A 1,153,433-nucleotide genomic window follows, 5' to 3' on the forward strand; every position below is an offset into this window, starting at 1 on the left:
GACATCCCACCCAACTAGGACACTTGTCAGATACACATTTATGAACAGAAGGACCAGAAGGCACTTGTACAAAAATAAAAATTGAGGAAGGCTGCATCTACATAGCCTACCTAATGTGTTTCCTGAATTAGCTCTTCTTTAGGATTATCAGAGTATATGAACCAAAAATTAACTAAATGACTGGGTTCTCACTACATGCTAATTCTAAGTAGCATGCTGTGGAAATGGAACTGCTTAACAGTTGCGAACCTCAACTACTTAAGTAAGCCATGTTCACATAACAAATGTTCACACAAGAAATCCAGTTAAACTTTATAAAAGTTTAATACGTTCAAGAGGTTACGTATTACACATGGACCAGTTAGCATGCCATTAAATCCTCTTCTCTTGACTGGTGTGCAGATCTAGTATGTATATCTGCTGTGTGTGTAGACTGTGAATGTTTAATGGTACCTTTAACCATCTCAGATGTAGACTTAAAACCATAATGTATGAAGATAGATTGTAACCCAGCTTTTTTCCAATTTGGGTACTAGAAACATGGGGTTTATGGGCACATCTAGCTGAAGTTCATAGAAGTTGTAGACAAGCACATTTTGAGGAGTCCAGATTAGAGAAGATTCCCCACTCAGGTAAGTAAACAACCACAGTTAATGTTAACCATCTTCTATTATTTTTCAACAGATTCTCATTGGTGAGTTTGACACAACCAGAATGTTTGTCAACATGCTAGCTCTCTATTTATTTATTTATTTATTTAAAAGGCTTTAACAGCCAAGAGCATCTGTGGTGTGTGTGGGTGTTAAAAAAAAAGTCAAGATGGCAACTGCTAATTCATGATTGAAGCCTCACTTCTTTTATATGCATAAAAAGAGGGTGGGGCTTCAATTGTGGAGTCACAACCACTATATTGACTTTTCTGATCCCCCCGCCTGCCCCCAGCAGACCCTTCTGTTAACAGTTCTGTTCATAAGGGCTACACTGGGGTAACCCTAATCTCATTAACATTTTGTTGTTTATTCATTCAGTCGCTTCCAACTCTTCGGTAACGGCGGCAAGATTATTATTATACACTCAACGATAGAAGAGTACTGAAATTCCCACAGTGAAGAAATCAGTTGTATAAATGTTGGAATTGGCAACTGCTTGGTGAGGGAGAAAACAAGAGGTGCTTCTTCAAAAGACTGGAAACCTTTTATGGACTTTTTGATAAAAGAAGAAAAAAGTGAAATGACGATTCCTGGATTTAATGATTGAAAAGATGAGAATTAAATAAGGGGTTGAAGGGATTTCTGGAATAGTTAAGAGGGAGGGGGAATGACGAGTTTGTTAAACGGCCCAGAGTCCCTCTTTTGGGGGATATGGAGGGTGATGAAATTTGATAAATAAATAAAATAAATATTTGTTGAAGAGTAGGTCAGAAGTCATTATATTTCAAAATGTTTTGTTGTTGTTTATTCGTTTAGTCGCTTCCGACTCTTTGTGACTTCACGGACCAGCCCACGCCAGAGCTTCCTGTCGGTCGTCAACACCCCCAACTCCCCCAGGGACGAGTCGGTCACCTCTAGAATATCATCCATCCATCTTGCCCTTGGTCGGCCCCTCTTCCTTTTGCCTTCCACTCTCCCTAGCATCAGCATCTTCTCCAGGCTGTCCTGTCTTCTCATTATTTGGCCAAAGTATTTCAGTTTGGCCTTTAATATCATTCCCTCAAGTGAGCAGTCTGGCTTTATTTCCTGGAGGATGGACTGGTTTGATCTTCTGGCAGTCCGAGGCACTCTCAGAATTTTCCTCCAACACCACAGTTCAAAAGCATCTATTTTCCTTCTCTCAGCCTTCCTTATGGTCCAGCTCTCGCAGCCATATGTTACTACAGGGAACACCATTGCTTTAACTATGTGGGCCTTTGTTGTCAGTGTGATATCTCTGCTCTTAACTATTTTATCGAGATTTGTCATTGCTCTTCTCCCAAGGATTAAGCGTCTTCTGATTTCCTGACTGCAGTCAGCACCTGCAGTAATCTTCGCACCTAGAAATACAAAGTCTTTCACTGCTTCTACATTTTCTCCCTCTATTTGCCAGTTATCAATCAAGCTGGTTGCCATAATCTTGGTTTTTTTGAGGTTTAGTTGCAAGCCAGCTTTTGCACTTTCTTCTTTCACCTTCATCATAAGGCTCCTCAGTTCCTCTTCACTTTCAGCCATCAAAGTGGTATCATCTGCGTAACTGAGATTGTTAATGTTTCTTCCAGCGATTTTAACTCCAGCCTTGGATTCCTCAAGCCCAGCATGTCGCATGATGTGTTCTGCATACAAGTTGAATAGGTAGGGTGAGAGTATACAGCCCTGCCGTACTCCTTTCCCAATCTTAAACCAGTCCATTGTTCCCTGGTCTGTTCTTACTGTTGCTACTTGGTCGTTATACAGAGTCTTCAGGAGGCAGACAAGATGACTTGGTATCCCCATACCACTAAGAACTTGCCACAATTTGTTATGGTCCACACAGTCAAAGGCTTTAGAATAGTCAATAAAACAGAAATAGATGTTTTTCTGAAACTCCCTGGCTTTTTCCATTATCCAGCGGATATTGGCAATTTGGTCCCTAGTTCCTCTGCCTTTTCTAAACCCAGCTTGTACATCTGGCAATTCTCGCTCCATGAATTGCTGGAGTCTACCTTGCAGGACCTTCAGCATTACCTTACTGGCATGTGAAATGAGTGCCACTGTTCGATAGTTTGAACATTCTTTAGTGTTTCCCTTTTTTGGTATGGGGATGTAAGTTGATTTTTTCCAATCTGATGGCCATTCCTGTGTTTTCCAAATTTGCTGGCATATTGAATGCATTACCTTGACAGCATCATCTCGCAAGATTTTGAACAGTTCTTCTGGGATGCTGTCATCTCCTGCTGCCTTGTTATTAGCAATGCTTCTTAAGGCCCATTCAACCTCAATCTTCAGGATGTCTGGCTCTAGTTCACTGACCACACCGTCAAAGCTATCCCCGATATTGTTATCCTTCCTATACAGGTCTTCTGTATATTCTTGCCACCTTTTCTTGATCTCCTCTTCTGTTAGGTCCTTGCCATCTTTGGTTTTGATCATACCCATTTTGGCCTGGAATTTATCTCCGATGTTTCTAATTTTCTGGAAGAGGTCTCTTGTCCTTCCTATTCTATTGTCTTCTTCCACTTCCGCGCATTGCTTGTTTAAAAATAATTCCTTATCTCTTCTGGCTAACCTCTGGAATTTTGCATTTAATTGGGCATATCTCCCCCTATCACTGTTGCCTTTTGCTTTCCTTCTTTCTTGGGCTACTTCTAGTGTCTCAGCAGACAGCCATTTTGCCTTTTTGGTTTTCTCTTTCTTTGGGATGTATTTTGTTGCCGCCTCCTGAACAATGTTGCGAACCTCTGTCCAGAGTTCTTCTGGGACCCTATCTACTAGTCCAGTCCCTTAAATCTATTCTTCACCTCCACTGCATATTCCTGAGGGATATTAGTGAGCTCATATCTAGCTGATCTGTGGGTCTTCCCTATTCTCTTTAGTCTGATCCTAAATTGTGCAAGAAGAAGTTCGTGATCAGAACTACAGTCAGCTCCAGGTCTTGTTTTTACCGACTATATAGATGACCACCACCTTTGGCTGCAAAGGATGTAGTCAATCTGATTTCGGTGTTGTCCATCTGGGGAAGTCCATGTATAAAGCCATCTCTTAGGTTGTTGGAAGAAAGTGTTTGTTATGCAGAGTGAGTTGTCTTGACAAAATTCTATCAGCCTGTGTCCTGCTTTGTTTTGTTCTCCCAGGCCATGCTTACCTGTAATTCCAGGTGTCATTTGACTGCCCACCTTAGCATTCCAGTCTCCCGTGATGAAAATAACATCTCTTTTAGGCGTGTTGTCCAGTAGGTGCTGCAGATCCTCATAGAACTGCTCTACTTCAGCTTCTTCAGCTTTTAACTACATTAAACTTGTCAGTTTATCTTGACATCCCATTTCCAGCTGCCTCTTAATTTCTTCTGCCTTCCCAAATGAAATGTTTTCCTCAAGACTTTTCTCTATCTTCTTTCTTTCATTCCATATTTTTCTGAGCTTGCATTTTTTTATTGGCTAATAAATATCTCTTGATATACTTCAACTCTAATCTCACACAGCTGCTGCATACTTCACAATCCTTGTGATATTTTGCAAATAACAGCGATTTGGAATTCCTTCACTGTGGATTGGATGAGTTATACAGTATATCCTTGGAATTTATTAGTGGCTGACAATGCAGATCTTTCAATAATTTCTTGCCTGACTAATACATTAAAGATTTTTCTGGAAACTTAGTGCTTTTCTGTAGAGTAATTTCTTTTCATTCTAGCATATCAGTAGCATAATTTTGAGTTAAATGTAACAGATATGTAAAAAAAAAAGAGTTCATTTAGGCAAACTTAGAACGCATTTAAACACACCTTATGGACTTTTTGCTGAAAAAAAAGAAAAAAAATGAACTGATGATTTATGGATTTGATTATTAGAAAGGGCAGAAAGAAGGAAATTTTGATGTAGCTTGGAGACAGAGGGTAAAATATAAATGTATATATAACTGCTGTTAAGATCAGAAGCCACTTCTTTATTACTATTTCTTTATTTCTTTTTCACTTTTCTATTACTTTTCTCTATTTCCCTTATCTGTAACTTAAAATTCCTATTGTTTCTACTCCATGGAAAAACTTCTTTAATAAAAATTATATGTATGCATGCATAGAATGCATTTAAACAAAGCTTAAGCATGGGAAGAACAGGTAAGTTTTGCCTAGCCTGGTTCAGTCAATAAATTGGAAAGTAAAGGTGTGCTGCAGAGTTTAGTCATGATTTTGCATCTTGCCATAGAGGAACTTTGTTAGAAGCCAAGATTTCAGATGTTCTAATTTATAGTAAGAACATGTGTATTACTTAATTCTTTAGTCTCTCAAGTACCTACACATAAGACAACACGCACATACACATAAAATGTTTGCAGCTCGGTTAACCCATTAGATTAATTTTAAAAATCAAACCTAATAATGAATTATTAGGACCATCAAAATAGACTTTCTAGAACTTTTCTTCAGGCTTCATTTACATTCAATAATAAGAGAAGTATGTGTTGCATCAATGTATGCAGAGCCATGGCAGAAAAAAACAAGGTCTCTTGTGGATCATGATAAAATTTCAGAAGGTAAGAAACGGCCATTTCAAGCTTGCAATTTTAGTTTTACAACTCATACAATAGTGTCATGTATGTGTATGTGTAAGCAGTCTTACACATTTATAGTGGATCAAAAAATTAGATGCTGTACATTTCAGGAAGTTCATTTGAAAGTCAGAAGTATATAGTCTATACCCTTATTTTCCTATCTTGTTCTTCAAAAGTCAAGATTAAGGGATCCTGACTCTCCAGAAGATCTTCATTCTTCAAGACTTCATTAGGCATTTGAAGTCTTCCCATTATTTTAGCAGAATTTCACCCAACCAACATTCAGAGAAGAATCATAGTACCAGCTGAAGTGAACGGGATGAAACTCACAATAACAGATGCACCAGACTTGCATTGCAACTTGTTTATTTCATGCTGCAAACACCTTAGGGGAGCTGACGGACACAGAAATATGCTTTCTCATAGTGGGCTTTAACTCTAAAAGAGAGTAGGAAGATACTGTGACAATGAAAGCAAAGATGGAAGGAACAAACTGGGCTTACATCTGGAGATGACGATGATTTCAAGGTTATGGGCAAAGACTACGTTTTGGGGAAGATATGCTATGCAGGAAGGCTGAACTTATCTCTTTCTTCTGACTTTGGCAGAAGGTATGTGGGAAGCACTATGTCAAAAAAAAATCACCTCTTTGTAAATGTCTGGAATGGATATTGGAGATCTTTCCAAATATCTTTATCTACTTTTCATGTTGTCTTTAATAGGTGGAAGTATAAGGGAAAGGACAGGCATTCAGTGTAAGTAGGAAGAGATGCCCATGGCAAAGGTCATTTTTCCTACCACTATGACTTACATATATTTGATTTTCAACTATTTCATCCCTATAGTAATGGCTACACTCAAAATAAAAAAATTGACTATGTCTGGACGGGTAGTAGAAATGGATTTTATCAACCCTCCCATCCATCAGGTAATATAACAACGGACATGTGGAGTTTCTGACCCATCCATAGAAGGCAAGAAGTAATTAAATATGTGACCGAGTCCAAGTTTCAACTCTTGTGTTTTATAGCTGATGTATACTGTCTTTTGGAAACCTTTTGTTTAGAAGTGAATTAAAAGTCTGAATTAAGATCCAGAAGATGCCACTTGTGTGAAGAAATGAGACACAGTTGGAAAATAATGATTCACTAGTTAGACTTATAAGAGTCACCTCTCCCCTCCTTTCGTTTAAAGAAGCTGCAGAGATCTATTTTGTGCTCTGTTGCTGATTTTAACGTTTCCAGTAAGTGGCGATTTGAAAAGTAGTCAAAGGAGCCTTCTTCTAAGTGTTATGTCTTTTGCAACTTTATAGCCCTCCAATGGATTATTCTTCTTAAGCCACTCTGCAGCAAAAGGAACTGATGGTTATGTCCTTTATTGCTGCATAAGCAATAGGTTTGAGACGAATTTTCCCAACCCCATCCCAGCCCGTCTTCCCTGTGTTCTGTTCTGGTAAGGATTATCCAGTATCTTACACATGCTTTGTTCCACCCTTTTGAGCCGAAGTCATTGGGAACTGGATTTGGAGCTTCATGTGTTATAAGTGTATATCATATAACTGTGCTACAGATCCACTCCAGTCAAGTGCTTATACTCTTTTTAATGTCCAATCTGTGGTTACGTGTGGTTGATTGAAAGAGAAAGATTCTTCTCAGCCACTGCACCAAGACTGCGAAATATTTTATCCAATTAAAGTTGTTTGGTGTGTCCTCTCTTCTGGGTTCCCACCATTCCCTGTCGGGCTACATATCTTATCAGGAAGCCGATTTAGAGGTACTGAACCTTTGTTTTAGAATATTGACTCCCTGCTAAACCATTTTTTTTTTCTTTTATTCACTTCTAATTTTTCATATTAGTAACATATGGCTGCGAGAGCTGGACCATAAGGAAGGCTGAGCGAAGGAAGATCGATGCTTTGGAACTGTGGTGTTGGAGGAAAATCCTGAGAGTGCCTTGGACTGCGAGAAGATCAAACCAGTCCATCCTCCAGGAAATAAAGCCAGACTGCTCACTTGAGGGAATGATATTAAAGGCAAAACTGAAATACTTTGGCCACATAATGAGAAGACAGGACACCCTGGAGAAGATGCTGATGCTAGGGAGAGTGGAAGGCAAAAGGAAGAGGGGCCGACCAAGGGCAAGATGGATGGATGATATTCTAGAGGTGATGGACTCGTCCCTGGTGGAGCTGGGGGTGCTGACGACCGACAGGAAGCTCTGGCGTGGGCTGGTCCATGAAGTCACGAAGAGTCGGAAGCGACTAAACGAATAAACAACAACAAACAAATTTTTCATATATGGGAATTTTGTTTTTAATTGTTAGAAGTTGCCTAAAAACATGCAAACCATACAAAGAGGTGCTGTTAAGTTCTAAGATTTTGGAATTAAAATCACAACAATCAAAAGCCACAGAGTTGAGCATCTTAACAAGTAGCTACTTTTAAGGGAAGGTGCTGAATGGCATCACTACAGATGGCTGTTCAACAAAATATTCACATGCATACAAACACACACACACATGTATTGATGTGCATGTGTGCCATAATAATCATTTCTTCATTGAAAATTGTGCATTTTCCCCCCATCCTTTTTCAAGCACTTATTGCTTGAATTGGAAAAATCACAGATGCTTAAAAGTAAAGTAAAGTTGCAATCAGCAGGGTCCTCAGGATCTCAATGTTTTCATCAGAATGATGAAAGCAGCATTGAGACATTCTGATGGAAGTTCCATCTCGGGGGGGGGGGGAGATGTCACGATGTATCCCAAAAAGGGGCAATCCTTGTATTGAAATGATGTAATGCTGATTTCCATCACTTTGACCTCCTCCTGCCTTCCCCTGTGGGAAAACCAACATCCCATCTCCTTGCCAAACTCCAAAGTTGTCTCTATACAAAATAGGGAAAATCCAATGTTCACAAGCTTTGGGGTTAGTCAGAGGGACCCAACTCCAGAACCATATCTTCAAATGTAGGTAACACTTAGAAGTGCCTTAGCATTTCTCTGAATAAATTCCTTCCCAGTAAATTGTAGGACATGGACATTTTGAAACAAACTCACCAGAAAGGAGACAGAAAAAAATTAAGCATTCTTACTTTCACCTTGCCAATCTGATGCCAGGAAAGGCTGTTTTATATATCCCTTCCAACTGACAGAAACATGAAGAATGTCACTGGGGTCATGCATTGCTACTTGTGACTGTGGCAGTTCAGTATTTCTCTATCTGCTTTCTCATTTTCTGACTTTACCACCAGACAGGAGAGAGTAGGAGGTTTGAACTAAGGCTGGCAAATATATACTATCTTATTTGTAGTAGGAGTGTTGGGGAGAAAGAATGAACCCTTGATACCCCTAAGAATAATTCCAATTCCTCTATTTTCTTGGGGTTCTTAGCTCTTCCATTCCTAGTGCTTTTTTCCCCCCTATTGTTGCCAAGAGACTGCCTTTGATTCAAAATGTCACTCAAACGACCTGGTTTGAAGCAAAGGAGACATTCTAATTACCATGCCTCCATCGCATTTCAGGCTCAAATGTCACTGGGCATAGTGCTTGCTTTTATGTGTGAAGAGCATCTCCGTGCCTGTGGCTTCATTTTCACTGACAGATTAGCGCTGGTGTTGTTCTTGGGCCTTTTGTTCAAAGTGCTGGAGAGATGAGAGTCTTAGCACCCTGTGCAGGGACTTTGGCAGAACTTCTCAAGTTCTCTGAAGTTCAACATCACCCTGGAATAAATGGGAAGCATAGGGTAAAACCACCCTTCAAACTTGAATGGAGACAAAAGCAAAGATTCTCTTCCCAATTGTACAATGGCCAGGTGCCATGAGGATACTTGAGAATAACTTTGGGAACATCTCAGGGCAGAATTGTCCTTCAGTATATTTATGGGTGACTACTGTATGACCCAATTTCATCACACTGTCTACTTCAATAGCTCTTCCCTGTTTTACTAGAAAAGATTACAGGTAGTCCTCGCTTAACAACCACAATTGGGACTGGTCATTAAGTGAATCTGACCCAATTTTATGACCTTTTTTGCAGTGATCATCAAGCAAATCACTGCAGGTGTTAAATGAACCATGTGGCTGTTAAGGGAATCACATGATTCCCCATTGATTTTGCTTGCCAGAAGCCAGCTGGGAAGGTCAAAAATGGCGATCATGTGACCACAGGACACTGCAATGGACATAAATGCAAACAGGTTGCCAAGCGCACATATTGTAATCATGGCACTGCGGGGACACTGTGATGGTCGTAAGTGTGAGGACCAGTCATAGGTCAGTTTTTTCAGCACTGTTATAAGTCTGAACCATCACTAAACAAATGGTTGTTAAGCAAGGACTGACTGTACACACCACTGGAAATTACCTCTTCTATGCCATTTAAATTATTTAAAATCATTTAATTAAGCTTTGAGCCCTTAAGTCCAGGGCAATATTAGAAGTCACGGTCACTCATTAAAACCAAATGCAGGGAGATTTAGGCTCAGAAGGAAATACTTTTTCACACTGTTTCTTGTTAGAGAATATTTGCCAGTTAGCTGAAATGGTAATGGAAGCCATTTGGATGGCAACTGGACAATTCATGGGAATTCAGATCTTCAGTGGCTAACGATGGCTGTTGACTATCTCCTGAATCAGTGGGAGCATGTCTTAAATGCTGGCTGCTGGAAAGCAAAAATGGAATGGGATTCTCACTCTTCAGTCCAGGTTTATGAGCTTCCCAAATGCATCCAGCTGGCCACTGGGTGACACAGAGTGCTGGGCTAGATGGATCTAGAGCCTGATCCAGCCTCAGAATACTTACCTTTTTTTTTCAAGGTTTTTAAATAGGTAATTAATTTCAATACTGCTTTCCCATATCAGAAAATTGGTATATTTTTATACAGTGTGAAAAAAGTATTCCACCCCTTTCAGTTTTTCTGAAGTTTTGCATATCTTGGCTACTGAATGTTATCAGAACTTCTGATACACGCAGGCCTTCCTGAGTCTGAATAAACAAAGAACACTAAACTTTTCTGATTGTTTCATTTCTTTCATGAAAAGTCATCCAACGTGCAATGTGTCACTGTGAAAAAGTAATTGCCTCCTTAGATTCATTAACTAGGTACACCACCTTTAGCTATAATAAATCAAAGTCTTCCTGCAATTGGTGATCAGTCAGTCATGCAGCTGTGTAGGAATTCGGGCCCATTCCTCCATGATGAACTGCTTTGTGGACCTGCTCTTTTGGAGGCAGTGCTACTGACTCAAGAGATAACTTCAGATCAGTTAAAGCAGCTCAGCTGTCTGGGATTCAGCTTCCAGCCTTGATCCATTCAGTCCTTGACAGCCTCCAGACAATGGGTCAGGAAATCCACTATTTCTCCTGTTCAGTTCAGAGTAGAGCTGTATAACTGGCCATCATCAAAATATTGATGATACCAACTCAGGACTGATGGATGATCTCTACCAGCAGTGTCATGTAGATGTTAAGTAAGATGGGGAGAGAACCCATCTTCACCCACCCAGGTCTCAGTAATACATGCCAGATCCATGCATTCTTCCATTATTAAGGAGTAGATACGTGAGGTCTTATTATAGATGGACATGCATTCAGCATAGCACCTGAGGCCAAGGTTTCCAGCATTCCAACATCTTGGCTTTGGGTAGGATCCACTGGATTGGAAACTCTCCCTTGCTCTGTGCTTCCTGGTTCATTGCCCCTAACATATTTCCTTCTTTCTATCACTACTGGAATCTGACTCCTCCATACCTCCATAGAGCATTCCTGACCCGGGCCATCAGAAAAATACATCTCTGCCTACACATCGCCTAGCCTTCTACCTCCAGCTAACTGATTCAACCAAATTTGCTAGATCCTACCCAAATTCATTTAAGATTTTAGATGGACTTTCACCACTCCTCCTCCCAGGAGCCAGCAGAATTGGGAATCCTCACCTACAACCTTATTACAAGTAAAAGCTGGGGAGGGCAGGGGCTCTGCAAATTTCCCGGGGAACTCCTCCCAAGATCCTTATTCCAATGAGACATGGTCCCAGATGGCCCCAAGATTTTCCAGCAGAACAGAAATATATGACATATTCCATGCCAAAAAGTTATCAGGAGATTGGGTCCCTTTCCATCTGTAACATATGGCTCTGAAAACTGGATCATTAGAAAGCTAAATGAAGAAGAATTTTTGTTGAGAGTATCTTGGACAGCAAGAACAAAATGAAGTAAAGCTAGACTGATCATGGGAAGCACTAATAATGGAGCTAAAGCTAACATATTTTAATGTGAAGGTATGAGTCATTGGAGATGACCCTGGTGCTCTGAAAAATGTAAAGCAATCAAGAAAGAGGCTGACAGACATCATGAAAGCTAGATGTTATCTCTGATGACACAAGGATGAGCTTTCAAGAATTCAAAGAAGCAGTTACTGACAGCCAGTTTTGGCAAAATATGTCCGTCAGGTGATCAAGTCAGAAGTGATTAACCAAACCACAAGTCACTTAACTTATTTTAGCCCAGGATATGAATCCAGTACCAATCTAGTTTATACTGGAAGGATAGAAATAGATATGAGAGGAGCCCCGAGAACAAACGAATGTTTTGCTCTAGATTTCTTTAAGGACCTGACAAAATGCTGCCAAGAAGCTTAACTGAATGTGGTCTTCAACACTGACAACAAGCTGAGAATTATAAAAAATCACTTAGGGAGCTTTATTTATTTTTTATTTATTCATCAAATTTCTCTGCTGCCCATCTTGTACACAATGACTCTGGGACAGCTTACAGATAATAAAATAACGATCAGTAAAAACAGCACAATATAAAATCAATACAGTATAAATATACATAAATACCAATAAAAATATAAAAATACCAGTTATAAAATATAAAATTCAAGATGGCAATAGTTTTGTTCTTGGCACCTTCACAGTACCAGCCAGCCCCAAGACTAGCTATCCCCCTTCTTCCCTAATACGTAAGCAAAACAAAAATAAATGAATAAATAAATAATCTGGAGAGCAATGTTTGGTAAAGTAATCATAATCAATCTGGATAGAAATAAAGCCTGAAGCATTTTAAACATTCTACCTTCACTCTCCCTTTTCCCACCTTTGATCTTTGTGGCAAGATTGCACCCCTTGCCAAGGAGCAGAATGTTTTATTATTTCAGATTTATTTACAACTTTTAGCTATCCAGTGGCATAGCCACTTCTAACAGGACCAACCCAGGATCTGGCCTAGGTCAAATGCAAAATGCAAAGAAATATTTTTGCAGTACAAAAAAAACCCTATTTTTTTTTTAGAAAAAGAACTCAAATCAACTTAATAGAATAAATTCAGCAAAACAGACTGTTCCTGAGAAAGGAACTAAAGAAGCAACTATAAGAAGAAAGACCCAAATGGCATCACATCTAAATATCAGCACAATTAGGGAGATAATCATAATGCCCGTACCACGTTAGATTGGACCAAAGATTATCCCAATGTATTTTTAACACACTGAATCTAATGAAAGCTTCCTGAACAAAATCCATTCATTCTCTCCTTTTCTATTTGTTGGGGTGGACTGTATTTGGATACATATAGATTTAGCCAACCTTAAGTTGACTCAACTATCTATTGGTAGTGTTTGGCTGCTTAGGCAACATGGAAGTAACAAGACAATAGAATGAAGGCTAGAAAGGAATATTTACGGATGGATGGATGGATGTACGTATGTATTTATTTATTAAATTTCGCCACCGCCCATCTCCCCCAAAAGAGGGACTCTGGGTGGTTTACAATAAAGCTAAGAAGATTAAAATACAATAAAAACAAAATATATTACATAACATATAAAGTATAAAATAGCATCCAAGATATATGTATTCTTGGTAGTATAGTCTCTTCTGATATTATTATGACCTACTTTGGGATTGGTTTAACATGGAAATATAACATAGCTTGATTAGGGATATGCAAAACATACAATTTCAGAGAATCCAAGACTCTTCCAAACCACAATAGTTGCTTCATGTTCTGAAAGGTGTATTACATGACACATGTATGAGACATTTCCAGTTTACTAGGAGATTTTCTACCAGAAACCTTCAGATGATTTTGGAATAGCTTTAGATGCATGGTTCAGGAGAATAAAGAACCTTCTGGGATTCCTGGAACATTGTTTTCTTAGTTTAGTCATATCTAGAAATAGCGATAATGGCATGCATGAAGACAGAAGTGAGCTAAAGAAAAAGTAGTATTGGCCAGGCATGCTCTAAAGGGAAAATATTGATTTTACAGTATTGTGATTCAACAACCTAATAGCTAGGATAAGATCAGATGAACATGGGGTAGATTAAACAGTATTTTTTCCAGCTCATTTCAAACTAGTTATCACCTGTGACTCCGGTCTCTCACCTTGAGAATTTACCTTTTCTTCCAGACTATCCGAAGAAAGTTAAAAACCTGAAACCAAGCCAAACAATTTATGTCTATTAAGAATTTTACATACAGTAAAAGTCAAATCTAAAGAAAAAGATAGAAAAGAAAAAAAGAAAGAAAACGGTGCAAGAAAAGAAAAAAAGGAAAGAAAGTAGCTAACATTATGAACTTCAGCAAAGGATCGTTACTGTCCTAACAGCCAGGAACCACGCTGAGACAAGGAATAGGTCTCTAGTGTTTATTTACTGCTACATAACAGAGAATCCTAACAAACTGAAGAAGCATGGGAAAACCCAGACATATAAACCCCAAAGACTAAGACGGGCCCAATCTGTGTCTCTTTGAATGGCCACCTAATTCCTCAGTACTACGCATGCGCTTTACAGCCTGGATGGGAGCCCCCTGCTCGCCATCCTCACTCATGACAGTTACCTTGTTGTGGTGCTGAAGCTTGAGCACCTCAGTGATGCCATGAGCTAAACCGTGAAGGGCCACCCAAGACGGGAAGGTCATGACAGAGAGGTCAGACTAAATGCGATGCCTGGGGAAGGTAATGGCAACCCACCTCAGTATTCTTGCCGTGAAAACTAAATGGATCAGTACAACCAGAGATATGTCGGTATACCATCAGAAGATGAGACCCCCAGGACAGAAGATGGTCAAAATGCTACTGGGGAGGAACAGAGGATGAGCTCAACTACCCCAGACGTGATGACGCAGCTAGCTCAAAGCTGAAAGGACGGCTAGCGGCCGACGGTGCTGGTGGTGAATGGCGAATCCGATGTTCTAAGGATCAACACACCATTGGAACCTGGAATGTAAGATCTATGAGCCAGGGCAAATTGGATGTGGTTATTGGTGAGATGTCAAGATCAAAGATAGACATTTTGGGCATCAGTGAACTGAAATGGACTGGAATGGGCCACTTCACATCAAATGACCACCAGATCTACTACTGTGGACAAGAGGACCACAGAAGAAATGGAGTAGCCTTCATAATTAATAGTAAAGTGGCTAAAGCAGTGCTTGGATACAATCCAAAAAAATGACAGAATGATCTCAATTTGAATTCAGGGCAAACCATCTAACATCACAGTGATCCAAATATAGGCCCCAACCACAGATGCTGAAGAAGCTGAAGTAGAGCAGATCTATGAGGATCTGCAGCACCTACTGGACAATACGCCTAAAAGAGACGTTATTTTCATCACAGGAGACTGGAATGCTAAGGTGGGCAGTCAAATGACACCTGGAATTACAGGTAAGCATGGCCTGGGAGAACAAAATGAAGCAGGACATAGGCTGATAGAATTTTGCCAAGACAACTCACTCTGCATAACAAACACTCTCTTCCAACAACCTAAGAGACGGCTTTATACATGGACTTCACCAGATGGACAACACTGAAATCAGATTGACTACATCCTTTGCAGCCAAAGGTGGCGGACATCTATACAGTCAGTAAAAACAAGACCTGGAGCTGACTGTAGTTCAGATCATGAACTTCTTATTGCACAATTTAGGATCAGACTAAAGAGATTAGGGAAGACCCACAGATCAGCTAGATATGAGCTCACTAATATCCCTCAGGAATATGCAGTGGAGGTGAAGAATAGATTTAAGGGACTGGACTTAGTAGATAGGGTCCCGGAAGAACTCTGGACAGAGGTTCACAACATTGTTCAGGAGGCGGCAACAAAATACATCCCAAAGAAAGAGAAAACCAAGAAGGCAAAATGGCTGTCTGCTGAGACACTAGAAGTAGCCCAAGAAAGAAGGAAAGCAAAAGGCAACAGCGATAGCGGGAGATATGCCCAATTAAATACAAAATTCCAGAGGTTAGCCAGAAGAGATAAGGAATTATTTTTAAACAAGCAATGCATGGAAGTGGAAGAAGACAATAGAATAGGAAGGACAAGAGACCTCTTCCAGAAAATTAGAAACATCGGAGGTAAATTCCAGGCCAAAATGGGTATGATCAAAAACAAAGCTGGCAAGGACCTAACAGAAGAAGAAGAGATCAAGAAAAGGTGGCAAGAATATACAGAAGACCTGTATAGGAAGGATAACAATATTGGGGATAGCTTTGGCGGTGTGGTGAGTGAGCTAGAGCCAGACATCCTGAAGAGTGAGGTTGAGTGGGCCTTAAGAAGCATTGCTAATAACAAGGCAGCAGGAGATGACGGCATCCCAGCTGAACTGTTCAAAATCTTGCAAGATGATGCTGTCAAGCTAACGCATGCTATATGCCAGCAAATTTGGAAAACACAAGAATGGCCATCAGACTGGAAAAAATCAACTTATATCCCCATACCAAAAAAGGGGAACACTAAAGAATGTTCAAACTATCGAACAGTGGCACGCATTTCACATGCCAGTAAGGTAATGCTCAAGATCCTGCAAGGTAGACTTCAGCAGTTCATGGAGCGAGAATTGCCAGATGTACAAGCTGGGTTTAGAAAAGGCAGAGGAACTAGAGACCAAATTGCCAATATCCGCTGGATAATGGAAAAAGCCAGGGAGTTTCAGAAAAACATCTATTTCTGTTTTATTGACTATTCTAAAGCCTTTGACTGTGTGGACCATAACAAATTGTGGCAAGTTCTTAGTGGTATGGGGATACCAAGTCATCTTGTCTGCCTCCTGAAGAATCTGTATAACGACCAAGTAGCAACAGTAAGAACAGACCAGGGAACAACGGACTGGTTTAAGATTGGGAAAGGAGTACAGCAGGGCTGTATACTCTCACCCTACCTATTCAACTTGTACGCAGAACACATCATGCGACATGCTGGGCTTGAGGAATCCAAGGCTGGAGTTAAGATCGCTGGAAGAAACATTCACAATCTCAGATATGCAGATGATACCACTTTGATGGCTGAAAGCGAAGAGGAACTGAGGAGCCTTATGATGAAGGTGAAAGAAGAAAGTGCAAAAGCTGGCTTGCAGCTAAACCTCAAAAAAACCAAGATTATGGCAACCAGCTTGATTGATAACTGGCAAATAGAGGGAGAAAATGTAGAAGCAGTGAAAGACTTTGTATTCCTAGGTGCAAAGATTACTGCGGATGCTGACTGCAGTCAGGAAATCAGAAGACGCTTAATCCTTGGGAGAAGAGCAATGACAAATCTCGATAAAATAGTTAAGAGCAGAGACATCACACTGACAACAAAGGTCCGCATAGTTAAAGCAATGGTGTTCCCTGTAGTAACATCTGGCTGTGAGAGCTGGACCATAAGGAAGGCTGAGAGAAGGAAGATCGATGCTTTTGAACTGTGGTGTTGGAGGAAAATTCTGAGAGTGCCTTGGACTGCCAGAAGATCAAACCAGTCCATCCTCCAGGAAATCAAGCCAGACTGCTCACTTGAGGGAATGATATTCAAGGCCAAACTGAAATACTTTGGCCACATAATGAGAAGACAGGACACCCTGGAGAAGATGCTGATGCTAGGGAGAGTGGAAGGCAAAAGGAAGAGGGGCCGACCAAGGGCAAGATGGATGGATGACATTCTAGAGGTGACGGACTCATCCCTGGGGGAGCTGGGGGTGTTGACAACTGACAGGAAGCTCTGGCGTGGGCTGGTCCATGAAGTCACGAAGAGTCGGAAGCGACTAAACGAATAAACAACAACCCCTTTTGTAGGTATATTGATGTCACACACTTGTACAAAGGGGTAAGTCTTCCAGCACACTGCCACAACAGCCAGCTTGTCTGCTTTGATTCCCCCACCCCCAAATGTATTAAATAATTTTGTTGTTTCTGATTACCTTTGGTCTTGCTGGAACTCCAAAAAGATTCTGTGTATCTAATAAAGGGGACAGATTTCATTTTAAAAGAAGAAACAGATGTCTGCATTCTCTTTTTTTCAAGGATGAGCTCTGTACAAAGTCATATCTAAATAATCTACAGCTCCCCTGGACTGGCTTGGAGTTATGAAACTTCCTTAGATCTATCATATCACCACAGTCTGTTAAAGCAGAATAAATTGTTTGATTTTCTGCATTGTACTGAGATGAAGAACTCTGATCAAAGCTTCTACATCACAGAACTTGTCCTCATCATACTAAAGTGATTGAAAATATCTTTTGATATGTGCTCCAACTACACCACCAACTGTTGTATCCGCCTAGAACTGGACTTATGAATCTATGCTGTTCTGTTTTCAATCGAATCTGATGGCCATATTATGAAAAGTGAAGCAAAAAATATTACATGGTTAATACCTTCAAAATCTCCCATGGGAAATTCTTTTCCTAATGAAATAGTCTTCAGCAAAGGATCGTTACCTTGTCGTGGTGCTGGAGCTTGAGCACCTCAATGATGCCATGAGCTAAACCGTGAAGGGCCACCCAAGACGGGAAGGTCATGACAGAGAGGTCAGACTAAATGCGATCCCTGGGGAAGGTAATGGCAACCCACCTCAGTATTCTTGCCGTGAAAACTAAATGGATCTATACGCCCCAACCACAAATGCTGAAGAAGCTGAAGTAGAGCAGTTCTATGAGGATCTGCAGCACCTACTGGACAACACGCCTAAAAGAGATGTTATTTTCATCACAGGAGACTGGAATGCTAAGGTGGGCAGTCAAATGACACCTCGAATTACAGGTAAGTATGGCCTGGGAGAACAAAACGAAGCAGGACACAGGCTGATAGAATTTTGCCAAGACAATTCACTCTGCATAACAAACACTCTCTTCCAACAACCTAAGAGACGGCTTTATACATGGACTTCACCAGATGGACAACACCGAAATCAGATTGATTACATCCTTTGCAGCCAAAGGTGGCGGACATCTGTACAGTCGGTAAAAACAAGGCCTGGAGCTGACTGTAGTTCAGATCACGAATTACTTCTTGCACAATTTAGGATCAGACTAAAGAGTTTAGGGAAGACCCACAGATCAGCTAGATATGAGCTCACTAATATTCCTAAGGAATATGCAGTGGAGGTGAAGAATAGATTTAAGGGACTGGACTTAGTAGATAGGGTCCCGGAAGAACTCTGGACAGAAGTTGGCAGCATTGTTCAGGAGGCAGCAACAAAATACATCCCAAAGAAAGAGAAAACCAAGAAGGCAAAATGGCTGTCTGCTGAGACACTAGAAGTAGCCCAAGAAAGAAGGAAAGCAAAAGGCAACAGTGATAGGGGGAGATATGCCCAATTAAATGCAAAATTCCAGAGGTTAGCCAGAAGAGATAAGGAATTATTTTTAAACAAGCAATGCGCGGAAGTGGAAGAAGACAATAGAATAGGAAGGACAAGAGACCTCTTCCAGAAAATTAGAAACATTGGAGGTAAATTCCAGGCAAAAATGGGTATGATCAAAAACAAAGATGGCAAGGACCTAACAGAAGAAGAAGAGATCAAGAAAAGGTGGCAAGAATATACAGAAAACCTGTATAGGAAGGATAACAATATCGGGGATAGCTTTGACAGTGTGGTCGGTGAGCTAGAGCCAGACATCCTGAAGAGTGAGGTTGAGTGGGCCTTAAGAAGCATTGCTAATAACAAGGCAACAGGAGACGACGGCATCCCAGCTGAACTGTTCAAAATCTTGCAAGATGATGCTGTCAAGGTAATGCATGCTATATGCCAGCAAATTTGGAAAACACAAGAATGGCCATCAGACTGGAAAAAATCAATTTATATCCCCATACCAAAAAAGGGAAACACTAAAGAATGTTCAAACTATCGAACAGTGGCACTCATTTCACATGCCAGTAAGGTAATGCTCAAGATCCTGCAAGGTAGACTTCAGCAGTTCATGGAGCGAGAATTGCCAGATGTACAAGCTGGGTTTAGAAAAGGCAGAGGAACTAGAGACCAAATTGCCAATATCCGCTGGATAATGGAAAAAGCCAGAGAGTTTCAGAAAAACATCTATTTCTGTTTTATTGACTATTCTAAAGCCTTTGACTGTGTGGACCATAACAAATTGTGGCAAGTTCTTAGTGGTATGGGGATACCAAGTCATCTTGTATGCCTCCTGAAGAATCTGTATAACGACCAAGTAGCAACAGTAAGAACAGACCACGGAACAACAGACTGGTTTAAGATTGGGAAAGGAGTACGGCAGGGCTGTATACTCTCACCCTACCTATTCAACTTGTATGCAGAACACATCATGCGACAAGCTGGCCTTGAGGAATCCAAGGCTGGAGTTAAAATCTTTGGAAGAAACATTAACAATCTCAGATATGCAGATGATACCACTTTGATGGCTGAAAGTGAAGAGGAACTGAGGAGCCTTATGATGAAGGTGAAAGAAGAAAGTGCAAAAGCTGGTTTGCAGCTAAACCTCAAAAAAACCAAGATTATGGCAACCAGCTTGATTGATAACTGGCAAATAGAGGGAGAAAATGTAGAAGCAGTGAAAGACTTTGTATTCCTAGGTGCAAAGATTACTGCAGATGCTGACTGCAGTCAGGAAATCAGAAGACGCTTAATCCTTGGAAGAAGAGCAATGACAAATCTCGATAAAATAGTTAAGAGCAGAGACATCACACTGACAACAAAGGCCCGCATAGTTAAAGCAATGGTGTTCCCTGTAGTAACATATGGCTGCGAGAGCTGGACCATAAGGAAGGCTGAGCGAAGGAAGATCGATGCTTTTGAACTGTGGTGTTGGAGGAAAATTCTGAGAGTGCCTTGGACTGCAAGAAGATCCAACCAGTCCATCCTCCAGGAAATAAAGCCAGACTGCTCACTTGAGGGAATGATATTAAAGGCAAAACTGAAATACTTTGGCCACATAATGAGAAGACAGGACACCCTGGAGAAGATGCTGATGCTAGGGAGAGTGGAAGGCAAAAGGAAGAGGGGCCGACCAAGGGCAAGATGGATGGATGATATTCTAGAGGTGACGGACTCGTCCCTGGGGGAGCTGGGTGTGTTGACGACCGACAGGAAGCTCTGGCGTGGGCTGGTCCATGAAGTCACGAAGAGTCGGAAGCGACTAAACGAATAAACAACAACAACAATGAAATAGTACATAGATTCCACCTTTGATAAAAATGTTCCCAAATTTGTCTTTCCCAGAGGCAGTCAGTAGGAAGAATTTTTCTTTGGAATTAAGAATTCTGTGATCTATCTGTACTAATTATATCAAAGTCCATGTGTTTTTGTTAAACCATTATAAACAATGTACACTATTATAACTCTAATAAATAAAGAGGTGTGTATAAATTTTAAATTAACTGTTTAAACTACTGAAAAAGGAAGATAACATGGGTGATGATAAGTTATGCTTCAGAATTTTACATAAAAATATTGTAATAATATTTTACAATATTATTACGTACTAATACAATGTTTGACTTTCAATCCATTTGGAAGATGACAGAAATGTCATTTTCAAGGACGAAAGTCTCAAAAAACTATTGGGTGCAATTCAGTAAATATTCCTTTTGACTTTAGCCACTGAAAACAATGCGGTTGCCTTTCCTATTTATACATAAAATATATATTAAGTAATGTGATTCTAAACTACTATATACTTAAGCCATTTTCTCATTGATACTAATTAAATTGTAGTGTACCCATGTTGTAGATATGTCATCAATAATGTTCTGTAAAATAGTTTTCAAAACTTAGTTAAAATTAAAAGCTATATTTATTGTATTGTGGGGGGGAGAGAAAGAAGGGAGGGAGGGAGGGAGGGAGAATCAATCCATTGCAGCAACAGGATGAAGACCTCTTTCATCAAATGTTATGGACTGTAACCTTTCATGCTGCTTGCCCGGTGCAAGTTGGTGGAATGGTGTCTTTTTTTTTTTAATTTGGGCTGAGAGAGATGAACTGGCCCAAAGTCACCAACCCATCACCCATGCCTAAGGGGGGTTCTAGAACCTAGGTCTCCCCTCTCCTAGTCAAACAACATAATCAACATACCACATTGACTCTTGAGCTAAGAGAGGGAGACTGGCCAAAGTTTCCCAGGGTCTCCCGTCTCCTAGTCTACCATCATAATCACTATCCCACAATGGCTTTGACAGAGAGAAAGAGAGAGACAGAGAGATGGAGGAGGAGGAGGAGGAGGAGGAGGAGGAGGAGGAGGAGGAGGAGGAGGAAAAGAAGAAGATAGACAGATAGACAGATAGATGGATGGATGGATGGATAGAGGGATAGAGGGATAGAGGGATAGGGATAGGGATAGGGAGATGATAGGTAGGTAGGTAGGTAGGTAGGTAGGTAGATAGAGGTAGAGGTAGAAGTAGAGGTAGAGAGATAGAAAGATAGGCAGATAGATAGATAGAGACAGAGAGAGAGAGATGATAGATGATAGATATAGAGAGATGATGAGAGAGAGAGAGATGTAGAGGGGAAGGACTTCTTAAAAGTGTAAACTGTTGTTCTCAGTCAACAAATATATATTTCCACAAACATATGTAAACTTATATGGGCAGGGAAAAAAATGATTAGCAGTGGAGCCAAAAATCCACAAAAGGCAAAAAGCAAGTACTGATGTTCAGCTCAGTTGTATATCAGCACTTCTACACCATCCAGGGGGAAGAGGCCCAGAGATGGGGCAGCAAGGAGAGAGGGCCCTGTGATCTCCTCACCCAGCTCCCAGCGTCAAGCAGGGAAAAGGGAATTGCCAGAGCCTTGGCAGTTCTGACCAGCAACATGTCCAAGCAACAACTCCAACTGAAATCCCAGAGGCTGCCCTACCACACAAGCTGGCCATGGCAAAGATGGTGGGCCAGGCTGGCTGGATTAGGACCCACAAGAAATGGTAAGAAAGAAGTCGTAAGGCACAGTAAAGACAGAGCTAAGATAGATAAAAGAAGTTGTAAAGCATAGTAATATAGGTTTAAGTAATCCCTTAAATAGAGAGCCAGTTTGGTGTAGTGGTTAAGATACCAGGCTAGAAACCAGGAGACCATGAGTTCTAGTTCCACTTGGGCCAGTCACTCTCTCTCGGCCTTAGGAAAGAGGCAATGGCAAACCACTTCTGAAAAAACCTTGCCAAGAAAACTTCAGGGACTTGTCCAGGCAGTCTCCAAGAATCAGACACAACTAAAGAGATTAAAAAGAAATCCTTTAAATAAGAAATGGACTTGTTTCACAGTATATAGAGGGAAAATGTAATTATTGAACCTGTAGAAACTGGAACCTCAGTTACATGTCAGTAACTTTTGTGCCTTTTATAATTTTAAACTTTTAAAATAATAATAACATTAATACTTGTTTGTATATTGTTTTTAGTTTTGTTGTACGCCACCCAGAGCCCCTTGTTTGTGAGATGGGCAGCCATAAAAATATGATGAAGCAATCAAGCAATAAACTTTATTTTTTAAAACTTTTTTTCAATGTACGACCCTGGTCATAGGCACTGCCTCCCCTCCTGCCTGAGTCAGCCACCCCACCTGCAGTTTGAATCTATGACTGCCTCTCCCCAGAATCAAGAGGTGGGATGCTGATCTTCAGAAAAAGCCAGTGGTGGCTACAGGGCCCTCCTTAGCACTGGGATAGGAGAAGCAGGGGAAACCAATAGGTGGTGAAGTTGTATTCCCCACTGTAGATGAGATCACAACTGGGAAGGCCTGCCTGGTATGCTACCTAACATTCTTTATAAATAATTGCATTATAAATAAATTACGGTGCATAACTGGTGTTGGTCCTCAGTAGCACTGCTTCTTCTTGCCACCCTTCCCACCTTAACATCTGGATAACTTGGGGTTCAGTTGATGTGATATACCCATACAACCAGATTTTTTTTATTTACTTGATCAACAGGATATGACTGAAAAGCAATAGCTCTCCAATTAATCATTATAAAGCACTAAAGATAAAAGGCCCAGTGGGAAGGTTAAAAACATAAAAGATGACCAAAAGAAATTAATGTTGTCATGTAACTTAAGCAATAAAGGAGGAGCACATAAAATGTAATCAGTTCAATATGACATTTGGAGAAGATTAATGAGACCTTGTGGGAGAGGTATCATTAATATTTAAAAGGGTATACAAAATAGTACAGACCAGGAGTGGGGAAACCTGGGACTTTCCAGATGTTGATGCGCTACATCTGCCACAGTCTCAACTGGCACGTCAAATGATGCTGGGAGAATAATGCAGCAACATCTTGTAAAAATGTCCACCTGCTGGAAGATACCAGGTTTAATTTGACCTCTAGGAGAGATAAAACTACGTCAGTTAAAAAAAGGCTTTCTGATGGTCACTCATTCTCCAGAATCCTTCCATTTAGATTTTGGCAAGGAATCTGGAGCTACCTTTGAAAACAGTTTGTTCATAATGCCTGTTGAATGTGACATAGAGCTTCAAGTCTGTTTTTTCCCATTTCTCATGGATATGTATAGTTATTTTAAAGTTGTGCATACATTGATTTACTTGCTCCCATCCAAAGTGAAATACGGTATGAACACCTGTGAACAGTGACTTAATCTAACAATATGGGAGTCTATAACTCACCTGATTCTTGGGCTTCAGTTTTCAGGTGTGGATGTGTATCCTGTTTTAATAGGCAAAAGCAGATATAACTGTTCATGCTAAAGGGTAAATTGTGAATGGAAATTTAAACCATTCTTCATTCTTGACTTCTCCAGAGTCATAATCATTCAATTGTCATTGTGCTAAAGAAGTTATGTAATCATACTTGGTATGGAGGATGAATTTGGTAAAATCAAAATGATCAAGCTTTGATTAATAATTGAGCAACTTGTTAATTTTGGAATGCATATTGGAATCTACTTTTGCAACAGAACATAAATCTGCCGGGCACTTTAATTGGATCTCACTTCATTGCTTTCCAATTTATCTCCCTCTTCTGTCACTGATGTTATTTATATCCTGGAAGCAGAAGCTCCCAAATTTCTATGTCATGCATGTCAACATGAAACACCATTATAGCCCTCAATAAACCCCATCACAAATGTTCTCCAGGGCTAGAATGCCAGAGCAGCAAAGAATATAAGCTTAAGGATTCCTGGTTCAGATCTCATTCCAATAATTATCGCACTAGGACAACCTTCCCCACACTGATGGGTTTCAGAACATATCAGAACCATAGATTTGGGAGATGTCATTTAGGCCAATGAGTCCAATCGCCCTGCTCAGTACAGGAATCCAAATCAACTTGAGGAGGGTTTAACTTCCACCTGCTGGGTCTTTAGCCTCTGTTCAAACACATGAGATAGGAGAACCCCCCACCTCTCTGAGTAAGTGGTTCTATTGTCAAAATGCTTATACTGTTGGTCAAAAATAATGACACAATCTTTATTATAGCATAATTCTGTGTCCTGCACTCTGGAATAAGAGTGAACAGGTCTTGATCTACTTCTGTGACTGAACTACAACAATAATTGATTCTTTGGGCTCAGTAGGTTTCAAACTCTGCTCTAGGGAATCCCCAAATCCTTCAAGAGGTCAGTGAGTGAGACTGTAAATGAAAGGCAGATTCATATCCCTGGCAGACTTGTTTGGTTATCTTTTCTTTCCAATCTGTAGTGTAAACTATGAGGACAATCAGAGTACACCAATGTGGAGACAGATGTTTCCCTGGGCAAAACAGAACAAGTGGTTTTCCTCAGCTCTAACTCATTCTGAAAAATCCAGGAGAAGGCAGTTTATTTTTAGCCAGATGGAGCAGACAAGATAAGAGTAAGGGTAAAGAAATGAGTTATTTAAGCCTAACCTGCCCAATGACCAACTTCTCAACTACTCAATAGCTACTCAATAGCCCGTTCCTGCAGAGGGATGTAGAAAATAGTGGTCCTAGAAATATTTTCACCTGTAATCATGATTGATGGCTGGTTGCTAGGATTTCCATTTATTCTGAGCTGGCTCTGTATGAGACAGATGAATACTGTTCCATGCTAAATAGGTTGATCAGATGGTAAGGGAGAATGGTAGCATCAGGTTAAATGCCAGTGTGCAACCAGCACCACTTTAGAGTGAAAAGATTGTGAGATACAGAGATAAGAAACTCCTTAGAGGGTGCCCTGCAGTGAAAGATGAGGAGCAAGGATATACTACTTAATAAAAGGCACAGGCCAGAGTATTTGAGGACTGGCTCTCCCCAATCACATCTACCCATCTGCTCAGATCTGGCAGGAAGGGCATGTTGTGGGTCCAATCTACAAAGGAGTGTCATCGGCATCGGCATTTTCTGCTGGGGTGCCCACCCTTTGGAACATCATCCCCCCTGAGGTGAGACAGGCCCCAACCTTGTTGGCCTGGAAGAGCCTAAAGCCATGGCTTTGCCATCTTGCCTAGGGATCCAGAGCCATTGGTGGAGAGCCCACAAAATGGTTGTATGTGTAGGAAAATGAATGGTACTCTCCCTCTGATTGTGTTTTACTTTACTTTAATTTAATTTAACTCTTTAATGATTTTAATGATTTTGGGGGGCAGGGCAGTTGGTTGTTTTTGTACTGTTTTATGGATTTTTAACCTTGTAAGCCACCCAGAATCATGGTAGTGAGATGGGTGGCCATATACATTTAATAATAAATAAATAAATAAATAAATAAATAAATAAATAAATACTCGAGATACAGTTTGGTGTAGTAGTTAATGGCACTAGGCTAGAAACCCGGAGACTGTGAGTTCTAGTCCCACCTTCAGCATGAAACCAGCTGGGTGACCTTGGGCCAGTCACTCTCTCCCAGCCCTAGGAAGCAGGCAATGGCAAACCACTTCTGAAAAGTTTTCTTGCCAAGAAAACTGCAGTGTCTCATCCAGGCAGTCTCCAAGAATTGGACATGACTGAACAGATTATAAATAAATAAATAAATAAAAACCAACATGGTCTTCATGACTCTCTTAGTTTTTGAATGCATCCAGTAACTCTTGGCTTCTTCCAAGGGGCCCTGGTAATTCCATTCAACATCTCCATCCAGGATGATTAGGCAGGGCTAGCAACATTGGTATCAGACTTGTTTCTTGGCAAGACAATCTGCAATCTTCTGTAAATCATTAATGACTGAATGGAAATACCAACCTAATCTAGTCTTTTTCTTGTTTCTTTAAATGCATACATGCTCATAAATAAATTGCATGTTTATAAAGCCATTCCATTTGGAAAACTAAATGATTTATATGAAAACTAAATTCTAGTCAAATATGATGATAGCAAGTTAGAGAAAATAAATTAGACAGTTTTTATGGTATTGAAAAGTATCAGCAAAGACAAATGTGTGGAGTAGTTCAAAATAACAGGGCTATGTGAGATAAGCAGATAGCTTGGCTTCCAAATGTCAAGTGACAAATGAATTCATAAATGAATATTTAACTGACTTTTTCCTACTAACCAGAACTGAAGTGCATTATGCATTTTAACTATCAGTATCAAATCAAAGAACTGCATGATAAGAATAAAATTACTTGTAGGAGGGATTGTGTCATGTTACTTTTAAATATACTGAAATCAGAATGTGAAAAGGGAAAAAAGTATACTCCAGCAAATTATAAAAAGACTCCTTCGTTAATCTCATAGGAAGCAGCCTAAGAATGCAAAGCCATTGGCCATTAAAGTTGCACATAGTCATGATTGATACTAAAAAGTATCAGATTTCCTTTTTAACTTTCATTTCCTTTGTAACTTTCCACAACAGACTCCCCCAATATTCTTAATTTTTAACATTAATTGTTTCAGTCATATAGGCTAGCAGCTTATGTAATTTACTAGTTTCATTTTTATGTTGTTCTTCAATGCAGGCTTTTCAGGCATGCATTTCTTTTTATGCAGTGAATGGCCATTTTTAATATATAATTTTTAATATATAATCTTTTTAAAAGAAGCATCTTTTGCAAATTCATAGGTTTGTAGGTAGAGGTTGATTCTAATCAGAGAAAAACAGAAGCTATCAGACTCCATGCTCTGGTTTGCATAGTGGGAAGAGTCCGTTTTATGGATCTCTCAAATCCATGGCTATTGTAAACTGTGGCAGATTTCTTCTATATCCTTAGTTCTAATTAATCGGTTAGGCTTGCTTTAGCTCACATCAATCCTTACTAGTTCATCCCTATTGGGCTGAGCTCTCCAATCACTACAGTACAACTTTCTCTTGATGGAACCAATGAATGAAGCAGATCATTAAGTCCTAGGAGATAGATGAGATTATTAAGACACAGAGATTCATCTTACATGCATTAACTATTGAATGAGGGTATATGCTGTAGTTAGTTTTAGGAAGGTCAGTAAGATGAGGGAAGAAAATTCTGGACAACATCACAGGGTGTCTAAAGGTAGAAATTTATAGGACATGTATGTATTAGGACAGATGCTCAAGAAAATTTATTAGGGACACCAAAAGAGAAACAGCAAGAAAATAACAGAATGGTGATTGAGACGGGTAAACATCTTACAAGTTCCTTTTTATAGTTCTTTTATCTTTTAATTCCTTCCTTCCTTTCATTCTTTCTTTTTCTCTTTTTTAGTCTGGGCCCATTTCATTAACCCCTTAGTTAAAGACATTTTATTTCAGGTATTTTTATTTTAATGTTTGCTGATAATTTGGCTGGGCGTATAGTCTTATAACCTTGAAGCTCTCTCAGCCCCATGAATGTTACAGCGGGGGCTAGCTCTGTTAAGGGAGGAACAAAGAGGAGAAGGAAACTTCAAAACCTCAAAGACATGTTTAAATAACTGAAAATGCTTCTTCTGGATAAAACCCTGTACTGTATCTGATGTGACTTTTGTTTTATTTTATAACTGTATCCTAAAGATTTCAACTTCTTTTAGGATACTGCCCGTTATTTGCTACTTGAGTTATGCAAGACTTGAGAGAGAATATTTTTGAGAGTGGGAATCTAACTAGAAAAATTAGTAGTGAAGCAAGTTTTACAACTATATCAGACAGGAGGTTACAGGAAATGATTCCAGCAATGGGCAAAGCCTAGCACCAGCTTCATCCTACCAAGAGGAGAATCAAAGACCATGGGCGCCATGCATTTGTTCCAGATAAGGAACAAAGGAGTTGAAAGCCGATTAGCAAACTATTAGACAAAGAGCAAGCTGAGTGATAGACAAAGAGAAGACAAGAGTGAATAATTAATTCTGTGTCCATAAAGCTCACTTATGCAGGGAAAGAAGAGGAGTGGCTGTGATTTTTCATTCAGTCTGGACTCTTGTAAGCCCACCGTCCACTTGTGTCTTTGTCTATTACCACTTTTGAGGTAGTATCTAGTAATTCTTCCTGGCTTCTATTTACTGTTCCCCTCGGCCCATTTTATAATCTAGAAGAGTTTTGTATGTCCCTTTGTTCACTACTTTCACTCCACTGTCCTTCAAAGCTTTGTGGGCCTCTTAATACTCATATTGATTCTTCACTTCGAATACAGGACTTTTGTTCTATCCTTTCAATGTACGGTCTTTCTATTCTTTCCACTTCTCCCATGCCCATTAGTGGAGGCTTTAGATTTGATACTGTCTTCAGTGATACTCTCTGGACTTAGTTTTGTCCTCTGGGCTATTGAATACTTCCTTGGTTTTCTTCTCTCAGTCTTTGATGCCCCCTCAGCCTTCATCTAAGGGGTACTGTAAATGATCTGAAAATCAGAAGGGGTCTGGTGGCACCTTTTGCAACTAATACATTTTATTAAAAGGCATATGCTTTTCTGAGCTGCAGCTCCCTTCATTAGATGCAATAGAGTAACTTGAATTAATGTAGGATTTAAATTGGGATGAGGCAGGGGGAGGGAGAAGGCAGATTGGTTATGGACACGCAGGTCTCAAATGGAACTGAACTCTCTAATTTCATCCAGAATATTGCACCATTTGACCTCTGAGGTAAGCCTTGATCTTGACGCTAAGCCGTATTCCATGACCAGTCTTGAAAGACCATAAATAGAAAATTAAGTTCAGGCCAATTCTGGAAGAAAGGAGAACTTTGGAAAAGATATCTTTCTTTCCCCAAATTCATTTGTTCTTGAATTCCTTATATGCATCTTTTGGAAGCCACATTCAGCCAAAATTGTTTGCCTGGACAAACAATTGCTCTGAAGGCTTATTTACACAACCCATAGTTTCATAGGACTTTCAGTGTCGTCTTCCACATTTCTCCAAGGATATTTGTATCACAGCGCTTTGTAACACTGTTCCTTTGTCCTTGAATATTACCCACCCAGCCAAAATCCATACAGTCATGGATCATACAATTCTCCCAACACATTTCCAGAATGATGTGGAAAAGGCCAATAAAAATGCATAATGCCTGCATCCTTCTCTCAGCAATATTACCACTTTTTTTTCTTTTAGTGCAAAACATTTTGTGAATCAGCGGCCCCTTGAAACTAGTACAACAAACTCAACAATGGACTTCTCCAAGTGGTCCATCAATTCAAACTGACCTCTACCATTGACATTAAATAAGACAACATCGTTAACTTATTAAGTGGATGGCTGTACTGTCAATTCATCAGTCTCTTGCTGAACAAGTACTCCAGTGCATCTATAGCTGACCCAAATGAGTGGCTGATTATTCTGTCTAGAAGAGAGAAATGTTGTGCCTTTCTGCATTTCTCAGAGGTCATGTTTTATGGTAGAATAGCAGCTCTGCTGAGTTGAAGCAATTTTTCAACAGTTTTGCAGAGTTTGTATTCCATTAATGTACATATTGTTTTCAGAGGCACCAAAAGGCCATTTTCTAGCAATCTAAGCTGCAAATGTAATAAACTTTTTTTTAAAAAAACTAGGGAATGCTGTAAGCAGCAGAGAATCATATCCCATCCCACCTAGGGTTCTAATCCAGATTGGATCCCCTGCACTCATTCAAGAATACTAAAGAAAAAAAAAAGTTATAACTATTGGCCATCTTTATACAATGCATTATTTTGCTTGCCAGCATTCAGAAAGAATTTGGTAACATTTTTTTTTCAGACTATCAATATTATTTAAGGCATAAGCTTTCGTTTGCTGCAGTTCACATTGTCAGGTGCATCTTTTTGAATTTTCACTACCATGGACCAACAGGGCTCTCCTTCTACTCTGATTTGGCCTGGGGATTGCCAGGGTCAAAAAAGTATTACTGTACTTTATTAAGTTTTATATTATCATAGTCTAAATGGAAACAAAAGGGTAAGCTTGGTTTGCAAGTTTTGCTCCCAAGTTCCCAACTGTGTTTCTCTGAGGGTTGGCTATGACGTAACATTCCTACCTAAGCACTGAATCACCTTGGATTAGTTCTGTTGTTTCCATAATACTTTTTTTTTTCTTTTAGAATTACTGTAGATATTTGTTAGCTGTGTTATCACATCTTTTAAAAAACAAGCAAACTATAAATTGGAGTGTGGTTTTCAGTGTGGTTGTTAGAGAAACCTGGTGAGTTCAAGTAGGACTGACTTCCTGGTGAACCAACAGTAGGAGCTTAATTGCTGGTTGTTCTTGCATTCTGTCTACATCTTACTGGAGGATTATGGGACTTATGGGAGGTCTAACAAGTTGAAGACACAGCATTGAGTTCAGGAACCTGACCTCTTGGCACCATCAACTCCTATGGACTTATGACTGACAGGCAATAATTTCTCCTTGAATTTGTTTATGCGGGCTCACTTGGAGGGAGAAGGAGAGAAATCAAGAATGGAAGTGAAATTCTGCTGTCTTTTAAAATCTGATTTGCTTTTTCTGGTTCAATCCTCTATTTTTTCCCAAAGCCAACCCTTTTCATTCTTACTGTTCTTTAATCCTTAATTTCTTTGTTAAATCTCCTTGTTAAATCTCCATCCAGTCTGTGTTCTTTCATCCCCTTTTACTTTCCTCACAAAAAAAGTAAATAAAACCTGAGACCTCAGTTCTGTTATGTAAGCAGCAAAGAATTATATCCCATCCCACCTAGGATTCTAATCCAGATCAGATCCTCTGTGTTCATTCTAGAATACAAAAAAAAAAAAAAATGCAATTATTGGCCGTCTTTATGCAATAAATTATTTGGCTTGCCAACATTCAGAAAGAGTCTGGTAGCATCTTTTCAGACTAACAATTTCATTTAAGGCATAAACTTTCATTAGCTGCTGCTCACATCATTCGAATGTATCTGGACAGATTATTTTTATATCACAGGGTCTTATATACCCAACAGTGGAAGCAGACGCTAGAGATAAGCAAAACAAACTGATTCAAGAATGGAACATTCTGGAAAGCATTGGAAGTTCTGTTTCCCATCTGGACCATGCTGTTCTGAGAGGGCTTTTCCAATGCTCTCCATCAAACGGCTGCTTTATTGTGACAGAAGGGGGAAAATATCAAATACCTGGAGATTGACTGTAATAATTGATTAATTTAAGGTCTGTTGCATTTAAATAAAATGTAATATTTACCCTGGCCCCACTTACTTGTGGGAGTTGTATCCCCAGTATGTCACTCAAGACCTAGCATGGCCTTTGACCTAAAAAATGCCACACTCCAGTGACAAAAAGTTGTCTGAACTAGAACTAAGACTCTTTCTTATTTGGATGTTATATATAGTAGCTGAAGAGTTTATGCATTTTGGTGATGCAGTGCCATTTTTTCTGCATTTTTTGATGTTATTGCTTTCTCTTGATCAGATGAGTGAGCCTCATAATTCCCTCTGTTTTCAATGTTCACCTTGGGACTCCTTTGTAAATTGATGGGATTAGTTGGTTTGTGTCAGCCCTTCTAGGTAGATCAGGCTAGGAAACCAATGTCATATAGGTCATTACTACTTTTATTGTAAGCAATACTAACAGAATTTTACAAGTCTGAAAGCGGCTCCCCCCTCCCTCTTCTTATCTTCATATGTATTAGGGAGGGGCTTGGCTGAGATGTTTGCATATGTTACATTTTTGGCCCAGACTCAGACTTCTTTTATCTGGCCTTTGCCCTGGTATAGCAGCTCTTCCTCCTGTCCCTCAAGGCCACTCTCTCTTCCCTCTACAGTCTGGAGGCTTCTATTGTTAAAAAGAAAAAAAGAAAATTAGGGGTGGTGTAATGTAAGAAGGCCTCTCTCCTCACCAGACCAATTTATACTAAGCATGTTCGAAAGCCAGTATGATGCCAATTAGCCACTGTTAGGAGGAGGGGATGAATGGTAGAGCTTCAACACTGTGGCAATTCCCACTTGCATCTTCTCACCCAAAAAAGCTGGGGAACATGGATGTTGATGGGGGAAACAAAGGGGACAAGTGGCATCACATGTAGCATGACAACTTCATGCAAATGATACAATGTAATTTGCATGCAGGTGATCTGTGACATTTGCTTGATGATGTCATCACACGGTGGCATCATTATGGCTTCTACCAGATACATCTTCTGGGAAGACACACATCACATGTACAAAGGTGTAGGATCTTAACCCCACCAATGCTGCCATAATTCAGGATTGTCTTTAGCACTCCTAGAATGACTTTTTAATTTTATTTCTTCTTCCTCCATTACCTCAAACCAAGGAATGCATGGCTGCAGATCCAGATTCAAAATGGCATTTACCCAAAAGGAAGGATTATCCAGCCAGGTGTGAAAGGTGGGATTTATCAAAACAATATTACCTGTGAATATATGGCTGATTAAGTCTCTCTCTCTCCCGGCTGTTCTGATGAATCACTAACTAAGCTTCACACTTCAGTAACTAATCAGTAGCATCATGGTATCAAGTGGAAGAAATGAAAAGCAAAGGAAAACCTCCAAGCAGAGCCCTGCGTCTTGGTTTGCTAGAAGAATTACTTACTAGAGGAAGGACAAATTCTGAATGTCATAATATCAATGGTAGGTATTCTAATGCCATTGCAAAATGAAGTCAGCTATGTTATTCACAAAATGTGTATGAGGACATCATGATGTATGTGATGTCACTTGCCCTCCCATTCAGATACCAATGGTATCAATATTGTTGGTATATTGTTTTCTGCTACAGAAATTAATGTTACCATGGTAATTGAGTACTTCCTTAAGAATCGGCAGGGTGAAGAGGCCGAACTTAATTGTCCTCAGTTTGGGTGTGAAAAGGCGTGACCAAATAAGGAAATTGCCTGGAGGGCAGCTTGCCTGGACTTGTTTTAGTTTCAGTTTCCTTCTTTCTACACAGCCTCCCTTCCTGGTGCTCTCTGAGCACGTGTGAATGCACAGCTTGTAAAATATGTTTTTGTGCTTTCTGTAAATACATTTATTTTTATAGAAATGCCTGGTGTGTGTGATTTTTCTGATCTCTCAGGCCAAAAGCTTTCCAGCACACTCTGACAAATATATCCTCTAATAAAATATGCAAGTAAAAGATGTTCAAGGGAATTCAGGTAAAGGTTTCCCTTGACATTAAGTCCAGTCGTGTCCGACTCTAGGGGGCGGTGCTCATCTCCGTTTCAAAGCCGAAGAGCCGGCGTTTGTCCGTAGACACTTCCGTGGTCATGTGGCCGGCATGACTAAATGGAACACCGTTACCTGCCCGCCGAAGCAGTACCTATTAATCTACCCACATTGGCGTGTTTTCGAACTGCTAGGTTGGCAGGAGCTGGGACTAGCAACGGGAGCTCACCCCGTCACGTGGATTCGAACCGCTGACCTTCCGATCAGCAAGCTCAGCAGCTCAGCGGTTTAACCCGCAGCACCACCACATCCACAAGGGAATTCAAGGATAAGATAATTTAGACTGCTTTGCCATTGATAATGCAAGTTGCCTGTGTGTCTTTCTCACACAACAGGCGCACGCATTGGGTCCCCAGGGCTGCATTCAGGAAGCAGGTAATTTCTGAGTAATGGACTGGTAGCCATCCTCTCCCCACTCCCCAGACTAGCTGTCAGCTGTCATTAACAGGAAAAACAACCAGGTATGTTTAAGGTTGGACAATGCATATGTATCTACTGGTGCATTTGGACTGCCTGGCTTTCATGGGCAAAATTTCTGGTCCCAGCTCAACAGCAACCTATGATTTATCCCTAACTACCTGTGATCTCAAGTGATCACTGGTTGCAGAGGCCATCCCACAGATGAATCATTTCAGAGGTAATAGTTATGAAGCATGTCAGGGTAATCAGCATATCAGCCCCCAGTTCTCAGCAAGCAGATTCCTTCTTCCTCACAAGCTCTTTAGGAGCTGGCATTTAAGTTGCCTTGCCTGTGATTCAGGAGATAATAAAAAGCCATCTATACGATTAGCCATCAGTAACCCCGTCCTCCATAAACGTGTTCAGTCTCCTTTTAAAGCCATCTATAGGGTTGGCCATCAAGCCACTGATGTCAAGCAAAAGGCACAGTTTACCTCTATGTGGTGTAAAAAAAGTTTTTCCTTTGATCCATTCTGGAACTCTCAAACATTCCATTTCAACAGATGACACCGCTGTTGATGAGGGAGAAAAGAACTCCTTTCTTTTTTTCCCCTCTCTCTCCCCTCCCATGTTTTCCACTCCGTTCATGATTTTATATTCTTCCCTTCTTCCCTGCCTTTGCTTCATTTAAAAATCTCAGATGCCGTAGCCATTCCACAAAGAAGAACTACTATTGAGCCATCTGCTCAATAAATTGGGCTGCAGAAGGTGCAACCCAAATATATTTTTAAAGACATTGGGTCAAGATATTTACAGATAGACACCCGCAGTTTCTCTAGCCATACATCATGGATGAATTTGAATGAACACATTCCAAGAACAAGCTGGTCTGCTCGTTAATAAATGCACTTAAAATCCTTGTTTCCAAATTGGAACCTGCTTAACATCTGCTTACCTTATGGAATGTAATGGATAAGGCAACTGACATGGGGATCAAAGAAAATGACCAGTTTACAAATCTTCAGCAAGTAAGGTAGAGTCAATTTTTCACATTGGGAAGTTGCCCATTTGTATGGATATTAAGACCTCAGGAAAATAAGCTTTGCTAAGCTTTCTGGCACAAGCTGATGCACAAAGAAACAGGGCAGTTTCACTTTTGAATCCACATCATGTTCTCCTTTCGTGCTTGTCTAATTACACCAGAGGAGTGAAGATGTTTAATAAAGCATGTTTGAGTTGGGATGATTCAATTAGGCTAACTTTCTTTAATCTGTATGAGCTTTGGACAGAAGTTTTAGTCACTGCTCATTAAACATATTGGTTAAATAAGAAAAGCAGAGGTGTCTGCTTTGAAAACTCCATAAGTACTTTAGTGTTTGTTGTGAAATTTCTCCCCTCTCTCCTTGTCATCTCTAATGCACCAAATTAAAGGTCTTAGAAACCCTTATTACTTGCATTTGAGTTAAATTTTATAGAAGATGAACATTTGAGATCTCAGTGGTGTCTCTAAAAACTGATGTGGCCAAAGTAAAACCATGCCCATCACTATTTCTCCCCAGGTATTTCTATTCACAAAATCTAAAGCCAGAGATGAGTAGAAAGCAATACCATCTTGTTTGGTTAGTGTTATTAAAAGCCAGTTCAGTGTTTGCCAGAATGCATTAAGGTTTGAAACTGGGTTAAGGGTTCAATTAGGTTTGCAGTTCTACACCCCTTAGCCATATCCCCCATTGACAGACATCATTCTTGGCAGCTCCTTCCTCTCCTTGACTCCTTGTGATGTCTCAAGAAGTTGTGGGAAAGTAGGAATCTGTATTAACACAGAGAGCTTTTTTAGTGTTTTGTGTAATAGAAGTACAGCTTGCTTCAGGCATCTTCACTCACCCTGAAGGAGATGGGGAATGCCAAGGACAGGATGCTCTAGGCAAGGACAATGCATGTTGTTTTCCTCTAAGCATCAGATTAGTCTAATACTGATGTAGGTTTCTTCCTGGGTTCATTCACATACCTACATGGATGTGTTTTTCTCCTGTCTCTGAAGTATGTCTTTGTCTGGGGGGAGATGTCACTGCTGAAACTACGGTTTCTACAGCGGTCCTTTTATTGTAGGTCAGGAATGAGCCCAGTAGACTTGCTGCTCTCACACAAGTGAGGTGACATTTTGAGTCCCCAAAGTCTCTTTTCTGCTAAATAGGATTGGGCTGATTTCAGTGGCGTTCAAATCCACTTGGAATAGCAGCCAGCAAGGCAGAGGAATCTTATCACTGCAGAAATGAGATTTTTTAAAAGGTGAGAACATATTGATAAGAGGCTGAAGGTTACTGAGAATGGATGGCCCACTGCTCAGAGATGGACTTGAAGCTTCTCTGGCCAGATTCTGACCCCTTCCTTCTCTGGGGAGCAGTTGTTAATCCAGTTCTGACTGAGCCAACTTCATCAAAGGAAAGTGTATTCTTTGGCTTTGGAGCTAACGTCCCTTTCACTTCTGTTCACCTGACTTGCCCACTCCAGATAGCCATCTTTCCTTCTACTACCCTCAGCCAAATATTTTCAGTGATCCTCCAAGCTGTAGTCAGAGCTTTTGTGGGGGCAGACCATGCATGGGGGCTCTTGTGTGTGTGCTTATTTCCTGCTAATAAGAACAAAACCAGTGCCTTTCTTGGGGGCAGATTTTATTTTATTATTATTAGATTTTATCCCATCCCAAGGTCAAATCAAAGTGGCATACATTGTAGAGGGCAGAGGGAATGGCCTTGAGGGACAGGAGGAAAAGCCACTTCCAAGGCAGTGGTCAGATAAGAGGGGCCTGAGTTCATGGCAGGAATGTAATGTGAGTAAACGTCTCAGACAAGCCTCTCCCCACTTCTCACAACGATAAAGAGAGGGAGTAGGGAAATGCATTCCAACTTGCAAGATTCTGTTACTATAGCTTTACAATGAAAGTAGTCCTGACTGATATGGCATTGGTTTCCTAGTCTCATCTACCTTGAAGAACTGACAATACCAATAGCCTACTGTGGTTATGGATATTCCTCAGACTCCTCCTCCATGTGACACAGAAGGTACACATAGGAGTCTTCTTCTGTTTTCCAATGGAAACCACTTTGTTTCCCACTGGATCACTTTGATCCAGCTTCAGCAGTAACCTAGCAATGAGATGGAAGCTCCACTGTGGGGATACATCCTCTTCAAAAGGTAAAAGCCATGGCTAGGAGCCGTGGGAATGAATTACATCTGCTCACCAAAATGTGCATTGAGGAGGCAGAAGATGGCTTTCTTCCAAAGCAACTGAATAACCTTTAACAGCCAAATACTCGGGCAGCTCCTCATATTTCCTGTTACCCAACAATTGTGGGAGAAGGCCACCTTTCCATTCAAAGTATCTCAGAAATGTTTAGTTGCCACAGTTCCCTCCAGCCTACTGGCAATTTGGCAATTCGGACCAAGATCACAATAAAATCCCACTCTACTATGTTTTGCAACATTGAATAGAAGGAAATGACATTCCAGATATATGGGAGTAACTGAAGCTGTCCAAGTGGCTTCCATGCCTATAAACAACTGGCTTTTTTTCATATTGTTGGATTCGTGTGAAAGGGGTAAACTGCTAATGTGGTTGAACCCTTCCAAGAACGTGGTTGAATCCTTCCCATTCTTGGAAAAAGCTGTTTGTTCCCTCTTGACATATTTTTGGTACTTCTGACTCTTTTTTCTGATGCTTTAGCTAGCAGAGGGTGGGAAAGATACACCACCTTCTCCGCCTACAAGCTGTGGTATCTGCCTTCTTGCTTTCTACTTGTAGTATCATGCAGACATCATAATGAGTAGGCCTGCTGGTGATTCATTGATATAAACTGAATGTTTGCAAATGTGGGTATTAAGTGATGGTTAGCATTATCTGAAAAGGTCTTAAAATGCAATTATAGTCTCAAGATTAGCTCATTTGCTGTTGTGATGTGACAAGTATGAAAACACACTAACATGTTTCTGCAGATTGAAAGGTCTTTGCTTCAGTGTTATGGAGTCAAATATTTATGACTCATTTAGTTATATATTTGTGGGCTACCAATATAATGGGTTTTTTATCCCCCACTTCCCATCCACAGCCCATGATTTTTATCATCTAAGCTAAAGGAGACTTTTGCAGATCCTGAAAGTCTATTCACAATTTTATGAACCCTTCATTGACCCTATAATCATAACTGCAGGTTCAACTTTTCAAATTATGCTAACCACCGCTAAATACCGTAATTTGTAAACAGCCATTTTTCCATGGTTTTTCTTGATGCACTTACATGGGTGTCTTAAATTTATGTGTGCCTTGAAAAATATTGCATTTTCAATATCCAGAAAAGCACTTTTTAAAATGAAGGAAAAAAGCTTTCCTACCATTTAAAGATAAAACTTAACTTTGCAATGGGCAACTTCCAAAAAGTTATCTTTCAGTGTCTTTGTTAAAAGCCCAGCTTAACAGCTGAAGAATAATGCAAATTGTTCAACTTAGAATATAAACGCCTTTTTCTTTGTATTACTATATAACTTTTCCCATTTGTCATAGGTAAAGTATCTAAAAATGTAAAATAAATCCTTTTGGCCTCAACCAGAATCATCATCATCATCATCATCATCATCATCATCATCATCATCTTCACATTGCTGCAATCCCTTGGAAACTAGAAGTCCGTGCTAAAAATTTAATGGACATTCAACAGTGAGAAAGCGGGTAGCCAACAATTATTCTACTTTTATGTTTTTTCCAGGAGATGAAGATCAAATCAATTTCTATGAGAATTCACCAAGTCTGAATTCTGATATCTCATGTCTGCATCATAAACACTAGTCTAACCTGGGTTACGTAAATTAAAAATAGTATGCTTAAAAAAATATTGAATATCTTAAAAAAAACTCAGAAATCTGCTCTAGATTTGCCACCCACCTCTTCAGCATTTCAACCATATTCATTTTCATATTGCAAAATCTTACTGATAAGTGACTGGACAGGGAGCCTTCCTTAAAATTGTTTCAACACAAATAAGGTGATGATAGAAACATTAAAAATACATAAATAAGAACCCAACGAGATGAGATATGGCCATGTCACTGGGAAATCAGTTGAGACAAGTGTTTGTACAATGACAAAGAGGTAAGAGTTAAATCATCAGATGGGAAGAAGAGAAACTGCATTTGGTAGCCGAAGAAAATTAGCATTTTTTCTGAAACACGGATACAAATTTACCCAACTGGAATATGTAAGCGGAATAACTCTGTAGCTTGCTGACCTTGGCAATAAAGGAGAAACCCTTGTTAGTGTGCATCAACTGCTTCAGAATAACAAAATACAAAAAAAGAGATTACCCCAGCTAGTTCCAGTGGATGTTTGGACCTCAGGTAAGTTAGATGGTCCATTTTATTTTATTTTTTAAAAATGATGATTTTTGTGTTTGTGTGTGTGTGTATTATTTTGTTGGTTCCCATTAGACTCTGATTGGATTTGGGGTTAGTGATATAAAGAGTTCAATAAATCAATAAAACCAGGAGAATAGACTTTAAAAAGGTGCGCTTTAGATCACCTACAGGGCAGAACCAGAGAATTTCATCTGGCGGGGTCCAGGAGGTGGGCCTTCTCTGCAGTGGCACCTGCCCTGTGGAACATTCTACCCCCCGAGGTGAGCAGGCCCCTTTGCTCCCGACCTTCCAGAAGGGTTTGAAGACCTAGTTCTGCCGCATTGTCTCGGATGGGAAGGGCAACAGCTCTTCCTGGGGCTGGCTGGTGATGTAGAGTTCTCCCTACTGAATGGAAATCTCCCACTTGGATTCCATATTTATATTTATTTATTATTTTAGTATTGTAGCAGTTGACTTGGTGATTTTATGATGTTGAGGTTTTAAGGTGAATTTTATTGTAAACCGCCCAGAGTCCCCCTTTTAGGGGGAGATGGGCGGTGATAGAAATGTGAAGAATGAATGAATGAATGAATGAATGAATGAATGAATGAATGAATGAATGAAATAAACCAACCCAAAATATTTCTGAGAGCTGCCATATTGCAAAAGCCAAATGGTCCGCTCTGAACTCTTCTCCAGTCACTCTCTGGGTTCCAGACATAGCCACAGCTGGTGTTCAAGACCACAACATGCTAATGCCAAGCCTATCACCTTTTGAAAACAATACAATTTGGGTTGTGAGACAGTGAAGGTGGCTTTTAAGTCTCAAGAGAGATGAAACTAGGAGGGAAACTCAACCATATGGTTTGTTGTTGTTGTTGTTTAACTGTCATGTTCCCCATTTCAATGTGCATGGTACATCGTAACGTTTCGCATGTCATTTGGTTGATGCGTGTTTCGCTTGGGAGGGGAGGAGGACTCTGTCTCCCGGGATGTTATCTGTATTCAGCAGGATTGGAATGTGTTTGGGTTATTTCGTGTGTTCAAGGTTTTCTTCCCAGGACATCAGCAGAAATTGTTACCAGCACCTGCGGTGGGGAATTTGAAATGGTTGGGCGAGGGGAGGGATTATGTTTGTGCCGAGGGTTTTTAGTTTGTATTTGGCGCGCTTTTCCTCATTCTCAGCTTTCTTTGTATTTGCATACTATTCTTTAATAAATCAGATATCATTAAGCTTCTACTTGTGAGCCTGGTTCTGTTAGGGTAGGCAATCATTACATAAAGCTGAGAATCTTAAAAAAATTACCGTTAGTTCCTTTCCGGATTTATCTTGTGAGGGAGTAGTGCTAGCAATGACTGAACCAAAAGCCCAAACCGGGGAAAGCGAGGACACGAGCGATGGGGAACCCGACTCCATGGTGAGGAGAACGGAGAGGGTCCCTACTCGAGAATTATAGGAGATATAGAAGATGTTGTGTTCCAGTCCGGAAGAAGAGGAGGTTGGAGGAAAAGGAGCCTCTGAGCCTACCGAAGGATCACCGGGTGAGCTGATAACTTGGGATGAAGCATGGGGACCCCTACCAGGGACGTCCGAGATGTCTTGGAAACAGCGGTACCCGATGTCCCCAATTGTTGTGAGGCAAGACAGGGGAGGGAAAGAGGATTATCAAACCCCGGAAAGGATAAGACTATTGGAGGCCAAACTAGAGTCGATGGAATATATGTTAAAGAAACTGTAAATGGACTGGGGGCCTTGGGAGAGGGGGAGAGGAGAATCAAGCACCAGGTATTCGTCCCCTTCTCCTCCTCCTCGCTCAGTGGAAAGAGGCAGGAGAAGGCACCGGGCTGAGCCACAATCGCACAGCCCCAGGTATTCATCCCCTTCTTCCCCCCCTCGATCGGTGGAAGGAGAAAGGAGACGGCACAGGGCTGAGCCAAAATCTCACAGAGTGAGAATTCCGAGGTCCCCTCTTCGAGAGTGGAGATCCCCAGTACCCAAAAGAAAGTCAGACCGCCCAGACGGGGTGAGGGGCCCACCAGGAGTGGGGGTCAAAGACTTTACAGTCAAATTTGATGGGGATCCAACTAAGCTGTCATTCTTTCTTACCAATGCAAACAGTTATATGGATGAATTCGGACCGTATTTCCATTCTGAAAGGGCCAAGATCAATGCCATTGCCACCAAACTAAAGGGGCGGGCTGCTGACTGGTTTGTCCAGTTAAATGAGGCAGACGCTCCTGAGCTGGAGGACTTCGAAGAATTCCTCTGGGCATTAAAACTGCACTTTGTGGACCCGTTAGCCAAAGAAAGGCTGAAGAGGGCTCTTAAAGAGCTCAGCCAGGGGCAAAGATCTGATTATGCTCTGGAATTCAAGGCTTTGGCTGGAAAGGTTGAGGACTGGTCCCAGGTCACCTTAATAGAGTTGTTTAAGGATGGGCTGAACATGAAGGTCCTGCAGTGGTTGTTGGGTAGAGATGACCCAGATACTTTGTATGAATGGATACAGTTGGCAGGGAAGGCTGAACATGCCCATGAGACTTTCACACACATTAGGAAGGCATTGAGACACACAGCACTCAGCAAGGGATCCAGACCCACTACCACGACTGGAAAACCCAGGAAACGTGCCTGGGAGGAGGAGAGGGAGCGCTGTTATGCCAAAGGGCAGTGCCTTCGGTGCGGGAAGGAGGGCCACAGGGCAGCTGCTTGTCCAAAACCCAGGTCAGATGATCGGTCTGGAAAAGCGGCAGGCAAATCGCCCTCACTGCCCAGGAAAATGAAGGCAACCAAGGCGGAGACTGAAGTGGAGGAGGTTCCATACTTCGTGGGAGAGGAGGAACATGATCTAACAGAGCCAGCGGGAAATGCCAGCCACCTGCTCTAAAAAGCACCTGTGGGCAGGTGGTGGATGATGGGCGCGAAGATGTTTCGGTGAGTGCAAATTGTCCCATGCTGAATGTGAAAGTGAAGTTAGGCTCCCGCACTAAGACCGTTGAGGTTTGGGTGTTAATCGACTCGGGGTGTTCCAGATGTTTAGTGCACCCTGATGTGGTGGCTGCTTTGGATTTACCCAGCTTCCCATTGCAGCGGCCCATGATCTTCACCCAACTGGATGGTTCAACGGCGGGAGGGAAACCAGTGACTCATTTCACGGGAACGGTGGCGTTGCAATTGGGCAGCCACCGTGAGGGGTTACAATTTGTGGTAGCACTCGTGGGACATCCCCTTGTCATCTTGGGGATTCCCTGGTTAGTCCAGCAAACCCCCCACATAAATTGGGTCCACAGGACTTTGACTTTTTCTGATGGCTTTTACCAAGCTCCTGCAGCGGAACAAGTACCATCTGCTGAGGTGGGGAGGGCTGCGGCAGCAACCCAGTATTTCAATGTGACACCACTGGAGGGCTTGCCGGAGAGATACCAGGACTTTGCAGATGTGTTTGGTGAGATGGAAGCGGACCAACTCCCACCACATTGAAAAACTGATTGTGCCATTGAGTTGGTCCCCAACGCTCAGCTGTCCAAGCTGAAGATTTACGCCATGACTCAGAAGGAGCTTGCAGCATTGAGGGATTTTGTGGATAAGAACTTGGCCAGGGATTTCATCGAACCGGCAAATTCGCCGGTTGGTGCCCCCGTGTTGTTCCGGGGAAAAAAGGATGGGACTCTGAGACTCTGTACGGATTACCGCAGATTAAATGCGGTCTCCATATCAAACAAGTACCCTTTGCCGTTAATAAAAGACATGTTAGCACATCTGTCAAAGGGGAAAATCTTCTCCAAATTGGATCTGTGGGAAGCCCATTTTCGCATCCGCATACGGGAGGGGGATGAGTGGAAAACTGCTTTCAATTGTCCACTGGGTTCTTTCCAGTATAAGGTCTTACCTTTTGGATTGGTGGGGGCACCCGGGGTGTTTATGCAACTGATAAATGAAGTGTTACATGACCATTTGTTTAAAGGTGTGTTGGTGTATTTAGATAATGTGTTGTTTTATACGGAAACTGAAGAGGAGCACGAGAGCCTGGTAAAACAGGTGCTTAGCAAATTGAGAAACGCTGAACTGTTTGCTAAGCTTTCTAAGTGTGAATTTCATAAGACTCAACTTGACTACCTGGGGTATAGGATTTCCGACAAGGTCATTGAGATGGACCCTGGGAAGATTCAAGCCATTTTGGGGTGGGAGCACCCACGTACCTGAAGGCACCTCCAAAGTTTCCTTGGATTTGCTAATTATTACCGCCAGTTCATCCAGGGGTTCACTGAAATTGCATTGCCCCTTACTGATTTACTACGTACCAAGGGGTTGGGTGACACACGCAAGGTGAAAAACCCGGGGGTGGTACTCAATTGGACTCCTGAATGCCAGGTGGCATTTGACAAACTTAAAAGCCTTTTCACAGCTGAACCCATTTTGCAGCTCCCCAATCCCATATGACCCTTTGTGGTGCAGGTGGACGCTTCTGACTTTTCAGTTGGGGCGCTCCTGCTGCAGAGCGATTTTGACAATTGGTTGAAGCCTTGTGCTTATCTATCCAGGAAGTTTTCTGAAACTGAGCAGAGGTGGCACGTTTGGGAAAAGGAGGCTTTTGCAGTCAAAGCAGCTTTGGAAGCCTGGTGTCACCTCTTAGAGGGGGCTAAATGCCCTTTTGAGGTTTGGACTGACCATAAAAAATTTAGAAGCGCTCCGCATCCCTCGCAAACTCAGTCCTAAACAGATTTGTTGGGCTCAATTCTTTAGTCGTTTTGATTTTCAGCTGAAGTTTATTCCAGGCAAGAAAAACTTCCTGGCTGATGCTGTCTCGCTTACCCCAAGATTCAGTCCAAGCGGCTGAGATAGTGGGTACTGTGTGGATGGAGCCCCAGCTGGGGCTCCAAGCTGTCACTCGCAGCCAAGCCCGTGTGCAGCAGCCGACGGCTTCACCCTCGCCGGTGGGGAGGAGAATGTCAGTTCCCTCTCAATTGCAACAACAGTTTCTCCAGGAACTGAAATCCGATACTTGGTTACAGGCGAATAGAGACAATGTTACTTTTGACAAGGGGTTGGCTTGGAGGCAAAACCGACTCTATGTGCCTGAGAACTTGCAAAAGGAAATTCTGACCAGGTCTCACAATGATAAACTGGCTGGGCATTTTGGGTTTGTGAAAACGTTACATTTGGTGAGACGCCAGTTTTGGTGGCCTACTTTGAGGCGTGATGTAAAAGATTGTGTTGCTTCTTGCCCTGTTTGTGCCATGTCAAAGAGGAAGGGGGGTAGACCACAGGGGCTTTTGCAGCCTGTTGCAAGCCCTTCTCGTCCATGGGAGGAGGCTTCTATGGATTTTATTGTGGACCTCCCTCCTAGTCAGAAAAAGACTGTGATTTGGGTGGTCAAGGATTATTTTTCAAAGCAAGCCCATTTAATTCCGTGTGCTTCCATTCCTTCAGCCCCACAATTGGCACGTCTTTTCCTAATCCACATCTACTGGATTCACGGTAGCCCCTCCCGCTTGGTCACAGCCTGCGGGACACAGTTTACTTCCCAATTTTGGAGGGCAGTTTTAAAACTGGTTGGCACTAAACAGGCGCTGTCCACTGCATCGCATCCAGAGACTGATGGATCTACAGAGGTTTTAAATTTGACCCTTGAACAATTTTTAAGGTCGTTTGTAAACTATCAGCAGGACAATTGGGTTGATCTCCTGCCTTTTGCTGAAGTGGCGTACAACAATGCTGTCCATCAGAGCATGGGGCACACCCCTGTCCGTGTTGTTTTTGGAAGGGATTTTGTGCCTATACCTGAGTTGCCACAACCTTCTACCCAGCCCTGTTCTGCTTCGGATTCGTGGCCAGTGATTCAGCAGGCGTTGGCTGATGCTCAATTTGCCTATAAGCTGCATGCAGACAAATGGAGAGCCCTTCAGCCTGATTTTAAAATTGGGGACCAGGTCTACCTTTCCACCAAATTTATTAAGTCTCCACAACCATCCCGAAAGTTGGCTCCTAAGTTCGTGGGTCCTTTTCCCATTGTCGGGATTGTGAACCCTGTTACATTTAAATTGGATTTACCTCACAATCTGAAATGTTTGCATCCTGTGTTTCATTGCAGTTTGCTCAAGCCTGTCAGTCACTCGTCCCATTGGCATCCTCAGTCTTCACCTCCTGCTCCGATCATGATTGATGGGCAGCAGCATTTTGAGGTGAAGGAGATCCTTGATTCTCACAGGCTTTGTGGAACTTTACAGTACCTGATTCATTGGAAGCACTTCCCCCACCCTGAGTGGGTGTTTCCCCGTGATGTTAATTCTCCTGTTTTAGTTAGACACTTTCATCTGGCTTATCCTCTGAAACCTGCTCCCTGATGCTTTACTTATTTTTTTTTTGGGGGGGAGGGTATGTCATGTTCATCATTTCAATGTTAAAGGTGCATCGTAACGTTTTGCATGTCCTTTGGCTGATGTGTGTTTCGGTTGGGAGGGGAGGAGGACTCTGTCTCCTGGGATGTTATCTGTATTCAGCAGGATTGGAATGTGTTTGGGTTATTTTGTGTGTTCAAGGTTTTCTTCCCAGGACATCAGCAGAAATTGTTACTGGCACCTGGGGTGGGGAGTTTGAAACAGTTGGGTGAGGGGAGGGATTATGTTTGTGCCAAGGGTTTTTAGTTTGTATTTGGCGTGCTTTTCCTCATTCTCAGCTTTCTTTGTATTTGCATACTATTCTTTAATAAATCAGATATCATTAAGCTTCTACTTGTGAGTCTGGTTCTGTTAGGGTAGGCAATCATTACATTAACATGAGGAAGTAGAAGAAAAAAAAGAACCAGATGGAGAGAAAAATAGCTTAGGTAGGTGAGGGAGGAGTAGAAAAGTGTGTCACCCTATAATAATAAAAGAAGCTAAAACCATAAAATAAAACTAAGTAAAATTCTAAAACCCCTGCAAATGAGATAGAACACAGAAACATTATTCCCAGGGGAAGAAAACATTCCAAAATTAGGACAACTTTTATTACAGGATTGTACCCATTGATTTAGTGTTCTTGATTTCATTCATTTATTGCATTTCTTTTAATAGCCCAAGGCAACTTGGATGGGATTTTCCCATAACTCTGCCTTTGTGATAACAAATATGTGTGGTTGGGTCAGGCTGATGAAGATTGATAGCTTATGTGGTCTTGGTAGGAATCTGAAAATATTTTGACAGCTAAGGAGACCTTTCATGGTCGAAAGTGGGGAGATGGGCAGTGGCAAAATTTGATACTAAATAAATACATACATACACACATGCAGTATAATCCAAAGTATAGAATGTTGGACTTCAGCAAAGGAACGTTACCTTGTCGTAGTGCTGGAGCTTGAGCACCTCAATGATACCATGAGCTAAACCGTGAATGGCCACCCAAGACGGGAAGGTAATGACAGAGAGGTCAGACTAAATGCGATCCCTGGGGAAGGTAATGGCAACCCACCCCAGTATTCTTGCCGTGAAAACTAAATGGATAGGTACAACCAGAGATATGTCGGTATACCATTGGAAGATGAGACCCCCAGGTTGGAAGATGGTCAAAATGCTACTGGGGAGGAACAGAGGATGAGTTCAACTAGCCCCAGACGTGATGACGCAGCTAGCTCAAAGCCGAAAGGACGGCTAGCGGCCGACGGTGCTGGTGGTGAACGGTGAATCTGATGTTCTAAGGATCAACACACCATTGGAACCTGGAATGTAAGATCTATGAGCCAGGGCAAATTGGATGTGGTTATTGGTGAGATGTCAAGATTAAAGATAGGCATTTTGGGCATCAGTGAACTGAAATGGACTGGAATGGGCCACTTCACATCAAATGACCACCAGATCTACGACTGTGGACAAGAGGACCACAGAAGAAATGGAGTAGCCTTCATAATTAATAGCAAAGTGGCTAAAGTAGTGCTTGGATACAATCCAAAAAATGATAGAATGATCTCAGTTTGAATTCAGGGCAAGCCATCTAACATCACAGTGATCCAAATATACGCCCCAACCACAGATGCTGAAGAAGCTGAAGTAGAGCAGTTCTATGAGGATCTGCAGCACCTACTGGACAACACGCCTAAAAGAGATGTTATTTTCATCACAGCAGACTTGAATGCTAAGGTGGGCAGTCAAATGACACCTGGAATTACAGGTAAGCATGGCCTGGGAGAACAAAACGAATCAGGACTTAGGCTGATAGAATTTTGCCAAGACAACTCACTCTGCATAACAAACACTCTCTGCACAATTTAGGATCAGACTAAAAAGATTAGGGAAGACCAACAGATCAGCTAGATATGAGCTCACTAATATTCCTAAGGAATATGCAGTGGAGGTGAAGAATAGACTTAAGGGACTGGACTTAGTAGATAGGGTCCCAGAAGAACTATGGAGAGAAGTTCGCAACATTGTTCAGGAGGCAGCAACAAAATACATCCCAAAGAAAGAGAAAACCAAGAAGGCAAAATGGCTGTCTGCTGAGACACTAGAAGTAGCCCAAGAAAGAAGGAAAGCAAAAGGCAACAACGATAGGGGGAGATATGCCCAATTAAATGCAAAATTCCAGAGGTTAGCCAGAAGATAAGGAATTATTTTTAAACAAGCAATGCGCGGAAGTGGAAGAAGACAACAGAATAGGAAGGACAAGAGACCTGTTCCAGAAAATTAGAAACATTGGAGGTAAATTCCAGGCAAAAATGGGTATGATCAAAAACAAAGATGGCAAGGACCTAACAGAAGAAGAAGAGATCAAGAAAAGGTGGCAAGAATATACGGAAGACCTGTATAGGAAGGATAACAATATCAGGGATAGCTTTGACGGTGTGGTCAGTGAGCTAGAGCCAGACATCCTGAAGAGTGAGGTTGAAGGGGCCTTAAGAAACATCACTAATAAGAAGGCAGCAGGAGACGACGGCATCCCAGCTGAACTGTTCAAAATCTTGCAAGATGATGCTGTCAAGGTAATGCATGCTATATGCCAGCAAATTTGGAAAACACAAGAATGGCCATCAGACTGGAAAAAATCAACTTATATCCCCATACCAAAAAAGGGAAACACTAAAGAATGTTCAAACTATCAAACAGTGGCACTCATTTCACATGCCAGTAAGGCAATGCTCAAGATCCTGCAAGGTAGACTTCAGCAATTCATAGAGCGAGAATTGCCAGATGTACAAGCTGGGTTCAGAAAAGGCAGAGGAACTAGGGACCAAATTGCCAATATCCGCTGGATAATGGAAAAAGCCAGGGACTTTCAGAAAAACATCTATTTCTGCTTTATTGACTATTCTAAAGCCTTTGACTGTGTGGACCATAACAAATTGTGGCAAGTTCTTAGTGGTATGGGGATAACAAGTCATCTTGTCTGCCTCCTGAAGAATCTGTATAACGACCAAGTAGCAACAGTAAGAACAGACCATGGAAGAACGGTCTGGTTTAAGATTGGGAAAGGAGTACGGCAGGGCTGTATACTCTCCCGCTACCTATTCAACTTGTACACAGAACACATCATGCGACATGCTGGGCTTGAGGAATCCAAGGCTGGAGTTAAAATAGCTGGAAGAAGCATTAACAATCTCAGATACGCAGATGATACCACTTTGATGGCTGAAAGCAAAGAGGAACTGAGGAGCCTTATGATGAAGGTGAAAGAAGAAAGTGCAAAAGCTGGCTTGCAGCTAAACCTCAAAAAAACCAAGATTATGGCAACCAGCTTGACTGATAACTGGCAAATAGAGGGAGGAAATGTAGAAGCAGTGAAAGACTTTGTATTTCTAGGTGCGAAGATTACTGCAGATGCTGACTGCAGTCAGGAAATCAGAAGACACTTAATCCTTGGGAGAAGAACAATGACAAATCTCAATAAAATAGTTAAGAGCAGAGACATCACACTGACAACAAAGGTCCGCATAGTTAAAGCAATGGTGTTCCCCGTAGTAACATATGGCTGCAAGAGCTGGACCATAAGGAAGGCTGAGAGAAGGAGGATCGATGCTTTGGAACTGTGGTGTTGGAGGAAAATTCTGAGAGTGCCTTGGACTGCCAGAAGATCAAACCAGTCCATCCTCCAGGAAATAAAGCCAGACTGCTCACTTGAGGGAATGATATTAAAGGCAAAACTGAAATACTTTGGCCACATCATGAGAAGACAGGACACCCTGGAGAAGATGCTGATGCTAGGGAAAGTGGAGGGCAAAAGGAAGAGGGGCCGACCAAGGGCAAGGTGGATGGATGATATTCTAGAGGTGATGGACTCGTCCCTGGGGGAGCTGGGGCTGTTGACGACTGACAGGAAGCTTTGACGTGGGCTGGTCCATGAAGTCACGAAGAGTCGGAAGTGACTAAATGAATAAACAACAACATAGAATGTTGGAAGCATTTATTGGATGTCCTTGGTTCTTTGTATTGGAAAAGTGGGGTAGAAATTTTATAAACAACACAAAGACATTATTAAACAAAAGGGATTATACATATCATTCCCATGTCTTCTTCCTGGTCTTTTCAAATGTTTCAGGTTGGTGCCAAGATTTTGTTTTCACTATCCATGTGTTTCGATGTTGGCATGGAATCATTCTGGCTTCTCCTTAGCATGACAGAATGTGGCAAAACTTTCTTTCTCATAAGAACTTTGCTCAAGCAACAAGATCCATTTGAGTTCTAGCATGTTGTGGTGACTCCTTCAATTCTGAATCCTGGCTTCTGCTCTTGTTTTCTTTCCAAGATTGCCCTCTGGTCTCGATTACTCTTTGACACAGTCTCTTCTTCCTGACTCACAGCAGAATCTAGACTGTTGTTCAACACCAGACCTTGATGACTGGTCCCTGCACAATATTGATACAATCTTTCATTTAATTCAGCAGAGATATTCAAACATTTTTAAGGATCAATTGCAAGAGTGAAAATAACTGGACTATCTCTGAGGTTCTTGATACTAAAGTCCTTGAAGCTTCAATTTAAAGAGTGAAGTGAAAGGTGAATCAGTCCAACCCCTTGAAATCAAATCAGCATATCACCAACTCAATTTGATGTACTGAATTGAACCAGGTTCTTTCAGATTAGTTCATTTTGATGTACTTTTGTGTATGTGTGCACCCTTTCAGAAAATTGAATTAAGTCTTTCAGTTACAGCAATTCAGTTTGACAAGTTGAGCAGACAATTCAAATGGTACAACAAATTCAAATTGACTTGATGATTTGAAGAGAATCTTGGCTGATTTACATTGTCCCTCATATGTACCTTGATAGGGAAGCAGAGAATATTGATTGGATCTTGATGCAAGTTTGCATTTTAGCAGGCCAGTAGCATCACTGCTATCCTTTGGAAATCATAAAATGACTTTTCATTGCCAGAGCCATGCTATCATCTGTAAGCTACACCCTTAACATTATATATAGGAACAATTACTGGCACTGTAACCTTCGCCAAGGGTCCATATCTTCAAAACTATCATTAATAAATTAAATATTACAGAGACAACTGTTCCCCTGCCTATTCTGTCTGAAGTACCTTTAACAGATGAGCAATGATTTTGCTCCCAGTCAAGGAAAAGTACCTATAAACAAGCCAAGGAATACATCCTTATTCACTTTAAAGAAATAGTCACTGCCAAGTTGAAAGTGAGGTTGATGACACTTAAGGACATGAAGGAAAGTTCAGACTCTTTTCCCACTGTTGAGGAAAATGACAGAAACACCTCTTTCACCAAGCTGGTGATGGTTAATTGTTTCAATGGCAACTGAGTTTACTTTCTGATTTTGGTTTTAATGACACTGATAAGTTTTAGGGTGGGTCTTCCTAAATTATTTTAAGCTGCCTTAGAAGGCAGGATATAAAGTCATAATAGAAGGCAGGATATAAAGTTATAGAGCCAGTCATAATAGAAAGTCATAATAGAAGGCAGGATATAAAGTCATAGAACCAGTCTTGTCTAGTGTTTAAGGCAACAGGATAGTAACCAGGAGGCTGTGAGTTCTAGTCCCACCTTAGGCATGAAAGCCGGCTGAGTGATCTTGGGCAGTCACTCTCTCTCAGCCCAACGCACCTCACAGAGTTGTTGTTGTGGGGAAAATAAAAGGAGGAAGGAGTATTGGGTATGTTCACCACTTTGATTTATTTGTAAAAATAATAAAGGCTGGATAAAAATAAAAAATGAATGAATGAATGAATGAATGAATGAATGAATGAATGAATGAATGAATGAATGAATACTGGTCCTTCTTCACACATAATTATACAGTTTCTGAAAACAGGTCTGGTTAAAGTTTAGACTAGCCCTTTCATATCACCATGAGAGCTGATGGGGCTTGTAGACAGACAAAGATGGGGCTCTGCAGTTAGGAAGCAAGATTACACCTAAAAGTTGACAACAGGATGGGTTCACAAAGGTAACAGGTAGAGTTGTCCTCAAGTCAAGTTCAACTCATAACAAGTAGGACTTTTGTGGCAAACTCATAGAAGTGGATTGCAGTTGCCTTCTTATCAATTTTTAAAATTTTGTTCGTTTATTGCATACTAGACTAAGCTATCGTTAGGTATTCTTTAGTGCAGGGGTTTTCCTTTATTTATTTATTTATTTATTTCAGGCTGTAGAATGGGAAGAATATTCCCTGATCAAGAAGAGAAGCTCTAGTGATAAAAAATCAGCTCTGTCTGGGTTAACTTTTTTTTTTTTGCCTTTAGTCTCATTTGAAAATCACTGCTGTAATTGTTTTGCAAGGCCCATGTCCACTTAACTTCCAAGTCTGCAGCTATTGATTTATTTGCTTCGACTCTAGAGTAAATGTACTTGAGGGAGGCGCAGACCCACTTTTCACAGTCGCTTTTTCTGCCAAATTCTGTGCTCCTCCCTAAATATGATCAAAAATCCTTCCATCAACACCAGCAGAACTTTGCAGGAATTCCAAACCCAAATGCAGATACAAATTCACAATTAAATTCTATAGGATGTGGATAGGCAACCTACTGTTTTCCAGAATTTTGGATTACAACTTCCATCATCCATGAGCACTTAGCATGTTTACTGAAGGTGATGGGAGCTAGAGTCTAAAATATCCAGGGGTCCCCAGGTTGCCTATCTTGGTCTAGAGAATAGCTGATCTGAACTTATGCTGCTCATGCTTTTAAAATGTCTATTTTAAACAACTCCATAGCATGCAAAATAGCAAATACAAACTGCTAAATTATAATATATTATTGAAGGACTAAGAAGGTTGCCAGTTAATTATCCATAGATCAGATGCACAGATTTCTAGCTGACCTTGAAACTTCTTTAGAAATTTGTGGTCTAGGAGATAATGACTATGGGTGCTGTTACACTAACCAGCAACTTGGTATATGAGTCATCAGGTAGCTACTGGGGAAAAGATCTTTTTTGTGGTGGCTCCTTCATTATGTCATTTTCTTCCTGGAAAGGTTTGTTTTATTTATTTTATTTATTAAATTAGTATGGCGCCCAACTCCCAATGACATGGTTCTGATGCCATGTAATTAATGCTTTTAGCTAATCTATTTCATCTCAGACTATGTTTTTTATGATGAACTTTTAGAAGTCAGGTCCAACTTTACAGATGGTTTCTTTTGGAGTTGCTTTTTTCTTGATCTACTGTTGTTACTTTGTTTTCCTTGGCTTGCAAATGCTGCAATGACCTTGTTTGAAAGAATGTAAAGAAATGCTTGAACAAAGAAAAAGTGACCGGAAGTGTGTGCTTTTTACATCTAAATGCCATTTAAAGCAAGATTTCCAACTGGCTGGATTAACCCTCCAGGTTCCCTTGTATATAAAAGCCAAACATTTTGATCCACTGGTGGAGAGACCAGTGGATCAAACACCACAGGACCAGAATCAGCAGTTTACCTTCATCTAAAAGAAAAAGGACAGTCATTTAAGGACAACGATGTTCACATTTTGGACAGAGATGATAGGTGGTTTGAGAGAGGGGTTAAGGAATCCATTCATGCCAAAGTGGAAGATCCTTCCCTCAGTAGAGGCGGAGGCCTCAGGCACAACTTGTCCCCCATTTTTCATGCTGCTCTTTCATCAGTCCCCAGGAAGATTAAGACCACCAGGAAGGCCTCTTAACAAGCCACTTGGGGATGAACAAAGGATCTAGGATTAAGACAGCCCAAAGACATTCCACACCTCCATGGCACAATTAACAGCCATTCAGGTGTAGGGACAATGCAGCCACCCTGGAAGACATATATGGGGTCCCCTCACCAACCTTTGCCCAGACTGAAGAAGCTGCTTGGACAAGCAGCAAAATGTTTCTACCAAGAAAGAAAGAAATCCAGTTGCCATGACTCAACCTACAGACAATTCCACCTGGATGGCTGGGAATCTTCATCAACATACTGGTGGAGAGAATATTCTCAGCTGGAAATATGAGTTATCCTGGGACCTCAACATGTTTTCTAATAATCTCTCCAGGTATGCATCTCTTTGTATCCATTGCCATGCAGAGAAAATGGATTCTCAAAAGTTGTTTTTTTGTTTAGGTTGTGACTTGCTCTCATCCACAGTGGTTTTGTATGCCTACTACTTTATTGATTTTTTAAAATGTTGTCTATCACTTTGGGTTATTTAGTAGAAAGAAGATACGTGTATAAATTATGTAGTAACAATGAAAGCTTCAACACCTCTAAAAAAGGCTTGGACAAATTCACACGATAGAAACCTCTCATCAGTATGGAATCCACGGAATAGATGAAATCCTGGAATTGGCGCTTCTCAACAGCAATCTGCTATCATAAATAATAAGAATGAAAGATGAAATTCAGAATTCTCTTTGTTCTCTCAGAAGAGTGGCTATTTGATTCAAATGCTAGCTTGGTATTTGGGCTTCAGATCTGGAGGACAGCCTCATTTTGTTTCTTTTTCAAAGTTGGATGTCTTCTTTATATACAGTAGGGAAATCAACTATTATTGGAGTGGGTGGTCTTACATTAAATGAACTCTTCAAATATGTCCTAGCAGCACCTTGGCTGAGTTCAGCTTGGTTCAATATCTCGCCTAGCTAGGGCCTTAATCTCCCCACCACGGTAACCAGGGTCCATCCTGGTGAGTACTTGGTTGAGAAACTACCTTAAAGTTATAGCTAGACTGAAATATTGGAAAAAAAAAAATCCCAGAACAAGTAGTAGAAAATCACACCCATACTGTTGCAAAGATACATCAATTTGTGTATAAAGTCACCAGGAATGAAGCTGGCCTTGAAGGAGATCACTCTTAGCCTATCAGCAAGTGGCAGCATCTATCTGATCTTGGTTGACCTCTAAGGGTCTAAGCAGGATCGGACTGTTTAGACTTGAATGGGAGATTACCTGGGACGACCAAGGCTTTTGGCTACATTAGGAAGCAGAAAAGAACTCCAAGAACAGAGCAAACCATTTCTGTGTTATTGCCAAGAAAACTACATGGTTAAGTCTATATAGTTACAAGGAGTCAAGCTCATCTTGACCGTCATCTTTACCTTTACTTTCCTGGAGTCTTTTTTTTATGGGGCAGGAACAAGGGTGGCTGAAGGAGACATAGGAGCAGAATCTGCCATTTTCTTGAGCAAAACACCTTCTACAGAGTCAGATACAATAGAAGCAGGCATCCCAATGTGAGTTGAATAAACAAAGAACTGTTTTCTCCATTGTTAATATTAATTCATTAATAGTAAGATTAACACTCTCCTAAGATTGCTGTTATCCTCATGGTCCTGCCCTATATGGATGAAGTTATCATTTGTCCTAAGAGATATAAAATGGTTTGAAGAGAATATTAAGCACAGTGGGGCACTGATAAAGAGATGGAGATTAATCACTAAAAAGGAATCAGAAGTGCTAAGTCTTACAAAATGAAACAGGGTAGATTTTGAGCAGGTCCAAAGCTTTAAATATCTTTTTGTTTATTTGTTTGTTTTTTAAATTACTAAAATCCTTGTCCTAATATCATTATGGAGCCCAACATCAATCTTCCTTTTCTAGTCCCCCAGTGCACTGAAATACTGTAGTAAGACTTGAGGCTGGATTATTGGAGGCTGAGACAAGGGTTAAGAGGTAAATCTAGCCTCTTCTGGATTTGGTCCTTTAGTGCTAAGTGAGTCATACTCATTTCCATGGCCCTGCCATTTAGTAGTTAAATTCTACTCCTATGGCTTTTCACTGATATTATTTTGGCTTTAGAGCTTGATCCTGCTAAAGCAAGCATCAAAGCAAGGGGTTGTGCTATGGAGCACCAAACAGATATGAGCTTCGTTCCAAGCTAGTGACCAACCTGGACATATTAAGTCGCTTGCTTAAACTAATTAAAAATCCCTATAATTTAACAATTACACTGAAAAGAGCATACTCATTAGCAAGGTGAAATACCTTACCCTCTAAAATCCCATATGAAAAATATATGAAAATTCCATATGGGGAGAATCTGTCCTTGTAGTTTCAGAGCTGTTGACTCAATAGACCATGTGTTCTTAAACTGTGTGCAAGATATTGGCTAGCCCTTTAGTCAATCTGATAAAATATCTCCTTTTCAGACAGCAAAAAGGCATATCGAACTATAGATACTGTAGTAGAAAATATGGTGTTATGTAAGGCAAATAAATCACCCCTTCCCCAAGTGCGCTTTCCCAAGTAAATTAGGCCATTAGTTCAACTGTAAAACATTTAGACACAAAGGATGTTGACTAGGACATTAGGAGACAGTAATGCTGCTGAGAAGAAAGGCCACTAAGACGATAAGACTTAGAAAAGTAGCACATCAACAGTAACTTGTCTCAAAGGAGTCACCCTTTGTCAACTCAGTAAACTGTTGTTTGTAGTCCCTCCCTCACTGCCTCTTTGTCCTTAGCTCTTCAGCCTGCATATGCTATAGAACCAATCAAATAATTTGCTATACTGATTATGTGGATATTGCAATTGACATAAATCTATGTAATGGCATGGCAGCCTCATTCCTCCTTAGGTTAACCACAGCTGCCTCTGGTATCATTAATGGACAGTTTGGGCTTCAGTGAAAGGATAGGTCAGATCCCTGTTATTAAAGGACTCTTTAGATAGATTTCTCCTGCAATTTGGTATTTGAAATGGGATCATTTGCAAGGGGGAAGGTGGGTTGCGATTGGGAGTAAAGCCTACTGACTGATGTATTTTGCAAAGTGGTGCGACTGTTAATTGCTAGCCTTCCATCCAATTTCCTTCTGAAAAACTTTGGCAACCCAACCCTTAATTGGTAGGAATAGCAAAGGCAAAGTTGTATTGCCCCCTTCTTTTCCCCATTCTGGTTTGCGTTCATTCATTCAGTGGGACTGAATGGGTTGTGAAAACACTTTTTTTTCAAAATCATTGTTGACTGGCGACTGTCTGGACAAGTCCCTGCAGTTTTCTTGACCAGATTTTTGGAAGTACTGTAGATGGCCTTTGTCTTCTTCTTCCCAGGGCTGAGAGAGAGGGACTGGCCCAAGGTCACCCTTCATGCCTAAGGCAGGACTAGAACTCATAGTCTCCTGGTTTCTAGACTGATGCCTTAGTGACTACACCAAACTGGCTCAAACCACACTTTAAGACCTGATTATTCACAATTTGGGTAGAGGGAGGATGAACCTTGGGGAAAATTTTCAATCATGAAAGAAGCAAAGTGTTCCTTAAGATAGTGCACAAGACCAATCTCCTGAATCCCACTTGACTTAATTACACTTTTTTTCATAGTGCCATGCCTGCCAAGCTTCTATAAGCAACTTGGTCCAAGATGGATGCATGGCCAAATAACTCAACAGATCTCTACTTTTAGAAGAAATATATCTCTAAATGTCAGATTATGGGAACAAGCAATTGGGTGGTGGGGGGTCATTATAACTACATTAAAGGGATAGGCAAATCCCAGCTCCTAGCTAGCTACTTCCTAGCAGGAGGGGAGTTCAAGAGCATGTGTGCCTGCCTGGGAAGAAAGGCAGAAGGATGTGACATCATATGAGTAATATCATAGATGAAGAGCAGAGTGATAGAGAGGACACAGAGTAATGCTTTAACTATTTACATCCCTGATGCCCCCAATGGTCAGTGGATCATACAGTATTGAAAAGTCAGTGCCATCAAACGTGCACTTCCAACAGCTTTTACATTTTGCTTTGCTGGTTTGTATCACCAACAACTTAGAAATATCCTTGGATCTCAGAAGCATATTGCCAGTGTGTATATCTGTGAGTATGGAGTTTTCGTTTGAGAAAGAGATGTCCAAAGCCTTGCTGGATTCACGTAGAGAATGTTATTGACCTCATTTCCCAAATTCTCCCTTTGCTACAGTTGTCATCTCTGCTGCTTAAAAGAAAAAGAAAAAAAAGTTGCTATCTGCAGGGCTTCCTGATTAGCTCTCATCCATCCTGCCATGTGCACAAGCTACTTTTATCTTCTGTGTTCTCTCATGGCAAATGTAGTTAGTTTCAGATCTTGGCTTTCTGTAAGAACATTATTATCCCCAATGATTCAGGAGACTTTGTTTCTTCATCCAAGCAATAAATACAATAAAACACTGAAAGAGAGAAAATTTTCTACTCTACCTTAAAAAGAAAAAAACCACAACAATTAGCCAATCAAAGTAGAATATTCCAGTTCAATGAACCATGCTGCTGTTAATAGCAGTGCACTCCAAAAATGTTACACTTGAAAATTAAGCCCAGAGGAACTATTTGGTTGGATTCAATTAGTATATTAAACTCTAATCCTCCACATCTGATGTTTAACATCTTGGACACATCTGAATCTGAGCTTATCTACCAAATCAATAAAACAAGTTACCAGTGACAACTAATTTCAATAGATCTAGTCTATCCATATTCAAAATCTTGATTCATTCCTTTCCGATGCATTGAGAGAAGCGAGCTGGTAGAATTCTCAGATGAATTATCTCAAGAACTACAGAGTCTCTGTTTGAGTTTGAGGGCCTACATCAGCAACTTCAGTGTTTTATTTAGAATATTAAGAAAAACTTCCTTAATAAATCATACTTGTCTTTTTTCGACATACACTTTTAGCTATTCTTAGTAGGCTTGGTTCTCTACAACCATGAAGAGTTCTACACATTTTGAAGGCTTGCAATGATTGGAAAATTTCATAATAACGAGTACATCTTTGCGGATGTGTGATTCCCAGACTCGTTAGAAAGTCCACCATTTTCTCTTAAGAACTATTGGAACAGATTGAGGTGTTTCAACTCCGTTAAGATCACCCCTAAGCATTCATTATCCAAAATATGATCGCAACTGTGTAATTCTTTCCTTTTGCAAACACAAGGCCATCAAACGATTTGAACGTATAATATCTTAAATAATTTCATGTACACGTTCTGCAAAACAATCTCTAGAGGGTTGGTCATCTTCTTTATCAGCTAGTTCTGCCTCCATTTCCTTTCATGCCCTACATTCCCCAATTTCCCCCCAGAGAAAATACATATCACCCTTCAGAACAGAGGTCAGTAAGCACAGACTATAATTCTACTAACTTCGGCTTCTAATATGTCCATGTCTGAACTGGAAGTAGTAATTAAAAGATATGAACTGCTCCTCAGCTTTTAAGCTGCCAATGAGAAGAAGGTGATGGGCGGGAGAAGCAACAGCCGCAGCAGACAGCAGGAGTCAGCAATTTGAGTGGTCATGCAATATAACCCAGGAAGAAATGGAATAAAAATAAAGATTCAGCTTGAGATTCATAGTTTCTCTCAAAGTCTTTGTAGCAGGGATGTAGCAGAAAGTTCAGAACTGTTGCTGTAATAGGTTAAAGACTATATCTCAGCTTGCACTCTCTCATGCTGGGTATAACTCTCTCTCTGACCCTGATATGTGCATGCTTCATCAATCCTATAGTGAAAAATCAAGTCCTCAAATGAGCCTATATCAGTTTCTTAACGGTTGATGTAAACAGATTCATGAAATACATGGGGTTCCTTTCGTGGCACCCACAGACATTGCCCTTGGCACCTGCAAGTTTTCATGCCCCAGCTTTGAGTTTTTAACATAGTTATTTTCTCTCTCTCTCTCTCTCTCTGTTAATTAAAAAAAAAAGGGAAGCTGGTATGTTTCAAAGCAGAGTGACAGCTGGCAGCTTTGGCTTTACTTCCAAAAATGCCTCCCAGCCTCAGATATGCCCTTATGCTTTCTTAGAAAATAAAAATGACCAACAGCATCAGCCAAGGGCTTTGTTGAGCTGCCCTTCAGCCAAGAAAAAGGGCAAAGGAAATCAGCAAGAGTTGTGGGTGTCTTGTGGTTGGGGGACCTGGAATGGTGGCAGCATTCTGATCAAATGCTTTATAATGGATACATCTCCCATTTTTTGAAGCAGCAACCTTCCTCTGCAGCCATTTTACAAGGGCCAATAATACCCTTTTGAAATTCTCAGTGTCCCTACCATCTCTCCCCAAATGGGAATTCCTGCTGTATCCCCTGTATAGCGACATTGCGGAAGAGATTTGTCATTGCAAGGAAGTCTGATACCATCCACCAATCAGTACCTCTGTCCATAAAGCAGCAACATTCTGTACTCTCCATTCTCTTATCAGCTGCCTATCTTGTACGCCCCAGGGAAAATTCAGGCCAGATGCACTTCAAGGCCAGCCACCCCAAGAAAGCAGGGAAGATCTACTGTGCAAAGAGACTACTCTCTAGAGAAATGTTGCTGACTACCAATAAGTAAATCTCAACAATAGAAATACCTAAATGAATCATAGAATGGAATACATTAAACATCTGGGAACCTCAGGAAATACCAGACCTTTAGAAAGAGCTATGCACCAACTGAGAGCCAGTTTGGTGTAGTGGTTAAGGCACTTGGCTAGAAACCGGGAGACTCTGAGTTCTAGTCCTACCTTGGGCATGAAGCCCGTTGGGTGACCTTGGGCCAGTCACTTTCTCTCAGCTCTAGGAAGAAGGGAATGGCAAACCGCTTCTGAAAAACTTTGCCAAGAAAACTTCAGGGACTTGTCCAGGCAGTCTCCGAGAATCAGACACAACTGAACGGATTAAATAATAGCAATGCACCAACTGGTTTTAGAGGTCCATCTGCTGTTGCTTCTGTGAAGAAGAAGGCAGGTTCCCTACATCAGAATGGATGTAAGCTTTTGCTTTATTTTCCTTTAACACATTCCATTATTTTTTTTTCTCCCTTAGGCTTATTCATTGTTCTGTGGGTATATTGCCTCTGAATTTGAGAAGTTGCTGCCCACAATTTACTGTGACCAAACACCCTCATGATGGCCTGATTTGTACTGTTATGGTTATGATCATGTGTCATGAGTGCCGTTGAGCTAAAGTCATCAGCGCAATGGCACACATGACAATGACAAGGAAATAGGTGAAGGGGTACAAGTTAAGTAGCCATCAACCTACAACGACTAACGGCCAACAAACAATAGCCAAATGAATCACGGAGCCACCCAAACCATCAGCGGCAATACAACGGGGATCGCCCAGCTGAAAGCAATCAGCAGAGGAATGGAAACCTGATGATGGGCGATCCCGGAAACCCTCACCCACCGGCAGGGCAACGCATGGGACAAAAGGGGGGTGACGTGACCGTGAGCGAGGGGGCGCTGACCGGCGCGGGGTATTTAAACCCCGCACCGGCGCGCTCCTGTCACTCTCAGCTTTTTTCTACCAACGCTGTACCTGCCCTGTAATAAACCAGAGCCTGATTCGCAAACCAGTGTCTGAATGTTATTCAGAGGGAGGCAGCGCATGACATAAAGCTGAGAGTCATAAACTCAGCCTCGCCGAGCCCCACCGGACGACAACGAGCCGCGGGAGGAGTAGACGGCGAGAAGACCAGCAAGATGAGGCCGGAACGGCGCGGGCAAGGAGGGCGAGCCGCGTGGCAAGAGACAGAGGAGAACCGACCAAGGCCAGAGGCACCGCGGACTCCCGGAGCCATGGACGCCCACCCCACCCGACCCGAGCCTCAGCTCCAACCCCAAGGGGAGATGGCGACGGAGGCAACCCGACCGCGGGAGGGAGCAGCACGACTTCCGAAACCAGCGGAGGACCCCGCGCCCCACATCGCACCCCAGCAACGGGCGTGGAGCGACAGCCCCACGGCGCTCAACACGGAGGAGGACGACGGAGACACCCATCAGACGGCGGAGGAAGCGGACCCGCGGCAGAGGGACGATGAACCCCGCCGGCAACCCACCCCCGAGGACGCGCCAACGGAACCGGCCCCAGCGGCGGCGCGGGCTGTGGACGAGGAGGCACGAGCTGAACTCGCGGCCATGCGGGCTCAGCTGACGGAACTCCGGACCATGCTCCAGGCGCTTATGCCCCCCGCGCCACCCAACGACGTCCCCGCACAAGCCCACACCCCGAGCGAAGCATCGAACCCACACGGGCCAGCGGAGGGCCAGCAGACGGCACAGGCGGCCGACACCACACCCCGAGAAGCGAGAGGCGGGGCCGCACAAAACGCCCGGGCCCCAAAGGACTTCCCCATCTTCTTCGATGGGACCCCCACAAAACTCTCGTTTTTTGTGACCAACGCTAGGGAGTTCATGGGGAGGCACGGACACTCCTATGACTCCGAGGCCGACAAGATCGCCGCCGTGGCGATCAAACTCCAAGACAGGGCGGCGGACTGGTACGTCCAACTGTACGAGTCCAGCTCCCCCGCCCTCGCCACCTTCCCTGCTTTCATCAAAGAGATGAAAAACTACTTCGAAGACCCCCTAGCCAAAGTACGGGCGAAAAGCGCACTCCAAAGACTTAAACAGGGCACCCGCACGGTCCCTGACTACGCCCTGGAGTTCAAAGCCCTCGCGGGGAAGGTCAGCGACTGGTCCGAGACCACCCTGCTGGAAATCTTCAAAAGGGGGCTCAACCGCGACGTTCTCCAATGGGCCCTCTACCGCGACGACCCAGAAACGTTACACGGGTGGATCCACCTCGCGGGGAAAGCCGAACACGCGCACCGCACCTTCCTCATGACAACCACGGAAGACACAAACGATGCCGGGAAAAAGGTACCCGCACCACACGGGGGGATGGCCGGCCCCATATACCCTAAAAAGAAGTTCAACCGGGAGCCCTGCGGGAGGTGTGGCAAATTAGGGCACAAGACGGCGGATTGCTTCGCCAACCGACCGCCGACCAGCGCGCCCAAGCCCACCCCGAAAATTAGCCCCAAACCGCCCAACCCGGGGCCGCCGCCTCACCGCCGAATGACCGTGGCCACAGCGACACCGAAAGAGGGCTGGGACGCTTACTGGGGGGAAGAGGACAATACCGACCCCGACCAGCCGGCGGGAAATGCTCCCCGCCTGCTCTGAGACGCGTGGCGAGGCAGGCGGTGGGACAGCAACGCGGACCACCTCAACGAAACGACAAAAGCTCCGTAATATTGGCAGCAATTCAACTCTCTACCGGCAACGGAGCCACCACGGCCGCGGCACTAGTGGACTCGGGGTGCTCAAAAAACCTCATCCACCCCGACCTAGTCGCCAAACTCGACCTCCGCTGCTTCCCCCTCCCCACGCCGCTGGCATTCCACCAGCTGGACGGCTCTACAGCGGGAGGGAAACCAGCCACGCTACAAACCGAGCCGGTCACCCTGCAAATGGGCACTCACACCGAGCGCACATCGTTCGTAGTCACGCACATCGGACGGCCCATTGCAGTCCTGGGGATGCCATGGCTCGCGACAAACAACCCGCGGATCAACTGGGCGACCCGCACCTTCACATTCGGCGACGGCGAGTATCGAGCACCAGTTCCAGCTGGCAAAAGCAACCCCACGGTAGGACGAGCGGAGGCGACCACACAAGACAACGCCGCTACCACAGCAGACCTACCAGAACAATACGCCGACTTCTCCGAGGTCTTCGGAGAGGCAGAGGCTGACCAACTACCCCCCCACCGCAAGACGGATTGCCGGATCGACCTACTGCCCGACGTCCCCTTACCTCGACCAAAAATCTATTCATGACCCCGAAGGAGATGGCAACCCTCCGGGAGTTCATCGATAAAAACCTAGACAGGGGATTCATAGAGCCAGCATGCTCACCGGTCGGAGCCCCCGTCTTATTCCGGGAGAAGAAAGACGGGACCCTACGGCTCTGCACCGACTACCGGGGCCTAAACGCGGCTTCCCTGTCCAACAAATACCCCTTACCCCTGGTGAAGGACATGCTCGCCCACCTGTCCACGGGCAAAGTCTTTTCCAAATTGGACCTTCGCGAGGCGTACTATCGCATCCGAATCAGGGAGGGGGACGAATGGAAGACGGCGTTTAACTGCCCCCTAGGCGCTTTCCAGTACAAGGTACTGCCCTTCGGACTCGCGGGGGCCCCTGGGGTGTTCATGCAGCTCATCAATGAGGTACTGCATGAACATCTGTTTAAAGGGGTCCTGGTCTACATCGACGACGTCCTTATTTACACAAAAACACACGAGGAACACGTAACCTTAGTCAGGCAAGTCCTCGACAAGCTCAGAAGGGCGCAGCTCTATGCGAAGCCTACAAAGTGCGAGTTTCACAAAGAGCGCCTAGACTATTTGGGGTATCGAATCTCCGGGGACGGCATCGAAATGGACCCCGCAAAAGTCGAAGCGGTGCTAAACTGGGAGCGGCCCCGCAACAGACGGCAACTACAGAGCTTCCTGGGATTCGCGAATTTCTACAGGTCATTCGCCCGGGGGTTCGCTGAGATAGCCCTCCCCTTAACGGACCTCCTCAAAACCAAAGGGGTGGGGGACACCCGACGCGCCAAGAACCCAGGCACAGTGCTGAATTGGACTCCCGCGTGCCAGACCGCATTCGACAAGCTGAAAGCGCTGTTCACTACGGAGCCAATCCTCGCGCACCCGGACCCAGAACGGCCGTTCGTGGTCCAAGCCGACGCCTCAGACTTCTCCCTGGGAGCCATCCTGCTACAGAAAGACTCCACGGGGCTCCTGAAACCATGCGCCTACCTGTCAAGGAAGTTCTCCGAGACAGAGAGGCGATGGCACGTCTGGGAGAAAGAAGCCTTCGCGGTGAAATCGGCACTAGAGACATGGCGACACCTACTCGAGGGAGCCACCCAACCATTCGAGGTCTGGACGGACCACCGGAACCTCGAGGCCCTACGAACGCCTAGACGCCTTAGCCCAAAACAGGTCCGATGGGCCCAATTCTTCAGCCGCTTTGATTTCCAGCTGAAGTTCATGCCGGGCAAGAAGAACTTCCTGGCCGACGCCCTCTCCCGACTGCCCCAAGACGAAGAGCCCGCCCCAGACACCATTGGGACGGTCCTATCCGCCTCGCAACTGGGGATGGCCGTGACCACCCGAAGCGGGCACGGAGGCAGCTCGACGCTACGGCGCAGCCGACGGCGGGACAACCGGCGACGGAAAGAAGCCAACCGCAACTACCAGGGGGAATGCGCACGGACCTCGCCGCCGCCCTCAAAACCGACCCCTGGTTCCTGGCGAACCCCGACAAGGTAACAATGGCGCAAGACCTGGCATGGGGGGAAGGCAGAATCTACGTCCCGGACTCGCAACGCCAGGCGATCTTGCATAGGTCACACGACGCCAAGCAAGCGGGACACTTTGGGTTCCTCAAGACCCTACACCTAACACGGCGCCAATTCTGGTGGCCCGCGCTCAGGCGAGACGTAAAAACCTACGTGGCGTCCTGCCCAACGTGCGCTAGGGCCAAACGGGCACCAGGCAAACCCGCGGGGCTATTGCAACTGGTGGCAGAACCCTCCCGCCCATGGGAGGAAATCTCTATGGATTTTATAGTGGACCTCCCACCCAGCCAGAAGAAAACGGCCATTTGGGTGGTGAAGGACTACTTCTCAAAGCAGGCCCACTTCATCCCCTGAACGTCGGTCCCATCCTCACAACAGCTAGCCAAACTCTTCCTCATCCACGTGTACAGGCTACACGGATGTCCCGCACGTGTGGTGACCGACAGGGGCACACAGTTCACCTCCAAATTCTGGCGGGCCTTCCTGAAGCTGACGGGGACCCAACAGGCCCTATCTACGGCTTGGCATCCTCAGACGGACGGAGCCACTGAGGTTCTTAATGCCACCTTAGAGCAATTTATACGATCATATACGAACTACCACCAAGACGACTGGGCTGAACTGCTCCCGTTCGCCGAAGTCGCATACAACAACGCCGTCCACACGAGCACGGGGAAAACTCCGTTCGAAGTAGTCTCGGGGCGCGACTTCGTCCCCATACCGGAGCTACCTCAACCCCCGGAACCCCAGGTGGACGCCAGCGACTGGGGACGGAAGATCGCGGAAGCATGGCCAGTAATCACGGCGGCGCTGAAGGAGGCACAGGCTGCTTACAAAGAGCAGGCCGACAAGCACCGGCGCCAACAACCGACGTTCCAGGCGGGGGATATGGCCTATCTATCCACCAAGTTCCTAAAGTCAACCCAACCCTCGAAAAAACTGGGGCCTAAGTACATCGGGCCGTTCCGAGTCACGCAAATAGTGAACCCGGTAGCAATACGCCTGGACCTGCCACACAACCTCCGGAGACTCCACCCGGTGTTCCACACCAGCCTCCTAAAACCGGCAACCACCTCCCGATGGCACCCAAGCACGCCACAGCCCGCACCGCTAATGATCGACGGGCAACACCACTTCGAGATAAGGGACATCCTCGACTCCCGCAAGCAACGAGGAACTCTACACTATCTGGTCAGGTGGAAACACTTCCCCCACCCGGAATGGGTGGCGGCGCACAACGTTAACGCGCCTGACCTGACCAGAGCATTTCACCGGGCATACCCCGACAAACCGCAACCAAGGTCAGCAAAACCAAACCCCCCCCCGCAGGCCCCCCCCCCGCCTCCCGTGCCCCAAGGGAAAGGGCCCCCCCCCAAGCCCGCGACTTGGGTGGACCTTCCCCCCCCCGGGACTCACTCCCCCCGCCCCGGGCCCACGGGGTGGTGACAAACGATCGCCAGCACCCTCCCCCCGCCCCCCGGCCGCGGGGGAGTGGCAAGCAAGTCAACAGGGCAACCTGGGGGCAACGCCCAGGAGACACAACAAAGGCGACGCACTCTAAATAAGAAAAGAAGGGCCCTACCTGGAGCTGAGAAGCACCCGACCAGCCACGCCTCTCGCCTCGCCGAACTGAGCCAAACAAACAGGGTGTGGTTGGAGCATGCGCACGCCAGGTCAGAACCCGAGCATGCGCACCATGGACACACCCTGGGAAGGCACGTGGTAGAGGGAGGAGCAAAGGGAGGGGCGACAACTACTCCGGCGGGAACTTTGAAAAAAAAAAATAAATAAAATAAATGTGGCGTTTTGACAGCTCCACGGGGAAAACCCAGAAAACCGGGGGAGAACACTATTCGAAAAGGGGGCAGTATGTCATGAGTGCCGTTGAGCTAAAGTCATCAGCGCAATGGCACACATGACAATGACAAGGAAATAGGTGAAGGGGTACAAGTTAAGTAGCCATCAACCTACAACGACTAACGGCCAACAAACAATAGCCAAATGAATCACGGAGCCACCCAAACCATCAGCGGCAATACAACGGGGATCGCCCAGCTGAAAGCAATCAGCAGAGGAATGGAAACCTGATGATGGGCGATCCCGGAAACCCTCACCCACCGGCAGGGCAACGCATGGGACAAAAGGGGGGTGACGTGACCGTGAGCGAGGGGGCGCTGACCGGCGCGGGGTATTTAAACCCCGCACCGGCGCGCTCCTGTCACTCTCAGCTTTTTTCTACCAACGCTGTACCTGCCCTGTAATAAACCAGAGCCTGATTCGCAAACCAGTGTCTGAATGTTATTCAGAGGGAGGCAGCGCATGACATCATGAGATAATGAGATCTTGATTTCTACCTGGGGTTTCGGGGCCTTTGGTCACCATTCCTAGCATGAAAAATAAAATGTTCTGCTAGATAGTTATCTACTGTCTTTGTGGAAAGAGGGAGAAACAAAGGTGCTTTGCTAATAAAGAGGCCCACCATGATATTTTACCCTTCACTGAATGGACAGGACCACCTTAAATCACAGAGTACTGATAAAATGGATATCACCTTGAGTTAATTCTGAATGTGTTTTGCAAAGAGAACAAATTTCTTCTTTCTCTTTTTGTCCTTGGCAGGCCATAGCACCTCTACACAGTTAGAAAAGTTCTGAAGTAGGACATGTCATCAAAAAAGGATTGCATTGAGGTACGACACCTGAGCAAGCTTTTCTGAGAGCCAAGCAGTTTCACTGGTTGGTCTTCTGAAAATTCTCTTTGCCCACCCCATAACTGAGCTGTGATTTTACGTCTCTTGGAAAAAACAGCATTTTAACATACAGAAGTGGAACATAATATGGAGATATGTTATGTGGATTGCTGATTGAGCTAGGTTTTTAGGACTTTTAAGAGAAATTGCTGTAATTTCATTGTACTCACAAGTGTTATTGTTATTAAGCTTCAATGCCACATTGCTTCATTAAGTTTCCTTTTACAGTCCCACCCTTGCTCCAGCCAAGCTATCCATCCAATTTGGCTCCAATAATTAAACTTTACACTAAGGTATATTTATATTTAGATACTTTCCCCACCACACCATATATCCTGGGGCTTCCCCCCTCCATCTCAAATCCACACTCACCTTCAGAATTGTCTTAGGACTATGTCAATAGTTTATCTCTTTCTCTTGCAGCAATTTATTTTAGCCAACTGCAGAGAATTCAGAGCCTCCAGAGAAATGTTTTCTTCACTTTACATATTTTTCTTCAAATGCTTTGGCTTAGAAGGGAAACAGCTAAAAGCAAATGTGAAGATTGTTCATGCATGTTCCACCAAACAATTTCTACAATTTGGAGAGGTTTTATTAAAAAGACTTTGACTGCTCAAGCACCATTACTCTTACTTCTAGCTGAGTTCATAGCATTCAGGACATTAGGATCTGGCCAATGCTAATTGGCTGCAAAGCACTGTGACATCGTCTTATCCATTATGGCATGTGACCCCCATAGATTATGATTTATGACCAACATTAGTTACAATATCCTTCAGAAGAAAAATTGCAAAACAAGGCATAAACATTCAGCATCCTTGCTTTTTCTTAATCTTCACCAAGTCTTTAGAATTGCCAGATAACAAGAATGGCAGAATTTACCGAAGTTACCAAGAGTGGAATTCACCTGCCTATATTCTCCTTAAAGATGCAGAGAGCCTTTTAGGGTCCATCCGTGTTTTTTGGATTCTAGTCCTGATTTCCTGTTTTTCCAATCTCCCTTTATAAATTCCTAATCTCTCTACTGCTGTCCTTACCCTATTTTTTAAACCCACCACAATCTGTTTTGCCCCTTAGAGATTTTCACCTAGTATTGCCTTCATTATGCATCTTCAAATTGGCTCCATACTTGTTCATATTCCTCTCTCCATTTTGCATTTATTTATTTATTTATTCATTCATTCATTCATTCATTCATTCATTCATTCATCCATTCATTCATTTATTTATTTATATGTACTGTATATGTATATGTATTATGGCCACCCACTCCAGTAGACTCAGTAAGTTTAAGAAAACAGTAAGTTTACGAAATCCAAATGCACACATTAAAAACATAAAACAGAATGTGGCAGCCCAGACTAAAAACAACCATAACAAGAAAAACACAACATGGGCCCCAGAAATAGATTTAGATTAGATTAGATTAGATTAGATTAGATTAGATTAGATTAGATTAGATTCGATTCGATTAGATTAGATTAGATTAGATTCAATAGTGTTCACAATCAAAATGTTCCATCGATGAATTCCGTGAGTAAAATAGAGATTCTAAGCTGACTATGGTCTTCACAAGCAGTGAAATTAGTGTTGAGACAAAGAGGTTTGTCCCATTTCAGACTAGTGATTCTTAATACTGAAACACTATAAATGCCATCTTCCCCCAAACAACCTGAAGGTGTTCTGCAATTTTTTTTCTGTGCTTTTGGGTCCAATCAGTTTCAATAATCAGACAAGTTTCCTAAAAATGAAAGATGAGATTTTGGTAGATCTCTGCTAGGCATCATGTTGAAAGAGCATAGTGGGTGGGATAGAGATTAGGATCACTGGAAGAATTTTGGATGAAAATTCAGAGGACATGAACTTTTTAAATGAAAAGTACAGTATTGTGGTTCCTACCCTTTTTCCTTCAACGTATTTTGGATAAAAAAGATTTTTAGCACTTACAGGGACAACAAAACACTGAAATAGACTGATTATTACATTAAGTATAAGGCTTTAATAAATTTCACTCCAGATAGTGAGAAAATGTGCCATCATATGCAACCTCATACATCTCAGTATGATTTATAATTGATATAATATTTAAGAAAAATAAATGTAAGAAAAAATAAATATTATTAAAACATACTTCATTTCAGTACATTTCTTTTTTTCCTTTTTATTCTTTCCAACCCAACAGGATGTTGAAAAGGAATGATGAGAAAGGCCTTGGGATTTGCTCCATCTGTCTGTATCAGCAATAGAAATCAATAAAAACGGAAGAGAATGGGATCAAATTTGATGGGGGTGTGGGGGAGAAGCTGGCAGAAGAAGGACTGAGTAAGGAAATGGGATGGATTTGGCTACAGACAGGGGAAGAAAAATATTAAGAAAAGATTCCCATGGCACATCCTTATGGGAGATGCATTTGGTCAGTGGCTCAAAATTCTGAGCCTCTTCTCTCCTGGACACATGATCTTGGGCAGCGCATATGCAGCCTAACCTGTGATTTAATGGGATGTATGAGTTTGCATGTGATGGCACATACACACAAATACACACAGAAGCACCTCCTGAAAAGAGGAGAGCAAACACACACACACAAAAACACACAGACAGTTGCAGCTCTTGACATTGTTAGAAGGAAAAACAAATATCCTCTATGGCCATGCTGGTAAATACGTGGGAAAGAATTCCAGAAGCCATGGCCTGCATGCTTTCCCTAGCTAATTTAAATAAACAGTCTTAAAGTATGGTCTTAAAAAAAAAAAAAAGGAAACACTGCTTTAGACTGTACATGAAAATTCAAATGTAAGGTTTCCCATTCATTTTTTTTTAAAATTTTTATGACTAACACATCAGGAAAAAATATTGCGGCAAACTTCCTCCTCATTCTGCTAGCATCCAAGTCAGACAGCATTTTACGATGGAAATATTTAAAAAGAAAATGGTTCTCTGGATATAGCTTAAAAAGGTGCAGTCCATTCTATTTTCTCAGGTCTCTATCATTGCATTCAACCTTGTGTATAACTCAAATCTGAGTTAATCACTACAGGAACAGGGTGTCTGCACCTGATCATTCGAGCATTCACACAATCACAGTCAGGAGGCTGGGATTCTTTTAACTGTTTTCATGAAGCGTAATGAACGGTACAGAAGGCAAGCTGCGAATAAAGATTTCCCACTCAAACCTAACTTAAAAACTACATTCTCTTAGTTAGTTCCCTTTCCCATGAAACCATGTCACCCCTCCTCCCATCCAGATGGTATTCCTGGCATATCTCAACCCCGTGTCCTTGATGCCCTCCATAGCCATAATAAACCACTTCACACTCCAACTTCACACCCCCTCCCAGCTGGCAACATGGAGTCCATTCCTTGGAGAAGGAAATAATGGGAGATGCTCCGATAAGGGTTTCTGTGAAACCTTTGATCAGGGGGATCTGACACAGGCAACATTAGAATTGAAAACAGGCAATCAAAACCCCACTCCTTTTTATGTATATTGCCTTCACAACAGATGTAAAAAGGGGTGGGGCTTTGAATGCACAGTCACACCCACCATTTTTACTTTTTTGACCACCCCATCCCCCATGGATGTCCCTGGACCAAGATTTTGGAAGAAAGATGCATAGGGTTGGTCTACAGCAGTGGTCTATGAGCAGATGAACTGTACATTTAAGATTTCATAAACTAAGCCATCTAGATATAGATATATTGTTATGGAGATTGCAGGCAAGGAAGGAGGGGGCCCCTTCCAGGGGGAAAAATGCATGCACAGTGTAGAAAACCTTGGGTGCCTGGCCAAGAAGATCAGACAAGACCTGCCTTAGAGTTTCTGGAGGTTTTTCCTTAGAGCCTACTGGTTTTGCTCAGTTTGGCAAGATTCTGTTCTTTGATAGAAACAGTAAAGACTAGAGCTTCATTCCTGGCTCAGAGTTGTTTCTTCACCTTAACCCTGACATATATTGAATATTTTCCAGAAGATTTAGTGAGCCTTAGACCTGAAGCAACTAAGTCCAGGGGTTTCCATTACACATGCAAGGACAGCTCTGAATATATGGTAGTTTGGAAAATACAGTCTGCATGTGCCAAGAGGAACTTTTTTTAGGATAGCATTGGAACTCATTTATAGTTGCAGGGTTGAGTTCAAATTAAGCTCAGCAGCTGCATATTGTTAAACTTCCAGTTTAATCACTAGTTCATGAAAGATACCCAAAGTACATGCGTAATTGCCATCTCAGTCTCTGCCAAGAAAGATAATTATCTACCTGATCAGAAAGAAGAAGAGGAAGAGGAGGAAGAAGGGGAAGGAAGGGAGGGAGGGAGGAAAGAAGGAAGGAAGGAAATGATACCATAAATTGGCAAATAATTTATGAGGGTGTTCAACTAACAGGAAATAATAACTAAGAGATTAGAATGATGTAGAATGGCTAAATGCCACTTTACAAAATAAAAATGGGTACAAAGCAGCCAAAGCTTCCCAAATTAATAGAACAAATTATGTGTCACCATGTTTTTAAATCTTTGCTTTAGGCACAGCTGAATATTAAAACTGTGAGAAAATATTAAAACTACTGTTGTCAATGGAAAAGGCTAAAGTGGGGGATTGATGTCCAAGAGGGAATGGAATAGAGATCTTCTCAATGATATTAAGAAGAGAGCATGTCTGCATTTTTCAACCCAAGCATGGAACACAGAGCCAAGGGAAGTTAAGGCTCTGTGACAACAAACCTAGTTTGCTGGATGTAACCAAAGCAACTGATCTCAGCATAGGTGTGTTCTCTATCAGCATATCTATATAGCATACACCACTATATTAGGAATTAATTAATGTAAACTACTTATATTATTTTGGCTGCTATCTTTGCAAACTTTGTGGTTGATGACGCCTGGTCAATATTTCTTAGTTTGCTTGGGTTGTTGTGTTTTCTACTAACATTATTTATTACTCCCATTTCTTTCCTGTCACTCACTGGACATTTACTGCTTCATCAATCCTTTTAATCTCCCTAATTCCTCCCATGCATTTGTGTGTGTGTGTGTGAGAGAGAGAGAGAGAGAGAGAGTGAATGGGAGAAGCAGTAGGAGAAGAGATATTGTATCTACACCAAGGAAGTCACCAATACTTCCTGTCTCTATGATTGGAGGACAGAAGGGAATAACTTAAGTATCTGGATCTGAAGGAAGGAAGGAAGAACTGTACTTAAGGAAATATTTTTAACGCTTTCCTCAGATCCAGATAATATATTGGCCCTGAACACAAGTTAGTGTGCTGCACAAATCCTACCTACATAACACTTGTTAAAAGGACCAGTCTCAGTATGGCTTTCTCAGAAGGACTTTGTCCATGTTATCATCCAGCTGGTTTTCATCTTTCAGATTTACAGGTATAGCTTCAGGAAAAGGAGGTGAATATGGTGAGATTTTATTTCCTTTGCCAGGGAGAAACATGAGCCTATTGGTTTAAACTGTATGGCCTTCCTAACCTTTGCTGTGCTTTTCAACTGGGAGTTGGTGTGGACTTCAACTCCCAGACTTCTTATCAAGAATCCTGCTGGCTTGTGAAATTCTGGGAGTTGAAGTCCAAATCACTGGTAGTGCCCAACTTAGAGAAGGCTGAAATAAACTATGGATTCTCCTGGAGCCAAAGATATCTACAAAAGATAAGAGAAACCATGGGGGAGCAGAACAAACAAACATCAAGATAGGCTGAGCAAGACATTACAGTTTTTTTTTTTAAAGATGAGCAGCTTCTACAGCTTGAAAACTCACTCTATGGTAAGGTAGACCATTGGATAAGAATTTTGAGCTGAGAGTCTTGCTTGACATCTCGCTCTGAGCCAAATCTAAAAGCACTAAAACAAGAAAACAGCAGTGGGTAGTTGATCTAAGAGCACCTTTTCTGGAGCACTTGTGCACATGCATACGGTATGTGTGCACACCTGCCAGGGATGGGTTTGGAGCTACTTATGGTTCTGTCCATCTCTGCTCATCATAGAAAGAATCAAGTCTGCACAGAGTTTCAAAGTTACTTCCAGACTCAACTCGTCTCACGCAATAGCTACTGCAATGAATATTTATTCATTCAGTTGGCCACTGCATATTCTACTTGCATTGCAAATAACCTTCACAAAGAAAGACAACATCTATTTATCTGCTAAGTATGCAGATACATTTCAGCAAAAAGAAAGTTACAAATCCATAATGCAGTATTAGCCTGGGAAAACCACACTGATTGTCAAGCCATGTGCAACCAGAGATACTGAGTCTGATAGCGAATTTAGTTATATAATGCTTAATCTGTGTACTTCTTTTCAGGGAATCAGCTTAGGCTCTATAGTACTGCAGTGAGCTGGAGGGAGAACTCAAATGTTTATAAAAATGGATCTCATTAATGCACTAATCATCTCGTACAGAAAAGTCTTCAGGCAACAAGATAGAATCATGGAGACAATAGGTATTCTGGACATCTTCACCAAACTGGCACCTTCCAGCTGTGTTGGCTTACAATTGTATAATTCCCAGTTAACCATCTTACAAGTTAACATATTCAGTGCTGCATTATGACTCCACCTCATTGCTGAAATGCTCACTTTGCCTTGCCAGAATGAACCCAGGATGTCCACAGGCTCCAAAATTTAAGGCTGTGAAAATGAAAGTTCAGGTGTCCTTCAGTTCCTGGGGACACAACAGACATCTCTATGTATTTCCATGACAACTGCTTTCTCCAGGATGTCTTTATTTTTGATTTCCAAATTTACTTTACAGCCAGAGTATTTTCCAGTGGTCTCCCAACCCAATAGTAATTAGATCTGGTGCCACTTAGCTTTTCCAGGACAGTCAAAGGCAGCTAGGGCAAACTTTTTCATATGTGGACTTCAGCTTTCAGAACTCCATAGTCTGCATGGCCATTGCTGGGAATTCTGGGAGTCGAAGTCCACACATGTGGAAGTTGTCAAGGTTGGAAACTATTGACCTAGGAGCAATACTAGCAATGTCCAAAAATTAAAACTAGGATTGATTATTTGTTTCCTTTTTAGCACTGAAAGCATTAGCTTTTTGTCTCATTAAATCCCATCTATCACAGGAAAACATGTTCTTTTTTCCATCAAATAAAATATAAATAATAGGATATATTTTAAATATTGTAATGGGATGTGCAGTGCTGACTAAGTTTGGGAGTTAATTATTTGTAGAATAATGGTGCCATACTATCTCCAAAAAAATGAGAGGGGAGTAATATAGTTTTCAGTGTTTGTGTGGAGGGTGTTTTTTTTTTGCTGAGATTCAGCAAATATCAGCACAGTCTCTATAGTTACTGGTGTGTAACTCATGTAACAGTTAAATGAGTTCCAATCAATTCTCCCACAGAAGCTGCATGTACACATTTTAACTAGCAAATTAGAGCCATGACATCTAATGCCTCCCACAGGAGAGCAAAAATTCCCTGCTGAAGATGATCCTTTGCCAATTGTCTGAAGAAACATTCAGCTAATGCTGGTGGGGAGATCTTTTCTCCGCTTCCTTGTAAGTTGTGGCTAAGGAGTTATTGTCCCCAAAGCTGAACATTAATTATGAAACAAATGTAACCTTGGAGCAGTGCAAATTTCTGGATCAAAGGTGCGTTTCTCCTTAACGCTAATTTCTAACAGGGAGCGAAAGAGGAAAGGACAAGGATCCATATTTGGAGCTGTGAACTTCCCTGAGTGGATTATGATGCATGTGCCTTGTTTTCCTGTTTTGTTGCTTGGGGTGATTGCCTGATCTTTGATTGCAAAATATATATTTTGATATTTGGAGCAGATACTAGATGCCAATCAGTTGCTTTGTGCACACAGGCATTCACAAGAGGAATCAAGAGGGAGTGAGACCACAACAACTGCATTGCACCATCTTGGTGCAAATCCCATCATAATGTCACACAGATGTACAAAATGGGCAGACCTTGCATCGCAGCAGCATGATCCTGGTTTCACCATTTTGATAGAAGCACTGGATCCTGCATGTCTGTTTGTGCCTATGGGAGTAATGTGAAAGGAATTTTGCTTGAGAGTTGATCAGGTCTAAACTTTTGTTCTTGGTACTTCCAAGCACTTATTTCTAATACTGGGCCTAAATATCTTAGATGGGCCAGTTTTCAAACTTTCTCCTTAAGAAAGATATTCTCCAAGAATGTCTCAAGAGCAGGATTCTACATTAGCCGTGACAAGAGCATCACTCCCCCACTTTTTTTTCAAAAAAAGCCCCATTGAGACTGACCAGAAATATGGGAAGTACCTTATACTTTGAGGTTTTTTAATCAGATGGTTCTGGAGTGTGCAGCGTCAGGAAAATCTATTCCAAACTCCAGATTGATCGTTTCATGGAGTTTTGTGCCAAAGGAAAAGATAATCATCTTTGATATTGATATTGGGCATTGATGTCCCAACCCTTTTGGGTTGTGGTAGGTCTTCTTCATCAAGGAAGTCAGTTCTTGAGACTTTTTTTAAAATAAAAACAAGTGGTTTATTTAAGTCACATAATATGATCACTGCTCTAGATGAGCTGACTTAAGACGTTAAGAGTGAAGGAACCAATAGTGTACTGCTTAAAAAGGTCATGTTGATTTAGAGCACAGCAGCCAGTCTCTAAATCCGATATTCCCTCTCCCACCTTGCTTTTTTGTATGCACACACATATGCACACAGACACGCACACACACACACACACACACACACGAACCCATTTTGGTGGCTGCCTAGTCCCAGCCATTGCAATGTGCTGAAGGAACAGATAGGGAAGAAAATGTTTTAACTAGAACATAATAAAGTGTCAGCCCTCCAGGGTAAACCAGACAGGAAATATGACTAGATGAGCGACTTCTACTTTATTTAGGCTACATTAACAGAATCTTGCAAGTCTGAAAGTACAAATCTCCCGTCCTCCCTTTTTACCACCTGATCAGTTAGGGCAGATCCTTTCTAAGTCTCTTTCTCTGTCTGTTACTCAGTTGGGGGCTTCTCCCCCTTTTATCCCATCGTCCCCTAAGCAGAATCTCCCCACTCCCATCTTCCAAGGGCATTCTCACATTCCATTACATAAAGAGAACCATCTGCTCTGCCTGGGATACATTAAAAATCTGTGGCAACTCATTCCAGTTGGCAAAGATATGGCCTTCACCCACTTCTGTAGGTCATATGGCCTTTTCTTTGCTTCCCCCTAACCCTGGCAAAGATATGCCCCAGTAGTCTCAGTTTTCTGCCATGTGCTCATGACACTGCCTTGCCTCATCCTAAGCCTATCATGCATCAGTGGGCATTTGGCTGTTGACCCAGTCAGGAGTCAGGATCTGCCTAGTTCCTGTTTGCTATTGTATGTTGCTGTGGAGACAGCTGTCTCCCCTGTGGTAACTGGGAGCTCCTCCATGGCCATTCTGGGTTGGATGAGCATATGGACTCCTTGTAAACATGGGTTTAGAGCTCTTCTAAAAAAGCACTAGTCCTGTGCTGCCAAGAACATCAATTTAAACCAAGATTGACAGCTGGATTACCAGATATGTATCCAATATCACCACTGGATATATTACAGATCTTACAGTGCTTCTGCCAAGAAACAGTTTTATGGGGCCATTTAAACAACGACAGCAACTGTTTTTATTAATGCTGAGGACTTGTACAAGAGTGCCAGAACTCTGGCCCTGATAAATCAACCTTCCTAAGACTAGTCGCACCCAGGTCTTGCAGCTGTTTGTACAATGCACCATGCTTGCTTTAGTCACCTGTGGTGGTGGTGGTGGTGGTGGTGGTGGTAGGGGCAGCGATGTTGTTTTGCCAACACCACTCTGAGTTTTGTTGATGAGTGTTGCTATTATGAGTGAGCCTTCCTAACTATTATTCCAGAAGTCTGCTCTAATGTGTGTATTCCCCGTGACCTTCCACCTATTACTTCTATCTCTTGCTAGTCAAGAGATCAGCCCTGACTCATTAATCCCTTGCTGTCAGCACCACCATTCTTTTGCATTAGTTGGGAATTGAACTTTCTTGTTATTGATCAGTCCCTCCTACTTCAGTCCCTTTTCCACATCTTCATCCATCAACCAGGCTATTCTGAACTTGAGTTGGGTGCTCTTTCAGAACAAAGCCATATGCCTCGACTCAGTAATTTTAGGATTGGACATGAGTGGAAGGATCTAGGAAGATGGAAGGGATTCTATTTTCTCTCAGAACCATGCTAGAGTTTCAGTGTTTAGGTACGGAAGAATCCACATACTCAGTATTTTCCCTTCTGATCTCCCCACCCCAATAGAATTAATGTTGGGCAGCCACGACACTAATATAGAGAAGGCATATTGCAATAGATCACTGCAGTTTATGTTGTCCTATATCCTTTTGCATATAAGTGGGCTTCACTGTAAGCCAGTCACTCCTAGGATGAACTGTGAACTTCAGCAGGCATATTTCTCTAGAAGTGAGACTGTGTGGTGCCTCTGCCAGATAAAAGGGTGATTCAAAGCTTCACTTACCTTGATGATTTCATTTCACACTGTTAATAAACAGCATATGCTGTTGAGTGTGCCTCATTGACCTCCTGGTCCTTTTATTAATTCTCCAGATGAGCTAATAATTATAATTATTACATCAGTAGCGAAGCTCACTCTGGAACTTGATCCAGGTGACAGACCTGCTAGAGTTAAGCACTAGAAATCTTGCCCTTTGGTCTCACTTAGGTTTGCATAATTAGGAATGGGATTTTTTTTCTCTCCTCTCTCTCTCTCTTCTACATTTCCTAAGAATATCCCTGAAATTCCTATGAGATTTTAGTGCACAAGAATAGACATATCACTGCAAAGTTTCGTATGTATTCAGTCTGCTGTGTTATGTGCAATTTGTACAAATTGTACAGACGAATTGCATATGCCTTTTACACAATTTCCCTTAGAGGCTGAGAAGCAGAAATCCATGCATGTGTACTTTCCTGAGCCAAGAACTGCACCACCAACAACAATATACAATCCATCCCTTTTTTACATGCATGTAACATTGCATAAAATTAGAAAAGGAGTGGAGCTTATATCACCATGGCATGATGCTACTTTTACCATTTGGATAAAAACCTGCAATCCTGGAGACACCTCTGGAGGTTTCATTCCAAAATCAGGGGAAGTACTAATTCCCCTATATTCTGTTTGATCAGCCCTCCCTCAAGTACTAGGTCCAATTCTGGGCACCACGTCTTAGGGCAAATTGAAAAAGGCTGGAAGGGTGAGAAGAAGTAGAACTGCAGGGTAGAAACCAAAGTTTCTGAGGAGACCATGAGGAAACTGGGTATATGGTTAGCCTTGAGAAAAGGCAGCTATGTGGGCATGAGAACACTCTTCAGGTATCTGAAATTATATTGACAGAAGAAGGACAAGGCTTGCTTGTTATTGCACCAGAACCCAACACTGAGAAGAATGAGTTACAGGCAGGCAGATTTTGGCTGAATGCTTAGAAAAAGTTCTCAGAGTAAGAGCCGTTCAGAGGTGGGACCAATTACCAAAAGAAGTGGTGCATTCCGTATCACTGGAGGTCTTCAGGCAGAGGCTACCAGCCATCTGCTGGGGATGGCTTCATCTGGATTCTTGAACAGAGCAAAGGGGTGGACTTGACAGCCTCAAGGACCTCTTCCAGCTGGAGAGTATTGTGATGCTCTCACATAGCTGGGTTGTGTAACTGATTCATAACCCTCAAGCTATTTTCATTTTTCACATATGTAACACGGAGAGAATTATAACCCATGCACCAAATTCAATATTCATTCCATGCTTCTGGGAAGGCATCTAAATAATGGAAAACCTATAAAAGATTACAAAGTGGTAAAACATTCCACATCAGAGAACCCTTTCAGCTGAAGGGAGAAAGGATCTCGGCACCATAGCAGTCTTTGCCAAGCACTGAGATTCCTCTTAAGATAAAAGACTGTGCATAAATATCAGAAGATATCATCTGTGGGTTTCTAATTCGGTCCATAGACTTCAGTATATTATGACCTCAAATTACTTAGCAAAATCATTCCTGGAGATACTGTCATCCAGTTTTATTCAACATCAACCTCTACTTTGTATAGATTTCACCTTGTTCCTCATTTTTGGCTAGTTGCTGAGCCTATGCATGAAACTAAATACTATTATGGGAAGTTGGTCACCATAGTAAAGATTGTCTACCCTGATTGAAAACATTCTACAGGTAGTCCTTGACTCACGATCATTTGTTCAGTGACCGTTCGAAGTTACAACTGTGCTTAACGAAGGACTTACAACCAGTCCCTGAAGTTACAGCCATTGTGGTGCCCCCATGGTCATATGATCACAATCTGGTGCTTGGCAACCCATTTACACTTACAACTGGTTGCCAAGCACTCTGTGATCATGTGATCGCCATTTGCAACCTTCCCTGGCAGATTCCCCAAAAAGTCCATGCCCCACCTCTCAGCCCCTGACACCCTTCCTGACCCATATGGTCCCTCTCACTCACCCCCTTGCACCCCTCAAGCACCCTCTCTGTACCCCCTCACTCCCTCCCCCACCCCCATTTACCTGCCTGCTGGCCTGGGACTTGCAACTTCCTGCCGGCTTCCCCACTGACTTTGGTTCTGGGAAGCTGGCAGGAAGTTGCGTCACCTAATGACTGTGGGATTCAGTTAACGACAGCAACCAGGACTACAGGGATTCATGCTTTATGACCTCATTGCTTAGCAATGGAAATTTCCAGTGCCAATTGTCATCGTAAGTCAAGGACTACCTGTATGAATTTTGTGTCCACTTAATTCCATTCAGGAGTGCAAAATAGCTACCAGACTTCCTCACTTGCTTAGTCTTCTTATTTCTCTGTGCTTCACTGATGCAGAAGTAATCCAGAGCAAGAGCAGAGCACCCTGAGACTTTTTTACATTGCTTCACCCATCGTCCTTTCTGATAATATTTAAAGGTCTATCCCATCTATACCACAATATGGTTCATTTAATCTGAGTAATAAATCACAATGCATGAATGACAATTACATGAATTTTCACTGATGGGCAAAGACAGCACTGAATTTGAATAACTTACTCTCTTCTAATAAGAGGCAGTTTCAATGTGCAGCTGACATTCTCTACTTTTCATTCCCATCTATCTATTTGTCCTAGGGAGGCCATGGAATGCTAGAATTGGTTTCTGAGAAAATTCTTGGAATGATCAGGATAGAGGTATGGGTGGCCCCAGTGCTGCTGGACATCTGGAAGGCTGGGAGACCTGGCATTTCCCCTAGGCACTGGAGTTAGGATGTTAATGAAGTTCTGTAGATGTGGGCATGAAAGTAACACTAGGAATGGGATATTTTTTAGGAGTCTCAGCTTAGTTTTGATTATTATTATTATTATTATTATTATTATTATTATTATTATTATTATTATTATTTTGATAGTTTGTATGATAGCTTATCTCTATTTGCTGCCCAAAGTTCCTCTAGTAGATGGGGAGCCATATGTTTTGTTGTTTATTCGTTTAGTCGCTTCCGACTCTTCGTGACTTCATGGACCAGCCCACGCCAGAGCTTCCTGTCGGTCGTCAACACCCCCAGCTCCCCCAGGGACGAGTCTGTCACCTCTAGAATATCATCCATCCACCTTGCCCTTGGTCGGCCCCTCTTCCTTTTGCCTTCCACTCTCCGTAGCATCAGCATCTTCTCCAGGGTGTCCTGTCTTCTCATTATGTGGCCAAAGTATTTCACTTTTGCCTTTAATATCATTCCCTCAAGTGAGCAGTCTGGCTTTATTTCCTGGAGGATGGACTGGTTGGATCTTCTTGCAGTCCAAGGCACTCTCAGAATTTTCCTCCAACACCACAGTTCAAAAGCATCGATCTTCCTTCGCTCAGCCTTCCTTATGGTCCAGCTCTCGCAGCCATATGTTACTACAGGGAACACCATTGCTTTAACTATGCGGGCCTTTGTTGTCAGTGTGATGTCTCTGCTCTTAACTATTTTATCGAGATTTGTCATTGCTCTTCTTCCAAGGATTAAGCGTCTTCTGATTTCCTGACTGCAGTCAGCATCTGCAGTAATCTTTGCACCTAGGAATACAAAGTCTTTCACTGCTTCTACATTTTCTCCCTCTATTTGCCAGTTATCAATCAAGCTGGTTGCCATAATCTTGGTTTTTTTGAGGTTTAGCTGCAAACCAGCTTTTGCACTTTCTTCTTTCACCTTCATCATAAGGCTCCTCAGTTCCTCTTCACTTTCAGCCATCAAAGTGGTATCATCTGCATATCTGAGATTGTTAATGTTTCTTCCAAAGATTTTAACTCCAGCCTTGGATTCCTCAAGGCCAGCTTGTCGCATGATGTGTTCTGCATACAAGTTGAATAGGTAGGGTGAGAGTATACAGCCCTGCCGTACTCCTTTCCCAATCTTAAACCAGTCTGTTGTTCCGTGGTCTGTTCTTACTGTTGCTACTTGGTCATTATACAGATTCCTCAGGAGGCATACAAGATGACTTGGTATCCCCATACCACTAAGAACTTGCCACAATTTGTTACGGTCCACACAGTCAAAGGCTTTAGAATAGTCAATAAAACAGAAATAGATGTTTTTCTGAAACTCCCTGGCTTTTTCCATTATCCAGCGGATATTGGCAATTTGGTCTCTAGTTCCTCTGCCTTTTCTAAACCCAGCTTGTACATCTGGCAATTCTCGCTCCATGAACTGCTGAAGTCTACCTTGCAGGATCTTGAGCATTACCTTACTGGCATGTGAAATGAGTGCCACTGTTCAATAGTTTGAACATTCTTTAGTGTTTCCCTTTTTTGGTATGGGGATATAAGTTGATTTTTTCCAGTCTGTTGGCCATTCTTGTGTTTTCCAAATTTGCTGGCATATAGCATGCATTACCTTGACAGCATCATCTTGCAAGATTTTGAACAGTTCAGCTGGGATGCCGTCATCTCCTGTTGCCTTGTTATTAGCAGTGTTTCTTAAGGCCCACTCAACCTCACTCTTCAGGATGTCTGGCTCTAGCTCACCGACCACACCGTCAAAGCTATCCCCGATATTGTTATCCTTCCTATACAGGTTTTCTGTATATTCCTGCCACCTTTTCTTGATCTCTTCTTCTTCTGTTAGGTCCTTGCCATCTTTGTTTTTGATCAAACCCATTTTTGCCTGGAATTTACCTCCAATGTTTCTAATTTTCTGGAAGAGGTCTCTTGTCCTTCCTATTCTATTGTCTTCTTCCACTTCCGCGCATTGCTTGTTTAAAAATAATTCCTTATCTCTTCTGGCTAACCTCTGGAATTTTGCATTTAATTGGGCATATCTCCCCCTATCACTGTTGCCTTTTGCTTTCCTTCTTTCTTGGGCTACTTCTAGTGTCTCAGCAGACAGCCATTTTGCCTTCTTGGTTTTCTCTTTCTTTGGGATGTATTTTGTTGCCGCCTCCTGAACAATGCTGCCAACTTCTGTCCAGAGTTCTTCCGGGACCCTATCTACTAAGTCCAGTCCCTTAAATCTATTCTTCACCTCCACTGCATATTCCTTAGGAATATTAGTGAGCTCATATCTAGCTGATCTGTGGGTCTTCCCTAATCTCTTTAGTCTGATCCTAAATTGTGCAAGAAGAAGTTCGTGATCTGAACTACAGTCAGCTCCAGGCCTTGTTTTTACCAACTGTACAGATGTCCGCCACCTTTGGCTGCAAAGGATGTAATCAATCTGATTTCGGTGTTGTCCATCTGGTGAAGTCCATGTATAAAGCCGTCTCTTAGGTTGTTGGAAGAGAGTGTTTGTTATGCAGAGTGAATTGTCTTGGCAAAATTCTATCAGCCTGTGTCCTGCTTCGTTTTGTTCTCCCAGGCCATACTTACCTGTAATTCGAGGTGTCATTTGACTGCCCACCTTAGCATTCCAGTCTCCTGTGATGAAAATAACATCTCTTTTAGGCGTGTTGTCCAGTAGGTGCTGCAGATCCTCATAGAACTGCTCTACTTCAGCTTCTTCAGCATTTGTGGTTGGGGCGTATATTTGGATCACTGTGATGTTAGATGGCTTGCCCTGAATTCGAATTGAGATCATTCTGTCATTTTTTGGGTTGTATCCAAGCACTGCTTTAGCCACTTTACTATTAATTATGAAGGCTACTCCATTTCTTCTGTGGTCCTCTTGTCCGCAGTAGTAGATCTGGTGGTCATTTGATGTGAAGTGGCCCATTCCAGTCCATTTCAGTTCACTGATGCCCAGAATGTCTATCTTTAATCTTGACATCTCACCAATAACCACATCCAATTTGCCCTGGCTCATAGATCTTACATTCCAGGTTCCGATGGTGTGTTGATCCTTAGAACATCGGATTCGCCGTTCACCACCAGCACCGTCGGCCGCTAGCTGTCCTTTCGGCTTTGAGCTAGCTGCGTCATCACGTCTGGGGCTAGTTGAGCTCATCCTCTGTTCCTCCCCAGTAGCATTTTGACCATCTTCCGACCTGGGGGTCTCATCTTCCGATGGTATACCGACATATCTCTGGTTGTACTGATCCATTTAGTTTTCACGGCAAGAATACTGAGGTGGGTTGCCATTACCTTCCCCAGGGATCGCATTTAGTCTGACCTCTCTGTCATGACCTTCCCGTCTTGGGTGGCCCTTCACGGTTTAGCTCATGGCATCATTGAGGTGCTCAAGCTCCAGCACCACGACAAGGTAACGATCCTTTGCTGAAGGGGGAGCCATATAGATGCAATAAATAACTAAGACATAACCGAGACTAGATAAGGAGATACTGTGGGTAGGGAAACTTAATACACAGAAGGTATTACAGACATGGACACAACTTTCCAGAAGGATTAATGGTGCAGTTTGGAATTGTCCTGGAGTTGGTACTGAAAGGTAGAGTTCACCTGGTAAGAAGTGCCAAGATTGGTTTCCATCAGCACATACAGCTGTGAACTAACATGGAGAAGAAAGGCCTTGCTTCAATTATCCACACATTAGTGGCATCCTGGCTGGGTTACAGTAATGAACTCTATCTAGGCCTTCCATTAAGGGCAGAAGCATTCAGTAATGTTGATTGGTAGAAACTGTGCCAACCCCATAAAGAGAATTCAAGTCTCTTAATAGATTGCTTTCATCTACATCATCTTGCTCAAAATCTGAACTCCACAGTGGAGGCTCTGCTTCATCTTCAGCTAAATCACAGAGTGCTCCACCTATACAATTTGGAGTCCATTTAAGATATTTGATTAGGAAATCTGAATTTCTGCAGTTCCTATTGATTAATATTGGAAGTAAAAAAATCCATTGCGATAAGGGGACACACTGTGCCAGATGTCAGACAAATCCTTGCATGATTTTGCAGTGCCAGACAAACACTTTTATTTTTATTTATTTTTTTAAATGAGAACTACAGTTGCAATTTCATTCTGGATGTGATCCTTGACATATCAACTGCTAATGCTTAGAAGTGCTTAGATTTGTAAGCAGTCCCTACCATAACATATTAAATCATATATTAATATTATCTGGGCCTAAGGTGTAGTTATTAACAGTGTTTTTCAACCTCGGCAACTTTAAGATGTGTGGACTTCAACTCCCAGAATTCCCCAGCCAGCACAGCACTGAGTTACAGTCTGATGCATTCTCTCTCTCTCTCTTCATCATGTTTAGTAAAGAGTACAAAAAATACACTGATTTTTATTTTTTTTTCCTTTTTTTTCTTAAGTCTTTCCCTTAAGTGATATAATTATGCTACTGCACATGGTACAAATCTAACATTTGCACTTTGATACCTTCCCCTTCATTGTCCAGGCCGAGTCTGGAAGAAATCACTTACAGGGGGGAAAAAATGAAGAGCTGTCGCTAAGAAAGAAAACAACGCAGAAATGGAAAAACAATTATAATAAAAGCCTGGGAAAATAATTTGACTCAAAAAGTGAACATATGTATCATCCAAACAAGTTTATGTTTTCAGTGTGATTTTCTCCCTTCTAGAATCAAGAAGAAATCAGAAGACACCTGGTTTACCTTCTCTGGTGGCTTTTTGATCTGCTGAGCATCATTATTCTCCAGCCATTTTGTCCCTAATTCTTTGGATTGGTAAATATTTAGACAGACACAAAGCAACTCAACAAGGAGGGGGAGTACACACCTTGTGTTTTAATAACTCTTATGGAAGAGGATGGCTTAAGAGTCTAATCAGGTCTGATTGTGTTGTGTTTGGAACACATGCTTCATAATTCCAGCACTTCTTTGCATTATATTTCATTAACCAAAGGGGGAACAGATCAAGTGATATATTAGGTACATACATACTCATATTTCAGTTCCCTTTTGGAGTAAGCAACATTATGTCCAGGGTAGAAGAGGAATAAATGGTATCAAGTCAATGAAATCAAAGGCTAATAATAATAATAATAATAATGGGACAAAAATGCCAAATCCAGTCTAAACATCTGGCTGACTGTGCAACCAACAATAATAACATCACCATCAGTCAATTGCAAAAGGCAGCTGTACTTGGAACAGCTTACATCCTGAGACAATACTTTTAATATTATTAAACAACAACATCTGCCTGTCCCAGATCCTTGGGAAGGGCTCGCTAGGTGGACCGAAATGCCAAATGCAATTGAAACATCTGACTGACTGTATGACCAACCATAATAATAATAAATGGCAACCTAGTAAAAACTAGTTTATACCAATGGAATTCACGGTGCTTCTTCATGGCTTTCTTTCACAGAATCATGGAAGAATGTCAAGGAGAGACTGGATCTTTCCCCTCTGCACTTAGTTTGTTCTTTCAGTACCAGTAGTTAGTAGCTTAATATGAATCTTGCATTTTATGCCTTTATTTATTTGTTTGTCCATGTGCTTGTTTATCTATTGACATAGCATTTTAGTGTCATATGATTTAGGTGTTAATTTCATACTGTAGCTGGAACCCTGAATCTCAAGGTTAGCCATCTGGTGTAGGGAGTTAGACAAGCACAGCCAGGTGCATTTTCTTCATGTATCCATGTATATCTATAGAATGTACTGACATGTATACCAGCCCCTGGAAAAGATGTCTCTATTTAGGAGACTTTGAAAAAAGCCCTGTATTTTCTCAAAGCAACAGAAGAGATTAGTTTAAGAGGACAGGATTCTCTACATCTCCCCAAGAGACAAAGTTCTGTATAGACCGGAATCCTGGGAGACTGCTGTGTCAAGCCAACTTTGGGTTCCCCTGCTGTTATCTCTGGGAATTCTGGTAGCTGAAGGGACTTCAAGTGATTTTTTTATTCTGCCTGCCTTTAACATTATTCATAACTCTTACATTTGCAATGTATCTTTAACAGTGTGTTGTGTGTTCATTGTGTCCAATCCGCCTACCTGCTGTCTCACAGCAATTTTTTTTTCTGCCCCTCCAAGACATCCTTGCTTTGTCTTAACCCCAGTGCCACACATTGCCTTTTGTTCTTTAGACTTCTCACCTCTCTGTTTTTGAGCATCTTATAAACTCCATCCAACCACAACTTTCTCAGTCTTTCTTTGCTTCTGACCCATTCACTCCTCCTTTCTGTGTTCATTTTGCACTTCAGTTCTCATACGGTCTCTCTACATGACCAAGCCACATCAACATAGATGTCTTTTCTACTGGCTACTCAGTTTTAGACAGCCAGTTTGGTGTAGTGGTTAAGGCATCAGGCTAGAAACTGTGAGACCAGGAGATCTAGCTCTGCCTTAGGCATGAAGCCAGCTGGCTGACCTTGGGCCAGTCACTCTCTCTCAGAAGTAGGCAATGGCAAACCACTTCTGAAATCTTGCCAAGAAAACTGCAGGGACCAGTCCAGGCAGTCACCATCAGTCAACACTGACTTGAAGACATGCAAACACTCAGTTTTATCTTCAGTCCACATTCATTCAGCACCCATCCATCTTTGATCCCTATCTCTTCTTGTTTTACCACAAACAACTCTTAAGTACCCCATGCCTATTGCACACAACTTGTTATTATGTTTCTCCTGACATACCACTCACTTTCACCTAATAAAACTGGCAGAAGCACACTTTTACACAGCCATGTTAACTTCTTTTAGAAACATTAACACACTACAGACTACCTACTATCTTTCTAACAGCATTTGCACATCTTAAAATTTCTCCATGCCTTTCCCCACCTTTAAAGAACATTCCACCAGACACGAAATTCATCTACTTGCTCAAGCTTTAGATCAAGTGCATAAAAACCTGCAATTGTTCAGTCTATTTTCTCTGTCCAGTACTAGTACCAGTAGCATCTATTGGGGGGAAGTCAAAATGAGCAAGGTGGCAGATGTGGTGTCACAGTGCAAGCCCTTGGTTGTTGATATATTAACTTTCAGACCTACATTTCTTGTTGCATCATACAATCTATCTAATACTTTCTGCAAACCTTTCAGGTTATCAACAACAACATGACATTGTCTGCATACAAAATATGTATATATTCCCATCCCCAACCAGCATACCTGTAATGTTACCTGAAACATAACTTATACATTAATCAATAAATACATTAAACAACCAAGCACGTGTTTATACAGTATCTCTGTTTTATACCCTGCTCAGGGCTGAACCATTTGCTAAGTGTTCCATTTATTTTCACACATGCTTTTCTTCCATCGTGTACCACTCTTAATCAACCATCAATCCCATATTTGCACAGAACATTCCTTAATTTATAGTACTGCAGACATTTCATACCAAAGTTCTAGTTAAAACATGTCTGTATTAAACTGTAAAAGTGGCTGATTAGCATAACTGAAATCAGAAAGAAAAAAATCTATGAATAATAAACAATACATTGGAGAAATACTGTAAATAATATATAGATTGTATGGCAGATTTAAATATGGACTTAGTATCCAAATTTAGGGTGCAGTACAATTCTTTGTGTAAAATTTCATCCAGAAAAGGTTTCCATATAAGATTGAATTGTAATCAGATTTACTTTTTAGTTACTGTAGATATCAAAGTATATTCCCATAATTTAAGGTAAAGGTAAAGGTTTCCCTTGACGTAAAGTCCAGTCGTGTCCGACTCTAGGGGGCAGTGCTCATCTCCGTTTCTAAGCCTTAGAGCCGGCGTTGTCCATAGGACACTTCCGGGTCATGTGGCCAGCATGACACACGGAACGCCGTTACCTTCCCGCCGAAGCGGTACCTATTGATCTACTCACATTTGCATGTTTTCGAACTGCTAGGTGAGCAGGAGCTGGGACTAGCAACGGGAGCTCACCCCGCCGCGCGGTTTCGAACCGCCGACCTTCCGATCGGCAGCTCAGCGGTTTAACCCGCAGTGCACAGGATAATGCATACTGACTGACTATACTGGTGAACAAATGACTGAGAGATGCTGTGAAGGTTGTGAATGCATGCCTTGGTTACAGACTTACTTTTTCAGCACCGTTGTAACTTCAAACGGTCGCTGCGCAAGGCAGTCGGTAAGCGAGGCCTACCCGTATTTGATTCAGTATATGATCATTTGAACTCGTGTTCAGCTCTCGTTAAAAACTATTACCTGACTGCCACTAATCATTTAATTTTAACTGTTTCTAAAAGTTTACTTTTGTGAGCTAACAAGGTACAGTGCTCTATTAGGATATCTGAGGCCGTAACAACGGGAGCTCACCCCGCCGCACGGTTTCGAACCGCCGACCTTCCGATCGACAGCTCAGCGGTTTAACCCACAGCGCCACCGCGTCCCATAATTTACTTAACCATTTTTCCCTAGAAGGGATGAGATATCTTTTCCAATGTAGAATGTGTAACATCCTTGCAGCTGTTATCATATATAATGCCAGTTCAGTGCCTTTTAAAGAAATATAATACATATCTCTCAGGTTGAAATGGAGTTATAACTTTCAAAATTTGTCCTATGCTACGATGAATTAATTTCTTGTATTTTTTGCAATAAACCCACCACCTGTGAAAGAAAGCCAATCTGTTCATTGCAGTTCCAGAATTTAGTGGGAAAGGAATTACGCATTTTAACAATAATGACTGGAGTTATATACCAGCAATAAAACATCTTATACTAGTTCTAAGTATAATGTTTGAGATAAACTTAATATCCTTTTTCCACTGAAATTCCCATTCTGTATCTATAACCGAATTCAAATCTTGCATCCATTTAATCATGCAATCTTTAACTTATTCAGGTTCTGAATAGTATTTCACTAATGGTATTTCACTAATGGTTAGAAATTGTGCCCAGTAAATGTTCAGTATTATGTATTACAAGATGTTCAGATTCAGTCAAAATTCTCAATATTGTTTCTGTAACTCTTGCTCCGGTGCTCCTTATTTGAGAGCAATGTGTAGCAAAAAACTTGAGAGATCTTAGAGCAGCTTTTCGCTTCAGTCTGCCCCATTAAGTACCTGAAAGGACATATTCAGACCTATTCTAGAAGAAATTTCTCTGCAAAGGAGAAAACATATAAATGGCTTTTATTGTTCAAACAACAGCTCAAGCCCCCATCTCGGCAGTCACAGAAAGGACAAGCCTGAGGCAGACAACTTTTCTCCTCTCCTATAATTCTCTGAGCTCTCAATTACTGAACAACACAAACAGCACTTCCTTCCATGCTTCCAGGAGACTTGCTAAAAAAATAACCCTGTTATTTAGGAGTCATAGGGAGGTCCCAGCAAGTAAACACTGTTCATGGAGGTTTAAACCTTGGAAAACACTGAAGTATTTCAAGAGCCATCTCATTTGATCTGCTATTTGTTGGCAAATTCAAGGACTTGAGGCAACATCAGATCTCCATCTTTGTATGTAAGAGGGTCTCCTCCCCCTCCTCCTCCCCTTGAGGTCAGGAAAAAAAACAAGAAGCAGGAAATGAGGCAAATTAGAAGCAGACAAAGAATGTGCAAGTATGCTGCTTGCCTGATAGAACTTATTTTCTGGATAGGACTACCAGATCCCAGGTGCAGAAATCTGCCCAGCCACCAGATGGCAGCAAAGAAAATGTCCTGTACTGCTTTGCTGCCATCTAGTGGTTGCTGGACTTTCTGCAGGCCCAAACTAATGGCTCTATGCCTGGGTACAGCTCAGTCTTGGGAAGAAGTCTTAGGCAGACCATTCAGTATGAGAAAAGGACCCCTTTGGATCCACACATTGAAGTGATAAAGCAGCCACTCATGGATGCAGGGCAACATTTTTTGCAGACTTTCCAATATTTGGTTGTACCCACACACATTCACACCCATAGGCCACTTCAATTCTTTTGTGCCATTGACAAGGGGATCCAGAGGAAACGTTTCATGCATTTTATGATCTGCACAAGCCAGGGTGGTGCAGTGGTCAAGCTGTTGGATGGAACAGGAGAGACCCAGGTTCAAGCCCATCTTCAGTCACCTTCAGCCATGAGGCCAATCACTCCCTTTCAGCCCCCCTGAAAAGAAGGATCTGCCTTTCACAGCCTGGAGAACAGTGGAATACGAAGCTAACAAATAAAATAAATAATAAATCAGGGTTAATTTTACACAAACAGCAAGAAACTTATCTTCCAGATGGTAAGGAATGGATATGGGTTTGTTATCAATTTTGGAAATGTCTTTAAATTCTGAAAACAAGATGATACAGCCATATGTGTCCCTGTTGTCCGGATTAGGATAGTATCGTAGTGACAGAAAATATAGTGGGTTCTCCATTAATCTAGGTTTTTTTCTTCTTTACTCTTTTGTCTTCTTTTATGTTTAGTTTATTCTAACCACTATATTTTAGGTAGGATTTTTTAAAAATATTGTACAGTCTGTAATGTATTTTATTGTTGTAGTTGCTTGTTTGTTGCATTTCACCAATTTTTTCAGAACCGTGTATCACTTTCCCCTTCGGGCATGTATCCTTCGCTGTAGTTTACGACACAGGTGTAGCGTCCTGGGTGCCCTCTGAGCTTGGTTGTTGGCTTGCAGATGTTTCTTTACCCGACTAGGGAACATCATCAGTGTGAGTGAGCATGGGATTTGCTACTGTATATAGACAGGGAGCAAACCCCACACTCACCAACACTGATGAGGTTACCTAGTTGGTTAATGAAACATCTGCAAGCCAACAACCAAGCTCAGAGGGCACCCAGGACATCACATTCGATTGGAGAGATATGGATCTTTCATTGACATGGGGACTGCACCAAGCTTTACACAACACCTTGTGAGGCACATGTCAAATGTTAGCAGGGCCAGGATCATCTAAAGGGGGCTTCAGAGGGTATAAGGGAAGAAATGACTCTCTTAAGCGTTGCAGCATTTGCTCCTCAATTCTGGATTTTGTGTGAGGACAATATATTTGGGGATGCAAAAGCAAGTCAAAGGCAGCCTTCAGTCTTTGGGGCCCAATTCTGGAATCCCTGGCTTAATATTACCTGTGAACTAACGCAAAGTAAGGGGATATTAGAAAGCTATTCTCTTTGCAAGCCTCCACAGACCTATTTCAAAACTGGTTAAAAGACAAGCTCTTTGGTGAAACTTACCACATTGGGTTCATTATTTAAAAATATTCTGCCTATTCTGCCATCTATCCCCAGACGGTATTTAGCTAAAATAACTTTCTCTACCATCAAACATTTAATTTAGTAAGTTAAATCAAGTTGCACTTAATACTTTATATTAATAAATATTAATAATGCATTAATAATTAGAATCCTTCTGGGTTTCTTTTATTTTTTTTTATTATGAATTTTATTAAGTTTGAAGAGAAAGATAAAAGCTACAAAAAAATCCCCCCCCCAAAAAACTACAAAAAAGAGAAGAACAACTTTAAAAAGTGGGAAAACACAAAAGAAAAAAAAAATCACAACACTGCAGAAAGATGATTAAAAGACTTCTGACTTTTAACAGCAAGGATATGTGGCAGAGTGCTGGAAGGTGTTTGGCCCAAGAGATCAGAAAAATCACACACCAGGCATTTCTATAAAAATAAATTTATTTGCAGAAAGCACAAAAACGTATTTACAAGCTCGTGCATTCACACACAGAGCTGAGAGTTGGACTGGGAGGAAGGCTGTGTAGAGATGAAACCAAAAATAACAAGCCCAGGCAAGCTGCCCTCCAGGCAAATCAGGAGCTTTACCTTATATGGTCATGCCTTTTCACACCCAAAACTAAGGATACTTAAGTTTGACCTTCTGACTCTGCCAGGGTGATTTGTTACCATAGTAACGTAATGGCTTGCTCCTTGCAAAAAACAAGGAAATGCCAACAGGATATACAAAAATTTTCCATAATCAATCTCTTATTCTATATTAAACCAAAATCACATTATTTCTACAAATCATTCCCCTTTAGCACATTATAAAAATGAGATCTTCTGGCTGCAAGCAGCCATCTAGAGGGCAGTTGGGGTGATTCCTGGTGTTTTCCTTTGTCTGGAGAACACTTCTGGGCTTCAGGAAAACCTGCCTGAGCCCCACAAAAACTGCTGTGTTGTCCCTTCTGCCCACAAAGCCTGCAGGCACAGCTGCTCAGTCTGCCATGTCCCCACCAGAAGTCTTAGAATCCTTCTGAGTTTAACAGGACATTGTAACAAATAATTTTCCAAAGATGGTTCATGGAGTTAGGGATAGATCATCATGGAGAAAATCTACCTTTGCGGTCACTAGGAGTCAAAAACAACTTGATGGCACATAAACAGTTTTCTAATTCATATTTCATATTAAACTCAGCTACAGGCCTCCATTACAAGCTACAATGACACCACAAGGATGACACCCATGTCATGATGCTGCTTCAGAAATGACGTAAGTAATTATAATGTTGTGTGAGAAAGACCTTGAGAGATGGGGCTGAGAGATGCTTTCTAAGGAATGGTCAGATAAGAGAGGGCATAGCCTGCAGCTGTGTAATGGCTCAGAAAGGACCCTCCCTATCTTCTCAGACTATAAAGGAGACAGTGGGAGATCTGCATTTTCAGACTTGCCAGATTCTGTTAATGTAGCCTTACAATAAAGTAGAATTAGCTCAACTGGCTGTGTTTGCTGTCTGGTCTACCTGGGAAGGCTGACAGTAATTGTATAACGATGCAGGAACCTAATTCATGTCATTTGCATGGTATCATGTTTCCTGTCTTATAATTCACCCCCTTTGTCCACTACCCACAATGCCATTTGTTATAGGGTAGAGTGGCCCTTTACTAAGAGTGTAAACCAACAGCAAGGCATACCATTCCCCCAACCCCCATCCTGGCTTCTTAGACATCAGATGAGCGGTGAGGGAAAAGAGTCACCAACTTATATTATCATCTGTCAGGCTACTGTCCAAGGGACCTTTTAAAATGAGGAGCCCAACCCTAAATTAGCAAAGCATTTCTTGCGCAGGGTTGCCTGCAGACATAAAGTATTAGCAATTCCAGCCAATGCTCTGTTGCTTCCCTTTGAGCCACACCCAGAAACATTCAAGAATAAAGATGAGCCAAAGAACCTGTTTCTAAACTTCACAGTAAATCTTACGCCTGGCAATCAGTTTGCAAGCTGGATCTGGCTCATTTCTGTCAGTGGAATACATTTGCATAAACATGATGTCAGCACCTTGTAGTTGAATTTATGTATGGCTTCTGGGCAAATGTGCCTATATAATTGTATACCGTTGAGGCCTAAGAGTAGGCATTGTTAACAATCTCGCACACTCAGTGTATAGAGGGTAAATTGGGTACACTTTGTGTGTGTGAGTAAGAGAGCAGGGGTGGGGGAGAGAAGAAGAGAAGAGAGTTAGCTTGCACAAGGCATGCACATTGAAGACATTCTTGCAAGAACATACAATGTCAGCCAGTCCTGGGTTGTAAAAATCCAGACACCACTGAATGGCAGCAAAAGAGTTGGCATTTTCTATGTTTCTTTGCTGCCATCTGGTGCCCTCCAGATTTTTGCAGTCTCGATCTGGTGCAATTCCAGGCAGAAAATGTGGCATCCTCTTGATATAAACAATGGGAAAACAGAATCACTTGAAAATGCAAAGGTACCCTTATTTTTTGTAAAAACCAGGGCACCTTGCATGGTGCCTGAACAACTCACTCTTCCTCTCCCAGAAGATGCCAGAGGAAACCCCAAAGTTAAGCCTTTCATCTTTCTTCCATGCTTCATCTTGAAGGAAGTCAATGATGTGATATATCACTTGTTTCCCTATAGCAGCTTGTCAGCCTTGTGAGGTAGTCCAGACAAGAAGCATACCCAGAAGTCCTAGCTCTAACTTTATTGTAAGGTTACATTAACAGAATCTTGCATGTCTGAAAGTACATCTCTTCCCCCTCGCTTTTACAGTCCAAGAATCTAGGGAGGGTCCCTTCTGAGATGTTTGTTGAGGTTTTCCTACTAATAGATTAAGACTGCTATTGTAACAAATCATTTTGGCCAGGTGAAGGGGTTGCATTTGATTGTTTCCTCTCACGTGCTTCATGCAAAATAGCCTGGGGGGAGGACCTGCCCGGACTTGTCTTCTCACTTCCTCTTTCTCTCACTGCCGATATGTAGCGAGTAAGGCTTGCTCCAAAGGGAGCTAAGTACTTTAAATGTTTTGCTTTTGTTTTTGCTTTCTGTAAATAAATTATTTTTATAGAAATGCTTGGTGTGTGACTTTTTTGACCTCTCCTGGGCTAAAGGCTTTCCCAGCATTCTGCAACAGGTTATGGGCCCAGTAAACAACGCAGTAAAACCCAGAGAGAAAAGAGAGATCAACTCCACACCTCATGCACAATTTAAAGGCAGGTAGCAAAGACCTGTGAAGATTTTCTTTGGAGCCACCTGGAGATTTTCCAGCAACTGCCGGTCTGCAGGACTTAGAAGCTAGCTGAGGTGACTTGCAAAAGAAGGAAGAAGCCATGGCTACCTCCCAGTCCTCAGCGATGCCTCTGGAGCGCCTATCAGAGACCAACTATTTGAATTGGGCCCTGAAGATGGAGATGTATCTTCGCAGAGAGAATCTTTGGCTGCCAATTGGTGAGCAAACCCCCCAAAATCCCAATGCTGAATGGCTGAGACAGGATGAGCGGGCTAGAGCCACCATTATCTTGGGAGTTGAGGACAATCAGCTAGTCCACGTGCGAGGCATGCAGTCTGCAAAGCAACTTTGGGACGCTTTGAGAGACTTATATGTAAAGGCAACAGCAGGGAGTAAAGTTACTCTGACGAAAAAGCTGTACAGAGCCTACCTTGCAGAAGGAGATAGCCTTCCTGAGCACCTGCATTATATTCAGCAGCTGTTTGTTGAGTTGCAGGAGAGAGGAATGGAATTTACACCTCTCACAAAATCCTATATCCTCCTGTCCTCACTAAATGCAACATGGGACACGCTGATTTGTACCCTGGAGGCTATGCCTGAAGCAGACCTCACCCCATCGTATGTTACACAGCGCTTACTCGCTGAATGGGAGAAGAGAGAGGAAAGATCCCCCCCCATCTCTTCTGGAAAGCTGCAAGACCAGAAAATGAGGGAAAAGAAGGGAAAGGAACCTGAGGCCACAGCACTAGCCAGCCAGAGATGCTTCACTTGTGGTTCAGCTGGACATTTGCAAAGAGACTGTGCCATGAGACCCAAGAGTAGAAAGACAGAGCAGAAGAACACAAGGGCAACACAGAAGAAGGCTCTTCAGACAACCCAAATTGCACAGGTTGCTGAGAAGGGTAATTCTGATGTATGGGTGTTAGATTCTGGGGCCAGTTGTCATTTATGTAATTGTAAAAGCTCTTTTGTGTCACTGTCTAAAACTGAAAGACAAAGTGTATCTTTGGCTGATGGGTCTGTGACCAAAATTATGGGACAAGGTGACTTGTATTTATCCTGCTTAGGAGAAACTGTAAAAGGTGTGTTGTATGTGCCAAATTTACAATCAAACCTTTTATCTGTGGCACAATTGCCTGCAACAGGGTATATCATAACATTTAAGAAAAATGGTTGTGAGATACGTAAAAATGGGAAATTGTGTGCTACTGGTATGTTAAAAGACTCCTTGTACATTGTGCAAAATGCAAGGAAGCCAAGCTGCAAGGCTGCAGTTGGCAACACACCATATCATGACCAATGTGTACACCTGATGCACAGGAGATTTGGTCATGCTAATATCAAGTATATAGCACAAATGCCACAGCTGTGTGCTGACCTAAAGATAAAACCCTGTGATAAATACTTAGATTGTGTAGTTTGCAAAGAATGCAAAACACTAAAAGCTCCTGTGAGTAAGCACAGTGACAGAGTTACAACTAGACCTTTGGAAATTGTACACTCTGATATTATTGGTCCTTTTGCTCCAAGTCTTGGACAAGCAAGGTATGCAATGACCATCATTGATGATTTCTCAAGATACACATTTATCTACATCTTAAAACATAAAGATGAGGCATTTGAGAAATTTAAAGGTTTTGTGACATGGGCAAATGGAAAATTCCCTAGGCCTGTATCTGCACTCCAATGTGATAGAGGAGGAGAATACCTTTCTCACAAATTCAGAAGGTTCCTAGTGGAAAAAGGGATAGAACAAATTCTTTCTAACCCGTACACCCCTCAGCAAAATGGTGTTGCTGAAAGAAAGGGCAGAACCTTGCAAAATGCGATGGAATGCATGTTAAAAGATTCACGGTTATGTTTTAAGTTCTGGGGAGAAGCTTTATCGACTGCTTGTTATGTTCAGAACAGGTTGTATAACTCTGTGATTCAGGACACTCCCTTCCATTTGTTTTATGGTGTGAAACCAAAGGTAAGCCATCTTAGAGTGTTTGGTAGCACTGCATGGGTTCACATTCCAAAACAGCAGAGAAGGAAAGGAGGCCCCACAACAAAGAAAGCCATCTTTGTTGGCTATGAACAAAGCCAGAGGAGCTACAGGTTCATAATGGGAGAGAAATTAATAATTAGCAAAAGCGCTTCTTTTGCTGAACAAAACTGGGGGAGATTAAATTCTAGCTCTCCAGTTGAACTGACCACCACAAGAGAACAGCAAGGACTTGCTGATGGTGATCTTTTGCCTGATGAGGACATTAAACCAGAAAAGCAAACTGAAGATCTGTCTGATGAGACAGATGCTTCTCAGGAAAGTGATAGGAGTCAAAATTTAAGCCCTGTATTACCTCGCAGATCTCAGAGGAGTAATAAAGGCGTTCCTCCATCACGTTTTCAGGCTGAAACAGTAAAGGCTTTTCACATATTCACAGAACCTGAGTCTTTAGAACAAGTGAATGCTTTACCACCTGAGATTGCACAAAATTGGCATTCTGCCATGCAACAGGAATTAGCATCCTTGAAAGAAAATAAAACATGGAAACTGGTAAATCTACCTCCCAATGAACGCTGTCTGGGTTGTAGGTGGGTTTTCAAACTGAAAAGGGATGCTGATGGCAAAATCCAAAAATATAAAGCAAGGTTGGTTGCAAAAGGGTTCACTCAAAGGAAAGATTTAGACTTTGACAAGACTTTTGCACCAGTTACTAAAGGTGAATCAATTAGATTACTGTTAAAAGTTGCTGCACTCAAGGGAATGTCAGTTAACCACTATGACATTCAAACTGCATTTCTCTATGGTGATTTAGACCACAGATTATACATGCAGCAACCCCCTGGCTATGAAAAAGGGGAGAATCTAGTCTGTGAACTGCAGAAGTCAATCTATGGGTTAAAACAAGCTGCTAGATCCTGGAACCAAAAAGTAGATGAAAAACTGCAGAATTTTGGTTTTGAAAAAGGAAAAGCAGATCCCTGTGTATATATGAAGAAGGACAAACAAGGCTGTATGTATCTGTGCATTTATGTTGATGATTTGCTGCTGTTCACATCAACAGAAAAACAAAGGCTTGATTTTGAAGCCTGCATGAAAAGCCATTTCATATTAAAAAGCCTTGGAGTTGTGACCAATTACCTAGGTTTGGAAGTACACAGAGACAAGGATGGTAACTTTCTGTTAAACCAAAGGGGAGATAATGGTAATGTGAATGGAAAGACATATAAAGGTGTCAGAGAAGATTGGTTATGCATCTTAATCTGTAGTGTAAAAAGGGGAGTGTTGAGGTTTTCCTACTAATAGATTAAGACTGCTATTGTAACAAATCATTTTGGCCAGGTGAAGGGGTTGCATTTGATTGTTTCCTCTCACGTGCTTCATGCAAAATAGCCTGGGGGGAGGACCTGCCCGGACTTGTCTTCTCACTTCCTCTTTCTCTCACTGCCGATATGTAGCGAGTAAGGCTTGCTCCAAAGGGAGCTAAGTACTTTAAATGTTTTGCTTTTGTTTTTGCTTTCTGTAAATAAATTATTTTTATAGAAATGCTTGGTGTGTGACTTTTTTGACCTCTCCTGGGCTAAAGGCTTTCCCAGCATTCTGCAACAATGTTTGCCATGTCTCCATTGCTTCTTTGGGCTCAGCTGCCTCTTATCTGACCATTGCCTAGTCTGCAGCTCTTCCTCCTGCTCCCAAGGTCATTCTCACATACCACTATTGTTGGGCTGGGAAGACTCACATTTGCTCAAATCCACCTGTGGGGAGAGAAGAGAAAACTTAATCCAGAACCACTGGTTTTTTTCAGCAATAGCTTTGAGTTTATCATCTCATTGACTTCCCTGTTTAACTGGTTATGTGGTCTAAATAATTAATGCTCACCAACCAAAGTAGACCTTCAGTAAGACCTGGGCCATCCTGAAGAAGGAGGAGCAAGCAAGCAAGCAACCTTTTTGGTTATTTGCAACATCCATTAATAATGGAAGAAATGCCTTGTGGAATAAGAGAGTTCTGTTAACTTACTGTTTTCTCCTTCAAAAGACTGAGAAGGGGAGTAGCACTCACCCTCGAAAGGCCATATTTTGTCATGCAACTCAGTGGCTGCTCTAACTTCATTCTTCAAACCTTTGAGTTTCTTATCTCTTCACAGAAAAAAAGTGTAGCTGAATCAACAAGAAAAAGCATTTTATTTCAGGTGGTCCCCTGACACTTGCCATCTTTTGCCATGACATTTTAAAAACAACACTACCTCTCTTCTGGAAACAACACCTTCACTACTTAATCCATGGGGAAGTAATTAAATTTAATAGAAGCCTTATCTTCCAAACAAAGACATCTCTCTTTCTCTCTTTTAAATCAAGGAACAGGGATGAAGCAAGGAAGGACAATAACTCTTTACACCACTTAAGAGGAGCCATATAATCTCCAAAGCATTCACACACCATCTGAACTACTTTCTTGTGATGGTTCATTCTGTGCCCTCAATTTTCTAATTATTTTAAGCAAAGCTTGCGGGTTAAACCGCTGAGCTGCTGAGCTTGCCGATCGGAAGGTCGGCAGTTCGAATCTGCGTGATGGAGTGAGCTCCCACTGCTAGTCCCAGCTCCTGCGGACCTAGCAGTTCGAAAACACTCCAATGTGAGTAGATTAATAGGTACCGCTTCAGCGGGCAGGTAACAGCGTTCCATGTAGTCATGCCGGCCACATGACCATGGAAGTGTCTACAGACAAACGCCAGCTCTTCGGCTTTGAAACAGAGATGAGCACTGCCCCCTAGAGTCAGACACGACTGGACTTAATGTCAAGGGAAACCTTGGAAAGTTAACAAAACAAGCAAGAATGGACAAGCCAAAATATCAGCATTTACTTAACAGTCCCTACCTACCCCCCCCCCCCAAATTAAAAGGATGTTCTGAAGGCTGATAAAATGATTTAGCCAAGGAAGGGCAAGTGCTAATTAGAGGGAAACATTTTATTAATAGGTTTTCGAGCAGGTGCAGAGTTTGGGTGGGAACTATTGGACACTATCAGATAAGGAACAAACCAGAAAAGTTTAGAGGTCCAATCTTGCAAGTCACAGTCCCAAAGGTCTCGATGTGGTTAATATATGCCCAGCTTCACTTAGGGGCTGTGTCCCACCACCTTCTGTGCAGCAGTAAATATAAGTTCAATTTATTTTCATTCACTATATTAAGAAGTTTTGAGGACATCCTTTACTTGGCAGTGGCATCCTCTCACAAACATTGACAAGTGTACACCCATAGGCCCTGCAGAATAAGTCAAGAGGGTCAAGATTGGGATGTTATCTAAATTAGATGACAACCTGCTGCTCAGCAGGTAAGAAATGGTACAACCCAAAGATCAAGAGGCAAGGATGTGGAACACACATACTGAAACATGGTCTCCTACAATGGTGGGGAGGTTGTTCCTTTTCCTGCTTAACTTTCCAGATGGGTGACCTGCCATGTATCATGTTGTTTGTCTTCTGAACTTGCATTGCAAGGCACCTTCATCAAGAAAGTGCTACTGCCCCTCTGCACTTCTAAGCATGCTCTCCTCCATGTCACACCAAAAAAATTGAGCAGGGAGATACCCATTCTGTCCTTTGAAGGGAAACAAAGGAACTGCTGAATGAGGTTGAGAGAGAGAGTGAAGGACAAAGTAAGAAACCTCCTTTACTTATTGAACTCAGATACTTTAAGGTGTACATACTGTACAACCTTCTTACACCCTTGAATCTTGCATTCCATTCTAAAAATGGCTGCCCCTTCAACTGAACTCACATAATTTCCAGAAGGAAATATTTGGGCAAAGCAAATAGCAGTGACTATGTTCTGTTTATCAAGGATGATGGAGCACCATAATCATTTTAGGAGTCTGTTCCATCTCCCTATCAACTTGTCATCAATATCTGCCTTGATCAAAAGGATGAGATGGGGTTTAGTGCTTGTAATGAATGCATAGGCACGTTTTCTGAAACTGAATCCCTTTATCACACTGCATGCTGAGAGCTAAATTTGGGTACCCACTCTTCTCACATGCACCAAGATAGCAAAGGATTCTATGCAGTTATGAAAAATATAGGAAATATTATTCTACTAACCTCAAACTTCTGATTTCTCTGTCTACTCTTTCTGTTCCATCTAGTCCAGCTTCTTAGAGACTTTGTAAGGATTTCTATATGCATTATACTGAAATCCACTGTCTCCTCTAAAATATTTGCTCCTCAAATGCTAGTTCAGATGTGTCCCCTCAAAGAAAGCACTTTGATTCAACTTTGGTAAAAGGTCCCTATTTTTCTTGGGCTCCTTTTCTCTTCACTTGTTCCTTAAGACCATCTTTCTAATCTGTGACACTTTTATTTACATTAGCAGTACAGTTGTTTCAAATTTGACAGATGAAGGGTTTAGAAGGCATCTGTAAAAGAAAAGGAAAAGAGAGCGGGCAAAGACTAAGATGGATTTCTCTGAGAGAAGAAAGAAAAAAAAAATCTATTGCAGAAGATAATGAATGGAAAATGCAGCAGCGAGAACAGGGTCTCTGCTTACACCATTAATTTTGTCATCTTGGCAAAGGAACCATGATGTGTGAACTTCTCATAATTGTTTCCTTTATTAGTGGCTTCCAAGGCCAAGTCTGCTAGGATAAAGATTGTTATTTCATCAGTTTAATTATTTGGCATGTCATCAGACAGGGAGAGAAAAGGACTACTGGCGGGGGGAGAGGCACAAATAAAGGAGTTGCTGAAATTACATCTTTTGCTTCACCAACGCAGTATCAGTAAAAATCTGTGGTTTGATGTGAGTAAATTGAAGCAGACTCTGAAACAAATTCTGGGACCTTAGCAACATGGTGTTGGTATGTATGATTCTTCTGGAACAATCTGGCCTTGATATCTACAAATAACTTAAAATTAAGCAGGGGTCAGCCTTATCTGGCAAGTTAAGACAGACTATTTCCAATGCCTTATATTCCCTCCTAAAAGTCCATCCATACCTTTCTTTCACTGGCAGTCATGCTTATGTTCTTGGTGCAACACTAATGCAATAGAACGAATCTGGAAGCAAAGTTTTTAATTCAGTATTACCTTTAAATCCAGCTATTCCTTTAGGACCAGGTGGTGGTCTCTCATTTTATCATTTCAACATGTCTGTGTAATACATTAAGTTGACATACAATGTGGCTGGTCCTAAGCCATCCAGAGAACTGTGGTGACTTCAACCTATGTCTCTTTGAGCCTAGTTGAATACCCTACCTTGTGTATCATACTAACTCCGTAATATTATTCCCACCATCCTCGTACCAAAGAGACCAAACAAGCAGCTATACATCACACGGAATTGTCCACTTCAGGGCTTGTGCCTGTGGATCAGCAAGGATGTGGCAGGAACCTGATATTATTTCTTAGTGTGTGACTCAGTGGGTTTGAAGTCGAAGAGCAACTCAAGTTCAATCTGCAAAATGATATTGAACAGGCTTGCTCAGGCATGCTGAGCAGGAAGACATTGTCTGAATCACTACGTTTTTGTTGATTTGATTACTTTATTAGTTTTACATCCTGCCTTTTGCCCAGGAGTTCAAGCCCTAACCCTAAGAACTCTAACCCTAACCTGTGATCATTCAGGAACTCTGATAAGTCTCCTAAGTTTAAAAAGGTTTGTTTGTTTGTTTGTCGGCATTTATATCCAGTCTTTCCTTCAGGCCCTCAAGGTGGCACATTGTATTGTAAGGCTGACAGACATATACTAATCTGTCTTCCCCCCCCCCCCCACCAAGCAATCCTGTGAGTTAGACTGAGAGAGAATGATTGGCCAACATTACCCAGGGAGCTTCCAAGTGTTAGTATAGACTAGAACTGATTACTTTCAACGCCATTTGAATGAATAGGCTACTTTAGCTGCCTTCCTCTCCTCTCCTCTCCTCTCCTCTCCTCTCCTCTCCTCTCCTCTCCCCCTCCCCTTGTCAGCCTTACCAAGTAGACCAGACAGGAAACACAACCAGATGAGCTAATTCTACTTTATTGTAAGGCTGCATTAACAGAATCTGGCAGGTCTGAAAGTACAAATCTCCCACACTCTCCTTTACAGTCTGAGAAACTAGGGAGGGTCCCTTCTGAGCCTCTTGCCCCGCCCACTATCCAGCTGCGAGCTGTGCCGTCTTGTATCTTACCATTCCCTTGGCAGCGCATTTCCCAAGGTCTTTTCCTCATACCATTACATCGCTCCCTTCTTATTCTCCCCTCCCCTCCCCTCCCCTCCCCTCCCCTCCCCCCTCCCTCCCTCCCCCCTTCCTTCCTTCCTTCCTTCCTTCCTTCCTTCCTTCCTTCCTTCCTTCCTTCCTTCCTTCCTTCCTTCCTTCCTTCCTTCCTTCCTTCCTTTTTCTTTATCCCTCCCTCCCTTCCTCTTTCCTTCCTGGAGAATTTGGCAGGGCACAAATCAGATCATTGGGAAAGAGCATCAGCCTCTAGAATGGAGGCTAAAGGCAAGACTCATATCTCTAATCACAGTGTACTGCCTCAAGGTACCAGTTCACCCCAGACAATAGTCTTCACAGAGCTTAAATAATGCATCCTGATGAAAGTTGGGACCAAACTTTTCTTGAGGGGGGAAAAAAATCAATAAAACACACACAGCGTCAAAAGAATTTTAAAATCGCTTTTACTGTTAAGGATTTCTTTGAATCTGAAAATACTGCTTTTTCCTATTTCCAGACTGTTCCACTCCCACTGAGAAGTCCTAAACTGAGGGAAGGGGGGAGTTTCAAGATACTCCCTCCTTCTATTTGCACACTGCAAACTTCTGAAGAAGGAGGCACGGATGTGGAAGCCGAACTGACAGGCAGCATATCTGCAGATAGTTAAAAGGGCTTCTTACAACATCTGACTTTTTACAATTTTAGAGTCCATTGGATTTGGGTGTCTAATGAATTCAAATACATCATCATCATCATCATCATCTCTATTTTATTTTTTAAAAAAAGATCCTTAGACCAAGAATTTTTTCCTAGAATAAAAAAAAAAAAATTAAAGTGATAGCCTAGCAGCCTAGCTGCAAGCATGGCCATCTGCCTAGAAAAAGGACCAAGGTAAGGACTGTGGTAGGAAACATCTTGAGTGGTGCATGCGTGTGCTTCAGAGAGTAACAGATAGCATTCTGATAAGACACTGTGAGAGGAGAGTTACGTTGGTCCATTGTGGCAAAAAAACAGAAGGAATCTGGTGACACCTTTTCCAACTAACAAATTTTAATAAAAAGCATAAGCTTTTGTGAACTGTGTTAGCCAGAAGAGATGCTACCAGACTGATTTTGACATTCTGATAAGATTCTGCTTTACCCCAGATTTGGTCTCTACTATTTTGTGAATGGGCAAGCCCTGCCAGCAAACATTTTATGAGTTCTCATTATTCCAAATGGGTTTGCCCAACTCCAAAAGGCAGAAGACCTCAGGACCATGACAATCTGTCATCTACAAAAGCAAAATATATAATGAGGATGCTGGATGGGTAATAATCTCACCCTTCAAATATTTAGAGAGTGCGGCTTTCGTTGGACAGGTGACTTGAGGGGGGATTTACCATGCATTCTTCTGCCATGCAGTTGCGAATTGCATGCTTATGAGGAAGGAGATATTGATGTGGGATGTAAGTGCTTACAGTCACTGATGCCCTAGTCACCTCCCGATTGGACTACTGTAATGTGCTTTACATGGGGCTTCCCTTGAAGAGTATCTGGAAGCTTCAACTGGTGCAGAATGCAGTGGTGTGGGCAGTTATGTTGGCTCCTAGAACAGCACATGTTACACCTCTGCTCTATGAGCTGCATTGGTTGCCAGTTTGCTTCTAGGTCCAATTCAAGGAGCCGGTTTTGACCTTTAAAGCCCTCCATGGCATGGCACTGGCTTATCTAAGGGACTGCGTCTTCCCAATTACATCTGCTCATCCCATCAGGTCCAGCAGAAGTGGTATGCTACGGGTCCCGTCTGCTAGGGAGCTACACTTGGCAGGACCCAGGAGGTGGGACGTTTCTGCCATGGCGCCCACCTTATGGAAGTGAGGCTGCGTCCATCCCTGTTGATTTCCAGAAGTCTCTGAAGACCTGGTTATGCCATCAGGCCTGGGGCCCTAGGGGACTGGTGAGGGATTGAGGTGGCTCCATTGTTCCTGACATCTGCTGCCCTCTCTTAGCCTTTTAATTGTGATTTTTAAAAATTTTCTGGATAATAATTTTTATATATTATTGTTTTATTGTACACTGCCCAGAGACTTTTTTTGTGACATGGACAGCCATATAATGTTGATGAATGAATGAATGAATGAAAGTTAAAGAAAGAAAGAAAGAAAGAAAGAAAGAAAGAAAGAAAGAAAGAAAGAAAGAAAGAAAGAAATCAAACTTACAGGCAGGCACTAAGGCCTCTGCAATGGGAGAGATGTCTTGGCACTTATCTAGGCAATTGCAATGTGACCAAAACAGCCACCTTACAGAGAACATGTGCCAAGACTTTCAAAATGTGCTGAAAAAAGGTTCTTACTTAGGGAAGTCAGCCAAAGAGAAAAACTGTTCCAGCAAAATCTCTGTAGTGTTTTCATTTGCCAAGATCAAAGTTGCTCAAAAACTACTGTTGAAGCTTTAGATTGGGGGAAAAAACAAAATAAAACCATGAATATCTGTGTTTGGGGGCTTATATTTGTCTACAAAGAGATTGCCATTAGAGACACCATGAAAAAGGGGGAAAGAATCTAAAAGAAATATTTTGGTTTCATGGTAATGGGATGTACAAATGCAGAGACCCCCTACGGAGTTTTGATGTAGTTGGTGTGCTATAAATCAGGAATATAGGAAGCAGCTCATTAAAGTCCCAATGTTGGTTTGGGAATTAATGACTTGTAGAAAAATATGGAAAAATCAAGACATAGCTGGGATCCTGCACATTTCAACCCTGATGAGAAATTGGGAGGATTGAAAAAAGAAAAATGTGTGGGGGTATGTAGGGATATCTTAAGAAACTATTTCATTCCACAGACTTATTTTTGTATAATTATGCAATACATATTCCCTCATTATACTCACTGGATGGTCTGCTGTTAGAAGCTTTTTCCCCCCTCCTGAAAAGAATTGTATACTATTAAAGCAGAGCTTGTTGTAAGGAAAAGCACATTTCCTTGATGAACTGAATAATTTACCATGCATGATTGTTCTGTGCCTTCTGCTTTCAAACTTGCTGAATTACTGACTTACTGTCACTTTTGAAAGCAATCATTTTTTTCAGACATCTTGATTTTGTTTACCCTTAGCCAAGACAGGAAAAAAAAAATCTTGGAAAGAAAGATTTATACCAAGTTCTACGTACTTGAGGAAGATGACATAAAGTTATGGATCAGCAATTACAGATATGTTAGAATAACATTTTCTATGGTTTCCAATTCTTCTGATGTATGGGAGATACCTTTTCTCAACCACTTAGAAAGGAGAAACATCAGAATATCTAGATACTGGAGGGAAGTATGATGGACAAGTCAAATGGGGTTCTTAAATTTTGGTGTAAAAGTAGGTAGATTCCCCACTCCCACCCCCAAATGCAGCCAATTTAATTGTGTGACTCTCTGAAGAACATTACTTTCATTGCGTGGATATTTCTTTAGAGTCCAGGGCACTTATGAGGATATCAAAAGAATGCTGACACGCCTGAAGAAAATCAGTGCACATATAACAGTTCTTTTCAGACATTAAGCAAAGGGGATCTATTTACAGTCAGAAGACTGGTGTCCTTGGTGTCATCCTTCACATATGGAGAGCAATTATGCACAGTAGAAAAAAATTGAGTTTCCACTAGCTATTGAGGCTCCCTGTATGATGGATCACAGATTAGATGGAGAACCATCAAGGGTAAAGGTGACTAAAATATTCATTCTCTATCATGGGAGGTGCAAAGGAGCATGGTTACATGTTTATTGCCACATACAGTACACTAACCATGGACAGACTGCATGATAACTGAAAAGGACTTACAGCCCTTCTTGTATTTCAAAGAACAATGTTGCCCCATAATAATGTTTAGAAAACATTTCAACCATAAATATCAGTCACTAAATAAGACAATGAACTCCCCAAAGTAATTGTGCAGATGAACATAAAATGGTAAAGTTGAGCTCAACTTGTCCAGTTTGGTTATACTGGTTTCCTATGGCAATTAAACTGGTTTCCTATGACAATTAAACACACCAAATGGTTAGTCATGCCATTTCAATGTTTCTGTCCTGCATTCTCTGCTACCCAACATGGTGTGCAGGCTAAGAAATCAGCGACCTAATTTCCAATCATGGGAGCAGTTAAAACAACAAATTGCAATCAAATTAAACATATTTTAAAAAAGAGGAAAAACCCCCAATGCCAAATATGTTTGGCCAGGTTGAAATACAATTTTTGATATTTCATTATCAAGTGCAATTTGTAACAGAGGCAAGTTCTGGATATCAGTCTGTGCGTGCTCTTCCCCCAGCTGAAGTAGTCACACTACCCTAAGAGGTTTAAGGACATGAAACTAAACAGGGAAGAGTACAGCGGTTGACATTATTGAGCAATTGCGGTGGATCGGTAGACCAGCTTTTTGCTTCATACAACGTACTATGGTTGGGCGTCCCACAAAATGCTGAATTGTAAACCACCCAATCTCGCTTTAGCTAAGCCCAGCCTGTTGCATGAACTTGGTTAGGATCTGCAAAGTTAGCATTTTCACAACTTTCTATTTAGGTATTGGTATTTGTGAAATTGGAGACAATTGGGAGTTGTGGTTTGAATTCACCTAGATGCCAGTAAAAGTATTCTGTCATCAAGTGTTCCAATCTAAGTTTGTTCTGCATCAGACATTGGGGCCAGGGGGAGGAGGAAGTGTTTATGTTGAACAAATGAGCCACACAGAGAATGCCAAGGTTAAATAAGTTTATTGAGTTAGCGGTTATGATGGTATATTGGATATCTTGCTGTAATCCAAAGCTACACCTACGTATTTGTTTCTAAATTCTGACAGGCGTCAGTTCCCATGTCTCTACACATTCCACCACCGGCTCTATTTCTAATAATATTAATAATTATAATAATTATAATAATACAAAAGGCAATGTCAACCACCATGTTGTGCTTCATACTCCACCAGAAGAAACTCAGTTTGAAAAATAAAACAAGTTGGAAAGAGAGAGAAAGGGATAGAGAGGGCAATGGCTCATGTTAGATGAGAATCATTGTCATAACACTATTAGAAACAAAAGAAAAAAAGGTGAGTTAAAAGGAAGTTCTATTTTTTTTTTAAATCACCATCTTGGTTAAAAATTCACATACCATAATGAAGATGACTCAAAGTTAAATCGCCTCATTATTCAGGCCACACATTCAAGCACATTGGCTAGTTATGTAATTGCACTGTAACAAAAGCAATACACACTGTTAGAGATTCCCATTGCACTTCCCAGGTTTCCCATCTGCAAATCTTCCTGCCAACTGAATGTTTCATGCATGGATGAACCCTTCCCTTTCCATCCCTTGGAGCTGATGTTCTCTCCTTCCTTATCCTGGTCTTCAGATGCATTTTTTAAAAGGCCTTTTAAGGAAATAAATACAATAAAATAAAATAAAACTTTTTTTTTTCTTTTGCTACTTTAGGAAAGAGGTCAGTGAGATGGGCCTCTAGTCAACGTAAGAAACACCGTGTGTCTTTTGGGAAGGAAAACTGTACGATGGCTTAATAGAGTCTCAGTTGCATGCAAATTGACACTGCTTTATTATCCTGCTTCTCCCCACCACCACCCCATGCCAGACACATACAAGTCGGCAGGAATGCATACAAAAACATGGAAGGAAATATAAAACCCCTTGTGGTGAAGCTTGGTGAATTAGAAGGAATCCATCGCTTTAAATTCACTTAGAGCTTGTACTGGAGAAATGTGTTTCTTTTGAGAACCTCTTCGTACTCTGGTCTGATATTCCTCCGGCTTTTCTCTCTTGACTAATGGTTTCTTTTCCGGGGCCTTCATCTTCCATGACACCACAGGCGAATTGACGGCAGCGGTGCCATAGACTTTCTGATATTTGGTTGAAGCCACATATGAAGCTTTTACAGTAAGGACCACGGCGTTCATCAGGTTTTTAGCTGCTTGAATGAGGGATGTCGCGCTGTCCAGCTAGAGGGAGGGAGCAGAAATAACAGGAGGATTAGCACAGGGCAGGGTTTGGAAGCCCACACTGATTATGGAGATGATCTAATGATCTTGCCAAAGAGGATACTGTGCAGAAAAAACTTCTGTACAGGCTCAGGTTGCTCTGTGTTAAACAGCATGTTTTTTCCCCCCAGCCTTTCAATATACCATAGGATAACGGCTTCAACATGTATTTGTGATATGTACTAAAGAGCGGTAACTCTTCTAGAAGAATATAAGCAGGAGAAAAGGTTGTACCCACACTGGAAGCTCAAGGCAAACTTTTCATTTCAGGACATGTTCCCCCACCCCACCCCAAATTTCCTTAAAAAACAACAGTGACAACAAGAAGTGTCAGTAATAGGAGAACAGAGATAATTTTGCCATAAACTACAATGTTCCCCTGCAAACAGCTGAGTAATTCTGCCCAGCAAATAGAATAATTGCATCCACGCTGTAAAGACCATGGCCATTGCCTTTACCTATAAGCCAGACTGCGACATGTGGGTGGATCATGTCATCCCTACATTTTCTTCGGAGGATCCAAGATGCAACTTTATTGCCATGCCTAATAATATTGCTATAGCTACTGACACCTTGGACTACCTCTATAGCTGAGTGATGGCTGCATGGCTTGAGGATAATCAGAAGAAAAAGCAGGACAGGGGAAGAGTCAACACCAAATAGAAAGCACACACACACATACAATTCTTTATGTTCCTCTTGTAATTGAACATTTCTGCACTGCAGAGGCTGCTTCAGTTGGAGAGATTTGGAGATCCAAAAATAAAGAAGGCACAAAAACATTTTAAAAAAGAAAAGACAAATCAGTTCCCTGTAGGTCATACATAAAAACAGTGTAGTACTAAGCCAGTGACAACAAACCAATTCAAGGGAAAAACCTGAAGATCCATCCATCCCACTGGTTGATCTAAGCATTTTTTGGGGTCCACAGAACAAACAAAACTAATAACGACCTCAGGGTTCAGCTTTTTTCCGAAGTTTTGCACGTGTTTTGCAATTCCTGCTGACTTAAGTGATATATCACTAAAAGGGATGAGACCATATTACCTCATTAATAAAACAGTACTGGTGGTTAAAACATCTTCAGATGGTGGCCTCAGGTTCAGCTGAATAAGCAGGATCAGAATTTGCTTCTACTGTAACTAGTTATACAAGTCATATCATTTTTGTTCATTTCTGAGTATTTTTGAATTTCTCATTCAAAAAATAGCAAAAATTATCTGGAAAGTGAGCAATTGAAACACGATTAGAACTTAATACAAATCTGTTCAGGTGAACAGGGCAACATGCACAACCGTGCTTTTTATACCAAAGACTGTTAAGACATCCCCTGGAGGAGAGAGGCATTTAGAATTTTCTGAGATATGATCGTCTAATGTAGACTGTTCTCAATAGCCCAACTTCCAATAGTTAAAACAAATGTATGGGGTTCTACATGAAGCACGTCACTCTGCCTGACAATCGGACATCTAGTGTCATCAAATCATCATTGTGCCAATATAACAGTAGTGACAGGACAGGTTTTATATCATCTTAGCTATGGCTGGAAGACTCTTAAAATGCTTTAAAAAGCACTGAGGCAAAGTGGTGTAAGAGATTGTGATGTAAAGTCATTCAGGGAGTTTCAGAGGCGAGCAGAAATTGAAATCTTGGCTGCACTGGGCAAGAGTTACCATACTAGATTGTCAAGGTTGTACAGAAGTCCAGAACTGCTCATGAAGAGTGATCCCAATGTGAACTGCTTTTAATAAGGTTAATATATCCTTTTAACTATATCTTATATTTATAGTTTGTTCCTCCTTGCAGTCCCTCTCCATGATGGATACCTGTCCTGAGCAGCCCTTTGATTTCTTGCAAGAGGCAGACATTTTAATTTGTCACAATATTGCCAATGTATTTGTCACTCCAGGGCATTTTGGTAAATTAAAATGCCATCTGCAGATCCCTGATCAGAGCATTGCTACACCATCAGTTAAACCCACAGATCCTGTCAGATACGAGGAGAGGAGGTCCAAGGGCCCAGACTTCTCCCAGTTTTGTTTCTAAAAGCTCCAAGCTTCCCCATTTTAAGTCAAGACAACAGGCATACATAATTTCAGTTTTCACTGGGAACCCTTTTTCATAACAGAGATTCATTGTGGGCTTGCCCATCTTCTTTCCTGTCTCAACTACAATCTCTCTGGTTGCTTAGATAAGAATTGTTTTTTCTGATGTTTGCCAGCGTCTCAGCCTTTTTGAAATATCTCCTGTTCCTGGGCACCCTTGAGATTTAAATGGAGAAAGTTTACTGAGCTGAACCTGTCTTGCTTCTAATTCAGCAGTATTTCCCTGTAACTGCTCCAGCTGAGTGGCTATCATAAAGCCAAGCTGATTATTAAATCTGGAGCCGACACTCCACAAGAAAACTCTGATGAGACTCAGACACTATAATGGTTGTGTGGGAATGACCTTGGGAGACAGGAGGAAGATCAGCAGACTAGACAACAGTCAGATAAGAGGCAGCTGAGCCCACAGCAGGAAAGGGGAGGTGGCAAACATCTCAGAAGGGACCCTCCCTAGTTTCTTGGACTGTAAAGGCAAAGGGGGAGAGATGCGTTTTCAGACTTGCAAGATTCTGTTGATGTAACCTTACAATAAAGTTAGAGCTAGGACTTCTGGGTGTGCTTCTTGCCTGGACTACCTCGCAAGGCTGACAGACGCTTCCTCAAGAAAATGAAGATCTAGCCCAGTGTTTTTCAACCCATGCTGGCCGGGGAATTCTGCAAGTTGAAGTTCACACATCTTAAAATTGCCAGGTTTGGAAAAGCACTGATCTAGCCTGTATTCAGGCATAACTGATTACAGGACATAGCACTCATACATTTTATTTTACCTATTATGTCAGAATGATTCATTTTGGATCTGACTACTCTCACTTTCCTGTCATTGAACGATCAGAAGGATTTATGTGGAGCTTCCAGCAGTCTTCAGAAATGTTTTTGATTTGGTCTGCATTCAACAACAATGAAAGGACGTATTCCTAAGCTATATTAACATTTAAAACAAAAAACAAAAAAAACCCTCCTTATATTGTTCTACTGTCACTCAGAGATGCACATGAACTAAGAGACCAACCTCATCCACATAGAGTACCAAGAATTATGAAGACCTCAGCTAATTCTTTGGCATGTGTTTTTCAACTGATAATTAATGTTTAATCTCCAGATTCAAGGTCACTTTTCCTCAACCCACCAAATAGGCATTTAACTTCCATCTTTTCACTTTGGAAAAAAATAATGAAGTTGAATATATACATTCGGACATTCTAACAGTAACAACATGCCGACTCAACAGAGGTCTGTGATCTATTGCCTGGCATAATGGTCTCATACCATTCTATTTCTTGATTTACAATGCAACTTGCATGTTAGTTAGCAAACAGCCAATCAGAGGCTATTAAATCAGGATATTCTTAAGTATCACCAAGGTTTGCCATCAAATATTGTACGATTCTGAATGGTTTATTCTCCATAGGCTCAAGATGTCATAAGAGGAAGGGAGGGACATCATATGATTTTTTAATGTTCTCTCAAGAGTCTGCCAGTTCCTAAAGAGGCAAAGCAATCATCTGAAAGAAAAGTGAAACCATCCAAGAATTATGACATTTATGCAGACTTTCCTCTTTTCCAAATATGTTATAAACTCTGAATTGGGGGAGGGCGGGGGAGAGAGATTGTTCAAGCTAGGTCCCACCTTACTTCTGTGCAAAAAAAGGGAGGCTGATTTCTGAAGGCCAATGGTTGCAGTGGAAGGGATGATGATACAAGGTATTTGTCTTGTTGGCAGTGATCCATCTAAAGATTTTCTGGAGACAGTGCACATGGGTGGGGTTGTACATTTTTTCCCCTGAATTTTGGGTAGAGTTTTGGATTTTTTTTAAAACCTAAAATACACATTATAGGGCTTACCTAGTTTGTCTGTGTTTCTTGCTTCAGAGTGATTTTTGGCACTCGCAGTCAAGGATAATCAATGGAAACTTATCTGTTTGGATTTGGAAATCAGCACATGGAAGGGAGACCTCACTAGTAGGAGAAGATGGTCTTCCAGCTAAATTAACAAAAGTCAATCTGGATTGTCTAAAGCTCTATTGGTTCTTGAGACTAATAGCATGTGTTCTAATATATTGTTCAATAATTGTTCAGTTTAAGTAATGTGGTAAGAACAAAGGGTGGGAATAAAATCTGGATCAGAATCTAAGTGTAGTTAGATGCCAGATTATATCAGCTTGTGGGCTTCCAGGGCCAGCATGGGGTAGAAGTGAAGGTATCAGACTAGGAGTGAGAAAATCTCAAATCTAGTCCACCCTTAGCCACAGAAGCCCACAGGATGATGTAGGGCCAATAACTCTTTCTAAGCCCAGTCTTCCTCACAGAGTTGTTGAGGTGGAGAAAAATAGGAAGAAATACTATGTCTGGCTCTTGAGCTCCTGAAGGAAAGGTGGAATATAAATTTAATAATAAACATCCCAAGCGGTGTAAAACAAAGGATGTGGCCTGTTATGAAAAAGGGACACATTCTTCCAAAGATATTGTAGACGGAGCACTAAAACTACCTTCCCCGGTTGGGCACACTCCAGTGTAGAGTTCATACGCCAGGATTCCCCAGCTAGAATAACCGTGCTGAGAATTCTGAGGACTGAACTCCATGCTTCTGGAGGACATCCCGGTTTGTGAAGCTGCTCTAACGAATATTGAGGAATTTGATGAAGAGATAACACGACTCAGCAATACCTTTAAAGAGTCTGTCTACTTTGGCACTCTCTCCAGAGAATCTTTAGATGGATCACTGCCAACAAGACAAATGGAAATAAGCTGCAGCAAGAGAAGTGTAATTTCTAAATTCCCAAAGTAATATTGTATCCTGTTCTTCATTGGTCAAATCTCATCCTGAGAACTGGGTCCAGCGTGGGCACCATAGGTTAAGAAAGACTCATACAAACCAAAATGGTCACAAGGAAGGGAGACTGGAATTGATCAGATAAACTTTTGATCTAAGTCTCAGGAACTAGAGTATTCAACTCTAAAAAAAAAAGTGACTGAGGGGGAACATGGTAGCCTTTTTCAAGTATTTGAAAACAGGTCAGGGCCAGTCCTTTGAAAGAAGAGTTTTGTAAGTGGACACAGCTGGGATCAGCTTCCAAAGGAGTTGCATGAGCTTGGAAATTTCACACTATGAGAAGAAGCACCTTTTATGCATCCCTGCATATTCCAAAGCACAATTTGGGAAGGATTTGCATAGCCCTACTTGAAAGCAAGTTGCATGGAAGAAGGTCAAGATGTGTTCCATATTAGAACAGAATGCAAAGCACGAAGCAATGATCTTAAATTACAGGATGGTATATTCCTTTGAAGGTTAGGGAAAACATCCTCGTGATAAACATAGTTTGACATCTGAAACAATTACATCTCCTTCACAGGATATGTTCATGCAAAGGCTGAACAGCCATCTGTTGCGGGTGCTTTAATTTGGATTCCTGCAGTGAGCATGGAATGCTCAAAGGGTTTTTATACTCTTTGGTCCTACTTATAACCATAATATAATTTTATTATAACCATATTCTTAGAATTATTACTGCAGTGCAATGTTATTATTATAATTATTATTACAATACACCATTATTACAATTTCAATTATTAAAATAATATTATAAAAATGTCCTTATTCTTTACAGTGGATTGAGTGTGGAGCTAGATAAAATAATAGAATCCCTTAGGACAACTCATAAACTCATAACAAAGATGCAACTCAGACTGAGGACTTCTTGGTTAAATTCAACTTTTGGACGCAGTGACTGATTTATCACTCTCTTACTGCTCTACCTGCCTCACAGGGTTAATGCTGTGGGGGGAAAAGAGGAGGAGGAAGAGAAACCTTCAGCTCATGAAGGTGAATATAAATCCAATCCAATCCAATCAATCAATCAATCATAAAACACTAGATGCATCATGGAGAAAGGTCTTAAACTCAACATTTGTTCTGCTGAGCTATTTTCCTATGTACAGGGAATTGTTTCACGAATCCCAGCACTAAAGAATGATATCCCTTCAAGATATCTACCACTGCATTCTCATTATATATTTAGGCTCTGCCTGAACTGCTGCATTAGACAAGAGGAGCATATATTGGAAGAATGTGCTCCTTCCACCCAAGGAACACAATAAAATAACTCCATTTAGGATATAGCCATGAACACAAAAGCACGGAAAGCTTTGAACTTGGGGGGGGGGGACCTTTTCTTCCTGTTCCTTTAGAAAGTGGGGAAAAAAGAGTCCTAATCACATTTAAAATAATTTACTTATCTGGACATCATGCACGTTTAATTCATTAAGGTAGATTGCTGGGTAATATAACTGGTCAATCCACAGCTTAGTTATACTCATTTGCATTTTTCCAATTATTAGTAAGAAAACTACTGGGACTCTGAGGCAAAATTAATTGTGTATTTAACCAATTTTGAATTTTAATGCAACCTACAAATGATATTTTTCTCCTAATAACATATAACAAACATACCAAGCACTATGGACAGCTGCTCACCAGAAATATTTTCCCTTCTGAAATGAGATATGAATGCCTTAAAATTGCTCAGCTATTAGCATCAGGGTGGAAAAAGAACAAAATAAATAAATAAAAGACAGCCCTGAGCACAGAGCATATATACATTTGCATTCAAAAAGATTTATTTCTTCAGTGGAATGATTTAATTGCTTCAGCCAATATAATTTTTAAACAATAAAATTTAAAAATGGAGTAGCATCTAATTTTGCATGCAAGGGATTCTCTTTTAATATAAAGAGATATTTAATTTATGATAACTGGGGGGAAAAACTAGGCAAAATGCAATCATAAAAGATAATTAAACATGCCTTAAAATTTCAGCTCAGTTTGTGAATTATCTAACCGAAGAACAAGACTTTGAAGAAGTAATAGATATTGTCCCACCTAAGTCTGCAGTATATAATAACCTGCTTTTAACAGATAATTCTAATTATATTCATTTTAAATAAGATTCGTAGACATATCAATGTGTATACATAAAACATGATGACGAGGAAACCACCTCATTTAGCATTTTTTTTCCCTCTCCAAACGATAAAGGAAAGAGGGAAAAATGCAGATGTGTAGAGTTTGATAGTATAAACCAGTGCTTCTCAACCTTGGGAATGCTAAGATGTGTGGACTTCAACTCCCAGAATTCCCCAGCCAGCAAGGAGTTGAAGTCCACACTTCTTAAAGTTCCCAAGGTTGAGAAACACCAGTGGTAAAAATAAGATGTTAACTACAGTGCCTAGTCCTTACTTCAGTCCTGGGTATAAATGGAACTCATCTGTGGTGACTGAGTTCTAGTGCACAACCATAACAATCACAGACAATGAGACACTGAAACTATGGAAGAGGGTTAATTTTACTTTTTTGGACAACCAGCAAAAATACCACCCCCATCCCCACCAGGAAATACCAAAAATAAGGCTATGTTATAAGGAGTAAAGAATACAGGATCAAAATCAGGAAGCAGTAGAATACTTCCCTTGACAGAATGTGGAAAAGTTCTGGAGTGGCTTTCTGATGACTCCACAAAACCTCGGCTGCTGACTTTTGAACGTGTCACTCTGCTCCATCCATGGGTCAAGTTCAACCATTTTGTCTGCCAAGACAGTCTATAGCTGCAGGTTTTCTGAAAAGTCCCCCTTCTTCCTAAGGGCAGCACTTTGCGCAAATATTTGCTATTCACAGAGCCCTCCAGTGGCTGCCTGCTCATTTTCACTGTGGAAGATGTAATGCGAAGCACAGATGGATGGATTCAGTAGGAAATTGTGAGGAGATGCCTGAATGTGTCCTTCGCGTAAGCACAAAATGGCAGATAGATAAGAACCATGTGCCAAAAATGCGGACATAAGAAATTGTTATCCATGCAAAATGAGTTCTGGTCTATATTTATTAACCACTGATACCTGAAACCTTGGAGAGCAAGATCAGGGATTATGAGGTCCACCTATGCTTAAAATGTGAAGCAGCTGTGGTCCATATACCTTTCTCTCTTAGGAGGGAATACGTGTAATTAAAACAACAATACCAAATGTAAATAAAGGTTTTGAATCAGCTCTCAACCACTCCAAACCTTCTCTGGATACTACACCATCTTAAACTGGGGCATGATTACAAGGTAATGCTACCTGATTTGGAGGGGGAGGGGCAAGGGAAGGGGCAGGGGGATTCCTGTTTGTGAATCTATTTCCTTTCTATGTAAGTTGTTACCATCTATCCATCAACTAAGAATGTTTCACACTAGACAAATTGTGAACAAAAGAAAAACACTAAAATAGTTTTAATATATTTATCAGATTTATATTCTGCTGCAGTCATGAAAGACTCTTGAAGACTCACAATAAGATCTAAGCACAATAATATCAGACACTATCTTACAGAATGTATTTTAAAAATCGCAACACAATATGTGGAGTCAGACCCCAACACCCCTTCAGAAAAGCTCTATTTTCATGTTTTTTTCCGGAAGGCAGATTATGTTGGAGAAAAACTAACTTCCAATAGGAAGCCATTCCAGAGGCCTGACCCATTATAGCCACCCTCAGCCCCTGAAAATGAGGAACAACCAGCTGCTTTTCATGGCATGATCAAAGTGGTTGGTCCAAGTCTAATGGGGAAATGGGATCCTGAAGGGGTTTTATAGGTTAAAACCAGCACTTTAAATTGTACCTAGAAGCCAAAAGGAAGCCCGTGCAGGGCCTGCAAAGGAGGTGTAATGTGCGCCTACTGGTAAGCACCTGTGAACACCGGGGCCACTGCATTTTGCACCAACTGAAGCTTCAGGGTGGCCTTTAGAGGCAGCCCCATGTAGAGCTGATTGCAGTAGTCTAATCAGGTGTTGATGAGGATGTAAACCAGAACTGGTGCACAAGCTGATGCTGAGCAAAAGACCCCACCTGCTGTTCCATCAGGAGCCACAAGTCCAGAAGGACCAAGTCACAGACCTGCTCCTTCAGAGGCAGTGCAAGCCCATTCAGAGACAAAACAACAACAACAACAACACAATTTCTTAAGCTCCACCTAATACTGTAATTAAGTGCAAATGTGGCTTGAATATCTGTGAGTACATCTATATGACATTTTTGGTTTATTTACCATTTGCCGGATGAAGAATTGTTAAAAATTCAGAAGCTTGCAGCTTGTTATGTGAATTTTACTAGTTTTAAAGAGAATATTGCCTCAGGATGGATTTTGGAGCTTCACTTTGAGGCCACCATTAATACCACAAATATGACAAAGGCAGCTCTAGCTGAGCACTTTAGTTTGGATGAGAATATTCATGAATTGTGTGTGTAAACAAAATCTCCAAACAAAAGCATTTGGCCAATAGAACAAAAAGAAAAAGCGAAAGCGTATTTGATTGAAAGTATCCTACACTCTTTGAAATGAGTAAGTCAGTTCCTTCTTATTGTTGAGCAAATGCTTTACAAGTAGTGACATGGGAAACATTTCATCATTTTATTTATATTTGGACTGTTTTTGAACCAGGCATGCAGTGAAAAAGGGCTGTTTGGATCTGAGCAAGGGACCAAGGAAGAGTTGTTTCAGGCAGAAGAGGCTTGGAGAAGGTGTGGGGGAAAAAAACTAAGGACATTGGCAATATCGGCTTAGAGGGAAGCAGGTAAGGGAGGACAAGGAGGAAAATGGGAAGGCTGGCCACATCAAGGAGGAAATGAGTGATACTATGGACCAGTTTTGCACTACTTCTCCAATCCAGATGTTTGTTTATTTATCATATTTATGTGCTATCCATCTCACAGCAACATGACACAAGGAACAATCCAAGATTCCCTTTGGTTCTTCCAAACCAAAGATGATCCAAAATGACATAGCAGAACTTCTGAAGCATAAGACTTTATTCCCGACCCAGAAAGAAAATTCATTACAAGCTTTGATATCAAAATGTACTGGTTATTTGATTGGATGAATGCTGTGCTCTCTTAAACTAGTGTCTGGATCTTTTAAGATGATTTCTGCCTGTTTGAACTTGTAATTGAGTTGTCTTTTAAGGGGAAAAAGGACACCGGGGACGTTTCCAATTCAAAATTCTCTGGTAATGGTTAAGTGAACGTCTTACCTAAAACGGAGAGATACAAGCAGATTTTTGAATAAAGAATATCCATTCACAGAAGCTTATCCCTAGCATCTAACTTGAGAGTAGAACATTTTAGGAAAGCTGTCAGCCACATAAAACTTGCCATGTTTCATTACATGTGAAAAAGACTGGTGAACCACATCTCTGTATCCTGCCGTGTATTAGATGTGTCTCCTGAAGGTATCTACTCTGGCTAAAGAACGTGAAGATAGTGTCTTCAGTTCAGGTGAAAAGGCCATTTAGGCATCAATATCTTTAACTGATCAATACCTCTTCAAGTTTTTACTGATAATCCCCTGAAGACCATGCAACAAAGCAAAAATTCTGACATTTTGAAATAGAAATGTACAATATGAATGGAGATCTATAAGGCTTTTTAGGCCAATATGATTATACAAGAGACATTATTTTACATTTTTAAGTGCAAAATCAAAATAGTACATCCATTACACAATGAAGCTAATATGCTTTCTCCAGCCGCTGAAAAACAATCACTGCCTTTTCTAGCTGACTTTCTGAAACCAACAAAGTGGCTGATGTTTTGTTAAAACATGCTAGACTGTTCTTCATATGCAACATTTCACATTATCCTCAACCCAGAAAATGTGTACTCTTCAATGGTTATTCCACAAACATGTCTGCCATATGAGAGAGAAGGAAAAAACCTATTTTGGAAGAGATGAAGGAAGAGGAAACATGAGGCTGCTAGGACTTCTGTTAATATAGCAGCAACATTATATCTGCAGTCATTCTAGCAGAGAATGTGACCTTTGTTTCTAAATGTCTTGAAGTAATTCACAAGGGATTTGGAAGAAACTGCTAAAAATGATGGGTCTGAAATTCTATGTGCAGATGAAGAAATGCTTCTCTGACAAGCAATATTGCCCCAATGAAATTCCTACACATTTTAGGACCATTACTAAACTTATCTCATCTTCTTTAACTTATTTAATAGATTGTGGGTATGCAGCACATTTGACAAAGTATTCCATGACATTGTAATTAATCAGTTAGTTAAGTGTGGGCTGGATGGTACCACCATTAAGAGGATATATAGTCAAGTTGAAAATGGTGCTCGAAGAGTGCTTAGCAGTGGTTCCTCATCAAGCTGGAGAGTAGTTTTAAGGGACATATTACAAAAATCAAGGAGTCCTCCACCTTGTCAGGCCTTGGGCAAAAAAGAGAAGGAAATGCTTATCAGATTTGCAAATGACACAAAATTGGATGGGATAGCCTTACAACACAGAAATAATTTGTGAAATGAAATTTCAATTTAACAGAGTCAATTGTAAATGTCTTCACTTAGGAAACAAACTTCAAATGCACAGGTACAGGATGGAAAATATGTTGCTTGGTAAACTACTTTTTAAAAAATATTGGAACATTTTTGGGGAGGGGTGCCTTCAAGTCCTGGCCTGGTCCTTGCGGTTTTCTTGGCAAGATTTCAGAAATGGTTTGCCATTGCTTCCTTCCTAGGGCTGAGAGAGAGGGACTGGCCCAAGATCACCCAGCTAGCTTTGTGCCTAAAGCGGGACTAGAACTCACAGACTCCTGGTTTCTAGCCTGGTGCCTTCACCACTACGCCAAGCTGGCTCTCATACTCTTGGAACAGTAGCTAACTGCAAACTGAACATGACTCAACAATTTAATGTAGCTCCCCAAAAGTAGTGAAGTGCAATGTTAGGCTGCATCAACCGATTCCTATATACCAAATCATGGGGAGCAATAATTCCATTTTATTCTGCTTTCATCAGAGTCCAGAGCTGGACATCACATTATGAAGGATGGGTTTAGGGAAGAGCGAGGAGGATGATCAAGTGACTAGAAACTAAAACTTATGAAGAAACAGTAAAAGAGCTGGAGATCTTTAGCCTTGAGAAAAGCCAGTTGAAGGGGGATATGAAAGCACTCTTCAAATACCTGAAAGGATGCCACAAAGGTAAAGGACAAGATCTGTTCTGTTTCATTCTACAGTACAAGATCTGAAGTAATGCATTTAAGTTACAGAAAGGCAGATTCCAGTTGAATGTTTTTGTTTTTCCCTGATCTGTTTGCCCCCAGCAACTGATGGACCCAGACAGGTTCCAGAGGGAACTGGGGGTTATTCCTGATAGTCTGTTGCATGGTCCGGCTGAGCCTCTAGTTGTCGCTTGGAACAAGAGGATGGCTGAGACCTGACTGTGCTCATGCAATCTCTCCCTGCCTGTGGATCCTGACATTCTCAACGGCTTATGGATGAGCTGAGGGAGATGAAATGGGCTAAGAGACAACTAGAGTGCCATTGGAGATCAATGAGGAGTCAACTCAACTGAACATGAGTGAGAGCATCTACTAAGGCCTACCGCATGGTGATTAAGGGCAGTGAAGCATCAATATTTTTCTGCCCTTATTGCATCCACAGATAGCTGACCAGCAGCCCTATTTAGGGTGACCTGGGCCCTACTGGGTAAGGGGGGGCCTGAGGTTCACCTTCAGGGACATGGCAAGGAATTTGCACAGCATCTGTCAGATAAAATCACCTGGATTCGCTCTCAGTTGGATGCCAGCATTTGTACAGATGCGGTGGAGATGCCTGGGGTGCAGTCTTGCCCTGTTATCTGGGAATGGTTTGAATCTGTTGGACTTGAGGAAGTGGACAGGGACCTTATGACTGTGAGCTCAGCCACCTGCTCTTTAGACCCATGCCCCTCCTGGCTGACCAAGGCTGCCCAGGAGGTGACATGTGGATGGGTTCTAGAGATGGTGAACTCATCCTTAAGGGAGAGGGTTGTCCCTGTGCCTTTCAAAGAGGCATTGGTTCACCCCCTCTGCAAGAAGCTATCACTGGTTCTCACCATCCAGAACAATTTTTGTACAGTGTGCAACCTTCCCTTTCTATGGAAGGTTGTGGAGAAGGTGGTTGTGCAGCAGCTTCAGAGGACCCTGGATAAAGTGGATTATCTGGACCCCTTTCAGTCAGGATTCAGGCCCAGATATAGGATGGAAACAGCATTGGTCACACTTTTTGATGATCTCTTGTAGGAGCGGCAGGGGGATAGTGCATCCATCCTTGCTCTGCTTGACCTCTCAGTGGGTTTTGTTATCATTGACCATGGTATCCTTCTGGACTGGCTTCAGGGGTTGGGAGTGGCTGGCACAGTATTGTGCTGGTTCTCTTCCTTCCCAGGAGGCCGGCTCCAGTCGGTGTTGACTGGGAGCGGGAGGTCCTGCTCTCGGCCCCACTATGTGGGGTGGCACAGCTTTCAGTACTCTCTTCGCTCCTGTTTAATAGATACGTGAAGCCGCTGGGTGAGACCAGACCAAGGGGTGAGGTATCATCAGTATGCTGATGACACCCAGTTGAATATCTCCACTCCTGGTAAACTAAGTAATGCTGTTGATGTCCTCTCTTGGTGCCTGGAGGCTGTGGGGGTCTGGATGGGGGTAACAGACTTCAGCTTAACCCTGGCAAGACTGAGTGGCTTTGGGTTTTAGGGCCTTCTGTATCTGGGGATTTATCAGCTTTAGTGCTGGATGGGGTCGCACTACCCCAAACAGACTCAGTGTGCAATCTGGGGGTTCTTCTAGACTCACAACTCCTGCTTGAAAAGCAGGTAGCACTATTCCCCCTGCCACTCCTACAAGAGATCATCAAAAAGTGTGACCAGTGCTGTTTACATCCTATATCTGGGCCTTTGCACAGCATTGTGTTATGTGCCAGTTGCACCTATTCCTGGATTGGGAGGCTCTATTGTCTGTCACTTATGCCCTAGTCACCTCCCAGATGGACTACTATAACACACTCTACACGGGGCTGCCCTTGAAGAGTATCTGGAAGCTCCAGCTGGTGCAAAATGCAGCAGCACAGGCAGTTATGTGTGCTCCAAGAAATGCAAGCTGCATTGGTTACCAGTTTGCATTCAGGTCCAATTCAAGCTGCTGGTTATGATCTTTAAAGCCTTATGGGGCCAGGTTATTTAAGGGACTGCCTCTCCCTGGTGACATCTACCCATCCCATCACGTCTGGCAGAAGAGGCATGCTTTGGTCCTTTCGGCTAGAGAGTTTCTTTGTGTGGGACCTAGGAGGAAAGCCTTTTCTGCCATAGGCCCTGCCCTGTGGAACATCATCTTCCCTGAGGTGAGGCTGGCCCCAACTTTGCTGACCTTCTGGAAGGCCCTCAAAACATGGTTTTGCCAATGAGCTTGAGGATCCCACGATACAGTGGTGACTGTTAGGCGGTTGTATGATGGTTAACTGATGCGTTCTCTGTATGCTTCCCGTCATTTTTATCCTTTTCCTTTTTAATCTTGCTTTTTTATTTTAATTTACATTGTGGTTTTACGCTTTTTATGTATTTGTTTATTTATTTATATTATATGCACTGCCCAGAGTCAGTACTCACATTTGAATGGATAGTTTGGATTCTTGAGGAGCAGAATTTTCATCCCTTTCGATCCTTATTCTCTTTTGATATTTTAACATTAACCCATGTATTGCAGGACAGGATCAAAAGCAGAGACAATCACAAGAGATAAATAAGCAAGCAAAAAATGTTACCCACCATGGAAGCAACGTTCTCACATGAGAATTTCCACAGACTTATTTTGTGCAAGAGTTTTGACCTTTTGACACTCAAGAGGCACAGCAAAAGGCTGAGAGAGAGCAAGGGAGAGACTGTCATGCCTTTATTTCAATACTGAAGGATGCAAGGCAGAAAGCAGTAGTAACAAGAAGGCCTGAAAACAAGGAGAAAAAGCCTGCAAGCTGCTTATGTTCAAAGTATAGCCAGCAGTGACAAGCATTAAAGGACAGGGAATTTCATCACCTATCATAGTCCAAATCTGAAGTAAAAGAGATGCTTGAAATCCCTGAATTATATCTGCATTTTATCAAAGTCACAATTGAAATGGTTAATGCATTTGTTCTCAATTTTCATTGTGTAAATATATATATAAATATATAAAATCAATATCCATCACTGAAACCAGAAATCTCACTTCCCTCCATTTAGATTTGTAACCTAAAGTGACCAACCATTGATTTACCTTCATAAGACACTTCCCCCAAAAAACCCTGTTTGCCATGTGTGTACTTGGGTTGCTGATTCCTGAGTGACCTATTCATATGCCTGCAGCAACAACCCAAACAACTGGATTTATGATCAAGCTGTGCAACTGAATGAACTTCCATCTTGCTAAGGATGAACATTCCTTAGCAATTAAGAGGGTACTTCTGAACTACTTTGATGCTTGGTTACCTTAATAAATCCACCCACTCTGACTTCCTCCAAATTAGTTAATGGACCTTGATGAGGTCCCCCTTATCTAGGCATGCACAATATAGAAATGTTCAGGGTTTCCTGCTTCTCCATCCCTTGATGGTTTCAGCAACTAGTAGCAGGCCTCAATGTGAATGTTAACTATCTACCCAACAGGGCTGTGCAGAACTCTGGCTTTGATTGAAGTGAAGCTTCCCTTCTGAACTATGAATGAACTGTAACTTTAATTGGTACAGTAAGGCTTGCTTAGACAAGCTGGTCTCTTCCTGTTTGCTTCCTGGAGCAGTGTGCTGCCTCTCTGCTTTGCGGGAGCAGCAAGATAACAAGCTCCTCACTCTGACCTCAATTAGCTAATTCTTTCCTGCTTTCACTTTAAGTAGGCACCTGCTCCCTGCTAACTGCTTAACAATATTGCCAGACCTCAGTAACATGGAATCTTCCCTTAGTGATTCCTAATATGTAACTTCCTGATTTATTTTCCTAAAGATTTAACAGTGTAAACTATGGAGCTATTTCCTCAATTATCTTCCCAAAGACAACATATATAATTCCTAAGGGTGGGGGAGGATGAAGAGCTATAAGATGTACTCAATAAAGTATCTTGTAGGTGGACCTCTCCCATCACTTGCCCCCACCACTGCATATTGGGAAAGGGGCTCTCCAATGTAAGCATATAGAATTAATCCATAAAGCTTTGCTAATTGTATTCATTCTGCTTTCTGTTGTCCATTCCTTCTTCAGAATCTGAACCTTGATTGCCTCACTTTCCAAGTGCCACAAGGGGTTGACCACATTGCTTTGATCCAGACATTAAAAGGGAGTGTCTGTACATGCACAGGTCTCTTTCTGGTGAAAACAAGACATTTGGCTAGTTCAGGTTTCCCTAGTTTGACTTGAGATGGTGCAACTAGGTTTTTTCACATCAAGACGCTGCAAGTAAAGACAGTGCAAGTCAGTGCCTCAAAGCATGAGCTGTGCTGTTCTATGCAGCCACGATCAATAGGGTTGGGATTTTGTTTTACTGTTTCACATGGTTTCTACCTTCTCTAGGGGCTTCTTCTGGACATAGTCATTTAAAGCCCATTTCATCAATGGACAATTGTCTTCCTCCTGATACTGGAAGCTTGATCTTTTTACAGCCAATTAAGGAGAAAGGCAACCTGATAATGGTACATTAACCACCTTAACAAATTTCTTCCCATCTTGCAAGTTAGAACCGATAGTTCCCTTTGTGCCCAGGACCTCAGGAATTTATCTGGTTTATCTAGCAACTTTGGACAAAGTTTTGATGTGTGCAACAGAGTGCATGGATTGATGATATTCTGTTTATATATTATAAACCAAGGAGCAGGAATTTTTGCCAGTAGCTACTGCAAAATTGGAAATCAGGGCTGTCTTGATTCTGATTGTGTTGTTCAAATCTCCTTAAAAGGGGCAAAAACCTACTGGTGCCTTTTCTGGAAATAAGCCTCACTTAAACCCAACAGGCTCACATTTGAATAAGCATGTATAGGATTGCACAGAGTAAATGGCAATTTACTCAAACATTCCCCGTAAAATACAACCTCCGTAAAGAGTTTTGTACTGCCGGCATGGGGTGGGCAGACGGGAAGGGATTGAAAGAACCTGCCGCAATGTCTATTTGCAGAGTGAGTTCATTGTTTAATTTTCTATAAGGAAGATGTGTTCGAACACACACTTGACTGGGAAGGAGCTGTAACGAACTGAGAGAGACTCACCTCCAATTCCATCTGCAGAGAGGCAGCATTTTGTTTTATTTTATTTATACCCTGCCTTTCTACTCTAGTGAGTACTCTAGGCAGTTAACAATATTTTTTTAAAAAAAGAAATTAAGCAGAATCCAAAGAATGGTAACAATGACAACAGATGCTAACATTGTTTTACTCTTGAACATTAAAAGCCTGTTGATAGAGATGCACCTTGACAGAAATTTGAACTGCTAAGAGAGCAGTAGCCGACGATGACGGCTGATGGAGTGCACCCACAGGCAGAAGAAGTAGAGACAGTGTCCTCTCCCACATGCCAAATTAATGACCTTTGGACCATGGGGGCATTTTCCAAACAGCCTCTTCTGTAGATTTTAACAACGGGAGAAACAGATAAGCCGCAAACTGAATGAGACTTTAAGACAACAGTATTAGTGCACACGCCAAGTCTTTCAGTGGCATTTGTCCAGGTATTTAAGCGATACCTAGAGTTTTTGCAGAATAGCTTCCCCTAGGCTAGTACCTTAGAGTTGGCTTGGCTGGATAGTTGTGTGTTGCCGATGTGCTGGGCATCAGACTGCGGAAAGCCGATAAAGATAACCATGTGTCCAATCTGGAAACAACCCAAACTTGGTCATGCTTCAGCCCCTTCAGCCTTTACCTTTCTCATTATCTGAAAATGATGATCTAATACCAACCCCTGAAGTTATTGCTTATTTTCAGATAGGCATGCAGGGGAAAGGTTGGCACCACCACAACTGAAATATGTAAGAGAACTCACTGAGGCTGAGAAAGAAAAGGGAGCATTCCAAAATGTAACAAACAAATCCACACATGGATATTTCGTACCAGGCTTATCTTGGTAAAGGGCAGTTAGCCCTTCAGGTTCACATTCTGGGAGAAAAAGAAGTTCAAGCAATTCTTTAAGAAACCGTCTTAATGAATTCAATCATAAATGGAGGTGGAGGCTTTGCCTCTTCTGTTTCCAAGGTTCTATATCCCAACTCCTTATTTCTTGACACTAAACCTGATTAATGAAACTTTGTGTGAATCTTGCCTACCTGGTTGTGCTCTGCTATTAGGGGCTTGACCAAAATATAGTTGGAGATGCTTATCCCAGAACTGGGCTGTAAAAGGTTTTCTAAGTACTGGACTGTAAATGTACTGAAGTAAACATAAGGAAATTATATGGATTTCTTGTTTAATTGGAGCTGCACAAAAGCTACTCTTTGGGGGCATGACAGACAGCATATGTGCCTGGATATCAGAAACCAGTTTTGTGCATTGTATTATTCAAAGCACACTAAAATAACCACCTCCATATTTCTGATTCTGACATGACGATAGGGATGACATAACAGGCAGCAGCAGCTGGCTGATTTTATCTGGTTTCAGATCCTAACCAGGGTCTGGTTTGGTTAATGTGTGGATGTGACAATTCCAAGGTTGTAGGTTACTCAGGAAAGTCTAAAAAACATTCCAGAAAAAGGCAATGGCAAACAATTTCCATACTGCAATCAAGAAAACTACATGGATGCATCCATGAAGTCATCAGGAACCTTCATGTGGCGTTTGTCCAGGTATTTAAGCGATACCTAGAGTTTGTGCAGAATAGCTTCCCCTAGGCTAGTACCTTAGAGTTGGCTTGGCTGGACAGTTGTGCATTGCTGATGTGCTGGGCATCAGACTGAGGAAAGCTGATAAAGATAACCATGTGTCCAATGTGGAAACAACCCAAATTCGGTCATGCTTCAGCCCCTTCAGCCTTTACCTTTCTCATTATCTGAAAACGATGATCTTGTCTGAAATGACATCTCTACTTTATTTATTTTACATATGATCTGGATGAAAAGTGATTCTTTGAAGGGTGGAGAATGGAGGAGATTTCCATGAACTATGGTCCTTGGGTCATTTCATTCCCATTCGTCCCTACTCATTAAGTAGCAGCTATTTATGCCGGATCTCACCATTTGCTTTTGAACCCTCCCCAAAAGGTTCAAGGGAACAACTTTGTTATTCAAAGTAATAGGGCATATTTTCAAGCACAGCCTCCAACGAAGCTGCACGCCCAGTTCCTAAGGCTGGCTCTGACCTGCAACATGCCTCAGGTTGGCATGAAGTGAAAGGAATAGTAAGGTAAGCCCTAACTTATCCCCTTCTTCTCCTGTGTTCCCTTTAGAAATTAATCCTTTCAATTTTTTCCAGTTTTCTTTTCAGTTCACAGCCTTTCCTCACACAAAAGAGGATCTAGTGAGACTAAAGCAACTTGGGGTTTAGCACTTTGTGTGAAGGAAGACTGTATATCAATTCTCTTTTGAATACGATTCATGTACAATGAAGTTGCTAACAGCTAAAGAGAAAGAACACTAAAACCTCCTTGTTTGCCACTTTCTCAAGGTACAGACTGAAAGGCAGGTATATTTACAGAAACAAACTAGACACACTAAACAGGGTGTTATTCAACTGACACATTTAAAAATATTTGCATTGTTTCTCAGTTGATCAACTAACTCAGGAGAGGTATTTGGGGCTCAGTTTTCCAGCTGAATGCAATTCCTTAGGGTGCATTTTGGCTAGAGGAAAGATTCCCTTCCTCTCCTCTTTGAATTTCTCTAGGCGTGAAATAGATGAATAGTTGCATTTAAAGGTGAAATGATTAATTAACTCTGCCCCCCCAGGGGGAATAAACATCTGAAACAATAAAAATAATTATACTAATAATAATTAGTATACTAATTATACTACTAATAAGTTGTCCTTGGTATGCAGTGCTGGTAGAAGGCAGGGGCAAAAGTATTGCAAGAACTCACCCCTCAAGTCTGCTAGAAAAAATAAGGTGGTTAAATGTAACTATGAGAGTCAGTTTGGTGTCAGGCTAGGAACCAGGAGACTGTGAGTTCTAGTCCTGCCTTAAGCACAGAAGCAGCTGGGTGACCCTGGGCCAGTCACTCTCTCTGAGCCCTAGGAAGGAGGCGGCAATGGCAAACCACTTCTGGGGGGGAAAAAAAATCTTGCCAAGAAAACTGCAGCGACCAGGCAGTCGCCAGGAGTAAAAAACGGATTCAAAGGCACAAGCACACATACATACACAAGAAGTAAGTACCCTATCCAATACCCAAAAAAGCAGCAACTTAGAAGCTCCTTAGCTTATCACTTCCACTAGAAGGGCATACTTGGTGCCACCTTCTAATTGCCCAACAGCAAGCATACACTGGTCTCATCCATTACTTGGCGGTATAAGGGCCCTGGCATTATGACAGATTTGTGTTTAAAGGGTTGGGGAGGTTATGTTATTACTATATGTAGCAAACCACCTTGAGAATCTTTTGTCTGAGAAGGGAGGTAGACAACTCCTCCTCCAAAGAAACATAATTAGTAAAATACATATGATTCCCATTGAACTGAAGTAGGATAAAAAATGCCCCACATCTTTCAAAGCAGTACCTCCAGATTTGGTTTACTTATGGTTTCATGAAACATCCTTTTTCACACAAGAACATGGATTACTGTAGTTGCTGGAAGCAATCATGAACTGGCATGGAGGAGGAAGCTTTCATTCCAGCAAAGCAATGTGTATGAGTAGCACCATGTGAACATTCCTGCAGTTATCATCTTAACTGCAGCTCCTGGAAAGATCAGTTTGTTTCTGGTGATCAACAGCATCATAACCATAATCAGTGATACTTACTAATCATACCATATTTGAAATGCATACATTTCAACAGGTGGACTTTGACCAAATCAGTAAGGCAGGTACGTCCTCTCTGATGATGGCTAACAGAATGCTAATGGACACAGTGCATTGTAATTGGCTTGGGTCAAGTCAAATGCACTCACATGACTAGGTGCAGATTTTGCCCATCCTCATGCATCTGGTTTATAGCCCAAATTAGGGGACAGAACTAACAGAAGAGACCAGTCTGAATAACTAAATTCAGTATAGCCTCTTACCTCTACAGCGTATGGATGGAAGTCTAAATACATGATGCATATAAAATACACCCACCATCAAAACATATTGCTTTCCTTTAAGTTTCTTCAAGCAAATGTTTGGCATGGTCAGGAGCAGCCTCTGGACATAAATTTAGATTCTTAATTTAGATGTTGAATTATTAACCTCTCCCCAGCCTGCCCTCAAGACAGTTTTCAGTTATTCACACCTTTTCTCTTTCAAATACTGAGGTTTTAACTGAACCACCATCCTCTGAAGATAGCCTGTAATGAGGAACTTATTGAATCACCTCGGGTAGCCAAGAGGTCCTGCAATAATCATCTCTCCACTCAATTTTCCACACTAATAATTCCTAGACTTAAGTTAAGTTTTAGTTAAGGTGACCAGCTGTGTGGAAACATGCTCCAATTATTAATTGTGACCTTTCTTCTATTATAATAATAATAATAATAATAATAATAATAATAATAATAATTCATACACAGAATTCCCCTGTCCCCACATGGAAGGACAAAGGTGTGAATTGCAGGAAAGCAGAAATGGAACTTTGCTTTTCCATAACCAAGCATGGACACTCTTCTAGGTTTAGGAGTAGAAAGGTGGGGTTTTGGAAATATATAATGAGCAAATGTATCCTTCCCTTCCTAAGGAGTTATACTGCTTTTGGACAGCCTGGAAGTGTTTGCAAAACAGCCTGCAAAACACTTCCAGCAGCCTGTTCGGAATGCCAGGCACCTGTTTCAAGTGCAAAACAGGTGTTTTGAACCCCAAGCAAGGCCCATCAGATTCACAGCAGTTTGAATTCAAAATGTATTGCCCACCCCTATTGATGTGACTATGTTCCTCCCCCTGGAAGAAAGCGCACCCCTGCAACCAAACCCATTCACGCTTGTATGGAAATGCATAGTTTAGAAACAAGGTTACTCACCATGGAAGAGTCCCCACCTCCGTTTGCAACCGTAGCTCCTTCAGCACAGGTGGGTAGGTGGGTAGAAAGTTGACTAGCCCTGCCCCCATCTATGACATCACACTCTACCTCATAAAGGGTAGTGAAAGTGCTCTGAACTCCGGTCTGATTTCCAAGAGATACAGAAAAGAAAGAGTGAGAGAGAAAGCGAGAGAAATATTGTGCCCTATTGCAGAAGGAAGTAGAACAGGCCTGGGGAGGGACGGGGAGGGGCGGGGAGGGGAGGGGAGGGGAGGGGGACGTGTGCTGAAAGAGCTAGCCTCCATAACGTATTCAGGGACTTCCATGGTGAGTTACCCTGCTTTAGCAATCCTCTCCCTTGCTCCCTGAGCACAGGCATACCAAGGTCAATATCACTTATGGGGAGGGTGAGTTATGGGAGGGATCGGCCAGGAAGCAAGATGGCGCTGCATTAAAGGCTGCTCTTGTGTGAATGGGATGTGACTGCTTTGGAACAGCCTTCAGTTTTACAATCCCGTGTTTAGTCCAAAATCTGAGTGTTCCTCTGGTTCATAGTACATATGGGTGTCTGCAAGGGAACAGGAGCAATGGAGGGCACGGCAACGTCGCTCTGCAAATGCCCCTTGCCCCAGACTTCATGATATCACGATACAATGGCAGCACTTGCTTGACACACGGCTGACCATTTCGGTGGTACTGCAGTTTGCTGCAGACACCGTTGATGCTGCATACTACAGTATATGCATCTAAAAGGACCACCGTTCTACATTAAAAATCATCTCTTTCCCCTAGCCTGGGAAGGTAAGTCAGACAAAACATGTCTGCCTCCTTCCATATTCTCAGTGAAGCAATGAATAGCATCTTCACACATCACCCAGCCATCAATGAAGTCACTTAAAGCTCGTCTGCGTCACCATGATTTTTGCTCAGAAAATATTACAGGTTCATAGGATGCAACTTTTCCCTGTTAAATCATTTGGGAAGGAAAAAGCTAATCTTCCTTTCTGGTACATATGGTATGAGATTTGGGTTGGTGAGATGTCTCAAGGTCCACTTAATCAGGAAAAAGGAAGATGCACCACCTAGGCTAAAGCTGAATTCATGGGGTATGGACTGTCCTAGTCTCTGGTCTCTTTTTCCCCCCCAACTTTGCAGATCTTGTACTAACAGGATGGCTTGGAATCCTGTACTCTCAGCATGATTTCTTTCCTTAACTTTAACTCTGCATTTAATGCTCATTTGTGTGCGCATGCATGCATGTGTGTTAGAACTAAATAGCATTTGTTGATGAGAGAGCAGGAGAAATGCTTTGACAATCAATCATTTTATGAAAACTGATTGCAGCAGGGGAAAGGAGAGAATCTTCCCCTCTCCAGTAGTGATGGGGTGTGCGATGCTCACCAAGAACCTTTCTAAAACTGATGTATGGATATTGCTAGGCTGTGCTGAGGGAGTAAGTGAACAGAATACACTGATTTACAAAGCACACTTGAAACATGAGATGTCAACAAAATGAGGCAGAGGTGATCACTCTTTTCAGCCTGCCAGTTAAGTCCAGTGACATCTTACCAGAATGAAAACAGGCTTTCACAAGAAATATACAGCCCTGATAAAGGCAAGCCAATTTAGCAAACATTTTGTTTGTAATTTCCTTCAGCCAAAATGAGATTACATATTTGCAGCTAGCTTCATTTTGGTTTTCTGGATAGCACCCGAATAAAGAGCAAATTTAACATTATTGGGGAGGGGAAAGGAGAGGAACAATGGCTTGGAGACATAATCCAGAAGTTCTGGTTTTCACCTGGTGGGTAGTGTTTAATTCATCTACTAGAATATTTAAGGTTGTTTCCATAGAAGCATTTCTTCTAGAGAATCCCTGAGTCAAAGAAGCCTTTGCTACAAAGAGATACATGTGAACTACTGGGACATAATGTTGGATAATATTCCACATGATTTCTGATTTTCTTGCATTGCTTTGTTATTTATACCTGCTCACCATGGTTTTGAAAATTTTCCTCTAACAAAGCTTGGTCTTTGCTTCTGATTGTAAGTCTGCATTTAGGACCTATTTTATTTTTAAGTATTGTGTTGCATTTAACAACTGTAGGAGCAATAATGACTAATAATAATTTATTAAATTTGTATGTCACCTAACTTTCAATGACTCTGGGCGGCTAACAATAACAACAGCAAGTAATATTTTGTGTGTGTTCATTGTGAAATTGCTTTAGGTTTCCTTTCTGAAAAGTACCGATAGGCAAATCACTTATTACAATCCATTTATGCCATCCTTAGCAAGGTAATAATTTTGGTCCATGATCCATATTCTCTAATAGACCATTTTTATTCTCTCAAGAGCACCCTAACCATAAGAGGTTGCATAATGAGCTGCTTATTCAATCAGACATTTTAACTGAATGAATGGAATAACATTTTAAAACTTGCATTGACTTATCTCCTCTACTACTAAACTGTTTTATCCCTTTTATTATGTCATTTGATTTTTATTGCTTATTTCATGAACTAGCCCAGATATAGTCAATTAATCAATGAATTAATGCATTTTTTTTCCAGTTTCTTTGCCTGGAATCTGTAGATATTCAGGAAATTCTAACGAACTGGGACTGTGTTGTTGTTTTAGTTTAGCAGATACTCTTTAATGACTGTAGAATTAATTTCCTTGTTAATACTAATTCCTATTTATATTTTCCTAATTATATAATATTTATATCTTAATATCAACCAAATTTAGCAGTTTTGCAGTACAGAATTTAGAAGATTACCTATGTAGAATAACATGTCACATACATTTAAATGTACTGATATAAATCTCTCTCAAGTCTTTGGAGTGGATTAATTATGCAGACACTGGGGGAAAAAAAAAAAACTTGGACAGGGAAAATGGCTTGGCAGCCATTCTGGTGGATTCTATATGATTAACTGGACTGATAGGTTAACATTTGGAACTGAAGGAATGCAACACAGGGGGGTGGGGAAACGAATGAGGAATACCATGGATTCAGATTTGCGAAACTGATCACTATTAGTCATTTAAATGACACAACAACTACGTTAACTACGTTAAAGGGAGCAGGTAAGATGACATCTCTGCCTGTGTGTAGAGTGTAGTCATCTATATGCAAAAAAGGCAAGGAGAGAAGGAAATGTATATTATGAGAAATTCTCAAGTGCAAGGGGGTGACTGGTCTTTTTAAAGGAATGTGGGCTTTCTGTTTTGTTTTGTTTTTTGCAATTTGATTTCAGTTGATCAGAAGTTGATATTTGCCCTAGACATTAAGGCATGTGGGATGCTTTTGTCATTAAAACATAATTTAGTGAGTTAAACAACAAAGGTTTTAACATATAAGCCATTCCTTGGACTACTGTCTGTTGGAGACAGAAAGGTTTCCAAAGCTGGAAGAGAGAAAGATCTGAAGTGCTGGCATGTTTCCTTCTTTCTTACCCATCACTCCTTGGGAGCCTTAAAATAAAGGCATTTCTTCAGCCGTGAAAGAACACTAAAATGTCAAAACCCTTGAGCAAAGATTCCATGCACAAGGAGAATTGGGAGATCTAGTTTAATGTTTGTTTTGAATTGGAAATGATGAATATTGATATTTCCGAACTAAGACTTTTTAAAAAAAAAATCACTAATTTGGCTAACAAAAACAAAAAACTTCTCAAGCAGCACCTCTCCTGCATTTTAATGTTGAGTGTACTTTTTGATGTAAAGGAATGTCAAGACACTATCCCAAAATTCCTTGAATAACTTGATACAATAAAGTACATCACTGGAAGATGAACAGAAAAGATCCAAAGTAGTTTCAGTACTAGTTAGTGTTGATAAAGCTGCATTTGACATTTTACTGAAGTATCTTGATATCACACAGATGTTTCTTAAGACTCAGGATAGGTTTCAAGCAATAAGAAGGGTAGAAAGTAAGATTTAGTGAATAAGGGATGTAGTCAATAATAGTCAAGTAGAAAGAGAAAGAGAAAAATAGAGAAAGAGGATTTGTATGATAACCTAATGTAAAACAAAATATATCAGAATATATACCAGAACACAGGGAACACCGCATAGAATTCTATCAATAAATAATCAGAGTAAATAAGCAAGAAACAGAAGTTTTATCAGAAAGATAGTAGATATAACAGAGATTCGTCCTTGATTTGCCAGAAATTTTAAGTTGAAATTATTAATAGAAATGATGAAGACCTGTAATTTAAAAGAAGGTTGATGTAACATAAACACATTCATATTTTTCTATCTAGAATGTCCAGTCATCACTGGTTCAGTTATGACCATACATGAAGTAACTTTTTGGTTGAGTAGAATTATTGGATAAATGCTAGAGGGCAAATCAGTGTTCATTTTGACAGTGGCATTTAAAGAGAACCATAATTGTATTAACTTTAAGTCCTTGAAGAAAGGAAAAAGGGATATTTTGATGTAAAAAAAACCCTAATGAATACATGAATGCATTTAAGGAAGGCAATGACTGAATGTGTTCAAGGAAGTTTGAAACACATCTTACTCTAAGGAAGCCAATGAAGATGTCTGGAACACAGAAAAAAAAACATTCCAATAAAACATGTATTTTTTTCTCCCCCAGGAAACTAGCATTTGTTCACAGATCTTATGGAAATCCCTATTTTTCACAATGAAAAGATAAACAAACCCTGGGAAAATATATAACATCAACCAAAATACTCAAAGGCTGTTGTCCTCAAAAAAGAAATTATAAAGTAGACATTCCAGATTAGGAGCAATCAGTTTATACTTACTCCATGCTGACCCCATTTTATGGGCTCTGTAAAAGAATCTACTGCTGAACAAAGCTGACATTGCTGTGATAAATGGACTTAGTAGAATCTGACTATTAGTATTGACTAATCTGACTACTACTATTACTGACTAATAATAGAATTTGCCTTCTACTATTATTATCCTACCCTTTTGTAACATAAACACACCTCTCCTGCTTCATCTTTGCCAGGGTTGTATCAATACATTGCCATGCCTAACAAGATTACTTTCACATCTGCCACAACCTCAAGATACCTAACTAAACTGCCACTAGTCATTTCTCGCATGCTCGTGATGATATCCACACAGTCCCAACAGTACTTTGGGATTTGTTCAGTTTTTAAAAAATTGACAGAGAACAAATTGTTCTCCAGGGTTATCTCAACACTTTTCTGCTTGGGGCAAAGGAACCCCATTCCAGTGTGAACTTGATTGGTGGTTGAAACTCATTTAACGGATAGCGTTTTCCTCTATAACAGAACACCTTCTTCTATATATCGTAGGCGTCTTGACAAGCCATTCTGCTCATCAACACTTTCCCACTAATTGTCATGACTGGGCTGGCCTCTCCTGTATAACAGTCAAGGCAACATAGACCTGAATTAATAGTTTGCGGGCACATAACTCTGCAAGTAAGTATCCCAAGGAGTTCAATCTTTGTGAGAATATGGGGAAAATGCTTGTGAAAGGCTCAAAAGTTGCCTCTGGCCTTTCTCCCTTTCCTAGTTCTAAAGGACAACAAAGGACCCCACCTTCAAGAGAAGTTAACACATTCAGTGCAGGGGGTTTGCTGTCAGAATTCATTGGAAATAATTCTGCATGATAAGTCATGTCACAATAACACCCACCTATTCCCATTTTTGCTTCATTCTTAAGAGGCTGTAATCTGCATGGGCTGAAAAGTCTAAGTGTCTAATATTGTTCTAAAGTAAATTGTTTAACAATAGAGGTAAAAAGTAGATTCTTGATAAATATACTCCACTTAGGTAAAGACACAACTACCTAGTTATAAATGGTCCAAAAAGACAACCATTAAATGTTATTTAAATCATGCATAGATAGGAGGCATGGGTTTCCTTACCAACTATTCAACATGTTTAAAAGGATATGATGGCTGCATGTTTTTAAACACAGGCAGATTTTTGAAAGAAAATCTTACTGTTGCCAAAGTATATTTTTAATCCATCCAGTAATGAATATTTTTAGTTTATTAAACATATATGGTCCTAGACCAAAGAACATTTTTTGGATATTTTTGAAACAAGTTTTATAGCTCTGTTGATTTGCTTTGGAAGTGGTCCATCCCCTTGAAGTTCTCAAGAACATTTCTGCTGTTTCATGCTCACAGTTGTATACATTACCCTTAATTCAAGAGGGGGTATCTCATAGTCCACATTCCTTTCTTTTCAGTCCATGCAATGTGATTTTTTAAGGGGGTTGTGTATGACAAAAATGGAGAAGAAAGCTACTGGGTCCAATTTTTTTTAATATACAAATAAAACCATACCTCTTGAATCCATGCCCAAATCCAGTGTCCTAAGAATGCTGTTTTGCAATCTTCTACTTTAAACTGGGCAGAAAACACTTAACAACACCTCAAAGAAATGGAGGAGAAAGTATGTCCCCAAAATGCATGACAATTAAGAAACGCTTGCCAAAATTTTACATTTTGGGGAAAATGCAATTATGCAGATACACAGAAAATGTAACCTGATTTTTATGCAGACTTATTTTCCACCCAAATCTGCAAAGTGATAAAGATACAGACCTAGCAAATATATGGTGAAGAAAATGAGAAACTGAAACTAAAATGAAAGGTTCTTTCATCTATAGATAGTTCCATGCCAGACAAATGTTTACATGAAATTTCAGTTACAAATACATTTCACCAAGTCCATCGAATCGCATAATTATCTAAATTATTGTGGCTTCCCAATATTGATGCGAGTACATGTAGCTTTGAAGATTGTTGAAGAAAAATGCCAGGAGAGGCCATGTTTCTATCTCACTGGTACTGGATCCTTAACAAAAGTCCTGAACAAATGGCAGAAAAATATGACTTTGCACCAACAACACATTGCTAAGTTCAGTACTCTAAGGGACACTGCAAATATCATATAATCTACAGATACTTTCAGCACAGAGTTGTCAGATGATAATGTACACTTTATCAGTTTTCACTGGTGAGTGTGTACCTTATCCCATCGGAGTCCATGGGTAGAGCTAGGGTCACACAACTGAATGTACAAGTTTTCCAGCTGTCAATAATTTGAAAGAAACCATGAGCACTGTACTGTATGCAAAGTCTGCTTTTTATTTTATGCAAATAAAATACAGTTTATTTGCAACTGGCTATCCAAGAGAGAATGATGAATAAGATGAAAGCATAAAATAGGCAAGAAAGCTACAGATGAAGTGAAGTTGGAATTCATATCACTGGATAGTCTTGGAGCATACAGTACCCAGCTCTTTGAAACAATACAGCAAAATCACAACTGCTAGAAAGGTATTATGAAGGAAGATCCTACACAAACATCAGAAAGATCAAGAGAAGCCGATACCAGGGGTCTTCTCTGAATGTGACTTTAGGTTTACAACACACAATGCCAATTATTTGCAAGTTGATGGTAGCACTGCTTCAGCTTATGGTTGAATGACGAGGGAAAAAAGCATAAAGATGGTGGTGATAAAGCAGTGGGTGCTAAAGACTACCAAATGGGGAATGAAGAAGTCAAACATTTTGTTGTATTTGGTTTCACTGCATGTAATGGTAAGCCAACAACAACATAGACAAGCTATTACAGCATCTGCCCAATGCTGGCTTCTACAGAAGATACAAGAGAAAAGACAGAAATGAGAGTTAAGCCCAGCAGCCAAGCTGATGCACAAGCAGGATTGAGGGACAGATCAGAGGTAGGTGGAAATGTTCAAAACCAATGAGAATGGGAAGCGGATCCAGTTATGCCAGCAAGTGAAAGAAGAATGATCTAAGCCTGTTACATGAGAGATGTAAGGACAAAGGAGACTTATTTCCTTTAACACATCTTTAAGAACATCAAGATTTTAAATTGACACTATTCTGCACATAGATCAAGAAACCTGCAGGATCAGGAGGATCCATTCCCAAAATGTTTCCCAAACAAAAATAAACTCTCATTTTGACTGGCAATCCCTTTTCTTCAGAAGTATGTATTACTAAAATACCTATCATTGGGAACATGGGCATGAGTGTCCCTGCGTGCATGTGGAGAGAAGACTGGTATTGTATAAGGACAGAAGGTGAACCATCTCTCAGACCACAGATCTACAGTTGAGGGAGACAGACATTGGTTACACTCACAATTTGCTATAGACCTGTGTTACTGAAAGCTGTACATGGAGTCAGCTTCCCTACCCACTCCTGAACTAACTTTGAATGAGATTTTTGACTATGCCAGGGTTTCTCAACCAGGGTTCCGTGGTACCCAAGGGTTCCATGAGAGGTCACTAGGGGTTCCTTGGGAGATCATAATTTCTTTAAAAATTCATTTCAAATTCGGGCAACTTCACATTAAAGAGGTAAGTTTCATTCTTTATTTTTAGTTTAAGAACACTGTTAATGTATATATACAGGCCTGCACATGAAATGAATATAATAATTTTGTAACTTATGGCCTATATTTGAGCCTGAATGTGCAGGGGTTCCCCAAGGCCTGAAAAATATTTTCAAGGGTTCCTCCAGGGTCAAAAGGTTGAGAAAGGTTGGTCTATGCAAAACACCACAGGAATATGGGGCAGATCGATTCCCTGCCCTGCCCTTGGGGCTCCAGTAGCTGTCAATTCAGACTGCTCCTAACTTTATATTTTCTGCCTCAGGTTCTCTACGTTAGTCATCCTGAAGGTCAACAGAGTGTTGTGAACAGAATTTGTATTGTGGGGGGAAAGCTGGGATATAAGGAACATGCATGTGATTAAAACATCACTAAATGTTGTTTTATTGCAATAGCTGGCTCCAGTTTGGAATGGCTGGGCAATCTTTAGGGAAGTAAAATGGTGGCTTTCTAAGAGGAGTTATTGTTTTACCTTTTATCTATATCATTGTTTGGATACATGCATGCTTTACTTAATTTTATCTGGTTCTCCTTTATTCTACCTGCTCCCTGCACATGTATTGTTCCTTTTAATTTCGCCTCTGACCATAAATAAAATAAAACTTTTTAAAAATTGAAGGATTAAAGGAGAATAACCTTTAACTGCAATGGGATGATGGCTACTGCCCAAGAAATATTAGGTGATAAAAGCTGTATGCCATGACAACAAATTATTTCTGGAAGAAGTACATGAATTCAAAAGAGTAGGTTTCATCAGTGGCCCAGCTGGAGCAACTTCATGTTAAATTTAGCCCATCTTTTGGTCCAACAGATTCTTTGCCCAACACTGGATCACTAGATCATGAGTGTTGGCAATTTTATGAACTTTCCTGCCATGACAATAATTGAGCCCTTGACACTAAGTGGTTACAGGATGAGGCCCAGAGGAGGGAAATAACTTATGATTCAGGAAAGGACTACACCCACACCAATGATCCTGCTCACAAGCGCCTCCCCTACAGCAGTGTTTCTCAACCTGGGCAGCTTTCAGATGTGTGGACTGCAACTCCCAGAATTCCCCAGCCAGCATCTGAAAGCTGCCCAGGTTGAGTAACACTGCTCTACAGTATTATCCCCCTTTTGTAGGAAGGTGAATGAGAAGTTTCCATGCTGATGTTCACCTGCATGGAGAGGATTAAGGATATCTCACTTCAGTGGAAGTGAAGTGCATAGAAAGGGCAGAACTCTCCTATCATCAGAGAAGGAAAGAACATTTAGCCATATAACCTTGCTAAATATAAAACCAAGTTCCTATTAATAATGAATTTAATATCGCATTTTATTATACTTTTAATGGGCATGAAGAGCAAAACCTCTGGGTGGATTACGTAGCAGTGAAGACAGGTTATTCAAACCGGAATAACATTGCCTTTTAAAGACCAAGACATATCTTGTATCTTCCAAAAGAATGGGGGCTGGGGTAGAATCACTAATTTAAAAATTAAGATACGCTAACAGTAAAATACAGGAGTTGGCTTACCCCGGAAACGATCAGTTCTCCTCCTAGGTTTTGGACCTCTGCTTTGACCTTGCTACAGATATTAAGCTGGTGACAGTAAAGGGCAATACGTTGAAGATATGCTAGTAGGTCTTGCTTACAGGCTGAATCAGGACACTGCAAATGAAAAGAGAGATGAGCAGGTTAAATTTGATTTACTGTGGTTCATATGCTGAATGTGCAAAAGAAAACCCGCTCACTTTGAGGACTTGGCTTCGCTTGATTGTTTGGTTATGTGTTTTGCAAAGATCTTTCTTTCACAGCACAGGAACCCAAGAGGGCCAAAGGCAAAGAGAGGAAAACCCAGCCCCACTGTTTGTCACTTACCCAATGAACTGCAGAGCAGACAGCAACATCATTGTTTCCATCTCCTTAGGATGTGGTTCAGGTTGCACATAAAGTTCTCCCGGTGTACAATATACTATCTTTACAGTACAGAACGAACCACATTTAAAGGAGAGCCTTCCAGCCCGGAAAGCATTAATAAGAGCGAAATGAAGCTACCTTGCCAAGTTACAAGCAGGAAATGGCATTTTTACTCCACCAGTGGAATGCCACCTGTGGCACTCTTTGGACGTACCTTACAAATCAAAATGACATGGGCCCAGTTCAGTTCAGTTAAACGGAGTCAGTATTAGGAAGGGTTTATAGTCACTGCAGCAGGTTGAAGCACAATTTATGGGGCAGCTCCAGAAAAGAGAGGAAGGCTAGTGATATAACTGAAGATACTCTTCTTTTAATCAACAATAAATAACCCTAAAGTATCACTGGCAGATCACCATGCAGTCTCTGACTGAATACCTGAGGTTGAAGGAGAACTCATCATTTCATGTGGCAGTCTGTTCCACTGGCCGACAACTCAAGAAGTCAGGAAGTTCCTCCTGTTATCTTGCCTGAACTATCCTTTCTTCCAGCTTTCCTCCACTCACATTTTATTCTTTCCAACCCAACAGGGTGTTAGAAAGAAAGTATGCAAAGGGGCTTGGGACTTTGGCCAGTGGTCTGTCTATCAGTAGGATAGCTCTTTAAAAACTGAAGAAAATGGGTCCAAATTTGGCGAGGAGGACGAAGCCAGGGAACCGGGTTCGAAAATGGGCTGAATCTGGCCTGGGGATGTGGGGAAAAATAAAATAAAATAATAAAAATAAAATAAAATAAAGTAAAGTATAAAATGTACCCCTATGGGAGAGGCAGCTGGAGAGCAACTGGGAATGTCACTGATTCCTCCATTCTTAAGCCTACCTGCTTCCTACTCATGTGACAGTATAGCAGTGTTTCTCAACCTTGGCAACTTGAAGGATTCTGGGAGTTGAAGTCCACACGTCCTCAAGTTGCCAAGACTGAGAAACGCTAGCATAGCGTATGTAGCTTGCTCTGTGCTTCCTAGTGAATGCATACACATACCCACAGGTGCAGCACAGGGGCAAGAAGACATATGCCCAGATGCATTAAGTTGCACGTTGCACGCAAAAATATACCGGTGCAGCTGCTGGTGAAGGGGGTGGATCAAATTCCAGAAGCCAGGCTCTGCAGCCATCCCCTGTCTCATTTTAACGAAGTCTTAGAGGAGAGGGCTATTCTAGAGGAAACCTTCCTGCTGCTTCAGTCATTTTTCATGCAAACAAGAGCAAGCTATTGCTCTAAACCATAGACCTTCTTATACAGAAACTTAATTAGCTCAAGGTTGGATTAGGACAAAGGAAGGAAATGAGGGCTGAAGAGAAAAACTAAGAGAATCCATTCAGGCTGAGCGATTCACTAGGTCAAGTAGAGGACCCCTGGTTCTGTGGCAAAGCCAGCTGGGCTCCGGCCCAGGCCCAGTGGGGCTCCACCACTGATGGGGACAACTGGAACATGGGACAATACTTTATGCCATCGGTCATTCCAGTTTAGAGCTCTTTGCCCCAACGGGCGGTAAGTTTGTAGGGTTTCAGATCTGGATTTTTCTCACTCCCACCAGGAGACATAAAGGGCTTAGAAGAAATCAGTGAGGAACTCCATGGCCCTTTGGCAGGACACAGGAAGAAGCGAAATTCAGGAGCCCCTAAAAGTGTGAGTAAAGAATGCACAGGCAGGCAGCCTCTACCATATATACACTACATATTCTTCTCTCTCCTAAATCAGACCCAAGAGAATTCCCTTGGGTAGTTAAGGCTCATCTCTTCTCCCATATTTATGATAATGCCATGAAAGTGTCTCCCTCCTTTTCTTTCAGAAGTTGCCACATCTTTCACGCGGGAATCCCAGAGGCCTTTTCCCACTTAGTTGCCATTTAGCACAGTCATATTTATTCGACTCTGGAGACCTTGTATCTGAAAGAAACTTTGAGATAAGCTCTCTGGAGAGATGACAAAGGGCTTAAACAGAAGTACCCAGAGCAAATTAAAACTTAGGATCTCGCTTTCTCTCTTTTCTCTGTCTTTCTCTTTAGCACCGTAATTAAAAATGTAACAGCCTATAAAAAGCTAACATTGCAAAGAGGTCTCAAAACTTCGATAAAATTTCCTCATTTCTGAGGCTCTGAGGAAGGACAAATAACCTTGGTGGCTTTAAAAAAAATAATGATGGCTTCAAAAGTTCTGTCTGTACTCCCATCTCTGCTGAACAGCTGCTCTGTTTTCATTTTAGATCACTGACAGGTAGTTATGGGTTCCCTTTGTAATTTGCTTGTTTTTTTTGTTTTTTTTTAATAAGCTTTTGGGAATATTCCTCCATGCCAACAAAGAAATTCTTTAAGAGCCCCTATAGTGCAGAGTGGAAAGCCTTCCTTACCCCTGTACTTGCTCAAACTCACTTTTAAAGGATAAATTAGTGTCAGCAGGTATGGAAGATTTGTTTTAAAGGCAGAGCTGTCAGTTTTCAAACCATAAAGTTGAGGTTTTTGCTGCTAGTGGAAACTTCCACATTATTTATACCCAGTTTCCACTGTCAGTCTGGGTTACAGGAAACCTAATGCTGGCAGCTCAGGAAACACAGCATATAAAAGCCATTCGCTTCATGGTTTACTGTGAGGTAAATAGAATGGGAAATAATGTGGGGGGGGGAGTCCTGAAAGATTGTCATTGTAGGAGCAAAAACTGCTGTAGGCAATCTTTGTTGTAGTCAAGGATTTTTAAAAAAATATCCTACAACTACAGGGGTGATATAGTGATGCAATGGTATCACTGGGGGGCAGAGCTGGAACTCTTGGGCTCCCCTCATTTTTCTGGAAGTTTGGGGAGGGGTCCCATAAAATAGCTTTTGTATGCCTAGGGGACCTATTTTACATGTAAGTTCTAGGTACCTCCATAAACACACAGATAGATAGATAGATAGATAGATAGATAGATAGATAGATAGATAGATAGATAGATAGATATTTCAGATTTTGTCACTGCCCCCTCCCTCAAAAAAGAGACTCTGGGTGGTTTACAATAAAACTAAACCTAAATACAGCTTGAAATTTAATAAAAATAGTACCTCTTAAATATAAAATATAATATAAATATAAAATTCAGCATGGCGATATTATAGTGCTGTTAATGGGTGGTTTGCCACCAATTTTGGCTATAAAATCTGGCTGGACTCTGGAGCACGCTTAAAAACAAAGGCAAGGAAAAAGGGAGCAACATTTTTCAATCTTGGTGACTTCCAGAGGTGTGGACTTCAACTCCCAGAATCTTCAGCAATGCCTATGTTGGCTGGGGAATTCTGGGTGTTGAAGTCCCCACCTCTGGAAGTTAAAGGATATCTATGAGCTACAGATCCATCCCCACTCACTGCACCCTGACAAAGATTCAGCTAATCCTTACAAGGTTCACTGTGCTACAAGTGTAGCTCCTCACCAAGAACAAATTCCACAAATACAATATATTACATAAGAAACTACAGTTAAATAATGCTATCTTGTATGATGCTTTAGAATAGAATGCGACCTCAATGATCTTCTGTTTCAATTACTAACAGAATCATTTCCCTGCAGCGATGGCTTATAGGCAGAATTCAATTTAAGCATGTGTTAGCTTTTCCCTTTTTAAAGAGCTGCTCAAAAGTTGGTTACATGTAAACAACTGGCATGACTCATGGAAACTGAGAAGGCCACAGAGGCTGCACCAGAAAACAGGAGAAATGGGGATGAGTGAAGAAACTAAGAACCTTCCTCCATTTTCATGGCCCTTCCTCAATCTGCTGCCATGCAGATGTGCAGGTACTACAACTACCAGAATTCTCAGAGCTAGCCTAGCCAATTATGATACTGAATGGGAATTCTGGGGGTTCTTCTTCTATTATATATGCATAGCACCTTGCCGAGGAAAGCTGCTTTATCTGAAAGACACACATTACAATTCCAGGCACGCAACCATGACTTTGGGCACAATGGTTCGCTCTGGTGCTCAAACTCATTTCAAGAGCAAATCTGGAATTACCTGATCAGCCACAGCACGAGCCAGTTTGTCCATTCTGGAACCGGCTTCTGCAATCTTCTTGGCAGCATTGATGACATCAGATGTATTCTTCAATGGCCCCTTGCCCCTGGAAAAGACAAGTGCGGTGCCATCAATGTAACTTTCGGAAACAAAGAAATGTACTCTCCTGGGTAACACTTTTGTTTTTCTTATTCTTCTACAGCTGTGACGTGACTGTTGCTCAATTTACCACAACATTGTCTTTATTTATTAGTGTATAGGCTAAGAGATTGGGGAGAAAAAAGGGGGTGAGGGAGGTATTGGATATCTACATATACTCCAGAAAGCTTTGCCGGCATTTTGGTCTGATTTTGCCTCCAAGCTCCTGAACTTAATTGTAGATGCATTTTAAAGTGTTCATTAAGATGGCATTCCTAGTGGAATGCAAAACAACAATGCCAAGCTTTCCTCTCTGCTCCCCAAGCAGGATTTAATGTTAAGGCTGCCAGATCCAATTCAGAAATAGGCCAGAGTTCAGTGGGGACACAGAGGAGGCAGCTTCACAGCTGCACTAAGTTGAATGCTGCCATGCCGTGCTGTTAAAATGTTGGTCTAGTTTCAGAACTTTTTTTGCAATTGCTTGTTGGGCTCTTTGGATATCACCTACAGGTGTGCACAGGGCACAGTCCAAAAAGTCAAGGTGATGATGCACATTAAAAAAAAGAAAGAAAGCAGGTGGAGCTTTGATCGTACCATCATAGTTGCCACATTGACTTTTTTTTTTCTCTGCCATATCCTGGCTTGCAGACCCCCTGATCTGTAGCGAGCCAAGATGACACCCAAATTGCAGAATAGGAGTCATGATGTCACACAAACAGTGCATTTCTGTAATGACATCATGATGTCTGCCGTAAATCAGTAAGTTGTGTCTTTTGCAGCATAACTTTGAATTTGAATTTGAATAAACTTATGAGTCATCATTTGATCCCCCTGGACCCCACACCCCAGATGCCCTTAGTAGCATCCCTGCACCATCCTTTCTCTCATGGTTAAGAAATACTACGATCAGCTCTGAATATTTTTTTTTTCTAATAGCATGCCAAATGTTCTCATCAAGAAATTTGAGGAGGAATTATGGGAGAGGGTTGACGGCTACCTGAAGTTTTTCCACCCTGCCAAGACTCCCATACGGTTAGTCCCTGCCTACACTGTCACTTTAGGCTGCGGCTGGGGCTAATAGGATCGTTCACACGAAACCATTGGGATGATAGCAACAATAAAGCACCCTTCCGAGAATCTTTCAAGTCATGGAAGAAGGCTTTGGATTAAGGATGCTGGCAAGTACACTTGTTTGGATTTTGCAAATGGATCTACCAAAGAAAATGCAAGCTGACTTTGACTTTGCTAGCATACGTGTTCTGTTTACATACAGAAGCTTAGTTTTTATTTACACAGTTTATCCACCACTATTTTGGGGGACTATTTTGTCAAAGACTGCTGAGGTTCAACAGGTCTCTCATCCTTTCTGAGCATCTCTAAGTCCTGCACTTTAAGAAGTTGCAGCTCAGGTTTCTAGGAGGTGACATATCCAGGCACTAACCAAAGCTTGGTCTATGAGCTTCAAGATGGAAACTGTGTCATGTATTCTGAAATCACTGTAGAAATGCTGACAAGTTCTTTTTTTGCAGCAAGCCTGGGGGCTAAAGGCCTGACAGCTTAAGCTGTCTTGAAAAGGGAATGAACCTCAATCAAGGTTGCATATATGCAATATGTCAGATTATGATGTTCCCCAGGGAATAAGGTCAGGATGACAGATGGTGGGAGATCCTTGAAAGATGGGGAAAGCCTGTTAGGTCCCTTTCTGTGACTTATATTAAACTGAAAAAAAAGAATACTGGTGGTACAGCTGCTGACATCTTTTTATGCTGGCAATTATGGGTTGAATTAGAGCCCAAACGGCAGTGTTATTTTCTGGTGGAGTTGGTATGGGATCTCATTCAGCCTCATTATCTGAAAAAAAAAATGGCCGGCATCACTGCATGGGTAACTTCTTCTTCATTTTAGAGCAAGCTTTCAAAAACAAAAAAAAAATTGACATCATTTTAAAGGTTTAGCCATGTAGGTTGGGAATTCTGGGATTTGTAGTCCCAACACACCCAGAAGGCATCTATGGTGGAAATCTAATATGGAAAAAAGCCTGGAAGAAGCAGCAGCTGTACTTTTCCACCAACAGAAACACTTCTGTCTTGGAGAACCAGATGGCTGCTCAAAGTCATCTTCCCTTAACCCAGTGAAATGCTACATGAGGTTTGGGCTGAATGTTTCTGCCTAGCCTAAATCATGTGAATTGTTTCCTTCTGAACTACCCTCACAAGGACCAACTTCACCGATGGACATACCTGGTGAAATCTGTCATCTCCATCATGATCATGCACATCTGCTTGGCCAAGACAATGATGTCATTGCCACTGTCATCCCATTTGGCCACTTCAGCATCCAGTTTGCTCTTTTCTTGGTGGAATATCTCCACCTGCTCAGCTATTTTCGCCTTCTCTTCCTGGGGAAGCTGGGCCATGATTGCCTGCATTAAACCATACAGAATCTTGTAATTTTAAGAAATGACCTTGTCAAGAACAAAAGCTTTGAGTTAGCTTCTCACCACTTTCCGTAAGTAGGAAAACCATAAAAAACATTATACATTCTGATCTTAATTTGAATCTAATCTGATTATTTATGCTGATGAGGAATCCATCTGCTGGATCCTTCTGCTGACGAGGAATCCCTCTAGATCACTGATGCCAACTAACCAGCTCATCGCCATCTTTCCAGAGCTGGACCAGTCAGTGCACACACTCTAGTTCATTTTTTCTGAACTTTGAAACAAACAAACAAAGAAGGAACAGTCTAGTGGCACCTTAAAAATGAAATATTTATTATCACTGAATCTTTCATGGGTCATGGACTACTTCATCAGCTATTAGAAAGGAGAAAACAGCTTCTCAAAAAGCCAGTATAATTATAATATAGTAACAGATGGCTCTAATATGGTTAGTGAGCTGGATTATAGTAGATGACAATCTGCACAGAACTGGATCATCAAGATATGCCACTGATATCATAGGAAAGCTCCTAAATTTCCAGTTTGTGATGGACTTTTGTGTGCTTCAGAATTCAAGCTTTGGAAGATAACTTTTCTAGAAGAACTTGAAAAGGTTTAAATGCAGATCACCATTTAACTGTCTCAGATATTAGCAATAAACATTTTATTCTAACTTTTTCAAGAAAGAAGCGACAATGCTACAACACAAAACAGCAAAATGGTAATAATTACTTTTGAAGATCAAATGGGAACGTTTCAGCAGTGATTTCTAGACTGAAAGTATGTTTGGCTCCAGGGTTATACCACACTGCATGGTACACTTAATGGGGTGTGACATAGATTTAAGTGTCATTACATTTTTTTCTTGTTTATGTCACTTTCAGTCAGCTATCGCTTCTCTCTACATATTCTTAAAATGCTCTTGGCTTTTTAAAAATTCATAACTGACCTTTTCTAGAACCAGAATTGCGGGGGGGGGGGGGAAGGTTATCTTGAATCAGGGGATTGGAAAAATGGAGAAAATGTGGAAGCTTATTAAATTAGAATCCAATTTCTGAGTTTTAATTAGGCCTTATCAATGTAACTCAGCAGCCTGAAATGTTAACGTGCAAAAAAATAAAAAAGCCGCTTCCCCCACAAAAAGGCATAGAAAGTGAGTCCCTTCTTTGCATCTGAAAGAAAACAATGGCCCTGTTTTATGCACCTAGTGCTTATTTGCATCCCTGAGATTATGCATATTCATTTGCATGTGTGCACAGTGTCACACAATGAGTCTTCTACTGATATGTGGGATGATTCCAACTTAGACTAACATTCTTAACTTTCATTATTATGCTTCTTCCAACACTGGCATTTTTTTACAGTGTTTTTCTCTTTTTCTTTCAGTGGGTTACGTAGTATGCAAATTCCAGCTTTATTTACTTCTAGTCCACAATAAACATGAAGTCATGAAACAACAAATCACTTCTGTGGAGTGGTGCTATCACCACATATACCTCCCAGTTCTACACAAGCAGAGATATTTTGTAGGCAAATACTCCTAGGATTCATAAGCAACATCTTGAACAGAAATGCAGATGTTGGATGAACTTCAACATTGGACAAGTAGAATTCTTCACCATCTCCATCCTTTTCAAAAGGATGTCTTCAATGCATCTTCAACATCTTCTCAGGAAAGTTGGGGACTGTTTGGGGCACATTTTGAGGATAAACAGGAACCATAGCTAGCTGATGGACTTCCAAATGTCCCATTGGATTTCACTTGGTAGTGTTGGAGAAAAAAATCTAGTTGCCTACCTGGGAATCTCAGGTTTCATAAAAAGGAAGGAAGAAAATGATAAAGAAATGTCTAGCTCTTGTGCAGCCTAAAACAATGGCTTCAATCATTTGTATTGTTCCTCTCATCTAAAAGTAGAATTAATGAAGGAAAGGGAAGCCATGTGTACAGTAAATAGCTTTCTTCTCCAAATCTTGATTTCTTGGTACAGAAATGAGTTGCCTGGCACATGTAGAAAACTATCAAGACAGACCTCTTGATTTAGCTGTTGGATATTATGTAAGACCGCCATTATAGCTTTCATTCCGCTGTTTCAAAAATTAAGCTATAGTTATTTTACTTATGTATATGCACATTGCCTCCGCAATTGGTGGCATTGACTTGACCATTCCTGAACTTGGAAGCTAAGTGGGTTGGACACCAGCTGACACGTGGTTGGGGAAACCAGCTGGGAATTCCAGGGCTGCTGGGTAAATGGAGAAATTGAAAACACATGTTGGAAGAAGGCAAGGGGAAACTGTTTCTGTGACACTGCTAAAAAACCCTGCATGGAGGATGCAGTATCCAGGAGTTGAGTGGCCCTTGACCTTTATTTTGTAGAGGTGACTAGCGTAATGCCTAAACCAGTATATACAGGGGTTTGGGAGGAGAAGAAGAGGAGCGAGTCCTCCCTAATGATCGGATGGTAGGACATTATTTGCTGGACTAGGCTGCACAGCTTCATAATGGCTTACACACCATGCATGTATATCTATGTGGATGTATGTATGAGTAGGGGGGAATCACTTGAATTCTCCCCTAATAACCAACATTAAGTGTGTGTGTGTGTGTGTGTGTGTGTCTGTGGGTGTAAAAAAATTGAAATTTTGAGTAAATCTCGCTTTGCACACCAGTTATCTCTTCATTCTGCTTTTTAAGGCAATCTCATCTCGTTTACGTTGCAGTATCAAGTTTGTAACAGTATGGGTATTATGGGAGTTGTTTAGATCTATTGAGTGTAATATTATTGGGTGGCTTTGATCAAGATATTGCTTCCCAACTGAGTTTCTCAGCAAAGTGTAGAAACCTAGCAAACGTATGATGGAGAAGCCACCTGAGATTAGCAAACCACTGTCCCTCAAAGATTTTGGACCAAGGTGAAAGATAAATAAAAATAAAGCTTTTAAATGTCTTAGGATTAATTCTGATCCTACTACTCTGTGTTAAAGGTAGCTTAAAGGTATTGTAAGGCCTTAAAGACATGGCTATGCCACCAGGCTTGGGGATCTGGGGGTGTAGCACAGCCTGTTCAATGACTATACTGAATGTTGCTGATAGTTTTTATAGAGTACCTCATTATATGGTTTTATATGGATTTCCATCTTTTTTTATATGGTTTTTATATTGTATTTTGTTTTTTGTCTAGTTTTTAATCATTTAAGCTACCTAGAGTCATGTATTTGAGATAGGTGGTACATAAATTGGAGACATACATACATACATACATACATACATACATACATACCTGGGACACAGGAATAACCACTGCAACTACTTTTTGTCCTCCTCATCTTTTGCTTAGAGCCCAGTTTATGTCATCTTACCTAGAAGTACTTCAAGATACACAGAAGATACTGATGTTTTCCTCACTCTTTTAGAGGTTATTAGTTACCCTGACCACCAGGAGACTTGACATTGCTAGTTTCATCTTTACGGGGAATTGTCAGGCATGGGTAGCCAGATGTTATTCTGTGGGGTTCAAACCCTCTGCTGGAATTGAACTCATGCTGCTTTGCACTTACGTGGCTATGTACTGTACAGGATACTAGCTTTAGGAGCTATCCAGGTCCTGGCACTCAGCAATTTGCAGTTAGGGATATATTTAGAGAGAATGGTACATACAGTCCACCTTCCCTTAGGTAACATCTGCATCTTTCTGCTCTGAAAGCTTAGGGGAAGGTGGACTGTATATACCATTCTCATAGTTTGGAAGATTATGTGAACAGGCGGCATAAGGAGAAAGACATGAAGCTCAAGGGATTGAATATGGGGTCCTGGTAGGGAATCAGCCTTGGCTAATTCCTGACACTTGGTCTTGGTTAGTGTAATGGTTTCTGCAACCAGCTATCTTCTCCTTTTACCGGACCACAGAATAATTTGAACCTTGAGCTGCTTAAAATGCATCTTTGGGAGATTATGGTTCAAAGTCATTGTCTGTCTTGCTCCCACAACAAAACTCTGGTAGAAATTCAGTTTCACAGGTTACTGGAGCATCCTACACAAAATGTATACAATCCTACAAGCAAATATATCACCTGGCTGGTTAAAATGGAAGAATAGGGAGGTTTACATTTATGGACAACTATCAAAAGTAGGTATTATGAAATGGCTCACAATGCCATTTCTGGGTGGTTGTGGTGATTTTGGAAACTGAAAATTCCATTCAGGTACTTTTTAATTTCAGATCTCTTAGGAAGCATTTGTATCAATTCAGTTGTGGTTTTGATAAGTATGAGAAGCTACATGCAAGGAAAGTGTTGCAGTCTTCCTTAGAATATTAAGAAAAACTTTCTACTATGCCTGGAGATTTTGACACCACTAATTAATATAGTGCAAGGCTCGTAATTATCTGCATGTGGAAATCAGGACACCATGATGTTGGGCTTTATCCAAAGCCTTCACCTCTAATGTTTTTTCTCCATAATCATAAGATTTAGAAACCTGATCTTTTAATAATTTTTCAACATGAAAGCTGGAATTCCTGGGACATTTGACAAATATATATTGGATTAGCAATTGAAGGATGTTTTTAAAATTTAATTCAATTACATTTTAAATCTTGGTTATGGGGAAAGGAACTACCAGTGGATCTTTTCTTTTGCAGCAAACTTCCCCAATCAACACCACTTGAATGTCAAATAAATTAACCCAGTTCCTGGGAACTCAAAATGAAACTTCATGCTCTGTAGCCATCTTAAGCTCTCTATTCTCCAAATCAGCTTGCAGAAGCACACAACTTGCTGTGAGATTTGAAGACGTATTAATGCACCGCTTAGACCGTAAACTCACCCTTGCACTTTGGCCAGCAATAAGCTGATCATCTTCAGTCTGAACACTTGTCCGGCTCCGAACATCATAATCTTCCTGTTCAAAATCAGAATCATCCTCTAGCTCTTCAGGAGTCTGGATTTTAGGGAGGGAAGGAAGGAAGGAAGGAAAAGAACAGATGGCAAACTTAGGAAGGATACAGATGAACTCCAGTGATTGCTATGTTCGTGTTTTATCAAGTACCTGCCCAGGAAATGTTGTTTCTTCTTCATTTTAAATTAACTTGTCTGCAAAGGCAGGCCCAAATTGAATTGTCCACAAAAAAATGAAGTTGTTCCAAACCTACTTTTCACAACCAGCATTAATCATCACCTTGCTGTGATTTCTCTTAAGTCTGTTAACAGGGAGAATGTACATTGTGCAAACTAACAGCCATGGGATGCATTTCCCCCTTGGAATGTGATATTTCAAAATAATTGTATTTCTTCTCTGGGAAAAGAAGACCAATAAAACAACATGCTGAACAGATTGCATCATCTTTCAAGAGATTACAGAAATACCTGCAAAAAAGGCATCTTGAGCTCAGGGATGAGAAGAAGAAAACCCCGCCTCTCTTTCTCTAACTGGAATTTAAATTGGACACAGTCTGAATTGTGATCTATGTATTTATCAGCAGACTGATCACAAGACTTGGCAATGGAAGGAGGCTGGATTGTGAGGTTGCCGAGAAGATTGCAACTCTCCATATCGATGCTTGCTAAAGAAAGGAGAACCTTCCTTGTGTTCATTTGCTCTTTTCACACGTTCATTCCTCCATATTCGCAAGACGTTTTTCAGGGTTCCAGAGCTGAGATGGTTAAACAAATGGCTGGATTATAGCAGAGAGAACATGGCAATAGCTCTTGTAATGGAATGTACTGTACAAATAAAGGCAAGGCACCAATTGTAAGAGAGGATGTTAGGAGCAACCATTAAACCAAGAAATCTCTCTTCCAGGGGAAAGGGGGTGTATGGCATGTCAAGATATCTTTGTGGGTGTTTTCAAAGTGCTCTGAAGGGCAAACAGTCTTTTTTCTCATGCGAGTCTATGCTTTGTTATTCCTCATTAACTCCCACTTGAAATCAGCAGGGGTTCTGTGCAAATAAGAAAATAGCCAAGGTAACCTTATCCGCCTTATCTTGACAAGCAGAAGGCATGGCTCTTAGATACGTTGGGGCGGTCCAACCCTGGCTACTGAAGACTAAAGGACTTCAAAATTCAAAACAGCTCCAAATCTCTTCCACTGAGCAATGCTTCCCCATCGTCTGCTAACTTTTTGTTCATCTTCTGCAGGCAGAGTGAACATCAAACCCCTCTGACAGAATAGCCAAAGGCTGCCCTCTTTGATATCCCAGCTGCAGCTGAACAACAATCAGAAGCAGCTACAGTGACTTTATCACAAGCGAGACAACGGACACTGAGACCCTGAGTATCTCCATTACTGTAACACAGGCTTCCTCTATCTGAGGTCCTCCAGATGTAGTGGAAGTACAACTGCTGGAATTCCCATTCAGTATGGTTAATCAACCTGAAGAGCACCGGGAGGAGCCTGTGGCGTATGTTGTGCTTGTATATGCTTTGCTTGGGAGAAAGAGGATAACATGGGATTTTTGAACAGTAGGTATAATGGAATTCTGACTGCATGCCATTGTTCCAGTGAACTGCATTCCCTGCATTGCTGTGATCAGATCTTAGAGAGGGACCACACCGCATCATCCAGCAGTGACTGGCCTTGCAGATAGACATTCCAACTTGGCTTTTCTTCCAAGCATCTCTCTAGGGGAAACCCCCGTTATTGTGACAACACATATGTACTAAGGTGCAGATAAAGCAATAGAAGATTGATGCAGTCTGGTCTACTCCTTTTTATTTAACTTTCAGCTCAAATCAGTTGCCTTTATATATGATATTTAAGGATGTTCTACTCCTTCCCTTATTTGTTTGTTTGTTTGTTTTCTATCCCACCTTTAACTCAAGGCAGCAAACATACCTTCCTCCTCCCTTTTTCCCCACAACAACAACCCTGTGAGGTGGGTAGGGCTGAGAGAGAGGGATTGGCCCAAGGTCACCCAGCCGGCTTTCATGCCTAAGGAGGGACTAGAACTCTCCTACTATGCCTGATTGGCTCTTGGGCTGAGAGAGAGGGATTGGCCCAAGGTCACCCAGCCGGCTTTCATGCCTAAAGCGGGACTAGAACTCTCCTACTACGCCTGATTGGCTCTTGGGCTGGGAGAGAGGGATTGGCCCAAGGTCACCCAGCCGGCTTTCATACCTAAGGCGGGACTAGAACTCTCCTACTACGCCTGATTGGCTCTTGGGCTGGGAGAGAGGGATTGGCCCAAGGTCACCCAGCCGGCTTTCATGCCTAAGGCGGGACTAGAACTCTCCTACTACGCCTGATTGGCTCTTGGGCTGGGAGAGAGGGATTGGCCCAAGGTCACCCAGCCAGCTTTCATGCCTAAGGCAGGACTAGAACTCTCCTACTACGCCTGATTGGCTCTTGGGCTGAGAGAGAGGGATTGGCCCAAGGTCACCCAGCCGGCTTTCATGCCTAAGGCGGGACTAGAACTCTCCTACTACGCCTGATTGGCTCTTGGGCTGGGAGAGAGGGATTGGCCCAAGGTCACCCAGCCGGCTTTCATACCTAAGGCGGGACTAGAACTCTCCTACTACGCCTGATTGGCTCTTGGGCTGGGAGAGAGGGATTGGCCCAAGGTCACCCAGCCGGCTTTCATGCCTAAGGCAGGACTAGAACTCTCCTACTACGCCTGATTGGCTCTTGGGCTGAGAGAGAGGGATTGGCCCAAGGTCACCCAGCCGGCTTTCATGCCTAAGGCGGGACCAGTTTCTAGCCCACTGCCTTAACCACTAGACCAAACTGGCTCTAGTTATACATATACACATTAAATAAATAAATAAATAAATAACATATACACATTAAAATAAATTACATATACATAATATATAAAGTAAGATATACATTTTAAAGGCAAAAGCAGGTCCAACATTGACTTTACCCAACTAATTCTCTTACGCAAAAGGAATAAAACTGCAGTAAAACTGAGACAAGATTTCTTTCCTTTGGTTTATTAAGGTAGGTGTCCTAACAGTCAGAGATCACACTGAGACGAGGAGTAGTTCTCTAGTGTTTATTACTGCTACATAAGACAGAATCCTAACAAACTGAAGAAGCGTGGGAAAACCCAGACAGATAAACCCCAAAAGTCAAGGTGGGTCTGATCTGTGCCTCTTTGAATGGCTGCTTAACTCCTCAGTACTATGCATGTGTTTTCCCCCCTGGATAGGGGCCCCCTCCTGCTCACCATCAGTGCTCATGACAGTAGGAAAGAAAACTCTTCATGTGTTAAAAAAACAAGGTGATTTCCTTGCCTGCACAGCCAGACAAATATCTAAGATAATTTCTTTGCTTTGTAACCTCTTCTCTGAACAGTTACTGGGGCATCACAAATGCCTCTGACTGACAGCTAACCTGATTAAAAATTGGTTTAATGTCCATGTTTGCAGAAAAGGTTTTCAACAGTCACAACAACAGGAAGAAACATGAAATTTGTTCAGAAATTGTGTGTGCTAAAGATTTCATTTCAGTCTGCTGACTTGCACCCACAAAGCTGACATACTACATTCTCTTCAACACAGGTGTGGAGGATTCAGAAGAAATCTTGTCATTTCCTCCAAGGTCACATCTTTGGACTTGAAAGAATCCCACCAATTGAGGCTGATTAGCAAGCTGGTGAGGGCAAGGCTAGAGAGCTCTATGCAAAATGACTCCCTCTGTTGTTGCGCTGTTTAGTTTATTAAGGAGGAAAAGATCCTGATAAAATGAAATCAATTGCTTACTCAAGGTTGAAATGACAGTTTCTTACCTGAATAAACACCAAAACCTCTCCCCTTGGAGATTCAGTGAAGCAGTTAGTTAATTTATTTATTCATTTAGATATTAAAAACACCTATCCTCTACTCTGAGTTCTATACATGCATTAAATCGATACAAGTGGTTCTAATCTTCTTGGCACAATTGAAAACCAGATACCCAAACACCTTGGGGAATGTGTAATTTCTTGGCAAAAGTATGCTGGGTGAAAAGGAAACAGTTTCCACATGATTGGTTTTTGAAAACTGATCTGTATTGAAACACTGATTATTAAAGGGCAGCCAGTCGACAATCTCCAGGCTTCTCTAATGTTGCTGCTTATATCCAAGTACAAAAACTAGCAATTAGCTTACCCAATTTGCTGTTGCTATGACATACAAGGGAAAAGAAGAGAATTCTCCCCCATTAGCATTTACAACAGTCCAAGTGAGGGAGATCAAGACTAAATTGTGTGGGGGCTTGGGGGTGGGTGTTACTGACAGATACGTCACAGGATTCATTCTCAGTCAAATAATGTATAGGAATGGCTAGGACACGCTAAGAAGAATCTTCCCTCCCTGAATGGGCTTGGAAATCCAAAGGGTTCACATTTGCCACCCTTCTAGAAAAAGAAAGATGGGAAGTACTAATCATTTAATATGCTGTTTTGAGTTGAAAGTGATTTACTATCTCAGATATAGTGGTCAGTTGGTTTCTGGCTGATATGTTGTATGAATATTCAGGTACTGCTTTCTTGGCACACCTCAACATGTAATCACAAATGGAGCCCACGCTGAACATAAAATATGGGCTTTTGCCAGCAAAATAACTATGGGAATCAGGCTAGAGTGATTAAGCATGCAACACTGGGGAAGACCAAGTTACTCTGATTTCTGGTAAGATACTTACATGTTTAAGCTTGAAGAGAGGATAATATCAGGTATTTACCCATTAGGGTGCCACCATTTTAGAAACAGCAGAGGAGATAAGGTCTTTCTGTAAATTGAAAACTGTACTGTGCTTTCCTATTTATTGTGGGAAATGCATCTGTGTTTTGGAGGTTCTAGCTTGTGCATTTCATCTTTTCCAATGAAGTATACAACTCTCCTTGACATGATCCTACTAAGATAAAAATTATCTTGGGGTGTCAGGATGGCTGACAAGGGTGATGGGCTTATAATACAGAAAACTCTACTATTTGTTGTTACTACTAATTCTCCTTGCTATTATTCATTTGAACACAGATGCAAAGGTAAAATATTAGATTAAACCTCTTAGCTGAATTTACCCTAAAAGTGGGCTTATAAAATTTAAATCAACAAATCTTACACCCAATCAATCATTACATTCCATGAATGAGCTTAGTGGAAGGAAAGAGGTTTTTCTTTCGTTAGCCCGTGATTCACTTATGTACACTAAGGTCTTGAGCCTTTTACCTACAACCCCACATAGGACTGGGTGATGAGCATGTCCTCCAAATTGGTTAGTCATTTCTTGTGGACAGTTAATGTACTTTGAATGAATAATGATGGCCCTGGCTCGTATTGTTTAGGTTGGGAAACTAAACCGGTTTAGGCCTGGTTAGTGCCTGGATGGGCAACTTTCACAGAATGTCAGAGCTGTGGGCTAGACTGGGAATCACAAACAAACAAACAAACAAAAACATAAGAAGGCAACAAGCAAATCATGTCCATATTTCTACCAAACAAACTACATGGACGTGTCCATGAAATCAGGAGGCTGAGCCTGACTGTAAGAGACTTTACCATTACAGTGGAATAGCCAGACTGTTGAGTTCGGCTCTGAGGAATATAATACAAAAGAAGAAGAAAAGGATTCCTGCATTGTTATGAATCTTGTTAGATGTTCTTAGGTAAAATATTTTTTGCCACGACCAGGTTAATGAAAAACTATTGGACACTGTATTAAAATATGGCTCTGGAAGGGATCTGAAGTTTTGGACCGGTGCTTGGAGGCTGGCCTGGAGAAGCTGTAGCCTGAAGCCCAATCCTGTTGATTGAACAATAGAAGGCCATGAGCCAGTGTTCAGAGAACCCCCAGCCAACCCAGAACGGCACCTTTTTTCCTTCCGTAGTGCTTCATAGTCGGAAGTCCAGGGACCTCAGTTGTAGGACTTGTGATTCCTGTTTTAAGACCAGCCATTTGTATTCCCTCTCAACTCAACCTACTTCACAGGGTCTGTGTAACTCAACCCCTAAAGTAAAGGAAAGACTGTATGCAAGTGTATACAATATGATTTTTAAAAGAGATTTTGCTGGCCACTCATCATCTGTTCTTGCTATATTTATGACACTTGATGCCAATAAATCTTACAGTTGACAACACAGTGCAAATGCCAAAGAGTTAATACATCCTTTCTCCCTTCTAGGATCTCCCCCCTTCATTTTCCTGGGTGTCTTACCCTTATCATCAGTACAGCTTTCCTGATGTCCCGAACACCATCATAAACCAAGCGAGAGGCGTCAATGAACTCATTCTCTTCAAACGGCTGTGGGACGTTTGCACTCAGGGCTTCAATAGCGACTTCCACTTGTTCAGCAAAACGCGGCATCACTAAATTAAACCAAAGGAAAGGCCATGAGAATGTAGGTTTCCAAGTGCTTCCCCTTGGGCATAAAAGACTTTCAAGCAGGTCTGGAACATGTGGTGCTGCAGCATCAGGATGTAGAAATGGGTAAATATGAAATTATCCAACCAGAAATAGTCCTATCATCTCAAGATTGTGTGGACAAAGAATTTAACAGTTAATGTAGGTGCAGTACATTGTGTAAAGTTATGAGATTTAAACCAACAGTTGTTTGGATCCCTCAGAATGCTTTTCAATTGCAACGGACTCCTCCATCATTGAGATTTCTCCTTACTCCAGAGTAGGAAGTGCAGGGAAGGACTGGAGAGGTCTGCAAGATCCTGTGTTTTCTAGCTGTACATCATGGAAGCAGGTTGCTACCAAATCCCTGAGAAAATCTGGCTCCTTCAAGCAATCCATTCAATACTGTGGGTTTCTTCCAGGCTGGGCACTATAATTTGTATGGACAGTGGTGGCTTGGAGATCTTGAAATGCAAGTGACTGCTTTGGGGAACATATCAACTGGCATGACTTGAATGGGGCAAGCTCAGGTAGGGTGCTGAGGACTGAAATGGGAGTTGCTGTACCTGAATGAAACTTGAAGTTTTAATTTCAAATTTGCCTACCCATTCCTAAAATCCTGCCTTAACTCTGATGTGGGCAAACATGACATGAGTACCATGAAATCTTATACATATTCTGGAAAGGGGATATCAACCTAAATTGGGCTCCCTTATAGATTTCTGGAAGAAAGGATTTCAATCTCTGAAAATTGTAGGATGAATTGATTTGAGTGTGCATTAGTTTTTAAGTTATCCACTTGCTTTCATAGTTTTAAAATATTCTGAGTCAGTTCTTGACTCACCAAATATATCATGATATATTTTTAAAAAGTGTGTTGGGGAGAAAAAGGATGTGTAGAAATGTGCACTTAAAATGTACTAAAATGCAAAATTTCCTACTGAATTTCTTTTTAATCTGTGGATCAGGAAGAAATGGGAACGGAAAGGGTCGTTGTCAAATACAAGCAGTTACATCACAGACCAGAAATTAACTGATGCATTCATCCCTATGTTACAGGATATCTGCCACATCATATGTATCCATAGCTAGAGTCACAGGCACAGCAAGGGTTTCAAAGCTCTTTTGATAAATCAAAATCAACACACCACCTCAAATCAGACTTCACCAACCAGTTCTAGCTTCTGTTGGAACTGAACTGAAGATTATCTTGGCTATTCCGGCACAGATCTGGAAGAAGACAACAAGCTATGGACATAATAGATTGAATTTGTGACAAAATAATTTATACAATCTAGGCACACTTTATTTATTTATTTGATTGATTGATATCCTATCTTTCTTTCAGAAGGCAGCTCACATAGCAGTCTTATGTGATTGGGCTGAGGGAGTGTGTCTGGACCAACATCACCTAGAGAAGCTTCTACCACTGAGGGCAGACAATAACCTGGGTCTTCCCAGTACTAGTCCAGCCCCTTAACCACAACACCACATTAGCTTTCTAAAATGTAGCTTTCATGCCTATTCATATCTCTATTTAAAAATCTGTATTTATAAATTTTCCCTACAATCTGTAAGATAGGTTGGTTTGAGAGACTGACCAACCCCAAATTTCCCAATGAGTCTCTGTGCCAGAGGGGGACTTAAAACAGTCATGTCTTCCCTTAAACCCTCTGAAGACCCTCATTTGAAGTGTGGCCCTCAATGTCTTACGTAAATTATGGTGTGGTCCTCATGGTGATAAAAGTACATACTGCTGTTGAATCTATTCTTCACATCCTGCTGCACTGCTCCTTCTACAATGATATCTGAAGAAGACTCATCTGCCCTGTCTTGCTACATGCACCAAATTATCCTGAGGAACTTCATGTCAATTTCCTCTTATCAAACAAGTCAAGTGCTATCACCCATAATGTAGCAAAGTTCTGTATAGCTGCTGTGAATGTGCGCAAACAACTGACAATTGCACATGGCTGACATCATCATCCCCAACTCATTTATCTTCTGTAATATAGCATTGAAATACTAACTCCCATTACTCTGGTACCTTATCTAATAATTACTTTAATACTTTGGACTATGAGACTCAGAGTACATTCGAACAAATAGTCACCTTTTTAATTTGCTATGTGGCTATGTGGATGGTTTGTTTGTTGTTGTTTTCCTTTGCTGTATTTAGCTTATATATGTTCTGTTTCATCTGGTCACTGTATGAAATAAATATTATCTCTAGCTAGCTATCATCTTGCTGGAAAGGGCAATTGAATATATGCCAGAAATGGAAAATGATTTGTGTTTATTTGTTATTATTTATTTGTTAGATTTATAAGCTACTTTTCTGTGATGTAGGTTAGGCTAAGGGAGAAGGACTAGCCCCAAGTCCCTCAGTGAGATTCTGTGGCGGAACGTGGATTTGAACCTTCTCATTTCTGGTCCAACACCTTCATTGCTACACTGCATTGGCTTTCCAAGAAATTTAGTCTTCCTGTCTATATATACCTAGATCACTGTTTCTCAACCTTGGCAACCTTAACAAGTATGGACTTCACTTCCCAGAATTCCCCAGCCAGCATGCTATATTTATATATCCTCCTTCCCCAATTTGTCCTTGCAATAATTCTGTAAGGTAGGCTGAAATGAGAGAGAGGAACTGGCCCACAGCCATCCTGGAAGCTTCTGTGGTTGAAGGTAGATTCTCTTTGCTCCTAGTCCAACCCCTTCACCAGTACACAATGCTGACTGTTTCCAACATACAATGTAGACTAGCCTCCTCATGGAGCACCCTGGGCAACATGACTTTTCATGGCTAAAGAGTCTACACATATGGCTGCTGGACCTCACAAGGATTTCCCAGCAAGAAAAAGCAGCATGAACACTGAACTGCTATGCCATATGGTTAAAAAGAGAGAGAGACAGAGACAGAGAGAGACAGAGAGATTGCTGGCTATAACTAAGTTTTTTTTTTTCTCTTCCAGTGCTAAAATCTGACACATGAGTTGCCTTCAAGTCCCCAGAAGAGCTACTGGTGCCTAAATCCCAGCTGAGTGTAGAACATGAAAGATGCTAATGGCTTTATGTGAGCAATTCGCAGTATTAATGGTTGGGGCACACTTTCATACTTTATGAATCCATGCCTAACTGGCACATTCAGTATTTATTTCTGCAATATATATAGGCCTTGGGATGGCTTTTGTAGCCAGCAAAGGCAGAAAAAAAATCCTAGAGGGCTATTTGCTGATTTGTATGGCAAACAGTCTTCGAAATGGAAAATGTGTATTCAACTGGTGCAGGCAGGATGGATTCTGAGCATTCACTTGCCTGTGTGTGTCTTATCTTGCAATGTCAGCATGGCTGGGCTCCTGCCATGCAATTTAAAAAAAATATATTGTAGCACTGGAGCTACAAGACTGAGCTGCATGTCTTCTCACTAAGCAAACCGCCCTTACCTGGTGCTCCTGTATGCAATTATATGGACTGGGAACATGGAAGTAAATGCCTTAGCCTAAATCTTAATTATTTACAAGATGACATGCGATGTGCTATGGTTGGCTCCTGGAACCCTCACTGCGATTGCCAGTTGGAAGAGGAAACTGCAAGCCGCTTCACGTTTTTGCTTAGGAAGCCCAGAGATAAAGAAGGGGGAAGGTTCATATTAATAGTAAGGCCTTCTTTGAGTTAATTCCTGGTGATTTCCAGAGGACCTTTGTGTGGTTTTCTTGGCAGTAAGGTGGGTATGATAGCTCAGGAGGGAGGTGGACAATTATGGAAAGATCCCACTTGGCTTGAAGGCCACCCAATGCTTTGCCAATAATCAGTTAGTCACAGGAGGAACGGGAAGAAGAACCAACTTTCAACCATTACTGAAGATTTCATCTCCATACTCTTACTAGCAGGGGATAATCAACTGAATTATATAGCTATATTCTTGTCTGCAATAAAGATTCTTATCTAGCTGCGCTGAGTTGATGACTCTACCACCAAAACAAACAAAATAGCAGAGCTGTCTTGGTGCTAAGAGATCTGTGAATCGCTGTCAAGTCCTCCCAGGGAAGCTTGATAAAGAAGGTGGTTTGCTATTGCCCTCTAACTCCAGGTGTGTTTTGACTTCCCAGTTTAGCCTATAGCTTTGGAATTTGGAACCAGGGAACAGCCTGGTGGTCATCCACCCAAGTATTATTTATCTAGGGCCAACCTGCTTAGTGTTCCAAGTTCAGTCAAGGTTGGCCAGGTGCAGATGTTATTGAAGGCTCAGCAGCGTAACTAGTGACAGCCATCTAACTAGCAAACTCCCTCTAAGGAACATTTTTTTTTGCATTTTAATTTGTTTCAAAATTATTATCAGTTTTTTTTTTTTTTCATTTTTACTTATTATTCCAGAACAAAGAGGGAGGAAATCTGATCTTGGGAACCATCTAAAATGGTGGTATAGGGGAGAGGGAATTCCAGCCAAGTAAAATTTCATTTTGTATTTCTAGGTGCGAAGATTACTGCAGATGCTGACTGCAGTCAGGAAATCAGAAGACGCTTAATCCTTGGGAGAAGAGCAATGACAAATCTCGATAAAATAGTCAAGAGCAGAGACATCACACTGACAACAAAGGTCCGCATAGTTAAAGCAATGGTGTTCCCCGTAGTAACATATGGCTGCGAGAGCTGGACCATAAGGAAGGCTGAGCGAAGGAAGATCGATGCTTTTGAACTGTGGTGTTGGAGGAAAATTCTGAGAGTGCCTTGGACTGCAAGAAGATCAAACCAGTCCATCCTCCAGGAAATCAAGCCAGACTGCTCACTTGCGGGAATGATATTAAAGGCAAAACTGAAATACGTTGCCCACATCATGAGAAGACAGGACACCCTGGAGAAGATGCTGATGCTAGGGAGAGTGGAGGGCAAAAGGAAGAGGGGCCGACCAAGGGCAAGATGGATGGATGATATTCTGGAGGTGACGGACTCGTCCCTGGGGGAGCTGGGGGTGTTGACGACCGACAGGAAGCTCTGGCGTGGGCTGGTCCATGAAGTCACGAAGAGTCGGAAGCGACTAAACGAATAAACAACACAAAATTTCATTTGCAAAATGTTTGGGCAACAACACCACAAGTATCTTTCTCCCGATTCATTTTTTGTCCAAGTTCTTTTGGTTCTCTCACTTCACTCTGCAACATGAATCATTCAGGATACAACAGCAGCAACAAAAATCCCTATAACACGTTGACAGTTGTACTGTCATAAAGACTTATAGATCTCATTGGCGGCTAAGCAGTCTGCCTGTGTAACCTTTTCCACCCCACTTTATTGCCCTTTAATACATGCGTTTCAAAATTCACATTATCTTAATGTGATCAGAGTATCGTGCTAACATTCTTAAGACTGCATATTCAGTTGGGAAGAAAGGGGGAAAAGGAATATATTTTATGGGGATTTCTTTTCCCGATATCTTACAACATAGGAAAAAAAAATCTTCCACTTTCAGCAGAAGGAAGCAAATGCCATAAGACTTCCCTTTTATGAACATCTCTAAACTTTAAGCATACTTCGAGAGATCCAGTGTGCTCAGAGTTTAGCAGGAGAAATCTGATATTAAATGGCACATTCCAAGCATGATTCATCAAAATGAAACCTGTTACAGAAATGAATCCAAAATAAAATTAATTATGCCAGCCATCCTCTCTCTGCTGACACACTTTGTAGTACCCTGATGGGTACATCTTTCAAAGTGATACTTTCATATTCAACTGCGCAGCGTGTCGGCCCAAAATGTTTGGAAGCGGGGGGGTGGGGGAGAGATATGCAAACGTGCAGCTGGCAAGGTTTTAAATTATTGTTTCCTATGGTCTGTCAGAGTCAAGCCTGCCTCTGACTCAGAGAGCGAAACCCCTTCTGAGCCAGAGGAGGAAACAGAAACTTGCTGGGCTCAAACCAGGAAAACGAAACTCGGAGAAGAGCCAGCAGCACGCGAAGAGTTTGTTATGGTTGTGCCCAGCTGCCTTTTTGAACTCCAGCCCCATTCAGAGGCCAAAGATCAAAGAAAATTGGGACCTCCTGAATTAATATATAGGAAGACTTTAGGGAATGGGCAAATAAAGTCAAGAGGAACGGCTGTGATGAAAATAAAGTGGTCGAAATGGGCAACGTGTACCTCTGCTACAAAAACTATCCTTAATCATGTTCTTACATCTTGGGTACCAGCTTCAAACTGGTAGCTTGTTCCATGATTCTAAGGAAAGGGTAACCCTGATATGATCCAGCAGTGTAAAGTGTACCGTAAATCACCAATGACATTGTTACTACAGATTGCACAAAAGGTAGATTTCTCTTCTGGCTGCCTTTTCCTGTGGCACAGTCCATAGAGGCAATATGTGGGCGGAGTTCTTCCTTTTCTTAGTGCATTTTCCCAACATAGCATCACTTCTGTGGGTACCTTTGATCTAATATCTACTCTGATGTGCACAGTCTACTGGATGGAAGTTGAATCTGTGATCTTCTGGCCTACTCATAGTCAAGGCAAAGCAGTAACCCAATGACATTCAGAATATTTTAAAGGATTTATCTACATGAGATGGCCCAGGGACTTTGCTGATATCCTAAAGAGATGCCTACCTGTGGCTTCCTAGGTGGTGTGGCCACCTGAAACATTGCAGGGGCACAAAAGACCTTTGAAGAATAAAGCATCCACAGCTTTTTAAAAATTTAAAAGAGCTTTAATCTAATACAATATCCAAGACTCACTTGCAGCAGCCCCAAGCCCGCAGGACTTCTTTTACTGGAAAGTGGACCAACAAACTACTGGTCAAATTGCATCTGATACCTTCCCCTTTTCTTCTGCTCTATTTCAAGTGCTTGATTGGCAGAATGTGTGAATTCTAGAATTTCCTGATGCATCTTGGTGTCCTTTTCAATGTTTCGATTCTGTAATTACTTTTGGTGATGCAGTTCTACCCCCTTCTTGAAATGAGAACTCTGGATGAATATTTGAGCATTAACAGCAATCCTGGAATAAGACTATAGAATGCCATTGTTATCTTCCTTTGAAAATTAGTGTCTCGGTTTTTGTAATCTGCCAGGGAATATCCAAGATGGTTTTTTGCAGTAGTTCAGCAACTCAACTGAACAGGAGGAAACAGGACCAACTGGAATCCTTGCTTGCCTGATGAGAAGGAAAAAAAGCGTGCCCTTTATCCTAAAGTCACATGAACAGTTGGCTTATCTTACATGGTAAAAAATATAGTAACTTCTCTCTAGTTAAAATCAGCAGGCTAGCTGAGAGAGAAAGAATAGAGGGTAGACTTAAGACATTCAGGACACTTAAAACCTAATCCCTTGCTGTCTCGCCTTATCCTGCACCATCCATCCATCTGGGACAACTTCCCCCTCTGCCCATTCAGGATGGGAGTACAGTAAGAGATGTAATCACTGTTCCTCAAAATAACATGTAATGGACATGCAAACATGAGATTACAAAAAAAGGACAGGCAAACAAAAGATGCAGCAAACAACCCATGCCTAGTCCATGTTCGCACTGAAGATGTTGCCTAGTCTGGCAATGAAGCATCTGCAAGAAAACCACAAGGCTCAGAGAGCACCAAGGACTCCCTAGCCCATTTTGTTGTCTGGAAATAGACCCACTATCTTACAGGATTTGGAGTTACTGGTATCAGTTTTGAAACAAACTTTTCCACCTCCAGCTGGTATTTTTCAGACCTTAAATTTCTTTTGTAAGGAAAGGAGATTGGCCTCACGGAAAGGCAGTGATCGCAAATTCAAAAGTTTATTAGGGCCACAAGGTAACACCCCCCATGTCTCCATTTCTGAATTATTATGGGAGGAAGAAAGAAAGAAATGAACATGACATTTTATTTAGCTTGGAGTGTTTGTCAAAGACTTTTCTATGAGGATTGTAAATTTCATGTCAGAAGATTCTAAATATTTCATGGAAGTTTTATTACATCTAAATCTGATATAAAAAGCTTCATGCTGCATAATTTCTATCTTGTTGGATCTGGCTGTTCCAGACATAATTAAAAGACAGCAAGCTTTGCAGAGAATTATAATGGTATATAAGTTGACACAGGCAATTAAACAAACATATCTTCCACACATTCACAGATAGACAGATCAAAAATGTTCTAAACTTGGCCAGTTAGTAGACTGGTTTTTAATCTCTCTGTAAATATTAGCAGATTAAGATTATTATTTTGTACTAGGGATTGAATAGCTGTACCCAAACCTGATTTAATTTGCATTTATGTTTTAGTTAGTGTATGTATGTATGTGTGTATATATATATATATATATATATATATATATATATATACATACACTAACTATATATATATATATATATATACACTAACTATATATATATATATATATATATACACTAAATATATATATATATATTTCTCTTTGTTGATGAGGCAGTTTCCTGAGTCAGTAATGCATACACTATAGAAAAATTACAAATACGTAGTTATGAACATAAAATGCTTACATTAGAGAAAATTGATGCAAAAATGAGTAAATTAGAAAAAAATCTGTACATAGTAACTGTATTACGGAAGACTGCACACATTTGTTCAGACTTACAGCAAATTAAAATATTCAGAAACTGATGCCAAAAGGAGACGGAATGAACATAGAATTTAAAGTATTTTAAAAGTTACAGAAAACAACACAGATGTATGTCTCCTTAATAGGTTCAATTTGGGATATAACTTTTGCTAAAATTGACAATATGGGCCACTTCCGCCAAATTGTCTATTTAGGATTAAATGCATGTCTGCATTTTCCCACTAGAAATCTGTGTGTATGTAAGAAATGAAATTCACTGCAAATAGTTTGAGGATCAACAATATAAAATGCTATTTTAGGCAATACATAATAAAAAGAACTTTCAGAATGTACAAGAATACAGGTTCTGCTGCTTCTCAAATCCCTACATGGGTTTAGATTTAGATTAGAATGATAGAATCCTAGAGTTGGAAGTGGCCATTTGGATCCTTCTTTGCTTGCTCAGTTAATTAATTCACCAAAATTAGCTCGTAATTGAAGCACTGGATTCATGGGCTGCATGCCACTGAATTTCATTTGCTTGGTGTAGCGGTTGGGTCTTCTCCAACTTTGGACTTTTCAGGGACACTAATTGGCTACGGCTGAAAACAAAATGCTGTGCTAGATGGATCTTTAGCCTCTACCAATGGGCTGTTTTGTGTGCTGTAATTCAGAGATAGGGATACTGTCTGGTTGTATTCCAACTTCCATCAGCTTCTACCAGCTAGCTGATGGGGAGGAATGACAGGGGTGGTTTTCTAACATCATCTGAAGGGCCACATATTCAACATTTCCATTCTGGAATCGTATGGCGTACTCAGCATAACTATTTGATAGTTATATGGAAGAATATGTTTCCGAAAGTTGCTTTGGTGTCCTTTTATCTACTGTAGTGGCATGTCCATCCTGAAATTCCTCCCACTATCTAAAGCAGTTGCAATCGTCTTTATTTTTGCCAGCATTGCAACATGAGAACAAGCAGTGGTTTCAAGAGCAGAACAGCACTTTCTTTGGTTAACCAACAGAAAAGTGAAAAGTGAAAAAAAGAAAAAGTGACAAGTGAAAAAAATGTCATTTGATCATTGTCTACCACCAGCCCCCACTGTTCTTGGCATAACAAAAAGCTGCATGGCCCCAAAAGAGAATTAGTTTAAAATAATTGCTAGCTATTCCCTCCATCCATGTTTTCAAAATATTGTGTTTATTAATCTAGCCCCACTGTGAGTTATGATGGTCTTTTTTGCATTTGCTGCCTTCCTAACTAGCTCCATATATTGCTGCAGCATCTAGAGTAGAGGTCAGGAAGGAAACAACCAGCTTTTATCTCATTTCAGATAAATCAGCATGGAGGCAATAAAAAAAGGACTCGGCATTTTAAACAATCCAACCTCATGCATCTGGGCAGGTACCTAGATGGTTCTAAAGTGGCACAATGCCTTTGTATAGAGGTACCGTTAATTAATTGTCATTAATCAATTAATGCCATTAATTATGTCACCAGTGTATCTAGCTTTGCACAGAGGAAGCATAATCTCTTCTTGGTGGAGCTTACAAACTAAATCTTGACAGAAGAAGGAGAAAAGACATAAGAGGAGTAATAACATATATTATTACTGAAATCCAAGATATTCTATTCTGGGATTTGCTTCCAAGCTATAATTAGCATAAACACAAGAATCGTGCTTACTTGGCAACACTGGGCCAAAGAAAGAAGAAATGAGGTGAGGAAAAGCTCTCCAAAAAAAAAGCTCAGAGGCCATGCATGCTGAAAAGACAAGTGTGCATTGGGTCTGAGATCTGTGACCTGCAGCTTTGTGATCAGGGAATCAGAAAGTCATTGGGCTGCAGTGGAACTTAAACATGTACCTTGCAATTCACCCAAAGGACTGGAGAAAAAGTGCTCCCACTGGGGGCAGAAAGAGGTGACATGGACTGGCTCATCACAGGCACACCCATTCAACCAGTCTGACATTTCACAGCTCATCAAAAATGGTTGTCCTCTATAGCTCAGAAGAGCTACTATCTATATAGCTTGAAGAATAAAAAGCCCATAATTCAGGGCAATGGAAAGCAAGACTTATGAAGGTCTCTGTGAAGAACACAAAGCTCTTGACTGAACGTATGGGGCTCATCCCTTGGGGTGGGAAGCCCACCTTAGCAATGAAATTGCTTCTGTGGGATTCTTGTGTCCCCAAACTTATCACCTTTGGCATCTCTGCTTTACATTTGAGCATCACTAATATTTAATGAAAACCCTGTACATTTGTCTGTTTGCGTACACATGTGTGTTAACATAGAAAAGTAGTGGGTATATACTTATGGAAGAAAGAAGATACTATATGCCTGTATATTTTTAACGATTCACTACACTATTAAAACTTAGTGTTGAATCATCTGAAAATGAATCCATTTCTTTTGTCCCATTTGGAACAGATAGTTTGACCTTTCAGAGTTTTCAGGAAGAATCTGAAGAACAGTTTAACAACAACAAAGGTATACACAAATGTTCATGCATCTATACATAATCTCCTGGCAAAACCTTATTCCTTAGCTATCAGGCACATGGGAACATCTCCAGAGAAGATAACTTCATTTTTTCCAAGAATTCTCCAAGCCCCCAGGATTATTTCCAAAAACAGCCTTTGGAAATACTGCTTTAAAATAAGTCTTGAGAATCCCCTAAAAGAGCTGAGGGGGAAAAAAAGAAAGAACCCCAAACTGGCTTTGCTGTTAAATATGGATATGGTAATTTCCAACTTGAAATTCCCAGTTTGCAACGTGAAGAGTTTCTGTTTCTCATCAGATCAGTAGTATCTGCCAGGGGTACTGGGAAGGTATACAGATGGCCCTTGTTTAATGACCACTTGTTCAATGACTGTTTGAACTTACAACGGGGCTGAATGAGTGGGTTGTAGCACACCTTTTCGGGATGTGCCAAAAAAGAAAAGAGTTATGTCACTGTGATCTGGGGGCTTGGGGCCCAGCTTGCAATTATGAGGTTTTAGTGTCCCACAGTCAAGTGATCGCCATTTGCAAACCTTCTTTGCTGGCTTCCTACAAGCACAGTCAATGGGGAAGCCAGCAGGAGGTTGCAAATGGTGACCATGTGACATCCTCACTTAATGACCCACAGTGATTTGCTTAACGATGGCAACCGGAAGTGCTGGAATTTCCATTGCTAAGTGATGCAGTCATGTGACGTCATGCTTTATGACCATGTCACTTAGGAACAGAAATTCCAGCCCCAACTACCATCGTTAAGTGAGAACTACCTGTATAAGGACTGCTGACTTGAAACAGAGAAGAAGAGACACTGAGCAAATTAAGCATTGTTACTTAACAAAGTATCTTGGGAAATTGGTTTCATGATGTTTTTAATCTAGCCCTCTTTCGCTTGATGCTGCCATAAATGCCTGCTAAATTTAAAAACAAAGAAACGAAGTCAGTTGTCAAGGAGGAGCAATGAACCAAAGAGAAATTAATCAAACTGTGCAAGGCTGTTCATGGTGTGTGCATATGTGGGTATGTGGTAAAATAATCAAGATGGCGGCCCTGGTCACCATCTTGACTTTTTGATCATCCCTCTGCAGATGCCCCTGACAGTGTGCCAAAAAAGAAAAGGGCAAATATTTCTCTGGCCATTCCTTTCTCACGCCCAAAGTGTTTAGTCACCAATGTATAGTGAGTCCTGGCAAAAAATAAGGCAACAAAGGAAGTGAAACGAACTCACGAATTACAGTGTGTGCGTCTAACAGCTGTCACTGAATTTCTCAATTTATTTCCTGCATGCGTATCTGTGTGCTTTTTCTACACCATCTATAGACATCTATAGATAATTTGTTTTGCTCTCCCAGACTCTGTTATTTACTGTTACGATAAATAGGGCTGTGCAATGCTTTGAATTTGGATCAGAAATGATCCTGAGAAAAATCATATTTAGTGTGAGGACCTACAGTAAGAAGTGCATTCCCCCAGGTGCTCCAACAGACCTTTTTGCCTTCAAATCCAAACCGCTACACTGCTCTGATGGGAGCTCCAGAAAGAATTGTTATTCAATAAAGTGAACATTAGTGTAAGCAGCACACAGGCATGCAGCAGAGTGAACAGGTAAAGCGATCCTGAGATACTGTTGGGCTTCTAAATTGGCCAGCTCTCCTTTTACCCTTTAAAACAGGGGTAGCACCTTATGAATTCAAGATCTTGGAGCTGGGGTTGGTAACTGCTGCTATCCTTTCTACTTAAGTCTTCTTGAACTGTTAGCTTAGAGCCAGGTGACACCCATACATCACTCTTATCAAGCCACTTTCTATTCCAATCCCATTATAAACAGCTTCAGGAAAATCTCTGCCATTCTAAACAAGGCTGCTTTTCACATGACAGCTGTAACTGCGAGACCAGGATTTCTGCAGTACCAACATTAGGACATTTATCTCAGTGGCACACAAGATCCATAGCATATCCTGGGGGATCATGTCAAGAAAATGGCCTTGGTGAAACAGAAACAAAAGCACTCAAGTCTTCCTGCATGCATCCTTGGTATAAAGCTGGTGGCATCTTCCATCTTGATACCTCTTGGAATCAATTGCTGAGCAATTTGTCAGTAGGACCACATCTAATCGGATTTTCGTTTCAAATCTATCTTGGCTAACAGCTGGGTCTGATAGGGAGTCCCTGCCTACGAATAAGGTTTTCTCCATTCGCTTCTTCACTTTGGCATGGCTCTTTTGTGCTTAACCCTGCTTCCTCCAGATTAAACTCACACCTACACAGTCTGCCAAAACTAAACTAAGAGACTCAGGTACGTCTGAAAACCACATTGCAAACTTCTCTTTCCTCCATCAGTTTCTATACTTTTGTTCATTAGCAACTCTTTATTAGCTTACTACAATTTAAGCAGCAGTGAATGCTATATTTTCTGGGATACAACTCAAAATCCTCCGAAAAGTTCAGCTGAGAAGAATAAATGGTAAAACTGCATTAACATAAAGTAGGTTGGCAAATGTCTTTTTGCCTTGCATTAGACTGATTTTTTTTTTTAATTCACTGCATGGATGAATATGCTGTTTAGACAAACCTACCTTTGAAGCTTCTGTTAATTACAGTATACAATATGAGCTGTTTTATCAATCTCTAGAATGTTCTAAAATTAACTTCTTCCATTTGAAGATGGGGCCATTTCCTATTCGTTTATTTTTTTAATTGGCAGTTAAAAATTTACCTTCCAGAACAGGTTTCTGAAAACCCATTTGTGTTTGGGCAATATATAAAAACCTCTCAAAATATATTCCACTATGCCCATACATCTGTCTTTTGTATTACATTTCTGTTTGCTCTGCCTAGCATGCACTCTTCACAGTAATTCTGGTGTTACAAAAAGCTTGTTTTAACCTTCAAATTCATGCTACGTTATTCCCTTCTTAAGACACTCAATGCTGTATTAAATGGGAATTTTGTTGCTGAATTAAACCTCTTGGCTTTGTGCTTCTTTAGATTGTAATGGGGGACTACTGAAGAACAACACGCAATAATACAATGGCTCTTCTGAATGATATGTTAGATAATTTAGCCAGTTGCTAGGCTGGGTGTATTTCTCAGTTGGAATTCAGCAAATTAATAAATCATACATTAGGTTAACGCATTGGTGCTCCCTGCGGGGTTTGGCTGCTTTCAAAATGGCTTGTACTACCAAAAATGAATGAGGGAATAGGTGATAGGTGGCTAAATCATATGAGCACACACAGATAGCACTGTATGGATATACTTTGTACTCAGTGACTCCAGATTTATCTGGTCTTTCATTTCTGTATTATTCACTAAAGGTGTCTTCTAAGTAGTTTCTCACCTCTAGCAGGTAGCAAACTTCTCCAGTTGCCAAGTGAGATGCTTTCATTTAATTAATTCATGTATTCTTTGAATGTTGAGGTGGCCTGAATCTACAGCAACTCTGCTGGGCAGCTTGCAATTAAAAAATTAAAAAGAAAACAAAGAATATCAAAGAAAAAGTATACAGCCGACTGGAAGACCGAATCAAGAAAGATGATGATCCCACCATCCCAACCCAAAGTCTTGGAGATCTTTAACCAGATCTTTAACAATTTGTGGAAAGTCAAAAGGATGGGAACAGTATTGATTTCAAGAAGGATGTCATTCCACATGTGTCATGTTCACTGATTCAATGTAGTTTATACATCGTAACGTTTCACATGCCATGGTGCTGACGCGCGTTTCTGTTTGGGAGGGAGCTGCTGTGAGACCTTGTGCCAAGCTCTGTATGTGAAATCAGTACAATGGAATGTGTTTGGGTTATGTTCTCTGCTCAAGGACTTTTCCCGCAGACCATCAGAAACTGTTAGGAGCACCTGGGATTGTGAGCTTGGGAAGATTCTACGAGGGGAGGGATCTCGTTTGTACCGAGGGTTTTTAGTTTGCATTTGGCACGCTTTCATCATTCTCAGCTTTCTCTGTGATCCTGCATACTATTCTTTAATAAATCAGACATCTTTGAATTCCTGCTCATGAGTCTGATGGTGTTTTAGAATAGGCAACCATTACAACATGCAGGAGTCATTGCTGGGAAGGTCACCTGAAAAGTGGCAATGGTTAATCAATGGGACCTGGAGTGTTCCCATTTTAGCTGAGCTCAGATAGCCTGCTGTGGCCTTGAGCCACAAACACTTCGCTATTGCTTAGAAATTTGAAAGGCTTCCTTTGAGGCTACCAGATCTAGGCTTCAAAGCTCCACACAACCACCAGAGAGAGAGAAACAGAGTTCCAAGTTTTGTACCTTTGCTGACATCTAGTGATCATCTAGAGTCTTTCAGCCCAGATCTGGTAGTCATAGCTTTCTTTTTAGACATTATGGGAGCAAAAGTACCTTACCGTGACATTTGTTACTAGCTCATTTGCCAAACACACTTCAAAGTTTGGGATTAGAAGCTAATGTCATGCAGCAGGATAACAAGTAGTCTTTATTTACACATACACCTACATGCAAACCTAGTTATTGTATCAGTTCCTTTGAAGTCTTGGACATCAACCATACATGACTGTTAAGGTGACTCAGTGAAGTAGTTAAGGGTTTTTTGTTTTGTTTTTTTCATTGTAATGGCATAGCAGTTTGGTGTTCATGCTGCTTTTTTTCTTGCTGGGAAATCCTTGTGAGGTCCAGCAGCCAGGTGTGTAGACTCTTTAGCTGTGACAAGTCACGTTGCCTGGGGTGCATCACGAGGAGGCTAGTCTACATTGCACCAAGTTGGGCTGAGAGAGAGGGACCGGCCCAAGGTCACCCAGCCGGCTTTCAGGCCTAAGGCAGGACTAGAACTCTCATACCACGCCTGATTGGCTCTTGGGCTGAGAGAGAGGGACCGGCCCAAGCTCACCCAGCCGGCTTTCATGCCTGAGGTGGGACTAGAACTCACAGACTCCTGGTGACTAGCCCAGAACCTTAACCACTAGACCAAACTGGCTCTCACAGTAGTTAAGGTGCTGCACTAGGACAAGAGAGATCCAAATTTAAGTCCACTTTTAGGCACGGAAGCTCACTGGGTGACAGGACTAGTCACTACCTTTCAACTTGTAACCATGCGTCTTCTATTTTTAAAGGCATGGTTAATAATGTGCTATGCATTCTTGTATATGAAATAGGGAACTGACTCTGCAAAACTTCAGAAGCAAATTAGTTGTTTATCTGACCAACGGTGAGCAACACTGGGTCTTTCTTGCTAGAGCACATATGATGCATTTGAATATATACAGTACAAATTTAGGGGGACGAAGGCAGGTCCACCTAAGATGTGACTTGCGATTCAAATAATTCCACTAGTCATTGAGAGAAAACTGGCACTGTATATAATTACAGGAATAATATCCACAAGTTCTTAGAGTATCACAGTTTCACTCTGACTCATTAACAGGGGACGATTTAGCCTCACTGAAATGCACTAATATTGGCGTTTACGCATCTTTGGCATGAAGCAATCACCGAGGGCCAAGAGTTACTCTTTTAAAAGAGGAGCTATAATGAGACAATGGTGCTTGAAGAAGAGATGCTCAGCAATCATACAGGCATTAATGCTGATGTTGCCCCCCAAAATATACATGAAATCAGAGGCAGCTACAGACAGCCAAAGCACAAGAGGGGATTTCATTGATTTATAGCTAGGGGAAAGAAACCACAAGTGTCCCAATAAACATAAAAAAAGGCAATAAAAATATTCTGGGGGAAAAGGAAAAAAAATATAGGCCATAATGCAGTACGTTTAAAGAGACACGCTGACACCCTGTCTTCATCCAATTGATCTTTGCATTGTTTCTCCACTCCAGGAAACGTCTGACCATTCTGGGGTAATCTGCACATTTATTTATTTAATTTATATTCTTCCCAAGTGGCAGATGTTTGCAGAACAATTTTCAAACATGAAAAAGGGAAAACGCAAATACAAACCCAAAGATTGATAAAGCAAATATAAAGGTTAGAAAGGCAATTTCCTATGCTTTAAAGAGAAAAGTTTGCATTCAGTTAATTATCCATCAGCACCCTTTTGATTGTACTGTTCCCAGTCAGTGTGTGTGTGTGTGTTTTTTTTTTTCCCCTGCCTAGAATTACTATGGAGCATTCTGTTTTTGGGACATTGTTTTTGCAAGGGAAATTGGGAGTGAGTGGACAGGCTGGGGTTTTAATAGACAGAACCAAGAATCTTTGGAACTCGGCATTCCTTACCTTATCTTAGAAGATGCTTGCTTGCATCTTATTTGCTTGCTTACCCCAAGCAAATTGACAGACAGGAAAACTGAGTGGCTTATATTTTACTATGTTCCCAGCTTTGACACACAGGAGAAAAATGGAGGAAAAAGAGTTTTCCCTAGTCTACTCCTTTATTAACTCTATGTTCTTTTTGGAACTTTTTCCTTTCATCCCACCTTCATGTCTCAAAGAAGAGCAATCCTTTTTATTGACTTCTGTTTTAATATTTCTATGTATGGTGCTTACAGAGCTTATGTTTCTGCTTATAAACATAGGATAAATAGCTTGGCAGTTATTTATCCTATGTTTGACAAGACAGCAAAAATATTACCTACTACTTCGTATCTGGAATCATGAAGATGATAAACAGAAGAATGATTGATTTTCATGCAGATGTGCATCCTAGTATATGTGCTTACCTGTCATGACCCCGTTGCAAGGCACACAAGAGCCTCACAATGTGGATCATGATCATCAGGAAAAGAGGAAGGATATAATCAAATCAATGCTCAACTAATCACCCAAGCACCCACACCCATGACCTGATCTACAGCTTCATAGAAGGACATCACAAGGTAATTCAGATAAGCATCAAAGACACAGAAGGACTCATGCCTTGTGCCCCGGAGGACGCACCTGCACCCATAGGACAAAGACGGCAGCCGGGAAAACGCCCAAACAACCATCACAAATCCCATCAACATCTATATCTCCCATCTGGTCAGGGGAATGGGGACAATAGAGGGCGGAGGAGCACGGGGTCTGGCAAGGGGGTATAAAACAGGACACCATGCCCCCATGCCTCCATTCCCGTTTTTCTTTCTGTCAAGCATTTCGTTCCAATAAACCGGAAATCCTTAATCCCTAATAAGTGAGTCCGTGTCTTATTCGGAGCGAGGCTGACCCTGACATTACCCAATACTATCACATAGCTTATTCAAAATGAAGACAATTGAATATGATCCAGTTGGTCTCACGCAAACACTGCAAACTGGCTCACTCAAATACAAAATGGTATAAATTAGGTATCTCAAATACAAAAAACCCAGTCAGAATTCAGATCCCATCACAGCTTGGTGTGAAATGGTCAGATCTGCCTTTAGAATGCAGCACAGATATTTATTGTTGATAATTATTAGACACTCTTCACTTTCTACCCTCATCCTCATATACCTTATCCCAGCAGATTGACTCAACTAAAAGAAAAAAAGAAGGGGAGGGGAGAGGCTCTGAAAATAAAAGGGGAAAAATAAAGTCTGTTACAAGGCAAGGATAAGGCTAGGGCCCAACTAAAGCAATGCATTGTATATCACAAAGAATGGAGAGTCAACTTTAAAATATAATTTATTGTTTCTGGGAAACCTTTGGAAACCTTGCATATGCATCTCAAAATGAACATCAGGGATCTATTTGAGATTTAGCTCCAGAAGCATCCATGCTTTGTACCTTTTTTTTAAATTGATCAGCAGGTTCTCTAGAAGCAGAGACAGGAAGCAAAGGATTGTCTCCTCTCCTTTGTTCTGATCAAATGTCCCTGATGGATGCCTGATACTCTTAGGATCTCCTCTTTAGCCTGCTTCCTACAGAAGAACAGAGCATTTCCTATTCTGTTTTCTTCTTCCTTCCTAATTTAATTTAATTTAATTTAATTGATTTAGACGCCACTCAACTCCAGCTCACAATATAACAAAGAGCATAAAAAACAATTCAAAAAGACAAAACTAACAAAAACAGAGTAAGGGAAAAAGAACAAAATGGCGGATGTGAGCAGCAGCAGACGCAGCAGCAACACACTCCCCCCCATATATTTATTTTATTTTATTTATTTTATAAATTTATTCACCACCCCTCTCTCCCCTACGGGGGGACTCTATATCAACAACACATAGCAACAAAACTCCATCCACCTTAACCCAAGGCTTGGGAGAACAGCCAGGTCCTTAAGGCCGCCCCAGAACACTATCATGGTGGGGACCACCCAGATCTCAGGGGGAAGTTCATTCCAGAGGGCAGGTGCTATGACACTGAAGATATGCCTCCTGGATCCTGAAAGATGAGACTGTTTAACTGAAGGCACCTAAAGTACACAAACCCTGTCAGCTCATATCAGCTGGGCAAACTCCAGGTCCCTCATATAACCAGGCCCTATGCCATGTAGGGCTTCATAGGTCAAAACCAGCACCTTGAATCATACCTGGATGCAGACTGGCAACCAGTGCAGCTCAGGAAGCAGGGATGTCACATGGGCATACCAAGGCATGCCCATCACTGCCCATGCTGTTGCATTCTGGACCAGTTGAAGCTTCAGAGTAGTCTTCAAGGGCAGCCCCATATACAGCATATTGCAGAAGTCAAGCTGTGGGATGACTAGGGCATGAGTAACTGTTTGCAGAGCCTCCTGATTCAGGAATGGGTGCAACTGGAGCACCAGATGAAACTCTGCAAAGGACTTATTGGCCACAGCTGCCACCTGCTCATTAAGCAGGAGCTGTAAATCCAAGAAGACCCCCAGATTGCTGACCATCTTTGAATGATGAAACGTGACCCCACCCAAGATTAAAGTTGGAATCTCCCTGGATCTAGGTGGCCCTGATATCCACAGCCACTCATTGGGGGAGGGGGACAGTTTCAGCCATCCATCCTCAGTCATCACTCAGTGGAATCACAAGATACCCCACCTGTTGAAAAAAGCAGAATCTCGATGACTTTCTAAGCAAGGATGAGCCCTTATGACACTTAATCAGGCCGTTGCTATATAAGGACAGATTCTGTCCTTGAACTTCAAGCATCCATTCAACACAATGAATGAACTGGAGGATTCCAGTCAGAATTATCTCAACATTTTAATTTATAGGTTCATCATCAGACTAGCAGAGTTTTCTAAGTGGAGATGTAAGTAGATCTGGAACCACTGAAATTAAAAAAAACTTGGGAATCCCCAACTCTGTGTGGTACTGCCCCTTACAGTAAGTCCCTAAAAGCCTTGGGTACAAACTTCAGAGTCCTTCCAAAAGTTGTCACCAAATTATTATTTTTTAATGTGAGAGAAAGAAAAAGAATTGCACTTCTTGTATTAGTTAGTAAATACATACATACATACAGTATATACATACATAGATAGTTCACTTTACCTTTGCCCTAACTCAGTTTGGGGTTTTGCTATGGCCCACCCTCTTTTTTCATTACAGACACCAACAAGGCTCAAAAGTGCGGCTGTCAGCCCCTTCAAATGTTACATATTCTGTTGTAAGGGATTATAGCAGTGTTGTTCTTTGTTCTCCATCTGTCCATTTAGCTGCTTCAGGAGAAATGAGATAATCAAAGATAAACAGCAGCTAGAGAAAGGGGGCAGAAGTCCTGCTTCCTTGTATGTTTGTTCCTTTCATGAAAAGACAGCCTGGCTTCCATGTGTCTACCTTTAGCATGAAGAATGCATCGTGCAGATAAGCTCCTTTTTCAGGTTTCATTAACTCTTCTTTGAACTCCTTATCATTGGATTTGACTTTCCTCCTTTTTAATATCCTTTGGACCCTCCAAATAGGATTTCAGAAGAATGTAACTCATTCCAAAGAAATATATACATGCACATAGCCCTACTGGAAAAGACCAGTTCAAAATATCCAGATTTTCAGAGCTCATCAGCCAGATGCTTTCCTTGAACAGATCTCTAACAATGTAAATAATAATTAAGAAACTTGGCTACACTGAGTTTCCCCTTTTCTATTATTATTCAAATTAGTTTCTCTCTAGGTCTTCCAAAACTCTTCATTTGAACATGAATAAATGCTCAATTAAAGAAGAAAAAGGGGGAATAGCAGAGTTCAAAACGGACTTCCTGCATGCCTGCTTTACAAATAGGATGCTTGAAGTTCAAGGACAGAATCTGTCCTTATGCAGCAGGCATCTGATTAAGTGCCATCTATTTGTTGTCGACCCTTAGCGACAACATAGCTAGACATTTTCCAGGATGATCCATCTCCAACCTGGTCCTTCAGGTCTTTATCAAGTCTTTATGTAGTACAAGCCACTTGAAATTCACTTACACTTCTATTGCCAGTTACTGACTTAATGTACTTTATTAAACCCACTGAGCAAATATTAGCACAAAAAAAAATTACAAAATGTAGAAATGCAAGTTGATCTAAATGTATACTCTATGTACAGTATATCTACGCATCTTGATCTATTGGTTCCTGAATATTAGACAGAGATATATTTAGTGGATTTTATGTTTCGTAGTTGCACATTTACTCTCTCGGAACAGCAGAGTGGGAGTAGGTATAAACATAACTTCTTATACAATGAGCTCCTTCTCTGACAATGCAATGGAAAACACAGTCCATATATAATGGCTTTCTCTGTCCAAGAAGGGCAAACTTGGAGATGCTTCAGAAGTGTAGAAAGGAAAATGATGATTATTGGCACTTTTTTCCTTAATGTGTCCCCCCTCGCCATGGGGGAGGAAAAGCACTTCCTGCTTGGAGGAGGCAATGCGCAAGGAAAAACTCCAATTACAACCCAGAGGAGCAGCGTCCATTTTTTTCCCAGCCCACTATTTAATTTCAGATGTGGTTACAGAAACGGACCGGCATGAACGCTGCAGATTTGTGTGGGCAAGGCCTTCTGTTTCCCTTTGGCGGATGGACCCATGGTTTACGTGGCAAATATTATCCCCGTTTCTACACTAGCATTCCCTGCAGCGGCAAACACCTCCAGCGATGAATCAGATGGCAGCAACATGATGTATTTGTGGACAGAAACCCTGTTCAAGCTTTAAGAACATATGCCAATGTGTGGGCAGGGCCAGGAGAACCCTCACTTGCCTCCCGCCCACCTGAACGATGTACGTGATGCACAAATAGCTTCAGGGGTACAACTTACATCGTTTCCTGTCCTCTTTATCTCTTCTCCCTCTTTGTTACTATGATGCAAAAAACACTGCCTTGGTTTAAAGGTTTTATTACGGTATCTCTTTTGGTCTGGTACTTTTAAAGATGCACATCCTTCCTTCTTCCTTCTTCCCTTAAGCAAAACAGCAGGCAAGTAAGGAAGGGACACAACTATACAGATATTGTTTTATCTGTATCTTATTCCAAGCGTTCTGATACAATTTTGCAAAGGAATGGTCTAGTGGTATGTGTTTTGCAGGGGATGAATGGGCATCTGCATTGGGACTTTTTAACTTAAAAATTAACAACCAACCAAATGAGTAAGAGGTTGGTATTTACTGTGGAGCTGTTATCACCTTATTATAATGCAAGTTTTATGAGAGAAGGTAATATGCATGCTGGGGAACTGCAGCAGATATGCTTACACTGCTTTTTTTTATCCTTGTGAATTGGTTTTATAAAAAGCAAATTGGCCAAAAATTTTCATTAATGCCAGCCTTCTTGGGTATGTAAGAATTACTAATTTTAACTTCACACTAAATCCATATGGATCCTTAAGTACTTGCATACAAATACTTGCCTTTTAGAAGGAAGATCTTAATGGAGCTGCCTGAAGGAATCATTGGCTGAGACCCAAACTGAGCTTGCTTGTTTATTTATTTATTTACTGGGGCTTCTGCGCCATACCAACCCAACAGGGCTCTGAGCAGTTTACACTCCCTTCTTACAGTAAGAAGACTAAAATAATAAAACAGGATATCAAAACAACCAAACTACAATAACAGAAACAGTAAGAGAAGATGACAAAAATGACCTATGGCCATCAGGAACAATAACATCCCAGAACAACCCAGGGTAGGGTCTTCCAACTTATACTAGATCCCTTCCAAGGGCTTTCTTAAAAAAGTAAATTCTTATGATTCTCCTAAAGCTCAACAAGGTTGGGGATAGCTTGATCTTAAAAGGTAAAGCGATCAAAGGGGTTGCAGTTGAGAAGGCTTGACTGCATGGGTCTTGTAGATGGGCATTCTTTAAAAGAAGGTAGTCAGAGTGAGCCTATCCTATTGGATCTTGTTGGATGGACAGAAGTCACTAGGACTTGGGTAGGACTATGTATTTGATCTACTTTTTAGCAGCAGAAGCATTTAAGTTAATTCTCATAATGTCACACTAGCTAGGGAATTATGGGATTTGGAGAATGCACCTGGGAAAGGCTTGTTCCCCATGTGTGTTAGCCATATGTGAGCTAATTTAGGTGAACATGACCTGATCAAGTTGGAGAATTGTAAGGTATCAATTTGGGTAAGGTTCTCTGAAAATATTGGCACAACAGCTTTGGCTGAGTTGCCAGGTTGCCCTTCAAAGTTCATATATATATATATATATATATATATATATATATATAGAGAGAGAGAGAGAGAGAGAGAGAGAGAGAGCTGTCTTAGGTCAACAGCTCAAAATCAATTTAAAAATAGTATTTAAATATCCACCATTCCAATAACTGCAAAGAAATAAATGCTGTATCTCTGTGGGAGTAAGATTAGAGTTTGGCTAGGTGTTGGCACTTAATTGAACTGGGCTGATCTCCAAGAATTAAGCTGAGTTGGGTCTCATTCATGCTTGTATGGGAGACCACCAAAAAGTATCACAGCTGTAGACTAGATTGGGAAGTTTTGTTTTGTTTCTTTTAAAAGAAGGCATTCTGGAAAAAGGCATCAACAATCCACTTCTACATTACATGCAAGTGTCATATAATCCATGGGAATCACGTTTGATTTGAAGGGGCGTTACTTTTACCTTTGCAAGACAAAGTACCTCCCCTATGGAATACAGGATGGCGTGAGTCTCCACAATAAATGCTCTTAAGTACAAAACAGAATACATACTTGATTATATCCAAGGCAGATTCTCTCAAATAAAGATTCTCCCATATTTTAGTTTGTTCACAGAAACTTCAGCAAGGTTCAACAAAGTTCTTTAGTCCTTCAGAAATCGTCAGAGAATTGAACAGTGCTGTTTAGCCCTTCAAACACTGTTGAGATGTTTCTTACACCACTTAATATTTAAAGAATTTAATTAGATTTACATTGTCCCAAACTTCAGACAAACTGCAAGAGTTTGAAATAAATTCCCACTTGAATTTATGATTCTATCAGCTCTCCCGCCTCCACATATAAACACACATTACATTCTCAATTTGTTCATAATTTACAGTAGATTTGGAACATGAACTTCTATCAGTAGGTATCATGGGGACACTGAAATATCTAGCAGCATCAAAATTGAAATTTACATCTGTCTGTAAAGGGAAAGACTTTTATTTATTGATATATGCTAATAAATATTGAACCTTGAAAATGTACCTATCAATATTTTTAAAGTGGTCATCTGTGAAGTCACACATATGAACTGCTGGGCTTTAACCAGATCCTGGGCCCCAGGAATTTTTCTGGGACTCCACTCTCTCCTTATATGCACCATCTAAAGCAGTGTTTCTCAACGTTGGCAAGTTTAAGATGGGTAGACTTCAACTCCCAGAATTCCCCAGCCAGCAATGCTGGCTGGGGAATTCTGGGAGTTGAAATCCATCCATCTTAAACTTGCCAACATTGAGAAACACTGATCTAAGGACAGAGCTCCCATCACTGGCCTCATCTCAAAAGATCACTCAAGCAGGAAGGTTAGGTGGGTTGTATGAATTCACAGATGGTCACTTGAAAAACCACAATTGCAAGTAAGTAACCAGTTCTTTATCGGGGCCTCTGTGATTCACTCATGTGGCTCATTAGCAAGGCTTAAGCTTAGGGAGACTTGTGTACTACCAACGCCAGCAAAATTCTTCTGCCAAAAGCTGAATCTTATTAAGACTTCAAGATTTCTTCCTTGAAGGCCAATCAACAGTGCTTGGTAAACAGGGAAGGGTGTGACTCAATGGCAACAGAATGATAAAGCTGTGTCAGAGATGCAACTTTGAAAAAAGGCTGCCAAGGAAGGCATGTCATGTGAATTGTTTTGGACATCCACAGGGCACAGATGCTTAGTTAGTTCAAAACAAAGCTTAACAAATGCTGTTATTCACTTGGCTAATGGTTGAGGTGAACTGGAAAAACCTGATCTTGAATCTACAGAAAATGAACAAGAGTTGGAAGTATTATGCTGCTGTTTGTGAGCATCCTGGTCAACCTGAGCTCTCTGGTCAACCTCTCAGTCTTGTGGGCTTCTGTCCCTTTGCAAGAACCAAACCAGCTAGGTAATTCCAGCTTTCATCTAATTTCTGATGACACTGGGCTGTGTTTCTGAAAGAAGAGATTTATACCCAGGCTGGGTTTGAAGCCTGACATGTGGCAAGCTTCTCAAATAATCCAGAGCAGAGCATCTGAGAGTTGAATAGCAGATGGACCCTTCATACTGTGAGATTGGGGGAATCCACATCTGGATGACAGACTGTACCACAGAACAAGAGAGAAAATCTGGCCTATTCAAAAGACAAATGAGATCCTGGCAGGACTGGTAAAAAAGGTGAGTGAACCCAGCTGGCTGAGGCCAACATAATGTCAGGAAAATGTACTTGGCTGTATCCCCAAAAGCTTTGGCAGCAATGTGAACAGTTAGCAGCAGTAGAGAAAACAGATGAAGAAATTCTCAGGACTAGGAGAGGTGAAATGTATCCCTTAGAAACAGAGCTGGAAGGGATCACTCAGATCACTGAATTGAATTGCCCTGCTTGGTGTTCAAATCCAAATTAAAGCATCCCTGATAGCTGCCTGTCTATCTTTTGCTTGAGCACATCCAGCGCACAGGAGCCAGCCAGCCAGCCAGCCACCCACCAGGTACTTGTTTCTGCTGCTGAGCAGCTTTTAGGACAATTTTTCTAACATTCAATTAGACCAGTGGGATTTTTCTTCCTAACGTTCAATCAGAAACTGCCTTTATGTAACTTACATTAATTATCATGTGACCTGCATTCTGGGAGGATAAAAAGTAGGATCTTTGCTGGATAACAGCCAAGAAGAATGCTATGGAATGAACTAACCCAGGAGACAAACTTGTGTAGTTCATCTGGAATGAAGAAAAGAACATCAGGCTTAGGAGACTTCTTCTGGAGGAGATGGTTATAAACCTTTCTCTCCAAGACAACACCCCATGTAGAGCACATTACATTAACCCAAACAGGAAATGACTGTGAGCAAGTCCTCCTAGTCCAGGAAAGGGTGCAATTGGCACACAGGATGGATCTGTACAGAGGCCCTCCTAGCTATGGCTGCCACCTGCTCATTGAGCAGTAGCCACGTGTCCAGGAGGACCCCCAACTTGTGCACCAGCTGCATCTCAGGGAGTGCAACCCCATCCATAGTCAAACATGGCACATTACCAAACCCTGGGGGGCCAAACTCCCAAGCCACTCTGTCTTGTCAGGGTTCAGTCAAAGTAGATTCCTCCCGATCCAGACCATCACAGCCTCCAAGCGCTCAGTCAGCACCATGCAGCATCACCTGCTGGGCCAGGGTGGAGAGGTATAACAAGGTATCATCAGCATGCTGCATGAAACTGCACCCCATGCCAGCAAATGACTTCACCCAGTAATTTGTCCTCACCTAGCAATTTGTCCAATAACATAATAGGGGGCGAGAACACTTCATAATGATCTCACCTAAGCTTAGTTTAACTTTTTTTTAAAAAATGAGGGTTAATACTATGAGTGTATGTAACATTACCCCTTGCATCATCTTCCTAGTGGTCCAACCGTACAATCTCCAGCTTTCCCTGCTTGCTTCTTCAGTGGCTCACATAAGCATTTCCTATAGCAAGGTCAGAGGTATCTGCATTTGGTAGCATTTTAAGGTTTGATACTAAATAAGTTTTGGAGAAACAGAAAAGTGAATGAAAGAGGGATAATCAGAGGTGCAACAGGAACAAACTGTGGAATAGACTGGTTCATTTTGAGGCTGTGTTGTTTTTCAAGTCATGCACCCAAGATAATTCCAAATGGAGATGCAGGCAGGCCCAATTCAATCTCTGAACTCCACTGCTATCTTCCTTTATGTAATATGAAATCCAGCTCTGAAGTACTAGTGTGGGTTCATTCTAATTCTGGCTGCAAGACAGCAACAGCCAAACTCCTTGATTTGGGGGGGGGGGGGAAAGAGGAGAAAAGTCCTCCTCAGTTTTTCTTTATAGCTTTGTCCAGTAATAACACAGAAGTGATATACATAGATGTGTGAATTTCTCAAGATCCAATTCAAAGTGTCAGCATTAATGAATCAAATTTATTTGAGAAATCTGATTTGAGTCAGTTCAAATCACTGATGTGACCAAAAGAGAAAAGTATTTGTGCACGTACAAAAGTCCATCACATCAGCAAATAAATTCAAGACACCTGATTCAATGTGATGCCTCCAATTGGTTCTGAATTTCTATAATTAAATCAAAAGTGTTTTTCAAACAAATCGCCTTTGAATCTGAATCTTTCTACAGTGGTATTATTGCACGTAATTACGGTTAAAGATACATGTTGCATACAAACACCAACAAATCCTTCTTGTTCACCAAAAACAAGATGGTGACATTTCCTCCTATAACTTCCCACTCCTGACAAATCACTAGGTCACATCTATAGGATTTCTAACTTTCTTTTAAACGATGGTTAATATAACTTGTATAAGGCCACTTTTAGAATTAGATAAACCATCCCATCAGCTATGTTTTAATTGAAGCCTAGCTTAACTCTTTGGAGAATAATAAATATACAATAAATATACATATGTATTACAATTTAGTAATAAATATGCACAATCACATAAGCAGAAGGAATATGATTGTTGGCAGGGAAATAGTTGATCTCTGCTTGGTAGAGCAAGTTGGTTACAAAGCACTTCATTACGTTCCTTGAAGGTAACAGGGAGAAGGGAGCAGAAGTTCTGTTTGCATTATTTAGCTGAACGATACTTCCATTAACTTCTGGCTGAAAAAATCACTCTGTTAGAGAAACAAATGTCTTTCTATCCTGGATGTGCTACAAATGAAAGGAAAAAAAAAAAAAGACCTGGTTCACAAGAAGGTTCTTACTGTATGTGCTGTGACTTGCCTGTTTAATTCTGAGGACTCACAACAAGCAACAATAATCAAACACTAATTAAAAATATAGAAATATAAATATAAGAAAAGGGAGTCAAGCTTGACTTCCACAGACTTTGGTTACATGTAGTTTTCAAAGGGAAGTGGTTTGCAATTAAGTGTTCTCCCAGCCAAGTCATTATCACACACAACCCTTAGGGATTTTTTTTTGAGATTAAGGTGGGGGTACCTGCTCTGGCCTTCAGCAAAGGATCATTACCTTGTCATGGTGCTGGAGCTTGAGCACCTCAGTGATGCCATGAGCTAAACCGTGAAGGGCCACCCAAGACGGGAAGGTCATGACAGAGAGGTCAGACTAAATGCGATCCCTGGGGAAGGTAATGGCAACCCACCCCGGTATTCTTGCCGTGAAAACTAAATGGATCAGTACAACCAGAGATATGTCGGGATACCATCGGAAGATGAGACCCCCAGGTCGGAAGATGGTCAAAATGCTACTGGGGAGGAACAGAGGATGAGTTCAACTAGCCCCAGACGTGATGACGCAGCTAGCTCAAAGCCGAAAGGACGGCTAGCGGCCGACGGTGCTGGTGGTGAACGGCGAATCTGATGTTGTAAGGATCAACACACCATTGGAACCTGGAATGTAAGCTCTATGAGCCAGGGCAAATTGGATGTGGTTATTGGTGAGATGTCAAGATTAAAGATAGACATTTTGGGCATCAGTGAACTGAAATGGAGTGGAATGGGCCACTTCACATCAAATGACCACCAGAACTACTACTGTGGACAAGAGGACCACAGAAGAAATGGAGCAGCCTTCATAATTAATAGTCAAGTGGCTAAAGCAGTGCTTGGATACAATCCAAAAAACGACAGAATGATCTCAATTCGAATTCAGAGCAAGCCATCTAACATCACAGTGATCCAAATATACGCCCCAACCACAGATGCTGAAGAAGCTGAAGTAGAGCAGTTCTATGAGGATCTGCAGCACCTACTGGACAGCACGCCTAAAAGAGATGTTATCTTCATCACAGGAGACTGGAATGCTAAGGTGGGCAGTCAAATTACACCTGGAATTACAGGTAAGCATGGCCTGGGAGAACAAAACGAAGCAGGACATAGGCTGATAGAATTTTGCCAAGACAACTCACTCTGCATAATGAACACTCTCTTCCAGCAACCTAAGAGATGGCTTTATACGTGGACTTCACCAGAGGTACAACACTGAAATCAGATTGACTACATCCTTTGCAGCCAAAGGTGGCGGACATCTATACAGTTGGTAAAAACAAGACCTGGAGCTGACTGTAGTTCAGATCACAAACTTCTTGCACAATTTAGGATCAGACTAAAGAGATTAGGGAAGACCCACAGTTCAGCTAGATATGAGCTCACTGATATTCCTAAGGAATATGCAGTGGAGGTGAAGAATAGATTTAAGGGACTGGATTTAGTAGATAGGGTCCCGGAAGAACTCTGGACAGAAGTTCACAGCATTGTTCAGGAGGCGGCAACAAAATACATCCCAAAGAAAGAGAAAACCAAGAAGGCAAAATGGCTGTCTGCTGAGACACTAGAAGTAGCTCAAGAAAGAAGGAAAGCAAAAGGCAACAGTGATAGGGGGAGATATGCCCAATTAAATGCAAAATTCCAGAGGTTAGCCAGAAGAGATAAGGAATTATTTTTAAACAAGCAATGCATGGAAGTGGAAGAAGACAATAGAATAGGAAGGACAAGAGACCTCTTCCAGAAAATTAGAAACATCAGAGGTAAATTCCAGGCCAAAATGGGTATGATCAAAAACAAAGATGGCAAGGACCTAACAGAAGAAGAAGAGATCAAGAAAAGGTGGCAAGAATATACAGAAGACCTGTATAGGAAGGATAACAATATCGAGGATAGCTTTGACAGTGTGGTCAGTGAGCTAGAGCCAGACATCCTGAAGAGTGAGGTTGAATGGGCCTTAAGAAGCATTGCTAATAACAAGGCAGCAGGAGACAACGGCATCCCAGCTGAACTGTTCAAAATCTTGCAAGATGATGCTGTCAAGCTAACGCATGCTATATGCCAGCAAATTTGGAAAACACAAGAATGGCCATCAGATTGGAAAAAAAATCAACTTATATCCCCCTACCAAAAAAGGGGAACACTAAAGAATGTTCAAACTATCGAACAGTGGCACGCATTTCACATTCCAGTAAGGTAATGCTCAAGATCCTGCAAGGTAGACTTCAGCAATTCATGGAGCGAGAATTGCCAGATGTACATGCTGGGTTTAGAAAAGGCAGAGGAACTAGGGACCAAATTGCCAATATCCGCTGGATAATGGAAAAAGCCAGGGAGTTTCAGACAAACATCTATTTCTGTTTGATTGACTATTCTAAAGCCTTTGACTGTGTGGACCATAACAAATTGTGGCAAGTTCTTAGTGGTATGGGGATACCAAGTCATCTTGTCTGCCTCCTGAAGAATCTGTATAACGACCAAGTAGCAACAGTAAGAACAGACCACGGAACAACGGACTGGTTTAAGATTGGGAAAGGAATACAGCAGGGCTGTATACTCTCACCCTACCTATTCAACTTGTACGCAGAAGACATCACGCGACGTGCTGGGCTTGAGGAATCCAAGGCTGGAGTTAAAATTGCTGGAAGAAACTTTAACAATCTCAGATATGGAGATGATACCACTTTGATGGCTGAAAGCGAAGAGGAACTGAGGAGCCTTATGATGAAGGTGAAAGAAGAAAGTGCAAAAGCTGGCTTGCAGCTAAACCTCAAAAAAACCAAGATTATGGCAACCAGCATGATGATAACTGGCAAATAGAGGGAGAAAATGTAGAAGCAGTGAAAGACTTTGTATTTCTAGGTGCGAAGATTACTGCAGATGCTGACTGCAGTCAGGAAATCAGAAGACGCTTAATCCTTGGGAGAAGAGCAATGACCAATCTTTATAAAATAGTTAAGAGCAGAGACATCACACTGACAACAAAAGTCTGCATAGTTAAAGCATTGGTGTTTCCCGTAGTAACATATGGCTGTGAGAGCTGGACCATAAGGAAGGCTGAGAGAAGGAAGATCGATGCTTTTGAACCATGGTGTTGGAGGAAAATTCTGAGAGTGCCTTGGACTGCAAGAAGATCAAACCAGTCCATCCTCCAGGAAATAAAGACAGACTGCTCACTTGCGGGAATGGTATTAAAGGCAAAACTGAAATACTTTGGCCACATAATGAGAAGACAGGACACCCTGGAGAAGATGCTGATGCTAAGGAGAGTGGAAGGCAAAAGGAAGAGGGGCCAACCAAGGGCAAGATGGATAGATGATATTCTAGAGGTGACGGACTCGTCCCTGGGGGAGCTGGGGGTGTTGACAACTGACAGGAAGTTCTGGCGTGGGCTGGTCCATGAAGTCACGAAGAGTCGGAAGCGACTAAATGAATAAACAACAAAACCTGCTCTGGCTCTGTTTCGGAGCAAATGCTCTGAACCCAGGAGAATGATAAGTCTGAAAATCTTGATAAGCAATGATGAAATATTCGGGGCAGTACATAAAGAATATGCCAGACCAAGATAGAGCATGACACACAACTTGGTCCCTACAATTTGATCAATGTAAAGTGAAAGCTAATTTGTTGATTTAATTCAATTGATATGGCCTCCCACTAGACATATGATTTGGGATATCAAACAACAATTCAAAATAAATATAATAAAAAAAATGAAATGCATCCTACCCAAGACAACACCCATATCCACATCCCCGAAAATCAGTCTCACTTAAGTACCTAGTCCAATGCCTAGGGAAAACACCAAGTTTTTAACACCTCATTGAAGGCCATCAGGATGGTAGTTGTATTGGAAGTTGAGCTCTGCAGACTGTTCCATATTTTGCCAGTTAATATAAGTGTCACAAAACGAAAGCATTGAATCATAATTTACAGTGTTTGCTATCCACACTTACCTGTTTCAGAAAGCAGCTTGGTTGCTTCTAAAACTTTCTCTGTGTAAACCCCAGCTTCATAATTTTCCATCTCGGCATTAATGATATGGATAACCCTGGCAGCACGTCCTCGAATCGCCCCTGCGGTTCTGTCCAGTGTGTCTACATCACCTTCTTGCAGCGCAATCACACATTTGTTGACATCCTCCAGAATATGGTTTTCTGTACAAAACATTATCCTTGTTATTCACAAGCAGTGTTCCTTCAAAGTAGCAAAGCATTGCACAAGCTTTCAGGGAGATGGATCACAATCCAAATTCTCAGAAAGAATTGATGATGGTGGTAGAGGCTGAGAACCTGAAATAGATCCAATGCCACTGAATGAATTCTTGGTTGAACAAAGTTCAGCTAAGTTGTTGAGATTCGGTATGCCGCTGAAAAGTTCGAAGTCAGGCTAGAAGAAGCATAAAATAAGATTTTTGTTTTCCTCTTGGGAGGGAGGTGTCTGAATTTTAACTAGTGAAATCTCTCTATGTCACACACTAGTTTTTATTCATTTTATTGATAAATGTATAAACTATTTCAAAAGCAAGTGGTATAGTTTCACAGCTAGGGTGAAGAAACCCTGCTAAAAGTCCATGACTCTTTCTATATTTTCTTTGCATTTGGCTTCCATTAACACAGTCAGGTCTCTTTATATGAGCAAAGAAAATCTCCCCCATTCAAATCAGAGGGGAAGAGAGAGAGAGAGAGAGATTGATTGATTGATTGATTGATTGATTTCAGGATGCTTTTTCATCTTTTCTTTTGTTAGCAGGGATTAATCTGCTCCTTGTTATGAAATTGGGATAAAGAGGAAAGACTATTTCGTTCACAAACAGCTTGAAACAGCATTTCAAAAGTAAGGGAGAAACACAACCGAAGGAATAGAAGACTGTGTTCCACCTGACTACATAAATTATTGTATGTACACTCAGGCTTAATTTTGGTTGTGACTTGAGACCAGGTGCACACCAGTGGTGTAAGAAGTGTGTAACTGGGGAAACATGACCAAAGGCTATGAGAAAAGGATCTGTGCTTCAGTCCTTCTAGAGGGCATATCACAGTTTACCTAACCCTTCTGCTACTCTCTTTTTGCTAGTCAAAAAAGCTATGGATAAACAACCAAGTGGAAGCTATCAAGTTAGAAGGTCCGGGAGAACGTGTGTTCAAAGGCAGTGGGTCTTAACGAAGGTTAAGACTACAGCATCTGCAGCTACTCACTTCTTTCATTCTGATGAAAACAATTATGTGTCATTGTAATGCAAGATCCCGCCTCTTTCTGGGTATGCATCTGATGTCATGATACAATGTAGAAAAGGGGAGGGGCTTGTATCATGACACTGCAACACTGCTTTCATCAGTCTGACCTCCCCTTGTCCCTACCTCCAACTCCCTGCAGATATTCCTGTAACATCCCTATAAGACATAGGGACTGGGCCAAGATTACCTAATGAGCTTTATGGTCAGGTATGGATTTTAACCTGGACCTTCCCAATCACAGTTCAACATTCTGACTGCTATACTGCACTGGTCCTTCTTTAAATAACAAACATGTTAACTGAAATACCTGAGACGGAAAGAAAATCATCCACAGAAGTGATGTCATCGACTGCCTCGGTAAGAACCCGCACCTGCTTCTCCCACTGGTCTTTGAAGACGTCCATGTTGTCCTGGGCCACTTTGCTCTGAGGTCTGGCAGCCAAGGTAAGAGCTGCATTTATTACCTGCGAATCAGAAGCAGTTCTTGTGAATGACAATAAAAGGAAATTCCTTTGTCAAGGGGAAAGAACCAATTGATGGAGGAGGCATTAAAAGCATGTTTGCACTTTCATCCCTGCGTTCATTAAATAAGGTGCGTATACAGCTGTGTTTTCCTTAATCTGAGCAAAGCAATGACTGAGAACAGTCAACCATGACAATATCACCTAAGAGATGGCTTTATACAGATGGACAACTTCACCAGATGGACAGCACCGAAATCAGATTGACTACATCCTTTGCAGCCAAAGGTGGCGGACATCTATACAGTCGGTAAAAACAAGACCTGGAGCTGACTGTACTTCAGATCACAAACTTCTTATTGCACAATTTAGGATCAGACTAAAGAGCTTAGGGAAGACCCACAGATCAGCTAGATATGAGCTCACTAATATTCCTAAGGAATATGCAGTGGAGGTGAAGAATAGATTTAAGGGACTGGACTTAGTAGATAGGGTCCTGGAAGAACTCTGGACAGAAGTTCGCAACATTGTTCAGGAGGCGGCAACAAAATACATCCCAAAGAAAGAGAAAACCAGGAAGGCAAAATGGCTGTCTGCTGAGACACTAGAAGTAGCTCAAGAAAGAAGGAAAGCAAAAGGCAACAGTGATAGGGGGAGATATGCCCAATTACATGCAAAATTCCAGAGGTTAGCCAGAAGAGATAAGGAATTATTTTTAAACAAGCAATGCGCGGAAGTGGAATAAGACAATAGAATAGGAAGGACAAGAGACCTCTTCCAGAAAATTAGAAACATTGGAGGTAAATTCCAGGCCAAAATGGGTATGATCAAAAACAAAGATGGCAAGGAGCTAACAGAGGAAGAAGAGATCAAGAAAAGGTGGCAAGAATATACAGAAGACCTGTAATAGGAAGGATAACAATATCGGGGATAGCTTTGACGGTGTGGTCAGTGAACTAGAGCCAGACATCCTGAAGAGTGAGGTTGAATGGGCCTTAAGAAGCATTGCTAATAACAAGGCAGCAGGAGATGACGGCATCCCAGCTGAACTGTTCAAAATCTTGCAAGATGATGCTGTCAAGGTAATACATGCTATATGCCAGCAAATTTGGAAAACACAAGAATGGCCATCAGATTGGAAAAAATCAACTTATATCCCCATACCAAAAAAGGGGAACACTAAAGAATGTTCAAACTATCGAACAGTGGCACTCATTTTACATGCCAGTAGGTAATGCTCAAGATCCTGCAAGGTAGACTTCAGCAATTTATGGAGCGAGAATTACCAGCTGTACAAGCTGGGTTTAGAGAAGGCAGAGGAACTAGGGACTGAACTAGGGAGGAAAATTCTGAGAGTGCTTTGAACTGCAAGAAGATCAAACCAGTCCATCCTCCAGGAAATCAAGCCAGACTGCTCACTGGAGGGAATGATATTAAAGGCAAAACTGAAATACTTTGGCCACATCATTAGAAGACAGGACACCCTGGAGAAGATGCTGATGCTAGGGAGAGTGGAAGGCAAAAGGAAGAGGGGCCGACCAAGGGCAAGATGGATAGATGCTATTCTAGAGGTGACGGACTCATCCCTGGGGGAGCTGGGGGTGTTGACCGACAGGAAGCTCTGGCGTGGGCTGGTCCATGAAGTCACGAAGAGTCGGAAGCGACTAAATGAATAAACAACAACACAGCTGTGTTTTCCTTAATCTGGGCAAAGCAATGACTGAGAACAGTCAACCATGCCAATATCACCTATTGCCTAGATTACCATAATTTGGTTTACATGGGGCTGCCCTTGAAATCACCCAGAATCTTCAGCTGGTGTAGAATATGGTGGTCTGTTTGACAGTGAGTTAGACCCATTACTGCCATGTCACACCACTGCCATGGGAGCTGCATTGGCTAACAATTAGTTTTCGAGTGCAAAAGAAGGCGCTGGTTATCAAAGCCCTACATGGCTTGGGACCTGAATATCTTCAAGGCCACCTATTTCATATAGAATCTGCCCATTTAAGGGACCTTGTGACAGGATGAAGTGCCCAGCTGGAGGGAAGTGGTTGAGTCTGTTCCAAGGTCATAGATTATTTTTTTTAATGGAAGGCAGATGACTCAACACAAGATGGAGAGCATATAGACAGAAAAGGAAAAAAAAATATGCTAGAATGTACCTCTGAAGTGGCACACACATGCCTAAGAGTCAGAATATATGAAGAAAAAGGAAAAGCAGAGAGAAGGGGATTTTTTTTATTTCAGATGCTGCAGGACTTGCTGCTGAAGAAGTCTTCCCCAGGTTAGCATGGAGTAGAGAGGAGAAACAACCTAGCTTGCCAAATCCAAGGATTCCAGCCCTGGGGTAAGGAGGAAGGCCAGGAGGAAAATCCTGGAGCAGCCTGTGAGAGTATGGAAAGACTAGGAGGATGGAGCTTGTTGTTTGTACAGGGATTCAGATGCTAGACAGAGGAAGTTTGGGAGCTAAGGGCTTTGTCTGGCAGCAAGATAGCCAGGAGAAAACTCGGTATCAATAACTGAACAAGAAACATCTGAATAAGGAACCTCGGAGCCATAGGTGAGAATGTTTCAGTTAATGTTGCAGCAACAGGAAGAAGACAAATGCTGTAGGGAAGCTGAGAGATGGGAGAGACAGGAGTGGGAGAGATTAAATAGAAAGGCTCAGCATGGGGAGCTTAAGAAAATGATTCAATCACTCTCAAGCATCCAAGCAGCAATTCTGACTAGAAAAATTAGAGCCTCTTCATCAACTCATGACAGGGATGGCCCAAAGAACATTAAAATCCTGAATTTGACTGAAGGTTGACTTAAGTTGACTGAAGGTTGACTTAAACCTTACTCTGCAATACCACCTACAGATGTAATAGACTGCTAAACAGAGAGGGAGCCTATATTACATTGTTATGATGTGGCCAAATACACCTACAGTACAGGCAAAGGTTTAGGGAATGTTCTTAAGTTCCTCAAGATGGAGTTAGACTATGGTAGGCTAGCTTACTTCTTGGAAGAGTGGGGTGAGGTCTGAAAGTTGGCAATCTGTGTGGGGGCTATGAACTTTTTGCCCCCAGAGGCAAGAGTGGCCCCTTCACCCATTATCTTCCATATGTTCATAAAGACCAGCTGTTTTGGAAGGGCTTCAGAAACAAGATTTGAGGGACCGCCTGTCTCCAGTTGTTTCTTCTGTCCAGTGGGATTGGGCACAGTGGGCACATTTTGGGCCCCATCAATTCAGCAGTGTTATGTAGGGGGACTCAATACCAGGCGTTCTCTGTCATGGGACCTGCCCTCTGGAATGATATTTCTCCAGAGATCTGGATGGAAGCTCCTGAAGATCTGGCTAAGCATCCAGGCCTTGGGACAGGTTAGTGGTTGAGCCCTGTTGGATTTTTTTTATTATTATTATTTTAATATGACTCACTTCAGGCTGCTTATGAATTCCTTTTCTTTTATCATGTAGTTTTACTTTTTTTAACTGTAAGCCACCCAACATCATTGGAAGTTGGGCAGCCTATAAATTATATGTACAAATGTACATATGTATGTATAAATAAAATTGATTAATATTGTTGCCCTTAGTAAGATGCAATGCCATGAACACTGAATTGTACTGATGTGTTTATTGATTTTTATTGTACTTTGTTGATTATATTGCAGACTTGTAAGTTGCAGAGCGTCAATCACATTGAAGCAGCATTGTAAACAAACAAGGATGCATGCCATGTAATGAAAAGCTCAAAGCTGACATGATTCTGTGCGTTTTGCACATCAAACATCTTTTGCTCTTTAATATGGCAGAAGCTTCCAAGGATTTCCCATATATATTTATATTTATATTATTTACATTTATAGAGAAGCTGGAGAAGTACCAGGGCCTGGAGGAGGAATTGGAGAGGATGTGGAAAGTGAAGGCCAAAGTGGTCCCAGTGGTGGTACGAGCACTCATGGCTGTGACTCCCAAGCTGGGAGAGGGGCTCCAACAGATCCCAGGAACAACATCAGAGCTCTCTGCCTGGAAGATTATAGTGCTAGGAACAGCTAAGATACTCTGCACAACCCTGAAACTCCCAGGTCTGGTAGTTTACATATACCACCCTTAGGGGTGAGAAGGGATTTTTTTTTTAAAACTTACCTGTGGGCATAGGCTATCAATCTGGGTTGCTGCCATCCGGACTAATTTTACACCTTCTTCGTTATTGGAAATGGAACAAGCCAAATTGGCAACCTGGAATTAAAGTCAGCAAAATAAATTTCAGAATGCAGGAAATAAGAATATTTTTCTCCATTAAAAAAAAAAATCAAACAAGCAAGCAAAATGCATGGGGGAAAAAAAGTCAACCATATTCTTCCCAAAATGAAGAACAAAAGCAAGGATGATGTATTCCAGTAAGCTGCAAAATGACTTTGGCTTAATGCAATGTGTAAGCCCACCATAGTGACATACAAATCACAGTTTGTTTGTTTGTTTATTTATTATTCAAATTTTGCTACCGCCCATCTCCCCCAAAAGAGGGACTCTGGGCAGTTTACAACAAAATTAAGACTACAATAATAAACAACCAAGATCTTATAAAAACAATTTACAAATATAAAATACAATATAAATTAGTATAAAATCCAAGAGGTTAAAAATTCTGATCAGGTGGGAGGGGGTCTAAGGCACGAACCAACCCCATGAACGGTTGCCCACCTTCCCACCCCACGCAAGATGGCAGAACCAGGTTTTCAGGGCCCTCCTGAAGGTCGGAAGTGAAGGCGCCTGCCTCACCTCTGGGGGCAAGATGTTCCAAAGGGCGGGGGCAACTGCAGAGAAGGCCCGCTTCCTGGACCCCGCCAGATGGAATTCTCTTATCGACGGGGTCCATAACATGCCCTCTCTGCCTGGCCGGGTGGGGTGGGTCGATGTTGTGGGGATGAGACGGTCCCTCAGGTAGCCTGAGTTTACAGTTTACGACAAGAGATGAACCCACTCACTACAGTTTATTTAACAAGCCATCGAATAATGCGTGTGTGGTCAGGCTATTACATGCATGTGATATAACAGAACCACACAACTGACATAATTTGGAATTCATTAAGGAAGTAAAAATGGTCAAAGATCTAAAAATTGACCAACTTATTTTCCAGAACTATTTAATTATTGATGAGAAAAGCTATAGCAATCCTACAGCTCAACTGCTTTATTATTTATTCAGCAAATCTGGTATTTTTGGCTATGGGGACAGGATGGTAAATAAAAATGGTACAATGGGACCACAGAGAGACCAGGCTTGGAGACTATTATCATTGGGGGAAAAACCCTGGTTCCAGTCTTCAGAGAGGGGGGTCGTATAGAGGAATTCACTATCACTAGAGGTCAGTATCAGAACCAATGAGTGGTTGAATACTGGGAGAAATGTCCTGATGGTAAGGCTGTCCACCAGTAGAATAAATCAGGTGATATGTCCTTCTTCACTGGAGGTCTTCAAACCTCCAGGTTTGAAGGATAGCCATATGTCTGAAATCCTTCAGCGGTTCCTGCACTGAACAGATCAATGACCTGATCTCCCTTCCAACTTTATGATTCTCTATAATTAGGGGATACTTTGAGATGCACATACTCAATAAAAAGAGTTGGGAAGACCTAGAGCTCCATTTATCATCTGTGGATCAACTACTTGTACATTATAAAGGTTCCGCAGAAAATCTGGGTGGCATGAACTCCATTGCCAAGAAGACAATTCTTGGTGGCAGGGACGGCACATTTTATGCTCTGAGAGATTCTTCCTGTAGTCCACAGATGAACAGCATGGGACTTTTAAGCCCCTTCTTCATTGTCCCTGTTCATCATGATGACCCAATTTCCCACCATTTGGAGGCTGTAAAGACGTGAAAACTGTAACGGAAGTGGATTACAATTTTTGTGGATATGTCAGGATGGACTCAACTCTGTGGTCATTCCAAAGAATTTGAGATCAGTGTCAAACAGATTAATCATTGTCACTCCAAATATTCAGACAATATCTGAAATCATAGGATTTGAGTAGGAAGCACAGTCAGATCTTCCACATTATTTCCCAGCTATATTTCCCTGAATCCTCATCAAAATTTGCTCTCAAAAGTTTTCCCGAAGACGTGCTTGATTTCCCCGTGGGCCCCCCTCCCCAATTCTTTTGGGCCTATAAAGCTTGTTGTTGACAATTCCTGAGATATTAAAGATAGGCAAATTGTACATATGTGGCCCTGCAGCAACTTTTGTGAATCCCTTCCTTTCAGTAACTTAAACATGAGCCCCCCTTAATGTTAAGTCCTCTAAAATTGCTGTGCTAGTTCCATCCCACTGTGTAGTTTGTAAATTGCTTTTCCTGTTTTTCTAATCAGCTGATTTCCTTCATATAAGTTTATTGATTTCAATCTTCTGCTTCTTTTCCTTTCATTCGCCATAGTGATAGCACACACACTTTCCAGCAGAACCCATTTTTTTTTAAACACTGTCTGGTTGCAGAAGCCAACAGCTTCCGAACAAAGAGGTCATTGCTAACATCTCCACCACTATCCATTTTGCCAAGGGTTCTATTGTTGAAAGGCACATACCTGCTAACTTGAAGCCTCCAGCCTCCAACCATCTGTTCTAGCAGTCTGTTTCTGCAAACACCAGCCAGATGCCTCCTAGGCAGCCCACAAGCAAGACATGGGCAAAACTGCACCCGCCTATTTATGTTTCCCACCAGCTAATATCAAAAGGCTGATTGCTTCAGTTACTGGAGATGACAGCCTTATTCTCCATGGATGTGTTTCATGCTCTTTTAGAACTGCATAGGGTCGGTGGAAATCACCACGACCATGTCCACATTAGGGATTCATAGTATCATTCAGCCACTGTTGTGGCACTAGAAAGCCTGTCTTCATTAGTGAGAGTTCACCATAGCAACGGCTGGATAATGCTACGAGAAGCAATGAACTCACAAGTGTGGAAATGGGCTACATCTTGCGGTAGCAAGCATTGATCATTCACCGATGTACTGGATAGACTTTCTTTTACTTGGGCAGCTGCCTTACTAAGCATCATTGGATGATCCTGGATTTTAGCATTAAGAGACAGCGAGCGACGGACAAAATCCCCAAAGTAACCCCCCCATTATTCTTTCCATCTAACGTGTAATACACCCCCCAAACAGCTTAAAAAATGATAAGCTTGGTAAATGAGAGTAGGACATAGAGTAGAACAGTACACTTAAAGAGAGTCCACATTGAGGCCATTTTATACAAAATGATGGGCTCACTTTGTCCAGTATCCAGCCAGGTCAAAAGCAATATGCACTAGTACTACTGGGTCCAGATACTCCCCAATGCCTTAGTGCTCCCATTAAACCACTTTTGATGCAAAGATAGAGGTGTAATCACTTCTTCCCCATCCCCTTAAATTTAGTTGATATCTATAGTAGATGTGCTGTTTAAGCCATCCTTCTCCAAACCGGTACCTTCAACTGTGTTGTAGCTATAACAGTCTAATCATCTTGGCTGGGAATTCTGGCTATCACAGTCCAGATATCAAGAGAGGCAACCATTTTGGAAGAAGGTGGTATTTCAGCTGCATGAATATATGATCACAGTGTTTTCAAATACTTTGACATATTTTATAGGAAGTCTCTTAGTGAAAGACTAGTCATGGACTGGGATAGCTTCAGCTCCAAGACTAGAAAACACCCATGAAGTCAAGCTTAGATTCAGAAACACATCCCACAACCCCACAACAACTTTTGCTAACTTTCTAATATCTCCCCTATGTATGCATTACTACTCTTTTTCTGAAGGTGGGGTTCACAAGAGGGGATCATGGCCTGAAAACGTAATAATGAAGTATCTAACAAACAAATGAACCAACCAACCAACCAAAGAACAACAACAGTGAAGGTTGAATGTGAAATATTTATTAAAATAAAGCCAGATTTGGCTTGGATCACAATAGAGGTTTTTGACTGCAAATTCGAATTCTCAGTTGAAACAAACATGTATTGAAATAAATATTCTGCTTTAGTATTATTATTTTGCCCAGAGGCAATGCTACCAGTTGGAAATTATTCATGAATAAGTTCAAATAGTCCTCTTTCTCCCCACCATTCCTTTGGTCTTCCCTTGCGGCATTAATCTGTTCCCATTTCCAGTGTACAACACTATATAAGTACTGATCCATCTGTTCAGTGAGCCCCCTTCACCACCATCCCATTTCACTCCGGCAGTATCAAGGATGTGGCTTGCATGCCTCGCTGGGTCAAAACCTAGGGAAACAGCTCCTACTCTAGATGCCAACAGAAGCCTTCAGGACATACTGTGCCCCAGCCTAGCTTTTGACTCCAGCATGTGAGATCAGATTTTTATTTGAAGGGGAGACAAAAGAATTGGCCGTTTTGCTAACAGCCTTGGAGCATTTGGGTTAGAAATGTTTCCTTTAAGATGAGCCCAATAGCAAGTCTGCTGTGTTTTCTAGTCAGCTGCTGTTTTGCATACCCCTCTCCATTAAAATGCCCCAGAGCTACAACAAACAGTAATTATAATGCAGAGGCAGAAGTGAAAGAATCAGATGCTTTAACTCAGATGCAGAATGCAGGATTAAAGGCCTTCAAACACGGACTGGAAACATTAATGTTCCGATAAAAAAGGAGGCCTTATATTACAAAATCAGCCATCATTCAAACACCCTTTCTCACTTTTATGATCACCAAAATGAAAGAGGTGTCCTAGGCTTCAAAATGTGCTATATATCTTGCCTCTTCTCAAGTACATTGGATACCACCTGTAAACCATTCAAAGGGCATCATAAGTAGCACCTTGAAGTGGCAATATAACCATCAGGTTAGCAGCATGCTAACAGAGGTAGAATTTCTTATTGCACTCCCAGTAGGCAATCTTTGGTTTCTCTTTCTTTCTATGGAAAACATTACATCTTTAATTCCACTGGCATCAAGTCTTCAAGCACTAGCTTATCTTTCCAAGCTTCCCAACCTCTTCCCCATCAAAAACACAAAGGGGGGGGGAGAGAAGGATCTCACCCCCAAGATAAAAGTGTGTAATGGCTGTCCACCTATCCCACTGAAAAATGGAAAAAAAAATTGGGAGAAAGCATATAAGGAAGACATTGAGAAGTGTTCAAAGAACCACCCACCAAGCAGTTTTCATGGGTTGTGCAATATCCACAGTGATTCTGCTATATAGAGAAGAATTCATACCTCAGGTATGCTATATATGGAAGAATTCATACCTCAGGAAATGACACAGTTCTAAATAGTTACAAGTAGTGGTAGAAGCTATCGCAAATTGTGGAAAGAATGTCAGATATACAGCATGCAGCTTAGTGATGGATAACGTTGCAAATGTATACAAGATGAAAATATATTTAGAAGAAGGTGAAGCTATCTCTGAACTAATCCACATGGCTGACTGTTCACTGAATACTCTCCCCAGTAGAACACTCCAGTGCTCCAAAAACACAGGTTAATGTAGTAAACATTTCACAGTACTTTAACAGCAACTAATGGGAAGCTACAGCTCCGAAGAGCAGAGGGGAAATTTTTAATAACTGTCGTTTCTTCTGTGCTGTAGACAGTTTTCTTCCTTTGGAGCAATTCATTCAAAAGTGAGAAAGAATTCGGTAATTGGAAGAGTAGAAAGGTTGTCTTTTGATCTGAATAAAGGAACGCATGTATGTAAGTATGTATATATGACAAGACTGAATTCGCCATGTACCCATCCTTCATTTTGTTATTTAGGCTCATTTGGCTGAAAATATACTTTTATGTTCAAAATATGGTTTATAGATATAACACAGTTAACTGAAACATGTGTATTTATTGTTATTGAAATAACAATACAAGTATTACCCTTTGTTTAAGAAGGAAAGCCAAAACAAACAAAATTATTACTGTATTTCAATTTAAATACTGAGAAGAATGGTTGTTCTAATATATCCAAAATGTCTTCCAAACCTCCAGATGTCAAAAATGTCCTCCAAACATTCAGAACAATTAATTGAACTAGAGATAGTTCAGTTCCTTCCGGTATCATATTATTTGCTTACTTTAGATTATCATTCCATTATTTTTGATGGATTTAATCTGGGGGGAAAACTGATTAAATAAATGCTTTATGTGCTATGTACCTTCTAGCAAAGAAACGCACATCTAAATGTTGAAGAATAAGTATTCAGCTTTTATCAGACAATGAGAATGCACTATTATTAGAAATGAGGCTGAGAGAATCTTCCTGACTACTAATGTAAATCAGTTTGATTTACATCAAACCCACCCTGCTTTTTATTGAATCGGTTCAAAATGGACAATTCATTCCCAAAATCAGCTCCTCATACACACACACGCACACACACACAAAGAGAGAGACACAGACACAGATACACTTACTTTTGGTCATTCCTGTACCTCCACATTTCATTTGACTCCTGGGTACTATGGAAATTAAGCTATACTCTTTTGCACAGTCACAGTCACACAGTCAGTCACAGACACAGACACACCGTATGTCATTAATGTTTGAAGCCTCTAATACTTTATCCTTCCTCCTGCCCCATGTCTGGAAAAACTTTATGAGTTGGGAGATAAAGATGGCTCACAAGAACAGAGCATGAACAACACTTAAAGCAGGACTATATTTCTGCAATAACCTTGACAAGCATTTGATTGTGAAATGATGCTTCCAACAGCAGCACCTGAAAGCTGTTCAACCAAGTAGTCCAAGCTGATCAAACAGTATTTACCACAGCCTTCCCCAAACTAGTATCTTCCAGATATATTGGACGTCAACCAAGGTATACGGGGCATTAAAGAACTCAAGATGGAGGCTGCAATCACACAGATCAGGCCATACCCCTTGGCTTCAGCTGCCATCTTGATGTCTTTGATCCCTCTCCTTCCCTCCCACTGCAGACACCTCCGATTCAACTCCCATCCTTCACGCTGATTTGTAGAAGGAAGTTCTAACACCCATAAAAACCTTGGGATTAATGTTATTTACTGGGCTGAGAAATAAGAGATTGGGTACATTGGGAAAAAGAGGAAAAATGCATATGCTATGGGAACTGAGTATGAACATGTGGGATGATTTTTGTGCTGATCGTTTTTCTTTCAATTTTCAAAGTGGTGGGAAGTGAGACAAAATAAAATTAATGCGGGGTGGGGCGGGAACTGGAAGGAACTGTATTGGGCAAAGGGATGGGACGGGTAGCAACCTTGTCTGTTGCAGTTACAAGCTGCCCATCGTTACCCAGCAAACCTGAGAGGGAGTTGTAACCCTGATTGGCTAGGTACAAATGCTGTGCACACTTGCCCTACCAGATTTCCCACCTAGTAGAACTTTCTAAGAGCATTCACCAATAATGCACAATTATATTTCTATGTCTGTAAATATAGGAACGTTGGGGTAAAAAGAGCAGGCCTATCTCATATCCCTGTTTATATATTTTTTTTAATTTTTATTTATTTTCTATCCCGCCTTTATTATTTTTATAAATAACTCAAGGCGGAGAACATACCTAGTACTCCTTCCTCTTCCTATTTTCCCCACGACAACAACCCTGTGAGGTGGGTTGGGCTGAGAGAGAGGGACTGGCCCAAGATCACCCAGCTGGCTTTTGTGCCTAAGGCGGGACTAGAACTCTCCTACCACGCCTGATTGGCTCTTGGGCTGAGAGAGAGGGACTGGTCCAAGCTCACCCAGCCGGCTTTCATGCCTAAGGCGGGACTAGAACTCTCAGTCTCCTGGTTTCTAGCCCGTTGCCTTAACTACTAGACCAAACTGTCAAAAGGCCTGCACAGGGCATCTGCTCAGTCTTCAAAGTGGCAAATGATACAGAATGGGAGGTATATAGGAAATACTTTTCTGATCTGCTTTGATGCCACTGATCAGAGCTTGAGTTTGAAAAGAGCAGTAATGGGTGTGTGCAGTGTGTCTTGTGTGAACAAGACCTTTATTAGGAGGTCTTGCGAAGGAAACACCCTAAAACTATGGGTGTCAGCAGAGCTAGTTCTCTCAACCTGGGAGGATGGGGAGACTGACTTGGAGGCGACAGCGAGATTGATGAATTTTCTGAGGCAGGGGACAAACATTTTTTACATCCTGATGTTGCCCATGTATGCTGCTTCCCTTTGCAGAAGGGAAATTTATAGTGCCAGACTGACAGAATTCCTCCTGCAAAGCTCAGAAATAAATTGTCACATTGATCTCTTCTTGTTTCTCTCTCCCCAAAGGGAGGGTTCTTTTTCAATGTTTAATCTTTGAGTGGAATTAGGATTTTTTTCCTCCTTGCTTCCCCAGCCTGTTGCACACCTTAGGAGGAGGAAGGAGGGAGGGAGGGAGGAGGCAACATTGGAAACCAGTGAAGCAAGAGGCTCAGCTCCCTCCAGTTCCTAAAGAGGCAAACTGGCACAAAGTAACACAATATATTAAATTAACCTGGGATCTTTCCTGAGATGTTGAGCTGCTTCTTCCTTAGAATCAGGCCTAATTAATTCCAGGGATTGCCATTAAAGGACACAACAAAGATAAACTTTAAGAGCAAAGATAAACTTTGCTCTCTCAAATAAACTTTGAGAGCAAAGTTCTCTCCAATTTACTCTCAAATAAACTGTGAGAGCAAAGATAAACTTTGATAAACTTAAATCAGAGATCAGTTTTTAATAACAAAGTCTTTACTGGAGAGTTTATTAGAAATGCTAGTCAGTCAATGTTATGACTGTTATTTCCTTCTTTTTGTAGCCAGTATGGTACAGTGCAGCATTTATGGAAAAGGGGATGGGGTGTAGCCTTGAAATCAGAAGATGGATGTGGAACTTATGGACTGGAGCTGAGGGACTCAACAGCTATTTCTAGAGGGACACATCTCCTTCTACTTCTTTAGCACTTTTCCTTTGTCTCCTTCTCACTCCTCAACACAAATGTCCCTGACAAAGTGACAGGAAGGACTTTTCAGCTATGACACCTCAGTTAAGGAGAGTGTCTTTCCTGGAGAGTTAGTTGGTACCTTTTTTTGCAATCTTTCCAATGCCAAGGAATGGTCTCTTTCTTTTTGTCCTCCAGACAAGCTTCTTGGAAGTTGCAACTTCCAAGGCTAGAGGACAGAACAATGTTTGAAAACAGAAGAGGGACAAAGAACATCCACATTATGAGCAGAATAATTTCATATAGGGTTTAGCCTACTGCAACATTAAATATAGATTATACAGAGTACACATCACTAAATCATAGGATCTCTAAAATCTGCCTTTTTCTAGATACTGGGTTTAATCATTATTATAGCGCTAAGAAAACCATACACATTTTCCACTGAGTACGAACTGAACCGTATGGTCTACCTGATTAAGGGTTGCAATGGGGATAATATCACTGATTAGGTTTCACATATTATCACAGTCCTCAGAGATTCTTGGTTTAACTCATGAAAGCAAGATTACCGTGTTTTTTTTCAGAAGAGCATTATTAGCTCATAAATACATAAAAGCCATTTATATGTAATTGTGCTCCCTTTCTTTCAATTTCAAAGCTCTCTGATTAGAAGAGTTTTCCTATGATGCTTAAACAAGCAAATAACACACACACACAGACAGTAGTAGTACTCAATACAATTTTCATAATTCTAGTAAGTATAACTCAAAGAAATATTTTCAGAAACTAACTCTTGGGCACAAAATGAAAGAGAAAATGGAAACCAACCTCTCTCCCTCCCTCCCTTCCTTCCTTCTTTCCTTCCTTTTCAAATTGTGCATACTCTGCATCTGCACCTATATAAAGTAAATACTAAGAATGAATGCAGTAAGCTATTGTTGTTTGAATATTCTTAGTAATTTCAGTTCCAAGTTTAATAAGCCATATGTGACCTGGAGTTCTATGCTGGGAATGGAGATGGATCTTCCATTTCTCCTCTACGAGTCCTTTTACATTTCATGGAAGCTTCAAAGTAAGGAAAACTTGTCCATCAGCACAATCTATCTTTATTCTTAAAACAGGAACCACTTTTCTACTTAAAATCCATTAATGAGACCTGCACTATCCAGACTCATGGAGAGGTTGAGTTCAATTAGAAGTTCTATAATTTTCACTCCAATTTCATGATGAACCTAGTCACATCCAAGTAAGAACTTTGTGAATGCTACCCTGATCAATTTACAGAAAAGCATCACTAAATGTAGGAAACCAGCTGATGGGTACACATATTTACATACTTCCACCTTGGTATCCAGAAGACACCAAAACTCATCGCTTAAGAGCCAGGCCCAATCAATGACCACATCTGGATAGATCTAGCCAAAAGAAACACACTACTAAAGGATTTGATCACTCAGTATTCACCGAAATAGAAAACAAAGCATGATAACAAAACAAATAATACAGCCACATTGGTTCCCAGAAATTATCTACTATTCAGAACAGAAAACAAAACTATTATTATTATTTAATATTATTTATCTAATTTGTCCCCACCCATCTCCTCCCATCGGGGGACTCTGGGCGGCTTACAATAATCAATTAAAACAACAGTCATAAAATATACAGTATAAAATTACAGTAATAAATAATATAAATAAGAGTAAAGATAAAAAGTCCAAGTGGCGAAAGAATCTAAAACAGTCCAAGTGTGGGAGGAGTGGTCTATAGCAGCCACCCACATGGAGACCTATTCCCCTCTCCACCCCAAGCGAGGCGGCAGAACCAGGTCTTCAGACTCCTCTGAAAGGCCAGGAAACAATCACTAATGCAAAACAATCACTAATATCTCTCAGCTCAAAGGTATCACCCATTATTAACTACCTTTTCTGGATACTTCCCTTTCAAGGCCACAGCACTGGTAGCCTGAATTTGTTTTCAGATACCACAGAACCTAATTTAGGCAGCTTCTAACCAACATCAACAGACCACATACAGTATAATGATACAGATATAGGAAACTTCTCTGCTGGTAAGCCCCAACGCCCAGTCTGATCCTGTATCTTTTTTGGTAAGGCAATTAACAGAGGGCATAATAATATCATCACCCCCTCAAGGAAATATACAGTTTCTCATCCTCCAAGGTGACAAATGCCATCGTTGGTCAGCAGCGTCCCAGAGCAATCTCTGCAAAGGTCAGTCTCTTTGCAACAGAAAAAAATGGGCACAGGCTTAACATCAGAAATGACCAAATTCCAGTGGGGTTCTCCAGGACTATGTCCATGTCTTCAAGGTCACAATCCCAGAGAAATAGGACTTACAAAGACCAATTGCTCAAAGGTTTAACACCATTTCCCATGGATTTAGCAAATGCGAGGTTTCTTATCACCAAAGACGTTAACTGGCTCATCAATGACATGCAACTGCTGCTTATAGCTTATTCCCACTGTCTCTTACTCTGAATTTTCTCATCTGCTTCCCGCCAAGCAGCAGCTGTGTGTACTCTGTGTGTGTATACACATATGCCCAGACACACGCAGACATTGTACTCTATATCCACCCATGCCCCTGAGATACATCACCCCTCACCCCTGGGCCATGCTGAAGAGCTCTGAAAACCTGGCTTTCCCCCCAGACCTTGGGTAAGAATGGGTAGTCCTGAATTTTGAATTGTCTTTTAACAGTGGCTGTCTTTTGACGTTTGGGGTGTTTTGTTTTGTTTTTATGTTGCATTGTATGATTGTTTTTCCAGTATGCTGCTCAGACCCATTGTCAGGTTGGGCAGCCTTATACATGTCCAAAAAAACAAACATAATGCTCATTTTTCAGGACTATAATGCTTATGTCAGATGAACAGACTGCAATCCATGGAAACATAATCAAATATTACACATTCTAGTCTATATATTGCCATGAGACTGCTGCAAAAGACTAACACAGCTTTCCCCACCCCTACAGAAAGGCCTCAGCTTGTTTTTTCACTCTCCTAATTTGTTAAGTTACTAAAAGAAGCTGGTACCTTAAGGCAGATACTAAAATTATAAAAAGCAGAGGTTTTCGCTTTTTGCTCTGGGCATCAAAACTGAGTACATTAATATCTTACGTAGCTCAGAAAAAAAAAATGAAACCTGAAGCATAATAACTTTTGTGAGTTTATTATCAGGTTGTTCTATGTTGGGACAGCGGAGGTCAGTTGATGTTTTAACCCAGCCTCACCTCAGCTTTCTGACCCAGCTCTCAGATGAAAAACCATTCTGCTTCAGCGTACACACATCTCTGAATTTTGCACCACAATTAGGAATGCAGACAAAAGCCATACATCAGTTAAAAACAATGCACAAAAGATATAAATGAGGGAAAATTGTTTCTGAAAATTAATGCCTTCACAAAAACTGCATGGGAAAAAGAATGCCTTTTACGATAAATGTCCTTGCCAGGGACCTTTTTAAAAATTCAGAAATGGGGGTAACAATAGAAAGAACAGAATAATAGAATGGGAAGTTAGCTAACTGGGTGTTGACTTCCCTAGATTTTGCAATACAAAAAAAGGGGACACTGAATATTTATCTGTAAAAGTAGATTTCCCTTATTTTAAGAGGAGATATGGCTAAGCAAGTTCAACACATTAAGTACAACTAACAGATGAAGCCTTAAAAATAATGAAAAGATTAGTTTACATCTGTGTTGGGATACCTGGACCTATAATTTGGGCTACTGCTTCTGGGCTTCAAGATTTGATATGAAAAAGATGACAATTCATTGAGAAGGTGTCTAAACATTTACTTTTATCCTCATTTGGTAATATATCCCCACAACAATGGAGGCGTACTAGATGGAAGCAAAATGCTATAGAAAACACTAAACACTTTTGATGGGAAAGATGAGAGCCAGTTTGGTCCAGTGGTTAAGGTACTGGGCTAGAAACCAGGACTCTGTGAGTTCTAGTCCTGCCTTAGGCATGAAAGCCGGCTAGGTGACCTTGGGCCAGTCCCTCTCTCTCAGCCCAAGAGCCAAGCAGGCGTGGTAGGAGAGTTCTAGGCCCGCCTTAGGCATGCAAGCCGGCTGGGAGACCTTGGGCCAGTCACTTTCTCCCAGCCCAACTCGGTGCAATGTAGACTAGCCTCCTTGTGGTGCACCCCAGGCAATGTGACTTGTCATGGCTAATTAGGTTACACATCTGGCTGCTGGACCTCACAAAAAAGGGGGGAGGGAGATTGGAAGGTGTAAGTTTTATGTTCCAACAGCAAAGATTCAGATTGACCTCCATCCGTAAGGCCAAGGATTTTCTGCTAGATAGGGAACTACTTTGGATCAGGGTGTAGATGAGAAATCTGTACCCGGAACTAGACCCCAAGAATCTGCTCTACAAGGTGTAGACATGGGTGCTACCTCCAAGGACTTTGATCAGATGTCTGCTTAATCATGGCTTGCACTGTCCTTACTTGGAATGTGAATGGGGCAAATGCCCCGCACAAAAGAAAAAAAAAATCATTATTTGAAGAAATTAAACCATGATATGATATGCTTATAGGAGACTCAAATAAGGACTCATATAAGGAAAAAAAAAATTAAATATTTGATGAATAAAAAATTGGGAGAGGAATTTATTTCTGCAGGTTTGAAGAAGATAATTGGACTTGTAATATATGTTAAACCACAATTGAAACCGTGTTTATTGCTTTCTGAAGAAAATGGCAGATATATAGCAGTGGAAGTCAAGCTTAATGGACTTAAATCTATTGTTGTGGGGATATATTACCAAATGAGGATAAAAGTAAATGTTTAGACACCTTCTCAATGAATTGTCATCTTTTTCATATCAAAGCTGGTGCCTACTAGGAGATTGGAATGGTGTAACTTCCTCATGATTGGACAAGACACCTGAAAAGGAAATTAAGCTTAAACAAGAAAGACTCCCACAGTCCTTTTTTGACATGATAAACAATTTGGCAATAGTAGATTACTTGTGACACTAAAATGGATTGGCAATGGAATATACCTTTTACTCAGAAAGACATAAATCCTTTTCAAGAATTGACATGATATGGATTTCAAATAATTTAGCCAATAAAATTTCTAAGGTTGATATCTTACCAAAGGCTTTCTCTGATCATAATCCAGTAAGTTTGAAAATAAAGATGGCTTTTAGATGGAGACTGAATGAAGCTTTTTTACAGAAAAAATGTTTTGGTTGATTGCAAGAGGAGTTTAAAATACTGGCATTTTATATCAACTTAGATTATCTACACCAACAATTATCCATGTTGACTGTGAGGGAAATTGAGACAAAATTGAATTATGTTAAACAGACATTTTGAATTTGTCAATAAACCTGGAAGATGGTTGGCCTATAAATTAAGGAAGGAAAGAGAAAAGAAAATGATTTTAAAAATTCAAGAAGGAAATATTGAATTAATGGACAATGAAGGAATTAAGAAATCGTTCCACAACTTTTTTTCCCCAGTTTGTACAAAAGGCAAGTCTTTCTGGAAAAGATAGATGAGTATTTAGAGAAACAGAAATTACCAAAACTCTCACAATCACAGAAATTATTAATGAACAATCCTATAACTACTTTTGAAACAGTGGAAGCTATAAAAGAACCAAACTGGGGAAAGCACCAGGTCCAGATGGTTTGCCAGCATTGTATCATGGGTGCTTCGAGGATCAGCTTCTTCAGCCCTTTCAAAGATCAATCAGTTCTATTTCGCAGGGCTCTGCAATGCCCGACTCTTGGAAAAAAGCCAAAAGAAGCCATTGCACTCTTACCAAAAGAAGGCCAAGATATCACTCTAACTAAGAATTATACACCAATTTCATTGTTGAGCAATGATTATAAAATATTTGCTTCAGTATTGGCTGAAAGAATGAGGAAAATTTTACAGGACTTTATTCACCAAGATCAACGTGGGTTTCTACCCAAAAGGCAATTAAGAGACAATGTGAGAACAGTTTTGGACATTATAGAATATCTACAGCAACACAGTGAACAGCAAGCAGCTCTCATCTTCTTAGATGCAGAGAAGGCCTTTGACAAATTGAATTGGACTTTTATGTTCAAAGTTTTGGAAAATATGGACTTTGGAGAGAATTTTATTCCAGGAATTAAATCAATTTATGTGCCTCAAAAAGCGTGCATTATTGTCAATGGTGATTTAAATGAGCCTTGTCATATCCAGAAAGGAACAAGACAAGGATGTCTTTTGTCACCTTTACTTTTTAACTTAGTTTTGGAAGTCCTGAATAGAGACATTAGACAAGATGATCAAATAAGGGTTTGAAGATAAAGGAGGAGGTCTTCAAACTGAGGGCCTTTGTGGATGATTTTGTTTTAATATTACAAAACCTTTTGAATGTTGTTGAACATTTGATGAAGAAATTAAAGGAATTTGGGTCATTAGCTGGACTTAAAGTAAATAAACAAAAAACAAAGATGTCGCTCAAGAAAATGACTATACACAATCAAAAAATGTTGATAGGTAAGACTGGTTTTCTCCCGAGCAAAGGATTGTTACCTTGTCGTGGTGCTGGAGCTTGAGCACCTCAGTGATGCCATGAGCTAAACCGTGAAGGGCCACCCAAGACGGGAAGGTCATGACAGAGAGGTCAGACTAAATGCGATCCCTGGGGAAGGTAATGGCAACCCACCTCAGTATTCTTGCCGCGAAAACTAAATGGAGCAGTACAACCAGAGATATGTCGGGATACCATCGGAAGATGAGACCCCCAGGTCAGAAGATGGTCAAAATGCTACTGGGGAGGAACAGAGGATGAGTTCAACTAGCCCCAGACGTGATGAGGCAGCTAGCTCAAAGCCAAAAGGACGGCTAGCAGCCAACGGTGCTGGTGGTGAACGGCGAATCCGATGTTCTAAGGATCAACACACCATTGGAACCTAGAATGTAAGATCTATGAGCCAGGGCAAATTGGATGTGGTTATTGGTGAGATGTCAAGATTAAAGATAGACATTTTGGGCATCAGTGAACTGAAATGGACTGGAATGGGCCACTTCACATCAAATGACCACCAGATCTACTACCGTGGACAAGAGGACCACAGAAGAAATGGAGTAGCCTTCATAATTAATAGTAACGTGGCTAAAGCAGTGCTTGGATACAATCCAAAAAATGATAGAATGATCTCAATTCGAATTCAGGGCAAGCCATCTACCATCACAGTGATCCAAACGCCCCAACCACAGATGCTGAAGAAGCTGAAGTAGAGCAGTTCTATGAGGATCTGCAGCACCTACTGGACAACACGCCTAAAAGAGATGTTATCTTCATCACAGGAGACTGGAATGCTAAGGTGGGCAGTTAAATGACACCTGGAATTACAGGTAAGCATGGCCTGGGAGAACAAAACGAAGCAGGACATAGGCTGATAGAATTTTGCCAAGACAACTCACTCTGCATAACAAACACTCTCTTCCAACAACCTAAGAGACGGCTTTCTACATGGACTTTACCAGATGGACAACACCGTAATCAGATCGACTAAAGAAAATTTAGTCAATTAGAAACATTGGAGGTAAATTCCAGGCAAAAATGGGTATGATCAAAAACAAAGATAGCAAGGACCTAACAGAAGAAGAAGAGATCAAGAAAAGGTGGCAAGAATATATGGACGACCTGTATAGGAAGGATAAAAATATTGGGGATAGCTTTGATGGTGTGGTCAATGAGCTAGAGCCAGACATCCTGAAGAGTGAGGTTGAATGGGCCTTAAGAAGCATTGCTAATAACAAGGCAGCAGGAGACAACGGCATCCCAGTTGAACTGTTCAAAATCTTGCGAGATGGTGCTGTCAAGGTAATGCATGCTAATAGGCCAGCAAATTTGGAGAACACAACAATGGCCATCAGATTGGAAAAAATCAACTTATCTCCCCATACCAAAAAAGGGAAACAATAAAGAATGTTCAAACTATCAAACAGTGGCACTCATTTCACATGCCAGTAAGGCAATGCTCAAGATCCTGCAAGGTAGACTTCAGCAATTCATGGAGCGAGAATTGCCAGATGTACAAGCTGGGTTTAGAAAAGGCAGAGGAACTAGGGACCAAATGGCCAATATCCGCTGGATAATGGAAAAAGCCAGGGAATTTCAGAAAAAACATTTATTTCTGTTTTATTAACTATTCTAAAGCCTTTGACTGTGTGGACCATAACAAATTGTGGCAAGTTCTTAGCGGTATGGGAATACCAAGTCATCTTGTATGCCTCCTGAGAAATCTGTAACACGACCAAGTAGCAACGGTAAGAACAGACCACGGAACAATGGACTGGTTTAAGATTGGGAAAGGAGTACGGCAGGGCTGTATCCTCTCACCCTACCTATTCAACTTGTATGCAAAACACAGCATGTGACATGCTGGGCTTGAGGAATCCAAAGCTGGAGTTAAAATCTCTGGAAGAAACAGTAACAATCTCAGATATGCAGATGATACCACTTTGATGGCTAAAAGCGAAGAGGAACTGAGGAGCCTTATGATGAAGGTGAAAGAAGAAAGTGCAAAAGCTGGCTTGTAGCTAAACCTCAAAAAAACCAAGATTATGGCAACCAGCTTGATTGATAACTGGCAAATAGAGGGAGAAAATGTAGAAGCAGTGAAAAACTTTGTATTTCTAGGTGCGAAGATTACTGCAGATGCTGACTGCAGTCAGGAAATCAGAAGACGCTTAATCGTTGGGAGAAGAGCAATGACAAATCTCGATAAAATAGTTAAGAGCAGAGACATCACACTGACAACAAAGGTCCGCATAGTTAAAGCAATGGTGTTCCCCGTAGTAACATATGGCTGCGAGAGCTGGACCATAAGGAAGGCTGAGAGAAGGAAGATCGATGCTTTTGGACTGTGGTGTTGGAGGAAAATTCTGAGAGTGCCTTGGACTTCAAGAAGATCAAACCAGTCCATCCTCCAGGAAATAAAGCCAGACTGCTCACTGGAGGGAATGATATTGAAGGCAAAACAGAAATACTCTGGCCACATAATGAGAAGACAGGACATCCTGGAGAAGATGCTGATGCTAGGGAGAGTGGAAGGCAAAAGGAAGAGAGGCCGACCAAGGGCAAGTTGGATGGATGATATTCTAGAGGTGACAGACTCGTCCCTGGGGGAGCTGGGGGTGTTGACAACCGACAGGAAGCTCTGGCCTGGGCTGGTCCATGAAGTCACGAAGAGTCGGAAGCGACTAAACGAATAAACAACAACAACAACAACAAGACTGGTTTTAAAATTGAAAAAAAGGTCAGATATTTGGGAGTGACGTTATCAAACAGGAATTGTATGTTGTTTCAGAATAACTATGTTAAATTGTGGAGTGATGTTAAGAAAGACTTGTTAAGGTGGGGAAAATTACATCTGTCCATGGTGGGTCAGATATCTGTGATTAAGATGAATATTTTACCTAGAATGTTGGTTTTCTTCTAGACAATACCAATTCTGACAACAGATTTACCATTTAAAAAATGCAGAAAGCTATCTCTAAGTTCATTTGGCAAGGAAAGAAACCAAGAATCAAGTATAAATTATTACAATATGCCAAAGAACGAGGATTAATTTGCCTGATTTGAAATTGTATTTTGTTACCTGCTGTTTGCTATGGATGAAAGATTGGGTGACTTTGAAGGACAAGAAATAACTGAAATTAGAGATTAGAAATCTCTGATTTTGGTTGCACACCTGCTTGTGGTAGGATAAAGTTAAAGTTAATAAGGATTTAAAAAATCATTTTGTTAGGCATGCCATACTGAGGGTTTGGCATAAATATAAACCAATATTGTCTCCTAATGTACCTATGCGGTTGTCCCTTCAAGAAGCTTTTTTAAGACGAAAGATGGCAGGCAAACCAAGCTGGTTGAGATATGAAGATTTGCTGAATTTTGAAGAAAGGATGCCTAAACTTAAAACAAGGGAACAACTAGAATTGGAAGGTCATATTTGTCACTGGTTTAATTTTGCACAATTGTCAGAACAATTTAATTTGGATAAGAAGGTATATAATTTTGTTAATGACAAAGCACAATTTGAAATGTAACTTTGTACAAACAATGAGCATCTTATTAAGGAAATGTATAAAATGTTGTTGCAATTGAATTTAGAAGATCAATATGTTAAAGATTGTATGATTAAATGGGCTAAGACTTTTGGTTATAATATTATGCTTGAACAATGGGAGAATATGTGGAACAAAGGTATGAAATTTACTTTGAATTATAATTTGAAAGAGAATTTTTATAAAATGATGTACCATTGGTATTTAACTCCCGATAAGCTGTCCAAAATGTGTAATGGGGTATCAAATGTTCCATCAAATGAGGGTGAAGGAACTTTCATTTATGGTGGACTTGTGGAAAAGCTAAGAAATTCTGGAATCAAATAGGTATTATTATTCAAAAGATTCTCAAAGTGGACTTAAATTGAAACCGGAGCTGTTTCTCTTGGGTTTGATGGACCAACAGCTTGAGAAGCAACATGGAGCTCTGCCCTTATATATGATAACAGCAGCAAGACTCTTATATGCTCAAAGATGGAAGGAACCACAAATTCCCTCAATGGAGGACTGGGTGATTAAGTTAATGGAACTGGCGCAAATGGCTAAACTGACAGCAGTGATAAGAGAAAATGCTGTAACTGGATTTGTTTTTGTTTGGAAGCCACTTTTGGACTGTTTGCTTGTAATGGAAAAAATGAAGTTCTGATTTTGGGTTTTGATGATTAAATGGTTTGATTTTAGAGAAACAATGTTACCAAATGTTTAATTAATAGCAAGATATTAACTTTTATGTGCTTTTATATCGGTGTTGGAGAAGGTCAGAAGTCACCTGTCTTTTATGTTTTTCTGTCTATTCTTGCACTGTTTTAGTTTCTCTTTTTTCTTTTTTAGACTTGTGTTCTATCTGTTCTATATTCTATATTTTGTGTTTTAATTGTATCGTGAAAATTCATGAAGCTCTATGAGTGATACCTAAAAAAGAAAGCACTAATTCCTTTGCTGCCATCAACTGGCTGTCTGGATTCGTGCAGCCCAGATCTGGTAATCTCAGTTACAAGATCAATTCACAATTCAAGCAAGTGCAGCTAAAATCACAAAACATGCTGGAGCTCTTTAGCTTTCCAAGGGAGTGATGGAAGTCACGAGAGTTGAGTATGGATTTCTGCATAAGGTAGAATTGAAAATCCTACTTGTTTTACAAAGTTCAGAGTTATTGCATCCCCACTTGATTGATACACATTTAGAAAAGGTCATCTCAATCTTATTTGGAATCTGTTGCTGTAGGCCAGGGTTCCCCAAAGCGGTCAATGTTGTTGTTGTTGTTGTTGTTGTTGTTTGTAGTATTATTAGTTAATGTAGTATGTATTGAATTATTTTCATATAATACATATTTGGGGGTTGATGAACAATCTGAAACTTCATGAAGGGGTCATTGAGCTGAAGGGTTTGGGGACCCTTCCCAGCAATTATAAATGTGACTCCATTAAAAAATGAAAGTCACTGATATTACACCCTTTGCTTTCTATGTATCATTACCTGTCATTACTTTGTTGTTTTCCAAGCATATGTACTTACACTCACACTTCCATCTATATATTTATGCAAGTTACATTTCTCTTTTACCTTGACTTTTGCTCTTTGCAAATTGTTAATTGTCACATGATATCTAAGAGTAACATATATTTAAGCAAAACACTAATATCTCTATTTTTCGATACAATGGTTCTTATGATAATGCAACACTGAATGATTAAGACTAAGTGGCGATATTTTCTTTCGGATGAGGAAAACAAAAAAGACCTGTAATTTGAATCTTAAAATGTTAATGGCTAAGCAAATCTACATTATTATGCTTGTGGCAACTGATGATAGATTCTGAAAGTGTAGGCATTAAATGCCAAAGGAAATTTAACTAAGATAACTGTTTTCAAACAAGCGTCTTTTCCGTATTCATAACATGTTTATAATCTCCATCTTGGTTTGAGTATGCTCCCCTACATGTGAATTCTTGACTTTATGAAGAATTCTTGCTCACCTTGAACCAGTAGCAAGCACCACATTGGGGGAAATGGCATGAGGTGGATCATTAAGCTATTACTAAACAGTGTATGAATCAGCCTTGTGCAACATTTCACCCAGACTTTCAAATATCCTGAGCAAGCCACCTATAAAGTCAAAGCCTGACGATTGTATTTAAGAGTATCTGCTGTGGTAATTCATGACACATTGCATCCATAGCAGAGGAAGTCTTGCAAAGGTGCCATTTCCATCAAGTTGAACCCGACTCCTAATGACATCATTGATATCGATGCCATTTTCTTAGAGGCATTTATAGACAATGTCATGTTCACCGTTTCAATGTGCTCGGTACATCGTAACGTTTCGCATGTCATTAGCCAGATACGTGTTTGATCTCAGAAGGGAGGAAGATTCCTCTTTGGGGAGTTCTTATCTGTTGGCCGCCGGGTCGGAATGTATTTGGGTTATCTCATGTGTTCAAGGTTGCTTTCCCAGGATATGCAGAAAATGGTTGCTGGCACCTGGGAGGGGGGTGGTTGCTATGGCCGGTAGAGGGGAGGGATTACGTTTGTAGCCGAGGGTTTTTAGTTTGTATTTGGCGCGCTTTTGGTCATTCTCAGCTTTCTCTGTATCTGCCTTAATTTCCTTAATAAATCAGATTTCATTTAGCAACCTCTTGTGAGTCTGAGTGTTTGGGGTAGGCGACCATTACAGACAAGTTCATTCATAACTTTTTTTTTTAGTTCTAAGTTTCACTTTTTATGAAACAAGCATAACTGTTCCCCATATTCAAAGCCCTTTGCCAGCATTTGAGAGCGCCTACCAACAGGCGGAGAGCCAGTTTAGTGCAATGGTTACTGCACCAGGCTAGAAACCAGGAGACTGTAAGTTCTAGTCCTGCCGTGGGCACAAAGCCTAGGAAGAAAGCAAGAGCGAAGACTGACTCAAAGGCACCGTTTGTTTTTTTCAAGGACCAAGTCAATCTCTGCATTGCAAGCGATAGGACATGACGAGCTCTGCTCAGTCACCGTTGGTAGGCCGTCATGAAAACGTTTCTCCTGTCTGTCTTGTGGATCTTTTGTTTCCTGTCTGAAGCCTCCCACCCCTGTTTATGTATGTATGTATGTATATGTGTATGTATGTTTTTGGCCATCACTATCTAACATAATACATTTAGCACTCCACGTTGGATAAGATTTATACTGCTTTCCTGTACAATATCTTACATAGTAGCGTTTGTTTGTTAAATCCCCCAAAGAAATCATTTGAACATGCTGAGCCTTGTTTGTTTATGTTTAGCATTGGCTTCAACCTGATAATCAGTTTCTCTGCGTTCAGGAAGAATGTCGCTGTTGTTGATAGAGACATTCCTTTGCACAACAGCCCTCATTTCAGATGAAATAGTCCCTCCCCAATGAACTCTGTAGCCTATGTAGAGGTCTAGAATGAATCTCCCAGAATTTGACAGCTCTTCTGCTTTATCTAAGGCTTTCAAGAGATGGCCAGAGGGTATACCTGGATCTTCTGAATGCAAAGCATGTGAACTGCCACCTTTTGTGACCCTCCCCTGTGTCCACTTAAATTATTTTCCCTATGGATCCGGAGGCTTGAGAAATGATGTAAAACTTATTTATCTCTTTAATTCCTGCAAAAATTCTCTATCACACATTGTTCTTTTCATTGATTCCAATTTGTATTTAATTAGATATCTGTACAGCTGGGAAACCTTTCTTGAGTTTCTGTTATTTGCAAATAAGGTCTTTGGAAGTAATGCCTTCCAAGAAGAGCATGGTCAACATGGCATGGACAATTGTTGTTTAGTCGCTTCCGACTCTTCGTGACTTCATGGACCAGCCCACACCAGAGCTTCCTGTCGGTCGTCAACACCCCCAGCTCCCCCAGGGACGGGTCCGTCACTCTAGAATATCTTCCATCCACCTTGCCCTTGGTCGGCCCCTCTTCCTTTTGCCCTCTACTCTCCCTAGCATCAGCACCTTCTCCAGGGTGTCCTGTCTTCTCATCATGTGACCAAAGTACTTCAGTTTTGCCTTTAATATCATTCCCTCAAGTGAGCAGTCTGGCTTGATTTCCTGGAGGATGGACTGATTGGATCTTCTTGCAGTCCAAGGCACTCTCAGAATTTTCCTCCAACACCACAGCTCAAAAGCATCGATCTTCCTTCTCTCAGTCTTCCTTATGGTCCAGCTCTCGCAGCCATATGTTACTATGGGGAACACCATTGCTTTAACTATGTGGACCTTTGTTGTCAGTGTGATGTCTCTGCTCTTAACTATTTTATCGAGATTTGTCATTGCTCTTCTCCCAAGGATTAAGCGTCTTCTGATTTCCTGACTGCAGTCAGCATCTGCAGTAATCTTCGCACCTAGAAATACAAAGTCTTTCACTGCTTCTACATTTTCTCCCTCTGTTTGCCAGTTATCAATCAAGCTGGTTGCCATAATCTTGGTTTTTTTCAGGTTTAGCTGCAAGCCAGCTTTTGCACTTTCTTCTTTCACCTTCATCATAAGGCTCCTCAGTTCCTCTTCGCTTTCAGCCATCAAAATGGTATCATGGGCCATAGTGGCATGGACAATACCCTCACTGTTATTTGGTGTACTACTCAGTTCATCTGCACATTCCATATTAAGTTGCCACCTGCTTAAAATCCCCTAAGTGTTGCTGTGAATACCTAGGCTACACATCTGGAGAGATGTAATTCCTGGATAAAAAAGCCTAGACACAGTGGATGGCAAAGAGGGACCAGTCCATGTGGCAAAAACTATAGCTATGGCCTGCAAACAGGGACTGCACTTAGATGCTGTTGTCTGGGCTTGGAAGCTGTTGGGGTTGGATGTTCACAAACTGAGTTATCAGGAATCAAGTAGGACTTGAAGGGAACTTTACCTTTACAGAATCTGATGTATCCTCCATAATAGTATAGCCTTTCCCAAATGACCCATCCAGATCTTTTGGGTCTGCATGTTTCAGAATTTGGAACTGGGAGTTGCAGTCCCATTTAAGCTAGAGGTCATCCATTTGTGGACATTAACCTTTGATAAAGTAACTTATTTTGATGGGTTAATGCTAGCAATACAAGTTTTCCTGTTACATGAGAATACACATCTGTAACTTAATCCTTTCTATGTTAGTAAGGATGTTTAGGAGGACCAACTGGCTAAATCTCTGAGCAAACACCCTTCCCCTCCCTTGAAGTTAAACAGTAAGGGAGGAGCTTGCTGGAGGCAACAGCTGATTATAGGGGAAACACAACAAAAGCCCACAATCTTCTGTGATTCAGGAAAGTACCCTGTGTACCCAGACTTTCAGATGCTGTGGATATTCAGATGGAATGTGTTAGAGATTTTATTCGATTTTGGGAGTGCTCAACTGGTAGCGCTTGACTTGCTTGACTTCTTTCAAAGCTATTTTTCTCTGAGGCAATTTGGACTACTAAAATGTGTACCATCACTAGCTGTCCACAAAGAGATACAAATGCAGAGGTTTTGCTTATATCTACTGGACAGCAAAGGATCGTTACCTTGTCGTGGTGCTGGAGCTTGAGCACCTCAATGATGCCATGAGCTAAACCGTGAAGGGCCACCCAAGACGGGAAGGTCATGACAGAGAAGTCAGACTAAATGCGATCCCTGGGGAAGGTAATGGCAACCCACCCCAGTATTCTTGCCGTGAAAACTAAATGGAGCAGAACAACCAGAGATATGTCGGTATACCATCGGAAGATGAGACCCCCAGGTCAGAAGATGGTCAAAATGCTACTGGGGAGGAACAGAGGATGAGCTCAACTAGCCCCAGACGTGATGACGCAGCTAGCTCAAAGCCGAAAGGACGGCTAGCGGCCGACGGTGCTGGTGGTGAACGGCGAATCCGATGTTCTAAGGATCAACACACCATTGGAACCTGGAATGTAAGATCTATGAGCCAGGGCAAATTGAATGTGGTTATTGGTGAGATGTCAAGATTAAAGATAGACATTCTGGGCGTCAGTGAACTGAAATGGACTGGAATGGGCCACTTCACATCAAATGACCACCAGATCTACTACTGTGGACAAGAGGACCACAGAAGAAATGGAGTAGCCTTCATAATTAATAGTAAAGTGGCTAAAGCAGTGCTTGGATACAACCCCAAAAATGACAGAATGATCTCAATTCGAATTCAGGGCAAGCCATCTACCATCACAGTGATCCAAATATACGCCCCAACCACAAATGCTGAAGAAGCTGAAGTAGAGCAGTTCTATGAGAATCTGCAGCACCTACTGATCAACACGCCTAAAAGAGATGTTATTTTCATCACAGCAGACTGGAATGCTAAGGTGGGCAGCCAAAGGACACCTCGAATTACAGGTAAGTATGGCCTGGGAGAACAAAACGAAGCAGGACATAGGCTGATAGAATTTTGCCAAGACAATTCACTCTGCATAACAAACACTCTCTTCCAACAACCTAAGAGACGGCTTTATACATGGACTTCACCAGATGGACAACACCGAAATCAGATTGATTACATTCTTTGCAGCCAAAGGTGGCGGACATCTGTACAGTCGGTAAAAACAAGGCCTGGAGCTGACTGTAGTTCAGATCACGAACTTCTTCTTGCACAATTTAGGATCAGACTAAAGAGATTAGGGAAGACCCACAGATCAGCTAGATATGAGCTCACTAATATTCCTAAGGAATATGCAGTGGAGGTGAAGAATAGATTTAAGGGACTGGACTTAGTAGATAGGGTCCCGGAAGAACTCTGGACAGAAGTTGGCAGCATTGTTCAGGAGGCGGCAACAAAATACATTCCAAAGAAAGAGAAAACCAAGAAGGCAAAATGGCTGTCTGCTGAGACACTAGAAGTAGCCCAAGAAAGAAGGAAAGCAAAAGGCAACAGTGATAGGGGGAGATATGCCCAATTAAATGCAAAATTCCAGAGGTTAGCCAGAAGAGATAAGGAATTATTTTTAAACAAGCAATGCACGGAAGTGGAAGAAGACAATAGAATAGGAAGGACAAGAGACCTCTTCCAGAAAATTAGAAACATTGGAGGTAAATTCCAGGCCAAAATGGGTATGATCAAAAACAAAGATGGCAAGGACCTAACAGAAGAAGAAGAGATCAAGAAAAGGTGGCAAGAATATACAGAAGACCTGTATAGGAAGGATAACAATATCCGGGATAGCTTTGACGGTGTGGTCAGTGAGCTAGAGCCAGACATCCTGAAGAGTGAGGTTGAGTGGGCCTTAAGAAGCATTGCTAATAACAAGGCAGCAGGAGACGACGGCATCCCAGCTGAACTGTTCAAAATCTTGCAAGATGATGCTGTCAAGGTAATGCATGCTATATGCCAGCAAATTTGGAAAACACAAGAATGGCCATCAGATTGGAAAAAATCAACTTATATCCCCATACCAAAAAAGGGAAACACTAAAGAATGTTCAAACTATCGAACAGTGGCACTCATTTCACATGCCAGTAAGGTAATGCTCAAGATCCTGCAAGGTAGACTTCAGCAGTTCATGGAGCGAGAATTGCCAGATGTACAAGCTGGGTTTAGAAAAGGCAGAGGAACTAGAGACCAAATTGCCAATATCCACTGGATGATGGAAAAAGCCAGGGAGTTTCAGAAAAACATCTATTTCTGTTTGATTGACTATTCTAAAGCCTTTGACTGTGTGGACCAGAACAAATTGTGGCAAGTTCTTAGTGGTATGGGGATACCAAGTCATCTTGTATGCCTCCTGAAGAATCTGTATAACGACCAAGTAGCAACAGTAAGAACAGACCACGGAACAACGGACTGGTTTAAGATTGGGAAAGGAGTACGGCAGGGCTGTATACTCTCACCCTACCTATTCAACTTGTACGCAGAACACATCATGCGACAAGCTGGCCTTGAGGAATCCACGGCTGGAGTTAAAATCTCTGGAAGAAACATTAACAATCTCAGATATGCAGATGATACCACTTTGATGGCTGAAAGCGAAGAGGAACTGAGGAGCCTTATGATGAAGGTGAAAGAAGAAAGTGCAAAAGCTGGCTTGCAGCTAAACCTCAAAAAAACCAAGATTATGGCAACCAGCTTGATTGATAACTGGCAAATAGAGGGAGAAAATGTAGAAGCAGTGAAAGACTTTGTATTCCTAGGTGCAAAGATTACTGCAGATGCTGACTGCAGTCAGGAAATCAGAAGACGCTTAATCCTTGGGAGAAGAGCAATGACAAATCTCGATAAAATAGTTAAGAGCAGAGACATCACACTGATAACAAAGGCCCGTATAGTTAAAGCAATGGTGTTCCCTGTAGTAACATATGGCTGCGAGAGCTGGACCATAAGGAAGGCTGAGCGAAGGAAGATCGATGCTTTTGAACTGTGGTGTTGGAGGAAAATTCTGAGAGTGCCTTGGACTGCAAGAAGATCCAATCAGTCCATCCTCCAGGAAATCAAGCCAGACTGCTCACTTGAGGGAATTAAAGGCAAAACTGAAATACTTTGGCCACATAATGAGAAGACAGGACACCCTGGAGAAGATGCTGATGCTAGGGAGAGTGGAGGGCAAAAGGAAGAGGGGCCGACCAAGGGCAAGATGGATGGATGATATTCTAGAGGTGACGGACCCGTCCCTGGGGGAGCTGGGGGTGTTGACGACCGACAGGAAGCTCTGGCGTGGGCTGGTCCATGAAGTCACGAAGAGTCGGAAGCGACTAAACGAATAAACAACAAACTGGTCATCTGGACTGTTGCAGCACAGATCTGGTAGCTCTATTTTGATAGGACCAACCATTGTTCATTTATTTACACTTGCTCTTCAAATCCTTAATTCATTTTCTCTTAACTCATTCATGTTCTCCTGGCTTCACGTCTACACCATACCAAATAAAGGAAACGTGGGGTAGAAATCTAATCATCCATTCACGCAACCAATATATACAATATATTAAAAAAAAGTAAGCTTTTTTTGTGTGCCAATTTGTGCCTGGGTGGATTGCCATCAGATACTGGCTGAAAGTGTCCTGGTATTTCTCAGGTTTCAGAAAGGGGAAAACATTTTTGCTGGGTAGAACAGGCCCAGTTGTAAGGATCAGAGACTTACACTATTATTCTTCAGGTTTAACTCTTTACGGCTGTAAATAGGCAACTAATCTTAAAGTTTTTTTCCTAAAAAGGTGATTTGCTTGTTGCTATTGATTCCTGAACCTCTCTGTTTCCATTAACTCCAGTCCTCTTCTAAAATTCCCATCACTAACTGCTGCTGCTCCTCTGGGTAGAACCAGAAGATCATTATTTTTAAGCTCCAAGACCTGCAATCACAGGATACAAAAGATGTGCAATGTGAACCCCTCCCCCCACTTTGTATTTCAAAATGGGCAGTCATTGCAAGAACTCGGTAACAGAATGAAGCAAAACTAAACTGTGAAAGGAGTTAAAATTTATCTCTGGGTAAACTTCTCAAAGTAGCCATGCCAGAAAAGAATAAGCCTCAGTATAGAGGGAAGCTTAGAACTTCAACATAAGTAATGCTGCTAAGTAGCCTCAGAGAGAAGGGCACAAAATTGTCAGATTTGCATGTATATTTGAGAGTTTGAAAGAATGCTATGAAGGATTATTTGGCAAGTCTAAATATTTCCATCTGTCAAATTCAATTCTCTCTCTCTTCTTTTACCTAGGCCTATACGATTGCTTTCATGCATATGAAAGAAGAAATCCATTGGGGAAACTGCATAATGGATTAAACTATTGTTTCTTGGCTTCTATTCTTTCTTCCTTGAGAAAAAAAAATTCTGCAGGCACAAGGAAGTATCTCTATGGCTGTCAGAAGGTAGAACAGGAGTGGGCTGTGAGGTTTCAGCCTTCTTCTGACTCCGAAAAGGAAACTTATCAGCAAGGTCTTGAGGAATCTAAACCAGGAAGTGACTCAGCAGAGCGACAGAAATCGCAGGAGAGGATTGGACGAACTCTGGAGGGGAGTTTGAAGCCTCCAATCAGTGCTTAAGAGAGGAGAGCATAGAAGTGTGCAAAAGAAAAAGAAGCGCGATTGGCCAGTAAGGGGAAATGGCATGAAAAGGAGCAAATAAAAAGGCAGGCATGCCAAGAGCAAGCTGCTGGAGACAACCGCTCCTCAGAGCTCACAGCACCTACTGGGGAATCCTGACCAGTGTCAGAAGCCTTGCCTATAGCCAGTGTGGAACCAGCGCCAGCGCCTTCTGCCCTTGCAGAACCTCCATCTGCACAGATCTCTCCAGTAGAGCCTTTCTCTGCCATCTCCGCTGAGCACAGCCTCGCATCCAGCTCCAAGCCTCGTTGCTGTGCTTCAACGCAATCCAGGGGGGCCTCCAGTTTGCAGCCTTGCCTGAACACACCAGTCCAGTCCAGCCTTGCCTCCAGAACCAAGCTCTGCCTAGATACTCCAGCCAAGCATTGTCTAGCCTTTGTGTGTCAGCTGGATCTAGCCTGTGTGCCAGGGCACCTACCTGAGTGTCCTGTCTCTCCTTTGCCACGCACCACAGCTCCTTACAGTCTTGCAACTTTGAACCAAGGATTGTCCAAGTTCTGACTCGCTGCCTTGTCTCCATCTGACTCTGCAGTGTTGCCAGGGTGTCCTTTGCCACCTGGGTGGACTTGATTGAATTACATGCTCTAATCTATTGCAAGAACTTTTATGATTGTAAATAGTTTGTTCAATAAACTATTATATTAGTAGCTCTGTCTGGCCATCTCATAGTCTCAACAGGACATGGGCCGCCTAAAAGATGACTGGGGTCTTCCCCCACCGCTGAGTTGAAGGGCTCTCCATCCTTCCATGAGTCAGCATAATGTCACACTGACATGGCACTGATTGTCCCCATTGCTGATCCTTCTCCTGCCTCAATTTCCTGTGTATCAAGTCATGGAAGTGATTTCACTTCTCTCTAAGTCATGAATGAGTGACACAGCCTAAAAGTTGTACACCCCCGGAGGCTTCCCTTGGATGGTGTCACAATGAGGGGAAAAACACAGCTTTAACAACTAGACAGCGAAGGATGACTTAAGGCTCTCTCCCCTACAGACTAAGATGAGAGCAACTTCATGGGAACTTGGCAGAAAAATAAAGAGCTTGTGATTAGGTGTGATTTTTAAGGCTTTTGCACAACATTTAGAGTCAACTGATTGCAATAATATAAAAATCCAGCAAGGAGATAAATAATAAAGTGGGGAAAAGTGTCTTTCTAATATCTATGGCAGTCCAGGTTTCTGAAGAGCTCTTTTTGAAGCTTACAACATGATACATTTTGCTTTAGGATAGAGAAGATGGGGAAAAGAAAAGAGAAACATGTTCTACTACCAGCAATGGCCCTCCGGATTCTACATAGGACAAATCAACCAGACTCTATAAAAGAGAGCAAATGTACAGAAATTAGGCATCAGGATCAAAATAGCACCAAGATAGTGGTACAACTCTGCAGCTTCCCAGGATACTCCATGACTGACCTCAAGACAGCAGTGGTGGAACACAGAAGCGTCCCCTTGACTATACAAGGAGAAACATATGAATTGCAAAACAGTAAAAAAAAAAAATCCCAATCTATTACAGAAGGCCTGAAGAAGGACAAAGACTTCATAGCCCATTTCATTTCCTAAATGATAAAGTAAAGCTCTTCCTCTTCCTCTTTGTCTCCCCTATTGTGCAAACACATTTGCTTCCCACCTTGTTTTCCCCCATCCCTTCTCCTTTTCCACTCTAGGTATTTTAATCTTATAACAGCAACCCCACTCTATAAATGTGAGGAAGTGAACTGCTCATCATATGCTCTAAATAAAGTTGGTTAGTCTCAAGGTTATTACTGGATTTCACCAACTCAGGGCAGTCATTCTGAACCTCCAGGACCCTGTGGAAAACCATGCTCCGCCTTGCATCCTGCTGTTCCTACAGTTCCATTCCCTCCTCTCTTCATTTCAGTTCTTTTCTGCTGCGTGAGGTTGGTTGTGAGTCTGGATGCAATTAGTCCTGAAGTTTCCAGCCTGTAAAACATGCTGGAGGTACCTTCCTCCTACTTTCTCCTATGAAATATGGATTTAACAAATTATTTGAAGCCTGACCCCTCTCCTCTTCATACATTATTTCCACCGCTGCTTCTCTGCCCATCTGCAAGCAGGACCTGTTTCGACTGTGAGGGTCAGCGCACAATAACGTGGGCTGTTAAGTGACATTGAAGCAGGAGAAAGCTGCATTTAAATGATATTGAATAGTAAGCAGCCGGTGAATAAGAGAGAAGGTTCACCTCATTCTGGCAGTTGACATGCTGATGTTTCAGTGCTTTGTTAGAAGCAAAATTTGTTTTACTTTAATTTTTTTTCCCCATAAAAACACTGGCTACACTTGTATGGAAACCATTTGGATGATTCCAGATGGCAACTAATTTGGAAAAAATAAAAATCACACAGCATGAGATCCAGCTCAGAAAAAGCTGCTGGAGATGGGGTTTTGTTTTACAGGTGATGCAAAGAATTACAAAATGTCCAAGTCTCTTGATTGGAAATATCGTATCAAATTTTCAAATCAAGTTATTGTTATTCAGTCAATGACCTGCAGAAACTAAGCAGAGAGACAGATAAAAAGAAAATACAAAACTACAATGCAGCTCCAAAATATTTCAAGTGGGACAGGGAAGTACATAATAGCATATTACAACACTTGAAGGCCAAAGTAATTCTCAAGAACATAATATTTTAACACTGAAATTGCAATCTATAAGTCTAGAACCCAATGAAATTAAAACTATTACAAAATAGTTCCTAACCCCAAGAGGTAGTATTTTAACAAGATAACTATAAGCCTTCCGAGGTCGGTAAAATGAGCACCCAGCTTGCTGGGGAGGGCAGTGGCAAACCACCCCGCTCTATAGTCTGCCAAGAAAACGTCGTGAAAGCGGCATCCCCCCAAAGAGTCAGACAGGACTCGGTGCTTGTACAGGGGAACTTTCACTTTCACAACTATAATCTGTAAAAGTATGGCACAATGGAACTGAAAAGAAAAGCCAAGAAAGTTGCCTGTACCAGTTTTTGCCTTGCTTCCATCGTGGCAACACGAAACACAGCCACTGGACAAGTGATGGAAAGTTTCAGAGCTTCTAAAAGGAACTTCACAAGGTCCTTGTTCAATCTTCCAGCATGTTTGTATAATAAGGATAAAATAAAATTGGTCTGAATGGCCCTGTAAAATTTACAGTGTAGTAGTACATGAGTGACTGCTTCTATCACATTAGTGCCACATGGACAAGTACGCTCAATTAATAAAATTTTAGTATACCTGCCTTGCAGCGATGTGAGATGTCTATCTTTAAAGGATGTTTTTCTCAGCTTGAGAAAAGTGAGAGGGGAGTGTATAAGTAATTTGCTGGTCCCCGTATACCCTTGACAACCCAAATCCCTCCCTCCCTCCCTTTTATATGGCTGCCCACTTCACACAAGTGACTCTAGGTGGTATATAAGGATTAAAAACACAAAAACCTGGGACAACCTCTGCCTGGTGCTCCATATCATTCCTTTTGGGATGAGCATTTCCTTAGCCTGATTGTATCCTTATGACTTTAAAGTGGTGCTGAAAACCCATATGATGCAAGCTTCTGCTCTACCACTAACTTTCCTGGATCGGGAGTCTCTCTGAATGGTCACTCATGCCCTGGTCATCTCCTGCATTGACTACTGCAATGTGCTCTACATGGAGTTAACCTTGTAGAGTATCCAGAAGAGTATCACGAAGCTACAGCTTGAAGAGTATCTGGAAGCTACAGCTGGTGCAAAATGCAGCTGTGCAAGCAGCCATAGGAGCCCCTAGAAGGGCACATTTAATACCTTTGCTGCGTGAGCTGCACTGGGTTCCAGTCTGCTTCCGGGTCCAATTCAAGGTGTTGGTTATCACCTTCAAAGCCCTACATGGCACTGCCTCACCCCCGTTACATTGACCCATCCCACCTGGTCAGGCAGAGAGGGCATGTTATGGACCCTGTCTGTGAGGGATTGCCAATTGGCAGGGTCCAGGAGGAGGGCCTTCTCTGCCATAGCACCTACCCTTTGGAACAAGCTACCCCCAGTGGTAAGACAGGCCCCCATTCTCCCGGCCTTTCGGAAGGGAGTAAAAACTTGGTTATGCTACCTGGGCTGGGATGGGCAGGGAGACAGTTATTCATGGGGGTGGTTGGCCCCGTGAGGGTGCCAAGGTTAAGATCATCCCATCTGCAATTTTATATATTATACTGTATATTTTGTATATGTATTCGTATTTTTAGGTATTTATATTGAACTGTTTTAGTGATTTTTATTTTTACTATTTGTAAGCTGTCCAGATGGGCAGCAAAGAAATTAATTAATTAAATACATACATACAGACATTTCCACTTGGAAGGGAAGTCACCAGCAAAAACTAGAGGTGGCAAGCCTATTGAGAAAAACTGAATTTTCTGCTAATAATTAACCACCAGCCCCCCTGCTCATACTTGAATTTTAGGCATTCTTGTCTCCAATCTAATCTGGGCATTTGCTGTCATTTATGTATTTCATTTGCATGGGTCCCAGTTTGTCCTTCTTGGTGTAAATTCCCACCCGCGTGCCATATAGGACTGGGGCCAAAGATTTGGCCTCACAAAGTTTTCATTAGGCAGGTATTAGTTGCCCATCTTAAGTAAAGAAGCAACGCTGAATAGCAGTTGACGATCTTGAGGCTAGATGGGCTATATAACCATGGGTGCTTCAGGTCCCTTTGGAGTGGAATACAATCAATCCTATTCCCCTCTATTATCCAGCTTTGCTCTTTTGGTCTCCTGGCATAAACCAGGATTTTTGATTTTTTCAAACTTAAGTGCCAGATGGTTTTGCTTGCTATAGTAAAGTATAACTCTTGTTGCTTTTTAAAGTCCAGTAGGGATCTTTGATATAATAGTAGCACCCTCTGCCTAAAGAACTATGGAGATCTTATGGCCTGCTATTTTGGGAGTGTGAAATTTAGAATTATATAGAATCTCCACCATAGAATTAACATATATATTATATAAAGATGGAGCTAGGATACCACCCTGACAAACTGTCATGTACTGTATGTGATGCCAGAAAGGGGCGTGAGTTATTCCTAACTTTTAGAAAAGTGCTTGAAAACAAATTTTCCAGCAAGAAAAAGGAGGTGCCTATCAATAGATGTGTTTTTAGGTTTTTCCCAAAGGACAGTTCTAGATATTGAATCAAAGGCAGATTCAGAAATCTAAAAAGGCCACATAGAGGGAGGATTGCATTTTCTGAGTATACATTTTTGTAAGATGATAAAGAAAGAAAATGTGATCTATCGTTGACTTCTCTTCTCTGAAACCTGCCTTCACATCGCTGATTATACTTTCGGGTTTTATCCAATCTTTCAGCTTGCCATTTAAGTGTTTAGTGTATAATTTGCTAACCCTGCTCAGAAGGCAAATGGGTCTGAAATTAACTGGGTTGTTCTTGTTAGCCTTTTTATAAATTGGTATGGTTAGGGTGAGCCCTCAGTTTTTGGGAATATGACCAGTTTGATTGATAAATGCACAGTAAATAGGTATGCAAGCAGAGATGTCCACCTCTTGACTGGACAAGACTTGAGATTTCACCTTCTCCTTCTTCACCTTAGATTGAAACAGATACGACCATAAAGAGGGCAGGAGGGACGGCCAGTGTGAGCTAGGACTACAGTATTTCATATATAGCAACACATATCCTACATCAGAGCATTGCAGCAAGAATAAATATGGTGTATGACTTGGATGGAGGGAAGCAAAAAATCAGGATAATTGCCTGTCCATCTTTTTTTAACATATGAAAAGCTGTAGGAGATTCCCATTTTCATTAGTTCTTGAAGAGCGTTATTTTAACTTTTTCATACCGACTGGCTTCCCTATCTATATTGCTACAGGATTACATACATCTAGTGGGTGGGAATGCAAGTACAACTATCATACTGTTATCTCTAAGAGTTGTTTTATGGAGCCATTTGGGAATGGGTTAAGCACAAGCACAGTTCTGGAAAAAAAAAAATAGCCTGTAGAATATTCAGTAAAGTTTACAAAAATTGGGGAGCTCCAATTTCAGATAATCCTTAATGACTTTTTCTTGCAGAAATGTGGTTTCATTTACTGGACTCTGCTATAGTGCACTTTACTGTACATAAAGATGATTAAGGATCTCAAGAGCTCAGGGTGCTCACTACTGAGAAGAATGGATCAATGGAAGCATATCTGGACAGTGCTCCACAGACAGACATCCATGCATAATGTGAATCAAGATGGGTGTCATGAGCTAGCTTTGAATTCTGAAGGCAATGAATTGGTGGAGGCTGTCTTAAGGCCACGGAGCTCTGCAGGATGCAACATGCATCATGAGATCAGCACATAAAAATTTAGAAATAATGTACTTGTGTCACTTCCATTATTTCAGTGGTGATGTCATGATGCAAAGTCATTTTGACATTATCATGACTTCTACCAGATGTCTAGGTGTATAGAGTCTTACCCCTCTATGTATTCCCACATTTTCCGAGACTGCTCTTTTAAACCATAACTTTTCTCCAGAAAAAACTAAATTCTGTATTCACCGTTGATTATTTATTTATTTACTTGCAAGGGTGATAGGCCATTGCAATCACAAATGACTCTGAATGGTGAACGATTCCGTCTCAGTAATTCAGATGAAAATCAACAACATATAAAGCATACCCACCCCATAATCCATAATTATAGAATTTGATTCCTCTCTTAAAACAAACCCGTGATATTTAGGCCAAAAACCTCATTTTCCATTTTACTAGAAGGCTATAAACGGTAAACAATGGGATTAATTTTGGCTGAGTTCATTTTTGCTGGTTTACATTCAATGCTGGGGGTTAAGCAAGCAGTTCTATGTTCATTTTGAACTTTATATTTTATGCTGCCTTTTACACAACATCAATATCTATTTTGATCCATGGGGATAGAGAGAATATAAATTAAATGCATACATAATGTTTGCTGCACATGCATAATTTATAAACAGACTCGCAGACTCAGAGCTGCTGCCAGAGATCATCAGGCACTTGCAACAAGTCACCCAAGTGAAGCAGCATTAGTTCCTGATGTGGATGGAGAAGATCAAGAGGCCCACCTGCAAATTCTGGAGCTTGTGATTCACAGCAGAAAGAGGAGATCTTGAGTACATCACGTGCCTGGACTTTTTCTCTTACTTTCCTTTATGTAAATCTCTTACTATGCTTTGGGGCTTATATTTCTTTAACGGGATGTTCTTTGGCCTAATGATCATGTTGCAACAAAGGCTGGGAATTGCCAAGGTTGTTCATCTGAAAAGTCATCCCCTTTTCAATATTGATTTGATACGGTGTTTGCTGACAGATGCTGTCTGCACATTTAGTATTTGGTTGTTCAGTTCCACACAACAGGGGCTTCTTCAACAATATGTCCCATTTTTAAATCCCACCTTGGCACAGCGTAACTCATAATTATTCTATCAAAGCTGTGAACAATTTGTGAAGATCTGTGAAGACCACAACCATTTTTTTCCCCTTTCACCTGCTGGCACTTTTCAAATTAACTAGGATAATAATCTTTCGGCATTAAGTACCAGCACGGTGTTTGCTGTTATCAAGCAATTTTGTTCTTTAATGGGCACCTGCCTAAGTCCACATTTACATTTTTCTTTTTTAAAAAAGATAAGTTAACTCAGCAATGCTGTTCCACTCTCTGCTGTGGAGGTATTTGTATTCTGGTGTTAAAGTATTAATTAGGGAGAAAAATGCAGTAGTGAACAACAAGCAATAGAAATCCCAGACTGATTTCATGGAACTTAAATAGATCTAAGTTTACGTAATTCTTTTTGTAACATGTTTTGCACTTGGGAAAAGCTAACTCGGATTCTCTATCATTTTCTTTACAATTTTTTAAAACATGAAATACTAGCTAATGCTTAATTTCATATAACTGCTTCCACTCTAAATCTTTCATTTAAAAAACACATCCAGGTTCCTTGATCACAGCCCTCTAACATATTCTTGAAAAGTTCCTCATGCAACTTTAAGGTAAACATCATTACTTTTTTTTTTAAAAGCCATGACTAAATTAAGTTTTACTCATATAGGTGAATTTAGTCTAAGTATGAATAATTTTGAATCTACCCCAATATTTCAGAACACTGACAGATTAAAATATATCAAAATTAATTATATTTTTGGAACCCATCATGATTTACACATCTCCTCTTTAGGAACTCTTCTGTGCCTTTCCGTATTATAAAAAAAAAGTTTGCCCTTTCCTCTTGTCTTTTAGTAGTATCTCAAAGAGGGATGGAGAAATGGTTCCATGCCAGTAGTGTTGCCTTACTTTGATCTCAGTACATCTCAGCTATATCAACAACGAAGCTGTACAATTATTCTAAATCAGGATGGCAACCATTTTATGGCTAGGGCCACACTTAACGTATCTGGGGACCCAAGAGAGTACAACTGAAACGGCAATTGCCAGATCTCTCTAGTATTATCCAGGACTGGAAATGATCAACACAAAGAACAAGTCTCTTTTTGCGCAGAAAAGTGAGATTTATTGAGGAAAGGTGAAAGTAACAAACAATTTCTAGCAAGTACTTTACTTTCTAAATGAAAAGCCTATCCACAGGGAAATCAAGGCCATTTGATTCTCTTCCTCTTTTTTTTTATGGCCTTTTGACATAAGGGAATGGATGTCTGTCTCTTTTGAGAAGGTGCACCAGCCTACATTTGAAAATTATTTTGGAAATAACTACTAGTCTTCTTATCAACGTGAGAAGCAGCCCTCCCAGCAATAATACTAAACAAGTAGGGCTGTGCTTTCTTTGCTTTAAAAAAAAAAAACTTGGATGAAATTATTATAGGAATTACTACTACAAATTCCACATGATTCCTGCCTTAAGGTGGTGAGAAATCATGGCACCACCAAGGAGGTCTGTGGGCCACATATGTTTTTGGGGCTGCAGGTTGTACACTGCAGTTTTAAGAACTGACCTGGGTACACCATGGCTTTGTGTTGTCATTTCATCTGGAAGCACAGTTAACTAGACAACTTCGATTTCTGATAGTAAATGCCTGAGAAATTCAAACACATCCTCTCTATGTCACCTGCTCGCCTGTCTCTAGACCCCCTACGCCTCTTTTTCCATTCCAACCAAAATCACCATAAATCTCCACCTTTTTAGTTCACAAAAGTTCCTTTACTTTACTGCAGGATTAAACCAACCTGCTCTTCAGTCATTACAGATTTCAAATCCCATAAACTTCCAGTCTTCATGACAAATGGCAAGGAATTTTGGGAGTGGCAATCTAATACAATCTGGGGGGTCCTGGTTACCAATTCTTCTTTACTGGATTGGGTGAAGAGTCTATTGAGTTTGTTATTTCACCAACAATCAGAGTTATTGGATAAAAGTAAATAAGGAATTTGAAAAAAAAAATCAGAACAGCTGAGATCCCATAACATATTAAGCCAATGCAGACAAGCCACTTTATGGCTTAATGTATGTCACAGTGCAGCGAATCTGTCCATAGTTTGCACCTTAAATCAATCCTTCATTTCCCACATCATACGAACTCTTTAACATCTATGTCTTGGACTATATTTTTATTTAAGAATATTGTTTTATTGTATTTTAATGGTTATTTATTCTTTTTTTTATTGTAAACTACCCAGATGGGTGGTGACTAAACTTGAAATATAAATAAGTAAATAAGTAAATAAAAAAAATAAATAACCATGCAAATACCAGAGTTCTTAGAAGCATCTCTACACACGAGTACTTCCCAATTCACAGTGTTAAGAACTCATCTGACTTATTGAGAAATTAACTACCAAGCGTAGTTGTTACTTTTAAGCCATAACAGTATTACTCTTCCACTCGATTACCTAAGGCAGAGAGCAGATGGCAACCTCTGCTGATCCTTATGTATTTCTTGTTCTTATGCATGTGTCTGAATTCTACATAATGCTCAGGAGTTTATGACTAGATGTTCATCATGAATAATTTAAGTGTGGGTTGTAATCCTATGAAAATGCAGAGGCTCAGACAGTTGAGGCCTCTTCTGAAACTTACAATCCTTTGTACCTCAAACCAGCTTTCTACTAATTTATTTCATAACAAACGTTCATCTCTTGACAGCATGATAGGAATAACGTTGTTGCTTTTAGCTATCACCCCCATACGTCACCCTTTATTCCCAGGCATATTCCACCAGTACTTAGATTACTGTCTTGCTGTTGCCAACAAAATTCAACACACTGTCTTAATGCTTGAATGGAAAGCTCTTTTTATTGAAAAGTTCTACCTTTTTTTCTTATTTAGCTGACACTTGTTGATGCTTCCCTGCCACTTTTTTTTTCACTTTTATGTCAGTCTTACATTGCAAGATATACATGCATTTATCACACAATTATCATCAGCTTCCTGACGGCTCAAGGATTTCCAGACATAATCACCCTCCAATTTCCCATGATGTTGCTTTCATAAAATATGGGCTTCTGCATTGCTTAGCGATGTTAGCAAAAAGCATCAGGACTCCAAATCCCAGCATGGTGGAAATGTTAAAGACAGTTGTTCAACTTGTATAAAATGCATGGCAGACTAGCTTATGCTCTGGTAATGAGCATGGAAGTGGTAAGAATATACATTCCTACCACTTCTGAGGGCTGAAATGTCCAACATTCCTTCCACTACCCCAGACCTCTCACATATCTGGGCTATTTTTATTCCCATTTATTTTGACCAAAGGGCAGTAATACACCTGACTGCATGTTTTGGCCTTTTTTCCTTGAATAAATTTTAAATACCATGAACCCCACCCAGCTTCTTGTTGCTATGAAGAGAGGCTAAAGAAGACTGAGTCTATTTAGCCTGAAAGGATGTCATAGAGAAGTTGGGTTCTCCTTGCACCCAGATGGGAGATCACAGGATAATGGATTTATTTTCCAACAAGGCAGGTTACAACTGAAGGTTAGGACAAACTTCCTAATAGGAGGAACAGCTCAACAGTGAGATCAATTCCCCCCAAGGCAGCAGGCTTCCCTTCAATGCATGTGTTTAATCAGAGGGTGATCAGCTTTGACTGGCATTCCTGCACTGAGTGGAGGGTTGGACACCATGGAGCCTTTCAGCTCTAGAGTTCTATACATTATTACACACACATACACACACACACATACAGAGAGAGAGAGAAGCTAATTTCTGATGGACTAATATTATTCCTGCATCCAGTGCAGGTAGGATCGTTCATATTCTAACAAGTTTTCACCGGCTTGTGGAGATTTCAGTGTATGCTTAAATCTAACCAGCTAGAGACTTTATGAGAATGTGACATTGTGTTCTCTGTGAACATTATAATTTAGTGGGATCTCCTGTACCTGACCTGAGAGGGAGGGAGGGAGGGAGGGAGGGACCAGGGAGGATTGTTGATCAAAATATTAAACAGAGTGAAAAACAGGCACTGCACAAGGCCATAGAAAGCAAGTTAACTACTAGGGCTGGCTGGCTGAAGTAGCAGCTTTTGGTTGTAATGAAGGGTTTGTGGCATCTTTGAGGCCATCTTTAGCTCAAGTAGCTTGCACAGAAGCCTTAGAAATGGGCGAGGTGCTACTTCACGAAGCATCGCCAAAACGATCAGCCTTGTAAAGCTTCACACAGCTTTAATTATTACTGTTGAGAAAAAATAAATCCATTAAAAAGTCTGTGGGCTCTGTACTGAAAAAAGAAAGAAAGGAAAGAAGGAAGGAAGGAAGGATAGTAGTGTGTGAGGAACATTGCCTATGCACCTTTTATAGAATATAACAATAAATATCATTCCATTCCTACAATTCCCTCTTGGATGCTTGCTTTCACATTTTTCTAATCCAAAATGATGACTTTGAATGCACATACATTAGCAGGGTTCTTCCTCCTGTTTTCCCAAACTTCTGAAGTTTTAAAAGCCACAGATGGATCAGAAGAAAACAGTTTTCCTTCACAGTGCTACAGCTGATCCTCGGCAACATGGATGTTAAGACTGAGAGGTACTTTTGTAGCAAGGCCTTCTTCTCAGTTTCCTATAAACTTGCCCTGAGGCTGGAGATTTTGTATGCTTGATGCCAAAGTCAGCAGTTTAATTTTCACAAACACTTTGAAGAAAATCCACCCAACACTTTATTTAAGGCCTTTGAGTTTGGGAAGATAGCAGTGATCCATACAGGGAAACTGAGGCGCCCTCTTAATTTATGCAGCAAGGCCTCAGATATCACAAATGAACTTTCTGCAGTCCAGTTCTTAGGACACTTCTTTGCTCATATCCATATGTTCTCCAAGTTTTCTAGATATGACCAAAGTTATACCACAGCTTGAATGAGATCTTGATCCATCTCTCCATCTTTCTCTCAGACATAAACACACAATAAGTATAAGGGAAAAAAATTATTGCGAACTCTGCAAGTCTTACTGAAAATAACAAGTTTGTTTTAAAAATGTATTAGTCATTTCAGTTACAGAAGTAACTCTAAGAGGCTTACATGTTGCATTAAAAACAATCAAATAGTAAGAATAAGAACAAACAACGAAACTGTCATGAGTACTGATGGTGAGCAGGAGGGGGCCACTATCCAGGGGTGAAAACACATGCGTAGTTTAGAGAGTTTGAGCTGTCATTCAAAGAGACACAGAACAGACCCGCCTTGACTTTTGGGGTTTATCTGTCTGGGTTTTCCCACGCTTCTTCAGTTTGGTAGGATTTTTTGTCTCCTACAGCAATAATAAAGCACTAGAGACTTCTTCCTTGTCTTGGCGTGTTTCTTGCTTAGTCAGGACAGAAACAAACAAAAGAAGCAATAATGGTACAATAGAACACACTGGGGAAGGAACAAACAGCAGCCAATCACAATTATAAGACAAAAATCCAGGACCTCGGAATGGATCATGGTCCACCCTGTCCTGGGCAAGATGGAGAAGCCAGGTTTGGAAGTACAACAAGGTCAGGGCTATATAACATAGGCTGTATCTTCTTGTGGTTACCACGTATTTTAACAGGGTATAGTATAAATTATGATAGTTAAATCATGCAAATGTAATGCTGAATTGTACTCCCAAAATAAGCAATTTGATCTTTTGTGAAGAATTCTGGCTTTAGTGAGCTTGGGGTTCAAAAAAGAGAATTATTTCACGTGGGTGGAAACAAATTTATCCTGTTGATGTTAAAGAACACATTCAAGATATGTGTTTATATCCATTTTTGAAATGTCTTTATATTCTAAAAATGAGAAGCTGGAGCAAATAGGTTTCTATATGGTTCAGATTTAATGATAAATTTAAGGCCTGAATTAGTTTTTTTTATTGATGTTATGTGTATCCTTTTCTTTTTCCCCTTACTTTCTTTGCTGTAATGCATATTGTTTCTTGCTGTATTATTACTGATGGGGTTTTGTTTTGTTTGTTTGTTTGTGATGCCTCACTAATAAAATGTAAAATTCAAGGAAAAACAAAGAAAACAAAACCAGGGTCTTCAGGGCGGAGAACCGTTCCATAGAGTTGCTCAGCTTAAAATTCTTCAAAATTTCTACTGGTTAAAATTTGTATGTGGACCGATTTAATTCAGGCTTCCCAGAGTAATAGATGGTCTGAGACAGGTTATCACATGGCTTTCATGCTATCCCAAACTTTGAGATGTGTTTTATGGCTTAATTAAAATAAATAAATAAATAAAAAGAAGTGTCAAAATACATATAATATACATAGTACAGGACAGCAGGTATACAAAGGCATTTTTTTTAAACAAATACATCCATATTTCTATGTAATTTCAAGGTGGTTTAAAAATAAATAAACAACAGATTTTGCCATAGCAGTTATTAAGTGAGATGGAATAGAAATAGCCTGATTTGTTCACAAGACTTTCTGTCATGGAAACTGAAGGGGTGAAGGGAACTTTACAATTAATTGTTTTTCAAGGACTGTTTTTCCTCTATTTTGCAATGCTAAATAGTATTCCAAAAGCTGCTTCCTGAACAAACTTCATTCTGCTTCACAAAATACCCAACTCTATTGGTTTCTACTTAAGATTCTCTTTCCCGTGATATTCCTTTAACAATGCATCATGATTGGATCCCAAACTGCAAGCTTTGGAGCCATCCACATCTTTGATAACTTTTCTTATTGACTTAATTATCCATCAAAATGTCTCGGCAAAGATATAATTTTGCATGATGGTATGCAGAGATGCCACAGACTATAATGGATGAGAGCAGCCTAGCAGATTAGAAGAAGTCATCTTTCACAATGAGATATCCTTGTAGCCTCCACACATAATCCCAAGACTGCATTCCTCAAACATCTGCTGCAAATGGTCCCTAACTTTTCTACCTGTCAATTGCTAGTATCATGGGTAAATTAAAAAAAAAGGACTAAGCAAGACATTTATGGGTAACCTGCACAAAATGCAGTGTAGTTATCAAAGCGGTACTAATGGTTCATTTGGAAAGTCTAAGTCAACGTGGGTCATTCCTCTTCTTGAAGGATCAATGTGCAATTTGTCCATATAAGTCTCTTAAATCAGAACGGCTCAATGTTATTGGACATCAAAGAAAAGACAAAATATATTTATGCCTGCATGCTAGAGCTGTAGATGAGCTGCTTACAAGAACAAAAGAAAGGAGAATTATACAGACCCTTAGGGGCTATTATTGAAACAGCAGAACTAAAAATCATCCTGAATACTAGGGCTGGAAAGAATAGGCATTTTGCCATTAGATCTCAGAACACAATTAGGCTGAAAAATATGTGTATGTATTTCCTGGGTAAACATAGATATTGGTAGAAAATGTAACTCAGACCAGAACCATCACAAGGAAAACCCCACATAACAACTTCAAACATGAAAATACATTACAGTGCCTCCATACCAATGTTGTGCACATTACAGGAGAGAAGGGGGAGTGAAGGAACAAGCATACATTATAAGCTTGGCCAGTGGGACTTATGCTACCATTTTCAAACAGTGCAAAATTGCAGAGGCTAAATATCTTCCAAGTTCTATTTCGTTATTAGTTGTTGGTTTTAAAAGCAAACCAACAGAACAAATGTGTTTCTCATAATCAATATTTTTTTTCCCTCCTTGAAGTTGCAAAAGACCCCAAAAAACCACAAGATGAAGTCAGCCCATTCTGTTTTCAAGCTCTTGTGACTAGGGGATATATGGCCTTGCCACCCGCTTCAGACCTGGAAGAACATCCAGGAGACCCCAGATATCCACAGGACCACTTTCTAGTCTGGACAGATTCTCCAGACAGAGTGGAGAAATATGTATTAGCTCTGTAGGAGACTTCAGCTGATTTACAGCTGCTGAGACATGATTTGAAGGACCTAATGGACAAAAAATAAGCCAAGAGGGTATATCTGGAGATCCACATGCTGCTGCTGCTTCTCTGGAGTTCCTATGTCCTGCCGTGTCTGTCATGTCTGACTTCCACAGGGAAGCCTCAGGTAGCCAAGAAACAATTTTTTCTGAATGAGGATATCATAAAAATAAAATAGGTATCTAAAAGTAAAATAGGATATCTAAAGTGATAATATTTAATTTCTAAAAGTCTAGGGCTAATATACAGATTTCTTAGCTTTGGCTTGAGTTCATGTGGATTTAGAAGTTTGGGAATTTTTAGATGTTACTTCTGTTTTCTGTCCACGGTTCATCTCTTTGGATATACAGTATATTTTTATTTAAAAAAAAATCTGTTAAGAGCTTACCAGCCTATACTGTACAATCAACAATTTTAGGACATTTCTTTATTTATATACCATGAAATATCTATGATTAAGATAACTGTTATATAGTTTTGTGACAGTGGAAATTCTCTCACTTAAAAAAAATAGAATGATTTACTCGAGAAGTTAAGAAATAGATGTTGTCCTTCTTTTAGCTACTATAGATACAAAAGAAGTTGGCTAATATTGGAATTACAATTTAAATTTTGATAATATTTAGACATAGTTATGTTTGAAATTTGAATTCGAACTTACTGTTTGAATGTTGATGATATTGAACCATTTTGTTTGTTGTTTATTCGTTTAGTCGCTTCCGACTCTTCGTGACTTCATGGACCAGCCCACGCCAGAGCTTCCTGTCGGTTGTCAACACCCCCAGCTCCCCCAGGGACGAGTCCGTCACCTCTAGAATATCATCCATCCATCTTGCCCTTGGTCGGCCCCTCTTTCTTTTGCCCTCCACTCTCCCTAGCATCAGCATCTTCTCCAGGGTGTCCTGTCTTCTCATTGTGTGGCCAAAGTATTTCAGTTTTGCCTTGAATATCATTCCCTCCAGTGAGCAGTCTGGCTTGATTTCCTGGAGGATGGACTGGTTTGATCTTCTTGCAGTCCAAGGCACCCTCAGAATTTTCCTCCAACACCACAGTTCAAAAGCATCGATCTTCCTTCTCTCAGCCTTCCTTATGGTCCAGCTCTCGCAGCCATATGTTACTATGGGGAACACCATTGCTTTAACTATGCGGACCTTTGTTGTCAGTGTGATGTCTCTGCTCTTAACTATTTTATTGAGATTTGTCATTGCTCTTCTCCCAAGGATTAAACGTCTTCTGATTTCCTGACTGCAGTCAGCATCTGCAGTAATCTTTGCACCTAGGAATACAAAGTCTTTCACTGCTTCTACATTTTCTCCCTCTATTTGCCAGTTATCAACCAAGCTGGTTGCCATAATCTTGTTTTTTTTTGAGGTTTAGCTGAAAGCCAGCTTTTGCACTTTCTTCTTTCACCTTCATCATAAGGCTCCTCAGTTCCTCTTCACTTTCAGCCATCAAAGTGGTATCATCTGCATATCTGAGATTGTTAATGTTTCTTCCAGAGATTAACTCCAGCCTTGGATTCCTCAAGGCCAGCTTGTCGCATGATGTGTTCTGCATACAAGTTGAATAGGTAGGGTGAGAGTATACAGCCCTGCCATACTCCTTTCCCAACCTTAAACCAGTCTGTTGTTCCGTGGTCTGTTCTTACTGTTGCTACTTGGTCGTTATAGAGATTCTTCAGGAGGCAGACAAGATGACTTGATATCCCCATACCACTAAGAACTTGCCACAATTTGTTATGGTCCACACAGTCAAAGGCTTCAGAATAGTCAATAAAACAGAAATAGATGTTTTTCCGAAACTCCCTGGCTTTTTCCATTATCCATCGGATATTGGCAATTTGGTCCCTAGTTCCTCTGCCTTTTCTAAACCAGCTTGTACATCTGGCAATTCTCGCTCCATGAATTGCTGAAGTCTACCTTGCAGGATCTTGAGCATTACCTTACTGGCATGTGAGATGAGTGCCACTGTTCGATAGTTTGAATGTTGATGATATTGAACCATAGCTATTTTAAATTATATATTAGACCTTTGGCTATTTCAATATACAACATATATTTTATTCTGTGTTCAACCGAGAGATGGAGGAAGAGAGATGATGTGTGTGTTTTGTAATGCTTTCAAAGTGTTTGTTTTTAAAAACATATTCATCCTTTCACACTTTCAAAAAAATTGTTCCTACTTATGTTCCTATTACAGGTCTTGTTTCTATTCTGTGTTTGTACAGTAGTGCCCAGAAGAAGGACCAATGTATTCCAAAATGTGTTTGGGCTGTATAATAAAGAACAAATTTTGGTAGGAGTAAGTGGAATTTTTCCCCTTGGGTTTTTTTTTGGGAGGGGGGGTCTAAAACCACATACAGGTAGTCCTCGTTTAGTGACCACAATTAGGACTAGCAACTTGGTCATTAAGCAAAGCAGTCACTAAGTGAAACTGTGACTGTGTTTATGATCTTCCTTCAGCTTTCCTTTGCTTTACAGACCTACGAAGGTTGTAAATGTGAAGATTGGTCCTAAGGTTATTTTTTCATCACCTTTGTCATTGCAGTCGCTATATGAGCCAGTCACTAAACAAGGACTACCTGTAGTTATGCCTTCCTTTCCATACAACACTCTTGATGAAGGTCTCAGATACTGAACCTATTAATGAAGAATGCCAAACAGTTCACCAATATGAAGCTTCTAACCTCTGTGAAGGCTGGTTGTGTCTTTGCTGTTACTATCCCTGTTCAGTCCATTGATCCAAATGAAGATGGAAGGTATCAGTATGCCAGTGGTAACCAATGGGACCTGTGGCATTTAGGAGGCCCTACTATTTGAAAGGCTCTATCCCTCAAATTAGTCTCATCCATGACAGTCCATGAGCCAACTGGTATCTCTGTGCTACAAACCAGCCCTGACATCACATGTTATTCCAGGATGCATGCAATCTAGCAAAACATCAGCTCTCCATCCAATCCTTTCCTCCATCTTCTAGGGATGCATCTGAAATAGAAAATGTGTCTTGTTTCAGACCCCAAACAAACCACCATGTTCAGTAATTTCTGCCTAACCATTTTAGATCTGCCAAGACTTGGCAGAATCAAAACCTGGAGGGATCCTGGAGAAATTTAAGTTCAAGGCAGGTGTTTATGTGTAGCTATTCTCCATGGCGCTGATGTTGCCTTTCTGCTTGGTCTGTGTGCCTGTTCCATACTGTGGTGCTCCCAGTGCAGCATATCTCACTGGCCTGCCTTCCCATCTACCCACAAAGTTGCCCAGGATCTGCCACCATTGCTGATGTATGCTCGGAGAAAGAGGAAAGGAAATGGACCATTCATGGCGTGTGTAGGGAGCATGTGGGGCCTCCCTGATGTCACAAGGGTCATACAAGAAGCAAGCTCCTCACCTCATCTTTCACAGCTTGCCCCATCACTATTAGTACCTTGGGAACCCCCTCAGCTCTGCCCCCTCAACATTCCTCTGGGAGGAGATGGGCAGTGGCAAAATTTGATAAATAAGTAAATAAATAAATATTCCGCCCAGACAAACTACTGTGGGGTCCAAACTTTAAAAAAGATGAGAAGCCTTGTTTCATTCCATAGATAGACCATATGTGGACTCCGACTTGAAGAATACACCAAACCGGCTAAACCACCCAAAACCATCTCTAGTAGGCATGGGGAAGTTTGGGCCCAGAATTGTCATGAGCACTGATGGCGAGCAGGAGGGGGCCTCGATGCAGGGGGGGAAACGCTTGCACAGTTTAGAGGCTTTGAACTTTCCTTCGAAGAAACTCAGAGCAGACCCGCCTTGAGTTTTGGGTTTATCTGTGTGGGTTTCCCACTGTCATGAGTACTGATGGCGAGCAGGAGGGGGCCCTTATCCAGGGGGGAAAACGCATGTGCAGTTTAGAGGCTTCGAACTGTCCTTCAAAGAAACTCAGAGCAGACCCGCCTTGAGTTTTGGGGTTTATCTGTCTGGGTTTCCCACGCTTCTTCAGTTTGTTAGGATTTTCTGTCTAATGTAGCAGTAATAAAACACTAGAGACCTACTCCTCGTCTCAGCATGGTTCCTGACTGTTAGGACAAGAATACTTTGCACATCCCTACAATCTTTCATCAGTTTGCCCCATTCAGCAAGACTGGCATGTCACAAGAGACGCTCCATTCCAAAATCTGTCTCACTTGCCTTGCCCTCGTGTACTCAGTGCCAAGATATGGACTGCCACACAGCACTGTTCGTGTTTTAGACAGGTGGATCTTCAGAGGGTACAAATAAAGGCAGGATATAAATAAAATCAATAAAACAAACCAACAACCAAATGTGAGAGTTTCAATGTGACAGCAGGAAACCAGGCCACCATCACCTTTCCCAAGAATTTGAAAGCACGTAAGATTGTAATGCACACTTGTTCCCCTTTTGCCATTTGTCAGACAATCCACACGATAGTAAAATGTGAGAAGGAGAAAAATAAAAGGAGAATCAGTGAATGTATTAAAGGGCATCTTCCACACTAACAGGTCAAGCCTTTTTATAAAGATGCCCATTTTGAAGAACAAAAAAAGAGTTCCACTGCAGTCCAGTTTATGTGTTATGTCTGAGAAGGACAGAAGAGGTGAGAAAAAATCAGAGAAGAATGGCTCATAAGGACCATATGGCTCTTTAATTTTTATTTTTTTTTAAGGGCATGAGTTTCCGTCAAATAGAAAGCTTCCACATGCAAAAAACGACTTCTCCTTTTCTCCCAAGCTGCAGCACAGATATGGTGATAAATTGACAGCCTTTGAAAAAGTTACACTTGAGTTTATTTTCAATCACATTTAACGATGAAACCATTTTTTGACATCCAAGTTCCTTCATTTCGTCCATTCAAAGTGGCAGATTGGTTCCTCCTTCAGCAGTCTCCATGACGAATGTCCTCATACAATCACACAATCACAACTACATGCCATTTTTCTCTTTAGCGAACTCGCCCCAAGTCTGTCAAGATACAAAATGGATTTCCATAAATTGCCAGGGTTGACTGGCACATCTATTCAAAGTGGAATAGGTGGGAGAAAGCTTCCATAGTTCCATTCCTGGGGAGGGGAAACTTCCTTTTCTGCTATTAGAAAAAGCTCAAAATAAAACCAAACAAACAATGCACATTCACATCTCTTCCCAAAGGTGAATAACAAGAAGAACAAGGAAAGGTGTAGCACCAGACAACTGCCCTGTAATTTCCTTACCACTTTAGGAAATTCCAAGTCTTGGCAAGACCTAACTACTGCCAGTTACCCTGTCCCAAATTTAAGGAGAAATTTTGATCATGAAAAGAGGGACCTAGTAGGTCAATGGTCAAAAGAAGGACTTGGGGACGGGAAGAGAGGAGAGAGAGACCTATCTGAATTCAGTTCTGACTGGAAGAGCTTCGTTTTTATAAAAGATCAGATACCCCTGGTGCATTCTCCTCCAACAAATGATTAATTAATTCCCCACTAAGTTGAAATGATTTCTTCTGTAGGATTTGAGAAGTGTGTGGGGGGGGGGGAGAAAGCAGAACCCATGCTCATAAAGAAGAAGGTATCACAAAGGAGGAGGAGGAGGAGGAGGTGGTGGCAGCACTACAAACAGAAGACACAAGACACCAGAAGAAAATCTTTTGCTAAATGACATCTGAACAATCAAGAGGATATTAATGAACAGCTCTTGTAAGCCCGGTGGACAAAGAGACCATAAAGCAGAAATAGGAGTGTTGTCCCTTCACTCCATCTGCTGCAAGTGTCTATCTTGCTCTGTGATTTTATTGAATTGCTGTGGTATATCAAATTTTAATCATCCTGAAATATAGGCTTATTCTGTGTGTCACCAACAAGTGCTTTCTGCAGGCAACTGATTGTTTCAGACATCGCAAGAAACCTGTGAGAAGAAAAACAGATGGTGGCACAATTCCTTTCAATTTCTTTAATAACAAGGGTCTAGGACACATGGTCTGGGGGAATAAGACCATGATGTTCTGAGGGGAAAACTGTGTAAACCCAAGCAGGCAGAGGAAAAAAGGGACAAGGACTTCCTCCTTTAGTTGAAACTCTTATAGAAGGATGGACATGACTGTTTCAAGAATAACACTATCACTAAAGGCGAGTTTATATCTATACGAAGATGCATCTTAGATACCGTCACATGTTGGGATTGAACTAAGAGCAGCTCATGTTCATAGGTGGCAACTGGAACTAGGGTTTCACAGGTTCTCTTGGGGGGCTCCAATGTATCCCACTCCCAAAATTATCAGGGGAAGCAATGCTGGTGGCAAACATGGCTTTGTTTCCCACCTGTTAACTACTGATCAGGCTAAAATCCATCCAGAAGATTTCCCTCTGCCTCTCTTTCTCATCCATCACTAGAGCCAGTTGCTCAGACACTATTACAAAGGAAGAAAAGACATCGCAACTCCAACTATTGAAGAAATCCTCCTCATCTGAAATGGCAAAGAGGATTTTTTCCTCTCCTATGGAAAAAAAATAGCCTCACATCTGGGATTTGCCTGAAATCCACTGATATGGGGGCAAGAGAAGGCACAGACCTTGAACTTCTGATTGTGTACCAATTTTCTGGAATGCCACCTGGAGAAGGTCCACTGGGCTGCCTCCCATCTGCTGTAGGTAAGCCTGCTTACGGAATCTGTCTTCTTTTTGCAGTGCATAATTCTGAAAATTGCAGGCAGAGGACTCTTTAAATAGATAAAAGTCCTTGGTGCAGGGAACCCAAGTTTTAACCCAGAGGTCTGTCTACTGGGTTCCATCTGCTTACGATACCTGTGTGGGCCCAAATGAGAGGACTGCTCTCATTTAGAAAAGAAACTTTGACATTTTCCCTGTCCCTGTCCCTGGTGTGTGTGTGAGTGTGTGTGTCTGTGTCTGTGTGTTTAGTGTTGTAGCAGAGGATAACAAAAGTATGATCCTTGTTCGTTGCTTATGGAAATAATTCCAGTTCACATTTATTGTTGCAACAACTTCAAGGACTCTTTTTTTGGCAGGGCAGAAACCTGAACAGTCACTAGATGGCATCAACAGGATACCAAGCAACCTATACTTGCTTCCCTCTAGTGGTTGTCTTGATTTTTCTAGCCCAAATCTGGACAAGGGAGGGAGGGAGGGAGGAAGAGCCATACAAAAGAGATTGGCTCAAGATGTTTCATTAGGGCCTTTATTTTACCACCAGATCAAAATGCTTCACAGGTAACTCCCTGAATGTAATGGTTGCCTAATCCCAAATACTCAGTCTCACAAGCTCGGGCTTAAAAATAACTGATTTATTAAAGGAATAGTATGCAAATACAGAGAAAGCTGAGAATGAGCAAAAGCGCGCCAAATACAAACTTAAAGCATTGCCTGTGAGCAAGTTCCGCCCTCATCCCTCGTCAGGGCGCTCCCCCTCCCAGGTGCTAGGAACCATTAGACGCGCCTGGGAAAGTAACCTTGAGCAGGAGCGCAAACCCAAACATACATTCCAAGCCCTCAAAACAACGGAGGGCGGAGGAATGGAAAAACCCGGGATGGGCGAAGAAACACGGAACAGAAGGTGACATGTGAAACGTTACAATGTTAACAGAACACTGAAATGGGGAACATGACATATCGCCCCTCCCCCCAAAAAATGCTATGGAGCAGGTTTGTCAGGATAGGCAGAGTGAAATTGGGCTACTAGACGAGGGGAGAGTACGTCTGTAGCAGCGACCCATTCAGGATGAGGGAAATGTTTCCAACGAATGAGGTATTGCAAAGTGGAGCGCTGGCGGCGAGAGTCCAGGATGGATGTCACCTCGAAATGTTGCTGGTTATCGATCATGAGTGGAGGTGGTGGAACGGGTTGGGGATGCCAGCGGTCCGACGGCAGGTAGGGCTTGAGTAAACTACAATGGAAAACAGGATGTAAACGTTTTAGGTTGTGAGGCAAAGCAAGTTTAAAAGTAACAGGGTTAATTTGTGCCACAATTGGAAAAGGTCCCACGAACTTAGGGCCAAATTTTTTGGAGGGTTGTGGGGACTTGAGAAATTTAGTTGATAAGTAGACTTTATCCCCAACAGTAAAAGATGGTTCAGGGGAACGTTTAGCATCGGCATGGCGTTTGTAAGTAGCCTGGGCATGGAGGAGAGCTTGTTGAATGTTGAGCCATGAGTGTTTGAGAGAGTCAGCCCAGTCAGTGAGTGAAGCTGGTAGAGGTTGTGGATGGGGAAGTTCAGGAATAGGAACGAAATCGCGTCCAAAAACTGTTTTAAAAGGAACTTGACCAGTGCTTTGATGAACGGCATTGTTATAGGCGACCTCTGCAAATGGGAGTAGGTCAACCCAATCGTCTTGTTGGTAATTTACAAAAGCCCGGAGATATTGTTCCAGTGTAGAGTTAACCGCCTCTGTAGATCCGTCCGTTTCCGGATGCCACGCGGTGGAGAGCGATTGCTTGGTGCCCAGAAGTTTCAAAAATGCCCGCCAGAACTGTGACGTAAATTGTGTGCCTCTGTCACTCACCAAACGGGCGGGGATACCGTGGAGGTGGTACACGTGGATGAGGAAGAGGCGGGCCAGCTGTTGTGCGGTGGGGATGGAAGCGCATGGGATGAAATGAGCTTGCTTCGAGAAAAAATCTTTGACCACCCAAATGACTGTTTTGCGTTGACTAGGGGGTAGATCAACGATAAAGTCCATGGATATGTCCTGCCAGGGGACAGATGGGGTGGCGACGGGTTGAAGGAGACCCTGGGGTTTGCCCGTTTTGCGCTTGGTTGCTGCACAAACAGGGCAAGCAGTGACATAAGCTTTGAGGTCTTTAAGCAAGGTTGGCCACCAGAATTGTCGGCGAACAAGGTGAAGAGTTTTTAAATAGCCAAAATGTCCAGCCAGCTTGTCATCGTGGCAGTGCTGGAGTATGGTTTTTCGCATAGCATCTGGTACATAGAGACGATCGTTGTGCCAGGCAAGATCGTCGGTGAAAGTTAGACTGTTTCGATTGGTTTGTAACCAAGTATCTGTTTTAAGGCGGAGAAGCAACTGTTGTTGCAAATCTGATGGAATTGACAAGCGTGGAGAGTGGCTGGGAGGCGGAGCGGCTGGAGGTTGCGTTCGCTGCGCTCGCGTCTGGCTGCGGGTCACCGCTGCCAAACTTAATTGTTTGTTGGTCCAGACGGTGCCTTGGACCATTGGCCCTGGGCCAGCATCTTGGGGTCGGCGGGAGAGCGCATCAGCCAAAAAGTTTTTCTTGCCTGGTATGAATTTAAGGGTGAAGTCAAAGCGGCTGAAAAACTCCGCCCAGCGCAGCTGTTTGGGGCTGAGTTTCCGACTGGTGCTTAGAGCCTCCAGGTTTTTATGGTCAGTCCAGACTTCAAAAGGGTTGGAAGTGCCTTCCAATAGGTGTCGCCACGTTTCTAAAGCCGTTTTTACAGCAAAAGCCTCTTTTTCCCAAACATGCCATCTCCTCTCAGTTTCAGTGAATTTGCGAGAGAGGTAAGCACAGGGTTTTAAGGCGTCAGAGTGGTCAGATTGTAGCAAGAGTGCTCCTATGGAGAAATCAGAAGCATCTACTTGTACAACGAATGGTTTAGAGGGGTCTGGATGCTGTAAAATTGGCTCTGTGGTAAAGATTTGTTTGAGCACTTCGAACGCCTGCTGACAGGTTGGAGTCCATTTAAGGAGCGCTCCTGGGTTCCTTGAACGTCGCGTATCCCCCTGTCCTTTGGTTTTTAACAGTTCAGTAAGGGGGAGGGCGATTTCAGCAAAATTTCGGGCGAATGCCCGATAAAAATTAGCGAATCCGAGGAAACTTTGTAATTGTCTCCTGGTACGGGGAGGCTCCCATGCCACAATAGCTTCTATTTTTGCAGGGTCCATTTCAATGCCCTTAGCTGAAATTCTATAGCCTAGATAATCAATTTGTGACTGATGAAAGGCACATTTTGACAGTTTAGTGTACAACTCTGCTTTTTTCAATTTAGCCAGTACCTGACGCACCAAGTGGATATGTTCTGACATGGTTTCAGTATAAATCAATACATCATCCAAATATACCAGTACCCCCTTAAATAGGTGGTCATGCAAGACCTCATTGATTAGTTGCATAAAAACCCCAGGTGCTCCCGACAAACCAAAGGGTAAGACTTTGTATTGGAAAGCCCCGAGAGGACAGTTAAATGCTGTTTTCCACTCATCCCCTTCCCTTATGCGAATACGAAAATAGGCTTCTCTCAAATCTAGTTTTGAGAAGATTTTGCCTCTGGCCAGATGTGATAACATATCTTTGATCAGGGGCAAAGGATATTTATTTAATATTGAGACCACATTGAGCCCGCGGAAATCGGTACAAAGCCTTAATGACCCATCCTTTTTTGGCCGGAATAGGACAGGGGCTCCTACCGGGGAGTTAGCAGGCTCAATGAAACCCCTAGCCAGGTTTTTGTCAATGAACTCCCTTAGCGTAGTGAGCTCTTTGGGAGACATGGGGTATATTTTTGGGTGAGGCAATTTTACGTTTGGTAAGAATTCAATGGCACAGTCCGTTTTTCGGTGGGGTGGCAAGCGATCTGCTTCCTGTTCCCCAAATACCTCAGCAAGATCCTGATACTGATTGGGTAGTCCCTCAAGAGGTTGAAGCGTTTGTACAGTAGTATACGCTACCCCTCCACCCTCCATGTCTTCCAGTAGGTCCTTTTCGGGTACTTTGTAAAATCCATCCGCAAAAGTCACAGTTCTATGTAGCCAGTTGATAAAAGGATTTTGTTGTACAAACCAGGGCATCCCCAAGATAACTAGAGGACCCCCCACTGGAGCTACAACAAATGGCAGCTTTTCCTGATGGGAGCCCATCTGCAAGGCGACCAGTCCCGTGGAATGATTGACTGCTTTCCCTCCTGCCATAGTTCCATCCAATTGGGTGAAGATCATAGGTCTTGGCAAAGGAAACGTGGGCAGTTCCAGGGCCGCTACGACATCAGGGTGCATAAGGGAATGGGAGCAGCCCGAATCTAGCATGGCCCAAACTTCCACAGTTTTGGTTTTTGAACCCAGTCTAACTTTAACAGTCAGTGTAGGGAAATTTCCACTCACCGAATCGTGGTTACGCCCGGTTTCTTCCACCTCCCCTAGGGCGCCCTTCAGGGCAGGTGGTAGGCTTTTCCCGCCGGCTGCTCAAATTGCAACTCTTCTTCCTCTTCTCCGAAGGGTAGTTCTGGGGGGTCCAGTTCTGCGACGGCAGCTTTCAGTTTCCGCGGTAGAGCAGGAGCAGGCGACTTTACTGCAGGCTTCGTCTGTCGTTCTTCTGGACGGCGTCTGGGGCACAACGTGGCTCGATGCCCTTCTTTCCCACATCTCAGGCACTGACCTTTGGAGAACCGTCGTTCCCTTTCCTCTTCCCAGGTTTTTGGTTTGGGGCGGCTGGCGAGTCCAATTGTGCGTGCTCCTCTAGCAAGTCGGGATTGTCTAAGCTCTTTGGTATGGGCATAGGTTTGCAGGGCATTCTCTGCGCTGCCCGCCAACTGAATCCACCCGTATAGCGTTTTAGGATCGTCTCTTCCTAGTGCCCAACGAAGGATTTCTGGTTCTAGCCCCTGCTTAAACATTTCAATTAAAGTTGGCTCAGACCAGTCTTCTACTTTCCCTGATAAAGCTTTAAATTCCAGCGCATAATTGGCAATTGAGAGGGACCCTTGGTAGAGCTTCCTCAGGGCATTTTTAGCTGTTTCTTGGGCTAGAGGGTCTTCGAAATGCTGTTTAAGTGCCCACAAAAAGTCATCAAAGTCCTCTAACTCAGTTGCCTCGGTCTGGCACAGTTGCACATACCAATCAGCTGCCCTTCCTCTCAGTTTGTTGGCAATGAAATTGATTTTGCCATGTTCTGACCGAAAGTTCCGGCCCCAATCCTCCATATAATGCTTAGCATTAGTGATAAAGAAGGAGAGCGTAGTGGGATCCCCATCGAACTTCACTCCAAATGGTGGGAAGTTTCTTACTGGCTCAGCTGGCTGTGGCGGTTCCACGAATGTCAGCGTACGCCGAGCCCCCATGGGTGGCCGATCCTTAGGAGGTCTTGCCTCTCGCCCCCCCACCTGATGGGCTGATCGAGTCTTGCTTCTCCCCCTGGGTGGCAGGGTGCTATGCCTTGGGTACCGTGACGGTTCTTCCTCCCAATCTTCCGGGGTGGGCTCTGCACCCCTGGGGAGATCCTTAAGGATTGTCACTATTAGGTCCATTTTATCCTCTAATGCTCTCATACGAGCAGGAGTGACCGGCTCTTCCAGGGGTTGGTTGGTTACCACCACCCTCGGTGACAAGGGAATTTCGGGCTCCCAGGATAGTTGTGGAGACCCCCTCCCAGGTGCTCTTTCCATTACAGTTTTGTGTTCACTCCTGAGGCTCTCCTGCATGGATATCAGCAGCTCATCTAATTGGACATCCCGCATCTCTCGACGTGCCGCTCTTTGCGCTCTTGAGGTTAGAGCTGGCCGGATCCTTGCCGCCTCCTGCTCTTCCTCGCTCCCTTCGCTTGCGCAAAGTTGATGTTCGGTCATCGCTAGCGTTCCCTCTTATCCAACGATTGGATGGGGCTAGCGGAAGATGGTTGAAATGATTCTCAGCTTTATGTAATGGTTGCCTAATCCCAAATACTCAGTCTCACAAGCTCGGGCTTAAAAATAACTGATTTATTAAAGGAATAGTATGCAAATACAGAGAAAGCTGAGAATGAGCAAAAGCGCGCCAAATACAAACTTAAAAGCATTGCCTGTGAGCAAGTTCCACCCCCATCCCTCGTCAGTGCGCACCCCCGCCCAGGTGCTAGGAACCGTTAGACGCGCCTGGGAAAGTAACCTTGAGCAGGAGCGCAAACCCAAACATACATTCCAAGCCCTCAAAACAACGGAGGGCGGAGGAATGGAAAAACCCGGGATGGGCGAAGAAACACGGAACAGAAGGTGACATGTGAAACGTTACAATGTTAACAGAACACTGAAATGGGGAACATGACACTGAAGTATACACTCACATTTTCCATCCAGTCAATCTCTCTCAGCCCAGCCTATCTCACAGGATTGTTGCTATGAGGATAAGACAAAGGAGATCCCCGTGTGAACTGCTTTCAACCCTTGGAAAAAAGGGGGATGTGTATCTAAATAACAACAGCAGCAGCACCAAACTGAACCCAACGTAGAAGACTTAATGATAATGCCAGAATTAATTGACCCCCCTGCCCCCGAGTGTAAGGAAGATGACTTTGATAGAGATAGGCATGAGCTGTTGCCCAGGCAGAAGGTGCTGAAGCATTTTTAAAGTCCAGAACAGCCAGATAACATTTAGAAGTGGCTCTCACAGAGGCCTCCTTGACTCACTGGAATATAAAGAGGAGGAGGAGGCTCAGTACAATCAGATTTGCAAGACTGTTAATCTTACCATGGAGTTGATTTCCTGGTCTGGTCTACCTAGTGGGGCTGACACCCTCCTCCACTCCTCCCCCCCCAAAAAAAATACAGCATTGGATAGACCCAGGAATGGATGGATTACGTGAGTTTTGGTTCAAACACTTAAATAGTCTGCATAAACAGCTAGCTGAGCAGTTAAATGCCACATTGTAAGGAGGGAAAATAAGTGAATGGATTACAACTGGTAAGACTTATCTTCTGCTAAAGATTATATACAACAGGTACAACAAACAATTACAGGCCAATAACCTGTCCTCCAAATACATTTAAATTGTTGACTGGTATAACAGCACATGCCACGTACAATCTTTTAGAAAACAACAGCCTGTCACCAACAGAACAGAAGGGAAATAGGTGAAAAACAAGAGGCTCTAAAGAGGAGCTTCTAATCAATAAAATGGTTTTGGGAAATTACAAAAGAAGGACAAATCTGCATGTTGCTTGGATTGATTTTAAGAAGGCTTTTGACTCATTGTCACACAATTGTATTTTAAAGTGCTTGGGAATGATCAGAGTGGGCGATAACATCAAAAATATTGTTAAAAGATGATGAGCTTATGGTAAACACAGCTGGTGAACAAATCGGCCAAATTAATTGGGGAGGCATATTTCAGGGACAGTCCCTCTCACCACCACAGTTCATAACGTCATTGATTCCACTATCAATAATTTTGAATAAAACATCCCATGGATATCAGATATCCAAGGGTTCAGTTAAGCTTCCCAACTCCTGCATATGAACCACCTTAAACTATAAGGACAGTCACAACTAGAAACTGAGTCATCACTTCATACAGTCAACATTTATAGCAATGGCACTGCCATGGATGTTCAGCTAGCAAAATGGGAATCACTGGTGGTAAACAAAGGACAATGGGTTAAAAGTGATGGAATTGAAATACCAGGGGGAAATAAATGAAGAAACCTTGCACCAGGGGACAGCTGAAAATATCATGGCATCCTACAAGGGAATATTAGTCACATGGAAGCCAAAGCCAGTGTACCCACAGGATAAGAAGGGTAAGGAAAGTCCTGAAATCCAAGCTTAATGGTGGAAATGCTGTTCAAGCCATCATTACCTGGGCTATTCCACTTCTTTGATACTTGGCAGAAATTATAAACTGTGCACAAGCTGAGCTGGAAGCACTCGATCAAAAGACTTGGAAAATTATGACCATCAACCATACATATGCCCAGGTAGTTATATCGATAGCCTGTATTTGCTCCAAGGGAAAGGTGGACATGGAATACTGCAAGTGCAGCCAACAATTGACGATGAAGATCCTCAGTCATCCAGGTGGAATTGTCTGTAGGTTGAGTCATGGCAACTGGATTTCTTTCTTTTCTACCAAAAAGAAAGAAATCCAGTTGCTGTGACTCAACCTACAGCCAACAATTGAAGAAGAAAAAAATAGGCTCTGGCTGAATACATTAAGGGTAGCTAAGAAGACCTAAGAAGGAAAGGGGTATTGAAATGCAATGAAACCAAGAATGTATATAAGAATGAGCAGCTGGTAATGTGAAGGCAAAATTGGGAAAAGAAGCCTTTGCGTAGCCAGTTTTCTAACAACATCCAAGGAAAAGTTAATAACCAAAAAACATGGTAATGGTTTTAAAAAAAGCACATTAAAGAAGAAAATGGAAGGTCTTATCTTAGTGATGTAAGAATAGTCACTATGCACAAATGTAATGAAAGTGAAAATGGAAAAAAGTCAGCCTGATAGTAAATGCCAGTTATGTAAAGAACAGGAGGGGACTGTTGAACATCTGGTAAATGGATATAAGAAAATAGCACAGATGGCATATTGGAGAGACACAATAAAGTGGCCACCTTGATTCATTTGAATCTTAATAAGAATTATAACTTACCAGCAACAAAGAATTGGTGGAATCATAATATTGAAAAAGTGGTTGAGAATGAAGAGGTTAGGATCCTGTGGGGCCTCTAAATTCCAACTGATAAACAGTTAGCCCATAATAAGTCAGACTGTACTTACAAAGAAACAAGTATGGATAACTGACATTGCAATAGCTGCAGACAGAAGGGTCCGTGAGAAAGAACTAGGAAAAGTAGGGAAATTTAAAGACCATGAACCAGAGATTGAGCAAAAGGGGAAAGAGAAAGTAGCAGTGGTGTCAGTAGTGGCTGGTGCACTTGGTGTCATCTCAAAAGGTCTGGGAAAGTATTTGGAGACCATAGGCCTCCCTGGTCCTCGTCCAACAACTTAGCCATACCCCCACACTGGATCTCTGTAGAATGATCTGCCAGACCATCCTCTTTTCCCTTCAGAGTCCTATCCAGAGATCAGGTTGAGCTAGATCCTGAAATATCTGCATGCCATAATTATCTTATATGTTCAGGTAACAACAGAGACAATCAGCATGCAACAACGTTTATACAAGTATATTCCAGGGAACATACAGTAAGCAGAGTAGCCAATGTTGACAACTGATAAACAATTTCTGCCTGAAAGGGTAAGAACAACAACAACACTGCATTTATATTTATCAGTGTTTAGGCATATAGGAACAATTCAGAAAGCCAGAAAGCCAGCTCTCACTCATTTTTCTCCATTTCCTCCTCTATGACACTAACTATTTTGGAAAGACAGTCTAATAATTACCCAACATGTTTCCTAATCCATTCGTGTCAGCTATAGTGCACTGGAACATCTCTCTGGCGCTTTGCCTGGCACCGACAGCCACCCTGCTGCACTGCTCAGCTGGCAAAATATTAAGAGGAATCTACTGGTGGAAGCAGGAGACATTATTGACAAGCCACAAGAAACACAGTTTCACCCTTAATCAACTGAATGCAACTCAACCTTGTCGGGAAATATAAAATCCTATAGAGCTAAATTGCCCGAGTAAATAGATTTCCACTAACCCAACAGTCAAATCTTAGGAAGTTTCTCCTAGTATAAATCCAAAGTGTTCTCTCCCTCTTTCCCATACACATATAGGATCTTTCTTTCTTTCTTTCTTTCTTTCTTTCTTTCTTTCTTTCTTTCTTTCTTTCTTTCTTTCTTTCTTTCTTTCTTTCTTTCTTTCTTTCTTTCTCTTTCCTATCTATCTATCTATCTATCTATCTATCTGTCTATCTGTCTGTCTGTCTGTCTGTCTGTCTGTCTGTCTATCTATCTATCTATCTATCTATCTATCTATCTATCTATCTATCTATCTATCTATCTATCTATCTATCAACATTGCCCAGAAATTAAGAATGGGTTAGAGTTGCACAAGGGCAGTTTTTGTGTATTCGTGTAGCTTAGAGGATCTATGTTCTGTTGCTCCTGGAACTGTCAACTTTTGATTTCAAAACTTCCTGGGTTGGCCTGACTGGATAAAGAAGAGATTTGCAAGCTAAAATTCTCAGGCTCTGTTCTCGGTGTCACCATTAAAACAGGTTTCTAGGTAAGGTACAGTGTGATGGACTAGTTGGATCAATGGCTTGACTTAATGAAGGCAGTTTTATACTATTTTGGCATAATCAGAGCTAATATAAAAAGATGCTCCCTTTCCTTGTCTTCATCCTCTTCTTTCTCCTAGTAGTAAATACAGGGAATTGTACAGAGTTTTCTGCAAGGAATTAAGGAGATGCAAAGATAAATAGGTGTAAGAGTATCTGCCACAGATAACACCAAGAAGTTGTATCCATACAATGTCTCTTTGCTTCCCTCCATATTACACTTGTATGCTCTCTGGTCTTTCATGCAGATGCACGTACAATGGGTTGATACTGATTTTTTTTAAAATCCCCTTAGCTAATGGAAGGATTAGAACATTTGGCAGCTTATTTCTGGTGTTGTTGCCTTGTCTAGTGAGTTGCTTATCACCAAGCAAGATCTGAGAATGGTTGTCAGTTACGTATCATTATTAACAACAAGACATTCCTAAGCATCTGGTAGGAGCCATGATGATGTCACGCACATCACCACAGCAATTTTTTAATTTGCATCTTTGTTCCAGTATGCACATAATCTATGTCATTTGTGTGATTTCATGACAAACACGATGTCAGGTGCCTTCACTTTCCCCCTTGTGGATACCCATGAAAAGGCCTACTTTTCCCCCCTAAAACTGCAACAGCAATCCTCTTCCTTAACGTATTTTAAGTTATAATCCACACTTCCCAACTCAGACCTAAGTCCCAATGAATTTAATGGAGCATATTTCCAAATAAGTATCTATATAATTGCAATGTATGTCATGTTTATTACGGACCTTGGCCTACCTTCCCAAAGGAGGCCCCACTTACCTCCACCAACTTGTTTGCATGTTCACGGAACACTTGAGCATATTCTTTCACTTCTTTCTCATTACCGCTCTTGGCTGCTTCGATGAGAACCAGCAACGGGACGTTGGTCTCAAGGAAGGAATCCGATATGTGATCCATCACGGCTTTCCGCAACTGTGAAAAAGCAAAGCAGAAAGTGGTGGGTGGTTCCATGGTATCTGGGGAAGACAAGCCCAATCTCCCATTTGCTTTAAGAACTAGAGTCAGCCAGCTTTACTATTCAAATAACTAGTTTTACTATTAGAAGAACGAGTTCTGAGCCTTTTGTTAGTATTTCTTATAAGAATACACCAAACCACTTTTTTTTTAAAAAAGCAGCTACGACGGTTCTGATGAGTAGTCAAGGGAAACAGAATTCTTTAGTCTGAAAAAAAAAAAAATCTAAAAAAACCCACAAACCTCATTTCTTGAATTCATTCAGTTTTGTTCAATCTACTTACAGAATATATTGCCCAGATAGAATACATGAAGCACTTAACAGTGATAGTGAATATATTTTGCTGCAGATTGTCCTGACTATCAAAGACAGGAAATCAGAAGATGCTTAATCCTTGGGAGAAGAGCAATGACAAATCTCAATAAAATAGTTAAGAGCAGAGACATCACACTGACAACAAAGGTCCACATAGTTAAAGCAATGGTGTTCCCCGTAGTAACATATGGCTGTGAGAGCTGGACCATAAGGAAGGCTGAGAGAAGGAAGATCGATGCTTTTGAACTGTGGTGCTGGAGGAAAATTCTGAGAGTGCCTTGGAGTGCGAGAAGATCAAACCAGTCCATCCTCCAGGAAATAAAGCCAGACTGCTCACTGGAGGGAATGATATTAAAGGCAAAACTGAAATACTTTGGCCACATAATGAGAAGGAAGGACACCCTGGAGAAGATGCTGATGCTAGGGAGAGTGGAAGGCAAAAGGAAGAGGGGCCGACCAAGGGCAAGGTGGATGGATGACATTCTAGAGGTGATGGACTCATCCCTGGGGGAGTTGGGGGTCTTGACGACCGACAGGAAACTCTGGTGTGGGCTGGTCCATGAAGTCACGAAGAGTCGGAAGTGACTAAACGAATAAACAACAATCAAAGATAACCCAAATTGTTGGTAAAATATAATTGACTAGACTATAATAAATTACAGATGATAATAATAATAATAATAATAATAATAATAATAATAATAATACCCAAATTTATGAAAACTAGAGCAATTGACAAAGCTGTTTATAGAAAGAAGCAAGCATCTTCTTTCTTAAAGTCCCTTTTTGGATGCATACTTGGTGTCCTGAGAAAAATGGTTTGTCTAGACAATTGTGGTGAGTTTTTATATAGTGCTATTAAGAGAGTCAATGTTTTATGGCACACAGTAGCAGCGGAAAACACGTCTCCCTGTCTCAGTGACCTTCTATCTAAATTTCCAGGGTGAATTACAGAGAAGAAAGTGGCAACATTAAGATGGTATCCATGTAGGCTATGATCTAGATTGTCTATTACGTTATCTTCCATTGCTATTTTTCAAAGGGGTAGGTGGATGGGAGAATGAAATGGATTAAGCTGCATGAAATGAAATGAAATGAAATGAAATGAAATGAAATGAAATGGAAAGAAAGAAAGAAAGAAAGAAAGAAAGAAAGAAAGAAAGAAAGAAAGAGGAAGGGGAAGGGGAAGGGGAAGGGGAAGGGAAGGATGAGAAAGAGGAAAGGTAGGGAAAAGAAAAACAAACAACAGGTTGCTATAGAAAGTTCTTTTGATGGAAGTCTAAAGACTTTTCCTCCCGGTTTCTAGCCTGGTGCCTTAACCACTGCACCAAACTGACCCTTCAGTTTCATGCTCATTTAGGGTGCTACTTTTTTTCAGTAAAATGAACACCTTGAAGTCCTTAAGGAGATATGCTTAATGATGGCTTGTTATCTAAGCATTCAACTTCTTCAACAACGAATTACTTGACCATGTTTCAGGTTACCTTATAAAACTCAGCAAATCTGTCATTGTCTTAGTATTTGAGATATCAAAACATCAGGTTCCTAATATACTTTCACATAAAAAGGAGCCTTTAATGCATGGCCCTCAAAAGTCCCTTAACAATCTAACTTTTAGCATGGTGGTTTATGTTCATATTATTGCTAGTTTTGAAAGTGTCAAAAGAAACAAAGGTTTAACTAATACTTTGGCTGAATTTTTGAAAAGAAATCTTAGTTAATTTGCAAAGTTGCATAAAGTTTTGATTTACATTTTTCCTTTCACTGTGAACAAAAACATGGCAATATTTTGTAGGTTGGACAAAAAACAGTTACGCGATTGTATAAATTTGCATTTTCTTTCTGTTTTTCCTTTTTAAAAATGAGGTGTAATTATTGTTAATATGTTTTCTACTACAAATTAAGGTTACTATGGTAACTAATCATTTTGGCCAGGTGAAAAGGTTAAATTTAATTGTCCCCTTTTCACGTGTTAATGGTTGCATTGCCTAAGGGAGGAACTTGCCTGAACTTGTTTTAGTTTCAGTTTCCCTTCTGTGTAGGCTTGCAGAGAATATGCAGCTGAGATAAATCTCTCCTCTCAGCAAACAGCCTTTAAATATGTTTGTTTTCTGTAAATAAAATTATTTTTATAGAAATGCCTGGTGTGTGACTTTTCTGATCTCTCCTGGGCCAAATGCTTTCTAGCACTCTGCCAACAGGTTATGGGGCCCAGTAAACAGCCCAGTAAACCCAGTAAGCCCAGTAAAACCCAGAGAGAATAGAGAGATCAGCTCCACACCTCATGCACAATTTAAAGGCAGGTAGCAAAGACCTGTGAAGATTTTCTTTGGAGCCATCTGGAGATTTTCCAGCAACTGCCGGTCTACAGGACAAAGAAGCCAGCTGAGGTGACTTGCAAAAGAAGGAAGAAGCCATGGCTACCTCCCAGCCCTCAGTGATGCCTCTGGAGCGCCTATCAGAGACCAACTATTTGAATTGAGCCATGAAGATGGAGATGTATCTTCGCAGAGAGAATCTTTGGCTGCCAATTGGTGAGCAAACCCCTCAAAATCCCAGTGCTGAATGGCTTAGACAGGATGAGCGGGCTAGAGCCACCATTATCCTGGGAGTTGAGGACAATCAGCTAGTCCACGTGCGAGGCATGCAGTCTGCAAAGCAACTTTGGGATGCTTTGAGAGACTTGTATGTAAAAGGGGTAAAGTTACCCTGACAAAAAAGCTGTACAAAGCCTACCTTGCAGAAGGAGATAGCCTTCCTGAGCACCTGCATTATATTCAGCAGCTGTTTGTTGAGTTGCAGGAGAGAGGAATGGGATTTACACCTCTCACAAAATCCTATATCCTCCTGTCCTCACTGAATGAAACGTGGGACACGCTGATTTGTACCCTGGAGGCTATGCCTGAAGCAGACCTCACCCCATCGTATGTTACACAGCGCTTACTCGCTGAATGGGAGAAGAGAGAGGAAAGATCCCCACCCCCCATCTCTTCAGGAAAGCTGCAGTACCAGAAAACAAGGGAAAAGAAGGGAAAGGAAGCTGAGGCCACAGCGCTAGCCAGCCAGCGATGCTTCACTTGTGGTTCAGCTGGACATTTGCAGAAAGACTGTGTCTTGAGACCCAAGACTAGAAAGACAGAGAAGAACACAAGGGCAACACAGAAGAAGGCTCTTCAGACAAGCCAAATTGCACAGGTTGCTGAGAAGGGTAATTCTGATGTACGGGTGTTAGATTCTGGGGCCAATTGTCATTTATGTAATTGTAAAAGCTCTTTTGTGTCACTGTCTAAAACTGAAAGACAAAGTGTATCTTTGGCTGATGGGTCTGTGACCAAAATTATGGGACAAGGTGACTTGTATTTATCCTGCTTGGGAGAAACTGTAAAAGGTGTGTCGTATGTGCCAAATTTACAGTCAAACCTTTTATCTGTGGCACAATTGGCTGCAACAGGGTATGTCATAACATTTAAGAAAAATGGTTGTGAGATATGTAAAAATGGGAAATTGTGTGCTACTGGTATTTTAAAAGACTCCTTGTACATTGTGCAAAATGCAAGGAAGCCAAGCTGCAAGGCTGCAGTTGGCAACACTCCATATCATGACCAATGTGTACACCTGATGCACAGGAGATTTGGTCATGCTAATTTCAAGTATATAGCACAAATGCCACAGCTGTGTGCTGACCTAAAGATAAAACCCTGTGACAAATACTTGGACTGTGTAGTTTGCAAAGAATGCAAAACACTAAAAGCTCCTGTGAGTAAGCACAGTGACAGAGTTACAACTAGACCTTTGGAAATTGTACACTCTGACATTATTGGTCCTTTTGCTCCAAGTCTTGGACAAGCAAGGTATGCAATGACCATCATTGATGATTTCTCAAGATACACATTTATCTACATCTTAAAACATAAAGATGAGGCATTTGAGAAATTTAAAGGTTTTGTGACATGGGCAAATAGAAAATTCCCTAGGCCTGTATCTGCACTCCAATGTGATAGAGGATGAGAGTACCTTTCTCACAAATTCAAAAGGTTCCTAGTGGAAAAGGGGATAGAACAAATTTGTCATGAGTAAGGATGGCGAGCAGGGGGCTCCCATCCAGACTGTCAAGCGCATGCGTAGCACTGAGGAATTGTCCAGCCATTCAAAGAGACACAGATCGGGACCGCCTTAACCCTTGGGGGTTATATGTCTGGGTTTTTCCCATGCTTCTTCAGTTTGTTAGGATTCCTGTTAAGTACTAGTAATAAATATTAGAGACCAGTTCCTTGTCTCAGTGTGTTTCCTGGCTGTTAGGACAAAATTCTTTCTAACCCTTAGACCCCTCAGCAAAATGGTGTTGCTGAAAGAAAGGGCAGAACCTTGCAAAATGCGATGGAATGCATGCTTAAAGATTCACATTTATCTTTTAAGTATTGGGGAGAGGCAATATCTACTGCCTGTTATGCACAAAACAGATTGTATAACTCTGTGATTCAGGACACTCCATTCCATTTGATTTATGGTGTGAAACCAAAGGTAAGCCATCTTAGAGTGTTTGGTAACACTGCATGGGTTCACATTTCAAAACAACAGAGAAGGAAAAGAGGCCCCACAACAAAGAAAGCCATCTTTGTTGGCTATGAACAAAGCCAAAGGAGCTACAGGTTCATAATGGGAGAGAAATTAATAATTAGCAAAAGCGCTTCTTTTGCTGAACAAAACTGGGGGAGATTAAATTCTAGCTCTCCAGTTGATCTGACCACAAGAGAACAGCAATGACTTGCTGATGGTGATCTTTTGCCTGATGAGGACATTAAACCAGAAAAGCAAACTGAAGATCTGTCTGATAAAACAGATGCTTCTCAGGAAAGTGATAGGAGTCAAAATTTAAGCCCTGTATTACCTCACAGATCTCAGAGAAATAATAAAGGCGTTCCTCCATCACGTTTTCAGGCTGAAACAGTAAAGGCTTTTCACATATTCACAGAACCTGAGTCTTTAGAACAAGTGAATGCTTTACCACCTGAGATTGCCCAAAATTGGCATTCTGCCATGCAACAGGAGTTAGCATCCTTGAAAGAAAATAGAACATGGAAACTGGTAAATCTACCTCCCAATGAACGCTGTCTAGGCTGTAGGTGGGTTTTCAAACTGAAAAGGGATGCTGATGGCAAAATCCAAAAATATAAAGCAAGGTTAGTTGCAAAAGGGTTCACTCAAAGGAAAGACTTAGACTTTGACGAGACTTTTGCACCAGTTACTAAAGGTGAATCAATTAGATTATTGTTAAAAATTGCTGCACTCAAAGGAATGTCAGTTCACCACTATGACATTCAAACTGCATTTCTCTATGGTGATTTAGACCACAAATTATATATGCAGCAACCCCCTGGCTGTGAAAAAGGGGAGTATCTAGTCTGTGAACTGCAGAAGTCAATCTATGGGTTAAAACAAGCTGCTAGATCCTGGAAGCAAAAATTAGATGAAAAACTGCAGAATTTTGGTTTTGAAGAAGGAAAAGCAGATCCATGTGTATATATGAAGAAAGACAAACAAGGCTGTATGCATCTGGGCATTTATGTTGATGATTTGCTGCTGTTCACACCAACAGAAAAACAAAGGCTTGATTTTGAAGCCTGCATGAAAAGCCATTCCACATTAAAAAGCCTTGGAACTGTAACAAATTACCTAAGTTTAGAAATACACAGGAAGAAGGATGGTAGCTTTCTGTTAAACCAAAGGGGAGAGAATGTTAAAATATTGTGAATGGAAAGACATACAGAGTTGTCAAAGAAAATTGGTTTGCATCTTATTCTGTAGTATAAAAAGGGGAGTGTTAATATGTTTTCTACTACAGATTAAGGTTACTATGGTAACTAATCATTTTGGCCAGGTGAAGAGGTTGAATTTAATTGTCCCCTTTTCATGTGTTAATGGTTGCATTGCCTAAGGGAGGAACTTGCCTGAACTTGTTTTAGTTTCAGTTTCCCTTCTGTGTAGGCTTGCAGAGAATATGCAGCTGAGAGAAATCTCTCCTCTCAGCAAACCTTTAAATATGTTTGTTTTCTGTAAGTAAAATTATTTTTGTACAGATGCCTGGTGTGTGACTTTTCTGATCTCTCCTGGGCCAAATGCTTTCTAGCACTCTGCCAAAAATTATAACATAAACCACCATGGTAAAAGTTAGATTGTTAAGGGACTTTTGAGGGACATGCCTTAAAGGCTCCTTTTTATGTGAAAGTATGTTAGGAACCTGATGTTTTGATATCTCAGATAATAAGACAATGACAGATCAATGATTCCATTATTTCTGGCTTTCTAACCAAGAGAAGACTTTTCAAATGAGGATAATATACTTCATTTTTCTCCTTTCATGTTTGACTACAACTCCCATAATTCCCAGATATCAAGTTCATGTGGGTAGGCTAATTTATGAACCCATCTAGGTTTTCTTACACTTTTTACCTGTTTGTTTAATTTCTATAGCTGCCCATCTCAACCAAGTGACTTTCATCTTATATTCTATAAAAATGCTAATGCTTCAGTGTTTTACCTTCTACAGTACATATATTTAAAAATGAAGATACACTATGGATCTGGTTGTAAGAGTACCATGGATGGAAGAAGAGTGAACCTATTAGTCCTGAGCTGAATAAAGACTGACTGCCCCCTTGATGAAGAATCCACAAGCAGAAACTCCCATACTTTGGATGTGAGGTGTGAATAGATGAGATAGACTATTAAAAACTACTATGCCTGGCAAGGCTGAGGGAAGTATAAGGGGAAATCAGTGGATAAAATGGATGGATAGGAGCAGGGAGATCATTGAAATGTGGCTGGAAACAAAGATGCCAATGCCTAATATCTAAAATACTAATAAAAAGGAAGGAACTTAATGTACTTTTAAAGGGAAAAAAATAGCAATACTTGTATATTCTAAAATACATAAATATTCCATAATGCAATGAAAGAAAGGAGCAAAAATCTGTTTAAAAGAAACACAGACACCTAGGAGTGAGGGGACATGAGGGATTGGCCACACAAAGCTGCAATGTCAAGCTCTGTTGTCCAGGGTTCTAGCCATCCTATTTTAACCTTCAGTTTTCTTTTCCCACCCATAACCAGCATTCCTTGCCCATTGAGTAGATAGTTTTACCTACTTCTTTGATTTGAGTTTTATGCTGTTGCTTTTCTCTTGTTTTGGCTACCTATCAGCAATCTCAGAAAGATATGGGATTTAAGTCTTTACAAAAAATACAGCCCTGAGCTCCTTAATGTACTCTGAAAGGAATTCAAGGGGGGCTATTATAACTCTTAGCTAATCCGTGACAGACAATCTATATCCTACTTGGGCAGTGATGCCCCTTTGCTCCATTCCTGGGTGTCTATTGAACAAAAAAAGGGAAGTGTCATGATCATAGATAAAACTTAGAGCTGGGATAAGAAATATGGTGTCTTGCTGATGTTTTGGGTCATAATGTACATCAGTCCTGGGGACCGAACCAATACTGTAAGAATACAGCTGTTATAGTTCAACCATCTGAAGGACTCCATGTTCCTGTTTTTCTTTTAAGAGAAATGTCAGAAAAACAAGAGGGGAAACAAAACAAAACAAAACAAAACCTTTGTTAAACATGCTTATAATGGCTAACCCAAACCTTAACTAACTAGAAATGGAAAGAAAAAAAAAAGTTTAAACAATGGATGCAGATCTACATCTTAATACAGACTAGTGGGTAATGTGGTATTTCAATGACTCATTCAGTATAAGCCTAGCACTGAAAGTGCTAAATATTTCAAGGTTGAAATGTGATCATCTGTAACATCCTTCTCTTCTTTTACAGCTGGAATGCCTATTTTCAGGTAGGACCATATCCATTAGGGTGAAATGGCTCATTCTGATGTTGGACCATTTATGATAAGGTTGGGTTAGTGTGTTCCAACCTGAGCATTTTGAATTCAAAATGTTTTAACTTCAAAATGTTTTGCACAACTCTTAATGTGTTCATTTCACGTTAGATTCTACATGTAAATAATTAAATAATATTAATTACATGCAACACATTTTTTTAAAAAAAATAGTTTTAGGATATCCTTTTAGTCGTATTTCTAGCATGCAGCTGGACTCAGTCAACCCCATTATACAAATAGATTTTAAAAAAGACAACTATTTTGCAGATTTTTTTTTTTTTTTACGAATTATATCACGACCTCTTGTTTCGGTTGTCTTTGCTAAATGAACCCCATCTTCACCACAGTAAATTTTTATGCTGAGGTCTAACACAAACAAGTATTGCAATCTCATTCTGAATTGGATTTCTGCAATGCCCTTGTACGTATGATGGAAAGCACAGTTAATAGATTTTACATATGCAATGAGATACCAAAAATTTAACAATCCATCAACAATAGTCTATAAGGAATGCCTTGACAAAATCATTTGTTAACTGTGACAGGAGTGTGAACATAAGGCTTTCTTGTTAATAGCTTGAACAGAAGCATGACAAGGGAATATTAATTGTCTTAGACAAGATATTCAAAGGTATCAGCTCAGCAGAACCAGTCTATTTTATCCAATTAGGGCCATTCATCAAAGTAAATAACTGGTAGAAAGCAAATCTTAGTAACTCCCTGCCCCAAGTGTTGCAAAAATGGATAGGATCTATTCACCTTCAGCACGAAGGAAAAAGCAACAACAGGAAAGGCACCTAAAGTGGTAAATTTAGATATCTGAAAGGTGTGTGAGAGTGTGTATTAGGACTGGTCACCATTTAAAAAGGATTTGGAAGAAGTGTTTCAGATCTTCCAAGAGCACAGCCCTTCTCTCTTACTCATTAAAATAGCTGTGTCTCTTCTCTTCTCTTCTCTTCTCTTCTCTTCTCTTCTCTTCTTTTGGTTTCTTCAAGAGCTTGAAAAAGATGCTGCTACTTTAAGGAATTACTCATTAATGCAACCATTAAAGCAGCTGCAACTTTTCCCCAAATGTGCATAGAAGCCTAGAAAAACGTGGAGTGCTTTATGAATAACACAGAGGTGCTCTGCTCACTTTTAAGTAAGGCCCAGTATAGTTCTGAATTATTTCTGAAACATGCAGATCCCTAATATGTACAGACATACAGTATACTTTGATCTCATATAAAAGAACTATAGATACGCAGTCCTGTGTACGTCTAGGAACTAAACTCCAGATATGAATGTATTTCTTGATCTTTGTGTTCCCAAAATAATCCTATCGAGCACCAAAACATTTGAAAAAAGACTGTTTACACATATCCCTTTTGACTCCTAGAACCAGGACTGGCAGTTGTAGCTATCGACTCAAGAAAGAATTAGAACATTCATGAGGAAGAGGATCAGCATCATGTGGTATTCGTAGTGGCTAGGATGCCAGCTATGAGCCAGGAAAGCCCTAGGCTGGCCATGTACCCATCAGGTGGACACAGGCCAGCAACTATCTGCACTACTTCAGTTTCCTTCCTATTTCTCCCTGGTTAATATGCAACAGATAATATTGATCTGCCTTAAAAGATTATGGAGCTAATGCATGTAAACATTTGAAGTCTGTTATATAAATGCTAACTATTATGATGAATGTGGTTATTAAGCGCAACAATCAATATTGAAATCTGAACAAGCCAGGCTTTATCCAATCATCACTGTTTGTTGGCTTGTGGTGCCAGCACCCATTTCTTGCTATGAGCTTATAGCCCACTGGTGGTCTGCAGTGGGTGCTTCAAGGGTTGTGATTCAACCATTTCCCCAAACATTTGCTACCTACCATGCCTCTGCAGAGACTCTCTCATTGGGTTTTCGTAAAGTTCTTTAGATGCCCAAGTGATGAGATGGGCCTTCAGATTTTTTTTTTAGCTATTGTATAAAGTCATAGTATATACCTCTCTGCATATTTAACCCAAGTCAGTAATTTGCATATCAGGATGATTACTTCCCAAACATTTATACAACTTAGAAAGCCATATAAAAAGAGTCTTGTAATCTCTTTGCCAAACTAGAGTTCTTTTTTATTGTTTAGTCCCAATTCTAATTGCATTCCAAGAGTCTAAACTGCTCTCCAGCACAATTATTTTCATTGTTATAAAATTATTTCTCCCTGAACACGTGCACAGACAGAGGCAGATGCCTGTTTACTAATTACAGCCAGAAATGGAATTAAATAGCCTGGTGGGGACAGAAGAAGTTAATGCCACAGTGGGAGACTGATGGTTCTCACTGATCGTTAAACTTTTATCAAGAGTATGTCACCCTAGAGTTAATCGCTAATAAAAGTTTAGCGAAACTTTTGTTAGCAATGGGAGAAAACAGAATTGCTTGCAAAGTTTCTCTGTTTAATGTTCAGCATCTCCAGAAACCATTGACAGCCCTATTACTTGTTGCTATTGTGTGGGTACAATCAGATACTGATTGGCCTGAACCGAAGTGAGACTTTTAAGTGCAAGTTTTTAATACCTGGAGATAGAAATTGCACCTCCAAGTCAATGCCTGTGAGACTGGGGGAGGGGGAAAAACTTGGAATTCTGCTCATAAAATTAAAAAAAAAAAAAGTTTCATGTCCACTCTGTCCCTAAACTTTGGGGTGGGTGACCCCTAAAGACAAAACTGTATGGGTAGGCAACTTCTGTGAAATTTGCAGGCACGCTAAAGAAGGCAAAGAAGTTTGAATGTCATTTTGGGAATAAAACAGCAAGGATTACCTGAAAGTACAGGGAGATGTGCCCCCCCCCCCGATGGTCAGTTCCTAAGCCATTTAGATAATTTACATTTAGCATAATTCTTTTAAATTCTGCTTAGAAAGCAACTTGAAGCTGGTGCATATCTTACTGTAAAGGCGTAACTCCTGCAAACTGCACCATTTACCAGCCTACAGGAGCAGCCGAGTTTGTTCTAATTGCGACATCCATAAAGCACATGTTCAGATTAACCAGCAGTAGACATTACTTTGACCAAAGCATTTAATTTGTTAATAAAGTAATGTTGCCTTTGAGGGTGATCTTATCTGGTTATTTAATAGACACATTCATGCAATTTTCTTGGCAAAGATACAGAAGTGGGTTGCCACTGCCAGCTTTCAAGAGGTGTTTTGACTTCCTGGCTGGTCTATAGCATTGGTCTGCCAAAGAGGTCTGCTGTTTACGTACTTAGCAAGGGGGGGGGACTCCTTAGTTTTCTAAGAAGGATAGATACACCCAGCATCTGAGTTAAATGCCTAAAATTTGGGATAGCAAAATGTTGTTAAGTAGCACACACGCAGACGTCATTCTTGGGCACACATTACATGCACCAGAAAGCAGCATGTAAGAAACTGCTAGAACAATGTTACATTTCCAGTATGAAACAGCCATGTGGGTGCTTTATAGCTGAAAGACTCTCGTGAAACAATATTGATAAAGGAAGGGGATTTATAAAATATTTGTTGTTGTTTATTCGTTCAGTCGCTTCCGACTCTTTGTGACTTCATGGACCAGCCCACGCCAGAGCTTCCTGTCGGTCGTCAACACCCCCAGCTCCCCCAGGGACGAGTCCGTCACCTCTAGAATATCATCCATCCACCTTGCCCTTGGTCGGCCCCTCTTCCTTTTGCCCTCCACTCTCCCTACCATCAGCACTTTCTCCAGGGTGTCCTGTCTTCTCATGATGTGGCCAAAGTATTTCAGTTTTGCCTTTAATAGCATTCCCTCAAGTGAGCAGTCTGGCTTTATTTCCTGGAGGATGGACTGGTTTGATCTTCTTGCAGTCCAAGGCACTCTCAGAATATTTACAAATTGCTTTAAATGGCTGTAGGCACCTGCACTTAGCCAAGCTAAGCATTAGTGTTAATCAAGATATTGCCTGTAGTAAGCATTGGGAAGGTTAGGAAGGCACTGGGCCTCACTGTGTTCCAAAGAGCAATGTTGCTTGTCAGCCAGGGATCCCTTTCTAAAAAGGTACTTTATACCTCTATCAAAGTGCAACAGATGAGGCTAATAGTTTCTATAGTACCTGGATCTTTACACATTCAGATGGTCATTCACGCTTTGGCCAACTTGTCCGTGGCCTACTGCAGTGCATCCTACGTGGGGCTGCTCTTGAAAATCTCTCAGAAGCTTCCACTCCAGAATGCAGCAACACAGGAAATTATGGGCTGCACTGACTGCCATTTGCCTTCTGGGTGCAATTCAAGATGCTGATTATCACCTATGAAGCCCTTCGTGGCAGATGGTCTGGCTGTCTAAAGGACTGTCTGTCTTCTATGGCTTTGTAGAAGCCACAGAGATGACCTTGAGGGAAATATTCAGAAGCCATTACAGAACGAAAAAGGACAGAAGCATCCCTTAAGCATTAGGAAGAGATTCAGGCCGGCTGCTCTCCGACTAACTGAAGAATATGAGGTAGGGGAAGTACAGTACAAGCAGAGTTATACGCTTCTTTAAAAGAGCCTGTCTCAATAAAGTGTAGTACTAGCCTTCTTGTGGAGTCTATTCCTGATCTGGACATCCTCAAAAGGCTGACCGGTTTCTGCCTGACTGGTATGATTAGGCAGAGTTGGCACGCTCTAAGCCCTATCTATTAAGCTATGTCACCTGATGGAACCAATGAAGCATGCCTGGTCTGTTGTGGCATCTACCCTCAGGAACATTTGCCCCGAGATACATTTGGCCCCACCTCTGGCCCTGTTTAAAACTAGGCTCTTCTCCCAGGCCTTGGATTGAGCGAATGGAGGATCTTGTGTGAATGGTTCTTCTTCTTCTGAACATTTGGGTTTTTAAATATGTTTTGGGATTGATTTTATTATATGCTATCCAGAGTTTTTATGGAGTTGGCCAGCCTTATTAATTTAATACAATAAAGGAATAAATAAATGAAATAAATAGTCCTAGTATGGCCTGGGCAGGTTAAATCTGAATACTTAGGGAGTAGATCACTCAGTATAGTAGTGATACACTCACTGTACAGAAGTTGAGCATCCAACGAGGGAGCCTGAGCCTGAGACACGCACGGCTCTATCAGAATTGCCCACAAGGAGCATTAACACTTCCAGCAGCCTTCCGACATTTTCTGGAAGGAGCCCTAATGCCCTAGTAGCTTATTTAAAGGCCAAACTGAGGCCATAGCATCACTGAGTTCAGTGCAGCTTCTTGAACACAATATTAATTAACAAGAACCCTACATTTTAAATGGTTACGATTCACCACAGCTTAATCCAACCTTGCCCAAGCTGGGGGCTTCCAGCAGTATTCAACTACAAGTCCAATTATCCCCAGCCAGCATGGCCTTTGCACATGCTGACTCCAGGTATGGAAGTTGTAGCCCCAGATATTTGGAGGGCAAGTGGTTGGGGTCAGCTTGGTTAGATTTACCTCTCTGGTTGGTTATCAGTAATTACTTTAATCTTATTAAATGTACTCCTGTAGAGTCTTGGCAAGAGCCACCCACAATTTTTGCTTTAGGAAGTGGCGTTTTTTAACTTTGGTGTCGGAGAAGACTCCTAAGAATATTGTGGACAGCTAAGAAAACAAACAAAGGGATCGCTGAACAAATCAACCCAGAGATCTTACTTGAGGCACAAATGACCAGGCTCAAATTATCCTGCTCTGGACACATTGTGCAGAGTCCTAGCATTCTGGAGAAGATGGGAATTTGATGCTGGGAAAGATGGAAGGAAAGAGAAGAAGACAACCAGGACCAAGGTGGATGGACTCAGTTGCGGTGCTGATGGGGGCGTCCTTGGAAGGCCTGATGGAGAAAATCTATTTCTGTGGTTGCTAAATTACAGCAAAGCTGCTGCAGAACAAACCCTCTGTTCCCTTCAAAGCACTTTAGCCTATGGGAAAAAACCACACTTTGTCGCACTGACAACAATTCAGGAAAGCTATTTGGAAATAGAGAACATGAGTAATTTGAGCTGAAATGAAGAAACAACCCACCCACCTCCTTTCTAATGAAGAAATGGAGAGCTTTCCCTCCACAGACCATCCAAAACATCCACGTCTTCCACGTGTGTTATGGCCATAACTAACTTATGTGGTCATAACAGATTTGCTGTGCAGGGATCATTATCCATTTTAATTTAAAAATGTGGAGTTTAACCCACACTCCAGCACTGACTTTTGACAGAACAGGAGTGCTCACTCAGGGAGAAAATAACAGAGTGTTAATGAAAACCTAATGCAGATTAAAATCCCATAAATGACAGCTGACAACAGCTCTTCCTTGTCTCTGAAACAGAAGTTCAGCATCTTGCAGCCTTCTGCAGCCTAAGATCATGCTGGTAATGTTTTATCAGAAAAGAGATGGTTTTCAGTGGCATGATTTTGGTTTTATGATTGTTTAAAAGAAGGTGGAAATGGAAACTGGAGGTGTGGGGGAGGCAGATTTCCACCCATTTGCCCGTGCGTGTGTGTGTACGCACACACACACACACACACACACACACCATTTTGCTGCCAAATTTGATTTGGAGGTGTTTTTCAGAGGCTTGAGAAGTCTTAAAGGATAGAAATGGGAGAGGCTTTCATCCTAGAAGCCTATTATCACCCTTAACACACCATAAACACTAAAAATGTCCCCCTCCCCATCAACCCTGCCCTTTTCTTTGATATCACCACCCTTCTGGTGATGTTACCTGTAGCTTTCCAACTGGGAAAGAAAGCCGTATCCCTGCTCTACATGCTGAAGCAAACACAGCTCTTAGAGGGTATGATTTGGGATATTGGTAGGGGTGTCCCCAGGGTGTGCTCAGAAAATGGCAGCCATGATGGTGTGATTGAAGCTCCACCTATTTTTATGTGATTTGCATACACAACACACATAAAAATGGACACAGCTTTGATCATAACATGTGGCTGCCATCTTGAGGTTTTTGGCCATATCCTGCAGACATCCCTGGGTATTGGTCTAGTCCAGGGTTTCTCAACCAGGGTTCCATAGACCCCTAGGGTCCCATGAGAGGTCCTTAGGGGTTCCCTGGGAGATCACAATTTATTTTCAAAAAAAATATTTCAAATTCACGCAACTTCACATTAAAGAGGTTTCATTCTTTATTTTTAGTTTAAGAACACTGTTAATGCATATACAGTATACAGGCCTACCCATGAAACAAATGTAATAATTTTGTAACTTCTGGCCTATATTTGGGACCAAATATACAGGGGTTCCCTGAGGCCTGAAAAAATATTTCAAAGGTTCAAAAGGTTGAGAAAGGCTGCTGTCATACAGCAGATAAGCATGGATGACCACTGCAAAGCAATATCCCATGTAGCCATGGGGTTAGATGCACAGGGGGCAAGAACTATGGGAAACAGGCCATGGATGTCTTCCAGGTCATCAGTAATATCCTAACTTTTCAGTAGTTTTTCTCTGTTAAATAAGCCATTGATAGAAGCTTGATTCAGCCAGATTTCAAACACTGAGGATCCCAAACATGTTCACAACATCCAGTCACATCCTTTTTAGTATGTCTTGAGTTTTAGTGGCTTATATGCAGGCAGACCAGCAATGTATGTCTGATGAACAAGAGTGGCCTGATGGGCTCTGTGTGCTTGGGCACAGAGAATTTCCTTTGGATGATGGTTGCTGGGAATGAGCATCTACACTGTAGAGAGATGGACCACAGAAGACCTCAATCCCAATTGGAATACCACAGCGAAAGACTGAACAAAATACAGGTATCTGCTGAAGTCATTACTATGGATATCAAAACTATCCGGATGAATATGATTATAAAGTGAAAGTGATTTATGTGATTTATTCCTCTACCTTTAAATGCAAGAAAGTACTCTTAGGGGCTTTTGTGCATCCCTCACATAAGAAATCTAAACTGGCTAGGCTGAGAGTGATTGGAGTTGACTTTGAGGACAACTGAGACCAAAATTTTAAGGTGGTGAAAACAGAAAGCAATGGTAGTAGCCATAAAAGAATCACTTTAAACTGGCAATTGTCATTTGATTAAGTGAAATGCAATGAATGTGGGAGCTGTGTTCACATATGGGGGTCTGAGGTGCCTGTAAAAAATCAGGGAAAAAAAAAATCTTGATATTCAGCACTAACTTAACATTGCTTTGAATGCTTAATTCACTTTTACACAGCTTGCAATTTTCTCATCCTTTTTTTTTTCTGCTTTTCCTCCTGGTTGTGCTTTTAAATATCTATCATTTTAAAAAAAATGCAAAGAAGAAAAGAAGATTTTGGAGTCAAGTGAATTGCTCCGTGAAGGGTGAATATCCTCTGTGCATCGCAGCTGTGAAAAAGGCAAATGCCACGCTAGAGATCATAAGAAAGGGATTGAAAAAAAAAATTAAACTGCCAACACTGTAATGCCCTTATACAAATCTCAGATACGTCTGCATCTCGAGTACTTGTACAGCTCTGGTTACCGTATTTGAAAAAGGCAATAAGAGAGCTGAACAAAGTGCAGGAGAGGACATCCCAGTGGATCAGGAGCCCAGTGGGAAGATGAAAACCATATTCCAACTATCTTCCAAAATAGAAAATACTAGCCAATATGTGTAGCCTTTCTTATCTCTAAATAAATTTTAAAAACTGTACATTTATAATGAGAGCAGAGTACATATGCGTTAATGATATATGCATGATAGGATGCATACATATGCAGGTGGAGAACACTTATACAGCATTACTACCCAGCAGAAAACAAACAAATAAACAAACAAACAAACAAACCACAAACCACTTTTCAAGGCATTTTAAAACTCAAACCAGAGCAGGTTATCAGCCAAGCGGAGAATGAAATGTAATTATGTAGCTGTAAATACATCTCTTGCCAAGGAAGGCTGTGAGAACCCAAAGTAAATGCTCTTTGATGTTTTAATGGAAGAGAAAGAAAATGCAACAAGAGGTGTTTTGTGCTGTGTCTTTCATCAAATAATGTGAACTCACAAAAGCCTGCAAAAAGGAAAATTCACCCTTCTGAACATCCTTCAGCCAATTCTGAAGAGCGGGAGAACTTTTATTCGGCAAGAAAGGAAACATGGTTGGTTGGTAGAGAGGGTTCTTATGGCAAGTTTTGAAAACTCTGCTTCAGAGATGCTGAATTGATTTTATGTAGGCTCTTCTCTCTACCCCCGACACACATGCGTATCTGCTAAATCTACAGATCTCTTCTCACTGAACATACAATTTCAACCAACAGGGACACTAAATGAAAAGTGGGAAATGGAACTCAGCTGACCTAGAGACCACGCAAGGACAAGTGAGGTGGCCATGGCTGGAGCTATTGTCTCTGCAGGTAGAACACAGAGACAGTAAAAATGAAGTAGTTGGTGGACGCTGAGAGCTTCACCAAATGATGTGCAGATCAGGTAGTTTTCTGGCAGACTCATAGGCAACAGCAGAAGAATCTATACTGTTTTATGTAACTAGCACCTTTAAACAACACGAGCATCACCCTACCATTTGCTCCTTGATGCTGCTGGACAAGTTATACTATTTAGAAATGGCCAACTTAGTAATTTTCTCTTCTTTCCTTTCCTTTCCAGAAGAGGTAAAACATGAAAACCAGCTAATTGGCAGCTGGGAATACTCTGCTGCTGCGGACATTCCTGCCCGCCCTAGTTCACAATGAAAAGACTTTGTGGTGTTGCTATTCTGTTTGACGAGCTTGTCTGCAAGAGAAAAGCAGAGAATCCTGCCAGTCTGGCACCACTTCCTTTCAGCCTTCATCCTCCCTCTCACTCCTCCATGCAGTGGAAGAAGTGACAACCACACTTTTTTGACATGCCGGCGTTCCGAGTCGTCATGCCGACCACATGACCCAGAAGTGTCTATGACAACGCCGGCTCCATGGCTTAGAAACGGAGATGAGCACCGCCCCCTAGAGTCGGACACGACTGGACTTTACGTCAAGGGAAACCTTTACCTTTACCTTTACCTTGGTGCCTTACTTTTATCAGTCATGGTGCCCAGAAAGGATATATGGTTGGTGTATGCATTTAACACATCCAGGGCATCCCTGGCAATTCTCCCTCCCATTAAACTACAAGGCGAACTAGTCTGTTGAACTGTGAATTGCAGATTAACTTTGTCAAGGGTTTGGGGCCTTCTGGAGTTATGTCATTAAAATATCTCCTTGCAGAACCAGACATTTGGACTGCAGATGACACCATCAGCATTCTGCTCCATAACAAACCATTTTAATTTCCATATAAATATTTTATTTTCTCATAGGTTTTTCTCATGAGGTAAGTTACCGTGTGTTCAGACTTCCTTCTTCAGGCCCACCTTCACTGCTAGCCAGTCTCTCTTTCTGGTTCACTTGGCTAGTTCAGAGTGGCTTTTGAAAGTGGTCATTGATGTATTTGCCTTATTCCACACTTGGAATCTTCATTTTATCTCCTCTGCTTTGGAAGATTCCACAAAATATGGGCCCATTGCAATAGGCCTTCAGAGAAGGTCAGTAAGGATGATCAGGGGACTGGACATTAAGCTATATAATGAGAGGTTGAGGGAATTGGAAAAGTTTAGCCTGGAGATAATATGACCGGGAGGAGATATAATAGCTCTCTTCAGGTATCTGAAAGGATGGCAAGCAGAAGGTCAAGACCTGTTCACTGTCATCTCAGAATAATGGATTTGAGAAATAGACAGGGGGTTTCAGGTGAATGTTAGAAAAACAATCCCTAACAGTAAGAGTGGTTTGACAGAGGAGCCAATTATCAAGGGAGGCAGGTAGCTGACTCTGCTTCACTGGATGCATTCAAGCTGTATCTGGGCAGCCATCTGTAGGGATACTTTAATTTGGATTCCTGTATGGATCAGGGAGTTGACTTTTGGCCTAAATGGCTCTTCCAGCTAGGCTTTTATGATCTTTAAGATGCTCTTATGACATTAATTTGGAAGAACCAACATGGAAGACATTATACCATTTTCTCTTCTTAAAGAGATCTTAGAGAGATTCATCAATTAGTGTAGGATCATTTCAAAGAGGAATGTCCCTGTAAAATTGAATATACAGAATCTCAAGCTTGAGGACCATAGTGACCTCTGTGATCGTGTCCAACTCTATGATTTTATGATTTAGCTCTAGAAAAACAAAACAAAACAAAACAGCAAATAGGAACAACCCTGCAATAGTGGCTTCTCTGTATTGATATTTTTGGAATACTGTATATTGAAGGCATCATTGCTTTATTTCTATTACAGCCTAGCTATGAACCTCTTTTCAAGAGCAAAACCATTAAAATGGGCTAAAGGAATAGTTTGAAAGCCTGGATGATTGATATGTTTCAATGACAAACCACTTTTAAATATTTAGCAGTTAACACAATAAGAGACACCCACACCTGAATCAGATTAAAAACATTTGTTCTATAAATACTGAAAAATCATTGTAAAAAACACATTCTACAAAGAACTGACCCATGTAAGGATGTCAATCAAATCCTGAATGCCCCATTTAGTTTATGGTTTCCAAAATTATCTATTCCTGTAGGCTCCAAGCCAACAGGTCTATCAGTTCACTTCTATTATTATGCTTTATTTTTCTGCTGCTTTTTAAATGGGTATTCTTTGTTCTGGTCACTATGAATGCTGATTTTCCCTGACTGATGAGAAATAAGTCAGGGGAAATAGGAATAAATACAAATATTAATTTATATTTATTTATAGGATTGATATTGAGGCATACATGATACAGAGGTATGGTATACCACTTGGCTATTTAGTTTTCCACTAATTATAAGGGTGCTGTTCTTTTAATATAGAGACCTTTCTGCTGCATTTGTGGCTTAGAGATAAAAGAAGACAAATCTCCCATTCTAATTTACATTAATTGGCCGGGAAGAATAGAACTATTGCCTTCCTAGAAAAGAAACGGTGAAATCTTCATCAAATCAAACAGAACAGGTGACAACATGGACACATCTATGCATTTTTCTTAGTAGTATTGCAGAGATGGTTTGCCATTGCCTTCATCTGGGAGAGATTTCCTTGTTTTAGTCCACAGCTCTGGGATTCTCTAGAGATCTATCATCCAGTGCCTAACAGAACTGGCCCTACTTAGCTTTGAGGCTCAGATGAGATCAGCCATGGATTGTCACCTGCTGAGACTTTCCTGAGTTAAATGAAATTGGATTCCCATCATCTCTTGTGCCCGCTTCCTTCATCTGCCTTCTGGGCCATCCATTCTTCATCCCACTCACTCTTCATCTTCTCATTTTGTCCCTAACCGTCCATAGTAGCACTTGACAGGGAAAGGGAAGTTTACTGACCCCCATTGTCTCACTCACACATATGGACATAAGCTTCTGCCCAAGAAATATTTCTGCAATTTTCTCTGTTGTTTTCCCATTGCTAATTGTTTACTCTTATTGAACAGCTCCATTTTTTCCTTTTCTGTGAGCTGCCTGAAAAAGAGCATGCATGCATGCATGCATGCATGCATCTGTGTGTGTGTGTGTGGGGGGGGCATAATGTGTGTGTGTGTGTGTGTGTAACCAGTTACTATTTTAGGGACCATCTCCTTCCACTGGAAAATGAAAGTAGAGAAAGCCATCAATTTTGGGGCATTGTGCTGTGACTGGAGGATCTGAGAGGATCTAGAACAAGGAATTTCCTTGGATTCCCACTTCTAGCTGACCACTTACTTCCTATTCTTGAAGCTGATAACGTCTTTTTTTTTTCCAGATGGAAAATTTACAATGAAATGCGCCAAAAGACAGTTTAAACATAAGGCAGGTCACTCTGTATCTTTCAGAAGCTGAAAAGATGTGTCCACCCACCAGTAATGGCACCCTTTTACAGTGACAAATTATCTTAACACCAGTATATACCTGTCTTCGTAGATCTCTCGTCTTCTTGGTCATCTTGTCAATTGCTATGTTCAGTGGGTCTCCTTTCTCCTTCCTTCCAGTCTGTTTAAAAGATAGCATAGATTAAGAAATTAAACAGGAATAACAGACTGTAGAAGCATAAACTATTTATGACATTGCCCTGTTATAGATACAATTTCTTAATTGGCATCAATAAAGAATGATGTATGCCAGCATACCTCTGCCTGCTAAAGTGAATCGAGAAATTTCTACATACTGTCTCCTGGATCATAATAATCATCCAGGAAAAGCGAAGTAAAGCAAAGCAAAGAAAAAAAAAACCTTTACAAATGAGTCTATCGTGTCATATAAGGACATTTATGATCACTGCACACTTATGATGTCACTGCAAGAAAGTCCCCCCTGCTGTCTGATCTGGTTTTCAATCCACTGAAAATCTTTGAAAGATATTCAAAAGACCTCCACTCCTTCTTGTATACTTTGATATCAATGGACATCCTTTCCTACCAGTTTCCTCCCATCCTACTAATCTTCAAGACTCCATTGTATCCTGGATCTTCTTCTATCAGTTTCCAAAATGTTGTCCTTGGGGAGAACTTCCAATTTTTCCTTACTGTTCTTCTTTATTAGAATTTTGGGTTTGGTCTCTTGGTATGCTCATGTTACACACTGCACATCAAGGATGAGAACTTAGATGTGAAAGCCTTGAGGAAAGTCTTTTCCCTTCTTCACATTCCACCCCAAATGTTTAGCTGTCCTTCAATTTTCTCTGTATCAACTGCTTTCCACCTTTCCCAAAGGGGAAGATTGCAAGGTAGTGACAATGTGCCTACTGGCCTTGCACCTAAAGTTCTGCAAATATAGGTCCTGTTCCCAGTTAAATAATCCATCCGATGGGGAAATTGTAGGGAAGGATTCGGCCTTTGAGGACAATTCTGTTTTCCTACTCCTGGTGTTCATGAAAACGCTCAGCAAATCTAATGGATTAGAGTACTGCTAGAGAATAACACTGGTGTAACACCCTGGCTTGGCTGAGGAACTCAGGAATGGCTTGAACACACTCATGGTGTGTTACATCAAGAATGTGAAGACTGCAGTGCACAGCTGGCAGGCTGGAGGAGTCTGCACTCTAGAGAAGAGCTACGCTCTAGTAAAACTGTTCCCTCCCTCTTTTCAAAACTGAAGGATCCTGTAGATCCAGGTTGGATGCTAGAACTTGATACTGCCCCTAGTCCTTAAGAAGCCATGGTAATTTCTGAAGACTCAGTCTTGGATGAGTGCAGATAAGCTTATGGGGAGTCTACACTAATAGTAAGGCCACATTGTCAAGCTAGGAAGATTCTGAAGAGAACTTTCCTTCAAGTGGGGTAACTCTAACACATTCCAAGTTTCTTCAAGCTATGGCCAAGCCCAGTCCTTGGTCAAATGACACTCCAAAACCTTCCACCCTCCATCTGTCCTCACCTCTCCAAATGATGCTCACTAGTATTTCCCATTGAGTAGCTTGTTACTATCCCTTGCACAGCTTGCATTTCTTCAGTAAGACTTGAAACATTTTAGCAGCTTGCACCACCCATGTTTATTAAGCTTGTGTTGGGCTCAGCACAGACATAGAGTTCTTTTCTATATTAAATTGTTCAACTCCATTATTAAGGAGATAACCGCTGAGTACAGCAGTTTACTTTAAAACAAATAATAAAAGGATGACGAGGGGAGATTAAGGTGACTCAGTAGATCACACCAAAGTTTTGTACTAATGCATTATAACCTTGTATTGTAGCCTTTGCTCTCTCTCTCGCTCTCAAAAAAAAGAAAAGAAAAGAAAAGAAAAAGAAAAAATCTGGCAATGCTCCTCGCTATAAAAAGAATATTAAGAGTTTCTAATCTCCATCCTGCCAGGCAGCAGGGCTGTTACACATGATAATAAGCAGCAAAACAGCTTGAGGACAGAAGGAGAATGTTCTTTATGGCAGTAACAAGGCTCACATTGGCAGACTTTAGGTTCAGGATAAAGATGACTTCCACTTAAAATATTCCACCACCACTCCTGTAGGAAGTCTAAAAGCAAAAGATTCTCAATGCAGGTTTTTGAAAAGGAAGTGAGAGGGAGTAAAGGGGAAAAAATACAGCTCATTTTTTAAAAAAAATCCCAAAAAGGAAGACACTTCCCCCGCACTGCTCCGGTAAGGTTTTAAGGTATTAAAATAAGCTTTAGATGACCACAAGGTATATACTATATTGTCTTTTGGAAAGTGACTTTTTTTAGACCTTTTTAAAAAAGGCGAGATAAATTAATCTTGAATCACATATTTCTGTTTTAAATAGTTCCAGTTTTCTCATTTGTACTGAATATTCAGAACCTCCAAACATCATCAACTAGTGAGGACAAAGGAATTATTTCTATTTCCAACCAGTCTGGGAAGCAGAGCTATAGACTGATGACACTGGAGACTGCATTAAACAGATGAGAAAACTTGGTTCTACATAATGGTTTTGGGGCATGTCAGAATGCCCTTGTTCAGACTTTTGTAGACAACTTGATATTGTAGAGAATCACACCAATGCATAACAGATACATCAACATATGCAGGCGACTGTCATCTTTAACCTTTCTACACCAGACTTTCATTCAAAGTAATATAGACACTTCTCAGACTGGCCAGCCTGATCAAGCCGAGATCCAAGTGCATCTGCTCATATTTAAAAGTAAACCGATAGAAGCCCCTTGTCAGCATTTGAGGTCTGGGACAGCAGTGAAGCTCCCTTGGTTTGGGTCAACACAAGTAGATCTACATTATAAGGCACTAAGGGCCTTGATGAAAAATGGAAGTAAGCCAATGAGGCCTTTGAGAACCATTTTGAAGAAGAAAGGGGCACAGAAGAGGCTCTGGCTAAGAAATGGTAGGTAAATTTGGTAGGGCAATAGACAGCAGAAAAGCTTAAGGGAAGGAGGCAACACAGGGGGCAAAAATAAAAGAGAAATGCAGGTCAGATCAGAATGAAAGATGCAAAAAAGGTAGGTGGGGGGAGATTTCCTTCTGCTTTTTATTTTTTTTCCCCAGGGGAAAAAAATGGAGGAAAATAGAAATAAATTCAATACTCATTTTCATAACATCATTTACTGATCTAAGTTCACTCTGCTATGTTCATAAATTGTATTGCGGCATACATTGGTTTTCCACATATTTTGATTTTACACTTCTCCAGAAGTTAGACTTAGACAACTCTGAAGCTAGTAGTGCACCGAATCCTCCATCCTTCTTTTGTAAAAATAGCAGATGCAGACATGCATCTTGATCTTGCATCTGAGAAGTGTTCTAGGCTGTTGGTCCTCAGTGTATAAGAACTGTAGTTTTATGATTCCATAGATAAAAGCCTTTCTAATACAAGTTATTGGAAAACACTGGAGAAGAATAAAGGATTGCAATACATTACCAATTTATCATTGCAGTCATTCCTCAAAAAGAAAACATTTCATTGGATTCATTTCTCTCTACGTTTTCATTTGTTTTAAAATTTGGGAAATAATCATACCAAGTCTTGGAGGGTGAGGGGAGAGAGGGAAAGGAAAAAGGTGGGTTTTCCCCTGCCTTTTCCTGAGCCTTTGTATTTTTTTCAGGCTAAGTGGCTTGAATCTAATCTCCAGGAACTAGGGAAGGAAGTGGTCCACAGGGAGGATAACAATAGAAGAGAATCTCTGTAGCTCAGGGGGAGTCCCTGGTGCTCTCTGAGCCTTCTTGTTTGCTTGCAGACGTTTCATGACCCAACTAGGTAACATCATCAGTGCGAGGGAGGGTGGGATTTGCTGTTATGGACATTGCTGATGAAGGAGAGGGAGGTGAAAAGCGCATGCACAGTACTGATTCTCTTTGCCTCCCAATCAAGAGATCTAGAAAGTAACCGCCTTAGCTTTCTGAGATTTTCTAGTAGGATTTGCAAGTGCCTTCTCAGTTTAGCAGGATTTTGCATTGTAGAGTAGAACAATAAACACTAGAGCTAAATCTTCTGATCTCATTGTGGTTCTTCACTCTACATCCTGACATCTGCTCCCTGTATATATACAGTAGCTTGTCCTGCCAGTTTTGGTGGGGGGGTGGTTTTCTCCCTGGTAGTTCCTTGATTAGGGGATTGTTTTCTACTTGATTGTTAGCCTAGTGTTAATCCCTGTTTATCTGGGTGTTGGCTGCTAGAGAGGACGTGTTCTGGTGTTTTTGTTTCCTTCTTAGCTTTCTTATTGTCTCTTTTGAATGGTGTGTAAATGTGGTCTATCTATCTATTTATCTATATGTTTATCTAGATAATAGATAATTTATCTCCATCTAGATATTTTTCTATAGCTATTTACCTAGATAGATAAATATAGATCTATAGATATTTATCTAGATAGAGAGATGTTTGCAATCTATGTAGATATATAGTATATCTAGATAGAGATATATAGGTTTATCTAGATAGACAGATATTTATCTCTCTCTAGATATTTATCTCTATCTGAATATATATCAGATTGAGATACTGTCAGCCTTCCCAGGTCGACCAGACAGGAAACACGACCAGATGAGCTAATTCTACTTTATTGTAAGGCTACATTAACAGAATCTTGCAAGTCTGAAAGTACAGATCTCCCTCCATCTCTTTTACAGCCTGAGAAGTTAGGGAGGGTCCCTTCTGAGCCTCTTTCTCCACCCATTATGCATCTGCAGGCTATGGCCTTTCTTATCTGACCGTCCCTAGGCAGCATCTCTTCCCCACCCCCTAATGTTTATATAGATAGAGATAAATCACATTTACAAACCATTCAAAAGAGCTAAGTAAACAATGCCCTAATCAAGGCACTACCAAGGAGAAAACCACACCCCCACCAAGACTGGCAGGACAACCTACTGCATATAAACAGGGAGCAAACCCCACACTCCCTCTCACTGATGATGTTACCTGGTTGGGTCATGAAACGTCTGCAAGCCAACAGCCAAGCTTAGAGAGCACCAAGGGCTCCACAGGGAGAATAAGCAAGAAAACCAAGCTGGAAAAAAATGGAAGGAAAGATTCCCAGGAGCTGCAAATGAGAGGAAGGTTTAAGGACATTTACTAAGTAAATCAAAATGATCATAGCACCAGAATGTTCCACCTGGCCAGAATGTTAAGGCTATATGACTGATCGGCTGTGCTTAGCACTGAGAAATGTTACCTACTGAGAAAAATGGTTGTGACATCAAATGTAATCCGTGTAAAAAATGAATGTTTGAGAAGATCATCTGTCTCATATACTGGAAGACATACAAATATGCTACTGTTATTGAATTTAAGTTTAGGGATGACTCAGAATAAAGGTTTTAAAAGAAAACTGGGCTCTCATTTTATCCTAAACCTGACCCTCCTTTAACTCTACAGAGAATACTAACTCTAACTAAAAGGCTATAGAAATGTCCTGTTTAGAACAGAAGTGCCTCTGCTTTTCTAAACAGCAGAAAGTGCCTCTATTTTGTGACTTCCCAAGTCTTTTCAGCCAATATATACGGAAACGCTGAAACAGCTCCAACGGTTTTATCCGTTGCACACTGTATGTCAAAACATCCCAGCACCAGTTATCCAGTAATTCATCCATCAAGAGACAGCTGGACAGATTATTTATTGATCCAATGGTTATGGTGCCTTAATGTACATTTCTCTTCTTCCCCTTCCCACCCCCTTGCCCTTTCTCAAATCATCAGCTAGGAAGATGACACCATCCTTCACCATTCATTCAGGATTTCAATATCACACTTGTTTATTAAGGCATACATTACCATTGGGGAAAAAGAAACAACTAAAATGATTTCTAATATTGCCTTCCCAGTGAAAATATATTTATTTCAAAGAAATGAGTCTTTAGCATCTTGGAACTGGTAAGAAGTAACATAATCATAAGACAAAATAAAATCTACTAACAGGCACAGTTGTCAAAGTAAGGGTTTTATTTCTGCAGGAAATATTGATCGATCTACCTCTCTTCCAGTTGACTTACTTTACTCATATAGGTCTTCTTCTCCAAACAATGGGGCAGGTGGGGGTGAGTTTTTCTGTTCAATAAACCGATGCTGTCCCTGCTGAGTAACAAATTAAACCAGAGGCTAACTGATCAGGGTCTGAAGGAAAGCCACTACTTGAGATACATCTATCTTGGGCTGTGGGTTAACTACTTGAGTGTTGGGTGATGGCTACAGTTGGCTTTGCTCTTGGTCTCACTGAGACCTAAGTGAGACCTACCTATGGCATTAAAGGTGATTCTCACATTAATAGGAATTATGCAAGGATTTACCATATATACTGTACCATTCTGATAGCTGCTATTACTGAGCACCAGGCCCTAGATAGCTCCTAAAGGTAATGTACTGTATATAGTCATCTGAAGTACAAAGGTCCATGAGTTCAAGTCCAAGTAGAGAGTTTGGACCCCACAGAAATGATCTGGTTACATACAGTATGTCTGAAGAATCCCAAATAGGATGAAACTGGTCACCAAGTGTCTGCTTCCTGGTGGTCATGTAATGTAACAGCATCCCTTGATGACTCACATACATTAATTGGCCATCAGTGAAGAAAAAAATCCAGGCAGAAACTTTTCTTTAACATCACTTCAAGTGCCCACTATTAAGTGATGAAAAAGTCACGTATAGAGAAAAGAAGAATTCTGTGTGCACATCTGAGCAGGTGAGGGATGATCAAAGTTTGAGACCCACATGCTGAGAAAGTGGTGAGGACTATTCCTATAGGATGGGCCAATTCATCTTTGGCTTGCAGAAAATGCCTGATGTCAAACAACGGCAGCACACTCACTTAGAGTGGAAAGTCTGAAAGCAAAGCTCTGATTTTTTGCAATCCCAAAGTTACCTTTGGAAGAAAATAGGCATTACTGGAGTCCACATTCAATGTTTTTCAGCTGTCTAGAAGATGTGTGAAAACACAATTCAGAGGCCTGTCAGGGGGCAAGGGTTTCCATTTCATTAAATTAGGACATAGGCCCATTTACCACAGCATTCGCTACTTTATTGATAATTCTCTAAGACAACAGCTTTTTCTCAGCCCTGCTATCTGGAGATGTTAAGGATTAGATACACAGCCTTCAACGTATGAAAACTGTGCTTTACCATTATGCTTCTCTCTTATAAAAGTAATCTCCTTTCCTTGTTTTTCCACATAGAAACATTTGCAGAAAAGGGGACACATTTTTTATCCATTTTCAATAACATTTTGTCCATTGATTTATGAATCTGAAATAGTTATGTTTAATAAATACATAAAACTGTAGATTTGACAAGCTGAATTGGATTCACATTGCGTTTTAAAGATTAAAAAAAAACTGGTCATGTTTCATAGAAAAAATGTAATAAGCAGCCAAAAATATATTTATGTCTTATTTTTAGATATGAGAAGAGCTACATATGATCATTTATAGTTAAGGAAGTGATGCACCTATTAAATTAATTTTTAAAAAAAGGCATATATACATCTGAAGAAAACAGATGTCTCTCTGATTTAATGCAAACATGTTTTTATGTTAAAAAGGAAGGAGGAGATTTTAACAGGAAATAGTACACTCATCTTCCCACAAGCATTTAATGTGAAGAAACATCTCTTTTAAAAAATGGATACCTTAATGACATCAAGGGTTGGAAACAAGTTTTGGAACTCATACACATTTGCTGCTGGAACCCGGTGAGACATCTGATAATACACTTCTATTTCAGGAAATTGGGAAGGAATCAAACCTAACCTTTGACAATCTTGGTCACACTTTAAAAATAATTATTTCAGATGTGTGCCATTAGCATAGTGAATCAGATTAGGTAAAAACCCCAAATGAAATGAGCTGAATAGGAATTTTTACAGCTCAAACCCATTTGGTATGATGGGCAAACTTTCCATGAGAAGAAGAAGAGGAAGAGGAAGAGGAGGAGGAGGAGGAGGAGGAGGAGGAGGAGGAGGAGGAGGAGGAGGAGGAGGAGGAGACCACCTGTCTTGGCTTTTTCTACAATGCCATGATACAGGTGGGAAGCAAGAGCAACAGAGGCAAAGGACTGGCAGGTATACCTTCCAATCACAGGAAATAGTACATCAAAGGATTTCTAGTGAAAGTGTTTTAGGGAATCTTTCCCCTTAACAAACTGCATCTGACATTTAATTCTATTTATGGTTATATTCATTTTTTTTTCAAAAAAAAAATCACAGTGCAAAAAACTTTTATTTCTCAGATCCTTGCACCTGGCTTTCTGCGTTTTGTCGGGTTTCTTGCCAGACCAGATCAAATAAGCTCAGACATTCTGGGGTTATTGTTAACTAGTTTTCAAATACAATAATTTCTCAGGTTTGCTGTTGGTGCTTTGATGGGATGGGAAAACTTTCAACAGTATTTTGTACTGAAGCAGTAGCAAATGGGACGGGCAGTAGACAGAAAGTAGACTTCACTTCAAATCAAACCAGACATCAACACGAATATGTCATTCACCACCTTCTTGGTGACTGCCACAAGCACTGGTATTTTCCAGTGCCTGGACTACTCTACTAGTTAATATCTCTTACTTCATTTGTCTTTAAAGGCTTAATTATTTTTTAACAGATATGCAAACACATGCATACCTATAAATAGAACCACATGCAATGTATGTGTCAAATTTGGTGAAAAGTGTTTCTAGCAGCTGGCTTAGTTCAGCTGGCTGTCATCCAATGCCAACCTTATCTGTACTACAGACAATGAATTCCACCTCTCACAATGAATTAATGGCTGGCTACAGAAATGACACAGAGTTCATTAGTGTAAATAATGAAGTAGCACTTAGCATTAATTCTACTCTTGAGTCAAAGCATTTCCCTCTACATTCCTGCTCAAAAGATAGACAAAGTTAGAAACTTGGGCACAGATATATATATGATATTATATTAGAAGCAACATGCCCAGAGACAAGCACACACACATACACACCCAGAAAGAGAAATTTAGTGAAAAGCGTTAGCTCCAAGTTCTGTTCACTTTTGCTCCTTTGCAAAAAGCATTGTGTATCCAAACTACCATCTATTTCTGTCATTTCCTCTGGTCAATGCTCTAAATGATACTAATTTCAATTGCTCACCAGTTTAATTAGGGAAAGTGAAACACAATTACAGGGCATTAGTGCAAAGCCAGTGCAAAGGACCCATTTGGGACACACCGCAGCTGGAGAAACTGACTGACTCAATGACATTTTCTATTGAAAATCTTAATTAAAAGCATTACCCTAGGGGAGAAAAATATAGCAAGTGCCACAAATAATGAACACAGTTGCCGTGTGTATGCTAATTAAACTTCATATATTTGTTTTGACATTTGGCACAAAGAAAGAAAGAGGGGGGAATACACCAGACACTATATATAGGAAATTATTTCCATGTTAGACAGCTTGAAAGCTGAAAAAAAAAATCAAATAAACCTTAGACAGTTGTATGGGAAAATATACATTAACCCTGTATATATATGTTTCCATAGTAATAGCAGAAGATTCACATTAAGGTCAGGGTTTCAATTACTTTGTTCTAAAAGAGAACCTCCATAAATTAGGTATAAAAGGATCATGGTAGACTGGGGAGATACAATAGTTATGTGTGGATGAATGCTCCCTAGGAAGCTTAGGAATGCTACGATGAGAGCAAAGTCATTCTCTGACCATTATCAATCATGCTAAACCATATTGTGCTTCGTTTTTGGTGTAGAGCAACAGCTGAACCCCTCCGTCAGGTCTATATAAGGCCATTATGGCTTATTCAAAGTCCTGGCTTAAGTCACATGTCAGTTTAGCCTGTACATCAAAGAGGGTACAGAGTTAAACCTCAGGATGGACAGATTTCGGCATGGTCAAGTATCTCCATGGAACGGTGGTTGCTGTACATATAGGCAACTTAGTAGTGAAGACGTATTCCCACCTCCAACCCTGATAAAAAATGTAGGTGAACGTGAAATGGCAAATGACATGGACCTGGTGATAGCAACTCATAGTCTCATCACCACCTGGATAGACTCCTACAATGTGGTCTCAGTGGAACTACCTTTGAAGACTACTCCAAGGCTGCAACAAGTACAAAATGCAGCAGTCCTTGTGCTGATGGTGAAAACCATTATAGCTGAATGGTACCTATGCTGGGGGGTGCTGTATTGGGTACCAGTACCAATTTTAACTTTTAAACCCCTAGCTCCTGCGTACCTGTAGGGCTATATTCTCCTGATCTGTCCAGTCTGCTTGACAAGGATTGGGCAATTATATGTTCCTAGTCCACATGAGGTAAAGTCAGTGTGGGGGCCCAGATATGGTGTTTTCTGATGATGTCTTCCCCTCAGAAGTCAAACGGCTTGTATGTAAGATGCAGTTGTTACATAGGGTCCTCTGCTTCACAGCTGGAAAACTAAGTGGAGGCTGTGACCAGGACAGCCTTTGCATAGCTCCATCTTATGCATCAGCTGTGGCCACTCCTGGATTGGGACTTGTGCCTTTCTCATCTCACGCTGAGCCAATGCAATTCACTGTACATGGGCCTGCCCTTGAAAACCCCGCCACCGATCCAGAGTGCAGAGATTTGCATATTATGAGTATGTCATGGTTTGCCCACATTATAACACTATTTTGAGACCTCTACTAATTGTCAGCTGGCTTTAGGTACAATTTATGATGCCAGTCACTTTTAAAACCCTTGATGGCTTGGGACCTGGGTGACATCAAGATGGCCTTCTCCGAGTATGGTCGGCCCGTCTGGTGTGATCTGGTGAAGGCCTCCTGTGACTCCCAGTCTGTATGGTGCAGTATCATCAGAAATCCCAAGGCAATCATTTCTGTAGATATAAGAGTAACCTTATCCTTACTACTGTTCTGAAAGGTGATCAAGAGCTAGTTTTTCCAGGGCCTTTGAGGATGTGTGAACAACTGAGTTGCTCCTGAAGAAGCAGCACCAGGTGATGCCTGAATATGATGATGAGCACAGCTCTGGGATGAATTATGATTTTATTACTGTCCCATTGATGTTTTGATCATTTTTTTTTATTTTATTGTATTTGAACCCTACCGCTGTCATGAGAAGTGCAAACTCCTCAGAGCTGTTTTTTATTGGAGCAACTTATAAGCATGAGTCAATAAAGAACTAAATAAAATAATTAAAATAAACACAACAGATAAAAGAATTAAAAGAAAAGTATAGAAAATCAAGTAAATAATTTAAGTTAATTAATCAGATAAACTGGATGAAGGAATGAATGAATGAATGAATGAATGAATGAATGAATGAGACATCAAAACAAGAAAAAAGAAGAACCAATTATCCCTGGATAAAATGTTAAATAAATCTTAAGGTCATGATGAAGAGGTGTCATTTCTGTCTACCCTTCTAGATATCCTGAGGATACTCGATTATAGAAATGATTACAGAAATATATATATATATATTGTATTATGTTGGTAATTTGGTTTTAATTGATTTTATTTATTTATTTGTCAAATGTCTCTGCCACCCATCTCGTATACAACGACTCTGGGCGGCTTACAGATAATAAAATGACAAACAATAAAAACACTACAGTATAAAATCAATACAAGTATAAATGCACATAACAAGTATAAAAATACAAAAATATAAAGCTCAAGATGGTGATAGGATCTTATGTTTGGCACGATCATGGTGCCAGCCACCCCCATGAATGGCTATCTCCCCTCCCATTCCAAGCGAGGTGGCATAACCAATCATTTATGACTGTTTGCCACCCAGAGTCACTTGTTTGAGATGGAAGCCATGTAAATTAAACAAACAAACAAACAAACAAACAAAAATAGCCAGAACAGATGGGACCTTTAGAATTTAATCTTAGGAGACATCCAGATCCTAGCATAAGACACAACCATTGCTTAACAGATTGGAAATAATGGCCACTGTGCTTTAAAATTCCATATACGTGCAAATGAAATATTGTCAAGTAGATGTCAAAATGTAGAGACTGATAACAAGGACATTGAAAACAAACAAACAAACAAACAAATAAGAGAGAGTAATCTCTTCAAAATAGTGAGTTATTTTTTAAAGCCACACTACTAGGAACTTAGCTTGGAAAATCTCTCTCTTTTTCTAGCCAAGCCCGAGAGGACAGAAACTTGGTTAACAAGCAGATTTATGAAAATGAATTAGAGTCAATAAGACACTTAAAAGAAAAAAGAAAACGGCTTAAGCAGAAAACAAAGAATACAAAAAAGAAAAGAAAAATAAGCAGTAAATCACTCAACCCATTAAGATCAGCAATAAGAAACAATAAATAAATGCATGAGGATTCAGAACAAAGGAGGCAGTTGGACTCTTAGATGACAAGGATTGTTATGCATATGCTGAAGACAGATGAAGAGATTGCACAAAAGCCTTAAACAATATCCATTTGAAAAGTTGACATTTTTACAGCAAAAATGTTAGACTGGAATTTGGAAACCCAGATGAAAATCTTTATTCACCTATGAAGCTTACTCTGGATCAATCACAGGTATATTGTGAGAATAAAACCAGGTGGAGGACAAGAAATATTATTGAAGAAAAATCATGCCAAGTTCTGTTATTTGTCATGTTCATCGTTCCAATGGTCTGGATACATCATAACGTTTCGCATGTCAATTTCCTGATCCGTGTCTGTCATTTGCGGGGAGGAGAATTTCAGCCGTGCCGGGCTGTAATCTCCTTACTGTTACTGAGGAATGTATGTTTGGGTTATTGCATGTGTTCAAGGTTACTTTCCCAGGCCGATGCATAACGGTTACCAACACCTGGGAGGGGGTGGTTGCTATGGTGGGGCGAGGGGTGGGATCGGGTTTGAAGCGAGGGTTTTTAGTTTGTATTTGGCACGCTTTTGGTCATTCTCAGCTTTCTTTGTATTTGCACGCTATTCTTTCAATAAATCAGTTTTCATTAAGAACCTGCTTGTGAGACTGAGTATGTCAGAATAAGGCAACCATTACATTATTGTTTCCTGCAAGACTACACTTTCCCATTCATTATTTCCTTTCAATATATATTAACAATATTTATCTAATTTTAAATTATATTCCACCGTTTGCTTCATTACAACACATAGCACAGCTCTCCACCCTAATTTTATTGTGTAGTTTTATGGTGTTTCCATAAAAAATTCAAGTCTTATTCTCTGAATTGAGTGATAACTTTGCTATACACGTTGCTGGGACATTGAGTTTTGTAACTTCTCCCTATGTTTCCCTTTCCACGTGCAAACTATGTTCTCCAGTGAGATGTTCCCTCAACATAAAGTGATTTGGCTGCTTAAATTCACTTTGTTCTTTTTTGGTTTCAGAGCTTCCTTTTTCTTTCCTTTGTCTAGGGCTTTTTTTTGAGAATTATTAATATGGCTATGCAAAAGTTCAAAGGGATGGTTTAATTCAATAAAGACTGGGTTGAATCACCCCACAGAAGCTGACTGTGAATCAAAATGGAGACCAGTTTCAATGCAGCAAATGTAATTGGATGGCTTCACAGATATTGTGGCCTTTTCTTTTGTTTCTCGGGTTGTTTCAAGTTATATGCAGAAGTAAAACGTAAGATTTGGGAAGGATATTGGACATCATCTAGCCCAATGCCCTGATCAGGGCAAGAATCCACCACAGAATCTTTTAAAGTTGGCCATCAGTCTCTGTTTAAACATCTCCAGAAAAGGAAAGCCCACCACATCTAATGCAAATATGTAAGTCATGACATCTGCATGATGACAACAGTGTGCACATGACTTCATTCTTCTCCTCTGCCAACCCATGCTTTCCCATTTTCTCCATCACAGCCCTTCATGCCCTTGAAGTCAACTATCGTATCTCCCTGCAGTCTTTTCTTCTCCAGGATAAACCTACCAGTGCCTCCAACCTATGTTCATCATAGATCTTCCCTTCCAGGTCCTATATAATCTTGGTTGCAGTCCCCTGGACATACTCCAATTTATCAATAGCCTTCTTAAAATACAGTATCCAGAACTGGTGACAATTCTACGTATAAGCAGACCATCACAGAACAAAGAACCATCACTTTGCATCTTCTTTTCCATACATTTGGAAATGTTTGGCTCTAACCTGAGTATGAGTACCAGCCAATGAGATTTATCTCAAAATTGAACTCCTTGCTTATTTTGGGCTGGGACTATAATGTCATTTGTTTGGATTGATTATCAGAGTTCTTCAAATCAAATCTTTGTTAGAGTCATAGACCAGCATATCTTTTAAAGTGGCAAGGGTAGCGCTCTTTAGACTTCAGTCATTTTCTTACCATTCAACCTCTTTACTATGGCCAGACGCAGCTCTGAATTTTGGACTAATTCTTGGGCTAATGAAATATTTTGCCTGTGCTGATGCAGTTCAGTTCAGCATTTTGAATGTAAACTCATGGCTACCCAGTCTAGCGTGCACTCTGATAAATTCTCTTGAGTCGAACCTTCCAATTTCTGAATGACTGGTGTATATTTAAGTCTCTCAATAACGAATGGGCGCCATGTTAAAATTAGGATCCTTGACCTAAATGCTTACCACTTTTAAGGAGGGAGAAGCGGCAAGTCTACAGATGCCACACTGTCTCTATGACACTGCATCTCACTATCAGCCTGCTTCTTCTGCCTCAGCTAACTAACTAACACGGAGTATGACCAGCCAGAACCAACCACAACAAGTGCTGAAGAATGCACTTTTACTTGCCTTTATGGGATGGTGGGGCTTTGCTGCTATTTATAATAAAGTTTTCTGCGGTGTTTGAAAAATTGGCCTACTCAGCCCCTCCTAGGAAGAACAACCCCATCATTCATTTCAGTAAGATGCCAGCTTGGCACGACACTGAAGAATGCCCATTGGCCTTCAGCTTTGGGGTGGGGTTCCTCGCCATCTCTGATCATTGGGTTTTATGAGATATTCAGTGAATTGGCATAGCAGAGTGACTACAGAGTGATAAGCATGAATATCTGACACCACATTCTTCAAGTGTGAAAGAAATAGCTCAGAGGACCTTATTGAACAGTTTATTTAAAATGGCAAATGCATTTTTAGAGCACGTACAAATAAGTTCTCCTCTCTCTAGCTCTGAGGTCTGCTATTCTTGTTTAATACAGTGAGGTCTTCCTATTTCCCATGGAACTCTGGTGGCACAGTTGTGAGCCCAGATTTTTTATCATCGGCCTCAAGGCCCTGATGAAGCCTTGGTAGAGGGGGGAAAAATAGCTGCAATTGCTATAAATAAGCAAGTACATAAATAAATAAATAAATGTTAAAAATCAAGCCATTAACCAGTCATAGCTTTGAGCTGTAAAGATAAACCTCTGAGAAATTTGGAAGGAAACTATGTTAAGAAACACAGTTTAATTCCTATCTTTTTAATAATCTATGGCAAAGCTTAAAAATCTAAGTGCCTGCTTTTAGCCCTGGTCAAGCCATTGTTTTATCTTAGAGGCAAACCTAAGCCCAGAGTGAAGGAAAAATTACTAGTAGATTCAAATCCATTACTATCGCAAAGATCAGAACTGAAGTGTAAGTATTTGAAAGAATAATGAGTGCAATCTGTTGAAACAAAATCTACTTCAGGAGTCACTCAATGGAAATGAAAATCTGTTTTTCAACCATGATCCTAGTGAGCCATTAGGGGAGGAATGTCCATTGTCTCAGTTCGTGTACTTGGTCCTCCAGAAAAAAGAGATGAAGAGAAAGAGTGTCTGAAAAGCCAGCCTCTCTAGTTTAGAGTTCCCTGCCAAGCTAAAGGGGAACAGTGATGTCATGAAGTCTTGCCAGGACTCTACTATTCTCACAATAATGGCTCCTAACCCAGTTAATGAGCCAGATGGCTCATCCCCTCATCTTGCTTGCCTGGTGTTAGGACGGCCCATAAATTGTTTCTCAAGGATAGGAATGCAGACAATTGTCCTCAACCAACCCCAGCTCACTGACTCTCTTTTTTTTGTTCCATGTCAAAAATAATGTTTTTCTATTTCTGCTGGCACATGAATTACGGTCCACCTGCTGTGCTTCATTTCATTGTAGGCAATGCTACTCTGAGATGGGGCAAGAATACTTCCCTTTCCAGTCACTGGTCACTGCCTTTCATGGCCATTTCACTTGGGTATGCTAGGCTGCCTGCTCCCTTCTGAAGGCAACTTCTCACGGTGGACTGGTGGAAGGCTGGGCTTTTAAAAAAAATAATAGTAAAACAAGTGGATCAGTGGACCTTCTCAACCAGATGAAGTACTGCCCGTTTCTCTTTCTAGCTCAAATGACTGTAAGAACAATTGTCGTGGTGTTTTCTTATTTTTCTCCACTAGTCTATTAGTGAATGCACTGGATAGATGTCAATCATGAGGGAGTGTCAGTAGAGCAGTTGATACAGTAGGTCTACCAGTCAAAGCCACATACCCTAAAAGACCCGTCTATGGAAAGGAAAGTGATTGCTGCTTCATATCCCAACGTGGGTGAGAAGTGTAACGAAGCAGGGGGATCCGCCAATCAGAACTGTGGGTACTGCCAGCTGGACAGAACACATGGTAAGCTGCACTGCCAGAGATGAAGAGCAGATTGAAATCTGGAAAGTAAGTGCTTAAGATGGCCTTTGTTTCTGTCTGGTTTCAGCATGGGAGGCAGGCAGCTTAAAGCTGTCAGTGTCATGAGTGCCGTTGAGCTAAAGTCATCAGCGCAATGGCACACATGACAATGGCAAGGAAATAGGTGAAGGGGTACAAGATAAGTGGCCATCAACCCACAACGACTAACGGCCAACAAACAATAGCTAAACGGATCACGGAGCACACCCAAGCCATCAGCGGCAATACAACGGGGATCGCCCAGCTGAAAGCAATCAGCAGAGGAATGGGAAACCTGATGATGGGCGATCCCGGAAACCCTCACCCACCGGCAGGGCAACGTATTGGACAAAGGGGGGTGACGTGACCCTGAGCGAGGGGGCGCTGACCGGCGCGGGGTATTTAAACCCCGCACCGGCGCGCTCCTGTCACTCTCAGCTTTTTTCTACCAACGCTGTACCTGCCCTGCAAATAAACCAGAGCCTGATCCGCGAACCAGTGTCTGAGTGTTATTCAGAGGTAGGCAGCGCATGACATAAAGCTGAGAGTCATAAACTCAGCCTCGCCGAGCCCCACCGGACGACAACGAGCCGCGGGAGGAGTAGACGGCGAGAAGACCAGCAAGATGAGGCCGGAGCGGCGCGGGCAAGGAGGGCGAGCCGCGCGGCAAGAGACAGAGGAGGACCGACCAAGGCCAGAGGCACCGCGGACTCCCGGAGCCATGGACGCCCACCCCACCCGACCCGAGCCTCAGCTCCAACCCCAAGGGGAGATGGCGACGGAGGCAACCCGACCGCGGGAGGGAGCAGCACGACTTCCGAAACCAGCGGAGGACCCCGCGCCCCACATCGCACCCCAGCAACGGGCGTGGAGCGACAGCCCAACGGCGGTCAACACGGAGGAGGACGACGGAGACACCCAGCAGACGGCGGAGGAAGCGGACCCGCGGCAGAGGGACGATGAACCCCGCCGGCAACCCACCCCCGAGGACGCGCCAACGGAACCGGCCCCAGCGGCGGCGCGGGCTGTGGATGAGGAGGCACGAGCTGAACTCGCGGCCATGCGGGCTCAACTGACGGAACTCCGGACCATGCTCCAGTTGCTTATGCCCCCCGCGCCACCCAACGACGTCCCCGCACAGGCCCACACCCCGAGCGAAGCACCGAACCCACACGGGCCAGCGGAGGGTCAGCAGACGGCACAGGCGGCCGACACCACACCCCGGGAAGCGAGAGGCGGGGCCGCACAAAACGCCCGGGCCCCAAAGGACTTCCCCATCTTCTTCGATGGGACCCCCACAAAACTCTCGTTTTTCGTGACCAACGCTAGAGAGTTCATGGGGAGGCACGGACACTCCTATGACTCCGAGGCCGACAAGATCGCTGCCGTGGCGATCAAACTCCAAGACAGGGCGGCGGACTGGTACGTCCAACTGTACGAGTCCAGCTCCCCCGCCCTCGCCACCTTCACTGCTTTCATCAATGAGATGAAAAACTACTTCGAAGACCCCCTAGCCAAAGTAAGGGCGAAAAGCGCACTCCAAAGACTTAAACAGGGCACACGCACGGTCCCTGACTACGCCCTGGAGTTCAAAGCCCTCGCGGGGAAGGTCAGCGACTGGTCCGAGACCACCCTGCTGGAAATGTTCAAAAGGGGGCTCAACCGCGACGTTCTCCAATGGGCCCTCTACCGCGACGACCCAGAAACGTTACACGGGTGGATCCACCTCGCGGGGAAAGCCGAACATGCGCACCGCACCTTCCTCATGACAACCACGGAAGACACAAACTATGCCGGGAAAAAGGTACCCGCACCACACGGGGGGATGGCCGGCCCCATATACCCAAAAAAGAAGTTCAACCGGGAGCCCTGCGGGAGGTGTGGCAAATTAGGGCACAAGATGGTGGATTGCTTCGCCAACCGACCGCCGACCAGCGCGCCCAAACCCACTCCGAAAATTAGCCCCAAACCACCCAACCCGGGGCCGCCCCCTCACCGCCGAATGACCGTGGCCACAGCGACACCAGAAGAGGGCTGGGATGCTTACTGGGGGGAAGAGGACAATGCAGACCCCGACCAGCCGGTGGGAAATGCTCCCCGCTTGCCCTGAAACGCGTGGCGAGGCAGGCGGTGGGACAGCAGCGCGGACCACCTCAACGAAACGACGAAAGCCCCGTAATATTGGCAGCAATTAAACTCTCTGCCGGCAACGGAGCCACCACGGCCGCGGCACTAGTGGACTCTGGGTGCTCAAAAAACCTCATCCACCCCGACCTAGTCGCCAAACTCGACCTCCGCCGCTTCCCCCTCCCCACGCCGCTGGCATTCCACCAGCTGGACGGCTCTACAGCGGGAGGGAAACCAGCCACGCTACAAACCGAGCCGGTCACCCTGCAAATGGGCACTCACACCGAGCGCACATCGTTCGTAGTCACGCACATCGGACGGCCCATTGCAGTCCTGGGGATGCCATGGCTCGCGACAAACAACCCGCGGATCAACTGGGAGACCCGCACCTTCACATTCGGCGACGGCGAGTATCGAGCACCAGTTCCAGCGGGCAGAACCAACCCCACGGTAGGACGAGCGGAGGCGACCACACAAGACAACGCCGCTACCACAGCAGACCTACCAGAACAATACGCCGACTTCTCCGAGGTCTTCGGAGAGGCAGAAGCTGACCAACTACCCCCCCACCGCAAGACGGATTGCCGGATCGACCTACTGCCCGACGTCCCCTTACCTAGACCAAAGATCTATTCGATGACCCCGAAGGAGATGGCAACCCTCCGGGAGTTCATCGATAAAAACCTAGACAGGGGATTCATAGAGCCAGCATGCTCACCGGTCGGAGCCCCCGTCTTATTCCGGGAGAAGAAAGACGGGACCCTACGGCTCTGCACCGACTACCGGGGCCTAAACGCGGCTTCCCTGTCCAACAAATACCCCTTGCCCCTGGTGAAGGACATGCTCGCCCACCTGTCCACGGGCAAAGTCTTTTCCAAACTGGACCTTCGCGAGGCGTACTATCGCATCCGAATCAGGGAGGGGGACGAATGGAAGACGGCGTTCAACTGCCCCCTAGGCGCTTTCCAGTACAAAGTACTGCCCTTCGGACTCGCGGGGGCCCCTGGGGTGTTCATGCAGCTCATCAATGAGGTACTGCATGAACATCTGTTCAAAGGGGTCCTGGTCTACATCGACGACGTCCTTATTTACACAAAAACGCACGAGGAACATGTAACCCTAGTCAGGCAAGTCCTCGACAAGCTCAGAAGGGCGCAGCTCTATGCCAAGCCTACAAAGTGCGAGTTTCACAAAGAGCGCCTAGACTATCTGGGGTACCGAATCTCCGGGGACGGCATCGAAATGGACCCCGCAAAAGTCGAAGCGGTGCTAAACTGGGAGCGGCCCCGCAACAGACGGCAACTACAGAGCTTCCTCGGATTCGCGAATTTTTACAGGTCATTCGCCCGGGGGTTCGCTGAGATAGCCCTCCCCTTAACGGACCTCCTCAAAACCAAAGGGGTGGGGGACACCCGACGCGCCAAGAACCCAGGCACAGTGCTGAATTGGACTCCCGCGTGCCAGACCGCATTCAACAAACTGAAAGCGCTGTTCACTACGGAGCCAATCCTCGCGCACCCGGACCCAGAACGGCCGTTCGTGGTCCAAGCCGACGCCTCAGACTTCTCCCTGGGAGCCATCCTGCTACAGAAAGACCCCACGGGACTCCTGAAACCATGCGCCTACCTGTCAAGGAAGTTCTCCGAGACAGAGAGGCGATGGCACGTCTGGGAGAAAGAAGCCTTCGCGGTGAAATCGGCACTAGAGACATGGCGACACCTACTCGAGGGAGCCACCCAACCATTCGAGGTCTGGACTGACCACCGGAACCTCGAGGCCCTACGAACGCCTAGACGCCTTAGCCCAAAACAGGTCCGATGGGCCCAATTCTTCAGCTGCTTTAATTTCCAGCTGAAGTTCATGCCGGGCAAAAAGAACTTCCTGGCCGACGCCCTCTCCCGACTGCCCCAAGACGAAGAGCCCGCCCCAGACACCATTGGGACGGTCCTATCCGCCTCGCAACTGGGGATGGCCGTGACCACCCGAAGCGGCGCACGGAGGCAGCTCGACTCTACGGCGCAGCCGACGGCGGGACAACCGGCGACTGAAAGAAGCCAACCGCAACTACCAGGGGGAATGCGCACGGACCTCGCCGCCGCCCTCAAAACCGACCCCTGGTTCCTGGCAAACCCCGACAAGGTAACGATGGCACAAGACCTGGCATGGGGGGAAGGCAGAATCTACGTCCCGGACTCGCAACGCCAAGCGATCTTGCATAGGTCACACGACGCCAAGCAAGCGGGACACTTTGGGTTCCTCAAGACCCTACACCTAACACGGCGTCAATTCTGGTGGCCCGCGCTCAGGCGAGACGTAAAAACCTACGTGGCGTCCTGCCCAACGTGCGCTAGGGCCAAACGGGCACCAGGCAAACCCGCGGGGCTATTGCAACGGGTGGCAGAACCCTCCCGCCCATGGGAGGAAATCTCTATGGATTTTATAGTGGACCTCCCACCCAGCCAGAAAAAAACGGCCATTTGGGTGGTGAAGGACTACTTCTCAAAGCAGGCCCACTTCATCCCCTGCACGTCGGTCCCATCCGCACAACAGCTAGCCAAACTCTTCCTCATCCACGTGTACAGGCTACACGGATGTCCCGCACGTGTGGTGACCGACAGGGGCACACAGTTCACCTCCAAATTCTGGCGGGCCTTCCTGAAGCTGACGGGGACCCAACAGGCCCTATCTACGGCTTGGCACCCTCAGACGGACGGAGCCACAGAGGTTCTTAATGCCACCTTAGAGCAATTCATACAATCATATACTAACTACCACCAAGACGACTGGGCTGAACTGCTCCCGTTCGCCGAAGTCGCATACAACAACGCCGTCCACACGAGCACGGGGAAAACTCCGTTCGAAGTAGTCTCGGGGCGCGACTTCGTCCCCATACCGGAGCTACCTCAACCCCCGGAACCCCAGGTGGACGCTAGCGACTGGGGACGGAAGATCGCGGAAGCATGGCCAGTAATCACGGCGGCGCTGAAGGATGCACAGGCAGCCTACAAAGAGCAGGCCGACAAGCACCGGCGCCAACAACCGACGTTCCAGGCGGGGGATATGGCCTATCTATCCACCAAGTTCCTAAAGTCAACCCAACCCTCGAAAAAACTGGGGCCTAAGTACATCGGGCCGTTCCGAGTCACGCAAATAGTGAACCCGGTAGCAATACGCTTGGACCTGCCACACAACCTCCGGAGACTCCACCCGGTGTTCCACACCAGCCTCCTGAAACCGGCAACCACCTCCTGATGGCACCCAAGCACGCCACAGCCCGCACCGGTGATGATCGACGGGCAACACCACTTCGAGATAAGGGACATTCTCGACTCCCGCAAGCAACGAGGAACTCTACACTATCTGGTCAGGTGGAAACACTTCCCCCACCCGGAATGGGTGGCGGCGCACAACGTTAACGCGCCTGACCTGACCAGAGCATTTCACCGGGCATACCCCGACAAACCGCAACCAAGGTCGGCAAAACCAACCCCCCCCCGCAGGCCCCCCCCGCCTCCCGTGCCCCAAGGGAAAGGGCCCCCCCAAGCCTGCGACTTGGGTGGACCTCCCCCCCCCGGGACTCACTCCCCCCGCCCCGGGCCCACGGGGTGGTGACAAACGTTCGCCAGCACCCTCCCCCCGCCCCCCGGCCGCGGGGGAGTGGCAAGCAAGTCAACAGGGCAACCTGGGGGCAACGCCCAGGAGACACAACAAAGGCGACGCACTTTAAATAAGAAAAAAGAAGGGCCCTACCTGGAGCTGAGAAGCACCCGACCAGCCACGCCTCTCTCCTCGCCGAACTGAGCCAAACAAACAGGGTGTGGCTGGAGCATGCGCACGCCAGGTCAGGACCCGAGCATGCGCACCATGGACACACCCTGGGAAGGCACGTGGTAGAGGGAGGAGCAAAGGGAGGGGCGACAACTACTCCGGCGGGAACTTTAAAAAAAAAAAAAAAAAATGTGGCGTTTTGACAGCTCCACGGGGAAAACCCAGAAAACCGGGGGGGAACACTATTCGAAAAGGGGGCAGTATGTCATGAGTGCCGTTGAGCTAAAGTCATCAGCGCAATGGCACACATGACAATGGCAAGGAAATAGGTGAAGGGGTACAAGATAAGTGGCCATCAACCCACAACGACTAACGGCCAACAAACAATAGCTAAACGGATCACGGAGCACACCCAAGCCATCAGCGGCAATACAACGGGGATCGCCCAGCTGAAAGCAATCAGCAGAGGAATGGGAAACCTGATGATGGGCGATCCCGGAAACCCTCACCCACCGGCAGGGCAACGTATTGGACAAAGGGGGGTGACGTGACCGTGAGCGAGGGGGCGCTGACCGGCGCGGGGTATTTAAACCCCGCACCGGCGCGCTCCTGTCACTCTCAGCTTTTTTCTACCAACGCTGTACCTGCCCTGCAAATAAACCAGAGCCTGATCCGCGAACCAGTGTCTGAGTGTTATTCAGAGGTAGGCAGCGCATGACAGTCAGGTGGAAAGCCCGCACAAGTGCAAGAATCACCATAAGAAGATCTGACTGGATAAGTAATCAACTAGGTTAAGTATGCTGTGTAAACAGAGCCTTAAAAGTGCCCCCCCACTCCACTTTGAATGAGACCAGCAAGGACAATCTTACTCTTTTCTCCTATGTACTGACCACCCCTCAATATGTCATCTCAAAAGAAAAAAAAAATCAGCCACTCTTATTCTTTCATCTATATTAAATTGTCTGAATGTCAGCAGTAACAAGTCCTATCAGATTAGAGGCTGCCTTTTTTTGCTGTCTCAGTTAACCTTGGTATGTGTCCAAATCCAACCATAGTTTGATCAAATTTAAATCCCTGTCCACTCAAAAATAACATGGGGGAGGGATCCATATCACCTTGAATTATTCAGCTTCCACCAATGTAGTCAATGCTACTTGTAAATGTACTGTAACTACGAAAGATAATTCACCAATATCTATGTCATATAAACATTAATAAATAAAGGTATCTATTTATTTGAAACTTCTCATCACAGATATCCACACCACATTTAGTCTTATAATGATGAATGATCTTAGGCTTGGATTTAGATTTCTGATTTGTTCATTATTAAGCAACTGGTTAAAAGTGTGGTGGATCCCAAATTATGGAACTCTTAAATCTTTGCTGTAAAAGTTTTGTAGACATTGTGACTGTTGAGATTAAATATGCAGATGGTGGAAGAGCAGGGGGAAAAAAAAGTGGTACTGGAAAATGTACTATGTGAGCATCAGCCCAAGGCATAAATTTGAAAGCCCAAGGCTGGAATAAAACCTGTCATAAATGTTAGAAGATTCTTTTGGTGTCCTTCTCCTAAGTTCCAGGTTTCATACCTAAGACATAAATGTGGGGAGGCATCTGAACCTGTCTTGCATCAAATACAATCACTGGTCCATTTGATTCTGGCAGAGAGTGGATCTTTGTGGCTTTCTGGTTTCAGACAGAAAGGTCACATCCAACCCAGTTCACAGTTTGAATCATGAGCTAAATGCTTGCAATGAAATTGCTCATTCACTAGCTCTGGTTAGGTATGTCTGGATTCGTCAAAGTCCAATGCATCTGCTGCTTCTTTTAATAGGATAGTGTTCTCATCTGGTAGTATTTTTAATGGAATTCCTGTTTTAGCCCAAACCAAATGCTCATTCTGCAGCTTTGGTTGATTTCATGAGCCGTTTGAGAATTGCTCACCAAGAAGAGCTGTGTGACATTTCCATGTAAAAAGGAGGAAGACTGTAGACTCTTCAGGCACCTTGTAAATGTCATAAACTAAATGCCCCCTCCCCAGTCTGCAAACTGGAGAACACTATCCACCTTTGTTAGGATTCATCCGGCTGTGAAATTCAAAGGAAGCAAAGCACCCAAATTAGCTTCCATCAAATGATTTCTTTATCCTCAAGCTTCAGTGTTTTCCTACTAGACTATGTACTTAACTGTATATTGTATAATTCTGTGCTGGGCCATCATTTTCTATATTTCAGGAGCAAGATAAGAGAGAGTGGGGTGTGGAGGACCTGATCAGAAGGTCGCCCCAACTGAGAGACAAAGAGAGGTATTTAAAAAAAAAATGAAACTCAGTGTCCAGAATTAAATATAACAGTGGTACCTAACATACAAGGGCAGCTTCATCCATGGTTTCCTTAAATTAATTAATGCACATCTTCCCAGGCAATATAAATACATATTGCTACAAAACCAATGGGCTTAAAATATTTTAATGCATTAAATGAAAACAGGGACATAACAAATTTGATGGACAGAGTTCTACCTGCATTTTTCAAACAATATCCACACTAGATCAAGATTGCAATCCATGGTCTGTTCAGCATTTCATGTGATCCAGTAATTCTGCCTTGTTTCTCTCCAAAAAAGCAGGCTTTGCCTTATAACTCTAGATGGTTAGGAGGGAAATCAGAGGCTACGTATAAAGCTAAACTAGCTACAAAGATAGAATCAGCTAGAAGTAGCATTCTGCTCATTTCTGCTTGAGCCAAGCTTATCTCAAAGTCTGAAAGTGGCAAATGTAAATGTCTCCTTGCTTGGCTGATAATGAAGACCACAGACTCCATTTTTATTCAAAGATAGCTTGGAATAAATATTTCTCTGAAATGTCCATGGGAAACAGAGCTCAGTGACTTTCAAATGATACATTCCTCAACATTTCAAGGATAAAAACTCATTCTAGTAGTAAATCAAGAGAAGGTTAACCACATTTGGTGTTGTGGTTTAGTTAAATACAAATTTCTAATGAGTGACTGTGTCTTTTTCTATTTTAAAATACAGATGACAGAATGACTGACTAGTGTGGCATCTCCAGTGAAAGATGAGACCCAGGACAGGACAAGATGACAAAGCAGTTCCTGAAGCAAAATCCTCTTTGCTGAATGTCACTCAGTTCTAAAAAAATGTACATTTTTGACATCAGAAACAAATTGCAATGACATGTAAAAGCAAGAAACTGGTACGGAGAGCTATTTATCATTTTATAGAGTCCCTGGTTTGTCAAATGGCAAGAACAATTCTGCTTTGAAGACAAGAATTATTTCATTACAGCGTTCTTCTAAAACAGCGTTTCTCAACCTTGGCAACCCTAAGCATGCTGGCTAGGGAATTCTGGGAGTTGAAGTCCACACATCTTAGAATTGCCAAGGTTGAGAAATGTAGTTCTAAGAGCTCGTTTTATTTTATTTTTCTGGGAAAAGTAAATATTGACCAGGAAAAAAAAAAACATGCTGATATTATGCCATTTTCAGGAAATCAGATAGACCGAAAAGGAAGGACTCTTACTGATGGTTCTATATAATGTTCATAGTCAGATTGCTGAACATTAAGAGGTTTCATATACCTCAAGAAGCTAGGTTCCAGGAAGGACCATTCACCAACAGTTTACCATTAGTGATTAAAAAAAAATCCTTCTAGCCGACATAAAAAGCAAAAGAAGAAAGATGGCAGAGAAGAAAGCAGACAGGCACAGAGTAAGACTCTCCCAGTAGATCAGTTCATAGTGTTGAGGGTTCTTTAAAAAGGTGCAAGGGGAAAAAACTGCCCATTTCAAATTAAAATAGTGGGTAGTATCAAAGCTCTGCTCAGATTTCAAGATGTATCTTTTTCTCTTCCATTCCTACCACCAAAACTTAACAGAAGCTCTGCAGTCAATATCAACTTTAGTGAATCAGAACTGCCTTATACAGTAATTGTCATGAATGTGTAATAGCCAGTGAAGTCAAGGTGGGTGCGGTGGCAGGACAATCAAAATTCCACCTGTTTTTCATGTGTGGTATATGTAATGCGCATAAAAAAGGCAGATCTTTGATACCACTGTTGTGACTGCCCTCTTAACACACACACACACACACACACACCATATTTTGCAGACCCTGGTGGTAAGAGCTGTTAAGAGTTGGGTTTCCACCAAATTCTGTACATTTTAGCTGCCTTAAATAAATTGAGACAACAGTGTGGACTATATTAACATCCTTAAAAACAACAACAACACTGGGGAGATTCTACAGACCTGCAGATGCAGGCTTAGTTGTACATAGAATGCAGTTCAGCACAATTATGTTTACATACCTGACTCTTCCACGGGCATACATCTCCTCTCCACTCCCTTTCCTTCAACACCACAAAGTCTTATGAAAACATTCTCCTAGTCAAGTTCTTGTTTCCTTCAGAATAGTAACTCTCAGTTCCTGAGTGACAGCAAGCACCCAACTTTGGCTGATCTCAAAAACTTAAGCAGGTCAATCCATCAGGAAAAACAAGGCTATAGGCTAGACAGAAAAGTCAAAAAAGCATCCTAAAATAAGACTGTGCCGAATCACTTGGGTGTTATTACCAGTAACATTTCATGGACAAATCCATGTACTCACAAGGATCAAACAGAACTTGAAAGAGATTCTGCCTGTCCAGAACATGAACATTCATTGACCTCAGAGTATTCCAGCCAATTGATGAACATCTTCCCAGGCAACATAAATACATATTGCTACAAAACCAATGGGCAGTCATACTGAAAATATTGTCATGGATTAAATGGAATGGGTACCTTTTTGATGGGTTGAGTTCTACTGCATTTTTCAAATAACATCCATGCTATATCAAGATTGCAATCCCAATTTTCTTCTTTAATTCTAGAAGATCTAAAGTTTGGCCTTAACTTCCATGTAGAGCTGGCAAGCTTGAGAAATGTGAAGAGAAATTTAACAGCTTTTGTTGTGATGGGATATGTCTGACACTGCAGTAGAAAACAGCACGGAAAACCAGGAACATCTTTTGCTTTAATCTAAAATTCTGTGCAGATCATGGCATGCAAATCTTTCACCAGGCATGTTCTCCTTATTACTGCTAACATCTGCTTACAGAGAGAAGGTACATTTTCTTTTTCTTCTCAGTATTTCTGTTTTTATGTTCTCTGAATAATTCTTGGTTGCTGGGGTAGTCATGAGGATGAAATACAGAATTAATTCAATGTATTCTGTTCACAATCGTAAGCCAAATGAAACCAAACATTATCTTATTTTCATAAGGGTGGGGGGAAGTGATTTTGTTGCTGGAGGGGGTGGGGGCAGAGTTGCAGTCATATAATTTCCCTATCCCTCATTAACAGGCACCCAATAACCAAAGAAGAGTTAAAATTAGGCAGGTTTGTGTTGCTTATCTCACTCTAAAACTGAGCTGATCCCAGAGTAAATCATAATTATTTACCAGCTTCTGTGTTTGTACAATGTTTGAATCACCAAGAGTCGGATATGACTGAATGGATAATCTGATTCAATTCGATGTTTGTACAAAGGTGAGTACTAAAATACAAAACAACTTATCTAAACACACTTTTTAAAATGTGTGTTTTAAAATGGATTACTCCTTATTTTTCTGAAGGCCAAATACCAAATAGTCACATTTTGTCATTCTCACATCAAATGCCACCTATGATGGGAGCCTCCTTCCCATTTTTGGACCTTAGAAATGAGGCGACAGTTCTATAAGATGTTAGCTTGAAAGAAGCAGACATTCTATCCATTTTTAATTTTAAAAAAAGAAAGAAAAGGTCCCATTACAGAGAGCTGCTAACAATTTGGATTGCATCTGTTTTGTCTCTTCTATTATAACAGAGTTTTTTTTTTAAAAAAAAGTGGGGGGAGTCATAGATGTTGCAGTATGGAAAGAAGGGATGCTTGGAACTGGAAGAGGGCATTATCAGATTTTCTGCTAATGATATTTCACAATAAAAAAATTGCCTGGAAGCTTTTGGAAGCCATTCAGCAGTCTACAAGAGGTCAGAAGTCACCAAACCAATGTTTGGTACACAAGAAGCCAGAATTAATTCTCAGTGATTTGACCTCAAGAATCCATTTTCAGTTTTGGTACTTTATGAAAAGTATTTTATCTGGCCATTCCTAACCACTGCGCAGTGCCAACCCATTTAAGTTGTTTCAAAAAGCTCCTGAGATTCTGAATCATGCTATGCCATAGACTGCCTTCCAGATCAGTCCTTTTCTTTGCTATTTTTCCCCAGTTCCATTTTTGTATCCATGCTGTCTTTGCTCATTTGCAGCAATCTATAAATGCAAATGATGAGCTTGCTGGTGGCTTAATATATTAAACCATCATGATCTTCTATAACTTCTCTGGGATTTCATCTTTCCTCAGAAAATCTCAAGATCACCAGAAAAACTAAAGGCAGACACTAGCAGATTATATCATGAGCTATCACTGACAAAGAGAAATCAAGAAGTGTGATGCAGCATTATTCAGGATCTGCAGGTGGGAGATGACTTTGGAAAGCTGCATCTGAAGATTGTTTAGGGCCCAGCTTAAGTGCCCAGGCAGGAGTAGCAACAGGGACATCCCTCACGTTGACCATATGACTCGAGGAAGGGGAGGTGGTTTCAGGGTGTTCAACAGATTCCTGCAAGATTAGATGACTACCAAGGATGGAGAGATGCCAAGATCCAAATATGATTCATTCAAGTATTATGAGAATAGCTTGAGGAGGGCATTAGCCATTTGGATTTTTTAGAGAAGGGTTGAGTTAAAGGGAGAGAGCACCCTGGTTGAAGTCTCCCAAGAGAACTGGCTCCACTTACACTTTATTTGCATTTTAATTGACACTACAGCTCCTGAGTAGGCAGTACAGCAACAGAGAGCCACATCTACCATAATGAGTAACAAAATTTCAGCTGCAAAATGGTGTAGGTTTTAAATACCCTATGTATTTACCATTAAGTCTGGAAATGGGAACCATTTTGAGCCTTTTTGGGTGTTTGGGAAAGGGAACAGGTTGTTTCCTAGAGGCTCCTGCCCCCATACCAAAAGATACCTTCCTCCACAAAGCCAGGACATTTACTGGGAACCACACAAACTCCTTGGGTACCTTTGAGCCAGTCCCTTCTTCCAACCTGAAAAAAAGGTAGTACATAAATCTAATCGAGAAAGTAAACAAAGAAAAATGTACCTCTTGCAGCCATCTGGAAAGTCAGTAAATTAAATTCTACCTTCCACCACTCAAATATTGCCAGTATTACTCTAGTAGTACCCATATTGGATGGTGCTGTTGTCCTAAAACATGCAGTTCGGCAATGTTGAAGGATCACCCAAACTATCGGGGTTTCATCCCATGAGTTCTCAAGGAGCAGCAGGTCTGGATCCTCCGGTCAGAAACTTCGTTATACCACAAATGTTCCCCCTGCAGCAGAGTGATCAGATTTCATTGGTCTCTGGACCTGCCTTCAAGAATTGGTCAGTTGCTGACCTGGGAAATGCCTCTAATGAAAACTGCTTCTGCTCACCAAAGTCTTTTAAACAACTTGTGGCCTGGGACTATAACTGTTTAAATGTTTGTTTCTTCTGGCTGTGCTCATGCTGTGTTTGATGTTATGGTTTTATCTCTCTTTTTATTTTTTAAAAATTGCACTAATATTTTAGCCACCCCCAGAGCTGTATGGTATGGAGTAATATTCAAATGTAATGAGTTCATAAAAAGTTGTGAATGACTTCTGCAGTGTTGCCAGGAGAGTTACAGGTTGTCCACATGTGGCTTCTTCATAATAGTGAGTAAAATCAGAAACTTAGGCATACCTAACAAACATACTAAACAGGCATGTTTGTTTCTCTTGAAATTCAGCTTTCCAGAAGAAAGCCACAATTCTTGACTTGTTAACTTTCAAAAGCTTGCTAATCTTTGCAGCTTTACCAGCATTTTGAGACTGATAATTATGAAGTATAGGCAATCACAGATGTTAGCAAATGCCAAATAATTCATTGGAAAAAATATTTCCCATTTTTATTTTATATTGACTGATATTTCATATTAGTCAACTAAGGCCTTCCACTGCAAAATGCTACTGTATAGACATAATGAAATACTGTATGCACTATGATCTTTAGCTCTGCTGACCGGAGTTATTTTTTCCCATCTTTCAATTTTTGTCGGAGCAACAGACAAGCCTGAAATAGATTAATCCCTTTATTGTATTACTATTATCCATTAGATGACCATGTTGGAAAAAAGGGGGTGGAATTAGGAAGCAAAATGCATGTTCAAAACTTAGAATAATAAGTATAAATTGGGGAGGTGTCATTCCTTTCTCTTCCAGATACTAATACTACCACTGCAATACTGTTTATCTCGCTGTCGGTTTGCCCAATATAAATGACATATATTAATGTATTTCCTAACAGATCAGAGTGCATGCAAAGGTATCACTTAAGTGATCCAGTAAGGTCATCTACTACTGTAATTCCAGTATTATGGTTATAGTATTTAATTATTGTAACTTGCTCAAAGGCAGCTGCTAAGCTGGAATCAAACTGGGCAAAAGTTTGCAATGCACCAATTATATACACCTGAGCCCATCTGTCAATGTACTTAAATATTGCTTTAGTCACGCTGGATACAACTTGTGACTTCAGCCAGATATTTTGGAGTCTGGAGATCAAACCACCAGCTTTGGAGCTACCTGGACCATCAGAGGCTCATGCTCCAGGGTGACTGATAAGCAGCATTCTCTCTCCAGTGATTGGACACAGTATATATCCTATGATCATGAGCTCCAATCTTCAGGTATTCTCAAAGTACTTACCCCAGCCAGGTATTGCCTCCAGTAAAATATTCTTCTGTGACTATTTGTTCGTAAACAATCCATGCTGCTCTACCAGAGCAACAAGATTCATGGTTGCCATAAGAAACACAGATGTAGAAGCACCTTTAGTACAGTGAAATGATTCCTCGTTTGAGGAAATTCCAGTTCAAAAAAGTCACACTGCACTATTTTCTGAGGAAAGATTCTGGGATAGCCCACCACCACTTCTGAAAATTAATTGGGTGCTGTTGCCTCAAACACATCATTGGTACCACTAGAGCTGGATCACCCAATGGAGAAGGTCTGGGACTATGCAGGCCCTTGGTATGAAAATAGTCTGTCTGAGAGTCCCTGATGACAGACTATAAATCCACATCTCCATGAAGGAGTGATGTTCTTCATCCTTTACAGTGAGATATCTCAGTCCCTCCCTTTGCTGGAAATAGTTTAGAAACTGATCATTTTAAAAGAAAGGCAGGAATATGAGGAACTCTGCTGAAGCTGATGTCAGTCCCACAAGGTAGACCAGATCCAAAAATCAACTCCAGAACTGTACTTTATTGGTAGGCTATAACAACAGAATCTTCTAAGTCTGATGGTGCTTTTCCATCCCTCCTTCTTATACTCCAGTGAGTCAGGGAGGGGCCACTGGAGCCTCATCTTAATATGATTGTGGTGGAATGTGAGGACAATCTTGGGGAACAGAGGGAAGAGATACTGCCTAAGGAACAATTAGATAAAAGGAAAGGAAGTCCATGAGAGGGTAACAGTCTAAAGAAGAAACTTAGGAAAGACCCACCTTGACCACCCAACTGATAAACAGGGAAGGCGGGAGATTTGTACTTTCAGACTTGCAAGATTCTGTTAATGTAGCCTCAGAATAAAGTAGAATTAGCTCATCTGGTTGTGTTTTTTGTCTGGTTTACCTGGAAGGGCTGACAATGATCTCTGTTCCCAGGACTTAAGGAATGCTCTTGCCCTTTTTTGCTTACATAACCTTTTCTGAATATTTGCTTCAAGGCCACTGCTGTGGCTCTCTAAAGCTACACACTAAGGCTGGGGAAAGCACAGGACTACCATCATTCTCCTGGACAGCCTCGGTTTGAAACTTGGAATCCCAGGAAACGGGAAGTCAGGGAAGTGAAGCAGAAGAACTCCAATTCTATTTCACCAGGAATTTCTGCTAGATTTATGATTTCTGTACCTCGGGTTTTTAATTTTTCTGTACAATTTATGAAATTCAGTATTTACCTTCAGCCTTTATTCTTACTTCAGGCTGTACAAATACAGTATTTATGTAGAAACATCTTGTGATCTGTGTTATTAATTTCAAACTTGTTGATTTTCAGAGAAAATCGTAAATTTACAGAGATTCTGGCAGTGAGATCTGTTTGCAGCAGACTACCACCATCTTGTCATCTGTCTGCAGCTAAGACAGACCTCCTGATCATGACTCTAAGAGCCTGCACAGAACTTCCCTTCAAAACCAGGGACGTGCCTACTGAAACCCAGCCAGACTGGAGGAACCAAACCCAGGTCCCAATTCTGAGTGAATCAGTGAGGTAGAAGGATAGGTACCTCAGGAAGCAGGGGATGCATTCATCTAGATAGGGTTCCTAAAGCAGTTGGCTGGCAAAGAATTAGACCCTCTGGAAGGAAGGGAACCATCCTTGCCATGAACAATCCTCAGGAGGAACACACAAGGGCAAGGGGAGGACCAGGGCCTATTGACGATCCAAGAGGAAACGGCTCAAAAGCACCTAGCCTTCAGCAAAGGTTAGACCTCGGCTTCATCAAAAGAAAAGACAGTTGTGCCTCTCACAAGGATTACAGGAAGAGGTACAATGCCAGAGACTAGTCATGGCCAGGAAGTTTTGTAAGCACATCTTTTGCTTGGCCCCGAGGGGTGGGAAGAACTGAGAAACAGTCTAGTTTTTGGGAGAGGACTGAATATGGCAGGGGTGTAACCGAGAAGGTCTGATCCTGTAATGTATGCCAAAGGGCAGAGGAGAAGGTGAAAGTACTTTTACAACTCATAGAACCCCCATTCCAGAGAGTGACACTAAACACCCCAAGAAAAAAAGGATGTATTAACCATGTATGGACAATGCCACTAGGTGACTGACCCCCAACTGCAACTGTTGCCTTTCCTCCTACTTGTTAAAGTGGAAGTCCTGGCAAAGGGGACAGAGGAGACAAGATAATCTGTGGGGGCCCCGGTGGCATTTTTCCCACTCGTCAGGAACTGAAATTTAGTACTTTCAGGAATGAAATGATCTGATTTATGTATCATGTATTAACGCAATGGCCTTAGAATTCTACATTACAAATAAATAACATGGGATCATAAAAATCCACCAAATACCTTCAAAACAGTTCGTCAGGAGAAGAAAGGGAAGCAGGGAGGAAATCTCATATATTTAAAATGTATGTTATAGGAGAAATATATATATAATTTCAAGGGTGCTTTTTGAAAAAAACAGCAATGTATTAAATGCACACCATCACAAAAATGAACCTTATGGAGAAAACATAGAAAAGAGAGTTTGTCTGGATTTGTATCCTACCTTTTGTACAGGGGCCCCAGGTGATGTGCACAGTGCTCTTCCCCCCATTTTTCCCTGGAACAACCACCTTGTGATGGGTTCACCCACCCTCAATCAACTATTTTTATCAACTGTAATCACCGAGAACACCAAGGCTTCTAATCTATTTGTACTGCACTGTTTAAATAACCCTTCCCAATGCACAAAAGCTTAGGAATGGATTTCAGAAATGCATTCTATGCCACTTTGTGTAAAAACTTAATGGGCTGGAATCGCCCAAAATTATGTATTATGTTTTAGAAGAAACAGATCTTTTTTTCCAAATAAAAACATCTTGCATGTTATGCATGGACTAATAGATATATGCTGTCTTTTCCATGAAGGAATAGCATTTTTGATGAAGTACCTTATGGCAAATTTGAAATGTTGGCCTGGGGCTCCTATGAGACATAATTCACTCCACCAGCTAGAAGAGATTCAGCTTTGACATCCATTCCTCTAAACTCATTATTGACCCCAGGGAAAATACTAGCCTTAAGCCAGTTTTTAATGAAGACTCTGGTGCAGTCACTGCTGTCATGCTAAACGCAATAATGAGAAACAAACCACTTAACAGCCATAGATTCAGGACCTGTATATAACCTGAAAAGTTCATTTCTTGGGAATTCTTTCTCACGATGCAGCTGACATCCAAGAGGAGATTTAATTACCTTGCTCGGTAATTTGTTACATAAAACCCACTCAAGCTGATCAAGATCATGATTAGTCATGTAGAAAACATATATTTAAAGGATATTAACAGAGGAAAGGAAACTTTATCCTGGCTGGGAATCTGGAAACCTGCAATCCCAAGAAACTGGGACGTGTCAGATTCTTCAAGGCTATGCTTAAAATAAATTCATAAACTCACCACCTGTTACCTCCCCTCTTTATATCTTGGAACTTCATATATCCCTTCCCAGTGCACAAAAGCTTAGGAATGGATTTCAGAAATGCATTCCACACTACTTTGTGTAAGAACTTTGGCCAGCTTGGTCTGTTGGTTAAGGTGCTGGGCTAGAAACCAGGAGTCTGTGAGTTCTAGTCCCACCTTAGGCATGAAAGCTGGCTGGGTGACCTTGGACCAGTCCCCCTCTCTCAGCACAAGAGCCAATCAGGCGTGGTGGGAGAGTTCTAGTCCCGCCTTAGGCATGAAAGCCGGCTGGGTGACCTTGGGCCAGTCCCTCTCTCTCAGCCCAAGAGCCAATCAGGCATGGTGGGAGAGTTCTAGTCCCGCCTTAGGCCTGAAAGCCGGCTGGGTGACCTTGGGCCAGTCCCTCTCTCTCAGCCCAAGAGCAAATCAGGCGTGGTAGAAGAGTTCTAGTCCCGCCTTAGGCCTGAAAGCCAGCTGGGTGACCTTGGGCCAGTCTCTCTCTCTCAGCCCAAGAGCAAATCAGGCGTGGTAGAAGAGTTCTAGTCCCGCCTTAGGCATGAAAGCCGGCTGGGTGACCTTGGGCCAGTCCCTCTCTCTCAGCCCAAGAGCCAATCAGGCGTGGTAGGAGAGTTCTAGTCCCGCTTTAGGCATGAAAGCCGGCTGGATGACCTTGGGCCAATCCCTCTCTCTCAGCCCAAGAGCCAATCAGGCGTGGTGGGAGAGTTCTAGTCCCGCCTTAGGCACGAAAGCTGGCTGGGTGACCTTGGGCCAGTCCCTCTCTCTTAGCCCAAGAGCCAATCAGGCGTGGTAGGAGAGTTCTAGTCCCACCTTAGGCATGAGAGCTGGCTGGGTGACCTTGGGCCAGTCCCTCTCTCTTAGCCCAAGAGCCAATCAGGCGTGGTAGGAGAGTTCTAGTCCCACCTTAGGCATGAAAGCTGGCTGGGTGACCTTGGGCCAGTCCCTCTCTCTCAGCACAAGAGCCAATCAGGCGTGGTGGGAGAGTTCTAGTCCCGCCTTAGGCACAAAAGCCGGCTGGGTGAGCTTGGGCCAGTCCCTCTCTCTCAGCCCAAGAGCCAATCAGGCGTGGTAGGAGAGTTCTAGTCCCGCCTTAGGCACAAAAGCCGGCTGAGTGACCTTGGGCCAGTCCCTCTCTCTCAGCCCAAGAGCCAATCAGGCGTGGTAGGAGAGTTCTAGTCCCGCCTTAGGCACAAAAGCCGGCTGGGTGAGCTTGGGCCAGTCCCTCTCTCTCAGCCCAACCCACCTCACAGGGTTGTTGTTGTGGGGAAAATAGGAGGAGGAAGAAGTATTAGGTATGTTCACCGCCTTGGGTTATTTATAAATATAATAAAGGTGGGATAAAAATTAAATAAATTAACGTAATGGGCTGGAATCACCCATAATTATGTATTACGTTTTAGAAGAAACAGATCTTTTTTCCAAATAAAAACATCTTGCATGTTATGCATGGACTAATAGATATATGCTGTCTTTTCCACGCAGGAATAGCGTTTTTGATGAAGTACCTTATGGCAAATTTGAAATGTTGGCCTGGGGCTCCTATGAGACATAATTCACTCCACCAGCTAGAAGAATCTGCAGTCTTAACTGCAGATCCCAGAGCCACTGCAAATGTTATTACTAAAATCTGTCTTTTCACTGAGTTAGATTTTTAACATTTTTATTAATTTCCAATGTGTCGAAATGGCAATTTTGATCTATATTATATTGGTCTGTTTCCTGTCTAAATTATTGATGTACTGTCTTGTTATTCTTGTAATCTGCAAAGCAAAGTTGTCCTTGCATGGATTATAAATAAGTAAGTAAATAGGACTTTAAAAACCCTTCCAGATCAGAAGTTAACAGCGACTTTCCATAATAAGATCTTCACCTTTCTTGCTATCAGATGGGTGGACCAGAGATCTCCATAGGCAGAATGAGGAACAAATGAGAATGAGGAGGAAAATTCAGATAAGAACAGTTTTGAAAGGCATGATATGAAAGGGACCAATGATCTCAACGAGTGAGGAATGGAAAATGTGTTTACTGTAAACCTGCAACAATATCAATCAACAACTGTAATTTTTCCAACCTTAAAAAATAGGTCCTATTTTAAATGAATCTACCAATGCCATTTTAATCTGCTCTGGAGGCATGAAATTATTGTCATAAGCTTGGCTCAAGGTATTCCTCAGCATAATGTATAAATCAAAATTGTTGAACTTAATAATAGAGGGGCTTGTTCAGACAAGACTGCTTCTTGAATTAGCCAAATTGAAAATCAACCCAATTTCCAAATTTGCAGAACACATTTTGCAATACGTAAACTGGGAGAAGAAAGAAAGAAAGAAAAAAAAACCTGTGGGTATCACCTGGTGTGCAGCACCACCACCCATAAAAATATAAATAAGGAAATAAAATAAACAACCCTAACCAATATGAGTTTTACCAGTAAGTTAAACAAGTGAAGCCAGTAAATCTTTAACTGACTTGCTGAAATATAATGGGTGAACACAGCCAGGAAACTGCATCTGCCGCAGTGATGCTGGTTAGATCACGACTGTCACAAAACACGGAGTGGCCTCGCCAAGACTCCATTTTTGGTGGAATTCACTGAGCCATTTATTTTTCGAATGTAATTTCTAAATCACATGCATGCGCTCACACACAGAGAAACACAAAAAGAGAAAGAGAGATACACGGCCAATATTATTGATTTTGAAGTTGGAAGTTATTTATCTGGTTGGTCTAAAATCAGATTTGACTATGTGGGGATTTCTGTAAAAATAGATCTGAGTCATGTATCCATCCAGGCTTTACCTAAATAGATAGTTAAGCGGCTGAGATGGAGGCGGGGGAGAAATTGGTGCTTTCATTAGACATTCAGTGTCAGAAAGACTGTAGTTGCCATCTGCTGGAATGTGGAAAGAATGACAACAGACATACTTTGGCAACAGGCATCCTTTGTAAGCCTTGCATGGGAATAAATGCATTGCCAAAACCACCAAAACTTTTCAAGGGGGGCAGTGGGATTATAAAAACCAAAATAAATAAATAAATAATCATCCATTTCCCTAGTGAAGTGATAAGCAATGTGAGGGTTCCATACCTAACATTCCTAAATAAGTAAAATACACATTTTAACTACTGTTAATTTACTAGATCGCCATTTTTTATTTGGGGTGGCAATCTGTATCCATTCCCTGCCCTTTAGATGGTTAGTAAAGACCTTCTCCTTCTCCTCTTCATCCCTTCCCCCGCCTCCTCCTTAGTTTTAGATTGATCACTCGATCATTAGGTTTATACCCCACTTTTCCTCCAGCTAATAAAGGTGGCCTATATAGCACCCCCTTCCTCCAATTTTTCCCCACAGCCATAATCCACTGATGAAGGTTGGACTGAGAGAGAAGAATTGGCCCAAGGTCACCCCAGGAACTTCCATGGCTGAAGGTGGACTTGGACCTGGATCTCCCTATTCCTAGTCCAACAGCTTTACTACTCCAAACTGGCTTAGTTTTACAATTCCTATTCTAGGACTTCTTTTTATTTTCAGCACTACTTTTGATACCTTTTTTAACTGCTGCCATTTAGTAATTATGATCCTTTCAGTCAGCTACACCGTGTATGGCACTTGTTACATTGATTATATTTCGGATATTTAAACAGGAATAAAACAGCCTATACTACTCCTAAAGGAATATTTCAGCTTTCCTCGTCTTCTTGTCAAGCCAGCTACAATAAAGGAATCTCACTACATTTGAAGTACCACAGCTTAGTACCCAAGGACACGTTTGACATGCAAAAAGCCTCATATTCAAAACCAGGCACATCTAGGTAGATTTCTGAATCCCTGGAGAGCCAGTCCCTAGGACCAAAAGTGAATTTGATGGACTTAGTGCGAAATAGTTTCTCTCTGCTTCTAATTCTCACTAGTTGAAAAGCAAATTATGTCGATGTGTACGTGGCCACCAAAAGGAAACATCTAGAGTTCTTAAAAGTACAAGGGTTTTAAATGCTCCATCCTGTTGCTATTGTTTTGCTGTCCCCTGCCCCCAAATTAGCTGCATAAAAAGACGATATTAAAGCGGTATCAAAATTTATCCATTTCCTTCCAAGTGTTGGAGATGAGTGCTAGAAATTCAGCAGAAATCTTTTTTTTTTTTTTAAACAATTCTTCTCTTCCCCTCACTTCCTTGCATTCTTTCTTGTTATGTATCCGGTACCTTAATTCACTGTTTGGAAAATCAGATCAAGTTAGAGTATATATTTGAGGTTATATATTTGAGGTCATTTTTGGTATATATTTTCAAGAATATATTTCCATGCTATCTGCTCACTTGTTGCCATGAGAACTTCAGAAATGGGTAAATGAAATAACAGGGAAAGATTTACAGGGAAAGATGAGATTTAAAATGACTACAAGAGCCTTCCTTGTTAAGCTGGGCAGTCACATTCCTAAGTGAACTTTCTGTTCCCTGGTCTTTGCCAGATGTTACGTCTGGGGGAAAGCAAAAGCAAAACTTTCTCCCTTGCTTTTTCATTTTTATTCATTCTAATTTTTTATTAAAGAAGTTTTCAACAGAATAAAAACAATGCAGATTTGGAATTGAAGACAAAAAGAGTATGGAAAAGTAGTAAGAAAGTGGGGGAAAAAACAAAGAAAAAGAAATAGAAAAAAGAAAAAAAGTAATAAAGAAGTGGCTTCTGATCTTCTTAACCGCAGTTATAAGTATATTTATCTTTTACCCTTGTTCTCTAAGGTTACTCCCTTGCTTTTTTTACAGGCAGAATGAATCTCATATTACCAAGATTTTGGCTCTATGGCGGGAGCGGGGAGAAGCAGGGGGACCGAACCATGTTAATGGAACACTCAACAGGACCACCCAGAAATTAAATAACTTAAAAGATGTAATGTTTTCTGCTTGTTTATTGCATAAGAAACACCACAGATAAGGAGATACGGGATTAATCTGTGCTATAACTACAAAGTGGAGAAAAAATAGTGATGCTTATCCATACTAATAGTTGTTGGAAGGTCAAAATGGAAATGAAGATCTTGGAAGCTTATCTTCAATACCTATTTCTTGATACAGTATTCTTTTTCTGTCTTCCTTCCTATCAGTCAACCGCAGAGAGATTTTTCAATTAGCTGCCATGTGAAGGACTAACTCAGCAATTGGAAACTCATTGGGGAAAGCATTCAAAATAAATGTGCTGGCTAGAGAGAAAGAGTGAGTGAGTGAGAGCGACAGACAGACAGAGACATTGATTTATTTTGGAAATAGATCAGCTTTTAAAATACATACTTGTGGTATGTTGGCTACATTAAACAGGAAACAAATCCAAAATAACAACAAAGAAACAACCACTGAATTTAGTCAACTGTTGACTTTGATTAAAGGCATCAGCAGAGGGTGGAAGGGCTGTCAAAAAGTCAAGATGGCAGCCACAGCCATGTGACTGAAGACCTGCCCCTATTTTACATGTGCCACAACAGCCATCTTGACTTTATTGACCCCTCCCCTGTGGGTTCCTCTGCTCTGAATACTAGGAAGATTTTCTTTGATGGTAAGAACTGTTAAGCAGCTTCCTAGAACAGTGATGGATTCCCACTGTGGAAGGGACTTAGATGACCCCTTGCCAGGAATGATTTAATAGTGGATTCCTGAACTGAGCAGAGGTTTGGACTAGCTGTCCTCTAAAGAGAAAGAATAAACATTTATAAAATCTTGTGCAAAGACCAGCTTGTCCACATGATCATGTTTGCCAGCTGACATTAAACTTCCATACACCTAACGTATGAATGTTATGTGCCATCCCTTATTCATCTATGTGCATATATTTACATGTATTCAGGGCTATCACAACTGAAGTGTTGCCTAGAAAGTTCTCATGTGCCGTGAAAATATCCAGGAAAGGCTGTGATTTCATCTTTTGCCATCATTAATTTTATTGTAAACCAAATTGTCAAGACACTTCAATAGTCAGCACTGAATAGCGTACAAAATCTAATATAGAAACAAAGAAATAATAAAGTGATTGCTCCAGGGGATGCAGCCTCCTCCAAGATGAATACTGTAAGAATAATGAGTAACATGGAGTAGGTATTTTTCCCAGACCTTTAAGTCACATCTTTATTAGACCTTTTAAGCACTTGATCCTGGCCTGCTGCTTGTAACAACGATTTCAGAAGAAATAAAGACTTACTCACTTCTTACTGCAAGGAAACAAGCATACTTCTTTGTTACTGGTTGAGATATAAAGACAGCACAAACTGAAACTCGAGTCCACAGAAGAATTTTAATCTTAGACATTTAAATTGATTCTACTGTACCTTGTTTTTTAAGTTCACTTAAAAACTCATAGAGGGGTTTGATTCATGGAACATCTTCTAGAGGGAGCCCCAGGAGCAAAAGGCATTAAAAAAACAACAAAACCAGAAAACAACAAAACAAAACAAAACACAAAACTTATTTCCATTCTAAAAACAAGGTGGGTGGGGGAGACATTAGGATCACATCTAAAAGCCAATGTTCAGCATCACACCAATAATATCCTAGGCAGGGTACATCATTTCTCAGGAGGGCTGGAGGAATCTCAGGGCTGTGAAACAGGTGATGGAAAGACATTGGATTATTGCTGGCCTGACCTTGAACTACAAATGGCAAGTGGATCATCCCTGGAAATAGAAATGTTTGGGAGCAAAGTTTCCTTCAGACCCCCTCAAAGTGCTGCTAAAGTAGCTTTTCCAAGACCACCCATGCTTCCTCTTTGATGAAAGAGTCCATTCATTCTAACAGATATGCTATACAGGGATAACTCCCTGCAGGTTTTGCTATGTCTCCATTACAGCCAGTTTGAGAGCAGTTTAAATCATGCCAGAGGATTCACCTCTCTTTTCAACTTTTTTTTTTCCTTCTGGTTGTTGTTGTTGTTTATTCGTTTAGTCGCTTCCGACTCTTCGTGACTTCATGGACCAGCCCACGCCAGAGCTTCCTGTCGGTCGTCAACACCCCCAGCTCCCCCAGGGATGAGTCCGTCACCTCTAGAATATCATCCATCCACCTTGCCCTTGGTCGGCCCCTCTTCCTTTTGCCTTCCACTCTCCCTAGCATCAGCACCTTTTCCAGGGTGTCCTGTCTTCTCATCATGTGGCCAAAGTATTTCAGTTTTGCCTTTAGTATCATTCCCTCAAGTGAGCAGTCTGGCTTGATTTCCTGGAGGATGGACTGGTTGGATCTTCTTGCAGTCCAAGGCACTCTCAGAATTTTCCTCCAACACCACAGTTCAAAAGCATCGATCTTCCTTCTCTCAGCCTTCCTTATGGTCCAGCTCTCGCAGCCATATGTTACTACGGGGAACACCATTGCTTTAACTATGCGGACCTTTGTTGTCAGTGTGATGTCTCTGCTCTTAACTGTTTTATCGAGATTGGTCATTGCTCTTCTCCCAAGGATTAAGCATCTTCTGATTTCCTGACTGCAGTCAGCATCTGCAGTAATCTTTGTACCTAGAAATACAAAGTCTTTTACTGCTTCTACATTTTCTCCCTCTATTTGCCAGTTATCAATCAAGCTGGTTGCCATAATCTTGGTTTTTTGAGGTTTAGCTGCAAGCCAGCTTTTGCACTTTCTTCTTTCCCCTTCATCATAAGGCTCCTCAGTTCCTCTTCACTTTCAGCCATCAAAGTGGTATCATCTGCATATCTGAGATTGTTAATGTTTCTTCCAGAGATTTTAACTCCAGCCTTGGATTCCTCAAGCCCAGCTTGTCGCATGATGTGTTCTGCATACAAGTTGAATAGGTAGGGTGAGAGTATACAGCCCTGCCGTACTCCTTTCCCAATCTTAAACCAGTCCGTTGTTCCGTGGTCTGTTCTTACTGTTGCTACTTGGTCGTTATACAGATTCTTCAGGAGGCAGACAAGGTGACTTGGTATCCCCATACTGCTAAGAACTTGCCACAATTTGTTCTGGTCCACACAGTCAAAGGCTTTAGAATAGTCAATAAAACAGAAATAGATGTTTTTCTGAAACTCCCTGGCTTTTTCCATCATCCAGCAGATATTGGCAATTTGGTCCCTAGTTCCTCTGCCTTTTCTAAATCCAGCTTGTACATCTGGCAATTCTCGCTCCATGAATTGCTGAAGTCTACCTTGCAGGATCTTGAGCATTACCTTACTGGCATGTGAGATGAGTGCCACTGTTTGATAGTTTGAACATTCTTTAGTGTTCTCCTTTTTTGGTATGGGGATATAAGTTGATTTTTTTTCCAATCAGATGGCCATTCTTGGGTTTTCCAAATTTGCTGGCATATAGCATGCATTACTTTGACAGCATCATCTCTCAAGATCTTGAACAGTTCAGCTGGGATGCTGTCATCTCCTGCTGCCTTGTTATTGGCAATGCTTCTTAAGGCCCATTCAACCACACTCTTCAGGATGTCTGGCTCTAGCTCACTGACCACACCGTCAAAGCTATCCCCGATATTGTTATCCTTTCTATACAGGTCTTCTGTATATTCTTGCCACCTTTCCTTGATCTCTTCTTCTTCTGTTAGGTCCTTGCCAGCTTTGTTTTTGATCATACCCATTTTGGCCTGGAATTTACCTCCAATGTTTCTAATTTTCTGGAAGAGGTCTCTTGTCCTTCCTATTCTATTGTCTTCTTCCACTTCTGTGCATTGCTTGTTTAAAAATAATTCCTTATCTCTTCTGGCTAACCTCTGGAATTTTGCATTTAATTGGGCATATCTCCCCCTATCACTGTTGCCTTTTGCTTTCCTTCTTTCTTGGGCTACTTCTAGTGTCTCAGCAGACAGCCATTTTGCCTTCTTGGTTTTCTCTTTCTTTGGGATGTATTTTGTTGCCGCCTCCTGAACAATGTTGCGAACTTCTGTCCAGAGTTCTTCCGGGACCCTATCTACTAAGTCCAGTCCCTTAAATCTATTCTTCACCTCACTGTATATTCCTTAGGAATATGAGTGAGCTCATATCTAGCTGATCTGTGGGTCTTCCCTAATCTCTTTAGTCTGATCCTAAATTGTGCAAGAAGAAGTTCGTGATCTGAACTACAGTCAGCTCCAGGTCTTGTTTTTACTGACTGTATAGATGTCCACCACCTTTGGCTGCAAAGGATGTAGTCTATCTGATTTCGGTGTTGTCCATCTGGGGAAGTCCATGTATAAAGTCATCTCTTAGGTTGTTGGAAGAGAGTGTTTGTTATGCATAGTGAGTTATCTTGGCAAAATTCTATCAGCCTATGTCCTGCTTCATTTTGTTCTCCCAGGCCATGCTTACCTGTAATTCCAGGTGTCATTTGACTGCCCACCTTAGCATTCCAGTCTGCTGTGATGAAGATAGCATCTCTTTGAGTCGTGTTGTCCAGTAGGTGCTGCAGATCCTCATAGAACTGCTCTACTTCAGCTTCTTCAGCATCTGTGGTTGGGGCGTATATTTGGATCACTGTGATGTTAGATGGCTTGTCCTGAATTCGAATTGAGATCATTCTATCGTTTTTTGGATTGTATCCAAGCACTGCTTTAGCCACTTGACTATTAATTATGAAGGCTACTCCATTTCTTCTGTAGTCCTCTTGTCCACAGTAGTAGATCTGGTGGTCATTTGATGTGAAGTGCCCCATTCCAGTCCATTTCAGTTCACTGATGCCCAAAATGTCTATCTTTGATCTTGACATCTCACCAATAACCACATACAATTTGCCCTGGCTCATAGATCTTACATTCCAGGTTCCAATGGTGTGTTGATCCTTAGAACATCGGATTCACCATTCACCACCAGCACCGTTGGCCGCTAGCCATCCTTTCGGCTTTGAGCTAGCTGCGTCATCACGTCTGGGGCTAGTTGAACTCATTCTGTGTTCCTCCCCAGTAGCATTTTGACCATCTTCCGACCTGGGGGTCTCATCTTCCGATGGTATCCTGACATATCTCTGGTTGTACTGATCCATTTAGTTTTCACGGCAAGAATACTGGGGTGGGTTGCCATTACCTTCCCCAGGGATTGCATTTAGTCTGACCTCTCTGTCATGACCTTCCCGTCTTGGGTGGCCCTTCACAGTTTAGCTCATGGCATCATTAAGGTGCTCAAGCTCCAGCACCATGACAAGGTAATGATCGTTTGCTGAAGCCCTTCTGTTCACCATGACATTTATATCAAAAATGCTTTAGCGGCAGGGAAAGCAGAGGGAGAACAGCAACTGTTTGACAAACCTCTGGTTGTCCTGTAATGTTGCAAATGTATTGTCTTTTTCACTGTTTCCGTAGAGGGCTGACTCCAACAAAATTTATTTCCAAGAGAGCTTGAAGCAAGCAGTTCCCACTTTTGATCTTCTGTTTTTGAACTCAGATACTGTATATTGCATTTCCTAATTACAGCTTTTGCATTAGTTGTATTACAGCAGAGTGACTCAGGGTGCATGATTATGAATATTATACAATCACATTGGTGTAAATATCTAAATGGGACAGAAGCTCTGGCATAGATTTAATATATCTTACATAGCAAATGTATTGAACTAGTATTATTTTAAGACTGATCAGTTTCCAAGGATCAATTTCACTAAATATTATACATCATATTCATAGAGAATAAAGAACCATTCCATACTGCCACATCCATTGCTTTGCACCAGTAACCCTTTAAAACAGTGTTTCTCAACCTTGGCAACTTTAAGATGTGTGGACTTCAACTCCCAAGAATTCCCCAGCCAGCATATTTAGATCTTAAAAGTACATTACACCTGGTAATTAAATAGCCCTGATCAAGAACAAAGTAGTTTAAATATATATATATATATATATATATATATATATATATATATATATATATATATTTGAACTGGGTGGAATGAAAAACAGCCTTAAGGTTGCCTCCTTTGTCAAAGACTAAATGCATCATGTAATGACCACAAATTAAATCAGCTTTAAGTCTAGGATTACTTACTGGACATTGACATTTTTCCCCCAAGCAATCAATGCATTTGACGTTTTGGTGATTTTGGCAGATGCAGTAGCGACCTGGAAATGTGCTGATGTATATGTCAATCTTCTGTCACATTTATCTGTAGTACCATGCTCCCTTACCTCAGAATAGTTTTGTCTGTGTGGCTTCTGACCACACAGACCACACATACAAAGAGCAAAGCTGCTTGACTAAATATCCATATTCCAGTTCTTCTCACCACTGAAAGCTAGCTTCTGGAATAATTTACACTACTATAAAATCAGGATTTCTGTGAATTCACTCTAGGCTGACCACAAACCAAGAGTAGATCTGAATTCTTGATCATTCAAGCTTGAATTCAAATATATGGTTTTTGTGTGCTTGAATAATAACCTGGAGAAGTTTGTCTTGTGCCAGTTTGAAAAAAATCAATTTGCTTTTGATTTTGAACATGTGCCCTTTTTATTGTTCAAAAACCTATGAAATAATGAAAGAGGATAGAGACTCATCCATTTAGTGCAAAATACATACACCTTTGGCTTGCTTTACAGTCCCCATCTCAAAAGGCATTGAAAAGATAGAGAGAAATGGGAGAAAAGAAGAACAATGCATGGAAATAGCCACAAAGAAGATGTCAAGAGTCAAGAAACGGCTTTGTCCTTCACAGAATTTTCCTTTGTTGTTGTCATGTTCACTGTTTCAATGTACACTGTACATCGTAACGTTTCCCATGCCGTGGCGCTGACGCGTGTTTCTGTTTGGGAGGGAGCTGCTGTGAAACCTTGTGCCAAGCTCTGTATCTGTGTTCATCGCAATGGAATGTGTTTGGGTTGTGTTCTCTGTTCAAGGACTTTTCCCGCAGACCATCAGACACCGTTAGGAGCACCTGGGATTGTGAGCTTGGGAAGATTCTATGGGGGGAGGGATCTCATTTGCACCGAGGGTTTTTAGTTTGCATTTGGCGTGATTTTATCATTCTCAGCTGTCTTTGTGATCCTGCATACTGTTCTTTAATAAATCAGATATCTTTGAATTCCTGCTCATGAGTCTGATAGTGTTTTAGAATAGGCATTCATTAAAGTTGTATGATTTGAGTCACACAGAACAGAACAAACCACACAGAATAGAGCATGCCTACACAGCAAATTTGAATCCTCTACAAACCCAGCTTTCGTTCAGTGAACCACAGTGAATGAACCCAGCATTCATTCAGTGAACCACAGAGATCACAGTTGCACCAAAGAACAGTTGCCATGGTTCTTCCCAGAATCACACAATTACAATTTCCAGAACAGTCTGAGAAAAACTAACAACTAAACCAGTTTAGTATAAATGTACCAGTATGCATGGGAACCTGCCACCTCCATGTTGGATGTATGCAACATGGGGATCACTGATTTTCTTTAACATTGGGATCTATGCTGCTGTTTGAGCTACTCCTGCTTAGCTGCATAGACCCCTGATCCTAAACCAGCAGACCTACGAGACATGATTCCTCTTGCTCCTTGCATGTGTGTTGGTTGCTAGCAGCCAATAGTTGCAAGGATAGGGAATGGTGTTAAGGTTGCTATTGTTCACCCTAAAGCAGGAGAAAACATTTTCTCTCCTAAATTATCTCCAGGCAGGAAGTTAGAGGGTGCTACTCTCTCTCAGACTGAAGATTCCCCACTGTGTCAATTCACCTCCCGGTTTATGACAATCTGACTCCCACCTAGACAGACAGGGTGGTTTGACAAGAGACAGGCTCTCAGAAAGAGAGGACAGAAAGAGAACTGTCCTGACAAGCGGGAACCACGCCGAGATGAGGAATGAGTCTCTAGTGTTTATTACTGCTACAGTAGACAGAAAATCCTACCAAACTGAAGAAGCGTGGGAAAACCCAGACAGATAAAACCCAAAAGTCAAGGCTGGTCTGTTCTGGTTCTCTTTGAATGACAGCTCAAACTCTCTCTACTACGCATGCGTTTTCCCCCCTGGATAGGGGCCCTCTCCTATTCACCATCAGTGCTCATGACAAGAACCTTTGAATGCCCCAGGTAGGGGGCACTTTTAATAGACCACGTAGCATGGATTTTGTGGGGCTACAGGTGAAAGATTGTGGAAAATTAGAACATCCTATAATTTACAAATAATAATAATAATAATAATGATGATGATGCAGATGACAGTGATCCAAGTACCACTCGCTAATTTGCATGTAGGTCACTGCTTTCACAGATTTTATAACTACATGCTTACACTTGCTATCTTGGAAGCTGCTGGTGATAACAACTATATCTAAGTGAATGAATGTACTTTTGGCACATTATCTAAATAAAGAGGGCATCTGAATGAGCAGATCTGTAGCCTACGGAGAGTAACACTTTCAGTGTGTTAATGAAGCAACAACGTGAAAGTGAATAGCACTTACACAACACCTTGGCATTCTTTTGGGCTGAAAATTAGTATCTTATTTGTTGTGGGAGAAGGAAGGGGCAAAATGCTATGCTAATCTTAAGTGACTGTCTCCCACTCACCTGAAATTCTTTATAAAATCCCATTTATGAGGGATTGTGTATCAAATGTCAGTGGTGCTCCCGAAGTAAAAATCAAAGAAATAACTCACTTAACTTACTACTCTTGATGTCATCTTTCATGTACCAATTCTTTTTTTTTAAACGCTCCTTTCATAAAACGCACTATGGGTCACTGAACATGGAAATTAAAGACGACAGTGTGTCCATTGCCAGGCACAAAGTGAAATTAAAATCATCGCTGAGGTCCAATTTTGATAGACACTGATGGATATACTTTAGAAAAGATGAGCCATAGAAAGCCCACTGTTTATGGTTCTTGGACTCAAAGGGCACACTCTCAACCCTCAGTAAAACAAGCAAGGTGCACATACTATAGGTAACTCAAATAAATTAATGCAGACTAGGAAGCCCAGAAACCAAGCAAATAAAAGAACCAACGAGAAGAACCATTGGGAGATAACCATATGGAGATTATCTGCTCCAGGGAATAACTGAGAGGGAAACTCTCCTCTTAATACATCATGGAGTTGAAAATGAACTGCAGCCTCCAGCCAGGAGTCTTCCAGCCTCGCAGCTATAGAAACCAAGCAACGCTTACCACCTGCTGATCAACCAGGATGGGAATACATGAAAATGGCCTAACATTTTCCCTCTCAGTAATGAAGAAGTCCAATGTTACGTGTCTCCTGGGATAGGGTAGGGGGTTTTATTTGCATTTCACTGTTTTTTAGCATGAGAGACCCATCAATGACTTTTGGTGGTGACAACTCTAGAGATGAACCGTAGAAGGGATTTACCTGAACTAGATGATTGTCCCATCAAAGCCTGAAAACATCCTTGGTCAGGGATTGCCAAGACAGCTCTCTTACATCACCACTGGCAAGGTGGATATGTGCTCTAAATATTAGGCAGGGAGATTCAGTGGTATTTTGGGGCTCTCTTCTGCAAACTAGGAAGTCTGAACCAGGTTCCGGAGCAGACTTTTGACATGCCTTCTTAAGAGCATGGCTCTTGCTTCTGAGCTCTACTCAATTTCTGTAGAATGTGGTGGTAACCTTTCTTGTCCAGCATTATTTGGAAGACATAAAACATCCATTTCTACCACTACATGCAATCCATAGGGATCTATGCTTCAGATTCTCTAAGTCTAGTGAGCCAGCTGGGGGGTGGGTGGGTTACTGAAGCTTAAAAAAAAAGAAAAAAAGCAGTTATACGCATACAAAAATATAGCGCTAAAATCATACACGCTTAGAGTCAATTTTCAAGTCCATAAAGAGAAAAAAATAACATTTTCAATTAGGTGGTGATTCATCTCCCTCTATATTTTAGTCACAGAGAGAGAAGGAAACATTTGCTACTCAGAGAAGTATTTACATACAAAAGAAATCCTCAATAGTCGGTTAATACTTTATATGCTTATGGAAAAAAAAACCACTTCATTAAATGCCAGTCAACATGAGCTAAACCAGAAGAAATATACAAACAATGCCTAAGATGTAAAGAGCTTTTCACACAAACAGCATGTTCTTCCTGTACAAAAAAAAAAGTGGGCTTTTAATTTCCACCAGTTTCCCCTCTGAGCTACTACTATTTTGTGATCCAAAGTTTGAGACTAAGGTCTGGGTTAGAAACCAACTGGCCTTTGGACTTGCCTGTGATTGTTATTCATATAATATAGATAAATATGTGTCATAGGTATGGAAATACGTACTTTGGAAGCCAACTAATTTAGAGAGGTAATTTTTGTGAGAAAATGTTGAAAAACATGTTTTGCACAGGTTGAAGACTAATATACAAACAGACTGACAAGGATTTCCAAATGAAAATGTGTGAAACTGACCTGGACCATAAATAGTCTAATCTGTTTCTCTGCATAAATCACAGAGAATGTGAGAAATAACTGTACAATGACCCGCAAGAGGATACAGCTTGGAAGCCCTCTTATGCAAGCCCTCCCTTATCATTTTGTTGATTCACGACCTTATCTTTTCGGGACCAGATGTTTGATGAAAAGTTTGTAAGGTCACAAGTGTCTGTACAAGACATTTGTAAGGGATTGTGGCTCACAAGTATCAGTGCTGAGACAGGTAAGTTAGTCACATATCTCTGACATATCCTTTCCTTCCATTAAAGCACTGGAAGTATCTTACCCAAGTTTGACAGACTTTTAGGGCCCATTGGGACAATGTGTTTACCTGGGTTATGGGTGTCAGAATATCATGTGAAAATGAAAACTTGGAAAACATTGCCCCACCCAATTAAACAGACATTCCCCTCCATAGGTTTTCACTTTTTAAGAGCATGGGAGTTACTCACCAACATTTCTGATGAATAATAGAACGTTTCTGGATGCATCTGTGTGTGCCTTCTCATCCCTTACATTTTGCAGTCAAAATTTAATCCAAAGGAATTTACCCCCTGAATTATTGTGTGTACCCTACACCATAACAACAACTCTTAGCACAAATTTTATAGTGAAGGATGTTCTTTGTAGAAATCTCTGAGTCCTAAGGGGCTGGACCCATTTCATGCCCAGCCTGATGAAATCCTATTTTAGATATTCATCACTTTATTTCCTATTTGCACTTTTCTTATTAGGCTACTTGTGTGAGATCACAGTACCACTTAGCACAACACAGGTGAACTCACAATTGGTAACTGCACTTGGGAGGTGTTCGTATTTTCAGTTTTATGAATTTTAGTACTCACACCGCAACCTGTATCAGTGAACAGGTTTTTCAGTCACTGATCCACGCTCATGAACCAGCTGACTGTTGGTGCACACAGGAAGGGGAAATGAGTTGGGTTCTGACTCACAAATATGGGAAGTTGCTGAGGACAACCAGGTAGATGGTCTGAAGATCATCCTTGGAAAACCGTGGGTCCAACTTAACATATCTCTGATTTAAAATCTTCTATGAGCCTCCACTTCTACCTCTGATATGTTGCTTTTTAAGTTTGCATAAAAAAGGCAACTTCTTTCTCTTCCACCAATGAATATCATAGTCTTTAGACTGGATATTTTCTTATTATTCACATTCTAAACAAAAGCCTAGGAAATTGGTTAATAATAATAATAATAATAATAATAATAATAATAATAATATTTTCTGTTTCCTTTGAAGTAGCATGACTTGGTAGATGGGAGAATTATGGATTGACAGGTCCTTCCTCAACTCAGAGGCCTTACAACTTACAATCTGAGGTCCCCATCAGTCTTGAACATCAGCACAGTTTTTTTTGGGGGGGAGTATGTTAGTGGTGGCCCTTTTTTCTGGGAAACAACTTACTTTTTAAAATTATCTCTGTTCTACTTCTCCTTTGTTCCTCATTTCTCCATTTTTTTTTTGCCTTCTCTCCCTTTCCCATCCCAATCTTTCCTTTTCTTTCATACCGCATCACAGCTTTTTATTTTGTTTAATAACACAATACACAAACACACACAAGATGTACCAGAACTCAGGCCCCATAGACAGTTTATTATATAAATTACCTTAAATGTTTGAATTGGTTGTCATTTTCTTTTAAATACTTCCTTACTCTTTTGACCCATGACCTTTGAACATTGTTAAGTATAACAACATTTTCTCTGAGAATGTTTAAACATAAAATTAATAAAACATATTGTGATTGGCCTATGGAGACTGACTTTGGTATACCATGTTTGTGTGTGTGTGTAAGAAAGAGAGAGAAACAAAACAAAACAATGGATCATTGAACAAATCAACCCAGAGTTCTCACTCAAGGCCCAAGTGACCAGGCTCAAATTATCCTACTCTGGACACATCACACAAAGACCCAACTCTCTGGAAAAGGCTTTATGTTGGGAAAGGTGGAAGGAAAGAGAAGAAGAGGACAACCAGCAGCAAGTCTGGATGCTCTCAGTTACAGTGGTGATGGGGGCACCAATGGAAAGCACAAAGGATCAAGCTGGGAACAGATTGTCCTGGAAAAAATGTGGTCAACACGACTTGGTGGCACATAATGAGCCAGCCAGCCAGCCAGTTAGTCAATCAGTGTGCGTGTGTGTGTAAACATTAACCCTCTTCTCTTGTTTATTTATCCCTGCACACAGATCATTCATTACTTCATGTCTGGTTTTAAGTTAAATGACTGCAACAATATAATGCTGGTTATATTTATCTACTCCTTGCGTTGGCCCCCATCCCATTTTAGCTTTATTGAGAGGTATGAACACATAGGAATAGTAACAATATTAGGCAATCAGCAGAGAAACTGAGAACCGGCAGGTTGGGAGGGGGAGGTGGTTCTTAGTTAAATTCTGCTGGCAACTAGTTATTGGGAATCCTGTAGTGTGATTAAGCAAGTTATTATGTAGTGAAGCCGCAGTGGTTTCTATGGCAGTTGGCAGCCCTCATGCTCTCAAGAAGGACTAACATCCTTGTAAATCCCATCCTACTCTGGTGGAACAACAACAATAAAACCAATGGGTCCAGCCCCACGAGGTAGACCAGACAATCAACTCCACAGGAAGCTAAAACTCCTATAATTGAGATCGGTTATAATAACAGAATATTGTGAGCCTGTGCTGAATCTCCTCCTCCTCACAGTTCAGTGAATCAGGGAGACATCTGCCTGAGCTGCTTCTGAATATTATCTCATTGTTCTGGACTTAAAAAAAAATGCTTCAGCCCGTTTTGCTTGGGCAACAGCTCCTACAGGACATATCTCTGTCAAGGCCATCTTCCTTACTCTCTACAATAACTCAGAAAGCGTAGCTCAAAATGTTCTTACACCATTTTCTCTGAAATCTGGCGGGCTTCATCCCCTAATCTGGGTCTAACTCTCCCACAAATTTGGAACATTCTGATAAAAAACAAGAAAACAAAGTAATACGCACCATCACGAGATGCTTAAGTTTTTTTTTTTTTTTGCACGCTAGCCAGTGGGAAGATGGGGTAATTTCCAAAATTGGGAATCAGTCTGGCCAAGCTACTACCCAGGCTGGCATGGAGTGGTTCAGTTACTGTCCATACTGAGTATCTGAACACAAAGTAGGTTGGACTATTCTTGCATAACCTTAGTGCATAAATGTACTAAAAGTAAACATATTGGTCAGCATTTTTCAAGCTTGGCAACTTTGAGATGTGTGGACTTCAACTCCCAGAATTCCCCAGCCAGCATGCTAGCTGGGGAATTCTGGGAGTTGAAGTCCACACATCTCAAAGTTGCCAAGCTTGAAAAATGCTTTAATATAGGATGTTAAAACAAGATTTCCTTTTAATGTCAAATTGTATATGTTACTGTATTTGAAACCACTGTAAGCTATCCCAGCTGTCTAATGCCTTTGCTTGTTCTTTTGCTATTTCAGTGTGGTAAAGAGAAACCTCTTGGGTAAACTGCAGACCTTTATGTAGAGCTTAGAACTCTTAGATATATTTTGCTTCAGGAACTAAGGTTCAAACAGTGTGTGATCTATTACGCTGCAACAAAAGATCAATTGTTATTTATACATACAAGTCTTTTTTTATTTTATTTTTAAACAAGCTAATATGATTTTCTGTTTGTATTGACATGGCAGAATTTGTGCAGGCACAATCACGATATATGACAATATGCACAAACTCGAAGACGCATCCTATGGGGATTTTGCGGCCCATGTGATAACTCTTGTTTGCGTACCTGCACTAACTGGGACTGTTTATATTGGGGTGGGGAGCCTGTAGTCCTCCAATACTGTAGAAATACAATTTCTAACAGACTCAGCTATTGTGGACAAAGTTGAAGCATGCTGGGAGTTGTAATTCAGCAGCTCCTGGAGGCCCATAAGTTCCTCAGCCAATGCGTATCTTGCAAAGTTAGTGACTGGTTTGTTTTGGGGCACACTTCAGACATACTGGCATTCATTTATGAAGTCCTAAAGGGTTGGGTGGCGCGGCGGGTGAGCTTGCCGATCGGAAGGTCGGCGGTTCGAATCCGCGTGACGGGGTGAGCTCCCGCTGCTAGTCCCAGCTCCTGCCAACCTAGCAGTTTGAAAATATGCAAATGTGAGTAGATCAATAGGTACCGCTTCGGCGGGCAGGTAACGGCGTTCCGTGTAGTCATGCTGGCCACATGACCACGGAAGTGTCTACGGACAAACGCCGGCTCTTCGGCTTTGAAACGGAGATGAGCACCACCCCCTAGAGTCAGACACGACTGGACTTAATGTCAAGGGAAACCTTTACCTTTACTAAAGGGTTGGGAACAGATTTATTGGCCTTTTTTCACAAACATAAGCTCAAGCATTGCATCTGTGAGGTGAAGCTCTGCTCTAGATTTTTCCACCATCTGGTGTGCAGTGAGAAGATAAGGGGGCCTTTTCAAGTATTGCATCTCACCTATAGGACTGGGGGGCAGGGGAAATGAGAGCAGGAAAAAGAAGAGAAAGAAGGAAATTGCCAACCAGTTGTTAAAAACCCAAAACAAAACAAAAACGAATAAAAAAGTAGGTAGACGTCCTTCAATTCTGAGACCTGCACAGAAGAAAGAATTGTAGATAAAACTCCCTATTTCTTCCCTTCAAGTTTAAGTAGTGTTTTTCAAACTTGGCATCTTTAAGATGTGTGGACTTCAACTCCCAGAATTCCCCAGCCAGCATACTGGCTGGGGAATTCTGGGAGTTGAAGTCCATACATCTTAAGGTTGCCAAGTTTGAAAAACACTGAGTTAAACGAAGAAGTTTCCTTCTGGACTTAATGGTTTTGCTGGAAGCTGGCTCTGAAGAAAGAAATAGACAAACAGTATCTGAAGACTACTGATTTTTTATGAAGACAGGATGTTGATGCATCATTAAACAAATAAAACTGAATTTCATGTATATGGTTGAAATAACAGGAGTGCAAAAGATATATAGAAATATCATAGGGTGGACATAACACTCTGGGAAGAACACTGGAACCCAAGGTATCAGATGACAGCTTAAACCGAGAAAGACAACAAAGTCACTTCCAGAATAATTAGATGAAAATATACATTTTACTGCAACAGCACATACACACATGGATAGATGTTTGTGCATATACATATTCTCAATGTCCAATCGCCACTATAGATGTTGAATCTAAAAGGAAAAGAAAACAGATGGTTTTTCTCAGTACAGAATAACAACTTATATGAACTATCTCTGAGGACCTTTCCAGTAGAGAACACCTGTTTTGGTGCAAGGGGACAATATGGTAAATTACAAAGTAGAAATGCAGTTCTTTGACCAGTATGGGGATACTATGCAGTACTGTTACAAGCAAGTAACTTTTAAAAAATGTAGGGACATTTTTAGTTGGAGACAACTAGCTCCATGTCTCTTTGAGTTCTGTGATTCATTGGATAGGTTTGGGGAAGGATGGACACACGCCATACTGGGTCTTGAGCAGGTACAGGGTTAGACCCTCGAGGTAATCCAGATGAGAAGCACAACCATGAGTACTAATTCTATCTTTATTGCAACGTTACATTAACAGAAGCTTGAAAGTCTGAAAGTACCCCTCCCATCCCTCACGGTACCCTCTCCTGAACACTGTGGGGTGTTCCATAGTGCATCCTTTGGGATGGTCTCTCCTCTCCTCCTCCTTCAGACTCAAATGTTGTTTATCAGACAGTTGTCTAGGCTGTGGCTCTTCCTCCTGTCTCCGAAGGTCATTCCCACACCCCATTACATTGATTGAAGAAAGTCAAGTGATAAAAACAGTGGTGCGACACAATTACTCTGCTCTGCCATGGAGGGAGGGGGAAATCAAGGAGGGGGAGAATATGACTGAATGTGGTATAAGTATGTGGGTACATGTGTATGCAACAGTAGGCAAGAATTAATGTAAGCAATTGTGTGATTTGCTCTTACAGTTATATACTGGGGTTGTTTTACTGCTGACATCATAGAAACTTAGTACTTCGCTAACCAAATGAAGCTGAAAGTACCTGCTCTGGGCAGGATAGGATGCTATGTTTTTAACAAATGCTGTTACCATGAAATAAACATGGAACAAAATCCTATCCATATTTGTACAGAACTTCCCTGTACAACTTCCACATCAACTTCCACATCAAGAGTTTTCCTCAACAGTTGGATTCTACACGAACACAGATCATCATAATTTTCATCTCCCTGGATCATCCAAAGTAGTTAGAGATATGATCACTACAGTTTCCAGCCCACATTGCCTAATCCCACTAATTCTACAGGGTGCTATATTTGGGAAAACGTACCTAGAATTTTTTTTTACCCAAACAGACCATCTCCTAATTCAGGAGAGCAGATAAAAATTTCTAACTCCTCCAAATGGAGCTTGTAAATTGTAATTTCTTAACGTGATAGATGGAGCTATGTTTAACAAGAGAGAACTATATTTAATTTTAGCTTACACTCAAATTAACGATTTGCATTTTTGTTGTTGGGGGCTTTATTAGCATGCAGCTCCTAGAACATCATGTGTTATACATATACATCCTGAGATAACAGTCTCTATTTATGTAATTAAAGTATTCTAAATTTATTATAATTGCCTTCTTGCTGCTAACACATTTCTTTTTAAAAAAAAAATAATCTTTGCTTTAGAGAGAATTCTGAACTTTGCTTAGTATTTCACATCAAAGGTATAATTCAATGAATGGATACTAGTAAAACCTACTGGACGTTCTGGGAATTCTTGAGCAATTTGCAACAGACTGCTATGCAAAAGATAATAATCCCGCCACTGTTTCTGCAAGATTGAATCCAAAGAGTAAAGTTGGTTGGGCATTGTGAAGAAGAGATGTACTTCTGTGCTGCTAGCCTATAGAGACAATAGTGAGCAAGAAGGACAGTGTCTTCACTCTGAAATACCTCAGATTCCTACATTCTTAACTTTTGAACCAAATGTTAGTTTTGTCTTCTGTGGCTCAGCTGGACATCTCCTATTTATAAAATAATCAGAAGGTGAAGTGAGATAAAGAAGCTATTACAATGGAATAACTGATTCCATGCTAGCTGAAGGCATCGGACATTGGTTTGTTCTTGAGCACCACGTGCAAACTCAGTTTGTAATCAGGGGTTTATGCTTTAGCACGTTGAAGAATCTGTTGCGGTTTAATCACTGTTTGTTTCTCTGAATGTCTCTCTCCTTCTCTCATCCTCACCCGAACCCAGAGCCTCAGAGCTTCCAGTTCTGATGTTTCAAAGACAAAGAAAATCTTCTGAATGTCCTAAGATCTTTCCTGGGGCACACCAAAGCCTATGAACGTCTACAGCATCCCTGCCACTAAAAACTCTATGGCTGACACCACCTTCCTGGGTACCCTGAACTTACTCTGACCCTTCCAGAGAGTATCTTAGGAATAAATAAATCACTTCAACAGCTTTGCCCTGGTGCCCTTTCATCTGCATCTACTACCACTACTGGGCAGGGCTAACAGTGTGGGAGACCAGAGCACAAAGTGAAAAGAAAGAGGAAGGAGTCGTTTGGAAAGAGTGGGAGAAGAGGGGACTTGGCTTGGGATCCAGTCATTACAATGGCTAAAGTGTGACATGTGAAGGAAAGGTTTAAAAGCTCGGGGGAAAAAAAAAAAGATTTGGGGAGAAACAAACAAACCCTGAACTTAACAAATTATTCCAGGATCCTGCCCTTGCTGCATCTTTTGAAACATCTTCCAAGGTAGGTGTTAGGAACATGTCCTTGCAGTAGAAATTGACAGTTACTTCACTCCCCTCATCTGCGGTTGCTGATTTTGAACAGAGGCACCTGAACCAAACTGCTTAATTTCAGATGAAATCAAGATTTCTGCCGGCATGTCATTAGAGACAAGATGCCCCCAATCCTCTTTTCCTCAATGGAACAGCTCTCGGGGGAACACTGCTTTTATTAATTGATATGGCTGTTCTATTCTGCATTCTGTAATATGCACAGCGCCTTGGGATCAAGCATTCAGGCTTGCTTAAACTTAAATTGCCTGGTCAATTTCAGGTGTGTTTGCTAAATAGCCAAAGGAGTGGATAGCAGAGCCTGGGCAGCAGAGCAGAACCAGTTCTCAAAGTCACTAAAGAATGCAGAAACAGTCGGTCGACAATGGCTTTTTCTATACCTAATGATGGCTGAAAATTAGTAGGCAAGCATTTCTTGGTCCATTTAACAAAGCAGCATCATCATCTTAGAAATTTGGAGGCCTGATCCTTCCCTTCTAAAGCCAATAGTTGCCAGCATGCTCTGAAACACACACACACACACAATAAACTAAACGGGAGACTGGTTCATAAACGCAGCGTTCTAAATGCCTGAATAACCCTATTGTATGCTCCCGCATATATCACTGCGAATTTTGTCACAAAGATGCCATTAGCAACAGCATATGCTAAACACCTTTTTTAATGAGGAAGAGGACCCAACAGGAATCATTTCCACATCAACCCTGTCGTATTTACAAGCATCTTTCATTTGTGCAAGGAAAAAAAACAAAAAGAAAAAACAGCCATCGAGAAGCGAAGAGAGAGCACAACATACACACTTCTCTGTCAGAAGTGAAATGAAACCAAGAGTCAAAATCTCATCTCAAGTAGCCAAGCAGAACCCCAGAATTACAATATGGATGTGGTCCTCCTGGAATGCTGGAAACAAGATGCATCCTCCCACCTCCGTCTGAATCCCAACATGCCTGATGCACTTAGACCTTTGAGACAAAGAGGAAAAAGGGGCACGGAATTGCCCGGCTTCCTCCTTGCCGCTGCAGCTGTTGATCTGTGTGTGCAATGCATGTGTGCATATGTTGGGGTAACAGCGAGCAGGGCTGAAGCCTCTGCCATTTCATCAGTGAACATATCTCCCTTTGCTGGTTCACTAAAATGTTGGTTTTATGCCCACCCCTTTTTCCGTTTGCCCGTGTCTGTGAAGCACGGCGCAGGCATACGATCATGAACAGCTTACGACACTCAGCGAGCACCAGAAGCCTCTGCATGCTGTAGCTTCATCCTACTTGTCTGAGAGGAAGCCTCCCTCGCTCGCTCGCTCGCTCGCTCTCTTTCCTCCCTCTGCTCTTAAGCATCTTCTTACAAGCAAAGAGAACCAGGAATGGAAAATAAAGCCATTTTTAGCCTGTCTGGTCAGAGAACAAATTGTGAGCTGCCTCGGAGGAGTAAAAAGGTGGTCGCCGCTCATCTCCAATGACGGACACTAAAGAGACTGTCAGATCCTGGGGAGCTGTTAAGAGTTTTGGAAGGGGCTTCATTCTTTCTTTGGTTTTTTTTTTCCTTCCCTCCCCTCTCCCTCCCCACGTCACAGTATTAACTGCAGAGAAAGAGGACAGAGAGGGAGAGGAAGAGAATGAAAGGAAGGAAGATCAACCCTTATGCCCATACTTCTGAAACTTGAAGGTCCTGGGAGTCAGCTTAAAAATAAGGAAAAACAAAAAAGATAGCTGGACATGCCTCTCGCCCTTTGAGATGAAGCAAAGTAGACATTGTGAGCCTGCCAGCCATGCAAAAAGCTGAAAGAAACTGAATTTGTAGCAACAGAGAGCTCTTTTTTAGCCCTGCATATAATTAAGTCAAACACAAAGGAAGCCGCTGAATGGAGGTTGTCAATCTCTGGAAAAGGGTGGGTAAGACACTTTTTAATTTCATTCTTTCGTGAAGAGAGAGTTTTTCCCCCCCTCCCTTAATTGTTCCCGTCTTTGCTGCGGCGTCTAAAATGGACAAATTCTCGTGTACCTTTTGAATGCTTCTGAACTTTAATGCTGTGCTGCATGCTGCTTTTATGCCAACCTGCTCCCTAAAATCCCACAAAGTCAAATATTTGGCCCAATGACTCTCTTATTTTTGCCTGTGCCTGTCCCCTCGCCCTTTCGTTTACATATGGTGTGATGTAGAATTTCTACGGAGAAAGGAAACTAACTGGTAAAAGATTCAATGGACTTTCTCAAGCACATTTGGGGATATTCTTGCTAATGGATTTCCTTCTTATTGGTGTCTGTTTAAACTGGCTGCTGAAGAAGCCCCCAGGATTGATCCTGTGTACCCTCGGTGTTTTTTTCAAAATGCTTCCAGCCGTGCACACTGGGTGTCCACAGCTGTGTCGGTGTGAGGGCAGGCTTTTGTACTGCGAGTCGCTGAATCTCACAGAGATGCCGCACAACCTGTCGAGTGTGATGGGTTTGTCACTGCGGTACAACAGCCTTTCCGAGCTGCGTGATGGACAGTTCACAGGGTTAACGCAACTCACGTGGCTCTATCTGGATCACAATCACCTTTGCTCCGTGGAGGGAAATGCCTTTCAAAAGCTGCGGCGAGTTAAAGAACTCACTCTGAGTTCCAACAAAATCACCCAACTGTCCAACACCACTTTCCGGCCGATGCCAAACTTGCGCAGTGTGGATTTATCCTACAATAACCTGCAGGCTTTGGAGCCAGACCTGTTCCATGGGTTGCGCAAGCTAACGACGTTGCACATGCGGTCCAATGCCATTAAGTTTGTGCCTGTTCGAATCTTCCAAGACTGCCGCAGCCTGAAGTTTCTCGACATAGGATACAATCAGTTGAAAAGCCTGGCTCGGAACTCCTTTGCGGGCTTGTTCAAACTCACCGAGTTGCACCTGGAGCACAATGACTTGGTGAAGGTGAACTTGGCCCATTTCCCGAGGCTCCTCTCTTTGCACTCTCTCTGCCTACGGAGGAATAAAGTCACCATTGTGGTGAATTCCTTGGACTGGATATGGAAATTGGAAAAAATGGACCTCTCCAACAACGAGATAGAATACATTGAACCTCACGTTTTCGAAAGCGTACCTCACCTCCAGTCCCTTCAGCTGGATTCCAACCGACTCACCTACATTCACCCAAGAATCCTCAGCTCCTGGAAGTCCCTCATGAGCATCAGCCTCTCGGCAAATGTCTGGGATTGTGGCCGAAACATTTGCGCTTTGGCCTCTTGGCTGAGCAATTTTAAAGGCCGCTACGACAGCAACTTACTCTGTGCCACCCCTGAATATGCACAGGGCGAGGATGTCTTAGATGCAGTCTACGCTTTTCACTTATGTGAAGATGCCACAGACCTGACAACTGATGTGAACCTTCTCTCTGCTGTGGCCAATATCAGTGACCTGACAGCCAGCCACGTCCCTTCGACTCTCAACTATGACATGCAGGATATGGAAGGAGATAGAACAACCAACACTGTGACGGTCACTCTTCCCAGTGAGAACACAGAGAATGCTGTTCACATTCACAAGGTGGTTACTGGGACCATGGCCCTCATCTTCTCTTTCCTCATTGTGGTTTTGATACTGTATGTTTCATGGAAATGTTTCCCAGTCAGCCTTAGGCAACTGAGGCAGTGCTTTGTGACCCAGCGTAGAAAGCAGAAACAAAAACAGACTATGCATCAAATGGCTGCCATGTCAGCCCAGGAGTATTATGTTGATTATAAACCCAACCACCTTGAAGGAGCTCTGGTGATCATAAATGAATATGGATCCTGTACGTGCCACCAGCAGCCAGCAAGGGAATGTGAGGTGTGATTTTAAATTCTTTTCCAGTGGGGGATTTCACTTGGTGTGCAACCAAATAGCAGTCAGCAAATAAAAAGACAATTCAATAAGGTTGACCTGACTTACCGGGGCCCTGTGTGCTGAAAAAAATGTTGGTTTTTTTTTTTTTTAATAAGGAGCTGTCCAAAAAGACAGGATGTTAGCTTTATTGTGGCTAAAAACCTTCCAGATGTTCAACTTTCTGAAAGAAATATTTCATATAACAGCTCTCTATAAAGGTCTGTCAATAATCAGAAAAGAAAGTGTAAAAAATGTAACAATTACTGATTTTTTTTTGTAAAACTACAACAAAATATGTTTAAAAATAAAAGCAAAATAGCATTTACAATTTTTACAGGTTGTAGTACACTATCTGAATCCTTAACCTCTATCAGGGTGGGAGCGTGGATTTAATTCCTCTCACCCATACAGAGGAAACCTGCAAAATCTTGGCTCCAAAATGAGCTCTACCGAAGCACAAACTTAAACGAAAGCAATGGCTTGCTTGAGGTTCTGGGGCTGGTTTACCACATTACTGTTGAATTTAAAGGCACAATACTGAAAACTGTGTTTTGATCTCAATCTGCTATGTAATATATCATTCTGTGCTTTGTGGGATTCACTCTAACTTGCACCTCCCACAGCTTTGCCACTTTGTCGAAAGGCAGATGACTTGGGAGCAGGTCTTCCCCAAAGTTCCTTCAGGACCGCCCCCCCACCAGCCTTTCTCTTGTGTTCTCAGCTTGCATTAAAAAAGAAAATGATCCTCATCAAAACATCACCATTGGTGATTGGGGGGGGAGGGAGGTAGCTCCCTGTCTTCCTCTGGTGCCCCCTGTTCTTCAGTTCCAGATTTTATACCCACCCACCCACTCCCACCCACATACACACATCGCAGAGGCACACAGTTTTAAACTCCGTGGCCTACAGAGCATTGGTGCAAGACTTAGAGGCAGCCACGAACCCATTTACACTGGGGAAAACTCTCTTTGTGTCACTGAGGAAGGAAAGAGCCAATCTAATCCAGCAGGCTACCTCTGACCACAGGACAGTTAGCATCTAGCTGTGATTGCGCTTAGCTTGTCACCAGAAAAAAATGATTGTAGACCCCTGGATCATGACTTCTAATTGCTAGGCTAATGCCTGGCTAATCAACATGCTTAAAAATAATAATAATAATAATAATAATGATAATAATAATAATAATAATAAAAAACCAAAACCAAACAAAACACAATTTAGATGTCCTCCTAAATGTTAGCACAATTAAGTAGAAAAACAACGAGCCCGGTCATCATCAAACCCATTTCATTGTGTTCTTCCTGCCCCCTTCAGAAGAGGTCTGTGGGATGCTGCCTCCCTTGCCCTGAATTTTGAACCTGTTGCCCTGTTTATGGCCAAGCCAGCAAATGATCTTTTAAACCGTTCTGCGAGCCTGCACTTCTTACGGCTGCTCTCTTTTGAACAACAACAAGCAGGAAAGACACAGGTGCCGCTCAACATCTTCCTGTGTGGATGAAAAGGATGGGGAAAGATTTGGTAACACAGACAGACAGACAGACAGACAGGGCTGTATTTCAAGGATGGCAGAAGCAAATGCCATGGAATTATCTTCCATGTAATTAACTTAAAATGTCATTGCTTTGAAGCAAATGCTCCTAGGAAGCAGACGATTCGAAATGACACCTGCTGGAACCCAGAAGAGGTATGGACTGAGATAGACTTCCCTTCTCATCCCTGGCCCATTCCATCCTCCCCACCCCCCACCCCCCAAAGGCAACCAAGGCCTCCTTATCCCTGCCCAAAGATTGGCTTTGTCTTCTCTGACAAACAGCCACTCTTGCAGCACCTTCAAAACACCTACTGAGCCCCATCAACTGATCAACCGAGCTCTGGTGCTCAGAGACGACACATTTTTCTCTGCAAAGCCCCAGCTCTGGCTAAGCATGCTTCTTCCAGTACACTACATTTCACTAATGGCTTTGCTGTTTTGTAGCGCAGTCACGGGCAGCCTCCTGCTGGAATAGTGGGGGCATAATACCTCTCTCTTATTTCTGAGGGATATACATAGATACGCATCCCCCCCATGGCACCAGGAAGGAATCGTGTCAGTCTGATTTCCCACGGCAACCTTTCTTGATTACTGTGGGAGTAACAGAGCTCTCATAATGCTCCAGAGATCCAGGTTTCTACTTCTCAGCTCCCTTAGTGACATATTTATTTACTTATTTATGTATTTATCTATCTATCTATCAATTAATTACATTGCTAATTCATCTAAGAACTAAAGACCCCTAGAGAGATCACAAAGCCACTGAACACATCCAAAGTTTACAAAAAAGCATTGTACGCTCCCTCAAAGCAAATAAAGGAGCAGTCCGTCAAGAAATAATCAAGACAAAAAGGAGATAACAAAGTATGTCCAAACTATAAGTAGCGGAGGAGGAGAATATCTTTGCCTGTTGCTCAGAAGACTCTAATGTGAGTCCTAGTGGTCCCTTCTTGGAGGCAGCTTTCACAACAGGGGCATCTTATCCAAGAAGGCTCTCAATGAATCTTCTCTCCAGAATCTAGCTTATCTAATGGACTGCAGAGCGATATCTTATGGTCTCCAGCTGCTAGGTGAATGAACTGCTGGTAGAAAGCCATTTTCACCAGCTTTTAGAGATGTGGCTGTTTGGAACTGGACAGCTTTGGTGTAACTTTGCAGTGTGCACCAGTTAAAATAAAGTTACTCTGAAAGAATTTGCATTTGTACATAAAGCAGGTGCGAGATGTTCATTTTTTGCACAGGCAAAATGACTTTGCTCTCCATTAAATCTAGCTGTGTGTGAGTGTGTGAGTGTGTGTGTGTGTGTGATGAATTCATTCCTTTGCTTCTTGCATCTCAGCCTGGAGCCCTACAATGTGTTATTAATACAGTTCTGAAAAGTAACTTGCTTTCCAGCCCATATGAGTTCTGGTACAATTTCCCTGAAAGGAACAAGTACATTTCGAAGTTGTTTTGACTGCTTCCCCCAGACTGATGGAAGATGGATAAAATAAAAATACAACCAAATGAAAAAGAGGACATGCATACACAATCTCAGTGGGTGGGATAAGTAAAGAAGCAGCCCGCTTATATGCCAGGTAATATTTCTGGCATTGTTAGTTGTGCCTCTGTGGCAGCTCTTCCTTCCAGGGAGAGGGGGAAGCTGCTACTTCGCAGGAAGTTTCCACTCCCATGAAAGTTAGCACAAGAAATGATTTAAGATTGCAGACACAAAGGGGTAGCCTCATTTTTTGTAGCCCAAAGGAAGACTGCGGCCAGCTGAACTTTTCTTCCAGGTGGCTGCCTCTGACCTGAAAGAACGCTACTGCATTTACGCTGCACCTTGAGCGAGAGCAAGAGCTTTTCCTGGAGTTTTTTCTGAGAAGGCTTCTTAGTCTACAGCCAATCCTTACACCACCCACTCTTCAGTACTAAAGTGTGCTTGCACATACAACTTATGCACACCACCAGTTTTAGAGAACTACTGCAATGGGCAACTCTGTGTTTGCATTTCATGAGTGGGAATAATGATCTAATAAATCAAGCAGAAGGCCCCAGTGGTCAGGGAAAGGGATCAATCCAGAGGTTCTATGGTTGGTTGTGCAAGCAAAGGTCCTCAGGAAGGGCTGTTCAGTTCCAGGAATGCCACAACGGTGTGTTTCTTCTTGCCTGCCTTCCTATGCTAAGACAAAGATTCTGAAGAAAGCACTACTTCTATTAAATGCCTTTCCAATAAGCAATCATTCAGAGAGTAGACAGCAGGGATATACATTAATTTAAGAGGAGACATGGAAGATACAAGGAGGGGTGCTAAGTGAATGTATACATTCAGCGAGAGAGAAAAGGCTAACTCACAGCTCGGGGATGCTAAATTGAGGGATCACTGTGCATTTGATGGGATAGGAGCCAAGTAAAAGGTTGAATATTTGCATAGGGGCATGGAAAGGTAACGGTACAATCACTGCAGGCTGCAACAGGCAGGATGTGCTAAGGATAAAGCGTTCTCAGAAAAGATAGGAATCTTGTTTGGCTATGTTGGTATGAAGGCTCAGTCTTACCTCAGCTGACCTACCCCAGTTTTTTCGTGGGAACTCTGGCCACTAAGGTTTTCTTGGGGAAGTTTCAATATTGTCACTTAACTACAGTTTCCAGAGGTTTCTGTGGTCAATCCCTGGCAACTAAACAGTTCATAAGGAGCTACCTTTCTTACCCCCACCCCCACCTTTAACTTAGAAAAAATGAATTGAGATACTTTCTCAAACTTTATTTGTCCTCCTCAACAAAACCAACCAATGGTGCATTTCAATTAGTACAGATGACAACATCCCTAAGGATGTTTCTCAACAGTTTGCTGTTGATAACCAAAGACAGTGGGGTTTCCTAACTTCTTTATATTATGACCGTTTCAAAACATGGCACCTCAACAAAGCATTAAAAGGCAAATTCAAACAATAATAATAGAAGACCCTGACATAAAGATAGCCATTGCAAGGAGTTTTCAGATTTTCTTTGCAAGTCAAGATAGAAGAGAACTATCTTGCTTGGTTACACTTGAGCTTGACCCTTCCTGTCCTTTTAGACGACTTAGACGAACATCTGATATCTGTCTTTATTTTCATATTTTCTGTATGATTTAAAACTAGCTATTTCTCTTGGACGGGATAGGGGGGAGGATAAAACCCTAGGAAACAAGATAAGAGCAACAGATCTCCCTTTGTATTAGCAGGCCTTGGGCTCAATCATTTTAGGATGAGCTTTTTGAAGTAATCACACAACAACAACAGAGAACTACTACTACCACTAGAAATACTACTACTACTATTTAGAACAAAAACCTAATTAGGAGTAGCAGGAATTATTACCACATATTAGTTATCAGTACTCCTCAAAGATCCTTATCTCATATTTCTGGTTTTTCTTGATTACATGTTCATTCTATCTTTTCATAAGCTGAAGCGCAGGGTAAGCAAATCTTATATGTAGGTATAGATCTACTGTTTATGTATCCTGTTTCTATCCATCCATCTGTCTACATACCTTCCTTCGAAAGGCTGTGGCTATTTAAAGCTTAATGCTTCAATGCTTCAAATAAGGATTGGTAGGGAGGAGGAGGAGGAGGGGGAATAGCAGTAGTAGAGGTAGTGAGGTAAAGGTAAAGGTTTCCCTTGACATTAAGTCCAGCCGTGTCGGACTCCAGGGGGCGGTGATCATCTCCGTTTCAAAGCCAAAGAGCCGGCGTTTGTCCGTAGACACTTCCGGGTCATGTGGCCGGCATGACTAAACGGACGCCGTTACCTGCCCGCCAAAGCGGTACCTATTAATCTACTCACATTTGCATGTTTTCGAACTGCTAGGTTGGCAGGAGAGAGGTAGTGAAGTCTGAGCTTAAAAAACTGCCTAGGGAAGAAAAAAACACAGTTGTGAGAAATAATGAATTACTAGAGTTCTGTGGCAAGACAGGAATTGGACAGGTGGGTGAAAGAAACTCCGTTGAACCTAGAACATGATTTTCTCTTAATGTGCTTGCATCTGATCTGAAGATGCATTAAGATCATCATGTCATTTGTGGTATTCAGCAGCACACTTTCTCCTTTTCTTTCCCACTTAGACTTTTTTTTAACCATTCACATTTTCTAATATTGGTTACCCATAACTGCTCTTGACATTTCTTTGAAATCTAAAAAAAAAAAAAAAAGCAAAATATCAAAAGGAGAAGGACAGCCTGGTGTATTCATCAGCCTATCCCACGCATCCCAGAAAAGTGAAAGAACATTAAGTAAAAGCACTACACCACAAAATCTTGAGAAATACGAAAGATCTTCAGATCCATATGTTTCAGGAGATCATACTTATGTTAATTTGTGTTAAAATGCAAACAAACAAAATTTCAGTCCCACCACAAATGAGCAAGAAAGAGAGAAAGATATTTGTGTCCAAAGAATGAATGTCTTACACAGGACTTAAGAATAATCATATTTACCATACTGAGAGGGTTGGTGTATTTCAGGATTCAGGACCAATGTTGATCCAAAACAGCCATTGATTTCAGTGTTTCTTCATGGAACTTGCAAAGAGGGGCCCAAACATTGGTGTTCAGCAGAAAAAAAAATAGGCCATACTGCTTCTGTTCCATGTGATATTGCACTACAGAAGGGAAAATGTGTGCCCTTGCTAATTTTTCTTTTCCCCCATAATTCTTTCACCCATATTTCTGCATTTTTTGTATCCTAGTCAGGCAGCATCAGTATTCTTGGGTGGATAATGACATAATGTCATATCATTCTCCAAGTGATCCCTGATTGTTTACGCTTTTGTAAAAAGAACAGAGGAACAAAGAGAGGGTACACCGTGTTATGGATAGCTCTGGCGCATAACAAGAAACATTTGTGTGCCCTTCCAGAAGATTCTTTTCAGTATTCCAAATCTACACTTTCATCCCCCACCTATTAATACAGCTTTTCCTTAATTTAAACAACAACAACAACAACAACAAAAATACTGTAATTCAGGAGAGCTTTAGTCCAAATGACAACTGAATCATGAAACACAGTGACAAGCATCAGGCCTTGGAAGCTGGCTTTCCCTCTGGTCTTAGCTGTCCCCTCTATCTGCAGCTTGAGGATAATATTAGCCTGCATGACGGTCAGAAAGCTTGCTTTTAAAAAAAAAAAAAAATCTCTTGGTCAATGGATTACACTGTTTTGATTTTTTAAATGACAACATTATTTCTGAAAGGGAGAAAAACCCTGCCTTTATAATGGATGCACGCATGAATTGCAGAATGTCTGTCTCATTCTCTCATATGCATTCACATCAAAGAATCCTTTTACAATGAGCTGTGGTTAACACTTCAATGCCCATTCATCCGATACAATGGTATGCTTTTAGAGCTCTTCAGTGTCATGGTTTGGTTTGTTTTAATCTTAAATAATTTGATCTCAGCCAACACACTTGGCTGCTGCCTTGCTCGGCCTTAATTAAATAAAATTTATGGACATCAATGCCTACACCCGACCCCAAAATGAGGAATATTTACATGCCTCATTTGAAGGAAAAAACTGTCATGTTTCCTTTTTTTTTTTCCCCCAGTTGCTTAACCAGTTATTGACCCATAGGAAGACTTTTCTGCTGGGGGAGGAGGGAGATTTCTCAAAAAGTTTTATATCTTCCTACTTCTGATACTTTCAAAACTTAGTGGAAAAGGACTTATCTCTGCCAAGGTAAAGAATGGCTTTATACTGACTTCTTCCTAATATTTAGATGTAGAAGCTGATTCTGGAAGACCTTGGTCAAAAGAAAAAATACTTTCAGACCTGAGTTTTGGAAGCAGCACTGAATGGATGCTGTCTGCACCTCATGATCCATTTTCAATTTATCATTTACATTTCTCTTATCACCACTACTTGCCTCCATCATCTGGGCATCATTTCTAAAAATATTAGTTTAGAAATATCTGTCTGCCCATATCTATTGCAGTGAGAAAAGAACCAAAATTAATTTAATTTCTCTGCAATTCCTTATCCTCTTTTATTGTTTTTTTTTAATATACTTATTATCCAGTGGAGAAACTGCCTCTCTTTAGACAACTTTTGCTTATTATTGATTTTCCTGTCATTAATCCTCTCTTTCTCTCTCTCTCTCTCTCTTTTATTTTGTTTTATCCTCTGTTGCCTCCTTATATTTGTTTTGTACTGCTTAAAATGTTCTTTGCATTTGCACAAAACCAAGTCTTTTAAAGTAATCTCCTTTCGAAGCAATGGACATTAAACATCCATCCAGGGAATGTGCTTTTGCCTTCACAACAGTTTTTCCAACTGAAAACCTTCAAAACAAGAGACTACCTGGTGTTGACTTTAATCCAAAACCAGATAAGAATTTAGGTTCCATAAAGCTGCTTCCCATCCATCCATCCATTTATATTGCTTTCTTTAAAAAAATATTTATAAAGCATTCAGTGGCTTTAAGTTGAGCATTACTGAACCCCAAGTCTTCTATCTTCATCTGCCCCTACAAGGAGTAATTGCTGCCTCATTTCTAAGACAACAATTTCAGGCAATTTTTAAAGTTTAAGTAAGGAATCATGGATGAGACCCCCTGATTCATGTTCATTCAGATTCAGGGTTGCTTTCAAAACTGAAATTGCTGTAGTAGTTCTGATGGTTAGTCTGTGCCAAGAACCAGACTGGAGAAGAATGATTGCATTGATTCTTTTGGACTTTCCAGCAGCTTTTGACAAAGTAAATTAGCTTCCCCAATGGGGTGATCACCAGATAGTGTTTGTGAAGCTGTCCTCAAAATCACACCTCAACATCACTAGGTTGGGAAAGGCAGAAATGTATCCCCAGATCCATTCTTTTTTCGTTATGGTCTTCTCAAGATCATCAGTAAAAGGCTATTTCAGTGGCAAAGAGGTTAGTAAATAGCTCAGTGTATCTGCCAAGTTCCCCCCACCCCTTTTTAATGAAGATGGCATGACATTAAATTATGCTTGACTGATGTTATTAGTGACTAAGCACACAGTCCCTCTTGTTTACATATTACAGTCCTCTGTGCTCATTTTTCAAGACAAGTTGTTCTGTTCTGCTCTGCCCCCCCCCCACAGAAGTTCACAAGCTGTGTAGCTGCATAGTATAAAAACAGAAGACCTCAAATAGTTTTCTCAGTAAAGACTCTGACAAGAAATATGTATGCATGTATTACATTGGTAGAGAAAAAGCTGATCCAATTAAGCTCTTCATGTCTACTTCATTGGAATAATTCTGATCTCCTTAATGCTTTAATGGTTACTCAGGAAGAAAGGTGAAGACAGTAGCTTGACAAACACTGAGTTCTAGCTCTCAACAGTTTTAAAAAGAATATAGGGAGGGGAAATTCACTGATAAAAAAAAAATGGGGGGGAAGCAATTTAACACTGGAAGCTCTGATGTGGATGGCCTTTAAAAACTTGCAAGTGAGAATTTCAGCGGTGTCCTCCGATCTGAATTGCTATCCATCAGCATCTCCTATATGAAATGTGGATATGACACCAACTAGGAGGGCTATGCTTGAAGGGTGAAGTCCCTGATACACAGGGATAGAAAAAGTCATAGCTACAATTATTTACAGTAAGTATTTAACTGAAACACTCTGAATGACATGTTGAATTATGGGGAACCAACAGAAAGATACCAGAATCTTTTCTTGACTATTACTTATTTGTCTTATTTTTATCCTGGGGTTTTTGAAAATAGCTCAGAATAAAATCATCCATTTATGCTCAGAGAGTCCTGTTAAGCTAAAAGTCAGTGATGTGTCCTAAGAATTATAGTGAAAGAAAAGATGGCCTTGAACCTAACTATACATGTAGGAAAGACTTATTTGCAAAAAGGTACTTAAACACTGCCACTTCTCTTTTGCAGGAAGAGCAACTTATTGGCCAGGAAAGATGATCCCACAATAAAGCTGGCTTCCTCACCTAAGGGCACAGTAGAAATCACAGTCTCCTGATTTCTAATACCTTAATACTTACACCAAACTTTCTCTTCCTGTCACGTTCCATATGGGGTTTTGTGACTTCAGTTAGAAACAGTATGGCTCTGGAGACATAATGTTATTATTTTATTCTAAGCCACTCTTTAAGGATAATGTATGGTTTGTATCACACTCCATCCTGAAATCCTTTGAAATACAGTGAGCTATACATTTTAAATGAGTAAGTACATCCATCTTTGCATTCAGATTCCTAAAGCACAGGCATGATTTGGGGCCTGGGACACGTATTAAGATCAAAACTAGCACTGTCTGCAAAGGAAGTGCCCATCTATGCTGCCATTGATCCCTTTTGGATGAATCATTCCATGGCATTGGGAAAGAAACCAGTGGCAGATTTCATCCACATCCTTACCGTATCAGCCAAATGAGGTGTGAAGAGAACAAGGTACCCAAAGCCACCTCGTTGCCTTAATTGCAAGCTGAACTTTGAACCACACATTGTTTTTCCCTTGAAGGCATTGTCTTTTCATCAACTGCCATATCTCTGATTCAGATCCATAACCAACAGAACAGGAGCAAAATTGTCCTCTGGAGGAAATCTGAGTACATCTGTATTCTAGCATCAACAATCTGACTCGCTAATAAACCACATATTAAAAATGTTAATAAAACACTTCTATACAGTACTTAGCAATTTTCTTTCTCTTTTAAGATTAAGTTGTCTCCCAACTGAAACATCACAATTAAAAATAAATAAGTAAATAAACTCTCTGATTTACAGCATTTCCCAATCTCCCAACAGCAAACTAATCTGTAGCTCTCACTCAAACGATTTCAGTACCCATTCTAAACAGGCCGGTGGATGTCCAACATTTACTTCTATTTAGTACAAATGTTATCATAGCAGGTTTGGTTTGGTTTGGTTCAGTTGTCCTTAACTGCTGGACTACTGTATCTGGGCTACAGAAATCTAGATTTGCTGCCAACTGGTGGTCATCTGCATTTTCACAGCCCTATTTTTGACACCAGCATTAAAACAAATGGTGATTAGCAGCTAAAAGGATAATTTTGCTATTAATAGTACTGAGATATAGCCTTGTCAATGATATATTCATTAACAAAACAAAGGTAACTCCAGTTATAATGGAAGTCCTACCGAGCAATTGAGATATACTAGACTCACTCCAGTAAATTAGCCAGTGTGTGTATCATCTGTACTCAGAATTGCATCTGCTGGGACTTCATTTGGGATTTCCAAAGGCCCTTCTTAATGGTGGTGCCCCTCCTGTAGAAAAACCTGCCCCTGTTATTTGTGGACCACCACTTCCCTGTTGAGCTTCTACAAAGAGGTGAAAACCTGGCTCTGGGAGAAGGCATTTTAGGGATGATAAGTATGGGCCCTGCCCCTGTTGGATTACACCATTATGATTTACACAGTTTTCTATTCTGTTGTTTTTAATCTCTGTTTCTGTTTCTGCTTCTTAGAGCTGTTTGGAATGAAACATCATAGAAATGTCAGTAATTAAACAAACAAACAAAAAGAAATAAAATAGCAGGCTCTGTATCTTCATTCTCAACCTCTAGCCTTAAACAGAAGTTCTACTTGGACAGAGCCACATTTGGCTCATGTGTTGCAAATCTATCAAATTAATTCCCAAGAAAAACTCCTGTGCATTTTATAGATGAAAGAAAGAAATCTAAAAGCTTCTGTAACGCTAAGCCTAAATAAGAAGTCATGTGGGAGTCCACTGCACAGAGAGCTCACTCATAAGAAAACTCTAATCAGGATCCATTTAATAATTCAACTAATTATTAAATTGCTTAATAATTAAATTATACCCTGGGGGATTACTAACCCCTCAGGCTCAAGGTTCAAAAGGATCTTGATAGACTTGAACACTGGCCCCTATCCAACAGAATATTGTTCAATGGTGAAAAATTTAAGGTTCTGCACTTAGGCAGGAAAAAAAAAAAGATATGCACGTGTACAAAATACGTGGTACCTGGCACAGCAGCAGTACCTTGTGAGAAGAGTATGGGTATCCTGGTAAACACACATGAAGCATGAGCCAGCGGTGTGCTGCAGCTGCCGGAAGACCCAACACAATCTTGGGCTGCATCAACAGAGCTATAGTGTGAAGATCGTGGCAAGTTTCAGTACCTGCTGTGCTCAGACAACACCTGAATACTGTGTCCAGTTTTGGTTATCTCGATACAAGGATGCTGAGGAAGTAGAACTAGAAAGAGTGCAGAGAACAACAACAGAGATGGTGAGAGGCTTGGAGGCTGAATCCTACCACAAGCAGTTAATAGAATATGTTTAGCCTAGAGAAGAGAAGGCTAAGAGAAGACATGATTGCTGTCTTCCAACACATGAAGGGATGTCACAGGCGAGGGTATGAATTTATTTTCTATACTACCCAACAGTAAGCCAAGAACTAGTAGGTGAAAGTTTTGCAGAGGGAGGTCCAAACTCAACGGAAGGAGGGATTTCCTGACTGCGAGAGCCTTTAAGCAGTGGAACAGCCTGCCTCCTGAAGTCATGGGTGCTCCATCGCTGGAGGGTTTCCAGAAAAGATTGCACAGCTATTTGACCAAGCTGGGAGGAAGATTCCTGCACTGGGCAGGGGGGTTGGACTAGGAGACCGCCAAGGAACCATCCAATCCTAGGATTCTATGATTTAACTAAGGCAAATGGAAGGAAATGCAACCACCTAGGTCCAGCCTTCCATTTTAAAATGCGATAAGAATCTAGGAATTTTTGATGGATATCAACTTCTCCCAGCCAATGCAAGTCTACCAGGAGGCCTTTGGGAGCCTCATTAGCATGGCATGATTGTGACGGCCATCCTAAGTTAGTTACCTTATTTGCATTATGGGAACTATTTGATTTGCATTATCCCGTTGTTGAACTTCACAATTTCACTTTCAATGTCTAGGGGAATAATATATTGACGAGCATTTATTCATTGCAATCACCACAGAAACAAGTGTATTGGAGGGGAGGGAGGGAAGCTCATGTTGTGATACAAATTTAAATGGAATGCACAAACACTAAAACAAACATTAAAAGGTTGAAGTCTGGTGGTTGATAAATCCCAGGCAGAATACAGATGAGGAAACATCCTGCAAAAACACATTGAAAGAGGAATCCAACCAAAACAGGCATCTGTACAGGAACCTCTTTAATTTGGCGGGTGGGGGGGGGATATGTAACAATTCTCTTTTGGTATAAGTGTGGGAGTGTGCGCACATGTATGGGGATGTGGATATGTGTGGGTAAATAATCCAATAATGTTCTCACCATTCTTCAAATTTGTGAACAGATTGTTGTTGTTGATGTTACTGTTGCATTGGCTGTTGGCTGTAGATTTTGTACACCACATAGTGTCACCGTGCCTGAAGCCATTAATACATTCATAAATAAACAAATAATACTTTGACTTGCTCCTTACCATTTATTCAAAATATCCATATTTCAACTGAAGAGAATATTTGTAGTTCAGGGTTGAACTGTGGAGTTCTTGGTGCTCTCTGTTGTTTGCTTGTAGATGTTTCACTGCCAGGCTAGGCAACATCTTCAGTGCAAAGAGGGAGCGGGCCTTGCTCTCTGTTTATATACTTATTTCTGTATATTTCATATTTCAGTTAATATTTCATATTTCTGTTAATATCCATATTTCCACATGACCTCTGGAACTTCCTTCTTTCACTTGCTCTTTCAAGTAAGAGAAGGATCACAGCCAAATGGTGCCTTTCCCGTCCAATCTGTGCATGAACCCTGATCCTATCTGTTACTGCATAGAAAGCATTCACATCAGTGCCTTCCCCTTCTTCCAGCTGAAATATAGCAATTGTTGCATTTCTATCTTGAAGCCATCCTAAAACAGATCCTAGATAACCTTTTGAAACCTAAGCATTTCAGATGATACCCTGAACTTTCCCAATTGACCACAAGGGCTAGGCACAGTCTATTCAAACTTGGCCTTGTAGATCCCCAGTCAAGAGGGATCAAGGGAAGATTTCTTATTTGCTTTACAGCAGATGGCATTCCTCTTTCCTACAATGATCTGTTAATGATGACTAGGATTGAATTCAGAAAAGAGAGTGTCAAGCACACACTAGGGAAAATGATGCCAACCATTTTGCCTGCATCTTTGAAGATCAAAAACTGAAATGCATCTGATAAAATTAGTCTATGCATAGTTCTGCAAAAGGAGTGGAGTCCAAATCAGAATTGATTTGAGCACTTTCATTTAGATAGGAATAGATTTTCCTGGATTATCTGGATTTAGGCTTCTCTGCATTCCCCTCCTTGTGAATTCCAGTTTAACTTGGAATGTGGATCAAACTGGAGAAACACTTTGTAGCAGCTTTTAACATCTTTAGCTTAGTTATAGATTATACTACTGGTGTTTGTAGAGGTTTTAATAAAAAAAACTGCAAGAAAAAATGATGTGATGGTGTGTGACTGAATTAATTTTTTTCTGACGGGAAAAAAAAACTTTGATGCAGAAAGAGGTACAATCATGTAAAAACTGCCTTTTGATTAGGAATGAGGGTAAAAGTGTACCATTTGCATTTTAATGCAGATTTACCGAATCAATATTTTCCAAGTCAATACACAAACACAGTTATACTTAGGTATTTGGGATTTTTGCAGGATATTGTATCAAATCAATAAAAAAGAAATACATTTGAAAACGGGTGCGTAAAACCTGTGTATTGGCAGAAGCAATTTATAAAATGCATAGTATTAGGGATCTTTTCCCCGAAAATGTGACTTAGGCAAAGAAGTGCGTAAAGATAACCTGAAGGCAGTGAATATAAAAATAATTTATGTTCATTGTTTTATTTTAGTTTGTTATTAAATGAAATTATTTCAGAGGTAAATGGGGCAAATAAAAGAGGTTGTGAACATGGGAAGAGAGAGCCAGGACCAAAACACACGAACACACATACACACATGCACACACACACACACACACACAGACATATACCTGTAAAATAGGAAGATTGAAATGTACGAAGTTCAAAGTATTTCAGATTGCAAAACAAAGGCAGTGGGAATCTGTAACTTTACCATTTTGATTTTAGACAAAAAAAAATCAGAGTCTGGTAACCACCTTTTCAGACTAACCGATTTTAACAAAAGGCATTACGTTTTTGTGAACTATAGCTCACTTCACCAGACGCATGCAATCTTCGAGTATCTCCTCAATGGCATTAGGGCTGAAGAAAATAACTCCTGATGGTCCAAAGACAGGCAGACAGACAGACAGACCAAATCCCTAGCTCTTTCTTCCCCCACATGCTGTAAATGAGGCTGTTTTTGCTACCTCATTATCTGCCCTTTTCTTGAACTCGGCCTACTGGACGATGCCACAAAGGAACCCTTGTATCAGCCATCCATGTAAATATTCCACGACTCAAGAAGGACTTTGAAAATACAGTTGGCATCTAGGGACACCCAAGAACGGTCTTCATCTATTCATCTTTGAGACTGTTTCATCCTAAGCTGGAAACTTTTTCCTTTTCCCAAAGATATGTCATTATTCCACCCCTGCCCCCCACACGTTCTCCTGCTCTACTTCTTCTCTATTTATTTAAAGAAAAGCTTTAAAAATAACAAAAACAAAGAAGAAATGGAGGGGAGGGGGAGGAAGAGAGGGCAATGAAGAAAAAGAAAGGATGGTGAAGGTGTCACGAGCGCAACCAATCTAAGAGTGGGATGTAATCAGTTGTGGCTCCAGAGGTGTCGGTAGGCCATGTTCAAAAAAATCAAGGCAGTGCAATTGAAGCTCTGTTTCTTATGTGTGTCGCACGCACAACCCACATGTGGAGTTTTGATGCACTGTGGAGGCTGCCATCTTGACTTTTTTCACCACCTCCTGCAGAAACCCCTACATGGCTTCCTCCCCAAAGGGAGGAATTGTAATTGTAAAGACTTAAAGAATTGTTATGCCTCAATGGACAGGCCTGATAACCATGCCATAAATATGAGAGCCCTTCTAACAACTCAACCTTTGAACTGCTTTTGTTTTGACTATCCTGTGAGGCACAAATGATATAGCCATATAGGAAGTACTTGACAATTGATCTTTATACTGAAAATCCTAGAAGGGGGGAAATGTCTTTTCGAAGAAAAGCATAAATACGAGCACTGCCTTCAATTTTTGTAAGCTATGTAACTATTCTCCCTCTAGTGGTGCATTTCTGCAAAAAAAAAGAAAGGAAGAAAGAAAGAAAGGAAAAGAATTACAGAAACCAAAGCAAAGAAAAAGAAAGCCGACCAAATATTTGCATGTACTGAATGTACACACACGTACAGATTAAGAAAGAGAGAACAGGAGAAGAATTACACTAAATCTATTTATCCCAAGAAAATTACAGGGCATTATTAATGGTTAAACCAAAGAGGATTTTACAGATTTTCCATTCACCGCATCTTACATTTCTCTTGCTTAAATAAGTGCAGAAAAAATAGAGAATTCCTTCATGTGAGATTAAAGTTAGATATATGTTAAAACCACCTATCCCAAAACATTTACTATTCTCCAAGCCCGTACCCATCATTATTACAGCAAAGGGTGCAAAAGGTTAACAATAATTAATGCTAAATCCTTTTCTTTAGGCAGCACCTTTGATCATTGATATGAAGCTAATGTTTTGATGGGAGAAAAAAAATCCCTAATAAATATTTCAGATTTTTAAGATCAAATAATATTATTTAAAATAGATGTAAGCATTCTATTTCTTCCCCTCTGAAATATTTCAGGTGAAATATTGACCATGGATTTGGTCAACAGACTGGCATAGGGTACCTTTCAAAAGCTTTGGTTCCCTAATGCAAATAAAATAACATGCAAAATGAGCTGATGATTTAGTGCATCTGGAAGTTTCCCAATGCCAAATAATATTTTTATGGCATAATTTTTTCTGTGCAGATTAGCCTTATTTGCAAATAAATTTCCCAGAAAACTTTCCAGTTCAACGTTCTCTGGAAAACCTCTTTACTAGACAGAAATGAGAGTGGAACTGGAATTCATTCCTTTGGGAGTTCACAGTCAGCTTAAGGATGGATTTTTGGTAGCGCATAGTCAAAGCAAGCTGGAAGTCCTGCTAGTCCTGGGCTGTTCCAAGGAGAGATGTGCCCCAGCCCTTAAGAGTAGCTATGAAAAAGACTTGTGTCTGGTCCTCTCAGCATAGTAATTCCATCCCAATTAAATAAATGCAGAATTATTACATCTGCCATCCTCCTGTAAGAATGTGTCAGTGACCCAGCAGTTACACGTACAGTATAATTGAAAAAGGATTTTGTTGGTTCATCTCTGTATTCTCAGTTGATCCCAAACTGCTAAGCAGTGGCTGGACCTGGTTAGTACTCCCAAAGGAGGCTACCAAAAAACCACAGAGATGTAGACATCATTAGGAAGTGTAAAACAATAACTTGGAAGAAGGCATAGCAGACTATGCTGTTGCCACACAATCTACACAAACAAATCCATGAGGTCACCAACAGTTGACTGGAAGAAGACTTTACTTTTACAACCATCAGGTCCTGTCTTGGTTTTACTCTACATGGTTGGGGTGGAGGGAGAAGTGATTCACAGGTGATGCACTTCATTTCTAAACAGGAATTGTCTTTCATTGCAAAGGCATCAATAGAAACAAGCACTACCAGATCCAGGCTGCAAAAAGCCAGATAATAGCATGGTGGCAGTAGAAACTCTGAGTTTTCTTGACCTGTCTGCTGCTATCCAGTAGACCTTATGAAAACAGAGAGCAAAGAATTGCTTGTAGTGGTACAGACAGAAAAACAGACATGCTTCTTTTTGGCGTTGCTTGCTGCAAAGTGACTCCCTAGAAGGACAGCTGGAAGAGGTGGAAGTTGCTCCTCTGTAAGAAGAGGTGGGTGTCTATTAGCAGAGAGAGCGCTCCAGAGAAAAACGGGAATCATTACTGGGATGAATTGCATGTCAGTCTACAGACTGGTTAATCATTCAATATTAGCATCAATATTTCCGTGCTCAATATATAAAACACAGTACACTGATTATAAGAATGTTCTCCTTGCTAACCTTATCCCAAAGGATGATGATGATGATGATGATGATGATGATGCTGCTGCACAAATTCAATGACTGGAACATTTCCTTTTCAATGGATGGATGGATGGATAGATATAGAATGAAACTGAATAAAAACTGAATTACTTCATTCACGTGAAGATTGAGATGGAAGATGCTTTTCTGTGAAAGCTTACAAGATTTATCTTTTAGCCTTGCTGGAGGGAACAACACTCCTTAAACCAGCCTATACTTTACAAGATTCCTCTTGTACCATAATAAAAACCTATTAGGGAGTTCACTTCTCTCACAACCCACACATTCCCAAGGTCTTTCAGAAATGTGAAAGATACAAGGTATAACTGTGCACAAATTCAAAATGGGCCATTTTTTATCTATAGAAAACATGATGTAATATTTTTAGTCATCTGCACTGGTTCAGTTACTTCCTATCCTATATGTTAGAGCAGGGCTTTTTAGACTTTTACAGGCTGAGGAATGTGTTAGCTAGCTAGCTAAATAAATTCATTCATTCATTCATTCATTCATTCATTCATGCATTCCCAGGACACCTGATCAAGCTGAAGTGATAGAAAAGTAGCTGCATCTAAGTGTCTTTTTATTTATTTATTTATTTATTTTGGCTCTTACTCATGGAGCCCCATCAGATTCTCTTTGGGACACAGTTTGAAAAACTCTGCATTAAAGCACTGTTATCCAACATGGACAACTTCCAGATGTATGGTCTTCCCTTCTCAAAATTCTCAGCAGTTTCTAAGACAGGAAGTCTGCACTTTAGGAGAATAGAAAACACTGCAGTAGAGCAACGGTCTAGAGCAGCTGGAAGATGTTTCCCCAGAGAGTCCTTGAGAAACACCATTCTCTCAAGTCAGGCTCTTAAAGGACCATAGTTTTTTTCCCCTCCTGTTGTCTGGCTGTTTGGGGGAAGCATGATTTCAGTCGGGAGGGTCTTGATTAAGAATGAGAGAAAAAACAGCAAAGCATCTCAGATAGTTAGCAAGTACAAAAAACAATAAACAACGTAAGCACTCAGATTCGTTGACAGCCTTAATTGGATGGCCAGCTCACAAGGGCTGTCTGAATCACCAGTTTCTCTCTCTCTCTCTCTTGTCCCAGATCAATGTTACATGGCACATCGGGCATCTTCAGTTTACAACAAGTTTTAATGCTCAGTTCCTCTCCAACAAGAATGTTCACATTTCATACCTAGTTCCTCCCCTTCTGCTTCCATTTGTACTGCCTTCTCCATCAATTTCTCCTCCTCCTCCTTTTGGTTCCTCCTTCAACAAGCAGACTTCTCACTTCATACTTCTCCCAATTTCACTTCCACCCACTTTCCACTGCAGTTCATGAGCTATACAATACTGTAATGTTTCAGCTCAGACTGACACTTTTCCTGGGAAACTGCATTATTCACTGGTCTGACTTTTTCTCATTCCTGACCAAGGTCTCCTAATTCTTCGTGTTGTCTGACTAAGAACTTGGCTGTCCTGACCTTTGGCTTCAATTAAAATATGAAGTGAGTGTAAATTAAACTGAACTAAATGTTTCAAAAAGGAAGAGGGGTGCCAAGACAAAATACAATGAAGAAAGTATCTTTAACTTACATTACGTATAGATTCATTACATTTTAGAATAATGGATCATACATTTAGCAATCTATGAATAACATGTTTGGAAAGTGCTTGTTGAAATAAAATATCATTGACCAGCAGCTATGTCTTTATCTGTATGGCCAAATATCAGAGTTTCTCTTACACTTGAATGCAGAGATTCAAATGACACTGGAGAACTTGAGGAAGAATTGTCCACACCGTGTTTGGCCTTCCAAAGCATTCTCAAAAGCCATAGGATTACGTTTCTCAACCCATCTTATATGCACAAAATACACCTGGCACCCTTTCATGTAAAAATAAATGCTGTTCACACAATCAGTTATACTTGTTGTAATGTGGGAGGCAGGTTGGTCATGGGCTTGTGAAACAGTGCTGGCCAGAACAACAACTAAAAACACTGATTCCCCACAGTGCCTTCCCTGATATCTTTACAGTGAAAGGAATCAGAAGAATTATAGACTGTGGCTTGGCTATGAATATAAAAAACCTGATGGTGCTGGTGCTTGAGGCTCAAAAACAGATTGATTTCATTTCTTGAAATAGGTAGGCTAGAAAGTACAATTATCATCTGTAAATCATTTCGCTATAACTTTCTCTCGCAACACCATTAAATAGCCAGATGGGACTGCAACTATTTTAGTTAAAGCTTGGGTGTATGTGTGTATGTATGTATGTGTGTGTGTGTGTGTGTGTGTGTATATATATACATACACACACACACATACATACACATACATACATACATGCACACACACATACATACACATACATACATATATATATACATATATATATATACATACACACACACAAATACATACATACATACACACACACACACACACACACATGCACACACATGCACATTTGCGCTCACACACACACCTGCATCTGTCTTTGAATTTGATGATCACCAAAGCATTTGGTATTAAAGCAAGTGGTCTCTGATTTTTAAATGTAGTATAGATAAATACATGGCTTACATAGAAGAAACAAACATAATTAAGAACAGGGAATTGCTGGAATAGCTAGGAACCCGTTTCTATAGCATCTGGACATAATGACAAATGGAACAGAAATTTAAAACAAAAATGATAAGAGGGGGAAAAAAAGTTTCCACTCTGGAGTCTAGACTATTGTAATAGCTGAATGTAAAACAGGGTAAGTGAATGAAATCTCAGTAACTTCAGCTGAAAATACAGGAAGCAGGGGGAATAAAGACAAGACAGCAGTTTGTCTTTTACATGTGTTGTTGATTCGTTCAGCCGCTTCCGACTCTTCGTGACTTCATGGACCAGCCCACGCCAGAGCTTCCTGTCGGTTGTCAACACCCCCAGCTCCCCCAGGGACGAGTCCGTCACCTCTAGAATGTCATCCATCCATCTTGCCCTTGGTCGGCCCCTCTTCCTTTTGCCCTCCACTCTCCCTAGAATCAGCATCTTCTCCAGGGTGCCCTGTCTTCTCATTATGTGGCCAAAGTATTTCAGTTTTGCCTTTAATATCATTCCCTCCAGTGAGCAGTCTGGCTTTATTTCCTGGAGGATGGACTGGTTGGATCTTCTTGCAGTCCAAGGCACTCTCAGGATTTTCCTCCAACAGTCTTTTACGTATTGCTCTCTGTATTCCAAAGAACTAATGGACAGAGCTCAAAATCTAACGTTCCTGTGATGAAATTAGTATAAGAAAAACTGGGACAAAGAGGAAGAAATCTATACATCTCAAAAATGTAACTCTCAGGGGGAACAGCAAGCACAGAAATCATGGGCCTCCTGCATGTGGATTTCTTTGAAAAAAACAGGTCAAGGTCAGACAACCAGTGAGGACCTATTTTAGAACCTCAGCTGTGAAAATTCAGGGCAGATCAAGAATTGCAGTCTGCCCATTGAGCTAATGCTTGGTTTTGCTTTAATGGGTTACATTAACCCAGCCTTTGCCATTTTTAGATCATGGATTATGATTTATAAGCTAGCATAATGTATAAAACCATGTGATAAGTGGATTTCAAGTAATTTGCTGAATTCTTCTATAGAGCAATAAAACAGTTGAGAGATTTTACTTATTTAGTTGGCTTCTTACTTATCTATTTAGCAGACTACTTTTCCATCAGTGAAAGCTACTCAAGGTTAATTAAAAAGTTGATCAGAACTGCTCATCATTTCAGTCTTTTATGTATAACCTTTTTTTGCTGGACTCAGGAGGTTCAAAATTGATCTCAGTGGCCAAGGGCTAGTCAAGTTCTGCCTTCCTGTTTATTCCCGCCAGTTCAGCTTAATGAACATGAAAATAATTTGCTTCAAAAATAATCAAGAAGTTATTTTTGAAAGAATAGGGAATTGGGAAAAGACTGTGGTCAAATATCTAGATCTAGAAGAGACCTTTCTTAGTGATGTAAAATCAATGATACTATTAGTTTATCAGGTCTAAAGGCAATAGTCCTGGAGAATCTTGCATGAAAGAGATAAAATGAGAAATGTACAGTAGCATTTTGCATTGAGTTATATGCAAAATATGTTTTTTCAAATTTCTCATTAAAAATGTACATTGAATATTCAAATTACTTTTCAACCTGAGATTGAATTTTTAATTTTCTCTTTGCTAGAAAGGGGCTTAGAGTAGAATACTTTTTTTTCTCCTTACTTTGACAAAGGAATAGTCATAACCACATTTCTATAAAACTGTGATTTTTAACTGGATACAAAAATTAAAAAAAAAAAGGAATTGCTTTCATTAGGGTTCTACTGAATGTTTATTAGTGACCATTTTCAAGATGAAGTGCAAGAACTGAAGCTCCCACATAGGGCAGTACTTGATGCCCACATTTGTGGTTACTGTGAGGGAATGAAGCTGGGGTTGCTGTGGGCAGTTAGGAAAAGCAGCTGCAGCCAGGCAGAAACTCTCTCCACCCACACTTCCCCAAGGATAGGCTCAGTAAATCCCTTCTCCCAAAGCGCGGTAAAAGTTACAGCCCCAGAAATCTGAGAGGAGATGGGCTCATCCATCCATCCATCCATCCATCCCCACTCACAGTTTACTCACAAGCACCCATACTGTCGTTCCAGGTGTCTGGCTAACTGAGCCGCACCCTGGCGTTTTCAGGAACATGCTGACCAATGTCCATAGGCAACCTCACCTCACCCAGGCCCTTCACCCACAAAAGTGTGGATGTGTCAGGAGAAGGGAAAGAAGACAACAAGCAGACAAGGAACCGGGAAGTGGCGTCTGGAATGTACGACCATTACAGGCAAGCAAGAGAGCTATCACTCAACTGCCAGGACCACAAACCATGGTAAGCAACCCATTGTGATGTGATTCCTGTCTGGAGATTGGCTTAGAGCTTGGCCTGGAGCTCATCAGCAACCAGAGGAGACGCAACCACACTGAGGCAGCACTTAATCCCAACAAGTGCAAGACCTTTTGGACGGAGGCCAAGGCTATATGCCACTTTACAAGCGTTAAGACTTTGATTTGTTGTAAGGACCAATCACCAAAGATTTATTTACATGGCTACATCAACTTGCAAAGCCTAGGAGGGTGGAGTTAACCCAGGGTCACAGGAATGGCCTGTGCTTTATTGAAATACTTTGTACAGTTGTCTTCTATGCTGTAGTGTGTCCAGTCTTTGGAAAACAAAGAACCTTCACAGTCCCATTTAAAATCTTACTTCTACAAGCAATAATTTGTCATTTTCCCATGAGATCTGGCTACTGATGTCACACTTCCTTGAAAGTCAATAACTCTGTTAGGGGTGGGATGGAAGAAATAGTTGAGATTTCAAGAAAAGAGTACAGCTGTACATGTGTCCGAACAGTCAGGAATCACGCTGATCCGAGGAATAGGTCTCTAGCGTTTATTACTGCTACATAAGACAGAATCCTAACAAACTGAAGAAGCGTGGGAAAACCCAGACAGATAAACCCCAAAAGTCAAGGCGGGTCTGATCTGTGTCTCTTTGAGTGGCTGCTTAATTCCTCAGTAGTACGCATGCGTTTTCCCCCCTGGATAGAGGCCCCCTCCTGCTCGCCATCAGTACTCATGGCAACATGCCCATTTTGCTTCAGTTGCAATCTCCTGAGGGGGGAAAAAAAACTAGATGAAAATATATGTTCAGATGGGAAGTGGTATTTCAAATATAATTGTTTTCTATTGTAATTCATGCCTATTTTCGAACTGGTTATAAGTTCTTGGTCCAATTATTTTGTTTGATTTAAAATGTAATAATGATTCAAAACCAGCCTTAGTAAGTTTTGCATTTAAACTCCAAGGAATGTGTTGTTAAAGCCAACAGCTCCATCTGTCATAACTGAAGATGGAGGTGAAACCACTTAAAGGAGAGATAGCTGAACCAGAACTGACACTTTAGGAGTCAGCCCAAGTTGCCTATTCTTTCTTAATATATGTATCCATCACATTATTTCCATCTGGGGTAAACAACTTCATGTAAAGCAAAAAAAGAGTAAGAAGTAATGAGCAAAAGAAATTAGAGGCAGGAGATAAGTTACAAATAAAAGTTAAATCAAACTAAATCTGATTTACACCAACAGCATTCATTTTGCCCCTCCATAGCTTTTTATCTTATCAAACTATCCTTGCTTGCATCACATCCCCACCATACTTTATCCATTGCTTTTTGTTCATTAAATTATTTCAAATGGCAACTTTTAAACCCCTCAAAAAAACCAGTATAGCCTCAGCTGACTTCCCAGATGTCTTAGAAAGAAACTCAAGATACTGAGGGACATGGAGCTGTAGTGTCATCTGTTGCAACGGGAACAGAGATATTCTGATAGTCTGTAAGAAACAATAGAACAAGCATAGATTAAGCCACCTGCTCCATTGATGCCAAGAGTGCCTTCAGGATTACCAGTAGGTAACCCATTTCCAACAGGATGAGCAGATGCCTTCTAGTCTCTTTTATTTCAGATTGATGGACTTTCTCTGTTACACTCTACTGAAACTACTTTCCAGTACAACTAAGAGAAATTTTACCCTTTCCACTATTTGGACTTGGTCTATGCACTATGTCAATTTCAAATTACATTCCTTTCTCTCCTTAGAGGTTACCAATGCATATACCCACATACAGAAAGATGACTACGTGTGTACATAAAAACATCAGGAGCAAAATAACACTGATGAAAGATCCTCCCAATATACGACAAGGCTGTATTTTGCCACCCTGCTTATTTAACTTATATGCAGAGTGCATCGTGAGAAATGCCGGGCTGGATGAATCACAAGCCGGAATTAAGATTGCCGGGAGAATTATCAACAACCTCAGATATGTGGACGATACCACCTAATGGCGAGGGACGCGGTGGCGCTGCGGGTTAAACCGCTGAGCTGTCGATCGGAAGGTCGGCGGTTCGAAACCGCGCGGCGGGGTGAGCTCCCGTTGCTCGTCCCAGCTTCTGCACACCAAGCAGTTCGAAAACATGCAAATGTGAGTAGATTAATTGGTACCGCTTCGGCGGGAAGGTAATGGCGTTCTGTGAGTCATGCTGGCCACATGACCCGGAAGTGTCCTATGGACAACGCCGGCTCCAAGGCTTTGAAACGGAGATGAGCACCGCCCCCTAGAGTCGGACACGACTGGACTTTACGTCAAGGGAAACCTTTACCTTTACCTTACCACCTAATGGCAGAAAGTGAAGGGGAACTAAAGAGCCTCTTGATGAGGCTGGAAGAGGAGAGTGCAATAGCTGGCTTGAAACTCAACATTAAAAAAAAAAATCTAAGATCATGGCATCTGGTCCCATCACTTCCTGGCAAATAGAAGGGGAAGAAATGGAAGCAGTGACAGATTTTATTTTCTTGGGCTCCAAGATCACCACAGATGGTGACTGCAGCCATGAAATTAAAAGACGCTTGCTCCTTGGAGGAAAGCTATGGCAAACCTAGACAGCATATTAAAAAGCAGAGACATCACCTTGTTGACAAACATCCATATAATCAAAGCTATTAGTAATGTATGGCTGTGAGACTTGGACCATAAGGAAGGCTGAGCACTGAAGAATTGATGCTTTCAAACTGTGGCGCTGGAGAAGAATCTTAAGAGTCCCTTGGACTGCAAGGAGGTCAAATCAGTCAATCCTTCAGGAAATCAACCCTGACTGCTCATTGGAAGGACAGATACCGATACTGAAGCTGAAGTTCAAATACGTTGGCCGCCTAATGTGAAGAGAGGACTCATTGGAAAAGACCCTGATGCTGGGAAAGACTGAAGGCAAAAGGAGAAGGTGACAGCAGAGGATGAGATGGTTAGATAGCATCACCGATGCAGTGAACATGAATCTGAGTAAACTCCGGAAGAGAGTGGAGGGCAGGAAGGCCTGGCATGCTATGGTCCATGGGCTCACAAAGAGTCGGACATGACTTAATGACAGAACAGCAACAAAGTTCCCCCCTACATGAAGCCATTTGCCAATTGCTCTTTTCATCAATGTACACATCAGTAGGCTGCATGGTTGAGAGGACAGTGGAGATGTAAAATGAAAAGAATGGTCTGAAACAAGTCTGGAAATTAACATCCCCGAGAGTGAGAATTTACAAGCATTCCATTTTTCTAGGTAAGCCACAGGTCCTACAACATTGCCTTCCCCTGCCCATTTCTATGCGGTATAAGAACCTTGCATGAAGTCCCATGAGCACAGGTAGTTCTTGCTTCACACACATTCATTCAGCGACTATTCAAAGTTACAACAGTGCTGAATGGGGGGGTACTTATGATGGGTCCTTGTAGTTATGCGCATCACAGTATCCACACAGTCATGTGATCACGATTCAGGAACTTGGTGTCTGGCTTGCAATTATGACATTTCAGCATCCCACGGTCATGTGATCTCCATTTGCAACCTTCACTGCCGGCTTCTGACGAGCAAAGTCAATGGGGAAGCCGCACAAGGTCACAAATGGCAATTGTGTGACTGCAGAATGCTGCAACTGCATGGGATTCGTCTAATGACAGCAATTGGGACTGCCGGAACTGCCGTTGTAAGTTGTCATGGTCATGTGACATTGTGCCTTACAACCATGTTGCTTAGTGACAGAGTTCCTGGTCCCAATTACCATTGGTAAGTGAGGACTACCTGTAAGTATCACTGGATACTTGCTGAGATTTGCTAATGATTCCATGGCTTCACCGTTACACTCACCCACTCTTCCTTTTCCCCAAGTCCAAGTGGAACTATCAAACAAATAAAGAATAGTAGAAGCAAAGGAAATGTGCAGAAGTCCATATTCCCAGTTTTTCTTTCTTTTTTGGGGATAGTAGCGGATACTGTGCCCAATCTTCTACTAATGATGGGGCGTACCTTGCCCAAAGGACCTCCCCCCACCTTTAAAACCAAGAAAAGGTGGAAGAATGTTATATCCACCCGCCCACCCACCCCCAATCTAGCACATGCTGCCATGGGGAAAATTCATTGACATTTCTGAAGGCAGAGTGAGGTAAATGTGAAATTAACAAAGAAAACTGCAGGCAGGATAAAGGAACAACTTGCAAAAATAAAATGCTGAATCGCTGTTGATAGGAAAATCCCACTGAGCTCACAGTATGCAAACCCTTTTGAAAGCTTTTGAATAAGTTAAAGAGCCACATAGCCATGCAAATTTATTCCTTTCCTCTTCAAAGAAAAGAAAAGAAAAAACAGAAAATAACATTTTGATTTCCTAATTAACTCACTACCTTGTGTGGGGGAAATATACCTAAGAGTACAAATGTAGGACAGAATCTGGTCTGTTACATTTGGTTTATCAGAAATTTTGCCAGGGGAATATTCTCCAAGGTTATGTAGATTGTATTTCACGACTCTGCTTTTAAAACTGCCCTGAAAGGCCAACTTAGAGCACCTGTACATCTCTGGGCAGTGTGTAATTTACAGTTCTTGGAAAGCTAACTTGATCTGCAATGGAATTAAGTCCCTTTACTTGTTTTGCTTTATCAGTGTTGGAACATTAACATAGGCCTTCCTTCTTCCCTCCCTGCCCAACAAAATGTTGGAAATAAATCAAGTAGAGGGGCTTGTTGATCAGCAGGATAATCCTCCAAAAAATGAAAAGAACAAGGCCAAATTTGCAGTGGAGACAGAAGCCAATAGTTGAATTTCAAAAATGGGTCAGATCCCTCTGGGGGCTTCAGAGAGAGAGAAAAAAAAATCTAGGACAATGTCTCCAGTGCATCCAATGGGCGAGGAACTTGGGCAGCAGCTTGCAATGTTGCTGACTCCTCCTTTCTAAGCCCTCCTCCCTCCCCTCTTTTGGCATTGTGATCCAGAGAGCCACCAAAAGAGAGGAGGGAGAGGCAGACTGAGGGGCTGGAAAGATTTGTAAGTAAGAACAGGAGCGCTCTGTTGGTTTTGACAGAGGAAAGACGATTCTAAGCACTCACAGTATGGACTGCAACCTGCGGTCTCTTTTGCCCACTTCCCCCCTTGCCCCTTTCTCACTGAATACCCTCAGTTGAATTATTGTGTATAGAGCCCTTGATTGTCAGCCCTTCAAGGGAGTCCAGACAAGAAGCACAAGCTATGAGTACTAACACTGCCTTTATTGTAAGGTTACATTGACAGAATCTTGCAAGTCTGAAAGCACCTCTCCCTTTCTTCTTTTTCTTCTCTCCCCTCCCAGAAAACTAGGGAGGGTCCCTTCTGAGACACTTCCCATGCCCCTTTTCCTTCTGTGGGCTGAGATACCTTTTGCATGATGGTTGTCTAGACTGCAGCTCTTCCTCCTGTCTCCCCCAGACCATTACACTGATGGACTGAGACAGAGGAAAGGCGATTCTAAGCATTAAACCCATTGCACTGGGTGACAGCCTTCTTGACATACAGGTAGTCCTTGAGTTACAACCATTTGTTCAATGACCATTCAAAGTTACAACAATGCTGAACAAAGGGACTTATGACTGGCCCTCGAAGTTCTGGCTGTTGCAGTGCCCCCATAGTCATGTGAACAAAATTCAGGCACTTGGCAACCAGCTCATGCTTACGATAGGTTGCAGCATCACATGATCACCATTTGTGACCTTCTCTGCTGGCTTCCTATAAGCAAAGTCAATGGGGAAACCAGGAGGGAAGGTTGCAAGTCTCTTGGGTGAGTCTCTCCCATCACCCTGGCCACTCTTCCCTTGCATGCACTCCATGTCCTCTTTTCCCAGCCTCCCTGTACTTACACACACACAGGCATGCACTCCCAGACACATGCATGCACACACACTGCGCCCTCTCCCTGGCCTCCCTGCACTCACACACATGCACACACCCTGTCCCCTCCTTCCTGAGCTCACACCACTCATGTTGCACCACAGCGCCCCCAGCCCCCAACTTGCATGCAGCCTGGGCTGGGCATCCCAGGGCCTCCCTGCCCCACCCCCCCACCCCACCCTGCTGGAACTCCCACTGCTTCCTGCTTAACAACCCACACATCTTGAGTTACGACAACCAAGACTGCCTGGATTGCCGTCACTAAGCGATGTGGTCGCATGAAGTCATGCTTTAGGACCACATCACTTATCAATGGCAATCCTGGTCCCAAATGCAGTCTTAACTTGAGGACTACTTCATGGAGAAGACAGGCATTACCGTTCTTTTTCTTTAAGGGGAAAGTCCCACATACTTGAAATGTGGCCAAGCTTGAAGATATTTCTAAGTGACTTTCAAGTTATTATTTAAAACCTCAGCTTCAGGTAGAAAAACTGTTAAATAGTTTTCTAAGTTCAGGGACAGATACAACATCTGAACTAAAACATGGAGAAAATCTCTGCACCTGTTCTGAAACTTCAGATTCCCAGGGCATGTGTCAATTCATCGGAGTGTTACTAATTCAAACATTTTCAATTGCTTGCAAAAAGGAGTTGGATGGTTGGGGGTGGAGTAATATTGCATTTCCAAAAAGCTACTGTACATGGTACAAAATGACAGTTATTGGACATACTGCCCTATGCAGAAACCAAATATAAGAAAAGGCACCACCAGATAACAATAAGCCGGCTGGATCCAAAGAATATAATCTCTTGCATATTTATGAACCCAAAGCCAACATAAAATAATTTAAAGGATGAAGGAGTGCCAACAGCCATTACTTTTGCCTATTAATTAAAATGAAATATTGTTCTATCACGTCTTTTTTTAAATGATTTTTGGCTGCTGCTATGTTGTCTTATGGTCAATTAGGGAAGGATGAAGGAAGATTTGAGTTAGAAAGTTTGAGGAACGTTATGAGGTGAGTTTGGAAAAGCAAGTAGATGTTACTGAATTTTCAGATGGAAAGTGGACATGGTTGGAAGGAGATGAGGAAAGAGAAAGAAGAACAAGAACAAGAACAACGAACAAGATCTTGGGGCAGAAGGCAGACTGGTTATGGATCCAGACTGAATCAATCTATCACCAGGAAGTGGCAGTAAATGTGTCCTCCTCTGAGGTTCCAGCAGCTGGGGATGAGTAAGCAACATGGTGGTCAACTGCAGATGCTATGGAAGTCCTAGCTCTGTGTCTGGAGACTGAGGGGGTCTGTGAATCTTAATCCCAGCAACACTGTGCTATTGTTTGTCCAGAAACAAAGAAAATAGATCAGGTCTGCAGCTTGGGAATCCTCTTGGACTCACAGTTCCAGAGGTGGAAGCCATGGCTAGGGGGGAATTACCCAGCTGAGGGCAGCTGTGTGCCTTGATGGACTGCAAATCTTTAGCAACTGTAATTCAGGCCCCCATCACCTTCTGCTTGGATTACTGTAACATGCTCTATGTGGGGCTGCCTTAAAATCAAATCAGATGCTATAGTTGATATAGAATATGGTGGCCAGGTTGCCAATGAGTGACTGCTATTATTCAAGCATTACATCTATGTTTCTGATCATTGCATTGGTTGTCAGTAGGTGCCAGTCCTTCAGAGTAGGTCACAACGAGGACTACTATACCTCCCTTTTATTGATCTGGGATATAATAACAGAATCTTGAAAGCCTGACAATGTTCTCCCTGGTCCCCTCTTACACCATGCAGAATCAAGGTGAAGTTATTTTGAGTTTCTTTCTCACACATTCCCATTTACCAGGAGTCAGCTGTTTTTTTTATTTTCCTTTTACAGTTCCTGGGTGCCTCGGCATTCCTCTAAAATAGGCTTACGAGTCCAATTCAAAGGGCTGCTTTTGACCTACAAAGCCTTATTTGGCTTGCTTTCAGGATAACTTGGGGACTGTCTTCTCCAGGTAGAATCTGCTTGATCTGCATGTTCATGAAGGGAGGGGAAGGTCAGCGTCTTCTCCCTGCAAGAACTCAAAGGATCACAGGATCAGAGGCAGTCCTTCTCGGAGATGGCCCCCACTCCGAAACTCCGGAACAGTCAACCCCTAGTTGGCACCCTCCCTATTAACTTTCCATTAGGCAATAAAGTTCATCTTGTGTAAACAGCATTTGAGGGGTTACATTGTGGAGTTGTTTGCTAAATGAGCAGTCACATACAGTACATTCTATGTGTTGGATGGTGATCTTTTGATTATTATTTTTTAATTAACCTTTGCAAACAGCATACTGATGATACCAAACCCTAAACTGGTAGATGACCTTACTCAGCAGTATCAGGGAGTAACCCCCTTTTTAAATTATATTGTAGATCTTGATACATTATGCTGTTTCAGTACAATGATATTTATACAGTATTAATTGTATAGATGTTGATCAGGGAAAAAGCACTGAACCCTGTGGCACCCCATAAAGGAGGGCCTAGGGAGTGACCTCTCCCCGCAGCCAATAGCAACTGGAATCAACCCTGAAGGAAGGAACCACTGCAGAACAGTACCTCCAGTTCCCAATCTTGGAGCCAATCTAGAAGGGTACCATGGTCAATGGTATCAAAAGCCACTGAGAAGCACAAGGATGGATGTACCACCTCTACCCGGGCTCTGACATCAACAAGCACAATGAAGGTGGTCTCTGTACTGAATCCAGCCTCAAAACCTGATTGAAATGGATTAAGATAACCTGCTATCTTCCCAACAGCAGTAGTCTGACCACCTTCTCAACAACCTTCCCTAAAAGGGAAGGTTGGGAGACAGGACAATAGTTATCCAGGATGGCCTCTTGAGATGGGAATGTACCACCACCTCCTTCAAAGCTATAGGCACTGCCCCCTCGCTCAAAGAGGCAAACACCACAGCATGGATCCAACTACAGGTCACATTCCTGGCTGCCTTCACAACCCAGGAGGGACCTGGATTCAATGAACAGGTGGCTGAGCTTACAACATAGAGGATCCTGTCCACTTGCTCAGGTGTCACCAGTTAAAACACATCCCAGATCACACCATAAGACTGTGCCCAAAGCATCTTGGCCAGATCTACCAAGTCAGGGTCCAACCTGGAGTGGATCTGAGTGACTTTATTCACTAGACATCTAGAATATTCCTCACAACAAACCTGCAGATGGTCCTGTGGTCCAGGGTGTCAGGGTGGAGAAATATTGATGCTTTGCTGCCCTTAGTGCCACAAGGTAATCTCTAATATGGGCTTTTCCTCATGGTAGGTCAGAATTTCTCCAAGCATCTCTTCTGCCACTTCATCTCCCGGAGCTTCTCAGTAAACTTAGGTGCTCCCTGGGATCAGTGCCCAAAGTGAAGCTGCCCCAACCACTGCCCATTCTAGTCCTTAGCTAAACCATCCACCAGTTCTTTTGATAAAACCCCAAGCTCCCTCTGAAACCCCATCGGATCCATCTGTCTCCTGGGGCGAATCAATTGGATGGGCCCTATCTCCTCATGGGAGATGGAGATGACACCAGTAAGCTGAAAGGCAATTACAGAATCCATGGCAGCGGACTGATGTTAATGTTCTCCACTGCCAGGTCATGTCACAACTGCTCCGAGACAACAACCAGATCCAACATGGGGCCACCAGAATGTGTTGAGCCATCAATGACTTGGGACAGCTCCATATTTGCCATGGAGGTCACAAACTCCTGTGCTACCCTGGACTCAACATTACCAGGTAGCAGATTGAAATCCTTGAGTAGCAACAGCCGCAGGGATCCTATCACCAGCCCAGCAACAGAATCCAGCAGTTCAGGCAGGATTGATGCTGGGCAGCAGGGAGAATCCTGAATGTTCCCTACAGCACAATTTCAACCAGAGCAGTTCACATCTTGTTATCTGTGGAGAGGAGCTTTTGAGAGCCTTCAAGGACTCATGGATGACAACAGCCATGCAAAACCCAAAAGCCAGGTGAGCACAATCCTGAGTGGCATACCCTCTTTGGGCTCAACCAGATTTTGATTAGACACATCAGGACAGCACCATTATCTTTGGTAAGTCCATGAATGAGGGGAGCCTTATTATAGATTAAACTGGAGAAGAAAAACAGCAGCTGGAGCCCAGGGCCACCAAGGATCCAATCGCCAGGAATAGAAGGTGGAAGCCAGGGGCCAAACAATGGAACTGTTTTCAAACAATGGGCTCTAGCTCTGTGATTGTGGCTTGCCCCTGGATTCCCACCATCACTGTCCTGATAATCCTGCCTGCCTTCTGCCCACCCCATTCCCACCCTTCACTCCCTCCTCCCAGGCCAAGGAATGCATATCCAATCCGCACCCACACACCCCACATCCACCCAGCTAAATGCCCCAACAATCTACCCCACCTCACAGGGAACTCGACCAAACCCCTGGCCACATCTGCCCAAACATTCAGTGGCCTCCGTGGGGGGGGGATGGGGAGGTCCCTGCAGAGAAAAACACAAGGCCACACTCACTGCCCAATCCCCACACTGGGGGATATCACATTCCCAAGGATGAAAAGGGGCAAGGAAATGCCATCTCTCTGAGCCCCGAGGAGGACACCAGTCAGGTAGAGAATGAATACAGAATAAATTGCAAAGCAAGTATTTTGAAGACAGAGGGAATGAATCAAAAGGAAGACTGAGAAAACTAAGGGAGTTGAAGAGATCCTCCAGAAGATAAAGTTATAGAAAAAAGGACACTGTATGAAGCAGTGACTAGATGGGGGGAAGCGAGGATGATTCGGAAGGATCAGAGTGTATGGAGAGATGCAGCATATGCTTTGGGATGAACTAGCTATATTTAGCTATATTTCCTTCTTTTTACCTAACTGAGACTTTAATTCCTTTGCTAATGACTTTTTATTCTTTTTTTCTGAGCTTTGCATAATAGTGTTTACTCAAAAAAGAAATAGTGTGATGGGTGTGTATCTATGTTCCAAATATCATAGCAAGCTTTTTAAACACTTCAATAATTAAAACCATCTAAGCAATAACCTTGATGGCTGAAAGTGAAGAGGAACTGAGGAGCCTTATGATGAAGGTGAAAGAAGAAAGTGCAAAAGCTGGTTTGCAGCTAAACCTCAAAAAAACCAAGATTATGGCAACCAGCTTGATTGATAACTGGCAAATAGAGGGAGAAAATGTAGAAGCAGTGAAAGACTTTGTATTCCTAGGTGCAAAGATTACTGCAGATGCTGACTGCAGTCAGGAAATCAGAAGACGCTTAATCCTTGGGAGAAGAGCAATGACAAATCTCGATAAAATAGTTAAGAGCAGAGACATCACACTGACAACAAAGGCCCGCATAGTTAAAGCAATGGTGTTCCCTGTAGTAACATATGGCTGCGAGAGCTGGACCATAAGGAAGGCTGAGCGAAGGAAGATCGATGCTTTTGAACTGTGGTGTTGGAGGAAAATTCTGAGAGTGCCTTGGACTGCAAGAAGATCCAACCAGTCCATCCTCCAGGAAATCAAGCCAGACTGCTCACTTGAGGGAATGATATTAAAGGCAAAACTGAAATACTTTGGCCACATCATGAGAAGACAGGACACCCTGGAGAAGATGCTGATGCTAGGGAGAGTGGAAGGCAAAAGGAAGAGGGGCCGACCAAGGGCAAGATGGATGGATGATATTCTAGAGGTGACGGACTCGTCCCTGGGGGAGCTGGGGGTGTTGACGACCGACAGGAAGCTCTGGCGTGGGCTGGTCCATGAAGTCACGAAGAGTCGGAAGCGACTAAACGAATAAACAACAACAAGCAATAACCTCACCAGTAAATAGCAAGCTTCATCATAATAATCTGGATAATTCATTGCAGCTCCACTTGATAAAATAGTTTTTATGATACCTTATATGGTTGTATCTTCACTGTTCTAAAATAACACAAATGGTCATTTCTCAAAAAGAAGAAAAATATATTGAAACAATTTTATAATTATTATTCTGTTACTAAGCAGCTTTGAGAAATAGTGTATGTTTTTGCCTTCCTTTTCAAACCCTTATATTATTTCTGAATGTTAGTATTCATTAAATTCCACATTCTTGCCATCTATTCCATTAAAAATTCTGCACTTCCAATTATAACCAGTTTGTCTGTCTATGATTATTTGATTTCCCTCTCCGCTTGTAACACAAAAACTCTATTGAATAGAAAATACTGCTCACTGATTAAAAAACAGTCATGTCTTTTGTAGACTACAAATTTCTCTTCCACTATTCCTTAATATTAGAACTTGCTTTAAAAGCATGAACAATATCTGATCAAACAGATCAACATCTGTAACATGCATCACTAGCATCAATACAGCTTAGGTATAAAGATAATATATAGTAATATTATGGCATAATATTTTTTCTACCTTTGAACAACCACAAGTTCAGATCATATTATTCTAATGGTCCATCTTTCTCATCAGAAGAGTTTAGAACATGCCCCCCCTGAAAGACTATATCCATGCAAGATTTTACTTAAGGTTGCAAAGTATCTCATTATTTCATTTACACTAGCATTTTTAAAATTGCTTTTTTCAAGTATCTTAGATCTCCAATTTTTTCCCTTTATCCCACAGGCAAAAGTGAAGGACCCAGAAATTAATTTAATTTTTAACAATGGCATCAGAACACAAACACATACACACACAGAGAGAGATGCACAATTATCCACAAAACTACTGCATGGTTTTTGAGGCAATTCTGTTGTGATGTAAGGAAAGGGATAAAGCCACAGTGTTACTAATTTTTAAAGGACCTCCTTCAGATGGTCAGTTTGCAGACCTCACAAAAAAACAAAGGGTTTTTTTTTGGGGGGGGGGGTTGTAGGCTGGAGGAGATGGAAGCCATTCTCTGACATCAGCTACAAACTCATTCCCTTCCAAATATGCATATTTTCATTATCAATGCTTATTTATTTCCTTTTTATACCATTCTTCCTCCTGAAAGAAACCAGAGTGGTTTTTAATCTTCCATAAAAGCAATTTGATCATAACAAACACAAATCAAAGAAACTCCCATAAAAAAACCCCAATAAATTATAGAGATTGCACAAAGAGGACCCTCAAAAGGCAGTCAGTCATAAAACAGGTGTTCTGTCTAAACAACTATGTCTTCAACAGATGTTTAAAACAAGACAATGTGGTGCCCTACCATGCTTCCTTGGGACATAGGTTCACTTGGAAGTCTTAGCCACTTAAGGATGGATAGACTAGAAGCAACATCCTGAACTGGACCCAGCAGCTCATGGATAATCAATGCAGTACTTGAAGGATGGATGTTATATGGTCCTTCTTACACTTCTTCTTCTGGTCCCAGCAACCACCAGGCTGTGTTCTGTACCAGCTGTAACGTCTGGCCTCTCTTCAAGGGGAACTCCACATAAAGTTTTTGCAGTAATCCTTAGATTAGGTTTCAAGGAATAAGTACTGTAGTAAGGTTACCCTGGTCCAGTAAGGTGGTAACTGGCACACCAGTCTAAGCTAAGCACAGGCTCTCCTTGCCACTTAATCTTGAAATTAAGGACACACTTGCTTCTTTGAAAGGAATGCTACCTCATGTCATACAGTATCCCCAATACACCATCTGCTGAGCTGCTACATTGATATCTGATATCAGTCATGTCAAAAATTGGTGAAAGACGAAACAGAACCAACATGACAACACTCCTTCTTTCCTTCCCCCAGTAATGATCTAGTAACCAAAGCTGTTTAAGTGCTCTATCCAGGTGTGAAATTAGATCTCAGTGGGTTCTAGACAGTCACCTTCTTCCAAACACAGCTACAGTTGGCTAATTGTGATGCTCTTGCCCAAGAAAATGGTATTTGTAATTGAGAATTGTCCAGGCCTCTAGCTTTAGAGTGGACCTCTTCAGGAAAGGTTGGAACATGGTCTCTTTCAAAGGGTAGATACAATGCCCTTGTGTATCACTTTGATTATATAATGAACATATTACTGCATCATTTTATAGATGTATTGTAAACTGCTGAGGGACTTTTGCATTGTGGCAGCAGAAATCCAATAAATGAATGATATTGAAATAAATAAATAAATAACTGCATAATCCTTTTGTGCAGAGGTTCTGATATTTACATTTTATGCATTTCCTTTTACATAGAGATAGAGTTTTATGACTGAGGGGATTATAACTCCTGTTATCCTTGGTTCCCACAAATGTAAGAAGAATCAATTTGCTGTTACATAAAGTTGTATGGGTCACAGTCTACTTCATAAGATGCATAGGGAAGATATACATGGTAATTCTAGCCTCCCCTCTCCTTTCTCTCTTCTCCTCCAGCCCCCTTCTTCTCTCCTACCATTCTCCAAACAACATCCGCAGATATGTACAGTTGCATGAAAGAATTTAGCCATTCCTCTACATTTCAATGAATCCCTAAGCGGACAGAAGCTGACACAGCTTCTACATAGTATACAAAGTTAAACACAACTTAGTTTTTACAAATTTGAATGCACGCTTCCTATTTATATGCAGTCGTTTACAAACTCAAAATAAGAAAGCAAAGAATATCGCAGGGGCAGAGGTTTGGATACCCTCTCAGTCAATACATCACAACACCTGCCTTGGGAGAAATATTAATTTCTAAAACATTTCCTGTAACCAGCAAAGAGTCTTTTCCATCCTTGCATTTGGAATTTGACCAGATAGGGGTGCCTAAACTGTTGCATACAATGATATACAGCTGCAGCAGTGGTAATTTGGGGGACATTGTCATTTTAATGTCAGACTTCTATCCACTTATTCTTCTGCATAAAGACATAATGGTAGTGTGACGCTGCTGATGGAGGATGGCCTATGTCATACTGAGCCTATGTGTCTTGTTTTAATTTTATTAGAATATTTTTTTATTAATTTATTTAGCAGTGTGGTCAGAGTAGGAATGGGGCAGCACCGTCCTCCAATTATGCCAGAGGGTTGGGGGCCCTATACCTATGAAGTAGGTCAAACACTCAGGTTTGTAATCCAGTCCATTAGTAAACTCACATATTCTTCCTTCCATTACTTCCTGTTTTTCTATGTGTGTGTGTGTGTGTACGCGCACATGCATGTGCTTTTAGATAGCCTTACCCTGTAATTTTCAAACTTTTCAGCACTTTGTTGGATATCAAGAGGATTCTGGATACTTCCGATAGTAGGCTTCATTTGAAAAGCCCCAAATAATTTGCTACATGTAGAATCCCGACTGGGTCTCCACTTTTCCTATACAGCAGTAGCAACAAGAGCTGTATTTCTCATTAGAACCCACGGCTTCTATCTCACAGAAGCGTGAACATGTAAAAACCAACTTTCCTTTAATCGGACAAAAAGAGAAGAATTCCAAGATAAGGAGCACGTGTCAGCTTCACATAATTATCAGCTTCGTAAACGCCAGGGCTTCCTTCTTCTGATGTGCTCTGAGAAAACCGTAACAGATAAAACCGCCATAAATAAATGCCTCCTTGATTTCTTTGATTAGCTGCATAATCAAGCCTTTGTTTCTCTGGGTGACCTTTCTCGTCACCAATGTTAGTCCCCCCACCTCACTGATGTCCTCACTAAAACCTTTCTATCTCTATTATACCGTCCCTCAGACTCCAGAGGATTTGCTTTCTCTTTTTTCCCTGGCTGTAAACCATACATTGTCATCTCACGCCTTAATCTATTTCATCAAGAGGGTAATTAAATGTGTAAGCACTACTTAAATGTCTACATGGAGAGAAAACAATCATTGTCTCTCTCCTGCTTTCTCACCACCAACCAAGGTCTTGATACTTCCATTCTGGCATCCCTCCTTTGGTCTGCAAAACTTTCTCCTTCCCCAAAACTTGACTCTTAGCAGGCCATCTCCAACTTGAAGTGCCTGCAACAATTCTCCTAATATGCCTGCAGAAGACTGCTATTCATGCTTTCATTTTTGAAATGTAGAATATTTCTTTAATCACTAACCAGGCACTCCTAAGGCAACTCCTAAAAATCTATTCTTTTTAATATGAGAATATAGGACAAACTGGAATGGGGAAGAAGCTACTCCAACATTCTGCTTCCTCACAGGCCAGCTAATGATTCTGGGCAGCCAACAAACAGTGTGTGAGGGAGATAGTAAAGGTAAAGGTTTCCCTTGACGTAAAGTCCAGTCGTGTCCAACTCTAGGGGGCGGTGCTCATCTCCGTTTCAAAGTCTTGGAGCCGGCGTTGTCCATAGGACACTTCCGGGTCATGTGGCCAGCATGACTCACGGAACGCCGTTACCTTCCCGCCGAAGCGGTACCAATTAATCTACTCACATTTGCATGTTTTCGAACTGCTTGGTGTGCAGAAGCTGGGACGAGCAACGGGAGCTCACCCCGCCGCGCGGTTTTGAACCGCCGACCTTCCGATCGACAGCTCAGCGGTTTAACCCGCAGCGCCACCGCGTCCCTTGTGAGGGAGATACCCCTCCCTAATTTCCATCAGTTGTATCTTCTAACTGCTGCTAATGAGGGACAGCTTGGTAAGGTAACAAGTTATAGTGGCAATGCAGATGTCCTAACAGTCAGAAATCACACTGAGATGAGGAGTAGGTCTCAAGTGTTTATTAATGCTACATAAGACAGAATCCTAACAAACTGAAGAAGCGTGGGAAAACCCAGACAGATAAACCCCAAAAGTTAAGGCGGGTCTGATCTGTGTCTCTTTGAATGGCTGCTTAATTCCTCAGTACTACGCATGCGTTTTCCCCCCTGGATAGAGGCCCCTTCCTGCTCGCCATCAGTACTCATGACAGCAGAAGACCATTGTTATTTCAAGGAGTTTAAGTGACGTATTTTGATTTTCCCCTTCACACGAAGAACCTTACAGTTCATTTTGAGTTATACTAATGTTTAGCTGGCTTGTTTTTTATTTCTGTTTGAAATGGGTGGGGGGGGAGAAGAGAAAAGCCCAAGACTGTTTTTGTTAAGCACTAGCTTATCTGTACAGCTTCCCAGGCTCTTGGATGGTAAGCAGGTGCTCCAGACGCTGGGAATTATCCCAGGCAAGGTCAGGTCCTGCAGCCTTGGTACCATGGAAACAGGGTCACGAGGTTTTAGGGCCAGACTTTGATAAAACCCTGAGGATTACCTTTTGAGTTTGGGAGCTTCTGCACAGACCTGAGCGCTGGGTGCTGTGGAAATTGAGCTGTCCTGGGGTATCTCCACTGTTCTTATTAAGGGGCTCCTGAGAGCCAGTGGGAGATTGGGTATCACCTTGCTTGGTGTGTTATGATTTTTCTTTCTTTAGGCTATGCTGTTTATGCTTCTGTTTAATCTACCTAAACTGTTTTTCTGTTTAAATTTGTTTGCTTAGGTTTATAATAAAGCTTAAACTCTCTATCCATTGGTGTGCTTATTGTCTCTGGATCTAAAAGAACCAATTGTCTGAGCACCTGATCACTGCCTGGACACTTGGCAGAACACATGTACACAGAACACAATATTTGAAATGTGTCAGGTGAGGATTTTTTAAAAAAATAAAAAAGTACAAGAATTGCAGTGATTTGGGAGTGGAAATTTACTCAGAGTCTGCAAGTCTGAAAATTGCAGGCATGACTAAGATATATCCAAGAATAATTGCACCACAGAAGCTCCTTGATCTTTACTGGACAATGGTCCCACCAAAGTATTTTTAATATAGCGCTCAGAAGTATATAATAGAATATTTGTAAGATTTCAGATGCCCCCAGTAAAAATTAAGAAAACAATTTGATGTTATTGACACTGGCACTATGTCATATGTTTGTTCCCTCCCAGTTATGCTTAGGCACATGCTCACTCCATATGTCTCCTGCTTGTCCTGCTAGAGCTTGATACTGCTGCTTGCTGAGATATTAAATGTGTCAACCATCTCATTCCTTCAGCATGAAGAGAATCAAACGCAAAACATCCGTCTGTAAGCATTAAACATGCCACATGCCACCATTCTAGTACAACCCCAGATGAGTTGGTGATATGCTGTTCTTGCTCATAGTCCAGCACCAGGAATCTCCAGAGGCCTCTGAAACACAAGCTGATCAGCAAGGAGCATACAGAGAGGTCAGGTGGCAGGGGTGCCCACAAGGATGTCAAAAACGTCAAGATGGCAGCCACAAGCATGTGATCAAAGCCCCACCTTTATTATGTGTTTCACAATACATATAAAAAGGGGATGAAGCTTTGATCGCATGGTCGTACTGTATGCTACCAACTGGACCTTTTTGACCCCCTCCCTGTGGATATCCCTGTCTTATGGAGTCCCAGCTGCTCCCATTTTATATGTGGGAAAGTGAGACATTTCTTTTCCCTGTGAAATAAAACCTGAAATCCATCCTTTTTCATCCATGTAACTATTTACAGAATCATACTCATTTTCAACTTGCCCATCAGTTTACCTTATTATTTGAATGTGTAAACTTCAGTCTTGGATTTTTAACCTCTGACTCTCTGTGAAACTCTATCAACACCACCCTAAAAAGAGAGGTGACTCGGTTCAGGTGCCTCAGTGTCTGTGTTTCTTCAACAAAAATAATTAAAACTCATGGATGTCATAATATCTTCTTCAGTGAATTCTTACTGAAAAGAAAGAAAAAAGACAAAGAAAAAGCTTTTTGAAAGATGAATGGCATGACCTCAAGCTCCTAGCTTTAAAAATTTTAAGTCCAACAAGGCATAAGTGGAGAAAATCCCCATCTGCTCCATATCATTAACTTCAGCTAATGCACAATTTTTCTTACAGTGAAAAATGCTTTAAAAGAACGAAGAGGAAGGAAAGATACTGAACTTCTTCTCCTTACAAAATAAATAACGGAAGATTGGATACAAAGATTTCACTTTCCACCATGACTAATCACATTTTTAACTTAAGAGGTTCCTGCAGTTCCACGGTGAATCCAACTTCTATTTTGTAATGACCTTCAAATTGAAATTCAATCAATACAACCTAAGTGCACTCATAAAATGGACTTCAAAACCCCAGCCACAATTGGCACTAGACTATCAGGTAAGGGTATTCACAGGAATTAATTCCATGCCAAGGATAAAGATCAAATCACACCCCACAATCAGGACTCTTTTCCACTGAAGAGCTGGTGCATCAGCACTCAAGATCATAGCTATGGTTTGCTTGCTTGCTTATTTATGTATTTATGCGTGCATGCATGCATGTATTTTAAAGGCTAAAATCTTGCCTATCTCCTTGACAGGGAACTCAAGCTAGGCTCTGGTTAATCCACTGTTTCTCTTTCCCAGTATTTAAATTGGCTAATTCAGCTATATGATCCTTTTCTCCACAGCGGTCATCCTATAGGGATGCATTCCTTTTGCTTTATGTACAATAAATCTAAAGCTCTCAAAGCCAGATGTCCACAGGAGCTGTGGGCAAGAATCAGGTGAGTCCTTTGCTTGATATGCTCCAAAACCTGAGTGGCAAAATGGGCCTGAAAGCCACACAATCAGTATGGCTGGAGCACTTTTTTAGTTGACTGCCTCCCAAGCAAATGTTTCAACCACTGGAAAACACTGGGCTTTGCGGATGGTGACTGACAAGTTAGGTGTGAGATGACTGATCCAAAATGGCTCATTCATGAAGGTAGATAATTCTTCAGGACTTACTGCCAATGCTTTCCTTCTCAGTGGACAATCAGAAATAACTACCTTGTTAAGAGGAACAGAAGAGAACTGAGAACTGCCTGGATGGCCATTTCAATAAATGATCTCCTTTTGAAAATGGTGTGCTGATTTAGAAAATGGTTCTGATTAACCTGTGGATAGACACATTGGGAGTTTTGCTGAAAAGATGTTGAAGATGACTTTTTAAAAAATCAACATCAGTAATATCATTAGCATCAAGTAATTGATGGAAGAGTTTGTGGTCTCCTTGCTTTTTAGTTTGGCTTGTAACACCTCACCTCTTCATCCTTAGAGACATTATGTTTTTCTTGAGGGGGAAAAAAAAAAGACCTCCTGACTTTTAAGTTGTTCACTGAGTTTGTCCTCTTCATGAAATAAGGAAGGCCCTAAAGCAAGGTCCTGGATGAATCAGGAAAATTCTGATGGCTTCAATGGCCTCTGAATATGAGAATATTCAATCACACTGGTGTGCATGTGAGTGTGGGTAAAGATGGAAAAAATATTTCTGATTCCTATCATCCATCTGCCCCCTCCCCCCCAAAAAAGGATGAAAGGCAAAGGTGAAAGGCAAAGTGAGGCACTTTCCCCATTTACCCAGTTGCAAGGGGATTGGGGCACGGAAAGCATCTGTGTTGATGTAAAAGCAGAACCAAGGTACACAAGGATAAAGTCCTATATGAATGATTTACATTTTCATTCAAAATCCTGCTCAAGCAGCTACCTGTCATTATAGCAGTTAACATGGAAGGTTTAGGGACATTTTTTCCTTAGATTAGGCTCAATAAAATTGATTGATACTGCCAATACAGGCATTTATTTTCCATTCTACTTCACACTTCATATAAATAGAATGAAGGAGGTTCAAAGATACTTAAGGGATGATAATATCTGTATTGTTGTCTACTGATGTCCGTGTATCTGTGCATGTTTATGTATATGTATTAGAGAGACATTTTAAAAAGTTGTTCAAGAAGTGTAGCTATTTATACTGCTCCAAGTATGTTTCAAGTACATTGCAAAACAAAAAAAAGAATAAGAAGTCCATACAGTGATGGGCTTTTAAAATAAAAACAGATAGAAGAAAGGGACAGAGAAGTAGGAGATCAATGGAGAAAAGAGCAGAAGGGTATGCAATTAATACTTCATCTACTTCAATTGATAGTAAGATTAGGAGGGAGGGAGGGTTTCAAAAGCTTCCCAGAAAGGATGAGTTTTAAACTGAAACCAAAAGACGGTAAGGAATATGGTCTCATGCCATATCCAGCCATGCTGAATGGAAACAGGTATAAGGGAAAAGACAGAAACTTGGCAGCGGGTGGGTGGGAAATAACTGAGGGTAGGGAAACTGGGTGGAACCAGAACTGAGTTGGAATTTATGAAGGGGTTTATATAACCAACAGAAGAGATGAGCATAGCGTGAATCAGAGCTTTTGCAAAGGGACAGAAAGAAACACTGAGAAATGTTGGGTTTGTTATATAAAAACCTGGGTTACTTGAAAGACCGTACCTATCTTCCATGTTCTTCTCATATGGGAAGTACTATTACTATTGATGGTGAATGTACCTTTTTGAAATCCTAGTAGTTAAGAGTACATCATATAGACTTCAGAGAGTCAGCTTGGGATAGTGGTTAAGGCACCAGGCTAGAAACCAGGAGACTGAATTCTAACTGTGCCTTGGGCATGAAGCCAGCTGGGGGGACTTGGGGCAGGTCACTCTTTCTCAGCCCTAGGAAGAAGGCAGCAAGGGCCAACCACTTCCAAAAATCTTGCGAAGAAAACTGCAGAGACTTGTCTAAGCAGTCACCAGGAGTGAAGACTGACTTGAAGGAACCCCCTCCCCTCAAAAGACGGACATCAACTTGTAGTGGTTTGTAAGTTCCTTTGGAATCGGCTGAGTCATTCTGAGAAGGATGATATGTGCAACTCACACTGATTTGCACTGCTCTTGCCACTACAGGCTTCTTCAAGTCAGTCTTCACTCCTGGTGACTGCTGATTTTCCAAAGTGGTTTGCCCTTGCCTTCTCTTGAGGATGAGAGGGAGTGACTGAGTGACTGGCCCAAGGTCACTCAGCTAGATCCACGCCTATGGCAGGACTAGAACTCTCCACGTCCTGGTTTTAAGCCTGATGCCTTTAACCACTACACTAAATTGGCTCTCATCAGCTAAACATCTACCAAAATATAGGACTCTAATGCCTGAAGAAATAAGAATCAGAGCAGTTTAAAATGGTCATTCCTGAATGAGACAACAGAGAATGGGGGGGGGGGGGAAGAGTGTGTATCTTCAGAATTACATACCATCTTTGCCAATCCATCCAAGCACAAGAATAGCTGGAAAGGTGAACTATTCAAGGTTGCAAGGTAACAGAAACAAAGGATGCTGGATTCCCTGGGTAAATAAATGCACTTCCCTGCCATTATGAAGGGAAAAATAGAACAATTATGCCGTTCTGCTAGCATGGTCTCTCTCCATACACATACCACATGGACTTCTGAAACCTAATAAAAATGTTAATAAGGTACACTAAACGAAGAAAGTGTACTGCAATGCAGCTGACTTGGAGCAAAACATTTTGGTTTTTTTAAAGTAATTGTTATTAAAAGATTTTACATATAAAATAAATATATATTCAAAGAAAAAAATACAGTAAAGGTGAAAAAAAGAAAGGAAGAGAAGAGAAGAGAAGAGAAGAGACAAGGAAAAAAAGGAGATAGAGAAAAAGAAAAGAACAGAAAATATGAAAAGAAATATAAAGAAGTGGCTTCCAATCTTTCTCTTGGCAGATGCATACAATTCTAATCAAACCTCTCTCTCTCTAAGGTTACATCATAATTCCCTTCTTTCTATAACCTATTCTTTCTACTCATCAAAACCGTAAGTCACAAAATCATTTTCTTTTTTGTGCAAAAAACCCATAAGGGGTTTCCAGTCATTGATGAATGTCAGTAATGACCTTTCTAATCAAAGGAGTCAGTTTGGCCATCTCAGCAAATTCTGTCAGCTTCACCGACCATTCCTGCATGGTGGGTACTACTGAACCTTTCCATAGTTGTGCAGATAACAGTCTCGCCACAGTGATCGTATATTGAAATAATCTTCCATGACGCTTTCCTAACTGTGTATCCATCAGTCCTAAAAGGAAAAGTTCTGCCTTCAATTGAATATTAATCTTTAAGATCCTCTATATCAATGTGTGTATTTGAATCCAAAAATTTTCAGCATTTTTACGTATCCACCAAGCATGATAGAATGTCCCTTCACGTTGTTCACATTTCCAACATAGATCTGGAATGCCTTTATACATTCTAGATAATTTCTCTGGCACCATGTCCCAATGATACACCATTTTATAAAAAATCTCTTTAAGATCATAAAATAAAATACATTTCAATCCTTTGGATCACATATTTTTCCACTGATCCATCTGTATATTATAAACAAAATTCTTAGCCCACTTTATTATACATTCTTTAATCTATTCTTCTTCCATTTCAAATTTCAACAAAAGTTTTGTAGCAATTTGGTACAGTGGTGGATATACATGTTCATTTGGTATATATACAAGTTCATCATCTGTACACAACTGCACTTCAAATTCTACCTTGCTTTGCTCCATACCATAAGTATTTTTAACCATTTTAAATCTTGCTGACAGCTGTAAATGGGAAAACTGTTGACAGCTATATCCTTCTGCCATAAGTTGCTGTCTTGATTTAATTTGATATTCCCGTTGGTGATTCTCCAATAATTCCTGGTAAGTTAACCATTTGTCTTTGCCTGTTGTTTCTCTTCAGCAAAAAAGTCATTCTAGGCAAAACATCCATTTCTGTCACAGAAATTCTCCCCAGCAACGACAGTTTTAATTTCTCCCATCTTAACATGTCCTTCTTAATTTTGTTCCATGTCTTAGCATAATTACTTTGGGGAAAAAAATACAATTGATATTTGTCCTAATAATACCCAAGTATTATTTGGTATACTAGCATACAAAGGCCTTTAATTTTCCCATTGCTGTTTCTATTCCAAGGGACCCTCCAAAACTACCAAGAGATCATCAGCAAATGCCCTTAATAGGTTTATTTTTTTAATCTGTACTCCCACAATTCTCTCATCTTATGTTTCTATTCAGTACCTCAAGAACTAGAATGAACAAAAGCGGAGACAGTGAGCATCCTTGTCTTGTCCCTTTCTGAATCTCACAAGCTTTGCTAATTCTCCATTAACATTTATTTGTGCTTTCTGTGAAGTGTGAATTGATCTTACCCACTTAATACAATTTTCTCCAAAGTTCATTTCTTCTAGAAATCTAAACAAGAGAACTCTAACCAGTTCAAATTATCAAAGACCTTCTCTGCATCTAAGAAGACCAATGCAGCTTGCTTTTCATTGTGATGCTCCAAATACTCCAGAATATCCAACCCATTTCTAATATTACCTTGTAATTGTCTTTTAGGTAAAAACCCACATTGATCTTCATGAATAAAGTCCAGTAAAAATTATGTTCAATCTTCCAGCCAAAATCATCGTAAACAACTTAAAGTCATTATTCAATAAAGATCTTGGTCAACAATTTCTTGTTAAAGTCAGGTCCTGGGCCTCTTTAGGTATTAATGCTGTATTGGCCTCTTTCCAGTTGTCAAGAATCTTTCCATTCTGTAAAATAATATTCATCATTTGTTGTAAAGGTTGCAAAGTTCATCCTCAAAATTTATAGTGAGAGGCCAGCAGACCATCTGGACCAGGTGCCTTTCCTGTTTTAATTTTTTTTAATAGCTTCACGAACTTCCTTTATTGTTATAGGTCCATTCAAAAGTTGTCTCTGATTCTCTGTAATCTTCAGTAAATTTTATTTATGTAAATATTCATCCACTTTTTCCAGGGAAATTTCTTGACCTTTATATAACATAGAATAATACTAGTGAAACACTTTTTTGCATTATCTGTTATTACAGTATTCCCTTCTTTTAACTTTAATATCTTTAGTATTACCTTGTTTTCTTTTTGCAATTTATATACACAATATTTCCCCAGTTTATTTGCAAATGTAAGATTTCTTTGTTTTGAATAATTCATCTTTTTTTCCATCTCTCTTACGGTTAATATAGATAATTGCCTCTGTAGAAGCTTAATTTGGTGGGTAATAGTTATCCTCTCTGGGGACTTTTTATGCTCTTCTTCCTTTATCTCATTCAAAATCACTCATATTTTCTCTTGCCTTTTCTTTTTCAAGTCACTGTTACGTTGCTTGAAATATCCTCTTATAAAAGCTTTGTGTGCATCCCAAACCGTTCTTACTTCTGTACTTTTATTAAGATTATTCTCAAAAAATTATTTTAACTTCTTTTTGCAATCTTCCACTACCATTTCCTTTTGCAGCAACATCTCATTCAATCTCCATCTGAAAGAGCCACTTTTTTTCCTTTTAGAAATTAAAGACATTGGGTTGTGGTCTGAGAAAGTTTTTGGTAATAACTCCACTTTATGAACCTTAGTAGCCAAAGTCTTAGAGATCCAAATCATATATATTCTTGGAAAAGATCTACATCTTTCAGAAAAATAAGTATATTCTTTTGAGACACCGTTTTTATATCTGCATACATCAACAAGCTCCAAATTGTCCATTACATCCAAGAAAACCTTTGGTAGTTTGCCTTGTGTATTTTTAATATTTTTCTCAGAGGTTCTATCTTTTTCTGGAGAAACCACTCCATTCCAATCTCCCAGGGACACCAATTTTCATAAGAAAAGTCCAATAGTTTATCCATAAGTCCTTTATAAAATGCTGTTTATCTTCATTTGTGGCTCAGTGGTTAAGATGCTGAGTCAGAGGACCATTAAGCTCGGCAGTTTGAAACCCGAGAGCATGAGCCACGTGATGGAGTGAGCTCCCGTCAACTTGTCCCAGCTCCTGCTAACCTAGCAGTTCAAAAGCATGTAAAATTTATAAAGTAGATGAATAGGTACCACTTCGGTGGGAAAATGACAGGGACATGAAAGGAGCCCCCTCGGGCACCCCCCAGGCAACGGTGACATCACCGGCAAATCCTATCAATACCGAAGCGCCTTGGTAGGTACTTCTGACATGAAAAAAAAAAAAAAAGTGGCATAAATTCCCAATATCAAAGTCTTAGTTCCCTGCAAATTAACTTCCACCCCAACATATCTGCCATAATTGTGTTTTAAGTTTTGGATATAGTTCACATTTTATATACAAAACAACTCCATTTCTTTTTTTTAATTCCTGCTGAAATAAATTCTTCACTCATTTTTTGGTAAGTCAAATATTTTATATCATTTTTCCTCTCATGTGTTGTAAGCAACTTACATCTTGTTTTAACTTTTTCAAATAATGATTTTTTTCTCTCTTCTGAGGAGCATTTGCTCCATTTATATTCCATGTTAAGCATTTATAATCCATAGTTACACCAAGATTTTAGAAAAATCAAAACCTGTAGTGCCCTATGTGGTAGCATCTTCAGTGACCTGAAGCATATTCAGTATCTGTTGTGGCATTTGTTTAGTCACATCTGTCACTGTCATTTCCATTTGCATTTCCTCCAATTCGCCTTTGAATTTTTGCAGAAAGTCTCTTCTTTTTCAGTTTGAGTTTGTCAGGAAAAAAACAAACACACTCTTTTCTCTTGCACAGCATTCTAACTGGAATTTCCTTAAGTACAATTACATCTGTATTATCAATCCTCAATCTAGCATTAGAATTCTGCTGCAGAACTTGATCTCTAGTCTTCTTCCTGACAAAGTGCACAAGGACGTCCCTTGGAACATTTCTTAATTTTGCAAATTGTGTGTTAATCTTAATAAATTTTATCAATCTCTGCCTCTGTGTCATCTTCATCCCAATCCAAAAAGTTAGACAGGGACAATCTTTGCTCTGATATTTTCCCCATGGTCTTCTGGAATTGCTCTAATCTTAAACAAAATTCTTTTTCTCTCAGTTCCAATACTGCCAAGTTTTCCAAATCTTTCTCCATCTCTCTGTTTATGACTTCTGTCTCACTTTCTAAAACTTCCACTTCATCATTAATTTGTTTTACATCTCCAGCCAATTGTCCTACAGATTCTTCAATCTTCTTAACTTCTTCTTTCATATCCCTTTTTTATCCCTGCAAATCCTTCTTCCATTTCATTTTTAAAAGCATCCAAACTATTGGCAACTATTTCAGTCATCCTCTTGCCCAATTCCTCAAATATTTTCTGCAATAAATCAGGTGTGATGCCCTTATCTGTAAGTTGTCCTGCATAAGTTGTTCTAATGAACCTTTCCTTCCTTCTCCAATTTTTGCTGCCTTTCTTGTGGTTGCCATTGTAATACTTATGGCCCCAAAGTGAAAGTATGTCAATTACTATGGTACAAGTAAAAGGGAAGCTCCTTCCCCGCCTCTTTTTTTTTTTTTTTTTGGTTTTCTCTGTCTTTAATACTTTAGTCCCAATTAGCGGTCTGTAGCTATAGATACACAACCTTGCTCATATTGCCCTTATCTTCTTATTTTGTAAAATCCACCAATTATCTACTTCCCTTAATAATAAACAATCGACATTCCCATGAATGTCCAGTCTGCTGGCCTATTTAATTTTACTATTTTCAAAGGCACTTTTGACAAAGGAAAAAAAAAATCTGTTTTCTAAAAATTACGGTCCCCTTTATCTGTTTAAAATGTTCTTAAATCACAATCTTGTTAAGCTTTTTGCTTTTAAGTCAAAATCCTTTAAGATTGTTTGCTTTTGTTTTTTTCTTCTTAATTTCAAAAAAAAGCCGACTCACCAAGTGCCTTTATTCTTTCCTACTGGTCAGAAGATCTCTCTTAAGTTGTAAATTAACTCTATCTGAAAGTGTTTAAGAAACACTTCTTAAAGGTTTTTGCTGGTCAAGTGTCCATAAAGGCTGCTTAGCGGTTTTGAGTGCAATGGTAATCCCTCGGCTCCCAAGCCGCTCAACCCACAATCGAGTGCAAAAAACTCAATTCCTGCAGTCTCCTCGCAAGGAGCAGCTATCCAGAGCACAAGTGGGCGATCTCTCAATCTTTCCTCCAAAGAGAATTTCATCAGCCAGAACTTGCCACCTGACCGCTGGTCTTTGCCATGGTGCAGTCCCTGCTCACAGAGATGCTCACAAGTATGTCTAACCCACCATGGATCTTCACCCAGAAGCCAGAGAAAAACGTTTTAGCAATAAACATTTCCCCTAAATTTAACAAACAAACAGAGTCAGGGTAGAGAAAACATGCTAAAGCGAAACCTACTCCCTCACATAATTCATTCACAATGGGTAACCAAGGACACGGGGTATGTAAAATCTTTGGTCTCTATTTATCTTAAGTGACAACAGAGTTAGGAAAAACTTCATGCATCTAGGTTTCACAGATATAAAGTGGGCAGTTGCAAAATATCTGTGCTACGTTCTACCTGTTATTTCTAGACTTCTTCCTATACACTGAGGTGCCCATGAGTCTGGTTGGATCGTGAAGGACTGAGATCTAGCTTTGTTTTTATCTATTTCAGTGACAAAGGATTCCAGCCAGACTTCTTCTCTTGGTCAGTGAGGCTGCAGACAATCTTTTTAAATGTTACTGAATAAGTCAATTGGATTTAAGCAAGCTAATGGGCAGGATATAACATACGTATTAGGAAATAAATTTGTTTACAAACAGGCTGTAAAGGAGGCTGTTCTACATTAATAGAGGTAGCAACCTAATCATGTTTGAGTAATCAGGGGCAATCTTCAATTCTAAGTTGCATATGATCATTATGGACTTTGTGTGATTTTATTCCATCTGGAAAGTGATACATAGAGGGCATAGGAAATATATCAGTTTTCCTACTAAATGCCCATCAGCTATGGTCTTGGACGAAACCTCCCAGCTTAGGAAACAGACACAGATGCTAAATATGTTTGCAGAATGTTGATATACTTAGCCTAACAGACACAGACACACACAAGTGCTCAATATAACAATAATAAAGGTTGACCATACTAGACAAAGTACATTGAGTTATTTTTATGATATAAAAAAGAATGTAAGTGTTTGAGTTTAGTGCCAAAATCTCCAGTGTATTGCTGTTTATAAATACTAAAAAAGGAAGAAAAAGAGAAAGAAAAAAAAGGGGTGGGAAGAAAAAGGAACAACTATTAGAAATAGTATACATAACTATCAGAAATCAAGTATTATCTATATTAGTAGTGCTTAAATATTCAGCAATAACCAAACAGCACATGTCCCTAGAACACACACAGGTACAATATGGACATGCACATCTGCATTTTAGCCCCTTCCCCTTTATTATGCATGGCTATGCTGTGACAGTACAAGTGACTAACAATGGATAGGATTAACCTAGGACAAACAAGGCAGATTGAATTCCTCTTTCCATATAAACAGGACACATTCTGAAGAAAGCAGGAGAAAGCTTTACTTCCTACCTAGATGACTGCCAGCAGGTTAGGAACCAAGGTGGAAGGCTTTAAGCTAAGCTAAAGAATCAGACACAAAGAAAGGCCACAGAGCTGTATCAAACTGACTGCAACAGGGTCACTTGGAGACTGACATTGTCTTGTCTCATAACAGTAGCCAAAGCTGAGGGGAACAAACCAACATAATCACAAAGTGGATCATAATAGAGTTTACTCAGGGCATGAATTTCCAATAGGAAGAAAAAAAAAAGTTGCCAATTTGCTTGAGGCTTTATCCAACTATTTCTTTCATTTGGACTCTTGCTACCTGTGTGTTTAAACCTTAGGGGAACCAACAGGATACTGGGCAAATGGGTGTAAATAAGTATCATCCTTAAGAGTCTTTGCACATCTGCATGAAATGCTGGAAACATCTCCTCCTCCTCCTCCTCCTCCTCCTCCGGGAATATATCACAGAAGAAGATTTTGACAACCAATGCTGATTTCTTCCTATGGCAGAACATGTCCCTTGTTTTGCTTTGGATTCTAACATCAAACATCTCCCCTTGAGTGACAGCCTGTGATAATTCTGATGTGTGAATTTATATCCAGAGCTCCTGCAGGCACGCAGGATTATTTTAGCCACTCAATCATGCAATAAACTGTCTTTCACAAGCTGGATTGTTAAACTGTTGTCTTATTCTTAAGAGCTGAGAACCTTCATTTAGCTCCTTACTGAAGGGCCATCCAGGCTTCCAAATCTTGAAACTCGTCTTCAGGAAGCCAGCAACTTCCCAGTAATTTGCCATCACTTATTAAGTCCTCATTTTCAAACCAGCAAATATCTAATGACCATGGTTGGACAAAGCTTTCACTACCACTGCCACTCAATTCAGAATTAAGCTGTTTTCTGCAATACTTAGAATTGCCAAACATTAATGTTGAACCATTGGGAGTTTTCCCTGCTGTACCATCCCATCTATGTTTTTCTAATAGTCCTCGGACTTGAGGTCTTGACACCCTTGAGCACTTGTCACCCAACTCAGCCTTCCAAACCCAACTCAGCCTTCACATTGGCTGTGGTGGTGGAGGGAATGGAACATTCCATTGTGGACTACAAAATATTTTGAAGAGTTCTTATCCCAACCACAAATGCCACATACTGTTCATTATCTGGGACATTCCCCCAAGATGCAGAGTGAGGCTCATCTTTGGAATGTATCAGCAGCTCAGAAATCATTCTGACTCAAATTGGGGTTGAGGGATTAAGTTGAATGGATGCAATTCACTGAACTTCAAGTATCATTTATTTTTAGTTAAACTAAATGACTAAACTTTACTGTTCTAACTGCACAGGAAAAAAAATGAAATCTAGTATGACTATGAATTATTGTATAAATGATTATCCTGGGACGGGGAAGAACCATTGAACTGAACAGAAAAGCTAAAAGCAGAAGCAGACATATATCATTAACGTTATTCTTACAGTGTGTGTGCTAGTGAGGTTTAATTTTCCCTGGAGTCTTTTCAGCACAGTCAGGACCTATCTATTTCCACAGGCTTAAAAACAATCTTACAAAGAGACAGATTTTCTAGAACTGGTATTATCAGCAGTGTTATTCTTGCTGTTTTATTTATTTATTTATTTTTTCCTCACATTTCTTCATTGCCCATCTTGCCAAAGCGGCTCTGTTGTGCTGTTGTTTGTCCATTTATTTATTTAGTTAGTTATTTATACTCCGTTCCGATCCCAAAGGATTCTGGATAGTATGCAATTGGGAAGGGGGAAAGGGAGGGAGGAAAGATTAGAACAGGAATAGCAATAGGAATCCTAATCACAAAGTGGATCATAATAGAGTTTACTCAGGGCATGAATTTCCAACAGGAAGAAAAAAAGAGTTATAAATTTGCTTGAGGCTTTATCCAACCATTTCTTTCACTGGGACTCCTGCTACCTGTGTGCTTAAACCTTCGGGGAACCAACAGGATACTGGATATAATTAAGTATCATCCTTAGGAGTCTTTGCAGAAACCCAGGAGAGAAACCAAGATAGATCCCTTTGATCCGTCAAGCTACTGGGGACAAAGGCTCACTGGAATAAAGCAGATTTAACCACTTTCAGAATGTCAGCAAAGTGGAGGCTGCACATACCTCTTGGGTGTGTGTGTGTGTGAATATTCCAGAGCATGAGGGCCTCCACAGAGGAAGCTTGCCATCTTGTCCATGTCCCATCTACCTTGTGAAAGGGATCCATTTTCGACAGGCTAAATCAGATGGACAGAGACCATCTTGACAAGCCATTGCCTGAGACACTGGGAAACACCTTGAAATATATTTTACAACACAAGTTTGCTCCCACCACCATACTCACATAAGCATGTTTCTTTCCAACCAGATAATTGTACAGCTAATCATTCTGGATTACTCTCTATTTTATATTTGCTGTTAAAGGAAACAAATGGGTTTCTTTCTTTCTTTTTTTCCTTCCTTAGATTTTTTTTTTATTTATATCCTACTTTTTTCCAGGCAGCTTACACAGAGAGAGCCCTTTCCCCATAGCAACCTTGTGAGAAGGCTGGGCTGACAGTGAGTGTCTTGCCCCAAATCGCTCCATGAGCTTCCATGACTGAAGGTGGACTTGAACCTGGGTCTCCCTACCCTGAGTCCAACACCTTAACCACTAGACCACACTGGAACTACAGAATTATTCTGCTGCAGGAGAGAAGAAGCAGAAGGTAAAGAAGAAATCAGCATGAACCAATTTTCTCTTCCAGCTGTATCCATATGCACTTGCAGTTATTACATTTCTGGCTGGGTATGGATTTTATAAAACCCCACATTCCCTGTTTTGCCTTGCAGAGAACACAAGTAAAGGCAGACATGTCAGCCAACTGTTAATGCTCAGAGTCAGCCACAAGATTTATGACTGCAAGAGGATTGTGTGGGGGAAGATAAATGGCTACCGAGCCTTCCTAACTCCAGCTAGAGAGACTGCTAATGTTCATTTGGTCAATAAAGTATTTAAGACCTTGGTGTTCTGGGGGTTGTCGCAGATTAATTTTTGAAAGTCTTTCATGGAGTAACAAGGTCTTTAATTTCATTTCAACTCTAGGCATCTGAGTGTGTACAGCATAAGTTTTATCATCCAGGGTATTCTTCTCAAAACAAGCCTTTTAGATCTGGTTGTACAAGACAAAACACTCGACTGTTGTAGTTCATCTTATAAATATTCACAGTGGTATAAATCCTCATGTCCCTTGGCAATGGAATTTGAAAAAGGGGTGTGTGAGAAAGACACCAGTGTTTCATGTTGTAGGTTAAATTCAACTCTGATCATTAGGAGTGAATCAACAGATGAAGTGGGAATTTAAGCAACGCTTTGATTCAGTCTCTCTCTCTGAAAATATAGAATACTTCAGTCACCTTTTCTTGGATGATCCCCATGGACCTCCTTTCTCCTCACTCAGATTTAATATGTGCAGGCACACAAGTAAAGTCACAATGGGGAGAGAACAACTGATGCAAGTGTAGAGTGTGCAGTGTGTTGGCACATATGGGCAAAAAGGAGACAGGGCAAAATAAGAGTGCCCTATACTTAATTTTAAAAGAGCTATGAGGAGAGATAGATTAGAGAAAGATCTGTAGACTGTAAATAGGATGACCTTGTTGGAAAGAGGGAAGATCCACTGCCAAAGCAACAAAGAAGAAAACATTGTTTGAGTTCAGACAACAGGCCAGTTCAGACTGGGATGACCACTTCCATTTTTTTTCTTCTAACCCTTCCATTAGAACAAAACACTCTTCCTACACAGCTATGTGTTTTAAGGAAATAATCTCAAAAAGCAATCTGCCAACTGCTTCCCTTTCACAGCAAGTTTATGGTGTTGATGCTTTTCTTGTAACTTTTCCAGGGCAACTCCAAAATAGGATACGCTGTATCAAAAGCACCCATACAAAATCTCTTTCCAGGAGTGTTTCCAGGGAGGGGAGTCAAAAAAGTCAAGATGGCAACCATCAACTCTGCAATTGAAGCCCTTTCACAATGCACATAAAAAAGGGCTTGGCTTCAATTGCAGGGCTGCCATTTTTTTACATCCTCCCTACAGAGCACAGACCCCCATCTCTTTCCTTGAAAACTAAAATCTCACTAAATTGGTAAATAATACTCTGACGCCAGAAGGCTTGTACAGGCTGGATTTTGTTCTTTCTCTGCAATTTGGCAGTGGAAATGGGAACAACTTAGCAGGTATCAGATGCCAATAAAACTGGAAGGAATAGCATTGATGATGAGAAAATCTCGAATGTTCTGCTGAAGGCATGGGCAGATAACTACTTTCTCTGTTTGTGGGGACCATCCATCTCCCAACACAAAGCACAATCAGCTCCACCCTGTATTTGAATTTGGTCTCTTTTTCTCCCCCTTGGGAAAAGTTAGAGCCAAGCCTAGAAGCATGTAGGACAGTCCCATTTCTTAGGATTCATGTACTTGTTATATTTCTATATTACCTTTTTGCCAAGGCAGTTTGAAATAGAAATCTATTGCTTACAATGCAGACAAAAAGGAAGCTTGGGAGCAGAAAAGACAACTGGTATTTGCTCCAGGTCCAGCTAAAGAGGAGAACACAGGGATACTACTGAAGTAATTCTCTGCAACTCTTTAAGGCAGCTGCATCTTTTCTGGGGATTGCATGGCAGCCGTACAGTCCCAGGAAAAGATACAGCTGACTTAAAAAGTTGCAGGTAGGTGATGCAAGAGTTTTGCTCCAAACCACTGCACAAATCTAGTAGCTATCTAGAGCTATATTGAGAGAGAGAGAGAGAGAGAGAGAGAGATTGTCCTATGAGGTTATCCATTATTGCTTAATCAAATGGAATTTCTTTAAAGGTTCTCACTCCTATATTGGATAGCCATTCAAAACTATGCCTCTCAAATTGGTAAATGATCATCACTTGGAGCAACTTGCCCACATTTTAACAACAACTGAGCTCATTTGGGATGTTGGGAGCAAACATCCAATGCATAAGGAAGGCAACACATTGAAATGATGACCTGAAGGCAACCAAGAAGCCGATTCTATGATCTGTCTAGAGAACTTAATGTATATTTACATATCATACATTAATGCATGCCTGTATTTATTTTACATATTTATCAATTACTCCAGTTTGACTTTCAGGTGGTGCACATGAAAGTAAATTAATAATAATAGCACCCCCACAATTATACTAGGGTTCCCCTGTATAACAAGATGATTTTAAGGGGCTTCCTAAATATAAGGAGGATGGGAGCCAATCACACTACTGGAAGTAGCTTATTGCAACGGTTACCACTGAGAAGACCTGACTTCTACTCCAGTCCCCTTTACTTCCTGTGCAGTGGGATCAAAAGCAGAATCTCTCAGGAAGTTTGCACTGCATGGGCAGATTTATGTTTAATACGGGAATCCCCATTACTCCCAAGGCCATTCAGTATAGAGGTTTTATATGTAATAACCAGCTTTCTGAATTGGGCCCAGAAACCTGCTGGTAGCCAAAGCTGCAACCACAAAATAGATATAATTTGTAGTAATGGGATTCCCCAACTGGCAACCCTACCACCACATTTATCACTGGTTTCAGCCTCCCAAGCAAGTTCAAGGTGATTCAGTGCAGTTACATCTCAAATAAGATGTTGATATGAAAAAAGGAAGAGTTCACAATGCTGAGGATATATGCAGAAGACAAATGTGAATGGTGGATAAGGAACAGGGAGGTTGACATTCTCAGCCTGTCTTGCTCTAATAAGAGTCAGAGATGTTGTTGTTTATTTGTTTAGTTGCTTCCGACTCTTCGTGACTTCATGGACCAGCCCACGCCAGAGCTTCCTGTTGGTTGTCAACACCCCCAGCTCCCCCAGGGACCAGTCCGTCACCTCCAGAATATCATCCATCCACCTTGCCCTTGGTCGGCCCCTCTTCCTTTTGCCTTCCACTCTCCCTAGCATCAGCATCTTCTCCAGGGTGTCCTGTCTTCTCATTATGTGGCCAAAGTATTTCAGTTTTGCCTTTAATATCATTCCCTCAAGTGAGCAGTCTGGCTTTATTTCCTGGAGGATGGACTGGTTGGATCTTCTTGCAGTCCAAGGCACTCTCAGAATTTTCCTCCAACACCACAGTTCAAAAGCATCGATCTTCCTTCTCTCAGCCTTCCTTATGGTCCAGCTCTCGCAGCCATATGTTACTACGGGGAACACCATTGCTTTAACTATGCAGACCTTTGTTGTCAGTGTGATGTCTCTGCTCTTAACTATTTTATCGAGATTTGTCATTGCTCTTCTCCCAAGGATTAAGCGTCTTCTGATTTCCTGACTGCAGTCAGCATCCGCAGTAATCTTTGCACCTAGAAATACAAAGTCTTTCATGCTTCTACATTTTCTCCCTCTATTTGCCAGTTATCAATCAAGCTGGTTGCCATAATCTTGGTTTTTTTCAGGTTTAGCTGCAAGCCAGCTTTTGCACTGACAAGAGTCAGAGATGCTATGGTTAAAAGATAAGGACTGAGCAAAATAGTCTGATCACCTGAAAACAAATGACATACAATTTCATAGATTTCTTAGTTCTTGTCTTACCCTTGAGAATTTCAGCTTAATGTAAGCTCACCATCTAGTATTTTAAGGTAGGTTGATGAAATGGTATATTCCACCACCAGCCATGGAATTTAATGGATGGCTTTGAACCAGCCATTCTCTTTCATCCCAATACACTGTATATCACAGGACTGCTGTTGTACAGGGGGGAAAAAATAAATGGAGGAGAGAATGTCCCATATGCCACCTTAAGCTCCTGAGTGGAACATGGGATATAAATCTAAAAAAAACTTTAGGAAAAAAAGCAGGGAAATAATAACGAGGAAAAAGGCCACGCACAACTTATTTTTTCTGTTTATATACTGCCAAAACAGTACAGATAAGAGCGATTTACAAACCAAATGACAAAAGTTATCCACAACCATTAAAATGTTCAGAGTAAATAATATTAAAAAAAATAATTTAAAACAATCTATAGCTAACCAAAGTTACAGCAGTACAAGGGTAAAGTATGAGAACTGCAATAAAAATAAGCTAAACAAATCATTACAAAACCAAATGAAATAGTTTGGAAAAGTTCCATATTCCATAGCTTCCAGGACATCAGATGGGATAGAGCAAGTCTTAATCCTAAGGGGAGAATATTCTAGGATGGAGCAACAACGTGAAACAGCCTGGCCTCTATTACTCCTACTTCATAGAAGTGGAGTATGCCAACCACATTTTTAAACACATTTGCCTTTGGGAGGTAAAAAGTGAAACTTCAACATTTCTGGATATCTTACATACAAATTTGTTGACTGGAATATGTATTCACTAATTGTAAAGATTTAACTGCTTCATAGTCTAATCATCCTACATCTCCAAGTAAAAATAACAATAAAGCCATAATGCAACTTTTTTTTTCCTAATAGGGAGGGTCTACGAAGTCCTTTTCAATGTTAGCTGAGATTTTTCTTCATCTTCTCCAGCCCTATACTTTCTACTCTGAGATAGAATAACCAGAACTGCATGGAACATTCAAATTTTGGCTGAAAAAGGGAAATGGAGGTGGTGGTGACTATTATTATTATTATTCGCAACAACATGAAATCACAGCTGCCAATTCCTTAGCTGGTGTTGGCCTTCATTCGCATCAAGTTCTTCCCAAGAACCTAGGATGTCGTAATGTTTCAGCATAGTATATTTGTGGATCCAAGCAATGTGGCCTTTTGTAATTGACACATGAAAATTTTGTCAATGCGCAGATTTTCTAAGTGCCATATGAGTTTTTTTGGAATGGCACCCAATGTGCCAATAACCACTGGGACCACCACAGCCAGTTTGAAAATCTTTCAACTTCGATTTTCAGATCTTGATACTTTGTGATCTTCTCCATTTCTTTGTCTTCTATTCTACTATCCCCTGGTATTGCCACATTAATTATCTATACTTTCTTTTCAACCACAGTTAAACCTGGTGTGTTATGCACCAAGACTTTTGTACTCCGAAATCCCACAATATTTTAACCTGCTCGTTTTCGACTACTGTTTCAACTGTATGTTCCCACCAATTTTCCATTACTGGCAAATGATAATTTTTACAGATGTTCCAGAGAATAATTTGGGCAACTGTGTTACAGCATTGTTTATAGCCAGATTGTGCGATCTTCTTGCATGAGCTGGGTTTATCATCTACTGTTTCTTCTGCTTTTTTGCACAATCTGCACTTTGAATCCACTTACCGCTCGATCTGTGGTAGGAATTGACCATGTAATGCTTTTCCTTGCCAGCATTCTGTTCATGTTTTTATTACATTATTTCGATATTCATGTTTTCTTTCCTGTACATTCAATAAGTTCCAGTTTTTAACTTGTATCAGTTCTTGTTCTTGACTGTCTTTTACCTACACCGTAATCAGCCAATAATCAGCCAATACACGCTTTTTTTCTTCGTTTGTTTGACTTGAAGTAAACCTCTGCCTCCATTTTTCCGGAGCAGGTGTAATCTATCAATATCACTACTGGGATGTAATGCATTGGGAATAGTCATGAGTTTTCTTGTTTTTATGTCCAAACTGTCCAGTTCAGCTTGCGTCCAGTTAATAATTCCAGCAGTGTATCATATAACAGGTATGGCCAGGTATTGATGGCTTTGATGGTGTTTCCACCGTTCCATTTTGTCTTTAGCAGTTCTCACTCTTTGGATGTATTCTTTACTAATCACATTTTTAACTTGTCCATGCTTGATGTTATCCAACTGTAGAATGCCCAGATGCTTGTAGGCTTCATCCTGATGACTCCTGATGATTTGGCCATTCGGCATTTCAATTCCATTACTGTTTGTGATTTCACTCTGATTTATTGCTCCTGTAGCACATTTCTCTAGGCCAAATTCCACTGCTGCATCTGTGCTAAAATTTCTTACAGTATTTGTCAATGGATGGATTTCCATTTCTGATTTTCCATAAAGCTTCAGATCATCCATATAAAGCAAATGTGAGATTTATATTTTGCTGTTTGATAGCCAAGATTTGTTTTCTTTAAGATCACTTAAAGTGGGATCATAGCAACGATGACATCATCATCATCATCCAGAAGCAGCTCATTGACTACTGTCAAAACTGCTGTCTCCTTTTATTGATTTTACTGTTTTGATGGCTACTATAAGGGCACAAGGGAACTTTACTGGGGTTTCACTTCCTAAACGGTCACTGGGATCTCATGAACTCTGTGCAACAGATTCAACTTTATTTCTATAGCAAAAGACAAGGCAAGGCAAGAAAAGGCAAAACAAGAATTTATTTATTTTATTTATTATTCAAATTTAGCCACTGCCCATCTCCCCCAAAAGAGGGACTCTGGGCGGTATGTAAAAGAATGTTAAAGCCACTCTTTGCAAAACAAACCTGTGATCCTGAACTAAGAATAATCATGGTAAGCACTCCTTAATTTCCTGAACTGGGGCAGAGCTGTTTAATGTACACATTATGGAAAAATAAAGTAGCAGTAAATAATTCCAGAATCCACACTGTCTTGCTTATAAGATTTCTTTGTTTGGGGGGTGGGGGGGTGCCTTCGAGTCAGTGTTGACTCCTGACAACTGCCTAGACAAGTCCTCACAGTTTTCTGGGCAAGGTTTTTCAGAAGTGGTTTGCCACTGCCTCCTTTCTAGGGCTGAGAGAAAATGACTGGCCCAAGGTCATCCAGCCTAAGACAGGACTAGAACTCACAGTCTCCCAGTTTCTAGCCTGGTGCCTGAACCATTACACCAAACTGGCTCTCTTTCACTGTGGGTATGTTTATAAGATACAGGGAAAAGAAGCCCTATTGAATGCAAGGGCAGTATTCTGGGAAATGGAAAGAGGTATGCCCAAGCTAGCCCTAAATGCCGGAAGAAAAGTTTTCCTGGAGATACTTTTTCAAAAGGCCTTCCAACTTTCTAACATTCAGGTTATGCGAACAGGCCATAGCACAGAAGGCAGAATGGCTAATTGGACTGATAGAACATGGTGGGAATACTGTCTGCCTTTGCTATTTCTGTTCACACAAAGATGTCAAGAGTATATTTCTAAAAGACCTTCTTTTTTCAATAGCAGCCACTTCAAACAGCCCATGTCAATACTCTTAACTAATAAAGTAGGAGGATTTATTATAGAACTTGCCACATGTCCGCTTGACATTAACAATTCATTATTATTATTTCTTTTCTTTTTTTCGTGACAGGGATTATATTGTGGAACAAGCTGCATCTGGAATTGAAGAGGCATTGTTCCTTTTTTATTCAGGTCTTTGAGGGTTTATGTTTTTATGCTGTCAGATTTTATGGCATTATGCATTTATAGTTGGGCTCAGAGACACTGAATTGGAACTGATGGCATTTCAATTAATACATACATACATACATAATACATAAATAATAAGAAATGCTGCCTTCTGCCCACACGCTAAATCGCTGGCAAATATTTTTATATTTGCACTAAAATGAATAAATACATAAAGGAACAACCAGAATATCAAAAGTTGAGGACCCCACTGACTCTCCACTGAGGAAATTTAAATATAGGCATGAGCAGACAAGTGAGGATTTTGGTTGTTTCTTGTTCTCTCCTCAGAAGATAACAACCAGGAAAAAAAAATCACTTTGGGCTTTTAAAGGCTTAACATGCAATCTCTGCTGATTAAAAGGAAGGGGGAAAAAATCCCTATGAATTTCCTTTGCCTACCATGTCTCCAACAAGCCTAGCTGTAATATAGCCTAGTTTCTTCAGGTTTTGGAAAACTGGGTTAATGAACACAGTGCCTATCCACCCAAATTAGAACACATTTTGGGTTACTTGATTCAAAAGATGGTCCTCTGAAGAAGCGGCCCCACTTCTGACACCTTTAAAGAGGTACCTTTTTATCTATTTCTTATCTCCTTTTATTCCTTATTCCTTCAAGAACCTGCTAGTCTATTATCAAGATAATTATTAGTTACCATTGTCCTATCATGTTAATTTAGGGCATGACTATGTTATTCTGTCTTTTCCCTTTCGTGTGCAAGATATACATCAAATACTAGTTACAATTTTATTTAATATTTGAATTTTTATTCCATTTCTACCAACTTGTAATGATTGCCCAGCCCAAATACTCAGACTCACAAGAAGTGCTTAAATGAAATCTGATTTATTTAGGGAACTTAGGACAAATACAGAGAAAGCTGAGAATGAGCAAAAGCGCGCCAAATACAAACTTAAGACTCCTCCAGTGCGTGCGTGTCCCGCCCCCGTTGCATCAGCCCCGCCTGGTCCAGGTGCTAGCAAACGTCAGACCTGCTAGCCTGGAAAACTAACCTTGAACATAACAGATAAGAGGAAAACATTCCAAAGCCAAGCCAAGAGATAAGTACACCCATCCTCCCATGAAAGATGAAACACGTATCCAATTAATGACATGAGAAACGTTACGATGTCTCAGAGACATTGGAACGGCGAACATGACACAACTCTCTTCCCAAAGTCCTCACTAATGTTACTGCATTTGGTGGGTGGGGGTGGTTTCTCCCCTTTTTCTATACTGCCCTTGATAACAATAAGTGATCCTGAAACCAGATATATATATACAAGAAATGCATGCATTATTGGAGAAAAAAAAGTAGCTATCAGATGTAGATATATTCTGTTGCAGGGAATGGGCTAAATTTGCTACTTTTGGCACTGAACTGGAAGATCCATCACTTCCTGAATATTCTAGTTTGGCTCTTTACCACCAATCAAGCTTTGATCTCACCTCAAATAGCAGGGGGATCTGTAAGGGCCCAAAAGGTTCAGGATTAAATGTCTTAAAGTCAGATGGCAGGATAAAATAACTGCCATTAAGACCATGAATGACATCTCTAGAACAGAAAATGGACATCTCAGGAGGTAAATGAATTCTCAGTGACACACACACACACACACACACCAAACAGAGGAAGATGTTGGAGTGCACATATTGGGGGGAAGAGAAGGAGAGGGCAGTGAATTCCCACATTCCCCTTTATTTCAGCCTTCTTTAAGTGCAGGCAAACACTTGCAACCAGAATAACAGAAAGTGCAAATCAATGTTTGCACCTGCAGTCAGCTATGAAGGGAACATCCAAGCAGAAGAGCCAAGCCCCAAGGATTCAAATCTGCATTCAGACAGTGTTGAGCAACCTTCCTGGACCACTGGAGGCCTCTTTCAATTAGGCAGCTGTTGGGGAAATAAATTGTAACTGGCGAGAACACTTTGCAGTTTCATTTCAGAGAGGACAGTGCATGGCTTTACCCAAGAACAGCTTTCAGATGTTATCAGCACACTTTTCAGCTATTAAAAAATACAATCCCCGCTGGGACATAGTTTCTAATTATTAATGGTCTGCTTTGCACCCAACATTTTTTTCCAGCACAGAAACAATGTCAGTATGGAGCAAGGGAAGATATGAAATGGCAAAAAAGAAAAGAAAAAGAAAAAAAGGCTTGCTATCACCTTGCAATTTTATCTGCTAGTAACGAAGAAAGGTGCCCTGACAAGCAGGAACCACGCCAAGACGAGGAATAGGTCTCTAGTGTTTTATTACTGCTACAGTAGACAGAAAATCCTACCAAACTGAAGAAGCGTGAGAAAACCCAGACAGATAAACCCCAAAAGTCAAGGTGGGTCTGTTCTGAGTCTCTTTGAATGACAGCTCAATCCCTCGCTACTACGCGTGCGTTTTCCCCCCTGGATAGGGGCCCCCTCCTGCTCACCATCAGTGCTCATGACAAAAGGCTTATACTCTAGGAATCAGAGGACACCTATGGCCATCCTAGAGACTGTTGAGTATGTAGCACACACATTTGTGTAAATAACTCCCGCTCATACATACATTCCTCAAGAGAGAAAGGTAAGACATAGTATGGTAACTTAGTGTTTAGACTCCTGCCCTTGAAAGTGGTTCCCATACAGCCTCTTGTGCCAAATGCACTTACAAGGATGTTGACTGATTTGATAAATCAGTTAATACGGATCTGTAACGAGTTGTAGCACCTTTCAGTTTGTAGCTAAACTCAAACCAGAATGTTGCATCCAAAGAAGCTCTCTTATGTATTATTGTGTTGTCTTGACCTCTTCTTGTACTATTCTGCTTGTGACATGAGACCTTCTTAGACTTGTGGTATAATAAAAAATGGAACCCAGAATAGGATCCCCTTAGCAGTGACACTACCGGTGGAATGCCCTGTCCTCCTCCAAACCACCAATTTTTGATGCCAGCTTAAACACTTCCATATGATTGACCCTCATAAATTTCTGGGATGGTATGTACTGGAAAGCGACAGCTGCAGGGTACTGCATTGAATTTGACACTAATGTTTATCAATTGTTACTGCCGTTTGTACGTTCATGTGCTGTGGGAAGCAGCCGGGAAATGTTTCATAATGAATAAATTTCACATATGAACTAAAACTGGATTTCCATTCTATTTATGTAGCCATGAGTCACCCCAGTCTATAGAGTACTCTGAGACTGGAGGAAAGGATACTGTCCTAACAGCCAGGAACCACGCTGAGACAAGGAACTGGTCTCTAATGTTTTATTGCTTGTACATAACAGGAATCCTAACAAACTGAAGAAGCGTGGGAAAAACCCAGACATATAAACCCCAAAGGTTAAGGCGGTCCCGATCTGTGTCTCTTTGAATGGCTGCCCAATTCCTCGGTGCTACGCATGCGCTTAACAGTCTGGATGGGAGCCCCCTGCTGGCCATCCTTACTCATGACAGATACAGTCTCTGTGGGAAGAGACCAAAAATACATTGAGTCACACAGTGGCATCCACAGAGGAGGTCCGAAGATGAAGAGGATGGCCCTGGCTTTAAAATCAAAGCCCCGCCCCTTTGCACACATGTAGGAAGGGGTGGGGCTTCAATCATGGGTGGCCTAACTTTTTTTTCACTCTCCCCTGTGAGTCCAGTGTTCTGTTTTCTACCGCATTAATCCAGGAACTTTAACACAAACAACCTTAATGAATTAGATGAGTAGTGAAAATCAAGGAAGTACAATTGAACACTCATCCAACAGCTTGGCAGAGGCATCTTGTGCTAGCCCATAAGATCTCAGTGCTGAGCCATGTCGAAACTTAATCTCCTCAGCATCCAGCTGCAGGTATAGGAATGACTAGGCTCAACAAAGAACATGTTTTTTTGCATGCGGAAGGAATTGATGCTTACCCTAGAAGTTTAGGGTTTTTTAAAATTGTTTTATATGTCTTGGTTTCACCACAGCTTTTACTGGATTTCTATAAGATGTTTAGGAAGCGATCAGTATATAAAATTTCTAAACAGATAATAAATAGAATATCTGTATTAGCAGTGTTGAGCCCAACCATGCTATTTAATGCTACAGAGAGGCTGAATATCAAACTTTAAGGAAGCTAAAAGTGACAGAAAGCTTCCTTAAATGAGGGTGTAAATGTACTTGCAGGGAGAGCCAGACATTTTTTCAAGTTTTAGAAACTGTGCAAAGCCCTGCAAACTCTATGTATGAGAAATGGAAGTGGAACATGTGCTGCACTGCCCAAGCGGTATTCAAGCCTATTCTGCAAAACACTTACAAATTATTAAAAAGCAAAGTATCATCTCTCTAATGAAGAGGAGGTGTCAGAATGGACTAGCTAAAAATGCTAAACTGTATGTCATGCTTTGCAATCACAACGTAGTAAAATAAAATGAAATGAAGCACAATACTATTTCCGAATATATTTGAACCCTGCCAATTATCCTGCCCATAGTACACAGAGACACGCAATTTCAAAATGCACAGTTGTGCTTCTGAGCAATCCTTCTCTTTTAAGTAACTTTTTCATAGCTGACAGTTGAAGCTCAACCGTTCATAGAGCTCTGGGTTTCAATCTATGCAAGATGATTCTTTATATGCTTAAGAATGGGAAATCAATGCTGAAAATGAGTTCTTGACTAGAGTTATGTCCTTGGGTTGGCCGTGAGATTCTATAAATAATGTAAATGGCACTGTTTATCTTTAAAAACAAAACTTCAGAATGTGAACTACTAATAGCCACAATTATATTGACAAATATGGAATGTCAGAGAGAACATAACGCTAGGAACCTGTTACTTTTGGGCCATTAAAAAAAGCGGGGGACAGAACTTAAGTTGTGCCACAATACTATTGATAGTTTTTTTTTAAAAATAAAATAAAATGGATTAATTCAAAGGTCCATGCATGTATACATATACATACAGTATTCACAGTAACACAATATAAACCGTTAACAGCAACAGGAACATTGTTGTTGTTTATTCGTCCAGTCGCTTCCGACTCTTCGTGACGTCATGGACCAGCCCATGCCAGAGCTTCCTGTCGGTCGCCAACACCTCCAGCTCCCCCAGGGACGAGTCCGTCACCTCTAGAATATCATCCATCCATCTTGCCCTTGGTCGGCCCCTCTTCCTTTTGCCCTCCACTCTAGCATCTTCTCCAGGGTGTCCTGTCTTCTCATTATGTGGCCAAAGTATTTCAGTTTTGCCTTTAATATCATTCCCTCAAGTGAGCAGTCTGGCTTGATTTCCTGGAGGATGGACTGGTTTGATCTTCTTGCAGTCCAAGGCACTCTCAGAATTTTCCTCCAACACCACAGTTCAAAAGCATCGATCTTCCTTCTCTCAGCCTTCCTTATGGTCCAGCTCTCACAGCCATATGTTACTACAGGGAACACCATTGCTTTAACTATGCGGGCCTTTGTTGTCTGCTCTTAACTATTTTATCAAGATTTGTCATTGCTCTTCTCCCAAGGATTAAGCGTCTTCTGATTTCCTGACTGCAGTCAGCATCTGCAGTAATCTTCGCACCTAGAAATATGAAGTCTTTCACTGCTTCTACATTTTCTCCCTCTATTTGCCAGTTATCAATCAAGCTGGTCGCCATAATCCTGGTTTTAACAGGAACATAAGCAACATAAAATGTTATACTCCAATCTGTTGAAATATTTTATTTGAACACAGAGTATCCATTGAAATAGAAATGAAAAAAAAACCCAGTAATCTTCAGTATAACGATAGATTTATACAGTGTTAAACGATCTGCATGACATAGATGTAGTATTTATTCCAAGCATATCCTGCTTGTCCCAAACAGACATACACGATGCAAATAAGTTCATATCTTTGAAAATGCATACTGTATGCATAAACATTATGAAATGGCACAGATTATTTTCTAGCACCATAGAAGATAATCTTCCTTTTTCAAAAGTGCTGTATTTACTGAGGCACCATATGAAGCATCTTTTTATGTTCATTTGCCATTACTTGCACCTTTGAGGAATCTTTAGAATTCCTACGGAGACATTTGAAACAAGAGCCACTATAAGAATATGGCAGAGGCTCTTTTCAGCAAGCCCTGTAAACAGGGAAAAGAATGCACGTGGGGTTGGCTTGAAAATGGTACTGATTGCATCTCAAGTGATGGTTCTGTGATGCTGTCTGCCTTATGGTTTCTCGGGTCTCTGTGGAAAGTCCTGTGGTTTTAAATGCTGCTTCTAGGGCTGCAAGGAATTCCAACCGATTAGCATTGTCTACTGTAGATGACACCTTCATCATAATACAAAAAGGAACAACTAGAGAAGACACATGAAACAATCAACATCTTCAAAGGAATAAAACTCACAAGGGAAGGAGAAAACAACAACACACTACCCCTCCTGGACATCCTCATCAGCAAAGGAAATGACAGCACATTAGAAACACAAGTCTATTGAAAAACAACCCACACTAACCAAGTGCCCCATTACCAAAGTAGCAACCCTACCTCCCAGAAGAGGAGCTGTGTAAGAACATTGATCAGATGAGAACAAATGGACAAATGAAGGAACCCAGAACACCAGAAAAAGGAAGCAGACCACCTACACAGCATCTTCCAACAAAATGGATACCTCCCCAACTTTATCAAAAAGTGCCTGACCACTACAGCACAACCAACACAAGCTATGAAAGTGATAACGCTGCCATACATCAGAAACAACCAACAGACTGTTACAACTGCATGGCATCACTGTAGCTCACTATCTAAAGCCCTCCAAAACACCTTAGGCAAACCAAAAGACCCAGGAGCCCAAGAAGGAAAAACAGGAATCATCCACAACAATGTAAGGACTGTAACAGCCACTGTGTAGGACAGACAGAAGACCAGCAGAGCACATCCATGAACACCAACTGGCAGTCAGAAGACACGATGAGAACTCCTTCATCTCACAACACATGGACAGACTCTGCCTTACTTTCAACTGGGAAACTGTCAGCATCCTAGACCAAGCCAAATCCAAAAGTGCTAGGGAATTCCTGGAAGCCTGGCACTCAGACAAAGCAGCCATCCACAGACACATAGAGATAAACCACATTTACACACCATTCAAAAGAGACAATAAAAAAACTATGAAGGAGAGAGAGAGAGAGAGAGAGAGAGAGAGAGAGAGAGAGAGAGAGAAACCAGAACACATCCTCTCCAGCAGCCAACACCCAGATAAGCAGGCATTAACAGCAGACAAACCATCAAGCAGGGAAACAATGCCCTGATCAAGGACCTGCCAAGGAGAAAAATATACCACACCAATGCTGGCAGGGCAAGCTACTGTATATAAATAGGGAGCAAAACCCCACACTCACTAACACTGCTGATGTTACCTAGTCGGGTAATGAAACATCTGCAAGCAAACGACCAAGCTCAGAGAGCACCAAGGACTCCACAGTTCAACCCTGACCTATATATATTCTCTTCTATTGGATATAAGAGTGAAAGAGGGAGGGGGGGAGATTAATTAGGAAAACTTGTTGAAGTCAATGGCAAGCAGGTGTCCCAGCAGCCTGAACTACTTCCCTAAGCAGGGCTTTGAGGAATGGAAGCATCACCGCATTATGTCCCTCTCTGTACAACATTCAAGCACAGAGATCATTTACTCCATCTTTATCTTTGCAGCAGAGCGGAGAGGCAATAGCTCTCTTTGGGCAGTTCTAAGAGGAGTTTTCCTGTGCTGTTTCCACTCTCCAATCTCTTAAAAATGGTTCATGGCCTAACCTACTCTAGTCTTCTCACTACTCTGAAATACTGAGAATGCCATGAGGCAAAGCACAAGCTGGTTTGTACTGGGAATCTGCAAGATATCAATAAGGTAAACCAACAAATCAATCTGATCTCTAGGAAAGAACTGACTGCTGAAATGGTCAGTGATGGGGTGGAGTGGACAGAGCGAGAAGGCTTGGGGAAACATCTTCCCACTAGTGGGAGAAAACTATTGAGAGGCTCTGAAGAATTCCAGCACTGCAAAGGTAGAACCCATCTTTCTTCCAGGTCAAACTAACTGGCACAGAGCCAGAGATGAGCTGAATTGGCTCACAAAAACAGCCAACTTGTTGGACTAGACTGGACCAGAATGTGTTCTAAACTGCTGCAGAGACCTTCTGTGGAAATGCCCTTTATCTGATGTGCAGAAAGAACCCCCTTCTCCAAGCACTGGAAAGAACCTGGAGGAGGATCTTCACTTGAAGATTCAGGGTAGACGGACCTGCTCAAGCACAAAGGCCAGGCATTCCTCATTTCTGAAGCAAATAAATCAATCCCATCGCATTATATGAATCACAGTGTTTAAACAGATTACCAGTCAGACATTTGCATGTAAGTAGAAGAGGAGGAAAAGTCTTCCCCAAGTAGCAGTTAGCAGACGAAACAAATTCCCTTGATGGTTCTTTAAAATAGTTGAATACAAGATTGCAAAATGTGAAACAGTAGCATAGTTGGAATTTGAAATCTTAGCCTTTTGTGGCTTGCCTCTCCAACAATCTGTCTGTTGAAAAACGAATGAGATGGTGATGATGATGATGATGATGATGATGATGATGATACAGAAGGAAAGGCAGGCACAGTGCTGTCACTTTGGAACCAGGACCATCTTGCTGCCTGTCAGGAAGGAAAACAGTCCCTCTCCAGCTCTTTCTAAAGCGCAACTACTTCTTTTTGCTGACAACTTCATTTTGTGCCTTGGACTCAAATTCTGCTCAATATAGCTGAAAGGCACGTACTGCTTCACAGGCAAACAAGTGACTCATGCAGATCTATGAGTTGTGTTTTGTCCTGCTCTTTCTTCTCAAGACAGATGCACTGAGGAATCAATATTCCTTTGTTTTTTCCATCCAGCCCCTTTCTGAACTGTTGGACATCTGGAGAGAAGCCAGGAGTTACTAGCAGGGAGTGTCATGATAGTAAGTCTCACTCGGTGTCTGCTTCAGATCATCAGAGGTCTCTGTGAGCAAAGATAATTGTGGTTTCAAGTAACTTTGAGTGAGTGGCCCAGACGGATGAAGAGCAGGTTGACTCAAGAATAAAATACAAAGAGCCACAATGGGGCCAGGGAAGTCCGCACCATGGAGTGTTTTTCTTAAACGCTTAAAAGTAAGTACTAAATCAAACCAAACCAGAGACACAGCACGTTAAATCCTACACTTTATTTCATTTTATTGTTTGCTGGTGCCTTTAAAAAAAAAAAAACTCTATTGAAATTGTAAGCTTTAGTTGTTAGATTGTTGTTAGAAGTGGCTCCAATAGACACCTCCCTAATTCAGTGAACTCCAAGAAGGAAGAGGAAGTACAGCACTTCAGGCTTGCAAGATACTGTGATTATAGTCAGTCTCAATAAATGTAGCTTTAGACATCCTTTGGAGTTGATTTTCTGGTCTGGTCTACCCTATAGGGCTGATACTCACCTAGGTCCCATGATATTATTCTTCAGGACTTGAAACTACAAGGAAAAAAACCTACCGAAAAGGAGAGCATTAGCACTAGTGATAATTAATCTATCCCCTACAGTCTAGGGATGTGTGTGGGTGTGAAAATTCTAATGCACATACACATGTGTGATTTGGGGAAGTCAAGGTCTCACACGCTCCCAGATACCATTCAAAACCTACAGTTGTTCATCATTTAGACCAACCTCTAGTTTGAAGATTGCCTCTGAGTGCATCAGCAGGGCTGCTGAAAGCAATCTCTAGCAAAAATGCTAACTTCCCCCCTGTTCTTTCTTGGACAGCTTAAACACTGATTGATTGAATACAAAGTGTCAATCAGAACTGTCTGCAATGGCAAACCAATTTGGCTTCGCTGTCACTTGCTCAACCCAGCACTTCCATTGTTCAGACAGACAGAAGTGTCTGGGAGAGCCCTGATTAGCATTAAGAGGGGTAGACAGAACATAAGGCATATTCCCACAGTCCATTCAGTCTTCTTAAAGTGGAAGTAAAAATGGACTATGTAAAAATGTATTCTATCTTCTAAACTTTAGATTGATCAGTCTATTTCTCTCTCTCTCTCTCTCTCTCTCTCCATATATATACACACACACATATACATATACATACAGTATATATATATATATATATACTGTATATATATGAAATCCAATTATTTGATGAGACATAATTAACAGGCCACTGGTGAATAAGTTATTTGCTGAGGTCCTATCTGAATTATGCCACAATTTATTCTGGCTTAATGCAAAATATGAGGTCAACTGTGGTCTGTGGACCATGATCTAAGGCTGATATGTGTACTTACCCATTGTATGCAATACTAAACACATGGTTTCAACTATCTATGGAGTCATAATTCCAGGCATTATGGAATGGGAAGTAAGTGAGGATCTATATGTGAAATTTAAAGGCTTTCAGTCTTTGAAACTTTATTATTTAACATGTCTTAAAGTTCAGTTTTCCTCCATTGTCATATAAAACAAAAATACATCTACACTAACTAATCTCTCATGACTTTACTACAAACTACTGTGACTGGAAAGTACTTGAAAACAAGCAAAATAATCTTCCTTTACACATAAGTCAAATGACAGCCTAATTTCCCTACAAAATTAACCTTATTAACATTCTTGGGTATTCCCTGCAGCTGCCAATTCTTGAAACCTCTGGCACTGTTGTATTTATTTATTTAGAAAATGTATGAATCACTCCTCAGCATTAGCTTCCAGGACTAGCATTTAATTAAAATGATAAACAAATAGGATAAAACCCCAAAATGAAACCTTACAGGGGAAATCTCTTCTTTTTAACGAACGGTTCAATGTTTCACCCTTGGAAATGAGAAAGAGGAAGTGATGAGCTCCCCAAGAAAGAGAGTACAGGTAGTCCTTGGGTTACAACGGTAACCACGACTGGAATTTCCACTGCTAAATGGTGCCATTGTAAAGTACAATGTCACGTGACCACGCTGCTTAGGGTCGGCAATCCCCATTGCTGTCATTAAGTGAGGAACGTGGGTCATTAAGCGAGGACCTCATGTAACCATGACTCGTGACTTCCTGCCAGCTTCTAACAACCAAGTCAATGGGCAAGCCAGCAGGAAGTTGCAAGTTGCGGTAACAACAAGTCTTTTCTTCTTAGGCATCTGGCAAGCAGCTGGTGGGCAAGACTGAAGGATGGGCATAAGTGAGGGGAGGGAGGCGGGTGGGTGGGTGCTACAGGCAGGTACATGTGTGGGCAGGTGGGTGTTATGGGTGGGCCTGAGTGCAGGTGAGTGTGCAGCAGGGTGCTACAGGCAGGCATGAGTGTGGGTGGGTAGGTGGGTGCTACGAGTGGGCGCAAGGGTGGGCAGGCACAAGGATGAGTGGGCAGATGGGTGTCAGAGGGGGTGTGAGTGTGGGCAGGCGCCACAGAGTACGAGATCCCCTGCAGCCTGGGGGCTCCTTGGGAGAAAAGTGGCAGGAGCAGGAGCAATGTGCAGGAGCAACTTGCAACCTCCCGCTGGCTTCCCCATTGACCTTGCTTGTGGGAAGTGGGCAGGGAAGGTCACAAATGGTGATCAGGTGACCGCGGGGACCATGCGATGGCCAGAATTTCGAGGACCAGTTCTAAGTCCCCCTTGTTCAGCGCCATTGTAACTTTGAATAGTTGTTAAAATCAGAGCCAGTTTGGCCTAGTGGTTAAGGCACTGGGCTAGAATTCAGGAGACAGTGAGTTCTAGTCCTGCCTTAGGCGCAAAAGCGCTGGGTGACCTTGGGCCAGTCCCTCTCTCTCAGCCCAACCCACCTCACAGGGTTGCTGTTGTGGGGAAAATAGGAGGAGGAAGGAGTATTTGGTATGTTCCCTGCCTTGAGTTACTTATAAAAATAATAAAGGTGGGATGAAAAAAAAAAGAATAGGAAAGAAAGTCTTTCTAGAGAGACACTGTAGTCTGGACTAGAACTGGGGATCCCCGGGTTCAGATCCACTTCAGCCATGGAAGCTCCCTGGGTAACATTCACAGCCCCCTCTTCCTCAGCCCAATGCTCCTTACAAGGCCTTTGTAAGGATAAGTCAAAGGGAAAAGCCCAGGTAAGCCACCATGGGATCCTGGAGAAGACATGGGATGAGAAGCTAACAAATGCACAAAAGGCTCAAAGCACAGGGTTACAGACCAGCAAAAGCCAACACAGGCAGCTGGCAATTAACGTCCCCTCTTTGTCCCTTTAACATTGATTTGGCTTTCGCAGTAATTAATTGGGAATCTTTTGTTCATCCCTCCCGTCTTTCTACCTCCAGTGGAAAGATTCCCAAGGATAAACATGCACCAAAAAGTGACTTATTTGTCCTGTCAGAAAGGTAGCTCAGAATGCTAAAATTAATAAGGCAATTTTGACTAGCTTATTACATTACATTTATTACTCATTCTATCCTGGAGAATCAAGGCAACCTAGAAATTCTTCAGTTCTCTAGTCTGCTTCTATTATTGTTCCCTTGATGAGCTTCTGGCTGGTAAATGCCTACCTGAAGAATATCAAATAAATGTTTCTAGGGCAAATGAGGAGCTATAACATCAGGCAGAAGAGTTCCTTAGAACTCAAATTTTAAAAACACCTTGCTTTCTCCTGTGAAGAAAGAATGATTATGCCAATTTTGTTGAAGAAAAAGAAGGCAGAGAGTTGATAGCAAAGAGTGTTTGTTGAAGGTCAAAACCGTTAAACTTTTAGCAACTTGATTAAATGATAAATTTTAGAAAAGGATGCACATGTGACAAGGAAAGAAAAAGAAACCAACACCTGTGAGAAAGCAAGGCCATGGTACTCCTGAGTTTGTATGTCACACTTCAAAAAACAGAGAATGGGTTCACACAAAACTCTAAGCCTTGAATGTAGGCTGGCAAAATTCAGTTGCTGCCTTTATTGAGCATGAAAAGTCCAAATTCACCAACCATATCACCTATTAATACTATGACTTATGAATTGTAAATTATGCCATCCCATTTTTACCTAGTCCACTAGGTTCTCAAGACAACCAGCTACCCAAAGTTAAGTACCTTAACCATCACTCCTTCAGTCATGTGTCTTTGGAGCTCTGAAAACAGGGGCGAGAGCCTAGGACTGCTCCAAACACTGTTTCTGGATTTTCCTACCCCATATCCTGCTACAGCTGAATTGAGACACAAAAGAGGTATGGGAAGAGGTCCCTCCCCCATCTATTGTGGCTCTCACCCAATCAAGCCACCAGGTCTTACTACAAACAAACAAACAAACAAACAAAAGGTGAAACCAACAAAAGAAATCAGATGCTTCCCTTCACAGGGAGGTTGAGATACTATTTCCCATTGCATTGGGCCAATCTATGTTCCTTCAAGATCAAATGACAACAGGTAATGACAACAGGTAAAGCAAGCAGCCTTCGAATTGACACTGAAGATACTAAAGTGTTAGACAGCATCTACCTCTTAGGATCAACTATCAACAGTAAAGGAATAAGCAGTCAAGAAATACACCACAGAGCAGCACTTGATAGAATAACAATGAAGGCCTTGGAAAACATATTCAGATGCCAGGATGTGTCTATACCTACAAAGACCAGACGTGTGCAGTTCTCCCCGCAACATTCTATGGAAGCAAAAGTTGGATTTTGAAGACAGAGATTGACACTTTTGAACTTTGGTTTGGTAGATATGCCAAGGAAGCCTTCAAAAAAATCAACCTTGAGGCACGAATAACCAGACTCAATTACCATCTTTGGACACATTATGTGAAGACCTAACTTTTTGGAGAAACCCATAATGCTGAGAAAGGTAGGAAAGAGAAGAGGACAACCAGCAGCAAAGTGGATGGATTCAGATACAGTGGTGATGGGTGTACTGTTGGAAGCGCTGAAGGACCAGTTTGGGGACAGACCAAAAAGGAACAACATTGTAAGATCATTCAGTTTTGCAGCCAATCCTGAAATCATGACAGATACTGGTGTGGAAATGTCCTCACTTCAAAAAAATGATAGAAAAATATTTTAAATCTTCCTAGTTTAGTGGCTGAGGAAAGCCGGTTGATGTTTCTCACTTTGCCTCATTCTAGGATCAGCCTATTTTTGCTAAATTGCACCTCAGATACAACAGACTAACCCCAGACTAATTATATGCTTACTTCAACAACCCAAAAGTCATGGAGTTCATCTTCAGCACTGATGGAAAGGAAAATGTATTAAGGGCATACATATTTCTGGACAAGAAATGTAATTAAATTAAATTAAAATTTGCCAACATATCCTCCAATCAAACATACTGCACCAGAGTAATTTTTCCTAATCTGGTGGCCTTTAGATGCTGTTGGACTACAACTCCATACATTCTAAGCCAGCAAGTTGGGGAAACTGTTGTACCAGTAGCCCTCATTTAGTGACCACAATTGGGACTGGCAACCTGGTTGTTAAGTGAAGCAGACACTAAGTGGAACCATGACTGTGCTTATGATCTTTAGTTTTCCTTTGCTTTACAGACTTGCAAAGGTCATAAATGTGAGGATTGGTTGTAAAGTTACTTTTTCATCACCATCGTAACTGAATGGTTGCTGTATGAGGCATTTCCTAAACAAAGACTACCTGTTTAAGTATGGTCATACATATACATATATACATATCACACTATTCTTTATCAAGGTCAACAAAGTTGAACACAGAAGTAAGAAATGGTCAAATTCAAACTTGTCCCTTCAAGTCAGTTTTGACTCCTGCCCTCTGCATTTTTCATGGCAGCATTTTTCAGAAGTAGCTTGCCATTGCCTTCTTCCTAGGGCTGAGAGAGAGTGACTGGCCAAAGATCTCCCAGCCAGCCTTGTGCCTAAGGCAGAACTAGAATTCACGGTCTTCAGGTTTCTAGTTTGATGCTTTAACCACTACAAACTGGCTCTCTAAGAAATGGTAAAGCAAATACAATAAAGAAATTGGATAAGCGAAGGAAATATAGCTACAGTAAATCTAGTTAATATCATCATCATTGATTATATACAGTATCTCCATACCTTTTTAACTTTGTAAACCATCCTTGCTTCCACCCCATCTATATACCACTTCACAAATTGCCTGTGTGGCCTGCCAAAAACTCCTTTTGAATATTTAAAGCAGGAAAGACACATCAAGACTTTTTGGAAGAGATCTGTCAGTAGTGGGCAATTGGACATGCCCTCTACTTAAAGGCAGCTTTTCAAGTTGGGCTTTTCAACCTTCCACTCTCCTGGGTAGATCTCTCTCTCTCCAGGTTTTTAAAACAGGGAAAAGCATAGATAAGCCCAACTCTGAACACTAATAGAGTCTCTGCTCAGATAGTCAAGGGTTCTTAGAGCAACTGGCTGATTTTCCCACTTGAATTCTACCATTGAGAGCCCAGGATTACCACTGCACCTGTTCCCTGCCCTACCTGAACATAGTGGTTTGCTGTGAAGACAGATGAGGAAATGCATGGGTGAATCTTGAAAATTAGCAAGTAAAAAAGCTACAGACTGGGGAGTGAAGAACCTAGGAGGTATAATAATTTAGGCCAGTGTTTCTCAACCTTGGCAACTTTAAGATGTGTGAACTTCAACTCCCAGAACCCCCAAGCCAGCCATAGGAATACTGATTTAGGCTGTCCAGTGGTTTAGAAAGTGAGTACACCGGAGGGTTCTGGGCCACCTAACCCAGGACTGAATGAGAACAGAGCTTCCCATTCCTACATCACATTATGTGAAAAATGGCGTACACATTTTATACATCGGAGGGTTCCCATTTCCCAACTCATTTTGGGAAACATGGCAGACTTTGAATCTGAAAGGCTCAAGAAGAAATAGGCTGCATTTACTTTTCAAGCAAAACATTTGTTGGGCTTGTAGCTTCAAAATAGGATATAAATGTTGTTATGGATTACACAAGAGAGAGAAAATTGATTTCCATATTGAGTATAGCTATAAGCTTGTGTCAGTAATTTAAAAAACAAAAACAGGAAGATACTCTTTTCTAGTCAATTCCTGTGTAAAATATAGACAGTTGGAGAAAGAAGTAGATTTGTAGGTCAGGTTCTAAACTTATTTATTTTATTTATTTATTGGTCATGTTTCTTTACTACCCAACTCGTATTATAACAACTCTGGGCAGTTTACAGAATACTGACACGCTGGTTTGTTATAGAGAAAGATTAATATATAAGAAATTATTATTTAGTTACTTCTATCTCAAACTAGGAATACTTTTTTGGTGTTATATTTATTGTTCTTTCAAACTCCTTTTATTCAACATATAAATTATAGCCATTTTTGGCACTTTTAAAGAAGAGAGGCATAATGCTATCAGCCTTTCTAATAAAGTGGAAAAAGCATTAAAAGCTGAACAGATCTGTCTTCTCAAACAACTTTTGCCCCACTATTATATATGTGAATGTCAACTTACTTATAAATTGTAAAAAAACATAAGGAAACATAAGTATTGGTTAGGCTGGTACAAAGTCACTCTGATGAAGAGATTTGTGATTCGCCTCAGCAAAGCCATTTGAGTGGCTTTGAACAATTTCAGTTGTGTCTCTCCCAGTGCTGGCTGAAGTGCTTTTAGGCTGAGTGCTTTGCATTGCCCACAGAGTGTGTTGAATTTGTCTGGCCTGGAAGACCTTTAGAATGTGAAGCTTTTGGTAAGCAAGTCTGAAATAGGGAAGTGGTGCCCCCTCTGCCTCCTCTTGTCAAAGAATAGGATAAAATCTCCTCCCCTGCAGGGCTTGCCAAGAGCTTTGGACGGCTCATGAAGGCATTTTGGCCAGCAGTCCAGAGGAGACTCCATGCTGGGTGGCTTCACTGAGCCCCATGGGATTGCCTGCAGTATTTGTGAAAGCCAACAGACTAGAAGAATATCAGGACAGGTTGAGGAGGCTCCAGGCTGGCTGTCTTCAGCATGTCTTGAGGGCTATCCCTCGTATTTGTGGAAGTCACCCAGCTAGGAAGACCACTGGTTCTACTTAAGGCACCTCAGTCTTTGCCTGAATGCACATAAACCAGAGCTTCTTGTAGTCTCCTCCTGTAGGGCAAGCTAAGAAGAAGAGGCTGAGATGGGCTTAAAGCACAGCAAGGCAAGGGGAGAGCATTAGATTTCATCACAAAGCAACTTTGAGGAGTCCTTGAACTGAACTTTCATCAAAGCAAGGTGCCTCTTTAAAGCCCTAATACTGATAAAACATTCTGAATCATTTTCATATATATATATATATATATACACACACACACACACACACACACACACACACACACACACACACACACACATATACATATACATACGCACATACATACATATATACATACACACATACATACACACACACACGTACGTACATACATACATACATATATAGAGAGAGAGAGGGAGGGAGGGAGGGAGGGAGGGAGGGACCGGATAATAATAACAATAATTATTATTACAAGTTATGTATGTATATTTTATATATACATAACTTGTAATAATAATTATTGTTATTATTATCCGGTCTATAGATTTAAGTATACTAATTGCTAGTTTTAAAGCATAAGAAAGCATATTATAAACAAGAAAGATCCATTTCTGCTAAAGAGAGGACAATTATCAGGGATGTCCCTCATCCAGATCCAGAACAAAGATCAAGAATAGATCTTCCCATTATTAACAAACCTGGAGATGTGTTGGATCAGTAAAAAGATCTCAGGACTGAAGATCATTGTTATCAGTTGCCTATGTTCTGCTATAGTTCTCAAACCCTCCCCGCTTCACCATTCATGGGGATGGAGCTTCTGCAAACTAAGTATGGGTGAGAACCAGGAAGGGGTGAAGAATCTAGTTCAGTGTGAACTAAACCAAAACTGAAGCAACGATTCCCTAAATACTCCTTTGTAACCATGCAACTGATGATAACTGTGGGGTAGCTGATTTCCCTAACTGATTGACAGTACTTTTCCTTTGCTAAAATTGTTGTGATCGTTCTGCTACCCAATAACACAGATCATTTTTTAAAAAAGAATTCCATCTTACTATGAAGAATCTCTTGTCTTGGCCACATACATTTTCTCTCTTTCTTTTTAACTCCTGTGGATGTATGACATTAAGTCAGTGCCTGGGGATTTCATATGAATTACCATATCTTCCCACAAAGTGATTTTGTTTTAATTCACAAAGGGTCAAATTTCAACACCATTATGACAGTAGAATATTCAATTACTTGAGCTCAGGGGCAAATCAATAACCATCTCATTCATCCTTGCCACTTTGAACTCTGATGATCAAGCTCAGCATTTTGTTTTGTTTTTAAAATGCTTAAAATTGGTAACAAAATGCATTCATGAATAAGGTGGCCCTCTGAATAAGATTCTGTCATACCAAGCACTGTTTTAGAAGATGATTTTTTTGTACTCTACACCCTAGACATCAAAAGAGCATTCATAGCCACATCACTAAAACTGCTTCTTACTCTTCTGGGTCAATTCCATATTTCTCTAATTAACCTGCTGTGCAAAGCTCCTCAATTTGTTCTCTATTTCACCTGCCTCCTAAAAGAGAGGTAATGATGCACAAAGAATTGGGGCCATTCCAACACCTCTTAGAAATGGATATAAGAGCCAGTATTGGGTAGAGAAAAACCTCCTGTTCCACTTAAGTTCTGTATGTGCAAAGTCTTTAGATAATGGACCTGGGGTGGGAAGTAAAACTAGCAACTTTTATGAAGTTGCTTGAATCCCAAACATTAACAGTTATCTGGTGCTCTTTTTAAAGTAGAAAAAAAAATCATATAAACTGAGGTTAATGTAAACTGAAACATGTTGAACAAAAATGGGTTAAGACGAAATGCTCAGTGATAGGAAGAACCAGCAACTCTACTAAATACCTGTGGCATGAACCAAGATGACAGTAAGGTCCGTACAATGTCGGAACAATCTATCTGTAGAGGTTAATGGTTCTCCATCTCTGAAGGCCTGTAAGAAGAGCCTGGTCAGCCATCCCTCAAGGATGGTTAATTTAATTTTCCTGCATTTCAGAGTGGTTTGGATTAATTAACTTGGGGGACTATGATTCTATGATTCTGTAATTAAATGAATGATGAAATTCCCTGCCTCCTACCCAGGCACCCTCCTTAATATTAAAATTATTTAAAAATTAGCTTGATGATACAGCATGGGGAGTGTTTCCTTGTCGGCAACTGCTTTCCAAGGAAGGATGTACTCTAGAGACTCATTCCATGACGCCAAGCCTGCATGAGACCATGGCTTGGTGCTGATCTAATCAGGCAACAACAAGCCACAAAATAGCATGTTCTCTCTCCTATACTGATCTGTATCAAGTTACTAAATGACTTACATTGTCCTAAAAAACACAAATTTGTCCTATTTACACACAGTCAGAACCATGTTATTCTGAAATCAACCACAAAACCAACCACAAAATCACTGGGGGATGGAAGGAGGTAGAACAATTATTCATAGCACACTGTTGTTCAGAATTCTCTGTGAACACCATTTTTTGTTTTCATTTTCTGAGAATACAGGTGAGCAAATCTGACTGCGAACAAATAAGTCTATTCCACCCTATTTTGCTATACAATTGAACTAAGAAAACACAAATGAAAATACATCTGCATTTTTGTGTAACTTTTTTTTGAGTGGATTCAATTATTCTGGATTCAATTATTTAATGGCTAAAAAGAGTTACTTTGGCTGGCAAAAATCTCTTTTGGATGGCAGCAGTCCCCCTGAATGTAATGGGTGGTCCCAAAAACAATTTGCTAATTCCTTCCTCTGTGCCAGCCTGAAGAAAAATGAGGTTAGGATGACATATGGCCTGATTTGGCCCTACCTTTTTTCAGATTCTGAAAACTGGGTTGCCTGCAGTCCTGAATATACTTACTCAGAAGTAAATCAAATTGTGTTCAGTGGAAATTATGAGTAAACATGGATCAGACTGTACAGTTAAGCATCTCAATAAATACAATAAAGTGTTACTGAGTCAACATGTCTTAAAAATATTTACAAGCATTCCAATAACATTTAATTTTTGAGTAAAGCTTTGAATTAGTTTGAATGTGACATTTAAATCACACTAAGTGCACTTTATCATTTCCCCCCCTCCCCCCGAAACAACATTTTCTGTTCAATTACTTTGGGCTATTGCAAAGACTTTACAGATTTATATAGCATACAGCATTAACACAGCATACTTTCAAAGTTTGGTCTATTATTTACATATTACTATTTTTATCTCCATTCATTGTAGGAGTATAAATATAAACACAGATCAAATAAATATGGTAAAACTCTTTTCTTTTTCACTGAAAACCCCAGTTAGGAACACTGTCAATGTTAGTATTTTATACCTTTTAATTTCATCAAATTGCATGGCATCTTAAGATCCAATCCCACCTTCTGTGAATGTAATCCCTAGATTCGAGAACATACACATTTTTTTTTTCCAAATGGTTACAACTTTCTAACCAAACATTCACTATGGACTTAATTTATTTTATTGAATTATGCTGAGTGGATGTTGTAAATGCTAGAAGCAGGACAAATGACATTGTGATCTTTTTTTTTTTTCTATTTTATTCACAGGTGTTTTTTTTAATCAGTTGGTACATACATTTCTAAGGAAGATGCATTTCCCCATGGCTGTGCTGAGACTCCAAATGCTTATTCTTGTTAAACTTACAGAATCAGAATCATGGGGTTGGAAAGCGGCATCAGGCCAACTTCCTGTTCTGTGCAGGACCCCACATTAAACCATCAACAATAAAGAGGGCTGTCAAGCTTCTGCTGGAATATAGGCAGTGAAGGGGAGACCACCCTTTTTCCAGTCACTGCTTCTGTTATCACTATTTGGTTGTTACTGAGATACTTTTCTTAACATTCAACCATACTCTCCTTTCCTAGAACTTAAGAAATACCCAAGTTTTCATCCCCCACCCCCAATGTTCAATTACTTCTACAGAAATAAAAGGGGAAGAATGTTCTGGACTGACCTTTACACTAAAATTAAAATCCACTTTTCTTATATTTCAATGGAAATTACAATTGTAATCTACTATGATTATTAAAACTTAAGGTCATATTAAATGTTGGATCCTACGCCGAAGCACCTTATTATTTCACTCTGCGTAACAGGGGAATTAGTTCCATTATGTTTGTTCATGTTTTTCATGGAAATACCACAATGTAATCTGTGCTTTAAAATATAAAGGAACATCCAGTGACATCTTTACAGAACACATATGAACATTAAAAATTAACAAAAGATTAATGTTTTAATTGATCTGCAGAGGTCACAGCCATTTACAAACATAATGGAAAAGAGAACATTCCCAATTATATTTACAAGCTACCTGACAAGCAAAAATCAGGGAGACCCATAAGCTGCTGCTGCTGCTGCTGCTCCTCCTTTGTGGAATTCCCCCGTTTCCCTGTTGGGGAGGTGCTAACGTTCAGGCATGTTTAGGCTGACCATACGTCCTGTTTTGAACGGGACAGTCCCGTTTTTTTAACATTTCCAGACCGTCCCGTCGTTTTAATATAAATGTCCATTTTGTCCCATTTTCTTAAAAAAATTACTTAAAAATTTGAAAGTTCCCGCGAACCTGTCAGAAGGCAGTCTGACTTTGAGTGGAAGGAGGGGGAGCTCAGCAGAAAACAGCAGGAAAAAAGCCTCAGAGCTCAACCGGGTGGGAAACCTAAAAAGAAAAAACGGGATCAGCTGATAGGCGGTGATCAAAGGGCCAGCTGATTGGCTCCTGCCTTGAAAGGGTGGGAAGAAAAGAACGTAAAAGCACGGCCAGAGGAGGAACGGCTTGTCAGGGACAACTGTTCACTAGACTCTCCAGCCCAGCCTTGCCTCTCGCAAACGAAGGAATCCAAAGATGCCCAGCCTGAAAAAACCGGAGAAGTTCCTGCCTGCCGATCTAGCCCGTCACCCAGCCCTGCCCCATTTTGCCATCCCAATGTCCCGTTTTTAACCCCGTCCCATTTTGCCATCCCTATGTCCCATTTTTGTCTCAAGGAAATATGGTCAGCCTAGGCATGTGGCAACACAAGCAAAAAAAAAATGGGAGTAGGCAACACCTGCACATTTCTGCAATTTCTAAATCTTACGTGACATAGGAGGCATCCACTGGAACTGCCAGCCTAAATTTATTCATGAGGTTCCTATCCTAACAAATCTTGTACAGTTGGTTGGGGTGAGAGCGTGACTGGATCGAACAGACCTAGTCATATTCCATGGCTGAAGGTGGACTAGAACCTTGATTTACCTAGTCTAAATCCAATACTTTAACTATTGTACCACCAAGTAGATTATACTATCAGCAGAGATGCTTGTAAATGACAGAAACTTTGCCCTCCTTTCATCTCCTCTGAGTCTGTCAGCCCTACAAGATTGTCCAGATCAGGAAACAGCTTATGCACCTGTTGTTGTCTCGACAGTTTCTGGACAGTTTCTCCAAGGTCATCTTCATGGCTCCCTACAGCCACATCACCACTACCAACAATCTCACCCTATTTAAAAATTCACAGCATTATGGGTACTTTTCAAAAGGACAAGTGGCCTGCTTATAATAAACAAGGGGAGACTGATAAGTCAAATATTTAGCCTAAAGTTGACATTTAAATCCCAGTACAGTGAATTAAATTCAACACTGTTGTCTAGATGCTCTAGAAATGCTGTCCCAAAACGTGCACTCTATAGCCTGAGCTATTCTTCCTGAGCCACAGCGGCTGGTGGCTCTTGTTTAGCCTAGTTAATGGAAAGCCTTATCCAAAGAGTAAAGAAGTCTATCTCTGCAGATCAGTTGCTGTCAGCCCAACAAGGTAGAAGAGACTAAAAAATCAATGCAATGTGCTGTAGCTCAGGACCACTTTCATGGTAATAGCCACAGTAACAGAATATCGCAAGTCTGAATGTGTTTCCCTTTCTCACTTCATCTTCATGTGGACTAGGGAGGGGCCTGTCTTGGGAGGTTTCTCATATTACTTTCTTGGCTCAGGCTGAAGCCCCTCTTACCTGACCACTGCATTGGTAGTGGCTCTACCTCCTGTCCTTAGAGGCCATTCCCTATGTCCTCTACAGCTGCTTATGTCCATTCTTTGGCAACTCTCTAATCCCCCATTGAATAGTTTTGGAATGGGAGTGGGAACAAAAATGTTTACTTGTTTAATTCTCTTCTTACCTGTGGAACTTTATAGCATATAAATAATGCATATTCTTCTTGCTTTTAGCAAAGCTGATACTTAGTATCTGGGAATATTTCTCATCAACCATCTTTCCCATATGCAAAGTGACTTTAGCACAAATTCAGTGGCCCCAGGACTTTGGAACAGTCTTTGGATTACCTTAACTAACCCTTAAGTTTATCAGAAAATTGTTGTGTCTGTTTTATTCAATTAAATTCTCAAGTTTTGGATTTGGGTCTATCTCAGGTTGCATCCAATTATACAATAAGGGAGAATATGTGTAGCTCAGGGTTGAATTGTTGGACATTGCACTGACAAAGTTACTGAGGAAAGTAATGAAATGTTTGCAAGGAAAATGCCGAGCACCAAAAACTCAATATAAAGTGATAAAATCTATTTCCGATATATTAAAAACTTTTCTGTCCTGAAAATAAATTCCCAAACCAAATCAAATAACATGTGAATGAGAGAGACGAATCAAACACAAAGCAGAAGTGTTTTGGGGAAGCACTGGCTTCTTTCTTTAGACACAAAGGATTACAGAAGAATTTTGGATTTCTTTCCCCATTGTTTAGTGCAGCAGAAATGGGATATCTCCTTACTTTAACATATTTCTTTTAAATACCCAATCTAAGGCAAGTATCTCTTCTTCACATCAGCATTCTTTCTTATTAGTGGGGAGTGTCCCCAGAAAAAGATTCAGCATTTTACTATTATTTTCATTACACATTTCCGTAACTGAAGAAATGAAGCATCTTCAGAAATGTGACCACAAATGAAACTGCAAGATCTCCCAGGAAGTTAGCTACCACAAGGATACCTTGCTGTCATGGCCTCACAGCCAAGCTCCAAGGTCCCACCAAGTGCTGCGCTCACTGATTCAGCGGCCACTGAATCCAACACTGGCACCCTTTGGGCTCCCTCCTCAGCTGGCACTGATCCTTCTTTAGCCAACATGGGTGCCAAGAAGCAGGGTAACCTCCCCCCAGCCTGAGAATCCTGCAGCCTGTCAAAGTAAGTGCCTCACGAGTAAGCAGCAAGATGCTGACTTTGCAAGCAAGCCTCATTATTGGCAACCGCTGAGCAGGGAAAGCCTCAGCTGTGCACGCTTGGTAGGGAGAGGATTTCAACTGCGCAGGGACTGCCTTCTGCAGCTGGAAGCAGCTTCGGTTTCTGGCTTTGTGCATTCCTGCTCTTGACTCCTACGTTTTCGACTTCAGCGTGTTCCTGACCAAGTCTCTGGTACTTTTCAAGGCGTTGTGTGGTATTTGATTACGGACTGTCTGACTCGGATTATGCCTCCTCCTCAGCCTCTGGTAAACTGTCCTGCACGTGTACACCCATTTGCCTGCTTCCCAACTCCTCTTCTGTTGCCTCCCTCACCCATCTGCTGCCATCTCTCCAGCCAGGCCTTCCCAACGTCTTCACAAGCCTTGCTGGAAATGCTCTGCTCCAAGCACCCCACTCCTTCCACAGTGTGCGTTTTCCCACCCAGCACCTCTTCAAGACTCGCCCCCCAAGCCCCCACATTGCACCGCACTTTGCCTGCTAATTGCATGGGCATTTTCTCCCTTCCTTGAAGCCAGGATCCAATACTTGCAAATCAGGAGAGAACAAAAAGTTCTCCTTCCCTCCCCCATTTTCTTTTCTTCTTCCCTCTTCTCTTATGTAAATGTTTCCAGCTGAGACTGGACAAGAATTTGTGCCCAGAATGACTCTTAAAAGTTTTGATATCAAATGTGGCTTGGGTCTGTGTATCCAAATTCAGAATGAAGTTATGGAAACAGTGACACCTTTGATACCAATTTGGTGATGGTTCAGGTTCATTATAACATACTATTCCAGGGTTCGGTGGCACCCTAGGTTTCCACAAGAGGTCACTAGGGGTTCCCTGGGAGATCATGATTTATTTAAAAAATTATTCGGGCAACTTCATATTAAAGAGGTAAGTTTCATTCATTTTTACGTTAAGAACACCATTAATGCATATATACAGGCCCAAACATGAAACAAATAAAATAATTTTATAACTTCCGGCCTATATTTGAGCCTGACTCTGCAGAGTTCCCCGAGGCCTGAAAAATATTTCAGGGGTTCCTCCAGGGTCCAAAGGTTGAGAAAGGCTGCTCTTTTCTCTAACCGGTGGCAGTGAGAGCGCTGTTTTCCATAAGACCTTGAGATTCTCTGGCATTTTGTAAACTAATGCAACAAAAGGCATTTTTCTCATTGGTTAAATGAATTACAGATAGTCCTTGCTTAACAGTGGCTAACTGGGACCAGAATTTCCATTGCTAAGTGATGCAGTCATAAAGTGTGTTGTCATGTGACTGCACTGCTTTGCACTGGCAATTCCTGCAGTCCTCAGTTACCATCATTAAGCAAATTACTGCAGGTCATTAAGCAAGGATTTCACACGACCGTGACATCCTACTTCCTTCTGCTTCCCCATTGACTTTGCTTGTGGGAAGCTGGCAGGGAAATCACAATCAAGTGACTGTGGGACACTGCAATGGTCAGAAATCCAGGCCAGTTGCCAAGTGCCTGGATCACAATCATGTGACCATGGGGTGCTGCGACGGCTGGAACTTCAAGGACCAGTCGTAAGTACCACTTGTTCAGCACAATTGCAAGTTCGAATAGTCATTGAATGAGGTGTCACTAAACAAGGACCACCTGTACCCTATTACCTTCTCAAAGGCTACAAATCAAATGAGGATATTTTTGTCCTCTGATATAGAAACACAGATCACGCACAATTTCTGGGAAATTACAAAATATTAATGTAAAACAACCAATATAAGATATTATTCAGGGAACGTTAAAAAAGGTTAAGATAATAGCGAATAAAGAAGTTATCTGCTTCATGATGCTTTAGAGTATTATTCCTTTGGCTGTCTAAGAGAAACTAAGGTGTAAAACAAAATAAGAAAACAATGTAGCATTATCAGAAGCAATGGAGAAATCTGTTCATTTAGGTAATTACATACATGCTTACTGTTTCAAATAGTTCAGGGAGATGTTCATCTATTAGTGGTCCTTAAGAGTGTTTGTTTCATTCCTAAACAGACCATATAATATACCCTATACTTCTGCTAAATGAGATTATTGTTTACATCCTGGTATGTTGTCTCAAATGGAATTTGAACACCTTCTGAACAATAGATGGTTATCTAATGAAAACTGGTATGTCAGACTGTTGGTCTATCGTCAGCTGCTTCCTCACTTGAAGTAATGGACGCCTCAGAGCCTGGGAAAGAGAATGGCATTTTGCAAGATATGAAAGGGCTATATCAACGAAAGGAGCAGATCGTCAGCAAGAGGATTAAAGAATTCTCAATCTAATAAACTCACTGATAAATGGGGTACTAGAGAACACAAATCCAGATTCCAAAATTCTGTAACCTAAGCTCTTTTCCCTTTTCAATAAATCTGGTTAATAAGACCTTTTGAGAATCTAGCTTTCTTAGTAGTGTGCAGCTGCTAGGGTCTTGACACAAATCTGTAATAAATTTCAATGCTGTCATATAAGTGGTTCATTCACATACATTTATTACTCATTCACCATCATTTAATTGGGTCGTGTGTGAGCTGCATTCTTGTGCATTTGAAAAGAGCAACAGCTAGCAAATTGGAAACACCTAATTTTTGAAACATGCAAAAGGTTGTTGCTGACACTGTCACTGGAGTTTCAGAAGCAGAAGGACAGATCACCATCTCGGCAACTGAAGAAGTGCCTATAACCCATTTCAGAAACATGAATTATCAAATAAAAGCAGACCATTCTGCTGGAATAGCGGTGGCAGAAGACCGAGAAAATAAGTCAATGAGGGGAAAAAAGAAAATGCTGGAACTAAGAGAGATAGAATACTATAACAAGGTGAGGAATGATATAAAGATTAATGAATGATAGAAAATGGCTAAAATTGAGCAGGGTTCTTTTTTCCCCAAAAAAGTGGGCTAAGAGTCAGCAAAGAACAAATAGAAAACTAAAACAGTTAGTGCACTTGGGTGGAGAGACATGGTAAAATTCTAGTCATCTTGGAAATAATTATAGTTTAACTAAAAAAAAAAACACACCCTACAACGCATGCCTTTGAATAGTTTTTAATCTCTATTCAGTACTTGGAAAAAATGCCCATATCTCATTCTCCTTAGTGTATTGCCAAGGGGAAAACTAATATGCTGTACTCAAGCAGATAGGAAGACTACCACCGCCAAGGATATATAAAGGACAAGTTTCCCCATCTTTGATTCTGTGAGTTTATCTTTGTACCCCACAACTAAATTGGATGCTTTGACAACTGAGGATCAATCTGATATCTCTCTATCTGAAGCAACATCTGGCAGCTAAAACATTCTCACCCAGGCTCAGGCACCTGTGCATTGATATTCTGTCTGATTAACTGTTAGCCAAGAAAATAATTATCCAGGTTGAATATCATTATGGGAAAAGAAAAGAAAGATACATCTCTTTCAGTCTTGTAGCATGTTAGACTTCATCTTGCACCATTTACGAATACTCAAAAATGGAAAACTTATTTATTTATATTTCAAATTTTGTCACCACCTGTCTCCCTCAAAAGAGAGAGTCATCAAGCAGTTACTCATTTTGACACACCAAGAGGAACTAAGGAAAGAAGTTCAGTTATTTAAAATATTTTGAACAGACATTCTGGAACTAAACAGAACTTACTGGAGAAGGTTTTCTATGCAAAAAGACTGATGGATGGATTGATTGATTGATTATGTGACATCAAGTCATTTTCGACTCCTAGCAACCATATCATCAATTTGTACTAGGTAGTGGCTCACGTTCTTACAATTGTGAAACCAGTTCAGACTCTCTCTCTCTCTCTCTGTACAGCAACACATTGTTGTTTTTATTGTTATTAATTAAATTTATATGCTGCCCAACTACCAGACTCCTCCTCAGGAACCAATCTGAGAGTTCATGTGGAACAACAGATACAATCCTAAATTTATGCAAGCATGAATCCCTTATATCAAGCTGAATTTCTACTTTGCCATGATTACCTGTCTCACAATCACAGATTACCTGGACAGTGTTTGATGGTTACTTAGAAAGTATGGCAGGTTTCCTGGGAAGAGCAAGAGAGCATTAAGCGAGTCACTCTGGTAGTGCTCCTTACTGTATAAGACAGATTCACCAGTTTTCCCCCTTTTTCCCAGCATACTAATTCACAATCAAAGGAGACACTTTCAGTATCTTGATGCTCTAAGTGTCTTCTCCACTAGAGATCTTGGTGCTGAACTCCAGAATTTTTTTCAGGCAGACGTAATCAGAGTTTCAGTTTAATTGCATCATCACATAATTAATGCTGCATCGAAGTAATGAGACAAGTGAACAAGGGAAGGAAATGCCATCATACTACTGAATCCAGCAATGCCTCCGACCACATCCAGTTCTCAAGGTAAGTTCCTGCCACTATTTTGGCAGTGAGGTAAAGTCAAATTATTTGGCAGTATAAAGAAAAGAGAAGTCAAAAAGTAAGTATCTATCTACTTTTTCTAAGCAGCTTTTTTTTTTCCCTTTCCTCTATTGTTATAAATAACAATACAGTGGAAACTTTACCATTAAGTATTAAGCTCAAATATCAAAACCTTCCTCGTATTATAAAACAATTCAATGCATTTTGCAACTGTTTCCCAATGTCATATTTATCATTAATTGTACAATTTAAGCAACCTTTTGTTCATTAACATTTTTGAAATTATGTTAACATTTAACACATAAAACTCTGGTCCTCATCTTTAAAGGTTTCATTCATCTATAGCATCACAGTGCTAACCATTTCTAGTTTCTATTGTATAAATGTCACTGTACTCATCTATTACCTGTATTCGATAATGTATCATTTGCATTTTATAATGCAATAGAACAATTAACCTGGAAGAAAAAAAATATTTGGCAGTTGGGTTGGGTAGCTAGAAGAAATTGATGCTCCTCAGAGTGATTCAACCGAAATTCCTCAAGACTTTTGCCTGTTAAATTGGGCTGTTTGGGGGTACCTTATTCCTTTAGGGGCTGACTCATCCATCAGCTAGGGACCAAAAAACCTTGAAATGCATTTAACAGTGAATATAGACTCTACATGGAAGGTTTCCTCCCGCTCTTCATCCTAAACAACCAGCATACCAAGTGAAAATGAATGCCTCAAATCTGCAAGTATAGCAGGCTAAAAAACTGTGGAAGGAAAGGGGAACAAAAGTGAACAAAGCAAATCAATCACCATTTTCTGAGCACCGAATGATGAAATGAGAAGTTGATCATGGCATTATGAAGTTAAGCAACATTTACTCTTATTTAAAAATGTCATCTCTGCTCAGTGTAACTGTTAGATGCTTAATGGAGATAAATGAGCTAAGTGGACTCAATAAAGAGGGAGAAAGCATTCCTTCTTTATATGCAGGGTAGAAGGTTGTAAAATCTCTGTCATGAAGAATTTGATGGCAACTGAACTACCAACATTGGGGGCAGGGGAGAACATAATGGACAAAATATGACCTCCATGTATGTGAGAGAGAGTGCCAGTCTATAGGACACCTGGATGTGTGTAAGTGTTGCAACTTGAGCATACTAATCAACACATCCTGAGTTATTCTACCCCCACCCCCAAAAATAATAACTCAAGAGGCTTTCCAGCACAGCTTTCTCTGTCAGGCTGACAGGGATCATGGAATAATATTCATTCATTCATTCATTCATTCATTCAGGCTTCTATGCCTCTCCAATCAAACTCTGAGTAACTTAGCATAATTGCACATAATAATAAGAGTAAAATAATATAAAGAGAAATAATAACCAAATGAAAGAAACAACAGTCTACCACAATATGCTCCTCAACACAAACTATCCAGGTACCACTTCTGTCAGAAGTAGCATCACTTCATCCCATCCCCAAAGCCTATTGGAAAAGCTTCAGTACTCTTCAGAGATCTTCAGTACTTCAGTACTCCTCAAAACTTTAATAGGGAAGAGACTGGCCTTATCTCCAGAGGCAGGCTATTTCAGAAGATGGGGGCCACTCCAACAAGTTTCGTTCCTGGGATCCATTATGATAATACTCCTTGGAGGTGGGACCCATAAAGTTTTCCTTCAAGGGGAAGCACAGGCAGAGATCAGACAGAGGATATCTCAAAGCTATTCAGGACCTAAGCTATATAGGACTTGATAGATAACAACCAGCATCTTGAATTGCACCCAGAAGCTAAATGGCAATCAATGCAACTCCTGCAGTAGATTGGTCACATGTGAAATTTAGTTGAACCTAGGGTACTTCATTTGGACCATCTGAAGCTTCTGAATAATCATGTAAATCAATCTGCTATAAACCAGACATGAGGTACCAAAGGCATGAATGACCATCAACAAAGCCTTCTGCTCCAGGCATGGCTGCAACTTGTACAGCAGATGAAGTTGTGCAAAAGCCTTCCTATAGACATGGCCTCCACTTGGCTTTTCAGCAGGAACCATGAATCCAAAAGGACTGCTAGATTGCAAGCATATTTCATCCAGAGGAACACAACTTATTCCAGAGCCAACTATGAACTTTATCTGGAATCATTCAGCTTTCAAATCTATAGCCATTCCATCTTGCTGGGATTTCTTTCTCCCATCCACAGCCTATCAACTTCCAGCCACCTGGGCAGAATTTCAATCACATCTCTTGACTAACCTGGGATTGAGATACTTATATGGGTTTCATGCACATATTGATGATACCTCATCCCATGCAGTTGGATTGCCTCCCCCAGTAACATCATGTAGAGTCCTGAAGCATCCCACAGTGGTGCACTGAGGCTTGATCTCCCCACCACCACCACCATTGACTGGAAATGACTACTTAGGAAGGAGAAGAACCACTACAGCACTTCGCCCTCACTTCTAAGTTTCACTGCCGGTCGAGAAGGATATCATGTCTATAGTAACAAAGGAAGCTGAGAGATCCAACAGGACCAGGACGGTTGCATTCTACCAGTCCCAATCCCAATCCTATCAAAGAATGATCAATGTAGTCACATGAATCCTGAATCCAGACTGAAATGATCCAAATAATCTGCTTCATCCAGAACTCTCTGCAACTGTAGTCCCACGATCTTCTCTACCAACTTCCCTAAAAAGGGAAGACCGGCCAATAGTTATCCAGTACACTGGGCTGCTTGGAAAGAAGGTGCACCACCACCTCTTTCAAGACAGATGACATTACCCTCTCGTCCAAGGATCCATTAACTGCTGTTCAAACTCAGCTTCTTTGCATATCTCTGGCAGTTTTGACCAAGTGGGGCAGGGAACCAGTTCACAGGAAGCAGAAGAAAACTCTGTCCACTTCCTCAGAATCAACAGATTCAAATTGATCTTAGATAATGTCACAAGTCATTGTGTCTGTCATCTTGGCTAGCTTTGCCCAGCTAGTGTCCAGCTTCAAGAGAATGTGAGTGATTGTATCCTCCAAATGTTTCACAAGTTCATAGCAATCCACAAGAACATTACTCTCTAATGATAACGCAGCTGTTAAACCAATGGGCAGCTGTGATTCCAAAAGCCCATCAGCTGTTGTGTAATTGTTCTAAATGGAAAAGTTATGAATCAGTTGAGAGATGGGTAGAGAGATCAAGCTGCAGCAGTACCTTGCTTCCACTATTACATTTATGCTCAAGAGCCATATACGGATTCGGACTCCCTCAACTCTTTAAACATTGTTATTTGCATAATATAATTTGCTTTTAAAATGCCTTTCGGCTTCAAAAAAAAACACACAGACACACACACTTTGACACATGCTGAAGATGCTTGGAAGCTGCTATTCCAACAAGATACAAGACCCATAGATAGATAGATAGATAGATAGATAGATAGATAGATAGATAGATAGATAGATAGCCAATCTCTTTTTCTCAGTTGGGAGATGGGAGTGAAATACAGATGTTTCAGTAATGGGAATGAAATCTGATAACCTTTTCAGGAGCCAAACAAGTTCTTGCTATTTTTGGTTTTCTGAAGAAATTCAAGGGACTCAAGCAAATCCTGCTGAACCCTGCTTCCCCCATCAAAAAACAAAAACAAAAACAGCAGCAGCTATGTCATTCGGTAAATGTAAAACTAGAATACATTACAATTTAACTGCTTTAAACTACAAGAATCTGTATTAAGTCAAATGTGCATTAATGGTAGAACCACCTCAGGTGTATGAAGAAGGTGGAATTTTCTTCTTGGAGAATTTCTTGAAAAAGTGGGGAGTAATCTATCTGAGATACTTCAAGGAAAGGGTGGCTATTTTGCCCCAGTGGGTTCCTTGCTAGCACAGTTGTCTGGTACAAGCCACACTGGCATCACAAGTGTCCTGGCCTCATCATGCAAATAATTCACATTATGTCATTTGCATCATCTACATGTTGATGGCATCTTTCCCTGTATCCCCCCAGAGACATTTCAGACCCTTTCTGTTACAGGATTTCTGAACAAAACATGCATTTGTCGTGCACTGCCTACCGCAGAGTAAAACACTGACGCTGATTCGTGCGAGAGCAGGTTCAGGTTTATTCCTTTGCATAGAAACAGTTGCGGAAAAAAGCTGAGAGTGAGGAGCGCGCGCCGGTGCGGGGTTTAAATACCCCGCGCCGGTCAGCGCCCCCTCACCCTGGGTTACGTCATCCCCCCTTTGTCCTGCATGCTGTCTTGCCGGTAGGTGAGGGGTTGCGAGGCCCCAGCGGGTGCCCCGGGATCGCCCATCATCGGTTTCCTCATTCAGCCGGTGATTGCTGTCAGCTGGGCGATCTCCGTTGCGCTTGTGCTAACAGCTTGGGTGCGCCTTGCGATCTGCTTGTCCTTTGTCCTTCCTTCTCTCTCTTTTGTGTTTTGATGGCTGCATGCTCCAGCTAGGGTCTGTGGTTTTTGTTGTGCGTGCTAAGCTTATCTTGAGCCCCTTCCTCTGTTACCTCGTTATTGTCATTTGTGCCGTTGTGCTGATGTCTTCAGCTCAACGGCACTCATGACATACTGCCCCCTGTCCGAATAGTGCCCCCCCCCTGGCCTTCCGGTTTTTTACCAGGTGAGCTGTCAAAATGGTTTTTTGTTTTTTTGTTTTTTTAAATTTACCGCCGGAGTGATTTCGCCCCTCCCTTTGTTCCGCCTTCTACCTCGTGTCCATCTAGGGTGTGTTCCCAGTGCGCATGCCCCGGCCACACCCTGGGCGTGCGCATGCTCCAGCCACACCCTGCTTGTTTGGCGCAGTTCGGCAAGGAGAGAGGCGTGGCTGGTCGGGTGCTTTTCAGCTCCAGGTAGGGCCCTTATCTTTTTTCCCAGTGCGTCGTTTTTGTTATGTGTGCATCCTGGGCGTTCCCCCCAGGCATGCATAGGTGACCAATGTCACTCCCCCGTGGGCCCGGGGCGGGGGAAGGGTGAGTCCCGGGGGGAGGGAGGTCTACCCAAGTCGCGGGCTTGGGGGGCCCTTTCCCTTGGGGGCGCGGTTGGCGGGGGGGGCCTGCGGGGAAAAGGGTGTTCAGGGGTCGGTTCGGCTTGTCGCCCCTTTGGTTTGTCAGGGTACGTCTGGTGGAATGCCCGGGTCAGGTCTGGCGCCTTGACGTGTTGCGCCGCCACCCATTCTGGGTGGGGGAAGTGTTTCCACCTTACTAGATAGTGTAATATTCCCCGTTGGCGGCGAGAGTCGAGTATGTCTCTTACGTCGAAATGTTGTTGGCCGTCGATCATCACTGGGGAGGGCGGTGGCGTGCTCGGGTGCCATCGAGAGGTGGTTGCAGGTTTCAGGAGGCTGGTGTGAAATACCGGGTGGAGTCTCCGTAGATTGTGCGGCAGGTCCAGGCGTATTGCCACCGGGTTCACTATTTGGGTTACCCGAAGTGGCCCGATATACTTAGGCCCCAGTTTTTTCGAGGGTTGCGGTGACTTCAGGAATTTGGTGGATAGGTAGACCATATCCCCTGCCTGGAACGTCGGTTGCTGGCGCCGGTGCTTGTCGGCCTGCTCTTTGTAGGCCGCCTGTGCTTCCTTCAGCGCTGCCGTGATTATTGGCCACGATTCCGCAATCTTCCGTCCCCAGTCACTAGCATCCACTTGGGGTCCTGGGGGTTGTGGTAGCTCCGGTATGGGGACAAAGTCGCGCCCTGAGACTACTTCAAACGGGGTTTTCCCCGTGCTCGTGTGGACGGCATTATTATATGCGACTTCTGCGAACGGGAGCAGTTCGACCCAGTCGTCTTGGTGGTAGTTGGTGTATGAGCGTATGAATTGTTCTAGGGTGGCATTGAGGACTTCTGTGGCTCCGTCCGTCTGGGGGTGCCAGGCAGTGGATAGGGCCTGTTGGGTCCCCGTCAGCTTTAGGAAGGCCCGCCAGAATTTAGAAGTGAATTGTGTGCCCCTGTCGGTCACCACACGTGCGGGACATCCGTGTAACCTGTACACGTGTATCAGGAAGAGTTTGGCTAGTTGTTGGGCGGACGGGACCGATGAGCAGGGGATGAAGTGGGCTTGTTTCAAAAAGTAGTCTTTCACCACCCAAATGGCCGTTTTCTTCTGGCTGGGTGGGAGATCTACTATGAAATCCATGGAGATTTCCTCCCATGGGCGGGAGGGCTCCGCCACCTTTTGTAAAAGTCCCTGGGGCTTACCTGGTGCCCGTTTGGCCCTGGCGCATGTCGGGCAGGAGGCTACATAGGCTTTCACGTCCCGTCTCAGCGCGGGCCACCAGAATTGGCGTCGTGTGAGGTGCAGGGTCTTCAGGAACCCGAAGTGTCCCGCTTGCTTGGCGTTGTGGGATCTGCGCAAGATCGCCTGGCGTTGCGAGTCTGGGACATATATTCTGCCTTCCCCCCATGCCAGGTCCTGTGCCATCGTCACCTTGTCGGGGTTTGCTAGGAGCCAAGGGTCGGTTTTGAGGGCGGCAGTGAGGTCTGCGCGTATCCCCCCTGGCAGTTGTGGTTGGCGCCGTCTGGTTACTGGTTGCCCCGCCGTCGGTTGTGCCGTGGGGTTGGGCTGCTTCCGAGCGCCGCTCCGGGTGGTCACCGCCATCCCCAGCTGGGAAGCGGATAGGACCGTCCCGATCATATCTGGGGCGGGCTCCTCGTCTTGGGGCAGTCGGGAGAGGGCGTCAGCTAGGAAGTTCTTTTTGCCCGCCATAAACTTCAGCTGAAAGTTGAAGCGGCTGAAGAATTGGGCCCATCTGACCTGTTTTGGGCTGAGGCGTCTGGGCGTTCGGAGGGCCTCGAGGTTCCGGTGGTCAGTCCAGACCTCGAATGGTTGGGTGGCTCCCTCCAGTAGGTGCCTCCATGTTTCCGACGCCGATTTCACCGCGAAGGCTTCCTTCTCCCAGACGTTCCAGCGCCTTTCTGTCTCAGAGAATTTCCTCGACAGGTAGGCGCATGGTTTTAGGACTCCTGTGGGGTCTTTTTGGAGTAGGATGGCCCCCAGGGAGAAGTCTGAGGCGTCGGCTTGGACCACGAACGGCCGTTCTGGGTCCGGGTGCGCGAGGATTGGCTCCGTGGTGAACAGCGCTTTCAGCCTGTTGAATGCGGTTTGGCACGCGGGAGTCCAATTCAGTACTGTGCCCGGGTTCTTGGCGCGTCGTGTGTCCCCCACCCCTTTAGTCTTGAGGAGGTCTGTTAGGGGGAGGGCTATCTCCGCGAACCCCCGGGCGAATGACCTGTAAAAATTCGCGAAGCCGAGGAAGCTCTGGAGTTGGCGCCTGTTACGGGGGCGTTCCCAGTTCACCACCGCCTCGACTTTTGCGGGGTCCATCTCTATGCCTTCCCCGGAGATTCGGTACCCCAGGTAGTCTAGGCGTGCTTTATGGAATTCGCACTTTGAGGGTTTGGCATAGAGTTTCGCCCGTTTTAGCTTGTCGAGGACTTGTCTGACTAGGGTCACGTGTTCCTCGTGCGTTTTGGAGTAGATAAGGACGTCGTCTATGTAGACCAGGACCCCTTTGAACAGGTGCTCATGCAGAACCTCATTGATGAGCTGCATGAATACCCCCGGGGCCCCTGCTAGTCCGAATGGCAGCACTTTGTACTGGAAGGCGCCTAGGGGGCAGTTGAACGCCGTTTTCCATTCGTCCCCTTCCCTGATTCGGATTCAGTAGTACGCCTCACGCAGGTCCAGTTTGGAGAATACTCTGCCCGTGGATAGGTGGGCGAGCATGTCTTTTACGAGGGGTAAAGGGTATTTATTGGATAGGGAAGCTGCATTGAGGCCCCGGTAGTCGGTGCAGAGCCGTAGGGTGCCGTCCTTTTTCTCTCGAAATAGGACGGGTGCTCTGACCGGTGAGCATGCCGGCTCTATGAATCCCCTCTCTAGGTTTTTGTCGATGAACTCCCAGAGGGTTGCCATCTCCTTCGGGGTCATCGAGTAAATCTTCGGCCTAGGTAAGGGGACATCGGGCAGCAGGTCAATCCTGCAGTCCGTCTTGCGGTGGGGGGGTAGTTGATCAGCTTCCGCCTCTCCGAAGACCTCCGAGAAGTCAGCGTATTGCTCCGGTAGGTCTTCTGGTGTGGTTGTGTTGTCCTGGGTTGCCGCCTCTGCTCGTCCTACCGTGGGGTTGGTCCTGCCCGCTGGGACTGGCGCCCGGTACTCGCCGTCGTCGAATCGGAAGGTGCGGGTCGCCCAGTCGATGCGCGGGTTGTTTGTTGCGAGCCATGGTATCCCCAAGACTACGATGGGCCGTCCTATGTGGGTTACCACGAACGATGTTCGTTCGGTGTGGGTACCCATTTGTAGGGTAACCGGCTCGGTCTGCATCGTGGCTGGTGTCCCTCCCGCTGTTGAGCCATCCAGCTGGTGAAATGCCAGCGGCGTGGGGAGGGGGAGGCAGCGTAGGGCGAGTTTTGCGACTATGTCGGGGTGGATCAGGTTTTTCGAGCACCCCGAGTCCACTAGTGCCGCGGCCGTGGTGGCTCCGTTGCTCCCAGAGAGCTTGATTGCCGCCATTATTACGGCGTTTTCACCGCTCTGTCGAAGTGGTCCGCGCCTCTGTCCCACCACCTGCCTCGCGGCGTTTTAGGGCAGGCGGGGAGCGTTTCCCGCCGGCTGGTCTGGGTCTACGGCGTCCTCTCCCCCCCAGTAAGCATCCCAGCCTTCGTCCAGTGTCGCTGTGGCTCCGGTCATTCGGCGGTGGGGGGGTGCCGGCGGGTTGGTTGGTTTGAGGTTAGGTTTCGGTGCGGGTTTAGGAGCGCTCGCTGGGGTTTGGTTGGAGAAGCAATCTGCCGTTTTGTGCCCCATTTTCCCACACCTCCCGCAGGGCCCGCGAGTGAATTTCTTCCTTGGGTATGTGGCACCGGCCGTCCCCACGTGTGGCGCGGGTACCTTTGGGTAGGTGTTGGTTTTGTCTTCCGTCGTTGCCATTAGGAAGGTGCGGTGCGCGTGTTCTGCTTTCCCCGCGAGGTGGATCCAGCCGTGCAGAGTCTCCGGATCGTCCCGGTAGAGAGCCCATTGAAGTACTTCACGGTTGAGCCCCCTTTTAAACATTTCTAGCAGGGTGGTCTCGGACCAGTCGTTGATCTTCCCTGCTAGAGCTTTAAATTCGAGGGCGTAGTCCGGGACAGTGCGTGCGCCCTGTTTGAGGCTTTGGAGTGCGCTTTTGGCCCTCTCTTTGGCTAGTGGGTCCTCAAAGTAGCGCCTCATCTCCATAATTAAAGCATGGAAGTTAGAGAGGGCGGGGGAGTTGGACTCGTACATTTGGACGTACCAGTCCGCCGCCCGGTCTTGTAGTTTGATCGCCACGGCTGCGATCTTGTCTGCTTCGGAGTTAAAGGAGTGTCCGTGCCGCCCCATGAACTCCCTGGCGTTCGTAATGAAGAACGACAGTTTCGCGGGGTTCCCATCGAAGAAGATGGGGAAGTCCTTTGGGGCCCGGGCGTTCTGGGAGTTCCCTCCTCTCGCTTCCCGACTCCTGGCTTCGTCCGCTTGGGCCGCTTGTTGATTCGCATTCGGCCCCTGGGGGAGCGACGGCCCGCTCGGGGTGTGGGCTTGCACGGGAACGTCGTTGGGCGGCGCCGGGGACATCAGCGATTGCAGTATGGTTCTGAGGTCCTGTAGCTGGGCCTCCATGGCCGCGAGTCTGGCTTGAGTTTCCCCGTCCAAAATCCGCACCGCAGCTGGGGTCGGGTCTGTCGGGGTGTCCGCCGGGTTGAGCCGCTGGTGGGGTTCAGGCAGTCCCGTCCGCTGGTCCGCTTCCTCCATTTGGGGGTGCGTCGGCTGGGTTGCCTCTCCGTCCTCCACCGTGCTTGCTGCAGTTGGGCTGTCGTTCCACGCCCGTGGCTGGGGTGCGATGTGGGGTGGGGGGGTCTCTGCTGGTCTCGGGAGGTATGTTGCTCCCTCCCGTGGTCGGGTCGCCTCCGCCGCCGTCTCCCTCTGGGGTTGGAGCTGAGGCTCGGGGTGGGCTGGGCAGGTGTCCGTGGCTCCTGGGGTCCGCGGTGCCTCTGGCCTCGATCTGTCCTCCTCCGCTTCTTGCCGTGCGGTTCGCCCGCTTTGGCCGCGACGCGTCGGCCTCATTGCTCGTGGTCTTCTCGCCGTCTATTCCTCCCGCGGCTCATTGTCCGGTGGGTCTCGGCGAGGCTGAGTTTGTGACTCTCAGCTTTATGTCGTGCACTGCCTACCGCAGAGTAAAACACTGACGCTGATTCGTGCGAGAGCAGGTTCAGGTTTATTCCTTTGCATAGAAACAGTTGCGGAAAAAAGCTGAGAGTGAGGAGCGCGCACCGGTGCGGGGTTTAAATACCCCGCGCCGGTCAGCACCCCCTCACCCTGGGTTACGTCATCCCCCCTTTGTCCTGCATGCTGTCTTGCCGGTAGGTGAGGGGTTGCGAGGCCCCAGCGGGTGCCCCGGGATCGCCCATCATCAGTTTCCTCATTCAGCCGGTGATTGCTGTCAGCTGGGCGATCTCCGTTGCGCTTGTGCTAACAGCTTGGGTGCGCCTTGCGATCTGCTTGTCCTTTGTCCTTCCTTCTCTCTCTTTTGTGTTTTGATGGCTGCATGCTCCAGCTAGGGTCTGTGGTTTTTGTTGTGCGTGCTAAGCTTATCTTGAGCCCCTTCCTCTGTTACCTCGTTATTGTCATTTGTGCCATTGTGCTGATGTCTTCAGCTCAACGGCACTCATGACACATTTTAGCTAAAGTTCTGACCTCTTAGCCCTTTAATATAATTTTATAGTTTTTCATGCCTGAAATGTTAACTAATTCTGACTTTAGCTAATAAATCTAAGACAATTTTCTTCTCCCTATTTCTTCCCACCCCACCTCATGATTTCAATTTTTGGTAGCAAGTTACTGTTTTTTGTTCTTTTTTTCCCACAGATGCATTCTTCCCTTGCTTGGTTTCAAGGGTTTATGTCAGTTATATATATGCTGGATCAATAACACATTACTTCTTTCTACGTATTTTACACCACTATCATCTAGAAGACAATGAGATTAAGAGGGAAGGGGCTGAATATGATTGTAAGAATTCACAGTTGCATTTGTTTTAGATCCTTTTATGTCTAATCCTGACTATTTTCTGTATTCAACATTAGACATTAGCTTCTTCTTGTATCTTTCAGAAGGCTACACATTCCCTGGTCAGGGAATATAAAGATCATAAGCCAAAACATGTTGTGTTTTATTTAACGTATGAATTGGACATACAGTATAGTGATATGCCCAGGGTCTTCTTGGAGATGGGCAGCCTTAACAAATCCAATGAATGAATGAATGAATGAATGAATGAATGAATGAATGAATGAATGAATGAATGAGGAAAGGACTTTACCTAGACTATCTTCTGAGCCAAATTACAATTATGAAATATCCTGCCCTGGACACCTGGTGTCTTCCTCTCCTCTAGCTCTCCAGTCCTGAAACTGTCTTTTCTTCTATTTGCTTTGGGTTAAACTGAAGAATTGAGAGGAGGACATTTCAAAGTTATTCCATTTGTCAACCATTCAGTATCACCAATATTATGATCTCCAAAGATTAGGAAGTTTGCACAAACTTTTCTCAATTTCTGCTGTCTGATTCTTTGAACAATGAGAACGTCCATGTGTCCCTATCAATTACATTTAGCATCTCCTATAATACATTATCCTGATAACCTTCACTCTTTCCCTTTGTCTGAAAAAGCTATTTTTTGTGGGGAGGGAAGGAATGCCCTGCATCAAACTGGGGTGTTGGTGTTTTGGCGGGATGAATGAGTCTGTAAACACACACACACAAGACGTTTATTAACAAATCTAATCACAGATGTAACTATTATTTCGCTCTCTCCCTCTGCTTTTTTTTTGGGGGGGGGGGTCGGGGGGGGATGTCCATGAACTGAGAATCTGCCATTTCTTATGGGCTTCCTGAATGACCAGAATCGTGTCCTCCTTTTCTTGGACTGCTTCATTTCAAGTGAATCATCACAAAAGGGTAACTTTAAACATTGGTGTTCCAAATTGCTTGTTTTCTTCTTCTTTTCTCACCTTTTTCCCCCACATGTCTTTTAGATGACATACTTAAGATGGTCCACTTAATGACCTTATGTAAGCCATGATGGAAGCATTTTGGGTGAAACAGAATGGATAAAATATTTTAAATGATTATTGGCAGAGTCAGTAATAGAATAAAGCAAACCTCTTTTCAAAAAGAAAGGGAACTTCTCCTGAAGTGTAAAGATGCACTAAGTAAGGTTATTAAGCTAATTGATGCTGGCAATCTCCCAGTTCTAACGAAAGAAAAAATGAGATGCATTATTAATAGCAATGTAACCTAGACTTTTCAAAATAAGAGTACAGCTTTATTCTCATTCCATCAGCCAAATAATAGATGGTCTCGCCTGGCTCATAATATAATAAAGCTACATTCCTTATAATATTTTGGAGTAGGGAAATTGTTCTGATCCTGACATGGAATGTACGTGGGAGGTTGCTTTGATGCTAATACTGCAAGTCAAGCAGAAGATAACAATGTATGTATTTATTTGTTAAAGCAATTTGGAGGCCACCCAACTCCTAATAACTCTGGGTGACTTATGGTTAAAAAACCCCAACACCTACAAAGAATAATATTAGAAAAGAAAAGAAAAAGATTAATAAATGGCCCAAAAATAGACATATAAACAAAAACTCATCCAACAGGGGCTCCATCATCGACCTGCCCCAAGGCCTGGGAGAATAGCCAGGTTTTCAGTAGCTTTTTGAACATCACCAGGGCGGGAGCCATATGCATTGGGGGTGGGGGGGTGGAGGTATCATTCCAGGGGGCAGATCCCACTAGATGGCACTGCCTACCCAACAGGACCTGAAGCACGCCCACTCTGCCCAATCTCACCAGACAGACAGTCAGAGACAGGCAGTCCCTCAAATAACCTGGCCCTCTGTCATGAAGGGCTGATAACCAAACACCTTGAATTACACCTGGAAATCTACTGGTAGCCAGTGCAGCTCATGGAGCAGGGGGGTCATGTGAAGATAATGAGGCATGCCCACCACTGCTCTGCCACCACGTTCTGGACCAGCTCTAGGTTCCAAGTGGTCTTCAAAGGCAGCCCCATGTAGAGTGCATTACAGCAGTTATTTGTGAGTGACTGTCTGAAGGGCTGCCAGTCCAATAAAGGGCACAACTGGGGCAAAGTTCCTCTTGGTCACAGCTGCTTGAGCAGTGAGTCCAAGATGACCCCCAGATTGCACACCAGTCTTCAACCAAAAAATGCAAGCCCATCCAACATCAAAGATGGAAAATCCCCAGATCTGGGGGGCCGAAGCATCCACAGCCACACAGTCTTGTTAGGATTGAGTCTGAATCTATTTCTCCCCATCCAGACTTGAATGGCCTCCAGACATTGGGACAGGGCCTCAACCCCATCACTTGATCACCGCAGGATCAAGATGTACAATCAGTACACTGATGATACTTGATCCCAAACTGATGGATGGCCTCACCTGCCAGTTTCATATATATGTTAAACAAAAGGGGTGAGTGTTGAGCCCTGTGGCATCCCACGAGAGGCCATGGTCCCAATCTCTCCCTCCCATCAACACTGACTGAGATCAGATGCCAAGAAAGAACCACCGCAAAATAGTGAGTGGATCCAAGCAACATTATCTGCCAGAGAGCAAGAAAAATCCTCACAACAGCTCAACAGATTTTATTTATTTATTATTATTCAAATTTTGTTACCGCCCATATCCCCCAAAAGAGGGACTCTGGGCGGTCAGGCTCATTCCTCCCCCACAGGGAACAAGTCCCTTAAGCAGGGCTGCTAGGCAGCTATCAGCCAATACAATAACAGCAGAGAAATAAAGGTATTTGGCCACAATATAATCCCAAACATGGGCTTTTATTCTTTAGTTCTGTTTTGCATCAAGAAACCCAAGAAACAAAACAGTAACCAAGAACTGAAGGAATTAGGTTAAGGGACCACTGATATCAATATGGATCCTCCCTCCCTCCCTCCCTCCCTCCCTCCCTTCCTTCCTTCCTTCCTTCCTTCCTTCCATCCTTCCTCTTCCAAGGTCAGGGTTTAATTGGTTACTTCAGAAGCATCTGTAAAAGCAAAATATCAAGAGCTTCCAGTATGAAAGTCACAGCAGTCAAAAAGAACAAGGCAGCGGTTAATGTAAACATGCAGGGAATGGCTTACAACATTCAAAGAACTGTTGAACTGCTGTTACCATCAAGACTTTTCCTAACATACAATGGAACAGGACTTCCTGTACCTTAAGGCTACTAATCCATGGCCATTTTCTGCATGGCACCCCTACAGGTAACTGGAGAGTGTTACCATCTGTGCCATGAGTAATCATTCTCATTGACCATCTTTGCACATGCTGCATTTTATCTGAATTCTTAAAAGTATTATGGCCAAAACAGGACAAAGACTCGATGTGATATCTGATCAATGAAGGAATTACTACTTCTATTGATCTGAAGATGATAGTTCTGTTGATGCAATTTAAATGTTGGCAGCTATGCCACACTGCCAACTCACGTTCAGCTTCTGACCAACTGCTATTCCAAGATCCTCTTATGCATATTCTTACTAAACCAAGCATCTGCCATTTTGCAACTCTGCATTTGATTTCTGTTTCCTAAATGAAAAATGTTCCCTTTGTCTCCATTTAATTTATTTTGTTTTAAGCCCATCTCTTTAACGTATCAAAATCAATTTGAAGCTTGTTCCTGTCTTCTGGGTATCTCATTTAACACTGTGTTATTTGCACATTCAGTAAGAATTATTCACATCGTCTTGTCCAAGTCATTAAAAATGATCCCTTACTCTGGTTTGGTGACGAACCACTGACAAGCTCAATCTGAGTATGTTTTTCAAGCCAACTGTGGATCCACCTAATTAGCATCTATCTTAGTCCATACATACCTAGCATGGGGTATTTTGTCAAATGCTTTGCTAATATCAAGATATTTCATGTTCACAGAATTCCTAAAATCAAAAGTTACCTGATCAAAAAGAAGCTTACGCTGACTTGTTCTTGACAAACTCATGCTGACTCAGTAATTACTGCAGATGCTCCCAAACTGATCTCTTTATGATTTTATTTAAACTTCTCAGTTTAGCCTATCCTGGTGGTTTCCCAAGTCCACTCCGTTTTAGCTTTTTGAGATCAGCCAAAGCTGACTTGGTGCTACTTCCAACTAAAATAAATCCATGTTCAGTCCAGTGGTTCCTAACAACTCTTCCTACTAAAAGGGCTATTAGGAATATGAATATGGGTTTATGAGGGCTACTAATCTGTGGTACATATGAACACTAGATATCAGCAAACAAGTACAAATAGCTCTAACTCTTTGCTTTTCCTTAATGGTTGTCTGGATTTTGCAGCCCAAATATGGTAGCCCTGCTTTTAGGCAGTTATTACTAGAATGTATTATGCAATCGATATATGTATTTAATAGTTTCTTCTTGCTCTTTAGCCAAGACTCTCAAAATAACCTTGAACTATCAGGGGCAGCCTGTAATGACTGCCTATCCTAAAACACCATCAGACTCATGAACAGGTTCATAAAGATATCTGATTTATTAAAGAATAGTATGCAGGATCACAAAGAAAGCTGAGAATGGAAAAAGCGCGCCAAATGCAAACTAAAAACCCCTCGGTACAAATGAGATCCCTCCCCCCGTAGAATTATTCCCAGGCTCACAATCCCAGGTGCTCCTAACAGTTCCTGCTGGTACGCGGGGAAAGTCCTTGAGTAGATCACATAACCCAAACACATTCCACAGATACAGAGCTTGGCACAAGGTTTCACAGCAGCTCCCTCCCACCATAAACGCGCGTCAGCACCATGGCATGTGAAAGGTTATGATGTACAGTGCACAACGAAACAGTGAACATGACACAGCCTCTTCCCGATGAAATGTTCCTACCTAGCCGGAGAAAGTTAAAGATGTCGCAAAAACAGCACAGAAATATTACTACTCCTGCATTCTAGTGGCTTCTGAATTTTTGCAGCCCAGTTTTGGCCGCTCTAGCTAATTTCCAATCCTTTGTGTTTCCTGCTTTTTATTATGTTAGCGTGGCCAGAACTACGCTGGAGACTTACTTGGGGTGTGATTCACCTTCACTGCCTTTGCAGTAGGGATGGGCAACTTCACACTGCAGAATCTAATGTCCGCCCTGACATCCTCTCTGCCCTGTCACACAGGGTTCCAGTCTCCTCCAATCCTTCTCCAACCATCTCAACCAGCAGCTACTGTTCTCCAAGCTGGTTTCACTGGCTTCTCCCTTCCTATCACTACCCCACCACCCCATCTTCCTCCTTGGCACTGAGAAAGCAGATTCATTCCTTCTTGGCACTGAGTCTTGGGGCAATAATGCTTCTTCCTGATGAGGAAACTAACTTTTGGAGAGGATTTTACCACCGAGATACATATCAGTTTGGGAATGGAGAGACAGTCCTTCTGTGTGTTGGGGAAAAATCCTTTTAAAAAAATTTAAATTATACTAAAATGTCTACACTTCAGCAAAGGATCATTACCTTGTCGTGGTGCTGGAGCTTGAGCACCTCAATGATGCCATGAGCTAAACCATGAAGGGCCACCCAAGACGGGAAGGTCATGACAGAGAGGTCAGACTAAATGCGATCCCTGGGGAAGGTAATGGCAACCCACCCCAGTATTCTTGCCATGAAAACTAAATGGATCAGTACAACCAGAGATATGTCGGTATACCATTGGAAGATGAGACCCCCAGGTTGGAAGATGGTCAAAATGCTACTGGGGAGGAACAGAGGATGAGCTCAACTAGCCCCAGACGTGATGACGCAGCTAGCTCAAAGCCGAAAGGACGGCTAGCGGCCGACGGTGCTGGTGGTGAACGGCGGATCCGATGTTCTAAGGATCAACACACCATCGGAACCTGGAATGTAAGATCTATGAGCCAGGGCAAATTGGATGTGGTTATTGGTGAGATGTCAAGTTTAAAGATAGACATTTTGGGCGTCAGTGAACTGAAATGGACTGGAATGGGCCACTTCACATCAAATGACCACCAGATCTACTACTGTGGACAAGAGGACCACAGAGGAAATGGAGTAGCCTTCATAATTAATAGTAAAGTGGCTAAAGCAGTGCTTGGATACAATCCAAAAAATGACAGAATGATCTCAATTCGAATTCAGGGCAAGCCATCTAACATCACAGTGATCCAAATATACGCCCCAACCACAAATGCTGAAGAAGCTGAAGTAGAGCAGTTCTATGAGGATCTGCAGCACCTACTGGACAACACGCCTAAAAGAGATGTTATTTTCATCACAGGAGACTGGAATGCTAAGGTGGGCAGTCAAATGACACCTGGAATTACATGTAAGTATGGCCTGGGAGAACAAAACGAAGCAGGACATAGGCTGATAGAATTTTGCCAAGACAATTCACTCTGCATAACAAACACTCTCTTCCAACAACCTAAGAGACGGCTTTATACATGGACTTCACCAGATGGACAACACCGAAATCAGATTGACTACATCCTTTGCAGCCAAAGGTGGTGGACATCTGTACAGTCGGTAAAAACAAGACCTGGAGCTGACTGTAGTTCAGATCACGAACTTCTTCTTGCACAATTTAGGATCAGACTAAAGAGATTAGGGAAGACCCACAGATCAGCTAGATATGAGCTCACTAATATTCCTAAGGAATATGCAGTGGAGGTGAAGAATAGATTTAAGGGACTGGACTTAGTAGATAGGGTCCCGGAAGAACTCTGGACAGAAGTTCGCAGCATTGTTCAGGAGGCGGCAACAAAATACATCCCAAAGAAAGAGAAAACCAAGAAGGCAAAATGGCTGTCTGCTGAGACACTAGAAGTAGCCCAAGAAAGAAGGAAAGCAAAAGGCAACAGTGATAGGGGGAGATATGCCCAATTAAATGCAAAATTCCAGAGGTTAGCCAGAAGAGATAAGGAATTATTTTTAAACAAGCAATGTGCGGAAGTGGAAGAAGACAATAGAATAGGAAGGACAAGAGACCTCTTCCAGAAAATTAAAAACATCGGAGGTAAATTCCAGGCCAAAATGGGTATGATCAAAAACAAAGATGGCAAGGACCTAACAGAAGAAGAAGAGATCAAGAAAAGGTGGCAAGAATATACAGAAGACCTGTATAGGAAGGATAACAATATCGGGGATAGCTTTGACAGTGTGGCCAGTGAGCTAGAGCCAGACATCCTGAAGAGTGAGGTTGAGTGGGCCTTAAGAAGCATTGCTAATAAGAAGGCAGCAGGAGATGATGGCATCCCAGCTGAACTGTTCAAAATCTTACAAGATGATGCTGTCAAGGTAATGCATGCTATATGCCAGCAAATTTGGAAAACACAAGAATGGCCATCACATTGGAAAAAATCAACTTATATCCCCATACCAAAAAAGGGAAACACTAAAGAATGTTCAAACTATCGAACAGTGGCACTCATTTCACATGCCAGTAAGGTAATGCTCAAGATCCTGCAAGGTAGACTTCAGCAGTTCATGGAGCGAGAATTGCCAGATGTACAAGCTGGCTTTAGAAAAGGCAGAGGAACTAGAGACCAAATTGCCAATATCCGCTGGATAATGGAAAAAGCCAGGGAGTTTCAGAAAAACATCTATTTCTGTTTTATTGACTATTCTAAAGCCTTTGACTGTGTGGACCATAACAAATTGTGGCAAGTTCTTAGTGGTATGGGGATACCAAGTCATCTTGTCTGCCTCCTGAAGAATCTGTATAACGACCAGGTAGCGACAGTAAGAACAGACCACGGAACAACGGACTGGTTTAAGATTGGGAAAGGAGTACGGCAGGGCTGTATACTCTCACCCTACCTATTCAACTTGTATGCAGAACACATCATGCGACAAGCTGGGCTTGAGGAATCCAAGGCTGGAGTTAAAATCTCTGGAAGAAACATTAACAATCTCAGATATGCAGATGATACCACTTTGATGGCTGAAAGTGAAGAGGAACTGAGGAGCCTTATGATGAAGGTGAAAGAAGAAAGTGCAAAAGCTGGCTTGCAGCTAAACCTCAAAAAACCAAGATTATGGCAACCAGCTTGATTGATAACTGGCAAATAGAGGGAGAAAATGTAGAAGCAGTGAAAGACTTTGTATTCCTAGGTGCAAAGATTACTGCAGATGCTGACTGCAGTCAGGAAATCAGAAGACGCTTAATCCTTGGGAGAAGAGCAATGACAAATCTCGATAAAATAGTTAAGAGCAGAGATATCACACTGACAACAAAGGCCCGCATAGTTAAAGCAATGGTGTTTCCCGTAGTAACATATGGCTGCGAGAGCTGGACCATAAGGAAGGCTGAGAGAAGGAACATCGATGCTTTTGAACTGTGGTGTTGGAGGAAAATTCTGAGAGTGCCTTGGACTGCAAGAAGATCAAACCAGTCCATCCTCCAGGAAATAAAGCCAGACTGCTCACTTGAGGGAATGATATTAAAGGCAAAACTGAAATACTTTGGCCACATCATGAGAAGACAGGACACCCTGGAGAAGATGCTGATGCTAGGGAGAGTGGAAGGCAAAAGGAAGAGGGGCCGACCAAGGGCAAGGTGGATGGATGATATTCTAGAGGTGACGGACTCATCCCTGGGGGAGCTGGGGGTGTTGACGACCGACAGGAAGCTCTGGCGTGGGCTGGTCCATGAAGTCACGAAGAGTCGGAAGCGACTAAACGAATAAACAACAAACAACAACAAAATGTCTACAAAATATCCCACACGCTTTGGGAATGCAGCCCTCAACCAAAGTTGTGCACCCATGGACTACACAAACGTGCATGTCTGACCCAATATAAATGTTAGGATTTCCCTCTGCAGTCTAGACTGGAAACCGTCCAAAGAACATGAAACTAACACCTCTGATTACTAGTATGTATTAGAAGGGAGGTTAAAGTTACAGCTGAAGAACTCAAGCAAGTGCTCTTTTTTCACATGAGACAATTCACCGGGGCAAAACGCCGATTTCCTCCTGCTTTTTGGATGCACCTGAAAAAAAAGATAATTGGTAATTATTTCAAAACGTTTGGAGAAACAAAGAGGCTAGCTCTGAGTTTTTACTTCATGGCTCAGGCCAGGTACTGTTCACAGACGTAATTCATACACTGTATTTAGCAACTGATGAAATAAATGAAGTGATAATAATGGGACAGATTATACAGACTATCCCAAACCATGCAGAAGCTCTGCCTCCCAGCAGAGAGGCATCTGCAGAATGGAACCTCCAGAAAGTCACCACAATGAACAATTAAAGGAGCACAAATTCAGCCGTTGCTCTATGATTAAATAAAACCTTCAGCACTAATCAGTGCACTTTGGGGACTAAAAGAATGATATTTTATGGAGTGCTTGGGGCTTTAATGTCTTGATAGCACATTATAATATAATCTTTCTCTTAGCCATTTTAACCTTATTTGGCATCAATGGCTGCATGTGAAAATCTGTTGGTTCTTAACCGTCCAAGGAAAATGTCATTAAGAAGTGCTGTATTAGTTCTCTTCTTCTCCCTTTCTGGGCAGGTAATAAATTTAGAGGGTGATCCTGTGCCAAATCATGCACCCATCCTGCCAAAGAATTTGAGCCTTTTATCTGTTTGCACGTGAATAATAGCTAGCTAGCTGGCGGGAAAAGGGTTGCTTGTTACTTGAAAGAGAAACATTGCGGCCTTCGTTGCACTGAAGCAGCCATTTTGCCAAGAGGTTTCAACAACGCAACTCTTTCAAGGCCAGGGGATCTCAGAGCAAAGAGTGCATCTGCTACACTTCACTTATCTCACAGGAAGTGCTTGGCCTTGCATTAAAACTCACACACAGCCTTTGTTTCTTGCTTTCCTTACCCACACACACAAACAACGCATGTAAGGAAAGGAAAGAAGGAAACCAGGAACCAAAAAGAGAAGGGGAGACGGTTCAAGAGAATAACGAAAAGAGGGCAGGAGCACCACTTGGTACATCAGAAGCCACTCTGTAGAGAATTGGCTGAGCTGCACCCAATAAATTGCAAACAGTGGAATTATTTTATATATGCCCTCCCTGTTGGTATATCATTGTTACTCTGCAAGGAATAAGTCACAGAAATGCCCTGGTACCATGGCAACAAATTATTTCTTAAGTGTTGGCAGAGTCAAGGGGTCAGGCAGCCATTGTTCTCAGGTTAAAAGGTAACAGGGGTCAGAAAAGTTAAGTGTTGGATGACCATATAAGGGAAGCTGCATTTTGAAACTCATCCCTTGCTTCTTCTGCAGTTGAATCCCTGCCAGATCTTGCTCAGCATCCATGCATGTGCGTGTGGGAGAGACTGTAAATACATTTTTTTTTAATAGAAGATTTTAAGACCTCCAGGGATCTGGATGGAAACTGTTCATGTTCTCTATTTTTGTTGAAATGCCTTGTGTCTTCTTTCTGATCTCTCGGGCCAAATGCTTTCCAGTACTCTGTGCATGCACTGACCTTCCTTCCTTCCTTCCAGCTGCTTATTTAAAGAAAGCTAATTTGAAAGTTTGAAAGTCACATGGCAAGTGACAGTTTTATTTTACCCCTGAAATAAAGAATCATAACTTTAATAGAAAATGCAACATTTTCCCCTTCCTTTTCTTTTTTCTCATTTCACAGCAAGGGTTGTTCCCTATCACAGTCTAGCGTTATGTATAATGCATCCTCTCTAATATTTAAAGCCATTATCTTAAAAAGCTGTATAATTACGTATTTGTTTGTATGTAGTGTTCTTTTCTCCCCATTTGTCTATTTTCTTAGAGAAAAAGAATATTAGAAATAGACATAAATCTATGCTGAACCATTCCCAGATGATTTAAAATGTTTCTTCTTAATGTACATTATAAATTGAAAATTAATGAGGAAACTTGTTTAAAAATTGGCTCCAAGAGTTTTTTTTAAAGGGAATGCAGATCTCATTTTGAAATGTAGTAGTTCTTAGTGATAAATAAGTCATATTGCTTCTCTAAATTACCACAACTCAATCCATGTTTCAATATGTTTTGTCATTACCAATATTGTTATAGCATCTCAGCAAACTGCCTTGTAGACTGTAACACAATTATTTAAATGAGATTTCCCCCAGCAAGATGCAGCATAATATATGTATGTATGTATTTTTTTCAAGCCAAACGAACCATGACTGGTGCAATTCCTCAGGAGTAAATGGTAGCAGTTCTGAGTAACAACAAGAGGCTCAGCAGAGGAGTTACAGATGTGGAGGCTCAGTGGCCAGTTGGTCCAACTCATTCCCACCCCCTCAGTCCCTTTTGCTGATAGGGTGGAATATACAGTATATATTCCATTTCCCCCCTGTACTGACAAAACTCGAGGCACCTTCCGAAGCATCAGTTACAGCATGATTATGTTCTTGTGGTTACTCTCAGAAAAGCACATTCAAAACAAGGCACCACTAATGCTGTCCAGCCAGGCAGGCAACATATTTCCTTAACGGAACAATGAAGACGTTTTCACCATGCGTTAGACCAGTGTTTCTCAACCTTGGCAACTTGAAGATGTGTGGACGTCAACTCCCAGAATTCCCCAGCCAGCAGTTTGGGAGTGAATAGATTTCTTGGAACAGGGAGCTGTACAAACCACCCCTCTCCGATATCCTTTGAGCTGCACTTCAGACACCATTTGGATGCTGGGAACAGTTTTCCAGATTTGAAAGACTGGAGAAGGTGGTACAAACAAAGTGAGTTCCTTAGGTGTCCTGGTTTGTTTATTCATTTATTTTTAAATCTTTTCTCAGGTGGGGAGGGAAGACTCCCAAGGCAGCTTTCAGCCTATAAATTATGATTCATTTCCAGAAACATAAAGCCATAATACTAAAATGAATAATTAAGAACCAGCAATAGCAATGACATAAAAATACCTATTCCGGTACAAACTCTAAAATCCAACAGATAATTAAAGCTGAAGTCACATCCAGCAGCCCAATGCAATTGTTTTAGGAGACAAACAAAATTAAATGTCTAAATGTTGCCAGTGAAGCCAAATTAAAAAGAATCTCTAAACTTGGTTTTTCAGAGTGAATTCGGGCACCTGGCGCAGGAATTCCCATACAAATAAGAATGAAAAGCAGGGCTCAATCTAATTCACAATAACATTTTAGCTCAAACCTACAGTTAAATTTCCCCAGTGGTTGAATTTTTGGACATTAATAAATATGAGAGACAAGAAGGTGACCTGTTTCATGCCACATGACAGTAGTCCTGGTGTTAAGAGCTGAACCTGATAAATCAGGAATGTTGTTAGATTTTTTTATGGATGGGTTCCTGATTCTCTGCAATAAATGTGGAATGTGCAACTGCTTTATTTTATTTTTTAAGGAATCATTAGGACATTACGATAGTAATGTCCTTATATAAAGCTATGGAGAAACCAGAGGGGGAGAGATTCTTTATTGTGGCCAATGACCAGTCCATAAAATACACTGCATACATCAAACTAGTATTAATTAGGTAATTAGGTAAGCATATCAATCAAACCATTGTGCATCTTCCATATTACATGACAAAATCTGGCCATCCTTAAAGGAATAGAATCGTTTGAGTCCAAAAGTAAGTATTTTAAATAAAACTGATCAGAATGACCAGGGAATTTAGTTAGATGTGGGGTTAACAACTCACGAGTGTCATCATGAAACCAGATTTGGAATACTGTGCACTTTAGAGCTGGAAAAGATACAAAAATGGTAAAATAATTAGGAGAGCAGAGAAAATTCCCTGTAAGGAAAGACTTCAGGGCTCTTTTTGCTTGTTGTTAAGGTTAGGGTTAGGATGAGAATGAGAATGAGAATGGGGAGAAGAGAAAAGCTTTTTTCCTTCTCTCATACTGTCAGAATTTGGGATAATTCCTTAAACTAAATGTGGGAAGATCTGGACCAGATTTGGACTTCATGGGAACAAAAAGACAAGAAATATAAAGAATAATGCACAAACAAACAAGCAAGCTATCTGTGAAATTCACCAATTTAGATAGCTTTAAAACTATCTTTAAAAGCTGGAGGACCAAGCTAATAATGCCTATATTGATCTGAGAGTAATAATGTCAATAGTATGGAAGACTGTTTACTGTCTTCAGTATCACGGGCACTACAGTTTAAGTATCAGCTGCTAGGGAACAACTGTGGAATAGGGCTATTACCCTCTTGTGTTTATGAGCTGCTTGAAGGCATCTGGTTAACCACTGTGTGACCCAGAATATTGGACCAGATGGGCCTCATCCAGGAGAACTTTTCTTAGATTCTTATACAGAATGTCCTGGAGTTGTAAAATTATAACATACTGTATTGCAACTTTCCTCAGGGGCTCTATGTAAGTCTCATCACTGCTTCCAACAGAGATCTCAGCCATGGCAGATTGCACAAGGCAAACAAGGGTCAAGAAGACACATCCTACAGTTCCTATCTTCCAAGCTTTTGTCCACATAGTTGAACAGTGTAGGAGAACAAATGACATCAAGTAATAAACTGTCCCGAACAAAAGAACTATCAACTGTGTCTTGCCAAATATAATTTGGTTAGCCTAGCTTCCATGGAATATGGAAGATGTTTCTAATAAAGTGGCTTCAGTGCAAATGCTAACCTTGTCCCTGCCCCACCCACAAGTACACTAGACCTGGACCACTCAGTACCACACTGAAGCTGCCTCAAAGAGTTGGTCCAGGGTTTTGATATTAGCACAGAAACAGAAATTTGGAAGGCGACATGCATGTTCAGAGATACCAAAACTTCTTACGCTTAAGTACTAGTTTCATTAACCATGGCAGTATGTGAATTTAAGAAAAGAAAAGGAAAAAAAAAAAAACAGAACAGCAGGCTTTAATTAATTATACTGATTATTCAATTAAAGCTTTAATTGGCATGCCCTTCAATATCACCAATTAATCAGGACAGTCATTAACCCTCTGGAACAATTGAGAGTTTCTTTTCCAAAAAGTTACCTTGCTTAAGCAAACTGAAACAAAAACTCAGAGAAAACTGCAGTATCCAAAAGATGAAATAATTTTTTATCCATTCTATAAATGTTGCAGATGTCCATTGTACCCAAACACCAAATTAACCTCTAAACACAAAGCCTATTATATCATTAAAGCAACAACTTCCACTTATTTATCATTCTGCCACAATCAAAAGGTTCTTGGTGGTATACAACATTATCAGAACATGCAACAACCACGGTAAATAATAACAATAGCAACAAATCAACATCTACATAACTGGAGTGACATACAATTCTAGTCAATCAAGGGCATCATCCCCTAAATTGCTAAAAAGTCCTCCAGAAGAGCTGAACCAACTGCCAGAGGACAACCAGTGTTCGGGCTGCTCGAACCACTGAGGGACTGTCCCAGTGTACAGCGACTATTCTAACCAGCTTCAAAATGTCCTCTCCTAGGTAGGACTGGAATGCCATTTCTTACCACAGGCCCTTGCACTTTCCTGTACTCTTAGGAGGAAAAACGCTCTGGAGTGTCCACTGTCACCTTTGCCTTTAACTGCAAATGCAGTTTGAAATGCATTTGGTCTATAAAGCCACCATCTCTTTTGGGACATACAGGAGAACAAGCATCCATTTATATAAAGTAAACAAACAAACAAACCTCATCACTTTAGACCAGTTTGTGCCCACACTGAGTCAGAGAGTTGCAATTAGAACATCTTTATTTAAAGAAACATTGTTTTAAGTTAAATAAAGAGGAGAATAAGCAGTAGGTAGAGGAAGAACAGAGTTCAGGTTTTGAATGGAGCTAGAACATAATCTATTTTACTTCATTAAAATCTGCATTCTGAAATACAGGAGAAGTGAGAATCCTTTAAAGCCAATTATTATAACCAGGTTTAATCATTTATTTGATGTTTCAGTATTGAATTGGTCTTCAGAGTAGATGTCTTTTTACCATTCAAATGTAGCTGTCCAGCTTTTAGTGACTTAATGAGCAGAAAACTCATCAGCCACAAGGTCAGAGGTGAAGGAAAAATGGCTCAGCTGGGGGGCCTTCAGATCTTCCCAACTTCTAATTAACTCACAAACATAACCACAGACAGAAATAGTTAGAATCTCTGATATGGGGAAGTCAATGGTCCTCATCTTAACATTAACTTGAAAGACCACAATAGAGTTTGATGTGAGAAGACCTCTCAAGCACACCATACTATTTGTAAACTTCTATCATTATGACATATGGACAGAAGCATTTTTCTTTTTTAAGATAAAGGTGTAACTAGGTAGAAAAATAAATAAATATATGAGAATAACTACCGAAACCACTGCTGGGGCAGAGTCCTAAACAGCATGGTTCATTTGTCCCCCTTCCTTGGATGTGTTTGATCAGCTCTCCCTGAGATGCTTTAATCCGCAATCCTTCACAAAGAGCGGCCTGAACTCAACAGTCTTGATGGCCATTTCTAACTCTACAATCCAAAATGTAGGCCAGTTCAACTTTCAATAACCGACACTGGAGTTTTATCAGAATAACTTGGATTAGTGGGGCGGAGGTAAGGAATGAGAGGACTAGTTTAAGATAGATCATCACAGTGAATAAATTGCCACTTATCAGAAGGTGAAAAAAAGTCATTTTATTGTCCAAAAACTCTTCTGATTAAAGACATACCTACCATTAAATAGCAGTTTGCAGTCAACCATTCTAATCCCAAATTCAGTTAAAATGGAAGTCCTCTGGAAAATATTTGAGATTTTAAGAGCTACTGAGTACCCAATTCCCAGATCATTTGAAAATTAACTGGGTACAAAAAGCCAGCTTGCATTCAGAAGATCTCTCTGACATCCCTTGCCCACACTTACCAAACCTATAACCAAATCTCCTTATTGGATCTGGTTGTTTCACTTTGGACTATAGTAGCTTCACAGGGAAAGGGATGCTAAAAACAGACTTCATGGTGCAAAATAATTATCCCATCCTGAAAGGGGCTGTTATCATATTAATATGATGTGATTCCACATTCATAGATTCTTCAAAGTATTTTAAATAAAAAACAGTATTTTAAAACAGCACAGTGTCGATCATCATTGTCCACAGATTTTTGCACAGTATTATCCATACTTATATGGATAGAGCTGTATATTGAATTTTGCTTGTCCATAATGTATCTGCTTAAATATCTAAAGCCTCCTTCACTGTTGTGCAAACACTAGCCTGTTTTACAATTAACCTTCTGTAGAAATGGCCTGAAATTAAGCTGTTTCACTTGCAACAGCAAGTTTTCTGTTCCCTCTCTGATAACTTCTTCTAAGGGCTTATAACCCAACTCTCTTAGAATCTAATTTAAAGATCAATTAGTGAAATGTATTCAAAACAAATTAAGTTTGATCCAGCCTGATTTGTCAGTACCATTCAACTGTAGCTAACTGTCATCTAAAGGTCAGCTATAGATAACATTATTTGTAGCATCAGCATCACACTTGCCATATCATATGTCTGCTGCTGCAGTTAACCTAGCTGAATACCAAAACACTATTTTCATTGCTCATTCACTTGTCTGTTCAGGGAACACTATTTTATCATGAACAGCAAAATCAATTTGAGCAAAACTTTGCAGAAGTATCTGGCCTAGCATCAAGGGGTATAGATTTGGCATTGACCTTGCTCTTCTCCATTTTGCACAGATAACAGAACAATAGTCTCTGTCTGACTTAAAATAATAAGATTATAGAAATCTGACAGTGCAATTTTACATAGTATTGTTTTTAAAAAATCAGAGTTCCACTATGCCTTTTTGTATAGCTATTTTTGAATTGCACCTATGTGGAAAAAGTACTATAACATTATGTCCTGATTTATTTCCAACATTTTTACCAATTATTCTGTCCAGTAACTGGCCTCCTAGTATCTGACAATAGGTGAGCATGCAGTATCAGGTAACTAGGTTCTTTCAAAAGGGTGTGATGACAATAAAACCTCTAGAGAAACAAGTACAGCAAATAGCCACTCTGCAGGTGTTGCTGCTACCCAAATGGCCAAAGAAAAATCTGGATAATTCTACCCTTAAAGCAACGTGGAACAGCAGACAAGCCAAAACAGTAGGCAAAACTGCTGCAAGGAACGTGTGGGAAAACAGGAGACCAGATATGGTTTGTTTCTTAAACTGAATCCTTAAGTATCTGAGAACAAGACCCAAGTATGGCTTAAGGTCAACCCCAGCTAGAAACAGAAGAATATTTTAAAAAATAGTGGGGTGAGAGAATTCATCTGGTGACTAATTTTAACAGGAATTGATGTCCTAAACCAACAGAGAAACTAAAACATAATTATCTTTTGATTTCACCATTACTCTGCACATTCATGAAGTAATGGGAAAGTGTGCGTGGGTGTGTATTATAAGTGAGAAGATCTTAAAGAAGAGATTCCAGGGGAGGCATGGCGAAAGCAGAACTGATGACTGCAGTGAAGACCAAACAGCCAATGAGAAGACCGGTTCCTTGGAACATCTCCAGACAAGGAAAGGACAGGAGATTGCCCATATATGCTCTGGGAAGCTGCTCCTCAGGAGACCACAGAACAGTGGTTTTCCATGGATTTGAGTGCCAGAAGGCAAAGGGATTAACCATCTTGCTTGCAACCATGGCGGAGCCTTTTAAAGGGCACTAAATTTGCAAACCTCACTTTCTAATCACTTTCAGAAACTGCCTATTAATCATCTTAAATCTATCAGAGATATTCGGAATGAGAAGTCTGAAAAATTTCCGGGTGAGTTTAGCTTCAACTCTGAACAACAGAAAATTAATTACAATCTCAAGAACTGAAAGAATTTGAAATAAACAGCAAAAAGCTAAATAGGATTTTGATCTAAGAAGCTTACACATGGATTAAGGGTCCAGTTAAATTTGGAATAATGACTTTTACTATAAGATTTTGGTGTTAATAACTATAAAAAATAAATAGCTTCTCATGGGAACCAGAATTATTTTGGTTATCTTGGCTCATAACAAAGATAAGCGATGTTATGATTTTAGGAACTGGACACCAGAAGGGACTAAAGATTCTAAGTAGAAGGGGAAAAAAAATACAAGCCTGCTTTTGGTGTCAGTTAACTGGGACTTACAAAATGAAACAGAACATCATAATGTTGGAAACATTAAAGGAGATCTTTGAAGAACGTAGCCAGAAATTAGTAGCTATAATATGAACAGTGCCAGTAATGATGTCTGATTCTATGGACAGATTATGTCCAAAAGATGTTAAGGAGGGAATGACAGATGTGGAGCACATTTTGTCTGACAAAACATAAAGTACCAAAAGTGGAACTACAAATGACAAGCCAAGATAATCATTTGGAAAAGGATGCTTTATTGGATGTACAAAAGAAATTCGCTGATTTTTTAAAAATTAAAGGAGAAATACAAATTACAAACCAAGAATATGTTTTCTTATTGGATCTACTAAAGAGGCTTGTTAAACCTTTGCAGAAGTCAATGGGATAGGATAAAGAAAAATTGAACAGAAATCAAATCCTATGGTCGTATTTGAATGAACTAAAGATTAAGATTGCTAGAAGTAAAAGGAAGGAATATAAAGTTGGTTTATTTGATCAAGATTAAAATAAGACTTTTTTTTTTGCAAAGTTCTGGCAACCCTTTATGGACTTTTTACTGACACCAGGATTGAAAAGTTGATGTTTTATGGATTTGCTTATAGATAAGGGATGGGATATGGGGTGAAGAGATATCTGTTTGTAACTTTATAGGGGATGAAGAGTTACTAAATTTGTCTATACTTGTTGTAATGAAGGTTGGAAGTCACTTCTTTTCCATTGCATTATTTCTTTCTTCTTTCTTTTTCTTTTTTCTTGCGATTTTTATTCTTTCTTACTATTCTCTTTTCTTTCTTTAAGTTTAGTTTGTATTAGTTTTTACTATTGTAGTCAAAATCCTTAATAAAAAATCTGGAAGGAAGGAGGGAGGGAGGGAGGGAGGGAGGGATTCTTCCATCCCTTAAAGTTAGGGGACTGGAGCATTTTGCCCCGGAAGTACCTACAATGAAGAGATCCAAGCACCTGTTCTGCATAAAAGCTGCAACTGGATCACAACAGTTCACCTGCAAAATGAAAGTTCATATGCATCAGCCACTGTAGGTAGCTTATAGAAACAAAAAGCTGTCATTTTTTTGTAATTATGAACAACATACTATTCAAGTTTTCAAATGCCCCTTTGCTCCTTTCCAGCAAGGTGACGGCTAAATATGGATCTTCACTTTTTCTAAGGGAAAAAAAAAGTTACTTCTCAGATTTTATCCACGGTACACCATCTATGAAAATAAAAAGAGAATAAACAAATTATGATAGACCCGAATCTGTTATCAATATCGCTAGCTCTATGCCTGGCACTGCTTCCAAATTCAAAATAATTCTTAAGAGTTTTGGAGTTCATTTCCCTTTCATCTCTCGCATATGATAATGCAAGAATGACAAGTGTTAGAAGAAGCAAGATGAACTTTCCTTTCACCAACCGCCCAGGACTACAGTCTAAGAACAAATTCTGATTTATTGAATGCAAGAGCTAGTAATGACATATCAGTCTGGGTGAGAGGAGTCTATTACCCTCAAACCATATATCAAGAGGTTTTCATTTTGGTTATATATAGCGCGTCAGGTACCCGTATTCAGAGCTAAACACTAAATTCACTCCAGGGTTAATAAAACTTTGTAGTGAGCATGTCTGACAGACAAGGTCTTGATTACTGGGCACACGGTAGCAATTTCAGAACAAGGGCTTCTATCTCTATTGCAAAGAAAAACTAAAAGAACTGAAAAACAAAAGTATTGGATTTGGTCATGTATAATGAGAAAAGTAGGGTTAAACCGCTGAGCTGCTGAGCTTGCCGATCGGAAGGTCGGCGGTTCGAATCCGCGTGACGGGGTGAGCTCCCGTTACTAGTCCCAGCTCCTGCCACCTAGCAGTTCGAAAACATGCCAATGTGAGTAGATTAGGTACCGCCTTGGCGGGCAGGTAACGGCGTTCCATTTAGTCATGCCAGCCACATGACCACGGAAGTGTCTATGGACAAACGCCGGCTCTTCAGCTTTGAAACAGAGATGAGCACCGCCCCCTAGAGTCGGACACAACGGGACTTCATGTCAAGGGAAACCTTTACCGTTTTTAGTGAAACTGAGCACTGGCTCTGGAGACTTGTTTACATGCATAAAGAAAATGCTCCCAGTTCTAAGACATCAGGTGGATGGAGGTGTTAAGTAATATACACATGGAGAGCTTCGCACTTCCTGTTTGCAAAGTCAAACCACCTCAATTACTATCTGCAAGACTGTTGCACAGACTCTTTTATTTATTTATTTATTTATAAATTAATTCACCGCCCATCTCCCCCTCATGGGGGACTCTTGAGGAAGATCTTCAGCAGTGGAGGAGGAGGAGAAAGAACATACTCTTGGAGGCCACTTCCAAACTCTTAACCATAGTTAAAGATATAATGGCACTACATCTCTACCAAACCAAGTCAGAGAATATGCAGGTCCAAGGGTTTGCCAAACTGAACTGGAATGGAGACTTGGTTGACCCAAATGACTAGATATATACATTGTCTTAGCTTATAATTTAGCTTATTTGATTTGGACTAAATATGTCGTGTAAGCATAATTCATATACCATAGTTCATGGACCAGCATGTTGCTGAATCCACCATACTTTGTTCAGTATTCTATGCCTCGGTGCAACATTTGATCCAAATCAATTTCACTACAGTAACAAGGAATATGAATTAGTGCTTAAGTAGAGAGCAAGACTCAGAGTCCAACTCAGCTACTGGCAACAATGCATGTCTATGTGCATTGAAAAATGTACCTTTTCCCAACATTTTTTAAAACTTCCTAATACATTCTACATTCCTGGGATTTCTTGGTGGTTGTGCTTCCAGGTACTAACCACGTCTGGCTCTGATTTTCTAGATCGGCCAAGATTTGTTAGGTGCTGACACCTGCTGTGAGCTGAATTGGTTGTTACGCTCAAGTAAACTCCACCAAAATTAGATGAACTCTCAAACTGATTTAAAATTAAGTGTGTCATCAGGTCCTGCAAAACCCAGTGAACCTGTCTTCTATCATGGGTATTTCTGACAACTAATTCACAAGTCCTAAAATACAGTTGAGGGGAGTAGAATAATTTAGTTTTGCATATGCATATATATTGAGCACACCAAGCAAAAATTAGGAGATGGAAAAGGATGAGAAGTAGTAAAAGGATCTTACGGTTTTCACTTCTTTCATTATACAGTTGTCTCAAGCAGCTTTCACTGGTGTCTTTGCATTACTTGGAGAAGAGAAAATAGCAAAGCTGAATTTGAGAGATGACGTGAAATTTGCATGACCCCGAACAGCTTACCCATGACCCATGACCCATGACCCTGAGCAGCTTACATTCCCCTCTTTCACTAAGAAGATTAAAACAAAAAGAAAAAAAACATCACCACGAGATAACCATTAACAATTACAACTAAAATCACAACATGTTTTGGCATTCAAGAAACTTTCAAATATCAAAACCCAACTCATAAAGTGGGGGCTGCTTCTCAGGGTTCCCTGAAAAAGCCAGGGTTTAACGGCTCTCCTGCAGCTCAAGAGGGTGGGGGCTAGTCTGATCTTGGAAGGTAAATTATTCCCAAAAGGGGGGCCTGAAACTGAGAAGGGTCAACTCAAGCCCCTGAAGATGAGAAGGCACTTGGAGGAAGAGTATCCACGGGGAGTCAATCACAGCAACCCAAGGAATGGTGACTTACGGCATGAGTGGCTGCATTTTCACTGTAAGCTCGCCATCGCTGGATTAAAAGTTTAAAGCTAAGACGCGTATTTCCATTCCTGAGAGATCTGTGATAAAACTCTAAAAATTCTCAAGTTTGTTTACAGATGCACATTATGAAAGGAGAAAGAAAGAAAGAAAGAAAATTAAACAACCAAGCAACAGCCCTGATTGTCACTTGCTTCAGTGACAGCAGCAATGAAGTTGGAGATGAGTTCTGGGAAAGGGTGGGGGCACTTCCAGCCCAAACAAGGTGGACAGACAGAAGGGCAGATTTTATGTCCTAGAGGAGCATCAGCAGGCAGGAAAGGGTTGTCTTATGATGACGATGGAGAACGCACCAGTGATATAGGAAAGAAAGGGGGAAAAAGTAATTTCGGTGCAATATCCGGAAATACTTCAGAATGGGCTGAACTGTCTCCATTTTGACCTCTCCAACAGTTATATTAGAGAAATCAGTATAGAAGAAACATCTGTGGTCATCAGAAGAAATAACAACTAAATAAGAGATGAAATTATAAGTTTGAGAAGAACAGCCATATGCGTTAGAGAGAGAGAGAGTATTGTCTGATGGATATCTGGAGAAAAATGGGAAGAGTTTGTCTGAATTAATGAACTTTTTCATTTGTCTCTTTGTTCAGAATAGTTCCGAATGCCAGTTCAGTGAGCCTGCAATATCCAAAGTGGGAACATAAAATTCAGGGTAAAAAAGGAAACAGATGATGTTTTATTCTAAATAGGCTAATTAAGCAGCGACAAAATACTTGTCTCCTAATGGGAAATCATTAAAACCCAGTTCTTAGTGTGCTACTAACTGCCCATTTGGTGGCTCCCTGTAATAGCGAAACATGCCTACATAGTTCCTTTCAAGCACAGCCCATGCAATTTATCTCATCTTATCCTATTTTACCTACTTATAATATTGATTTATAAGACTATCCCAACTGAAAGCCAACTCTGGGTGACATACCATTAAAACCAGTACAATACCTGAAAGCAAACAAAAAAGAATAAGGAACAAACACCCTAACCAAAACAAGCAGTGCACACCAGATGGACACAGCCTGACCTATCCCAGAACTTGCAAAAAACAGCAACAACAACAACAACAAAACAAAACAAAACCTAAAACAAGTTTTCAAAGAAGATTTCAAAGCTTGCATGGCCAGGGCAGGTCAACTTCTGGAGAATGTAATTCCAAAGAGAAGGTGTGTTTCCTAAGTCTAATGGTCTTATGCATAGCACATGAAGTGTACCTGCTCTGTTGGATCTTATGGGAAGGGCAAAAATGATAGGAGAGAGACAATCCCCCAGATAACCAGGCTCTATGCCATGAAGGGCTTTCTAGGTGGTTACCATCACAAGGAAATGCACCCAGAAACTCAGTAACCAGCTCACTGGTAACCATTGCAGCTCTTGGGGCAGAGGTGTTATTTGGATGTGCCAAGGTATACCCATAACTGTCATGCTGCTGTATTCTGGACCAGGTATAGCTTCTGAGTGGTCTTCAAGAGCAGCCCTATGTAAAGTGCATTGCAACAGTCCACATATGAGGTGACCAAGACATAAATGGCCATGAGAAGTGACTCCTGAACCAGGAAAGGGTGCAACTGGTTCATTCAATGAATCTTAAGTGAAGGCCTACCTGGCCCCAGCTGTCACCTGCTCTTCAAGAGGACCTGTTGAGTCCAGGAGGACAGCCAAATAGTGCATGTGTTCTGTCCAGGGAGGTGCTATCCCTTTCAATACCAAAGATGAACTCTGGTACTAGAACATCCATGCATCCACAGCCATGTAGTCTTGTCAAGGTTGAGTTTCAGAGTATTCCTCCCCATCCAGACCCAAGCGTCCTCCAGCCATTGTTTATGTTATGTTTTCCTGTAGCAGAATAGCAGTATTCTTACCGATTACGATCAAACACTTCCTTCGGCCCTATCAACAGCTTATGCAATGAAAGAACCCCCAGACCCACTGTCAGAATGAGGTTCTTTGCATCTGAGGACAGGCTTGGTGAAAACTTGAAGAAGAAAATCAAAGTACCCACTCCTCTGATAGATCAAGCAATAGACAAAGTGCTCAATTCAAAGTAAAGAAGGCTTCATCTGACAACCCATTTCCAAGAAAAGGTAGCCTGATCATTACAGATAAACTTAACCACGATGGCTTTTGTACACTTGAAGTATGGATTCAGTATTTGTACTGGCATTACTTCAGTACCTTGACTAGTGTATGTTTTGCTCTGGGAAAGGCTGCATGACCAAGAGTCTAATGAAAGCGATAGGGGCCCTAACGTTAGGCGGAGAACAGAAGATGCCTTGGGTGGCAGATGCTTGGAGACAAGGAATGGGATGTATCAATTCTCCCTCACACAATGTTTCAGACTTTGTGTTGAAATGGCTGTTACTCAGAAAACAATTATCCCATTTAATTATCTACGCCAAGACAAAGCATTGTCAATGTAGGGAAAATACACTTATTAATGCTTATGAAGATTAATTGTCTGTCTTCCATGCAAATCTCCCTCCACGTCAACTACAAAATTAAATTGAAACATAGGAAGCAACAGAATATCTGCAGTAAACTCTTCTAAGAAACCATACACAGTATCAACCTGTAGAAAAGCAGAAGTCCAGAGAATAAACTGTATTCCTTTTCTTTTCTTTCAGGTTATTGACCTCTTTGGTTGTAAAGCAGACACCTCAGGTTACAGGGTTGATTTCCTTGAAAGGACACTAATGCATTACTATGAATTAAGGTTCAAACTTCACATCTTCAAGGTCATGGATAGAGCTATCTCAGACTCAGGACCAGATTCATTCACGGAAATAGCAATCCAAAAAATAGGCTGAAGGACGTAGGAGAGCTCTGGCCTTACCCATGTCTGAGTCAGCAGGCCTTGAACTCATCTGTTCATCTTTAAAAGTACAGATTTCATCCATGAATGGGATTTACAGTTCTATGCAAGGGTCAGTCTGGGCTGAACGCCACACAGTTTGCTTGTTTTGTTTTATTGCAAGTTGACCTCTTTCTTGTCTAACTTTATTTACTTGCATTTACTTGCGGTGTTGTTTAGCCAGATTTTGATTTTGTCTGTTCCTGCCACCAGCCTCTGAGAGTTGTTCACAGACTTCCAACAGTATAATTCACATAATGAAATCAGATGTCTTCTTGGCCATTAAGGGAAATGACTGCTGGTCACTACCAACTGTAAAAAATAATTATTATTTCTCTTGTATTAATTATAATACAATCAGTATTGCTTTTAATAAAGAATTGTGGGAAACATGTAAGCTACCCGTAGGCATCCAGTGACTACCCTGAGGAATAAGATGCTGAGTTAGATAGGATTTTAGTCAACTCTAGCCTTATTACTGTTATTACTGCTATAGCCTATGAGACACTTGACTGTTTTCAAAGCTTTGGGCTTAGAAAGAATAGAGCTATCAGCAGTCTGCAAATCACAATAATTGGAACATGAGCCATAGTGTGATGCTTATCTTTAGTGCCTCTACTTCAAAGTGTGTGAAATTAGTATAGTATACCGATTGCTAAATCTCCCAACGGAGAGGGTCTAAAGGGGAACTACAACACAGCAAAACAGATTAGGCCCTTTCGGTAGATACTGCTGTACAAAACAATAAGTCACCTCCGCAACTCAAACACTATCTTATTTCTTTTTGCAATAAGGTTTTAATTAATTTCAAAACAATTTAATTAGTTTAAAAACCAGAGCATTACAAATAGGATAACAAGTTGTCCTGGAGCACAGGTTTAAAATCTTATTGGAAGTAAGTTAAAAATTATACTGTGATTGAGTGTAAAATAATAGATTTCCCAATAAAGAGTTTTCTAAAGAACAAGCCTCATCATCATCAGTAAGATTCTATTACAGGAAAATGTTTCAGAAGAGCCGAGAACTGAACAGAGAGAGATAAAAAATTAAAGTGTGAAACTAAAAATATTAAGACTTCAAATATTAATGATATTGAGCTGCATTCATCTTAGAGGACTATTCATGCCCTTGAACAAAAATAGTCAAAGCTTCACACTGTCAAAGTCAAAGAAACTAATTCATAATTTTATTACTTATTCATCCTAGCTCAGCAAATAGACATCAATATTTTAATAAAAATGGTTGATTTCCCTTGATTTTATTCATTGTTTAATACTTCTAATGAACTTAATGTGGCAAATGATGTAATCAGAAGAAGAGTGTGGGAAGAAATCCAGATCTCTCCCTCCCCGCCATACTGTCTTCCCCAAACTCTGTTTTCTGCCATATTGCTTCCCTTCCTCAAGAGAGGTAAAACGTTTCAGATTATGAATAGAATGGGTTCAGTACAAAGAGGATGCAAGAGATTAAAATGTAACAGGCAGCACCCAGCTGTTTAGACAAAAAATTCCCTTCAGAGTTAACCAGAGACATTGTAAAACAAAGGTTGCTCCTTCCAAAAATTAGCAGAGCCCATTCAAGTAAACATTCTTCACCAGCCACACAGATTTCCATAATCGAATAACCGAAGGATGTCTTCCCCAGGAAAGTTAACATTGCCGTCTAGTAGCACTAGGTAGGAAAAGCTGCAGCTCTGTAGGAAGCCTAACTGCCCTCAACAAAGGAAATCACAACTCAGCAGGCAGCCTGACCACAGAGCACCTCCTCTCTCAACTCCGGTAAACTGCACTTTCCTAGAATTCCTAGAGAGCACCCCTTCCGAGAAACTGGCTACCTCTGCTTTCTCAGAAATTCCTAGGGTGCGGAACACCTTCACCTAACAATAGCCAAGTTCTCCTCTATAAAGGGCTTCCAGGAAATGTCTAAGTGTGGCCACCTCTGACATCTCCAGCAATAAAGTCCACCTCTGTTAAGCAACAGCCCAAGTTCTTTTTGTTCGCAGCTTGGAACAGGCCTGGTTAGACCTTCTTTCAACAAGGGCTACAAGCAGACATTCTGCCAATGTAAACACAATACTCTTCCGCTCATGCTTCCACATGAACAAAAGTTTCTGAGTCACGGAAAGGAATGCTTGCAGGTATTCACATTGACATTGCGGATACTGGAAGTTTTGAGAAACACACCCCCGCCCCCAGGTGCAGGACTTCTGCATGTCCCAATTCTTATCTGTATAAGCCACTACCTGCAGCTTTAATATCATGATTTTGGAAGCAGCGTTTCCTGAGAACATTCAATGTCACAGAGATGAGATCACGTGGACACTGCTAATCAGTGTGGCTGCGTTTCCAAACTGTAGCAAGCAAGAGAACCAGGTTAGGTAGGAGCAATGATGCCTTCTCTTCTTTTAAATGGGTAAAAGTTTAGAATATAGTTTTTAGGCTTGCTCACCAACTAAACAGAAAATGCCTCATCATGGTCACACCTTTCTTAAGTGCACTCTTCTGTAAGTCAGATGGAATCTAAAGTGAAAGGTTATTTTTTATTTAATACAGCATAACAATACACAGATTAAAAAGCAAATACTAACTATAGTTGCATAGATTACAGATAGATGATTGATAGATAGATAGATAGATAGATAGATAGATAGATAGATAGATAGATAGATAGAGACAGATATAATGCACCCATTATTCCAGACTCTGTACGTTATGTAAAATTAATCTAATGTGTTGTTTCCTGCTGCAAATTTAATTTAGAACTAGTGATTACAGAGTTGATTAATGTGCAAAGACAGATCTCTCTCTTGGCTGTTATAATATACAGTAATCTTGATTATTTTGTACGATGAAGGGGGTGTGAGTAATCCAATAAAATATTATCCACTTTCCTCCTTGTTCAACGTGTTACATGCATTACAAGGATTCCCAGCTGCATATTCTTCAGAGATTTCAAGACTATTCATAGAAGCTTGTAATGAAATAAAGTAATAGATAAATAAGAAATGGGTGCATGAAGTAGCTTGATGAATTAGCTAATTAATATTCCCATACTAACCAAATTATACATTGAAAACATCTAATTTCTGCATTGCCTAACAAACTGGCAAAGACACACAGAGTAATGAAGCCAAGGTTGGTCTGAGTACACATTTTGTATCCAACAATGAATATACTACATCTGGGTGACTGATCGCATTACACCATTATGTTTGAATAATGGCTGCAGCAGAAAATATATATTTCTAGAGGAGAAATCAACATATGCAGAAGAATATTTAGTGCACAGAACATTAGAAGCAATAAACATCGGAACTAAACACAACTAAATCAATGTCTCAATTTATTAAGAAAAAAATGTATCTCAGTTTATGTAACTGCACTGGGACCCAACTCCTACGTGCTTCTTTTGTCTGTTCAGTTGCACCTTCAATGGCTTCTTACCTATTTTATCATGATTGCAAGGTAACAGTAATTTCTTGAACCTGACCAGAATGGCGGCATCAGCTGATTCAGGATGGCCAGTAGCAAGGCTTTCAGAAAAGATGGAATTGGATACCGTTGGGGAGGATAGCCTTCAGAGCCACAGTAAGCTCAATCCCCTCTCCCGTTGAGCCAGCATACTCATCCCTCCTGTCTCCTCACTACTACAAACACTACCTAGAGAGGTGAACACATGCTAGAAAGTGCTTTTTTAATTGTCTCCATTCTCTAGCAAGACAAGTGGACAGATCTAGAAATGTTAAGCATACCATTGCTAGACTCAACTGTGCTGGGCAATTATGTCCAGTTTCCAACCTTCCCTTTTTAGGGAAGGTGGCTGAGAAGGTGGTTCTCCAGAGAACACTGGAGGAACCAGATTATCTGGTCCCCATTTAGTCAGGATTCAGGTCTGGGCACAGGACCGAAATGGCATTGATCATGTTTATAGATGACCTCTGGCATAAGCAGGATGGGGATGGTACATCCATCCTTACTGTTCTTAACCTCTCAGCAGCCTTCAATACCATCAGTCATCCTTCTGGATCAGCTCTGGGGGTTGGGAGTGGGGGGCACTGTGTTGCACTGGATGCCTGCCTGCCTGCCTCATGACTGGTTCCATTCAGTGTTGATATGGGGAGAGGTCTAGCCTGTGGCCTCTGCCTTGTGGGGTCCACAGGGCTTGGCAGTCTCTCCACTCCTATTTAACAGCTGCACAAAGCTGCTGAGCAAGATCATCTGATGGAACGGAATGAGGCATCATTAGTATGTAGATGATACCCAGGTTTATATCTCTACTCCTGGCTGACCAAATGATGCCGTGAAAGTTCTGCCTCAAGATCTGGAGGCTGTGGGTATTTGGATGGGGAGGAACAAACTCCAACTCAAACCTAGCAAGACTGAGTGGCTCTGGGTTTTAGGGCTTCCAGGTTCCAGTGATTTTCCGCCAATTGTTCAAGAGCGGGACAGGGATATGCACTGCCCCAAACAGTACCAGTGCACAATACCTCCTGGACTCATGGCTCCTGTTTGAGGAGTGGGTGGCAGCTATGGCCAAGAGGTCTTTTGCACTGTGTCATGTTGTGTGCCAATTGCACCCATACCTGGACTGAGAGGCTCTGCTCACAACCACTCCTGCCTCAGTCACCTCCTGAATAGACTAATGCAGTGAGCTTTACATGGGGCTGCCCCTACAGAGCATCCCGAAGCTGCAACTGGTATAAAATGCAGTGACTTGGGCAGATATGCCCGCTCCTCAATGGGCACGTGTTACACCTCAGCTCAGTTCCATGAGCAGCACGGCATGCCAGTTTGCTTCCGGGTGCAATGCAAGGTGCTGGTATATAAAGAAAGCCCTTTATGGCATGGGGCTGGGTTACCTGAGGGATCGTCTTTCCCCAACTGGGTCTACCATTAGATCTTGCAGGGGAGACATGGTGCAGGTTCTGTCTATTACGAAGTGCCATCTAGCAGGACCTAGGAAGATAACCTTTTTTGCACTGGTGCCCACCCTTTGGAACATCATCCCCTGCCCTCCAGAGATTAGATTAGCTCCAACCCTCTTGGCCTTTTTTGTAAAGTCCTGAAGATGTGGCTAGGTTAGTGGGCATGGGGGTCAGGATGTATGACAGACCCTGAGGGGTGGGTTATGCTGATGGTTGTTTTTTCTCAGCTGTGTTTATGTATTTATTGCTCTGTTGTGTTTTTAACTTTTCTTAGATGTTCAGAGTCATGAATATGACATGGGTGCCCATATGAATTGAAGCAAACCAGTTAGAAATAAGTTTAAAAATATGGTTACAGCCACCATAAAGGAATTATCTTGGTAGTGACTTTAAGAAACTGTTGTGGGTAGGCTATAAATTGAAATAATGAGGGCCATGTTTGGTCAGCAGTTCTCCACTAATGATCTTTCTAAAGATAGTATAGAGGAGAGGAGAGGAGAGGAGAGGAGAGGAGAGGAGAGGAGAGGAGAGGAGAGGAGAGGAGAGGAGAGGAGAGGAGAGGAGAGGAGAGGAGAGGGTAAAACCAGCTGGATGATTTTAAAATTTTATTTTAAAAAAATTACTTGTAATGACTGCCTATTCAGAATAACTACCAGGCTCACACAGGTATTCTATAGATATCTAATTTAATAATGAATAGTATGCAGAAACACAGGCAAAGCTGAGAATACCAAAAGTGTGGGATTTCTCCCAATTAATTCCCAAGCAATCTCAAACCCCTCAACAAAGTCAGTACAATTCCATCCCCTTGCAGGTGTTCCTAACGGTTGCTGGCAGTCTTCAGGTAGCATCCTTGACCAGTCAAGATAACCCAAACATGCATTCCTACAGACTCGCATCATCCAGCTCACTGCCTGGCACCAAGGAGCAGTAGCAGCCCCCTCCTGTACAACAACATGTGCCAACACCAGCATGGCATGAGAACTCGTTGCGATGTTTCAGGAACACTGGAAGAGGAACCATGACATTACTACTGGCAGAGAGGTGTGTTTTGCTTTGAGTTTGGCATCAGACTCCTGCTAGCATTGATTTGGGAAAGCCGGTCAGCGTGGTTAAGACACCCTTAACTTCATTCAATTCCCCAAGTCTCCGTGCGGCATTAAAAATTCATTTTTACTTGTTATGAAAGTCCCACCACCACCCTAGGAAATTCACAAGTTTGAACCCATGGCCACAGCCTTCTTTCTGGAAGACTTTGAGAGCTGCAGAAAGGGAAGGGAGGAGGTCAGAATACAGATTTACCCAACACCACAAGTGTCACACGTATTTATGTACATGTCAATACATTCCTAATATGAAAACAAGTACATTACATAATTATTCTGGGTAAAAATAATTACAACTTTATACTGCCAATTTAAAAATATTCCTTTTAATTTGCGGTTATTTTCTTCCCTTTTTTCACCTTCAAAGTTTGACTTTAATCCCCATGTGAAGACAAATTACTTTATTATCTTCAGAAAGTCTTCTGAAAATCATTGAATTTTTACTCCTACTTGCAGAAGATATTCCTTCCTTGACAAACGACATCTATACCTGTCAGTGCCATAGAGACTGAATACAAAGCCATTTATAGAACAAAAGAAACAAGGAAGATTTAGCCGTGACATTCATTTAAAGTAAAATATCCAAATATAATCAGTGCTGCCAGAAGGGTTTCTTCCCGTATTTCCTTTAATCAGAAATCAACATATTTTGGCTTGGCTTACGAACCACATATTGATGGTGATCAATATCAGGCCCTACTTTCCCTGTGTGCGTTACCCAGTGTCACGTTCTCTGTTTCAATGTACAGTATACATCGTAACGTTTCACATGCCCTGGTGCTGACGCACGTTTCTGTTGGGGAGGGAGCTGCTGTGAAACCATGTACCAAGCTCTGTATCTGTGTTCATTACAATGGAATGTGTTTGGGTTATGTTCTCCGTTCAAGGACTTTTCCCGCAGACCATCAGAGACCGTTAGGAGCACCTGGGATTGTGAATTTGGGAAGATTCTACGGGGGGAGGGATCTCATTTGCACCGAGGGTTTTTAGTTTGCATTTGGCACGCTTTTATCATTCTCAGCTTTCTCTGTGATCCTGCATACTATTCTTTAATAAATCAGATATCTTTGAATTCCTGCCCATGAGTCTGATAGTGTTTTAGAATAGGCAACCATTACACCCAGGGCAGGAGAAGAGAAAATGGGACTGAGAAGCCATGCCCCCACTTCTCCTCATATTTTCCTGGGACTTGGACTTGGCAGACATGTTGCAAGTCTCTTGTGCAGTGAGAGGAACTTGCAGGATCTGGTTCAAAATGAAGTGAGAAGCATGCCATTGCAACACGCAGGTTGTCCTTTACCCTGTTCCCCTGAGGATACTTCTGGCCACAGTTCTCTGCAAGTGATCGCTGCAAGAATGGGGACTGGCTGATAAAGAGAGTTGTGTGCTTATCTGGAAATCCTTCAGCAACCACAACAACAGAGAAGGGGAGAGATTAAATTTTTAGAATGCCTTACTTCTCCTTCATGGAGAAAACCTATCTATGTGGTCACTAGGAGTCAAAGACAACTTGAGTGCACATAATCAGTCCATCAATTACTGGTCTTAAAACTGAAAGGCATGAGATATTATATAGCCATGCATCGGGAATAGTCTTGAGTTTTAGCTGCAGTCATTCTGCGAGGGACCTCAGATTTGACCACAGCCGTCGTACCCTTTCAACCCAAGAACCATCTGCATAAGTGTTATTCTTCACTTTTCACTGCACCCTGAAACATCTCTGGTATCGAGTTGAGAGAGAGGGAGGAAGAGAGGAAAAAAAAAGAGTCTTTGTTTAAAAAAAAATGTGTCATCCTTCAACCATTATCTATATTACATGAAAGGCTCACCAGAAGGGTACTTGCCATTAGCCAGATTGGTAAAGGGATATGTGAGGCCCTGGTTGGCAATTTGGAAGGATAATTAAAAGTGATGCTTAAATCAGGATAGAAAAGAGAAATATGTCATAAAAATACTAAAAAATGATACCATCTTGGAACATCTTTTTACAGTGGAATCTCATAAACCCCTTACTTCGGCTGTCTTTAATATCCTGCCCCTGATGATTCCAGAAGGCGGGTATGGAGAGGAGAGGAGAGGGATCAGATATAATAAGAAGAGAAGGGAAAGGGAAGAAAATCTGTTATAAAAGATTTTTTCCCCCCTTGGGGAGAAGGTGTAATTGGAACACTAGCCCCATCCTCTTACTGTGCTCCTTTTACAAGGATTTTTGCCATGCTTATTATATTATATTATTTATTTATTATTCAAATTTAATTACCGCCCATCTCCCCCAAGAGAGGGACTCTGGGCGATTTACAATAAAATCAAACTCCGATCATAAACATTAAAATCTCATAAAACCAGACACATTACATTTATTATAAAATACAATAATAAATATATCCTATATGTTTTCTGGGGTACAGTGATTTGGGGGGCTGGTATTCCAGTTACTTAAATCATGCATTGTTCCCATTAAAATTCCACATCCTCTCAAAGTTTGAGCTATTCTTTCCTTATGTATTTTACCCTTTAACCCCCCGCCCAGGCCCCCCAGAATTCAAAAATTGGGCCTACAACCCCACCAATTCTGGTAACTTCCTTTTTTTCACTTACTCTTCTACTTTTGAAGAAAGGCTAAAATATTTCTTTTCTTTATTACTAGAAGGAACTATAACTGAAAAAAGAACCTCGATGTCACTGTGCCTTGCACTGATGAAGAGAAAGTTATTTTCGTAAGGGGGGGGGGCTGTTGTCATCCTCCCCTTGATACAATTTGAAAATAAAATAAAACAAAAATAAAATATGGTATATCAGCCTTATTTCAGTAAGCCACCTGGGAAACACATAAAAAGGCATCCAAGTAAAGAAAAGCTTATATGAAGAAGGTTTATCGTAGAAAAGGTAATGTAGCCAGCCAAGATGAAAGAATTCTAGGGACTGCTGGATAGCAAACGCAAGCCCTGTTTATACAGAAATCAGCGTTCACGTTCTCAGCCTCTTCCTACTGCCCATGTGATAAAATGGGCTTGAAGATGTTCTCGTTTGGTAGAATAAATTTTCACGTGTTGTTTTGGTTGTGGGCTGATCTAGTATCAGGCTGGTGCTTGCTTGCAACCATTTGAGAAGTCGCTGTCACATTTAAGGGGGACAAAAAAAGTTGAAATGTGGCCCTTGGCATGGTGCAGCCCTTGAGGAAGCAACCCCTGTGCGTCCCTGCAACAGAGACAGAATTTATCCGAAAGGGTTGCCCGTTGCCTCAGTTATACGCACATGATGTGGGAAATAGAAAATGTATCTAAACAATTCGATAGATTATGGGCCAAGCAAACAAACAAACATTTTTTTTTAACTTTTACATGTCATTATTAAGATAAATTTTCAACTGTTAAATAAACATATCTGGGTAGGTTGTAATTTGGGAAACTGACCTCTTTGCAACCTCATAAGGTAAAGGTATTGACAGAGAGGAGAAAAGGAGTACTCATCATTCAAAATTATCCAATTTCCCGTTTTGTATCCGTTCAGGTTAAAAGTGCACTGGAAAGGAAGATGGGCTGATGATTTGGATTTATGGATCTAAAATATTCTTTCGGTTCAGAGACTAACTAGTCAGTTTTGCCTAGTTTTAAGTACTTACAACTTATTGTCAATATTTATTTAAAAGAAGGCTACCAGAGAAATAATGTTCTGAAAGATATTATCCATGTTTAATTGGTACCAAGAGTGCTTTTGTAGGTGGGAGCAAATGATGAAACACGACTGATGATGACATCATCACACAACTTGTGTCAGACTTCTGGATCCAAGCCTATAGACATGTCCTGACTAAGCAAGGACCATGCCGAGACGAGGAGTAGGTCTCTAGTGTTTATTACTGCTACGTTAGACAGAAAATCCTAACAAACTGAAGAAGTGTGGGAAAACCCAGACAAATAAACCCCAAAAGTCAAGGCGGGTCTGTTTTGTATCTCTTTGAATGACTGCTCAAATTCTTGCTACTACGCATGCGTTTTCCCCCCTGGATAGGGGCCTCCTCCTGCTCACCATCCGTACTCATGACAAGATGGGGCTGCTGCATGATGACCCCTGTGCATGTCTATGTTTAGGTGGCACATGGGTTTGTGGCAAATGCTGCTGCACATTCCTCCCCCCCCCCATTCCATTTATGAAGAGTTTCAGTTTGTATTAAGATTTCCCACCTACTGGCACCCAACAAAATTCAATTGTCTCAATTACCTAATCTGTAAAGGTCCACATTTTGCCTAAAGAGAATACAGGAACATAAATAGATAAATAAATAGACCAGAAGTAGTGTTAAATCCACAAGAGACCAGAGCAAAACTCTTCAAGGCTGAGCACTCCAAGCCTTCTGCCTAGATATTAGTCTTTCTTCTTCATGCTTCCCCACCCCCAAGCTCTTTCCATCCTATTTATGAACAAAATTGTGATTTTTGTTAAGGTTTTACCAAAACATGGATTGAGCTAACTTCACACCTGTTTTTAGCCTACTGTGCAATCAATATTTCTTCCAACTGAGCAAGTAAATGCAGCTGGGCTTGCAGGAATACACACTGAGAATGGGAGGGAAGCAATATGGTATCACCTAATCAGCATCAAATATAGGCCATGGGGTGGGGGGGTCTTGATTATTTTCAGTCTTTTTGCTACCAAACCCTGGGTTCAGTTCAGACTGGAAGGACAAACTAGAGTGTCAAGGCTACAGAGCAGTTTAGTTTGAGTTTGGTTGTGAGAGGGGATGTTGAAAAAGGGAAGAAAAAAGGGGAAACACGGCAATATATTGTAAAATAAATTGTGTTAAGCCCAGGATAAAGGAAGGTCCAGATTCAAATAAAATTCAGATCTACAAAAGCATATTTACTTATACTGATCTGTTGTGAATTGCAATACTGAGCTAATGTCATAAGGAAGGCTTCCTTGTGATTTAGGGTGATTTTCAAGACCAGTGATCCATCCCCATGCTAATACTACATAATAAGGGTGTTGACAATGAATGAATGCATACCATATAGGCAAGCACATGGTGGGTTGAATGAGGAAGGCTTACAGGGTGCCTGTGACCGGGGCTGATGGTTTAGCGCCTACAGGGAAGTGTGATTTGCCATCTTGCTGTTTGGTTCAGAACACTGAAGCCTGAAAAGACTGGGATAGAAAAGACTGGGGATTTGTTGGCATTCACTTTAGAGAACGATTCCAACAGCAGAACCAAGGAGTTAATGCAACTGAAGAAAGATTTTAATCTAGGAAATACAAAGGAGGACCTGTCTTCTACGGTCGAGTCCTAGCATCACATAGAATCCTCTCCCACAGGAAGCTTGTCTTCTAGAAACCAACAGCGAAGCCCTGCTAAGAATCCTCTTCCAAGAGGTTAAATCACTAAAAGGAGCAGAAGACTTTACTTCATCAGTAGATGAAGAGATTTATATCTGAGGACTATATTCATGTATTTATTTATATCTTTTATTTATGGTATTTCATACCACCTCAATTGCACTTGACACAGTCTGGTAAGATTTTCAAGGACTGGTTGTAAATCGCCTTTTTCAGCGCCATCGTATGGGTGATAGAAATTTGAAAAATAAATAAATAAACAAAAATAAACATACAGCGCAAAAACCAATCATTTAAAACAATGCAATCATCATCATATCCAAGTAATCATAAATAATATACTACAATATCATCCATTCAACTTTCATTCAATGTGGTCCTCAAAGGTTGTCTGGAATAACCAGAGTTTCCAGAATACCACAAGGGAAAGGCCCGCTCTTGCCTCCAGATATAGGCTCTTCTGCAGGAGAGGAGCTCCAACTTAGAAGGCTTGCTTTCAAGCCCCCTCTTGTTAGATATCCTGATAGGTGGGCACTTTCAGCATGCACTTCCTTAACTTGCACTCAGAAGCAAACTGGTAACAATGCCTTTTTATCACTTAAACTTTCCAGGTAGTCTTTAAGGGACACCCCATCTAGAGCAAATTACAGTAATCTAGTCAAGAGGTGACAAGAACATGAGTGACCATCCTCTGCATCCCCTGCTCCTGGAAAGGCATGGAATGAATGAATGAATGAATGAATGAATGAATGAATCAATCAATCAATCAATCAATCAATCATTCATTCATTCATTCATATAAATATATATAGATACACACACACACACACAGTATACATACACACACACACACACACAGTATACATATATATATATACACACACATACACACACAGTCACCCCTTCCAAGCAGCTTACACACACTTTCCAAAATTTATAACACTCTGAAGCAGGAAAAGAGAAATAATGGAATGTTTGCCAGAATAACAAACACAGAATATTTTATCTGAATCCTTCCAAGTAGGACTCCAATTGAGCCTCTGTGGGAGAGGGTTCTGAAATCTGCTTTCTCACACCAAAACAGACTTGTTCCACATCCCTCTCAATAGGACATAAAGAAAATCCTACATAATTACTTTGGAGGATCAGCAGATGAATACTGAAAGAGGTAGTAAGACTCTGCATGTTTCAGAAATGATGGCGTAAACTTGTCAAAGTTAATGCAACTCATAATACAATTGCAACATGTTTTCAAGCTAACACAGGAACCTGAAAACAGTCAGGCTGCTTTAATGAACAGCAGAGAGTTGTGCACTTCCAAAATTAGTTTTAAAGCCTGCGCGGCCCTAAGAGGAAGCTTTTTTGAAGTATCCTGGTGCCATTCCATTTAGAGATTTGTAGGTCAGAATCTTGAAATAAGCCTGCATCTGCACTCTATTCTAGTGTGAACTAAATAGCCAGCATCAAGAACTCTTTTCAATTTTTGTTGTTTATTCGTTCAGTCGCTTCCGACTCTTCGTGACTTCATCGACCAGCCCACGCCAGAGCTTCCTGTCGGTCGTCAACACCCCCAGCTCCCCCAGGGACGAGTCCATCCTCTCTAGAATCCCATCTATCCACCTTGCCCTTGGTCGGCCCCTCTTCCTTTTGCCTTCCACTCTCCCTAGCATCAGCATCTTCTCCAGGGTGTCCTGTCTTCTCATGATGTGGCCAAAGTATTTCAGTTTGGCCTTTAATATCATTCCCTCCAGTGAGCAGTCTGACTTTATTTCCTGGAGGATGGACTGGTCTGATCTTCTTGCAGCCCAAGGCACTCTCAGAATTTTTCTCCAACACCACAGTTCAAAAGCATCGATGTTCCTTCACTCAGCTTTCCTTATGGTCCAGCTCTCGCAGCCATATGTTGCTACGGGGAACACCATTGCTTTAACTATGCGGACCTTTGTTATCAGTGCGAAGTCTCTGCTCTTAACTATTTTATTGAGATTTGTCACTGCGCTTCTCCCAAGGATTAAACGTTCACCACCAGCACTGTGCTCTTCAATTACTTTGCCATATTTAATAACTGAACAGCACTAAGTCTCCCCAACATTAAAAATCATTTCCTTTCACAAAAAAAAAAAAAATCTAGCAATACAAACATTTACAGTTTAAAGATATGTGTTACCCTAAAAGGCTTGTTCATCACAGTACCTTAGCCTTCAGATTATTTCCCTGAAAGTAAAAAAAGAAAAAGAAAAAGAAATCATAACAAACGAGCTCATTTCTGATGGTAGATATCACACTGCAGATGCCATTTAAAATGCAGATGGTTGAAGACAGTATCCAAAAAAAAAAAAAAAAAAAGGAAAGGTGGGAAGGCATAGAAAGCGTTTTTAACACCTCCAAATTTCAAAACTCAGCATTCACAAAAAAGAACAACAGGATGAACCACTCCACACTGGGAATGCCGCTGGAGAAATAACATGGGGAAACATTTGCCTAATATAGTCCATCTTGCAAGCTCATACAGAGCCTGAACATCAAAAAGGAAGTACTTTGGGCCCCCAGGGCATAAAATGTCAATTCCTGAGTTCCTCTTTTTTTTTTTTTTAATTGCTGTTTATAACCATTAGACCATTAAGAAGAGGAGGTGTCTGTTCATGGTCAGCCATCATTGCACTGATAAGATCTGAATCAGGAAGTAGAAAATACACTTTTGTTATCTAGCATTGTGCAATAGTTACCTGGAAGTTCGGACTTTTACAAAGTCTTCCATAACCATTTTCCCTTTGCAACCATTATCTTTATAGTAAAGGTGAAAGAGTTGCATATTTTGGGGTGTTGCTATTGGTTTGCTTTTGTTGGAATGGAATTGTATCATTTTCACCTTGCACTCAGACAAAGATGCCAGCTAAACATTCAAAATAATCACAGAGGAACCGCCTAACTATCACGCCTGTACAGGCCAGAATTACAAGAAAATGTTTACCTCTATAAAGCAGCTACCAACTCCTTACTAGGGAACCAGGGAGTTGTATTACTGCTCATGCGTATGGCAGTCTTCCCACATTATGTACCCAGAAACAGAGAGTTTGGAGCAGACCTGGTCCAAGTGTTTTGCTGTGTGAGATAACAGGCAACTGGAAGACCACCAGCAGTTTTTCCCCTCCATTTCTCCATAAATGCAAAGTGGACTGAGGCTGAACATAGAGACAGACTTCCTTTAAAGTGGAGTGGAAAAGACTGATATAGGGGAACAGGCATTTCACGATCTTAGGGTACATGGCTTTGTTGTCCAATAAGAGCTGGGGCCATAGGAGGTTGTCTTCTACAGTAGAGGCAGTTGCTTCCCTCTGTCTAAAGGTAGGGCTGGTCCTGGCAGGAAGAGACAATGGTCAGATAAAGAGGGGACCACTTCACAGTACAGTTACTCCTATCTACATCCTCGTTCCTTTTTCTTCTCTCAGTCTTAGGCGAGAGACAGAGGAATACAAGTTTCAGGGACTATCAACTCTATAATCTTCTATTTCTGAGCGGGGTGGGGGGAGTGGGGTAGAAGAGCAGGCTTTCAGTTCTATAGGCAGGCAAAGACTTGACACACTTGTAAGTCTCCTTCTCTTCCTCATGACATACCATGTTCTACAAGCCAAAACAGCTGACGACTGACTCCTTTCATGTTAATTCAGTATTTTTCACAGAACCTTCGCTTTGCTTAAAGATCCCCATCCTTCGTACCTTGCCTGTACAAGGTACAGCAACTACCCCCCTGCTGTCCATATTTGTTTCCTTTATGACATTTATTCCTGTATTCCCGCCCTGCCACTAAATATGCCACCTGAGTTATTTTGCAGTCTGGTCTGCTGAGAACTTCTTAAAAGGAAGATTATGAAAGAGACACCTTCATGGTTCATACTGTATGAAAGGTAAGCATGTGTCAGGTCCTATCTATCAAACAGTGCCAATTTGTGGGATGCCAAGGGATGTCTTCTTTGCCCACATTCATGCTCCCTGGAAGAGCATCACTGCACCTGCCCCCAGAACCATTGGCCTCAATCCTCCTCAGTTTCAGGTAAGTGTGTGTGTGTGTGTGTGTGTGTGTGTGTGTCTTTTAATGGCTTTTCCATCAGGTTCTGGATTGGGGCAATTTCTGAACCAATTAGATGGTTGTTATTTGAATTTCTGTTTATTCTCCAACAAGCTGTTATAATTGTATTTATTTTGTTTTGAATGAGTCACTTTGATTAGGCAACCCTAATCAAACCCACATGGAATGAATAAATAAACATTTCATTTCTTTGTTCTAGTGTAGCTACTACTGTGAAGAAAGAAAAGAGAAAATGTTAAGAAAGAAAAAGAAGTGAGTAAAACTTTTCTCCTTGACCAACACTGTCTTCCTTATCAGACAGATAAAAACATCCAACATGCTTAAAAAAATTAATTAAAAAGCTGTTTATTTTTAATCGCAAATTTGTCTTAAGCTAATATTAAATAATCTGAATGTAATTATTCTAGCTCTGGGAAGATTAGTATCTTTCTAATACTGGGAAAGTTACAGTGGTGATGGTTATACCACTGGAAGGCCTGAAAGACCAGATTGGGGACCAGCTGAAAAAAATAGTCCTAAATGCATTTAATTATAAAACGAAATACAAACCTAATTCACTAGCACCATAATTAGCAGATGAGATACAAATTTTCTTTAAATGTTTGGTTTAAAAAAAAAAATAGGGGCACTAAACAAGAATACCATTGTCCTCTATTATATTGAAGCAATAACAATATTTGAGATTTCTATCTAAAACAGAACATCATGTAATCAGTGTTTGCAGATGGTAGGAATATTTTTCTTTAAAATCCTAGGAGAGGTGTAACTACCATGGCAACATTATTATTACTCTTCAATAGAATAACTGCATTTAAAGAGATATTCTTCCTAAAATTCTATTTTTGTTCAGAACATTCCCAATCCCACTGCCTCCCACTTGTCTTCATTTTATGGCAAATAATTTTCAATTTGTTTATGCATAATAATAAGAAAGAGGAAGGAGGAGGAGACAATTAGGCAAATCATTCAGTATAAGCAGAGTCATGAGAGAGTTTGGTGTTTATCAATTAAAACAGTTTCTTTAATTCAGAAATTAAATGATTTTCAATGGACACAAATTAAGTTTGATTCTCTGTGACATTAAGAAAATTAAGATCTACTGTATCAAGTCCATATTTAAAGTTTGGGAGAACTGTGGAAACAACCACTACCTCCTTTTGTCCCATTACTGAGTCATCATCTTAATGTTAAGAAAATCTTAAGAAAAAAACACATAAGATTTTTTTTCAATAGAAGAAATGGGAAGATTTTACTGAATTAGAAATTTGATTATTCATGGAAACCCCATTCCTGCTGAATGTATTTTGCCAAAAGACTGGTCAAAGTTCTAACTTGGTTTCAAATAAATTAATTTAATCAGTCCTTCTTAAACTTTCTAAATAATTCATACCATTAACAATATTTGAAGAATGATGTATGTCTATTGCATTTTAAATTAATGAAAAAAAATCAATAGTTTATACAATTTCTGTATTAAATAGCACAGTTCTAGATGATTTGGGATGTGAACTTGATGGATTTCATTAGAAGGCTTTTAAGGCATAGACCTCCTTTTATATCTATTTCAGCAAGTAAGCAAGAATTGACCATGAAGAATTTACCATACACTCTGCTGAAATTATACCGCATAAATTGCCTTTCTACATTGTACTAGCAAGGTTGTAAGCAAATTGGAATATATTATCATTTTTGGTGACAAACTCCAATTAGTCCTTTCAGTGAAAAGGTTATGAAGAAAAATGGGAAAATCAGACCAACAGTCTTTTACAAGAAAACATTTTGGATTACTATCCATATTTCCTAAAACATAAATTGGTGCAACAGAAGAAACTAATTCAGTTCCTGCCCCTAGCAACTGGGCTTATTACCACAAAGCTATGGAAGGCTGAAATGCCCTTTTCGCTGGATCTGCAACATTTAAAGTGGGAAATTATTCTGGCTGAAGAATTAACAAAAAATATATAATTCAATGTGGTCACTATGCATCTAGCTACAGTTCTGGATAGAAATCTTAATTATGGATGTTCAAAATATTTACATTCTCTTTTAAGATTGAACCTATATTCATCTATCCACTGTATATCTAATTCAGAGTAGGTGCTATTTTTGCTGCTGCTGTTGTCGTTCCTGGATGATTTCTTAAATCTAATTTTGACTTAGTTTAGGCAAAAAAACAGGTTTTGCCGATAGAGTGCAGAAGAAAGCAACCACTCTTTTCATCTACTGAAACAGATGGTCTTCCTATAGCTTCATAATAGTAGTAGCAGCACATGTAAGTGGTTAGAATTCAGATTGAAGCCTCCACCTATTACCTCAACAGCATCTACAATTAGGTGTACAAGTAACCTACCTTTGTACAAAAGGTAGGAATAAGGCCGCAGCTGAAAAAACAACTCAAACACAGAATGAAACATCTTTATGGATCCCTTTTCCAGACTTCTACACATGGTCTTATTTATTAGGCATTTCAAGAAGTAAGAGCTCTCCACAACCTGAAAACTTAATGCACAAAAATAAAGAAAGCTTCACTCTCACTTTCATAGACAGATGTTTGTAAGTTATGTTGTGTATTGGACAGCCGTGCATGGTTTGTTATTACTATGTGATTAGGAAAAACTGAACTTTATATAAATATATCACCTTGCTTCTTCCAGCACTTCGCTAGCGTTTCCATGCATTTATTTCTAAATGCATTTATGCAAGCTGTAAATAGAGTTTGCTAAATCTTGAAAAGTGCCAAAGAAATGAAAAGAATTACACAAGACAAAAACAAGTAAGAACAGCCCCATATTATTAAGACTTCTTTCCAGAGGCCAGAAAGGACCCCAACTTCAGCTTTTACTAAATTATCAAGAAGTAAAATGTATATGCAAAACATGAGCAATTCTACTCTTTTCACTTAAAGTCAAATAGGTTGTATTGACTTAAAATTGGCCTGTGTGTGTGTGTGTGTGTGTGTGTGTATTTTAACATATACTCATTATAAGATATATGTTGTGGTGGATGTCTTAGGATACAATACCTAAAGCATTTTTGCCATAGACAAAATCTTTGAAAATCAAACCCGCAAGAATTGTTCCCTGACTTGCTACAGCTACTATTTTATTGAGATTTGTCATTGCTCCTCTCCCAAGAATTAAACATCTTCTGATTTCCTGGCTGCAGTCAGTGTCTTCAGTAATCTTTGCGCCTAGAAATACAAAGTCTGCCACTGCCTCTACATTTTCTCCCTCTATTTGCCAGTTATCAATCAATCTCGGTTGATACCATACCCAAAACCTAACTGGGCGTATGTCATAAAGGGTCACCCCCGTTTCCAAGCCCAGCCAGGTCTCAGTAATACATCCCAGGTCAGCCCTCTCACCAACGATTAAACTGCAGATGAAGGAGGCCTTATTACAGAATGACCTGGCATTTAGAAGCAGCAGCCGAATATGATCTTATAGGCTTCCATATTTACCATCCTGTAGGCTTCCACAATGAATGGATGAAGCCTCTAAATGAGATGAATTCTAGATGAGTCTTCAGAAGAGTACGCATTTTGTTTGGTTTAGCGTAATTTACTCCTTAGCACTGCCACTGGCTCAGGATTTGCCTAAATATCTAAATCATGCTTATGCAGCTAGACTACAGTAGGGTTAGCCATCTGGCTAGCTGGATCATTAGTTAAGAAATGACCCTATGCATAAAAAAACAGCTGGGTCATTCCAGGCTAATGAGCCTGCAAGTTTTATTGTCTGTGGTGGATGCTTGTTGATTACTTTGATGAAAGTCTACTGATACATTGACATAGTTGACCACAGGGGAAAGAGGACTTCACTCTGAATTTTACCAGATAATAAGTACTGTCAACAGCTGAAATGTTTACCTCCTTGTATCTTTAACAGAGAATCAATCACTTTGAGCTCAAAAGCTTCCACTACAATTTCAATGTCTTGCAACTGAAACCCCTCTGCAAGGGTTTCAGAAGTTGAACGTAAGACCAAGCAGATTCATACGGAAAGACAGTTCAGCCCAAAGCATTTAGACTTTGGTTTTGATTTTAAAATAGGCCTCATTTTGATATGAGTTGAGACTGAAACAACACTGACGCAAAACGATTTGAACCTTTCACCGTGCCAGAAAACATTTGAGCTAACTGGAATCTCTGGACATATTCATTAAAAACCATCTCCCTTTGCCATATGGGTATTAGTAAAGCAGGAGTTACTATTATAGCCACTGCATCTTTAAGATAGGAAGAAGACAAGATGATGGCGACAGTCCGTTCCTACTTGCATGCCAGATACTTTTAAATGAAAATACTGACAAATGTTGAAACAGCATTGGGAGGATATTGCTTCTAGTTCACACGCAATCAGCTCTGATCATACAGATATGTGGGACGGACAGCCTGTGTTCAGACCCAGTTCAGTGTTGGCAGTCTCCAGCACTAACTCTTCAACATGGATTACTAGTATGTAGCTCACAATTACCACGTATGTAGCCCATGTCTTGTCATGTGAAGGGAGGAAAGGGCAACGAAGCATCTGGTAGAACTCACAATGATCTCACACATATTGTTATCAGGCAGTTATATAATTTGCACTATGACATCATGATGTGCATGATGTCACCGCCCACTGGACACCAAGAAGGGCACCGAACACACCACACTTTTGCACTCTTACACCATCGCCTGACTCTCTTGAGCCGATGGTACTAAGATGACTGAAATCTTGTAAGTGGTCCTGAGTATAAAAATGTCTCTTTTTCCTAACTAAATAAAAACAACAAATGTTTACTGCAAATAATAATAATAATGATAATGATAATGATAATAATAATAAAGCATGGCTTCTTGCATGTAAAACATAGTTGGCCTTTCTTGTTTTGCCTGAATAGCGGAATATGGAGAGAACACAGTCTTTTAGGTTTTGCAGGTTTATTTAAATTTCAATCATTTGAACATGCCTATGTAAAAGTTAAATGAAAGACAAATGAGGCTATTCAGGAAGTAGTCCATGTCTGCAGTGAACATTAAATTTGGCAGTGTTTAAAAAAAGTAAGCTTGTTAATATGTGGTATAAATAGGCTAGTGTTACTATCCTCACAAAGTAAGCAGTAATTTGTTTTCCCTTTTTCTTCTCCTCCTTTTTTTTAAAAAAAGAACTAATTCTCTGCTTGAATAGTCCCCTGTTCAACTCTATAGTCCCCTTTATGGAACTGTTGGGCTTTATCTTTGAAATGTGACATAATGACCATCTTGGATTTGCCTGTATCCATTTCCTGAGATTGCCAGGATCCAATGTAAAATAATTACATTAGGTTCCCCATTACTTTACCTATCAAGTCCAATTTCATTCAGTCAATTCTTGCAGGACATGCCCCATCCAAGATATATGGCATTAATGTCTCTGGCTAATTCTTCCTTATCCACTTATTCCACTTAGCCTTAAAGCCCCAATTAAAATCTAATTTTATCTGATCCCTGAATTCGGAGTATTGCTTAACAATGAATCTGACAGCCTTGCAGAAACTGCATTACCATATATTGTGTTCCAAGGTATTCTTGAGAGTGTTTAAAAAAAACAAACAAGCAATCAGCATCCTTTTTTAAAAAATGAAGGAATTTTTAAGGCTCTTTGATTTCACGTTGCAAAATACATAGCTGTTCATAGCGTAGAACTCTTATTAAAAATAATTTTCTCAGCTTTCTTCTTCTCCACTGTGCTTGGGTCCTTGTAGGACAAGGATCCCTTTCTTAGGCCTTTGTGATGCCTTTCTGGCAAGGGACCGACTTCCAAAGACGTGTGTACATGTTATGCCATTCTTGGCGTATCACCTTATATGGTGACCCTGTTATGTACTTGTTGTGATATTATGACATAAAATCTCTTAAAGGGTCAACTCATATGACAGGGGGACTCAAATGACTCAGGGCAGAACTCCAAAGAGGAGATTGTACATATATAAGCTTCAGCATGGGAAAACTTGTGTGACCTAAGAAGCTAAGTGACAGCCTGTCCTTGTCTCTTTTGTGTCTCACCTCCAAACTTAACCCACCCAGCTGGGACCCATGATCTTTTTACCTGGACCTGAAAACTGCACATTGTTCAAACCTCTGGACCGGGGTTTCTCAACCTTGGCAACTTGAAGATGTGTGGACTTCAACTCCCAGAATTCCCTAGCCAGCATGTTTCTCTGGATGGCAGCTGCTGCTAAAGACCTACTGGTATCTTGAACCCTGGACTACACCACTGCCCAATGATTCAAATCATGAGTAGCTCTTGATCTTGGACGCCGTAGTTCTCTTTTCCTAAATTGTCAAGAAGTAAAATGTACATGCAAAACATAAGCAGTTCTAATCTTTTCACCTGAAGTCGTGTTAAAAGTGTTTGAGACCTACACTGTATCTCAAGTGCTACCCTTGTTTAATTTGTTAATTAAACAAATTAACATCATTCTATTTCATAAGAGAAATGCAGGGTGGAAATAATAGGTCAATTTTCTGTTGTGATGGTTTTTATATATTTTATTATATAAAATTAATTTTTAAATATATTTTAAAAATATTTATATTTATACACACACACACATAGTGTCTGTATGTATGTGTGTGTGTGTGTGTGTGTGTGTTTGTGTGTATTCTCTGATTCTCAGAGACTGCCTGGACAAGTCCCTGCAGTTTTCTTGGAAAGGTTTTTCAGAAGTGGTTTGCCATTGCCTGCTTCCTAGGGCTGAGAGAGAGGGACTGGCCCAAGGACACCCAGCCGGCTTTCGTGCCTAAGGCAGGACTAGAACTCTCAGACCACGCCTGATTGGCTCTTGGGCTGAGAGAGAGGGACTGGCCCAAGGTCACCCAGCTGGCTTTGTGCCCAAGGCAGGACTAGAACTCACAGTCTCCTGGTTTCTAGCCTGATACCTTAATGGCTACACCAAACTGGCTGTCATTCCTTCCTTTACTCACTCACTCACTCACCCACTCACTCACTCTCACACACACACTATACACACACACGTATATTCAGTGTTGACCTTTATAATTAAATGAAGGAGGGACATATCACATGTGATATCGAGACAGCACCAACAATGTGAAAATATTAAATGTGCAGTAGAATCTAATAACCTAACTTTAAAATATCCCATCTCAGCATTTGAAGTTTTGTGCTTCAGGATTTGAGTGTGAATATTTAGCACGAGACACGTGCAGAGAGCTCTCCAATCTTTATCCCTAACCAGCAGGTTGAAATGCAAAACCGGGTTTCATTTACAAAATCAGAGTTTGTAAATAACAAATATTTGCTCTCCGAAAGTAGACTGTGGGAGGCTTTCACTTTGACAAATGTACATTTTAGTTACTAGTGTTCTCATAAAAATCTGGGTATCTTTCATAGCCACGGTAATTTTTTAGCATCTTGTTAAAATTTAAGTTTTATTTTTCAATGTACATGTCCCGTGCATATTTACCCGCCTCCTACACAAGAAACTATCAATAATTTGTCATGCCAAAATCACCATGAAGCTTAGCTTAGAAGTTCAGCAAACATGTTTGCAATTTTATGTTAAAACATAAAAGGAAAGAATCTGCATATTTCTTCATTTTATGCTACAGAACTCTTTGGTACAATGTCTTCTTAAAGATCCTGTACTTCATAAAGCTAAGGTTTGTACTTTGTTTATTATTACTAAATCTCATTTTTATTACAGTTGTAGTACAGCAGAATACAGATATTTCAATGATGCAGAAATAGTATTGTAGTATGCAAGTATGCCCTCTTCTGCTTAATGCAAGAAAACACTTCACATATCTGTTAAATTAAATTTACAGTTAAAAGACCAAAGGAACTTTAGTCACTAATTTTACATTGACAAAAAGGACAGTATCTCACATTAGAGCCCTGAACCTAGCATCAAACTCCAAGGGTACCAGATATTCATAGTTAAGAAATTAGTATAGTCCACTATAGTTACTGTAGTTCGGAGCTGTCTTAATTCTAATACTAAATCAGCCTTATTCCATTGCTAAAACATGCTAAGCTAACCAAATTGGCAACTGAATAGACTAGAATTAATTAATTAATGAAATAAGAGCCAGGGGACAGGTAAAAGGTGCTGGAATATTATTGGGAAGCTGACTTTTACTTTCTTACAGCTCTACCTACTTCACAGGGCCCTTGTTATGGGGATAGCATAAAGGAAGATCTCTGTGTAAGGCACTCTGACTTCCTGGAGGAAAAATAGAACCATCATCCTCATCCATTTTTGTGTGTTTTTCGCAGATCAGGTAGTGAAAGAGGAAAAGGCATAAGAATATTGTATTTGTGCTGTGGGTTGGGAAAGGGTCTGTAGAGCTAGAACACTGCTGAGTATACAGCTTGTTTATTTATTAATTGCATTTGTATACCACCACATACTCAATGGACTCCTAGCAGTATTCAGTGTAAGAACACAATACTGTACATAATCAAACAACTTAAAATGTTGAGGGAGGGAGGGAGATAGGTATCTTGTCTCATGAGATATGAGATAGGGAGATGGGGTCTACCACACTAGACAGGACCCAAGGTGCAGACTGTGCAGAGAGGCCTCAGAGACAGTCCAACACATAGTGGCAGGGTGTAAGATGCAGGCAGGAACAGCATACACTGAATGGCACAACCAAGTAGCTGGCATTGTGTACAGGAACATCTGCACAGAGTATGGGCTAGACCCTCCCAAGTCCAGACAGGAGATTCCACAGAAGGATGTGGAGAATGACAGGGCTAAGATCCTGTGGGACTTCCAGATCCAGATGGACAGGCAGATACTGGCCAATCAACCAGACTTTGTGGCAGTAGACAAGGACCAGAAGACAGCAGTGGTGATAGATGTAGTAGTGCCAAGTGACAGCAACATCAGGAAGGAGTATGAGAAGCTAGAGAAGTACCAGGGCCTGAAGGAGGAATTGGAGAGGATGTGGAAAGTGAAGGCCAAAGTGGTCCCAGTGGTGGAAGGAGCACTCAGGGCTGTGACTCCCAAGCTGGGAGAGGGGCTCCAACAGATCCCAGGAGCATCATCAGAGCTCTCTGACCAGAAAAGTGCAGTGCTAAGAACTGCTAAGATACTGTGCAGAACCCTCAAACTCCCAGGCCTCTGGTAGAGGACCAGAGAATTCTGGTTGGAGAATGACCCTGTAAGAGCCTTGGGGCCAAGCCATGGAAGGCTTAGAAGTCAAAATCAGCCATCTGAATTTTCTGGGAAATTGAATGGAATCCCTTGTGTAATAATCTTTTTCGCAAAAAAAAAAAAAAAAACCTGTGCAGCAGGGTGACCCTGGTGAGGGCACAGTTAAACTTTTTAGACCTCTGGGAAGTTTCATGGGTTAGAGGGCAAAACAGTTGGCTTAAGCAATCCCCAGTCTTCTAATTAGGAAGATTTTTTTCTCCATGAACAGTTAAAGGGCAAAATTAAAAACCATTTTGCCCTTCAACTCCCACACCCAGGCTGGAAATGTTAGCCCTGCCTCTTCCAGTGACACATGAAATTGTAGACCAGGCCTCAGGACACCAAAGAGTGCCTCAAAAATGCAGCTGCCCCAAATTTGCTAAATGTAGCACACTCAATTCCTGGAGGCTCCCTCCACACCTGTGGCAAGGGCAAATGAATTCCAGATAGCTCCGTGGTGTCCTGCATTACTTTCTTTTTAAAAACCCTCAGCAGTAGCTCAGTTTAAAAAAAAAATCCATCAAGGAAGTAGAGCTTTAATTGCCTGTGTTCTTCAAAGTCAGTTCACCTTCAGCTAAACAGTCAGTCAGTTAGAACACTGCAGTAGAACCCCTGAACCCCTGGCAGAAATTATTGTTCTCATTGATCACTCAGCTCTCATTTGGGCCTGAAAAAGGACCAAGTTTACAAGAGATACTGTATGTAGAGGGTATTGAAGATGACTTTGGCAGAGATATGTGAGCTCCGTTATGAAAGCAATGAGGGGAAAAACATATCTTAAGTCCACAGCAAACAGAAAATATGTGGAAGAGGCTCAGGTAGACACCTCCCTCATTCACTGAAGTATAAGAAGGAGGAGGAGGAGGCCCAGCACAATCAGACTTGCAAGGTTCTATTATAGCCCATCTCAATAAAAGTAGTCTCAGCCTTTCTGTGGAGCTGATTCCTGGTCTGATCCTCCCAGTAGGGTTGACACTGAATGCCTTAGAAATCAGGGGCAACTGTTGTTCATAATTGTGGTATTAAGCAACTTGGGAGAATAACGGCCCTTTTATATGCAAATACAGCAAGACCCATACTGAAGAGATATGAAAAGAACAAAAGAAGCCATCCTCCCCAGAAATGGCTGAGTTTTCTTAATTATCATTGAAATTCGTAACAAAATCCAGTGAAGGCAAGATCTGCCCAAGCAGTCACATGATCTAGTCCCAAGGGGGGGTGCATCCTTTCCTTTGGTCCCTATGTCTGGACAGGTATAGTAACCTACAGAACTGGAAATCAGCCTTCCCTTGACCATGTCTGGGATGACCCAAAGCTGGCCTGAGCATTGTCACTTTTTTCACAGTCTGATTCTGCCCCCCTCCCCCAGGCAGGGGGGAGATGCTACCAGCCTTCCTCCTCCTCTCCTAAATGCTTGTAGTTTCCAGTCTCTTCAACCAAGGCAATTGCTTACCATGTTTGTTTGTTTTTTATCATTCAAATTTAATTATGTTCCCAATACTTGGGCTTCCCCAATCCATCCTAGAACTGTTCACCAAGGTATCCAGAGTAAAAGGCCCAGCCAAGAAATCTAAGTTTGACATGAATGGGATACCTGAGACGGGAGAAGCTCCCTCATATAAAGAGCAGAGATCTTAGAAAACGGGAAAGATGAGAAAATGTCATGAGTGAGGATGGCGAGCAGGGGGCTCCCATCCAGGCTGTAAAGCGCATGCGTAGTACTGAGGAATTAGGTGGCCATTCAAAGAAACACAGATCGGGCCCGCCATAGTCTTTGGGGTTTATATGTCTGGGTTTTCCCACGCTTCTTCAGTTTGTTAGGATTCTCTGTTATGTAGCAGTAATAAAACACTAGAGACCTATTCCTTGTCTCAGCGTGGTTCCTGGCTGCTAGGACAGAAAAGGTTTATTTGCCACATATAGCTGTTCTCCTTCAGCTTCAGCCTCCCCAAGTTGCATGCTTGAAAGGCCAAAGAATCTCAAAAAGGCATCTTCTAACCCTCTCCCTTATCCTCTGGAGTATTATTTGAATAAGAACCCATCTTAAGTGCTCTCGAGTGTGTGAGTGATTCCATTCATCTACACATGTTTGTGTAGCAATATACACAGTGAAGAGCTCTGAGGTTGTCTGGAGACTTCAGCCATCTCTTTCATGTTGCCCTTTCCCTTTTATCCTCCTGACCTCAGTTCACTCAACCCAAGGCATCACTGAGTAGCAGAGGAAAAGCTTCCCTGACCGTCTCCTTTTCAAAAGCCTTTCACATGCCCCTCCTCTTGAGTTCTTCTCTAAGCCTGAACTGTAAAAGCATCCTCTTAAACCTCTGAGCTGCTGAGCTTGCTGATCGGAAGGTCGGCGGTTCGAATCCGTGTGACGGGGTGAGCTCCCGTTGCTAGTCCCAGCTCCTGCCAACCTAGCAGTTCGAAAACACGCCAATGTGAGTAGATTAGCTTCGGCGGGCAGGTAACGGCATTCCGTTCAGTCATGCCGGCCACATGACCACAGAAGTGTCTACAGACAAACGCCGGCTCTTCGGCTTTGAAACGGAGATGAGCACCGCCCCCTAGAGTCGGACACGACTGGACTTAATGTCAAGCGAAACCTTTACCTTTACCTGTTCCTGAATCTTGCCCAGCCCTATGCAACTGCAACTCCAGCTATGAAATTACAGATAATTTTATTCATCCAATGCCTACCTTTGCATTTGTGGGATTTGTTTAATGTGGTTTAAAACAATGCACTACAATGCATTGTTAGGTTTTGCTTTTTGTTTTCTCTGCAAATGCTACCCAGCTTGGCCACTGAGCTACTTTTGTGCCCCATTAGAACCTCTGTCAGTTCATTCTCAAAGAAATCACAGTAAAAATTGCATCTACTATACAGCATGTTGCCACACAACAGCCAGTCGACAGATCCCATAGACGTGTGTGTCGAAATACAATTTGAGTTCGAGCTGCAGATTTGGAGCAGGCGCAGGTAACGCTCTTAGTTCTCACCATTACTTTCTAAAATTTAATTCCCCAACTGCTGGTCCTCTTTGAAAAACTCCTGGTTTTTGACCAAGACCTTCCTTAGAATTCTTTTCATCTGAGAGTTGCAAATGTCTGCCCTTCTGTTTCCTTTTTCCCCCTCTACTTTTCTCAGATTCCAAGTTATTAGTTCACAGCAATTTCACAGGAGGTAGTGCATGAATCACAGCAAGGCATGTCATAACCAGCAATATTCCAAGAGCTGAAACAATGGATTTTATATCTGGCGGAAACCCAACTGTTTTCATCTCCATGTTCAGGTAAGGCATTCTGACTGTAAAAGACCATTATTTAAATTTCAAGTTATACAAACCAGAACACCACATGAGATGTTCCAAATGTCACTCCTGTCTCTCCATCTGTGTTGATGATACTGAATTCTATACAGGAGATTATAAAGGGTGCAGTGGCATCCAGTGGTTGCATCAGAAACTGGACTCTCATCATTTCTGTAGTGGAAATGATTGCATCTGCAATAAAACCAGCACACTATATTCACTTCAGTGGTTTCACTGAAATATGACGCACTCAAAACCCACTTTCTGCAGTTTTAATAATTAGGTACTTTGAACAAGCACTCTCTGGGGTCTCTGCACAGGCCCACAATCCAATATTTATTATCTCCCTTTCTCCAGGGTACAGAGAGATTATTTGGAAAACTATTATTTTCCTTTGTATATTGTGAGTAACTTCTCCCTCCCCAAAATGATATAAATCCTGAAGTAGGAATTACTTAAATATTTATACTCCACCTTGCCTTGTAAAAGTTTAGGGCTGCTTGGAAACAGGAGTCATTAAACAAGGAAAATCTAACATTCTACTTATTTAAATAATACAAGCATCTGGCAATGTGGACATTAATCATCCAAGTAGATTATTTAAAAGCTAAGCTTATTATCGAGTCGAGATAAGCAAAAGTTTGCTCAATAGAAAGGGTGTTCCAAATCCCAAACAAACTTTCATACCCTAGAAGGTCTTTCAAACTATTTCAAATGCACTGCCTTTGGCAGAAATAAGACCCAGAACATTTACAGGGGGATCCCAAGGTAGTTTTTATGGAGTAAGAAGGAAAGTCTGGTGCCGCTTACTCACTCTCTCCTCTCCTCCTTCACCTGGTCTGCCCACCCCACATCTTCCCAATGCTTTTCCTCCTTCCCTGGCCTCCCATAAGACTCTGCTGATGTGCTCACCCCTCAACCTTCACAGTGCCTTCCCTTCCCAAAGCCAGCCACTACTACTACCACCACCACTGATGTCTATACAGACCATCAGCAAGAAAATTTCTCAGGCCTAGCATTCTCCCATTCCTCAGTTCCTACTTCATTTTGGTCTTCTCCCCAAGGGAAGCCACTAGTAGGAAGAAGTAGCGACCCAAGATAAGAGGTAGCTACCAAGAACCAAGTTTAACTCTCTAGAGCAGTGTTTTTCAACCTTGGCAACTTCAAGATGTGTGGACCAACTCCCAGAATTCCCCAGCCAGCCAGAATTCCCCAGCCAGCACTGCTCTGGAACCAGATCAATTACATTTGAGAGTCTTGAATGAGATTGCAGATGCCATCTAAGAGCCCCCTTTGGTGATCTTTGAAAATTGAAGAAGGACACACATGCACACGTAAATGTAAGACATGAACATATTTAGTGGGCAGGGGGAAATCTGCAGGAGTTCAGCTGGAGCTGGCAGTCCCTAGGTTGAGTAGGCAGGCAAATGGAACATTGCACAGGACTTAGGTAGGTCTGAGTGGTACATGACTGTGTGTGCATGTGTGTGCATGTATATATACTCTTCCTTTTTCTGATGGGGTCATCTTACATCCAGGGTCAGGTAAATGCAGCAGATGCCAACTGTAAGACATCACTGTGTCCAGCAACTTATTCAGAAGCATCAATTAGCTCAAAGTACAGCAGAGGAGGATTCTGACTGGGACAGTAAGGATACTTCCCCAGTTCTGAGGTCTAAAAAAATAACTAATTCACTTCTGGGTCTAGTTGCTGGTCTTGATCTTTAAAGCCTATCATAGTTATGGACCCCCATATCTTAACCATCAGCTTCTCCGTATTAATGTAGAGCAACTGGTACCAAGAACAGAGAACATTTGTTCATCTATATACACACAAACACACATTCAGAGGGAGTTGCATTTTAAGACATGGGAATTAAGGGGGATTAATTATTCTGTTGATTTAATTGCGATTTTAGTTGGTTATGACATGTTATCCTCATGCGATCTCATTTGTGGTTGTTTTTAACTGGAAAGAATATAGTATGTTGGATATTGTATCATGTGTTGTTTTAAATTACATGGTAAACAGCCTTTGGATAACTATAAACATTATAAATATACAAAGAATTAAAGTGAAATATAACTTAATTCCATAAATTCTGAGTTTAAAAATTCAGATTTATATTTCATGTTTTTACAAAACGACAACAACTATCCACAGTAACAGAAGGTTCTCACCTAGGTATAATGTGTTTGATCAACACATTTATTTATTTGTCTATCTCTCTATCTACTCATTCATTCATGTATCCCTGCACCTGGAGCAGAAAGAAGTTGAACACATGATCAATAGCTTTAAAACAATGTTGGGATTTCAATGATCTCTTCAAACAAGTTTGACACCTGCTTTCAAGAATTTAATTACTTTGACATTTAGAAGAATGGGAAATTTATCAGCAAGTTGCTTCCTTGCAACCCATCAAGTTCACTGAGTTGAAAAAAATGAAAGTTGCAGTCTGAACACCCCATCTGTGATAAAACTGTGATAGAACTTTACTGGGCTTACCAAAGTAGTCGAGTTAATTATTTACAAATGCTACCTTTAATAGCTTTGATTTTCTAAGCATTCCTTGAAAAGCCAGAAATACAATTACGTGATCAATTGATACATGGCCCTGTCTAAGCTACCATAACTAAATTAGACTATTCAGATGACTCAGCTATCCAACTCTGTCACCAATCATTGAAGGCCGGTTGGAGACAGCTTTGGGTATCTTGCTGTCTCATGAATGTAATTTACTATTCACTGCCATACAGATTAACCTTGCACAGTTCCAACTCGTCATCTGGGGGAGTACAAGGGTGGCCCCTCCCTTTCTCAGCAGGAAGCTCAGCTGCAGTGGTTAAATACAGGCTTTCATTTTCCATCAACCTTGCAATTATAATTTGTTCTGCTTTCTACATCAGCTCCTCTAAGTGACCAGGACAATCTTTCATTAGAAGAGAATCTCAGTAGCTCAGGGTTGAACTGTGGCATCCTTGATGCTCTCTGAGCTTGGCGGTTGGCTTGCAGACATTTCATTACCCAACTAGGCAACATCATCAGTGCGAGGGAGTGTGGGGTTTGCTCCCTGTTTATATATGGTAGCTTGCCCTGCCAGTGTTGGTGGGGATGCAGTTTCCTCCTTGGTGGTTCCTTGATTAGGGGATCGTTTTCTGCTTGATTGTTTGCCTGGTGTTGATCCCTGCTTACCTGGGAGTTGGCTGCCAGAGAGGATGTGCTCTGTTTTTTTTTTCCTCTCCTTCATAGCTTTTTTATCGTCTCTTTTGTGTGGTGTGTAAATGTGGTTTATCCCTATGTGTCTACTGATGGCTGATCTGTCTGAATGCCAAGCTTCCAGGAATTCCCTAGGATGAATCCATCCTAGTCCAAGCCAAATCCAAAAATGCTGGGGATTAACAGCAGGCAAACAATCAAGCAGAAAAAAGTTGGGTTTTGAAAGCTCAAGCCAATCAGGGGTTCTCTCCAGCTGACTGATAGGAAAATGCCAAGACATCATTCAATCCGATCACCGAGGGGGGAAAAAATAACCCTCATCCACCCATTCCACATGGAAAGGAAATAAGGTATGAGCTACCCCGTCACCCCCATTTCCAGAACAGGCTTGGGTACATTTGTCTGGCCATTTGTAAAAAACAAAAAAAAACCCTAAGCTGTTGCTCTTAAGGAGACAGGTATGAAACCACCAAGCCACCATTTTTCTGTTCCACTGAAAAGCTTATTGGTAGCTGTGAGGATAGCGAACGGTAGTTTATGCAATGAGACGTTTTTCACTGCTAGTGCAGCGGCTGGATTAGCAATGGGCCCCAGGAACAGAGGACGCCGGAGATTGCTTTAGGGGGTGGGGGAGAGGTGACTGGAGAAAAAAAACCCTTCACCTCTTGTTTCTTTGCCCCACATAAAAGGACAAGAAGTTGCTAGCGTTTCTCTCTCCAGTCCCAAAGAACATGCCACTTGCTACGTGGCTAGTGCCTTGCAAAAAGGATGGGGAAAACAGACGTCACACTTATCATTTCACACCAGCTCCCTGGCATGTCCTACCGTGTGCACATGAACAGTTGCTATGATCTGCTGAGGGAGGGGGGGAGGGAGGGAGGGAGAGAGAGAGAGAGAGCGAGAGAGCAGACCCGATTGATCCTGGCTGTATTTTAAATGGAATCTGCAGAGTAATAGCTTTTTGGACAAATGCCAAAAAGGAAGGGGGGGGGAAATCTGAATGGTTGTTGTGAAGGGCTGCATCCTTTAAGCCCCTCTGAGCAGAATGATTTGCCAGTGAGGGAGACAGGCACCCCCACCTATTTATTTCTTTATTTCTTTGTTCGTTTGTTTGTTTGTTTATAAGATTCATATATCCCTTCAGTCTTGACCACAGCAACAATAACAATTTACCAATGAAAATTGGTAATTAATGAAAAAGTATATAATATATAAATAACAGATGGACCCTAAATTCTGCAAAACTCCATTACTGTGAATGGAGAGTTGTTTGTTTTGTTTTGCTTATTTGTATGTTTGTTGGGGTTTTTTTTTTAATTGATTTTGGATACACTGCAACTGAGCTAGCAATTAAGAGGCTCATCTGTGAAACACTGAGGGCAGCATGAGATAAGACATGGGACGGTTCAAAGGCTCTGGCTGGGAGCACCTGAGGACTTCCCCATCTTCTGCCACCCACTGTGAGGATTAGTACAGGAAGTAAGGCACAGAGGGATGGCTGGTTCAAACCAACCAGAGAAACAGTCAGTGAAAGCTAGCAGGATTCAGTCAATATTTCCTTAACCTCCTCCCCCAAAGTACACGCAGTACATTTGGAAGACACTTAAGGTGTGATTTATATTAACTTCCACAAGGAAATTCCACTGCGCTGCTGAGAACAGTCAAAATGAGGATTTGGCCAAATCAGCTGGAACGCTCTCACCAAGAATAAATGAAGAATGACAAGTGTTTTTGCATAATGAGATTGGACAATGCTTGCAAAATTAGGTATGATTTGCTTCCAGTCCTAGAAACCGGTGATGGCACACAGCTTAGTTTCTCAGAATATATCTAACAGAACTGTGCAAATCCTTCAATAAAGGTGTTTGGGAACATGCAGAAGTCCTTACAAAGTGCCTCTTTCTGAATAGTTAAAACAGCCACATCTTTTTTTCAGGTTCATGCTTTGCCGTTGCCCCCAGCTTTAGAAGGATTTGTGGTTCCCTAATATCCACTTTGTTGTTTATTTGTTTAGTCATTTCCGACTCTTCGTGACTTCATGGACCAGCCCACGCCAGAGCTTCCTGTCGGTCGTCAACACCCCCAGCTCCCCCAGGGACGAGTCCGTCACCTCCAGAATACCATCCATCCACCTTGCCCTTGGTCGGCCCCTCTTCCTTTTGCCCTCCACTCTCCCCCGCATCAGCACCTTCTCCAGGGTGTCCTGTCTTCTCATGATGTGGCCAAAGTATTTCAGTTTGGCCTTTAATATCATTCCCTCAAGTGAGCAGTCTGGCTTTATTTCCTGGAGGATGGACTGGTTGGATCTTCTTGCAGTCCAAGGCGCTCTCAGAATTTTCCTCCAACACCACAGTTCAAAAGCATCTATCTTCCTTCTCTCAGCCTTCCTTATGGTCCAGCTCTCGCAGCCATATGTTACTACAGGGAACACCAGTAATATCCACTTAGGAAGAGTTTTAATTATCTTTCAGTAATATTTTAGAAACAGATAGTACGTCTGAAGCTGAGGAGGAATTGCTCTACTGCTTGTTTATTTCCTAACTGCAAAGTAAAGAGACCTGATAGTTAATGCAGACCCTGAATAGGGCAGTCCTTTCAGTCATCCAACAGAAGGCTGCGTAATTATCAATGGGCCGAATTACTAAGCATTCTTAAGAATTTCTCTATTGCATGTAATAGCCGTTTACTGTATAGATTGTCACAATGGCATTGACTGTTAAGGATACTAGCTTGTAAAATCCTTGTACTCTATGAAATCCTATGCTCATTACTACATGGATTTAACTAGTTGATTTATGTTAGTAACAGCCCCCCAGAAGTATGTGCTTTTCTTAAGCAACTGAAAACAGTCCTATTTCACTGTCTCTTTTGCCCAGACTGATTAACAGCACCATCAATACAATTTAAAATTAACGTATTTTGGGGATTTGTTTTTATTGAATTGATTTTTTTTTCTTTTATTGTTCCCTGCCCAATGCCTAAATAACTCTGGGCAGGTTACAATGAAATAACAACGTATTTTATTTATTTATTATTCAAATTTCTATTACCGCCCATCTCCCCCCAAAAAGGGGGACTCTGGGCAGTTTACAATAAAATATTTAAAATATGAATAGTAATAACCAATCGGAAGAGCAAAATACCAAAACAAAACAAATCAGGTCAAAATGAAAGAAAGCAAAACAAGAAGGGGATACACAATTACCTGTCCCCAAGACCTGATAAAACAACCATGTCTTCAACTATTTCCTGAACAATGTAAGGGTGGGAGACACATGAATCTCTGCTGGGGGGTGGGGGGACCATTCCAGAGGCAGACTCCACACCCTCTTCCCCTCACCATGATATTGTTAAATAAATTAATTCAATTAGTCTTGAACAGCAGCAGCAGCAACAACAAAAGTTCTGCCATATTTATTGAAACAGCATACTTAAGATTAGTATTTCTGGTTAACAAGGGGCTGTATCTCTGTTCACTTTTAGTTCCAAGTCACCAAGATGGGTGGATCAACTAGAGGGCAAACTCATATTCTGTCTTCCCAATAAGAAAAATCATTTTCATCCTATGTGAGATATAACTGTAATGTAAAATAGACAATTTCATTTGTATATGAAAAATCAATACATTCCAGAATTAGTGTCTGAAAATAAAACAATTATTTCATTCTGGAATATATTAGTTTTGGACATCTCAAACAACTTCACATAAAAACATAAACTGAAAAAAAGAAAAAAGGGACAGAGAGAGAGACAACAGATGAACCTTACCAACTTTCTACTGAAAATCCATTTTAGAGTTCACAATAATTCTGGAAGACAAGACTACAGAAACAGCCAGTTCAATTCACTGTTTTACAACTTCCACCTTAAAACCAATCCACATCCACCTTTTCTTGACATTTGCATTCAGACATCTTGACCATCATCTGAGAAAACATTGCAAGTCATTTCAGACTCTTTAATTTTCCATTTGGGAAAAAAAGAGGCCTTGAAGTCAGCTCCATTTGATTGAACAATAAAAGCTATTCAGTGTATTGAAAGCTCCCTTCAAAGATAAAATAAAGCAATGGGAAGTCTCAGGCATCCCCAGTTCTTGTTTTATGTAGCACATTATTGATTTTCACAGGAACGATCAGCTATATCACATATTTTTTATAAAACTTTATATCATATTTAGGATGTCGGAAATCTTCAGAAGTATCAGCTTGTGATTCATTATCATTTACTAGACTTGACAAATCTTACCAAAATCTAAAAAGTATACCTTTCTCTCTGTCTCCCTCCCCACTCCTCAACAAAATAGTTAAGGACTATATCAAAAATCCCCTATAAAACACATGTTTGAAATATCCAAAAAGATTAATGTTACCCTCTGAAATGAAAATACTATTACATGATTAGCTATGATTAATTTCAAATATGTCATGTCAATATTATTCAAATTCAGTTCTTGACAACAAACTAGGAAATTATAAAAAGTGTTCTGTGACTTGTGGAGGCCTTTGTGTGGTGCACTTCAGGACAGTAAATACCAGTGCAAAACAATCAGTTGTGTTTTGCTAAGCAATCTTTTATGGTTCAGATTTAGAGATATCTTCAACACCATAACAGAAGCTCTTTAAATAGCAATGTATATTATGCTACCAAAGACGGTTTTCTGTGCCTGGAAATTTTAACTGTGGTAATATATTTCAAAGATTTCATTGTATCCCCAGCCATAAAGATAGCAACTCAACAGCTCCAGAGAGCCCACACAAGATGCACTTTCTTAATAACTCCCATTAGACTGTTAACAAGCATCTATCTTTCCTTGATTGAGTTCACTCCTTTTTCTCACACACCAACCAAGAGGTTCCACATTTGTTCTAGCAGTTAAAGAAGGAAGTCAATCATGTCTCAAATTATGGGAAAACAAAAAAGACAATACTCTAACACTTTACCTTCCAAATCTGTAGCTCTGTTGGAATTTTATCCGATTATTATAATATATTTTATATAAAATGGTATTGAGGGAGAAAATAGACATCAATCTTCTCAAGGGATAATTTAAAAAATGGAGAAAACAATGTGTCACTACCAAAGATGTATGTATTAAACATGTACCCCATTCTACTAAGGAGCTCAGAGGTTCACATCCAAAATCCAGACACCACTGAGAACCAAACTCCAAAATGAATGTTCCATGCTTTCACACCACTTCAAAGGATTCAAAATGTTGAATTCCCTACATTATTTAACTGGACCATCTTTCAGGACTGCCAAGGTCTCACCCAGGATAAATGCTGTCCACCAAGCACGCAAGGCAATTTCACAACGGACAGAGGGAGAAGAAAGAAAAGGCGGGGGATTACTTACATTATTCATGTATTCGGTCAGCAAATCCTGCAGGGCCTGTCTCACTGCATTGCATTCAGCAACAATTCTCTCCCGCCGGTCATCACGGGTACAAGACGAATCGGCCATGAGTGCAGCCCCGCTGATAATGCTCTCCAACCTCTCTTCGAGGGAGGGTCGAAATCGGGCTTCGCTGAACGTCATGGGATCTAAGATGATCTTGTTCTGCAAAATCAAAGCAAGCATGATAGTAGTTTTTAAAAGCTACAATTTAATAGCAGGAGGAGGAGAAATGTAAAGATAGCTTTAAGTGAACTTTAAAAAAAAACCCTGATTATTTATTTAGTTATGGCAAGCAATTGGTTTTAAAGGAATATTTAGGAAATGACTGTGTTCCGGTTGTGTTCTGAAGTACCAACCCTGTTCTAAAGCAATTGCCTTTGGATACAAAATACTGCAACAGGTGTCAAAAGAAGGCAATTGTGAAGAATGTTACCTATTTATTTTCTTTTATTTTTATTAAATTTTGAGGCCACCCGGCTCCATAAAGACTCTGGGCAGCTTACAACCATAAAAGAATACGCAAGATAAAAAGAGAAAAGTGAAATGGAATTAGAAATACACCTTTCTAAAAACAATAAGCAGTAGGGAACATACAACCAAAATGAAATTAAATGAAATTACACCCACATCAGCATCCATCTCACCGACCACATATTTTTAAAGTCGTCTTCTTTCATTGTTCCCTGCATTCATTTTATTACCAATCACATTATTTTCCCCCTGTATCAAATATACAAGGAGGCACTCCTTGGTTCTTCCTTTATTTTATTCTCAGAATAAACTTGTGATATCTTGAGCAAAATAGAAATGAAGTTCACTGTGTGAATTTTCAGCCCCATGATGATTCTCAGTCTAGGTGTTATGGGGTCGGGGGGAGTAATTTAGGTCAGCATTTATTGTCTCTTATTAATTTACTGCATTTCTAAGCCAACTAACTACCACAGCCCCTTTCCACCATATTCCTATAATTTGAGTTTTGTACCTCCTGTTTAGAACTACAAAAAGACAAGAAGATTGTAGGAAGCAGTAATCCCTGCTTTCTCGTTTTGGGGATAAGAATCTGAAAGCTTCCCACAAAACAATTCTGTAGCAAAGTTAAAAAACAAAAAGGTCAGTTACCCAGGAACCAAGCCAACATTTAGAAAGGATTAGATATTTTGAGCAGCAAAGGAACATTCTCAAAACCAGATTACCAGGATTGAACACCACTTAAAAATAGATTAGAGCTTATGTTGCTGCCCCTTAATCACATTCTTCTTTAGCTTTCATTCTATAAAGATGATCTCTGGTGAGAGCGGGATGGAGGGAATGCATCCATCCTGGCTCTCCTTGACCTCTCAGCAGCTTTCAATACCATCAACCATGGTATCCTTTTGGTTCGGCTCAGGAAGTTCGGGGTGGGTGGCATAGTTTTGCGCTGGTTCACCTCCTTCCTCCAGGGCCGGTCCCAATCGGTGGTGATAGGAGAGGAGAGATTTGCCCCTCGAACTCTTCATTGAGGGGTGCCGCAGGGTTCAGTTCTCTCTCCTCTCCTATTCAACATACACATGAAACCACTGGGCAAGATCATCCATCACCACGGGATGAGGTATCATCAATATGCTAATGATACTCAGCTATATTATCTCCATCCCAGGTGAGGTAAGTGATGCGGTAGCTGCCCTCTCCAAGTGCCTGGGGGCTGTGGGGGTCTGGATGGGGAACAACAGGCTTCAACTGAACACTGGTAAGATGGAGTGGCTGTGGGTTGATGGCTCCTCTGTATCCAGGAAGTTGTCATCTTTAGTTCTTGATGGGGTTGCACTGCCCCATTCAGACCCAGTGCATAATCTGGGGGTCCTCCTGGACTCACGACTCCTGCTCGACGAGCAGGTGGCAGTCATGGCCAGAAGGGCCTTTGCGCAACTTCGTGTTGTGCACCAGTTATGCCCTTTCCTGGATCGAGAGGCCCTCCGAACAGTCACTCATGCCTTGGTCATCTCCCACATAGACTATTGCGATGCGCTCTACATGGGGCTACCCTTGAAGAGTGTCTGGAAGCTTCAACTGGTCCAGAATGCAGCCGCGTGAGCAGTTACTGGTGCCCCAAGATCGGCACATGTGACACCACTGCTGTGCGAGCTGCACTGGGTACCAGTTTGCTTCTGGGTCCAATTCAAGGTGTTGGTTATGACCTTTAAAGCCCTACATGGCATGGGGCCAGGCTACCTGAGGGACCGCCTCATCCCCATAACATCGACCCGCCCAACCCGGTCATGCAGAGAGGGCATGCTATGAACCCTGCCGATAAAGGAATTCCACCTGGTGGGGTCCAGGAGGCGGGACTTCTCTGCAGGGGCACCTGCTTTTGGAACATTCTGCCCCCGGTGTTGAGACAGGCCCATTCACTCCTGTACTTCCGGAAGAACCTAAAAACCTGGTTCTGCCACCTCGCCTGGGGTGGGAGGGCCACCAGTTCATCTTGGGGGTGGCTATTATAGATCTCTCCCCAATAAACAAGATCTACGCTGCTGGATTTTATATGATTTACTCAGTATTTATTCTAGTTTTATATAGTATTTATATTGTAATTATGTGTTTTAATTTTGATTGTAAACCGCCCAGAGTCCCCTTCTCGGGGGAGATGAGTGGTGATGGAAATTTGAAAATAAATGAATGAATGAATAAATAAATAAATAAATAAATAAATAAATAAAGTGGCAGAGCTATCCATCCATGGTGGAAGCAGTGGTGGGAAGTATGACATTATATAGCAATCTAAAGCAATATTTGGTGGGAAGGGAACCATTTCCTTGCTTTGAGCACTTGACTACTTTGAAAACATTTTATCACTGCATTAACACATTCTGCAGCCACCTGCAATTTGATTTAAAGTGCAGCCAGTGATGTAGAATCCCAAATGACACATATGCTCCTTTGTAGAAAATGTTTACCTCAACAGCGTGTTACAAGTCAATCCTAGCTTCTGTTTAACTCACAGTAGATGTCAGAAAGGCTAAAACCCAGGGCGACACACAGACGCCAAGAAGAAAAAAAGAATTTCTTCAGATATGTTTAAAATTACACACCCACACACACATCTATGCATATGCTGCTCAATAAAGATGGCAAAGGTATAACACAGAAGGAATTGACGTGTGTTACAGGTCAATCCTCTCAGTCTTCTCTGAGAGGAAGACAGGAAATCCACTGGGCAATTACTAAGGCTGGTTGAAGGGACAGGACCCAGCATGAGCTTGGCAGAAGCACAGTCACTTAGCCAGGAGATTGGGTAGAGCTATGAAACCTCCTCTGGGAGAAATCTCCTGGATCTGGCCCTGCCTCCTGCCCAGGGTAGCTACTTCATAGTTACTGCTGCCATCACTGATGCTTCCAGGGGTTACCCCATTTGGTATCTTTCCCCTAATTCTCTAGTCAGTGACATTTACAGCTCCTACAATCCGTAGTGTTCTTCTAACAAATAGAAGGTAAAAAATGGGGGGGGGGGAATGGAATGATTTCTATTACATAGTCTCCTTATAGTATAAAGGCATATGACTAGTGGCTTCAGCCTACACACCTCCTTCTTCAGAGATAAATCAGTCTCCCAAGAGAGAAACAAAAGCAAATTTTACTTTTAAAAGGCATCACAAAATATTTTATTTCTTTATTTATTTCTACTTGTTTGTCACTGAATGAACAGACCCACAGCTGTTCACAAAACAATCAACAAAAGCATCCACTGTGATTAAAATTTCCATGGAAAGTATAAGCAACAAGTATAAACAAATTAAAACCAATAACAAATCAAAGTTAGAACAATACAAAAATAAATTATTAAATAGTTATCATTAAAAATAAAACAAGTCATAATAAAATCAAATAGGATAATATCAAAAAATCAACCAATATAAGAAATTCAAAGTAAATACGTTAAGGTGGTGATAATAAACTATTCAGCCAAGTGATCTTCAGAAAAATTCTGTAGGATCCGGAACACCGGAAGGATCATCCTGCCAGTCTCCATCTTGGCTGATTCAGAAAGGATCTCTCCCATGTGAGTACGTTAACTTTATTAATAAAGCTTTATTTCAGTCACTCTGGCATCTGTTGTTCATTCTTTCTACAGCAGCCACAGCTAACAACACCAAGAAACTACAGGTCAATCAAATTCACCTTGGAAATTCTTTGAAAAGATCATCAAACAGTGGGTGTGTAAGCCCTTGGAAAGGACCATGGTTATTACTAGAAGCTAGCACAGATTTGTTTAAAAAGTCCTGCCAAACTAATCTCTCTCTCTCCCCCCTCCCTCTCTCTCTGGCAAAGTATTAGATTAGTAGACCAAGGGAATGGTGTGGATGTAAAATACTTAATTAAGGCCTCTGATAAAGTAGACAATAAGCCTTCTTCTTCATAAAACGAAACAATGTGAGATGGATGTTCCCACCACCAGATGGGCTTGTGGTTGATTAAATAACCATACCCCGTACGTCGTCCTTAACAAATTTATGTCTACATGGAGAGAGGTATGCACTGGAATACATCAGAGCTCTGTCCTGGACCACTCTCTTCAACATTTCTCTAAATGACTTAGATGAGGGGATAAAAAGGATTCTCAGAAAATCTGCAGATGGATTTGGGGTGGGGGAGAAGACAGGCTCAAGGTTCAGAGAGATCTTGATAGACTTGAATATTGGGCCTTTTCCAACAAAATGCAGTCTGAAATGTAGGCTTCTGATCTTAGGTAGGAAAAATTAGATGCACAGGTACAAGATAGGTGGTACCTGGCTCAGCAGTAGCACTTGTGAGAAAGGTATCAGTTTCTCAGTAGACTACAGTTTAATCACGAACTAGTAGTGAGCTTCATCTATCAATAGCACCAATGCAACCATGGGCTGCATCAACAGAGGTACTGACATGGCCTAAAGTATTGGTATCCCTGTTTTTTCCCAAAGAATGCCAATTTGATGTGACATGAGTTGAAACTGACATAACTAAATAGCGCCCACCATTCTATATGTCATAGTTCATACTGCAGACACTTGGCTTTTGATGTGTGACTTAACATATTCTTGTAAATAGTAAAGCAAACGAAAATGGCATGGATATCTTTATTGGTACCCATTAGAAGTTAAAACCCATTATTGGATTTTAGTGATCTCTCAGGCAGACTTTAATTAGTATCTAAGATTTTGTGTGCAAAGCATTTTGGAACAGGGAAAATTTTGGTCTCCTATTCTTTGGGTATATTCAAGTAGAGACTTGATAAACATTGTCTGAGATTATTCCATTTGGATTTCTGCAGTGAGCAGGGCACTGGATTTGATGTCCTAAAGGATCCCATCCAGGTGTGTAATTCTATGATTCTATGTTTTATTTTGCTAAATTGTTTTAGTAAAATTATGAATAATAAAATAACATTGTTCTGCTAAAAGTGTTAAATTGGCAAGAAGGATTTTTTTTTTTAAACTACCCAATCTAGATTACAGTCCTGAGATTTCCTGGTGATCTCCCATCTGAGCATTAATGAAGTCCAACCCTACTTAGCTTTTTTCAAGATCAGCCAAGACCAGCTATGGTCTGATGCCCCTGAACGCCACAGTTTGCCTGTTCAGAATCCTGAAAGTTTCCAGGAAGGTCTCCATGTTAATCGCTTGCAGAAAACACACACATGCACTCCTGCCACATTACACAAGAAAGGTTGTTGTTGTTGTTGTTGTTATTCATGCCCTTTATCCTTAAGTCTATATTCTGTAGGTGCTTGGAAGAAAAGAGAAAGAAAGAGGAAGACAAATTAGCAGGAAGACTTTCCACAACATGGAAACAATCTTTTGGACTCTGAGATACCAAGTGATAGATAGATACAGTAAGTACCTATGCATGTGTGATCCAAGTTTGCACTGGGGCACACATTTGACAACACCCAATGCACAAGCACAAATCCTTCTTGGCTCCATGGTTTCAGCCAGGATCCCTGGTTTTCTCCTATCATTAAGAGTAGGACTGCCACATCACTGATTTTAGCAGCATCACATCTATCATGACTGAGCCAGACTGTAAACAGGTGCGCTTGGACAGGTTTAAATCCTTGCACACCCATGTTGAGCTTAGTGGGTGACTTGAGGCTAATGACTTTCTTAGTCCAACCTACCTTATAGGGCTACTGAGGTGAAGGTAACATTACCTGTATAGGCTACTGAGTTCTCAAAGACAGGACACAAATGTAGTCATTCATGAAATAAATTAGAATTGCTGTGGGAGCCAGACAGACACAGAGAAAGAGAGCTTTCTCCTCTTCCATTCTTTCACAACCTTGATAGATAAAGACAGCCCTGCCTCCTTGCAGGCGTCCTTCTCCAGCACAGTCACAGCTCTGACAGTTCAGCAGCCAGTTGGAGGCCTTGCAGCACAACTGGAAGCCAGGACCACAGAACACAGACAAATGCTAGCTAATTTACGTTGGGCTGTGTGGATTGTTTTCCTCTTTCCCAGAAGAATGGTTTGGGGGAGATACAACCATAACCCAGTTGTATAATTATTTAAGGGCTCTACCAGCATATCCAAGCAGACACCTTCACAAGGAAAGAGGAACTGAGGAGCCTTATGATGAAGGTGAAAGAAGAAAGTGCAAAAGCTGGTTTGCAGCTAAACCTCAAAAAAACCAAGATTATGGCAACCAGCTTGATTGATAACTGGCAAATAGAGGGAGAAAATGTAGAAGCAGTGAAAGACTTTGTATTCCTAGGTGCAAAGATTACTGCAGATGCTGACTGCAGTCAGGAAATCAGAAGACGCTTAATCCTTGGAAGAAGAGCAATGACAAATCTCGATAAAATAGTTAAGAGCAGAGACATCACACTGACAACAAAGGTCCGCATAGTTAAAGCAATGGTGTTCCCCGTAGTAACATATGGCTGCGAGAGCTGGACCATAAGGAAGGCTGAGCGAAGGAAGATCGATGCTTTTGAACTGTGGTGTTGGAGGAAAATTCTGAGAGTGCCTTGGACTGCAAGAAGATCCAACCACTCCATACTCCAGGAAATAAAGCCAGACTGCTCACTTGAGGGAATGATATTAAAGGCAAAACTGAAATACTTTGGCCACATAATGAGAAGACAGGACACCCTGGAGAAGATGCTGATGCTAGGGAGAGTGGAAGGCAAAAGGAAGAGGGGCCGACCAAGGGCAAGGTGGATGGATGATATTCTAGAGGTGATGGACTCGTCCCTGGGGGAGCTGGGGGTGTTGACGACCGACAGGAAGCTCTGGCGTGGGCTGGTCCGTGAAGTCACAAAGAGTCGGAAGCGACTGAACGAATAAACAACAACCAGCATATCCAAGCAGACACCTTCACAAGGAAAGAAATTGTTTGCTGCACTGGCCACTAGATGTCACTATAGCACAACAAATAATCCTAGGTTCTCAATGGTCCAGAAGTTTAACAAAGGGACGAGGAACGTTTAAAGACTTACATTCTGCATTACTGATCTTTGTTATCTTGACAGTTGTTTTTTTAAAGCAGCTTCTACAACTGATAGTTTCAGCACAGGAGTGAACAACTGAAATTGTTCTTTTCTTCTTTTTGTTTGTTAGCTGAACTTCTAGTCTTGTTTCTTGGACCTCAAGGCAGCACCTCACCTCATCATTTCCTCATAATAATGCTGTAAGATAGGTTGGCCAAAGAAAGCAACTGAGCTTCACGAGAAAGAGGAGGTATTAAACCTTTCTCTGGTCCAACATTATACTATTCTCACTCAAAATGTTACATTTATAGATTACCCTTCCAGGGGGAAAAGCATCCTGTGCACTTGACTGTTCCCTGTAAAATTTTTACAAATGCCACTGAAGTGGTGCTTATGTTCACAGAAATTCAGTATGTGCAATACACTATGACAACTGTGCAGAAATATATATTGGAAAAGAGCTGTAGAGGCTAATAAAAAAATCCGGCTCCTGGCTGGCCCAGACCAAGTACCAGCATCTAACTTTCCACAGCAACGATTGATGATGATGATGATGATGATGATGATTTTATTTATATCCTAAATTGTATTGAGCACTCATCAGTCAATCCATCAATCAATAAAAACACAGCAACTGTCAGCCCTACAAGGTAGACCAGATCAAGAAACCACCTTCACAGGAAGACTAGAAGTTTACTTTATTGAGAGAGGCTTGAGGATCAAATCTTGCAAGTGATTGTGTTTTTCCTCCCCTCAATATGCCCATGAGTCAGGGAGGAGCCAGTCTGAGTCTCTTCCTAACTCTACTCCTTTCCCAGAGCAAAACAAATGCTTCTGCCTGTGTGTGTGTGGGGGGGGGGGGGGGGGCAGGGGTACCGTCTTCTGAATATTTCCTCAAGGCCATCTCCATGACTCTCTACAGCTTTTTACTGCTGAGGCCTGAGAGCGGGACCTCCATCTTACTCCAAAGCCTTGGTTTACCTCTACCAGTTGTTTCATATAAAACAGAGTCCCCCCGTGAGGGGTGAATAAATTTATATAAATAAATAAACACTGAACAGCATACAGGACAAGACAGAAGCCTGTGGGGCATCACAGGCCAAATGCTGAGGGGATAAGCCGTATTCCCTCAATGCCACTTTGTGGATATAACTTGAGAGGAAGGACTAGAACCAATGCAAAACAGTCTTCCTCTGAACCCAAATCCTCAGAGTGATCCAGAACATCATTTGTCAGTGATTCTGAAAAATGTTAAGAGGTCCACAGGAAGTAATATGGACATTCCCCAATGCTGGTCTATGACCATAATAAAAATTTGATTTGATTTGGACATTCTCCATCATCTAGTTATTGAATGGCAAGTTATTAACAATCCAGTCACTGACCAAGGCAAGAAGCAAGGTAAAAAATAATCCTCCTCCTCATATGTCCTCAACATCTGGTATTCAGAATGGTTTTGCTTCTGAACCTGGGGATTTGATTAAACTGGCATGATATCAGTTGGCAACAATACTGAAGATAACAATTCTGGAGAAAAATATTGGAAGATGGACTACAATCATGATAGGCTTAAACAGGTAACTGAGACAGAGGTACGTGCAGTAAAGGAGATAAAGAGGAGGGAGGTTACAGTGACAAGGGGGTCTTGCAGTTCATTGATTGTATAGAAGCTCCACAGGGCAACCATTCTAGTTGGCATGCCAATTATAAAGGACCAACTTGTTTTAATTCTGCAACTTATGTGAAGAGACATGATTGAGGTGTACAAAATTATGCATGGTGTGCATAAAGTGGACAATGAGAAGCTATTTTCCCTTCCCAAAATACTAGAACCAGAGGTCACCCAATGAAACTGAATACTGGAAGAATCAGGACAGACAAAAGCTTTTTTTTTTTTTTTTTAACACAACATATAATTAAACTTTGGAATTCACTACCACGAAAAGTGGCACTGGCTACCAGCTTGGCTGGCTTCAAAAATGGGTTGGATTTATTCATGGAAGTTTTGGGGTTCAAGGGATCTTAGCCTTGATGGCACTGGGGCTGCCTCTGAAGGCCATTTTCTGGAGACTGGTGGGCTTCTTTGTGCAGTTGGTTGGCCACTGGAAGAACAGATTACTGGACTAGATGGGCCAGGGGTCCCATCCATCAGGGCATTACTTATAGTCTAATGCTATTGGGTAGGTTTCTTCCCCTACTCCCCAAAAAACCAGCACAGATCGTAATTTTACAGGATGAATGCAACATGCCCTTAAATCATACTTCATTCACATTTACATTCCAGTTAAAATTTTTCTCAGTCTATTATTATTCAACAGCTTTGTTGAAATTTAGTGAAAATAATCAAATTCTGGACATATGCCAAAAACAGCTATTGAGCTGAATCACCTGGTGGGATATTGGGGAAGGTGGGCTCAGAAACCCACCTATGGGGTGTGCTGAGGAGTTTTCTGGGCATCTGGAGGATAAAATCCGCAGGGAGGCAGGACCCATTCAATTAGTCCGCCCCCAGCGACTGATGGACCCGGCTGGGTTTCAGAGGGAGCTGGGGGTTATACCCGAGTCTCTCCTGCATGGTCCAGCGGAGGCCCTGGCTGCTGCCTGGAATAGGGAGGTGGCTGGAGCCTTGGACATGATTGCGCCTGTGCGGCCTCTCTTGCCCACCCAAACTGGGCGGCCCCTGTGGTTTACGGATGAGCTGAGGGTTTTGAGGAGGGTTAAGAGAAGTCTAGAGCACTGCTAGAGGAAGACAAAAGCCAAACCCAACCAAACACAAGCTAGAGCCGTGATTAAGGCCTACCTTGTGGCGGTAAGAGTGGCGAAGCGCCAGTACTTCTCCGCTCTTATCGCATCCGCAGAATGCTGCCCGGCGGCCCTGTTTAAGATTACACAATCCCTTTTAGGGAAAGGGGAGTCAGAAATCCATCTACAGGGCCGTGCTGAGGAATTTCCAGGGCACCTGCAGGATAAAATCGCTCAGATCCAGACCAAGTTGGACTCCAAGTGTGAGACAGAGTCACAGGAGATACCCAGGGAACATACTTACCAGGTTATCTGGGACCAGTTCGATCCTGTTGAACCCAAGGAAGTGGACAGGATCCTTTGGACTGTAAATACTACCACGTGCCAATTAGACCCATGCCCCCCCTGGCTGGTGAAAGCGCGGGAGGTGACATGAGGCTGGGTCCAGGCGATAGTAAATACATCCTTGAGAGAGGGGGTGTTCCCAGCAGCCTTTAAGGAAGCGCTGCTGCGCCCCCTCAAGAAACCATCGCCGGACCCTACTATACTAGACAATTTTCGCCCAGTCTCCCACCTCCCCTTTTTGAGGAAGGTGGTTGAGAAAGTGGTGGCTTTGCAGTTCCAGAAGATTCTGGATGAAACGGATTATCTAGACCCCTTTCAGTCAGGTTTCAGGCCCGGTTATGGGACAGAAACGGCATTGGTCACACTTATGGATGACCTCTGGCGGGAACGAGATGGAGGCAGTGTATCCATCCTTGCTCTTCTAGACCTCTCAGCGGCTTTCGATACCATTGACCGTGGTATCCTTCTGGACCGACTTGGGGAGTTGGGGATGGGCGGCGTGGTTCTGCGCTGGTTCACCTCCTTCCTCCAGGGTCGGTCTCAGTTGGTGTTGATAGGGAGCAAGAGATCCAGCCCACAGCCCCTCCTTTGTGGGGTGCCGCAGGGTTCGGTACTCTCTCTGCTCCTTTTTAACATCTACATGAAACCACTGGGCAAGATCATCTGTCACTACGGGGTGAAGTATCATCAATATGCAGATGATACCCAATTATACATCTCCATCCCAGGTGAAGTAAGTGATGCTGTGGCCACCCTTTCTGAGTGCCTGGGGGCTGTGGGGGCCTGGATAGGGGACAACAGCTTGAGGCTGAACCCGGGGAAGACAGAGTGGGCTGTGGATTAATGGCTCCTCAATTTCTGGGAAATTGTCATCTTTAGTTCTGGATGGGGTTGCACTGCCCCAGACAGACCCGGTGCGTAACTTGGGGGTCCTCCTGGACTCACGGCTCCTGCTCAAAGAGCAGGTGGCAGCCGTGGCTAGGAGGGCCTTTGTGCAACTTCATGTTGTGCACCAGTTACGTCCCTTCCTGGAGCGAGAGGCCCTTCAAACGGTCACTCACGCCCTGGTTATCTCCCATATAGACTACTGCAATGTGCTCTACATGGGGCTACCCTTGAAGAGTATCCAGAAGCTACAGCTGGTGCAAAATGCAGCTGAGCGGGCGATCTTGGGTTTCCCAAGATCAGCACACGTCACTCCTTTGCTCCGTGAGCTGCATTGGTTGCCAGTATGCTTCCGGATCCAATTCAAGGTGTTGGTCATCACCTTTAAAGCCCTACATGGCACGGGTCTAGGTTACCTAAGGGACCGTCTCCTCCCCATCACATCAGCCCGTCCCACCCGGTCGTGCAGAGAGGGCATGCTATGGACCCCGTCTGCAAGAGAATTCCATCTGGTGGGGTCCAGGAGGTGGGCCTTCTCTGCAATATCACCTGCCCTTTGGAATATCCTTCCCCCAGAAGTGAGATTGGCTCCCTCCCTCCTGGACTTTAGGAAATAGCTAAAGACCTGGTTCTGTAATTATGCCTGGGGCGGGAGAGAGAGTAGGGATGGTTAGTTTCTTAGAAGGACCCAGCTCTGCCTGCAAATCATAAAGAACTTTCAGCCATCGAGGTTTTTATTATATTTATTGTATTATGTATTATAGTGCTTCATAGTTTTATATTTTTATTTATGTTTTATTGTAAACCGCCCAGAGTCCCTTTTGGGAGATGGGCGGTGATAAATTTGATTAATAAATAATAAATAAATTAATTAAATCACTCAGATCCATTCCAAGTTGGATGCTAAGCATGTAGCAGGGTCTGAGGAGATGCCTGGGGAATGTACTTACCCTGTTATCTGGGAACGGTTTGATACTGCTGGGCCTGAGGAAGTGGACAGGGTTCTTGGGTCTGTAAACACCACCACAACTAGATCCCTGTCCCTCCTGGGTAGTGAAGACAGCTTGGGAGATGACGTGTGGGTAGGTCCAGACGATGGTGAATTCATCCTTAGGGGAGGGAGTGGTTCTGGCAGCCTTTAAAGAGGCACTGGTGCACCCCCTCCTCAAGAAACCATCACTAGACCCTACCATTCTGGACAATTTCAGTCTCCCACCTTCCTTTTTTAGGGAAGGTGGTTGAGAAACTGGTGGCACTGCAGCTCCAGAGGGTTCTGGATGAAATGGATTATCTGGACCCCTTTCAGTCAGGTTTCAGGCCCGGACACAGGACGGAGACAGCTTTGGTCACACTTATGGATGACCTCTGGCAAGAGCAGGATGGTGGCAGTGCATCCATCCTGGCTCTCCTTGACCTCTCAGCAGCTTTCAATACCATCAACCATGGTATCCTTTTGGGGAGGCTCAGGGAGTTGGGGGTGGATGGCATGGTTTTGTGCTGGTTCACCTCCTTCCTCCAGGGCCAGTCCCAATCAGTGTTGTTAGGGAGCGAGAGATCAGGCCCTTGGCCCCTCCGTTGTGGGGTCCCGCAGGGCTTGGTGCTTTCTCCGCTCCTTTTTAACATCTACATGAAACCGCTGGGTGAGATCATCCATCACCATGGGGTGAGGTATTATCAATATGCGGATGATGCTCAATTATACATCTCCATCCCAGGTGAGGTAAGTGAGACTGTGACTGCCCTCTCTCAGTGCCTGGGGTCTGTGGGGGTCTGGAAGGGGAACAACAGGCTTCAGATGAACCTGGTAAGATGGAGTGGCTGTGGGTGGGGGACTCCCAGGTATCTGGGAATTTGCTATCTTTGGTTCTGAATGGTTGCACTGCCCCAGACAGATCCAGTGCGGAACCTGGGGGTTCTCCTGGACTCACAACTCCTGCTGAAAGAGCAGGTGGCAGCCATGGCCAGGGGAGCCTTTGCACAACTTCATGTTGTGCGCCAGTTACGCCCCTTCCTGGATCGGGAGGCCCTTCAAATGGTCACTCATGCCCTGGTCATCTCCCGTACAGACTACTACAATGCGCTTTACATGGGCTACCCTTGAAGAGTATCCAGAAGCTACAGCTGGTGCAAAATGTGGTCGTGCGAGCAGTCATAGGAACCCCAAGATCCGCACATGTAACACCTTTGCTGCACAAGCTGCACTGGGTGCCAGTTTGCTTCCGGGTCCAATTCAAGGTGTTGCTTATCACCTTTAAAGCCCTACATGGTATGGGTCCAGGTTACCTGAGGGACTGCCTCACCCCCATTACATTGACCCATCCACCAGATCAGGCAGAGAGGGCATGTTGCAGATCCAGTCCATAAGGGATTGCCGATTGGCAGGGTCCAGGAGGAGGGCCTTCTCTGCCATAGCACCCACCCTTTGGAACAAGCTACCCCCAGTGGTAAGACAGCCCCCCCCTCTCCCGGCCTTTCAGAAGGGAGTAAAAACTTGGCTATGCCATCTGGCCTGGGATGGGACGGGGGACAGCTCTTCATGGGGGTGGTTGGCCCCCATGAGGGTGCCAGGATAAGATCTCATTGTCCATTCTGAATTTTATATTTTATATTTATATTGTATTTATATGTTTTTATATTATTTTTATTCTTTGTAAGCCACCCAGAGTTGTCGTATGAGAGATGGGCAGCAGAGAAATGTAATTAATTAATAAACAAACAAACAAACGCTGTCTGTTCCAATGCAAAACCAGTATGATTGTGTCTAAGAGCATCTTTTTTTTAGATAAGACTGGAACTGGAATTTCATGGTAAATGCTCTTGGTTGGAAATAAAAGAGCACTTTTATTGAAAGAAAGAGTATTTAAGCCAAGTCAGGTTTTAACTTCGTTAATGTCCCAACTATTGACAAAGAGATATATACCTGAACTATGGGCATCACTGAGTGATTTCAACATGGCATTAAAAGGTAGAAGCTATGCATATCTTCTATTTTGTTGTCGTTACAGGTAGTCCTTGTTTAGTGGCTGCCTTGTACAGAGACCGTTCTTTGCAACCAATCCTCACCTTTACAACCTTTGCAGGTCTGTAAAGCAAAGGAAACCTGAAGTAAGATCATAAGCACAACTGCAGTTCCACTTAGTGACCACGTTGTGTAACAACTGAGTTGCCAGCCCCAAATGCGGTTGCTAAACGAGGACTACCTATACTGCTGTTTTAAAATACACTAATGGAACTATGCCATTTAGTTTAGTATTTAGGAAGGAGTTATTTACCTTGCTGAAATTAATCAGAGCAGCTACAACAAAAACAAAGAGGACTGCATTCTTTATTCCATGCATTAGGCTTTTTATACAATGGGCAATGGACTGCTTTGCTTCTTAAATTTACAGAACCTGCTGAGCTTGCAAAATATGTCCAATTCAAATGGTGGGTCACGTTGCAAGTTTAATGCCATTCCCTCCCTAAAGTTTTCCTCCTTTTTCAGCACGGAAAACACAATTCTGCACACAGGCAATCGGCATTCGTTAAACAAAGGCACTGAGAAGCATCTGCTCTGCTCTCTAATAGTAAACCTTTTATTCCTGCTAAAACTGTTGTTGACTGCTGTGCGCTAAGTGACCATACCACCTGCCTTGCAGTTTCTTCTTTAGTGCTTGCCCTGTTTGAGAGCTCTCGCTTGATTACTTTGCAGAAACAAGACTTTGGTTGCTACTCTTGCCCAGATTTAAAATCCCATTTTTTAGATGTTCGTTTGAGAAAGGAAGCAGCTTCAGACTGTCTGCTCTTTTGTTAAATGATGATGGGCATAAGGAGTAACAATTCCTGGAAGGCATTAAAATATAAAGCATTCTTACAGGTCCAAATCGAGGGGAAATGGATTTAGTGATTTCTGGTGAGAAGTTCAGTAGCAAAAACATTATGGAATACTAACCCTGCATACATAACATTGTCAAACATGTATTGTCCATGTTCTGTATCCTAGTTAGAGGCATTCTCTTTAAGGTGTAGAACTAGCGGTACTGCAGAAGCTACAGCTGTGCCTATGTTGATGGACTGTGCTGCAGTGGGAAAATTATCTTTATCCAGGCCCATCAGAAATACGAAAAACTGTAAGTGGTAGTTAGGGGAATTCCAGTGTTCCATTGTGTTTACTCCTGTTGTTCAGCATAGTACTTTCTGGAAAGCTTCAGAGTAGAACCACCAAGATTTGTGACCCTCCTGAGCTTAACATGTATGGTTCCTATCATTGTGCATGAAAACTGGGTGGCAGAAAGTTTTTCATCAGTTCCACAGTGAAAGTTAGGTAATTTAGGAACTTCCTTCCTTTGCTGAAGGCCTGACTTATGCCTCCCCCATGAGATTTGGAGGGCCCCAACCCTTTTGGCCTTCCAGAAGAACATTAAGATGTGGCTTTTTCTCCAAGCATTACAGGAACCCAATATACATGTGTCTGTCTTGTTGAGTAGTTCAGTTTTCTTTTGTATTGGATTATTTTTAACTTTGTTCCATTATGGATTTTTTAATATACAGTATATGGGTGTATTGTGTTTCTGTTTTGTTTTTGGTGGGGGTTGTGGACTGGTTGTTAGTGGCCCAGATTTATGTATTTAAAATGGACAGCATATAAGTTTTCTAAACAAATGAATAAATAAATATAATTTATTGGGCAGAGATACTTCAAATGTTCAGAACTGGATCATGTCCACCCATTATGGCTTTCCATTTTTCAGTCACTTAAGTAAATCCATACTTGATGCAAAATTTGTTCCTGACTGGCTAGCTCCATTCAAAATTTATACTAATTGTGAAAGTAAATGAACTAAAAATAAGCCCTGGAAGAACAGAAAGTTCCAAACCTTCTGAGGAAAAAGTGATACAGATATAATAGAAAGGGTTTGGGGAAAATAAAAATTATAAGCTTTTGACTTCTTGTATAGGAGCAACTTTGATGAAGCTTGAATTCTCTTTGATGAAGCTTGAATGCAGTGTTTTCAGTCAATACTTCTGTGCTGTTTTATTTCATTTTGGATCTCAAGAACAGGCTCACAAGTCCAGGTAGATGTCATGTTCACCGTTTCAATGTGCTTGGTACATCGTAACGTTTCACATGTCATTTGCCTGATACGGGTTTGATCTCGGGAGGGAGGAAGATTCCTCTTCGGGGAGTTGTAATCTGTTGGCTGCTGGGTTGGAATGTGTTTGGGTTATCTCATGTGTTCAAGGTTGCTTTCCTAGGATGTGTGGAAAGCGGTTACCAGCACCTGGGAGGGGGGTGGTTGCTATGGCCGGTAGAGGGGAGGGATTACGATTGGAGCCGAGGGTTTTTAGCTTGTATTTGGCGCGCTTTTAGTCATTCTCAGCTTTCTCTGTATTTGCCCTAATTTCCCTAATAAATCAGATTTCATTTAAGTAACCTCTTGTGAGTCTGAGTGTTTGGGGTAGGCAACCATTACATAAAGCTGAGAATCCAAAACTTCAAATCCCGCTGGCCCCTATCCAGGAAAAGAAAGGTTCTTTCGATCCTGTGAGGGAGAGTGCTGGCGATGACTGATCCAAGTGTGCTACTCGTGGAGAGTGATGGGTCGAGCGAGGGAGAGCCCGACTCTACCATGATGCGACCCGACAGAGCCCCCCTGGGAGAACTCTCAGCGATTCGGGAGGAGGCGAGTTCGGGGTCTGAAGGCGAAGCTGCGGGCATGAAAACCGCGCCAGAGACCACGGTCACGACCCCGGGCGAACTGGTCACCTGGGACGACAGTCGTGGGGACTTCTCAGAGGCGAGGGGCTCGTCCTGGAGGCAGAGATACCTGCTGTCCCCAATGGTGGTACAGGTGCCACCGGGGGGGGGGGGCTCCCCCACTCCAGACCGAATTCGGGTGCTAGAGTCGAAGATGGACTCCCTGGAGCTCATTCTGCAGAAAATGAGCATGGACCTGAGTGCGCTGAAAGATGTGCGGGAGGGGTCAAGCCAGCGGCATTCGACCCCTTCCTCTCAGACACAGTCTCCGGAATGGAGAAGGGGAGCTCGCCCAAGAGAGGGGGACCGGGCTCCCAGGGTGGAACTAGCGTCGCCGCTCGTCCCTGAGCGGAGGCAGCCGGGAGCTGTCAAAGCAGCTGAACCGCAAGTGGGGGGGCGCGGCCCGCTGGGCAGAGAACTGAGGGACTTCTCTGTCAAGTTCGATGGAGACCCGACAAAACTCTTGTTCTTTCTGATGAATGCCAAGGCGTACATGGAAGAGTGGGGGTCGCTCTTTCGCTCGGAAAAAGCGAAAATCATCACCATTGCCACCAAGCTTAAGGGGAGGGCAGCGGACTGGTATGTACAGATGTGCCAGTCGGAAGCCCCTGAACTGGAGAAATTTGACGAATTCCTCTGGGCCTTACAGCACCATTTCGAAGATCCACTAGCTAAGGAAAGGGCAAAGCGTGCCTTGAAAGAACTCAAGCAGGGATCGAGAACCGTGGCTGATTACGCGCTGCAGTTTAAAGCGCTAGCGGGGAAGGTGGAAGACTGGTCGCAGGCAACTGTAATAGAGTTGTTCAAGGATGGTTTAAACACCGAAGTGCTGCGCTGGTCGCTGGGACGAGATGATCCTGACAGCTTGTATGGGTGGATCCAGCTCACTGGTAAGGCTGAGCATGCCCACGAGGTGTTCACGCAGAGATGGGCGACGAAGTTGGGGTGGGATGGAAAACCCACCCGCCCTTCGGGCTCCTTTGGAAGATCTGGACAACGTTCGTGGGAAGAGGAGAAGGAGCACCGTTACGCGAAGGGGCAGTGCCTGCGCTGCGGCAAAGAGGGGCACCGCGCGGCGGCGTGCTCACGGGTGAAGGGCGAGGACCGGCAGGGAAAGTCAACTGTGAAGTCCCCCTCTCTGCTGAGAAAAATGAAAGCAGCAGTGGCTGACAGCGAGTTGGAAAGCGTGCCGTTCTACGGGGACGAGGGTGAGCCTGAATTGCTGCAGCCGGCGGGAAACGCCAGCCACCTGCTCTAAAGGGCGCTGCAGGGCAGGTGGTAGAGGAGGAGTGCGAGCCTGTGTCGGTGAGTGACAACTATCGCATTCTCACTGTGAAAGTAAAGTTGGGATCCCGCTCGAAGACGATAGAAGTGTGGGCGATGATTGATTCTGGGTGCTCACGGTGCTTAATGCATCCCAACGTGGTGGCTGCCTTGGAGTTGCCCACCTTTCCATTGCAACGACCCATAGCCTTCACCCAATTGGATGGATCCATGGCGGGAGGCAAACTGGTCACACATTTCACCGGTTTGGTAGCCTTGCAAATGGGTAGCCACCGAGAAGGGTTGTCATTTGTGGTAGCTCCGGTGGGGAGTCCTTTGGTGGTTTTGGGTGTCCCATGGTTGGTCCAGCAAAATCCTCAGATAAATTGGGTCTATCGAATTGTAACCTTTAGGGACGGATTTTATCAAGCACCGGAGGGGAATGAAGCCCCAGAGGAGGTGGTGGGGGTAGCGGCAGCTGCGACTCCGCAGTACCCAACCCCTCCTCTTGAGGGTCTACCGGAGGAATACCAGGCATTTGCTGATGTGTTTGGGGAGAAAGAAGCGGATCAACTGCCCCCCCATCGGAAAACTGACTGTGCCATTGAGCTGGTGCCTAACACCCAATTGCCTAAGCCAAAAATTTACTCAATGACTCAGAAGGAACTAACTTTGTTACGGGAGTTTGTGGACAAAAACTTGGCAAGAGGGTTAATTGAACCAGCTAGCTCGCCAGTGGGGGCACCAGTTCTCTTCCGCCCGAAGAAAGATGGGACATTAAGACTCTGTACCGATTTCCGTGGGCTCAATGCAGACTCAATATCAAATAAATATCCTTTGCCTTTGATAAAAGATATGTTATCACATCTGGCTAAGGGGAAAATCTTCTCCAAACTGGATTTAAGGGAAGCCTATTACCGTGTGAGGATCCGGGAGGGGGATGAATGGAAAACGGCATTCAATTGCCCGTTGGGAGCTTTTCAATATAAGGTTTTGCCGTTTGGTTTGGCTGGGGCACCTGGGGTGTTTATGCAATTGATCAATGAAGTATTACATGAACATCTGTTTAAAGGGGTATTGGTCTACTTGGATGATGTATTGATTTATACTGAAACTCTGGAAGAACATGTACAGTTGGTTAAGCAGGTGCTTCGCAAGCTCAGGAAAGCTGAGTTGTATGCCAAACTGTCCAAATGTGCATTCCATCAAACACAAATTGATTATCTGGGGTACAGGATCTCAGATAAAGGCATAGAGATGGATCCTGCTAAAATTCAGGCCATCCTAGAATGGGAGAGACCCCGCATCCGCAGGCAACTTGAAAGTTTCCTGGGGTTCAGCAATTACTACCGGTTGTTCATAAAGGGGTTCGCAGAAATAACTTTGCCCCTGACAGATTTTCTTCAGACGAAGGGGGTGGGAGAAACCCGCCGGGTAAGGAACCCAGGCGCCCTGCTTAGATGGACTCCGGCTTGTCAGATGGCGTTCGATAAGCTGAAGGAGTCTTTTACACAGGAGCCTATTTTGCAACACCCTGACCCCTCCAAGCCTTTTGTTGTTCAAGTGGATGCCTCTGATTATTCTATTGGAGCCCTGTTGTTGCAAGCAGATGGGGCAGGTTGTTTAAAGCCATGTGCCTACCTGTCCCGTAAATTCTCTGAGACGGAGAGACGTTGGCATGCGTGGGAAAAGGAGGCTTTTGCAGTCAAAGGGGCTTTGGACTCTTGGCGCCACTTGCTGGAAGGGGCTAATCATCCATTTGAGGTGTGGACTGACCATAAGAACTTGGAAGCCCTTAGTACCCCCCACAAGCTGAGCCCTAAACAAGTTCGCTGGGCTCAGTTCTTTAACCGGTTCAACTTCAAACTGAAGTTTATCCCAGGGAAAAAGAACTTCTTAGCAGACGCGCTGTCCAGGCAACCCCAGGACTCCAGCTCAGCGCCAGAGGTGGTCAGTACGCTGTGGACACAGCCACAACTGGGAATGCCGGCTGTGACCCGCAGTCAAGCCCGTGCGCAGCAGCCTGCCGGCAGTGATTCTGCCCCGCAGGGCACCTTGTCCATTTCATCTCAATTGCAACAAAAGTTTCTAAAGGAGCTAAAAACTGACACTTGGTTGCTAGCAAATAGAGATAGTGTTACTTTTGACCGGGGATTCGCTTGGAACTCCAATCGTCTCTATGTCCCTGACGGCTTGCGAAAGGAGGTTTTACTCCGTTCGCACGATGATAAGGTTGCTGGGCATTTTGGCTTCGTGAAAACTTTGCACCTGGTTCGCAGACAGTTTTGGTGGCCTGCGTTGCGCAAGGATGTAAAGGATTATGTTGCGTCCTGTTCTGTTTGTGCTATGTCTAAACGCAAGGTGGGGAAGCCTCAAGACTTGTTGCAACCAGTGGCCAGTCCTGCTTGCCCCTGGGAGGAGGTTTCCATGGATTTCATAGTGGAGTTACCTCCCAGCCAACGAAAAACGGTTATTTGGGTAGTAAAAGACTATTTCTCCAAGCAAGCTCATTTCATCCCATGCGTCTCCATTCCTTTGGCACGACAGTTAGCCCGCCTATTCCTGGTACACGTGTACAGGTTACACGGATGTCCCTCCCACTTAATCTCTGACAGGGGCACACAGTTCACCTCTCAGTTTTGGCGGGCATTTTTAAAACTTTTGGGCACTAAACAGGCATTGTCCACGGCGTGGCATCCTGAGACTGACGGGGCCACAGAGGCGCTAAATTCAACACTAGAGCAATATTTGCATGCTTTCGTGAATTATCAACAAGACGACTGGGTTGACCTCCTTCCCTTTGCTGAGGTTGCCTACAACAACACCGTTCATCAAAGCACCGGTCAAACCCCTTTTCGCACTGTTCACGGCAGGGATTTTGTCCCAATCCCTGACTTGCCGCAGCCACCTGTCCCACCTGCTTCACCATCCGAATGGGCAACGCAGCTGGCAGATTCTTGGCCGGTCATCCAGCAGGCACTAGCGGACGCACAGTCTGCTTACAAACAGCATGCTGATAAGAAGCGTGCCCCTCACCCTTCATTTCGAGTGGGTGACATGGTGTACCTGTCTACCAAGTTCATCAAGTCCTCTCAACCATCGAAAAAATTAGCTCCAAAATTTGTGGGTCCATTTCCTATTGTGGCACAAATTAACCCAGTGACTTTTAAACTCGATTTGCCACATAATCTGAAACGCTTACATCCTGTCTTTCATTGCAGTTTGCTCAAACCCCTGACTCGCTCTGACCGCTGGCACGATCAACCTCCGCCGCCTCCTCCCATCATGACTGACGGGCAACAACATTTTGAAGTAAAAGAAATTCTTGACTCTCGCCAGCTTCGCAACACACTGCAGTACCTAGTTCGCTAGAAACATTTCCCCCACCCGGAATGGGTGGCCGCTCACAATGTGGCTTCCCCTATTCTTGTTCGTCGCTTCCATAATGTTTACCCCTCCAAACCGGGTCCTTAGCTATTTTTGGGGGGGCAGTATGTCATGTTCACCGTTTCAATGTGCTTGGTACATCGTAACGTTTCGCATGTCATTTGCCTGTGAATGTGTTTGGGTTATCTCATGTGTTCAAGGTTGCTTTCCCAGGATGTGTGGAAAACGGTTACCAGCACCTGGGAGGGGGGTGGTTGCTATGGCCGGTAGAGGGGAGGGATTACGATTGGAGCCGAGGGTTTTTAGCTTGTATTTGGCGCGCTTTTAGTCATTCTCAGCTTTCTCTGTATTTGCCCTAATTTCCCTAATAAATCAGATTTCATTTAAGTAATCTCTTCTGAGTCTGAGTGTTTGGGGTAGGCAACCATTACAGTAGAGGAATTAGTTCCAACTCCAAGTCTTTAGATTTGCTCTGTCTTGAGCAACCAGGACAATCAATTTTATCTTTCCATTCTGTTCCGTCCAGGAATAAATGGGCTGCTGCCCACTTCTCGGCATGCAGGCCAATTCAGGCTAATGGGAGGACAAGAACAAATGTACCAACCTTTGCAATACTGAATAAAAGAGCCAAAGACCAAAAGAAGGAATTGGAGTGTTTTCCCTTCTATTCTGAAAACAGCAATGGCCAGTGGAGGAAAAATGCATTCACTACTATAGGAATCTATTGCATATAAGTTCTAATTATATTGCATAGCAAAGCCTTCCTTTTCTGTATCTTTATCAGATCATTTCTTAGTGGAAGAAGTCCGAATTACATTCCAGTCCTTATAAAAGAATAAACGTCATAATACATGCTTTATATCTTCTCCCCAACTCTTCAATGAGCAAAGAGCTGCAGATGGGAGAAAAGAGAGTGACAGAATACAAGGGTTGGAAATGTCCTAGGAGATCATCTACTTTAACCTCCTGCCCAAGGCAAGAACCGCTGCTACAGATTCCTGGCTGACAGTCTTCAGCCTCTGTTTAAATACCTCCAGCAAAGGAGAGTCCACCATCTCTTGGGAAGTCTGCTCCATTCTTGAACAGCAGGTACCACTGGAGTGTGTTTTGATGTGGTCAATTGACTAATCAATAAAGTTATTCATTCATTGGAATGTCTGTGTGTGATGTCCATCCCAAATCAGCTTCCGTGTAATTTAAACGTTTTGTTTCTCATCCTTTCTTTGGGAGAAACTCTGAACAACTGTGACCCATCAACAACAGGACCAATCTTCAGGTACTTGAACAAAGCTGTCACATCTCCCTGCTACCTTTTCTTCTCCAGGCTAAATATACCCAACAACTCCACCCATTCCTTATAAGCTCTTACTTCCAAAGCCCCTTTTTACTAGTGTTTGGTTTTTCTCCTCCCACCCCTCCACTTCCCAGCTTTTACACTGCTGGCATAAATTCCAACCTGGAACTCACTGCCACCTGGAAGCCCGTTGGGGAAGGGATGGCAACTTTTCCAGCAAGAGGAGTGTTCAGTGATGTTCTACCCTACCTGAAGACTGCTGGGAGCACAGCTGGGGACCTAATGATGTTGGCACACTGAGAGGAGCTGATCCTTGTGTCCTTGTGCTAAGCAATCGGACTTCTTAAAAATTAATTTTGAGCAGGATTAAGAAAACAAGCTGGTGCCTTAAGCCCTCCAAATCAAAGAAAAATCAGCCCACTTTCAGAAAGGAAACTGTGGGTTTTAAGGGGTGCCTTGGGTCTCCTACATCTCTGCAAGTATTTATTTATTTATTTACCATGTTTACATGGCCACCCATCCCACACAAAGTGACTCCAGGCGGCATACAACAATGAGGTAAAACAGCAAATAGATTTTAAAAAACTATCATTATAAAAAGGATAAAAATTATTAAAAATAAAATTATCAAAATTCTTAAAATATACAAACCCCATGGAGAGAGCAAGAATATTAGTCATAGTGGAGCCATCTAAGAATGTCTCCAGTTCCCAAAGACCCCCAGGCCCGATGACATAACCAGGTCTTGAGGGACCTCCTAAACAATAGCAGGGAAGGAGCGAGCCTAACTTCGGGGGGTGGGGGGTCCACAACAAGGAAGCCATGACAGGGAAGGCCCGCCTCCTGGGACCCACCAAATGCAAGTCCCCGATGGATGGAACCAGTAGCATACCTTCCCTGCCAGATCTCATGGGACGGGCTGATGTAATCAGGGAGAGACAGTCCCTCAGATAACCCAGTCCCATGCCATGAAGGCATGAAGTCTTAAGATACCCATTAGGCTCCTCTAGCCCCTCTTCCCCCCTCCCAATGGGTCTGAAAACTGTATCCCCACCCACTTCAGAGTATACAGTACCTCTAAATGGGATGCTGGGAATTATAGATCTTAGGGGAATTCTGGCCTACAGGCTACTTCGGTATCTCTATTCCCAAGCAATGATAGATATATCTGCAGGTAAAAAAGTTCCTCCCCCCATTCCTGCCTTCTGAAATCAAGGTACAATAAGTCCTTCCTACTGTTGCACTAATAGGAAGTGCCGTTTTTCATCAGGTGCCTAGGAGAAGGAAAAAATCCTTATTTGAAAGAGGCTTTTGCATGCTGGAGCCTTCAGCTGCTTTCTCTTGAGCACAGACCACATGGAAATGAAATCAGTTTAAGAAACACGTTTACAGAGTCCAACCCCTTCCTCCATTTTGGCCACAGTGACAGCCCAGTCTCAACCACACTGAACGTGGCCAATTCCTCTGCTTCGTTCCTTTAGATTCCCATGCTTCTTTCCTGTAGAAAATGCCAAGAAAGGAAGCACCAATGGAGAAAAAGGACACTGGCTTTATAGTCTCTTCTGACCTTTGGGCTAGAATGAGAAAGTTGGTAGAATGCTTCACAATTTCATCCAAAAAGAAGTAAAGGAAAACAGGCCAGCCAGCCAGCCAGCCAGCATTTCATCCTTCCTCCACTGAACTTGTAATAAAAATGGAGCCCAGCAGCCTGAGACGAATTGGCTGTCAAAGGCAGAGAACGTGGACAGGGGGCATGCCTGCCAGAGCGCACACCACCAGCCACCTGGAACGTAGGCATTTGGGTAGGATGGGGTGAAGCGCAGCAGGCAGACTGCATTGCTCTGCTTGGTCCAGAGAAGAGGAAAAAATATGACTTTTCATGCAGAGCCAGAAGCTTCAGATGGAGGTTACCTCCCCAGCAGGTAAGGAGCAGGCTGAAAACATCATCCACACTTGCCTTCCCAAACCAGGAGGTGGCCATCCTCACACTGGGGCAAGCAGGAAGTGGGGATCAGCCATCAGACATTCCTTTTTGTTCACTATGAGAGAAAGGCAATGAGGAAAAAGCATGTTTTGAGAACCATGAACCAGGAGGAGAGTGATGAAGGGCTTCCTACCTGCAATTTTAGTATAATAGAGTGGTGAATGAAAAGTTATAATTGTGTTTTAAGGCACTTCTTTTCCTTCAGAGTTTCTGTCTTCACAGAGATTTGTCTGTCAAGGATTCTTCAAACATGGCAGAAGTTTCTGAGGATTCTCTAGCATACACTTTTGTGGCCTCGGTCACCTTATATGTGGGCTTCTCTAAGACCTTGATAGGTTTCCAAGCTAGTGAATGTTTAGTGCATCCCATTAAGACAATTAATATACATCCACTATCAAGATATATTTGTGCCTTTTGTAATATTGCGATGAACATCAACTTATGCAATAATTTAATCCTCATATATTTATATTATCAGGGAGTACTTTATAACAATTCACTTTGAGTAAAAGTAAGCAAGATCCACATTTTTCCTTATCTAATCCTAGCAGTAGGTCCCATCTGAGTTATAGGGAAACCTTGGTTAAATAAATTAAGAGTGTTCTCTAAATTCAGTGTGGACATATTACCAAGTACTATATTTTGGCTTTCTATGAGGACTTAGGGGGCAAATCGCATCATCTCACATTAATCCTTTGTACTGAAGCAAAATAAATACTTCACTAAAGGATTTATATTCAGCTCCATAATCCAATTAGCATAATTAGATTTAATTGGGCAATCCATCCCCATGACAGTTTGAAACTAGGAAGCAAGACTTATCACAATTCTGTGGAAATACTGGCTGCAAGAGTGTGATTCTCTGAATTCCAAAACCAAAGAAGTTTCTTGCTGTTTCGTTGGCTTCCAAGTTAAGTATCTGGGGGCACCAGACAATCTGCCTATTCCCAAAACAGCCTGCTTAACAAAGGTTTTAGCCAGAGCTTTCTCCCCTTTGTTTAATAAAAGATATTTGGTCACAGATGAGGAGCACTTCATCTTTGTGATGCCCTGGTTATAAAATATTGTGCCCAGGGATATTCAGTCTAACTTCTCAGAGCCAGCCTAAACAATATATCCTACTCCACCAAGCTTCTGACTACATTATTTTCAGTGAATGCTGTGCTTTATGTGCTTCTTTACTATGAATGCAATTTTGTCCTCCTGATACCTTTGTCTATTACAAAGGTTTTTTTTCAAAAATCTCTTATAGTTCCACAGTTTTTTTTATTAATTTATGTTTTGTGCTTCTTAGCCAATTTGAAACCTCTGTGACAGAAAAGTGAGCAGATCACTTTTGAAAGTAATAATAAATTAAATGAAATATTTTAGAAACTATCAATGTTATTTGAGGAAAAAGGTAATGCAGTATTTGAAGATGCCAGGTACCAAGACGAGACACTTTCCTTTTTCTCCCCTGTTGCAAAAAGTCACACTTACGTCAAACTCGTTCAGGGCTGCAGCAAGCTCCCCAATTCCAGTGTGCCCCTTGTTCTCGTCGGTAGGTGAGGTGGCCTGAGCTGCATTGGAAATCCCAGCAATGGCTTCTTGGACTTGTTTGAAGACATAATCCCTGTTGGCTCTGGTGGCTGCAACATCAGGGTGGCGGAGGAAAGCTTGCGAAGCAGTGTACAGCATCGTTGCATTTTTCTTCAAGGCACCACGAGCTGCAGCCATTTCATCTCTACAGTGGGGATCCTTTAGCTCCTATTTGAAATAAAAAATAAATAATAGACACCAACACGCACATGCATGTTCAATCTACAGAATTTTTAAATCAGTGCCTCTGCAGAGGAACCAACTATTATTGAAAAGAAGTTGTCTTGGTCACAAAAGTACATGGGAGCCTCCAAGCCATTCCAAACTGCTCAATCCACCAGGGATGAACCAGACCTAAAATGTGGACAAAGATGCTCAAAGCAGATGCCTCTGAAGACAAAGGTGTAAATGCTCAGTGGAATGAAAAAGAAAAATAATGGGGAAGGTGAATTAATTGGATATGTGTTCAGAATCTTAAGCAATGTTCACCAACAAAAATTGGCTGAGAGAATATATCATCAATCTTGGCTCTCTAATGCAGTGTTTCTCAACCTTGGCAACTTCAAGATGTGTGGACTTCAACTCCCAGAATTCCCCAGCCAGCAAGGCTGGCTAGTAATTACTGGCTACTATAGTAATTGAAATTCTTAATAAAATTATATTTGAACATTAAAAAAAAAAAAAATTGCCTTCAGCTGAAAACTTCCATCTGAAAACAAATAAAAACCACTTGTATGATTTTGTTCAGGTCACCCAATGCATGTTACAGATAATAAAATCATGTTTACCACTTGGGAGAAAACAGTGCCCATAGTAAGGGCATTTGGCTGCTTATAGGTCTCCTTGTTAGCCTCTAACCCATCTGTTATTTATTAGTAGATGAACGTGGGCTGAAGAACAGCTTCCCCATGTACACATTTGTACATTTCAGAATGGTTTCAGAATTGGGAATCTTTGTTGTCTATTTCCTGTGCTGCCAAAACTTATTCTTTCCAGAATCTGAATGTGTCTCCCAGCAACAGGTAGTCATTATCTGGCTCCAGCAGAGCAGGCAGAGGATCACCCTTTTAAGCTGAGCTGGACAAGAACCACTGATTACATTGCCATTCTCTTTCCACAGCTGGCTATAGAACAGGGATTATAGTGGTCTCTCCAGAAGATCTGGCTGTTGGTTCCAGAAGCACCCAGAAGCTTTAACAGATGTATCCTACACAAACAGTTCACAGGAAAAGTGACTGTGAATCTGGCAGTCCTCCCATGGAAGGTCTTCATCTCCCCTGCTGCAACAGGGCTTCCAAACTGGGAATCTGAAGGGCGAGTCCTGTCCAGCACTAGATATATCTGCTTTCTGAGGCCTGGGACTCCATTTCAGTAATTTGGGGTATGAAGGTGCAAAAGAGCCACCAATAAACAGGATAGGCATCCTGGGTAAATAAAACCTTCCAATCATAAAAACACATCAACAACAGGGCTAGCCTAAACTCCTGACCCAAATATCTGGGGAAACTGATGAAAACCTGAGTCATTCTACAGTTTACATAGGATGCCCTTTCTATATACCCACCTGTTGCCTTCTAGCAGCTACGTAGTTAAGCTTCACCATCTCTTTTCCAAATTCTTTGAAGCGGTTCGCAAGGTCTTGTTCGTTGGTGGCATTCTTCACAGCTTCTAAGGCTTCCTCTACCTGCAGTAGAGGAAGTTAAGAGAGTTGGGGGTGTTCAGCCTATCATTTTCAAATCTTCATTGCATTACAAGGCAGCATTGGAACTCTGGGGCGTATCCTCCAAATGAGATGAAGTGATCACCATGAAACTATGCTATGGGTATTTCCAACTGGATACAGCTCCACTGTATGTTTATAAATTTCCATATGGCGAATACAACATGCCTCCTAGTTTCCTATATTACGGAATATAAACTGCTACTGCTAAATCAGGCTGGCTGGATGAGACTGCATTCCTGTGAAAGCATGTTCCACAGTACAGGAGCACCCTCAACCCCTCAGTGACAGCTGTGGTGAAGCTTTATGCATTCAGGTCTACTGCATAGAGCCTATATTGATGGGGATGGCCCATAAATATTGTAAAATAAATAAATAAATTAGCAGCCGTGAATATTCCTAAACTGATCAAACTTGGCAGCAAACATCCATGCCTCAGTTACAGCCCAACTTCACTACTGTAATGCACTCCATATAGAGCTACCTTTGAGGAATATTTGAAAGCTCAAAGGGCTGAAAAATTAGCAAACCGGGCTGGTAATTAGGCCTGTGTTGAGTGACCCATGCTGGTTGTCAATAGATGTTTTAACTTTCAAAGCCTGAAACAGCTTAGGACCTGATTCTCTGACTATCTACCTATCTCAATACCAACCTTCTTGCCGTTAGGACCCACAGGAAAGATTCTCTTAAAGATGTCCTCCTGTGTTTCATTCAATGCCCTCATTGTCTTTAACAAATGAATTAATGCTCCCTCCTTAACAATTCTATTTTTGGGGTTTGAATGAGTTCAAACTGATTTCAACTGTTTTTTTTTTTTTTGTTTGTTTATTTATTAGCTGATTGATTGAGTCATTCATTTATTCAACTTATGTACTATTCCCATTTTCAGAGGCCCTGGGTAGCTCAAGGTTTTCATGGCTTGTCAAAAATGTAATAGGGAAGGATTAGTTCATATATCCAGAAGTAGGATGTCGAAAGGAGGTTCCACACTATGTTCTATTTTTTTTTTTTTTACCATTAGCTTCCTTGCATAGATAAATTGGACAAAAAGTAAATATTCTATCCAGGAAACCACAAAATCCAGATGCTAAAAAAGCCCATTCATAAGCCCCCTTTTTGCAGGGCATATTTTGAACCCTACTGAGATGCCTTGCACAAGAAAAGCCCATGCTCAATCCTATATCATACTAAAGCAGGTCTGTCACTGAAAATGAACCAAAATCTAGTACTTACTCTGAATATATGGGAGTTGCTTACATTAGGCTCTCTCACAAGACTGTAGTGCCAAGTCACTACCTCAAATAACAACTTCCAATGGGAAATAATAGCCTGTGACTCTCTTCTTCACACAACTGAAAGAAGTACACATATAGGATGGTTTCCATGTGAAAAATAAATAAATTTGATTGGCTCTTCAAATCTAAGAATCGACAGATGCCTGCTTGTACCACACAGTGTACAAAAATTAGTAATGGGTTTTGCCACATCTACATTGCAAAGGCAATCAAGCAAGGGAAGCCACTTCAGCTATGCCATGGATTTCGTATCTATTTCTAGCAACAGAGACTACAACTGAGGCAGCTCAAAATAAAGCAACAGCAGGAAAATAAGAACTGTTATTAACCTTTAGTTGTTGACATGTGTGTTTTTACTCACTCAATACAGACCTATTTTCTCCCTACAATTTGTAAAAGGCAGGCAGGCAAGAATACCTACCCAACATTGTTCAAGCTTCAACTTCATAAGAAAAACGACTCTGATCATATTATTATTGCAAAAAAAAAAAACAACAGTAATGATAAACTGTCACAACAAAGGATATCTCAGAATGGATTACATAAAAGCTGGCAATATTACAAAAATTAAAATGCTGATTGAAAACTGCAATCTGAGATCAAACCATTAGTTAGCCTGCCATGATCTCTTGACAAATCAGATTAAGTTATACAAATTATCCTGTTGTCTTCATAGTGCTTGTGGACTATCACTTTGTGCATTAGTCTAGAATGTTTCCAGATATAAATGACAGATTGGCCAGAAACTCCCTGGATTTTCCATTTCCCCATTTTTTGAAGACAAAAACATTTTACTTCCTCCATTGTGATGCATTTCATCTCTGCTCTGAGATTTCTCATAAAGATTCTGGCAGACCAATAGGAAACAATGATATAAATGATGCTGAAAAACACATTAGATCTGTTAAGACACCACAGCACCCAGTTAAGTTTTCTGGGATTGGTATTTATCTATGATGGCATAGAGGGTAGGTAATTCATTTATCACCCTCTGCCATTCTTCCAAGCTTGCCACTCTCCTCCTACCATAAGGAATAGGCCATGGTTGTCAGGGACTTTCCATCCCACACTGAGCTATCGGCTGGACTATATGACACTAAGATCCTTTCAAACTCCTTGAGTCTATCTTTCTCCCAATTTTTCAGCAGGTTCTTGATCCACAATAAATAGTTCATCCTAAAAAGACACATACTGATGCAATGCCATGGATCATTCCAAATGCCTTTTGAAGTCATGAGAATATGAACCTTCCCTGTACCACCATTCCCTCAGAACTTCTACTTGCAGACCACTGGATTCCTGGCACATAAATCCATTCATTTTTAGCATGGTTATTGGGAGATGGTTGGAAGGCACCTGAGTGATCTACTGAAAGAGATCACCAAAACAGGAGCCCAGTTATTAAGTGGGAGATTAGACTCTTGTCTCAGGTCAAATCCCAAGTTGGCATAACAAGCAAGCTGAGGTAGCTTTTCTATTTCTATGATTAATCTGTTCCCAAGTAATTAGTTATAATTAAGCAGAGATCACAGCAGGACAGCAATTTCTTCACACAGAAAACTATCAATAGGCAAGCATACAAGGCAACAGTTACAGCTATATACATTGATTTAAGATGCCCTCTGTCTGAGTCAATGGATAAAAACTTTAATATTTTAAAATGCCAGCATAGATAAATATTAATCCTCAGGAAATTCTCTCAGCAGGAGCAAGCATTTAGAATGGATTTCTCAGGGAATATTGTTACAATATTAGTGCTCTGCATTTTTATGTCAATATTGAAGAATATCATAAAAGCTCTCAGCACTTCTCAGTTGGTAGAAAGACTTTAAGCATTCAGCCCTATTTCTTTAACGGCAGCATAGAAGTGTTTTATTATTGCATTTTACCATAATGCAAAACAGACTGGGTTGCATTATGGTAAAATGAAAAGTGTGGCATTTGGGAAACATCTAAGTGCTTGCAACTGGAAAATTGATGGGGTTAATATTGGGCAAGTCAAGAATTTTAAATATTTAGGAATCAATTTTAACAAGAAAAGTTCCTGGGTTGGTCACCAAACACAAATGAAAGTAGGCTTTTAATCATCTCAAGCTGTTATAAGTTATTACAAATTGTCTGCCTATTTCAAGCATTAAAGTTAGTGCTAGAAAACTAACAGTGCTTATAATTCATGGAGAATTACAGGATGTAACTAATTTAACAGTATTAACATTTTTAGAAGCTCACTTAGAAACTATCTGCCATTAGCACAACCCCTGCAGCAATACAGAATCAACAGATCAAAGAACTGTGAATTACTGTTTGTAAGTAGTTTACAGACAAAATGAGAACCATAAACTAGAATTCTGCTGGGAAACAATTAACAGTAGATTAAAAAAGAATTAATTAGATTTGGAGATTACTTTTTTTAAACTACAAAATTGTCACAATAATGTTGTTGTTTATTCGTTTAGTCGCTTCCGACTCTTCGTGACTTCATGGACCAGCCCACGCCAGAGCTTCCTGTCGGTCGTCAACACCCCCAGCTCCCCCAGGGACGAGTCCGTCACCTCTAGAATATCATCCATCCATCTTGCCCTTGGTCGGCCCCTCTTCCTTTTGCCCTCCACTCTCCCTAGCATCAGCATCTTCTCCAGGGTGTCCTGTCTTCTCATTATGTGGCCAAAGTATTTCAGTTTTGCCTTTAATATCATTCCCTCAAGTGAGCAGTCTGGCTTTATTTCCTGGAGGATGGACTGGTTGGATCTTCTTGCAGTCCAAGGCACTCTCAGAATTCTCCTCCAACACCACAGTTCAAAAGCATCGATCTTCCTTCGCTCAGCCTTCCTTATGGTCCAGCTCTCGCAGCCATATGTTACTACAGGGAACACCATTGCTTTAACTATGCGGGCCTTTGTTGTCAGTGTGATGTCTCTGCTCTTAACTATTTTATCGAGATTTGTCATTGCTCTTCTTCCAAGGATTAAGCGTCTTCTGATTTCCTGACTGCAGTCAGCATCTGCAGTAATCTTTGCACCTAGGAATACAAAGTCTTTCACTGCTTCTACATTTTCTCCCTCTATTTGCCAGTTATCAATCAAGCTGGTTGCCATAATCTTGGTTTTTTTGAGGTTTAGCTGCAAACCAGCTTTTGCACTTTCTTCTTTCACCTTCATCATAAGGCTCCTCAGTTCCTCTTCACTTTCAGCCATCAAAGTGGTATCATCTGCATATCTGAGATTGTTAATGTTTCTTCCAGCGATTTTAACTCCAGCCTTGGATTCTTCAAGGCCAGCTTGTCGCATGATGTGCTCTGCATGCAAGTTGAATAGGTAGGGTGAGAGTATACAGCCCTGCCGTATCCCTTTCCCAATCTTAAACCAGTCTGTTGTTCCGTGGTCTGTTCTTACTGTTGCTACTTGGTCGTTATACAGATTCTTCAGGAGGCATACAAGATGACTTGGTATCCCCATACCACTAAGAAATTGCCACAATTTGTTATGGTCCACACAGTCAAAGGCTTTAGAATAGTCAATAAAACAGAAATAGATGTTTTTCTGAAACTCCCTGGCTTTTTCCATTATCCATCGGATATTGGCAATTTGGTCTCTAGTTCCTCTGCCTTTTCTAAACCCAGTTTGTACATCTGGCAATTCTTGCTCCATGAACTGCTGAAGTCTACCTTGCAGGATCTTGAGCATTACCTTACTGGCATGTGAAATGAGTGCCACTGTTCGATAGTTTGAACATTCTTTAGTGTTTCCCTTTTTTGGTATGGGGATATAAGTTGATTTTTTCCAGTCTGATGGCCATTCTTGTGTTTTCCAAATTTGCTGGCATATAGCATGCATTACCTTGACAGCATCATCTTGCAAGATTTTGAACAGTTCAGCTGGGATGCCGTCGTCTCCTGTTGCCTTGTTATTAGCAATGCTTCTTAAGGCCCACTCAACCTCACTCTTCAGGATGTCTGGCTCTAGCTCACCGACCACACCGTCAAAGCTATCCCCGATATTGTTATCCTTCCTATACAGGTTTTCTGTATATTCTTGCCACCTTTTCTTGATCTCTTCTTCTTCTGTTAAGTCCTTGCCATCTTTGTTTTTGATCATACCCATTTTTGCCTGGAATTTACCTCCAATGTTTCTAATTTTCTGGAAGAGGTCTCTTGTCCTTCCTATTCTATTGTCTTCTTCCACTTCCGCGCATTGCTTGTTTAAAAATAATTCCTTATCTCTTCTGGCTAACCTCTGGAATTTTGCATTTAATTGGGCATATCTCCCCCTATCACTGTTGCCTTTTGCTTTCCTTCTTTCTTGGGCTACTTCTAGTGTCTCAGCAGACAGCCATTTTGCCTTCTTGGTTTTCTCTTTCTTTGAGATGTATTTTGTTGCCGCCTCCTGAACAATGCTGCCAACTTCTGTCCAGAGTTCTTCCGGGACCCTATCTACTAAGTCCAATCCCTTAAATCTATTCTTCACCTCCACTGCATATTCCTTAGGAATATTAGTGAGCTCATATCTAGCTGATCTGTGGGTCTTCCCTAATCTCTTTAGTCTGATCCTAAATTGTGCAAGAAGAAGTTCGTGATCTGAACTACAGTCAGCTCCAGGCCTTGTTTTTACCGACTGTACAGATGTCCGCCACCTTTGGCTGCAAAGGATGTAATCAATCTGATTTCGGTGTTGTCCATCTGGTGAAGTCCATGTATAAAGCCGTCTCTTAGGTTGTTGGAAGAGGGTGTTTGTTATGCAGAGTGAATTGTCTTGGCAAAATTCTATCAGCCTGTGTCCTGCTTCATTTTGTTCTCCCAGGCCATACTTACCTGTAATTCGAGGTGTCATTTGACTGCCCACCTTAGCATTCCAGTCTCCTGTGATGAAAATAACATCTCTTTTAGGCGTGTTGTCCAGTAGGTGCTGCAGATCCTCATAGAACTGCTCTACTTCAGCTTCTTCAGCATTTGTGGTTGGGGCGTAGATTTGGATCACTGTGATGTTAGATGGCTTGCCCTGAATTCGAATTGAGATCATTCTGTCGTTTTTTGGGTTGTATCCAAGCACTGCTTTAGCCACTTTACTATTAATTATGAAGGCTACTCCATTTCTTCTGTGGTCCTCTTGTCCGCAGTAGTAGATCTGGTGGTCATTTGATGTGAAGTGGCCCATTCCAGTCCATTTCAGTTCACTGACGCCCAGAATGTCTATCTTTAATCTTGACATCTCACCAATAACCACATCCAATTTGCCCTGGCTCATAGATCTTACATTCCAGGTTCCGATGGTGTGTTGATCCTTAGAACATTGGATTCGCCGTTCACCACCAGCACCATCGGCCGCTAGCCGTCCTTTCGGCTTTGAGCTAGCTGCGTCATCACGTCTGGGGCTAGTTGAGCTCATCCTCTGTTCCTCCCCAGTAGCATTTTGACCATCTTCCGACCTGGGGGTCTCATCTTCCGATGGTATACCGACATATCTCTGGTTGTACTGATCCATTTAGTTTTCACGGCAAGAATACTGAGGTGGGTTGCCATTACCTTCCCCAGGGATTGCATTTAGTCTGACCTCTCTGTCATGACCTTCCCGTCTTGGGTGGCCCTTCACGGTTTAGCTCATGGCATCATTGAGGTGCTCAAGCTCCAGCACCACGACAAGGTAACGATCCTTTGCTGATGGTCACAATAATATCATTTTTAAAATATGAGGTTTAGCGAGTTTGTTTGCGTAATTTGTTTGCTCTTGAAGAAGGCTGTTACAACTACTCAATTTCAGTCTATGCCAGCCTGAAGATTCTCATAAACAGGAGCTGGTGTCCTAACAGTCAGGAACCATGCTGAGACGAGGAATAGTTCTCTAGTGTTTATTACTGCTACATAAGACAGAATCCTAACAAACTGAAGAAGCGTGGGAAAACCCAGACAGATAAACCCCAAAAGTCAAGGCGGGTCTGATCTGTGTCTCTTTGAATGGCTGCTTAATTCCTCAGTACTACGCATGTGTTTCCCCCCCTGGATAGAGGCCCCCTCCTGCTCACCATCAGTGCTCATGACATCACCCTCCCCTCCAGATTCACATTCCATTTCAGCCCCCTCCCTTCCAGAGGCTTGATAAGATTCGACGTCTCCTTCTAAGCTCCCATGGGAACTGGGCAACGATGGAAAGTCTTCAAAGGAAAATTCCTCCAAGGACGAATCAGTGCTGCTCTCCAGGTCTGATAACGCTTCTGGCCCAGGTGGCTGCTGCTGGAAAATAGCTAGATAATTAGAAGAGTCGTCCCCCCTCCCCACTGGGAAATGCAAGCCCCCACCTCCTCTGTTACTGGTGTCAAGGCTTCAGGCGGGGGTGGAAACTGCAAACTTACGAACTCCTCTGCTTGGGATTCCTCTGCTTGCTCAGCCAAGTGAGGAATCTCTGGTAGAGTGCGAGGCTTGGGTTTGTGAGGGAAAAGCTGATGGAATCAATGAACCAGCGTTGGTGCATGTACATCTCTGGCATTCTCCCACATGCGCTCTTCCTCAGGGTACCCTTTCCAGTGTATGAAATATTGGATGCCCCTTCCCCTCCTCCTAGAGTCCAGAATTTCCTCGACTTCGTATTCTTCCTCCCCTTCCACAATTACTGGAGGGGGGGGGTATTTGCGATCGTAAGGTACTTGGGGGAGGGTCTTTGGCTAGCAAGGCTCTGTGAAAGACTGGATGGATTTTCACGGATGCTGGCAGCTTTAAGCGATAAGCCACTGGATTTATCTGCTGTGCCACAGTGAAAGGGCCCACAAACTTAGAGTCCAACTTCTTGGAGGGTCTGGTAGAGGTCAAAAACTTGGTAGAGAGCCACACTTTGTCTCCTACCGCAATCGCTGGGCCCTCTTGTCTGTGAGCATCTGCAGCTCTCTTGTAAGCACTCTTTGCCCTGTTCAGCTGCTCCTTTAACAACTCCTGTGTGGCTTGTTGCTCTTTAAGAAAATCAGCCGCGGCTGGAACAGTTCCCTGCTGGGAGGAGGTGGGCAACACCCGAGGGTTAACCCTGTAGAGTGCTTGGAAAGGAGACATCTTGGTAGAGGACTGCACAGAATTATTATATGTAAATTCTGCCATGGGGAGCAGGGATGGCCAATTGTCTTGCTGATAAGTGGTGTAACACCTGAGATACTGCTGTAACCATTGGTTAATTTTCTCAGCTTGCCTGTTACTAGCTGGATGATGTGATGATGATAGGTGGATCTGGACCCCTGATGACTGGAAAAGCACCCTCCAGAACCTGGAAGTGAACTGAGGACCTCTGTCACTCACCAAGTGATTTACCATGCCTCTATACCTAAAAACATGGTCCATGAACAACTGCACTGTGGCTTGTGCAGATGGGAGGCCCTTGCAAGGAATAAAATGCACCATTTTAGTGAAAAGGTCCACCACCACTAGTATGGAAGTCAGCCCCTGGACCGGGGGTAAATCAGTGATGAAATCCATGGAGATCGTATCCCAAGGCCTACTAGGGTGGGTAGGGGTTGCAAGAGTCCTGTGGGCTTCCCTGGGAGAGGCTTGGCTCGTCTACAGGTATGACAAGAAGCCACGTAGCCCTTTATGTCTGCAGTCATCTTAGGCCATCAGTAGTCTCTCAGAGCTCTATGGAGAGTTTTGAAAACACTTCCGTGGCCTGCCATTTGATGGTCATGGCAAAGTCTCAGTACTTCTTCCCTCGATGAGGGGGGAATGTATAATCGCCCACTATGCCAGAGGATTCCTGCCTCCACATTGAATGGCAAGGCAGTGTCTTGTGGGTCCCTCTGGAGGTCATCCATCCTGGCCCTGGCATATGAGTCATGTTGCTGCTGAGCTCTGACTCTTGTAAATAGGTCCTCTGCTTGTCTGCCTGCTGCTAAAATCTCTTTCTGGTTCCCCCTCATAGACTGATCAAAGTTGTGAGGTTGTAATATAGTAGCCTGTGCCTCCTGGTGAGTAGCGGGGTTGCCTGAATGGATCGAGACAGGGCAGCTGCCAAACGGTTCTGCACCCCGGGAGCATAAGAAATAACAAAATTGAAATGGGAGAAAAACTGGCTCCATCTGATTTAGCGTGGGGTGAGGGATCTGGCGTTTTGTAGAAGCTGTAAATTCTTGTGATCGGTGCAAACTTTCACAGGAAAGGCTGCACCTTCTAGCCAGTGCCTCCACTCTTGAAATGCTGCTTTAATTGCTAGCAACTCCTTGTTAAAAACATCATAGTTTCTCTCTGCTGGTGAGAGCATGCGTGAAAAAAAGGCACAAGGAAGCAATGTATTCTCGGTTTTGTTTGTATATTGCAATAACACCGCCCCAATGGCAATATCGGAAGCATCTGAATGCATTATGAATTGCTTCGTGGGATCAGGGTGTCTTAACAGCGGCTGGGATGCAAAGAGTTGCTTGAATTCTCGGAAGGCTGCTTGCTCTCTCTCCCCCCAAATGAATTTTGATCCTTTCTTCAAAAGCTGTGTGAGGGGTTTAGCCCTGTCACTATTTTTTTTTATGAACCTCCTGTAAAAATTGCAGAACCCTAGGAACCTTTGTACATCTTTCACATTTTGGGGGGGTTGCCAAGAGAGAATTGCCTGGACCTTAGAAGGATCCATGGATATGCCTTCTGTCGATATTTTATAGCCCAGGAAATGTAATTCAGTTAAATCAAAGGCACATTTCTCTAGCTTGGCGAACAGCTTGTTCTCTCTCAGTCTTTGTAAGACATTACGTACATGGGTTACATGAGTTGTAGCATCCTCAGAGAAAATTAATATGTCATCTAGATAAATGACCAGATACTTATCTAGTAAATCAGATAAATTTTGATTCATAAATCGGGAAAATATGGCTCCTGCATTAGACAAGCCAAAGGGCAAAACAAGGTACTCAAATTTACCAGACCTGGTGTCGAAGGCAGTCAGATATTCATGCCCCTCTTTCATCCGGATCAGATTGTACGCATTCCTGAGGTCCAACCTAGTAAAAATGTGTGCTTTCTGTAAGCAATCCAGCAGATCAGATATTAGGGGGAGTGGGTAATTTTCTTTGACCATGAGTTTATTGAGGGAACTGAAATCGTGTATCACTCTCATGGGTGCCTCCTGGTTTGCCGGTGCCAACGGGTCAGGCTTCTTTGGTACGAAGAAGGTAGGAGCAGACACTGGGGAAGTAGATGGTCGGATGAAACCCTTTTGGAGATTAGAATCCAAGTAATCCTTTAAGGTGGCTAGTTCCTTGGGGGACATGGGATATTGTTTCCTTGCTGGAATCTTGGCTCCTGGTATCAACTCAATGGTACAATCACAGTCCCTATGGGGGGGTAGTGCTGTGGCCTCTTGTTCGCTGAAAACGTCTGTGAAATCTGCATACTTGGCTGGCAACTGGACCCCCCCCTGCTTCCGTGACTGCATTGGTTGCTGGAGGGAGGAGAGCGGCTTGAATCTTGTGGTGCTGGCATTCCTTAGCTGGGAAGGAGATTGCTCCCGTAGTCCAGTTCAACAATGGGTTGTAGATCTTCAGCCAAGGTGTGCCCAGGACTATAGGCACATTAAGTGATGCAGTAACATAAAGTTGGATCCACTCAGTGTGGTCTCCCGTTGTTAGTTGCAAAGGTTCTGTGAACCTTCTAATCGGCCCTGCCTTGAGGGGCTGGCTGTCAATGGTCTCGACTTCTATGGGACGTGGCAATTCTACGGTCGGGATGTTCAGGTCTTGTACAGTCTGTACATCAATAAAATTGGTGGAAGCTCCGGAATCCACGAGGGCCTCTAGCTTGACCTGGTGCTCTGGGTTTACGTGCATTATTACTGGTAAGTAGTAAAAGGATTGCCTGGACTCCTCGGAATGAGCCCTCCTTAATTGATTGATGATCTCCCTGCTGAGCTCTGTGGAGGGAGACTGATGGAGTTTCCCTGGTTGGAAGTAGAGGCGGAGGTGGCTCTTGTTTCAGCTGCTTGCCCTGGGGCTCTTATGGAATATGCTTGGCTTCTCGCTGGGCAAGCTCTCACCATGTGCCCCTGGACTCCGCAGCAGAAACAGAGGGCTCTCTCTCTCCTTCTCTGTCTCTCAGCCTCGGAAGTAAGCCTCCTGCTCTCCCTGATCTGCATCGGTTCCTCTGGTCCTGAGTAAGGAAGTGCTGTGGAGAGAGCTGGAAATCCTGGAAGCATCCTGAGGCCCCTGGCTTTCCCCAGCTGCATCTGTCTGAGCTCTTCTAGCCTGGCATCTACGACCACAGACAGTTGATATAAACCTTCTAAAGTAGCTGGTGTTCCCTGGCACACTAATTCATTCTTAATTTCTTCATCCAGCCCCTGTTTGAATTGGTCTTTCAAGGCACTCTCATTCCAGTCCAGATCTTCTGCTAACAGCTTGAAATCAGCAATTGTCATGTTCATCGTTTCAATGTTAAAGGTGCATCGTAACGTTTCGCATGTCATTTGGCTGATGCGTCTTTCGGTTGGGAGGGGAGGAGGACTCTGTCTCCTGGGATGTTATCTGTATTCAGCAGGATTGGAATGTGTTTGGGTTATTTTGTGTGTTCAAGTTTTTCTTCCCAGGACATCAGCAGAAATGGTACCAGCACCTGGGGTGGGGAATTTGAAACGGCTGGGCGAGGGGAGGGATTATGTTTGTGCCGAGGGTTTTTAGTTTGTATTTGGCGCACTTTTGCTCATTCTCAGCTTTCTCTGTATTTGCATACTATTCTTTAATAAATCAGATATCATTAAGCCTCTACTTGTGAGTCTGGTTTTGTTAGGGTAGGCAATCATTACAGCAATGTAGATTCCCACTCTCTTGTTGCTTTGCTTGAGCTTCCGAATTTCCCGGCTGGCAGTGACCTCTCTGATCGGGTCGTCAAAGTGTGCTCGGAACCCTGCCAGAAAATTCTGGTAGTCGCTGAGAATTGGGTCGTTGTTCTCCACCATGGGAATAGCCCATTTGGCTGCTGGGCCCTTTAGCAGACTTAAAATGAAGGTGGCTCTGGTTCTGTCTGTGGGAAACTCTGCCGGTCTGCTGTCGAAAAACATTGTGCACTGTGTGAGAAAGGTTCTCAAATGCCCTGCTTCTCCTCCAAACTTCTCTGGTAGACTGCCCTGGGATCTCAAGACTACTGGTGGAGCTGCTGCTGCTGCTGGCACCGGTTGTGGGTTAATCGGAGCTGGTTGTTGCAACTGCTGTAGCGTGGCTGCTTGTAATGTGTTGATCTGGAGATCTACTTGGTGGTGGTGTTGCAGGGCTGCTGCCAATTGTTGGATGGCTTGCCGAATTTCCTGGTTTTCCAAAGACATTTTCCAAATGTCTCTCCTTTATTTTTCTTTGTTCCTCCCTCTTTCAATGGGAGTAGGAGTTTGTTAGGATTGATGTCCTGACAGTCAGGAATCACGCTGAGACGAGGAATAGTTCTCTAGTGTTTATTACTGCTACATAAGACAGAAAATCCTAACTGTCATGAGTAAGGATGGCGAGCAGGGGGCTCCCATCCAGACTGTCAAGTGCATGCGTAGCACTGAGGAATTGGTCAGCCATTCAAAGAGACACAGATCGGGACCGCCTTAACCCTTGGGGGTTATATGGCTGGGTTTTCCCACGCTTCTTCAGTTTGTTAGGATTCCTCTTATGTACTAGCAATAAAACATTAGAGACCAGTTCCTTGTCTCAGCGTGTTTCCTGGCTGTTAGGACACTAACAAACTGAAGAAGCGTGGGAAAAACCCAGACAGATAAACCCCAAAAGTTAAGACGGGTCTGATCTGTGTCTCTTTGAATGGCTGCTTAATTCCTCAGTACTACGCATGCGTTTTCCCCCCTGGATAGAGGCCCCCTCCTGCTCACCATCAGTACTCATGACAGCTGGTATAATTCTAACCCAAAGATAGATGAGAATGTTATCAATTATCATTCACTGAGGTACATTATCTCTTCATGAATTAATAATTAATCATTATTTAGAATCCTTGTTTGGCTCATGGATGAATGAATGTTGTAGTTTCCCCTCTAGTAACTTAGAGCATCTTCTAGAATCATCCAACCACTGTTCTGCCAAAGTACCAAGAACAAGCTTTATATCCCATATGACAAGGCTATGAAATTACTGTAAGTCAGTTTTAGTAAAATAGTTTAAGACAAACTTTTGTTACCTTTTCTTAAGTCAACAGACAAATGTGCTTTATTAGCAGTTTTGAGCAAAAGATTCTAGAGGCAACGATGGAACAGAATGACTATGCCCTGGGGACAACTTATTTATTTTATTAATCAAATTTAACACCGCCCATCTCCCAAAAGGGACTCTGGGAGGTTTACAATAAAACTTACTGCAAAATAACATATTTCTTTGCGTGTACATGCTTGTTCCGTGTATACTTCAATTATCTCTTAGCCTCAGTAATACGTTAATGTAATTCATTGCATAAATGGTTTGCATACAGTTAGGGAATGGCCCTCGTATACCATTGCTAATTAAGTACTTCCTGTTGTAGACATTACAGGAGAAGAGCCGTGTTAGTCTACGGTGGCAAAAAAATCAGAAATTTGGAAGTACCTTTTCTTTGTTAAACGCTTGTATCTTATAACACAGTGTGTTAGTCAGAAAAGGTGCTACCATATCCCAATTCGTTGCTAATTAACTGTATGCTAAATAGCATTTGAAACAAATATAATACAAAATGCAGGACCTGAATATGTTTATGACATACAGCTGATATGGATATAAAACATTTATAAATACCTCCCCCACCCCCCAAAAGAGCTACTTTTGAGAGTTCTTTCATAGACTATCAAGCAACTATCTTCATTTGCTATTTGTCTATACCAAAAAATAGGAAGTTTTTGTTTTGTTTTTTTTCCTTAAGAAGGAGGCTATCTGAGCCAAAATATCCATTATTAATTAGATGAAATCTTTTGTGGCATCCCTGGTGCTCTCTGAGCTTGGTTGTTGGCTTGCAGACATTTCACTACCCAACTAGGCAACATCATCAGTGAGAGTGAGTGTGGGGTCTGCTCCCTGTTTATACACAGTAGCTTGCCCTGCCAGTGTTGGTGGGGGTGGGGTTTTCTCCTTGGCAATGCCTTGATTAGGGCATTGTTTGCCTGGTGTTCTTCCCTGCTTATCTGGGTGTTGGCTGCTGGAGAGGACGTGTTCTGGTGTTTTTGTTTCCTTCTTAGCTTTCTTATTGTCTCTTTTGAATGGTGTGTAAATATGGTCTATCTCTATGTGCCTGTTGATGGCTGACTTGTCTGAATGCCAAGCTTCCAGGAATTCCCTAGCATTTTTGGATTTAGCTTGGTCAAGGATGCTCACAGTTTCCCCATTGAAATTTACAAGGAGGGAAACACTAGCATGCTAAGGATGGTGGAGCAGGTCTAAGGAACTCCATTATTCCTCTATCAGCATGATGCTTTTCTACAGTGGGCATGGAAGACAGAGCTTCTCCAATCCACACAGCTGCAACGTTTTATTCAAGGAAGCCTAGAACAGTTTTAATGATTGCCAAGATGGCCAGAAGAGAACAGCTGCATGTGCCATGATTTACTAAATGTCATCTTACTCAGCTTAATCATGCAGGTCTTCCCGGTAATGGCTCTGCCTTCTAGTATTTTTTTCCCCTGTATTCATGAGTACCTACTATAAACTTTTCTTAAGCACTTAGTGAAAACTTACTTTTTCACCCAAGATTGCTATGTTTGAATGTTATGGATGAAATTGTATATATTTCCTCCACCTTTTAAGCCATGCATTTTAATATTAACTGCTGGTAATTTATTCTAATTTTATTGTCATGTTTTAATATTTATTGTTTTTGTACACTTTTTCAAAAAGAATATATGGGAAGTGGTTAAAAAAAAAAGTATGAAATCCAAAAGGAACTCGGTGAATCTGGTGGAACATTTACTTCCTTTCTGATTTCATACAATTCTTTCATTGACTTTAGCTACCAAGCAAATGTGCAAAGGAAATAAGGAATAGTATTCAGGAATGTGATACAATTATCAAACCTGCATGTGACAGATTGCTTATTTCATGTTACAGAGCTGCTCAGACATCTGGGCTCTCTGCTAATGTACAATTGCCTCTTGTATTTTCCTACTGACATAATTCTAATAAAACGGGGGTCCAGAATTTTTTTTTTCCCCAGAAAAGTACAGCAAATTCACATACTTGGAAAACTATTAAAGATAAAATTTGGATCCAGAAGACAGATGACTGTTTATGTGTATCCTCCCCGAATTTAAAGAGTGTTAGCTCTTAATTCTTCAGCAAGTCATGAGCAAACTTAGAAAGGGCAAGTGAGGGGGTAGTCACTTTTTGAAGTATATGTGTAGGGTTGGATGGGCAGAACGAACAGTCAGTAAATCTGCTCTAAATTTGGTCTCTTTGTCTGAACAAAGCCCCAAGCTAGTTTTGATAGATGACTAAACCCCAAGATCTAGACATCTTTCAAAACCATCTGCCAACCACAGTTCGGTTTGTTATTCAGTTATCTATGCATTATTTGGTTTTATTCCGAACAGAGGTTGCACAAATATTTTAGCGAATCATGACAAAGCAGACTTTCTGCTCCAGAGAAGTATTTACACATAAAAAATGCTACTCTAGCGACTGAGTTACCATCTGGCCACATAAAGTATGAGAATACCTGAAAATTGGATTGCAAACTTTCCCCTCTTAAACTAGAGCACTTCACTTACAAACAAGCATTTACAAATTGCTACATTGCTGCAAGGATATATCCAAATTACCCCCAGTTTAAGAACCACTGCTCTAAACTAATAAGAGTAAAGATGCTTTGCTAGAAAAGCTTTGAATTTTCTTCCCACTATATGTATCTACAATAGACTTATAAATAAATATAATAATAATAAATAATAAGTAAATAACATAAACATATTTTATCTTATCAGCCATCTACCGGTCATACTTCTGAATGCCACATGGAACAATCCCATTATTTTCATCCGGTGCTCTCTAAATTAGAGGCAGTGTTTGTAATACGACTGTTTCAGAAAAGCCATGAGACGTTCTCCAAATACCAAGCTTAGTCCATGGACTCCCTTAAATAATACACCCAATTTTGTAGTATAAAAGGAAGCAGCCAAGGCAGTCAACGCAGCACACAAGCCAATGAGGGAGAAAAGGCATAGCATTTCAGATTCTGTGTGGCAAGCAATTTTATATAAACCCCTTGCTATTTCCAGCCCATTACTAAATGTGAGACCTTCAAAGAGTTCTCAATTCATCAACTCTGTCACAGGACATAAATGGAGGTTGTGCAGTAATGAAACCATTGCCTCCCGTGCCAGGAATTGGGCATATAAAATAAATAAAATGTAGAGAAACCACAGAAACTGGGATCGGCTCTTTAACATTTAATCTCCTCTTTACTGTCTAACACATACTATTCAATTATTTGCAAGAAAAGATGCCTGAATCCGCAAGGCCCACATGTGCAGAGTATAAAATTCTGCTGTGTGAAGAGATTATCTGGATTGGATTGGCCTTCCATGTGAGTGGGAAAAAGTGGGATGACATGTTCAAGGCAAGCATCACTCTCTGTGATTAAAGTGCTGCTGAAATAGGAATGCAATACGCTTGCTAAAGCAGTGTGTGGTGGTAAAAGGTACCGCCATGCACACATGCTGCATTTGCTACCAAACCTCTGAGATGTCCCCCACCCCACAATACATATGAACTGCTGAAAGTGCCCTTGTAAGTAAACATTCACCGCAAGCTGAATTGACCCTGAGTGGGGCAGGGAGAAGACTCAGTCAGGAACTTCTGGCCCAGTAAACCAGACTGTTTCTATTCACCAACGGTATCTCATAGATCATATGGCTAGCATGCTGACCTAGTAGGAAGGCAATAATAATAATAAGGTCTCACAGATGGGTTTACCTAAAATACTCCAACGTCACACTATAATTTCCACTGTGTCTGCCTTTTTCTGTGTCTTGTCTTTGCAATGTAATGGGCCAAAGGTATATAACCTCTGGTTCTACCTTTGCTCAGGGCTGTTCAGCAAAGTGCAAAGCTTTGCTGGGAGCCCAGTGTCCTGTATTATTGATTGCATGCAAATAAAAGTATGCTGTTTCTTCAAAGTGATTTAGATGCCTTAGATGAGCCAGATTTGGGGGACAACAAGGGACAGTCGTTCTCTCTTCAGGGAAAAAAAAAAATGCCATTTTCCATTATAAACCCTAGGTTCTGGAGAATCCAAAATTTGCCTGCCTAAAATCTCTCATTTTAAGCCATGCATCACCCATTCAGGAAGGAAAGTTCATAGCAATTGCCTTTCTATGGGAGAAAGAGAGAGAGGAGAGGGAGAAGATGGGGTGGGGGGAATCTGTTGAAGATAAACCAGCCTTTGAAATACTTTATTCAGCTGAATGTACACAAGGTAGTCCCCCCCTCCCCTCTTCTTAGCAACAACCAACCTGAAGCACTGCAAGGGAAAATCAATCATTACACTGATTAGCTCCAATTACTTTTTTTTTTTTTTGCAGGCAGACAGCAGCAAACCAGATACAATCTTATACAATAGATCACTTGCTGCTCTGTAATTCCTCTGGGGCTTTCATTCGGCCCCCATCTTCGATGATTCATTAAGCATTCACTGTCCCCAGCTGTTATCAAAATTCTGGCATTTGGATGGACTTAATTCCTTACTGTGATTCACAAAATAAGTCAATTGCCATGCTTTAAATCTACCACAAGAGGGGGATCGTGTACAACTCCCTATTTGTCACAGAAACTTTCCGAAGAGTCACTCTGACTTTGATGAGCATCTGCTACAACTAAGCTACATTTCTTTTTATGTATAGGGAGAGAACCAGCATCTGGGAAGACCACAAGAGATAATGAGACCAGCTCTTTGCAACCACTGTGCTCCAGAAATGGGTATTTGGATGCAGGAACCTGGAGATAAAATGTAACCTTCATGAACAGTAGGCATTAATAGTTTTACTTCCTTGCTTTGTTTAAAATTCATGTGTGGAGCTTATGATGGCTAATCGATATATTTTCATTTTCATCTTCACTTGCAGATGCTGTTGCATGATAGGCCAGAGATTATTTTTATACATACAGCACCAAAAAATCATTAATCATCAGAGAATCTGCTCTGAGGCTACATATGCTTCAAAAACCAATTGTAAACAGTGCTTTAGAACACTCAACACAGAAGCACGGGAACTCTTTAAAGCAGCTGCATCTGTATCTGGGCTCATACAGAAGCCTGGAAAAAAGACAGAGTGGCTTTAAAAAGGTACTGTCTTTGAGTTCCTGTGCCCTCTGAAGCACCTCTTCCAAATCATTTTTGAAGTATACACAGTCCTAATATAAAATAAAGTATTTTACTATGGCTACTGACTAGCAATTTCCACAATTCCACATCAAAGATTATAAAACACAAAGAGAGGTTAAGAAAAAGGAAAGCAATACTAAAGAGTACAAAAAATGCAAACAAAACAGTATTAAAATTATAGGAATACAGAGATTATAATGTAAAAAAGTAAGAGTTAAAATACTAGTATCAGCAATAAACGACTGTTACAGATGCACATAATTAAATGCAAAAACACTGACCTATTAAAATGCTAATCTGTTAGAATACCATTAAAATACTATACTAGAAATCAGTAATCTCTCAATGATTTTTATGGGAAACCATGGAGATTTTATAAAACCAGTAAAAAATCCAATAAAAGAAAACAGGCTCCATCGTCCTATAGTTTATATTCTTTCATACAACGGGGGCATATCTGATAAGCTGCTAGACAATATATGGATGATAATGTGGCCTTTAACAATGGGAACAGCAAAGATGTATTAGGAATTCCTGGCTGGACAATAGTATGTTGGAGGGTGGGACTGAGTACTTGTAATGGGTTTACACCATCCCCAACTCTTCACCTCTTTCCCTCTCTGTGATGTCCTTTCACGTTCAGATTTGGATGTACAAGCCCAAATCTAAACAATGGATTCAGGTAGGACAATCACATTTTCTCTCTTAAGCCAAATTGTAGTATTTATGCCCTGAAAAAGTAAGTAGTGTGGACCAAATGATTTGGAGGATTAAAAGGCCATCAAATTGAAACAGAAAAGGAATTCCTTTTGCATACACCACGTCACTGAAACATGAAGTTCACTATCACAAGATGGAACAGTAACTACCAACATGAGTGGCTCTGGAAAGGATTTGACAAATTCATTGAAGATAATGATTCTTAGACATGATGACTGTATATTAGCTTGAATATTAATGGAAAAAAGCCTCTTATAAGTTGCAGGAGAAAACAGTAAGGAAGATATCATTGCGTTCAGGTCCTGCATTTTGGCCTTGCAAGAACAACTGATTGCTCACTGCCCATAACTACACATAACTGCCATGGGGTTGTCTTTTTCCAAGATGTTTTGCTAATGCCTGGTCTGGCCAACAGTCATGGGAAGCCCAAGTCTCCCATCCAAATACTGATCAGACCTGGCCCTGCACAGCATCTGAGCTCAAATTCATCCAGGTAGTTCCATCTGCTCAAAGCACATTCTAGCTTAGTGATATTTGGAGTCCTTTACGTTTCATGCAGTATATCACAAAGTATATCTACTGCAACCCACCCACCTGCCTGCACAGGAGATAACGTGACTAATTTAAGGGGACTTACAATTTTCAGGTGAGATAAAAGCCTCATGACATCTGCCATATCAGCCAGGATGAGCAAGCGAGTGACAGCAGAAAGTAGAGCTCGAGCCGCTCGGACCATCGTGCCTCGTTTGACAGAGGAACAAGGATCGTCAGCAAATTCCGATGAAGCAATTCTCATGGTTTCACCTGAAAGATTATTAAAAACAAGCACATTAAAGCACCTGGTTAGAAAGACCACCTTAGTAACTAGCCTGGAATTTCTATTTGACATCAAATAGATAGTGTGCTATATTTTATGGTGTTATTAAATAAAATGTGAATTGAAGTTTGTACAGTTGGGCTTTACAAATCGTTAAGAACACTGATACAGCTGAAGTTTAAACTTATGGTGACATTAAAAGCAGGCCCTAATTATGTTCTGAGTTTATAGGCGGGATTAATGATTAAGTGCAATTTTTTTCATGCCCTACACAGAAACTTTGAAGAAAGTGAGTTGTATTTTCTGAATACTCGTGCAATTTTCAGAAGCATTAAAACACCATGTAAATTTTTAGAAATGCACAACTAGTCCTTGGGATATACAATGGCATTTGAAACTTAGAAGTACAACCAAGAAAAAATCCTTCCCTTGATACCCCACTTTAAATCTAATATTTGAATCTAATAATTCGAATAGCCCAGAGCACAATCCAAATCAATCTAAAAGAGTTCCCCTATTTTGCTTTTCTTGCTCTTTCCAACATTGGCAGATCTCTAGCAGAAACCTGGAATCCTTAAGAGAAGCTGTTCTGTTGTTGTTTTATATCTATCCAACACATAATTTGGGGAAGAGAAAATAAAAATGGTTAAATATTAAACATCATAAAATATTAACAAGCATTAATTTGCAATTAAGCAGAGTAAAATATTCTGAATTTAATACATTTGTATGCATATATTCTGTTCTCTTTTTAAAAAGCTGATGTATTCTAGTGGCAAGACATTGTAGGAGGAGACCATGATGCCTCTTAATAAAATGTGTTAGTCAGAAAAGGTGCCACCAGGCCTCTCCCAGTGACAAGGGAATATGTTCCAGAGTGGAGTACAGAATCATAGAATTGGAGGACCTCATTTAGGCTGTTGAGCCCAATTCCTTGATTGGAGTGAGAATCCAAATCCAAAAACATCTATACAGATACCTCTCTAACCTCCACTTGAACACATACAATGAAGAGGAATCCATCACTTCTCTAGATAGTCAGTTCCATTCCAGAACTGCTCCTACTTGGTTATGTGCCATCAAGTGTAATGGTTGCCTATTCTAAAGCACCATCAGACTCTTAAGTAGGAATTCAAAGATATCTGATTTATTAAAGAACAGTATGCAGGATCACAGAGAAAGCTGAGAATGATGAAAGCGTGGGCAAATTCAAACTAAAAACCCTCAGTGCAAATGAGATCCCTCCCCCGCAGAGTCTTCTCAAATCCACAATCCCAGGTGCTCCTAACGGTTTCTGATGGTCTGCGGGAAAAGGCCTTGAGCAGAGAACATAACCCAAGCACATTCCATTCCCCTGATTCCACATACAGAGCTTGGCACAAGGTCTCACAGCAGCTCCCTCCCAAACAGAAATGCGTGTCAGCGCCATGGCATGGGAAACGTTACAATGTATAAACTACATTGAATCAGTGAACATGACATCAAGTCGGTGTTGACTCTTAGCAACCACACAGATAGTCCCCATGATGATCTGTCCCTAACCTGGTCCTTCAGGTCTTCCAACAGTGCACCCATCACCACTGTAACTGAATCCATCCAGGTTTGTTTTCTTGCCACAGTATTTTCAGGACTTTTCTCCAGCTCCAAAGTTCAAAAGTGTTAATACTCTTCCTATCCTGCTTCTTCAAAGTCCAAAGCTATTATGATTAAGTCCCCCCCTCTAAATATTCAATCTGAATCTACCTTCCTGTATTTTAAATCCAAAATTTTGTGTCCTATACTCTGAAATTAGAGGGAACGTGCTTTCAAATTCTTGAAACGTCCTATCATACCCCCTTACTTGCTTTTTCTCAAAGCTCAGCACCTCCAATCTTTGTTCACACATCTTCATTTTTACTCTCTGGATCATCTTCGCTGCCATTCTCTGATCCTGTTCCAATATGAATGCTTAAAGTGAAGTGCCCAGAACTGGACACAATACTAGAGGTGGAGTCTGACCAAAACAGAATCAAGAGGAATGTGCATTTTGCATGGTTTATGAATTATACTTTTGTTGATTCCGCCTAACACTGCATTTGCCTGCTTTGCAGTCATATCACAGTGCTGGCTCAAATTCAGTTTGCAATCTACTATTGCAAAAATGCATTATCTTTGTCTAAATACTGGGAGATCTCAAAAGCAAAAGACTCCCCGCTACCAAAGAATACTGTAGAGAGTTTCAAACTATTGACATTTTTTAAAATTTCAGAACTTCAGGGAAAATCATTAACCTATCATTCTCAAAATAGTTTGCCAGCCTATCATGCCAAATCTCATTCTGTTCTTGAGTCTATGAATACCGCAGTTCTTGTGTTCACTGCTGTGGCCCTCTATATGCCCAATTTGCCTGTTTCCCCTAACAGCTGTTTTAAGTGCTAGCAGCTGCTTAATAACATTATGACACAGCTCATGGCTAAAACATGGAAACAGTGACCAAACATAGCAGATTTAGAAAGCAGCCAATCAACAGAAAAAAACATGACCTATAAAAGGCTGCCTCATTTAGGTGTGATCTTTGGATATAACGGAAGCTGATTTTGTAAAAAGAATGTGGTGCCTCAAAAGAAGATATGCCAACCTACTTCTTAATACTGCCTCCAAAGATAAGTACAGCAGGTGTTTTGCAAATGGACTGAAGTAACGTTGTGAATAAAAGGCATTATCAGGCACTTAGCAGCAGGAGGGAATCAAAATCTACAACAAAAGGTGAGAAAGAAATTCCGATACATGCATCTGCAGAATAAAAATGCTAGAGACTTGTTTGGATATGGAAGATTTCACTAGTTATAAAAGGAAGGGCCTTTAGGATCTCACACACAATCCAACCCTTCACCTAGAGCCAGTATGGTCTAGTGATTAAGGCAATGGGCTAGAAACCAGGAATCTGTGAGTTCTAGTCCCAGCTTAGGCATGGAAGCTGGCTGGGTGACCTTGGACCAGTCCCTCCCTCTCAGCCCAAGAGCCAATCAGGCTTGGTATGAGAGTTCTAGTCCGGCCTTAGGCACGAAAGCCGGCTGGGTGACCTTGGGGCAGTCCCTCCCTCTCAGCCCAAGAGCCAATGAGGTGTAGTAGGAGAGTTCTAGTCCCGCCTTAGGCATGAAAGCCAGCTGGGTGACTTTGGGCCAGTCCCTCCCTCTCAGCCCAACCCACCTCACAGGGTTGTTGTTGTGGGGAAAATAGGAGGAGGAAGGAGTATTAGGTATGTTTGCCGCCATAAGTTATTTATAAAAATAATAAAGGTGGGATAAAAATTAATTAAATAAATAAATACATTTGCTGCAAAGGAGAAGGCGGCAGGGTTATGCAAGGAAGAGACCCCGAAGACTCTTCCCCCATGTTTCTCCCATGAGTAATTTTGATACAGCACACAGCAGCAATCAGCATTTTAACTTGGGAAATTTGCCAAAGAGTAAGTGCTCGGTTTTTCAGTGATCTGGCAAATCAGTATATCTTCCAAGACAACCTGTTCTAATTCTCCCTTGTCAAGTTCTTCCACACTCCCAGAGTGTGTGAACACTCCCCGACAACTCAGATCTCATTGGGGTTCTTTTGGGGATCCTCTTTTAGAATTTATTTAACTTTTTTAAAAAATGCTTGGGTTCCCATAGCCCTTCTTCATAGACATGGTGCTCCCTCTGGTTACAGGGCCATTGGAATCAGAGAGAATGCTAAAGCAAGGCACATGCTGGCATTGGTGGGAAGGGCAAAGACTAGGAGCCCTTCTTATTTCTTGTGCTATTTAAGCCTGCAATGGATAGAATCCATGTTGTTCTTTCCCTGGCTCTTCTCCTACTCATTAATCCAGGACAATTATAGACTGCCAGCACCATAAATACAAGATATTACAGCAACGATAGGCAGCCTCCAAAAGTTCTGGACCTCAATTCTCACCACTTCCAATCAACATGGCTAATTACTGTACAAGGGATCATGGGAGCTGCAGACCTAAAGTTCTGGAAGACACAAAGTTACCTACTTCTACTTTGAGGAAGTGGGCAGGATACTCAGAGCTGTTATGAGGCCACCTCTAAGTTAAATCCATGTCCCCTTGGCTGCCTCAAGGCCATTCAGGAGTTGAGTATGGTACAGTCCAAGTAGTGGTGAATTCATCTCTGAGTGAGGGGGTGGTTCTTCCTGCCTTGAAAGAAGCAGCGGTATACCTCCCCTTCAAGAAACAATCACTGGACCCAACTCTGGACCTGTTTCCAACCCTCAGCTTTTGGAGGTAGAAGGTGTCTGGCTGCAGCTTGAGAGGGCTCTGGGAGAAACAGATTATCTGGACTCTTTTCACTCAGATTTCAAGCCAGGATGTACTGCTAAAACAGCATTGGCCATGGTTATGGCAGGACTGGGATAGGAGTAAAGCGACTCTTCTTGTCTTCCTTGACCTTTCAGTGGTTTTCAGTACTATCAATGATAGTATCCTTCTGGGCTGATTTCAGAGTTTGGCGGGGGGGACACAATTTCACAGTGGTTCTCCTCCTTTCTCTGGCCAGTTCCAGTTGGTGTCGGTGGGGAGGAGAGACTGAGCTCTAGAACCATGTTTTATGGAATTCCTCAAAGTTTGATACTCTCCCTCTCCTGTTTAACATCTACTGTACATGAGACCACTGGGGGAGATCATCCAACAGCAGAGGGTCAGGTATACCAGCACACCAATGGACGAGTTTCTCCAATCCCTACTTTTCCTGATTCCATTTTCATTGTTGCTCTCAGTCATCTTTTCCATAGTTTTTACTAATATGCTAGATTCTAAGAATTTAGAAAATACTCAGGCCTCCAGGTCGTGTTCAGCTGAACTTTTAGGGAAGTCTCAATTTTGGATGGCTGAACAACCAAATCATCAGAGTTCTATCTGAAGAGGGGGCAGCATGCTTCCCAGTACTTGCTTAGGGGAACAATGGGGAGAAATGGATTGATCTCCAAACAAATTTAAGTAAGGTGCCACACCCCAATATCTGTCATTTTCTTCCAGAAGGGTTCATTCCAGCTTCTTATCTATCATCTATCACAATTTTGAAATTTCGTAAAGCTTTCACTTTAGCCAGGCTGGATGCACTGCCCTCAGCAGTCCTTTTTGGACGTTTTAAGGGTACTCCTATGCACCTTCGACTATGTCCATGTGGAGACAGCTCAACAGAAACCCTAAGCCATATGTCGTTATATGGTTTCCTATATAAGGACTCTAGACAGATCCTTATATATCCATTATTGAAGAAATTTCCAGGCAGGGAGAGTGACTTCTTATCTAATGTTACTTCTTTCGGACAAGGACCCAAAAATATCCTCCCAGGTTGCCCAGTTCTGTGCTACCATCCATACAATATTCCGCACCATCACTTAGATTTTGAATTTCTTAACATAGTATTTTATTTCAATTCATTTTAGAATTTTCATTCTTAATTAATTTCGGAATGTAGTATATAAATTGCTTTTGTTTATATATATGTGTGTGTGTGTGTGTGTGTGTAAGATTGTTGCTATTGTATAGTTTTATTGTGTGGCCTTAGGGCTGTAATAAACGTGATGATGATGATGATGATGATGATGATGATGATGATGGGAGAAATGGATTGATCTGCATCTCCTGCTTGAGAACTATGAGAAACAAAACTATGAGCTGGACTAAGGTAGGCCTTCTTGGTGTGAGTCACCAGAACTGTTCTTATGCCCTCTGCTTTATGGTATGCAACCAATTAATTAAAAACTGGACACAACTGAAACAGATTCCAAAGAGTTCTTCGGATCCTTTTTCAATATGGCTTGGATGCATGAACTCTTTTTCCCCTCACCTTCAAATGTGATGTTAACCATCCTACTCTTCATTCCTTAGGCATGAGATACCCATATTGTGGGGACACGGAGGGTGAGGCATTGCAGCTTAAGAAGTATGGTTTTGTGCTGGGCTGTAACTACTGTCACTAACCGTGAATAAGATACCTATCTATCAAGGCAAGTGTTTTGTTTTCCAATGGATCCGAGCTCTTTCTCCTGGAAAGCATAATCTGCTCAACACCATTTCCTTCTTTGAAGAGGACAGAACTGTGTGCCGCTGATATACTTAGATCACCCCCTAATGAGCTGCATTCTGGTTTTAAGAATGTGTGGAACTACTTCTGCCTTACAACACAGATGACTGGAGACTTTCAAACAAGGGAGGGGAGACAGAGATTCACCTATGCATGTCAGGAATAATTGCTCCAACCAGTGCCAACACTTTATATTTAATGAAGCCTGAGGTACACCACTTCTTTAAATAACAGTGATTAGCAATTCTTCTGACAGTGATTCACACTCCCACTCTAACTTTCTAAATTCTAAGCAGCTTCATTAGCTTCCTTTAAATAGCTTCCATCTATTTGTCTCAAGTGACTCTTAATGCTATACAATTTTTTGAAAGTGGGCAAGGGTAATACCACAGCTCTCTCTCTCACAATGTTCAGTAAACCTACTGTTGTGTATTAAAAAGCTCATTATGACTGAGTAGCTTTAGAATCACAAAAACATCAATGTCACTTAAAGACTGTATAGCACACTGGCTTTCCTAAGGCTATTAAACATTTTAGAACCAATCACCCACAGCTTCACATAAGACAAAGGCTATTAAATGAATACATTAAATCTATAGATTTTAATTATTGTAACTGCTGTCTTTCCCTGGAGAACTTGAAGAAGGATGCAGAACTTTATCGTCTTTCAGCCACAAAGCTATCAACCTTATATGCGGTGCCTAGCAAATGTCACCTTGCTATAAAACCAGATTTTTATTCTGTATATGTCACATTGTGAAATTTTGTCCATCAGGCCAATTTACCCCCTTTGTTGTTTATTCGTTCAGTCGCTTCCGACTCTTCGTGACTTCATGGACCAGCCCACGCCAGAGCTTCCTGTCGGTCGTCAACACCCCCAGCTCCCTCAGGGACGATTCCGTCACCTCTAGAATATCATCCATCCACCTTGCCCTTGGTCGGCCCCTCTTCCTTTTGCCTTCCACTCTCCCTAGCATCAGCATCTTCTCAAGGGTGTCCTGTCTTCTCATGATGTGACCAAAGTAGTTCAGTTTTGCCTTTAATATCATTCCCTCAAGTGAGCAGTCTGGCTTGATTTCCTGGAGGATGGACTGGTTGGATCTTCTGGCAGTCCAAGGCACTCTCAGAATTTTCCTCCAACACCACAGTTCAAAAGCATCGATCTTCCTTCGCTCAGCCTTCCTTATGGTCCAGCTCTCGCAGCCATATGTTACTAGGGGGAACACCATTGCTTTAACTATGCGGGCCTTTGTTGTCAGTGTGATGTCTCTGCTCTTAACTATTTTATTGAGATTTGTCATTGCTCTTCTCCCAAGGATTAAGCGTCTTCTGATCTCCTGACTGCAGTCAGCATCTGCAGTAATCTTTGCACCTAGGAATACAAAGTCTTTCACTGCTTCTACATTTTCTCTCTCTATTTGCCAGTTATCAATCATGCTGGTTGCCATAATCTTGGTTTTTTTGAGGTTTAGCTGCAAGCCAGCTTTTGCACTTTCTTCTTTCACCTTCATCATAAGGCTCCTCAGTTCCTCTTCGCTTTCAGCCAACAAAGTGCTATCATCTGCATATCTGAGATTGTTAATGTTTCTTCCAGCAATTTTAACTCCAGCCTTGAATTCCTCAAGCCCAGCATGTCACATGATGTGTTCTGCGTACAGGTTGAATAGGTAGGGTGAGAGTATACAGCCCTGCCGTACTCCTTTCCCAATCTTAAACCAGTCCGTTGTTCCGTGGTCTGTTCTTACTGTTGCTACTTGGTCGTTATACAGATTCTTCAGGAGGCAGACAAGATGACTTAGTATCCCCATACCACTAAGAACTTGCCACAATTTGTTATGGTCCACACAGTCAAAGGCTTTAGAATAGTCAATAAAACAGAAATAGATGTTTTTCTGAAACTCCCTGGCTTTTTCCATTATCCAGCGGATATTGGCAATTTGGTCTCTAGTTCCTCTGCCTTTTCTAAATCCAGCTTGTACATCTGGCAATTCTTGCTCCATAAATTGCTGAAGTCTACCTTGCAGGATCTTGAGCATTACCTTACTGGCATGTGAGATGAGTGCCACTGTTCGATAGTTTGAACATTCTTTAGTGTTCCCCTTTTTTGGTATGGGGATATAAGTTGATTTTTTCCAATCTGATGGCCATTCTTGTGTTTTCCAAATTTGCTGGCATATAGCATGCATTACCTTGACAGCATCATCTTGCAAGATTTTGAACAGTTCAGCTGGGATGCCATCATCTCCTGCTGCCTTGTTATTAGCAATGCTTCTTAAGGCCCATTCAACCTCACTCTTCAGGATGTCTGGCTCACTGACCACACCATCAAAGCTATCCCCAATATTGTTATCCTTCCTATACAGGTCTTCTGTATATTCTTGCCACCTTTTCTTGATCTCTTCTTCTTCTGTTAGGTCCTTGCCATCTTTGTTTTTGATCATGCCCACTTTTGCTTGGAACTTACCTCCGATGTTTCTAATTTTCTGGAAGAGGTCTCTTGTCCTTCCTATTCTATTGTCTTCTTCCACTTCTGCGCATTGCTTGGTTAAAAATAATTCCTTATCTCTTCTGGCTAACCTCTGGAATTTTGCATTTAATTGGGCATATCTCCCCCTATCACTGTTGCCTTTTGCTTTCCTTCTTTCTTGGGCTACTTCTAGCGTCTCAGCAGACAGCCATTTTGCCTTCCTGGTTTTCTCTTTCTTTGGGATGTATTTTGTTGTCGCCTCCTGAACATTGTTGCGAACTTCTGTCCAGAGTTCTTCCAGGATCCTATCTATTATGTCCAGTCCCTTAAATCGATTCTTCACCTCCACCGCATATTCCTTAGGAATATTAGTGAGCTCATATCTAGCTGATCTGTGGGTCTTCCCTAATCTCTTTAGTCTGATCCTAAATTGTGCAATAAGAAGTTCGTGATCTGAACTACAGTCAGCTCCAGGTCTTGTTTTTACCTACTGTATAGATGTCCACCACCTTTGGCTGCAAAGGATGTAGTCGATCTGAGTGAGTTGTCTTGGCAAAATTCTATCAGCCTATGTCCTGCTTCATTTTGTTCTCTTACCCCCTTTACTCCTATATAAAATAAATGAACGATGATGATAAGGACTATTATAGATCAGAAGGTTCGCGTGCAAAGAGCACCCAATCTACTCTCTGGGCATGAATGGGAGCTCCAGAAACAATATATAAATGTTGATACTAAATAATATATAACTTTTTTTTTTCTTTTGTGCTTTTGAGTCAGTCTTGACTCCTAACAACTATATAATCAGGTCCCTGTAGTTTTCTTGGCAAGGTTTTTTGGAAATGGTTTGCCATTGCCTCCTTCCTAGGACTGTGAGAAAAGAACTGGCCCACAGTTACCCAGCTGGCTTTGTGCCTAAGGCAGAACTAGAACTCGCAATCTCCTGGTTTCTAGTCCAGTGCCTTTAACCACTACAAACTGGGTCTCAACAATAGTTATAGTTAATAAATAACAGTCTGTTCCAAAACGGCACATGGCTCATTTTTCAGCAGAGTTCGATTTTTCACCAAATGCCAGCTTGCATAAAGCTCATCCATTCTTCTGCTTATCAGTATAAAAATAAGAGGTATTAGATTAAAAGAAAAACATGCAGAAGTGTAATAAATTGCAACCAGCATTGACCTATTCTTGCGTTCTGTAAAAGTTTAATATTTGACATTTTGGCTGCTGATAAAAAAAAAATCTGAATTTCACTGCAGCTTATGTTAATGCAATATAGATAACCTCTTATCAAGGGATGCATAATGCATTAATGCTTTAAGAACACAACAATCAAAATAGTCAAGCAGTCAGATAACACAGCAAAGTCAGACTATTATTTTTATATATGCTATTACTCCTTCAAGGAACTGTGAGGAAGACAGAAAAATTGTGTTAGTTTTTGTCACTTTAAAGAAGAGGATATTTTCCCTTTGTTTTATCAAAAATCAATACTGTTCACTTAGAACTAAAAGTATAAACTTTATTAGGATCTCAAATGTAGACTAAAAGGTCCAAGATACTATAATTCACATATTCCTAAAATTTGCCTTGCACAGATTTAAAAATTCCACTTGCTCATCCCTAGATATATGCGAACATGTATCCACAATGGATAATCTGTCAAATTATCCTGCTGAAATGCAATCGTGTTAAAAAGAAGGGGACAGATGGATTGAAGAAGAGGACAAATAGGTCTAAGTCATTATCAGGATTTCAAAATTAAAAGTGATCAAAGGCAAGTATTTCACACTGCCGGGCAACTCCAAAGGAGCAGAGTAACTGCCATGAAAAGAAACTGATCTTAATTTGTTGGTTTCCGGGGTTAAAGTACAAAGCCTTAAGAAGCTATCACTCTTTGGACTTCAGGTCAACCCTGAGGCTTTGGGTAATGAGGACGCTGCCTGCTAGGGAAATTTTGCTCAGACATTACAAGACATTACCTCTGGCTTCTGGACTCAAGTACAGTGGTAGGACTCAGACCTTGTGCTGCATCTAACTCTGGGTCTCTTAAGCATGGGAAATTGTAACCAATGCTACAATTGGGCTGTAGCTCTTTTTTCACTTCCTCACATACTGTTTCATATAATCACATGAATTGGATTTATCTGATAAAGTTTTAAACTTAAGATTGAAAAATTGAGAACAGCAACTGATAAGATCAGGATTTAAAAGAAATATTGGTGGGTAAGAAGTGACAGAACCTGACCATTTAGGCTATGCATCTAAGTCTGCACGCACAAAAGTTAAAACATAAGAAAATGCCAGATCAAAAAAGCTGAAAATCCATACAGGCTGCATGTTCAACGCTATAGTTTAAGCATCTTATAACTTACATTTCTCTGCTTATAATGTCAGATCATTGACTGGTAGTCCAGAAGTCTAATAGCTGTAAAACTAAAACAAAAATAAAGATGGTTGAGTTTATCCATTAATTCAGCCATAATGTGGTTTGTTGGATTTTGGCTTAGTATGTGATATGAATCCTGTCTTTGTGACCTATAAACTATGTTCAATAGCTTAGCATTCAAGTTCATCCAACTGTTTATTTTGTTTTATTTTATTAAATTTATATGGCTGCCCATCTCAAATGCATGACTTTGGGTGGCTAACAATACTTAAAAACAGAATAAAAATAATATAACAGAATTATAAAATAAAACTGTTGTTTATTCAATGTGCAAACTCAACCACCTATGTCATATATCACTGCCTAACAGCAGGCAGGGGCCTCTGAATTATAATTGTGCTATGTTGCTTCAACAAAAGGAAAGCTGAACTTGGAGAAGTTGTTATAACCCATTATGGTGGTTAAGTTCTCCCTTGACAGAGACATGAGCTAAGCAATCTCATTTCTTGCAGAAGTAGAATGTAATAACTGTGTCCTTAGTAAGCACAGCTGAGTTATAGTTATAGTGCAGATATGAGACAGAAATTTTAGAAGGAAGCCACAACAGAAAACCTCTGCAACCAATGTATCAATGCCACTTCTAACTGCATCTGTGATGATCCAGGGTCACAATAAGATGAACACTGTTTAAACTAACAGAGGTAGTCACTTTCTTCAGTGCAATGCAAACACCATGAGAAGGGTGAAAATATGTATAACATTTAGATAGGAGAAAGAAATCTGAAGACACTGTCAAGGGGAGGGGGGGAGGAAGGATAAAAATGCCTAATTGAAATCAGAAGAAAAAAGACATGATTTAAGATTTTAAAAAATGATATATATGGTGAATGCCTAAGTTCTGAACTATATATATGAACAAGTGCACACCAGAAGTAGTAAATATGTGCCCTCTATTCTCCAAAAGTCAGGAAATCCTAGCAGAGTAAAATTTGGAAATAATACCAATGAGCTACTGATAAGAATGCTTCTGAGTTTCCTGGTAGAAATCTAGTTATTGCCCATTTCATAAGCAATAAAAATACTTAGACAATCTAAAATAATTGACTGCTAAGGTAGATAATTAAGAGCAGAGACATCGCACTGACAACAAAGGTCCGCATAGTTAAAGCAATGGTGTTCCCCGTAGTAACATATGGCTGCGAGAGCTGGACCATAAGGAAGGCTGAGAGAAGGAAGATCGATGCTTTTGAATTGTGGTGCTGGAGGAAAATTCTGAGAGTGCCTTGGACTGCAAGAAGATCCAACCAGTCCATCCTCCAGGAAATAAAGCCAGACTGCTCACTGGAGGGAATGATATTAAAGGCAAAACTGAAGTACTTTGGCCACATCATGAGAAGACAGGACACCCTGGAGAAGATGCTGATGCTTGGGAGAGTGGAGGGCAAAAGGAAGAGGAGCCGACCAAGGGCAAGATGGACGGAAGATATTCTAGAGGGGACGGACTCGTCCCTGGGAGAGCTGGGGGTGTTGACGACCGACAGGAAGCTCTGGCGTGGGCTGGTCCATGAAGTCACGAAGAGTCGGAAGCAACTGAACGAATAAACAACAAAGGTAGATAATAATATTTAATAATTGAAAAAGTGCACTTCCCAGAACAGGTCGCATCTGTAATGCTTAAGAACGCAATATTTTACAGGCACTGACAAAGCATCCCAAAAAGTTAGCAGCAACTGCACAGAATGGAGAAAAGCATCAGGAGACCCAGGGGTGAAAATGGTTCTGTTCAGATTTTGTTCAGGGCCTGAGCCAGTCCTTTAGAAAAGAGGCTACTGTGGTTTGGGTAAAGTCAAATCCCAGACAAGACACAGAAAAAAACAAAAGGTGGTAACTATTTTAAAATTATTTTTGACATCTCCATTCCAGGAGAATGGAAATATGCTCCTTTGAATGGAAATCTCTGCATTCCCACGTGCAGGGCATATGCCTTTCCAGAACTTGTGCTGAGAACCTTGCAGGCCTCAGGAGCTGGAGATGCTTTCTAGCGTATCTGTACAGAAGATTCCTAATTCTCCCTTCATATCCCTGAGGCTGCTTAAATAGGCCAGGAAGAGAGATGTCAATAAGCACAGGTACATTCAGAGAGAAACGCCAGTGCATCACTCAACAAACCTCAGTTACTTAGCAAGTTCACTCAGGTAAAGGTGCCCATACAAGCAGATGATGGAGGAAAGCTGTGTACGTCCAAAGGAAACACCAGAGTGTGCTCAGGCATCCAGATGATGGTAAAAGACCAAGACCAGTCCACGTGAAAGGCCAGTGCATGCCTGTAATGTCCAATAATGTCAAGGATTGTTTGAGATGAGATAACAGAGAAAGAAAAAGGATAGGAGGTATAATTCATTGGGGACATTTTCATTGTTGGTCTTGGATGATGTTGCATTTCCGATTTGAGACTAGGGTGCAACTTGGGGGTCCTCCTGGACTCACAGCTACTGCTTGACAAGCAAGTGGCAGCAGGGGCCAGGAGGGCCTCTGCACAGGTTAATCTTGTGTACCAGCTGCATCTTTTCCTTGACTAGAAGACATTTCAGATGGTCACTCACATCCTGGTCACCTCACAACTTGTCAGCCCTTCCAGGTAAACCAGACCGGAAACACAACTAGATAAACTAATTCCACTTTATGGTGAGGCTACATCAACAGACTCTTGCAAGTCTGAAAGTACGTGTCTCCTGCCCTCCCTATTTATCACTTGAGTGGTCAGGGTGGGACTTCCCTAAGTTTCCTCTTTAGACTGCTATCCCCTCGTGGACTTCCTTTCCTTTTATCTGATCATTCCCTAGGCCCAACAGGGTCAAACTGCTCCCAGATAACAAGGTAGATCCGTTCCCTCGGCATCTCCACAGACCCCGCCTCGTGCTTGGAGTCCAACTTAGAACAGATCCAAGTGATTTTGTCCTGCAGATGCTCAGCTAATTCCTCTGCATGTCCCTGAAGATAGGTCACCGGGGCACCCTGTCCTGAGTACGGATGGTGAGCAGGAGGAGGCCCCTATCCAGGCAGGAAAGCGCATGCGTAGTTTAGAGACTTTGAGCTGTCATTCAAAGAAACCCAGAACAGACCCGCCTTGAGTTTTGGGGTTTATCTGTCTGGGTTTTCCCACGCTTCTTCAGTTTGGTAGGATTTTCTGTCTGCAATAGCAGTAATAAAACACTTGAGACTTTCTCCTCGTCTCGGCATGGTCCTTGCTTAGTCAGGACACACCCTTCCCCAAAAGAGATCGAGTAATTTTAAACAGGGCCATTGGGAGGCATTCTGCGGACATGGTAAGAACGGAGAAATACTGACGCTCCGCTGCTCTTACCGCCACAAGGTAGGCCTTAATAGCGGCTCTAACCTGTGTTCAGTCAGATTTGGGCTCTGTCTTCCTCCAGCAGCTCTCTAGGTGTCTCAGAACCCTCAGCTCTTCCATAAACCACAGGGAGTATCAGGGTTCGATGGGCCAAGAGAGGCTGCACAGGCACTATCCTGTCCAACGCCCCTGCCACCTCCCTATTCCAGGCCGCAGCCAGGTCCTCCTCTGGACCATGCTGCAGATGGACAGGTATAACCCCCAGCTCCCTCTGGAACCCTGCTGGGTCCATCAGTCACCAGGGGCAGAGCAATCGAATGGGTCCTGCCTCCCTGCGGAAGGGGGCAGCACAAGAGAATCTCAGGGCCACCAGGGCATGATCTGACCATGACAACAGGGACATCTGTAACTCTCCCCTCAGATCACATTGCCACTGCTCTGACAAGAAAACCAAGTCTGCGGTGAGGCCACTGTCTCGAGTCAGGTCCCGAATCATCTGGGACAGGCCCATGACTGCCATGGTAACCACGAACTCCCGAGCCACCTTCGAGGCACGCCCCAGGGACGGCAGGTTGAAGTCCACCAGAACCATAAGTCTGGGGAACTCTACTGCCAGGTCCCTGAAGGCCACTATGTATGGCACCCACTGTCCTGGGGTTTTGGAAGGCCCTTAAGACCTGGTTCACTTCCTGTTAGGAGTGCCATAATGAGGGTTTGGAATAAATATAAAGCAAGACTGTCTCCTAATGTACCATTATGGTTGTCACCTCATGAAGCATTCGTTAGAAGAGAAAATGTGGGAGGAACAAGTTGGTTAAGATCTTTAAACTTCGAAGAGGGTGAACTGAAGCTTAAAACAAGGGAACTGTTAGAGTTGGAAGGTTTTACATGTCATTGGTTCACATATGTGCAGCTGTCAGAATGTTTTAAAGTGGATGAAAAGAATTTTAGATTTGTCAGTGAAACAACTCAATTCGAAATGGAACTCTGTATAAATTATGAACATGTTATCACAAAGATGTATAAAATGTTGTTACAGATGAATTTAGAAGACGAACGTGTTTAAAAATGTATGATTAAATGGGCTAAGAATTTTGGATGCAATATTATGTTGGAGCAATGGGAAAACATGTGGAACAAAGGTTTGATATTTACTTTGAATTATAACTTAAAAGAGAATTCTTATAAAATGATGTATCGTTGGTATTTAACTCCTGATAAATTGTCAAAAATGTGTAATGGAGTAACGAATGTTTGTTGGAAATGTTCTCTTGGTGAAGGAACTTTTTATCATCTCTGGTAGACTTTAAGAAGGGTAAAAAATACTGGGATCAAGTATGTGCTAATATTCAAAAGATTCTTAAAGTGGACATACAAAAAAAAAACCCTAGAACTGTTCCTTTTGCGTTTGATTGAGAAGCAGCTTGAGAAACAACATGGGACTTTGCTTTTATATATGATTACAGTAGGAAGACTCTTATATGCACAACAATGGAAAGATCCACAAATTCCTACAGTGGAGGAATGGCTGATTAAACTGATGGAGCTGGCCCAAATGGCCAAGTTAACAGCGTTGATAAGAGAAAATACTGTTTCTGGATTTATTTTTACTTGGCAACCACTTTTAGTCTACTTGCTTGTGTCAGAAAAAAATGAAGCTTTGATTTTGGGTTTTAGTGATTAAATGGTTTGTTTTGATAGAAATAATTTTACTAAGGTTTAACTAATGGTAAGAAATTATATTTGTAAATGCATTTATATCTGTATTGGAGAAGGTCGGAAGTCACTTTCTGTTTCTGTTTTCTGTCTGTTTTGCACTTTTATAGCTTTTTCTTCTTTTTTCTTTAGTCCTATATTCTAGCATATCTATATTCTAAATTTTGTATTTTAATCATACTTTGAAAATTAGTAAAGTTCTTATTAAAAAATAATACCTGGTTCACTTCCCAGGCCTGGGGTAATGTGTCTGTGAAGCCCCTCTCATAGTTAGTGGTAGTGGTAGTGGTGGTAGTAGTTGCTCTTTAGTCCAGGAGGTTCTGTTTTGTTCTGTATTTAACTGTTTTATTAATTGTATATTTTGCTGTTATATGCTACCCAAAATCTTTTGGAGTGGAGAACCATAAGAAACATGATGATGATGATGATGATGAAGATGATGATGATGATAAATTTTGTCTGAAGAAGTACTTTGTCTTTGTGGAATTGACCCTGCCTGCATAGCAAAGTGTTTGTGAAATTGAATTCATCCTGTTGAAATGCATAATGTTCTCCCTCTCTTTTCAACGAGGTGATTGCTAGGAGAAGGACAACCTTGCATTAAGTAGCCAAAGGTTCAAACAGTATTAATGAAAATGTCAGAACATGAGAGAAACCTTAAGGAGGATAGGAGGTGTGACAGACGGATGCATATTATGCAGTTCCTTGAGGAAATTCACAGCAAAGGGGTATAAGCTGTGGCATGGAATGTTGAAATTGCCACCAAACAGACGTTTTGTCATGTTCACTGATTCAATGTAGTTCATACGTCGTAACGTTTCCCATGCCATGGCGCTGATGCGCGTTTCTGTTTGGGAGGGAGCTGCTGTGAGACCTTGTGCCAAGCTCTGTATGTGGAATCAGGGGAATGGAATGTGTTTGGGTTATCTTCTCCGCTCAAGGCCTTTTCCCGCAGACCATCAGAAGCCATTAGGAGCACCTGTGGATGTGGACTTGAAAAGATTCTACGGGGGGGAGGGATCTCATTTGCACCAAGGGTTTTTAGTTTGCATTTGGCGCGCTTTCATCATTCTCAGCTTTCTCTGTGATCCTGCATACTGTTCTTTAATAAATCAGACATCTTTGCATTCCTGCTCATGAGTCTGATGGTGTTTTAGAATAGGCAACCATTACACGTTTAAGGAAGACAATGGAAGTTCCCATAATCATCAGAAATAGAAGGAACAGAAAAATTACTTGCAGCAGGTGGGTAACTAGATTAGTTGGTCAAGTAGCCACAAAACACGAGACAAAAACTGAATCAGATGCATAAGACCTAAATGGAGATTGATGGGCAAAGCCATGACAATATTCTCCAGTTCCCCTCATCCAGGAAACAAGCTGGGAATCTCAAGGACTGCAGATTTGGATGGCAAATCTGGTCTCAGTTTTAAAGGAGATCTTGTCAAGCTTCTTGCCTGAACTAGGTCCTGTGAAAACTGAAGAAGAGATTCAAATACCATGACTATCTTGGCCCCCCGGTGGTTAATCAGGATTCATGGAGGTGAGCCACAGCAATCTTTGGAAAATCTTATCATGAGCAGTACAAAAATGCACCCTGTGCCCTACTTTCACACAATATCTTGGACACAGTATCGTCTCTGTTCACAAACAAGTTGACTGTCAGCATCACCCCTGCTGAGAATATGTTGAGAACCACCATCCAGTGGTTCTACTCATGAAATGAATCTCAGAGAGGCTGAGATGGTCTTTAAGACTATTATGTAAATCTGAGAAGGTACAGCTGTGAAAGCAACCAGATGAGAAATGTAGAAGGAAAGCCCTGCAATGCCCAGCATGAACTCTTCCTTCCCTTTGTTTTCTTCCCTGAGACTCCCCTGAGATCCCGCTAAGACAACCTGAAGAGCACTGGACCGTACCTGGTTTCCAATTATAAAAGGAAAATGCTGACAGCACCTGAGTGTGTGGGTGTAGATTGGAGATTGTGTCCTGTGGGAGAACAGGGAGGAAGAATTTGCAGCCCTCAGGATAAACTGCAGCTTAGCAGGCAACTGACAGTGAAGGAGGAGCAGACTTAGACTTCAGCAAACCAACAACAGCCAAGCTCAGAGAAGAAGCAGAACCCAGCAGCCTCGCTACCCCAGCAGAGATGCTGAGAGCCTACAGCTTATCAAGCACCTTCCTTCGCCGCCGCCGCCGCCACCCCCAGCTCCCAATGCAGACTAAGAAACTCTTCAGCAGCAGTTCAGAGCAGCAGCTGACAGCAACAGAAGCCAGCCAACCTGAATGTGGCTACATGGTGGCTAAAGACTTTGTTATAAGCTCAGGCAATAAAAGAGAACAGGACTGTTTAGCAAGCAGATAAACACATTTCCGTGGTGGCTTCCAGGGTATGGGAAACATTCATCCAGATGCCACAAGATAATGCCCATCTGGAAATGGAAGCTTACTCCTCTACCTGATGCCCTGATGAAACAGACCGCCAGCAGCCACTGCCCCAAAGTCAACACTGTTCACATGAACTGACTTCTGGACTTTAACCACTACTCATCCAAGAAGTTGAACAGAATGGCATAAAGGAACATTGTACAGATTAACCGCACTGAAATCCTAAACCAGAGAAAATCCTGCAAGGGACAGAAAATATTCCTAAAGCTGCTGCTAGTGCAGCCGTTGAAAGAAAACTGACAGAGTAGATAGATGGCCATTGCCTTGCACAAGCATACAAATATCTTCAGCCCTGGAAGGGTTTTAACACACAGCCCCACTCATAGACACAGGGAGACCCTGAGGAAGAAAGTGAAGGTGTGGGGGGAATGGGAATCTTTACACATTTTGGAACGGTATATAAGATAATTAAATCACTTTGTGGACACTGTCAGTGAATTTCTGAGCAGTGAGGGGATATCTGCCCTATCTATGCTCATACATCTTCCCGCTTTCCAGTGAATTGCAAGCAGAATTGTCAAGTGGAAAATGTTTGTGATTTCCTGTGGCTCTTCCTAATGAACAAATGTGTTGCAGCTCATCGGGATCTTTCCATTTTGTATCTCCCCTTTGTGCTCATAGGCAAAGGACCCCACCAAAGCCTCTTACAGCCATGTCCCATCTATTAGGGTCAGGAGGTCAGCTGCAAGTTTGAGAGGAGAACAGAGGATAAGGAAGGAGGAAGGGATGGATTTGGATGGGACAGGCAGACAGACCGACCACAGACCACAACAAGACGGTGATTCATTTGCCAACACACTACCTGCAGTGTATGAGCCAATCCCTGTGATGAGAAAGGCCTTTCTTTCCCCTGTCCCTATCCTGGCATTTTAACAGAAAAATGAAAACAAAATAGCTGTTTCTGCAGACACAGACCTGCCCTTCTCCATCACTATGAAGTCCTGAATCAGACCAAAGCTCTGCACTTCCATTTCAGACCTCCATAGGAATTTCACTGCGAAGATTTAGTTCAAGGATAGATTTAGTTGAAATCGGACTGAATTCAGGGTTTGGCTGAATTTGATACATGCCCTACTTCAGAAGTTAACTTCTAATAACTATATTAATTTAGTTAACATTAAAAATTATGGTAGAAGACAGTACATTAATTTAAGAAGGCAGGTGATAAACTGAGATATACACAGCTAAGTTTTTACTTTCCCTTATGTATCAACAACCTTTAAAGCCTGCTTGCTGCTCACTGCTTCAGATTATTTCAAATATTACTGCAAAAGGTAAAAAGCAACGTATCTTCTAAGGTCCCACACAGGGTCTGTTCATTCATCTCAAGTGCTTCATATCACCCAGGAACAGAGAATATAATGCCTTCCACAATCTCTATTTTCTGAGAGCTGTAAAATAATTAATGGATTTGGAGAGGGCCTGAGAAGACTAACAACGGAATATTTGCATAGAGTGACATTTAGCACATAATATTCACAGAATGAATCCTGGCAAACTTGAATAACAATTGAAACAGATAGCAAATTGTTAGAACTGGCTATAAATATTTTTCCCAGTAAAATCTGATTACAGATACATTGATACAAACCCCATAGGGACACAGTTAAATTTAGCAAGTTCTCTATACCCAGTGGTTGCTATCAGTCCAACAGAAACAAGGAGGGGAAGGAGGAGGAATAAGAAAAGTTGAATGAAGATTTTTAATGCAGCTGTTTCCAGATCTTAAAGTTGGAAGCAACTTTCAATATAAGAAAATAGGAGCTGTGTTTATCAGTAACAAATGTTTTCTGATTAGTCAGTCTGTATGGGATCAGACTGCAAGATAGACAAATTATAGGATTCTTTTTTTAAAAATTGGGAGTATAAAGTATTCCCCCCTTTCCTCTTTTGACTGCTAGTGCTCTGGATCTTCAGTCTTACTACACAACATTTACTCTATTTTTGTTTTATTTTTTGTTTTTTTCCTGCCAGCACAAAGACATATACAGGTAGTCCTCATTTAGTGGCTGCCTCATTTAGTGACCATTTGCAGTTACCACGGTGATGAAAAAGGACTTTTGCAGCCAATCCTTGCATTTATGACCTTTGCAGGTCTGTAAAGCAAAGGAAAGCTGAAGTAAGAGCATAAGCACATGCGGTTTCACTTAGTGACTGCTTCACTTAATGACTGAGTTGCCAATCACAACTGTCATCACTAAATGAGGACTACCTGTAAAAAAAAAGCTTCAAGAGAAAAGGTAGGCTTGTAATAATTACTAGTAAATGGATTCTCCTTTCTCCTTTTGAAAGGAGCTCCGTTACTCATTCAAAGCTAGTGAACTTCAGTCAACAAGAGCAAATGAATAAATTGAAGCATATGTAAATCACATTAATTGATGCCATGAAATATGTTGCTGGGACTATAATTAAACCTAAGTTGAAAAGCGTGATTACGCTCTGTAAAACATTGTTCCAAAGTTATTCTTCCACAGCTGACAACTGTGATAATAGATTTGACAGGGAGAACTGTAACTCATATAATCTGTTCCCGTGAGAGGAACAACATGATGCCACGGTTGGCAGCACCCATTTCAAACGGTGGGTTTACAAACAGCACCCCAAATTCTCCAGCAGGTCTGCTAGTGAGACTCACGTAAAGAGAGATGGCGTACAGAGCAATTCCGAAGCGAGGCAGCTTGCCAGTGGATTAAGAACCACACAAAGCCTCCTAGACAGCATTCAAAGTGTGACGTGTTCATAGAATTATCACCACCATCCTGCAGATAACTGCAATCAGATTCCTGCCCCTTCCCCAGAGACACACCTTGCTTGCGCACATCCTCCACTGCCGCCACCAATTCGTCCTTCAGGTCCTGGCTTTCTTTTGCAATCTGCTCTCCTTTTTCCAAGAAGTTCTGAGTAGCTTGTTCAACCGAAGCTGCCAGGACGTGAGCTTTTTTGGATCGACCTTTCTTCTTCCCCGATGGCCCTTTGTTGCTTGTGTTTACGAGGGTCGTCACCTTGGAAGGAGAAACAAACAAGGTTCTTTGTAAGCATCATTGTCCTAACAGCCAGGAACCATGCTGAGACAAGGAACAAGTCTCTAGTGTTTTATTGCTGCTACATAACAGGAAAATCCTAACAAACTGAAGAAGCGTGGGAAAAACCCAGACATATAAACCCTGAAGGTTAAGGCGGGCCCGATCTGTGCCTCTTGGAATGGCTACCTAATTCCTCAGTGCTACGCATGCGCTTTACAGCCTGGATGGGACCCCCTGCTCGCCATCCTTACTCATGACAATCATCTTAATTTGCTCCACACCCAATTGTTCTGAGGGAGGTGAGTCAGTATTTGTGAGAAGCCCACTTCTTTTTCACTGAATACCGAGGTTTTGTAAAGGGTGTTCTAAAGCAGGACCTCAGCAGAACTTAACCTGGTCAGGTCAGTACAGGAGTAGGTTGAAACGAGCCTCCTCCTACTGATCACTTAAACCTTTCACTGTTTAATTGTTCTGATTGTTTAAAGAATGTGTTCTTTTGCCAACTGAACTGTTTATTGTTTTAATAATGTTTCACGGAGTGGTGATCGTACTTTTGCTGTTTCAGTTATATGTCCGTAAGACAACCTGAGCTGTTAAAAGATGCAGGCAACATGCACATATACTCACACAGGCCATCAATCAACTTTCAGCCCCAACTTATGGATGGGAAGGGTCAGAGACAGCAGATATGACCTCCCTCCATATGTCGTTCTTATTCCATGTGGTTTGTGCAGAAAGAAAGGACTGAGGGAGGCCCTGTTACTTTGGATCAAGCATTGGCACTTGATTGCCAATGCTACATCTTCATTCAGGCATAAAAAAAGCATTTCAGAAGAATATCTGCTTCTTGAATACACAAGGGAAAGAGAGACATAATCTGGAATTTCAGTAACTTCTCTTTCATGTTGGCTGAATGGAACAAAAAGATGTGGCTTTTTGTTTCTGTAGCTGAATAGGTAATGGAAATTCTTACTCATTTTCTTTGAAGAGAATATATTCTACCACCTTTAAAGGATACAATAACAAGACCTGTACTGAAGTCACCTTTCATTTCCATCAGCACAGACAATTTTTGGCCACTTTCAAATCTGCAGCTTTGAATAAGTTTCTGGGCAGGATGGTTGGGTCACAGATCCAGGTTTAGGAACACAAACAGCTTTGATCACCATGGTTATCACCCTAGATGAACCACACCAGGAGCAGAATAGGGGAGACATCCCTATGGCATTTGATATTCTAAAGTGTGGTTCCTCCAGGATGACTTGCTAATATGGGTTTTAAGGACAACTTTTTATGGAGAGTTTAACGCTAACCATTTCCCAAATATGGTACTGAGGAACTTCTGGTCAGCTATTTGGCTTCTGGCTTGATTCCCCGAGTCTCTGTTTTCTGCCCTATATCACTGGGGAATACCATTTGGAGTTTGGGCATGGGAATTAGCATCGTATGGCCAAATGCCTTTATAAGTGATCACAAAGAAAGATGGAGAAAACCTGCACTATGAACAAACTGACCAGATAAGACATAGGTCCTGTTGATCCCCAAATAAATCTAGCCTGGGATTAGGATTAAGTGGGATAGTACTTAAAACTCCATCTTTCTGAAAATTTATCTGATCTGACAGTGAACAAAAGCTTAAAATGATTTGTAGCCAAGATATTTCGAGAACGATTGTTTTTTGAACCTGCAGATAATTTTCAGTTTTTATTGAAGTTACTTGAATAGAGCAACCAGGACCTTCTCTTCACTTTGTTTCAGATGGACACTACAGACCATTCTGTTTCATCTTATTTCCATGCAGTGTAATCATTTTGTATTACTGTAATCTTCAGCTTTAAAGTTGTTTTCAAATTTTATTGTACAGTATATTGTGCTTCTTAGCTTTATCATGCAATTTTAGGATTCTATAATTTTGCATTCATTCATTCACTGCACTTATATGTGCCTTTTCCAAGGAACTCAAAGTAGCCTACAAAGAGATAATCCCTACTTTTATTTTGTATGTTAGTACTTGGCAGATAGAGGATGCAGTTAAAAACTTCACAAACAAATATTCCTTTTGTATGAGGTTCTTCCTTTTGAAACCAGAGTGAGAAGGTAACTACTGCAATTTTTATATGGCCTTAGGAGAGCAAAAATAATCACCTGTTCAAAATAGGATTATATATTAGGTAAACATCGCCCAGGGCTCTGCTGCTACTGGCTTCTTCCTGTCTTTATTTGAAATTTCCTTTTCAAAAATCTCATCCATCATCAATAGCCCTCAAACACTAAAAGTAAGAATTATTCCCTCTTGACAGGCCAGCTTCTCAAACCCTGACTTATTTATGTGGAGGCAGAAAGCCATAGATTACTTCTTCTCTTTGGCCTTTCCCTTTTCTCTTTAAATAAAGCATTAACAGCCTGCCAGTTCATGGGGATTTCAGATCTCCTTGTGAGGTTTACATCAACCAAATTTCCATAATAATGACAACTGTGCTCCTTCCAAGCAGTTTGGCCATACATCTGGGGAGCTGCTGTGGTGCAGCTCCAATGTACTAAGAATACAGATCCTCCACCACCACCACCATCACCCACCCACCCACCCACCCGATCACTGTGTGTTTCTGAACTTGGTGTTCCATAGGATGGATCACAAAGTTAACAGAACATATAACCTTGTATGTAAGACTGGTCAACTCTTCTAAAAGCTGAATGGCTTACATTTACCTATGCATCTGCTGGCAAGTCAAAAACTCTCCAAGTATGAAACTAGTTTGCTTGCAATGGCATCTGCTGGGGGGGTTGTGTAAAAAAGCTAAGATGGCAGATGCAGGGGCACTACAGAAGCTACTCCACCCCTGTACACATGTGCCATGTGGACACACGTACAAAAGAAGTGGGGCTTGGATCATGCGGCCACAATAGCCATTTTAAAATATTTTATTTTAAACGCTGCTATTTCTTTGCATTGTAGTCTGACAACAATTCTTTATTATATTAGGCAATTGGAAAACTTTTGCAGATTACACATATTCAGCAAAGTAATTTCTACAGAGATTTACAGGGATTTTTTCTAAAGAAGAACATGAGTTCTTTGGTCTGAAATGCTATCCACTCATTATATTGTTATTCCTCAATATAGTCCATGGAATTTTTGAGATTAATTCTTTTTTAAAAGAAGCTTTTTAAGCTTTGGATTTTGCTTTCCATCCAAATATTAAGGAGGGTTGAGACTATGTAACTGTCTCCCTGTTAATACTTTTGTACTCAATTTGAAGATTTTAGCACTTTCCTACATGCTGAATCTGCTGCTTTGAACTTTCAGCTTTCTGCTGCTACTTTCCCTGGGGAACTGCCTGTTAGCTTACTTTCACTTGTGTAAACACATTCCGGAAATTCTTCTATTATCTCCCACTTTCATTGGTTAAGTACCTAGGGGGCGCCATAATCTACTGCATGAGACATGGATTTCAATCAGACTGTTTCCAACTTTCACCGAGAATTTATACAGATGCTTTCTGATTCCTATCAAGGTTTTATGCAAGGTATTCAGGATATTGTGAAAAACATGAGATTTACAATGTGACATCTGGCTGGGGATGTCATGGAAAAAATTGAAAAGCTTAACAGTGATAGAAATGTCTCTTTTAACAGTGAGATCAAGGCTTCTGTTGAAATGCTGGATGAAGATTGGTTCGTTGAGTTGAAGAAATTAAATGGAAGGATCGAGCTGCAATCTATATGTGAATTTGACTTTCTGATGGAATGCCATAGAAAAGAAGGGGTTATGATGTATGGAAGGTTTCCTGAAGAGAAGTTGGAGTTTTTAAGGGGGGCAGTTGGGCTGTTTGGTCTCTTTATGAAAAAAGTTCTGTATTTGTCAAGTTCACTGTTTCAATGTATAGTATACATCGTAACGTTTCACATGCCATGGCGCTGACGCACGTTTCTGTTGGGGAGGGAGCTGCTGTGAAACCATGTACCAAGCTCTGTATCTGTGTTCATTACAATGGAATGTGTTTGGGTTATGTTCTCCGTTCAAGGACTTTTCCCGCAGACCATCAGAGGAGCACCTGGGATTGTGAACTTGGGAAGATTCTACGGGGGGAGGGATCTCATTTGCACCAAGGGTTTTTTAGTTTGCATATGGCGCACTTTCATCATTCTCAGCTTTCTCTGTGATCCTGCATACTATTCTTTAATAAATCAGACATCTTTGTATTCCTGCTCATGAGTCTGATAGTGTTTTAGAATAGGCAACCATTACAGTATTGTGGAGATATGCAAATGCTTTGGTTTATTTTGAAGTGGGGTAAGGGTTTTACAATATTTATCTGGATTGCTTTTAAGGTTTGGTTGACTTTACTTATCTTCAATGATTTGGATTAAGATTAAGGTATATATCGGACATGACTGTGCAGGGGAAACCTTTACCTTTTTCTTTATCTATACTGTGTGTGTGTGTATATAAATGTTTGATTTTAGGTTTAATATGATTAAGATTATTATAATTGTTGTATTATTAATTATAATAGCAGACAATTTACATGTTTTTTAGTTTGATCTTTAGACAGGAATGTATAGAATAGTAGTAGGAAGGAAGAAATTAAATAAATGTTATCTTTGGGGGAGAAGTTGATTAGGAGGTTTATATATATATATTTTCTTTTTCTTTTTTTAACATAAGGGGAGGGAGCAATTGTATTTAGTGATTTTTATATTGTGTCAATGGAATGATTTATAGAAATAATGTGATTTTAGTCTAATATCAAGTAAGGGATTGGTTATGGAGATAGTTGTATATCCTTGCTGTTAAAAGTTGGAAGTCTGCTCTTTCTGTAACCTTTAAAAAAAAAAAAATCCTTATGTTTTCACTCTTAGTTTTTTTCTTTATTTTTTGTAGGGTTTTTTTTTGTTTTTCTGTAGTTTTTATCTTTATCTGAAATCTAATAAAATTCTTATTAAAAAAAATAAAATAGTATTCTCAGTGACTACCTGGCACACAAGCAAAGCAAAAGAACGTTCAAGGACGGGAACTGTGCTAAATATACAATCTCACAATAACTGAGGCTCGATCGTTTGAAACGAACGGTCAGTTTGCTATTCTTTGCAATGGACTTTATGTGTGATGCCAAATAGCAACCTTAGAAAGGCAGTTGCTAGCAGCTGATAACCAACTTTTCCTCCTTCCAGCTAGATTTGCTCCCTGGAGCCACTCAGGCCAGAGGGAACCAATACCCAGCCCCATGGTCTAGAAAATGCTAGTTAGCGACCAAGGCAGCCAAAGCTGGGGTCTTCAAGCCTGAGGTGAAAGAAGAGGGGGAGAGGAGGAAACGGGGTTCACAGACACGGTAAGAAACCCATCGAATAAATTACAGATTTATAGGAATTATAAGCACAGGCATAGTTGAAAAGTCCATAGAATAAGATACTTATTACATGAAGAGAGATAAAGATTTAGAAAATGAGTGGATACCCTCTTAATTTTGTTTGGAAAGGTATAGTTAATTGCATGCAATCTTTGGCAAAAGAGGTGGGTGGCCTCCATCTGTGTGGTCTGCACCATTTCCCAATAAGGCTCCTCTTTTCATTGAGTTACATGATCTGAGCCATATATTAACCATATATGCACTTAGGACCAATGAAAAATACAGATGCAGATGCAGGTGCAGATACCTTGTAAAATTAATAATTAGCACAATTGTACACCAATGTCTCCTTGGGATTTAGTGCACAATTAGGTACTCTGTACACTAACATGGAATGTATGTCTATTCCTACTGCTGCATATACTACCTTGAAGCAATATAGGCACAGATAGTACAAAAGGTTAATTAATAGAATTATAATATCAAAACTGTAGAATTAAAGAGAATCGTTCCACTTATAAGTCATCAAACAGTTCCTTCTCCAATTTCCCCAGAGGAAAATAGTTACAACAACATAATAGATGTGGAAGGCACAGTTATAATATTAAGGGGGTGTGTGCATGTGTGGGTGGGTGTGTATCTTACAGAAGTTGGAAAAGGCCATTTAGGCCATTAATCCAATCCAATCTGTTCACAGTGGGAATCCAAATTAAAGTATCTCCACGAGATGATTGTCCAGCCTGTCCTTGAATATATTCAGTGAAGGGAACTTCACTACCTCTACCAATAATTGGTCCCTCTGTTGAACTTTTCTTATTGTTTGGAAGTTTTTCTTAACTTTCAATCAAAACTGACTTTCCCGGAACTTAAGACCATTATTCCATGTCTTGCACTCTGCAATGACAGCACACAGGTCTAGATTCTCTTCTGTTTGACAATTCTTCAGATACTTGAAAGGCGCAATTATATTCATGCTCAGTTAGCTGTTTCAAAGCTAAACAAATCCAGTTCCCTTTGTGTTCTTTTACTTTCCAGTCCTTCATTTGTTCTTCTTTCCATTTGTTCCTATTTCTCTGAATCATTCTTAAAATGCAGTGCCCAAAGAAATCCCTTATGCCTTATCCCAATTATAGAATTTGATTCAGATAGCTACATAATATATTTTAAAAATGAGCAGCACATTCTCTCAGTAAAATATCATTGTTGTGTGTTGTTTATTCGTTTAGTCGCTTCCGACTCTTCGTGACTTCGTGACTTCATGCCATCGTCTCCTGCTGCCTTGTTATTAGCAATGCTTCTTAAGGCCCATTCAACCTCACTCTTCAGGATGTCTGGCTCTAGCTCACTGACCACACCGTCAAAGCTATCCCCAATATTGTTATCCTTCCTATACAGGTCTTCGGTATATTCTTGCCACCTTTTCTTGATCTCTTCTTCTTCTGTTAGGTCCTTGCCATCTTTGTTTTTGATCATACCCATTTTGGCCTGGAATTTACCTCCGATGTTTCTAATTTTCTGGAAGAAGTCTCTTGTCCTTCCTATTCTATTGTTTTCTTCCACTTCCGCGCCTTGCTTGTTTAAAAATAATTCCTTATCTCTTCTGGCTAACCTCTGGAATTTTGCATTTAATTGGGCATATCTCCCCCTATCACTGTTGCCTTTTGCTTTCCTTCTTTCTTGGGCTACTCCTAGTGTCTCAGCAGACAGCCATTTTGCCTTCCTGGTTTTCTCTTTCTTTGGGATGTATTTTGTTGCCACCTCCTGAACAATGTTGCGAACTTCTGTACAGAGTACTTCCGGGACCCTATCTACTAAGTCCAGTCCCTTAAATCTATTCTTCACCTCCACTGCATATTCCTTAGGAATATTAGTAAGCTCATATCTAGCTGATCTGTGGGTCTTCCCTAATCTCTTTAGTCTGGTCCTAAATTGTGCAAGAAGAAGTCGTGATCTGAACTACAGTCAGCTCCAGGTCTTGTTTTTATCAACTGTATAGATGTCCACCACCTTTGGCTGCAAAGGATGTAGTCAATCTGATTTCGGTGTTGTCCATCTGGTGAAGTCCATGTATAAAGCCGTCTCTTAGGTTGTTGGAAGAGAGTGTTTGTTATGAAGAGTGAGTTGTCTTGGCAAAATTCTATCAGCCTATGTCCTGCTTCGTTTTGTTCTCCCAGGCCATGCTTACCTGTAATTCCAGGTGTCATTTGACTGCCCGCCTTAGCATTCCAGTCTCCTGTGATGAAAATAACATCTCTTTTAGGCGTGTTGTCCAGTAGGTGCTGCAGATCCTCATAGAACTGCTCTACTTCAGCTTCTTCAGCATCTGTGGTTGGCGCGTATATTTGGATCACTGTGATGTTAGATGGCTTGCCCTGAATTCGAATTGAGATCATTCTATCATTTTTTGGATTGTATCCAAGCACTGCTTTAGCCACTTGACTATGAATTATGAAGGCTACTCCATTTCTTCTGTGGTCCTCCTGTCCACGGTAGTAGATCTGGTGGTCATTTGATGTGAAGTGGCCCATTCCAGTCCATTTCAGTTCACTGATGCCCAAAATGTCTATCTTTAATCTTGACATCTCACCAATAACCACATACAATTTGCCCTGGCTTATAGATCTTACATTCCAGGTTCCAATGGTGTGTTGATCCTTAGAACATTGGATTCGCCGTTCACCACCAGCACCGTCGGCCGCTATCCTCTGTTCCTCCCCAGTAGCATTTTGACCATCTTCTGACCTGGGGGTCTCATCTTCCGATGGTATACCGACATATCTCTGGTTGTACTGATCCATTTAGTTTTCACGGCAAGAATACTGGGGTGGGTTGCCATTACCTTCCCCAGGGATCGCATTTAGTCTGACCTCTCTGTCATGACCTTCCCGTCTGACCTCTCTGTTATGACCTTCCCGTCTTGGGTGGCCCTTCAAGGTTTAGCTCATGGCATCATTGAGGTGCTCAAGCTCCAGCATCACGACAAGGTAACGATCCTTTGCTGAATATCATTACATTCATTCTATTCAGTCAGTCTATTCTTTAACCTTTCAAATTCATTTTGAATTTCTACTAGGATATTAGTGATCTAATATTCTGTATCCTCTGCAGTTTTGATAAGCACTTCCTCTACTTCTTCACCCAACTGTTTAATGAAAATGTTGAAGAGTATAATGATACGGTATCAACGGAGGAGCACTTGATACCTCACTCCAGCTTGATGAGAAATGTTAGTAAGTTTCCACTGAGTACAACGTTGAAGCAAGCAGAGGATTCAGCTAGCTGGCACTGCATCCAGTCTGACTAACATGTTAATCAGAACATCATAAGAAACCTGGACTTCTGGGGGAAGTATGGTGAACTGAAGATGGCTCTGTGAAAGCCGAGCCGATGACCGTGGCAAAGACCCAGGAACCAGTGAGTAGACTGGTTCCTTGGAACCTCTCTGGATAAGAAGAGGACGGGAGATTGCCCACGTGTGCTCTGGATGGCTGCTCCTCATGAGGAGACTGCAGGACAGCGGTTTTCCGTGTGTTTGAGCACCGGGAGACAACGGGATCGGCCATCTTGCTCACAACCACGGTGGAGTCTTTTGAAGGACACTTAGTTCGCAAACCTCACTTTCTAATCACTTTCAGAAATTGCTCATTAACTACTTTAAGGAATCTGAAATAAACAGCAAAAAGCTAAATAAGATTTTGATCATAGAAAATTATAAATGGACTAAGGGTCCAGATAAAATTGGAGTATTGAAACTTTGACAATAAGATTTTGGAATTAATTATAAAGAACAAACAGCTTCTTGTGGGAAATAGATCCTGTTTTGGTTTTTACATGACGTAACATAGATAAGCAATTTCATGATTTCAAAAACTGGACACTAGAGGGGACTAAAGATTTTAGACAGAGGAAATATATACAGGCCTGTAAGATGGCGCAAAACTTTATGATGATAAAAATACTGAAGGAGACTTTTGAAGAGTGGAATCAGAAAATAGTAGCCACAATATCAATAATGTGAGTAATGATGTCTGCTTCTATGGATAGACTATGTCCAAAAGATTGTTATTGAAAGAAATGTCAGATGTAGAACAAATTTTATCTGACAGGATAGAGATGGTATTGAAAGTGGATTTACAGCTGACCAGCCAAGAGAATGATTTAGAAAAGAATGATTCGTTAAATCAAAAGAAACTGGCTGAGGTTTTAAAATGTAAAAGGGAAATACAAATGATGAACAAGAGAGTGACCTGGATATTTTTTTTTCCTATTGGATTTACAAAAGAGGCTTGTTAAAGCCTTGAAGAACTCTTTGCAATTGGACAAAGAAGAAATGAAGTCAAATGCTATGACAATATTTGAATGAACTAAAGATTAAGACTGTTAGAAGTAAAGGAAGAAATATAAAATTGGTTTATTTGAAGATATGCTGTTACTTCTGTCAACACTTTATGGATTTTCTGCTGACACCAGGATCGAAAAGATGATGACTTATGGATTTGTTTATAGATAAACAAATATGGGATTTGGGATGAAGAGATGAATGTTTCTAACCTTAGAGGGGGTGAAAAGTTACTAAATTTGTTTATACTTGTGGTGAAGGTCGGAAGTCACTTCTTTGTATATTTATTTTCTCTTTATTATATTCTTACTTTTCTCTTTCTTCTTTCTTTTCCTTTTTTCTTTTTTTTCTCTTTATTGTTTTCTTATTTTTCTCTTTCTTCTCTCTCTCTTTTTTTCTTGCACTTTTTACTTCTTTCTATTCTTTCTTTCTCCAAGGTTAGACTGCATTTCACTTGAATGTGAAAGAGGAAAGGTCCACGTGATAACAGGCAATAAGAACATCCAAAAACTAATTCCAAACACAGACCTGTCATAAGCACCCTATGGAAATCACTGGTTTGGTTCAATCGGGTTGTTCAGTTTAGTTTTATTTTGTTAGACTAATATGTTTCCTGATAGCCACTTCTGCTAAGTTTCCAAGAGATTGAAAATATGGTGGTAAATATGTTTTACACAAAAAGAGCCACAGTTTGTTCTTTGGCTAAAGTTGGGAAAGAAGCAAGGCAGACATTTCAGTGTTAAGAGATAATATCAGTGAAGAAGAAAAATGGAAAGTAAAACAAACTAATTATGTCTTAATTGGATCAAACAAAGGCTAAGAACTAGGGAAATGTTAGTTTAATTACTATCAAAGACAGTAGAACACAGTGCTAAATCAATTGCTTCAGGAGAATAAAGGAACACATGCAACTTCTATACATAAGATCAAGTGGATCTTTACAGCTAGAAATGCCAAGTGGAATAGCAGCATTATTGGCACATACTAGCCGTAAAACAGGCCATTATAGCATTGTGGAGTTCACCCTGATAACCTCATTTTGGACAGGAGAAGATCGTACCACTCTTCAGTGAATGAAAAAAAATATGAATGCAATTGCCACCCAGCTGTCCTGATAGAACATGGCTTTGCCATCATATGCTTTATGCTAGTGCTTCCTAACCTTTTTCCTTCATTACCCAAAACCACTTATCAGAAAGTTCTCTTTACCCAATGTACGCAAAACACTTTAAGTCAATGGAAATGTCCCTGGTGTGACTGGGTAATGGGTTTGTGTGTCATCACTCAAAGAAAAACCACTTTTATCCAATTGTGAGTATTGTACCCAGGTTTGGGAAGCACTGCTTCAAGCAATAGAATATAGAAAACGCAAGGACTGTGCTAACAGAGGATTTCTGTTGTTGTTTTCTCAGCACTACAGAGTTCTATTGCCTTCTTGAAAGAAGAGATGTCAGAGCCTGACAAGGTTTTCTTCATTTAGTGATGGGGATGAGAGATGCTGATAGCTGGTGGGGAGACTGCCGCCATCAATCCTGTCTCAGCACATTGTTTGCTTGGCCTTAAACCAGCTATCCAGCACTGTGCCAGAGTGGCCATGCAAGGAGAAAGCAAGCAAGCCTGGTTATTTCAGTTGGGTAGGAGGTAGATTTAAGGTGAGTGGGAGAAACGGAGGGAGAAAGGATGGCCAAATTCAGCCTCAGCAAGGGTGTTGTACAGACACCCAAGCCCCAAATCATAAGATATGACAGTGGAGAATGCTAATAAGTGGAGTAGAGAAGATGTGTTCTTCATCAAAAGAGCACGATTTTCCATCAAGAATTCCTAGAATGCAGCTTGACCAGCCTAGATGGGCTAAATCCTTATCAAGATTGTTTTCCTGAATGTCTTTGTGGAGTTTACTACCAAGCATTTGTAATTTTGATGTAGTAGTAGAAGATGCAAAGGATGGAACGGCCAAGCTAAGAGCTCTCTGGCAATCCTTAAATGTATAAGGTCCATCATAGGATGATGTTATGCTGTAAGAAGGAATTTATATTCTGAATATTTCATCTGGAACTTGGGTTTAATAAAAGGGTCCAAACTATATGACAGAGGAAACTTTTCTGTGTGCTGAATGGAGTAGGACAACAGGGTTTCTGGCATTCCTCTGTTGCCAGTGGGGAATGGCTAAGACACTTCCACAGCCATTTTATATTATTACAGGACTGTGGAAAACTGGTCGTATTTGGAAGTGAATGAAAAGGTGATATAAAAAAATAATAATAATACTATATTTCTATATATGGCCTTTGACAAAAATAGCACGTGGCAGAAGCATTTTTGGTCTAAACGAAGGTGATGTGAGACCACTCTAGAGAGAAAGAGACACAATTTGGAAAGAGAGGTCCCACTCAGGTTCCAAGCAGGCTTCCAAGCTGGAGTCCTGCCTGGGAAAAGGAGAGGACACAGCCGCTGATAACAGGAGGGGACCTGAACTTTTGTTGTAATTGCTTTCCAGAGGCCTCTTTATGTCTGCCAAACCTGAATAGCTCCTTGGTTTACCAAGGAGTTCTAGGAAATTCAGAATTGACACTTGCAGGAAAGTGAAAAGTGAATCTGACTGTACATGGCTACAGTACCCATGGCTGTAATAGAAGCAACTAATGCATTAGTATTTATACCCCAGCAGGGTAACGACTGGCTACGTTATTTATGGTAGCCACCTCCTGCTCAAAGAGAAATAGGCAAGTAGATCTCCCACCTGACCATTGTGACTGTTTTGCACTGTATGTTGCTGATAAAGTTGCTCAGATGTGCTGAAGTCTTGATTCTACTTGGATGATATAACTGTTGCTTTATAGACTGATAAAGCTTCAGGAGATGGTTTTGTGAACAACTGCAGACTCCCCTGTTATCAATGAAAATAACTACTTCCTCATCAGTTCCCAGGAAAGATGCTAGAAAGAAACTAAAAAAAGTGTCTGGCCTAATGTGCTGGTCCTAAATTGGAAATTGTTCCATTTCTGACATTCTTGAAACCTTCTCCCTTTCATCTCAATAAATACTGTATGGTAAAGAAGACTTCATGAGAATCTTTCTTGGAAGAAATATGGTTGGTTTGAGGCAACTGCCAAAAGCTTGACAGTTAGGGTCCCATGTGGTGACTGGAGTAACATCTTGCTAAGTTAGATGAATTCCTTTTGCTCTGTGGACTAATGAAATAGACAGGGTACTTTCTCATATGGGCTCTGACAACTGTGGGCTAGAGCCATGCCCTTCCTGACTCTTGTGTGCTTTGGACTAATGCATTAATGCAGGGTAGCTGCTGTGAGGTTAAGTCATAATCAGCCCAACAGTCTTTGGCTGCTATTTAGACAGTTAGACAGTCTTTGGCTTCTATTTTGGACAGCCCTGCCTCTAATCTTAGTAAGATTGATTGATGGATTGATTATCTGCTATCAAGTCATTTTCAACTTCTGGCAACCACACAGATATTCTCCATGATTTAGTAATATACTAGAAACATGTTATCTTAGTATTATACTAGTTACATACATACCTGGGAGTCTGAAGAAGAACTCTTAAGAAAACTAACTGAATTTCGGGGGGGATTATAGGTGAATAAGGTCTCATGTAATAATTGAGCAACCAATTTGGTAATAAATAGCTTCACAGCTGCTGGAATGAAGTTTCCTCCTTGTTTTTGATAGAATTTTAATATGGCCATAGCACTTCTGTGAGCCACAGAGGAGGCACAACCAAGGTGAGTGGATTATCTTGTAGAAGCTTGAGGGAAAAAAACCAAAGGTATTTAAAACATTTAACTTATTCTAAGTCATGGGTGTCAAACTGTAATCTATCTTGTTCATATTAGAAAGTGCCATGACTTTTTCTTATGGTGGTTAATAAGTAGTTTCTTCTCCTGGCAGTGTTGAACAGGGCCTTGAAGACTCTCCTAAGGCCAGCCTGGGTTAATGACAGCATCATCTATATAAACTAGAATGGGAAGTCATTTGTTTACCAGATATGGGGCAAGACAATCTATCCCCTGTTACAAAAGAACTACATGTTAAACAAGGAAGGTGCCAGGAGGCAGCCTTGTTTAACCCCCTTGGCCACTGAGACTGAACTGGAAAGCAGTCCACCATGACTGATTCATACTCTGAGTTGGGCAGTAATACGGGAGTCCTTAGAAATTATGGCAGTATACAAATTTGATCTAAAATTATTTACAAAAAACCAACCTGCACTTAAAAGCCACAGGAAGATATCTGAAAAGAAAACTACTTCATATTACTAAACAAAGCTTCTGCGCTGTTTTGTAAGGTATAAAGCATTATGCTGTAGGTATAAAAAATGTTTTTTCACACAATACCACTTGCAACAAAAAGTAAACGACCACATATTTTATCAAGTTTTGATGGACCACTCAGCTCGAGGAAACCATCGATGATCTGAACAAAAGACAGCCTAGCATTTTAGAACATGGTCTTTATCCCTTCAGGATACAATGACTGCCTTTTTCTTGAATGCTTATCTAGTTGACTGAGGGAGGTTGCAAAGGGCTTTGATCTGAAGCGTAGCTCTTCAAAGCCCTATTCTTTCTCTCTCTGTATACACAAACACAAACACACACACACACTGTATATGCACAAATATAAAAACACAAAAGAGCGAGCAAGTTGCATCAAATGTTTATTTTTTTTTTTTAAAAAGGACAAATGATGTTTTTCAAGAATATTTTAAAAATACTTACCCCCCCAACTTAACCACATTTTCTGCTTCCTCAACCTTCTTTCCAAAGCACATTAAACGCTGCTTTGCCTCATTACTGTCAACATGGTTTTTGCATGTTGCCTGATAACAGGTAGAAGGCCAGACACAGCAAGCCTGGAAAGGAACCAGTTTTGTTATGCTTATTGTTGCTTAGCTGGTTTTCCCTCATTGTTTCTCCTCTTCTTTTCAAGCAGCCTCTATTCAATGATAAACCAACTTCAATGGGAGTCATTCTAGTTTCTTCTCACTATGCCCTTATATAGGATGCTAGGCATAATCATCACCTACAACTCAAAAGCAACCACAAATTCTAAGATTTTAGGTTCAAATATTGGAGGTGATGCTTACCTCAAAAATGCTATAGCATTTATCAATATTTCTTTTTTAAAAGCTGGAAACACATTGGGGCCATGTGCAGCTTTGAAGCTCTGTTCCTCTTCTACAAATATTCAAACAAGTGAATCCTTCAAAGATGCTTTGCAAAGCCACATCCGCCCCGTTTCCCAAAGGAAAACAAAGTGACCATGTTTCTTCACTCTGCATTGTTCTGAGACCTCATCCAGCAGTTCCAGTAGGCAAAAGAAGATTCTGTGCACGGGCTGAAGGCTCTTCTGACCTTCCTGTTAGCTCAAAAAGGCAATCTGCATGGCGTCTATACCCAGTTGAGTCAAAAGTGACCATCCTGCTAAAATAATTATAAATGTGTATTTTACCATTGACATACAATCAAGTGCACATAAAATAGTAAATATGCAAGTATACGTTTGCAGAAAAATGTCATAATTTATTGGCATATAGAGATTCTGTCAACTTATGTTTACTTAGGAATTTAGTGAAACATACAATTGGACCAGGAGTGCTTAAAGCTTTTGCATGCAACTGTATCTTATTTATACATGACTAAGTTGAGGGGATAGAGAGATGCTCAGCAAAGCTGCAGATGACACAGTTGCAGAGGATTGCAAACAGTTTAGAAAATAGGCTCAAGGTTCAAAAGGATTTTGATAGATTTGAACACTGGGCCTTTTGTAACAAAATGCAGTTCAGTGGCAAGAAATGTAGTGTTCCGCACTTAGGCAGCAAAAACCAGATGTGCAGGCGCAAGGGAAGTGGTACCTGGCTCAGCAGTAGTACTTGCAAGAAGGATCTGGGTGTCCTGCTAGACCACAGATTGAGCATAAGCAAGCATCGAGCTGTACCTGCCAAAAAAGCCAATGCAATCCTGGGCTGCATCAACAGAAATATAATCTTGGGAATGGATAATGCTGCTTTATACTGCACCTGAAAGACCATGTCCAGTTTTGGTCGCTGTAATACAAGAAGGATGCTGAGGAACCGGAAAGAGTGCAGAGAAGAGCAACAGAGAAGGTGCAAGATTTGGAGTCTAACCCTTATGAAAAACAGTCAAGAGAACTGAGTATGTTTAGCTTAAAGAAGAGAAGACTAAGGGGAGACACGATAGTAGTCTTCGAATAGTTAAAGAACTACCACTGGAATGAGGGTATGGATTTATTTTTCTGTAGTGCCAGAAGGTAGGACAAGAACCAATGTGTAGAAGCTTTACAGAGACAGCTTCAAATTCAAAATGAGGAGAATTTCCTGACAGCCTGCCTCCTGGAGTCATGGGTGCTGATCACTGGAGTTTTCAAAAAAAAAAGGTCGGACATTTGCCTGAGATGGGATGAGGATTCCTGCCCTAGTCAGGGGGTTGGACTAGAGGACCTCAAAGATCCATTCCAGCCTGACGTTTCTAGCTATTTCAGACGTTTTAATATTTTATTTCTCATGTTAAATTATAATCCCATAACTGTAATGATGTCTTCAGTTCTCATCTGTCTCTGGGTACCTGAGCAGAAACCACTGTGTTTTGCCTTGGATGATTCTTTTGACATTGTTAGAGTATTTATTTATAACAATACTCAGGGTCAAGGGTTTTTATATGTTTCTGTGGCTTAAGTTTAAGGATCAGGTTTGTGTAGCAAAAGATATCAAATTCTTTCAATTTAGAATTTTCTTGCGTTTTTTTCTGCATCTCGCAAAATTAAGCTCTGGGGCACGAACTTTGATCCAGTTTTGTCTGTATCTCCGTCCAATGGAGTGTGCTCCATATCTAGCAGGGTATCTGTCAAATAATGTGTGGTTTTCACATTTTGATGCTAAAAATAAAACAAAATTTCAACAGTGTTTCTGGACATTTAAAAAGAAAATATGAAAAACTTGAAACGTTTTCTTCAGCTTTCCGGAAGGATAATGATTTTCTGTGAACACTGTGAATCTCATAGGTAACAAAAACATTTTTGTATCAAGCACAGAGTCACACAAATGTGTATTTAGGAGTGTTCTTTCTTTTGGGAATCTTTGTTTTATGTTTGCTTTTTATTTTGTTTTGCTTTGCAAGCAACGAAAAGTAGAACAATGACAAGCATATTTCAAATTGGCTCCAAAATAAAGAAGTCTGACATCAGTTCAAAACAGGAGTTTGCAGTTCAAGTTGCACACATGTGGATTTTGTCAATATCACTGATCCATAAGAGCCAGTTTGGTCTAGTGATTAAGGTTCTGGCTAGACACCAGGAATCTGTGAGTTCTAGTCCCGCCTTAGGCACGAAAGCCGGCTGGGTGAGCTTGGGCCAGTCCCTCTCTCTCAGCCCAAGAGCCAATCAGGCGTGGTATGAGAGTTCTAGTCCCGCCTTAGGCACAAAAGCCGGCTGGGTGAGCTTGGGCCAGTCACTCTCTCTCAGCCCAAGAGCCAATCAGGCATGGTATGAGAGTTCTAGTCCCGCCTTAGGCACAAAAGCCGGCTGGGTGAGCTTGGGCCAGTCCCTCTCTCTCAGCCCAAGAGCCAATCAGGCATGGTATGAGAGTTCTAGTCCCGCCTTAGGCACAAAAGCCGGCTGGGTGACCTTGGGCCAGTCCCTCTCTCTCAGCCCAAGAGCCAATCAGGCGTGGTATGAGAGTTCTAGTCCCGCCTTAGGCACAAAAGCCGGCTGGGTGACTTTGGGCCAGTCCCTCTCTCTCAGCCCAAGAGCCAATCAGGCGTGGTATGAGAGTTCTAGTCCCGCCTTAGGCACAAAAGCCGGCTGGGTGAGCTTGGGCCAGTCACTCTCTCTCAGCCCAAGAGCCAATCAGGCATGGTATGAGAGTTCTAGTCCCGCCTTAGGCACAAAAGCCACCTGGGTGACCTTGGGCCAGTCCCTCTCTCTCAGCCCAAGAGCCAATCAGGCATGGTATGAGAGTTCTAGTCCCGCCTTAGGCACAAAAGCCGGCTGGGTGAGCTTGGGCCAGTCCCTCTCTCTCAGCCCAAGAGCCAATCAGGCGTGGTATGAGAGTTCTAGTCCCGCCTTAGGCACAAAAGCCGGCTGGGTGACCTTGGGCCAGTCCCTCTCTCTCAGCCCAAGAGCCAATCAGGCGTGGTATGAGAGTTCTAGTCCCGCCTTAGGCACAAAAGCCGGCTGGGTGAGCTTGGGCCAGTCCCTCTCTCTCAGCCCAAGAGCCAATCAGGCGTGGTATGAGAGTTCTAGTCCCGCCTTAGGCACAAAAGCCGGCTGGGTGAGCTTGGGCCAGTCCCTCTCTCTCAGCCCAACTCGGTGCAATGTAGACTAGCCTCCTCATGGTGCACCCCGGGCAACGTGACTTGTCACGGCTAAATAGTCTACACACCTGGCTGCTGGAGCTGACAAGGATTTCCCAGCAAGAAAAAGCAGCATGAACACCGAACTGCTATGCCATACAATGAAAAAACAAACAAACTGATCCATAATAAGTTTAGAATGAAAGTGTGGCTCATTCCTCTCTTCTCCTTTACCAATAAGACAAAAGATTTCATTGTCTGAAATACACTGAGAGATTTAGCACACCTCTGGTGATGATTTGAAAAAGAGTGCTACTATATTGATATTCTGCTTGTAGCCATTGGTGAAAAAGAGATAGTGGACAAGATTAGTTTCTGAGATGATCCAAGGTAGCTCTTCTTTTGTTCCAATTAACTGTGACTCAAATTCCAGATCCAAGGGCATTTTTTACAATTCATGTATGATTAAGTACTACCAAAACTGTTTTGACTCTTGGTAACCACATAGACAGATTCTCTCCAGGATGATCTGTTTTCCACTTGGCCTTTTAGGTCCCACAGTGGTGCATTCTCTGCTACCATAATTGAGTCCGTCCATCTTGTTGCGGGTTGTCCTCTTCTTCTCTTTGCTTTCACGTTTCCCAGCAACATGGACTTCTCAAGAGAGCAGGCTTTCATATAATGTGTCCATAATATAATAATTTGAGCCTGGTCATTTGCTACTTGAGTGAGAACTCTGGGTTGATTTGTTTTATGATCCATTTGTTTGTTTTCTTGGTTGCCCATCGTATTCTTAGGATTCTTTCCAACACTAAAGTTCAAAAGCACCAATATTCTTCAAAGTCTAATTTTTCCATCCATACTGTGCTGGGAAAAACCACTGTCTAAATGATTCTGAACTTTGCAGGCATCTGAATATCCTTTTGAAGGCTTTCATCACTACCCTAGCAAATGCTAGCCTCTGGCATATATCTTGATTGCTGAATCCTTTACTAATGATGTTTGATCCTAAACTGCTGAAACTGTCCACCATTTCAATATCTTCAGTATCAATTTTAAAACTGGCTGCTTTATCTGTTTTCATTTATTTTGTTTTCTTTATTATTACAATTTCTATCACTGCCCATCTCCCCCTGAAAAGGGGGACTCTTTTATAAAGTGCTCTTTATATAATATATAAAATATATAAATTAATAATATATTGATTTAATTAATATATTTTATTATATATAATTTTATTATTAGCTTTCAGATAATTCATTTTTTCAGCCATCGGAGTAACATCACCTGCACAACATAGGTCATTGATGTTCTTTTCCTCCAATTTTAAATCCATTCTCATCTTCTAATCCAGCTTCCCTCTGGGTATATTCTGCATGTAGGCTGAATAAATAAGGAGTATACAGTCTTGTCTCACCTCTTTGCCAATCTAGAGACAGTCTGCTTGACCACATTCCATCAGGACTATAACTCCCGGACCTGTACATAGGTTTTGCATGAGATGTTCTGGGATCCCCGTTTTCCTAACTGCATTCCACAGCTTTACACGGTTGACACAACTGAAGGCCTTTCTATAATCAATGAAGCATATATTGAGTTCTTTTGGCATTCTTTGACTTCTCCAATTATCCAGCAAGCATCAATAATAATGTCTCTTGTTCCTTAGGTAAAGGTAAAGGTTTCCCTTGACGTAAAGTCCAGTCGAGTCCGACTCTAGGGGGCGGTGCTCATCTCCGTTTCTAAGCCTTGGAGCCGGCGTTGTCCATAGGACACTTCCGGGTCATGTGGCCAGCATGACTCACAGCACCTTCTTAGTATTGGTACGTAGACTGGCTTCTTCCAATCTGTTGATCCCTCTGTCCCCCAATTCACATGTACATACCCAAATTAGTGTTCATGCGGAAGGAGTCCTTTAGAAGGCCCAGCAGGAAATGTTAGTAATGACAACCACTATAATTGCTGAAAGACTTGCTAAGTTTTTTTTTTCCCTTATATTTATTTGTCCTTCATTAACATGCTCTTAGAGTAATGGGTTATTAAATCAACCGAGCATATTTATTACCACAGTATAAATGCTTACTTCCAAAAACATTCTCAACAGTTTCTACAATGAGACCAAAGACTAATTTTCATAACTTGGCCTCAAAGGTCAGTTTGCTTCCAATTGTTGGCTATTCTACAAGAAACCTGCCAATTTTAGGCCTTATTCCCATGTCTGAATTTTATTTATTTATCATATTTATATGGCCACCCATCTCATGCAAAGCAACTCTGGATAGCACACGAGATAAAATAGCAAACAGAAAAAAAAATCATTATAAAGGATAAAAAGTAGTTGTTAAAATAAGAATATTATAAAAAAAAATTAAAATATACAAACCCCATGGAGAAAGCAAGAATATCAGCCACAGTGGAGCCATCTAAGAATGTCTCCAGTTCCCAAAGACCCCCGCGCCTGGTGACACAACCAGGTCTTGAGGGACCTCCTAAACGATAGCAGGGAAGGAGCAAGCCTAACTTTGTGGGGGGGGGGGTTCCACAAGGAGGGAGCTACGGCCACTCAACAAATGCAAGTCCCTGGCTGAAGGAAGCCACAGCATACCTTCCATGCCAGAAGTAATGGGACAGGATGATGTAATCAGGAGAAGCGGTCCCTCAGATAACCCAGCCCCATGCCATGGAGGGCTTTAAAGGTTAAAACCAGCACCTTGAATTGGACCCAGCAGCAAATTGGCAGCCAAGGCGGCTCGCGAAGCAGAGGTGTAATACTGTATGTGCTCTTCTAGGAGTACATGTAACTGCCTGCACTGCCACATTCTGCACCAGTTGAAGGTTCCGGATACTCTCCAAGGGAAGCCCCATGTAGAGCGCGTTGCAGTAGTCCAATCTGGAGGTGACTACGGCAAGAGTGACTGTGAGCAGAGCCTCCTGATCCAGGAAGGGGTGCAATTGGCATACAACATGAAGCTGTGCAAAGGCCCTCCTAGCCACGACTGCCACTTGCCCTTCAAGCAGAAATAGCAAGTCTAGGAGGACCCCAAACTGTGCATTGGGTCTGTCTGGGGCAGTGCCATCCCATCCAGCACCAAAGATGGCATAGTCCTAGAACTGGGAGGACCCAAAATTCAAAGCCACTCAACCTTGCCAGGGTTCAGTTGAAGCCTGTTGTTCCAGACCCTCACAGCCTCCAGGCACTGGGATAAGGCATTCACCATCACTTAATTCACCAGGGGCAGAGATGTATAGTTGGGTATCTTCAGCATACTGATGATACACCACCCTGTGGTGATGGATGAGCTCGCCCAACGGCCTCATGTAGATATTAAATAGGAGAGGGGAGAGCACCAAACCCTGCGGCACCTCACATAGTAGAGGCTGAGGGCAGGACCTCTCTTCCCCAATAACCAACAACTGGAACTGACCCTGGAGAAAGGAGGCAAACCAGCACAGCACTATGCCACCTACTCCCAATCCCCTGAGCCAATCCAGAAGAATATCGCGGGCGATGGTATCGAAAGCCGCTGAGAGGTCAAGCAAGGCAAGGATGGATGCACAACCTCCATCCCGCCCACACCAAAGATCATCCAAAAGCACAGTCAATGCCATTTCTGTCCCACACCCAGATCTGAATCCTGATTGAAAAGGATCCAGATAATCTGCTTCATCCAAGGCCCTCTGAAGCCGTTGTGCCACCACCCTCTCAACCAACTTCCCCCAAAAGGGGAGGTCAGATACTGGATGAAAGTTGTCCAGTATGGTGGGACCCAGTGATGGCTTCTTGAGGAAGGAGCACACCAATTCCATGATTCTCTCATGAAAAAGCACGGTATTATTTAACTACAATAGAATGGGCCTAATATTTTAATACTAAAGTGCTTGTCTAACCTGTTATTAATATTAATGTTTTTTTCATTAGTAAGTTAAATCAGTTAAAATAGTTTAATGTATATTCAAACATCAAAACACCTTTGGTCTAAGGTGAAATTGTAAGGTAATTCCAATCATGTTTCAAAACCAAAGAAATTGGAGCAATCGCTGATTCAACACTATATAAGTTATAAAGACTTTATTCAGCCTTGCCTGCTATTACGGCTTTAGAAGTCAGGTACCCTGCACCAACAGCGTCAGAGGTCTATGCTGGTGAAGGTTGCATCCGGCAGATATTCAAGAGGTAAAGCCTGACAGTGATATTTCTGAAGCCTAATTCAGCTCCACAAAGCATTGTGTTTTCCCCAGATTTCACCTGCTATAGTAATTGTGCAGGAAGAAATCCAGCAGCTGCACATTCATCCATAATCACTTCCTACAGATACTTCCAATAAATGTTATGTCTGATCCTTCTTGAATTCAAGTACACTTCACGGAGTCCAAATGGCAATGTGCTCCAGATTTGGTCAAGATCTTTTAATATGCTTACTTAAATGCAGATTATATGTTGCCCCACTCCTGAGACTCTGAGCAGCTATTCCAGAGTTAACCACTTATTGGTTAATACTGGACCGTGGTTTTTCTCCTTAGCATTAGAGGCACATTTCATCTGAGGCATATTTATCAAATGTGAAAATTCACAAATGTCTCTGTAGGAACTGATTATGGATGTGGGCTTTATGGCCAATTTCACTATCGAGATTTCTTTAATATATTCTTCTCACCCCTAGCTTCTGTCTCCCAATTCCCAAGAAGAAAGACCATAATAATTGACTGAAGTACTGTTCGCCATTACACGAGCAGCCTTTTCCTAAGCTCAAACTAAGACACATGTTTAAATAATGAGCGAGAGCAACACAGCAGGATGGAGTGGAGAACAAAGGGAGAAGTTGGGAGAAGAAGTAGGGGGCGGGGGAAGAAGGCAAAGAGCAGAATGGTGTGATGGGGAGCAAAGGAAAGTGGTGTGGAGAATGGTGAGCAGCTCAGTGAGGAGATACAAAATGATGGGATGGGGCAGAGATTGAAGTGAGGGATAGTAAAAGGCAGAAGGCATGAGGCTAAAGTACTGAAGGTACTAAGGGAGAGGTTGTGGAGCGCAATGCAGAGCATAGCAGGATGGAAGAGGGTGGGGAATACGGTGGCAGAAAAACAGGAACCATGTAAGGGCAAAGAGCCAAGCTGGGTGAAATGGAAAAACTCCATATACACATGCTTTTCACCTCAGTACTAGAGACAGAAGAACTGGGTGGCTAAAAACCTTAGACATGACACAGCATGGGAAGATGTGAAAGTCATCACAGTAGTTATCTGACACCACCTCTGGGGGAAATCTCCTTCATCCCTCACCAATCAGAATTCTAAATGACTTTCTTCTTGGAGCTGACTGGACACTGGCCCTTTTTTCCCCTTGTTAGATATTGCCTTCATTTCCCACACTATTACAGGACTTAGAGCCATCACTTCTCCTAAAGCAAGAAGTGGTTCTCACAGCCCTGAGAGAACCCACAGATGTCCTGGACTCACCCCCTCTCCACTGCACTTGTCATGCCTCTCTGCTGAGTTTGCGCAACAATGAGAATGTTCTGATATTCTCTCCCACCGAAATGGGATAGGGGTTGCCTTTAAATTATTCTTACATTAACAAACTGATTTGCCAATAATTTGAGATTTCATTAGTACAGTTACAAATGAAACCTCCTTTCATTAAAAGTTAGTCTGGGTTCCCTTCCTCACAGGCAACAGGACCCATATCCAAGGTTTTGAAGTGTCATATTTGGAGCAGATATGAACTGAAAATTTAGTATGTTTCTGCAGATGAGCCTGTACTCCATAACTGTCAAATTCCATTAACCAATAATATATAGGTTTAAGGTTAGGAGGAATAGAGTATTCAGAAAATGAATGATAGGATCTCATTTCTATCTTCTATAAATAGGGTTCAATTGGGTCTTCATCTCCGATGCACACACATAATCTCTGTGCTTATATTTCTTTTTAGGGTTGTTGAAATTTAATACCTTGTACATCATTTTATAAAATCTCTTTTCTGCCAAATGAAGAATAATTGGGAAGGTGTTTAATCAGGCAAATTAACCAATATACAGGGTTTTTTTCCTCTGCTTCCCAATTGCCTTCCATGAAGACAAGTTATTAAGAAAACTGATTACTTAACTACAGTATCATATTTAAGAAATCTGCTCAGTGTCTAAGTGTTAAGTATAACTGGTATTAGGGGAAAAATCCACATTCCACAGTTCTTTACCTTTAGCCAACTTACTAATAATCACGTTTTCCAAGGGTTTTCGTTTGCTTGCTTGTTTCTACATCACAACTCTGGATAAGGAAATACCTAATGCTTCTGCAGAAGTGTCCTGGCCTGTGGACAACATTTGGTACCGCACAATTAGAGTTGTTGTAATACGAGATGGGCAGGGCAGAAATATGATAAATAAATAAATGACTAAGAATGTGAAAAACTGTTTTTGAAAGGGTTTTAGTTCACCTCCTAGCCTGCACCAAGAATGACAAAGCTGAGTCGTAATGATTCAGCCTGGGTAAAGTCTACAAGGATCTGGTTGTAGCCCAGAAAACCCTTCACTAGAATTATCAGAAGGATGGATTTATTGATGTTCAGATATCAGGAGCAAGAACACAAGGCAAGCAGTGATGATGGGAGGACAGAAGTCCAGAGGTACCAGCGATATGAAAAGGATTACCTGCAAATTTGCTTGTCTGAAAATCTACACAGGGAATGTTAAAAAACCACCGTGCACTGAGTCTAAGGCCACATCCACCCAGCTGCTTTGCTATGCGCCCCTCCCGACCCAGGGCAAGCAGGAAATGATACTGCCCTAAATCTTGCTGCCCTCACAGCATACCTTTACCATGTATTTAGCATGTGTCGGCCCTTTAGGTAGACCAGACCAGGAAATGAACACAGGAAGGCGAAAACTACTTTTACTGAGATTGGCTATAATCACAGAATCTTGCGAGTCTGATTGTGCTGTACCTCCTCCTCCCCCTTACAGTTCAATGAATCAGTGAGGTCTCTTCCTGAGCCACTTCTGAATATTATTTCATTGCTCTGGACGTAAAAAATGCTTCATCTCCTTTCGCCTAGGGAACAGCTCCTGCATATTTCCATCAAAGTCACCTTCCTTACTCTCTACAGAGTGGGTCTGTGATGCACTGCTGCTCCTTAGTTTTAACACACAAGATTCTAAGGGCTGTAATTACTGGTTCCTGTGGCTGGAATTTCAGCCCTGTCTGACATCTTCCACCATGTGAGAAGCCCCCTCCAATGGCCTACACAACGTTCTGTTACTCTATGCACTGCATCTCTTTTCTTTTCCATTGTACCATCATCCAATGAAGCTTTTTTTTTAATTCCTTGAAACTATGGGTTGAATGGTTGACCGTTTCACCTACTAATGTATTCACCATGTGGTGGCAGCAAAGAATTAAGAAATTCTTTTATCTGTTAACTGCCATCTAGTGATCATCCAAATTTGATTAGCCAGTGCTGAACAGCTGGAATTTGAGAAAGGGATTTAGATGTGGGATTAGTTTACAGTGTAAGCTGTAAAGTACCATAGGAACATTATGTGAGGAAAGGAAGTAAGAAGCTAGAAGTCCTGGGAGCAGCAATAATTGAAAATTTTGAAATGTACTTACAGGCATTAAGTCAGAGAGAATGCAGTCAATCTCAGGGCTTCCTACTCTCTAGGTCAACCAGTGGACCAACACATTTCAAAAAGAAGAAAGAAAGGGGTTACAGAAGCCAGGTTCTGGGGTCTCTCATAGCCAAAGAGGACTGAGGGGTGAGAAAGCAGATCAGGGACCTGATGGAAGGGAGTGGGTTCCACAGGAAACTAGCAGAATCAACTGGATATTAGGAGGAGATGTTAAGCTAGGGAAGAAACAGCTATCGCTTCCTGGTCACTGCAGATTTTCCAATGAGAGGTGGAGGGTGACCTGCCAGAGGTAATTGGGCAGGGGATAGTACTGATGGTACTGTACTGAGCGGGGGATCAATTAGGTGACCTAAAAGTCCCTCTCGTGTCACACTTTCTAGGATTCTAACCAAAAACTCCATCACCAAAACCCTGCTGAGCTTATGGAATTACTTATGTGCTTCTGTAGGCAGCAGTAAGCAGAAATAATGAGGGCGAACTAGCACATAAAGTGTGAAGTCTCCTTGTCTTAGTAAAGCACAAATCACCTCCCTCCAGACAAGGCCACACATAGACATTGATCCTCACTACTGCGCCATATGGGAATTCAGTATCTATGAATAAGTACAGTCCAGCAAATTTGGAGGTATAAAACTGCCAAATAAAGAAGGAAGGAGGGAAAAAAATTATTCTTGAAATGTAACCATTTCAACAAAGCCAACTTTCCGATCAGAAGCTTCACAGAATGAGCCCGCAGCCAGTTTAGAAGACAGCTGTCCCTCTCTTGAGTAGCAGGCCACTCTCGTAGCTATGGACTGGGTTCAGTGCTGTTACAGCTTCTACTTCTGTACAGCAGATCCGCTTACATGAAAGCTGAGCCCAGCTTTGCTCCCCCTTTTTCTGTCCAGGAGACTGCATTCCTTCCGGATTCTGTTGCCAGTCCGGATCTATCCTGCCAAGTCAGGACTACATTACCAGTCTATTCTCCTTCATTCTTAAGCCCTTTCAAACTCAGTGTATCCTCTCCCTTGCCATGTTTCATTTAAATCAAACTCTTAGTCATCGACGATCCAGCCTGTCCACTGTCTTTCAGGCTGAGCTGAATCCCCCCTTCCTTTGTCCTGTTTGTCTTATTTCAATCCTGAGTATTCCTCCATCCATCTGGATTGTGCTTCTTCGTTATTTTTTCTCTTATTTATAATATGCCAAATCCTCTTTGAATATACTGCATGAAGAAGTCTCACAATGCTGCACAACCTAAATCAAGCAAGGTTGTGCATCTGGTATGTTTCTATTTTCTGCCATCAGAACTGTGGTTTATAAAGTAGATGAATGGAAAAGACCAGACAACAGACCTTCCATAAACTTTTTCTCAATCCTTTTGCATTTAGTTTTGGGATTAGGATGTGTACCTTCCAGATATGATAAAACTACCACTCCCAACATGTCTGACCACGAACCCCACTGTCTGGGTATTCTGGGAGGCCACAGGTCTCCCACCACTGATTTAGGTTTTTAACTGTGGAAAGATATAGTCCACTACACCGAACAGGCTCTCGCTGAATAAATAGTTATGCTTTAAATTTCTACTTCGGTTCTCAGGTTCTACTCTTCCAGGTTCAATCCCAGTCCTTGGTCAGCAATTATAAGAGAGGGAGGTGATCTGGGACCATCTCCCTTGAGACTGACTTTCATCACTTCTTGGCCTTTTGGCTAAGATCAAGTGTACTGCCCTTAAGACTGACTTTCCACTTAATTTGAGCCAGTTTCTGTGTGAAAATCCATTTCAGAGGGTCCTCATGGCTCAGTAAAAATAAACCTCAATGGTGAATCTACTGGTCTCCTTGGTTTCTAAAATAGAAACTCTGTGTTTTTGACTAAGCTTATATATGGTTTTTATTGTCCTTAAATTGTTGTATTGTTTTGGTGTATTTATATTGTTTTAATTGTTTGCGAGCTGCCCAAAGTCATATATTTGAGATGGGCAGCTATATAAATTGGAATAAATAAAGATTACTTTGTTCAATTAAAACAATAAAATAATTTCATTGTGAAAGTGGGAACCAAAAATCACAACCTGAGGCAGCCTTCTGACAAACCTGGAAAGTAAATTTGCAGAATTCCCATGTGTATCATTCTAAATCTGCAAAGGATAAATCAACAGAAAAAGATGGAAGCAGTATATTTAATAAATAAACAGGGATTTAAGATGCTAACTTTCTTAAGAGTGTGGCACTATATTAACACTTTTTCATAGTTGTATCCCTTAACCAAAATTGTGTAAAATCATTTTATTATATTTAGTTCTATCGGCAGTACTTCTAATCGAGGCATTTTAAGGCTAGTAAGTTGTTTGTTTTAAAATGTGACTTCACGGTACTGTATATTTTCTCACTATTACATCCATCATTGTTTGTGTGAACAATCATAAAATTAAATGCAAACCGGCAACAAGAAGCTGTAATATCAGAAAGACATATTAAAGCATAGATACGATTTCTGTCTCCCTAAAGTCTATGCTATAAAAGGGAGCATTAAATGACAAAAGATGTGGGAAACCAGGCTGTAATTACAGTACTGTATGATGCAGTAACATTTTCAACTTGTAAGAGAAAGATAAAAACTGATTACATATATGTAGAAGCAGACATCAGTATTTCCTAGCAAGCCCTGAACTCAGGAATTGAATATTAATACATATTAATATTAATAAGCCTCAGGTTAACAGTTTTCTCTATTTCATGATGGGGTATGTGTGGATATAGAGTTATGAATACATACAGATAGACAGTCTGTATGAGCAGCCTCTATAAGAAGAGTTCATTCCATTAAAAAAGCACACGAAGCTTGAAGTGATGTTTCCCAATGGGAACACTTGGTCAACCTGTCCCAGACTATTTATGCAGATTCATAATTTTTTATCTAACTCTTCCCTTCTCTTCCCCAACTTCAGAACTGTTATTGCTGCAGTACTCCTGAGAGATGATCGCAGAGTGTGAAGTCAACACCCAAGAGCAAAGGACACCGTATCATTTTATTGAAAAGACTTAATTCTTAGCAATCTTTTCCTAATGTTTAGTCCTACCTTCCAGAGCAACAGACAGCAGATTTATCCCAGTGTCTATTTATTCTTTATTGAAAGTAGTTTAACTCCGTGATGAAGGAGAAACACCAGCCTGCCTGTGAGTAAGCCACGGCTCCAGGCTGTAAGTGCCTGCAGATTCAGCGCTTGCCAAGCGCAAAGGCTGCTCTGAAGAAAGGGCAGGCGTGGGGGGGTTGAGAAGATGGTTGAGGGGAGATGCCAGAGGACGATAAAGAGAAGCCTGCTGGAATCACCCTTCTCAGGCCTGTATAAACAGACCCCCCACCCTTCCCTGCTGCCTGGTTGGGACCCAGTTCATTGCCCAGGCAGAGAAGAGAGCTGGTTCCTCCCACTGGGAAGCCTTACTCAGCGGGAAGGAAGGGGGCAGGGACTCCTCCCGCACGGAGAGCCGTCTTTAAGCTCACAGCCGAGGCTGGCAGGCATATTGAAGCATGAGCAGGAGAACAAGCCTCAGCTGCCGCCGCCGCCAAACCCGTTTACTCCCTTGCTTTGGAATTTTATTTTGAGAGTTACATTGAGTTTTGGGTTTGGGCTGCTGAGATTCCAAAGAGTCTGTTTTTGTTGACAACCCCAGTCCCCGAATGCTTGAGGGCCTGGGGAGAATAAACTTCAGCGGGCTTTCTACATCTTGGGAGAGTCCAGTGTTTGCTTTCTGTTACTCGCTAGTCAGCTCCCCACCTCCCTGTTGACAAGGGTCTCTGCCACAAACTCGCTTTTCCACTGAAAAAACATGAGTATGTGCTTATATGCTTTAATGCACATGTGCAACCCTGCTGGCAAAGTATGTCTTCTTGCAGATGTCTGCCTAATGACAAATATATCTTCGGGCCCTCCAAAAATTGTATTATATATGCTATTCAAAGCAGCTGAGTTGTTGAGATCTATGGTGTTGTTGTCAAGCTGTCACAAGGCTGCCTACTTCTACTGTTGGCTTTTGTTACTGAGGCGGCCCAAAATTTTGTGGGGTAACTGTATGAATAATGTCAGGCATTTAGCAACTCCTTTTGTGTTGAAAGTACAGTAGGAAAGAGAAACAGCACATTTTGAGCAAACTTTTGTGTAATCTCAGCTTAGCATTTAATCATACAGTTAGAGAAATTTTCTTTTATCCCATCAAAAGAAGGATTTTTAAAAAGAAAACAGCAGTCTGACTGAACATATATCCTAATTTAAGAGGCATTTTCAACACATTCTTTATGCAATAAAAACCTTTTACAGACTGTACTGAGTTGGAATTTAAATAGATTTCCTTTTGGAAATAACTTTATTCCTCATGCCCTGCCCTACATCTATCATCCACAACAGAACTACTTTATTTGATGTCAAGTAGAGAAATACCAGAGAAAGCTGCCTGAAATGAAAGTTAAGACTTTGGATCTTTTCTGTTTTCCTTTCAATCAGACTTTTCAAACTCATCTATAATTTTGCAACTGTAAAAACACTTGTAAGAAATGATTTATTTACATTTTTACTAGTGCTGATCTCCGTTATCCATAAAAGCACTGTGCTGTTGGCTTTATAATCCCAGTGCATTCATCCTGTTCTCTTACCCCTCTAACTACAGCATTCAAAATCAGCAAGAATGCTATTCTTACCTTCCCCATGTTGGTGAGCCTACCTTTCACATTATCCTGCACCTTACCTTCAGAAACTCAGAATTATGCGACCTTTTCATCAACAGAAGGATAGGATAAAACAGTCACATCAATGCTATCAGAAACATTTTATGACCAAAACATGAGACCAATAAAGCCAAAAGAATGCAAAGTCAGTCTGAGGCTGATACTGAATGAAGAATGGAGCTTCTAGTGGCCACCAAATTTAGCGGCAGCCGCAAAAAACTTAAAGGTCCCTTGGCTGCCTACTGAATAGGAGTCCCCTCACGCAGGGTGATTTGCCACAGCAGATTATGACTTAATAGATACAACCGTAAGTCATTCAGATTTGACACGTACTTAATTTACAGGTGTATTATTCCAAAGCTCAACTTTATGAACTTGACTATCCGTATTTGAACTCCTTACATCCAAAGGCTGTCTACTGTTTAAACTTGCTTCAATCAAGTTAGGCCACCTCATCTCTTTTACACTATGTTCCCCTTGCAAGTTCTGATCTTGGCACTGAAAGGCACCTCAACAGTACATGTTTTCAAAGTGGGTCACATGCCTGCCTTCTGATCTCTGTACTTAACATGTTTGATTTTATGGTGTACTAAGAACTTGCTTGCTCAGGATTTGATTCACACTGGTATTGATAGTTTGCAACCCCGTTTTTCCAGGCAAGAAAACAGTGAGGAAACAGAATCATTGTTTAATTTTTACTTAAAGGTTTTTACTTGCATATTAAAAAGTGAGGGGGGATAAAAAAAATCCTGCTGCTTTTATCCTGATAAAACCTGCAAAGCTTAAGAACAATTTTCTCTCTTAATCTGCAATTGGAGTGTAAAATCTAGAATCAAACCAAGCCCTACGACTTTAAGCTATCCAAAGGTGTTTTTCTTCAAAGACAGACAACAAAATGTATCCCTGGAATATTCTAATCATTAAAAAAATTAAGAATGCGTTATGCACTGGTAATTGCACTGAAGATATGTAATACCTTCACAGTCAGGGTGGGTGCAGGTTGGAGTTCGTTAGAATGCAAAAGGGATACTGTTCTAGGAGGCAACAATGATGTCCTGATGTATTTTAACCTTTGAATCAGCCTTTAATTAATCTACCTAGACTTCCCCAAAGAGAAAAGAAATGGACCCCCAATTTTATGGCAAAGCACCTTTTTTTTTCAGTACTGGCTTTAAATTTCAACAGCAAATAGTTTTAAATTTTGTCAATTTTATTTTGGGGTTGCACTTAAAATTACAGTGATTTATGGTTGTAGATTAGTTTTTACACAGGACTGTTGCTGACTCCACAACAACGCATATTTGTATATTTATATAGGCCTATTCTGAAATTATACACTGGTCCGTGGAATATACAAGTGCAACTACCTTCTAGTATTTCAACCACTGATTTTATATTCCCCCTTTCTACCTACTCCTGCAGACACTGGTCTGTTTCAGACTTCTTTTACCCATTTAAAGTATTTTTGTGCTTCTGCAAACCTTGGTGATCCTCCAAATATGATGGCACCTCCTTTGTATTAGTGCCATTTTAGTTACATAAAAACCAACACAGAAAGAGTTACGTAAGATTCTTAAATGCAGAAATCTACTGAAAAAAATAAATCTTGCTTCTTTTTCACCATTATTAGATTATCCTTGCTCCAGGATGACTTTTTAAATATACTATAAGAGAAGGCAAACCAGCTTTCCCTCTCATACAGAAAGATCAGTATATATGTTTCATAGGATTTTTACAACAAAATTCTATATATATATTTCTTTCCTTGTAATGCAAGAGATGTTATATATACCTGCAAAATTCAGTCCTCAATTTAAATGCCAAGTATTAGCCCCAAACATAACATTTACTAGCAACATGTTTAACTATTACAATTTACTGTTCAGTTGACTAATAGCTAAAATGGAAGAAAGATAGCTCATATATAAAGAGGATCATACCATGGGGGGGAGTGGGGGAGAACTAAGCATATCATTGTTTATATATCAAGCCTAGACCTTACTGTCATTGTTCATTAATAAATTCCACGCTAGAGGAATCACTACATATCTAGAATTCAGTGATGTAGCACTATCATTAATCTTCATAGTGAATTCTGGTTCACAGACTCACTTCTCATTCTCAGATATTCTGGAATAGGTAGGAACAACCCTGGAATGGCAGTCTTTTCAAAATGTTCTCTAGCATACGAGTGGATTCTCCTTTGATCCAAAATTTAAGAGAGAGAACTACGAGGCTTCCAGATTTCCAACAGCTGTTTTAAGCATTCTTAATTTTTCCAATTAGCTATTTTTTTTAAAAAAAGAAAGAAGTAACAAAATAATGAAAATCAGGCACAAGTACCAAAATATGGGTGAATGAACCATACAAATATCATAAAACTAATATATTCCAATGCATCAATAGAAGTTTATGTTATTATATTTCATATCCATTTTCAAGTCAAAATTCACATACTGTATCTCTGTTGAGCTTTAAACTGAAAATTGATTGATTGATCAAATTAATTAAACTAAAAATCACTCGGTTAACATTGTTCAAAATGTTAGTATTTATAGATTCTCATTCTTGATTTTTCTAAAAAAAACTAATCAATCTCCCTTTCTGGTAGGTAAAGGTGAAGGTTTCCATTGACATTAAGTCCAGTCGTGTCCGACTCTAGGGGGCGGTACTCATCTCCACCTCAGAGCCAGCGTTTGTCTGTAGACACTTCCGCAGTCATGTGGCCGGCATGACTACACGGAACGCCGTTACCTGCCCACCGAAGCGGTACCTATTAATCTACTCACATTTGCATGTTTTTGAACTGCTAGGTAGGCAGGAGCTGGGACTAGCAACGGGAGCTCACTCCGTCACGTGGATTCGAACCACCGACCTTCCAATCGGCAAGCTCAGCAGCTCAGCGGTTTAACCCGCAGCGCCACCGCATCCCTTCCCTTTCTGGTACTCAGTATTTAATAAACATACTGGTGAGCAATTTCACAAAAATAAAACTAGAGGAGAAGAGGATTGAATAGTCTTTATTGAATCATTAATTTCTTACTTTATCATTATCATTTACGAACACTGTTACAACTGGAGATGGAGACATGAACTATGGGATAGAGGCCAGAAACATGGATAGGTGGCAATTCCTTCATTCCTGTGCAGACAATGGTCCATCCACAACTGCAACAGTTTTCTTGGGCCCAAAGATGGAAATACTTGATGTTTGCCAAAACCCACTCTTTATGATGGTTCAGGTTCTTTCTTTTAACCAAAAGAACAGCTGCATCTTAAAGACCCACCAATTCTTAGCCACATAAAATCTGAGGCATGTGGCCCAAGTATACACGTAATTGAAACCTTTCTGTGACACTGACTTTTAATAGGCTGCTCTCCACCACGTCAGGAAGACCTAAAGAAGAATATAGAGATGTCCATGCATACCCACATTCAGGAAGAAATGGAGAGAGTTAACCCAGCTCGTGTTTGCCTAAGGACTATGTGGAAATCAAATGAACTCTGGGATAATTACTCTGAAACTTCATAAAATATATTGAATTCAATCCTGATAAAACCCAATTACCCGAAATTCTGCTTCCTGGCTTAATGATACTGATAATGATTTTAGTATCACTTGATGAGTGGACAGCTATATAAACTGCATAAACAAACAAGCAAGCAAAACATTTCACAAGGCGGAACAGTGAACATTAAGGATAACCACCTCAGGACTATATTGTGTATTATATATACCTACTAATATCAAAACGAAAAATGGCACTACAAACGAGCTTCAGGTTTGTGCATTCCTATTCTCCCCTTTTCTCCTCTAGCAGAGATGTGAGGATAACATAAAATTCTGCTTTAGATTAATTCTACTTTAGCATGTCATCCAAGCTCTAAACCAATACTGTAAAGGGATTGGGTGGCCTTTCAGAGGCTGCTAACCTGCAAACCCATGTTGAGGATTCCAGTAACTACTAGAGTGCTACAGATTGTCCACCTCGACTCTAAACGGAAGTTAAATTTAGCAAAAACTAACTAAACAAGCAAATGTCGTAAGTCGATTTAATCATAGTTAGGATTAACCACTATATTTCTGGCTTTGGATAGCATGGCAAGCTGTAGTTACTCTAACCAGAAAATGAAAGTTTCCCTACTGCTGTTTGCAGCCATGCTAGAGACAAAGAGTAAGCATCAAAACATTAAACTAAAACATGCCACGTGTTATGTCCAAGGCATCTCTTACTCTTAAATGTTTTCTTCATTTACTTTCATTAGAGAACAAAACAGATGGTGATCTTTCACTGAAAGTTGGTACCTCAAGTGCTCAGATGATTAAATGACTGTAAAACTTCAATTTCTGTTGATCTGATTTTAACAAGTAGCGAACTCAGTATTTTAGAAACAGCTGCAGCCCATTTTGTTCGTATTTAGAAGCAGACGTGCAATAGATTGAAAGCGTTCACATTTTCTCCTGAGGCATTTGTAAATTATGTATCAGACTTTTTTTTTTTACTATTAAATGCTATGTTTCCCTTCCCAAGGAATTTCTGTAATTTTAGTGAGAGATAAGATGATTTAATAGAAATTTCTAGACACCTTTCACAAAAAAGCAACCACAGAATCAATAAATGTATGAAGGTGACAATGACGCCATCAAATCCAACCCCCTGCCCAGAGCAGAAACCCAGATTAAAGTATCCCTGACAGCTATCCAGACTCCACTTGAATGCAACCAACAAAGGGGATCCTATCATCAATTTAGGCAACTGGTTACACCCTTGAGCATTTCTAACCATGAGGAAGATGTTTTTCTTCCTGCCAAAATCACATCTCCTGTAACTTAAATCCATTATTCCATGACGGAATCCATCCTGAATCCTGGAACACAAGACAGCAGGTTTTGATCTTCTAGGTGCCACCACTTCAGGTATTTGAGATATCCTGCCTGAGTGATGTTTCCTCTAAGGTAAACATATGCAACTCCTTCCATCTCTCTTCTGGTCCCCTGATGATATAGTACATGTATGTGCCTCCTGAATTTCAGGAGAAAGAATATTCCCTAAGATGGAACAAGACTTCCCCATAAGCACCTGTCAGATGGCATATAGCAGCTCTCCACATCAGGATACCCCCCAATGATCTTAGTGACCAACCAGGTCTAGAACAGCAAAAGCAGCCTTTTGGTATCCTGGTTCTACGTTGTTTCCAGCCTTATACAATACAGCAAATGCAAAACCCTGAATAGCGTTGTACCTTACTGGCAGCCTTGCAGTTGCTACAATGAAGAGGCGACATGGGCATAGACAGATGCCCTACTCAGCCATCCGGCCACTGCATTCTGCACCAGCTGCACCTGCTGGCTAAACATAAGGAAAGCTCCCCACAGAACACATCACAGTAATCTAAACATGAAGTTAGCAGCACGTCAATAGCTGCACCTAGGCCATCCCTCTTTAGTAAAGGCCACGGGTGGTATGACAGCAGAAGCTAGCAATAGATACTCCCATCCTCAGAGGAAATCTGGAGATGGGGTGACTCTAGCACCATCCTGAAACTGCATTTCTGTTATTTCTGAGACAGTGCACTCCACGTAGAAGAAGTAAGACAGCCAATTCCTGAACCCAGGGCCATCCCCTCATGAAGTCTCTGTCTTTTTGAGATTCAGTCTCAGTTTACTGACCCTTATTCACTTCCACTACTGAATCCAGGAACTAGTTCAGAACCTGCAAAGGCTCTCCTTATCCAGATGTTATGGGACAGCAGAGCTGATTGTCATCTATCCCAAGATCTATTTCCTAAGTACTAGTACCAAGACCAGTAGCCCTCAGGGCATATACCCATGGCATATATTATTTTCTTTCCTAAGGTGAGAATTTTTGTTAAATTTTATCTTGGTACTTTCAGCCAACTTCTCCAGTCCATCCAGGTCATTTTGAATTTTATTTCTGTCTTCTAAAGTATTCCCTATCCCACTCATTTTGTGTCATCAGCAGATCTGATGAGCGTTCCATCCACCATCATTCATGAAAAAGTTAAATTGTAGGGGACCTAGGCTTGATCACTGTGGCACCCCACTTGAAAGCTCTCTCCAGTCTGAGTACAGCTAACAGGCCAGCTACTTATCCCCTGAATTGTCATGCCATCCAGCAACCTTTAACTAGCTTGCTAGGCAGCATGTCCTAAGGAAGTTGCTCAAATGCTTTGCTAAAGTCAAGGAATATTATATCTATATCATTCCCAAGAAAATTTACTGAATTTACAGAAAAACAGGTAAGCTTAGTCTGGCAAGGTTTGTTCTTGACAAATCCCTGTTGATTTCTTGTAATGATAGTATTGTTTTCCTGGTGCCTGCTGATCAGTCTCTTTATGGTCTGTGCTCAAATCTTCCAAGGTATAAATGGCACAGTAGTCTGTAGTTTGCTGAATCTTCCTTTTGCCTCTTTTTGAAAGTAGGGGCTGTGTACATCTCCTACAGTCATCTGGCACTTTACCATTCTCCAAGATTTCTCAAAGTTAATACATACATAAGTGTTTGGCCAGAACATCAACTAGTGTAAGGTAAAGGTAAAGGTTTCCCTTGACGTAAAGTCCAGTCGTGTCCGACTCTAGGGGGCGGTGCTCATCTCCGTTTCTAAGCCTTGGAGCCGGCGTTGTCCCTAAGGACCCGTCCGTGGTCATGTGGCCGGCATGACTCACGGAACGCCGTTACCTTCCCGCCGAAGCGGTACCAATTAATCTACTCACATTTGCATGTTTTCAAACTGCTTGGTGTGCAGGAGCTGGGACGAGCAACGGGAGCTCACCCCGCCGCGCGGTTTCGAACCGCCGACCTTCCGATCGACAGCTCAGCGGTTTAACCCGCAGCGCCACCGCGTCCCTTCAACTAGTGTAATGGTTGCCTATTCTAAAACACCATCAGACTCATGAGCAGGAATTCAAAGATATCTGATTTATTAAAGAATAGTATGCAGGATCACAGAGAAAGCTGAGAATGATTAAAGCATGCCAAATTCAAACTAAAAACCCTCGGTGCAAATGAAACCCCTCCCCCCGCAGAATCTTCCCAAGCTCACAATCCCAGGTGCTCCTAACGGTTTCTGATGGTCTGCAGGAAAAGGCCTTGAGCGGAGAACATAACCCAAACACATTCCATTGTACTGATTCCACATACAGAGCTTGGCACAAGAAACGCGCGTCAGCGCCATGGCATGTGAAACGTTACGATGTATAAACTACATTGAATCAGTGAACATGACAACTAGTTCCTTCAGGAGGATGCAATTTATCTGGTCTTGAATATTTGAACTTATTTAAAGTAGAGACGTTTTCCCTGACAAGTTTCTACACTTCTCAAGCTTCAATTTCACCCCTTCAACCTGTTCCTCCCAATTTCCTGGTGAAACATAAAGATTTACTTGCTTGCTTGCCTGTTTTTGGAGAAGCCTGAGTAGAGTAACTCTGCCTTTTCTTTGTCACCTATTAGCATTTTGCTTTCTTCATTTATCAGCTGATATCCTGCTTCTTTTTTCTTCTCCTATTATTTTAGACATATGTAAAGCCCTTTTAAAATTATTCTTAACACTCCTTTGCGAACTTCAGTTTATTCTGAGCTTTTGCTTTCTTAACACTAGCTGTACAGCTGCAGGCTGTTTATACTTCTTTTGTAATTGGGTCTTCTTTCCATCTTTTGCATGTATCCTTTTTGTTTTGTTTTAAATATTCATTAAGATTTTTGTCAGAATACAATTAGCTTCTTTTGGTTTCGTCCGTCCTTTCACTTCTTTGGAATTCTTTCCAGTTGTACTTTTAGTACCTCCTTTAGAAACTCTCCCCATCTTCAGCTCCATTTCCGATCAGTCTCTCTTGTCATGGAATTCTGGTTATCTTCTGAGTTCACTGAAGTCTGCTTTTTTGAAGTCCAAGATGTTTGTTTGACTAAGCTCTATGCTGGTCTATGATCATAATAAAGATTAATCAAAATTTAAACTAATCTGGCTAAATTCAACTGTAGTTTCTCTTCAGATCAAGAACTGCAGCATTCCATAGCTCCTTTGTTCAACATTTCTTCTATTTAGACTTCTTACACTAAATCCTCAATATTAATTAGGATAAAATCAAGGACAGCTGAATTGGTACTATTTTATGCCTTCCTCCATCCTCTCAAGGAGAATGTTGTCAGAAAGACAAGCCAGGGATTTCCTAGAAGAAGCATGCTTGGCAGATTTTATCTCCCAGCAGATGTGAAGTCAATTAAATCCTCCCATCACTGTAACTTCAAGCCTGTTTGAAGGATCTGCAGTTTGCTTTCGGAAGACATCACCCACTTCTTCTAGTTGGTTTGGAGGGTGAAAGTAGACACCATCAACAGTATTGTCTTCATTTCCTCCTCCCCCTATATTATATCAGTTGCTTTCTACAGTACTCATTAGGAGTCCTGAGTATGAAACCACAGTGCACAGCTTTCACTTCAGTTTAAAACCCTTCTAATTAACATTGCCACACTTGGCCGAACAAAATTCCCAGGTTTCTTGGGAAGATGGAATTATAGTAGAAGAGAACTCCTAGCGCTACTAATAAAAAGGCTTTGTGCAGGTTTTTTTCATCCTTCTCTTCTTAACCAATTTGTTGGAAGCAATTGTGGGAAGATATGGGAATGTTACAGATGAAATAGGGTATCATATGGATTCCTCAAAACTCGATTGCTACAGAAATGCTTTGTATTACGGATTAAGTCCCTTAAATCTGACACAGCGGAGACATCCATCCTCAGACAGACAGACAGACAGACAGACAGACAGACATGCTTTCCATACCATAAAGGAGACAGGCATTCCTTTTGCTTTTACAGCCTAGCTTTATATGAACAGTCAAGCATCCAGAGAAAATTCTACTGAAATAAAACAGTTACAACTATTTCCAACGAATGCTACTTTCTGCCAAGTCCATAATTACAACAAGAGTCAAAGAAGCTAAATTGTACTGCTGCTCTTCTTTTTACTAAGATTCCCAAATGTTCCTGTTAGGCTTTTACTTTAATTTGCAACATCAAAGGAAGAACAACATGTGGCTCCAAGGAGCTTCAGACATGGAAGCAACGTCGACAAATTATTTGGTAACTGAATGGGGTCCCATTCAGGGACAAATAAGAGTCCCGACTGTCATGAAAATATGCCTATTTCCACATATCAAATAGTCATCTTAAAATGGATTTTTTTTTATTTGGCTCAGGGTTTTTCTTTTTTTGGAGAGTTTGGTGGGACTGAGTGTCACTAAACGATGCTGGCTGGGAACAACATTTTTTGCAGGTTTTGGATCAGACTGTTTCAATGTTGTACAAGCATGCATCTTTTAGATTACTGTGCTGCAGCATCTGCTTTATGTCATTTACTATTTCACCATGTTGTTATAGAGCAGCAGTCAGGAGCTGTGGAATGTACACGGAGCTAAAACTGAATAATTATTCAAAATTAAATTGTTGCTCATTTTGCTTGTCACTACTTTTTGTGTTATAGCCTAACAGTGTAAATTATTTTATTTTAATACGACCTGTGCACACTCTTAATTTTTCTGTGTTAACAACGGCATGGTTTTGTTATTTCCCATCCAAGTTAAATCACTTATGCATTTCGTTGTTGTTGCTTATTCGTTTAGTCGTTTCCGACTCTTCGTGACTTCATGGACCAGCCCACGCTAGAGCTTCCTGTCGGTCGTCAACGCCCCCAGCTCCCCCAGGGACGAGTCCGTCACCTCTAGAATATCATCCATCCATCTTGCCCTTGGTCAGCCCCTCTTCCTTTTGCCCTCCACTCTCCCTAGCATCAGCATCTTCTCCAGGGTGTCCTGTCTTCTCATTATGTGGCCAAAGTATTTCAGTTTTGCCTTTAATATCGTTCCCTCAAGTGAGCAGTCTGGCTTTATTTCCTGGAGGATGGACTTGTTTGATCTTCTTGCAGTCCAAGGCACTCTCAGAATTTTCCTCCAACACCACAGTTCAAAAGCATCGATCTTCCTTCGCTCAGCCTTCCTTATGGTCCAGCTCTCGCAGCCATGTGTTACTACAGGGAACACCATTGCTTTAACTATGCGGGCCTTTGTTGTCAGTGTGATGTCTCTGCTCTTAACTATTTTATCGAGATTTGTCATTGCTCTTCTCCCAAGGATTAAGCGTCTTCTGATTTCCTGACTGCAGTCAGCATCTGCAGTAATCTTTGCACCTAGGAATACAAAGTCTTTCACTGCTTCTACATTTTCTCCCTCTATTTGCCAGTTATCAATTAAGCTGGTTGCCATAATCTTGGTTTTTTTGAGGTTTAGCTGCAAGCCAGCTTTTGCACTTTCTTCTTTCACCTTCATCATAAGGCTCCTCAGTTCCTCTTCACTTTCAGCCATCAAAGTGGTATCATCTGCATATCTGAGATTGTTAATGTTTCTTCCAGAGATTTTAACTCCAGCCTTGGATTCCTCAAGGCCAGCATGTTGCATGATGTGTTCTGCATACAAGTTGAATAGGTAGCGTGAGAGTATACAGCCCTGCCGTACTCCTTTCCCAATCTTAAACCAGTCCGTTGTTCCGTGGTCTGTTCTTACTGTTGCTACTTGGCCGTTATACAGATTCTTCAGGAGGCGTACAAGATGACTTGGTATCCCCATACCACTAAGAACTTGCCACAATTTGTTCTGGTCCACACAGTCAAAGGCTTTAGAATAGTCAATAAAACAGAAATAGATGTTTTTCTGAAACTCCCTGGCTTTTTCCATTATCCAGCGGATATTGGCAATTTGGTCTCTAGTTCCTCTGCCTTTTCTAAACCCAGCTTGTACATCTGGCAATTCTCGCTCCATGAACTGCTGAAGTCTACCTTGCAGGATCTTAAGCATTACCTTACTGGCATGTGAAATGAGTGCCACTGTTCGATAGTTTGAACATTCTTTAGTGTTCCCCTTTTTTGGTATGGGGATATAAGTTGATTTTTTCCAATCTGATGGCCATTCTTGTGTTTTCCAAATTGGCTGGCATATAGCATGCATTACCTTGACAGCATCATCTTGCAAGATTTTGAACAGTTCAGCTGGGATGCCGTCGTCTCCTGCTGCCTTGTTATTAGCAATGCTTCTTAAGGCCCACTCAACCTCACTCTTCAGGATGTCTGGCTCTAGCTCACTGACCACACCGTCAAAGCTATCCCCAATATTGTTATCCTTCCTATACAGGTCTTCTGTATATTCTTGCCACCTTTTCTTGATCTCTTCTTCTTCTGTTAGGTCCTTGCCATCTTTGTTTTTGATCATACCCATTTTGGCCTGGAATTTACCTCCGATGTTTCTAATTTTCTGGAAGAGGTCTCTTGTCCTTCCTATTCTATTGTCTTCTTCCACTTCCGCGCATTGCTTGTTTAAAAATAATTCCTTATCTCTTCTGGCTAACCTCTGGAATTTTGCATTTAATTGGGCATATCTCCCCCTATCACTGTTGCCTTTTGTTTTCCTTCTTCCTTGGGCTACTTCTAGTGTCTCAGCAGACAGCCATTTTGCCTTCTTGGTTTTCTCTTTCTTTGGGATGTATTTTGTTGCTGCCTCCTGAACAATGCTGCCAACTTCTATCCAGAGTTCTTCCGGGACCCTATCTACTAAGTCCAGTCCCTTAAATCTATTCTTCACCTCCACTGCATATTCCTTAGGAATATTAGTGAGCTCATATCTACCTGATCTGTGGGTCTTCCCTAATCTCTTTAGTCTGATCCTAAATTGTGCAAGAAGAAGTTCGTGATCGGAACTACAGTCAGCTCCAGGTCTTGTTTTTACCGACTGTACAGATGTCCACCACCTTTGGCTGCAAAGGATGTAGTCAATCTGATTTCGGTATTGTCAATCTGGTGAAGTCCATGTATAAAGCCGTCTCTTAGGTTGTTGGAAGAGAGTGTTTGTTATGCAGAGTGAATTGTCTTGGCAAAATTCTATCAGCCTATGTCCTGCTTCATTTTGTTCTCCCAGGCCATACTTACCTGTAATTCGAGGTGTCATTTGACTGCCCACCTTAGCATTCCAGTCTCCTGTGATGAAAATAACATCTCTTTTAGGCGTGTTGTCCAAGTAGGTGCTGCAGGTCCTCATAGAACTGCTCTACTTCAGCTTCTTCAGCATTTGTGGTTGGGGCGTATATTTGGATCACTGTGATGTTAGATGGCTTGCCCTGAATTCGAATTGAGATCATTCTATCGTTTTTTGGATTGTATCCAAGCACTGCTTTAGCCACTTGACTATTAATTATGAAGGCTACTCCATTTCTTCTGTGGTCCTCTTGTCCACAGTAGTAGATCTGGTGGTCATTTGATGTGAAGTGGCCCATTCCAGTCCATTTCAGTTCACTGACGCCCAGAATGTCTATCTTTAATCTTGACATCTCACCAATAACCACATCCAATTTGCCCTGGCTCATAGATCTTACATTCCAGGTTCCAATGGTGTGTTGATCCTTAGAACATCGGATTCGCCGTTCACCACCAGCACCGTCGGCCGCTAGCCGTCCTTTCGGCTTTGAGCTAGCTGCGTCATCACGTCTGGGGCTAGTTGAGCTCATCCTCTGTTCCTCCCCAGTAGCATTTTGACCATCTTCCGACCTGGGGGTTTCATCTTCCAATGGTATACCGACATATCTCTGGTTGTACTGATCCATATAGTTTTCACGGCAAGAATACTGGGGTGGGTTGCCATTACCTTCCCCAGGGATCGCATTTAGTCTGACCTCTCTGTCATGACCTTCCCGTCTTGGGTGGCCCTTCACGGTTTAGCTCATGGCATCATTGAGGTGCTCAAGCTCCAGCACCACGACAAGGTAACGATCCTTTGCTGAAGCACTTATGCATAACTTGTTTTAATTTTTCCAGCACAATTTTGAGTCATGTATTCACTTTTCATAAGCTGAAAAGCATTCACTCGTCTTCTGCAGGAATTTTGCTCTCTACGACTGCAGTCTTACCATTGTCTCAACAACGTTCCCCCCAAAAGGGTCTCCAGAATATTTGGGTTAAGCAATGGCTTCTTGACGGGGGTGGGGGGACACCACTGCCTCCTTCAGGGAAGATAGCAGCAATCCTTTATTCAAGCATGCCTTTACCATGACCCCAACCCAGCCCCACCACCTCCCTGGAAGCTTTCACCTGCCAGGAAAAGTGGGCGATCCAGACTACAAGCGGCAGCACCAGTGCTGTAGAGAACTGTGTCCATTGCCATAGGATCAAATTCATCCCCGGTAACCTTGAAGATGAAGAGTGAGTCACCTCCTCTGCCCAGCTTCATCTCTGAGTAGATCAGGTTGAATTTGCTCTCCAGGTGCCTAGTGGTTTCCTTCCAGCAGACCAAGAAATGGCTGTCTCAACAGTCCATCTTTAGTAGAGTCCAGATCACTTTGAACAGGATCACTGAGCAGAGGAAAAATTGATGCTTTGTTGCTCTTATTACCACGGTATATGCCCAAATATTGGATTCATACCTAGGTCCAATCTGACCTCGTCGCCAAATGTAAATCAAGTAAGTGGCCAACAGTACTTACAGTAAGTATTGGTGTAGGCTTTCATGGCTGGTATCTGTTGGGCAGTGTTGAGCTTCAGGGTTTAGTGACCATGGTCTAGACAGCAGCTTTCTTGATGTTTTGCCAGCAACTATTAACCTCAGGTAAATAACCTCCCTTTCCTGAGAGCCTCACAGAAACTCCAACTTCCAGATCCTGCTCTGACCAGGCCCACCAAGGAGCAGTCCAATTCTCCTCATTTCCAATCTCTCCCCTTCCTCCAATATTCAATCCAATCACATCTCACAACTTTCAAGATCTTCCCTTCAAACCTCTGTTTCAGCAGTTTCACCAAAGTCCTTCTCTTGATAAAGAAATCCCTCAGAAAAGCCAAATGCCCTCCAAAAGCTGTCAGTTTTGTAAGAGGTCCAGACAGATATGCCCAGTCACAAAAGCTGCCAGGCTCAGGCAAGTGAAACCCCTCTCCCTAATGAGCCTGACCTCAATCACTCAGACCTTCTCTACTGAAACAAGATTCACATCCACCTAAGTGTTTGGCTGTATATCATTCCAAGATTCTGTATCCAGGAACAAGGTGGCTTTTCTGCAGTGACACATGTCTACCTTCATTTCTTCATTCTTGCCCTTTAGAAGCTGAGTTTGTATTAATGCACAAGACTTTGCCTTTTATTTACTGATTGAATTTAAAGGCTTATCTGTCAGCCTCCTTATTTTAAAATGTATTTATGTATTGGAATTTGAGAATGAGTTTGGAAGATGGGGGGTGGGAGAGCTGCTGCCTACAGAACGATGAGATAAAGGGGGAAGGAGCCCGCAACTGAGTAACGGGCAGAGGAAGAAACTTAGAAAGGATCCACCCTAACTTGGAAGGCAGTAAAAAGGGATGGTGGGAGATTTGCACTTTCAGATTTGCAAGATTCTGTTAATGCAGCCTAACAATAAAGTAGTTCATCTGGTTGTGTTTCCTGTCTGGTTTACCTGGGAGGGCTGACAATTTAATACATGATGCCTATTATGTAGGATGATCCAAAAGATCTTGAGACAAAGACAATTTCCTTTTAATTTATGCCTTAAAACTTTTTTTAATTGTTTTTGTTTTTGCTCAGTGGCAGTCAGCCAGCCACAAATTGCCTAAATAATATAACAAGAAACCAAATTCAGATTCCATTCCAAAGTGTTCGATAAAAACTGACCAGTAATAGTCAATGTACCTCTCAGATCTGATAGAATGCTCAATATGAAAAATTGTCTTTGAATTCAAAATCAGACAACACAAGGATATACTTAATGTAAATATAGTATTTCTTTCAGGACTAGAACTGTCTTAAGTTCTAAGCCAGGAGAACTAAAATTTGCATCTGAACTTTGACTCTTTGAAATCTGGTCAGTATGACCTTTCATAACAATGCACGGCACATTAAAGTAATTCAATTCATAAATTAAAGTGCAATCATTAAATTCTGCCACATGCAGAAATGCTTAATTTGCTGTGAAACGTTCAATATATTAATATATGTCCTCTGAAAATAACTCAATATTCAGCAGCAGTTTAGGCTGCTAGACTGATTATGCTTCCACTTGAACAGCATGAAATAAAAGTTGAAATAGTAGCAAAAGGGAAAATTATTCAATTGTGTTTAGATATTACATGAAAAAGCAAAATATTACTTTTTATGTCTCTTTCTATTTCTATATACACATAAAGAAATGAAACTTCTCAGACAAGAAACTCCACTCAGGGGTAATTAATGACACATGCAACCATGTCATACTTTCAAATATTCCCACTAAAATGAAAAAGAGTGTAAAGGGACACAACTAGAGAGGAATGGAAGAATCTGATGGCCACCTACGCTTGCATTCCCAAACAAACTGGAATTTATGCTTGAAATGTTCAATAGCTGGCACTCAGGTAAGAATGAACCATATAAGAATCAACAGGATGTTGAAGAGGTTCCAACAAGGACAACTATGTTCAGTTATGGAATTCACCAGGATCAATCTCCAAATTGAAAGTAACAATGAGCCCCATATAATGCATTCACAATCATGAAATTTCTCACTTAATATTCCTGCAGTAGGGAATGAAGGCAGGGGCTCAGCCAGTATGCATGAAACCAAACATTCCTCTTGAAAGAGTGAGTTACAACTACCAACTTATTGCCTTGAAGATTAATCTGACTTAATATTTTGTTTCTTCAACCATAAATTCCTGTTGGCGTGGGAATATAGATGGCCACCAAGCTATTCTATTCCTCTCTCATGGGAGGCAAAATGTTGCTTCATCCTAAGTACAATGGGAGATGTAAAAATAAAAGCCTGTGAAATCTTCTTCTGCCCAATTAGATCACAGAGCTATGGATTTTTAAAGCTATGGTAAGTTGAAATGGTTCTCAGCAGCAGAGTTACAGAAACTATTGATACAATAAGGGAATGGATACACATTTTTGTACATTAGCTTCCCTATCTAAGAAATATAGCATCAATAATAGATAATTGCAATGACAGGGAGAATAATTAGAAGCTTCAATGATATTTTAATGAGTAAGTGAGCAGGTTTCACCCAAACAATGGAAGGGGACAGCAACTAAACAGAAGCCAAAACCAAAGGAAAGAGGGGTGAAATGGTCATAACTGACCAATTTCCATGTACATTTGCTAAGACAGAAAAGTCTAGTTTTTGTTTTAATCCGGGATATTGCTCATGATGGATGGTATGTGCTATGATGAGGAGAAGGGGCAGAATATAAATCAAATCAAATTTTTATTATGGTCATAGACCAGCATAAGGCAGAATATAAATTACATTGCTTATTTTAAAAAATTGGAGCAATTCTGTGCTCCAACAGATAGGAAAAAAATGCATTCGTTTCCAAATGACCACACATAAACACATTAATACAATTAGTCTGAAAAACAAGAGCTGGTAAGTGGCTTCTGCCATAATAACTGAGTTGACTGAGAAGCTATTCTGGCTCTAATGTTAAGCCATGTATAAATCATTACACAAATAAACTGAGTGGGCAGTCATAAATAAGGGCCTTAACAAAAAAGAAATAACCTTTTAAGGAGGTTTATGAGTATGGGTACAAATCATTTAGAAGCAAAATGTTCTGCTGAAAATAATTTACCCGAACAACCTTCTAACTCCATAACAGTTCAGAATGAAGAAAGCCCAAAGGGTCATTTACTACAGTTCTTTTCTTATTCTTTATTCAAGCCAAGTCTTGCCATCTCTCATCTCAGATAGGACCCCAATTTCTTATTTATGTTTATTTCAGCTCAGGCTTCGGCATTGCTTATCAACCATCTTCCCCTTGAATTTGGTTCACTGAAAGCATCAGAGGTGACATACCAGAGACTATGAACTGCCTCTGTTTGGCTGATAAAATGATCCAACAGGAATGCATAAAAATAGGGCTATTAAAGGTCACCTCCAAATCTTATCTATACAGGTGTGGTGAAGCCTCTCAATAGTAACAACACAGCAAATGGGCAGTAACTCCATTACAGCATTTCTTAACGGAATGTTTTTTACACTATATTTGTCCTAACTACCAGGAAACACACTGAGACAATGGTTTGGTCTCTAATATTTATTACTAGTACTTAACAAGAATCCTAACAAACTGAGGAAGCGTGGGAAAAACCCAGCCATATAAACCCCAAAGGTTAAGGCGGTCCCGATCTGTGTCTCTCTGAATGGCTGAACAGTTCCTCAGTGCTACGCATGTGCTTGACAGTCTGGGTGGGAGCCCCCTGCTCGCCATCCTTACTCATGACAATATTACACCTTTTCAGAGTACCATTCTAAATGAATTTACCCAAAAGTCAGTCTCACTGTGCTAAATAAGTGTGGAAAAGACAGCACTTATAAAACTACAGCCTTTATTCTTCATGACATCTAGTAATTCCCCGTAATAGTTTTGGACACCTAATTTCTCTCTTCATAAGTATCGTTAAGGAAATAACATTCCTCAAATATCTACATATGAGAATTTATCCCACAGAAAGCAGTTAAAGCGTTCTGACTTCTGGGGAAGAAATAGCAAACTGAAGATAGCTCCGTGAAAACTGGAGCTGATGACTGTGACAGAATGAAGAGGCGGCAAGTAGACCGGCTCTTTGTAATTCCTCTCTGGACAAGAAGAGGACTTGAGATCACCCACAAGTGCCCCAGGCAGTTTCTCCTTGTGAGGAGACCACAAGACTGTGGTCTCCTGTGGGTTTAATGTTCTGGGAGACAAGGGAATAGCCATCTTGCTCAAACCACGATCGGCACCTTTAAATGGACAGTTGGTTCGCATACTTCCTTTTCTAATCACTTTTGGAAATCGCTTGTTAACCGCTAGTTATGTACTAATGGTGAATATCTTATTGCTAAAATGTAGAAGCTTTTGTTGAGATTTGAAACTGAGGATGAACAAGTTAAAGACTGCATGATAAAGTGGGCTAAAAATGTTGGGCATAATATACAAATGGAACAATGGGAAAACATGTGGACAAAAGGGCTGAAATTTATATTATGTTATAACCTTAAAGATAAATTTTATAAAATGAAGTATATATCTATATCTATATCAAAATGTAAATCTAAGAATAACAGCAATAATATCATCTATGAGAAGAAAGGAGGGTCTGAAAACTATTTTTATTTCATCATAGGAAGACAAAGCTATTTTAAAATAGTTTTGCCATTACTTATTCTGAAACTGCTTGTACTCTTACAGAAATAGAAATTTAGCCAGCTCAAGTTTGATCTAAATTGTTTAAGGAATGTATTGATTACAAAATCACCTTGCCATTTATTGTTTTTTCATACCTTCCATCTCCACTTGACTCAGAAGCCTTAAGTAATGGGTCAAGTTCTGAATAATAAAAGTTAAGTAGATTTCCAGAGCCATATTTCTATTCCACCATGGATCTTAGTGAATTAAAGTTAAGACGTATTCACCTGTGCTAAATTAAGCATGGACATTTTGTTCTACATCAAAACTCAAGTTGGAAGTACATCCTGAGCTACATTAAATTTGCATATTTTAACACCATATTTAATTTCATGAACCTGCAAGTAAAAATGACTGACAGCACTTTCCATACCATTCTGCTAGGAATTAGGGTTTGTGCCATCCTGGCCTTCCATATAGCCTAAGGCTTTAAATCTATTGCTCTTTTATGACTGGGACTCAAGCCTTAAGATATACATTGCTTGTTCGTATATCATGAAAGAAAAGGAAGAGGTGGAAGCAATAAAAATTCCCATATTTGCCAGATCCTGCACCTGCTTTCCACTACCTTGCCCCACCCCCTATCATCATCCAGGCTACACAAACCAACTGCCCTCTAAGGAAGAGAACCAAACAGCTTAATCTGTATGGTAGGAGTCCTCTACCAGTTTCTCAAACCTGTTTTATAATTATGTAAACTAGGAACTGTGCCTGGATTTCTCTATTTTCCCTCACCCCTTCCATTTCCTTCCAGCTAAATGGAAGCCCTAGACAACCTTGCCCGATCTCAATGAGTCAAGGAAATTCAGGCCTGGTGAATACTCAGATGGAAAACCAGCAGGAAATTGCAGAGCTGTAGTCTGATCTGGGAATTGAAAAAGAAACCTCACACGTTACTTCCATATTCTTACCCATGAAGTCTCCAGGGATGAAGCTTGACTTGAAGAAGACCTCATTTTAGTTCGTAGACCCAAAGACAACTGGGTTTATCTTATTATTTGCAAGCCATTCCAGGAGTCTTTTAAGCTCAATAGATGAAAAACTGTATGCATAAATAATACAGTGCCTACTGATAAGCAACATATGGAACCCCTGATGTTTCTCTTTCAATCTGCCCAGAAACCCAAGGCCTTTTTCTCCATCAACCTGCTAGTCCATCTCTTCCCATTATAGTATTCTGAACTCCCAAATAACATTTCTGTCTTTAGTTGTGGTCATTTCTACAATAGGTTTTAGCTGCAGTTACAGAACAGTACAGATAAGGCCAAGGTCCATCATTCAGGTCAAACTGGACTGAAGAGGTTAGTGAATGATGTCTCCTGGCTTCTTCAGTCTGATGCCGCATCAGTTCCTCCAAATACCTGGCAAGAAGGGACCAAACCAGATTTTTTTAGCTCTTTGGTTCAGTTGGCTTTCAAAATAAAAAGGTCCCGGAAGACTTCCTTGATGGCTCTTTAATACCTATGCCAGAAACAAATGTTCAGAGCTAAGTTTTGTACTGAGTATATTCAGACAAGGGTTCCTGCAATGTAGATCATATATTAATTATGACCATTTTATAAGAAAAATACTGTATTTTAATATATTAATATGTTCAGTTTGTTGAAATATCAATTACAGAATTTATATCAATTCATTTAGATGCTCCCTCTAAGAGTTCTGGAATTCAATTAAAATTGTATCTGCATCTCATCTGAATTGGTTTTATGCTGGCCGCCAGCCCATCTTATCAAATATTTCTCCTGACACCTAAAGTCCCTTTGCAGATATGTGATCTTGTAAAAGCAAGGATTTTCTATCACAAGTGTTTTTCTTCTCATACTGTATATTAACTATTTTAAGTTCCTGTTATTTTATTACTTTAAAAATGTACTGTAAACCGCAGTGAAATATATTCAGGAAAACGGTACATAAATGTTACAATAAATAAATACATCTCTTCCTTGATATATAAAATATGTGTAGAAATATCAAACTCCATGACATTTCGACCTAGGTTTTGCACTGTCAAGTTATGATTACTAACCTGCCATATTTGTAAACTTAAAAATTCTGGTTTGTTTTAAAGAAAGCAGGTATTATTTCATACTTTGATCTATTACATTTCAGATGCAATAGGAAATGGCAGTTTGTCCTTAACTGGACACAGAAGCTTCATTCTTTCCATTTCACATGATATGACAAAAGGAGTGAAGATTCATCGTGGTTCATTTATGACAACTTACATCATTGCTTATAATACTCCCTGAACTAAACCAAATACTGGAAAGCATTCCAGTTGCTAATACAGTTAAATTCCAAACAGTCACTTGCCACTTAGGGGCCCAATATAGATATTTCATAAAAGATGCTTCTTTAGGACCAATATCAAGATGAATCAATATCTGAACAGTCAAAGTGTGTTATAAAATTGTTGTCGTTTTTCCTAATTGTCAACTCTTTGGCATCTATTTACAAGGCTTTAAACTTCATTTTTATGTCTTCTCAATAAAAGCTAACCAATACTAATTATTAAGTTTATAATTACAATATCATATATACTTACAATCACTTTCAGATAAAGCAAATTGTTCCGATTTTAGAGAAAAGAAAACAAAACCAGGATATTGAAATCAAAGTAGTACTTAGTGATCTAGAATTTAAAGATTTAAAAAACCAAATACTATTCTTTTCTTCCTGTCTTCCTGGTCATTAAGCTGCTTACAGATCAATACATTTTTTTTAAAAATGCACAATAAATTAAATAAAGAAAGGGTTCTTAGTCAAATTAGGCCATATGGAGGAACAAAAAGCATGCAGGTTATTCTCATCTTACAAAATTCATTCAACAGACAAAAAAAAAAACCCTTTAAAACAGAAAATATTTTGAAACCTTATTGAAAGTTTTCAGTTTTAATCAACAGAGTACATAAGGAAGATTGTTTTTTTGGGGGGGGGGTAGAACCACAAAATCAATCTATTTTCTTTTTCCACGATCCAGTTCACATATAATTCTTAGCTGTAAACCATAGGTTACTAACAACAAAGGTGGAGTTCAACTGTCATATAAACTAAAATGAAATCATATTTTGACTTAGCTTAATTTGTGAAGCCAAATACACTACTCAGTATTAAAAGCTGAGTTCCAAAATATATTATTATCATTGATCTATAGATTACGGACTTCCTGTTATGGGTCTTCTAAAGATCCAACAAGAAAATAAATAAATGCTAAACCTTATACAATACTAACCCTAGATATTTTGACTTTTTAAAACCACCAAAAAAGTCAAATACTGTACCACAATTCCATTTATAATTTGGGCATTTATGAGGTTTTTTCCCAAAACCATTGCACAAGACTGTGTGGTGTGTTGCGGATAACAGCTGGACAACTACATTTTGAACTAGTTGAAAGTTCTGGATATCAGAAGCAGCCCACCAAACCATACTCCGGTGATCTGAAATGACAGGAGCAGGGTGCTCCCTTGGCATTTCACAGTGAGCTGCAGAAAGTACATAAACCACTAAAACTAGTAAAGCAGATTCCTTCTACTTCCAACAACAAATAACCACTTAATTCTTAAAGGAAACTAATTTACATTCAGAATATGCCCCTTAGCCCCAGTCAAGCCACCACCACCATCTCTTTTCTTAAATGGGCTAAAAAAAGAGGGAGTGTTTCCTTAAAGCCAAGTCCAATGCCTGAATTACAGGAGATCTAAAGGTTCTTTTCCATAAACAAATGATCACTATAACAATCAAACCACTTACTTCTATCCAATTGACGTGAAACTTTCCTGAATATGGTAGACTATTTCTCTCCTGACCTGGTTGCCAAATGTAAATGAAATAAGCGCCCAACGGTACTTAAGTATTGGTGCAGGCTTTGATGGCCGGTATCTGTTGGGCAGCATTGAGCTTCAGTGTTTAGTGACCACAATCTAGACAGCAGATTTTCTGACATTTTGCTGGTAACTGTGGCTGGCATCTTCAGAGGTAAAAGGGTATGCTGTGCAGACCATAGGCAACTTACAGCCTGGTGACCTGATCAGGCTTGTGCTGAATGAGGAAACAACCAGCACAAGACTGTCCCAAAACAGGACCAACCAGGAATGAGCTCCCAAAAATAGGCAAATTGGAAACATGCCTGGACAAGGACCCAATCAGGACTCAGCTGCTCAGACTAACCAACCAGAACCCAGCACAAACGAAGAACCAGTCAGGAGTCATCACTCCAAAATGACCAATCAAAAGTTGGTATAAACAAAAGACCAGTCAGGAACCAACACCGCCAAAATGACCAATCAGGATTGGGCACAATAAAAGAACCAATCAGAAACCAGCCCTTACCAACCTGTACCAATTGGAAACCAGCTTGGCTAAAGACCAGATCAGAAGTCAGATCACCTGGCTATAAAGACAGGAGCCCAGTCGGTCCCTCTTCAGTTGCCTGAAGATGCCGGCCCCTCTTCAGTTGCTTGCTTCTGAAGATGCCAGCCACAGTTGCTGGCAAAACATCAAGAAAGCTGCTGTCTAGACCATGGCCACTAAACCCTGAAGCTCAACACTGCCCAGTGGTACTTACTTACTGCACGTTCTCATTCCTCAAACAGATAAGGGCAGTGAAACAATCTGCATTTCTATCTTCCTCATGGAATGTTCACCAGACCTATTTTGTTATGCTTTCCTAATGCCTTCCTTAGATTGCAAACTTAATTTAAGAGCTACTGAAAGGCAATGTCAGTGAGTAAATATTTGTAACTATGACTCAAAACTGAAATTAGGAATAATACTTCCCCTATTTCAAGAGGACATTCTAATTCACATCCATTGTTGCAAATTGAACAGCTCCAGTCACAGTATTTCAAAGAAACATAATTGTAATTCCATTAAATGTATTATTTGGAAACACTTAGTGCATTACTGCTTATCATTTATAACCATAAATGTTTTTTCTCTCTTTTCTTCCTTTCATCTTTATGATAAAAAATACTTCCATTACACTTAGGTTTTCATAATTTTTAATCTGGTACAGAATACAAAAAAGCCAAGTGAGGCTCTAAGTGTCCTGTGCCAGTGCCTGGAGGCTGTTACTATTGTTTAGAAGGGCTGTGAAGACCTGGCTCTTCACCCAGGCCTTCGGTGAGGGACAGTGGGACCCCTGACTTCATCACACTTGCCATCTTTTTTTTTTAATGTTTTATTGCAATTTCTTTGATTGGCGTGAGCCACCCAGAGTGTTGAGAGTCAGGTGGCATACAAGTTTAATATATTATTATTATTATTATTATTATTATTATTATTTAGAGATGGAAAGACAGACTACCATTTACTACCATTTTTCCTCTTGATAGTCATCTAGTTTGTGATCATTTGTAGGTAACTTTTATTATAATAACTTAGGAATTTAATACATGGGGTATCATTAGCTACAAATTAATATTTAAATCATTTACATGGCAAAAAAAATTAATTGTCCTTTCATAATCTGACCGTGTCTTATGTTCATCTCCCATCATACATTACACTTCTATATTCTACAGTTCTGGGAAAAAGTATTCATTTTTCAGTTTTTATGAATTTTCTGCCTATATTTGCCATCAAATGTTATGACAACTTCATACACATAAATATATGAAGATGTATAAATAGAGTGAACAGTAACACCAATGTTTGGTGTTTGTTTCATATATTTCATAAGCAAAGTGATCTGACATGCAGAATGGCAGTATGAAAAACTAATGACCCCTTTGATTCAGTACCTGGTTCTACCACTGTTAGAGGCAATGTTGTTGTTGTTCAGTCGCTAAGTCGTGTGCAACCCTTCGTGGCCCATGGACCACAGCACGCCAGGCCTTCCTGTCCTCCCCTGTCTCCCGGAATTTACTCAGATTCATGTTCATTGCATCAGTGATGCTATCTAACCACCTCATCCTCTGCTGTCCCCTTCTCCTTTGCCTTCGGTCTTTCCCAGCATCAGGGTCTTTTCCAGTGAGTCCTCTCTTCGCATTAGGTGGCCAAAGTATTTGAGCTTCAGCTTCAGTATCTGTCCTTCCAATGAGCAGTCAGGGTTGATTTCTTGTAGGATTGACTGATCTGACCTCCTTGCAGTCCAAGGGACTCTTTATCTATCTATCTATCTATCTATCTATCTATCTATCTATCTATCTATCTATCTATCTATCTATCAAATTTGTCACCACCCATCTCCTCCCACTGGAGGGACTCTTAAGGTTCTTCTCCAGCACCACAGTTCAAAAGCATCAGTTCTTTGGCGCTCAGCCTTCCTTATGGCCCAACTCTCACAGTCATACATCACTACTGGGAAAACCATAGCTTTGATTATACGGACCTTTGTCGGCAATAGCTGTAAACAAATGCTTCCAGTAACGACCCACACAGCTGTACAGGAATTCTGCCCCACACCTCCCTGGTAAACTGCTTCAACTCAATAATGTTTGAGGATGTTGTGGCATGAACTGCTTGTTTCAGGGCCTGTCACAACATTGTTTTTAGTGTTCAAGTCTGGATTTTGGATTTATTTTTCCTTGCTTGCTTTCTTGTTTTCCTCATCTTGCTACACTACTCACTTGTGATTAAGCTTCAGTTGACAGGGGAAAAATGGCTTGATGTTCTTTCATAGATACAAAACAGAGTTGTGTTTTCTGAAGTGATGGATCCAGGTCCTGAGGCAGCAAAACAGTCCATAATCATGGCACTACCAACTTCCTGCTTGAATATAGGTATGAGGTTCTTAACGTGGAAAGGCAGTGCTTGATTTCTGCAAGCAATGGTTTCAGCTCTGATTATTTTGACCATATAACATTTTTCGAGAAGTCTGGAGAATCATCTAAGTGCGTTTTTGGCAAACTTGAATGAGCATAAATGTTTTTCCTAGTGAAGAATGCCTTCTGCCTTGCTACTTTCCCATGAATTCATTTTACCCAGGGCTTTTCTGATGCTGGTCATGAACACTGACTTCAGTCAAGGCAAGAGAGACCTGCAGATCCCTAGACACTGCTCAGGGGTTCTTTATAACTTCCGGAATTATACTATATTGTACTCTTAAAGTAATTTTGACATGATGGCCACTCTTGGGAAGATTCATTACTGCAAATTATATTTAATCTTTTTCAGACTCATAGGCATCAAAGGAAATCTTGAAAAAAATCTGAGAATTTTATTTTCCAAGAACCACATAGATCTTACCTATCAATCTTTTTACTCCTGAATTATCATCTCTACAGTATATCTGCATATGAATAGTGACAACACTGAAAATCTGAAAACACTGAAAACAAGTCATATCCACTCACCACACACAAAGTAATTTTAAGGATGTTTCTATTTGATCCAAAACATGGCTTATTCTTTTTCAGAGAACCAAAGTGTTCAATGAAGCTTGAAAAATACTCAATACAGAGTGCAATTAAAATCCTTATTTGACAAACCTTATCACTCTTGTCAAACAAACAAACTGCAATATAAACAGGGATTATGAATACGTACGTTATGACCAAATATTAGCAAACAAACAATAACACTTAAAGCTACACTAACAACTTACCTGTGTAACTAGTGGCTCCAATAATCTCTCCACCGTTAGAGTCCTGATTTCCAAACTTTTGGGATCCCATTTTAAAATGATCGGTGAAGTTGCAGAAGTCATGCTCTCTAGAACAGAAAGATAATGAGCATTACAAATCAAACCCAGAGCCATGTTTCTATCTGAAATTTAAATCAGATGCCATCTTGATTTCAAAGAGTTACATTTACAATGGACAGTATGTTCAGCAGCTAATTCAGAAGTAGCTCAGTATATTGTATATTAGGTAAAATGTGTAGGAGTTCCAAAGGATACACATTAACTGGATTTATTCCCTCTCATGTGTCTTTTCTACTCAGCTCCAGCATGGAAAATTTGAAAACAAAATTTATGAGTATTTTTACAATATTTTCTATACATGTTTGTTTTATTGAACTTTCAGATACTGAATTCACAGTTGTTTTCTGTTGAAACACACCTCTGCAATGGTGTACTGAGAAACAGCCCGAAATAGTCTGGGAAAAAACATGAATCTAATTTATGAGTGCTAAATAAAGAAATAGAAACTGTAAAGAAATAATATGATGCGGAGGAGCAACCAAATCACAATATAATCAAGACCGCCCTAGTAGCTTCTAAAATCCAGATAATAAGAGAATCAAAGTTATAAATATATATGCTGTAGGTAAACCAAACCAAACCAAAGTAGCAATAAAATAAGTAAGGTCTGGCTAAAACTAAAACCCAGTATCTTGCAAGTCAGGCAGTGCTACACAGTATTAACATTACTAGTATCATTCAAAAGGGTACTGTAAAAAGCTTGTTAGTGCACATCCAGCTCCTTCAGAGGCTGTCACTGCTTGTCTGCACAGATGTGTGCATGATCAGAAAAAAAACTTTCACATCCCTGCGGACAATCAGGGAGGATTTTTGCACTAGAATAGCCACATGAGCCGGCTTCCAAAGGATGTAGCTGCTTTAATGATTCAGGGAAGGCTGCTTCACTCATACCAGCATCCTTTGCCAAACGCCTCATTCGAATACTCTGCACAACCCTACAAACGCTTCCATCAGACAAGCCCTTTTCTCTACAATAAAGAACTGCATTTGCACAACATGAAAATGGGCATAATGAAACCCTAGTAACTTTAAACACAAAGCTTTAAACACAACTTTAAACACAATTTTGAGCAGAAGAGTCCCATCCTTCCACTGCAAATTACTTTCCCATTCAAATCACTCAGTCTTGCTGGCCCTCCACTTGCCACAGAATCCAAGAATTTCATTGCAGCATAATAGCATTTTTTTTCCCTCAAGGAACTCCCACTAAATCCAGATTTTAGCTAGTTATTGGTCCAGAGCGCATCCTAAAGCTATAAACAGAATCATTTAGAAAGGATTAAAAGTTCTTCTTTTGTCACACTGTTCACATCAGCATGATCTTCTCATCATATATATCAGCCCTTGTTTGCAAGAGGTCCTGATTACCCTACACTCATGAACAGAAGGGAACAGAACAGCTCGTGCCCACAGAAAAATTTTCTAAGTATCTCTGAGCAGCCAGGCAATTATATCCTTTGGGCCTCTGATATCAAAAAGAAAATACATGTACCTGCTTTGATTCCTTTTCCTTCTTTTTCTTCTAAAATCATCCTTCTTTTTCTTCTGAAAACACTCTAAATCTATTGATTCAGCCCTCTCTAATGATTCAGCCTTTGTCACCGAAATTGCCTTGTAATACAAGCTCTACTTTGACGTACAACCTTGCTCCTTACCTCAACAACTAATAATCTGCATCTTTATCCTTGATCATCACTCTACATTATTACAGGATAGCTCGCCAGACCAGTGCTTGATGGTAAATATCTAAATTGTTAGATATCCTCAAGAACTCACAAATCCTTTTAATTGCCTGAATATCAAAAATAATTTTGTAATATAATGTTTTGATCCTAGAGTGATGCATGGGTATAGTCATAACAAACAGTCCCAATTACAGAACGACAAGAAAAAAGTAAAATGGGAGATGAGAACACACAAATATGTATGTTTGTTTTTAAGGGTGACTGGGGTTGGGTTGGGGACAGAACTGCAAGTTAAAGGAAGAAGTTATGAAGTTATGAAAGGGAAGAGTTTAAAACACTGAAGGCAACAATAATCAGAAAAAAATCCTTGGGCAGAAGCACTTGCCATTATTCAATGGCAGGAAAACCACCCTCAGGAATATAATAAAACAGAAGATGACAGCAGAGGACTAAATCATCTTGTAGCTAGAGAAAAAAAAACATAAACTGATGCAGTAGATGGTTCAAAGGAATGCTTTTTTTAATCACTGAAGTATACATTTTAATATTGTTCATTATGTATGAGAACTTTTAGATGTTGGTACATCTGCAAGTAATTTCTATAAGCTTCATGAGATAAAAATCATGTACCGCACATATGAACACACAATAGGACAGTGACCACTGTACTCAGAAGGAAAAAATCTATCATAGATTGCAGATATAGAAATATAGAGATATCCACAGAAATACATATTTTAGATATTTTTTTTAGAACAGTATTAAAGAATGAGTCTGTTGCTTCGTAGTGGTTGTGATTGTGGCTTGTCATAAACAGAAGAAACAAACTTGACTCTTCAGATCTCTCACAAAATGTACACATCTGTTCATCCAACTGATTGAATATGTATATTTTTCCTCACAGGTGGTCCAGAATGCAGTGCCGTGGGCAATGTTGGGCATGCTTTGATGGCTGCTTCGCAAATTTAACTGGTTGAAGTTTGCAGGTGCAGTTCAACATGCTGGTTATCACCTATAAAGCCCTTCAGAGCATAGGACAAGGTCATCTCAGGCATTCTCATTATGGCATATCTCACCCATGGTTTCTGCCCATCCAGTAAGATCAGGCATGGCTGGAGCGCTTTGGGTCCCTTCAATCGAACAGTGCCATCTATTGAGACCCAGGAAGTGTGCTTTCTTTGTCGCAGCATCTGCTCTCTGGAATAAGATCCCCCCATAGATTTGTGTAACCCCCACCCTAATAATGCTCCAAAAGACTTTTAAAAAGTCTTTGGGGCAGGGGGTTTCTGGAGCTCCCTCAGGGGAGATGGGGGAGAGGTATTTATTTTGTAAATTGTAAGCTGCCCAGGATCATTGTGAACTTGGGGAGGCCCCAAATCAAATCAAGTCAATAAATACCCTTTCCCAGCAACTTCATGGAGATACTAAAAAGCAGCAGGGGGAGGAATAAGCCACCTACAAGTGAGTAGCCCCTGCTCTGATCTCTCCTATCAGCTACTGATAGGAGCTTCCACAATGCCTCCACCATCCAACTTCGTTCAGCACTGTATCTAAAACATCCTCAGTGCCTAAGTACACTCCCATTGCATCCTTGGATAGCTTTCCTACATTCAAATTGCTGTTAATATTAAGAAGATTCTTCATTCAGTCAGAAACAATCCTTCTATAAATTAAAACCATCAGTCTAATCCTGCCCTCTTGAGCAGCAGAAAATATTTGCCCTCTTTTATATGACAACTCTGGAGACCTTAATTCAACAGACTGAATTTTACATAGTAATCATATCGCAATATTTGCATTAGTTTTAGGTATTATAAACTTGGTTGTTCTTTATGATTATTGGCCTTGAAAAAAAATCTAAAAAGCTGCTTTAAAAAAAAATCCCACAATGCTGATCTGTGTAGCACCCATTTAGTTTTGTTTTGTTTTTTAACTATTTGGTATTTATACAAAGTGATAATGTAAGAATAAGCAATCAAGTAATGATCAGACAATATAGGAAATTAGCTATCAACATTTGGAAAGATCAGAACTACAGAGCTGCAGTTGATTTGTCCTTGACAAGAAAGACATCCATAAAGAGATATTTGTGCAGCAAATAATTCTAGCAACTCTGCTAGCATCACTGCTGTAGTTGGGATGATGTATTCTTTTTTTTTTTTACATAAAAATTACTTGATTGGCATCAGCTCTGGCTTCAGGCTTTTTAAGATTCACAGCAGTAGAAACTTGTCCCACCAACTAACTGCTCACTGGGAGAGCGATAAGTTACACATTAAACCTAATAGCTAGAAACCTTCTCACCACCCCCTCCAAACCAAACCCAACATTTAAGTTATTATCAGTTATGGACCACAAGAGGGGGAAGATGGCAGCAATACGTTGGGTGCATCTCGTTAGGCTATTGCTGTCAGAAACTCTGATAGAGATACATGTGTCTCTTACACTGACTAAAGAGGTCTGGGCCTCATCAAATACCATCAAGAGGATCATAACCTGGAGATAATTTGGCCTTGGAAATCTGCTGTGTTATTAAAGAGACATAAACTGATAACTGGGAGGCTGGGAAATAAATTGAAGCACAGGTTGCCATATTGCTTGTTACTTCCTTCCAGTGCTCTTGGCAATGCTCCCCGGGAGGGGGAAATCTTCGCCCCAGTGAATACTGAACAACAGCAACAACAAAGAAATGAGGATTGACAAGATGCTTGTACAGGCACTCCAGCTCCACCTCCCCCAATCCTAGCAACTCATGAAGCATTTCAGAAGAATTATTTTTCATGGTCTGAAAGCACAACCTCCCTGACTATCTTCGCAAAGGTCACCGCTGCTCTATCATTTCGTGCACTAGCCGATCGATGAGGTTGCCACAGATGATACCAGTTTTCAACTGGAAGAATGAGCGACAGTTCCAAAGCTACCTTGCATCCCCTGGGAAGACCACCCCTCTATATGAATTCACAGTGGTTACGACTGTTATGAGTACTGCAGTAGCTCTTCCCTTGTTATTACAATGTCTTCCAGGTCTTCTTTAAATGTTTTTGAAGAGCCCTCCTCTTTCCTGCAGATAGTATCCAACACATAGCAGTCTTGGGTGGCACACATTTGACAGATGAAGAACTATCCAGCAAAATGTACTTTGTGCACCTCACAATGTCTTTAAAACCATGTGAACCACTTCTTGGCAGAGTCTCATCATTAGAAATATAATCGTGGTAACTGATATCAAGAATTTTTCATAGGCAGTGCCAATAAAATACATTGAGCTTTTATTTATTTGTCCATCATATTTATATAGTTGTCCGTCTCACAAACAAGTGACTCTGGGCAGTGTACAACAAGGTTAAAAACAAAGTATACAAATTAATACTAATTAATACTAATATTATTAATATTAAGAACTTTAAAATTATAAAAGCACAAAACTAAAAACAGAATAAATAAGAGACTGGGCAAAGAATAGGTGTTCATTACCCAGAAGTCATCTTAATATTTTGCCACTCCCCTGGGATCCCCAGGCCTGCTGACACAACCAGGTCCTGAAGCACCTCTGGAAAGCTAAAAGGGACAAGGTCAGCCTCACTTCTGGGGGAAGGATGTTCCACAAAGTGGGGACCACAGCAGAAAAGGGCCACAGCCTAGGACACACCTAATGAAACTCCCTAGTGGATGGGACCCACAGCACGCCCTCTCTGCTGGGTCTGGTGGGACAGGGCATATGAAAATCAGACATAATCAGGGAGAAGCAGTCCCTCAAATAACCCAGCCCCATGCCACATAGGGCTTTAAAGGTCAAAAATAGCACCTTGAATTGGACCTGGAAACAGCCTGGTAAGCAGTGCAGGCGTAACGTGAGTTCTTCTGGAAACACATAAAAATGCCCGCACTGCTGCATTCTGCACCAGCTGAAGCTTCCAGATACTCTTCAAGGTCAAATTTTGCACAAGGTTATTTGTGCAAAACCTATGCAAGGTTTACTTGCATAGATTGCTTTTGGCAAAATGCTGTTGTGAAATGAGATCATTGTTGCAGTATCAACCACTGATGTAGACCAAATTGGGTGTAGTCACGGAAATCATGTTGGCCAAAGAGTCAATTCTTAGAGCCACTCGGGAGCTAACAATTTTGGAAGCTTACAATAATTCTACTTTGACTCACTTGCAGCTACTGACTGGAGAATTAATATATTTGGATTTCATGATCATCTAAACAGTAAGGCAAGGGTCTGTATCACTTATGGATGTGTATACTGAACTAGGCATGTCAAGAATCTGGAAAGCTTTGTTGTAGGAGCCAGGCCATTAAAATGTTTAAATTGCTGTCAAAATGAAAAAGACTACAGTAATAAACGTGTCCAATTAATTCGAAAGAAAGTAGCAAATAAAGAAGATGGGTAGATGTTCCAGTTCATAGAAGTCACAAACTTAGCCTCACTGCTAGCTCAGGATCATGAAAAACCCTATATTTCTATACTGTAGTTGTATAACATTCTACCCTTATGCCATCTTTAGAATATTCATATGCCCTAAAACTAGGGTGCTGCTATGTTTGATAACAGGGAAGAAATATCCGCTATCTCATTTGGTAAAGCTATGTCTCGTTTTGTTTTTAATCTATAATATATTAAGGATTTTGATTACAACAGTAAAAAATAATACAAGCTAAACTTAAAGAAAAAATAGTAAGAATAAAAAGTGCAAGAAAAAAGAGAAAGAAGAAAAAAGAGAAAAGAAAGAATAAAGAAAAAGAAAAGGAATATATAAAGAAGTGACTTCCAGCCTTCATTACAAGAAGTAGAGACAAATATAGTAACACTTTACCTCCTATTAGGTTACAAACAGATATCTCTTCATCCCATATCCCATCCCTTATTTATAAGCAAATCCATAAAACATCAACTTTTCAATCAAGGTGTCAGCGAAAAGTGCATAAAGGTCCTCCAGAAATTCAGAAAAAGAAGTCTTATTTTAACCTTGAACAATAAAACCAACTTTACGTCCCTTCCTTTTACTTTTAAGAGTCCTAATCTTTAATTCAATCAAATATTGTCATAAGATTTTATTTCTCTTCAATTCTTCTTTATCCCATGCCAGAGACTTCTTCAAGAGTTTAACAAGTCTGTTTTGTAAATCAAATAAGAAAACATTTTCCAGGTCATTCTCTTGGTTTATTATTTGTATTTCCTCTTTAATTTTTTAAAAAATCAGCAAGTTTCTTTTGTATATACAATGGTGAAAGGTCCCCTGTGCAAGCACCAAGTCACGTCTGACCCTTTGGGGGGATGCCGCTTTCGCGCCATTTTCTTGGCAGACTATAGACCGGGGTGGTTTGCCATCGCCCTCCCCAGTCCTCACCTTCCCCAGCAAGCAAGCTGGGTGCTCCTCTTACCGACCTTGGAAGGATGGAAGGCTGAGTCGACCTGAGCCGGCTACCCGAGAGAGAATCCAGCTTCCTCTGGGATCGAGCTCGGGTCATGGGGAGAGTTTCGGCTGCAATACTTCCGCCTACCACTCTGCCCCACACGAGGCTCTTGTATATCATTCCAAATCATTCTATTGGCCTGTCATTTGTAGTTTTTTCCAAATCATTCTCTTGGCCTGTCATTTGTAGTTCAACTTTCAATACTTTCTCTGTCTTGTCAAGCAAAATTTGTTCCATGTCTGTCATTCCCTCCTTAACATCTTTTGGACATAATCTATCCATACAATCAGATATCATTACTGACACTGTTCATATTGTAGCTATTAGCTTCTGACTACATTCTTCAAAGATCTTCTTTAATATTTCCAGTATTACGACGTTCTATGTCATTTTGTAAGTCCCAGTTAACCAAAGCAGGCTTGTATTTTTCCTTCTACTTAGAATCTTTAGTCCCCTCTAGTGCCCAGTTCCTAAAACCATAAAGTCACTTATCTTTGTTATGAGACAAGATAACCAAAATAATTCCAGTTCCCACAAGAAGCCATTTATTTTTTATAGTTAATTCCAAAATCTTATAGTAAAAGTCAATATTCCAAATTTAACTGGACCCTTAATCCATTTGTAACTTTCTTAAATCCAAACCCTATTTAGCTTTTTGCTGTTTATTTCAAATTCTTTAAGTTCTTAAGTGTGTAATATATTTTTTTTTGTTCAGAGTTTTGATGAAGAATTTTCAAACTTGTCATTCTGAAGGTGTCTATTAGCTTTAAGATAGTTAATAGGCAATTTCTGAAAGTGATTAGAAAGTAAGGCTCGCAAACTCAGTGTCCTTTAAAAGGTTCGGCCGTGGTTGTGAGCAACATGGCTAATCCCTGTGTCTACCAATGCTCAAACCGTGGAAGACTGCTGTCCTGTGGTCTCCTCATGAGGAACAGCCACCTGGAGCACATGTGGGTGATCTCCCATCCTCTTATCTGGAGAGGTTCCGAAGAACCCTTGTCGTGCCTCACTTGCACCTTCGAACATCCCTTCGCACGCCCGCAGATCCTCCCTGAGCTGCACCGCCTCCCCACGCAAGCTCCCTGACTTGTGTGGCACCTCTTGCGCACCCTCAACCCTCGGATGCACCTCCATTCACTCCTAGCAGCAGCCACTTACCTGCCTGCCAGCCTGGGACTTGCAACTTCCTGCCAGCTTTCCCGCTGACTTTGGTTGTGGGAAGCTGGCAGGAAGTTGCCTCACCTAATGACCGTGGGATTCAGTTACCAACAGCAACCGGGACTGCAGGGATTGCCATCACCGAACAATGTGATCACACTTTACAACCACATTGTTTAGTGACAGAAATTCTGGTCCCAACTGCCTTCGTAAGTCGAGGACTACATACACACACACACACACACACACACACACACACACACACACACACATGTATATGCAACTATAAATGCATATTTATAATATAAATGTAAGAAATGTATAGTATATAAAACCTGATGACATTAGAAAGTCCTCCCACCCCAAAATTCAAAAGATGCTTTAATTCCTGAATTGTATAAGGTCAGTATTTTTTCCTTTCCATACAACCTCTTTTGTTACTGTCTGCCATATGTTGGGGATATCCTGGAGAAGATCTATTTATGTGGCTGTTAAGAGTCAACAAAATCAGGCCATATTTTTGCTAGTGAACTGTTATATTTTAATAAAATATTTTCCCATTAGAATAAAGGAATGTTCAGTTGGTAAGCAGAGGTCATCTCTTTTTTATTCACTGACCATACATCCTGCAAGTAAATTGCTCCAAGAAGCTTTTAAAGAGCAACAATCTGTTTCCAAAGAGATCTGTGAGTGCCCAACTAATTGCCCATCTCATGGCTGGATACCAAACAGTAGCATATAATTAGATTCTCTGGACAGGAAACTAAAAAGGTCACAATTTTCATCTTATATATTGCATCTGGAAATAGTGATGTCTGTGCAACAATTATATTTCTTTGCAAAAAGGGAGTAGCTGCCTTTGTACATAAAAAATGCTTTTTGGCTCCAAGGAAATAAAGTAGCATTACTAGATACTGACAGTTTAGCCAACAATTTAGATCAGGCCAAATTAGCTCCAATTTTTGTTCATATTCCTCTAAGGAACACTTTCACTTACTTATCAAATCAAATACAGCTTTCGAGACACATGCCACAGACTTCATACCTCTGCTCTTTTTTACTTTTTAACTAAGTAACAGAAACATACAGTTCAACACACCTCTAATAAATTCCATGGTGAATGATTAGTTGGTTGCAATTCTCCAAGCCTGCTGGAAGGAATCACTTCCAGCAGGCTTGCAGAATTATTGGAAATATTTCCAATTAATATTGGAAAAAAGTAGAAACAAGTAGAAAAAGAATTAATTTTACTTATATATTTATAAGTATATATTTATCTCTTCAGCAAAGGATCGTTACCTTGTCGTGGTGCTGGAGCTTGAGCACCTCAATGATGCCATGAGCTAAACCGTGAAGGGCCACCCAAGACGGGAAGGTCATGACAGAGAGGTCAGACTAAATGTGATCCCTGGGGAAGGTAATGGCAACCCACCCCAGTATTCTTGCCGTGAAAACTCAATGGATCAGTACAACCAGAGATATGTCGGTATACCATTGGAAGATGAGACCCCCAGGTCGGAAGATGGTCAAAATGCTACTGGGGAGGAACAGAGGATGAGTTCAACTAGCCCCAGACGTGATGACGCAGCTAGCTCAAAGCCGAAAGGACGGCTAGCAGCCGACGGTGCTGGTGGTGAATGGCGAATCCGATGTTCTAAGGATCCACACACCACTGGAACCTGGAATGTAAGATCTACGAGCCAGGGCAAATTGGATGTGGTTATTGGTGAGATGTCAAGATTAAAGATAGACATTTTGGGCGTCAGTGAACTGAAATGGACTGGAATGGGCCACTTCACATCAAATGACCACCAGATCTACTACTGTGGACAAGAGGACCACAGAAGAAATGGAGTAGCCTTCATAATTAATAGTCAAGTGGCTAAAGCAGTGCTTGGATACAATCCAAAAAACGATAGAATGATCTCAATTCGAATTCAGGGCAAGCCATCTAACATCACAGTGATCCAAATATATGCCCCAACCACAGATGCTGAAAAAGCTGAAGTAGAGCAGTTCTATGAGGATCTGCAGCACCTACTGGACAGCACGCCTAAAAGAGACGTTATTTTCATCACAGGAGACTGGAATGCTAAGGTGGGCAGTCAAATGACACCTGGAATTACAGGTAAGCATGGCCTGGGAGAACAAAATGAAGCAGGACATAGGCTGATAGAATTTTGCCAAGACAACTCACTCTGCATAACAAACACTCTCTTCCAACAACCTAAGAGGCGGCTTTATACATGGACTTCACCAGATGGACAACACCGAAATCAGATTGACTACATCCTTTGCAGCCAAAGGTGGCAGACATCTATACAGTTGGTAAAAACAAGACCTGGAGTTGACTGTAGTTCAGATCATGAACTTCTTCTTGCACAATTTAGGATCAGACTAAAAAGATTAGGGAAAACCCACAGATCAGCTTGATATGAGCTCACTAATATTCCTAAGGAATATGCAGTGGAGGTGAAGAATAGATTTATGGGACTGGACTTAGTAGATAGGGTCCCAGAAGAACTCTGGACAGAAGTTCGCAACATTGTTCAGGAGGCGGCAACAAAATACATCCCAAAGAAAGAGAAAACCAAGAAGGCAAAATGGCTGTCTGCTGAGACACTAGAAGTAGCCCAAGAAAGAAGGAAAGCAAAAGGCAACAGTGATAGGGGGAGATATGCCCAATTAAGTGCAGAATTCCAGAGGTTAGCCAGAAGAGATAAGGAATTATTTTTAAACAAGCAATGCACAGAAGTGGAAGAAGACAATAGAATAGGAAGGACAAGAGACCTCTTCCAGAAAATTAGAACCATCGGAGGTAAATTCCAGGCCAAAATGGGTATGATCAAAAAGAAAGATGGCAAGGACCGAACAGAAGAAGAAGAGATCAAGAAAACAATATACAGAAGACCTGTATAGGAAGGATATACAGAAGAATATACAGAAGACCTGTATAGGAAGGATAACAATATTGGGGATAGCTTTGATGGTGTGGTCAGTGAGCTAGAGCCAGACATCCTGAAGAGTGAGGTTGAGTGGGCCTTAAGAAGCATTGCTAATAACAAGGCAGCAGGAGACGACGGCATCCCAGCTGAACTGTTCAAAATCTTGCAAGATGATGCTGTCAAGGTAATGCATGCTATATGCCAGCAAATTTGGAAAACACAAAAATGGCCATCAGATTGGAAAAAATCAACTTATATCCCCATACCAAAAAAGGGAAACACTAAAGAATGTTCAAACTATCAAACAGTGGCACTCATTTCATATGCCAGTAAGGTAATGCTCATGATCCTGGAAGGTAGACTTCAGCAATTCATGGAGCGAGAATCGCCAGATGTACAAGCTGGGTCTAGAAAAGGCAGAGGAACTAGGGACCAAATTGCCAATATCCGCTGGATAATGGAAAAAGCCAGGGAGTTTCAGAAACACATCTATTTCTGTTTTATTGACTATTCTAAAGCCTTTGACTGCGTGGATCATAACAAATTGTGGCAAGTTCTTAGTGGTATGGGGATACCAAGTCATCTTGTATGCCTCCTGAGGAATCTGTATAACGACCAAGTAGCAACAGTAAGAACAGACCACGGAACAACGGACTGCTTTAAGATTGGGAAAGGAGTACAGCAGGGCTGTATACTCTCACCCTACCTATTCAACTTGTACGCAGAACACATCATGCGACATGCTGGGCTTGAGGAATCCAAGGCTGGAGTTAAAATTGCTGGAGGAAACATTAACAATCTCAGATATGCAGATGATACCACTTTGATGGCTGAAAGTGAAGAGGAACTGAGGAGCCTTATGATGAAGGTGAAAGAAGAAAGTGCAAAAGCTGGCTTGCAGCTAAACCTCAAAAAAACCAAGGTTATGGCAACCAGCTTGATTGATAACTGGCAAATAGAGGGAGAAAATGTAGAAGCAGTGAAAGACTTTGTATTTCTAGGTGCGAAGATTACTGCGGATGCTGACTGCAGTCAGGAAATCAGAAGACGCTTAATCCTTGGGAGAAGAGCAATGACCAATCTCGATAAAATAGTTAAGAGCAGAGACATCACACTGACAACAAAGGCCCGCATAGTTAAAGCAATGGTGTTCCCTGTAGTGACATATGGCTGCGAGAGCTGGACCATAAGGAAGGCTGAGCGAAGGAAGATCGATGCTTTTGAACTGTGGTGTTGGAGGAAAATCCTGAGAGTGCCTTGGACTGCAAGAAGATCAAACCAGTCCATCCTCCAGGAAAGAAAGCCAGACTGCTCACTTGAGGGAATGATATTAAAGGCAAAACTGAAATACTTTGGCCACATCATGAGAAGACAGGACACCCTGGAGAAGATGCTGATGCTAGGGAGAGTGGAGGGCAAAAGGAAGAGGGGCCGACCAAGGGCAAGATGGATGGATGACATTCTAGAGGTGACGGACTCGTCCCTGGGGGAGCTGGGGGTGTTGACAACCGACAGGAAGCTCTGGCGTGGGCTGGTCCATGAAGTCACGAAGAGTCGGAAGCGACTAAACGAATAAACAACAAATATATTTATCTAAGACCATTTTTAAATAGTTTATATTAGTTTTTTAATAGCTTATACTGGTCTCAAAATTCTGTTCAATGAACCCAACATTTTTACAACCATGAGGATTATTTTGAATAAATGAAAATTTTCTTCTTACAAATTCTGGGTCTGTGCGAAGACTAAATACTAATATGTTTTATTCCTTAGGAATAATGGGATTCCTGAAACAAAGTAATCCACTTCTTTGTCCCTGGACTTCCCTAGCTTCTTGGAATAATTCCAACCATTTATCTGAGATTATCATTAAATTGGCTACAGAAATCGCTTCATCCAAATATTGAAAATTATGAAGATCCACTTTCTAGTGCTGTTCTGCTCAAGAGCTAATATAGCCATTCATCAAGGCCTAGAAGTTTATATATACCCAAAAGTATTTAGCTGAGCAACAATATGTGCTATAGTTTTAATTTTTTGAATTAAATAAAATACAAATTATGGCAAATATAGAGAAAATGAATGAAGAGGTTCATTATCTTCACATTATCTTGCCCTTGACTCACAGATACTTTTGAACCTTCAGTTTTCAAGGCAGAAAATTAGAATGACTAAACTACCTGATAAGCATTTAAAACTTTAATGGAACAAGCAGACTTAGAAAATAAAGTAGGCCACAAAAGATATGAAGCATTTATCAGTGCAGGACATTTTTCACATTTTTGAAAATAACTGTATGAAATACCAGATGGATGTCCACTAGCATTTCACAACTTGTCTGTATTTTAAGAACATATGAAATTTAAACAGAAGAACAAAGGAAGATGGAGACTGCAGTTCCAATAAATGGAAGCTATATTATATGTCCCAGATAATCTTAGAGTCATTACCACAACAATTATGACATTATGGTTAGAATGCTTAGCAGACTGAAAGAATTAACAATGCAGTTTAAAGGAAACTGGAGGTGTCTGTAAGTTTTTTTTTTAAAGTTCCACAGTTAGAAGCCTTAATATTTTATTGGGCATAACTGACTATATTAACACCCACCTTTCAAACTGCAAATGTATTTAAAGTTTGTGATGTGGTTCTCCAATAAACAAATGCTTACAATGCTTATTAACTCTATTCAAAGATTAACGACTTAATATTGAAAAGGCTATCACGTTGCAACTTCCTTTTTTTCACGGAGTTGATAAACCTTCAGTCTGGATTTGAATTATTTACACTGGGTGTTATTGTTGTATTCTGCTGTACCCCATTCAGAGTCCATTTGGATTGGGTCAAGCTATAAATATCATAAAACAAAATAAAATGAGGGATGAAATGTTAAAGAAAGCCTAACTTCTAATATTTTGATTTTGAAGAAGCAGGATAGGGAGAGTACTGACACTTTTGAAGACTCCTGAGAATACCGTGGACAGCCAAGAAAACAAACCGATGGATCATCAAACAAATTAACCCAGAGTTCTCACTCAAGACAAATGACCAGGCTCAAATTATCCTACTTTGGACACATTACGCAAAGACCCAGCTCTCTGGAGGAAGCTCTAATCTAGGAAAGGCAGAAGGAAAGAGAAGAAGAGGACAACCAGTAGCAAGGTGGATGGACTCAGTTATACTGGCAATGAGTGCACCATTGGCAGTCCTGAAAGAACAGGTTAGGGATAGCTTACCATGGAGAAAATCTATCTATGTGGTCATTAGGAGTCAAAAGTGCCTTGATGGCACATAATCAATCAATCAATCAATCATCTTCTAATATTATGGAAACATTAAACATTATGCTCTTCCTAGATAACATTAAGAAAGTTCAACAATGGAGAATGGCATTTGATACTATGAGAAATTTGGCTCATGAGAGGAATTTTCAATATTTTATTAGCTTCATTTTTTAGATCCATTTTTGTTCTTAAATCATTGGATGAAGTCCAGAGACTCTTTCACAGTCCTGCAGAGGCTGATTGTTTTTTTTCTATCACATATCCCCACTATAATCTCTTTCAGAGGACTGAAAACTCCCCATGTTTTGTACCTATTCCTGTTTTATTATTTATTATGAATATTTGTATGCTGCTTCAATCACCAAACTCTAAACTTCTTAAACCTTCACTCTGCCAAATTATTTATCTTCATTTTATAATATGGCATTTGTTTTATTTAGTTGGCATAGTTTATCTTGCCAAGGGCCAAAGATAATAAACCGCAGCCTTTTTGCAACTATGGTTAGCTCTTTCTTCTTCCTCTTCCCCTTCTCATCTATTCATACTGATATATAAAAAAAGTATTTTTATACTGATACATGTATTTCAGCTGGTCAGTCTGCAGAAATCTACAGCAATTATTGCAGTTTAGCTTAACAAACCTATTGCAGAATATGCCACTTATTTATTAAATCTGTACACTGCCCAACTCCCAGTGACTCTTTTAAGAGGGAGCCAGAAAGTCATACCAAAAGTCTTCTCAGCTGGATCCCACCCTATCCCATAGTGTCATTAGTGCTTATGGAAAAACTGGAAGGTTATTTTTAAGTAAATAAATTTGTATATATAATTATTCTATTGTTTCTTTTCATATGGAGATATCCCTAGAAGAGATTGTCTTTTTTTTTTTTGTAAAAAGATAGCCATCCGGTCAAACTACATTTGAACAGCAAATTAAAAGTACTTTCTCTCACATAAAAGGAAACATTTTGGCATTATTTAACCTAGAAATATTACCTTGAAAACCAATACATGCAGCAGTTCATGAAATGAACAAAAGAGGAGAATAAAAATATTTTTCAATAGTTCAATGCATTATATATTAAAATGTAGTATCCCTTTAGAAACTTGTGTTTCAAATTCATAAAATAAAAATGGCAGTCTACTACATGAAAAGCCACTGGATGACATAATCACTTTATGTCCAACCTTAATCTATGCTTTGCAAAATCAATAAAAATCAGAAACTTGTTCATCCGTCTTAACATAATGCGCATTGCTTCATCTAGCTCATATGGGTATATCCATTATTCTGGGAGCCTTGTACGAACTGTAATTTGTTGCATGTCCTTCAAATTTTAATGCCGGAACAATATGCATCATTAATATTACACATACACTATATATTTAAAGACTACTTTACTGCATAGGCGGTGAAATATTCTTGATGAGATAGCAGCATATCTCAAGCAGGCGGGCCTCACCTCAGCTTACCAGAACTTTTTCTCTGCTTCCTTTAAACATGGAAACTTACAACATGCCTTTGGGCCAGTCAGAAAAGCTGATAAAAGAATAAAACTGTTATATACCCCAATATATAACATTCAAAATCATTTGAGGAAAATGAAGACATAAATATGAATGCACATATATATAATTCAACCACAGTGGAAATAAATATAATTCATCAACAATTTTGGTATAGAATGTATTTTATTAGGGTTTGTTTTAATTTCACAATTTTTTATTATTTATCTAGTACTTCATTACAAAGTATTAGATACTTAACGCACAAACAATTTTGGAAAGCTAACGTTCTTATCTTCTTCCATACAGTAGCCTTTAAAATTATAGTTCCTGTGTTAACATTTTTATATTCCCTTCTCTACTATCCTTAGTTAACAAAGTACAATGCTATTGGAGAATCCTAAATCATGCATTAGAATCCATTGCCCAGATTTCTAAATCCTTTTGAATGCCTTTAACCAAAACCTCATAAACATATATACAAAAAATAGCACAATGAACTGCTTCAGATTTAAAGAGAAAAAGTTGCTTCAGGGAAAACTGGGGGCTCAGACTGCACCTGCCACCAACTCGTCCAACCTGCTGCATTATCCAGAAAAATAGAGGATTGGTTGAAGAAGTTATTGCCAGTTGCCACACACACAGTATACACAGTACAAGGTTAATAACAACATATGCTGTAACTCAGCCTGCCCTAACAAGGTGTCTTCAAGATGCTACTATGACTATCAAAATTTCTAGGCACTGCCTGGGCGTTTTGGATACTCAGGTCCAAATCCAGCTGAAAGGCACTAAGATGAGGATGGCTTGCGTTGTTGGCAAGATTTAAAATTGTACAGGAGAAAGCTATACGGCATGCATTAGGCCTGATTAAGTTTTTTTTTAATTATTCAGCTCAAGTGGCTTGGATAGAGCAGGAGAAAAACTACCAATCATTTCTGCCCTGATCACCTTTTAGTGGTGCAGTTCCATTGCTTTTCTGCTAAGATGACCAGAGGTTTTCATAAAGTGCCATCTTGTCTTCCCTGATGAAGTGATGCTATGTCAATGGCCCCCAATGCTTTGGCACAGCCAAGGATGTGATCCTTAAATGGTTCTGTTGGAACAACTCCCACTGAAGTTCTGCCTTTTTTTTTTCATTTTGTTTTGGGTTTGGGCTGTAAACTGGTTTATAGGTGATGATCACATCATGAAATTAAATCTTCCATTTGTTCTACAAAACAAGAATAGCAAGAAAATATCTATAGACATCCACACTCTCCTCTGCCAATTCTCTCTACCAACTGTGCAAACTCAGTGATTGCCTCCTCATGGCTAAATTAAAGCCATCAAGTTCCAGCTTTATTTATTTATTTTCTTCGTCTAACTTTAACCTTTAATTTCTAATTTGGAGCATCTCTTTTTCATGGTTAGCATCCTAATTTCCAATGGCAGCACTTGCATAATGCGACTCCCTTTTTTCTTTTCTATCTTTTCTCTTCAACCAAATAGCAGACTATAAATTACAACTACTGTCAAGGGTGCAAATAAGATCACACCACGTTTTCCCAACGCAATTAAATATACTAAAGTTCAAGTAGGATTGCTTTGGTATGGTGCACTTCAATGTCATTAAACAAATCTTGATTTTGAAAAAAAAAATGGTCACGATAAGGATATTTTTTGTAACTAGTTTAAAATGCTGGTAACAACAAAAGATGATCATAATGAACCAAACATGAAGTTGTGTTTGTACTTTCATGTCTGCTCTGCTGAAGCCTTAAAATTTTAAAAAATGAAGATCTCAAACACCAGTCGAATCCATCAATAGTCTTTTGTTAGCACTCAGCAACAGGCAGAAGAAAACCTATATACATATACATATACGTCCATCCATCCATCCATCCCACCTTTGTTGTTTTTTGTGAATAACTCAAGGCAGCGAACATACCTAATACTCCTTCCTCCTCCTATTTTCCCCACAACAGCGACCCTGTGAGGTGAGTTGGACTAAGAGAAAGGGACTGGCCGAAGATCACCCAGTCAGCTTTCATGCCTAAGGTGGGACTAGAACTCACAGCTTCCTAGTTTCTAGCCCGTTGCCTTAACCACTAAACCAAACTGGCTCATAGTTCAGTTCATAGGATAACACAATTGAAAAACATTTCTGTCAACACTGGCAGCTCCAAAATTCTCCATGGCAGCAACTATGTTCCATAAAGCTGGTTCCTCACACAAGCATTTGCCAGATTTAATTAGGGTCTATCTATCCTTGCAGATTCATACTATGAATGCAAACTTCAAAGATGCTCTTCAAATTCCAAACATGCATATTAGTAGAACCTTCAAAACCATTAACAGTAAAATCCATAACTGTGTGCCAAATATGATACTTCTAGGAGTATGATCAGAATAATAATGCCTGATGGATTAATTGGAAATATGCAGGGAATACCGTTGGTATTCCTTACCAAAGATACAGCTAAATAGTTAGAGGATAAAATTCCACTGCAAAAATCATTTCATCCTGCTTAGTCCCGTCCCCCCCAATCACTCTCAAGTCATGCTATGCTGCCATATTGTGGCAGAGGAATGTTCCTGGAAAGAGTCAGCAAAGAACACCAGGAATGTTTGCCAAGAGTATATACACCCAGCAGGGTCATTCAAAGTCATCCCAGCTGCCCAGGTAAAGCAAGCAGGTATCTGTATCAGGCAGCAGTGATACAGAAAGAGGCTGGAGGCAGATGACCAAATCGCTTCATGCTGTGCAGGAGAAGGCAATGGTGAATAATTTCTGTATTTTGTCAAGATCTCCACATGATAGACAAGCTTTTTAAATATTAGCCAAGGTCATCTAGCTGATGCCACAACCCTTTAAAATGAAAAGCTTTAATTCTTTCCAGGCAATGCAAAAAATCAGGAACAGGATGTTCAAGATGACTCCCCGCTTCCTTCACCTCCAAATTTCATAAAATGACACAATGGGTATGCCAGTATAAGACAAGACAATTCAATCTAAGAAGTACAGATATCTCACTTTACACACATTTAATATATTTCCCCTTGCCTCTTTCTCTACCTATTTTGTTCCACTTCATTCACGTAGCATATAAAAAAAATCAACCATTGCCATAGCAACAATTAAAGAAGTGCATCACTCCACAGTTGGTATTAACATTATGTTCTTTAATCCATCCTTCAACTTTCTTAGAATAGGTAGACATTCAATGTAGAATCTAAAGCACCCTTCATGGTACCTAAATAAATATTTATTAAACACTAGTAAACAGTAGCACTACTATTAGGGAAAACAAAAACCTTACCTTGTCATAAAGCTATTTTAAAAAACTGACTTGGAAAGACTAATACAAATTATTTGGATAGTCTACAGCACCCTACTCTCTGAGAAGTGTTAGGACTGCAACTCCCAGAATTCCCAGTTAGCTTGACTTATTCTCTGTGAGTTCTAGGAATTGCAGTCTCGACATTTCTGGGGGATGCTAGATGGGGGAAGGCTGGTCTAACTGTGGGACGAAATGTAGGCATACTTTGGTACTTCCTTCTGCATCAATGTTCTTTGAAATAAGTAAGTTGTTGCTAAGCTCCCAGGCTCAAGCACAATAAATGCTATACAAGTTTAGAATAACATGAACCCAGCTGGCAGAATTTTCAAGACAACAGCAGTAAATATTCCTACAGTGAAGCTAATCCTATAAAGCCAAGTTATAATATAGGCAAATTATTACAGGCGGATCAGCAACTTCTATCCCTAACTCTGTTGCATGCGGATGGGAACATTTCCCTTGGAGCAGCAGCTGAGACATCAGTTCACCGTCTTCTGCAAGCAACATGGCCACATCAGAGCAGTGCAGTTCTTGGAGGTGGCCAAAGGTTTTCAAAAGTTGTTTTGGAGAATCTATGAGTTCTTCATTGAGAAAAATCAACAGCGGTGTATCCGGTTTCCCAAAAGAAACTCTTCCCACTATGACTTTCCCTTCCAGTCTTTAGCAGCAAGCAAGTATTCTAATCTACATAATCAGCATATAGAAGATAAAGGGAAATCCAGCAGGCCAGAGCTGATTCCACATATAAACCCAGTGTGTGTCCTGGCAATTCTCTACACTGAGGTTCCATGGCAGAGATGTGAAGTTTCCTCAAGGACTAGTCAAATTTCTGAAAGGCAGGAATCTCAGAGTCCATTTGATGCTACTTCAAGGAAGAGAGGTGGCATGTTCCTAAATACCAGCTTTTAGGGAATGAAAGCAGGGGTGTGCTGCTCCAGTCCTCATGTCCGGTTTGTGGGTTCCCCAAAAGCAACTGATTGGCCATTATAAAAAAATATGGTTCTGATTTTTTTCTGTCTCACGTTAGGCACAAAATGAATTGCATTTTGAAAATCCCCGTTTAATGAAAATATCCAGTGACATCAGAATAGATCTTAGAGATGAATGAGATAAATTAGCAGAAATTTACAAGGTAGGAGAGTGGAAATTTAAAAGCTCACCGGCAGATCCCTACTTCCACGGGTCCCCTGTTTAAAAAAAGAAGAATTACACTAAGCTGCCACTTTTCAGCCTCGACTTCTTGGCACACCTTAGTCTGTCCAGCTGGAGAGATTTTCCCATTCTACCAAGGACTTCTTTCAGCTCATGTCCAGGAAAATGGAATGGATGGTAGTTTATTCTACCAATGACCACAATGAGCACAAGGGATAGCTGCATAATCTTACAATCTTGTATGGGGAGGTTTTAATGAGAAATTTACTTGGTAATCCAATGAATCATTATAAAAAGTAGATTATTGGGCAATGGGGAATATGGAAAACAAAGAAAGGCAATGGTCACAAATACCAAATTCCAAACAAAATCAGTATGGTCAGACTAATTTAATCCGTCACCTGTTACCCACATCCATTAACATATTGAATATCAGCCTACATTCAGAATTAATTCCAGAGAGAATGTCTGGTGAAAACTCATCTGGACTTTCTGTTTGGATGCTGTAAGACAGGCCCTCTTTGATGTTGCTGCTGCTACACTAGTTGAAAGCCAGGATTTTTTTGGAGAACAACTTGTGCTTTGCCATATTAAGTACAATGCTCCTACTTTCAGGTACTAGGTATAGTAGCTGAATAAGCTTTCCCTATGACCTCTGGCTGAATGATAAACCACTAACTAGGAACTGACTAGTTTTCACCAATTATGCCATTATATATAAAGGTTTATATAGGAAATGGTTGAGGGGAAAAGTACGAATTCTATTCTATTCTATTCTTACCAGATGCTTTAGGACCTGTCACAATTACCCATGGCAGAAGAAATAGATCTTGTTTGATTTTCCAAATTGCTACTCTGTTTCTGAAATGACGCAGCTTATCTAGACCTAACCAATGGTGAGTGTTGTAGTTTAACACAATTATAAGGCAGCTTAAGAAATGATGACATAATGCTGGGGAAGTGGGTAGCAGCTATAAGACAAATTCTGATTTTTACAGGTGGCGCTGCGGGTTAAACTGCTGAGCTGTCGATCGGAAAGTCGGTGGTTCGAAACCGCGCGGCGGGGTGAGCTCCCGTTGTTAATCCCAGATCCTGCTCACCTAGCAGTTCGAAAACATGCAAATGTGAGTAGATCAATAGGTACCGCTTCGGCGGGAAGGTAACGGCGTTCCGAGTCGTCATGCTGGCCACATGACCCGGAAGTGTCTATGACAACGCCGGCTCCAAGGCTTAGAAACGGCGATGAGCACCGCCCCCTAGAGTCAGACTCGACTGGACTTTACGTCAAGGGAAACCTTTACCTAATATTTACTCGGAACACCAGGATCACAAAATAGCAAATGAAGTTTGAATTCTGCAGAAAAACTATACCTCTGTTATATCAGCATGCAAAAGAATATGGGGCATGGTGCAGAAAAGACCCTCAGGCCCAAAAATGAAAGTAAATTTAAAAATAACTGTATGGTATGAAATGTTGTGTTGCTATTCATGTATTCACTGATGACTGAATAAACTGCTATTCAAAATAAGTCAATTTTCATGGCACTTTAATACCAGATTAAGAACCATCAGGATAAAAATGACATCGTTTAAATAATCTGTGACCTTATTCTCTGACAGCAGCATCAAACGAACCCAATAATTCACTGCCATCTCGGAAAGCCAGAAAACATGGTTGCTCAAAATGCACATTCCACTAACTTCAAATCACAAAAAGGTTATCATAGAGAAGTCAACATATAAATTGTTCAGCTCTTCAATTATCCACGTCTATTCTACAGAAACTGGCATGTCTGAGCAGTAATGAAAAAGGAGCAGTCTTAAATGGTTGGTTTAAAAATGTTTTTAGCATACCTTTAGAGTGCTACCAATGTAGGGATAATTACCACTAGAGGAGAATCTCTGTACTTCAGGGTTGAACTGGGGAGTCCTTGGTGCTCTCTGAGCTTGGTTGTTGGCTTGCTTGCAGACTTTTTGTTGCCCGACTAATGCACTGAAGGTGTTGCCTAGTCCGGCAATGAAATCTCTGCAACAACCAACCAAGCCCAGAGAGTCCCAAGGACTGCATAGTAGAGATAATTACCCAGAGAAAGCTTTGCAGCTCCAACTTAACCTGTGTTTCAGCAAGCAACCCTAGGATAGAAGGCAGGCAGCTGGGAGCATACAACCAGAGTGAGTGGAGACCAAACAGGGTTTTGGGAGGGAAGAGAAACAGCGAGAAAGAAGCCAAACTCAGATTTTGCAAAATGGAAGAAGGAGTGGTTGTGGTGACTTGCTACGCTTGGTTATCTCTGGCTTCTTAACAGAAGAATATCCCAATAACTTAATTTGCAAATGTAAGCTTCTCCCCTTGCTAGAGAAAGGACTGGAGCACTTTTTTCTTTAAATCTCATCAAAGGAAGCTGAAGAGTACATAGATATCACACAAAGAGTTCCCCATAAAGGCCAGCAGGATATCTCCAACAGGGCACAGAAGGTTGCTCAGAAGCAGAGGAGGTAAGATATGAGCAACGTGGTGCCTTCCTGGTGCACATACCTAGGATGTAGCAGAAAGATTGCCAAGGTTTACCAAATCGACTCATCTGTTCCTGCTTATCCATATGGGTACAAATAATACTGCTTGAAAACTACGAACAGTTTAGAGTAGCGTTTCTCAATCTTGGCCATTTTAAGACGGGTGGACTTCAACCTCCAGAATTCCTCAGCCAGCATGCTGGCTGAGGAATTCTGGGAGTTGAAGTCCACCCGTCTTAAAATGGCTAAGGTTGAGAAACACTGGTTTAGAGTATTACAAGTGACCGTAATGCCCTGGGTGTTTTATTTAAACATTTCTATGCCATTTCTCACCCTAGCAGCATTCCAGAGAGCTTTAAAGACCAGGCTGTGGTCTAGGGTGGTTGGGGCCTCTGATGGGTGCAAGCTATTTGTTTTATGTGTTAACCAGATCTGCCATCTCTTCAGCATATATTGTTATTTTTATATTGCCTTCTATTGTGAGCCACCCAGAGTGGGCAGTGCCTAAATTGAACAAAGAACCACTTCATCTTGAAGTGATTAACATTTAAAACAACTGATTAAAATTTAAAAAAAATAAATTATAACATTTTATAAAACAAAAAAGAAGCAATTAAAAAACATGAAAACAATACAGAAAGTAAATGCAGCAATAAAAGGCTAAAAATCACAGCAGCATTATCACGTCATTAAAAGGCCTTGGAGAACAGCAAGAGAAAGCAGAATGGCACTAGGAAGCAGCTGATAAGGGAAGGCAGGTCTGACCCAACCTATAAAGGAAGGGCCAGCTGCTGAGGCTTCGGACGTTATTAGGCAGACTCCTGGGTGTGGGGGGAACAGCAGGAATTGTTGGGTTATTGTGTGTGTTCCCTTTCCTAGGAGAATTTTGACAAGGCAGTGTGCAAAAGGAAGAACTGTTCTGAGCTGCACAAACTTTGAGGCACATAGACATGGATAAGAAGGCAAATATTGTGGTGACTTGTGAGGTACGTACCATGTTTGTGTTTTTGCCTAAGGAAGACTTCGACTACACCTGGACCAAGTGCAAACTCACTGCAGCACTAAAGGAGAAAACAGAGGGGTTGAAGGCATTCCTGGCCATACTGAGATTAATTCAGGAGTTTAAAGGCAAAAGGATTTCACCAAACAGAACACAGGAAGGAAGACAGTACTACAAAGAAAACAGGGGACCAGAGGAGGAGAGCTCTCAGCATGGAACTTGGAGTACCAAGAGAACCGAGAGAACATTCCTGTTGGGGGAGCTGCACAATCAATTTCAGATCCTCCCCATAATTGGGAACTCACAGACTTCTGGAGAGAAGTTTTCACCCAGTGTTCCAGGAGGCCCAGATGGAAGGCTCAGATGGTAGGCTCAGATTTCCGTAGAACTAAGAAATGTAACAGCTTTCCCAAAGAGGAAAAGGCATGTGGTGGCAACAGATGACTTGCTGCTGTGAAGAATGGCATCAGTAATCTGCAGACTAGACATGATATTAAGAGATATGTGTTGTCTCCCAGATGCTAAGAGAAGCTGACTTGACTAATCAAACCTGGGAATACTGTCCCTTTATTCCACTTTATGCTGGAACAAATGATGTTTCCAGAAAAAACCTGGAAATATCATGAGACTATAATGAGCTCGTCAGGAAAAGAAGAGAGTTTCAAGCACAGGTGTCCATACTTCCAACTGAAGGTCATGGCTTGAGAACAGAAGATTCTGGTGGTGTCACTGAGAAAACATTGAAGAAGATTCTGATGGTGTCATTGAGAAAATGTTGGATTCCTGGACCATGGCCTACATTACACAGAGGAAGGAGTTCTGGCAAGAAATGGGTTGCACCTCACAAACTCTGGGAAGAATGTATTTAGATGTTTTGCTTAGGTCTGGTGGGGTTTAAACTGAAACTGGAGGGGGAAGAAGACCAATACCCAGGACCACACTTGAAGCCTAAGCCCAAAGCTAGTAAACAAGGAAAGAACTGGTTAGAGGGATATCCTCAAGATCAGACCAGGAGATACAGTAGGCAAACCTAAGGGCAATACTAAAGGGCTCACTTCCACACCAGTGCACAAAGGTATGGGGAAAAAATTGGGAGAACTTGAAGATCTTGTTGGGGGTTGTGGGAGCAAACATGACATTGTTGGCATTATGGAAACCTGGTGGGATGGAACTCATGACTGGAATATAGCACTAGAAATAAATAATCTGTTCAAAAGAAATAGATCCAATCAAAGCAGAGAGAGAGACTGCATTATACGTAAAGAATGACTATACCTGTTATGGAAATTAATGACAATGAGGATGAAAAACATGCTGAAGGTGTTTGGATGAGAATCAAGGAAGAAAGTAACAAAAATCATACTGTTGTGAGCATGTAGCACAGGTCACCAAACCAAACAGAAGACAAAGATGAAATCTTCACAAATCAGATGGCTGAGATATCCAGGAAACACACCACTGAGGTAAGAGGGGATTTTAGCTACCCTGATATCAGCTGGGAATAAAATTCTGCATCGAATGGGAGAGCCAACATGTTCTTGCTGTGCCTTTCAGATGACTTCATCATCCAAAATGTCAAGGATGGTATTAGGGGGTCAGTTATGATGGACTTCATAATACTAACATGGAAAAAGACGTTGAGGGAAGTGGAAGCTGCAGAGACCTTAGGAGAAAATGTCTGTAACATCCTAGAATCCATCATACTGTAGGCAGGGAAAACTAAAGGTAGTCAGACTAGAGTTCAAGATTTCAAGACAGCTGACTGCAGTAAGCTAAGGAATAAAGTCAGAAAGATCCCATGGATGGAAATCCTAATGGAAAAAGGAAGTTCAGAAGGGTTGGGAAAGTCCAAAAAATAAGATAATTAAGGCTTAAACACAAGCAGTACTAAAAGAAAAAAAAGGGAGACACTTGATGAAACTGATGTCCTTGCATAAGGAGCTCTTTGATAATATAAGAAACAACACACCATCTCTCTCTCTTTATAGCTAAATAGAGATGGATAGTTGGAATAAGTATAACAATATGAATGGGAAAGAAACTGAAGTAACTGAAGTTTTATTCTTGAAACAAATTGCTAGGTACTTTCATCTGATGGAAGATCAAGGGACAAATTCTGATGGAACTGCTCAAATATAAGCACTTACTAAAGTACTCTGAAGGACTCCACTGGTTCTTCAGAACCCCAGCAATTTAGGATTCTGCACACAGAAGTAGCAAAAGGAAAACCTGAAATACAGTCAATGGACATCTAAGCCTCACAAAACATTTCTCCAGGGATGCAGAAAACATAAGAGATTGTTTCCAGGGTGTTCTGTTCCTCTGCAGACTAAAGCATTTTCCCCCAAATCCTCCAAAAGAGGCACTTCACATAATATAACAGTAGTGGGATCTGTGGGGTGGGGGGATTCTGTTTAATCTCCCTTTTGGGGAAAATGGTTTTCCTTTTGGATATTACATTTATTTATATTTATAAGGGATCCAAGATTCATTCATGTCTTTGGATGCCCACATGGAACTTGCTTCGTCTGAAAGGCTACTGGTAGCAACTTGAATTGGAAGCAGTTAATCCTGTATGTACGTATGTATGTATTTATACACTGCCCATCTCAACAAACGACTCTGGGCATATACCTCTCAGAGATCTGACTGACAAGATTTACAGAGGTTATAGTGACCTTCTGGTGAATAATCTACTTCCAAATATACAGTGTGTGTGTGTGTGTGTCTATGCAAATTAGAGTGAGAATTCTCTGCCTTTTTTTTTCCTCCCATGCTTTGTATTTGGACAGCTTGTCTCTTTTGTGAAGGTGGGGGCAGATTGCACCTCTTCATAGTTTTGGAAATGGCTATTAGACATTATTCCCATTTAGAAGCCAGATTTTGCATGAATTATGAAGCTGGTGCAGAATGCAGTGGCCAATTTACTGGACAGGGCACCTGGCCATATACGTTGCACCTGTGTTGAAGCAACTGCACTCGCTGCTAATTAGATACTGAGCCAGCTTCAAGATTGGTTATTATACAAGGCCCTAAACAACTTGGGACCAGGAGACTGCAGGAGGGCAATTTCCTTTGCTTACATTCCAAAATGTTCTCTTCCCTGAATTCTGTCAGACTACTAATATTGCATCTCTTAATCACCTCTTGAGGAACCTGTCCCTTCACCAGGACATTTTTGTGTGAATGTTGGGAGGAAGATGTTCTTGTTTCTGCTTTTCTGATTTCATTTTCTCCCTAATTTTCATTGCATATTTAACAATGTCTTTGAATTACCCTTTTAGTGTAATGTTTTGAATTCTTTAATTGCTCTGAGACATTTTTAATTGAAAGTTGTAGAGAGGAGATGATGATGATGATGATGATGATGATGATGATGATGATGGTGGTGATGATGATGATGATGATGATGATGATGATGGGAGCTGGCTGACTGGCTTTTCCTTGTTGGTGTCTGTGTTGCTGCAACATCATCGTTTATGTCGTTAAATCACTCAATTGACAGCATCTGTTTTCATGCTGAAGCAGGTGTTCCTACTATATGTGGAGGCAAGTTGGGAATCCCTACTAGTACCATCCTTACTGAGAACAGACCTACAGCATTTATCAAAGGCAATACCATCACTGATATGGGCAGGTATTAAATGATTTGCCACAGTCCTCTATAAACTATCCTTCCAATTTTGCAAATCCTGTTCATAGATCTATATTTGAAACCATTAAAAAGACCAATTATAACTAAGTGCCGGCATCCTTAAAATATCCATTCATCTTTGCAGAGTCATATTACATTATTATTTCAATTGCTAATTACTAAAACCAATAAACAACAGAAAAAAATTGGTGTTTTAACAAAGTAAAATTCTATTGCTTCTTTCACATGCACTATGTAAACCAGTTAAGAGTTTATACTGTGTAACAAATACCCTCAAAAATAATTCTGAAATTTTCAATTCTGCATAATTAGATTAATATGCACTTTTCCGGTTAACGAGCAAGTCTGAAATATAATCTAATTACTACTACTTGATTTAATGGAAGACATGCACTTCATAAACTGTACCAAGCATATATACTTTGATACTACTGTAACTTGCACTTTGATTCCTATTATATTATAACCAAAAAGGTTGTAATAGGAACACTGCAAAAAGAATTTCTATTCCCTTGTCTATGGGGCTCCAAAAATGAAATTCTGTGTTAAACAATTTGAGTATGGAGTCATGTGAGAATTCAAAAACACTAAATATGTGCATATCTTTTGTACTTTTTTGTTTAATTTTCTGCATTTTGTTGTTTTCTGTGTTATTTTATTGTTGTGAGCTACCCAGAGTTGGTTGGAGTGGGGCAGCATGCAAATTGAAAATATAAATGAATATTTAGATGTATACTGTATTCAAACAAGCTAAGAAAATCATCTTAACGTGTGCTGTAGAGTGCTGAAGTCCAAAACATGAACGTATGGAACAACAAAAAATATTTAAATGAAGTCATTTCTATAAAAGGCAGTAAGATGGTGCTCCTAAAATATATGTTTGATACTATTTTTTCAAGGTCTTATTGGTCAATATATTTTTGAAGTAGTAGTAGTAATTCATAAAAAAATCTAAACTGTATAACAATATTCATGGAGTCTGTAATATTAATAGAGATGACTTTGAATTTTGTGCACCTTCATCAAATAAACCAGGAGTAGAATTAACTTTTTTTCTGTAGTTTCATGATGCATCTGAACACTTATTTAATGTTCATAGAGAGTACCAATTTTTTAATGTTGTCATGTAATGCTAATCTGAGACTTTTAAACCATATTTTGCTGAACAGACTACAATGGCCTGATTCTCATAACAAGAGGTGGGTTTTCCATATCATGCTAAGCCCCAAAGCCCAAACCACTGTAAAATTAGCTTTGGGTGTAAATTAGGGCTGGGTCTCTCAGGACGTATGCAAATATGACAGCAATGGTAACCTGAGAGACCTTCTTTCAGGTCCCCTTGATTGTACATACAGGTGGTCTTTTCTCCTGGTGCCCTTCACCTTAAAACCTCCTCCTCAGAGAGGTATCCCTGGTGCCTTCTTTACCATCAGATACCACAGTTAACCCCATTTGTTTGCTGCTGTAAATTTTGATGCTAAACTCATTGTATGGTTTGCTTTTCTGCATTATTGTTAATGAAACTAAATGTTGGAGCATTTTATCAATGCCAAGTTAGGCAGAAGAGCCTTTCTGACCTGGGTGAGGCTCAAAAAATGCAAGGACAGTTGGACCTAGTTTGTACTGGATGGAAAGCCATCAGGAAATCCCAGGGACATAGACTAGACTGCATATTTGTGAAAAACATCCTGGGGAAAAGGAACAACTAACTGTTTTTTTAAGGTTGCCAAGAAAACCCAATGGATGTTTCTGTGAAATCACCACAAGTCAAACTCCTTTATTTTACAGAAATGGAAGTATGGAAGAAAGTTCACATCAAAATACTGAACCACTGAAAAGAAGCTTAATAATAATTTCAGGTTTAAGATCAGCAGCATTCTGAATCTTTCAAACCAACTAAATATATTCATCCCTCAGAAGAAGAAGATTCATGGCCATGGGTTAGAGTGGTTAGCATATCCAGTTCTTGTATTATATTTAGGTCCTGCAGCATGAGTATGACAAAAGAACAGCCGTGAGCTTTCCAAAATGATGAATGATCCAAAATGAAGAATACCCAGTAGACAAGGCATTGACTATTTTAATGAGATTAGAGTGCCAAATGGTTACATGCAAATGCTGCAGACTCAGAGATGACACACTCGGCTCAGGAGATGCATTCTTACATTTACTGCTTTAATAGGGATGTGAGCAGAAGTGCTCTGCTTCCAGAGTGCTGCAGTTATTCTTCCATGGAATTCAATTACTAATGCCACACGTGCTCTACAATCCTATAGCAAGGGCATCATAATTTGGCTGGAATAGGTATTATTTTCAGCATTTCAGTCTTTTTCCAACAGTGGCAGAGTTAGTGGAAAGAATTCAGTAAAGGTTTTTGAACAACAGCTAAACTATTATTTGTCAGCCATGTTTTTGTAAGCCTAAGTAAGTCATGGTTTGTTTTCTCATTTTTCTCTCCATCTCTGTGTTCCCTTAACTTCTGAAGAGATTGCCTGCAACTAGCCTTGTACACCCTTCAGCAAAGGATTGTTACCTTGTCGTGGTGCTGGAGCTTGAGCACCTCAATGATGCCATGAGCTAAACTGTGAAGGGCCACCCAAGACGGGAAGGTCGTGACAGAGAGGTCAGACTAAATGCGATCCCTGGGGAAGGTAATGGCAAACCACCCCAGTATTCTTGCCATGAAAACTCAATGGATCAGTACAACCAGAGATATGTCGGTATACCATCGGAAGATGAGACCCCCAGGTCGGAAGATGGTCAAAATGCTACTGGGAAGGAACAGAGGATGAGTTCAACTAGCCCCAGATGTGATGACGCAGCTAGCTCAAAGCCGAAAGGACGGCTAGCAGCCAACGGTGCTGGTGGTGAACGGCAAATCCAATGTTCTAAGGATCAACACACCATTGGAACCTAGAATGTAAGATCTATGAGCCAGGGCAAATTGGATGTGGTTATTGGTGAGATGTCAAGATTAAAGATAGACATTTTGGGCATCAGTGAACTGAAACGGACTGGAATGGGCCACTTCACATCAAATGACCACCAGATCTACTACCGTGGACAAGAGGACCACAGAAGAAATGGAGTAGCCTTCATAATTAATAGTCAAGTGGCTAAAGCAGTGCTTGGATACAATCCAAAAAATGATAGAATGATCTCAATTCGAATTCAGGGCAAGCCATCTAACATCACAGTGATCCAAATATAGGCCCCAACCACAGATGCTGAAGAAGCTGAAGTAGAGCGGTTCTATGAGGATCTGCAGCACCTACTGGACAACACGCCTAAAAGAGATGTTATTTTCATCACGGGAGACTGGAATGCTAAGGTGGGCAGTCAAATGACACCTGGAATTACAGGTAAGCATGGCCTGGGAGAACAAAATGAAGCAGGACATAGGCTGATAGAATTTTGCCAAGACAACTCACTCTGCATAACAAACACTCTCTTCCAACAACCTAAGAGACGGCTTTATACATGGACTTCACCAGATTGACAACACCGAAATCAGATTGACTACATCCTTTGCAGCCAAAGGTGGCGGACATCTATACAGTCGGTAAAAACAAGACCTGGAGCTGACTGTAGTTCCGATCACGAACTTCTTCTTGCACAATTTAGGATCAGACTAAAGAGATTAGGGAAGACCCACAGATCAGCTAGATATGAGCTGACTAATATTCCGAAGGAATATGCAGTGGAGGTGAAGAATAGATTTAAGGGACTGGACTTAGTAGATAGGATCCCAGAAGAACTCTGGACAGAAGTTCGCAACATTGTTCAGGAGGCGGCAACAAAATACATCCCAAAGAAAGAGAAAACCAAGAAGGCAAAATGACTGTCTGCTGAGACTCTAGAAGTAGCGCAAGAAAGAAGGAAAGCAAAAGGCAACAGTGATAGGGGGAGATATGACCAATTAAATGCAACATTCCAGAGGTTAGCCAGAAGAGAAAAGGAATTATTTTTAAACAAGCAATGCGCGGAAGTGGAAGAAGACAACAGAATAGGAAGGACGAGAGACCTCTTCCAGAAAATTAGAAACATTGGAGGTAAATTCCAGGCCAAAATGGGTATGATCAAAAACAAAGATGGCAAGGACCTAACAGAAGAAGAAGAGATCAAGAAAAGGTGGCAAGTATATACAGAACACCTGTATAGGAAGGATAACAATATCGGGGATAGCTTTGACGGTGTGGTCAGTGAGCTAGAGCCAGACATCCTGAAGAGTGAGGTTGAATGGGCCTTAAGAAGCATTGCTAATAACAAGGTAGCAGGAGACGATGGCATCCCAGCTGAACTGTTCAAAATCTTGCAAGATGATGCTGTCAAGGTAATGCATGCTATATGCCAGCAAATTTGGAAAACACAAGAATAGCCATCAGATTGGAAAAAATCGACTTATATCCCCATACCAAAAAAGGGAAACACTGAAGAATGTTCAAACTATCAAACAGTGGCACTCATTTCATATGCCAGTAAGGTAATGCTCAAGATCCTGCAAGGTAGACTTCAGCAATTCATGGAGCGAGAATTGCCAGATGTACAAGCTGGATTTAGAAAAGGCAGAGGAACTAGGGAACAAATTGCCAATATCTGATGGATAATGGAAAAATCCAGGGACTTTCAGAAACACATCTATTTCTGTTTTATTGACTATTCTAAAGGCTTTGACTGTGTGGATCATAACAAATTGTGGCAAGTTCTTAGTGGTATGGGGATACCAAGTCGTCTTGTATGCCTCCTGAGAAATGTGTATAACGACCAAGTAGCAACAGTAAGAACAGACCACGGAACAACGGACTTGTTTGAGATTGGGAAGGGAGTATGGCAGGGCTGTATCCTCTCACCCTACCTATTCAACTTGTATGCAGAACACATCATGCGACATGCTGGGCTTGAGGAATCCAAGGCTGGAGTTAAAATCGCTGGAAGAAACATTAACAATCTCAGATATGCAGATGATACCACTTTGATGGCTGAAAGCAAAGAGGAACTGAGGAGCCTTACGATGAAGGTGAAAGAAGAAAGTGCAAAAGCTGGCTTGCAGCTAAACCTCAAAAAAACCAAGATTATGGCAACCAGCTTGATTGATAACTGGCAAATAGAGGGAGAAAATGTAGAAGCAGTGAAAGACTTTGTATTTCCAGGTGCAAAGATTACTGCAGATGCTGACTGCAGTCAGGAGATCAGAAGACGTTTAATCCTTGGGAGAAGAGCAATGACCAATCTCGATAAAATAGTTAAGAGCAGAGACATCACACTGACAACAAAGGTCCGCATAGTTAAAGCAATGGTGTTCCCTGTAGTAACATATGGCTGCGAGAGCTGCACCATAAGGAAGGCTGAGAGAAGGAAGATCGATGCTTTTGAACTGTGGTGTTGGAGGAAAATTCTGAGAGTGCCTTGGAGTGCGAGAAGATCAAACCAGTCCATCCTCCAGGAAATAAAGCCAGACTGCTCACTTGAGGGAACGATATTCAAGGCAAAACTGAAATACTTTGGCCACATCATGAGAAGACAGGACACCCTGGAGAAGATGCTGATGCTGGGGAGAGTGGAGGGCAAAAGGAAAAGGGGCCGACCAAGGGCAAGGTGGATGGATGATATTCTAGAGGTGACGGACTCGTCCCTGGGGGAGCTGGGGCTGTTGACGACCGACAGGAAGCTCTGGCGTGGGCTGGTCCATGAAGTCACGAAGAGTCGGAAGCAACTAAACGAATAAACAACAACAAAGCCTTGTACGTTCCTCAAGGTACGCATCCAACACTGCAGATAGGAAGGATGCCTTCTAGTATTCTACCCCTTTTGTTCTACACACATCCTCTGCAAATCCCAGTAAATATCATTTGGACACTTCCAGTTATAAATAGAATAAGAGGTTCCCCTCCACTCAGCTGATATAAGACACAATCCTTTACTGACTATTTTGTACCTTGTTTAAAGTCATATTGATATTACTGAGAGGGACAAAACGTGTTAAAAACATGGACGTGCAACTACTATTATCCAGTTTCTTCCAAAACACATATCCCCAAGCCTACCACTCAATCAACCACAAACCAAGAAGTTATGATCAATATCTCAGTAAATAAAACAAGCCTTCAGTGGGGGAAGGAGCTATTAAACTGGTCTGCCCCAGGCACCTTACGGACCTTGTCTGTTTCCAACAGGTGCTTTGGGGATTTCTTAACAACCTAGCAGGCTGCTCTGTTGGGTACTTGGTTGAACTCCAGTAAAGAGTGGTTGCCAGGGTGCTCAATCAGGTTGCTCTTCAGGATCTTTCCTTGGGTGCTAATCCAGAGAGATCCTTAGGTTTACCAAGAGCTCCAGGAGATGGAGCTCAGAAAGATATCTGAAGCTATGCTGGTGGAAGATGATAACTGGACACTGGTAGAAGACCATGTCTAGGTCTATACCAGTGTGATAAGGTAGGTAAAGCATCAATGCTGCTTTGCACTTATTGCATGTGCAAACTGCAGTTCTTTTTAGAGTAATCAATCTATTACCTTTTGGTTTCTAGAAACTGGAAGATCCTCCTGTGGATATTTTTGAGCAGTTTACTTGTCCTAACAAGCAGGAACCACGCTGAGACAAGGAATAAGTCTCTAGTGTTTTATTACTGCTACATTAGATAGAAAATCCTAACAGACTGAAGAAGCGTGAGAAAACCCAGACAGATAAAACCCAAAAGTCAAGGCAGGTCTGTTCTGGTTCTCTTTGAATGACAGCTCAAACTCTCTCTACTACGCATGCGTTTTCCCCCTGCCCCCTCCTGCTCACCATCAGTGCTCATGACATCACTAAACTTCAAAGGATAAAATCACACATATTCACTCTGTGCTGGATGCCGGATGGACAGAGTCTCATGAGATGATGAATGTAGTGTTGCATGAAATTCTGAGTCCATCTGCTTCTTTCAAGCCCGTGACACTTGAGAAATTTGAAAAGATCATCTGTGGAATTAGCTTAATCATCTGTAAATCAGATCCGTGTCCCTCTGAGGATAATACAGCTGGCCAGAGAGGGCACAATGGCATGGATCCAGGTGATGGCAAATGTGTCTTTAGGAGAGACAATAATGACTCTGTTTTAAAGGAGGGTGTGGTGTACCTCTTCCTCAAAAAGCTATCTCTGGACCCAGCCCTCTTATTTAACTGTCAGCATCTCCAAATTACCATTTCTTGGTAATGGGGCTGAGCAGGTGGTTGTGCCTCTATTATAAATAGTCCCTTCACGACCACATTATTGTGGTAGGATCTATCTTCCCCTCACAGACAAACAGGGAAAGAATATACCTAACACTCCAAGATGGAAAGAGGGATTAGGAGCCAGAGAATGACATTCTTAGCAGCAGCCCTCTTTCCTTGAAACAGCCTTCCCCTGTTTAGGAGAGCACCGGTTGGAAGATCTTCCTAACCATAGCAATAGTTTATATTAACAATATTGATTGATTGATTGTGTATTGTTTAGCTGTCTTCAATTTTAGATACTCTCAGTCAACCACAACTTGTTAGAATAGGCACCATATGATATAAATAAGCAAAATAAATAAATATTTTTAAAAAACTGGCTGCTAGATAGAAATACAGGGAAAAGTAGTTTTAAAACTAGGGTGGGATACACAAAGGTTGAAATAAAAGAAGCAAAACATGGGAGAACCTCTTTCATATAACATGGATTCCTTTTACAATTGTCTCTATTTTAGTTCTTTCATTTTTTTTTTAAATGCTGCAGAGGGGGACTTTTTCCATGCATTCCTGCTGTGAAGTAAATGGTATCTAATGGGCAGCTGCTTAGACACTTTTGGAATTTGCCCTTACTTCCAACTGTTAAAAAAAAAATTCTATGAAACACTTCCTTCACTTAGCTGAAGCAATTTCACTGGGTATATCTCTTTGGGGAAGTAACAAAAAGTCCAACCTGAATTCCAAATCATACTCCACTCCTCCATCTAATCTTTCCTTTGTCTACCCCTCAGTGGCCAACTCACCACCCAGTTGCCTGTGAGCTGCCAAGAGGTCCACCACAAAGCAGCTCACTGCCTCTGAAAATGCCAGCCACAGCTGCCGGCGAAACATCAGGACAATAGAAGCCTAGACCTCAGCCATTCAGCCCGAAAGCCATTCACGCTCATTTGATTTCTGGAATTTTTCAACATTTTTTCTTCTGCAGAGGTCAAACCACACCTAATATATTGTGTCCAGGTCTGGACACCCTTCTTCAAGGATTCAGAGAAATTGGATTACATTCAGGGAAAAGCAACAAAGAAACTCTCTTTGTTTATCCTGGAGAAAAAGTGGGGAGCTATGATATGCCTGAAGTGACGTCACACAGAAGACCAAGACCTGTTCTCACTCATTCCTGAGTGCAGGACATGGAATAATGGATTTTTATTGTAGGAGGACAAATTCCAATTGAATGTTTGGTGGGAAAACTTATTAGGAGTAAGAGCAGTTTGACACTGGAGCCAACTACTCAGTGAGGTGGTGGGTTCTCCTTCAATGGATGTGTTCAAGTGACATGCCCAACTATCTACTTGAGATGCTTTAATTTGGATTCCTGCACTGGTTGGACTCCATGGCATAAATGCCCAGAACTGGACATATTACTAGAGGTAGGATCTGACCAACACACAATGAAGTAGAACTATTACTTCCTGTGATTTGAAAAATATCCTTCCCTGCCTCCTCAATTGCACTTCCATTCTGTAGCTATACCACGTTAGTGACTTCAAATTTCAGTTTGAAATAAACTACTGAATGAACTATTATTCCAACTTCTTTCTCACAAATACTGTTGCCAAACCAGGTATTCTTCATTATATATCTGTGCATCTGATTTCCCCTCTAACCAAAGAATGTTAAGCTTGCCTCTGCTAATTCTGTTATTTTCAGGCCATTTCTTTAATCTATCAAAATTATTTTGAATGTTACTTCTATCTTGCATGGTATTAACAATACTATCCAATTGTGTGCCATATACAAATCTCTTAAGCCATTAATAAAAGTAGTGAGTCCCACCCATTCATCTCTCCATTTGATGAGAAACTATTGACGAGCACTCTCTGAGTATGTGAATGGTTTTTATTCAAACTAGTAAAAAGCTGGGCATTATTTATATATTATTATATCATATGTTATATTTATTATTTTATTATTATTACAGGTTCAGATACAGACTCCACCAATCTATGGCTGTGAAAATATGGTTTGCACAGAACAGTGGGCCATCACTCTGCCCAAGGAAAAGAAAGATGTTAAGTCCAGAAAGAGTTATCTTAAGCCAGATTCATTTGCAACTAGTCTATACTCAGGGTCAAGTAGCTTAAGGCTGTAGTGCAGAAAAGCCCTTAGCTTTGCCTGCTAATCAGTTTGTAATGGAGTACAGAGTCCTTGTTTAATGTCCACTCATTCAGCGACTATTTAAAGTTACAATAGCACTGAATGAGGGGTACTTACAACAGGTCCTCATAGCTGCGGCCATTGCACTGTCCCTGCAGTCATGTGATTGCGATTCAGGCACTTGGCAACCAGTTCACAATTATGATGTCACAATGGGAAAGCTGGCAATGGTTGCATATGGTGATCACGTGACCGAGGGATGCTGTGACCACGCGGGAGTCACCTAATGACAGCGACTGGGACTGCCGGAACTGCCATCCCAAGTCAGCACTGTCACATGACATCGTGCCTTAGCGACAGAGTTCCCAGTCCCAATTACTGTTGGTAAGTGAGGACTACCAGTACTTTCTCAGATGCTTTGATCAAGTCCTATCTATCTATCTACAGAATTTCCACATTCTATTAAGTCATCCATTCAAAAAATGAGGTACGTTTAGTCTGGCAAGATCTTTCTTGAAAAATCCATACTGATGGCTGCTATTTACCACATTTTCTTAATCTTGTCATGGTGATGTAAACTCCTTCAAAACTAATTCTCTCCATGTTTCTATCAATCTCAAGCTTCAACTTGCTTTTTCACCTTGCTCTTCAGAAAGAGCTTAACCTTTCACAAAATGGCTTCAAGGGAGGGTCTAACCTGTTACAGAGCGCTCATTTATCAGAAGCCTACATGCCTCTCCCTTCCTTCTGCAGGACATTCTTTGGTCCTGCTTATTTTTGTCCTCTTCCCAGTAAGGTGAATACTGGGCTGCAGCCATCCATCACTTCCCAAGGATGCCTGTAGAGCCTATATGGATGCAGATGCTTTACCAGCATGCCAGCTTATTAAAATTAAAAAATTAAATATAAAAAAATCAGGTGAGGCTGGGAGCCTGGGGGGCACCAAGAGAAGCGTTTACAGCACATTAATATTTCTGGACATCAAACTGGGAACACTAGCTACAAACAGTACCTGTTTCTTTAAATGTAAACTCTGAGAGGCCTCTACATCTCTGTTGTCTTCTTTAAATTATCCTTTGCAATAACTAGTTTATTTTTAAAATTTCTCTCTTAACTTTTTCATCCTTAAAAACAATCTCTAACCAAGGTTCTGATCTGTTCCTAGAAAACAAATCACGATTGGCTGTAAAGAACAGGCTCAGATGTAGCAAGCCAGAATCAGATACACCACAAAATGGCTTAAATATCACTTACTAATGCAGCCAGTGACTGAAGAGCCAAGATTTTAAGAAAATATTTTAGCAATAGTGCTAGGTTTCACACTCCTGTGCCAATGCAGCATATTAATCAAAGCTGGTTTGGCAACAAGGTATCTTTGTCAATAGGCCAGCACTTTCAAGGCCATGCCCAGTGGGACTTTGGCAGAGGAATTAGGTAGATAGACAAGTATTACTTTTGTTAACAGGCTGTTGCTAATCCCCTAAATTAAGACAGCCAGCATTTCTAATATTGTTGTCCTAAGTAATGTTTTGATATTACTTTTCTACCCATCCATCCCCAATATCTGACTGGCATATTGCAGAAAAGCTCAGCCAGTTAATCATTCTTAGTTCATAAAGTGATAAATGAGAACGTCCTTGGATAAGGATTCACCTAATAAGAGGCGCAAAAGCAAATAAATGGCATCTTACTTTTCAAGAGCATGCATGAAATCATAATTAATGTCCATTTCTGACTTTACAAATTATAATAAAAACCAAAATGATAATAAACACAATTATGTCAGAAAAATATGGTGTTCTTTAATATTATCTCATAAGTTCTCCCTCCAAATTCTCAATTCTTTTCCAACATATCAGCAAGCTATTTGCATGCCATAGACGACAAGGGATCAATTGCATTCATACATATAGTGATTCTGCCAAATCCCTCACACATAAATATACTTCTAAAGCAATATCTGAGTATCTGATATGTAATGCTCAGTACTTGATACTTAATACTTCGATGCATAAACATATACAACACTTTACATCCGGTGACTATTTTAGATATCCATTTCAACTGCCGAGCTATTACAATAGCAGATATAATGTACAGCAAAACCAAAAAAAACGCAAAGAAATGGTAGCCAAAATGTAATGTGTGATACAATTTACATGCAAATTTATGCCACTAACCACAATGATAGAGTGAGCTTAAATTACTGAATTACTACAAGTAGCTACAAAATGTTCATATACCCATCTAATCGCCAAACTGAGACCAGATACAGTATCAGTTAAGGCGAGAGTTCTCCAACGATGGATTGCAATGCCTGGAACAACTGGAGGCAGGGAGGTATAATCAGCCTTGTGCAAGCAAAGCAGGGGTAGCACAGGCAAAACTCCCTTTTACTTTATCGGTGCAGGGAGAGAAGCCCAGACTGAATTTTTGAGATGGCTAACCCTGCAAGTCTAGCCATCTGCCAAAACCATCCACCCATCGTTGCAGCATTGGAACTGACAGTTTCCTTCTGACTGGTGGCTTCTGTGGGGTGTGCAGTAATGTATCTGTGGTCTTTGGGGTATCTATAGATGCATGTGTGGTGTTGTTCTGTAATTTTATCCATTATTTTAAATACTGAGCCTTTCAAAATGGAAGAGGTTTTCCTGGGTGGCAAACGAAAATAGGATCAACTAACATAGTACTGATAAATGTGAATGTCAAGAAAGTATGATAGAAGTTATGTGGTAAATGTATATTTATTTCTTGTTCAACACCAAATCCCAAATAATTAGAAAAAGTCATGAGGGAGGGTCAAACAAATTCAAACTTACCATTTTAGGGGGTCACAGTATTGTAAAGTCCGAAAACCTCTGAGCTGAGCCACTAGTTCTATTTAACAATCTATTCAAGGCATGACTGAAATATTTAAGAACAAAAGACAGTAGAAAAGAGTGCTTCAGACACAATATACTGTCAGGTGTTTGTTCCAGATAGAGAATAATGGATCATTTCTTTCCAATGTTATGAATCAGTCATAATTACAGATGCTAAGAGATGCATTGTGCATGTATCCTCTGTTTCTTTCATGCATTTCCTTCAAGTTTTCAGTCAAAAACCTTGCTAAGCTGCAACAAAGATGCTCTCACTTCCACACACCATTTCAAGAAAGACATATTGTTCCTGCATTGTGTGTCAAAGATAATAAAAATCCATTTATTGTAGCTTGAAAATGTGTGCATTATTTTTCTCTCCCAAAATCCACATACCACTAAGCTCAGTAATGTTCTGAATCCCTTTATTGGTCCTATTCAGTCCTCTGTCACTCCCCTCGTTGGTAGCAGCAGCTGCCACTTCATCTTTTTTCTTTCCTTTTTACTGAGCATACAGATGGAGCAAATCTCCAGGTACACCCCCAAATCCTCATTCTTCAGGGCACCTGTATACACAAATGGATTTTGCTGTCCCAAATAATACAGTGTAGCTCAACTACCTAGAAGGATCAAAATTCTTACATGTTTTCTTCTAATGCTTGCTAAATAGAGAAGTGTAAGGTCTGTGCCATTTCTGTCCCCCAAAATCACATGAGATAGAGCTTTATGAACCTTGCAATTTATCTCATAGATCCTATCTCAACAACTTCCACAACCTTCTGAGCTACAAAATGTACAGACACTGACATAATGGAGATAGCACTTAAGAAAATAATAGGCAATCTGTGGCATTCCAAATGTAACTAAATTACAAATCCCATCATCCCTTATTGTCGGTCAAGCTTCTTGAGGCTGCTGGGAGTTGTTGTTTATTTATTTTATCCTGCCTACTCAAATACTGTAGGTAGCTTACAACAGTTACATTACAAACATCCATTAAACCATTACAAATTTGCTTCAGCCTTCCATTAAAACCCACACCCCAAAAGCCCAGCTGAAGAGGATTTTTAACCTGTTTCCTAAAGAATAAAATGATGGGGGCCAGGCAGATTTCTGGGGGCAATCAGTTCAAGAAAGAAGGGGTTGCCACTAGGAATGCTATTTTCCACTTCCCCACTCCCCTGGTCTCTCTAAGGATAGGTAGCCACAGCATCCTCTCCTGGCCAGATTGTGTAGGAAGGGCAGCTTCTGCTTGGAGAAGATGGTCCCAAAAGCAACAAGCACCTAAGACATGCATAGCTTTAAAGGTAGGAACTAGCATCTTGAATTAGATGCAGAAGCCTGCTGGAAACCAGTGCGGCTCTCGCATGGCAGGTATTACTCTGCTGAACCGACTAGTCCCAATAGAAGAGAATATCTGTAGCGAAGAATTGAATTGTGGAGTCCTTGGTGCTCTGTGAGCTTGTTTGTTTGCTTGCAGTTGTTTCATTTTCCATCTAGGTAACATTATCACTGGAGCACTGATGATGTGACCTAGTTGGGTAATGAAACGTCTGCAGGCAAACAGCCAGAGGGCACCAAGAACTCCACAAAATCAACTAGTGCCAGCCAGCAGGCAAAACAATCTGTGCCACCTGCAGCTTCCAGACCATCTTCAAGAGAAACCCCACATAGAGCAAAGTGCAGTAGACTCACTGAGATGACAAAGATAACTCAGTATCTTCAATGCCCCCGGATTTAACCAAATCTTGCTAAAGGTTACCCTGGCCATGGCTCCTGCCTGCTGTTCCAGCAGGAGTCATGCATTCAGGAGAATGCCTGTTAGCCCTAGTCCAGACAGGAAGCGCAACAGTGAATACTATTTGTATATTGTAAGGTTACATTAACAGAATACTGCTAGTCTGAAAGTACCCCTCCCATCCCTCACTGTTCCTCCCCAAAAAATCTGGAGGGTCCCTTCTGAGCTGCTCTCTCCACCCCTCCTCCTTCAGACTCAATATTTTTTTTTTAATCAGACGATTGCCTAGGTTGTGGCTCTTCTTCCTGCTCCCAAGGTCATTCCCACATCCCCGTACAACGCCCAAGAGGAAGCCCAGTCCCAACAAGAGGAGCAGAAAGAACTTCCACAGAAACAGAGAGTGTTTCTACACCAAGACTAGCAGTCCAGAAAATCTGGGGTGCCACAAGATGTTTATCCTTGGCTTAGCTTTCGGAATGATTTAGTGATGAGCAGTTTAGAAATACTTTAAACTACCACCAATAAATAAATAGATAAAATCAGTGAACTGAAAAGGAACCTAGCCCAAAGAGGTTTTGCCCTTAAAACTGAAGAATAGGAATCGGCTCTGTCAATAAAGAGAGGCTCCTGAATAATCTCTTTTCTATATCCAAAAAGGGTTTTATTTACCTAGCCGCAGGTAAGTAGGCAATAACTGTTGTGGCATTTTATTATCCTGTTCCACTCAAGATAGAGAAAAGCAATCCACCCGTGAAATAAAACATATCCCCATTAATAAATAAATACATATAAATGTCTGTGTCTGTCTGCGCATGTGTGTGTGCGTGAGCATGTGCGTTATATGAGTATGTATGCATATTCATTTGTATTTGTATTCACTTGGAATACAACCAACTTTAATCTACCAGTCTATAAATTTGGACTTATCAAAACTTTCAGAGGACATTTAGAAGCTGGAGCTAACTTAGGTTATGGATCTCAACTGATGGAATGAACCATATCATGCTTATTTTATTTGTTTATTTGTTTATGTATTTACTTACTTACTATCTTGCCTTTATTATTTTTTTAAAAAAAAAATAACTCAAGGCGGGGAACATACCTAATGCTCCTTCCTCCTCCTATTTTCCCCACAACAACAACCCTGTGAGGTGGGTTGGGCTGAAAGAGAGTGACTGGCCCAAGGTCGCCCAGCCGGCTTTCATGCCTAAGGCGGGACTAGAACTCTCATACCACGCCTGATTGGCTCTTGGGCTGAGAGAGAGGGACTGGCCCAAGGTCACCCAGCCGGCTTTCATGCCTAAGGCGGGACTAGAACTCTCCTACCACACCTGATTGGCTCTTGGGCTGAGAGAGAATGACCAGCCCAAGGTCACCCAGCCGGCTTTCATGCCTAAGGCGGGACTAGAACTCACAGGCTCCTGGTTTCTAGCCCGTTGCCTTAACCACTAGACCAAACTGGCTTAATACTGTATCAGATGGGCTAAGAAATAATCCCCTTCTTGCTACAAAAACAACTAGGGGAAATAACAGAGATCATTTCCAAGCTAATCTGAATTCTACTTGGAAATCTGCCTGAAAGCTCCGTTTAGAACAACAGGAAAAGAACTGGTTAGTTTCTCCATTAGCTATATTCAGAAATCTACTCACCAAGCCACACATTTTATTTCCTCAAGAGACAACTATTTTTACAGACTTTGTGTCTGTTCAGAAAGAAGGAACCAAGCAAAACAAGGGGTCCATTCCAACTGCAAAACCATTGCTGCTGGATGAACAATTATTTGAATTAATAGCTGTAAGATGCACCGCAATGGGGACAGCTTATGCTCCCAAATTCAGGAAACTTCACCGAATATTCCTCCTTTCATTCATATGGAGACAGAATCCTAGTGGAAGAGAAACTAAAATCCACCTAAATTGAACCTAAATTAATCAAAGCAGAGAGCACAAAGGACAATCCAGTGAAAGTGTCTATGTGTTTACAGTATTTAAAATATCAGAGCAGTTTTGCACACTGTATGCTATTCATGCTCCATCCCAATGGGATGTCATGCGTTGGGAGTACTGCACTGTCTTATTTATTTATTTAGTAAATTTACAGGCTGCCCACCTTATGCACATGCAGGAACTGTGTAGTCCTTCTCCTCTTAAAGGTAATATTCCGATGTATTCTCTCCTCAAACGAGTTTGCCTATCCCCAAAGATCAAGGAATTCTGAGGATTGTCATTAACTTCTCTTAAGAAATAATTTTCATCTCCAATCATGTGATTTTTACGTTTCTTAAGTAAATAAATAAACAAACAAACTATCTAAAATGCACAACACAGCAGCAGTATTTCCTGCTCTGGAATGATTATGTCCTGCTCTACTGAAATCATATTACAGAAAGTCAACAGGTTCATTTTGTCTGATTGTGAATTCTACAATCACAATGGATTTTTTCCCCAACATCTATGGGGGAACATTAGAGTTGTTGCAATAACAGTTTGACAGCAATTTTGCTTTATACCTCAGAAGTTCGCTTTAGGCAGGAACTTGGCCTGCAACTATCTGACCAAAAGAGAAACAGTATTTCTTTTTCCTCTTCTTTTTTTCAGTACATACAAGTTTATTGCCTATGCAAAGGAGTCTGGAAATGATGAAAAACTAGGAAACAAAATAACAAGCCTATGTTTTTGTTTTATGCTGACTCTGGATATAAATCAGGCTACATAATCCATATCTGTCTATACACAGCACAATTTAGTATTTAGTGTGAAATTCACCTTCCACAGCAGAAGTGTGCAAACTGCATTGCTTTAGGGCCACACTACTGTAGGCACAGCGTAGCATATCAAGAACCAACCTGCAAAAGTAAGACAGAACCTGGGGAGGGGGGCAAGGGGGAGAGTTTCCAGGGGTAAAACATGTGCCTTAAGTGTTTGCAAGGTGTTAGGCACCCATATTGTTTTCCTGTCAAACTCCCCCAAAGCCCCTTTCTTTAACCCTCAGTCATTCAGCAGCCTCTGGAAATAAACAAAGAAACAAACAAACAAAGAGAAATATACTGGCACTCTTCAAATGTGCAGTTAAGGTTTATTTTAATATCTCTTTATGTTAATAGAGTTAGTATGGCTTATTTTTGTTCTTCATAACTTCTACATCTCAGGTCTTCTGTAATGTAAATTATTATGCATTTCTATCAATACCTACGCTGCCTTAAAAAGACAAGATGATTGTAATCCAAATATCTGATTCTTGGATCACTCAAAAATAGTAACCACTAAAAAAATCAGTAGCATTTTTTTCTTAAAGAAACTGAAAATTCCCACTGCAGAAGAAAAGAGGAAAGCCAACTCCTATATAGTGTTTAAAAATCCACAATAGATCAAATATTTCAGATCTCTGACATGCAGGCCACAGTTCTGATATTCTGTTCTAACAAATCATGTAAAATAGAAATGTTTTAATATCATTTAACATAATAGGTGTCATGAGTAAGGATGGCGAGCAGGGGGCTCCCATCCAGACTGTCAAGCGCATGCGTAGCACTGAGGAATTGGTCAGCCATTCAAAGAGACACAGATCGGGACCGCCTTAACCCTTGGGGGTTATATGTCTGGGTTTTCCCACGCTTCTTCAGTTTGTTAGGATTCCTGTTAAGTACTAGCAATAAATATTAGAGACCAGTTCCTTGTCTCAGTGTGTTTCCTGGTTGTTAGGACAATAGGTTTCTGAACCTCTGTGTGTTTATGTGTGTGCAAGCGCGCACATGCGCGCCTCCTAGTGACTGCCTGGATCAGTCCCTGCAGTTTTCTTGGCAACATTTTTCAGAAGTGGTTTGCCCTTGCCTTCTTCCTAGGGCTGAGAGAGTAACTGAACCAAAGACACCCAGCTGGCCTTGTCCCTAAGGTAGAACAAGAACTCACAGTCTCCTGGCTTCTTGCTTGATACCTTTAACCACTACACCAAACAGACTCTCTCTAAGCACTTACAACTCTGTAAAGCAACTTTTCTCAAACAGAGATCTTATAGAAAATAATAAAAGAGTAACTTCTGAAGATGCCTTTGTAGTGCCACAGTATTCTGTAAAGATTCCAGCCATTTCAGAATCACAGAATGCAATGGAATGTGTATCAGGTCAAAGAATGAAAAAGAAATAATGGGATGGAGATATTATTTTGTACCAAACACAAGAGTCCAGTTCATATTAGCTGGATTCACACTGTGCAAAACCATGATGTCCTTGACCATTATTTGTTGTAATTGCCACAACTGGCTGAGATTATAAACTGTACTCGGCCCAAGCCAACCAAACCCCAATGTGTGAACCTGGTTATCGGCTTGGAACCAACCATTTCTCTCAAGAATGGACTAATGTTCCTCTTATAATGACCCCTCCTCTCAGCAATTTCCCAAATCTTTTTCTGTGAATTGGGAGTTCAGTTTGAATTATATTACATCTAGAGATAAGGGGGAGCAAGTGGAAATATTATACCAACACACCGCATAAAATGAAAGAACTTTACAATCCACTTGCAGAAGGCCAGTTCATTATGCTTCTCCAGAATTTACACATCCTTGGAAACTAATCGTTCTGAAACCCAGCTTCAAAGTTGCAATAATATATATAAAGCTTGGAACATTTTGGTAACTATTCAATGTGCATTGTACCAGTTAACAGACAGATTGGTTAATCTGGGCAGTTTTTTTCTCTCCCCTATGGACTGAAAACATATGTCAGACAGATTATGCCTCAAGTGGATGCAGCCTGCAGACAGCCATGCAATGAATAATTCAGAAACAAGACAGTAATAATATAATCTTGGTATCTCAAGCAAGTGAACCATGTCCCAAGTGAAATCTCAAAAAACACTAGGTCGCTAGCATTTCCTTTCAGACATGTTCCTCTCCAGCACCAAACGTGGCAAAAGAAAAACAAAACAAAACTTCAAAATACAAGCCACAAGGAGTTTTGTTTTTTTTTAGAAAATTCATTCATGTCAGGCAACCTCACCTTCTACATCTCAAAGCTGTCTTTCTTTTCACTGGTTTGTAGACTAACTCTAAAAGTTATCAGGAAGTTGTTAGTATGTAAAACAGTCCAGGGTAATTATTCCAAAGTACCAAAACAAATGTGATTGTTATTTTCCAAATTAAGCTCTCAATTTAAGCAGAATATGTGTTACACATGTAATCAATGGTGAAAATCAACAAGTGGAGAATCAACTTGTCTTTTACAATAAAGGAAGACTAGGGTAAACCGGGAAGTAAAAAAAAGGAAAAATCATGGAAGAAAGTAATGGCAAAGTGTGTTCTCTGCTAAGAAAACAACATGGAACTGTCGGTATGATCATTTAGGATTTGGGATCTTAAAATACGCCAGCTTGAACATGTCCAACAACATAATACGAATACCCCATTATGGATCCTATGAAGCAAAGTCTGAAGTATTTACAGAGCCTAGAATAGAACAAAGCTCCCTCCCCAGATCCCCAACACACATACCCCTTCATTATGGGCCCCAGCCCTTCTCCACCTTTGGACCCCAGAGGAACCCCTGAAATATGTTTCAGGCCTCGGGGAACCCCTGCACATTCAGGCTCAAATATAGACCAGAAGTTACAACATTATTACATTAGTTTCGTGGGTAGGCCTGTATAGACGCATGAACAGTGTTCTTAAACTCAAAATAAAGAATGAAACGTACCTCTTTGATACGAAGTTGCCCAAATTTGAAATAATTTTTTAAACAAACTGTGATCTCCCAGGGAACCCCTAGTGAGCTCTCGCAGAACCCTGGGGCGCCACAGAACGCTGGTCGAGAAACTCTGCTGGCCCAAAGGACCCTGCTCAGCAAATTGTGCATCTGTTTTAGTTTCCACATAAATTGGGGGTGGGGGGGAGACTTACAGGCATCTTTAAAGCATTTTTATTTCAGCAGCTCTGACACAAGTGCACCCATTTTCAGGCTAAGAGTAAAGTCTCCTCTTTGTCGCATTTGTCTCCTAAACCCTAACCCTAACTCTCAGCATTTGGTAGACAAATTGGGCTGTCTGCGTTTGAGTACTCCTTTGTGTAACTGGCTATTTGACTTCCTCACTGATAGGTCCCAGTCGGTGCGAGTTGGAAACAATATCTCCAGCCCTATTTCCTTGAGCATCGGTTCTCTTCAGGGCTGTGTCCTGAGCCCATCGCTGTTCCCCCCGGTGACCTATGACTGTTGTGCCAGGTTTACCACCAACTCCGTTGTGAAGTAGGTGGATGATACAACGGTGGTGGGTCTTATTGGGGATGACAATGAGTGGGCTAATAGGGAGGAGGTGAAGAGTTTGGTGGATCGGTGTAATATAAACAGCCTGGTTCTAAATGTTGAAGAAACTAAGGAGATTATCGTCGATTTTAGAAAGAACCGGCCCAGCCATGCACCACTCTTTATTAATGGCACAGCTGTGGAGTCCGTCAGTAGCACCAGGTATCTGGGGGGGCATATAACGAATAGTCTGACTTGGTCTCTCAATACAGCATCCTTGGTAAAATGGGCACAGCAGCATTTGCATTTTCTGCGCCAGATGAGGAAAGCCCATCTTCCACCTCCCATCCTCCTTTCTTTCTATAGAGGCACTACACAGAGCGTCTTGACCAACTGTATTTCTATTTGGTTTGGAGGCTGTAGCGCCTCGGATAGGAAGTCTGTGCAGAGGGTAGTGAGGGTAGCAGAGGGGATAATTGGGATTTCACTTCCTCCTATTCAGGATAGAGCGCATACACAATGTCTGCCGAGAGCCCGAAATATTGTCAGTGACCCCTCCCACCCTCATTGTGGCTTGTTTTCCTTGCTACCCTCTGGGAAAAGGTTCCGCTGCATTTGATGCAGAACAGCTAGATTAGGCAACCGTTTTGTCCCCTGGGCTATTAGGCTCCTGGACTCCTCTCGTTTCATGGTGGCACATGTTGTATGTAGGACCGTGATATTTATTAGGGATGATGATTAGGGGAGTGGAATGGTAAATATATAGTTTATATATTATAGTAATTATTTTTTTGTGAGCCAATTGCAATGGAATTTCATTTTAATGTGCACCTAAGTGCATAGTGGAATGACAATAAAGGTTTATTCTACTCTATTCTAGTGACATCATGCAATCACACATCCATGCAGCCTTCTTGGCAACTGTACGTAAGTGGCTTGCACTGCCTTCTGCTGGGTTTTCGTTTTTTTTTAAGCTTCTCAGTCTCACAGTATTTCTAGGGAGCATCCCTGTGCTAAATAATCCCTTCTTGTTACGAGCAGTAACGGACACTTCCTTACTGGAAAGAGAGCGCTGCCAGAAACATTTAAGACTAAGGTGAGATAATGTTGCCATGGTAAAACCTCACTCATCCTGATTCTCTCCCGACCACATAGCCTTTATTCTTTCCATTTAAGAGCCTATTTACTGTCCAACAGCAACTAAGAATATACAGCTTCGAAAGGATTGGAGCCATCTCGTATTTATGGCAACCATCCTAGTGACAGCAGTTCCATCATTCTCCACATTACACTTGAAGTCATCAAAATAATTTCCTCTTTAAAAAAAAAGCCAGCTTTTTTCCAGTAAGAAACAAACATACACAAAACCTTATATACATTTCACAAAACCAGTTTTCACACTGCAGGGCAAATGTCTGTTACAACCAAAGCAGCACCTTCTTCTAGATGATGCAATGCAGTCACATGACACTGCAACCTGGTTAAGTATTCTGAGCCTAACCAGCGCCTGGATCGGGAAACCATACAAACGTCACTTTGAGCCACATGGAAAAGATACAAATCCAGAAAAGAATTCAGTGCTGTTCCATCAGCCTAGCATACTGGAAAACAGATATGCTGGGATTGCAATTTCCAGAATTACCAGCCAGCATTCCTTATGAAATGTCAGACATGAGAAAATTCTTTTAAATTATTGATGGAGTGCAGGGGGAAAAAAGGAGGAAGATATAATTAGCCAGGAAGGCTTATACGTCTGTGGGCATCATCTAAATGATTTCATTTTGAAGTCTCTTCTTTCAAATGGTAGTTCCAGTTCCAGATGCTTAGTTCCAGCTGTTCTTGGCTGATCTTAAAAAGCTAAGAAAGTCAGACCTAATTAGCTTTTGGATGGGAAGCCCCCAGGAAATCCCAGTGGGGTTAAATTAGAGTAAATTAAAACAAAGGAAAACAGAGAAACTATTTCTGTATTGTTCCCAAGAAAACAATATGGATGTATTCAGATAGTCATCCAGGTATCAAGCTTGATTCCAGAAAGACTTTATTTACTTCAGTTGCATTGTACTTCTGAACCAGGGACATAAAACATGAGCAAAACAAAAAATTAATGACATCAACAAAGTCTGAAATGTGCACATGCAACATCCATACTCTAATCTTATATCTGCTATGAACTTGCTATTCTTACAACCATACTATTTCAGGGTAGCCCCAAAACAAGTGGTAATCAGAAGCCAGAGTGAGGCCCCAAGATCCTTATTCAGCTAAATAGCATCTCGAGACAGTAAGCTTAAAAAGCCGTTATACACTTTTGGGAAAATGTTAAGATTGAAGTGTCAGAGAAACCTGATAAAGATGCAGGAGGCTTAAGCTTCAACACTTCATTTCAATTTTAATTTCCCATCTTTAAAATGGAAAAACAACCTACATCAACAGTTTGTGTAATTTGAATGTCAAAATGTTTAATGAATATAATAATCATTATTTATGCTGATTTTAAAAACTGAGTCTAATATTACATTAGAAGTGTACATATATCTACCACAAATAAAATCACTCCAAGTCAATAAGCCATCAAGCTAAACATATTTATCAGAAATTATTTAAAGAAGGAAAAACTGCAAGCAATTTTCACAGTCTTCCCAACAGACTGTACTGTAGTCATGCTTGGTAACAAGGAAAAATTGTGGTTGTTTCCTTCTTTCGGGCCTGGGCTCCAACTATTCATGGAGAACACCTGGAACTGTTTCTTTAAAAATCCTTTCCTATACAGTTGCCTACTGAAATGTTGGAGAAACTGTAATACAAATCTAAAGTCGACTACATTCTTTTTATTTATAAAGTACAGTAGATGGAAAACTCTTCAGCAAAGGATCGTCACCTTGTCGTGGTGCTGGAGCTTGAGCACCTCAGTGATGCTATGAGCTAAACCATGAAGGGCCACCCAAGACAGGAAGGTCCTGACAGAGAGGTCAGACTAAATGCGATCCCTGGGGAAGGTAATGGCAACCCACCCCAGTATTCTTGCCGTGAAAACTAAATGGCTAAAGCCTTTGACTGTGTGAACCATAACAAATTGTGGCAAGTTCTTAGCGGTATGGGGATACCAAGTCGTCTGCCTCCTAAGGAATCTGTATAACGACCAAGTAGCAACAGTAAGAACAGACCATGGAACAACGGACTGCTTTAAGATTGGGAAAGGAGTACAGCAGGGCTGTATACTCTCACCCTACCTATTCAACTTGTATGCAGAACACATCATGCAACATGCTGGGCTTGAGGAATCCAAGGCTAGAGTTAAAATCACTGGAGGAAACATCAACAATCTCAGATATGCAGATGATACCACTTCGATGGCTGAAAGTGAAGAGGAACTGAGGAGCCTTATGATGAAGGTGAAAGAAGAAAGTGCAAAAGCTGGCTTGCAGCTAAACCTCAAAAAAACCAAGATTATGGCAACCAGCTTGATTGCCATAACTGGCAAATAGAGGGAGAAAATGTAGAAGCAGTGAAAGACTTCGTATTTCTAGGTGCGAAGATTACTGCAGATGCTGACTGCAGTCAGGAAATCAGAAGACGCTTAATCCTTGGGAGAAGAGCAATGACAAATCTTGATAAAATAGTTAAGAGCAGAGACATCACACTGACAACAAAGGTCCGCAAAGTTAAAGCAATGGTATTCCCAGTAGTAACATATGGCTGCGAGAGCTGGACCATAAGGAAGGCTGAGAGAAGGAAGATAGATGCTTTGGAACTGTGGTGCTGGAGGAAAATTCTGAGAGTGCCTTGGAGTGCAAGAAGATCAAACCAGTCCATCCTCCAGGAAATAAAGGCAGACTGCTCACTTGAGGGAATGATATCAAAGGCAAACTGAAATACTTTGGCCACATAATGAGAAGACAGGACACCCTGGAGAAGATGATGATGCTAGGGAGAGTGGAAGGCAAAAGGAAGAGGGGCCAACCAAGGGCAAGATGGATAGATGATATTCTAGAGGTGACAAACTCATCCCTGGGGGAGCTGGGGGTGTTGACGACCGACAGGAAGCTCTAGCATGGGCTGGTCCATGAAGACACGAAGAGTCGGAAGTGAATGAACAAATAAACAACACAAAGATGGAAAACTGAATAATTATATTCCATGGATACTAATGAAAATGTGTTAAATGGCTGACAACTGGTCCACCATGAGGAACATTGTAATTACTTAGATATGGGGAATATATGGAAAATCACAGGGCTAATCCTCTGCATCAAAAGTATACTGTGAAATCCTAAGCATTCCTATTGATTTCAAAATGAACTTTATTGAGCTGAACAGATTTTATACCCAGTTATGTGTAAAGGAGACTACAACTTAGAGGCAGATGATAGATAGTATTTAGTTTATTTGTATATTTCCACCCAAAGTATGCATAGAGACAGGCACTCTATAAGGTGAGAGACTCATAAGCCCACATCAGTGCAAAACATTAAAGATGAAATGCTATATTTATCAACATATAGCTCTCTCTTTATCCTCCCTTATGTCCAAATTCAAGATCTCAAAAAGAAGTCTCACAATCTTCTTCATTCAGACGCTACTCGCCATATACATAGAGACTAACCCACAGCTTACATAAAGCCCAACCCGTCTTAGTAAGGTGGCTTCAGCACCTAAAGCAGATTGTATTATTTCCATTTCTAGGTGCCATAATTTAAGAACACTTGTCCTGTGATTGACCCACATCTTTTTAATTAACACCTGCAAGAGAGGCTGTTTAGACAAGTTAGCTCTTCCTTACTTACTCTCGTTAGTTGTGGGATAACAAACTTCCCACTCTAACCCCAATTAGATAATTATTTCCCATTTTTGTCTTAGCTACCTGCCAAATACCTGACCTTAATCCTCATTAATATGTAATCTTCCCTTGCTGATGCCTAAACTAAGCAACTCTGGGGGGGGGGGGGAAGAGGGAGGTTAAAGGCCAATAAGACTTGTCCAATGAAAGCAACCCTTTTCTGAGTCATTTCCACGGAGGACTCTCCTTGCCACTCAGGCTCACCACGGTTGTGGAGTTCTCCGCCGCTGTAAGTATGAGAACCTTTTAAAAATCTTTATTAATTATAATGGATCTGGCATCTTCCTTTATTCATCTTTTTTGATGTCTGACCTGCAAACACATTGGCTGGCAACAATACTCAACAAACCAAAACATGTCAAGAGAACAGTGGCCAAAATATATAGCCTTGGTGAAGAATTATTGATTGAATGGATAAGTTTAGACTGCTAAGACATCTTTCTTCAAATATTGGGGGGGGGGGGGCTCTAGCTGCAAAACACAGCACCTGAACCAACCAATTCAATTCTGAAACAGCACTGCAACCAAACACGTGGGTCAAATTATGTTATGAAGATATCATTCAGAGACATCACAGGTCAGAAATATGGTAGCAAAGACATTCTGTGTGAATAAAGATTGACTAGAATACTTCTGAGAAACTTTTAGTTCTACCTGTTCTCTTTCACCACAGGATAAACCGGAAGCATCTGCAAGATTGGAGCTTTTCTTCAACATGAGAAAAGCAGTGCTTATTTATTTATTAATGGAATTTATATGGCTGCCCATCTTAAATGCATAACCCCGGGTGGCTAACAACAGTTCACTATGTGTGTGTGTGTGTGTGTGTGTGTGTGTGTGTGTAAAAAACTCAAAATCCAGTCCACAGTAAAAACAATCACAATGCAATGATACGGCAGCCAAAGCAACATAAAAAACTCATAACATGCCGTCCCATAGAACACAAGCTCCACCCCCTTTATGTGTGCATGTGTGGTCACAATGCAGGTGCAAAAGGAGCAGAGCTTGCAACAGCATGACACAGCTTTTGCCATTTGCCACATTTGCTCCCCCTGCAAGTGCCTGTGGGATATACAGAAAAATAACCTAACTACTGTATAATAGCAAATATTCAAAATTAATAAATCTGCACCAAAAAAAAAGAGGGCTGGTGACAGAAACAGAGAGAGAGAGATGGAATCCAATATACCAGCAGCTTTTCTTCTCATGAAGGGACGCGGTGGCGCTGCGGGTTAAACCGCTGAGCTGCCGATCGGAAGGTCGGCGGTTCGAAACCACGCGGCGGGGTGAGCTCCCGTTGCTAGTCCCAGCTCCTGCTCACCTAGCAGTTCGAAAACATGCAAATGTGAGTAGATCAATAGGTACCGCTTCGGCGGGAAGGTAACGGCGTTCCGTGTCATCATGCCGGCCACATGACCCGGAAGTGTCTATGACAACGCCGGCTCTTCGGCTTTGAAACGGAGATGAGCACCGCCCCCTAGAGTCGGACACGACTGGACTTTACGTCAAGGGAAACCCCTTTCTTCTCATGGGGTAAATGCTGATACCACATCAAAAACTTGCAAGAACATAACTGAAACAGATTAACATTTTTTCCCTATCCAACTATGTCTCAGCAACTGCATACTTAACATCATCACCAGAAGATACATGGTCAATTAATATAAGAGTAGCTTTGAGGGCAAGGAGACCAAACGAATGGATTGACTTTAGACTACACATCACTTCCTCATTCCATTGTTCACAACAGAAGTAAGATAATACCTGATCGAGTTCCCCTTATCAATTCATGCTTAGACTACTGCAACATGCTGTACTTGGGGCCAACTTAAAGCATGGCTGTTCTGTTCAAGGCCTGATGATGTGGGGGCTGTCTTGCACACATTTATTTAGTTTTGCTGCTTGTGGTTTTATTATTTTTCCTGGGGGGAGAGGATTGTGAACTGTTTTGAGTGTGCAGAAACAGGTAAAATTGTACAATAAATAAATAAACCCATCTCTTTACTACATCCCTGCTATTTTAAACATTTTTATATTTACTTCTAAATATAAAAACAGTAATATAAAATAAAACCAAAATTTTATAATACACTTCTTTCAGAATATATTTCAAATACGATGTTTGAAAAACCTGGATATATATCAGCTTTTAAAAAAGTAATGAATAGTTTAATAGTTCTTACAAATGGACAATTCTTATATACGGTATATCCGCCTAGTCCACATGGAGCAATTTTATCATGATATATTCAGTAGCTTCTCTGCAAACACAACAGAAAAGAGGCTTAAAGAAAAACATTGCCACCACCTCCCCCCAAAACATTCAAGGGCCCTTAACCTTTCAGAAATATTACCTCAGAAGGTACTAAGAGGTACAAGCAGAAGAACAATATTAGCCACCTGAAAAAGAGCTCAGCACAAAGCAGAACCATGCTTCTCGGTCACATATCAGAAAACCAAAGGGACAGTTGGGGGGCGGGGACAGATGCAGCACTGGTTGGCTCTAAGGCTCTTCACTGATATTTTATCTCTCAGCAGAGCCAATGGAAGAGTTTATTTTAAAGACAACCGAGGTAAATCCACCTCCACTACCTGCTGCACAGCTCTGGTTTCACTTCTTCCCCAAATTCACTTCGGATTGCTGCATAAAACATCCTAGAAACGTTAGTATAATGCCAGCTAGGATTGGCTTTACCGCAAGTGGTAGTTTCTGCGACAAACACATTTGACTGATAGTGCAATCCTATACACGTAAGAAGTAATTTCCTCTGTGTGCAGTAAGGATCACTCCAGGTAGCTGTATCGTTTTTATCACTCCGAAGCAGTTGTGTTATCCATATGCTCTCTCTACAGCCCAGCTACAGCTTAGGGAAGATTTTTATCACTCCGTTCATTATTTTACTTTCACAAGAAACTTAAATATCACGGCCAGAGATCTGAATTCAGGTATTCCCATTCATAGCCCAACACTCTAATCGCAGTATGTTATTAGTTGTAATTGCTGTTCAAGGACCTTAGACTGTATCCCAAATATTTTACAACCTAATCTCACAGTCATATTACAAAACACTTCCTAGAGGCAAGAGCACTTGGCTTTTAGACCCAAAATATTTTGATGTGAACTGTGAAGATGCTCCAGAACCACTTGTAAAGCATATGTATACTAGTAGCCATTAAATTCACGTACTGTACACTACGGTACGCAATATTAGCCAGTGAACCATTCTGAATCACTGGAGGAGAATAAGCTTTTTTTTTCCCTAAGAAGGGAAGTTAAAACTTCTGCAAAATAAATCAATTCCCAGTTGGGGGGGGGGGGCAGGGCAAGGGTTAAACACTCTGGAGTCTCAGAGACTGTGTGTGTTCATGTACCTCTTCACCTCCAACAGATTCCCATCCTACATTTAAGAGTGATATCAAGAAAATACCAAAACAATTTTTAAACACTCTTTGAAATAATACAAGCCCAACTGGAACAACTTTAGACCCACTGGATGCTTGGGAGGAGCTGTAGATTGTCATTCGACTCATTCATTACAAATAACTGACCTGCAGCATAACACAGAGAGCCTCAGCAGGTGGTAGCACTTGGCTACTCCGACCAGGCTATAAAGCTAAGCAGGGTTAGACCTAGTCAATACTTGGAAGGGAGATGACCTCCAAAGAATTCTAGGGTGATAGGCAGACTGGGAAGTTGAAAAACTGGAAGAAGCAGTGGCACAGAAGCTAATTTCTATTTTTAATAAAGAGCCAGTTTGGTCTAGTGGTTAAGGCACCAAGCTAGAAACAGGGAGACTTGAGAGTTCCAGTCCCGCCTTAGGCATGAAAGCCGGCTAGGTGACCTTGGGCCAGTCCCTCCCTCTCAGCCCAAGAGCCAATCAGGTGTGGTATGAGAGTTCTAGTCCCGCCTTAGGCATGAAAGCCGGCTGCGTGACCTTGGGCCGATCCCTCTCTCCCAGCCCAACTCACCTCACAGGGTTGTTGTGGGGAAAAGAGGAGGAGGAAGGAGCATCAGGTATGTTCCCCGCCTTGAGTTATTTATAAAACTAATAAAGCCAGAAATATTTATTTGTTTGTTTGTTTATTTTCTAACTCATATAGAAAGCAGTAATTCCATCCTAGTCAATCTCAGTACACTGTCATCCAGTGTTTTATTGGATAAAGAGCAGTGACATAACTTTTCCTCAGAACAAAAATTCCTTATTAATGATAAACTGATACAATTCATTAGTAATAAATTAATTAGTAATAATGAATTGATAAAATTTGTAAATGTAGATATATTTGGTAGTTTTACCTTTTAATCTGAAAAGCATTTTTATTAATGCTTTTCAGATGATATTCCTAGTATGTAAATGAGAGATATCTGTCTTTGAAAAGGAAAAAAAAACACTATTCAGATACATCGCTGTTGAAGTCAGCCTATTTCAAAGAGGATTTCTTCTCAAAATCTTTTAATTCAGAATTTTTCTAAAAACCCACATAATTAGTTATGACCATGAGAATTAAAACGGAATACAAATACACAGGCAACTGAAATAAAAATTAAGGAATAATCTCACATGAGAGAAAAGCCAAAGGAACTGCAGAATGGGAATGGAAAACAAAAATCAAGATAGTCCATGAACCGTTTCTTAAGGTTTCTATAGAAAGCCCAGATGATACTTTCACCCACAGCACACGTCGTGTTGCTCTTCCACATCAAACACTTATTATGATCTCTGGGAGATGGGAGTGACCACTTAACCAACAGCTCACAGCAACAACGAAAAAGGAGAAGCTACCTGTGGAGATGGTGAAAGATGCCTCAACAAGGAGTGTTTGTGTTCACCGCCGAGAGCAAACGTGAGCAGCTCTTCTCAAAAGAGAGCATTTTTAGAATTCAGTCCCAACACCTACTTACAGAAATGGCTAAAATCAAAACCAACTTCAATAAGGTTTAGATAAATTTATGCCAACCCGGACAGCGATTATGGTTCTGATGCTTATTTAGAGTTTCTGAATAAATTATTCCACCCCTTCCCATCTATTGTCAGTACTCAATAACTGAGTGTAGACATCAAAGAACTGAATATGGTGTTATGCTATGCTGATAAAATTGTTTGAACTGATCACAGTCCAGCACACTCTTTTACATTTGTCCTTCCCCATCTGTTTACCCACCCACATTATATATTCTGCAAAACCAGAAAGAGGAAACACTGTTACCACCTGTTCTCCAGTGTAACTGGAACTTCCAAGACTAGGATGTTACAACAAATTATGATGCTGCAATGCTAAACATTTCCAAGGTTTACACATAGTCCTCGCTTAACTACCACAATTGGGACCGGAATTTCAGTTGCTAAGCGAAGTGGTCATTAAGTGAATCCAACCCGATTTTATGACTTACGGTCGTTAAGCCAATCACTGCAGGGGTTAAGCGAACCACATGGTCATTAAGTGAATCACATGGTTCCCTATTGATTTTGCTTGCCAGAAGCCAGCTGGGAAGGTCGAAAATGGTGATCACATGACCACGGGATGCTGCGATGGTCATAAATGCGAACTGGTTGCCAAGCATCCAAATCATGATCACGTGACTGTGGGGATGCTGCGATGGTTTTAAGTGTGAGGACTGGTTGTAAGTCGGTTTTTGGCACCGTCGTAGGTCCAAATTGTCATTAAACAAATGGTCGTTAAGTGAGGACCACCTGCATTAACACACTGCTTCTACATTACCCTGGGTGTTCTACATAACGTTTTGAACGCATCTGCCAAACAATCTATCTATGCTGGTTTAAGGATGCATCTTGTTTCTTCAGGAGTTGGGAATGTGTTTTACAGAAAGTTCAAACAGAACTTATTCTTTGTTTTTATTTATTTAGAAGATATATATGCCACCCATTCACTTAACAGCTCTGGGCAGCTTACAACATAAGCTTGTTCATCCTGGTAAGATGTTGATAGAAATCAATTCTGTCCTAAACTACAGTGGATTATCATTGGGAAGTTAAGCTGATATACACATTTCTTTTGGAATAAATGGATAACTTACTCTTTTGATAGAAGGGTGTAAAAACTGGGATTCTCAAGGATTTCTATTAATGTTCTGTGGGTGACATTGTAGGAAGAAAGCCACATAAATCTATCATGGCAAAAATCAGGAATCTGGTAGCATCGCTTCCAACAAATCGTATTAGAAGGCATCAGTTTTTCTGAGTTGCTTCATCATATGCACTATGAGGAACAATGCCTTTTAATCTGCTGAGAAATTATGTGCAGTTGGATTGAAGAGTGACCCGACCACATTTGCAGATAACACAAATGGATTTCAAGGAGTTCCAAAAGGATCTTTTCAAACTGAGGAGATGAATAATGTAACTGGATGCAAACTAATTCACATTAGGACAAACATCTTTAAGATCACGTAAAACTGGATGTCCCTGATCCCTGAGCTGGGAGTGATGGATCAGGAAATAAATCATGTAGCTGGAAAGACTAGCTAAATGACCACTTGATCGTTATATAAAAAAAGGAAATAAATACACAGAAGAAGAGTTGAAAATGTAACTGACAATATCACACTGCTTTTATACTAATCTCTGATGTGACCATAGCAGTATTTGGGGAAAATGACAACAGAATTCTAAGCAATACAGTTCAACAAAAGTGTAGAAAGATGCCCCCCCTCCCCAAGCAGGGGAAGAGACACAGAGAGGAGGTCATCCAAAATTATCAGAAAGTGAGAGAAACTCCTATGAAAGGAGAACAACATATTGCTAGAAACAGAAAATGCAAGTAATGGGGAGGGCTGGTATCTGATAAAGGAGTATAAAATTATACATGATACAGAGAAAATGAACAGGGGCATGTTTTTTTCTTATGCTCTCATAAAACTAGAACATGGAGTCCTCAAAATAAAATTAAATGACAGAAGAGTCAAGTGACAGCCTCCAATTTTGTAAGGTTTTAAAAGAGGATCAGCCAAATTTCTTAGGGATAAGCCTCTCTACGACTAATACTCACAGTAACTATATAATAACTCCGGGATGAGAGGTGTGATTTGTCTGAATACCAGCTGCCAGGCAACAACAGCAGGAGAGGGCTTTGCACTCACATCTTGCATATGTTTCTATGGCCATCTGACTGGCTGTTGGGGCGGGGGGGGGGGGGGAGATGATAAGACAGAGCTCTTACAAGTAGGTGCATAAAAAAATAATAAAAGTCTCTAAACAATACTCAAATATATAAATTCAAAAGTAATCTTATTTGATTTCTACAGCCAAAGTGTATATATGATTACAGTGTAAATTACTTAAAGTGCTCGCTGGCCTTTTGACTCATTACAAGGTATTAACAATATTTCTCTTCTACAGGAGCACAAAATTAGAAATACAATGTAGTTTAGAGTTCTGCATCTCAAAAATCAGTGACATATGATTCATATTGCTACCAGCAAGTCCCATTAAATGTACATGTGGACACCCATGGCTAAAAGTTTTACTCAAGTGAACGTATCAATATATTTAAGATTACACCACACATCTGTACAATTTGGAGTTAACAGTCCCTATTCATGCTTCATAAATATCCTGAATGGTATTAATATATGCTGTTTGTTTAGTTTGGTCTAGTGGTTAAGGTGCTGGGCTAGAAAACATGAAGCTGTGAGTTCTAGTCCCACCTTGGGCATGAAAGCCGGCTGGGTGACCTTGGACCAGTCCCCCTCTCTCAGCACAAGAGCCAATCAGGCATAGTAGGAGAGTTCTAGTCCCTCCTTAGGCATGAAAGCTGGCTGGGTGACCTTGGGCCAATCCCTCTCTCTCAGCCCAAGAGCCAATCAGGCATAGTAGGAGAGTTCTAGTCCCTCCTTAGGCACGAAAGCTGGCTGGGTGACCTTGGGCCAGTCCCTCTCTCTCAGCCCAAGAGCCAATCAGGCATAGTAGGAGAGTTCTAGTCCCTCCTTAGGCATGAAAGCCGGCTGGGTGACCTTGGACCAGTCCCCCTCTCTCAGCACAAGAGCCAATCAGGCGTGGTATGAGAGTTCTAGTCCCGCCTTAGGCACGAAAGCTGGCTGGGTGACCTTGGGCCAGTCCCTCTCTCTCAGCCCAAGAGCCAATCAGGCATAGTAGGAGAGTTCTAGTCCCTCCTTAGGCATGAAAGCCGGCTGGGTGACCTTGGACCAGTCCCCCTCTCTCAGCACAAGAGCCAATCAGGCGTGGTATGAGAGTTCTAGTCCCGCCTTAGGCACGAAAGCTGGCTGGGTGACCTTGGGCCAGTCCCTCTCTCTCAGCCCAAGAGCCAATCAGGCGTGCTATGAGAGTTCTAGTCCCGCCTTAGGCATGAAAGCCGGCTGGGTGACCTTGGGCCAGTCCCTCTCTCTCAGCCCAAGAGCCAATCAGGCGTGCTATGAGAGTTCTAGTCCCGCCTTAGGCATGAAAGCCGGCTGGGTGACCTTGGGCCAGTCCCTCTCTCTCAGCCCAAGAGCCAATCAGGCGTGCTATGAGAGTTCTAGTCCCGCCTTAGGCATGAAAGCCGGCTGGGTGACCTTGGGCCAGTCATTCTCTCTCAGCCCAACCCACCTCACAGGGTTGTTGTTGTGGGGAATATAGGAGGAGGAAAGAGCATTAGGTTTGTTCCCCACCTTGAGTTATTTATAAAAATAATAAAGGTGAGATAATAAATAAATAAATAAATAAATAAATAAATAAATACCATTGAAAGATTACATCTGTTGTTTCAATTAAGCATAACTAAAAAGCCCAAATAAGTATCAAATATGTCTCTATACTAATTATTTCTGTTTTATTTCCTATGTTATTCGATTTTTGTTTCATCATAGATTCCTAGAATCATAGAGTTGGAAGGATCTTCCAGGGTACCCCACTGATCACTAATTTAAAAAAACTCCAATGATCATACAATGCCATTCATATATACTTCCAGCTTTGCAAATAATTACGACTAAATTACCCCCTTTTTTAAAAAAAATAGTGTTTTTCTTAATAGAAACCACAAGCATGACTGCTATACTCATTCAGAATACACAAGAACACTATCGATAATTTGGATAAATTAACAGAGTTTAGTCTCTGAGAAATATTCATTAATAATCACATACAAACCTTGAGCTGCTGATTACAGCATTTTGGACATGTCAAAGTTACAGAGCAGAAGCTCAAGTTCATAATTTTTAAAAAGTTCAATGACTAAGTATTTTAAAAAGAACGTATTTTCTACCAACACAACTGAAAATGAATTAACATTACTGACAATTTATCTAACAAGAAAAACAAAACAAAACAGTAAGATATAGTAACAGTGTATCTATCTAAAACCCAACCAGCAATCTCCACATTCAGTACCCAACAACCTTGTTTAGCTATGAAGTCAACACTACAGTGCACTGCTAGAAAAGCAGGTATATTGTAACATTAGAAGTTTCTTTTTCTCCATCCAATCATCTTTTTTTCCAAATCCTTCTCAAAATTTCCTTAGAATTGAGCACAAACCTCAACGGGGGGGGGGGGTGTTAAAGATAACACTTAATGAAACTCCATTCATATGCAGAGTATCAACCAGCTCCCATTCCCCAAACTTCCATAACTTTTCTTTGATGGCACGCAGGTGAGAAATACCCAAACTACTTGTGTTATTTTATTTTTTTTAATTAAAAAAGGCTCTACCATAGTTATGGCCAAGGTAAATGGCTTTCTCCTGTGAACAAATGCTGGCAACACTACAAACATTTCAAAAGGAATCCCAAATCAAAGGTGAAGCAGGTGGCTTGGAATCGTCCAGAGAACAAGCAATAATAATAATAATATTTTTTTTAAAAAAACTGGTTTTGAGAGCTTCTTTTCAACCACATGCTCCCTTTTCATCCCCGGACCTCTTCTGGGACAGGAGGGGAGCATAATTTTAAGGCAGCCAAAGGAGTTTCCAATCAAAGGGACGCTTTCAGACAACCCAGCCTCTGGCGGAATAAAAGACCCATTTAATAAAAGAGGAGGGAGCGTCCCTGCCGTATAAACGGGAAGAAGGATGTTTCGCACGCGGCTCTCAGACCAGATCCTCTCCCGCTTGCACCATGCCCGTACGCACACACGATGCAGGAAAACGGGGGGGGGACCCCCCGATTTCCATTTAGCCCTTTCGTTTGGGGAGGTGGAGGGATGATCGGTTCCTCGCCCCCCCCCCCGCCCGCCCGCTCGCCCGCTCGCCTTGTGAACAAGAGAAAGGGAAGCGGGGAGGGGAAAACGGGGAGGGGAGCTCCGGGTGTGCGGAGAGGCAAATGCAAGGGGGGCTGCGTGCCTAGGACGCGTGCCCCCGAGGCAAGCAGGCATGCCCGCAGGCATCTGTCTGCCAACGTGTGTGCGGGTGCACGTATGCACATGTGTCTAGCTAATGCCCCGGCACAGATGCGTGCGTGTGTTGGGTGCCCGTGCCAGCCTGCCCATGCCTGGGTGGGTACGGCAGAGACGCATCATCTCCAACCGCTCCGAGGCTCCGGGTAGGACCCCGTCGCGGCGGCGGCGGACACAAAGGAAGGGAGGATGGCCGGCGGGAGGGAGGGACGGAGGGAAAGGTAAGGGCGGCGCGAGCGGAGAGGGGCGAAAGGTGACGGAGGGGGAGCGCGGGGGGCGGGAAGAGCCTGAGGGCGGGGGGGGCTGGGGAAGGGTGGAGGAGGGGCGGCACAGGAGGAGGGGGAGGAGGATGCTCTGCTCTGCCCCGGCCTCACCTCAGCTCGCGACCGGGAGAGCCGCCGTTGCCGCCGCCGCCGCCGCCGCCGCCTCACGCCCGGCTGTGGCAGCGGAGCTGGCGAGCCACGACCGAAGGGGGCGGGCAGCCGCGCGCGCGCCCCCTGCCTGCCTGCCTCCCGCGCGCCGCCAGCCAACGCGCGCCGCCGACGGCCGGGCCCGCCCCCCGGCTCAGCCTCGCGCCTGCCTTCCACTGCCGCCCGGCCGGCGCTGCCAGAGGAGCAGTGCGCGCCTGCGCCGTGGCGCGAGGGAGCTGGGGTGCGTGCGTGGGGAGGACGGGTGGCGCAGGTGCCTCCCGCTAGGACGAGCGAGCCGCGGGCGGGCGGCGCCCACTGCGCAGGTGCCGCCCTGGAGCCCGGGACCGCGTTGCTTGGCGACGGCGGCCACGCGGGCGGGGAAGGACGGGTAGCCGCGGTAGCTGGAGGGACGCGGTCGTGGGAATGCCGCCGGGGGGCGTGGGCGCGCCCCCTTCTGACCCCCCTTGCGGGGAAAAAGTTGGAGGGGGCCCTCCCTGGGCTGCCTCTTCGCCACCCACGTGCAAGGCTGCCCCGAGCCAGGATGCGCTTGGCTTGGTCCCGGGCCCCCCGCAGGCGCCGCTTTGGGGTGACTTTCTGGAGCCTCCTGTCCGCCCCTCTGGCCAGCCTGTCCAAAGGCAACCTCGGGGGTGCAGAGGGCTGGAGGCTGCGCCCCCCGTGTTCCAGCGGTGGGTCTCCCCTGGGGAATTAGAATTTGCAAGAGTCCGGCGGAAATCTGAAGAATCCAGCAGCAAATTCCAAGGGAACAAAAGGCAAATGTTTGAAGACCCGATGGGTGCAAAATCATTTAGAACAGCTTTTTTCAACCTTGGCCACTTTAAGATGGGTGGACTTCAACTCCCAGAATTCCCCAGTTGAAGTCCACCCATCTTAAAAGTGGCCCTGGTTGAAAAACATGAATTTAGGCTTTGTCATCCATTGGCTGAGTGGGAATTAGGGGCTGGGAACGAAAGCCGGGCAGGAGAAGGATTTGCAGTGGGGTCTCATTTCTGCCAACCCAAAGAGGATGGAAAGCCCAGCTGACTGGGGAATTCTCGGAATTTATGCTGACCAGGAAATTCTGGGAGTTGAAGTCCACCCATCTTAAAGTTGCCATGGTTGAAAAACAGCGATTTAGGCTTTGTCAACCATTGGCTGGGCAGGAAGTAGGGGCTGGGAACAAAAGCCATGGGGCAGGAGAAGGAGAAGGATTTGCGGTGGGGTCTCATTTCTGCCAACCCAAAGATGGATGGAAAGCCCAGCTCAGCCATGGGGAAAGTCAGACCATTAGTCTGGCAATGATAAGGACCTTTCCCAGCCCTTCCGAACAGACATCAGGAGATTTAGCAGGTGCTCTGCTATTTCCCTTGGAGGAAATCTGCAACTCAGAGTAGATGTGAAGACAGGTTGGCTTTTCCCTTTCACTAATGGATACCAAAGGTCTGGAGATCATTATTTCCATCCCTGTTAGAGAGGTCAGAAGCCCAAAGACTCTCATGCCCACACCATCAAACCATTCAATCTGGATTCCCCCACCTTATTCCCTCTTCCAGGTTTGATGGACAACATTCCCCATCAGCCAGCATGCTTGGATGGAGACAATAGGATTGTGCTCCAACACCTCTGGAGAACAACTTGGGCACGTACATTTTTAATAAGTTAAAATATTTGCTGTATTCCTAAGTTAAGTGTTTCAAGGCAGACAATACATACTCAGACAAGTTCTGCCACACATCAGAATAGAGTCTTCCTTCTAGTTTAAATTTTCTGTGATTTGAACAAGCCTGAAGATTACAGCTTCAGTCCTTCTCATAGACTAGCAAATACTGCTTTTATTTCTCCAGAAAGAAATGGTGCAAGAAATGCACGGAATAACATGAAGTTAGTCACCATTCTCAGAAGCAAATATGGCCCAAAGCTGAGGGCCACCCTGTGCACTCCAAATCAGGCATAAAAATAGATTCAGCCTGTCAAGAAGGAGCTTCTGTAACTTTGTCTCTTGAGATTTAATTTAATCCTTATTCAATTTGCTGCCCCCAGTTTGGTGGAAAGTTTTGAGCTAATAACCTTGACACATATCTAGCTTGAGAACATAAGTAGATGGTTGTATGGTAATAAAGTTCTTTCTTTCAATCCTGTTTCAATTATAATTATGTGCAGGGTAATAGCTAACGTATTTTCAATCACTGAGGCATCCACTTGGTAGTTTCTCAGGTGGTCTTGACCAAAGTATCTATTTGGTTGCATTCACACAACATCCTTAATCTGGGTATTGAATTAACTCTTTGGTGGATTCAGTTCACACAATACATAGAGCCATAAATTCACCAGACAGAATGGGTTTCAGCAACATGCTAATCAAGCTTAATAGCTTGCATAAAGGCAGTTGCTAGGTCTGTGTCTGTTCTAGTTAAGCCTCTACCGTGAACACGTCTTCTCTTTCTTACCTTACTTCAAATGTTGTTCTGAAGAAACAGAAATTGAATAAACCAAAAGATACTCCCTCAACGTGCTTAGAGAAATGATGGGAGCCTAATACATTTTTAAAAATTTAAATCTACACTCAAAGCAAGATGATATGCCCTCAGGGGATATATTTGGTGACATTCTCACAAAAGAAGGCAAGAGCTGCATGATCTCAAAACCTGTTCTTGCCTTGCATATACTGTAAAGGTTGCAAAAATGCTACTATTATTGTTAGATAAAATGCCCCTAAAAGGAGAATCTACCATAATCATCATTATCCGAGATGAACTCCAGATGTTAGCATTTGTGCTACTGTAACATAGGAAATTGGAGCAAAATTGTGATAACAAAATGTTCATTAAAAAAAAGGGGGGGGTAAGAATTGCAACCTGAAATAACATACGCATGATTAGCAAACTGAATCACCGGAAGGAAATTTACGGTATCTAACATTCTTCACAGAAAACATATCGTAATTTCAGCTACAAGTCACTTTTATGGCCCAAGCTTAAGTGTATCATTCTCCTTAATCATTTATAGCAGATTATTTTTCTCCTTGCCTGAAGGCATGATGTCAGGGTTTCGGGAACTTCAGAATCACTGGAATTATGCCATAAGGAATCCTAAAGCTGTGGTATCCTGGCATTTAGAGGACTTAGCGAGGGGAAAAACAAACAGATCAAAATTATGTTTATTTCCAGTAAACATCTAGTTAGAAATAAGCATTGATGTCCCTTGGTGACTGTTAATTGTAGTAAAAAGCTTGTCCCCATTCATTAGGAAAAACATTGGCTTGTTTCTTCAAGAAGAACAGTTTGAAAAGCAACATTTATCACAGGTGAGAAACCAGAGTATAGTCTTTCCAGGCTCTACAGAACATAATGCAATTATTGTTGTTTATTCGTTCAGTCACTTCCAACTCTTCGTGACTTCATGGACCAGCCCATGCCAGAGCTTCCTGTCGATGGTCAACACCCCAGCTTCCCCAGGGACGAGTCCGTCACCTCTAGAATACCATCCATCCACCTTGCCCTTGGTCGGTCCCTCTTCCTTTTGCCCTCCACTCTCCCCAGCATCAGCACCTTCTCCAGGCTGTCCTGTCTTCTCATTATGTGGCCAAAGTATTTCAGTTTTGCCTTTAATATCATTCCCTCAAGTGAGCAGTCTGGCTTGATTTCCTGGAGGATGGACTGGTTGGATCTTCTTGCAGTCCAAGGCACTCTCAGAATTTTCCTCCAACACCACAGTTCCAAAGCATTGATCTTCCTTCTCTCAGCCTTCCTTATGGTCCAGCTCTCGCAGCCATATGTTACTATGGGGAACACCATTGCTTTAACTATGTGGACCTTTGTTGTCAGTGTGATGTCTCTGCTCTTAACTATTTTATCGAGATTGGTCATTGCTCTTCTCCCAAGGATTAAGCGTCTTCTGATTTCCTGACTGCAGTCAGCATCTGCAGTAATCTTCGCGCCTAGAAATACAAAGTCTTTCACTGCTTCGACATTTTCTCCCTCTATTTGCCAGTTATCAATCAAGCTGGTTGCCATAATCTTGGTTTTTTTGAGGTTTAGCTGCAAGCCAGCTTTTGCACTTTCTTCTTTCACCTTCATCATTTGGCTCCTCAGTTCCTCTTCGCCTGAGTTAGTAGTTCTTTGATTAGGGTGTATTGTGCTGTTTGATGGTTCATCTGGCGTTAATCCTAGTGTTGATTTTTGCATATCTGGGTGTTGATTGCTGGCAAGGGAGTGTCCTGGTCTTTTGGCTTTTCTATTGTCTCTTTTGAATGGTATGTAAATGTTGTTTACCTCTATGTGTCTGTTGATGGCTGCTTGGTCTGAGTGGCAGGCTTCCAGGAATTCTCTGGCGTTTTTGGATTTGGCTTGGTTTAGGAAGCTCAGTTTCCCAGTTGAAACTATGGTTGAGTCTGTCCATGTGTTGTGAGATTAAGGAGTTCTCATCGTGTCTTTTGACTGCTAGCTGGTGTTCGTGGATGTGCTCTGTTAGTCTTCTGCTTGTCTGTCCTACATAGTGGCTGTTACAGTCTTTGCATTCTATGTTGTAAATAACTCCTGTTTTTATTTCTTAGGCTATTGGGTCTTTTGGGTTGCTTAATAGGTTTTGAAGAGTTTTAGTTGGTTTATGTGCTACAGTGATGCCATGTGCTTGTAACAGTCTGTTGGTGGTTTCTGAGATGTTTCTGATGTATGGCAGTGTTATCCTTTTCATAGTTTCCATTGGTTGGGTTGTAGTGGGTTGGGTGGTGAGGCACTTTTTGATAAAGTTGAGCGGGTATCCATTTTGTTGGAAGATGCTGTACAGATGATCTTTTTCTTTTTTCTGGTGTTCTGGGTTGCTGCAGTGTGTAAGTGCTTGTCTGAATAATGTTCTTACGCAGCTTCTCTTGTGGGAGGTTGGATTGTTACTTTGGTAATGGAGCACTTGGTTGGTGTGGGTAGCTTTCCAGTAGGGTTTTTCCAGCAGGGTTTTACACCCAGCTGTCTTTACCCCAGGGTCTCTTAGATGACAATAGCCACTCTGCTACCCATGCCCAGGGGTTACAGCTAGTGTCACACTCAAAACTTGGGTGAAACATTTCTGAGAAGGGGACATCCCCTTCTATGTCCAATTAGGCTTCAGTAATACCTGCCAGGTTGGCCATTTCATCCACTATCAAATCATGGATGAGAGAAGCCTTAATACATGACAACCTGGCATTCAGTAGCAGCATCTGAAAAATCAGGACACTGAAGATATGATAACTCATTATCTGGAGAAGTTGATTGTGTCTTCCCCCATTTCTTTTTTTTTTTCCTAACACTTTTCACTTAGATTTGCATCCAGTTATACCTGAGTTCCTTTATATTTTCTTACATAGAAATGCATCTCACAATTTTCTTTTAATGTAGCAGAGCATTGCAAATTGATCAAGGCATGTCTCACACTGAAAGAGAAACCAGAGTACAGCTTTGAAGGATTCCTCCTGTTTCATGAGGATTCACAAAGCCTCTCTTTGAAGCTGCTTTGCAAGTAATAGGGTCCCCTCTCTCCTGCACCTAAAAGTGAAGTGAGGCGGCCATGTTGTTTCACTCTAAGGTCTTACTCAGCAGTTCCACTGGTCATGAGTGTGCAAAAGCCACTTTTGACTGCTGGAACTGTGGTCCCAAGAATATCAGGCAACATAAAGTACCTTATCCTTAGTGAGGAAAGTCATGTAACCATGTTCCTTCCAACCCGATGGAAATAGGATGGATGGATGGATGGATAAGGGACTCTGTCCATCTATCTCTCTGCTATCAGCACCTTAAATCTGCAAAAAATGAGCAGAGCAGGATCAAGTTTGGTGATGGGGAAGAAGCTAGCAAAAAGAAAAAGGGGAAAAGAAAATGAAAAGATCGAGTCTGAAAACTGGTATGGTCTGGCCAAGGGACAGGGAAGAAAAAGAAGTTCAGAAAAAACTTCACGCAATGCATTGCTGTGGTAGTTGGTCAATGGCTCAGAAGTCTCCTGATTCCAGTAAGGTTGATACAGCTGGCTGAGTTGGTGAAACTGACAGCTTTGATCAGAGAAAAGACATTGAGTAATCTTAATGCTACCTGGAAACCCCTTTTGGACTTTTTGTGTGAAACAGGAAAAAAATAAAATCATGAAATTTGGATTTGATGATTAGAAATAATAATGGACAATAGTAATAATGAAAGTTAAACTTAGAGTAAGAGTTTAATGTAAATGTATATATCTGTTGCAAAGAAAGTCAGGAGTCGTTCTTTTTTTGTATTTTCTTTTTTGAATTTTTCTTTTTCTGCACTTTGACTTTACTCTCTCTTTCTTTCTATTCTGTTCTTCTACCTTGTCTCCTGTCTTAATTATTATTTACGGTTAGCTTTTATCTTTTTATCTTGAAAATTTAATAAAATTTGAATTAAAAAGAATTTTTAAAAAGTCTGCTGATTCCTCTGTTGTAAGTTCACTCCTTCCTCTTCCTGGTCACCTGGCCCAAAGTAGAGCATCCCTCCCTGTGCTTTCCAGTACAAACCTATGGCCACAACGCATAGCAGAGTTGGAACAAATTCCAGAAGCCATGCTCTGCCTCTTTCCCTACCTTGTTACCAACAAGCCACTCTTTGGAATGGAGGTGCTCACTGCGAGAAAGTACAGTTATCTTCAGTCCTGCTTTCCTTCTCAATCTATTGGAGATAAAGTGTGGGTGCAGATCATTAATCCACCCCACAGGGCCTGATTGCTATCAGGTACAGATAAAGATGCCTTTGAGTTGAGCTCAGCTCTTGGTAACGCCATCGACAAACCCCTGCTGTTGCTTTACTTTATTTATTAAATTTGTCCACCTCACATGCATTCAAATTGTAACGGATTCCCAAATTAAATCACAAACAGCGACCAAATAAATAAAGCTGCTGCAAGATCAGCAGAACAAAGTTTGCAAATGGCAATAAATAAAACACAATATGAATGAATTACTCTGAGCTTTGTTGTTTGCTTGCAGATGTTTCATGACCCGACTAGGTAACGTCATCAGGGCTGCTGAGGTTTCCACACTCACCAGCCCTGATGATGTCACCAAGTCAGGTCATGAAACATCTGCAAGCAGAGAGCACCAAGGACTCCACAGTTCAACCCTGAGCTGCAGATATTATCTTCTATTGAATGAATTAATAAATAAAAGCCAGGTCCAGATGCGGCTCATTCAATGCCCTCCAGAAGACTGCAGTTTTCACTACCTTCCTGAAGTCCATCCTAGTCAGGACTGCAACTGGGGGCAGGGGCAAGTGGGGCATGTGCCCCGGGCGCCATGCTGGGGGGGCACCAAAATGGGCGTGGAATCCATGTTTGCCCCTGGTGACACAGACCCTAGTTGCGGCCCTGATCCTAGTCCCTGAATGGAGGCCATGAGAGAAAAATTGAGTTTTCTGTCTATTGCCCATCCCACCTCACCAAAAGTGGGAACCACATGCAACTCCTCCCCCTTCTTTCTTTTTCAATATGAAAATAACTTGCTATCGGTTCTCCCACAGCTGTCTATAAATTCAGCCACTACCTCACACTAGTTTACTTGGAAAAAAATTCCACTGATCTCAGCATGGACTCAGTCTCCAGAAAGAATTCCTTCCCCTGACACTGGCCTCCACACATTCAAACTTTGTAGTCCTGTGATCAAGAAGATAGAGAAAGCTGAAGTTCTTACCGTATGAAGCTCTACCTTTTAGAGAACTTTCTGTTTCTGCAATCAGAAAAAGGGCTGTTGTGTCTTAAGGACAGAAAACATACTGTGCCTGGTGTTTCATTTTTTAAGACCTAGCGCCCTTTTAAAGACTGTATTGTAAGTTATGGTAGGCTTTTGTAAAGTAAATGGCTAGGGAGGAAAAACACTGATAATGCTTTGTCTTCTAAATGAATAGCCATTATTTTTTTCTACTGGAGTAAATAAGGTTAACCTCTATAGAAACTCATTTGAAAGCACACTGTAAATTTGAAGCTTCAGATCTTTAAAGGTTTTGTTGATTCTAAAGTCGCAGCAGGGTATATGAGACAGACTTCAGAATTCTCACACTTGTTTCTGAATGTTGCAGTTTTTAAAGTCACTGCTAGGTACATTTTCTTGTAGGGCGTTTGGGCTCACTGCTTTTGGTCTGCTGTTCCTCCTTTCATTTTTGCATTGCTGAATACAAAAGAAGGTTTGAAAAACTCAAATTCAGTGACTTTGATGTTTCATGGCTGCTTAGGGTACAGTGGCACTGCAAGAAGATTCAAATTTTGCTGGCACGCTCTTGTGCGCCAGGACACCATCCCTTGTCCTGTCCTAAAAACTAAGATGAAAGATGAAAGGTCCCCTGTGCAAGCACAGAGTCATGTCTGACCCTCTGGGGGGACGCCACTTTCGTGACATTTTCTTGGCAGCAGTAGCAGGGTGGTTTGCCATTGCCTTCCCCAGTCGTCACCTTCCCCAGCAAGCTGGGTACTCATTTTACCAACCTCGGAAGGATGGAAGGCCAAGCCAACCTGAGACGGCTATCCGAGAATCCAGCTTCCACTGGGATCGAACTCAGGTCGTGGGGAGAGTTTTGGCTGCAATACTGCCACCTACCACTCTGCGCCACACGAGGCTGTATATAAATACAATCAAAAGTAAATACACAACATCTAGACACTTAATATCTGGATCACAAAAATGCAAAATACAGCTATGATTGTTGAATGTTCCTCTGCAAAAATAATATTAAAGGCAAATCCTTCCCTATTCAAAAGTAGCTTCTCCCTGATAGCCTTTAAACAGGGAGATAGAGAAGTGTTATCTTCTGAAAAATATTTGCTTACTCCAACCCCTACTAGCAATCTAAAATAGGAGTCTAGACATAGTATTACAGCAAGGACCAGGTATCATAGCAGCTACCAACAGCTCAGGCCTGCAACTAGGGTCTGTGTCACCCGGGGCAAACATGGATTCCATGCCCATTTTGGTGCCCCCCATGCGCTCATTTTGGTGCTTCCCCCCCAGCGTGGCACCCTAACCCTGCAATAGCTAGCCAACTTTGGCTGATCTCAAAAGAAGCCAAGCAGGATTGGACCTGGTTCAGACTTGGATGAGGGACCACTGCAGCCCAGACTGGAAAATTGAAAATCCATCCTAGAAAAAAGAAAGGGCAAACCATGCCTGTATCATTGTCATTGAAAAAGAGGATACATCTTTGTAATGACCAAGAGTCAATCTTTACTCTTTGAAAACTAGGCCTTTTGAAGAATTGGGTATTTATTTAGCTGCTAACAGTGTATAATGACATCTTTGTCCTTTTGTTTCTATCCATATTCCTGATAGCTAAAGACTTCAGACTGAAGACCATTAGTATTAGCAGACCACCCCCTCAAAGTGTATCTCTCCAATCTCACAAATGCATCTGGCCTGGGAGTTTTGGGAGTTGAAGTCCACACATCTTAACGTTGTCAAGTCTGAAAGAAACTGCTTTAGAGCAAATTTGTACACAGCCATAAGCAAGCACAAAGATGTACCCCGGGCCCTCAGTTATGCTATTTTTTCATTGTCTCAAAATTACCTGCCATTTAAAGCAGCCAAGGACCTGTTTTAGTTCATGAATGATGTAGCTAGAACATCATGTAGGGCAGGAGTTTTCAAACTTCCTCAGGGTACAAAAGCTGTTAGTTAGTTAATTAGTTAGTTAGTTAGTTTATTTATTTCCACAGAACCCCTGATCAAGAGGCAAAGCTCTAAAGATAGAAAATTCATTGTATTCCAGTGAATTGAACTAAGAAACAGTGAAGCAATAGCTCACTGCATCTTCCTTCTTAGCAACCTGAATTTAGAGATCATTGCATCGACTTGCTATGCTAGCTTAATGGGTAATAACTGAACATTAAATTTGTACTCAGACGTTGTCTGCTTGGCTTATTTTGGTTTAGCATATAACGTGGTATGAATCCAGCTAATCAGAGCTTATTCCACAAATAAATTTGACAAAATTGTGCTGTGGTGCTGTGTCAAACCCATCCCACGTGGGAGGTTTCCAGGAAGCATGGCTGAGCCTGAACTGCACACATGGTCTGCATAAATGTTCCTCTGCAACGTGGATATTTCTGTTTTAGTTTATAGCAAGTCCTTTTAACAATTTCATTTAGAACATTGGAAATAAGAATTCTGTCTTAATGAAATAAAGGCTTACTTTCCCCATTGTGGTATGATTTTTCTTCCAATTTTTGGCCAGGAATGATCCAGCCCTTGTTTTCTATGAGCTATTTAGAAAATCCAGAATATATTAACACGCACGGACACACACATTGTGCTTACAGCACAGATTTTAGAGAGAAAAAAAACTTGGTGGCAACTTAGAATGTTTTCATGTGCTGGATGACACATCTATCCCTCTGACTTTCTGTGAAGCGTGTTTTCAAATGATTGTTCTTAGAAAAACAAAAGTTTGCCTATTTATTTATTTATTTAAATTTATATCACCGCCCATCTCCCCCGACGGGGGACTCTGGGTGGTTTACAATAAATTTATCTGAAAAGTAAGTACCATTAAGTTCATTTGGAAAATGAAGGTTAAAACAGACTGGTTGGTTCATTTGTTTGGTTCTACTTCAGCACCACCTGACTCCAGGCTGGCTCTGGGTGGCTCACAATGCAAAAACAACACAAACACAACAAAATAAATAGAAATGCAATAAGGGTAGTAAACAAAACATCAGAAAACTGCATCAAGCTTATGTAACATATGACAAATGTGTCTAACAAAGGGGGTTTAGCAATGGTTAATCTGAAGATTTATAGTCTAGCATTAAATGGGGCTTGCCGTGTCTCAATTTAAGACAGCTAGAATGAGTAGAACCTTGGAATGAAGCTCCCATTTTGTGTGAAGCCTCCTTGATAGTAAAACAGGAAGCTACCCCTGGTCTGTCTGACACTGGCTTGCAGGAGATTTTCAGAATCCTAAGCAGATGTTTTCTCAGCCCTACTAAGCAATGTTAGGGATCGAACATGAGATCTTTAACATGCAACTATGTGCTTTTAACTCTTCTATCCCATTCCTCCTTTATGTGGAGGAACAAATAGCATGATCAGGCTGTAAACCAATTTTTGAATGATAGTCCCATTTCTGTTTTTTTTTCACACCCATGTAAGCTTCTTAATGCTTCCTCAAACCCTGGAGAAAACTCTTGGCTTCTTTGACACTGAAGAATTACAAATAATTTGAGATACTATTTGTAAGCCACTTAAGAGTCTTTTCAGAATTAAGCAACAGAAGGGAGGGAGGGAGGGAGGGAAGGGAAGGGAAGGAATCCAAACATACATTAGGCTACTTAGCTTGAGTGTGTACTGTGGAGTCCTTGGTGCTCTCTGAGCTTGGTTGTTGGCTTGCAGACATTTCATTACCCGACTAGGTAACGTCATCAGTGCTGGGGAGTGTGGGGTTTGCTCCCTGTTTATACACAGTAGCTTGCCCTGCCAGTGATGGTGGGGGTGTGGTTTCCTCCTTGGTAGTTCCTTAATTAGGGCATTGTTTTCTGCTTGATTGTTTGTCTGGTGTTGATCCCTGCTTATCTGGGTGTTGGCTGCTGGAGAGGACGTGTTCTGGTCTTTTTGTTTCCTTCTTTCCTTCTATGGTATCTTTTCAATGGTATGTAAATGTGGTTTATTTATATGTGTCTATTGATGGCTGATTTGTCTGAATGCCAAACTTCCAGAAATTCCCTAGAGTTTTTGGATTTAGCTTGGTCTAGGATGCCACAGCAAATGTTGAAGAAATTTCCAGATAGGGAGTCCGATTTCTATTTAATGCTACTTCTTTTGGACAAGGACTCCAAAATATCTTCCCAAGTTGCCCAGTTCGGTGCTACCATCTGCACAATATGCCACACCATTACTTACAGTACATTCTTTACTCATTCCACTTAAAAAAACGTGTTGAGTATTCAGGAGTCTAATAGCCTGGGGGACAAAGCTGTTACCCAATCTGACTGTTCTACATCGGATGCAGCAGAACTGTTTCCCAGAGGGTAACAAAGAAAACAGGCCATGATGAGGATGGCAGGAGTCACTGACGATATTTTGAGCTCTGGACAGACAGCTTGTATACGCTATATCCTGGGTGAGAGGCAGAGAGATCCCAATTATCTTCTCTGCTGACCTTACCTCCCTCTGCACAGACTTCCTATCATATAGAATGTAAGAGTTGGGAGGGACTTCGGAAATAATCTAGAGCATCCCCTGCCCAATTCTGGAATCTGCTGTACAGCATCCCTGATAAACAGCATCTAGCCTCCATTCAACCACAAGGTCCACCACCTTCTAAGGCACTCTGTGGAACAACTCTCTTAGGAAATTTTCTATCTTGTCCAATCAAAATCTGCTTCCTTGTCAATTAAACCCATTTGTTTCTTGTTTTGTCTTCTGGAACAAGTGAATCCAGGTAATTATTTTAATTAGAGAATCCAAGAATTGGACCTGTGACCCTCAGCTCATAAAATGGTCTCTTTTCCATACATTATGTCAATAAGTAACCAGTCTAATAGTAGCCATTTCCTCACTAACAACTTACGGCATCTTCATAGCATCACCCATGCCAGCAGCATGGGAGATCCCCTTTCAGAAGGACTGATCAATGATTACTACTCCATCCTTCCCAGGAGCTCAAAGCTAAACATTTATCAAGAGAACACAATATAAGATCTGTCATCATCACTGATATTTTGGCACAATATTGGTTGGATAACTCTAGAACATGCTATGAATCACTAGTGGGGAAATGACCACTGGACTATAGATGGAATATTCATGTTACCTAACTGTTGAGAAGAAAAGTGTGGTGGTGTGGGAAGGAACCATATCAGTATTTCTTCAACCTGAGACTCATTCATACAGAGAACAGCTGTGCAAATCTTTAAACATTGACTTGGTTTTGACAAACATGCAAAGCTCCTAAGCTTTTTTTGTGAAGCAAAGTGGACCTTATGCTTCTAAAAGCAAAAGAAATTGACCATGTTTCCTTCCCTTAATTGTACATCACTTCTTAGTGTCCTCCAGGACTTGCTAAAGTCCATCTGACATTTCAGACATGGAGAGGTCCTTCACTGCAGAGAAGGCCAGACTCAGCCAGCTTTGGGTTCTTCTTTCTTTGACATATAAAACAGGAACTGTCACTCTTCTCCTGTGATGAGATCTGTGACCTCTAGATCAATCCTTCAGTTCACAGCAGTCTCAGGGGAAAAACAGCATGAGAGAAAAGTGACAAGTCTCATGGCAACTGAAAACACTCACCTACTTATTATAACTTAAGCTTTCACTGACTGCAGGCATGTTCATCAAATGGATGGTGTATTATTCTGTAAAGCATCCTGTCTATAGCTGGTTACAGAAGGGCATGGGGAAGGAGTTATAGCCAGACAGAAATCAAAAGGAAATGCAACAGAGGAGATACAAAGAGTGGCTTCTGCTTATAGATACTGGGACTTAATTAACACGGCGAAGGGATCTTGACTTTAATTCACTGAAAATACAACAGAGCAGGGGTGTCCACAGAATAGAGTAAAACAAGTTAAAATGGTGGCCATTATGATATAATTTATTTATTTATATATTTGTTATTCAAATTTCTATTACCACCCATCTCCCCCCCCAAAAGGGGACTCTGGGCGGCTAATCAGACCTTTGCCCATTTTTTGGTGGTGGCCATGAAGTGATCAAAGCTCCACCTGTTGGTGACACACACAAAAACCAGACCTAGCTTCAACCACACCATTGTGGCTGCTGTTTTGACCTTTTTTTACCACACCCTGCAGACATCACTGTGATAGAGTCTGATTATTGTTTGAGAAATGACATTTAAGGCAAGGAAGACACAAGACCGCTTTCTGCTCTTTGACCCTTCCTCTATTCCTCTTGCTAGTCTACTTCAAACTTATGGTAACGAAAAAGTTTGTCTGTGTCTACAGATGTAAAAAGAAGGACATGCTGATATCAACCACTGAAGGAAGCATCACTGGGAAGATGCCTCTGATCCTTCCTAGATAAAGGTAAAGGTTTCCCTTGACATTAAGTCCAGTCATGTCCGACTCTAGGGGGCGGTGCTCATCTCCGTTTCAAAGCCGAAGAGCCAGCGTTTGTCCGTAGACACTTCCGTGGTCATGGGGCCGGCATGACTGAATGGAATGCCGTTACCTGCCCGCCAAAGCAGTACCTATTAATCTACTCACATTTGCACGTTTTCAAACTGCTAGGTTGGCAGGAGCTGGGACTAGCAACGGGAGCTCACCCCGTCACACGGATTCGAACCGCCAGCCTTCCAATTGGCAAGCTCAGCAGCTCAGCGGTTTAACCCGCAGAGCCACCACGTCCCCTCTGATCCTTCCTAACAAAATAGAAAACAAAAAACAAAGACAGGGAAAGCCCATTATTTTTAATGCAAGATGATGATGATGATTAATCACATTTATAGGCTGCCTAACTCCCATGTAGGTATCCTTGGTTATGACGATGAAGTCTTCTGAGATGGGCAGCTCCTGTAAATTGTTTAAATAAATGAATAAATAATAACAAAACAGTAATTTCACAGGCAGAGGTCTGTCCATTTTACTGAGCTTCATACTTGGCACCTGTAGAAATAAGAAAAGATCTATTTATTCATTTATTGATTTATTTAGTTTAACAATTAATCTAGCCACCTATCTCACAACAGTGACTCTGGGTGGCAGACAGAGGATTAAAAACAACAAAACATAATGCAAAAATAGAACCTAGAGTAGTAGTAGTAATAATAATAATAACAATAAATGCCTAGGTTTTAACAGTAATTAAGAGTTGTATCAGATTTTTAAAAAACCCCTAATACATGAAAAAAGAATAGTAATTCTAGCCCTGTCTCTCCAGTGTAGTGTCATTGTCATCCTGTCTACCTGGGCCACATTCAAAAGGCCTTTTTTCTGTAGCTCCACTAGGTGGCAGCATCTGGCTGACCTTGTCTAAGTTCAACTGCTAAGCATAGTCAGACTCAATCAGGACTTGAATGGGGCACCACCAGGAATTCACAGGGCACAAAGGAAATATGATGGGCAATTTTGGAACTGGAAGAGGTTTGCTAGCATAGCATTCCACACTGGGGAGTGGGGGGGACAAGGCTGTTAAATGAGGAAAGGGCTCATTATCTTCTAACCATAGGACCCATGTCTGGGTAAGAAAATGACTCCCAGTCCGGCCATCTGAACCACATTTTGTAATGCTAAGGTATTTTAAGCTACAATGTTGATAGACCATCATACAGGATAGCTAAATCCAGAATCAAAATGGTTGTAGACTGGATATCCCTATTGGGAGTCTATGATGTAAAGCGGTTTATAATCCCCCCTCTGCCATGTGACCAGCAGCAATAGTTCTGGAAAAGTTTCCCATGCTGGTGGAGGCAGTAGAGAGGAAGATCAATAGATCGATGACCCTAAGCAAGAAATAAGTTGGCATAAATTAAGTAGGAACATTAAATGTTTATACGAAGGTACCAGAGAGGTGAAGTACAAACATCTTTTTAAAACTTGGGGAGAAAAAAAAAAGTAAAGGAATGGTGGGGTATAGCATTGGGGGAGGACTTCTTGGGTGCCATGTAATTGGAGCTGTTTTAGAAAGGCTTTCAGGAGCAAGATAGGAGTACCCAAGACAGCTTCATTCAAGCTTGATTCCTATCACTTATATAGATCCTCCTTGTCAAGAAACATGTAACACAGGGAAAACTAGCTGAAAAGGGATAACTGCTCCCTGGGAAGAAAAAGGATTGAGCTAATTTGCAGAAGGAGAAGGGAAAGGCAGGAAGAAATACTTTGATTTAATGTGCTGGGCAGTGTGAAATGGATTTCAGTCACTTTGATCTATATTGCTCTTCTCTATGAATGTAAATATGTCAATACATTGGCTTGTACAACAGACAAAATAATGTTTCAATAAAGCTCTATGCATTTTGGTGTAGCATACTGTATTCTCCAGAGTTCAGCAACCCATGCGGAGAAAGTTCCTTTGCAAGATAATGTCAAACTTATACAAGCATATAAAGAAAAATCTCTCTGTTCGTTCAGGGATTCACTGCCTGGCTTCTCTGTGAACAGTGGATAGATGGGAAATGGGGTGCATGCAGAGATAATTAAAAACTCTTGAGTGAAGAAGCTTTGGGGAAAACAAGAATGAACTTGAGGCTCCACCTCTAAATACTTTTAATTGGTCAGACCATGCCTGAAATACTGTGTCCAGGTGTTTGATCACCTCAATACAAGGATGCTGAGAAACACAAAGGACTGCAGAGAAGAGCCACAGAGATGGTGAGGAGCTTGGAGGCCAAATCCTGTGTAGAGCAGTTAAAAAAAATGGATATATTTAGCCTAAAGAAGAGAAGACTAAGGGAAGATATGATAGCAAATAGCAAGACTTAAGGGATACCACAGAGAAAAAGGTGTGGATTTATTCTCCAGACCACCCAAGAGTAAGACAAGAACTAAGAGGTGGAAGCTTTACCGAGGGAGATCCAAACTCAAGTAAGGAGGAATTTCCTGACTGTGAGAGCTGTGAAGCAGTGGAACAGCCTGCCTCCTGCATCAATCCTGCTCCACCCCACACTAAAGGGACTGATTGGTGCATAGGGATAGGCTGACCATACGTCCTGTTTTGAATGGGGCAGTCCCATTTTTTTTAACATTTCCAGACCGTCCCGTCATTTTAATATAAATGTCCATTTTGTCCCATTTTCTTAAAACCCTTACGTAAAGATTTGAAAGTTCCCGCAGACCGGTCAGAATGCAGTCTGACTTTGAGTGGAAGGAGGGGGAGCTCAGCAGAAATGGCGGGGAAAAGGCTACAGAGCAAAACCTGGTGGGAAACCTAAAAAGAGAAAAACAGGATCAGCTGATAGGCGGTGATCAGAGGGTGAGCCGATTGGCTCCTGCCTTGGAATGGTGGGAAGAAAAGAGTGTAAAAGCACGGCCAGAGGAGGAACAGCTTGTCAGGGACAACCGTCCACTAGACTCTCCAGCCCAGCCTTGCCTCTCGCAAACGAAGGAATCTGAAGATTCCCAGCCTGAGAAAACCGGAGAAGTTCCTGCCTGCCAATCCAGCCCGTCACCCAGCCCTGCCCTGTTTTGCCATCCCAATGTCCCATTTTTGTCTCAAGGAAATATGGTCAGGCTACATAGGGACAAATGCAGCTTTGCAGCGTTACTCTGCAATTTCTGCCTTTGGGGCACCTATTCATTTATTTAGTAAATTTGTAGGCCGCCCATCTCATATACATCCTGTGTGATGGACTATCAACATACAGGTGATGTTGCAATGCACATAGAAGGGGTCGGACTTGCCCTGGGGCACTTCCATGCTGCTTGTGCCCTTCCCCAGCCACAAATCTGTAACAAAATAGGGACTGGCAATATGTTTCTCCTGATTCAAAGTCTGGTGAATAGCATCTTCATGCAGCTGGCTGGAGGAATGAATACACACATACCCTTTTGGAAAATTTAACTTTGCAGGATCCTTGTTCAGATTAATGAAACAAAGGCAAAGGTATTTTGTACGCTAATTGCTAAATAAATTCCTCCTTTCTGTATCTTATTTCATTTGGGTGCGAGGAACATTTCACTGGATACAGAGCATCAGTCCCGCTACAGATCCCCGGATAATAGAAAATTACGCCATTCATTTTCCTACTTCTAAAAGACTTCAGTGGCACTTGGTAGTGGTTGAAAAACACCACCACAGAAGGCAGCCTCCTCTCTGCAGTCTTTTATCTCTAAAATGCATCATTATAAATTATAATGAGATTCCACAGTGTGAGCAGAATGTTAACTGAAATAACAGTTGGCTTCTTAAAAGTGTGAAGCCTGATCCCTGTTGACAGAGGAAGGCCAAATAAATATGGGACCTTTGATCAGACTTCCCAACATTCTTTTTATAAAGCAACTCAGGAGGAGGGAGGGAGAATCAGATATGGAAAGACTACCATCTCCATTGAAATTTCTTACCCCAAACTGATATTTCCCTTTTGGGGAATGGAATGTGCCCTCTATACCAATTATTTTCCCTGTAAGGTACCATCAATATGGATAGGGAGTGAAATGAGGTTGAGTCCTGATTTCCCAGCATCCTGAATTTTCCAGGATTTCCCGGCAAGGTAGGTGTCAGACTTACTAGGGAGATCAGACCAGATGAGCTAATTCTACCTCACTGTAAAGCCACATTAACAAAATCTTGCAAGTCTCAAAGAACAATTCTTCCTAGGCAGGGTCCCTTCTGAGCCTCTTGCCCTGCCCACTATCCAGCTGCAGGCTATGCTGTCTCTTATCTGACCATTCCCTAGGCAACATCTCTTTGCCCCATTTCTCAAGGTCTTTCTCACATACCATTATATTAGGTGGCTTATTCTCTATCTCCTGTTTGTTTTCAAAATCACCCCATGAAATTATGTTGGAATAATTTCTTCCCTAGGGTTTGTTGCTTGCTCAGGTCAATCCCCAGTTGCTGTAATTCAGAATTAAACACACAGACACACACAAGGCAAGTGTATTGAGCATTGAGTGTGGCCAGCCCCATGCAAGGGGCGCAACACACTTTTATAGTCAGGTATAAACAACTACTTAGTGCATGTTTAATTCTACAGTTCTCAAATTTAGCTTTCCTGATAAGGTTTATTATTATCCCCTCTCCTTCCAATCCATCTTGACATCACAGACACTTCTATGCAGTGTTTTCCATAATGGAAGAAGTGGTTCCTCCACTGCTTTCTTCCATAATGATTTTTTTAAAGATTTCCCTGTCTAAGTCTGAAGTATAGAGAGTTCGTGGTGGTCTCCCATTGAAGTACCCACCCTGGTTAGCTTTTTGAAATCAGCCAAGGTCAGCTTGGTGCTACCTGAGCTTCTAAGCTCACTTCCTGGGGATGATTTCACAAAAACATCTTTGCAGTTTTCTTGGTAACAGAATGGAGTGGTTTGCCACTGCGTTCTTCCAGGATTTTGAGGTGTTGTTTTTTTTTTTTTACTTCCCAGTCTAGAGCCTGGGATTTGCTGATAGTCTTCCATCTGGATAGTCATCAAACCTTTCCAGCTCAGATAAGATTGGCCAGGTGCTGCTGAATATATCATGTGACTAGTCTTCCTTTTCCTCTTCCTCCCCTTCCCCTTTCCCACCACCACCAGCAGCAGCAGCAGCAGCTTTCATTTGCAATTGTTTTTCATCCTGGCCATGCTAAAAGGGTTTATTAACTGGGAAATATACAGGGAGGTACAGAACTAAGCTTCCTGAAGTCTTGTATATATTAACAAAGACACAGGTTCTCAACCTTTGCAGTCCTGCTGAGAAAGAAACTGGGGAGGAAATGGAATTAGATTAGACATAAACAAAGAAGAGACAGAAGGCCAGTGTGTGGGCAACTTATCTCATAAAGAGCTACTTAGCCCAGGTAGTGAGGAACTAGGAAGAAGCATTTGATGTCATTCAAAAAGACTCCACCTTAATTTACTCATTATTTATGAGATAATTCCTTCTATAATGTCCACGTTTCTGTATTTACCCCAGCCAAGCATTAGATGCACCTCACTGAAATTGGTGTAGTTCTTGCTTGCAGGCCACTAAAATATTAAATGGGTTTGTGCGCTGTTGTGAGGAAGTCACTCACCAGGAATAAAACCAAAGCATTTGGAGATAGAAACAACAAAGTATACTTTATTAAAAACACTTACAGTGAGTCTCTGGGCTCCCAGCTGGCAGACTGCAGGAGAGAGCCCTGAACAAGCCCAACCTCTACATCAGTGTTTCTCAACCTTGGCAACTTTAAGATGGGTGGACTTCAACTCCCAGAATTCCCCAACCAGCAAGTCCACCCATCTTAAAGTTGCCAAGGTTGAGAAACACTGCTCTACATTATATGTGACAAGATCATTGGAATAGATAGATAACAGAAAGATAAAAGCGGTAACGCAATCACCCAGTGCTGTTTTGTCTGCAATGCTTTGATAAACCATTAAATTGACCCTGCTGTTACTTTTCACACTTGTAGCATCCTTCCTCATGTTATCCACATGTACCATAAACACTGATTTTTTTTACTTCGCACCCTTCTATTACCAAAATCTAGGCATGGAAGGACAAGCATCTGGGTTCTGCTAACTGCAGCAAGTCCTAGATGGGTGGAGTTGACCCAGAATAAAAGCCTGTTGTTGGGGAAGGTGTGTGCTGCAATAAAGCATCGTGTAAAGTTTTGCAACGCTGTGACGTGTCCAGTCCTTGGAAAGCAAAAAACCCTCACAGCTGGGCCAAGGAGGGGAAGGGCATGATTCAAAATTGGTCTTGTTTTAGAAAACAGTTTTGTTTTTTTTTACCACCTGAAAAGACAGATCTATGGGGGAGGAAGATGTGCAGTGGAGAACATTATGCTTCTCTGGATTAATGGGAGAGATAGTAAAAGTAATTAAAAATAAAAACACATGTCATGCAAACAGTGTTTTTATATGACGTAGATGAAAACAAACTGTTTTTAATCATTAACTGCTTTAAACATTATCTACAAAATTATGTACATATCAAACAAGGATCTGGAAAAGATTCTTGAACTGAAACGCCGATTTCTTTGCAGCTTGAACCTAAAATGTTCTTGCTAAAGCCTTTGTACCTGCAAACAACCTAAAAATAAGCATAATTTAACAACAAATGCCTACCTAAACCTAAATAAAATACCAATGTGGGCTAGGATCCAAAAAAACAATTATCATGAGGAAATGCAAGAACGATCCCTACACAATAGCTGGATCCATATATTGCACTAAACCACACGTTGTTTAATTATGATTTGTTAAATAAGCCTCAGTCCTTGGATTCTCACAAAATGCTAGCCATAAGTCATAGTTTACAAATTGCAATGGTTGAATTCACCCACTGCAGGACAACACAAACAAGCCACGTAATTCATGAGGTACAGTATCTACCAGGCAAGACGTAACTTGTATTTTAAGCTACAAGAGTTAACAGAGAATTGGCTGTCTTTGCAAATTAAGCCATCATGTGCTTAGTATTGGTTTATTAAATAAACTACCATTGCTAGATTTGCACAACCCACTAAGGCATAAATCACTGCTATGCAAGCCACAATGTTTAGATTTGCAGAACACACTAAGACATTATGATGCAAACCACGCGCTGGCTTCATGTCTTCCACGAACCCAGCCATTGTCTATTCCTGTGATTTCCCCCTCACATCTATTTAAAATCTTTCCAAGTCTTGCTACACTTTACTGGATCTTTCCACATAGAGCAAAATGTTGTTTTTGATATGTAAAGTGAAACATTTTTCGAAAAAGGGTCTGGATATTGTCTAATAAAACTGGTATTTCATGGTACGTGTGTCCGTGTGTGTGTGGCAGTGAGTGGGATTCTAGTATATGTGGTACAGCTGTAAGAAGTCATGATAGAAAGAAGCAGCATAGAAGGAAGAAAAAGGTTCTCCACCTTTTGTTCTCCTTCACTTGGTCTGCAGAGCCTACAGTAACCTACCTCCATGAAAGTAATACAGGTAGTCCTCACTTAACAACCATTTGTTTAGTGACAGTTTGGACTTATGACAATGCTAGGGAAACCAACTTATGACTGGTCCTCACACTTATGACCATCACAGCATCCCCATGGTCATGTGATCACGGTTTGGGCACTTGGCAACTGGTTCATATTTATGCCCATCACAGTGTCTCGTGGTCACACGATTGCCATTTTTGACCTTCCTGACCAGTTTCTGGCAAGCAAAATCAATGGGGAACCACATGATTCACTTAACAACCACATGGTTCACTTCACGACTGCCGCAAAAAAGGTCACAAAATTGGGTCGGATTTGCTTAATGACCATTTCACTTAGCAACTGAAATTCCAGTCCCAATTGTGGTCGTTAAACAAGGACTACCTGTACATATCTCATCTGCTGTCATCATTCTTCCTTGGTCGAAGACCCCAGAAACCACTCCTGAGATTCCCCTCTCCCAGTTTAGAAGATGGACTCTAAATTCTAATCATGTTTTGCAAATGGTGATTGTAAGAGAGAACCATAGTCTGGGGTCTTGGTATGATCAACCTATAAAATTCTACTCCAATGTATGGGGCACTAGGACTCTTCCATGGACTCCACTGCAGTGCGCCAGGATGCCTTGGCTAGGTAGTGTTGTGTCTTCCCTGTCATGTTCATCGTTTCAATGTGCATTGTACATCGTAACCTTTCGCATGCCAAGGCGCTGACGCGCGTATCTGGTTGGGAGGGAGCTGCTGAGGGACCTTGCACCAAGCTCTCTATCTGTACTCATTAAGATGGAATGTGTTTGGGTTATCTTCTCTGTTCAAGGTCTTTTTCCCATTGATCAGCAGAACTCGTTAGGAGCACCTGGGATTGTGAATTTGGGAAGATTGTAAGGGGGGGTGGGACTTCATTTGTATCGGGGGGTATTTAGTTTGAATTTAGGCGCGCTTTTCTCATTCTCAGCTTTCTTTGTGTTTGCATTCCATTCTACAATAAAACCAGATTTTATTAAGCTTTGGCTTGTGAGTCTGAGAATTACTTCGGAATAGGCATTCATTACATTCCCTCGCAGACTGAAGGATAGGAGTTATCAATAAAACCCACCTTTCTTCTCATTTAAATGTGATTGTAGACTTGGAATCTCTCAGACTGGGTTTGAATCTTCTTTAGCTGCACATCACATTTTAAACGCTCTCCTCTCTCAGCAGCAGACGGCAAGAGAGCCATTCAGGACACATTCTACACAATTAACACCTTTCACAAATTGAGTGCTATGCTGCGTAGAGAGCTTCCTTTCCCTGGCTCCAAACAGTTCCTTCAAGAACTGCTATTTGCATTTTTTAAAAAAATATTTACCCACCACATGTGGTGGGACATTTAATATCACAGTTAGATGCCAGACTAACCTTGGGGTGCATGTAGCACTGATTTATAAGGCAGAAAGCAGACATTATAATCTGTCACCATTAGCAGCTGCTATCTCCAGACTTCATACTGATGAGCAGAATTTTGATGGAGCACATTTGCATGAAAATAATACATTGCCTAGCTCTGGAAAAGGAGATTATTCCAGTCCATCTCTTCTTCAATTTCTCTCCAAGTTCTGGACTAAAACTTGGACTCGTCTGCCTGGTGCATTTTGGCCAATAGCTTAAATTGTAGTTGGACCAGCTAATAGAAACACATAAATCCTTTAAAGAGGAAATAATCTCTAACATGATGCTATTCTTGGCCAATGTTGATGCTCAGTTCTCTTTCCCATTCTGGTGGATTGCAGAGAGAATGCATGAGTTAAGCAATCAGCAAACACTTCCAATATGGCATATTAGCTTCCGTGGCTTCAAATAAAATTATTGCCAGAGAGATGTACTCCTTCTTTGTTCATGATGCAAGATGTGGGCTGCTGTTTCTCTCTCTCTCTCTCTTTCTCTCAAGGAGAACATCAACAATTTTAAGTCCACCCAGGCAAAATTGCAAAGTGATGTTTCTTAACAGATTCTGAATGAAAAATGGACAGGCAAAGCAATAAGAAAAGTTGATACTTTGGTTGGAAAACATCTCTGTAAGCACATTGACCTCTGGAGCTTGGTACATCTCCCATAAGTGGCTTCCTCCATTTTCTTGGAAATAATCCATTTTTAGACTCAGAAGGAAAAATATTTAAAAACTTCTAAAATATTTCTGTCATGATGTTCTTTATCTTGAATGCTCTCTTTCTGAGAACTAAAGCAGTATGCGAAAGCTGAAGCTTAATAGATGTAGAAATAGTGCATTGTTTGGTCATTGGTAACTGGGAAAAGTAGGCAAAGTGACACTGACAGAATTTCCCCCCCCATCTTTTTTGCATCCAGAATGTGTTGAGGAATGGGTGGATTTCCCCTTGGCATAAACACATAGGAAACAGACTGTGGTGTTGTAGAAGGAATCATGGCCAATTTTCCAAATGCATGTTTGTGCAATTTCTTCCAAGATGATGCCATGGTGCTTAGGAATATTTTTGCTCTGTAAAATCAAAAGTTCAACCATGCTTGTAGCATTCAGGTTTTGTTTTTTTTTTCAATCTGAGATTTTCCATGTTTGAAATGTTGAGCAAATCAAAATCTTGCAGGTTGTGATTGTTGACTTGTGATTTTCAAATGAATATAAAGATCTTTTGATATTTCCCCATGGAATGTAGGTGGTTCTCAAATCATCTGTATTCTGCAGGATAGTTTTCCCTCTGTCTGGTATCATCCAGATATATTGGTATTCCGACATATTACAGTTAAAAGTCACCAATTTCAGCAAGCCCTCTATAAAATATATTACATAGTTGGACTTGCAAGTGATAGATGCAATGTTCACTACAACTGGTAACTTTTTCCTTATTTTTTTAGCTTTTGAAGGGAACAACTTCGCAATTAAATTATTCTCAATTAATGAAGAATGCTTCTAACTGAGATCTTGCTGTCTCTAAAGTAACAAAAAGGGCCTTGCTGATGGTTTTCCAGGTTGTGAACTTGATACCAGCAGTGACTTTGTTACTGACTATGACACTGAGCAATCAGTAGAAATTCTAGTTGAAACTTTATCAGAGAAAAGAAATGGCATTTTTTTAAAACCATTTCTCAGGATTATAAATATGGATTATAAAAATAGGAAACTTCTTTGGAAAGTGTTGGGCTTCAGGGTTTAGTGATTGTGGTCTACACAACAGATTTCCTGATGTTTCACCAGCAACTGTGGCTGGCATCTTCAGAGGCAAAGTGGTCCACTATGCAGACCACAGGCAACTGAGCAGGGACTGACTGGGCTCCTGTTTTACAGTTGGGTGTCCTGTCTTGTGATTAGTCTTTAGCCAAGATGGTTTCCAATTGGTACAGGTTGGTGGTGGCTGGTCTCTGATTGGTTCTTTGTTTCTCCCTGGTCCTGATGGGTCATTTTGGTGGTGTTGGTTCCTGATTGGTCCTTTGTTCATGTTGGCTTCTGATTGGTCATTTTTAGAGTGCTGGTTCCTGACCTTTGTTTGTGCGGGGTTCTGGTTGGTTAGTCTGAACGGCTGAATCCTGATTGGGTCCTTGTCCAGGCAAGTTTCTGATTTGCCCATTTTGAGGAGGTGATTCCTTGTTGGTCCTGCTTTTGGGCAGGATCTTGGTGTGGCCCAGGGCAGGAAACCAGGCTTTGGAGTCCTTGGTGCTCTCTGAGCCTTGTTGTTTTCTTGCAGATGTTTCATTGCCCAACAAGGCAACATCTTCAGTGCGAAGAGGGAGTGGGCCTTGCTCTCAGTTTATATACTGTGGCTTGCCCTGCTTGTGTTGCTGGGGGTGTTGTTCTCTCCTTGGGAGTTCTCTGATTGGGCTGTTGTTTGCTGCTTGGTTGATGGCCTGAGTTAATAGTTCCTTGATTAGGGTGTATTGTGCTGCTTGGTTGTTCATCTGGTGTTGAACCTAGTGTTGATTTTTGCATATCTGGCTGTTGATTGCTGGCAAGGGAGTGTCCTGGTCTTCTGGCTTTTCTATTGTCTCTTTTGAATGGTATGTAAATTGTCATGCGCTGCCTACTTCTGAATAACACTCAGACACTGGTTCGCGGATCAGGCTCTGGTTTATTTGCAGGGCAGGTACAGCGTTGGTAGAAAAAAGCTGAGAGTGACAGGAGCGCGCCGGTGCGGGGTTTAAATACCCCGCGCCGGTCAGCGCCCCCTCGCTCACGGTCACGTCACCCCCCTTTGTCCAATACGTTGCCCTGCCGGTGGGTGAGGGTTTCCGGGATCGCCCATCATCAGGTTTCCCATTCCTCTGCTGATTGCTTTCAGCTGGGCGATCCCCGTTGTATTGCCGCTGATGGCTTGGGTGTGCTCCGTGATCCGTTTAGCTATTGTTTGTTGGCCGTTAGTCGTTGTGGGTTGATGGCCACTTATCTTGTACCCCTTCACCTATTTCCTTGCCATTGTCATGTGTGCCATTGCGCTGATGACTTTAGCTCAACGGCACTCATGACATACTGCCCCCTTTTCGAATAGTGTTCCCCCCCGGTTTTCTGGGTTTTCCCCGTGGAGCTGTCAAAACGCCACATTTTTTTTTTTAATTTTTATTTTTTTCAAAGTTCCCGCCGGAGTAGTTGTCGCCCCTCCCTTTGCTCCTCCCTCTACCACGTGCCTTCCCAGGGTGTGTCCATGGTGTGCATGCTCGGGTCCTGACCTGGCGGCGCATGCTCCAGCCACACCCTGTTTGTTTGGCTCAGTTCGGCGAGGAGAGAGGCGTGGCTGGTCGGGTGCTTCTCAGCTCCAGGTAGGGCCCTTCTTTTTTCTTATTTAAAGTGCGTCGCCTTTGTTGTGTCTCCTGGGCGTTGCCCCCAGGTTGCCCTGTTGACTTGCTTGCCACTCCCCCGCGGCCGGGGGGCGGGGGGAGGGTGCTGGCGAACGTTTGTCACCACCCCGTGGGCCCGGGGCGGGGGGAGTGAGTCCTGGGGGGGGGAGGTCCACCCAAGTCGCGGGCTTGGGGGGGCCCTTTCCCTTGGGGCACGGGAGGCGGGGGGGGCCTGCGGGGGGGGGGGTTTGGTTTTGCTGACCTTGGTTGCGGTTTGTCGGGGTATGCCCGGTGAAATGCTCTGGTCAGGTCAGGCGCGTTAACGTTGTGCGCCGCCACCCATTCCGGGTGGGGGAAGTGTTTCCACCTGACCAGATAGTGTAGAGTTCCTCGTTGCTTGCGGGAGTCGAGAATGTCCCTTATCTCGAAGTGGTGTTGCCCGTCGATCATCACCGGTGCGGGCTGTGGCGTGCTTGGGTGCCATCGGGAGGTGGTTGCCGGTTTCAGGAGGCTGGTGTGGAACACCGGGTGGAGTCTCCGGAGGTTGTGTGGCAGGTCCAAGCGTATTGCTACCGGGTTCACTATTTGCGTGACTCGGAACGGCCCGATGTACTTAGGCCCCAGTTTTTTCGAGGGTTGGGTTGACTTTAGGAACTTGGTGGATAGATAGGCCATATCCCCCGCCTGGAACGTCGGTTGTTGGCGCCGGTGCTTGTCGGCCTGCTCTTTGTAGGCTGCCTGTGCATCCTTCAGCGCCGCCGTGATTACTGGCCATGCTTCCGCGATCTTCCGTCCCCAGTCGCTAGCGTCCACCTGGGGTTCTGGGGGTTGAGGTAGCTCCGGTATGGGGACGAAGTCGCGCCCCGAGACTACTTCGAACGGAGTTTTCCCCGTGCTCGTGTGGACGGCGTTGTTGTATGCGACTTCGGCGAACGGGAGCAGTTCAGCCCAGTCGTCTTGGTGGTAGTTAGTATATGATCGTATGAATTGCTCTAAGGTGGCATTAAGAACCTCTGTGGCTCCGTCCGTCTGAGGGTGCCAAGCCGTAGATAGGGCCTGTTGGGTCCCCGTCAGCTTCAGGAAGGCCCGCCAGAATTTGGAGGTGAACTGTGTGCCCCTGTCGGTCACCACACGTGCGGGACATCCATGTAGCCTGTACACGTGGATGAGGAAGAGTTTGGCTAGCTGTTGTGAGGATGGGACCGACGTGCAGGGGATGAAGTGGGCCTGCTTTGAGAAGTAGTCCTTCACCACCCAAATGGCCGTTTTCTTCTGGCTGGGTGGGAGGTCCACTATAAAATCCATAGAGATTTCCTCCCATGGGCGGGAGGGTTCTGCCACCCGTTGCAATAGCCCCGCGGGTTTGCCTGGTGCCCGTTTGGCCCTAGCGCACGTTGGGCAGGACGCCACGTAGGTTTTTACGTCTCGCCTGAGCGCGGGCCACCAGAATTGACACCGTGTTAGGTGTAGGGTCTTGAGGAACCCAAAGTGTCCCGCTTGCTTGGCATCGTGTGACCTATGCAAGATCGCCTGGCGTTGCGAGTCCGGGACGTAGATTCTGCCTTCCCCCCATGCCAGGTCTTGTGCCATCGTTACCTTGTCGGGGTTTGCCAGGAACCAGGGGTCGGTTTTGAGGGCGGCGGCGAGGTCCGTGCGCATTCCCCCTGGTAGTTGCGGTTGGCTTCTTTCCGTCGCCGGTTGTCCCGCCGTCGGCTGCGCCGTAGCGTCGAGCTGCCTCCGTGCGCCGCTTCGGGTGGTCACGGCCATCCCCAGTTGCGAGGCGGATAGGACCGTCCCAATGGTGTCTGGGGCGGGCTCTTCGTCTTGGGGCAGTCGGGAGAGGGCGTCGGCCAGGAAGTTCTTTTTGCCCGGCATGAACTTCAGCTGGAAATTAAAGCGGCTGAAGAATTGGGCCCATCGGACCTGTTTTGGGCTAAGGCGTCTAGGCGTTCGTAGGGCCTCGAGGTTCCGGTGGTCAGTCCAGACCTCGAATGGTTGGGTGGCTCCCTCGAGTAGGTGTCGCCATGTCTCTAGTGCCGATTTCACCGCGAAGGCTTCTTTCTCCCAGACGTGCCATCGCCTCTCTGTCTCGGAGAACTTCCTTGACAGGTAGGCGCATGGTTTCAGGAGTCCCGTGGGGTCTTTCTGTAGCAGGATGGCTCCCAGGGAGAAGTCTGAGGCGTCGGCTTGGACCACGAACGGCCGTTCTGGGTCCGGGTGCGCGAGGATTGGCTCCGTAGTGAACAGCGCTTTCAGCTTGTTGAATGCGGTCTGGCACGCGGGAGTCCAATTCAGCACTGTGCCTGGGTTCTTGGCGCGTCGGGTGTCCCCCACCCCTTTGGTTTTGAGGAGGTCCGTTAAGGGGAGGGCTATCTCAGCGAACCCCCGGGCGAATGACCTGTAAAAATTCGCGAATCCGAGGAAGCTCTGTAGTTGCCGTCTGTTGCGGGGCCGCTCCCAGTTTAGCACCGCTTCGACTTTTGCGGGGTCCATTTCGATGCCGTCCCCGGAGATTCGGTACCCCAGATAGTCTAGGCGCTCTTTGTGAAACTCGCACTTTGTAGGCTTGGCATAGAGCTGCGCCCTTCTGAGCTTGTCGAGGACTTGCCTGACTAGGGTTACATGTTCCTCGTGCGTTTTTGTGTAAATAAGGACGTCGTCGATGTAGACCAGGACCCCTTTGAACAGATGTTCATGCAGTACCTCATTGATGAGCTGCATGAACACCCCAGGGGCCCCCGCGAGTCCGAAGGGCAGTACTTTGTACTGGAAAGCGCCTAGGGGGCAGTTGAACGCCATCTTCCATTCGTCCCCCTCCCTGATTCGGATGCGATAGTACGCCTCGCAAAGGTCCAGTTTGGAAAAGACTTTGCCCGTGGACAGGTGGGCGAGCATGTCCTTCACCAGGGGTAAGGGGTATTTGTTGGACAGGGAAGCCGCGCTTAGGCCCCGGTAGTCGGTGCAGAGCCGTAGGGTCCCGTCTTTCTTCTCCCGGAATAAGACGGGGGCTCCGACCGGTGAGCATGCTGGCTCTATGAATCCCCTGTCTAGGTTTTTATCGATGAACTCCCGGAGGGTTGCCATCTCCTTTGGGGTCATCGAATAGATCTTTGGTCTAGGTAAGGGGACGTCGGGCAGTAGGTCGATCCGGCAATCCGTCTTGCGGTGGGGGGGTAGTTGGTCAGCTTCTGCCTCTCCGAAGACCTCGGAGAAGTCGGCGTATTGTTCTGGTAGGTCTGCTGTGGTAGCGGCGTTGTCTTGTGTGGTCGCCTCCGCTCGTCCTACCGTGGGGTTGGTTCTGCCCGCTGGAACTGGTGCTCGATACTCGCCGTCGCCGAATGTGAAGGTGCGGGTCTCCCAGTTGATCCGCGGGTTGTTTGTCGTGAGCCATGGCATCCCCAGGACTGCAATGGGCCGTCCGATGTGCGTGACTACGAACGATGTGCGCTCGGTGTGAGTGCCCATTTGCAGGGTGACCGGCTCGGTTTGTAGCGTGGCTGGTTTCCCTCCCGCTGTAGAGCCGTCCAGCTGGTGGAATGCCAGCGGCGTGGGGAGGGGGAAGCAGCGGAGGTCGAGTTTGGCGACTAGGTCGGGGTGGATGAGGTTGTTTGAGCACCCAGAGTCCACTAGTGCCGCGGCCGTGGTGGCTCCGTTGCCGGCAGAGAGTTTAATTGCTGCCAATATTACGGGGCTTTCGTCGTTTCGTTGAGGTGGTCCGCGCTGCTGTCCCACCGCCTGCCTCGCCACGCATTTCAGGGCAAGCGGGGAGCATTTCCCGCCGGCTGGTCGGGGTCTGCATTGTCCTCTTCCCCCCAGTAAGCGTCCCAGCCCTCTTCTGGTGTCGCTGTGGCCACGGTCATTCGGCGGTGAGGGGGCGGCCCCGGGTTGGGTGGTTTGGGGCTAATTTTCGGAGTGGGTTTGGGCGCGCTGGTCGGCGGTCGGTTGGCGAAGCAATCCACCGTCTTGTGCCCTAATTTGCCACACCTCCCGCAGGGCTCCCGGTTGAACTTCTTTTTTGGGTATATGGGGCCGGCCATCCCCCCGTGTGGTGCGGGTACCTTTTTCCCGGCATAGTTTGTGTCTTCTGTGGTTGTCATGAGGAAGGTGCGGTGCGCATGTTCGGCTTTCCCCGCGAGGTGGATCCACCCGTGTAACGTTTCTGGGTCGTCGCGGTAGAGGGCCCATTGGAGAACGTCGCGGTTGAGCCCCCTTTTGAACATTTCCAGCAGGGTGGTCTCGGACCAGTCGCTGACCTTCCCCGCGAGGGCTTTGAACTCCAGGGCGTAGTCAGGGACCGTGCGTGTGCCCTGTTTAAGTCTTTGGAGTGCGCTTTTCGCCCTTACTTTGGCTAGGGGGTCTTCGAAGTAGTTTTTCATCTCATTGATGAAAGCAGGGAAGGTGGCGAGGGCGGGGGAGCTGGACTCGTACAGTTGGACGTACCAGTCCGCCGCCCTGTCTTGGAGTTTGATCGCCACGGCGGCGATCTTGTCGGCCTCGGAGTCATAGGAGTGTCCGTGCCTCCCCATGAACTCCCTAGCGTTGGTCACGAAAAACGAGAGTTTTGTGGGGGTCCCATCGAAGAAGATGGGGAAGTCCTTTGGGGCCCGGGTGTTTTGTGCGGCCCCGCCTCTCGCTTCCCGGGGTGTGGTGTCGGCCGCCTGTGCCGTCTGCTGACCCTCCGCTGGCCCGTGTGGGTTCGGTGCTTCGCTCGGGGTGTGGGCCTGTGCGGGGACGTCGTTGGGTGGCGCGGGGGGCATAAGCGACTGGAGCATGGTCCGGAGTTCCGTCAGTTGAGCCCGCATGGCCGCGAGTTCAGCTCGTGCCTCCTCGTCCACAGCCCGCGCCGCCGCTGGGGCCGGTTCCGTTGGCGCGTCCTCGGGGGTGGGTTGCCGGCGGGGTTCATCGTCCCTCTGCCGCGGGTCCGCTTCCTCCGCCGTCTGCTGGGTGTCTCCGTCGTCCTCCTCCGTGTTGACCGCCGTTGGGCTGTCGCTCCACGCCCGTTGCTGGGGTGCGATGTGGGGCGCGGGGTCCTCCGCTGGTTTCGGAAGTCGTGCTGCTCCCTCCCGCGGTCGGGTTGCCTCCGTCGCCCTCTCCCCTTGGGGTTGGAGCTGAGGCTCGGGTCGGGTGGGGTGGGCGTCCATGGCTCCGGGAGTCCGCGGTGCCTCTGGCCTTGGTCGGTCCTCCTCTGTCTCTTGCCGCGCGGCTCGCCCTCCTTGCCCGCGCCGCTCCGGCCTCATCTTGCTGGTCTTCTCGCCGTCTACTCCTCCCGCGGCTCGTTGTCATCCGGTGGGGCTCGGCGAGGCTGAGTTTATGACTCTCAGCTTTATGTCATGCGCTGCCTACTTCTGAATAACACTCAGACACTGGTTCGCGGATCAGGCTCTGGTTTATTTGCAGGGCAGGTACAGCGTTGGTAGAAAAAAGCTGAGAGTGACAGGAGCGCGCCGGTGCGGGGTTTAAATACCCCGCGCCGGTCAGCGCCCCCTCGCTCACGGTCACATCACCCCCCTTTGTCCAATACGTTGCCCTGCCGGTGGGTGAGGGTTTCCGGGATCGCCCATCATCAGGTTTCCCATTCCTCTGCTGATTGCTTTCAGCTGGGCGATCCCCGTTGTATTGCCGCTGATGGCTTGGGTGTGCTCCGTGATCCGTTTAGCTATTGTTTGTTGGCCGTTAGTCGTTGTGGGTTGATGGCCACTTATCTTGTACCCCTTCACCTATTTCCTTGCCATTGTCATGTGTGCCATTGCGCTGATGACTTTAGCTCAACGGCACTCATGACATAAATGTTGTTTACCTCTATGTGTCTGTTGATGGCTGCTTGGTCTGAGTGCCAGGCTTCCAGGAATTCTCCTGTGTTTTTGGATTTGGCTTGGCTTAGGATGCTCACAGTTTCCCAGTTGAAACTATGGTTGAGTCTGTCAAGCCACAGTATATAAACTGAGAGCAAGGCCCACTCCCTCTTCACAATGAAGATGTTGCCTAGTCTGGCAATGAAACGTCTGCAAGAAAACAACCAGGCTCAGAGAGCACCAAGGACTCCACAGTTCAACCCTGAGCTACAAATACTCACTTTGATTGAAACCAGGCTTTGTTAACCTTCAGACTTTCTTCTTCCTTTTTGAAGCTGTTGGGATGTTGTAGATCTCAACAGCCTCTCTGGGTAGTTTGATGTTGTTGACAGCACTTGTGTGTCCTTGAATTGATTGATCATTATGGCCCAGTGCATGTTCTGCTACTGATGATTTTCAGGCTGTCCTAGTCTGCAGTGCCTCTCATGTTCCTTCCACCAGATGTAGACTGAAAGATACTGGTGTAGGCTTTCTTTGGATAGACTAAGAAGTGAAAATAGTGACGGTGTGGAACTGCACAAAGAGAGAAGAATTAATATTGCAGAGATAGCAGAACATTTATCATGAATATAAGTCTATGATGAAGCAGATCTTACCAGGGGCACCAAAAAATTAATGATGAAGTTATCCTTCAAAAATCCTGCAAAATCTTAGGATTGGTTCAGTTTTTCATAGTTGCCCCCATTGTTCCGAATGAATTATAAGAAGCACTGGTCTTGACCCAGAGATACAGTAGATGCTGTAATGTATCATTATGATAATGGTGGAATAATGGAGCACTGACCACATTTAATACAGGTGAACTGTCTGTAAATTCCTTAAAATGGCAGTTACAAATGTTATAAATCTATACCAGAGATTTGGAATAGCAAATTCTTCAGAATTCTTCAGTTAGTTGCTCCTCAAAAACCTCCCAGCTCTGCAAAGGGCATAAATGTTAAACTCTCCTTGCATGAGAATTTAACCAAAAGTTTCCTTACCTTTGAAAAAACATATATTGAAACCCATTAAAAAAAAACCAACCTGAAGGAAAATTGTAAAAAAAAAAAAGTAGAAAAGTTGCACAACGGAACCCATATGAGTCAAGATTTCCATTCTGTGAAAACAGCATTTTTAAGGAAGTAATTTTTGTTTCTATTATACAAGTTAAATGTTCTCTCTCAATGTGGTGGATTTTGGTAATACTGCTGGTTCTCAGGAAGGAGGGAGCACATTCCAAGGAGGAGGACAAGATAAGAGGAGAAACAGTCCAGAAAGTGATGGTGGGACAACTAAGAGGTTCAGAATAGCCCCGTCCTACAGCCTTCCAGGTTATTTCCTCTTAGGTTAGGCAGAGTAGCTTCAGTCTGGCAAGATTCTGCCTACATGGTATGAGCAAATAAAGAACTGAAGTTTGGCTGAACAGATTCTCCGAAGTTCTTGGGCTGGGCCTGACACTCCATGCCATTACATCTACCTGTAATCACAACCTGAAGTTCACTTTAATAAACATTTTAAACATCTCCTTTGGAACTGCCTTTACTGACTCAGGTAGCATCACCTAGTTAAATCTGGTGGATGCCAAAAAGCTAAGCAGGATCAAGCGTGGTTTATTCTTGGATGGGAAACCCCCTGTAAATTCCAGACTGGTCTTGACTAAATGGGCTCCGCAAAGGATCGTTACCTTGTCGTGGTGCTGGAGCTTGAGCACCTCAATGATGCCATGAGCTAAACCGTGAAGGGCCACCCAAGACGGGAAGGTCATGACAGAGAGGTCAGACTAAATGCGATCCCTGGGGAAGGTAATGGCAACCCACCCCAGTATTCTTGCCGTGAAAACTAAATGGATCAGTACAACCAGAGATATGTCGGTATACCATCGGAAGATGAGACCCCCAGGTCGGAAGATGGTCAAAATGCTACTGGGGAGGAACAGAGGATGAGCTCAACTAGCCCCAGTCGTGATGACGCAGCTAGCTCAAAGCCGAAAGGACGGTTAGCGGCCGACGGTGCTGGTGGTGAACGGCGAATCCGATGTTCTAAGGATCAACACACCATTGGAACCTGGAATGTAAGATCTATGAGCCAGGGCAAATTGGATGTAGTTATTGGTGAGATGTCAAGATTAAAGATAGACATTCTGGGCGTCAGTGAACTGAAATGGACTGGAATGGGCCACTTCACATCAAATGACCACCAGATCTACTACTGTGGACAAGAGGACCACAGAAGAAATGGAGTAGCCTTCATAATTAATAGTAAAGTGGCTAAAGCAGTGCTTGGATACAACCCCAAAAACGACAGAATGATCTCAATTCGAATTCAGGGCAAGCCATCTAACATCACAGTGATCCAAATATAGGCCCCAACCACAAATGCTGAAGAAGCTGAAGTAGAGCAGTTCTATGAGGATCTGCAGCACCTACTGGACAACACGCCTAAAAGAGATGTTATTTTCATCACAGGAGACTGGAATGCTAAGGTGGGCAGTCAAATGACACCTCGAATTACAGGTAAGTATGGCCTGGGAGAACAAAACGAAGCAGGACACAGGCTGATAGAATTTTGCCAAGACAATTCACTCTGCATAACAAACACTCTCTTCCAACAACCTAAGAGACGGCTTTACACATGGACTTCACCAGATGGACAACACCGAAATCAGATTGATTACATCCTTTGCAGCCAAAGGTGGCGGACATCTGTACAGTCGGTAAAAACTAGGCCTGGAGCTGACTGTAGTTCAGACCATGAACTTCTTCTTGCACAATTTAGGATCAGACTAAAGAGATTAGGGAAGACCCACAGATCAGCTAGATATGAGCTCACGAATATTCCTCAGGAATATGCAGTGGAGGTGAAGAATAGATTTAAGGGACTGGACTTAGTAGATAGGGTCCCGGAAGAACTCTGGACAGAGGTTGGCAGCATTGTTCAGGAGGCGGCAACAAAATACATCCCAAAGAAAGAGAAAACCAAGAAGGCAAAATGGCTGTCTGCTGAGACACTAGAAGTAGCCCAAGAAAGAAGGAAAGCAAAAGGCAACAGCGATAGGGGGAGATATGCCCAATTAAATGCAAAATTCCAGAGGTTAGCCAGAAGAGATAAGGAATTATTTTTAAACAAGCAATGCGCGGAAGTGGAAGAAGACAATAGAATAGGAAGGACAAGAGACCTCTTCCAGAAAATTAGAAACATTGGAGGTAAATTCCAGGCAAAAATGGGTATGATCAAAAACAAAGATGGCAAGGACCTAACAGAAGAAGAAGAGATCAAGAAAAGGTGGCAAGAATATACAGAAGACCTGTATAGGAAGGATAACAATATCGGGGATAGCTTTGACGGTGTGGTCAGTGAGCTAGAGCCAGACATCCTGAAGAGTGAGGTTGAGTGGGCCTTAAGAAGCATTGCTAATAACAAGGCAGCAGGAGAAGACGGCATCCCAGCTGAACTGTTCAAAATCTTGCAAGATGATGCTGTCAAGGTAATGCATGCTATATGCCAGCAAATTTGGAAAACACAAGAATGGCCATCAGATTGGAAAAAATCAACTTATATCCCCATACCAAAAAAGGGAAACACTAAAGAATGTTCAAACTATCGAACAGTGGCACTCATTTCACATGCCAGTAAGGTAATGCTCAAGATCCTGCAAGGTAGACTTCAGCAGTTCATGGAGCGAGAATTGCCAGATGTACAGGCTGGGTTTAGAAAAGGCAGAGGAACTAGAGACCAAATTGCCAATATCCGCTGGATAATGGAAAAAGCCAGGGAGTTTCAGAAAAACATCTATTTCTGTTTTATTGACTATTCTAAAGCCTTTGACTGTGTGGACCATAACAAATTGTGGCAAGTTCTTAGTGGTATGGGGATACCAAGTCATCTTGTATGCCTCCTGAAGAATCTGTATAACGACCAAGTAGCAACAGTAAGAACAGACCACGGAACAACGGACTGGTTTAAGATTGGGAAAGGAGTACGGCAGGGCTGTATACTCTCACCCTACCTATTCAACTTGTATGCAGAACACATCATGCGACAAGCTGGTCTTGAGGAATCCAAGGCTGGAGTTAAAATCTCTGGAAGAAACATTAACAATCTCAGATATGCAGATGATACCACTTTGATGGCTGAAAGTGAAGAGGAACTGAGGAGCCTTATGATGAAGGTGAAAGAAGAAAGTGCAAAAGCTGGCTTGCAGCTAAACCTCAAAAAAACCAAGATTATGGCAACCAGCTTGATTGATAACTGGCAAATAGAGGGAGAAAATGTAGAAGCAGTGAAAGACTTTGTATTCCTAGGTGCAAAGATTACTGCAGATGCTGACTGCAGTCAGGAAATCAGAAGACGCTTAATCCTTGGGAGAAGAGCAATGACAAATCTCGATAAAATAGTTAAGAGCAGAGACATCACACTGACAACAAAGGCCCACATAGTTAAAGCAATGGTGTTCCCTGTAGTAACATATGGCTGCGAGAGCTGGACCATAAGGAAGGCTGAGCGAAGGAAGATCGATGCTTTTGAACTGTGGTGTTGGAGGAAAATTCTGAGAGTGCCTTGGACTGCAAGAAGATCCAACCAGTCCATCCTCCAGGAAATAAAGCCAGACTGCTCACTTGAGGGAATGATATTAAAGGCAAAACTGAAATACTTTGGCCACATAATGAGAAGACAGGACACCCTGGAGAAGATGCTGATGCTAGGGAGAGTGGAAGGCAAAAGGAAGAGGGGCCGACCAAGGGCAAGATGGATGGATGATATTCTAGAGGTGACGGACTCGTCCCTGGGGGAGCTGGGGATGTTGACGACCGACAGGAAGCTCTGGCGTGGGCTGGTCCATGAAGTCACGAAGAGTCGGAAGCGACTAAACGAATAAACAACAAGACTAAATGGGAAAGTAAAATACAAAATAAAAAATGAGGCAAAGTAAAGGCAAACTGATTCCATATTATTGCTAGGAAAAAATTGTTGATTGCAGCAAGTATGAATCCAGTAAATAACTATAACAGAGCACGATTTATCGAGAGTTCAGGTTGACCTGAAGGAGGCTTTACCCTTACTAGTAAACTGGAACAAAGCATGGAAAGAGAGAAATGATATTTTGCTGGAAGCATTCACTTACAGGATACCCCAGCAACTCATCCACTTTGCATTTATCTGTGAACATACCTACCCCAATTGTGGTGCACCTAATCACATCCTGGGTTGAAAGAAAATTGATTTTTCTGAAGACAAGTTGACTTACCTTCAAAACTTTTCAGTAAAATAATTCCCAAGTGCACAGATAGTATGTCCTCCCTAAATTATTGTTATTTTAGTTCAAAACTAGCTGCAACAGAAGAACAGGGGTGTCTCTTTGCAGGTATAATAAGGCACCCTCAAGAAAGCTCACGTAAACCATATTGGCATCATAGTCATATAATTACAACTCCATATGAGCTCTTGCTATTGAGAACATGCTACACAATTTGGCAGTTTAAACAAGCAATTATTTTGTATAATGGAATAACTTTCCACCTCACTTCCATTTAGACATGCAGTCAATTTTAATTAGAAAGTCATACTTGTAAGCTGAATGGAAGAAAGGAAAACATGCACACATACCCTAGTTGTAATGGTTTCTGGACTGAATCCTTGTAGTACACATTTTAGCCCAGACCGAAGTTTTTCAGCTTAAATTAGAAGCATTGAAAGGTCTTTAATTATGGTGAGATGAAGAAAGTCTTTGTAATTTCTCGCTAATTGTTCCCATAATGAGATTGTCCATGTCTTCAATATTTGCATTAGCTCCCTGGTTTCCTTGGGGAATCTGAAGTCTAACTTCCATGCATTCTCTCTTCATTTCCATTTATTTTGCAGCCTGGAAATGTTAGAGTAACAGCAATTTTGCCATACTTGTTCAGAATGGATTGTTGATATGCTGGATTGAGGTGATGATGAGTAAATGCTTGATTTTTCCCAGCACATCCTTTCTGATCATACATTCACTTTTTATGATACAGTGTTCATATAATATGAAGCAGACATAATTTATCTCCTCTCTAGGTCATTATTATTATCTTTTTGTCACAAATTAAATTGCTGAGTTTATCCCCTGGTGTATGTGCAGGAACTGAATGGAGAAGATGCTTTACTGTTTTTATTCCTTTCCACAAGTTAGAAGCACCAGGCACACTGATGTTAGGTGATTAATACTACAGTATTAATCAGGACAATGTCAACATGATATCGGAGGATGATCTCCCCACCCCCAAAACGGTACTGGGGACAGCAGAGGGCAAATGTAAGTAGTGCTGCTGATTATGAAGTGTCTGGGTTAAGGCCCAAAAGATGTCCAACCAATGATCTGGCCAGAGACAAAAGGAAAGTCCCATGCTGCACAAATACGTATAGTATTAGATTGGAGTCAGTTACAGCCGCAATGGGTGCACCATCAGAAGAACCAAAGGACCAGATTGGGGACAGAGTATTTTTGAGAAGATCTATGTGATCACAAGGAATCAATACTGACTTGATGGCACGTAATTAATTGGCATGTGGAATGTCAGAATTATGAACCAAGACAAACTTGATGTTGCCAAAGCAGAAATGCTAATACAGAACCTCGACATTCTGGGGATCTATGAACTGAATGGGTCACTTCTACTGCAGCCAAGAAGATCAGAAGAAACAGGGGAGCCATCGTAACCAACAAAAGGTTATTAAAGTCAGCCCAATACAGTCCTCAAAATCTCAATTTCAATCCAGGCTAAGCCAATCAGTATTTTGGTGTTCCAAGTCTATACTCCAAACAGAGATGCAGAGGAAGTAGAAGATGAACAGTACTATGCCAGCTTGCATTACCTTGTTGGCAGAACCCCAAAAAGAAAGGACATAGTACCAATTATAGGAGACTAGAACGTTAACATTGGAAGTAAAATACCAGAGGGATAACAGAAAAATTTGGCCTCTGTATACAAAATGGAGCAGAAGACAGATTATTAGAACAGATTTCCTGCCAAGAAAAATGAATGTTTATAACAAACGGCTTCTTCTAGCAACCTAGAAGATAATTCTACCCAAGGGCATCACAAGACAGAGAGCACCAAAAGCGAACTGGCTACATAGTTGGCAGGTAAAGGTGGAGAAGCTCTATTCAGTTGACTGAAACAAGACCTGGTGTTGAGCGTAGCTTGATCAGAAGCCCTTTCTCACAAAATTACAGCTTTATTTAAAGAAAACAAATAAAATAATCAGACCCAACAAATAACTTCCTCTCAGCAATATCCATATATTTATGCAATGGCAGTAATGAGTAGATGTCTTGGATTAGATTGGATAAACAAAGGCCCTGAAGTACTCTGGACTGAAATTTACGACATCATTAAAAATCCCGGAATGCCAACAGCAAGAAGGCAAACATGGCTATATTCTTGTACATTGAAAATCACCAGAGGAACACAGAAAACCAAACACTACAACAAACAAGGAAAATTGGCCCAACAAAATGTTGACTTCCAGAGGAAAGCAAGGAGTGACGAGATGTTATTGTACATCTAAGCAAACAATGCAAAGATGTTGATGATCATAACCAAATGGGAGGCCAAGAAAGAAAATCACAGAAACCATGGGACTCTATTATGCAAAGATGGGTACGGTAAAAGAAAAAGAAGCAAGAGAAAGAAGATACAAAGAAAAGATTGAATGAATATACTGCATGGAAAAACCGTTCAGAAAACATCCTCAGATTAATGACACACACAAAGATTTAATCACTGAACTAGAGCCAGACATTCTGGAAAATGAAGTTTGAATGGCCCCTAGAAAACAAATACTAAAAACAAAAGGGCAGAGGTTCATGAAATACCAATAGAATTGTTTAAAATTGTACAAGATAATGCAGTTAAAGTACTACATGCAGTTTGTAAGCAAGTAAGAAAATACAGGGGAAGACTCCTGAGAATACCACGGACAGCCAAGAAAACAGACTGATAGATCACCAAAGAAGTCTACCCAGACAATGCTCAAGGCTTTACAAGCCAGATTTGAGAACTGCAGCTGTACAACATTTAGAAAAGGCAGGGGCACCCGAGATCATGCTGCTAACATCCATTGGGGAATGGAAAAATGCAACAGAGGTCCCAAAAGATCCCGATTTTTGCTTTATGGATTATCCGAAGGCTTTTGACTGTGTAGAGCACAACAAATTCTGGATTGTCCTTAAATATCTGGATGTACCTAGCTACTTCATCTGCTTGTTGAAGAATTGGTGGTTGCCCAGGATGCAATAGTTAGAATAGAATATGGGGCAATTAAAGGCTTTCCTCCATACCCCCAGATGGAAGGAAATCACAACACCTGAAAGCTTCTTGCCCCCACAGCAAATCAGTTAACTTCATCTTAGATGAAGGGAAACTAGACTGCTCACTGGAGACACTGATAGCAAAGCTAAAGTTCAAATATTTTGGACACACAAAGGCAGGAATCGTTAGAAAAAAATGGATGCTTGGACAAATTAAAGGCAAATGAAAATGCAACTGATAATGTGGCTATAAACTATCAGCTACAAGAATTCAAAGAGGAGAGTGCAATGGTTGCCTATTCTAAAACACCATCAGATTCATGAGCAGGAATGCAAAGATCTCTGATTTATTAAAGAATAGTATGCAGGATCACAGAGAAAGCTGAGAATGATTAAAGCATGCCAAATTCAAACTAAAAACCCTCGGTGCAAATGAAATCCCTCCCCCACAGAGTCTTCTCAAATCCACAATCCCAGGTGCTCCTAACGGCTTCTGATGGTCTGCGGGAAAAGGCCTTGAGCAGAGAAGATAACCCAAACACATTCCATTCCCCTGATTCCACATACAGAGCTTGGCACAAGGTCTCACAGCAGCTCCCTCCAAACAGAAACATGCGTCAGCGCCACAGCATGGGAAATGTTATGATGTTTAAGATACATTGAAACAGTGAACATGACAGATAATTCTGGTGAAATGATGTCTGCTGTGTCCCCAAAGTCTCAGAAATAACTGAATGATGGAACAGCAACAAAATTATATTAAATCCTCAACTTCATAGACCATTTGGGGGAGGATAAATCTGTTAAATCTGAATTCAATTAAGTTGCATGAAAAACTATGTAAATACACAAAGATCCACTTACATCCTTCGCATATTTACATAGCTGACGTAAATGGTGTCATTTGTAGTAAACCTTGTCTTAACAGTTAAACCCTTGATTCGACACTCAGGAGTGTGCAATATGAAAGAAAAATGTGTCTAAGCAGGAGTGTCAGGGAGACGTGTGTCAAAAAGTAAAGGTGACTTGTGCAATTGAAGCCCCTTCCCTATTTTACATCCAATGTCACTTAAAATGAAGTCCATTTATCTAAAGTTTTGCTTTCCTCTTATTATTATTTCTAAAGTCTAAACTAAAGGAAGAAGAATAGCAATGCACTATAAAATTATGAAATAGGAGCATAAAAAGAAATTCAGAGCAGAGATAAGGTTGTTGTTTATTCGTTTAGTCGCCTCCGACTCCTCGTGAATTCTTAAATCCTGTGGAAACAAAAGTTCAGGCAAAAAGTGTTTGTTGTTGTTTATTCGTTTAGTCGCTTCCGACTCTTCGTGACTTCATGGACCAGCCCACGCCAGAGCTTCCTGTCAGTCGTCAACACCCCCAGCTCCCCCAGGGACGAGTCCGTCACCTCTAGAATATCATCCATCCATCTTGCCCTTGGTCGGCCCCTCTTCCTTTTGCCTTCCACTCTCCCGAGCATCAGCATCTTCTCCAGGGTGTCCTGTCTTCTCATTATGTGGCCAAAGTATTTCAGTTTGGCCTTTAATATCATTCCCTCAAGTGAGCAGTCTGGCTTTAGAGAGCATTTAATCCTCTGCACCAATGTCTCCATCCAGGTTGGTGGTTCTCCTTTAGATATTCAGCCTTTGAAGAGCGTTTCTAACTGCAGGAGGCTGAACATCTTCAGAAGTCTGCATATAATTTAAAAGTCTGATAAGTTGACCGCATTGAACTTGCAAAGATCTGATGAGACGTTCAAACCATGAGTAGGCTGCGAACAAGGCTTACATATCTGATCTTCCTCTCCAATACTCAGGCTATGCATTTTATGGACAGGACTCTTTGTTCAATTCCTGGTGTCCCAAGATGGAATAGAAAAAAAACATTTTTAGGAACCCTGAAGAGCCACTGGTAGGAGGGCTACACAAAGAGACTTTGATTCACTTCAATAAAAAGATGCTTCTGCTACTTCTGAAGTTCCACATCGGCTGGAATTTTTGGAGGAACTGAAGTCCTGAAGCCAGAAATCCTTTTTATTAAAAAAAAAAAAGTTGAGGGAATTTGGTAAAATTAATACTAATTAATAATACGAACCTTAGAATAAGGAGCTTGAATGATGGTGTGGTAAATCAGGAGATAGTTGCTTTAAAGAGTGTAGGATTTTTCTCATAATTTTAAGATCAAGTGAATGCAACAGATTTTTTTTTTCTTATGTATCACGAACAACTCAGAGAATGTTTAATAAAAGTTGGTTGCAATCATGTTGCTGTTGGAAATGAAATTCAGGTTTGAGGCACTAACCTGGTTTGGCTTGTCCTCATTTTGGAATGAAAGCCATATAGCTTTATATCAAATATTGCATGGTAAGGATGCAAATGTTTCAGTTGGCTGTATGCCTGATATCTGGAATCTGGTATTTCTTTATTATATAATTTTTTTTCAGGTTCCTTGTCTTTATTTATTCATTTATCATATTTTTATCACTGCCCATCTCCCCCACACGGGGGACCCTTTAACTTCTATGTTATATTACACTGTCCACTCTGCTATATGTATGTGTTTGTGTCTGTGTGTTGTATTCTCTGTGTCACTTTTATATATTAAAATAATAACCAAGAAAAAACCTCTACTGCCTCTTTTTCATTCAGTTTGATGGGGGGGGGGAACTGTTTGCAATCCACAACTGGAAGAAACCACACAACATTCTTTTCAGGTTTTGCTCGACAAAATAACAAGGCCACAATGATGTAAAGGTGGCGTGGGAAGTAGTCAGGAAGAAAAACTTAGAGTGGGGTTGGGAAAAGGCAAGGAGCTGTCTATCCATCTTTGCCTTCCAGCTGTCAAAGTCTTACAGCCTTTTAGTAAGGAGAGAATAAACGCACCCAAACTGTGTGTTTTTGCAAAAAGAAATTGCATTCCTGTCACCATCAAACTAAGACCCATGTGCACCACAGTAATATCTTTTTCTTAAAAAAAAAATCCTTCTGCGAAATCATAAGTCAGCAAATCAGAGCTGTATTCCCTAAGCTTACCCTGTCATGAAACCATTCAGCTGTTACAGCTCCATTCAGGGACCTCTGGCAGCATTTGGGAAAGGTAGGACCAAATGGGTGATCTTGCCTTGGTTTCCTACCTGCAACCAGAAATTTGTTTATTTGTTTGTTTATATTTATAAAAAAATGGACCCTGCACCTGCAGGAAAAACACCAGGAAGAAAAAAAATAAATATATACAGTATGCCACCCATCACACAGAAACATGACTCTGGGCAGCGTACAATAAAACCATAAAAAACAATAATTTCAAAAATATTCTAAAATTGAAGCATAACTATTATTATTATGACAAATACTAAAAAAGGGTAGGGAGAGCATAGATGTTACCCACAATGTAGCCACCTCATTAAATGCCCATTTCTGTGAGACCCCCAAGCCTGTTGACATAAACAGATTTGAAGGGACTTCCAGAAGGACATCAAGGATGATGTTCCGCAGGGCGGGCACCACAGCAAAAAAGGCCTGGATCCTGCCAAATGTAGTTCCTTAGCAGAGGGGGCCCAGAGCATGCCAATTCTGCCAGGCCTGATGGGTCAGGTGGAAGTAATCAGGGAGAGGCAGTCCCTAAAATAACCCAGCCCCATGCCATGAAGGACTTTGAAGTTTGGAACCAGCACCTGGAGTTGGACCCAGAAGCAAACTGGCAGCCAACACAGCTTGTGGAGCAGAGGTGTAACATGTGCTGTTCTAGGGGCACACATAACTGTCTGTGCCACTGCATTTTGCACCAGCTGAAGCTTCTGGATACTCTTTTTTTATCCCCCAAAGACCTTTTGGAACAGCCAGATCTTTCATAAATCTTAAGAAGATTGATGCCAATCAGATTCTCGGGGAATGCTGTTCCAAAGAATGGAGGAAGAAATAGAGAAGGTCCTCCCTTGTGGCACCCTGACAAGCATTCTCTCAGTGTTGGGACATGAAGGGGACCTTTCCTCTCAGATCTTATTAGATGGGCAGCTGTCACGTATGCCATGTAGGTGACGCCTTTAAAGGAGACCACCAGCCCCTTGAATTGCACCGCAGAAACCAACTGGTAACCAGTGAAGCTTTTGCAGCTCTTGTAGTTGCAGAATGAGAATCACCCATAACTACTTGAGCCAGTGCATTCTGGAGCAGCTATAGCTTCTGATGGTCTTCAAGGGCAGACCCATGTAGAGTGTGTTGCAATAATTCAACAGAGTTGACTAAGGCAAGAGAGCCTCCTGATCCAGAAATTGTCGTAACTGACATACAATATGGAGCTGGGCAACAGCCCCCTTGGCCAAGGCCACCACTTGCTTCTCAAGCAGGAGCTGTGAACCCAGGACCTCCACAAGTCACACCAGTTTGGCATGGAGGAACATGACCCCATCCACAACCAAAGATATCCCTGGCTTCTCTTGGCTGTTGAACTCAGAGCCATCTTGTTCTTCTTGGGCTGAGCCTCAGTCTGTTCCTCCCTATCCATTATCACCTTTAATCTGTCAATGTGCACTCTCATTTACAACATGCACACTCATCTTCTGCCCTAACATTCAAAATGATGAACTATAGCAGAACACACACCTCCAAACCACAAACAAACAAAAGGAGTGGCATGCATAATTTCTTCATTACCACTGTGTACCCTACATATCAGTCAAAACATTAATTTCCTCCCTTTTTTTATTTACACTTCAAAATGTTTCAAAGGGATGGGTCCCCTTTTAGCCAGTTGCCAGGCTAAATCTCCAATCTGACATGGATATCCTGCCATTGTTGTTAACACAGACACTTTCCGCAGACTGTTCTTTAAATCTTTAAAGAAATGATGCTTTTCCTCCAGACATGCTTGTTAAAATCCAGCCCAATAACAGTTGATACCGAGGTGAGTCTTGTTTTATCTGGATTGTGCCCTGTGCCTTCCAAAGCAGAAACTCTTGTTGCAGTTTGGCTTTCAATTAGGCAAACAACACAATTTTATCGTCTTCAAGGGTATAAAATACTGCAAAGTCCTGCCAACTCTCAAGTACTTGTTCTGCTTCCGAATGCTGATGAGGAGCAGCTTTGTGCCAAGCCAAGGATGCACTAAGACATCTCAACAAGGTGTGTATTTCTGGAGTTAATGTGAACAGTGCTAGGAAAGGTAAAAAGTACTCCCAAGTTGGGGAGCTTCAAGAAGAATCTGGCTGCCTGGCAGAACTTCCATTATGATAGAAACTCAGCCTCTTTCTGAACTCATCCAGATCCCTGCAATGCTTAAAGAAAAAAGACATCTGAGAGCCTACATTGCTCACTTAAGGGACGCGGTAGGAAAACAGCCGCTGACAGATTAATATGAGATGCAGTTACCCACCAAGTGTCCATGTTTAGAGATGATCTTTCAAATATAATGATCTGGGGACAAATGACAGGGGATGGATGGAGCCTTTCTTTCCAATTTGTGAACCCCTTGGAAGCATTCGGCAAGCTAGAATTCCAGGCATGGATCTGATCTATCCAAGCCACGCTCAGTCTTATGATATTGATCTCAGGAGAAAGAAACCATGGCTCTTTCCATGCCAAAGAGACAAGGAACAGAACTATCGATTACACACGGGCTATCAGCTGTGTTTGTGAACAACAGTGGAAGACTTAGGCATCAAAGCTAGCTAAGCATCAGAAGGGATTCCAGTTTTAGGCTAAGAAATTTTGAAGTATATTGAGACAAAAGGCATCCATTCAAAGGTGAAAGAGACCATTGTTTTGGGTGGAAAAGAATGGTGGGTAGCTTCATATAAACATGATGGTCAGAATGAAGAGTTGGGAAGAGTCTTCAACAACTGTCTGCAATAGGCAAATGTTATAACCAACCCACCATATGTTGTTCTAAGGAGTATCTTAGACTGAGGCCCAGGGCAGCAAGTCATTCTGGAGAGCTATGGACCTGAGATGCAGCAACATCTGTGCTCTGAATTCTGCAGAGAACTGGCCCAATTTGCTTTCCTCCCAGTCTACCAACTGAAGCATCTGCTTCAATTCACCTAATGATAGGTGACAGTCTTCTTGCCTGACAGTCTGATGCATTTGAGTTGTAACTCCCACCCATGTCATGTGGCCATTTTTTTTAGTGCCTTCAAGTCAGTGTTGACTACATGCAAAGGTCTATCCCTTCCCATCTGCCATTTGCGCCTGCGTAGTACAGAATCTCCAATAGTGTCTATGTCACAGACAAGGACCTGGAGATAAATCTAGTCACCTAGTACTTGTGAGAAGGATCTGGGTGTCCTGGTAGACCCAGGTTAAATGTGAACAAGCAGTGCGCTGTGGCTGCTGAAATAGCCAATGCAAGCTTGGGCTGCATCACAGAGATATAATTTCAAGATGACAGGAAGTGATAGTTTCATTCTGTGCTGCACTGCATCTGAAATATTGTGTCCAATTTTGGTTGCCAGGATGCTGAGGAAGGAGTATGGAGAACAGCAACAAAGATGGTGAAGGGCTTGGAGGCTAAATCCTACAAAAAACATTAAAGGAACTTGGTATATTTAGCCTAAAGAAGAGAAGGCTAATGGGAGATAGAGTAGCGATTTTCGAACCCTAGAAGAGCTGTCACAGGGAAGAGGTATAAATTTATTCGCTATATTGCTCCGAAGTAGAACAAAATGCAGTATTTGGAAGCTTTACACAGAGAGATTGAAACTCAAAATAAGGAGGAATTTCCTGACCATGAGAACTATTAAGCAGTGGAACAGCCTGCTTCCTTAAGTCATGGGGACTCCATCAGTGGAAGTTTTCAGCCAAAAGTTGGACAACCACTTGTATGAGATGATCTGAGATTCCTATCTCCAGCAGGGAGTGGGGCCGAAGGGCTTCCAAGTCCCCTTCCGATCTTATGATTCCTTGAAATCCCATTCCACCTGTTGGATTGTGTTATTTCCAGAATGCCTGCTTAAGACTAACATACCTGTCTTAAACCCCCTGGGTGACTTTCATGTTCCATAGGAACTGGAAGCTAGTACTCACCAGCCAAGGTCCCCCACTCAACCACAACACAGAATAGGCAGCTTGATGTCCTCTAGATTTTTTGTTTTTTGCTTGCTATTGTCATATGCCTCATCAGCATTGCCAACAATCAGGAATTATAGGGCTGTAACTCCAAATCAACTGGGTCACAGGAGAGGATACTAAGCTAATATATCCCAGCCAGAATTCCAGAGCAGATACATGTTTGTGATGGAGTCTTGGTCTGGAGTACTGGCTGGAGAGAAAGCAGAGAAGTTGCTTGGATGAGGTACAGGAGTAAAACAGCAGGCAGGAGAAAGGGGCAAAGCTCTTCACTTCATCCTCTGCAGTTGCTCTGCAACAACTTTGCAGCAGTCATCTGGAGGCCAGACTTGACTGCACGGTATGCAGTTCTGCTAAGATGCAATAGTTAATATGCTTTGAATGTGTGAATGTTCTAGACCAGGGTTTCTCAACCAGGGTTCTGCAAGAGGTCACTCAGGGTTCGCTGGGAGATCACAATTTATTTAAAAAATTATTTCAGATAAAAGAGTGTTTAAGAACACTGTGAATGCATATATACAGGCCCACCCATGAAAGAAATATAATAATTTGGTAACTTCTGACCTATATTTTGAGCCTGTACGTTCAGGGGTTCCCTGAGGCCTGAAAAATATTTCAGGGTTCCTCCAGGGTCAAAAGGTTGAGAAAGGCTGTTCTAGATCAATACTTAAGCAATTTCCTAGACATAAAGAATCTATAAAAGAAATCAATGTCCCTGAATGCTGCTAATAGCTGACTCTCTAGTCTGGCAGTTCCCTCAGCATGATCAATGCACAGCCTCCAATGAAAGATGACACAGGGGTCTTTTCATCAATATAAACTACTTTGCTTATTCCTTCTACTTCATGGGGTACATCATGGTAGCTTAATTTTAAACAGTTCTCCAAATTTAAGGAGGCCCTTCAGACAGTCGCTCATGCCCTGGTCACCTCACGATTGGATTATTGCAATGTGCTCTACATGGGGCTGCCCTTGAAGACCACCCGGAAGCTACAGCTGGTTCAAAATGCAGCAGCGCAAGCAGTAATGGGTGTGTCTCCGCGTGCCCATGCATCACCACAGCTACACGAGCTGCATTGGCTGTCAGTTGGCTTCTGAATGCAATTCAAGGTGCTGGTTATTACCTACAGTATAAAGCTCTGTATGGCATAGGGCATGAATACCTGAGAGACCACTCATCTTCAGCTGTTTCTGCCCACCCAGTATGTTCCAGCAGAGTGGGTGCGCTACATGACCCCTCGGTTAAACATTGTCGTCTTGTGGGACCTAGGAAGCGTGCCTTCTCTCTTGCGGCCCCCACCTTCTAGAACAGCATCCCCCAGAGATAAAGACGGCCTCTTATCTTTGAAAAGTTTTGAAAACCTGGCTTTGGTCCCAGGCTAGGGGTGGCCGTTTTCTATCTATCTACCTACCTACCTACTTACCTACCTAACTACTTATCTATCTATCTATCTATCTACAGTATCTATCTACAGTATCTATCTATAGTATCTATCTATCTATCTATCTATCTATCTATCTATCTATCTATCTATCATCTATCTACAGTATCTATCTATCTATCTATCTATCTATCTATCTATCTATCTATCTATCTATCTATCTATCTACAGTATCTATCTATCTATCTATCTATCTATCTATCTATCTACAGTATCTATCTATCTATCTATCTATCTATCTATCTATCTATCTATCTATCTATCTACAGTATTGTCATGAGTGCCGTTGAGCTGAAGACATCAGCGCAATGGCACACATGACAATAACGAGGAAGCAGGGGAAGGGGCTCAAGATAAGCAGCCATCAACTCACAAAGAAGAAAGAAGAAGATACAAAGGCTAAGCGGATCGTGAGGCACACCCAAGCTGTTAGCGCTAGCGCAACGGAGATCGCCCAGCTGACAGCAATCACCGGATGAATAAGGAAACCGATGATGGGCGATCCTGGAGCGCCAGCAGGGCCTCGCAACCCCTCACCTACCGGCAAGACAGCATGTTGGACAAAGGGGGGGTGACATAACCCTGAGTGAGGGGGCGCTGACCGGCGCGGGGTATTTAAACCCCGCACCGGCGCGCTCCTGTCACTCTCAGCTTTTTTCTACGACTGGCACTACGCGATGAATAAACCAGAGACTGTTTCAACTGAACCAGTGTCTGTGCATTACTCGGCGGTAGGCAGTGCATGACATAAAGCTAAGAGTCACAAACTCAGCCTCGCCGAGCCCCACTGGACGACAACGAGCCGCGGGAGGAGTAGACGGCGAGAAGACCAGGAACGATGAGGCCGGCGCGACGCGGACAAGGGGGGCGAGCCGCACGGCAAGAAGCAGAGGAGGACCGATCGAGGCCAGAGGCACCGCGGACTCCCGGAGCCATGGACACCCACCCGGCCCAACCCGAGCCTCAGCTCCAACCCCAAGGGGAGATGGCGATGGAGGCAACCCGGCCACGGGAGGGAGCAACATACCTCCCGAGACCAGCGGAGAACCCCGCGCCCCACATCGCACCCCAGCCACGGGCGTGGAGTGGCAGCCCAACGGCGGTAAGCACGGGGGAGGACGAAGAAGCAACCCAGCCGATGGCGGAGGAAGCGGGCCAATGGATGGGAGTGCCTGAACCCCACCGGCGACCCACCCCCGCCGACACACCGATGGAACCGGCCCCAGCGGCGGTGCGGATCGCGGACGGGGACGCACAAGCTAGACTCGCGGCCATGGAGACCCAACTGAAGGAACTCCGGACCATGCTTCAATCGTTGATGTCCCCTGCGCCGCCCAACGACGTCCCCGCACAGGTCCACACCCCGAGCGGGGTGTCGCACTCCCACAGGCCAGATGATGGTCAACAAACGGCCCAGGCGGACGACGCCACAGGCCGGGAAGTGAGAGGAGGGGGCTCACAAAACGCCCGGGCCCCAAAGGACTTCCCCATCTTCTTTGATGGGAACCCCGCGAAACTGTCGTTCTTCATTACGAACGCCAGGGAGTTCATGGGGAGGCATGGACACTCCTATGACTCCGAAGCGGACAAGATCGCAGCCGTGGCGATCAAACTACAAGACCGGGCGGCGGACTGGTACGTCCAACTGTACGAGTCCAGCTCCCCCGCCCTCGCCAACTTCCACGCCTTCATCACCGAGATGAAGAGCTACTTTGAGGACCCACTAGCCAAAGTGAGGGCAAAAAGCGCACTCCAAAGACTCAAACAGGGCGCACGCACTGTCCCGGACTACGCCCTCGAGTTCAAAGCCCTCGCAGGGAAGATCAATGACTGGTCCGAGACCACCCTGCTGGAAATGTTCAAAAGGGGGCTCAACCGCGACGTACTCCAATGGGCCCTCTACCGGGACGACCCGGAGACTCTACACGGTTGGATCCACCTCGCGGGGAAAGCAGAACACGCGCACCGCACCTTCCTCATGGCAACGACGGAAGACATGACCAACACCTGCCCAAAGGTACCCGCGCCACACGTGGGGACGGCCGGTCCCACATACCCAAGGAAGAAATTTAATCGCGGGCCCTGCGGGAGGTGCGGAAAACTGGGGCACAAGACGGCAGATTGCTTCGCCAACCGACCGCCGGCTAGTGTGCCCAAACCCGCCCCGAAAACTAGCCTCAAACCACCTAACCCGCCGCCGCCCCCCCACCGCCGAATGACCGGAGCCACAGAGACACCAGACGAAGGCTGGGACGCCTACTGGGGGGGAGAGGACGCAGTATCTATCTATCTATCTATCTATCTATCTATCTATCTATCTATCTACAGTATCTATCTACAGTATCTATCTATTTATCTATCTATCTATCTATCTATCTATCTATCTATCTATCTACAGTATCTATCTATCTACAGTATCTATCTATCTATCTATCTATCTATCTATCTATCTATCTATCTATCTATCTACAGTATCTATCTACAGTATCTATCTATCTATCTATCTATCTATCTATCTATCTATCTATCTATCTATCTATCTACAGTATCTATCTATCTATCTATCTATCTATCTATCTATCTACAGTATCTATCTACAGTATCTATCTATTTATCTATCTATCTATCTATCTATCTATCTATCTATCTATCTACAGTATCTATCTATCTACAGTATCTATCTATCTATCTATCTATCTACAGTATCTATCTACAGTATATCTATCTATCTATCTATCTATCTATCTATCTATCTATCTATCTATCTATCTACAGTATCTATCTATCTATCTATCTATCTATCTATCTATCTATCTATCTATCTATCTACAGTATCTATCTATCTACAGTATCTATCTATCTATCTATCTATCTATCTATCTATCTATCTATCTATCTATCTACAGTATCTATCTACAGTATCTATCTATCTATCTATCTATCTATCTATCTATCTATCTATCTATCTATCTATCTACAGTATCTATCTATCTATCTATCTATCTATCTATCTATCTATCTATCTATCTATCTACAGTATCTATCTATCTACAGTATCTATCTATCTATCTATCTATCTATCTATCTATCTATCTATCTATCTATCTATCGTATCTATCTGAAATTCCAGGCCTTATTATTACACTGATGTCATCCTCATATTGGTAAACGGCTCCCATTCACCAATCTGGCTTCCATTAATGGACATATGAGCACTGACAGCAGCAAGAATGGATCTCTGCATATTGAAAGTGAAGCTCTTCTGTTGTCCGGATTAGTTTGAGCACCACCAAGCATTCTTCCAAGAGAAAGAGAGAGCCGTTGGCCTGCTTTGGTAATTCCGCTCAGCTTTCTCTAATTTATTCTCCTTCCCTTTCCCTCTCTTTTCTTTCCATGATGATCTAATTGATTGTAATAGTATGTGAGAATGACCTTGGGAGACAGAAGGAAGAGCCGTAGATTAGGCAATGGTCAGATAAGAGGCAGCTGAGCCCGCAGCAGGAATGGGGCCATGGCAAACCTCTCAGAAGGGACCTCCTTGGACTGTAAAGGTGAGGAGGGAGGGAGGTACTTTCAGACTTGCACGATTCTGTTAATGGAACCTTACAGTAAAGATAGAGCTAGTACTTCCAGGTGTGCTTCTTGTCTGGACTACCTCACAAGGCTGACATTGATTAATTGATTATGTGCTATCAAGTCAGTGTTGACTCTTAGTGACCACACAGATCCAGGAAGTTCTGTCCCCAGCCTGGCCCTTCAGAATCTAAATCTATATTATTGTCCAATCTGTACAGCACCTTGGATTCTCAGCTTTACTGCATGGTTATTTCTGCTGCATAATTCATGGACATGCAGAAGTTGACTTGGTGTAGACTTTTTTTTTTAAATATCATTCTTTATCTCTTCTCCTAAATTTAGCATGTGATTTGTTGGGAGCTGTTTTCATGGGGAAAAAAAGGGATACAAAGGAAGCATAGCAGCTGCTTTCCATTTGGGCTGTAAATCCCAAATTGCAAAATACGTTTTCATTTAAAGCAAATACCCAAACAAGCTAGGATCTGTGCTATGTGTATACACTTAAAAAAGGGATCTTGCAGAGATAATGGATAGGAAGAAAGAGCTTCCTTCAGATGTTTCGAGGGTTATAGCCCAGCTGTCCACATTGTATTTGCATTTCCTTTGCAATGTTGCCAAATTAAAGTAAATGTGAAAATTATCTATAAAGAAGTTCTCTGTGGAATAATCAGCAGAACACTTTTCATTATAACATAATTATACCATCAGTGTCTGATGATCAGAAAGCAGAGCAGATGATTTTCACAATGCAATTACATTCTCCTAACAAATATTTCAGAAGACTCACCCACAACTGCTCAACTGTCTCCAAATATCTCATCTCTCCATTTAATTACCATGCCTCCATTCTTTCCTTTCCAAGCACTCACCTGTATTTCCGGTGCAGAGTTCAGGCACGTTAAACCCATGCACTGTCTTTAAACAGTTTTAACTGGGGAAGGGCCCATAGTTCACTTTAAGAGCAGGTGTATTGCATACTTGGAGTTCCAATTTAAGATCTCCCCAACTTAGTAAATCAGCTGGCATCTAGTGGGAAAGTTCTCTTCTCCTCTCTGAAACCTTTGCTCAACTAATCAAGTAGGTGCCTCTGAATGAAGGTATGCAGGTTAAAGATCTGCAACTCCATGGTGCTCACAGAAATAGAGAGCACCCAGGTGGGAAAAAACGCAGTAGGCAATCAGACATAGATTAGAGAAATTGTATATTAAGCTTATTGCAGATATATTAAAACTTCTTACAGGAATGAGGGAGGGGGAAAGGGAAAGAGAATTTAAGAGAACAGCAGCAGCTCTTTCAATCATCACCAAAAAAAAAAGAAAGATGGAATATGGAAGGTAAAATCAGGTCATGCACTTGTGATTTAAAAGGGTAAGAGACAGAGGCTAAAAAAGGAGATGTCAGTGGTAAGAACAAAAGAGAGAGATGCGTGGTCTAAAAGACTTAAAAATATTGACTCGCATATTAATATATCTTATCTGATAATTATGTGAGGTACTTTCCTGGAGTATTTTCAGGAAGCCAACATTTCCACTCCCTATTCCCCAAAATTAGTTTGAAGACAATAGTTGTTTTTATTTTATTGACTTTGAAATCGTGAGAACATGGAACAAAGAATGTCACATGATCACCATCCCACCCTGAACTACTATAGTGACAAAAGTTCCTTTGACCCCATTTAAATAGAAAAAGATATTCTAAAAATTGCTTCTAACCTCTTCCCCATTCATGCCCTTATTTTATATTGTGTGTTCTGTATCTCTGATTGTCTGGGAGGAGGAGGGGGGTGGGGAGGAAAAAAATCTGAGCCATTGTTGTTGACTGGGGAGCCACAAAGCCATCATGACATTTTTTCTCTTGGAAGACCAGTGAAATGGTAGTGTAAAAGGGGAGCCCAAGGGAAGAATTCCCACCTATGTAAGAATGCCCAAAAACTCTGCAGAGCTGCAATAAGCAAAAAGAATGGGAAGTTCACTCCAGTTGTAGATAAACAGGAACAAAACCGCAGAAGGAGAGACACTTGAGTCTTGAATTGTGAGATAGTGGTTGTGCTAAGTGTGGAGGTTCCTCTAGTAAAGCAAAAGAGAAAACAAAGACTGAAAGTGTGTAAAGGAATTATTACTGAGCTAGGAATATTACTCATTCCAAACTAAAGGAGGTAGGAGAAGAGGACTGTTTCTGAGGAGTCCTCTATGATCCAAGAATTTGTCTCCTAAACAGGAAGTGTGCTAAGAGACTCACAACTTAGTTCTCAAGCAAGATGATATGGTTCTTATGGGAGCTTCTTCAAGTTATCTTTGGGCTCCTTGTGACAAGGATCTTCAGATTTGAACAACATCCTGAAAGACAAATAATACAAAAAACAAAAGCCCAGCATCAAAAACTCTTAAGACTTTTGCTGATGTCCTCAACTGACACCTTTGATAGACCTTTAATTCATAGCTTTTTCTCTAGAATGTAGGCTGCAGCCTCAAGCTGATTAATATTGGGATAACTATGTCTGTTTGGATATACATTGGATGTCGTTTCATATCAATATACAACAGAACATCTTTTATTGCGTATAGTTTCTTATTGTTGATTAATATTAATGTGGCCAATTTGTAACTAACTTTGGTGTTGGAGAAGTCTCCTGAGAATACTGTGGACAGCCAAGAAAAGAAACAAATGGATCATTGAACAAATCAAACCAGAGTTCTTACTCGAGGCACAAATGACCAGGCTCAAATTATCCTACTTTGGACACATTATGCAAAGACCCAGCTCTGGAGAAGGCTCTGATGCTGGGAGAGGTGGAAGGAAAGAGAAGGAGAGGATGGCTTTAATTGTTCTCCTCGTTTGTTCTTTTGAAGCTCAAGGGCAAATCTCTGCTGGACAAAAAAAGAGAGCAAGGCTGAGCATTTACACCATACATTATGTGTGGTGGTGGCATTTTTGATGCAACATATGACATGGTAAGGTGAGTGGATGGATTGGCAGAAATCACATCACTTGTTTCCTGATCTTTATGGCCGCAGGAAGACAGAGAAATGTTCTTTGCCAAATAACTGGTCAATCAACCAATGGAAAATGGATGGGATCCCTGGCTTGATTTTTTGTGTGGCCTCTTGTTTATTTATTTTAATTTATTTGTTTATTCAGTTTCTATAGCCACCCATCCCAGCAAGTGACTCTTGTTGCCGATTGTCCACCTAAATTCAACCCCAGCTTCTCCCTGTCCCCTTAAATCACACTTGAGTCAACAGTATTAGATCTGATGTGAAACAGTTGGAGAACAAATGAAATGCGCACTACCCCATAGTGTGTGTGTTGTTGTCGTTTTAGTTCATCTAACGGTCTGGGCTTTTCCCACAGCTAGAACCTAAGCTGGCCACATGGGCTGAATTCACACAAGGTGCTAGACTAAACTGTCATTGGCTAGATAGCAGTTCTGGGCGTCATGCTAACAATTTCCTTTGGAATGAACTTAATCGTCTAGCAACCAGCTATTTATGCTTACATCTTCTGGCATCTTTGAGCCTTAAAAAAAAAACACCCCCAAATGTATGTTCCTCCCCTTCCTCTGCTTCCAATTGTCTCGTCTACCCTGCATGTTTAAAACGCAGTCCCAGCACATGGAGAAATTTTAGACAAGATAGATCAAACGTCCTGTGACAAGAATGGAATATGGGAATAATAAGAAACCCCTTATTATTTAAAGGGGTTTTACACTTCATTAGGGAGCTGGGTTGTTTTTCCTCAAAACACTGTTTTTTTAGTAGCCCGCTGCATTACGATGCCTTTTTAAAAAATGTAGAGGTATTTTTGAGACAGCAGTTACCAAGATACATCCATCTTGGCATGAAATTAATTGGGATAAAGCCAGCAGGTGGAATAGTGTGGCTTGTTTGCTGTCTTGTCGCTCATTCAAAGCTACCTCACCTTCCTTTACCACATCACAGCATCCCAAAGATTACAGAGAAAGAAGTGGGATTATATCCGGTGGAAAAGCAGTTCTGCAGCGTGATTGATTCACTTGGAAGTTAAAATCATCACCTTGTTAGAGACGAACGGACTCATCAAGGTCAGCTGAACTCCTTACCTCTCAGCCAAAGTGAAACAAATGAAATATGTGAGTAAGGCTGCTTCTTGACGCATCCTGGAAATGTTGTGATGAGGCATGGAAACTTCTTGATTTCATCAGATGTGATTTTCTAAAGATGGCACATATGCATCTTTGCCTTTGCAGCAGCGAATCCAGAGGGTTTTTGTTGTTTGGTATAACTGGCAAAAATCTTTGTATGAACATGTTGAACTGGATGGATTACATTTTTTATGCAATGGGCAGCCTTTCTTATGTTGACATCAAGATTGCCATCCCCAAAATTCCCAAAGAGCATATTAGCTGGGAATACTGGAACTTGTCCCCAAACATCTGATAGGTGCTAGGCTGGAGACAGTTGACCTAGAAATTTCTCCTCTTCTTGAAGGCTGTCAACAGCCTCTACAAAACCTTTTCATGGAGACTCTCCTTGAACGTTTCACACCCCATTTTTCAAGGATTCTCAGGAGTCCTAAAACCAGAGGAAAATTCCCAGGATGTAAAAGGCTTTACAGGTAATCATTTTCCATGCATCGAGATCAAGTGTCCCTGAGCAGGAGATTGAAAAAGTTGAGACAGTGCCACAACCATGCAGCTAAAGTCCTGCCCCCCTTTTAAGTGTTTTGTGATACATCGGGAAAAAGGGGAAAGTCTTTGATCACATAGCTGTGGCTGCCATTTTTTTTTTTACCCTTCTTCGGATACCCCTGCCAAGGATGAAAAAAATGAAGGAGGTAGGCTGAAGCACATGTGTATGTTCCTTGTTTCCTCTTCTCAATTTCAAGACCTGAGTGGCTTGCATACCATTTGTGGTTGTCCTATATTTTATTGATGCCACGGTCTTATTGTAAGATTGCAAATTTAACTGGTGAGATGAGAGTGGCCTGATCGATATGAACCAGCACTGGAAGCTAACTGATCATCATGGTTTCAAAATGGGGGTTGCATTAACCAGCCACTACACATTTGCACATTAAGCCTGCTTTTTCCACCCTTCCTGGTTTATATAACCTGCAGTTAATTTACAAAGCCTCAAATACTTGAGAACTGAAGCGGAATTGATTGTTCAGATATTTTTCAGCCCTGCAAAAGAGGGCCTGGCTTTGTCTGATGAAGCCCAGAGTAAACAAGAGATGGGTCGGCACCCACCAAACGGTTACTATGAGTTTCATAATCACATCTACGAAGCAAAACGGTAAGCGAAAGGAAGCCTGTAGCTACTGTAATATTGCAACCCTGCTATGCCCAAATGAGTGGAAAAGAATTGGTGAATCAATCACCCGTTGGAAAGTAGAGCCTGCAGCTTTACAGGGATGAAAGAAGAGCATTGACTGCTGGGATCCTCAAGCTTTTGGAACCAACTTTTTAGAAACAGGCCTCTGGAAATTCAGAATAGGAATTGAATGTGAATTGCTTTATATGTAATAACAAGCTGGAAGTGCTGTGCATTTTATCTTATTTTCGCAAATTGAGTGCTTGTCCTTATTTCCGGTCACTCTAACTTGCAAGCAATGATCCGGTTTGTAATTCTAACAGGCCTGAATCTATATGTAAAGTATGTTCTTAGCTTCTGATCTCCAGCTTAACTGGAAATACGAAGTGAGAAATCCCAATTCATAGATAAAAGTGTTTCCTAGCTGGGTGCATAAATGACAAATGGGACCTCTCAGCAATTCTGGCATGTTGTTACTTCTAACAAAACAAAGCCACTGAGTCTGCAACAATCCTTCTCCTTTTTTCCTAACATGCATTTCTTCAGAGAAGTCAAGTGCTGTTGCACTTACTTGTTCTGAAACTAGAATTTGATCTTTGTTTGCCATGATACAAACTGGTCAGATTCACATTTCTTGCACTAATGAGAAGGTTGGCTTGGCTGTATACCATTTCTCCTTTCTCTGAGACAATCCTTGGCTCAAACCAGAAAAATATTGACTTGTGCTTAGAAATCTGAATATGGGAGAAAACATGTTTAGAAATACATATCTTAAGAAAAATACATTTAGAAATATGTATTAAAATGCCATGTTTTGCAGGGTTCCTTCTCCCCTCTCCAAATTATAGATTAATAGAATGACTACTTAATAGAATAAGTCTAGATTAATCAATTAAATAATCCAAGGTGGCTGAATTACTACCCAAATCCCCAGCATTTTGGTGTCCACATGTGGAAAGCCTGATTAAATAGCAATGTCCTATTTGCCATCTTCACAAGACAGAAGCATTGGAATGGACTTTGCAGACTGAATTTATGGAGTGATTTTGAGGAAATGCTGATCCTGATCCTCTACTCATTTCTGTTCTTTTTGACCTGTACCCATGTCCCAAAGTGGGTGGCTTTCAGGGCCGAAACAAGGGACAATGGTGGGCTTGACTTTTTGCACATCCCTTGACTAGATTCAAAGTTCTCTTTTCTTCACCTAACTAATAAAAGCCAGTGACTGATTTCTATTTAGATTAGGTACAGAGGGTGGGACCAGGCAAAGAGAAGGTATTCTGTTCATTGGCTGGAAAGTGAGACGAAGAAAGATGCAATAAGAATATGTATTATGCATATTATAGAAATCAAGTATATACCTGTATGGAACATTCAACCCGTTTGAGGTGAGATCACTTGATAGGCCACCTAGTTTTTATTTTTTCACTTAATAGTAAGCACTTGTTGCATGTACATACTTAGATTTTGGGGTTTTCTGCAGACCCTGGCCAAGATGCATTGGACCTTAGCTCCTATAAAAAAAAATAGGAGGCAACAAATCAAAGAGGAATAAACTAGTAGAATGCAGTGGAATCACATTTTAATAGGTTAGATTGTGGGGGAGAGGTGCTCTTTATTAATTGTCCTTTAAATGGGAGAGTACTAGCTGTGGAGATCCATATCATTTGCACAAGGACATCATCAAGTGATGTTAATCGCTGCAGGAAATTGATCTGTTTCATGGAGTATGTTGCCTTGAGGGAAGACTGTGGACTTTCTCTATAAAATTTATGAACCATAGGTTTTACTTGGTTTTGTTTTTGTACAAGTGGGAAATCTGGTGGCTAAATGTTGTTGTGTTTGAAACTGTAACTTATTGCTATGCATATTCCCTTGTTGCAGGGAAAACCGTCAAAGGTTATACTTACAGGGCAGATGTGAGTGGCAAAAGACCGTGATGAAGTTAAATAAATAATATATCATTATTATTTTTACCATTTTGAGCCCAGCTTTCCTCTTCAAGCAGCCTTTGGGGCAGCAAGCCCTGATCATTATTATCATTAAATGGCCATTAGACTCATAGCCGATGGTGCACAAAATACTCTTCTCCAGATGCATCTTCTTTTGTGGGAATGACCTATTTCTTTTTTAATGCTGTCTTGTAGCTCAGTCTCATTTTTTTGGAAGTGAGGGCTGAATTATTCAAGAGGACTTTCTTTAAAATAATAATAATAATAATATTTTTATTAAAGATTATATTATACAGATAAAGCTAATGCAAACTATAAAAACTAAAAAAAGGAAAAAAGGAAAGATAAAAAGTGCAGAGAAGAAAGAAAAAAAATTAAAAAGAGAAAGAAAAAAAAGTAATTTCCCTCTTCCTCCCAGCAAGTATAAACAACTTTAACAACTTATCACCCATCTCTTAAAATACAACTATCTCTTCATCCCATGTTTCATCTCATTCTCTATAAACAAATCTTTAGATCCTCATCATCCATCCTATCAGCAAAAGTCCATTAAGGGTTACCAGAATAACAACATATCTATTGTAAACTTGATGTAATAAACTCACTTGAATTCCTTCCTTTTACATGAGATATCTTTCTATCTTTAAACAATTTCCATCTTCAAACAAATTCCCCAAACCTCATCATTCAAATCTAGTCAGTAAAAATCCAATAAAAGTTACCAGAGATAACAACATAACTGTTTTAACCTTAATCCAATAAACTTAAAATGCAACAAATGAACTTCCCCATATAACTCTTATCTATAAACAAAACCTTAAAATATCCAGTCCTAGTCATCATCCAGTCCTAGTCAGAAAAAAATCCATTAAAGATTACTAGAGATAACAACCTATCTATTTTAACCTTGGTCAAATAAACCAACTTTATATTCCTTCCCCTTGCTCCCCGAAATCTTGGTGTTTAGTCCCTTCAAATAATGTCCAAACACTTAGTTTCTTTTCATTTTCTCTTTGTTTCTTCTCACAAAATCGCTGAGAACATTAACAAATCCCTTTTGTAAATCCAATATAGAAAGATTATCCAAGTTAGTCTTCTGATCCATTATTTGTGTGTCTTTTTTATTATTAAAACATCAAACGGTTTTGTTTCCATATCCTTCCTGAAGCCTCTAATTTTTAAATCCCCATTTAAATCAGTTTCAGTCTTATCCAGTAAAACTTGTTCCTCTTCTGTAATATCATTTAATCTATCAATAATGACTGAGATCCTTAAAATTAGCTTCTGAGTCCATTGTTCATAAATACTTCTCAATGGATCCATTGCTGAAGTATTTTATTCTACCTGCATTATCAAATCAATTTTAAGTATGCTTCTCCTTTAATTGTAATCTTTATTTCCTTCTGGTGCCCTCTAGTGTCCAGCCTTCAAAGTCCCTTCTTATCATGTTGTTTTTCTTCTGAAAGCAAAAACATGAATAGTTTCCCACAGGAAGGATTCTTATATTTACTTTCAAAGTTTTATTAAATCCATCTGTATCCTTAGTCCATTTATAACTTTCTAAAGTCAACACTCTAATCACCCTTTTTCTGTTAATTCTGAAAAAAAATATATATATATTGCAAATCCTTAAACTTGTACTTAAAACTTCTATTGTAAAGGATTGAAGGAAACATACACAGTGAATACCATAAAACCTGCCATTCTGGAGGTTCTCAATATTTAAAAAGCAATACAAAATTAATTCCAAAGTGATTAAGAAATGAGGATTGGCTGAACCTTATGTCCACAAAGGCTACATTATGACTATGACCTTATATGGATCATCCCTCGACTCTCAGCCTCTTGACTCACAAGTAGATCACAAAAATATTGGTTCCTGACATCTATTGACGAGGAACAGCTGTCCAGAGTACATGTGGGCAATCTTACAATCTCTCCTTTCTCTGGAGAGATTTTGCCGGCCTGAATCCTGCATCCAGCCACCGATTTCAGCCATAATGTCATCCCCATTTCTTCAAAGACTTCTTCTTCACCATGTCCTCACCGGAATTTCAAGGGGGCTTTCTACACTAGCTCAGTTTGATGAATGGTTACAGGGAGATACCACTGATTCTGTGGGATCACCTGTGGGCATTTGACATTTCCCTCTTTCAGCCCTATCCCATTTTAGAGACCTCAGCGTCCACTGTTGACATGACACCAGTGGCCATATATCTATAGTCCGTGCATCCCTTTCCATTATTTATGTATTTATTTATTACATCATGTTTATATAGCCTCCCGTTTCACAGAGACTGACTCTGGGTGGCATAGAACACTCAATTAAAAAGAAAACCAATAAATACATGCAAAACCATCATAATTAAAAACTGTAAAAAAGCTGTTTAAAAAAAGCACACAAAACAAGGGAGGATGCATCTACATGCAGCCAATCCTATAAAGGACTTGGTCCCACCACTCAAGCCTCAGGGCTTCCTCCATTGTACCTCTTCTGTTATGATCTATGCCATAACCTTCTAGCAATGTTCTTCTATGTTTTGCATGCAGCCAACGGTCCAATCTTCATGCCACAATAAAAAGGTACAGTACATCAGCTGGTCATGTCACATAGCAGCAGTCAAGTGCTAATAAAAATATGTTTTGATCTCCCTGGGCCTGCTGTCTTTGAATTTCAGGTGGCTGTTCTTAAGCAAAGAAATGTCAGAAGGAAGCTTTGGAGAGAAGACTGGTGAATTAATACTTACCAAAAAGGAAAAATAGCAGAGAATTTGTCCTTTCTTATATCTAACTGCTACAGGAACTTTCCATGGCAACCTCTCTTTTTTCCTGCCAGGTCCTCATGAGGTGACTTTCATCTATTTATTTATTTAACAATTTAATTTGATTTTTTTGGCTGCCCCTCCTAGAACAATGACTCTGGGCAGCTCACTCAGCTTCTGCAGCCCATCCCTAAGGCAGCCTTACATTGCCTTTCACTGTGTTTTCCTCCTCGTCCCAACACAGGTTTTGCCATGGATGCCAATGGAGGTGCTTCACTGGTCTTTTTTTTTTTTTATGGCACAGTCAGATGGCCATTCTGGGAAGTTAAGATCAGCCTGCATCTTTTGGCCTTTTCAGGTTGGTAGAGGCATGTCCTCTCCGCTTGTAGACAGCCAGGAAGATGACCTTGATGGAGATATGCAGGAGTAATTTCCTAGGCAAAAGGGGTTGAAGCATTTTTTAAGCCCAGAACAGTGAGATAAGAAGCAGCTTAGGCAGATGGTTTCCTGATTGCCTAGACCAAGATTTCTCAACCAGGGTTCCGTGGTACCCTCGGGTTACGCGAGAGGTCACTAGGGATTCCCTGGGAGATCACAATTTCTTTGAAAAATTATTCAGCTTCAGGCAACTTCACATTAAAGAGGTAGATTTCATTCTTTATTTTCAGTTTAAGAACACTGTTAATGCATATATACAGGCCTACTCATGAAATGTATATAATAATTTTATAACTTCTGGCCTGTATTTGAGCCTGAATGTGCAGGGGTTCCCAAAGGCCTGAAAAATATTTTAAGGCTTCCTCCAGGGTCAGAAGGTTGAGAAAGGCTGGACTAGAATATAAAATGGGGAGGAGATACAGCACAATTAGACTTGCAAAATTCTGTGATTATAGCTAATTTCAATAAGAGGAATTTTAACTCCACTTTCCTGTGGAGTTGATCCTGGTCTGGTCTAACTGGTAGGGCTGACACCTTTCTTTCTTGGGTAATATCTTTCAGGGACATTTTGCTTTGGGACAGGATAGAGTCCTTAGACTCTTTCAAACTAAACTTTCCATCTAAATTCAGCTCAGTGACCAGGATCAATCTTTACACCAGCTAACCAGGGAGGATTCTGTGTGTTTGTGTTTGTGTGTCCCTCCTGTCACTGCTGAATGGCAAAGCAGGAGAGAGAAGAGGCTCTGTATTTCTCTCTCTCTCTGCTGCTTCATGGGGCAGTCCTCTCTGAGGACTTTTCAACTCAGGTTTAGTGGTTTTCTGGAATAGAGTTAAACCTGGATTTTAAAAGGAGCCCAATCATTAGGTGATATCAGCTAGACAGTCTCCCTTTGAACACTCTCAGATGGACACAACACATTAAACCAGTATTTCTCAACCTTGGCAACTTTTAGCTGTGTGGACTTCAACTCCCAGAATTCTGGGAGTTGAAGTCCACACCCCTTAAAGTTGCCAAGGTTGAGAAACACTGCTTTAAACCAAAATATGTTTTGACCAATAATTAAACTTACCAGTGTAGCTCTTTGTCAAAACTGATTTCCTCTGCAGCCCCAGCCCACATTAAAGAGTGTGCTTTCTGGATGTTTTCCTGGTGGCTGGTGGCTGGTGACATTTGGCAGGATGAGCGGGGAGACGGGTGAAAAAGCTAGAAAAATTCATCAGTTCCTATCCATAACCTGCTCTGGAGACCATTACTAAGGACAGCATTATTTGCTCTCCTTGTGCCTGTGAAAGATTACAGTGGGGCAGCACATTTCATCCTGGGATAGTTTTCTGCTAACTCAAGGATAGGTGGACTTGAACTCAGCCCTGAGGAAGCACACAGCACACTCTTTTGGCACCTTAAACAGTGATATAAATGACCGAATCTTTAAATTGTCACAAACACTTATTTTTCCTGCTGTACTTCTACCCCCTGGAAACCATTAAAGCCATTCAACTGAGCTGAGGGAATGAGCTTTCATCCGGCTAGAGATGTTAATTAGCCTACCCTTGCCAGAATGCTTAACTTATTCCTCAGCAAAGTGAATGCTCAGTATCATCCTTGGTGTACTTGGCTTCACAAAGACACTTGTGAAACAGATCTTGTAGAGGATGATTGTAAGCTGAATATGGGCTCTTCCAGATGACCAAGCTAAAGTCCACCAGTCCTTGAGCTGCAGAAAAGTATGCCTGGTTGCCATTCTCCATTCTGTCACCAAAATGGGTGGCAAAGGTTGCTATCCTTAAGCACCTACTGTGAGTCAAGTTAAGAAAATAAATTGATGGGTTTCCCCCATGGCTCCATTTCCCTTCCCGGCTGTCAGTAGAAAATAACCAATACACTTCACCTAATGTGAGGTGGGGTGGGTGGGTCTGATGATGAAAATGGGTAGAACATCAGATCTAGCCACCTTTCAAATTGCCTAACTGGCCGGAGACATGGAGGGATGCACAGGCTGCAACAGAAAGGAATATCTCCAATGCTTTTGTCAACAAAACCTGTCCTCCAGACTACTAGTTGCCTATTTAATTAGTTGCCCACTTAAATTAGTTGCCTATTTCTAAACAAAAGTCTAGCGCTTTTCTGAAACAGCATTAAATCCACATCCAAATTTGGCCTGGCTGAAAGGTCACAGGCACAGAGAAGGGCAGGGGATGAATTTTGAGGAAGTTCTCATGATGATCCCCTTGGTACAACCTCTTTCCTATGCTTGTGACCTGCCTGTTAGGTTACATCAAGCCATGAGGGCCTGGCAAACTCAGAACGAGAACTGGCTGAATTTCTGGAAATATTTTATTGTCAGTCAGGTATTGTAAGAGATTCTTGAAAGCCTCCCAGAATAATTCTCCCACTCAACTTATATGTAATGTAATTAAGGTGGTGTTACTCTGAGTCTCTTTCTCATACTTCTCCCCTCCCCTGGACTCAAGAATCTCTTCTGTAATGACCCTGTTTCCTCCCTTAACTGTCTTGCTGCTTCTTCTGTCTTCCTCAAGTCTGTCTGGCATTCCATCACAGGTTATTTCTGAACATAGGTCTAGTGCTCTTCTGAAAGAATACTTAACCTGCATTCAAAAATAGCCCGACTGATGACTTGCTGGCCCCGGGGAACATGGAATAAAGTAGGAGGTAATGGAAGCAAGTATCTAGCGCCTTTACTGCAGAGCACAATTGAGGAAACATGATTCCTGTGGACTTCTTTAGTAAGTTTTATTGCCCAGAATTAAGGTGTAGAGTACAAAATCTTGAGCACTGAGATAGGACCTTTCCAGCCTTCCCTTATTGGTGAGTTCATTAAGGTGGGGTTTCTTAGAAGCTTTTGAATTTCTTTCTCCCAGACTGTTTGCGTGGCAGGTTAAGAATCTCTTTCTTTGAAAAGGCAGTAATGACCTTTCCCATCTGCTGACTGTACATAGATATTCTTCCTTCTCACTCAGTCTCTGCGCAATCTCTTCCCACTTATTTATTTACTTAAGCATTTCTATGGCTGCCAAACTCAGCCCATGTGACTCTGGGTGGCAGACAAAAAGGAATCGAGAAAGCTCCATCCTAGTTGGGTCCTGCAAAGGAATGGTAGTGCTGATAGCAGGTGACCCAGGAGTTCACTTCTAACCTTGAGGCCAGAAGCAGTCAGAAGCAACTGGTAGACAGCCCAGGAGACCATGCAGTTGTAACTGACCCGCCACTATAATAATAACAGTCATCACCTTGGCCCTTGGGGATGCCAAAGCTGGGATTGGGTAGGCAAAGTGGCACACCTCTTCTGTGATGAAAACCACGAAATCTCTCATCAGCAGAAGCACTGGAAAACCTGCAAGGCACCCAATGGTGTCTGAATGAGCAACATACAACTGGAAGAACTTGCTTCTCTTTTCTAAAGGGTGCCCCAGAATGTAAGGTCAAGACCTGTTTTCCAGCAGGCCACTGTGCAGGACACAGAATAATGGACTTAAGAGGAGGCATGTCAGAATAACTTCCAAACAGTTAGAGCAGTTTCACAGCAGAACCCGTGATCCAGACTGGTGGGGGGTTCCATTCACCAGATGTGTTCAAGGAAAGCTAGATAGAGATGTGCTTTAAATTGGATTCATGCACTGAACAGAAGGATGGACTTGGTGGTGGTGGTGGTGGTGGTAGTGGTGGTAGCAGCAGCAGCAGCAATTTTTACTTTGTGTGTGCAGTCCAAGTAAATGGCCTAAATGGCACCTACTAATTCTACAATTCTATGCTTCAAAGATTATTTTATGTGTATTTCAGTTCAATACAGTAATCTGTCTGTGATTAAATCAATACCACAATAAACTCCTCCATCTTCAACATGATAAAGAACCATTGTATTTACTGCTGTTAACTATCATGCCCATCCTTTTGGTCTTGCTCCCTAGTAAGTAGAGTAGGGTGTAAGTTCAATTTTAATTTTATTAATTAAAATTTTTTTAAGTAACCACTAGAGAATCCCTATAATGCTGTAGATTTATGCTTGAAAGTTGAAGGCATGGCATTGTTTACTGTATATTTACAACCTAGTAAAATTCCCATCATGCCCACTTTAAACTGCAAGCGTGAAGCTTGCATCTTTAAATAACACTCCTTTATTTAGAGTAAATGGTGTTTTTATCCCTTTTAATGGAATCACAAAACCGATGCCTTCGGCTTGTTAAACCTGTGTTTAATGATGGGTCCAGCCATCAACTGCCCCCATTCCTTCCAGGAAAGTCTACTTCTCAGATGATGAATTCACTCCAGCTTTTGAATCATTAATTGGGTTTAATTGGCCACCACAAATTTCTTCTTTTTATCTCCAGAAAGGATTTCCTCTCAAATGGTGATAAATTAGTAGAATTGCAGTTCAAAACATGGAAATCCATGCAAATGTTCCAAAAGTAAGAATCAGAGATAAATTTTAGGGATAATCTAAATAATTCTTGCAATGGGGAATAGGGTTGAAAGAATGACCTGACTCTATGTCTCTTGATGGATGAGCAATTTCGATCTACAGTGCACTGGAACAGAGCCACTGAATAGCCTGCTGGCTCCTGGATTACTGTGTTTAGGAGTATTCCTTGATGAATGTGCCAGGAAGGTCTTCTTGACAAGGTTGAAATAAAGCTAAGCTTAAGGAATTGTTAGGTCTGACAGTTTAATTCCTGGATATCCAACTCTTTCTGAAACTGATCAGAAAAGATTAGATGTGAAAATCCAAATCCTTGTCAGCTATGAAAGTCAACTGGATAGTTTCACTAGATCTTGCAACTAAACTAGTTGGAAGGCTGAAATGATAGGGTATTCATGCTCTAGCTGTTAGTCAGATCAACTACAAGTAGCAACACCAAAACCTAAGCATGGCTGCACCAGGCTAGCACCTCTATGGGAGACTCATGAAATCCCAGGACTGAAAGCTAAACTAGGAAATTAAGGACAATCTTAGAAGAAGACTACATAGATGTGTTGGTGTGGTCATCAGAAAGCCACCCAGCTCAAGGGCCAGGCTTTATCTTTTTACATTTATTAGTTATTGTTTTGGCATTATCTACAGACACAGAAGTGACAAAAATGAGCAAAAAGGAGAGATAAAATCTAAAACATAACACATGGTACACCAGAGAGGAAGGTGACCACAAGCATAAATAAGAAATGTATGTCCAACTTGGTTCACCAAGCCCAGGTTTTGTTGTAATAGGAGAACAAGGATATATAAAAGTCTTTACAGGAGAGAGCAGAATGGTAGAGAAGGGATCCCAAATAATTAGACATTCTAAATAAACCAAATGTTTCTGATTCACACTCACCAGCATTTAGTCCAGAGATGAATGCTTCTTCTTGACCATGAACGACACTCACTGATGGACATTGTGCTGGAGGCCACACCCCCAAGCTGCATTTCATTTCATATCCCTTTCTAATATAGTTTTGCATGAATAGTCCTAGATAGATATCTAAACATTTTCCCATATTGACATAATAACAAATTCAGTTTAATTATTTTAGGTAAGCATCTTGAGCCTCACCCTAGATTTTCTAGGTCATATGAAACCCTGGAACCTCAGCTTGCGAGGTGGTTTCCTACTCCCCCATGAAGAGGGCTTATAGGGAATCTGATCATGTTTAGAGGATTCTGCACCTAGATGACTCCTGGAATAATTTTCAGCTCTGTGATTCTATGATTTTCTTCTTTACTCAATAGGCACTTGCACAGATTTAATTTTTTTCCCTAGCCGTCCAACTCCTGGAAGACACCCCAGAATATGATTCATTGTTCAGTGCTATAAATCATGAAGTAACTAGTGACATGAAATGCTGAAGGAAATCTAGGCAAATTTCATCTAAGCCTCTAGGGATGGAAAGAGATATGGGAGAATGGGAAACTATAATTGGATTTCACTTTAATTTCATGAAGGCTTGGCGGGAATGATCATTACAGATATTGATCATAGATCATTTACAGCTAATTCTCTAGGATGGAATCACACAGGAGGGAAGGAACTGAATATACTTGTTTGAGTGCTGGCTGACAGTGACAGTAGCACCTTTTGGACTAGTTAGAAAGAGTCCATGATTTCCTTCAGTTGTGGATGGAAGAAATCATCTAACTCTGAGTCAATCCCAAGTGAGCTCAGGAAACCTTGCCCATATGAACGTATGTTACTCTTTTTTATTTGTTCCAGTAGCTTGGCCATCCACCCAGTCAGATGTGATTGTCTGCAATTTGGAATTGTTGTAATGGTTGCCCTAGCCCCAAATACTCAGACTCACAAGAGGCTGCTAAATGAAATCTGATTTATTTAGAGTACTAAAGGCAGATACAGAGAAAGCTGAGAATGAGCAAAAGCGCGCCAAATACAAACTTAAACCCTTGGTACAAACGTATCCCGCCTCCCTCGTAACAGCCCCGCCCGGCACAGGTGCTAGCAATCGTCAGAGTTGCTAGCCTGGGAAAGTAACCTTGAGCGCAGTAGATAATACAAATACATTCCAAAGCAAAGCCAAAAGATAACCGTTCCCATCCTCCCGAGAAAGATGAAACACGCATCCAATTAATGACATGCGAAACGTTACGATGCATCAAAGACATTGAAACGGCGAACATGACATACCGCCCTCCTAAAAATACCCTTAGGGACCCGGTTTTGTGGGATAAGCAGAGTGGAAGCGGGCTACCAAAACAGGGGAAGCCACATCTGGTGCAGCGACCCACTCAGGATGAGGGAAATGTTTCCAACGAACTAAATATTGCAAAGAATTGCGAAGGCGTCTAGAGTCTAGAATTTCTTTAACTTCGAAGTGTTGCTGACCATCAATCATGATGGGGGTGGGAGGTGGAGGTTGACGATGCCATCGGTCAGAAGGAATAGTCGGTTTGAGTAAGCTGCAATGAAAAACAGGGTGTAAGCGTTTAAGGTTATGAGGCAAGTCAAGTTTAAAAGTCACAGGGTTAATCTGAGCGATAATCGGGAAAGGACCCACAAACTTAGGTGCAAGTTTCTTTGAAGGTTGGGATGACTTGATAAACTTTGTTGAAAGGTACACAGAGTCCCCCACTTGGAATGCCGGTTGGGGGGCCCGCTTCCGATCAGCATATAGTTTATAATCTGCTTGTGCATCTGCCAATGCCTTTTGAATCATTGGCCAGGAGTCAGCCAGTTGTGTTGTCCAGTCATCTGGAGTGACTGCACCAGCCGGAGGTTGTGGTAGATCAGAGATAGGTACAAAGTCTTTACCCAGGGCAACCCGAAAGGGGGTTTGGCCAGTGCTTTGATGCACTGCATTGTTGTAAGCCACTTCAGCAAATGGTAGGAGGTCTACCCAATTGTCCTGCTGGTAATTCACAAAAGCTCGAAGGTACTGTTCTAGAGTCGAGTTAAGCGCCTCAGTGGCCCCGTCCGTCTGAGGATGCCAAGCCGTGGATAGGGCTTGTTTCGTGCCCAACAGCTTGAGAAACGCCCGCCAAAATTGCGAGGTAAATTGTGTACCTCTGTCCGAAATTAAGCGGGAGGGACATCCGTGTAACCTGTACACGTGTACAAGGAATAGGCGAGCCAATTGACGGGCCGACGGAATGGACACGCAAGGGATGAAGTGAGCCTGTTTGGAGAAATAGTCTTTGACCACCCAAATGACCGTTTTGCGTTGGCTGGGCGGGAGCTCGACAATAAAGTCCATGGAGATTTCCTCCCAAGGGGAAGAAGGGGCTGCCACCGGTTGCAGCAGTCCTTGGGGCTTGCCCACCTTGCGCTTGGACATTGCACAAACAGTGCAGGAGGCAATGTAGTCTTTGACATCTTTACGTAATGTGGGCCACCAGAATTGCCTCCGAACGAGGTGCAAGGTTTTTACAAACCCGAAGTGACCTGCAAGTTTGTCATCGTGTGAACGGAGTAAGACATCTTTTCTGAGGCTTTCAGGGACGTAGAGGCGGTCGGATTTCCAAGCAAAGCCTCTGTCAAAAGTAACATTGTCTTTATTTGCAAGCAACCAAGTATCCGTTTTCAGTTCTTTTAGAAACTTTTGTTGCAACTGGGAGGGAATTGACAAAGGACTTGGCTGAACAGCGCTTGTAGTGGGCGGCTGCTGCGCGCGCGTCTGGCTTCGCGTCACAGCCTGCATGCCCAATTGGGGCGCCGTCCATAGGGTGCTTACCACCTCTGGCGCTGCCCCAGAGTCCTGAGGTTGCCTTGACAAGGCATCAGCCAAGAAGTTCTTTTTCCCTGGAATAAATTTAAACTGAAAATTGAATCGGTTGAAAAATTGAGCCCAACGAACTTGTTTGGGGCTCAGTTTTCGAGGGGTACTAAGCGCCTCCAAGTTTTTATGGTCAGTCCATACTTCAAAGGGATGATTTGCCCCTTCTAACAGATGCCTCCAAGCTTCTAATGCAGCTTTTACTGCAAATGCCTCCTTCTCCCAAACATGCCAACGCCTTTCAGTCTCAGAGAATTTGCGGGATAAGTAGGCACAGGGCTTGAGGCATCCTGCCTCATCCTTTTGCATCAACAATGCCCCAATAGAATAATCGGAAGCATCTGCCTGTACAACAAACGGCTTGGAGGGATCAGGATGCTGTAAAATTGGCTCTTTGACAAAAGCTGCTTTCAGGCGCTCAAACGCCGTTTGACAAGCAGGCGTCCACCTCAACAGCGCTCCGGGATTCTTGACTCTCCTAGTATCTCCCACCCCTTTGGTTCGCAGCAGCTCAGTTAGGGGCAAGGCAATCTCAGCGAATCCCCTTATGAACAATCTGTAATAGTTGCTGAACCCCAAGAAACTTTGAAGTTGCCTGCGGGTGCGGGGACTCTCCCAGTCCATGATAGCCTGCACCTTGGCAGGATCCATTTCTATGCCTTTATCAGAAATTCTATACCCCAAGTAGTCAATTTGGGTCTGATGAAAGGCACATTTCGACAGCTTAGCATACAATTCAGCCGATCTGAGTTTACACAATACTTGCTTTACCAGAGCCACATGCTCTTTCATGGTTTCAGTATAAATCAATACATCATCCAAATACACAAGTACACCTTTGAACAGATGTTCATGCAAAACCTCATTGATTAATTGCATAAATACCCCAGGGGCCCCAGCCAACCCAAACGGCAACACCTTATACTGGAAAGCTCCCAACGGGCAATTGAATGCGGTTTTCCACTCATCCCCCTCCTTGATCCGTACACGATAGTAGGCTTCTCTTAAATCCAGTTTAGAGAAGATCTTGCCCCTGGCCAGATGTGACAACATGTCCTTTATCAATGGCAAGGGATATTTGTTGGAAATTGAGACGGCATTTAATCCGCGGAAATCCGTACAAAGTCTCAATGTCCCGTCCTTTTTTGGGCGAAAAAGAACCGGCGCCCCCACGGGTGAATTTGCCGGCTCAATAAATCCGCGCGCCAGGTTTTTGTCCACAAATTCCCTCAACAGAGTTAGTTCCTTCTGAGTCATGGAATAAATTTTTGGTTTAGGCAATTGGGTGTTGGGCAACAGTTCTATGGCACAGTCCGTCTTTCGATGGGGGGGCAACTGATCGGCTTCCTTTTCACCGAATACATCAGCAAACATCCAGTACTCGGCCGGCAAGCCTTCCAGAGGAGAGGCCGGGTAAGGCGGAGTCGCAGCTGCCGCAACCCCCACCATCTCCTCTGGGGCACCCTTCCCCTCGGCCGCTTGATAAAACCCATCCCTAAACGTGATAGTTCGGTAGACCCAGTTTATGTGGGGGTTTTGCTGCACCAACCAGGGTACCCCCAACACCACCAGTGGCCCCCCAACCGGAGCCACCACAAAAGACAGCTTTTCCTGGTGACTGCCCAGTTGCAAGGCTACACGCCCTGTAAAATGGGTGACCGGTTGGCCCCCTGCCACGGACCCATCCAGCTGAGTAAAAGCGATGGGTCGCTGTAAAGGGAACGTGGGGAGCTCCAAAGCCGCCACCACGTCGGGGTGCATAAGACAGCGGGAACACCCCGAATCAATCATGGCCCATACTTCCACAGTCTTGGATTGGGAGCCCAATTTCAATTTCACCATGAGTATGCGGTAAGTGCCACTCACCGATGGAGGCTCGCGCCCATCCTCTACCACCTGCCCAGCGGCGCCCTTTAGAGCAGGTGGCTGGCGTTTCCCGCCGGCTGCGGGATTTCGGTCTCCCCCTCAATTTCGAAGAACATCACATCGTCTCCTTCGGTTTCAGCCACCGCAGCTTTTTGCTTCCTAGGCAATGCAGGGGACTTTGCTGGCGGTTTTCCGGGCCGTTCCTCCACCTTTGCCTTCGGGCATGCTGCCACTCTATGCCCCTCCTTACCACATCTCAGGCACAAGCCTTTTGCGTACCGCTTCTCCCGCTCCTCGTCCCAGGGTCGTTGTCCCGGTTTCCCCCCGGTGGTCGATGGACGGCTGGGCTTCACCTCCCGCCCCGACTTGGCGGTCCTCCGCTGGGCAAAGATCTCCTGTGCATGTTCAGCCCTCCCCGCCAGCAGGATCCACTCATATAGCGTGTATGGGTCGTCCCTCCCCAGGGACCAGCGCAGCACCTCTGTATTCAAGCCATCCTTGAAGAGCTCGATAATGGTGGCTTGGGACCAGTCATCCACCTTCCCAGCTAGCGCTTTAAACTCCAAAGCATAATCGGCCACTGATCTGAACCCCTGCTTGAGTTCCTTCAGGGCTCGCTTTGCTCTCTCCTTTGCTAAGGGGTCCTCGAAGTGTTGCTTCAACGCCCAGAGGAACTCCTCGAGACTGTCCAGTTCGGGCGCCTCCGACTGGCACATCTGGACATACCAGTCTGCCGCCCTCCCCTTCAGTTTGGTGGCAATGGTGATGATCCTTGCCTTTTCCGATTGGAAAAACGCCCCCCATTCTTCCATATAGGCTTTCGCGTTCGTCAGGAAGAACGAGAGTTTGGTCGGGTCCCCATCAAACTTGACAGGGAAGTCTCGCATGCCGCCTCCCGCCGCGCTGCGCCCCACCACCGGTGCTGCCGCGGCTTGTGTTCCCCTAGCTTGGGGCGGCACGGGGCCCCGGGGCGATCGCCCTGGCGATGCTGCGATTTCCATCCGGACCGACTGGTCCCCTTCGCGCCTCCGCACCGCCCATCGCCGTTCCGGGGACAGCCCCTGGGAAGAGGGGGTTGAATGCCTTTGGCTTGATTCTTCCCGGACCTCTCGCAACGAGGTCACATCCAAGCTCAGCTGTTTCAATATAGCCTCCAACGAATCCATTTTGGACTCCAACACTCGGATCCGATCCGGAGTGGGTGAGCCCTCCGTTGGCTGCACCTGCACCACGTTGGGGGACAATGGGTATCTCTGCCTCCAGGAGGGACCCCCCGCTGCCGTGGCATCTCCTTGGGTCGTATCCCAGGTGAGCAGCTCGCCCGGAGAATTTACGGTGGTCTCTGGGGCCGTTTTCAGCCCCCCGGCTTCACCCTCCGACTCGGAGCTCGCCTCCTCTCGGATGGCTGACAGCTCCCCACCTTGGGACGGTCGGCCGGACTGCCTTACGGTCGAGTCCGGTTCCCCTTCCTCCATCATCAGGATGTCGGGTTCAGTCATCGCGGGCTCTCTCCCTCACAGGGTTAGACGCTTGTCTTTCCTGGACAGGGGCCAGCGGAGTTAGGAACTTAGATTCTCAGCTTTATGTAATGGTTGCCCTAGCCCCAAATACTCAGACTCACAAGAGGCTGCTAAATGAAATCTGATTTATTTAGAGTACTAAAGGCAGATACAGAGAAAGCTGAGAATGAGCAAAAGCGCGCCAAATACAAACTTAAACCCTTGGTACAAACGTATCCCGCCTCCCTCGTAACAGCCCCGCCCGGCACAGGTGCTAGCAATCGTCAGAGTTGCTAGCCTGGGAAAGTAACCTTGAGCGCAGTAGATAATACAAATACATTCCAAAGCAAAGCCAAAAGATAACCGTTCCCATCCTCCCGAGAAAGATGAAACACGCATCCAATTAATGACATGCGAAACGTTACGATGCATCAAAGACATTGAAACGGCGAACATGACAATTGTCTGGAATTAAAATATAACCAAGCAGTAATAATCAATTGCTTAGTCTAGGAATCTGAGCTCACAGCCAACCAAACATGATCCACTTATTTACTAAGCGCCAAATGGAAGTTAGCACCCAAGTCTGAGCTATGGGCTCTCGTGCCTGCAGTGTATCCCCGGAGAATGAGGACTCTGTGCTTCCTTCCAGCAGATGGAAAGATGGCACTGGAGACTGACAACTCTAGAATAGAATCTCTGTAGCTCAGAGTTGAACTGTGGAGTCCCTGGTGCTCTCTGAGCTTGGTTGTTGGCTTGCAGATGTTTCACTGCCAGACTAGGCAACATCTTCAGTGCAAAACGGAGTGCGGTTTGCTCTCTGTTTATATATGGTAGCTTGCCCTGCCTGTGTTGGTGGGGGTGTTGTTCTCTCCTTGGGAGTTCCTTGATTGGGCTGTTGTTTACTGCTTGATTGTTTGTCTGGTGTTGATCCTGGTGTTAATCTTTGCTTATTTGGGTGTTGATTGCTGGCAAGGAGGTTTTCTGGTCTTTTCGTTTCCTTTTTAGCTTTTTTATTGTCTCTTTTGAACGGTGTGTAAATGTGGTCTATCTCTCTGTGCCTGTTGATGTCTGACTTGTCTGAGTGCCAAGCTTCCAGGAATTCCCTAGCATATTTGGAGTTAGCTTGGTCTGGGATGCTCACAGTTTCCCAGTTGAAAGTATGGTTGAGTCCGTCCATGTGTTATGAGATGGAGTTTTCATCATGTCCTCTGACTGCCAGTTGGTGTTCGTGGATGCGCTCTGCTAGTCTTCTGCCTGTCTGTCCTGCGCAGTGGCTGTTATAGTCCTTACACTGCATGTTGCAGATGACTCCTGTTTTTAATTCTTGGACTACTGGTTCTTTTAGTAAGCAAAGATGAACACCAGGATTAACACTAAACAATCAAGCAGTAAACAATGTCCTAATCAAGGAACTACCAACTCAGACAAACAAGAAATAAACAACAGCCCAATCAAGGAACCCCCAAGGAGAGAACAACACCCCCACCAACACAGGCAGGGCAAGCTACCATATATAAACAGAGAGCAAACCGCACTCCGTTTTGCACTGAAGATGTTGCCTAGTCTGGCAGTGAAACATCTGCAAGCCAACAACCAAGCTCAGAGAGCACCAGGGACTCCACATTGACAACTCTGTACTCCCATTTCCAAAAGTGAAAATCCCAGGGAAAAGATGCATTTTGCTTACTGCATTGCTGGGCAGTACTATGACAGCTCCAAAGAGCATACATTTGTTTCTCTTGGGAATCTAAACTGCCACACTTGCTTATGTACACTTGCCACCAACACTGCCACCTAAAACTCATTGACTGTGAAGCAAATCTCATAGGCTTCCGTTAGTATGCAGGAGATTGCACTGAAAACATTTTTCAAAGTACCTTCCGCTGATTAAAGGAAGGCAACAGGAGACAAATAAACAAAGCCTGAATTTTGAATTTATTTTGAGCTGCCTGGCAGGAAAGCTTCCATCTTGAGTTTCCCTGGTAATACCAGGGTGCCTTTCCTTCCTTTTGCCTAGGCTTTCTGACGCATTTGTGTGAGCAAATGCTGTCTTGTGTAGCCCTTCAAATCGAAAATGAAGCAGCTGGAGTTGGACACCTAAAGAATAACTGCATAGCCCAATTATTCTTTTTATTCTTCTGCAGAGTGGGAAGGCAGCAAAAAGAAAAGACTCTCATTGCACCAATGGCGTTATATTTAGCAGAGACAAAGCAGGGCCATAATACCTGTGCAGTAGCTTGTAACTAATGTCTTCTATTAGCAGTGGCCCACTTTCTCCAACAGGAAGAAAAGATAATGCATATAATGAATGCACAGTGAGAAGACCTGAAAGACCAGGTTAGGGACAGATCTTCATGGAGAAAGTCTATCTGTGTCATTGTTAAGAGGTGACAGTGACTTGGTGACACATAATCAGAAGGAGAAGGAGAAAGAGAAGCCACCATAGGGAAAGGTGAGCAGGAGGACATTAATGATTTTGTTGTTGTCTATTCGTTCAGCTGCTTCCGACTCTTTGTGACTTCATGGACCAGCTTCCTGTTGGTCGTCAACAACCCCAGTTTCCTCAGGGATGAGTTTGTCACCTCTAGAATGTCATCCATCCACCTTGCCCTTGGTCGGCCCCTCTTCCTTTTGCCCTCCGCTCTCCCTAGCATCAGCATCTTCTCCAGGGTGTCCTGTCTTCTCATTATGTGGCCAAAGTATTTCAGTTTTGCCTTTAATACCATTCCCTCAAGTGAGCAGTCTGACTTTATTTCCTGGAGGATGGACTGGTTTGATCTTCTTGCAGTCCAAGGCACTCTCAGAATTTTCCTCCAACACCACAACATTAATGATATAAATTATTAATTGCAATCTAGACTTTGAACTTGGAGTTGGTTGTTGGCTTAAGGTGTTACCCCCAAAGAGGACACATACAGTATTTGTACAAAATTCATACACACACACACACACACACACACTGTATGTATGTATATATGTTTGTGTGTATATATATATATCTGTTCAGTCATGTCCAGTTCTTGGAGACTGCCTCGACAAGTCCCTGCAGTTTTCTTGGCAAGGTTTTCAGAAGTGGTTTGCCATTGCCTCCTTCCTGGGGCTGAGAGAGAGGGACTGGCCCAAGGTCACCCAGCCGGCTTTCATGCCTGAGGCGGGACTAGAACTCCAGGTCTCCCGGTTTCTAGCCTGATGCCTTAATTACTACACCAAACTGGCTCTTAATTTATATAGATGGATGCAAACTGAGAAATAATTACTCATGGGTCCCATTATCAGTGTATACTTTACAGATCCTGGGGTGAGAGATTAACATGTCAAACAAATATCTAACCTCCCTCAAATGACCCAAAATGTTAAATTTTGTGAGGCCTCCGACGGGAGGAGATGGGCGGGGATAAATTAGATAAATAAATAAATGACTCAAAATGTTAAATTTAATCCCTGGTCTTGTCTGGAGTTAAATTAACGCCACTCTGGGCAGCCGCATCATCAGAACTCCTGACTGGGGTGTTAAATGGCTCTTCCCTCCCGATATTGAGAAAACGTGCTAGAGAGGCTGGGCAAAAATAATGCTGCTCTAGGAATTTTATTTCTATCCTTGCTTGGGGTTTTGCCATCCACGTTTATAAGGGGGAGGTCGAAGATGGCAATCACATGACCACAGGACGCTGTGACAGTCCTAAATGTGAACCTGTTGCCAGGCCAATTCCCCCACTAAATTTGTCCAGAATGCCCAGGCCAATTGCATCATTCTTTTTTCTGTTCACTCCAATGGGAGGGAAGCTAACTTGAGCAAATATCATACTTCTTGATAGAATGGTTACTAAAAATGGAGAAACAGTTTTAAAAAATTAAGATGTGCCGATGTTAGTAGAAAGAAAGCATGCTGGCTGGGGAATTCTGGGAGCTGAAATCTATTCATCCGAAAGTTGCCAAGTGTGAAAAACACTAGTGCCCATAGAGGGTTGAGGATTTTCTCTGTGTCTGGTCTTTGTCTGTCAGTCTGCTTAAGAGACTGCTAATCTGAGATTATTTTCTTGTGACTTCTTCCCCAAGCATACACGCATTGAGCACCAGTTCTTGGACTGTCCTTCTGGTAGGATGTAGTTAGCTAGGTGCAGGGCTTATTTATTACTAAACTTGTATGCTGCCTGACTCCCAACAACTTTGGGGATTGTTGCTACCAATAATCAAAACAAAGAGTTTACAATAAAACCCATTAAAAGGAAGAAAAAAGATAAAAGATGGCAAGAACGCCAGATCGGATGGAAAAGAAGCAAGGGGTCTCACTATGCTGTAAATAGGTTTCTGTCTTATATACAGGTAGTCCTCGCTTAATTATCATTCGTTTAGTGACGGTTCAGACCATCAGTGCTGGAAAAACTGACTTACGGCCAGTCCTCACACTTACGACTGTCAAAGCGTCCCTGCAGTCACATGATCGCGATTTGGACGCCTGGCAACCGGTTCACATTTATGACTGTCACAGCATCCCGTGGTCATGTGATGGCCATTTTCAACCTTCCTGGCCAGCTTTTGGCAAGCAAAATCAATGGGGAACTATGTGATTCACTTAATGACCACATGGCCCGCTTCAACAACCACAGTGATTTGTTTAGTGACTGCCACAATAAAGGTCATGAAATTGGGTCAGATTCATGGAGGATTTCTTGTAGTTGCCTTGCATGCATATGCCACAGACTCACCAAACACATGGCAGATTTTACCGGTGGGCTCCAGAATATTCAGAACAGTTTTTTAACTTTGCGAGCCTGAGGACTCAGCCAAATACATCCCAAGAATTCTATTTAAAGCACCAAAGTTCAGCTGAGGCAAATTCTAACAGCAAGCTGATGTTGGAAATGCAAAATGAATCTCACCTGGGCTGAGAGTAAACAACGGAACACCTGCCAGTTGTGAAAGGTGGGAGATAAATATCTAATTGGAAAGGACATATTCCAGATGGGTGACTCAGTTAAGACATTTGAGAAAGAAGTTCTATAAGCCGTTGATACCATAACGAGTTCCAGATTCTGCTTCTCCTCTCTATTTGTTAATGGAAAAATATATTTAATGCCCTGGGCCTTAATTAGCACGCTCCTTAGAGCAGGAGAAATACGAATTGTCATTCTCTTGGAAGGTAGAAGCAAATTTTGCCTGGGAGTAGTTGGATGTTGAGACTACGATGTTCTCCCCCCCAAATTAAACCAAGCATTAGAAAATCAAGCAACGTGAGGCACAAAGTCTTTGCTGTGTTTAAAAAAGCCTTCCATTTACTGATAGGTCCACTGGATATCAGGAGATGCTTCTTCTGGTCAGCTGTTGTGAGGGAAAACAATCTTCTAAACAGCTTCTGATTTTCAGATTATACTGCCACACATCTTCATTTGTTGTTCTCTTTTTGAGGTTGACATTAGGGGTTTTATGCAATGATTTGATTGCCAGTTTTATTTTAATAAAATATTTTTTAAAAAAAAATGTGGGAAAAACATGGCACCTCAGAGAAAAAGAGATGCCAGAGAAGAAGAGACAGTTAAGACATGTGTGGCTGCTGCTAGAATCGGTGTTAACCGTTTCTTTTTCTAAGCTGGGAGAAATTTCACTTCTCAAAGTCCCAGGTTAGGGACAGATCCTCCTGGAGAAAATCAATCTATATGGTTGCTAAGAGTCAACAAGGACTTGATGGCACGTAATCAATCAATCAATCCGCAAAAGTCTGGAGGGCTGGAAAAGCCATGGTGAATTTCATGATTAAATCATGAGGGGAGAATTTAAATCTCTTCTCTTCCTACCCCTGCTAGGAAATCCTGCTGCTACCAGACCTTTGGCTATCAGGCAATGTAAAACATTTTAATAAATATGTATACTGCTCGGCTGACAATAGGTCAGTTGGTCAGTGGGGAAATTTTGGGGGGTTGTAATGTTCTGTTTGCAACTACAAGAAATCCCCCATGGATTTCAACAGGAACAAAGGAATATGATTCACCCAAACAGACATTATGCAGCACCAACAGGAAGAAATTAATGTACTGCACTAAAATCCATTATTCTTGTTCCAAAATTCTCACAATAAAGCTTGCATTCGGGAAGGAGGTAGTCACAAAACAGTAAGTATTGGGGAAGGTTGCCTTCCAGAAACAAATCACATCAAGAGACTTCTTTTAATTAAAAATAATATATTGGTAGATTTGCTTTACAGTGCTAAGAATGGGTCATGTTTTTGAAAAGTATGTACTATGATATTCTAGAGGTGACGGACTCATCCCTGGGGGAACTGGGGGTGTTGACGACCGACAGGAAGCTCTGGCGTGGGCTGGTCCACGAAGTCACGAAGGGTTGGAAGCGACTGAACGAATAAACACACACACACATGTACTATGGATTGTTGCGTAGAGCAACAAATCTGGATTTTCCAGGTTTTTTGTTTTTAAGGAAAACAATCATACCTGCAACACAACACAAACCAAAGTTGGAAGAGTTAAATTGAGGGCAAAAACAGGTCTTAACATGGTATCAGAGACTCAGCACTTGCTCAAGATACAGAGCCCTCACGCCAGCCCAGGAACACATAAATGCAAAAGGCAATAGCTATTTGCACATGTAAGCATTACTACTCCCATGCACAAACACACCAAACTGCACAACCAGAGGCCCCCCTCTTTTTGCATCCGTCATGCATACCTTAGAAAGGGGGCAGAGCTTCAGCTGCAATGTCACAGCCACCATCCTGGCTTTTTTGATGCCCCCCAGATACTCCCATGTCCTGCTAATGATAGACGGAGAATTAAACACCCGCCTTTGGAATATCATCCCCTTTGAAGTAAGATTAGTCCTGGCCCTATTGACCTTCTGAAAAAGCCTGAAGATATGGCTGTGCCATCATGCTGGATATCTGTTGGCAGCATGGAGCCTGTGAAATGGTTCTACTGCTCCTAAGATGGATGCCACTCTCCTGCAGGTTATGTTTTGTAGGGTTTTAATGGTTTTAATGTGTTCTAATGTCTTTGTGTTCTTGCTTGATTATTTATTTGTATCTGTTTGGGGGGGGGGGTTGTTAACTGTGTGAGCTGCCCAGAGTCACGTATGTGAGATGGGTGGCTGTACAAATTGAACAAATATATTAAAGAGAGAGAGAGAAGGTGCCCATATCAGGCCTGCAAGTTAGGGAGGCCGTTTAAAGTCCACAGATGAGGAAAGCACATGCTTGTCTCTTGTTGAATAAGCTGTATCAGTCCCAATGTGTTTTCATTTCAAATTTTGGCAGAAATAAACCAAGATTTAAGCAATTGCAAAGAAGGCCAGTCTCCTTATTATGGCTTGGAAACCTAATGGGGAAAGTGCCAAATTTTTCAACGACTCTCAACGAGAAGAAGCACTAATGAGGCAAAGCTGACATCCTCCCTCCAGAAAGGATTCCTAGAAATCAAGGAAGTAAAAGTAAAAAACAAGCAAACAAACAAACCTCGGATCCTATCAAAAAGTCTTAAAATCTGGCATGATCTAAATTTAGACCTCATCCCTGAATTTAGAGATTTACAAAGGAAGTGCAATAGATGTGCTGAAATATTTTCTTTCTTTTTGCACTTAAATGGTACCATGTCTTTGTTCCACTGATTTGTTTTTATACAACTTACCCCATTAACATCCCATCATCTCTCCACATTGGCCACGGTGACATACATAGGTACCTCTGCAGAGGATCCACAGGGGATTTCAAGGGGAAGGCCAATGACGGCATGCCCATCATGACATCATTGTGCAAATGATGGAATTTATGTACTTGGACCAATGTCATGGCATGGTTACCTGTTTGCGCCATTTGCACAGTGATGTCATCATGCACAAGGCATCATTATGACATCATCATGGCTTTTTATGGATGCTGCTGTACCCCTGGTTTTTATTTTCACAAGAATTTAGTGTGGTAGGTGGGATTGAGGGATAATGGCAACCTAGAGTCCTGCAGTATCAAGCATCCTGTGGCCATGTCTGCTCAGATTAGCATTGTAGACCCCAAGTCTGATGTGGGCTAACTGTGTGTCTGAACCAGAGACCAAGGACTTGGAAAAGCAGATCCAGATACTGAGAGGAGAGGGATCATCCCTTATGCATACCATATATGGGCTGAAAAATTCTGGGGGCCACTAGATGGCAGCAAAGAATTAGTGTTTTCTGTAACTCTTCACCACCATCTAGTGGACATCAGGAATTTTGCAGCCCAGATCTGGTGGCCTTATTGTAAGCAGAATTAGAAGAGGCTGAAGCTTTCCCAGTCTGCAGGAAACATGAAGAAGGAGAACTCAGGCTTAAAGAAGCAATGGTGGTTAAACCGCTGAGCTGCTGAGCTTGCCGATCGGAAGGTCGGCGGTTCGAATCTGCGTGACGGGGTGAGCTCCCGTTGCTAGTCCCAGCTCCTGCCAACCTAGCAGTTTGAAAACATGCCAGTGTGAGTAGATTAATAGGTACCACTTCAGCGGGCAGATAACGGCGTTCCATGTAGTCATGCCGGCCACATGACCATGGAAGCGTCTACGGACAAACGCTGGCTCTTCGGCTTTGAAACGGAGATGAGCACTGCCCCCTAGAGTCAGACATGACTGGACTTAATGTCAAGGGAAAACCTTACCTTTACCTAATGCCTCCCTGAGAAGTTTGGCCACACTTATTTATCTATTACAAATGCTGTTAAGCTGCATCTATCAAACAAAACCAAGCAGTTTACAAAACAGGGATGTCCGGGGCGGGCGGAGGAGTGTCAAAAATGTTAAGGTGGCAGCTGGGACTGCCCCATTGAAACCCCATTCTGTTTTGACATGCCATCTTGACTTTTTTACAAGATGTTATCAAAAGCATGAAGCCGAGAATCTTGCATTTGTAAAACAGGAAAGCTGTTGTTGTTGTTTTTCTGGATTTCTACAGCTCCTCACAAAAGACTGCGGTGAGTCACAATGCAACCTATTAAGTAAACCCATTTCCAGGAAAATTATGCCTTTAATAAAGTATCGAGGCTGTGAGATGACAAAATCAAACAATGATCCTGCCTGATGGAACTTTTGGGGCTGGCAATATGCATATTTTAGTTCCCCATTCTGTGCTGAGAAAGACACCATGTGTTTTTTTTCAGCAATGCTCAGGAAAGCTTTTCAGCACCATGGAAAATCTGCACATCATTTCCATCTTCCAGCCCTCTACAGTAAAGAATGCCTTGAATATTTCACATTATTGGTAATATGCATTCTCCGTTTGGAGTTACAATTTGCACACATAATTAGATACTCACAAGCACTGGTTACAAAAATTTCAGTTTTCCTCCACTGCCTGCTTGAAATGGCAGCAGCATCTACCCATAGGAAAAATGGCTTTTTGATTAATCCCAGCAGAAACTGCCACGTTTTCCCAGAAAGGACAGAACATCACATGAATTACTTGGCTTAAGAATGTCTGATTTCTTTCAATGCACAAAATGCTACTTTTTCAAGGGAAAGCAGCTTGTTTTTTCTCAAAATCAGGACCCCATCACCCAGAAGTGGATGTCTAGTTTTACTTATGGTCACCCTGCCCTCACAAAAATGCAGATACAAAAATAGAGGGAGAGCCAGCTCCAAGATAGGGTGTATTGGTATGTGGGAATGACCTTGGGAGATGGGGGTGCGGGGGAAGAGATGCTGCCTAGGGAAAATTAGATAAGAGAGGACATAGCCCACAGCTGCATGACAGGAGGAGAAAGAAACCCAGAAGGGACCCTCCCTAAGTTCTTGGGCTGTAAAGGAGACGGTGGGAGATCTGTACTTTCAGACTTGCAAGAGTCTGTCAATGGAGCCTTACAATAAAGTAGAATTAGCTCATCTGGTTGTGTTTCCTGTCTGGTCCACCTGGGAAGGCTGACTTAGGGTCCCAAATGATTCTTGGTAACCAGCTGTAATTGTTAACGCTTACTTTCTCCTGTGCTATCACTAAGAGCTCAGTCCTAGAGAAGGAACTAGATTGTTCCTACATACAAATAGGAAGTCCCAATTCCTCCTCCCAATTTGGCAGAAAAAAGTACTGGAATGGCTAAGCCTGTATGGCATGCTTAATTTGCTTACTTAATTAACTATTAATTAATCTGCAGGAACTTAAAGTGGCTAATCAGAATTAGACACATCACAACCCTGAACTATATCATCGCCAACGTTGTTGACAAATCACCCTGGAGCGTAAGTCAAAAGCTGTGTCAGAAGATGAGGGAAAACACTACTTTAACGTTAGAACAGCTAAAAACTGCCCCTGAGGGGGTGGAGCATGAGAAGAGGGCAATGACATAAAAATAGGTATTTTAAAAACAGTGGGACATCTCCATATCCTGGTTAGTAGGACATGAGAACACAGCTCTAAGCTTTGCACGCTATGCAAACTTAGCCACTGGTCCCTTGGGTGACCTGGTTAGGTATGGTGTGTGAACCCAGTTGTACTGTTTTCTCCCAGCTCTGAGCCAGAGGGAAAATACCAGGCAAAATAAGCAATGTCTGTCACTGAAATGATATGCACAAAGAAAGTCAACTTGATTTTGAAGGGGGAAAGGATGCTGAAGCAAACAATTGGAGCAATGACCAGGAGATGGGGCATGGGTTGATACAGATCTATACAAATCTTGCAATAAAGGTAGTGCCTGATTACCGAGGCACTAATTTTTATGTTATCTTTTTTGGACAATCAATGGGCTATATACAATATCTTAGCCCATAACTCCTGCCTGCCTATCTTCTGTGCTTCTAGAGGGATGGAGATGTTGTGAGAACATTTTGAGAATCTCATCCCAGGGTTGACAAGACTGGTTTTGAATGAGAAGAAGCACAAGAATGCCCTTCTGAGAAATTCCTTAATTAAGTGCAGTTATGATTATAGATCGGCAGGGGTTTGAGTGTGCTTGAGTTGAGTTTGAGTAGAGTGTATTTGAGTGTTCCCAACATCGGTTGGGTCAGACACATGCGTTTGGAGAATTGGGCATTCATCTGTTACTGGTGCATATTTCCATCCCTCCACCAGGCATCTTTAAGAAAACTAATTTTACCAGAAATTGCCATAACTTGCAAGAATATCTGCACCTAATTTTTTCCTTCATGCCATCCTCACTGTTTGCCCATTCAGTTGGTTTAATGGAAATAAGAATTTTCACAAATATGTTTTGCCCATCTGTTGTTTGTGCTCCCACAGCTGAAAGGATTTCAGTTCTGTACACCTAGTTATTAGCCTGACCCTTTTGAAACACTGGGCACAAGTGTGAAGGAAACTCTTGTTATACAGGAGGTAAGCAAGAGTGGATTCCTTAGATCCAACTGTGGGAACAGTTAACACTCCAGAACATAAGGCAGTGCAAAGTCATCAATTGTTCTAGTTGTGTGTGTCTGTGTGTGTGTGTGTGTGTGTGTGTTAAATGCTCACACTTTCCCTCCACTATTAATGGGTCTGCCCATGGCTGCAGCTTAACAGCTCATATAATGGGAAGATATTCATTTTCTAAGTTGTGGAATTTTATTTTTTATTTTCCTGTTTAATCAAAACGGAGCCATTCAGAGATGGACAAAGTTAATTAGCAAAGCCAGTTCTGCTCAGGATTCTCTATGCTTTGTTTACCAATGATTCTGCTATAATGCAGCTCAGTGTGAGTGCAATCTGGATGCAGCAGAAATACTAAACAGTTATTTTATTTAATTTTAGCCTTACACTGAAAGCTGATTGGCATGTTTTTTTCCCCTCTTTATATTCCCAAGACAACCCTGAGTGATGTGTTAGGCTGAGGAAGAGGAACTGGTCCAAGGTCACTATAAGGCTTGCGTGAGGACTGCATGTGAGGTCATTTGGAAGAGAGATGAAGATGGTTGCAGAATCTCCCACTTACATATGGCATCTTGTATCCAGCCCCATAGCTGTGTGTCTTTATAATGCAGAAAATGTGGCTTTCCCTCTGAAAGCTGTCTCACTCCTGACCTCGTTCAAACCTCTAGACGTTCCACAGTGGTTCAGAAGTCTTTTGCAGACCTCTTATATGACTTTGATTCCTTCCAACCCAACAGAATGATGGGAAGTATAAAAGGGGTTGGAACTCTGTCCGTCTCAGTCAGACCGTCGTTGGGATAGCTCTCTGGAAACTGAACAGAAAGGAACCGATTTTGGTGTGTGTGTCTGCAGTGGGGGGGGGGGGGGGAGAAGCTGGAAAAGAGAAAGTTCAAGAAAGGGCTAGATCTGGCTTGAGGCTGCAGAGAAACACGTTCCTGAAAAATGTTCCCCATGCATTTGGATGGAGGAATCCGTGGCCAGCGGCTCAGATGCTGCTGATAGCTCCATTCTAAGCGCCCTCCCTCCTTCCTCCCAGTCGTGTGGCCCAGAGCAGAATGCCTGTAGCCCACCTTGTCCTTCCCATTGCACATGCACAACATACACCGATGCAAGCAGAAACACACAGAGGCACACGAACCACATTACCTGGCTATTCAGAAGACAGTACAAATGTCTCCTGAGACCACCAAAGGTGGTGGAAAGAATGTCAGGAGACATGCCTTGCATGTTTCCTCTACCTTGTTTCTTGAACCACTACCTATTTGGTCAATCTGACCTAATCTAACCAAATTTATTTTGGAATTTTGTTCCTGCCAGTCTTGCTCTGAAATAGTTGTTGAATAAAATAAAGGAAGCAGGCACACCATATTTTGCTAGGTGTATTCAACTGCCTACTTGCCTGGATCTAGCCAACTCAATTAATCACAAATCTAGGTAACCTAGATGCTTTAGCCTATAGTGTTGTATGAACACCAAACTTATTATGCTGCCATTCTGCACAGTTGGCTTGATTGCTTTGGGATCAGCAAAGATCACAGCCGTCCCCATTCACTCATGTGAACAGATTACAATGGTATGCATATCAGGATTGAAGAACATTGACCTTCCTTCCTTCCTTCCTTCCATCCATCCATCCATCCATCCATCCATCCATCCATCCATCCATCCATCTCACCTAAGTAACATCCACAAACAAACCTGGTTGCATTTGTTTTTTCATCAGTAAGCATTTGAGGTGCTTGTCTGTAAGAGCTGTTCAAACTCTATAGTCTGTTTATAAAAATAGATACTACACTGTTAAAACTTAAGTGGAGATCAGTATAAAATTAGAAGTAATGGGCAGTTGTGAAAACAGCTAGTGTTTCTGAGGCAGCCGGGAAGCTAACAGGACGGGAAAAAGCTGACATACGCATTCACTGTCTCACACAATGCTCTGCCAAAGCAGTGAAACTTGTAGAGTTCTGCTGATTATCTATGTTGGTCAAATATTAGCCATTATCTTCTTATATGTTAATGGATTGAGTTGAGTGTATGGGCAAAGTTCCAGTTTTTGCTGGTTTAAGTCAGCCTGGTGCAGTGTAATGATTTGTGGGTGCAAGGAGAAGGTCAGGTTGGCTCTGCTTCTAGAATTTTAACAGAATTTCATTGGCAAGATCTGTAAGACAGCTATCAATGGAAAACAAGACCAATGACAATGCAAAGGCCATGCCCCCTTGATTCTACAACGTCCTTGCCAATTTCCAAAGCTCCAGGAAAGGATGTTCATCAGAAGAATCTCTTGCATTGAATAACGTATGGACAATATCACAGAGCAATTTCATCCTTGGGGATGTGGCATGCTGAAGTCAGATGGAAGTGTGACATTTGTTAATTATCAAATCATTGGTAGCTCCTTGAACTGAAAGAGATTTTTCCCAAGTGTGAACCTTACAACATTCTGTTTAGCAAGATGAAAGCAGCAGGGATGCAAAAATTGCAGCAAGTGAAGTATTTTCAGTTTAGAGCTAATATATCTGTTTACATTGGGATGGGGATGTCCCGTTTTTTTTCTTTTTTCTTTTTCTTGACCTTAAGGTATACTGGAGAGAGGTGGATCTGTTTTCTAATAAAGGGGGTGTTTGCAGATACGAGTAGTAGTTTATAGAACAGTTGATCAAAATCCTGTCTTTTTGACTGAGAACAACTCTTACTTGAGTTCACAATTAACACTATAGTGGAATCCATTTGTAAAAAAAAAAAAAAAACCTTGGTTACTGAATGCCCTCTCAGATTAAGAGAAGTAGCAGGAAATATAGATGTATGCATTTCCACAAGACTATAGATCAGCGTTTCTCAACCTTGGCAATTTTAAGAGGCATGGACTTCAACTCCCAGAATTCCCCAGCCAGCATGCTGGCTGGAGAATTCTGGGAGTTGAAGTCCATGCCTCTTAGAGTTGCAAAGGTTGAGAAACACTGCTATACATGGTGGGAGGTGTGATGAGAACAATGGTGTTGAGCGCTGGTGTTTTCTAGCTTCTTACTCAATGTTCTTACAGATGAAGTAAGATGTTTTTGACTTCCAAAGGCATCCATTGGTGGGGGTCAAAAACTTCAAATGGCAGCCCCAGCAGCATGACTGAAGCCAAGCCCATGTTTTACATATGTCATGCAATGCATGTAAGAAAGAGGCAGGACTTCAGTCATGTGGTCATGGCCACCATCTTGACATTTTTGACCCCCCACCCCAGAGAACCCCCAAAAGCACCCCTTTATTCTGCAGTGCTGTGGGATCTGACTTCCTGCTTAAGAAGGTTGAATACTCTTTTCTTGGCCTCAGTTCTCCTGACGGTCTCCGTGTGTCCAATTTTTCCTTTTTTCTTGCTAAATACTCCATTTATTCCAGTCCATGTGGGGAGGGGACATCCCACCATCCCATCTTGCTGAAAGAAAGAAAAAAAGAAAGGAAAATCAACTTTGCTACTTATTCGTAGGTTCCTGTTGTGCTAATCCTGGCTTACCTTTCTTCTTTGTATGCATTGTTTGGATCTGGGGCCATTTTCAGAAGCAGGAACATTGTTGAGAGCAATGCCAAGTAATTTAGCGTTAATTTTTAGGCAGTTACTACAAACTTCCAAGTGCAGAGAATGTGTCCGCACAATGCCCCCATGCTGAGAAAACTGTCTCTGGTACTATACAAGTGCTGATGGAGAGAACAGCATGATGTGAACGTCTCTGAGGAAACAAAACAATTTAATCTGGAAGCACACGAATCAAATGTCAAATCATTTGAATCGTCATGAATGCTAAAACAAGCGCAACAGAAAGGGTGCAATTTCCCCACTCCTAATTGATGATCAATGGGTTTCTGAAGTATCATTTGAGCACCCAGGGGCAGCATTTATGCAAATGAGTTCATTCTGATACTGGTCGAACCATGTCTGACAGGTTTTAGCAAGAGACAGCATTGTTCTATGGGATAAATACACTTCTAGAAGGAAATGTGGATATATTTAAGATGAAACACACCATGAAGACTACAGAATGGAGAACCAACTATTGTTTACGTTAGTAATAGGTAGAGCCTCCCTTGAAATTGAGGTCATTTGCTTGAGATGATTATGGAAGTGGCCTTCTATTGCCTGACTATAGGATTCTTAGGACTTCCCAGTATAGCCTGCAGCCCTACGTTTTCCTGGTGGGCTTCCATTCAAGTATCTGTGTAGCTTTTTGAAATCAGCCAAGGCCAGCTAAGTGCTGGCCCAAGTTCAGCCTCCCAGTCATAAACCATCTGTTTTAATCATCCGCAGATGTGATTCCTGGACTCAAATCTGTTGTAGATACAGGCCAAATGAATGAAATATCTTCCTCAATACACTTTTATGTATTGTGATTCACATTCCATGTTCCTGTTGTTGCAGCTTCTGTTGGGTGAGCCTGTTGGGATTCAGTACACTTAGTAGCTAGAGGGAGAAAACGTAGAGGCAGTGAAAGGCTTTGTATTTCTAGGTGCGAAGATTACTGCAGATGCTGGCTGCAGTCAGGAAATCAGAAGACGCTTAATCCTTGGGAGAAGAGCAATGACAAATCTCGACAAAATAGTTAAGAGCAGAGACATCACACTGACAACAAAGGCCCGCATAGTTAAAGCAATGGTGTTCCCCATAGTAACATATGGCTGCGAGAGCTGGACCATAAGGAAGGCTGAGAGAAGGAAGATCGATGCTTTTGAACTGTGGTGTTGGAGGAAAATCCTGAGAGTGCCTTGGACTGCCAGAAGATCAAACCAGTCCATCCTCCAGGAAATAAAGCCAGACTGCTCACTTGAGGGAATGATATTAAAGGCAAAACTGAAATACTTTGGCCACATAATGAGAAGACAGGACACCCTGGAGAAGATGCTGATGCTAGGGAGAGTGGAGGGCAAAAGGAAGAGGGGCCGACCAAGGGCAAGGTGGATGGATGATATTCTAGAGGTGACGGACTCGTCCCTGGGGGAGCTGGGAGTGTTGACGACCGACAGGAAGCTCTGGCGTGGGCTGGTCCATGAAGTCACGAAGAGTCGGAAGCAACTGAATGAATAAACAACAACACACTTAGTAGCATGTGACAAGAGTGTCCAACATGGAAGAAAAAGCTCCAGGTCCCATCAACAAAACAATGCCATCTTAAGGCAACTGGGAGATGGGCCTTCTCCTTTGGCACAGCTTCTCCCCAAAGTCTGCATGCCATGCCATGAGCCTGATGTCTTTTAGGAAAGCGTCACCTTCATTAGAGATGGGATATTTTAATCCTTGTTGTTTTCCTTGAAAGGTGCTTTGTTTTGTTTTTTAAAAGTATCACTTTCTTGTTTGTTTGTTTGCTGGGTTGGTTTTATAATTTATTTATTTGTATGTCACTTTCAATGGTCTTTGCAATTAGCTGGCTAATTAATTAATTGATTGATGAATTAAATGGAGCGGTTACTGATTAATTTAATCCTTCAATATTTCTACTGCTGCAATCAAAACGTTCTTGGCGGTAGAAAACACCCTTCAACGTAAAAACATCTCCAGTAGGCAATAGTTACAAAATTGAGGGTAAACAAGTAGTAATAACACATACTACATGCACATTAAAAGAACTGGAGCAACATCCAAATCCAATTATAAAATGGCCTCATCCCAGTTGAGCTACTACAGCCATTCTGGGACACCTGTTTCTTCACTGTCCAATCATTGTTGGGGCAAATCTGTTCCATTGTAGAGAAATCATGGCAGGGGAACATTTCTTTCTAGCTTCCACCCTCCTCATATCACAGAAATGAAGGACCACTAGCAAACTTTCCCCCGAATGTCTCAATTGGATGGGTTGATTCAAGTCTTGAAAGAGGAGGCGGTTATGAAATTACCTTGACACACAGCCATAGAGGGTTTTATGGGTCAAACCCAGGAGTTTAAATTACACCCAGGAACCTGTTGGCAACCTATAGGTTGGGATTTACACCTTGTGGCAAGATATGACTTTTGTCCACAAATCAAATCAAACCTTTATTACGGTCAAAGACTAGCATAGACATTTGTCCACAAACCCTTGTTCTTCTTAAGAAGGACATAGATGGCCATCAGTCCTTTTGAATCTTTGCAAGATTGCTGCCTTAAAAAAAAAAAGTAACATTTTTGCAATGTTTCTTCTCAAGTGTGCTGGTCTGTGGAATGGTTTTAAATGGTACTTCATTCTTTTGGAACAAGACGTGTAAATAAATAAGCCAACTTGACATGATTTTGTCCTGCAAAACAGCAAAACCTTTAAGAAGGAAAAATTGAGAAATAACTTCCCATTTTGCATAGAGTTTACATGGAATCAAGAACTCTGACTTGCAAAAGTGATTCTCACCATGCGGAAAGATTCTTGAAATGCAGGGTAGCTGTATTCACACCACATGATAATACAGAATCAGAAAGACGAGGAGCTGGCTGCTTTCTTCCATATATTCATTCAACATGTGAAAAGCCCTTTTTTTTAAGGTCTCCAATAGGGGAAGAAAAAAAAAAACCCACACCACCTTCTAGAGCCTGTATTTCTTTCTCTCATTCTTCATTTTTGCTTCATTTTTCATCTGCCAAAGAATCCAGGAAAGAATTTGATGTAATTCTTCCCAGTTTCTTCCATCACTGTTTTGATAACTGCCACAGGAAAAAAAAAATCAAATGGAAAATCAATCTGTAAGGTTTAATTAATTACTACAGTGCATCTTGAATCTTAATGGAATTTAATCGTGGTTTCCTTAACATATGAAACACTTGATCCAGTTGAAAAATGTTATAGATCACAAGGGTGCTGTGCTTTCACTTACAAAAATGTTTCCCAAATACCAATCAGTTATTGACTGGAGATGCTGCAGAAGAGAATGTAGTAGAAAATGGGAAGGTGTTGAAATTAATTGCACATATCACAGTGTTGTACTAAAGTGACCTTCCCCAACATGGGCACTCTCCAGGTGTGTGGACTTCAACTCCCAGAATCTTCAGCCTTTCCCCAACCTGTTGCTGTCCAGGTATGCAGACTTCAACTCCCAACATCCTTAACTACAGCCATACTGGCTGGAGAAAACTTCAAGGAATTCAAGCCTACACTTCAGGATAGGTTGACCATACGTCCTGTTTTGAATGGGACAGTCCTGTTTTTTTTAACATTTCCAGGCTGTCCCGTCATTTTAATATAAATGTCCATTTTGTTCCGTTTTCTTAAAAACCTTACTTAAAAATTTGAAAGTTCCCACGAACCTGTAAGAAGGCAGTCTGACTTTGAGTGGAAGGAGGGGGAGCTCAGCAGAAATGGAGTGGGGGGAGCCGCAGAGCTCAGCCCGGCGGGAAACCTAAAAAGAAAAAAACAGGATCAGCTGATAGGCGGTGATCAAAGGGCGAGCCAATTGGCTCCTGCCTTGAAATGGTGGGAAGAAAAGAATGTAGAAGCACAGCCAGAGGAGGAATGGCTTGTTGGGAACAACCGCTCACTAGACTCTCCAGCCCAGCCTTGCCTCTCGCAAACGAAGGAATCCGAAGATTCCCAGCCCAAGAAAACCGGAGAAGTTCCTGCCTGCTGATCCAGCCCATCACCCAGTCCTGCCCCATTTTGCCATCCCAATGTCCCATTTTTGTCTCAAGGAAAGATGGACAGCCTACTTCAGGAAGATACCTAGACTGGGGAAGATTGTAATAAAGACTCAATGGTTTTCTCTGTGTTCCAGATCCACTGTCATACATCAGACAATGGAACTTTTTATGACACTAGCTTTCATAGGCTTCAGTCCAACAATAACATGCCAAGAATACAATGCAGTGGGGCAAAGAGAAATGAAGCTATAGACTAGAATGAGTAGAATGTGCTGCAGAGTTGTTTACTGACCCTGAACTTCATAGGACCCACAATCCTTCAAAAACAGGAACATGATGTTGTTGTTTTTCAATAGTGCATTTTTGTGTTAATCCTCACAAATATGCCCCCAAGCCAGTCCAAAAAGAAAAAAAAAAAGGCTGAATATTTTGTCCCTCTCTGTCATGTTCTATGCAGCCATGTTCTATGCAGCCTCTGGAGGTCTTTTCTTTTAAAGGAAATAAATAAAAAATACCTTCCAGCTGCCAAAATATTGCCTATCCTGAAAGTACAGTTTGTCTAAAATGAAACTCAACTCCATGTATGGTTTTCTTAGCAGCAGTGTAGATGTGGTCTGTGACAGTTTTCTTCTGGGACTTTTTTTTGTTAAACTTGAAATCTGACAACTATTTATGGATGGCGGCCATCTGCATAACAAAACTTGGGTGTGACATGAACATACTTCCCTTGGTGACTCCGCTAAAACCTATAGTGTGATCTGAAAGATTTGCCTTTGTTTAATCCTTAAGAAATAATGTTGAATCTCATTTTTAATAAATCCAGGGCAGCTTTTCCATGATGACATGTGTCCTGTGGCATTTCCTGTCTGGTTTTGGGAAAATGTGCTAACTCATTCTTTTTGGCAGAGATTAGCCAATCTGTCTAATGTGCAAATAACCATGGAATTCTGATTAATTTGGAGGAATATATGGTAAAACTCTCAGAGGGGGGAATGGAACAAGTACCTTCTGGCCTGAAGGATTTTTGCTGCAAGTCCGATTTATTGTTTTGGAATGATTAGGGGGACCACTTGAGTGTCTCATATTGATTACTCGCAGCAATCAATGTTGGCTTTATAATTGCATCCTGTTGTGACATTTATTTCGGGGACAGATTTCTACTGGACTGAAGTCTTTCCGTTCTTGTGATGTTTCCTATTTCCAAAATCAAGGGAGCAAGCAAACCAACAACAAAAATCCCATTAAGATTGTGGCAGATAATTTAGTCTGATTGATTTGGGGGGGAAAAAGAGATCTCTTAATTGTTTGCTAAATTTCTATATCCTTTGGCACAGCACAGTTTGTTCTCTGCAAGTAGTTTCCATGGCTTAAATAAAAAAAAAATCTCCATTCTATTTACACACAGGTCCTTGAAAAATATGGGCTCAGAGGATCTACAGATTGTCCTCGACTTATGACCACAGTTGGGACTGGAACTTCTATTGCTAAGTGAGGCAGTTGTTAAGTGAGCCACACCTGATTTTATGACCATTTTTTGCCATGGTCATTAAGCGAATCCAGCTTCCTCCATTGACTTTGCTTGTTGGAAGCTGGCTGGGAAGATTGCAAATGGTGATCACTTGACCCAGAATGCTGCAACCATCATAAGCACAAGCCAGTTGCCAAGTGCCTGAACGTTGATCATGTGGCCATGTGACTGCCATAAATATCTTGGTCTGGTTGCAAGTCACTTTTTCCTGCACTGTCGTAACTTCAAATGGTGGCTAAATGAATGGTCGTAAGTCGAGGACTACCTGTACAGATTTGCCTAATGAAATCCCAGCCTCTTTGCTTTGAAGATCTTACTCAATGTTGATGCTTCCAGAAAGACAGGGGTGTTTGGTGTGTATGGTCAAAGACATCAAGAAGGCGACTGTGATGGTGCAGTGATCGAATTATGGTGCAGTGCATGCAAAAAGAGGTGCAGTGTTGTGGCTACCATCTTGATATGTTTGATCCCCACCCTGGGTTCACAGGAGGACACAACAGAAAGATAGCTCAGGAAGAAACTCCTTGTAGTTTCACACTTCTGGGAGGGGAGAGAAGCTGAAGCTAGGAAGTGTTGATTTTCAGTGGCAGCACTGTGGCTTGGGAAGAGGATCCTGGAGGAGATCAGGCTGGTCTGCTGCTTGACAGCTTTCAGGGAGGCATTAAAAACTGGGCTATTTCAGAGAGCAGTCCAATCATGGTACCTATTGTGCCATCATATATTTATATTTATATTTATTTTATTTTATTCTATTCTATTTATATTTCGAATTTCATCACCACCTATCTCACTCTAACAGTGACTTTGATATTTATATTTAATTGCATAGAACTTGTTTTTTTTATGCCTATGGATTTTCTGATTTGGTGGCTGAATTGTAATTTTCAAACATGCCACAGATGTTTTGATTTTTTCTTTCTAACATGTGAGCTGCCAATAAAGATCAGGATGTAAATACAATACATACACACATACATGCGTGCATACTTGAAAGATGAACATCAGTTTTGTTTTCACCATAATTCGATGCTTGGCTGTGAAGCTATGGAGGTGATTCCAACCTGAGATTGGTGCCATTCCCCTGGTCATCATGGGGCTTCCACGAGGCTTGAGCTGATGAGCTGATTGAACAATCAGTTCAGTTCCAGCTGCATAGAAAAGACTGTGGAGACATTTTCATTGGCAGGAATTTCTGTCCTGGTTTATCTCCCAGGAAGGGAACGAGGAAGCCAGGAGTTAGATGCTGGCTGGAATGCTTTTTCAATGCCCACCCATTGCCATTTTGTTTCTTTCCTCCCTGCAAACCCAAAAAGGAAGCAAGGGGGTCTGGCTGGAGATTTGTTTCCACTTCCCTATTTGAAAAAGCAGGATAGGAGGAGTATTGACACTTTTGAACTTTAGTGTTGGAAAAGACTCCTGAGAATACCGTGGACAGCCAAGAAAACAGTGATGGATTATTGAACAGATCAACCCAGAGTTCTCACTCGGGGCACAGATGACCAGGTTCAAATTATCCTGCTTAGGATACATTATCCAAAGACCCAGCTACTGTAGCTGGAAAAGGCTCTGATGCTGGGAAAGGTGGAAAGAAAGAGAAGAAGAGGATGACCAAGCAAGGGGGATGGACTCAGTTACAGAGGTGATGAGTGCGCTCTTGGAAGACCTGAAAGACCAGATTAGGGAACAGACTGTCATGGAGAAAAATCTGTGTATGTGGTTGCTAAGAGTCAACAGTGACTTGATGGCACATAATCACTAGAAGGTTTGTGAGATTGCCCATGCCTAATCCAGAGGCACTTGGTAGATTCCCCTGGTGTTATTTCCCCTCCCACCAAAAATCACCATCTGCAAGGAAAACACTCCCAACTGTTCTCCCAAACATAAGGTGTGGCTGGGAAAGGAGGCAGGTTTTGACAGATGGCTGGGCCAGTGGGTACTAGACAACTGACAAAACCTAATATCGACCCAGCTGATCTATAGAAAGGATGGGGGCTGCCTGGCAAAAGCAGAAAAGGCTGTTCTTCACTGAGCACTTCTTTCCAGCCATGATCCACAGGGTGGTGGGGAGAGAGATACCCCACCAGCACCTGTCAGCCTACCCCCAAAAAAACAATTGATTAGTCTTGGTGAGTAGCACTATGAAGTGGAAAGATTCAACTTCACTGCACAGATCTTCATTGCCTGTCAGCAACGGGGCTACTTTTCAACACGGGCTTAGTGGGCTTTTAAAAGACCACTAGACCTGTATTCTGGCTGCTAATGAATATGATTTTACCACTCTTTCAAAAGGGTGCTGAATTCACATTTTGAAGTAACAGCTGTCAGTAGGGAAGGGGATTTATACTGCACTAGGAGACCTCCTTCCCACTTCACCTCCCCATCATTTTTCCCTAGAGGTCAACTGTTTTTCAAGATATTTTAAAACTCAGGTTTACCACTGCCCTGGGCTGGCTGGCAGGCACCAATGGATCAACTCCCCTGCTGCCATGGATGGGAAGGGATGAAAGAAGAATCAAAAAGAGACCGCCTTTCCTGCTTAACTGGCCGTCTCCACCTGCCCCCAGCCCCCACCCAATCAGATGCAACCTCATAGTTATGGGCTGGAGGAAGACTGCCCACGAAGGGTGCTTGGTAAAATTATATGTGTGTGTCAGCCCTAGAAGGTAGACCAGGCTAAGTAACCAATGCCATATAGACCAGGACTACTTTTACTGTAAAGCTATAGTAAGAGAACCTTGCAAGTCTGAATGTGCTTTCCCTTCCCACCCTTTATCTTTGTGTGAACTAGGGAGAGGCTTGTCTGAGACATTTCCTCATTTTTCTTATTTTCTTGGCCCAGGCTCAACCCCACTTTTGTTGCCTTGGCAGCAGCAATTCCTTCTGTCCTTCAAGGCCATTCCTTATTCCCTCTGCAGTGTGTGATTTCTGTCGATCCTAAGTGCAGTGACCACCTGGAGGCACTACTGAAAACTGAAAACACCACTCAGGACGTACACTGTGTAGAAGTAGAGAAATTCTAGCCCCCCCAAGAGGGGAGGGGGAAGTCATGTGACACCCTGTACATGGGGACATGACATATGTATCTCTGTGCTCTTAGAGGTTACGTGAAGGTGGACTGTACATAGCAGTGTTTCTCAACCTTGGCAGGTTTAAGAAGTGTGGACTTCAACTTCCAGAATTCCCCAGCCAGCAGCACACTGCTTCTGATGAAAAACTTCTAAACCATGGTTTCTTGACCTTGGCAACTTTAAAATATGTGGACTTCAACTCCCATGCTGGCTGGGGAATTCGGGGAGTTGAAGTCCACCCATCTTAAAGTTGCTAAGGTTGAGAAACGCTGTCCTAAACCAAGGAGACTTCTGTACTTTGTTTCTATAGCTGGATGCATTTTCCTCCCTCTTTCCCCCTTTCCCCTTTTCTGAAGGGGTCTAGACAGATCCCCACCCCCAAACTGAACCTGCATATGTACAATGCTAGCACATAATACCTGCTGTTATAAATAAGATGTATTTATTTAAAGCATCTTCAGAATGGCCCTTTATCTTTTTATCTTCTTATCTTTACCTTCTTATCTTCTTGTCTTCTTATCTTCTTGTCTTCTTATCTTTGTCTTCTTATCTTCATCTTTTTATCTTTTAATCTTTTATCTCTATCTTCTTATCTTCTTATCTTCTTATCTTCTTATCTTTATCTTTATCTTTTTATCTTTATTTTTATCTTTATTTTTTATCTTTATCTTTATTTTTTATCTTTATTTTTTATCTTTATTTTTTATCTTTATCTTTATCTTTTTATCTTTATCTATGGCCATATGTAGAAACATTTGATTACCTGCCCCCCTGGCAATGAAACTAACCAAATAACATAATCAGAGTGAAATAGAAAAGGCAACAAATGCTGCAGAAAAGATAAATCCCTTGTGATAAATGATGCTGAAATACAGCATTCTGAGACCAGTAAGGGCAATCTGATATGGACATCACTGTCCATAGAGCAGATAGACAGAAAGATGGATAGACAGAGATATTTGCCTTTCATTTCATTTTGCAGCTTGTAAGCACAGTTCAGTCTCTGCCGGGAAGACAGTCTGTAATACAAAATGAACCCATCCCTCTCTTCATATTACAATAAAAATAGATTTTATTTCGTGGCATTGTATTGAGTCAGATCATACTTTAATAAAACAAATCATCTATGTCCGTGCACAGTTGGGGCATAGGAGGAAGGACTATATTTTGCTTCATCCTTTCTTCCCTGTGATGAACATTACATTAAGATAGGCAGTTTTTTTTTCTCTTTCATTATGAAAAGTTGACTACATAAAAGTTATATTCTTCCAATGGAGAAAAAAATATTTTTTCATCTGATACTATTGCAACGGCTGGGCTCTGAAAGTGTTAGGAATTGCTTGCATCACTCCCTCTCAGGTCAATTTCTACTTTTAAGGTTTAAGGATTTAAAGCACGAGAAAAATAAAACTCTGAAAGACAAATACATTTTGGATCCTAATCGGGAAAAAAATTAATCCAGGTAACACCTTCCATGGAAATCCTAATTTTTACCTATTTTCTCTACGTATGCAACTGATACCCAGCCTGTCCTTTGAACCTCTCAAATCTGTGTCAAAGCCCAGTGCTTTGCAATACGCATTTGGTCTGCTTTCACTATAAACTGAAAGCAAATACTTGTGTAATCAACTTATTTCCAGAATATTTGCTTTTAGTGATAAGACAGTTGAAAACGTTGGCAGTTCATGGAACAAGCTCTTGAGGGTGGGGGTGGGGATCTGTCTGTCACACAGAAATATGACAAAGAGGCCGTGTCCTTCAGCATGCCAGGGATAATTGAATTAGTCAAATTTCTTCTACCAAGGTTGGAAAGAGTTCTGTAATCTTGCAAAGAAAAATCCCTTAGGATCTTCTCTCTGCTGCCTCTCTATTGTTTGTGTTCAGAACTGGGGAACTCTGAGTCTGATAAACCTCAAAAGAGGAGTGTGACTGAGGGAAATTTAGACCAGTGTAGCACTGGTTTAAATTATTTCATTCCCAATGCCTCTGGTTTCTTTCCCATGTGTTTGTCCTTGGGGTTCACCATAGGTAACAGGCTGCTGCATTTGGGAACCCATTTATGCAGGTAGCAAGATTTATTTTATTTGGTCATTTGTTTGCATCTACTATTTATCTAACATTACACAGCAGTGTTTCTCAGCCTTGGCAACTTTAAGATGTATGGACTTCGACTCCCAGAATTCCCCAGCCAGCTGTAACAAAAGCAGTTCCGAGATAGTAATGCAACTGGAAATGTAAATGACAATAGAAAAGAGTAACATTAAAAGTGGAGCAATAATGTCAGTTCTGATTAACTCCATAAGGCACATAAGGTATAGAAAAGGGACATTGGTATGAAGAGGGGCCTGCAGGATTTTGAAGCCCTGTCTTTGATGGAAAAATATATCAATTCTGTAAAGACAAGTAAGGACCCCGTGATGATCTAGGGGATATGGAATCAATGCCAGCATCCCTCCCTAGGTGGGTTGCTGGCTGGAGTAAACCCTAGTTTGAATTGAACAACATATGTAACACTCTAGAACAGTGTTTCTCAACCTCAACAGCTTTAAGATGGGTGGACTTCAACTCCACCCTGCATGGCCTGCATGACTTTAGTTTCCTAGTCTGGTCTACCTTGAAGGGCTGTCAATAGCCAGCAGCTGGCATTGGATTCAAAAGCCACTTTTCTGGAGATGCTGTAGCACAGATTCAAAGTGACATTCAAAGCACATGAGCATCTGCTGTTTTGTATACCTGTAAGGACTAAATACTTTAAATAACAAGAAAGGGAACATCCTCAGGAATAGATTATTGGCATGTAATCATTTTGTAACCGCCCAGAGTCCCTCTCTCAGGGGAGATGGGTGTTGGTGAAATTTGATAGATAGATAGATAGATAGATAGATAGATAGATAGATAGATAGATAGATAGATAGATAGAATGACACACTGTCATTTGTTGTCATCTTTGGGGGCTAAGGTACCTTGGAAAGAAACAGCTTTGCTTGATCAGACTCTGCTCAAGCTGATGGGCTAAGATAATAATGGCTAGGTTGGCTGAGTTGAAGGATGCTTGCTCTGACAAAAGCAGATTTCCTGTCTATTTTTCACATCATCATACCCATGCAGATTTATGAGTGGAGAAGAATGCCTTTCACATTTGCTTCCTGGTTAGAATTTAGAAGAACTCCCCAGGCCTTCCTAAAATGCATCTTTCAACTACTTTCCTAGCAATTAGGAATGCTTTTAAAAAATGACCATTCCAGGACGTTCACAGCATTTGCAGGCCCCACTTTGGGTCTTTCAAGTCTCATGTGTTCAAGGAGAAAGAAAGATGGTTTTCATAAATCTTCATGTTCTCAAGATTTTTTTTTTAAGTAAGAACATTCAGCAACTCTAAGAGCTTGAAAGTAGTTTAAAGAAAGAGCAGTAGAAGGAGTTAAGAAGCTAGAAGAAAAGTAACTGAACCGTTGAATCAAGATTTTCTTTCCTTATGGAATTACTTCAAGCGTGAGATTATAAAAAAGATTTGAAATAAAATAAACACATTAAACTGAGTTTCACAGTGTTGAAACAATGTTGAGTTTCACAATGTTCATTTGAAGACTTTTGTTCAGGTGAAACATCCAAGGATTTTTAAAGGCAGGAAGAGATGGGGAGCTTGGCTGAGTTATTGAAATTTTTCAAGGGGCCCTCTGGCATTATCACTGGGAAATACTAGAAAAAATATTAACAAAATGGGTTATCCAGCAGTGGTATGATCCTTCTTGTTAGAGGTTCTTTTAGAAACCTCGTAGTGAAGAAGGGCTGAGTAGCATTCAGAAACTGCTGCACTAAATCACTAGGGCTTGGCTTTGTCAGCCCTTTGAGGTGGACCAAACTAGGTAGCCAGAGTCATGAGTGCTAATATTACTTTTATTCTATTACAATAACAGAATCTTGCAAGTCTGAATGTGCTCCCAACTCCTTCCCTTTATCTTCATTAGAACCAGGAAGGGTCTTGTCCGAGACACTCTCTCGGGTTACACTTCTGGGTTGGACTCTGATTTCTTTTATCTGACCATTGACTTGGTTGCAGCTCTTCCCCCTATTCCTCAAGATTATTCCTTCCACTCATTACAGCTTGGGCCAGGCATTTCTGCAACTCAAAATTCAAGATGGCAGCAGCAGTAGTGAAGTCGTGGCCACCATCTTCAGGGTTTTTTACATATAGACACCCACATATACACATTGCAGATTAGGCTTAGCATGTTAGGTGAGCCAAATTGCTTTCATTTCTAACAGGGCTTTGTAGCTTATAGGCATGTATGAATTAGGTTACTTAAACCATTTTAAATTATGTTGAAACAACCCATGACTCAAGTGATTTATGAAGCTAACCAGCTGAAGCTTAGCAGCAAAAGATGATTCACAAAAAAAGGGTTTGTGCAACGGGCAAACCAGTTGCCTTCTGCTGTCCTTCTGAACCTTTAGATCAGTGTTTCTCAAACTTGGCAACTTTAAGATGTGTGGACTTCAACTTATGGCAGTTTAAGACATGTGGCACTTAGAACATCTGGAGGGAGAAGTCTCTGCCAGCCTTCCATGAGCCAGTGGCCACTGCTGTCTGTGGGTAATCGGAAAACACTGGGTTGCAGAATGCTGGTCAAAGCCTCCTGAATGTTCACTGTGTTTTGTCTGAAGCAAGATATTTAAGCTGATTTGAAAGTCCTCTTCCTGACAGTTTGGAGAAAGCAAAGGTTGGTCTACTGCCCTGAGTTGATAAGAGTCAGACAGCATATAAATTTAATTCCTTCTCCTTCTCCTTCTCTTCTCTTCCTTCTTTTCAGCTAGATGCATCTGGGAGTTTTCAAGCAAAGCATGATAGGAATAACTTTCCCTTGCCTTATATCCCCAGCAGCCAGGAGTCTGAGATATACTACCTCTAAAGTGGAGGTTCCAATAATCATCACTGACAGGCCTTCCATTAGCAATATCGGCTGACGTAAAGCTCTGTCTTTCTCTCCCGGCCGTTGTTATTTAAAGCAAACCGGTAAAAGACATAATAGGCCTGATGTGAAATAATTCAAAGTAATAAGGTCATGCATTCAAGGGGAATGACTTAATACTCCGTTATGAGCCCTTACGTTACCACTGTCATCCAAAGTCTAAGATGGTGCAGGGCTGCCTCACTCCATCTGGAAACAAAAATACATTTTGATAATTAGCAGAACAGAAAAGGTCAGAAGGAATTGGAATGTAGAGAGAGCAAGCAAAAACCCAATCTCTTAGCAGGATTATTTAATAGTTAAAAAAAAATTAAAAATAAAGCGGGTTTATGGGGGGATAAAACCTACAGATGCAGAGTCGGAAGGTCGCTGCAGCTATTAGCAATGATGATGTCTTTCTGGGTTTCTGAAAAACTAGCTGGCTATGAGAGACGATATCAGCTGGAACAGAAATATTGCACCTCATCATTTCAAACAAGGGACTTTCGGGGGAAGGGCTGGTTGCAGCTGCAACAGTGACTGACATTGAAAATCCATTGCACTGATGAATGAACAGTTGTGGAGATGAAGGGGACTTGGCAAGAAAAGTAGTGGATTTTATGTTGTCATTTCAGCCGCTGGGTTGCAACATGCATGGATAATGCAGAAGGCCTCCTGAGAAGCTGTAACAGAGATAGTAGGGCAGGCTTATTCTTACATGCAACAGGAGCAATCAAATGCACACTGTAGTGCATGTTGGGAAAAAAATAATAATGATAAGGGTTTCAGAAGCAGGCTGGAACCTGGTTCTCTGCATTATGAGTAAGTTAGCTTGTCTTCTCCACATTTGCTAGACTTCAACTCCCATAAGCCTGAGCTATCAGAGCCAATGATCAGGCATGAGGCTAGTTACTATCCTCAGAGTTAGGGATGATGCCTGGTTGCCTACACCAATTCTGGAGGTTATGTCAAGTTCTGAGTTCCTATTTCTTCCCCCAAAAGGGGCTAGAAATAGCAAAACCAATGTAACTGCAATTGCATTGGTTTTGCCGGCAAGAAGAAAGGATTGGAGGGGGGAGGAATCCAGTAATTTATCAAATAGAAGCTTGCTCTTATCTTGAATCTTATCAGTAAGGCTGGAGTGTTATCTTGAAAGTTTTCCCTTTTAACTTCCCAGAAACTGGAGTAGCTTCTGAAAGCCATTGCAAAGATTCAACTCCTTTTTCCGATTCAACCATGACAATAATTTCCATTCCATGGGTACTGCAGAGAAGTGCAGAGATGGCTTTGAAGAGGATATGTCGCAGTTAGTAGGAAAATATGAACTTAGCCCAGAAACACAGGAAGGGGTGAGGAAGAAGCTCAAGATTGGCCTGCCTTAACTCTTTTTAGTATAAGAGGGAGGGTAAAAGAAACTCTTGTCAGGCTTCCAAAATTCTGTTATTAGACCCTAAATCAATAAAGTCAAGTTTTAGCATTTCTTGTGGTGTCTGTTTCCTGACCAGGCCTTCCTCCAAAGGCTGACATGTCCTTTGAGATTCCTGTCTATTTTCCACAAAATATGTGCTCAGTCATTGAGCTGCTGGTAGAAACTGAATTGCACTAGTTCAGGAACAGCTGTTTTGCTCCAGGAAATTGATGGCATCAAAGTGAACATGAGGACCAGGGCCCAGGCAGGGAAGCAATTTGAACAATAAGATCCACAAAGAATAACGGTAGCTGTAATGAAGCGGTGACCAAAGAAGTAGAAATCTAGTTCCTATGATTGACTGGTCTGGACTGGGCAATCACCCACTAGCAAGTTGCAGCTGGTTCAGTGATGGGATTGTAATTGAAACCATCAAGAATACAGGTAGAATGGTCATCTGAGCAGTTATATGAAATTCCAGGAGACATACAGGAAGGTGAGAGCTTGCCTGGCAGTCAGGTCACAAAGCTGGTGGTGCTAATGAAAGTCGAAGCCAAGAGCTCAGGAATCCAGAGGTCCATGGACTCCAGTCCAGAGTCCTAGCCATAAGAGAGAAGAGGCAGGGCTAGAAGGCGGGTGGGTCTGGGGAAATGGGGCAAGGCAGTGACAGAGTGGTTGGTGTTAGCCAGAGAGTGACACAAGCCAGTCTGAGTCAAAAGCCTAGAGTCCAGGAGCAGAGCAAGGACACAGGAACACAAGTCTGAAGTTGGAGAGCTGTTTCCAACACAGAACAAGACCCTGGAGGTTGCTCCTAAGTAGCCCTATCTGCAAGCATGGCTCACTTAGCAACATTCTTGCTACCTGAGTAACTGAGCAGATTGTCTTTCCTCTGTCCTAGAGTTGCTAGTGGGTCCTGAACCTAAGCACCCAGCCAGGATCTGGCCCCTCATTATCTGTCTCACCTGCACCTGCTCCTTGTCTCCCTAGTCTTCTTCAGAGGCTTGATTGCTTGCTGGCTCTCAAGGCCAAGAGTTTTGGATCGGGACCTTCAGCCTCTGACTCAGAGATATGACACTGATGGAGGCTGCTGTTCAGAGATGATGGAGGCACGGGAGCTATTATCTTGTGACGGATGGGTTTACCATATATACTGAGTAATTAACTCCTCCCAGGCCAAATGATGGAATTCATGATCTGCAGCAACCAGGTGTCTGAAGGCCAAGTGAGACAGTGTCAGCCCTTCCAGGTAAACCAGACAAGAAACACAACTAGATGAGCTAATTCTACTTTATTGTAAGGCTGCATTAATAGAATCTTGCAAGTCTGAAAGTACAAATCTCCCGCCTTCCCTCTTTATCGCTTGAGTTTTCAGGGCGAGTCTTTCCTAAGTTTCTTCTTTAGACCGTTACCCTCTCATGGACTTCCTTTCCTTTTATCTGATTGTTCCCTAGGCAGCATCTCTTCCCCCTGTTCTCCAAGGTCGCCCTTACATTCCATCACAGACAGAAGCTTCTAGATTCCTGCTGATTTGTGATAGATTCTAGTAAAAATATTGTGCACTCTTGTTTGACTGCCTTTCCTCAGTTGATGATTTGCTTCATTCAATAAACCAACAAATGAAAGAAGAGATTCTTCAGATATTCTTCAGGCTTAAACAAACATGTGATTAGAAGAAATTAGTGACATCTCAAAGAAGTAGGTAAATGTTAAGATGGTTTTGAAATCTTCTCTGGCTTGGATTACAATCCAGGATAAAGAAATATTCTCATGGTATTCCATGTAGTCATGCCGGCCACATGACCACGGAAGTGTCTTTGGACAAACGCTGGCTCTTCGGCTTTGAAACGGAGATGAGCACCGCCCCCTAGAGTTGGACACGACTGGACTTAATGTCAAGGGAAACCTTTACCTTTACTATACCTAATAGTATACTATACAATGGGGACATGGTGGCACTGCGGGTTAAACCGCTGAGCCGCTGAGCTTGCCGATCAGAAGGTCGGCGGTTCGAATCCGTGTGACGGGGTGAGCTCCCGCTGCTAGCCCCAGCTCCTGCCAACCTAGCAGTTCAAAAACATGCCAACGTGAGTAGATTAATAGGTACCGCTTCAGCAGGCAGGCAACAGCGTTCCGTGTTGTCATGCTGGCCACATGACCATGGAAGTGTCTACAGACAAACACCGGCTCTTCAGCTTTGAAACGGAGATGAGCACCGCCCCCTAGAGTCAGACACGACTGGACTTAATGTCAAGGGAAACCTTTACCTTTACCTTATTCACCCCCCACCCCACCCCACCCCAGCAATGGTCTTCCTTCCATTTGCAAATTTCACAATCCATGTTCCTTTAAACAAGCTTCTCTAAACTTGAGTCGGGAACTCTGAGAAACTTCACACACACATACAAGACAGACATGCAAAGACCACCTGTTAGTCTGAAGAAATATGACTTTTTCAAACATAGCTGAAAAACATCTGAAGTTGAAAGAGCTGGACAAGGGAAGCAACTATTTCTGAAGTGACTCTGGGAAAGTGCCTTCATTAATAAATATCCTTGTCATCTCTGCAGCTCTCTAGGTAGAAGGACATGCTATGCAAAGACTTTATTTGGAAATGTGATCTGAAGATGATTCAGTTTAACCAACTTTCTGGACTGGTGATTCAGACCGTATTGTTGAAGTGGCTCAACTCAACAGCTCAACACAAGTTTCCAATTTGATGTAAATAGAGACAATCTGCAAACTAGAAAAAATTGCTGTCAAGTCAAGAGCAAGTGGAATTTTGAGGTTCTTCATTAAGCAACCCCCTTGAGGAACTTTGTAGGAAACAGAGTTTTCCATAATAACAACAACCTATTCTAGAATCAAAATGATGGTGGTGGTATAATGAATCTATGTCACAGTTATCACAGATGTATTTGTTTATTTATGATAAGGCAAAGTTTCAAGGCACACGTACAATTTCTGTTCAGGTTAATTGTCAAGGAGATTTCATGGGAATAGAGAATCAATAAAACAACAAAATACACCATATGTGTGTGGTTCTACAATAGCAAAATGCACCTTTTCCTAAAATATGTGTAATCCAAATGATTTACTTGGATTTCTTACAGCTGGTTCACCCCAGATAATATGAAACCCAGAATAATTCAGCATATGTATTGTGAAAGGTGCATTCATATTTGTTGGCCATTTGGGTAGATTGAAGATTGTTATTTAATAAGTACTGGATCATTTGCATATGATCCATAGCATCATAAAGAGCTACTGTTGGTTTACATTAGAATACAAAATTCTGAGTCAGCAGTGTGAGATGGCTGCCAGAAAGGAAATGCAATTCCATTTTGGGAGTTTCCAATAAAGGAAAGTAAGAGTTCCAGATGATCTTCCATTAGTCAGAACCCATTTCTAATGTTCTGTGCCATTCTTGGTACCACACTTGAAGAAGGGCCTTAGACAAGCTAGAAAAGAGTCCCAAAAGGTCAATGAGCAGGAAGATCAGGAGACTAGAAACTAAGCCTTATGAAAACAGAAGTAATTAGGCATGCTTAGCCTTGAGAAATCTGGCATAGAAGATAATGGCACTCTTCAAGTACGTTCAAGAATGTCATCCAGAAGAAGATCAAGAGCTGTTCTCCAGTGGCCCAGAGTGCAAGACACAAAAGAGGATTTACATCGCAGGGAGGCAGGTGCCAATTAGGACCAGGTTTACTACAAGTTCTGTTACCCTACTTATCACCCACATTCTTCCAGCTCTCCTGTTGCCTCTTTGGCTGATCCTAACAATCCTCTGAAAGTGAAAACAATAAGACTCCATTTAGTTTCTGATGGTACCCACTGGCCTAGAGAAGCATGTAAAGGAAAAAGTGAATCTCTCAAGGCAGCTCATAATGACGTTGAGCAGGATGGCAGTTAAGTGAATAATATATGGCTGGGCTTTTTTGCCTCATTCACCTGTTTTAAAAGTTGACTTGCACATTGGTCTCCCAGGGAGACTATCAGGATCTGAAAGCATCCCCTTTATTAATCTTATTGTTAGTTAAGAAATGCAAAGTGTTTATTTTGCACAGGAGCCAATATAAATACAGGTAGTCCTCGCTGAATGACCACAGTTAAGACCGGAATTTCAGTTGCTAAGCAAAGGGGTCATTAAGTGAATCCAACCCTATTTTACAACCTTTTTTGCAGCAGTCATTAAGTGAATCACCATGGTTGTTAAGCAAATCACGTGTTGATTTTGCTTGCCAGAAGCTGACCAGGAAGGTCGAAATGGTGATCCCATGACCACAGGATGCTGCAATGGTCATAAATGCAAACCGGTTGCCAAGTGCCCAATTCATGATCACGTGACCGTGGGGATGCTGCGATGGTCATAAATGTGAGCACCCGTTGTAAGTTGGTTTTTTCAGCACCGCTGTAACTCTGAACCATCACTAAATGAACAGTCATTAAGCATTCTAGAGGTTCTAAAGGTTCACAGTTGCCACTAGCCACATATAGTCAATACTGTTCCACAGTGTTAAGTGGGTGCTTACAGGTAGTCCTCATTTAATGCTGGCTAGGAAATTCTGGGAGTTGAAGTCCACACGTTTTAAAGTTGCCAAGGTTGAGAAACACTGCTCTAGATAAATGGGAGAAGCCATTCAATTTGGCAGCAAGACCAGGGGGATGGGGTCAGAATGACAGAGCAGCTGAGAAAATGCTCATTTTTCATCCTGCTCTGTTCTAGCAGAGAGCTTGGCTTTTCTCCCATAGCTTCACATTTTCTTTTCCAGAGATAGATTCCAAAGGCTGTCACCAGGAAATCGTCTCCACCGGTGAAGTCTCCTGCAGATTTTGCTTAGAAGTGAAGGCCTTTCATCTTCAAGAGGGTGGGGGAAAAAGGAACGTCATGTTTGACTCGCCTCTTTGGTCTCCATAGTTATAGCTTCTTTATGCATTTGCCAGTAACAAAAGATTGCTCCGTCATCATGAATGAGATGCCTTGCCTCCAGCTGGTTTGACTTCCCAAAAAGCAGCCCATTCTTAAAAAAAAAAAAAACCACTTAAAGCTTCTCCATCTTCAGTTCTCCTGAAATGAATGTTTGTGCCCTGAGAGAAAAAGCTTTTCAAGGGAGCATTCTTAGGCTTGTCCCCTCCACCACATCTATCTTTTCCTTTCGTTCTTTTGGTGAACCATTTATTTTCTAATTGTATTCTCTGGAAGAACAGGCTGCATAGCAAAATTTCAGGCACCTGTGCTGCCTTCTTCCCCTCCTATCTGAGCTTCCTTCCCAGTGTCAGCACAGCAGAGTTGCCCATAAAGCTGCAATTTTGACACAGGGGCAGGAGGAGGACTGTGTTTTGGAGTCTGCAGGCCCAGAGAACAGCAACCAAACGAAAGAAGGTAGCACCGTGCCTGCAATTTTGCTAAGCAACCTGCTCTCCCACACCTTCACACAGCACCTTTCACCAGGTTACTGATTTCATCTGTCTTCTGGTTCACAGACTATTTCAAATCATAAACTAACCATAACCAAGTTTAATATTGGCCTAGCTTAGCACATTGAAGGAATACATGTGTAAGGTCTTTACTTGGCTTGGTTAAGAATGTTGTGTGAACAGGGTTGACATAAGCTTCTAAACTCTACACTCATCAGCAAAACACAATTGCTGTTTTTACATAACTTGCTTTGTTCCCCCACCCAATACATCAGGATATTGTTTAATATGACCTAAGGAATATGCCAAGATAATGGCTGGGTCAACAGAAACACCTGAACCACAATGTACCCCCCCTCCCTTTCCCTTTTCTTCCCTTGTAATTTGCTTCCTAGAAATACAAGGTTATGATCAGTCATTTGAAGTGATTGGATAAAATAGAAGACAATCCTTCAGGAAGCCAATGATTTATAGAGTTCATCCCTACAAGAAGTGATAATGGTAAAGAGCTTGGAGGGAGGAAAGCAGATTCAGCAAATTAAAGGAAGTGGAGGAAGCTTTCAACAGCTCTTAGTCATGGCTTCATGATGACTCTGTCTTCTTCATATCCTAATTGTAGAGTTCCCCCCCCCAAAACTGGCTACTGAAGGAACAGAATGATAGATTAGGTGGGTCTTTGGCATGATTAAATACAGTTCTTCTCTTCTTCTACTCTTAAATACATTGATGATGCTGTTGTAATGACTGAGTGCCACTTTAAAACAGTCAAACTCAACTACAGGTTGATGTCTATATTATTTTCTTGGCAACAGAATGGAAGTAGATGGCCACTGCTTTCTTCTGGGTTGTCTTTTAAATGTCCCAATCTCACCTCCAGCTGGTGATATTCCCTACCAATACTAACTATTTCCAAACCTACTTAGTTTCTTTAGATCAACCATGGTTGGCTAAGCTCTGGGCTGACTGATAGGGGAAACTTACAAGACTGGACATCTCCCTATTCCTCCCTACCAATAAAAATGTTACATGCTGCTCCCAGGTTCGGCTTATGGTCACTCACTCACATGTTCACAGCCTGTTGAGGCCCACAGATCTTGTAACCCCCCCTTGCTTTCTACCTGGGTTTTCCAGATGGGTGCAGCTACAGAGACAAGACACACACACACACAGCCCTGGTCAACAGCCAGGTAATAATTAGGGACACGCACACTTTCAGTTGAACACTGAGGCACAACAGGTTCTTTGGAATACATGGAGACCCAGTGAATTTAAAGTCAGAACAAAACTCTACTGGTTACAATGTACAATTGCTCTTTCTTACATGTACACACACTCATCCACACTAATCAAATACTTCTCAGCTAGGCTGCCAGGCACTAGCTAGAGGGATGGAAGCTGCCAAGTAGCAGACTGAATGCTGCTTTGCCCCTTTCTTCAACACAAGGCTGATGTTCTGGCGTTGGGCATGGGAATGCCATCAAATTAAATACAGTAAAGATGAACCATGAGGACCACAGAGCATGCTGCCTTCACACATGCTTTGTACTGGTAGCCCACCTTCAGAATAGAAAACTGCTACATCAGTAAAGGACCAGGAGAAGGTCTAGCTGTGCCTAGAGAAAAACACTACAGATATATTGTTTTAATTAAGCAAGATGAACAGAAGCTTGATGGCTGAATAACAGAAGTGTGAATCCTTAATGCGAGTCCGAAGTCTGAGATACAACAGACTTGGTGGAAACACAGTGCCTTCTGTTTCTGAATCTCCGTCAGATCCAGCTATCGATTCAGCCACCACCTCTGGTTCTATCAGCTGCATCATTGTCTCTTCTCCCTCCAACGGTGCAGCTGGATCTCCAGATGTTATCTTCAACATAATTATTGAATCTGGACTCTCTTCTGGGTATGTACATCTCCAGGTAGAGTCGGATTGATGTTTCACAACTTTACGTGATGACTGCCTACTCAGCTTACCATTAAATCCGATTCATACGCGATTAAGTAGAAATCTCTTTAATGGAGTGTAGCGTGCAGTGCAGTGAAAAAGTTGCAAATAGAAGTTCCTGAGCTTTCTCCAAGTTAAACTGCCCAATGAGCTCAACCCCTTCCCCCTCCTTCAGTATGCAGCCCCCCCTTCTCGTGCCAGTCTGTTCAGTTCTGTGCAGATGCCTGCAATGGCTCTGCTGGCTGGCCTTGGATGCCAGAGATAGTCCAGACAAGATGCTTTCACAGTCCTGGCTTGTCCCCCTCCCACTTCTACCAACTCACAAGTCTTGACACACGTTGACTCCATTCATGCACGCGAGTCCGATCAGATGTTCTGGGAACATTTAATCTGGGAGCATGACAGTGGAAACTTACCAGAGATGCTGGGTTGATATTTTGCATAGAGTTCTGTCCATGCAATTGACTGTTTTTCCAAGAGCCAGTGGGTTGGTTCCCAATTGCTCACATCATATTTTCCCCAAACCCTCTTCTTGCTTCTTAGAAAGAAAGAAAGAAAGAAAGAAAGAAGGAAGGAAGGAAGGAAGGAAGGAAGGAAGGAAGGATTTATCATTGCAATCAACAAACCTCTCTTTCTCCCTTACGCTCTCCAAAATGCCTTTAGAAAGATGTTGACAATGGAGGGCCAGCAAATGTGGTGCTGTGATTCAAAGGCAGTGGAGGAAAAAAACAAAAACAAAAGTCAAATGCAATCATTGTGCCATTCATCTGAATGTGTGCATCAGGCAATCAAAGACTAATATACTTGACTGGGGATGTGGGAAGGAAGAATAAAAGGCCCACTAATGAGGCTGTACAGAGGAAAGGTGGCAGTGAGATTAAATCCTTTTGTGTATCTTGTTGGGGAAAAGTGACACGCTGTCTGTTTTTGTTGGTTGCTACAAATCAAAGACGCTATGCAGGCAGACATTATTGTTGCATTTTCTTGTTTTCTGGATCAAATCACACTGCAGAAATATGGGAAGGAATTCAGCCACCTTGCCTCTGAGATCCTCAAGCCGGGCCTGTTTGCAGGTGGCGGCAGAATGTTGTTCCCCACTTCCCCAAATCACTTACCTTGAATGGTGAGCAGGAGCACGTGCAGGCAAATGAAAAAACCAAGACGGTGTCTGCAACCACGCAAAGGAAGGCTGGACACTTAATAACAACAATAATAGAATCCGTGAAAGGAATGATCAAACCTCCAGAGAATAAAGCAGAAAAACAGAAGCCACTTCTGCTAGGGAAGCTGATGTTTGAGGCACTGCAAGGCAGGTTTCTGTGCAGCATAAGAAGCAAAAATTAAGACCTCAGACCTTTCAAGGAGAGAAGAACACTTATAAAAGAAGGATAGCTGTTTCTTAGGAAGGGAAAGGCGTCAGTGGTTACTGGTGTCTGCTATTAATCTTCTCTAAATTCCAGGCTTAGGGGAAAAAAACTGGTCTCATTTGTACAAAATCCAGTAAAAACAATCTGAAGTCCTTCACTTCTTAGCCTCATACCTGTACATATCCTAAGGTCTGGATATCAATTGACCTCCTAACTCCAGGGAACAGGGGAAAATCTGAAATTTGAGATCTTCCAGTATGGAGCTCAAAGCACGGATATTTTGCCAATACACCGTTGCTGCTTAGACAGCATGTCACAAAAAAGAAAGTGCTGTTTCTGCTGTGGTAAAAAGGCCACCTGATTTTGACCAATGGTAGTATTGCTGTCAAAGATTTCAGTTGCTGCGTGTTCCCCAACAAAATCCAATGACCTGTCTGCAATCATACTCCAAAATGAAATTTTAAAAGTAATTTTAAAAAATATTATGTGCACAGTCAAACCTCTCTTACTTTGCTTTTGAAGTGCCTTATGCATATTAAAAAAAGATCATTTCCAATCCACACATTTTTCCCCCCTCCTTAGCAGATATGCCATTAACCTTTGCAGGCGTAGATCATCCTGGACTCGTTCATCTTTTATAATCTTTGTTCCCTCCAAGCAGCCCTTGTGGTGTTACAGAGGTGATGCTTCCCTAGGCATGTTCTAGTCTCTTCCCCATTCATGGGATGGACACCACTTTCCCTGAGTATTAAAAACACTGCAAGCTTGAAACACATTTTGGCTGGCAGCAGAAGGAAGTGGAGATGGAATCCTGTAGAGAAACCTAACTAACAACACAGACAGCAGAAGGATCAGGTTAGAAAGTGTGTCATGTGAATGGAGAATGAAACAGATGTCACACTGCTGGGTAAATCATTTGTGTTGGTCCTTCTCCAGCATGTGAGTTCAGGGCTTCAGGTGAATGAATACAATGGTCCCCTTAACTGGAATGGTGTCCTTTTATTCCAAGAAACAACAAGGAAATACACTCACTCCTCATTTAGTGAGTAGCTTGGTTAGTGACCATTCACATGGTAATAATGTGGATTCATAGAGAACTTTTAGCCATCAGGTTTTTATCATATTTATTTTATTGTGTATCTGTATTTATTGTATCGTTTTATATTGTACTGTTTTAATTCCGTTTGATTGTAAACTACCCAGAGTTCCTCCTTGTGGGGAGATGGGTGGTCATAAATTTGATAAATAAATTTTAATAATATAAAAAATTAAAGTAATAAAAAATTCATTTTCCAACCGATGCATGCACTTACAACCAGATTTCCTGTGCCTGACAACAAAAGCCTTCAGTGTGAAACTGATTAAGGTCTGGTCAGTTTCACACAGAAGGGTGAAATCAACTAATTAAGGTCACAGAGCTCAGCCTGTTGACTTGCAGTTAGCACTTTTTAGGGAAGTGCTGCCCTGAGGAGAAAAGCATCTCAAAAAGAGAGAGCTTGTTTAAGTAACTTTCTGCCCAGTGAGGGGGCAAAAAAAAGGGAAAAAAACCAGGTCGGGCACAGGAGACTGTATGAGAAAACTTTATCTGAATGGGATGGCAGCCACTGGTGATCTTTGCAGCGTCTCTCTCTGTCCTAACAGCCAGGAACCATGCTGAGACAAGGAACAGGTCTCTAGTGTTTTATTACTGCTACATAACAGAAACTGAAGAAGCATGGGAAAAACCCAGACATATAAACCCCAAAGGTTAAGGCGGGCCCGATCTGTGTCTCTTGGAATGGCCACCTAATTCCTCAGTGCTACACATCCGCTTTACAGCCTGGATGGGAGCCCCTTCCTGCTCGCCATCCTTACTCATGACACTCTCTCTCAGTCACATGTTCGCTTAGTGTCCATTTCACATAATGACAAAGTTGCTGGAATGGATTGCAGTTGCTAAACGAGGAGAGGGTGCATAGCCACCCATTTTTAACAGAGCAAATTTGGGATGGTCCCAGCATTTATTTATTTATTTATTTGTCAAATTTGTCACCACTCATCTCCTCCGACAGGAGGGACTCTGGGCAGTTTACAATATAGAACAATAAATATATAATAACATTCCAATAAAATACACTCTAAAACAATTTCTGAACTACCAAATATAGTAAAATCCAGATGGCTGTGGTCTCATTCAGTCATTATGTAGGAGGGGCACTTCAAGGCACTAGCCAACCCCAAGTATGACTATTCTCCTCCCTGCCCCAAGCCCGGTGGCAGAGCCAGGTCTTCAGATTCTTCCGGAAGGCCAGGAGCGATGGGGCTAACCTCACCTCCGGGGGCAAGATGTTCCAAAGGGCAGGCGCTACTGCAGAGAAGGCCCGCCTCCTGGACCCCACCAGATAGAATTCTCTTATCGACGGGGTCCGTAGCATGCTCTCTCTGCATGATCAGGTGGGATGGGCTGATGATGCGGGGAAGAGGCGGTCCCTCAGGTAACCTGGTCCCATGCCATGTAGAGCTTTAAAGGTGATAACCAACACCTTGAATTGGACCCAGAAGCAAACTGGTACCCAATGCAGCTCTTGTAGCAAAGGTGTTATGTGCGCCCTTCTAGGGGCACCAAAAATAGCCCATGCGGCTGCATTCTGGACCAGCTGAAGCTTCTGGATACTCTTCAAGGGTAGCCCCATGTAGAGCGCATTGCAGTAGTCATTTACCACATTGTTTCCATTTTGCTACTCAGACATCAAGCAAGTAATTCCAACCACACTGCAAGGCTGCATATGGTTGGTCATGCCAATTTATCTCTTTCATACCGAGGGATCCTTATATTGAGCAGCTTTGCAATGATGAAGAATGAATGCTGGGGCTGGCCTGGATTATGTAGAGCCTACACTATTCCTAGAGGAAAGGTGTGCTTATTCAGGCCATCAAAATGGCAAAGGCATCACCTGTGATTTGGGGAAAACCTGTCATTATCCTCTGCGGAATAATGAACAACAGCAAAATGCAGTTTTTCTTTATCGAGTGCTGGAAACAAGAAACATCTGTAACATTGGCCAACAGATGGTGCTGTAGAGAATGAGTCTGGTGCTGTTTTACTCCTAGAAATAGCAGGCGGTCCCCTTGCCTCTGAGGTCCTCAAATCAGGTTCGTCTGGAGGTGGGGTCAAAAAAGTCAAAAGGGCGGCCACAACTGTTCAGTGAAAATCCTGACCCTTCTATATCTATAGTGCAATGCACTTGTATTTACACAATTCCCCAACACAGTAACCAACATTGCATTAACCAGTCATTTTACAAGGCTTCCCTTGAACATGCGTGGATGATTATTTTAAAAAATCATGGCTTGGAAAAACGGTCACATCCCAAATGAAGCCCCTCTACTTCGAGATCTGCTTCACGGGCTCATCCGTACCACCAAAAGAAGAGAGATTTCTGAGAACAAAGACAGGGCTTGATTGACTGTACTTTATTCACAGCCTGAGTCCAATAACCATAGCAGTGCCAGTTTCAGAGGAAAAGCAGGCAAAAAGATAAAGGAAAAGATAGAAAAATAAAATAAGTTATATAATACAATGACAAAACACCAAGATCCATGGATAGCAGGGAAAAGAATATAGCTAACTTCAGATATTAAAAGAATGCCTGGTCTTAGATACAGGTAGTCCTTGTTTAGTGACTGCCTTATTTAGTGACCATTTGCAGTTACAATGTGATGAAAAGGTAATTTTCTGACCAATCCTTGCACTGATGACCTTCACAGGTCTGTAAAGCAAAGGAAAGTTGAAGGAAGATTGTAAGCACAGTCGCGGTTTCACTTAGCAACTACTTCACTTAACAGCTGAGCTGCCAGTCCCTATAGCGGTCGCTAAACGAGGACACCCTGTATTACAGCATAGGAAGGATAGACATAATGGCATCAGCAAGCATGTATACATGTGGAAAAACGGTGGGGCTTGTATTGCGATGCAGCTTCCATAGACACCACTGGGCCTTAGGTGCATTATTTATTTATTTGTTTGTTTGTTTGTTTAATTTCTATAGCTGTCCATCTCAACCAGTGACTCTGGGCAGCTTACAACCATAAAAAACCACAAAAGAGTTATAGTAATTAAAAACAATTAAAAGTACAAAATAAATATATATGGTCACCAAGTAAACAGTGCATGGAGGTTAATATAGCCAAGAAACAGGGCCCTTAACACACTTGGGGCCTCAGGCCCCGGGCACATAACCAGGTCTTTGTGGCCTTATGGAAGGCCAACAGGGTCGGGGACATCCTAATCTCTGGAGGGAGAATATTCCAGAGGGCAGGGGCCATGGCAGAGAAGGCACACCTCCCAGTCCCCGCCAACCAACTTTCCTTGGCTGATGGGACCCGGAGCATGCCCAACCTACCAGACCTAACTGGATGGGTAGAAACAACTGGGAGAAGAAGGTCCCTCAAGTAACCTGGTCCCAAGCCATGAAGGGCTATAAAGGTGACAACCAGCACCTGGAATAGCACCCGGAAACACACGGGCAGCCAATGCAGCTTCCGAAGCAGCAGTGTTTTGTGTGTCGAATATCCAACACCATTTACTACCCATGCAGCTGCATTCCATATCCACGGAAGCTTCCGAATGCTCTTCAAGGGCAGCCCCATTATTACAAAGGTTTCTAAATTATTAATCTTCAAATGGAAACGTTGCAGATTTTTCAAATTAAGCCAACATCTGTGTGCAATCAGGTTGAGGGTCATAGACATGTTTCAAAAATAAAACAAAAACCTGTTTTCACACTTTTAATTTATCAGTCCCTTGGGAGGTTTTTCTGGGCAAGAATTGTAGGAGGAGAGCTGTGTTAGTCCATGGTTGATTTTAATAAAATGTGTTGATCTGAAAAGGTGTTCCCTGATTCCTCCTGATTCTAGGCTAAAAGGTACCTCAGAGATACTGATATAAGTAAATCAGGAAAGACTTGAGAGTAGAAGGATTGCCTTGCTGGATCAGAAATATGGCTCTAGACTATTTTCAAGGGGCCACTCTGGACCAGCACCAAAAGTTTTGGACTCAAGGGGTTGGAGCCTTGAGTTCAAATCCTGATAGGCCACAAATCTTGCTTTGTGGCCTATCAGGATTTGAAAAATCTTTGGACCTTTGTCCACCTATCTCCCAGAATGATAGACCATGCAGACCTCCCCAAGCAATCTGAGCAGACTGGATTTTAAACAAACAAAACAAAACAAAACAAAACAAAACACAAGTGTTTGGAAAGTAATAGCCTTGTATGTATAAACATTAAGGGGAAATATCTGAGAAAAATACCCCAGCCAGGAATCCTACAATGTTCTTCCAGCATTGGTAGCATTTATTGAGTGGAGTGGAGCAAAAAAACTGAATCAGTGGAAGGCACAGTCCTGTGTTCCTCTGTTGTCTGGCCACCAATATCTGACCTTCAGAGAAATGTTTGAAAATTACAGTCTGAATAAAATCCACCTTTTCCTCCTGTAGAAAAAGAAGGGACTGCAGCAGAAATGCAGAAGGAGTGCAGAGGTCAAAATCAGAAGAAGGCAATGCGATTCAGTAACAACTCTGATCTAACGCGTGACTAGCACCACAGGGGTTTTGATGGATTTTGTAAGTACATGGATGTTGCCACCAGAGATGGCTTCTTCAGCTCAGCTACTTTTAAACCAAATATTTTTTACTTGAAGAAATGTATTATTTTCATCCTTTTTGTGAATTTGAGGGACGTGGAGAAGATGCCTCATTTAGAAAATCCCTTTTGCTTGGCACTCTATTCTTCTTTTGCTCCTGCTGAGAGAAATGAAGGGGTTTGAAGTGTCAAAGCTTTCATCAGAACAGAACAGAACAGAACAGAACAGAACAGAACAGAACAGAACAGAACAGAACAGAATAGAGATCCAAGCATGGGGAATTTGCTCCTGAGCTGAATGAGATGGTGAAGAAAAAGAGGATTAGATGGCCATCCATAATGAGAAATTAGAGAGGCAAGGTACTAAGAGTAAGAACCCAAAGACTTGTTTTTTCAGGTGTGTAATGTGGGAAGTGATTGACTGGAAAATTCTGACCTGTGGAGTGCTTGCTGCTCTCTGAGCCTTGTTGTTTTCTTGCAGACGTTTCATTGCCAGACTAGGCAACATCTTCAGTGATGACCTGTCAGACACCTAAGAGCTTTATTCTGGACTTTCCCAATTTAACATCCAAAGCAGTTGCATTCTTTTCAAACCCTGGCAGTTTTGATCTCTGCGGATACCACTAAGTTATCTCAAAACTAAACATTGTTTGGATCCAAAAGTCCAAATCAACCTCCATATCAGTTCAAGCAATGTTTCAAATTCAAACTAATTTTGGCAAGAAGAATTTAAAACGCAGTTTCTCTCTTCTGTATGAGATTGTATTTAATTTCTGGCTTTTTTCAATCCAGGGGAGCTTTATGCTTTTATGGAATATTTCCACTTTTCCGTATTTAGGGGCAGAACCTGTGTCTTCATTATGGAAAGTAAAGTTGTGACATATATAAACAAACACAAACATACCCTTGGAAATGTTATGATCCATCTACAGCAGCTTTTCTCAATCGTTTGACCCTGGAGGAACCCTTGAAATATTTTTCAGGCCTCGGGGAACCCCTGCACATCCAGGCTCAAATATAGACCAGAAGTTACAAAATTATTATATTCATTTCATGGGTAGGTCTGTATATAGGCATTAACAGTGTTCTTAAACTGAAAGTAAAGAATCAAACTTACCTCTTTAATGTGAAGTTGCCCGAATTTGAAATAGTTTTTAAAATAAATCATGATCTCCCAGGGAACCCCTAGTGACCTCTCACAGAACCCGAGGGTGCCACAGAACCGTGGTTGAGAAATCCTGGTCAACAGAGAAGAAATTTCCTTCTACTAGGGTTTGAAATGGCAGAGTTACAAGTGATAGAAGCTGGAATGGGTCTCCTGTTAAGAACAAAGTCCAGCTGGAATCAGGAAAGCTCAAGCAACAAATTCTGAACACGTACAGATGAAAGAGCTATTAAAGGAAGAAATAATCAAAAATAAATTGTAAGATCAAGTCAAAAAAGTCAAAAGGGTGGCCGCAACAACGCAATCAAAGATCTGCCTGGTTTTAGTTCATTGCACATCTGGGCTACAGTCACAGACCAAAGTCTAAGTTAGGGTTGTTTTATGTTTGATGCACTTTCATTTAAAGCTTCTCCAAATTGATATTTCTGTTCCTTCCCGGTTTTTATACACATATTTTTCTTGGGTTCTTGTGGTTCTCTTCCCACAGACATTTCATTGCAAGTTTGGGTAACATCATCAAAGCTCTGCCTATTTTTTCACATCCATCTCACATAAAAATCAGACGGAGCTTCCATTGCAATGCAATCTTGACTTTTTTGTCTACAGCCTGTGGACATCCCTGTTCCCAGGCTGCACAACTTCATCTTATTTTATTTCCTTTTTTAATTTGTGAGCGGCTGCTTTACATGGCAAATCATGAGGTTGACAACCCATAGAAGTGTCAGGCTATCAGCGATAAACTCTCTCGGCCCTGTATTGTTTCAAAACAAGCCACACTTTGAACATGTTTCTAAAGCAAAACCAGTGCAAAGCATTTGATTCTCCATGGAGAAGAGATATAATTTATACCCCAGAATCTAAGTTTTAACTTCAGGTTTTAGGTTATTCAGGTTTTTTACCTTAAGTGTAGAGCCAAAGTCTGGAGGACTCCAATGCTTAAAAAAAGATTTAAATAACGCCTCCTTCAGACTGAGCTTCTCTTACAGTGAAAAGTAGTTTGTCAGCGTCTTTTTCCATCTTGTCTTCATGATGGATCCCATCCATGTATTAATTAGGTTAGACCCTATTAAGTTTTTTTTTTCCCAAGATCAGTCAACATTGATCAGGTGTTGCCATCAGCTGTGATAGACCAGATTCTGTTGTCCCCATGCAAGCCATGATATGAGGGTTGGCCAACAATTTCTGAACTTTGCTGTCTTCAGCTGAGGTCACTCATGGAAAATCCAGGTTTGTTTTCAACCATGCTTTGTTGAGCGATCCACAATTTGCTAGGTTCCTACCACACATTAGGTGAAAAACAAACAAACCACACGTTGGCTCACAACAACGTGGGACTGCACTATTTCTTTGTTTTTCCCTCTTATCTTCATCTGGGATTTGTTAGCAAATGAGCTTTGTTTAGCTTTGACGTAGTTTGCTATCTGCTTCAAGTAGCTGGACGTGATCTCTTTTCTTCTCTTCTTTTTTCACTTCCAGCTGAAGTTAGTATTAATCCCATAAACAATTTTTCTGAGCTTATGAGAGTTGCTTCTGGGACCACTGCCCATTACTGCAATAGATTTTTGTTGTGCATGTGTTTGCATTTATTTAATTATTTGCCTTGTGGTGGCATTATGAAACCAATGACATTCCCTACAGTAATAGACTTTGTCTCGTCCTGGTTCTGGATGCCCTGTTGCATAATTTTCCACCCTTTTCTTTGTACTCAGCCCTTTCTTCTTCTTCTTCTTCTTCTTCTTCTTCTTCTTCTTCTTCTTCTTCACCACACTGCCATTTGCTGGGGTACCCACAGGATTCATTCACAAGCAACTGTGTTCCCCATCATGGCAGATACTACATCTGGGCTGCTACCATTAGAGAAGTTAAAAAGCAGTGTGGCCCCAAAGGATTCTTACGTTATGAAAAACCCTAACTTTGGATGTGGTACAAACCAATTTATAAGATTATAATCCAAAAACGATTTCCGTGTTGAGGTAAATCCTGTACCAGATTTGTTTTTCACATGCGAGATTACTTTTGACATTGAGGCATATTCGCATAACTTACTTCACCATTCTTCTATGGAAGGAATTGTTGGTAATTTTTTTAAAAAAATCACCTTCTAAATCTATCAAAGCTTTTGCTTGGTCTAGAGGCATTTGCCAGATCCTGTACCTCTCTCAAAATGGTGAAATCAGAGAAGACAGTATGGCATACACTATCTTTCACTCCTGAACAAAAAATGAGAAATAAATCAAAGAAATAAAATAACCCTTCTTGAATTCAGGAAACGTGACTTGTAAGAATTCCTGTCTGATCCTAGGTTATACTTTAGTCTGGGTTGCTGTAGAGGACTTTTCTACAAAGCCATTGTGGTGGAGTGGAGAAGGTGTTGGACTGGCACCTCAAGAAGTCCCAGGATCGAGATCCTCCTCAGCCATGGAAGCATATGGGGTACGTTTGAGCCAATCATTACGTTTCAGCCCAAAGTATTACAGACTAGCCGTGTGACATGATGGGATGAGGGAACACTCTGTATACCCCCTTGAGCACCTGAAGGAAATGTGAGATATCGACATTTGTCAACACCTTGACACATAAATAATAGTCTATATATTTGATTGTAGTCCACATAAAGATATTCCATAAATTGCTACAAGTCTGCAAATTGTTCTGGCTGCAACACACAACCCCTTATGAAAGTAGCTATAAATAAAAACCTGACAGTAGGAAAAGCCATCCATGCTGGAATAATTAGCATTTCCTTAGGGAAAAGTACAGATTTGTTCAGGCATATGTACAGAAACCTGTGCAATCATACTTTAAGCATGAATAGGAAATTTAAGGCATGTTGACAACACACATTAACAAAGAAACGGTTCATTTTCTGGACACACTTATTTAAAAATGCTTTCATGTTAACTTCAGGGAAGGGTGACACTGACTGAAGACTGTAAGAACAATGAAATGGAAATAGGAACCTGAAGTCAAGAGGGGTGTCAGAGCTCATCACTGAATGGAAATATTTTCAGAAATTATCACTAGAAGCTTCTGTTTTGAGTTGGGCTGCCCATGTACTGCAACTCTGGTGGTGAACTGGTGGCTCCCAACAGGTTGTGGGTAGTCCCCAAGTTTCTTTTTTTAATGGTTCCTTTGCCTCTCTACTAAGTGTCCACTCAGTGTTCACTTTCCTATTATTGCAACCTAACATTTGCTTAAGACAATTAATGGAATGGAATGGAATGGAATGGAATGGAACGGAACGGAACGGAACGGAACGGAATGGAATGGAATGAAACGGAACAGAACAGAACAGAACAGAACAGAACAGAACAGAGAAACCAAGTATCCATGCAAGCACACACACACACACACACATGCAGAGTCAAACAGAAGTATTTTCTGAACTAGCAATGCAAACCTGGAAAAAGATGTGGCCGTTTTCATGACTTAAAACGCAGCATTTTATATGTGCTCCTTTGCGTTCTAGAACAACTCTTACAAAATATTTGCCCAATCCTAAAAAATCCCAAAAATCAACTCCAATTCCCATTGAAGTTGGAACAAAAACTCCAGCAGAGATGAGGCAGAAATGGCCAATTTCAACTTAAAACGAAACAAAGTCTTTATTGATTAAAACTTTCTAGATTTAGCTTCCGAAATTTACCTGAAAATTTAATTATGATCATACTTAGAGCCCAATTCTCTGTGACTCCCAACTGGGCTTGGTTTTCATCTGCTTCTGCTAGATCAAGCAGGTTCACCCAACAGAAAGTCTTCTAGGGTGCTGGGGATGTGAATAATTTCTAAGTGTTTCAGATGGGCTAATTGGTACCTTATATGATCTGATCAGGTGTCTTTTATATGAAACTTAAAAGTAGCAAAGAAATATAGAAAATCCTAGAGTTTTGCTTTCATTGAAGGTCATTCTGATCTGTGCACCAAGATTTATTTATTCGCATGGACTCCTATGCCACTCCAATAATCACAGACCTATCCCATCAATCAACATTGCCAGTACCCTTGGAGTAAATGGGGAAAACCCTGCAAGTCCTGGGGATCAATGGCTCTTAGCCTTGATGGCAGCATGTCAGCCTCTGAAGGCCATCTGCTGGGAGACTGGTGGGTTTTCTTGCGCAGATGGCTGGCCACTGGGAGAACAGACTGCTGGACTAGACAGGCCAGAGGTCTGATCCAGCAGGACACTGCTTATATTTTTAAAATCATCCCTCTCCCCACCCTAAAAGCCCTCCAAAAGAGCCAGGTCTTGACTGATCTATGGAAGTTTAGCAGGGAAGATGTTGACCTAATATGTAAAAGAAGGTTGATCTAGAAGACAGAGAACATACTGAGAAGGTTATGCAAGGGATACCTGTTGATCTCATTCTTTCAGAGGCAAGACCCTTAATTTGTCTTCGTTCCTGATCTCATTGGGTAGACAGATTGCAGGTGGTCTCAGCAATATCCAGGCCCTGAGCTGAACAATGCTTTAAAGATCACACACACACACACACACAACTTGAATTCACCAGGAAGCTAATCAGAAGCCAATGAAGATCCTACAGCACAGGTGTCACATGGGTAAGCCTAGGCACATGCATAACTATCAACTACATTTTGAACTAGCTGCAGCTTCTGAATGGATTTCAGGTGTAGCTGTGTGCAGATCAAGTTGCAATAGCTCATATATGAAATGACAAGGACATCAGTGACAGCAAAGCCTCCTGTTTCAGGAGTAGTTATAACCAAGGGAGTGCAATCTCATCCAGAGTGAGAGATGGGCTTTCTCCAGAGTCAGTTGGCTATTGGATCCATAGCCTTAGACCTACAGTAAGTTTAACAGAAGGTTGAAACATAGGATAGATTCTGGTGTGGGTGCATCTGGGCATATTTGATCATGTTCCTTGCCCAGAGGAATGGTCTAGCTAGTAGAGGGAATTCTAAATCTGTTGCAAGGCTAAACTAACCTCACAGGTAAAAGGTTAACAGAGTGTTTCATTTTCTCTCAAGATTTAAGTTAACCACACCCCCACCAACACTGGCAGGACAAGCTACTGCATATAAACAGGGAGCAAACCCCACACTCCCTCGCACTGATGATGTTCCTTGGTTGGGTCATGAAATGTCTGCAAGCCAACAGCCAAGCTTGGAGAGCACCAAGGAGGGCAAGTGTTATGACAGAGAAGTCATGCTTCCCAGGTCTCATCAGATAGCACTGCTTAGTAAGAGGGGACCTGGAGCATGTCAACTCTGATCATACAGGCCAGGCAGAAGCCATGAAAGACAGAAAGTCTCTATGTTGTGAAGAGCTTTATAACCAGCATCTTGAACTGCACCCAGAACCCTATTGTAATCACTGCAGCTCATGGAGCAAAGTTGTTCTATGAGCAGGATGTGGCATGCCAATGCCACTGTATTCTGGACCAGCTGCAGTGGTTTTCAAGAACAGCCCCATGTGCAGCACACTGCAATAGTCCATGGATGAGGTGACCAAGCATGAGGGAGTATTTGAAGGGCCTTATAGACCAGGTAGGGACTCAGCTGAGTTTAAACTGCTCTTGCCAATAGTAATATTCCTCCTACAATTCAGTCTGAATCTGTCTTCCTGTAAATTACCCCCATAAACCCATAATTCCATGTCCTGATCCTCTGATGTCTTTCAAAATCCAGATTGCCAAGCCAGGAATTCCCCCATTAAATTGTCTCAGCTGCTATGGGTCCATATAGCAATTACAAGCCACAGACCTAGTTGTGCTATTTATATTGACACCACATGTAGATACTGTAATATGGAAATCTTTTCATCAGATCCAAGGGTAGACAGCCCAAACCAGACAGAAATGGGGGAAAATAGTTTTCAGGATGAAATCCAAAATGGATTGATTGTAACAGAGTTTCCACTACATGCTTAGAAAATTCTGTGAGCTAGAATCTTGAACATTCAAAAGCTATCTTTCTCCAAAAGCTGATGCTTCAAATTCTTTGATGCATATGGTACATCCAGGGGAGTTTGATTAAAAAAAGAAAGCTAGAAATATTAGTTCTATCTGAACATCTGCAGCACTTCTGATGACAAATATTCAAGGCCAGCAGAGGGATCTTAGAGACTGTCAGAGTGTACCATAAGGTTGAAGATGCATCAGATGCAAGGAAGCATAAGCAAGCTAAAATTGGTTTTCTTATGAAAGCTCTCTCCACCGTTCCATTCCTTATCCCAAGTTTGTGAGTGTTTTCTTTCAGATCAGAGAATCTATATTGGAGAAAAAGATGGGCAAATTTTCTCCAAGTGTTCCAGCCTGTACTTAAGAAGATGCTTCAGAAAGCAGAAACATAGTAAATAATTTTATTTCCAGCCTGTTGGTTTTAGCTCCATCAAGGATTTACTTCTGCTCAGAAAATCCAATGGACACATCAGGATTTTTAAAAGGAGAAAAGAGACTTCAGCCAGAAGCAAAGCCATGCTGTAATAGGAAAGCTGGCAGAGCTTGAAATGCAGCAGAAAGGAAGAGAATTAAGGAAGATATTTTCCATTATAATTACTCTTAGCTTCTCCCATTCCCCCTTTTTAATGCCACTTACCCATACTGTCCAAAACAACCATGTAGGAACTAACCCTTATTTTTAAGACTTTCTGGCACACTTTTCTTTAAGACTTAGGATATGATCTTGATGGTCCAGCTAGGATTATTACTTATGAGCTTCTAAGAAACATGTCCCTAGAAATTAATATCAAGGTATATTGATTTCAACTGCTGGTTTCATTTACTGTTGTCCTGCAAATAATTCAGAGCAAGAGTGACAGAAGCAAAATTCCAAAATAGACTAGGATAGATGATTCTACCTCTTTTACCAGCAGTGGCCTTAGGTGGTATCTGTGATGTCTTCTGTATAATGAAGTAATGTGTTGTGTAGGTGTGCGTGTGTGCTTCTGCTTGCATTGATATGTTTGTGAAAATGTGGGCACTGGGAAGACCTCCAAGGCCTTTTCCAACCCTATGATTCCATGAAGTTCAGGGTGGGGCCTCATATGCTCAGCTCTTGGTCACATGCCCACAAGAGAAGGGCACTTAGAACAGAGCAGAACCAACCATCTTAGCCACTGCCCAACTGAGTCTTCCATAGGAATGCAAGGGGGAATTATTTTCTGGAATGTTTTTCTCTGCAGCCCCCAGCCAGATCTTGTTCCTTTGCAGACGTGATCTTTCTTTTGCCTGCTTCTCCCCTCCACACCAAATTTGGTACACTCAGTTCCATTTCCACAAAGGATTGGACAGAGACTGAATCCCAAAATCTTTTCAATAATTTCTTTCCAACATTCCATTGGGCTGAAAAGAATGGAAAGCTTGGCAAGGCTCAGGATGTATCTTCTGTACCTTATCCAACCTAAGTGATTGAGTGCAAGCAGGTCTTTTGTCCAAAGCACGCTGTGATAGAATTTTCTTCTCTCATAGCTCACCTTTAGTATGACACTTTTGATTGAACTATTCAATCAGTTGCAATACTCAATCTGAAAGGAAAGCTAAATATGTCTAATGGCTTTGCCCTCCTGAATCCTGAATCTTCTGGAAAGTCAGACTTGGGTGTAACAATCACTGTGTCAATTTTATGTCAGGGCAGCCACGCTCAGAATAAGACTCAGACTCACTTAGAAGGTCTAAGGATTTCTGGTTTTATTTGAACGGTGTGCGTGCAAAGAGAAAGACAGGAATCCTTATGTGGTGACAGGGTGCCCTGTTTATACTTTGCTGGCGGACGTCGTGCCTCTCCACCCTCGGGCCAGGACCAGATGGGTGCTTGAGACTGCGATGCGTCAGCTGATGGGCGATCCCGGCGATCTCCTTTGTCTCCCTGTCTTCGTCCGGACCGGGTGCGTCCCCTGAAGGTGTTTCCCCGATCTTCCGATAGGCGTTAATTCCTGTCTGATGGGCACTCCCATTATGTTGGGCATCACTCTGTGGACATGCGTGCCTGAGGGAGGTGTGAATGCATCCCCGGGGGGAATGGGAAGGCGTTCCCCTTGCCTCTTGATGGGTGCTAAGTTTGGTCTGAAGGGCTTATCTATTGTGTTGGGGGTTCCCTTCTGGATATGGGTGCTTGAGTGATTTAGGGATTATGCTTATCCCTTCCTCTTACCTAATGTGCATGTTCCCCGTTGTGATGCACATATGCCTTGCAACGGGGAACATGACATGCTGCCTCCCAAAGACGATCTTAGGGTGCTGGTTTAGTGGGAGGCTGAGTGTTCATACCTTCATTTATTAATCATCAAGTTTATTTGATGAACTTGGACTATTTAGTGTCTCAACATAACCTAGAATGTAGATTATGGGGAGACAAATGTGTTGGGCAGAGAGAGAAGTAATGTAATGAAACCCAAAGGCAGAAATTTGGAATTTGTAATGTAAATTTGGGGCTCAGGAGGTGGGCCTGAAACCATACATTGGTTCTGTTGACTTCTGATTGATGGGTCTGTTTTTACCTCGATGCTGTTTTTATGTTGTTGTTTTGCTTTGTTTTTCTAATTTTTATGCTTTTACATTTTCTTTTAAAATGGTTAGCTACCCAGAGTCTTGAATTTGAGATATATAAATTGAAATAATAAATAAATTAAATAAAAATAGAAAATTGCATTAATTCTTGATTTTATTGATCTGCTGAAATTTTTATTTTATTTTATTTATTTTTCTTTATTTATTTATTCTTCAAACTTCTATTACTGCCCATCTCCCCCAAGAAAGAACTCACATCTTTTCCCTGTGAGTTCATGGTGGCTTACATGGGCAGGGAAGAGGTTCTCTTCTAATTTTATCTCCCCCACCCCACCCCGCCAATAGCTCTGTCAGGTAGATTGCACTGAGAAAGAGAAAACTGGTCCAAAATATAAAGTACATTCTATGATTGATTAAAGAAGAGTGCCTTTATTTTAAACGTCCATATCCAGTATTTCCATTCAAAGTAACATTTGTACAGATTAGTGTAATCAATTCAGGAAGGCATGATTTGTGTAGCTAATAAAACATGTCCAAATTCCAAATTTCTTCATGGTAGAGCTTTTCAGAACTTGAATGGAACCTGAAGTTGTGGGTGAAATTCCTTAATACTTTTGACCTATATAGCTTTATATGATTTGATACTTGGGCACTTTGGCAGGATTACCTCCTCCCACATCAAATGTCCAGGACAATTTTCCCAGGAGAAAATTTTGGTCATACCCCCAAAAGGAGAATAGAAGCCATTTGATGCTGTTTCTCAGTTGCTCTTCTTGCCTTGTAGATTACCCTCCCTTTAAAATTAAGACTTGCTTCATCCCTTCTAACATTCTGGAAGCTACAGAATTGGGAAGTTTTCTGAAGAGCATTTGGTGAAATCATTTGTTCTCACCATCTTTAAATTATTTCACTTTGAATGAGTTATATTGATTTAATTGTTGATATTATTTTATTTGGTTTTATTATGATTGGTTTTATTTATTTTTCATTATCACTATTACTACAATTTATCCTTATGAAAACTTAGATTACTTATTGATTGTTTTAGTTTATTTATTGTTGCGGTGGATGCTCTCACGGCCATTTTTGTCAACTCCTTTGTAAACCACCACAAATTTGTACTGATTTGGCAGGATAAAAGTTGAATGAATGAATGAATGAATGAATGAATGAATGAATGGATTAATGAGAGGACTTCACCCTTGTTAATAACTATGCAAAAACATCCTTTGATATTTCTCTGCATAATTTATGGAGGGCTTCACTATCATTAACTGAAATGGGTTTAAAAGAGGTGGGTGGGTAGATGAGTTCATGGTGATCAGCAATGGATAATGTGGAATCTCAAAGTTGAAAGACCTGAGACTGTGAGATCCAAGATACCTCCAGGATGATCTGCCTGGAGATATATCAGAGTCACCTGCTTGACTACTTCAGAAAACAAGATTTAGGACTAGATGGAGTCTCAATCTTCTCCCACTCCTCTGTCAGTCAATAGTTGCCATTGTACCAACCCAACAGAGACAGTCTATTTTACATCTGCAGTATTCTGGATGTGGGAGGAATTTTCCTATCCTCAAAGCTTCTCACTTCTGCCCTAACATCAGGAACAGAGTCTTTTGGTTTGCCTCTTCATCACCTAGTGCAGTTTTGATGCTTAAAGAGCAACAGCAAAAGCAAATCCATCAGATCAGGCCATACACAAATAACAGGGCGAAGTACAGCCACAGTCAAGCAGAGAGGAGAGAGGGGAACAGTAACTAAGATGCCAAGTTCTTGCAATTGCTACAGTGCAGCTGAGTCACAGCTGCTGGCAAAAATTACATGTTCTGATCTTCCAACTGCTAACCAGAGCATCCCTTTGCAGTGAAAACGGACTTTGTGCAAGAGGGTTTTTCTGATGGCAACCTGGCAAGTGCTGGGTGTGAGTGACAAGCCAGGCCAGCTTCCCTCAAGGGGGTGATTCACCACTTATTGTACGTTGGGACTGCACCTCCCAGTATCCCCAGCCAACTTGGCTGGCTGTGAAGGTGCTAGATCTGAAAGGCTGAGATACATGCTAATTCTTGGAATAATGCCACTAAATTGACAAAAAGAAAAGGCCATTTTGTGGAAGGGTATTTAGAGGAGAAGAGAAGGAGGAATAGATGGGTAAAGAGGAAAGAGTTTTTCCTACCCCACAATGTCTGCATGATTTTTTTCCCCTCTTACATGGCATTCACAGTATTTTTTTACTGCACAAAGTTAAATTGGACGAGTAAATTGGACAGTGGGATCCATTAAATATGGCTGTACAGTGATTAAAACAAATGCAGTGTCTTTTTAAAGCAGCTGGATCTCTGTTCAGACTAATCCTCACCTGAAAAATGATGCAGCTCCTTTAACAGTTCCGCTCATTAAATGTCACTCCTTAAAGCAGCCACGTCTGTTTCTAAGCTTGCACAGCCGCAAAAAAGGAGGCGGCTGCTTTAAAGTGGTGCTATACTCACTCCTTTATGTTCTGAAAGATCTCTTTTCAAAAATGTTCAAAGCATCCTTAGCTCTGCAGTTAAGTAGTGAAGAGCTTAAATGCTCAGGGAGTTTAAATGGGTTAAGTGTCCTTTGCCCCAAATCACCTATGTTCCTAATGCTTTTCTTAATCAAGATTTCAAGGCAGTTCTAGTTATATGCCCTCTTGTAGGTCACCCTGTTCCTCCATGTTACTCATCCCAGCTGCTCTGACTTCTTTCTTGCCACCACGGGCAACCCAAGTTATTCATGCCTAAGAATAATTAAATAGGAGTGAGATAAATCCAGACTTCTTCAGTCTTCCAGGCAACTGTGTGGGAATGTGTAGAAACAATTAGCAAGCAGGTAGGCTCAACATCTAGGGATTGTCTCCATGGCACCAGCAGATTCAAACAAAGTTTACCCATTTAAAAGAAAAACATACCTTACAGGGGCCAGTATGGTCTCCCCCACCTATGCAAACCAGCCACAACATCAGCCACCAAAATCCCTGCTGCAGAGACTCAGTTTGGCCTAGAGGCCCTCCACTGTGCAGTTTTACAAACTGTACTCCTTGCTTTGCCAACTACCAGGTCCCTCTGCAGTTGTGTGAGAAAGAGAATTGTCTATTCTCCGTTCTCCCTCCTTCCCCTTCTTTGCTGATGTGTTTGTACATTGCCCTCAGCATCCCTTGAAAATGACAACGAGAGTTCCTAACCATGCTTAAGGGAGAAAAACATCCCAAATTATTTATTCTCTGCTGGGATATTGACGTACATACAAGTGACAAGGTAGCAAACAGCTCCCACAATTGCTGTGATTATCTAGTCTTTGCAGTGTGAAAGAGGTACACAGAATGTATATACAGTATTTAAAAGGGACACAATTCCCTTTGGATTTTAAAGTCTAGGTGTGTGCTTCCGCGTTTCTTTGTTTTATGTTCATCCAGTGCTTTTCAGCTTTTCTTTAAATTCCCCTCCCTTCCTCCCTCCCTCCCTTCCCCCATCTCTCTCCTCTTCATCTTCCTTTTCCTCTCCCTCCATCCCTCTGTCCTTCCTTCCCTTTCCCTTCCCTCCCTCCCCTCCATCTTTCTTTTCCCCTCCCTCCACCATCTCTGATGACAACGAGCCATATTAAAAAATACAAAGGAACCCTTCTTGGTTGCAGATCCACAATTTCTATTGTGCCATGGTAAAGTAAAGGCACACTGATATATGGAACAGATTGCAAGCCAAGGCCATTACCCCTGCTTGGTAGCCAAACTGGACACAAAGAAGGAAAGGGTATTATCTCAGTAAAGAATTTAGCAGGAGAGAATTTTCCACGATATTGAAAAAGTTCTCAGTATGCTTCTACTCCAGAGCTTAGCACCCTGGTTTCAATGGTATAATGAATTTTCAACCCTCCAGACTGGAATTCCCACTCAGTGTGTCCGTTTATATTTTGAGGACTGCCACTTCAGTCCTCTGGTAAATGGTGATATAACCCAAATTCCAGACTTTTCCTTCTAAGTTTATAAATGAGGTCAGGGATGCTCATGAAGGACGTCAAAAAAGTCAAGATGATGGGCACAACTGCAGATCTTGACTTTTTTTTACCTGCCCCATAGATGCCCCTGGATGGAATCAGGGGTAGATTGATGGTTATGATGCCAGTGGATAGAAACAGCTACTCTATATACGTGTGGATGAGCTGAGAATTTTAGGTGCCAAAACACACTCCAAAACTTGGGTTTGGCTTATCTGTGGATGGGCTGATCCCTCAGCTTTTTAAAAATAAGCCAGTTGTGAAAATTAAAACATATGAAAATGTCAAGGGTCAGCTTATCCACGGGTGATGTATTTTTCAAGGCATTTTGGTTAAAGTTTCAAGAGTTGGTTTATCTGTGGATGGGCTCATCCACAAGTATATATAGTATCTGTAGTCATGATGTCTTCAAGATCCCACTTCTCTTTTTATTCTTAGCTTTGGTTTTTTTCTCCACTATTCTCTACCACCTCAAGGCCTCCCTTTCTACCCCATAAGCATGGCACCACCTCTCTTAGTTCCTACAGGTCTCTCTTCCTACCTATATTGGCACTCCAGAGATAAATCCCTTCTAATCCTATCTCACAGATGGACTTTGGTGAAGCCTGCTAGAACCACTGAAATGGAGCAGAGCTTAACACAGCTGAGAAGCTGCACACAGAAAAAGAATATTATCTTAAATAGCTTCAATGAGCACATCAGAGAAATGCAGGTTATTGATCCTACACAGTCAGCCCTTCCAAGCATAAAGAATCAGACGCTTAGACATAATAGGTTTAAAGACAAGTAAAAAGAGTCTTACTGACTTTATTCTTTGTTGTTCCATCCATCTTCAGTGGAAAATGAAGTTCCTTGTACCTTTTGTTCTTTCTAAACTTAATACATCCTAAACTTTCAGCCCTGCAGCTGCCAAGAGCTGCGTGGGAGAAAGGGGCAGAATTCTTCTTTTCTTAGGCCCGACCACATGGCCCAAGATGGAGGGAGGAGCAGCCAAAGCATGCTGCTTCTCCCTTGGTGGAAGGAGGAAGAGGGAAAGAGAGGAAGTGGGAGTGGCAACAAACAGCTTCCTCGCACATAGAAAGTTTGCATCCTAGAGCAACCATCCATGTGCTAATGAGGCATGCTGGATTTGCCAGGATTTCCAACATTTGGAAGATGCTCTACAACGGACAGAGAGTTGAAGAGTGACTAGAAGCAATATCATCTGAGAGGAAGGACCAATCCTAAGTGTGTGACACCTCACCTGTGCACTGCTGCTACCAGAGACATCAAGCACAAACTGTGATGATGAAGACAGTGACAAAACAGGGGCTGCAATGTCACTGCTGAAACACATATTTGCACCTCAACATCAGATGCAAGCATATAAGTCCAATGGGTTGGGTCCCAATGCCCCAATGCACATTTTGTCACTTGCCCCCTTGTCCCCCCTCCCATTGCCTGGAAATGCCCATGGTCCCATTCAAGAATAGGGCCTTCCAGTCTCAAAGGCCTCCAATAATGGTTGTCCCTTCCCATGTCATGCCCCACAAGCCAGAAAGTGTAAAAGATGCTATGAAGACCCCTCTCTTTATTGCAGCCACAACACATGCACATAATAAAAACGGGGCTGACTGAAACATTGATTCAGAGAAGCCAAGCCATATTTCAGTCTCCAGTGTGTTGACCATTTCCAAGAGAGACTTTGCTGCATTGATGCCCACTGCCTGCCATGAACTGATGGCACTAAACTTGAAACAGAGCAAACAAAGAGAATGGCATAAAATCTTCAAAAGGGACAGATCCTTTCAAGGCCATGAAAGGAGAAACAAATTTAGCATCGCATTTCCCATACCCCAGAGTTGCCACATCTCCAGTAGCAACCTAAAAGGCCAGGATTTTGCATTCAAAGGGGAGATTTGTGCCTGGGGATACAATAGCATTGGCCTTTCCAGGAATGCTGGATACATTTGTGTTTTTATAAAGAGCTGTTCACCTCTCTTGTGTTTTTATTCTGAGAAGAAAACAAGATCAGCGCAATTAACTGTTTATTCATCCACAGCCGATTATTATATTGTTACATTGTTGACACTGGTTTATACTATGTTGTGATTTTTATTGTTCTACTTCTATTGTTTCTAAGTATAAGCATATATCAGATAAAAGAGTACTGCTACTGTTATTACTATACTACTGTACCTCATAATCCTTTCTGCCCAACTATTGTCTATAGACTGGTTTTTCAAAATCAAAATTATCTTCCACATTTTTATGTGCCAAGCAGAGAAACCCACCTGCAAGTTTTCCCCTACTGGTTTTCTTTCAATTTGAGGAGTGTGAATTAGCTTCAGAAAATTCTTTCTTTGTTTGTTTAAATATTTTTAATTAAACTTTAAAAAAATAAGAAAGGAAAAAGAAAAAGAAAAAAAATGAAAATAGAATGACAAGGAATTTAGAAGTGTGATGAAGTTATGCTTTTTCCATAATCATAAGTGATTAAAGATACCTGAATATTTTTAACATATCTATATCTATTGATATCTCACTCATAAAATAGTGGATTTAAAATCACAATTGAACTTTATGCAGAATACAAATATCAGGAATAGCAAGTGATGCAGCAGAGACCATATAGTAAAATTATGAAATTATAAATAATGATGAAGTATTTTTTAAAAAATAAAAAAAATAAAAATAAAAAGGTTACTATGATTATACAAAAGAGGAAAAAGAAAAGAAGAAAAACTGAAAAAAAATATAAAACAGTAAAAATCACAAAAACAGTATTAAAAACTACTTGCTTACATATTATAATCTTACCCCCCCATTATACCCCAGCTGTTAACTGCAATCAAGAATACTCTTTTGGAGAAAAAGAAAATGTGGAGAAATTATTCCAGACCACTTGCACTTGTTTAATTATTGGGGGTCGGGGAGGGCAAGCCAGACTGAAGATTTGGAGAAGGCATCTGTTGGAAAAACAACTTGGCCAAGACTTCAATACCCCCAAAATTCCTCAGTGGTCTTGTTTCATTTTCTAGAAGGCTGAAGAAGAGACAAAGGGATTGGCTTTCTGGAATCTGATCCTAACCAACAAAGAAGAGTGGATAGAAGAAGTTACTATAATGGGAATTTGGGAGAAAGTGACATCATATCAGGGGCACCAGATATTTAAAAAACAGTGGTTGGAACATAGTCATACATGCACTGAAGATTTCTGGAGATACTTTTTTTTTTTGAGAACCTTAGGCAAGTACTAGATGAAATAGTGTGCCTTGACTTCAGCAAAGCTTCAAAGAGTCTCCTGTAGGAGTTTGGTAGAGCAGATGGCAAAATGTGGGCTAGTTTATGCTACCATTAGAGGGATATAGAGCTGGGTGAACAATCTGAGATGAATTTCAACAATTGTAGATGAATTTCAACAGAGACAAATGCTATGTCCTACATTTGGGTAGGAAAAAGTCAAATGCATATATAGGTTTGAGAACCATATTGGGAAGTAGATGATGATGATGATGATGATGATGATGATGATGATGATGATGATGATTTATTTATTTTCTATCCTGCCTTTATTATTTTTATAAATAACTCAAGGTGGCAAACATACCAAATACCCCTTTCTCCTCCTATTTCCCCCAACAACAACCCTGTGAGGTGAGTTGGGCTGAGAGAGAGGGACTGGCCCAAGGTCACCCAGCTGGCTTTCGTGCCCAAGGCGGGACTAGAACTCTCCTACTACACCTCATTGGCTCTTGGGCTGAGAGGGAGGGACTGGCCCAAGGTCACCCAGCTGGCTTTCATGACGAAGGCAGGACTAGAACTCTCAGTCTCCTGGTTTCTAGCCCGGTGCCTTAACCACTATACCAAACTAGCTCTCCATTCCAGGCTGGTAAGGCAAAATATTGCTATCGCTGTGCTAGATACCATTACAGCTTGGAGTGACTCTCTGAACAATTCTGTGTGACTGTTGCTTCTTGAAAGAGGCATTCTAGGAAGGGAAAGGAGCATGTCACGAAAAAGGCTACAGCAGATGATCTGACCCCAAAATTGCTGATGGTGAGAGAAAAGGCCATACAGTTTAACCATTTCTGCAGAGCTTCTTGGCCAACCTTAAGTCCCACCAAACAGACCCCAAGCTTGAAGGACACCTTCAGATGAAGCAGCTGAGTCACCTTGGACTTGATGGGGAACCAGCTATAGCTGTGGAACATGAGCTGTAAGCCCAGGACTCATGGGACCCAGGAGAAGCCCTATCTTGCTGGAGACTTCTAAAATCAGGTCACTAGCCCTCGGAAATGCTCCACCTGAAGAATACTCAGAGTTAAGAGAGTTGATAAACTCCAGGTACTGTAGTTAGTTCTAATTCCCCCTTATCTTACTTGGGACCTCCAGGACGCAAGATGATCCTCATGGAGACAAAGCAATTCCAGGAACAGAGACGACCTAATGTTGGATCCTCTACCACATAGTTAATGGTCATAAACATGTATCTGCAGCCTCCATTGTACAAATTCTTGCCATGAGCATCTCAGCATTAGCACTGCATTTTATCACCTCTCTGTGCCTTATGCTTTTCCTTTCTAATAGCTAATAAACTCTTTGTGTCTACTGGGAATGCTCAGTCCTCACTGGATTGCTGGGGTTGGCTTCCTCCCCTGTATATGTGTGTGCTTTAAAAGCATATGATTTTCTGCAAGCCTCAGGGGTCTATACTGAATTAACCAGCTTGTCTTTTCTGGCCAAGTTCCTGTAGCATGAAAGGAATGCATTCAATCGAGTTGTTTTTTTTTTAATGGATGGTGGACAAAGTGGTAGAAAAAAGTGCAGCATTTTTTGCATATATGCGATTCCATTTTATCTCTATTGGATTCACTTGAATAAGATTAATGAAAATTCAGTTTCCAGACAGAAAATACTCTTTGTACAGATGGCAGCATTAAAAATCCTTGTTCTTATCTCCTTTCTAAACTTGGTTTGCCTGCAGGAAACTTATCTTTCCCTGCACATAAATCCCCGTATATGAATGCCATAAAAAACCTAGAGTCATATTTTGCTGTAATATCACTGAACACAACATTTTGCAATCCCTATAATGCTCAACACCCTTTAGTTTTCCAATCCCCATGTCAGTAGCAAAATAAGGCAGGTGCTTATTTAATATATGAATTCCATTTTGAGATGGCATGAAATGTTGCCTGAAGGCCTTGTACAGATAAAAACAAAATCAATACAAGCTGGCAGAGAAAGCTAATTTGTGAGGCTATAAATTGCACATGGAATAAATGCTTCCCCCCCCCCCAATTCTTAGGAAAGTTTTCTTGTCTTTACAGTCTATTGGAGCTCTGTAATTGTGGGTGGTGCTTTCGAGTTGCCTTAGCTTCGTCTGAATGGGATCATAAGAAACATTGAAAAAGCCTCCAGGTTTGACTGTATTAGAGGAACAGTATGTTACCTGGTTCTCTCTGATATTATTGGCTCTCATAACGTACAACTCCAGTGCTTTCAGGTGCAACAGAGATGTGAAAAACTAGAACAAACCATCTGCTCAGAGCTATTTCCGAAATGAAGCTAGGGGAACAATGAAGGGACACTCATGGTCCCAGATGTTAGCTCAACTGCAATGCCATTCATTAGCTGGTAGCATGATATTCCAACAGAATTTAATTTAGTAAGTTATCATTTGTAGGATGCTTCATCAAATGATTCTAGGTGGCACACAGCAAAGGGAAACCTAAACCCATTCCTGTCCCTACCGATAATGCAGTAATATCCCTAACTCTTCCTTTGTTAGATTTATATCCTGCTTTTCATAAAGGAACTCCCAGAGAAAAATATCCTCCTCAGCTCCCAGAGAAAAAGTGGAATATAAATGTAATAATAAATACTGCAGAAGTTTGAAAGCTCTGCTGTCTTGCCAAAAAAAAAAAAATCAGGTGGCATTTTTCAGTTGTAGGGTTTCTGATATGACTTGCTGGTAAATCAATTATGATTCGCAAGCATGCTCAGAATATGAAAAAGGTGGGTGGCTGCAGTTCAGTGCTTTGGTTGGAAAGATGTCTGCATAAGACCAAAAAGGAAAAAAAAAAAAGGCTGAAGAAATAGAGAACTGGACAGTGTTTTGTGACTGACTCAGCCCATAACAATATCCTTATCAAGAAAGGAAAAGCTAAGAGACCTTAATGGCCAGCTGGGGAGTGAGCCCATGAAAAGTTCTCAAAATCTTGAAAACACCCATCAGCTTAAAAAAAGTTGGGGACTTCAGGCTACTCTATTTTTAAAGAATTACAGAATATATAAGTATAATATGTTCTTATAATATATAAGAGTAAAGTTCAACTCATTCAACAAGGAGCTGATACTAAACGCATGTTAAGTTGTGTAGCGGATGTCCAATGGTGTGGTGTGCTGAAAATGTGTAGCACAGACAATAGAAAATCAAAGCTAAAATGTTGATTGCTGTCAGACAGCATGGATTTTTACTTCTGGAGTCCAACTGGTTCTTGATCCAGCCTCCAGTTTTTGCCAGAATCATCAAGAATGGGCATTTATATCACTAAATTAAATTGCAGAAGCACTGATAGGAGACCGAAAAGCAGAAAAAATAGAAGCTGCTCTTCTGGATGAGGTCTGATTATGGCTTATGACACATGGGGGCATCTCCAACTTGAAAACAGTCAATCTTCTTTGGGGTCTTCAAAGAGGAACTGCGCATCATCCATTAGCTGAAGGTGAGAGCCAAAGGGAGCAAAAATGAAAGATTAAGGGGTGGGAGTGGGGAGGAAGGATTTCAAAGAGGTCTGGATCAAACCATAAGCAGAGCCTGAAGTGGGAAGACTGCACAATCTTTACCAAGCCCAGCCATTCTGCAGTGTGTTCTTTAAGTGAGTTTGCTTCAGGACTTGCTCCCCACCCCAACCTGATCTGCTCCCTTGTGAGTGTTCTTCCCATCTCTGGATGTATCGAAGGAGATCAGTATATAAAAGGACATCTGCCTCTCGGCCATTCCTGTGCTTAGACGTGGTTGAGATTCCTGCCTTGCCATCCTTTCACAAAGCAGATTGCAAGTGCACCCAGGGGGAAATCAGTGTTATCTGTGGAGGAACAGATTTGGGCTTGAAACAAAGAACTCCTTCTGCAGTCTGGGGCCAGCTTGAACACAATTAGATTTAATACATTTCCTTTGGCAAAGCAGCAGCTTTAGCACCAAATACACTGTTCTTTCAAGGGTTTGACTGAAAGTCGTGTGTTCACTATGTCTGAATGAAGGACCAAAAATACACTCATCCCATCAAGTATTTTATTTATAGGCTCCTTGGTAGCAGTAGCTGCTAGATCACTCCCTGCCTTCAAACTATGTTTAATCTGTGACAGTAATGAGCATCTGATTGGGTTTATGTGCTTCTATGTGAAGCCATTAGTGGACAGCTAGGACCACGGAATGGAGCAGAGCTTAATACAGCAAAAGATGTGCATAGAAAAAGAATATTATTTAAAATAGCATTAATGAGCACATTAGAGAAATATAGGTTATTGATCTTACACACTTAGCCCACCCAAGCATAAAGAATTACACACTTAGACAAAGTAGGTTCAAAAGTAAGTAAGAAGAGTCTTACTGACTTATTTGGTCCAGTTACATCCATTCAGAAGAAAAACGATGATTCTCATTCTTCTTTCTTTTCCCTAAACTGAATTGACCCTTAGCCCTCATTGCTGCTGAAGGCTGCATGCAGAAAGGGGGAACCTCCTGACTCTAGGGCCAAGCATGGCCCACAGAGATGGAACGAGCTGCTAAAGCATGCTACTTCCCAGATGGTGGAAGGAAGAGAAACTGAGGAATGTGGGAGGGACAATGAACAGCTTCCTCCAGAAGCACATAGAGAATTTGCATCCTAGGACGAACTCATCCACATGCTAATGAGGCATGCTGATTTGCTGGGACCTCCAACGCTATGATGTATCATTTCCAAAACATCATGACAGCATTGGAAAGAAACTGCAGGATCATAGCTCAGGAGAATGGTGTCTGCTTTGGATGCCGGGTGTTCCAAATGTCATTTCTGGTTTCTCCAAGCACAGCTGGGAAAAAAAAGAGTGTATTACTTATGGGAGAGCCAGCAATGGTTAAGGCTTTGAAATTAGACCAAGGAGATCAGGTTCAAGTCAGCCCCAGCTATGACAACTCTGTATGTAATTCTGTCTCTTAACCCAAACCATTTCATAGAATGGCTCTGATGGGAAAACTTGGAGGTCTTGGGTGTCATGATTGTGGCAGAGTGCTGGAAAGCATTTGGCCTGAGAGATCAGAAAAAACACACACCAGGCATTTCTATAAAAATAAATGTATTTACAGAAAGCACAAAAACATATTTATAAGCTTGTGCATTCACACGTGCTCAGAGAGGCCTGGGAGGAAGGCAGTGTAGAAAGGAAACCGAAACTAACAAGCCCAGGCAAATACCTCTCCAGGGCAATTAAAAGCTTTACCTTATATGGTCATCTTTTCACACCCAAAACTAAGGATACTTAAGTTTGACCTTCTGACTCTGCCAGAGCGATTTGTTACCATAGTAACCGTAATAGCTTGGTCCTTGCAAAAACAAAGAAATGCCAACAATGATGTCATTACATTATTTGCATGAGGATGCAACACACTCATCATTTTGATATGATCATAGCTTATTAGGGATGCTGCTGGTTGTTTTGACCAGGTAAAACCTTACACAAGCCTTTGCAATGAGTGCAACCAATAGTAGAAAGCAAGAAATGTTTCTTGGGAGAAAAAAGCAACACAAACTCTTCCGTAGTCCAGCAAAGCTCTTCTGACATTCTTCTAGAGCTTTCACAGCAGATGAAGAATGATCAGGCAACATATTTAACTTGGGTTTGCACCATACACTCAGGTATAAACTATCTGAATGAAGTGGTCTTGTATAACATGTTGAGCCATAAGAAATTAACCAAGGTTAAAACCTATCAAACTATGCATGTTCTTTAATTGACCTGGTTATGTACTTTCCAGCTGCATGAACACAACCATAAAGTACTTGCTCTGTTACTCAGTGTTAGACCTTGTCTAATTCATCAGTGGGGCAATATAATTATTCTTAGAAACAGAGAGATGCTCATTTATTCTTACAGCTTCTGAATGACTATGACTTTGCTAGGCTGATTCTTCTTTAATAGTCCAGAACACATGATCAATGTTTCTTTTATGAGCAAAATGTTTCTTTTACAAGCTGTGATATCTATATTCATTTGAAAACATATTCAGCATGGTATAGGCAATGTCTTTCTATTCCCTAGCTAATTGGTAGGCAGGGGAGTGTTTATGAAGAAACAGTTGGCTACGTTTTGGATGACTGGGGAAGAATCAAACTTTATATAACAGGGGTTATACAGCTCTCTGTTGGGTCATACAGACTTCCTCAACCTAACAAACAGATATGTTAGACTTCATCTTCCAGAAGCCTTAGCACTGAGGTTTTGGGAGCTTAAGTCCAACACACCTGGAGATACCACAATGAGGACATCTGGAAACAGGTAGTCCTTGACTTAAGATCAAAACTGGGACTTAAGAACCAATTCTTAAGAACCAGAACTTCTGTTGCTAAGCAAGGTGATCATTGAGTCATGCCTGATTTTATGACCTTTTTGCCATGTTTGTTAAGTGAATCACTGTGGTCATTAAGTGAATCACATGGTTGTTAAGCAAAACAGGCTTTCCCCATTGACTTTGCTTGTTGGAAGCTGTCTGGGAAGGTTGCAAATGGCAATCATATCACCCTGGGACACTGCAATTATTGTAAATACATGCCAGTTGCCAAGTGCCTGAATTTTGATCACATGATCACAGGGACACTGCAACAGTCATGAGTGTGAGGATTGGTTGTAAGTCACTTTTTCCAGCACCATCATAACTTCAAGTGGTCACTAAACAAATGGTCATAAGTTGAGGACTACCTGTAGTTTGTTACTTCATCAGATAACCTCTTATTTGCCTACTTTAAGGGATATCTATCTATGAATGAACTTTTAGAAGAGGGCCATCCAACTCCAGTGGTCTTTCACCAAATGGTACCATATATAGCACCACCCTGCTTGGAGAAATGGAAAGTGAGTAAGTAGTGCATAAATGTCTCTTCATCTGCAACCTACATATCAAGCTGCTACCAAGGCCCTGGTCAGACAAGCGTGGCTTGAGCCCATTCCAAGAAACTAATTTCAGTAAACATCTCAGACAGGCCCCTCCCTAGTTCACACAAAGATAAAGGGAGGGAGAGGGGAGCACATTAAGACTTGCAAGATTCTATTATTATAGCTGTTGTGATAAAAGTAGTCCTGACCTACGTGGCTTTGGGTTCTCAGTCCGGTCTTCCTTGTTGGGCTGATGGGGATCAAGAGCCCACTGCTTTCATTGACCATTTTTTTCCTCACCCTGTTTGGGCCCATAGTGTTGATCTCCCTTATCCCAAAATCACCACCTAGACATTGGTCTTCATCCCAATGAAGAGTGGAGGGAGAGGGAAAGGGGCCAGATTCTGGTTCAGCTTGTTCGTATGTTGTTCCCCTTGGTGGCCTCCCAAAAGAGAGGGATAAGTATGGCTCCAAAATGGTCTGAAATGGCTGGGAGAGGAACACTTCTGTTGGTCAGTGGTGCTGCCTTTTACCCTGGCTGTGGGATCATTTTGGCAATGCCATTGGTATTGAACCAACGTCCCTTTTGTCTTTCTTTGAAGGTGAAGTACGAAGAATGAAAGTAACTCAGCTATGAGTTCTTCGGTATGACAAAAGAGAATTTGCTTCAGTGATGAAATATGTGTGCATAGCTAAGGGAATCAGAGCTGATGAGAGGCCAAATCCATAGCCCATGTGGGTGAATGTGTAAAAGGTGGTACTTTGTACACTGATTCCTAATGAGCAACACATCTGATTTCCTCCTACGATCTCTACGGAGCTGGGCTGCCATGCATTTGAAAGCAAAATTTGTTGCACCAGAAGAAAAACCTGTCAACAACATGGATACGCCACAAAATGAAATACGACACTGCTGGCCAAGTGATCACTCCCCAAGGCCTGGATATGTGGGAGCAACGCAAAGGACACGAGACATGCCTCCATTTCTGCCTCCCACAGAAGGGACGCCTACGTTGTTCACAAAGTCATTTATTCCAAGCAGATCTTGGAGAAGCAAGGATCCATCCATTCCAGTTACCGCAGGAAACAGGAAAAAAAGGACAACTTAAAAATAGGAAAAGACAACAGCAAAGGGAAAACTTGATATCCCGTATTTGCTGTCTTCAACATGTTGTTGAATTCATTCAGTTTAACATATAACCCAGTGCTAAAAAGCTAAGAGTATCATTATTCTTTTTAAAAGTGATGCATATATTAATGCATAACCTTCAACATTCTTAAATCATGATGGACTGCCCAGCCACTTGTATTTCTACTCTGTTGTTCTTCCAAGAAGTTGAATCTCCATCTGCTTTCTTGCTTCAGTGTTGCTTTTCACCGTGTTGGTCCAGCATAAACAAACAAACAAAGAAAAAAACCTTCATTTTTTAAACCTTTTCCCCTCGTGTCCCCGTTTCCTTCATTCCAAAAGGGAATGCTGCCTTGGGGCATAACAAAATGTTTATTTTAATTTTTCTTCTTTTGCATCTCCTTAAAAACAATTCAGGGGCATCATTTTTCTATTTAATGGGACTCTTAAGTTAGTTAAAATGTGCACTGTTCAGAACGGTTGTCAGAACAAAACCTAAAAAAAACCCCACTACCACCTAACTTCAAGGCAATCTATCGTGCTGCAGGCAACCGGGAGAGATGATGGTGAAATCAGGTTTAATATAGAAGTCTTGCCTGGGTTAAGGCCTCCTGTCTGTCCCAAGATTGGACTGGAACCCAGTTCCCAATGAATTGCTTGAATTAGATAAAGGACTGGTTTTACTTTAGTAAGTATTGCAGTAAAACAGAAACAGAATTTGCTGCAGAAATTATTTTGAAGAAGACAATTTTGGTATAAATCTCTTTGGAGGGCTATAGTGCTCTTGCATTATTTAGCTCTGAGGTAGACAAGAGGTAAGTGTGAATGCCCTTCTTTAGTTCTACAATCCACTCCCTAGTTGTTGGCTGTTTCCATACTTCAATGCACATTTTTGTGGCTCCAAGGAAAATCTAGCAAATGGGATCTTAGGAGGCTCCACGCATCATAACAGGAAACAGAAACATGCAAGTCCAAGCCCTAATGGCCATTCCACATTTGTGGAATAATAATAATAATAATAATAATAATAATAATAATAATAATAATAATAATAATAATAATAATACTACGATGAGTTTTGTGAATTTCTCCAGGGAAAGGAAAAATTCCCCAGTGATCTTTCAAGGACTTCCCTTCAGGGATGGTGGTCTAATTACTTTAAAAAAAAAGAAATGATGTTCTACCTAAGGTCTTCCATTGGGAAGAAATTGAAGAAACAGAAGTTGCTGCAGAAATGCAGCTCATGTAGTAGAGGTATAATATGAACCCTTCTAGGGGCACCAAAGATAGTCTGCCCGGCTGCATTCTGGACCAGCTGTAGCTTCCGGATACTCTTCAAGGGTAGCCCCATGTAGAGCGCATTGCAGTAGTCTGTACAGGAAATGACCAGGGCATGAGTGACCGTTTGAAGGGCCTCCCAATCCAGGAAGGGGCGTAACTGGTGCACAACACGAAGCTGTGCAAAGGCCCTTCCGGCCACGGCTGCCACCTGCTCTTTGAGCAGGAGCCGTGAGTCCAGAAGGACCCCCAAGTTACGCACCGGGTCTGTCTGGGGCAGTGCAACCCCATCCAGAACCAAAGACAGCAAAGTCCCGGATACAGAAGAGCCCTTAACCCACAGGCACTCTGTCTTACCAGGGTTCAGCTGAAGCCTGTTGTTCCCCATCCAGACCCCTACAGCCTCCAGGCACCAAGAGAGGGTGGTCATGGCCTCACTTACCTCACCCAGGATGGAGACAATTCAGTATCATCAGCATATTGATCATACCTCACCCCATGGCATCGGATGATCTCACCAAGCAGTTTCATGTAGATGTTAAAAAGGAAAGGAGACAGCACCGAACCCTGCGGCACCCCACAAAGGAGGGGCCGAGAGTCGGATTGCTTACTCCCTATCACCACTGATTGGGATTGGCCCTGGAGGAAGGAGGTGAACCAGCACAAAACCACGCCAACCACCCCCAACTCCCTGAGCTGCCCAAAAGGATACCATGGTCGATGGTATTGAAAGCTGCTGAGAGGTCAAGAAGAGCCAGGATGGATGCACTGCTCCCATCCCGGTCCCACCAGAGGTCATCCATAAGTGTGATCAAAGCTGTTTCCATCCCATATCCAGGCCTGAAACCTGACTGAAAGGGGTCCAGATAATCCGTTTCATCCAGAACCCTCAGGAGCTGCAACGCCACCACTTTCTCAACCACCTTCCCCAAAAAGGGGAGGTGGGAGATTGGAAAAAAATTCTCCAGTACAGTAGGATCCGGCAATGGTTTCTTGAGGAGGGGGTGAACTAGTGCCTCTTTAAAGGTAGCCGGAAACACCCCCTCTCTAAAGGATGTATTAACCATCGCCTGGACCCAACCACATATCACCTCCTGATCTGCTTTCACCAGCCAGGAGGGTCATGGGTCTAGATGACAAGTGGTGGCATTTACTGTCTGGAGGATCCTGTCCACTTCCTCAGGTCAACAAGATCAATGCAAGAAAATTCTCTGTCAGTAGTTTAAATAACAACTTAAGTGGAATTATTTGACAACTGAGATCTCCTCAATTAAAGAATGCTATCTAAGCAGGCCTTTCCAGTCACAGCACCTGGAAGACCGTACCCCTCAGATTAGACTCGCCTGGAATTTGCCAGCGTTTTGCAAAGCCTGAAGACCTGGATGTACTCCGGGGCATGGGGCCTGGCAGTTAGATGGTCCCTGAGATGTTATTGTTGAGTATTTATTAGGTTTGTTCTCGGTGACCATGGTAGGTTTTTAGGCTTTTATTGGTATTGGTTTTTATATCATTTCAGATGTGTTGTTAGCCACCCAGAGTCGCAACTGTGAGATGGGCAGCCATACAAATCAATTTAATAAATAATAAATAATAATGGTAGCAATATAGCTGGAATCAGATAAGATCAAGGAGGAGCAAATGATGGAAGCAATATTGTACCATAAGCTTCACCCCTTTTGTACACACTTCATGATGTCGTGTGAAAGGGTGGAGCTGGCTTCTCAATGGTGCAATACTGCTTTGGTCATTTGGTCAAAAGAGTCAGATCCTGCAGACACCTCTGGTAGGAGATATCTGAGGGATGTTGGTGTTAGATCCACCTGGTGGAAATACTGCACATAAAAATAATAGTTGGTGTACAGGTAGTCCTTGCTTAGTGACCACAACTGGGACTGGCAACTTTGTTGCTAAGCTCCGTAATCACTAAGTGGAAAATCACATGACCCTGATGCGCTTATGTCACTTCCCATTCAGTTGTTAAATCACATGACTGTGACTTGCAATTTTACTTCCTCATTCTCCATTGACTCTGCTTGTGGGAAGCTGGTTGTGAAGCACACAAATGGTGATCACATGACTGCAGGATGCTGCAACTACTGTAAATGTGCACCAGCTGCGAAGTGCCGAAATGGCAATCACATGACTGTGGGATGCTGTGACAGTCACAAATGCGAGGATTGGTCACAACACTCTTTTTTATTTACACCATCGTAACTTCGAACTTATTATTTTAAAAGAAAAAAAACCCTCCTGATCAATTTTCTATTAGTAAAGAATTTGATGCATTCAAATGAACTTTTCCCCCCTTAGACTCTCATGGAACCCCAGAATTTAAAAAAACTTGGGTCAGAGGATAAATTCTTCAAGGTGAAGTGACTCAAAGGGTCAGTTCTGACTGTTCTTTATCCAACTTATTGGTAAACAAATCACAAACCAAGACACAGAGATTGGTATATTTATTTATGGGATCGGATGATTTATAATAAATTAACCTGGGGTATTTGAGCTAGCTAGGGAATATGTACTTCAAAACATTCAAACAAAGCTGAAAAGGATTTAATTTTGGAATAGTCACAGAGAACGAATCCTATTAATGACTTTTTGCTTTTAGAATGGAATTTATTGAGCCAAGAGGTTAGTTTTTATTAATAAGCTTATATAGAATTATGCAGTATATCATCTGTATAGAGTAATGCAGGTTAATACAAATATTTTGGGTACGTTCAGAGGCAAGTCAAAAGGAGGAAGAGGAAGATGAGGAGGAGGAGGAAGAGGAGGAGGAGGAGGAGATGGGAAGGAGAACCTTGAAATGTTTTGGAGGTATCTGCAAAGTTATATAATGTGTTGCTGTTAAAAAAAAAGATGAACACTGAAATTATGCTTAGCATTATGATTTAACTGCTCAATTCTCTTCCTAATAATGAAACGTTGGGATCCATGTGATGCTTTCAGAACCCACACCAGACTTAAGATGCAACCTTCAAAGGTTCTGGATGGTACAGGTGAGAGGCAAAATTGACATGTATCATATTCTGAGCAGTCCATTAAGCAGAAGTAATCCCACCTCACTGGGTCAGCAGAACATAGACAGAGCTCGTGTTTCTCTATTGACCCATTGAACGGAAGCTGTTGATACCGAGGAAACTCTGCTTTTGTGATAAAAGCCGAGCTGTTCATCTGGATTTTTTTTTTTTTTTAAGTTTGAAATTGGAGGAAAAAATCAAGGCAGTTACAGGCCATCAGCAGCTTGGCAATTCAGTACAAAGCTGCATCTCCTTGGTGGTTAACTCCTCTGTACTAGCTCTTGCAGCTACTTTTGGGAGAGGGGAGAAAAGATAGATTGTTTGCAAGACTGTCAACATGTCCACTTCTGATGAAGAAGGATTAGTACCGTGGTAAACAACAACAGGGACGCGGTGGCGCTGTGGGTTAAACCGCTGAGCTGCCGATCGGAAGGTCGGCGGTTCGCAACCGCACGGCGGGGTGAGCTCCCGTTGCTCGTCCCAGCTCCTGCTCACCTAGCAGTTCAAAAACATGCAAATGTGAGTAGATCAATAGGTACCGCTTTGGCGGGAAGGTAATGGCGTTCCGAGTCGTCATGCTGGCCACATGACCCGGAAGTGTCTATGACAATGCCGGCTCCAAGGCTTAGAAACGGAGATGAGCACCGCCCCCTAGAGTTGGACACGACTGGACTTTACGTCAAGGGAAACCTTTACCTTTACCTTAAACAACAACAAATGTTATCACTGCCTTTTGGCCCAGAAGCCCTACGTAGGAGCACATGCATCTCAACTTATTGATAAGACGAAAAAGCAGGCTGAAATGTAAGAAAATTGCATAACAGTAAGATTAATATAATAGCAATTCCATAAACATCAGACAACCTGAAAAGATGTATCAAAATCCTGTTGGATAGAAGAAATGACAGGTACAAGTAGTCCTCGCTTAACGACCACAATTGGGACTGGAATTGTGATTGCTAAGCAAAGCAGCCATTAAGCAAAACTGACCCAATTTTATAACCTTTTCTGTGGTGGTCATTAAACAAATCAACGCAGGTGTTAAGGGAACCATGTGGTCGTTAAGTGATTGAAAGACTGAAAATGGTGGTTATGTGACCATGGGACACTGCAATGATCATAAATGTGAACTGGTTGCCAAGTGTCCAAATTGTGATCATGTGACTGCGGGGATGCTCTGACGATCGTAAGTGTGAAGACAGGTCGTAAGTTGGTTTTTTCATCACCATTGTAAGTCTGAACCATCACTAAATGAATGGTTGTTAAGTGAGGACTACCTGTCAGCATTGTGTGCTCTGTTGTGGTTGAAAATTATTGTATTTCCTGGGGTGCAGGGATGCAAAGGTTGGCTCTCAGACTGATGAAGATTCAGGACACCACGAACTTAGCTGTAAATTCCTTCATTATTAGTGAAGAGAACAGCCACTTTGCTGGTTCACAGAAAGGGAGTGCAAAAGAAAATTGGGAATATTCTACCCTTATGTACTCTTGGATATAGTGAGTTGTAGGTGGGAAATAGTTCAATTACTGTCATCTCAATCCCTTTCAATAAATCACTTTCCGTTTTAGGCAGCCGCCAAGGGGAAAGGGCTACAGTTAGGGACTGTTTCCCTCAAGGTCTCTTTTCACAGAGCAGTTGAAAATAAAGGCAATAGAAATGGAGTCTCAATCATTTTTACCACTGTATGGAGAGTTGGGGGTAACAGCAGCAGAATGAAGCCAAGGGGATCTCAACCACATTAAACTTGTTTTGTCAAATTGGTGCAATGTGAGATTTGACCACATCATTTGGCTTGGCAGCCTAGCCCAGCCTAGAATCAGAGCATAGCCAGGAGAGGACATGTGTCCTGTCACCCTTTCAAAGCATCTTTTCAGAAGCAACCTCACACTGTGAGTGTGGCTTGGCGGATTTTCTTGGGGTTCTCTCTTGTCCTAACTAGTTATTCTGCCAGAAATCACAACCTCCTGCCCCAGCTGCAGTAAACTGAAGGAAGAAAGGACCCACTGTGCATTTTTCATTTTTGGAATTGTCCTAGGTCTCTGACCATAGGCATAAATTGGGGGGGGGGGAGGAAGAGGGGCAATGCCAAAATGTGTGTTGTGGCATCTCAATGCAAGCTCTGCCCCTTATCTACATTTTTCCCCTCCTTTCAGTTGCCTGTCCTGACAAAAGATAATCTAGATGGACAAGGTCAAGGAGACCATTTCAACGTTCTTGAAATAGCTCTGGATTATCACTGGGAACAGGTTGAGATGGTGGGCATTCGTCTAGGCAGTCACCAGCCATCAGGCTCTACTAAATGGCACTTGATTAATGTAATTAACAGACCTGACTGCCCTCACTTTACCCCTCTGTCCTCTTTTTTTATTATTATTGGTTCCCTTAAGCTCCCTTCATTTTAGCACTTTAATGTACTGTTAGGGCTCAATTCATTTTGTTATTCCTGTTGGGAATTGGGGATCAAATCTTTTTTTCAAGTGACAGCAAATCCCTAAAGCCTGATACCCCCTTAGAAGAATTCTCAGGAGCAACCTGAGACTTCTGGAATAAGTAAGTACCTGGTGCTAAATTCAGAAAGATTAAACAAGCAGATGCGATTTACCTTCCACCAACATCTGGCTAGGAAATGCAACCCAGACAATATGCTAATATGGTTGGTTTGCTGGTGCTTAGCAAATTTTATGAACCCAGCAAGGGTGATTTGTAGACCCTGGCTTATGGTTGACTTAGCCCAGCAAGTATGATTAACTCCAGGAACAATAAAGAAATATTGTTTGGAATGTGTGAAACCAAGCAGTGGTTTATAGTTTAACAAACCAGGATTGAGTGAAACAAACCATGTTTTAATTGCTTGGGTAAACTTAGCCCATGCAAGGCAATATCAAATGGGCAGCTGATGTACAACTTAACTATCTTTTAATTGCTGATTGCCAGTTGTTCCTCCAACTCTATCTTGCCACAAATAGTACATGGGCCATGAAATATTTCCAAGATGAAGCTGTGTAAACATCTTGACATTATTAATTAACCCTTAGGGGTCACTACAGATGCACATTAATAAGGCATAACAGTAATTTGCAGTATTTATATGGATGCTTAAGCAAGAGTTATGCTTCCCTGGAGAACTATCCATTCCACATTCTAAACCTAAAAGCTGAAATTTCATATCCTTTCCCATCCTCAGTTCTTTACAGCCCTAAAGTATCTTAATGTCTCCCAACATGAAAGATGACAGTCACACTGCACTTCAAGGATTTTTCATCCCCTTTGATCAGCTAAGTAGAACTTCCCTCCAAAGTTGGAATCCGGCAGAGCAACACAGAAGGGAATGATTGGTTCAGACATAGCTTGAAAGCAATTTTCTCCAACCAGGAATTCTTTCAGTAGACCTGAATACATCTCATAGAAATCCTACATTGCACAGAATCTTTGGGGACCAGGTTGGAATACAGCTTTAAGCAGTTACAGTAGTTAATTCCTGAGATTTTTTTTTCATGGCTGCTTTACCTCTAAGGCTCTTTTCATTAGGAGTTAAACTCTGTAGCAGGAATCCTCCTGTGAGCTAATTTGATTATTTAACTGCCAGCAGAACCAGGGAAGCACAAATAGTAGCTGCCATAAAGTCCTGCAACAACATTTGCTGGTCCCTAGAAAATATATCTGGCGAGAGTAGACAAGGGTTGACCTTATTTTCCACATTTTATGGGGTAGCCTTTTTTGTTTCAACTTTTGAAAAGACCAGCATGCTTACAGCAGAAGTTGGTTCACTGGCATTTCCTGGGTAGACCATGGAACCATGCAAGTTGCATGCTTATAAGAGCAACTCAGGAAGTGCTGGGGAATTTTAAAAAAAACCTCCACTCTTAAGGGAACCTGGTGCTGCTTAAGCAGATCAGGCTGGGAACACTCCTTGGCCATCTTGTATATTTTAGGAAATGCAGTTCCCCACCTAACCCTGAATCTGATCTGACCACTTTTCGTACAGATTTTTAATTTAAAAATCAGCGTAAACATTTGCCAGAACAGAAATCTATCCCCAGAGGTAGAAAGTTAAGTGGAACAGGCCTATCTTATGTGCTAATTTATACTTATAACACTGCCATACATCCATCAACAGAGATCCCACTGCTGGGACGTATCTGTTGGAAAACACACACAAATATTCAGGTGTGGGTTGCCCATTGCATAAGCCTTTCCCTGTCCCACTGGGGGAGCAAATAGCCCTGATTAGCAAGAAATTCTAGGTTGTATCATAGTCAGAATAAAAAGGGGTTGATTAGACAATTCCTTGACAAGATGTAGAGGGCAGAGGGACTGGCCTTGAAGAACAGGAGGAAGAACCATTACCAAGATCAGATTAAGAGGGATTTGATTCCAGGACAAGAAAATAACTTGATAAAATATCTTAAACAAGCCCCTCCTTAGATCACTTGAAGATAAAGGGAGGGAGAGGAGGGGAAGAACATTCAGACTTGCAAAATTCTGCGCTACCCAGAGCTTCACATTGGTGCAGGATATTATTAATAAAATTTATTTGAAGCTGTCAACACTTTTGAAGCCTATCTTGATTTTTCTGATTTATCATTGGTAATTGGTGTAATTTACACAGAAGACAAATATGAGCAGTGCATTTCTCCCGCTATTTTGAGATGAAATATTTTCACATCAACTTTACATTTGCAAGTAGAGTAAAATAGTAGGTTATGGGAACAGCATATATCAAGACCTTGCTCCAGAAAAGTTAAAACTGGTAAAATAGCTTTGGTTGTTTCCTAGACAAGAAAAAAACAAAACAAATCATGCCATGTATTACATATATTATGTACTAAGTAAGCTATAAAGTACTTTTTGGAAAGCATTTGATTTCCCCACCCCAGTCACAGTATCTATCTATAATATAGAAATGATCAGTGATGTTTGTTCCTACAATAATTCACTTAACTTATATAGATTTTGATGACATGAATTATAAAATGGATTGCATATCCATTATGTGAACTTATTTATTCCAATCGAAGCGAGTATTTGTAGCTCAGGGTTGAACTGTGGAGTCCTTGGTGCTCTCTGAGCCTGGTTGTTTTCTTGCAGACGTTTCATTGCCAGGCTAGGAAACATCTTCAGTGCGAAGAGGGAGTGGGCCTTGCTCTCTGCTTATGTACCGTGGCTTGCCCTGCTTGTGTTGGTGGGCGTGTTGTTCTCTCCTTGGGAGTTCTTTGATTGGGCTGTTGTTTCCTGCTTGGTTGATTGCCTGAGTTAATAGTTCCTTGATTAGGGTGTATTTTGCTGTTTGATGGTTCATCTGGTGTTAATCCTAGTGTTGATTTTTGCATATCTGGGTGTTGATTGCTGGCAAGGGAGTGTACTGGTCTTTTCAAAAGAGTCAATAGAAAAGCCAAAAGACCAGTACACTCCCTTGCCAGCAATCAACACCCAGATATGCAAAAATCAACACTAGGATTAACACCAGATGAACCATCAAACAGCAAAATACACCCTAATCAAGGAACTATTAACTCAGGCAATCAACCAAGCAGGAAACAACAGCCCAATCAAAGAACTCCCAAGGAGAGAACAACACGCCCACCAACACAAGCAGGGCAAGCCACGGTACATAAGCAGAGAGCAAGGCCCACTCCCTCTTCGCACTGAAGATGTTTCCTAGCCTGGCAATGAAACGTCTGCAAGAAAACAACCAGGCTCAGAGAGCACCAAGGACTCCACTTATTTATTCCATCCTAATGTTTCCATGTTTGTGGGCTGAGAATTCCCATCTTCCCCAGACAGCATGGCCAATGATCAGGGATGAGGAGATGGGCAGTATAAAACATATGGAGGGGGCTGCCATAAAGATTTGGTGGAGAGCTGTGGAAAAGCCCCAAGCCTGCACTTACAGTAGGAGATGGCAGCAATGGCAATCCTAGGAGGACAGGAAGTTAGGTTTTGAAATTTTCTTTAGCAAAATTAAATATTACTTTCAGACATTTAAAGAATTGACAGACAAATGCATCACCCCCTACCTCATACACACATACGTGTAGCATTATCTCCAGAGCCCTTTAAAGAAGGACTCTTGAGAGACAGAAGATATAGTGAGGCAGGCCCTTCACTCCTGACCTTCTCTAAGGGTTTGAAGACCTGGTTCTGCCACCTTGCCTGGGATGGGAAGGGCAACAGCTCTTCCTGGGGGTGGCTGGTGTCGTAAAGTCCTCTCTACCGAATGGAAATTTCCCACTTGGATTCCATATTTATATTTATTATTTTAGTATTGTAGGTTTGATTTGGTGATTTCATGATGTTGAGGTTTTAAGGAGAATTTTATTGTAAACCATCCAGAGTCCCCCTTTTGCAGGGAGATGGGCGGTAATAGAAATGTGAAAAATAAATAAATAAATAAATGTACTCTGTTACTTTACAGTAAAAGTAGTCCTGACCTGCATGGCACTGATTTTTCAGACTGGTCTACCTCGTAGGTCTGACACAAACTGCCTGATTCCTTCCTTTCTGAAATCTGAATGGGACTTGTTACGTGTAGCTCCCAACTAAGAGAGAGAATAAGAACAATGACCTTATAATCTGGGTTGGGACAGAGCAGCCAAACTGTATAAGAAACACAGATCTGGAAGTTCAGATCAGACGTTTTCGCTTCCTTCCAGTTGCCCATCCTGAGTTTAAAATGAGCAGACCGTATCCATTGGAGAAAAGGGCTCTTCTGCTGCATATCAGCAAGACTTTTGATTGTTTTTTAACATGCCACAATGGGCTGAAACATGCCTTCCTTCAAAGCCCCAACTGATGGCACTGTGAGCTTCTGATGGAGATCAATGGCAAGGACAATTAGCATTTAAGCTTGCAGCATTTTCAATTACCATTCAGATGCTGGTGGAATTAATTATTTTATCACTGCCGATCGGTATTAAACAAGCAGTTGCAGTGTTGGTGATGATTACTTTGAGGTGTTTTTCAAAGTACAATGAATAATGTCCTTGATAGCTTAGATGGCTCTTCTTCTTTTTTTTTAGCAGATTAGAAAACTGCATCCGCCAGGATGCAATTTCCCAACGAAAGGACTCTGAGTTATAGAAGGCATCAGATTTGATCCCTAGTATTGTCAGGAGGGCTGAAAAAAATCCAGCTTGAAACAGTGAAGATGTACTACCAGTTCCTGTTTGTAGCATATTGTGTGGAGCCAGCCAATAGGGGTATAAGTAAGGCTCTCTGGGCCCCAGGGAAACATGCCTCATCAATTAAAGATCTAGTGCAGGGTTTCTCAACCAGGGTTCCATGAAACCCTAGGGTTCATCCTGGGAGATCACGATTTATTTAAAAAATTATTTCAAATTCAGACAACTTCACATTAAAGAGGTAAGTTTCATTTTTTATTTTCAGTTTAAGAACACGGTTAATGCATATATACAGGTCTATACCTGAAACAAATACAATAATTTTGTAGCTTGTGGCCTATCTTTGAGCCTGCATGTGCAGGGGTTCCCCAAGACCTGAAAAATATTACAAGGGTTCCTCCAGGGTCAAAAGGTTGAGAGAGGCTGATCTAGTGAATACAATTGAGTGACCAGTCCTGTTCTGATGCCCAGGGCTTGCACACACAAGCTGCTCATAGGAAGGGATGGGAATGACAGTGGCTCAGAGCACTTTCTTAGTGGTGGAGCAGCACTGGCAGGTTGTGTCCGTGCTACAGATACCAGACCTGAGCTACAAAATTCTGCACAACCACTGGATGGCAGCAAAGAGTCGGAGTTTTTTGTATCTTTTTGCTGCCATCTAGTGGTGGTCTTAATCTGTATGCATTGAGGCCATCTGCCACACTTGCCTGCATCCTGTTTCTCTCTGTCCCTCTGCCCTAGAAGCCATCTTAGGAAATGCCAAGGTTGCACCTGTTAGCCTTGTGAGGCAGACCAGATAGGAAGCATGGCCAGATGAGCTAATTCTACTTTCTTGTAAGGTTACATTAACAGAATCTTGCAAATCTGAAAGTACATTCCCCCCCCATCCCCTTTGCAGCCCAAGATATTAAGGAGGATCCCTTCTGAGACGCTTGCCCTTCCCACGTTCCTGCTAAGTTGCCTTTTAACTGACCGTTCCCTTGGCTGCATCTCTTTGCTCTGTCTCCCAAGGTCATTCCCACAGACCATTACATCACCAGCTTTTCAGAAAACCACAGCAAGGTTGGTTTCTTTAAATATTGAAGACTTCTTGTCCCTGTGGGCCCCAAGGTGATCATTACCCCACTTTGATCCGTGCATCACACAGAATATAGTTTACAGCTCAAGGTAGTAACTCCATCTGAATGTGGCTGATTCAGTAAGCCATGATTAAACAACTATAGCTGGTTTCCAAAATGTTGGGCTAGATGGCTCAAGAGGCTGGCACAGCATGAAGCATTTAACCACCCAGAGTCCCTCTCTTGGGGGAGATGGGTGGTAATTAAATTTGAATAATAAATAAATAAATAAAATTTTGCTTATGTTTCTCCCAATGGCTATTAAAAATGATCCTGGATTCTATTGCCAACAGTAGAGGAAAATTGTGCCTTTAAGCTCTGCAGCTGTCCAGCATTGAAAGCAGAAGGTAGGTTTAAATAGATCTTTCTTTCTTTCTAAGCTTCTGCTCTTCAATTTCAGTTGGAAATAAGCCTTACAGAGTTGACAGTTTCCTTTCCCATGCATGAATTTTTGCAGTCGTCTATAATGATTGCCTATCCTGATAGACTCACAAGCAGATACTTAATGATATCTGATTTATTGAAAGAATAGTATGCAAATACAGAGAAAGCTGAGAATAACGAAAAGTGCGCCAAATACAAACTAAAAACCCTCAGCTCCAAACGTAATCCCTCCCCTCGCCCAGCATAGCAAGCACCCCCCTCCCAGGTGCTGTTCACCGGTTTCCACATATCCTGGGAAAGCAACCTTGAATACATGAGATAACCCAAACACATTCCAACCCAGCAGCCAAGAGATAACTCCCCGAAGAGGAATCCTCCTCCCTCCTGAGATCAAACACGTATCAGGCAAATGACATGAGAAACGTTACGATGTACCAGGAACATTAGAACAGTGAACATGACATCGTCACACAATTCCCCAGAATTGTTGCAATCAGGATCTGTTATCATCCAATAATATGGTGGTAGATTTGACCCACTCTGTTTTAATTATCTTTAGAATGCCTCTGGGTTTCTTTTAGTGTTTGTTTAGATTTCTTTCTTCAATCTCCTGTCAAACACTGAGTACAGTTTAGGATAAAACTTTATCTCATTCAACCCCTCTTCAAACAGGGAGACAGACGGTGAGCTAATTAAATTTCAGGGAACGGGCATCTTGCTAAAGGGTTAAGCTTCAAACTCTGGCTTTGCAAAGTGGCCTTAAAATAATCTTTAGGGAACTGTGGGAAACAACTAACGTGAAACAGTGTATTTATCTGAAATCTCAGCTGATGTAGCATTTACCTGACTTTGGGACCAAGGCTAAGCAGTGGGCGTGGTTAGTACTGGGATGGGTCACCATCAGGAAATCCAAAGGCTACAGGTTAACTTGGAAGTCAGAAAACTTTCCCTAAGAAGAACTATGTCTTGTTACTGCCAACACAACTGTGCAGCTATGTGTTATGCAAGGAGTCAAGCTTGCCTCAAGGCATCTTTACTTTTTTCCTTTACCTGAAATGAGGACTAAAAGGAAGACTGGATTTTTTTTTTTAAAAATGAAGCATTTAAGATTAATTTAGAATGCAAATATATGGTATTTTCTTTTTGATCTTCCTTGTGGTACCTGCAGCGAACTGTCATGAGGCCAAATGACAACACATAGGCATGCAGTGATGTCATTTGTGTGACCATTACACCTGTCACAAGTACGTAGGTATGACACCGTCAGGCATGGCTTGTCAGTTGCTACCTGTCAGTTCTCCCTGTTTATTACGAATACCTGTGTTTATATGGAATGGAATGGTTTAAACTCAGTCCTCTTCCTTGGCTGATGAATATGATGTAAAACTGTGACAACCATAGTTAAGTTATGAATGCAGAAAAGAATGTCTGCAATATCAAAAAATATGAGTTTCCCCATGTGGTGGATCATTTCTGATGGGCTAAGGTGTCCATCCATCCATCCATCCATATGCTATAATACCCTCTGTAGGAGTACCCCAAAAGTGTTTAATTAAATTTAATTTATATTAAGCAATCCATTTAATTTGATCAATGGTCTAGATCATTATGAATCCAATGGACATTTTTTTTTACTAATTCACTGATTCTTCATCTCTTCTGTTGCCTCTGTTGTCACAGAGCACAGGACAATAAACAAAGTCATTTATTTATGTATAAATTTATAAAGCCACCCATCTCACTTACTGACTCTAGGTGGCTCACAATAAGAATATAAAGATCCAATAGTACATGATTATTTTTTTTAAAAAAAGCAAGGTTACAGTGCAACCAAGAGCTCTAAAAATGATCACAATCACTATTCATAATCTGATACATGCTGGGCTCAGTTAACAAACTGACTCCAATACCTGTAGAAAAAGCCAGATCTTCAAGCCCCTCCAGAAGGCTGAAAGGGTCAGGGTCATCAGATCTCAGGGGGCATGCTGTTCCAGAAGGCACATGCTGCAAAAAAGAATGCACACTTCTTAGGTCCCACTAGATGACAATGTTTCACAGGGGCTGAAGCATACCCACCCAGACGGATCCAGTGGGATGAATAGAAACCATTGAGGAGAAGCTGAACCTATGCCATGTACAGTTTTATAGGTAACCAGCAACACCTTAAATTGCACATGGAAGCCTACTCACAAAGCAGTGGTGTTACTGATGTTCGTAAAAAGATAAAAACTGCCTGTGGCAGCGCACCCCAGACCAGCTGCCGATGCTGAATGCTCTCCAAAAGTAGATCCATGTAGACCACATTGCTGTAGTCCAGCTGGGAGGTGATTAAGGCATGGATGTGTGTGCTGGTGGTCCCACCAGAAGATTGGCAAGAAGTAATTGGATAGTGATGTGTCTATCTTTCCTTAGGTGCATAGAATGTAGAACTCTATATGGTTTTATATTTTTATGTAATGGTTCAGTACTGTAGTGCAGAATTAAGCAGGCATTTATTTTTAGCCACTAAAGGGTCATACGTGGGTCATACTTTGTTCTGCCTTGTCCTTGGTGAGATACCTGTGTAAGTAGGATGATCTTTCTCATCTTCAGTCCAATTAACCTGAAGAAAAACATACTCCTTAACTCTGAGATGGTCTCATCGCCACCCAGTATAAATATAAGTCCTGATGGTCTCATTCTTGGCAGAAGGGCAAAGCATTCCAAGATCCAATAGACTTGTCCTCCTTATCCTTAGTAAAATCCAGTAATATAAGACTATTTGAAAAGCAGGTCTGCTTAATTATGGTTCAGAGCCTATATAAGCTAGTCAAACCCTTCCATAGAATGGAACTTCAGCACAGACCTAACTGAGAGGGTGCTGCATGTTTACTGGCTTTTAAGAAGCCCACTTGCTGTCATCTCTCTGGGGTTCCTTGATTTGTTGAAGGGCTGTAAAGTTCTTCTCTCTTTTTCCTATTGTACTCTTGAATATTCCTAACTGCTGTCTTCTGTTAATGTTCTCTGGTGAATGTCTCATGTTATGTAATTAGGTTATTTTCTTATATTACCTTGGGATAAAGCCTTAAGTATTCATACAGGTATGAATCCCAAAGAACCTACATAGTCCTGATGTGCTGGGAACAGAGCAATACAGAGTGGCAATGAGCAGACCCTCCTGTTCCAGGAAAGAGCACAGTTGGCACACAGGATAGATTTGTGCAAAGGTCCTATTGGCGAAAGCTGCCACCTGCTTTTCAAGCAGGAGCTGTGAGAAGGACCCCCAAATTGTGCACTGCTTCTGTCTGGGGGACTGCTACCCTATCCAGAGTCTAAGATAATAAATCACCAGAACTCGGGGGCCTTAGAACCCATGACCACTAGGATTTGCTAGGTTGAGTCAAAGCCTGTTCATCCTCATCCAGATCTTCACAGCCTCCTGGCACTGAGAAAGAATCTTGAGATCATCAATTGGATCATCAAGTTATACAGCCATCATCAATATACTGATGGTATTTAACCCCTTGCCAGTGAATGGCCTAACCCAGTAGCTTCATGTAGATGTTAAATAGGAGTGGGGAGGGGGTGGAGCCCTCAGGCAACCCACAATGGAGGGTCCTGGGACTAGACCTCTTCTCCCCACCACCACTGACTGGAACCAGCCCTGGAGGAAGGAGGAGATCCACTGCTTGCTACTGTACATCTATAGCAGTAGCCGGTCAGATGCTCCAGGAAAACTGATTCTCTGTTGAATATTGGAATAGCATGCTGAGGTTTTCCACTTGCATGTTATTGTAAGGGCCAGTTTCCTTTGATAATTTCCCCACTAGCCACTTAACAGCATCTACTAGAGTCATCCAATTATACTTATGCCAAAATAATAACAATGAGGACAGGTTTGATAATCTCTTCAGCATTAGCCGGGAGCTTCACTTACAGTCACTGTAACTGACTGCCTCCAGGTACATATTTGGAGATTGCCCTTTTGTTCTTGATTTCCAATGGATTATGAAGTCCTTCCACTGAAACGTATGGGCATCAAATGCCATTTGGACAGGTAGGAAAAGGTGAGGAGCAGTCATTCTTTCCCTCTGTGACTATTTAATCTCCTGATCTTCTCCCATCCCATGAGTGTTGCAATTCCCAAGGGAAGTCTGAGAAAACCTCAGGAACATCCACCACTGCAGGTGAGAATAATTTTAGTGAAAGGGCAGTCCAGTTTTAAAATAAAGCACCTTTAGAAGACATGTCAGAGGCTGGGAAGCCTCCATGTTCCAGCAAATTGATCAGCAGCAGGAGGCATGTCATATAGTCCTAGTCTTCTCCACTGGGTTTCATTGCTACTTCAGTTATTGCAATTACTCGCTTCTAATTTTGCATCTATGCAGATAAATTAGCATAGTCAAATGTCATGCAAATGCCTCTCATTTTCTAGGCTCTTTGAGAGTTCAGCAATGCATAACTGGTCACTCTATTTATGTCAAAAAAGTTTTGTTGGTCCATGGAACTGAATTCCAAAGTCCATTAGTTAAATAATGGTCCAACCATGAGGTCTACAGGTCAAAGTCATTCTTAAACTGACAAAATAGAAGAAGAGGTGGCGGCAATCACATTGAAGTCTAAACTGATTGATTGACAGATATGGTACCGGAGACCAATGAGCTAACAGTCTGGAGAGGGGTCGGCTTACAAACCCTCCTTATAGAATTATGCAAGCCATTACTTCCATTACAATTACTGTCAACTAACAGCCACTTAATAGATCATTATAATCTCAATAACTGATACGGTTAGCTTATAAATTGGGCTATTTTGGTTTGCATATTATAATAGGGGTGGAAACAATGAAATCACCCTTCTGTATACAATGGAACCTTTTCCTAAACAGAGGGCCTTAAAATCTACAATCCAGTTGTTATTTTTGCTCATCTGTTATCTGAATAAAAGTTGGCTCCCAGTGCTAGATCCTGGCAGTCCCCGCCGCTGAACAGACTCCTGGTGACGAGGTTGCATTCGTGCGGTTAACACTTTAAGCATTCCTTTCCCTTAGGCACTGCTGGCCTGATCCAAGTGCCTGATTGCATCCAAGTGCCTGATTGCTACTGTTAAGGTTCAGTGCAGCCCATTAATTTTCCTAAGTTTACAAGCCTTGTTTATTAAAACACATGGAAATGGGGGCTGAATTAAAATCTCCAGAATTTTGGAGGAGGGGGGGAGGGGAGGAGGAGGAGGAGGAGATCCCCCACTCTATTGCCATAACTGAAACTAACAGAAGCTGTCCGAAAAAGAAGGGAAAAAAGCTCATGCTTTGAAATATCAAATATCCAGTCATTATAACGTATAGCAAAACCAGGGACAAAATCCAGAAATTCAGCTGGGGGAGGGCTGGAAGGACAGAGATTTATGATAGAATATTGCGGATGGAATTAAAGCCATGCATGCAAACATTCAATCCCCATTTCCTCGCAGTGTATGTCACATATCAACTCAATTTATTTGCATTGTCGTAAGATTTATCATTATGATTGTGCAGCTCATCAGCTCTTTTTTGCCTACAGAGCTGAATCAACCAGTTTATAGAAGTTAATACCACAGTAGGTAAAGGTAAAGGTTTCCCTTGACATTAAGTCCAGTTGTGTCCGACTCTAGGGGGCGGTGCTCATCTCCGTCTCAAAGCCGAAGATTTGTCCGTAGACAGTTCTGTGGTCATGTGGCCGGCATGACTACACGGAACGCCGTTACCTGCCCGCCGAAGTGGTGCCTATTAATCTACTCACATTTGCATGTTTTTGAACTGCTAGGTTGGCAGGAGCTGGGACTAGCCACGGGAGCTCACCCCGTCACGCGGATTCGAACCGCCGACCTTCCGATCGACAAGCTCAGCAGCTCAGCAGTTTAACCCGCAGTGCCACCACAGTACCCTAATGCTAATTTGTAGGGCTGTGCATGTTTCAAAAATGATTTGAAAAGGGGGCTTTGGACATTAGCCAAGTGCAAATGTAGCACTTCTCTGCTATTAATTGAAGCAGGCTGGCTTGGGAACTTTGGGACTTGGAGGTCTGAAAAATCAGCTTTAAGAGTCCCAGCCTCTTAACAGTGAACTTGTTAAAGCAACACCATCTTTTTTAGGATCAGGCAGAAATCTACAAAAGCTGGACTGCTTTAGTGAAGAATAGAGAGGTGCTGTGCTTATGTAAGCTCCAAAGTTCTTCTCTTGAACTATTTTCAAAGCATTCACAGCCTTATTGATTTGTATTACTATCATCATCATCATCCAGTCATTTCAGCAGAAGTGAGAGCCTCATTTTTATTCTTGTAGGAAAGGAGTGAACATTCTAGAATTATAGCACAATACTCCAGATTTTGAGAGCCAGTTTGGCGTACTGGTTAAGGCACCAGGCTAGAAACCAGGAGACCATGAGTTCTAGTCCTGCCTTGGGCACAAAGCCAGCTGGGTGACCTTGGGCCAGTCCCTCTCTCTCAGCCCCAGGGAGGAGGCAATGACAAACCACTTTTGAAAAACCTTGCCAAGAAAACTGCAGGGAGTAGTCCAGGCAGTCTCCAGGAGTCAACACTGATTCAAAGGCATACACACACACACACTCACACACACACACCCCACACCACACTTTAATGAATGAATATAATGTAATAGTTCAGTTTTTATTTTATTTATTGCTTGCATTGCCTTGTATTTCTTAGAGTACTCTAAAGTTTAAAGAGGTCTTCCTTCTTTCCTTTCCTTCTTCCTAGGGCTGAAAGAGAGTGACTGGCCCAAGGTCACCCAAGTGGCTTCGTATTTAAGGAAGACTAGAATTCGCAGTCTCAAGCCTGGTGCATTTAAGCACTGGCTCTCAAATATTATATATGCACTCATCATCATCATCATCATCATCATCATCATCATCATCATCATCATCCAAATACATCCACTGTAGAATGAAGGCCTTTGCATTAAAGGTTATCAACTGTAATCTATCACACGGGTCTAGTGTAGATTGGTAGGGAGATGTTTTTTTGATTTCTTAGTCTAGGGCTGAGAAAACAGGATTGGTTGAAGGTCACCTAGCTATTTTCTGTGCCTAAGGGAGGTGGTGAAGGTACTGGAGTTCCCCACTGTTATTCCAGTACCTTCACCACCACATTACATTGACACTTGGGTTGAGAGGAATGGATTGGCCCAAAATGCCCCAAAGATCTTCCAGGGCTGAGGCCAGGGAACAGAACCTGGATCTCCCCACACTTCCAGACCTGCACCTTAAACACTATGCCACACTAGCTGCCTGTCATATTTATATTCACTTTAATGGATGTGTCAGGAATTGAGAAAACCTAGCAGAAAAGCAGATATATCAGAATGGGTTAGTTGTTGATAGGTTACAAAAATCAATCTTCCATGGAGGCCCCCAATGACACGTCATTCAAGGTCCCCAAAACTCTAAGGTCACTGTGCATGCAAGTAACCCTCTTTTAGGACCTAATTGAGAAATGCTGCTGCTGCTAACCAGACCTTGATGCTTTCCTACCTCTTGTTCTCTACATGGATAAATGTGTAAATGTCTCAGTAGCTAAGAGCCCCTGGTTGACTCTGCCTGAGCCCTGAAGTTATGCAAGATCAAAACTAATTCACACTTGGATGGGAGACCACAAGGAGAATCTAGAGTTTTATGCTATACTAGTAAATTGAAAAACCATCCTGGAAGAAAGCAGTGGCCAACCATTTCCATGTTGTTGCCAAGAAGATGCCATAGTTGTGCCCATAAAGTTACCAGGACGTGGGCTCATTTAAGAAGTTTAAGAGAGTCAGTTTGGTGTTGTGGTTAAGGCACCAGGCTAGAAACAGGGAGACCGTGAGTTCTAGTCCTGCCTTGGGCACAAAGCCAGCTGGGTGACCTTGGGCCAGGCACCTTCTCTCAGCCCTAGGAAGCAGGTAATGGCAAAGCACTTTTGAAAAACTGCCAAGAAAACTGCAAGGACTTGTCCAGGCAGTCTCTGAGAATCAGACACGACTGAATGGATTAAAAAAAATAGTGTAAATACACCAGAAATAATCTCCCTTCACAGTACTTCTAGGTGACACTTTCTTGCTCAAAGATACAAGGAACACATCTCATGATTATTAATACATGTATCTATATATTCACTTCCATAGTAGCGGGTGTGCTTAACCTTATGAATGTTATTTTAAAACATTGGGCAAGTCACTGATGAAGCCAGTTGAGCAAGCATCAGGTGCGCTCCACATGTGTGTCTGTGCGTGCTTGTTTTGACGAAGAGTATTTTCTTCCTCCCAAGGTTTTCTTAATCATGTCAGACATTCAGTTAAATTTAATGGAGAAGTTCATTTTTGTGGACATTATCATTAGCAATCAGGCTCCAAGTTTATAACCACCTACAGAGAAAAGGCGTGGAACAGCCTCCACCATCTTATACCATGATTGCTTCTTGGCTAGTCATCAGCCAATGACTGAGCTTGGAGTCCACTTCTGCCTAGCCCTGACATGACCACTGTCCCCACCCCTTATCTGCACAGCAGAATTAGATACTAAAGGTTTTTCCGGACTTGCAGCTAATCACAGAACAAATATTTCTCCTGCTAACATTTATTTTGGCCATCTCCCCACGAAGTTATCTCCATCCTGTGCCCAACCCAGTCAGCGCTTCATGGTTTGCACAGAGATTGGTGGGGTCTCCATCACAGCCCGATGAAATAGATTGGGCTAAGAACTGGTGACCATCCCAAGTCATATCAGACTTCTTCTTTTTTTTAATGAATAAATAAATGGACAATTGTGGACATTTTGCTTGTTTGCTTGTTTCTCTGGCTGGATGGAGTTTAGGGTGTCCACAGGGCATGGTCAAAAGAGTCAAGATGGTGGCTGCAGTGGTGAGATCGAAGCTCCCCTGTTTTTTATGTGTGAGGCTTGCTACTGGAGAAGAAGAAGAAAAACAGACTGACATATATACAGTGCAGCCAAAATACCTGTCTTTTGGTATTATATGGAAACATTAGCTTAGTAGTTTATTGGCTTACAAAGCTTGCAAAATCAGTAGAAACCGATGTAGGTTTCAGAACGCGCAGAATCACTGTGTGTTTGTTTCTAGGGTGGATGTTTGGACTTCATGTACCCCAGCTATGGGAAATTTCAGACTTGTATGCATTTGCATCTTCAGCAAAGGATCATCACCTTGTCGTGGTGCTGGAGCTTGAGCACCTCAATGATGCCGTGAGCTAAACTGTGAAGGGCCACCCAAGACAGGAAGGTCATGACAGAGAGGTCAGACTAAATGCGATCCCTGGGGAAGGTAATGGCAACCCACCCCAGTATTCTTGCCGTGAAAACTCAATGGATCAGTACAACCAGAGATATGTCGGTATACCATCGGAAGGTGAGACCCCCAGGTCGGAAGATGGTCAAAATGCTACTGGGCAGGAACAGAGGATGAGTTCAACTAGCCCCAGACGTGATGACGCAGCTAGCTCAAAGCTGAAAGGACGGCTAGCGGCCGACGGTGCTGGTGGTGAACGGCGAATCCGATGTTCTAAGGATCAACACACCATTGGAACCTGGAATGTAGGATCTATGAGCCAGGGCAAATTGGATGAGGTTATTAGGGAGATGTCAAGATTAAAGATAGACATTTTGGGTGTCAGTGAACTGAAATGGACTGGAATGGGCCACTTCACATCAAATGACCACCAGATCTACTACTGTGGACAAGAGGACCACAGAAGAAATGGAGTAGCCTTCATAATTAATAGTAACGTGGCTAAAGCAGTGCTTGGATACAATCCAAAAAATGATAGAATGATCTCAATTCGAATTCAGGGCAAGCCATCTAACATCACAGTGATCCAAATATACGCCCCAACCACAGATGCTGAAGAAGCTGAAGTAGAGCAGTTCTATGAGGATCTGCAGCACCTACTGGACAACATGCCTAAAAGAGATGTTATTTTCATCACAGGAGACTGGAATGCTAAGGTGGGCAGTCAAATGACACCTGGAATTACAGGTAAGCATGGCCTGGGAGAACAAAGTGAAGCAGGACATAGGCTGATAGAATGTGTCCAAGACACTCTGCATAACAAACACTCTCTTCCAACAACCTAAGAGATGGCTTTCTACATGCCCAGATGGACAAACCGAAATCAGATTGACTACATCCTTTGCAGCCAAAGGTGGCGGACATCTATACAGTCAGTAAAAACAAGACCTGGAGCTGACTGTAGTTCCGATCACGAACTTCTTCTTGCACAATTTAGGATCAGACTAAAGAGATTAGGGAAGACCCACAGATCAGCTAGATATGAGCTCACTGATATTCCTAAGGAATATGCAGTGGAGGTGAAGAATAGATTTAAGGGACTGGACTTAGTAGATAGGGTCCCAGAAGAACTATGGACAGAAGTTGGCAACATTGTTCAGGAGGTGGCAACAAAATACATCCCAAAGAAAGAGAAAACCAAGAAGGCAAAATGGCTGTCTGCTGAGTCACTAGAAGTAGCCCAAGAAAGAAGGAAAGCAAAAGGCAACAGTGATAGGGGGAGATATGCCCAATTAAATGCAAAATTCCAGAGGTTAGCCAGAAGAGATAAGGAATTATTTTTAAACAAGCAATGCGCGGAAGCGGAAGAAGACAATAGAATAGGAAGGACAAGAGACCTCTTCCAGAAAAGTAGAAACATTGGAGGTAAATTCCAGGCAAAAATGGGTATGATCAAAAACAAAGATGGCAAGGACCTAACAGAAGAAGAAGAGATCAAGAAAAGGTGGCAAGTATATACAGAAGACCTGTATAGGAAGGATAACAATATCGGGGATAGCTTTGACGGTGTGGTCAGTGAGCTAGAGCCAGACATCCTGAAGAGTGAGGTTGAGTGGGCCTTAAGAAGCATTGCTAATAACAAGGCAGCAGGAGACAATGGCATCCCAGCTGAACTGTTCAAAATCTTGCAAGATGATGCTGTCAAGGTAATGCATGCTATATGCCAGCAACTTTGGAAAACACAAGAATGGCCATCAGACTGGAAAAAATCAATTTATATCCCCATACCAAAAAAGGGAGGGACGCGGTGGCGCTGCGGGTTAAACCGCTGAGCTGTCAATCGGAAGGTCGGCGGTTCGAAACCGCGCGGCGGGTTGAGCTCCCGTTGTTAATCCCAGCTCCTGCTCACCTAGCAGTTCAAAAACATGCAAATGTGAGTAGATCAATAGGTACCGCTTCGGCGGGAAGGTAACGGCGTTCCGTGTCGTCATGCTGGCCACATGACCCGGAAGTGTCCTATGGACAACACCGGCTCCAAGGCTTGGAAACGGAGATGAGCACCGCCCCCTGGAGTCGGACTCGACTGGACTTTACGTCAAGGGAAACCTTTACCTTTTTACCAAAAAAGGGAAGCACTAAAGAATGTTCAAACTATCGAACAGTGGCACTCATCTCATATGCCAGTAAGGTAATGCTCAAGATTCTTCAAGGTAGACTTCAGCTATTCATGGAGCGAGAATTGCCAGATGTACAAGCTGGGTTTAGAAAAGGCAGAGGAACTAGGGACCAAATTGCCAATATCCGCTGGATAATGGAAAAAGCCAGGGAGTTTCAGAAAAACATCTATTTCTGTTTTATTGACTATTCTAAAGCCTTTGACTGTATGGACCAGAACAAATTGTGGCAAGTTCTTAGTGGTATGGGGATACCAAGTCATCTTGTCTGCCTCCTGAGGAATCTGTATAACAATCAAGTAGCAACAGTAAGAACAGACAACGGAACAACGGGCTGGTTTAAGATTGGAAAGGAGTACAGCCGGGTTGTATACTCTCACCCTACCTATTCAACTTGTATGCCGAACACATCATGCGACATACTGGGCTTGAGGAATCCAAGGCTGGAGTTAAAATCTCTGGAAGAAACATTAACAATCTCAGATATGCAGATGATACCACTTTGATGGCTGAAAGCGAAGAGGAACTGAGGAGCCTTATGATGAAGGTGAAAGAAGAAAGTGCAAAAGCTGGCTTGCAACTAAACCTCAAAAAAACCAAGATTATGGCAACCAGCTTGATTGATAACTGGCAAATAGAGGGAGAAAATGTAGAAGCAGTGAAAGACTTTGTATTTCTAGGTGCGAAGATTACTGCAGATGCTGACTGCAGTCAGGAAATCAGAAGATGCTTAATCCTTGGGAGAGGAGCAATGACCAATCTCAATAAAATAGTTAAGAGCAGAGACATCACACTGACAACAAAGGTCTGCATAGTTAAAGCAACGGTGTTCCCCGTAGTAACATACGGCTGCGAGAGCTGGACCATAAGGAAGGCTGAGAGAAGGAAGATAGAGGCTTTGGAACTGTGATGTTGGAGGAAAATCCTGAGAGTGCCTTGGACTGCCAGAAGATCAAACCAGTCCATCCTCCAGGAAATAAAGCCAGACTGCTCACTTGAGAGAATGATATTAAAGGCAAAACTGAAATACTTTGGCCACATCATGAGAAGACAGGACACCCTGAAGAAGATGCTGATGCTGGGGAGAGTGGAGGGCAAAATTAAGAGGGGCCGACCAAGGGCAAGGTGGATGGATGATATTCTGGAGGTGACGGACCCATCCCTGGGGGAGCTGGGGGTATTGACGACCGACAGGAAGCTCTGGCGCGGGCTGGTCCATGAAGTCACAAAGAGTCAGAAGTGACTAAATGAATAAACAACAACATGCATTTGCATGCAGTTGTTGGTTATTACCTTTAAAGCCCTGCATGGCATGGGACCAGGATATCTGAGGGACTGTCTCATCCCTATTACATCGACCCGCCCCACCTGGTCATGCAGGGAGGGCATGTTACGGACCCCATCCGTAAAAGAATTCCATCTAGCGGCGTCCCAGAAGCGTGCCTTCTCTGCTGTAGCTCCCGCCCTTTGGAACATGCTCCCCCGTGAGGTCCGACAGGCCCCTTCGCTCCTGGACTTCCGAAAACGACTAAAGACCTGGTTTTGTCTGCAGGCTTGGAATGGGAGGGGGAATAGTTATACCTGGGGTTGGCTAGCCCCCTAAGTGATTTTGAGGGGTTTGCTACACTTACAGACTGATTAAAATCTCTTGCCACTTAGATTTTACTATATACTTATTTTATTGTATTGTTAGACTGAAATGGTTTTAAGTTTTAACTGCATTTTATTGTAAACCGCCCAGAGTCCCCCATCAGGGGGAGATGGGCGGTGAATAAATTTATAAATAAGTAAACAAATAAATAAATGCATTTCATTCAGTGCGAAGATTCCTCATTTAATCCCCGTTGTCCAAAATCAGCAGGTCCCCATGGAAAGTGGGTGGGTCCAACTCGAAACATTATTTGTTTCTGCATGCATCTGAATGTATGAGACTTACCCTGAAGCACTGCTAAACTTAATACACCTGGACAGCTGTAACTAAGGAATGGAAACAAATAATACCATGGCCACTGTCTTGACTTTTTTGACCACCCAACGGACACCTTTCAGAACTAACCCAGGATTTCATTTCATAAAATACAACTAAGCCAAAGGAACAGGTTTGCAGAATAGCTAATCCAAAACTGACTAAACAGGGTCAAAATTCATCAAGTTTAGCCTCATGTTGTCTACTGTTATTGTGGGCATCTGAACCCAGAACGACATTAGACAATATGCTGATGGATATTGTGGAAACACAAGCACAAACAACTGCTATTCCGTAAGCATATTTACTAGACAGCACATTAGCATAATTTGAAGGAGGGAGTTTTTTAAAATTGTGTTCTGTCCCTGAGAAGGGACACTTAATTATTTTCTCACCCCTAAGGGTGGTAAGTGTCTTCCTCAACCTTGGGTCCTCTACCAGAGGCCTGGGAGTTTGAGGGTTCTGGGTAGTATCTTGGCTGTTCCTAGCACTGCACTCTTCTGGACAGAGAGCTCTGATGTTGCTCCTGGGATGTGTTGGAGCCCCTCTCCCAGCTTGGGGGTCACAGCCCCAAGTGCTCCTTCCACCACTGGGACATATTCATATTCATATTTTCATTCCCTTTTCACTAAACACCGAGGTTGTCTTTCTTCAAAAAGAGTATCTATTCAACCACAGGGGGTATTCTAACAACTACAGTATGAAGTTAAGTAATCTCTGAGTCCAGCTTATCTTCTGGTGGCTTACAAGACACTTCGATATAGTTTTCTTGGCAGTGAGGTGCATGGAAATGATTTCTTGTTGTTGTTTTCTGGGAAGGTTTTTTGATTTCTCAGTCTAGTCTTCACCCTGGAATTTTCTAGTAGGCTCCTGTCCAAAGATTAACTAGGATTGACTTGGCTTAGCTTTTTAGATCAGCCAAGGTTTGCTAAGCATCTCTGTAGTCATAACAGAGTTTTAAGTTCAGTTGGTATTGGGGATAAGAAGACCTTTTGAAATGGAGGATAAAGACTTTTAAAATGTGCTGTTTTTGCTTGAAGGATAACGGGAGGGTCAGCCAGCCAGCCAATGAAAAGTGGGAAGAAGGCTTGGGACAAATTATATTTTCTATGGGGCACTTTTTCTACATTCCCTCCCAAACAACAAAAGAAGCAAGAATGACTGTTTTTTTTAAATTACTTCTTATGATAGAAGAGAAAAATAAAACAACCAGGTGCAATAATAAATGAATAATGGGGGAATAAAATAAAGCAGAAGCTAACATGAAGAAGAAAGAAAAAAGAAAAAAGAAAGAAAGAAAGAAAGAAAGAAAGAAAGAAAGAAAGAAAGAGGGAGGGAGGGAGGGAGGGAGGGAGGGGGGAAGGGAAGGAGGGAGGGAGGGAGGGGGGAAGGGAAGGAGGGAGGTCGTAACTCAAATCTTACCTACCAAATTAAAATGTTATCACATAGAATCATATTGATTAGTAGAAAGTTTATTCAAGTGATATGGAGAGAGGAGAGATGTGTCTTCAAACCACACTTTAAAATCATTTAAAACAGATTTACTACTGATTCTTCATTGCAGTCAAACTATCTTAGCATGATGAATCCACAATTCCTTGGAAAAGGAAGCACCAGGTAAAATTCACAGATCTCAGTATATCAGGTTATAAAACTTGGTGCATCCCAAATGTTTCAAAGTATAATTGCCATAAACCCCGATCAGTGTGCCCAATGCACATGAATTAAGGGAGCTGTAATCCAGAATGCTTGGCTGGCACTCCTCAGTATTAGTTCTGACATTTTCTCAGGCCAAGTTTTGAAATACCAACATCAGTGAAAAATAAATTGGTCCCCGTAAAGGAGAAAACTCTTTGTTAATGAACTCAGCTCCTAATTCCTGCAAATAAGGAACTGCTGTCAAGGTAGATTATTGTGGCTTGCAATTGCCATCTCTCACCAGGCAGTTTAAATTATGTTTCATAAAGCCTTGGCAAAAAACTGCCCACTAGCTCTTTGCTTCTCAGTGGGGTGGCATTATCTACTTCTAATGAACAGTTAACAGCAGCTCAGTGGTGATGCCTTCTGGAATTCAGTTTGAGGTTCTGTTCACGTTTCTTGTGGATAACACTGCATTTTATTTTCATTTGGCAATCTGTCTTGCCTAGAAATGTTTGTGCCGCCTCCTGAAAGTTAGCGAATGGTCCCCTGATTGATTGGTTTAGATTATTATTCATTTAATCAATGTATTAGCCCCCTCAATTGTTGAAGCAATTCTAGGTGGTGTAGAAATTGTTTTTTTTTTTTTTTCAGTTAAAAACAGACACCATGTAGCCAAGAATAAGAAAAATATCACCTATCCATTTTGGGGAAAGAGCAATACAACACAACAAACACCAAGCAGTGCCACAAACCACACATCCCAAGGCCTGTTAAAAAAAAATCAGGACTTTAGGACTTTTCTGAAGGACAACAGAGTTGAGGTCCCATAGATTTCAATTCTCTTCCTAAGTCCAGACTGTCTTCAGCACTCCCACACATGGCTTGTTGGCTGTCCCTGCTCTGTATGGAAAGATGTTATGAGCAAGATCTTGATAATGTAGATGGTGGTCTCAGTTTCTCTGGTGGCCTTGAGGCAGAGTCTGGAAGCCATTTGCTGGAGATACTCCCATTCTGGATTTCTTGCATAAAATACAAGGTTGACCTATCACTCCAACTAGATAGTTCAGCATTTCCAAAAATGGGGAATCCCAAGTTATTTGCTTCCTGGCCATCTTTGGGAAGGTCCTAGGTGCAACCTCACTCCTCCACTATACCTGATATGACCCAGTTGCCATATCTGCCAACTTGTCTCAAAACCAAGCTAGATAACATCCTTGCCCATCCCCCTTAGATTTTAACGATTTTCTCTTATGTAAAGTTGCTAAAAACTCAAAACCCTGCATTTCATTATCTCAATATTCTATTGACCTCAGAAAGATGTTATCTTAATATAGATTATGGATTTATTTTATATGGGCAAGGTAGATTCCTTTGATTTTTTAAGTGAAACCTGATACCATAAATACTAGGCATTTTTTAATATTTTGAACATACAAATACATGACACAACTTGCTCATACCACAGTAAATATGTAAGTCTAAGGCAGTCCTCTCCTGCCAGATGCTTTCCAGATGTAGGACATAAACGTGCATGTGGCCTGGTTTCCCACTGGCAAGAGTGCTTGTCTCATCCTGCTTCTTGTTTCCCGGCATCAACTAACCTAGATTTCTGCTCACAGATCCCTAAAATGTACAGCTGTCATATCTGGGCTGTGAAACTCCAGATAACTATTAAATGCCACCAAAGCAAGTTTTTTGCATCTCTCTCCTGCCATGTCTAGTCATCTGGATTTATGCAGCCTAAATATGATAGTTCTATTAACAGAATATACAACCACTTTTTGTTTTGCATGTGACAAACAAATTGGACAAATGGAATTGATCTCATTTATTTATTTATTTATTTATTTATTCATTCATTCATTCCATTGCTGCAATCCAAGGGCCTCTTGGTGGCATAGCAAAGGTAGAAACATTAAAACATCTATAGTAAGTCTTAAATGTCAGGAAAAGATTGAAAACAAAATAAAATAAACCATGAAGTCCAAGTAAACCAAGGTAAAAATAACAGTCAGAAATAACAATAAGATATTTTGAAGAGATGGCTAAAATCCCTTGTCCAGTTAAAAATCTCACTGAAACAATTTGGTTTCTAACATCCTCCTAACTGCCATCAAGGAGGGGACCAGCCTGATTTCCACCTGGAGACTGAGATCTTTGTAAGAGTGAAAAAACAGACAAAGAAGCTGGGTGAAATTGACAAGAGTTTTGTCCATGTCCCTTGTCCAAGAGTGGGCAGGCCACAATCACCATTTCTGAAGTCTCAAGGAGGGAATACAACCACTCATCTGGCTTCAAAAGAGTTTAAAGGAGCAGGGGGATAGAAATGGTGCCATGTGGAAGTGCCCATGTTGGCACTATAGTTGCCTAATTCTCTTGTTGCCACCAGAACTGATCCCATCTGAAGGCCCTCAGCTTGGGAAAGCTGCTCGATGGTGACCCACCACTGCACACATCTTCTACTGCAGGAGAAATTATTTAACTTCTGTTCTTAGGATTTTAAGGCATCCTGTTTCAGAGCTAAGTTCTGTTCTTAGAAATACTCCAGTCTTCTTAGCACTGTTAAATTTAGCAAGACGCAGAGACAACACTCTTCAGTATTTCTCTTTTAGTGTGGCCTCAAGCTGCTCCAGGAAGATTGACCATTCTTACAGAATTTAAGAGTTGGCGTTTTAATCCACAGACGAGAGGGATTTTTTTTCCTCCCTCTCTCATTCTCCTCCAAACCTAAAAATACACCCCACCACAAAAAAATCCAAAATTGAATTTCTACAAGCAATTTCTTTCCCCTAGGGATAGCCACAGGGACGCGGTGGCATTGCGGGTTAAACCGCTGAGCTGCTGAGCTTGCCGATTGGAAGGTTGGCGGTTCGAATCCGCGTGACGGGATGAGCTCCCGTGGCTAGTCCCAGCTCCTGCCAACCTAGCAGTTCGAAAACATGCAAATGTGAGTAGATTAATAGGTACCGCTTCGGCGGGCAGGTAACGGCGTTCCGTGTAGTCATGCTGGCCACATGACCACGGAAGTGTCTACGGACAAACGCCGGCTCTTCGGCTTTGAAATGGAGATGAGCACCGCCCCCTAGAGTCGGACACGACTGGACTTAATGTCAAGGGGAACCTTTACCTTTACCTTAGGGATAGCCACAGTAATATTTAAGTTATGATCCTAGCAAGAATGGAACTTAGCTTTGCCAGTTTAAAGCATGTGTTTTGAGAAGATTGCAGAGCTGTGGATCTGAGACCAAAAAGTTTAATAAGACAAAAAATGGAAAATGGGGCTCTTTTTGGGGGGTGGGATTTTGGTGCCATGAGTAATAGAACATTGCCCAGAAGCTATGGGAGTGGGTGGCTATAATAAATTCAAATAAGTAAATAAATATAAACATGCCTCAGAGATGTCTTAGGGAGAAGCGGTAAACCCAACAATGCAGAACTACACCAAAATTCCCAAATCCAAAGAAGCAGTATCTTTGCAGACAATCATTGCAAGATTTCACATTTCTAACAGCTGTTCATTAGGCAAGAAAGTTGGATAGGCGATGGAAGGTGGAAGATGGAAAGTGGTGAAGCCTATCTTCACCATGTTCCATTGTTAAGTGGAATGGCAGAGAACTTTCAGACCTACAGATCTAGTCTTACTAGATAGCTGTACAGATTAATATTGGGCTTAAGTAGGTTTGCTGTATTCAAGAAATGCAAATTCCAGCTGTCAGAGTCAAAACTCTTTCTACCCAGTGGGATATACAGATCCCCTTGCCCAATTGGGGTGGTGGTGGTGGAGAAAGAAATTAAAGAAAATCATAGTACTAGAAATTTGTCACAGCTGCTAAAAAGGCAGGGGTGGCCATGGGGGTCAGGGGAGAGTCGAAAAAGTCGAGCTCATGGCCAGGACAGTGTGATGGAAGCCTTGCACCTTTAGAATGTCCCTCACTTGCAGGCCATAAATGTAAAAAGGGTGGGGCTTTGATCATGCAGACCCAGTTGACATCTTGACCGTTTCCCAGATGCTCCTGTCACAACCCCATGTGAATTGTTTAAGGGAGCTTATGCATGTTTTTGTTGTGATACCTGTTTCACCTTTCACCTGACCCGAATAAGAGGCCACCTTTGAAGGCAAAGGTGCAAATCACAGCCCAGGGACCTTACGTGCCCACCGCATCCCTTCTGATGCTCCCAACGCCCTCCAACATGGGTAGAACCAAATGTGCCACTTTTTTTTTTTTTTTTGCCTTTTAGAGATTTGGGATAAAATGCCTTGCAGGGACCCATTTGACCCCTTCCAACTCTGACCATCCCCAAATTACAGGCCCAGCCCACTTCCAGAAGGCAGCCCTTACATTCTGTGCAAATTCTGGGGTGGCCCTCAAGCGGACAAAAAATATGCACCTCTGTTTTAGGAGAATTGAGCTTCTGGAAACATACCTATGTGATGTCTTCTTGTGGGTGCAACTGTTCCAACTAAATCAGCATTGGTAACTTCGAATGACATGCAACAGTTTTCCCAGTTCCTGAATAGCTAGCATTTATAGTCCAACCACCTATGTTCCTTTGAACTGGAAATTCCACTTAGTGGGTCAATGAAGTTCAACATGCAAAATCTTTGTTCTATTGATGAGCTATGCCAACTTTTTTGTTGTTGTTGTTTTCTAGGATTTCACTATATTCCTTTTTCTGGCTTCTGGGGACCACAGAGGATGTTTCAGTGAGGTCTCTGAATGGAGTTGGCTGAAATTTATGGCCATTTCTCTTTATTTTTTCCCCATTGGATAGATTTTTTAGACAAGGAAATGGATGTGTTAAAAGTTCTGCAGCAATTTGATGTTCTTATTTTTCCATGCTTTTCATTTTTTAAAACAATTATGCTATCATTTGTTTGGCCATGACCTAGGAAAAAGATTCCAGGTGCTACAAAATCAATCAGAAATGCCTCCTTAAAGATGCTACCTCTGGAGCTACTGGTTTTGCCCTACAGCTTCCCAGTCTTCCCAGGAAATTGCTCATTCGAGGAAGTTTTGTCCAAATCATACAAATCTTTATTCTGAAAAAGCTGATATTCCCAAGCTGCTTGAAGACACAATCCATCTGTTTATTTAACACTTCTCCGAAATAGTTGATTTCCTAAATTAACTTGTCTGGTACATGGTCATGGCTGGTTGCCACAGTAACAGTAGCACCCGCTAAGTCCCCTGTCTCCTTAGAAATTAACTGATGAGATTTCTTTACTGTTTCACATTTTTATGTTGGACTGTTCTGAGATTTTTATCCACCTGTCAAACTTTGAGTAGGTAGTAAGCCAGTTTTAAAAAAGAAACTGGATTTTTTTATCTGCACCCACAAGAACAAGTTCCTAATCAGTTCTGATCTTAATGTCACATTACATTGCATGTGGAATACTCAATTATCATTTCCAGACACATCAGATAAGCTCCTCCTCACATTCACTTGGGTTTGGACTAGAAGACCCCCAAGATACCTTCCAACACCATGGTTTATGACCGAAGCAAGGTTGCAGACCAATTGCTGTGCTGAGGACTTCATTATCCAACCTTTCATTAGATTTTATGGAAGCGACATTATACAAATATTTGCTTCCTATTTTTATCATTTTATTTTACTTTATTGTTTTTCGCAAGGAAAGCTGAAGGATTGAAATGCTCAGTCTGAGCCTCTGTATACTCAAAGTGTCTTTTGTGAATTAAATTCAGAGGACTGCACAGCTCTATAACATGACAGCAATGTTATTTCAAGGGCTGCTGTTCAGATTACAAAGTGATTATACAAACTGCAAAAAAGCTCAACTGCAGTTCTTCAGGGCAGAGTGGAAATACTATTTCAGCCATTCCAAATAATAATTGGCATTGCCAAAATTTTCCCTGTAGCAATCAACTGCCCTGCATCACTAAATGAAATTTTAGTCCAGGAGTTAGCTATCTTTTCAAGCCAGTGGACACATTGGAAAGTTTGAGCACAGGTAGTGGGCATGGTCACAGATGGTAGTAGGATAAGCATGGGCATTCACCCAATTCCCATTTACCAGAAGGTATGCTAGATACTGGGACATGGTGGCGCTGCGGGTTAAACTGCTGAGCCGCTGAGCTTGCCGATCAGAAGGTTAGCGGTTCAAATCCGCATGACGGGGTGAGCTCCCGTTGCTAGTCCCAACTCCTGCCAACCTAGCAGTTCGAAAACATGCAAATGTGAGTAGATTAATAGGTACCGCTTCGGCGGGCAGGTAACGGCATTCCATGTAGTCATGCCAGCCACATGACCACGGAAGTGTCTACGGACAAACGCCAGCTCTTCGGCTTTGAAACGGAGATGAGCACCGCCCCCTAGAGTTGGACACGACTGGACTTAATGTCAAGGGAAACCTTTACCTTTACCTATGCTAGATACTAGAAAGGTTTTTCTGTGCTTTCCAATTATTATTTGTTAGTGGAAAGACTAAAAATAATTAAAAATTAGGCAATGTAAACATGGAGAGCCTTAGCAGAATTGTCTGTAGGTAAGGAGATGGCCAGAAGATCCACATTACCCCCTCCTCCTTAGACCTGAACTTCAAGTGACAATTTGCAGAACATCACCACCGTTCACTGCCACATCCGGTCATGAACTAGTTGTAAACTAAAAGTATCAGTCAGTTGCAAAAAAGCAGAGGAACATCTTCTAAAATGCTACCCTCCTTCTGTCTGTCCATAGGTGAATTGTGGACTGACCTCTTGGCCTCATGAGCAGTTGTCTGTCCTTTGAGTGGCCCTGCCTAGTTCCCAGCTGAACGAGAGAGAGAGAGAGAGAGAGAGATATCAATAAGAAGACATTCTGCTGACATCAGGTCGATAAAGACCAATAGATCTCTTTCTCCCTTGGGCAAGATACTGAGCTATGAAGAATGACAGCTTAGACAAAATGCTCAGAGTTGACTGGGAAGGAAGCAGAGGGAGAAGGATGTGTGTGTTGCATCAGGACTGGAGAAATCTTTTGATTCCATTGTCAGTCTATCAGTGATTTGAAAAATGCTCTGGAGAATTTGAGAAAGGGAAATGAGAACTTAAGTTACCCCATCAAATGTAGAAGTAGGGCTGCTTGTTCAGATCAACTCCCCACCCCACCTCATTTTTCTATCCTAGGAGTGGGGAAATAGCAGCCATGTACTTCTGCGGAATAAAATTGTTCTTGGTGATCACAGCTTCGGCAGTTTTTTAACTTTGTTCCATTGAATTGGATGCCATGCACTAGGAATTTAGTAACATTAAATTCCTGGATTCTGAGGAGTTCTTGGAGTCTCACTGAGGATGTTACCTAGTCGGGTAATGAAACATCTGCAAGCCAACAACCAAGCTCAGAGAGTGCCAAGGACTCCATAGTTCAACCCTGAGCTACAGATAATCTCTTCTACTGGACCCTGGATTCTGTTTTGCTTGTGTCCACATAACAATGAAAGTGGCCATGTAACAACGAGAGTGACTACCAGCTGGAATAATCTTTGTCCTACCTACTTAAATCGAAGTTCAGGTTCTGACAGAAGGATTGGAAGATCTCTCAAGGTCAAGAAGCTGATAATAAAGCTTAGCTACTATGCCATCATTCTCCAGAACTGGAAATCCCATTGAGAGTTAGAAGATAGCAGGATAACAGGACATCAGTTCTGCAACCAGGTGTTTTTCCCAATTTCTGTAACCATGGCTGTGAGTTGAAGGTTGTAGGCTGTTGGCATAGGCCTTTACAAGGGGTTGTGTGTACAAAGAGGGGCAAGTGATGAAGCATGCATCACTATGTCACAAGGCAAATTCTTTTTCTTATGTCCTTGTAGGCAACATCACAGCCCAAGAACAAAAGGAAGGAGCTTGCATTCTGACATCATTGTTTTGGCATTATCGTGGCTAGGAACAGATACTTATAGATGTAGGTCAGAGTGCTGAGATAGGGGAGTTCTAAAAAAAGTTTATTTTTTAAGAATTAGAACTCATCGGAGTAACAAAAATCCTTTGTCCCCCTTCTACACAGGGAAGCAAAAATCCAACCAGGCTGGAGCTGGCAGTCTGGTTATCTCCTACTGAAGGAAAAGGGAATGGAGAACTCCAATCCATTTCTCACTGGCTGAGTATAACCAGTTTCACCCTTAACTGATATGCCTGGGCAACTGAAATTTAGGAGTTGGAAACTAATGGAGAAGTTAGACTACCAGTTGCAAGCCAAAATTGTGTGTGTTTGTGTGTGTGTGCAAAGTTACACTGCAGCTGAGCTGGGAATGACTTGCTCAGCTTTCAAGTTTGTCTCAACTGCCAGAAGGAGAGGAATCACAGAGATCTGGAATTGCTTTTGAAGTGGCACCAATTCCTCATGTGGAAGTGCGTACCATATTTGCACCTGAATCAAGAGGTATGTGTGCTTGAGTCCAGAAGAATTTTTCCTTTGTTCCATTTACAAGAGATCCTTAATGGACAGCTGGGAATGTGGCAGTATATTTGTTCACATTAGCGGAGGCAAAATGTGGGGAATACTTGGAAAGTGAAGACGTTTGTGCTGTTATGTTTTTAATCCTTATTTTATTTTTAAAGATAATTAAGAACAGAACTGGGGGCAGGGGGAGAAGAAAAAAGATATATAGAGAGAGGGATTTACAAACTGTAAATATTAGTTAAGAATTTACAGAATGTTAAGAAAAAAGAAAATCATTCCTCTAGTATTGACAAGAATTTCTAGCTAATCTGAAACAGCCCATTTCTGACTTTACGATCAGTCAGACAGAATTTGGTGTCTTAAAATCTTAAGAGAAATCTGAACTTTGCCTATGGCAGAAATTTATGTGCAGAACTGCAATCCATGAATGGTTTCCAACTTCAAGTTAGTCTCTGACTTATTTTTTTAAATAGGAAGTTATTCTTAACATTGATGCATATTCCCAAAGTTTGGCTGGCCAATCTTTTAATGAAGGAATTGAATGTATTTTCCAATGAGAAGCACAAAATATCCTAGAAACTGTTATTGTATACCAAGCTAAGTCAGTATATTTTGTAGAAATATAAGGCTTAGTGACGCTTAACAGAAAAGGGAAGTCAGTATTTAAAACTGGTTTCATTCTCTGGTGCATCATCTTCCAGAATTACTGGCCACTGTAACAAAATGATCCAACCTGTTCAAAAAACAAGCAGTTTTCTGAATATCTATTTTTGGCAATCAACACTAGAGTAATGTATTATTAAAAAAACATCCTGTGCCAGTTTTCTCTGTGTCTAATATTCACAGTAAATTTAACATTTATCTTCCACTGATGTTCCTGTTATTGCCTATCAGTTGGCCTATTTGAGTTCTACATCCATTTTATCATGCAGCCTTTATTGATTCAGTTTCTGGCTCAAGTTAAAGGAACAGCATATATACTGTATAAGCCCAGCAGATGTTCTGAGTTTTGTGTTAGAAGCATTTCAGATTTGGTCAGTTCTCTGGGTATTGCACCTTGTTTTTGCAGTTCCTTTGAACTATGAACTTTACTGCTTATTTGAAAATATTGAAACCAATGAGGTGTTTTTGACCATGCCAAGAGGGGGTCTCAAAAGATTTCATCTTTGCCTTATTGAAGCTTAGATTCTGCAGTCTCTATGAATTGTTATCTTTCCACTGATGATTTTTTTTTAGCATATTTGTCTTCAAGAAAGCAAAGATTTAATATTGAAGCAAGAGGTGATAAGCTTGGGCTTAGTCTTTTTTAATATTTGTCCTATACCTTTCATAAGCTATGAAGAATCAAATGATCTTTTAAGCACAGGGCACTTCTATTTGTATTAGACCAAAGATATTTGTGTAGGCCTTATAGAAATAAGAAATAATTCTCCTTCCATAGAAATAATCAATCCAATCCAGGGATGTCCTCAGGGAGGAGAGTCCAAAAAAGTCAAGATGACAGCTACAACTATGTGATTGAAGTCCCAGGTTCTGTGACAAATGTAAACAAGAGCACAGATTTAATTGCATGATTGTGACTGCCATCCTTATTTTTGGGACCCCCTCTTGCTTATACCTTGATCCAATCTGCAATCCAAGTCAAGCAACTAGTTTGATAACATAGCTTAACATTTGGTACAGCTAATCCATTTTGTTCTTTTGCATCTTCCTGAATTTGTTCCTTGATCTTTTATTTGACCAAATGAAATTAGTTATCTGCCACTCATTTGTTGCCTTTCCTTCAATTCTTATTGGGATAATTTAAAAAGAAAAGTTAAACCTTAGTTTACTGTTGATACCATGATACACTGATTTTTTTTTCATCTTAAGGTATCTGCCATTATATTTTTCCAACTCTGTGAAAAATTGGTTTTGAATAAATCTTTATTGTTTTTAATTATGTAAATTCCCAGATATACTTGATTAGTTTGACAATGATATTAAACCCTGTTGTTTCTTGCAAACAAATGTTCTTCCTCTTCAGATAGATTCCATATGACAAGCTGGGTCTTATTCTTAGTGATCTGGTATCCTGCTACTGAACTGTACACTTATATGTTCCACTCTTGATTCCAAGGAATCTTGGGATGAGTAATTCTGAGGGCAACATCATTGGCAGATTATTTTAATTTATGCTCTTGATTCACCCATTTGATTCCAGAAATTTTGCTTTCTTTCCGTATCTTCCTTGCTAGTGGTTTTAATGCCAGTAAAAAAGGGAGGAGGAGACAACCTGATCTTGTTGCTTTCCTAATAATGCATTTTTTGATATATAATATAATCCATTTACAACTATTCTGCCTTCTTGATTACTGCAAATACTTTGTATTGATGAACAATAATTTGAACTCCAATTCAGCTTCTTCAGAGTCATGAATATAAAGGGCCATTCCAAATTATCAAAAGCTTTCTCTGTGTTAAGAAAAATCACACTTATCTTATAAAATAAAATTTATAATAAAGTATTAAATAAGTATTAAAAAAACTTTTTTAAAAAATAGTATCATTAATATCACTCAAAATACACCTGGTATTATCTCCCATGTATCTCTTTGGAACAAATCCAACCTGATCAGGGTGAATTATAAAGAATGTTTAGCCTTTTTGCAAGGAAAGCTATCAAAAGCTTATAGCCCACTTTCAGTAAAGGGATACGCCTATTAGATACAGATTGGTTGAGTCATTCCTGTCTTTGTAAATCAAATAAATGAAAGTCCCTGTCATGAAGGAGGAAATTTTTGACATCATTTTATCCCATTCATTATCTGAGTAATGGTTAATGTTTCATCATCATCATCATCATCATCATCATCATCATCATCTGCTGCCTGACTCCCAGAAACTCTGGGCAGTTTACAAAATGTTTAAAAAAAAATTAAAACCACACAAAACAAAAATACCCAGATGGCAAAGATAACAAACTCAGATGGGAACAAATTAAAAAAGAAAAGGGGGCTTCAATCATGCTTGCCTAAGACCTGGCTAAAGAGCCAGTACGGACCTTCGAAACACCAATAGGGTGAGGGCCATTTGAACCTCAGGGCAACCCTCACTCCAGAGGGCAGGCACTGCTACAGAGAAAGCATGCTTCTGGGGTCCCGATTGATGGCATTGTTTAATTGAAGGAACCCGGAGCATGCCAATCCCAGTTGGGCAGATACTATGGAAGATAGGTGGTTCCTCAAGTAACCAGGCCCTATGCCATGTAGGACTTTATAGGTAATGACCAGCACCTTGAATCACCCCTGCAAGCAAACTGGCAACCAGTGCAGCTTGCAAAGCAGAGGTGGTACATGGGCATAAAGAAGCATGCCCATCATTGCCTGCACCACTGCATTTTTGACCAGTTGAAGCTTCTGGGTGGTTTTCAAGGGAAGCCTTGTGTAGAGAGCATTGTGGTACTCATGTCATGAGGTGACCAGGGCATAAGTGACCATCTGAAGGGCCTCCTGATCTAGGAAAGGGTGCAACTGGCACACCAGATGAACTTACGCAACCTCCTCCTCCTCCTCCTTTTGTTGTTGTTGTTGTTTATTCGTTTAGTCGCTTCCGACTCTTCGTGACTTCATGGACCAGCCCACGCCAGAGCTTCCTGTTGGTCGTCAACACCCCCAGCTCCCTCAGGGACGAGTCCGTCACCTCTAGAATATCATCTATCCACCTTGCCCTTGGTCGGCCCCTCTTCCTTTTGCCCTCCACTCTCCCGAGCATCAGCATCTTCTCCAAGGTGTCCTGTCTTCTCATTATGTGGCCAAAGTATTTCAGTTTGGCCTTTAATATCATTCCCTCAAGTGAGCAGTCTGGCTTTATTTCCTGGAGGATGGACTGGTTGGATCTTCGTGCAGTCCAAGGCACTCTCAGAATTTTCCTCCAACACCACAGTTCAAAAGCATCGATCTTCCTTCGCTCAGCCTTCCTTATGGTCCAGCTCTCGCAGCCATATGTTACTATGGGGAACACCATTGCTTTAACTATGCGGGCCTTTGTTGTCAGCGTGATGTCTCTGCTCTTAACTATTTTATCGAGATTTGTCATTGCTCTTCTCCCAAGGATTAAGCATCTTCTGATTTCCTGACTGCAGTCAGCATCTGCAGTAATCTTCGCACCTAGGAATACAAAGTCTTTCACTGCTTCTACATTTTCTCCCTCTATTTGCCAGTTATCAATCAAGCTGGTTGCCATAATCTTGGTTTTTTTGAGGTTTAGCTGCAAGCCAGCTTTTGCACTTTCTTCTTTCACCTTCATCATAAGGCTCCTCAGTTCCTCTTCACTTTCAGCCATCAAAGTGGTATCATCTGCATATCTGAGATTGTTAATGTTTCTTCCAGAGATTTTAACTCCAGCCTTGGATTCCTCAAGGCCAGCTTGTCGCATGATGTGTTCTGCATACAAGTTGAATAGGTAGGGTGAGAGGATACAGCCCTGCCGTACTCCTTTCCCAATCGTAAACCAGTCTGTTGTTCCGTGATCTGTTCTTACTGTTGCTACTTGGTCGTTATACAGATTCTTCAGGAGGCAGACAAGATGACTTGGTATCCCCATACCACTAAGAACTTGCCACAATTTGTTATGGTCCACACAGTCAAAGGCTTTAGAATAGTCAATAAAACAGAAATAGATCTTTTTCTGAAACTCCCTGGCTTTTTCCATTATCCAGCGGATATTGGCAATTTGGTCTCTAGTTCCTCTGCCTTTTCTAAACCCAGCTTGTACATCTGGCAATTCTCGCTCCATGAACTGCTGAAGTCTACCTTGCAGGATCTTGAGCATTACCTTACTGGCATGTGAAATGAGTGCCACTGTTCGATAGTTTGAACATTCTTTAGTGTTTCCCTTTTTTGGTATGGGGATATAAGTTGATTTTTTCCAGTCTGATGGCCATTCTTGTGTTTTCCAAATTTGCTGGCATATAGCATGCATTACCTTGACAGCATCATCTTGCAAGATTTTGAACAGTTCAGCTGGGATGCCGTCGTCTCCTGTTGCCTTGTTATTAGCAATGCTTCTTAAGGCCCACTCAACCTCACTCTTCAGGATGTCTGGCTCTAGCTCACTGACCACACCGTCAAAGCTATCCCCGATATTGTTATCCTTCCTATACAGGTCTTCTGTATATTCTTGCCACCTTTTCTTGATCTCTTCTTCTTCTGTTAGGTCCTTGCCATCTTTGTTTTTGATCATACCCATTTTTGCCTGGAATTTACCTCCAATGTTTCTAATTTTCTGGAAGAGGTCTCTTGTCCTTCCTATTCTATTGTCTTCTTCCACTTCCGCGCATTGCTTTTTTAAAAATAATTCCTTATCTCTTCTGGCTAACCTCTGGAATTTTGCATTTAATTGGGCATATCTCCCCCTATCACTGTTGCCTTTTGCTTTCCTTCTTTCTTGGGCTACTTCTAGTGTCTCAGCAGACAGCCATTTTGCCTTCTTGGTTTTCTCTTTCTTTGGGATGTATTTTGTTGCTGCCTCTTGGACAATGCTGCCAACTTCTGTCCAGAGTTCTTCCGGGACCCTATCTACTAAGTCCAGTCCCTTAAATCTATTCTTCACCTCCACTGCATATTCCTTAGGAATATTAGTGAGCTCATATCTAGCTGATCTGTGGGTCTTCCCTAATCTCTTTAGTCTGATCCTAAATTGTGCAAGAAGAAGTTCGTGATCTGAACTACAGTCAGCTCCAGGCCTTGTTTTTACCGACTGTACAGATGTCCGCCACCTTTGGCTGCAAAGGATGTAATCAATCTGATTTCGGTGTTGTCCATCTGGTGAAGTCCATGTATAAAGCCGTCTCTTAGGTTGTTGGAAGAGAGTGTTTGTTATGCAGAGTGAATTGTCTTGGCAAAATTCTATCAGCCTGTGTCCTGCTTCGTTTTGTTCTCCCAGGCCATACTTACCTGTAATTCGAGGTGTCATTTGACTGCCCACCTTAGCATTCCAGTCTCCTGTGATGAAAATAACATCTCTTTTAGGCGTGTTGTCCAGTAGGTGCTGCAGATCCTCATAGAACTGCTCTACTTCAGCTTCTTCAGCATTTGTGGTTGGGGTGTATATTTGGATCACTGTGATGTTAGATGGCTTGCCCTGAATTCGAATTGAGATCATTCTGTCGTTTTTTGGGTTGTATCCAAGCACTGCTTTAGCCACTTTACTATTAATTATGAAGGCTACTCCATTTCTTCTGTGGTCCTCTTGTCCACAGTAGTAGATCTGGTGGTCATTTGATGTGAAGTGGCCCATTCCAGTCCATTTCAGTTCACTGACGCCCAGAATGTCTATCTTTAATCTTGACATCTCACCAATAACCACATCCAATTTGCCCTGGCTCATAGATCTTACATTCCAGGTTCCAATGGTGTGTTGATCCTTAGAACATCGGATTCGCCCTTCACCACCAGCACCGTCGGCTGCTAGCCGTCCTTTCGGCTTTGAGCTAGCTGCGTCATCACGTCTGGGGCTAGTTGAGCTCATCCTCTGTTCCTCCCCAGTAGCATTTTGACCATCTTCCGACCTGGGGGTCTCACCTTCCGATGGTATACTGACATATCTCTGGTTGTACTGATCCATTTAGTTTTCACGGCAAGAATACTGGGGTGGGTTGCCATTACCTTCCCCAGGGATCGCATTTAGTCTGACCTCTCTGTCATGACCTTCCCGTCTTGGGTGGCCCTTCACGGTTTAGCTCATGGCATCATTGAGGTGCTCAAGCTCCAGCACCACGACAAGGTAACGATCCTTTGCTGAAGTCCTCCTCCTTAAATTAAATCAATTTAATAAAAAAAGGAGCCCTGGATGTGTGGTTGAGACTGTATCGTGGTTATGCTGATTGTATTAGTTGGTTTAACTTGGCTGCTATATTTGTTATTTATTGGTTTGTTGTGATGTTTTTTACCTTGTTTCTATTCCTTGTTAGCCACCTGGAATTGTGTGTTTGAGATGGGCAGCCATATAAATAAATACCAAAGCGTACCCGTCAGGTGACCAAGACATGATTGTCTGAAGGGCCCACTAATCTAGGGAAGGACACAACTGGTGCATATATTATAGTCTACTGCAGAAAAAACATCTGGCCCTGAGGATTTATTCTGTATTACTTCCTTTGTTTCATCGTCTGTGATTAGCCTGTTGAATGCTTCCTTTTGCTGATCTATAAATTTCATAATCTAGGTTGTGTTCAATTACTCTGTCATTCTCTGTTGGCGTCTGTTTTCCAAATAGTTGAGGATCATATTTGGCAAACTGATTCATCATCTCTTCTTGCCATCACAAATTGAAGTGATAGATCTTTTTTCTTGTTCTTTTCTCTCTTGATAGGCCAACAATTCATCTGGTTTATTACCCTTCTTGAAATACTTCTGATTAACAAAATCATCTTCTGGGAAGTCTCATGTACTTCCCAAAGATCTACAGTAGCTAATTATAAATCATCTTAATCCAGTGTTCCTCAACCTTGGCAACTTTAAGATGTGTGGACCCAGCATGGCTGGCTGGGGAATTCTGGGAGTTGAAGTCCACACATCTTAAAGTTGCCAAGATTGAGAAACATTGCATTAATCCCTTGATCTATATGCCTTTAATATAGATAGACACAAGAGGGTGCTCTAAGCTTAACATCTGATGTTATGGTAACAACAGTAATAATAATAATGGAACACACAGAGATTTTGGTTTTAGGCATCACTAAGAAAATGTGGTATCAGATCTATAATGAGTTATTAATTCAAGGCAAAGGAAAAAGTTATTTTCACAACCTCTCCACTGCAAAATGAGCCAGATCTGATCCTTTTTGTCATGAGAGGTAAGGTGTGAGCGCTCATTTTATGGCTTATGGAAAGATGAACAAGTTGGAGCCTTTCAGTTCAACCTTCCTTTATTTTAACATTTATTTCTTGCAAACGGCAAGAGAAAGGAATCTACAAAATGCATTTTGCTTTTCTCAAGCTTTAAGATCTACTCATTCTGCTGTGCCAGCCATGGACATCCATGCCATCTGGTGGTTGCCATTTTTAACTTCATGGAATGTCCTAAGCACTGCCTTATTCCGGGGAGGCAACGTGGACCAGAAAGGAAAGCAAATAAATAAACTCCCTTGCCATCAAATTTCCTAAAAATGAAGAAAAACAGAGAAGTACAAAGAATGAAAAATGATTGTTACTCCAACAAGCAAATAAAAGAGGTGTGACCCCAAAAGTAGCATTTTTTAAATAACAAAAACAAATGACATAACAACAACAACAAAACCCTTTTTATTCCTTCCATGTTCAAAAGAAATGAAGTAATGTTTGAAATTACATGTTTGAAATAAATGAAGAAAAGGCCTTGGGCCTTTGTCTGTCAGGAACTTTCCAGAAAATGGGACCAAATTTGTTGTGTGGGGCTTGGGGGTAGGAGAAGCTGGCCAAAGAAAGATTGAGAAAACAGACAGGTCTAATCGGGAGTTGCAGACCAAAAAAAAAAAAATCCAGAAAAAAACTCCCCCATGGGAGGGGCAGTTGGGCAGAGCTTTGGAAGGTTGCCAACTTCTCCATTCTAAGCAACCCTCCTGCTTCCTTCCTGGTCATGTGACCCAGAGGGGAGCTCTTTTCAAGGGTCTGGAAAGAATTGCCATGATGTATTTGTAATAAGACATTGTAAGGGATTGGGATCAAGAGAGCACAGATATCTGAGCAGGTGGGAAGACAGCAAACCCAAAAGAGGGAAAAAAAACTGATAGCCTAGAATAAGCAAGGGGATGAAATCTGATGGTTTGATAGCCCGCATTGGACCATGCTTGCCCTTTGGGGTCATTGGTCCTTGAATCAAGAGGATTTTCTCCTCTTGGTCCATCTCTGACCAATAGCCCATAATTTGGAGGCTTCTAGTTAAAATGTTGCAATGCGTATGAAAGACATGAAGGTGATTACTTTTAGGACTGAGCACAGCTTCAGGTTGGAGCCCCAAAAGTTTCTTCAGAAAACACAGGAGCACAAATATGACAATGGTCTAGAAGTCCTTTAAAGCAGCTACATCTTTTCCTGAGACTACAATAGCAGTCCCAGGAAAGACACAGCTGCTTTAAGAGTGCAGCCAGAGGCTACATTTGTGCTCTGATATGCAGTAATTGTAATAAGTGGCCACCAGCATGGATGGGAAGAACGGAGGGAGAAAGAGAAAGAGAAGATGAGAAAACAACAGTGGGCATACAGGAAGGAAGGAAGGAAGGAAGGAAGGAAGGAAGGAAGGAAGGAAGGAAGGAAGGAAGGAAGGAAGGAAGGAAGGAAGGAAGGAAGGAAGGAAGGAAGGAAGGAAGGAAGGAAGGAAGGAATTAACCAAGTCCTTCGATGAACAGTTAAAGGAAATGAGTCTGTTTAGCCTACAGAAGAGACTCCTAAGGAAGATATGATAACAATCTTCAGCTATCTGAAGGGTTAGTTGTGTCATGAGTAAGGATGGCGAGCAGGGGGCTCCCATCCAGACTGTCAAGCGCATGCGTAGCACTGATGAATTGTTCAGCCATTCAAAGAGACACAGATTGGGACCGCCTTAACCCTTGGGGGTTATATGTCTGGGTTTTCCCACGCTTCTTCAGTTTGTTAGGATTCCTGTTAAGTACTAGCAATAAATATTAGAGACCAGTTCCATGTCTCAGTGTGTTTCCTGGTTGTTAGGACAAGTTGACTTACTTTCTGTTGACCCAGAAGACAGGACCAGAACCAGTCTAAACTATGAGGAAAGAGCCAGTGGAACAGACTGCCAGATGAAGTACTGAGATCTCCTTCACTGGAGAACCTCAGAGACTGGATGACCACCTTGCAGAGATGCTCTAATGGATTGGACAAGAAGACTTCTGTGGTCCTTTCTAACTCTATGATTCTGTAAAATTTGGGCTTACAACTGAGCAAAGAGCTGGCTTACAACTGGGAGGTCTATCACCTTGCCCTATGTTGCATCAGAAACAAGGCTGAGAAAAACGAATTTTTGCTGAGTGACAATCCCCTTCCCTGAGCAGAGAAGAGAAGTTTTGTGCAAGGCTGAAACTGGTCCCAGAAATAAAAGGACTTGACATTTGTGCACTTCGTTTATTTATGGGACTGTGTGTGCACATATGCGGCTTAGCTCCCTTTGTGAACATAGTCACTTCCAAATACAATATGGGACTGGATGAAGATGCATATCAGGACAACACCATTCAGCAGTGGGCCACAGTGGGCACGACAGCAACAGGGTAGGGGTCGACATCTAATTTCAGGCAGGTCTGATTTTTCGCTGGATGGAGATGCGTGGAGAGCTCTTCAGCTCAACAGGGCTGAAAAGCCATTTCAGAGCCACAGAGGATGCTAATCAGCCTCATCTGTGGTCTCTAGAAGGTCCTCCCTGCTGCCCTGAGTTTGTTTGCTTTTAGGGAGTGGGAAGCTCAAGAAGAAGGGCTGGGTGGTGACAAGGCAAATCCTGTTCAAATGACATGAAACACTGGAGAAAGCAAGACATTTGTTAGAAGGAAAGCAGCAGAGAACATGGAGGTAGACCTAAAGTGGTAGGCTAAAATGTGACATTTATTTGCTTAAAAAGTTTTCCATACATCATCAAACTTTATATGGGCAACTACAGTATATGCAATGTTCAGTGGAGAGATCTATCTCCAGCTGTTTCTTTGTTTTGGATCCTTGCTCCTTTCCCTCTTCCTTCTTCCCTTCCCTTCCCATCCCCTACTTATCCATCCAACATAGATAGTGTATATCCATCTTCCTCCCTCCCTTTCTCCCTCCCTCCCTCCCTTCCTTTCTCTTTCTCCTTCTCCTCCTTCCTCCCCTTCCTTCTCTTTTCTTCTCCTTCCTCCCCTTCCTTCTCCTTCTCCTTCTCCTTCTCCCAAATGTGAAATTGTCCAATCACCAGTGGGCCATAAAAAAAAAATGGCCATGTTTCCAAGGGAAAGGAAGTGTAGAACCAAGTAAAAGGCTTCATCACTGCTCTTCTGCTCTACCTTGGCATAGAGATAGTAAGCTTATTTCTGGGTGTGTCTGTCTTTCTGTGTTCTTATAAATCAACTGGGTTATCCTGTTTGGAAATAGGGATTTGTTTGTTTGTTTGCTTCTTTGTTTTATATGGCTGCCCATCTCAAACACATGACTCTGGGCGGCTAACAAGGAATAAAAACAAGGTTAAAATAACCGTCATAACAAAGCAATAAATAACCAATATAGCAGCCGAGCTATAACCAATTAATACAATCAGCATAACCATGTACCGGCTCAACCACACATTCAGGGCCCCCTTTTGATTAAATTTATTTAATTTAATCAAGAGGAGGAGGAGATGGGCAAGAGTCCTAGCAGCAGTAGTCTTTATTGGGGTCAGTAACCAGCACAAGGAATTTTGTATTCAAATATCCAAAATATCCAAAAGAATTCCATTCCTATTAATTTTTTTTCAAGGTCGCAAATCCAATATGTGCATAGAACTCTGTAATCATAGAACTAAAATACTGTGTGTGTGTGTGTGTGCGCGCGCATGCGTGTCTGTGCGTTTTCCCATCTTGTAAATGAGAGGAAAGTATATAATGGGAAAATATTGCCACTGAAGCATGAAATATCCTTGTTTAATCTTTTTGCTTTGAGCTACTGTATGTTCCTCAGTGCAGTGGAAGGAGAAGCTCAGAGAAGAATCTGAGAGAATGTTTGCAGGCAGAGAAAGGAAGATTACAGCAGATCCATCCTGCACTGTATGCACTGATAAGGAACAGCCCCAAAACGCAGTTGCGAATGGCTTAACCTATTTCAGTTGAATTACTCTCCAGCTTATATTGTGTGATCAGACCGGAGGAAATGTGACGCTTTCCACGAAATCAATTCTCTTTGTTTGTCTGGCCACCGAGGGTGTAGTAAGTAAGACTTGTTTCAACAGAGGGGGAGAAGCTAATTTTATATACCAAGTGAGGTCTTCACAAAGGTTTGGAAGGCACCTGGCCTTCCAGTCGTAATTGTGAATTAGGAAAGGTAGAGCGCTGACAAAGATGATAGTGCTCCCCTTCGTGGCCTAGACGTTTCTGTTGCATTGAATGCAAAACTTCATTTAAAAGAGAAATAGAGACAGTGAAAAAGAAGGAAAGACGAGGAGAGATGAGGACTTAATACTTAGCCACCCTGGAGGAGATTGATTCTTGGCATTGAGGGAAGAAGCTGACAGGTTCTATAATGAGTCTGTGATGAGTCCAAACTTCAAAGGCCCAAGATTCTTAAAACTAGGTCTGCACAGCTCAGGAATTTAATTTTCACTGAGAACACCCTCATGCTTACTATCACTATGCCAAGGTAGAGCAGAAGAGCAATGATGAAGCCTTTGCTTTGGTTCTACAATTCCTTTCCCTTGGAAACCTGCCCAGACATTTTTCTCGATGGTTCATAGAAGTGATAGAAGACCAAATTCAACTTGGTCTTGGATGGCCAGGAATGAGGAATAGGTAAGGACGATACACCTTGTGACATGATTGAAACTTTTGTGGGTAGCGTTTTCTTACTGAGGTGAAAGAGTTCCAAATTCACTGAGAAAGACACTCACTTTACAGTTACTACGAAGTAAGGAATCTGTTTAGCTTTTCAAAATGGCCAAAGTATATATTTGACCCTAGCCCCTTTCCATAGTCTTATTCCAGCAGGAGTATCCATAAGGCAGGTAAAAAAACAAACTCAAGTATGTGGGCAAGTCCATGTGATCAAACTCACGCTGATTTTTAAATGTGGGAGACATGTGAAACACATGTTACATGTGGTTGGGCTTTGCATGGTTGCACCCACCATCTTGACCTTTTTGAACACCACTGTCATGCACTGCCTACCGCAGAGTAAAACACTGACGCTGATTCATATGAGAGCAGGTTCAGGTTTATTTCTTACGTAGTATCAGTTGCGAAAAAAGCTGAGAGTGAGGAGAGCGCGCCGGTGCGGGGTTTAAATACCCCGCGCCGGTCAGCGCCCCCTCACCCTGGGTTACGTCATCCCCCCTTTGTCCTGCATGCTGTCTTGCCGGTAGGTGAAGGGTTGCGAGGCCCCAGCGGGTGCCCCGGGATCGCCCATCATCGGTTTCCTCATTCAGCCGGTGATTGCTGTCAGCTGGGCGATCTCCGCTGCGCTTGTGCTAACAGCTTGGGTGTGCCTCGCGATCCGCCTATCCTTTGTCTTTTCTTCTCTCTCTTTTGTGTTTTGATGGCTGCATGCTCCGGCTAGGGTCTGTGGTTTTTGTTGTGCGTGCTATGCTTATCTTGAGCCCCTTCCTCTGTTTCCTTGTTATTGTCATGTGTGCCATTGTGCTGATGTCTTCAGCTCAACGGCACTCATGACATATTGCCCCCTGTCCGAATAGTGCCCCCCCCGGCCTTCCGGTTTTTTACCAGGCGAGCTGTCAAAATGGTTTTGTTTTTTTTTAAAATTTACCGCCGGAGTGTTTTCGCCCCTCCCTTTGTTCCGCCTTCTACCTCGTGGCCATCTAGGGTGTGTTCCCAGTGCGCATGCCCCGACCACGCCCTGGGCGTGCGCATGCTCCAGCCACACCCTGCTTGTTCGGCTCAGTTCGGCGAGGAAAGAGGCGTGGCTGGTCGGGTGCTATTCAGCTCCAGGTAGGGCCCTTATCTTTTGTTTCAAGTGCGTCGTCATTGTTGTGTGTGCATCCTGGGCGTTGCCCCCAGGCATGCACGGGTGACCATTGTCACTCCCTCGTGGGCCCGGGGCGGGGGGAGGGTGAGTCCCCGGGGGGGGGAGGTCTACCCAAGTCGCGGGCTTGGGGGACCCTTTCCCCTGGGGGCGTGGCTGGTGGGGGGGGGGGCCCACGGGGAAAAAAGTGTTCAGGGGCTGGTTCGGCTTGTCGCCCCTTTGGCTTGTCGGGGTACGTCCGGTGGAATGCCCGGGTCAGGTCTGGCGCCTGGACGTGTTGCGCCGCCACCCATTCCGGGTGGGGGAAGTGTTTCCACCGTACTAAGTAGTGTAATGTTCCCCATTGACGGCGAGAGTCGAGTATGTCTCTTACTTCAAAATGTTGTTGGCCGTCGATCATCACTGGGGAGGGCAGTGGCGTGCTCGGGTGCCATCGAGAGGTGGTTGCAGGTTTCAGGAGGCTGGTGTGGAATACCGGGTGGAGTCTCCGTAGATTGTGCAGCAGGTCCAGGCGTATTGCCACCGGGTTCACTATCTGTGTTACTCAAAGCGGCCCGATATACTTAGGCCCCAGTTTTTTCGAGGGTTGAGGTGACTTCAGGAATTTGGTGGATAGGTAGACCATATCCCCTGCCTGGAACGTCGGTTGCTGGCGCCGGTGCTTGTCGGCCTGCTCTTTGTAGGCCGCCTGTGCTTCCTTCAGCGCTGCCGTGATTATTGGCCACGATTCTGCAATCTTCCGTCCCCAGTCATTAGCATCCACTTGGGGTCCCGGGGGTTGCGGTAGCTCCGGTATGGGGATGAAGTCGCGCCCCGAGACTACTTCGAATGGGGTTTTCCCCATGCTTGTGTGGACAGCGTTATTATATGCAACTTCCGCAAATGGGAGCAGTTCGACCCAGTCGTCTTGGTGGTAGTTTGTGTATGAGCGTATGAATTGTTCTAGGGTGGCATTGAGGACCTCTGTGGCTCCGTCCGTCTGGGGGTGCCAGGCAGTGGATAGGGCCTGTTGGGTCCCCGTCAGCTTTAGGAAGGCCCGCCAGAATTTAGAAGTGAATTGTGTGCCCCTGTCGGTCACCACACGTGTGGGACATCCGTGTAACCTGTACACGTGTATCAGGAAGAGTTTGGCTAGTTGTTGGGCGGACGGGACCGATGAGCAGGGGATGAAGTGGGCTTGTTTCGAAAAGTAGTCTTTCACCACCCAAATGGCCGTTTTCTTCTGGCTGGGTGGGAGATCTACTATGAAATCCATGGAGATTTCCTCCCATGGGCGGGAGGGCTCTGCCACCTTTTGTAAAAGTCCCGGGGGCTTACCTGGTGCCCGTTTGGCCCTGGCGCATGTCGGGCAGGACGCTACATAGGCTTTCACGTCCCGTCTCAGCGCGGGCCACCAGAATTGGCGTCGTGTGAGGTGCAGGGTCTTCAGGAACCCGAAGTGTCCCGCTTGCTTGGCATCGTGGGATCTGCGCAAGATCGCCTGGCGTTGCGAGTCTGGGACATATATTCTGCCTTCCCCCCATGCCAGATCCTGTGCCATCGTCACCTTGTCGGGGTTTGCTAGGAGCCAAGGGTCGGTTTTGAGGGCGGCCGTGAGGTCTGCGCGTATCCCCCCTGGCAGTTGTGGTTGGCGCCGTCTGGTTACTGGTTGCCCCACCGTCGGTTGTGCCGTGGGGTTGGGCTGCTTCCGAGAGCCGCTCCGGGTGGTCACCGCCATCCCCAGCTGGGAAGCGGATAGGACCGTCCCGATCATGTCTGGGGCGGGCTCCTCGTCTTGGGGCAGTCGGGAGAGGGCGTCAGCTAGGAAGTTCTTTTTGCCCGGCATAAACTTCAGCTGAAAGTTGAAGCGGCTGAAGAATTGGGCCCATCTGACCTGTTTTGGGCTGAGGCGTCTGGGCGTTCGGAGGGCCTTGAGGTTCCGGTGGTCAGTCCAGACCTCGAATGGTTGGGTGGCTCCTTCCAGTAGGTGCCTCCATGTTTCCAATGCCGATTTCACCGCGAAGGCTTCCTTCTCCCAGACGTGCCAGCGCCTTTCTGTCTCAGATAATTTCTTCGACAGGTAGGCGCATGGTTTTAGGACTCCTGTGGGGTCTTTTTGGAGTAGGATGGCCCCCAGGGAGAAGTCTGAGGTGTCGGCTTGGACCACGAACGGCCGTTCTGGGTCCGGGTGCGCGAGGATTGGCTCCGTGGTGAACAGCGCTTTCAGCCTGTTGAATGCGGTTTGGCACGCGGGAGTCCAATTCAGTACTGTGCCCGGGTTCTTGGCGCGTCGTGTGTCCCCCACCCCTTTAGTCTTGAGGAGGTCTGTTAGGGGGAGGGCTATCTCCGCGAACCCCGGGGCGAATGACCTGTAGAAATTCGCGAAGCCGAGGAAGCTCTGGAGTTGGCGCCTGTTACGGGGGCATTCCCAGTTCACCACCGCCTCGACTTTTGCGGGGTCCATCTCTATGCCTTCCCCGGAGATTCGGTACCCCAGGTAGTCTAGGCGTGCTTTATGGAATTCGCACTTTGAGGGTTTGGCATAGAGTTTCGCCCGTTTTAGCTTGTCGAGGACTTGTCTGACTAGGGTCACGTGTTCCTCGTGCGTTTTGGAGTAGATTAGGACGTCGTCTATGTAGACCAGGACCCCTTTGAACAGGTGCTCATGCAGAACCTCATTGATGAGCTGCATGAATACCCCCGAGGCCCCTGCTAGTCCGAATGGCAGCACTTTGTACTGAAAGGCGCCTAGGGGGCAGTTGAACGCCGTTTTCCATTCGTCCCCCTCCCTGATTTGGATTCGGTAGTACGCCTCGCGCAGGTCCAGCTTGGAGAATACTCTGCCCGTGGACAGGTGGGCGAGCATGTCTTTTACGAGGGGTAAGGGGTATTTATTGGATAGGGAAGCTGCATTGAGGCCCCGGTAGTCGGTGCAGAGCCGTAGGGTGCCGTCCTTTTTCTCTCGAAATAGGACGGGTGCTCCGACCGGTGAGCATGCCGGCTCTATGAATCCCCTCTCTAGGTTTTTGTCGATGAACTCCCGGAGGGTTGCCATCTCCTTCGGGGTCATCGAGTAAATCTTCGGCCTAGGTAAGGGGACATCGGGCAGCAGGTCAATCCTGCAGTCCGTCTTGCAGTGGGGGGGTAGTTGATCAGCTTCCGCCTCTCTGAAGACCTCTGAGAAGTCAGCGTATTGCTCCGGTAGGTCTTCTGGTGTGGTTGTGTTGTCCTGGGTTGCCGCCTCTGCTCGTCCCACCGTGGGGTTGGTCCTGCCTGCTGGAACTGGCGCCCGGTACTCGCCGTCATCGAATCGGAAGGTGCGGGTCGCCCAGTCGATGTGCGGGTTGTTTGTTGCAAGCCATGATATCCCCAAGACTACGATGGGCCATCCTATGTGGGTTACCACGAACGATGTTCGTTCGGTGTGGGTACCCATTTGTAGGGTAACCGGCTCGGTCTGCATCGTGGCTGGTGTCCCTCCCGCTGTTGAGCCGTCCAGCTGGTGAAATTCCAGCGGCGTGGGGAGGGGGAGGCAGCGTAGGGCGAGTTTTGTGACTATGTCGGGGTGGATCAGGTTTTTCGAGCACCCCGAGTCCACTAGTGCCGCGGCCGTGGTGGCTCCGTTGCCCCCAGAGAGCTTGATTGCCGCCATTATTACGGCGTTTTCGCCGCTCTGTCGAAGTGGTCCGCGCCTCTGTCCCACCACCTGCCCCGCGGCGCGTTTTAGGGCAGGCGGGGAGCGTTTCCCGCCGGCTGGTCTGGGTCTACGGTGTCCTCTCCCCCCCAGTAAGCATCCCAGCCTTCGTCCGGTGTCGCTGTGGCTCCGGTCATTCGGCGGTGGGGGGGTGCCGGCGGGTTAGTTGGTTTGAGGTTAGGTTTCGGTGCGGGTTTAGGCGCGCTCGCTGGGGTTCGGTTGGAGAAGCAATCTGCCGTTTTGTGCCCCATTTTCCCACACCTCCCGCAGGGCCCGCGAGTGAATTTCTTCCTTGGATATGTGGGACCGGCCGTCCCCACGTGTGGCGCGGATACCTTTGGGTAGGTGTTGGTTTTGTCTTCCGTCGTTGCCATTAGGAAGGTGCGGTGCGCGTGTTCTGCTTTCCCCGCGAGGTGGATCCAGCCGTGCAGAGTCTCCGGATCGTCCCGGTAGAGAGCCCATTGAAGTACTTCGCGGTTGAGCCCCCTTTTAAACATTTCTAGCAGGGTGGTCTCGAACCAGTCGTTGATCTTCCCTGCTAGAGCTTTAAATTCGAGGGCGTAGTCCGGGACAGTGCGTGCGCCCTGTTTGAGGCTTTGGAGTGCGCTTTTAGCCCTCTCTTTGGCTAGTGGGTCCTCAAAGTAGCGCCTCATCTCGGTAATGAAAGAATGGAAGTCAGAGAGGGCGGGGGACTTGGACTCGTACATTTGGACGTACCAGTCCGCCGCCCGGTCTTGTAGTTTGATCGCCACGGCTGCGATCTTGTCCGCTTCGGAGTTAAAGGAGTGTCCGTGCCGCCCCATGAACTCCCTGGCGTTCATAATGAAGAACGACAGTTTCGCGGGGTTCCCGTCGAAGAAAATGGGGAAGTCCTTTGGGGCCCGGGCGTTCTGTGAGTCCCCTCCTCTCGCTTCCCGACTCCTGGCTTCGTCCGCTTGGGCCGCTTGTTGATTCGCATTCGGCCCATGGGGGAGCGACGACCCGCTCGGGGTGTGGGCCTGCACGGGAACGTCGTTGGGCAGCGCCGGGGACATCAGCGATTGCAGCATGGTCCTGAGGTCCTGTAGCTGGGCCTCCATGGCCGCGAGTCTGGCTTGAGTTTCCCCGTCCGAAATCTGCGCCGCAGCTGGGGTCGGGTCCGTCGGGGTGTCCGCCGGGTTGAGCCGCTGGTGGGGTTCAGGCAGTCCCGTCCGCCAGTCCGCTTCCTCCGTTTGGGGGTGCGTCGGCTGGGTTGCCTCTCCGTCCTCCACCGTGCTTGCTGCAGTTGGGCTGCCGCTCCACGCCCGTGGCTGGGGTGCGATGTGGGGCGGGGGGGTCTCCGCTGGTCTCGGGAGGTATGTTGCTCCCTCCCGTGGCCGGGTCGCCTCCGCCGCCGTCTCCCTCTGGGGTTGGAGCTGAGGCTCGGGGTGGGCCGGGCGGGTGTCCATGGTTCCTGGGGTCCGCGGTGCCTCTGGCCTCGATCGGTCCTCCTCCGCTTCTTGCCGTGTGGTTCGCCCACTTTGGCCACGACGCGTCGGCCTCATTGCTCGTGGTCTTCTCGCCGTCTATTCCTTCCGCAGCTCGTTGTCCGGTGAGGCTCGGCGAGTCTGAGTTTGTGACTCTCAGCTTTATGTCATGCACTGCCTACCGCAGAGTAAAACACTGACGCTGATTCATATGAGAGCAGGTTCAGGTTTATTTCTTACGTAGTATCAGTTGCGAAAAAAGCTGAGAGTGAGGAGAGCGCGCCGGTGCGGGGTTTAAATACCCTGCGCCGGTCAGCGCCCCCTCACCCTGGGTTACATCATCCTCCCTTTGTCCTGCATGCTGTCTTGCCAGTAGGTGAAGGGTTGCGAGGCCCCAGCGGGTGCCCCGGGATCGCCCATCATCGGTTTCCTCATTCAGCCGGTGATTGCTGTCAGCTGGGCGATCTCCGTTGCGCTTGTGCTAACAGCTTGGGTGTGCCTCGCGATCTGCCTATCCTTTGTCTTTTCTTCTCTCTCTTTTGTGTTTTGATGGCTGATGCTCCGGCTAGGGTCTGTGGTTTTTGTTGTGCGTGCTATGCTTATCTTGAGCCCCTTCCTCTGTTTCCTCGTTATTGTCATGTGTGCCATTGTGCTGATGTCTTCAGCTCAACGGCACTCATGACAACCACCCTTATGGACACCCCTTTATCTCAATTAACCACAAACACAATCGAATCTCCTGACTGGTGGTTCTGCAACACTCAGTCATACTAATTAGGTCAAGGACCACCAGGGGCTCCATCCACTTTCTCCAGGAAGTACCTCAAATCCCATGAGGTCTTTCCCATTAGAGTACAGGCAAGGCTTCATGACATCACCAGCTTCTTCCCCATTGGCCAGGCAGGCAAGAGTTTGCAGATTTCAATACTTTTGGCTGCATCTTCTACTGCTTTCCCGCTCAAAAAACATTCCTACCATCTGAGAATTATAGATGCAGACTGCCTTTACTAGACCTTAGTTTCTTGCAAGGTGAGACCAATGTCAGGTTACTGCACTGAGCATGGAAATTAAGCAGCTGCTGCAAACTACTTTGAATTTTAATGTGCTTGGACAGGAAGGGAGATTATAAAAGTCTGCCTAGGTCTTTGGGAAAGCAGAGAGAGAAAAACAGTACTCTGGTATGCAAGACGGTAGGGAAGAAGCTGAACACTAAAGCCCTGAGAATGTAATGTCATCGTAGGAGACCTTCCCCATAGCTTAACACCCTGCCCTTGGAGTTTTCTGTCCTGATCCAGGCGATTGAACTCAGTGTGAACTAGCTGCCAACCAGCTGATGAATCTCTGTAGCAAAGGTGTGTGCTCTGATATTATCAAGCAGCAATTAAAGGAGATGCACATCCCACTTCCCAACAGGTGTATCAAGCTACCAACCAGGCAAAATGTAATTGAAAGGGTGGCCTTCAAATCCTAATTAACAAACAATGGGGGAAGTACAGCATATTCTGCTACAGGATGGTTCAGAGAAAAGTTTAGCTATGTCTCCCACCATCTTGCCACCCCTTTTGTTCAAAACGTAAAGAAGTGGGGGATCATCAGTGCTGCAATGTAGGCATTTATGGGCCATCAGGATTAATGATGAGCTTCAGGGCTTTTGGGGCAACAGTATCTGCAGAAGGGTCATAAAGGTCAAGACGATGACCCCGACCCCTCAGTTGAGACCCTGTCCCTGCTTTTGCAGGGCTCCAGTTGTGTGGCTTCCATCTTGATAAGTGGTGTCCCTGTTGTTGAGATATGAATCCCAGATCTACTGAAGCCTACTGATAATTTTTTTCATCCACGTAAGAAGGACTTAAGCCCTGTCTCCTCCTTGTGTCCCAGGCTGATTAATCATCACGGCTGCAACATTTGAAAAATTAAGAACCTAATCCACCCCCTGGAACAGGGATGTTCACAGGGTATGGTCAAACAAGTCCAGATGGCCCTGCAACAGTGCAATCAAAACGCTGCCTGTTTTTATTTGTATGGTGACCACCATCTTCACTTTTTTGATGACACCTGGTGGACATCTCTGACCTAGATTAAAAAGCCAGATGACAGATGCACAAGAGGAGGTTTGGGGATGCTTCAGGATGTCATTCAGGTTGTCATTCAATCACCTGTATTTCACAGTTCTCTGCATTTGACATGCCACTCTATTTCCAGCAGTATAACTTGTATCTTCAGCAAAGGATCGTTACCTTGTCGTGGTGCTGGAGCTTGAGCACCTCAATGATGCCATGAGCTAAACTGTGAAGGGCCACCCAAGACGGGAAGATCGTGACAGAGAGGTCAGACTAAATGCGATCCCTGGGGAAGGTAATGGCAACCCACCCCAGTATTCTTCCCGTGAATACTAAATGGATCAGTACAACCAGAGATATGTCGGTATACCATCGGAAGATGAGACCCCCAGGTCGGAAGATGGTCAAAATGCTACTGGGGAGGAACAGAGGATGAGTTCAACTAGCCACAGACATGATGACGCAGCTAGCTCAAAGCCAAAGGACGGCTAGCGGCTGACGGTGCTGGTGGTGAACGGCGAATCCGATGTTCTAAGGATCAACACACCATTGGAACCTGGAATGTAAGATCTATGAGCCAGGGCAAATTGGATGTGGTTATTGGTGAGATGTCAAGATTAAAGATAGACATTTTGGGCGTCAGTGAACTGAAATGGACTGGAATGGGCCAATTCACATCAAATGACCACCAGATCTACTACTGTGGACAAGAGGACCACAGAAGAAATGGAGTAGCCTTCATAATTAATAGTCAAGTGGCTAAAGCAGTGCTTGGATACAATCCAAAAAATGACAGAATGATTTCAATTCAAATTCAGGGCAAGCCATCTAACATCACAGTGATCCAAATATACGCGCCAACCACAGATGCTGAAGAAGCTGAAGTAGAGCAGTTCTATGAGGATCTGCAGCACCTACTGGACAACACGCCTAAAAGAGACGTTATTTTCATCACAGGAGACTGGAATGCTAAGGTGGGCAGTCAAATGACAACTGGAATTACAGGTAAGCATGGCCTGGGAGAACAAAACGAAGCAGGACATAGGCTGATAGAATTTTGCCAAGACAACTCACTCTGCAGAACAAACACTCTCTTCCAACAACCTAAGAGATGGCTTTATACATGGACTTCACCAGACGGACAACACTGAAATCAGATTGACTACATCCTTTGCAGCCAAAGGTGGCAGACATCTATACAGTCAGTAAAAACAAGACCTGGAGCTGACTGTAGTTCAGATCACGAACTTCTTCTTGCACAATTTAGGATCAGACTAAAGAGATTAGGGAAGACCCACAGATCAGCTAGATATGAGCTCACTAATATTCCGAAGGAATATGCAGTGGAGGTGAAGAATAGATTTAAGGGACTGGACTTAGTAGATAGGATCCCAGAAGAACTATGGACAGAAGTCTGCAACATTGTTCAAGAGGCGGCAACAAAATACATCCCAAAGAAAGAGAAAACCAAGAAGGCAAAATGGCTGTCTGCTGAGACACTAGAAGTAGCCCAAGAAAGAAGGAAAGCAAAAGGCAACAGTGATAGGGGGAGATATGCCCAAATAATGCAAAATTCCAGAGGTTAGCCAGAAGAGATAAGGAATTATTTTTAAACAAGCAATGCGCGGAAGTGGAAGAAGACAATAGATTAGGAAGGACAAGAGACCTCTTCCAGAAAATTAGACACATTGGAGGTAAATTCCAAGTCAAAATGGGTATGATCAAAAACAAAGCTGGCAAGGACCTAACAGAAGAAGAAGAGATCAAGAAAAGGTGGCAAGAATATACAGAAGACCTGTATAGGAAGGATAACAATATCGGGGATAGCTTTGACGGTGTGCTCAGTGAGCTAGAGCCAGACATCCTGAAGAGTGAGGTTGAATGGGCCTTAAGAAGCATTGCTAATAACAAGGCAGCAGGAGATGACAGCATCCCAGCTGAACTGTTCAAAATCTTGCAAGATGATGCTGTCAAGGTAATGCATGCTATATGCCAGCAAATTTGGAAAACACAAGAATGGCCATCAGATTGGAAAAAGACAACTTATATCCCCATACCAAAAAAGGGAAGCACTAAAGAATGTTCAAACTATCGAACAGTGGCACTCATTTCACATGCCAGTAAGGTAATGCTCAAGATCCTGCAAGGTAGACTTCAGCAATTCATGGAGCAAGAATTGCCAGATGTACAAGCTGGGTTTAGAAAAGGCAGAGGAACTAGGGACCAAATTGCCAATATCCGCTGGATAATGGAAAAAGCCAGGGAGTTTCAGAAAAATGTATATTTAAATCTCAGTTTCATTTTGTGTAAAAAATGTGACTGCTGTAATATCAAATTTCTTCATCTCTGTTTTGATCACACATTCTGACATCTGTCCTCATGATCTGGAAACATGTTTTGTAAACCTGGCAGTAGAAAGTCCCCTTCCTTGGAGCTGGTTTACATGGCATGTTAAGCTACCCCATGATTCATCTGAAGCATGTTGTATAAAGCTACCGATCTGGCTTGTTCAGTAAGCCATGGTTGAATAAACCATGATGTGCTAAGCCATCATGCAGTTGGTTTGGTGTTGGCTTTCTTTGTGCACCTAGCCATTGTTCCCTGTGGCTTAATGAATTATGTGAACACCCAACCAATTGCAGCTCATTTAATAAACCACAGCTAAGCAAACTATGGTATCAGGGCCAGTTCTAGGCCCAGGCAACCTCGCTGGTGGCTACCTAGGGTGCCAAATTTTAGGGAGTGCAAAAATTGAAAAGGCTTCTGAATTACACAAATATGAGTATAAAGTCTGATCATCTTTCCTCATTGCTTCAGAAATTTTTCTTTCCATGCTTTTCAAAAACACTTACCCACAAAGTCAGTCGAGTGGTAATGAACAGCCCACTAACCAGATGTTGCAAGTCACAAAAATTATTACAGCTATGGACCTCAGGAAGCTGATAATATTACTAAAGCTGCATCTTTATAATCTTTTCTTTTCTTTTCTTTTTCTATTTAAATTTTCTTTCTTACTTGTTCACTATTCTTTCTTATTTTCTTTGTTTCTTTTCTAATATTTGTACTGTTTTTATCATGTTCAAAATTTCTTCAGTAAAGTTATATTTTCTTTAAAAAGGAAGCTGAAAGTACTACTGAAGCAAGACAAAGGTCTGATACGAAGGTACTGAGCAAGCGAGTCGTGTGAAGTTATACCTGGAGAAGAGGTAACAGCACACTCTGTGATCCGGTGCACCCACTCAGGGGTTAAATATAATTTGGAGAACTGTTGTCATATGACAGCAATGGGTGCTGATCTAATTAAAATTATTTACTGATTAACAGTAAATAAGGTACCACTCTATACCACACTGGTGAGGCCACAACTGGAATACTGTGCCCAGTTCTGGTCACCACAATACAGAAAAGATGCTGAGGCCCTTGAAAGAGGGCAGAGAACAGCAGCAAAGATATGAGGGGTCTGGAGGCTCAATCCTATGAAGAACGGCTGAAGGAACCAGGTACGTTTAGCTGAAGGAAGAGAAGGCTGAGGGGAGACATGATAGCCGTCTTCCCCTTCTTGAAGGGCTGCCAGAGGGAAGAGGGCATGGATTTATTCTCCAGAGCACCTGAGGGTAGGACAAGAAGCAAGGGTGGAAGCTCCTCAGAGGGAGATCCAACCTGGAAACAAGGAGGAATTTCCTGACTTCCTGAGAACTGTTAAGCAGTGGAACAGCTGGCCTCCCGGAGTTGTGGGTGCTCCATCGCTGGAGGTTTTCAAGAAAAGATTGGACAACCATTTGTCCGAGATGGTATGAGGATTCCTGCCTTGGGCAGGGGTTGGACTAGAAGACCTGCAAGGTCCCTTCCAACCCTATGATTCTATGATTCTAGGTAAAAATGTCCAAGAAAAAAAAAAAGGCCTGGGGCTGAAAATCATAAACATAAAGCTCAAAAACTGAAAGAAATAAAAGAACCAAAAGGGTGCCTTTTTGGAATTCCTAACAAAAACCATAGGGGGTGCCAGAATATGTCTTTGCCTAGGGCGCCAAAATGTCTAGAGCTGGCCCTGCTGGTGAACACCCAAACCCTGACAAAATAAATTTATTTCAGCCACTCAGCTAAAAGGTATACCGTAGTGACATTGCACCAACCCAGGGACAGTGATACCTTTTTCTTTTCTACTCCCCCACGCCCAAATACAAAATCTGGCCACCTTGAGGTCTATCTTTTGTTCTAAATTGGCAAGTAAAAATCACATCATGATAATGCTGCAAGGATGACATAATCAGAGTGATGGGAATGTGCCGTATATCTTTATAAAATATGCAGCTTAGGAGGATAGGTTTTATTAAGTCAACCTCCTCAAATCTGCAAGGAGAACCTCTCTTATAATATGGAATGTTCCTTCCTTTCCCAAATAGAACTTCAGTGGGGCTCCTTTTAATCAACCAGCAATAAAGGATTTAACTTAACATTATAAAGATGGTTGAGGGAATTTTGCCTAGATATCTAATACGGAAGCTTTCATTCATTGTCCTGCATGCTAGGTAAACAAACTTAAGGATTTAAACTATTTCTTTCAGTGCTGTGATTCTATAATTCTATTTCCTTTCTAATGAAGCAGCCCCTGACAGGGACACATAAATGTATGTATCAAGAAACCTAGGTCAGAGGAGAAGGTAGTCCTTCAAATGAACAGAGTCTTGGAGAAAAGTTGGATAGCTCCCATCCTGTGGACAAGGCTAGGGGTGGGCTAGGGAGTCAAAAAATCAAGATCGCAGCTGTGTCTGTGATTGAAACCCACCCTTTTTTTACATGTGGCACACATAAAAGGGGGGCAACACTTTGATTGCCTGGTGGTGGGCCCCATCTTGACTCTTTTAACTCCCACCTATGGTCAAGCAAGCTCCACCCCATATGGGCTTACAATAGAGGAGGAGCTCGTATCATGGGACAACACTGCCATCACCAACTCAATGAAACCCTCCAGTGGTGAGGACACCTCTATCTCTTGCACCCTGTTCTGGTTCTTCTCTAATTGTTTCGTTTCGTTTCGTTTCATTTCATAAAATGTATATGGCTCCCCATCTCACATAAAGTGACTGTGGGCAGCGTACAATAAAACCAGCGATTAAAACATTCTACAAAACCAATTAAAACAATAAACATGGATAAAACAAGACCACAAGAGGGAAGGTATTACATATAAGCACAGTCTCCCTATTATCAGGGGATCCCCAGGCTTGCTGAAAAGAAACTATTTTGAGGGCTTTCTGGAAGGCCATAAGGATTGGTGCTAACCTCACCTCAGAAGGGATGATGTTGCAGAGGGTGGGTGCCATGACAGAAAAGGCGCGCCATCTGGGTCCCATCAGATGGAACTCTTTCACAGACGGGATCCACAGCATGTCTCTCCTACCAAACCTCATGGGATGGGGAGATGTAATAGGGAAGAGGCGGTCCCTCAGATAGCCCGGCCCCATGCCATGTAGGGCTTTGAAGATCCAAACCAGCACCTTGAATTGGACCCAGAAACAGACTGGCAACCAATGCAGCTCATGGAGCAGAGGTGTAACATGTGTCCATCCAGGGACACACATAACTGCCCATGCTGCCACTTTCTGCACCAGCTGAAGCTTCTGGATACTCTTCAAGGGCATGTCAGAGATTGCTGGAAAGCGTTTGGCCCGAGAGATCAGAAAAATCACACACCAGGCATTTCTATAAAAATAAATGTATTTGCAGAAAGCACAAAAACATATTTTCAAGCTGTGCATTCACACACACTCAGAGAGGACTGAAGGGAGAGGCAGATAGAAAGGAAACTGAAACTAACAAGCCCAGGCAAGCTGCCCTCCAGGCAACTTCCTTATTTGGTCATTCTTTGCACACCCAAAACTAAGGATACTTAAGTTTGACCTGTTCACCCTGCCAGAGTGATTTGTTACCATAGTAACCTTAATGACTTTACAGCCAAAAGCAAACAAAAAAACAAATACCAACAGGGCAGCCCCACATAGAGCACATTACAGTAATCCATATGAGCGGCCATCAGGGCATGAGTTCTTGCCCTCCTTGGCACATCTAGCTCTTTCTTCCCAGGCATCTCACCTAGATGGACTGTGAAAAATCCTTCTGAGCCATCGCTATCATTTTTCCATGCCATGCAGAGGATTTTTTTTTCTTTCTTCAGATTCCCCTGCTTTTCAATTGCCCTCAGGTAGAGACTGAATTCTACACTGTACATCTCAGGCACCTTCTAATTTATATTCTAAGCCATCCCTGTCTCCTGCTTGGCAGTGAAGCTTAAACATTGCTGCTAAATTGCTATTTGGTTTCCACTTGAATGCTGGTTTAATAAGCTTGCTTCCCTTCCCTTATCTTCCCTTCCATCTTTTGCCTGTCTCTCTTTAATTGGAATTGAAGAACCGCCTCAACACCTTTTCATTCCTCTTCTTTCTCTCTCTTTCATTCTCTCTCTGTCTCTCTTCCCTCGCATACAAGCCTGGCTTGCTGATGCCCCAGAGTTCCCTTAACATGGTGTTTCCCAAAATGTTACCCATCATCGTAACTACCGGTGACAATTCCAACCCTGAATCTATGTATCTCCAGATAAATAGACAACGGTCCTCCTACGTCCGGACCGGATATCACCTCTCTCAATGTAAAAGTGTAAGGACATGTCAGATTAATCATCGGATGGATTGTGCACATCTCTAGAAAAGTGAAACTGATTATAAAAGCTGCCTTGCTCCCATCTTGTCCGCCTCAAGGAAGAGACTGGATGAGTTCCAAATTCTGCCACTGTAAGGAATTATATCCAAGATGTCTGCTAGGAGCAAACTGGGGGTGCATTTAAAGGTCATTTAATTCAGTGAGGACTTTCCAGAGAGAAACAAACAAAGGAAGCAGCTCTCCATTTTTAAATTAATCAGCAAATATGGTTTCAAGTAATCTTTAGCCCCTGGGGAGAAGGAATGAGATACAGCTTTTTCAATCTAGCCAAACAGCCTTTTCATCTATTGGGATGGAATAAATGGACCAAAAATTGCCAGGGAAATGGATAAATATGGCAGGGCTACATTAAGTTTAAGGAAACACCCAGGTCAATATCTGTTGAACAACTGCATTTATTGATGAGATTTACATCCCATCTTAGTTTTTACCACTCAAGACAGTGTGCATAAAGCTCCCTCTTCTTATTTTTCCTACCACCACAACCCCGTAAGGTGGGTCGGGTTGAGAGAGGGCAACTGGCCCAAAGTCACCCAGCTGGCTTCCATGCCCAATGGAGGACTAGAACTCACCATGTTCTGGTTTCCAATCCAGCATCTTAACCGCTATGCCAAACTGGTGGCAGCAAACAGGCACAGAGGTCTGTCTAGTAGCCATCTGGATTTTTACAGCCCAGATCCGGTAGCCCAACTGTACCATGTCTTTTTATCCCCAAGATGTTCTGATGCTTTTTTTTGCCTGCAGAGGAAACTTGGCTAGCATTTTCTATGCCTTTACACTGGAGAGTAATAGTGGCAATAACAATAATAATAAGGCATAATTATGTTATAGGCTATTTTACGTTAATAGGTGATCGCTCTCCTAGGAAACTGTCTATGAGTTTCCAGCCTAGTTGCAAGTTGTCAGTTGTTCCTCTGTCAACTTTGCACAAAGCCTGAGTCTTCCCTTCTGGCACAAGATCTTGCTCACGAGTAGTCTGTATGCTCCTTGATGTGATAGAGAAAATAGATGCAACAAACAGAATGGAGGTTGCACCCTCTTCCTCCCTGTCTTTTGGATGTGACCAGAGACAAATCCAGCTCCTCCTTCTGCCTAATTCTACAAGACCCTGAGCCAGATAAAGCCCCCTCCAATCCCATCTAAACCCAAAATAGAAAGCCTACTCATCAGCTCACAGTACAGGTAGTCCTCGCTTAACAACTACAATTGGGACTGGAATTTTGGTTGCGAAGCAAAGTGGTCATTAAATGAATCTGATCCTATTTTACAACCTTTTTTGCGGCAGTCGTTAAGCAAATCACTGTGGGCATTAAGTGAAGCACACAGTTGTTAAACGAATCATGCAGTTCCCCATTGATTTTCCTTGCCAGAAGCTGGCTAGGAAGGTCAAAAATGGTGATCATGTGACCACAGGATGCTGCGATGGTCATAAATGCGAACTGGTTGCCAAGCACCTAAATAGTGATCATGTGACCGTGGGGATGCTGCGACGGTCATGTGAGGAACAGTCATAAGTTGTTTTTTTTCAGCACCATTGTAAGTCCGAACTGTCACTAAACGAATGGTTGTTAAGCGAGGACTACCTGTACCACCCAAGGGCAGCCCTAACAAGGGAATTGCAACGTAGTAACACAGTGGAAACCTCGAAGTCCCATCCTTAATCAGGGACGTGCCCCCCTTGTCTCAACGTTCCTTCTGCAGTTCTGCTGCAGCTCCTGAAAAGCTCCCTTTGCCTCACAGTACTGGAGCTGATACTCCAGGTATCAACAACGGCATTTATCGGCGTCTGGAAAGCCCTCGTGGACTTTTTGCTGAGAAAAGAGAAGAACAGACTTGTGATTTATGGGCTTGAAGATTAGAAAGGGTAGCTTATGGAGAGAAGGAGACTGTGATGTAACCTTAGAGAGAGAGAGAGGCTCAAATATAGATGCGTTTACAACCGCTGTCAAAAAGATCGAAAGCTGTTTCTTCATAATCTTTTCTTTTTCTCTTTCTTTTTCTGTGTTCTTCCTTACTTATTCACCATTCCTCCTTATTTTCTTTGTTTCTTGTCTAACATCTGCACTGTTTTTGTCCTGTTCAAAATTTCTTCAATAAAAATGATATATCAATTTATATAAAAATCTTTGCTTTCCCATTGTTGGGGGTTCCTCTTTCTTTTTTTTTTTTCCAATTTCTTAGTTTTATTAGGTAAACAATTTGAACATAAATTTACATATAAACAATAGCACATTACAATACCATTACTTATAGATAGACAAAAGAGAAAAAGAGAGAAGAGGGAAAAGGGAAAAGGGAAAGAAAGAGAAAAGAAAAGAAAAGAAAAGAAAAGAAAAGAAAAAGAGAGAGAGAGAGAAAAAAGGGGTTCCTCTTTCTTCTAAGGGCCCAGTGATTGTTGCAATGGACATGATTCCTTCTCGCTGTAATGCTCTGTATTTCTGCATTTTCCACAACAATAAACAGTTCCAAAGCTCTTCTTTTTTCCCTTTCTTGTCTTGTCTGGCTTCTCTTTCCCTTCCTCCTTGCCACAGTTGGGATCTTATTTTTGTGAGCTAGCTTTCTCTCTGCCCCTCCCAAACTACAGTTAGTCGTCGCTTAATGATCATTCATTTAGTGACAGACCAGACTTACGATGGTATTGAAAAAACTGACTTATGAGCGGTCCTCACACTTATGACTGTCGCAGTGTCCCCCCGGTCATGCGATCACGATTAGGGCACTTGGCATCCTGTGGTTGCGTGATCGCCATTTTTGACCTTCCCAGCCAGCTTATGGCAAGCAAAATCAATGGGGAACCACATGATTTGCTTAACAACCATGTGGTTCACTGAATGCCTGTGGTGATTTGCTTAACAACTGCCACAAGAAAGCTTGTAAAATTGGGTGGGATTTGCTTAATGACTGCTTCACTTAGCAACCAAAATTCTAGTCCCAGCTGTTGTCATTAAGCGAGGACTACCTGTAGCTACCTTTCCTCCATTCTTAAATGCCACCCCACCAGCAATCTTTTGGGCCGGGGTTTGTTAAACTATAACCTGGTGTCACCATGTTTGACAGAAATCTTCCTCTCTCTCCTCCCCAAAACTGTACCTCTGCTTACCTATCTACCCATCTTAGAATATTCAGTTTTCTGCTCTATTTAACTTACAACTTTAATCTTTCCCAACTTCTCTGCAAGCCACCCGGTTGCATATAGATAAGTAAGTCAATTTCTTTCAGGGCTTCCCTTCAACATCCTATCCATGCAAATCACTTTTTTTAAAATCAAATGCCGATGTTCTTTTTAAATAACATGCAAGCATCCCAATATCTATGTCTCTATCTATCTGCCCCTCACCTGAACCTGTGTTTTGTTCATTCATTACATTTCTAGCTGTTAGACACTCACTTCATTTTTTTTCTCCTGATGAATTTTTTATGGAAAATCAAGTTAACATGCAGCTTCACTGGCACAGACATCAGAGAAAAACTAACAGTGCAATCTTCTACATGTTTACTCAGCAGTCCCATTACTGTAAGTGAAGCTTATTTGCACAGATGGAGAATGTATGGTCTTCAGGTTGCTCTTCAGCTACAGCTCCTATAATCCCTTACCATTGGTTCCACAATGTTTAAAAAGCCAGAAGCCGCCAATCCCTGCAGTGTCTTTAAGGTTTAATTTCAGTTGGGGATTAGTCATTTTTATTCTTTCAAACCCATCAGAATGTTAGACACAAAATATGTAAAGGGGCTCAGAACGTGATCTGTCCGACTGTTCCTCTGTTTGTCTGCCAGCAGGATCACTTTCTCAAATATTGAACAAAATGGGACCAAATGAAGTTACAGCTGGTGCAAAATGCAGCCACGCAGGCGATCTTGGGTTTCCCAAGATCAGCACATGTCATCCCTTTGCTCCGCGAGCTGCATTGGTTGCCAGTATGCTTCCGGATCCAATTCAAGGTGTTGGTCATCACCTTTAAAGCCCTACATGGCACGGGTCCAGGTTACCGAAGGGACCATCTCCTCCCCATCATATCAACCCGTCCCTCCTGGTCGTGCAGAGAGGGCATGCTGAGGACCCTGTCTGTAAGAGAACTCCATCTGGCAGGGTCCAGGAGGCGGGCCTTCTCTGCAACAGCCCCTGCCCTTTGAAATATCCTTCTCCCGGACGTGAGATTGGCCCCCTCCCTCCTGGACTTTAGGAAACAATTAAAGACCTGGTTCTGTTATCATGCCTGGGGCGGGAGAGAGAGTAGGGATGGATAGTTTCTTAGACGGACCCTGCTCTGCTTGCAAATCACAGACAACTTCCAGCCACTGGGGTTTTTATCTCGTTTATTTTATTATGTATTATAGTACTTTACAGTTTTATATTTTTCTTATTTATGTTTTATTGTAAACTACCCAGAGTCCCTTTTGGGAGATGGGCGGTGATAATTTGATTAATAAATAAATAAATAAAAATTGGTGAGAGGGGAGACGCTGGCGAAAGAAAGAGTTTGCGTTTGAAAAAGGAACACGATCTGGCTGGGGGCTGCAGAGCAAAACATTCCAGAAAAAAAATCCCCATGCATCCCTATGGGAGACACAGTGGGGCAGTGGCCCAGAATGCTGTTGCCTCCTCTATTCCAAGTCTTCCTCCTTCTTCCCTCCTGGTTACGTGACCCATAGCATTGTGTGGGCAGCCTGCCCTGCCCTTCCAAGTGCACACAGATCCACAAGCATGCTGAGATGCAACATGGGGAGAGAGCAAAACTGCATACACAGTGACAACACCTTTGCGCCCACAGAAGCACACAGAAGCTTCTAGATAGAAGCAAACACATGGACACCCACACTACTTCATCCCAGGACAGAAAGAATACACAGGCATAGTACATTACTTCATCATACTGAAGAAAATATGCCTCTTACGGGCAGATTTCCACATCTGCAGGCTCTGCAGGCCTTTGCTAACTTGCTTATTTCTCCATAAAGCTAATTTGAGCAGAGGTCTGGGCTGTCCACCTGGTACCGTTTAGCCCCAATCACATAATGTTATAGGTCAGTCCCACTGAAAAATAGATGGATAAGTTTGTCTCGCTTCTTCTGCAGCACAACATGGCCACATTTCAGGCCAGTTACTAGAAATTACAGTAGGGACGCGGTGGCGCTGCAGGTTAAACCGCTGAGCTGTCGATCGGAAGGTCGGCGGTTCGAAACCGCGCGGCGGGGTGAGCTCCCGTTGCTCGTCCCAGCTTCTGCACACCAAGCAGTTCGAAAACATGCAAATGTGAGTAGATTAATTGGTACCGCTTCGGCGGGAAGGTAACGGCGTTCCGTGAGTCATGCTGGCCACATGACCCGGAAGTGTCCTATGGACAACGCCGGCTCCAAGGCTTTGAAACGGAGATGAGCACCGCCCCCTAGAGTCGGACACGACTGGACTTTACGTCAAGGGAAACCTTTACCTTTACCTACTAGAAATTACAGCCCGCAGTGCAGAAACTGGAACCTTTCAGCTGCTTCCCAAAAGATTTATTACAGATGTCCATGGTCAACATCTGGAAGATTGTCAGTGCAGTGTTGTGATGGAAGCCCCACTTTTTTGGTATGTGCACTTACAAGAGCAGTGTGCCGTTGTGATCAAAACATCAGGCCTGCCCTCATGCAGATTTTTTACCCACATCCCCATGGATACCCCTGTCTATCCCCCTTACATAGCATTATTTAGGTGACTTTTCCATTCCATATATTGTAAATGGGAAGATAATCCATCTGGGTCTGTCTTCTCACATCCTTGGTGTTTCTCATTGGCTGAAAAATAATTGCTAAAATTAACAGGATGATAACAGGAGCCTTTTCACTCTCTGCGGGAGAGGTAACTTTCTCTCTCAATATAGGATCCATAGCTGTGTGCAGATAAAATAATGGTTGTTAAAATTGTACAGATAGGAATGAAGCCAGACCCAGCTATGCAGCTAACAAGTGAAGACAATGCTGTGTGTTAAGATGCAAGCTTAGCGCAAAGTGTATTTACAATAATTCGAGTGATAAGTGCTGTGTGTGTGTGTGTGTGTGTGTGTGTGTAGAGAGAGAGAGGGAGAGGGAGAGAGAGAGAACAAGCATACATATATTATGTACAGTAACACAATCTAATTATAAGGTATGCTTAAAGAATGTTAACTACATGATTCAGACCTCCACTCCCGCATTACGTAATGCAAAATGCTTAGCTGCTAGTTTCTTCCATCGTCCCACACCTACTCACTGTATCTACAGGGTTAGGAATGCTAAGAAACTTGCCTGCCCACAGCTGTAACAAACTTTACTATTTTCTCTCCTTTTTAACTCCCTCTTGCCCCCATTTTCCAGCACCTGAACCCCCTGGTGTTTGCTCTGCCACCCTCTACAGCAGTGTTTCTCAACCATGGCTGGCTGGGGGATTCTGGGATCTGAAGTCCACACATCTTAAAGATGACAAGGTTGAGGAACACTCCCTTAACCAATACACTGCTCCGACTTTTGATGTGATCAGAACCAATGACACAGTAACATACCTTACTAAGTCTTCCCCTTTCTCTTATTCACATACTCATCAGTACATACTTCCCCTAGTCACACGTGCAGAAACACACCCACACAAGCAAGCATGTTTGCAAAACAACATATCCTACCTTTGATCTGTAAGTCAGCAGGTGACCAACTTAGACAGCAGACATTGTAGCAGCCTTTCCCAACCTTCTGACCCCGGAGGAACCCTTGAAATATTTTCCAGGCCTGGGGGAACCCCTGCACATTCAGGCTCAAAGATAGGCCAGAAGTTACAAAATGATTATATTCGTTTCATGGGTAGGGCTGTATAGATGCATTAACTGTGTTCTTAAACTAAAAATAATGAAAGTTACCTCTTCAATGTGAAGTTGCCCGAATTTGAAATATTTTTTTTAAATAAATCATGATCTCCCAGTGACCTCTCACGGAACCCTAGGGTGCCATGGAACCTTGGTTGAGAAACCCTGCATTATAGCATTACACAGGCAGAGTTTCAATCACTTGAGTCATGGCTGCTCAAGTTTCGTTCCACAGGTTCTGCGGACAGCCCAGAGTCAAGACATGGTTTGTGTTTTTCTTACTATGCTATTGCACTACTTACTACAATAGTAAGCTTTTCTTACTATCCTAGTCATCTTTTTCCCTATTCTGCCCTTCACTGGAACTGATATTTACAGTAGATAAATAAGCCGTATACCTGCCAGAAATATACAATAAACAATATTTGCATATGGGGAGAAAAGGCCATTCCCCCTCTCCCGGTGCCTTGCAAATTTGCTACAATATGTTTTTCTGTCTATTGAAATTTCATCCCCTTCTGATTTCCTATTTGGATAGGGTAAAACAGCAGGGGAGAATGTTATTAAATGGAAATTATTTGAAGTGTCAGCAGCTGCTAAATGCCAACTTAAAAAAAAACGTAATAAAAGGTTTTATCAAAACTGGCATAGAGAAGATGATGGAACTTCCCCACAGGTTAAAGCTAAATTGCTAATGAGATTCTCTTTCTTGCAAGAACATCTTGCTTTTTAAGTTACAGGCTTTCAAAGAACGGTGTCAACAGTGATACAAAACAGCAGATGGGGCTATTATATTTTATTTGTTTAAAATATTTATATTTCCCACCAGGCAAAGTATATCCAGGCTTTGTACTATGCCAGACTTTAAATACAATTAAGTTACAATTAGACATGTAACAGAAAACAATAAAACAGATAGTATAGCCTGTCTTCATAAACAGTGTGGCACTTCTTAGATTGTTTATTCTTGTGATGAAGGGGGAAGTCATTCTTCATATATTTCTTTTTCTTTACTATATTCTTATTTTTTCTTTCTTTCCTGCACCTCCCACTTTTTCTTTTTCTTCTTTTCTTTTTTGTAGTTTGTGCTTCTTTTTATTGCTGTAGGATTTAATATTACAATGTAATGTTATTGTAATCTTTGATAAAATTACTTAAAAAAAGAAATGAAAAACCTTGCCAAAAAAACTTCAGGGATTTGTCTATTTGTCACCTACCCTCATCTATAAGTTTAGATTTTTCTAGCCTAATTTTGTATGTAGGAGAGACAATATCCAAACACTCTCTTACCCAACCTGCATCATGAAGCTAAAGGCCACTGCAAGTCATCAAGATGGAGCAGAAGTCCAAGCCTCCTAGGGTCCTCATCCTGATGGCCACCTGTGTTCCTGGTGAACGTGCAGACACAGTTCTCCTTGGCTGTCCTCCACAGCAGAGACACTACCCAGAAATCCCATAGCTTTAGATAGACTGGAATATGGAAAAAGATTCTATAAGAAAGCAACGGCAACCCACCTCCATTCTGCTTCCAACACTATGTGGACATATATGATCTGTATACATGAACTGTATAAAAGGAATCACACACACAAAACAAAACGGTTTATGTGAACTGAAGCTGACATGGGAATGAACCAAATTTATGGCCAGAACATTGCAAAACCAATCCTGGTAGATACGTCCAACGAGCTTCCAAGTCACCTGACATCTGCTCTTAGGTCTGGATGTTTTGTTTAGCTTTATACATACAATACTGTATTGTGGCCACTACAGTTCATTGATAGTGAAAGAGGATAGTGAAATGAGCATGGATAAACCCCATGAGGTGCCTTACCTCTCAAAATATAAGATGCAATTTGTGTTGAGCAGAAATGTGGATATCTTCAAGGAAACTGGCTCAAGGCTCATTGGCTGTGTACAATCTCAAGGTTCATTCGCTGTGAACAATGCACATTTCCAGAGCATCAAAATATCCTTCTGCAAGCTAGATGGTGGATATAGCTGTTGATGGAGGAGATAATGCTAACCACTACATTTCACTTTATTTATTTATTTATTTATTCATTCATTCATTCATTCATTCATTCATTCATTCATTCATTCATTCATTCATTCAAATTTCTATCCCTGCCCATCTCCCCCCCAAAAGGGGACTCTGGGCGGTTTACAGTGAAATTATCCTTTTAAAAGCATCGGCATATAAAATTACAAAGCAAACAACCAAAATAATAAAACAATAAATATCAATATAAAATCCAAGTGGGAGAGATTAGGGTTGTTCCTTGGAGATGGTTGTTGCTTGGAGATGGGAAACGTAGTTTAACTAGAACCAGTGACCCCGAGGGATATCCCCTTAACATGGATGTCCTCAGGTGGAAGATAGAAGCCATCTGTGGGGAACGTTTCCACTTAGAATTCTGAATTCAGCAGGGCTTGGCTTGATGGCTTCCCAAATTTCCTTCCAACCCTGTGATTCTATGGGGAGAGATGAATCTATGCCACTTGGTCCATGCAGCCAATATCTGATTTGATTTGATTTGATTTTTTATTTATTAAATTTATACACCGCCCGTCTCACTATAAAATACATATCTGAGTATAATATACACACAAGAATAAAAGTATTTCCTCTCAACTGGCACTGAAATGCGACCAGCTACAGAACGAGGTGCAGCAATAATGGAATATATGGTATATTTATGGAATATATAGTATATATAATGGAATATATAGTATATTCCAAGATTATGCGGAGGATTATGCGTTCCTTCTATTTCCACTGATTCCTTTTTTTCCACAGCAGTATATAGAAGGGTAGGATGAGGCTGGATAGCAATGAAATAGAACACTTTATTATAAAAAAAAATTAAGAATGCTGATTGAAAGGCCCTAGGTGATTAGATGGTGGGTGGATTAATGTTCCGTTACAAATATTATTAAAAGTCTCTGCATGAAACCTTTGCTGGCTGGTGAGATTAACTGAATGCCAATATTCTAGGCAGCCACATGGTGGCGCTCTAGTACAGACGATCAAACTTTAATAGCGACTTGTTCAACTTTGTGGTTTATCATCAAACCTAAATTTCTGATAGTCGGTTGCAAAAGAGTAGGATCTCAGCCAGAGAGCTCTGCTATGACCACCAGCTCCAACCTTTCAAAAAAGATGTAAAGGCTAGCCATCATAGCTAAACACAAGTTTGAAAACAATAACCTTTAATAAATATCAGCTAGTGCTTTGTGGGGACCAGTCACCAAGATACAGTACAATTTGGCGAGATAAAACATATCCCGCCTCTTGGTGACATCCTTTTTCTTATTACGGTTAAAACAGCGAATAGCGCCAATTATTTTTGGAGAAAGAGGTGAATCCTGGTCCTTGGGGAATCAATTCATCTCATGGTATTTCCAAGAGGGAGGCCCTCTCCTGCAAACTGATTAATGCCAGTGTTAATCAAATAATGTTTTTCCTTCCTTCCTCTTCAGAGAAGTCCTCTTGAAATTACCTGTCTTATTTCTAAGCAACAAGACAGAGATGAGAGAAGAGTCCTGTCTAACACCTCCTTAGGGATCAACTGTGCCATTTGAAAATAGCGGCTGCACACTTTTCTTCCCACCTCTTCCCACCTTAAGAGCCACACTATTGCCACTTGCAAAGAGAGAAACGCACAGGGATGAAGTCCGAGTGATACACAAGTGTTGTTGTGTTCGGGCCTGATTCCTGGCCAATGGGTTGAACTAGATGGTTTCTGAGATCCACCTGGATTCCAAAATTATAACGGATTTAACAGCACAAGACAAGGAAAAAGAACGAGGCTGATTTTTTCCAACACTGCTTGGAAACAATGGGAAATGCCAAAACATCTCCCCAATATCCAATCCACTCCCTACGAAGCCTCAGCCTCTTCCCCAAATGTGAAATCGTTTTCAGTTATCAAAATGTGGCCTAAACCTATGTTAGGTGGGCGTTGGGTAAGCTTTAGTAAGGTGCTTCTGATGAATGAGAAAAAGTGTGTGTGTGTGTGTGTGTGTGTGTGTGTGTGAGAGAGAGAGAGAGAGAGAGAGAGAGAGAGAGAGAGAGAGAGAGAGAGAGAGAGAGAAATGATTAATGGAAAGAGAGGTGAAAATATAAAGGTGGGCTCAAACCTGCTTAACTTGGTTATTGAATTAATCTATTTTCAGATACATTGAATTAATCTACTTTCAGTACATTAAATCATAAAGCAATCAAATGACCTGGATTCATAGAATTATAGAACTGGAAGGAACCTTAAGGAGATCCAAGCTCCTGCTCAGTGCAGAATCTACGGGAGCACCGCTAACAGCCAGCTTCTGACTTCTGTCTTCATGTGGCAGTCTGTTCTATTGGCTGACAGTCCATACGATCAGGAAATCTCCACTGATCCCACCTGAAACTCCTGCTTACTAGTTCTGGTCCTTCCCTCTGGGGCAATAGAGAGCATGTCAATTCGTTCTTCTGTCTGACAACCCTTCCTGCTATAGTATCTCCTTTCTGCCTTCTCTTCTATAGGCTAAACATACACAGATCCTCTAACTGAACCTTATAGGATTCATACAACTTGCTAAGCTACTAAGAAACAAGCCAAGGTAAAAACTAACCAAGACAGTGTGCATTATTAACCTGGCTAAGTGCAAATATTGTACTTAACTGTTGTGCAGGTAAAGTTGGTGGATAAGAAGGAGTGTTGGAGCAAAGAGTGAACATTAATCTGTACCCTTTCTGTATTGACCAATTTCCATTTCCACAGTTAGCTCTACTTTTGACAATAAAAGGCAATAAATAACACGAGACTTCACAATTCTGAACTAGAGAAAAATCCTCAGCTGAAAGCACTCAAATTTTTGGCTCTGTTTTTAATTTATTGAAAAATTAATCAAACCAGCTGCTGTAAGCCTCAAAGGGATTCTGTAGATTTCTCTGTTTGTGGTAACATTACCCTGAACCAGCAAGCCAGCTTTCATCAGAATTCTGGTTTCCTCAGAAAGTAGCAGTATGTCCTGTTGAGAGCAGCTTAACAAACCTAGAGGTCTGCATATGTAGCTTATTTAGTCTTTCATCAGAACCTGGAACTCTGGTTTGCTTCTTTGTTTACAAGCCACAATCACAGCAAAGGACCATCACCTACTTGAAGCCAAACCAGCAAGACTTCCCCTTTCACTGGTTGTTGGGCCCTGTAAAAGGAGGAGTCAAGCAGAACAAACAAGTGTGTGTTTCTTGCATGTGAATCCAAGTGACACGGTGATACATCTGGATCTGGTTTTGATTTCATTACTGTCAACCCAGAGAGGATGTTAGATCAATAATAAGATGAGAAGAGTCAAAATAAAACTGTATAGAATTGTATGGTTGGAAGAGACCTCAGAGGTCATTCAGTTCAACTGTCTGCTCAGTGTAGGATCCACCCAAGCATCTCTGATAGACGGCTATCCAGTCTCTGCTTGGAAGCCTCCAATGACAAAGAACACACCACATTGTGTTCACCCTATTCTATTGGCTTAAACCTTGTACAGCTATGAAGGATGAACAATAGCACTAATGACAACAACCACAGCAACAATGACAGTGCTTTTGTTGAGAATGACATCAATTTAACCACAGTGGGAAAAGAAGGAGACAATAATTTCCATGCCATGAATATACTGATGTCTTTCTTCGAAGTAAACAAGAAAGGACCCACAGGGATCCAGAATCTCAGCGTGATCAAAGTGATAAAAATCTATCCAATATACAATAGGACCCAGATCAAAAAGCCAGCCAGTGTTGTGGCCTGTAGTTGTCTCACTGAGGTGTGGGTCATAATTCTCACGCCCAATTCTACTATACCACTGTGTGGTGATGAGAATAAATGAAAGCCTAATTTATCTTCCCTGCTGTGACTCCTGGACAATTCAGCCCAGGATCTATTAATTCTTGAAGGCATCCTGCTTAAGTTTGAAGAATGAGAGTCAGAAATTAAAGGAGCTGATACTGTTAAGTTCTCCATCACTCTGCAACTTATGCTGGGGTTGGGGATGGGGACAGGTTAATAATAGCCAGTCTGTCGTTTTCTGGGTTTTGGTTTAGTTTGCTGTTTTATATTACATTTGTATATATCCCATAAACTGCCCAAAGTCATGACATACAATGATAAAAACCATTGTAATCAATCAGCAAACCACCATTGGCTGGATTTGTTCATCATCCTAAGCCATAACTCAGGATTTCCCCTATTTCTGTTAGCATGAGGGCTGCCCTGAAGCTCCATGTGACATGTTCATCTGCAGTGGGTGGATCATAGAGGTAATTCTCATTTAACAACCATTCACTTAGTGACAGTTCAGACTTACGATGGTGCTGGAAAAACCAATTTACGACCAGTCCTCACACTTATGACCATTGCAGCATCCCATGGTCACATGACCACCATTTTCAACCTTCCAGGCTGGCTTCTGGCAAGCAAAATCAAGGGGGAACCACATGATTCGCTTAATGACCACATGGTTCACTTAACACCCACAGTGATTCTCTGATTTCTTAACAACCACCGCAAACAAGATCTTAAAACTGGGCCAGATTTCCTTAATGACCACTTCACTTAGCAACCGAAATTCCAGTCCCAACTGTGGTCATTAAGCAAGGACCACCTGTAATGTCACACCCACCATTTTGCACATTTTGACCCTGCCATGCCAAAATGGTGGCACAAAACTCAATTGAGGGAGACCATAAGGGTTATTTTATATCTTAACTTCTCCCCAAGTGCCCAAAATTCAATAAAAGGGGTGCTGGCATGCTACAGGATTGCCACACCTTGTTAACCTCCAATCAAGTTGTCTGACCTCTGCAGTTTTTCTCATTCTTAATGTCCGCCTATCTACTGTTCTTAAGCTCTTTTAGTTCCTTTTATTCCTACTGTGTCCTGAAAGCAGTGCCTAGGGAACATTTCTCAAGAATTATTATAGGGAAACCCTCAAAGATATCCACTGAGACTTGGCCCAGTTAGCATCCTGTAAAGAGTCTGTTATCCTTAATATTTTCATCCCTCCCTCCACCCCCACCCCCCAGGAAGTTCTGGTGCTCCCTCATTAATCCCTCTGGTGGAACATCCAATCAAGTCTCAGGTCAGTTCACCTTGAATCTTCTTGCCTTTGTGTCTGAGATCTAAAACTCCACTCAAATCCTGTTATTGATGAATCTTTTGAATTTTTAATTCAGGCTGGGTTTTGGCTGGTTCACACACCTGTAGAAAACGATGCGAAGGTTTTTGGCTCTCAGACATAACCATCCCTCTCTGCTGAGCATCTGCATACACAAGATGATTATTCTCTTAGGAGAAAGAAAATCTGAAAATAAACTGCTCACGATGCATGTTTCATGAAGTGTGTCCCTGGCATGCAGGAAACAAAAAAGCCATTAAAAATTGGAAAACTCCAGTGGAATCTAAACAACCCATTCATACAACATGCACATATTTATTTTTAATTTGCCTTGCATTCAGACTTGTTCCATTTCAAGGATTCAGGCCAAGCAGCGTGTTTTTACAAACCATCAAGCTGCTTCTTCCATCCACAGCTCAGTGCAGAGTTGCAGACAGAAAGACACACTTCGTCTGGGAAGATCTGAGTCTAAATGGCTGCAGAATTTTTAATTGAAACATATCAAATAGCTTTTAGCTCTTAGGCACTTTGGCTCTGAAAGGTAGAGGCATTCTAAGAACCCAGCCCATTTGTGTCCTTCTTATAGAGAGCCACATACAAAAGGAGTCACATCAGTGCAATGCCAATACAAATTTCTCTACCCACGCTATGAGATCTTCATCAAGAGCCAATCTATGATTGCTGTTGTCATGCCCAATGGGTGGGTGGAGTGAAGCTGCTGAGAGAAGCCATACATTGCTTTGGGGCGAGCTATCATTAATATGCCATTGATAGTCAAACATCTCTGACCTGGGATGAAAGGGAGATGAGGCAGAAGTCTGAAGTCAGTCAGGCTCTGGAAGGAGAGAAAGAGGTTCTGGTTCAACCCAAGAAAGATGGGGTAGTTATTAATTCAGAAGCTTGCTGATTCTGGAATAATACCAACCTTGGCTATTTAAGAGGTAATGCTTACCTGTGAAAAGCAGACTTGCCATGTGGGGCTCCTTTGGGACTCACAGCTCTCGCTGGCAAAGCAGGTGGAGGCTGTGACCAAGAGGGCCATTGCCGAGCTCTGGTTATGCACAGGGTGTGGCCCCATTTAGAACAGAAGGCACTGAAGATGTCACCCATGGTCTTGTTATCTCTCATTTGGATTAGTGTCATTCATTTTGCACAGGGCTGCCCTGGAAACTGCAGCTGGTGCAAAATTGTCCCTAAAGCTGCTCTGAGTCACTTGATGAGAAGGGCAGCAATAGAAATTGAATAAACAGATACAAATAAATAAATAAATACATAAATAATATGTGCTTAAGGGACAATTCTGCTACTGCCATGTAGCACTGCTGCTCTGGGAGCTGCATTGGCTATCAGTATCTTTCCAAGGGCAGCTAAAGGTGCTGGTTATCACCTATAAAGCCCTGTATGGCTCAGGAACTAAGTATTTATGAGATCAAGTTTCCATAGTTTCTGCCTGCCCAATCCATGCACATGAGAATGACAGTTGAGGGTTCCCACCTACTGTGAGATGCAATTGGACGGGGCCTATCTGTGAGGGCTTCCCTCTATTAGAATAGCTTACTCCATGAAGCAAAGGGGGGTCCCACCCATATGGCCCTTCAAAAGCTTCCAGACACTTGAGTGGTTTAGAAGATCTTCAGAGGGTGATTAATTTGTTTTAGGCAGAACAGATGAATGGTTGAATAGTGATGCTGTTATTTGATAACATTTTATTTATTATTGTATTTATGGTGATGTTGTCGCTTGTACACTGTTTAGAATCTTTTAGACTGAAGCAGTCTATAAATTTTATCCATAAAAATAAATAAGAAGAAAAGTACAGCTTCATGGAGAACAATGAAAATAGACAACAGAAATGAAAGAACAACCTGCACCAACTGGGGCTGTGCAAAATATTGGAAAGAAGCTCTTCACCAAGGAGGCAAAGATCTGATGCAGTTGTTTAAAGGTTCTCCCTGATTGTCTCTGCCTGCTCCTTGTACACAGATAAAAATTTTCCAGGACCACCAGTTCTTCTGGAGACAGGAGGACAAAGCCTTCAAAGTCACCTTGCCAAGCCATCTCAGAGATGCAGCTTGTTGACCACATCTTTCATGTCAACTCTCTTTGAGAAGTCCCTTTTCCAAATGATTTGCACAATTGGATTACATCTGAACAGGCATCCATTTTTTAAAAAAATACCTGGGGTCCTAGGTCCCCAAACAGTAGGGGGAATAGATAAATTCCTAGCTGTTGGAAACATGACAACAGAGGGAGAATACACTTGCCGAGTGAGAGAATTCCATGATGCGTCTCCATTATAGAGAAGACCTGATCCCAAATTTTCATATGATGGCCATTTTCACTAGTGGGACCATGAGTTGAGTTTCTCAAGGCTTGAATCGTCTCTGCTGGGTGCCCTAATTGCTTCGGGCTGAAATAATTTAGGGCTGAGTAATTTGGAGTCAACCCCTGCATGCATTACAGTCTAGTAGCAACTTCTTGACAGTGTTAATGATGTTACCCTATCTACAATAGGTTTATTTAGAAATCAGTTCCTCTGAGTTCGATGGGGCCTTTTCTCATCTGAGTGGATACAGAATCACAATTAGAGAAAGCAATTTATCCATGATGGGGAAGAGAGGTCTACGAACACAACAGTTACTGCATCTTGGGTCATGCTTTGCTGTGGGCAAGGTGGGCTGATCTTCCCACAACCACAAATATCTCAGAGTATTCTAGCAAAGCTTAGGGACTCAGGAAGGGCCTTTGTGTCTTTGTTTTGCTAGCAAAACACTATTCATTCCTTCCAGAGGCTCATCAATCTATTTTTAATGATTCACTAATTTTCTTTAAACAGCCTGGATGATAAAACAGAAAAAAGTTATTTGTTTTTGTTTTTTAAATAGATAATAGTAATATAGATATGGTTACCGCTGCTTTGTCTGTTTTGGGATTCCCCCCCTCCCCCTTTTCTGATGTTGAAAATGCATGTACCTATTTAAAATGCAGATAAAGTGGCTTTGTAAATGGAAAATGCATGACATTTAAATGGAGCTTTAATATTAAGACTCACCAGGAAGTGGGGAGCAAAGCCATCTCTGGGGAATGACTCATCCACTATTGACATTCTTTCTACAGAATGGCCGACAATTATGTCTCCACAGTTTGTGTGGAACAGAGGACAAATCTCTTCCCCACTTGAGGGGGAAAAAACAGTGTTTTGCCTTTCTGAGATGAGGCACATTTGCCCTCCACCCAGAAGAAAATGGAGAATTGCTTGCTTGCTTTATTGAGTGATTGGATTTATGTACTGCATAGTCCTGGTAGAAGGTCCCAGATTGCTCTTCTGCTTAATCCACAAAACATTGGGTTCCAACTCATTCTTAGCCTAATTATTGAATTTCCTTTCGAAACAGGGGGATTTGGTGTTTCTGTATGGGAAGCTTTTTGAAATGGTAGGATTTCAAAGGCAGCAGGATCCTACCAACAGCTTGGGGCTTGTCAGTGGCTGGGTAAAGATAGGAAGCAATCTAGACACACAAGGAGCTGAGATGTTAATCAGAATGACATTTACTGCTTTTTACAACAGATTACAATAAAGAACGGGTGCAGTTTGTGTTCAAACACAATGTTCTGTTCCTATTTTAAGTGAGTGCACATGTGAATATCAATGCTTAACTTAACAAAAATAGCCTGCATGGATTTATCTAGCCTCTGTCCAAAAGTTCCTTAAAATGTCTTAACTGTCAAAGGCACATGGCTTTTATCTCCTTCCCTCTCCTCCAGCTGCTTATCTAATTGTAGGCTTTGGAATGCTAATTCCCTCTTTACCCAGCCTTGCTTTCACTTCCAAGGAAGACAAGCCTTCTACAGGTAGAACTCACTTAACTACCATAACTGGGACCAGAATTTTGGTTGCTAAGTGATGCGGTCATTAAGCAAATCAGACCCAATATTATGATGTTTTTTGCAGCAGCCGTTAAGCAAACCACATTGTAGTTAAAGCGAATCACACAGTTCCCCATTGATTTTGCTTGCCGGAAGCTAGCTGGGAAGGTCGAGAATGGCAGTCATGTGACCGTGGGATGCTGCGATGGTCATAAATGTGAATCAGTTGCCAAACACCCCAATCACAATCATGTGACCATGGGGATGCTAAGATGGTTGTAAATGCGCAAACCGGCCGTAAGTCAGTTTTTTCAGTGCCGTCCTAAGTCTGAAGTGTCGCTAAATGAATGGTCATTAAGCAAGGACTACCAGTACTACTCAGAGGGGTGGGGGGAGAAAGAAAGGAAACACTCACACACTTCTAACCCAGATGTCTGTGCCAGCACCTGAACCACCTTTTTCACTTCTACAGTGGTACTCAATCTAGCTCTGTCTTCTTATGTGGTTTTCTTTCTGGCCTGGATCTGATTTGGTTTTCAGACTGCCTCTCCTCCCATCTACCTCTCTTGGCATCCTCTTCAATCTGCTGCAGATGTCCCTCACTCTGCAGCCACAGATCCTTAAGGTCACCACTCCTTCTGAGATGTCTGCTTTTCAGATTGCTCCGATCACCTTCAGCATCTTCTGTAGACCTGAAAGACCACCCTCCCTCGGGCCTACCTACTCTGGCTCTTACACGCCTTGTCCCCAAGAAGCATATGTGCAAGACTGCAGAAGCTTCAAGGAGTTAGGGTTTGTTTCCAACTGCACATATGCATTGAGCCTTGCACCCAGCTGTGAACCCCTGCCCCCCAACCCTTTAAGTTTGAGATTTCCAGTGCTGAGAAGACCAGGGTTGGTTTGTTTCTTTGTATCATGTCAGCTTAACCTGCCACAAGACTGCCATGTCCTCTGGGGCTGGCATGCCTGGCCTATGGTGAGGGATGTTAGGAAACATGGATGACAAAGGGGCGGGGAAGGCTGGTGCAGATAGTCAGTTTTGTTGTCTGTGGTGGCTGAGAATTCTGGATGATGAAGGCTTCTATAGAGCCTGGATGAGGCAGGGAGGAAAATGAGATGATTGGCTTGCTGGCTGCTATTATCATAAAATTTTCTTCCTTCTGCTCAGGGCCCATTCTCTTATGAGGATTCCTTTGGAGCCGCACCAGCTGTCAGCTCTTCAAGATAGTCTGGATCGGGAAACCAAAATCAAGAATACTACCTACTACTACCTTTACTGAAAGTTACAGTAACAGAATCTTTTGAGTCTGGAAGCACTTCCCCTCTCCCCTGCATTCCCCTCCCTTGAGAAATAGGGAGGGTCCATTCTGAGATGCTTTCTCCATCCCCATTCCTGCTCTGGACTTAGATTTCTCTTATCAGACCATTGTCTAGGCTGTCTCTCCTATCTTTCCTCCTGTCTCTCAGGGTGATTCTCACAGCCCATTACACCAGCTTTGTCTCTCTTGCTGTTGCGAAGGCTGTAGGACGGACACTCTTGCCTTAATCTCCTGCTGCAGACTTTTGAGATTAGGGCAAGGGCAACAGGTAGTCTACTTAAAGTAGGATGGGCATGCTCCAGGTCAGGAGACACACCTTTTCTGCCGTGGTGCCTGCCCTCTGGGACATCCTCCCTCCTGAAATTAGGCTGGCCCCAATCTATTGGCTTTTCAGAAGGCCTTGAAGACCTGGCTATGGGCAGGGTGTGCAAAGGGCCCTGTTTCCTGGTTGTGCTGACCCTGAAGGATTTTAATATCTCTAGGCTATTTGTATTTAATTTCTTTTGTATTGTTTTAATTGTTTAATTGCTTTTATGATTGTTAGCTGCCCAGAGTCACTGGTTTGAGATGGGCGGCTATATAAATTGAATGAATGAATGAATGAATGAATGAATGAATGAATGAATGAATGAGTGTAAGAGACGGTCAAGGCAGGAAAAAATGGCAGAGTGGTAAAACATACGGTGTACAACCAAAGTGGGCAACGCTGGGGGCTGGGGAACTTCAATGCAGTTTCTTAAACAAATTTTTCTGGCTCTTATTTATTGTTCCAGTTTTGTTTTGTTTTGTTTTCTGAGTTGGGGTAGAGATTGGAGGCCTCTGGGAGCCAAAATACGTTTCCTCTCTCGTCTTTAAACTTCTCATCCCCGGAAAGACAATCCAGCTCTGCAATTTCTCAGGGTAATTTCAGTCTGGTTTGTGAATATTTAGGGTGTATAACTTAAGGGAATGAGAGCAGGTACTTAATTTCCTTCAAATGTCCCTGAAGGCCTGGAATTGGCCTGAAATATAGCTACTGGGGGCTTTCGGAGGGCTTCATTTTGTATTTTTTAAAATGTAATGGCCATTTTGCTACCAAATGTTGGCAGATGATGTTAGGATTTAGATATAGATTTTTTTTTTTGCCCTTGGTATCTGCATTTTAAAAGGTCCAGGTGATGCAGAAAATGTTTAGCTGTGGGCTAGATCTAAAGATGTCTTAAAATGACTCACCCAAATTTCCACTCTTTTAAAAACAGGTAGGAAAAAAGCAGAATAATTTTCTGTGACTGGAGAAGGGCGTAACGGGGCATCCGCGGGGGATCAAAAATATCAAGATGGTGGTCATTCAGTACACATAAAAAGGGATAGGGCCTCTTGACTTCTGTTGGGGGACTCGTTGACATCTCTGGAGTATATGACAGACCCCTCCTCTCCTTCCACCTTTCCTGTTTGCTTAGAAGCATCAGTGTGTGCCAATAAGGCAAAGCAGTGACTCACGTTTTAGTACATGCTAGCAAGAAATATGAAGCCATCTTGTTTGCAGATGATTTGTCATTTCTGCTTAAGAAACTCGAGTCTTCTATCCCCAAATTAATAACATTAATTCAGGAATTTGGAGTAGTTTCTGAGATTATTCACCAGAACAGCTGCTTTGGGAAATATCAACATGTCAAAAGTGGTTTCCTTTGGACTGTTTCCGTGATGCCTGGAGGAAAAAATTATATCTTGGATTGGAGTGACCTAAAGATATAACTTGCATGATTAAGCTCAATTAAAAGCTATTGCTATCAGAAATAGAGAAAGGGTTGAATTAGGCTGCACTTGAATTATCTGGGTAAAATTAATTCTTTAAAAATGAGGTCTTGCTGCCATGTGTGATCTAAACTATATATGGTTGTTTGTGGGTTTGTTAATTTCAATTTCTAAGGCCATCCACTCACCAATGCCTCTGGGTGGCTCACAGAAGCCCAGAAGTGGTTAATAATTGTTAATAACAATTAAAAATAATAAGAGTAAAAGAAAAAGGTCACACCAGGAGAAAACAGCAATTAATCAATTGCTTCTTTAGTAGCAGATTCATACATTGTCCCGGCCCAGTGCTTGTGAGAAAAGCCAGATCCTTAAAGGTCTCTCCTTTTTTTTAAAGAAACGTTATTAAATTTCAAAATGTAAGTAAAATGCATAAAGATAGAACAAGATTAAAGAAAGAAGAAACCAAAAAGACACAAACTTAAAAGTGCAGAAATAAAAAGAAAAATATTGAAAAAGGAATGACTTCTGACCTTATGTAGAACAGCAGAGTTGGGGCCATATGGACCTTGGAAGGATGGTCTTCCAAAGGGCAGCTGTGATGACGTTAAAGGCACACCTCCTGTCATGTTCCCCATTTCAATGTGCATGGTACATCGTAACGTTTCACATGTCATTTGGTTGATGCGTGTTTCGGTTGGGTGGGGAGGAGGACTCTGTCTCCTGGGCTTGTTATCTGTATTCAGCAGGATTGGAATGTGTTTGGGTTATCTTGTGTGTTCAAGGTTTTCTTCCCAGGACATCAGCAGAAATTGTTACCAGCACCTGGGGTGGGGAGTTTGCAACGGCAGGGCAAGGGGAGGGATTACGTTTGCACCGAGGGTTTTAGTTTGTATTTGGCGCGCTTTTGCTCATTCTCAGCTTTCTCTGTATTTGCATACTATTCTTTAATAAATCAGACATCATTAAGTTCCTGCTTGTGAGTCTGAGTCTATTAGGGTAGGCAATCATTACATAAAGCTGAGAATCTCAAAGTTTAACCATTAGCCCCTTTCCAGATTTATCTTGTGAGGGAGTAGAGCTAGCGATGACTGAACCTACAACCCAGACTGGTGGCAGCGAGGAAACGAGTGATGGGGAACCCGATTCTACGGTTAGGAGAATAGAGAGGGACCCCACTCGAGAAATATCAGAGGTGCAGGAGATTTTGAGTTCCAGCCTGGAGGAAGAGGAGGTTGGAGAAAGAAGAGCACCTGAGCCCACCGGAGAGTCGCCAGGTGAGCTGATCACCTGGGATGAAGCACAGGGAACCCTACCAGGGGTGTCCAAGACGTTCTGGGAGCAGCGGTACCCGCTGTCCCCAATCGTGGTGAGGAGGGATGAGAGAGGGAAAGAGGAGTCCCAAACCCCTGAAAGGATAAGACTATTGGAAGAAAAATTCGAGTTGATGGAATATATGCTAAAGAAACTGTCAATGGACTGGGGGCCCCGGGTGAGGAGTAGAGGGGAATCAAGCACCAGGGATTCATCCCCTTCTCCCCCCTCCCCCCCACCCCGGCGGCATCACAGCTGGAAAGAGGCAGGAGACGGCACAGAGCTGAGCCAAAATCTCACAGGGTGAGAATCTCGAGGTCCCCTCATCGAGAGCGGAGATCCCCAGTAACCAAGAGAAAGACCGACTGCCCAGATGTTGCAAGGGGGCCGCCTGGGGCGGGAGTGAAAGACTTTGCTGTCAAATTTGACGGGGATCCAACTAAGTTGTCATTCTTCCTTACAAATGCAAGGAATTATATGGATGAATTCGGCCCATATTTCCGTTCCGAAAGGGCCAAGATAAATGCCATTGCCAACAAGTTAAAGGGGCGGGCTGCTGACTGGTATGTCCAGTTAAACGAGGTGGACGCTCCTGAGCTGGATGATTTTGAAGAATTCCTGTGGGCATTGAAGTTACACTTTGTAGACCCATTAGCCAAAGAAAGAGCAAAGCGGGCTCTAAAAGAACTCAGCCAGGGGCAAAGATCCGTAGCAGACTATGCCCTGGAATTTAAGGCTTTGGCTGGGAAGGTTGATGACTGGTCCCAGTCTACCTTTATAGAGCAACATTTTGAGGTGAAGGAGGTCCTTGATTCTCGCAGGCTTTGTGGCACCCTTCAGTACCTGGTTCGATGGAAGCATTTCCCCCACCCTGAGTGGGTGGCTGCCCGCGACGTTGCTGCTCCTGTTCTAGTTAGACGCTTTCATTTGGCTTACCCTTTGAAGTCTGCTCCCTGATGTTTTGCTTTTTTGGGGGGGGGCGGTATGTCACGTTCCCCGTTTCAATGTGCATGGTACATCATAACGTTTCGCATGTCATGTTGCTGATGCGTCTTTCGGTTGGGTCGGGAGGAGGACTCTTCTCCTGGGTTTGTTATCTGTATTCGGCTGAATGGAATGTGTTTGGGTTATTTCGTGTGTTCAAGGTTTTCTTCCCAGGACATCAGCAGAAATTGTTCACAGCACCTGCGGTGGGGAATTTGAAACGGTTGGGCGAGGGGATTACGTTTGCGCCGAGGGTTTTTAGTTTGTATTTGGCGCACTTTTGCTCATTCTCAGCTTTCTCAGTATTTGCATACTATTCTTTAATAAATCAGATATCATTAAGTTCCTGCTTGTGAGTCTGAGTCTATTAGGGTAGGCAATCATTACACCTCCAGGGTTCCATAAGATGATACTTTTTGATAGACTCCAGAGCATGTCAACTTGCTGGATCTTACTGCACAGGCAGAGGCAATTGGAGAAATGTGGTCCAATATCTAGACTCAGTGCTATTTAGGGCTTTGCAGATGACCACCAACATCTTGATTTACACCCCAAATCCCCTTTGTTAGTCGATGCAGCTCTCATAGTAAATGTATGGTACACATGTATGGTACACCCATAACTATTCACACTGCTGCAGTCTGGACCAGTTGCGGCTTTCAAACAGTCTTCAAGGGCTGCTCCATAGAGACTGTGTTACAGTAATCCACACCCAAGCTGACTAAGGCATGAATGACTGGGAGAAGGGCCTCCTGATCCTGGTATGTGCCTGTGAATGTGTGCCAACGTTTCTTTAAATATTCCTAAAATACATTTTCAGAAACTGAACATACTGTTTTATAGGCTTACTTAGAAAAACTCTCCCCTTCCCTTTTGACTCAAGAAGCTCCCATTTTCAAGCTTTTAATTTATATCATAAGGTATATGTTCTATCTCAGGTCAGTGAATAGAAGCTTTGATTCTATTATTATTGTTGTTGTTGTTGTTATTATCTTTATTCAATTTCAACATATATAGTTACAATACAATATAAAAAATATAGAAAAGCAAGAAAGAATGGCTAAAGAGCAAAGAAGAGACTATAAAAGAGAAGAAACAAAAGGTGGGTTCCAATTTCTCCCATGCAGATATAAATACAATTTGAGATGTAATCTCTCACCCGTAATTAGATCCTATTAATATTGTTCCTTTCAAAGGGTTTTAGTCGCTAAAACCCACAAATGTATAATGGTGTAACAAAAGTCTGTTGGAAATGTTTAAAGGGGAAGGGACATTTTATCATCTTTGGTGGACATGTGAGAAGGCTAAAATGTTTTGGGACCAGATACAAGCTTTGATTCTTGACCTCTTATAAACTGGAAAGCCTTAGGATCCAATTATTTTGGAAAATATGGAATCACTCCTCCTTCTGTATAACCCATAAGAAATATGTGGTGCTCCATAGCATGCCAGCTCTGGTTTGATCCTCATGATCATGCTAAATTGATTCAGGGGGATCCAAAACTGAAAACCACAGTGTAATTTATTTAATGGGGGACATGGGTGGAATGCGGAATCTATATCTTAGTTCAGTGTTTCTCAACCTCAGCACATTTAAGCCGTGTGGACTTCAACTCCCAGAATTGGCTGGGGACTTCTGGGAGTTGAAGTCCACACGGCTTAAAGTTGCCGAGGTTGAGAAACACTGCCTTAGATCACTTAATAGGAACTGCAGCATAAATGTGTTTTGCCAAAAAAATGTACAGAATGACAATATCTTCAGTTAAAACACCTTTAGCAATGGGGCTGCAGTTTTAAGTGCTCAAAAGCCCTCTTCATTTATGAAAGATTTAACTCATTTTCTACAAAAACATAAGCCTACAATTATTATTATTATTATTATAGAGAGTTGCTAGATTATACCGAGCGAGATATTCAAGAGCATAAAAGGGGAAGGAATGTTCCATACAGCCACACCAATAGAAGAGTGTTTTGGTGTTATTATTGTTATCGGTTTAAATTTAATTTTTAAATTCAGACGTATAATCCAACAATAAATATTACATCAGGCATATTGAACTCCTAGGTGTATTTGCAGGAAGCAACTGAGGTATTCAGCTAATCCAGGGTTTCCCGACCTGGGAAAATTCCAGATGTGTGGAGTTGAACTCCTGGAGCCCACAGGAAAAATCAGCTTCCACATAACTTGGAGTTGTTGAGCTAGAGAACACCAAACTGCTGGAGATGTGGTAACTTTGGCAGAATAACAGTTCGTCAGACAAGATCTTGTACCCTGGTGCTTCCCTTTGGGCTAGAACTTATGTCATACTTTTTTTTTTTTTTTTGGAAAGATCATTGGTTTTTGGAGATGCTCCTCTTGTTTTGAACTAAATAGTAATGGTGTGAGAACTGGCAAGAAGCCAAACAAATTAACACTGAGTTGTCCTGCTGATCTTATAAGGGTGGAAGGATCTGCATTTTCTGTTGGTTATATACAATATCTGAAGACCTTATCTCCCTATCTAGATCTGAACAAGTGTTCTATCCTTGCAGGTCTATTCAGAAATTTGGTCTGCTTTTAATACTATACTGTGTTTGTATTTCCTTTTTTGAAGTCAGATAACTGACAGCCCTTAGCCAACCTTGGCTGATTTCAAAAAGCAAAATGGCCTCCCTCCTGGCTAGTATTTTGATGTGAGATAACCAGGATGCGCCAGAAATGTATGACAGGCTGAATCTCTATGAATGATGAGTATTCATATACATTTTCCCTTGATCTTCTTTTCATTTTACAAATTTTATTTATTTATTTATTTCTCATATTTCTTCACCGCCCATCTCGCCAAGCGACTCTGGGTGGTTTACCATTCAATTAAAATAACAAGAGATTAAAATAATAAAAACAAGTACATCATAAACATATAAGTATAAAATATAAAATCCCAGATGGACAAACAAACAAACTCAATATAATTCTTCAGGGTTACATCATGGCACCAACCACCCCCATGATTGACTATCACCACTCTCACCCCAAGCGAGGTGGCAAAGCCAGGTTTTCACTCCCTTTTGGAAGGCCAGAAGAGTGGGGGCCTGCCTCACCTCTGGGGGAAGAGTGTTCCACAGGGCGGGGGCCACAGCACAGAAGGCCCTCTTCCTGGACCCTGCCAATCGACACTCTCTCATGGACGGGGCCCGTAACATGCCCTCTCTGCCTGACCAGGTGGGACAGGTCAGTGTAGTAGGGGTGAGGCGGTCCTTCAGGTAGCCCGGCCCCATGCCATGTAGGGCTTTAAAGGTGATAACCAACACCTTGAATTGGACCTGGAAGCAAACCAGCACCCAATGTAACTTGCATAGCGAAGGTGCTATATGCACCATCCTTGGGGCTCCTAAAACTGCTCATACGGCTGCATTCTGAACCAGCTGTAGCTTCCAGATGCTCTTCAAGGGTAGCCCCAAATTATTATTATTATTATTATTTTTCAAAAAATGATTTAAAAAGGCCGCTAGGCTGACTTGGAACAAAACAATTGCTTCTAACTCAGTGTTTCTTAAAGTTTTTGCTCTCAGGACCCCTCCCCACTTTTAAAAGTTCTGGACGACCCCCAGAGAGCTTTGTATGGGTTACATCTGTCAATATTTAATAATTTTTAATGTCTTAAAAATCAAAATTGATGCGTTCATAGAATATTTGTTTATTGAATCATGTAAAAATAACAGTCGTAACCTCATTAGATATTAACATACTGTACATAGAATATTTTTCACGAAAAACCTATATTTTTAACACATTTTAAAAAAGTAATGAGAAGAATGTCATTGTTTGAAATTTTTGCCAATGTCTTCCATATCTGGCAAATACTTTTGATTTCAAAAGGGTCTTGGGGGGACCCCAGGGGTCCTAGGACCACACTCTAAGACAGTGTTCCAAACCTAGGCCACTTTAAGCTGTGTGGACTTCAGCTCCCAGAATTTCCCAGCCAGCATGTCTGGCTGGGGAATTATGGAAGTTGAAGTCCACACATCTTAAAGTGGCCTAGGTTAAAAAAACACTGCTTTAAGAAATACTGTTCTGACTTACCTGCAAGGCCTCCTGAATTGCAACTACCTGCTTCCAGTTTGATTTCTTGGAGCAGAAATGGGGAACCTCTGTCCTCCAGCTGTTGCCAACTTCCTTCACCATTAGTTAGCTTGGCTGCAGATGTTGGCAATTGTAATTTAGTCATACCTGGAGGTATAAATGTTCCCCATTCCTGTCTTTAGAGCAATCTGCAGTTGTTTCCATCTGCTGGAACTAGATATGAATAGCTGCTGCTGGAACTGAAAGTTTAACAGGCTTTAGGGAAGTATCCAAGATTATGCAGGGAGAAAACTGGCATTCAGGACAAATTCCTGAGAAGCCGGTGACAAAGTGTTTCTAAACGACAGTAAACCACCTAATTACCATGGTGGGAAACAAAGGAAAACAGGATGTTGTGCAACAATATTTTTGTAATAACGGTTCAGCTTTTTCTTCAGAGCTAGGAGGAATAAGGGTGAGGTTTGAAAAAACGATCTAAGGAGGTTAAGCTGTTGGCTGGGCAACAGAATGTCTCTATTTGCATTATCATTGTTTTGCATGACTTTGTTTTCATAAAGAAGAAACCCAGAGGCTTTCTAATGGTTCTCTGGCTTATCTTTCAGGGGTCTCTAGAGAATACTCACATCTCTATCATCTATCTATCTCAGTATTTTTCAACCTTGGGAACTTTAAGGCAAATTTAAGCATGCTGGCTGGGGAATTCTGGGAGTCAAAGTCCACATATCTTAAAGTTGCCAAGGCTGAGAAACACTCAACTATATCTTCAGAAGAAGCCAAGGAGTTCCATGGTAGATAAGATCAAAGGTCCAGTCTAATCAGTATTCTGTTTCCCAAATGGCCAACAAGTTGGCATAACTTCCCTCTCTTTGGATTTCCTAGCAACGGATCCTGAAAAGAAGGTGGTATACAATATTGGAAATAATATAAGATGCTGGACGGAGATTGTTTTTCTTGAAGATCTGATATGGAGCTCTTCCTCCCAGCTAAGTTAAAGTGCACCAGTTCTTGAGCCAGCACAAAACTATAGCAACATTAAATGCGCTGTCCCCACTGCCAGTCCTTATCCTATCACAGAGACAATGCCGGCAAAATGATGCTAACTTTATTTAGGGTGCCCTTGCATGTTCAGGAGAAGGATTGGTGGATTCCTCTAGACTTGCTTCCCTCCTAGAAAACATCACCAGCCAGCAGGAAAACATCTGCCCATCGTTCTTTTTGACTTGGATAGAGGAGGTGGCAAGGTTTGGCAGATGACTGTTGGTTTTGGCTATCCATTAAGACTCATTCTGTGTTTGCACAAATGTTTTGTGTGGACGCATTCCAAGGCAGCCCAACTACCAGCTGAGTGCTAAACTCAGATTCAAGAGCAACCTGAACAACAGCTGTCAGCAAAGGCCTTCTCAGAATTAGAGGCTTTCATCCCTTTTGTATGTGCATGAGACATCACAACACAAGCTTGTGTTGTGACAGCATGGTGGTGCTTTTTTCATTTATTCCCCCTTGCCCCCCACTCCCCATGACACTCTGGCTTTTGGAGGGATATGTCCTAAACACTGCTATGCATGTTCAACAGAGGGAGGTCTTTGACTGCAACACCGCTCCCACCGTCTTGTAAATTTTGGCACACACACACCCTTATAGATGTTCCTGCAGCTTATCTCTGCTCAGTTATGTTTTGTGAAAAGCTTTCCAAAACCCTTTAGAGCTCCAAGTAAATGAAATCTATCATATCCTTATCAATATGATTGCTGATATACTCTCAAAGAACTCCGAGGATTTCATGAGACAGGACCTACCTCTGAAGAAGCCAGGTTGACTCCTTTCTACAGGGATTCCTTTCATCATCTTTGCCCAACCTAATGCATTCCAGGTACGTTGAATTACAGGCTGTGAAATTCTCAGCCCGCATAGCCATACGACAGGAAATTCTGGGAGTTATAGATAATTTGTATCTTTCGAGGATGACTACTAAGATATAAACCTATAAGCCAAGCTAGTGTAACAATTAATTAATTAATTAATTGATTACTACCCTCGATCATAGACGTTCCCAGAATTATTTTAGGCCAGTCATTCCCTCAGCCCAACCAACCCCACAGGTTTGCTCTTGTGAGGAAAACATAAGAAGGAACAATATATAAATCCATATAAATATGGGTATGCGTAGACAGCAAACCCTATCCCCTTGAAAATCCAGTGTGAAATAATGGTGAAGGTGCTGGACTAGAGAGCAGGAGACCTAGGTTCTGGTCCATCCCCAGCCATGGAAGCCTTTGGATCGGTCACTGTCAGTAAACCCCACAAGGTAGACCAGACTGAGAGACCAATGCCTTATAGGTGAGGCCTACTTTTATTGTAACAGCTACAGTAACAGAATCCCGCAAGTCTGAGTGTGCTTCCAAACTCGTCCTCTTTATCTTTGTGTGAACAAGGGAGGGGCTTGTCTGAGATGTTTTCTGAAGTTAGTTTCTTGGCCCAAGCTCAAGCCCTCTCATCTGACTATTGCCTTGGCAGTGGCTCTTCCTCCTGTTCTTCAAGGTCATTCCCTATGACCTCTACACTCTCGGCCAGGCCAGCCTCATAAGATGGTTGTTGTGGGGGAGAACTGGAAGAGGGAGGACTGTGTATGCTACATTGAGCTCTTGAAAGAAAGGTGGGGTAGAAATTTAATAAATAAATGAGCATGTTTGGGAATGAAGACTCCTACATTCTTCTCCATAATGTTGTTGCATCCATTTCAGCTTTTTCCCAGTTAATACGGTTCCTTCCCACCTAATGCCAAGCATGATTATAAAAACAAGAAAACAAAGCATGAGACTAATCATAATGGCATGTTATGCAACAGTTTGGCTGCCACTGTGACATATAGTAATTTAGGGATATTCTATGTTTTACACAAGCTGTCCTTTTTTAATAACACGTGCACATACACAAGCAAATACACCCAGCTATTTTTAAGCAACAAACCAATTATGTCTGAAATCAGTCTGAAGCGATTCTATGACAACATAAATAAAACGTGACCCCAAAGAGCACAGTACCATTTTCCAAATATATGAGGTGTCAGACATAATGAAATAACAGTGTTGGGTGGCATCTTCCAGCTGCTGATGGGTGAGTGGGATGAGGCCCCCCTACTAACCCTTATTGTAAAGGAAGACTCAGAATAATGGCTCTGTGATGGAAGCAGAAGTGAAGTTGAGCAGAACCAGAACCAGATACTGGTTCCAGCAAAGGAGTCCAAAGGAAGACCAGGAAAGGGCCTATATGTGCAGGTCTCATCAAGCACAGAAAAGGATTCCAATGGGAGTCCCAAAGTTAGAAAAACTGACCATTTGCCATGCTAGCAAACAATCCACTGTTATGGTGACACCATCTTCATGTTCATGCAAGCAGTGTAGGAAAATGTAATGGGCTGTGAGGAACAGGAGGAAGAGCCGCAGCCCAGGCAATGGCCAGATAAGAGAAATCTGAGTCCAAAGCAGGAATGCAATTTGAGAAAGCATCTCAGCCTTGACCCTCCCTAGTTCTCCTTAGGATAAAGGCAGGAGGAGGGGAGGCATATTCAGAGTTGCCAGATTCTGCTACTGCAGTGTTTTTTAAACTTTTTTTCTCTCAGGACCTCTTCCCATTTTTAAAAATTATGGAGGACCCCAAGAGGGCTTTTGTTTGTATGGGTTACATTTATCAATATTTACTGTATTAAAAATTAAAACCGATGAATTCGCTACCACGACCACTTCTCACGATTGTTTGATGGGATTTTAATATTGTATTATTTTTTTAACAAGGACTGGCAAATGAATTTGATCTTGAGGTCCCCTGAGCGGGTCTTGGGGGACCCTCCAGGGGTCCTAGGACCACACTTTAGGAAACACTGTGTTACTGTAACCTTATTAGAAAGGTAGTTTTAGTATTCATAATGTTGATGTTCAAGTCTGGTCTAAATTGAAGGGCTCACAGAAAATTCTCAGCACGTACTTTCCATCTGCAAGGATTATTTTCCGTTAAGGCTCCCAAATCTTTGAGCACTGAGTGATCCTTGTAAAACAACATGCTGACAGTAAAGTACAGGATTCCTATAACTATTCCACCCTTTCTCAACTTTCTGACCCTGGAGGAGCCCTTGAAATATTTCTCAGGCCTTGGTGAACCCCTGCACATCAAGGCTCAAATATAGGCCAGAAGTTACAAAATTACTATATTTGTTTCATGGGTAGGCCTGCATATGCAAAAACAGTGTTCTTAAACTAAAAATAAAGAATTAAACTTACCTCTTTAATGTGAAGTTGCCCAAATTTGAAATAAATCATGATCTCCCAGGGAACCCCTAGTGACCTCTCAGGAACCCCAGTGTTCCATGGAAACCTGGTTGAGAAACCCTGATCTAGACTGTAACGTTCCAGAGGACCACCAGATGGCAGCAAAGAAACACAAAATTTTAGCCCTCTGTTGCCGACTAATGGTTGTCAAGATTTACAGCTAGAAAATATAGTTTTGATAAAGTGAGGCAATGAGAAACTTTCAGTTGCTGCTTTGAAATTACCACAAAATGTCCTTCATAAGAGGAATTGGAAAGAAAGAATAGAGGAAAACTGATCAATGGATCCACATATCCAATCACCCACCCTTTTGTCACCCCACATCTGGACTACTGTAATTTGCTTTATGTGAGACTGCCCTTGAAGTCCAAAGGATGCAGATAACTGCCTGTTGACAGGTAGAAGTTCGTATAGTCAAGTAACACTTCCGTTGCAGGATTTGCACTGGTTATGAGTTTTCTTCTATGTGCAATTCAAGGTGCTGATGATCACCTATAGAGATTGCGTCCAGTATATCTCCACAACCAGTTATTCCAATAATCCACTCCAGATATGTACAGGTCATGGAAGGGGAAGCACATAACAAAAGAAGACTATAAGGCAATTGCCAGAAACAATAGGGATCATGTTAGAAAAGGAAAAGCACAGAATGAGCTGATACTTGGAAGAAATGGCCCAAACCACAGCATAATGTTTTTCAGTACATTAGAAAAAGAAGAAAAAAGGCAAGGAGGTTATAGATTCACAGTGAAGAGAAAGGGATGAATTGTTAACAGGTGAGTGATGGATAGCTTTTGCCTTTTAGGATCAACCATCAACCCTAAAAGAGCAAGTAGTCAAGAAATATGCCACGAAGCCATGAAGGAGATATTCACACGCAGCCATATGTCTATACCTACAAAAATAGTGCAGGCCATGGCATTCCCTGTGGCACTCTGTGAAAGTGAAAGTTGGACCTGAAGAATCAGGATAGGAAGAGTATTGATGCTTTTGAACTTTGGTATCAGAGAAGACGCCTGAGAATATTGTGGACAGCCAAGAAAACAAACCAATGGATCATTGAACAAATCAACCCAGAGTTCTCACTTGAGCAAATGACCGGGCTCAAATCGTCATACTTCCGACACATTAGTTCTCTGGAGAAGGTCCTGATGCAGAGAAAAATGGAAGAAAAAAGAAGAAGAGGACAACCAGTAGCAGTATCCTCTATTGCCCCAAAGAGAAGGAGCAGCACCACTGGTTAAGATTACAAAGAAGGGATTTCAGGCTAGATACCAGAGGACCTTCCTGACTGAAGAGTGGAACAGGCTGCCACATGAATTCTCCTTCACTGGGGGACTTCTGACAGAAGCTGGATAGCCATTAGTCTGAAATGTTTCAGCACTGCCTGCACTGAGCAGGGGGATGAGCTAAATGACTTCTGATATTGCTTCCAACTTCATAATTCTACAAATCTGCCCATCCAGTATGGACAAGCAGAGAGGTCATGCAGCAGGTCCCCATCTCCGCTATGGCTCTCTTCTTCTCCAATCTTTCCAAGGTCAGGACCGCTCCCTTCCTATAAATATTCAGGAAGGCAATTAAATCATTCTGTTCTGCAGAGACTTCTAGGAGTAAATGTTTTGCCATGCTGTGATTGAATTAGCAAACTGTTATTTGAGAAATGTTGACTATATTGGATGTTTTGATAGCTTATTTGCTTATAGCTGCTTTTGCTCTGTACTAATGTATAAGCTGTCTTGGATGGATGGATGGTAAATGGGAAGATACATAAGAGCAGAGTGGGAGATAGATGGGAAGGAAGGAAGGAAGGAAGGAAGGAAGGAAGGAAGGAAGGAAGGAAGGAAGGAAGGAAGGAAGGAAGGAAGGAAACCTGCAGTAACAATTTCTGAACTGTAATGCTGGATAGATTCACCATTCACTGCAATATTCTGTTTCCAAAAAACAAGTTAGATTCCCAAGGATCATTCAGAGAAGGCCTACTAGCACATGACTATTGGGAATCTTGCACTTGCAGGTCTATTCCAACCAGTTCTCACCATCCTAGTGGCCCCTAGCTGTTAAAGGTATGAAGCATCTTTAGCTCTACAAGCACTGTCTAGCATTGAGAAAGTAAAATATATTATGTGTCTGAATTTAGACCAACATGATAAACTGTACAGCTCAATATAAAAAGTTGCAGCATGGTGAGAGGACTAAAGGGACACGTGAAGAAGCATTCAGGAGCTGCTGAGGCTAGTTTCGCCTTTCACTGGCTCCCCCTTAGGTTTTGGCTCTTGAAAAGCTTCTTATAACAAATGAAGAACTATATTTGTGGAACTCACATAATCACTGGGATCTTGTTCCCCATTCTTCAGTTCCACAGACTTTCTTGAAGTATCATAGATGAAAGGACTGCAGGAGATTTTGACTCTGTCAGCTTCCTTTGGAGCCACTAATAACCCAAGCAGAAGATTCTCCAAAGAGCTTCCTTCCCGGGATTCACCAGATTGGTTAGACCCAGAATGGTTCTCTTGCGCAGTATTCTAAGACTGATTAGTTGTTTACCATGGCAATTTTTATTTGTGTGAGAAAGACAGGGAGAGCATGTGTACAAATATGCAACTTTTTATTGTAAACCACCCAGAGTCCCCCTTTCTTGGGGGAGATGGGCGGTAATAGAAGTTTGAAAAATAAAATAAAATAAACAAACAAACAAACAAACTCTCTAAAGAAACATTTGCACAGTGAGGAACAGGACAATTCAAGGGTATCGCTGGGGAGAGGGGGTCAAAAAAGTCATGTTGATGGTTGAGGAAGTACAATGAAACCCCATCCGTTTGGGCGTGTGTAAAAAACAGGCAGGGTTCCAATTGCTCAATCACCATCTACACTTTTTTGACCCCTTTGTGGATGTCACTGGGATAATCCTAGTTGGTCTTGGGCCTCTTTGCAACTAAATGAGTACCAGAACATCATACTCCAGCCGCCCAGATTTTCTCCAGGGTTCTCTCCTCCTTTGATAGAATTTCTGAAGGAAGTTCTTCTTCTGAATGAGAAGTTGTAGGGGAAAATGCAGGAGAAATCCTCTTTTGAGCACTAATAAATAAGATGAAAGGGATTTCAAGGATGGGAAATAGCATGGCCCTAGGGGATTGTGGACCAGCTTTGGAATATAACCAGAATGAATGAATGAATGAATGAATGAATATATATATATATACACACACACATATACACACATATATACATACATACATACACACACATACATACACACACACCACACACACTGTATCTTGTTATTTATGTAGTTATTACATACTGTATACTTAACTCATCAGACACAGGCCCTACATTTTCTTCCTTCTATTGTAGCCATTTCATTAAAGTCTCCCTTAACTCTTACTCATCATTAATAACCACTTTGCAAGATCTGATCATGCTAACTGATTAAAAGCTGAATATGTTTTGGGTAGATCTTTTAATTAGCAATTTCACTTCGATTGTAAACACAGATCATTTTCCAGCTGACGGTAGAACAAGCTGGATAAGCAATTAAGGTTTTTTGGGGGTGGGGGGAGAGCTGCTGTCTTCCGATCTGAAGTGCACTGTCATACATTCTTATGCATGTTTGGGTCCAAAGGACAGGAATGGGCATGTGGGGGGGGGGGGCGTTATTGAACGGGAAACGTAGAAATGGTTTATTTATATTTTCTATTCCATCTCCTCCCCAGGACCCAAGCAGTCTACATGTACAGTATAAATTTCATTCATATCCTAAATGTATAGGCCATTACCTGAGCATTATGGCATCTAAGTTGGTTTCCAATAAAAAATGATATTTAAAAAGCAAAGCCTAGTCAAAAGAAGCTTATATCTGGCACACACTCAGCATCCCAGAAGAAGAAGCCTAGCTAATCATGGCTGTTTTAGAAAGCTAAACAAGGTTATCCTGGTTAATACTTGAATGAGACTTCATCAGGAAATGTCCAACCTTACAGCTAAATTGGGAAGCTGAAAAAACATCCCAGAAGGCTATGGGAAATGATTTTTGCACTATTGCCAAGAAAATGGCATGGATATGTCTACGTAAATCATGAGGAACTGAGCTTGACTTGATGGTGAATCAAACAGCACAAAACCTGGAGAATCAAACTTATTAATAAAACAAGGAAGAAGTAAAATATCATCAAGAATAACGTGCCTGATCTCAAATCTGCAGATGGGTTTTTTTATTACGTAACTAAAGCATTTAGTTATATAATATTTTATTATATAACTAAAGCAATACAGAACAGTGTGCAAAATTTCAGCTTCTCAGGAACAATTTGTCAGGCAGGCTGTTGTAAAAACCACAGAGTGACAAAGAAGTTAAAACATCCCCAAATTTGGCTAGATGTTAGAGTAACATCTTTTGTGTTTTCAGAACTAGTAGGAAGGTGCCCTTTGGTTTGTCCCTGAATGGGAAGTGAAAGCTGATCTCAGCTGTGTCTTCTGCTGTCACAGCATTTAGTCTAAGGACCTAGTCTGAACGACAGAATATCTGGCGTATAAGATCTGGTCTTATTATTTTGATGGTGTCAGAAAGAGTGTTGGAAGTACAGCTTCTAGAATTCTCAACCTGGATAAATTCTGGGATATGCAGTCCAAACAAATTAAAGAGGGCTAACATTTGATTGGAGCAGATACAAGAACATGACCATGCATCACTTCTAACAGATATAAGTTGCAACTACTAGATTTCATTTAAATATAAGGATAAAGTTCCTAAAGGTAAAATCTGTCCAACAGTGGAAAAGTCTTCCTACAGAGGTTGTGGGTTCGCCATCTCTGGAGGTTAAGAAGAGGCTAGACAGCCACATCTCATGGGTGGTTTAACTGGATTTCTTGCTCATGGCAAAGGGTTGGAACAGATCAGTGTTTCTCAATCCTGGCAACTTTACAATGTGTGGACTTCAATTCCCCAGAATTCAATTCATTCTGGGAATTGAAATCCACATAAAGTTGCCAAGGTTGAGAAACATTGAAGTAGACGTCCTCGGAATCTCTTCCTATCCTACAGTTCTATGATTCTTGGGTCCCATCATGTGTGTCAGGATGTGTCACCCATCTTTGCCCAATGAAACGGCACTATTACAGTGCAAGAGAAAAGGTCATCAAGACTGGAGAACCCTCCCAATTTTCAGTAGGACAATAACTTCAGAAGAGCAGTTAAAGGTGGGAAAATATCAAAAAAATCAAAGCAAGGATTGACCATGCGCAATACTTAGGAACACATAAGAAGATAGGAAACAGGAGAAGCGCCTGATCTAGAGATCTCCATTGCCATTTGCAATATACCCCAAGGATTTATTTATTTATTTATTTATTTGGTGCCTTGAGTCAGTCTTGACTCCTGGTGAGTGCCTGGACTAGTCCCTGCAGTTTTCTTGGCCATATTTTTGGAAGTGGTTTGACCTTGCCTCCTTCCTAGGATTGAGAGAAAGGGACCCAGCTGGCTTTGTGACTAAGGCAGAACTAGAACTCATGGTCTCCTGGTTTTTAGCCTGGTACCTTACTCACTACACCAAACTGGCTGTCTCCCATGGGTTACAAACAGATGATTTAAGAGGAAAGCTATAAATGGGGTACAAGTCTCCATGTGTTGCTTGAATATTCGACTTAGATGACTGATGTGTGACCTTGAGCCAATTGCTTTATATCTGTACCACAGAGACCTTTGTATTTATTTTAGATAACTTGCCACCTATTTTCCAATGATCTGAAAGGACATGAATACAGCCGGAACACACAGTAGGAACAAGCTTGAAAGCAAGCAAGCAGGCAAACAAACAAACAAAAATCACTTTGTCCTTGCTGGTAAAAAAAGAAAAAAAAAAAGCAACCCATATTCTTTTAAATTAAAACCCTAGAAAAGAAGTGATGGATTGATAACAGAATATCAAGTGACGGTCATTTGATTCTCACGACTGAGTGGCCGAGGAAGTTTGATCCAAAATAAGCAGATGCTTACTCACAGTTTAGAAAGGCACTGATCCTTGTGATAAACATTTTTATAACATTGCTTTCAATTTAAAAATAAATAAACATTCATTGGAGAAAAAGAGGGGGAGACAGTCCCATAGGGAGAACAGAAATAAGCAAATGCTTTAGTGTAGCAAAGCAGATGCATTATGATCGTAAGATTGCAATGAACCTGATGGATGGGTCAGTGTATATGGTGCGCATTTGCAAATTTCTCTCTCTGGCATTGGAACTGGGAGAAGCTTGAAGTTTTTCCCCCCTTCTAGAAAGTGCTAATGGAATTAGGAAGAAATGCATTTCATTTTGGTTAATCGCTGGCATAAGGATGAGAATGGCTTCCAAGAAGCAGTGAATCCATGCTGGAATTTGGGATGAAATCTTTGGCTGTATATGGCAAAGAAGATTTCATTTATGAACTGATGTGTTTGATTTACTGTATATCTCCCTTTTCATTCAGAAGCTCCATATGCAGTACTGCTTCTTCCCATGTTTTCCCACAACAGTCCTGTGAGGTAGGTCAAGCTAAGAGAGTGATTGCCCCAAGGCTCCTTGGTAAGCATCCATGGCTCAATGTGGGCTTAAACCTAGGTCTCCCCAGTGCCAGTCCAACACCTTAACCCAGTGTTTCTCAACCTCAGCAACTTTAAGACGTGTGGACTTCAACTCCCAGAATTCCCCAGCCAGCATGCTGGCTGGGGAATTCTGGGAGTTGAAGTCCACACGTCTTTAAATTGCTGAGGTTGAGAAACACTGCCTTAACCACTGCACCATACTAGCTCTCTCCACCATCCTTCTACAGTAACCTGAATTGATTCAGTAGGGTGGGGAGTGGTCCAAGTGTGCTAGGAATGACCTTCAGAGCTAGAGGTGACCTTGAGGTTCAGACGGCTCTTTCATTAAACTTTGGTTTTCTAGTTATGCTCTGAGAAAGAGGCTATGTTAGAACATGTTGGACAACCTTCTGATCAATAAACGTAACTGGCAGGTCGCCCCCCCCCCCTCCAAATTTCCTGCGGAGAAGACCACATGGAGATAAATTAGTCACTGTGCTGCTGGAATTGTCCAGCGGGGGTTCCCAGAGAACTGCTCCAAACTCGCTTCTAACGACTGTGCTAAGGAAGAAGGATACTGAAGACATTTTGATTAAAGTATACATTAGGGAGATTTCCATTAAAACCACTAAAATCCATTAGAGAAAGTTGCATGCAGAATTTCTGTTTGTTAAGGAAAGTTGTGACAGAGAAATATATCTGAATATTTTATTTTTTTAAAAAAGCAATGAAAACAATGACTGCAATGGGCCATCATATAGCCTTACTAACACAGACACAGCTGAGATTCATGCTGATCTATGTACCTTCTCAGAACTCCCAGCTCTTCATTGGAAGTGATGGTGATTTACTCAGTGCAACTACTAATGTTTTGTAGTCCAAATCTTGACAGGGATCAGGGTGAACTAAAGCCAGTTTGCTGTCTGAGTGGGACACAACAACACACATGCCTTCTGCATACAGAAGCACTCTGTAGTAGCCCTTGAGTATAAGCAAGAAGGTTGCCTCGCCTATCACATTTCATAGATGGACCGAATTGTAGAGTTGTTGATTTGGAAAGTACTGTAAGGATCATCTAGTCCAACTCTCTGCCAAGGGCAGGAAAACCAATTATACCACCCAGGAGAGATAGCTGTCCGCTCTCTTCTCAAAAACTTCCAGAGATGGAGAACTCACAATCTCTATAAGTAGACTTCCAAAGTTGTGGTTACCAAGTTAGTTTAGGGCCATAGGAGAGATTTCATGATACTCACACCACTGTCTTTCAAGAGAAGGGAATAATTAGGGAAGACCCACAGGTAAGTCAGCGACTTGCTCAGCTCTACAGCAGTTGTCATTTGGGGCAGGCAATTCCTCTGTCCATGATAGGCTCTGCCTAGGACCCTGAATCAAACTGTTGAAAGCTGTTGGTACTGGTTTTCAGTTTTAGGAAAGCTCCCAAGGCAACCTCTTCAAAGTTCTTCCTTTAAAACTGATCCAAAATAATAAGCTAAGCTCTTGTTTCACAATGAGAAGTCTGAAATGGACAAGCAGGATTCAACTGCTGATGAAATAAAGAGATATCAACCACACTGACACTAGCCGACCAAGGAGATGGCCCCAGGATTGGAATTTAAGATGTAATGTCAAAAGGCCCTAGGCAAATAACATGTTATTTTAAACTCTTGCAAAGAAAAAGCAAAGGGAATGAAGGAACAATGCATATTAACAAGCATTTTAAAAGTAAAAGCAAAGGACTTTCTTGCGCCAGTTTTAATTCATATCAGATACCACATCAAAGTTTGGAATAGAAACTAATAAATACCTTAGCAATGAGATGTAAGGATAGGCTTATTAGTCTTGCTCTGATCATTTTTTATGAAGAAAAAAGTGTCTACATTCTGTAGTATGAGCTACCCTGTGTGAGCTACCATCTTCAGCCTGTTGTGTTATCAACCACAAATTAACCATCTCAGCAAGGACAAGCAGGAACAAAGTATCTTATTTCAAAGCAGCAAGATTTATTTCATATATTGATGAAAGCTTTATTGTACTTTATTTATTGATCTTGCTTCAAGCCTTCAACTGTACAAGTGAGATTAGAGCTCCATATATATTGCAGCAGGGAAGATGGTGGCATGAGACTTTGGTTGCCATCCCACCTCAAAAACTCACTGAAGATATTGGTACACTGCAATTTTGTATCATTTCCAGATATTAACACGGGTTTAACTTAGTAGCTTTCCACAGTGAGCGTCCTGAGGCATCAAGGTGGAAAACTATGAATTTCCACCTATTTTCTAATTAGCAGACATGAGGATTTCAGTGTCCCCTTTTTCTTCTGAACCCTTCTCCAACAAGGAACTAAACATTTGAAAGTGAACCTCACTCTACTTTCAAGCATAATGGACCTATTCCTTAGAAGCAATTAAAATGATTCAGAAAGTAGAATTCAAACCACATTATTAAATGTGATCTGTCATAGTAGAGGGCCAGACCGGCATCTGATTAAGATAACTGTGAAGGCATTTCAGAAGACGGAGACAGCCATCAAGTCAAAAGGAAAGAAGAAATACATTGCCTTTCAAAATAGCATAATAGAGATGTTGAGGCCCCCATCTCTTCCTTGAAGTAGAAGCTAAGATGGTCTCCTATACATTCCTGCCCTCCCTCCCCCAAAAAGCAATTCTCAAATGACTGAAGGTTAGAGAACTGAATGCTGGCAGGAGGGACAGGAAAAGCTATAGCTATGTCCTAGACTAAAGAAGGGAGTCTCATCTTCACAGCTCGATTTCTCTACACAGAAATCTATCTCCCTCCTACTGACCAGCTCTTGCAGATGTCAAGAATGACAAAAAGCCAGATTAATAAGGGCGACTCTGTCCAGGCTGCAAAAGTCCAGGTATCCCTAAGATGGCAGAAGAATTAGAGGTCTCCATATTTCTTTGCTGCCATCTAGTGATGGTCCTGATTTTTGCAGCCTGATCTGGTAGCCCCAAATTGAATAGATAGATAGTCTGAAAACTGTTAGTTCCAAAACCACCCACCCACACAACTGGAGTAAAAGTAGCTCGGCAGGTGCCTAGTTCAGAGAAAAAGACATCCAGCCTTATAACTAACAAAAGTAATGCTGCCCAGAGTCACTTGCTGAGATGGGTGGCTATCGAAATCAAATAATCAAACAAACAAAATCAAATAAATAAATGCTCGCCTGGCTGACTATAAGGGTAGAATGTAGCCCCAGGGAGTGAGGTGGGCTTATAGAACAACCTGACCTTACCTGCTGTTGTATTTAGACCTCCATCTGATCTACTACACATGGTAACTACTCCCATTCCAAAGATGAAAAGCTGGTGCTCCTCTTTGCATTGGGGTAAACCTGCAGCTAAAGATGTTCTTCAGCAAAGAACGCTTCATAGAAGAATAACATCCCCAGGGAGATGCATTAACTCGGGACCGCATCTCCCCACTAGAGTCAGCCTGACCTTGCCAGCTGGTTCTCCCCATTTCTGGGAGTTCAGGGGGATTGAAGCCTGATGGGGATGGCCCTCTGGAATGGCCTCCCCTTGCAGGTTCCTCTGTCTCCAATATTGTCTGCCTCCTGGAAAAAGCTGAAGACAGAGCTTTGCTGGGGGGGCTCTGGGGGCCTGACAGCATGCATTGTGTTGCATCTGTCTTTATGGCCATCATTTTTTTTTACATTTATGGTGTTACTGTATGTCCTTATCTCCTGAGCCACTGAGTGTCCTGCCATTGCAATCAATATAAAGTTGACGAATAAATGAATGAATAAATAGATAAAAAATATCTCAAGGCAGGTTTGGGTGTGCATCTAGAAGTGCATGCTGTCCCTCTTATTACTTTCATGGAAGTGTGTCTTAGAATGAGAGAACGTCACCCTGGTTGCTTCACCCCAGAACCGTGCGTTCAGGAGCCTGATGCCTCTTTGGCTGACCCTGTTGCAGGATGTTTGCAAACAAAGAAAGGCTTATTTATTTTATTTTCACTGATCACAATATTGCTATACCGCCCTAATTTCTCATGACTTTAGGATAGATTACAGGAAAGAAACATCAATGCAAATAAAAACTAGGCACTCAATCTAGGCAAGGGGCAACGGCAGGATTGGATGATTTGGTCCAAATGGCCAAAATAGCATTGTGCCATTGCTTCATAAGCTCTTCTCATTTCATACGTGTGTGCAACACTGGAATACATGTATGAAAGGGGTGGAGCCTGCAAACACCTCTAAGTCCTAGTCCACTATCCTTTGAGTTAATTGCACTGACATTACTGGAGGTGGAATATGCAAAATGAAGACATCCTTGATCAGGGTCAATTCCTGGTGATGTCCATGCAGCTTTCTTGCCAGTGTTATAGAAATGGCTTGTGGCTGCTTTTGTTTGGGATGTTTTTCAACATCCCAGTTAGTTTACAGATCTATATTTCCCAATGGCCTTCCATGCAAATTCTTCATCCAGATCTAGACATACTAGCTTCCAAGCTCAGATAAGCTCAGATAAAGGGCACCTGCTGAGGCCTGGAGGACACAGATCAGTATAAATCCAGTTTATGTTGCAGATTTTCAGTTATTAATCTATTCGTTCAAGCTGAATTATTTTCATTTTTAATGCACTGAAAAATCTTCATCTCTTTGACATTTGTGACTTTTCTCAATGTATAACTTTGCTCAGCATGAATAATTTGAAAGATAAATATTCCTGTTATGTCTTCTAAACATAAATTTTCCCCAGTGTGTGCTTTGAAAAAAATTAAGCTCAGTCTGCATTTTTAAAAAAATGTAAATATTTCTAATATTCCCTTCCTTACACACAGCTTCGTCGAACATTCTCTCTCTTTCAGATCTCTCCTTTGCATTTTGTTTGTTTGTTTACTGATTGCACCAATTCATTCCTATAGAAATCCATGCTGGACTTCTTTCACATTGTTGAGCTTTACCACGTTGCCACCAGATGTGGAAGAATGATTCCACTTGTTCATTGCATTTCCAGCAATATTTAAGAAAGGAATTATCCATTTAGTGAGTAATTACTGGAGCAATAATTTGTATTTTCTATCCATGTAGTTTTCTTGGTAAAAATACAGGAGTGGTTTACATTGCCTTCTCCCACACAGTATGAATTGACGCCTTTGACATTGTCACTAAAGTGGTCATCTGCCTCCAGCATCTTCCCATATTGCTCTGCCCAATATAGGTGCCTGCTTACTTTAGCTGGGCAGTTGGGATTACCTTCACACCTTGGGTGACCCTGCTGGGGATATGTATACTCTTGGCAAACACTCCTGATTTTCTTCACTCATCCTTCCCAAGAATACCCCCTTGCCATATGAGGCAGCACAGCAGGACTTGAGGGGGAAGGGACTGGAGCAATAAAGCGATCATCTTACATCAATTTTCTCCAAAGCTAAGTAGCAGAAGCCTTGGATATAATTTGAATGGGAGATCACCAGGAAATCCTAGAGCTTTGTGATGGATCCAGCAGTTTTAAAAAAAAGTCCTAGAAGGCAGTTGCAAACATTTATTGTATTACTGATAGGAAAATTGTGTGGACCTGTCTGTGAAGTTAAGCTCAGAAGTTGAGCTCGGCTTCAAAGAAGCTTGATCTTTTACCTAAGAAAAGAGAAGGGGGCACATTCCCATTTTATGGCAATGTTGCCACATGGAGTTTTGCACATCCTTTTGTTGTTGTTTATTCGTTTAGTCGCTTCCGACTCTTCGTGACTTCATGGACCAGCCCACGCCAGAGCTTCCTGTCGGTCGTCAACACCCCCAGCTCCCCCAGGGACAAGTCCGTCACCTCTAGAATATCATCCATCCACCTTGCCCCTGGTCGGCCCCTCTTCCTTTTGCCCTCCACTCTCCCTAGCATCAGCATCTTCTCCAGGGTGTCCTGTCTTCTCATTATGTGGCCAAAGTATTTCAGTTTTGCCTTTAATATCATTCCCTCAAGTGAGCAGTCTGGCTTTATTTCCTGGAGGATGGACTGGTTTGATCTTCTTGCAGTCCAAGGCACTCTCAGAATTTTCCTCCAACACCACAGTTCAAAAGCATCGATCTTCCTTCTCTCAGCCTTCCTTATGGTCCAGCTCTCGCAGCCATATGTTACTACGGGGAACACCATTGCTTTAACTATGCGGGCCTTTGTTGTCAGTGTGATGTCTCTGCTCTTAACTATTTTATCGAGATTTGTCATTGCTCTTCTTCCAAGGTTTAAGCATCTTCTGATTTCCTGACACTGGATGACCTCTGAGGTACCTTTCACCTCTGTGATTTACTGCTTCCTTGCTTGCAGTCCTATCCAACCTAAGGCAGCAGAGATGACACATCCATCTCCAGTTTTACCTATGCTAGCGCTGTGAGCATCTTACCACTACATGTTCGTAAGCTATGCTATCTATGCATGTTTTACCAATGACATGTTGTTTTGTAGTCCACTATGGTACTGAAAAATCCAACCTGAAGTTTATTTATTTATATTTATTTATATTTCAAATTTTGTCACTGCCCATCTCCCTCAAAGAGGGATTCTGGGTGTTTTACAATAAAGTTAAAAACATTATTTTCATCTCTCCAGCAACAATAAACATAGGAGATGATTAATCAAGTTTTTTTTAAAAAAAAAACAATTCTAGCATTACTGCTTTGAAGAAACAAAATCACTGCCAAATTAATTTTGTGAGTGTGTGTGTGTGCTGGCAGAGAAATTAATTGAAACTGCACTGAATGAAATTCCTTGACCTTACGTTTGCTCTTCTCCATTAACTACATAAATGTAACAAAATTATATATCTATCCATGAATCTTTCTCAGTGTATAGTCTAAATTTAACATCTTGTATAATTCAGGAATTTTATTTTTATTTCTTTGTATCTTTGAGCCAGTCTTGACTCCTGGTAATGGCCTGGACAAGTCCCTGGCAAGTTTTTTTCAGAAGTGGTTTGCCATTGCCTGCTTCCTAGGGCTGAGAGAGAGTGACTGGCCCAAGGTCACCCAGCTGGCTTGGTGCCTAAGGCAGGACTAGAATTCAGGGTCTCCCAGTTTATTTAAGAGGAACGGGTTCCAGGCAGGACTCATTTCACTTCAGGCAAGAAACTAATGAGAAAAATGCAACATCAGTAAAATAATTGGTGAAGTCAATGAGATGCACACTCTAATATAACTGGGGACAAGAAGATTATTCATATTTGGTGTATGTCTACCTGGAATATGCCATTAAATGATCTAAAGTTCTACCCATTGAGAAAATTGCTTATGGGGACTGTTCAAATTATATGATTGTATAGATCATTAGACTGATGTAGAGTTCAAAATTTGTGCCTTATTTGGTTTCATGACTCCTGTCTTTCCTGAAAACAAAGATGGCCATGAGTCATGATGGACACAAGAGTACATTCAGGAATAGAAGCCACATGGTTCTGAACATCAGTTTCTGGGAATATGAGCAGATGGATATTACTGTGTGTTCTTTTCTGGTCTGTAGGTTTCCCATCAGTGTTTTGACTGCTGACCATGAGAAATTGGATGCTAGATGGGATAGACCTTTGGTCCAATTCAGTGACTTCTATTCTTAGAAATTAGAAGCCCATTTTTGTTACTGGTAACTTTGGTTAATCTTTCATGCTTTAAAACCCAATCTAGGAAAAATATGCAAATGGTCAGTTCGATCAAGGACCATTTGTGAATTGTTTTTTATTGCCCAGGGGATTAGAATGCAGTACAGGCTTAGACTTGGTGACGTAAAACATGGAATCATAGAACAGGATGTAACCTTGGAGGTCACCTAGTCCAAACCCTTGCTCAGTGCAGAATCCACTAGAACATCTCTGACAGATGACCATCCGGTCTCTGTTTGGAGACCTCCAGTGAAGGAAAATTCATTATTTCAACTGGCAGCATGTTCCACAGACTGACAGTACAGTCAGGAAGTTCTTCCTGATGTCTAGCCTGAATCTCTTTCCTTGTACATTTAATCCACTGATTCTGGTCCTGCCCTTTGGGGCAAAAATAAGCCCTCCTCTTTTCTGGCTATCCTTCCATTATTTGAAAACTGCTATCCTGCCTACCCTTGGTCACCTCTTCTATAGGCTAAACATACCCAGCTTCTTTAACCATTTCTTATAGGGTTTGGTTTACAAATCCTTCACCAACTTGGTAGCTCTCCACCGAACTCATTTCAATGTATCACTGTCCATTTTGAGCTGCAGTGCACAGAACTGGACACAGCGTGGTCTGATAGGGCAGAGTAGAATGACACACTTATTTTCTATAATCTGGACTCTGTGCTCCTTTTAATGCACCCCACAACACCGTTTGCCTTTTTAGCAGCTGCATTACACATCTGGCCCCTTCCGATTCCATGGCAGATGTGAAATCAAAGTTGTGATTTCCTATTTAGACGTGTGGGAGGGGAAAAAAATCTATTTATTAGGAATCTTACTTTTACAAGCCCAGCTAACTCCCCTACCTATCCTTCAGGGCTTATTACTATACACTGATCCCTAAACAGAGCTGAGGTTTTGGAATTAGTGTTCTCGTAATGTTCTTTGTTTCCTTGGTCCTAAATTAGATTTTAAAAGCTGCCCTTTTAAAGCTGCACATTTGCTCTATGCATCTTTATGCGAGGAGCCATTGCATAAACAGAGCTTTTTTACTGTTTCCAAAATTGTCATCTCCTCTCTGCTAAAGAGAGAAAGGATGGCACATAGATGAGATGTCTATTTGTGAGCAATGGAGCTGTCATACCTTCGTGGAAGCTCTGGATTAGGACAAACAGGTGGTTGATCTTAGTGGAGGCTATTTGTAATGATCAACGTTATTTCTGTTCCTTGGGATGAAGAAGTAAAGGTGGCTCTTCCAGTTGTTTTGGGTTGGGTACCATGTTTGCCCAGATGTGTGCTTAGAACCAGTCATGGCAGGTGGGTTGGTTGATATTTGAAAAGGAGTTTTCAGGGAAACCCCAGGACTGTAGGATAATCTAGGAAGCCCTAAATCATCCCAGAAGAAGCCAGTAGCAAACCACGTCCATGAAGCTGCCCAGAAAACTAGATAGAAGGTCCATGAAGTCATCAGGAGTCAAACGCAGCCTGAAGAAGACCCGAGCTTTTATCTAATAACAAGAAAGCTTAGAAAACATTTTGTGTTCATTTAAGAACAAGTGCAGGAGTTTGGGGATACCTTTCCACAGGATTCTGAAGCAATATTACATCTCTGATGCAACCTACAGCATCTTCTGGGAGGAGAAGAAATAACAATCACACACACACACACACACACACACCCTTTGATAAGTATATTCCTCCCGTTCAGTTTGTTCGGAGACTTTCATCTCTGGGTTCTTAATGTTGTGGACTTACTCAAGAGGAAAAGCTGTAATTACACAGCAGGTGTTGGAGGAGATCTCAGATTACTGTTGGATAGCAGATAGCTTTATACAGCCAGTAGAATAGGTGAAGAAATGCTAAAGTTAGGAGAACTTTTAAGAGAAAGTGTTCTTCCAGCTGGTGCTTGTGTGTAACGGTGTATGGGAATGACCTAGGGAGACAGGAGGAAGAGCTGCAGATTGGACAACTGTCATGTAAAAGACATCTCAGTCCACAGAAGGAGAAGGGGGTGGGTTGGAAGCATCTCAGGAGGGGCCCTCCCTAGTTTTCCAGAGAGTAAAGGAGAGGAGGGGAGAAATACTTTCAGTCTTCCAAGATTCTGTTAATGCAGCCTTACAGAAAGATAGATTTAGTACTTGTAGTTGTGCTTCTTGTCTGGACTACCTCGAAGGGCTAACATCAGTCTTGCAAGACTGAAAGACTTTACACTGTGTGAAGGTAAGTTTTATTTAGGTGATAATATGGTGGCAGGAAAGTCTAACGCTAAGAACTTGTCATGTGTTAATTACCCACATTGGACACACCCAGTATAAACACACTGACTTTTTTGACCAATATAAAAACAAAACAAAACAAAACATTTGGAGCTTTTCTCTTCATCAGAGAATGGCAGAAGTCACTCAAGGGGAAACTCAGCACCTTTGGGATTATTCATTGCAATTCTTTCAGTGCTGGTTAAATGCAATTTTCCTGGTGATTGTCCATCATCTGCTTCCCTGTCATTTCCCACTGACATGCTTTTGTCAATAAAACTCAACCTGCTTTCTCTGGGACATCTGTGGGTGCCAGTTTTGAGGTCCATATTTGCTCTTCAATAGCTAATATATAAACAATCTTTAGTTTAAAAATCTAATTTGCATACAGGTTCCTGCCGAATACTTTCTACGTAACAGTGACTACCTGGAATGTGAGAAAAGGAAGAAATTGTGCCCATCAACCACTATATTTTGATACTAAAATGGAACTTTGGACTTGTCTTTTGCCATCTCCTAAAAAATCTCCAAAAAATTAAGGTAGTTCTTCTTTCTCACCCCAGCACCTAAAACTAGCATTTTGTATCCCAAGGCCTTCTTAGACTTTTCTAACCTTTGGGGCAATATAATTTCTCCTTCACTGTTTTCAGTAGATTTCTTAAACTGCCTGAATTCATGTTTTCCCAACCAAGTGGCATCAGATATCCTCTTTTTACTTTTTAAAGAAAAGTAAGCCTCCCCCCTCCCACCCACTGATTTCAGAATCCATTTCAGAGGTGTCTCCCAACTGATCCATTAATTTGCAGTCATCCACCATTCTCTTTAATCAGTGTTGTAGTTAACCAAAGGCTTGGACATGTATTGTCTTGGATGTCCAGTGTTCATAACATTATCGGTTTCAAACAAAGAGCGTGAGATAAAAACAAATGTGCTGAATGTTGGGTTTTTTATAGATTAGAAGCTAGTAGATGTAATATGTATTTCAGAACTGGTGAGTCATTTTGTGAGGGGCAAATGAATGTGATTCGTGGCAAAAGACAGGGTGCCTGTAATGATTGCCTATCCTAATGTACTCAGACTCACAAGCAGGTGCTTAAGGAAATCTGATTTATTAAAGGAATAGTATGCAAATACAGAGAAAGCTGAGAATGAGCAAAAGTGTGCCAAATACAAACTAAAATCCCTCGGCTCGAAACACGATCCCGCCCCTCACCCGGCCATAGTAACCACCCCCTCCCAGGTGCTGGGAACCGTTAGCTAGTGTCCTGGGAAAGCAACCTTGAACACATGCGATAACCCAAACACATTCTCTCCCAGCAGCGAACAGATTACACCTCCGCACAATGAACTCCCCCTCCCAGCTGAGACCAAACACGTATCGGGAAACATGACATGCGAACCGTTGCGATGTACCCAGAACATTGAAACGGGGAACATGACAGTGCCAAGCCTAGCTGTTTTTGAAATAAAATGGAATACTTGTTATCAGATGCATAGGGTACAGTCCATTAAAATATCCAGATGCTAGCCTTTGTTAATTTAATGCTGAACTCAATACCATGCAGTTGGTGTTAATGGGTAAAATATAATAAAGCTGTATGTTTCCCTGGTGGCTGAAACAATTCTAAAATTGGTTTTCTTACTTCTGTAAATGAAAAAAAAAAGACAGTTTAGGCAATAAAGTCAATGGACTTCTGAACACCACAAAATTACCACAGAGGCTTCTATGTTTGTTCTAGCAAAGTACAGTGATCAAAACATGAAATGAAAGGCAGAGAGCATACTAGCGAAGCCTTCACAGCACATTTTGTTGATTTACCCCTTCTAATTTGTTGTCCTGTGATGACCCTTGTTTTGCCTTCTCTCAAGCAGCTAACGGACTGGCATAAGGGATACAGAACTTTTTTCTTCTATGTTGCAAGCTGCCTAGAATGCTTCTGTAATAGAGTCCCATCTCTGCCAATGAGTCCCAATCACCACACCAACCACCATTTTTGAAAGACCTCCTGACAAATGGGACAAATGGGCATCATGGTAACACTAGACTCAACTACTTTTGTGGAGTCCTTGGTACTCTCTGAGCCTCGTTGTTTTCTTGCAGATGTTTCATTGCCAGACTAGGCAACATCTTCAGTGTGAAAAGGGAGTGGGCCTTGCTCTCTGCTTATATACTGTGGTTTGTCCCACTTGTGTTGGTTGTTCTCTTCTTGGGAGTTCCTTGATTGGGCTGTTGTTTGCTGCTTGGTTGATTGCCTGAGTTAATAGTTCCTTCTGCTGTTTGGTTGTTCATCTGGTGTCAATCCTAGTGTTAATCTTTGCATACCTGGGTGTTGATTGCTGGAGAGGAGGTGTACTGGTCTTTTGGCTTTTCTATTGTCTCTTTTGAATTGTATGTAAACGTTGTTTACCTCTATGTGTCTGTTGATGGCTGCTTGGTCTGAGTGCCAGGCTTCCAGGAATTCTCTAGCATTTTTGGATTTGACTTGGTTTAGGATGCTCATGGTTTCCCAGTTGAATGTATGGTTAAGTCTGTCAACTACTTTTGCTTAAAGGTAATTGATGTGTCATGTAAAAGGACAGTTAGGCCCAGACTGAGCTCTTATTAGCTCAGTTGAGATCAAAATATGGAATACTGAAAGGACATTACACTTTGCTAACTAAGAGCCCTTGGCATCAGCTCTGTAGCCTTCTGTCAATGCTGAGGACCACCTTGTCCTATTAGCTTACATCCCTGCACTCTAATCTTATTTGAGCTAATAGCAGATTTTGCTCCAGAGATTGTATGATAACCAAGGATGCTCCCCTGAAATCTACTTCCATGGTTCAAAGAGTTCCACATTAGTATTGGGTCTATGGTACTAATATTGGAGATGCACATTTGTGCTAAGTACTGTAAAGAAGTCCTCCATCTAGGGTGGACAGAACAAAAAGAACAGCTGCTTTGCATGTAAAACTGTCTTCCCTGACTTAGTGTTCTTGAGATCTGCTGGAATGGTAGAATTCTGGAAATTGTAACCCCCAGCAATCTTAAGGACCCCGGGTACTGAAAGGCAGATTTCATGTCTGCTTTCAAAAGTAGGCAACTTGATATCTTCCAAATGTTTTAGATGGCAACTTCCTTTAGCCCAGAGAGCATGCATGCATGCATGCATGCATGTATGCATGCATAAATAAATAAATAAATTCCAAAACTTTGGGAAAGAACCAGGTTGCCATACTCTGCTGAACCTCCAGGACATACTAGCTTTACCTGAGAGCAGCTATTCAGTGTGAACAATGGGCTCAGTGGATTTGATATCAGAACTGGTAATGCAGAGTTACCCACAACATCTGTATTCCTATTTTCATGCTCATCTTTAATTCAGGCTCTTTAGCATTTATCTCTCTTACATTCCAAGTTGCAATCTTTCATATGCAATTGCCATCACCTACTGAGCCCATCGAGATTTTCACATAACATTTGCAGTAAGATAGAGGTGATGTAGGCTTGGTTACCAGCCTTACTCCCAAACATACTACATGTAGCATTCCCGAACAATACAGAGAGTGCCAATCAGTTTTTATATCCTTTGGCTAGTAGGCCATAAGTGCAACTAAATTTCACTCCAAGCATACTCTTAATATTCTGTTCAAGCTAGAATCTCTAATCTAGAGCCTACTTTAGAAGCCAACATACTGTGGTCCACACTCTACTAACTAGGAAATAAATGTAGGTACTGACACACATCCAGAGTGTATGTAACAAAAGGAACATGTGTCTTCTTCTGAACAGATCCAAGTTAACAAAAGCAGCACAAAAAAGAGAGAAAAACATTAGCAACCAGCTTGTTCTGGTTCTCTCTCTCTGTATGCAGCAATCCACAAGTCAGGTTCCATGTCATGGGAAGACCAAGCATGGACAACAGTCACATAATGTTCTCTTCTTTTTCGTTCTTTTGAGAGATGGGTCAGTTCTCCAGTTCTTCATAGCAGACAAGGCTGGGAGGGAGATGGAGGGATGCTGCTCTTTGGTACTGGCCCAGGAAAATGATGCTGTGCCTGGACCTGGGTTTGTTTAGCTGATACTGTTCCTGGAAGAAGAACTTTTCCACTTGTCTCCAGCACCTTCTTAGACTTGGAGTTCCAACTGATGGACATGGAGACCAACTGACCAGACTGAGGAATATCTGGGTAAGTAGATTGATTTCAGAGAAGACTGGCTTTCTTTAGATGTCTATAAGTACCTTCTGTGATGGCTAGCTTCTGCTGTTATCCAGAAGCTTCTTGGTATGTGTAATTTCTTCTTCATACTCATGCTTGAAGGAACAGGGCTCAGATATAATAAATCTGGGAAGAATAGTTGGGGTAATATATTAATCCATAAGCATCTCATTTGGGCACATCAGCACAAAAACCGCTTGCTGTGTGACTACAGCATTGCTATGGAGCCAAGAAAATGGAAGTTTGGTGCACATTGGCACTTTTTTTGTAGCTCAGCCCAGCAGAACCAGTTAAGTGAAGAGATCTGCAGTAGACATCAGTCTCTGCTTAGCATTCACTTGCTCTGAAATGTTTCAAATGCCTCTGTGAAACGGCAGGATGAGTACACCACATTTTGGGGCTGTAGTAAAGTAATACCACATGAGGGAGGCTACTAAAAACAAATGGTTATGCTTGTAAGAGCAGCAGGAGGCCAGAGAAACATGTCTTCAGCCAACATACTGAAGAGAGAATGTGTGGTCTAGTTGCTAAGTTCTCACAAGGAAGGGCAATGGAAATTATTCCCGCTGCATCAGGAGGAGTTCTTCCTTGAAAAGTTGGATTTTCACTAGAGTGAGGCATCCCAGAATTACAAGAATAGTTTCTTACAGATCAGTGAAGTGTTGGTGTCCTTGGAGTGGGCAAACAACAAAACATGTGTTGTGACGTCATGAGACAAACCACACGGCATACACACTTGTGTCCACTTTTGGATTTACATTGTCCTATCAAGGTTCCCTGATGCATACTTTGTCATTTTTTACCACTGCAGTTTGTATCAACTGCCTATGCAATGTTCCTCAAATTGAGAGGGTTTTCCTTCACATGAAGGTGTAACCCATTGCTAAACAGTTAGGACATTGTTCTATAAATTCACATCTGAGACCTGATAAGCTGGTGAGTGTAAAATTGGCATGATTTTGGTATAATTGAAATTATAAGTAGCCACCATTCCTGGACATGGACAGAGGAATAGAAGGATCAGTATGAACCCAATAGATTTGATACCCATTTTTAGGCCAGATTCCAGTCTGGCAGGTTTTTTCCCCAAGTTCTTAATTAAAAAAAAAGTAAGGGCAAAGAAGAGTTTGACTTATTTTTTCAAATGTACAGGGTGGATCACATCTTCTGGGCAGCATGCATTGTGGAAGGATGAACTGCCCTGAAACAAATCAATTACGTGCAACTGTCGAGGTCAAAGTTTCTTCTCTTGGGTGGTTGGACTGCCAGGTGCACCATTTAGGCATATAGGCAGTTACAGAGAAAAGGGAAGAAGAATTTAAACTCCTTAGAATCACCTGCAAGCTGGCGTGTGGGTATTGAAAGAAAGAAGTATAAAGAGGCCAGGGCAGGAGGTGGCGGGGGGTCTTCTAGGCTTGGCAGAAGATGCTGCTGGAGTGAGAGGCCACCAGACAGGACACGAAGCAGAGGAAGCAGCAGCTGAGAGATCCAGGAACCGGACAATCCACCACGGGTGGTGAGAAGAAAAAGGAGGAAGAAGCCACAGGCAAACAAAAGCAGAGAAGGAATCTGCAAAGAGGTGGCGGAAAGGAAAACCCAGGACTTTAGACCAGTGTTTCTCAACTTTGGGAACTTGAAGATGGGTGGACTTCAACTCCCAGAATCCCCCAGTCAGCCATGGTTGAGAAACACTGCTGTAGAGGGTGGCAGAGCAAACACCAGGGGGTTCAGGTGCTGGAAAATGGGGGCAAGAGGGAGTTAAAAAGGAGAGAAAATAGTTAAGTTTGTTATAGTTGTGGGCAGGCAAGTTTCTTAGCATTCCTAACCCTGTAGATACAGTGAGTAGGTGTGGGACGATGGAAGAAACTAGCAGCTAAGCATTTTGCATTACGTAATGCGGGAGTGGAGGTCTGAATCATGTAGTTAAGTTTATTTTAGTATACCTTGTAATTAGAAGTTGTCTGTGTACATACTTACATATATGCTTGGTCACTATACAAGCCCTTGGCCACTAGAATTATTGTAAATGCACTTTGCTGGAAGAATTTGTCTCAAAATTCTGTTACATGCCTTAGACGTGTTCTAGAAGTGAACAGAGAATGGCACACTCTTTGGGGATCTGGACTCATAATGTGAAATTCAAGCTGTGAGCCAGGGATAAATAAAGCCCCCTTATGCCAGCACAATCTATCCCAGGGCTACATTAAGTAGTTGGTGCTCTTGAGTCTTTCAGGGTTCCCCCCACCCCCCTTTCCTATGAAACTCCTGTAAATTTAACACCCAAGATGTTTTCTTCTCCTAATTCATTTGCATTCATTGAGAACTTCATTCAGAATCCATTAAGGCCTGGGGGAGGGGGAGGAAGAAAAAACTACATTAAATACTAAATATGATTTATTATAACAAGCCTGAAATTTAATCATGTGCACCCAGTCTGGTAATTGCCAAGGAAGTGTGGCTCATGTAAATTTGCTTTAAGTTAATATTTGCAGGACCATGTAACCAAAAACCCGCGACGTCTTTCAGAAGACTTTTGCAGTTCAATGTCTTCCTTCCTTCCTTCCTTCCTTCCTTCCTTCCTTCCTTCCTTCCTTCCTTCCTTCCTCCCTCCCTCCCTCCCTCCCTCCCTCCCTCCCTCCCTTCTCATAATCACCTCAGTTATTACATTTGCTGTTAATATGACACCATTGTGTGCTTCAAGTCAAAAAGAGTTTTAGATGCTCAACGCGCCCCCGCCCCACACACTCTCCTTGATAATAGCATGAATTTATTGATCAACGGCACTTTCCAGCTTTATGTAAGATAGATTCATTGAGAACTGATGCAGTTTTGTCCCTGGGAGGGCCACCAAACCAATTATAGACAAGCCAGTTTTTTGTCTATAATTGGTTTGTACGTATTCATTCAAGAACGTCTGTTCCATGCTTTTTCTGTATTAATCTGCAAACATTTTTTTTACATGATGCAGAGTTCAACTTTGGAATTTGCTTCCACAAGGTGTGGTGCTGACTACCAGCCTGGGTGGCTTCAAGAAAGGGTTGGACCAAATCACGGAAGTCCTGGGGATCAATAGCAATTAGCCTTGATGGCAGCATGACTACCTCTGAAGGCATCTTCTGGGAGACTAGTGGGCTTCCACGTGCAGCTGAGAATAGACTGCTGGCCTAGATGAGCCAGGGGTCCGATCCAGCAGGACACTGCTCATGTTCTTATGTTCTTATTTCAATTGCAGCAACTCAGAAGACAAGCCCACTTTTATGGGAATATGGAGTGAAGTTCCAAAAAAACAATGTTTTAAAAATGTTATATAATTCAAGAAACCTAGAAATATCCCTGTTACTTGCCTAATTTCATACTTCATGTTAAACTAAACCAATGTGTGGTTTTGCTAGTTTGTAATTTAGCACATAGTATGACTCAAGCCCACCATGTTAAGCCAACATAGCAGATGTCACTGTTTATGTAAATGAAATCAGTGTTTGAGTTCTAAGTAGTGCCTAGAGTTTAAACAGTATATGTGGCATCAGCTTAGCTGTTTCTCTAAAATGCTTCTCCTTCAACTCAACTAGCTTCAATGTATCTACAATTTTGTTTATGGTCTTCTTAAATTTCAAAAAGCCAGCTTTTCAATCAAATTCTACTTATGCTATGTTAAGCTGCCTGCTGTTGTTGTTTTTGTCACTCCCCTCCAATTTGGCTGGAGAATCCACATCTTATATTACCAGACCACTTTTTAAAAGCATTCTCAAGAAACCCATCACCTTCATTTCTTTTTATCAGTAGTAATCATTTTCCCAAGTACTATTGATTCTATACTTAGAAGCTGTTTGTAGAGGGGGTCAACTTAGCAACCTTTCTCCTCTCTTGCTAAGAAGAAATGGTGATGGTGGTAGTTACAACTTTCATAATTTCATATTAATGATACATGACTACAGACCATAAATGGCTAGTGATCATCCTATCGACTGTCAACTTATCTTGTTCAGGAGATGGATAGTTATACAGGATATTGATCATCTCTAGGTGTTGGTGGGAGGAAACCTGAAATGTAGAAGGCATTTTAAAAAAATGTTGGGTACCATTTAAAGCGTTAGTCTAAGCCTGGGGAAACAGAGATTAATATGACTAGAAATCTCAGAGATGACTTTAGATCAGTCACCCTCACTCAGCCCATCCTACCTCCCAAGGTTGTTATTCTGGAACCAATTGAAGGATTCCTCCAAGAACACTGCTTTAATTTTCCAAAACTAAAGGTAAGACATCAATTATCCATCTGCAATTCTGGATACTGGAAAGCATTCCCTGCTTGCCTGACATTTCGGAACATCTCAGAATGTATATTAATTGAATACTGGGAAGTACAAATAGGTGCTGAAAAGCATGAAGTAAATGCTCATGTATTTGGAAACTCTTGCTGATGTATCATAAAACTTTGCACGTGTAATCCATCTGTTCTTTGAAAGAACTGATATAAACAGTTGCAAGCTTTATTTTAAAGCAAGTATGGAGCAACACTGAAGGCCCATTAACCAAAGCCTTAACCAGAGCATTTCAGCTCTGAAAACACCTGATGCAGAAACTTTGAGGCAGCAAAAGTAAAGTGGGTGCTTGCATAAGTACAGATTCAGTCGGTTTATCATCAACAACCTGGCCCAAGAAGTCTTCTTGGAATGGACTTGGTAGTTGTGCTAAATTCCCTTGAATTCCTGTTTTGGGGGACCTTAATTTATACATAGAAGCCATCCTATCATAAGTAGTTTAGACCTCATTGTTTGGGGGGTAAGCACAAGTTTGTCTCAGTATATGGCTCCAAAGAAAGGCACCCATGGATGCTGGTCTTCTCGGTTGGGTGAGAGGATAGGCAACTGATTATAGAGGATTTTTCTCGAATTCTTTTGTCATGGGCAGAACACAGCGTTTTGGATGTCACATATTGGGATTCAGAGCCACTACACCTTTGAGGTCCAACAGATGGATTTGAAGTTTCCAGATGTCTTTGGGGAATTTTCCAATCTTTTTATCAGGCAATTTTGTCCAAACCCAAGTTGATCTCTCAAGCTGAAAATCACTCTGGAGTGCCCTCTCTCACATAAGCTGTATCGGGGCTCTGGTTTGCAAGCCAGCTTGTGAAATGGGTGGAACAAGTGGGACATCAGCCTGATGCTAAAACTTCTATCGTCGTTGCTCCTGCACAGAATGATTCAACTGACCTTTTTTACTTCTTTTTCTTTTGCCAAGTGAGGCAGGTGGCATTCTGGCCTGCAGAAAAAGAAAATATAGACTCCTTGATAGTAGCCTGACCATATTTCCTTGAGACAAAAACGGGACATCGGGATGGCAAAACGGGACGGGGTTAAACTTATGTAATATTCCGTATTCACGAAAAAGATGATAACAAGGGTTATCGACAGTAAGCTGGGACTGTGCAGGAGGGGGAGGTGAGGAAGTGGTTGGGTCCAGAGCGGCTGCTGCAGGGGTGGTGTTGGGCGGAGAGGTGGCAGGAGGGCTGCAAGCTGGGGCGGAGGAGAGGAAGGAGGCAGCAGGAGGCTGGAGAAGTGCAGGAGGGCTGAGGGCAGTGGCGGGCTGGGACAGGAGGACAGGAGCAAGGTGGCAGGCACCTGGAGAAGCAGAGGGCTGAGGGCAGTGGCGGGCTGGGACGGGTGGAGAGGAACAAGGCAGCAGGGGGCGGGAGAAGTGCAGGAGGGCTGAGGGCGGCAGGGAGCTGGGACGAGAGCAAAGGAACCAAGGAGTCTAGTGAATGGTTCCTCTCTGGCACGCCCTTTTATTTTATTTATTTATTTATTTATTCATTCATTCATTCATTCATTCATTCATTCATTCATTCTATTTCTATAGCCGCCCATCTCAGCAAGTGACTCTTTTATTTTCTTCCCGCCATTTTGGCCTGAGAGCCAATCGGCTTCTTTTCTGCTGGGCGCACTTTTCCGGCCAGCTTCCACTGCACTGATTGGCGGCAGCGACTCTCCCTCTTGCTCTCCGCCAATCAGATGTTCCTGTGATTCCCATTGAGAACTGCTGCCAAGTCAGCCTCCTTTTCAATTTCAATTTCAATTTTTTCCCGCTTTTCCCAATAGGCTCCAACGTTTTTAAAAAATGGGACAAAATTGACATTTATATTAAAATGATGGGATGGTTGGGAAATGTTAAAAAAAAAACAGGACTGTCCCGTTCAAATGGGACGTACGGTTAGCCTACTTGATAGGCTGTACTGACTAGATTACAGATAAAAATCTCTGAAAATCACGGTGACTTAGTTGTGAAGGTTGTACAGGCCTGCAGAGGTAATATTGGCCTTTGTTTTTCCAAGTATGATTGGATACCTTTCAGATTCTACAGAATGATGTGGACATCATTGATAGAAAGTGGATGAAGGGTCCAGGCTGAGTGGCTGAGTGGATAAGGGGGTAGCAGTGAATACTCTTTGGAATAAAGTATGGTTCTTTCATGCCTCCAAAAGGTGGTGGTGAAACCTTGATTTAAAGTATCCTTTTTGAATCCACCATGTTGGATCATTTCTGGATAGTCTCCAATATGCCATTCTTGGGCATTATGGTGGGATGTGTCCCTGCATCTCAAATCCTGAAATTCAATACCTGGGATTGTCTGCTACCTGGCGTTTGAGTGAAGCAAAGTGGAATGTGAATGTAGCAATTGTTGAAAGAAAGAACACATTTCTATCCTGATTGCAATTATGCAGATTTCTTGCTTCTCTGCTGATTTCTATACTCATAACTTTCCCCAACTTTTCTTCCTAGTATTAAAAGTACCCCAAGTTAAGGGGAAAAGAGGAAAAGAGCAACATGCTAACATCGGAAAGTAGCTTTCAATCTGGCTTTGTGTTGTGTTGAACCATGCACGTGCAAGTGTGATTCCTAGAATGGTTTTCCTCTCTGCACCAGACAATACTTTGCCCTCAAAAAGGCTCCAGAGAAAATGTGGGAAGTCCACAGCGAGAGAGGAAGCTACTTCACCCATGACAAATCACTTTCCTTGCTGCAATGACATTTTCCCTTTTTATAGGGGACAGAGGACAGGAGAAATAATTTCCCCCTAGAAGAAGAATGAAGGCTTATTTCAAAGGGAATAGGGATTGCCATCACAATGAAAGCATTCCCAGAAGTACAAATGGGTCAGAGAGACATTTGAGAGGTGATATGTTCTATTGATTTCCATAATTTGTACTCAGACTTGAGCTGCAAAAAGGATCGGCCCGTTCCCACCACCTTAATGCAGAGATGGCACAAATGGCTTGGTGCTGAATTCAAAAGCCAAAGTGTCCTAGGCTAATGGGGTCACTAAGTGTCCAAAAATGGTGCGGCTTTTCCACAATTTACCTTAGGACTGGGGTCCAGGAGCAGCAATATAGTAGTACATGTCGCTCAAATATCCATCAATGTAAGCTTCGAACGTTACAGGCTGTGCATAAAAGCTCCATCTTTGAAGACTGTGGAGGAGAGAAGCTCTCCGAAGGGGATGTTTACCTTTGCCCTCTTCTGCCATCATACACTGCAAATCACCTCACTCCATAAATCCAGCTTTTGGAAGGACAAGGAGGGGCAGGGTCTTCTGGGAAGAGCTATGGCCGTCTTCCATGTGTCCTTTATATGCATGGCATAATGTACATGTGCAGAATTCACAGAAATGCATATCTGTATCTTCAGAATGATGCATCAAATGCACGTGACTAAAAGCTAGTTGTAACCATGTTAATCAGAGCCAAGAAAGTTAGATGTTGAATGAGCACATTATCTGCCTATTATCCTGCAGACACTGAATCAGCCTTTTCTTTAAAAAAAAAAATCCAGATCCTAATTTTCCCCCTCCTCCAACAAGGACTTATCCAGTAGGTCCACGAGGTGTTTATTTATTTTTTGTGCCTTCAAGTCAGGTTTTTGTTTTTGTGTTTCACTCCTGGACTGGTCCCTGCAGTGTTTTTGGCAAGGTTTTTCAGAAGTGGTTTGCCATTGCCTCCTTCCTAGGGCTGAGACAGAGTGACTGGCCCAAGGTCCCCAGCTGGCTTTGTGCCTAAGGTGGGACTAGAACTCCCAGTCTCCCACTTTCTAGTCTGGTGCCTTTAACCACTACACCAAAGTGACTCTCCCATGAGGTATATAATTACACATTTCTGGAAAGAGAGCCACTTTGGTCTAGTGGTTAAGGTGCTGAGCTGGAAACCAGGAGTCTGTGAGTTCTAGTCCCGCCTTAGGTACGAGGGCCGGCTGAGTGACCCTGGGCCAGTCACTCTCTCTCAGCCCAACTCACCTCACAGGGCTGTTGTTGTGGGGAAAGTAGGAGGGGGAAGGAGTATTAGGTATGTTCGCCAAAAGGCGGGAAGGAAGGAAGGAAGGAAGAGGTGTAACAGACCAGACTGCAACCATCCAGTTTGCTGCCATCTAGTGGTCATCCCCACCCTTACATCCCAGAACTGGTAGCCCTAGGTAAGATGAACCTCTCTTGAGCTATTCTTAGAATTGGGTTCATTAGTGCATAGATAATGTAGGTTTGGATGGGAATGGGCCATCTCCTAGTCATCTGACATCTGGCTATGCAGGGCTTAAGATAGGAGTGTATGATTTCCTTGCAGCCAGAGACTTCATCATCATCATGAACACCAATCCACCAATCCGGAGGAGGAGGAGGAGGAGATAATCAAGGAAATAATCAGAGCCATTTTGGGCTTTTCCAGGGAGGTATTATTGGTTAAAAGAAGGTCTTGCATTTGATCCTTAAACCTTCAAATGCAAAATCCCTTTGCTTTGCTTTGCCCTCAGCAGGCTGCTCTGAGGATATATTATAGGTTATGCATCTTTGGCTTAAAAGATAAGCAACTTCACTTTGAACTGTGCTTAGAAATAGAGAAATAACTGGAGAAGATGTCTCAGGATTTCAGGAGAGTTCCCCATGGGTTGGCAGTAGAAAACCTCAGAAGTGGAAGAGCTGCAGGCAGGGATGAGGTTGTGAATTTGTCTCTTGCCTGCTGCTTCTCACTCATAGTTCCCTTCTGCCAGCAATTTTGTCTCATGGGGTTGGTCTATAACCTTCCATCTCCATTGGAAATCTATAGGGAGAGAGCTATAAGAAAAAATGACAGGGTGGAGAAGAATGTAGCATCTTCCTTGTATTCCTTCTCTACTTTCAGGAGCTTTCTCCATTCCATGTTTGTCCAGGACTAGTGTTCCTTTACATATTTTCTGCCTGTGTACATTTGTTTTCCAACTCAAGCAGAATTTTCATTCCAATCTTGCCAAACCCCAATGACAACAGCACTGAGCCAGCATGCCTAAAGGTTTGCAGGCCACTGCTTATATAAAAGGATGGAGACAATTCCTGGAAGATCTGAGATAAATTAGACCACAGCTCTTAGAGGACATGAAGATTGCAAGCCAGTAGAGTGGCTACTGAGGTCTTCTACTGCTCTTCCTTCACAGTGTCCAAAATGCTTGAAAGGTTAGGCTTGCGTGTCCTATTTTTTATTTGATTCTATCTCTGGGGGATGGTGTGAACTAAGAATCAGCTCCTGTTCTCTGAAAGACAGGGCGTCTCCACACTTGCATCTTCAGTAGCTACATCTTCTTTTCTTCTTGGATCTGCACATGGTTGCTTTCCTCTCATCCCCATCCCATGAATAAGACAGGTTCCAGACATCCTGGGCTGGACTGATATTAAGGGGACTTGGCCCCTTCTTCCTCCTCCACCCAAGGGGTGGGCAGCCTGTGAGGTTTGTCCCCCATGACCTTTAAGGGACGTCAGGACCCTGACGGGGACTGGGAACAGAGGCAATAGAGGCAGGAGAAGGACTGGCAAAAGGATAGCATATTTCATGATTGTATAGTTTTCCACCAGCTTGAGGATGGGCCAGGAACATATTGTGGGCAAAATGCCCACTTCAATAAGAAACTAATGCATTTGGAGATGGGTGAACAAAGAGCTGTTTATTGGCATGGACAACTACAGGGATCACTGGGCTCCTGGCCAAAAGAATCTATCTATCTATCTATCTATCTATCTATCTATCTATCTATCTATCTATCTATCTATCTATTTATTTATTTATTGCTCAGATTTAGCCACCACCCATCTCCCCCAGAAGAGGGACTCTGGGTGGATTACATAAAATCCCACATAAAACATAAACATTAAAATCACATAAAACAATTATGATAAAACACAATAAATAAATAAAATCCAAGAAAGATGTAAAATCCAGGCTGGTGGGAGGGACTCTAGGGTGCGAGCCACCCACAAGAATGGTTATTCACTTTCCCGCCCCAGGCGAGACGGCAGAACCAGGTCTTCGGGGCCTTCCGGAAGGTCAGGAGTGAAGGGGCCTGCCTCACCTCCGGGGCAAGATATTCCAGAGGGCGGGGGCCACCACAGAGAAGGCCCGCTTCCTGGACCCCAGGAGTGCCAAAGAACCCCAGTTCCAGCAAGGTTACAAGCTATATATAGCATGACCTTCACAGATTAAATCTAGCACCTGATAAGAAATGGGGTGACTTAGTAGCAGCTGACCTGGCACCTCTAAATTCTACATTTCTAAGGAAGCCCCAACCCTGCCCTTTTCTATGGACACCAGCACCTTCTAACATAAACAGTTTCCTTTATTATGCTCATATATTGCTTTCTTTCACACCGAGAAAAAGGCAACAACCAGTGGGGGTGGGGAGGAGCCCAATAACTCTGTTATCGGTCTCCTTTCCCACCCCCAGAGTCATCAGGCAGTTTCAGTTTGCCTGCTTTTTCTGCTGTGCAATTCAAAATCCCACCTAGCAATCATGTATGTAAAGATAGAATATTATTTATGTATTATATAAGACTAGCAGAGTGCATCCCTGAACACCAGCTAGCACTCCTTCATCTCACAACACATGGACAGACCCAACCATACTTTCAACTGGGAAACTGTGAGCATCCCAGACCACGCTAAATCCAAAAACGCTAGGGAATTCTTGGAAGCTTGGCATTCAGACAAGTCAGCCATCAACAGGCACATAAACAGCATTTACACACCATTCAAAAGAGACAATAAAAAAGCTAAGAAGGAAACAAAAAGACCAGAACACCTCCTTGCCAGCAATCAACACCCAGATAAGCAAAGATTAATGCCGGGATTAACACCAGACAAACAATCAAGCAGTAAACAATGTCCTGATCAAGGAACTACTGACTCAGACAAACAATTAAGAAATAAACAACAGCCTAATCAAGGAACTACCAAGGAGAGAACAACACCCCCACCCACACTGGCAGGACAAGCTACCTTATATAAACAGAGAGCAAACCCCACTCCATATTTGCACTGAAGATGTTGCCTAGTTGGGCAATGAAACATCTGCAAGCAAACAACCAAGTTCAGAGAGCACCAAGGAGTCCATAGAATATTATTTGTTCCCCACAATCACTTCAACTTACCTTTAGAGATCAGCCTGTAGAGAGACTTGGGTTCCCCAAATCATGCAACAGATGACTATTCCATTTTGGGGTTACTGTATGCCACGGTTTTATATTGCTTGGTATCATACACTGTCCAGAGTCATGGCATTGGGTGGCCTATAGATCTAATATACCCATAAGCCACCATCCATCACTTGAAATGGGGTTAAAACTGAGTTATATCTCAGTAAGTTTGTGCCCTCTCCTAGAAGAAATTGGAAAGTGTCCATGTTAGCTGATCTCCTACGTACCTTCTACTTGAAGGTTGGGCAAGTGGATGACAAATGCAATTCATACAAAACCTCAACCCAGGTTCTGGCTCTGATTCCATCCCTCCTCCTCCTCCTCCTCCTCCTCCTCCTCCTCCTCCTCCTCCTCCTCCTCCTCCTCCTTCTTCTTCTTCTTCTTCTTTCATGATCTCCATTGTGATGCCATCCCACGTCTTCAACATATCAACACGTAAAGGAGAGTGGGGAATAAGTTTCAGAACTATAATTCCCAACAGTTTCAACCACCATGGCCAATGGCAAAAAATGATAGGAGGTCACAGATCCACCAAGATCTAGAAGGTCACAGATCCTCTGTTCCTATTCTAGAGGATGCCAGAGGCTGGATATCACAAGACCCCAAGAACCCTTTCTGTAATGTTTTTCTATGGCCACTCATCAAAATACACTCTCCAAAGTTTCCTGCTGCATTTCCTATGCTTTTTTTATTTATTCTTCAAATTCAGCCACTGCCCATCTCACTCAAGGAGCGACTCTGTGTGGTTTACAATAAAAACAAGAATAAATAATCATCAAAATACAATAAAACAATATTCTTACGTAGAAGTATACTCCAAGACAGAGGTGTTAAAAAGATTTTATTTATTTTTCAAATTTTATCACTGCCCATCTCCCCTCAAGGAGGGACTCTGGGCTGGTAAAAAAGATATTAATTTATGGAAGCATCTGAAGGGTGCTAACCACCCCCAGTGTTGGTTGCTCCTCCTCACACCCCATGTGACATGGCCGAGCCAGGCCTTCACCCCTTTCCGGGAGGCCGGGAGAGTGGGGGAAGAGTGTTCCACAGGGTGGGAGCAACGCAGAGAAGGCTCTCTTCCTGGGTCCCACCAAACAACGTTCTTTCATGGACAGGGTCTGTAACATGCCTTCTCTGTCTGACCTGATGGGACAGGTTGATGTAATGGACCTTATTTATGGACCTTGCATTAGCTTATTTACAACTGAAAACAAGAAGTTTTCAGGCTGTGTAATTATTCCTATTGGATGTAAATAAAGATGTAGGAAATCAATGAACATCTAGTTATGAAAAGTGAAAGAAAGCCTCATATTGGAGCTTAAGGCTGATTGTAATGACTGCCTCTCCCAATAAAGTACTCAGACTCAAAATCAAAGTTTAAGTTCTGATTTTATTAAGAATAGAGTGCAAACAGAAAGAAAGCTGTGAATGAGAAAAGCGTGCCTAAAGTCAAACTAAGTAGCCCCGTTACAAACAGAGTCCCACCTCCCCTTCAATCATCTCAAATCCACATTCCCAGGTGCTCCTAACGAGTTCTGCTGACCAATGGGCAAAAAGACCTTGACATTAAAAAGATAACCCAAACACATTCCTGCTTGGCACAGTGAGATACAGCTTTCGGTACAAGGTTTATCAGCAGCTCCCTCCCAGCCAGGAATGCGCGTCAACGCTCTGGCATGCAAACCGTTACGATGTACAAACACATTGAAACGATGAATATGACACTGATTGACTTTGTTCTACGTGTGATGGAATCCTGAGTTAATGCACCATTGCCAAAACTCCCTTTAATTTGATTAAGGAGTACATTTCATTGGAGGAGAAGAAAAACAGATGGAAGCCTTCACCCCAATAAATGCATTAGAACTGTCAAAAAGAAAGGGCCCTAACTTTTCAGCCGGAAATGACCATGAACAAGGATGGGCATAGATCCTGATCAATCTGTGCTTAGGGATGGGCAAAATTATTTTGGTTTACATTTTAATACAGACTCATCTAACTGAACTTCCCAGACTGATACGCAAACGGAACGCATATTTGTTTCCTCTGCCATATCTCCTTCCGAAAGCTTCAATGAGAAGAATAATCTTGCGCATTAATGTCCTTGTTCACCTTGTGAAGTCTCTGCGAGAAAGGCTGTGACCCCGCACCTGTGGCATGAATGCCAACTTCCTTGCAACGCAGCTCAGCTCCTTGGCAGGTTACTGAGAAGGAAGGTAAACCTACAAGGGGAAAAGTGCTGGCGGAAATGGAAAACACAGAGGAATCCTGAACAATGGCGACGGCACGTTTTATTGCCTTGCGCAGAAGGTTCCTGTGCTTTACTATAGTGCAGAGACCAGAGTGGGAAATGAACCCCAAGGAGGCTGAAATGGTGTGATGAGCATTGTAGCCATGCGCGTTGTGCCACCTCAGTATCAAGATAGGTAGAAAGCAAAAGAAAGCATATAGAATCTGCGAGGGCAGCATTTATTTATTTGTTTCCCATTATTCTTTCTTCTTTCAACTTCGAGGCCGCCCAACCCCATGGTGACTCTGGGCAGCTTACAGATAAAAATGAAAAGAAAATGGAATATACCGAGAAGAAAAAGGAGACAGCTTTAAAAACTTCTGCTAGTTCTTCGCAAAGGTTTTCAAGTGACTGATGCTGATTTATTTTGTATTCTAAGAAGCCTGGGTAGAATCCAAAGAATGCAAACCACATTTTTCATTCTGGTAGAAAGGCTTTTACTAGGCATGGCCAATGAACATACTGCAGTATCGTAGTTATAAGGTCCAAATATCTATTTGCGGGTATCTGGAGCTGGATTTTAACTCTCCGTCCAGGAATGTCCATGGAGGTATAGTAAACAAAGTCAAGTTAGCAGCTGCAACATGCATAAATCACATAAAAATCCACTGGAGCTCTGATCATACCATTGTACTTGCCATCTTGTTTGTTTGTTTGTTTGTTTGTTTTTATTGTATCATTTCATTCCTTTCATTCCATTCCTTTCCTTTCCTTTCCTTTCCTTTCCTTTCCTTTCCTTTCCTTTCCTTTCCTTTCATTTCATTTCATTTCATTTTATTTTATTTTATTTTATTTTATTTTATTTTATTTTATTTTATTTTATTTTATTTTATTTTATTTTATTTTATTATTTATTACTCTGTGGACACCTCCCGCTGGGTCAGTTCGATGATCCATCACTGCACAATATGCTTAACCTGATTACTGAGTTAAACAATTCTTTCCAGTTCATACAATATGTTGAATCATAAACTAACCAACTGGGGTGGCATTCAGACACAATACTAAACCACACACACGTACACACCCTAACTAAAATTAGCATGCTGTGTGAATACTGAATTTTTATCTGACCTGGTTATGTGTGTGGTGAATTTGGCCATGAAATCTTAGTGTTGCTCACTAAATAAAGATAATGTACCCCATATATTTCATAGTACGCAGCGGGACTTATTTCTGCACAGACATAAATTTCATTTACAATGAAATTGCACAATGTGATTTTTAAAAATTCACTTTGACAAATGAATTATTTTAAGTCTGTGCAGTGATTGATTGATGATGTGCCATCAAGTCAGAAATGACTGTTAGCAACCATAGATCAATCCTCTCCAGGATGATCTGTTTCCAACCTGGTTCTTCAGATCTTCCAATGATGCAGCAATCACCACTATAACTGACTCCAACCACCTTGCTGCTGGTTGTCTTTTTCTCTTTCCTTCCACCTTTCCCAGCATCAAACACTTCTCTAGACAGCTGGATCTTTGCATAGCGTGTCCAAAATATGATAATTTGGACATTTATGCCTCAAGCAAGAACTCTGGGTTGATTTCTTCAAAGATACATTTCTCTGTTTTCTTGGCTGTCCATGATATTCTCAGGAGTCTTCTCTAACATCAAGGTTCAAAAGCATCAATACTATTTTTATCCTGATTCTTCAAAGTCCAATTCTTACTTCCACAGAGTGACACAGGGAGAACCATGGCCTGCACGATTCTGATCTTTGTAGGTATAGACACATCATGGTATCTGAATATTTCAGACTGTGCATAGAGGGATGGAAAGAAATTACTCATATTTTTAAATCCCTGATTGGGAAAAATGCAACCCACAAAATGGTGTTTCATTAGTATGTATATAACCCTTTCAGAATGTTTAGAGCAGAGGATACCGCCTGTTCAATTTGGAAATATCAGTGAAACTTCAATAACAAAATTGACTATGATTCATCCATCATAAGGGACCTCATTTAGGTTTTCTGCTCCAAGACAGAGAATGCTTGGAATTTCCTTTCTAATTCAAAGTGCTGGCCTGAAATGTTCTGTGTCATCTTTAAAACAGCCCTACAAACTAGGCCAGTGATAGAAACCCTCTGTTAAAAATGAGCAGCAGCAGCAATTTGATAAATCTGGTCCAAAGACCCCCCAACTCACTGGGTTTCCACATCATCCTGAGGCATTGTATGATTTGACTGATTTTGACTTAGCATGCTGGATCAGTTCAGCTCTTGTGGTTGGTAAATCATGGTTTATGGCTTAGGTGTCTGAACCAGGCCATCATTGTTTGTTTACAAACCATAGTTAGATCAACTCCATGCTTAGTGTGATTGAATTGACAAAATCCTGTTTCCCTTCTTCACCACCTGATGGAGTATTTTATCCAAACATATAATCTTGGAACAATTGTCATCTTTCTGAAGACCGCCTGAAAAAGAGTTAAAACCTTGGGGTAGGCCTTCTAGTTTATCAGGATATACAACTGCTAAGCAGACTTACAGTGCATTCTGACATGTGTCTATCTCCCTTGATTTCTTATTCTTGATTACAGCTGACTGCAGTGGCAGCTGAATTAAATTCAAGAAACACTTTGTGCTGTACATACCCTGTTGTTAATGATAGCTACTTATATATAAGATGCGCCATTAAACCAGGGCTGCCAGCATCATAAGTGGGCTTCCAAGTGTGCGCTGGTGGAGGTTCATATGCCAGAGATCAATAAACCATCTGAATAAATAGTACTGGGCAGCGAAGATGGCAGGAGAGGCCCCATTGATCCTGATCTTTTGCCCTGGTATATGGGGAAGATATACCAGAAAGAAACGAAGGTAGGAAACAGGAAATACCGATAGAACTGAGGACAAAATGGGGGCCAGTGGGGGAACTGAAGTTACCATGCCCAGGTTTTCTCCTCCCCCTACAAACCTAGAGTCCCCACCGACCATTGAGACATGCAGGTGATCTAGTTTCCTTGCAGACATCAACTCATGAGTGTATCAAACAACTTTTGGTCCTCCAATGTTGTAAATCAAAATATAATCAACTGCAGTATCTCGGCATCTATGGGAATGGCAAGGAGGGTAAACAACATCACATAGGTCATGATACCATTGTGGAAGTCATGCAGATTGCACACTACCTATTTTTTGTATATACCATCCTGATGCACCAGATGCAAAATACATCATTTGCCTCAGTTGCACAACAAGGTCATGATGCAGGTGATGTCATCATAGTTTCTACCAGACACATATGTGAGGCATATAAGAAATCAGGTGAAAGCTTCAATCATAGCTAAATGGTGGACACCACTGTGAATATTATCTGCCCAGCCTTTCCAAGGCTACAGGCTTTTGATACTCCCTGCTGGAGATTCTTTGATTCTGACAGCTGGAGAAATCTGTGTCTGATTTAAATCCTTTCCCAGTTTGACCCACTTTCTGTGCCAGATGTTACCTTTTCTTTGGCAGCCAGTCTTCAGGAGCTCACTTTTAACTTCTCTTAACCTGTTAGTTTGTAAATCAGGAACATGGGGTTGCCCTTAGCAACTCTCTGGGCTTATCTATCTTTTTTTTCCCAGCCATAACATTCATGTGGAGAAACAGTGTCATTGTATCCATTGCTACTTCAATATCTAGACCACCTAGAGGGAATTCAAATTAAATTTCCAAGTACATTTCAGTATGGGTTCAGCTGTAGAATTCTAACCTGTCACAATAATAATTTTAACCAACCTACCCCAAACTGGTGTCTTCTAGATCTTTAGGACTTCAATTCCAAGAACCTTAGCCAGCACAGCCATAGAGGTTCTGGAAGTTGACATCAACACATCTACAGTAGAGAGCAAAATTTGGGCATGGCTGACTTAAGATATAGTTTTACCCATCCATTGATTAAACTTCTGACCCAGGAGTTCCTTCCCAAGGACCAAAAGATCACAGGGCCTAGATCAATATTCAAAATGCTACCAGTATCACTTGATTTTGTCTTTTCCATCTACTAATTGAAATTTGGGGACAATAGTATTCTACTTCTCTTTACTGGACTTGTGTAGGGATTTCTGAGACAATAACTAAGCACTTTCACCAGTTTAAGCCGTGAAATAAATGCAGAACAGCAATCTGGAGCTTCTTCTTTCTGTGAAGAACATCAATCATTCTCCAGGAATTTCCCAATTATATGGCAAATCTAGAGAATGACAGCATAATATTTTGAATTTAATAAAAATGATGGTCCTTGAATCCTCTCTAAGCTTTGCTTCAGGATATTTGGAACATGCCCTTATTTTTCTAACAGGAATACATCCAATTATTCCTCATGGTTTCTCTGATGGCAGGGGAGGGGGATCTGTCTGAACTACTACTCCGAGTCAATCCAGCTGATTTGGCTAATGGTGTGGGCTACAGGAAATTGTGGTTTACTTGAAGAGGTTCCACACCATGTCTCATGGGTTTTGTCCTCTAGATTTTTTAATCTTTATGAATTTCCCAATTTATTGACTGGCTTCTGGCTTGCTGGTCCCTAGAGCATAAGGCCTTCTTTAATTCTTCCTTTGCAATATAGAGACTCTAATAAAGATCTACCTAACAAGCAACATTCAGACTTGGAGTCTTTTTTAGCCCTCTTAGACTGGTGCAGAGGCATCTATGGAGGAGGAAGTGGTCAAGTGTGGGCCAGTGACCAGATCAACATTACACCATTGCAATGCAAGCTCTGCTCCTTTTGCATGTGTGCTGTGATACCACAGGAATGGATCAAGCTTGTGTTGCAACAACACAATGCTGTTTTCATTTCGATGGAAGCCCTGGATCCTGCAGATGCCTCTGAACTACTGTTTACTATATGTTTATTCCTTGTATTGGCTAAAGTAGCTGAAATTATAGCTCTGTGTATCTTGGTCTTCCTCATAATATATGCTCTTGTCCTGTCCTTACCGTCTGATGTTTTCTGAAAGCATCCATTTGTCCAAACAAGAATAGTTGGCTGGAGATGTATAATCATTTCCTAGGTATCTGTATCACTGTGTGTATTTTGTACCTATTGCTTACAAGGTTCTATTGGGGGTGGCTTAGGCACAGAACAAATGGCAGTAGCTAGCTGATCTTGGCTGATCTCAAAAGCTAAGACAGGGCTGGGCCTGGTTAGTCCTTGGAAGGGAGTAACCACCTGAAAATACCAGAGCTGTAGACTAAACTGGGAAAGAGGGGAAAAAACACATCCTAAAAGAGAAGAACGGCAAACCACTTCTCTATTGCTGGCAATAAATGTTATGGACATGGCTATGAAGTCATCAGAGCCAGGCTCAGCTTGAAGGAAGAGTAGGTGGGTCTTCTTCCTCTCTTCTGAATTCATGTCATCTTTTCCACTTTGTCATCTTCCACAGTTAAGTCAAGCTTTCTTTTTTCTTTCCCAAAGAACCTGATACTCTGCCTTTAAAAAAAAAAAAAAAAGTTCCAGCCCTGGCATAATGGTCAATTCCAAATTTCTAGGAAAGTCCATCTTAAGTAACCTGGTGCTTTGCGGAAGAACTGAGGTTCTCCAAGGTGGTGATGGTCATCTCAGAAACAGACTTACACAACTGGAGTGGGCTGACCTTTCTCCCAACAAGGAGAGAATGAAGTGGATTGACAAGTCCTACTGACAACTCTTGATCCTCTCACAATACCAAGTTCAGCTTTTGTCCTACCTTTTTTTAAACTGTGATCATATGATATGCCACACTTGTTCCTTTACACTTCACTTTGACAACTGGGGGTTCCAAAGCACAATTGCTAAGCAAGAATGCTGCCTGAGCTTGCACTGTTCCTGGGGTTAGATTTTCTTCCCCTTTGCTTTCATCTGAGAACAGTTGCAAACTGTTAGGGCTGGTTCTGCTACCACTTCAGTGTTCTTCCCACGCATGTCACATTGATATTTACTCGGGCTGAACAGCCTCCATTTGAAGTGACATTTCAGCATTCAAGGTGCAGATGCTTCACCATCACATTTCAGTAATGAAACAGGATGACTTGGCCTTCAGGAATTAACAAGATCCAGATACTGATGGGAGTGCGGCACAAGATGCTGTTGTTATTTAAGTTCTTGGATGTGGCGTATTTGAGCAAACACAGGGGTTTCTGCAGGGAGATATATTTGTAGCCCACCCTATTACAAATTTACTTTTTGGTGGTGAAATGTAAAGAGATTTAACAGCATTCAGGGCTGGGGGGGAGAATCCGGAGGGAGCAGTGCCACTGTGTTCAGTCTTCTGCATTAGTTGCGATACAGGGAAATATGCAATATGGTGAGAAACAGGCACATGGTTTAAGCATATTTTCTCCCCCCTCCCCCCATCTGTTTTGGATCAGATACCAAGACCCTTTGGCATCTGGCGCACTCTCAAATAGATCTGTAATTCTCCTTCATTTCTGCCCTGGAATTTCCCCCAAGATAAAAAATTGGCAGGAGTGGCAATGTTTGTGAATTTCCAAGATTTGCCAATATGTGTTTCCTAGCGATTCACAGGAGCTTGCCTGGTATTGGGGCTTGAAGAGTTTCTCTTGCATTTCACTGCCACTCATAGTTCGCCCAGTGCTGAAACTGTCTAATTAACCAGTCTCGAGGGGAAGATATTTCTGAGCAGCAGTTAGCAAAGAGCAACAATGGGAAATCAGCTGTTGCTTTCAGGCTGCCAAAGTAGGCTTGTCCGTTGCAGAAAAGAGGTTCTGATCAAGCAGGATCTATAGCTTTTATGATTATGATTCTTTTTCATCTTGTCTCAAGTTCAGTTTTCCTTCCGAACTGGGCCATCAAAAGATAAAACCATCGGAGTCTGGGAATTTCAGAGAAAGAGAGATTGTATAGCACACAAATTGGAGTCAACAGCTGTTTCACATCCATGGCTGCAAATGGCTTCTGTAAATCAGGAGCTGGGTAGGGGGGGGGGGTGTCTCCTTAACATACAAGTGTGGCCATCTGGGGAAGGCAGAAGGGACATCTGCATAAGAGGAAAGATTCCAGATCAACATTTCTCTCTTCCTCTGCTTTTTTTTAATTAAAGCTTTATTAATATTTTTCAAAGTATAATCAAAATACAGAATACAGAATAGAAAACAGATAGAATACAGATCCAAAAAGAAACAAGTAAAACTAAAACAGTGCAAGAATTGATAGGTAAAGGTAAAGGTTTCCCTTGACGTAAAGTCCAGTCGTGTCCGACTCTAGGGGGCGGTGCTCATCTCCGTTTCAAAGCCTTGGAGCCGGCATTGTCCATAGGACACTTCCGGGTCATGTGGCCAGCATGACTCACGGAACGCCGTTACCTTCCCGCCGAAGCGGTACCTATTGATCTACTCACATTTGCATGTTTTCGAACTGCTTGGTGTGCAGGAGCTGGGACGAGCAACAGGAGCTCACCCCGCCGCGCGGTTTCGAACCGCCGACCTTCCGATCGACAGCTCAGCGGTTTAACCCGCAGCGCCACCGCGTCCTGCGCAAGAATTGATAGAAAGGTATAAAAGACAGGTGACTTCTGATCTTCTTCCTCACAGATACAAAACCACAGAAAAAGTTAATCTCTTACCCTTAATTAAACCTTTAATAATATTATTTCTCTAAAATCAAACCATTTAATCGTCAAAACCCAAAAACAAAACTCAGATTTTCTTTCTGTTACAAACAAATAATCCGAAAGTGTCTCTTTCTCTCTGTTGATCCTTGTGGAAATTACCTTCAGACACCCTATTTCTGAAAATTGGAGTGTTGAACAATTTGACTTGATTCTTGTAAAGTGTAACCTCAGTTGAACTGGAGGGGCATGTTAGAAACTAGAGGTGGCTACAGACAAGGATGGTTGTACTTAAAATATTATAGCTTTTATGTGTAATATGTTTGGGCAACATATTAATATAATTAATGTAATATAAAATTGTAATCTTCAGAAAGGATCATTACCTTGTTGTGATGCTGGAACTTGAGCACCTCAATGATGCCATGAGCTAAACCATGAAGGGCCACCCAAGATGGGAAGGTCATGACAGAGAGGTCAGACTAAATGCAATCCCTGGGGAAGGTAATGGCAACCCACCCCAGTATTCTTGCCTTGAAAACTAAGTGGATCAGTACAACCAGAGATATGTCGGTATACCATTGGAAGGTGAGACCCCCAGGTCGGAAGATGGTCAAAATGCTACTGGGGAGGAACAGAGGATGAGTTCAACTAGCCCCAGACGTGACGACGCAGCTAGCTCAAAGCCAAAAGGACGGCTAGCGGCCGACGGTGCTGGTGGTGAACGGCGAATCCAATGTTCTAAGGATCAACACACCATTGGACCCTGGAATGTAAGATCTATGAGCCAGGGCATATTGGATGTGGTTATTGGTGAGATGTCAAGATTCAAGATAGACATTCTGGGCGTCAGTGAACTGAAATGGACTGGAATGGGCCACTTCACATCAAATGACCACCAGATCTACTACTGTGGACAAGAGGACCACAGAAGAAATGGAGTAGCCTTCATAATTAATAGTCAAGTGGCTAAAGCAGTGCTTGGATACAATCCAAAAAATGATAGAATGATCTCAATTCGAATTCAAGGCAAGCCATCTAACATCACAGTGATCCAAATATAGGCCCCAACCACAGATGCTGAAGAAGCTGAAGTAGAGCAGTTCTATGAGGATCTGCAGCACCTACTGGACAACACGCCTAAAAGAGATGTTATTTTCATCACAGGAGACTGGAATGCTAAGGTGGGCAGTCAAATGACACCTGGAATTACAGGTAAGCATGGCCTGGGAGAACAAAACGAAGCAGGACATAGGCTGATAGAATTTTGCCAAGACAACTCACTCTGCATAACAAACACTCTCTTCCAACAATCTAAGAGACGGCTTTATACATGGACTTCACCAGATGGACAACATCAAAATCAGATTGACTACATCCTTTGCAGCCAAAGGTGGTGGACATCTATACAGTCCGTAAAAACAGGACCTGGAGCTGACTGTAGTTCTGATCACAAACTTCTTATTGCACAATTTAGGATCAGACTAAAGTGATTAGGGAAGACCCACAGATCAGCTAGATATGAGCTCACTCATATTCCTAAGGAATATGCAGTGGAGGTGAAGAATAGATTTAAGGGACTGGACTTAGTAGATAGGGTCCCGGAAGAACTATGGACAGAAGTCTGCAACATTGTTCAAGAGGTGGCAACAAAATACATCCCAAAGAAAGAGAAAACCAAGAAGGCAAAATGGCTGTCTGCTGAGACACTAGAAGTAGCCCAAGAAAGAAGGAAAGCAAAAGGCAACAGTGATAGGGGGAGATATGCCCAATTAAATGCCAAATTCCAGAGGTTAGCCAGAAGAGATAAGGAATTATTTTTAAACAAGCAATGCATGGAAGTGGAAGAAGACAATAGAATAGGAAGGGCAGGAGACCTCTTCCAGAAAATTAGAAACATTGGAGGTAAATTCCAGGCCAAAATGGGTATGATCAAAAACAAAGATGGCAAGGACCTAACAGAAGAAGAAGAGATCAAGAAAAGGTGGCAAGAATACATGGAAGACCTGTATAGGAAGGATAATAATATTGGGGATAGCTTTGACGGTGTGGTCAGTGAGCTAGAGCCAGACATCCTGAAGAGTGAGGTTGAATGGGCCTTAAGAAGCATTGCTAATAACAAGGCAGCAGGAGACGACGGCATCCCAGCTGAACTGTTCAAAATCTTGCAAGATGATGCTGTCAAGGTAATGCATGCTATATGCCAGCAAATTTGGAAAACACAAGAATGGCCATCAGATTGGAAAAAATCAACTTATATCCCCATACCAAAAAAGGGGAACACTAAAGAATGTTCAAACTATCGAACAGTGGCACTCATTTCACATGCCAGTAAGGTAATGCTCAAGATCCTGCAAGGTAGACTTCAGCAATTCATGGAGCGAGAATTGCCAGATGTACAAGTTGGTTTTAGAAAAGGCAGAGGAACTAGGGACCAAATTGCCACTGAAGAATCTGTATAACGACCAAGTAGCAACAGTAAGCACAGACCACGGAACAACAGACTGGTTTAAGATTGGGAAAGGAGTACGGCAGGGCTGTATATTCTCACCCTACCTATTCAACTTGTATGCAGAACACATCATGCAACAAGCTGGCCTTGAGGAATCCAAGGCTGGAGTTAAAATTGCTGGAAGAAACATTAACAATCTCAGATATGCAGAAGATATCACTTTGATTGCTGAAAGCGAAGAGGAACTGAGGAGCCTTATGATGAAGGTGAAAGAAGAAAGTGCAAAAGCTGGCTTGCAGCTAAACCTCAAAAAAACCAAGATTATGGCAACCAGCTTGATTGATAACTGGCAAATAGAGGGAGAAAATGTAGAAGCAGTGAAAGACTTTGTATTTCTAGGTGCGAAGATTACTGCAGATGCTGACTGCAGTCAGGAAATCAGAAGACGCTTAATCCTTTGGAGAAGAGCAATGACAAATCTCAATAAAATAGTTGAGAGCAGAGACATCACACTGACAACAAAGGTCCGCATAGTTAAAGCAATGGTGTTCCCCGTAGTAACATATGGCTGCGAGAGCTGGACCATAAGGAAGGCTGAGCGAAGGAAGATCGATGCTTTTGAACTGTGGTGTTGGAGGAAAATTCTGAGAGTGCCTTGGAGTGCAAGAAGATCAAACCAGTCCATCCTCCAGGAAATAAATCCAGACTGCTCACTTGAGGGAATGATATTCAAGGCCAAACTGAAATACTTTGGCCACATAATGAGAAGACAGGACACCCTGGAGAAGATGCTGATGCTAGGGAGAGTGGAGGGCAAAAGGAAGAGGGGCCGACCAAGGGCAAGGTGGATGGATGATATTCTGGAGGTGACGGACTCATCCCTGGGGGAGCTGGGGGTGTTGACGACCGACAGGAAGCTCTGGCGTGGGCTGGTCCATGAAGTCACGAAGAGTCGGAAGCGACTGAACGAATAAACAACAACAAAACAAATAATTGTAATATGTTTAGTAACTCTAGAGGTTTCTGTTCTTGTTCAATTGTCCAGCAATTGAAACCTGTGGAACTTTGAAATACATCCTTGTTATGAGTGTCTGGCAGAAGGTCAAAAAAGTCAAAATTGTAGCTACAACGTCATCATAAAAAGGGGGGCTTTCATCATAAAGTTGTAGCCACTATATCAAGTTTTTTTTTACCTCCCCCCGCAAGAAACCCTGGATCCTTGTCTATACTTTTGGCAAACCCATGATTTTTTTTCAACCACTGATCTATGATTATACCCCAAACTCTTCGATGAAGCCCCCACCATCTTTACAAAAGTTGCCACTACATTATCAACTTTTACTGTGCTAGAAAGAGTCAATTATTAAATACAAGGAAAGAATTGCAAATTAAAAATCCATCCAATTTAATTTTGGTGGCAAAGAAGCTAAATTTCAGTAGCTCAATTTCAACTGATTTCTTGGTGCAAGAGGAAGCTGTTAAAGGTGGAAAGCACTTTGATTCACAGAGGCCTTGTCCTTCCATTTCCACCCTTAAAAAAACAAAATTAAAAACCACTACCCAAAATCAGTTATTTCCCCCCTAAATATTATTGGGAAGAACTTGGGGTCCTGGGTTGGGGGCTGCAAAAAAGGGGATGGTGTCTTTGGACGACTTACCTCAATTGAAATGAGCAGCTGCTCCAGAAGCATCAGCAACGGGGGTAGGTCAAAAAAGTCAAGTTGTTGGCCACACCTTTCTGATTGAATCCCCACCTCTCTTTTATGTGTGTCACAGGAGCAACACGTGCAAAATAGCAGCAGGGCCACAACTGCACAATTGTGGCTGCCATCTTGACTTTTTTGACCCCTCCTCCCTGCGGAAACTCCTGATCTGCTCCGTCATGTACAGCCAGAAATTCACTATATTGAGAAAATACTTTCCCCTGCCAGTGCCTCAGTTGTAGTATTCCCTTCCTCTTGTGTATGCACTATTTTCAAGTTTTCAGCACCAGTTTAAAACATGTCTGTGGCCCCCGGCCTTTTCATTAAACTGGCCTTGCTGCTTTCAGACCTGGTTCAATCAAAGCTATTTCTGTAGAATCACATCTAAGCCCTTGAAGGTGTAACCACGTCACATTTAGAGGCTTTTATTGCATTATTGGTTTTAAATGCTTTTGCTTTATTGGAAACTGCTTTCTGCTGATCCTCCCTTTGGGAGCTGTGTGTGTGTGTGTGTTAAACAGTGTTAAGCAGGTTAATAATCTAATAAATTATAATTTAAAAGTGCCTTTTGGGCTAATGCCACAAGTTCTCTTGCAGGATTGAGGAAGGTCCATATAGAAATCATTCAATGAAGTTGTCTTCCCGCTTTCCAACGCAGGCAGGCATACAATGGCCAGAATTAAAATGCAGCATCATTTTCCCAATAAATGTTCCCAAGTCGCAATTTCTTGAGTCCACTTAAGGATGGCTTTCCTTTCCTTTAGCATCATCTGCTCATCAGTTTTATTCTTCCATCGTGTTTATTTTTATGGAAGAAATAAGCCTTGTGGCTCCACAGGGTGTTGTTGCAATTTTGTGGAGGGGCAAGGATTTAATACTTCTCTATCCTTTATATGAACAGGAAAGAGAAGAAAAGGGCCTGGGATGTTTAAATCTGGACTACAGTAGTTGTAGATGGATTCAGCCTTGTGTCTGGTGGCCCTTAATACCTACGTTAGAATCATTATAATTAATGTAAAAGTAATAATCATTGCTATTATTATAATCCTCTATAAATGTGAGATTATAATTCTCTTCATAAATAGGAGATTATTGTTATAAGTGAAAATTGTTGTTGTTTTTATTTATGGGCAGAGCTCACAATCAATTGTTTTGAGGGTCAGAGCAGTGAGGGTAGATCTGTATTTCATATTTGCCTCTTTTAGACTTTCAGTAATATTTTATGCATTTCTTATCTCCAAATGGCAGAAAAGCAAAGTTTGAGATGTGCACAGGAGCACTACAAACAAATGCCAAACCCATTCTCCAATGTGTACCCAATCTGAGGTCAAAACTGCGCTATCCACACTCAAGAAAATGGTACTTGGGATTTTGGGAAACCACAAAGTTTGCAGCAGCACAACTTCTAAGAACAGGGGAGAATGTTTTCAAGGGGCCTCAAAAGAGAATCATGCGTGCTTAGTTAGCACAGAAACTGATGAATGGTGGTGTCATATTTTGTCCATTCACAACCAAACTGATGTAGCCTGATGTAGAAATGAAGCTGTGGGTGCCCCCCAGATTTATGCCCTGTTCTTTCACTCATCTGGGGAAGAACTACTTCTAATGGGGATTAATTGGCTCAGATCCACATTTAAAAATGTGTGGCAGCCCTATACTTTGGAATTCTTCACCTCCAGAAGTGTGTAAGGTCCTTTCCTTGTGCTTTTTGGAAGATCTTTAAATACAGTTTTATTTCACTGGGCCTTCAACCCTAGGTAAGTTTTATTGGCACCTCTCTTGGCAGAGAATTGGCAGAGAATTGATTTATTATTAGTGCTAAGTTTCTTATACGTTACATTCTCCATTTCATCACGATGTAATCTGTCTAGAGGCTTTCATGTTGAGTGAGAAAAACTGTGAAATAAACAAATAATCAGAATGGAAGCGGAACAGTTCAGAAAACACTATGTCTCACGATTAATGGAGAATGATTTACTCTGTGTTAAGCTTGAAAAAGCCCATAAGTTCACACAGAGAAATGGATTAGCACACTAATTGTATAATTGTGTGAAATATGGCATCTCCACTCCTCCTGCTGATTAAACTTTTCAACCAAGACACCTCAAACATGAGTTGTTGGCTTTATCTGCCTAACATCACCAGGGCCATGTGGTCCTTGGGTTCATGGTAGGAATCCCCTTAGACAGCATTTTCCATACTGTGGAGCACAAATGTTAACAATTCCTGTGATGTAATTCCCGCAATGTTACCATTTCTAAAATGGCTTATTCCCACTTTTTTGTTGTTGTTTATTCGTTCAGTCGCTTCCGACTCTTTGTGACTTCATGGACCAGCCCATGCCAGAGCTTCCTGTTGGTCGTCAACACCCCCAGCTCCCCCAGGGATGAGTCCATCACCTCTAGAATATCATCCATCCACCTTGCCCTTGGTCAGCCCCTTTCCTTTTGCCCTCCACTCTCCCTAGCATCAGCATCTTCTCCAGGGTGTCCTGTCTTCTCATTATGTGGCCAAAGTACTTCAGTTTTGCCTTTAATATCATTTCCTCAAGTGAGCAGCTTGGCTTTATTTCCTGGAGTATGGACTGGTTTGATCTTATTCCCATTATTCACATCCAAATTCACCTGTTTTCCGGTACATAATTTATGTATTTATTGTTTGGTATATTGTTTTCTGCTACAGATTAAGGTTACTGTGGTAACAAATGATTTTGGCTGGGTGAAGAGGTTGAATTTAATTGTCCTCTTTTCAGATGTTAATAGTTGCAATTGCCTGAAGCAAGGGCAGGTTTTTTTTTTGTTTTAATTCTCTTCTCTTTAGGCATGTAGAGAGTAAGCAGCTCTTTGAGAGCCTGTGAGAATGCAGAAGCCTGTAAATATGTTTTTGTGCTTTCTGTAAATAAATTTATTTTTATAGAAATGCCTGGTGTGTGACTTTTCTGATCTCTCCTGGGCCAAATGCTTTCTAGCACTCTGCCAACAGTTTATAGGCCCAGTAAGCAGCCCAGTAACCCCAGTAAGCCCAGTAAAACTCCAGAGAGAATAGAGAGATCAGCTCCATACCTCATGCACAATTTAAAGGCAGGTAGCAAAGACCTGTGAAGATTTTCTTTGGAGCCGCCCGGAGATTTTCCAGCAACTGCCGGTCTACAGGACAAAGAAGCCAGCTGAGGTGACTTGCAAAAGAAGGAAGAAGCCATGGCTACTTCCCAGCCCTCAGTCATGCCTCTGGAGCACCTATCAGAGACTAACTATTTGAATTGGGCCCTTAAGATGGAGATGTATCTTCGCAGAGAGAATCTTTGGCTGCCAATTGGTGAGCAACCACCCCAAAATCCCAGTGCTGAATGGCTTAGACAGGATGAGTGGGCTAGAGCCACCATTATCCTGGGAGTTGAGGACAATCAGCTAGTCCACATGTGAGGTATGCAGTCTGCAAAGCAACTTTGGGATGCTTTGAGGGACTTGTATGTAAAGGCAACAGCAGGGAGTAAAGTTACCCTGACAAAAAAGCTGTACAAAGCCTACCTTGCAGAAGGAGATAGCCTTCCTGAGCACCTGCATTATATTCAGCAGCTGTTGAGTTGCAGGAGGAATGGAATTTATACCTCTCACAAAATCCTATATCTTCCTGTCCTCACTGAATGAAACATGGGACACGCTGATTTGTACCCTGGAGGTTATGCCTGAAGCAGACCTCACCCCATCGTATGTTACACAGTGCTTACTCGCTGAATGGGAGAAGAGAGAAGAAAGACCCCACCCATATCTTCTGGAAAGCTGCAGTACCAGAAAACAAGGGAAAAGAAGGGAACAGAAGCTGAGGCCACAGCACTAGCCAGCCAGCGATGCCTCACTTGTGGTTCAGCTGGACATTTTCAGAAAGACTGTGCCTTGAGACCCAAGAATAGAAAGACAGAGTAGAAGAACACAAGGGCAACACAGAAGAAGGCTCTTCAGACAACCCAAATTGCACAGGTTGCTGAGAAGGTTAATTCTGATGTATGGGTATTAGATTCTGGGGCCAATTGTCATTTATGTAATTGTAAAAGCTCTTTTGTGTCACTGTCTAAAACTGAAAGACAAAGTGTATCTTTGGCTGATGGGTCTGTGACCAAAATTATGGGACAAGGTGACTTGTATTTATCCTGCTTGGGAGAAACTGTAAAAGGTGTGTTGTATGTGCCAAATTTACAATCAAACCTTTTATCTGTGGCACAATTGGCTGCAACAGGGTATATCATAACATTTAAGAGAAATGGTTGTGAGATACGTAAAAATGGAAAATTGTGTGCTACTGGTATATTAAAAGACTCCTTGTACATGGTGCAAATTGCAAGGAAGCCAAGCTGCAAGGCTGCAGTTGGCAACACACCATATCATGACCAATGTGTACACCTGATGCACAGGAGATTTGGTCATGCTAATTTCAAGTATATAGCACAAATGCCACAGCTGTGTGCTGACCTAAAGATAAAACCCTGTGACAAATACTTAGACTGTGTAGTTTGCAAAGAATGCAAAACACTAAAAGCTCCTGTGAGTAAGCACAGTGACAGAGTTACAACTAGACCTTTGGAAATTGTACACTCTGACATTATTGGTCCTTTTGCTCCAAGTCTTGGACAAGCAAGGTATACAATGACCATCATTGATGATTTCTCAAGATACACATTTATCTACATCTTAAAACACAAAGATGAGGCATTTGAGAAATTTAAAGGTTTTGTGACATGGGCAAATAGAAAATTCCCTAGGTCTGTATCTGCACTCCAATGTGATAGAGGAGGAGAATGCCTTTCTCACAAATTCAAAAGGTTCCTAGCAGAAAAGGGGATAGAACAAATTATTTCTAACCCTTACACCCCTCAACAAAATGGTGTTGCTGAAAGAAAGGGCAGAACCTTGCAAAATGCAATGGAATGCATGCTTAAAGATTCACATTTTTTAAGTACTGGGAAGAGGCCATATCTACTGCCTGTTATGTACAAAACAGATTGTATAACTCTGTGATTCAAGACCTCCATTCCATTTGTTTTATGGTGTGAAACCAAAGGTAAACCATCTTAGAGTGTTTGGTAGCACTGCATGGGTTCATATTCCAAAACAACAGAGAAGGAAAGGAGGCCCCACAACAAAGAAAGCCATCTTTGTTGGCTATGAACAAAGCCAAAGGAGCTACAGGTTCATAATGGGAGAGAAATTAATAATTAGCAAAAGCGCTTCTTTTGCTGAACAAAACTGGGGGAGATTAAACTGTAGCTCTCCAGTTGATCTGACCACCACAAGAGAACAGCAAGTGCTGATGGTGATCTTTTGCCTGATGAGGACATTAAACCAGAAAAGCAAACTGAAGATCTGTCTGATGAGACAGATGCTTCTCAGGAAAGTGATAGGGGTCAAAATTTAAGCCCTGTATTACCTCGCAGATCTCAGAGGAGTAATAAAGGCATTCCTCCATCATGTTTTCAGGCTGAAACAGTAAAGGCTTTTCACATATTCACAGAACCTGAGTCTTTAGAACAAGTGAATGCTTTACCACCTAAGATTGCACAAAATTGGCATTCTGCCATGCAACAGGAGTTAGCATCCTTGAAAGAAAATAAAACATGGAAACTGGTAAATCTACCTCCCAATGAATGCTGTCTAGATTGCAGATGGGTTTTCAAACTGAAAAGGGATGCTGATGGCAAAATCCAAAAATACGAAGCAAGGTTAGTTGCAAAAGGGTTCACTCAAAGGAAAGACTTAGACTTTGACAAGACTTTTGCACCAGTTACTAAAGGTGAATCAGTTAGATTACTGTTAAAAATTGCTGCACCCAAAGGAATGTCAGTTCACCACTATGACATTCAAACTGCATTTCTCTATGGTGATTTAGACCACAAATTATACATGCAGCAACCCCCTGGCTATGAAAAAGGGGAGAATCTAGTCTGTGAACTGCAGAAGTCAATCTATGGGTTAAAACAAGCTGCTTGATCCTGGAACCAAAAATTAGATGAAAAACTGCAGAATTTTGGTTTTGTAAAAGGAAAAGGAGATCCATGTGTATATATGAAGAAAGACAAGGCTGTATGTATCTATGCATTTATGTTGATGATTTGCTGCTGTTCACACCAACAGAAAAACAAAGGCTTGATTTTGAAGCCTGCATGAAAAGCCATTCCACATTAAAAAGCCTTGGAACTGTAACAAATAACCTAGGTTTGGAAATACACATGGAGAAGGATGGTAGCTTTCTGTTAAACCAAAGGGGAGATAATGTTAAAATATTGTGAATGAAAAGACATATAGAGTTGACAAAGAAAATTGGTTTGTGTCTCATTCTGTACCATAAAAAGGGGAGTGTCTGGTATATTGTTTTCTGCTACAGATTAAGGTTACTATGATAACTAATCATTTTGGCCGGGTGAAGAGGTTGAATTTAATTGTCCTCTTTTCAGGTGTTAATAGTTGCAATTGCCTGAAGCAAGGGCAGGTTTTTTTTGTTTCAGTTCCCTTCTCTTTAGGCATGTAGAGAGTAAGCAGCTCTTTGAGAGCCTGTGAGAATGCAGAAGCCCGTAAATATGTTTTTGTGCTTTCTGTAAATAAATTTATTTTTATAGAAATGCCTGGTGTGTGACTTTTCTGATCTCTCCTGGGCCAAATGCTTTCTAGCACTCTGCCAACATTTATTTTATTCTATTCAATTGGTACACCACCCAACTCCCAATGACTCTCGGCAGTTAATAAAACAACAATACAAAGCAGTACAATGACAGCAGAGTGCAATTATTTGTTTTCTCCGCAGAATGACATTCACACTAAAAACCTAAAAGAAAAGATTGTTTATATTCTTTTAGAAAAACATAAAAATAGTCCCCTAAAATAAATACATGATGATGATGATGCTGTCTGTTCAATCGTGTCTGATTCTCAGTGATTCTATAATAAATAAACAATAAAATAAATAAGTACAAAGATATCCACAATAACATAAAAAGATTTTTTTTTTAAAAATCCCTTAAGAACAATCTGAATAAGTGAAAACTCTCACTAGTTTCCTTCCTATTGCTTCCCCACTCAATATACAATATACATTCCTTTTCTTTTTTTTTTCTGTTTTCCTTTTTTCCCTTGCAAGACCTCTGGCATTCTTTCTCATCTGCAGCAACTCCTTATGAAATTGTTCATGCCCATTTATGAACTCATGTGCAATATTTTACTCAAACGGGCTGGAGCTGGGTCTCACATGCTGTCTTGATCACCAGGCACATGGAACAAGTAGTGTTCTCCAAGCCTCTATTTTGTCACATAACTCAGTGCAGTTTCCAGTTGCGTCTCTGCTGTCAGATTTCTTGGTAATTGAATTGTACTAAAATGGGCTCTGGAAAGAAATGCCAATTAGTTGAATGGCATAAAGGACTCTCAAGTAACTGAGATTTAAAAAAAAAAAACAGTTTTGGAGAAGCACAAAAGTTTCTAACTAGAAAAGAAGGACATAGAGAAATAAGGCCACCTCTTATTAGAGGAAGCTTGGAAGAGCAAATTGGCTTCTGGTTGTGTGGAATTTAAGCTGCATCCAGAGGAAGAAAGAGTCTTGAGTGAAGACGGCTTGTTTACATCTTGTCAAGGCCAGAACAGGCTGAAAGTACAACCCAGCATGATTGCATCACTTAAGAGCATTTTAGAGTGTCAGCTTTTTGCAGACCAATCTTCCCTTCTCTTCCCTCCTTAATGTGCAATATGAACTATGTATGGAAGAGATGGTGGGTGCACTGCTTTCCCTTCCAAGGAAATGAAGAAGCCATAGATTTGCACAGTAGCTTCAGGGTTCTGGAGGTAACCTCTCCTTTCTCCAATCAGATTGGTAATAGGCAATAGAAAGATCAGATCCAGCCTGAGATCTGGGGAAAATGCTGCAGGTTAGAATGAAGATGGTTAGATCAACTGACTCACCATAAGGCATCTCCAGAACTCACATGTGACTAGCAGAGCTCTCACTTCCAGAAGAGACTTCTAGAATCTGGTAAATCAGCTATTCCAAGTTTACGTGTCATGTACAGATCAGTGTCTATCCTGTTCTCTTCTATTGTGAAAAATGCTCCATAGCTCATATGCAAGGAATTCTGATTGTTTGCAGCGAGCTTTAAGGAGGACTGGACGAAACGTCTTTCAAGAAAGAAACAAAATATACACAGAAGATTACACACATTCTTGATTTATAAGATTACTGTACTGGATGAAGCTGTAGACTGTAGTCCATGAAAATGCATGCCTTGAGCAGATTCTTTGTTTTTAAGATATCACAAAACTCTCTTCTTGTTAATGGAAAAAAGTGATGCAGTTGAGGACTGCAGAAGAATTTTGTTAATTTTGTATAAATGCTAGGAGAACAAAGAATGCACAGGAAAGGATTTTTGTACACATTTTGATCCTCAGCTTTTAACTGACTTCTTTTTTACTATTTCATTATGTCACCAGGTTTCATGACAAAGTTGTAGCTGATAACCTGGATGGCCTGGAGGTTTATCAATCTGTTTGAAAGAAATCTGATTTGCTACTTGGAAAACATCAAAACAAATACATCACATACTTTTTTTTCCAAGAAAGCAAAGCAATGCCTTGGCAGTTGGACTTCTTTCTTGTTGTTTGCTGCAAAATCCAAAAACGCCAGAGAATTCCTGGAAACCTGGCACTCAGACCAAGCAGCCATCAACAGACGCATAGAGGTAAACAACATTTACACACCATTCAAAAGAGACAATGGAAAAGCCAAAAGACCAGGACACCTCCTCTCCAGCAAGCAACACCCAGATAGGCAAAAATCAACACTAGGATTAACACCAGATGAACCATCAAACAGCACAATACACCCTAATTAAGGGACTATTAACTCAGGCAATCAACCAAGCAGGAAACAACAGCCCAATCAAAGAACTCCCAAGGAGAGAACAACACCCCCACCAACACAAGCAGGGCAAGCCACGGTATATAAACTGAGAGCAAGGCCCACTCCCTTTTCACACTGAAAATGTTGCCTAGTCTGGCAATGAAACATCTGCAAGAAAACAACCAGGCTCAGAGAGCACCAAGGACTCCACAGTTCAACCCTGAGCTACAAATATTTGCTTTGATTGGTAAGAATGTAATCATCAGTTGAAAAGAAGGTTGGAAGATAGTGTGGTAGCCCACTGCTTCTATGGATCGGGTGCTGAGTGCTTGTTCTTGTGCTGCTATGATCAGTGCCTCAGTGCTGTCTTTTAGTCCATCCCTTTCCAGCCACTGGAAGGATTTCCCAATGTCTGTCGGTGGTACATCCCATGCAGAGTCTTGTTTTGCCTTGGCACTTCCTCTGCTTGACCTTCCTTCCATGTCTGCTGCTGCCTCAGGCGTTCTCTCAGCAGCTCATCTTCGGGTGCCATTTTACTGATGTACTCCTGGATGTTCTGGGTTTCATTCAGGACAGTGGCTTTGACACTCAGCCAATCTCAAAGAGAGAGAGAGAGAGAGATAGTGACAATGATTGAACTCCTACCCATGTTCTCCATTTCTCCCTCTTCTTCTCCTCCCCAACACATCTTTTTATTTATAGTCCTTATAACCCACTCCAATACTCAAAGGATGCTGTGTGGCATATGACATCACAACAAAATAAAACATTAACCCCCCACAAACCTAGGTAAAAATCAATATGAAAAACAAACCAAGGTTTAAAACAGGAGAGTGTAATGGTTGCCTATTCTAAAACACCATCAGACTCATGAGCAGGATCACAAAGATATCTGATTTATTAAAGAATAGTATGCAGGATCACAGAGAAAGCTGAGAATGATAAAAGCATGCCAAATGCAAACTAAAAACCCTCGGTACAAACGAGATCCCTCCCCCCGTAGAATCTTCCCAGGCTCACAATCCCAGGTGCTCCCAAGGGCTTCTGATGGTCCGCGGGAAAAGGCCTTGAGCAGAGAACATAACCCCAGCACATTCCATTGAAATGAACACAGATACAGAGCTTGGCCCAAGGTCTCAGAGCAGCTCCCTCCCAAACAGAAACGCGCGTCAGCGCCACGGCATGTGAAACATTACGATGTACAGTGCACATTGAAACAGTGAACATGACAGAGAGACACGCACAATCAGCCATTGCCCAAGGCATTCTGAATTAAAACATTTAACAGAATTGCAGCAAGATGGGGGCTGTTTGGCATTCTGGGGAAGAGAGTATTCCAGGAAAGGGAGAAAGCCTATCTCACTCACGGATCATGTACGACATAAGGAGAAAAGAATTTCAGCCGATCCTCTCTAAACGTCCAGACCAGATGGGCAGATTGAATTTTGTCAAGGCATTTATTTGTTTGTTTGTTTGTTTGAATTCTATAGCCACCCATCTCAGCAAGTAACTCTGGGCAGTGTGCAACCAAAAAAACATAAAACAGTTAAAAACAATTACAACAATACAAAATAAATATGGATGGTTGCCGAGTAAAATTATCGCATAGATGTCAATACAGCCAAGAAACAAGGCCCTTAACATACGTGGGACCCCAGACCGAGGCACAAAACCCTGTTGCCTTACAAAAGGGCAACAGGGTCAGAGTCACCTTAATTTCTGAAGGGAGAATGTTCCAGAGGGCAGGGCCTGTGGGAGAGAAGGCATGTCTCCCAGTCACCGCCAGCCAACATTCCTTGGCAGATGGGGCCTGTAACATGACCAACCTGCTGGACCGAATTAGATGGGCTGTGCCATTTACAGTTTTAAACATAGCCACTTTCAACTGGGCCTGGCAACTACTGGCAACCAATGCAAAAACGTTAATGTAGACATCCCGCAGTGATACGGTGATATGGATTGACTGGATCTTTCAGAGAAAATAACCAAAATCCAAAAATCCATGGGCATTCCCCCTGAGCATACCATTTTAGCTACCATGGATGTTGAGACACTATACCCCGACATCTCCCATAAACATGGACTTCAAGCCATCAGCAACATCATCATCACGCATGTCAACCAAGCACACCTTGCCACCAGATAGAAATTTAGGCCAGAAATAACAGTTTACGGTATCTAGGTCTAAGTAACAGCTGTCTTGACTTCATGGAAATATAAGGAAAAACTTCCTGATGGTAACTGCTGTACAATGGTGGAACAGTCTACCTACGGAGGTTGTGGGTTCTCCATCTCTGGAAGTGTTTAAAAGGTTGAGTAGTGTCAGAGAGAAAACTCAGGAAATCCGTAGGGCCTTCTTCCTTCTCAGCTGTTCTTATAGCACGGTTCATCTGAGTTCATTTGTCTACTCATTCAAAGCCAGAACACAATATTCAGTTTATTTGTAGGGATCTGCAGAGCCTGGTCAGTCACACACATTAGCAAAACTCCATGGTGAAAGACCCCCTCCTATCACCAAGTATAAGCTATATCTACTTTATAGGAAAAAAGAAACTCATATTACAACCAGATTATGGCAGATCTCAGGCAACTCTATGCAGGTACAGAAGAAATTTTAGTAAGATAAACATGCGTATTAGAAAAACTTGCACTGTGCTATTGCTAGGCTGTACTCAGTTCACAAACTTCTCCATTTTCCTAGAATTCCCACCTCTTCAGGATGGTTTAATTGTTTCTTCCTGCACATTGCAAAGGGTTGGACTAGATGATCCTTCTGATCCTTTCTAACTCTGCAGTTCGATGATTCTTCAAAGGGTTTTGTTCCATTGCAACAGCTTATCCACTGAGAAAATCATGGCTCTGCTCTTATGGACCTCCAGAGAATAGCTGAGACCTTTTTTAGAAGTCTTTTGATAATTAAGCACCAAGGAAAAGATCTACGCCCTTAATGTTTTTGTTAAATGTTTACAGTTTTTTTTTTCTTGGATTGCTCCTCTGTTTTATATTTAGATTTTGTACATCTCCTAAAGTTTCTGAGAAGAGGTGATTTGTGTGTTTTAGAAATCAATCAATCAAGTAAATAAATAAAATCAATCAATCAAATAATAAAAAAGTCTAATAGATACCTCTTCAGTGCATTTAACAGCTTTTCTTTAAAGCCTCTTTTCAAAATATGCTTTTTAAAGACCATTTCTGAGCAGAAAGTTGAAGAGAGTATCAGACTGCATTCACTGTTTCCAAACTTTCCATTCATTTTGGCAGATTGTCTTAATTGGCTGTCACTGAAATCCATGATGGATCTCTTTCACATCTGTAGACTTGTCTCTTTTTTCAGATTTTTAAGAGGGAAAAAAGGTCATCTGAATAGCTGCATCTATTAAATTTGGCTGATACAGTTGGGTAAGATCTTTGGTTTAAATTGCCCAGATCATCAAATGTCTCCATAAAGAGGTTGGAAAGGACTTGAGATTAATAGATTCAAGGAGGAAGGAAGCAAAACAGTCAGATTAATTGTCCTTATTTTAAATTCTATTCAGTCCACACTATAAAAGAACAATATATTAAGCTCTTTTTGCAATGGTAGCATACAGGGGCATCTATAGCAAAGAGGGCTAGGTGTGGCAAGTCCTGGCTTGCAATGAAATGATTACACAAGCCCCTTTGTTTATGTGCTGGTGTTGTGACAACACTGAGGGTCTGGCTTGCATATTTATTTATGAAATGTATATAATCACCCAACTTGAACACTGATTCTCTGGGCAGCATACAATAAACCAAGGAATCGTTTGATTGATAGATAGATTGATTATGTGCCATCAAGTCATTGTCAACTCTTAGCAACCACATAAATAGATCTTCTCCATCATGATCTGTCCCTAACCCTGTCCTTCAGCTCTTCCAATGGCGCACCCATCACCACTGTAACTGAGTCCATCCCCCTTGCTGCTGGTCATCCCCTTCTTCTCTTTCCTTCCACCTTTCCCAGCATCAGAGCCTTCTCCAGAGAGCTGAGTCTCTGCATAAGGTGCCCAAAGTCAGAAATTTGAGCTGGTCATTTGTCTTGAGTGAGAATTCTGGGTTGATTGGTTTGATGACCCAGCGGTTTGTTTTCTTGGCTGCCCATGGTAAAAACAAAATAAACAATGTTAGTTAAAATCAGTAGACAACCATTGATAGGAAATCAGGGATAGCAATAGGCATAGTAATACACTTGCTCAGACACCAAGAAAGCGTAACTACTTCTTTGCTTTCTAGCTGGCTTGTTTTCTGCCAGTAATTGCATTGCTTGGTTCTCCCCTTCCTTGTCTTCTGAATTCTGTCCAGCTAGCCACTGCTATCTTCCTGAATCACCTGAAAGTGGGAGAGATTTCTTAAATGGAAAAAAAAAATCAGGAAGTACTGCAGATAATTTATTATACTTTCATCAATCTGGATGAACCTGACAGTGTTCAGCAGTTCAGAGGCTCCAAATTTGCCAGGCAGCTAAAAAATTATCAGTTCATTTACTGTGAATTAGTATTGATTGTCAAGGATAAAGATCTATAAAAGATTATTTCTGCCTTTCTGACAATATTAATAATCAATATCCATTTATTTATTTCAGTCTTTAAAGAGCGTAAAGTAGAAAATAAACAATAAGTTGTTAATCCTGAAATTTATTTTCTCCCTATAGTCTTAGGTATTAAGAACATAAAATACAGTTATCATAAAATACCTATTAAATTTCAATCTGTAAACAAGTAAATACGTCTATTAATCTGACATCTATATACCGCTAAAAGATTAATAGTATTAAACAGCAATAAGGCTAAAATCAGTTACGTGCTATCAATGCAAACATTTATAATTCTAAAATCTGACTCTGTGTAACATTTGTTGAACTAAATTAAAACAACCTAACCCTACCTCTAAACCTAATGCTGCAATAATATCTAAACAAATTAATATTATAACAATGGATTTAAAAACCACAAAAAAATTCACATATCAAGGGTTGTATAATCAAAATAGAAGTATACAACCTATCAAGTATAACATTTATTTATTTATTTATTTTATTAAATTTTGCCACCGCCCATCTCCCCCCAAAAGGGGGACCTTGGGCAGTTTACAAGATATAATTTGAGATAAATTAAGTTTCAAGATAGCTGTTGGATTCCACTGGCAAGCAGGAACATTTAACACAGATAACAGTAAAGATTTTGCATATTATATACTATTAAAGCAGTGGGTAAAAATATTAGTTGCAATTCAGCATCCCTTTCTCATTTCTGTTTCTTCAATTAGTAACAGTTTGGTATTAATAACACACAGTTCTAATTTTAAAATACTGGAACAATATTATCGCTGCATATTAAGGCAACTCAGGATAAACATTATCTTGATAGTAAAGAAAACAACAATGGATTTTAGGGTTGTTGTTTTTTTAGAAAAAGCAAAAGTGCAAAGTTATAAAGAGAGAAAAGATTCCATTTTCTATAACTACAAATAGTTCAAGAGGAACTATTTTAGATACACCCTAATCCTTAACCTTTGCTCAGGATAATATAAAGGATTTTTTACTGGGGTATGTATCTCTGCAAAATTGCCATCATCATCATCATCATCATCATCATCACAAGGTGCATATCTAGTATGTTAGATGTGGGCTGTGGAGATTCTAGTTTGAATCCCTATTCAGGGATAAAACGTATTCATTGATTTGCTGCCAGTCATTAATCCTTAGGTCTCCCAAACTCACAGGGCTATTGAGAAGGTAAAGGGGCAGCAATGTATATTACCATAATTTCCTTGAAAAAAGGACAGAATAAAAACCAGATTGGCACTAATACTGCTTTTTCCACAAACCGTTCATTGTGATTAAGCGCCTTCTTGTAGGACTGGAGAGATTTGATCCCCTTTTCCTATCAAAGGGCTTTCAAGAAAATCTGGGATCCATCACAGACTGATACAAAAATTGCACCAAGCTCCCAATTTTTAATCAGTGATGTAACAAAGAAGATAGCAGTAGACTTTGGCTGGAATCCCAAAACACATATTAGAAGCTGAAATACTTGGGTTGGTTTTAGTTCAGCATGTTGTAGAATCCAAGTTGGGTTGTATTTCCAGTTTCCCCATCATGGACAACTTCTAGAGTTTGGACTTCAATTCCCAGAATTCTAAGCAATGGCTTTGCTAGCTGAGGAATCCTGGGAGTTGAAATCAACACATTTATAAGTTTCCACAATTGGCAAAGTATCTTCATCTATCACATTAAACCATAGTAAGATTGGAGGAGTACAGCATGTTCTCCTACATAGAACATTACCTCCTCATGGAGTTTTCAACCTCGTAGTAGGGAAAGGGTCTGAATATTGCAATGACAGTGAGCCATAGCTTTGGGTATGTATACTCCCAGAAGGGTCCCCTATGAGATTAGACTAAATCTGATTCACGGGAGAAAGAAATGGAAACAAACCCCAGTATAATGCCAAGAAAATCAAATGAATTTTTAAGGGCAATAAAAACATGATGCAGGAAGATAAGCACCCCAGGCTGGAAAATATCCAATGAGCTTCTCTGGCTGAGACTTGAATCCATCCTAGTTCAACATCTTAACATCTACAAACACTAGCCTTGAGGTGTTAAACCTATTCACTGTTTATTCCATTTTCATCTAAGACATTTAACCAAAGGAATGTAGAACAGGGTTTAACACTGGAATTCTTGGTGTTCTCTGAGCTTGGTTGTTGGCTTGCAGACATTTCATTACCCAACTAGCAACATCATGATGATGTTGCCTAGTCAGATAATGAAACGTCTGCAAGCCAACAATCAAACTCAGTGAGCACCAAGGACTCCACAGTTCAACCCTGAGCTACAGATATTCTCTTCTATTAGGGTTCAGCACTGCCCAGTGGTTCTATGTTAATCTTGAACTGGTTCAAAACTCCATTTTTAATTCAAATTGGGTCTCAACAGTTAAATGCACAGCCCAGGTTTTAAGGCTGCCAGGACTTACCTTCTTCCAGTTGGGGCAGGGGTGGAAAGAAAAAGAAAAAAGAGAAGAGCAGAGGTGTACTATAAAAGTTTCCAGATCAGATAGCACTGTAGTAAATGAGCTGGTTGAAAACAGTGGAAAATTTGGCTCAGAATTGATGCAAAAATACAAATCCAGAAATGTCATAGGGGATAAAATCAATAGGTTCATAGCTGAGGGCAGGGAAAGATACTTAACTGCTAGACGTTTTGACAGAGATGCTTGTCCAGCCATGTAACGTCTGTGACAATGAACTTTCTGGAACTTTGCCATTGCAAGTGAACCCACAGTGTTAAGGGGCCCTCTGACAAGCCTTCACAGAAAGAGAAATGGTGATGCGTTCATCCTAGAGAGGTGGGGAGGAGAGGAGTGTAATGCTTTTAATTATGACTAGTCATCTGTCACTCTTGAAGTCTCCTGATTTCATAAATGTTGGATGCCAGAGAAAAGTTCACATTTCTCTACTGTTTTTAAACTCTGAAAGTGCGTTGCTTACTTTCCTGTTGTTTTATGAAGAAGATTCTTAAATGGCTTAGAGCAACATCAAAGAAAGAGCAAGAAGTTGTTACACCTTAGAAAGGAACAACATCTAATTGACCCTGTTTGATCTTGGAAGCTAAGCATGGTCAGGCCTGGTTAGAAGTTGAGTGGGACACTATTGAGGAAGAGAAGGGCTTCTGGGCTTGGCTGGTAGTAGAAGAAGTCAAGTTCATCTTAATTTGAGAGAGTCTTTATTTTTCTTTAGGGACCTGATTTAGTGATTTAGGATGGATATTTCAAACCAATTAGGGTTGCCAGCAGTATTTCCTATTTTCCATCATACCTTTTCTTCTTTAGTGTTCTCCTACATCTGAATGCAAGTAAATGGAATTCAGGAACTTGAGCAAGCATGGTCCTGCCAGGTTTTGAGGAGTTAATTTTCTGAACTGGAAGCAAACCAGGGACTACTGCCAGATTAACTTCCCCCCCAAAAATACCAGACCACCCACAGGACAGCCAGATCACTGTGTTCTGAACAAGAAATGGAATATTCTGGATTTCTGAGGAACATTCTGTTCCTGAAATGGTGGTAACCATTTTGTGTTGTTGTTTATTCGTTTAGTCGCTTCCGACTCTTCGTGACTTCATGGACCAGCCCACGCCAGACCTTCCTGTCGGTCGTCGACACCCCCAGCTCCCCCAGGGACAAGTCCGTCACCTCTAGAATATCATCCATCCATCTTGCCTTTGGTCGGCCCCTCTTCCTTTTGCCTTCCACTCTCCCTAGCATCAGCATCTTCTCCAGGGTGTCCTGTCTTCTCATGATGTGGCCAAAGTATTTCAGTTTTGCCTTTAATATCATTCCTTCAAGTGAGCAGTCTGGCTTTATTTCCTGGAGGATGGACTGGTTGGATCTTCTTGCAGTCCAAGGCACTCTCAGAATTTTCCTCCAACACCACAGTTCAAAAGCATCGATCTTCCTTCTCTCAGCCTTCCTTATGGTCCAGCTCTCGCAGCCATATGTTACTACGGGGAACACCATTGCTTTAACTATGCGGGCCTTTGTTGTCAGTGTGATGTCTCTGCTCTTAACTATTTTATCGAGATTTGTCATTGCTCTTCTCCCAAGGATTAAGCGTCTTCTGATTTCCTGACTGCAGTCAGCATCTGCAGTAATCTTTGCACCTAGGAATACAAAGTCTTTCACTGCTTCTACATTTTCTCCCTCTATTTGCCAGTTATCAATCAAGCTGGTTGCCATAATCTTGGTTTTTTTGAGGTTTAGCTGCAAGCCAGCTTTTGCACTTTCTTCTTTCACCTTCATCATAAGGCTCCTCAGTTCCTCTTCACTTTCAGCCATCAAAGTGGTATCATCTGCATATCTGAGATTGTTAATGTTTCTTCCAGAGATTTTAACTCCAGCCTTGGATTCCTCAAGCCCAGCTTGTTGCATGATGTGTTCTGCATACAAGTTGAATAGGTAGGGTGAGAGTATACAGCCCTGCCGTACTCCTTTCCCAATCTTAAACCAGTCCGTTGTTCCATGGTCTGTTCTTACTGTTGCTACTTGGTTGTTATACAGATTCTTCAGGAGGCATACAAGATGACTTGGTGTCCCCATACCACTAAGAACTTGCCACAATTTGTTATGGTCCACACAGTCAAAGGCTTTAGAATAGTCAATAAAACAGAAATAGATGTTTTTCTGAAACTCCCTGGCTTTTTCCATTATCCAGCAGATATTGGCAATTTGGTCCCTAGTTCCTCTGCCTTTTCTAAACCCAGGTTGTACATCTGGCAATTCTCGCTCCGTGAACTGCTGAAGTCTACCTTGAAGGATCTTGAGCATTACCTTACTGGCATGTGAAATAAGTGCCACTGTTCGATAGTTTGAACATTCTTTAGTGTTTCTCTTTTTTGGTATGGGGATATAAGTTGATTTTTTCCAATCTGATGGCCATTCTTGTGTTTTCCAAATTTGCTGGCATATAGCATGCATTACCTTGACAGCATCATCTTGCAAGATTTTGAACAGTTCAGCTGGGATGCCATCATCTCCTGCTGCCTTGTTATTAGCAATGCTTCTTAAGGCCCACTCAACCTCACTCTTCAGGATGTCTGGCTCTAGCTCACTGACCACACCGTCAAAGCTATCCCCGATATTGTTATCCTTCCTATACAGGTCTTCTGTATATTCTTGCCACCTTTTCTTGATCTCTTCTTCTTCTGTTAAGTCCTTGCCATCTTTGTTTTTGATCATACCTATTTTTGCCTGGAATTTACCTCCGATGTTTCTAATTTTCTGGAAGAGGTCTCTTGTCCTTCCTATTCTATTGTCTTCTTCCACTTCCGCGCATTGCTTGTTTAAAAATAATTCCTTATCTCTTCTGGCTAACCTCTGGAATTTTGCATTTAATTGGGCATATCTCCCCCTATCACTGTTGCCTTTTGCTTTCCTTCTTTCTTGGGCTACTTCTAGTGTCTCAGCAGACAGCCACTTTGCCTTCTTGGTTATCTCTTTCTTTGGGATGTATTTTGTTGCCACCTCCTGAACAACGCTGCGAACTTCTGTCCAGAGTTCTTCCGGGACCCTATCTACTAAGTCCAGTCCCTTAAATCTATTCTTCACCTCCACTGCATATTCCTTAGGAATATTAGTGAGCTCATATCTAGCTGATCTGTGGGTCTTCCCTAATCTCTTTAGTCTGATCCTAAATTGTGCAAGAAGAAGTTCGTGATCTGAACTACAGTCAGCTCCAGGCCTTGTTTTTACCGACTGTACAGATGTCCGCCACCTTTGGCTGCAAAGGATGTAATCAATCTGATTTCGGTGTTGTCCATCTGGTGAAGTCCATGTATAAAGCCGTCTCTTAGATTGTTGGAAGAGAGTGTTTGTTATGCAGAGTAAATTGTCTTGGCAAAATTCTATCAACCTATGTCCTGCTTCGTTTTGTTCTCCCAGGCCATACTTACCTGTAATTCCAGGTGTCATTTGACTGCCCACCTTAGCATTCCAGTCTCCTGTGATGAAAATAACATCTCTTTTAGGTGTGTTGTCCAGTAGGTGCTGCAGATCCTCATAGAACTGCTCTACTTCAGCTTCTTCAGCATTTGTGGTTGGGGCGTATATTTGGATCACTGTGATGTTAGATGGCTTGCCCTGAATTCGAATTGAGATCATTCTGTCATTTTTTGGATTGTATCCAAGCACTGCTTTAGCCACTTGACTATTAATTATGAAGGCTACTCCATTTCTTCTGTGGTCCTCTTGTCCACAGTAGTAGATCTGGTGGTCATTTGATGTGAAGTGGCCCATTCCAGTCCATTTCAGTTCACTGACGCCCAGAATGTCTATCTTGAATCTTGACATCTCACCAATAACCACATCCAATTTGCCCTGGCTCATAGATCTTACATTCCAGGTTCCAATGGTGTGCTGATCCTTAGAACATCGGATTCGCCATTCACCACCAGCACCGTCGGCCGCTAACCATCCTTTTGGCTTTGAGCTAGCTGCGTCATCACGTCTGGGGCTAGTTGAACTCATCCTCTGTTCCTCCCCAGTAGCATTTTGACCATCTTCCGACCTGGGGGTCTCATCTTCCGATGGTATACCGACATATCTCTGGTTGTACTGATCCATTTAGTTTTCACGGCAAGAATACTGGGGTGGGTTGCCATTACCTTCCCCAGGGATCGCATTTAGTCTGACCTCTCTGTCATGACCTTCCCGTCTTGGGTGGCCCTTCACGGTTTAGCTCATGGCATCATTGAGGTGCTCAACTCCAGCACCATGACAAGGTAACGATCCTTTGCTGAAGACCATTTTGTGAGCAATCTACAGTTTGTTCTCAAAATTTAATAAGTGCCCACTAGGCCAGAAATACTGGAAATCTCTGCTATACCATAAAGGCTAATGTATGTTAATATCAATGGAATTTGGATACTTATTATTCCCCTTAGGATTCTGGCAAAAAGAAAGGATGATGCTCTTCCTGATTTGAGAAAAATAGGTCACAAAAGGTGACCAAGCCAACATTGGCTGATATTAAAAAGAAAAGCTAAGCAGCGACAAACCTGGTTCTTATCTGGAAATGAGATCATAAGAAAATCCAAGGGCTTGAAAGTAGACTGGGAAGTTGAAATAACACCCAGAAGGTATATTGTTGCCAAGAAGACAAAATAGATGTGTTTGTGAAGTGACCAGCAGATAAGCTTGTCACAAAATGGAATTCTTAAGTGACATATGCCATGGTTGGTTTGGGCCCTGTCTTTTAAATGTTTGGCACTGGAAGTTTAAGAAATGAGGTATCATATAAGTTGGTGGTTCTCAACCTTGGCAACTTGAAGAGGTGTGGACTTCAATTCCCAGCCAGTGTGCTGGCTGGGAAATTCTGGGAGTTGAAGTCCACACCTCTTAAAGTTACCAAGATTGGGAAACATGGATATAAGTCATGATGATGATAAAATGGGTTGTACCCAGGATGGCTGTTGAAGAACTTTCCACAACAAAGTTACTAAAATAATCTGATATTATATTTCTAGTGAACCATGAGCTATCAAAAAGAAAAAAATCTGTGGAATTTCTGGCAGTAAAAAAAAATCATGCAGGAAGGAAGATACATTTGCCCCAAGAAAAGCATGACATGCTGTTCAACCTAGATTCCTATACAATGAAGGAGTAGCAGGGCAGATCTGGAGGTGGGAAACTGAAACTTGTAATTAAATTTGACAGGAATTCAAAATGTTATTTTTACCCTAATGGGAAAAAGAAAAAAGGCTTAAATTAACTCCGCCAGGTATTGGGAAGAGAAACCAGGAGCAAAAATTTGTTAAAAATTTGCAGGTGTCGTATTTCTAGCGGGTGCAAAAGAACGAAGCTGAGCACATTTAATGGAACAGACTTTCATCCAGCTGTTGATAGCTTTTCACTTCAAAGTACTTGAGAAATTTGTTCAGTTTTCATTCTGCAGCAAAATAAACAGATCTATTTCCTGGGTTAATATGTAGACTGGGATGCAGTTGTTCAGATTTCCCATTTCTCCAAAGCTGGTGATGCAGGTCTTGAATCAGGAAAATATAAATAAAAAGGTATCATTTTAGGATCAAACAGGGATGTCCACTCAACAATAACTGGAACCCCCCTTGTCCATGTTTCTAGGCAAGGAAAGGTTTTGCTGTTGTTTATTTGTTTAGTCGCTTCCGACTCTTTGTGACTTCATGGACCAGCCCACGCCAGAGCTTCCTGTCGGTCGTCAACATCCCCAGCTCCCCCAGGGACGAGTCCGTCACCTCTAGAATATCATCTATCCATCTTTCCCTTGGTCGGCCTCTCTTCCTTTTGCCTTCCACTCTCCCTAGCATCAGCATCTTCTCCAGGGTGTCCTGTCTTCCCATTATGTGGCCAAAGTATATCGGTTTTGCCTTTAATATCATTCCCTCAAGTGAGCAGTCTGGCTTTATTTCCTGGAGGATGGACTGGTTTGATCTTCTGGCAGTCCAAGGCACTCTCAGAATTTTCCTCCAACACCACAGTTCAAAAGCATCGATCTTCCTTCTCTCAGCCTTCCTTATGGTCCAGCTCTCGCAGCCATATGTTACTACGGGGAACACCATTGTTTTAACTATGCGGACCTTTGTTGTCAGTGTGATGTCTCTGCTCTTAACTATTTTATCGAGATTTGTCATTGCTCTTCTCCCAAGGATTAAGCGTCTTCTGATTTCCTGACTGCAGTCAGCATCTGCAGTAATCTTCGCACCTAGAAATACAAAGTCTTTCACTGCCTCTACATTTTCTCCCTCTATTTGCCAGTTATCAATCAAGCTGGTTGCCATAATCTTGGTTTTTTTGAGGTTTAGCTGCAAGCCAGCTTTTGCACTTTCTTCTTTCACCTTCATCATAAGGCTCCTCAGTTCCTCTTCACTTTCAGCCATCAAAGTGGTATCATCTGCATATCTGAGATTGTTAATGTTTCTTCCAGAGATTTTAACTCCAGCCTTCGATTCCTCAAGCCCAGCTTGTTGCATGATGTGTTCTGCATACAAGTTGAATAGGTAGGGTGAGAGTATACAGCCCTGCTGTACTCCTTTCCCAATCTTAAACCAGTCTGTTGTTCCCTGGTCTGTTCTTACTGTTGCTACTTGGTCGTTATACAGATTCTTCAGGAGGCAGACAAGATGACTTGGTATCCCCATACCACTAAGAACTTGACACAATTTGTTCTGGTCCACACAGTCAAAGGCTTTAGAATAGTCAATAAAACAGAAATAGATATTTTTCTGAAACTCCCTGGCTTTTGCTTTTCTTCTTTCTTGGGCTACTTCTAGTGTCTCAGCAGACAGCCATTTTGCCTTCTTGGTTTTCTCTTTCTTTGGGATGTATTTTGTTGCCACCTCCTGAACAATGTTGCAAACTTCTGTACAGAGTTCTTCCGGGACCCTATCTACTAAGTCCAGTCCCTTAAATCGATTCTTCACCTCCACTGCACATTCCTTAGGAATATGAGTGAGCTCATATCTAGCTGATCTGTGGGTCTTCCCTAATCTCTTTAGTCTGATCCTAAATTGTGCAAGAAGAAGTTCGTGATCTGAACTACAGTCAGCTCCAGGTCCTGTTTTTACTGACTGTATAGATGTCCGCCACCTTTGGCTGCAAAGGATGTAGACAATCTGATTTCAGTGTTGTCCATCTGGTGAAGTCCATGTATAAAGCCGTCTCTTAGATTGTTGGAAGAGCGTGTTTGTTATGCAGAGTGAGTTGTCTTGGCAAAATTCTATCAGCCTATGTCCTGCTTCGTTTTGTTCTCCCAGGCCATGCTTACCTGTAATTCCAGGTGTCATTTGACTGCCCACCTTAGCATTCCAGTCTCCTGTGATGAAAATAACGTCTCTTTTAGGTGTGTTGTCCAGTAGGTGCTGCAGATCCTCATAGAACTGCTCTACTTCAGCTTCTTCAGCATCTGTGGTTGGGGCATATATTTGGATCACTGTGATGTTAGATGGCTTGCCCTGAATTTGAATTGAGATATTCTGTCGTTTTTTGGATTGTATCCAAGCACTGCTTTAGCCACTTTACTATTAATTATGAAGGCTACTCCGTGGAAAATTCTGAGTGCCTTGGACTGCGAGAAGATCAAACCAGTTCATACTCCAGGAAATAAAGCCAGACTGCTCACTTGAGGGAATGATATTAAGGGCAAAACTGAAATACGTTGGCCACATAATGAGAAGACAGGACACCCTGGAGAAGTTGCTGATGCTAGGGAGAGTGGAAGGCAAAAGGAAGAGGGGCCGACCAAGGGCAAGGTGAATGGATGATATTCTAGAGGTGACGGACTTGTCCCTGGGGGAGCTGGGGGTGTTGATGACCGACAGGAAGCTCTGGCGTGGCCTGGCCCATGAAGTCACAAAGAGTCGGAAGCGACTAAACGAATAAACAAACAACATCTAAAGCACCATATTTCCCTTCTCACCTCTGATCTACTGGGAAAAAGTATAGGATAACAAAACACATTTAGCATGCAGCTAAATGGCTTGCAGGCTTGGACTGCTAAAATCAGGAATAGAGCTAGAGTTTTTTAAATTTCTCTGATGCCATCTACTGGTTGTCTGGATTTTTACAGGCTTGGTCTGGCAGCCTTAATCTATTAAATCTTAGCTGGTTAAGATCAGTATGTTGTCTGTATATCCAATTACTGGTCCAAAGTGCCCAAGAATGGAGGTGGACCTATCCTCTCTGATTCTAGTCTAGAACCTTAGCCATTGTAACTCAAGGGTTCTCAAGCATAATTCTTCCCCTTCCTTCTTCTTGGTTGAAATTTTGAGAAAAAAATTATTCAACAGAGACATAGGTCTACTTGTTGAGTGACAGCCACCATGCCTGTTACTCATAACAACTGTAAAGATACGCGAATATAAAGGTTTCCATTTAAAAAATGGACAATGAACCATACAACTGAAAAAGTAATAATCTCAGAGGTCTAGATGTCACTACTGATTGTTTTATGTTGAGAAAGAGACAGATTCCTCACCCAACATTGTCTTTTTTCCACCAAAGGCCTATCTCTGAGACTGTTTAAATTACTTTTTAACAGTTGCTTTTTTTTTAACCTAATCAACATCCCTGCCAGAAGAGCAATTGAATTTCTTGTTAATTGGTCTCAGCCACCTATTCAACTGTCTCCACTGTGTGTGTGTGTGAGCATGTGTATGTGTGTATGTGTACATCTGTGTGTGTGTGTTTTCAGACAAAGTGAAGCAGCCCCAGGTGATCATTATTTTCATTTTACTTTAAGGCTTGGAGCATCTCATCTAAAAGTTCTCTGGCTGTAAAGTTCTCATTAGCCCTCCCTCTCCTATTAAGTACTTTTCAAATAAATAGGACACTTTCCATGCTGGTAGCATTCCTTCCCCAGATTGTATTGCTGCACATCTCCCAAACAATAGAAGAGTGACATTTTAACCAGCCTACATTTCCAACTGGAGCTAAGTGACAAAGCTACAGTAGGTGGTTTGTATTTTTAAAAATGCTGACAAGATGAAATCTCAGGGGGGAGAGAGATAATATAAGGATTCTGCAGCAAACTTGGAAATAGTGGAAACTAAATTTGAAGTCGTTCTGAAGTTCATTTTAGATACGAGAGGGCTTTCCAAGATCAGCCTAAATTAATTCTGTTAAACAGACTAACCTACTGCCACTTAGTTGGTGAGCATGTGGAATTCAGTTCAGTGGTTTTTCCCTAGGATCAGGCAACAGGCAATGGAAAAGTCCAAATTATCTACAAAGTTCAGGGGCAGCATGGTGTATAACAATCTGTTATAAATGATAAAACTGTGGCCTGCAATCCAAATATCTGTTTTATTAAGATTGCAAATTCCAGGTGAAGATTAGATGGAATCTTCACCTGATCTATCACCCATCCATCCATCCATCTCTATCATTCTGGTGCCTTCAAGTCAGTGTTGACTCCTAGTGACTGCCTGGACAAGTTCCTGAAGTTTTCTTGGCAAAATTTCAGAGTGGTTTGCCATTGTCTGCTTCCTAGGGCTGTGAGAGAGTGACTAGCCCTAGGTCACCCAGCTGGCTTCATGCCTAAGATGGAACTAGAACTCCCAGTCTCCCGGTTTCTAGCCTGATACCTTAACCGCTACACCAAACTGGCTCTCACGGCACCAAGGGTATAGAAAAAACCAACCACCCTCTAATGCAGTGTTTCTCAACCTCAGCAACTTTAAGATGATGGCTGGGGAATTCTGGGAGTTGAAGTCCATGCATCTTAAAGTTGCTGAGGTTGAGAAACACTGTCCTAATGGTTCTGATTTTTGCAGTTCAGATCAAGTAGCCAAGGGAAGGCTAAACTACTTTTATTGTGACTGGCTTTAATAACAAAACCTTGCAGGTCTTGTGCTGTACCTCCTCTATATAGTCCAGTGAATCAGGGAGACATCTGCCTGAGCCACTGCTGAATGTTAACTCATAGGCCTGGTCTTAAAAAAATGCTTCAATCCCTTTTGCCTGCATGAAACAGTTCCTGCATGCATTCATCAATGTCCTTTTCCTTCCTTACTACGTCCACCTAGCAAAATTAGTAGTTTATCTATTAATTGACTACCTTGTGCTTTTCTATAGGAATTCTGGAGCAACCCTTCCAATCTTAAATTCTGCTTTGGTTTCTGGAATCTCAGTATATCTCATATTGCGGTGTTTAGAGTGTTTTGCACCTGTACAATATTCATCTCTGAACAAATCCCAGATAGGAACAACCTTACATGTATCTTTAACTCAAGCTATGCAAAGCTTTGGAGGGGAGCTTTGCTTGAATGATGTTTCAAGAAAAGTGACCTTCCAAAGTGCACACACACACGCGCGCACACACAAACACACACACCACAAAAAGCAACACCAAAGTTCCAGCTTGCCTCACAATGTTTTGGGAAGTCTTTAAATTTGTTTGCAAATGTCGTTTTGAGGACTTGGACTCGAAGCAGAGGGGCCCAGGTCCTCAAATGTACGTTTTGCAAACAAATCCCAGGAAAAGACGTAGCTGCTTTAAGAAGTAGCAGACAATGCTACCTTTGGGGTCGCGTATGCACCCAGGCACCTTCTGGGAACGAAATCCATAACATTGCCCTGTTCTCCTGTGCTTAGCCCTGAGGCCAGTCACATGATCACCACTTTTTACCTTCCTGGCCAGCTTCTGGCAAGCAAAACCAATGGGGAACCACATGATTCACTAAATTACCATGTGGTCCACCATGTGTTCACACGGACAATTTCCGTGTGAAGGAAGGAAATTGTCCAGTTGGGTGAGCCCGGCCTAGTCCTGATACTGTGATTAAAACATAAAACTCTAAAGTGCTCAGAGTTCAAATATTGTGCAGAGGAGATCCAAGGAGAACCTTGATCAATTCCCATCTTTAACTGGGATCACAGGAGAATACACTGAAGTATTAAAGCACATTCAGTCATTTGTCTCCTTTCTTCTGCCAAGCTGAGAGTTCGGATTTGGAGAAATCTGTTTTTGGCAACATTAAGACTGAGCATGACCCTTTGCTAATGTGTCTCAAACCTTTCAGACTTGATCCCTTTTAAACTTAATCTGCTCTCTGCACTTTCAAACCCACCACCATCTGGCTGGTGACGATGGTGTTTCTATGCAGAGTTTTGTGTGTGTGGTGGGTAAGAGTTCCAGATTTTAGAAAGCAAATGTTCTCCATATTGTTTCTTTTTTCAGCTCCTGTTTCAGCTTCCTCACTTCGTCCAGCTCACCCACTCTTATCTGATTCGAGGAAGAACATATTGTGAATAATGCAGAAAGATTTTTCTGACTTTTTCTTTTCTGTCTTGCTCTAAAGCATACATGACAAGGAGAGATTTTGAAGCTCCTGTCTGGAAACCCATCCAACACCACTGGCACAAAACTAGGGGTGTCCACAGGGATGGGAGCAAAAAAGTCAAGATGGTGGCTATACTGTAATAGTACAGTAGTCCTCGTTTAATGATACTAACTGGGACTGGAAACTCCATTGTTAAGCAACACGATCATAAGTCAAAAAACCATGTGACCACGCAGCTTAGCAATGGCAGTTTCAGCAGTTCCGTTTGCTGTCATTAAATGAGGACCGTGCAGGTTGTTAAGCGAGACCCTCACATGACTACAACTTCTGACTTCCTGCTGGCATCCCCATTGACTTTACTTGTGAGAAGCTGTCAGGGAAGGTTGCAAATCACAGTCATGTGACGCTGCAATAGCCTAAGTACAAGATTCAGTTGTAACTACCACTCATTCAGCGCCATTGTAAGTTCGAATGGTTGCTGAACAAGTGGCCATTAAATGAGGACCACCTGTAACTGGTTTTATCTCATTTCAGAAGTTTCCATCAGGACATAGGTCTGTGTTCTCCCTCTGATTCACTCCAGTGTTGGCATACATGCTAAACCCAGATTAGCAAAACAAATTTGCTGCATTCACATAAAATCCTGTGCACCACCACCCCAAAATAAACCACAGCACGGCTTAAATGATGGCCTAGTTCACACAACCTGCTAGAATAATGGCTCAGTTCCCACAACACACTAAACCGCAAACTACCGTACCCCACTTTTAGACTAGTGTGTTGTGTGAACTCAACTGGTGTGAGCTGACCTGCCAAATGGAAACCCTTAGTAGAAGCTACAGTTGGTAGAAAACACACTGACCCACCTCTTGGCCAGTGAGAGATATTTTAACCACACAACACCAATGAGTTATGGCTATGTTGGCTACCCATAAGCTTCTGAATACAATTCAGAGTTCGGGTTTTAACTATGAAGGCTCCCAGATATCTTCAGGACCATCTCCTTTGAGGGGACTATTCCTTAAGCATTCCTTAGGCATTAAAAGGGATGCTCATGGTCCTCCTTTTCCTGAGATCAGTGGAAGATGAGAAATCCAGAGTCAGGGTCTCTCAGTTGCAGGTCCTGATCTCTGGAATAACTTCCCTCTAGAGGTTTGCTAGACACCATCCCAGATTAAAATGGTGTTGCTTAAGAGATCTTTGGAGATGTGGCTGGACGTTTGAGGAAGTCACTGTTGTTTATATTGTGATTTCTAATGGGTTTTAATTCATCTGATGGTTTAATTGTTTATTGACTTGTTTGTAATTGTTGTACAGCTGATGTGGAAACTGCCAGGAGTCAAACTGGAGTACAGCAGTTTACCAGGACTACGAATAAAATAAATCATTAATAAATCAAAGAAACCTCAGCTGACTGTTAGAAAGGTCTCATCTTCAGTGGGCCCCGAGTCATGGGAAAGTGATGCTAAGACGCCTCAGTGAGTTTAGAGTTAGTAGAGCATAACTTCAGCGACTTTTCCAACTTCCACTATTATTTAATAGTTGTGGGGGGATATGTTGCTTGGCTTTGATCAATCCTCTTGGGGACTTGGGTCAAAGCAAGCAGCTGTTTCCATTGCTCACAGAGTTCTCTCATTTATCAGTCAAGCAAAAGCCGACAGCAAGTAAGGATTCTGCTGTCAAATGAAATTTGTCAAGTGTTTCAGCTGAATGTGGACAATGGTTTAAATTATGCTTTACACAAACATTCTCCTCCCCCCTGCCCCACCACTACCACTTCTAAATTCAGTTTGATGAAGGAGAATTCACTCCTGGAATTTCTTTCAAAGGAGAAGAGAATGTCAGTGAAAGTCCCCAGAATGTGCGGTTTGGCAAGTACCGGATGTCCAAGAGGTTCTGTATGTGTGACTATCCTGCCTTCTACTGTCCAACCCAACCTTGCCATCAGCCTGCAACCTTCTTAAGTGCTGCATGCTTCAACTGAAATCCAACAGAAGACATCAGGTAGGAACACCTCCCGTAGGTCTTTCTTCAGTTTTGAAAGTAAGCGGGCCTCAGAGTGATTCTGGAAGGCCACCTCCAGAAGTCAAGTAAGCTCAAAAACCCCACCAAGGGGAATGTGAAAGAAATTCAGTACGAAAAAAAACAAAACAGAATTCTTTTTCATAGAGGAAGAAACACCTTAACATCACATCTGGGTATTAATTCAGCTTGTACACCACTTGCACATGTTTCTAGGTATGTGTGGGGTTCCTACTCATAGACATTCACACCGCAGGTACCTCTCATTTGGACTATTATGATTGTGACTATACAGGACTGCCACTGAAGATCACTGTGAAGCTACTTCTGGTCCAGAATAAAGCAGCATGAATACTTATGGACATTTCTTGGTTCACCTGGATAACACCACTGCTAGGTGACCTGCGCTGGTTAGCAGCAGACTTCCAGGTGCAATTCAAACTGCTGGCAGTCACTTTTAGAGCCATACATGGTGCAAGACCTGGATATTTGCAGAACTGTCTGTCTGCAGTTATCTCTGCCTGTCCTACAAGATCCAGCACAAGTGGCATGCCTTAAGTCCCATCAATTAAACAGTGTCATCTGATGAGACCCAGGATGCGTGCCTTCTTTGTCATCACACCTACCCTGCAGAGCAACAAGGTTCAGATAGCCCTGACTCTGCCAGCATTTACAAAGGCTCTGAAGACCTGGCTTTTCCCTAAGGCGCTGGGCCAGGATGGAATATGAGCCCATTTAATTGTACGAAGTCTGTGCTTGGTCCCCAGTCTGTTGTGTTTTATTATTATTTATTATTTTCAACATAAATGAAATAAAAAAATAGTTCAAAATAAATTCTAGAAAACATATCAACTCTCAGAGGCCTCCAGAGGAAGAGGGAGAAGAGTGAACTTTCACCCCATCACAGTGATTCTCTATAATGCATGAAGACATAATAAGTTTGGGGGGGTGGAAACATTTTTCCTCCATCCTTGTCATTCTACAGAAGCCGCTCTCTGATCAGATTTTAATGATGCAATCTTCTTTCTTTAATAAAGAAACAATTGAGAATTCAGTTGATATGGGTCACTTACAAGCAATAACCCTTAGTGCCTATTTTTCCATTTTAAGAAAGTTATTGGGGGGGTTGCTTTAAGTGGAAAAAACAACAACACCACACAGAGATATAGCCATATTATAACAACAAGCCTCTCCATCATGCAGACTTGATGTCCCTGACTTCCAACACACTTTCTTCCAGATTTGAAAGTCAGGAGTAACTTTATAGATGGCCAGAATAATTGATCAAAAGTCAGGCCTAGAATTCAGGTTCATTCATCAGCAACTTACTGGCCACTCACATTTAGTGGCATCACAGAAGTATAGTAAAGGTAAAGGTTTCCCTTGACATTAAGTCCAGCCGTGTCTGACTCTAGGGGGCGGTGCTCATCTCCGTTTCAAAGCCGAAGAGCCGGCGTTTGTCCATAGACACTTCCTCTGTGGCCATGTGGCCGGCATGACTACATGGAACGCCGTTACCTGCCCGCTGAAGCGGTACCTATTAATCTACTCACATTGGCATGTTTTCGAACTGCTAGGTTGGCAGGAGCTGGGACTAGCAACGAGCGCTCACCCCGTCACGCGGATTTGAACCGCCAAATGCTTTTGCTTATAGAACCTTCCTCTGTTCAGTTCTTGATGACAAAATGGAGTTACTCATGAGTACAGAAGGACATGAACAGTGCACTGCTGGAACAGACCCCTGCCCCATCTAAACCAGCTGTGTGTTCTCACAATGGCCAAACACCTACACAAGGAAGCCCACCAGTCTCCCAGAAGATGACCTTCAGAGGCAGTCCCACTGCCATCAAGGCTAAGAGTCCTTGATCCCCGTGAATTGGTCCAACCCTTTTTTGAAGCCAATTAAGCTGGTAGCCTCACTGCCATCATTTGGCAGAAGAAGAGGCAAGACCTAGCACAGGCAGGCAGGAATACCTCTACAGTTCCTCCTATTAATGATTTATTTGGGCTTACTTCTGAAAGGGAATGGGTCCATCGGGAATTCTCCATGGTTCTGCTTTTTTCATTTACAAACTTATATAGATTGCAGGTCACTGTTAATCCTAATTATTTCTCTCTGCCATTCATCTCCCCTAACGTATTCTTGCGTGTGCATTTATAAAACCTGCAGAAATAAAGATTCCTCTGGGCAGTGTAATGCAAGATGCACCAGTGTGCAGAGAAGAATGGTGTTGTGACCAAATCTCCCATTGCATGAAAACTCCAAACCCTCAGTCCTTGCTCATTTGCACATTAAATGCATCTGGGCAGGAGTTGATGGGAGGGTAGGAAGATAAAAATGAAATAAAGACACTGAAAGCTGAGACCAATTCAGCTTGCTTTAAGCTCAGCTCTTCACTAATTGAGGCCTTGCCTGTCCTAAAGAGGCACAAGAGACAAAGGCACTTTCTCAAAGTAAGTCTTCCCCGTTTTTGTATCAATTCTCTCTCTCATCCACACATCACAGAATAAATGCTATTCTTTCAGGACTTGGCGTAGATTCCCAGAAGACAGCCTCTGCTTTAAAACATCTGTGCTCGCATCTGTTGTGTTATCCTGGTTTCAGTTTCCTCGTCTCAGATTTTTTTCTTATCATCAATTCCCAGTTCTACATTTACAAGAAAAATATAAATGCTTTCAAATGCTTTTCCCATCCAGCACACCCTGCCTTAACTTTTTTCACTGCCTATCTCCTTGAATCCTTATCGTAAGATAAGGTTTGTTGAAAGTCAGATGAAAATCAAGACAGACCACCATCAGTGGTAGAAATGACAGCTGGGGGAAATGGGAGACCAGTGTCCTACCAAGGGGCTGATCGTATTAAATAAATGTGCCATTGTTTAGAGCAGTGTTTCTCATCCTCAGCAACTTTTAAGATGTGTGGACTTCAACTCCCAGAATTCCCCAGTCAGTGTGCTGGCTGGGGAATTCTGGGAGTTGAAGTCCACACATCTTAAAGTTGCCAATATTGTGAAACACTGGTTTAGAGACATTACCTGTGATTGAAATGCTTTTGCTCCCACCCATCCAGTGACACACTGTTAATCACAATATGCTTCTCCTGTTGAACGAAAGATCCAGTGACTGGAATTACAAATTACTTTAAACCATGGTTTGCTAAACCAAGGTCTGTGGATAAATCAAAACTGATTGCTAAACCATCAGCAAAGAAAGCATAATTAATCTTAGTGTGATGTGTGAATCCAGCCTGAGTGGTTTGTCTACTTGGAGGCAATTATGTTATATCAGCCCAGTTAATTGCAATTGATTGAATAAACCTGTTCAAGCAAATCATGATTTAGTGGGATAGGGATATATGGCTTTAGGAAAAAAAACGGCATCCTTGCATTTTCCCTTTCCTGGGAATAAATTTGCCCTATTAAAGCATATGAAGCTTACTTTTGAGGGAACATATATTTTGCACTATACAAATATATAGCTGCTGAGCTACAGTATATATGTCATGAGTGCCGTTGAGCTGAAGACATCAGCGCAATGGCACACATGACAATAGCAAGGAAACAGGGGAAGGGGCTCAAGATAAGTAGCCATCAAATTACAAAGACTAAAGGACAAGAGACAATGGCTAAGCGGATCGCGAGGCACACCCAAGCTGTTAGCGCTAGCGCAACGGAGATCGCCCAGCTGACAGCAATCACCGGAGGAATAGAGAAACCGATGATGGGCGATCCTGGAACGCCAGTGGGGCCTCGCAACCCCTCACCTACCGGCAGGACAACGTGTTGGACAAAGGGGGGTGACGTAACCACGAGTGAGGGGGCGCTGACCGGCGCGGGGTATTTAAACCCCGCACCGGCGCGGTCCTGTCACTCTCAGCTTTTTTCCTATACTGTACCTACACCGTGAATAAATCAGAGCCTGTTCCACAGAACCAGTGTCTGAGCATTATTCAGAGGTAGGCAGCGCATGACAATATATAACATGCAACCATGAAATATAGGGAGTTCTCCGCTATGAGCCGAGATTACTTGCCCCTTAGCCCAGACTCGCAAGGATTCACCAGGCCAGTGTTTCTCAACCTTCGCAGCTTTAAGGCATGTGGACTTCAGCTTCCAGAATTCTGTGAGTTGAAGACCACATATTGTAAAGTTGCCAAGGTTGAGAAACACTGCTTGAGGGTCTGAAAGAAAATGTCCTTTACATCAGCCACTATCTGCTCCCTTAAAGTCTGGCTGTGGGTTTCAACCTATGACCTCTTGGAATCAAAGCAAATGTCTTGCATGTCAGCTGCCATCCTCTCCGACAAGCTTTTCAAGGACCTACTTTGTAGAAGTCCTTCAGCAGGTGGAAACAAGTGGCTGGCCTTGCCTGACCTCACAAAAGCTAAATGAGGTCTGAGCTGTTAATACTTCATAAGAGACCTCCATAAAATCTCAGGGCTATAGGCCAGACTGGGAAGTAGAAAATACTGTGGGAGAAGACAGTGGGAATCCACTTCTATGAAGCAAGAAAACTGCAGGGTTGTATCCATGGACTCAAGGGCATCTTTGCATTCTTAACCAAGAGCAGATGCTGAATTGTGGGTAGGGTGGATTTGCCTTAGTGGGCTATAGGGTGTGTGCAGACTTTCTCTAAAAACATGCTGGTTTTTCTTGAAATCAAGGAGACACTTCGAAGTGGAACTTCAAGGTATAGCTGCCTGTTCTTCTTCAAGATGGTCTGATGCTTTTTCTCCTGTGTGGTATCTGACTGAGGATAGATATCTGCATCAAGACTTGAAATCACCAATGCATATTTTTTTTCCCTAGTTCATATATTGGAAAAGAGAGGAGGGATTAAAGACAGAACTCCACTGGAAGTGAAATCAGCCATGGGGAAAATGACACATTGCTTTGCTTTGCTGTCCCTCAGAGTCTTCCAAACTGGGCAACTTCAGGCAACACGAACTCTTTCATTCAAATCATATCATTTCTTTGCTTTGACAAAGGGATGTGTTTCCTTCATGTTGACCTGGATGTATTTGTCAAAGCTGGTCTAAGCCATTTTGCACAGGCTGAGATGCAGCCACCTCTTCCAACGTTGGGAAGTGACGTCCCATCAGCTAGTACATAGTTTTCAGTTAAGATGTAGAAACAGTTCTGGGATTGTATAATTTCCCTTAGGACCATTAATTTCTTCACTTTCTCCTCTCCGCAGTTTCTCATGGCTTGCATTTAGCATTGGGATAACTCCCGAGAGTAGGGTAACAGGCTGAAAAACACTTAAGCATCCAAAAGTTTGGGTATTAAATTAAGGATGGGAAATTTTTACACTCAGCAAATGACAACCAGACACAGCAAAGCATCCTTTAATTGTCAAACTGTCAGGGGAAAATAATAGAATGAGAACAAATCTGTATTTTTCTTTTCTTTTTTTTAAAAAAGAAACTTTTGGGGGAACTGAAAGTTTTGGATGATATTGGTAGGAGGAATTTCTTGGTAAGAAGTTGTATAGATTTAGCTCCTTCATTCAACTAAAATTGCAGCTGCACCTTAGAAGTGTCAGAATTTCAGATGATATTCCAAGCAGAGTGCCTACCAGAGAGCTTCAACTCACAAAGGTAAGCCAGAGGCCTTAAGGATTTATATATAATTTTCATCTCCTCTGCAGTTCTTGCAGGCACCTTACATTATTACTACCACTTCAGGAGATGACAATTATATATAAATCCTTAAGGCCTCTGGCTTACCTTTGTGAGTTGAAGCTCTCTGGTAGGCACTCTGCTTGGAATATCATCTGAAACTTCAAGTGTCAAAACGTGTGATTTCAGCAGGTTGTGATGCCACAACACATGCTTCATTGTTTTGGTGTCTTCATGATTAGGGGATATATGTCTGTGTTGCACCTTTGTCTACCCCAATCTAGCCTACAGCCCTGGAATTTCCAGTCATTCCCCCATCCAAGTATCAACCATGGCTGGTCCTGTTTAGCTTCTGAGAACTAGCTTCACCTATTTCAATAGAAAAAAAATCAGCATTAAGAAACCAATTCCAAAGGAGACATCCCATAGAAGATGGGAATCTCAGTCTGAATTTAATTTAGGGCTATCATCAGCAGAATTAGACTCATGGGATGTTTCAGTACAAGGAACAAGGAAGAAAAATTTCAGATTCTTCTTTCCCCCGCAGATTCATAACTTAAAAAAAAAAAAATCCCATGATGTCTAGAGGATCATTATGGAGAAGTGTGGGTGGTGTTGAAATGCCAGCGGGAATCAGTGACAATCCTAACTTTTTTCTTCAATGGTTGCTTTCATTAGATCTTTGTTGCTTCCACAAATGTGAGACAATATTCTATAAGTAGAAGGGAGATTCTGGATACTGTATGGTAGCCCCTACAGATAAGGCAAAATCTACAGATATGGTTTGGGGAGGTCAGAGGGTGTGTCATGAGTACGGATGGTGAGCAGGAAGGGGCCCCTATCCAGGGGGGAAAACTCATGCGCAGTTTAGAGGCTTTGAACCTTCCTTCAAAGAAACTCAGAGCAGACCCACCTTGAGTTTTGGGTTTATCTGTGTGGGTTTCCCACGCTCCTTCAGTTTGGTAGGATTTTCTGTCTACTAGAGAAGATAATAAACACTAGAGACTAATTCCTTGTCTCAGCATGGTTTTTTGCTTAAGTCAGGACAGGCTGCCTTCATACAACAGACTTAACCAGGTCAGAGGAAGATCTAAGAGAAGCCTTTGTACAACACGCTAACCTTCATTGGTATGCTGTGTGAGCTCAATCCATCTGCCTAGTCTCTAGATCAATATATTGAGTAAACCCTAGAAATAAGTTAATAAGTTAAACTTGGTCTCCTCCCTTCCAAGAGCAAAGGGAGGTGACATGAGAGTCCCTCCCAACGTCCTCCTGCAGAGCTTGAACTTCAGGACAAAGGGGGAAGGAAGTTTTTTCCACAGCAGTGGCTGAGGTCCTTTGGTGAGTGCCAAAGATAGCAAGAATGGAGTGCCTTAAGCATTAAGGAAAGTATTTCCAGACTGCATTGCTCCATCGTGTACTGTAGGCATTCTCCACATCCAAGTTGGAGCACCCCCCCCCCAATACACATGGGAGGGAACCAACTGCTTAGGAAGGAGCAGAATCACTGCAGAACTGTGCCTCCAATCCCCAATCCTTCCAAGTGGTCAAGAGGGATACTATTGTTGAAAGTACTGAATGTTGCTGAGAGATCTAATAGAACCAGGATGGGTGCAGTCCCTCCAGCTAGGTTCCAACAAGGTCATCCACCAGGGCAACCAAAATTAATTTCTTCTAGGACCTTCTGTAGCTAAAGCCCTACCATCCTCTCTAGAACCTTCCTCCAAAAAGGAAGGTTGGTGGTTGGCCAGGAGTTATCCAAGGTGGCTGGATCAAGAGAAGGCCTCTTCAGAAAATGCTGCTGCACACTCCAGGCCCAGCCACACAAACCATCTAGGAAGGCCTTGTGGTAGAGCTCATGTGAAGGGAATAAAGAGGATGGCCTTGAAGAATAGAGGGAACATCCGCTACCAAGGCAACAATCAGATGAACAAAACTTGAACCCAGGTCAAGAAATGGTTTGCAAAAATGCCTCAGGCAGGCATCCCCTCTAATTCTCATGAAGAGAAAAGCGGGAAGAAAAGAAGCACATTCAGACTTGATTGATTGATTGACTTGCAAAATTCTGTTACTATAGCTGTTCTAATAAAAGTAGTTGTAGGTCTGTATGATGTCTGGCTTTTGGTCTGGACCACCTTATAGGACTGACGTTATGCCACAAAAGGCTCTATCCATATCCTCAATCTCCACAAACTCAAAAGGATCCCAGATAGGGTCTCAAGGATAGAGTAGTTTTGGAAAAAGAATCAGAAAGAGCAACCTATTGATGAAGGATTGAGCTAGCAAATCTGGGCTGCAAAAAAATCCAACCAGCACCAGAGGGCAGGAAGGAGATACAGGAAATTCTAATGTTGCTGCTATCTAATGCACATCAGGAATTTTACAGCTGAGTTTGAATTGTTCTTACATATTTGGTGAAAATTTTGCAAAGTTCAACAATTTGGGAAGATGATTTATTACAGAATGAAACAAAAAGGTTGATTTTTCTTTCCTACCTGCTGTTTTTCTGCTAAACATCACTAAACCTTAGAGCACTACAAAGTATACAGAGCTGGCTTTGTATATGATAGCAGCTGCCAGAATATTTTAAGTTTCACAGTAGAAATTGCACAGAATTTCTTCTTTAGAAAAATGGTGGATCAAATTGTGGAAGTATGCATCAATGTCAAAAATAGCTTAGTATTTGAAAAAACAAGTTTGATATGGAATTTAACTTGGAAACCATTTATGGATTATAACTATAAACAAGGGCTTGTACTGCATCTGAAATTTGGCTTTCTCTTAACATACACTTTTAAAAAGATTAGGTCTTGCCTGATTGGTTACAGTAAGGATAGATTTTCTCAGCTTAGACAGAAATGATTAGTAATTGTTCATTCTGACTGATGATACTTATTATATCAGCTACTTCTGTTAATTCATGAATATTGATTTGATTTTAATAATGGCTTTGAAGTGCTAAATTGATACAAGATCACCTTTATATGCAGTGCTAATTTAGTGTTTTGAAAATTCTTAATCAGTTTCACTCAATTTATAAATCTCTTCTTTGTTTCCTTTTTGCTCCCGTTTCTGCTTCTGTTTTTTCCTTTGATTACACTTTCAAACACATTATTATCATCATCATCATTATCGTTCAATTTTTACAATACTTCCATAAGACAAAGTGATGCTGTTATAAACTATAGCTTGAGGAAGGAAGGCAGAAAATGAGACAAGGAGGTATAATAGAGACGTGTACTATAAATTTGGCGTGTTGTGAAGAAAATGTTTATTTATGAATCAAAATCAGAAGCTGCCCAACTCATACAGACTCTGGGTGGTCTACAAAATAAAAGCCATCCAATACTGTGCTTTTGCAATCCAGATAAGAGAGGGAGATTAATGTGCCAAGCAATTAATAAAATTATCTCCGAGGTCACATACTACCCTAACCCAGCACCTGTAATGGGAAGAAGGAATGGCCTTGACAAACAGGAGGAAGAGCCACTACTGAGACAACAGTCAGAGAAAAGAAATCGGAGTCCAGGCCAGAACTGTAACTTGAAAAAGCATCTCAGACAAGCCTCTTCCTACTTCTCATGAAGATAAAGGGAGGGAGGGGGGAAGTGTATTGAGACTTACAAGTCTCAATACACTTCCCCCCTCCCTCCCTTTATCTTCATGAGAACTGGGAAGAGTCTTGTTTGATTGAGGTTAGCCCTTCAAGTTAAACCATACTAGGAAACCAAAGTCATACAGGCTAATTTGTTGTTTATTCATTCAGTCGCTTCCGACTCTTCATGACTTCATGGACCAGCCCACGCCAGAGCTTCCTGTCGGTCGTCAACACCCCCAGCTCCCCCAGGGACAAGTCCGTCACCTCTAGAATATCATCCATCCACCTTGCCCTTGGTCGGCCCCTCTTCCTTTTGCCCTCCACTCTCCCTAGCATCAGCATCTTCTCCAGGGTGTCCTGTCTTCCCATTATGTGGCCAAAGTATATCGGTTTTGCCTTTAATACCATTCCCTCAAGTGAGCAGTCTGGCTTGATTTCCTGGAGGATGGACTGGTTTGATCTTCTTGCAGTCCAAGGCACTCTCAGAATTCTCCTCCAACACCACAGTTCAAAAGCATCGATCTTCCTTCTCTCAGCCTTCCTTATGGTCCAGCTCTCGCAGCCATATGTTACTACGGGGAACACCATTGTTTTAACTATGCGGACCTTTGTTGTCAGTGTGATGTCTCTGCTCTTAACTATTTTATTGAGATTGGTCATTGCTCTTCTCCCAAGGATTAAGCGTCTTCTGATTTCCTGATTGCAGTCAGCAACTGCAGTAATCTTCACACCTAGAAATACAAAGTCTTTCACTGCCTCTACGTTTTCTCCCTCTATTTGCCAGTTATCAATCAAGCTGGTTGCCATAATCTTGGTTTTTTTGAGGTTTAGCTGCATACTACTTTTCTTTTGGAGCTATTGTAACAGAATCTTGCAAGTCTGAACAGGCTTTCCCTCTCCCTCCCTTTATCTTTGTCAGAACTAGGGAGGGTCATGTCTGAGATGCTTTCTCAAACTGCATTCCTGTTTTGGACTCAGATTTCTTTTACCTCGGTGTTGTCTTGGTAGCGGCTCTTCCATCTGTTCGTCAAAGTTCTTCCTTCTTCCCATTCTGGCACCTAGGGGAAAAGCCAGCTCTTCAAGGCCCATTTAAAGGATGGCATAGTTAGGGCAACTTAAACTCCCAGGGCCATACTATGTCGGAGGGCAGGTGCTGCAACAAAGAAGGCAGACCTCCTGGGTCCCATTAGAGGACACAGTTATAAAGATGGGGCCCACCTGGACCATGCTCACTGTATCAGATCTTACCAGATGGGCAGAAACAATATATAACATTATGCAATGAATCCATTTCCTGCTTTCCACCTTTCCAGACATTTTTTCTGAAAAAAGAACAACCTCAGGCATGCCTGTATTAAAGTCTGTATGAATCCAGATATTGTCTTGGCATCCCAGATGCTGATGGAGAGTAAAGACTTAGCCTAGTTGTGGAAGTGCCCAGACATCTATATTCAAAGGTAAACTTCCTGGTTACCAATGCTACCTGATTTGCTCTCCCACTGTCTTGATGTTTGTGCCAATTTAATATTATGGTCAAGCTTACAGGTGAATCATGCTAGGTCTCGAGGCATGTCTAGCTGAGAAAGGGCCCTTTGAAGAAAAGCAAGGTGCCTGCAATTCTAGTAGCAAAGGGGAATAAAAATTATATTAAAAGCCCAAGAATGATCTTTCTCCTCAACTCTTCCCATTTACACGGTGGAGTGGTGAGTCATGATAAACAAGACAGATGTAGCAAAAGGATATCTTCCTAAAGTAATGTTGCCAATGAACTCATTTCTTTTGTTAGTCTAAGCAATAGGAACATGCTCTTCAATGACTCATCCTTAGAAACTCTGGTTAATCAAAAGGAATCTGAAAAACCATCAAGGTGTTGGCAAGTCTTTTGTTCACGCTGGGAAGAAAGCCATAATGCCAACCTAGTTAACAGGCCCCATTCTTCCCCCTTTTTGTCTCTTTCTGATGCTTAGTTTTGGCCCTCTTTTTGCCCCCACTTTTCCCAAGTAGGGCTACCTGGACTAGCAATACTTGTGCCTCGGGGCAGAAAACTCCAAATAAAGAACAAGAAGATGTCACTTTGGTCATCTTCTCTCCATCAGTAGCTGAAGTCACTCAAGATAACTGCAGAGATTGACAGCCAGACCTGAGAACACCCCACCCCCACCCCTCAACTTGCTAGCCTTTTGCTAATCCCAAAAAGAAACCATGGTAAGCAAGATCCCCATCACAGATTGGGCCCAGACAATGTGATCTTCAAGTGGGCAGAGGCCTGTCAGGATCCTCTGCTGAGCTAGATGTGCCCCAAGGAGGTTGCTGGGCCCTACAGGAGTTGAACATAATTCCTCTAATAGATTGACTTTCTCAGTTGAAGTCCTTGAAGAAGCCCCATTGAGTTTCTCAGCCTGAAAGAGCCAGCCATCTCCACCTGATCAGCTGGATCCACAGTGAAGTGAAGGAGCAGTATATCAATATCATCCCTTTGAGCTGGTCTGAGTCCCTGGCTCCAGGAGAACCACACAGCACATTGAAGAGACCCAGCCAAAGAGAACTAGGAAGAGCTTCCAATCTTCCCTCTCTTCCAATTGATAGAAGGTCCATTTAACACTGATGTTTGAGAATCAGAACTGGATGTTCTAACAGCTCAGCCCTGAGATGGGAAGGTGATTTATCATTCATTCATTCATTCATTCATTCATTCATTCATTCATTCATTCATTCATTCATTTCTCTCTTCAGTCTAGAAACATTCTTGCTAGTTCATACTCCATTCCCAAGTAAATACGTGCCTGTGGAAAAGGTGCTGCCTCTTAGCACACATGTGTGTGTATATGTGTCTATGCACAGATACGAATGCTACATCTTGTAAATCTCTCTCCCTCTTTGCTGTGGCAGGAAACCTCCAAAATTCTATTTTACATTATTATGAAAAGAATTTCCATATTACTCTTTCTATAGCTGAACACTGTGCAAACTGAAACATTTCTGGAAAGCTCCCCTCACTTCCTTTGACATTCTCCAAGCTCCCACTTAATCTGTTCTCTCATCAAATTGAAGATTTAATATTCTGCATAGATGATCAAGTGCTTCATACGCTATTAACCTCAAATATTCTTTGTGCTACAATCCCCATCAATTGTCAATTGCTCTTTTAAAACTACGGTTGACCATTTCTGATCCTCTCTGCTAGATTCTTTAATAAATGTGCTGAAATGGAAACTGGAGTTAATTGACCATTTTTGCACAGGCTGGGAAGCAATCTTTCCAGGATATTCTGTCAGGAGCATCTATGATGTGGTGTATGGGGGATGGGGGAATGGGGTGAGGTACAGAAACAATATGGTATTTTTTCCCATGCAGCTTCATCTTGCTTTATTGACCCTGCCCTGCAGATGGAATTCTCTGGGTCTTAAGGAGATTGAACAGAACACACCAGAAAAACAGCTCTTGCTTCCTCCTGACCCCTGCATTCCTGTGTGTTCAGGCTGGGGTTTATCGATAACTGGAAGTCATGCAGGTAATGACTGAGTATCCACAGTAGCTCTAGATTACACAGGAAAGGGGATCAGCAGCCACTTCTGCCTTTCAGGGTTGGACGTGTGGACACTTTCCACCTTGAACTGTAACTGTAACTTAGTTGAGTTCCAATCCAGTGAGATGAGGTGAGATGTAGAGAGATGTTAAAAATACTTCATACTCTACAGAGTTGAGAGAGTATCAGAAGATACAGCAATGGCAGTCAACATGGACCACTTTAAAGGAAGATTAAATGAATTGAAAAGGATGCCCTATCCTGTCACTGAGAGTCAGTTTAGTGTAGTGGTTAAGGCACCAGGCTAGGAACCAGGAGACCATGAGTTCCAGTCCCACTGTAGGCCAAAGCCAGCTGGTGACCTTGGGCCAGTCCCTCTCTCTCAGCCCTAGGAAGAAGAGGGCAATGCAAACCACATCTGAAAAACCTTGTCAAGAAAACTGCAGGGACTTGTCCAAGCAGTTGCCAGGAGTCAAGACTGACTAGAAGGCACCAGAATAATAATAATCCTGTTATTATTTATTTATTTGATCAACTTAAATGGCCTCCCAACTCACAAACTGCACAAACTTCAGTGTGGGTAACATAGGACTGAAACCAGAACGACACCCTGGAATGGAAAAATGTTGCGTCTTGGATTCGCTTACAGTGAACACGGTGTTTAAGCCTTTTTCCCTACAGTTACTTTATGTACTTTAATCTGATAGCATTTAAACTGGCTTCGTACCTGTCTTTCCACTTCAGATAAGGGATATTTGTGAACTTGTTCTCTTTCAAGGAGAAATTGTCCCACTTGGTCATGTTAAATTTTAGGTTTTTGTTCACACTAGGATACTGGGACCACTTTATGCCTTTTAAATGTGGATTTACTTATAGCTAAGAGTTGAGATGCGGTATGCTGAGGTATACATATGTTAATTAATATTATTTTAGGATTCTGTTTGGTCTACTTGCTGCACCTGGGTTGGAGAAGATGGTACTTACTGGATTTGCCTATAGTTAAGAGATGACTTATGGAATGAAGAATTTTATATCCGTTAAGAGGAGATGAAGAGATAGTGAAACTATCCTTGTCATGATGAGGGTGGGGAAAAAAACCTTTCTTAGGGTTTTTTTTTCTACTTTTTCTTTCTTCTTTGCTTTCTTGCACCTTTTTCTTTCTTTTCTTTTTTAGTTTGTATTGTCTTTTACTATTGTAATTAAAACTTTAAATAACATTATTTTTTTAAAGAATGAAACCAGAACAACACCAACAGGACAAGAAAAAACACAAAAAAGCATAAAGTAACAAGGCCAGCCTACAATCATTCAGATCCTAGCCACTACAGATGTCTAGCTTGATGTCTGTTAATATATTGATTCATTTGTTAGAGTTACACCCTGTCTTTTTTTTTTCCAGCACGCATAATATTGCTTTCTCTCATTTTTTTTTCCTGTAAGGGAGGGCTGAGAGAATGTGACTGGGCAAAGTGAGTTCCATGGTTAAGGATGGATTTGAAGTTGGGTCTTCCTGATTTAAAGCTGCAGGAGAAGGGGCAAGTAAAATGTTAACAGCTCTATGTCAACAACGTACATCGAGACTGCAGGGCCTAGAGAGTGGAAAAGATCCACGCGTACGGAAGGGATGTCCAGAAGAATCTGCAAATGGTTGAACTATTGCAGAAGTCTTGCTTAACATCTTACAAAAAGTCTTGTATACAAAGATAAGTGCTAAATGAATAGGTAGAGGGACATGAGATCAGATAGATAATACTGCATTAGGGAAGTAATAAAGAGAGAAAGAGAATACAAGGGTGTGACTTACCTGAGTGTGTAAATCATTCCAGACTGTGGAACAAATGAAGACTAATGGGAGTGCCAGAACACCAGATTATTTTTCTAAGGAACCTTTACAATAAACAAGAAGCTACTGTAAGAATTGAATTTGGAGAAACAGAGTGGTTCAGAAAAGGAAGAGTGTTAGGCTGTCATGCGCTGCCTACCGTTGAATAAGGCTCAGACACTGGTTCGGTGGATCAGGCTCTGGTTTATTCACAGCGCAGGTACAGCGTCGGGAAAAAAGCTGAGAGTGACAGGAGCGCGCCGGTGCGGGGTTTAAATACCCCGCGCCGGTCAGCGCCCCCTCACTCGCGGTCACGTCACCCCCCCTTTGTCCAATACGTTGCCCTGCCAGTGGGTGAGGGGTTGCGAGGCCCCGCTGGCGTTCCAGGATCGCCCATCATCGGGTTTTCTATTCATCCAGTGATTGCTGTCAGCTGGGCGATCTCCGTTGTATTAGCGCTGATGGCTTGGGTGTGCTCCGTGATCCATTTAGCTATTGTTTGTTGGCCGTTAGTCGTTGTGAGTTGATGGCTACTTATCTTGAGCCCCTTCTCCTGTTTCCTTGCTATTGTCATGTGTGCCATTGCGCTGATGGCTTCAGCTCAACGGCACTCATGACATACTGCCCCCTGTCCGAATAGTGCTCCCCCCCGGTTTTCTGGTTTTTTCCTTTTCTCGGTGGAGCTGTCAAACGGCACTTTTTTTTTTTTTTTTTTGAAATTCCCGCCGGAGTAGTTGTCGCCCCTCCCTTTGCTCCTCCCTCTACCACGTGCCTTCCCAGGGTGTGTCCTTAGTGTGCATGCCCGGGTCACGCCCTGGCGTGCGCATGCTCCAGCCACACCCTGTTTGTTTGGCTCAGTTCGGCGAGGAGAGAGGCGTGGCTGGTCGGGTGCTTATCAGCTCCAGGTAGGGCCCTTCTTTTTTATTTAAAGTGCGTCGCCTTTGTTATTTGTGCTCCTGGGCGTTGCCCCCAGGTTGCCCTGTTGACTTGCTTGCCGCTCCCCCGTGGCCGGGGGCGGGGGGAGGGTGCTGGCGAACGCTTGTCACTGCCTCGTGGGCCCGGGGCGGGGGGAGTGAGTCCCGGGGGGGGGAGGTCCACCCAAGTCGCGGGCTTGGGGGGGCCCTTTCCCTTGGGGCACGGTAGGCGGGGGGGCCCACGGGGGGGGGGGGGGTTTGCAGGGGACGGCTTGCTAACCTTGGTTGTGGCTTGTCGAGTTTTGCCCGGTGAAATGCCCGGGTCAGGTCAGGCACGTTAACGTTGTGCGCCGCCACCCATTCCGGGTGGGGGAAGTATTTCCACCTGACCAAATAGTGTAGAGTTCCTCGTTGCTTGCGGGAGTCGAGTATGTCCCTTATCTCAAAGTGATGTTGCCCGTCGATCATCACCGGTGAGGGCTGTGGCGTGCTTGGGTGCCATCGAGAGGTGGTTGCCGGTTTCAGGAGGCTGGTGTGGAACACCGGGTGGAGTCTCCGTAGGTTGTGTGGCAGGTCCAAGCGTATTGCTACCAGGTTCACTATTTGCGTGACTCGGAACGGCCCGATGTACTTAGGCCCCAGTTTTTTCGAGGGTTGGGGTGACTTTAGGAATTTGGTGGATAGGTAGACCATATCCCCCGCTTGGAACGTCGGTTGTTGGCGCCGGTGCTTGTCGGCCTGCTCTTTGTAGGCTGCCTGTGCATCCTTCAGCGCCGCCGTGATTATTGGCCATGATTCCGCGATCTTCCGTCCCCAGTCGCTAGCGTCCACCTGGGGTTCCGGGGGTTGAGGTAGCTCTGGTATGGGGATGAAGTCGCGCCCCGAGACTACCTTGAACGGAGTTTTCCCCGTGCTCGTGTGGACGGCGTTGTTGTATGCGACTTCGGCGAACGGGAGCAGTTCCGCCCAGTCGTCTTGGTGATAGTTAGTATATGAGCGTATGAATTGCTCTAAGGTGGCATTGAGGACCTCTGTGGCTCCGTCCGTCTGGGGGTGCCAGGAAGTGGATAGGGCCTGTTGGGTCCCCGTCAGCTTTAGGAAGGCCCGCCAGAATTTGGAAGTGAACTGTGTGCCCCTGTCGGTCACCACACGTGCGGGACATCCGTGTAGCCTGTACACGTGGATGAGGAAGAGTTTGGCTAGTTGTTGTGCGGATGGGACCGACGTGCAGGGGATGAAGTGGGCCTGCTTTGAGAAGTAATCCTTCACCACCCAAATGGCCGTTTTCTTCTGGCTGGGTGGGAGGTCCACTATAAAATCCATAGAGATTTCCTCCCATGGGTGGGAGGGTTCTGCCACCCGTTGTAATAGCCCCGCGGGTTTGCCTGGTGCCCGTTTGGCCCTAGCGCACTTTGGGCAGGACGCTACGTATGCTTTTACGTCTCGCCTGAGCGCGGGCCACCAGAATTGACGCCGTGTTAGGTGTAGGGTCTTGAGGAACCCAAAGTGTCCCGCTTGTTTGGCGTCGTGTGACCTATGCAAGATCGCTTGGCGTTGCGAGTCCGGGACATAGATTCTGCCTTCCCCCCATGCCAGGTCCTGTGCCATCGTTACCTTGTCGGGGTTTGCCAGGAACCAGGGGTTGGTTTTGAGGGCGGCGGCGAGGTCCGTGCGCATTCCCCCTGGTAGTTGCGGTTGGCTTCGTCTGGTGGCAGGTTGTCCCGCCGTCGGCTGCGCCGTAGAGTCGAGCTGCCTCCGAGCGCCGCTTCGGGTGGTCACGGCCATCCCCAGTTGCGAGGCGGACAGGACCATCCCAATGGTGTCTGGGGCGGGCTCTTCGTCTTGGGGCAGTCGGGAGAGGGCGTCGGCCAGGAAGTTCTTTTTGCCCGGCATGAACTTCAGCTGGAAATTAAAGCGGCTGAAGAATTGGGCCCATCGGACCTGTTTTGGGCTAAGGCGTCTGGGCGTTCGTAGGGCCTCGAGGTTCCGGTGGTCGGTCCAGACCTCGAATGGTTGGGTGGCTCCCTCGAGTAGGTGTCGCCATGTTTCTAGCGCCGATTTTACCGCGAAGGCTTCTTTCTCCCAGACGTGCCATCGCCTTTCTGTCTCGGAGAACTTCCTTGACAGGTAGGCGCATGGTTTCAGGAGTCCCGTGGGGTCCTTTTGGAGTAGGATGGCCCCCAGGGAGAAGTCTGAGGCGTCGGCTTGGACCACGAACGGCCGTTCTGGGTCCGGGTGCGCGAGGATTGGCTCCGTGGTGAACAGCGCTTTCAGCTTGTTGAATGCGGTCTGGCACGCGGGAGTCCAATTCAACACTGTGCCCGGGTTCTTGGCGCGTCGGGTGTCCCCCACCCCTTTGGTTTTGAGGAGGTCCATTAGGGGGAGGGCTATCTCTGCGAACCCCCGGGCGAATGACCTGTAAAAATTCACGAAGCCGAGGAAGCTCTGGAGTTGGCGTCTGTTGCGGGGGCGCTCCCAGTTTAGCACCGCCTCGACTTTTGCGGGGTCCATTTCTATGCCATCCCCGGAGATTCGGTACCCCAGGTAGTCTAGGCGCGCTTTGTGAAACTCGCACTTTGTAGGCTTGGCATAGAGCTGCGCCCTTCTGAGCTTGTCGAGGACTTGCCTAACTAGGTTCACATGTTCCTCGTGCGTTTTTGTGTAAATAAGGACGTCGTTGATGTAGACCAGGACCCCTTTGAACAGATGTTCATGCAGTACCTCATTGATGAGTTGCATGAACACCCCAGGGGCCCCCGCGAGTCCGAAGGGCAGCACTTTGTACTGGAAGGCGCCTAGGGGGCAGTTGAACGCAGTCTTCCATTCGTCCCCCTCCCTGATTCGGATGCGATAGTACGCCTCGTGAAGGTCCAATTTGGAAAAGACTTTGCCTGTGGACAGGTGGGCGAGCATGTCCTTCACCAGGGGTAAGGGGTATTTGTTGGACAGGGAAGCCGCGTTTAGGCCCCGGTAGTCGGTGCAGAGCCGTAGGGTGCCTTCTTTCTTCTCCCGGAATAAGACGGGGGCTCCGACCGGTGAGCATGCTGGCTCTATGAATCCCCTGTCTAGGTTTTTATCAATGAACTCCCGGAGGGTTGCCATCTCCTTCGGGGTCATCGAGTAGATCTTTGGTCTAGGTAAGGGGACGTCGGGCAGCAGGTCGATCCGGCAATCCGTCTTGCAGTGGGGGGGTAGTTGGTCAGCTTCCGCCTCTCCGAAGACCTCGGAGAAGTCGGCGTATTGTTCCGGTAGGTCTGCTATGGTAGCGGCGTTGTCCTGTGTAGTCGCCTCCGCTCGTCCTACAGTGGGGTTGGTTCTGCCCGCTGGAACTGGTGCCCGATACTCGCCGTCGCCGAATGTGAAGGTGCGGGTCTCCCAGTTGATGCGCGGGTTGTTTGTCGCGAGCCATGGCATCCCCAGGACTGCAATGGGCCGTCCGATGTGAGTGACGACGAACGATGTGCGTTCGGTGTGAGTGCCCATTTGCAGGGTGACCGGCTCGGTTTGCAGCGTGGCTGGTTTCCCTCCCGCTGTAGAGCCGTCCAGCTGGTGGAATGCCAACGGCGTGGGGAGGGGGAAGCAGCGGAGGTCGAGTTTGGCGACTAGGTCGGGGTGTATGAGGTTTTTTGAGCACCCCGAGTCCACTAGTGCCACGGCCGTGGTGGCTCCGTTGCCGGCAGAGAGTTTGATTGCCGCCATTATTACGGGGCTTCCGTCGTTCCGTCGAGGTGGTCCGCGCTGCTGTCCCACCGCCTGCCTCGCAACGCGTTTCAGGGCAGGCGGGGAGCTTTTCCCGCCGGCTGGTCGGGGTCTACGTTATCCTCTTCCCCCCAGTAGGCGTCCCAGCCTTCCTCTGGTGTCGCTGTGGCCACGGTCATTCGGCGGTGAGGGGGCGGCCCCAGGTTGGGTGGTTTGGGGCTAATTTTCGGGGTGGGTTTAGGCGCACTGGTCGGCGGTCGGTTGGCGAAGCAATCCACCGTCTTGTGCCCTAGTTTGCCACACTTCCCGCAGGGCTCCTGATTGAATTTCTTTTTTGGGTATATGGGGCCGGCCATCCCCACGTGTGGTGCGGGTACCTTTTTGCAGGCATAGTTTGTGTCTTCCGTGGTTGTCATGAGGAAGGTGCGGTGCGCGTGTTCGGCCTTCCCCGCGAGGTGGATCCACCCGTGTAGCGTTTCTGGGTCGTCGCGGTAGAGGGCCCATTGGAGAACGTCGCGATTGAGCCCCCTTTTGAACATTTCCAGCAGGGTGGTCTCGGACCAGTCGCTGACCTTCCCCGCGAGGGCTTTGAACTCGAGGGCGTAGTCTGGGACAGTGCGTGTGCCCTGTTTAAGTCTTTGGAGTGCGCTTTTCGCCCTCACTTTGGCTAGGGGGTCTTCGAAGTAGTTTTTCATCTCATTGATGAAGGCAGGGAAGTTGGCGAGGGCGGGGGAGCTGGACTCGTACAGTTGGACGTACCAGTCCGCCGCCCTGTCTTGTAGTTTGATCGCCACGGCGGTGATCTTGTCGGCTTCGGAGTCGTAGGAGTGTCCGTGCCTCCCCATGAACTCCCTGGCGTTCGTTATGAAGAACGACAGTTTCGTGGGGTTCCCATCGAAGAAGATGGGGAAGTCCTTTGGGGCCCGGGCGTTTTGCGCGGCCCTTCCTCTCGCTTCCCGGCCTGTGGTGTCGTCCGCCTGGGCCGTCTGCTGACCTTCCGCTGGCCCGTGGGGGTTCGGTGCTTCGCTCGGGGTGTGGGCCTGTGCGGGGACGTCGTTGGGTGGCGCGGGGGGCATAAGCGACTGGAGCATGGTCCGGAGTTCCGTCAGTTGGGCCCGCATGGCCGCGAGTTCAGCTCGTGCCTCCTCGTCCATGGTCCGCGCCGCCGCTGGGGCCGGTTCCGTCGGTGTGTCGGCGGGGGTGGGTTGCCAGCGGGGTTCATCCTCCCTCTGCCGTTGGTCCGCTTGCTCCGCCGTCTGCTGGGTGTCTCCATCGTCCTCCTCCGTGCTGACCGCCGTTGGGCTGTCGCTCCACGTCTGTTGCTGGGGTGCGATGTGGGGCGCGGGGTCCTCCGCTGGTTTCGGAAGGTATGTTGCTCCCTCCCGTGGTCGGGTTGCCTCCGTCGCCATCTCCTCTTGGGGTTGGAGCTGCGGCTCGGGTCGGGTGGGGTGGGCGTCCATGGCTCCGGGAGTCCGCGGTGCCTCTGGCCTCGGTCGGTCCTCCTCTGTTTCTTGCCGTGCGGCTCGCCCTCCTTGCCCGCGTCGCTCCGGCTTCATCTTGCTGGTCTTCTCGCCGTCTATTCCTCCCGCGGCTCGTTGTCGTCCGGTGGGGCTCGGCGAGGCTGAGTTTATGACTCTCAGCTTTATGTCATGCGCTGCCTACCGTTGAATAAGGCTCAGACACTGGTTCGGTGGATCAGGCTCTGGTTTATTCACAGCGCAGGTACAGCGTCGGGAAAAAAGCTGAGAGTGACAGGAGCGCGCCGGTGCGGGGTTTAAATACCCCGCGCCGGTCAGCGCCCCCTCACTCGCGGTCACGTCACCCCCCCTTTGTCCAATACGTTGCCCTGCCGGTGGGTGAGGGGTTGCGAGGCCCCACTGGCGTTCCGGGATCGCCCATCTTCGGGTTTTCTATTCATCCGGTGATTGCTGTCAGCTGGGCGATCTCCGTTGTATTAGCGCTGATGGCTTGGGTGTGCTCCGTGATCCGTTTAGCTATTGTTTGTTGGCCGTTAGTCGTTGTGAGTTGATGGCTACTTATCTTGAGCCGCTTCTCCTGTTTCCTTGCTATTGTCATGTGTGCCATTGCGCTGATGGCTTCAGCTCAACGGCACTCATGACATAGGCATGGATGCATATTTTATGCCTATTTGCTTACAGGTAGTCCTTGACTTACGACCACAATTGGGACCAGAACTTCCATCACTAAGTGAGGTGGTCATTAACTGAGACACGCCCAATTTTACTACCTTTTTTGCCATATTTGTTAAGCAAATCACTGCAGTCGTTAAGCGAATCACATGGTCATTAAGTGAATCAGGCTTCCCCCATTGACTTTGTCGGAAGCTGGCCGGAAAGGTCACAAATGGTGATCACATGACCCCAGGACACTACAACCATTGGAAATACATGCCATTTGCCAAATGCCTGAAGTTTGATCATGTGACTGCAGGGACATGGTGATGGACGTAAGTGCAAGGGCCAGTTGTTAGTCACATTTTTCAGCATTGTCATAACTTCAAACAGTTGCTAAATGAATGGTCATAAGTTGAGGACTACCTGTAATTTATGAAACTAATAGGAGAATAGCAAGGTGGAAGAGATGGCAGCTGGAATTACAGTTGGAGGTTAAAACACAAATAATTTGAGATATGCAGACAACACCACTTCAATAACTGAAAGTAAAGAAGACTTCAAAGAGCTTGTTAGGAAAGCAAAAAAAATCTGGTTTAACATTAAATATTAAAAAGACAAACATAATATCTACTAACATGCTTAGGGAATTCACAGTCTTGTTTTCTTGGAGTCAAGAAGAGATCAAGATGGACAACAAGCTAGAGAAGTTAGAGGCAAATAACCCCAGAGAGAAAGGCAATGACAAACGAGGACAAGATCTTGAAGGATAAGGATGTAGCTATGACAGCAAAAATTAGAATACTTGAAGCAATGGTCTTTCCAACGGTAATGTCCAGCTGGACACTGAGAAGAAGCAAGAGAAAGAAGACAGATGCCATCAAATAATGATCTTGGAAATATTAATAGTAGCATACACTGGAGGAAGAGCCTATCAATCATTCCTGGAAGAAATCAAGGTTGAGTCCTTCTCTCAGACAATGATTAGCAAGCTGAAACTTGTTAATGGTTTTCCTACTAACAGATTAAGGTGCTCTTGTCTCTAATCATTTTGGCCAGTGCAGAGGATGAATTCAATTGCCCCCTTTTCGAATGTTAATTATTGCACCTGGGGAGAGGAACCTGCCCGGACTTGGTTCAGTTCCTCTTTCTCTTCTGTGCCGGCATGTAGCGAGCTAGGTTGCTCTCAATGTCCTTTAAATATGTTTTGCTTTTGTTTTGCTTTCTGTAAATAAATTATTTTTATAGATATGCCTGGTGTGTGTGACTTTTCTGATCTCTCCTGGGCTAAAGGCTTTCCCAGCATTCTGCCAACAAAACTCACATATATGTGATTTGAATAGACAATGTGACGTAATGGGTCTCTGAGGAGGGAGGTGGTGTGATGGAGGTCGCAGGAGAGGAAGGCAGGGGTGCATTCCAGAGGGAGAAACGATCTTACAGTTTGGAGGACCTTGGGCAGCCAGCCAAGAAGCTGAGAGAGGGCCTGCCTTAGATTGCTTGGAGTATTTTTCCCTAGCAACTTTTGGCTTTATTCTGGCAAGATTCTGTGTATGGTAGAAACGATATAGACTAGAGCTTAATTCCTGGCCCAGCGTTTTTTCTTCGCCTCAACCCTGACAACAACGAACTACAGAAAAATATAGAAACCTGTATGCTTTCCCAGGTTGAGGGAAATGGGGCAAAGGGAAGATGATATGGTGGATAGATGGGATCAAAAAGATTACTTAGAAAAGCTGCAATTTATATCATCATCAGGTTAAGACTGAAGGCATTTGGCCTTTGTTGTTGTTTACTGGTTTAGTTGTTCCGACTCTTCGTGACTTCATGGACCAGCCCACGCCAGAGCTTCCTCTCGGTCGTCAACACCCCCAGCTCCCCCAGGGACGAGTCCATCACCTCTAGGATATCATCCATCCACCTTGCCCTTGGTTGGCCCTTCTTCCTTTTGCCCTCCACTCTCCCTAGCATCAGCATCTTCTCCAGGGTGTCCTGTCTTCTCATGATGTGGCCAAAGTATTTCAGTTTTGCCTTTAATACCATTCCCTCAAGTGAGCAGTCTGGCTTTATTTCCTGGAGGATGGACTGGTTTGATCTTCTTGCAGTCCAAGGCACTCTCAGAATTTTCCTCCAACACCACAGTTCAAAAGCCTCTATCTTCCTTCTCTCAGCCTTCCTTATGGTCCAGCTCTCGCAGCCAGATGTTACTACGGGGAACACCATTGCTTTAACTATGTGGACCTTTGTTGTCAGTGTGATGTCTCTGCTCTTAACTATTTTATCGAGATTTGTCATTGCTCTTCTCCCAAGGATTAAGCGTCTTCTGATTTCCTGACTGCAGTCAGCATCTGCAGTAATCTTTGCACCTAGGAATACAAAGTCTTTCACTGCTTCTACATTTTCTCCCTCTATTTGCCAGTTATGGCAATTAAGCTGGTTGCCATAATCTTGGTTTTTTTGAGGTCTAGCTGCAAGCCAGCTTTTGCACTTTCTTCTTTCACCTTCATCATAAGGCTCCTCAGTTCCTCTTCGCTTTCAGCCATCAAAGTGGTATCATCTGCATATCTGAGATTGTTAATGTTTCTTCCAGAGATTTTAACTCCAGCCTTGGATTCCTCAAGGCCAGCTTGTCGCATGATGTGTTCTGCGTACAAGTTGAATAGGTAGGGTGAGAGTATACAGCCCTGCTGTACTCCTTTCCCAATCTTAAACCAGCCCGTTGTTCCCGGGTCTGTTCTTACTGTTGCTACTTGGTCGTTATACAGATTCTTCAGGAGGCAGACAAGATGACTTTGGCCTTTAAGTCACTGTAAACTCAGCTCAGTGATAGCTGAGCCTCACGTCCTACTGCAGCACTCTTAAGTACTACACCCTAAACAGCTCATCAGATTCTTTTGTTGTTGTTGTCATCAAAATGGATCACAATATCTGGAAAAATGCAACAGAAAATTGATTTGTAAATTGACTTGAGAAGTACAAATGAGGTAAATTTGCATTAAACCAGAAGCAAAAATTCTCCCTCTCCACAAAGGATGTTGCTATATGTAAAACAAAACAAAACAAAAGCTTGAAAATAAAAACTGAAGTTGCAACTATAAACTTCAGAAAACTTTTGAATCAGCGTATACCTGGTAGGTGGTGCCTGTTAGACTGAAATAAATTGATTGGAATTGTGGATTGAATCCTTCTTTTTTATTTTAGTTGAAATTCGTGATCTGTTTGAGATTTTAATCTTAAACATATTTAGATTAATACCAGATTGAATTTTTGGCATTATTTATTAATATTTAGAACAACAGATTTCACTTTTCTATAAAATCTCTAATCAGAACTGTTTGGTTACAGGTATATAAAAAGCACAGAGGCAAATGGAGTTTATCATTCTTTGCAGAAAAGATGACTTAAACAGTGTTGGGGAAATTGAAAATGAAGCAGCATTTAATTATGAAAATTGCATAATTTCATATATTAGGTTGGGTTTTGTAGAAAAAACATTTTATTTATTTTTGTATTAATCAAATTTATCACCGCCCATCTCCCAAAAGGGACTCTGGGCGGTTTACAATAAAACATAAATAAAAATATAAAACTGTAAACACTATAATACATAATACAATAAATATAATAAAAACCTCGATGGCTGGAAGTTCTTTATGATTTGCAGGCAGAGCAGGGTCTTTCTAAGAAACTAACAATCCCCAGAAATGGCTACTCTCTCTCCCACCCCAGGCATAATTACAGAACCAGGTCTTTAGCTGTTTCCTAAAGTCCAGGAGGGAGGGAGCCAACCTCACTTCCGGGGGAAGGATATTCCAAAGGGCAGGGGCTGTTGCAGAGGAGGCCCGCCTCCTGGACCCCGCCAGATGGAATTCTTTTCCAGACGGGGTCCGTAGCATGTTAAAACATATTAAGATTCGTGTCATACAAAGGTATACCGTATAACTAGATCTAAATTGCAAATATATATAAAAATTGAGATTGCCAAAATAAGCAACAGATTGGGAAACAATGTATTTGTTGCTTTTTATTGAACAAAAATAAGCTAAACTAAAATATAGTATTAAAAAGGGAAAATAAAGAATGAACTAACAAAAAATAAAATGAAAAAAAATCTGGAAATACATATCTATGCATATGTATAAAACATCTTTATATAGGCAAAGGTAATCTGTCAAACAAAATTTTATTAATGCAGATAGGAAATGAGGATCAGATTTAAATAAATGTATGTGTAATTGTACAGGTCTTCAAAATTCTGCTCTATTACTTTCTCTGCCAAATCAATATCCCAGGCTTTTAAGTACCACTGATCTAATGAAGAATTTTATTTTAGTTTTCCAATGTGTTGTGCTAATGATCCTAGCAACTAACAAGAGGGACTGAATCAATTTGTTATGTTGCATAAATTTATATGCCTTAGGAAAAACAGTCTGGGAATCAAGAACACAATTCCTTGCCAAAGTTTGATCAGCGATGTTCCCCATTTCTTCAAAAAAGCTTAATAAAAAAGAATGTCCATTTGGGCATTGCTACCAAAGATGGTAGTATGAATTAAATTGATTTTACAACCATAGCGACACAATCTAGAAAATATCCATAACTAAAAAGTAGTTTTTGCAGAGTGTAATGAAACATAAGGATTATTTTCTTGGTCAATTCTTACGATCAATTCTTTATGTGCTGAAATGGATTTGAAAGGTAAACCATACCACAAAAGGTTCAACTTCAAAAGCATATTCCCAAAGTTAAAAAAAACATCAATCTTATGCTTAGCATAAGAGTTTTGTATATTACTGAAGAGACCTCACTGATTTTAAATAAAGTGAGCACACACCATTCTCCAAATGTTGTGGATGGTCATGAACAATAAAAGTACCTCTGTGTGTGTGTGTGTGTGTGTGTGTGCACGCCTTCCAGTCAATGTTGACTCCTGGTGACTGCCTGGACTATTCCCTGCAGTTGTCTTGGCAAGATTTCAGAAGTGGTTTGCCATTGCCTCCTTCCTAGGGCTGAGGGAGAGTGACTGGCCCAAGGTCACCCAGCTGGCTTTGTGCCTAAGGCAGGACTAGAACTCATGGTCTCCTGGTTTCTAGCCTGGTGCCTTCACCACTACTCCAAACAGGCTGTTGAAAATACCAGAGATTAAATGAATTTGTCTGCTTTGAAACCAATCTAGAATTGTTAACCAAGCCCTTTGCAAAGTACAGATAATCCCTGCTTAACAATCTGTCTTTACTGTGTCCAGTGATTCAGAGAAAACCAATCAGATTGATCAGGGAGTAGAAACCAAGTCCTGTGAAGAGAGGTTGAAGAAAATGTGGATGTTGAGTTTTAAGCAGGAGGATAGAATTCTGTTTCCTAAATGAATCCTTCAAAGTTGTGATTCTATGAAGCAACTTCAAACAATCATTTTAAAATATTACAAAATTATTTAAAAACAACCCATCCATTCTGGTTATCCTATCAGGTAAATCAAGCCAGACCCCATCTGAAATGTTCTCCAAAATGCCTCTTTGCCCATCGCCTCCAGTCTTCAGAAATCCTTTATTTTTACTTTTTCCATACTCTGAATTATAAAAAGTAAGTTAGATTGAAACTAACTCTTCCTGCCAATTCCCATGATTACGTAGAAATATGTTATATTGTGTTGAGTATGGATACTTCTGATTCACAGCCATTTTTGTTCAAGACCGTAAGAATCAGCCCTGCTGAATCAGGCCAAGACCCAGCTGAGTCTGGTATTTTGTTCCTCACAATGGCTGACCAGATGCCTCTTTGATACTCATAAGAAGGAGCTGGAGACATAACCCACTGCCACCATTTTATATGATCTTTACCATTAGTTATTTGGTGGCATTACACCACCACCACCAAGTCTCCAAAGCTAATAGCCCATGTCCTCCACCAATCTATCTACCCATCCTCCACCAATTTATCCAATCACCATTTAATAGGATCATCTCCAGTCTCTTCATCATCTTCACTGCCCATTGAAGCATTGTCCCTCTCTCTCCTAAGAACATAGGAATAGCTCTGCTGGATCAGCTCAAGGCCAACTTAGGCCAACATTTTTTTCTTCTCACAACGGACAACCAGAAGCTTCTGGGTGTTCTCAGATAGGATGTAAAGTTATACACCTCTCCTGGCATGGTTCTCCAGCAACTGGCAGGGAGGCATGCTCCCCCTATTCCAGAGATAAATAATAGTCTTCAACAGAGGTGTAGATGACCTCCAGGGATATATCCAGCTCCCTTTTAAAGCCACCCAAGGTAGTGGTCATCACCACAATGAAATGTAGAAGTTAGTTAGGCACAGTGTGAGGAACGGATTTATTGTGTCTGCTCCAAATCTCCTTCCAGTCAGTTCATTGGCTGACTTCTGCTCCTCCTTTCAAACTTCATATCTCTGAATAGTGTTATGCATGATCCTAGTCAATGACATCCTCTCATTTATCTTCCTTAACTTTCAAATCACTTTCCTAATAATTGCTAATATTATTGTGATGATGATTACGATGATGACTATAGTGGCATCAGCACGATTGATATTTCTATTTTTTCCAGTTGGCCCTTCCTCATTCTATTCTTTCTAAATTCCAATCTCAACATGAGGAATTTCAAAATTAATTCTCAAACTGGGTTGTGAACAATTAGCTGTTGCTCTTGGGGCCTTTGATCATTTCTTTTTTTCCTTTCTCTTCCTTCCAAAAAAACCACAGCGAATTCTCATGTACTGTTAAAACACTGCCCCCCCCAAAAAATTGGTTTGATGCGATCAGAAGTTTGACTGCATTGAGATTCTCTCTACACCAGTGTTTCTCAACCTTGGCAACTTTAAGACATGTGGACTTCAACTCCCAGAATTCCCCAGCCAGCATGAAGCTGAAGTTCACACATCTTAAAGTTGCCAAGGTTGAGAAATGCTGTTCTGTACTAAGAAAGAATCTAAAGCTACACATGTGCATAGCAGTGGAGCAGGATTGTTACAAGGATGGATGATACCTGAAGCCCTAAAATCGTTGGCGGAAAACTGGATCCTGATTTGTCAGGGGGGTCATTAACCTTTTCCCAGGTTATTCCATGGGATAGATTGGTTCACAGATAGAATGTAAAAGTTCCCCAACTCAAAGCAAGCTGCTCAGCAGGTCTGGGCCACTGATTGAAAAGGCTTAATTGATGTAGGAAGTTGTATCCCAGCTGTTCCAATGGATATTACATGGCAGCTAATTAAATTGATTAAGGCACCCCAGAAAACAAGCTTTGCTAACTGGCAGCCCTGTTTGAAGCCAATATGCTGTAAACAAAAATGATTAAGCTATGAGAAAATGCTGAAACACAGCATGAACAGGGGAAGCCATGAGAGCAGAAGAATTTCTTTTTTGTTCCATAGAAAACTTCCCCATCCTGGCTGGCCAGAGAGAATGACCCAATGCACAACAGATGTAAAAACTTAAGATATGAGCATTTCACTTTTGCTAGTTTATAAACCTTCTTCCTCTGAACCATTTTGCCCCAGGGGTGAAAGTGACAGAGAGAAGAGATTTGTGTATTTATTTATTCAATTTCTATGCTGCACAGCTTTTGCCAACAGGGGCACGGGGGTCTGCAAGGTGTGTGTGCTTGTCAGAAAAAGTCCAGATGGCAGCCACAATCATGTGACACCTATACAAATGGAGTGGGGTTAAGGTTGCATGGATCTGGCTTGACTTTTTGGACACCCCCCTTCCCCAGACATTCCTGAACAGGGATATCCTCATGATGGTGGTCAAAACAGTCAAGATTTTGGCTGATTGAAGCATGTGATCAACATGAATAAAGGGGCGGGGCTTAGGTTGCATGATCACAGCACTCAACATGATCTTTTGCATCCCATGCCCCCAGATGACCCCAAGTGCCACAGTTCTATATGTTTACAGAAGCCAGCTCAGCTGACTGAAAGACAGAGGAAAGATGGAAGCTCTGAGATCAGCAGAATTCCCCTGTGGTGAACTGGGGGGCTTTGCTGGTGCCTCCCAGTATTGACTCTTGATGCCAGATTTGATCTCCACCTTTAAGCAACCAGCAAGGAAGAAAATCATTTGAAATCATATTACATTAATGCTGTGCTGGAGTCTGTCTTGCAATTTCTCCAAAGTTTTATTCCCCTCCAACCAAAAAAAAAAAAGCTGATTTTTTCTTCCTTATTCTCTGGCTGCCTGAAAGTTCCTTTCCCATTTCTTGGAGATATTTTTGAGCTTAATTGTTGAAGAGGACAGAGAAGGCCACCGGTGACATTGTTTTCTAGAACACCTCCTTCTGTTCCTCTGAAGCCCAGGAGTCCAACAGAATCCCCAATGAGGTCACATGTGAATTCATGCCTCAAATACATAACATGTTTCATGATAGTATGGCTCATGAGATGTCACTGGTTCCTGATGGATGGCCACATTCTGAAACCTCCCTTGTTCCCCAATTTCCAAATCTAAAAAAAAAAGGGGGGGGGATTCCTTGGGGAATTCCTTGCATGCCCACAGAAATGGGCTGGGGCTGTTTGATCCTTCCTGCTTGGGTGTCATTGGTTTAAATGGCTGTATGGGGAGCCAAGGAAATGCCAGATGATTGTACAAGGTAGGAAAGCTACACACTTTCTGTGGCCAACTCACACCTTCAGTAAGAGCAAAACCACCACACTCCACCAGGGAGCCTTCATCCCAAATGCTCTTCTCACCGAAAAACCCTTTAAAGCTAACTCTGTTCCATTCCATCGAATAAAGAATTACAGGGGGAAAAATGCAGGGTCATGGCAGCTCTGTAAACACAGACCCATAGGCTTTTGGATTCATGCTTGAAAAAAATCTCAGCCATCCCAAGTCATTTGTCAAATAGCTTTCTACTCAGGCTTGGTTGGGGACGAGAAGGTGAAATCTGCTCTTAACACACAGGGATATTTGTGATTTGCTTACGTTTTCTTAAAAGGCAAACCAAGGGGTAGCAGCCATTTTGGAATGGCTAAAATAGATTAAAATAAAATAGATTAGTGATAAACTTAATTCAGGAACAGCACTGTGAGCTGGGTCAAGCTGCCTCCCAAGATATAATACTTGAAGAGTATCTGGAAGCTTCAGCTGGTCCAGAATGCAGCCACGTGGGCTATTTGTGGCGCCGCTAGAAGGGCACATATAACACTGTTGCTTCGCAAGCTGCATTGGGTGCTGGTTTGCTTCCAGGTCCAATTCAAGGTGTTGGTTATCACCTTTAAAGCCCTACATGGCATGGAGTCCGGCTACCTGAGGGACCGCCTCTTCCCTGCTTCATCAGCCCATCCCACCCGATCGTGCAGAGAGGGCATGCTACAGACCCCGTCTGTAAGAAAGTTCCATCTGGTGGGGTCCAAGAGGCGGGCCTTCTCTGCAGTAGCGCCCGCCCTCTGGAACATGCTGCCCCCGGAAGTGAGATTGGCCCCATCGCTCCTGGCCTTCCAGAGGAGTCTGAAGACCTGGCTCTGCCGCCTCGCTTGGGGCAGGGAGGAGAATAGACATACTTGGGGCTGGCTAGTGCCTTGAAGTGCCCCTCCCACATGAAGATGGAATAAGACTCAACCATCTGGACTTTATTTCTATTTATATTATTAATGATATATAATTTTATAAGGGATTTTATATTTTTATTGTTTTATTGACTATTTTGTTGTAAACCACCCAGAGCCCCTCTAGTGAGAGGAGATGGGTGGTGACAAATCTGATAAATAAATAGTAATACTATTATTATTATTATTATTATTATTATTAATAATAATAATAATAATAATAATAATACCAGAGAAGAATGAAGGCTCATTAGCATTGTGCCCAATTACAGAGAACAGGCTTATCTGAGAAACTTTCCATAACCTCCTCCTTCACTCTTCTATCTAGCTCTTTCCCTCCTTTTTTCCCTCTGAATGGGATGGAAATTTGTAGCAATCCTTGCAGGTCAAGGTATTTCCTTAGACATTCGTTCTTTTATTAATTTTAGAGCTGTAAAGGCTGACCAGTTAGGATCCTAGCTGACCTATTATTGGAAGCCTGACTTAACTGGTGAAGCTGAAATCAGGTCACCCTGCTGTGAGGCTGTCATAGTTCTCATGTCATCTTAGAGCAAAAATGCTTGCCCGATGTCCTAAACTGCCTCAGTGTGTTGGGGACAATGTTGGGTCACAGAATGAAGATGCTAATAAGTGAATCAAGTGTAGACCTTCACCTTTAGACTTATTTATTGCCTGGCTAGGGTTGAATGAAAGGCTGCTGTTTCCCATTCAGATCCCCATAGCCTCCAGACCCCAAGACAGGACCTCTACAGCATCACTCAGATGACTCAGGGTAGAGATGTAAAACTGGAGGTCATCTGCATACTGATGATACCTAACCTTAAGCTTCCTGTAGATATTAAACAGGACTGGTGAAAGTGCCAAACCCTGTGAGATGCTATGAAGCAAGGGTCCACAGGCTGGACCTCTCCGCCACATCAACACTGACTAGAACCAGGAAGGAAGGAAGAGAACCAGCACAACCCAGTGCCATCCACCCCTACCCTCTGAAGTTGGTCCAGCAGGATACTATGATCAATGATACAGGTAGTCCTCAGGTTATGACCATTCATTCAGTGACTGCTCAAAGTGAGGAAGGCACCAAATGAGCGGGGCTTAAAACTGGTCCTTGGAGTTCTGGCTGCTGCAGTGTCCCTGCAGTCACATGACGGTGATCTGGCCACTCGGGTGCCTGGCTGACAATTATGACGTCACAGTGAGCACGGTCATGTGATCGCCATTTGTGACCTTCCCTGCCAGCTTCCCACAATCAAAGTCAATGTGGAAGCTGGCAGGAAAGGTCACAAGTCGCTCCTGTAAGTTGCTCCCACCACTTTTTATCCTGAGAAGCCCCCTATAGAGTACAAGATCCCAGGGATCTTGTACTCCATAGCACTTGCCCACCTGCCCACACTACATAGTGACTGCCTGCAGCCCCTGCCCACAGTCTGCAGTGGCCCCTGCCAGCCCAAGTATCAGCCCTGTCAGCTCGCCCATGCTCAGTAGTGCCCACTCTGGGCCCCCACCAGCCTCTGTGCTCAGTAGCATCCACCCACGGCATTCACCCATTCACCCATCCACCCACAACTCTCATCTACCAGCCTGCTTGCCTAGGACTCTGGTCATATGAGGTCCTCTCTTAATGACCCACACAGTCTTTGGGTTATGATGGCAACCAGAACTGCTGGGACTGCCGTCACTAAGCGATGCAGTCACATGATGTTGCGCTTTACAACCACATAGGTTTGCAACAAAAATTCCAGTCCCAACTGCCAACGTAATTCAAGGACTACCTGTATTGACTTGCTTAAATTATCACTCTGATAATTTAATTTCCTGAAGATGCCAGCAGTTTCACAGTGGAGCAGATGGTCTTGGAAGTGGTTCTTCATTAGAAAGTTTGAAGCCCAAGCTAGATGAAAACCCAGCAGAAGACTATCTACAAAGGCTTGGAATAGATAACATTTGAGGTCCATCCGGCTCCATCATTGCATATGATGTCATGTTATAGTATCAGCTCTGTATTGCTGGAAGTGTAATATGGTTTTATTTATTTGTTTTCCTGTTTAGTACATGGAGGTTTTTTTTATATGCTGTCCATTTCTATTGGACTCAGTGCAGTTTACAAAAACAAAAGAATCATATAATTAAAACCCAAACAGGCAATGATTAATGATCTATTTAAAAGACAGTCTGCACAGGTTTACGCTGAGCAGAATAGGATTAATCAAGTGTAATATAATATGGGCTTGTCCAGTCAATGGTTCGGTATTCAAAAAATTGTCCATATAATATTACAAAGATCACTGTTGTTTAAAGATGTGAATGCATTAAAAAAATTGGAATCTATCAGTGTACAAAAAGGTATGGAGTATCACAAAAGCGGGATAGCAAAGAAGCTAATTATTCCGCCTTGGAAAGGCAGAGATACTTGGATTGTGTATGTGCTCATTTTTCATCGATGAACAGGACTCTGTTGGCATAATGGAAAAGCTGACCGATCTTGTCTCATGTGGGCAAAGTGGAATGACTGGCTTAACAATTCAGCTGAAATAAACACGTACATATGCACAGAGAGAGAGAGAGAGCGGTTGGTTTTATTTTGTGTGTGTGGTTTTTTCTTTCTATTTTTCTTCCTCTCTTTTTGGTATAAAAGGAGAAATGAGCACTTCCTAGAAGACATGGACAGCACTGTTTTCCAAACATACTTATGCGTTCTTTAAAAATAAAATGTTTCACTTCATTTAAAAAATGTCGCTTTTGCTAAAATGCTAAATGGAACTGGTTTCTCCCATTCCATTCTTTATTGTCACATGGCTGGTTCTGCACTATAGTGCACACCACGTGGATTCTGCTGTATAGATTTTCTAAAATGAACTTCAGATTTGGAGCATACACCATTGGGAACCGCTTTAATAAAACACTGCATGAGGGCAATAACACTGTGAACACCAAATTTGCTTTCTGTAGTATTTTATGAACACTATGAAACAGTGTGTCAAGTTGTACAGACTTGATGTCAAAGATAATCCAAAATCCAGAGATACTCAGATTGGAGATGTCAGTTATCCCAACAACCAGTACAGGTAGTCCTCACTTAATAACCACAATTGAGACCAGAATTTTGGTTGCTAAGCAAAGCAGTCATTAAGTGAATCTGACCCAATTTTACGACTTTTGGGGGGGCAGTTGTTAATCAAATCACCATGGGCATTAAGTGAACCACATAGTCATTAAGTGATTCACACAGTTCCCCAATGATTTTGCTTGCTAGAAGCTAGCCAGGAAGGTCAAAAATGGCAGTCATGTGACCACAAGATGCTACAACGTTCATAAATGCGAACTGGTTTGCCAAGACCCCAAATCATGATCATATGTCATGAGTGCCGTTGAGCTAAAGTCATCAGCGCAATGGCACTCATGACAATGACAAGGAAATAGGTGAAGGGGTACAAGTTAAGTAGCCATCAACCTACAACGACTAACGGCCAACAAACAATAGCCAAATGAATCACGGAGCCACCCAAACCATCAGCGGCAATACAACGGGGATCGCCCAGCTGAAAGCAATCAGCAGAAGAATGGAAACCTGATGATGGGCGATCCCGGAAACCCTCACCCACCGGCAGGGCAACGCATGGGACAAAGGGGGGTGACGTGACCGTGAGCGAGGGGGCGCTGACCGGCGCGGGGTATTTAAACCCCGCACCGGCGCGCTCCTGTCACTCTCAGCTTTTTTCTACCAACGCTGTACCTGCCCTGCAATAAACCAGAGCCTGATTCGCAAGACAGTGTCTGAATGTTATTCAGGGGGAGGCAGCGCATGACACATGACCACAGGGATGCTGCAATAGTTGTAAGTGCGAGAACCGGTTATAAGTCAGTTTTTTCATCACCGTCGTAAGTCTGAAGTGTCACTAAATGAATGGTTGTTAGGTGAGGACTACCTGTATCTGGTCAGTTCATTCTGAATCCACTGAAATGTGAGAGAGATGGGAAAGAGCACTGGATTTAAACTTCTGTGGGTGTAAGAACTACACTACCTCACTGTTTCGCATGGTGTCATGTTCGCCGTTCCAATGTCTCTGAGACATCGTAACGTTTCTCATGTCATTAATTGGATACGTGTTTCATCTTTCATGGGAGGATGGGTGTACTTATCTCTTGGCTTGGCTTTGGAATGTTTTCCTCTTATCTGTTATGTTCAAGGTTAGTTTCCCAGGCTAGCAGGTCTGACGTTTGCTAGCACCTGGACCGGGCGGGGCTGCTGCAACGGGGGCGGGACACGCACGCACTGGAGGAGTCTTAAGTTTGTATTTGGCGCGCTTTTGCTCATTCTCAGCTTTCTCTGTATTTGTCCTAAGTTCCCTAATAAATCAGATTTCATTTAAGCACCTCTTGTGAGTCTGAGTATTTGGGCTGGGCAATCATTACATAAAGCTGAGAATCTAAGATCCCAACTCCGCTGGCCCCTTTCCAGGATTAGGCAAGTATCTAACCCTGTGAGGGAGAGCGCCGGCGATGACCGAACCCAACATCGTGATGATGGAAGAAGGGGAGCCGGACTCAACCGTGAGGCGACCTGACCGACCGTCCCAAGTGGGGGAGCTATCAGCCATCCTGGAAGAGGCGAGCTCTGAGTCGGAGGGTGAAGCTGGAGGCATGAAAACTGCCCCGGAGACCACCGTAACCTCCCCGGGTGAGCTGGTCACCTGGGATGAGACCCAAGGGGATGTCTCGGTGGCAGGAGGTCCGTCCTGGAGGCAGAGGTACCCACTATCCCCCACAGTGGTCCAGGTGCAGCCTAAAGAGGGCTCCCCCACCCCGGATCGCATCCAGGTGCTGGAGTCGAAAATGGACTCGTTGGAAACCATTCTAAAGCAGCTGAGTCTCGACGTGACTTCGTTGAGGGAAACGCGGGAGGGGTCAAGCCAACGGCATTCGACACCTTCGTCCCACGGGCAGTCCCCGGAGCAGAGACGGATGGCGCGGGTGCGAGAGGGAGACCAGACGGTCCAGATGGAAATTGCCACCTCACCCGTGCGGCCAACCCCCGCCCCGGCGCCACCGGCGCCCCGGGGAGCGCCACCCGCCGCCGCCCCGGGGTTGGGGCGCAGCCCGGCGGGAGGCGGGATGAGAGACTTCCCTATCAAGTTTGATGGGGATCCGACGAAACTCTCCTTTTTCCTGACAAATGCAAAAGCCTACATGGAAGAATGGGGGTCGCTTTTTCAATCGGAAAAGGCAAAGATCCTCACCATTGCCACCAAACTGAAAGGGAGGGCGGCAGACTGGTATGTCCAGATGTGCCAGTCGGAAGCGCCTGAATTGGAAAAATTCAGCGAGTTTCTCTGGGCGTTGAGGCAACACTTTGAGGATCCCCTGGCGAAAGAGAGGGCAAAGCGGGCTCTGAAAGAACTCAAGCAGGGGTCAAGATCCGTGGCTGATTACGCGCTAGAGTTCAAAGCGTTGGCCGGGAAGGTGGAGGACTGGTCCCAAGCCACCATCATTGAGTTATTCAAAGACGGCCTGAACACCGAGGTGCTGCGCTGGTCCCTGGGGAGGGACGACCCCTATACCTTATACGAGTGGATCCAGCTCGCGGGAAGAGCTGAGCATGCCCATGAGATTTTCGCGCATCGAAGAGCTGCCAAATCGGGGCGGGAGACGAAGCCCAGTCGCCCACCGAGCACTGGGGGGCGACCCGGACAGCGAGCCTGGGACGAGGAGCGCGAGAAGCGGTATGCGAAAGGCCAGTGTCTGCGATGTGGTAAGGAGGGGCATCAAGTAGCGGCGTGCCCGAAGGCAAAGGGGGAAGACCAGCCAGGGAAGCCACCGATGAAATCCCCTTCCCTACCCAGCAAGCAGAAAGCCGCGGTGGCGGAAAACGAGGGAGACGAGGTGATGTTCTTCGAGAGCGAGGGGGAGCCCGAACTGCTGCAGCCGGCGGGAAACGGCAGCCACCTGCTTTAAAGGGCGCCACGGGGCAGGTGGTGGAAGACGGGCGCGAGCCTTCATCAGTGAGTGGCAGTTACCGCATTCTCACAGTGAAGTTGAAATTGGGTTCCCGATCCAAGACTGTGGAAGTGTGGGCCATGATTGATTCGGGGTGTTCCAGGTGTTTGATGCACCCCGATGTGGTAGCAGCTCTGGAACTACCCACATTCCTCTTGCAGCGACCCATCGCCTTTACGCAGCTGGATGGGTCCATGGCAGGGGGCAAACCGGTCACCCACTTCACAGGACGTGTGACTTTGCAGCTGGGCAGCCACCGGGAAAGCTTGTCATTTGTCGTGGCTCCGGTGGGGGGGCCCTTGGTGGTTTTGGGAGTACCCTGGTTGGTTCAGCAGAATCCCCAAATAAACTGGGTTTACCGAACTATCACTTTCAGGGATGGCTTCTACCAGGCGCCAGAAGGGAGGGGTACTCCAGAGGAGATGGTGGGGGTAGCGGCAGCTGCGACTCCGCATTGCCCGGCCCCTCCTTTGGAAGGCTTGCCGCTTGAGTACCAGAGGTTTGCTGATGTGTTTGGAGAAAAGGAAGCGGACCAATTGCCCCCTCATCGAAAAACGGATTGTGCCATTGAGCTGGTGCCCAACACCCAATTGCCCAAACCAAAGATTTATTCCATGACCCAAAAGGAACTAACTCTGTTAAGGGATTTTGTGGACAAAAACTTAGCACGGGGATTCATCGAGCCAGCGAATTCGCCAGTGGGGGCACCGGTCCTTTTCCACCCAAAAAAGGATGGGACATTAAGACTCTGTACGGATTTCCGTGGGTTAAATGCAGTCTCAATTTCCAATAAATATCCCTTGCCCTTGATCAAAGACATGTTGTCACACCTGGCAAAGGGCAAAATATTCTCTAAACTCGATTTAAGAGAAGCCTATTACCGTGTACGCATCAAGGAGGAGGATGAGTGGAAAACGGCATTCAATTGCCCGCTGGGAGTGTTCCAGTATAAGGTGTTACCTTTTGGGTTGGCTGGGGCCCCTGGGGTATTTATGCAACTGATCAATGAAGTACTTCATGAGCATCTGTTTAAGGGGGTATTGGTGTATTTGGATGATGTATTGATTTATACCGAAACCATGGAAGAGCATGTGTCTCTGGTGAAAAGGGTGTTGAGTAAACTCAGGTCAGCAGAATTGTATGCCAAACTCTCTAAATGTGCATTTCACCAGACACAAATTGACTATTTGGGGTATAGAATTTCAGATAAAGGCATTGAAATGGACCCTACCAAGGTCCAGGCTATCATGGACTGGGAAAGTCCCCGCACCCGCAGGCAACTTCAAAGTTTCCTGGGGTTCAGTAACTATTACAGATTATTCATAAAGGGGTTCGCCGAAATTGCCTTACCCCTAACCGATTTGCTCCGAATCAAGGGTTTGGGAGACACTCGGAGAGTAAAGAATCCAGGGGCACTGTTGCGCTGGACGCCCGCTTGTCAAACGGCGTTTGAGTGGCTTAAGGCAGCTTTTGTCAAAGAGCCCATTTTGCAACATCCTGATCCCTCAAAACCTTTTGTGGTTCAGGCTGATGCCTCCGACTACTCCATTGGGGCATTGTTGATGCAACAGGACGGGACAGGATGCCTCAAGCCATGTGCCTACTTGTCCCGCAAGTTCTCCGAGACTGAGCGACGTTGGCATGTATGGGAGAAAGAGGCATTCGCAGTAAAAGCCGCGTTGGAAGCTTGGCGACATCTGTTAGAGGGAGCGAATCATCCTTTTGAGGTGTGGACTGACCATAAAAATTTGGAGGCTCTTAGCACCCCTCGAAAACTAAGCCCGAAACAAGTTCGTTGGGCTCAATTTTTTAATCGGTTCAATTTTCAATTGAAGTTCATTCCGGGGAAAAAGAATTTCCTGGCTGATGCGTTGTCAAGGCAACCTCAGGACTCTGGGGCAGCGCCAGAGGTGGTTAGCACCCTGTGGACGGCGCCCCAATTGGGCATGCAGGCTGTGACGCGTAGCCAAACGCGCGCGCAGCAACCACCCACTGCAGACGCCGCCCAGCCGAGTGCTTTGTCAATTCCTTCCCCGTTGCAACAAAAGTTTCTAAAGGAATTAAAAACTGACACTTGGTTGCTGGCAAACAAGAACAATGTTACTTTTGACCGGGGACTTGCTTGGAAATCCGACCGCCTCTACGTGCCTGAAAGCTTAAGAAAAGAGGTGTTGCTCCGTTCACACGATGACAAAGTCGCCGGACATTTTGGGTTTGTGAAAACCTTGCATCTGGTTCGGCGGCAGTTCTGGTGGCCTACCTTGCGCAAAGATGTTAAGGAATACATCGCCTCCTGCACTACCTGCGCGATGTCCAAACGCAAAGTGGGTAAACCACAGGGGCTGTTGCAGCCCGTAGCCACCCCGGCTTGCCCTTGGGATGAAATCTCCATGGACTTTATTGTTGAACTACCCCCCAGCCAACGAAAAACGGTCATCTGGGTGGTCAAGGATTTTTTCTCAAAACAAGCCCACTTCATCCCCTGCGTGGGCATTCCTTCGGCACGGCAATTGGCCCGCCTCTTTCTTGTACACGTGTACAGGTTACACGGATGTCCCTCTCGCTTAATTTCGGACAGGGGCACACAATTTACCTCGCAATTTTGGCGGGCATTCCTCAAACTACTAGGCACGAAACAAGCCCTGTCCACGGCGTGGCATCCCCAGACGGACGGAGCCACGGAGGCTTTAAATTCTACTCTGGAGCAATACCTCCGAGCTTTTGTGAATTATCAGCAGGATAACTGGGTGGATCTCCTTCCCTTCGCTGAGGTTGCTTACAACAATGCCGTCCACCAAAGCACTGGCCAAACCCCATTTCGTGTGGCGCAGGGCAGAGACTTTGTACCCATCCTGGATTTGCCCCAACCCCCTGCCGTATCTACCTCACCGGGAGATTGGGCCACGCGACTGTCAGACTCCTGGCCAGTGATTCAAAGAGCACTGGCTGATGCCCAATTGGATTACAAACATTTTGCTGACAGGAAACGTGCCCCTCAGCCTGGCTTTCAAGTTGGTGATTTGGTTTACCTCTCCACTAAGTTTATCAAGTCATCACAACCTTCTAAAAAATTGGCACCTAAATTTGTGGGTCCTTTCCCTATCGTTGCTCAAATTAACCCTGTGACTTTTAAACTTGACTTGCCCCATAATCTCAAACGCTTACACCCTGTTTTTCATTGCAGTTTGCTCAAACCGACTATTCGTTCTGACCGCTGGCATGATCAACCTCCGCCTCCAACCCCCATCATGATCGATGGGCAACAACACTTTGAAGTTAAAGACATTTTAGATTCTAGACGCCTTCGCAATACTTTGCAGTATTTAGTTCGTTGGAAGCATTTTCCCCATCCCGAATGGGTGGCAGCACCGGATGTGGCTTCTCCTATCCTCGTTGCCCGTTTCCACTCTGCTTATCCAACAAAACCGGGTCCCTGACTTTGTTTTGGGGAGGCGGTATGTCATGTTCGCCGTTCCAATGTCTCTGAGACATCGTAACGTTTCTCATGTCATTAATTGGATACGTGTTTCATCTTTCATGGGAGGATGGGTGTACTTATCTCTTGGCTTGGCTTTGGAATGTTTTCCTCTTATCTGTTATGTTCAAGGTTAGTTTCCCAGGCTAGCAGGTCTGACGTTTGCTAGCACCTGGACCGGGCGGGGCTGCTGCAACGGGGGCGGGACACGCACGCACTGGAGGAGTCTTAAGTTTGTATTTGGCGCGCTTTTGCTCATTCTCAGCTTTCTCTGTATTTGTCCTAAGTTCCCTAATAAATCAGATTTCATTTAAGCACCTCTTGTGAGTCTGAGTATTTGGGCTGGGCAATCATTACACATGGCTTCATTCTAAGTCTGCAATAAGGACTCTTATCCAGCCACACTGCACCATGTGCCTGGGCTACATCTGCCAAGTCTGAACCTAGCAGCCAAGTTCAGCTGTTCTGAAGTTAGGGGACTGAGAGGTGCCACTGAATCCTGGTCCAGGGAATCCTGTCATCCAGAGGTATTTACTGAATGTTCCCAAGAACAACCACAACTGGTCCCCGTGAATTGTCTGTGGGCACCTGCCTTAGATTTTCTCTCTGGCTTTCTCTGCTTTCCCTTTGGAGTTAACTGTGGTTGCTGAGGATGTTGATCTTGATTTGGATTCGGTTGTTGCTGTGTTCTCCTCTGTGTTTACTGGTAAATGCTATCCAGATACCTTTGGGACTGTGGGCGATCAGGACTCAAGACTAAATTAAATCTGAATGCAAGTGCATTGTATATATATACCCAGGCACCGAAATGTGGTTAATTCAGTTGACCATTGGCCCTTGAATCCCTGAGAATGGCCTGTTCCACTAGGATGCCTGGAGGGGCCTGGCATTTTTCTATGACAATTCGGTGCAAGAAAACCCCACAAATGACCACAAAGTTGTGATTCTTGGAAAGGAAGACCCAAAAGCATGCCTTGGCTCTCCTCCAGCTACAGCCTGTCCTTTCTATTTTGACACCATTAATTAGCATCTGTCTTCTTCAGTAGAAACTTCCTTATCTGATTTGCTGTCAGGCTGCACAACGGCTGCATTGCCATCGCTCGCTCACGCTTCACTAATTTAATCGTTGGCAGTTAATAACTCGTAAGTACCACTTATTTTGTCCTCACCAGCTTTAATCGCTCCGGCAATCGCAAGTACAATGATTTTGTGGGTTTGGTGGTTGGAATTTCTTTCCTTCTGAGCTTCCAGAAAAGGCTGCAGTTTGTCAAAAGTAAAGGTTTAATAAGATCTTGAAAATAGGTCTATAATATTAATATCTTGCATAGCTAATAAGTAAGGCTGTATTTTGCAACAAGCAAATTGGGGGAGAAGTTTTAAAAATAGAGGATGGTGGGGTTTCTTTAACTCTTGTTCCATTTGAGTATGCTAGATGGTTTTTTTGTTTTTACATATAACTTTTCTTTAAATTATGCTCTATTCTGAAATAGATTATATTTTCTCCCACCTTATTGCCACCTGGCACCCACCGGAAGTGCTGCTTCCAGAATTTCTATGTTCTTTCCCTGGTAGGAATTCTGGGAATTGCCAAGATGTAATTTCAGAGAGATCTTTATTCTGCTGAGATAATTCATATCCATCCGTTTCTTCATAATTCTTTCATTGTTCATGAAAAATAGATGCTCATTTTTTAAAAAGAACTCTATCCCTCATCTGCATGGGAACATGCAGGAAATGTGAAAGCAAGGCAGATGATTAAATTATAAATCTTTTAATAATCCAGTAGATGCCCACCAATTAAATCCACAAAGATCCACTGCTTCAAAGGACCTATTTAGCAAACTGAACAATCCTTCTGATAACTAAAGGTACAATCTCCTTAAAGTTGAGCTTGACTCCTGGTGATTACAAAGTTGTGTCCATTATATTTTCTTGGAAGTAGTTTGCCAAGGCCTTCTTTTTAAAATTCCCACCCTAGCCTACTGCCCTGGGATTTCCTTGTAGTCTCCCATCCATGTTCTAAGCAGACCTAATCATGAATACCTTCCAAGCCCAATTCTGCCACCCGCTGAGACTTTTATAAAGTTTTTTATAAAGACTTTTATAAAGTTATAAACAGACAAAACAGCTATTTTAGAAGGGACTATTGCCCTAGATTTCACAGATAGGTGGCCCCTTTCTTCCAAAGACTGGGGTCTATGTGGGGGAGGGTAAAAAAGTCAAGGCTCTGGTCATAACTACACAATTGAAATCCCATTCCTTTGTACATCTGTTGACACACATGTACAAAGAGACATGGCTTTGATCATGTCATTGCAACCAGCATCTTGACTTTTCCTAACTCCACCCCAGGACTCAGAGTACCGTGGACTGCCAGTGGATCATCAAACAAATCAGCCCAGAGTCACTCAAGGCACCAATGGCCAGGCTCAAATGGTTCTACTTTGGACATCTTATGCAAAGACCCAGCTCTCTGGAGAAGGCTCTGATGCTGGGAAAGGTGGAAGGAAAGAGAAGAAGGGGGTGACCAGCAGCAAGGTGGATGGACTCAGTTTCAGCGGCAATGTGGGCACCAGTGGAAAGCATGAAGGACCAAGTTGGGCACAGATTGTCCTGGAAAAAATCTATCAATTGCTCAACATGACTTCAGGGTGCATAATCAACCAATCCCCTGCAGACACCCCTGACTCTAAAGCAAGGTTAGCATTTGAAATGATCTAATGGATGAATAATAATTCATTCAAGACTGTCAATCACTTAAAACAATCTTTAGTGGTTTCCCCACATGCCCCCCCCCCCATATCCTGGGCCATTGATGGAGGAAAAAAAATCAGCTCCTCTGACAAGCAAGGAAAAGGGGTTTAAATGAGAATTCTGCACCCCTACCCTCTTTTAAAAAGATTCCAGTGTTGCTCTATAACTGTGCCCATTCTCCTGAGCATTTCATAGCCCTTTTTAAATCAGTGATTCCTGCAAGATCAGGCATTGCAAGATCCTGCAAGGAAAATAATGCAATTTATGACAAGCATGGATGGTGCCAGATTCTTGAAGCTGCTGAACTAATTTTCTTTCCCATAAGCAAACATAAATTATGTTCTCTTCTTTCTCCTCTGATTCTAAAGCGTTAATCATCTTTCCTGAAGCAGGTGTCAATTTCAGCATTCTTAGGCACATTTCCAGAGGGGAATACTGTATTACCACTTGGTACTCAGTACCTGAACTATTAGTAATTACTTGGCTCTTGCCAACCTTAATGATGTTGCATGCATTTTGTTGTTTATTCGTTTAGTCGCTTCCGACTCTTCGTGACTTCATGGACCAGCCCACGCCAGAGCTTCCTGTCGGTCGTCAACACCCCCAGCTCCCCCAGGGACGAGTCCGTCACCTCTAGAATATCATCCATCCATCTTGCCCTTGGTCGGCCCCTCTTCCTTTTGCCTTCCACTCTCCCTAGCATCAGCATCTTCTCCAGGGTGTCCTGTCTTCTCATTATGTGGCCAAAGTATTTCAGTTTTGCCTTTAATATCATTCCCTCAAGTGAGCAGTCTGGCTTTATTTCCTGGAGGATGGACTGGTTTGATCTTCTTGCAGTCCAAGGCACTCTCAGAATTTTCCTCCAACACCACAGTTCAAAAGCATCGATCTTCCTTCGCTCAGCCTATGTGTAAACGGAAACATTTATCACCCAGTCAAAAATCTTGCATTTATATTCATAGATATTTACCCTGTGAATTTTTACAGAATGGTATGAAATGTTTCTAGCTTCAAATCCTGGTTTCTTGCTTTAAGCCCTTATTCACCAGACCCAGGTATGCTAAGAGATGGGGTGGGAGCAAGATAGCCCCTGCAGTCCAAGCTCCTGACTTTTGTGCATGGACACATAGCAGGTGATAATTTCTTATAATGACTAAACAATTATATTGTGGCTGAAAAGATGGTGGCACCATATCCGAGGTTCAGAAAGGGTACTGCACCCATGGTAGAAGTGATGTGTGCAACTTCCTTCAATGGGAGGAAATAACTGTTGGAGCAAGGGGACTTAGGAACGTCTCCATGGGTCACTGATGCATTCTGGGCCAGCCACCTTTGTTGGTCAAATATTGTCACTGCGAGATTTATGCTACCTTCAGTTTGGTGCAGTGGCAAAAGAGTTGAAGAGAATGAAGAGAATCAGATTCAAGTCCAGCCTCATCCACAGAAGCTCACCAGGTGATTTTGAGTGAGTCACCTCTCCCAGCCCAATCAACTTCACAGGGCTGTTATTGTCAAGGAGGCACACTGGAGGATAGAGTGCTATGTCCACCACTTAAGCTTTGGAGGAAAGGCAGAATATACATCTAACAAACCAACCTAAGGAGATCTCTGAAGGCATTGCAAGATCTCATGGAATAAGTGTCATTCAACCGGTCATCCTTCCTCCCTGCAAGGAATGCAAGAATTACATCACTGCTCTGACTTCACAACTGGCCAAGTGTAAATGGTGGAATTGCACCATAAAGTCTACTGCTTAAACTTCTTTAATCAACAACTACTAAAATCACTTTCTTTGTCCTCTTTTTCACATCCATGGAACCAGCATTAAGCATCAAGTTCTTCCTAACCAATCATACCCTTGCTTCTACATCTAGGAACAGAGATCTATAAAACATGAATGGAGTTTTTTTTTAAAGGACTTTATCTACAACCTTCCTACCTCTGCACCACAAATAGTGCTTGGAGAAGCTTTAAATTCTCCTTTGCCTTTAGAATGTTCACAGTCATTCCCCTCCATTTTTGTCCCAACTCGTCCCAATGACAAATCCATTCCAGTTCAAGCTTTGATTGGATTAGGGAACATAAATGATCTTGAGGTCCTTATGGGTGATGTACAGAAGAAGAATAGTTCTACTGAATCTCTCAAAGGAACTAGATTTCATGACATTGTTCTAGGATATTTAACCAAGGTGGAGAAGTCATGGGCAACCACAAAAGGGAACAAGGGGGGAAGGGACATCACACATGTGATTAAGTCAATTGCATAATTCATGACAGTTGGGTCACTTGTGTGAAGACGTCATGACATACAATGACATCTTCGTGGCCATCATCAGCTGCCAATGGAAGTAGTATTTAATTATTCTACTCGAAAACTGGCCAAGTTCCTGATTGCTGGTGCTGGAAGATGAGGACTATTTCTCAGCCTTGTGGCCTCTTGAGTATCGACTGGCTGTTATTTCTGCTCCTGTTTTCATAGAATGCAGCCCGAAGCCATTTACTTAAGAGCAGAACTCGGTGGAAAAAAAAAAATTGATTCTTACCTCTGAGAAAATGTTTACAGAATAGAGTCCAGTGCAGCTCCTCTTTTTCTTGGAAAAAGTTTTACTGGAAAAGCAAACTATCACAACCCCCAGACTGACCACGGTTCAGAAATGCCAGTGCCAGAGCTGTTTATGGACAAGGTAATAAATCCATTGAGTTTTGTTACAACTGTAGCAGGATTCCTGGAATGGGGGTGAGGTTTCATTTGGAGCCAGCTGTTGTTCTGCCTCTTCATTCCTCTGATGGGTTGCGCCTTGCATAATGGCATCGTATATCTGTTAGTGTAGGTGGTTGCCATGGGAGGGTGGTGCCCACCCACTTTGCTTCCAGCTTTGCCTGTGTGGAGCACATCTTATAAAATCTATTTTTACATCCCAAATCAGACCACTTACCAAACACTTCCAACACTTTTCCGGCCTTTTTCTCTTCTTGTCCTTTCCACTGAAGGACCCTTGAAGATGCCCGGTGACAAGCTCTCAGAAGTGCCATCAGCCCCTTGCTACAGTGAACTCCAGTCTCAGTAGAGCAAATTTGGGATTGATGAGCTTCTCAGAGTTGATCTCATGGCTCATTTCTCATGATTTTCCCCTCATTTGTAATCACCCACCTTTTCTAATTGCACTTGTTCTTCATTCCACTGGCACAGGGACTCCATTCACACTGTGTGACTAAGTGGGTCAACAGGAGCTTTGAGGGTCATTTGAATGTATTAAACCAGGCAGTGTGAGAGAGTAAAGGGATTAATTGTAGACTAAACAGTCCTGACACTGTTTGGGGCTAAATTCCAGTTGGTCAACCACTATCAAATTGAGCATTATTATGTCTTCCTCCAAGTGAAACCTACAGCATCTTCAAAAATGGAGTTTCTCTAAGCATCTGTTTCTGCTCCACATTTCACACACAGAGACACTCCCTGTGACACATGGACCAATATGGAAAAAGAAGGAAAAGGAGGATAAGCCACAGATTTATATTCCTTTTTTCCACTCCAGTTTGTGTAGAGAACTACAAAAAGGACCTTGGAGAAGGAATGCCATAGTTAGCAAACAGTGACTTAAGCCTGGGAAAGGAAAAAGGTGTTGTAAAGAAACTCAAAGTGGCTCAGCCTTGACTTCCTTGGAATAAGAAGGAGGGCAAAAAAAAAAACACTGTCAGGCTTTCAAGATTCTCTTATTATAACCTACAGTGTATCCATAAAGTATATTTCCAGGATTTCTTGCAGAGTCTGTTTCTTGACCTGGCCTACATCAATGAGATGAGTGTTAAGTGAAAGTCACAACAGGTGTCAACACATCTCTACCCCACTAGGCAGACCAGACCAAGAAATCAACTCCACAGGAAGACTAAAACTACTTTTATTGAGATTGCCTACAATAAGAGAATCTTGCAAGTCTGATTATTTTGTTCCTCCTCCTCCTCGTTCAATGAATCAGGGAGGCGTCTGTCTGATCTGTTTCCAAATGTTTATCTAGCTGTTGTAGACTTAAAATAAGTTTTACTCCTCATTGCCTTGGCAATGGAGCTTGCATATCTCCATCAAGGTAATCTTCCTTACTCTCTGCATCACCTAACCAGTTATGGCTAAATGGATTTAGAATTGGTTAGTGCTTAGATGGGAACCCACTGGAAAATCCCATAGCTTTAGACTAGACTAGAAAATAACATTGCAAAACACCCTGGGAGAAGACAATGGGAAATGACTTCCCAATGTTTGCAAGAAAATAACACTAAGTCAAATTCAAGTTGAGGGCAACATACAGGTAGTCCTTGCTTAACGACCACAATTGGGACCAGAATTTCAGTTGCTAAGCAAAGCGGTCATTATGCAAATCTCACCTAATTTTACAACCTTTTTTGTGGCACTTGTTAAGCAGAACACCACAGTCATTAAGGGGGATCACTGCAATCATTAAGTGATCCAAGTGGTTCTCCATTGATTTTGCTTGCCAAAAGCTGGCTGGGAAGGTTGAAAATGGCAATCATGTGACTGTAGGATGGTGCAACGGTTGTAAATGTGAACCAGTTGCCAAGCGCCCAAACTTGACTGCGGGGACACTGCAATGGTTGTAAGTCGTTTTTTTCAGCACCATTGTAAGTCCAAACCATCACTAAATGAATGGTTGTTAAGCAAGGACCACCTGTATTTCAAGGTTTTGCATAGATCTCTCTCTCTCTCTTTTTTCTCTCTTCAGGAACAAAAGAATTGGACCAAATTAGGACTTAAGTTCATCTGAGCTTATATAGGCTTTACTGAATTCATACATTTCAAACCTGTCAGAAAACCAGAATAAGGGAAGGCACTGAAATCCAAACTTTTCAGAACTTTCTGGGACACTGTTAACAAACTGGTGCAGACACAAGAAAATAGTGAATGTTCAGTCAGCCGATAAAATGAGAATATAAGTGAACAGATATTGGCAAAAGCCTCATTGTATAGTCTGTTGTCTAATTCTGAAAAGATTACTCACAGTCACAGAAATACATAGAAAAGTAGTCAGAAATTTAAAAGTGAAACCAGTCCAAGATCTACCCAACAGTCCAGACAGCAAAGATATTAGGGTATAAGCAGTGAAGAATCAAGGCACTCCAGGTTCAAGGCACAGAAATAACCGATCACACAACCAACAGATGGCTGGTTAATAACAAGCTAACCTGCAAGTAAGTAATTTATACCTGAGGCTTTAGCTTCCCTGCCCTGGTTGAGCTACTGCTCTTCTGATGGCAGGCTTGTCCAGATTTTGGGCTATTCTTGAATAGATGTGTACTCTCAAGGCACTTTCCCTTGTAACTAATTTTTGGGGGGACCTCTCTATTGTCAATCTGGTGATAGCACTGTTCATGGCAGCATCCCACAACAAAAGGGACAGATTCAGACCTAGATTCTCTTCTAGGCTTGGTTCATCCAGGGCAGAGGGTTCAGTATGATTGTCTGATCCACCATCCACTTCTGAGTCTGTTGCAGATGAGGTCATGGCAATCCCCAGGGCAGCTCTTCTTGAGCTAAGAACATCTGCAGCTCCTCCATATGAGTTGACTATTGAAATGCCATCATGTTCCAACAGTATTGTTGCCCCAAATTCTAGGACAACATTTTGGAAATAGGGAAAGGAGTTGTCTTCCAACTTGTCCTCCACACCACTCTGCCCTGGCTGCTATGTGGAACGTGGCTGACAATTGCACCCTGAAATAATTACCTGGGAGAAGGAGCTGTCTTTCCTCCAAGGGATTTATTCAGTGTCCTCAAAGGTCCCCAACAAGATGGTCCAGGTTCTTCATCAATAACCTGCTTGTGCTGCTTGTTTTTCTCGTGTGCCTTCTTTTCTTCGTTCTCCATGTTCCAACTCCATCTGCTAACTATGCAAACCTGTTACCATGCTCTGCTTAAAATAGCAGATACCAACTGGCTAACTCATGAAATCTGCATGCAAAACACATTGTGACCAAGGATTACCTTCGTAAGATCAGCTGTAATGACTCAGGCCCAATTATAAGACATATTTAGAGATCTTTACTAGAGCAGGAAAGTGTTTGCCAAAGCCAGCCATTCCTATTCCTGAAAAATTGCAGCCCATGTTTGTAATATCCTGTCAGTGTAAAAATATACTGTGATAAACCACATGGTTGCCTTCCATAAAACTGATCTGACTGTCTCCCAGTTTCTATCCACTCAGTGTACAACTACATGGATCCAGAAGGCAATGAACAATTTACCCTATTGCCTTATAGCAGAAGTAGTAGAATCATTATTAACTTGCCTTGTTAATTATAGCCACTTCCAACTGTTATTGCTGCAAAGACTATTACCTCCTAGACTGCAAAGAAATTCTGTGGTCGTCCATATGTTCAATTGTGCTATACTAATGTAATGTTATGTCTCTGTTCATAACCTAGTAATGGAAGGGAACACAACCGGTTGCCTGTAAATCCTTCCAACTCTGCTATTCCTAGGTAGGGCTCAGGAAAAGATTTCTGCTAGAAAATCATAGAACTCTGCATGGACTGGTTGAAAAGGAACTTGGAGATCACTTAGTGCAACCCCTTGAGTGGTGCAAGAATCCATTACTAGAGCACCCTGGCAGATGGCCATCAAGTCTCTGTCTGAACACCTCCAACAAAGGAGAGCCCATCACCTCCTGACACAGCTGGTTCTACAGTAGCTGTTGTACAGTTCTTTGGGAAAATCTTCCAGATGTCCAACTGAAATCTGCTTCCCTATAATTTCAGCCCATTGATTCTTGTCCTGTTTTGTGGAACAACTCTGAAGAATTCTGACCATCTTCTCCAGGACAGCCCTTCAGAGACTTTGAAGACAGCCATCATGTCTCCCTGCAATCTTCTCTTATCCAACAAAAGTAAAAATTCCCTTAGCTGAGCCTGACTCCTGGTGATTTCATGGACACATCAATCTGGGCAACAATAAAGAAATCATTTGCCATTGCTTTCTTCTGGATTTGATTTTTTTTTTAAACTTCCCAGCCAAATTTGTCCTATGGATTTCCTGGAGTTTTGGGAAAGGATGGTTGTTTTTGTTGTGTACCCAAGCTATAAATATCTAAAGGCATTTGACTTCCTACTTGGTTTCACTGCTAATTTATTTAAAATAGGAAATCTCAAGAAAAAGAGTTAGAGCTTAGATTTTGGGTTCAGACCTGCATTTCCATGAGCCTGTATGGGTGAGGGCAAATAATGACATCATCACAGATGCTGCAACAGTATATAATCAAAGCCCTTGCATGATGCATCGTCACCTACAATTTATTTATTAATTTAATTATTTAATCAAATGTATATACTGCCCATCTCACTATATTTGTGACTCTGGGCGGCTTACAAATAAAAGGTCATAAAAAACCATTATAAAAAATACAAAAAATACAGAGTTAAAAGAGAAAAGCTAAAAGGCCAAGAGGCGTCCACAAACCACCAGCCACCCCCAGGGCTGCCCATCGCTCTTGGATCCCCAAGCTAGTTGGCAGAGCCAGGTCTTGGCACTCTTCCCGAAGGCCAGAAGTGTGCGGGCCAACCTCACCTCTGGGGGCAAGATGTTCCACAGGGTGAGGGCCATGGCAGGAGAGGCTCTCCTCCTCAACCCTGCCAGTCACAATTCTTTTATCAATGAAGTCCATAACATGCCCTTCCTACCGGATTTGGTGGAAGGATCAGTGTAATTGGGACAAGATGGTTCCTCAGGTAACCTGGGCCCATGCCACGAAAGGCTTTAAAGTCATATCCAACACCTTGAATTGTCACTGGAAGCAAACCGGCACCCAATGCAGCTCACGCAGCAGAGGTGTCACATGCACAGCCCTAGAGGCAGGGCCGCAACTAGGGTCTGTGTCACCCAGGGCAAACATGGATTCCACTCCCATTTTGGCACACACACCCCCAGCACTCATTTTGGCACACACACACCCAGCACGGCGCCCTGGGCACATGCCCCGGTTGCCCCCCACTAGTTGCGGCCCTGCCTAGAGGCTGCTGCATTCTGTACCAGTTGCAGCTTCCAGGTACTTTTCAAGGGTAGCCACATGTAGAGTGCATTGCAGTAGTCCATATGGGAGATGACCAGGGTGTGAGTGACTGAGAGAAGGGCTTCCCAATCCAGGAAAGGGTGCAACTGGTGCACAACATGAAGCTGAGCAAAGGCCCTCCTAGCCACAACTGCCACCTGCTCCTCGAGCAGGAGTCGTGAGTCCAGGAGGACCCCGGGTCCATCTGGGGCAGTGCAACCCCATCAAGGATCGAAGGTGGTAAATCCCCAGATACAGAGGAGACCCGCACCCACAGCCAATATTCATTCATTCATTCATTCATTCATTCTTAGAGGCTATCTGATTCCAGATGACTTTGACAGCTTACATTTAAAGGGAGGGAGGGAGGGATTGTAAGCATCCAGAAAGCAAAGACTGAATAAAACATCCTATGGGGCTCAACCGCCATTCTGCCCCAAGCCCTTGGAGATATTAACAGTATGTTACATGTTAATATCTTGTTACAGACACTGTTGGACCTACAAAAGATCTCTGTGAAACTAGGAATAGGCTCCCAGTTTCTATGGATCTGCCTTCTTTTCTTCTGCCACATCAGGTGGCCACACTTGGCCAACTTAGCTTGGAAGCTAAGCAGGATCAAGTCTGAGGATGAGTGACAGTATGGAAAGTTGGACAAAAAATTCTTGAGAGAAGGCAGTAGTAAACTACTTCTGTTCAGTTGCCTAAAAAATTATGCATCTCAGGTAGTCAGCCAAACTCCACATAAAGGTGACTTAACATTCCCCATCCTGGTGTTCACCAGACGTCTGTTTCTGTTAGTCCCCATCCAACCTAGCACCAATGCTGTGCCTCTTGTATCTTGCTGGTCAATGTCTTGTGATGGGACTCCACCACACTTGTGCTGCCTGGAGCAGGCACCCAGCCTCAGCGCTGGGACTCAGCATGAAGCCCCCCCAGGAAGAAGCCAAAGAACAACCACCTTTGCAAGAAGTAGGAGGACAGCCATGTTGAAGGAGAAGGTTAGACAAGCAAGTAGGATGGGTGGCCCTCAGGACAGGATGGGATTGTTGTAGGACCCATAGTGCAAGGAGCCAGTTGTGACAAGGATCCAGCATTAAAGGTATATGGGAGCCCTGTTTGATAGTTGGAACCTTGACAGAGTGAGGTCTGGCAGTTTTATTGGAGGGGGGGGAATGCACATTATTTTATTAGTTTAAGGTAGTGTTTCTCAACTTTGGCAGCTTGAAGATGTGTGAGTTGAAGTCCACACATCTCCAAGCTGCCAAAGTTGAGAAACACTGGTTTAAATAGTCATGGCACAGAAAGTTCTGCCTTACTTGATTCTGTTCTCAAAAACGAATCCTATGCTATTTATACACAATCAGGATTTTGGCCTGTGCCCAGTTTAAGTTCAAAACACCATTCTATCTTGTCCCTGTTTTTAAGAGTAAAACATGAGCTGTCTAAACAGCGTGGCTTACACCATTCAATAAAAATGCATTAGCTGGCACTCAGCATAGTGGCAAAAATAGGAAACGGAAGAGGGCCATTCTGCCCCGATTGCTCAGAGAATATTCTGCACCCCTATATGTCTTTGTAATTATTTCCCTGAAGTACCACCAAATTATTGACTATATTTGAGTAGATGAATTAATTAATCAGGGCAGTTCTGAGTACTGAACATTACCTTTGATGGGATATAATTAACTCCATAATAACACTCCCGGATGTTCTCTTCCATGGCCCTGAAAAACATAAAAGGAATCCTGCAGAGGTGTGTGTGTGTGTATGTATGTGTGTGTGTGTATGTATATATTTATTTATTTATTTATTTATTTATTTTTCCCACAGTGGTCAAGCAGATATCTCTGTGAAACTTGAAAATAATAACCTCTTCTTGACTTTAACACATTTGCACCACTTCAGTTTATGGCTGGAAATGGACTGGAGACTGGTTTAGCTGGCACAGCATTGGAAAGCTATACAAGTAGTCCTCACTTAATGACTACAACTGGGACCAGAATTTTGGTTGCTAAGCGAAGTGATCATTAAGCGAATCTGACCCAATTTTACAACCTCTTTTGCGGCATCGTTAAGCAAATCATGTGAATCACATGGTTCCCCACTGATTTTGCTTGCCAGAAGCCAGCCAGGGAGGTCGAAAATGGCAATCAGATGACCACGGGATGCTGCAATGGTCATAAATGTGAACCCGTTGCCAAGCACCCAAATTGTGATCATGTGACTGTGCAGACACTGCAGTGGTTGTAAGTGTGAATACCAGTCATAAGTCAGTTTTACCAGCACCATTGTAAGACCAAACCATCACTCATCAAATGGTTGTTAAGTGAGGACTACATGTACTCCATAGAGATAATTCCATAAAATCACGTTGGGGTCAAGCAGGAACAACATAGATCAAGGAGGCATGAATTTACAGTTTTTAGTAAGGTATCTTTAATGCTAGGCTGGGTAAATACAGATTTGTGGAAGCTGTAAGAAGAATTTCCCACCTTCTTTTGTGTTTCTGAACAGAAAGCCTTCTCTAACTGGAATTAAGACCTCTGGAACCCTTGGTGATCCCACATTTTCATGAAGGAAGCAATGTTTTCCTCTTATAGCACTGATAACCTCTGCTTTGGATCATGGGGAGGAACTCAAAAAAGATAACATGGCAATTGTGACCATTATCCAGACCCTTTTTCTATGTGACACATTGAAAAAAAAGGGATGGGGCTTCAATTATAAGGTTGCAGCCACCATCTTGACTTTTTTGACATTCCTTCCCTCCCCCAGATGTACCTATTTTGAATATTTGTTTTACCCAAACCTCTGTTTTGGTTTATTTAACCTCTGTTTTAGTTACTTCTGGATCAACCAGAGCTGACTGACTAAAATCTTCAGAGTTGAACTCTGCCCCTGATGACTTCATGGGCGTATCAGTGTAATTCTCTTGAAGACAATGTGGAATGTTAATTCAATTTTCTGATATAGTTTACAGCCCTGGGGTTTTCTGGTGGTCTCCCATCCAAATAATAACCAAGTCTAATTTTGCTTAACTTTTTCAAGATAAGCCATTTAGAAAAGCACTTTTTTTTAACCTTGAAAAGGCCACACAGGGGAAGACACTAGCTTTAATAAAGGCTTTGCTGTCTCTTCAGTTATGAAATGTTCCAGTTAAAGAGATTTATGAAGTTTATTTAAGACTGTACCTTTGTATTGTGCAACAAAATCTTTTTTTTTTTGTCCAGTTGTATTTGGCTAAGTCCCCCTCCGAGAATGCCTCGCCTTCCCATCTGTAGATATACTCCTTTGTTCAAGTACAAACAATAAACTTAATTGCTTTTTTGGGGATGCCAAGCAGAACAAAAGACCTATGTGGAGTTGCCCTTTTCACTGATGAAAATAATCCCTCCTGTTACAAGGAGTCTAAAATCTTAGTAACGTTTGCTGGTGGGTTTCGGAGTGCGCACGGATGCTGTGTGTTTTCTGTGTATCTGGTGAAATGCAGAAATGAACTGAGTCATATCTTCCTTCCTTCATAACGGGATGGCATATCTGTGTAAGAGAGCTTTTAATTAATCTGAAAACCAAAAGGAACGCAGTCCGCCAATAATTATTGAATAGTATGTCTTTCAAAGGAAAATGGTAGCTAGTGGGACTTTGGACGTAGATAGTTCCTGAACTAACATATAAGGTTGTGGAAACAAATGTATGCCTGTACCTCATTAGCAAGTGCTTCTGTCTATAAATTAAGAAAAACACACCAAAATAGAAGTGTACATTTCCTCTTCTGCAGTGAATCGTCACATACATTGAGAAGCAAAGCTCGCCTATTTCCATTAGGAAAAGAACTGCTAAATTCACAACAAAGATAATGTCCACTTAGGATGTCTATCTACGCCCTGTTCTTGGTGATGAGAAGCCAAAAACTACCTTGGAGGGCTTTGCAAAGTTTTCAAGGGGTGCTTCACAAAGCAACAACATCCACACCCTGCTTCTCAAAGCAAAGGAGCTGTTTGTGTTGGTCCGAGGCCTCATTGAGCCCTTCTGAGGCCTAAGAGACAGAACATCTGGGTGAAGCCAATCATTTCACCTTAAGGTGAGTAACGGGTCACAAGGAAGCAGGAGCAGAAGAACGCTATTGTTCCTCACACCCAGCTCCCTAGAGGATCAGATTGGTTGCTGCTTTGCTTTTTCTAATGTTTATATCATTTACTATCCCTTGTTAAAACAGTATTTTAGCGTAAGGAATGGTTGGAAACCCACAAGTTGCTTACTAGCCTCACCTCTGTCATTTCTTCAGCAGTCACTGTTGCTCCTAAGTAAGTTGAAATTCAACTGAATGGATGGCAGGCTGGATAAGATGGGGAAGAATGGAAGGATGGGGAAGTGGAATGGGGGGGGGAGTTTCTTAAAATATAAGATAATATGATGATGATGATGATGATGATGATGATGATGATGATGATGAAGATGAAGATGAAGATGAAGATGAAGATGAAGATGAAGATGATGATGTTGATGGAGGAGAAGATCCCTCCTTTCACCCCCTGCCTTGGTTATGTGTCCATTCTGACACATGACGCAAGGACAAAATGCATCCTTTGGCCCAAAACAAGCTCTGAGCCTTAAAAAGGGCCACATGGAAAATACAGAGGAGAGAGTTCCAACTTGCAATTTGGGGTGCCTGAGAACATGATCAGAAATTGCTGCCAGCCTGTCATCTTTAATATGAGATGAGTGGAAAACAAGTACTTGAGAAGCACCCACACTAACTCTAAGGAAGGACTTGTTGACCATTTCATTTTGATGACACTGCAGAGCAAGGTCATTCGAAGCAGATTATGTTGGTGTGCTTACTGCTTTGTGGTGGCCTCATGGACTTTGAGGACTGCAGACATTGCTCTCAACATAAAAGCCAAGTGTGGTCCTTGGCCCAAAAAAGTTGCAAACCCCCACCTTGTCAGTAACTTCCAACACTGGCCTACTAGATTTTTTTTTTATTATTATTATTATCATTTAACATGATAAGCATGCTGCAGGTGAGCCAGCAAGGGTGAAGATATCTAGATGAATATTCCTTTGAGAGTAAAGCTAACATTTCTTTTGAGCCAAGGTCAACTCCTGGTGCCTTCATGGACAGATACATTCGGTTTTCTTGGAAGGGAGTTCCTTTTCTCTTCCACTGGGGTGTTATTTTGACTTCCCAGTCTAGCCAACAATCCTCAGATTTCTTGGTAGCTTTTATATAAATACTGATCAGGTTTGACCTGCTTAGTTTTTTGAAGATCAGCCAAGATTGGCTAGGTGCTGATGTTTGCTATGACATATCAGATCAAGCCAAATCAAATCAAATCAAACCAAACCAAATCAAATAAATCTTTATTATGGTCATAGACAGCATAGCTGAGGCATATATTTGAGAAAGGAAAGAAGAATTTCCAGCTTATTGTCATTTGGATGATAAGGGCAGGCAATATGCTAATTTCCAGGTACTCCCACTAAAATACCCATCATTGGCTTATTGCTTTTGGGTTTTGTGTGCTTAATTTGTTTGTTTTTCAAGGAACTGCCAGGGTTTTGCTCCAAAATGCTCAATATTTAAAGAACCCTGCCACCTTCCCTCCACACAACTGTGGTGGGAAGTGTTGCAAAAATGCTCCAAATATTTATTTAATACTGCCCTTAACTGATGGACATAAAAGGAAGTCTTTGGTTATGTGTTCTCCTTATACTGGTGGGACATCTTTCTTCAATTATATATGCTGTTTTCTTGATTGCAGTAAACAACATAAGGCATGTCCGTCTGAGATGCTGTGGAATCATTTTTTGGGAGCAGTTTCAATATTTCAAATTACAATTGCATTGGACAGAGATAAGTCACAGTCTTAAAGGCTCATGGGATCAAGAACTGATGCTATCTTTTCTTGGCTGATGTCTTTCCACCATTCTCACCCTACACACAGAACGTTCAGTCTCTGTAGTCAAAGTTGCTCAGGAATTATGTCTTTCCCTATCTCGATTTGTCTTTTGGCCATGCGGAACAAAAATTGCATGTGACGCTGAAGACCAAGAGTGATGCTAATCTTCTACAAATTGTCCATAAGAAGTAAGAAACAGGCCTTCTCAAACGGAGCCACAGCAGAAACACACCACACCATGGGAAGGTGAAAAAGAAGTCTATCGCCCAGTGGTGGGGAAAAAAGTACCTGTATCACTTGGAAATGACATCATCCTGGACATAACATTAGATGACATCGGTGGAAGGTGGCTAGGTAGACACAACAGATGTGTGTTGATTTGTCAGGCATGCAATGCTGAGAAGACGTTCTTGAACCACGAGCAAGCAAAAACACATCTTGGCATTCATTGGCAATCAGTTGTTGGCAAGAATGTCCAATTCTTCATTTAGGAACAGCACTAGGAGCAAAAGAAGTTACTGCCAAGGATTTCTTTCCACTCAAAAATATTTGCAGAGGAACTGAACTACGCTGTGACCCTACTGCACTGACAGGCAAACTACAGTCTGTGGGCTTCTTGTACCAGCCCCCCAGCACTCCAAAACATAGAGGCCACTGTTCATTGTGTGATTTTTGCTTGATTATTTTTTTTTTGCAGGGGGGAAGGAGCTATTTAAGGATAAGAATTGGAATGCAAGGTATCCAATATGCCAAAGCAGTGTTTCTCATCCTTGGCAACTTCAAACTGTGTGGACTTCAACTCCCAGAATTCCCCAGCCAGCTTGGGTAGAGTTGAAGTCCACAGATGCTGGCTGGGGAATTCTGGGAGTTGAAGTCCACACAGCTTGAAGTTGCCAAGGATGAGAAACACTGTGCCAAAGGTTTCATTTCCACCCCTAAATTCCCTCCCAACCCCCCAAACAAGTAATAAAACAAGCCAACATTGATCTCCACTCATTTCAGTGACATTACTCCTTCCCTGGAAGATATCCTGCATCTTGACAGCAGTTTGGATGGCTGAGTTACACTTCCTAACCCAGGTCAAGGTGCCCACCCTTGTTTCAGTGTATATGGTGGGTAAGTCAGGTTTAACCCTTTCTACAATCTCTGGTGTCCATCCTTCCCAACTGTCCTCAGTTGCGATTCTCAAGCACCCTGAGGAGAAAAGTGAAAAATAAAAGTCTCTTTCATGAGGGAAGCAGACTTTTGAGAAGCTGAAAGACAGATTGGAACATTTAGCATGGAGAAAACTGCAAGGAACACCACAATTTTGTCTTCAAATCCATGAATATCCTTCACACAGAAGAAAGGCGGGACATAGTAGTGTGAACCAAGAAAACTAGGTTAAAATCCTCCACTAGCTATGAATATGATTCAGGGCCACTTCTGTCAGCTCAGCCTACTTCGCAAGGGAGTGGTTGAAACAAAACTGGAGACTGGATAAATCATAGTTTTGCTCTTCACTGCTTCAGAGAGAAATGGGATGAAGTTAAGAAAAGATTGGATTTCAGTGGATCAGTAAGAAAAAACTTTTGATGTTTAGAAGGGCTTGACAGTCAAATTAATTTGCTGGTTTCTGAATGAGATCTCCCTTCCTGGAGGCTTTTAAAGCAAGGCTGGAGAGGTGGCTGAGATGGATTCAGCAACAAAATTGCTAAAATAGTCCTCTACAACTTGATGGGTCAGGCAAAAGATTGTTAGAAAAAGTAATTGCCTGCTGTAAAGCACATGACCTGATAATGGAGAAAGTCCTATTACTATGCCTGTCAGCATCCAATCATTCGAGCATTCACACAATCACAGTCGGGAGGCTTGAAGAGGTTGTATTTAATTGTCCCCTTTTCACATGTTAATGGTTGCATTGCCTAAGGGAGGAACTTGCCTGAACTTGCTTTAGTTTCAGTTTCCCTTCTGTGTAGGCTTGCAGAGAATATGCAGCTGAGAGAAATCTCTCCTCTCAGCAAACAGCCTTTAAATATGTTTGTTTTCTGTAAATAAAATTATTTTTATAGAAATGCCTGGTGTGTGACTTTTCTGATCTCTCCTGGGCCAACTGCTTTCTAGCACTTTGCCAACAAGGCTGGGATTCCTTTAACTGTTTTAATGAAGCATAATGAATGGTACAGAAGGCAAGCTGTGAATAAAGGTTTCCCGCTCAAACCTAACTTAAAAGCTACATTCTCTTAGTTTGTCCCCTTTCCCATGAAACCATCTCACCACCCCTCCCATCCAGATGGTATTCCTGGCATATCTCAACCCCATGTCCTTGATGTCCTCCCATTTAGCCATAATAAGCCACTTCACACTCCAACTTCACACCCCCTCCCATTCCTTGGAGACAGAAATGATGGGAGATGCTCCGATAAGGGTTTCTGTGAAACCTTTGATCGGGGGGATCTGACAATGCCCTCCGTTAGGATACTGCAACCAGTATCTGAATTAAAACTCCATATTACAAGGGCAGGCTATCTGCGAATATTGTTTGGCAGGGAACCAAAGAAGATAGGAAATCTCACCAAAATAAAACCAAAGGAGGACAGCGGTCGTGAAGGAAATGCTGGATTTGGAGGGCTGCTTCAATCCAGCCGTGCAATCCTCAGTCTTTTATCCATTTCTTAGATGATTGAAATTAAGGCTTCCCTGGGATATTTCTCACCCTGGGAAACCAGTTTGGTTTGGTTTCTAGACCGATGAAGACAAATATCTACTCTGTTGGGTACAGTCTCCTTTAGTAAAGTCACGGTCACCTTGCACCGCCCGTTTGCCTCTCTACTTTAAAGCTGTAAGTTGGGCTTTGGCAGTTTGTTTTATGACTTTAAAAACATGTCAACGAGAAGAGAGGAGAGGAGAGAAGAGAAGAGAAGAGAGAGAAGAGAGAGGAGAAGAGAGAGAAGAGAAGAGAGAGAAGAGAAGAGAAGAGAGAGAAGAGAAGAGAAGAGAGAGAAGAGAGAGAAGAGAAGAGAAGAGAGAGAAGAGAAGAGAAGAGAAGAGAGGAGAGGAGAGGAGAAGAGAAGAGAAGAGAAGAGAAGAGAAGAGAAGAGAAGAGAGAGGAGAAGAGAAGAGAAGAAGAAGAGAAGAGAAGAGAAGAGAAGAGAAGAGAAGAGAGGAGAGGAGAAGAGAAGAGAAGAGAAGAGAAGAGAAGAGAAGAGAAGAGAGGAGAAGAGAAGAGAAGAGAAGAGAAGAGAGGAGAGAGAAGAGAAGAGAAGAGAAGAGAAGAGAAGAGAAGAGAAGAGAAGAGAGGAGAGGAGAAGAGAAGAGAAGAGAAGAGAAGAGAAGAGAAGAGAGAGGAGAAGAGAAGAGAAGAAGAAGAGAAGAGAAGAGAAGAGAAGAGAAGAGAAGAGAAGAGAGGAGAGGAGAAGAGAAGAGAAGAGAAGAGAAGAGAAGAGAAGAGAGGAGAGAGAAGAGAAGAGAAGAGAGAGAAGAGAGAGGAGAAGAGAAGAGAAGAGAGAGAAGAGAAGAGAGAGAAGAGAAGAGAAGAGAGAGAAGAGAAGAGAAGAGAGAGAAGAGAGGAGAGGAGAGAGAAGAGAAGAGAAGAGAAGAGAAGAGAAGAGAAGAGAAGAGAGGAGAGGAGAGGAGAAGAGAAGAGAAGAGAAGAGAAGAGAAGAGAAGAGAAGAGAAGAGAAGAGAAGAGAAGAGAAGAGAAGAGAAGTTGTTCTTTTCCACTATCTTGGGAAATGTGGAACATTTCAGTCCTTGTTAGTTGAAAACTATTTAATCCACCACCAGGCCTCCTGCAGGGCCGGCTGAGATCCCATTCCAACATGAGAAACTGGGAGTGGTTTTAAAGGCAGCATAAGGACCTACAAGCTCAGAACAGGCATGGAAAGCAAGCTAGAATATGGGGAATGCAATGTCATTTGGCAAAAAATGAGGCACAGCAGCAGCTGGGTGGAAGGGCAAATTCATAGGAAGAGAAGCCCAAGGGGTCAGATCAACAGTCCATCCAGCCCAGGATCAGGTTTCCAGCAATGGTCCCCCAGATGTTTCTCCACAGCCCACAGGGTGGAGATGAAAGAGCTAGAAATATGATACCTATGAATCTGGAAGCTTTATTAAGGGACTAAATAATCTGCAATCACGCTATTCTCTATGCCAGTGTTTCTCAACCTTGGCCGCTTGAAGATCTGTGGCTGGCTGGGGTATTCTGGGAGTTGAAGTCCACAGATCTTCAAGCGGCCAAGGTTGAGAAACACCGCTCTATACCTTTGTCTCATTCATCTTTAAAGAAGAAACACATCTTGCAGCAGCGGAGGGCCTGGCTCGAATGTCCCACCTCCAGAAGGGGGTTCCCAGTTTCATCCGCTGGCACAGAATAAGGCTGCAGGTTTAGAAAATTGAGTCCCCTGATGGGAGGAGATGGGCGGGGACAAAATGAATGAATGAATGAATGAAATTGAGGCTGCTTGAGAGTCTGTCCTGACAGAGGAAGCATTCCAGCTGCTCTTTCTGCCCTTTTGGGGTTTTGCAATGCGATGCACAGATCTGTCCTTAGTGCACTCAATTGTTTATTCTAGGTTTATATCCCCTCTTCCCTCTTCAAGGACAGTATTAGCTCAGTTTGTCTTACATATGGATGCCGGTGTGCTCCTGGGTATGATTCAAGGTGCCGGTTGCAACCTATAAAGCCCTACATGGCATAGGGCCTGGTTACTTGAGGGACCACCTGTCTCCCATAGCATCTGCCCAGGTGATTCAATCCTGCAGGGTTGGTGCACTCCGGGATCCTTCGATTAAACAATGTCATCTATTGGGATCCCAGAAGTGTGCCTTCTCTGTGGCAGTGCCTGCCCCCAGGATCCAAGTGGCCTCCACCCTACAGGTGTTCTGAAGGGGTTTGAAGACCTGGCTCTTCAGCCAGACCTTTGGCAAAGGAGAGTAAGAGCCCTCACATCATCTCACTTGCCACCTTTTATCTTTTACATTTTATTGATCTGATTGTAATTTCTTGGTTTGATTGTTGTGGGCCACCCAGAATCATTGAGAGGTGGCATACAATATGATGATGATGATGATGATGATGATGATGATGATCCCACAATAGTGAGTTGGGCAGGGTTGAACTGGCAAAGCATGATTAGTTGAAAGTCATCCAATAATTTCTATAGTTCAGGGGAGCCTAGAAGTGGGCTATCCTCGGTCCTAGTCCAACATCTTAACTACTACACCATAATGGCAAAAGCCAACTAAGTATTTTCAGTCTCTTTTCTAGCAATTGCCATTTTGTGTGGTTGCCACAAACTCTGCCAAGCTTTTGACTTGGTTGGTTACTGACTCACTAGGCTTATCCATGGATTAGTGGAGTCTTTGTCCAAATGTGCAATTATCGTGTACCATCATTTTACTGTAACACCAGGTGGCAGCACTTAATCAATCGTGGTCAATCTCGAAAAGTTAAGCATATTGGGTTAGTACTTGGATAGGAGACCACTAAGAAATTGCAGAGCTATAGACTGAGCTGGTAATTTTTTTAAAAATCCCAGAAGAAAATGGGACACTGTTTCTATATAGTTGCCAAGAAAAAACATGGGCATGTCTATGAGATCCGGTTTGGTGTAGTGGTTAAAGCACCAGGCTAGAAACTGGGAGACTGGGAGTTCTAGTCCCGCCTTAGGCATGAAGCCAGTTGGGTGACCTTGGCCAGCTGCTCTCTCTCAGCCCTAGGAAGGAGGCAATGGCAAGCCACTTCTGAAATCTTGCCAAGAAAACTGCAGGGACTGGTCCAGGCACTCGCCAGGAGTCAAGACTGACTTGAAGATACAGACACACATTGATGAAAATACTAAGCATCTAGATCAGCTTGAGGGAGATTTTAATTTCAGTAACTAAATTCACCTCCAGCAATTATCTAAGGCTCACACATAAGACAAGTGTGAGAAAAAGGTCCTGTCTGAACTTTTTCTTTAGCATCCTAGCTTCCTATGTGCAGAAGCTGTTTCTGCTTTACCGCTACCTGAAAAATGGTCAGGTAATGTTGGCACATGGGATTTACTTGGAGCGACACACTAGCAACTAACTCTAAATAACAAACAGGGGCAGGACACAAATTAAATCTAATATAAATTGAAATTGAAATTAATTTAAATGTAATTCATCAGATTAAGTTAACACATGATTTAATTGCTTCCTTCTTTCGTTGCTTCTGAAAATTATAGATGGCGTTTCCCCACTGCAAGGATCTGCAATCAAGTCCTCAATGGGAGGAAGTGTGATGGTGTTTCCTTTTTAGCTTCAGTTTTGCTAGGTGGCCGATCCAGATTAAATATCCCCAAATCAGGAGGTCTTAGTATTACCCAAGGCTCTTTGCAAATTTAGAAGATTAATTCTCCTCTTTTACTTCCCCTGATTAGGATGAGATGGAATAAGATGAACTTTTAAGGCCAGCACGTACAGTAGATCTGTTCATTGAAGGACAGCCTGTTCTGTGCTCTCCCAATAGCTTCAAATGTAGGTAGGTTATTTTAAAAAAAATCCAATAAACAATACAGAAATATCAGACTTGCTGGCAGATCTGCCTAGGAATTTCAATGTAGCGTTGCTAAAGGATCAATATTTTTTGCTCAGTATGATCTGCTTCAGAATCAATATTACATTGCCCGCATTCTCTGATGTGATGAGAATTGTCATTTATATGTGCTGGATTAGGAATCAGGTTGACAATTCATATACAGGTACTCCTCATTTAACAACCATTCGTTTAGTGATGGTTCAGATTTACAACGAGGCTAAAAAAACTGACTTACAACCGGTTCTCACACTTATGACCATCACAGTGTCCCCGTGGTCATGAGATCACGATTTGGGCACTTGGCAACTGGTTCATATTTATGACCGTTGCTGCATCCCATAGTCACGTGATCGCCATTTTTTACCTTCCCAGCTGGCTTCTGGCAAGCAAAACCAATGGGGAACCATGTGGTTTGCTTAACAACCACATGGTTTGCTTAACGCCCATGGTGATTCTAACAACCTCTGCAAGAAAGGTCATGAAATCGGGTCAGTAAGTGAGGACTACCTGCACTATACTTGCCTGATAGGAAAACAAGGGTTTTTCTCCTCTATAATGACCTGTGAATTGGTGGGAGAAGGTCTTACATTCACTGGTAGGAATAGGAGAGGCTGTTGAAAGAGATGGAATGGACTACAGACAAGTTGCCTGGTGCATTTAACCCTTTGTAGTGATCCCTAAACAGTGTGTCTCTTTCTTTTCTTCCTTCTCTGTCTAATTACCTGTCCTCCTTGGTTCCCCTCCTCACTCCTCATTTCCCTTCCTTTCCCAGCTCAGCTGCACAGTCCTTCAGTTTTTTCCCCCTTCAGTTTCTTTATTTACTAGACTTATATCCTGCTTTTCTTCCACAAGCTCTAGGCAACATACACTCTTCCCTCCTCCAAAGTTTCCCCTTAGCAACAACCCCTAGGAAGAAGGTTGGGCTGAGAAACAGCGACCTGCTGAAAGCCACCCAGTGAGTTTTCATGAGTAAGGGGGGATCTGGGTGAAACCGGGTCTCCCCGTTTGTGGTTTAACACCTTAACAACAGCACCGCTGTTTTGCACCTTGGAATGCGTGCGTTTGCAGTGGTCCTATACGAGCGCATGGTTTATGTGCAACAGAAAGAAAGCCTGATATATGCAAAAAGGGGGCCCATTAATTTTATAAATGGGGAACCTTCTTTTGTAAGCAGATTTTTTTTTTCCGGTAATGATTAACTCAACTAATAGACATTTCTGCATTTTGTTTTGTTTGGGGGAGTATGCTTCTGGCATGCACACACATATCCATGCACTTGGAATTGCAACTAAATAAGGGATAAAACCTGCACAAAAAGGCCTGAAACAGCCTTTCTGAAGCACGTCAGAATTTGTGGCACGTTTGGGGTAGGAAGGCAGAAAAATTTATCAAGCAACCAAGAGCTTGCAATATAAAATGACGTGTCTGCCATCTGTGGTGTGAGATTAAAAGTCTTTGCCCCTTATTGCTGTGTTTGTGACAAGGCAAGCAAAATTAGTATTTGCTACAGGGGCATCCATGGGAGGGGGTCAAAAAAGTCAAGATAGTGACCATGCCTACAGGTTTTAATTGTATAGCTATGGCTGCCATCTTGACTTTCTTGACCTACCTCTTACATATGCTCCTGATGTGCTGTACACAACTTCCTGCCAATTCTTTTGCTTTGATCCTAGACATTTTTGGATTTCCTTCCTTCCTTCCTTCCTTCCTTCCTTCCTTCCTTCCTTCCTTCCTTCCTTCCTTCCTTCCTTCCTCCCTGCCTTCCAAAAAGAGGATATATCCCAGAAAATCCAGACACTTAGTAATTTTGAGCAATGATGTGCCAGGCCTGAGCACTGCAAGAATTGTTTTTCCATTCATTTTTAAAATCACAACAGCCAATATGAGTACACTATATTCCTTACAATGAGGAATATATAAAGTCACACGCAGAGACAGGCAGTATTGAAGGTGAAATCTGTAACCACTAGGCAACAAAATAAGGGATAAAAGCTGCAGACAAAAGCTTTGGCCATTGTGGTCACTGCTGAGCCTCAAGTCTAAAAAGTTCTTGAGAAGGTGCAGGAGCACGAACATAGCATCTGTCTAGGCTCACACTTTCACACAATCCAAGGCCCATTTGGAGGAATGCATGAAAGTTCAGAACAGCTGTATGAATAAACACCTTTCCTGTCCTAAAACTGTCAAATATGGCTCTGCCCAGATTTAACTGCAAGACTGTTGAAGGATTCTTTGCATGTTCTCACATTGGCTCATACATTTCTTTTCTTTTTTCAGCCAGTTTATGAATGATAGCTGTAAGGTGGCTTTGCAATCAGTCGCATTTCTTGAAAGGCAAGACACCATCCTCTGGATTAGGGCTAGAGAATTAAGGGCTGAGACAAGATATTCTGCAGCAGATCAGAACTCCAGAATCCTGAGTCCTAAATTTGCCGGGCAAGTGACTCAGGAAGGCAGTAAGTTTTTCCTTAAAAGACTTGCTATGCCAGAATTCAATAGCTGAAACTTGGCAAGTTACAAGTGATGGTCTTGTAGTCCACCGCAGAGATGTCTTGGAAGGGTCAAAAAAGTCAAGATGGTGTCCATGGCCATGTGATCAAAGCCCTTGCCCCTTTTTCACATGGCTGCTATCTTGGACTTTTTTGATAACTCCCCCTGAAGATGCTTCTGAGGTTTTAGAGATTTTCATTTCTTTTTCTGATGCTGAACGAGGCACTGATATTTGGCTCTCTTTTCATTTTATGTAGGGCAGTGTTTTCCAAATTTGACAAGTTTAAGATGTGTGGACTTCAACTCCCAGAATGCCCCACCCACCTCCAAATTTTGGATAATTCTTTGAGGAATGTTTGCCAATTCAGGACATGCTGCCCTTATTCTAACCAGATTTCATTTGTCTAGATCAGTGTTTCTCCACCTTGGCAATGTTAAGATGTGTGGACTTCAACTCCCAGAATTCCCCAGCCAACCAAGCTGGCTGGGGAATTCTGGGAGTTGAAATCCACACATCTTAAAGTTGCTAGGGTTGTGAACACTGGTCTGGAGTGATGTCATCCTACAGCAGATGTGATTGACTGGCAATCTGGTAGAATTCCATTACATATTTGCATCATGAACCTTGACTGTGTAGGATCACCAAAGTGATTAAGCCAGGAATACCATATGAAGTAGTTCTTAAACTGTTTGACCCAAATACCCCTTGTCCCAGTCTTGAATAATGTCATCACCCCCACACAAAACCCCATAGTCTGTCATTATATACATGCGTCTCCACAGCGGCAGTCCCAGACTGGATTCTTGACTCACAAACAAGCAATTACAAATTGTTCCATTACCTCCATGATATGCCCAAATCACCCCTTTGGGGTCGGGGGAAGAGCGGGGAATCACCTCCAGTTTAAGAACCACTAGTGTAGAGTCAGGGAGATGACCTTGACAGAAATATGCAAGAACTGTTACGTAGGCAAAAAGGACTGAAATGTTCTTTAAGTCCTGGGAAGCAAGCTTAGGGAAACACCTCCCTACTGGGATATAAGAAGGAGGGAGGTAAGCCCAACCAGACTTGCAAGATTCTGTTATTAGAGCCAATCTCACTAAAGTAGAGTTCTAGTCTTCCTGTGGAGTTGATTTTCTGGTCTGTTGTACAGATAGGTCTCGATTAGTGCTGATCATGAACCCCACAGAATGGTCTCATTATTCGAATTGGCTCTAGTCAAAGTGATATTTCTGTGGAAAATAGGGTAATTGTTCCAGCTTGAGGGAAGTAGAAAACTTTTAAACAAAGTTTTTTTATATAGTAATTAATGAAATATAACAGTACTGGTAGCCCTCATTTAACAACCGCAATTGGGACCGGCAACTCCATCGCTAAGCAATGCGGTCATTAAATGAAACATCACATAACCATACCCAATTTACAACATCCGTTCTGCTGCGGTTGTTAAGTGAATTACCCATGGTTGTTAACCACAATATCATGTGACTGTGACTTGTGACGTACTACCAGCTTCCCCACTGACTTTGCTTGTCAGAAGCTGGCTGTGAAGGTCGCAAATGGAAATCACATGACCACGGGACATTGCAACTGTCGTAAATGTGCACCAGCAGTGAAGCACCCAAATCACAATCCCATGACTGTGGGTATGCTGCGACAGCCATAAGTTCAAGGACTGGTCATAAATCTACTTTTTCAGCACAGTGGTAAGTTTGAATGGTTGCTGAACGAGGCAGTCATTAACCGAGAACTACCTGTCAATGATTAAAAGAATATACTTACAATTTACATTTATTTTTTAACAAAGTCACAGAGTAGTTATAGAAAGCAAAGTAAAAACAAAAAAAAATATTCCTATCTATCTTCTAGGTAAAGGTAAAGGTTTCCCTTGACATTGTAATGGTTGCCTAATCCCAAATACTCAGTCTCACAAGCCAGGGCTTAAAGATAACTGATTTATTAAAGGAATAGTATGCAAATACAGAGAAAGCTGAGAATGAGCAAAAGCGCGCCAAATACAAACTTAAAAGCCTTGCTTCCAACCCAGTCCCGCCCCGAGCGCTCATTAGCAACCACCCCCACCCAGGTGCTAGCAACCGCTACATGTGCCTGGGAAAGTAACCTTGAACAGAGTTGCAAACCCAAACATACATTCCAAAGTAGCAAAATAAAGAGCACAGCAATAATGGGAAATACCAGGAAGCATCCAAGCATGTGATACATGGATCGACGGTTTGACATGTGAAACGTTACGGTGTTAACAGAACATCGAAACGGTGAACATGACATGTCGCCCCCCCTAAAAGAATGCTAAGGGGCCGGCTTGTTTGGATAGGCAGAGTGAAAACGAGCAACAAGGTCGGGAGAGTGAACATCCCGACTAGCAACCCATTCAGGATGAGGAAAATGTTTCCAACGGATGAGATACTGCAAAGTGGAGCGCTGGTGGCGTGAGTCAAGGATTTCCTTGACTTCAAAGTGTTGTTGGTTATCAATCATAATGGGAGGTGGTGGGGTTGGTTGGGGATGCCAGCGGTTCGATGACAGGTACGGCTTGAGTAAGCTGCAATGAAAAACAGGATGCAAACGTTTAAGATTATGGGGCAGATCAAGTTTGAAAGTTACAGGGTTAATTTGTGCAATAATAGGGAAAGGACCAACAAATTTAGGACCAAGTTTTTTTGAGGGTTGTGGTGATTTGATGAATTTTGTGGATAGGTAGACCTTATCCCCCACCGCAAACGTAGGTTGGGGGGAGCGTTTAGCATCTGCATGCTTTTTGTAGGTGGTTTGGGCATGGGAAAGGGCTCGTTGAATGTTGTGCCATGAGTCTTGTAGGGTTTCAGCCCAGTCAGTGAGAGAGGCTGGCAGTGATTGTGGGTGCGGGAGTTCGGGTATTGGGACGAACTCCCAGCCAAAGACAGTTTTAAAAGGAACCTGTCCAGTGCTTTGATGTACGGCGTTGTTGTAGGCAACTTCAGCAAACGGAAGCAGGTCCACTCAGTTGTCTTGTTGATAATTGACGAATGCTCGTAAATATTGTTCCAGCGTTGAATTAACAGCTTCAGTAGATCCATCCGTCTCTGGATGCCACGCAGTGGAGAGGGCTTGTTCAGTGCCAATCAGTTTTAAAAATGCCCGCCAAAACTGTGACGTAAATTGTGAGCCCCTGTCACTCACCAAACGGGCGGGGATTCCGTGAAGACGGTACACGTGTACGAGGAATAGGCGTGCCAGCTGTTGTGCGGTGGGGATGGAAGCGCATGGGATAAAATGCGCTTGTTTGGAGAAAAAGTCCTTTACTACCCAAATGACTGTTTTTCGTTGACTGGGTGGGAGGTCGACAATAAAATCCATGGATATGTCCTGCCATGGGTAGGCAGGGGTTGCCACAGGTTGCAGCAAGCCTTGAGGCTTGCCAGTTTTGCGTTTGGTTGTTGCGCACACAGGGCAAGTGGCTACATAAGTTTTAAGGTCCTGTAGAAGAGTTGGCCACCAGAATTGACATCTGATGAGGTGAAGGGTTTTAAGGTATCCAAAATGTCCAGCCAACTTGTCGTCATGGCAGTGCTGGAGGATCGTCTTTCATAAAGCCTCAGGGACATACAGACGATCGTTTCGCCAGGCAAAGTCCTCAGTAAAAGTTACAGTGTTTAAGTTTGCTTGTAACCAAGTGTCAGATTTCAGGTGGAAAAGCAACTGTTGTTTCAAGTCTGATGGAATTGGCAGACGCGCCAGACGGGAGGGAGGCAGAGCGGTCTGACGTTGAGCCTGTTGCGCTCGCGTCTGACTGCGTGTCACAGCTGCCAAACTCAATTGCTTTTCAGTCCATACAGTACCCTGTACCATTGGCCCAGGGCCGGCATCTTGGGGTCTGCGTGATAAGGCATCTGCTAAAAAGTTTTTCCTGCCTGGTATAAACTTGAGTGTAAAATCAAAGCGAGTGAAAAATTCAGCCCATCGAAGTTGTTTGGGGCTGAGTTTACGACTGGTGCTTAATGCTTCTAGGTTTTTATGATCAGTCCACACTTCGAACGGGTGGGAAGCCCCTTCTAATAAGTGACGCCAGGTTTCCAAGGATGTTTTGACAGCAAACGCCTCTTTTTCCCAAACATGCCACCTCCTCTCTGTTTCTGTGAACTCGCGAGAGAGGTAAGCACAGGGTTTTAAAGTGCCAGATTGGTCTGCTTGAAGCAGAATTGCTCCGATGGAGAAGTTGGAGGCATCAACCTGCACTACAAAAGGCTTAGTTGGGTTAGGATGCTGCAAAATAGGTTCAGTGGTGAAAATCTGTTTGAGTGCATCAAACGCTTGTTGGCAGGCTGGGGTCCATTTAAGGAGCGCGCCTGGGTTCTTCGAGCGCCGCGTATTCCCCTGAGCTTTAGTTTTTAGTAGTTCAGTAAGGGGAAGGGCAGTTTCAGCAAAATTTTGGGCAAATGCCCTATAGAAATTGGCGAATCCAAGGAAACTTTGTAATTGCCGCCTGGTACGGGGAGGCTCCCATGCCAAAATGGCTTCAACCTTGGCAGGGTCCATCTCAATGCCCTTTGCTGAAATTCTATATCCCAGGTAATCAATTTGTGATTGATGGAAAGCACACTTGGACAGTTTTGCATACAACTCTGCTTTTCTCAGTTTAGCAAGCACTTGACGCACCAAGTGAATATGTTCTGCCATGGTTTCAGTATAAATCAATACATCATCCAAATACACTAATACCCCTTTAAATAGGTGGTCATGGAAGACCTCATTGATGAGTTGCATAAAAACCCCAGGTGCCCCAGACAAACCAAAAGGCAACACGTTGTATTGGAAAGCCCCCAGAGGACAGTTAAACGCTGTTTTCCACTCATCCCCTTCCCTTATGCGAATGCAAAAATAGGCTTCCCTTAAGTCTAATTTTGAGAAGATTTTACCTTTGGCCAGATGTGATAACATATCTTTGATGAGGGGTAAAGGATATTTATTTAATATTGATACTGCATTGAGCCCGCGGAAATCGGTACATAGTCTCAAAGAACCATCCTTTTTTGGTCTAAAGAGAACGGGTGCCCCTACCGGGGAGTTTGCTGGCTCAATGAAACCCCTAGCTAAGTTTTTGTCAATGAATTCTCTCAGTGTAGTCAGCTCTTTAGGGGACATGGCATAGATTTTTGGGTGAGGTAATTTCGCATTGGGCAGAAATTCAATGGCACAGTCTGTCTTTCGGTGAGGCGGTAACCGATCTGCTTCCTTCTCTCCAAACACATCTGCAAAATCTTGGTATTGCCTGGGCAGTCCTTCTAGGGGTTCAAGGGTTTGTACAGGGGTGGTAGCCACCCATCCACCCTCAATGTCCTCCAATAAGTCTTTTTCTGGTGCTTTATAAAATCCATCAGCAAATGTTACAGTTCTATGCAGCCAGTTGATAAAAGGGTTTTGTTGTACGAACCAAGGCATTCCCAAAATGACTAAAGGAACCCCCACTGGAGCTATGACAAAAGGTAATTTCTCCCAATGGGTACCCATTTGTAAAGCCACTAGTCCTGTGGAGTGGGTGACCACTTTTCCCCCAGCCATAGTCCCGTCCAATTGTGTGAAGATCATTGGCCGTTGCAAAGGGAACGTGGGCAGTTCTAAGGCAGCTACAACATCGGGATGCATTAGCGAACATGAACAACCCGAATCTAGCATAGCCCAGACTTCCACAGTTTTGGTTCTATCATCACTAGCGCTCCCCTTTACCCAAACTTGGATGGGGCTAGCGGAAGATGATATAAATGATTCTCAGCTTTATGTAATTGTTGCCTAATCCCAAATACTCAGTCTCACAAGCCAGGGCTTAAAGATAACTGATTTATTAAAGGAATAGTATGCAAATACAGAGAAAGCTGAGAATGAGCAAAAGCACGCCAAATACAAACTTAAAAGCCTTGCTTCCAACCCAGTCCCACCCTGAGCGCTCGTTAGCAACCACCCCCACCCAGGTGCTAGCAACCGTTACATGTGCCTGGGAAAGTAACCTTGAACAGAGTTGCAAACCCAAACATACATTCCAAAGTAGCAAAATAAAGAGCACAGCAATAATGGGAAATACCAGGAAGTGTCCAAGCATGTGATACACGGATCGACGGTTTGACATGTGAAACATTACAGTGTTAACAGAACATCAAAACGGTGAACATGACAGACATTAAGTCCAGCCGTGTCAGACTCTAGGGGGCGGTGCTCATCTCCGTTTCAAAGCCGAAGAGCCGGCGTTTGTCCGTAGACACTTCCGTGGTCATGTGGCCGGCATGACTACACGGAACACCGTTACCTGCCCGCCGAAGCGGTACCTATTGATCTACTCACATTTGCATGTTTCTGAACTGCTAGGTTGGCAGGAGCTGGGACTAGCAACAGGAGCTCAACCCGTCACGCGGATTTGAACCGCTGACCTTCCAATCGGCAAGCTCAGCAGCTCAGCGGTTTAACCCACAGCGCCACCACGTCCCATATCTATCTTCTACACAGATAGATTTCATACATATTTAAAATAAATGAAGAAGCGAACAAAGGACAACTTGGAGGACCCATATCCAGAGTGTACCTGCTATCTCCTGTATTCTGCTGTAGTTCTTCAAAATGAATCTCTTCCTTTTTGTGAGTTCCTCGAATGGAACTTGCCTTTTCTCCATTTTGCACACATGATGATTAGTGTCTAAAATGCCAATAGCAAGTGCACTCGTGCTAACCTTGCGTGCATTCACTGAATTTTGGCTTGCATTAAACACAACCTGGAATAAGTTTATAATCTGCACTCAATCAATTATCATATTATTTGCACTTGCACTAATCATGACCTTCCTGTAACTTCTCTCTCTCTCTCTCTCTCTCTCTCTCTCTCTCTCGTTCTCTCTCTATCTTTTTGTGTGTTCTCTGATTGGTTTGGATTAATAATATAATCATGCAGGAAGAGCAAGAAAATGTCCTCAGTAGGGTGTGCAAAATGGAAGCAGCTGCAGATAGGAAAAAAAATAGCAGCACTGAGTTGTAGTCTAAAAACACTTTGTGTAAAAATAATTATTACCCTTCCAGACTCCTATTCTGGGCATGATAATCAAGAGGAAAGAGTGCTTGGCACAGTCCTTCATAAACCCAAAGACACAGACAAGCCCAAAGATACAGACATCAGTGTTACTAAGATTAGGATTAAGCTGGTGAAGAGAAAGGCAACATGGTGCCCGTGGGTTCCAACATTTATTTATTTACATACTTATTCTTCAGTTTTAACCCTCTACAGTCAATCAGTTCTCAGCAGCTTCCAATCAGTAATACAAATAAAATACTAGTAAAACAATCAATCAAAGGAAACAATAAATCAATAAATCACAGAATCACATCAAAAAGGTAAGTCCTAATAAATACAAGCAAGGCCAACAAGAAATATGTCCCATAGGCACTTGCTTTTCTTTGTCGAAAAATTCTAGAGTAATAATCTAGAGTAGTATAGTAGTTAATATGTTCAATTGCCAGTGGGGAGGCCCAGATTCTACTCCACCTTCAACCACAGAAGTTCACTGGTGACTTTGGGCCTGTCCTCTTTGAAACTTTATATCTTAACTTCTTGCTACCTAATGCTGTAAATATGTAGAAATTCTACTGTTTGCCACCAGTTCTTACCATACACAGCTAGCTTTCTCCTTTACCCACCCCCCAAAACATTTGATTCCCTTCTAATATTAGCTCCTCAACCAACAGTGGAAGAAACGGTGTCAACAGCAGTGAACAGTCCATCCAGAAAATTGCTTGTCCTAGCAGTCTGTTTACAGCACCAGTGAGATGAAATCCAGGAGGTACATCCTTCAGGACACAGGAAGATGTTTCAAGATCCCTTGTTCTTTGAGGATGCAGGAAAAAGTAAGCTTTTAGCTGAAAGGTGTTGGCGTGTTGGGGGCGGGGGTGAATATCCATCCATCCATCCATCCATCCATCCATCCATCCATCCATCCATCCATCCATCTATCTATCTATCTATCTATCTATCTATCTATCTATCTATCTATCTATCTATCTATCTCAAAGTCTTACACATACATACACTCAACAATCATTTGGTTTCAACCCACATTCTTGACACAGGGAGAGTTGGCTTATCAGTGTCCTGAATTTTCCCCAAATAAATACACATTAAAAAGTTTCCCAAACATTTACATACAAAAACTTCACCAATTTTCTTTGCATTTTTGCTACCATGCACATTTTTTCCAGGATGTGTTTTTCCAGAAGTGTGGTATTTTTGTGAGCCTTTTTTCCCCCACAATATATGTAATGTTTTGTGGAGACTTTAATCTGATTATCCTTATCCTTTTACATTTCAAACCGCACTGCAGAATTCCAAAAGGAGCAGATCTGAGTTAGCATCTCTGCCTGGTTTCCTGTGCATCTGGTAGATGCATATGTTGAAAATGTATATACTATATTAGGACAGAATAATTTTCTCATGCATTTTGACCCATAACAAATTTCCTGGGAATGGAAACCCCACTCAGCTATGCTTTCTAACCAAGTCTCTCCAGATCAACAACAACAACAACAAAAGTGATTAGTTCTACCACTGGGAAGATTTGTGCTATTTTGTTAATTTTCAGTGTTTTCTGTTCTTGTGTAGGACAGAAAGAACACAAATTCAGCCCAGTGTAGTGCTTACATTTGTTTAGGCTCAGCTGTTGGTAGAGCTGCCTGTCCTTTAACTGGTGCATGACAGACAGCAGTTCAACCAGGATAACTTTTCCTAACTTAGCCATGCTTGGCAAAACATGACCAGTTGAATGGTTGCCTGTTGTGCAACCTTTTAGAGCACAGGAGCCTGGTGAGAGGGGAAAAAAACCCAGCTATTTAATTCCATGCTTGCTTCCTTCTGTGTTATCCACGCATTAAAAACTTCACTGAATCAGCCTGCACTCTCATTTGCCTTGTGCATGAAAAAAAAAAGAGGAGACTCCATTGCTCACCACAGAGCTAATTTGGGTGCAGAGGAGTAAAAGTAACCAATTTCCCGTCTGTAAAACACAGGAGTTGATATAATTATGTCAGGGACTGGATTGATTGAGAAGCTGAGAAAAGCACTCAAGCTGCGAGGCAATTAGCTGATCCTATTGGCAACTTGGTGCCACCAGGGAGAAAGACACTCCGTGAATTCCAGTCCCATTCTTTTAGCCCCGTCTGCTGTTTGTGGAAGTAAAGTTTGTCTTTCATGCCTTCAAGAGGAAAAATTAGCAATGACCTCATTTGCAGGAAATCCACTAATAGTCCCCTGACTTTAAGTGGAAGGAGCTGAATCAGAGGCAGTTAGAGAGGAGGTAAAAGGTGAATGAGAAAGACTAGGTAGAATCCTGAGTCCTTCCTTGAATTCCTTGAGAATTCTTCCTCAATACATTTGTACCCAGGATGGAAACAGACCCCTGGTCCACCTTGCTCAGTGTTGTCCCTCTGGACAGCTGATGGGATTCCTAGGGAAATCTTGGCCAACCTTGGGGCTCCCCGGATATGAAGATTTCAAGTCCCTCGGTTCCTCGGCCTGCTGAGCTTTTGGAAGTTGAAGTCCACACATCTGGAGTGTGCCCAGGTTGGAGAAGGCTGTCCTAGAAATCCAAGCAGATGTTTTGGGGGGGTTGAATTAGTGTTCTTCCTCAGAGCTACGATTGGAAAAGATCATTGGTGCCATTAGGTTGTGTGCCTTCCTTGTACGGGGTGGGAGGGACACAACTATAAATTAATTGTGTATTGTTCCCTTAAGGATCTATTGCACTCTAAACACCTCTCCTTCCCTATCTTTCTTGAGAGTAAAAGAATCCCTGCTGCTGGAGAGTGTTTGGAACCCTGTCAGGCAGTTGTATACAGCCTTGTAAATAAATCTGTTAGGTCACCAGTGCTGGCGTGGTGCAGAAATTCAATTGTCCAGGTTTTGGACAGGCAGCGTAATTCTAGGGCTTATATAGTGCCAATTCTGCTCGCTTTGAGCTGGGATGCAGAGACCTAGAACTCTATTAAGAGTTGGCACAAAGCACATACATCAGCCTGTCACAATCCTGCCTGGAGAAAAAGCAGATTTCTTTCTCCAGCACAGAGCAGATCATTTGAGGGTAGCGTGGGAATGAGTAAGTAAAGAAGGGGAGAGAAGGTTTTTCGTTGCCATGTAGCTGCCACGTCCCTTTGCGAGCCAAAAACATTGCAAAGCTTTGGAGTCCTGAACAAGCCAAAGCTTGGGTGATTAAATCTTATACCCACCAGAAAGAAGCATAAGGGCCATTCTATCTAGCCATTCCCCACCCAACCACTCTCTCAAAATCAAGATTTATCGTGATGGCCCTTCTCTGGCAGGCCCCACACAGAAATGAGAAAGGTGCAGACAGTATCACCTTATCATATTTTAGATCCTGGAAATGTAGCTCCAGACTGTCAATTTGGGATCTCCTGCAGAAGCATCTCCCCCCACCCCGCCCCCAAACATCTTCTTTAATGGAAATGTCAGGGACTGATGCTGAAGCGTTTTCTGTGCACATGTGTTCCAGCACTGAACTATTGTCTTTTCTGTTTACCTGAGTGTCCTTTTCAAATGTCACCTCTCTGATAATTTGCCCAAGGAGGCTGCTGTTTAGGGTGGCCGTGCATTCAATTGCATAAAGAACTTTTTTGGGGGGGGGAAGGGATGGCTAGTCTAGGTCTGGTTTAAAGATAAGCAGGGAGACCACAGGGGCCATGCCCTTGACAAACAGTTGTAAACAAGTGCTGTTTTCCATTTAAATGACAGCAATGACTCTCATTTGCATCTATAAGAAGAAATTAGCATAGGTAAACTTGGCTAATCCTCTTCATCCTCTCTCTATGGCAGTGCATAAATTGCTATCCAGGTTTCTTTCTGAACGATTACAAATACCACCCAGGGTATACGATACAGGTAGTTCTCAACTTACAACCACAATTGGGACTGGAAGTTCTGTCGCTATGCGAGGTGGCCATTAAGTGAGTCATGCCCAATTTCATTACTTTTTTGCTGCTGTCATTAAGGGAATCACATGGTCGTTAAGCGAATCTGGCTTCCCCCATTGACTTTGTTTGTTGGAAGCCAGCTGGGAAGGTCACAAATGGTGATCGTGTGACCCCAGGATGCTGCAGCCACAGTAAATACATGCTGGTTGCCAAGCACCTGAGTTTTGATCACATGACTGCAGGGATGCTACGACAGCTGTAAGCGCAAGGACTAGCCGCAAGTCACTTTTTTCAGTGCCATCCTGACTTCAAATGGTTGCTAAACGAATGGTCGTAAGTCGAGGACTACCTGTAAAGGCATCTTGTAGCCATGCTCAGACTCCAGATATGACCATGCCTGCCTTCTTCAAAGGCATTTTTGTGACCCTCTGGAGGGCTGGATTGGTGCAATGGTTAAGGCATCAGACTAGAAACTGGGAGACCAGGAGTTCTAGTCCCTCCTTACGCACGAAGCCATCTGGGGGACCTTGAGTCATTCACACTCACTCAGCCCTAGGAAGGAGGAGGCAATGGCAAACCACTTCTGAAATCTTGTCAAGGAAACTGCAGGGACTAGTCCAGGCAGTCACCAGGAGTCAACACTGACTCAAAGGCACACACACACACACAATCTAGTCCACACTCCTGGAATTTCCTGATTGTCTCCCTTCCAACTTTTGAGCCTTGATAATGGAGAAAGGAAGAAAGGGAGGGAGGGAGGTTTAATAGACATTTAGGTGTTCAAACATTGTTTAGTTGGCAGAACTAAATGTGGGCTTTTGTTTACCGGAGAATAACCAGAATCCAGTTTGTACAAATCTTAAGGACTCTAAATAAGTAACAAAAATCCCCTTCAGTAGTTCTGGAAGCTGTGCTTCGTGAAGAATATAAAAGGATGGATGGATGGACTGAAGGACAGACGGACTGACTGACTCTATTTAGAAATAAACAGCTCCAGTATCTGTTAGGGGAGCACAGAAAGGGGAGCACTGGCTTCTAGCCCTGAAAAAAAAAAGGGTCTTTGGAAATGTTGCCTCTCATAACATTTGGATTGAGGGCAATCCATCTAAAACTGCTTGGTAATTTTCTCAGAGGTTTCCCCACTTTTCCCTAGCACCTCCAGGCATTTCCAGAGGGTGTGTCAAAAAACCAAGAGAGCAGCTGTGCCTGGGAGATCGAAGCAAAGCCCCGTCCCTTTCATGCATTGCCTGGATGGCCCATGTAGAAAAGAGGTGGGGCTTTCGTTCTGCAGTCCTGAAGTCCCTTACCCTGGAAGGACTTGCCATAAGACATCACCAGAGGGAATCTGGCCTGAGCAGGGATTAATAAAGTAGGTTTTACAACTAGAAAAGATTTATTTGCAGGAAATACATGGTAGGGATAGGCAAAACCCAGCACCTAGCTAACAGCATCCTAACAGCAAACGGGGGGGGGGGGGGGGGGGGGGATGAAGAAGGGACCCAGAAGAAACTTTAACAATGGGAGGTGGAGTTACTCCCATTAACATTGACAATAGCCACAGAGATTCAACAGACTATGGGGTAAAGCTATTGGCTGCCTCTCAACTTCATGAGAAAATACAATTTATTGTGATGAAAATAGCCCATATCCCCCCTTTTTTTGTTGTTTATTCGTTTAGTCGCTTCCGACTCTTCGTGACTTCATGGACCAGCCCACGCCAGAGCTTCCTGTCGGTCGTCAACATCCCCAGCTCCCCCAGGGACGAGTCCGTCAGCTCTAGAATATCATCCATCCATCTTGCCCTTGGTCGGCCCCTCTTCCTTTTGCCTTCCACTCTCCCTAGCATCAGCATCTTCTCCAGGGTGTCCTGTCTTCTCATTATGTGGCCAAAGTATTTCAGTTTTGCCTTTAATATCATTCCCTCAAGTGAGCAGTCTGGCTTTATTTCCTGGAGGATGGACTGGTTGGATCTTCTTGCAGTCCAAGGCACTCTCAGAATTTTCCTCCAACACCACAGTTCAAAAGCATCGATCTTCCTTCGCTCAGCCTTCCTTATGGTCCAGCTCTCGCAGCCATATGTTACTACAGGGAACACCATTGCTTTAACTATGCGGGCCTTTGTTGTCAGTGTGATGTCTCTGCTCTTAACTATTTTATCGAGATTTGTCATTGCTCTTCTCCCAAGGATTAAGCGTCTTCTGATTTCCTGACTGCAGTCAGCATCTGCAGTAATCTTTGCACCTAGGAATACAAAGTCTTTCACTGCTTCTACATTTTCTCCCTCTATTTGCCAGTTATCAATCAAGCTGGTTGCCATAATCTTGGTTTTTTTGAGGTTTAGCTGCAAGCCAGCTTTTGCACTTTCTTCTTTCACCTTCATCATAAGGCTCCTCAGTTCCTCTTCACTTTCAGCCATCAAAGTGGTATCATCTGCATATCTGAGATTGTTAATGTTTCTTCCAGAGATTTTAACTCCAGCCTTGGATTCCTCAAGACCAGCTTGTCGCATGATGTGTTCTGCATACAAGTTGAATAGGTAGGGTGAGAGTATACAGCCCTGCCGTACTCCTTTCCCAATCTTAAACCAGTCCGTTGTTCCGTGGTCTGTTCTTACTGTTGCTACTTGGTCGTTATACAGATTCTTCAGGAGGCATACAAGATGACTTGGTATCCCCATACCACTAAGAACTTGCCACAATTTGTTATGGTCCACACAGTCAAAGGCTTTAGAATAGTCAATAAAACAGAAATAGATGTTTTTCTGAAACTCCCTGGCTTTTTCCATTATCCAGCGGATATTGGCAATTTGGTCTCTAGTTCCTCTGCCTTTTCTAAACCCAGCCTGTACATCTGGCAATTCTCGCTCCATGAACTGCTGAAGTCTACCTTGCAGGATCTTGAGCATTACCTTACTGGCATGTGAAATGAGTGCCACTGTTCGATAGTTTGAACATTCTTTAGTGTTTCCCTTTTTTGGTATGGGGATATAAGTTGATTTTTTCCAATCTGATGGCCATTCTTGTGTTTTCCAAATTTGCTGGCATATAGCATGCATTACCTTGACAGCATCATCTTGCAAGATTTTGAACAGTTCAGCTGGGATGCCGTCTTCTCCTGTTGCCTTGTTATTAGCAATGCTTCTTAAGGCCCACTCAACCTCACTCTTCAGGATGTCTGGCTCTAGCTCACTGACCACATCGTCAAAGCTATCCCCGATATTGTTATCCTTCCTATACAGGTCTTCTGTATATTCTTGCCACCTTTTCTTGATCTCTTCTTCTTCTGTTAGGTCCTTGCCATCTTTGTTTTTGATCATACCCATTTTGGCCTGGAATTTACCTCCAATGTTTCTAATTTTCTGGAAGAGGTCTCTTGTCCTTCCTATTCTATTGTCTTCTTCCACTTCCGCGCATTGCTTGTTTAAAAATAATTCCTTATCTCTTCTGGCTAACCTCTGGAATTTTGCATTTAATTGGGCATATCTCCCCCTATCGCTGTTGCCTTTTGCTTTCCTTCTTTCTTGGGCTACTTCTAGTGTCTCAGCAGACAGCCATTTTGCCTTCTTGGTTTTCTCTTTCTTTGGGATGTATTTTGTTGCCGCCTCCTGAACAATGCTGCCAACTTCTGTCCAGAGTTCTTCCGGGACCCTATCTACTAAGTCCAGTCCCTTAAATCTATTCTTCACCTCCACTGCATATTCCTGAGGAATATTCGTGAGCTCATATCTAGCTGATCTGTGGGTCTTCCCTAATCTCTTTAGTCTGATCCTAAATTGTGCAAGAAGAAGTTCATGGTCTGAACTACAGTCAGCTCCAGGCCTAGTTTTTACCGACTGTACAGATGTCCGCCACCTTTGGCTGCAAAGGATGTAATCAATCTGATTTCGGTGTTGTCCATCTGGTGAAGTCCATGTGTAAAGCCGTCTCTTAGGTTGTTGGAAGAGAGTGTTTGTTATGCAGAGTGAATTGTCTTGGCAAAATTCTATCAGCCTATGTCCTGCTTCGTTTTGTTCTCCCAGGCCATACTTACCTGTAATTCGAGGTGTCATTTGACTGCCCACCTTAGCATTCCAGTCTCCTGTGATGAAAATAACATCTCTTTTAGGCGTGTTGTCCAGTAGGTGCTGCAGATCCTCATAGAACTGCTCTACTTCAGCTTCTTCAGCATTTGTGGTTGGGGCGTATATTTGGATCACTGTGATGTTAGATGGCTTGCCCTGAATTCGAATTGAGATCATTCTGTCGTTTTTGGGGTTGTATCCAAGCACTGCTTTAGCCACTTGACTATTAATTATGAAGGCTACTCCATTTCTTCTGTGGTCCTCTTGTCCACAGTAGTAGATCTGGTGGTCATTTGATGTGAAGTGGCCCATTCCAGTCCATTTCAGTTCACTGACGCCCAGAATGTCTATCTTTAATCTTGACATCTCACCAATAACTACATCCAATTTGCCCTGGCTCATAGATCTTACATTCCAGGTTCCAATGGTGTGTTGATCCTTAGAACATCGGATTCGCCGTTCACCACCAGCACCGTCGGCCGCTAACCGTCCTTTCGGCTTTGAGCTAGCTGCGTCATCACAACTGGGGCTAGTTGAGCTCATCCTCTGTTCCTCCCCAGTAGCATTTTGACCATCTTCCGACCTGGGGGTCTCATCTTCCGATGGTATACCGACATATCTCTGGTTGTACTGATCCATTTAGTTTTCACGGCAAGAATACTGGGGTGGGTTGCCATTACCTTCCCCAGGGATCGCATTTAGTCTGACCTCTCTGTCATGACCTTCCCGTCTTGGGTGGCCCTTCACGGTTTAGCTCATGGCATCATTGAGGTGCTCAAGCTCCAGCACCACAACAAGGTAACGATCCTTTGCGGAGATCCCCCCTTTAAATGTATGCATTCACCACCACCACCACCACCACCCGCCTCTCGGTTCCCTGGAGTGCAGCTGCAAGGACGAGATTGGAATTAGCCTCTTCCATTGGAGATCCATCACAGCTTAAGCATGTCTCGGTGCATCTTAATTCTGTGGTGTTGAAAGAAGCCAGCTGCAAAACTAAGTTGTGGGTTTCTTTCAAACAAACCATTATCACCACCGATCACAGTTTCGGGTGTAGATGACATAATAAGCTGCAGTTGAGTATGTCGGAAGGACTCATTGCTTGAAGTAGTGTATTTTGTGTGTGCAGCCTATTTGTTTCTGCTTATAGATGTGATTATGCCAAGAGACCTCATAAAATGTCAAGTGCCCCTTAGTATGCAGTGCAGAAATTTTAATTTTGGTAACACAAATATGCATAATTTTATTGGTTAGCCTCTGGAGTTTCTTCTGCTTGGAATAGTTTTCATCATTTCTGTCTGAATGCCTGTTGTGTTTATAAAATGTTTTGCTTGATACCAATAAAAGCTTCGAGACTTCATTTGTTTGGCCTGCAATTCATTTATCTATTCCTGTTAGCTTTCTCTGCCAAAACAAGAAGATTCAAAAATCAAAAAAGCAAGCTTCTGAAGTTTTTTATGGCTGTGCTAAAAAAAATTAGGAAGGAGGGAGAAAGGAAGAAGTCAAAGTCAGGGAGCCAGCATAATGGAGTAAAGGCCACAGTGAAGAAAAGCTCAAGGTCTCCATCAACCTTAGCGGTGCCTTCGTGTGTATACATCCAGGTCCTTTTCTTGATTTTCCATCACCTTTTTCTTAGATGCTTTTTGGACTTTCCCATCTAGTCTCTAGCTCTGAACTTCCCAGATGTCCTCCTTTTCAAATACTAACCAAGAGAGACCAATTCTCCTCAGCTTTCTAGATTGGCCAAACTCAGCACGTGCACGACCTTCCTAAATGTTCTCTGATTCCTTTAAATTTTAAGTCCGTTTCTCCAAAATGTGGGCATGGCTACCAGCCTACTGTAGATGGATGATGTAAACTAGGAGGGCAGGGGAAGACAAGGCTTATGCTGAAATAGCTCACTTCCCAAATGGAGTTATGGTGTCAACCACACCATGGGAATGCTCTAAGTTAGGCCTCATTGCAGAGGTTAGGATGATAGAATTTCAAGAGCTGCTATTGAGGTTAAAAAGGTGTTTCTTCTTTCTTCTAAAGTTTTGTGAGATTCCGTATGGAACAAACCCTGGTTGGAGGCAGCTGTGATGGACCTCAGCTCCAAACCTTCAGTGTAGATCCTTCCAAGGTTCACTAAAATGTTGTGGCAGATGACAGATCACCAGCAAACTGGACTAAATTCATCACCCAGATCTATGTGGTCTTGCTGAGGAATACTGCTGGTAGCCTTTCTTCTTAAAGAATATTGTAAAATCACTGGAACCTGGTAAGTCACAGGAACTCACATTATTGTTTTTCCTCACATCTATGACTAAACAATGTTCTTTGCCCACCCCCACCCCCTCAAAGGTGACTATGAACAAGGCATCAGAAAGAAATTCCATTTAATTCCCATCACATTGATGATTTAAGGGAATTTAAATGAGAATCTGGACCAGGATCTAAAAGTTATCTATTTGCAGTGCTCATTTAATAGCCTCTGAGTCTAGGATTTATAATTCAACAATTTTCCAGAGCATGTTTGCTTTTAGCTCTCAGATCCGGCTGCAAATTCCAGAGGACCAATAGAGAACCAAAAGGTTACAGAACATTTTCTTTATTCACTTTAAATCTTGCTGTCCACACAGGTCATCCAAATTTGTCTATTCTGTACCCCTGACCACATAGCTTTATCATGCAGCATCCCAAAGGCTGGAATTGGTAAGGCTGAAAAATCTCCTCCAATTGTAATGCATTATGCTTCAGTTATTCATGCACTGCCCATTTTTTTCTTCCCCCTACCTCCCCAGTTTCAATGTTGAGTGATTGTTTTTTAACTATCAGTCAACTGTTCTGCTTTTCAATGACTAGGTGGCAGCAAAGAGTATATTTTGTATCTCTTGGCTGCCATCTAGTGGTCAACCAGATGAGATGCAACCACTATATGAGTGTTGTTGAGCAAGTAGTGTTAGAGAAAGGGCTTTGCTGTGCAGATTGGTGTAAGAGCTATAAACTACCTTAAGAACTTAATATGAGGAGAGGAAGCTAGAAAGGAGGACTTTACTGTTATCCCTTGTCACTGGGAGGGAATTCCCCAGCATGCGGGTACAGAAGTACAACAGCTCTGTCCTTTCCATTATACTTTCAATCACATCCCTCAAGCCAGGAATAGGCTAGTCAATTTCAGGGCTTTGCACTCTCAAGATGGACAGCTTTGGATAAATAGATGGCAAGAAAGAGTTAGTTTTTTCGTATCTCTCAGTTGCTTGCTTGTTAGTTGCTTACCAAGTCAAAAGGCCAACACCATAAGGAGACACACCAACCAGGCAGAAAAACATATCCAGTAACACAAAGAAGCAAGTGTTTTGATTGCATCTTCCATAGAGATTGTGACACTGGGGTCAGGGTAGTCCATATCAGGGGTGTGTGCTCTGCATGTTGGTTGGATTACTGCTCTATCAATGCATTTCCAAAGGTTAAGGGGGAAAAAAAATAAAGGACTCCAGGCACCAGGAATCCAGTCCTCATCAAAATCAAAAGAGGATGGTGGGGGACTTCTGGTGGGAACATGGCGGACTGAACAGCTGTGCCTGTAAGCTCTGCAGGCAAAACTGGCATCATGACAATTTTTTCGGGCTCGGGCTGGTTTCTCCTGAAGCCCAGGAGCGCTTTTCCAGACCAAGGAAAGCGCTCAGAATTGACCCATTTGTCCTCTGGATGGCGAGCTGCAGCCAGATCTTAAACAGCGTGCACGATCTGACTTTGCCAGGAGGCTGGGACATCACCATTTCCAAGCACTTTGGACTTTGCTTTCCATCCAATACTAAGGAGAGTTGAGAGTATGTTATTGTCTCCCTGTTACTATTTTTGTGCTCATTTTGAAGATGTTAGCATTTTTCCTACATGTTGAATCTGCCGTTCTGAACTTTTACTTTCCTGCCGCTACTTTCTCTGGGAACTGCCTGTTATCTTATCTTAACTCAGTTCAGAAATTTTCCATTACCTTTCACTTCTGCTGGTTAAGTATCTAGGGAGCACCATAACTTACTGCCTCAGACATAGAGGATCATAACCAGGCTTTCTCTGACTTTCACCAAGATATTAAAGCGGATATTAAACAGATTTTTTCTGATTCCTGCCAAGGTATTATGCAAGACATTCAGAGCATTATGGAAAATATGTGATCTAAAATGTGCCATCTGGTTGGGGATGATGTGGATGAACCTGAAGAAGCTAACAGCAATGGAAATGTCTCTCCTAAGAGAGATTCGGGCTTCGGTTGAAACCCTGGATGAAATTGGCAATGCTGAATTGAAGAATTTAAACCGAGGAATTGAGCTGCAAGACATGAGTGAAATTGACTTTCTGATGGAATGTTATGGAAAAGAAGGTGTTATTATGTATGGGAGGTTTTTTGAAGAGAAGTCTGTGCTTGTGAGGGGAGCAGGTGGGCTCTTTGAATTCTTTAAGAAACAAAAATAAAGGACTTCAGGCACCAGGAATCCAGTCCTCATCAAAATCAAAAGAGGATGGTGGGGGACTTCCGATGGGAACATGGCAGTCTGAACAGCTGTGCCTTTGAGCTCTGTGGGCAAAACTGGCATTGTGACAGTTTTTTCGGGCTCAAGCTGGTTTCTCCTGAAGTTCAGGAGTGCTTTTCTGGACCAAGGAAAGCGCTCGGAATTGACCCATTTGTCCTCTGGATGGCGAGCTGCAGCCAGGTCTTAAACAGCGTGCACGATCTGACTTCGCCAGGAGGCTGGGACATCACCATTTTCAAGCCACACTGCAGCCTTAAGGGACATTAAGTCCATCCACCCCAATTTATATATTTCTTAAAGTATTTCTACCCTAAGAAAGGCTTTCTACATTAAGGGGAAACACACTCTGTCCCTATTATGGGATATGCAAATGTCTAGGTCTATTCTGAAGTGGGTTAAGGGACTAAAAATATTTATCTGGATGGTATTTTGGCTCTGGATGATTTACTTATTGTTAATTATGGATTTATGATTATTAAGGTTTCTTCTTATTCACGTTTTTTGTATTCATGTCTTTTGTATTATTAATTATAATGGTAGACAATTTACATGCGTTTTTATTTTTGATCTTTATTATAGTAGACAGGAATGTATAGAATAGTAATAGGAAGGGAATAATAAAGAAATTATTATTGAGGGGAGAGTTGATTAGGTGATTTATACTTTTTCTTTTCTTTTAATATAAAGGGAGGGAGGAATGGTATTTAGTGATTTTTATAATGCGCTAAGGGGTTGACTTGTAGAAATAATGTGATTTTGGTTTAATATAGAGTAAGAGATTGATTATGGGAAATCGCTGAATATCCTTGATGAGTCAGAAGTCACTTCTTTTTGTAATATATCTAAAAAAAAATTCTTGTGTTTTCACACTTTTTTAGCTCTTTTTTTTTGGTATTTTTTTGTTCTTCTGTATCTTTTATCGTTTTCTGAAATTCAATAAAGTTCTTTTTAAAAAAAAGAGGATGGTGGGGCAGGTGAAGAAATCATGACCAAATTGAAGAAGGCCATCCCAGTTAAGCACAGGCTCATTGGAGCCACAAGTCTGCTTGTATAGAGCATGTCAATTCAGGCAATCTCTCTGATATACATCAATGGGCCCTACTTTGTCCACACATAGCATCTTAAGATGGAACAGTAAGGAAAATACCACTTCCAAAATGGAGCACTTCAAGTCATTCTTGGGCTGCCTCTGCTAGATAGGGATGAAGCCATATGGATACATCTTCAGCAAATGGTTAATGCCTCACATTGGACAAGGAAGAGTCATGGATTTGCTTACAGGGTGTCATTATTAAGACACAAGATGTATTCCTACTCATCGGAAAGGTTATGGGTTCTTCTCTGTCTCTCCCCCCTCCAAGCCCAAGATGTCCTGTATTTTCTCACCTCCTTGGAATATTTTCCAAATGAGGAGGAAAATGTCACTGAGTGAGAAGGTGACAAAATCTAATTTCTGAAGATGTATACACTATGTTCCAAAACACCCTTCATTGGCAAATCAAGTTAGATATTTCTTTTGAAACCTAGTTTGTATTCTGTTACTGTACTTCTTGTGAACAAGCTTGGTGAAAGGGACATATCATTAGGTTTAAAACAGACAAATGAATGGAGTTGTTAGCTCAAAATGTCCAAACATTTGGAGATCTTTTCCCCGATGACGTGCTTAGACATTGAGCAAGAGATCTGTTCAAACCGCAGTTTTTGAAAACACAACATAATTTTATTAGATGGTTGGCAGGCACTTTGACATCCAACAGAAACATCTATTTTTGATATGTTTATAGGCTTAAGACAAGCAATTTTCCTCATTTATTCAGCAGGGACACAAAAGTAGCATAACATTTGTCTTCCTTTTCACTTGAACTGCCACTTTACCAAAGTGGGGAGAGGGAAAGAGAGACAGAAGAGAGAGAGAAAACCCATTAAATAGTATTGACATTAATTACAATGCCTTTTAAAACTACAACGATGCTGTCAAAAGTACAGCTGGAGATATATTTTTTTCCTTTCAATTTAAGGAAGTTTCCCTCTTTAAATGCTATTAATCGGTTACTAAGATCCATAGGTTTGGTCTTTGGATAATTTCTAATGGCATTACTATTCTGGTCTTGATATTTGGCTATAATTAGAGATGGGTTTAATGGGACCTGAAGTGAGACAAGAAAGCTGAGCCTTCTTTGAAGCATCCATATTGGTGTCTTCTAAAACACCTGCTTTCAGAGTTTCTATCCCATTTATCTGCATGAATGGCCAAGATCATTATCTCTTCTTTGCAATCCTTTGTTTTTGGTGCTGACAATGTATTTAGCACCCTGTTAATCTCAAGAGCAAAGGGTGAGAAAGAGAACTTCAATTTCCAAATCAAGGTAGATTTGTGCTTTGGAAGACGACACAACGGAATTTCAAATAACCTTCGTACAACTACTAAGCCAAAGGAGGGAAATCAGTACTGCAGATGATGTTTGAAGCACTAAAAACCCTGCCCATTTTACTATACATGCTAGTGGAATAGTATTTGAGAGTGGTATTTTATTTTATTATTTTATTTTATTTTATTTTTTATTTTATTTTATTACTTTAGTAGCGAATTTCATAACTTTATCTTTGCAATGGGTCCTAACGTAAGGAAAATTTATCCCACCTAATTTATGACATTGTTAACATGATTTGCTCAATAACCCTTTTCTTTCAACACAATTTTCCTTGTGCCAACTTCTAAAATCCAAATCTCCCCAATGTGAACCCTTTTCTCAAATGTAACTGCCGTGCTTGCGTGGCATACCTTTTTTCAGATGTTTGTTTTGTTAGAAAGTTTTTAAGCAGGGAAGTCCTACTACTGTAGATTTTGTTTTTTGGTAGCTTCCAAACTGTTAGAGAGCCAGTTTGGTGTGGTGATTAAGGCATCAGGCTAGAAACCGGGAGACCATGACTTCTAGTCCTGCCTTAGACACAAAGCCAGCTGGGTGACCTTGGGCCAGTCCCTCTCTCTCAGCCCTAGGAAGGAGGCAATGGCAAACCACTTCTGAAATCTTGCCAAGACAACTGCAGGGAATAGTCCAGGCAGTCGTCAGGAGTCAACACTGACTTGAAGGCACATGTATATACATACCAAGCTGTTTACCTCAAAAAGCTAAGCAGGATCAGACTGATTGGTATATGGATTTTATTTATCTATCTATCTATCTATCTATTTATTTATTTATTTATTTATTTATCAAATTTGTCGCCACCCATCTCCTCCCACTGGAGGGACTCCACTGGATATGGATGGGAGATCACCATGAAATTTCATCCCCAAAGAAGACAGTGGCCAACCATTTCCACTGTGTTGCCAAGAAGACTACATAGACATGTCCATGATCATCAGGAGTAGAACTTAATTCAGATGAGATCTTACTTTTCACATTGTGTCTCCAATTGTTTCTGCTCACCTGGTACATTCATGGCAGAATGGATGCACTCAAGGTTCCACTATTAAATGTTATCATTTTATGGGATCAAGGAAGCATGCCTTCTCTGTCATGGCTCCTGCCTCTGGAACAACATCCACCCAGAATTATGAATGGTGCCCTGTGGTTCCAAAAGGCCCTTAAGAACTGCCTTTGGTCTCAGGCCTGGGTTTAATGTGTTTGTGGGGCCCCTGTTCTGGCTTTCTATCATTGTTATGGTTGTTTTAGCCTGGGCTATCTATGTTGTATGTTTTTAACTGCTTTTTATTGTTCTTCGATTTTGTAAGCCACTCAGAGTCTACTGGAGTGGGTGGCTATAACAAATCTGAACAAACAAATAACAATAATAATAATTGCACAATGTTTGTGGAGAGTAAGCAGCCCAAAGTCACTCCTAATATAATTTGCAGTGGATTTTTTTCCCACCATCCTTAGCAACCAATCCAAAAGCAATCCTTTAACATTCAATAATGGTTTCATTCTAAAATTCATACAATTTCTATGGGGTTGATTTCCTAGTCTGGTCCATCTAGTGAAGCTGGCACGATGTCACAGTTTCCAAAAACAAAGCTTCAGGACGGGAGGAGCAAATACTATCCTTTGTGAGCAAATTCATTCAGTTTAAGGCACCACGTTGTTCAGCTGCAAATGGCCTGACCAGCTGAGAAAAGCAGGAATTCAGAGTTTCACCTCTGGGAACTGTTTCAGCAGAAGTTGGATGTAAGCAAGACAAAGCTCTTGAAAAAGGGTTTCAGTGAACAGATACTATCACAATGCATGTGTACTCAGTGGCTTTGTGGTAGGCAGAACATTAAATGGTGACACCCAATTTCTCTTTGGAACCAAGATTTGTCCTAGACCAAATGGTACATCAATGAGAAGCATTTGGGGCGTTTGTTCTATTTGTTCCATGTTTGAATAGCATTTTTAATTGCATTTGTAACCTACTTTGGGACGGGCATGTATTAGGCCTGCTTGTAATAGACCCCCTGTCTTTATTTATTGGTTCAATTTATAGGTGCCCATCTCACATATGTATCTCTTAATGAATGGTTTCTTGCACAGATTACCCACACGTACATGCAAAGGTGGGGATGTAGGTGGCATTTCCAGCTTTACAACTGTTGAATTTGGTTTGCTTGTTTCAACTGTTGAATGCACAGTTCTCCATAATGGAACAGCAGACACTAAATTCTGCCCACCACTTTGGAAATCCATGGATCAAAAAGCAAAGACAATGCCTTGACCACAAGACATTAAAAGATTATTATAAACTATCTTGGGACCATGATAAACATATCTGGGAGTGGGGATAAGAGAATGAATTTTTCAAATGATAGCTTTTTCCACCCCTTGATTAACTTCCATGAATTTGATATGTGTGCAACTACAGAATTCCATTCCAGACTGATTCTCTGTCTCTGTCTGATGCTCATATTTTAGAAGGGTTCTAGAAATGTTTTCATCAACAAGGCATTTTGTTTTAGCACCGGCTTTCTAGATTTTTTTCTTGCTTTGAGCTTCAATATCTCTTAGAGGAAATGCATTGAAATCAATGGAAATTATGTAGCTTTGCATAGAATTTCAGGTAATCTTAAAGCAGATGCTATGAAATCAGTTGCACAAGTTATGACTAAATTAAGGTGCATTGATTTCATTAGTTCTACTTCATATATAATGATGTGTGGCTCCAAAGCATTGATTTCAATTATTCTACCCTGAGTTAAGTACGAGAGAGATTTTTGTTTGTTTCAGATTTTAAGGCGAATTCACCTAATTTCATAATTTTGAATCAGACTGTCAACCAAAATTTAATTCTCATTCAAATTTACTGAAATGCAGTAACCTGTTGTTCAAAAAACACATCAGATAATGCCCGTGTTAAGAGCGTGTGTGTGGGTGTTGAAAATAATGCACAACAAAAGGCATGTATTATGAGAAATACACACAGCAATCAATGTACATGTTTTAATTTTTAGAAGCAGAACACAACTGGCTATAGTAAACAAACAAACAAACAAAGCCTAGCTCTTGAGCATGATGGATTTGATTTTTTTTTGGCTGTATTTAACAGCAACATATTTCTAGTACCTCAAGATGTAAACGATCATTCTCTGTGAGAAATGAGCTGGAAAAGACGTTTGCTGAACTCCCATATCTGTTTTTTATGGCTTGGATGTTTTGCATGGAGAAGGTACATGGAAATGCTATCCTTAGTGGGATAGCAAATTTACAAGGGAAGAAAGAATAAAGGAAAAAATATGATGGTGCAACCCTACTGGGAAGGTGAAGTTCTACTTGTTCAGACTGCAGCAGATGCTACACATTTGATCACTTTTGACTGCTTTGCAAACCATTTCTTGCACAGATCTGCCAAATATATCGGGGTAAGAATATCCTTGAAATATGCCCCTTGTATTTGCAAGGAGGCTGTATGAATATTCATGACGTGCATGAAGCAAAGGAAATAGAATAATTCTACAGCCACTCTGCAGGTTTTGGGGGAAGGGGCCTCAAACATTACTTGGCCTTTCCTTCCAGCTTTGCCTAGATTTCCCCTTGAATTTCAATCCACCATCCAGGACCTCAGGAGAATGCTTGTAGATCTTTGTAATGATATTTACTCCACAATATTAGGCATGCCTATTTACAAAGCTTCTTCCTCATGATACACATTGCTTAGGCAATTCACATACTGCCTTTTTAACTGCAATGTTAAAAAAAAAGTATGTCAATATTTACCAATATGGAAGCATCTATGAAAGGGGCACGGGAAAAATGTCTGTTACTGCAGAAACATATGATGGCAGAAAGCAGAAAAAGCAGACTCTCCTGATGGTTGCTGGTTTACAATTTGTTTTCTGTGCTCCTATGTCGCAACATTCAAATTAGAGAAAGCAGCATTGTCCCCTTATGAGCTATGAGAAAACAGCATCATTAACAGCAGACACAGAGAGGAATGTTCCAGGAACTTCAATTGTGATTCTTCTTCAACCATCTGCCTCCATCCAGGGAAGATAAACATGGGCTCAGTTGAGGATGAAACCCATTGTAAATTCCATCCAGTTCCTACCTGGGGGTGCAGAAAAGAATGTTCTCCATTCCATGGAAAGTTTGGGCTATCTTCAATCACAGAATCTCATTGGTTGACTCCAGCCTACCTTTCCCCTTGTTGTGGGGAAAAACTGGAGGAGGGAGCATAGCATACACCACCATGAGCTTCTGAATGAAAAATAAGGTATAAATCTAACCAACAAATAAGCCCAGGAAAGAGATGCATATAAAGTCTGGCTCCATTATCAATTCTTTCTTCTGGCAACTATCCATTCTTATAGTGAACATCAGTAGATTGATAATAGCATCTGACAGTGTAAGAATTCAAGATGCAACAAAAAAAGACAATGACACAGGGTCTCATTTTATTTCCAAGATATATTTATATGCAAGGTTTACAGAAAAATAGTGAGAATGAAAGCTGTTAAAAATGTGCTACAAGTGCGAGGACTAATCATGCATCAACCATGAAAAATTCACTGCTGCAGGGTCTCTCCTTCTAGAGAAATAAAGGGGAGTGAAAAACAAAACCTGATACACACCAGGAAGACACATTTTAGAGCATCAGTTCTTGCAACTGAAACGGTTCCATTCATATGAAGAGCACTAATTAATATAAGCAGTTTCTCTGTGTGGAACACAAAGCACTACAAAAGGCTGGGGTTGACCTTGATAATAAAAGATTGGGCTATGCTAAACATCTAGACCCAGCATTGATTGGGACAGCTAATTCATTAATATGGGGAGCGAGTTGGAAAATGAAAAATACTTAAATCATTACACTGTTGTGTTTGCTCATAACTATATTATGAAATTGTCCATCTGCAGTCTGAAGTGGTTTCGGAGTTCCATCTGAATATTTAAATCTAATCAATGCAGCATTGACTCCAGTGATTCGGGTACTGGCCAACACCTAAGAGTCAGAGGTATCGCCGTAAAATGTATGCTGTCCCAAGTAGAGTCATCATTTGCAGATTACAGTGTCATGTCCAGTAAGTTTAACAATTCTGCATATTTGGGGAATCAAGAGCTCCCATCACAATTGGGATGCCTTTCATTTTTTCCACCATAATCTTTCAACTTCAATTTGTAAATCCCAGGGTGTTTTTTTCCTTTACTACCATTGTTTTTCATCAATTCAACTGTCTCCTGGTATTGCAACATCAATACACCACTCCTTCTTTTCTACAGCAAGAAGGTCTATGTATAATTAGCCAAGTGCCTATCAGATTGAATTTTGAAATTTTGATCTGCTCATTTTGCCATTTTATTTTTTTCAGGAACATGGTCCCGGTGTCTTTTGCAAACCGTAAAGCTAATTTTCTTTACATAAATTCCAATGGACAATTTTTGCAGTCCTGTCCTGGCTTTGTTTATATGCTGAGTGATTTTACTATAGCCTAGGATGAGATAATCGACAGCCTCATTCTTAATTTTACACAGTCGGCATCTTGCCTTGAGGAAGTAGGTTCTGTTGTGGATTCAGTCCGAAGAAGGAGCCCAAAACTGAGAAGAGGAACCATGTTTATTGCAATGATTGTTGGATGCCTGTTTTAGAAGAAAGAGGGACCCTGAGCAATGGAAAAGCAAAGATTTTTATAGAAGTTGAGGGCTACAAGGCAGGAGACCCTAGGGATCCGATTTGCTGGCCATTTTGGGCAGGTCCTTGTCAATCTGCTTACAACCTAAACTTTAAAAAGGGAAAGGTCAGGAGGTGACCACGGAATATAGAGGAAACAGTAATACGTTTTAACTTAGTGCATATCTTTGGGCTTAATCCCAGTATGGGTTGGAAAGAACTGAACTGCTGAGCCAAAAATAGCAAAGGAAAGTTGGGTTTGAGACAGATCACAGGGCAGAACCAAAGTGCTCCCAGATTCTCTGTAGCCCTGAGGGTCAGTATTTGAGTAAAGGAAGATAGGAAAATAAGCAGAGTTGTTATTTTAAAAAGAACCTTCCCTTGTAGACAGGGACCATTATTTTTAATTCCGTCCTCATTCTGGTGATAACCGTTTTGGGGAGGTAGAAATAAATGGAAAACAAAAGTAGAAGAAAATCTTATTTGCAGAAGAAGAGGCACAGGAGTATCTTTTTAAGGAGCAGTTGAGGAAGTGACTGAACAGCTGCCAGCAATAGCAAAACAGATTTTAAAAGTGTCTTGTCTTGGAAAAAGACACTGGGCTTGTTTATTACCCAACAACAGAGCTCTCTGTTAGATCCAGAGGGTGTGAGATTGGCTTTTCAAAGAGAGTATCTTTGACATGAAGTCTGCATGTCATTTTCTTGGTTTATGCATCAGATAAATGCAGCATTTGTTTTCCTGAAGAACAGACATGTTTTAAATCTCAGTGGAGGAGACATAGAAACTCCAGGGACACAGACGCATGTGGTTAATATTTCAAACTATGGCCCAAATCAGATCTAGGAACAGTGATTTCTAAATCTGAAATTTGCTCAGTTAAACATCATATTTGCTTTATAAATTGCTCTCTGATCTACTTTCTTATAGACTTTCCTCTATTTTTATTGATTGATTGATTGATTGATTGATTGATTGATTTTATTTCTCATATTTAGCCACCGCCCATCTCCCCCAGAAGAGGGACTCTGGGCGGTTTACAATAAAATTCCCCATAAAACATAAACATTAAAATCACATAAAACAATTACAATAAAACCCAATAAATAAATAAAATCCAAGAGAAATGGAAAATCCAGGCTGGTGGGAGGGACTCTAGGGTGCGAGCCACCCCCAAGAATGGTTATTCCCTATTTATCTTCTGGATTGAGCTTCCTGGATGTCCTTGTTGACAGAAGTATGCACAAAAGCTGGAGTAGATGGTATCTTGGCTCTTCTTACAATTTTAAAATGGGTAGATTAAATATTGAGGGCATGTCTGAATCAATTAAGAAACCAATGGAAGCCTGGATAATGTTCTTCTTCTCTATGTCCTTCCTGTCCTTGGTAGACACTAACATTATCAGGAAACTGTGCAGCATCCAGTTTCTACTTTCTCATCTGCCAAATGTTCCACCTCAACTTTAGGTTTGAGTTTAATTCCCAACAGCACCCTAGACTAGAAGGTATATAGAAAGAGAAAGTTGATGGTCTTTCCTATCTTGGTAGGAGACAATGTGTTGGCATATACACATTTTGAAGATGAGTAAACCTGACATAACCTTCTCCAACAGAGTGTAATGTTTGAGAGTACAGCTCTCAAAATTCCCAACTACTACCAGTAGACATGGAGAACCTTAGGCTGAAAAGGCTTTTATACAGGAACCCTTTCTTATGTGCTATATTCATGGGAAAGAACAAGTCTAGCAAGGCAGCTCAAGGTGATTTAGAGAAATACATAAGCATGGCAATTGCAAGGAAGGCCTCGATGGCCTCTGGAAGGGCCTGAAGGTATGGCTTTGTCATCTGGCCTGGGGATCAGAGAGTGATGTGGCACCCATAAAAAGGCTGTACTGTTCTTGAATGTCTGTGCTCTCCCAGTGATTTGTTTTGTTTGCTTGGCTGTTTTATTTTTTTTAATTTTTTGGTACTGTTGATGTTTTAATTGTAAGTTGCCCAGAGTCACCGATGTGAGATGGGTGACTATATAAATTGAATGAATGAATAAATAAATAGCCATTGATTTTGAGAGTCAACAAAACCAGAGTCAACTTGAAGAAGGATGTAAGAAACTGTATAAGCAAAACTAGTACGAACATACATGATACCTATCATGCTCTTTCCTTTCAGGGTTAAGCATGTGCATAAAAGCAGTAGGTAAGCTAAAGAAATTAAAGACTTGAGATAAGGCAAGGAAGAGGCAATCTAGCTAAATCATATTTATATCAACCACACTGACTGTTCCTCAGTGTTTTAAATTTCAGACGAACACAGCCTTGCTTCCATCACATCCAAACACTGCTTCACACATTGCCTTTTGTTCTTTCAGCTTCTCACTTCTCTCTTTTTGAGGATCTCATCAAATTCATCCAACCACTATATCCTCAGTCTTCTCCCATTCTTCCTTCATAGATTTTTTTGTAATTAAATCAGTCTCTCCATATGACCAAATGACCTCAACCTATTTGTTTTGTACTGATCATTTACATCTATATTCAGTCTATGTTCATTCAGAACCCATTCATTCTTGACCTTAACACTTCTGGTTTTACCACATCCACTTCTTAAGTACTCTATTTTTAAAATAAATTTTATTTAAAATTTTGATTACAATAGTAAAAATAAATACAAACCAAACTCAGAGAGAAGAAGAGAGATAGAAAGAATAAAAAGTGCAAGGAAAGAAAAAGAAAAAAAAAGTAAGATAAAGAGAAGAAATATTTAAAGAAGTGACTTCTGATCTTCATCACAAATCTAAACAAACGTAATAAGTCCTTACCACCTATAAGGTTACAAACAAATATCTCTTTTTCCATAATTCATCCCTTATCTATATACAAATGCATAAATCATCAACTTTTCAATCCTGGTTTCAGCAAAAAGTCCATAAGGGTTACCAGAGCTTTATAGAAACATGTCTTATTTTAACCTTGGTCAAACAAACCAGCTTTATATTCCTTCCTTTTACTTCTAACGATCTTGATATTTAATTCATTCAGATGTTGTCATAGGATTTGATCTCTCTTCAATTTTTCTTTTTCCCATCCCAAAGGCCTCCTTGAGGCGTTAGCAAGCCTCTTTTGTAATCTAATAAAAAGTCATTTTATCTTGGTTTGCCATTTGTCTTTCCACTTTAATTTTCTAAGCTTTAACCAACTTCTTTTGTATATGCAGTAGAAAGACCTTATTTCAGGTCATTCTCTTGGCTTGTCATTTGTGCTTCCACTTTAGCCGTCTTATAATCCAGACTTTTATTATCCAGTATTTCTGGTTCTAATATTTCTACATTAGGCAAAATTTGTTTCACCTTTTATCTTGTAAATCTCTCAGAATATTCTCTTTCACATCTGTCATTCCTTCATTAACATCTTTCAGACATAATATATCCATAGAAGCAGGCATCACTGCTGACATTGTAGATGCTAACTTCTGACCCCATTCTTCAAAAATCTCCTGGAGTATTTCAAAAATCTTAATGTTTTGTGTCAATTCCAGTACTAGCCAAAACCAAGGGGCAAGCTTTCTTTCATTTTTCCCTTTCCCTTTTCTGTCTGGAATTTTTAGTCTCCTCTAGTGTCCAATTTCTGAAATCATAAAGTCTCAAATTTCTGTTATGACTTAGGATGGACAAAACAATTTAATTCCCACGAGAGGCTGTTTATTTATATAATTATTTCCAAAATCTTACAGTAAAAGCCCTAATATTCCAAATTTGTCAGGTCCCTTAATTCTTGGATCAAAGTCTCATTTAGCTTTTTGCTGTTTATTTCCATTTTTTTAAATTCTTAAGCTTTTAGTTAATTTTTCTTTTATTCAAGAATGAAGGTAAACTCACCTGGTGGCTTTTCAAACTTGTTGTTTGAAGATCTCTAATAGCCTTAAGATAGTTAAATAGTAATTTCTGAAAGTGATTAGAAAGTGAGGCTAGCAAACCCAGCGTCCTTTAAAAGTCTTTATCTTGGTTCAGAGCATGATGGCTTCTCTTTGTCTTCCTGCATCCAAACCTGTGGGAGACCACTGTCCTGCAGTCTCCTCGTGAGGAGCAGGCATCTGGAGCACATGTGGATAATCTCCCATCCTCTCCTTATCCGGAGAACCCGTCTACTCACCTGTTCTTCAGTCTTTGCTGTGATCATTGTCCCTGCTCATTCTCAGATGTGCTAGTTCACAATACCTCCCCCAGAAGTCCACTTCTTAAGTACTCTAAAGTACTTACATTCTTTTATGTTTTGCCTAATGAATCCAACTCTCATTCCCATTCATTTTTGGTTCTCTAAAGGGCCCAATCACTTTTTCTGTATTCTGTTATCTCCTTCCCATACATCCATTCATGATACCTACTGTACATATTTTTTCCCTGGATTTCATTCATTCAGAATGTTGCAGTTTTCCCCCTTAAAACATACCTCTGATTCTTCAAGTTTCGGCATTCATTACATCATAATATGTAACTGTCATCAACCTATTGATTCCTACTTTCGTATGCTCGTAACATCCTAGATGACACCAACACGTACTTTTACATCTGATGTAGAGTACATTTTAGTTCTTTCATTCATAAATAAATCAACACCTTCATTTCCTTGCATATATTCATCAACCCTTCTTCACAAGATCAGGCCACCTTTATTCAGATCTGTTACATCGTTCCCTTTTGTCTTAATGTCAGAGACTCACCACATAATCTATTTTTCATTTTATTCATTAATCTATGCTCTTTCCCACTTACTCCTTCTACATTTCAAGCTGAAATCTTCCTCAGATGGACCTATGCAGCTTGAGAAAAACATATTTCCCTGGTCCATCTCTAGCCACAATCAAAGAAAAGAATGGATGGAAAGAGGACTGTATTGGGCGAAGGGAGGTGGGAAGTTCCAAGAGATTCCCAGTGATGGATAAGGGTTAGAACTGGAGACATCGTGAATTAAAATGGGTCCAGTTAGTAAAGTTTTAAGTCGACCTGTTTCTGGATTGGAGTGGAGGTACAGTAAGATGAGTATAATGAAGCTTGATCAACTTTGGTGAAAAAAATCAACATGAAGGTGTTACAAATGGAATCTTCATTGGATCCATCAGTGTAGATCAGTAAGTAATAGAAATAAATTTAAATAAATATAAATGAATTTAAATAAATAAGTGTATATGAGTTATGCCTGTGGCTGGGTGAATCAGTACCAAAGTAACCCACACCATTTTTGAGTTTCCATCCGTGTCTGTTTTTGTTTTTTTCAAAAGAGAAGTTCACGTTTTCCACTTCTTAGTGAAAGGTATCTACTCTATCTCTTTCTTTCTTTCTTTCTATCTATCTATCTATCTTAAAGCAAAATATTCTGGAAAAGGAGGGTTACATTTTTAATCTCCACAGTTGTGGATTCTCCAACAGCTCTTTATCACCAACAGATACTTCTTTTCAGGAACTTCTCCCTCCATTCCCAGTACAGCTCACTAATCAAATTACAGTAACCATTTTTCCTCTCTGCCTCCCTTTTCTTGCCAAATTATTCTTGGTGCATCAAACAATATGCTGAGAAAGGGAGAATTAAGATGCAAAAACAAGTAAGGAGTTCATCAAAATTCAGGTTCCACAAGCTGCTCCATTTTTTCTCCCAAAATGTGTTGATTGTCCTTAGCATCTCTGGAAGCCAGTGGGCCAGCATAATTCTTTAGCACAAGAGCCTTGTCATCACCTTGTAGAATAAGGTTTGATCTATAGGAAAAATCTGCACCAGTGAAATTTCAGGTGTGAACTCCCACAGCTTCCAACATAGTTTTGCTGATGCAGTTAGAAAATGTTCATATCTTACACCCTTCACCCAAATTTTAAAAAGTCCACCCCAGCTTTGAGACTTGATCTATAGGAGGATCCAGTACACAATCTTAGAAGTATCCTGTTCTTTTTGAAACAGTTTTTCTAACAAGGTTTGTGAGGCAAGGAGGACATCCCAGGACCAAGTTGAGAAATATCTTCCCTTAATTTGCTACATAACTTACAGTGACATATTGGGAGGGGCATTTCCCCAATTTGGGGACAGAATCATTAAAGAAAGTGTTTGGGTAGGATAGAAAAAAAAGAGTTACTTTTAATTATGTAATATGGGTACAAGTAGTTGTCTCCTTTCCTTGTTCTTTAGTTGATGTCCCATAAATCCTAATTTGGAGCAGGTTTCTCAGTTCTGATTCTTGGTTTGTTCTTAGGCTTGACCTACTCTTCTGAACCTGAGCTTTGGCTGAGCTTTTGAAACAATGGGTTTGAAGGGAGTGTAGATTGAAAATGTGAGCTCAAAAATCCCCAGGGATGGTGATTATAGCAATGAATATATCTCCATCTCCATCTTACTTGGGAATACGACCATAACAAATCTAGACAAAAGTGTAGACATCACACTAATAACACAGGTATATATTGCCAAGTCTATGGTTTTCTCTGTTTTAATATATGACTTTGAAAAATTGATACTGTTAATCAGAACAATCGTACAAAACAACCATAATGCATTGTATTGTGGTGTCTGAAAAGTTGTTAAAAATATCTTGGACCTCAAGAAGAACAAATCATCCAATACTATTTGAAGTAAAAGTAGACTGCTCATTGGAAGCTAAATGAAGATAAAGCTTGAATATTTTGGACACATAATAAAAGACCCAGGTATCTGGAGAATCAAAGGCAATCAAAAAGGAAAAAAGAGCGGCAGAAGACAAAATGTCTAGATACAACCACTGATGACACAGACATGAGCTTACAAGAAGTCAGAGCAGCAATTACCAGAGACAATCCTAGTGAAATGATGTCCATCAGGTTATGAAAAGAAGGAAATGCTTGAACTTGGGACAACAACAAACATTAAAAGGAATCCTAGTGGCCTCTAGCAGGGGAGCTGAAAAACCATCAAGCCACCTCTTCCCTTTGAAAGATCTGCTAGGATGGCTACAGCCCAGGAACTGGCTAAAGCTTATTTGAGAAACAAAAGGTGAGAGCAAAAGTCATTGGAAAAGATGTTGATGGTTGGAAAATTCAAAGGCAATTTAAGAAGTCTTTCAGAAGGCAAGCAGGTAAGATACCATCATTGATTATACTAACATAAGCTTACAAGAACTAAAAGAAGCACTTAGTATCAGACCGTCATGGAAAATGGATGCTCATCATGTCATGAGATGTCAGAAGGGTTGTTGTTGTTTATTCGTTTAGTCGCTTCCGACTCTTCGTGACTTCATGGACCAGCCCACGCCAGAGCTCCCTGTCGGTCGTCAACACCCCCAGCTCCCCCAGGGACGAGTCCGTCACCTCTAGAATATCATCCGTCCACCTTGCCCTTGGTCGGCCCCTCTTCCTTTTGCCCTCCACTCTCCCTAGCATCAGCATCTTCTCCAGGGTGTCCTGTCTTCTCATTGTGTGGCCAAAGTATTTCAGTTTGGCCTTTAATATCGTTCCCTCCAGTGAGCAGTCTGGCTTTATTTCCTGGAGGATGGACTGGTTTGATCTTCTTGCAGTCCAAGGCACTCTCAGAATTTTCCTCCAACACCACAGTTCCAAAGCATCGATCTTCCTTCGCTCAGCCTTCCTTATGGTCCAGCTCTCGCAGCCATATGACTAAGAAGGGACTGAACAACAATGTCCAAACTCTATCAATAATCTCAACTGGAAATGAATACTCAGGGAAGTCTTTCTGAGTTCAGATTAAGAAGATTCTTTAAGACAAATATTAAGGTGACAGTGCAAGTATTCCATTTCTTTCAGATGTGAACATTATATATTGATTGACTATGTGGCATCAAATCAATGTCCACTCTCAGCAACCCCTTAGCTAGGTTTTCTCCAGGACAAGGTCCTTCAGGACTTCTGACCGTGCACCCATTGCCACTGTGATTGAGCTTATCCACCTTGCTGCTGGTTGTCCTCTTACTTTCTTTCCTTCCACTTTTCCCAACATTCTCCAGAGAGCTAGATATTCACATAATGTGTCCGAAGAATGACATTTTGAGCCCGGCCATTTGTGTCTTTAGTGAGAACTTGCTTTGATTCGTTCAATGATCCATTTATTTATTTTCTTGGCTATCCACAGTATTCTCAGGAGTCTTCTCCAACAGCAAAGTTCAAAAGCCTCAACACTCTTTCTATCCTGCTTCTTCGAAGTCCCTAGAATGTCACAAGGAAAACCGTTGCCTGCCTGATCTGATCTTTCTAGATATAGACACAACTCATGTCTGAATATCTTTCTCAAGGCCTTCATTGCTGTTATACTGAGTACTAGTCTGTGGCTAGTTGATTTCAACTGTTGATTTCTTTACTGTCCTTAATCAATCCTAAAAGGAAGAAGTTATCTGCCACTTCAATATATTCATTGCCATTTCTAAGGCTGGTTGCTGCACCTGTTTTCATCAGATTGGCTTTCTTTATATTTAATCTTAGTCCCATTTTTCCACTGTGCACCTTGACTTTCATTACTAGAGCTTGCAGGTCATTTGCATTTTCAGCTATCAGAGTGGTGTCATCAGCATAGTGCAGGTTATTGATGCTTCTTCCCTCAGTTTAAAATCAATCTCATCTTCTTCCAGTCCAGCTTCTCTCAGTATATATTCAGCATTTGATTGATGTTTATCTTAGCAACCACCTAAACAGTTTTTCTCCAGATGGATCCGTCTTTCATGTCTTCCAATGGAGCACACATGTCCACTGTAACCTTGCTGCTGGTCATCCTCTTCTTCTGTTTCCTTCCACCTTTCCCACCATTAGAGCCTTCTCTAAAGAGCTAGGTCTTCGCAGAGTGTGTCCGAAATAGAATACAAATGAGCCTGATCGTTGGTGCTTCAAATGGTTGGGGTGATTTGTTCAATGATCCATCTGTCTGTTTTATGGGATGCCCATGGTATTCTCAGGAGTCTTCTTCAACACCAGAGTTTAAAAGTGTCCATATTCTTCCTATTACACTTCTTTAAAGCCCAATATTCAGCATAAAGGCTGAATAAATAACAGAAGAGTAGATAGCCCTGTTTGACTTTTACCAACCTGGAGCCAGTCGTTTTTGCCATTTTTTCTCTGTACTGTGACTTCCTGACCTGTATGCAGGCAATGAGATGTTCTGGGATCCTTATTTTTCTAAGCATGTTCTATAGCTTGCCATGATTGACACGATCAAAGAAATTTCTACAATTAAAGAAGTACATATTAATTTTTTGGTGGTATTCTTTGGCTTTCTCCATTATCCAGCATATATATTATCCATATTATATTATAGATATTAATTCATAGTAATATCTCACATTCCTCAACCTTTTCTAAAGCCAGCTTGACCATCTGGTGTCTCTTTTTCCACTTAGGGCTCTAATCTGTGTTGGATGGTCCTAAACACTATTTTGCTAGCATGGGAAATTAAGGATATTGAACAATAGTTTGCACACTCTGTTAAGTCTCCTTTTTTTTTTTGTATTGGAATGTAGATTGACCTCTTTTAGTCAGCTGCCCACTGTGTCATTCTCCAGATTTGCTGGCATAGCTTGGTTAGAACCTTGATTGATTTTTCTTCTGTTGCGTGCCATATTTCAGTGGGTATTCCATCAGTTCCTGTAGCCTTCCTGCTTGGGAATGACCAGAGTGCTGATCTGACTTCATCTTCTGGTACTAGAGGCTCTTGTAAGTAGGAAATATCTTCTAAGATATCATAGATGTAAATGTATATATATAAGCAATTAAAATTGTTAGCTTTCTTGAGTGTTTTTTTTTCAAAGAAGGTGAACCAGCTTGCGCCTGGATATTATTGACACAGTATCTCCTAGCCTCATTATCAGTTTGAGAATCTACTGTACTCTTACAAACAACAGTTTGGAAAAAGCCACTTTAAATCAGGGAGGGGAACCTTTAACCCATCCCCACCATGTTGCTAAATTCCCAGCATTCCACACTCTTAGCCTTGTTTTTTGGGACAGTAGTTGGGGAGCAGTAGTTCTCATCCCTGGATTTTGCCCACCTCATCATCTCACCACCAGGACACATTAACAATACAATATTATTACCAACAGAGCTGATATTTCATAGAAGAAAATGTTCTTTTTTGCTTTCACTAGTTCCATTAATTCTCCCTAGCCCGGAGGAAAGTTGATGAGATCTATCCCAACACAAATAAGCATGTACATAAAGGACATACACACAGAGATACACACTACAGTCCCCACTCACAAATATTGGAGGCCATTCTGAATTGCAGCACCATCATTACCCTGTTGCAAACAACCATGGGACTTATTCAGGAGACCATCGGGACATACCAGAGTTGTAGGCTAAACTGGGAAGTCAAAACATATCAAGGAAAAAACAGGAAACCTCTTTTGTAACGCTGCAAGAAACCAGGAGTCATCTTAAGGGTTTCTTGCCCAGTTAGACAGCAACACCTGGCCAACTTTGACCAAACTCAAAAAGCTAGGCAGGGTTGAACCTAGTTAATACTTGAATAAGAGACCATCAGAAATTCCCAGGGTGTAGACTACAGGTAGTCCTCACTTAACAACCATTCATTTAGTGGCAGTTCAGACTTACAACAGTGTTGAAAAAAATGACTTACAACAGGTTCTCACACTTATGACCATTGCACTGTCCCTGTGAACACGTGATCACGATTTGGGCACTTGGCAACCGGTTCACATTCATGACTGTCACAGCATCCCATGGAAATGTGATTGCCATTTTCGACCTCCCTGGCCAGCTTCTGGCAAGCAAAATCAATGGGGAACCACATGATTTGCTTAACAACTGCCGCAGAAAAGGTCATAAAATTGGGTCAGATTTGCTTAATGACCGCTTTGCTTAGCAACCAAAATCTGGTCTCAATTGTGGTCGTTAAGTGAGGACTACCTGTAAACTGGGAAGTCAAAAAGCATTCTAGAAGAAGGCAGATAACTTCTTTATTAGAAGACAATGACATGAAATGACTAGGAGTCACGGATAAGGAAACTTACAGTAGCAAACTGGTTGGTTAAATTCAATCTTACTTCCTAATTTAATTGTTTATTACAGTAGTTTGGATCTTTCTGTATATGAATGTCAGTAAAATGCCTAGTGTCAAAAACAGGGAAGTGGCAGCCTAGAAATATATAAACAAATACAATAAAACTGTGAATTATATGGTGGTTGAAAGTTACCATGCTATTTTTAAATCTTCAATACAGGATAAACTTAACTTCATTTTTGTCCCAGGGCAGTTTTAGGATGTGGAGGGAACTTTTCTCTGACACTGATGATGTACCTTCTGAGCACAACTTGCATAATTTTAATCATTTTTTCAGTGCATTGTGAAAAACAAACCCTAAATATTATCAGAAGCATTGGCCATTCCAAACATTCTCAAAGATAGGACTTTGCAAGTCTGCAAAATTGCTTGAAATAATACAAAGTCCTGTTGGTTTCTCACCTTTCATCAACAATGCCTTTAAAACTTGCCTTTTTCTCTAACTTTGTGGAATTGCTTTGTTTTTTAATTATTGAAGGATAACCTTCTGGATTGTGAGATGAAAGATACCATCAAGGGGGAACAAAGTTAATTTGCACGTATTATAGGCTTTTGTAGAGTGTTCAAGTACAACTTGAATCTTCTTCTTTCATCTTCTCCTGAAAATTCCTGGCAGTCTAAATTTCAGGGCTGTGTGTGTGTCTCTCTCTGTGTGTATTTGTGCTGGCAAGACTATCGTTCCCTCCACCACCACCACCATCCCATGAATTAGGAGTGTACTTTCAGAAAAACACAACTTTCACGCTAGCGAAACAGTAACAATGACCATGCAAAAGAGACAGACAATGTGTTGAAGTTTGGGAATTATCTGGGAACAGTTCCTGAGTCAAATGTCAAATTGATGTTATGAGTTTATTTTACGGGGTAAACACGGCTTAGGATACACACATATCCAGAGAGAGAGAGAGAAAGAGAGAGAGATTAATTGGAGGTAGCAGATGATCCTCATATTGCCTCTGGGACAGCAGCAAATCGGATGGAAGGGACACCCCAGGGGGGAAGAAAAGGGTATCACTGCCAGGGGTATCCCCAGGGGCAGTGAAAAAAGTCAAGATGACAGCCGCAACGGTGCAATGGAAGCACCACCTGTTTTTATGTGTGTCGCACCCTGCAGATACCCCTGACCACTGCAAAGGGAATTAATACACACACACACACACACAAAAGGGACAGCGTAAATCTGAACTGTCATTTTTACAGGGAAAATTGCATCTCTGTAAATTTCATAATATTTCTCTCCCTCCCCTTTCCCTGCATTTCCCTTTGAAGAACTTCAGGAAAAAAAGCAGATTTACTGTCAGAATGTTCTCATATGAACCCAAAGCAGGAGCAGAGGGAAGTTTAAAGATCCCCTTGTATCTCTTAATTTTGCATTGAGAAGACCCTTTTCTTACCATTGATCCTAAAGAGATGGGCCATCGGGACTTTGTCTCTCTCCCAAGGAAACTGCACACTCCCTCACCCACCGAACAAGCTTCTCAGCTTTCTAAAAGTTTCTGTTTTGCCCATATCAGAGACGCAGCTCAGCAGAAAATAAGGATACGTGTTTGCTAGTTGAATCCAGGTATCTGGATTCTTTGATTATACGTGACAATTGACTGATAAGAGCTGAGCTGACACACTTCAGAGGTGGATACTTGATTAAACAAGGGAGATCTGCGTGCCAATGCAGATTTGCAGCTCAGGTTTTACACAGAATTGACAAACCGTATTGGATTCTCTTGAATCAGGTCTGTATCTGTTTTGGAAACAGTAGGGAAGTTCCAAGGCTAATAGATAATTGGCAATAAGAAAGCTCTGCTGACGTTCTAGTAATGGACACAGAGAACAATGTTCCGAATTCCACGTGCTCAGCTGGGCTCTAAATATATTTACCCAGCTTTTGAATCTTACTTTTTCAGTTCGTGTTTTCTGTTTGTTATGCCTTTAATGTCATTTTTAATGGCTGGTTTTATTGTGTGTTTGTAAACCGCCCGGAGCCATTTAATGCGCATCGTATATATTTCTCAAATAAATAAATCAATAGACTAAAAAAGTCATATTGTAGACTTGTATTACTCTGAACACTTATAATTCAAAGCTTCCAAAGGAGATGGTGTGATCAGAAAAAAATGGGCAACAACTCTTTCCCTAACAAAGCACAAAAGAGTCAAGGTATCTAAGCCAACACTATCTTTATAACCAACAATCACTAATGCAACATTAATTGGTGTTGAATTACAATGCAAATTCATCTCTTCTAGCACAGGAACTGATTATCCCACTTGGAGGAAGATGTGACAGGAACAATCAGGGAGCACCACATTTTGCAACTGTCTTCCAGTAAGACAAGAATATCCCCATGGGTTTTAGATGCTACGTTATTGTACAATCAGCAATGTAATTTCTTTTCTGTGGCCAGCTCCATGTCCATCTTGCATGTATGTTAGTATCCTACTTAGATGAAATTTTCTTTCTCTCCCCTGGTTATATCTATTTTATGAAAACTGGTAGTTACATCCTTCATTGAACACCAGTTCCTGGCCTGGAAGAAAGTATTGGAAGAAAGTACTGTTGATTTACTAGAACATTCTCCTAAGTAGGTGGGTATAAATTTATGTCCTTCAACTTGATGCTCTTGGCCCAGGATGTTTTTGCTCATCTCCATCTCCAGCTTCCAAACTAGCTGTTGATCATGAAGAAAGCACTAATAAACTATAATTTTTTTCTGAAGTAGCTAACTTTAGGGACTCAGCTATAAATCTATAACCTCTGGCTTTACATAGCTTAATGACTGCTATGCTTGAACTCAGATGAAGTCTCTCAGAAATACAATATGGTGTGGTTTGATCAGAATCTTTCCTGCAAACTAAAGTGGAGACATATGAAACAGTTAATTGCCATTCATAATTAAACCCTTGCATTTTCTTCCCAACCTGCCCACCTTTCAGTGGGCTTCCTGTTCTGCACTTCATGCCCTTGAAGCTGTGTGGGTTGTTGGTTGTAGACATAATTGACATCTCAGTCCTGAGAGCTGCTGTCTTTTGGCTAGATTCTCACATCAGTCACCTCACAATCTAGTATGACTCAAATTTGGTACTGCAGATGCAGGAGTGTTTTGCTGTTAAGAGAAACTGGCCCCATTAAAAATGAATGTGGTTACAGTAAGGACAACATATTTCTCCCTACCACAACCCACCCCAATAGATTTCCAAGAGCATGGCCCTTCTTTCTCCAATGACAATGGCTGGACATTAGTTTACAGAAATGAAAGTACTCCCTCCCTTGTATCTTGTTAGAGTAAAGATGAAATCTACCTTTGTTCTGACAATGATCAGTGGGGTTTTACTGGCATCTTGCTCCACTTTTCAAAGGTTCCTTTGATGAGATAATAACAGCCATATATCAGCATAAATCAGGGTCTTATGTTCATCAGTATGATCCAGACAGGTCCCTTGTCCCAGAAGAGAAAATGGCATGAAGAATGCTTCCATTGAATGCTCTGAGTTGGTGGGCCTGCCAAGAGCCACATGGAGACGGACATGGGAAGCTGGCTGATACCACATGATACTATTTCTCTAGCTATCCTCATGTGAACTGCTCTGTGGCATCATTTGCTACCTCACTTTTTTAGCTGAAGATCTGAAACTCAAATCTGGGGTCTTCTGTGTGCAAAAATGAGGATTGCAGTCATACAACAGATTTCATCTGATGATTGAATCAATGCATTTTATAGATCTGCAGAATATGTTGCATCATACATTGTGGGCTGGATTTGCACAAACAGTGAGTAAGACACATATGCCAAGAAACCCCCCAAACTTAAAACTAACCTGTCTCAGGATGTTGCCCCCATGCAGTCACTTAACCTTTGTCTGTCCTGATTAAGCCTGTTGTTTGAACACAGCCATGATCTGCTTCTGAGCAAGAATTCCTCCTGTCTGCAGAGTCCTACATAAAGGTTATATGTCTGGAGACACAACATAGCAATATTTCTTCTGCAGTTCCAAGCAGAATTTATTTCTACTCAGCTTTCAGGGATGCATCAAATTGAACATCTTGTTAACATTCTTTCAGTAATGAACGATCAACCCAGACATGTCTAGAAGCCCTGATGATGTAGAAATGGGACAAGCTATTTCACTTGTTTGTTGAACACTGATTATTTCCTCTAATTGACAACAGTTGTTGAAAGAGACACTTCTCGCTAATGTTCCTTTCTGGAATATCCCCTTCCTCATTTTTCTTTTTGACAGAATGAAGTCAATCATTTGATCAGTGATTTGTATATTTTCTGGAAAATTGACTGTCTGGTTGACTATGAAGGGCTCTGCTCACTGGTGTGCCATTTCACATACAAGTGATAAGTGGCTGATTGTCCATCAAGTATCATTTTTAATTTTTAATTAATTAATTTATTTATTTAATTGATTGATTGATTTTTATCCCACCTTTATTTTTTTTATAAATAACTCAAGGAAGGGAACATACCTAATACTCCTTCTTCCTATTTTCCCCACAACAGCAACCCTGTGAGGTGGGTTGGGCTAAGAGAGAGAGGGACTGGCCCAAGGTCACCCAGCCGGCTTTCATGCCTAAGGCGGGACTAGAACTCTCATACCATGCCTGATTGGCTCTTGGGCTGAGAGAGCAACCGGCCCAAGGTCATCCAGCCAGCTTTCATGCCTAAGGCGGGACTAGAACTTTCAGACTCCTGGTTTCTTGCCCAGCACCTTAACCACTAGACCAAACTATCACGTGGCAGTGTAGTGTAAGGACTGAGGACATGTTTGAGTCCCACTTGACTGTAGAACCTTCAGTGAGTTGGGAATCTTACAGCTCATAAAGCATAAAGCATCAGCTGTTTTCCTACCAGAGGTAAGCCCAAACTGGTCTAGTCATTTGCAACCTAGAAGTTTGAAGCTTCTAGTGGCATTCTCTTGAAGGTATAAGACATGAGGCTCTCAGCTCTAGTGATTTGGGTAGCCATGGTTCAAGGACAACTGCTCCATGTCTACTAAGATTTTTGACACTACTAAGGAAAATGAGAATTAAAGCTTGGGTGCTACCCCAACTAAAGCATAACTTCTACCCTAATCCTAAATCTAGCCCTAACTCCAAGGTCTTCTCAATTCAATATCGAGTAAAAGAAACAGGAGGTAGCTTAGGGCAAGACAGGATTCTGCTTTTCTTACTGCTGAGAGTATCCTTCAACATTGGAAAGACACATTTATGGCCCCAATCACTCAGTGGATTGTAAAACTGATGTTACTTGCATTTTATAAATGTGTTGTTTACAGACGTAGACTGTATGTCAATGATCACCATGAAATATGGTCACTCTAGTGAAACTGTTGTGTAAAACATTATATATGTATATACACATATGAGAAAGCCTTCTAATGTATAATTCCCAGGTCTTATATAAGTGATTTTATTGATTATGCTGTTTGGCTGTATATTGCCTTTTGTTTTTATCCCAATCTACAGAGGGGCAATTATACATCATTCAGAGTCAGATCACTCAGAGGAGCAGCCTATTCGTCTTGTGGGGGGAAAGAAATCTTGTTCTGCTTTCTCTTTCTCTTTTCTTTTCTTTTTCCTTTCCTTTCTTTTCTTTTTCTATGGTTTTCTCTTTTTTCTATCCTGTTTAATTAAATAAATAAAGAGGGGGAAGGCAGAAAAACTTTTCCAAGGTTCATAGAATCTTTCAATCAGTCTGAACTTTCATTCAAGTGTTACACCCAGGACATGATATTCTGGGTTAATTAAACTAACTGAATTGAATTGAATTGAATTGAATTGAATTGAATTGAATTGAATTGAATTGAATTGAATTGAATTGAATTGAATTGAAATCCCCACAACTTTCACCATAGGCCACAGTGACCTCAACTGGCAAGATCAATTTGTGGAAATCCAATTGTTCACCGCTCCTGGATGAGGGTAACCAGGATCAAAGCAGAACAATCACAAATGTATAGGGTTAGCTTTAGCTGGCAATGAAGGTTAAGCAATCACAAGAAGAAAATTTCTCTCTTCTTTCGTATTCTTTCTTAAGGCTAAACTTATTTCTGAAGAAATATTAGGCACAATGCACAAGATCTAGCGTGATATTGTGGTGAAGGTGCTGAGCTAGGATCAGGGTGACCAAGCTGAAGTATTCCCATAGCCGTGCAAGCTCATAGTGTGGGTTTGAGGTTATCACACACACTCTCTGTCTCAGCCCAGCTTGTTTCACATGGTTGTCATTGTGGGGATAAAATGAAGGAAGACCTCCATGGAAGTAGCCTTATGTTCTTAGAGAAAAGGTGGGATGTCAGCCCTATGAGGAACAGCTAAAGGATCTGGGGATGCTTAGTCTACAGAAAAAGACCATATTAAGAGGAGAATATGGTAGCAGTTTTCAGACATTTGCAAGAGTTGTCACACAGAAGAGGGAATGGACTTATTCACTATTGCCCCACAGGGCAGGACTTGAACTAATGGCTTAAACCTACAAAGAAGGAGGTTCTCATTTGCTAGAGGTCTCCAAACAAAGGCTGAATAGTCATCTGCTGGAGATCTCTAGTGGCAGTGAACAGGGGATCAGAATAGATAACTTTTAAGACCCATTCCTACTCTATGATTCTATGAAGTCAAAGGAAGGGAGGGAGGAATCATGGAGGCAGACCTTGTCCATAGTTGCTTAAGTACAGAGTGAATTATAACCAGGGCTCATGATAATGCAGCATTTGCTGTCTTTCATACATTCACGATTCTAGTTGAGTACATCAGTAGAGCTAAATAAGATTGCATCTTCCAGTATATATTCTGGGGAAAAGCTTTAGGCAGAAAGGGTGGAATGGAGGGAAGCTAAAGCCATTAACTGTTTTCTCCAAATAGTTAATAATTAACATTCTGGTGAATGCTGTCCTGAACATCCAGTTGTGATCATCATGAACCATAAAAGTAATTAACCAAGAATCTTGATCTCCTCGAAATGGACAAAAGCTGGATATTATATAGCCAAGAAATACAGTAGTCACCCCGCAGCTACTAACTGGTAGTATAAAGAAACAGCTTCTCTTCTTGATGTGTTGGAATATGGAAGATCTCTTTTTTTGCTTTGGATTGAAATTTTGCTCAAAACTCATCCTATGTATGCCTATAACTTTTCATCAGTTTAAAAAAAACACTCCAGTTTGGTATTTAAATGTTTCGTTTTGCAGTCAAAAGAGAGGTGATGTGGTATAGTAGTTAAAGTGCTGGACTAGGAGCAAAAGGATTCAAATTCTAATCCTTCCTTAGGCATGGAAGTCAACTGGGGGACCTTGGGCTAATCAGCCTCTTTCAGCCCACAGGCAGCATCAGGCTCTGCAATAAGCTGGCTGAAGAACAAAGCATTCATTACATCATACACTGATGGCTTCACTGTGTGAACCTGTCAAGAACAGTGGAAACAAGTGGGACAAAAAATAATAACAACAGCAAAAGATTGTGCAGTCAAAGGGATAACGTTTTTGTTAAGCTTCACAGTTTTCCTTCCAAAGCCCCAAATAATTACTGTATCTGTCATTCTGTTTGCTTGAAAGGTATGGTACACACTCCTGTGAGCATTTCTTTTTCCTGAAACCCATTTTGCTCCAATACTCTGGTCCACCAAAATGCCATATTTTCTTTCTTCTTCAATATGTTTGCCAGAAATTCACCCCGTAATGTGTGTGAAGCTTGTTGTGCATCATAAATGCTACGCCAATGGAAATAGATGGAGTTGAGTCTTATAGACCCATCCTGTTTTGAGTTACAGGTCGTCCTTCACTTGCAACATTCGTTCGGTGACCACGTGAATTTAGGACAGTGCTGGGCGGACTCATGACCTGTGCCCGAGGCTACATCCGTTCAGCACCGCCGCTCTCATGGGATCAAAATGTGGGTGCTTGGCAGTCTGCCCGCACTTAGGACCCCAGGGGCACTTCAGCTCCCCTCACCCACCTATCTTGCCCCCATCTCCGCCCTTTTGGCCGCCCTGCACTCTGCCTTGTGGGGTGACACAGCCACCCTTGGAAGCCTCAGCTGCCCCAGCCCACCCCAGCAAGCCACAGCATCCAGGAAGCCCAGCAAGCGCCAGCAAGCTTTCATTCACCCAGCTGCCTTCTCTCCCAGTTCCCTGCACTGACTTTTTGCCTTCTGTGCCCAGCTGCTGCGGCCAAAGCAGAACTGCCTCACTGCCTTTGCCATCTCCTTTTTGGACCCAGCTTCTCCGGTGAACGTTTCCTACACATGGCTCCCAGAGAAAGCTGCGCTGTCTTCGGAAAGTTGCGCTGTCTTCCGAGACTCTCCACCACGTGGTTCTGGGACAGCTTGCTGCCCTGCAAGGCAGGGCGCAGGGTGGCCAAAAGGGCAGAGATGGGGAGGTAAGATAGGTGGGTGGGGGAAGTTAGAGGCAGTCCCTTACCTTACCGAGGCTCAGGGCTGGGAGACACCAGGCCTGGAATGGCTCGGATTGGGGTGTGTCCTTGGCTAATGACCGGTGGAATTTGATTAACAACGGCAAGGAGGATTGACGGGATTGCCATCACTAAGCAATGCAGTCACATGATGTCTCACATTACGACAACTGCATTGCTTAGTGACACAAATTCTGGTCCCAATTGTCCTAAGTCAAGGACTACCTGCATACTTCATTCCATTTGTTTTAGGATTGTTCCATTTCATCTACAGCAACTCTCTAGGCAGAGATTTAATCATAGGTATTATTCCATATCAGTGTGAAAACTGCCTCACTCATAGAACATATAAAACCCACACCAACCTATCTTTCTTGCGCTATTTCCTTTTTCAAAAATAATTCCTACCCCCGTTACCCCAGACATTTTTACAACGGAGCTACCGGGAAACTGCTATTATTACGGACTGCTGATTACAAGGGTTGTGTTGATAAGTGGTTGGGGGATTCAAGACAAATGCAGTCAATTTGGATTAATTTGTATTACTTTTTCACATTACTATGGAAGTCCAGATTATCAAATGAATGTTATTTGATGATTCTGAACAGAATCAGAGCAGTCTAGTCAATTTAGCACCCTCCTCCCTGTGTATGTGAGATTGTGATATTGCGTATGTGAGATTGTGCTAAAGCTGAGGGAGAAGGAGGAATATTTCCGCATGCAAAATCAACCATTACTGGGTCATCAAAGAAATGGTTCTTAGGCCATTGTGCAAACACACTAGGAAAAAAAGAGATGGAAAAGCTTCAGAGAGGCCATACCTTAATGAGCTGGCTAATAAAAGAGGACTGGGGGGGGGGGCAGTCTGTCCCAGTTCTCAAGATTCTGAATTCTAGGCTCTTAAACTTGGCATTAAGACTCATTAAAGAAAGTCCACATAAATCTTGCATCCTTAATTGTGCTCTGCAGTTTAGAAGTTTGATATGAGCTTTCCATAAGCCAGTGAAAACACATTTATTCCATTCAGACCTAATGAATAGCTCTGTGTGTGTATGTGTGTACACAGAACACATCATGCGACAAGCTGGGCTTGAGGAATCCAAGGCTGGAGTTAAAATCGCTGGAGGAAACATTAACAATCTCAGATATGCAGATGATACCATTTTGATGGCTGAAAGCGAAGAGGAACTGAGGAGCCTTATGATGAAGGTGAAAGAAGAAAGTGCAAAAGCTGGCTTGCAGCTAAACCTCAAAAAAACCAAGATTATGGCAACCAGCTTGATTGATAACTGGCAAATAGAGGGAGAAAATGTAGAAGCAGTGAAAGACTTTGCATTCCTAGGTGCGAAGATTACTGCAGATGCTGACTGCAGTCAGGAAATCAGAAGATGCTTAATCCTTGGGAGAAGAGCAATGACAAATCTCGATAAAATAGTTAAGAGCAGAGATATCACACTGACAACAAAGGTCCGCATAGTTAAAGCAATGGTGTTCCCCGTAGTAACACATGGCTGTGAGAGCTGGACCATAAGGAAGGCTGAGAGAAGGAAGATCGATGCTTTTGAACTGTGGTGTTGGAGGAAAATTCTGAGAGTGCCTTGGACTGCAAGAAGATCAAACCAGTCCATCCTCCAGGAAATAAAGCCAGACTGCTCACTGGAGGGAATGATATTAAAGGTGAAACTGAAATACTTTTGGCCACATCATGAGAAGACAGGACACCCTGGAGAAGATGCTGATGCTGGGGAGAGTGGAGGGCAAAAGGAAGAGGGGCCGACCAAGGGCAAGATGGATGGATGATATTCTAGAGGTGACGGACCCGCCCCTCGGGGAGCTGGGGGTATTGACGACCGACAGGAAGCTCTGGCGTGGGCTGGTCCATGAAGTCACAAAGAGTCAGAAGCGACTAAATGAATAAACAACAAATGTATAGATAGATAGATGATGGATGGATGGATGGATGGATGGATGGATGGATGATAGGATGTCACCTGTTTTCATTGGAACACTGATTTATCCATGCCAATACTATTATGTAAAATCATCATAAAAGAAATATATATTTTTTCCCTTGTTGGTGCTCTTAACTAAGTAAATTTTCCCAGTGGAAATTTTAATGTCACCATCCCTAATTTAATTGGGTTTTTTAAAAAGTAACCTTTTTCTGCAATCAGCTTTCAGAAAGCTATGCTCTTTGTCAGACACATTTCTCCCAAACAGCTAGGTTTGTATGGCGCCACTACAAGGTCACTGCAAATTTTTCCTACTCCATTCTTATATACATCTATGGCAGGTATTTTTACCTCCCTTTCTCTCGGTCTCTTTTGGATTCATTTGAAAGCATCCCCATGTCTTCCAACACTGGATGTATTTGTTCATTAGATTCTGTTTTCTTTTTAGATGCTCTTGATTCTACTTCATTCTTGGCAAATAGTTTTGTGAATCCCTATTATATTTACCCAGCTCTTTCATAGTTTTAGCCTGGGTTCCAAGACTTATAACTGGGTATTTTATCGAACTGTAATTAATTACACCATATCTTTTACAAATCCCATCGTCAGCTTCACAAGGGCATTTGAGGAGAGAAATTGTTGGCTTCTGGGTAGCATTTAAAATGGGAACAAGCCAAAATATGTTAAAGCCTGAAGTGATTTGTCCTTGACAGGCAACAAGGACCCGCTGATAGCATTAACTCACAATCTGCGCTGTGGAGAATGTGGCTGAACCTTTTATGATTTCTATCCAACTGTTGGCTTGCCTCTTTAAGAAATTCTTTAAAAAGATGTAAAGGCTGAGACATGTGGCGTGCTGGGCTTGAGGAATCCAAGGCTGGAGTTAAAATCTCTGGAAGAAACATTAACAATCTCAGATATGCAGATGATACCACTTTGATGGCTGAAAGCGAAGAGGAACTGAGGAGCCTTATGATGAAGGTGAAAGAAGAAAGTGCAAAAGCTGGCTTGCAGCTAAACCTCAAAAAAACCAAGTTTATGGCAACCAGCTTGATTGATAACTGGCAAATAGAGGGAGAAAACGTAGAAGCAGTGAAAGACTTTGTATTTCTAGGTGCAAAGATTACTGCAGATGCTGACTGCAGTCAGGAAATCAGAAGACACTTAATCCTTGGGAGAAGAGCAATGACCAATCTCGATAAAATAGTCAAGAGCAGAGACATCACACTGACAACAAAGGTCCGCATAGTTAAAGCAATGGTGTTCCCCGTAGTAACATATGGCTGCGAGAGCTGGACCATAAGGAAGGCTGAGAGAAGGAAGATCGATGCTTTGGAACTGTGGTGTTGGAGGAAAATTCTGAGAGTGCCTTGGACTGCCAGAAGATCAAACCAGTCCATCCTCCAGGAAATAAAGCCAGACTGCTCACTGGAGGGAATGATATTAAAGGTGAAACTGAAATACTTTTGGCCACATCATGAGAAGACAGGACACCCTGGAGAAGATGCTGATGCTAGGGAGAGTGGAGGGCAAAAGGAAGAGGGGCCGACCAAGGGCAAGGTGGATGGATGATATTCTAGAGGTGACGGACCCGTCCCTGGGGGAGCTGGGGGTGTTGACGACCAACAGGAAGCTCTGGCGTGGGCTGGTCCATGAGGTCACGAAGAGTCGGAAGCGACTGAACGAATAAACAACAAAAAAAGGCTGAGAAGAGAGGGAGCGCTTTTTTACAGATCTTCCAAGAACAGAATGGGGTGAAGTAACTCTTTTTCCCTCCCATTTAGCATAAAGCATAAAGAGAAGCAGTTGCTTTGGCTTAGATTGGTGTCAAACAGAACCTGTGCATTTTCTCTTTAAAAAAAAAAAGGAAATAAACTACAGTTTATTCCCTTTTCAGCATCTCTCTTTTTTCTTTACTGGCTGTTTGGTCCACAATATCTCGAGAAGTAAAAAGAAGAGCAGTGATGAATCAGGTCGAGGGTTTATCAAGTCTGGCATTCTGCATCACACTAAGGTCATCCACAGGCATTCTGGAAATTCACACAAAAAGGTGATAAGCCCCTTCCATGGTGGTTTTGCGACAGCTGGTACTTGACAATGATTAAGGAGGTAATAAACAGCTATCAAGGGTCCTAACAATGGGTAGTCCTATCCTCCATGAATTTGCCCAGTGCCCTTGTAAACCCATCGAAATTGCCGGCAGTCTTCTCCCATGGCAATGAATTCTTCTTCATGGTGTGAAGACTTTTGATTTATTGCTCCTGAACTGCCCACCTTTGAGTTTTAATAGATACCTTCAAGCTCCAATACTGCCAGAAAGGTAGAAAAACCTACCTCTATCCATATTTTCCATACCATGTGTAATTTATCTCTATCTCTCATATCTTCCCCCCATTCATTTGTGAATCTAAAAAGTCCCAACTGCTCTGGTTTTCCTTCATAAGGGAGATATATTAGCCCCTAAAGCAGTGTGTCTCAACCTTGGTGGCTTGAAGATGTGTGGACTTCAACTCCCAGAAGTCCCCAGCCAGCATAGCTGGCTGTGGACTTCTGGGAGTTGAAGTCCACACATCTTCAAGCTGCCAAGGTTGAGAAACTCTGCCCTAAAGTCTCAGTAGCTTTTTAGCATGAGAAGAGCTTATGGTACTAAAAGCACTTTCACACTACCACTATTTCAGAGCAAGGCAGACTCAATACACCTGGAGACTCCCAAATTTATTTATTTCATTGAATTTATGACAGCCACCTACTCCCACAGACTCTAGGTGGCTTGTAAAATCTCATACAAGATAACTAAATTAAAAAGAGACAAAACCAAAAGAGCCTGGGCTAAAAACAGCCATTAAAACACAGCACAACAGTGCCTACCCCAACATCACAATTTCAGGCCTGAGACCAAAATCAGATTTTTGATTTTGTATGCCATCCAGAGTCTATGAGACTATAATAAATATGGGCTTTGTCCTAACAGCCAGGAACCACGCTGAGACAAGGAACTGGTCTCTAATATTTATTGCTAGTACTTAACAGGAATCCTAACAAACTGAAGAAGCGTGGGAAAACCCAGACATATAAACCCCAAAGGTTAAGGCGGTCCCGATCTGTGTCTCTTTGAATGGCTGACCAATTCCTCAGTGCTACGCATGCGCTTGACCGTCTGGATGGGAGCCCCCTGCTCGCCATCCTTACTCATGACAGTTAGGATTTTCTGTCTTATGTAGCAGTAATAAACACTAGAGAACTATTCCTCGTCTCAGCGTGATTCCTGACTGTCAGGACATCAATCCTAACAAACTCCTACTCCCATTGAAAGAGGGAGGGACAAAGAAAAATAAAGGAGAGACATTTGGAAAATGTCTTTGGAAAACCAGGAAATTTGACAAGCCCACTCTTTTATTTGCTGTACTTTCTATAATGGATTTTGTGCTTTTTTCCTTCAAGGGTGTAATTGTGACTCAGCAGTCAGATCATGTAGTTTTGAAAGGTGTTGAGTTTGTCAGTTTAATCAGAAGGCAGATGTTAGAAGGTCTCCAAAACCATTATTCGAATGCACCAACTTTACTGGCCTTGCATTCTTTTTTGAAATGCTTTGCATTTTTGCTCCTTCCTGAGCTTTTTCCTAAATCATTAGTTTTCTCCCTCTTCTCTGAATAGGCACAAAATCTACATTTTTTCCTCTTCTTTTGAGTCTGCTGATTTTCATGTTAATACATATGTATTGTCCTAACAGCCAGGAACCACGCTGAGACAAGGAACTGGTCTCTAATATTTATTGCTAGTACTTAACAGGAATCCTAACAAACTGAAGAAGCGTGGGAAAACCCAGACATATAAACCCCAAAGGTTAAGGCGGTCCCGATCTGTGTCTCTTTGAATGGCTGAACAATTCATCAGTGCTACACATGCGCTTGACAGCCTGGATGGGAGCCCCTGCTCGCCATCCTTACTCATGACAGGCTTTTTGGAACCCCAGGAAAGTGGGTGCCATCCGTATCTTTGGCGGGATGCTCTTCCAGGGGGTGGGGGCCATGACAGAGAAGGCATGCTCCATAGGTCCCACAAGATGACAACATTCAATAGAAGGGACTCAGAGTGTACCCAGTCTGCCTGAATGTAACAGGCAGGCAGAAGCATATATTCATACATAGCTACTCTCCTGGAACTCATAAAAGTTAGAGAGCAGAGACATAGAAAGGAGGGGGCTCTAAGAAGGCTCAAGGGAAAGAAAAAACCTCTGGATGGCAGGCATGAATTCAGGAGAGGAACTAAAGGAAATCCTGGCTTAATAGAATCATTAAAGCTTTGAGTGGAAAAAAAAAATCTTTACAGACCATGACAGGTACATCTGCATGGACAAAGTCAGAATCTACAATATGTCAGGCATGGGGACATCAAAGCTGCACCTCTCTTATACGTACTTGTGGCATCCACATACAAAAAAGGCAGGATTTGGTCATGATGCTCTACCAACTATCTTGCAGGTTTTGACTCCCACTGCAGGTGCCCCTGAGCCAGGACATAGGATGGACATTTCACCATTTAGCCACACCTTCTAAGCCTAGATAGAAGCAGTATAGGAAGAATATTGACGCCTTTGAACCTTGGTGTTGGAGAAGACTCCTGAGAAGACCATGGACAGCCAAGAAAACAAACCGATGGTTTGTTCATCAATGGATCATCAAACAAAAAACCCAGACTTCTCACTTGGGACACAAATGACCAGGCTCAAGTTATCCTACTTCAGACACATTATGTGAAGACCTGGAAAAGGCTCTGATGTTGGGAAAGGTGGAAGGAAAAAGAATAGGAGGATGACCAGCAGCAAGGGGGATGGACTCAGTTACAGTGGTGATGAGTGCCCTATTGGAGCACCTGGAGGACCAGGTTTGGAACAGATCGTCATGGAGAAAATCTACCTGTGTGGTTGCTAGGAGTTGAAAATGACTCTTGGCACATAATCAGTCTAAGCCTAGAAGGAAAGTGAGGCTAAATAAATTGCCTCCTGCATGCCTTTTTTTGGAAAAGTGTTTCACACATTCAGCTGACAGAGTTGTCCAAGGATGAGGGTATAAAGTAATTTATGGGCAGGCGTGAATCCATCTTCTCTGTCTTGTCTCTGAGTGTTTCAGCCTGCTGGTATGAAACAGCCGCTAAGAGACTGAAGTACGGTCCCAGTACAGGCTTATCTCTGGCTTAGAAAGCATCACCAACTGTTACTTATTTCCCATTTTTTAGTCATTCCACCTCCAACTAGGCTCTTGTGTTTTCAGGATCAAATCTATCTTCTTCCTGCAGCCTCTTTGTCTCTGTCTCTAAGATAGCTTTTAGTCTAACATTAATGAAGAAAAGAGAAGAAAACCTTCCCATACTTGGCATCCTACAGATCAAGGAGTTGTGGAATATAAGCTTGGAAGGAACCTTAGAGATCATCTATGCCCTGCCCAGTGGAGGAATCCACTAATATAGCCAACATAGATGCCATAGGATTATGTCATACAGAGTTCCCAGATTTCCCAGTGACTTCGAATCCTGGAAGTGAACATCCAACACATTTGGAAATTGCCAAGTTGGGGAAGACTAAGAGAGAACATAATATCACAACTCTGTTTTTTTTTAATTCCAAGTTCTTTGTTCTTGTAGTGCAACCTCACAGCAGTGGTTTTTAAGGGCAGCTGTGGAGGCATTCTCCTTTCTCCTGGGCTTCAAATTCAGATTTGGCATGATTGCAGCCATGCTTCTCTGCTGCACTGACATGTCGAGTGGGTGAGTTGGGTGGGGCCTGATTTTAAAATGAAAAGGAGGAGGTACGGTGAATTGGCCATCTTATCTCCCTGAGATTTATGATTTCTGGGGGAAGAAATGGTGGAGAAGATGGCTCCACGAAAAACAGAGCCAATGACTGCGGTGAAGAATGAAGAGCCAGTGAGTAAACCGGTTCTTCAAACTCTCTGGACAAAGAGAGGATGGGAGGTTGCCCACAAGTGCTCCAGAAAATTGCTCCTCATGAGGAGAATACAAGACAGAAATCTCTGGTGGGTTTTGAGCACTGGGAGACGAGGGAATAGCCATCTTGCTCAAACCACATATCAGTGCCTTTAAAAGGACGCTAAGTTCGCAAACGTGCCTTTCTAATAAAGTTTGGAAATTGCTTATTAACTACTTTCCAGGTGTTAGAAACCTTTGGATTGACAAGTCTGAAAACACTGGGTGAGTCTACCTGCAATCCTTAATGAAACAAAATTTTAACTACAAGCTTAAGAACTAAAGTTTTTAATTAAAGGAGAAGAATACATAAACCTGATTAACAGCTAGAGAATGACGCAAAACATTGGAAATACTGAAGGATAGTTTTGAAAAATGGAACCAGAAGTAAATATCAACAGTGTCAACAGCAGTGTTTGCTTCTATGGCTAGACTGTGTCCAAAAGATGCTTTGGACGAAATGGAGGAACAAGTTTTATTTGACAAGACAGAGACTGAGTTGGCACCAAAAGTGGGTCTACAAATGACAGGGTACAAGAGTGAAATGGAAAAACATGTTTCACCGGGCATACAAAAGAAATCATTTGATGCTTTAAAAATCAAAAGGAAATTACAAGTAATAAACCAAGGGAGTGGCCTGGATAATTCTTTTATATTGGATTTACAAAAGAAGTTTGTTAAAGCTTGGATGAATCTTGTGAGAAGGGGTATAAAAGAAATCGAGTTCTACGGCACTACTTGAATGGTCTGAAGATTAAGATCATTAGAAGTAAAAGGAAGGAATATAAAGTTGGTTTATTCAATCAAGGTTAAAATCAATACGTTGTAATTTCTGGCAACACTTAATGGACCAGGACTGAAATGATAATGCTTTATGAATTTGTTTATAGATAAGAGATGGGACATAGGATGAAGAGGTCATTGGTTGTAAACTATGAGGAGGTGAAAAGTTACCAAAACTGTGTATACTTGTGATGAAGGTTGGAAGTCACTTCTTTCTATATTTATTTTCTTTTTTTTACTATATTCTTTACTATACTATGCACTTTTCTTTCTTTCTTTCTTTCTTTCTTTCTTTCTTTCTTTCTTTCTTTCTTTTTCTCTACCTTTTTTTCTTTTCCTTGGCACTTTTTGCCCTTTCTTTGTACTCTTCTTTTTTTCTTTTAGTTTGTATTAGTTTTTCCTATTGCAATTCTAATCGTTAATAAAATTATTTTTTTTAAAAAAGAAGCATATGGCTCAAAGACTGTATTGAGCCATCCCCACATGGGCATAGGCACTAGTGAACTGGAGTTCAGGTAGTCCTTGGATTAAGATGGCAATAGGGACCAGAATTTCCATCACTAAGTGATGTAGTCATAAAGCATGAGGTCACATGACTGCATTGCTTTGCTACAGCCAACCTGGCAGTCCCAGTTGCTGTTATAACCCCAGGACCGAGTGGGTTGTTAAGTGAGGACTTCACATAAACGCTATGTGGGAAGAAGTGGGAGTCCCAGGCAAGCAGGTTGATGGATGACAGCTGTGGGTGACAACTATGGGCAGGTGGTGCCATGGAGGGTGCGTGGGTGCTACAGGCAGGTGTTATGGAGTGCAGGCAAGCGGAAAAGTGGCAGGCATGGAAACGACTTGTGACTTCCTGCTGGCTCCCCAATTGTCTTTGCTTGTGGGAAGCCAGCAGGGAACATCAGAAATCATAATCACACGACTGGGGGGATGCTGGAACTCTGAGAACCCATCATAAGTCCCCCTTGCTCAGCACCGTCGTAACTGTGAATGGTCAGTGAAAGAGCAGTTGTAACCCAAGGACAATCCGTATTCTTACTGCATCCAAAAAGGGCTGACGAGGGCAGTGCATCTAGCATGCCCAAGGTAAAGGCCCTACAACATTTCAATATTGCAATAGATGATAAATAGGAGACTGGCACAAATGTTTTTGGAAGGATCTCCTGAATTATAGGACTAGACACTAAGCTTAGATGAGACTGAAGGTCCGTGTCCCAGATTCATTGCTTGAGAGCGCATCTGGCATTTCCAAAGCTTAAGGAGAAGATGCTCTCCATCGAAAAACCCAATAAGTGGATTTTATCAGCAGCCTTCTTAAGCCACATTGATTTAAATGGCCCTTAGGAACCCTGGGGGGGCAGACCTATAGGGAAGAAAAATGATTTTAATCAAAAGTTGACAAGTAAAAACCAAGCTCTAGCCTCCACGGAAACCAAACCCATCTCTAAATGTAAAATGGCATTCTTAATACATTTTGGGATGGCAGGCATGGCTCTAATAAACTTAGTTTGAACCACTTCAAGAATATTGAACTGGGGAAGAGTGCGGATTTGAGTTTTGTAAAGAAGAAGAGCACCTTATAGGCTGCAGGGACATACTGGGCTCCCTTTGAGTGAGAAAATCTCAGAATAACTGTAGAGCTTTGCTGAAGGTATCCAGTATTGCATTGCAACAGTTCTCTAGAATGGAGCTGTGAAGGATGACAGAGATGACCTTGGAATCATGGATAATGGGATGTTTGTGAATCAAGGCTAAGAGGCCTTTGAGTTGGAACAGATACGTAGCTAGTAACTGAAACAAACCCTACATAATCCAAAGGATGCAAAATGGGACAATGGAAGGGATCAGTGACTATAGGTAGTCCTCACTTGATGACCACATTTGGGACCAGAATTTTGGTTGCTAAGCGAAGTGGTCATTAAGCAAATCCAATCCAATTTTATGACCTTTTTGCAGCATTTGTTAAGCGAATTACCACAGGGATTAAGCTAACCACATGTTCATTAAGTGAATCATGTAGTTCCCCATTGATTTTGCTTGCCAGAAGCCAGCCAGCAAGGTCAGAAATGGCAATCATGTGACCATGGGATGCTGCGATGGTCATAAATGTGAACCAGTTTCCAAGTGCCAAATCATGATCTCATGACCACAGGGGTGCTGCAACTGTCATAAGTGTGAGAAGTGGTTGTAAGTCGAATTGTTTAGAACAGTCACTAAACAAATGGTTGTTAAATGAGGGCTGCCTGTAGCTATTTACATGGCTGTCATAATATTGGTACTTGAGCAAGAGCTGAGAACACCACACAGACTTTCCCTGGGTTCAGTTCAAAAGTTGTAGGAAGGCAAGTAAAGTAAAGGTAAAGGTTTCCCTTGACATTAAGTCCAGCCGTGTCCGACTCTAGGGGGCGGTGCTCATCTCCGTTTCAAAGCCGAAGAGCCAGCGTTTGTCCGTAGACACTTCCTCTGTGGTCATGTGGCCGGCATGACTACACGCAACGCCGTTACCTGCCCGCCGAAGCGGTACCTATTAATCGACTCACATTTGCATTTTTTCGAACTGCTACACTCCTCTGAAGTGCAAATACAAAAGGAAATGTTCGGACCCCCTGCAGTCTGGTGTGGTATAGTATATATTTGAGAACTGGCCATGCTTCAAATTGTACAGTACCTAGAATCAGGAGCATCAGCAGGAAAGGACTAAAAGGGTAAGAAGCCAGCTGAAACCATGCAATCAAAGGACCTGTGCTTTTTACATGCATGGGGGAGGCAACTTGTCTGGGATTTTTAGGCTACAGAGCAAATCTTCTACCATGGTGTGATGTTGGTTTCCAAATGAAACTCCAGTAGGTTGTAACAGTAATTGTCCAGCTCCCTTTGCACGCCTGTCATAAAACACTGCTATACTCATCAGCTGAAGGAGAACAAACCTGTGTCAGCTTTGCAGCTTTGCAGACAGAGCAAATGCTTCAGCACATTCCTTCACTAGCTGTTAGAGCCAAGGATGGGCTGATAAGACATCTGGACTCTAAATAAGTCTAAAGAGCTGGGAGGGAGGAGATCAGGAGTGAGAAAGAGCTTGTTTGTAAGACATGGAGGAGGGATGATGTCAGAGAGAATGAATTAATTTGAATACTTTGGCGCCAAAACATTATTCAGAGCTTTGGAACTGTCCTGTGTAATTGGATTTTAAATAAATGAATTCCTTAAGCTTCCAGATGGACTGTCTGGAGAATTTCTTAGATCCTGGTACTGGGACCATCAGGGTAATTTTCATGGACACTAACAATGCCTTTTGAGTTGCAAAGTCTCAGTGTGGCTGTAATAAATCCCAGTAGTGAGGGGAAAAGATGAAGACATTAATGGAAAAGAAAAATCCCCCGCCCGCCCAACAGTGTAATTGAAAGCTAGCTTTGCCTTTTGTAGATTGCTTAAGTGCCTGGAAGGGTCTGAGATCCCCAGCCAGAATGTGGTTCCTGAAAGCTTCCTTTGTCATTGTTGCAATTAGTGAAGTGTGCTTTGTTCACAACCATGGAGGCTTTGGAGGAAAGATCCATCTTGGAAGAGAGGAGGAATGCTAATGAGCTGCAAATTTGCTCACGCTCTCTTTGCATTGAAAAGTCATTAAATGTACATTAAGGATCTATGATCATGACAATGATTTTTTTCTGCAAAAGATCCCTAAGTTCTGACTGAAGGAGGAAAACTGTGAAGAGATATGGCTTTAATTTAATTAATCATAGTTGATGATATGTACCATGTATATATATATATATAGAGAGAGAGAGAGATGACAGAGGTAGAGGTGGAGATGATAGAGATGGTAGAGATAAAGAGAGATGATATAGGGAGAGAGGAGGATGGGGATGGGGATGGATGGATGGATGGATGGATAACCATCCTACTACTCTCTCTGTCCCTTGACATATATCTTAGGCTAGCATGAATGGGAAATTCAAGGATTTGCATCCCAGCATATCCTGAAGGTTCCAGGGACTCTAGGATGATTCTCATCCACCCCATCCTGAAGACATTTCTGGGCAGAGAGCACAACTTTTACTTCCGAGTCCTCTCCTCTGATAAGAACCCATATATATCCTCCCAGGACCATTTTGTGCCTCTCTGTATTGTACTTCTAGTTGAAGATTCTAACTTATTTACTTACTGGTCTTTCATGTCATTTTATTCTATTCTAACTGTACTTTTATCCCTGTGTTTTTTATATTACATTTCTATATTCCATTCTGATTTCTTGTTATGTATCTTATATCTATACATATTTGTCAACTGGTATATATGTATATCTATATTTACTTACCATATAGTTTTATATTGTTGTTTTCTGGTCTTGTGGCTGTAATAAAGTTATTTAATTTGAATACTGGATACTGATAGCAAGCTTGAGTTGCTAAGAAAAAGTCAATTGATCAGTATTTTTAAATACTGCCTTGCCTTAGTGGAAAATGTATAGATAATACCAACAACAACAAGATGTACAGAAACCATTGCTCTTTGGGCTACAAGCATGAAGTCTGGCAGTTCAGTCTTATCTCTTCTGTTAACTCTTGCCTGACCCAAGATTTTTAGTGCTGGATGTGAAATGCTGAAAACTATTTGTTGCATCAGTAGGAGAAGCAAACACACAATACAATTTTCTCAAGGGAAGAAGGGAAACAAGGCAAAACAGCTTCTTACACCCCAAAAAACAAGGCTTTTCTGAAGCTTGGCACTCAGACAAAGCAGCCATCAGCAGACGCATAGAGGTAAACAACATTTACACACCATTCAGAGGAGACAATAGAAAAGCCAAAAGACCAGTGCACTCCCGTGCCAGCAAGCGACACCCAGATATGCAAAGATTAACAATAGGATTAACACCAGATGAACCATCAAACAGCACAATACGCCCTAATCAAGGAACTATCAACTCAGGCAATCAACCAAGCAGGAAACAACAGCCCAATCAAGGAACTCCCAAGGAGAGAACAACACCCCCACCAACACAGGCAGGGCAAGCCATGGTATATAAACTGAGAGCAAGGCCCACGCCCTCTTCGCACTGAAGATGTTGCCTAGTCTGGCAATGAAACATCTGCAAGAAAACAACCAGGCTCAGAGAGCACCAAGGACTCCACAGTTCAACCCTGAGCTACAAATACTCGCTTTGATTGGAAGCACCATATGCTTGGATAAGGCTAGAAGTGTCTCAGGGAAGTATTTCACATTCCCAAGTTGTAATACAAATAATGAGTTGGTATCATGCAGCCCACTGCAAACACTCTTGTCCCTTCCCTGTAATGCATTATTATTATTATTATTGTTATTATTATTATTATTATTATTATTATTATTATTATTATTCCATGCATTCTCCTGCAACCTGCAAGTCAGCTGATACATTTACCAAAAATCCTAGCAAAACATGACTAGGAGTGTCCTGGTTGTATGAAATTCTCTAGAACTTCCATGGGAATAACCTTAATTGTAGCAAAGAAATACAGTAAGAGCTGTGAAATCATGTGTAAACCAAGCTGCACCTCTCTGATATCGGTGCACTGAGTACAATTACTTGCAAACCAATTGTTGTTGGCATCTCCTCGGATCTGGATAGGGCTCCTGAATAACTAGAATTGCGCTTTCTAGAGGAAGGAGAGATCGCATCCTATTTTAGGGATATTTTGAAAGACACCCTTCCTGATCCTTCGTGTTAGCAGTTATTGAAGAAATCTTTTGCAGGCCTCAGAGCCAATGCAGAAGTCATTCTGAGCTTTATGAGTTTCCTGGACATTATTTTCATTGCATGGTTCAAGAAAGAAGGGGGAGGGAAGAGAAACAGAAATCCAGAGGAGAAAAAAAAATCAGATTCTTTTCCTTTGTCAGGTTATCACGTTTTCAGTCTCCCTTTCAGCCTCTCTTTCCTTTAGCCCATTTCTATCTCGGATTCTCTGTCTGAGTTGCTTCCATGGGCCTGTCCCAACAACGGGAAAGGCTTAGTTCAGAGGGATTACTGTGGGCCCTTGAAATGAGCTATGCAACAATCAGTTGCAGATCCAATTGACCTAAGTTGCACATTAGGCTGATCAGAGTCATGATTATGCAAACCAGATTCACATTATCATGTCTCATTTGCATAATTGCTAGCAGGTGCTTTTCCCGGTCTTCAACTGCTTCCAACGCGGAGGACAAACAAGAGGTCCCTTCTGAAGATCATAACTGTTTGACATAGTTACAGGGTAGGCAAACTCATTCTGTTTCCCAATGCACAATTATACACATTAGCAATTAGCCTAGGAAAAGCTTTTTTCTTCTTTTTTTCTGGTTCAATCACCCATAATGTCCAGCCCTCTCTATTTAATTACTTTTACAAAGGCAGAGATGCACAATCTGCAGCTCATATCTACATGTGGCCCTCAAAAGTCTTTAAAATTGCCTTCCTCTATTCTCTCACATTTCACGTGTGATTAAGTTTCCCAGTTTTCAAATTACTGGAATAGAATAGAATTTTTATCACAGTCACTGACCGGAATTGCCAACAGAAACACATCAAAAATAAAAATTACACCCCACCTGAGTTTGTTTGTGTAGAGGTTCTGCACCAAAAGAAGGATTCAGAAAAATTGGATTCAAATACATACACGGATTCAGAGGATTTTAAAGATTAATATGCAATTGAGACCAGAGGTCTTTCTTGCGGGGACTGACAGACAAAAAGTTGGAAAAAAGTTATGGAACTTTGTATTTGTGTATGACCACTGCAGCAAGGTTATTGTATGCCCAAAGATGGAAAGACTCGGCAATACCGACCATGGAGAAATGGTGGATGAAGATGATGGAACTCGCTGAGATGGCCAGATTGACTGCTTTGATTAGAGAAAAGATGATGCCTATGTTTATTGCTGACTGGAAGCCCCTTATGGACATTTTGTGGAAAACAGAAGAAAAATGGACTTATGATTTATGGTTTTGATGATTAGACAGGATAGATTACAGAAGAACAGAGACATGTTGTAACTTTAGAGAAGGAGGTAAATTTATAATTGCATTATTATTATTATTATTATATTTATACACTGCCCATCTCACTATAAAAGTGACTCTGGGCAGCTTACAAATATAACTGCTGTAAAGAAGATCAGAAGCCACTTTTTATCTTTTTTCTTTCTTTTTTCTTTTCCTTTTTTCCCCCTTCTTGCACTTTTAGCTTTCTCTTTGATTTCTTTCTTTTTATTTCTCCTTTCTTACCTTTTATTAGTTTGTATTAGTTTTTATCTTCTTTTTTTAAAAAGACTTTTAATAAAATTATAAAAAAAAGAAGAATTCAGAAAAATTGGAGCAGGTACACAGAAGAGCAACATGAACCATTAAAGGACAAGAAGCTAAATCCTATGGAGAGAGTGAAGGGGTTACATTGATTTAACCTTGAGAAAAGGTGGCTAAGAGGGAATTTGATAGCAGTCTTCAAGTATTTGAAAGGGAGTCACACAGAAGAAGGTCAAGGACATTGAATAATGGATTAAAGTTAACAGAAAGCAGTTTCTGAATGAACATTAGCGGGGAAAAGCTATCTAACTAAAAAAGCAAGAATGGGACCAAGTTCCTGAGGAGATGGTGGGGACTCCTTTGCTGGATGCATTCCAGTGGAGCCTAGATAGCTATCCGCCATACTTGGAAGGCTGTGCCATATCCAAGGCTTTCAGGGGGTACATTCATTAATTTGGATTCCTGCAGGGGGTTGAATTTAATGGCCTAAATGTCCCCTTCCAACCTCAATTACCATTGTGCTACCAAATTGTAATGCTAATATCTGATGAACAGCTGAACTTTGAGGAGATCCCTGGGATGTGGAAGGTAGATCTTCTCTCTGTTAAGCTTGTCCTCTCTCACTACCAGCTAAAGGAACAGTTCAACAGGGCATGTATAGGACATTATGGGGCAGAAGTGAACAGACCTCATCTCCTGGGTCTCTCTCCCAGCTGGTTCCCTCCCCACTGTTGTTGCCACAGCTCATTGCCAAGCCAGATGCCTCCTTCCACATTCTCACAAGACTGTACCGAAGGGCAGTATTCCATGGCTTGGATAGTGCCCACCACCCATTTAGATATTTATTCTGCTTTGTTTACCATCTTATAAGAAGAAAGCTGTGGAGAAATTCAAAGGTCAAACACTATGTTATGAACTTGTCTTGGCCTTAATAAAAGAATTCACCTAATTCTGGATGTAGAGCTTGAACAAGAGGGAATTGAAACACAGAAGGAGACATCACTGGACAATTTAGAAGTAATAGGATGTGTTTTCAGCATCTGCTGAAAGCAAGGGAGAAAATGGATTGATGCTGGGTGTTGAAGTACCTCTATCAAGGTGCTGGGATGTCATCTCAATCCTGGCAGAGAAATCCTCTTGGGGACTGCATTTGAAATAAAGTGCAGACAGAAGCCAGGAGTATCCCTAGATCCAGAGTAGGGAAGGATCTGAAGATGTTCTGAGGATATTGGGTGGAGCCACCTATACTTAGCAGCTTGCCTTCTACTGTCTCTACCAGATCTTCACTTTTCCTCAAGGCCCCAAGGGAATACTAGGATGTAGAAGCTAAAGAAGCAGCCCATTTCTAATTTGAAGGAAGATGAATGAAATAGAAGACATAAAATATTCAGTGGATTTTGGCATTCAGCAGTACATATCTCATAGTCTTCACAGCAGCTATATGAGTTAAGGAACTGTTCTGTAAAGCGTAACCAGAACGGAAGATCACCAGATGCAAGAAGCAAACAGCTTTTTAAAAGTTTATATTGGATATGCAGATAGGAAAAAGATATCACGTTCAATCAAAACTGTACTCACAGCACTCACAACGGAGCACAATCCTGGGAAGTTACTTCTGGTCAATGTAGACCAATGTGACCTCAAAGCTAATATGGTACTCACTGGATATTCATTTTCTTTTTAAAAGATGCTTTAAGCATCCAATGAAACACAGTTCTCTTGAATGCAAAGCATCCACATCCTTCACATCTTTATTTCTAAAGATGTTCTTGGATTCCACAAAGGCCCTAGAGCAGTTCTGAAGAAAATAAAAATAGGGATTGGCTACAACTTGCTGATGCCGCTTTATTGGGTTTGTGGGCTTGGCTGAGTAAGCAGAGGCTATGGTGATAGAGAACATTCTGATGAGGTTATGAGAAAGAAGGAAGCAAATTCAAAAGTTTACATTCTGGTAAAGAGATGACTCATTCATACATTCATTTCCATGGCAGCCATTTTGTGAGAACAATCACATCCTGTCGTCAATATTCCAAATGCTCTCATGGTCCAAAAAATGTAGTAAACAATATTGGGCTAGAGACCATGGTCTGACTAAGGATATGGCAAGTTCCTACATTCAAAGTATGAGAAATAAATCTTTGAGCTACTTTGGAAGTAGGCATAAAGTTGATCCTGGAACAGCTGCTAGAAATGTGTGATAAGTATGAGTGTCTGACTCCCAGTTACTTAAGCACAGTAATGAGCAAGAAAATCAGAGAGAGAGAGAGAGAGAGGCACACACACAAACACATATAACATGCACAGATACGATGTTAAAGACTGCTTGGGGCAACCAGAAATAGATTTTTTTTCTGGTGGAAGGCTGGGAACTGTTGTTTTTTGCTACTCAGAATAACTTTCTGGGCTCTCAGTTCTTGAATATTAAATACAGTATTTGTCCCTTGGACCTTTCTCTGGTGAATGGTTCACAAGGTTCTAGTTTTTAAAAAAGGCTGATTCCAAGCCCACTGTACACAATGGCATCCAACATTGCTATCGCTCATATAGTTTATCATTCTATAAATATGGGTTTGGATCAGATTCCTTCCCTTTATAAATGATGAGGGTGGCAGTATCAGCAAAAAGAAATGATCTTATTTAAATTCTACTGGGATGAGGCAAAAACAGCAAGGACAAAGGACACTGAATATTTACTCAACCTGATAGGACAGCCAAGAAAGGAAACCAACTTATTTGGGAGTCGAGGGACATGTCATCAACATTTTCATTAATATAGTTATATATTGTATATGTTTAATGTTATATGGTTTAGGAGAAGTTGGCTTATTGTTAGTTTTTTATGATGTACGTCACCCAGAGTCATGCTGGTTTGAGTTGGATGGCCTTATAAATGTTGTTAATAAATAAATAAACACCCTCTTTGCCACTTGATGAGCAAGGATCACAGTTGGGTAGACCAAGCAGATTTCCCACGATTAAAAACCAATTTGTGTTCAAACAGCTGCAAGTGCCTTTATGAGGACTGCTTCCACCACAATAATTTGGAATCTTTTGAACTTCTTGACTGTGAGGACCACCAAGTTTTTTTCCTCCTCTCTCCCCATTTCTCCTCCTCCATTTTTGGGCTTCTTCTATGAATTTCTTGGAACGGTCCTCTTCTATGTATGCCATTATCAATTTCATTTCTGCTTTAAATTTCAGAAACCCTGTCATTTTCAGATTTGATCAGGAGTTCAAAGGAAGCCTTGAACAACCAGCCTTGCCCAAAGTTCACCATCTGCTGTGCCCTGTGTTTTGACCTCAGAGAGATGCCATCAGAAGAGAAGCAGCCCAGAGGGAGAACCCTTGAGCAGATCCAGTCAACCTACTCCAGTTGATTATTGGAGTCATTTCACTAGATCAGTGGTGTCCAGCACCTTCTGGATCATAGAAAGCACATCTACTTTATTTGGAGGGGAGATTCAAGGCCATAGGAGATACGACCAGTGATGGGATAATGAAATAAAATTAGTAGGCTGAGATTAGACCCACAATACTGTACTTCTACAAGTCAGCAGCCAAAAAACAGTCTGTATTCTTCCTAATCTGGAAAAATATAGCTGAGAGGAAACATCATCTTCCTGTCTCTTGACTCTGTTTCCCAGGGTAATTTTAAGCATCATACAGACATAAACAAATACGTTAATATCACTAGGGTGAAAGTTACACATTTCTGCAAGAGAATCCAGTCATGAAAAATATTGTACTAGTTCCTAGTCATAAGCCATCATCATTATCATTTACAGTCTTTTGAAGTTCTCATGAGCTTTCTCTGCACTGCTTTTGTGGGACTATAATCCACAACCAGAAAAACTTAAAAGGTGAATATGCCTTTCTACTGTGACAGTGTCCATTAAAGGTCCTGAAGCTGGGACCAATTTGTTGTTGGCCCCATGAAAGCTTGTGGTAAAGGACACAGCTGTCTTTGTGCATTGCAACATTGGCAGAGGCTATTCCAAAGGCACAAAACCATGGGCCACAGCCTTTCAAAATCCTCCATCCTAGCAAGCAAAGCAATTTAACATAAGCCCAGCATGTCTCTGTTATTTATTACAGTAGCCTGTCATTTTTTAGGCATCCTCTTGAGCCTGAAAAAAGTTGCAGCTGGTTTGAGAGTCATATTAACTTTAATGAGTGGCTTTCATAAAGCACTTAGCCTGGAAAAATAATGCAACCGTTTTAAGGAATCTACTTATTAAAATTAATGGAAGGTTCATGCTTACATGAAGGCCAAAGTCCTCTTTCTGAGTTATTTCCAAAGCATACACACCTCTCTTATATACCAGTTGAAAAAAATATTGATCTAGTTATGAATTTCCAAAGCCAACCTCAAGACTAGATGCTAAGTATGTACTATACCAAGAAAACTCACCATATGTGAGATAGGTTCTGCTAGTTAAGAATTCTGAAGGATTTTTCCAGGGTTGTTGCAGAATACTTTTAGGACTTTCTACCTGAATATGACCGTCCCATACTCGGAGAGTTGACTATACCTTAGCAGACATAATTAAATTACAGCTTTCTCCACCAGTCTCCAAGAGCAGCCTTTGGCATATTCAAAATAAAAGCCTGGCTGTGAAAGATTACTTTTGCTATGGTGAGTGTAAGATGTAGTACTTCCATTGTTAATCCAGAATATTTTAAGTCCCTGCTGCTTTCAGTAAACTAAGGTGTTCTGCCTTCACAAAGTCAAATGGGGAAACTTCTTCTGTTAAATAATTGGTCTAACTAGTCAAATAGTCTTAGTTCTGGCAGCCGGTCCCTCCAAGATCTCCAGCAGAGCATCATCCTGTAACTTGGCATGAGCTGGGGACTTGGTGGTAGGCACAGCATAGACGGTGCTGCTGACCTCAGAGAGATCTTAAGGATTGGTTTTCAGAACTCATGCCTTAAAAGTGGTGTCAGAGGGTGTGGTGTCTATGTCCATTTTGTCTGGTATATTGTTTTCTGCTACAGATTAACATTACTGTGGTAACTAATGATTTTGGTCAGGTGAAGAGGTTGAATTTAATTGTCCTCTTTTCAGGTGTTAATAGCCTGAAATGAGGGCAGTTTGCTTGGTTCAGTTCCTTCTCTTTTAGGCTTGTAGAGAGTATGCAGCTGAGGGAGATCTCTGACCTCTCTGAGAGCCTGTGAGAATGCAGAAGCCTGTAAATATGTTTTTGTGCTTTCTGTAAATAAAATTATTTTTATAGAAATGCCTGGTGTGTGACTTTTCTGATCTCTCCTAGGCCAAATGCTTTCTAGCACTCTGCCAACACATTTGGGCTTGTCACCCTGTCACAGGGGGAACCATGAAAAATAAAGTCCTGAAAAAGGACAGCCTGCTTTTGTCAGAGTTCCACTCATGGCTTGGCAATAAATCTCCATCTAGAACCTCAGATCTGTATTTTGGAGCTAGAAGAAAAGAACTGAGGACCAGTTTCAGATACATAGATTGCCTGAACTGCAGATGCAAGAAGCTCTGGTACTGAAGATCAGCTACTGCAGAATGAAGCAAACCAGCCCATTCTATGTAACAGCTCCAGATGTTAAAGCTTGGGTTTCTTTCTACCACTCTTACATGGTAACAGACTTTTTGCTGCTCACAGAATCACAGAACAATAAAACCACAGGGTTGAAGGTCCTCTAATCCAACATCCTGCCAAGGGCAGGAATCCTCATATCCTCCCAGACAAATGTCTGTCCAACCTTTGATGGAAAACTTCCAGTGATGGAGCACTGAAGACTTCAGGAAGAAGGTTGCTCTGCTGCTTAATAGCCTTTACAGCCAGAACATTCCTCCATATTTCAAGTTTCAACCTCCCTCTGTAAAGCTTCTACCCACTGGTTCTTGCCTCAGGAGCTATGGAGAATAAATTCACACTTTCTCCTTTTCTTGGCCTTAGATCTGAAGGCCACCAGCACTGTGTTTTGAACATAGTCAAGTCTGGTCTCAGGTTGCTTTTGGTCTTGCAGCTTCAGCTGTTACAGCTTTAATGAACAGTGCAAAGGTGTTAAGCCTGCAGTTACATGAGTCCAGAGCACTTTTTCCAAATTATGTTCAAAGCATGCACAGTCCTAGTAAGTAATACAAACCATGGGGAAATTTGGCCCTTCAGCAAAAGCACCTACTTAGCCTTGTGATTTCTGACATTTTCCACCTGCTTCCCTTACTTCTTCACAATGTGTGATAAATAGCAACATTCCCCACTGACTGCCACATCCATCACAGCTTTTGAATAACAGAACCTAGATAATTCTGATTTTTTTTTAAAAAATCATTTGGGAATCACAGAAGAGAGGAAACAGAAGATATTTCATCCAAAGCAAAAACATATTTACAGGAAAGTTCTGCTGAAAGCCAGTCATAAGGTTTTTGGTTAGATATGCATTACCTAACTCAGATTTACATAATACAATTAACATAATTATAAACGTGCTGGATATATCACGTTAACATTTGCTACATCTTTTCCTAATACTGTCTTTCCCTATTTTTTCCATTTATCATAAAGTAGCATTTCACAGTACAGGTGTTGAAGCTTCAAGCTGCAGCTAACAGATTCTGAAATTGCCCTTAATCATGTGCTAATTATCACTGCCCTCTTTCGGATAGTATTTTAAGTCTGAGATGGGGAAGGGGGAATAATTTGTCATATTTGGTACATTAGACATCTGCCCTTGATTCCTTCTCAATTGTAATTGATCATTCCTTCTATCTTACAGATTTCTTCTCTCTTACAGATTCCCCCACTTGCCCTTAATCATGGCATCAGGGTATCCCATTGCAACATTTATTTATTTTTTGCTGGGTCCCCATCATCCTTTCATCTCATCCCCAAGGTTTATTGAGATGAAAAGCACAGGGTTACAAGAATGTCAGCAAAAGAACAATTTCCGGTTTAGAGCCCATTTATCCACCCCATAAGGATGGAGACTTTCTAAGTTTCTTTTCAATGCCTTCCTTGTGAATGGTTGAGAAGGTGGTTCTTTTCACTTGTAAGAAGAGAAGAGGAGGAACATGCAGTCAGCTGATTCTCCTGCATCTTTCTCAGTCTGTAAACCAACCATTACAAATAGGGAAAGGTCCGGAGACAATAAACAAAACACAGGAGTAACCCCAGTTAGAAAGCAAGTGAGGGCAGAGGTGGGAATATGCTTTGCCAGAGGCACAAAAGGTAGATCAGACTCAGAGGAATTCTACTGAGAAGGGAACCATAAAAGCATAAGGTTGGAAGGTGTCTTGTAGATCATTCAGTCCAACCCCCTGCACATACCATGCCAGGCAAATGACTGTCCAATCTTTTCTTCAAAATGTCCAATGATGGAGCATCTACAGCTTCAGAAGGCAGGCTGTTCCACTGCTTAATAGCTCTGACAGTCAGGAAATTCTTCCTTATTTCAAGTTTGTCTCATAAGCTTGCACCCACTGGTTCTTGTCCTACTCTTGGCTGATTTGGAGAATAAATCCCCCACCCTCTTCATGTACTGCAAGAAGGAAAGAGGACAAAAGACATCATGTTGCATTCTGGACAATATGAATGATAGAATGAAAAGGTCCAAATCACTCTTATAATAAACAGTTTCGAAGTGACTTTTTCAACAACTTGCTAATTCCTCTTGATCAAAGCACTAATTTACAACAGACTTTCTTTCCAATGCTCCCAACAGTGCTTTCATAACCAAAAAAAAAAAGTAGTTTTACTGGTTAAAGGATTGACTACCCCATCTTATTGTCCTGCCCTATACAGAAGCCAAACTGTATGCAGTTACTTTTTCCTTTAATCAAACAGACAGACCAGAAATGAAGCAGAAATGTGGGTTAACAAACCTAGTGGAAATCAATAAAACCAGCAATGAAATGCCCAGGGTTCAAGAAAAGATTAAGGTCAGGACTGAGTCCAGTATTCCATTCTACATGTGAAACAAGAGCTTAGAAGTGAAGTCATTGCTCATAACATGGGGTTACTTTCCAGGGGTGAACTCTGAGTCTGCAAATTCCCGTTTTCCAGATAAACTTTCTCCAGAATGCAGTTTAATTCAGAAGCCATACTTCCCTCTGGCTAGAGCTTTACTCCTTCAAGCATGTGCTACTATGCCTTGGTGATATGGTTACTCCTGTGCATTTAAGGTGGTTCTGAGTTGTCATGGTCAAGATTTAGGGTCCTCTTCTGCTTGTCTGCTGAGTTTCATGCGGGTTTGGGTTTCTGAGTCTTCCCTAGGTGTATCTCCCATTTTCCCAAGGTGAATGCTGAAATAAAAATGAACTTTAGATGCTTTAGGGTAGCAGAAGTAACTTGGTTTCATACCAATCTTGCAATGCCCTGGAAAAATTCACAATTCATTGGAAAATTCAGAAACACGGGGAGTTGTGTTTGATGATGATAGAAATATAATGGTTTTGTTTTACTGGGATTTTGTTTATTCACAAGATACTTGATTCTGAGTGTGAGGAGGCCGTCTCATTACTGTTCAAGCTGTTCATTTTCTAATAATATCAATTACTCAAGACAACACATCCATTAACATAGTGAGGTTTGGATGAGCTGGGAGTATTCCTAAACCTTCAGATAACATTCCTCGGTCAATGCTAACTCCACTGCACTTCATTACACAATAAAAATGTGAAGATTTCAGTGGGCAGGAGAGACCCTAACGATTTTCCCCCCATTTTCAATTACTGGGGTCTGAAGAACTCATTCCATGCCTTCCCCTTGACTGAACCTCTCCATTGTCACCCCATCATAGATAAATTAGCTTCTTAGGAGCAATCTTCTTAAAAAGTAAATTCCTACACTGCTGAATATTAATACAGCTGGGACATTTCCACATGCAAAAAATAAGCTAAAGTCTGCGTAGGACCTTTGGATGACATGCGACCATAAAAACAAAATGCAATTCAATTTAAATTTCATTGAATGTGATTAATATAATTACTCTGCGCTCAGGCTATACAGGATGGTGGCTTTGATTCCCAAATGGTGCTTATGGGTGTGTGTGAATGCAGCACATTTCGGTAACTCTTCAAAACAGCCGTATCATTTCCTGGGGTTGTATGGGAGTTCTATGGGGTGTGAGTTGCATGAGAAAAAAAGGCAGCTGCTTTTAAGAGGTGCAGACAGAAGCTGTGCTCCTGGTCCTGGATAGCCCTTGTGTGAACAATTTCTAAAGGATTGCACAACCCCTCACTCTATGTACTGAATCATTTCCTTTTTCTCTTTCATTGCTTTTGAAGGTTTTTTAAAGAGGTTTTGGGAACTGCTCTGAGGTTGGAAATTATGCATCTCTACCAACAGAAACAGCTGTGAGGGTTCTCAGAGCTTGGATCTCCAGAGACGCTTGAAATGGCCAAATAAGTGAAGGATTGTTTGCTGAAGAGATGATGTTCACTGATCTCCATACATTCTCCTTCTGAGGTGTATTTCCATGCCAGATGCAACCATGATGGGGCCAAGCCATTGCTGCAAAATGCATTCGCTGAGGACTTGAGCCCCTTTCTGAAAGAGTTATAGGATCACTTGAAGCTGGATATTTGTGTGTTGGGTGTGTGTGCAGGTCCTTCAGTGCCCATATGTCCACCACACTGTAGATGCTTGCTCCCAAAGTGAAAAAATGCATTAAAAAAAAAGCGGTCAGTCATTCATGCCCTAGTCATCTCCCATATAGACTATTGTAATGCTGTCTACATGGGGCTACCCTTGAAGAGTATCCAGAACCTAAAGCTGGTTCAAAATGCAGCTGCACAAGCAATTTTGGGTGCTCCAAGGGTGGCTCATGTAACACCTTTGCTGCAGGAACTGCACTGGGTGCCAGTCTGCTTCCAGGTCCAATTCAAGGTGTTGGTTATCACCTTTAAAGCCCTACATGGCATGGGACCGGGTTACCTGAGGGACCATCTCACCCCCTTTGTATTGACTCGTCCCACCCGGTCAGGCAGAGAAAGCATGTTATGGACCTCATCCATGAAAGACCGTTGACTGGCGGGGCCCAGGAAGAGAGCCTTCTCTGCGTTGCCCCCACCCTGTGGAACACTCTTCCCCCAGAGGTGAGGCAGGCCCCCACTCTCCCGGCCTTCCGGAAAGGGATGAAGACCTGGCTCTTCCATCTCATTTGGGGTGTGAGGAGCGATAGCCAACCCTGGGGGTGGTTAGCACCCTGAAGATGCTCCCGTAAATCAAGAACTTTTTTTAACATTGATGTCCTGGATTATATTTTTTATTTAAGAATATTGTTCTATTGTATTTTAACTTGTATCTTAACTAGCATTTCTTCTTGCTTTATTGTAAACTGCCCAGCATTGCTCTTTGAGTGAAATGGGCTGTGATGAAATTAAGGAAGGAAGGAAGGAAGGAAGGAAGGAAGGAAGGAAGGAAGGAAGGAAGGAAGGGAGGGAGGGAGGGAGGGAGGGAGGGAGGGAGGGAGGGAGCCGGCCTGTGTGTCATGTCAGAGGAGGCCTGGTAAGGCATTGAAAGAAGGAAACACGGCTCTCACAAACAGATCCTTTTTCTGCTAAAACCTGTTACCTGATGAATCAAGAGTTTAAATTCACCTCTTATGGCATGGAGGACTCTCTGGCTGAACAGGCGGGTGGAATAAATCAACAACACTTCAGGCATAACCAAAACATAAATCTCTATAACAGGAGCTGACGGAGGGAAGCAGCCAGGCATTCCACAAAATGTAAATTATCGGGCTGGAAATACAGTATATGAGCACGACCAAGGAGAGATGAAGGGAAAAAGAGCCACCCATGTAGGGAGCAGTGATAAGCGGCTTCCTTTTCCTTGTAGGATTAGATTTCTGATGGAAAGGGGGTGGGGGGTAAGAGTTCACAGAATCATGGAGTTGGAGAGGCCTTTAGAGGCCATCCAGCCCAACCCTCTGCTCAGGCCAACATCTGCGAAAGCATTTTGGATAGTTAGCTATCCACCTCTCTGTCTGAAAACTTCCAATGAAGGAAAACACGTCATTCCTCCAGTCCCTTCACCATCTTGGTGGCTCTCCTCTGAACTCACTCCAGAAGTTTGGGACAGACTTTGCTACTATCACGCTACTTAGTCGCATGAGTAGTGAAGTAGTGAAGCCTCCTTTTTCCTATCTGAGTCATTCCAAGAAATGCAAACTAAAACTATCCACAGATAATGGATTATACCCCAGTGGTATCTTCTCATATGACAAATCCATTGTATGGGGTCAAGGATATAAGGAAAAAAGGAACGTCCTTCCATTTGCGGCAGTCTCTAACCTCATGCAGAAATGTTACTCAAATGCTTTTTATAGAAGTAGAATTGATAACAAACAAGCGAACAAAAAGAAATCAATATAGCCAGGACTCTTGAATATATTTGCGGTGTTTGGGTAAGTTTCTTCCCCACCCATCCACCTTTCCAGTTATGCTTATTCTTATTTGTACTTCTTTTTCATTTTTCATGTATTATATCTGTAAACTGCCCCGAGTCAGTGTTGGGCTGGGCAGGCTTATAAATCTAAATTATGAAGAAATATTCTTCATTTTATATATATATATATATATATATATATATATATATATATAATTAATATATCAAATATATCTGATATATTAATATAATTAATAGTTGATATATTAATATAATTAATATATCAAATATAATATATAGCACAAAAATTCAAATTATTATTATTAATTTAATCAACAGCAGCTATATAAGCTACAGATGAACATGGAAAAGTATGTGAAAGGTGTTTCCCTGAAGCTCTGATATGAGTTTGGAACTTGGCCTTTATGCAAAAGCTAACTTATTAAAATCTTTTGAGAGACACAGGATATGACATGATTTTTCCAAAGAGTCCAAATATACTGTAAGTTTTTTTTTTTTAATCTGTTCAATTGTGTCCAGTTCTTGGAGACTGCCTGGACAAGTCCCTGCAGATTTCTTGGCAAGGTTTTTCAGAAGTGGTTTGCCATTGCCTCCTTCCTAGAACTGAGAGAAGTGACTGGCACAAAGCTACCCAGCTGGCTTTGTGCCTAAGGTGGGACTAGAACTCCCGGTCTCCCGGTTTCTAGCCCAGTACCTTAACCCAGGGTTTCTCAACCAGGGTTCTGTGGCACCCTCGGGTTCTGGAAGAGGTCACTAGAAGTTCCCTGGGAGATCACAATTTATTAAAACAATTATTTCAAATTTGGCAACTTCACATCAAAGAGGTAAGTTTCATTCTTTATTTTCAGTTTAAGAACACTGTTAATGAATATATACAGGCCTTCCCATGAAATGAATATAATCATTTTGTAACTTCTGGCCTATATTTGAGCCTGAATGTGCATGGGTTCCCTGAGGCTGAAAAATATTTCAAGGGTTCCTCCAGGGTCAAAAAGTTGAGAAAGTCTGCCTTAACCACTATACCATGCATACTGGCTCTATATAAATATAAGGTATCCATCCACCAGCTAAACAATTTCAGAAACTTTGGGGAAAATGAAATGTAATGAAAACAATGTATGCTTTCAGAACCTGTCATATAGGAATATGTGTGTATATGTATATGTTCAGAAAGCTGTAAATGTACATAAGCTGCACATTCCACAATTCTGTGCAAGGAAGCACAGAAATTCCCAAGGATATGACTTCTGGTATGCAAGGCATCTTCCTGGAAATCTTCACCAGCCTTTTGATATGATTATTAAGAGATACAGAGCCCAGCTTAGAGAACTACCAAATCTAGGATGCAAAAATCTGAATGACCACTAGATGTCAGGAAAGGCACACAGAAAGTTTTAACTCCTGCTGCCACCTACTGATTATCTGCATTTTTGCAACTCAGATCTAGCTTAAAAGTCTGAGAACAAGGAGAAGGAAGGAAGGAAGGAAGGAAGGAAGGAAGGAAGGAAGGAAGGAAGGAAGGAAGGAAGGAAGGAAGGAAGGAAGGAGGGAGGGAGGGAGGGAGGGAGGGAGGGGAGCATGCAATTGGAATCATTCTCCTCAGTCAAAGGATTAAACTTTTCCTGATACAGGGCATAGAGATTTTCATTATCTTACTTCAAATGCAACAGCACAAGGTATAAATCCATAAATATTGGAATCACAGTTGATTGCATATTCAAGTATCAGCTTCATGTGGAACTGTCTGCACACTTAATTTAGCATTTCCCTCCATGGTTCCAGCCACAACGCTAATGCATTTGATGCCTGGTTGAGCCACTAAGCTTCAGGAGTAAATATACACCCTAGATACTGAAAGTACAACAGCCCCAATATTCATAAGTATCCTTGCATATATTATTAGAAAACCCTTCTTCTGTTTATTGGAAGATGCTAAAGTTGGACCCAGTCCTGTCAGAGCATTGAAGAACTGATCTTTCGAAACATTTGATGGAATGGTTCCTTGTACAGTTGCAGACAAATATATTTTAGAGTAAAAGAGCCAGGGAAGGTGGCAAGGCTCTTGTTAAGAGCCTCCTGCCCCACTGGAAGCCCTTCTACCATGTTCAGCTCCTACAGATGTACCTCAGTCAGAACTTGGGCCATGCTGTTGGGGAATGAAGGGACAATTCCAAAACAGTTGGAAGGCTCCAGGCTAGAGAAGGTGGGACTAAAGATTTGTTTTTCCAAAACTTTCAGAACAAAAGCAAACAGGGGGGTTTGCTCTCCCACAGTTGGCTAGGACATATCACTAAATTGCTGCTCCTGATAGTGGAGGGCAGAAACTGGCTTCTTCCCCAGTCTCAGAGTGCTCTCATGTGATCACACACAGTGGTTCAAAAGAACTCCTCACAAGGCCACCAAATGCAGGAGCTTTTGGTCACTTCCTACTGAGAACACGTGCAGGAGTTTGACAACTTTTGAAGGAAAGCATTGTTATTGTTTTTAAAATACATGCAGAATTGGGGGGTGGGGGGTGAATGGCAGATTCTCTCCAAGGATGCTGTGTTGAAATCCTCTGCAGAAGAGACTTCCTCTCCTACTCTAGAAAAAAGACAGTAAGGGGACCCAGGATACAAATATAGAAAATTATAGGACTGTGCAGATCTTCAAAGGACCCTTTGCTTCATCAGAGATTCATACAAAGGTCCCTTTGGAGCAATGCCCCAAAGCAAAGAATTGACCCATTTCTAATCAGTGAAGTAGAGTCAACATATTTTTTCCCCTTTACTTGGTAACAGAAGTGCATGTTGATGATGCAAAGAGCAGGTTGAGGCAGATTGGCTTTGCCTCCACCCTTTGTCAAAACCAAGAAACTCACCTCCACAAGGTGCTTCCTCAAGATAGATTGTATCCAGTCCACGGAGATCTTTAAGACCAGGCCTTGTGTAGACAATGGGGGTCTTGCAGCAGCTGCAGGGGGTGCCCATGAGATTCTGAAGAAAGATGTACCTGCTTAAGGTGTTGCAGGCAGGTGTTAGGTGAGCAAGCTCCCACATTATGTGAACACTCCAAAGCATCTTTTTGCCTTCAGATCTGAAGAGTTCTCCAGCCTGACCTTCTGCTGATTCAGAAGGGGACATTATTGTTGCCTTTGACTAAAAGCAGTTTTCCAGGGTTTCGGACCCAGGACATTCCCTACCCAAGCT

At 41.9% G+C, this 1,153,433-nt stretch overlaps 2 protein-coding genes across 3 annotated transcripts; one reads left to right on the forward strand and one right to left on the reverse strand.

The window, feature by feature from the left end:
* Positions 1-109,201: 109,201 nt before the first annotated feature.
* Positions 109,202-695,408, reverse strand: CTNNA2 (catenin alpha 2). 2 transcript variants are annotated; one of them, XM_063310025.1, is made up of 19 exons: positions 695,319-695,408; positions 631,844-631,950; positions 575,490-575,685; positions 554,064-554,230; positions 533,984-534,103; positions 532,321-532,587; positions 505,721-505,924; positions 281,323-281,403; positions 260,047-260,199; positions 198,191-198,283; positions 193,902-194,058; positions 192,314-192,514; positions 159,906-160,057; positions 153,594-153,707; positions 148,569-148,750; positions 146,191-146,296; positions 141,767-141,901; positions 131,848-131,991; positions 109,202-109,763 (listed from the first exon to the last, which is right to left on the reverse strand). In XM_063310025.1, exons 2-19 carry the CDS (start codon positions 631,943-631,945, stop codon positions 109,476-109,478), a joined length of 2,862 nt encoding a protein of 953 aa, XP_063166095.1. In that variant the 5' UTR covers positions 631,946-631,950; positions 695,319-695,408; the 3' UTR covers positions 109,202-109,475. The 2 variants fall into 2 exon arrangements, with proteins under 2 accessions (XP_063166095.1, XP_063166096.1); XM_063310026.1 differs by lacking the exon at positions 131,848-131,991.
* LRRTM1 (leucine rich repeat transmembrane neuronal 1) lies at positions 340,458-343,234 on the forward strand. Its single transcript, XM_063310472.1, has one exon. It carries the CDS (start codon positions 341,476-341,478, stop codon positions 343,042-343,044), a length of 1,569 nt encoding a protein of 522 aa, XP_063166542.1. The 5' UTR covers positions 340,458-341,475; the 3' UTR covers positions 343,045-343,234.
* Positions 695,409-1,153,433: the final 458,025 nt, after the last annotated feature.

This window comes from Candoia aspera, chromosome 8 (genome assembly GCF_035149785.1).
Source record: "Candoia aspera isolate rCanAsp1 chromosome 8, rCanAsp1.hap2, whole genome shotgun sequence".
NCBI classification, from domain to species: Eukaryota; Metazoa; Chordata; class Lepidosauria; order Squamata; family Boidae; genus Candoia; species Candoia aspera.

What these genes read in the sequence shown, in the direction of transcription:
- LRRTM1 (XM_063310472.1), top strand. Translation starts at nt 341,476, where the DNA reads ATGGATTTCCTTCTTATTGGTGTCTGTTTAAACTGGCTGCTGAAGAAG.
- CTNNA2 (XM_063310025.1), bottom strand. Translation starts at nt 631,945, where the DNA reads ATGACTTCTGCAACTTCACCGATCATTTTAAAATGGGATCCCAAAAGT. An exon ending in AAGCTGTACTGATGATAAGG is followed by an intron (nt 153,708 to 159,905) that starts GTAAGACACCCA and finishes CCTAAAATCCAG; the next exon opens with ACTCCTGAAGAGCTAGAGGA. An exon ending in CTCGTGCTGTGGCTGATCAG is followed by an intron (nt 141,902 to 146,190) that starts GTAATTCCAGAT and finishes TTTCATTTGCAG; the next exon opens with TGTCCTGATTCAGCCTGTAA.